General features: G+C 40.9%; 40 protein-coding genes and 8 long non-coding RNA genes across 111 annotated transcripts; 29 read left to right on the top strand and 19 right to left on the bottom strand.

Annotated features, from left to right (window-relative positions):
* Nucleotides 1-10,621: 10,621 nt before the first annotated feature.
* LOC100644931 lies at nucleotides 10,622-67,093 on the bottom strand. 4 transcript variants are annotated; one of them, XM_020864419.2, is made up of 14 exons: nucleotides 66,926-67,093; nucleotides 64,287-65,128; nucleotides 62,143-62,385; nucleotides 26,049-26,198; nucleotides 24,074-24,268; nucleotides 23,307-23,392; nucleotides 22,515-22,711; nucleotides 22,281-22,398; nucleotides 21,819-22,058; nucleotides 20,429-20,586; nucleotides 16,726-16,841; nucleotides 16,442-16,646; nucleotides 15,083-15,550; nucleotides 10,622-14,683 (listed from the first exon to the last, which is right to left on the bottom strand). In XM_020864419.2, the coding sequence occupies exons 2-14, from the start codon at nucleotides 64,513-64,515 to the stop codon at nucleotides 12,592-12,594; spliced, it is 4,497 nt and encodes a 1,498-aa protein (XP_020720078.1). In that variant the 5' UTR covers nucleotides 64,516-65,128; nucleotides 66,926-67,093; the 3' UTR covers nucleotides 10,622-12,591. The 4 variants fall into 4 exon arrangements, with proteins under 4 accessions (XP_020720078.1, XP_020720079.1, XP_012167385.1 ...); XM_020864420.2 differs by having other exon boundaries at nucleotides 64,287-65,108; XM_012311995.3 differs by having other exon boundaries at nucleotides 64,287-64,928.
* Nucleotides 67,094-77,800: 10,707 nt separating this feature from the next.
* LOC100649027 (neuroligin-4, X-linked) lies at nucleotides 77,801-302,568 on the top strand. The gene is made up of 12 exons (XM_012311993.3): nucleotides 77,801-79,821; nucleotides 264,052-264,210; nucleotides 272,778-272,975; nucleotides 283,330-283,445; nucleotides 286,321-286,553; nucleotides 289,329-289,541; nucleotides 289,749-289,887; nucleotides 298,091-298,242; nucleotides 298,337-298,449; nucleotides 299,969-300,099; nucleotides 300,239-300,790; nucleotides 302,292-302,568. Exons 1-12 carry the CDS (start codon nucleotides 79,434-79,436, stop codon nucleotides 302,361-302,363), a joined length of 2,466 nt encoding a protein of 821 aa, XP_012167383.1. The 5' UTR covers nucleotides 77,801-79,433; the 3' UTR covers nucleotides 302,364-302,568.
* A 3,121-nt stretch (nucleotides 302,569-305,689) lies between these two features.
* Nucleotides 305,690-314,437, bottom strand: LOC100648829 (ras-related protein Rab6). 2 transcript variants are annotated; one of them, XM_048408913.1, is made up of 6 exons: nucleotides 314,195-314,437; nucleotides 313,482-313,540; nucleotides 312,741-312,900; nucleotides 312,457-312,662; nucleotides 312,303-312,369; nucleotides 305,690-309,483 (listed from the first exon to the last, which is right to left on the bottom strand). In XM_048408913.1, exons 1-6 carry the CDS (start codon nucleotides 314,262-314,264, stop codon nucleotides 309,410-309,412), a joined length of 636 nt encoding a protein of 211 aa, XP_048264870.1. In that variant the 5' UTR covers nucleotides 314,265-314,437; the 3' UTR covers nucleotides 305,690-309,409. The 2 variants fall into 2 exon arrangements, with proteins under 2 accessions (XP_048264870.1, XP_003397812.1); XM_003397764.4 differs by lacking the exon at nucleotides 305,690-309,483 and adding an exon at nucleotides 310,602-311,853.
* Nucleotides 314,438-314,642: 205 nt separating this feature from the next.
* LOC100648714 (protein FAM8A1) lies at nucleotides 314,643-349,353 on the bottom strand. Of its 5 annotated transcripts, none has more exons than XM_048408456.1 (6): nucleotides 349,322-349,353; nucleotides 316,120-316,325; nucleotides 315,872-316,018; nucleotides 315,508-315,628; nucleotides 315,311-315,434; nucleotides 314,643-315,247 (listed from the first exon to the last, which is right to left on the bottom strand). In XM_048408456.1, exons 1-6 carry the CDS (start codon nucleotides 349,336-349,338, stop codon nucleotides 314,909-314,911), a joined length of 954 nt encoding a protein of 317 aa, XP_048264413.1. In that variant the 5' UTR covers nucleotides 349,339-349,353; the 3' UTR covers nucleotides 314,643-314,908. The 5 variants fall into 5 exon arrangements, with proteins under 5 accessions (XP_048264413.1, XP_020720065.1, XP_012167379.1 ...); XM_020864406.2 differs by lacking the exon at nucleotides 349,322-349,353 and adding an exon at nucleotides 318,962-318,987; XM_012311989.3 differs by lacking the exon at nucleotides 349,322-349,353 and adding an exon at nucleotides 317,105-317,240.
* LOC100648521 (beta-arrestin-1) lies at nucleotides 317,307-345,363 on the top strand. 8 transcript variants are annotated; one of them, XM_048408450.1, is made up of 10 exons: nucleotides 330,416-331,295; nucleotides 332,040-332,219; nucleotides 332,536-332,749; nucleotides 333,128-333,500; nucleotides 334,020-334,313; nucleotides 335,342-335,479; nucleotides 337,256-337,399; nucleotides 340,421-340,507; nucleotides 340,722-340,868; nucleotides 341,083-345,363. In XM_048408450.1, the coding sequence occupies exons 3-10, from the start codon at nucleotides 332,617-332,619 to the stop codon at nucleotides 341,156-341,158; spliced, it is 1,392 nt and encodes a 463-aa protein (XP_048264407.1). In that variant the 5' UTR covers nucleotides 330,416-331,295; nucleotides 332,040-332,219; nucleotides 332,536-332,616; the 3' UTR covers nucleotides 341,159-345,363. The 8 variants fall into 8 exon arrangements, with proteins under 8 accessions (XP_048264406.1, XP_048264405.1, XP_048264404.1 ...); XM_048408449.1 differs by lacking the exons at nucleotides 330,416-331,295; nucleotides 332,040-332,219 and adding an exon at nucleotides 317,307-317,505; XM_048408448.1 differs by lacking the exon at nucleotides 332,040-332,219 and having other exon boundaries at nucleotides 330,296-331,295; nucleotides 341,052-345,363.
* An 83-nt stretch (nucleotides 349,354-349,436) lies between the features above and the next one.
* Nucleotides 349,437-388,019, top strand: LOC100648327 (5-hydroxytryptamine receptor 2A). Of its 11 annotated transcripts, none has more exons than XM_048408437.1 (9): nucleotides 349,437-349,579; nucleotides 350,403-350,942; nucleotides 360,456-361,389; nucleotides 361,520-361,811; nucleotides 379,388-379,612; nucleotides 380,927-381,245; nucleotides 382,229-382,444; nucleotides 383,228-383,524; nucleotides 384,156-388,019. In XM_048408437.1, the coding sequence occupies exons 3-9, from the start codon at nucleotides 361,030-361,032 to the stop codon at nucleotides 384,394-384,396; spliced, it is 1,950 nt and encodes a 649-aa protein (XP_048264394.1). In that variant the 5' UTR covers nucleotides 349,437-349,579; nucleotides 350,403-350,942; nucleotides 360,456-361,029; the 3' UTR covers nucleotides 384,397-388,019. The 11 variants fall into 11 exon arrangements, with proteins under 11 accessions (XP_048264394.1, XP_003397807.1, XP_048264396.1 ...); XM_048408443.1 differs by having other exon boundaries at nucleotides 349,438-349,579; nucleotides 350,631-350,942; XM_048408440.1 differs by having other exon boundaries at nucleotides 349,438-349,579; nucleotides 350,525-350,942.
* On the bottom strand, nucleotides 385,535-478,968 carry LOC100644810 (heterogeneous nuclear ribonucleoprotein K). 7 transcript variants are annotated; one of them, XM_012311982.3, is made up of 13 exons: nucleotides 478,842-478,968; nucleotides 453,913-453,968; nucleotides 444,692-444,741; nucleotides 430,071-430,186; nucleotides 427,139-427,195; nucleotides 423,480-423,523; nucleotides 417,591-417,714; nucleotides 416,797-416,907; nucleotides 391,873-392,001; nucleotides 391,243-391,660; nucleotides 390,596-390,750; nucleotides 390,335-390,504; nucleotides 385,535-388,673 (listed from the first exon to the last, which is right to left on the bottom strand). In XM_012311982.3, the coding sequence occupies exons 4-13, from the start codon at nucleotides 430,179-430,181 to the stop codon at nucleotides 388,646-388,648; spliced, it is 1,347 nt and encodes a 448-aa protein (XP_012167372.2). In that variant the 5' UTR covers nucleotides 430,182-430,186; nucleotides 444,692-444,741; nucleotides 453,913-453,968; nucleotides 478,842-478,968; the 3' UTR covers nucleotides 385,535-388,645. The 7 variants fall into 7 exon arrangements, with proteins under 7 accessions (XP_012167372.2, XP_020720058.2, XP_048264412.1 ...); XM_020864399.2 differs by having other exon boundaries at nucleotides 453,913-453,965; nucleotides 478,842-478,965; XM_048408455.1 differs by having other exon boundaries at nucleotides 417,642-417,714; nucleotides 453,913-453,965; nucleotides 478,842-478,965.
* Nucleotides 394,129-396,340, top strand: LOC100648100 (cytochrome b5). 2 transcript variants are annotated; one of them, XM_003397757.4, is made up of 3 exons: nucleotides 394,129-394,272; nucleotides 395,184-395,501; nucleotides 396,023-396,340. In XM_003397757.4, the coding sequence occupies exons 2-3, from the start codon at nucleotides 395,222-395,224 to the stop codon at nucleotides 396,157-396,159; spliced, it is 417 nt and encodes a 138-aa protein (XP_003397805.1). In that variant the 5' UTR covers nucleotides 394,129-394,272; nucleotides 395,184-395,221; the 3' UTR covers nucleotides 396,160-396,340. The 2 variants fall into 2 exon arrangements, with proteins under 2 accessions (XP_003397805.1, XP_020720060.1); XM_020864401.2 differs by lacking the exon at nucleotides 394,129-394,272 and adding an exon at nucleotides 394,396-394,842.
* On the top strand, nucleotides 399,321-402,954 carry LOC100648214 (cytochrome b5). The gene is made up of 2 exons (XM_003397758.3): nucleotides 399,321-399,608; nucleotides 402,103-402,954. The coding sequence occupies exon 2, from the start codon at nucleotides 402,138-402,140 to the stop codon at nucleotides 402,522-402,524; it is 387 nt and encodes a 128-aa protein (XP_003397806.1). The 5' UTR covers nucleotides 399,321-399,608; nucleotides 402,103-402,137; the 3' UTR covers nucleotides 402,525-402,954.
* A 10-nt stretch (nucleotides 478,969-478,978) lies between the features above and the next one.
* On the top strand, nucleotides 478,979-479,869 carry LOC105666075. The gene is made up of 3 exons (XM_012312030.3): nucleotides 478,979-479,179; nucleotides 479,320-479,681; nucleotides 479,750-479,869. Exons 1-3 carry the CDS (start codon nucleotides 479,137-479,139, stop codon nucleotides 479,867-479,869), a joined length of 525 nt encoding a protein of 174 aa, XP_012167420.1. The 5' UTR covers nucleotides 478,979-479,136.
* Nucleotides 479,715-486,471, bottom strand: LOC100647978. Of its 2 annotated transcripts, XM_048408457.1 has the most exons (4): nucleotides 483,869-486,471; nucleotides 482,798-483,018; nucleotides 480,310-480,522; nucleotides 479,890-480,234 (listed from the first exon to the last, which is right to left on the bottom strand). In XM_048408457.1, the coding sequence occupies exons 2-4, from the start codon at nucleotides 482,890-482,892 to the stop codon at nucleotides 479,970-479,972; spliced, it is 573 nt and encodes a 190-aa protein (XP_048264414.1). In that variant the 5' UTR covers nucleotides 482,893-483,018; nucleotides 483,869-486,471; the 3' UTR covers nucleotides 479,890-479,969. The 2 variants fall into 2 exon arrangements, with proteins under 2 accessions (XP_048264415.1, XP_048264414.1); XM_048408458.1 differs by lacking the exons at nucleotides 482,798-483,018; nucleotides 483,869-486,471 and adding an exon at nucleotides 481,414-481,649 and having other exon boundaries at nucleotides 479,715-480,234.
* A 1,674-nt stretch (nucleotides 486,472-488,145) lies between these two features.
* On the top strand, nucleotides 488,146-492,202 carry LOC100644565 (pupal cuticle protein 20). The gene is made up of 5 exons (XM_048408459.1): nucleotides 488,146-488,247; nucleotides 488,650-488,974; nucleotides 490,842-490,997; nucleotides 491,522-491,776; nucleotides 491,959-492,202. Exons 1-5 carry the CDS (start codon nucleotides 488,239-488,241, stop codon nucleotides 492,063-492,065), a joined length of 852 nt encoding a protein of 283 aa, XP_048264416.1. The 5' UTR covers nucleotides 488,146-488,238; the 3' UTR covers nucleotides 492,066-492,202.
* Nucleotides 492,203-492,497: 295 nt separating this feature from the next.
* Nucleotides 492,498-499,606, bottom strand: LOC100647302 (phospholipid-transporting ATPase ABCA1). Its single transcript, XM_012311975.3, has 17 exons — nucleotides 499,385-499,606; nucleotides 498,131-499,074; nucleotides 497,660-498,059; nucleotides 497,416-497,583; nucleotides 497,155-497,342; nucleotides 496,909-497,073; nucleotides 496,712-496,820; nucleotides 496,488-496,642; nucleotides 494,900-496,406; nucleotides 494,700-494,825; nucleotides 494,397-494,615; nucleotides 494,052-494,324; nucleotides 493,674-493,975; nucleotides 493,450-493,597; nucleotides 493,165-493,375; nucleotides 492,872-493,085; nucleotides 492,498-492,791 (listed from the first exon to the last, which is right to left on the bottom strand). The coding sequence occupies exons 2-17, from the start codon at nucleotides 498,737-498,739 to the stop codon at nucleotides 492,582-492,584; spliced, it is 5,004 nt and encodes a 1,667-aa protein (XP_012167365.1). The 5' UTR covers nucleotides 498,740-499,074; nucleotides 499,385-499,606; the 3' UTR covers nucleotides 492,498-492,581.
* Nucleotides 499,607-499,662: 56 nt separating this feature from the next.
* On the top strand, nucleotides 499,663-502,983 carry LOC100645759. 4 transcript variants are annotated; one of them, XM_012311968.3, is made up of 5 exons: nucleotides 499,663-499,923; nucleotides 500,419-501,196; nucleotides 501,280-501,555; nucleotides 501,636-502,158; nucleotides 502,238-502,983. In XM_012311968.3, exons 2-5 carry the CDS (start codon nucleotides 500,427-500,429, stop codon nucleotides 502,460-502,462), a joined length of 1,794 nt encoding a protein of 597 aa, XP_012167358.2. In that variant the 5' UTR covers nucleotides 499,663-499,923; nucleotides 500,419-500,426; the 3' UTR covers nucleotides 502,463-502,983. The 4 variants fall into 4 exon arrangements, with proteins under 4 accessions (XP_012167358.2, XP_012167360.2, XP_012167361.2 ...); XM_012311970.3 differs by having other exon boundaries at nucleotides 499,663-499,927; XM_012311971.3 differs by having other exon boundaries at nucleotides 499,664-499,923; nucleotides 500,450-501,196.
* Nucleotides 502,573-513,788, bottom strand: LOC100644685 (centrosomal protein of 290 kDa). 3 transcript variants are annotated; one of them, XM_012311973.3, is made up of 6 exons: nucleotides 513,333-513,788; nucleotides 505,104-506,886; nucleotides 504,724-505,034; nucleotides 504,412-504,641; nucleotides 503,261-503,572; nucleotides 502,573-503,190 (listed from the first exon to the last, which is right to left on the bottom strand). In XM_012311973.3, exons 1-6 carry the CDS (start codon nucleotides 513,444-513,446, stop codon nucleotides 502,995-502,997), a joined length of 2,946 nt encoding a protein of 981 aa, XP_012167363.2. In that variant the 5' UTR covers nucleotides 513,447-513,788; the 3' UTR covers nucleotides 502,573-502,994. The 3 variants fall into 3 exon arrangements, with proteins under 3 accessions (XP_012167363.2, XP_020720330.2, XP_012167364.2); XM_020864671.2 differs by lacking the exon at nucleotides 513,333-513,788 and adding an exon at nucleotides 508,201-508,338; XM_012311974.3 differs by lacking the exon at nucleotides 513,333-513,788 and adding an exon at nucleotides 507,299-507,546.
* On the top strand, nucleotides 507,823-512,257 carry LOC105666066. 2 transcript variants are annotated; one of them, XR_001098981.3, is made up of 3 exons: nucleotides 507,823-507,964; nucleotides 508,177-509,239; nucleotides 509,328-509,715. It is a non-coding gene; the product is annotated as an uncharacterized LOC105666066 (long non-coding RNA). The 2 variants fall into 2 exon arrangements; XR_007225089.1 differs by lacking the exon at nucleotides 507,823-507,964 and adding an exon at nucleotides 511,549-512,257 and having other exon boundaries at nucleotides 508,568-509,239; nucleotides 509,328-511,486.
* Nucleotides 513,789-514,052: 264 nt separating the features above from the next.
* On the bottom strand, nucleotides 514,053-517,883 carry LOC100643771 (G1/S-specific cyclin-E1). The gene is made up of 3 exons (XM_003397723.4): nucleotides 516,874-517,883; nucleotides 515,811-516,423; nucleotides 514,053-515,728 (listed from the first exon to the last, which is right to left on the bottom strand). The coding sequence occupies exons 1-3, from the start codon at nucleotides 516,885-516,887 to the stop codon at nucleotides 514,982-514,984; spliced, it is 1,374 nt and encodes a 457-aa protein (XP_003397771.1). The 5' UTR covers nucleotides 516,888-517,883; the 3' UTR covers nucleotides 514,053-514,981.
* Nucleotides 517,884-519,390: 1,507 nt separating this feature from the next.
* LOC100643288 (protein limb expression 1 homolog) lies at nucleotides 519,391-521,029 on the top strand. 2 transcript variants are annotated; one of them, XM_048408332.1, is made up of 4 exons: nucleotides 519,391-519,547; nucleotides 519,925-520,112; nucleotides 520,180-520,526; nucleotides 520,603-521,029. In XM_048408332.1, exons 2-4 carry the CDS (start codon nucleotides 519,956-519,958, stop codon nucleotides 521,005-521,007), a joined length of 909 nt encoding a protein of 302 aa, XP_048264289.1. In that variant the 5' UTR covers nucleotides 519,391-519,547; nucleotides 519,925-519,955; the 3' UTR covers nucleotides 521,008-521,029. The 2 variants fall into 2 exon arrangements, with proteins under 2 accessions (XP_048264289.1, XP_012167356.2); XM_012311966.3 differs by having other exon boundaries at nucleotides 519,405-519,586.
* A 570-nt stretch (nucleotides 521,030-521,599) lies between these two features.
* Nucleotides 521,600-523,265, bottom strand: LOC100650409 (ATP-dependent Clp protease proteolytic subunit). 3 transcript variants are annotated; one of them, XM_012311967.3, is made up of 5 exons: nucleotides 523,128-523,265; nucleotides 522,673-522,759; nucleotides 522,425-522,559; nucleotides 521,926-522,316; nucleotides 521,600-521,866 (listed from the first exon to the last, which is right to left on the bottom strand). In XM_012311967.3, the coding sequence occupies exons 2-5, from the start codon at nucleotides 522,709-522,711 to the stop codon at nucleotides 521,703-521,705; spliced, it is 729 nt and encodes a 242-aa protein (XP_012167357.1). In that variant the 5' UTR covers nucleotides 522,712-522,759; nucleotides 523,128-523,265; the 3' UTR covers nucleotides 521,600-521,702. The 3 variants fall into 3 exon arrangements, with proteins under 3 accessions (XP_012167357.1, XP_020720072.1, XP_048264290.1); XM_020864413.2 differs by lacking the exon at nucleotides 523,128-523,265 and having other exon boundaries at nucleotides 521,926-522,108; nucleotides 522,196-522,316; nucleotides 522,673-522,813; XM_048408333.1 differs by lacking the exon at nucleotides 523,128-523,265 and having other exon boundaries at nucleotides 522,673-522,813.
* Nucleotides 523,266-523,360: 95 nt separating this feature from the next.
* On the top strand, nucleotides 523,361-524,087 carry LOC100651209. Its single transcript, XR_002308016.2, has 2 exons — nucleotides 523,361-523,503; nucleotides 523,621-524,087. It is a non-coding gene; the product is annotated as an uncharacterized LOC100651209 (long non-coding RNA).
* A 964-nt stretch (nucleotides 524,088-525,051) lies between these two features.
* On the bottom strand, nucleotides 525,052-532,464 carry LOC100644448 (adenylate cyclase type 10). Its single transcript, XM_048408481.1, has 30 exons — nucleotides 532,395-532,464; nucleotides 532,133-532,315; nucleotides 531,743-532,018; nucleotides 531,521-531,644; nucleotides 531,308-531,465; nucleotides 531,079-531,216; nucleotides 530,795-531,014; nucleotides 530,418-530,721; nucleotides 530,226-530,353; nucleotides 529,956-530,143; nucleotides 529,797-529,843; nucleotides 529,235-529,651; nucleotides 529,072-529,163; nucleotides 528,823-529,005; nucleotides 528,696-528,783; nucleotides 528,532-528,644; nucleotides 528,285-528,490; nucleotides 528,066-528,215; nucleotides 527,872-527,953; nucleotides 527,577-527,794; nucleotides 527,340-527,498; nucleotides 527,145-527,260; nucleotides 526,758-527,081; nucleotides 526,563-526,699; nucleotides 526,208-526,497; nucleotides 525,940-526,138; nucleotides 525,706-525,845; nucleotides 525,515-525,626; nucleotides 525,294-525,432; nucleotides 525,052-525,198 (listed from the first exon to the last, which is right to left on the bottom strand). The coding sequence occupies exons 1-30, from the start codon at nucleotides 532,462-532,464 to the stop codon at nucleotides 525,052-525,054; spliced, it is 5,148 nt and encodes a 1,715-aa protein (XP_048264438.1).
* A 339-nt stretch (nucleotides 532,465-532,803) lies between these two features.
* Nucleotides 532,804-601,373, bottom strand: LOC100647858 (trichohyalin). Of its 7 annotated transcripts, none has more exons than XM_048408327.1 (23): nucleotides 598,400-601,373; nucleotides 581,588-581,737; nucleotides 577,283-577,379; nucleotides 575,539-575,666; nucleotides 565,772-566,668; nucleotides 556,626-556,793; nucleotides 555,363-555,530; nucleotides 553,401-553,664; nucleotides 552,688-553,077; nucleotides 550,892-551,194; nucleotides 550,458-550,610; nucleotides 550,171-550,359; nucleotides 549,874-550,013; nucleotides 547,557-549,801; nucleotides 545,851-546,108; nucleotides 545,537-545,724; nucleotides 545,411-545,468; nucleotides 542,974-543,946; nucleotides 542,302-542,855; nucleotides 542,062-542,222; nucleotides 541,850-541,997; nucleotides 541,592-541,773; nucleotides 532,804-541,402 (listed from the first exon to the last, which is right to left on the bottom strand). In XM_048408327.1, exons 1-23 carry the CDS (start codon nucleotides 599,183-599,185, stop codon nucleotides 541,324-541,326), a joined length of 8,679 nt encoding a protein of 2,892 aa, XP_048264284.1. In that variant the 5' UTR covers nucleotides 599,186-601,373; the 3' UTR covers nucleotides 532,804-541,323. The 7 variants fall into 7 exon arrangements, with proteins under 7 accessions (XP_048264284.1, XP_048264285.1, XP_048264286.1 ...); XM_048408328.1 differs by having other exon boundaries at nucleotides 575,539-575,594; XM_048408329.1 differs by lacking the exon at nucleotides 565,772-566,668 and adding an exon at nucleotides 559,212-559,223 and having other exon boundaries at nucleotides 598,400-601,369.
* Nucleotides 567,658-575,532, bottom strand: LOC125385595. The gene is made up of 2 exons (XR_007225052.1): nucleotides 569,810-575,532; nucleotides 567,658-569,705 (listed from the first exon to the last, which is right to left on the bottom strand). It is a non-coding gene; the product is annotated as an uncharacterized LOC125385595 (long non-coding RNA).
* On the top strand, nucleotides 599,060-603,228 carry LOC125385596. The gene is made up of 3 exons (XR_007225053.1): nucleotides 599,060-599,167; nucleotides 602,324-602,626; nucleotides 602,705-603,228. It is a non-coding gene; the product is annotated as an uncharacterized LOC125385596 (long non-coding RNA).
* Nucleotides 603,229-604,475: 1,247 nt separating this feature from the next.
* LOC100649144 (beta-hexosaminidase subunit beta) lies at nucleotides 604,476-608,621 on the top strand. The gene is made up of 7 exons (XM_003397767.4): nucleotides 604,476-604,822; nucleotides 605,428-605,653; nucleotides 606,357-606,478; nucleotides 606,545-606,917; nucleotides 607,206-607,495; nucleotides 607,896-608,158; nucleotides 608,311-608,621. The coding sequence occupies exons 1-7, from the start codon at nucleotides 604,622-604,624 to the stop codon at nucleotides 608,486-608,488; spliced, it is 1,653 nt and encodes a 550-aa protein (XP_003397815.1). The 5' UTR covers nucleotides 604,476-604,621; the 3' UTR covers nucleotides 608,489-608,621.
* A 6,251-nt stretch (nucleotides 608,622-614,872) lies between these two features.
* Nucleotides 614,873-617,325, top strand: LOC110119567. The gene is made up of 5 exons (XR_002308040.2): nucleotides 614,873-615,396; nucleotides 615,626-615,756; nucleotides 615,936-616,140; nucleotides 616,232-616,357; nucleotides 616,440-617,325. It is a non-coding gene; the product is annotated as an uncharacterized LOC110119567 (long non-coding RNA).
* A 492-nt stretch (nucleotides 617,326-617,817) lies between these two features.
* LOC105666057 (putative uncharacterized protein DDB_G0271606) lies at nucleotides 617,818-622,327 on the top strand. The gene is made up of 3 exons (XM_020864563.2): nucleotides 617,818-617,828; nucleotides 618,164-618,623; nucleotides 619,213-622,327. Exons 1-3 carry the CDS (start codon nucleotides 617,818-617,820, stop codon nucleotides 622,096-622,098), a joined length of 3,357 nt encoding a protein of 1,118 aa, XP_020720222.2. The 3' UTR covers nucleotides 622,099-622,327.
* Nucleotides 622,328-622,775: 448 nt separating this feature from the next.
* Nucleotides 622,776-623,422, top strand: LOC105666058 (small proline-rich protein 2B-like). Its single transcript, XM_012311949.3, has 2 exons — nucleotides 622,776-622,921; nucleotides 623,029-623,422. The coding sequence occupies exons 1-2, from the start codon at nucleotides 622,854-622,856 to the stop codon at nucleotides 623,396-623,398; spliced, it is 438 nt and encodes a 145-aa protein (XP_012167339.2). The 5' UTR covers nucleotides 622,776-622,853; the 3' UTR covers nucleotides 623,399-623,422.
* A 716-nt stretch (nucleotides 623,423-624,138) lies between these two features.
* Nucleotides 624,139-628,350, top strand: LOC125385620 (hydrocephalus-inducing protein homolog). The gene is made up of 14 exons (XM_048408480.1): nucleotides 624,139-624,255; nucleotides 624,354-624,569; nucleotides 624,712-624,910; nucleotides 625,030-625,168; nucleotides 625,514-625,641; nucleotides 625,726-625,927; nucleotides 625,988-626,174; nucleotides 626,256-626,380; nucleotides 626,679-626,772; nucleotides 626,869-627,092; nucleotides 627,177-627,271; nucleotides 627,763-627,977; nucleotides 628,076-628,178; nucleotides 628,316-628,350. The coding sequence occupies exons 1-14, from the start codon at nucleotides 624,139-624,141 to the stop codon at nucleotides 628,348-628,350; spliced, it is 2,079 nt and encodes a 692-aa protein (XP_048264437.1).
* A 67-nt stretch (nucleotides 628,351-628,417) lies between these two features.
* On the top strand, nucleotides 628,418-656,377 carry LOC100647505 (hydrocephalus-inducing protein). Its single transcript, XM_048408479.1, is given in 61 exon segments — nucleotides 628,418-628,542; nucleotides 628,647-628,836; nucleotides 628,993-629,231; nucleotides 630,078-630,197; nucleotides 630,259-630,342; nucleotides 630,434-630,615; nucleotides 630,684-630,922; nucleotides 630,989-631,186; nucleotides 631,453-631,615; nucleotides 631,682-631,878; nucleotides 632,117-632,326; nucleotides 633,028-633,183; nucleotides 633,246-633,312; nucleotides 633,901-634,157; nucleotides 634,233-634,372; nucleotides 635,486-635,615; nucleotides 635,700-635,917; nucleotides 636,132-636,631; nucleotides 636,814-636,984; nucleotides 637,167-637,338; nucleotides 637,558-638,010; nucleotides 638,122-638,315; nucleotides 638,437-638,666; nucleotides 639,196-639,349; nucleotides 639,420-639,538; nucleotides 639,607-639,687; nucleotides 639,769-639,886; nucleotides 639,949-640,044; nucleotides 640,126-640,580; nucleotides 641,115-641,215; nucleotides 641,608-641,734; nucleotides 641,819-641,950; nucleotides 642,746-642,988; nucleotides 643,127-643,350; nucleotides 643,424-643,544; nucleotides 643,746-643,882; nucleotides 643,955-644,212; nucleotides 644,287-644,950; nucleotides 645,057-645,381; nucleotides 645,469-645,882; nucleotides 646,001-646,245; nucleotides 646,455-646,754; nucleotides 646,932-647,217; nucleotides 647,666-647,888; nucleotides 648,139-648,366; nucleotides 648,536-648,840; nucleotides 648,999-649,158; nucleotides 649,454-649,649; nucleotides 650,434-650,667; nucleotides 650,769-650,938; nucleotides 651,864-652,068; nucleotides 652,425-653,026; nucleotides 653,516-653,651; nucleotides 653,988-654,296; nucleotides 654,299-654,577; nucleotides 654,667-654,777; nucleotides 654,859-655,092; nucleotides 655,174-655,401; nucleotides 655,485-655,630; nucleotides 655,760-655,943; nucleotides 656,082-656,377. Coding segments are annotated over 61 exon segments (13,329 nt in total). The 5' UTR covers nucleotides 628,418-628,432; the 3' UTR covers nucleotides 656,241-656,377.
* Nucleotides 656,378-661,078: 4,701 nt separating this feature from the next.
* LOC100646348 (fibroin heavy chain) lies at nucleotides 661,079-667,408 on the top strand. 4 transcript variants are annotated; one of them, XM_048408325.1, is made up of 6 exons: nucleotides 661,095-661,371; nucleotides 661,671-661,937; nucleotides 662,203-663,261; nucleotides 663,894-665,248; nucleotides 665,360-665,882; nucleotides 666,251-667,408. In XM_048408325.1, exons 1-6 carry the CDS (start codon nucleotides 661,302-661,304, stop codon nucleotides 666,472-666,474), a joined length of 3,498 nt encoding a protein of 1,165 aa, XP_048264282.1. In that variant the 5' UTR covers nucleotides 661,095-661,301; the 3' UTR covers nucleotides 666,475-667,408. The 4 variants fall into 4 exon arrangements, with proteins under 4 accessions (XP_048264283.1, XP_048264282.1, XP_048264281.1 ...); XM_048408326.1 differs by having other exon boundaries at nucleotides 661,079-661,371; nucleotides 663,894-665,882; nucleotides 666,155-666,295; XM_048408324.1 differs by having other exon boundaries at nucleotides 661,138-661,371; nucleotides 663,897-665,882.
* A 2,895-nt stretch (nucleotides 667,409-670,303) lies between these two features.
* Nucleotides 670,304-671,612, bottom strand: LOC125385593. The gene is made up of 2 exons (XR_007225050.1): nucleotides 671,473-671,612; nucleotides 670,304-671,370 (listed from the first exon to the last, which is right to left on the bottom strand). It is a non-coding gene; the product is annotated as an uncharacterized LOC125385593 (long non-coding RNA).
* Nucleotides 670,916-675,584, top strand: LOC100646471. 3 transcript variants are annotated; one of them, XR_002308002.2, is made up of 4 exons: nucleotides 670,916-671,111; nucleotides 671,212-671,374; nucleotides 671,465-672,415; nucleotides 675,008-675,584. XR_002308002.2 is itself a non-coding variant. In XM_003397663.3 (4 exons), exons 1-3 carry the CDS (start codon nucleotides 670,916-670,918, stop codon nucleotides 671,667-671,669), a joined length of 564 nt encoding a protein of 187 aa, XP_003397711.2. In that variant the 3' UTR covers nucleotides 671,670-671,681; nucleotides 675,008-675,584. The 3 variants fall into 3 exon arrangements, 2 of the variants coding, with proteins under 2 accessions (XP_003397711.2, XP_020719971.1); XM_003397663.3 differs by having other exon boundaries at nucleotides 671,465-671,681; XM_020864312.2 differs by having other exon boundaries at nucleotides 671,465-671,681; nucleotides 674,964-675,584.
* LOC110119533 lies at nucleotides 674,348-700,205 on the bottom strand. 3 transcript variants are annotated; one of them, XR_007225047.1, is made up of 6 exons: nucleotides 700,092-700,205; nucleotides 679,714-679,782; nucleotides 674,961-675,572; nucleotides 674,752-674,886; nucleotides 674,615-674,690; nucleotides 674,348-674,488 (listed from the first exon to the last, which is right to left on the bottom strand). It is a non-coding gene; the product is annotated as an uncharacterized LOC110119533 (long non-coding RNA). The 3 variants fall into 3 exon arrangements; XR_007225049.1 differs by having other exon boundaries at nucleotides 674,399-674,488; nucleotides 674,611-674,690; XR_007225048.1 differs by lacking the exon at nucleotides 679,714-679,782 and having other exon boundaries at nucleotides 700,092-700,198.
* Nucleotides 676,858-678,474, top strand: LOC100649695. Its single transcript, XM_003397530.3, has 4 exons — nucleotides 676,858-677,016; nucleotides 677,557-677,693; nucleotides 677,975-678,203; nucleotides 678,297-678,474. The coding sequence occupies exons 2-4, from the start codon at nucleotides 677,615-677,617 to the stop codon at nucleotides 678,346-678,348; spliced, it is 360 nt and encodes a 119-aa protein (XP_003397578.1). The 5' UTR covers nucleotides 676,858-677,016; nucleotides 677,557-677,614; the 3' UTR covers nucleotides 678,349-678,474.
* Nucleotides 687,901-691,268, top strand: LOC105666038 (RNA polymerase II degradation factor 1). Its single transcript, XM_012311661.3, has 4 exons — nucleotides 687,901-688,176; nucleotides 688,619-689,085; nucleotides 689,847-690,262; nucleotides 690,517-691,268. The coding sequence occupies exons 1-4, from the start codon at nucleotides 688,092-688,094 to the stop codon at nucleotides 690,548-690,550; spliced, it is 1,002 nt and encodes a 333-aa protein (XP_012167051.1). The 5' UTR covers nucleotides 687,901-688,091; the 3' UTR covers nucleotides 690,551-691,268.
* LOC105666039 (keratin-associated protein 19-2) lies at nucleotides 694,130-695,548 on the top strand. Its single transcript, XM_012311662.3, has 3 exons — nucleotides 694,130-694,329; nucleotides 695,006-695,276; nucleotides 695,407-695,548. Exons 1-3 carry the CDS (start codon nucleotides 694,221-694,223, stop codon nucleotides 695,426-695,428), a joined length of 402 nt encoding a protein of 133 aa, XP_012167052.2. The 5' UTR covers nucleotides 694,130-694,220; the 3' UTR covers nucleotides 695,429-695,548.
* LOC105666040 lies at nucleotides 696,494-698,189 on the top strand. The gene is made up of 6 exons (XM_012311663.3): nucleotides 696,494-696,636; nucleotides 696,698-696,734; nucleotides 696,851-697,053; nucleotides 697,219-697,453; nucleotides 697,537-697,672; nucleotides 697,970-698,189. The coding sequence occupies exons 1-6, from the start codon at nucleotides 696,595-696,597 to the stop codon at nucleotides 698,061-698,063; spliced, it is 747 nt and encodes a 248-aa protein (XP_012167053.2). The 5' UTR covers nucleotides 696,494-696,594; the 3' UTR covers nucleotides 698,064-698,189.
* LOC100652002 (EF-hand calcium-binding domain-containing protein 1) lies at nucleotides 700,195-702,054 on the top strand. Its single transcript, XM_012311952.3, has 4 exons — nucleotides 700,195-700,556; nucleotides 700,884-700,998; nucleotides 701,239-701,492; nucleotides 701,567-702,054. The coding sequence occupies exons 1-4, from the start codon at nucleotides 700,195-700,197 to the stop codon at nucleotides 701,787-701,789; spliced, it is 954 nt and encodes a 317-aa protein (XP_012167342.2). The 3' UTR covers nucleotides 701,790-702,054.
* Nucleotides 702,055-703,681: 1,627 nt separating this feature from the next.
* LOC100642848 (solute carrier organic anion transporter family member 74D) lies at nucleotides 703,682-789,093 on the bottom strand. 5 transcript variants are annotated; one of them, XM_048408318.1, is made up of 14 exons: nucleotides 787,752-789,093; nucleotides 785,949-785,985; nucleotides 756,780-759,295; nucleotides 720,001-720,473; nucleotides 719,210-719,580; nucleotides 718,518-718,738; nucleotides 718,110-718,250; nucleotides 717,772-717,894; nucleotides 713,505-713,669; nucleotides 713,006-713,201; nucleotides 712,582-712,732; nucleotides 711,317-711,557; nucleotides 711,002-711,130; nucleotides 703,682-710,762 (listed from the first exon to the last, which is right to left on the bottom strand). In XM_048408318.1, the coding sequence occupies exons 4-14, from the start codon at nucleotides 720,316-720,318 to the stop codon at nucleotides 710,593-710,595; spliced, it is 2,226 nt and encodes a 741-aa protein (XP_048264275.1). In that variant the 5' UTR covers nucleotides 720,319-720,473; nucleotides 756,780-759,295; nucleotides 785,949-785,985; nucleotides 787,752-789,093; the 3' UTR covers nucleotides 703,682-710,592. The 5 variants fall into 5 exon arrangements, with proteins under 5 accessions (XP_048264275.1, XP_012167065.1, XP_012167067.1 ...); XM_012311675.3 differs by lacking the exon at nucleotides 756,780-759,295; XM_012311677.3 differs by lacking the exons at nucleotides 756,780-759,295; nucleotides 785,949-785,985; nucleotides 787,752-789,093 and adding an exon at nucleotides 738,284-738,553.
* Nucleotides 750,519-753,756, top strand: LOC125385594. The gene is made up of 3 exons (XR_007225051.1): nucleotides 750,519-750,744; nucleotides 752,351-752,528; nucleotides 753,176-753,756. It is a non-coding gene; the product is annotated as an uncharacterized LOC125385594 (long non-coding RNA).
* On the top strand, nucleotides 786,894-802,821 carry LOC100648520. 2 transcript variants are annotated; one of them, XM_048408322.1, is made up of 4 exons: nucleotides 786,894-787,211; nucleotides 802,124-802,268; nucleotides 802,341-802,412; nucleotides 802,499-802,821. In XM_048408322.1, exons 1-4 carry the CDS (start codon nucleotides 787,183-787,185, stop codon nucleotides 802,628-802,630), a joined length of 378 nt encoding a protein of 125 aa, XP_048264279.1. In that variant the 5' UTR covers nucleotides 786,894-787,182; the 3' UTR covers nucleotides 802,631-802,821. The 2 variants fall into 2 exon arrangements, with proteins under 2 accessions (XP_048264279.1, XP_020720113.2); XM_020864454.2 differs by lacking the exon at nucleotides 786,894-787,211 and adding an exon at nucleotides 801,595-801,916.
* Nucleotides 789,434-790,302, bottom strand: LOC100644298 (splicing factor 3B subunit 6). Its single transcript, XM_003397565.4, has 3 exons — nucleotides 790,137-790,302; nucleotides 789,916-790,034; nucleotides 789,434-789,819 (listed from the first exon to the last, which is right to left on the bottom strand). The coding sequence occupies exons 1-3, from the start codon at nucleotides 790,167-790,169 to the stop codon at nucleotides 789,594-789,596; spliced, it is 378 nt and encodes a 125-aa protein (XP_003397613.1). The 5' UTR covers nucleotides 790,170-790,302; the 3' UTR covers nucleotides 789,434-789,593.
* LOC100645331 (probable elongation factor 1-delta) lies at nucleotides 790,366-796,563 on the bottom strand. Of its 4 annotated transcripts, none has more exons than XM_012311670.3 (9): nucleotides 796,377-796,534; nucleotides 794,196-794,330; nucleotides 793,037-793,510; nucleotides 792,163-792,261; nucleotides 791,919-791,991; nucleotides 791,654-791,841; nucleotides 791,267-791,336; nucleotides 791,073-791,198; nucleotides 790,366-790,992 (listed from the first exon to the last, which is right to left on the bottom strand). In XM_012311670.3, exons 2-9 carry the CDS (start codon nucleotides 794,286-794,288, stop codon nucleotides 790,838-790,840), a joined length of 1,278 nt encoding a protein of 425 aa, XP_012167060.2. In that variant the 5' UTR covers nucleotides 794,289-794,330; nucleotides 796,377-796,534; the 3' UTR covers nucleotides 790,366-790,837. The 4 variants fall into 4 exon arrangements, with proteins under 4 accessions (XP_012167060.2, XP_012167061.2, XP_012167063.1 ...); XM_012311671.3 differs by lacking the exon at nucleotides 796,377-796,534 and adding an exon at nucleotides 796,170-796,325; XM_012311673.3 differs by lacking the exon at nucleotides 793,037-793,510.
* On the top strand, nucleotides 796,888-797,933 carry LOC110119152 (chromatin accessibility complex 16kD protein). The gene is made up of 2 exons (XM_020864453.2): nucleotides 796,888-797,046; nucleotides 797,303-797,933. The coding sequence occupies exons 1-2, from the start codon at nucleotides 796,912-796,914 to the stop codon at nucleotides 797,696-797,698; spliced, it is 531 nt and encodes a 176-aa protein (XP_020720112.1). The 5' UTR covers nucleotides 796,888-796,911; the 3' UTR covers nucleotides 797,699-797,933.
* On the bottom strand, nucleotides 797,922-798,996 carry LOC125384603 (transmembrane protein 199). The gene is made up of 2 exons (XM_048408321.1): nucleotides 798,579-798,996; nucleotides 797,922-798,513 (listed from the first exon to the last, which is right to left on the bottom strand). Exons 1-2 carry the CDS (start codon nucleotides 798,994-798,996, stop codon nucleotides 798,260-798,262), a joined length of 672 nt encoding a protein of 223 aa, XP_048264278.1. The 3' UTR covers nucleotides 797,922-798,259.
* On the bottom strand, nucleotides 798,885-800,128 carry LOC100646627 (biogenesis of lysosome-related organelles complex 1 subunit 5). Its single transcript, XM_012311667.2, has 5 exons — nucleotides 800,081-800,128; nucleotides 799,946-800,000; nucleotides 799,760-799,842; nucleotides 799,402-799,590; nucleotides 798,885-799,314 (listed from the first exon to the last, which is right to left on the bottom strand). Exons 2-5 carry the CDS (start codon nucleotides 799,962-799,964, stop codon nucleotides 799,147-799,149), a joined length of 459 nt encoding a protein of 152 aa, XP_012167057.1. The 5' UTR covers nucleotides 799,965-800,000; nucleotides 800,081-800,128; the 3' UTR covers nucleotides 798,885-799,146.
* A 12,237-nt stretch (nucleotides 802,822-815,058) lies between the features above and the next one.
* On the top strand, nucleotides 815,059-871,937 carry LOC100650084. Its single transcript, XM_003397613.4, has 3 exons — nucleotides 815,059-816,215; nucleotides 862,574-862,820; nucleotides 868,832-871,937. The coding sequence occupies exons 1-3, from the start codon at nucleotides 816,090-816,092 to the stop codon at nucleotides 869,155-869,157; spliced, it is 699 nt and encodes a 232-aa protein (XP_003397661.2). The 5' UTR covers nucleotides 815,059-816,089; the 3' UTR covers nucleotides 869,158-871,937.
* Nucleotides 871,938-878,242: the final 6,305 nt, after the last annotated feature.

Genomic DNA, 878,242 nt, shown 5'->3' with positions numbered 1-878,242 from the left:
TTGTTCTATTGAGATCAATAGTTCAATGTACTTTGAAAGTACCCAAGAATCGTGGTTAATATGCCAGAAATGTATTATTTTGAGCTAGGCCGATTCTTTCAGATCGAAAGTAATTCCAAGAATCTATCTTGTGTCTAGAATCTAAAAAATAAGCTACTTTTCAACAAATTTTTACAGGAAATTTGAAACGTCAAACGCATATCTTTCGATACAAAGAATTATCAGCCGCCCAGTGGAAAATTAAAGCGAAAAGTTTTATTAGCCGGAAAGTTCAATGAATGAAAGTTTGCTGCAACTTCCCATAGAAGTTCCTTTAAATGCTGTTCCTTATCACGAATTCTTGTGTCAGCTGGAGTTACGATGGGTTTCAACGACGAAGGGGAACCGAGACAGTTTAAACGTTTTCTCATTCAACATGGCGCCGTTTTGCGCGATCACGGCGCGTGAATTTACTAAATTTCAAGGAAATATACACGACAAAGGCATCCAGATGTTGGTAAAGAAACCGCAACTTCGTCGCCTTTACCCTCTGGTAGTTTTGTTGAACTCGCACCGGATTAAAATTTTATAGATTCAAGGCAGATTTCAATTTTTGATTGCTCCTCTTACAGCTCGGTTTTTCGTCCACACGAAGCATGACACAAAGGCGTAGTCTGCTAACTTTCCAAGGCTCACGGTTGTCTCTTAAGTTATCAAACTAAACTTCCTCCTTGTTAAAGCTCGAGACCAAAGAACACTTAACCACGGAGATTTTAACCAAGAATTTAAAACAATTACAACTTTCAAGTAATTTTAAATTTCCTTTATAAACCTCTTTTTAATATAATAAAATGCCCCAAGTGAATTTATCCATCATGCTTCAACTATACCCTGAATATTGCTCTATCCGGTGATTCAAATTTCTTAAAAGGTCGTAGCTCCTCGCTACCCGTACAGTACGTTTGAAAAAAACTTTGATACGACCCATTTTCCCACCTTTTGGTTCCCATCTGGGGTTTCTAGGAAGAAGCCGCATGTCTGGCAGAAGTTGAAGAATCCCGTCTAATATAGAAAGACTGCTGAATGGCATTCGTGCGCCTTTCGAACGAAAGAAATAACGAAGTATTGTGGTGGCATTTGGGCTGCGCTTCCTACTCACTTTCAGCGAGTTTCTGTCTGCTGTTGTCTACGAAAAAAACCGTGGATCTTGTGGTATTTCTTTATCAAAATCGCGGTTCTTGCGGAAAGGAAGATTCAAGCGGCAACGGTCCTTAGTCGTCTTCTCTGCACTTTTCTTTTGCTCTTTTTGTATGACATTGACGTCATCGTCAATTTATACGAATTGAAGAAATTTTTAAGGAGATACAAAATATATCCATGTTACAAAAGCTAAGAATTAATGGCCGAGGAAAAAATTCCGTGATTAATACTTGGATATTAAAATGTGTACATATCATGAAGTGTAAACGAGCACGCGATCATATTCATAATGACGCTACCAATTTCCGGACGAATCCAGTTAGCTGACGGGGACCTGCATGGCAGTCGACACGAAATCATTGCGTGAAACTAGCAAACAACTCACGTGTTGGTGTCAGTTTCTTAAACTCATCCCAACGGTTGATCCCGTGGCCGAATTGTTGGGACGTAGAAACGCGCCGGCTGGTTCAACTTCCGATCGACATCTCGGCGCACGGTCTTCTCGAGAGAATTTGAACTTACTACTTAGTTTTTGGTCATCTGCGAACACCTGTACCCGTAGTATTTTAATTAAACGCGTCGTCTATATCTATGTCTGATCGATAAACGACAATTGTTCGTCGGTGAGAAAAGGTAACACGCTTCTCTCATCGTTGTCGTATTCCGTTCAGCTTCCATCGTTGTTCGTCCAACGGAAACAACATGGAGGTGTAACTTAAATGCGTTAAGCAACAACTGTACGAAATCCAAATCTTTATGGAGCTCACACATGGAACTCATTTTTATTCGTTGGAGAAGAGCATATATATACATGGCTTTTACGTAGAAAAATTGTAAATGACGTCTTCCTTTATAATATCTAGCCCATTTTCATTTTGTTATTAATTAACGAGTATGGTCTCTGATATAAATAGTTATAAAATTTCTACCAGGATATTTTATCTTATTAACCGCTTTATTGAAGTATTCTGCAAGGTTAATTTAACTTATATTAGAAATAACTTCCTACAGCATATACGTTGTTTTGCGCGTTTAATATACTACTAAATTCGTACACATTGCACAGAAATTCGATTATATTATTTTCGATTATTAAAGTTTACGTTTTCCTGAAATCAAATACCCTCTCTGTTTATTTTAGCTAGCCATTTGATAATTTCAAAAGGCAGCATTCTCTTTATACACTAAAACGAAGTAGCGATCGCGAGGATTAGAATTATCCGAAGAGTAAGGGTTTCACAGGGAATCACGGGAAACGAAGTCGACGTTCCGAACGTCGAACGGCCGCGGTTTAACGAGAGAAATCCTTGGGGATGTGTTCCGGAAAGGTGAGTCGTGGTCATCGAGCTCCTGGTACGGGATCAGTACAACGAAGGACGTGGCGGAAAGAAAAAGAAGACTAGCAGCACTACGACCACGAAGAAGAAGAAGAAGAAGAAGCGCGTAAAGCTGACACGAGAAGACGGGCAACAGGAAGCTTTCGGCTACAGCCAGCCCACAATAATCCCCTCCCGGAAGATGAATCACCCTGTCGACCGTCTCTCAAGATACGCTGATGGCGAGATAGAAGCAACTGAAAGAAGGTGTCTGGCTTCAGAAACAGCTGCTGCCACTACCTAACGTAAACTCTTTGTGTTGGACGCGAAATTCAGCAACAGTAGCAACAGCAATCTCCAAAGTCCGAAGAAAATAAATGAAAACGCAGCGTGAGATTCAATTTAGAGGGGCGAAGGTGAAACAAGACGTAAGGCAGAGGGTGTAGGTAGAACGAAAGGTACCTCTGCGAAAGAATAGTATCTGACCGACTGTCAACTACTAGCCAAGTAATTCCGCTTCTACTACCGACCCGTTGAAAGCTCACTCGCCAACGTTCATGTAATATAATTAAATGAAATTGCGCACCACTACCTCCTTTGAGTTCACTTGGTCAGCTACATGGAGCTTCTTCATCCGCTGTAAATAATTCTAGAACGAGTACGCTAAAGTTGCATTTTGAGAGAAATTTTGAGGGCTGAAAAGCGTGGTCGATATAGAAATTTGAGAGAATAATGTCCAGGAACCGATTAAATCGATAAACGGAAATAATAGATTGTTCTTAATTTTTGGTTTCTTATTGTTTGTTAGTATACGGGCTTCATTTATTTTGTAGGTTCTCCATTCGTTTCATTATAATACGTTTTTAATCATAAATAATTCTTTTACATAATGAAGCAGGAATTCTGTAAAACATGCGTTTAAACAGTGCTCTTTTTATATAATACAATTTATACTCTGTCGAAGCCAAAGGGATAATAACAAAGAGAATGAGAGCGTAAAAAATGAAACAGACGGGAAATAGTTAATAGAATGTTAATTTGTAATATTCTCTCGAATGGACTGTTCGTAATCCAATTTCTTGCAAAATAAGCCATAACCTATATAAATTAATGTAATAATCAATTAATTGTAAAACAAATTACTACGACTCTTTCATCATTCTCGTTCTGCACATTACGTGAAATTATACTTAATTTCACATTCGACGATGTAACAATTCATCTGTAAAAAAAAAAATTTTGACTAGCTTACCGAAGATACGGGAAAGCTAATGTCCTACGGAGAAATGTACGAAACCCCAGAGAAAAGGGATTTGCGTGTAGTAACGGACTGGGGGAGTGACAGCAACGTAGCACCCGGCTCTTGTATCCGCTGCCAAAGTGGAAATAGAATGAAACACGAGGGCTCCGATTCGACACAAACAACTAAATAGAAATTTGTAACGAACGGCCAGCAAGGGAGGTGGAATGAAACAGAAACGAAGGCAAGTTTGCCGATGATTCAGATACGTAAGCTAGTTTTGGTAACGAGCAAAGGAAAAACATGGATCTCTAACAAGCATCCCTTTTTCTCTGTCAACCTACAACAGGGTATCAGTCTGATCGTTAGTACTGCTTGCACTAAATGTATAAAGATGCTTCTACTCGTAAACTTATAGTAGCTTGACGTATTTATTATTTCAAAATTCTTTCATCATATTGGCATAAATTCGACAGATCTGTATTGAAATGTCTAACGTTGTTTCTTCGTTGCAATCGTATTTAATAGAAAATTTAAGTACTCTATGAAAATTAAATTTCCCGGGATATAACGTTTTAACGAATTTATCCTCTTTTTTTTCTACCTGGAAGCTTTCAAGTTGTTAGCATTGAAGAAATCCCCGAGAAATCGTGCGAATTTTCAATTTCTTCCGCTCTGAAAAAACAGGATTTTCATCGCACGGAAGAAGCCGTGGATAAAGGGGGGAGGTTGGCAAAAGGCGTCCCGATGAAATTCAAAGTTTACCAAGCGACGGGATTACAGCAGGAGGAACATTAGCTTGGCTCCCAGCATCGCCACATTGCTGGTCGAGTCACCGCGATGAAAATATTGCTGGAGATTTCATTATAGATAGACGACGACCGTGTCTCCAGAATTGCCGCGTCGCGTTCTTTCGTCTATTTCTTTTTGTCTGCCACTTTTTTGCCGTCTACCCGTTCCAGTCTCTTCTTCCGTAGGCCGCTCCATCATTCGCCATATGAGTGATTTTCAGCGTTCTGTATTAATTACCTATCGAAAGAACCACTGGAATGCCGACGATGGAAAAGAAACACCCACGCGGTTACAATCCGCGGAATTCTAACCGATAAACGGAATCTTGTTGTCCCGTTTCGTGTAATTTACGCCTCACGAGATCCTGGAATTTCACCGCTAGCTGGAAGGGAAGATTTTTGCGGCAAATCGAAACGTTTTAGGTTCAGCGGTAATCGTTGGGATGATCGATGAGTTTTCGCCGATTGCCCACCGGTTTCGTCGCATTTCAGTTATCCAGGGTATCTTTATATGTTGTAATTTGATGTAATTTATTGCTGCTTCTTTTGAAATTTGATACATTTATAATAATTTGACAGCCGTTTAAGTTCCTTTTCATTAGGCCAATCCTCCCTTCTTCCACTGCCAATGAATTCATTCCGTCCGGTTCCTTCTTTTACAGGGCTTCAATTTATTCGAGTTTTATCGAGCGATCACGCAAAATTCTTAAATTCCGAACAAAGAAATTGGCGCGATTGGTCGTACGACAAGCAAGCTCTCGCCATTTCGTAAATTAGCGGTCGTGAAAATTTTATTTGGGTTTTGACCTTACGGTAGCATTTTCAGATACGATCTCGTATAACTCGGCACTCAAATGGTACTTACCCTTGGCAAGATAAGACATACTTTTACGAGGCAGCCAGATCGGCAGCGAAACGTAAAAGCACGAAGTGAAGAAACTGTCCATTCCCTGAGCCTGAAGGAAATTTAATTTACGAACAAGATCCATTCCGTCATGTTTAAACATGAGACAGACGCGCGAGAAAGATCATCCGCCCATGAAGGGCAAAAATAAATTCCAGAGAAAGTTAACGACGGCAAGTTAAAGAAGAAGACTGCCGGTCGCTCGAAAAGGACAGCTATGATTCTTTGTAAGCTCTAAATCTTAGGGTCTTCAATTTCTACGGTCGCTGTAATCAAATCGGGAAACCACGAAGCAAGTTGGTACATCTGCCAACCTCAACTTTTAATATAAAAACGCCCAAAAATCATGGTTGTCAACATGGTGTATGAAAAACGAAGAATAATTATTGCTTGCAGATCATCCTTCTGTCCCACATTTCCAAGCAATTAAAAATAAATTCATCAAAGCAAAAGCTATTTCGTGGTTAATGACTCAAGGGACTGAATTGATACGTGCACGATTCGCAACGTATACTTGCCTTGATCTTCCTATGCTATACAGCGAATACCGAGATGCGATAACGCATTCGATCGATATATGTAGATCTTACCGTCTGGCTTTTGAATATACGGAATCGATATTATCTAATTAGCGAAGGTAATATCAGCGAGCGATCGAACGACAAAGGTGATATAGGTGAATGCAAGAGGGTGAGAAAAGAAACGAAACGTTCTAAAACGTAGCGTTTTCATGATTTACAAACAGATCGGGTCGTTTAGTGGCGAGCACCGAACTGCTCGCAGATGCGTTTAATCACTCGAATATCCGATAATCGATATTTCCTGTGGATACGTCGTTGGAAACACTGGTCGGAATGCTATTGCGAGGTCGCGAGATTCTCTGGCGATCGAGCCGCGAACAGTGTCGCCGGAACGCGCGTTTCTTTCGTTCTGTTTCTTACCACCACCCGCTTTTCAACACGTGAAAATAATCGACTGCGAAAATAGAAAGTTCCAAGGAGAAATTGAACGCCCGAAAATGTCTGGTTACTTGCTTTTCTGATATACCCCTGTGGCGGATGTTTACTGAAACTTTTGCTTGAATTTCTATTCTTTAAGCTCGAAAATTGCGTCAAGTGAGATTGAATTCAAATTACATTCTAACTCTTTAGCCTGTAAGGAAAATCACTTTATTTTTGGAACGTTTAATTTTAAATGCAAAGTCATCGATGAATGTGCAAAGGACAACTAGAAGCACAGCTGTTCGAATCTCAACAGCGGCAAAGCTCCTGGTTGAACTTTCTGAAAATGAGCCCCTTGAAACTACCTTCCTTGAATCCATTCCGCTTTCCTCCTCCGTGTCTGCGAAATTACATCCCGAAGCAATCGAGACACAAATGATTAACGACGTATCACCACCAACAGGAAACCGCGTACATCCTGGTGATCTCACGTATTCACGGAGAAATTGATCACGAAGCACGAACCACCGATGTCGTTCGCCGTGAAAGAAATCACGAAATTCTGTCGATAGAAGCCAGCGTTAGCGTTCGCTCGTCGTGGTTTTCGAGTATTTTTCCATGAACGCAAACCTATGACTGCCATCGTCAACGGTATTTCTCGACTGGCACTCGAACTATGGCTGATTAAACAGAGTTCAGCCCCTTTCGATGCGTTCCCTTTGAAATCTAATTAATCTGACATCGCGCACGATCGTTACCGCGGACAGTTAGGTAGTCTAACTAGCAAGTAGCCGGCATTGTCTCGACAACAATGGATATCTCTTGAAGCAGAAGCGGAGACAGAGGCCTGTTCTATGGCCAGCCGACCGGTACAAATTTATTAATTGGCTCAGCCTCGAAGGCTGGGAATTAGACTACCACTACTCTCACCGAACCCGCTACGGGACACGATAACGAGAGGTCGATCTACTACAGGACTATTTAGAGGCTGATTTGCACTTCGAGGGCGCTGATTATACTGCAGAATGATTTTAATAGATCCCCTTCACGCGGTCAGGCAGCCTTGAAATGGATTTCCTGAAGCACGCTTGTCTCCTCTCTTGTGATTTGCCCTATTTACATAGTAGTACGAAATTATTTCACTATGAAATTGAAGTTATTCGAAGAACGAATTATATTTTAACATGGAATTTTCGTATAGAACTGAAGCATAAGAAAATGGTGTTTGCGTAATTTATTTATTTACTTGTTTATTTATTTACATATGGGTATAAATATACATATAAAGGAAAAGCTCTTTGGAATAACCAGTAATACTTAAGATTGAATTCAGCTTACAAACATCGGATTTTACAAACGGAAGCTAATAGATTATGGATTCGAATTTCGAATTTCTAAAACTTGGTGAGGTTGTAGCCGAATTAAGGCATCATCGATATATACGAGGCAGAACCATACGTAGATTTATAGATTCTTTCGTAACGTGACGCTACTCAAAGTCTCGATTCCGAATAGAACCAACTACTTCGACCGACATTTGTTTTCTTATGAATAATTCGAGCAACCAGAACACCGGGAATAATTCATGATACGTGTCTTCCATGTCAGCCTAAGAACGTTATGGATTTATAGGGGAATCCGGAAACTTGCTCGTCTCGTGGTAAAGATTCCTCAGCTTCCGCGCTTTTTTCCACGCTCTCGTTCTTTTTGTAAACGCGCTCCGACATCGTAACTCCAGCTAAGGATCTAAAGTATAATTCTACGAGGTAGAATTTCTAGAATCCCATCGCGAGAGTCAAGCCTCGACTCTAAACACCACGATCGCTCTGATACTTCTTCTTTCCCCGCGTCATTCTACCGTTGAACGTTTATCAGCCACGAAACTGCATCGTACATCACGTGGACGATGGGTCGCGTGTTCGTCCAGCTGACTGGACGACAGTTCCGCGATGTCACACCCACGATATAAGCACTCGTTGCCACTAATCCGCCCCCGTCAGGCGAAAGGCCAAGAGTTGTCTTGCAATTACGGCTTTCCAAACTGCTGCGCCCAGAGGCTACGTTACGCTGCACCGTAACTAATGCTTGGTAATCGTTCGGTTCAGTTCTCGCCGTCTCCTGTTTCTCTGTTTCCAAACTCTCCGCCCATTCCGAGTGGTGGCTTCACTGTCAACCCGTACCCTCGAATTGTTCAGCTATTTGCTAGCAAGCAAGGCGAACGAACGGATGTATCCCTCATTATCGGATCGTTTGTCGCGGCTGCACCTGGCTCTCTCGGTTTCCCGCTACTCGACGCACGGTTTTTATATCTCATTGACTCGCAAAAGTGTGGAGTAGAGTTATTAGAATTCTGGCACGAATGACGAGTAGAGCGACGATTTCAGTTATTCCAGACACTTCTCCTCGGAGTGAACAATTTCTTCGTGAAAAGAGACAGTGTGATCATGCTAGTAATAACTACGTTTAGCGTTGAATATCATTTATCTTCGTGATTTTTAGCGCGCGTTGTATTCTATATCGTTCTTTATGTAAAATGAAGTTTGTTTCGAAATTTATTTACAGGGCAGACAAAAGCCTGCTACATTACGGATGATATGTATGTAACGAAACAATGATACTTCAACAAACCTTTGTGCAATCTGTATGTTATTTTCGGAAATAGACATTCTACTTTATCTGTTTACGACTAGAATCATCTTTATTTTTATATAATCTTTTCAGAATAAAATGTGTCGGAACAAAATATTAAACTGCTGAAAACATTTTCGTGGTATTTTGAAAAGTGTCTAGAAAATTTGTTTATCTAGTCAACCATTCCGAATCACCGGTTCCTTCTTTTAGCCGACAGCGTTATCGTTTGTAAATGATTTAACAACAGTAACGGTGACAAGCGTTTTTTCACCGTTTCGCTTGAAATTTGCCAATTTCAAGCCAGCAGCCCGGAGCACATGCATATCCGCGTGTGCAAACATCGAAGCCGAAGAAGCCGGGAGCGAATCGAATGTGAAACGACGTTTAGCAATGCAAATTGGCCCGATGCAGCCACTAGATATATTTTCCCGATGTACGTTCGCGCGTACGTGTGCGACTTACATGCGCGTGAACCTTCGAGACTAGCAGAAGCGCCATTTCGGCAATCGATATCGCGTTTCCTTTGATGTATCGCAAGCCGCGAATACAATTCCGCTTAATTTGCAAAGGCCTACGAAACTCAGTAATCCAATTCGACAGCGTTTAACTTTCCTTGCATGGTCAGAAACTGGTTACTCGTCGATACTCGTTATTACGATCGATAGGATTACCTCTTTTAACGTACTCGAAGTAACTTTTTGGAAGGAAAGATGAATCCTCTGTTCTTTGTCGAACTAAAGGTACTTTAACTATGCGCTATCAGTAAGCAGAAACTTGTCTCGTGAAAGCCACGTGGCCCCTTCCATTAAACGTCCGGCGAATTTATCAAATCCGCGCCATTACACCGGCCGGCAAATCGAAAGTTCATCCCCGACGGTCCCGAGACCCCGAACTTGCTATTCTATCGACGCACCAAACTTTCGTCGGTTACTCTTCGATGCTTTACAACTGCAGCTGTATGTCTCATAGTAAACAATCGATGACTATGACGTCGATAACTTTAAAATATTACATATTCCAGAGAGGAAATACAGAGACAGAGACGAAAGGGTCTTTGTTTTTGAAAGAAAAATTAAGTGAACTATGCAGGTGACTGACTCGGAAATGGAGGAAGGATAAAAACATGCGTCTATTACCAACATATTGTGCATAAAAAGAGCGGACGAGACAGAATGAAATTTTACGTGATAAACAACTGGGAATTCTCAGATCCCCTGGGATCCTGCATAAAAAGCGTAAGTCACGGGATATAAATCAAGACCAACGTATTTCCTCCCTTATTAAAGTCTATCTTTTTTTTCGTATATCAATTATCAATAAAAAAAAAAAGAAAAAAAAACAAAACTGGACAAATCTTACGGGCAAAAGTAAGAATGGAATCGCATCTATTAACGTTCTCCATTTTTCGCTGCGAAACGATCAATTCGTTCAACGTTCAATTTTTTTTTACGCATTACGGGACACCATTCACGATTGTATAACTCCCACGTCGTTCCTTCGAAAGGTACAGGTTGGATCTTTGGAAAAATATCCGCGAATTTTACCACCACCTCGTCGTATATATCTTCTGGACAAATATGACAAAGAGATATTTGCACCGTTCATGCGGTAAAGGACCCTTAAAACATCACCAATTCACTTGTATTTCATTGTTTCAACAGCAATACACATTTTATGACACAATATTCTCGTGCGCGCAGCCAGGGCGATATTTCAATCGAGCATCGCTGGTAGCGTACACCGCTTTATCGATCGATTCCTTTTTTAACATAGAAAAAATCTACATACAAAATAAAAAGTGAAATACGAATTATATTAGCCTCGAATATATATATAATAAAATGACGTGAACAAAATTAATACGAGAGATCAATATTTAATGGTAATTGTTCAATGTTCAATGTTCAATCGTCCACACGTGTATTTAACTATTTGTCACGCAGATATTATATTATTACGATTCTTTGCGATGTTCCAGCCTATAGAAAGCGATCAAGTTGCAGACATGTGACTGGAATAAGAACTGAAAATGCAAAATCTTGCTGGCGATACTTCACGTTGGATTCGTTCGCGAAACATTTGTTTTTAGCTATTGTCAAGGATGTTGTGGCAATTGGTCAGACAGAAATGGCACCGCGTGTAATCAGGGGGAAAGCCGGAATGAGATGAACTTTTCTTTATCGGTCGGCAGGGAAATCGCATTACTCTGGTAGAACTTCGAGAATCAATTCGATTCACAAACGTACACGGTGTTACAACGGTTTGGGGTATGAGTGGTGAAGTCGGTAGCCGTTTTCACGTCGTTTCCAACCTCCGTTCCCCTTTCCACCAAGCCCTTACTTCAGACAGCTTCCACCCCCCGGCAACGCTCTGTGACTTATAGACTTTGTTTTACTTAATAATAAAGTTCCGGTGGATAAAGGTAAAGTTGCAAGATAAATGGTACGCCAGCCGCGTACTGAAAAATGATAACCAGAGACTCGCCGCGACACTCCTCTCAGGGAAACACTTTCAGCCCACGTTGCTCCGCTAGAAAAGTATGAAAATCGTTTATTTCAGCTTCGTGTACATGTTAGACCGAGCGAACAAGACGTTCGATAACGTGGTAAAAAAGAAGGAATTATTTAAACGAGAATCAGGTAAGAACGGGAATCTAGATAAAAAGAGAAAAATGATCTTTCAACATTAAAAAGAAAACGGTAGGATTAAAAAGTAATCGAAAGTAAGCAGCATTTAGCATACAGATACGTAATTAAGGTACATATAATCTTAAATTGTAATTGCTAAATTTTAATTAAAGATTAAGTAGCGATGTTTGAGAGAAAATTTTAATAATGTTTAAATTCCGAAAAAAAACCTACGAAAGAAATAGGAATGTCGGTTATACAATGAACGATTCTATGTAAAAATAAGCTCGTTAAACAGCTGCGGTTAGAAAAGCGTATCACATCCGAAGAATTTCTTTAAAATTCGCTGGTTTGTCTTTCATCCAATAGCAAAAGATTCAGGCGAACTAAAGTCTGCTCTGATAATTGGTAATATTACTGAGAATAGTACAAAAAGATTGTATCTAATGCAGAAATCATATTATTTAAACATTAAAATACTAGAAATCGTATATCTAAAGTATGAAAAAAATTTGCAGATCATTTCGTTGTACTAAAATCCATTATTATACTGGGCATTCGTTGTGCCACTACGGAAACTAATTAAGAACCTCGATCACAATTTCATTAACTCCCCTTTATCTTTCCACTCGACACTCGGCATTTCATATCGGCTGGCCTGCTCGTAACTCAAGGGATTCGAACCTTAAACGACATCTTATCGCACTCACTTTCAATTTTATAGTCCCCAAGCTTTACCAAAGTCATTCTTCTTTCTCCACCACGTTCAAAATTCTTTTCCAAAATTGTATGTCCAGTTAAATAAAAAATAATTGCCGTTCCTCCTCTGTTTCAACTATCATCACAGAATTACAGCTTCAAGCGGACCATCAGATTACCGATTCCAAACGCATAGAGCTACTCAGTTGAAAATACGTAGCTGAAGTTTAACAATGTTACATGAAGCACGCGATAGACGCTTCCTACTTCCTGTTCACCGGCTTCTTTTTGATCGTGCCCGTATTCAAGGCTCCGTTGCTCGACTCTGTGCTCGAACACTTCTCGCTCTCTTTCCGTTGTAACATCGGAATGCTCGACTTCCCATCGCAAGCTACGGACACGTTCACCACTTTTCCGCTGGCCACTGCCTCCACCCTGTGCACGATTTCCGTTTTCTCAGGATACGAGGAGATGGGTGGCCTCTCGATTTCGCCCGAAGGCTCTTCCTTGCGCCTCGAAAACGATGGAATCCTCGTGATCTTCGGTTTCTCTTTCAGAGGTGGCTTTTCCCTCTGCTCCGCTAGCTTGTCCCTATCGATGCTCTGACAACTTTGTTCCGGAGGTGGAATGGCAGACACTTTAGGAATATTTCTGTGATCCCTGGTCCTCTGCAAACTGGACGTAGGTTTGATGATAATTTTAGGTTGCTTCATGCTTGAGGACGAAACCTTGGTATCCCTCGCCGTAATTATTATTCGCGGTTCTTTTCGTTCTTGGCTCGCGATATTTGATAATTTGGAATCGGGAGACGAACACGAAGTTAACGAATCCGATTGCAATTGTTCCATCGAGCTCATATTAGATCTGCTGGACGTGTTCGAGTCTAACGGATTACCGAATTTAATTTCTCGGTCCAATTTTTCATCGGATGTGGCATCTGCTAGATTCACCACGATTTGACTCAAGTTTTGATTCGCCTGTCCCAGAAGATTCCCAACTCTAGGCGTGATAACGATTCTTGGTTCTATTCCGGGGATCCTGGTGTCCCAGTTCGAGCCTCCAAATTGAACCTGTTTGTTCATTTCTCTGCCTGTGATTCTTGGTTCCGACAACGCCGTCACTATACAAGTATCGTTTCCAGACGGAGACGATTTGTACCAGTTGGGATTGCCTATCCCGGCCTCCAGCAGAGCAATCGGATTCCCTATGTCCTTGTCCACGCTGTGGGAGGTCGGTTGAAACGTTTCGTTAACGGAACACACGGGATTCGAATAAATAGTGTCGACGCTTCCACCGGCTTGCGTTCTAGTCCTATCTATCCTATCATCCAAAGAGTCGATGATACTCGGATCGGAATTGTTCTTCGTTGTATAGTCTTGCCTTCTGAGCAACGGGCCAACGTGGAGATTAGTAATGACAGATTCCGGCTCCTGCTGACTCTCGTTCTCCTCTGCAAACTCGAGGCTCTTAGAAGGACCAAATATCCTTGGGGGAGGCTGAGGTGGCTGATGAGAGGACGAATGCGATCCACTTCTATAATCCTTCAACGAACCGACGTGCTGCTTGGATGCAAACAAGCTACTGGGCGCTGGAAGGGACCGTCTTTTCTCGATGTCTGGCAAAACTTTGGGATAGTTTCTGCGCTTGATCGTCCTCAGGGCTTCCTCCGGACTGACGCATTCCCTCTCCACCGTAGGCTCCCTACAGGTTACGTTTATATCACAGCTTGGTGGACTGTTGGCGCCGAATGTAGTTAACTTTGGTCCCATCTTCATGTAAATTTCCTCGCTCTGATCCACGGTCGATCCGTCAGGATTCACTGCCAGCTCGGGACGAGGTAAGCGGGATTTCAATTTTGGGTTAATCTTCGCGTAAAGACTGCTAGCGCTGCCAGAATCGGACTCGTATATCCTGGGTGTGGAGAAATTCGGTTTCACGCTCTTCAACACGTTTTCCATTGGTAACGGATCGCTCTTCGAGTGATGATGCTCTATGACAACCACTTGAGGAGCTGTCTGTAACTGGCTGAGATCGACTATAGGATAGTCGATGTTCTTGTTGAACGAATCGTCCGGTTCGACGCCCTTTGCTAGCTCGATAGGCACCTGGTTCAGGATCGATTCGGTTCTTGTCGCGGGTGTGGCATCAACGGCTACGGAGACCTTTGGGACCTTTGATTTCTTGCCAGGACGTACGACCAGCGCTGGATCTTTGTCGTAGATCGGCTCCTCTTTCCTTTCTTTCGATAGTTCTTCTTCTAACCTTTTCTTCTCCACTTCTTGTTGTTTAGTTAGCTTGTCCTGATGCTCCTTTTGCAAGGTTTCTCGCGTTTTCCTTAGAAACCTGGGGGAACACCTTTTCGAACACAAATATACAAACATTCGATAAATAGAAAAATCGATGCTTCCGTAAGGAAGATTTTATGAATCACGGGCCGTGGACGAAGGAAAGAAATTTTTCAATGAAACAATTTTTCAAAACTTTCGCGTCCGATCGATTTCTGCGAGACGAGTAAAACAGTTGGCTAAGCAAATTTCGACGATGTGGAATCGAAGATCGAAAACAATCGTGACCGTAGCAGTGATTTCGATGAATCAGCTCGCGTCTCAAAGGGGCGAAGTCTTTAAGTGAAATCGTTGATTGGATCATCAACTGTTCGACGAATTTCTAAGAACACTCTTACTCGAATCGACACCATTGTCAAACTATCCAAAGAAGCTGTTTCTAATTGATTCGCTGGTCGAAATTACCTACCTGTGCACGATCTCTTGTTGTATCCACTCCCTAACCTTGACGTGAGTATCAATAGTGGATCCAGAGTTCTGTCTAGACAATTTCGATCGTCTACCAAAGTTCGAGTTGTTGTCGTACGCCTTGTCGTTCTTTATCACGTCGTTCAGATCCGGCTTACTGTCGCTCTTGTAACCAAGCTCTCCATAGTGGTTCTCGAACTTGTCCGATTTCGCTCGTTTCGAATCCTCTCTCTGACTAACGCGTCTCTTCACTCCAGTGCCTTTAGCTTTCGCATCGTGTTTCTTGCAATACAAGTAGACGAACGCCGTGAAATTGATTAACAAGAACACCAGTCCAAGACCGATCAGCATAGTGATTATGGAGGAACTTTTTGGCGTGCTTGGCTGTGGAATCGCTTCTTCGTCCGATTGCGAGGAAGTTGTAGTATCTGCAGTTGTTGATGGTTCGTAGCGATCGTCTGCCTTAAATCTGACGGATAAAAGGCTTATTTGCTTTGTTGCGTAGATAAATCACGAAAAAAGAAAACGTTAATTTTTTTTATCGCTGTGTCAGGGACATGTGCAAGTGCGAAAGTTTCGGGAACTGCAGGTGTCTGTCTGCACGGAAGCTTTCATCACGGGAGAGGGTAAAGTTGTATCGTTCCATGAGTATACGCGAGTTTAGATCGGAGTTAGTTAGGTAGTTTCTCAGATTTGTACGGCCTTGTACAGATATTCATAGACAGGATTGCGAGTAATTCGATAAGGTGTTAGAGTTTAAGCGGTTACTTGTTCGGGGGAATTCAATCATAGCGTTCGTTTGTTTGTCGAAAGTGCGGGTCTTCTGATAGGTTGCTTGCTTTCAGGATGTTAATGAATTATGCCTTCTAGTTCGAAGTGAAATTAAAACTTTGAATAAACGAATGTTTCGCCTCATTGTACGCAAGTTTGAATGAATTCTATTCAACCGGTATAATACAGACAATTTAAGCGGCCCGAAACAAGCAAGAAAGCAGGCGCGATGGCGTGCAAGTGACGTTTCATTAATGTTTAGCACACGGTTGAAAAACAGTCCCGAGATACCGCTTTGTATAATGCGGCACGAAAATGAATATGTCTAATTTTTCAATTGACATTCGCGTTGAATTTTTAACGAGAAAAACGCCGGATATAAACACGCGTGTCATCGGTAGAAATTTTTACGATTAAAGAATTGTCAGTCGTTAACACGCTTGATAATTGAACGATGTGTTGCGTACACGAAAATCTTCACGGTTGTGGATTTATTATTCCTAAAAGAGTATCCATCAGATATCTACCTCTTATGGATCAAACTTGAAATTCAAATTATTCCTTCTTAATCCAAATCCTCGTTACAAACCTGGAACCATAGCTGTCATATTCCGTACTTGCATTTGCATACTTTCCGATCCCATCCGCGATGTCGAGAATCTGCGGTCTTGGTCCTTTAGGTCGAATAGGCAAAGGTGTGCCTTTGCCAGGAGGACGAAGCAGGTAGGGTACGTCCTCGTTCCAGAATTGCATCTCTGCAGACCGGTAGTGCCTACTCGTGCTCGGTGGAATCGCTATGTTAATTTACACTTCGTGTATTCGTCGTAACAACCATCAGCGTGATTCATCAACAAGACAGCCTTGTGGACTTACTAAGATTAAGGTAGGTCTGATTTTGAGGTTCGTACTCGGGCCAATCGATATCGTATTGGCGCCATTCCTTCGGTCCATCCGTCAAGTAGGGATATCGCTTTGCAATGTTTGGGTTCCTAATTTGCGAACAGTAATCAATTGGAAAAGTCTTGAAGCAAAAGAAAAACAAGATTCTTTAATTTGTACGAAAACAAGATTCTCTGATTTGCAACGGTAAATCGTTTGTTTGCTTTTCGTATGTTTTTTAGCCGTTTATTTACATTTCTTAGATCGTTCGTTTATATACTCTGAGTGATTTGTTTACATTTCTCAATTGTTTGTTTACATCGGCTCTATCAGTTTTGAACGTAAAAACACACCGTTCCACACGGTTTTCCTGCTTCACCTAAACAACAAGCCTCCAAGCTTGCTACGTTTTCAAGAAACAGAGCGTAGAACAAAATATGGAAGCGTACAAAGGTGCCCCCTGTTGTAAAGCACTTTTATCAACGAGATTACAAGCTCGTCGGTCGTTCTCGCGGCTCAATCGGAATCGAATTTCAGAATGAAAACCAAAATTGCGATTTCGCGATGTTTTCAATAAAGTTCCGGCAAGAACCGTTCCAGGTAGCATTTCCAGGCCCTCCTGCTCCGACGCGCGCGAAATAATATCGTATATCCACGCTCGGATATCGGAAAAGCAGTCCAATATCGAAATTTTGATACACGGTAACTCTACTCCGTTTCTGTTACGCGATACTCGCGCGTTCGAAGGAACTTCTGCCTGGAACGAGTATCTCAAAGGGGGAGAGAGAGAGAGAGAGAGAGAGAAAGAGAGAGAGGGAGAGAGAGAGGAAGCCATTCTCCGGCCAACGAACACCATGATCCCTGTCCCGAAACGACTATGGGCGCAATTTTACCGTTCACAGTCGAACGTTCCTTTCTTCTACGATTTCTACGCGAGCATAAAATTCAACCAGATCGAAACTGACGATCTAAACGAAACGTCATTGACAGCTGGAGAAATATTTTCTCAAATGTGAACTAACTCACTGATCAGCAACGAAATTCAAACTGCATCGATCATCCCCGTCTCGGAACGAAATTGTCAGACTTTTTCAAGGATCGTTTCTCTAGAATTCTTTTCTCTTTATTGACCATAACCATAAGGTAAAGACGCACCACGCCCTTCGTTTATATATTGTACGCATGGGTGCAACCATTGCAGGTATATTCTTCCAAGGAGGCGTGACACCGTGTCACGCGCAATATCGATCAGCCGCTGTCACAAGCCGTGTGGAACACACGTGGCGTCTACTTCGGCCGCCGCCGCCGCCGCCGCCACTGCCACCGCCATCGCCACCGCGTGCATTAAACAACTTTGTTTCGCTTAATTGGATCGACCCAGTTCCTCCTGATTCAACGCCGTGTCGCGATGCATATGCATTTCTGTCCCGGCAAAAAAGTCTTCGGTTGGCAGCAGGAAATCGGGGATAAAGGAATGCGGGTAGTTTTGACAGAAACGAATCTCGCTGATCGAAATGAACTATCTCTTCCCTATGTATATAAAACGATGGTCCTGAAACCGAATAGCTCAACCAGTTGCAGAGAGCGTATTATCGATTCGGTCGATTGTTTGTTGTTTCCAAGGAAGTCGAACAATCGTACAATATGATATCTACATATAGGATCGTCGATACGAGAACACCGATAGGATCGACGAGACGAGCAAAAAGGATGACTCGCAGACGATATTGCCGGTAGAGTTCGTTTCCGAAAATTATCTCCTGACGCGTGCGATGAAATACGAGAGAAATTTCGTGCTTTCGAAGATAAAACAGTCGAGTCGATTGGTCCAGCCCGTGGTAAAACGCCCCGCACCCCCTCTGCTCGAAATGAAATGTGCCAGTAATTTGTATATATAGGTAATTTACTTGTATGGAGAAAATTAAAATGGCCGACGTATCGGATCGTTAATTGAGCAATAACCGGTATCAGAATAACGGGGGTCAAATTACAGGCAGCCAATTTTATCGAAAGGAACAGGATCGTTGTTGCATTATTTCAGTCCGACCTTCCATTTCCACTGTATAACAATTTTTACTTATTCTCGAGCGGTCGTTCCGTCTGAATTCGTGCTGTTCGACCATGTCCGACAAAAAGAACGCCCCAAGTATACAATTTCCAACAAATTGCACAATTGGAAACAGATTCTCCGAATTTGGAACTTTCATGGGATCGATCGCACCTCGGTATACCTATCTTCCAAACGCGGTAATCTACGTTCTCTTCGAAGTTTTCTGAAGTTAGAAACAGCTCGCTCAAAATTATACTGCGAACGATCAATAAAACGGAAAGATCGATTTCCACGATACTTTGCCCATCATTGAATATGCACGTTCTCCAATCCTAATATTCCGGTCCTAGCTAAACGCACTAAACGTGGAAAAGTATGCCGCTCCTTTCTCACACGCAGGCTTCGCGATGAGTTACAGAACAACACGTACGCATAGTAAATAACAGAAACGATCGAACGAGGCTCGCAACTACTCCATTTAACCTACGTTTTAATTATCGCGCCCCATTTAACCGGTGCACGTTTTAGTCATCGTGATTTACGATCTACGGATTGAACCCTCTATCCCGGAGCAACTCTACCGAAAAGATGAGCGGAACATTTTATGATTCTTCGTTCCACGACTCCAGCGATCATTCTCAAAAGGATGGAAATTTTGGAAATTTACTTTTGACGTTGTCCCGGATTTAATTTCTATTACGAAAATTATATTATTTTTTGATTACCACGTTTCGAAAAATCCAGCCTCGAATAGGTATCATACCTCTCGGATTTTTAGTAAACCGTTGAAAACATTGAAAACGGAAATTCGTGGACGGTCATTGCTCGACGCAAGCTGTTTATGCTGTCATTGGTTGAAATTAGCGAAGCCCCCGTCGTGCTCGATTCCATTATTAAATAATAAATTCGAAAGCGGACATGGAAGCATCGCATTTTATTTATCTATGGCATTCCTCCACTCCCTCGCCCCTCGACTTCACTTTGACTGGCTTTATGGTAAATCTCACGGAATTTTATACAAATAATCGGAATATCACGGCGCGATGCACGACCATGGGATAGAACTGCAAGGGCTTCATCCAGCTCTGGAAATTCATTATCAACCGACCAATGGAAAATAGACTGACGCGCTTTCAAACATGATTTTCAATTATACGCGTTACTGAATATTTATGTTTAACCATTTCCCGATATTACTCTCGCTCGTGAGACTTGTAATTATTTTTCCAAATAGATTTAACCACGACCATGTTAAATCTTCCTGATGCTCGTTTCTCGTGCCGTGAATCGCAACGGTCGTTTCGGTGATTGCTGAGAAGCATAATTCCCAGTGGGAATCTTATACCGTTTAATTTTACTCGACAGTAGGGAAAATGTCTATGAAAACTGTGCCAAGTGAAAATGGCGAGGCGCTGGACCATCTTTCACAGAAAAGAGTAGAACGATCGAAAGATTTCTTTTGAATACATCCGGCAGTAATGTACGTTCGCTGTAAAGAAGACAACGCATAGAGATCAGGGAATAAGAGAGAAAATGGAAAATAGCGGATCTACTTAAACCCTTTCGACGATACCGAGCCTAAAGGCAATAATTCGCATTTTGTTATACAACGTACACGTAACAGCGCGCAGCCTAGAAGCAACTTACCCCACGTAGGCGAAGCTGCACCACCAGTTCATCATTGCTTCGGAGAAGAGAGTTTCGCCGATATTGTATCGGCGACGCTGGTCGTATTTGCTCCCATCGAGAGGCACGCCCAGAACATAGGGCAGCTCCTCGCCGTGCACGGTACACTGACGTTGTTGCTGCGAACATACAAGAGCGCTTGGTTCGATATACTTTGCCGGCCGGCAACAAAGTTTCGCCAAAATTTCGCGGTCCAGAAGAACGGTCAAGAGGGGGCCTCTCTACGAAACCGCAGCCATTGTTATTAACTTCCGCTTCTCTGCGTTGTGCTTTAACTCCATCGACCCCATTGTTATTCTATATTCCGGTTGATCGATACTCTTCGATAAGCCCGTTCTTTCTGGACGATCGCGGTCAATGATCGTTGAGTATATATATTGCAGATTCCAGATATCGAGGGCAGTGAGTCTTCCTTTTCGTAGAACGTAAGAACGTCGATTTCCGAACAAATTGCACGTGCCCGCTTATTCGATGGATAAGGGTCAAAGTATTTTTCTGGAAGGAATTATAATTTTTTACAGTTTTTACGATTAATCGAGATACGTTTGGCGAATCGGTTGATTTGTCGCCAGTTTCGCTAGCGCGATGGCAAGAACGACGACGCGATGAATTTCCTGTGGAGAACGTCTCGCAGTCTGGGGTCTATCGTTCGTAAATCCCGCGTTCAACGGAAGGGAGCCAAGCCTGTAAGCTGTAGCTGAAAAGCAGAAACGTTGTTACATTCGGTTTAACGACACTGGTCGGTCACTGTACTCTCGGACAGAGCGTAACAGGCCGACACGCAGCGCCGATAAAAATAGTTGGACGGCGTCCAAATGGGTCTCGTAGCCGGGATTTTTCTCCCCGTTTGCGCACGACCGACCAACGAACAGTCAGTAGGTCACGCTGCCTGTTTCCGCCAAGGAATCCGCTGCGCCACGCGCTTGCTGCGAGAAAATGAATAAAATGCAAAGTACATCGTCTAATCGTACGTGCTGCAGTTTTCACGAGGAGAACAGCCTCGACGGATTTATGCGCCTCCTTAATATTTCTGCCAGCTTCTTGATTCTTGACCTGGCTGAATTTGTCAAGCTAGACACACGGATGCGCCATTATCGCGCGCTTTTCCGGCCCGAGGCGTGAATCTTTTATCAAATTGCGATTGCACGAAGTTTCATTCGACTATATGAAAACGGCCTGATCGTTAGTCACGGAGGATTCACTCAGGCCACGTGTATCCGAGGCAAAGGAACGTAGAACTCGAACGAAGCGAATTCAACGAAGAGATTTAGAGGCGTTCGTCATTTTTAAGCGACATGAGCGTATATTCGCGGTATGCTAACTCTGAAAGTGTTCCCAAGGACGTACTTACGCCGGAGTACTCCTGCATCGCTTTCGGATGCGAGAAGATGTACATGTAGCTCTTTGGATTTGCCCTCGAATGTAAATTCGCGGTCATTATTAATGGCGCGACGGTACCACTGTCGGATAGAGCATCCAGAACGAGATCCCGATTCTTCAGCGTGTAGTCGTTCGTAAAGCCAGCCGAGAAATCGCCGTATTGTTCCAGAATCTTCGACAGAATTAGTTCCGCTTCCAGTTCGTGCGTCGCCTGCCGACCAAGAAATATCGCGTCACTTTGTTATTCGCGCGTCGGCTGAATCTCGCCGGATTCAATATCGGCCTGTATACAAATATTCCTAGCCGAAATTCCGCTCCTCGACGTTCGCGCGTGCCAATTTCATTGCCAATAAATCGCGATCGATTTCAACGAATTCTACTTGACAAACGAGGAAATTGAAAAAAAAAAACAGATTGACGATTCGACAATTACCTTGGCATATTCTCGTAAAACTTCATCTCTCTGCACATCCACCATTCCGTGCAACAACGCTATCGGTGACAGAATGTGAAACTTCTCTGATTCCGTCACGCCATACATCAGGTCAAACCTGTTCGACAGATTTGATCTTCAAACGGTTCTTCTTCGTGGAAATTGTATTAAAAAAACGTGTATTTTCTACGAACTAGTAGCAGATTGATTTCTGCATTCTTTGGAATATCCTACCTGCCAAATAGTTCAGAATTTTTCATCAAATTCAAAGGCTTGTCCGGGATAACCACGTTGTCAATCAGCGGCGCGAATGCTGGAACGTAATTCGGCTTGTGGATTTTCACGTTCAGCAATGTGCTTACGTCTTGGCTGCGTAAACACAACGCCAGGTCATTGTCGGTGGTGGTGGGACAATTGAGGGCGTGCGCCACCTGAAAAATCATTCGAGCCATCTCTCAACGACTCGCAATGAACATTCCCTCTGTCTGCTAGAATCGTAGCTGCACGTCGCGATGATGAAAAACGATATTTCCTTCTTTGTTGGTTCCAATCGCAACCGCCACCTTGCATCCTTCTATTTTCGAGTAGAAACGGGGCGATCGTACATGTATGGAACACGACTCGTTTGCCCCTAGCAGGGAACACGATATCGATCTTCTGTCGACAAGATGTCAGGTACGAATTCGAACGTTCCTTTCGCCACGAGTCAAATGTAGGTCCGTGCACAGAGTACTGTCATACTTTCACTTTTCGCACTTAACTTTCGACAGTTAAAATTTTACGCCGAATAGCCTTTCGGCTAAACTAAGATACAAATTTTTCCTGATAAGATACCAGAAACCTTTGAATAGCGATCATGCATATACAAGTTATACGAATTAGGTTCAAGAGATATAACGTGTTGTTGGTAACAGTTAAATAAATATCCAAATAAATACATCGTATCTTAATAGAAAGAAATTACGAGCAGAAAATTGTTGATACATCGGCTTTCATTTTGTGTATCATCAAGATTAATGAATCTACCTGTTTGGTGATTTGTAGGGGTGCTTTTCCGATAGCATCAGCGCTTAATGCTGATCCGGACATCAATATAGCCCGTTTGAAGAGACCTGCGAAAGATGGAAAGACGATTAATGATCCAACTCTCTTGAGATCAAGCCAGTAGCTACTTGTACGCGTGAAATGTTAAGTTTTTCATTCTATAGTATAATTATCGATCGAACATCACGGTACTATTCCCCCCGGCTTATATTGCCGTTGAAAAATGATCGTAGTCTCCATTTTCTCCTGCCATTTCTTGTTTACAAGGGTTGTTCTTTCCATCGGCGACTTTAAAAAGAAAGGCACGAGCCTTCGAGCAAAATACAAACTTCCAGAATCACCATTCCATCGAAATTTTTAATGATATCCAAAAGAAGAGATCGAAACGTTTGACCATAAACGTTTGTTTCACTTGTGAGATTCGCGCGCGTCGAAACGTCGATTTTTAGTCGAACGAGCGTTTCATTTCCTTGAACTAGTCGTATCCTTGTAAGAAATTATGTTTTCAAAATAATCTGGCCAATTTCATAAGAAATTACATCTTTTCCTTAGGTTCGTCACGAACTTGGTTGGTTCGATCGACTCCTAAAAGCGATACTTAAAGTTTGCATTTCTAAAATCGAAGCCTGTGCACGACGGTCTTATCGATTTCACGAAAATGGAGGTTACGTGTTCTTTCCGCGAAAGTATTCCCTTAATATTCAGGCATCGCAAAAGTCGCAAACACGCGACACCGCAGTAACCGTTACCTTTCTTATTAGCCACCGGGCTGATAAGGAGTAGGTTAGCAAAAATGGCGCCAGTACCGTGGCCGACGAGCGTAATGCTGTTCGGATCGCCACCAAAATCAGCGATGTTCTCTCGCAGCCAAAGCAGCGCCGCTATTTGATCCAGCAACCCGAAATTGCTCGTCGTATCGTCCCTGATCCCGGGTCTCAAGAAACCTGCAACCAAGTGTTCACAGTCGAACGAATAACATACAATCATTTTCCCTAATATCGGACTTACTGAACTTTATGATTCTTCCGTATATTCTTTGAGACAGAAAATGTTTCGCGTGTAATCGTAGCCCATCGATCTTTAATGTCGAACGATTCACCGTAATCGATCTTGTAATTTCAACAACAAAAAAGATCTTATATACGTTTCTTTTACACAACGAATAATTTTTATCCAGGCGAGAAAAGAGAAAAGCCAGCTTTTACTCTACAAGGCCTACAGCCTGCACCAAGACATCAACCCGGGACGTAAAACTGGTTGGCACAACGTGCTCTTTCTTTTTGTTCACGCGAGCCTGCTCGTTATCCATATTTTTCCCCCGTTGTTTTGCAAAAGGCTGAAGTTATCCGTACCTCTCGCGAGCCAACTGTAGCCGACTACGGACCAACGGGAAGAGGCTGAAGTTAACTAAGCGCCTTCCCAGCACTTTAACCTAATTTATGATTATGGTTTCGCGGCTGCTTCTTCGTTTTTTCCTCCCTTCTACTTTTTTCCCCCTTTCCTTTGCCCCTTCCACGCTTTAACTCTCATCCCACTTGTCGGATGTGGCGGCGCAGCTCGCGCCACCGACGTCCATCCATTTGCAATGCGCACGCGGAGGTTGCGTTATCATTTTAGGGCAAAGGATAGGCGGAAGCTCCTCGTTGCGAATACCCAGCTGCAGCCGGTAAGGCCGGAAGGGGTTGGAAAAAAATAGAGCAGACCACGGGAAAAACGGCGACGATCGATGGAAGTTTCGGGGGCAAAAGGGCCGCTTTTGTCTCGCTCTTTTCTAAGAGAAAAATTGTTTTTTCTCCCTTGAAAATGATCTCGAAACTTTTATACCCGCCATTCGTTTCACCTTCGCGACTTCTTGCTTCCGTACAACGAATTCCTTATTTTTATCGAAAACAGATAGATCTTCGTCGAGCAACAAATTTGAACCATTTGTACAATAACAGATATTTAACTATTAGAAGTTACAGATTAAACGATTGAATCGTTAGTAGCGATTTTCGTATATCGTAATTTTTCGAACATAAAAAGCGATATAAAAATTCGCAGGGAGTATAAAAAGTTCGAGTACCTCGGGTTCGAACAGCGAGTCAACTTTACGTTGTTTATACGAGCGGACGGATTGCAAAAGATATCAGGAGACGATGGCGGTTGTCCCGGTATGCGATGACGGATCGATAGACAGTCGCACGGGAAGAAGGTAGAAATAAAAAGGAATTGGTCGAAGATCAAAAAGCCGCTGGCGTAGCGAAGCACAAACGTTAATGAAGCAGAATTCCTGATTTCATGCAACGTTGCCGTTGGCGGCGCTCGGCAAGATTTCATAAATTCGTATCAAGACGATGCGATGGCGCGGGACTTTCTCGCATAGTTCTCTCAGACGTTCCATATCCAGAACGATCGAATTCGATTTGATATGACCCACGCCTCCTATTTCCGCCCAGTATCTTCTGATCTCATCTGCCTTTCAGATGAATCCATCGTGAAAACACAGCAACGCGGGAATACTTGACTCGTACTACTTGCAACGAGTAAGTAGTATAATCGTACTATAGAAAGACCGTACCGCAGAAATATGATTCATCTAAGGTAACTTACAAGGAAGGTTACAGCTTCGACATTTTCTTACATACGTGTTATATTTTCGAAGAACTGAATTCGTAAAAAGATAGTGAATTACATAGGTAAATAGGTTAGTCCAACTCTAAGCATTAAGTCTGCATAACTTACCTAGAATGCCTAGGCGAAAGTTGATAGTGACAAAGACGATGTTACCATAAGATGCCAATATAGTACCGTCGTAGAGGTTGCCGCTATTCCATTCAAAGCTCTCTCCGTGAATGAACACCATCACGGGATACTTCCGCAGAGTCTTCTGACCTGAAAACAAAAGGATGTAGGGTATTAATGTCGGAGGAGGAAGATGAACGTTTGCTGTGCTCTTTTAGTTACCGTACTTATTTTACAATGTTTCATAAAGGCGTCAAATAAATCAAGCGACATTATAATGCAAAATACATTTGGAAATACTTTCTGGCCAAGCATAGTAATGCATTTAGCTGGTAATTACGATGGAAAAACGATATCGTCCGTAAGCGGAATATACAAAAGCGCAACGTTAATTGATCCATCGATATTGTATAAAGCGAATGCTGTACGCGAATGACGGATTAATGTAGAAATAAATTTTTATGCGTTGGTCAAAGATGCAGGTACGATTGAATAACCAGGCGGATCGTATCATAAATTCATATCATAAATTAGTTCACTCGGGAACAGAATAAAGCGTAGATTGATAATTTTTTATCCACGCTCCGCGTATTCGAAGAAATCGATCGAATAATTCAGGAAATTTTCCTCAACGTCGCAATAATTTTTCTCGGGTATCGAGGAAAAAAAACAACGAAATTTAGCGAAAGGAAGAAAGAACTACGATCGCGTGGAATAAACATCGAATAAGATGATCCGTGTCGCTTATTGATAACGCTGTCCCGCGTAAATTACGATTGTTACAAGGGCGTGTCCCTACCGATTGTATGTTTTTTCATACGAGAGTTTTCTTGATTTACATCGCTCGAAAAATTATCAACGGAGTTTGCCTGACGATGGTACACGCATGAGTTGGGTCAGTTCCAAAATTTATCACATCTCACCCCTTGGTCGAGCCTGTTCGTGAACTATTCACTCTGAGTTTTCGGTATTAGGGTATCTATAAATTCTTCTCCCCCATCCTGTAGACGACGTAGTTTCCTTTTAGCGAACGATCCACAAATTAGACCAGAACGAACACTGGCTCGACCGCCCTCCCCAACCCACCTTTACGAGCGGTCGAGATTTATCGGGGAATCTGTTTTACACGATTTCAGTTTCCGTCGCGAGACCAACTTCGCGCTGACATTTGAACACCGCTCCAATCCAGCCGGAATTAAATCATACGCGTCTCCTTGAAACCCGAAGATTAATTGTCTTTGAAAGTAAATATACTTTACTTTCGTCTCCTGTTCGCTTTACCAACACATCCCTCGGCGAACAATTATAGTACGACTGGCGAGCGAAGGTAAGTTTCCTCTGTAAACCCGCATCAACAGCAACTCTTACCGTATCCGCTCTAACCTCATCCGCTTTCCACAGATAAACGTTCTTTCGAAAGCGGGCAGAAATCGCTGCTTCCGTAATTTCCGTCGGAAGACACGGAACTTCCGTGTCACTTCTTTTTTTCCTTACGAGGAGAAGAAACGATGGCGGTGGTTGTGCACGTGTCCAATCTTTTTTTAAGTTCGTTTACAAAGCAGGCAGGAGAAAATTGTGCTTTATTAGGTACTATCCCCGGAAGCAAATATTGGTAATCCCTCGTACAATATATCGCGATGGTGACCGAATTTGTTACGCTAATGCGTATACCGTTGTATATCTTCCCTGGCAGCTAACCGAAACTCCCGACAGTAGCGGGAAAAATATGGCGAGCAAACGGGCAAGAAACGGATGGAGCAAGAAAGCGGATGGGGATGATCAGCAACGAGCTGACGAGCTGTTAACGCGTTTATGGACTGTCAACAACGTATCGTGCTCTTCGAGGCCGCAAATTGAATCCGCTCAACCTGCCCCGAGGGCTGAAACGACACGTTTATACGAGATTTTTCCCCCACGACTAACTTTACGGGTCACGTCATAATTATTTGTATTGTTATACGAGTTCCAGCAGCTCGGTATTCAAGGAAACGAACTTGGAAAATTGCTGCCTTCGGTGATATATCTTTCCGACGAAATAATAATGGACGGAAGAGTAGAATAATTATTCCCGTATTACAGGGATTTAATTTATTACTTTCATATCTCGTTTGTTCACCCTCGTTAGAAATAATTAATACGCAAGACCTAGTCTTACGTGAGTGGTATTAAAAAAATATACAAGCCCATTGTTATCTCAGAGTCAGCCCGTGTAATACAAAAACCATCGCGTTTTTGTTGCATTCTGGTTCGCGGCGTGTTCGGTGTACCGTAGACCAATTGAATAAAATTTCAGAGGCCATCGTTTTTGCCTGGTTGTAAGCACCGACCCTGTTGGTTATTGTGTCGCAAAAGAATCCTCGTGAACGAGCACGTTATGAGTCGAAAAAATTCGGGCATTCTATCCTCCGCGAGATTCTTTCGGCCAACTTCGTTTTCGGTGAACACGCATATACCAGCCTCGTTTACGGCGCAGAATCGTCGAGCAAACGAGCAGAAGAGCGGAGAGGGAGCACGAACAATAGGAATATCGAAATTATCGCGGCGCTAGTGCGCGTTACTTCCGCAAAGAATCCATTGATTCAGCGGACCGTGCGGGGCGCATTTTCACCGAGGCCATCTCGCCAAGGAGTAAAAAGGTGACGGAAAATAGGTCGATGCCATCATATGAAAACCACTCGTGCAATAATAAATGCCTCGTATGGCTACTTCCATAAGATCGTATCGACCTATTTTTTGTCGTCTTTGCCTTCAGATATACACGTACAATGGCGTTAAAAGAAGGCCCGTGTACGATATCGGAGCGTCCCATTTACAATCGATACTGCATCGTTCATCGAGCAAAATTATAGGCGTGAAAATGTGCAAACGAATCTTTGTGAACTAAATGACCACTATCGAAACAGGTTTGTCTTAGACGACGCATTCTTAAAGCTTCAATGCACGTGCAAAGAATCGTAGAAAATGAACGAGCCCTCGGCCAAGCAGGCTGAATTCCACTCACGAATGAAACTGTGGTTAGGAAATTTCCATAAAAATTAAAAGGTGAATCGTTGGGCTGTACATGAAATTGACGTATAACGGATCACGCCTGGGGATATGTTCATCTTCGGTCGGTGGATGTGCGCGCTTGGAAATCGAAGCGGTCGCTATAAATCAATTGACGCGAATCTATGTCCTAATAAAAGGAGCAACGGGGTCGATGGTGCGGCAAGTAAAAAGATATCATGTGGTGCACTTTACGCTGCGACGATATAATGCAACCTGTACTGTGTGCACCGAACATATTATTATTAAACTTGGCCAGTCAACGATAATGTTACAATATTTGCGACGACAATGTCGACTGGTCCAATTTTTCTGATATCGAACGACGTAATGAAAATACCACGTACCGGAGAACTAGGCGTTGCTCGATCAGCTTTACTGACTTTCTCTGAAACACGAATATTTTCTAGATCCTCTTACGATACTGGCGGTTCTTTGTTTCGGGCCAAAGTAAGCAACTTTTGTAACGTTCGATACAATATCAGCAAAGGACTTTGAAACAACCGTGGCAGAGCTCATGAAATTACAATCTGTGAATGTACTTCTTATCGAATGGCAGTGTACCGTCACTGACCATCGTTGAGTTCCTCCGTAATCGACGATTGTTGCGCATCATCGGGATAATTTACAGGTATAATACCACTAACTGGAACAAGTCTACGGCGTTTATACATAAAACAAATCAACGTTCGATTTACGAGCGAACCCCTTTACGATATCAGCGAACTGGTTCGGGGGTGGTTTTTACCGCGACGTAATCATTTTTATCGGTCCCGCGGCCCCGTCGTTCCTGACCGGCGTCGGATAAATATTTATGGCCGTCCCGTATAGCGTTCGGGCGTCGATGCCCTCGTAACTCAACCCCCGTACGGCCGATTTCTTTTTATGGCCGCCGCCAGGCGACGAGTTACAGCTCCGTTGAATTTACGGGTGCCGCCCCGCTTTAATCCAGCCCTGTAATTGCCGACGGCCTCGAAACGCAACGAATCTCGTGTCTGGTTCGAGGTCGACGACATCTACCAACATCGCCGTTTCGTGCAGACAGAAACGATTCGAGGGTGGCTTTTGACAGACTGAAACAATATCTGGAGGGGGTGGCAAACGAGCACGCTTCGCCACCTCGTGGTCAGATCGCGAAACTTTCCTCGACGGGGGTTGCTACGCCCTCGACTAGATGTCGGTACGCATCGTATTTTCGTAGGATTCGACAGACATCCCTCTATCAATATCATCAAATTGATTTCTAGGATGAATAATGCGAGCTCGCGCTCTTCATCTGACAACGGTATTGGAAAGCGTGAATGATATTGCTACCCCCGATTACACCTGCAAGTAGCAAGAATTTCTTCGAGGGTAGATATCGATTCTTTGAATTGGAGGAATGACTGTAGAGTGAACTTTACAGGGCACCGATAGTTATAGCAAGTCTGGTAAATAATTGGAAACCATTTGGTTCTGAAACGACTGATGTAACTTTCAACTGGTACAGCTTATTGAAGCCTAACAAAGAAAATGCTTCTGTATAGGGGAACGCCTTAAAAAAGTATTTCGCGAATTTCTAGTTGAAAACGATCGCGGAAATTAATCTACTTATTCGTAAGGACGACGTCAAGGATACAATACAGAGTTTCCACAATAGGAGAATGGGATTTACAGAAAACCCTTGAGAGTTGTTTTCTGCATACCACACTACGAAATAAATTCCATTTGAATCGCGATAAAACGACATAGCATTCGCGATAGATATGTTTCTCCGAGTATGAAACCCTTTTCTTTTCTCTCGAGTAGCTTCGACAATGATGTACAAAAAGGAGGTTGTGAATTAAACGATAATGTTGAAGCATTGTTGTAACCATTTATACTGGTGTTTCGTAAATTTCTTACAAGAGGAGATCGCAAAGGGTAGCGAGAAAAAAATAACGAAAAAATTTAATATGCAAGTGTACGCAAATACCTTTCACCGTTACAAATTTATACTTAAAGGTATCCTAGGCAGGCGCGGTGCTCATTTGCATGGAAAACGGGCGATTTTGACAGGTCAAAAGACCTCGTTATAGAGGCTTGTTCAGTTAATGGATTAACTTTACGCCCAAGGGAAGACAGGGTACATGATGAGGCTGGGTTATTTTCACGCGCCCGTTTTATTGGTCGCCTCGCTATGCGTGTATCCGTTCGACGTGTATTGAAAAATATAAACGAGCTAATTAACTAATTAGATCGGCGGTACCCAGATGCGCCAGCGATGCGCTGAACGGTAATTGTAAAACACGGATTAACGTTAGCTCGTGGGAACGACTCGAAAAACAACATTGTCGTTTTTCCGAGATCTCGTCCTTTTTTGCATCCTTGCCGTTTCGATGTAAAACGATTCCGAGGTTTTGCGGTGGCTGGAAACTGCCGTACAAAATCGTTTAAAGCTGTGTGCGGTGTACATTATTGACTCGTACTACTGGCATGGTGTTTAAGTAGTACAAGTAAATTGCGAACGTATCTAGTACGTCACTGCATAGACCGATACAGTTTTTTTTTTTTTTACAATTATCTCTGCGATACTTTAAGCTTTTTAATTACTACTCTTCAGTTGTTGTTGTTGTCGATCCTTTAAAATTTCTTCGTTCGTCCCTCTTATCTTTTTCACGAAGAGATCGATTCAGAGAAGGAGAGTTGGTTAAGTATACGCGTTTCGAACATTCTGTTTCGATATGAATTTATAGTTGTCACGTTTTGCCAAGCAACAGCTACTTTCGCGAGCTTTCTCCGATCATTGGGTCGTTCGAAGTAGACAAAGTGCAAACTCATGTCGTCCGCTTTTTACGGCCAACCGTGCCGTGAAAATCCAGAAGAACGAAGAATATGGTCGAACAATTGCTGCAAAATGGGGTAACACAACGGGACCTGCGTTCCCAACCCCCCTATCAGTCACCCCTGTGTGGAGAAACTCTCGCGGTTCGTTGCTTGTTACCTAAGCAAGTTCACGGACGTAACAGGGGAACGTTAATCGAGCATGAAACGGCTCAACGCTATAACTGTATCATAGTAGTGTGTGCTTGAGTAATATTATGGTTATGGGACTACAAAGTTCCACCGTGCCGCGGTACTTCTGAGTTTTAAGGGTGGTAATGTCGAGTAAAGTTAGATGCCAGTATACACACTCTGCTGTAGTCCCATTTCTACATCGGAGTATGGCGTTGTTCCATCAAATGATCATACTACTTGAAGCATAGTGGGTGTTAACTACATTATTGCGTTATTGAATTTTTTATCCTCCCCTTTAGAGGAGGAAAAGAATTTGTCCCCTGCGATTCTACTATACCGTACTAAAAATATTTTCTCTACTTCTCCCACTCATTCTCTCATCTAATTCGTACACTATGGCGCGCGAATTTGTACCGAGGTAAATTTACATTCTCATACGAAAAACAGATTCAAAAGCCCCAACAGGGGATTCGATCCGGGGACATTCTCGGCCGCAAACGAGTATGCTACCCATTGTGTCAACCTCTGGTCGGGGAAACAAATGTCTTCAGACGCTACTTGAGCATCGTGGACGCATTGTGAAACACAAGCGAGCTGTGTTTCAATTGCAAAAGACGGTCCGGACGCGTAATAAGGTTACGTTCTCCACGGTCCAGAAGGCGAGCAACGTCAGAGGTAAAAAGAATTCTCTCCAAGATGCGTTCCTTTTTTTTCTTCTTCTTCTTCTTCTTCCACTGTACCCTTCTACTGCACCGTAGAGAGGGATGCTACAGACGGCTCTGTACGAGCGCAACCGTCGTATTACATTCGTCGTCCGCATTTTCATCTCAAAGAATTATGACTCCTTTGAAGGTTTCTCGACCATTCACTTTGGAGCCTCTGGAAATCCGTCGTTATTCGACTTCGCATACGAGTCGACCGGATGCTGTGCATCTTTTATACAGATCCGTATGCACCTTCGAGTAACTACCGATTCCATGGGAGCCTGTGCCTTGCCACGCCAGAAACAGACGTTGCCCCGTTTCTAGTAGATATGCCCTGGTTGACCCACGTATTCGCTTCATCGTGAAAATATATTGAGCGAGACGGGATGCGACTAGAGTATTTCAGCGCTTTTCCTCGCTTTGGCGCGAAAGGGGATGAAATCGGCCGTGATTTCGTATACGTCCGAAGAAATTCGATTGACAGAAGCTCGTATTAAAAATTGTGGAAATTCGATATCACGAGGATTAAATACAAACAAGAGGCAAAGTACAAATAACTGGCTATCTATCTCCGTTAGTGTTTAGCAAATTCTAGGGCTTCTAGGTTAGACGTAAAGACCACTGTTGTAAATCGATTCGCATTGAAGATCCCAGTAAAGTCAAAAAAGGAGGAAGCGGAGAATTGACGCAGCCGTCTAGTACTTTCCTCTCCTTTCTTTCTTATCTTCGAGCCGAACGGCAAGAAAACAGAACCGTGAGAGATCCGAATGTTCGATACGAACGTTGCGGTGTAGATACATGGTCCGGCAAAGCCTTCCATTATCCTGGTCGACGCTATTCAATCCATGGTACACGTATCCCGATGTATTTCGCGAAGCGTCTCGGCCAGATAAAGCGACGCGTCGCTCCTCCAGCGTCGCTCGGCTGTCCATAAACAGATCCGTTTATCAGTTTCCTGGTGATAAACTCACCAGGCAGACGAGAGGATCCGTCACCATCTAAACATTTACTTTGGAGTCCCTCTTTTAAGACGGAAAACCAAGAAAGGAGAAAACAACATACCGGAATCTCGGAAGAGTGGAGCTTAAGCAGAGGATCCGAAAGTTCGAAGTTCAAAGGTTTCTTAGGGGTGGTTTTCGGATTATCCTGGAAAGTTTAAAGTCCAGGCGTTAGGATTTATCCTCGAAATATCGCGCGCTTCTTTCTGGTACGGTTGCTACAGCTATTATAGAAAACTAAAGGTGCGAAGATGACAGGATGCTAGGCAATAATGCTCGAAATGTCAGTTCCAACTCTCCCTTCACCCCTGTCACACCTGGCGACGTCTCCACTTTGAAAAACTGCGACAAAGTGGAGGTGATCCGTGCGCGGTGCTTCATCCCTTTCGTCTCCTCGTTTCGGTGCAATCCTCCATTTCCAGGTTGCAGAGTTATTGTTTTCAAGCGTCTCGACGTCAACGTCACAGGTGAAAAGTAACAAGCAAACAAGGCCGCCCCTTTCTTTTTTCGCGAATCTGAGAGAGAGAGAGAGAGAGAGAGAGAGAAACGAATCTAGACGCGCGAGCGCCACAGATGCAAAAAGACACTGACGTTTCCCTAACGATGCGGACGATTAACGTTTATTCGACGAATAATGAGAATTGCATGCATAATGAAGCGACGCACGAAAGAAGTTGACGGTCCATTGCTCGTTTTTCTATCGATATTCCGGAACAATGCGAAGGAATGGAGGCTAGGAATAGTCTGCCGCCCGACGATGAAGACCTTTTTATGCCATTTATTTGACGATTTCAAATGTTCCTTATCCTTTGGCCTAAACGTCGAACTACTCTGAGAGAATTCGAAAATTTATTTTCGCCCTATCGTCGAATGGCGTTTCCGATGAAATATTTTCAATATCCATCGACCAGTCTTCAAGGATTCTCACCATCGTCCTTGGGCACGAATGATTCACTTTGATATTTGGCGAGCTTTTCCTTCCATTCGCTAGATATATCGGCTCCAGAACAGGCATTAATTTTATATACAATGTGGCTCCGACTACATCGGTAAACAATAAATTTAATACTACAAACTGCATATCACTTACAAACTAAATATTGCTTTCCTTACTGGATTTCAACGAATTTCACGTACATGGAAGTAAACGATTTCACGGAAAGGAGTTTCGCTCACTGTCCGTTTTTTGCATCGCGCGTTTCCCAGCCTGAGAGAAATAAAAGGCTATTGTAACATAGTTGTGAAAAATTTGTGCGAATGTAGGCACACTTTAACCGTTGGATTTATATACCTTTAGAACTTTAAATATTTAGAGGAGCATGGTACATGTTCGACGAAATTTTTCCGAATATCGTGGTTTCTCGGTCGAGGAAGTAGTCCGAGCTGTTGAACAACATTTTTGTTCTAACGGAAATTTTGTTATACCGAGTTCTCTTTGTGTACTGAGAAAATACGCGGTAGAATTCCAGTTTTTACTTCGATTTCTCCATAACCAATTAAATGCCGAATGCGTACAAATTCAGAACGTATTGTAAAGAAAAAGTCCTGATGAAATATCTTTCCGATAAGTGTTACGAAATGTAAACTGATAATACCACTAATTGTAAAAAGACCTACCACGTGTTAATTGATTTAAATTTCGATATAACACTTTTGTTTTCTACCCAATTCATCCTAATCTCGCCACGGCCAATTTACCGTCACGTTGAGGAACATAGATGCAATTTCTAATTCAATTTAATTACATCTTCTGGATTACAAAAGATTATCTAAAGCTACTTGTTGATCCAAGAACTTCTCCGTACCGACTACCTGAGAAGGGAACGGGCTATAGACAAGCTACGAGACAAAAGCTTTTAGTCTAATCCTTTATCAATTTTCATAGTTGACGACTTGAATTTTGTAAGCCTACCACACCTGATTACTTAAAAAGGGTATCAAATTTACATCGGCTAGAGAAGTATGTTACTAGATAACGTCATTTCCTAGCAATTTTCTCAGCGACGGTCGTTAGCTTTCCTTTTAATTAAGTTTGTAGCACAATCGGAACCATGGCGAGGACCGAACAGACGCGGTAATCGTTGATCGAGGCTGAACTCCGGCACGTTCTAACCCCTTACACCCGCTGGAATGTCAGTGAAATGGCAACGATGCGGGCAAACCTAATAATGAGCGGTATTATTAAGCGCAATAACGTTTTTAGATTGCCCGTTTAAATGCATGAAGCGAGCAACTCGCACGCGCATCCAAGTTATCCGATATTACGGCAGCGGAAGGTATTGCCCTGTGTCGGGATAGATATATTTACGCGTACGCTAGCGACCAAGCAGCGGTACGATAACCGGACTGTCCTTTCTAAAGCGGAGCTTAAAAGCTTTTCCACCGCGTGCGCCGGAAAAAGCTGCCACAGTCGTAAACGCTACGAGGTGACCACGACTTTCGGCGAATACTGATGCTACCGCTTTCCTGCAGAAATTCTTGCCAGCTTCGTGCCAGCCCGAATCCTATGTCCGACGCCATGCGTCGCGACTCTCCTCGACGTTGGAATTTCTTCGCAGCTGGACCACGAATTCCCCTTACTTGAAATCGATGTCACATGGGACTTGGTTTTCAGGGTGTGGTTTTCTAAATAGAGAGGGATGTTGTTCGATGTTGAAGCGCTGAGAGATTTACATCGACACGAGAATTTCTTCATTAACATACGTTTCTTTATTAACCACGAATAGTTGTTTGGAAAATGTGAAAAATTAAAAATATAGTTTAAAATTAATGCACTATGAATCGAAGGAAGTATGCTTGCACCAAAAATTTTTCCACTGTATTGGTAACACTCGTTTATCCTGTAATATATATCATATTTATTAATTACTCATGTTAAATATAAATCCATTGTGTAATATTATACTGTTTTTTATACTTATTTTGTAAACTTATTTTCTGTCCGTCACTGTGTGTAGAGCAGTACTTTGTTCGAATTCATCATTTGAATAAAATTTTGTCTTTGTCGAAATTTGGTTATGCAATTTCAAATGAGAAGTTATCATGTTTCATATTATTTTACAGCTGGGCTGCAGTAAAACTCGGTAATTTGGACTGGAAATAATACATCTTCACGTGTGTAATATTGTCATAATTGAACGTTCCAAGCAGTTGACAAATTAAGGCGGCTTCGCACTGTACAAGCAACGCGTTTCGCTTAATAAATGAAGCTAATTAAACGAAAAACAAAACGGTCGACCCACGTTGTTCACCGTGACTATTAATTACCTCGAATCTGGGGTCATTATAAAATTTTGCTGCGACATACAAAAATTCATCGCGCGAATCGTCTCTCTTGGCTATTCTCGTTGTGTAAAAAATTGCTCTTAATACTTAATACTTAGAATCTTAATTCGCAAATTAATAATTCGAATACGGGCAATGTGCAAACTGGCAAAGATATAGCTTTAATCATTTATAATAGTTTGTAATAAATTTTAACCGCGTAAACGCAAATCCTATGGTTCAGTTTAAGAATAGCTTTTTCCCTCTTACAAGCAGGTACAAGGTACAAGCAGGTTCAATGGTACGAATTTCGTATATATGATGATCACGAGGGCGATCTCTATCGTATCCTCGACTTGATCCGGATCTAAATTAGCCGATCTTCGTGAATGCGTTAATTATGCAAGTCGAACAGCAAGTGGTTGCCGTTGACTCGGGGCAGACCGGTCGATTAACTGAGCGATACTCGATCAACAGGGATGACAAGTGGGGAAAGCTCGAAAGCTTGTTAAAATCCGGCTTATCGAAAATCGCGACGAATTCATTGGCGTTATTTCCAGTACGTAGCCGGCGCCTAGACGCGTGATCTATTTCGTCGGAAGTGGCGGCGATCGATTAGCAGAAAATATATAGCGATTGACGTGACGCGGTAGGTGCATCGCTCAACCGATTGTAACGGTATCGGCTCGTAATTTCGGAAAACGACGCTCTAGGCAACGCCACCGCTACTAATACAAACAACCGGGACACCGGTACACGCTCGCCCGTTCGAAATTGTCGGCCCGTCCTCTCCAACGCCCGATTGCTCACCCGAATGCGCTCTAACCATTTCCCCCTTTGATTCCCTCCGTCGTTCTCTTGCTGCTTCATACAGTATGGTTAAAGGCTTTGGTTCTTGAAATTGACGTTCAAGGTTCCTAAGCGTATTTGATAAATATTTCATAGAATTTCGTCTTCATCTAAAAATCGATACAACGAATGCTATTTTCTAATTTTCTATTCTACGTGCCACATGAATTTGCCAGCTCCTCTGTACGAGATTACGGAGCTGTCCTTCCCCGTAAACTACAAGCTACCAACGTAGACACACTTTGGCGTTCCGTGTAATTTCATCAGCGCGGCTGTAATTTGCCGGACTACTTGTCACGCTCGAACATTGCATCCTATTTCTAACCAACCGCGTATGTCCGCCCTCGAAAAACCGCCAACGGAACGATCAACACGAGTGGAAATCGCCATGGGACCAGAGTCATGGAATTCTCGTATTCGTTACAACGTACTCTGCAATTTACAGAGGTTGGCGTTTCAACTATAGGAACTTTATTTCTCCGATGATCGCTGTCATACCAATTCGCCTTCTCGACAAAGCTTAGATTAATGTGTTATTTTGTTCGATTTTTCCAAACGTTGCGACATCTATCTTGCGCGTTAACGTATAAGCGAAATTCTTAATATATCGAGCACGAAAAACAGATCGAACAGGTCCACAATTCCACTTCTAAATATTCGACTATACGATTGGTACCTGGATAATGATCGCGTCCGGCCTCTCGTTTTACCCTTCGTCCGTTATGGCGCATCGCAGTGAATGAATTAACGGTGCAATTAATCAAACGCACAGAATAATGAGCGTGCAATGTTACAACGTTCCAGCGAACTCGAACGAGTGGACAAGCCTCTGACGGTGCTCGCGATCGCGTGTTAATACCGGCCACGAGAGAGCAAACCGAAACGGTTCGCGACGCATATAATGACATTTCGATAGATCCACGTTATTAATGAGCTTCGACGTTATTTACTTTGCCAAGTAATACCGGCCCGTAGTGCGCCATATTCTTGCCCTTGTTCGCGCGCGATGATTCCTCGCGTTTCGTTGATCAATGAAATTGCGTTATCGACTTCATCTGATCCATTACGCGATGATAACCATATCGTCGAATTAATACTCGTCGTGGGACATTGGCGATTCCCTGTTAATTGTAAGCCATTTCGATCCTTGATCTTTCTAGATGATTGATTAATCGGATTCGAAAAATGTCACTAATTTTATAAAACGTGGAAATCATGATTGCGGAATGGATAGTTTTATGTTTCCGATCGTTACAGAAAATGGAATGGTCTGTGGTAAATGAATGAATAAAAAAAAAAAAAAAAATGAAAAAAACATAAACTAAAAAAAAAATAAAGGAATATCTATCATTGAACACGCTTTGTCCGAAACCCGTTTTATTGGAATAAAAAAAAAAACGAGCACGTTCATGGAAGCTGCTTAAAAAAACCCATTGATCCTGTTCACTGTCGATTGACAAATTGAAGAATTTTCTGTATGATTTCTCCGCAAAGTAGACACGATCGTTAGCGTTGTCCGCGCTAAATTTACTAAAGAGAGAAAAAAATATACGGGGGAAAATCTCAGCCGCTCATTACGCCGGAAAAAGAATAATAATAGGAGAAAATTCACGTATCGCCACATAATGACTGAACCAGAATTCGAAATCATGGCCGTCATGGCCTTCACCATCGTCGATAAATCGCAATACCTTTCGTCCATTGATCTCGTTCCCAGCGATATTTCACCGTGTTTCGATTATTCACCGATCATAATCGTTTGAATTCACGGAAACTCGAATAAAAGTTCCTAATGCAAGCATTTCACGGTAGCATCCAATAATTTTGCAGATTCACCAGCTGTATTTCGCGAAAATCCCCTCGAAACATGTCCGATGGGAATGTACTACTATCGTTGGACTTGACGCGCCGTGATAATTACGAGCCACTGGAACTTGTTTGTCCGCGAAGATTTAATATTTTTTCGATAGGTTTACTAGTAGGAAAAATATAATTTTAATGAATTATGTGTCTGCTTCGATAACATTTCAGAGGAGAATAAAGGAGCGGAAATACAATGGCATTACAAATGGTAAAATTAGCATCATAAGCGGTTGAGTAGTCAACTATGCGGCGCCGACTTTCTGAACGCATATTTGATATTTATGGAGGGCGATGTCTCGTCGAAGTAAAAGCGTGCTACTTTGTAAAATTTCAAAGTCCCATCATCCCTCCTGGGTGGTCTAGTACAAAAGTTCCAGATAGCGAGTTTTCCATTTCTAGTAACGTCGCCTTTCGTTTTTCGTTACACGATATGAAAACCGAATTTGTTCTTTCGTTGTTAAACGAAAACAGAGAAAAAGAGAGAAGACATAGATTTTAGGGATGGCACGACATGAATCTCGGCGATCGATAATTTGAAAATAATTATTGCCATCCACGATATATTTTCAATTCTCTCAATATCACACGTGCATAATTGTACCGAGAGTGAACTTGTTGGCGTGGAAATGTCGGTAACACGCTACCTGGTATCAGCGTCGAATATACAAGAAACGATGACGTCAGCCAAACACAGGAAGGCGAGGCGGTGGATAAAGGGGTGGCGACCCATTTTTTCATTTTGCGACAGGGTCTTAAAGAATACGGGAGGATTGTAAAATCTGCGGCCTCCGAACTTCTTTCTCCAGTTTCTTCGTTTTTTCTCTTCTATTTTCTGCAGTCAGAATTTCGATACGTTGCAGCGGCTTTGGGCGAATTCGGATTCAGAGCAACGCTTCCCAAATGTACGAATCTTGGCGTGTGAGGTTTTCTACGCGTTTTATTCTCTATCGCGATTTGCATTTCTGTTGCTCTGGTTTTTACGCTACCGCGGTGGAACAGGGAATTGGATCCGTAACGAAGGAAACGAGGAGAAATATTTAATGGCACGGTCTTGTATTTTATTTTACAATCGCGTTGTGAGTATTTCGCGTGATACAACATCCCTTGAGAAACACGAATTTCAACGATATTACGGAATACTTTTCAAATAAAATAATAATACTTAATGGGTCGCAAAGTTGACCTAAAGATAAAATGTAACATGCGTTTCATAATATACATACACGCGATGATAACAAGCTTGAGTAACGCTATTTGAGCAGAACGTGAAAACGTAAATAGCCAAGCGTTCATCTCCTAAAATTAACCAAAGAGTCAATGTACACAATTCACAATTTTATACATATGTCTTATATGTTAGTCGCATAGATAAACGTTTATGCGGAACATATACATAGGCGAGACTTCGCATCCGAAATAACACGTTACTTTGTAAACGGCTCGCGGATATTACCCGAAGTCTGTCTGAGTGAAGAAAAGCCAGCGAAGCTACGCGCGTATTTTACCCAGCTAGGCCATGTGGAAAACGATTGACGTCACGAAGAGTTGACGCTATCATTCGAGCCGTTATTCGACCCGTTACACCGCGAAGAAAAGAAAACTGTTTCTCCACCAAAGGGAACAGATTGAATGCCTTGAAAATTATCATCGATCCAATAAGCAGCCGACCTCGATGCTCGCGAGCCCAAAGCTTTCCATTCAAACGACGAACACGCGAATTCATTTATTTGCCGCCTTTCGAATCGATCTGGTCTGAAGCGAGGTAGGCACATTCCACTGCGCCGTGGAAATTCGATGTTTCGCAATGTCTGAAGTAAGAAGTAACATTGGATGGGTGCGGAGAGAAACGCTGGGTGGTTTTCATGAAACCATTTCCTGTGTTAAGGCATCAAGTAGTTGAATTTCCGTTTCAGTATGTGAGTTCGCTAAGATAGGCTGAAATATCAGCAACCTTCGTATCGTTCTATATGATTTTTATGGGGTTCCTGGAAAATGTACAACTATCCATTCGGAAGGAAGTACTTCGTAGTATCGTGGGAACAGGATAAGTCAAATAAATTTTAGAGATTTCAAGTCGCTATTTATTCGCGGGAAATTACGAACCGATAATCGGTCGATAACGAGATTTTAGTCGACGAAGGATCGATCGGCCAATGATGTTTGTCTTGTAAGTTCTAAACAGGAACGTACGATCCAATATTTCCGGTAATTTCGCTCGACAACGTTTCAATAGATGTGGCCGATTTATTCCCGTAATATTTTCCCGGAATGCCATAGCTCGAAAATATTCACGATGAAATAAGAAACGGCGTGGTTCGCTCACGAGGCTAACCGACTCGCTTTTGTACCGTGCGAACCAGCTTCGGCCAGGTCGTGAGTTATGGTACGAAATAGCCCGTGAAACGACAAGTCGTAAACTTTTAATAACACGCTCCTGAACGAACGGCTCGTGTTTCCGTTTGTCTTGAGATCGTACATAGTCCCAGCGACGTCGGGCTGCTAATTCCGGTTGTTACTTTCGCCGGAACATCGTCATTTTTTCGGACAAAGACTGATGATTTATATCAGAGCACTGGTTTTCTGTGGAAGGACGAAGAACTTCGAGATCTTTTAGGAACTTTGAAAATTTCCCAGAAAATTTCTTGCGATCTTAATTACAGAATCGTAGAATTAAATTACTAAATATTCCGTATTATCTTCCTTTTCCTCCTATTTCCGATCCTCATCCAGCTTATTTCAATTCTTCTTTTTCCTCTAATCACCAATTACGTTAAATGTTCCTTTTTCTTCAACGGACGAACGTAATCCTGCTTTAAGCATCGATATCGTCTGAATCGAATTACGTCGACTAATGCATGCGTTCCGCGACGATACGTCGTTAATAAAAACAAAAAATATTTCAAACACAGGGATTTCTTTTGTTTCGACGCGAATTAAGCGTATCGTTTGAATAACTTCCGCTGTTCCGTCCTCCTCTTTCATTTCTTTTCGTTCTTAAAGCTCCTTTCTAGGGCGTAACGGGTAACTTAATTTACAGACGGATTCAACGAACGACGAGATATCGGGCTAAGAGGGAATAATTAAATGGAAAGCAGCTACTCGACGAATGGAAATACCTTTCAAGGAATGGGTATCACCGTTGGGGAGACGCGTACGCCCACTTGTCCCGCTACTCTTGATTACTCTTCGTTATCTTTGTACAAAGATCTGGAATCGAGGACTGACCCGTACTCAGACTCACTCTTCAACTCAGAAGGAAGTCGACGAACGGACCGCGAATATTTGTCGAGCGTTTCGCCTAACGTGTCGCTCCTCTAATGATCCCCGTTCTTCGTTTGTTCCGTGACAGAGCAGACGGCTGTTAATGATTCTTTTCACAGAAGAGGATATCTTCGAGGATTATTCCGTCTGAGGTAGAACTTTGAGAAAGAACAAGATGGATATATCGAAGATATTTTGAGTTCGTTAACGACATTTGTTTGACAATCGACTTCTACGTCGAAATGCCACTTCTTATCAGTAATTTAGAATAAATAATTACCAACGAAATAATTCAAGAGCGCATATTAATAATTTAACGAGTGGTATTCACGAAACCGTAATTCAGCATGCGAGGGAGGAGCATTCGCATTGCAGCGACTGTATAGCCGAAGTTACGAGATAAGTACAGGTCTTTGTATACTAAATTACGTCTCGCTGTAACAGTCTCAAACCTACGGTTATTCACCACCGCAATTTTCTATAAGGTACATTCGTTGCAGCGCGGCATTTGTTCTAGGCTGTCGCTTATGAATATGGTAACATAGGAAAGATGACGAATGCGACAAATTTACTCGTACTTTATCACTCGACGCTTTCAAATTTACATAGCTATACAGACACCTAATCTCTATCTAACTTAAACGTCTCTGTAAGCCGACTCTTTGGTAGGAATAGTCTTATCCACGCAATGTCTCCGTAAAGCAAATTTAGCAAGCACAATATTAAACTATCGAGCCGTAGCAGAGTCGATAAACATCTTCAGACGAGTTTCCACGTCGATGGAATAATTAAGGATTCATTAAGCTGGCCATTGTTCGAAGCACGTAGAGAGGAAGACGGCTCGAATTTTCAACGACACCCGTCAGCATCATCGACGCCATTGAAGAACGACACCACTTGAAACTGCGGGGACTTTAGCTGTTTGCTGCAAGCTGCTGAGTACGTAGTGCCCCTGAATGCGCGCGCGAGTGTGAACACGGCGCTCATTTCACCGACAGCATAGCCTCACGGAAATACCATGCTTGTGCCATGGAGTGTCGCGTGGAGAGAAGTTACGGGGCCGCATTACGCGACGTAAAGCCTACCGCAAGTGCGGCAATTAGTCGTAGCTGCGAGCGTTTGAATTTCTCCGCCGATTTCTTTACCAACCTCGCTACGACTTCAACGCTCTTTGCGCAGTTTCTGCGGTCTACGTTTGCGGGAACGCGCCGAGGATCCGTTTCAAGATTAACGCATTTTCCCGCTCTTTCTTAATATTTATAATATTCGGAATATTTGGTATTCTGTGTATACGAATTCCGCGTGATGTTTAAGGAAATTGTAATAAAAAAAAAATAGAAATAAATTATGTTAAAGCGAAGAAGAAATAGATAGTCGACGATAGAAGTTGTGTCTCTGTTTTATGCATTAGAATCCCAGTCACATAAGTAGGGTATAAATTGAATTTGTAACTTCGTTTATGTTTTCAAATATAGTAAGGTCTTTGTACAAGCTTCGTATCATGGACGTTTCGTGAATCTTCGCTCGGTGGAAATTCTCAAAGCAATCGGAAGTTTACTGGGCGAGACGTGCAGTGTGCTCCGTTATAAATTAGCGTTTCCAGGTGGAAGCGAGCCGCAAGTTTCGCTGCGCAATAATTAAGCTCGACCAGTGTGCAACGAGAATTCGACGCGCGTTGCACGATCCGCTGAATCCATCGTATGTCCTTCCGCACAAGGCATTTCTGCCAGCTGGCCAAGTAACGGGATGTGACCAGCTGCGCCGTTTAGAAATTCGGTATCAACCGTGAAAACGTTTCAGCAATATCGGTGATTGAATATCAGCGACCGCTATTAATCCTCTACGATCCTATGCAGACAAAGCCGGTTTTCATACTCGAAAATACGCGTAAAAAAAGTAATCCAATGGACGTGCGTGTGTACAATAGGATACGATGATCCTAAATTACGTCTGCCACTTTTATTTACATTTCCTTGATTCGTTTATATTTTCAGGTTGTTTGCTTATATTTGCAATTTATTTATTTCTACGAAATTCGAGAATATTTAAAAAGGCATGGTACATTTCTAAAAATGTAAAAGCTAACCGAATGTAAATACCATGGAAGGTAGTATCATTCAGGTGTCTTTTACTTGACACGGAAGCATCGTTCTGAAGTTTCATTTTCTTAATCCCTAACGTTTCAAATAAAAAAATAAACGGAGCCTCGAAGGAGATGAAACTCAGAGTGTTTATTCCTTGGATAAAATTAGGGAACGGGAGAAGCGTTCGAGGGAGTCTTGCAAGGCAATGTTGTTCTCTGTTTCACGACAGGAATGACTGTAACCACGGTATACAAGAAGAAATAAAAAATTTGATTAAGCCTGTAAAAGTTTCCACGAGAAACACAAAAATTACTAAAAACTGTAGGGGATCCATATAACGCGAATAAAATAGGAAGCAAGGATACGAGCGCCATCCTGTAACCGTCTCCCGTGTTTATGGAAGCCGACGTAACTCCGATATTGGTGCAACAATTGCTTTGTTTCTTGGTGTCGAAGAACACGGCATCGGGCTGTGAACAATACGATCGCAGAGATAATAGTAAAAACTCTTCGGTGATAAACCAACGAAACTCGTACAATCCATCGATCGGGTTTTAAACCAGTCATAAACTATTTGCGCTCACCTCGTTTCTTGCAGTTTTGGGGAATTGCAATTTTTCCCATGTACGCTTAAGACATCCTTGCTACATAAAACTGAAGGTTTTTCCTTCCTTTCGTTGCCAGCCTTCTTGCTAGTCTTTGCTATGGAAATTTTTCATTGGTACATGTCTGCCATCATGCATCTTCGTGCGCGTCCTTTTTCCTTCTCTTTCTATATTTTACTCGGAAATCCTTCCGTCAGCGCACCTGGTCCCCCTTTCTTGCTGCTTGGCAATCGATTTCTAACGTAATCCTTCTTATTTCGTTGTTTTTTACAATTTACTCTTTCGCAACTCGTCTTATCGCTTACTTTTTTTCTGTCCCTTCATGTCCCTTTCATAGGGAAATTACATCGTTCTCCAGAGGGTACCAATTATCTACGAACCAGCGTGTACAGTAGGTTTATGAAAGGGAAGCCTGAAAAAGTCACGTGATACCCCCATGGGATAATTAATTATCTATTACAAACGATCGATTAATTGTAGCCAGGATCCCAGGCGCAATAAATATTCGGCTAGATAGATCCGGGAGATCGAAGGGAGTCGTTAATCACGATAAATCGAATTGTTGGATAGAAAGAGGCTCGGAGCGGCTGACCAGTAGCGGCTGGTTCCACTGTCTGCCGCAATAGTTTCGTTCGTCATTAAACATGATACACACTGCGAGAGATGGAAAATGTCATTGACAAATATCGTACGCGTTTGTTGCGTACATAACAATAACAGTTGCGTACATTACGCACTGTGAATTATATACAATTTACAGAAACAAAAATACATTTAACGTCGAAGAGTTCCAGGAAAAAATATTTCTTGTATCACTGAATTACATTGTCCCCTGTTATTATCTTTGATATAAGATGAAATGTAAAATAACAAATAATCATTAAATCGTAGAATCCTGAAAATCATATTGCACAGAATTCTTGAGAATTGCAGCCATTTTTTTCATCATATTCGAATCTCTTCGTGTTACCAGATACGCGCTCTATTTGTGAAAGGTATATTCCCTTGAGTCGCATAGAATGATAAGAAAGAAATTTCACGTGAAATGCGTGGAACGCGCGCGATCAGTTCGAACGTTGTATTTTTCAGCGTGCTGCACGGTAAATCATCGCGGGGCACCACCTGGCTTCTTAATAGGTCGCCATATATTTCCCGGCAATAAGTGGTCAGCCCTTATCTGTGCTTGATGTACGGCCAAAAAAGCTGTGTGCTTCGAATTGTTCGCGTTTTCCGAATAAGGAACAATATAAAGCAGCCTTGCACGCGAATAATTCATTTTCGTGGCCGTCTTCGTCTCGAGTTCTCGTTCAATATTGCAAATGCGATAGCAAAAATGTTGCTTGCAAAGTGAATTCAATTACAAAGGTCGAGATAAATGCTGGACTAGAAATCAAATTTTGTGTTCGGAGAAATGTTTAAATAAAGCGATAACCTCAAAATATATTACACCGTAGTTTTAAGCATTTCTACTGTCACTTTGCAAAATTTTTGTTCAAGGAATACGTCGAAGTAACAGAGGAATGAGAAACGCAAGGAAAGAAATTTCGTTGCAATTGACTCGACGACCGCGATACAATGATTCTGTCCAAAACAGAAATCGTGATGTTGCAACAATACGAAATGAATTTTATCGATTAAAACAGATTCTATGGCTAACGTGGAAAATTACCGTTTACACTATCTGCCTGATAACTATTGGGCAGACATTGCACAAATGCTACTGTACCAATCGATGTATTGTTCAACGGGAAGTCGCAACGTAGATTCGATAGCAACGTTGCGAATTGTTCGAAAGGAGAATCGGCGAGATATGTTACGGTAATTTTCCCTGGGATAGAACCCTTCCCTTGATCTTCGTGACTCGCTATTAATCCGCGTCGTAAATTTCACTGATATCGATGATAATCGATGAATTCCTTCTTGGTAATGTTGCGCTTGTTATGAAAGCGCAAAATTTGAAGTCGTTAGCCGGATTGGAGTAACGAATGGTTTTAATAAAATTGGACGCTGTTTCGGATAATGTGTGCGACTCTCTTTCGGGATATAACGTTCGCTCGTAATTCTTTTAATATTGGACCGTCGGCGATCAATATCGGCCGGCAAAAATACTCCGTTTTCATAATAAACAAAAATGACAATATGAATTAAACGGGGGAATTTTTAACTCAAATAAATTGAACATTAATAAATTTCAAGAAATTAGTAATGAACACCTCCGACTTCCGAGATCTACGTCGTTACATTTACCAGTATCGCGAATATACGAATAGCTCGTAATTCCTCCGAATAAATTCAAAGAGAAAAGGAGCGCGATTGCGCGTACCGTTCAAAGCGGTATTGCCGCGATTACAAGCTGCAATCCGTAGATTCTTGCATTGTTCGAACCCGTAGCGAACAACGCCAGGCTTCGGTTAGATGGTCATTAAGCGAGCAACCTTTCGATCTCCTTTGTTATCTGGCGTACAAATATCATCGAGCAGGAATATGTCCCGCGAAAGGGGTTAAACAAATGCCCCTGAAACTTCTGTAAGATTTTATCGAGCGAACGACTGAACGAACGGCTGAGGGAGACGTGTACCCAGAAACTGGTTCAGGCTATGGAAGGCGAGACGGAGCAGCCAAGAGTTGGCGTACGACGAAGAGAAGAAACGAGAAACGGAGTGAACCAGAGCACGTGGAGAGAGCAGACTTCCGAAAGAGGGACAAAGAGAGGGCGCGCTGTTAGTAAAATAATAGGAACTTTATCTGGAAGTCTGCGAGTTCGCTCGGAAACAATTATATGGGGGGGCCAGGCCAGAAGTAAGGTTACCGGGAAAGCAAGCGGAAGTGAAATAGGAGGGAAATAGTGGGCCAGAAGGTGGTACGAATGGAGAGAAACGCGGTCAAAGAAAAAGAGAGGGAAAGAAGGACGAGGAAAGAAAGGGGATAGATATTTATATTCATTAGAAAGTAAGAAGTCGGACTGGGGCGCAGTTACAGCCTGGAAATGCTTAATGGGGGTTTACACCCGCGGCGTTTTGCTACTGGCCGGCCATCTGCGCGAACTGACGAGTGTCCGTCCTCGTTTTGGATCAATTTCTAGTGTTTCCATAATTTTCCATCGTAACGCTTACTCGTTAGAACTACTTCAAGCGATGCTACGGTCCTTCGTAAACGACATTCTTACGTTACGCTTTCCGTTTAATACGACGTATGATGTCACGCTCTAAAAGAATTTATTTATTGATTTAAACAAATAACTTTACCTTCACGGTCGAGTTAAGCGTTAATGCGGTTTATTTAAATCGGAGATCAAATCAGTGTTTTACTTTGAAATTGTAAACGGAGGTATCGGAGCTCTTTCGTTCATGAATCATCCCCCAGATCCTTCGATCCTCCGAAACGACCGGCAAGAAGTTGCGAAGTCCCTTGATCCGAAGTAGAAGTTTCGAGACATCTATTAGCGAGATTGAAAACTTCCGTTTCGTCGTCGTACATTACGATTTTCCTACCAGCGAAACTGAAGGTAAAAGAGAAACGCGGAGACCAGAGGTGGATGACGGCCAGCGAAAACGCGTGGCTAATGGCTTCCCGTAACCGTCAACTGGGCATCGATTAACATTCCCTGTTTTTTCTCCTCTGCTCTCACCACTTTTCCCAACTCCCTTCCAACCGGATTTCTCTTCACTTACATTTCGATGCTACCGCGCGGAATTTCCGCCAACAAAGGCTTACTCGTTCGAATTTGTTGTGTTCGCGTGCAAACGTTTTATTGGACAGGGGTTACGTCGGTTTCCGACTAGACTACATACGTGTATCGCTTGCCACGTGCACGCGCTACGGGGGATACACTAGTTAAATTGCCACTCTTCGTGAAAATTCGACAATGTCGTTTCAGAATTGATGTGCTCGATGAATATGTCGATAAGTCTGGCGGAAACTTAACGAAGACGTTAATTTCGTTTTTGTTCTAGCTATACCCTCGTCGTTTTGAATTGTACTACGCAAATTTTACGAAACGAACGTTCTCTCAACAAAATTACCGTGGAGAAGCATACTCTCGTTCTCCGAATTAGAATTTAATCAGGCAGCAAGCAATGAATCAAAGTTAAGTCGCCACTTTGTTGCGCAAGTCTGAGCAAGAATAAATGACGATTTAGCTCCAGGGTTTCAAATAACTTTCTTGTTACGCAAATCTGCATTAGGCAAGTAATTTCAGATGCTGGTGAACTTGCAGTGATATCACGAATCAAAGAGAGGAGGAGCATAAAATCAAAGAACGCTAATCTATCTAAATGTAAATGAAAATATCGTCGAAATAATGTTCTTTCTGCTTTCGAAAGGGTTAACTTTCTCGTGAAATTCACAGCTTCTTTTTTTTCGCCAGGAAATTGAATCTCCCATCTGAGGGATTGTTTCAGCAAACTACGGTGGAAATTTTTTCCAAGTTTCAAGACCTAATGAGAAACCAGACACGGACTTTTTAATGGTTTGCTGCTCGATGTGTTGTATTATTATTGTTTTCTCCAGATCATCCTTCCCTGTAGTCGAGATTCCTGAGTATTTGTATCTGCAGTAATTCATAAAACGAGTCATCCAAAAATGACAAACGATCCAAACAATTTGCTGCGAAATTTAATTTGTGTATAATAAAAAAGTAGCAAAACGGATACGTAATACGAAGAGAGTTGAGAACTTGAGCTCCTATTTCTGTAAATATAATGGACAGTCACTATGATCAACGAAACGAACTATGACGGTGAAAAAAAGAAACGATTCAAAGATTTTCAGAAGCGAACGAGGTTACTCCTCGTGTCATTTACCTCGACAAACGATTTACGTTTCGAAGCCACGCCGATTTATCGATCCTCCGTCGACAATGATGCGATCCATACCGCCGTTTCCGGTAGCGTTCGCATGGAAAGCTACGTCGTTCGTCCCGAATAGATACCTCATGAATTTACAGCGGACTCCGAAACGACTCGATCGCTTCGCGAAACACCGCCTTACAACCAATCTTCGTTGAATTGCTGCGATTTGTAAACGATAAGGGATCCTTCCGAGGACGATACCTTCTGCCACCGACGAATTGTCTTATGGATGTTGCGGGCAAGAGTGATTCTTATCGAGGAAACGAATTTCGCGGTAGATGTTGTCTGCTTCCGATTCTAACATTGAGAATGAGACGACGAGATCATTTGAGATACGTGCTCTCATGTATATTCGTGGCTCTGAAATGGCATTGTTTAATTTAGAAAAGGCGAAGAAGATTTCACGTCTATTTAAAAAGGCAAATACCATGACTCGTTCGAGATGGTTCGATGGTCTGAATTTCTCAAATATTTATGGAAATCGAAGAGTGGTAGAAATTAAATAGTTTAAACGCTTCGTGCGGGTGATTGGTGGTAATCGAACTGACGATAATTTACAGAATTAATTTACTCAATATTTGTAAAATTAATGTTTTTAATTTACTCAATATTTTTGATACCAATGCTTTTAATTTACGCGATATATTTAATATTGATATTTTAATATTCGGTATGAATTATTTTATATGTACAATAATTGCTATTATCATTTAATATAATTTAATTAATATTTTTTCAATATTCGACGAAATTTTCTAGAAAGTTCGTTATCGGTATCTCACATCGTATAGTCAAACGATTCTCAAGCAGTTAAAGGATGTACCGCTGAAACAAATAAATTAATTACCTAATTAGAATTGTATAGAGATTGATATTTGCACGAAAATGTGGACGGCAGGCTCGATCGAACGTACAGAATTTATCTAACGGGAACCGCGACTGATTCCATTATGAACGTGTCCATCATGTGCAATTGCTTGTCCGATTTCCGATCAAGATAGAACGGTAAGCAAACGTTGAAACGGCCGAATCAGTTCGAGTCTTGAAGGAATCAATAGACAGCCAACGGTCCCCGAGGCAATCGGCGAGACACTAAACGTTCCTCGAATCCTCTTAAAAACTATTCCCATTGACTTGCGATTGTTTCAGCGTGAATAACTGTCATCGCGAATCCATTGATTTCTACAGACGATCGTTTCACATACAACTCATCTAATTTCTTATCGGACAGATATCATCGTCGTCTGAAATCTGCCGTTTCCGAAAAAGATAAAAATTCAAAGGAATTTCTCGAATCCGAGCTTTCGAGGAAGCAACGCAGGAGAAAGATCAATCAAAAGAGAAAAAGGATAATATGACGTTTAATGCGAAAATTAATCCTTGGCTGGACACGTAGAGCAAAATTATCAGGATGCTCACGTCCCAATTCCTTACGCGATCCTCGACGGTAGTATAACCACGGGTAAACACGGCCAACCGAATGAACGGATATTCATAGTGGGCAGCGTTATCGGAGAGAGGTTTCTTCGACGTGGCCGCGCTTCGAGACTTCCATAATGATGAACCGAAATCCGTGGCATGCACGACCGATATGTTACTGTTCGCCACCACGGCGTCTGTTAGCCCTTAGATAGGCTGTGAGCAGCAGTTGCACGCTCCGGCGCTGTTCCTCCATATTAAGTGGAGAACCCGGAACGAACAAAATTTCTGTTGCTCCTTCGTCGCGTCGCGTCCTGGTGATTTGTTTCGATAAAATCGTGGCACTGAAAGATACTTAAGATTATCAGATCTACGATTGAAATGGAGAACGATGTGAGAAATTGATAAGTCGAATACGAGAATTCTATTTGCGTAAGCTCTTGTTTCGACTGTTTGGATTTATCACACGAACCTCATTTTTCAGATTAATTTTATATCTATCGTTGATTAACCTTTACTCTTTCCAAGCTGTAAATTACCCTATGACTTGCTTTCTCGCATCCAGCAACTCTGGGCTCGAGGGTTACAAAGTGTTAAAACCATTAATTAGTCAGTTAGATAAAAGTGAAATGTCTACATTTCGCATTTTAATATAAAAAAGAGAAGACGTTAAAAAATTCAAGCCTTTTCATAGAACCTCTTCCCATAGAATTTTCATAGTTCGTAAACACCGTCTACACAGGTCTATACCGCATAGTCTGCGTAGTTTAGTTTAAGATAAAGTCGTTTTTGTACATTACTATGAAGTTGTTTCTTCGGGCAGGGATTTTTACAATCGGTACATCGTTTATCATGCAAAATTCACCAATTACTCGGACGTGATTTTCACAAGTACGAGCGTTAATAATGCGTCCTGTCCTTAGGCGGCACAGTTTGTTAAGTCGAACTTGAATAAATCACCGTTAATGGTCGTTCGACGGCCTACGCTGCCGAGGTTAACACGACTTTTAATTTTCCAGCTTGTCTGCGATTCTTTAACGTAATTACGCGTTCCATTGGGAAAACCATTTGACGTAATTACGTGGCTCACGTTCACGAACGCGACTGGATACCGTGATACATTACCAGCCCGATGCTTTTAATCGACTGTTTAATAATTCTACGTCTCGTGATTTCGCGATGACGGTACATGTTTTTAATATGAACGCAAATGAATCGCGTACACACCTAAGGCCACGGCGCTACAATTCAATCTACGGAAACCACCGGGATTTTAATCAACGTGAAACACTTTTGATTAATGCGCCTCACGCTGCACCGTGGTGCACGATCCGTCGCGACCTTGAAAAACTAGGTTGCTGACTCCATCTCGATTCGAATGAAAATGGAAAGAACAACAATAAGAAAACATACTAGCCAAACGAGAACGGGTTCAGTTTCGAATGGTTTAATTAAATGTTTCACGTCGCAGCACCGACAGTCAAGAATCCCAACTGTGTATATTTATCGCTTTTGTGAATCCACTGCAACTATGACTCCGATCGCCTCAAAACGACGAATTACCTGTTTATTCACGAGCGAAATACACGGTGTTTCGTTGATGATTCGCGAATCCATTACCAAGGATCAAAGACAATGAAACGAAGTTGATATCGTGATATCCCTTGGCAAGAGGCACCATGATAGTATGGAAAACAATTTGGATACATGGACCACGCATAATGATGTAACTGATTACACGACGAGGCAGGATAGGTGAAAACCGGCCACTGTATATAGTGCGCGTTAATCTCGATGGACTGCACCAGCCAGAGCATGGACACGCTTGTTTACCGAGTAACGATTAACTACAGAGATAGGGAATGCAAATAGCCGCGAATCCCGGCGGGCGTTTGGTTTCACCGGCTGGCCCGTGGATGTCGTCGGGTTCGTCGTGTGTTCCATCCTCCAAGACGCCTGCGACGGGAACTCTCGACGGTACTCTGGGAAATTACTATTACCGGTTAATGAGCTGCACCGGCTAACGTGCAATTTAGTTAACGAGCGTTTTAAAGAAACCTGATTCTTCCAGCCAAAGTTACGTTGTTCCGTCTATTCGGCATAAAAATTATCTACGTGCTTGACTTTTACAACAATTTTTAATCAAGCCCTACGGAAGTATCTGGATGCGCGTATAGCAGCGAAAGTAACTCAGCTTTATATTTCAACGCTTGAGAGAAAGTTATTCGAAGCAATAGAAAAATTCTGTAGTCTATCCGCAGGGTGGACGACATCGAAATTACAGAAACGCGTGGTCGAGGACAAAAGTTTCGGCTCGCAAGAAGCAACAATGACAAGAGATGGAGAAGGGCGGGTAGAGTATTGTCAGCCAGCGAGAGAAACGCGGCTGGAGCGCGTCGTTTATTTTAAGTTCTTTCAAACTCTCCGGCGCACTCGCCGGGAAAGGAAGAAGGCGTCAGTGGCGAAGAAACGGAGGGGCGTAGAGGTTCGTTGCACGAGAGGCGGAGTGCGGAGGTGGTGGTATAAAGGAAGAGAAAAAGGGGGAAAGGAAAGAAAGGTCAGCCACCGGGCGAGAGAGCAGAGGTATCGTGCTGGAAATAGAGCAAAGAAAGAGCGGAAGAAGGAAGGGAGATCGGCCCTGCTCTTCGAACCATTAGACAAATTTTATATATAGCGGCTGAAAGCTCATTCGTTTTTTCTGCGCATCGTTACCGACTATTGGTCTAGCTATCCCATCGTAATAATCGATCGTTTTAAGCTTCTCCACAGCTTCTTATCGAGCCCGACGAAATGTACAGTCCTTGAATTCGAGAATTTCTGAAAATTTCGATCCATCCCTTCGTGCAAACTTCCGCGTCAGGGAATTTTTAAAATATTTTCACTTTCCTGGCTCTATCCGTCCCACGATGTTCGACCCCCATAGTTTCGTACAGACAACACGAAGCCTGAAGATAACAGCTTTTTCCTCGAAGCGTCGAAATTCACGACACGTATGCGCGCCAAAAATGGCCGCCTGTAAATACGCGCGCGTTACTCGCGTCGTGGGTGAAAGAGCATGTTGTAACAAGGAAGGACGTCGTAACGAAAACAACTTTCACGGCACGAACCATTAGACTTTTAAGGGACGCGTGCAGGCATCTTGCGACGCTCGACGACGCGACGAGACGCACGGCTTGCTCGCTTAACAAAGCCAATTTCCGGCCCGATCCCATAACGCCACTAACGGGACCAACTTCATGGCGATCTGAAATTCTTCGTGAACATTGCTCCCCGTGTAATTCTTCCTTTATTCTCTGACATCGTGTTGCTGTGAACGCAACATACCGGCAAGTGGAACGAGGCCGTTCTTGATCAACTAGGCAAACAATGACGATATAATCGAGTTTCGTTTGTTCCTGAAATCGATAGCATTTTTTCCTTTAACGTTCTAACTTCTATTTTATCGTGGAAGATTTATAATCGTATGCCTATACAAACAATTTATAAATAATACGTTCACAGGTAGCGAATTATTTATTTATTATTCACAGGTATCTTTTAGTACAGCGTGTGGCTTCTCTATCCCCAATAAAGTAAAATACTACGTGAATTTATTTATGCTCAAAGATGATGAACGAGTGCATTATAGAAGTATGAGAATATTATTGGTCCAGCGCTTTATCTACCGCGGTAAGTTTCATTTTGTCTGGATCGGCATGATGTATGAACGTCTGTCCTACTGTGGATTTTCAATTCCCGCTTGAAGAGCCTCAGGTTTTTGATCTATTTGAACAGGATCTCCTCTATCTCTTCTTGAGACGAATCGTTGAAAGACATTGCGAAAATTTTCAAGCACATTGGATAGGTATGTTACAACGTATCGCCACAGCATGAAATAAAACTGTTCGACAAACATACTTTTCCATCGGTTTTATTCCGTTGTCTCGCGTATCTAAATACGTTCAAGGCGATTCCTAAAAGAGTTTACGCTGATAAAACGTTTGATTTACTTAGTTTCTAATAAAAAGATAGGCGCGTTAACGTACCACAAAGGAAGAATAACGAAAGCGTGGTATCGAAAAGAACATCTGAAATCAGAGAATTCGAATTAATTCAATCGAACGGAAAATACAGTCAGACCGTGGCTAGTTGGCATGTAGAAACTTATCTTGCCATTTGAACGAGGGCAAACGGAAGCTTTGAATTTCCACGAGATTTCCTCTTTCAGGCTCGCGATTTTGTCAAACAGAACGAACGACTCGTTCGAAACGTTTTCAGCGTGATGGACATGCAACACCATGAAAGATCTCTCTGGTCCCTTGTAAATTTAATATTGACGTTCCGTTGCACGCTGAAAATCACGTTGGAAATCCCCGTGCATGGGGAATAAACGGAGGTGGCTGGAAAATAGGGGTTGGTAGATGCTTGAACGGCCACTATTCTCCTCTTCTGTCGTTCGACCCTCTTCCAAACCCCCAACCCCGCGTCGACGTCGCGACTGCAGATATGACAAACGCACGTGGGCCCTGAAACCCATATGCACTGATAACGACGTTATCGGCCCGACATGGAGCACACCATGTTATTCGCGATACGAGAACGCGCACCGACGCAACCTGGTAAAACGCCATCCATTATCCACACAGACTGATTTACTATTAATTAGTTAGTATCGACGGTGGCAAGACAGACGTGAAATTTCATTCGTAACGACGCGTCGCGAGGTGGCATCCCTTTTTCGAAGCAAGCTACATTAATCAGTAAATGTTACTGATTTCATATGGATGGTCAATTAGTCGCGAAGTATGGGGCGAAACTGACATTTTATCATAGGTTGACTCGTATGAAAGAGGGATGGAAGTATCCGATAATTCATCGACACTTTGAAATACCTTCAAATTTCTTTAGCTATTGACTGGACACGGTTTCACCGTTAAACAAGAAGATAGACATTTCTTAAATAACAAGGATTAGCATTTATGGATGATGAAAATCCTAGCAAACAGTTGGTCAAAGAAATGCTAGTTTTAGTACACCGTTAGTAATAACCGAAAATACAAGAAAAAAAGAAAAGAGAAGTCTCGGAGAAGAAGAAGATAGAAAGAGTGCGCGTTTCAGCAAGTTCTTTTGGTGTCGGATTAAGCGCCGTACAAAAGAAATTGAACTTTTTTTTGTGTGCTAGAAGCTCGCGGGAACGAAGCTGCACAAAAGCTTCGAGACAGCCGAGTGCTACTCGAGCACACGTTTCCCTCTCGGATCATCCTCGACCTCAAAACTCCGATACATCCGCGGACAAATGATCGTCCTAGGTGCTCTGATTAATACTTATGGTGGACTTAAACATTTGCTTTAGACTACTGTATAATTGACAACCTAAGAAAGGTACCAATAAAGAGTCGAACTTTTCAGCATTCAGATTCGCGTGTTAATATAGTAAAAGGGAAATGAGATTTTTAGGAAACGGTTCATCTATCGAAAAGGCAATAGGCACGATTTTCAAGCGTATAAAAGGATCAAAGTACATGTGGAGTAGCAAGGAAACGAAATTTGTCAGAGCATTGGCGACGCCTTAAAGTCCCCGACTCCGATTACGAGATTACGGGACTCCGATACTCCGACACCGGACAAAGGGGATCAGCGAGCGGCAAGGATTAAGGCCAACGAAGAAATTGAATTTGTCGGAAATCCGTAAACGTGAAGGGAATCGACCGGATCGACGTGTTTCCGGCCGCGCACCTGACACTATTCTCCGAAACTCCTACGGTCAGCCTCGGCCTCTTTTTCGTGAGGTGTTAAGGAACGAAATCGTATCAGCAAGGAATGGAGAACTGTGCTTCTTTATCCGAGGATATTTCCGCTCCGACGTCCATTCTAAAAGCTTCGTGACGTAGTATGTTGAAAATCGAACGGTTATGATCGAAACCATAGTGCATCGAGTGCACAATACGTGCTCTCAACTACGAAGTACAGTTTTATCTTCTTTAAAGGTTACTAAAACGTGATGAGTTTCTATAAACGGCAATGGAGTTCAGATGTAATCGTAAGAACGCACAAAAGAGGAAATAATGCTGCGTTATTTTTCAGGCCTATGAGTTTCAGAGGAAGGGTACTTGACAAAACGCACGAATTCCATCGTTTGACAAACAAACGTAGAAAGAAAGACAGCCACGGCCACTAATTCCCGTTGACGTGATATCGGATCGAACGAGATTTTTGCTATTCCAACAGCGTGATCTCTACGTGGCAGCGTTTGGCGGTGGATAATGCGTTTCCATATTCAAAGGAAACTCCGAACACTGTTTCCGGCGAGGGTGGAGGGCGAATACGTGGCTTGCGGATGAAGTCCGCGTTATTCGCCGGTCGGAACGAAGTTACTCGTAAAAATTAGTGTCTTTCGTTGCTGGTTAAAGCGAAAACGTGAGCAGTGGAAAAGAGTGACGAGAATCGTGTACGAAATTCACGTGGAAAAACCCGCTGCAGCGTCATACGAACTGTTGCCTGGAAATGGTCGCGAGTCATTATATCGATGAAGTGAAATAGAGGATGGAGAAAAAAAGGGAGACGTATCGGCTATACAAGCTGTGTGGCCAAACGTGATTCGCGTGGTTCGTTTAGTTTCTGAAATGCTACCAGGTCCTGATGTAGTAGGAAAATTTGGTTAGACATTTATTTTGTGATCCTACGGTTTTTATTGGTCACGGCCCCGGTTTCTTTTTTCAAGCTTTCTGTACGAAATTTCATTGCGACGAGAATTTCCAGAAATTCTACTAAAAATTTCTATCGTACCATCCACATCTAACGATCCTTTCTTTCAATCTTTTGAAAGGTCGGACATTCGAAGGAAAACCTATGACATATTATCGTTTCTTTTTCCTATGGGTAGCATCATGGACCTTAACAACAAGGTTAATCACCCTAGGAAGGAAGTAGGATATATATAAGCGTCAAGTGATACGAGTAGAGACTTTTTTGAAAGAGACGTTTGATTGAAAAAGCGCTACCCTTGTACACTCTGCACGATTCTAGATGAATCATCTGGTGTATGAAAGCCAGAATAGAGACTGTAACATGTTGGTAACACGAGGAAATCGTGGAATAACAGTAGCAGCAGGCTACCAACACTGGTGTCGGTTTTCATTTTAAAGGTGCCGCGTGTCGCTGTAAATTTCATCCACCAGGCTAAAATTTATTTGACCGAACCCCGCGGATCGGGCATTAATGAATTTCCCGATATTTTCAAGGGCCGTGGGGTGCCTATCGTTGAGACGCGAGTCCGCTCTTTCAGAGCGGCTTTCTCTACCATCCTTCCCACTCCAGCGTCGGTTCCAGTATTTAAGAGGGCGTATATATCTTCCCGAGAACAGCCCCTCTAACCCATGGCCGGACGGTTCCAATTTATTTGCAACGGCGGCGCATCTTTCATCGGCCTTTTCGTATTTTCTCGAACGGATCCGCAAGTTCTTCGTTGTTTTACTTCTTTCGCGAAACCATCGAGATACGGCAAGAGAGAAATTGAAATTGGAAATGATTTTCAACGGAATATTTCTCAAGTATTATCGAATACTAGAAAATCTAATTGTACTCGTGAAATTACCGAACTGCTGAAGGATTTCTTTCGCAAACTATGATCGTGTTTCACGATCCAGGTGGAAACAAATATGGAGAAGGATGATTTCCAAGTCAAATTCGGGGCTCTTTAAAATCACGAGAAGTCCGATCCCCCGTTCATTAGCCCCTGGCTGCGACAGATAACGGGTATAATTTATGATCCCTTATTACGAAACTCCAGCATCCCAACGAACGAACCTTTCTTCCGGAACGGTTGATAAACATGTTTGGCTCTGGTTGAAAATTACTTAGCCGCAGACTTCAAACAACTTCTCTTTCAATTCGTTCATTATTCCACAGGTTAATTTATTTCCAGCCAATCAGGAAGATGTATCTTCCCCATCTATTTGCATAGATCCTCCGCAATCTTCCATGTAATCTTCCTTGGTATTCTCAACGTGGAGAAGATTGGAGAATTTTTAAAAAGAGGGAAGATACTTAAATTCACCAATATAATCCCACGATAACCACATTATCTTTATTCGACTCTCATCAGGGGGAGAAGTTTAGTGCAAACGGACAATAATATTTGCACGTCGACGCAAAACACACCTTGCCTTAGTTCATTTTTAAGCTTATCTATGAAACGAACAGGCTGAATTTAGAGAGAAAGGGTCTGAAACACCGCAGTGACGCTGAGGAGGAACAAGAGGGAAAGTATCTCTAGTAATCCCCGAGGGAATAATCGATGCCGTACTCCGCGTTTTTCTCCCCTTAATTAACGGCTCGTCGCAAACGCGAGAGATTACTTTTAATTAGCTTTTCGAACAGGCTAAGTACGGGGAACGGATGAATTCGCCGAACGCGCATCAACGTGTTCTACGCAATTATACGTCAGTCGTTTGTTATGATTACTTTTCGTTTTGCATTCATTCATCGATCGCGATTAAACGTATTCATCGTTATACGTTCTCTGTATCAAGGACTTCATTTTCGTTTGACCACTAATTCCACGCTAAACCCGTGCTTTATGGTCTTTATTTTTAGCAACAGAAAATTAGGAATAGATTCGTAAAAATTCACGTCATGGAAGAAAATGGAAAAACGAAATATTATCATTGTACTTCTCTAAGGAAATTTTCCTCTTGCTCTTTTTTTTGATTTTGCAAACATATTCTACTTTTATCTTCGCTAACAATCAAATCGGGATTCTTCTCGTGCAAAGCTTTTCGGTATGTTGCACCAACAATGCGTCCTCTGGCGCGTATCCATGATACTACGGCAAAGGACATTCAACTTTAAGAAAACAGGAAATCCAATATGAAGTTCAAAGCGGAACGACTGGCAGCTACTTCCTTTATCGTAAATTTTAATATCGCACTTGTAACGGAATTCGAGCTCGTAGAAAATTGAATGTTACTTCTTATTTTATCGAAAGAAGACAGTTTACGATCGATTCTAAAAGAACGGTTGTTACATTCGATAGTAGGTACGTATATAATGTATAATAGAGATAGGGCAATTTTGCAAAATATTCCGATGTTCCGCGTGCGTTCGATTCGTTCCGGCGAAAACAACGCATCCATTTGATGCATCTGCTGCGCCTCTGAATGCGACAAAATTGTCGACAAAAGGTATCGTCTGAATGCGCGTGTTTCGTGTAACCAGTCCACTGGACAATACCGGAAACTATGGTCAGTCCAGTGGAAACGTTGTATGGTAGCGGCTTTTTTTTTAATAAACCGAAAAACATGTATCCATCGCAATTAAGATCCATAACCATTTTTATAAAAAAAAAAAAGACGTAGAAATTGGAAGAATTCGAGCTTTGATGAACTTTGAATATCTAGAAATTTCGGAAATATTCGATAACGAAGGTTGATATGGTATTTTAAATATGCCAAAGCATATTTATGGCCGTGCTGGAATACTTTTACAACGCAGTAAAAGCTGCTTCGAGATCCAATTTTGAGGAATCAGTGAAAAGATATTTGATTTTATTACTTCTCTCTCAAAAGTTGCTGGAAGATGATAAAATCGTAACGGTTCCTTTATCTCGGTACGAGATATCGGGCGTTTTTCGCAAATTTACTGTTCGGCGAGGTTAATTGCCAAAGGTAAATTAGACGTGATTAAAGAAAACAGGATGTGAGTAGATTCGGAATCTCGCCGCGGAGAGAGTTAAACATGGACTCGAAATTAGGGTAGCCCGAAAGTAGATGAAACGCGGCTAAAAGTACCCTGTTCTCTAATTGTCTTTTAGGTAAAGACTTTCTCTATACAGAACACTCCGCCCCTCTTATTTTCTTGGCAAAGCGTCAAGAATAAAGCGGCTCGGATCACTGTTTACCGTCACGAAATTCCTCCCTTTTTACACCGTAGATATCCATGCAGTTCACAGTATTATCGGTCACGAATCTTCCTTTAGCGTCGTCTAACAGCTATAACCGAGGATCATAAACCGCGGTAAAGCGAAAAATATACTATTCGACGTCGTAAATCCTAAGCTGATCCGCAAAACTCACGTCGTAATACTTGATTAATCGTAGAGAGTGAAGAAATTTTGTTGACTTCTTTATTATCGTTGCTTTTCAATCGTGGATGAAATAATTTTTTAAATAATAAAATAATTCATTTCAATTCACTTACCTTCGGGTTGATGGGGTGTGTAGATGTTAAGGTAGAGGCAGTCCTCGCTTTGGTTCGTTAGGTGCGGCAGTAGCTTCTTTAGGTACTCGTATCTAACCGGTTTTACCTCGTCTCGCAGGTTTGGCAGCGTTTGAGGGCACACAGGTGCAAAGTCTTGAAATTGTCTTGAACCACGCCATGGTTCCGGTGATCTTGGAGGAGAAAACCTCAAGGATTCGACTGGTGGTTCTGCGTATGGCACTCCTGAAACATTAAGTTGCTTATGATTAGTTTGAGAAGCGTAACTTGTTTCCAGCGACTAGTATCGAGTTTTACATATTTGAGAAGTTGAAGTTCTTTCGTTTCGGATCGAGTTAGATATAAATTATTCGTCGAAGATCAATTTGAATAAAAAAATTCGAAAACTTAAATGAAAAAGATCAAATCCCAAAACCCAAACTGAGAAGTTTAAATTAAAAAGTTTTACTTAGGGAGTACGAAATAGTACGTCGAAACATGGGAATTCTTATTATTAGACGAAGGAGTAATGTAATAGCTGATCTCTAGGATGAATCATCGCGGCGCGATAATCAACGTAAAGTTTTATTACGCTGTGAGTAGATCGATTAAATTGATCCCGTTCGTCCGGCGGTCGATGTTAACACGCTCCAGCCTGGCAGTAAGGATCACGGCTGATCCATTTTACCCTATTTCCGTGTAAATTGGATTGCCAGGCCACTGGCTTTACCGCATAAAATATTAAATCGCTCAGCTGAGCAAGTACAAATCGAAAAGTCTGATTGCAAACATCTCGGATTTAAAACCTGTGATCACAACGATTGAAGATTTTTTGCGTTTAACCTAACAACCGGAATAAAATTTGTTTGAAACTGAAAGTAATTAAAATACTTTTCGCAGGTATTTTTATTCATACCGAATTAGTCCGCATTTGCATTTACCTAGTCCATATGCATTCGCACATTCCTTTGTGCTAACACGATACTGTTTACTTAAAGATAACGTCGTTCGACAATTTCGTTTCGAACGTTTCGGACACATTTCACTATGTCTAAATTTATCGTAGTCTCAGAAGGCATACAAACCTCGTTTTGTTAATAGGTTCTAAAGAACTGAAATGCGCTTCCTCTGCTACTTATTTGACATTCCCCATCCCAATTTGAAGACTCTGGAGACTGTAACCTGTCCTTAATTTATCCTACACTCCCTCAGTGCCATTCCATGCTCAAACGGAACCGTTTGCACACGCGGGAACGCTCAAGAATCGAGTAGCCGATGCCAAGGAATGTCAGAGGATCTCGGGGAACTCAAGAAGGTACAAACCCCGCTCGATTCCGCTTTGCCAGCTAATGTGCACGCGTGCACGAGACCAAGAACCATAGACGAGGAGCGCTTATTCCCGGAATAGCCTGTGCGCTTCTCGTTTTGAAACCTTTGAGGTATCGGGATCCTCGCAGCGCGAATACATCGCAACTAATATTGCAGAGAGCTAAAGAGAAAGAGAGAGAGGGAGAGAGAGGGGGAGAATGAGGGAGAGAGAGAGAAATGAGGAGCTGATGCAGCTGTGAACAAACTTTCACCCTCTGGCTAAAGTTCGCCGTATCAGCAGCCGGAAACTGAAATCGCGCCGGTCTCTGTGTTATCGTTACCCGTCGTCTGGCAGGCTTCGATCCGTCACATGATTGGCCTCGAAACTTTGAGATTTCCTATATGCTACGTTAAACGATGATTGTATACGGATTCCAACAATCGAGATTGACCCTTTGCCGCATGCAAGCTACCTCTCTTAGTTCGCTTCGCCGAATTTTTAAGTTCCCGTGATTTATGGAGAAATTTCGGTATTAATTAGAAACAGGTGCATGAAAATTATGTGTTATTTTAGATTTTGTGATGATCAATACTGTTACAGCGTTACGCGATACGTGTTATTAGCATGCCGTGTAATACACCAGCATTTTTCATCCTTGTTTCCAACATGCATAAAGGAAATATAGTTAATTATTGCTGTTGTTTGGCAATAAATATCGTTAACGGGAACATGACATATGTTTAATTTATGTCTTTAAATGAAATTAATTTACTGAGTATATTGTATAACCAACGATGTATTTATATACACGAAAATTATTTTCAGCTATAAATCTCACCCCGAAAAACATCGACGGGCTGCAAATCGTAGGTGGTCCTCGGTTGCACCACGATTCCACGTAAGCGGCCCTGCTTAACGCGCACCTCTCTCGTCCGTTCCGGAAGATCAGGAAATCTAGAGTAGCCGTATTGCGGTATAGTGTCGTAAAAACTGCGATGCTCCGTGAGGATCTGAGTACAGGCCAGCAACACGAGTCCCAACAGCTCCAGTCGCAACATTCTCGACATTTGTTCGATCGGTGGACAGCCGGAAACCGTAGCAATGAATTTTCGCCGGTCCACCTTCGGGCTCGGCTGCCTTTCGACCGAGTCACGCAGCTCGGAACTGGTTCTCGGAGTAAAAATAATTTTTCAACGTTTCAGCTACTTCCGCTCTTGCACCGGATGCGAGGGGAGACTCCCGGTTGGTTGTCGACTTCTCTAGGACTCGAATATTCACGTTGCTTTCGAAAGGATGCGAAATCAGCTGCGTTTTGATATGTACGTTGTACATGTACGTTGACCGCTCTTGATCGTTATTTCATATTTTCACTAATATTTAAACTCTGCGCTTCCAATGAAATTGTTTTTAATAACACAGAATTAATTACGGTTCACTTAATCAAGAAAAATATTTTAGTGTTGGAGTTAAACTACAACACCTGCAATACAGTGAAAGGCACGTATCATGTACAGAACTTTTACTCGATATGAAGATTTCTTGGCTTAAGACTCTACACCATTGTACTCGTACGATGAATATCCCGAAGAGACGAGGTAAAATAGAACTAAAACTCTTCGGTTTTATAGCTGGTGACGACTTTCCCTTTGGGCCGCTACAACTTCAAATATATTTGACAGGCTATGAAACAGACGCGGTGTCGGTTTCGTCGGCTACGTCGCACTGTCTGACGGCGATTATAAGGCAAGAAAAGGTTCGCTCCACACTGTCCTCCAGTGGGATATTCTTGGGTCGAACGAGGGTGAACGCACGTACGTGATAAGAGAGAAAGAGAGAGTTGGAGAGCGCTCTATTTTCGCTTCAAATAGAACGATTCTGCTGTTGGTAAACTTTGCACACGTTCGCGCCAGAACTCGCAATTCCCTGCAGTTTCTTTCAAAAATCTTCTTCTATGGATAACTTACGGAGCTGTCGTTTTAAACTAAAAGTCCTTTTGAAACGATACTTCCTTGAACAGAGATTGTAGCATTTGTGGATTCAAATAATAAGCGGAATGGTAAAGTGCAGAAATAAAGCTGTATTCGCGATTATATTAATGTTACCCTGCTACAATCCGTACAAGATTCCTTTTTGAACACGCTATGAATTTCTCAGTTATATTGTTCTGTGAAATGTTTACAGGCACAAATCTTTACGCGGCACGTATTCAGTTGCGTTCCACGAATCGGTAGTATAAATATTTATTCGATCTCTAATCAGTAAACGCGTATCATTCATAATCGTATCGCTTAGCAGATTCATCGCAACACCAGCGTGCATTCAGTAACACGCAAAAGGTTCACAGTTCCACGGGTATATGAAAAGTTATTTAAAACTATGAAAGAGACGTCTTAAATGCAATTGGAGGTTGTTACTAATTGTACAGACTGAGCTGTACATTTTTATCCTCGAAACAGAACGTTGCTTCTATTAGCAACAATTAATGCAAAAAATTAATTACAGGAAAGTGAGGAAGAACAGTGACGCAGGGGAAGGAGTGGAAGCGCAGCTTGGGAAAGGTTTCAATTTACCCCATTCATCGGACTCACAAAGCTGTCGAAACAGCGCGAATGATTTCCACGGTGCGAAAATCATTTGGTGAAATTTACGAGAAAAAACGCGGCACGTGCACGCAGCAAACCGGATTACGCGGCATGAAATAAAACCGAGGGCAGCTTTAACGCCCACTTAAAAGCGGCGGATAGCGCGCGCGCGCGCGCGCGCGCGTTAAATTATGAATACCCGTAATTTGCATCGTGGTTGATTGTCGACTGAGTAACGCGACCCTTCTTTCTTCTTTTCATCCTCTTTCTTTGTCATTTTAGTTTCCTTTATTTTATTTCTTAATTGAACCACTAGCTTTCAGACCTTCGTGACGTGTTTTCCTAATATTTGAACTTGAATCCGCATGAAAGTTTTCTTCTGACGAAATAGCGTGATACCGTTAAAGAAATATAGTCAGCAGACGAATCTGAACTATTCTTCGATTTTTAAATTGATTTTTAAGAGTTTAGAATTTAGGATGAATTTATGATAAGAAAATATACTAGGGATTTGACGTTTGATGTTTGTAGAATGATTAAAGGTGCTTAAGAGAAAGCAAACGTTGCTTTCGTCGAGGATGTTGAACTTTTGGCTGCCCTTGCGTGCCTCGAGCAATGTGGATATTCTTGGACCACGCTGTACCCAACCACAGCCTTTCGGCGTTGCTTGAGTAATGGAACGAGGCGGAGAATCGTGTTGATCCACGTAAATTGCGTCGTTAAACGTTTATAATAATTTTTTACGTAAAGTTATACCGCTAGACGATAAATTCTTGATGAAGGAAGTAAAAAAAACTTAATAACCGCCATTGCGTTCACCCATGTTTCGACCTTAAAATTACAAAATGTATATCCTACAAAGCACTTAATTTAAATAACTACGATCACTATTTACCTAAGCTATAAAAAAATATCGAACAAGCACTTGAGATAACGATACACTTTCAGAGCAAAATAGATTTCTTTTTGTTGCAATCTATTCTCCTCTAATTGTCACCCGGAAACATCAAGCCATACGTCGCGACGTAGATTTTGCGTGTACGCGTGGTCGATTTTGCCTCGATGGAACTCGCGAGTGGACTGAGTCGTAAGTGCTAAAATTAAATCGAGAACGCGTTGAGAAGGAAGCGCCGCCGGGCGGCCGCCTTACAAGCTGGAACTTTTATTTTTGGGAGAACGTTTCGTGATCGTTTGCAAACTTTCCTTCTCGAAATCCCGTTTGAAAGAAAACTTTCCGTGCGAAAAACTTCCGCAGCCAGAGTTCTCCACGATTTCCACACATCGAATGTCTTTATCTTGCTATGATCTGCAAGACAGACCCTGCCTGTCTGTCCGATCGAGAGTAATTTAATTTAACTTAACAGACGGCAAAGATTCCTCCTTTTGAATTACAACTAGCAAGGACAGAGTTAATCATCCAGTGTTTAACAGAATTAGCATATAGGAAAGTGTACACGTTAAATGAAACAGCTGCTATCTGAAATTCGCTGTTTATCGAGATTAAGATTATCGCATTAATCTCAGAGTTGGATTAGTTGTCACAAAATTTAGTCTATTCTAAATGAAAGTCATATCTAAATCAGCGACTACTTATCGAAGAAAATTGTACACAAAACAAACACGTAGAACGATTTGCAAACGTTTTAAACTCGATAAACATTGTTTGAAGTGTGATGCTCCTGTGCGCAAGCAGATTAAAAAACTTCATCGGTGAATTACTTTGCACATACACAAGCCGAACCACTGTTCCTCGCATGTAACGACGTGTTAAAGCAACGATAAGAAGGCTTTGAGAGGCGTCCTCGAGGCATGAGGCGTTCTCCGATGAGTGGCTCCTCTTCAGGAACACCTCATTCACGTTAATGAACTTACTTCGTGAGCTAGGGACGAGCAAGACCAACGAAAGTGCATGACTTCTCCACGAGAACAAAGGTTTCGGATGAATTTTACAAAGTGCCTCGTCAAATTGCCTGTGTGTCTGAAAGCGATCGATCATTCTTTCTCTTGTCTTAATGAAACGATTAAATTTGGTATTTTCAAACAAATGAAAACGAAAAGTAGCGAATGTCCTACATCTTAAGCGACATTATTTTAATCTAGAGTTATCAGCTCTTATTGATAAATGCAGACTTTATGGTTAGGTTATTTCTCAAGGTATTGTTAACATTGTATTCATGAGGGGTATTAAGTCGAAGCAATCTCTGCGACTTTCAATATTTTCCAGCTAATTCGTCCAATCCTACGTATAGGAGAACAGGATGCATTGTTTCCCAGCTTGTCGATAAAGGAAAACGAACCAGTAAAATGCGAAGATATATACAGGTTTGTAGCGTATAAACAGTCCACTAGCGATACATTCTAATCCCAGGAGGATCAAGCCATCTCGGAATATGTCTCCCTCATTCTTTGAGCTCATATATGACTTTATAGGGCAAACGTTTTCTCTGCTTATGGCCACGAGAATCGATTTATATAGAAAATTAATCAATTTCATTTGAAATTTACGTTGAGTTTTATCTGGTCGAAGATTATAGAAGAAGTGCTCGTTCAATGAACTAGTATTATATCGGGATCAAACTTTAATTAACCATTCATTGCACAAGTTTTCCTTGATCGAGTTGAAAAGTTTATCGGTTAAAGCCGAAGTTCTTTTAAACAGTCAACGATTTAAATTGCTGTTTCCTGAACAAAAGATCGGGTTTCGATTTCTAGAGGATTGGGTAGGATAGAATCTACAGTCCACTAGCAAACAGATTCATCTGGCAGAATAAATAAATATTTCGCGCCTCCTCTCAAAGCAAAATCTCGTTGCGGATATTCCGTCTCTTTACCCGACAGCAATCTCTGAACCTGTTTATCACCAACTACGGGTCTAGTAAAAAAGTAGAAGAGGATGGAGTTAAATGAGTGTTATTTAAATCAAAACTCACAAGTTTGCGACTCGAAGAGGTGAAATACGAATAAATGGTGGATAGAAAGTTATCGTCATTTCCATAGGGATAATAAAAATAACGGAAAATTAAACAAAGAAGATGCGCGGTTTAAACTAGATTATTTTTTGATATTGGACTTTTAAAGTATATACGATTCAAGATATGTGCTTCAAAGAATATTTTAACATCTGTTTTTCAGTTTAGGAAATCGAAAAGCGTGTACCCATTTTTCAACGTAGATTTTCCGCGAAGACAACGTCATCGTGGAGACGTGACGCTGATTTAAATTTTGTTTGCGCGAAAAATTACCAGAGAAATAGCGAAAGCTGACCCAATAATACTGCGATTTCGCATCCGAAGTACAAGAACCGGATCAACGACTAATCCCAAGTTCCTCAGAGGAAACTGTCGAACAAAATACTTGACAATATTAATCCGTTCTCAAAGAGAAATTACAAAACAACTATACAGCATCGTTTACGGTATCAATAAACCAACCTTGAAATCAGTTCACTACCCTCATCTCCTCTTCGAATATCCTAAAATATCCGATTATCCGATATCTTCGAGTGTCCGACAGAGACGGAAAAAACTCGAGAGGCGAGGTCTGGGTTGGAAGTCGTTAGTTTGCCCTCCAAGTTCGTCGAACGAGACGAAATCCGTTCCTGTATCATTCCTTCAAGTATCGATTTTCTTTTTTCTCGTTGATATCTAGGGACGAATTAATCACGAGTGAGAAGTCCAACACGGAAGATCCTCAGTGGCCTCTCGATATATCGTAAATACCATCGAGATTCGTCGCAAGGGGAAAGCAAAGGAGGCGTTTTCGTGGATGGGTGGACCATCAAGAAGATCGAAGATGGATGAAGAATATTCGTGGAGAGAAAACCGTAGGAATGTGACGCGATAATACGTGATCAAGCTATAGAGCATTCGAATCCACCGAATCGATGGTCGATATTGACAAGGCACGCAAGTTTTTTTAGGCTATGGTAAAATTGGACCAACAAAAAAAGGGGACCTCGTACTGTCTTATCGTATCCAAACCTCTAGCGTGTTATACTTTACCCACTTTGCAAGATTCCGTGCATCGATAACCACCGTCCTGACGTTCCTCTGCCTCGTCTAACGCTCGAGCTATTTTTCTTCAGAATCTACTGAATTCTCTTTCCATTCTGTTATTCTGAATGTTGTTTAAATAATAAAAATAAAAAGGAAATTAACCAAGAATTAATAACTATTCCACGAGTACGATATTCTTCTTTTCCTTTACATTCTTTAAAATGTATTGTTATTCTATGTTAACGTTCGTAATTTGGTTTAAATTTCCACCAAAAAGATTTCCTCCGTTTTAATATACCCTGAAGCAACGAGTGTAGTAGAAACCTCACTCTTAATACTTAAGCGACTTTGACACGGCGGAGCAGATGATATGAAGTTTCATCAGCAGGATTGGCGTACGTGGCGGCAGAATTTCATTTAAATTTCATTTAAATTCAACGTATCGCGTTCGAGATAAAGAATGTAATCTGTCTATAATACCGAAAGTTACATGGATCGTCCGACCTCTAATATCCTCCTTTTGAGAGAAAGTGAATTATGCAGCAGCCACTGTACTAAGGTTGTCTCCACGACGCTCATGAAATTTGGTACCGTATTGTAGAAGTCATAGAATAGCATGTCATAGATTATCGGCCAACGAATTCTTCTCCTTTTAGTAAAAAAAAAGTATAATACCAGGTTTCTACTGACTTGGATCTTTTTTTTTATAATAGTTCTGGTTATGGTTATAGTGAATAGGTATTCGGACGAAGTGCCGTTCTGACGGATGTAGCATCTGAAAACTGCAATACATAGACTCATAAAAATCTATATAGATATTTGATTACATTGACGTATCGAATACGTCAGAATGTCAATTTATTCGAATAAGCATCCGCTGTAACTGTAGACTTATGTACTTTGATACATCCGTACATTAAACTTTCATACGAAAATATACTACTTTATTTAGCTATGTTCTTGATTGTCTGTTATATGAAACATACTAAGGAAGTTTATTTAATTTCATCAATTTGCAATAAATTACATTCAAACAATGGCATGTACAAACAATAGCCAAGCGTTAAAACAGTTTCGATTCGGTCGGCAAATTAACCAAAAACCCACAACTGATAGGATTTCAAGGTCCATGCGATTGGAGGCGCAGCAAGCGTGCATCAAGTAATCGTATTTCATTTAGTCAATCGATGGTGAACCAACAGGACAATAGGATCGTAGTTGAATTTTAAAGCTGATTGAAGCTCGTCCAATGAAGAACATTACATTTCCGGAACATTTGTTTATTCTCAAGTGCCATGTGCAATCCTCTCTCAGCACTGCACTCGTCTCTCTAATTACTCGTATGAGACGATAATATTTGAACATCAAGGGATGAAAATTTTTTAAAATGACGTATGACATATGATTAATATCGTACGACGTATTGTTGCTTTGAATTACTTTGTCAACAAAGAACCGACGGTTTCTCTGTGAAGCACTTTTCCCCTTCTATTCCTGAAAAGAAAACGGAAAGAAGCAAGGGAGGGATTTGTCATTTGAGGGATTTCATGGATTAGCCGTATCCCGTAGTTTTCTGCCACGACCCCTTTTTCCCGTAACAGCTATCGCTTTAGTATGCTGGATATACATATACACTGTTCCAAGTACACCGAAACCCGGTTATCCTTATTCTATATTTGTGTCGCCACGTCGTAGATAATCCTCAGGGCATTTTACAGGTGTTACATTATTTTCTGTCGCTCGGTGAGAAAGGTTTTCGTTGCAACTGATGATTGTTCATTCCTTAAGTAACTTTTTCCTTTGCTTCCGATGCTTATTTTTTATTTTATTTACTCAAAAGTTTTCGAGAAAACGTAATTGAAATAAATCAAGAAGGAATACTTTTAAAAGAATTATAATTATCTGAAAATATATATCAGACAGTAGTGCAAGAAAAAGTGTGATAAATGTATACTTTTTAACGCGATATGAAAGGGAGGAAGACGTTTGTTTCGCGTTGAAAAGTTCACCGATATCAATGGAATATCGCGAATCCAGAAAAAGGTTCAGTAATCGATTTGTATCGGGCTAACCTTCCATCACGAGCACCGTGTACGAACAAGTCCAGATGCGATAACTGGGCAGAAATAGTGAAAGCCAGTAGGTATACGTAACAGGTAGTATTGAACGGCGAATGAAAGGAAGAAGAAAGGCTTTCATGGGCGGCGGATTTTTCCGGGATTAGCTAGATCTCCTCGTATTATTCGTCGTACAACTACCCAGTAGACTGCTCCTCGCGATAATAGTTCCAACGTTAACCGTTTCTTCGTTTTTCTCTTTTTGCCATTCTACGAATTCAAGTTTGAGTTCCATTTACACGTATTCTCTCTTACAGCAAACAGTGCTCGATACAAAAATACTAGAAAACCAGCGAAGATGAATTGGAAGTAATTTCTGTTACCAAAGAAACTCGTTCAAAACTACAGTTTTCTGATTTAAACTTGATCAATATGTGGAAACATGGGTAGAAATACGGAGGATGGAAGGAAAGAACAACTAAAGGGAAGAAATTTCATTTACGATTGTACGCTCCCGTCGTTAAAGGAAGGTACCGAATGTGTTTTCATAACTTAAGAACAGCCCGGGGGGTAATCGTTTTAAGGAAAACACTGTCATAAAGAACAAGAATATCGCTTCTCTCGATACAAGTGAACGATGTTACGTGGGTCGGCAAACAATTTTCGAAAAATATGTCTTTGGGTTTTTCATTATCTTTTTATTACAATTATTTACCTTGCTTTCTTCGAGAAAGACATCAAGAACTATAGAATCTAAGCTGTCATTGCTTCACATCGAATGTGATCTATCTTATGAGCAGAGCGAAGACAAATTTTAACGCTAGACGAAACGACCGCCAAAACATGAACTGTCTCGCAACATTTTGATGGATTACGTGGATATTATCTAGAGATGCGCGAAAGTTTGTTCCTTCGATCGTTACGAAGCTTCTGTCGAAGCTAATCATGGATCATGTTCTCTAACTTGTCAAAATCTTCTTTCCCCTGCTACACCCTTCTACCCTTTATTTCTTTAGAATACTTAGTCCCCGTGATTCGAACATTCAAGCCAAAAAATTCGTGATGGAACACGACTACAAAAAAATTTCGCATATTCCAAAAAAATCGAACTCTTGAATCTACTATTTATATTGCAATTAGTTTTCTGGCCAAAGAGATTTCGGATCAAACCTGCGGAACTAAATCGGAGAAATTGCGAATGAACGGTAAATCATGAATACGTTCTGAGCAATTTCGCAATTGAATCCAACGAAAGGAAGTTTCTTTCGTTGGCCAAACCATTCGACCTCCTTCCCATTTACTCGAACTTCGAGTACTTCGATGGTCTATTATCCTGGTTATGTATTGTAAACGTTGGAGAGTTGTACTACAGGTGGTAAGATTTCTACGTTTGAATTTGCGACGTGGATAAAGAATGATTCTGGAAGGAATAAAGAATTGCCGTTTCGCTCGATATTTTCGTTGCAACCGATGAGGTCACGTTGAGTACTGAATCCGACGACGATAAACTGGCTTCGGAAGGAGGGACCAGTTTCGTGTACGTGTTTCCTCCACGTCGCTTGCTGAATTTTGACAAATTTATGAGGCAGCCCAGAGACGCGGTCCGATTGAACGCACGCGACGAAATTAATTCATGCACGCCGCATAAAGGACAGCCGTTCGTCGACAGAAAAATTTGTGATGGACGGGCGTGGTAAGTTTGGATGACAGATTAGTCGTACAAAGGGACGAACAATGATGGCAAGCATGACGCGATATATCGTTTCTCGAAAGTCGATTAATTATCCCGAAACTTTGATGTTTTTGAGATCGAAAACAAGTTACCAGCGTTTAGAGCACTACATATCCAACCAACGAATCATTCCGCGAAGTGGTTCATTCGTCAGAAAAAGAACAGAGTAACCGGAGAAGCATCACATGGATCGAAGCAAGCATTTTCTTTTCCATTCTTCTTTTACAACTTTCTACATCGTTGAAGCAGCAATCGAAGATCCATCGAATTTTATTAATCATCAAACAAGCTGCAAGATGACGATGGGCAGATTTGAAGAAGCGTTAAACTGGAATCGATCGGAGGACGTACAAAATGTCTGAACCAAGAAAGTGTCGTAAAGTACTATGTATCCGTTCCTAGGACAGATCCTTTATGCTTATGGAAGGGCATCGCTATCCTAGAGTGAATCTAGTTCAGATGAATTCTTTTCCGCGTAATATTCATCTTCCAGGATACTATAAATAGATAATAGAAATGAATAAGTTATATCGTTTTGAATTCATCGGAAGATCTGATGACGCGTGCATCGTGGATTATGACTATATCATTGACAACGGCATTTCATTCACTTCTTGTCCCTTCTTCTTCATTAAGCTCGACTTTCTCTTCGTTGAAGGGAATTTTTTACATTCTTCCGTATCTTCCACGTCTTTTTTTTATTTTCTTCGTCGCTCAGTTTAATATCTCTTAGGTATCGATTCTTAATAAAAATTTTACGAGCTCCTTTAGTTGCTTCACTTCCCCAACGAGCTCGATTGATCATCAGGTAGCATCGATCGGATTCTCGTCATAATCAGCTAATAAATCGGGTGTAGAACGTGAAACGAGACTCCGCAGAGTATCGTTCGTAGCAAGTTTCGTTGATCCGGGTCGACTGGTGTGTCGTTATGGATTGCAATCACGGAAATGGCGCGCGTTCCTGTCGGCTGCACGCCTTTTATGCGACATTCGTTCGCACGACGTTCGTAAAAACCATGTTTCCGGCTTTGAGCAGCCTCCATGACAGGGTTGCTCGCTAATCGACGTAAAAGGACACTGTCAGACACGCCAACTTTTCGATTTGTTAGCGCATTAAGAAGCAGAGTTAATTTAGAGAGATATGTACCAAAACCATCTAAATTTATTAGCAACGTTTTATAAATGAAACCTGTATAACATTCGATACTTTTTTCCTAGACTGTACATGGTAAACTGCGGTCAGGAGTTTACTTTTACGGGGGCTATAATTTTTAGTGGTGTGAAAACTGTACGCCCCGTATTCACCAGGTCGAATGTACAATATAAAATTTATTACGGAAACGTGAGAGTGAAGGGATAAAATATATCTTAGTAGAGACACTCGAAAAACATTTCACCCCTACTTTGATCTAACATCGAGCAAATACTAATCATTTATGGTCAAAATAAAATAAAATGATTTTTAACGTTGCTAAATTAAGAACAGTAACCCATTCAATTGTAAAGAACGCGATAAAATCGTCGATTTTTTCCGGTAATAAATGCATTTTTTATCTCATCTATATCATCTGCAAAGAGATACCGTCAGACGATACTCTGTAAACACTATATTCTATTTCGTAGCTAAATCGCTATCGGTGTTGTTTGAGGCGATTTTGAGAAAGTTGATCCTCCGAGACAACGTCTTACGAGTGGAAGCTTAATTGAATTACGCACTGCTTTCGACAAGCAACGACACGCAGACTTGCAACACCCCTATGATTAGGCGGAGCAAGTGGGAAAGGCTGACGTTAGCCTTAGGATACGAGTTAATAGCATCGGCAAAGTTGACGCACCAGAACGCCGCCGTGTCAGGGAGCGATGTTAAATGCATTTCGCGCCTTCATGCCCGGAAGAATTAAGTCGGTAATTCATGAAGGGTCGTCCAACAGCTACTCACGGCCTCGTTATCTCTACGTTAAGTAAACTACATCGTACGGGATGCCTACGCTCTTGTGATAACACCCTTGAACAACAATAGACCGACAAAATTATGTATACTAACCGCTCCAACTTTCATCGATGGACGGGCATTCTACTTTTTTTTATAGGAAATCGAATCAGTATTTTCTTCGATTTAGTAATTATTTAATTGAAAGTTTAAAGTAGAATTTCGAGTTTTAATCGTTATTCCGTGAACATGACTGAGTGTCATTAAAATTTCTGTACTTTTACGGGACTGCTTTTGAAACGATAAATTAATTTTCCACCAGTCTCATAGGGTCACGATCTTGTACAAAAATCACTATATCGTGTCGCAGAATTTAGATCAAAATTACGAAATATTATATTAGGATGTAATTACTCCTCCTTGCGCGAATGAATTCTAGCATCATATTTTTTGCACAGTTACACCGTTCCATAATTCGAGGCTTATCTAAAACGTGTCAGCGAAGTTCTGCGTGTCGTCGGTGGTTCATTCGACACGCATCCGGGTCAAAAAGCTTGGGATGTTCTGCTTTTAAAGGGGAGCTTAGAATGCATCGAAGTTTGTTAACGAGTATAGCTACGCAGACTGAACTATAAAGACGAGGCGGTGTTGTACATCGCAAAACTTTACGAAGAAACCGACCGCGCTTTTAGTCATTCTTCTCTGAAATTCTCGTTAAAAAGTTTCCCCCGTGCCGAGGTGGTTAGCTGATATTCCAATTTCGTTCCGTGCATACAGCTTCCTTTTTTCTCCCCTCGTTCGAGATGATCCGCGTAAGAGCGTGATTTACAGGAATCCATGTACATACACGTGTTCGATCAACTTTTTGATATGGACCCTCTTCGAGAATGGACTCCAGAACCTTACTTGCAAATGTTTGATACGATAAAGTAACTGAAGATGAAACGATAAAAATAAACATAAACTTTCAAGTTATACGATCAAAATTGCTCCAAACATTTTCTCCCCTTCCGATACTTCGCTGTCGATAAAGTTTTCGGCTTTAAGCTTAGAAACAGCTACACAGTTCGACTACAAAAGCTACAAAATTTTGATCGAAATTCGTGCTGTCTCGCAGCACCGATATCGAATACTGCATTTTGGGAATATATGTGCGTGGATCTATTATTAGGCATAGACAGAGAGATTGAAAGCACTAAAGCGGCCTGTTGTCGATACACGTTCGACGTTACCTCGTTAACGGGAGATAGCCATTGTTCCGTTGCATTAAACGTCTACCTAACTGCATGGCAATCGATCTTTCTTTCGTTTCGGACTGCACGATATTCGACAATTTGACACGAAAGTGAGAAACCGAACGAAGGACACGACTAGCCTAGCGTAAACATAAAAAGAAAGCGTAAAGAAAATTGTGGCAGTAAAATATCAGGCAAGGAATTGCTTTCATCAGGAAAGGAATAGAGTGGTGAATTGGGCTCATAGAGCACTACACAATCCTGTTTGCAATATGATCAACGATAGCACACAGATTATACGAGTAACGTACAAGCTTTTAGATGGATTCAGTTATTCTGATTCGGCTTATCAAAAGCATACTTCAACGCGAAAATGATTGTAACGTCTGTTTGTTTAATCTTACTAGATGGCGTAAGCAAAATCGACGTTATAACCTCCATTGTTATGGATTTTTATCAAATCCATTACCATTTTTTCGATGATATTAATGCAAAAATAAGTTTACTTACATTAGTGTTGTGTTATTTCGTTTCTGCAACCACTTCATCACGATATTGGAACAGAAACCATCTGGGTAATCGTAATTGTGTCACGTTTTGTACACACGGCGATTTGATCATAACTTGAACGGTCGCGATAGGTTAAGTCGATTTGTTGTGAAAGTACCAAAATTCATACTCGCGAAATTGAGACACGAACCAAATTCCTCAAGTCGATATCAATGTCATCTGCTATATCGACGTGTCCGCGGACTTCCGCCCATGTCGCGAGCGGTGTGGGCAGCGTATGCGCGGGGCATGCGCAGCTCCGTGCGAGCAACATCGCCTGACGCCAGTCTGTCCGAGGATCAAGTAACGGAAAGATCGGCTCCTCTGGTCCAGCGGGGTTCGCATCCGCGTCTCGCGTCCTTTTCCTTCTAATGCATGATCCTCGCGATCTATCTGTGGATTGGATCGCGTTACGCGGCCACCACGTGACGAAGGAATCACCACATGACTCCAGGAAGTGTGAAGTGCGTGAGAGTGTTCTCGGTCCAGTGTCGTCGCGTGTGTCATTCCGAGGCAAATTCCAACCGAATCGAAGGGACTGCGTGCATTCGTACGATTTACATTATCCATCGTTGCTCGTTAAAAACAAAGGACGCGATCTGTTACCACTAAATACTTACGAATTGCCTCTGAACTGGCCCAGTACGGCGTAAGACGTGAACCAGGTGATCGCAGGGGTGAACAGTGCACGTAGACGCAAGTTGTCTAACCGAGGCAGTCTGTTGGTTAGAACGTAATGGAACGACACGTCGTTTGACAGTGATTCGGTGTGAAATTTTCGTCAACCGTTAGTGATCGATCGAAGTTCGTGTCTTTGGATGATGGTTCATTGAAGCTGCTTGGATTATGAAATGTCCATATTAGATAGTGATCTTCTAGAACAATAACGTTTTATTCTATACCAAGTTATTGCCAAATGCTTTTTGCACAATTCCGTGAAAGACAAATATATACGAGAAACAGAGAGGGGATGTCCGCGTAAAAGCGGAAGAAGGAAATTTGAGAAGCTGCAGTCCGTCCAAAGGAAAGGAAAGAGAAAGGGAATAGAGAAGAGCAGTAAAACGGTGGACGTAATTCGACGGCATCCGGTGCCTTGCTTCCTCTATTCGCTCTGGCGAGCTAGGTCATAAGAATGAAGCGAACCGGTAAACATCGGAGCCGTAGCTTTCTCTTGGGCATCATTAGGGCGAGCGCTTTTTATTTGTACCGCCATATCAAGCATGCTATCAAGAACGAGATCGTCTTTTTGTAACTCTCATGATATTTTTAAAATGATCTGGGCCATTGCTCTGAAACGACGAACTACCCTTCTCGAAGTTTAATCCAGTTGTGTTGTCGTGTCGACGCAATTAGGACACCATTTTCGAGATACCATCGAAAAATCGTGTCAGGCATAACAGACGAAAAAAAGTGTGCTGCGCGAACTAGCCGTATTTACCTTTCATAACGCTGACTCGGGGATGTCTTTGGTCGTGTGTTGACTGCTCGTAAAAGGTCGTCAGCAGGTTTTCCCAGAAGGATAGACAAACAACGTTGAACGTGAAAAGAGACTCGGTTGAATTGACAAACTCGTTCATCTTTCAGCGATAATAACATCTAACGGATCTCTGAAAGCCCAAGAATGAGATGAATGTACTTCGAGGAGAAATTAAACGCCGTAAAGAATAAACGAACCCTTTGGGTTGTACGTTTCGAACATTGTGGAATTCGTTTCGACGCCGATCGCCTACTGATGCATCCTGGACGCGCACCTGGTCCTCGTGGCGACGAGGTGGGCACGATCGCGCGCGTTCCAGCCTCCGGGGGCGGGTAGAAGTTCTAGGGGGAAATGAAATCGTTGGTCGAGCTTGAGTGATCGCGAAAGGGAGCAGGCGTGGAGACGGGGTTTCAAGGGCGCGAACGAAGATGACGTCGTCGATCCTGGCGCTGCTCGGCCTAATCCTGGCGACCGCCAGCGCCGAGCTCAGCTCGAGGATCGTCAGGACAAAGTATGGGGAACTATCGGGCGTTATCGTGACCCTCGATCGGCACCTCGAGGGCGTCGAGGTGTACCGTGGCGTTCCGTACGCGTCGCCGCCGATCGGCTCGTTGCGTTTTATGCCCCCTGTCAGCAGTGCGCTTTGGCACGGCGTTAAGGTGGCCGATAAATTCGGGCCTGTTTGCCCGCAAAGGTTGCCCGAGCTTACCGACAAAATGCCGAAAGGTAGAGTCGAGTACTTGAGAAGACTGCTGCCCTACCTAAAGAACCAGAGCGAGGATTGCCTGTACCTAAACATTTACGCACCGGTTCAAGGTAAGATGCACAATTCTTTCAAATCACTTTGAATATCGGTACGAGATCTGTTATTAATACTTTCATGTACTTTATATTTATAATTTTCTTATAATTCAGGAAAAGTTAATTGAATTTGTTTGTTATTACATTTATTTCCCGCAGTACTATTTTACATTGAGTCGTATAATACGAAAGAACGCGTACTTTAGCTTGTATATTAGTTAAGGTAATTGTAGCACAGATTAATTTTCTTACGTTTTCTTTGAGATATTGAAGATACGTCATTTAGTATATTATCTATATGTGATTCGATTTTTAGAGAGTCTATCATTATCGACCTAGATATATTCATCTTCAAAATTGGGATTTTTAACATGTAATTCCTATAGTAAGCAGCCGCGAAAATGACTTTTTGATTAATTACAGAATAAATTACAACCATGTTGAAAAACTAGTATGTTGTGTAAAACGTAACCCTCTTTTAGCTGTTTTCAAATAAAAGTAACGTGAAATATGTAATTTCGGCGTGCGAAATGCTGTCTATATAAATATTATAATATGAAGTTACCGTTATGTCCATTTCTGAATTGTTCATTATAAAGTATGTTATAAAGTATATATAATCAACAAATTTTTTCCAAAGAGAATATGACTTTTGAGTCTCGGCATGCTCTACTTTAAAGGTATATCGTCGCGCTACAAATATCTTAAGCACAGCCAAATATGTAACGCGATGAAAGAGTTAGCTCGTATCAAAGATATTTCTTTGAAGAAAATATTTTGCTTGGTTTATCATCCTTCGGATATTTTACTATCCAAAATTTTGGATTTTGCAATAAGTCACCGACACTATCTATACAGAGCTACGTAGCTTCGTGATTTTATCGTCAATCTAATCGAGACATCTTTTATTGGTTCACGATGGATCAAAGTATCCTTCCTTAGAGTATCCATGTCCGCTTCCGGTTAGGGTTTACAGATTTCTTTGTGCCGCGCAGATGTATGCTTTTACTACTTCATCGAGACATGCACGGAACTCCGAATAAAATGAATGGAAATAGAATGAATGTATGGTTCATATATTTACCTTCCGCAGAAATTCATTTGAGAACAGTTCTCTGGCTCCTTTTTTACGAGTGATTTCGGACGGTCGCTCGAGTATCCAACGGTATAATTTACTACCAGAATAATTCGCTTTGAACATTTTGTTCGGAATATTTGAAATTCTGGCTGTGCCTGTAGATGGTTATTATGGAAAAATCGGGGACTAGTCTAGGCATGTTCAGATTTGCGCATCCCTTTTCTCCCATTTTTCGCGTTTTCATTTCTAACGGCACGGCTCTTTGTGCTCGACGACTGCGACGGGACCTTTTCGAACGGCAGAAATATGCGCCGATTCTTCAACGGCCTTTCATCGATGCCCTGTCGTTGTCAAAGGATTTTCATGCGTCTAGGTGAGTGACATGGATTAATTTCGATACAGAAAAGACAAGACAGGATAAAAAGAGAAACACGAAAAGCGGGAAAAATTTCTTTGCCTTCGCGAGGATATTAGTGTTCGATTAGGAAATGAATATGCGTTTGTTTGATGCACGTAAACGAATATCATTGCGATGTATTAGTATCCTATCGATCAGTCATTGCTACCTTTAACTTTTTCATTTGGTTCTACGATGCTTATTCGAGGAAAAATGTAACCGGAAATAAATTTCGAAGCGACAGAGATAAAGAATAAATTAATACTGGAATAGAGTTGAGTTTCCGACATTTCTGATAAACTTTTTAAGCTTCTAGGAGTTTGAACTTTTACTAGTTAATCGATAAATGAAACGGTAAAAGTAACAGGTTACGCGTCAATCAAATGTCTGAAACTTCATTTATAACCTTTGGAATATTGAAATGCCGTGCCAACTTTTCGATTATTCGCATTTAAAAGTATTTCATTAAAATAACGCAACGATACGTTATTAGAAAAGGATCAGTCGAATAATCCGCGAGCAAATCTTCTGTTTCTAATTCAGCTCCCGTGGTGTTCATGGGGAAAAAGTTGTCAACGAGAGCTGGCCACGTACGTTCCAGGGGTTCTGCTTCAACTCGGTTGAATATAATGGTAGTATTTCAGAATAATAACCCTGCAGCGAACCATTGTCCGGCCAGTGCAAACAAAGAATCCATGAAAACGACCATTAATTTGCCGATTTGAATGGGAAGTGTTATTTTACAGCCGGGTGTTCGCTTCTCATAAATCGTTTTGCAACCGTGGAATTCACCTGATCACCCTACCTCTCCCCCCTCCATCATTGCAATTCATCCCCTTATCTTTCTCGTGTTCGAAACCCTCATGCCACTGATTTTTTGTATTTCGCCAATAACTCGATTGTTGATACACAGAATTGTTACAGAATTATTACGCGTACAGTATCAGTTTTCATCTCAATACGTAACTAACACAATTTTCTATAGCTTCAAAATTCAATAACGCAAGATTCTTTTCAATTTCCGACACAGCTTGTGTCCTCTGTCAATTTCAGTTTATTTCATAGCTTTCATACGAAGTTCTTAATTAAAAGAAACCTAGAACAAACTACGTAGATCGACTATTATAAAATCCAGTAGGTACGGTCAGTTTTATTCCCAGCATCCATCTATTCTTCGCCTCGGTACCTTCTGTAAATCGCTGGCTAAGCGTCTCCGAACTCGTTGAAAAACAAATGTAGGAGTGCATTTGCATCTCCGTTGAAATGGTGGACCGACAATCTCGCCGGTTAGTCGATTCACGAGGGCGCGCGCGCGCCAATGCGCAAACGCTGGCCCGTCGAGGTTGCGCCATGCCGAAACTATTCTGTTCAATTCCGCTCCTACCCGCTTATTTTTACCGTTCACGATACTTACACGTAATCCTCGGTACGATACGTGTTTGCAGATCGCTTCAACTGGCCGAAAACGCGCTGGTCCGGTGTGTATCTATGTATATATACACACGTGGAAGCCAACACGTTCCGGGCATTTGTTTCGTTGGATTCGCCAGGCGGTTTCTATCTTCCACGGCGTTTCTCCCAGCTTCGCTTATCGCTTACCGGCTACTGGAGTGAAAAACGACGCGAACCTTTCACAGCGAAGTGCCTTTGCCATCCTGACGTTGGATCCCTTACCAGGGAAACAGCGCCGTTTACTTTTCACTATGAACAAGACTGGCCACCGGAAATTTCAGGAATCCGTTGGCTCTTTTTCTTTGATTCCGAGAAGCCTCAGAGATTCGGTAATCGATATAGTCGGCGAGGCAGAATGGAATTTTCCAACGAGAGATACGTAATTGCGTGTGAAATTGTCGGAAGAGCTTTTAACTAGGACGTCTGAATATACACGGTCCTATACTACTTAAAAATGTACGGCCACATTTGTACGTTATCAGAGCTATTATTTTTATTTGTATAATTTCGTTCACTAGCTCAGAGTTTGTGTACTACGATTCCTTATCTCTTATAATGTGTTTTATAAAATTTAATGCAATTTCTAAGTATTATTCAATCGAAACACTTAAAATTTTCCGTCGGTATGACACCAACCTTGCGACAACAGATAATCGCGACAAGGTTAATTCCGTTGTTAATTAAAATCTCTTCTTGTGACGAAAGGCTGCTCGATCAATTTTTAATCTTATGTAAATTGGTTCTGTTATGAAAACAGAAAGGGATATTGACTAACCTAATGTCCGTCATGTTCGCGGCAGAGGGAGGGGAAAGGCAACAGGATGTTGCGCGATAGTCCAGATAGTACGATTAATATACAAGCAGAATTAATTAGCATGGCACGCGATATACGAGACAAGGGTGAAAGAGAGAGGGCACGTAAAGCGGAGGGAACGATGGAGAATCGTCGAGTTTTTCTTTGGAAGGCGGCTTTAATGCAAGCCCCTTTAATCCGCCTCGACGTTGCGGCGCGCAACACATCCAAAGGGGAAGGTTGCGCTCGCGTATTCACGTAATTTCTTGATCGAGGAAGAGAAATTGTATTTAAATGGACCATGCAAATCTGTGGCAAGTCCGTGGCGTTGCCGCATTACGTACACCGTAGAATCTTGTTATGCTAATTCACAGCAACGTTTCGCGTTTCCTTTTGGCGCTCGCCCGGGAAACGATTGCTCGATTCTTGCTAAGGATTCTACGGCTGTTCAATCGATTCTTTGGTCATGTAGAGAATTGTATAAATTCTTCGAAATACAGAATACTTCGATGTATTGGAATTTAAATATAGAAAAGATTCTTTAAGTTAGTAAGAAAGATTTAATTGAATACTGTGTAATTGAGTATATATATATAATTTTTGGCATCGTCAAGTAGACTGGTCGATCATAATTCATACGATATCCTTTGGTTAGAAAGAACTGCGAGTCTCGGTAATCGAATGATAAAATTGGTCGGTATGCGGATTTTATAGATGCAATCATCGAGGTGCATGACGGCTGATAAGTGTAAAGATGAAGGCGTGGTCAACCTCGTAAACGGTCTTACACGCCACAACTAATTATGAAATTTAATTAAAGCGCTAACTCTTGTACGCGTGCGGCTTTTGAAGGTACACGAACCAACGCTACTATTTAGCAGAGCACTAATTCAGCCTTCATTTATCTGCCAGTGTAGGAAATTAGAGGGACAAAGAGAGAAACGACACTAACAGAGGCAGACGACGTCTTACCACTTTGCGCTCTAACCGCGTAGCATCGTTGAGCTTTGCATTTTTTGGCACGTTACACGCCGGTTGCACGCCACGCGTTGTGCTGACCTAAGAAAAATAGGTCCACTTCAGCCTGCATCGCGTAAATGCATGGCAGGCTGGTAAGGTTAGGATCTAGGGAGCGCGTGGTTGCCTTTATGAAAAAATATTCCTAGAATGTAATTTCAACGTAAACTGCATTATCCAAAAAGCAGTAATTGAGGTCTTACTCTTTGATTCCTCAGGAATTGTAAGCGCGAAGCTTGTCTTTCTATATATTTTGATATGCCGTATGTAGTATATTGTGGTATTTATGGTAGCCAATGGAACGATTTATGGCATCTGTTTTACGACTAAAAAGCTTTGTGAAAATATTATCTGTCATATCCTTTTCTTCTTGTTCATCCTGAAGATGTGATAGCATGTTTCCGGTGTTCGTCTCGCGGTCAGAAATAGAGAGGAAACGTAACGGTATTTTAGGGATCACGATCGGATGGAATTCAGGGAATAACATCGAAGCAAGAGAGGCAAAGAAAACATGTGCCTCCGCGAGTCGAAGCTGTGGTAGGACTTTTCAATTTCGACGGGGGGGAACTCGTTCCAAAGGAATAACGTTGCTCCTTTTGACGTTGCTGGGCAAAGTGTTGGGGCTAGGCGGGAATCCTGTTGCGCGTCGCTATATATCGGATCATCCGGATAATAGATTTGCCGAGGGTAAACTCCGCAGAATTTTTGTCTCCTGTTTTCGCCGATGTGGCTGGAAAATTTAAAGAAAGCAACCAACCGTAGTGCTTCTTATCAGGGTGCCGGAATTTTGGCAATAAAAATTAATATTTCAGTTGAAGTTTGTACGTTACTACGATTGAAAGGGAGAAATATTGTATAAGTTGAGGCTAACGTTTTAAAAAGATCAGGATGACTTATGAGTATTTTCATCATGAATGAATTTATCTTACAAAACTTGCTCGATAACGACTAAATAAATAAAACAGAGATTAATGCGACGAAGCGATACAATATTAAAATGCCGAGCGCTGTAAATAGAATTGGATCGATGCTGGTCAGACACAGTTAACGAATGTGCATGGTACGCGGAGAAAACTTCACTTGCAAAATATGAAACGTCCTAAAGTTTCGTTATATTCGCGGAATAATTTCTCATATTTCCCCTGTCGAGTACAAATACGAAAGAAAAATAGTAGGAAAATGTAGAAGATAAACTTTTCTTATGTTAGTAGATCCTAACGTGAGATTAACATTTATTTTCGCATTTTAATCATCAATATCAAACGCTTTTAACTCGGTTTCAAATGACAAACACAAGAGAACTCTTGATGGATGATCGATGACCAGTCTTCTAGATTATGAAATACTGGAGAACATTCACCGTTCATCGCAGTATCATAAATTTCATTCGACCTGTGCAGCATTTTTTGGAAGCTCACGTGCTTCCTCGTACGCAGATCAAAAGGATACAGGAAAAGCATCAAACCCGATAACGATGTCCGCAATTCGAACAATACAGTGGCAACCGTAAATCGATCGCGTCGAAGGAATAGCCGCGCGAATACGTGACCTCTGAAACAATTGAAAAACATGCATTAAACATGCCAGCATGATGATTTATGGATGCCAATGCAGCGAACGTTTCGCCCTCCAGCCACATTTCGTTTCTTGTCAGCGTTATATCTCACCTGAACGTGAAATAGCGAAAGATTCCCGTTTATACGTTCCTTGGAAGCATCATCCTTTATTTAATCCTCCAATCCTGGCGATCAATATATCCTATTATACCGTCAATAATTTCGCCAATTATCAAAAAAAAAAGAATTAAAACGTCCGGTGATAGAATTGCTTATTTGTAATTTCTCGTTCTGATATCAAAAGCAGTTCTCGTTTATATTATGTAACGAAACTTGAGATTGCAAGAGACGCTGTTAAAGAGGTTGGGTCGCGTTTACTGCAAAAGCCGGAATAGTTATCGAACAAGTTGCAACATTTCCCGACAATGGGCGGAAAATTCAGGAAGTTATTATCGTCTGCAGCCGAGAGTCTTCCTAGGTACGTTGCCTAATTCCTCGACCACCCATTATGATATTAACCGGTGACGTTTCGCGATAAACTCTCGCCTTGATTTCTTGTATTACTGGCATCGTGATTTAGAGATATATTTTGTTAAGCCGAGCTATGAGAATGCAAAACTACGGTGAAAAACATGATGGATAAGAAAAGACGTTATGTCGGTACAATAAATGATTTTTTAGAAACAACGAAGTATACAAGAAAATGTCAATTATAGAGTTACAGACATGTGAATCTAAGGAATAATTGAAAGGCATTGTAAATCGTGTGAATTCCAGTCGAGATGCTTCTCTTACCGAGCAAGACTCTCCATGGGCCAATCATCCAACGAGGCTTGATGGAGCTGTCAGCTGCAGAATTGGAGGTGAATAGTCTGTAATGGATTTCACTAGGAGAACCGGTCGTAGCTGAAAGCGTGAAAAGAGTATCGGACAGATAAATATTTAAATTGGTCGAACACCTAACTGCGCGAACCGGCAAATGGCAGGAACAGCTAGCCTACTTTTCAAATGCTCACAATTCGTTTATTTAAGGAAATTGTTTAAAGGGTGTGTGACGCAAAACCGAAAATCGATAGTTTCCAGAGTGCTTTTTCTATTATAATTTATTAAGGTGCAGAAATAATCTGATTATATGTATAAGATGCAGACGAGAAGCATTCTCTTTCCAAAAGAATTCGATCGACCATTAATCACAATCAACGCAAAAAACCCGAGGAATAATGCGCCCGAAGGTTTCAACCTCGTAAATCCGCGAGAGAAAAGAGTGGACGTGTCGCTGCTAGACAAACTTCTTTAGCTAGCGATATTCGGTTTGACACGGAATTATCGACAGATTAAGGTATTCCGAGACGTCGACGTTGTTGTCTTTCCACCACCAAAGTGCTTTAGAAGTCAGCTTACACGTCAAACCTCTGAACTTATCTTTCTAAAGAATATACGGTTTCGTGGCACGAACTATTAAGCTCGATTAGCCTTCCCTCTCGCGTTCTACATTTTTTATATATTTCAGAGAGAATCGTGTTTTACGAGGTATTGGTCTTGCTGAACTTGCGAATCCTCGGCAAAATTTTACGGATTTAATTAACCGGTTACCTTTTCCTTCGTTTTTATACTTTCTGGGTTACTATAATAAATCAGTGATATTAATATACCTTGGAAAACTTTTTCGCGATAAATGAAACGTGTATACACGTATTAAAAGAGCCAAACTACGAGAGTATACTTATCGCGTCGACAACATGAAACGGTGCGCATACTAAAGGGATTACGCGACCTACAAGAGTCTGATATTGCAGAAGGACCGGCTTACGTGAAAGTGGCGGCTTGATCATGACGAAGAAGTTGTTGTCGTTTCTGGGGCACGTTACACGAGCTAACTGGAAAATAATAAGCGCAACTTGAGCGTCGCCAGAAATTGATCGTAAGCAGCGTGGAGGTGCACGATGATTTATCACTACCGAAAGATTAACGGGTTGACGCAAGGATTGCTCACGTTACTCCACTCGAAAACTGATTTATCGATGATTTGAGGGCGAATCACGTATTTCTATGCGTTTGCTGCGTAGCTAAAATTGGTACGAGTGTTCGATCAACATTTTTACTTGAGCCACGTTTCTTTCTCTTTGTTCGTAATTCTTGTAAGGAAGAGAATGAAATGTGTTATCTGTTCAACTATATGTGTCACCACCATTTCTATTTGCTTTCTTCAACCACATTTACTATATTCTACATAGAGGTTTCCTCAAATAAACGACGTTCCAAAAGTCTCCATCCTGAGAATTAATATCAGATCGAAATTTATAGCTGGCTGGCATTCTTGGCCCAAGAACTATACATTCTAAAGTTCTTGCGGAATCGTTCAGTTTCCCGTCCTCCGTTACTAATAGCAGTTAATTTCCGCGACTTAACCGCCACTAATCCAGCTTGCGAAGTTTTGGTGCTTCTTCGAGAGAGCAGCAAAATTCGTGATTTTCCACACGTAACAATAGATAAATATATTCTTGAACAACATAATTGATTCGACAAGCCACAGCAATTATTCAAGTTGAAGAACTTAAATGTCAAGCTTTCCGTATCTGTTATAATATAACCGATCGTATAATAGCCTTGAAAGTTCAGGCTTCGTCGAGCTGTCACATGTAACAACATTTTTAAATAGGATAATTTCTAAACACGCGACCAACGATGCCAGCTTATTGATTTTATAACGGTCGCAACAGTCGATGAATGGTTATTGCTTGCGTGTAAGAGACGCGATACATCGTCACGAGTCGTTCCGTTATCGAAATAGAAATCTTCGAATAATTGCTTTCTAAATATCTCAAATTATATAAATTTGAGAAAGAAAAAGTTTAAAAAATATAACCACGATATAGAACGACCCTCTGTTATTGCATTATGTTGTGGTTGACTGATAGAGGAACGAGTGGATGTATTTGTAATAGAAAAATATATTGAAATAAGTACAAGTACAGGTGTACTGTATGCTGATCCAGATCCTCGCTCTTTCAGTGTTACAATACAATAGGAAGAATGATAGGGAGCACGTTCATATATTCATAGCAAAGGACATTACCAAAGAGTTAATCTTGGTATGTAGCTCTAGCTGATGGCTACAAGAAACAGCAATAGAAATCTACTTATAGCTCTTTTGTTTCTAGACCTTGTAACCTAAAACAAAAATTATATTCAAGGGCACGATAATATAGACCTCTCCTTATTTTGGATTCTTTTCACTAAATTCTATTCTCTTCGTAACAGCGGTCTCCAGGTCACGGATATACAAAAGGAAAGATGTCGAGTTTTTATTGAAGTGATTACTTCAACATATTATAATATACACAGATTAAGCTAATTTGCTTTTTCAAAGCGTGTATCATTTTCCTTCGTTGACTTTAATCTTTTCGTCGTTCTTCGTTAACGAAGCGTCCTTTACAACGTATCGCAGCACGTAACAGCGCGCGCGTCGCCTTCGACGAGTTTTATGATTACACGAAGCTCATCGCGATATCTGCACGCCTCGGGCGCGCAATCTCCTTACTAGGAGCTCTTCTTCAGAGCAACCACTCGACGATTTATTACGTCATTCCGGCCGTTCTCTTCCTTTCCCAGCCAGTTATGCGTACCCGAAAAGGAATTCTTATCCCACTGGAAAGTTGAATTCTGGTGAATCGTTGACGCGCGCGTTTCTCTAGTTAAACTTGTTTCTATCACTTGTTTTTCAGCCAAGAGTAATAAAATGTTTGACCCGCGACATAGTTTATTTCAAGCGTTAAAGGAACACTGCGCTCCACAGAATTTTTCTACCGTTCTTTACATTATACTTTCCTTTTTTATCTTTGAAACTTAGGGTTGCATTACTTTTGTGTCACTCTGTATGAAAAGCACTGGGGAAGGAAGAGACAAAGACCTGGAGTGCCGCTCGAGTTTGGTCACATTTTTAATCCGACCAAACTTTTTGAATTACGGCTAGGTCGCGTGGAAAGGGAAGAAGGAGGGCATAAGGCGTCGACCAGGGTAGCGTAGCGCGCGAACGGAGAAAATTTGCAGGAAAAAAAGAAGATTATATTCCTGACCGTAATGGTTCCTACTCGCATCGAGTCTTAGGAGTTCTCTCGAGCCGGGAACAGTCATTAAAAAAGACTTTCCAGCGGGCCAGGTGGACCGGCGAATGGTCGAATGAAATCGCCGCGGGACAAGCCGGAAATGGTGGACGCTGTGAAAAAAGGTCGAGAAGGAATTCTTTGCACGGGCCTTCTTTCTCTTTCCGTCGCCTCGGCCGCTTCCCGTTCCTGTCTTTGTCCATTCTCGCCGTTTTCTATCCAGTTTTCCCCTCGGTTTCGGCCTTGATCCCCAGCGAACGCCGCAGCTGTTGGTTTATACGCAGGCTTACCGCGACCACGACGAAAATAATTGCGGCGGCGTTAAATCGCGCACCGAAACGTTTCCTCCGGGAAAGTCTTGATCTCGACTGTTGCGATTAACGCGTTTCCCGACCGCGTCGCGCTTTCTACTCAAGCACGTTCGTCGGTTTTACGAGTCTTGTGGCTGTAGAGTACTCGTTGCGTGAACGAAACATTACGAACGATACCAGGATTGTCCCTCGTTCGGAATGGGTCGTAAATAACGTACAATCGTGTGGAAATATTTTATATTTTCTGATGTTCAAGATTTGAGAATCTTTCTACGATATTTAATCAATATCCGGAACGTGAGCAGAGACCGATAGTCATCTTAATTTTTTACCGCAATACGCATTGGCTTTGACATTGTCCATCGTGGTCGTCACAACTCGCTACGCTACTTTACGGAAGTGAATAAATTGCAAGCGATTTAAATTCTACATTACTGTTAAGATTACCTCAAAATCCAGAATGATTTTGCGTCACTAATTGTATAATAATGGATCGAAAACTGTACAAAATTCCGATGGAACAAACGATCGAAGGACAAGAGAGGTTCGAATCGTTAACAAAGGGTTTAACGACGCAATAATTGGCGGTACGCGTGAGGGCATAGCGATGCTCTAAGCTGTAAGGGCTGCGGCGTGATTCAACAATAGCTCGGTTACTGCCGGCGACGATGCTCTTTCTCGTTAATCTCGTAAAACGTGCCGTGGCTTAAAAGGAAGACAATAAAATCCGCCTGCCGTACTCGTTACTCTCTCCTCTAATGAAATAACAATGACTATTATCGTCTCTTATTACTACACCACTGTTCGTCGCCTTAGAAGGACGCTCGGTGAAGATCGATACTTCCTGTGATCGGCGTGATTCACTCTATTCTCGAATCGAACTCACGCCAAATTTCATTACGATTCTTGCAACTGAAATGCCTATTTTTGCCGGTAAATGTCGCTGTTAGCGATAAATTCTAAATTCCGTTAGGTGTGATCCAAGGCAAGTTGAAATAAGCAAAAAAAAAAAAAAACTGCCGGCTGGTCAGCTACGAATTAGCTTAAACGACCACCGATTAATCTTGCATGGGCCCGTTGGGAGATGGGGAAACAAGGTGACAAGGCCGTAGTTCGTTCGCCTGCTAGCCGTAGCTACTTAATGCCCGATCTCTCGGGACTAGTGTAACCCGTTACACCGCATTCGGACTCGTCCTTTACCCACGGACTCACCGAAGGGACGTGACCACCGTCCCGGGATGCGGAATTCTTGGGAAAACTACTTTATTACCACTTACCCTGTTTATCAGCTTGTAATTTCTCTTAATTGCTAACTGAAAGTCCACCGGAAGATGATTTCTCTTTGTTACGCTTCACTGATATTCGGTCAAAGAACAATAAAAAAGTCTTGTGGAAATTGTTCATCGAATTTTCGATTTGACCGAGGAAATTGCAGAGGTTTTCCTCTCGGGGGCAATCGTGAAATAGAAAAGAAATTGCGAGATTCTTTTTCCAATTTCTTTCTTTGTTTTTATCGCTATATAGATAAAAGAAGTACTAAGAGATAAAAGAAACTAACCATGTCCCTTTGCAACAGTTTTTCTTTCTATTTCTCATTGCGTCGTTATTTATTAACATAACATCAAGGACCCATGTACGTGCCGAGCTCAGTAATCAAGTTTACCAATTTTGTTACATTATTTAACCCAAATTGCCGAAGGAACTCCACAGGATTGCATCGTGTGTTTAATGTTCAACGAAGCGCGCAGCGATGATCGTAGCAAGCTGGACGTATCCCAACCACGCCACTATGAGTCTCGTAAGGAAACTTGGCAAAAAGCTATTTTGCTTGCAGCGTAACGCTAAGCTGAGAGTAGCTGTAACGTTAAGTAGCTGGCGGGGCTTTCGTAACTAGCCCATGGTGACGCCATCTCATTTTCAATTGTTTTTGGTTTACCTAGCCATTTGCCTTTGGCTATTTTTCACTCTGCTTTTATTATTCAATCACAAAAGATTATTTCTCGTCGGCGTAAAGATCGTTACGCGTACAAGTAATCAAAAGTTACAAGATATCTTTCCAATGTTTCAACAAGGTCCTTAAACTTGGGAAAAGTTTAAAATGAAACCTACATCGCTTGAAACTCGAGGAAAAAGAGCCATTCGATATTCTGCAGGCTTTCGTCGCAAGATGTTTTCGAAAATACGATTCGCTAAGTGTGCCAAGTACAGTCAGGTTTCATATCGGGGGAATTTTTATTCTGAATAGAAGCCACTGCCTCGTGAATGACAATAGGGAATATAATTCGTCGAGTATTTCGCATTTCATTCACGTTAAAAAATGCTTCCTCTTCTTTCCCGATTTTTCTTTGCCGCTGAACGCCTGAGGCGTCGATTCCACTTAATCCATCGATCGAGATTTCATCTCTGTACTTTGAAAGGCGATTAGAGAGTCTGAGCTTCCACTTTCGCGACGCCTCAGGCAGATCCGAAGGCTTGTCTTTGTTGTTGCTGCCGCTGTCTTAGCCATCGAGCAACATCGATTTAAATAATCGCTTTTTTTTCTCGTGACCTAGCCGCGAGCAAAATCTTTGTGCAATCGAAAGGAAATTCATATTGGAATCGAGTTTTAAAACCAAGCTATCGATCATCTGAACTAATTAAACTTCTGAAAAACAAACAATTTTTCCAACCGCATTACATCGCTGTTCCATTATTCAGTACTCTAATTCCCGAAGAAGCTTTTACTTCACACATTTGTTAATATCATATCCATCTGTTACACTCAATCAATTATTCTCTTTCATTGTAGTCAATTAGTCTCATATATTATTTTACATTTATTTCAAAAATTCACAGTAGGTTGCGAAAGTTGTTCGAAAACTCTGCAAGTAATCGCACCCTGTAGCGTTCTTTGTTAGTTCACCCCCCTCCCAAAATCAAAATTCGAGCTCCGAAATCGAGCATCGCACAATTTCCAAAGGGCAGCGCGGCCCATAAACTCCCTTCCATAACGGTACAAATCCTACTTTAACCACCGGCGCTGTTTTTTCCTTTGGAATCTCGCTTTATCGAAATAACAATTATTCGGCGGGCTTGCGGAATTGAATAAATTTCTACAACGTATCTCTATGGATAGCACGCGCGACCCCACGCACAATGAACAGCCGTTAATTTGCCGTAAATCGAATCCTCTATTCAGGGTGGAGTTCAGAGAAAAACAAACGCAGGAATTACAAAGTACCGGCATCGCGAATCGAGCGTGATACATTAGCGGGCAGCTGTTTTGTTTGCGGTACGTGGTCATTGTTCCGCGAATTAACGCTGTACTCGAGGGCCCTCCGCAGGGACAAGAGCCAAGCTAGTGCGTGAGCAAATGCGAAATTATTCGCGCAAAAGCGACTCGCGGCGCTGATTTTTCAATCAAGCCCGCCGGATAATTCTGGTGTGCATAAAGGATCGTTGGACGTTACGCGGACGTGCGCTCGCTCCAGGCCATTTCCACCATTGATATCCGTTAACTCCAACAACGCTCTTTATTCTTTCAATTATGCGCCCGTTCCATGCGAATTATACTAGACCACCAATATGATTCGCTTGGTTGTCTACCTCGAAAGCATGGCGAGAACCACCAAATATGTAAATCGATACGAATGATAATTTCTTTAATTCTTCGTGAAAATGATATAAATTCGATGAAATAAAGCGTTGTATTTCTTGCTATTTTTTCTCTTGTTGGTGGAAATAAAAGTAAAAAATTCGTTTTGCGGAGGTTCTCGTTTCCATTTGGAAGATGAAGGATGTATGGAATAATTTAACCAAGAGGCAGAAATAATTCTTACCCGGTCCAGCTTCGTTTCGCTGTGGGGCCACAGTGTCTGTTTTACAGGCGTCCCGCGAACGTTTTAAACCCCGCTTGTGGATTTATCGCTGTCCCTTCTTGCCCTTTCATTCTTCTCGTCTCTGTGCCAGTAAGGAGAAGGATGGGCTCTGCCGTTGGCAAAAAGTTCCGACGTTAAGTGTGTCTGACGTTGCTCTCTTGTTTCCCCTTTATTGCGTATAATACTCCGCTTTCCTATATCACTCTGTTTCTTCTATTCTTCTCTGTCCACCACCTTCTGCTCGGTATACCGCCTTTCTTCGAATTATCTTGGAAACTCAAATGGATATTAATATAGGAAATCGATCGATCGCTTTAACGATAATATTATATTTTCAAAGAATAAATTGCAGTAGTTTCATGGTAACGAAGGAATTTCGAGCCACAGAGGTAGAGACAACGGTCGAAAATCTGTCCGATTGTTGCGAGCATGTTTTCAGCCCGGAAAACGATTTAGTTGCAAAGTAATTAAGATTCAACTTCAACCAATTTCGCTGTTGCGCTGACGCGCCTTGCTCCCAGCAGGTTGGTTGCCGCGGTAAATTACAACCTGCGGGTTGCATCCAAAAATTACCATTGATCCTACAATCATTTGGACATTTCCTCGATACTTTATCTCTTGTTTTTTTTTTCTTTATTATTACCAGCCAATCTATATGCTGTCGTATTTTTCATAGCTTCGAGGAAAACCGTTATTGATACCAATTCCGCAGAAACTTTCCAATTAAGAGCTGCATCCAGCGCTGCGAACACTTTTCAAAAGAAGTCTCGTAAGAAAAAGGGAAAAAATTATCGCTCAGGAACAGAACGTACGTACAATTATTGTATGTACACAATGGCCCAGTTTCCCGTGTCTCGCGGCGCAGAATGCTTCCAATACGGACTAGCCTCTAATAGCGCAACGGTGCAATACTTAGATGGGTCGAACTGGTCTGCACATTTCCGGCCGACGACTAAGCCAAAAGCGTTACAGCAGCCAACGTTGCAGCAAGAAACGAGGTCGGAATGGAAGCAGGGGAATAGAGCATGTACGGAGACGAATGGAGGGAGAGAGAAAGACCGGTGTATGCGACTCGTTACCTCGATTTTCAACGAGCTGCACAACCGTAGCTTGTCGTACCGACAGAATCATTTGTTCGTTCGTTCCTGTGATCTAGCGGCACTCTACCTTACGCGATATCCGCGCAATAACGCGCTAATGTAAACTCCCGGAAGACGAAAAAAGCGAAAAGGTACCCTATAGTTCACTAGGTCGATAGGGAGTTTATATATAACTGGGAAACCATCTATGCATGGATTCTGATGGAAGAATCTTTTCTTAAATAAGTTCCAAGTTTAAAACTTTGAAAACCAAGCTTAATAATTCGCTACATAAATGTTTTATCGAAAATTGTAGTAGGAATGAAACGCAATCGAAAGCTAAGCAAAAACTTCGAATAAAGTGTTCAGTGTTTCAAGTAGCTAAATCCCTTCGACGATCGCCACTCCCCGTTTACGACATTCCCCTTGGATCAACCGCTGAGGAATCTTAATTGAGCATTCACAGCTTGTTGGATATTGGATCTTATCGTTCGTCTCGGGTACGTATTATCCGTGGTCCGCGCCTTGCCACGATGGGCACCACGAATAAGCATTTTAACGGGCAAAGTTTCAGCTATTCATCGGCAAGTGGCTTTTGTTCGTCACCCTGGCCGAATCGATAATCTATAAACGGTCAACCAACCGGTTCGCGCCCTCGACGTTGGCCGCTTTTCGCGACATCGGCTCGCCCGCTGTCGTTTGTTGTGGTGCAGACGAGATGATCGATTATCTTCGTGCATAACTGTTCCAGTTGGCATTCAAACGGTTAGATGTTAAAGTCCATCCGTCTAACCTTGTGTCCTGGATCCAACGTGTTATAACATCTTCACGACGCGTCTTCCTATTTTTCTCGTTTGTCTTTGTTTCTTTGCGGAATCTTAAACTGTTTCTTAGACAAACTTAAATTGTTCTTCGAATACGATTTCTGCTGGCCTAGCTTCTAAAAAGGTGAAAGGTTACTGCTATTTGTCCTATACCGTGATATTGCATACTGCTGAAAATTTTAAGAGTTTGACGAGAAAAATATTTGTATCAAGGTGTATGAACAAATAATGAACAGGTAATTACAAAGATACAGAGAACGCGTAAGTAGATATAGTCTGCTTATAATAAAGCGCTGGCGTACTCGTTGCAATAACTTCCAGAGCTTCGTTTAGCTTTGGATACGCATGAGATGTTGCAGCGTATATCGATTCCATAGTGCAATATATATCAAGTAACACATATATAACAGCGACGCAGACAAAAAGAAAAATTTAAGCTTATAACATACGAAGCTTCGTTGCGAACTTGGTCGAAGCTCTTCTATAAAATATCTGTTATTCCGAGCATCGCGTACTGTGAAAGTCTTATCACGTGCTGTAAATGCAGTCCTTAAACCGGCTTAAGAGCTCGTACAGACAGTCCGTTAATGTTTAATAATGGCCAGAGGTGTGACTATAATTCCAAGTAATAAAGTCGATACCACGGGCGGAAGAACGATAACGTCCGGCAATTAACTTTGCCTAACTCGATAACGTTTTCCCTAAGACAAAATTTTAACTCATTCCCAGACTTTGAAATTGCATTTTATACTGTTCTTATTTTGTAATTGGTAATTTAGTAAACTCGATGACAAACATTTGTAATTTTTCCCAGTTCCATTAACCATAAACAGGAAGCCACGGAAAGCGAGTAAATTGCTTTTTAATAGAGTTGGACAGCGCCTTAAGTAATTATAATCGAAATTGTATAAATTGGGTTTTAAACCTCGCGTTCAATGTATGTCAAAGCACGTGCTCGTTTATTAATACAGATACGTTCGAAATTCGCTGGATCGATCAGGAATGGAAACTCGAGTGTTTAATGAGTACCGATTGTTTATAACGTTGTTTATCAGCCGGCCTTGTCGACCGTATTCCAGTTTTATTCATCCCATAAATTGTATCTACTAGTTCGCGTCCGTGCTATCTGACAAGCAATTAATGTAAACGCGTGGCGTGGCTTGCCCCGGCGTCGTTAACGAGCAGGCATTCGTTTGAAATAACGCGACGACGAGCGAGCTTGCCTGATGATACGATTTTCCGTAAAAAGCAGGCTTCATCCTTGAACGAAAGTATATAAAGAAACTGGACGAAGAATAAGCAATTCAAAGCGTATTGAACGTTTCAATCACCGAAAGGGTCTTTCTGGTTATCCTAGCAATTTCGGCGATTCATAGTTCACGCAAATAAATATAGGATGGAATAGCTGGTGTGTATGTAAACTAGAAAATATTGGTCTACAAGAGCAACCAAAAAATGGACATGTCACTCAGGACTACGTCACTCGTAGCAATATTTAAATTAAACTCTCACTGTTGGCCGGCAGAGAATAGCTTTCATAAAATAACATCGAAGGTGTGAAAAACAACGAACTACAGCTGAAATCGGCTGCTTCATCCGCCGCTGTTTACTACACCAACGACCCATCTTTCGAAACGAACAAACAACCGTGCTCGTTGTACACGCCCGTGAATGTCGATCCTCCGGTTAATGTCCGGATCGATAGGGCGGAATCGAGGACTACGCTGGCCATCGTTAAATTTTGCACGCCAATAACGCGACCGCCCTAGAGACATGGTATTCCGATAAAAAGGCGATACATGACGCTACATAACGGTACCGGACCTGGCGCGTTTTATCGCCAGCGTGAGAGGCGTCTGCATGTTCAAATCGAGCACAGGAAAATGAATTATCAATTTTTCTGTCGCTGTTGTCCATTACGATTGTTGCTTTCGTGTTTCCTTATTTCTTCACTTTTTTAGTTCGTTTAAAAAAAGAACAACGCCGAGAACCCATCTGTGAAATAGAAATGACGATGACCATTGGTGGCACGATCTAGGATATTCAGAGCTTATTAAGGGACAATTAACACACACAATTGGGAGGGAAAAATAACAATAAAAGAGATAGAGTTGGTTTAGCTTTAACTAGAGGCTAATTATCTCCATTTTCGAATGCAAACAGACTCTCTTTTGTATTTAGAATCGCCAGTAGATTATCGAGATGCTAGCCACGGAATTTATTTCAAGATTTTTAATTCGCGAAAGTAATGGCTGGTCCGATTAGAGCTGAAATATGTTGTCGCGGCCGTTGTTTCCGTAATGAGGGAGCGCTGTGTGCATCGTGAACGCGCATGGATCCCGTAAATGTCGCAGTTGCCGCGATCACGCGTAGGTATTGCCTTATAAATTTCTACCTTACAGCAAAAAAGCTTGGCGTACTTAAAATTTTACTCGATCTCTTCTTTTTAATGTGTTTCACGAGTTAAGAGTTACTAAGAATACCGAAGTCAATAATGTTTTCAATTTCTTACGAATTGCTACATATACGGAAACTTGTTACAACTTTGTTCCAATTCCCAGCTTAGAGGCATTAAATTTTAGTTTCACAAGTGAAGTTTGTTAGAAGTTCGACTTCAGAGAATATCACGACGAAACTGCGACGATCATGGATTTGAATAAAATCCCCGTGTCACGTTCGTCGCAAAATGTATTCAAAATGTTGCAACAGGCGTTGGAACAATTCTGAAATTTACTTTGGTCCGCATGTGGCCGGAAGGATAACGCGAATAACCCGTAGCGCTCGCGATTCACGAAATTCAGGCCTGTTCTTTTTTTTTCCGCCCCTCGTCACTACCGCCACGACCCTGTGTCTCTGTTTTTCGAAAGCGAGAATTAATTTGGTCCCGCGTACATTTCCGCGATGAAAAGAGAGCGAAGAACTGCGAGGCTTTGTTTAAAATGATGTGTGCGTTACGTGACAAAGGGTAAAAAATATTTTCCGAAGTGAAATGGGTAAAAAGAAGTAGTAAAAGGAAAACAAAAGGGGCAGGAGTATAGTTATTGCGGACGCATAGCCGCGTTGTCAAGTAAGATTGACGGGGTCATGAATTTCTCTCTTTTATCGCAAAGGAGTGTATTTTAATTAACTGCGCGTAATAAACTTTTATTCGCTTCGATTGAATACTGCACCGATCGAGGAGAAACACTTTCTAGTAATTAAACATTCTTTTTCTAATGATCGTTCAAGACTGCAACGCCCATTCGAAGAGGCCAAGAATAAGTTTGTTATGTCGTAGCTTAAAAAAGAAGAGCGTGGCCACAGGAAACACGTCGAGAATGTCGTTGCACCCTGTCAGGAGGGAAGTTCGTCGTTGAGGCATGACATTCCCGATCGATTCCTCCCTTCGATTAAATCCAGCCGTTGCTGGATAGTTTTGCTGTGCGCTAACGGTCCCTGTCAAACTTCCGAATCGCCGCAGCGGCGAAATTTAGGGCGCAAACATTGGCTCCGTGGCGAGCAGCAGCGCACTACCCACGATAAACGTCGGTCCGGGTTTAAGTTTTGAATTTATAGAGTTAGTCGGCAGTTGCCCACTGGTTTGGGATTCTCTTCTTAGCGCGCTATTGACTTTGAAGACTCCAACGTTGCTTGGAGAACGTCACGTTCCTTCGTCGTGGATTTCTCCATTCGCTCGTGTGTTTGACTTGTCGACGACGCGCGGATGGCTCATAATATAGTAGTTCTTGGAGTAGTTAGCGATAGTCCGCGCTGAAACAAAGAAATACACTGAATTAAGTTCGATTCGTTGTGTGTGATCAATAAATGTCCAATCTGGTGTATCATTTGCATACATATGTTCGTTCGGTAATTCAGACTCTCTTAGTACGTCTTTTGTTCTAATTCTCAACGCTGCGTCAATTTTTAAAATAGTATAACCTCAGCCAATCTTCTTTATAATTATATGGACAGAAAATTAAGGTATATCAGATAAATAACGAGAGAGTCTCTACCAGAAATAGAATAAAATTCTTGCAAATTCAAAGCATGAAAGTTCTGGTACCTTTCGAAATTTCTCTCGTAATCCATCCGGTGCTAAATTCAAACGCATCTACGTTTTTACCATATGCATGTTATCCGAATTTTTCTATGCTCAAAGTATGAAATACCATTTCTAGTGGCGGTCATAATTTCAATGTAATGAGAAACTAAAATGGCAGGTCATAACAGAGATTAAAATAGTATTCCGTTACTCGTTTGAAACATGTATCGCATTTCGGACTAGGGTTTTAGCGGAAGCCACGCCGCCGTAGCTTATGAAATATTCGATTCAGCTTGTACCCGCTGTTTCGCGATACGATTTCATTTCAGTCTGTCTTGCGCTGCGCACGACACGATACGAGTGTTACATTTCGTTTGACAAACATTATATCCATGTCACCGAGTCACTATCTCAACGAATCTTTCTGCTTTTCGATCGAAAATGTATAATTAGCTCTTTCGCATTTTACATTCGCGACGTGCTAAAAATTCGAATAAGTGCGGCTACCGTTTAAGGGTTTCCTTGAGAGTAGAAACACGACGAAAGAGATAAGGAACAGGCAAGCGCAGATATTAAGGAAACTCATGGATTATGGGACCGATTAGCCGCAATTAGATAGGCGGTCACGACTAAAAAGGTTCGCCTACGACTATCTCGTTGCAGCGACGATCGACGTGTTTTATCTCGTTCCCGCGAAGGCGGTGCCCTCGGATAAGAAAGTTTCTTGAAAAACTGCGAAACTTGCCTTTTCTCTAGGACGAAGGAGGCTGTAACAAGTGGAATAAGGCAGGACGTTCGAGCGAAACTTCTTCCTTACAAATGGGTAACGCTCTTTGCCCGACCGTCGAATCGTTTCGCCGTGAGGCGAGAAGTTTTTTTTATATTTAAATGGGGAACAGGGCGGGAAATGCAAACGAAACGGTGGAACGCGCCGAGTCTGAAATCCGCTCGTTGGACGAAAGCGAAAATTCGAGGATAGCAACGTTCGCTATTGCGTGTTTACGGCAACATGAAATAAACCGCGAAGTTAAGAATGCAAACGGCCGAAGAAAAATTGTTGTCGTGGAATTCTTTTAAGCTCGTCGAGGAAGCCGTTTGACTTTTTAATGAATTTACCGGTACATTGTTTTAAACATTTTTTTTTTATTTACCCGGGCAACTTTCCTGTGGAATAATTCTCTGAGCAACTTTGTACACGACGATCGTGGAGGAATGATGTAGCGGCGTTGCTGTTTTGAAAAAGAAGCGGTAAAGTCGTTTACAAGAGAATAGAGAGTGAGTAGTCTATAGTCAGACGCTACAGACTCGATTCTCCTCTAACTCTTACGGTATTTACATCTTCTAGTGCGCACTTCTTCTACGCCTGTGTTAATACTTTCGTTTTTCGAAAACATTTTATTATCGTTTAAACCTCTAAATAAACGACTAGTGGTTTTTAAGGTAATAGTAAGTTAAAGCAAGTAGAGCATGCAAGAATCTAAAAACTATCGACTGGGTAAATAAATCTATGCGAAGGAAAGGGAAGAAAACGTGGGAAATCAGTATCGGCGTTCCGCGTTTCCGGTGACAGCTGCGACGGGAATTTATTTCGCTTCAAAAAGTTCCTTTCACCGATGCGATGGTCCAGAAACTAATGGCGGGACCCAAGTTTGCCATTTCCTGACTGCCAACGAAGGGGGTGGAGGGATTGAAGGTAGCAGAAATTGCTCGCATCTATTCCCTCTTTAAATCACTTTCGGTGGATTGCTTATAATTCTATCGACGATAAATTCCGATCCGCTGACGGTTTAGTTAACGAGAAAACGAACTCGCGAGCATGTGTTGCGCATCGCAGAATTAATAACGTATTGCTGCTTCTCACCTAACCCCTTTCTCATATTTATTTCCACGCTTCTTTACACTCTTCTTCGTTTGCCGATCTGAAACGAATGGCAATGCTAGTATTTATCGCGCGTTATCGATTCGCGAACCTCGACAAAGTTGTTACTCGAATTTTCGACATTTGTTTACTTCGAATCTCCGACATTTGGCTCGATACAAATATCCGTTGGCAACAACTGGTTCAATTTTATTTCGTCCCAGTTCATTTTATTCGACGTATTATTTCCAACTGTTCGTTTGACGAATAATTAAATTTAAAATACACAAACGAGACACGAGCTACACTCGGTCGAAAACGATTAATTATTTTATTAATCATCCGTGTCGTGCTTCATCCTTTGCAAATAATTCAACATTTTTCGCCATCAGTCACCGTAAGGAAGAACCATCGGGAAGATTTCGAATACCCCGGAGACTCTGACTGAAAGCGGACAAAGACAAATCCTGCGAGAGCCAGATTGCAGACGCGTCCGTCAGAGCTTTCTTCGTGTTCACGGGTTAATACATATATCTTAGCGCAGTAGGAAGAAAGTTTTTCTTTCGCGTAGCAACCCAACCAAGACAGACTGCAAAGCTGTCGGAATCCTGACGGGTTACGGAGCCCAGAAACACTTTATGATGGCCTTAAACGGCGCAAGGAACACACTTTTCGCGATCACGAAACGTGCAACCGCAATTTCCACCGCATCGATATCGATAAACCGGCGCATCCGGTGAACTTCCTCTGTTATTTTATCGGTCTTCGTTTCACTCGCTACATTTTAGCTCGCGTACGACGTTGGAGTATTTCTAAGTTCATTAATGCTAAATTTCCCAAGATATGTTTTTCCAATTTTTTCGACCGATTAATTGATCTTTTTCAAGCGCATATGAATTTCGCGAAGAATATTTTGTATTTAAAGACATGATCCTAAATTGCTCTTGAAAGAGGATCCAACAAAACCGTAATGTATTTAAAAAATGGCACTCGTTCTTTACACATCAGAGCGGTGCTCAAACCGCAATTTATTCCCGACAATTTTTCCATTTAAGCCCACCGAGCTCAGGCAAGCTTGGACCAAGTCGAGCGAGGGAATTCCATTCTTTTTTCTTCTCACGAAGCAACTAATGTTCCCCTCGATTTTAGGGGCGTCACGGCAGAGAAGGGTGTCGTTAGCGCGTCCCATCGTGAAATTTCGTCGCATTATTCCGTCGTGGTTCACCGCGATAAATCATTCCTAGTTGGGCTCGTCAACTACGCGCCGCCACGCCTTCGGGATTTTTCCATCGCGAAACGACGACGCTCTGACGCCTCGCCCTTTGTTCACGAATCTCGCGCGATTACGACAAGGTCCTGGCGAAACACGGTTATCGAGAATCGTGAAATACAAACGACAGTACCAGAGAGACCGGCTGATCGTAAAACACGTGGTATTTTTGGTCGCGTTTCAGATACACAAACGCTTTGATAAAGGGACATACGGATCTGAGTCGCGCGGGAAATTAACTGCTTTCCGGACAGCAGGAAAAAATATTTTCTAGCTTCCTTCCCTCCGTTAATGTATTCGGATTCACAGCGAAACAACGACGTTGTGTTCGCCGGCAGTTATTTATGTTTGCGTATGTTTGTGTATCGCGTACATGTGCGTGGAGAGGAGGGTGGGTACATAGAAATTATGCCGCAGCCATTTTAAATGCGACGCCTTTAATTTGCTGCATCCTTAATCGACGAACAGAGGGCGTTCCTCGCTTGGACGGGAAATAATTATACGAATATCCCGGGAGCAATTTGCGCATCGATCAACAACTTCGAGGCAATGCACGTGACGTTCATGTCAGTGTCCATAATTAATTTCTCCAGTAATCGATGACCAACTAATTAAAATATATGTCTCATTCTCTTCCGCGACTTTATGTTATAGATACGTTTGATTATTTCTACGGATCGATCGAACCTCCCCACTGTTACTATCCAACGTTTAAAATAATAATAACCAAGGTGCCGTACTCTTTCGGTTTACGCAACTGATAATAAAAATGTATTCACCAGCTTCATCCTTCGATGCGCTAAACATCAATTAGTTCGTTCTTTACTTCTCCAATCAAAGCAGCAATCTCGAACGAAGGAGATTTACTACAGTTTGCTCTCTCTCCAATAATTTGCTTACCAGCACACCTTTTGGAGAAGCAATTTTGCTTTCGCTTAATTATCAAATAATCCCCGAGAGTGCTTGGATAACAGGAAACTTCTATTTACTAACTTCCAACTGCCAGATGTTGCCGAGCTGTGAACGAGCAAGCTTCCCGACTAAACGGAACGGAAGCTCGAAATCCTTCCCTTTTCGAATTTTCTTTCACAGTCTGTTCGTGGGCCGTGCAGGTAAGCTCCGAAGGGAGCCGCGTTCGAAGCGAACGTCGGAAATTGTCAACTTTGTCGTTTCTACTCGAACATATGACCAAGAATTCGTGCGCTGCGATACCGTATGCCGGTCCCACGACGGAAGTCGACGCCTGAATAAATCGTAAAACCTTCAGCAACATCTTGGTATTCCGGTACCCTGCGCGTCCGCCAACGTTCCAGCACTTCGTTTCGAGATTCCTCCCCGGAAAACGTCGCGATGTAAATTATGCTATCGGTATCCTGCTGAAACTCCAGTCAACGTGCGTGAGATCGTTGCGCGTAATTACGGCGAGAATTTGGCAGATTGGCGACATTGCCGATGTCTAGGATTTCCAGCGTAGCTGCATAATCTAGAGCGAACGAATTTTTTGTATTCCGAAGGAAATTGTTAACGAAGTAGGTGTGTAGGTCGTGAATAAACTTCGACGTTCTTGTATATATTTTGACAACTTGATTTTCACTTGACAATTTATCGCTTATTTATTTATTTATACAATGAAAGTATGCAAATGTTTGCTAATTTCGCTGATCAGTAGTATAGGTCAATAATTGTCGGTGCATCGAATTTTCCTGCCAAAATTGCCGAAATTTCTTTCACGATGTTAAAATAATAACAATGTACAGTCTGAATTCCGTCAGTGCGTGTCATTTCGATCCGTATGGCATTAATTTTTTTAAAAACAGGAAACTCGATAGAGCCCAGGAAACATCCCGATTATATTTCTTTTGAATCTATGGACTGCAGACATAAATCATTAAACGACATCGATACGAACAGTATTTGTTACAAAAGTCTACGAAATTTCGGACAACTGCAATGCAATTGGCAATTTTATTATATCCGTGCGCATCGTACGCAACGTTGTTACCCGAAACCAATTATCAAGGGTAGGATCGATGTTTCAAACCACAAATATTGAGGATTATAGCTACTTTCGTCTCCTCTTTGTTCGGAGTTATCCTGCTTGTCGGCGCGTTGCAACAAACAAACAACGTTCGTTGCTAAGGCCCTTGGATAATACCCGGATCTATTGTGTTCGATACTCTACCGTTCCAGATATTCATTAGCTTCCGCAGACTTTTCATCAAAGATTTAACTAGGCTTTGGAAACATTTGCGTTATGGTAACAGCAAATTCTCCTCTTTGGAATGAAAGAGAGAAAGATTAAAGTTATTTTTAAGCCATTGTGAACAATAAACCCATAGATGAGCCATTTGCATATGAAAAGATGGAACAGGATAAATTATGTTCCTTTTATAAGAATTGTAAAATTATAAAAATCACATTCCATTCTTGTATAAGAGCGCAGTTTTAAAATTCAATTTGTTATCAATTAATCCCGCACCAGAACTATGTTGGTACGCAGACTGATATTAATTAAGTTAAATCAACGTAATAACCGAATTAACATTATTCGTTGCTTAACATTGTCGTCGAACAGAAAATTCGGAGATACGAATTTTCTCTTCTGTAGAATTTTCTCTATAAACAGTTAACACAAATGTGGCTGACTGGTATCGTACAAGATGAAAATTTCAGGTAACAGGCGACCCGCCTTATTTCCCTCGCGTCCTGCCAGCTCGGAACCAGCAGCTTTTCATTCATAATATCCCGTATTCTTTTATGCCGCTCGTAAATGTGTAACATGGCCTTGTCTCTTGCCCAGCGAGAAATTTATGCGGTCAATCCCTCTTCGTGCGAACCGTACGTTTCTACTCGACGATCGAGATGTTCCACCGCTCGTGTCGATGCATAAGTTCGCCAGAACAAACGTCTTCAGCCGCTGAAATGGCTTGTACCTTGCATTATTATTCAAAAATCTAATTGCGTTTGAAGTTCCCTCCCTTCTTTGGCGCTTGAACATTTCCTTGCTGCATAGCTTGCTTTCGAGAAAATGTATTCAGTACCGGGAGTGCAATTTTGAGGGGATGTATGCAAACGATAAGAAGAATTAGTTAAGAATATTCCAAGTAATTTATTGAAGGATATTTAGCAAGACGATACTCATTTCGACATTCATTTTGATATTGTCCCCCAACATAGCAGGCAAGAGAAAATTAAATATGGTATAGAGCTACGTGGTACGACGACCATGTTTCAATCTGACGCGTTAAAGTTCTCTCATTTGTTGAAAATTATCGAGGACATTCTTCGTGATGAACTTTATCTGTCGTGCAAGATAAAGAAGTTTCATTATGTCGGGAAGTCGTTCAACCTGCTATCAACTTGCTCTCACGTTTCAATGATCCTCGGATATCAAACATATTCCAAGAGATTGCCGAGTAATTGAAAATTTTCGATGGCAAATCTGTCCCAAAATCAAGATTCATACAGAAATCCTTCGAAAAGACGTTTCGGACTACTCGGTTGGCGATGGGACGAGGGTGAAGTAATTTTCACCAGCTCAAAGGGCGAAGGTTCTTAGTTCCTAGTCTATCGTTTCTTTCAACTGGTAGATCCTTTCATTCGTAATAGAATCGGAGTAGGAAGCATCGATGATGGAGTTACGAAAAGAATCGTGTCGCTTAGAGTAGACGATAATAAAATGTCGATTAACGCCAAGTTCCTATTCCTTTCGTTTCGTTCCATAGAGATTCGCGAAGAATCGGAGGTGATTTCGAGAATATTCGATTGGTTAGAGACTCAGATTGTGCTTACGGGAGAAACTCGAAAACGATCGCATGAAACGCATAGGCTGAGGCTACGAATGCGACAAATATGGGTCTATTGTTCGATCCAATCGTCGCTGGAACCAATTCCACGACGAACATTCGCGACGGTTTCGTGCTGAGATATCTTAGGACTCAATGCTGCGGGAGTAAACAGGAAACTGTGCTTGAAACGTGATTGTTGTAAGAATCGTGAGTATTGTTTTCTTGTAAATTCAGCAAATCTCTGTACTTTTCTCGTAATCATCGAGCGTGCATATGTAAATCGTAGATTCACTCGAGAGAAAACAATTCCAGGTATAACTTTATTCTCCCGAAGAGTATCTAGTTCTGATGAGTTTCCATCCCTAAAAGTTTTCTTCGTCGCCTAAAACCCCTAGCCACACGAAACATCAACAGGGTAAAGTGGAAATTATGGTCCCATACCTGCAATTACGCCACTTCCAAATAGATCCTCTCCACTTAGAACGTAAGTCTTCGGTCACGTTGCCTCGCACGCCCTTTTTTTTACGAGGGTTCAAGGGACAGCGGCATTTTTCGTCCTGTTCAAGGACCAACCCATCGCGAAAACTCGTAAAGACATTGCTGAAAAGCTTCCCCATCGCTGTTCGCGGTCATGTTCGTTGCCCTGAAGTTCATCTCTCGTTGAAACGGCCGTAATTCGAGTTAATGGCCGTCGACGAAGAAAACCTGCCGCCACGACTGATCTCCGTCTGAAACATTGCATCCCTTTGCCCCCCACAACCCGCGGCTCGCCCGAAGAACGGAATAGGGGGCTGATTAATCGTCTTCTCGGCGAAACTTGAGCGAAATCAATGGGCCACGCGCAAATCCCGAGAAGCTGACGATCGTTTACCCTCGAATAAAGGAACGAATGGCTATTTGGGAATGAAGGGTATGCATGGGGAAAGAGTGGTAAAGATAGGGATAATAACGTGACTTATTTGCCATCTAGAGAATAGCGAAATCGCTGTTTGGTATTTGAAATGCGAGTTCATTTCTACATGATTTTTCAACGCTGGCGGAACAATAAATAAAGGAATAATAAATACATGGTTTGTGCATTGAACGATAACTTAATAATAAAATGTTTTGTAATTTGAGGTTTATAACGATTACAGTGCATACGAAACAAACTTTAACTGCGCTTTTTGCGAGCTGTCAAATTTTAGGCCAATATAATCAATATTATTCATTCGGACGAAGCGGCTTATTTAACGTGCAAACAATTGAATGGGATCAATCGTTCCTCGTTTAATCTGCCTCACGATCAGCCGAATATGATCACGTCCGCTGATAACTTTACCGTTTTATCAGTCGTCTATCGCGAAGGTCGGGTAAGCCGCGTAAATTACGTAAGAACGAAAATAGAAGAGTTCATGTGAGCGCGACGGTGGTTCGTTCAAGCGGTCTTCTTAATTGCGCCACCATTTGAATTTAAATTACCCGAGAGAATGTACGTGTCTGTGTGTGCGTATATGTGTGTGTGTGTGTGTAAGAGAGAGAGAGAGAGAGAAGCTGAGCGGCAGGGAAACCATCGTTTCCTAGGCGTACCCTAACGTATCATCGTTACACGTATTTCTCGATAATTTGCGCCAGACGTGGAAGTATCGATTCGCCGCTGGAATTATCTCGATAACGTACCACCTCGCCGTTCTTGACGTTTCGTTTAAAATTCCGCTCGGATATCTTGCAGCAAAGATGAAAAATTATTAGCTTTTTCTTCTTTTGTGAGCTAGGGAAAACGGAAGTGAGGAATTGTACCGGAGTTCTGAGGTCTATATCGTGTTCGTGTTGAATAGAAGGAGAATTCGTGTGGGGAAAATTGATCACGCAGACGAAACTCAAATCTTCTTTAGAGTCTTCCGGTAATAGGTAAGAAATTTCAAAGTTAGAGATTAGGATTTTAGTATTGAAATCAAGTAGATTTGAAGCTTCTGTAAAAGGATATCCGTTCCAAAATTTGTCTCAAATGGTATCATACTTTTTACGAAATCAGAATTCACATCGTTTTACGTTAACTTGTTATAAAAGTGCAAACTTAGGCACATTTTATACTGACTTGTAGATTTAACAATAAGACGCGCAATTGCTGTTCTCTTTCTCGATCAATTAACTTTCTCCTGACTTGGTCGTACGACTAACGTTGCAGCTGCATGGGGATTTAACCGAAAAGCCCTCGACATAGGACGTAAAATTGCGTGCTCGAGGAACAAAGGCGGGAAGAATCGCACCAGCGTGAAAAATCTTGGTTGTCGCCAGTAATCGTGGTTAGAGGAGTCGCAAAAGTGACGTCGCCACGCTAATTAGTTCCGGCAACGACAGAAAAATGTCGCAATTACGTCGGACGCCGGTGTGCCATGCAAAGGGAACCTGCCCGGTCATGACAGCCTGGCCAGCGATAAATTTCGAGGCCGTAATCGCGACACTGGAACTGCCTTTGCGACGATTTCCTCACAAACTAACCGTAATAAAAGCGACCCACTGGGACAACTGTACTTCCGAGGTGCGAATGTCTATCGTCTCGAGGAAGAGTTGACTCTGCAAATAGTCGCTGCTTAAAGATTACCGTTACTCGATCAAAGATAGTTTAACGCGATTTTAAATCGATCTTTCACCGAACGAAAATCTCTAGGAATCCACGCGTCGTTATCCTGACGTGTCTTGATCGTGAACTACTAATTTTATTTTTCTTGAAAACGATAGGTATCTTTGATAATACTCCTATGCGTTCTTATCAATTTAAAAAAAAAAATAAACAAATTGTTTCATCAACAGGCAAAAATTGGAGACGGAAGGTAATTATTGAGAATTAGATTATGACGTTGCAATTCGAAAAGACAAAGAAATCTTTCCAGGAAAGATGTTTCAGGATAGAAATTTCGTTTCCTTCAAAGTTTCACGGTAGATCGCTCTAGACTTAGACAGCAGGTAAGCGCAGAACTTCATTGTTTTCGCAGTAAAAGAAGAACGTTCTAAACTTACACGGAGCTTCTAACTTTCTCGCTAAATGGATTTTCAGCCTGGAAACCATTAACCCGTATTATTTTTCTTTCGGACCGTTCGTGTCGCGGAAAAACGTTGCAGTCCGAGGTGCATCTATAAATGAATCGATTTATCGAGAAACCGTCCTTCGCGTTGCGCGCACCTAGAGCCATTCGTTGCTTCCTGTCTCCATTCAAACGTTAAATTGCGGTGATTGCGTTCGAAAAATTTACCAGCGTCGTGCAGACGGGAAATTCCGGACGCGGCATGGGCTACCTTCCATTTACCAATTTGCCCGGAGAAACAACGGATGAACTTCTAAATCAGAGAAAATTTCGTTTAAATCCTTGAAGCTCGAACGAATAGTACGAGAGCGATGCGAGTAGAAGTTCGATCGATTTAAATTTTCAAAAATGTTATATCCGCATCTCGCAAATAATACAAAATATACAATTTTGTATGCATATGTCACAGTATCATGCTATAAAATTCCGAATTGCACGGTCAAAGTTCCTCGACCTAAGCCAAGCCTATCCCTGTCGACGAGGACAAGATTACAAGCTCAACACGGTTGAAACTCGAATCGATTCGAGACCGAAAATCTGTGTCGGTTCTCGAGGGAGTCGCGAAGAATTGATAGGAGGCAGAAGCCACAAAGCTTTCGTGTCGTTGTCGCGAGAAGCACGAGAGGCGATCTCAAAGGATATCTCCGCCCGTATCGTCGCCATTAACGAAATTCATTTTTATCGAATTGGACGTGGACCAAAAGCGACGCTGGTGAATCGATCGTTTGGCGCATAAACAGGTTCGGTAAACAGGAAAGATGCTGATAGTAAGGATATCATGCATCGTTTACCGATGCAACGTGTAATTTTCCCGTGGAAACATAGTCGGTCGCGATAATCATCTAGCTTGATAACGTTTTATCGCTAATTACCGACTGCCGGCCGAGAAACTCGCGATAATTACGCAGTCAAACAATCCAAAGTATGCGAGCGCGCAAATTAGATGACACAGAACGTCAATTTATTCCCCGTTACAATGGCCCTGTTATACAATTACACGAAATTGATGATAATATACAGCGTAGAAGCGTGCGGGCACAGCCAAGAGCCCGATGTAACTTCGATCGTTAATTACGCTTGTTCTGGCGACTAGAAAAGTTTCTATCGCCGTTCCTCCAATCACGATTATAGTCAACGAGGTACGAAGACTGCGTGGAAAGGGAAAACAGAGAGAAAGAAGGCGGAGGAGAGAGCGAAGAAAGTTGGTTAACTCGATGGACAGGAAGTTATTGGATTGCTTGTTCATTGCGTCTTTTGATGCCATCCACTGTGTATACTTCGATCTGGAATTCTAAATAAAGCGATGCTCTTGAATAATTTCTTCCTTTCCGTGGCACCGCTATAGGAGAACTTTCTTACCCTTCTGAATTCTATCCAGGTTGTCGATCTTTTCTCGTTTACCTCTGTATAATTTCAGTTTGTTGCATCATCGCTTCCTTTATCGATAGGGAAATGGAAAATTCTAGGATAATTCGTATTATGTATTTGACCGAACTGTTACATAGTTGATCAAGACGGATTAAAACTCTCAATCATAGCAATTTGAAAACCGATCAAAATTTCTATTGATCCAAAACCGGTCTACCGTCTATTGTCTACTGTCCTGCTCGCCGCGATATTCATTTTATTCGATTTCGGCTTTTTCTCTGAAAAAAAGGGCTCGATCGAAATAGACAGCTGGATACGACGAATGAGGCGAATCTATCCATCAATCAAACTCTCGGAAGTCGAATAACAATATCTAAGTCGGAAAATATACGAAACGCGGTCGCGTACACGAGCTTATACGTACAACAATAAAGTCCTATTATTCGACTGGCTATTCGCCGTGCGCGTGGTCCGTGGTTTGTGTTCAACCTCTATTGGCCAACGGCCAAAAGATTTTTGATATTTTTTGGCAACAACTCGTACTGCATATAACCGGCTAAAATGTTTCTCTGTCTGCTCCCTCTTCCTTGCTCTCTCTCTTCTACGCTGCTTCGTTCTTCCGGTTCGTTCGTTATATTCCCTTTCGCGGTCTGTACTCCGTGTCTTTCTCTCTGTTTCTTTCCCCGTTGCTCCGTTGCTCCATTAACATTTCACGGTGCTTCTTTTTTCGGTGGTCGGTTTCGCCGGTGTAGCTTCCTGCCGTGTGCGTACCCGTCTCTTTCGACAATCAGCCAGGCCAAAGAGCGTATCCCGTGTACTTGGTTTACGTATACATATATCTCACGAAACACACGTGTCCAGCTGAAAAATTAATTGCCCGCGACGGAATTTTCCCGTTAATGCCTCGTGTCGTCGTCTGACTTTTCTTTTTTTTTTTTTCTTTTTTGGAAACAGTGATTTCTCGGTGAAGAAGCTGCGATGAAATGAAATTAAAGGACAGTTTTATTGAATTCTCCCGATTCGGCGACCTGCTCTTGGAAATTAAAAGAGGTTCACTGAAATTTCCTCGAACGAAGACGTTCGTTCGTGTAATATCTCACAATATCGATGAATTTTTTACGGTAAGAACGAAAGACTGTCGAGGAAGAAGCTCCGTATCGATCACTCTCTTTACCGGGAGATATGACACGATGTCAGATTCACGGAATTCTAAAGAGAAATTGTATTCACGGGACGGATCGTATTACGTGATAGGACAGGAAAGGTGGAGTTATTCGAAGCATTTTGCCGTTATTTTGCGTGATACAGGGGAAATATCAGCAGGCGAATTCCGCGAGAATAGGTGCACGAACAAAAATGTCGATTTCTCGGCGCGAATCGACCCGATTGCTAGATGTTACCGAATAAAGGCGAATGTATGTCGCGTTCGTGACACCGAAAGAAGAACCTCGGACGGAATATATTCATTTTCTGGAATAATTCGACTATTCCGGAACAAACGGCGGCCAATATGCCGGGAATTCGCTGGAATTCGAGGACGTTCCGGGAATTGTTTCTTTTCTCGACGAACGTGTTGGTTCCCCGTTTAAATTTACACCGCGAGAATCCGTCGATTCATCGATTCGAAAGTTTCTTGTCGGTCTACGCTCGGAAATTAATGGTGAAAGTGCTTGGGATACAAATAAACAAGTGGCACAACGATGAATCAAACGAATGAAACTTTCGACAAGTTAATAGACGCGTTAACACGATCGAATGTCGGCGCTCGAATTAACCCAAATACGTCCGAATTTCTCTTCAAATAATATTATTTTTCCTCTGTTTAGTGTCTGAACCGGATGTGCTCGTTCTTTGAGTTACTGTCTGTTATTTATTTGTGATTCTGATCGAGGAAACAGGAGAACAATGTTAAAAACGTCGTCATAAATCGCAAAATAAAATTATCTTACAGTTATCCGTCGGGATGGATGATGGACATTCTGGACCGAGATATATGATAACGGTAAAAAGTGTAAATTAATTAAGATTAATGGTTCGAACACCAAACGACGCCAGCAATACGATTTCACCTTTAATTTGCATTTTTTCAATGTCTTTTCCTGGTTCTCGAAGATGCTTGACGCATCACCGAGAAATGTTCCTGGAGCACGTACACCTGACGTCTCCGTAGGCGGATTACATCGGAATTCCTCTGTTTCGCGGCGTATTCTATAGTCCTGGTAGCCACTCGCGCTATGAAAAGGGGAAAGATTGGAAATCCTTCGGCGCCGAGGGTATTGCGAATCTGAAAACCGGAGAGAGGACGCGTGACACGTGTCAAGAATACGCGAGAACTACTACGCGACAGACAGAGAGAAACGGACGACCCCTCTTTCCATTTCTTCTGTTCCTCTTCATTCCGCCGTTTTTCTTTGTCTTTTATACATCGGTTGAAGGATAACTTGATCTGCAAACATCTTGCTTGCGTGGATAACGAGATAATTGCGAATTGAAAATATCTCGTAAATTTATTTTCACGAAAATTCGAAAAGAATTTTCCTCGTGGAGAATAAAAGTTCACTATCCCTCTAACACCCCAGCGGCTAAACAAGTAACGAGGTAAACTGTTCCTCGAGACAATTACCACCTATTTTGTCGGTAGAGGAAGGGACGATTCCCTTTAGATTGCTTGTGGAAAGGTGGTGCGATTAAGAAGAAAAAATTGGCCGGCTGGGAGGTTAACGCGTTCTCTTCTTGGTCTACCTAATCCCTCTTCGACCGAGCTCGCGTTAAATACACCGTCGTTCGTCGTTCCCCGGCAAACGATCCATTCTGCTCGAGGGCTCGCGAAAATCGAAGCGGAAACGACGCTGGGCCCCGCTGTTTCGACCGAGACGAATCTCACACTCGGTTGATAATCGATTTTCGCGTTAGCAGCCAACTGGTGGGGTAGAAAAGGGTGGCTCGCGTGTGCTAAACGGCTCAGAAGTTTCCCTTAATAAATTCTCACGTGAATCTCTACACCCTGGTGGACGATACCTTTTCGAGAGAAGAGGAAAGTTTGATTCTGCGAAATCTCTTAGTTGAGAAAATCGTAACGTTGAGAAAAAGTCGTAGTCGAGCAGATTGAGAAAGTACTAGCTACCTTGCTTAAGCTTTTGCGGTTTCTCCGTTCACGCTGTCTTCTCGGATACTTTTAAGTACGCGGCAACTGCCGGCTTCGCCACGGAATTATAAACAGTTAATGTTCTCTGTCACGGAGCTAATGAGATATTAGCTCTGTCGGCTAACGAGATATAGAACTGCGAGGTTGATAATTGGGAAAATTTCTTTGAATGCTGTGACTCGTTGAAAAATATAAACAAGTTGCTGCATGTTTAAAGTAATAACGCGGATGTCGTGGATAAATTACGGAAACTAATTTTGCAAACTGTTGCATTACACGGAAATGACGTAGAAAGTTGAATCCGTAATAGTTACCAACGATACAATTAGCGGGCTATTCAAAGTTTCAACTATTCTTGCGCTTAACCTAAATTATTATATATCTGTTGGTTACATTCAATCAATGCCTATCGCCGACTGCAAATCCTAATTCAATTTAATACATAAACATAAATACGATCGGAAATTCGAGAAATATTAATTCAATGTTACAGTTGCAAATGTATTGAAGCTGGTATAGTTCAATGGAATTAGGGCGAAGAGGGACGATACGCTAATAAACGAATACAAGAGGAATATCCTTTGATATGTTCTTGTAAATTTGTAATCACAGTTACTCGACATTATTCCTAATTTTTTACACGCATCTCAAAGAATCGCAATATGAGGAACATGGAGAAGTTCCTCTCGGATTACGTTTCAAAAGGACGTTAATCAAAATTCCAAGCGTTAATTTCGCAGAGAAGCTCTTTGCACTTGCAATTTATTAACCATTTTCAGCAATACCTAATTACTCTTCTTCCAGTGAAAAGCGATCCCTTCTCGCTCTTGAAACGCAGATCTCGTTGCAAATCGAATCGATTTTCCCTCGAACCGCAGCTTCGTTCGCAAATACATCAAATTCACCGCAAATAAACTATCGTGTTTCAGGATAAAGGACTTCAAACGCTCGCAATTAGACCCGTCCAGATGAAATATGTATGGATCGGCCTTCGAAACGCAACACGCCTCGATTCTGTAAAGTTTTTTCTAAATAGCTCGTTGTCCGTAAATCACGTACCAACAAATTTTTCGGATTTTCCATGTTAAAATTCCTCCGCAAATAGCTGCTATTAACTTCGTTTCATTGTTAGAGATAATTAACTTTATTAGACGTTCTTTCGTCGTTCAAAGAAATCCTAATGTTCACAAGGCTTCAGACACGATCTCGACAATCATAGCGATATGGGGACTTTAAGGTCGTTTTATTTTGGTTATCAAATTTCGATCGACTCTTTTGCAAACAAAGACAGCGAGAAAGGGAGCTGAACTTGTAGCAAGTAAAGGAACTCGGTTGCACACATGCACCAAACGACTACGACTAACAATAAGAGCGTGCATCTGCCTGGAAAAGGTGACGAGATTGTGCGGCGGCAGGTACATTCAGGCTTTCTTCGCAGCGTCTTTTATATTGACATTCTCCGGATTTTTCTCCGCAAATTTTCGTGCCACGAATTCCGGCCGTCACACTGGTAAAATTACAGCAAAACATTTCCGCGAAACAAATTCGTAGACAGATTCGTTGCTCCGAGTGACGCGATATCGAAACGGATAAATCGTATCATTCGTGAGAATTTGCAATGATCAAATAACAGCAACGATTGGAGAAAGTCGAGGAAAGTTATAATTCCGAAGGCAAGCTGATTAATTGAAATGTCCTTTCTTCCTGATAATGTTGTATTATCTTGCAAAAGTGGAAAATTCATGATTTGTTTTACGAATACGTAATTAAAGCAGGATATAGAAGAAGTAATCTAAACCGCAAGCAACATAAATTGCCTGATAATAAAAAAATGAAATTTTAAACGGCAATAATCATTACTCACAGTCTCTCGAAACGGTGGTATGCTGCATTTTAATATACGTATAGATTCAGTATGAATGTAGATTGGTTGCGTGAATTCGCAGTGATTAATAAACGGCGCGGGCGGTCTCTCTTTCCCGTGCTTCGCCAATAAATAAACTAATAAAATCGCAGGTGCAACGCGATATCGTTTACGTAAGCGGTGACGCGTTTCGGGTGCGCGATCGCAATTTCGCGGAGCTGAAGATCATTTTAATAAATTTGAGCCTCATGCAATATTCAACGAGCCTAATTGCACTCGCGAGCCACTTCAGCTTTCGGTGGACGGAAATAACCACATTCTTGAAAAGGGAAAAAGAAGGAACGGTCAACTTAAACGTGAAAGATATAAAATGTAAATATTATAACAAAGCTTAACAATTTTCTTAACGATTTTCAAGAAAACGAGCCCATTCCTCGAACGAGGCTCATTCCCCGTGTTTACTAATATTCTCATAATCATAATCTATCTTAACAAACAATCAACGATAAGCTTTGATCGTCGTCTTCGGTAACTTTACGTGAACACTTGTAACAAAAGAATTTTATGCCAGAGCAGTTCGTAAAATGAGACTTCGCTTCGTTTATCGCGTTTATTGAAACACTTGAGAAAACATATAGCTATCAGTAATGAAATAGAAAGATACTGCTGGTCAATGTTATCGAAAGCCATTCTCATTTCTTGGAATTTTCTTCGTTGCTCCACTCTGCGCCAATTAATTCAGAACTCACCTGCCAATAAACTGAAAAAGTGTCGTGATCTTACGGCCATTTCTAAACGAAAGTCGAAATGATAAAGATTTGATAAGCGAGAGTAGCAGATAGCGGAATAACGTATCGCGCAACAAGATTCATAACTCGACAACCTATGTCCTATCGTTCAGACTTGAACTTTATTTAAATCGCAAATGATGCGTTGTTCCGCCTAGGGGCAGGTATTCGCAGCATGTGTTTCTCCGAACGAAATTAACTTTTTCTCACGCGGCATTCGTATTCGACGTGAATTGCATAGCATGCTCGTCGACGGCCTAGTTATTTATTCCCGGTCTCGTCGCCACGAATTATTCGTCATCCCGGGCTGCACGAGTATTTTTAAATTTGCACCCTGGCGAGGTACGTGCTCGTTATTAGAGGAATAAGGGTGGAATTGTGCCGACCCGGGGCTACTGCGGTGAGTAAGTCTTACCACGATATTGATTTTCTCGTATGCTTTTTTAAAATCATTCATAATACATATCACGTAAAATGTTTGCTCAACAAACTTACGTTATTTTCGTTCCATTCGCTGTTTAAACATTTCTAAAGCATCGCGTTTCTTAACCCTTTTATCTGTAAAAACAGCGAGTACCTTCGCAAGATATACCGCAAAATAAGGGATCAACAATTATCTTTTCCCTGGAAAGAAACCTGTTCAAACCTCGACGAAACGACGTCCAAGGAATGCTAGCCGCGCAAGCGGGACGCATTACGAAACTTAAACAGCCATAATCCCTACTAACGAGCCCTTATTACCACAAAAAGAGCAACTACAGTTTTGTTGCCACTAGGGTGCAGTTTGTACACCGACGGATATTTCAATAGGGGCTCACCTTTGGGGTCGCGATGGCTTCCGGGGCGCATTTGTCGACCAGGACACACAATCCGGGTGGCCGTTTGTGAAAAGTGGTCGTTGATGTCTGTGTGTATCTCTTCATGGCTGTCGGCATTGATAAGTCTCTCTGGTCCGGGGACGGGATTGCACCCTATTCACTACGGCTTACCAACCTCTGCATCTCTCATAAGTATTCTGTTCCATGTTCGAGAGAGCGGCACAATTTTACGACGAAATTGTCGTACTTTTCACCCTGTTAAATCTTTGTGAATGTTCACGACGACTGCAGTAATGGTTAATGAAGCAAATGATCGATCGAAGCGGGTAGAATCTGCGGGTAGAGGTTAAGTGTCCGTTAATGGAAATTTCTGGACTAGATTCTAATAGACACAATTTTGCTGAAGATGCCGATTCTCGTGCTAGTTTGACGTCATCGCGATTTCCCCTAAGACTATTATCGATGTTTCAACGTGGCTGACTAGAGAAAGGATTGTTCGCCCGTGACTGTAATTTGTCTGGTTCGTCGTTGTTATAATAGTTTCCTCCCCTCGGTCCTTTTGCTTGTTCTTGAACTATTGTCGTCGTCGCGACTCAATCTCCAGCCAAGAACATTTGTTTCTGCCGTTATTTACGAAAACAATAATTCATTTGTCACATCGACGTTATTTACTTGCGATTTCGTTAGCTCGATTCACTTGATTGCGTAAAGTGTAACAACTCGATCCAGAAGCGAAACACTTCGTCAATCTTTCCTCTGTTTCCTTCCGATCGATACGAGAAAGCACGAATCGTCTTAACGCTGATAGAGCGCCTATCCGAAAGAAAATGAGAGGAGCTGATAGACCGACCGATAGCCAGCGGATTCGACGAATACGAGCTGGGAAAATAACGAGAAATTCAGGGAGACGGGTGGAACGTGACGAGACAGCCACGGCTTACAGTTTTCCACGGTGGGTGTCGCGTCTAAATTCGCCGACGGATTTGACGGAGAGCCCGGAACTTCTTCCTCGACCGAGTGTTCCCGTATCCCGCGGGATTAAGGCGACATAGCGTCGCGTAGATCCGGGAGTTTTCTCTGGAACAAAATTTCCCGTCCTCTACGGTAAAACGATGAAACCGTTGTTTGGCCTTTGCCATGTAACTCGATCTTTCGATACGCGATTGCCATTATCAAACGATATGCTATCCGATACTATTCGAGATGATAATTAACATAATGCCTTCTGCAGCGTGTAATCACCGGGCAATGTTCATATAGAGTTAATAATTATCGCCAACCGGAATAATCGATTACGTTCGAGAACGAATGGATGAACAGGATGTTTATAGCGTGATCCTTACTTTGTTTCGTGTTTTACGTTTATGGTTTTGGTTTGTCCCGTAATTTGTAGCACTGCACGACGATATATACCTATATTTTGTATTATTGGAAATCGTAATTTCATTAAGATGCCATAAAATACATTACACGTTAATATTTCGTAAAAGAGCTTATCAGTGAGTGTAATGCGGATCATCGTAAATCCATCAATTTGTTTGGTTCGTTAATTGTACGTTGAATTTAATCCATATTTTGTGCTTTTCCTGCCCTTTCGTGTGATACATAATGAACTGAAAATAAGATAATTATAGCCTAAAATGTTCTCAACGAAGAATTTCGTTGCCTAAGATACTAAAAATAAAGAACAGCTACCATAAAAGTACCTCACAAAAGGGTAGAAACAATGGAAATGAATTCTACGAAACAGAAAAGCGAATTTCATTAATGAACAAAATTTAGGAGAAAAGTTAATAGCAAAGACGACCAGGAAGAGAAATGGTTACCAACAGAGTAGCAGGCTATCGAAATAAAATATGTTAAGATATGCTGGAAATATACCGATCAGATATCGAATTATAATGGGAAGGTCGCAATTGAATACAAAGTTCAGCCGGATCAGACACGATACGTGGATCCATTCGCGAAGGTTAATGGACCACAGACCGATCCGATTTCCTTGTCCGCTTTTCCTCGAGTGTTTCTTCTCCTGTGGCGGCGGATTAATTCTTTCCAGTCTCCCTTTCAGAAAAGGTTCTTAATTTTCCGTGTGATTTCCACTAGAGAAGTACGCAAAAGAGAAAGAGACAACGACTTTCCATTCGAACATTCCCATTTTAATTATCGTTGGGCTCGTTTCATAAGGGTTTCAATTAATTTCCTTGATCGCCTTTACAAGGCACTGGTAATTATTTAATTCTCATTTATCGATTCGACTTTTTGTTCCGCGGCTAAGGAAACTGTAATACCACACCGGAGGAATGTCGGATCCGCCGGTGCAATTAGTCTCCAGCTCGGCAATTAAAACAATTTCTGCTCGCCTTTTCTTGTATCGCTTTTCGATCCGGTGACTCTTTCTCGATTAACGCCCACGGACGAAAGTCTCTCGTTAAATCGATCGACTCTGTACTCGTCGTCCTGTGAAATGACTTCTGTTTTCTTACCAGACTTACCGTTTCCTTACCTGCACTCTGGTGTTTTGTGAGAAAACCGAAGAGTAGATGTCGAGGTGACAAAATCTAACGCAAAACATTTGCCGATATTATCACGTTTCACGTTTCTGAATACTTCTAAAGTTTCTTTTTTAAAGGTACTAAGCGGATACGAAAATATTATCGCGTTTGTTACGACACGAGAATTCACTGACAATCGGAAGCTTAGAAAAATCCCGCGAAAATCAAGAGAAATCAAGCGATGAAATAAGAAATTCTTATAAAATACACCGAGGTAAAATTGGCAACGAGATGCTCGACGGAAAGCAACCCCTCAAAAGGAGGAAATAAACGCGAGACAAATGATAGAACAACAGGCGTTACTTGTCTACGTATATCTACCACTCCTTTCCACGAAATTTAACGTATTAAGTCTCGTACCGAATACATTCTCTTCCGAGTACCGAGATTTCGTGACCCGGCATCCTTTCCGGGACGATTCAACTTTCTTTCGCGGCAAATGAAATTAGGACGTTGCACAAGAGTGTCGTTAGATTTCATCCAATTCTGTGGAATTGTTCTCTCGATTCGAAGTTTCGTACGACGAAAGCGAACGTCTTCTTACTCACAGCACGAATAATGACTGCGACAACTATACGTTAAACGGAGCAGTGAAAGATTGAATGAAAACTAATTACCAACTGATTACCAGCTGATAGCCACTTGACTGCATCGCTGGCTGACTGCCAGTTGACTGCCAACTGTTTAGCAGCTTGCACAGTCGGCTGTTTGGATATCGATTTCTCACCCCGTCACGCAGCTGCAGACAGTGTTAATGTCGCAGCATTCTACGTTGTCAGGGCGTCGACTTGCTTTTCAACGAGCAGACAAGTCGACAAACATTTCTAGATGTACACACGCGAGTTCGAAGTGCGACTCATCGCTCTACTCATCGTTTCACGAGAATTGAGCAGAGAAGTATTTCATTTACCAGACGTGTTCGCAGATCTGGCTGTGAATGATTTATTTGCCGGTTCAAAGGAACCAGTCTACGATGGGAGTACGATCGGCAGCGCGGAAGAGTCTAATGAAGAAACATCCAGAAACTTGTATCCGGTGCAAACTTGCGACGTGTTGTAATAGGCGCCTCGTACTGGCTACGCGAGAGTCGAACAAAGTTGCGGTGTAAGCTCCTTGCTGTTGAAAGTTTGAACTTAGTCGGTCGTGGAAGCGATGGGTGGGAAGCCAGTGTCGAGAGTTTCCAACGATAATCGACATTTGTTTAAATAATTTCTACTTCATTATCCAGCTGATCTAAGGAGTCTGGATTAGTTGAAGCGGAAGAAAATTCTCACTATTCAGATATTCAATTGGCTTCTTATTCCTTGATGAAGATAAACCATGAAAAGCAACCAAACGAACGTTCCGAAGAGACGTTTCTTACAAATAAAAGAGGAAAGGAAAAAAGATGACTTTCTTTTTGCTTCGTCTCGCCGCGCTCGACAATCTTATCAAAACGACTATCATCAATTATTATTACCTCGAAAGCGTCGCGGTTTATGCTCGACGACGTTTCGTGTCATCAGCAACACAGCGACAGCTTCCGCCGCGTTCTAAGTGACTTTTACGAGGGTGGTCGCGGAAATTTTACGGTAGCGTACAGGCTAGACCTGTTATAGCAGCCACATTCGAGTCAACGCAGCGATAAATCGTCGGGTCTGACGCGATTTTACAGGACACGGTTGTGCCTGGCCATTGCCCTTGCTTGCTACCAGGGGAATATCTCCTAGCTTTCGCATATGATATAATAACAGAGTTAAAGAGCGATGTGATGTCAGCCAACAAAGAATAATTTTTTCAGTCAAGTATATAAACGTTTTCATTAGATAATTGCAGCTGTTCTAGTCTTTTAATCAGGCTAATAGACGTTACGAAGATGATGTTCACGAATCGGCAAAATCCACTGTCTCGACCGTATATCTCGGTCAAACCAAGCGCAGTGTTAATCGTTCACGCGCTCATAGGCATAACGTTACTCGCTACAGGCGATTTGTCACCGGAGCTCGCGACACTTCGTCGAGCAGCCTTCGACGTAAACCGTCGAACAATCGCGAATCGAGCTCGATAACGCCGATCCAGAGGGGGTGACCAACCCCGTTTCTCGAGCGTAAAACTCGGTCAGACCGATCCTTATTGCTGAAGTGAAGATCGACGCGTCGCTGTGGATATTATTGGAAACAGGTCGATTCCCTGCAGGGTTTGTCGCTTTGTTTTTTCTTTTAATTTCATCGCTCATCGGCCGTCCTATTCCTCAAAAACTATGGCTTGAGCGACTACGGGGGTGGAACGGACAAATTTTGGCAGCTGACAAAATGAGTTAAGTATGTTGTCGCTGAGGCGTGGCACGAGATTGGCAACAATAAGGCAAATTTAGAAAAAGGAAGCAAGAGATTCTTTGAACAAGGAGCGCGATCCCCTCGGAGTACGAGCGTATCGTCGAAGATTGAATTTCAGTGACTACGCGCGTTTACGGCCGCGTTCCTCGGAATGCTATCAAAGGATAATTACATCCGTCGCATGAAGCAAGGGATTTCCGAAATGACATATTATTCGCTGTACGGATCGTCGAAACAGTAACATCGCTGAGGATATACGGCTCAAGTGATCAGCTAATTTCAGCAAGTGAACGCGAGGATGTAAGTTGTAACGCGGTATGAAATGGTTTTGTAAAGCAGAGATCGTTAACGCCACGGAGTAACGCGTTAATAAACGAGCGTCGACACGTTGCCGTTATTTGCGAACTGGAGTATTCGTTAACGCGCGTTATAATTACGCGGAAAATTTGCGTCGTTGCAAACGCGGCCGCGATTTCCAGCCGCTCGTCCGATGAATATTTAATATCGTGTCATTGGCGCTCGTCGTCGCGGTGTCGCTAATTAAGATGGATTTATCTCGACCATCGATTTAATGACACCGATATCGATCATGGCGGTGAGCGTTTTGTTCTGTCACGGGAAACTGATCAGGAGATAACGATTGGAGCGCTATTGTGCGAAGGATTTTTGTTTTACATCCGCGGTAAATAAGTAGGAACGTGAATAGTAATCTTCGTTAGACAGAACGCAGTTCTTGCAACATAATTGCACGGAGCATAATTGAGTACTTTATGCGGAGAATACGGTAGAACTATACCCGAAAATCAGCCATGTTGTATGCTCAACAATGTAGTTAGAACAGTTATAACGATACAGTTGTACGATATTCTGCCAGATAGAAATGTCTTTGCTGAAGTAAGTAAATCTTCTTAAGCAAAACCAGATCTCTCCAACCAGACAACCAGTGAAATGATGATTTCGTGCCTGTTACGAGAACATATATTCAAGACGCTATATTTAAAAAGATTCTACATAATATCCCATAAACCATGCACTGTTGTATAATGCAGGTCGTCATGCCACGTACTTATCGTTTCCAAGGAAGTAACTTTAAGGAAAGCTTTCGTATCCGGAGCCGGTCGTTAGCCCCATCTTCGAGTCGCGTCTGTTTACAATAGGTCAATCGTTAGCCCTGCAGCCGTTCGTCGGAGAGAAATCTTCGAAGGCGCGAAGAAAGTTTCCCGGTTAAGGTAAAGATTCTTCCGGCTATGAGAGAATATACTTAGGAACAAACTCGGTGATCCCGTTGGAATCCCGCCGTTCAGAAATCGTAATCGCGCTTCATTAACCGGCATAATTTGTCGATCGAATCCAGGGAACGTTATATTTTCCTAAAGCTTTCCTATCGTATAATTTCTGTAATAAAAAGTATCCCAATTCGAAGGAAGTAAGTTTTGTTATTCAGGCGAGAAACATTATCGATTCGAGAAACACGTAATCGAAATAGGAAAATGAAAAGAGCAGGTTGCTGCTGCGATTAATTATTCAATGCGCCAATGAAATGACAGAATCAAGGGAAGTTCGTTCATCGTTCATTTATAGAAACTTCTTCCGTATTTACCGAGCAGCGACGGCGTTGCCTGGTCTTCGCAAGTTCTTGCCAGGCCGAAGAAAGTTACCGGGAACAACACGCGCCCGTGCAAATTGTGGATTCGTGTTTTCGACGATTTCGTTCCACTGCAAAGTATTTTTCCTTGTTCCAAACTTCTCGCCGCCCCTGGCTTCGAACATTTAATATCGGCGCTGTTGCGTACAATCCGCGGCTGCGATACTCTGTCAGCTTCGGTTCCCAACGACACACGACGAACTGCTAAAAATTCCGAGAGAAATCAGATCGTAAAACCGCAGAAACGGTGCCTTATAGCGTATAAACAGTTACTAACGGTAATGTCTAATTAGCTGGTGGAACTTAACAGAAAAGTTGTCAGTTAATCCAGGAACAGGAGGCGAGAGGATAATTCCAAAGGATTAATCCACGTAGCGCACAAAAGCGCCTTTTTCGCTACTGGCCAATCTCGCTTACGCATGAACAGAGCTTTCAGCTCGGTCGAAGGGCAAAAAGTCCGGATTAGCCGAAGGGGTAGCGCAACAGAGAGTTGCAGGTGCATTTGGCAAATCAAATTACGGAAGCTTTCGCCTTGGCGGTCGTATAAGCTGGATAAAGTACGCCGAGGTGGTGTACACGGATAATGCAGTTGGCTCGGTGTTATGGGGATTCGTTAAATTTAATTCTCCTGATACATCGTGTCGACGCGGTACCGCGTGGCCGCCGTGTGTAATTCCGCTCATGAGATGCAGGACTACGTAAACATTTGCCCAAAGCGTCGATCTTTGTGCATTGCGTTGGCGCAGTTCTCCTTAGGACGCGCACATCGTAAAATCGTCCGTCGCTGAGCGAGACGCGAGGTGCGACATCCGACCAACTACCATGAACTTTCCACCTCCGGTTTCTTTCTCTTTTGAAAAACCGGCTGAAACGAGAAACGTTCGTACTGCGATGACGAGCGTGACACGCTCGAGGCGAGCGATAATGACGAGCCGCGTTTCGGCGCAGATTGCTTCGACTTTGCGCCACGGTGTTTCGCGATCGACTTCTGTGCTGTCGGTTCAGAGAGAAAGCGAAAGATTGAAACTCCAGCTGGATTGTCGCAATATCGTAGTCGTACTTTCTCGAAGTACAGCAGAGTTTGTAACGAGGATTCACAGGATATCTCGTCTGTTAAATGAGGTTGATGAATGCTCACAGTTAACCGGATTGGGCAATTCATTTGAATCCAAGCGGACTTCGGTGGACGAAAGTAAAACAATAGTGGAAGACTGACAACAATTGGATCGATCTGAGTATCCGGACCTTTCACGATGATGTACCGATAGAAATCGAATACGGAACATCGAAATCGTGAAAGAAAGATCTCGTTTGCAGAAATTTTGAATTGCCATCGACGTGGCTGAATCAACTCGAATTTCACGAAGACAGTTTTCATTTTTATCATATCTTTTTCAAAAATTTTTGCTAAACCACTAATCAGCAGTAAGTACGAAACTACAAATTTAAATTTTACAACCTACCATTACAATAATGTTAAATTAACGTGCTACTATTAAGCAAAGTAATCAATAATCAAAGTAAGCAATAATTTAAACGTGAATATAATAGTATTTTGTTCAGTATTCCTGCAATTATCAATTTCCAATTATTCGTGGATTTCACAGAATAAAACTATTAAGCTGGTAATCGACAATTACCGGTCTCCATCAACGAGAATCTCGAAGACGAAGGTTCACCGCAGATCACATACGTGGCTGCAATCCAAACTCAACGATCCTAATTACATCGTTGCCGGCTCGGTGACGATGATTGTGTGAAACCCGCGTCGTAGACGCGACGTGGGATTACGATACGCGTTTCTCTCACCATTGATCCACCGGAACAATGCCAGTGTAAAAGCGAACGGTGGTGAACGAAGGGGGTGAAACGGGCGAGGTGAACGGGGTAGAAACACAAAAGGAGGGGTTGTGTGTAAATCGAGAGAAAAGAGGAGACCATACGCAAGGGCAGAGAGAAGAGAAAGCCGGTAATGCAGTCAGACTTCGAAATGCGGTAAGCGACAGGATACAAAGGACGTTTTCCTCGTATTCTTGTCTCAATTTTACTCCTCCAGCAGGTAGATTATACTCTCTCGACCATCGAAGCAATTTCGATAGCAAACCACAAGAATTCCAGGCAGAGTTCTTAATGTATTCTCCTTATAGTGGAATCTAGAAAGAAAATCCCTTAATCGCGACGATGTCGATGAAATAATCGTTGTTAGGGAGCTGTGATCCTGCGGAGATGTTACAAATTAACGAGTACAGGAACTCGTGTTTCGATTGTTGTCAGTTCTTCACTCGACGTTGCATTATGGAAGAAGAAATAATAAGACACTCGATCCACGATGCGATAGGAAGTCGCACAATCGATTCAATTTATTACCAGTATGGGGACGTATCAAGTAACGCGGAGTCCAACGAGACTGCACCTAATAAAAGAAGTCCTGTTTGTTATAACGAAGATATAAAGTATCTAATATGGGTATAATGAACCGTCAAAATGTCATGGAACTGAAACAAATCCGTTGCACTGCATTCTTTTAACATATTGTAGCGGATGCTTTCGTTCACATTTGGAACATTTTTTGGTCATAATGTTTTTCTGTAAAGTGGACAAATGAAGATGTTGGTTGGGCAAATATAGACAAATCGTGGTCGATCATATCCTATTTAAAAATCAATAAAAACCTCGATGGAGGCGCTGAAGTCAAACTTTTTAATTTGATCGTACCTTCTGTTTGGAAAGTGGACCGACGGAAATTTTGATTGGACAAATGTGGACAAATCGTGGACGTTCATATTTCGCTTACAAACCAATGAAAAGTGTTGAGGGGAGGGTTAGCGACAAATTTTTTAATTCGATCGTAACTTGTTTTTGAAAAATGAATAAACGAAAATTTTGGTTGAACAAATGTGGAGAAATCGTGGGCAAACGAACACTGTATTTTATAAAGGTTTACACTTTGAGATACCAATTTTGCAGACTTTATTTCCAGCTGCCTCCTCTATGCGTATTTCCGAGAAAGCTCAATTATTTTGCATTACAAATAAAATAAATTCGATATAAACGCAGGCGCAGATTTAATTAATTCTTTGACGATCAAAGGAATCGAACGAATGCAATAATAATGTAATCAAGCACTCCATGCAGATTTTTACATCTTATTTAATATTTAATCAGCTCATAAAACACGCATTTAATGTAAAGTGAAACGAATCCCTTTACGGGTCTAATAAACTTACGAATCCTGCTAAAAGAAATGTATAATTATTTTTGTTCCAAAATACTCCCATTGTTTTTTCTTTGTTCGATCGTTTGTCTTGATGAGTTCTTATTGAAAGAACGACATAAGACATATGTAAGTTTCAAGACGTAAGCGTAGATGAAGAAGAAATAACGAGTATTTCTTCAACTTCGCGAAAATAACTCGATGGCGTTTGTAATTGGAACTGTTCTTCCAAGATCAATCGCTTGACAACGATCCACGTAACTGAGATAACAATCAAGCAGCTACTTGGCGCGCTAGATCTCCCGGGATTAATCCGCTGGATGATATTACGAAGAAAAATCCTTTGATAGAGTTAGAAACTAGTCGAACGTGCACCCGGTGGACCCGGATTATTGATATAACGAACGTTCCATTGTACGAAAGTAAACCTCGAAATAAGATAATGTTAGATATAATTCTAAATTACTTTGTTGTTATCCGAAGTAATCGAGAACGTACGTATTGGACGATAAAACTTCGATGGAGAAAGCATTGAAATTATTTCCACAAATTGCAGCGTCCTAGTTTACGTGATTTGTTATGTTTCGTTTGACCTCTCAAACAATAAAAAAGTATGAGATGACGAGAGAAAACAATGGCTGGCAAACGGTCATTAGTACGTTTTAAAGTGTCGCTGGACCTCGTCAACGGCATCGTTCCCATCATCGCGCCTGAAGTTTTTCCGCTACGAAACGTGGAAATAAATTCGCGAGAAGGGCGAACGCCGGATGTCCGTTCTTCGTAATAAACTACAGCATGCCGCTCCGGAAATATTTCCGTCTACATTCAACGGCGACGCCGGAAAACAGCCGCGTCCGCGCGCGAAAAACAAACAGCGGTTGGAAAGAGTTAGTCGACGGTCGAAAATTTCCCCTGTCGCCGTTAAATTATGCCGGCCACACTTCAAACGTCCTTGTCGTCATGACATTCATTGTTAACGCCTTCTTTTTTTCATGTCTTTCTTCGTTTTTTCTCGCCGCTTTAGACTTTGTTTTTTCACCAACGCGCTTTTATTCCCCACCGGAGAACCTACGCGAATTTCCTTTTTCTATGGCGCCTTTTTCCGCCGTTTGCCATTCTTTCCCTGTTGTGCACACAAGCCGGCCGGAAAACGGGCAACGAAAAAAGAAAGAAATAGAAGAAAGAATTCTCGAGTCGTTATATTCGCTCGGTTATCGGAATGATTAATCGCGGCTTGCCCCAGAGTTTTTCTCTTTTATCTGTTCTGTCGAGTTTCGTCGTTTGGTTTTGAAATTGTCAAAAACGCGCGCGATGTTTGCTCGCAATAGCTGGTCCCGTTATTTATACAATCTATATTTGACGACACGTCTGGTTGACAGCCGAATTTCGCCAATGGAGATAGCGTTGGTTTATTCGTTTGCTTAGAAAATTTCTCTCGGGATACAAGCCAACCGTGGAAATTACAGAGTAATTTCATTCGTTTCCCGTTGCCTGAGGGATGTATTTATTACATATACACTGTTTCTCGACAGTGGAATGGTATACGAGAAAATAAAAATGGAACTCGCGTGAACCGACCGCCCGAGGATCGAAAGAAACACCCGTGGAAGCGGACCATTCATTCCTTTAGCAACTTACCAGACAGTCGTTGGTTTTTCCAGTGCGAAGAAATAAAATTCCTGTAAAAAGCAAAGTGCGAGCTCTTTCCCGTACGAAGAACATTCCTCGCGTCTTGGCGTTCCTTGCATCGCGGAAGCAGAAGTAGAAAAGGGAATGCAACTATTCCAAGAGAAGGAGCAGACTAATCTCGGTGGTGAGATAGTTGGAGAAAAGCATTAAAAATGAGAGCTACGAGTCTGTTGACGTCATTTTAAATTTCTAAGTTTCCCCTTTCAACCTGCTCAGTCTTCGTCCTGCTCTATCAAAAGCGAAATATTACATCATGAAGAATTCCAATAATTTTCGTCTTACTACAAATTTCAGTGAAGGATGTTTTAATTAAATTTCAAAGCTGGCCAGCTAACATGAAACTAAATTTCTTCCAGACAGTAAGCATAGAAGTTGTGTAAATTAGCAAGTTCGTGGTAAAACAAAAGAATGAATATTTATTAAACGGTAACTTTGCTTTTTACGAAGCGATTACGATAGTAAATTCGAAATCCGAGATATCGCTCGATTCTACCTGCGTATACGATTTTCCTCCTAAGAAAAACGAGTTATTTTGCGAGCAACAGTAACCACTGCTGTCTCGTTCTTTGTACCATTATTGGTGTTCCCGTATCCAACGTAATAACAGGATATTCCCGCTAATATTGCTATTTCTCTTTTGTTTCAGGTAAGAGTAACAAAATTGAACCGAGATCGTCGCTGGCAAACGATATATGTTTTCTACTGGTTATTGTACAGGTATTCGAGAACACTTCAAAATTCTGTCGATATATGTATTTTATTTACTGTCATGTATTTACCAAACGTCCGCAAAACGATGATTTTTCGTTACACCAGCGAAATATAGGAACGCACGCAGATCGTTGTTCGATTAGAAAGCTAACGAACTTTTTCCATTCGTATTATACATATGCAGTTTATGTTAAAATACGTGTACAATATTAGTTTTGATTTTTGAACGTGGAGGATCGGTGTGTTCGACGATACTCGAGCGGCAAATCATGCCGAACCACGGTTCAATAGCTGGTCAGGAAACAGCGATCATGAATATTTTAGTGTATTGCATAATGCATCGGTGGTGCGTTATTCGTCATCCCGCGTTATTACTGCGGCTCGCGAGGGTATACACGCTGCGATTCGCACGCGTCGATGCGCATCCCGCGTGCACCGATGCATCGAACATTGAAACCGGTCTTCGGAAACAGAACACATTCCATTTCTCTCTAAATTCTATATCGCGCTTCTTCGAAGATTCTTCGTGAATGAAAACAATCGACCGTGGTGATTTTTAACCACTTTCGTGCTAACTACTTTCATCCTTATTCATACTACCGCTGTTACGCTAGATTACAGTATCGCGTTTCGCGAAACCTTCCAAGGATTACTTGTTACCTCGTGTTACAACGAGAATATATGATACTCGTCACGGGCTATGTTTTAACGTGTAATATGTTTATGTATAGAATTCTCTTAATATGGGAAACTTGCATTATTTGCCGCATTCGCGTACATTGTGCGGTTGACCCGTGGCTGGCCACGGTATATTACTTTGAAACCGAATCCCGGAAAAGGACGAGAAATATTATACGAATCTCGTGCCGTTTATCTCGTTCCTCGATCTTTATTATTTTGTTACTTGTTTCGCTTAGAATTTTGATACACTCTTGCACCACCGACGATGCACACATTCACCATCCACGCACGCACAACAGGAGAGAGCTCTCCCAGGAGTTCTTTAAATTTTTTTAGCTTTACTTCATCTCTACGGATTTGCGATGATGCCTGATGCGCGCGTGGTATCGATTAACCGGATTTTTTACGCTTGTTCCGTAGTATGTGGGAATTTTTATTTTTAATTTCGTCTTTCTTTCTTTTTTTTTTTTTTTTGTCCAATATTTTTGTAAAAAACGCTATTTTTCTTTTTCATTGCGCTCGCTGGAACCTACGCGCTACATCAAATACCTACTATTGCAAAATTTTTCACTACAATGTTTAAAATCTCATTCGCTGTCAAGTAACTCTTTAGAGAAAGAGAGAGAGAGAATTTTCTACGCTGTTTATTACTTTTTTTGCTAATTAAATTTTGCTTTTTCTGATTCATCATTGCTATATGTAGTCGCTATATTCTATTCAAAGGATAAAAAGCCTGGAAAAATTAGACGTTATCCACAGAGAATAGAACTTGTTATTACTGGCACAATCAAAATCTCTCTACGACAATGCGATTCGTTTTATTCGTTTAAATTCAATTTACTTCAAAGAGATTAAAATCAGGTCACGAAGTCTCAACGTCCTATGTCCACATTACGAAATACGCCAGTTTTCGCCCAGCTTGGACACAACAAAATTCTCATACAATACAAATGCTGTCGCGTCGAAAATGTTTTTACTCTTCGAATCATCGACGAGTAACGAGTGAGTTACGCTCAGACGGAATGGCATAGCCCTTAAATTCTCACGGTCGGGCAACATCGTCGCGGGACGTTTCGCGTCGAGGAAAAATCGACTCGACCGAGCGAACTAAGGTCGACGACGAGGAAAGATGTAGAACACGCGTCTCGATCTATACTCGTGAACTGTTGCTTTCCCAGTAGATAGGAAGGTGAAAAAAGGAAGCTGCGACGAAACAAATGCAAGTCGACCGGGCGAACGTTTTCCTCGATTTCTTGCCGCGGAAGTGAGTCGCCGATGAAATATCTTCGCGGTGGCCAACGAAATGGATACGCTCGCCGTGGGAACTCTGCTCGCAGCGTGGATGGAGCTGCGCGATCGCGCGTCTTCCGGTATGCTCTTGGGAAATAATAAAAAGAAGCTTTTCCCCTATCCTGTGATCAGGCAGCTGCGCTCTCAAACATGATTGTTTTAGTTAGTTGGAGCCTGGAATCCACTCGACCTCGCTGGAACACGATGAATTACTGCGTTTCAACGGCGACGTGTCTGTCAGTTGCGTGCGTAGAACGAATTTATTTTTATAACGATAGTAGTTTATGGAGAGTAGGTAGAAGCAGGTATAACTAAGTAGAAGCGGTATAACGCGGTCGTAGATTGATGCTTGAGAAGGAGATATTCTTTGGTAGCATCACTCGGGATCGTACGCGCGCCATAAAAGTAATTCTATTCATAGACAGCAAAAATTATTTACAAAAGTCTATTTGAATACTTCTTGCCCCAATCTCTGATCGTTTTTTAATGGAATACCCGTTAAAAACACTAAACCATCTACGTATATTTATTTAGAAAAGTCGTTTAATTTTTATAGTACTTGACATGACCCTTCCGCAATCCAACACACCACTCGTATAAAATATTCCGCTCCAGACACGCAACCCTAACCCTTGTGTCTGCTCTTTGAATCTGGAATCACGTCAACTCTTTCACGAGGGAAGGCGAAAATTATGAATGCTCGTAGGAGGGCGTGACAACGGAACAGGGTTTGAACCCTCTCGCTGCACGAGATCCGACGATTCCAATTGTTTCCAAGCATTTTCAATCTACGGATGTAAAAACATGTTCGTGGCGAGCAAATCTATCATACAGGCACGACGATCACGGATAGTTCCATTAGAACGCTGGCATTTTGAATCCCTTAATTGCACGGTCTGACTAATCCCCAGAGTTCGTAAAAATATTTCCTTAGCAAGCTATCGGTTCAGCGTGCCAAACTCGTGAGCCTGATAAACGAAGAGACATTCCCTTTGGAGCTGCTATCGATCACTTGCTCGGTACCCAACAGGTTCTTCGCTTAGAACTATCTTTTCGCAAGAACTTTCCCAATGATGTTTTCGTACGTTGTACGCGAACGCTGTGTTCTTCGAAGACGTTCATCACTGTCCATTAAGGTGATATTATATAAGGTGGATAGAATCTCGCGGTCATACTTTCAATGTTCTTTTGGTAACTCGATAGATACGCAGCTGGATATTACAGAACACAATGTTTTTGAAATGCGCAAATCAAGAACGTGGATTTCCTATAACAAAATTAGAGATTCAAGTAAAACTTCACAAGTTTCGAAAAATTCGACTACGTTGGCCTCATTCCTCTTGCTTCCTTTCGCAGTGTCCTGCTCAAAATCACATTTTACTGACTCGAGCTGGAGGTATAATTCGAGGTAGCTTTCGTGGAATTCAGGAATTCGCGAGTTTGAACGCTCTGTATGGAAGTACAACGCGTGTATTTCTCCGCACAGTTGCAAACGTTTCGTGAGAGGGAGAATAAGCTACGACAACAATATCGGTAGATTTTACTCGAGGTGCACGTTGGTTGTTCCCTCGTTTGCGACTCATGTTAATGCTTATATCACCAAGTTACTCCTTACCTATCTCTAAAACTGGTGTTTCATGATACAACCTTCAATTTTCGGCCGAAATTCCCAACATTTACCATTTGCGTTCTCTAATAGGTTCTGCTAAATTCTTGACGCTATTTCGTCTTTTTCGGAGAATTATAGGCCATACACCTCAAAAGATCGATATTTCTTTCACTGGTAGTTACATCTTAAATATCAATGAAGACATAGAAAATCAATACCTAGAGAAACATTTCACAGCTATGTTTTGAATGTTTGTGTAAAAGATGAAATTATTGTCGAAAATCGTAATTTATAACATTGTAGCTTATTTTTCGTGAAACAAATATTAACACAAACGTCGCTTAGTATCGGCCCGATCAGCGGAGAATATTAATGAAAATGAGTAATAGATATTAATATACGACGTATAACGTTCACGAGCAATCAATATTTCCACTGATTTTGTAATTGACAATAAAAGAAATCAAAGGCAATATGGCCTCGTATATTTTTACGATGGAAATATAAGATAAAATATGATAGGAGGATAACGAAAGCTTAGTGCATGAGCATATACATATTTTAATTGGGAACTCTGGCCTGATAAGGAAACAGCAGTAACGTAAAATTACTTCTAAATTAAAATGAATCGCTTTCAAATGTAATTCTTTTCCACTCATTTTTTTTTCTTCTTTTTATATAAAAGGTTCTGAATTTCTATCTCAATTTCTAAGCAGTAATTCTAATTTATTTCTCGGCGTAACATACACAAAAGTTTCTCTTTAATCATTTCATTATTTCTCTTGCGAATTTTCCCGGTGTGCAACGTGATATCGAGTATGAAATAATTATTATAGAGCTTTTCTCTCACCAACGAACTGTTCGCAGCTGGTTCCTTCATTAAAAAAACGGAGAACCGAGAAAATAAAATGCCGAAAATAAAAGCGCAATATGCTGTATAATTTTTAGCTCCGATTGAATCAGACGCCCATAGTTAACTATCGCTTTGAGCAACAATTTACACCGGTGATAAGCTGCATTTGCCAATACTTCAAATTTTTCATTGTCCCTAGATAATTAAAGGAATATAGGGTAGTTCTGAACGAGATGCTGCACATTTTGTAAAACTGACGCTACGTCTAAACTTTGCAGCGGAAAATTACCTTATAATAAAAAATATATGAAACTATATCGTATATAACGTTCCCTTATTAAATTTTATTAAGCGATCAGATTGATTCAACATTTTATAAAGGTTTTTATCTAAACTGCTCGCAGTTAACTCCTAATCTCTGTAAGATCGCGACGCGTGCCAGTAATTGATGGCAAAAACGCTGAACACCCTCTTCCATGAAAACGCTTAATGAATTTTTCGCTGAAATAGCTGAAACTTCACCTATTTGCGGACACCATATCGCGGCAGTTAGCCAACTGGTGGCCTTCGCCGGATCATCCTCGGCCGCTGCAGTATAGTTGCGCGTAGCAGGAAAGGGAAAAGAAAGTTTCGCAAGTAATATCACGCCGGCGTGTTCAAACGTCCAGCCAGGCCGATTTATCTGGGAACTTGGTGTATCGGGGATGGTATTCCTGCTGCGGGTTGACGAAACGTAACACGTTAGGTGGAGTTGGTAGCCGGTTCGATGTCGGACTCTACAACTATTTCGAGGACGTTGGTGAAATTTCTGGAGAGAACGAAGGGATGGACGGAAACGTGGCAAGATCAGAATGAATCGTGTTCGTGGAATTTGTGGCGTGGTTAGGGGATACAGCACGTGAACGGTTCTCTTCTTCTTCGATCTCGACCATCCTAGGATACTTAGACGTGCTTCGCCACCGTTCATCGATCTGAATCGAACTCTGACCAAAATTGTTCGATCATAACGAACGTTCGAGTTTAATCGAGGTATCAAGATTCTATACTGGATGGCTCCTTGGGTTTATCTTCTCGTAAAGAAAATAGTCGGCTTTTTGGCCCCTCTAAAGACAAAATGCGATTTCCTAAATCGATCGAAGAGGCTCATTTCCTCGAAGCATCCTCTAGAAGACTAATTATCTCCCGATGTCGGTACAATGGAACTTTATTTCCATTCTCTTCGTAATCGGCATCGTTCGCCGGATTTAATTCTCGTCTCATTTCCGTTTCGCGGAGTCACGCGCGATCCCTCGTCGAAAAGCGGAAACGCGCGATCTACGAAGTTGTTCGTTTTTATGAGAAGCTTCGTAGCGGTAGGTTATTATTGGGGGGAAAAGCCGAAGTTCGGCCCGATCAACAAATAAAACGAGAGCCACGTTGCAGTACACATTTCTGTTCGTTCGATTAAGACCGAGACAAACGTAGTCGGATGTCGGCGGGAAATTAAAATCTCGAGGACGAGGCGCTCGTTAAGCTTCTGCTTCGATTCGTCGTGCAACACTAGCACGAGACACGTGCGCCTATTAGAAACTCTTTTAAGCCGTTTTTTAATCCCAGAATGAAGATTTTAGTGAACTAACTGTCGCGTATTGATCAAATGCAAATTTTCTTGCCACCTAATTATTTTCTGGATTTAATTTGTACGCTATTCGGCAAAACGCATTCTTCATATACCGACTTATTCTCCAAGAGAAACGAACAATAATGACGGAGAAAACGACGCGATATTTCGCGTGGTTTCAATCCATTTCTCCTTGCCCTTAACGAGCGTGTAATTGCTTTTTTAAATTGATTAAAAAGCGATCGGTCGTTGCTTCGTCTCGATGGGTGGTTGGGTGATGGCAAACAAGCCCCCAAACCCCTCGGTCCTTCGTGAAAATTCCCCGTGTGCATCGGCTAACCGTATTAGCTGAGTTCGCAATTACATCTCCGATTTCTGTTCTCGTTTAGCATAAATGTCGCCTCGTGTTTTTATATCCGTGAACATGTAAATTCCATACGGGACGCATAATATTTATTTGAATCCTAATTACCGAGATACTTGAAATTACCTGAACGTTCTAATAGTTGCGTAAAGACCATATGGAGATGCCATAACAGAGGATTTTTTCGTCCGAAAGCTTTAATCGATATGCGCCACTCGAAATGAAACATCGACAAGCACGCAGAAATGGAATTAAGTTGGAGCAAATTTTTAGTTGCGTCAAGGACCAAGAATGGTAATCGATTGTTCGTTGTTTCGCATGTTTAACGGTGAAGTCGACTGTCAGTGTTTAAACATGCGCAACCTTAATTACTGCATTCGTTGACACTTTGTAGATATTTTCGTCGTGTTTACATTCAATTTTCCTCTTCCGATCGGCAATCGCGTTTTCTTTCGGCTCCCTAACTAAATGTCAACAGCGATGTTTATCCAGTTTCGCACCGATGCAACGTTTAGTCCTTCCGTTCCATCCAAAACACTCGTTACATGTAAATGCATGAATTCTACGCGTCATTGTATGCATCGATGCTACCATAACTGGGACTAAGAACGCTGAAAAATATTATTTGGTAAAACATCCTTACATCTTTAAGTATCCTTAAATATTTTTATAAAATACTCTAAAGCTGTTAGATTAAATCTTCTGTACCGATAAAAAGCGATTTGAAAAGCGCATGAGAGTAAAAAAAGACGAGAAATAGACACAATTCGTAACTAAATGATATTTCACACAAGCTGGAGGATGACCAAAGACATGTTAAAGTGACGTCTAAGCTCCGTCCTCGGCTTCCTCTTTTCGACCTCTCTCCACTCACTTAATTCCCGTCTCATCTCTCTTCCGACCTCTCCGCTCGTTTCATGTCCGCTCGATCTTTTCTCCGACCCCTTCGACTTCCATGCCGTCATCAGTCTTCGTCTGGCCACAATCTCGACAGTCGGAGGAGCGGTTTTTACGTTTGATCGACCATCGTGAACAACGTTCGCTTAGGAAACAGATTTTCTGCGCGACAGAACCTCCACGTTGCTGTTGCAAATGCTTCTTCGCGATTCTCTCTTACTCTCGACTATTTCGTTTTTACTTTCATTAAGAATTAGTATTCGACAATTGCAAGAAAAATCTAACAGTAAAAACAAAATTGTAATTCCTCAAATCACGTTACAAGTTCTTGTTCGATAAAGATCAACGACCACTATGAAGACATCGTAACGTAAGGTCCCGAACTTCATCTCCTTTGAAGTAAACTGTGCATCTTCTGCCGGAACATTATTACGTTTTGGAGCGAGGCAAACTACCGGTAACTTTATCTAGCGCTATCGGCGCGAAAAATATTCGTTCGGTCATATTTCTAAGAGAAATTCCTCGAGTGGCGTATTCAAGGGCCACGAAGTCGCCTTCCGCTCCTCGTTCACGCACATTCTCGCCGTCAACCCTCTGTTAAACGCGCATCCTTTATATATGATCGTCGTCTTCGACCAAACGGTCCATCCATTTCCGTGCTAGAATACCAAAAAGCGAATATGTGTCAGCTTGAGGACTGAATACAGTTGTCCGTTTTCTGTCCGCCGCGTCACCACGATTATATTCACCTAGCGCCTCTTTAAATGGCTCAGGAAAACCACTAGAAAGCCTCTGGAAGTCGTCATCCCCTTTTTAACTACGTCTTTGGTGGCCTATATGGCGGTGCTTTTACGCTTTTTGAAACGAATATTAATTACCTTAGAGACTCGATTTGGAAATTGATTTACAGTTAGCCGTGCGGTGAAATTTAAGGCGGAAAGAGAAAAAAGGAGAAATTGAAAGTGTCTATCTGTAATGGTAATGTATGGATTCTGCTTCGATTAGATTACTACCATTGGAAATTTCTATACGCGTGCTTCGAATACGAAACGCTCGTGTATTACTTTAACGTTGTTCCTGATTCCATTATGAAAGTGGAATAACTTGTGGAAATGGGAGTGGTTGTAACGCGTGGTAACAATTTCGCGAACGGCATATATAATTATTTTGTAACTAACAAATGCAAATTTTATTTGCCGATTATTCCGCCAGGTTGTTTCACTTGAATTCTTGTAAAATGAAAAGCGATCATTACCGAATGTGATTAACGCATGATCAATACTTGAATTATAATGAATTTGCGAGACAAAGGCATTAAAAAAAAAAAAAAAGAAAGAAATAAAAATGGAGCGCAGTAGAATTCGATCGTCCATTGTGAGTTTGACAATGTTTTAACGCTTGCGTAAACAAATTTCAAATGTATTGTGGCTCGACGCGAATCGAAGAGACTGATTTCTAAGGATTTCGATATTGTGCAGATTCTTTCGTTCCTGTTGGTAAATTGAACGAATTGTATGCGTGTTTATAGAGTGGAATGGAATTTAATTGCAATGTTCTCGTTCTCATTTATTGAAAATAACCGAGTTTAACGTCGAGATTAAATAAATGCAAAACCGAAAAATGCTTTCGTTGCTACATGGAAATTTCAGTTTTCCAACTTTTTTATCAATATGATTTACTCGACTGTATTCCAAAAAACAGAATGTATAGAAAAAGGTAAATGTCAAAGAGCAAAGGAGCTGGCGTAAGGCGTAGAAAGAAAAGAGAAACAAATCATGGGAAAATAGGAAAGGAGAATAGAAAGAAAAAGGTGAAAGGAAGGCAAAGAAGAGACAAATAAAAGGGAACAGAAATGAGAAAGAAGCGGAACAAAGGTATTGCTTTCTATCAAAATTCCATTGTCGGATTTTTGTATATTCATTTAATATCGAACTGCCTCGTCTATCCAAGCGGTACAATTGTACAGGAAACATCCAGTTGTAAACTTTTATTATTTACACGGAAGTGGGAGTGTGGTTTTTAAAATTTTTCATACATAGTCGGGTGCACTTGATAAGCGAAACAACATGTTGTTAGGTAACCATTCCAAATCAATATAGAGAATTGCGATGGTTGTCTTCCGAAGCGTGATCCATTGCTAAACTGGTATTTTATTTCAAACTGTTATTTACACAGAATAGAGTGACATAGATTGTTTAGCACCCTGATCTTTACGTATTTATTTACATATATACGAAAAATTATTCTCCATACCTTAATGAGAATCAATAATTTACATATCAGTATATTTATATTCTGAATATCTAATTTCCTATCGCTGTCTCGCAAAAACAGGTTATAGTCGATTGTTTTGAGCGTAACAGTTTCGAATGGAAACGTGAAATCAGCGCGACGACGACGCCCGTAATAGAACAGTCACGCAAAAAGGTTGGGAACGGAAGGGATAGAGAGAATGTAAAAAGCGTTGTATGAGGAAGAAAAGAAAGAAAGAGAGGGACGAGCGAATGAGGACTCTCTAGGTGGCCGACCGGCGTCACGCTTCCGTAATTGAACTACTTCCGGCCAATTATAAAAACCGCTGACTAGTGCGGACTTGTTAGTCCTTAAACGAAGAGGGAAATACTCGGTGGTCATGGCATTGTCCTTCTCGTACCCTCTGCAATTTCTCTGTAGTCCCGGCGAGCTCCTCGAGCTTTTCCTTCTCTCTCCTTTTATCCCTGTCCGTTCCTTCCGGTTCGTCAGCGTCCGACCACCCACTCTTTCATCAAATTTCCGTTCGCACGAGGCTATCTCGTCCCCATTCAACCATAGCTGGGCCTTTCGAGTCGTCGTAGTCCTGCGATCGTTCAACACCGATGGAGCCATTCCCTCGGATATTATCGTCCTTGTGAATGGTTAATCTTCGAGTGAAAATTGACCGAGCGAAGAGATTCATTGTGTCAACTTGATCGAATACGTGGGAAAAATGCTAGCTCGTGTTTTCGATTCTTGTGAGGCAGTCGAGTGTGCGTTATTCAAGTAATATGAAGAAAAATACTGGTCTTTTTATGAAAAGTAAATAATTTTATTAACTAAAAGCTTAATTCAAGTATCGTAGCTTATTATTTTCAAAATACGATAGCCGTAGCAAACTTATTCGCACGTTGCGAATAGGGTAGCGACGATCAAATCTCGTAACGACTGACTTTTGTTCTGATTCGGAGATGTGTTTATGATATTGGCAGAGATACGCCTAGCTTTGTTTCTGCGAGCAGTGACATCATTTTTCGTTTCAAATGAACAAGAGGTCGCAGTGATCGCGTGTGAAGATCTAAAAGTTGCACGCGAAGCGCACACGCGCAGGAATGTGTGTGATACATTTCTACAAATTACTCTAATTACACTAACAATTTCCGAGTCACTAGTTCCACGTTATAAAACGAAACATGTTGGTAACCTTTCTAGTTTGTACAACGGAGAATGCAGATGGAAATCGTAAAATAATAGTTCCAACTGAATGAAATTTCTGTCACTAATTTCTCCAAATATTACAGCGGGCCGTTACGCGAAGCAAATATATGGTAGAGCTGTGGAAAAATATAGTCGGTGGGCCGATGTATCGGTGCCGCGTACGGCTTCTTCCTTTTATCGTGGGAAAATAATCTGGCGGCCTTGTTCCCCGACGAAGCATTCTATTTGCTCGGCAAGCTCGTTGCCTGGTTTTATTCTATCTCAACAGAACGAGCAACGCTCATAAAAATTTCTTTGCAGTACTCTTTAGGGAACACAGACATCCTGCGCTCGGATAAGTGTTTTCCCCAACAGTAATCGGCGTTACCTTAAATTTCACTTTCGCCCTGTCTCCAAAGAAAAGTTCTTCCGAACCTTCTTCTTCCCTGAATCTCTATGTTCTTCTGAATCATGTGAGAACGAGGCACCACGACTCCATTGGTTTGCGACATTCCCAATAGCGTAGACGATTTTTCTCGTCTCTAGTTGTTGCCATCTCTCCGCTAGTTGGCGAAATTGTAACTTATCGGTGGGGTCGCGAACCTTGCACGCTGTTAACGCTCAAGCTGGAGAGTTGATTAAAGAGTTCTAGTACGATTGTGATTTTAAAGTCTCTTCGTATGATTGTGATTTCGAAGTCTCTTAGTATGATTGTGATTTTGGAGCGTGTTTCGAAGTATGTTTGGAAGTGTGTCTTATTCTGCGAGTGCCTGGTGCTTATATTCTAGGTATCAATTTAGATGGTGTGTTTTCGTCAACGTTTTCCGTGAGGTGGGAATCTACGTCTGTCCATTCACGTGACAGTCGGAACGCTTCGGGCTTCCCGCAAGTTATGCGTCGTGCGCGTACCTAATCGAGGGTGCGTAGCGTAACGTCCCATTAGTGATATCGTCCTGCAGTCTATCATCGAGTTCTCAATCGCTGTCAAAGTTTATGACACGTTTGCTATTGAACGCACGCGTCTTACGCGCTTAAAATGTTAATTGAGTCGTGGGCCTGAGCCGAGATGTAAACTTTATAACGTGCGATGTAGAAAAATTCCAATTTCTCAAAAATAGCAGATACGCTGTCGGTAAACTTGGATAATCTGGTATCCTAAACGGTAATAGAAATAGGAACATTAAGCTAAATGTTTTCCCTCGAATTCGTTCGAATAATCGTGCGAAGACAGTTGCTTGACAGCTCCCTGCCGCCTGACATTCGCAACTTCTAAAATTACACCCTCGAATTCTTCCACGCCTCTATAATCGTTTGCACACCCTCGATCAAATTTCCGGCCGTACCCGTGGAATCCTCGTCGAGGACTGGCCATCGCGTTTGAATCGTCGAAACCACTCGATGTTCGCTCGTGCTCCGGCAAAAATCGCGGTTGCAGCGGCGAAGTCGTAAATATTGAAAGTGGGATGAACGCGCGAAGGGTGGAAAAACCGGCGAAAGATTCATTCTCTCAGGTGGCCGCGTGAAAATAAGCGTGAAAAGGGAAATAGGGGTAGGAGAGGAAAGAACCGGTGAACCAGGGGTACCTAGGCCGGTACCGCATCCTTTCAACGGTCGTCGCGTGTGCACCCACCTCCCCTGCAGCCCCTGAGGATGAGTTATGTGCAGCGTGCATACCATAAATTTAATATGCCGAGTGGAAAGGCTATCTGAATTGAACCAGGGGCGATGGCTCGATGGAGGAACGGGAACTGAATTCTATTCGTTCCCGGCATACGTAGACCGACGCCACCGTCTGTATGCCCGGCCACGTTCCTTCATGGTTTTGACACCGCGAATCGTCAGGTACGTTATGCGTTTCCGTTTCGTTCCGTGTCGTCTTTCGACTAATGCACCGATCTAATATGGCCTGGCGTAACGGAGTCGTCATCGACAAGCTGTCGCCCGAGTAGCCTTAAATATGGAGGATCGATGAAGGAGATGAAATCTGAGTTATTGGTTAGCGGAATTATACGTATTAGGAGGTCGCTTTCGAGAAAAAAAATTAGCGAGATTCCTAGGTAATTCCAGTATATCGCGTAGCTCTGATCTACCGTAATTGCAGCGATTTGTATAAGGTTAATGTTGAGGTTATCAGATGTATAAAGAGAGAAAATGGCGTGGATAAATTGTAAGGTAGAAAATATATTTTAATAGAGAAGTGAAATTACAAGTAGGAATACAGTTTGAGCTGGTCCAGATCCGCACGCTAGCAGTGTTACTCTTATAACTGAAAAGCCCGAAGCCAATGTCACAGAGACCAGGCCACGCACCGAGGGCAAGATGACATCCAGGTGTCCACGCATCCTTACTGCGTACACTCAATAGTCTTCCAAGGATCATTCACAAACCAATAACACTTACAGGACCAATAAACCAAAAGTTTATGTTTATGGTGGGTCCTTGTTCCAGTGTTTTGTCTATACGCTGTCGATGGCTTCAATGCTTAAGAAAACTAAAAAGACCAGACGTAGAGTTTTCTTAGAAGTGATGACCACTTCGACAGTTATCGATAACGACGACTAATCTATTATGTTGCATCTATATTTATCAACACTTATTTAGCAATATTTTTTTAAATACTCTGTGCAAGTTTGAAAGTTTTTCGTGCTCTAATAGACATATGCTAAAATCTCATTGTTTCGACGTAATCTTCGCAACAAGGCGACGTGTAGAGGAAGACGAGCGTTTCTAGCGAAACAACGCCTCCCCTTTCAGGCCTGCCGCCTTTGCACAAAGCAGCGAGCACGAGCAAAGGGCGTGGATTGCACGCAGACAAGAGCAAGCATAAGGTTTCGCGCTTGAATTTCGTATGTCGCTAGCTTTTCACCCTCGTTTCTGTCCGATCTCCGCTTTGAATTGCCGCGTCCAGTTTCCGCGCTCGAGGAATGGGGATTCGACGATTGTTCGACAGACGAACGGAGAATTCGAGAGAATTCCCAGTCGTAGGTAGTTTGAAGACATTCTATCAAAAGTCAATTCGAAATTCGCTCGCGTTTAAGCATAACGCATCGATGCACAAAGCACTCTGTACGTACTCGGGTAAGGTCTTCTTCGATTCGCATCGTCTTGCTTTCCAAAAAACAGTAAAGTATTACGTATCCATATGTATTCTATTACATAAATAATCAACAAAATATTCGATAAGACAAGAAGTTGTATAAATTTTATCTGCTTTAACGTTCTATCTCAATTTTTCTCGATGTAACACCCCTAGCGATTTATGCTTGTATTCATCGTTCTCATTTCAGTCATGTGCTTTTACGAGGGTTTGATATATCTAACATAAGACCTCGAAGAACGAAATTTAAAGTACCTTCACAAAGGGGGACGTTCGATATCTGTTTTGTCCCCGAATGCCTTATCTGGTGAATCCTGGTCGAAAAGCCCGGGTCGTTGGAGCGCTTAAAGTGCGGATCCTTGTTGCTCGTCAAACGCTAATGCCTACACACTGTCGTGACGATTTAATGCCACAACGATGTGTGTTTTCGCTGCACAAGAACCGCTGCACTTGCACCGGATGCACGCGTTTTCCAACGGTTCTCTGTTTCCGGTATCCAGTTGGATATAGAATTCTATGTATAGATATATTCCCAGCGTTGGCTTTGCCATGTTGAAATTGTTTACCTCCTTCTGTAGTTGACTCGTTGTTAAACGTTGCGAAATTGAACAAAAGTTACAACGATAGAAACTGTCTTTAAATTTATCCAAAAGTTCAATCAAAAAGATAGGACGGTGGTTTAATTGCTACTCGGGGTCGATTTGAAGTTTCGAGTTTCAGCCGACCAAAGCTGACATTCTCAGGTTAATATTATCCCAGGCTACTCGTCCCTGATTCCGGAATTCGTTCGAGCGTCAAGACTTCCGCGATTAAATACGCCTCGGTCAAAGTCCCTTTTGCGGCAGATTTACTCGAACCTTGGAATTTCTTGCTCGTCGGCTCAAAGGAGAAAAGTCCCCGATCTTTTTAAGGACATCGTTAGCCCCGGGACACATTGGTCGCTTGATCATTCGTGCTTTTAATTATCAAACCTTTTGATCTTCGACCCGAGAGATCAGATCACCTTAACCGGCGCAGCTTATCGTGCACTTTGTTTAGACAGCTTGAATCTGAGATGTTCCGCGAACGCTTCTAGTTAAAGACGATTCAAGTTTGACCGAACCCAATTTACAAAGAGGGGATTTTACTGCAATTCGTATCATACGGTTCGGGCGATTTCTCGAACAGTTCAGAGATAGTTTAAACAAATTAGTCCTATCGCAATCTATTTTGGCGGCAACGTAAATTTATAATCACAGTTATCTAGAGTTTTATTCTCGATAAAATGAACTTCTATAGTTAGCCATTAAAGCAAGTTAAACGTGACGAATAATAGCGAAATTGTGATTTAAAAACTGATTGCAAGGTATTGTTCGTTATAGGCTCCCTACATTATCACAACAGTGTGCCATCATTATTTGTCGATTATGTACCCTTGTAGCTTATTGCCCGATTGGGTCAAGTAACCCTATTGGGACTCGAATTGCTGGGTAATACGGATATTAATCGATTGCGTTTAGTTCGCGTTCATGATCACGTTAACAGTCACTAATAACACCGTTGCTTCGTGTGACATTCGTACGTATTTCTTGCCCGCAATTCATCCTGCAAATACGTGAAAAAGTCGATAGATAGAGCATTAATCGTAAATCTTTGTACTAAAATATACATACGCGTTGTTCTAAAATATCACTTTTCCGTTAAACGCGTCTCATTGTATCGTACTATCAGATTATCCAAATGGTCGGCGACAGCTGGCCGATTCATCGCAAATTTCGAAACACAGATTCCACGAGCAGCGTTCCATTGTTCTGTCGAGCAAAATTTAAACGTTATCTCGCGTTACTCTCGCATTACCTCGGCGTGTTTCACGAGCTTCTTACAACTATTTGACGTGCAGCCAAACCATTTCGCACAAAGCGTTCATTCTCTGACGTAAATAAGGTCGCCGGTTCCTGTTGTACGCTTCAATTTGCTTCCTCTTTCCTTTTGAACACTGTCGCTAGTTAAATCATGAATCTTCATGAGGTTCAGGTTTTCAATGAACCGCTTCGGACTGCCGTCAAACGATCTCGCAGTTAAGCTGTCCGTTACAGTTGGAATAAAACCGTGGCTTCATTACCTTCGTTGCCTTCTCGTATTTCTCATCCGTCGATCCATAGGATTCTATTTCTGATTTTCGACAGCAAAGTTCGATTTGGTGATTCGATATTAACAATTATGGCAAGCTTCGTGCAGAGAATGTAGAAACGAGGGAGAATTGTTTGTACTTTTTACTCGAAATAGAAGCATAAATGAACGATGAATTGAAATTTAGGTATCAATAGTTAATTAAATTCTCCGACATTGTTTTCATAAATGTAGCACGAAATAGCGTTCAATGAAACCCGTTTTTAACAAAACTAGGAGAATTCGAGTATCGTTTGCAAAGCGGTGAATAAAGATAAAAGGATCCAAATTTCGCAAAGAAGGGCTTGATCGAACAGTGAACGCTTTTCAATTACAGGTTGATGAATCGCGTTAGTTTTACGCGACCAGCAGAATGCACGTTAATTACTTCCGTTGATTAATCCATGCCGCTTCTGTAATTACGATAGAAAGAACGTTTCAAAAACGATGTGTCGGCGAAGGGAGTGGAGGGGGAGGGCATTGATTACGAAATTTAATGCGTAACTCGATGAATGGTAATTTGCAGTTTACGCCGACCTCGCGGCTTTATCCGAAACGAATCAGTTTTCCATCGCGAAAAGCCTCGTGGAGTGCGAGCTCGATCCGATTCGAGAGCCGGAGGAAGCGTCGTCGTCGACAGAATTTATTTCGTTTTATTTTCAGGCAAATAAAACCCTGTTATACGAACACGGGCAAAACTTCACACCGATTGATTGTAAATTAACGCTCGAGCTGGCGAATTTGGAAATCGTTGCGTGACTTCCACGAAGCTTCCTATTATTTTGGTCACGTCTTGGAAACAATCGAATACGCAAATTGCGCGGTGATGTTCACAAATGATTTTCAAAAAAATAATCAATCTACAGTGGCTACAAAAAGTATTTCCACGCTATATTTATTACATTATATACTATTACATATACTAATTAACTAGATCCGAAAATAATTTCCTACCATCTAATAGTACCTTCAAGCGACTATAGGAATTTCATTCTACGAAAATGAAACGTATAATTCGAACATGTAGAATGGAGAATAGGCCTTCCTGAAGAAAGCGTACAAATCGTGCGTACACGTAATCGTTTCATTTTAATGCGGCTCGCGAACCGGTAATGTCGGTCTCGCTCCTTTTGCGGCTGGATCGTTACGTATTCATCGCCGCAAATCTCCAGGTTCGCCCGTAACCGTGATAATAACAATAATAGTTGACTCGACCATTAGAAGCGGCGTATTAACTGGGTCTGGCGCGTGTAATCCAAATCGCGACCGTTTGCGTACATGCATGTCAGAAGGGTTAACGCGAAATTACGCTGCCCCCGGGGGTTGAAAATCGAACTGCAGAGTGTCCGATAAAGCGAGTAATTTTGTATGGCCGACTAATTAACCGAAGACGATTCGCTTAGAAATTCACTGGTCTTTCTCCAAAGATAGGAAACATGCTCTCGTATTTTGACATTATGACAGAGGAAACGAGTAAAGGCGTAGAAAAGCTCTCGATCTTTTGATAATCTTGGAATCGTGAAAGTCACTGATTAATATCGTAGGATACAAGTAAGTTTACACCATGGGATGGAATTAGTGTTATCGTGATCGATCAATATCGAAAAAGCAATCAAAGTAATAAGATCGTTTAAAAGGAATAGCGCAGAGAATATTACGTGAAATTCAAAAGTACCGTTTTTTACTAGCCTTGATACAAAGAAAGAAAAAATAAGTAACGTCCAATCAGGATTTCTAGATGACTTGGATGGATTAAAGTGCAGAATACACGAGTTTCTATCAAACGTCCGTTATTAAATTCTAGCGGAGGAGCATAGTGTATTGTAACAGTAGAAATGAAGCACGATGGAAAGATTTCATCAGTTATATCGAGTTTGCAGTTGAACACCATTTCATGAGCAGATTCCGACACGCCTGGGCAAATTGCTCCCGAAATGTAAGTAATTACCGGACGCAGTGAATGTCGTCTCTGGTCCCGGCGCGATCATCGAAATCACGCGAATTAGCGGCGCAATCAAATTAATATCGAAGGCCGGTCGGTCGCGCGGAATTGAATTATCGCATAATGTCGAGCACTTGACTAAATTGTTCGTTTTCTGCGACTGCGGCGTGTGTCGCGTGAATTATTAATTCGTTCGCTGTCCGATCGAGATTCGCCAGATTTCGATCCCCGGCTAAATGATGCAGACCAGTTTAGCAATCGGCATAGCGGAATTCGCGTTTATCGCCGATATATCACGATAGCTTATTTAGGAGCTCATTTATAAAATTACCCGTAAGATTAAATGCACGATTAATCGCGAGATAGATCAGCTGTAAATTATGCGTGTAATTATTTATAAAATTAAATTAGAAAATTCTAATTCGTAACAATAATTAAATTACAATTTACAATTGTTATTCGAGCATATATCGAGTCACTCGATTATTCAATGCAGAGAGGAGGCGAATTGGAATCATAGGGCTTGAACACGCTCTCAAGACCAAGTCAACTATTTCCTCTTTACATTTATCGAAATCCGGCGATTCAGACTCCCGCATAATTCCCCTGGTGAAATTTCATCGTCCCCCATAAAAGCCCCAGTCGATCGTGTCATTTTCGAGCAAGTTCCGTTCCTCAACGTATCCACGTTGGTTCCATTATGCAAAAATATGATAATTTCCTGACACCGAGTAGCCGGTCAGATAAATGTCCTGCCAGATCCTGATCCGAAGCCTGGAAGCCCTCTCAAACTAGAGGACTATAATATATTTCTTAGGCTATGGGAGTAAGCACATCTTTGAGTCGGTGCTCCATCTCCTTTGTAACTGTCCTTCTACCATGCAATCCCTTTTGTCCCCTCGCTGTAACCTATTGTTCTGAATTTATCGCGCGAGAAGAGGCTGCCGTAATCCATGATGCTATCGTTTCAAAGGAATTCCATCTCGTTCTCTTCTCATTTTTATAAAAATACAACTTTACTTTTTGAAAATCGTGACACAGAGAAAAAGGAAACCAAGATCAAATACCCATGGTATATAGGTTCCCATAATTAATTGATATACTATATTAATGGAGATGTTAGTATGAAGCAACGACCAGCTGCCCGATCTTCTGTCAGAGAGCAACAATTTCTGGAGCCCAAGTCGAAACTCAAACGCTGCTCGTTTGAACAAAGTCTCGGGAGAACACGAGTACTTACGTCTCGAGTTGGACGCAACAGGATACCTCGAAGCTACAACTCTTAGCCGAAACAGCGCTACTAGTCAACGATACTCGATTTCCAAGCAAAAATCGATAGATCCGGATTCGAAGAAAACGAACAGTGAACCTCTCGATCTTTGCGATTCGGCCTAATTACATACACCTGTTTCTATATTTTTCTCACTTTCTCGTTATCATTCCATAAAGTTCCTTAAAATATGCAATTCTCGTTGATGAAAGTTTGGAAAACGGACTGTTTTGATGGTCGGAGTGCAACAATCGCGACAGCCGTGTCAAGTTAACCCGTGTTCCACTAAACTAAGCACGGCCTGCACTTTTTGGCAACTAGTTTAATCAGTGCCTTGCGCGTAGGAAGCAATTACTGACTGTCGCCGAGATCTATTTTGCTGACTGTTCCTACGAAATACTGGAAATTCCGCCGGATAATAACGTAGAGTCTTCACAAGGCAAGGACAACTGTGTCTCACTCATACTACGGATCCTTAACTCCAGCATCAGCCTATCTCGAGTAATGAGAAGAAGGTGCAACGAACGATCCCGTTATATTTGAATGGATTTAATTATAAACCCCCTCGATCTCTATTAGAACGTTATTGTCAACGTTTGTCCGCGCTTATTGTTTGCCTTCATTCACTGATATAGAATCCTCTCTTCGACGGCCAGATTCTTTGTTTGCCTCGAGATAATTTTACCGGATGGACATTTGGGTCAATTTAGAGATTTATCGAAGCAATCTAAATAGATGGAATTTGATATTGTTTAAGCCTTTTGTACGCTTTACGATGAACATTATTTGAACGATATCTTCTCGCTTGCTTCTTCTTCAGTCTGTTCTATAGCAATTACCGTCTCCCTAAGCAAACTCATATTTGCTGATGATTCCAGCATCTCCTTTAATCCACCCCTTTTACCTTCGCCGTTTCTTTCAAAGCATCTCTGGAACCCTGTAAGCCCGAAGGGGCGCGAAAACAAACCGTTTGCTCGTCATCTAAAAGACGAGCAAATGTTGTCACAGCAAAAGCTTCTGCACGGTCGGTCGAATTTATACGTACGGTCGCAAAACTAACCCTTGGAATTCGTCCCTCGCCCCATCTAATAACACCGAGTCTCCGCCGTGATTGATCCAACCAGGTAACCAAGTTGACCGACAAATTCTGCACGGGTCACCCTTCGTCAATGGTAATTTCTAAAATTGTATTCCACGAGTCAGCGAATTCCCTATGGAAACTTGTTCGTCATCTTTAAGAATGAGGGTGCTCGCTAGCGGGACCTTGTCTATCCTCATATCGCCTTGGGGACCATAAACAAACGAGATTCCTCGGGAAAGCCAAGCAAATTCGACTCCCTGAAAATCCATCCCTGCTTTGTTCAGCGCCAGGTTTATCCTGCCCTTTCCGACGAAAAATTTGAATCCTCCTGTCGACGGTGATTCCACCCACCTCCCTTTTCTCGTCACTGAAATATACCAAGAAACAGACGAATCGATATCGAATCTCGAGGACGGACGAGAGAATTGATATTAGATTTTCTAGAATTACGCGCCAACCGGTGGCGGCCGATATGAAATTCTTTGAACGGAAAAATCGACGCACGGGCGATCTTGATATTTCTGTCGGCTGCCTCTGAGGGCTTGTTTTCTTTCACAGGGGGAGGACGAAGGTTCGTGAAACGCTCGTCAAACGTTCGTTTGACAAAGGAGGACAAAGAAAAGGGAACGGTCGCTGGGCGTGTATGTAAATTGGAGGATGCCAATTTCCAACGATTTTATTGTTTTTTCCTTGGGTAATTGGGGATTTTGTTTCGAACGATAGACGTCTGTCGCTTGTGGCGATGGGTATCGGATGTATTTGCGTTTGAAAAATTGCAAGGGGAATATCTAAGAACAAAATTTATGGACGTTTTATTACGATTTACTTCATATTGATCAATTTTCAATTCTGTATACGACGTATACGTTTATAACCATTTCTCGAAATAAAATATTTGATTTGATGGATTATCTAAGGCTTTTACACGGTATTTGATATGTGCACATGTGAAACGACGTTATAATGGGAATTATGTGAACAATACGAAAGTTGCTTCTAGGTTTAAGGAAATGTAAGATAAATTATATTAACCGGTTCGACATAGTGGTACAACTAGTGATATAACTCGATGATAGAACTCAGTGATATAACCCGGTGATGTTTAATTATTTCCAGTGGCTCTCGGCAATTCCTCGCATCGGGGACTAACTTTCACAACCGCCAGTCCATCTCGAGGATTCAGATTCCAGACTCGAAACTAAAGTTCGCGTTTAAAGCTAGTTAGTGAAGTAATAAAGTCGAGGTGCAGGAAGAGCGGCTAAGTGGTGGAGTCGGTGCGCAATCGCTGGAATAAATGAGCGGTGAGACGTGGAGCACCGGGATGATGGGCAGGAATGGGAACCGGTAGGAAACAGTAGAAATGGGGTTATAATTATGAAGTGAAAGTATAGGCGCGAGAGTTTTTAGAATTACGCGATAACACTTTTTTGTTTATTTCTTCGACTGGATTTTTCCTCCTGTCACGACGTTCTTTCTTTTTTCGTGGGATAAGCTTTATCGTTATCCTTGAACACGTATCGATAAACGTATAAATATGGAAAAACATGCAAATTTTCATTTTTCGGCCTTTCTTTGGTCATATAGAAATGATAATGTATGTCGTCTATCTTCGTTGCTTTAAAATTTAGTACATTTTTAAAAAATGGAGATTAAAGAATATATCTAACGTAACGTGGCTAGAAAAGTCCGTGGAAACTCATCCTTGATCAAAGTTGTATTATCTTTTCTCCCTTCGACGTTCGCAGCCGCTCTTTAAGGCCGTTATCCAACGTCGATTTTTCTCAATTATTCGATATAGAGATATAAAACCTCCCTTCTTTCATTGGCGGTAATTTGAGAAACGAATATATATCGAGGCACGGACTTCGTCTTGCCCATTAGATCAGAGTTAATTGAGACTCTATGGGAATCGAGAGCTGCGAATTAACGTATCGCCGAACTACTTCGGCCGTCATTCCCACATACAACGATATCTCACGCGAACGATCCTTCCCTTCAAAATACCTGTATTACCTTTTTCAACTTGTCTTTCCTCGAATTCTTTTTCGAGAAAAAGATATTCAACCCCCATCAGATTTCTCGCAGAACAATCGCTCAAAGTCCGTATCGACTCTCCGTCTTCTGTTCGTGAAACACTACTCCGCGATAATCGTTTCCTTGACGGTTTATTTACGGTCTTATCGCTGACATGACGGCATAAATTCGCGGCGTTCTTGAACAGGCGTATCGAGAGGCGCTCAAGATCCGGCTGCATAATAGCTGCTCGTCAGCGGAAGCATAACTCGTCGAATAGCTGTCGATCGACGGCGGAACGCCGAACACAGACTTACCTGATAGAGGAAGCGCCGCGAGCCCGACGTCGTGCTCACAATGTTATCTCGGAGGGTTGGTTTTACGCTCGGCCGACGAATAAAACCAGGCGTCGCGACGTAGAATAAAGAACGACCGTTGGCGTACGCGATAAGGGGTCCGCCATCCCCTTTGCTAGCTGGTCATTAGATAAACAGATTTATTCGCGGTACACGCGAGCCAGCTATCGAGCACGAGATTCGGATGTACACTTGCCCGGCCTGTCGTGACCGTTGCGTCAAGCGCCGAGCGGCAGCGTAGTAATCGTGGCTTAACCTCGTCGACGACTGCTCGCCACGCGGATGAGGCGTTACTTCGTGGGGTGATTAGAGTACAGTTTGGGTTAATCGCTAGGAATCTAGGTCGAAACGTCTGAATAATTACGTGGTAAAGGGACGCGACGTTAGTGAAGATGTCTTTTTTTAGGACGTGGATAATGTTGAAGTAGACGGATGATAAAGTTGAGGGTTATTAATAAGGATATCAGAGAATGTGGAATATTTATGATGCAACGAGAGTAAAATTTGATGGCATGGAAATATTTTGATGATATCTCGTATTTCTGGAGGAACGAATTCGTTTCAAATTCGATCCGAAACGGCGTTTTCTTGCTCACTGCGCGTTCCCATCAGCCTCGCAAAAACCACCGTCCAGTTCAAGTATCGATTCCGCTGTAATTTCACGCTTGGAACGATTATGGCGCGACAGCTGTGGGATGTCACACAGCGCGCCGATACGCCGACCCCGATATGCGATCTGACGTGATACAAAATTTTTTATCGCTGCCCTTATTCCATCTTTCAGCGATGGAAAAAAATGCCCGTTACGGTCTTTTTTCCGAAAAAGTTGCGCATTCAAATTGCCAAAAATTTCATCCTAGCATCGAAACCGCGTCAGAACTGTGTTATTAAAAAGCTATATCAACTTATAAAAGAAATATACATAGAGGCGATGTATTGTACGTAGCATAGTTAGAGCTTGTACATTTTTTTCCGATAAAAGACTTTTCTGTTACATCGTTCGAGCAAAAAAATCTAGGCCAATAGTTATTAAAACGTCGTGCATAAAACTGTATATGTAAATCGTAGTTCGGCATTTATAACATTTGCACGGTGTTCTTGCCTCGTTCAGCCACGAACACCTCGTGAGGGAATTTTATTACACACTTTCGGCAAAGCGCGCACTCCGCCGCATGAATATCAATGCGCGTAGACAAGCGACTTCATGCTCCCGCATGATATTTATGATTCCGCTTCTTACGGTTATACTCCGTCACAAACTATGATCACTCGTTTTCAGCTGTACCGTGCAATGAGTTTGCATATAAAATAAAAACGGCCACGTCTCGATGCTAAAATAAACTTTAGAGAAAAAGAGAGAGAGAGAGAGAGAGAGATGATATATACGATCATTTACTAACTTTGACGGGATGTGGATTTTATTTTTATATAAAAACATTTCTAAAATATATTGGGTTATAGTAAAAGTTAAAAGAATTGAGACAAACTATGGCTCGATATTTCGCTCTCGGCGTTTGTACTGACCAACAAAACGAGTGCACGGCACATTTTCGAAAAATCACCCGGAGCAAATGTCACGAGACCGCAGGTAGTGCTGCGGTGAAACTTCCTCAAACGTGTCGACGCTTCCCGCGAATTTTCCGCGATTTTCCGTCCGCGCTCCTGGCGTTTCGCGAGTACGCGCATGGAAGTTTGGCCAACGTGTTGGCAAAACGTAGCATGAACCGGTAGGCAGCGGGGAAAAGGGACAGACTGTAGTAAATATCGTAAACTTCAATATTTGCCGAAGCTTGACCAATGAAATATGCCAGGTTAATGAGTATGATATGTACGTATTCTTTGCAATGTAATCCGTGTTTCTGGTAAAGAACGTATTAATAAAACCAATGAATGTATTTTAGTTACTCGTATTTAACATTAATTACCAAGGTAGATTATAGTAATTATAACAATATTATACTTTCGATGGATTTAGCGAAATTTTCTAATCTTGAGTAGGAAAGGATGCGTACAGGTTTCTAAGATTTCCAAGAAGAAAAGAAAGTATACGCCGTAATAAATACCCGCGAAATTCTTCGAAAGAATTCACAACCGAGAATTTCTAAGAGACTTTCGTCATCAAACGTGTACCACAGGAATCGCGTAACGGTGGAACAATGCACCGGCATATTTCCTCGTATCAGAAGTATACATATATATCCAAAACAGATTTCTTCAAACTTGATCAAGGAAGAAAATTTCGAACGAGAACTTTCAAGATTACATCATTCAGATTTTCATCGTTGATCGAGCACCGCCGAGCATAATAAATTCTCGTACTGTGGCTACAGTTCTTAGTACTCACGGTTCTTCTTCCTCTTCCGACGACATGGGGTTGCTGGTTGTCAAAGAGCTTGTTCTACAAGTATAAAGTCAGAGTCGGCAGCAGACGAGTATAAAGGCGAAGTAGGTGACAAGGGGGTGGCTGTGGGTGCAAGCAAAGAGTAGTTGGATCGAGAGGAAAGGGGGATTGCATCGTGGGAAAGGAGGGAGTGGGAGCATTTCTTGGAGTAAACTTAATTAGTGGGAGGTACTTCCGCGCCCTGACATTTGGCAACGAGCCTCTAAATCTCGAAGAGGAACGGCAAACGGAGAAATGTGCACTGTTCCAGATTGCATTCTCGCCGAGATGCAATCATCCGTCGACTGCAACGTGTCGGTGTGTCTATATACGTGTATGTATTCGCGGCGAAATCTCTCTCGATCGTCATTCTAACAATGAAACCCTCTCGCGAGGCACGAACTGCATTGTTATCCTTGTGATTTTACGCAACGAGTAACAATACGAGAGAGTTCGGGCTACGAGCGCGAAGAAGCGCCAAGGAAGTTGGAAAATTGGATTCTTGGATAATTGCGATATCGAAGGGATACTTTTTTTAAATTCAAGTCGGTCAATGATCGGTCATTGACTTCCAGGATCTCGTGAAGTATTTCTTAGAAGCAAATCATCTTTCGTTCGGCTCGCACTAACAAGGAAGGTTTCAAAAAATGTTCATAAGCGATTTTGATGAAATTTTCAAAGTATATGTTCCAAAAATATATTTTGTATATCCGTGACCTGGGGACCGCTGTTACGAAAAGAATAGAATTTAATGAAACAAAAAAGAATATTCTAAATAAGGAGAGGTCCATATTATTATACCCTTGAATATGAATTGTTTTACAAGGTTTAGAATCGAAGGAGCTATAAGTAGATTTCTATTGCTGTTTCTTGTAGCCTTTAGCTAAAGCTACAAGGTTAACTTTTTTGGTAATGTCCTCTGCTATAAATATATGAACGTGTTCCCTATCGCTTCTATTGTATTGTAACACTATAAGAATGAGGATCTGGATCAGCTTACTTATACTTATACTCATATCTTTATTTATTTCAATATATTTTTCTATTACAAATTCATCCACTCGTTTTTCTATCAGTCAACTTCAACATTTTTTTATTGGTAATCATCCATATTTAGAGAATGAAAACAGCCACAACAAGAACATTTTTTCGTCCTACGAAGAGTTTTCAAGATATTGAGAAAGATATATTTTTCAGCCCCAATTTCGAAAATTATTTCACCCCCTAAGTATGAATAATTATATATAATACTTTTTCGAAATCCTCTATAATTTATCTTTTATAAACTTCATCAAAACCGGTTGCTAACACTTTTGCAAATCTTCCCTGTAAACTAGTTAATACGCCGAAATTCTGGCGGACACTCGAAAAGGCTAGGCACTTCGCGACTATCGTCGCATAGTTGTTACAACATTAATGCAACTTGAAATCAGTTTACAAGTATCAGCGCCTTGTCTTCTTGCTTTTCGCAAAGCTATATAGAGAAATTCCTGGAATACCACTTAAACAACTTTTAATTGAATTTCGTAGTTGTAGGTCGATCTTTTATTAAGCTACTCTACTTGTTTTTCTCTGCCCCGTTATGCTTGTTAAACACCAAAAACTCTCCAGTTACACTTCGATTATTTGTACGAAAATATAATCTTTTTGTAACTAAATCAATTAAGTTACGCTAATGATCGCACGTTATACTTTCAATCCTCGTCTCATCATTTTGCAATCATCGCGAAATTTTTCCCTTGAGATGCTAGTTGTCCGTCGAATTCAGCCTCTCGAGCCATCACCTTAATCCGAGCTCAATTCATCAACTGAAAGTTGGTCTTGGCCCGTTATCCCCGAGTCAGCCGGAACCCCATAACACAGGGGTTGCGTTAATCCACGGTAGGTCAACCGAAATCTCTTCTAAGCCTAAAAGAGCGGTGGAAACGTGCCCGATCGAAATTTCCTCCGCCACTGCCAATACTTTTTGTCACGTCACTATGACCGGTCATCGAACTCTCCTTGCGAATTTTCCGCTCGATCGAGGAACCTGTTAAATTTCCCATACAAGCATATCCCAATTTTCACTGCAGCAGCAGGTTGTCACGTTTCAAAATTTGTTAAATAACGAAATTATGAACTATTAAGTAAGGTGGAAAAACACGACTGAAATTCCTCCATTAAACCGACCATCGATTTCGTTCGTGCATTTCCAACTTTCACGTGACTACATTTTTTCTTCGATTCGGGATTAAGCTCTGTTAAACCGACCGTCTTGTCTTAACTGACATCTTTTGTAGTTGTACTACGCGTGTTTTATCGCGAGTGTTCCTCGCTGATAAGAAAATCGTTTCACCTGACAATCTTTCCTTACCTGTTTCTTTCTTTTTTTTTTTATACCTACCTGCAGAACGAGCCGTGTTTTCCAGATCAGACGATGTTTGCCGGCGGTCGGTGTAGGTTCAACAGTGCGAAGTTTTACGGTAGTTGACGTTTGATGAGAATATTCTACCAAGTGTCAGCGAGCAAGTTTGACGCGTTTCCGATACGCAGTGTGGTAAACCGTAAAATTGCTCACCGGACAGCCGATCATTGTACCGAGTTTCTGTTACTCGGTATACAACGACGCGAGAGATCGTGGTTAAGTCCTCTGCGTTTTCTCCATTTATTCTCGCTGGTACATAGTTGCTGCTTTGGTAGGTATAGAACGTATTGCATGACAGCGTGACATATAGGCATACCAAGTGCTATAGATGGAATAATAGAAGACCAAGGTCAGTTATTTTCGCAAGTAGTCTCGTAACAGTTGTTTTTCATGGACCAATGCATTCAGCGGATGAGTTTGAAAAAAGACGTCATAAATGGCGAGCAAATGAAGGAGAAGGAAGGTTTACGAGAAGACCTAAGTATCTTTTGAATCTTGTTTAAATGGACAATGAACGAACAATGACGTGAATGCAAACCGAGGGCGTGCGAGGCGATATTTCACGTTTTAAAGCTACGAGTCGCGGGATCGAGGTGCTTTTACAATGGTTCGTGTCGCGATGTCATTAAAGTGATACTCCCCGTGGACTATTAATGTTAGCCATTACAGAAATAACGACGCCCCTTCGGTGGAAACATTAATGCCCTTCTCGTAACAGAAATATCTTCCTGTGCAGAGATTTCGCTGTCCGCGTACGGTAATCACCGGTTAATTTGCTCGGCTATAGAACTTCTCCCCTTCCCTCTACTCTGTTTCAAACGTCACAGGTATATTATAATACGTGAAATATGAACCATCGTTGAGTAACATTCCTTCGTTGGTACTTCGAATTGAATCAGTTTTATGAAGATAATGTCGAATTACCATCGGATGGTCTGACTCACGACTGACTCGTTCTACTTGCTACTGGCGAAGAGCATAGAAATCGCTTTCAGAATGACACTAGGTGTACCTTGCATTACATCGAGCATTGCAAAACACTAATAAGGTTTTCCAGTGTTTCTTAGATATTTGGATCGAAAGTTTTAAGTGTTTAGTTACGCGAATAATCTTAACAAGAAGAATTAATGCTACTTTACTACTTTAAAACGAGTCTTTTAAAACTAGAATTTTAATAATAAAAACGTCCACACATATTTTATCTTACGTTTATTAAATATCTAAAGGCGAGTTTGCGTTATCTTCACCAATCAGCTTACAAGCAAATTTCTAACGAACACAACCCACGGTGACCCCCAATATCCTCGCGGCTGATTTTATTAACAAGTTCAATAAACGAGGGCTGTTGCCGAACTATACCGTAGCACAACTTTCCCGATTAAAAGTAAATAAAGTTAAAAGAGGAGGTGCAAAGTAACCCTCCGATTATTAATCCTCCACCGACCCTCAAACATTAGCAGCCACCCACGAAACGCAATAAAGACGATCCCCAAATCATCTCCGCACGTATTCTCGTTGGAATATCGATTATCTTCCGTGCGTTTGTCGGGTGGCGCGAACCGAATCGCGAATCATCTCGTCCAGTTAACTGACGTTCATCAGATTCCCGATTCAAGGCACGTACGAAACGCTGTTGGTCGCCGCGTGTCGTGCAAAAAGCGCGCAACAAAGCGTAACGAAATTGCGGGACACTATCCGGGAATCGCTGGCCAAAATCGCAATCGCATGATCACGTGCGAGCAAAGAGCCTCGCGAACGCGAGCCGGTCGTTTGGAATTGCGCGGCAAACATTCCGTTCCCCAGCCAAAGGAGAAAATTGAACCTTCCGCGCGGTGAATTCTAGCGGATAAAATGTTGTTCCTCCGTCGTACCGCGGCAAGTATCTGATACTGATGCCAATATGCGGTTCTGAGGAATTCTTTTTCCTACGAGTTTCGAGAAAAAAGAAACGATTTCACATTTAACTTATCCTGGATTTTTCACAATAGCCTGCACAGTCGATTCTCGGCGATTGGCAAACCCGAAATGTCCATCCTCGATAAAAAAATGTCATCCTCAGAATAAAATTTTAGTCGCGTTTCCGTGAATTTAATACGATCCTGGAAGTGTGTTCCAAGTATGGTCGACGAGCAAAGTTGACGAGCGAGGTTGACTTTACAACTTAAATCCAGTTAGCCCACGCGGCAAAAGAGCCACAGGCTGCCAGCGAATTTTATACCAATTAGACAAGGGATACCAGTTGAGCCATCCTTGCTCTCTTTCCAGCCTCTCCGGCAGAGCCGTTGCCGCGGTGAGATTTACCCAGGATACTTTGCAAATGAAGTCTTTATTAAGATGTACACTGGCTACGACCGCATGGAGAGGTCTTCAGAAAGCTCGAGAAGTTACAGAGTTTCTTCTTTCTTCGCCTTCTTCTCCACTTTTGCGCCTTCTTTTACCATCCTCGATGGCCTCGTAGTTGTTAATTAACAAAGTGTTCTAACAAAGACACCATAGCGTATGACGTTGACGTAACGAAACAGATATAAAATGATTATATACGAGTGGAAGAAATACACATAAAATTATTACGTACAAATGGAGAAATAATAACTATACCGTAATATCAGCAGAAAATAGTAAAAGATTGGTCGATATTGAAACTCGAAATGATCGGAATTAATCGAGCTAAAAGATTAATAAGCATAGAATTTTTTAGAAAATGATTATGCGATATTGGCATAGTTGGGGGCTAAAATTCCAGAACGAACGAAGCATCCTATCGTAGCAATCGGGATTCGGTGGTCGGTAGGGGGACAGAAGATAATGAAACCGCGGGTTACGTGCACGGATCGTTTCCAAGTTCATCGCCGTTTAAGGTATTTACCGCAACCAGGGTATAAACGTTTCTAGAAGCGCAGCGAGCCGGAAGATCTTAAAGCTCGTCTTGAGGAGGCAGCCAGCCACGTCTGAAATTAGGTCGGATCCCTTAATTGAGACGCAATTATCGAACGTCTGCTTGGATAAGCCATTACAATATCGATTTGCGCTAATTCTTGGCCATGCCCAAATACTTCTCAGATATCGTCCTGCTTCCTGAAATTATAACGGGATTACGTCATCGATTCTCATCCCATTCCATACCATCCCACCTCATTTTTGGACAAGATATTTAACGAGTGCTCTCAATATTCTCCTCGCTCCTCTTTCGTTTCGAAAATTCAATATGTATAACATTTATAAAATAGATAGTCCGCTATTGCTGGTTTAATCAAGTGCAGGAGTTTGCCTCGGCAATCAAATGAATTTTCCGAAGTTTGGTTTAATAAATAACGAACATATTTCGAGCGTTCACCTGACGCAGTTTATCTTCCCCCTGTTTTATTTACCTTCGTCTTATTTTCTCCTCATTTTCTAGTATCTTTCGTCACGAAATAACACCTTTCTTCTCGCGAGGATCGACGCAATTTCGTGTTATCGTTTGCAGTTAGAGTGACGGATCGATATGCCGCAGGTGAGTCCCTAACAAGTCCCATCTCTCTCTCTCTCTCTCTCTCTCTCTTTGACAATTTATTATTCCACGAACTGTTTCCGTGGACCACGTGCAGCACAATATTTGCTCGTATTATTGTTGCTTCGGCCATTCGTTGTTTAACCACGACCAATGTTCGCCTTGCAAATATTTGACCGTGTGTTAGTAACAAAGACTCAAGATTACCTCGAATGAATCAAAATATGCCCTTTTTCCAGTTTCAATGAAACAGCTTTCTCGCCGAATGTAACGAGTGCTCTGATAATGGCTAGGGAAGTTTATTACAGCGATAAACGGAGTTGTAATGAATGTCTCTGTCATACAAAACGTCCGCCACATTCTATACTATCTCTTTGTTCCGGTATAGAACCGTCTCTGGGCCGGAGACCAAGTGAATTTTAATTAAAGCCTTAAGGACACTCTGGATTGGGACCAAGTTATCCAAGAAGAGATATTTACTAAGTGGTTGCTGTCTCGCTGCTCCCTTCTCTGCAATTCTTCCCGTCTCACATTCGACGATTTCGTCTCCAAAAACGTTCCACACAGTGAATAATATCTATTGAACCATCGAATATCTCTCTTTTCCTTGGACCATCGAGCTTTCGGGTTAAGCGCCCACTTGTTCTTGCGAAATGATTTATTTTTAATTTAAATCTCGAAATTTCTGCATGCGCATATACATAACCATGTATTCATAGAAAAAACGGCAAATGGATTTTACCACTTTTAAATAGCAAACCTCGAAGTAAGCGTTAAAAACATATACAGTCGCTGGAACAAAAATCAACGAAGCAACGATATGGGTACGACAGGAACGTTCTAGCACGTAATTACGTGTTTTCGAATAAGTCAAGAAGAACGAAAGGGAAGCGCGGTAAGGGTTCGGGGTAGCTGTAAAGGATGCTTGCCTGAAAGTTTGAACGACGTATTGGGACTCGTTTTTCTTGCTCGACGAGACACGGTATGGGGCATTACACATTTTAAGGGCAGCAAAGTTCGTGCTTGTTTTTTAAGAAGTTACGGACCTTGGCTGAAATTCGATACCGAAGATTCTGGAGAATGGTAGGCGATTTTTTTTGATAAAACTTTGTTCAAGTTTAATCTACTATCAAGAATCCAAGTTTGTAAAATATAATAGTTGCTCTTCGGAAGAAAGAACTTCGGAATATATGTATCTTGAACGCGTGTATCTCGTTTGGACATTAAATATGTATGATGAATCTTCGTAGCAACGGCGTTTCAGTCGAATAATTTGATAATTCAAAGGATCAAGAAGAAATATATTTCTATGTCAGGGGAGGAACTACAAATCGCTCTCGCGATAGCGTTACGAAAGTCCAGGAATATTTTATGGATATTGCTGAGTCTTGTTAATACGCGATGAAATTGAAAATAGCAAATTTTTACGTAGAACGTACAAAACATTTGCTTGGTGCTCGGTATACTAAAAATAGATTACAAACTGATTACAATTTTTAGCTGGGATTCTCGCTGAAAATCGATACTATTTTGGGAAAATATCAATTGATTCGGCACGAGGCGGTTTCCGATATAATTCGCCCCTAATTATTTATAATATACGATCCTGGATAATGACCAATCGCGAGCTAATTAGCACTGATGGTTTGTTAGTACGCTTTATCTTTGCAAATCTGCTGTTAGTTGTTATTTCGTCGTGTTTCAGTCATTTTCTACCCTAATTGGCCGAATATTAAAATGAAAGTTTAATAATCATTACAGACGTATATACATACGTTGTGTTCTCATTAAATATGCAGAGAAAAGGCCACTCGTAGGAAATGGTATTCCGATAAGTAACGTGATTTACAAACTTGGATTAAAATAAATCCCCGCGCGTTAAGTCCCCCCGCCCTCCCCTCTAACTGATTCAGAAAAATCTTCAACTACAAGACTTTCTCATTTTCTTCTGACACAGTTCCAATTCGTCACAGTCCAACTTTGAAACCTGTCTTACTTCCATTAATCTTACTGCAATTTCGGCACAGTATGGATGTAATGGCAAACAGTTTTTACTTTGACTTTTGAGTTGTATTTTCGCAGCAAATTATAAGAAAATCTCAAAGATGCCTTATTGTTAATGCATATAATTTCTACATCGAATTATGAATCATTTGTTTCGACTACGTTCCTAATTCTCGTATTAAGAACATGAAACAACTTTAAAAGTATTCGCTTTTCGCGATAATCGGAATTCATCGAAATTCGAACGGAAGGAGTGTAACCCCATAGCAGAGGAGCGATAGTTCTCGAGGCGTGGAGCGGAAACGACGCGTTACAGCATCACAATGGACCATTTGACGATCCATTTGTTAAAGTCTTGCGTGGTCTGCGTCGCGAGGAACCTCGTAATGCACGATGTCGGCCGTAGTTGAAAGCATTCGAGTGCCGGTGTCCGCATCGTTTCTGTCTTTCGTCGGCTAAGAAATTGAAAACTTGCTCGTGGACGATCCATTACCGAGGCCCTGGACCGAGTTCCAACGTATCGTTGTCGTTCGTACGAATGAAATATAGGTCACAGACCTCTCAGTGCATGCTTCGACTGAAGAACACTCGATGCATCGATATCGTATGCCGCTGTTAACTGGCTTGAACCTCGTCTGTAAATTATACGAGCCTTGTACAAATTTTATTCGCCGGTTAGTCGGTATGCGGATACTTCGTACATCTATTTAATTTAGAATGTTATTACACGAGAAACCGTCCTTTTTTCTTTTTTCCTTAAGGGAATGAAAAATTAAGAGAGCAAACTGTTTCTGGAGATTAACTGTCCTCGGAGATAGCTAATAGCAATTCCGAGTTTCTGACTGCAACTTCCGCGTTTCTGAGTTAGAACAAGTAGAGGTTGAGGATTCTGGCTTGATCTAACCGTAGCATACATAAGTTAAAGACTGTACGCGCTGAATCCCTCGAGCTGTAGGTCCATGTTACGAAATGGTGGATCGTGGAGCGGCAGAGACACTGACAGGGAAGTTTCCATGGAAGTTGGTACTTCGTGTTTCTATAAACGAAGTATTCTGTGTCCTATATTGTTAGGTCTTACAACATTAAGAAGAACTTGCATATGTTTGGACGTATATATCGCGGGGGTAAGTTGTTTCAAGGAGGAAATTGTTCCTTTCCCTTTTTGTCATTAAATTAGTAGGAGATTAGGTTTCCAGGAGCCGTGTTAAATATGGGATTACGGTAGTTCTCGGGTCAGGAGAAGATTAACAGGAATCTAGGTCATCCGAAGTTTCTTAAGTAAAAATATTTCAAGCATTGAAATAAACATATCGAAGGAATCTTGAACTTTTGATCTGCGAATGAAAAGAAAATTGATTTTCGCGTCTCGAGATAATAAATCAAGGTTTTATAAATTATACTACGTCACGGCTTACGGTACTCGGTTACAAGTACTTTGACGTCCGATTATTTTATTACGATCAACTTTATTGAAATAAGATTTAACGTATCTTTTCCTCTGTTACAGGTAAGAACGAAATGATCGAGTGAAAGTTCGTAACACGAAAATCGAGCGCCGTTTCTCGGTTTACAAGGTCCTTCGATCGTTGTGGTTTATAGGTAAGGAACTAAATACTTTAGCGGTGGTATATCGAAACCTCGGATTCGATAAACGCTTGATATGGTTAGATCCATTAGCGCGAAACCAGCAAAGTCTGATACATCTAGTTACCGTCCATGACCGACCACGGATTCAAAACGTGTAACCGACACTAATCGATGAAACTTTAACTCAACCCCGTTCTATCATATATCCGACATATAATACAGTTCAGAGTTCTATCGTTCCACGTATTAACACAAAGATGACTAATTTTACGTACCACTAACATTATCAAACCTCTGCTTTCAAATTTCTAATTGAGATCCAGGACGTTGAAACGTTGTTAATTTCCAAACGGTATACATATTTGCAGCGCTACGCTATTCAATTCAGCATCTAAATTCCTGATTCGCATTTACAGTAGTAATGCTAACGATAAATCGTACACGAACGATTCTACGATTCGATACCTTTCACTGTACTTTGTGCCTACATGCGGGATGCACGACAAATCACTCGTAAATACTATTACAAAAGAAAGATCGTAACTCGATACGCAGCCGGTCTTTATCGAGCGGACAAACAGTCGAATCATTTGTCGTTATGCCGCGAATCGATCGATTACTACTGGCGCAATACAGAGGCTCGCGACCAACTGCAAACGAATCGAATAAATTTCCGTAAGGATTATATACGGTCGGGTAGGAAACGACGCTATCCATTTCCGGCAGCTGTGACGTTTAATCCGATGGCGCCGGGGGAAATCTAGCGTTCGCCCCTCTTCTTCATTAACTATCGCCGCAAAGCGGTTTTACCGGAAAGTAAGAGCGTTCGCGAATCGGCCGAGCAATTAAACTTATCGTAAAATTAAGCCTATTGGCTGTCTTGTCCGTCCGAATAGAACTTTTTCTTTTATCAGAAGTTCCTGTGCGAACTACTCTGCCCCACGGTGATTTTAAATGGGAATTTCAGTTGGCTATCCAAAGGAATATTATTCCTCCGAGCAAGAGAAATTAGAGGAATGGAAATAGAGATTTGATGAAGGTAATGGAAGGTGACGGAAGAAGTAGAACGAAGCGAAGTTGTTCCCTTATGGAACAAACCATGGCAGTTTGCCCTATCAAGAAACGCTTCGTCACCGATCGGTCGCCCTAATGTTCTCTGGCGAAAATATGTCGTACGCCCGACCTCTGCTGGCAAAAACCATCCCTCTGTCCGGACGATCGATGCGTATGCTAATCAGACGGCGATAGAGGATCGCGGAGACAAACCCTCGAGTCCCATAAAGTTGCTGGAAGGGGTTCGAAAGGGGATAGATGGAGAGTTTGGAACGGCTTTCGTGATGAATGAAAGGAAGGGAAAAACGCGGTGTAAAAGGTGGAAGTGCTTGAACAACGTTTTCGGTTGTACGGACCACCTGTCTAGAATTTCGCGAGCATCGAATTTCGCTTATTAAATGGAATCGATAATTCCAGAAACGGAAAAGAATCGACGATTATTCTTATTGAAGGTACATTGTATTATTACAAAGTAGATTTAATAACTAGAATGGATCACGGTACGCCAAGTAGTCATAGACTTCGAAATCTCTCATTAGCCTCTCGTCAGGAATCTATCGAAACGTAATTTCCTTTGGCGTGCAATTTCCACGGCAAAAATTTCCGCTCGGACAAAGCAAGCAGTCGATACTTTATTCGTAGATCTGGTTCGATGTTTATCTTTAGAAATACACGTTACATGCTCTTGCTTGTTACCGCTGATGTTTGCAAACGAAAAGAAACGAGTAAATTAACACGAGTGTAAACCAACTAAAAAGTAATAAGAAACGAGGAGAAAGAGTGGTTGATGGAGGAGACACCGAAGAACGATGATACGACGAAATTTATTCATAAGCAAACTTCGGCAGCGTTTATGCGAAAAGGGAATGCTCGCCTGGGGAACTGAGAAAGTTTCAAACCGGAAGATCGAAGTTTTATTCGAACGTTCTCGGTTCTGCGTTTCACGGTATTACCAAGGACCGTCGTTACCCAACACCCTTCACTCTTAGTTAGACACGCGAGATTGATGTGTTTGTATCGATGTAACCGAACAAATGTTAGATCGCAGGCAATTTTAGTAATTCGCAAAATTCCAGGCTATTACTTTCGATGAGTGAACATTTTCGTACGCGTATACTTCATTTTTTATTTTCTCAAGTTTTGCCTTACTGTCAGAATTCTTCAGCGTTGTAATAATCTGATTGAATGCTTCGAAATCGTCGCGCTTTGTAAACTTATAGACCATCAAAAAATCAGTAGCTTCGTACGTTTCGCGATTGAACATCCACTGGCGTGTATCGTTTCGCTGAGATCAGATTCGCTCGTCGATTTACGCAAAAAGAAATTTAATTAAACTTATCGGCAATACGTCCAACAAAAACTACCCAATCCTCTGTTAGCGGAAGAAGAAACTCTTCCGGTTTATCGAATAATGATTTCAAACAAGAATCGTTTATAGCTTGCAACCTTTCCACACACATACACAGTTCTTTCGTAATTACGACAACGCTTCAACACTCTTCCACTCGAAATACACCGACAAAAACGAAATTAACGCTTCAAGTCTTGAACCATGCCCAATGCATATCAGAATTTTCGCTGAACTTTATAATGTCGAAGTTACCGACAAACTAATAATACAAAGTACCTAGAGTTTGCTATGAAATGCAAACATTCCGAGAACCGTCCGTTATGTCCACATAACTTTTCAACAGTGCAGTGTCACAATTACAGGTCAGTTTTCAGCACAGAGGTTAGCATATACCGTACCTCTGAAGTGGTATCAGGTGATAGGAATAACTTGCGCACTCGGTTGGTCGTCGAATAACGCCATAGCCACGGATGTTTGAAGTGGCACTCTACAGAGCTTAGAAACACTTTGACTGACGCCGACCGCCTAATGTCATTTAATATCTTGTTACGGTGTGATAAAGTGCGATATGTCACATGTATAGGCAAAGCCAGGCAGCTTCTAACTTCAATCGGGCTTTATTGCTCGCACGATAATTAAGACCTTCGAAATTCATTAGAGCCCGGAATTTCGGCTTTAATATCGCGCTACCTCGTCAAGTTTGTGCGATGCCAAAAGAACAGGCAAATGATATTAGTCACCTTCCTACCTTTGTCTTCTTTTTTTTTTATTATATCTTCCGAACGAATTTTCGCCAAACTTTTTTCTTGTACATAAATTTAATTTTGGGAAGAACGCGAAGAACAAGTTTTTCATAATACGAAGAATCAGCCGAATGTCTGTTACAGAGAGCGTTGCTACCTGAGCGCATGATTATGCGAAATCTTGCGCGAAATACCAACTCATTTAGTTCGACACGCACAGGTAAAAGCTCGACTTGCTCGATTTGTATGACGACAAATAACATGCTGGGGATATAGAGATATAGGTCGCGTGCGTGGCTTACCAATGTCCGGCGAATATAACAATCCATGAAACAAGGCACCGTCGATAAAAGCTCGCGTTCGAGCCGTGAAGTCGTAAAATAAAACCAAAAAAAAAAAAAAAGGAGAGAGAGAGAAAATAGCCGAGGGTGGAAAAAACAGAAAAAATAGTTGCGCAATTCCCCGCAAGATCGTCATGCAACAATGCGCACCCATGTCGCGGTGTAATTTTTAAAGTAGTCCGTGCAAATAAACAAATAAAAGAGACGTTCAAACAACGACCCCTGTAAAAACTATCTAGCGTCCGGTGATTTTTGTTGCTAGCATCGAGTAGATGTGTGTTTGCAAAAAAAAAAATCACAAAAAAGGAAAACAGAAAAAAGAGAAAAGAAAAATAGAAAAAACGAGGGTAGATGAAAAATAGGCGGCCTCGCGTATAAAACATACGTGGGGTGAAACTTCGTTTTCGCGTGACGAGCTCGTCGAATATTTTGTACTTATATAAATATTTCCTGAAATATGGAAAATTCGGCGATCGTCGGTGCAAAAGTTGCCCGCTGGTGAACAACAGGGACGTCCGAGCGGCGTAGTATTTTCATTCCCACACAGGCTGGCCAACATCCGTTATACTTGGCGATGTCCCGGCAGGTTTTGAGTCAGGCGTCGTGCACAATAGCGATGAAAATCACGGAGGTCGATTTTTTTCACCCCTCTTCCTCCGTGTCTTCTCGTTGGTAGCGACCGCAGCACGTTGGAAAAACGGTCTCGCGACGAAAACTTCAATACGAATGCCCAGCCTGAATTTCACCACTGCCGGACAGTCGGATTTTCGCGAAACCGCCGCGTGGCTAATTCGATATCCAATCGAGAACGTTATTCACAATTAAACGCAAACTGACCAACAAATTACGATCTCTGGGATCCGATAAATCCGAGTTTTCTCTACGCTTTGTGGTTTTACCGGTGAAAGGCAGTGAGGTTTTCAAAGACACAAAAGCGTATCAACTAGCAGCTCGTATATTTCCAAGGAATTCTTCCGATACGAATTGCGCAATACTCCACTTCTGCTGGTTTATGTAAATTCCTTTGCAAACAGATCCAACTCGAATTTCTTTTTACGTAATGGTATTGGATTAGACGAGTTTAAGAGGATTGATCGCGTAATAGTATTGTGCAAGATTGTAAATTTCATACGTGGTTGGCGCATCTGGAATCTGTTCAATTTTCATTGCGATATTATAATTCATGATTATCGAAACTGTGTGAAATTCAGAATTTACAACGAAATACTAATAACGTTGTAGAAATCCCGATAACTGCGAAATCGACGCAATTGAATATTTATATTTCAATTGCGTCTTCGTTTTATTTAGAAGAAAGAGAAAGATTTTGTATATATGTACTTCTACCATGACATTTTATATCGAGAGTAGACTAGGAATCGTTTTGCTCGGAAATTCGAAGAAAATGGATTCCTTGCGAGATCCTGTATGCGGATACAGTGTATATGTGGAACTTCGAATAGAAAACTTGGGCTATTTTCTAGATTATCTTTCTAGGTTATTCTCGTAACTTGTGTTATCTTCAGCTTTGTCCAATTCGTTCCGATAATCCACTACCAGAGAAGATTGAAAGATGTCTAATGATTTTAACCGGAGTACTATGCAATCTATCAAAGTATCGTATATTATATCGATATTCGCGATAAATTTGCTGCCATGTAATAGAATCGAGAACATTTGAAAATACTGTTTTATATTACACGGTTCGTGCTGATCGATGAGCGCATGTTCGAGATACCGCTCCAGGTCGGTAAGCTTCTCCGCTCAAAAATTTTCCAGTCCCTAGGAAGCTCGTGTCACCGATAAAATTCTCGTTCTACCGACAGGGCAGGCACGTTTCGCGACTATAAAATCCTTCGTCGGTCGACTTATCGATAATCTCGTTGTTTGGACGGTACTTCTCACGTACTACGCATCCCGTGACCGAGAAAACTGCACATCGACTGGCTCTAAATCATGATCAAGGCAAGGAGTAGTCTGTCCTTTAAATTTTTCAAGACCTGTCGGTCAAATCGAGACGAGGGAACCTTTCCCTCGTCAGTTATTCTTTAGGGTATACTAAAAGAATACTATCTTTCATTCTTTTCTAGATGGAGGATTAGATGGAGATCTAACGATCTCCTAGACGGTAAATTGAGAAATCGAAGCCGGGAGAACTGAACTATCTCTCGAACCATCTTTCGAAGTAAAACCAGTCACACGAGAAAAATCCTCTCCCAGAAAAATAACGTTTGTACTACGCATTTCTATATTAACGGTCCTCGAAGATCGCTCGCTTCTCCTAAATGCGCGGGAATCGATTAAATTTTAATTTCCGCGTTGTTCGAGATTTATTCTCTGTCGCGATACAGGCGGCGTGTCGTAAAAATTGCAAAGAAACGAATCGCGTTATATTCAAAACCGAGCAATGTCAGCCGCGGTTCGTAGATCAATTATAGTTTGGTTGGTTCTCAGTTATTTACTGGCACGCAAAAGGATGAAGAGCGCGCAAGGATTTCTGAACAGATTAAAGGCTGATTGTGCCATACTATTACTACTGGTTAGCTGTGGGGTCCGCGTGACTGTTACCTGCTGCCGCTTTTAATCCCATTAAAATCCCATCATTCTAAACCTCGATGCCGGAGCTGCTTTCTCTCTCCGCGTTCAACCCTGTGCGCCGTCCGCGCTCCAGGAGATTATCCGCTTCGGCGTCGTTCCGTGTTTTATTTTCGCCACGTTTTTTGCGCCGCTTTTACGGCCTCCGTTGCCTGCATTGCGGTAACGAAGAATGTAATTCCTGTCCTCGCTAATGACACTCGTTTCACCCGTGAAAACAAACGAGCTCCGCGCCCTCGAGATCCCTCCAACCCCTTGGGGTGAGATCGATAACCTTCGTTTTGGGGGAATTGAATATTTTTTCTATCCACTATTGGAATTGAATTCTTTTTTTTTTCACAGTTACTATTGGGCGACGGATTATTTTTTTTTACAAAGTTTTATCTTTCTGCCTGATCCGAGATTCTCTTTCTGATATCGTCTCGCAGATTTTTAGCGTTTCGACACCTCGTTCGACGGCGAGTTGTGGGAGCTGTGATTTAAATAGCAATTTTCCAGCGTCTCTGTGTCATTTATTTCTCGCAGAACATTATAGCATGCATTTCGAAATTCTTCGTGCAGCAGCATTCAAATTCCCCGTAACGAGAACCGCGTGTTTGTATGCATTTGCATAGTAACTGTCCACACTTAAGATGGAAAACCGCTTTGGTCGCCAGCTTCGCTTCTTCCCAAAGCTCTTAACACGATTCGTATTTAACGACCATCCTCTGCAAAACTTCCACGAAAGATTACGCGAGTTTATTATCAACCACCGACTGCCAGAATTATTATAACAACTCTACATTTTCTACCGTGAATAATTATTTTTTTTTTGCCTTCCTGAATCGACCGTGTACGAGACATTTATCTACTAAAGTGGACAACTTTTCCCACCTAAGCTCTCTGTCGCAAAAAAAGCGATAAAATTAATTTTTCGAAGTTACGAAACTTCTCTACTTTTTGAATCTCAACTTCCGCGAATGAAATTTTTATGAAAAACTACAAGATTCAGGTTAAGCGAATGATCGATGATGCATCACGATCCATCAAGCATAGATTCTGGATTACGTAGCCAAAGTACAATCGAACGTTCGAGATTCTAATATTGGTGACACAAGCTCTTGGCTTTTTCTAAGGCACTCGTCCAAAAAGCACGATACGATCACAGAGTTTGTCCTATCCATCGAGCAACCCGGTTGCAATCGCATTTCCCCGTTCCCGTTGAGGGTTACGCTGGGGAACAACGATGTTGCAGGTGGCGAGGGGCTCGTTAAAGAACGGATCGATGAACTAATAAGTCTGGAGTTGCCGCCACTTGATACGAGAAATAATTGCCACTGTGCTAACAATTCAACTGGTGCTTCCATTGTTACGTGATTTGATTGTTAGTCGACCAACACGCTCTATAAAAAGAACCGCGCTCGAGCTTGTCGTTGGTTCCTTCGAAAGGGGACTGGGTCAAAAGGCGCATGTAAACTAGCGGGATAAATAATTCGAGAGTGCTTGATCAACTTTTTTACTTCTTTTGTTTTATTGAGAATCGAATTCTGTGGTATCGCAACGGTGACACTTGCGATGAAACGAATCTGATTTACGATAGAAGCGGTGTGTTTTCAGGCTGCGGCCTTATTTTATCGACTTGATAGGTTGCTTCGACGCTTGAACTTGCTCTGCCATTAAATAAGATTATACGAACAATGTACGTGTCGTCGCGCGTTTCAAAGTATCGAGAATTTATTTTCAATGCGTCAAGCCATCCACGATGACATTGTTTTGTTCGTCTTCGAGTCTGCCAGTCGCTAGCCTTTCCCCTTTGAAGACTACATGCTTGAAAATTTCGTCGAATATCGTCTTTCGATCGTAGTTCGTCGCGTTTTTATCGGTTAGCTGCACGGCAATCTTTTTACCGTAGTTAACCACACCGATCAAAATTTCAGCCGCGTCACCGAGAAACGTAATCGATTGCTGGATGACGAGTTTTTCCACGCGGCATCGATCATAATTTTTTTACGCGCGACAGCGCACCTCGATATAGTCCCCGATACGGGTTATTTCGTGGAATAGTTTTTCGTGCCCCGCAATATCGCTAATATGCAAAAATGATACATATTTCGTTACGGTACCTGTTCCAATGCATTTGGAATAAATTCTTGAATATTCTCCGTCCTCGAATTCCATCGGCGTTTGTTTTCATCGAATTCCTCCCAACTCTCGGAAAGAAAATTATGTTCGACTCGAGCCAAGATTTTTCCATGTTGCGTATTCCACGTAACCAAAAGGAACGTGGAACATGGAATTCCCACCTGTCTGTATTATGCATTATCTATCTACTGGGAGTGGAACACCTTGCGCCGACCTGCGAGCCATGATATCGATATTACTAAAAACGAGAAATCCCTTTCTCTATCCTCTGACCAACAACTAGTGCTCGATATTTCATCGTCCAGTTCTAAATACAAAAATCCGATTTACTTACAGACGTTCTTGCCACTATTTTCTTGCCCGATTCTAAATTCCACTTTCTGTTAGTATAACGTATCAATACGACGATTTCGACGAGATCTGTAACTTGGATTTTTATTCCGTCCACAAGGAACATGTATAAAATTCATCGTTTATCAATTTTCAATGAAGCGCCGGAATCCTTAGGTGTCGTCGAACACCAGTAATCCATAATAGTTAAAGTTACCATTGGATCTATAAATTCTTTGTCTTTTAGCCCTATTATCTCACGATATTTGCCAGTAACAAAAGAGTCCGTGACTATAACAGCTAAGAGAACGTGGGTGATCAATCACTTTCGGACTGGTTGAAAAACTTTGAAGCTTTTTTCTTCGGGGCTACGTTATCTACCCTCGGCGCACTTAGCGATCCTACTGGTAACTGAAAAATCAAACAGGGAAGTCAAATAATACGATCGAACTTCATGGAAAGAAGGCGCGGAATCGAATCCCAGCAATTAATTACGGGGTCGATCGAACATAACTGCAGGTAACGAGATTCTCACGCAACCCGACGCAAAATCTGTCATCAGAATGGATTCGGTTAGACAGTTTACAAATTCCATCGAAACGGTGTAATTCCATCTGCATTGATGGAGTAGACTCGAACAGTCGTCAAGTTGCGTTGTAACCGGTCTTGTTGTATCACTGGACGATAAAACAAAGGCAACCCGACCGATCTGGTCGGTGGCCATCGCGTGTAATCAGCCATCGGCGTCGAGTCGAGTCGAATCGTGGCAGAGGCAGCCGGTAAAACGTCGACCGTGAGAAGGTTTACGTGTGTACATGTACGTCCACGTACGTGTGAGTACCTCCAAGTACTATCGTTCGAATTCCAGATCTCTTGAATTTTCGCCACGATGAACAACACCGAGGTGGTATCTATAGAAAATGAATAGTTTGGTTCGTTCTAGAATTCAACTAAATTTTAAAAAGGGCCCTCTTTTCTCTCAGACTTCAACGACCAAATTCTATCATTGTCCGCGTTCTTGTAAAAGTTTCTAAAAACATTTTTCGGAATCACGGAGCAGCATTATACGGCGAACATCCTCGAATCCTAAAATTGTTTAACGGATTTCGCTCGAGCTTCATCTCGGTCCTAGTGTATTTAACTGCAGCTGTAAGGAGCAGCGAGCTTGGAGCACGAAAATTGCAATTCAACATCAACAGAGGAAGAAAAGCACGGGATGAACAATTCAGTGTGACAAGCATCGGCTGGAAAATATCATTAAGCATGATGAAAGCGGAAAGGAAGCTGGTCGTCCGCCTGAGAAACGCTTCACCAACGATGACGACGAGCTTAACCGTGACGGGGGTCTCGGTTATGGTCGGGTCTAGGGTATGCGGAGAGTAGGTAACGCAGATGACTGGAAACACAGCAGGTATATCTCGGCTACGGCTGGTCTGTAATTGGGTCAGCTGCAATGTTACTTAAGCGAGCATGTACCACCATTCGGTTACGATTGTCGTTACTGTGTAGTCCCTGCGGATTGAACAACGATTCCGCCGCGCGTTACCATACGAATCCCTCGAATACGAGCCGTATTATAAAGTAGACAGCATGTCCTTTGAAAATACTCCGTATTGTGTGTGACGGCAATTTGTGAAACTACATATGCTCGTTATTATCTCCTAACTTTTGCCTTTGCACGCGTTTACTTTGAAACTTGATTCCGTACCTAGAAATTCGACGATTACGAGTAATGTCGCTGGAAAACCAACGTTTTAGATAATTGCCTAACAATTGGAATTCAAGTAGACGAAGAAGGTATATTAATTGCTCGGCAGATGTCGATCGCCGAATCAGGAATGATTTCCAGGAAGGATGGTAAACGCGTTTCACGCGTCACGGAACAAGTAATAAAGAAATGATCGAATAAAGAGATCGCCCTTCTTCTTGCTGGTTCGAGTAGCGCATCGAGTTACTTCATCGATTAGAAATGTGGCTGAAATCGATCGCGGGAGAAAAAGGGGGATTCGGTGCTCTAATTGCCAAGTGACCCGCGAATCGTCTTCGACGACGCGCGACGCTGCCGGATATCGAAAGCATTTCCTTGTTGCTTTATCGAGCAGAACTAATTGCGGGCGAAATACAATTCTTCTGTTTATCGCCACGTACAATCCTACCAAGTTCCAAGTGTATTTACAAATGGATAGTTTACAAAACGCTGTTAGTTAGCGTCTTTTTTTCTTCTTTAATGTCTCTGATTCTTCCAGGTAAACCATTCCGTCGGCTTCGTACGCGAATAAAAAATATGTAACACGATACAAATGTACAAAATTAATGAGCGAAACGAATATTACGAGGGAAAAGTAAATTATTGAACCGTTCGTTCGATTTGAATGATAGAAAGCAGCGTAAAAAAGAGCGAGAGGCAACGAAAAAGAAGAAATCGAGTGTAGTGGAATGCTCTCTATATGCCAAAAAGCTTTCACGTTGGCAAAACTGATCTATTGTTTAGCGATTCCTGCATACGAGCGCTTTGTTCGCGATAGAATTTCCGATTTCGCGCGTTACCTTCCCCAAGCGTCGCATTATTATTCAGATCGCGTCGTATAATAAATGTTAGCCCACCTTTTGCCAGAACGGACTGTTGAACAAAATGCAGCAGCCCGTTGTTCGATCGTTCGTTCCTGTTGATTCGCGAAAGTCTCGCGCAACTTGCCCGCTACTGTCTTTATCTTATTTCGTTTTATAGTTTACTGTGCTTTGATGCATCGCAATCGTAGCTTATTTTTAATTATTTTAGTGGAATCGAGCGATTCAGAGAATATTCATAAATCGAACGAATGTTTGTCTTCAAAAACACTGGCAATTCGTAGCGAACCGTTCGGCTGAATTTAATTACGCCAGTCATAAATATCAGGCAGCGAGCAACGTCGAAAGGAGCGAGCAAAGTGTGTTGAAGTTGGCGTAAAGCAGTATCCATTTTCCAGGTAGAATTTCCAGCAACTAATTCGCGAGAGTTGGTGTAATTTACGAGTGGAATGGAGGCGAGAGGCGAGAGACGAGAGGTGAAAGGCTCGTTGCGTCGAACGGGACATCGATTACGCGTCGATTACGCCACTTTCGCCCCTTGTCCCGCAATTTTTTCCCCCAATTTTATTTTATTCTCTCTGCTACGCGTATTTCACGCTGCAAGTCGTTAAACAACGGCTATAAAATATTTGAGGATCGACGCGGTCGACCTGTAATTTCCGTTGAGCGGACCGGGCGTTATGCCGCTGATTAATTGTCTGATTTTTCAGCCGGTGATGAATTGTATTTTCGGACAGAGAGACCACGCGCCATTCGGCGAATTAACCCCGGAAGACCCAGTAACCTTGTTCGATGACCGAGCAAAAAACTTTCTAGCCTCGATGTAAAAATCCCCCCCCTCCCCCCATGAATCGTAATGACTGTGTTCTTCGTTAGCGGTAAATGGTAATGGAACTGAATCGTTGGAACCGTTCGAACCGTTCGAGTGAAAGTTCCAATCCCCTAGAGATCTTTTTTACGACTCTGCAGTTTTTTATGCGCTTCTGGATGGAAAAATCTAACTAAACTGAATTTTCTGATTTCTATGTTAGCAATCCCTGATGGCGATCGAATTCGCAAGATTGGCAAACGCAATAGTTATCTCTCGATACTCCCATTAATTCTGATATCAAGCTTAGTTCGTTTTAATATAACGGCGTTTATCGTAGCAGGAGGAGGTTCCTCCACCCTATACAGAATTATATCGCTAATTAGTGCGGGATGATTACAGAATTTGATAGCTTGCACGCTTTAGCCGAAGGACGCTGTTCCACTTTAATTACACGCTACCGGTAATTGTCGCCGAAGCAGGAAAACGTGTCATCAGCTCTGGTGATCATCCAGAGATCCAGATCCCGATAAAACGTTGGGGTTTCCTCGAAACTCGATGCTCGAACGATCGGGACAGTGTCCCGAATTGGATGGAGCGAGGAACGATTTCGATGAGTTATTTTAGTAATATCATTACGAGCAACTGCGAAATGGAAAAACGAAATGGAAAACTGTAACGTTCGCGAACGATCGATAAGGGAATAAAGTCGGCGCGATATCTGCCATAACGATTCGATTTTCAATAGCCGCATTGCTGTCATCTGTTCCGGGCGAATAACGGAGCTCCGGAGTCGGTTCACTCGATTCTCTAACGACTCGAATCGCTTCCACTCTATGATTTTTATTCCGTGACTGTAGCAATAAAATCGTACGTGTACATTGTTAGATTGTACGGAATACGCGTGCAAGTACATCTGCGCCCGTGAAAAATGGTCAACTTTTCTAAATCGCAGCTGTGCATTGTCTGTAAATGTCGATCCGTTACTCTTCTAGATACGCATAATAATTTCTTATGGTATTGTCCATTGGAATATTTTCGAGAACTTCGACGCTGTTTTTCATTGTTTTCTTGTAAAGAGGTAATTTCCGTAGATGACGCTAACTCGAGAGCTTTAAGAATTCCAAATCATCGTTCAAATGCTCGATGAATCGACTTAGATCGATAGAAGGAACCCATAGCAGAGAATTTCTCGTATAAAATCTCTAGGTATCCCCAATTAGACTGTAGCAAAGTATCTCCGATTAGATTATAACCAGCGCAGTGACAAATTCGTTGAGAAAGGTGGTATTACGAAGGATTGAGTTGATTTCGTGGTAGAATTAAACGAGTAAGAGGAGCAGCTGGTTCGTTTCATTTATCACCGGCCATTCGTCACCATATTTAACGTCTTCGTGCTTGACAGCCGGAAGTGAGAAAGAGAAGCAGACCGGTATACCTGGTTGTCGCGTCGTCTACCGGTTACGCGAACGATGAACTCGAACGGGCCCGGTCTGTTCTCTCCGGGGATAGTCGTCGCGTGATAACCGAATAATTAATCAGACGGCGAGATTAATTCGCGCCGGGGACCGGGTTCGTTTGGATACGACGTAATACGAACGGAACAGTCGGTTTCGCGGCGGCGTGTGACGTTTAATAAGATTTATCGCTGACTTGATGACTTTATTACGAACGATTTACGACCTTTAACGACGGGTAAACGTCTTCCAGAACCCATCATCAGCTCGAATTAGCGTTTGTTATCAGTTGGCTGATTCTCCTTTTTTCACAACCGAGTATCACAACCGATGAAATGATTTTTGACAAGATTGACAAATGGAATTTGTTCCGTAGCTTTATACCGAGATGCAGGTTGTCGAAGAACGACTTATTTGTCGTTCTCGTATTATTTTCCTTTATACTATTTCATATATTATTTTCTTTCGTGAGAAATCGAGAACTAGTATTTTTAGAGATAAAGATCTTCTTATATTTTTTTAACGTCGGAGGGTGTTAGAAAACATTTAGAAAATATACGAAGGGAACGACAGAAGTTTGAAAATGTGGTTTTCTGAAAGTAGCCAGTATCACGTTCAGCAGCCACGAAGTTGTCTCGGGTTCGACGCCCATTGTCTCCCACATCGATCTTTTATGGATATCGCGAGCTGAAATATTTGCATGTGGTTTTCTCTCTAACTTGAAACGTAGAAATCGACTTTGAATCTTTCATCTTATTCTGATATTTCTAATGTTACCATAAAAGTTATTCAAAACTATCGATACCTTCCAATTTCAGTCAGGTGCTTATACCTAACGACTGGATTATTTTCTTCCTTTTGTGTGTGTGTGTAAGAGATATAGAATACTTGAGAACATAGAACGAGAGTGCATTTCTCACAAAATTATTCGGTGTTTAACTACTCTCTAACATTGAAAAACTTATTCGCAAGTAATATCCGTAAAATCAAATATGAATATGTAAATAATCGTCGAAACACGCGAAAGAGCATGTACAACTAAACGTCGAAACGCACCCGTTTCCTCTTGTAACTTTGCGAGATGTACGCGAGGCTAAATATCAACGAGAAACTTCTTGTAACTTTCGAAGTGCAGGGAACTAAGTAACAGACCAGTTCTTTGAGAGAGGACTACTGCTGCAGCTTAGAGAGGAAAAGAGAGAAAGAGAGAGAGAGAGAGAGAGAACTGAACGCTGACGGTTCTTCTAACGACGGCTCCACGGATTGAAACGAGAATCCTTCAGCAACCACGTCCTCTTCTCGCCCCGAAGTTGCAGAACTCTAAGTACCGACAGATTTCAATTTCGCGAAGAGCGTCAACGATAAAATCAATCGTAACCTTCTAGTTCGAATGCGAGACACAGCCGTCGATCCACCCTCTCGTTTCAAAGTTAGGCTTGCGTGATGTAATAATTCGAAAGTTTCGAGACCTCTTGGCGGTGTTCAACCGGAGTAACAGAAACGTCGGCGATTGGCTTCCACATCACCGAAACCCTCGGTTACCCGTAACCGCCCTTCTTTACGCCACTTGGCCACCGTTTCTTCGCCTTCCCGAACTTCTTCCGATGCCTGTAATTCAATGGCTTATTTCACCCTGAATCGATGCAATTAACGGCACCGCGCTGGCAATTAGGAATCTAAGAAGCCGTGGCACGTGGCTTAATGACCGCGTTACTCGTGACACGTGGCTTCGTGTCGTTCTTCTACTACGAAAGATGCAAAACGAACGAGGCTTTTCATCAAGTTTTGTGCCGACCAAATAACAAGATGGAAATGACGAATTATCGATCAAGACTAGGACTGATCTGGCAAAAGACAGAGAACAAAACGTTGTCATTGCGCTCATCTCCGCGGAGAGAAGTCGACCTTACGGACGAACCAACCCCGATTCCATGAGAAATCGGCACGTACACAGAGCAGAGAAGAGACAGTGTACGCGGCTAGATAGAACGTACATTTCCATTTTATCTTGAGCACGGAGCTGCCGTAGGGCTTTTGTTTCTTGTCACTGACACTGGCTAAAATAGGGCCGTGTCTCTTGGCCGGAGCACCTTAGTCGCCGTCTCTCTTTCTACTACAACCCTCCTCGACCATACTGTTTACGCTTGTTTCACTGGGTAACGACGGCCGTGGCATCACAGTTACTTTTGACCGACATTTAAGTCGCAAGAAAGCCAGCTTCGCATATCCAACGACGTAACCGAGTGCAGACTCGTACATAGAAACGTCTGGCCAGCTTCTCCTCGTTTTATCTCTCCGTCCTACGACAAAATGGGATCCACGTTTTGGCAGTTATGCCGGTTAAGGCCGGCCCAGTCCCGTCGGGATATTGCTTCCAACTTTTTCTCGCTTGTTCTTGTCGTGCCAGCACGCGATCGAGGACGAAGCGATGTTAAGGAACAGTGAACAAGGACACGGTATCTGTCCCTTCGTAATTTTGATACGCTCATCGTTTTCCTTCGAGCTCTTTTTCGCTCGCAATAAGGACACGGCCTGTTGCAAGGAAATGAGCACATTTCTAAGATCTTTTCGTTTCTTTATAACAATGAGTGAAGAGCTTTTTTCAGCTCTGAAATTGAAGGCATTCTGATATCTGTACCCTTCAAGTTCGATCGTAAAGATATTAGAGGATCCGTTTTTGCGTGAAACGTACCACGATATTTCGTGATACCATATGCATGTATGCCGAGTAAACTAAATATTTAAGTCTTCAGAAATGACAAATATTCTCACTCACGTCATAATCTTTAAAACGTTCTATTTTAGACGGATTATTTAAATATTTCAACGCTTAACTTATTTTAAGTGTCTTAGTGGACTTATTTAAATATAGAGATAGTTTTGGATTAATTTAACTTTCAGCTACTGCATATGAAAACACCGATATCTATCTGACGCTGTTCGTACGATACTGTGCTGTTAATTGAGCGACAGTCTTAATTTTGCACAATGGACTGCGCGCAAACCAAGACCGGTCGTTAGATTTGAATCTCGCGTTTCCATGGTTTCCGCAGCCTCTGTTTTCCCGGTCATTTCACTCCTAACCGAGCGAAATTCGCGTTTTGGCAGGTGCAATGGCTAAAACCGTTCCGTTGTTCCTGCCTTTATCGACATCCTTTTCTTGTTCGCCTCCCCGTTCCAAGGATAAACGGGAATCCTGGCAGAGTGTCGTGCAAGAAGATGGTTTTTGCGATATTAACGAACAGCTTTGGAACTTTTTGTTCTCGTGCTGCTCGCGGCGCTTGATCAATTTCCGATGGGCGCATCTATATACTAGATACAAGAAAGAAATGGGATTTTGAATGGTTTCCCTCCGGCCTTTTTTAAATTACGCGACGGTGAGTAGGAAGTCGCGTTGTTTCTACTTCCATAATTCGCGATGCATCTATTCGTTCGATTTCACTTAAATATAAAAGTAGAAGATTCGTCGCGATCTTACCGGTTTATTCGCCAGTTGCAGTTCGAATTCTCGGTAGAGCTCGAACGGCCATCGATCTCGTTATCTCGTCGTTGATTGTATACCAGGACAAAAGTCCTTTCATAAATGTTTCATTATTCGCCTCTCGAGCGAAGAGAAAGAGAACGAGACTCCGATAATCTCTACACGATCCATCATCGCATACCTCCGCCACCCTACAATGCCTCGGTTCTTTTTCATTAATTATTTTGCCCTCGTCTACCGTCTCCGTTTCTCCCCAGAACCGCGACGCGTTTTATCCACGTTCTTGTTGTTCGACGTTTTAATTGGTTTCCCTGGAACGAATGTTAATTGCAAGCGGAATAACAGCGATTCATCGTGCAAAAGTTCCACGTCGGAACGTGATATACAATTACGATTCGTAGGGCGTTAGCGTCTGATCGATCTACTCTCACTTGGCTGTTCTGTCGTCAGCTTAAAGAATCCCCAGCTCGGAATCTCTCGAAACTTTCAAGCTTTCGGTCGAAGTGAATACAAATTGAAAGATTTGGTATTAGAAGACTATTGCAATTAGTTCTCGCAGATGCTGTTGCTTTTAAACGCAGAAACAACTGTGTGCCATTCGACCGGCTACGGGAAAACAGGAAACATGTTTAAAGATCGACATTTGTCCGGGTAACTCCGACTTCTGTACAGCAATGATAATTAACTGAATCACTTTTATCAGTGGTGGCAAATGTCGCTTAATTTCGCTCCGAGAACATTTCCATTCCCTTTTCTTTCGTGCCGCTACTTTAATATTCACGATTGCAACCTCTGCTGTGAAAATTTTATTCCATTTAAAGTCACGTGTTTCTCGATCGACAAAATCCTCGTCGAAGATTTCTCGACGACAAAACGGCCGATTAATCCGAAACAGACCAACACTCCCACGATTCGCTCGTTCCACTCTGGAAACTTTTCACGGCTCGTGCCTTTCGGCCCGATATCGAAACGCTATGTTTAAGTTCCGACAGCGTCGGCGAACGAATGCGACTGACAATAAACGTCGATTCGTTGATTGAGGGAAGCACGTCGATGGAAGCATCGTGTCTCCACTTCGACAGCGATGAATTTCAAACTTCTGTCCCGTTTGAAAAGCATCTGATAATGGACGTTTCTTCCTCGAACGATACGATTTAACTCTGACAATAATACATATGTACGGAACGTTAACGACGATCAATAGGCTTGGTAATTTTCATTAATATCAGAGCGTCGACGAGTGCCAATTACGCTCGTGTTATTCCTAGTCATGGAAAGTATTAATTACAAATTATTACCAACGTGAACTCCCGGCGGATCAATTAATTAATTTACCTTTTTGTTGCACAACCAATAAAATTACACGGCATCCAAGCGGCACGGTTTCAATGGTAAAAGGCGTGTACATTCGATTTATCGAGCCGCAGCAAATATTCGGCTACATTAGTTCGCATATTCAGCTCGTAAACAAAAGTGCCGATTAGATTATCAGTCATAAATGTTGGCAGCATTGAGTGCCCTATTTCAACACGTTATACGTGTTGCGTTCGATTTGGATTCGGATCAAGAGTCCTTAGGGTCACCGAGCAAATTTTTACATTAAATGCTACAGGGTAAGGTATAACAGAGGCGCGAATCGATCTTTCGACGCGTGTGAGAAAACACTACGACGCTAGAAATTAAACAAGATTCTTAATGAACGAGCCGCGACAACTTTTCATTGCTTTATCGACACGCCGCGTCATTGGAGTTCAGCCGCGAGAAAAGGCATGGAAACTTCTCAATTCCTATCAATGGCGAAAATCAAGACATGTAACAATTTCAGTGGGACTATTCAAAAGCGGCAGACAAACACCAATCTTGATTCGAAGACGATTGCATTCAGATTTATTGCTGCAAGTAAGAGAGTCTTGAGATCAAGAAGCAATGGAATTCCGACTTTGGAATTTACATACCAGCGGTGAACGGTGGTTCCTTTGGCGCTTTTGAACCCAGGAAAGATCGTAAGATAGAGAGGGTCTGCGAACCCTTGTCGGAGAGAAACGCGGGGCAAATATTTGCAGCGGCGCGGCGGGACGCACGCTGCGGTACGTGATCGTTCCGAGCTGCTTGGCTCCGCGGCCTAATTCGATTAATTGGAATGTGCTTGCGCTACATATTTATTTATTCAAACTTATTCGACATCCGATCACCAGTTTGGATCGAGCTAGAGACGTTTACTCGGGTAGAGTCGCTAATTGATCGAGGTTAGAGCTGTTCTACAAGGTTTAACACAAATATAATTGACGCCATCAGATTAAACGTGATTCTAACTCGATATGCAATTATACTTCTTCCAAGGAGCGTTATAAAATCTCTACGTAAGTACTTGACGAGTAATCCAGAAAGCATTCAAACTTTCTACTCCAGCATTTTGTCTTTAACCTGTGACTATGGTTCCACTTATCTGTTTATCTGCGACTATATCGTAGGATAAAAGTCAACATTCTGATTTGGGGTGATTAATTATCGCGCAAATACATCTTGAGAAATCTACTCGTCAGGAGCCATCGACCTTTACGATGGCATAAAGAAAGGTGAATTCATCGATGAATTTTCATTCGCACAAGGGCTATGGACTATTTTCTGCTCCTAGACACCGTCAAGTGAAGAGGCGGTAAATTCACGTATTACATCGATTCTAATAAATATTTTCTGACGTCTGAGTCTTTTATATAACGTTCTAGTTTCCTCGAAATACTGCTTCCCTATTCTCTGTAATCTCCTCCTAAGACATTCAACCTAGGATTCGAGAAACACGACGACCTCGAAACGTTCCAGATCCATTCACCACGGAGCAAATCGGGTTCGATCGCGCGAAACTATTATCGACAAGATTACTCGCCTTGCTCGTAACAAGCGTGGAGATACAGAGCGCATTGACGTCGCGACACAGTCGTCTCACGCGTAACGGTTGCGTAAACGTTGAATGACTTAATAGAAGGGATTCCAAGGAGGTATTGTGCGTGACGCACGGATAACGCGGTTTATCTTGGACGTTGCCCACGCAGGTAATCAATGTAATCGTCGACGAGGGGCGCGTTTGCGCGAGCCAATTCACCGAAAGGGGATGATAAAAAGCGTCAGGTCAAGGATGGGACTGGTGGAGAGGCGAAAACGTGATGCTTGGAACAAAGACAACGCGAACTGTCAAGTGGAGAGCACTCAGACCTCCATTATTTGTAATCCATAAAGTGGCTGCGCGTTCCGGGAAACTCTGGCTGTTCCTCTTTGCTCGCAAGTTTGCTTCCCTTCCCCTTCCGGGAACGTGGTTTCGTGCAATAGCTCTGTGTATATTCTCGTGGGGAAGGTTCTATGTTTCGCGAGGAATAATAGAGTTTGAATTGCGTTAATGGAGGGTTGAGTCGAGGGGCGAGGGTTTGTTGTAAATGAAAATGAAATACCGTACGAATGTTCGACGATCTTCGAGTTCCGATCGTTATGTTTTCTACCGTGCCAGCTTTTATCTAGTTCTCGCGAGGAATTCAACGATAATTGTTGGAAAACAAGCAGCAAGAAGAGAGGAAACATGGCGAGCTAAAGCCGAAAAGGCTTATGATCGGACGAATAAACCATCAGCTCGGGTGGAAGTTGGAGACGGGCCGGGCGAGGAGAAAATCAATAGAACGGAAGGAATAAAAGGAAATGGAAGGTTATAAAATCAGAACGGTGAAAAGGAACGGTGGTCTGGCTGGGCCGATGCAACGTGCTTCAGGTCCGATAGAGAGGGTGCACTTAACCCCCGTTATCTGTAAACCATAAACTTCACACTTGGTGGACCGAGATTATTCCACCGTTTCCCCGCGTGTACATGTTTCTCTTCCGGCCGCTGCACACGCGAGAAGTAGAATCCGATTTGTCGATGGCACAGACCTGAAATCCTGTTTGTCAGGGACTATAACCAGTCCTGGACTTTTCGCCAGCAAGAGAACAAATATCGAGTTTTTGCGATACGAAAAGCAACCTGCTGGAAGTTTTATCGAACGATTTTTAAGTTCGGCAAAATATGTAATACGCCAGAACTGGCTTCCGTACGCGTTGTTCAGCTTTAAACGTGCCAGTTTTAGTCCGGGATCCACCCCAAAGCGATTTTCACGGTAAAATTGTCACTCTCGCGTACGACCGGGCCCCTACCCCCGATTTTCTTAACGCTTTAGTCGACGACACGGAGGAATACTTTGAAAAGTATGAAGGAATATCACCGATAAAAATCTGATATTGTTTCCTCAATTTTCTTAATCCCTTGGTTAGAAGAATACTTCGGAAAGTAGAGGGAAATAAAATCGACGAAAAAGCTCATACTTATATTAAGCGTGTTACAGAACGTACACATGATCAAGACTCTGTTTTATAACGAGGACACGTTTCTCTTGATAAACGGTTTAAAGTTTCTTTTGAACATCGACAACTATGCAGGCAACACGCGATCTCACAGAACTCTTTTCGCCGTGGCGATAATAAAAACGTCACAATGCGGCCCCTATTTCCGTTAGCAAAGCACCATGGGTATGAAAAAGAAGAAAGTAAGGTCCGAAGAAGAAAATCCTCCGCCTTTCCTCGCCACTTTAACAACACCCAGATCGACCACTCGAAACGGAAAACGCGTTTCTTCGCCGGCCTCTCGACGTTCCAAAGCAAATGAAAGGAAACCAATAAATCGGCAGGATCGACCGCGTTGGATTAAATAAGCCACTTGTTCTCCCTCTTCCAACCCTTAGCCAACTAACTTTTAACCTCCACATTCTTGGAAACCCTCTTACCAGGACTAACGTATTTAACGCGACTGGTGCGACGCGACGTTCGGTTAGCCTTGACGTTGTTCCTAGATTAAGCTCGTCACAGGGATCTTCTTTCTTATTATATTTCGGATAAGGGTTTGTTTAAAAGATGGCGTTTAGAAAGATTGGAGGTGTTCGACATAATCCTGGTGAAGGTAAAAGTACGAGATCCTCGACTCATCTTGCAAAAGATCGAAGAAACTTCAAAAAATCGGAATCAACGGCGAGAGATATATAACCGTAAGATAGACTTCGTAGAGAAATTTATCAGAGCCAAAGTCATAGAACCATATAGAAGTCACAGTTTTTTGGCCGAAAGAAACACATTGGAAGAAAACTGCTATGCAATAGAGCGAAATACAGCTGGTCAATATAAACGTGGTACATCGTTGTCCCGTAATCCAGCAATCTTTCTCAAGCCCAATAACCGTTCCCCTTTGTCCCGTTTCGCCGATCGAGCGAATCCCTTCAATCTGCCGATAAGTCGATGAAACGGTAGAATAAACAGTTCCTCCTTACCCTCTGAAGAATTATCTTTGGCTCCGTTACTAAGGAGATGATACGTCTTCCTGTTTGTTCGAGTTGTATATCGATTTTTCGGAATCTATCGAGCCAAATGCTCCAGGGAAGGATCACTGTAAAATCTAAAGAGAAAAGAGAATTCTACGTTGGCAAATTGAATAAAGCTTCGTTTAAGGAAAAAACTGAAAAAGAAAGAAAAGAATAAAAAACGGATTTGCTTTACGAGCCGACTTCGTTAGTCGAACATTACGAACGATGCTAGTTAAGGAAAGTGGCTACCGCAAAACTGTCCTAGTTCCGTTAAAAACATCCAAGATGTAATAAATTTCAAGAAGTCACGGAGGCCGGTAATTTATTCGTGACAGACGGCGAAAGTAACGTCCGGAACGGACGTTGTTTTCCATAAAGTGCACCAAGAACTTATCGCTCCTTAATCATTCTTAAATAACGCAACTTATTCCGGATTATGGTCGAGTAGGGGATTACTTTATGAAAGAATTAAAGAAGGTCGAGAACAACGTTTACGAATATATATCTTCTATGTTTCTCGCAGTAAAAAAATACTCCGCCATCCAATGTTTAAACTTTATTAAACACGTAATGGAGTTTCGTCGCGAATAATGCTTTGAGTAAATGAAATTGGCAATTAAGAAAAGCTCTCGGTATCAATTTTCTCGGCAATTTCAACGCAACTTCCCAGCAAATTACTTTCTTCCCCTATTAAAAGGACTTTTATTCTTTTATCCTACTTTCATCTCGCTTTCAAAGATTCCTCGCGGTACTCTGAATCCAATAGAACGACGACACCATATAAGCATCGGACGTGGAATGTTTAATAACGAAAACTAAAGACGATAATGCGAGTTCGATGTGAAACCAAGCAAGACCCTTAATTTTCAATTTTATATTCCATCGCATTCGACTTTCCGATAGATTATTGCAATCACGGTCCTCTCTCCCAAAGAAGAAAAACGTAAAACCAGATGACGATGGTAGAAAAACTGCAAAATTGTATCGACAAACGAAACTAATCTGAACCAACGAGAAGAAACTGATTCGTTTTCTTGGAGCGTTGAAAAATTTGTGGCTCTCCCGAATAACTTGTTCAATTAATTGTTCCGTCGATCGAACATCACCCATTTCGGATCCTCCCACCCCCGACTAACACCCTTCTATCGCTTGTAAACGCCAGTAGTCGGTCGAATCCGAACGAAATCCCTGGCAAGCCCGGGGTGTTGGTCGATAAATCAAGACCCGGATAAATCAAATCGGCGGAAGGGTGGAGAAAATAGCGCGGGTCTCGTTCCGCGTTCGCGGCCGCATTTTTATACGTCACCGACCGGCCGAATAAAATTCAATCAGGCTTGGTTTCGGCGGTGGTGCAGATTTTATAATGCCCTGTCGCGAACCCAGCCACGGTTCGCGCGTTTCGCCGATATCCGCTCCGTTTCGAGCGATTTACCATCGCGGATAACGGTTCGCTCGAGCTTTCCAACACGATTTGTCCTAATGCCTGCTTCTGTGCGCGATAATTCTAATATTAATTGAGAACAATTTAATATCGAGCGTCTTTGGAAACGTTTTTCGATTTTAAAGGCTATTGATACGAAGGGGTAACGGAATAGGATGATTAAATTCGCAGTTTTGGTTGCGTGTAGGAGAAAGTTTCACTTGCAGTTATGTCAGAGAAGTATATACCGGTTACATATGCGTCAGTTTACGACCTTCGGTCCGATAATATCGTTTCAAGCAGTGGCAGCCTGAATCTCGCGACGAAACGGCAGGGGCCACGCGCAGGAAATATTCGCGTTATCGTGACGCCTGTAATTGCGCTGCCGAGTTCGTTTTATGACCTTTAGTTTACGTGTATAGGAAGAATAATTATTTTAATAAATATTATCTCACGAAGGTTGAGATAGACGGAAAAATATCGGAATCGGAACTCCGAATTAATTAGTTGCCCGCTCAAAAGATTTTATTTGAAAAGCAGAAATAACCAATTTTGCAGAAGATTAGTAGTAACAAGCCGAAAGAGTAACACAAATTGCCCGCGAAGCTGCATCGCGAAGGCGACGACCGCATCGATTGGTCGCCTCGATACTTTTGTATAGACGAGGAAAAGCCGATCAGCTCTAAATCGGGCCAGCACCAGGTCGCGTCAAAAGGTCGAATCGAATTTCCCGTTAATTGGCAGAAGCAGCGCGCAAACTTCTATTTCCAGCCACTCTCGATCTGTTCATCGAGGAAAGCTGCTAAAGATAAGCGTTCACGTGCGAGCGAATCGACGAACGTTCACAGACAAATAGAGAAACAAGAACGGAACGAGCGGAATCGATGGGTTTTCGCTTGTATTTGCTATGATAAGCGCTCTTGTACCAGTGCTTTTTTTCTCTTTGCCCCAGCCTCGAAATATTTGTCCGTTCCTAATTCGAAATAATCGCTTCAACAGAATCAATTACGCGATTCAACGACGAACATCGAAGATCACGTCATGTCGTTTCACTCGACGAAATATCAAACGAACGTTTACTGGCCGAATAATTTTTTGTTCAATATTTGTACGATCGTTTGGCCATCATGGCGGATATAAATGATCGATTGAAAAAGATAAAAGTTCGTTGTTAGCTACAAAATTTTCATCATGCAGTATTTTTGACACGTTTCTTAACGTCAAGTTATCGGATAGAGATAACGTTCCCGATACGAATCAATATTTAAATGTTTAAATGTTTAAATATCGACCTGACGAATTTTATGGGATTATGTATTTCATGATAGAATCCATGTTAGATTTTCTCATGAAACATGCAATGGTAATATAGCATTATCAGCTTCGAATTACTGTTTATCGTAAATCCAATAAATCCTATTCGAAAATCCAATAAATATTACACGAAAATTCCGCCGAATTAACGAAAGACAGGGTTTCAACCAAACGTCAACTTGTCATCGCTAATGATATCCGTTAATGATCAGGATTTACCCGTTGTCCATCTTTCAATAAAACTCGCCGATTTACTCGCTCGAGATACAATGGAATTCCATTATTCGACTCTTGGGAAAATTGTAAAATATAATTATCCGGTTGATAATCGTCTGGGTGAACGAGCGACGGTTTAACGAAGCGACCAACTAATTACGAACGATCCCCGGCGATTAATGGTTCGGCGTAGGCATAGCATCCAATATTGTTGCCACCGGCTCCATTTTAAATGTTGCGATCCGTTCCTGTTTTGCATCGACCTAGTGATACCAGGTGCAATGGTTATTATCGCTTATCTCGCGCAGCTGAAACCAGACTCAGCCACCGCGTTGATTTTTTCCACTGATACAAGAACTAAAGTTTCACGCAAATCAATCGTTCATTCTCCTTCTCACTCTCTCTTCTGACGCGATATGATCGAAACTTTCGTTTCCAGCAAGATATCGGTGACCTGAGATTAATTTCATTTTCCGAACTATAAATCAAATGACGAAGATCCCTCATCGACTGATTTCGATAATATAAAAAACTTCCTGCTTTAATTCGTTAAAAATTTATTTGTAGATTGATTGTTAGATTGATTGATTTGTAGATGTTAATTTGTTTTAACAAATCCAGATCATTAATTTGACATTAACTCGAAACTTCGATAAAATACATATACTGCTGCTACAGATCTACCTGAGTGTCCTAATATATTATATAAATATATCAATTTTTTCTCTCTATTATTTTATTTATGATTGCACAGTGTCCGCTAATGTAATGAAAACCAGCCTCTGAGCTACGAATAAATGACCATTCATCCCTAGAGGACCAGTGAAACACGATATACGCGTGAATTCCGAACAGGACGAAAAATCGTCGGCGATTATCGGCTGAATCGATTAATTAACCGTCCGGGGGGAGCAACAGCCGGAATCAATTAATACGAGCACGCCAGGTAAATGACTATTTTCTCGAGCAGGGACCACGACTGTCCGCCTTCCTCGTATGTAAACCGGAATTCTGGATCGGCTAATGGCGCCTGGTGAAATACGGCCGGCCGTAATTGTTACGTAATTGAAGATGCTAAGGGGTGGCGCGTTCACGATGAGAAAAGCCGATTTAATCGAGTTTGGATTAATTAACCGTCTACGATCGCGTGATTACGAATTCCAGAACGAATGCGTTGTTTCCGAAACGCGGCAATCACTACTTCGCAATAGAATTATGACCGCTATTACGCAACTTACGAGATTTCTTCTCCATCAGAAAGAGCAGCACTCGAGTATGCGAGCAAGTTGTCACCGAAGGCAGACAATGGAACGTCTCTTCGATAGAAGATGAGAAGCAATTACAGTTGCACTTCACGAAGAATGTGATCAACAAGCGGTCGGCTGTGAATTGGATTCAGAAGATGAGAAAGAAATACGCGATACAAACTATGGTATAGTCATTTTCTAGTGTTTTTGGATGAGAGGGAGAAGCTGACAAAGTGTCGCTTTAAAAGATTTATCGCGCATCTCCGATGCACATTTTCAACCAAGGAAAGAAGCTGAAAGAAGAAGAAAATGTTTTCTTAAACCCCAGATGATATCCGCCTGAAAAATAAAACAACCAGTCCGGGAAAGTGAAGGACACAGTTTTACATTCCTCGCAGTGTCTACAAAGGAAAATGTATTTCCACGTTAAAATTATTCTGTTAAACAATGTGAAATTAACGAAAGACCAAATGCAAGCGATTAAAATTAGAATCTCTAGAGTAGAATTATCAAATTTAAATATTCAAATTTACAAATTTTCAAATTTTTAAATTTTCAAATTTGAATTTTCAAATTTGAATTTCAAAATATGAATTTTCAAATTTCCAAATTTGAATTATTAAATTTGAATTTTCAAATTTCCAAATTTTCAAATTTGAATTTTCAAATTTTCAAATTTAAATTTTCAAATTAGAATTTTTAAATTTGAATTTTCAAATTTGAATTATCAAATTTTCCAATTTAAATTTTCAAATGTGAATTTATAAATTTGAATTTTCAAATTTTCAAATTTAAATTTCCAAATTTGAATTCTTAAAGTTGAATTTTCAAATTTTAAAATTCAAATTTAAAAATTCAAATTTGAAAATTTGAAAATTCAAATTTAAAAATTCAAATTTGAAAATTTGAAAATTCAAATTTAAAAATTCAAATTTGAAAATTCAAATTTGAAAATTTGAAAATTCAAATTTAAAAATACAAATTTGAAAATTCAAATTTAAAAATTCAAATTTGAAAATTTGAAAATTCAAATTTGAAAATTCAAATTTGAAAATTTGAAAATTCAAATTTGAAAATTGAAATTTAAAAATTCAAATTTGAAAATTTGAAAATTCAAATTTGAAAATTTGAAAATTCAAATTTGAAAATATGAAAATTCAGATTTGAAAATTCAAATTTAAAAATTCAAATTTGAAAATTTGAATATTTAAATTTAAAAATTCAAATTTGAAAATTCAAATTTGAAAATTTGAAAATTTGAAAATTCAAATTTGAAAATTTAAATTTAAAAATTCAAATTTGAAAATTTGAAAATTTAAATTTAAAAATTCAAATTTGAAAGTTTGAAAATTTAAATTTAAAAATTCAAATTTGAAAATTTGAAAATTCAAATTTGAGAATTCAGATTTGAATATTTGAAAATTCAAATTTGAAAATTCAAATTTAAAAATTCAAATTTAGAAATTCAAATTCGAAAATTCAAATTTGAAAATTTAAAAATTCAAATTTGAAAATTCAAATTTAAAAATTTGAAAATTCAAATTTGAAAATTCAAATTTGAAAATTCAAATTTAAAAATTCAAATTTGAAAATTTGAAAATTCAAATTTGAAAATTTGAAAATTCAAATTTGAAAATTCAAATTTGAAAATTCAAATTTGAAAATTTGAAAATTCAAATTTGAAAATTTGAAAATTCAAATTTGAAAATTTGAAAATTCAAATTTGAAAATTCAAATTTGAAAATTTAAATTTAAAAATTCAAATTTGAAAATTTGAAAATTTAAATTTAAAAATTCAAATTTGAAAGTTTGAAAATTTAAATTTAAAAATTCAAATTTGAAAATTTGAAAATTCAAATTTGAGAATTCAAATTTGAATATTTGAAAATTCAAATTTGAAAATTCAAATTTAAAAATTCAAATTCGAAAATTCAAATTTGAAAATTTGAAAATTCAAATTTGAAAATTTGAAAATTCAAATTTGAAAATTTGAAAATACAAATTTGAAAATTCAAGTTTGAAAATTCAAATTTGAAAATCCAAATTTAAAAATTCAAATTTGAAAATTCAAATTTGAAAATTCAAATTTGAAAATTCAAATTTGAAAATTCAAATTTAAAAAGTCAAATTTGAAAATTTGAAAATTCAAATTTAAAAATTCAAATTTGAATATTTGAAAATTCAAATTTGAAAATTCAAATTTGAAAATTCAAATTTAAAAATTCAAATTTGAAAATTCAAATTTGAAAATTCAAATTTAAAAATTCAAATTTGAAAATTCAAATTTAAAAATTTGAAAATTCAAATTTGAAAATTCAAATTTGAATATTTGAAAATTCAAATTTGAAAATTCAAATTTGAAAATTCAAATTTGAAAATTCAAATTTAAAAATTCAAATTTGAAAATTCAAATTTGAAAATTCAAATTTAAAAATTCAAATTTGAAAATTCAAATTTAAAAATTTGAAAATTCAAATTTGAAAATTCAAATTTGAAAATTCAAATTTGAAAATTCAAATTTGAAAATTTGAAAATTCAAATTTAAAAATTCAAATTTGAAAATTTAAGAATTTAAATTTGAAAATTCAAATTTGACAATTTAAAAATTCAAATTTGAAAATTCAAATTTGAAAATTTGAAAATTCAAATTTGTAAATTCAAATTTAAAAATTCAAATTTAAAAATTTGAAAATTCAAATATGAATTTTCAAATTTGAATTTTCAAATTTGAATTTTCAAATTTTCAAATTTGAATTTTCAAATTTGAATTTTCAAATTTTCAAATTTGAATTTTCAAATTTTCAAATTTGAATTTTTAAATTTGAATTTTCAAATTTGAATTTTCAAATTTGAATTTTCAAATTTGAATTTTCAAATTTGAATTGTCAAATTTGAATTTTCAAATTTTTAAATTTGAATTTTTAAATTTGAATTTTCAAATTTTCAAATTTAAATTTTTAAATTTGAATTTTCAAATTTTCAAATTTTTAAATTTTCATTTTTAAATTTGAATTTTCATATTTGAATTTTCAAATTTGAATTTTTAAATTTGAATTTTCAAATTTGAATTTTCAAATTTTCAAATTTGAATTTTCAAATTTGAATTTTCAAATTTTCAAATATGAATTTTCAAATTTGAATTTTCAAATTTTCAAATTTTCAGATTTGAATTTTTAAATTTGAATTTTCATATTTGAATTTTTAAATTGTCAAATTTGAATTTTCAAATTTAAATTCTTAAATTGTCAAATTTGAATTTTTAAATTTGATTTTTCAAATTTGAATTTACAAATTTTCAAATTTTCGAATTTTCAAAAATTCAAATTTTCAAAAATTCAAGAGTGAGCAGTAACATTCGAGCGTAGACGGTATAATCCCGGAGCACCTTGAGTAATCGAACTAATTCCCTAAAATACGCGGCTAGAGTGATTGCTCTAGGATTCGGTGCAATTAAGGACAATGGACATCTAGAGAACCATGCCCGGCGTTCTACGACGCAGTGGTCAAACTGGCACGGTCAAGTGGGTCGCGAGCTGATCCGAAGATAAATACCTTATGATTCTGTGGAAGGGGTGGATGAAAATCTGAATTAGAGTATGGTGCTGCACGGTGTCGGAAACATGAGAGCGGATAAGTTGTGCGGAGTACGAGAGAAAGTTCGAGTCGAATACATCGAAGGAGCAGGAAACCAAACCAAAGTCAACTTAGAATGCTATCTCAGAACTAAAAGCTAGAAGATCTTCTCTAAGATTTGAGGCAACGTTGTCTCGGAATTCCCAGCGTTTGTCGAATATCTTGTGGTCAAGAGCAACATAGGATCGGCTTTCAGGGAACGATCTGTGGTTCGTACAAACACCAGTAACTGGATCGTGGCTATATGGACCTGGTCACCAAAGTCTTTTGTATCGCGATGGTTCCGTGTCTGAAGCGAGGAGGAATTATTTAAGATTGGAAGGAATTTTTGAAACATTTGACAAGCGTGAAATTGGGGTAATGGAATGAGCACCAAGTGTTCCTCGCTTAAGTATCCAAGGGGCTGAGCACGATCGTTGGCAACGATAAAAGACGGCGAAGACGAAAACGAGGCGCAACGAGTTGCGCCCTTGACTCTGACGCCATCAACCCAGATTCGACCCAGATTCCCGAGTGTCCTCCTTTTTTCGTGGTTTCTATCGTCTAAATATGATCGTTAAATCGTTCTTGGCGACGTATTATTCAGCCTCCAATATTCACCGGTCATTTTTTCGATATTTTGAAGACTTTAGGTTAAACAAAACCGCAAGAATCGGAAAACGAGTTATCGCGATAAAAATTCGTTTGATTTTATAACAGAGGACAACCATAAACCTGTGAACGCTGGCGTATTTTACTTCCATCGCACTCATTCTAAATCGTTCGAAATGGCCTCGTTAAAAAGGAACAATCGAGAATGCATTGCACGATGCCTAGTGCTGGCACTGCGGCAAACGAGGAAAAGAAAGGATAAAGAGAATGCAAGAGAGAGGAGAGTTCGATCGTGGACAAGCATCTTCTTCGAACGAGACTCGCTTAGCTTGAACGAATAACTTGGAACGGTTGCGACACAGTTTGCATCGAGACATCAAGAGGAAGGAAGAAGGTGCACAGAGAGAAGTGCCAGGTCGACGCGTTAACTTGGCGAATAAATTATCTAAGGAGGTCGTGCTGGTATTTATCGCACCACGTTCCGCCGCGTGTCGCGAAATCACGGCCAACCCGTGCACGCAGCGACCTCGAAGCAATTAATTTCACGCGGGGGATGATCTTTGAACGTTTGCTGTCCTCGAGCAGGATTAACATCGTCAAAATCTATAATTCTCTTGTTCGCCGCCATTTTGCTTCGAAATCGAAATTTCAAAGTTCAACTGACATTTCATCCCACCTCCGAGAGGATAATTTTATTTGTCGAAACATCGAGTCTAATCCTTTGTAAATTTCTATTATATAATTTCTAGTACAAATGGATATTTCATGGAGAATTAATTGTACTCCCAGTAACGTTTTGGACAAATGTTGGATAAACGTCCCGCACGCTATCGATTGCACCGCAGCTCAAACATTTGATCGTAACATCTTCCCTATCGGCAGCCCTTTGATATCTGTTAGATAATTCTCTCATCTTTAATTAGTCCATTGTGTACCTTCGAGTTGGTTGGATACGCCTAGAAATTCAAATAGTTCCCTTTGTCGCCGCACCTCAAGTACGGATTCTCGATCGCAACAAAGCTGGAATCTGGCTTTCCCCTATTCAATACGATCAACGATCGTAACCGCATCTTCGAGGACCAGGGTCATAGTTGATCCAGATTTGCTCTACGGCCAGACATGCGGATAGATTTTCACAATGAAACTTAAAATTAGTCGGCCCTTTATTCGCGAAAAGTCTGGTTCAACATGAATTTGACATGAAATATAATATACGGCGGAAACTTTGATTTTAATCAACGCTCTGCCAACGCTTTCACGATTATCAGTACAATCTAGATGCAGCGAGAGTATACAACGTTTAACTGTGCACCGGTAGAAATCGATCGCCATCAGTTTTCCATTGCTAAACGCATGCATTCCACGTACACGGTAGCTAGCTACGTAACCACTCACGTTCCGGAAAAAGTTCAGTTTATGCGTTCGCTTAGCAGGATTCAATAAGGCGAACATCTATTGATTCGGTACAGGCGATACGTTCGATGGAGAACGTGGCAGTGCACGCCGGAATACCGAAGAACCGAATTAATCAGAGGTAATATAAGACCGGCTAAATACGGGATCGCCCCTGTGCTCTCTAGGGTTTCCTTTAGAACTAGCCGATTATCGATTGAGTTACGATCGAACGTTCCTATGAATACAAGAATATCCGTGAATTTTTGTCATTTTGTCAAACGAATTCGGTAGAAACTATATTTGGAGAATACATTTGAAGAATCGATAAAAGAAATTTCTAGCAGTTTAACGAAGTTTTTAACGAAGTTTTTAGCAGTTTTTAACGAAATTTCATCCGAAATTATATCAACTTTGTTCATGTATCATAGATACTATCATATCATATTCGTGACGTGGATTAAGGACCGAATATAATAAAACCGGTCTATATTTGTATCAAAATTCAATTTTAATATATATGTGAGCGTACTATCCAAGAAACGCCTGTTACATCACGGGTATTCAAATCACAGAAATTGTTCGATTCGTTTGCACATGTTCCATTGGTTGTCCGTCCGGAGCTTTACTCCTTTACGAGTTGTACTTCGAATTGTATCGAAATCGCAAATCGAAAAGCGGCTGGCGCTTGCGCGAAGATAAGCCAGCGTAAAAGCGGCCTATCGTGGTCAATCATCGACAGATTACCGTTTAATTAATCCGTCGAATTCGTTTTTGCGGGATCATTGCCGGTACAATGGCGGTACGCTGGTCCCGTTTATCCGCGGGGAATTAGCGGCCTCGAAACGAAACCGCGTATGCACTTGTAATTGCGTTACGCCGATCCATCGATGACACAGTTTTATGGGTTATTATGGGCTCGGACGGACCTGATTCCCCTGTAAGCGATCCATTGTTATCCGTATTCACGTGGGAAACATTCTCTTGAAAATTCTATAACAGCCCATGCTCTGATATCAAACTATCCGATTAATTTCTTCGCCATTTCTACTTTATCGTATGAAACGTAACAAAATATTTTTCTTCTTTCAAATTCTAGGTTTAGATATACATACGTGAACATTTTTTTCCGCCACGAAAATATCTCGCAGCCGTGAGACACAATAAATACATGGAAAATTATTATTCAGATTTTTAGACCACGAGGAAAAGAGACGTCCGCGGACAGAATTAAATGGACAAACTATAAAAAAAATGCGCCGATTTACGAGGCGACCGCAGCTAAAAACTCCCCAACGTCGACCCTTCCTCCGTTTCGTTCGTGTAAATTCAACGTGCGTCGCGCCGACGACGCTTTTATTTTCTACCTTGCCCTCATACAGGCAGGACAACCGTGAAACACTCGACGATTTCGACGTCGGCTCTACACAAACTGGCGACGTCTTCTCCTTATTTGCTGCGTCGTTGCGTACAGGACTCACGGTGGCGTTCTTTTCGTCGCCAATTTTTACCATCCATATTGCCTACCCCATTCCCTCCAAGAATCGTTTATTTTTATCCCAGATTTTTCAGGTAGAAACTCTTCCATTGTCCGTTTTGTCGACCATGCTACTCACCTGTTTCTATTTTTATTCTCCGTGTATACGTTCGTACGGGGGATGCAAAATGGTTTCTTTTTATGAGTAGAGTTTTAAAGATTTTTTGTTAGATAAAACAACGTGCATGCAAGTCATTCGATACAGGATTGTCTTCTCAGAATGAAACACTTGTCGTGCTTCAAACCGCAGTCCCACGAAACCGAAGCCCCAGAAAACGAACGAAAGGACGTTACACCATGAAATCTCGAGTATCCACCGTACGTGTCCCTTCGATCGGAAAAACCAGCATTCCCTGTAAATCCCACCAGGTGTATCGCTGCAGGCCAATTCTATCGCATACACGAGACAAAACGTAGCGCGAGGACTAATTCGCGACGTCGTACCCGATAAAGTCAGTCGATCGCAATGCTTGGCTGCAGCTTAAAACAGCTTTTAAAATCCCGAAAGCCGACCCGATATCGGCGAATGTAAATACCCCACCGTGGCTGTAGAGGATCGGAGCTACGGGGAAGGGTGACGTTCGCGGTGAACAGAAGCAGGACGGGGTGAGTTCGGTCGGTTCTGCCCTTCTCTTCGGATTCGCCTTTATTTGCTCGAATCGTGTATCCAAACTCGCAAGTGGATAGCCGGCCGCTGGAACGCGAAACAAAAGAGAATGAACCGGAGAATATCCGAAAACAATACATCGTACCCGCGATCGACTGACTACCACCCCTTTCCAACCATCCCGAAACGAGCTACATAAATATCTCGCTGCCGAGGCTATTCGATATGATACAGTGCGAGCCCCTAACCGAGGCAAAGATACCGGCTGCTTCTTGCCAAATATTGCTTTCCAAAAGTCTACCCAGTTTTCGATCTATCATCCCCTTGTGATTTATTGGAATCCCAGGTGTTTTCAGGTAAAGGGACATTTGCTAGCGGCCATTCGATAGAGTTCGAATGTTAGGTAGATCAGAGTACTTTTACACAATTTATTAACTAATAATATCAGCGATTTCGCAATCTTACATTGTCGTTGTTTAAATTTCGCTAATAATATTAGTTCACCGACCAAACTTTTGCATTAATTTATAACGAAAACAGACACGGCAAACACGCGTTTGACTCGTGTTTTATCTGACAACCAAAACTAGCAAGTGGTAGGGAGTGTATGTATAGAAGCTGTTTACAGATACAGAACGATAATACTGTGAAAAGCGACAGGAAACATTAACATGTACAATTAACAATGTGTACTTTAGGAAGGAAAACTGGGAATAAGGAAAAGGTATCAATTGTTAAAGAAACTTTCGACGATCGTTCTAATGATATGGGTCGTGTTTTTTAGGACCTCCGGTCGTGTTAATTAGCGACGATTAAGATACTTTGAGCGTAGATCGGAGCGAAAATTCGAACATTTATAGAACAGTAGTGTATAATGCTGTTTGCTGCATGCCTCGAGCAACGTTTCTCTATTCTTGTAGCCCTGCGGGACGCAAAACCCGCAGTTCGAGGTCGAACTTAGATGGTGTAAACGACAGTCGCGCCACTTCACACCTACTTACCTTCTCTTAAGCCGACAGACTCGCCCGTAGCTAGAATCGACCGAGATCTTAAAATCCCTTAGACGTAGCTAACAAGTGGCTAAGTCGGTCCAATCTCCGCCACGAAATTAAAATGAAGAGAAAGTTGAAGAAAAACCATAATTGCGAAACTTGATGTCAAACGTACAATCTTATTTGATCGTTAAAAATCTTTCTGAGGATCGTTCGATCATGTCACATTCTTAAATATTATAATCTCAGTAATATTTTTACGCTAATTAAATTAGATTAGAAGATCTCGCATGACCAATTCAAAATTGTCTACAGACTCTTCTCGTGGTATCGAGTTTTCCCGAAGATCATCAGAACGAGTGAAACTACCCTTAATCGCAGTTCCTCTATAGCACAGGGTCGCTACCGAGAAGTTTGTCAAGCACTGCGACAAGCAACTTCCAGCCACTTAGCAATGTTTAAGACGAACTGTAAGACGTACCGACTGCAAATTACTTGACCCCTTGTGGCCATAAATGGTCTTCACATCGAAACAAGATTCAGTCTTGCGTTCCATGATTCAATTCGAACGATCCGAACAACGAATTAAGAAGTTCCTCGTTGCGGTGCATCCGAACAGCTGAAAAGGAAGGAGCGAAGACAAGATAGCTTCGTCAGCTGGAAACTATTCACCGATCTGTCCGGGACAGACGACGTCTTTAAGAAGACGACTATAGATTAGAAAAACGAACCTTCGTTCATGGCAATTACACGACTATCTATTGGGAATCGACGCAGCATCGATGGATCTGCCATATCAGGAGATGAAATCGAAAATATAATAGACAGATACTTTGTGCAGAATTTTACAAGTGCTTGATCTTTTCATCTAAATACAAAATAAAGTTCGAATTCGCAGCTAGATGAAACATTTTAGCACAGCTCCGATGGAATAGAATCTATGTGCTATATTTTCGCTTATATTTATTCGATCTGAAAAGGCTATTATAGGAATTTACGCCATCGCAAGTCAGTATAACGATGACATTTTTAACGTTCGAGATAACATCGTTGACCGGTGACAATGATAACCGCGAGTTCACAGAATTGTCCAATTCTGCAGCTTAAATGCTTTGCGGTTGACACGTTTGCTTTGTCCTTTTTGCAGCTAGCCCGTCGGCTCTGTGTTCTTCGAATTAGACGAACATACTGCACGCTAACGAAGTTGAAGTTCTCGTTTGCTGATACACCGCGAGGGAAAAGCCATGTTTGCAGTGCAAACGGTCTTTTGTTACGTCGTAAGTGAGGGGATATTAGTATTATGTTAGAGTCGCGGTTCTTAACTTGCTTTATGTTTGCATTGTCGTTGCAATGCATAGGAAGTTATGGAAGACCTACATATATGACTTCGATCATGAGTGTAAAGTGCAAAGAATTTACTCGCGCATTGTAATTTATTGCGTTTCTGACAATTAGAATCGAGACGCCTGAATTATGAAGCTTCGAGTTGAAGCTGTTAAAAATAAAAGAAAAACAAACGATATGACATGCGAGCTTTTATATGGGAACAAACGTCAAGCAACGTGGAGAACATACAAGTCTAGAATGTGAATAATACATGAAAGAAACTGAACAACGAGTTGTTTAACAAAGTTGAACAACTGTACCGCGTGTTAATTCATGCCGCGAGGTATGTAGAATTCTCGAAATAAATATATGCAAACGAAGTAAAATTCGATTGGAGCCAACGAATTGTACGACTCACTTTTCACTAGCTAACATTTCCTTGAAAACAGGTCCCGCGAGAACAAAACGTGTGGAATAAAAGCAACTAACGTGTACTCTAAGTTAATTAAATTTCCTTGAAACCAAGAAAAATAAGCGCATTGTTTGGCCTTAGCGACGTAGTGAATTTAATTAAGTAACTGGAGGAAGTAGAATCAGGCCATATATGGTCAAACCGTAAATTCTTGGTGAATCTTTCTAATTTCATGATATTTGACACAATCGTTCAAACTCAGTGGCGTTGTAAGGCTGTAATAAAATTTCAACGACTATTTACACAAGACTCGCACTTATAATTTTCGAAACAAGGAATTTTAAGAAGGAACGATACCACGAGCGAGGATAATTACACGTATAATTCGTCCTATAGTTCAGATATGTCCACGACGAGACGTGAATTTCGAAACACGCGCGGATAATAGATCTTGAATTATTAATTAGGGAACAGTGAGGCAGAAATCGAGACGTCGTATTAGCAAATTATACAGGATGCGCGTGCGCGTGAGTTGGAGCATGAAAGGCAACCTGGTTACGCCGTATGACCGCATCGCGTCGTCTGCGTCGAATAAATTAGTCGTGTTGTTCCTACGCCAATGTAGCATCTACAACAAATTGCCTGCACAATTTGTGTGCTTCTGCTGGACAAACATATACGTATATCTGTATATGGGAAAAAGATTTCTGTAATTTATAGCAATGTGTTTTTGGGGTCCGTTTTGAACGTGTAACGCGGTCTATTTTTTACCATTCCCAACGAATTTCATTGGCGTGATATTTTAACGAATTCCTGGATTTATCAAGTTTTATATATTTGCGTCAAAGCTGAAAAACCATCCTCCAGATAAAATATGTTCCTTGCTTCGATGATGCGGAAACTTTGCACCGTTGGAGTCATCGATATAAGGTTGGATATAGGTTCGAAGACGACAGCTTCGTATTTTATGCGTGACTCTGCTCTTTCGTGACTGCTTGCTCGACGGAAACGTTCATTTGCAACTCGTCGGGGCGCACGTTGTCATCAAATATTGAATGGTCCCCGCAGGATCGTGCCTGGCAAAAGTGGCAGAGACCTTGCCAACGATACTACAAACTTGTCGAATCTTCTTCGGGTTGCCAATTAAACCGGTGAGCCTGATAATATTGTACGTCGAAGGGATCCGCTAGAGCCTATTCCGTGGAGCTGCTCACCCCTGTAAGATATAAGGTATATCACTTTTGGGGAAGAAGGGCGAGATGAAGAAAGCTTTTTGATTACCGAGATGAGCAAAAGGTACTGAAGTACCTATCTCTTCAATTAAAAAAAAAAAAAAATGGTCCATTAATTTTTTTAAGGCGTATAGAAACAATTAATATGAGCTTAACCATGTTCGTGTTTACATACTGTCTCATGAACAATTAAAATCAAATGTGATATATGGATACGTATGATGGGCGATTTTTCAGCAATTAATCCCCGTCGATGGTTTTCAAGTATGTTATCACGCTATCCACCGATAAAACAATTTTGAAATTTTATTAATATTCATATTGAACATAAAATAATCAAACGGATTATTTTGAAGAATTTCATTGAATCACTATAGCGCACATTCACATTGTTCGCAAAACACAAAAGATCATTGATGAAGAAGGCTGCGCGCAAACGCAACGCGCAAAATTGGGAAATCATTGATCAACATACAAAGGGGTAGGGTAGAGGTTGGGTGGATAGGATGAGAAGGGTGGTGTTACGCAACGCGTCACATCATTTGTCGTTGAAACAATAATACCAGTAACCGATACCGATAAACTCAATTTCGGCCGGTGTCGCAGAGAGAAAGAGACAGAGAGAGAGAGAGAGAGTGGGAGAGAGAGAGAGAGAGAGAGAGAGTTGGGTGGTTGCAGATGGACCAAGCGGTGGAATAATGAATTGCAGCGCACCAAGCGGATTCCATCTAAAATCTCAACCGCATACGTTAACATAATTAAAAACGACGAGCGTCCAGATCTCGACGGGATAATTAATACGATTTCACGGCTGCTAAGCGGTCAAATGAAATCCCTGGCCGCGGTGAAATGGCTCTGGTATGGAGGAATGAGCGGACGACGTCTGTAGAGAGAAACAAAGAGGCGAGCAGCGAATTGGAGGAGAAACAGAAGGGACAAGAGAGAAATTTCAAATTTAACAGTAATGAACGAAGCGGTTTTCGTAAATACTGGCGATTTCGAGAACAATCGAGAGACAGACCAGCTTCGATTTCAACGACCGAACTGGAATACTCGACGCAGTCGCCTCTGTGCTAATCCAACGCCACGAGGATCTGTCGCGGTCGTACCGAACCAGCATTAATGTCACTGGCGGCGCGCTAATTGATGACATCATAATTATTATGCACGATTATGTAGCAGGAGCCGACCATGCGCGGCAGAGACATCAAGTTGCGGACTTTGGCAATATACTGCCCCCTTCGTCGGCCTCTACGGGTGTACCGACGTCTCTCCGAATTCCAGAATCATTTCATCGTCCTTCTAACTTGTACCTGATCGAATCAAAATCGAACGTTAATTAGATGCAAAGAATATTAAATGGGTTTCACGCACCTTGTACTTTTTTCTACGTATATACGTACACGCTATATGAATACTGCTTCGCTTAGAAGAAATAATTTGGCAAAAATGTGAGATAGCGTTCACTGATTATAACTCAATGGGCTCAGCCTAATTTAATACGCTTTTAAAAACAAAACACGTAAGTTACTTCTTTATTGGTCAAAGGAATCACATCTTAGCTGGAAACAGAATTCAATTAAGTAACAGGAACAGTGGTTGGATCGTCGTATTTCAAGCTAATACACGGGAAGGCTAGAAACATCGAAATTCGCGCGTCGTTCGTACGCAATGATTGCGACGTGTATAACCACAGAATGGTGCGCGTGGAACGTGACTGTGACACATTGGACCAACGTACGTGCGAGACGCATTACGCCACTGGTGCGATCTGAAATCGATCGACTGTGACCTAGAAGGATGATTAATCCCGAATCACGTATACGTATTGGGAGAACTCTGGAATGCAGTATTAGAGGCCTTTCGGCCACCGCTTCCTAACAAATTATTCAGAAACGCACCTATTATCGAACAATTACCTTACGCTAACAAACTATTACGAAGTGAAGCTTACGCCAACAAACTATCGGTAAGTCAAGCTTACGCCTGCCATAATGGTTCCACAAAGAAAGAGAAGAAAGACGACCTCTATACCCATAAAGTACTAGTGAGCCGTGGGTATTGACTTCCCACTGGAATGTACTTCCAGTGAGGGAACAAGGGCCCGTAATTACTGTTACCTTGGTCGAGTGGTGGCCGCGTGAAGAACAAACCCTGCCGCAGGCCGCTATGGGTAACTGAAACTAAATGAATTTTGAAGCGTCGTTCAAAGGTAGCGGTGTACGTCGAGCGAATGAGTGCGAGCAGGCGCGCGTGCATATACAAGAAGAGAACCGGCAGAAAGTTTGCTGACCGTAAACGGACGTCGTGACTCGGCTGGACGACCTAATTCGCGGGCGACACGGAAAATAACGAAACGCTGAGAATTCAATTAACGACGGGCTGCCGCTTCCAGAATTCAACCGCGAACTTTTCCGCTGGTTGTAAATTAACAATAAGCCGAAAATCACGAGGTCGGCCGCTCAGTCTTCCGTCATTCGGTTTAATTAGCATTAGTACGGTCCATGCTTTTCGGGACGAGAACATTCCTTTGAACGACATTTGTCTGAATTTCGAAATGCACTATGCTATCTTTCATTTATCATCGTCGAGAGAGGACAAGCCGCGGATCTAAACTGACTCGTTTGACATTAATATCTTACGTTCAAAAGTTCGTTTCATCTAGCTTCTCGTAATTCATTCCAGCTGGACCAGCCGCAAGATAATCAAAGGTTAGAATGTCGCGTAACCTTCGCCTCGCTCGTTTCAGAAGTTCATTCAAAGTTGCAATAGGAAATAATACGGCGAGAAGAGAGGAAAAACGAAAACGAAACACTCAAGTCAATACTACTTCGCGTGACGTCGAATAAAAGGCAAGCACGTTGTTTACATGCAAATTGCAATCATAAACTGCAGAGGCCAGCCGTGGCCTACAGAAAATGCCGGAAAATTTGAACGGAACACTCACGCACAGTGAGTGCCGTTTCATTTTCTCTTTAAATTCGGAATCCTAGCTCCTTCTCTTCCGGTTATTCCTACTAAAGAAATATGTGGAATAAACTGTCTCAAGCAATAGAAAAATGCGCACGATCGATAGAATTTTGCCACAAAGAGTTTCAACAAAAATCGCTCCTTCGATAAGAGATGCCTTGTCTTGGAATTAAAGATATCACTTTCGTCTCGAGCCAGACTGTGTAAATTAGTACGTTCAATCGGTTGCTTGGTGCGAAACAATATTCACCACACGTCAGAGGGTGGTAGGGGGTTGTTACGCGTCTCGACGCTTTGTCGTCGGCAGAGAAAGCAGGGCAGAGGGGTGAAACGTAACAAAAAGGAAAGAAGAGGGGGCGGAGGAAAAAAAGAGGAGAAAGAGGCAAAGGTAGCAAAGGAGGCTGCATAAAAAGGGAAAGAATAGCAAAGTGAAAAGGGATTAAAAAGGATAGGGGGGACGAAGCGAGACCGTGCGCTTCGAGAGAAGAGGAAAAGAGCGAGAGCGAGCGAAGAGGTGAAAAAAGGTATTGTTCCGAATTATTATCGCGAAACAGCGTGAAGCCGTCTCTACACGCGTCTCCAGACGAGTGTTTGAAACAGTCGACAGAATATTACCTTCATTATTCATACGCTAGGCCTCGTTATTGTTCCCAGTATTCTTTTCCATGGCGCTCGAGGACGGTTGTACGCGTTTTGAATTGTGAATTACCGATTTTTAGTCAGAAACCGGATGACATGTCGCTAAACGCTACGAAACGAGAGAAGCGGCCTTTGATACATGATACATTAGCATCGATACGATAACACGATCGAGACGCGTATAAATGCCATGCGGTTGCCCCTTCGGCGATCCAATAGTCTCTCGTTTTTCTCATTTTTACGCGTCAATCTTTGATGCGTGAATTTATGAACGAAAACTTAGGATTTATGGAGCAACTCAAGGGATCTTGATACGGTTCCCTGCAAATCGTCTCTCTGCTTTTTTTTTTTTTTTTAATGTATCCAGCATCCAACGTTGATACGTAGAGCTCAGGACTTCAGTTTTACAATGTTAGAGCTTCGCAAAGGATGATGTTAAATATTGAGAAAAGTCTGTACAACTATCGAATCTTATCGATTATCAATGACCTCTCGCATTATGAAGGCTATTCCGTTTATGTACGCGTCGCGGAAGTTCGCGAGTTTCCTGAAACTCTCGCTGCACAACGCATATCACGCATACACTGACACATATTCATGACCATTACGCGCACCGAATTCATTCATGTTCTCGTTTCGCGAAGATTCTGGAGCATACCGAAACATGCTGCATTCATTCTCGTATACAAGCTTTACACATATGTATATTGTAGCTAGTCACTATGGAACATATAGTTTTTCAACTTCCATATTAAACATTCGTCGGAATCGCGTATTGTGCGTCTCGCGAAAAGATATTTTGATACAGGAGTATCGGTCTAATTGGTTATTTGTACTATTTATTTATCTATTTACAGGATAAAGCTTTTTATATAACAACTTAACATAAAGGACAGAAGAACGAAGAAGGAAAAAGCGAAACTAGTCAGTGTATAAAAAGATAAAAGAAAGAACAGAAAATAGATATGTACAAAGAGAAAAAAAAGAATTAACACAGACACATAGGAAACGATGAGACAGGGGCACAACATAAAATTATTTATAAAGAAAAAATTGTATCATAACGCTGTCATAGAAAGCGTACAAGAGAATGTCTTAAAAATACTATAAATTGAACGAGGATATCTACGCTCGTGTGACAAATTGACTATACGTAATCGACATACGATTTATGCAATTATAGTAACCATACAACATGCGATGTAGTTGTGTATAAAACCACAGGTGACTTCTTAGCTTCTCCATGATACATCAATGAAGAGCGACTGCAATATATCCAGACAATCAGCAATACTTATAGTTATTTTACTAATGAAGACTATATCAGATATTATCCTTCTCTTGCTCCGTGCAGGAAGATTTAAACCATCAAGAATATTGTAATAATGAGAATCATCATGGCAACCAGACGACACCGGATGCCTACTATGTTTGACAGTCAGCCTTAAAAATTTCTGTTGAACGCTCTGTGTGTTCAAACTGCAATATATGTGAACGATATGGAAACCATATTACGCTGGCATACCTTTTAATTAGTCTGACAAGATGACAGTATAGCATTCCAAGGGCGTCTGTACTTTTCAAGAAATTAGAGAACCTGTGAATAAATCCTAAAGAATTAAGACTTAATCTCATAATGTATGTAACAAATACAACCATAAAATCAAATACGCGTGCTGGCCGAATGTTTCGCATCTACGAATCATCAACGTTATAGCTACGTTTTGTAAGAACGCGTAACTCCTCTTGCCTGTATATCATCTCTTCGATCATCTTCTCATCTCTATATGCTACAAAACTCCAAAAATGCCTTTTAATTGCTGCCCCTCTCGAATAATCTTCGTTCCACTCCTTTCCGATATGCAACGTGCAAGCTTCGATAGTTGGAAAAAGGGATGTCCGTTGAACGGCGTGTAAAGCGAGAGCGATCGGGCAGCCTTACACGGCCGGTAGCAGTCAAAGCATGCATCAGAGCACGTCATCGGGTGCTCGCATTTCGTCGAAATGAATATTAATCTCTCCGTCGGGATGGCCAGTTATTCGCGGGTGGAGTGTACGCATCCACGACAGTCGACACTCCCTGTCTGTCCTTTATTGCCACTGATACCAAGCGCACAGCCACCGGCCGCCATCCAGCCAACGGCACGGCCATTCATTCGCTCGGACAAAGTACTGACGCCGCTCTAAATATACGGTCGCATAGTGCCCCGAGGCTTCGACGCGAGTCTGTAATGGGCACACGGACGAACAGTGTCTGGCCGCAAGTACAGCTTCAGTTGCAGCTACCCATACGTACACGTAGAAAGGAGATAGACGGATAGACCCGAACGTGTGTATCTGTGACTGCATGCGAGCGTGTGTAGGTGACTGCAACAACGAAGGGTGATAATTCCTTGGAGCTGGCGAAGGACGAGGTACAGGAAGGCTGTTACCGGGGTTGTTGTCAGTGGGAAAGCCAGAAGGGAGAGCATAAGGAATGCTCTATCCCGTGCTCGCCATTAATTCTGGCCCGACTTTCCGTGGTCCAGGTCGCTTCCACGTCTTTCCGCTGCCTTTGCATAATCGTCAAGCTTCACGGTTCATTAACTGTTGTTTTCGAACGTCGTTCATCCTGCCTCGCCTCTTAGCGAACCGCTCTGTGTTTGGGATAATCACGTGTATACGCTTGCACTCGCATTCTATTATTGACGGGGCTAATGGTTAAATTTGAAGGTGCACAATGAACACAATGTTGTTTCAACGTCTATATGACCTGTTCCCTAAACAGAGAAATGCTAACATTTCTCATTACTCTGGCGCTCCTCTTCCGGATTTGCAATGTTTTTGAGCTTTCAACTGCATTTTCAGAGACGACGTTTTCATCCTTTCATCCTCCTGTTTTACAATTTACCTGGAAAATCATTAAAGAAATTGCGAGAATGTTTCGTTATTACGCAATAATTTATACCGCTTTCTTTTCTAAACTACCCGTTTAAAAATTAGCCCTCTCACCTCTCTCGATCGCCCGTGCCAGCTAAAATTTTCGACTTTCTCGGTCCAAAGGGAAACTTTGCCACTTGAAGCGGCCCGTTTCGGCGAATTTTCGAGAAAGAAAGAAGGGACACGGTGAAACGCCCGAGCCGAATAGTCGGGAGAAATTGTAATTCTCTCGCGCGATAGCGGCCAGGGCCAACTTTTCGGAGCAACGAACGCGTTGACGATGTTAGCCGCGAAGACATTTCTCGCATGAAAAATCCGGCCGACGAAAGAGTCAGAGAGAAAGGGAACTGGCAAGTAAGTTTCTGGAGGAAAAAAGGAACGAAACGAAAGACGGCCAGAAGTCGGGAAACAATGGAACCGAGCGGCTCCGGCGTCACTCGACCCGAAATAAAAATTAGACTTCATCAAACGACTCGACGGTGGCTGAAGCGTCGGATTAAACATTGTTCCTTTGAGCTCGGCCAGTTCCTTTCGGCCCCTTTCTCCGGAAAGTGGCAGGTACGTATAAAATACCGGGGTGAACGCCATTGTTTCGTGGTTCGTACCAACGCCGGAAAGTAGAATTACTCGTTTGCGTGTGGTCCAAGCGAACAGTGCCGTAAATTCGAAGAAGTTCTCGGTTTTTTACCGTCACATATTCTACATTTATTAATTTCACAGTGGGAAAAATGGTCGAAGAGCATGGTACGAAGTAAGGTATAATTGAAAAGTTGAACAGAATTTATTTCTGTTCTTGAGAGATTGAAACATTTTCCCAGAGTGTTTGCCGCGAAACAAATTTCTCGTGCCGTTGCTCGTTTCTATTAACACGAACAAATATTTCATGGGCAAATAATGAATTCTGGAACTCGAACTTTCGTCGAGACCTTTTCTCGTCTACTGCCAGAGATATCATTTACATCAAACTCTATTTCAATTTACAAGGTACTCTCGATATATGTTCGCGCTGCAACGAAAGCTTCTTCATCTCGTTTACATTAAAACGAATCAGCGACGAGATCACGCAGCCTTTTAACGTTCCACGATCTATCGTTGCTAGAAGTTGACGTTGAATTTTCAAAGATCGTTGTCTCGCCAGTGGGAGTTTGCGGTTTCCATCGAGTTTCCTATAATTGAAATACACGCCAGTAGCGACTGACAAATCGGCCTGCCTTTCTGTTACTCTGTCGCTTATTTCTCCAGCTTTAACGCCGCGAGAGACGGCACGAACTTGCGAAACGAACGACTAGAATCGTTTGGAATATGGCATAAACGAAGCTTCAATGACAGGTTCGCTGAAAAGAATAAACACTCGTTAACAAATATCGATCGAAACCGAGCATGTCTTTTGATTTCTACTTGTTTCGTTAACAGAATATCGCAATAAGTATGACTTACTTTTGCCTTTCTTAATCTTCTTACTGGGAGCATCTTGATCAAAATTTTAACGAAATCAATTCTCGTCGTTGTGTTGAAAGTTACAGGTAACGCAAACTCGACGTAACATATGCAACTTGCATTTCAAATTCAAATATATTCTAAATATACAGGATACTTGAAGGTTCCATTACATCAATTAGCGAAATATTCATAGTGTTCCATAGAGAAGAGCGTCGAATGTCAAAATTAAAACTTCTCATTCTCCTTGAATATGCATATGATACACCTTCGATATAGTAGCGCGAAAATCTCTATTTCTCCATACATTTACATATAGCATAAAATGGAAAACATGGCAACGTTGAAAGAAAATTCTCGAGACTGACTTCTAAAAACGCTTTTCATTGATCGGTCAGTTTGGTCCATACGTAGATGTATCCGTCGGCCGCGCGATCTGGATGCAGCTAATCCATTAAGTTCCACGTATACGGGCAGAAAAGGTAAGCGAGGTTGCGCAACGAACACGATTTCCTTTCTTCTAGGCTGATTCATGTCAGTGTTAGTTTACTGCGTCAATAACGACTTGGCCGATATCGATCGGACATGGAAAAACGAGAAGAACTTCATAGACCATTTCTTCTGTTCCTCTAACCGCACGTTCTATATGTATTTCCTTTTTGCGTACTTTGTTCTTTGTGGAAATATATATTTTATTAATTAGAAGTCTCTTATTTTGTATTTCAATTCGAGAAAAGATGCGAAAATGAAAAACAGCTTCGAGCTTTCCAGTAACGTAGGTATCTATATAATTACGAATCATTTTTTAAGTACGAATATAATCCTAAGAATGAGATCACGATATTGAAAGAAAAACGAGAGGGCAATTCAAAGAAATTGTAAATTTTCATATCGCTGAGAACAATTGAGATTATACGATTTACGATACAGTAATCATCAATTTACTGTTCTCGAGTTTAACTTTTAATTGTACGATTATTGGAGTTCTTGGTTAAGGAAAAATCTGTCAAACGAATTTTCACCTGTGTCCGTAAAAATTGACGCATGATCACCGTCTAAGTCCGGCGCGTCGAAGAATTACCGAAACCGCGATTCAATTCCTGGGAATCGCGAAAGTCCATTTCAATCAGTGGGAACGCGATAGCAGAAATCCAGTAACGCGGTAGCGTGAAAACTCCGGGCCGGTGTCAATTTCGATATCGAAAAATCTCCGTGGACGTGGTGCCCGTAGCGGTCCACGGTACGGTCCGGCAAATCTGTGGACACATTCTAGCGGGAAACAGTAGGTCGAGAGTACCTTTAGTTTCGATCGTGCAGCTGCCGGTTTCCGGCGCGTCTGTTCCACCGTGAAATATAAAACTTCTATTCCCTGGGAAACTTCGTTCCGACCGAACAGATTGAGCTTGTTTATTAACAGGGCGAAGGCGAGCCTGGCCTAGACGGCATTTCGCCTAGAATTCCAGCGAACCCATTCAGGAACCCCTTTAATGGATTTCCCGTATGCTTTCTTCGTGGAAATCCTCCGACGAGAAAGAAAATTTTTCTTTCTTTACGAATGTTTGCCTGGCTTCAATCTGTTAGAAGAAATTACACGAAAACATTAAACGGTATACGTACGTCCAGAAAGTAAGAAGTTAAATAATCGTGACGAAAAATATACTTGTAATTGGTCTAATTAAGGTAGAACCATCGAAACGAAACGATCGAACAGATCGGAAGCGATAGAGGAATACCAATTTAGTTTCACTTTTCTAAATATCAGTCTTTATTATCCGAACTAATAAAAAGAATCGAACGGAATAACTAATGGATCTCTGCTATCGGAACTGTTCGATTATCTAAACTGTTTTATTCTCCGATTGTTCAGATAAATGAGGTTTGTTGCGATCAATTAACAAGCTATTAGGATAAACGAAAACAAAAATGAAAGGTTAATTGTTAAAACTAGTTACACCAGACGCTTAAATAATTATCAGATATTTCGAACGAGTGGTTTTCATCCAAACCGCCTTCGTTCAATCTTAATATTTCATTAAAAAGGCACCTTTAGCCCTTATACACGTCGATCGTAGAACAATCGATATAAGTTCCGTGAACGAGGAACGACCTCGATGATCCGCGTTAAAGAAGAATTCGAAAGAAGCCTCCGGCATAGCGTGCAATATTAAATAACTAATCCAGCCCGGCATCCTCACCGAGGTGGGAACGCTAGCATCTCGTGATTCATAAATTTTGCTCGTGTCCGTAAATCCCTTTTTAGCCCCCCGTCGAGAAAATTAGATCGCTCCAAAATACACCGGTCAGTACGAGGAGGAACAGTGAATTTTTTAAAGCCGCAAATGAGCTCCCTTGCTTATCCAACGCCGTTTCATACCCATAGGGAGAAAGCTTCTCGCTCTCATAATCAAGTATTTAACCGTAGTCAATTCGCAACGTGTGCATAACATTACGTAACGCGCCTTTCAACGAACGCTGGTCGCTTGTCTTCGGGAAAATGTCGCCTTATATTGATTATGAAATGAATCTTTTACTAACGTCAAAGTTCTGACATTACCAGTACCGGAAATTTGAAAATTCGACTAATATTTTTCGCCTAGGTATGTACGTACGTTCTTTCCTAATACTCGATCCCTCGAAAGTTAATTTACACCAACGTAACGGAAGAGATTAAAATGAAAATATCGAACGCGTAATCGGCCAACGAATGTTTCTATTTATTCGTCGCTAATGAACGGATCTCATTGGTGAATTAACAAAGTCGGATGGACGGATATTTCCAAGTAATCCAATTACATTTTTCGCTGGAAATTGAAGTTAAATGGGGCAAATCTGCGTGCGCCAACTTTTTCCATTATTTTCGTGCGGCGAATTCATCCCGGCGAGTGGCATGGATTAACGCTAAAGCTCAACGAACGAACGATCGATCGATTATCGTTGAACGAGCTGCGAAAGTGGACGATTTCCTAAAGGACGATTTCCAAAAATGTAATTCGCTTTCTTTCTCGCTGTCTCTTTTCGATTCCTTTCACGTCTCACTGATCCCTTCTTCAATAAATATTCAGCAGCTGTGATGGCAACGTTTTTAAAAGAATCGGCTGCGCGACGAGCAGCTAAAACACCCTCGAATTCGTATAATCTTTTTATAGTACGACCATGCCACTCTCTCGCGACGCGTTTCAACGAAAAATCAAGCTGAAATAAAGCCTCGGGGTGCGTTCGAGTCTTTTGTCTTCTGGCGCGTCGATCGATCGGTCGAATCACGACCTTTTTGCGTTCCTCCTTTTCTTCTTGTTGCCATCTAGCTTTGTTACCAATCTTCTTCTCGCCTGCAATTCTTCGCTAATGCTACGAGTTCCAAGAGTTGACGCTTCTCGATCGTTAAAACCGTTTCGATTGTTTGAAATTATCATCTGAAGTATTCTTCAAGACGAATAATAGTTAAGTAGCCCGCGTGTGATGCGCTCGATAAAACGTTGTCGCTAGTCTGGTGAAACCGTCCACCCGTTAAATCAATCACGGAGCACGTATCGACGCGAATTGGAATTCAAACCTTCTGTGATGGCGTTATTAAAAAACCATTTACGAGCGGAGGAAGATCGATCGCGTTGCGAGGTAATAGTAATTGATTGGTAGAAATACATTAATTGCCATTTCATGCTTCTTTTCCTTCTAATTCCTTGTTTCTTTTTATTTTTCTTCGCCACGCATGAATGATTTCTATAGATTTCTACAGAGAAACTTCGACTAATGGATACGATTTTTATTACTCGATTCTCGCGAACAGAGGAGTCTCTTAGTCTTATTCAATATTAAATTGATATTAAATAGTAAAACTCACTGATATTAATTAAAATTTATATTAATATCATTATTTTCGATAGCCACCTCACGATGTCCACTGCTCGAATTTCTCTCCGTGTATCGTGAATACGTTCACCGAAGTTCTCGTACGAGAAGCTTGCAAGCAACTCGTCTAATTATGTACACGTCTACCAACAATTTCGCAACACACAACGTCGACGAGAGTTCGCATTGTCTTCAATCTCGAACAAGAAACTCTGCCTGGGAAGGTTTTTCCCCTGACCTGCTCCCCCTGACGCGCTGATTGAGACTGCTTTTCATCCTAGATAAGGGGCCCGCTTTGAATATCGAGGCAGTCTTGTTTCTGTTTCCGTCCGGATAACTTCGCTGTGAGAAGCGTTTATTATCGTGCATCGTGCGAGTGTCTCACGTTGAATTCGCTGAAACGAAGCGTAATAATAACTTAATTATGATATTCTCGACGTTTCTTTTTTCATCCTGTCTATAGTTTCAAATACTGTAGGTAATTTATCAAAAGGACAGATCGTAATCGGAATCTCGATTTCGATAAAATTGTTCATGGAATTATCCGCTTATCTGTATGCACCGTTTCCACTCGCCTTTTCCTTCAAAAAGTAAAAATTCGTCGACTCAAGGGGAGATAAAAACGGTGAACGCGTGTTAAGCGTTTGTTGAAAGGCAAGAGAAACGTGTATGTATTCGATTGAAATTCCATTTTTAATTCACGCACCGGTAATTCCCTTTGAAAGAGGAAGATCAGAGCTGTTACCGGGTGACTCGTGTTCGATGAATCGTTGACGAGACGTAACGAAGGGACAGGTGAGACGGAATCGATGAAGCCACCCCCCGTTCCACCCTTCCGATCGGCGAGCGCTACTAAAAAATAAACGCCGCAAGTCGCGAGTGCACGACAGTTTCCCATAGAAAAATGGATTTCACTTGATTGAATATTTTTATCCTCCTGTTTCTTTTTCTTCCTCATTTTCCCGCGTTCCTGTGGCCTACCCTGTGTTTTCAATGTCTTTTTCTATTTTTTTTTTTTCAATCGTTTGACATCGAAGAGTAGGGCGGGGCCATTGATCTGAAAGGGGAAGTTCGCGACTAATTGAATTGGTCTAAATCGTTTTTAACGACCGTAGGGAATACGCTCGGATTTTCAGCATTTCCAAGCTTTGCTGATCGTTATCCAAACTTTACAAGTGTAACTACCCTTTTGCGATATAAAGATCGATGAATATCCTTATGAAACTATTTGCGTCTTGAATTTTATCTAAAAGTGTTATCTGTAATTTTAATTGAATCAGACTTACACGGCAGGAAAGTAATGCTCGCCTTATATAATTACGGTTACTTAGAAGCATCCTGTTCTGTTATGCGAAATTATAAATTAATCATTTCCTGCGGTAGTATTTTCGTGCCGTAAACACAAATTGCACTTCGTATAACGAAGACACAAGCTTAATGGAAACGAAGAATATCTATAAGGACAGACGTCAGACGCAATTCGTTTCTTCGTAGCGAGCGGTAACGATACCGAGGCAAATATTTTCCTTCTCCTCTTTTGGAAAATACAGAAATTCCTCGTGATTTGTATAGTACACGTAAACATTCGATGTTGAAAGATAACTCGTCACAAATAACCATGGTTTTCGTTATGTTTCAACTCTTAAAGAATCCTGTATGTAACAGAGGGGAATTAAATGGATGAATTTTCTTTTAATCGGTTGAACGGGATCTCAATGCGTCGACCGCCTCGCGATGATTATTTAAACGTAAAATCCAATTGGGAGGAAATAGTAATTGAATCTTTAATGCGGAACGCAGGCAATTTGGTTTCGCGTGCAAGCATTCGGAAACCGCTCCGGAGGCGTGTCGGGAAGTTTGAATTTGCTTTCGCGGGCATGAACGCGGAAACGTTCCGATTTAAACACGCTGAAACGCGCCAACCTAACGTTTTAACGTTTTTTCCCCTGCTGCCTATTTCTGTCTCTCTCACTCCAGTTTTTGTTCGAGGGAAAAATGACGAACAGTCTTCATCGTTGAGCACGTAAAACGAGAAACGCGTGTACGAGCTGTTAGATCTTTTGCTACCCTAATTTTCCTACCCTTTATTTCCAACAGAACTTGGTTAAATAGAGGTTATTTCATTTAAAAGAAGAGCGCAGAATGTTTGAAATTCAAAGGCCACTTTCATTCCCTGCCCCGTTACAGAATCATCGAATTCGAATCTACGTGTTTCACAATGTCCACGCAAAATGATTTGATTAAAACAGAATTTCTTCCTCGTTCCTCTCTCACTCTCCCTAAGCCCGAGATTTATCTCTCTGTACCTTTTCGTTTAATTATATCCGCAAATATTTGTAATTGCTCGTCGAGTGGTGCTTACCTATCGTGCTGTTAGAGAACAATCTAGTGTTAGATCAACGTTCTTCCAAAAGATCATCGTGGAATCTTTCTTCATTAAAATCCTCGATCAAGAAAGCTCCCTTCGTTTCCTCTTTCTAAGAGCTACTCACCTTCTCGAGTCGATCGAACGCCGGTTTCGCTTCGAAAGCTTTTCATCGCCAACTAGAAGCGCTTGCCGAAAAAATGGACGAATTACAGAAGTTATCACTTACCCTTTCTATCTACTCCTCCTCCACTCGTTATTTTACTACCCTCCTTTCCCTTCGCGCACACGTTCGTCCATTGACCACGCAGGCTATTCGTTTCGCTCGTTGACTTGCGCGATTTTCTAACTTTTACGACCCACGTGAAATAAACTCTCGAGAATCATCGAGATCTTTGCAGTATACATCGTATATGTATCTAGAAAATGTAAAGCAGTACTCGATGAAACGGAGCTCGTCGCGAGATCTTTTCTCGGCAGCCTAGCGTATCTCGTGATGAGAATTCGTCGTTTCGAAAGTATTCGAAGTAGCAACGGGTATCGCGCGAGCAACGGCGTAAAGGAAGCTGGACTATCGATTTTACAGCCCTGTCTGGCGTCAGACAAGAGGGGGGGGAAAGCCAAGATGCGACACGAAGTCTCTTGAGATCCGATTACAGATCTACTTCGCGCTACTCTTGACGTTGCTGAAAGAAAATTAATCGGACCATTTACAAACCCCGGATTAATTTACCACGATGACCTATGGAGAGTTTGTTCCCAAACGTTGATCATCTTAATTCCCTTTACTTCGTAGAACGAATTCTGCCGATCAGATTCAGAGAAAAATTGGCTGATTAAAGCGTAGCGTATATGCCAGTAACAATGTGATCTTAATTTGTAAGGATAATCGAAAGCAATTAATTTGAACGATTTATAGGAAGCGTTGAAACTGCGCTGTGATTCGTCTCTCCGCGAATTCACGCTACGACAATGTATTTCTCAGGAAGCGATAATATTGTATAGGATGCAAACCATTCTAGAATTTCCATTTCTAAACCACATTACAGAAATGATTCTATACTATTAACTTGCCAAACCACACCACGCGAGATCGAAGTCTATCCTCGGTTTGTAAATTGTTTCGAATTTCAGCGACAAAAGCATGCAAGTGTGTCCGAAATCCGCGGAGAAGTCAATTTCCATCTGGGCGAAACTCGTCGAGCGGAGAACGAGCCGCGACATTAGCGTTCCTTGACCCGAGCTTCTCCCTTCGTGGATCTAGCGCATTATCGATACATACGAGCGTTCTGTGAGCGTGTTTCCTCGATTTCCGGACAATATCTGCGCCAACCATTCGCCTCTCCTTTTCTCTTTCCTTCTTTCTCTCTTACTATTCTATAGTCTCGGCTTAGCAGCCATTTCCTGTTCCGGTCACTGAAACACTTTTGTTTCGCCTTCGTTTCCAGCTCGCTTTCCTATTCAATAATGTATTCCAACCAACCTGGCCGTTTTCCAATTACAATGAACGAACGTAAGACGAGCCGTGTGTGAACTGACCAGGATCGCGCGTTCGTGGAAGAATAAAAGCTGGTGACTGATGGAAGATCCGCACGGGGATAAGTTGTTTTCAACGAGAGAAACGAGAGACTATTACGGATATATTTTGCTGCGCTTTTACCTAGCGGATCGGTGTTCTTGTCTAAGTATATCATATTTGAGTATATCTTTTTTTTGAAAAATTATCGGCAGGTCCTAAGTCTTAGGTTGTCGAAAGGATTGTTTCTATTATATTTGTAAAATGATGTTCATTCGAATCTAACCGATCTCCAACTCGCGATTCCATTACGCTTTTGATATTTAATTAAATGGCGTTTCAAAGTCGAGAAATTACCAAAATTATGGGAACACGAATACGACCCGACGTTCCTTCCCTGGCCAAATTCGAGTCCTTGCTGCGTCGTTCAACGGAAATGTCTAGCGCGTTCAGAACATCCGCCGAAAGCCGCAGAACGTGCGAATTTTATTCCATTACCTCTTGGACTCTCCCACTACCGCCGCCGTACCCACGAGAAATATCGCGTTTTCTCGAAAGGAGAGCAACGGGATTTTATTAAAAGAGCTAGACCACGGCGGCTTTCGCGGTCCAGTGAAATTATCGCTTCGTTCCGAATGAATAAATGCTTCGCCATGTACCGTTTCCGGCTAAAGCCGACGCGTGTAAAAAAGTTCTTTCGTCGAGTCTGCTTTCTCGTTACTCCGCGACATTAACACGCAAAACCTCTGGATTGAAATTGAAAAGGAAACGCAGAACGCCTTACAGTGAGAGCTAATTTCGTGGAAGACGTTCATCATCGGATTAACAACAATGGTCGATCGTCGGTCGGGGGGATACGGTCACTTCCGAAACGTCGAGCCACGGTACCGTCGGAAAGCTGGCCAACGGGCGCGAGACCCGGTGTTCTAGGCGATTAAAAAATTTTTAATTAAATCCAATGCCTGGCCGACGTTTACCCTTTGCGAGCTTCCTTCTCTTTTTCTTGGCGAAACTTGGCCGCCAGAAGCGCGGCTTTTATTGCCGAACGCGTTTCACGAATGTTTGCGGCCTTAATTAATCCGCCGCCTGCAGAATTCCCAGGCTCGTTTTCAGAGAATTCGACAGTGGAATACCATTCCGACTAGCTCTTTCACCGTGGATCGTTCTTCAAAACGGCACCATGCCATTTCGTAATTTATTTATTGCAATATCATAAGAAAAATTAACTTGCGAGGAATCCACATATCTCAACGAGAGGAACATTAACATTAATATGTTGTTATCGCATTCTGCATTGTATTGTTTTATCGCGTCTTGTGTATTGTTAAAGGAACTTGATCAAGCTTCGGCAATGTTACCTTTTGAACTGTATTTTCTAGTACAATAACTCGAACGAAAACACCGAGATTCTAAATCTCGGTTCTCAAAGATCTGGTCTCATCTGGTTTCCTTGAAACTGCCGACCATTTTGACGAAGTCCTTTATAAATCAAGTTGAATCCGTGCAGCTCGCGGTTGGTATCCGACGCAAAACAGACCCTGCTGTCCTCCTATCTGGTTCTCTGAAAGGACGAACGCGGAATCGCGGCGAGAAAATAAACGGGAACTTTCTTACAGATAATAATCTCCGTTTCTTGGCTGCAGCTTTAATTAAAATTAACGACAAACCTTAGCCCAGAAAGGAGTTACGCAAACGCGTTATCTCGATTCAAGGAAATAGAACGATCGTTGTCTATGAAGATTTCTGTATCGAGTTTATTACTTCAGAAGACGCTACGAACTTTAGGATCAAAAGCTTTTCAAATGAAGAGCACGCGAGGAAAGTATGATAAGTCCATTTGGCCATTGTCCATTTCTCTGACTTCTGGATGACTACTGGATAAAAATTTAATTAAGCTATCAATATTTTTTAAATATCGAAAGTGACCACATATTTAATCCCAAAATTAATATTTAATAAATATGTACGATGTATATCTCTCGCGTAGAAGATCGATTACTCCAAGGCCAATTAATTCATGGGATCGGTAAGCTTAATGCAACATCGAATAGCACTTATGATCTACACGTCATCGCTCACTTCGTGTTACAGTCTATGATATACGTCTGTCGACGTATAATCTACAGGGCAAGAGCAACGTGACAAAATGAAAGTATCGATAACATATTTTATCGAAAGGCTGTGTCGAGTTTCACGTGGAATCCTTTTTATCATCAACCTTGGATTAATTTGTATTAAAAGAGTTGCAACTATCGAATCTCCGTAAATAATCGAAAGCTTCCATTTTTATAGACTTCTCCGATCGTTCCTTGTCACTCGATTCTGCTTGAATTCGTCGCACAGATCCGCGAATTTTCCACAACCCTCGGTCTACGAGGACATCTCACAGTGCCGATTTTATTCACGCTCACGCCTCGTGACGATTCTGGGGCATGGTTCTAGAACATGTCCTCGCGAAGAGCGCTGTATTCATTCTCGCATGCAGGCGTCACTTTCATACATGTAGCTAGACGCTACAGCATATGTATGCATCTGAGGGTAGGAGATAATACCTGATAATGACACATACGTTACCAAGTGTAAACGTGTGAAGACAATAATTAGGCATACTATTATCACAGCATGAAATCTCTTATTATCGTTTAAAATAGCTTTGTAAAACACAAAGAATAGCTTTTGTATCGTTTATCGGTAGACTCGAGCGTGGATATAGTATTGTTTCATCGATGTCCATCGCAGGCCCTCACTTTCTCTCTTCGATCGGCGTCGAGATAAATTGCGATTCACGAGACGATTATTTGCAACGGTCCCCATCATGGCTGTTACTATCGCGCGTATTGACGCGATGCTTTTGCCTGGCCGAACAAAAAATGCAGGGAAAAGACAATGGGGGAGTGGACTGGGAGGGCACAAACAGGGCGAAAGAAAGAGTCCACCCGTTAGGTGGATGGTAATTGCGAAAGTAAGAGAACGGATCTTTTCTTCCTTACAGGAAGACGTAAAACGCAGACTTCTTCCCTTTGTCTCCCTCTTGTTTCTCTCGAAAAACTTTTCCTTTTTGTTCATTTAGAATGTTAGAACGTTGATTTATATCTTCTCCCCATTCTTCCTTCGTTTTTGTTATGATATATTCACGAATCTCTGGAACCAGCAGTTACACTGCGCTCCTCGAATTTTGTGGCCGAATAACTCCGAAGAGGCGATTGATCGACCGCCTACGGTCCCGATTTCCAGCCAGTGGATATCGATTTTAAGAATACTCCGACAGATGGTACGGACACTTCCTCCCCCGCGGCAATCGAAAGTTAGCCCTTCGGCGAACTTTTGGATTTATTTCCCGCCGCCCGAGGTGAGTCGACTGGAAACGGAGCCAAACTGAACGCTAGCACATCCATAACCAATCTGTTCAACGAGACATTCGGACATTCGTTAAATACATGGACGATGATTGACATAGAAAGAAAAATACTACAGGGATCGATGGAACCAAAAAATTCTTCGTTATGTTTCATCGTATGGTATCTATAGTACGAAATAAAAAAACATGCTTCCGAGTTACTGAAGTTTTCTGAAACAAATCGAACGATACTCCCATTACACAGGTGTACAAACATTCGAATCATCCAGGATCCTCAGCCAAAAAGTTAGGACATCAAATTCGGCTGCATCCATGAAAGAGAATCGGATGATTCCGTATTTTCCCGTGAGATATCATCGGGATCAACTATTAATGCTAAGATCGCAGTCTGGTCGGTTCGGAAAGCCACGGATATCGGGTTTGCCCGGATCTTTTCTAATGGTTAAAACTGAAACGATGCCCGGTGCACGTGAAACGATGCATCCAACATCCGAAAGCGGTATATCCGAAAACGAGCGCTCGTAAAGCTGAACCGGGCTCTACCGGCTCGCGATATACGTACATACGTATCCAATCGATCTGCCTCGTAGACCTCGAACGGCTCTTTCCGAGTCGAACTCGATCCGCTAGCCAACCCCGTTAGATAAGTGAATACTTCATCGAGCAATTTCGTCGAACGAAGCTCGCTCGCAGAATGTTCCTCCGATAGGGTTTAATTTGAAAATGGCTGCTCGCATTCTGTCGAAAAACGCTCCTTCTTTCCGTTTCCGCTTTATCGCGACGAACCTTCTTAACCCCGAGGAAATCGAGCTTCTCCTTGTTCGCGCAACTTTGTCGTCCGTCGCAGCGAAATCGATTAGGTGTAATACATGTTTGAGCATCGAGAGAGTTTGCAATAGAGTTTCCTGTTCAACGAATTCGATAAAACGCGCGATTGCTTGGAATTTTACAATGATCTTGTAAGAATTCTCACGGACGGTTTGCAAAAGTTTGTATCGTCAACGCTGCAAATACGTTTGACTCAGGAGACAAACTGTGTATAATAGCCTGCCTGGAGACGAGAATCATTTCAAACTTTCGAAATCGAAAGGATCATTTTGTAATGAAGGAGATTTCGGTACACGCTATGCAATGTCGTGCGCTTAATCGGAGCGTAATAACATACATAGTTTATGCACAAATTTACAACCTACAAATTTGAACGAGAGTATATCCCTTGTAGAAATTTATAGACAATGTTGAAATTATTTTGGATTTCCATGTCTCGATTAGAACTCCGTAGCAATCCCTTAAGCTGCCTGACAGTTCACGCAATATAACATAAATTAATGCCGATCCACAGAAGCTGTCTCGCCATCGTGTTGCCGTTGATGCGTGATTTATTCGTTTCATTAAAGGAGCGTAGCTCGCTTAATGAGATCGTCACAATTACCCATGACAATGTGGACGACGTAAACAGCGGACAAAGTGAGTCCGATTTATAACGCGTAGCGACGTTTTTAATCCCAGCGGAGCTAAGAGACGATGAGACAGAAATCTCGGTTATAATCATAATAATAGATGCCCCTAATGAATTTCCCAAAGTGACTATCAGTGGTTCTCGTTAACGGCACTCTATATCCCTTAAGGGTTTCTCCGTCACTCGTTAGCATTTCTAAATACTGTTGTTTCGCTATATTAAATACCGACGTTTCCAATTAAAAGTATCACCGTGTATCGTTCAACCACCCGCGCACTCCCGGTCGCTGTTAATTAAAATAAACTGGACGATGGAAAAATACAACCGAAAAAGTAGGTCGTGCTCCCGTGATAAACAAAATAGAGTTTGAATTACGCGGTTGGTAATTCAATGTTTCAAGAGCAGAATAATGCTGTACTTACGCGCGTAAAGAAAAAAATAAAAAGTGACTACATACACGCAACGAATAATTCATTTTTCTTTCCTACAAAATTGTTAACGATGAAAGGTTATTACAAATTTGCGGCTGCTAAAATCCAATTCGCGTCAGCATCTGGAGAAATGGATTCATAGCCGAAGAAACGGTGCAGCTTCTTGCGAAACGCTTTCTCGAAGAAGGCCACCGGTTTCTCCTCCAATAATAAAATTTAATAGTTCCTAGCTACGGGGTAAACGCTCATAAAATTCGTCGGCGTTAATGCCTGGCTCGACGTGGGCCTCTATTATTAAATAGAAAGTCATCATTCATACAGACTCTGTTCGATCGTTTTCGTTCGCGATCGTGGATAAAACGAATTGCTTATGACAATTGCTCTAAATCTTTGCCGCGTCAGGATGCACGAACTGCTGGCTAAAGGGTGAAGTCGTGAGAAGAGGGCGAGGATGACTCGACAAGATTCACGTCGCCCTTAATTGTTTTCCGACTGATGGATAGCTTCCTGTATAAAACATTGATCGACGCTATCAAGACGTCACCAAATGCTTTTGCAATGTTCGATTCGACAAAGAATTCACGACACATAGCCGTTACAACCCTAAAATGCGAACAGGTATTCTTCCGATACTTTGATCAAAGAATTATTTGAAAGAAGATCGAAGCTGCGATTATTATTTCAAAATAATTCATAACGATAACTGGGTAGCGTTCTTTTAATCTTTCCGGGGCTATACATCGAAGAGGCAGGGTGTACTTTAGTTTCAAAATCGATCTCGTTCGTAAATAAGTCAGAGGAAAAAGCGATTTGAGTGTAATCTCACTGCCTCGCGAACATCAAAGGGAAAAGGTAATTAGAAAAAAAAGCGCTGGTAAAGTTAATTAGCTGAAGCTAAGGCAAAGTTTACGCGTATTCCTTCCGTGATGATTCAAAAGGCATTATGTAAAGAGAGTTAGGGTGGTGGATTTAAAAAAAAATCTACAAAAAGATATTTATGCGTTCGTGTGTTTTCCTTGCTTACAGCGTTGGTGGTTTCGTTGCAAAATTGAAAGAATTTAAATTATTTTAAAGCTAACAAAGTTCTGCAATTAACATTGCAAAATTTACATCCCCTTACTGTGGCAAAGAGAAGAACGATTTACATATATTATCATATATATTAGATCACATATACGTATTTTAATTTTTTCCTCTTTTCCTCCTCACCTAGCCGATTTTAAATCTCGAATTGCTTTGAGTGTCTTTTTTATTTGCACCACGTGCGGTTTTCATTAATCCTTACTTAGGCACTGTTACGTGCCTTCATTTTTATTCGATGTTCCGTTCAATCAGGATGCAATCTGTCGCTTAAAATAATTGATAGATCTTAATCATCGATCGTTAACTTCAAATATAAAATAGGAATTATTTTAGAAAAGGGAAAGCGAGTGATATCGTGAGAAATTCGCGGCATTTATTGTAGCATATAGCCAATAAACGTTGACGAATATATTCAACCAGCGTGTTCTCTCGGTTCAATGCATAATCGATGAAAAGAAACCGCAAATAATTGCGATTAAAATTTACGCTTTTCACTTCTAATTGAAATTCCTTCGCGACATCGTGTATTTATGTTAGCGTGAAGTGATACAGCCCGCAATTTCGCACGTGTGTACGCGCGAATTTCATTACCGCACTGCAAATTCAGTCATTCAAGAACCGAATTCGATATTTCGAAAGAGGAAACAACCAAATTTTTCAATGAAAATGAATTTTCCAAGCTTAATAAAAAACGAAGTTTCAGAATCTAAAAAGCTATCTGATCACGCATACATATGGCGGAACACACGACGCCTTGATAATTGAACAAGAATTTTCGGCAAAGAATGGCGCTCGATTCATCCGATGACACACGGAATAGCCTTCATCCCCCTGGAACTGGCAAGTTTTTGCCAAACGGCTACTCGGAGAAAAAACTAGGGCCGCGAAGAAGAAAAAACGCTTGTGATGAATAACCATACGATGACGAACAAGCTTTCGCAGCAGAGAAGAGGCATTACCATTTGCTAGAGGATCAACCATTTTTTTTTTAAAGCTCGACGATTCTCGACGATTAATTCGAAACGCTTGTAACCTGGTCAAGTTTTTTCCTCCCGTTGCTCAAAAGTCCTTCTTATCGGCTTGTGCACGCGGAACGCGATGCGATAGGGCGATTAATCAAATTCGATATTAACGACCGCGTTAATTACGCTCACGGAATGGAAAGCATCGACCCCGTGATTAATATGCCCACTTCGTCGAACGTATTGATCGAATCCTTTCGGCTTTACCATTACGTGTCACGTTCATTTGTCTTTTTTCCCTTTTTCTTTTTCATTTTTTCTTTTATTACATCCTCGACGGAAACTTTAATCGCTGTCGGTATCATTTTCGAAGTTCGCGCGAGGCTTGTTCAATTGCAATTAAAAAAGTTTACAATTGCACACAGGAAAGTCTAAGATAGCTTTATGTTGTATTTCTTAAATTTCGATATCATAAAAGACGAGAGTTTGAGAAAATTGCATTATTCGTTCATTGAAATTTAATATTTAAATATAATAAATTAAATATAATAAATTTAAATATAATATTATAAAAGACGAGAGTTTGAGAAAATTGCATTATTCGTTCATTATATCACTGCAAATGTTCCATGTCGACCGTCAAAATGGAAAGAGAATCTCCGTGGAATGATGATTTACTGTAGAATGTCATGCTCACGACTTCTTGGACCGGCAGCTTATGTTTCTGACACGAGTTACATCTGACAGTTACAGCTGACTGTTACGTTTGCACATACATATGTCTGACCGTCCTGTGCTACAGCTTGAGACGGTGATTCGCTTAATGCGCCGTTCTTCATCGTCTCCGTGGTCACTGCTGTATCAATGGACTTCCGGTTGCAGTCACTGAATACCGAGACACGCCCCGGAAAACGCAATATCCTTCGTAGTCGCTAGCGAAATTGAGCAGCTGATGGTTAATTAGAGATTAGACTGGCAATTCCCTTAAGCTTTGAATGCAGCACAGTGATTTGTCTAAAATTATCCTCGGCTCGATGTTCTATGTACAAATCTATTTGATTTATTTGATGGTAAAGCAAATAACGTTTTACGGATGGCATTTATCTATGGCGCTCTGTTAAAAATTGCTCGATACCACTCGAAAAAAAAAACATTCCATCGGGATATTCATTAATTAAGAGATATTTCTGCCACATTATGTAAATATAATAAAGATTGGCAATCTATGTAACAAATTAAACAATATCGCTATTCGATATTCGTTGCTGATTCGCCAGCAGTGTTGCACACAATGCACGAAAGCTCGTCGAAATAACGAAAACGTAATAAACGATACGCCTTTCGTATTTCAAGCCTGTATGGATGCCCCAGACAAGAGTTCGTTAACCGTATCAAGAATCAGGTGAGAATGTTCTACTTCAATATCAAGTAGTGGAGCAAGTGGTAGTACAAATATAGCCTTTCAAGAGAGGGAAAAGTCCGATGAAAGATTAAATTCGAATGAATTATCGTGGAAATCTCTCACGGGGATTATGAAAATCGCGAAAGCAACGAAATTTATATGAAGCATAAAAGCAGAAGTTAAATTTGAAATTGCATTATACTCTTCTCTTTCGGATAATTTATTTCCCCTCAATTTCCCCTAACAATTACCTCGCTTATAATTCTGAAATAAAATTACTATGTAAATAAGTGAATTGTAAAATATATAAACAAGTGTAGGCTGAAACAGCGCGACTACGATGTGGCATAAAGTAATTCTCCGAAACAGCTGATTTTCGAAAGACCTGACGGAAATTTAAACAGGCTCTGTACAGTGACGAGTATCGGTCGATTGAGATACATGTTTAAATTAATAATTCAAGCGGTGGCAGCGTTAATGCACATTTCGGTCGCGTCGCAAACAGTGTCGATATCAACCCCACGCATGGAATAATTTACCGTTCGATAATTTAGCCGAACATGCAGTAAGGATCATTCACCCAAGAGGAACACTTTATTTGCGACCATATTAGCAACGCGAAACGCAATCCAACATTACCTTTACAATTGCAACTCGACGAGTAGTTTACACGACCGCATTGCCAAGCATACTGATGTTATTAATTACGCGCGCCTTGTGCGCCGTGTTATCAGCTACTTTGCATCGCGGAGCTAGAGGTACGGCTTGTATCCTCAAAGTGATACAACGATTGGTTTGTACAATTTATCGATCTCAAATTCTACCAGCGTCGTGAAAAGTAGGACAGTATGGTTGATCGGTTAGCGCAGCTAATTCGCGTTCCGTTTGCTCGTAGATAATTCCTCGGGACGTAGGTTTTAAGGGAAGAAGATTAATTCCCGGAGGATCGTCTGAAAAAGCTAAAAGCTCCGGTTAGTAGTAGACGATAGCATCCAGATTAGCGGAATAGAACGAGAAAACGAGAAAAAAAAGGAATCGAATCGAATTCCGTAGTGGTAAACGAAAGTCTCAGTTATTGGAAGCGAAAGGAAGAAAGCTCGAAAGGGCACTATGCGCAAGTTACATTACCAGAACGTAGATGGTCCAACTTTGCAGACGATTCCAAAGGTCTTACGATTTTCGCCCGATTTCCGCTATTAACCAAGAGGAGCCGTAGCCAAGTTCCTGTTAGAGTCGGGTAGCGAACTTTCTCTTGGGATTTGCATGAGTATCGCCGCGGTGCGGTTTGACGCCAACAGACACCGATAGAAACGCCAATGATAATTTGCGAGTCAAGGCGTTGAATCGATTCGAATCTCCGTATTCCGAGGAATTGGCAGACAACCTACGGAATGAAAGGGAGAAGGCCAGTAAGGCGACCAATTACCATTTATCGAGGATCAATCTTACGTACATTCTTGTTACTCGAGTAACTATTCAAATGCGATAAGACGCAACGTAAAGTCTTCGTGTAACGAACGAACATCGAATGTAGACATCGGAATTATCAGAAATGACAGGGACTTTTGACTCGGTTTCGATGTTCGCACCGGAATGTCTGGGGATACACGTTGTTACGCGCTTCCTGTACACTGCCGGTCAGGATGTGCGTATACCGTCCGAGTCCACAAAATATCGATTGACCACCAACGTTAACAAGCGAATATTAATATATTCCGTTACGACACGCAGAGTAACTGGTTCAACGGCTTGCGTTCGTGTCGTAATTAACGTTTATTCGCCCTGGTTTCCTATGCATACAGCTTTGTATATTTCATTTTAGTATCTCGAACTTGTAATTAGCGAAACGATATAATCACGACCAGCAGATGGAAATAATCGACTTTACTATAAATGACCTGGAGTAACAACTTTTCTTCGTTTGGTATTAGCCGTGAATGAGATCAAATTCTACGCGTCAATCCTCGGACAACGGGTTCTCTGAAATGGCTAGGAAAAAGCGTAGAAGATGGCCGGCGTAAAAAGAAGAGAAATGAAAGGAGAGATAGCGACGGCTAAGAGAAGAGAGAGTTAGATTAAACGGTAAGCCGAGAGAGAGGCAGGCGAGAGGGGCTGAATGGGCGGTTACAAAGGGAACAAAGGGGGACAGGCTGAAGGTAAAAGCGAGAAGAAAGTGTGCAAGAAACGAAGAAAGAAAATCGTGTGTCACGGGAAGAAACCGAAAGACACCGGAGGAAATAGCGAGCGAAAAACTTTTCGACGGAGAACGAACAGCGAAGAAACTTCTTTCAAAGGAACGGGCAATCGGGGCTCGAATCTCGTACAAGGAACGCATAATTAGATAACGAAATATAGGAACAGGTATAATAACGCGTTAAAAGGAGGAGATGGAGAATGGGAGAAAGAGAGTGGAGACGCGGGTTAACGCGTGACAACACGAGCACGTACCTACATAATTTGTCTAACTACGCTCGCACGGTCTGATGGTCAGCGGGATTGGCGTCGGTGTAATTCGGTAACAGCTTGTAGTGGTTCCGACTCCTATTGCCCGGTCGTGTACTACTGTCTGCTTCCCTCTCCCTCCCATTCCCATACTCATTCCATCCAATGCTTGCTCGTACTACACCGCGGTATAGCTAATAATCGTTAGCGACAGAGACATCGTGGACCGTGTGTCACGAAGATCGACTAATTAATGACTCTGGTAGACGAGAGAATCGGAAAAATTAAGGTGGAAGTTCTACCTTAATTCTGACCACCCTGAAAGAAAGAACGGCTGTTGAGTTTTATTTTTAGATCATTAACGTTAATTGACCGCGGGATAGCAGCTGGGACAGAGGGGCACATCGATTAAATCGAATTAAAGTCTGTTACGTAATCGTTTCGTTGGATGCGGAAACAGCTGCCACGTAACGAGTTTAACGATGTCTAATTCCCGTTAAGCGGCTAAGTCGGGTAAATTAATTAGGTGTGAGACGTGAAAGATTCAGCGTTCGTCGTACTTTTATCAAACCAGGGTAATAGAAGTCGAAGCGTAGGTCAGACTCACGCGACAGTAGTATTTGCACGTGCTTAGTCGGACAATGTACGGGTTCCATCGCTGCGTTTCACGTTATTCGTTAATTAATAACTGCGTAACAAGCGCTCGAAGCTACTTGATCGAATGCATTACCAACGGGTTCAATCATCCGGTCATTTGAAATAGTCATCTTAAATGCGGCTTAAACGCGTAATACACACTGATATTGATTTTACTCTTGATTTTACTCCACTGATATTGATAGTTGATCTCTCTTCTCCATCGAATGCAAATGAAACACGATTGCAACGCTTCCATCGTATTTATTAAGACGAGTCTTGCGATCGTTGACAGTAAAAAGCTACTGCTTCGAAGTGGTAGAGTTTCTATATGAAAATAATCTGTCTAATTTCTAACAGTGAAATCTAAACTCGCAACAGCTAGGGTGAAATTTTCACGCGGTAAGAATTGCCACGAGACGAACCTGTGTACTAAAGTAGCCGCGCTAACCACGATCGATCAACAGAAACGTACTCGCGACGAAAGAATCTATCTGGGAACGTGGTAACGGAGATTGGACCTTGTGAAATCGTCTAGGAAGCAATGAACCGACCTCACTAACACCGAAATTCTGATCGGCTAAAGTTCGTGTTCTTCGATCACATTGCCGAGGAACCACGACCGAGCTTCGAGAACGAAATTAAAGGGACTCGGTCTGTCGCGTGGCGGCAACTAAATCGCCGACAAATTAAATCCCTCGGTGAAAATTAGCAGGAACTTCACGGACGGTTGAGCCCGCGTGGCTCAGTTGACGTTTAATGACGAAGCTTGAAACTGGATACTCGTGGCGAGCTTCGCGGTTCGTTTGTCGCTGTTCGTTGCTGTTTGTTGCACGATGTCCATATAAACTGGAACACGCCCTCCGGAAAAACGTTCGAGCCAACAAGCTTTGTACGTCACTGTTCGTTAACATGTTCAAATATTATTCTAAAAATATATAAAAAGTCCACAACGGTGTTTTATTTGTAGCATGGTTGCCCGGCATTCAACGTGCGTACTTATGTTTGTGATGCTCACGGATTCTCGCGCGAGGAAAGTGTCGCGGCGTCCGATACGCGATACGCTTTCTTCGTAAAGTTTTTTCACGAGGGGCGGAGGCGTTCATATTTCTCTAGCGGTGACGCGCAATGTGCCGTGAAACGACGCGGCTACACTTGGGACGACTTGGTTTTGCCGATGTTGCGAAACTGTCCCGCTACCGATACAGCGGCGACCCATTGTCATGCAGGATGTCACGCTGAAAAATGAGGCTCCCATTGGGTTGGACCGTTACGAGCAGCCCCGGCCACCGGAAAAACCGAAACCGCCGTTCACTCGACCCTTTCTGTTCTGAACCACCTCTCTCGCGCATCGCCGTCGCTGGTTCCCATCGTACTTCTGATAAAACATCGTTCCAGCAATTTCTCGGATCCGTGCTAGAGCAGTTAAAGGGAGATCGAACTGCATGGAGAACGAAAACATTCCGATATTTTGTGCATTCGATTGCCTCAGATATATTTGTAAATCGGTATAGCAAAGGAAAATCGGATTTGGCCGGGTTGTCGGATGCGATGATTTAGGGCAGAATTTCTTCGGATATATTGTACTTTAGAACATATTTTGGAAATAAACGGCGAGTAATTTACGAGAACAGAATTCATAGGCTTTAAGAAAATAGCTAGAAGATAGTGGGATGGAAACTTACTTTGCTAATATTTGAGTTTCACGTGAGGACATTTGAACGATATTTCGGTTTAGTCGGGCAAGGATAACGACACAGGGTGCTTAAATGGGAAGAAGACAACGGGGATATGGACACGTTCCAAGTTTCTCGCAAATAAACGTTACTTAGTAACGCTTGGGAAACGGAAAATTCACCCCGTGGGAGTTTCTATTCTCCGTGTTATGCCCGCAGAAGGCAGTGCTTTTATTTCTAGAACGTAAAAAGCCGAGGTTGAGTCCGTGGGATTTTTAAGCCGCAGGATTATAAATGTATATGAAGAAATTCTGCCGTCCTTTTCTACGTGCTTAAATGCAATTGCGTTCTCCTTCGAAGAAGCGGACCGCGAGAAATTCCTATTCGGCACGGCAGCGTACATCCTTGCCATTTTATTTCCCGATTTTCCTTAGTATCACGTCCTCGCTCGAAGCCATCTTCCGTGCAATTTGCTAATAAAATTTCGAACTCCGGACAGACGGTACAGAGAAAGTAACGAAGGACGGGTGGAGGATGTTAGCGTCGATGCCTGAAAAAAACATTAAGGCGGAATAGGAAGTTTGAAAGTGCTGTTTGGAAAAGTTTAAATTAGCGAACTTACGAAATGGCGAACGTACAGTAATTATTTAGAGTGCCTTATCGCAACACTTTCGTACGGACTAATTAAAAAATGATCGTAGTCACGAGTATCGATCACGTATAAACTTTTCGCTTTAAACCGACGCGATGGGTAATCACTCGGCTATCGTTTTCCTGTCCGGGGCCGAGGAAATGAAAGAACCCGCGATTTTCAGTGATCGCGAGATCGCCAAATGAAAGCGCGAAAGTTGACCGAAATAATATTTACGGATCCTCCATCATCGATTTTCCAGCGCCTCGCGCCAAACAATTTCGTCGAGAGTGACACGTTCAAACATAATACACCCGCAGACGGTTAATTTCAGCAAAGTAAATATCAACAGATGTCTGCCGCGTTATTTAACCATTGGCCGGCATCGCGCGAATCGTTAAACCTGCAGAAAGTATCCGGGAACAATCTCACGCTGACATAATTTCGCAAGACAACACCTTTCAGCAACTTTCCCCTGTCCTGCCATCTTTAGAAATATTTCCGGCTGTCTGTCTACTTTTCGACCTGGCCAAGCACGTAACGCGTCGGATCGTGTCATAAATTCCACGAGAAAGTTATATAAAAGTTAATTTCCAGCCGAATGAATAATGTATATTTCCGGATGGTGGCAAAGATTCGTACGAAAGCAACGATCGACAGGGCTATAGTCGTGGATCGCGTCAAAGTGAAAAATGAGCTTGTCATCGCGTTCAAAATCTGGTTAGCGGCTGACCCTATCCGTTACCGAAAATCCACCCTCGTTTGGCTACTCTATTCGTCCCTGTCTTGAGAGATTTAATCGGCAGATAATCTACTCTTAGCCGATGTCCGATGAATGTCCGAGAAAATCTTCTCCAAAGAGAGAGAGAGATTCTTTCCATTCTTCGCAGAACGAGGCTTGTGCCGAGGTTACCTAATATTGTCACACGGTGATCAAACCACTTTGATAAAGTGTATCAAGCAAATATAATATAATCCAACGACGAAATGAAACGAAATGTATGAAATATATCATAAAATTGGATGAATATTTCATTTACGCGCAATAGACGAAATTATCCTGCCACCAGCAATAATATTGTGTAGGGGTTGAAGATGTGGGGATGCGCTACCTCTGTATTATTTGGTATGAACCAAAGTCAAAACTCGCAATCTCGAGGATAATTACGAGACCGCATTTAGCTTTGCCGACGACGCAGCTCCGCAGTGCGGAATTACGATGGGCTAGCTTAACCCAGCTGGCTTGCACGGGCCATTGCTGGCCAAGATAAACAAGATAATTAAAAGATAATTAACGAACAGGAGAGACGTACGTGACCGGGCTGCTTCCATCGAGATAATCTCGATTCTCTTTCGCGACTTCGGCGAAGGGGATAGGTTCCGGATAGAACCGAGTGAACAGGACACGAAGATAAAGGTTGCTAGGTGGACAGGTAACTCTTGGGGTAGCCTGGAGAGAGAATCGAGGGCGGAGCAGGCGAGAAACAGATGGAGATTAAAGGAAGAGATCGGGCGAGGGGATGGGAAGTGAACGCGATCGGATTAGGTGTAGGAGAAACGAGGATGAGAGGGGCGGAGGAACGTGGAGGAACGCGATGAGAACAGATAAAAGATAATTGAGGAGGGGTTTGGATGAAATTTGAACAGGGTAAAGAGAAGAGTACTTAGAGAAAGGCAGGGAAAGAGAGAGGATTAGCGAGAAGAGAAGTTATATAGAAAAAGGAAATGCGAATGGGGAAAAAGCGTAGCTGGTAGGAAGAGGAAAAAATCGATGAAACAAAACGCGAACACGGATAAGAGAAAAGGAATAAGAGAATACGGAAAGAAGGATGGAAGAATGGAGAACAAATATTCAATGATGGAAAGGTATGAGAGGCAAAGGAAAAAAACAAAAGCTTGACAAACGAGGCATGAACGAAGGAAGAAAAAGCAAGCAGAAAGGAAGAGAGAAAAGAGAGTAAGAGTGCAAAAGAGGTTGAGCCCCCGGCTGTGTATTTCATCCATTTGCGATAAAACCGACGCGAGAGGTGGCCTCCGTTAAACATCACCGTCTACGATCAAAATAATCTAATATATACGCGAGGTTGCGCTTCTCGGCGAACAAGTTAATGAGACCGAGTGAAATTGCGTTTCTGTGGAAATAGCCGATTGATACTAGTCGGAAGTTAGCGTTATTATCAATTACGTTGCTGGAATCAAACGAAATGTATAATATATTCTTCATAGAAAAGAAGTCTTTGAAAATTATTGTGATCTTTCAATTCTCGTAAAAGCTCCCCTTTTCAGGCAATCTCCCCCTGATTTCCTTCCTTTTCAAGCACATCGAGCGTTTCGAAACAGTTCAATTGGCTCACGAGCACGGGAGCAAGGGAATTGTTCGCGATTTTCTAGACCGTCACGTTTCATTGGCTCGTAAATCAGAGTTTACAAGTTCACCGGCGAGTCTACGGCTCGATAAATCGTCCTGCCCCTCCGTCAGATTCAATGTCAGCAAGATGACGCACCGGGGTGGAGCAAACATCACGAAAAATGATGAATTTTGGCAATCAACCCCTCGAGCGACAGGATAGAGGATGATGCAGAGGATCGGAGAAACAGATAGGAGAAGAACCAGGCGTGTATTAGCCGTGGCTGTTTCGGAGAACGCACGTTTCGGATGCCGAAATATGCATCGAACGTGAAAGCCTGTTAACTTGATAACGGGCAATCAGTTGCCGAGACGATCGAAAGCTGAGATTTTCAGGCGCGCTAATTGATTTTGAGAGCCTTTGGAACGGTTGAGCCAGAATGTTCTAATAGACCGAAACTTTAAAGTAGAATTACGTGTGTAGAATATGATGAAATCTATGATAACTCTGAAGTTTTCGCAAAAGTTGAAAACTTTGTATCGAGAACGATTTTTTCGTTTTATCTTTCTTTTTTTTCTTTTTCCGTGGTTTCCTCTACCTCTCGAAACAAATATTTACTACGAAAGTATTACTATAAGCGTCATCCGTAATAAAATAATCGAAATATTGGAAACGTTGAAATTCATATTTTACAAATGTTTAGACACGAAACGTTTCACTCGAAAAATACAATGAATAAATAGTATTTTGAATGATATATATTTTTCAGAAATTGCAAATTTTTTCCACTTTTCTTTCAAATAAAAAGAATAGCGACGAAAAGCCGATCAGAATTAGTTTATAAATGATGGATATGAATTTCCACTTACTGGGCTTTATATAATTGCAGTTTGTCAACGTTTAATACTCGGTGGAAAATACGTGTATCCATTTTCGTCCATTATCACGCGCACAATGTTAATCATATTGCTAAAACGGGAATGAAACTTTTTCCATTTCCACTAAATGATCCCAACGAGAAGAACTTTTCCCAAATTCCTATTCGCAATAGTACGCATGTTTAAACGCCATCTATGAAACGTAAATAAAATAGTGAACGATGATACTTCGAAAAACTGTGCCAGGGATACCAATTAAAACTGTCCATTGCACCATTGACTCCCCTAATTCCCGATAAGGATGGTCAAAACGCGTTCGTCACGCGGCCCAATGACAGAACCGCAACCCTCTGTTTAAATTTAAACAGTTTATTAACCTGTTTCGCGGGTGCGGTGCTCTCGACAATGAAAAGCCCGCCACTTGTACCTCAGTTTCGCGGCAAATTGATTCGTAGTTGATCGCCGACAATCGGCAAACCGTGTATTTTCCAGTTACGATCACGTACAAATTTGGCTTGCTTCAAAGACAGAACACGACTGATAAATCGGAATCAAACTGTCTTTCGACTTTTGCTAAAATTGCGCGAGATGTACGACGAGATAAAAATGTAACTGACTGTAGGGAAACGAGTTCTTAAATAAGATATTTCTGTAAAACTCGTCTCGTTTCAACATTCCCAGCTACGATTCCTTTCTTTCCAGGCGAAAATTGCCACTCAATGTCCAACAGCGACGCTTCGTCTCGCCAATGGCTCCGCTTACACGGAAAAAAGCATCGAACCCTCGACCCTCGAGATCGCGGCGTTCCCAAGCGACTCGCCGCGTGGGGACAGGTTCATTTTTCCTGCGCGTTTCTTCCGATTTCCCGAGTCGGACAGTTTCTCGAGCGAATTCACATCGCCATCGGTTCTCGGCAGATGCGAAGGGGAAGTCGTGTGGGACGAGATCGTCGGTCGACGTGGCGAACCAAGTTGCTAGGGTTCGATCCACTTTTTGTGGACGTCGATCGAGATTGACCTGGCCCAGCGTGTCATACGTGAAACGAACACAAATGACGGCTTTGCATGGTTGATTTCGTGTGCTGTTAGTGATTTATGGGCTCGATCGCGATTCGTGTCGAACTGACCTGAATACCCAAACGAAAAGTTAGTTGCGGTTAGGGCAGGGTTATGGAGATCTTGCGTTGTAGAAGATAATTTCCTGCTAGACGACTGAAAGATAGTGTCATGGTTAACAGAAGACTAATCTAATTGGGAACTGGTAGATACGACGCAGAAAATTTAGTTGGGCAAGTAAACTTTTGTCGTGAAACGGACGTCAAAACACGAATACACTGATGCCGTTCTTGAGTGGAAAATACTCCCTGACAGACGATTCGATAAATAGCGGCGAAACTAACAGAAGCTGAATTCTAATCGGAGGCCAGTAGATAGGAGATAGAAAATATAGTTAGACGAATAAACCTTTGCCAATAAAAAAGTTTCGTTGAAACGGAAATACGCTGTTCATTTTTGACAATATCTACTTTTTATCAGTGTATTTTCCCGGGATAGAGCTTCGCACACGGATCGCGATCGCATTCCTCTCTCGCTTAGGCGATCGATCGAGGAAGAATGAGGCGAAAAGACGGCAGATAGGATCGTGACAAATTCGGGTAGTATATTCTGGTCGACTACAAATCGAACATACGAACACAGCGAGCGTGATCGCGTAATACCTTTTAACGTTGACGTACAGGTACAACATAGAGTCCGAGTTCTGCCCAGATTTTCGCAAGTAAATATCGTTGTTAAAATCCGAACAAGTCCTATTTTCTAGTTAAATAATGCGAGCAATTCGCAAAACTCTAATAGAATACAAAAGAATGAGCACATGTGCAGTAGAAGCAGAACGTTTCTAGTCAGACAGTTTCCATAAGAAATACGTGTATATCAAGCATCATTTGTTCTCGACGGATTACAATAGAACTAAATCACTCACAAACAACACGTTGATTTGTGAAATACCAAGTACGTATTACAAAATATAAAATATTAAAAAATATATAACAGATTCAAAGGCATAGATGTAAGTAATAATTTAAAGTGTAGATGAACGATGAAAATAAAAAGAAATCTAGACACTCGTAAGCGAGGTGCGTATTACTCGAGCTTATGAATAATTTACAGTTCGAGCAGTGAGCAGTTTATCACCAGCGACGAAAATTAAAAGAGCAGGAACGCGTAGCGGAGAAATAAACGCCATCAGACGATGATGGCGGCAACGGTGCCTGGTACAGGATGGTTGAGATATATTTCACTTACACGACTCGCGTCTCTGAACGTTGTGTACCTCGCGTAAATTCCACGTAACTGTCTGACGCAGCGATAACATTGTTATATGTCGTCGATTCGAATCGCCGTCCAGCTACATTTCCCCCTGCTTCTCTCTGTTCCTCCGCGGGCGTTATCAGGATGTCGACCGCGAGCGTAGTGGTAGAGAAAGACAAACGTCATGGAAAGTTGAAGATGTTGCGTCAGAACTGTACCATTGTGCAAGTTTGCAGGCGTTTCGGTACGGTTTCGTATCTCCAGAGAATTATAAACTCGCGTCCTTGCCGAGCTCGATATTTAGCGGAGAGGCTACTAATTTTTTAATGAACGCTCAACTTGCATCTTCCTCTAATTACAAGATCAATAAAGCCTTAAGAAGATAAGGATCCCTCTAAGGGGTTAATCCGCGCCTTTCTCGAGTTATACCGAACTCGAGACGCACGTGTACATCCTCCATCCATTAAGACCGAGTAAATAAAACTTTCCAGGCGTTTCCGACAAGCCGAACTTTTCTCTATTAACTCTCCGATTTATCTGCTTCGTTCTACCCTCTTTTCCACGAATCCCATTATCGCGTAATTTTAGTAATCGACCGCTCCCTCTTTTACGTCGCTGTCTGATTATTTGCAAAGATTTCTTGGAATCGTGCGACGACGAATAAGAAACGAGCTTTGGTAGACGAATCTCGAGCGGATAGACAAGGTATAGGTGGTAGAAGTGGTTAAACAGAGCGAAGGAAAGACTGTGCAAAGGTCGACTACCTACCTTCTCTCGGAGATAAAGGTTACACAGTCTCTCGGACCAATTTCACTCTGGTTGCTCCTTTTTGCTCGCTTCCCAACGAAGGGCGAAAGAGTGGCGAGCTGGCTACCAGAAGGGGATGAAATTCCATCCAATGTCCTGCACCGACCACTGGCTGCGGAACTTCAATATTATTCAATCGAATAATCCCTCGCGCTTACCAGGTCGAACTATACCCTTCGAACGGCTCGTCTCGTTCGTTCTCAGCCATCCCTGTGGCAAAAGAAGAAAACGGACAGCGATTTTATCGTCGGCGCGTAACACGGCTTCGATATTGCCTTGTCGGGCCGGTTTCGATGCTGCGTCGCTGTTCGATGCGCCACGACGTCGTCAGAAGTAATTAACGAGGCAGCCTTCCCAGAACCAACCCTATTCGTTCGCGTAAAAAGAAATTACGTTCGGTTAGTTAAATATTAACGGCGAAGGCGGATTGGAGGTTTAAATCGATGGCTCGTGAAAGTGATACTCTCTCTCGTTGAAATCAATACCACGGTGAATCTTGATCCTCGTTTCATCCTTGATTATTCGGGATACTTTAAAATAGGGTTCCTCGTCGAAGGGCTGATTGAATATCACTATTGGAAGGAAAATTAAATTTGACTTCGATTGTTGTTAGACGATCCAAGGGAGATCCTCGTCGAAAAATCACAACCAGCTTCATTAATGAAATTTACATGAAAATCGAGCTAAGTATACCTTCGAAGATAGCCATTATCGAACGAATTCGAGCGTGAAAAGAATCAACGGTTTCTGGAACTCGATGCAGATGAATCTCTCGAGATTGTTTCTCTACAGACTGACGAATAATAAGTTGTTTATTAGTGTAGAGTAGTAAAGTAGAAATTTATAACGAGAAATCTAATCCTTCGCTGGGCATAAATGGAGAAACTTTTGATGAAGTTTCTTAGAATAACTAACACTAAGCCGCTCCTGCCGACTTAGTCTACGTAACTTTCCTCGGATAATGCGCCGGATATCAGAGTCGATGACATCATACACACGGAAGGATATCTACATATGCGATAACGAGTAGCGTGCGTCGTATAAACGCGCGTCGATGCATGTACGAAGCGAATTTTCGAGCATCAAGACTTCACTTCGGCATTTCAGGAACTGAGTAATCGCACCGCGAGAACGTCTGATTTGAATCGACTATCCCGTCTTTGTGGAACGTATGAAGGTAAAACGGAAACGTGGTTTAAGGGAAAATGCCAAAAAAATGGATGTATCTAGAGAGTTTAAGATTTAAATAACTTTTTAGATGTAAAAAAGAAAATTAGAAACCTCGTATAAGAAAAATTGGAAGCCTTTATAATTGACTTCGCTTCGAACGCTTCGAGCGCATTTTTTTACGAAATTATGTTTTTCAATAGTGGATCGAACTAGTTGAATATATTATGCAATGGCACAATGCAAGTTTTAATAGCTTGCACTTGCCACGGAATGGCTCGAAGCTAATGGAATATTGAAATGTGAAGTTGGATCGGTTCGATTAGTTGCTGCTAGTAGAATGAGTCGGTCACGCGTCAGACACAGTGCCCGTTATTTCCCCGAGTTCTTTGTACTAAAACCCATTAAATCAGCGCTGGCGCGTTGCACTGACTAAATGCGATATCGACAAGGGTCTTGGCTTTTTGATAAGTTAATGAGTTTCGCATAAATACTTCCGTTACACGTTATGAATATTAACGAATACGAACAGCAACGAACATTAGATTTCACACTGTGAATCGCGGACGTTCATAATACTCCTACTAATTATGTTTCCACGTTAAAGTTATATCTTGCTGACATTCATGAGAGCTAATAAAGTTTAATTTTATTATCAGAAATAGAGTCCGCATGTTTATACGTTTGTGGGAAATTTAAATGTGTAAAAATACACAAAGCACGCATGGTACACAAAAATATGCAAAATATCTGATGTAAAATACCTACTCATTATAACATTCAGATAGTCAGACAAATCTCTATTTTGGTTCTACATCTTTAATTATCTTTATTCGTCAGAAACAATTCTATTTGTAAATTACTCCCAAAGGAAACGGAGTTCAATTTTATTCTAAATAACATCTGCTTCCTGCAGAAACCGCATCGATGCTCTTTGCTGCTTTAAGAATTTATATGGACTTTGTCCAATATCTTACCCAATTCGCATAACGTTTCTGCCTCCAAGATATAAACAAAACACCTACGAATAGCCTCATTGTGTCAATGATACGGAACTGGGACCACGAATCATTCCCAATTCGGTTGGAAACGAAGCTTAGGCTTCCAGTTACAAATCTCGAGCACGTGCCCCTCAGCAACTAACTGTCGCGAGATAGAAGGGTTGATGTAGTCGTTGGGTGAGATGAAGATAGCTCAGGATGATCCGCAAAGTGGCCCGGTGGTTGGAAACCGTCCGGCTAGATAACATACGACCTAATATAATATTCTTAGACGGAATTTGCTTCACTTCGAAACCGACCGTAATGGATGGAAACGTTTCGAAGTGGAGGCGACGGATGAATAACAATCGCGACACTCAAATTACGGATTCCATGACCAGTTTTCGGACTGCAGATAGAGCTGGCTCGTGACTAGGACACGAAAAACGGATCGTACTTGCGAACAGGTTCGAATTTCGGACCGCAAATTCGTTTCGAACTGATTTTGCCAGCTGGAACGTGCGATAGGTACACACGTGACACTGAAACCACTTGGAAATTCAATAAGAAGTATAATATATCGTAATAGTTACACAGCTGGCTGAAATTATAATAGAATTTTGAATTTCCTGTTAGACAAGGAATCGATCGGCACACAGTAGCGTAGTAGATATTTCAGAACAATCTCTGCCTGAATAAGGTACAAATTGAAGCGGAATATTTCGTATAATTTGAGAAGAAATAAGTTACTTTGCATCGATTGTCTTACACTTACTCGTAATCTGATGTATAATCTGATGTCTTTATTTAAAATTGACAAATATCTGGTAAATTATGATCCGGACACGTATATTGAGATTTTCGTTCCCCTCGCCATCGTCTAAACGCTACTCAGGCGATCCTTCCCGAACACATCGTCCAGAATCATTTCGATTCATAAAACATTCGATAAACAGGCCGCTCTCATACATCGTAAAGACCACGAGGGTGCAGAAGAGGAGCTCGTTGAGAATGCAAACGACCAGCTCCCTTCGAGCCGATTGTAAATCCTTCAACTCTAACCAGCCAAGGCTTTTCGCCGCGTCGTTCGCACGCGGACTCTAAATTGCGCGATTCCGCCGCCGTAGAATTTTCCGCTGGATTTATCCGCGCATTATGTTAAAGCCACGGCGCGGCGGAAGTTTCGTGAAACTAACGAGTGCCCATTCTTCGACAGGGCTGACGATTATGTAGCTCCCTCCTCGCCCCTTCGATGCTGTCTCGCGATTGTCCGCTCGATAGAACGCCTTTCTTCTCGCGCGTTATTCACAGATGATTTGGCCGGCACACGCGCTGCTCAGAAATTGCGAGAAGGAAGCGATTTGCAAGTAGAACCGACCGATTTATCGCGCTCGAGCAGTCTGGTCATTATCCTTCACCGCCTCGCATGAATTCTTCCATCCTCATTTATGCAGCCCGAGGTTTCGCCTTGCAATCATTGCGGAACGGAACAACGCACTACCCTTCATAAATATTTTTTACCGTCGCGTGTATTATACGTCTGAGATACAATGTACTATGCGCTAATTATCACGTTACATAATAGTCATCTGTTTCGGAATATTCACGGTGATTCCAAATTCTTGGTACAAACGAAGTCGCGAACGTTCTGTAGCTCGATATGAAATGAAAATCAAGCTCAAAAATTTGCTCCCTTTGACTCGACCAATATCACGTATTTAGGTCAATTTACATATATTATATTTTTCAATTAGCCTTGGCAATTAGAACACTGTTTCGTATAGTTGTGGTGTTTTGCCTACGTATTGCCTACTTCGTAGACTTTCTTTCGGCCTCTGTATAATTTATTTCGGACTAGTCTCATGTGTACATCGTGTGTTTGATCGAATGCATACCGAAATCAGATACAAGCACCGCAGCCATTCCCGGCTGACAACATTCCAAAGGTTTCCCGATATGTTTGTCCGTGTTCAACGTTTCCTTGCGAGTCTCATTCGTTGTGGGACGACGTACGAGAAGCATAGGAACCCGCGCGACTTTACGTAGAAACTCGCACGACCGGGACACGCCGGCAGAATATTAAAGGCAAGCTAGGGATGGAGCGTGGAAATCCGAGAAACGTACGAGCGGCTCGCCTGAAAAATTAAATCCCGCCCGTAAATTTCACTGGCAGAAAGAACACGTGGATTTTCACTCTCTGAGCTAGTGGATGAAGCCTGGAATTTACGAGAACGTCGAAAAGGACACTCATTAGTCGTTACTGGCCTCGTTTTTCCAATCCTTGAATATCCGCAGACGCTCGTTTGTTTTTCGAAGAAACCTGGATCCCGATGATCGGTTAATCCGCTTCTATCACCGCCCTTCCCCCGTACGGGAACACGATCGTCAGCCAGAACTTTGTCTTTCGTCCGGAGCGGTCGTTACACGACCGAAAACAGCCACCATGTGTACAACGATTTCAGGGTGAGAAGGGTGGAGGCGGTGATGGGTGGCGAGTTGGCGGGGGTGGTGCTCGGAAACGCGACGTTTTATCGCGTGCGGTTAGCCCCGGCGACCCTAGGCCAGCGATAAACCAAAATTCCGAGGTAATCCTGGTACCAGCGTTAGCACAGATACGCATCTGCGCTGTTGCGAACGCGGGACGTTTCGGATTCCATTGCCGCAGAGCTTTAAGGAGAGGGTGGACAGGTAGAAGTTGAATTGCGATAGATTTTAAATCGTTGCCGATGCAAACGAGATGAAACGCGACAATTTTGAAACAGCCGTGAGCGGTTCGTGATTAATTACCGAAGGACCGATCGACCATGGAAAAATTTATTTTCTTACGGACTCGAGCGGGAAATAAATTCCGACCAGGCGCAAGGGATAACGTTAATTGAAAATCCTCGTGACGGTCGTTGTTTATAAATACCTGTAGAGGGACGAAATTGCACGGTGATATTTTGTAGCGGAAAGAAACGATCTCCAAGAAAAAGAACATCTTATTTGCGTTACGATACGTAAATAGAATTCCCGTGTTTCACAAATTGACTGGCGGCCAGCTACGGCGAGGGACGCAGCACGAGGAAAACAAGGAAAGATGAAATACAAGCGGAAGTAGAAATAAAGGAAGGAAAATTCAAAGAGAGTAATGTCAGCCATGATGGAAAATACTGTGCACGTATGTAACTCCGTAGAAAAGAGATGGGGCTGAGGGATTGGGTTAGAAGAGGCGGGTACGAATAGTCGGTGAACACGTAGATTATGGCGAGACAAAGGAACAGAGGAAACGAAAATACGCGCGTCACCTATAGAAAATAACGGTGCAAACAAGAAAAGGGGAGCAGGGGTGCACGCATTTGTTGGAAAAACGTGGCAGTGGGGAAAAGGTCGATGCGGGACGTGAACGAGACCAAAAAAGGAAGAAAAAATAGACGGGGGGAAAAGTGAGAGAGAGAGACAGATAGAGAGAGGAAGTACAAGCGCGCTTATAAATGGAGGATATAAAAGAAAAATAAGGTGAACGAAAAATGAAGAAAGGGAAACGGAGAAAAATCTATGCGGTGTATGCATGAATTATGGTCAGGGACAAATACGGCGAAGGGAAAGATTATATTCGTAGCTGGATAAAGATGCGAGACGTCAAAGAGAGGGAAAAAGAAAATGAAAGGAATCAAGATGGGTGTGTATATGTTCGTGTCAGTGACAATCTTTGTGTAACAGGATCCTGAATAAGCTTCTTGAAGCACCACTTGAAAAATAGTCGGGGCAAACCAATTTCGCTTCATTGAGTCGTGAATCTACTAGTTTGAGATATCAAGCCATAATAATATACTCACACATTTACCGATATAGTTTAGGTTCTCGGAAAAGTTAAACTACGATATTCCGATAAAGAATATAAAAGACCTTGACGATATACGTACACATATTCGAATTACAGAAGAGACGCGCTTCGAGGAAAAACTTCGATGTTCGCTCGCAATGAACAGAGACGATGTATCAGGTTGGACGAAGAGGAACGAGAAAAGACAAGCGCATGGTTGCGGTTTGCAGCGAATCGGAGGAGAGGTGGGATCCGAGCATACGTGTCAGGAGTTACAAACGCGCACAGAGGATAAATGGCTTGACATATTAGCTAGTAGTTGGAGCACAGGCTGAGACTGTCCATATCAAACCGGTGCGGTGTTCTGAACGGCTCTCGCCGCTGACTAATTCGGCGTTAACTTCATACCGGCTGTTTTGTTCGTACTCGATACTTGCAGATGGCTTGGGCAAAGGTATAAAAACGTCAGGGCGATTATGAACATCAGGAATCGACAATGTGCGAGTATCTTCACGCTTCGACGGGATATTTCAAGCGCAACTTAATTATTTTCTTTTTACACGAATTCATCGGCCTGAATATATGGAGTGATGAATACGTAGATTAAAGACATCGGAAGTTGATTTACAGACGGAGAAGATATGCTTTATTCTATCGATCAGTTTTCTCGATTAATGTTGTTTGAACGTCGAGAAACAGAACTCGGAGCCGGGGAAATAACACTTAGAGCGCCGTCGGGGATAAGGATCGTATTTCATCGGAACAACTATGAAATAAAACATTCGTACGGCCGTGCTGCACCAGTTTACAGCTATCAATTTACCGGGGGTTTCGCAGCAGGACTGGGTCAAAGTAGCATTTCATTGCAACGTGTGCGATTGAACGATACACGTTCCTTGAACGATCGTTACTACGAGCATCGAATTCGCATGTTATCCTCTCCTTACTCCTCGTCCCCTAAATTTGTCATGTATACTAAACCATATTTTTCACGCTCACTTTTTTCCAATAAAACATTCTCACGCAAAATATAAAACAAAAAAAAGAGACATTTCGGAAACAGAACAACGCAGACGGCCAATCAATGCTTTTTTTTATCAATTATTTCATTCCCTTAAACATTTGTTAAACCACGTATCGCGCCGTATCCGATATATGTATGTATTTTACTAACCGGTTTTTCCTTTAAATAAATAGATAAATAAATAAATAAAAGGGAATAATGTTAATATTATGGTAAATATATAAATTTTGCGAAAACCTTTGGTTAAAAACACAGAAGATATCTCGGTATTAAAAACGATCGATATCCTCGTATCGATGAAGCATTACGCACGGTGTAATTGAAAAACGGGAATTTAAAGAATCTCTAACGCGCCAGGCAAGCTCATTATCGCCGCTTTTAATGAAGTCTCGGGCGTTTCATCGACGAGCCACCGTAACAGCATCGTGCAACTTTAAGCACCTGCGATGACCCACATGAAGTAATGCTCTCGTCTACGAACTTAGGAACGCGGCTGGAAATGCAAGTTTCGTTTGGGGACTAACCGGAGACGCGGAGCACGTTGCAACTTCTACTGCTTCCGTTTAAACGATCGCGAAATCAAAGAAAAATTCCATCGTTTTTCAAACTTTCACCGCGTCTCGAAATTAACAAAGTTTACAAGCAATAGGAAATTCAACCATCGAAATTACAATAGTTAGCTCCATGTTTGGAAATTATTACTTATTTTACCGAAGACACTAACGACAATTTTCGCGACACGTTGAAGGGCTATGATCGGACGATCTTACGAAAGAAACGTATCTCGAGGTTAGGACGTGAAGCCAAGGACTCGCGACTGCGTCCCATCTTATCCTACCTGCGTCTAAATATTTTAAAACATTACTTTGGCAAACCCCTTATCGATTCCATTTCCCACGTCTGTATCGTCATGTGAGAATTTGAAAGGTACCCTCGTAAAAGCATAATGAATTACAACGGAGTGGATCGAGGAAACATGACGATCCAAGAACATTACCCTTAATTACTCCTTACTCGTTACAACGGTAAGTGGAAGAAAAATTCTATAACTAGGAAACTAGAAGAAAATTATCGTCGAGTAAAAAAATTCTGTAAGCCATTCTTTAATACGAACAATAAAACCCTTTGATCTTGTTTTGCTTGTTGTTTTACGTATCTTTAAGTTCACAAAGTGAACTTCCATGCTACTAGCAAAAAGGGGATCAAAGATTTCTTTGGCTTTTGACGTCCATCGGAACGCGTAAACTTCCTTAATTTTCCAGTCAATCGGTCAAAACTTACTTCTCGATCGATAGCATCCCGCGATTAACCTTCTTCTCTCATCGAACGTTTCTTAAAAAACACTAATCGACCTAATTTCTCTATTTGTTATAGTTACGAGTTTTAATACCGGATCGAGAAACTTCCGGGAATCACAGTGAATCGTTGAAGAAAGCGTTACCAAGCAGCTTTAAAGTCGAGAAGCCAAGAGAAACGAGTCGAATCGCGATTACAATCGATGTCCTCGGTCGGATGCTTCTTGAAGTCGCCCGGAACGATTATCGCCGAGTTTACGGCAACGTTAGCCTCCTCTGGAAACAGGTTTTCCTTGTAGAAGCGAGGGGAGCGGCACGGGCAAGGGTAGACCGTAAAAACTTAATGGAGATTCCGGTTGAAAGTTTGCGGGCCGCAGTCGTTCGAGAGATCCACTCGACGATATTGCGTTATTTTCGCGAAATTATGAACCGAATGGAAGTTGCGCGTGCATTAGGGAATGAAAGCCCGGGGGCTACGTGTGTGCTAGCCACGGGTCACTTTAAAAAGTGAGATGCAGCTCGGATTACGCGCGCGGAAGTGTCGGTAGTGGTAAGGGTCGATAAAAGGGGACCAAATTATCTGGCGGAGTCGGACAACATTAAGGCCAACGCAATCAGCGCCTAGTTTCTTCGGTCCCTTTCATTTTTCAAACTCTTTTTTCTTTGGTCCCATGGCTCCTTTTATTCTTCCACCACCGCTATTCACGGTGTAATGTCATCGCGAAGAAAGAGGAGAGGCTTGATTGACCGAATGTTTCCATTCTTTCTGCCATTGCCTCCCTTGCCGGTTCACGGTTCGCTTGCCACTCTGGGAGCCACCCTGCTATTTTCCGGAATCGCCGAAGCCTGATATATTTCAGGAATCTCTGGCTGGAAATCTTTTCAGAATATTTCCAAGTGTAATCAATTCCCCCTCCTTTATAAACGTTTCGATGATATTTTATCGTGGATGAAAGACAGCTCGTTCGCGTTGGCAGTACACAAAAAGAGAACGATTGGAAAGATCACGAAGTCTGTGCCTCATGAAATCGAGATGGTGGTCGAGCGTGAGTTTCATAAGGCAGTAAGTCTCTGAACGATCCTCCTGCGGTCAAGCCATCTTCGTGTCGGCCGTCTCGGCACCCATCCTCCTCGCCGGAAAACGGGGGTGGCAGGGAGCGTAATCTTCTTAAGAGCGCGTCGATCGACCGAACCGAGTCCACATTTTTCCGGCTGCTTGCTTTCTTGAATTTCCACTTGTCTGCAATCCTGTCGGTTCGCAGTCGACGCGATTCCACGTCGTGACGTCTTCGACGTCGCCTGTTTTATACATTCTTTATCCTCTTTCCACTTACGGAATCATCTTCTTCTCCGTGACGTTGTAATTTCGAGTCATCGAATTCGAATTTAAAAGTTTCTAAGTAAACGGAGATCACTGCGAGCTGGTTTTACAGCTTAATTAATCTACGCTTCAGAGAATTTCGAAATATAAAGTACAGCGAAAGTTCTTCAGAAAGTACGGTGAAATAATTCCACGTGATCACTCGTATTTAATATTCAGTGGTCGTCAGCTTCATCTGAAAAATCCACAATGACTGACGACGAGGCACTTGCCGGCAATTAAAGAATTCGATTAAAATTGTCTACGTTAGTCAAACAATACTCGACTATTTGAAACGGCAACTAGAGTTGAGACGAAAGTTCACTCTCGAATTTCCAGCTCCGAGACACTCGAACGCGTTCCTAGAAGAGTTTCAATCCTTTTCGTTCTCGTCATACTTCTGTCCTTAAGTTCGATATTCGAGAAAACGACGAGTACGCAGGAAATATTTCCGTGCCACTTTTCAACCCCTTTAGTCCGACTTTTTCAACTCTGGGAAATTAACGCGATAATTGAAAGAGCTGAAGGGAAAGTCTAAAGAGCCGGGACCAGCACAGAGGTGTTTCGATATATTAACAAAAAAATTCGTTTCCCTTTCGCCCGTGCTTTTTCTCTTGTATTAATGAAACTCTATCGACGTTGTAACTCAATTTAAATCACTACAGGCTGCACTGCGAGCTGAACTCGATTCGATGGCCGCGGCTGTTCGGATAAGCCTCCCGAACGGCTATCTCTAACGAACTCGTTATTTTTAACGGCCTCCCGCCCTCTTGCTCTCCCTCTTCTGTTCTTCTTTATTAGTTCCCTGTTTGTACCTCTGTGAGGCTCGCATTTCTCTCTCGTTATAGAAACATGGTGCGCGAACGATGTTCCCAGAGCCACAAAACACCCATAATATCAAACAAATTCCCTTGCGTTGGCCGAACAAAACTTTCCATTTCCTGTGCCTACGTACATTATCGATGACGAGCATAATGATAAACGCTATCGGCAACGAGCATCGAGAAAATCGTAGGAGAACGGAATAATTGAAATTCACGAACCGATGGCAAGGTATTAGAACTTTTCAGATAATTCACCGTGGAAACAGATAGAACAATTAGAAAGAAATTCGATGCTCAGGAAAATATCTCATGGTTTATCGATTATCTAAAATTACGGAAACCTTAACGCTGTACGGATAAGTAGTAAGCAACAACGGTAGGCGTGTAGCACAGGATACCAAGGCAGCGGCAATTATATCGAAGTGTTATCCGATTACAAATTTCCCTTCTGCCTGCTGCAGGCGTTGCGGTAGTCTCCTGTTTATACGTACGCCAAGAGAGGTAGATAGAGACAGAGAAAACACGAGGAAGAGAGAGAGAGTGTGTGTGTGAGAGAGAAAGAGTAAGAGTGCCGATGTAGCCAGGCCGTGCTCCTTTGAGCCTCTCCAGAGACGCGGCCCCGGAATTTAATAGGCTTCACTTTGAAACTACAGTGAAATTGATCTCTCCGCGCGTCCCCCGAATTTTCCCTTAACCAGGAGCGCCACTCCACTGGGAGCTGGCCGACTAATTTTGTTTAAAGCTTCTAAGCTGGTAATATCCGGCCGCCGTTTACGCTTTATTGCACGATGTCGTTCGATCTTGGCCATTACCACCCCCAAAACCGACGAAAACCCAGTCGTTCCACCACGATGAAACGTTTGTTCGATCTTATCTTGCTCGTCGTTAGGCTTACGGTAATTCGGCTACGGAACGACGTAATCCGAGAAAGATAGATCTAGTATTTGTGCAGTTTGTCACATTGCAAAGGGTAAAATCTTCCCTTTAGTATCGTCGTGACTCTTAGGGCCTTAAAATTATATTACAATGGCGAACAAAAGTTTCCGACGCGACAGATTTTTCATTTGATCTTCCAAGAACGATGTTTTAATGAATTTTAACTAATGTCGTATAGTAACGTATAATAGCGTTTATTTATTGCACCGTTGCCAGGTCTTTATACCCGATATTAGTTACAATTTGTCAGTTTTCCAATAAATATAACGAGACAATACCCGGCTACTTGTAGGCAATATATATAGGCTAAGGCAATGTCGAAAGCTGTGTTTAAAAAATAATGAGCAATCCTTGTCCCGGAAATTGCAAGAAAGTAGAGTGCAGCAAAGTAAACTGCAAACGTGATTCTAGAAACATTTTCGCGGTAACAATGAAAATGGCCAGCTTAAAGGCAGTTAGCGACGTCGCTCTTTGCCAAGTATTCTCTCCTGGTTCCGGTTCTTTTTCTCAAGGAAAAATCCTGTCCACGACGACGGGCTTAATTCGATTTCTCACGATGCCCTAGAGACGGCGCCGGCAGAGAAAAAGAGTGGCGCACCGTCGAAAATTTAATGGCCGGTGAAAGAACGTTAAAACTCGTCACTGTCATCGGGGATTCGCGAAAAATGCGTTACTTAAGAAACCAAAGGCTTTACCGAGAAATCTGCAGTTAAAATTCGTCTTCCCTTTGAACCTTAAAACTTAAAACTCATAAATTCTTTTCAAGAAGAAGGGAAAGAAGAAGAAGGAGGAGGAGAAGAGAAAAAGAGACTCATTGCGTCCAAGATAGAACGACGACCTACGATTCGCTTTAGAAATCTTAGGACACGACGTTTAACGAAACGACGACTTACCTCAGAATCTCGTAGTTTCTAGCCGGAAATTTCACCTCAGAATCTCGGGATACTGTGCAGCTCGACCGTGAATTCCTGTGGTTAACCAGTCCACGCGTTTAACTGCGCGTTAAATCGTCAAAAAAGGAACCAACGCTTCCGTGATTGCGTTTCACATCTGCTACCAAGAAGAGGTGAGAAACGTTGGGTGAGAACTAAATCAATTTTTCAGGGACGTTTCTCTTCTCGTGAAATCCAAAGGGAAGGATTACGTATAAAAATGAAACAGAGATTCTGATTCAAGATTCCGAGTTCACAGACCAGGAATCAATAAAATTTCCTATTTTTTCGCGGGAAGGAGAAGCAGGAGCGAGCACGCGCGAATCCAATTACAGAGCTTACAAAGCCCACGCGCGCGTAACTAAATTTCAATGCATGGGGTTACGCGTGAAGGGTTCAGTGGCCTCCGGTTTCCCTGGGAACCTCTTTTCTTGCCTCCGGATGCCGAGTATTTCGTCGACGGTTTAAACTGCAGAAACGAGTAGCGAGCGTTAACGGTAATCCTCGAGATCGAGCGAAAGATTATCTCGCCGAGGAAGACGGCAACGACTCGGAAAATCGTAAGGAATCGTCGCGTCCTTGTTCGCAGCCCCGAATAATCTCCATTTGTCGCCGTAGTCATGCGCCCACGCTATTCCCAACCATGCGCCAGTTTCCCAAAGGCACAGCAGGATGCAAACGATGCGCCTGTAGAAATGTAAACAATAAAGAGAAACAGCGAAAACGGGATCAGAGGCGGTGCCACGCGATACCAAACGAAGAAACGCGTGAAACTTGCAGCTTCGCCAGTCTGTCGTTCTTGTACGAAGTACTTAAGCGATTAGAAGAGAAACAATTAAATTTCTGGATGAGATATGCTAGTTAAACCTTAATGAGTAACGAGAGGGTGATGCTTTAGGAAGAAATTGTAAAGTAATGAACTCGAAAGGAGTGGCTGGGTTTGAAACTTTCTATAGTAGAACCAACAAGAATATGTTCTAGATAGATCTTTGTGACGAAAGACCGGTGAAAAAAGAATCAGTACATGTCAATCTTGTTGACTACAGGTTCCGTTTTCCTTTTTTCAAAAGTTTTAAAACTGTTTCAAAGCCGTAAAAAATTGCAAGTTAATTTAATAAAAGGCATGACTAACCGGGAAGCTGTTAAATTATGTCATCAAAGGGAAACGTGGAATAATTAAATTAAGGAAATATACAAGCGTGGGCAAGGCAAATGGAATTGTTCGAACAACAAGGAAATAAATTCCGTTTCTAAGAATCTAGTTCCGTAAAAGGCCGACCTGAAAAAGGCTAATACAAAACATAGTACAAATAGAATTATTTAGAACTCTGGTTCTAGAAAATAAAAGCAAAGAAATTCTGGTAAAACATTCATGAGACTTTCGACCTTCGCTCGAGAAAGAAAAAGGGAAAAAGAACAAATATTTCAAAAGTTCAGGCTTAATCATCGGTAGCCTGTGCCAAAACCATCAGTACCCCATGAAACTTGCCCTCCATTTCCTCCATCCGTCTTTTTCGATTACTTATCCCCTGTCAGTCGAGCTTCATTACCTGACGAAATAAATTCAAGTCAAAGGGTCTCTCCATCGCTGCGATTCGACATAAATCATGGTGACCGGTTGGTGGCCAGCCAGGTCGGTTCCTGCTAGGTCGCGCAATAAATTATTTAATTTAACATTAGGAAGGAATAAGGCACTCTCGGAGAGAGGCAAGAGAAGAGGGACTCGAGGTTGAAGTACGCGGGTTCGAGGGAGACAGCCTTAACAGGGTCGGACGTATGGCACCTCCCTTGGCGTGTACCGTATTAAATTTATGCCACTCGTATAGCTTTCCTGCCTGCATAGAGGCGAGAAAGAGAAGGTCAGAGACGCTAAAAGAGGCTGCACACGCGCTCGTGTAAATGAGAGATACGAATAAAGGGCGGGGGAGGTGGCTCCTTCAACCCCTGCCAGAGACGTGTTCCTTAATTCGTTCAATTTCGTGGCTGCTGCAAGAGTAATCGCGGCAGATTGGATGGCATTACCGGATCATAAAGGCTCTAAGGCGGGACAATTATGATAAGAAAGTAGGCCACCATTGCTGATGGCAGCGACGCACGAAGATACGTTCGAGGCACGAATTCACCGGTCATTCGACCTCGCCGATTCGATTCACAGAGGTCGACCGTTATGCCAGCTTTAGATACACGCTTTAATTACGGGTACATTGTATCTTCGAAAGGTTAGGTAAGGTAGGAAGGAAACGGAAGAAAAGCTTTGCTCTGAAATTCTGGCTCTTGATTCTCCGCTCTTTACTCGACTCTTTGCTTCGTTTCGAGGATTCGCTGCTTTTTAAATATCGCGATTTTGCACGATAGAAACCTGATGAGTTACGACACGGACATCCTCGTTATTCCGTTTGCTTCTAATTTCCGCGAATAGAAGTCGAACCAACGGCATCGCAACTTCTCTCGGTGAAAATAACGGACAGCTCGAAGAAGGAAGTATGCGATTCAAATATGTTCGCTAACTTACGTTTTGCGTGAAACGGAAAACGAATCGAATACCTTGAGAAGCTCGAAACGTTCAGGATATGGAAAGTGTTCCGTATTTCCATGTTTCTTCTCTTAATACGGTTCTGCCTTCAAATTTTCTTCCTCGTGCACATTTGAATAATAAATTACATATTTCTTCCCTGTCATATTTTTTGCTCCAAGCGACTATTTCTAGTAGCTTGCCAAAAGTATTTCCCTACGGAAGCGTGTTCAATCTTATACAACGCACAGCTTCAAAGGTGCGAAATTATTTAAGCAACAGCTCGTAGTTGAAAACTTGATTTCCCGTCAAGCGATGAAACGCTAGTTGATCTTAATTCCTTTAAACGGTAACGTACGATACTGCGATGGGCTAGTCGATGGACCAACGGATATTTCGCGAAACAAAGTACGTACTATCGAATAATAGGCATCGTGATCAAAAGCGGAAACGCGTGGTACCTTTAGGTTGGAGACAAGTGCCCGATGTAATTTCAACCACGACTCGTTGCCACGGCTTCCTATTTAATTCTCCGACTCCTTTCACCACGGCGGAATTAAAATATTCGTGGAAACGTGGGTGAAAATGGAAACGCCAACTCGTGCAATTGGTAGTGCGTTCGCACAAGCGTGCACAATACAACGAGGGAATTTAATTTCATTACGAGTCTGTCTGGAATTTTTCTAGCTGACTAAAGTATCGATCGTGGACGTACCCTTGATCTCTCTGACATTTTATATCAATTGGGAATTAACCGCGTCCCCGAACCGCTATACTTTCGTACCTCGTTAATTGCGTTCGTCAGACGTAATCATCTCCTCGTAGTCTTTTCCTTTTTTTAATTCATTTCGCTGTGATAGCAAGACAAATGCCATTCATAAATATGCGAGGAAAAATCATAACCATAACACAACCAGGATTTACATGTTTAATTACGCAGACAAAGCTGAAAATTAGCATACGTTTTTTTAAAACTTAAATGGCTTAAAATCGAAAGGACTTTTTTACGAAGGGCATTAAGGAAGGACGGAAACGCGAGACTCTTCATGACGTTGCTTTTGGCCTCGTTCATGAACAAAACAGGCAGATGTATTTCATTTTTAACCGTATATCCCTTTCAACGCGGTCGCTCGATTTAATTAGCATAAGTCTGGCAGGCTGTGGGCGACGGCGAGCTCGAAAGGCACTGCTCTACCCTCGGGGAAAATTACCACGATTGCCGTGAAAATGCGCACCCCAGAAAACTCCACGTCCCTTCTCTCCCTTCTACGTATCTGGCACCATTCTGTGACCATCTAAAGACGTGGCCATGACGTACGCCGTGCTACGGGGATGGGGGAAATATACGAATCGCATTCACGCGGGATTTTTCATTTCGAAATGCAAAACATAATATTTTCACTTAAGCGTCTATTAGATCTTAAAATATCGTCACTTTTTCTGGACACTGGTTTATTTAATTTTTATTCGATATCACCGGTGATTTGTCGACGTCAACGGCTCTATGCAATTGTAAATCTTCCCGTTCCATATTTCACGCAGTCGTAAATTGGCTCCCATCCAAATTTCAAACTCCATCGATTCCTTTATTCGTGCCGACCTTTTGAATTTCACCCACGACCGGGTGAATTTCAACGTGATATATCACGATATATGTAATTTCCAGGTTCACCCATACGTCTTCTATGGTGTTCCTTAACATTTCTCCCATCTATAATTTCTTTCATCGCGCGAATGCATTTTCGCAACCGTAAGACAAATCCACTATCCACCAACTGTACCTCTTACGTCATTCTGCGATCGTCTTCGGAGGATTTCCTTTTACTATACCGGAAACCATCACTATCGCTAACCTTATCAACCTCTTACCGTTCTTTTGCAACTGTAACAACAACGAGAGTGGTATTATCTCGACGAGCACGCCGCTCCGCTCCCACGCACGCACGGTGATCACAGTGGTGATAAGCGCGCCATCATCGTCCTTATCTGAACGCCATAATCCTGGTCGTGTCACTGCCCAGGCTGCGGCATAGAGTGTTACATTACATCCGCAGCCGAGCTTGTTGCTTTCGCAGTTCATTGTCCGGTTAAATCTACCGTTAACCGTGTGGCCTTCTCAATGGCTTTCAGACCGCGCGAACCCGCGCCGAATACTCGCGCGAGCCACTCTCCCTGAAAGGGAATCGCCTACTAGCCGGAACGAAGAGAAGGGATTTTATAATGCGCCGGTTAATTAATGACTCGAGTATGCTCGAGGATGAACGAGCTACTCCAGACCCTTTTCTCGAGAAACTCTTCGCGGTCTTACCTCGTGCAAACGTGGTTGGAACTCGAAGATTTTTGGTTTCGCGCGATTTGATTAGTCGAACAGAATATTATACGTGGAAATATTACCCGCAAGAAGACGGTGCACGCTCAAAGGACGCGGGAATTTGGAACGACGACTAGCCGGATAGGTAGAAATCCGCATATATTTTTCCACTCGATATTTTTCTTCTTCGATGATTTACAGTGTTTCGTTTCGGATGACGATTGACGTAAAATAAGATATACGAGCGACTAAGGTCGATCGCGAAAATAACTTTTAAACAACTCGTGAGCCTTTTCCCCTAACGTGTGCGCACGTTATTGCAAAGTTTTTTTGTTAAATCTGGTTATGACGCACGTATACGGTATATACGTATATGTACGTATACGTATACAGTTCCATACTGAATAAAAAATAGTCGAGAGTTTCAATACATGGGTAAACCTCGTGCGTCATCAAAGCTTTTCCCAATGAGTTCGGTTTCTGTTTCTGTAAGCTATTACTTCCACGTTTATAAACCACCTTCTATCGTGCCTCTCATTACTACGTATAAAAAGAAACGCACACGCTCTTAGGATTACATATATTACGTATCTGTGTAGATGAATATATTTTTAATAGCGACTGAATAAGAATCTGAATTAGCGATTCGAAGTAACTATAACTTGTGCTTTTGCAATCTACCTGGATAAGTTTAATTAAATGTTATGTAAATAATTTACACGCTTTGCTAGATTTCCGAAGCACCGGGATTTATTTAACTTCATAATGAAATTTATGTGTAAATAACGAAGACTTGTATACGTGGTATTTAGCTGGGTTGATATACGGTCGTTTTTAACGCGAACAGTAAACGTTTAATGTTAACATTGTTACTCCATCCTCCATCCTCGAAATAATTAATAACGCTAGTGGGTTAACGAAAATTTGTAAATTGATTATAATATCTCATTCGACGTGCTAATATTACCTTTACCTTCCTATTTCTTCGTTAACGCATTCGCTTCAGTATTAAATCCTAAAACCGACAGATTCATTCTAAACGAAAAGTAACCAAAATCTTTCACAAACACGCGAGAACAGAAAGCTCAAAGGTACACATACAGTATCTCACACGACGTGCTAATATTACCTTTGCCCTGCTATTCCTTCGTTAACAATGCCTTCTTTTTCCAAACCGTTGGATCGACAGTTTCATTCTGAATGAAAAATAGTCGAGAATTTCTACAGACGTACGAGAACGGAAAGCTGGAAGATACGGTTGAAATAAGGTATCGTTAAATCGAAGGCCAAGAGTCGCGACGTTGAAACACGGCCGCCTGACAAGGGAACGAAGGGTGGGAATGCGAAACTCGATTGACGACGACGACGAGGAGGAGCGTATCCAATTCGTTTCGCTTCGCGCCAGCCAGTTTTCTTGGGCGCCGGTGCGCGAGATATTTAATAAAAAAGTTGACATTTCCTGCGGGGCCTTTTGCTGCCGTTTTCTTCTTGTCTTATTTCGCCGAGGACGCAAAGCGACGGAAGGGAATCCGTCCCATCGACGTTGTACAGCGTGTCGCTCGGTTTCGTCGACGTTTCCCCTTCCAAAGCATTCCCACTAAGCAACCCTCTCGTGCATCATTTTCGTATAAGCAACGTTTCATCCCCGTCGTTTCCATTCCATTCTCTCTGTGCGGCGTGCTCATTTAACCCTGATGGCCAACCATCTGTTACTCCATTTCATCTTCTCCCGTCGAGCACGTGAAAGATCATGAAAACATGAGCTTTGATCGATCGTGTTTTGCACCAAGAAGAAAGTTGTCTGCCGGTTCGTGGTTATGGGCCAGAATGTTTCCCCAAATTCATGCCACCTCGGCATTTTAGAGGGCTGTTTTTCCAAGTTCATTCGACAAATGGATGCCTGTTATCTGGTTCTCGACGAGCATCCACGTATTACTTCTACAAACTTCTGGGAATTACTTCGGAACCGATCGCACACGGCTAGCGTTTCTCTCGCATCAAGAGACTCATTCCCAACTCGTCGAACTCCGAGTGAAAAGTCTATTTGACAAGCATCGAACTGCGCGGTAACATATAACTCTCTGCTTTTTTCCTCCCCATAGGCGGTGGCTCCTACAAAAGCGTTCGAATTCTCTTCAAACGATCGTGCACGAACTCGTTTCGCGGCACCAAACGTTTTTCCCTCTTTTCCATACATTCATCTGCATTTCATTTCTGTTCCCAAAAATTCCAACCCCAGGGCTATCAACGAAGCAAAAATCAATCCCTAAAAGAGACGTCGATACTCTCGCGGTTCCTCGACGAGGAGAAACTTCAGACGAAACGACATCATCCATCGTTCACACCTTTGAAACTCTCTGTCAGTCTGTTTTTCCACCTAGAGCAGTCGAACGAGGTAAAAGCGTAAGTTCATGCTCTGAAATTTGTTTCAAGCCTGTTTAAAGAAAAAAAAGAAGAAGGAAACGCACGTTTCATCCTGTGTGCCAGGATGTTTGTTGGAGGGACACCGAAGTTGGAAAACGTCTCTATATCTCGACGTGTCAGCGAACTAGCGAAATGTAGGTCGTCCCGCGGAAGCCACTCTCCGGAGGATTCCGGAAAAACAATCGGCCGGATCTTCCCCCAAGTTTGTGTCGGGCCGGTGATTCCATCGGCGCCACTTCGCAACCACCGATTTTTCTCTTCCGATTGAGAAAATTGAAATGGCTCGCTTTCAGCGGTGAATCGGTCGCGCGTGATCCATGGGATGTGTTCATGAATATTCTCTCTGTTGGCGATCAACGTGTAGATTGCAGCGAAGGATGAGGTAGATGTTTCGATTTTCCAAAAGGGGTAAAAGAAATATGATAATAAATCATTGTATTCGATGTGTTTCGTAAAGGACCGATAAAAATAAATGAAATAAATAATTATCAAAAATACTCTCGTAAATATCGCAAGATCGTAAGATCGTAAAGAAAAAAATATCATAAGAGGAAGAAGTTTCGCGATATAGATAAACAACGGTCCATTATTTTTCATATCTACGAGAAACGCGCGACGCGAAGGGTGGCACCCTTCGAAAATGCTGAATAGGAAAAAAGTTGAGCAGACGAGGATCAGGGATAAGGAAAAGGTCAAAGTAATGGAACAATGCGGAAGTCGGAGAATCAGCGCCATTCCTTTTCGAGCTTCGCCGCTAAGAATTCACAAACATTCTACCAAAATCCACTTATCTTATCGCAATTTCTTCTCCGTGAATATAACGAAGATACAGTGTTGACAAAGGCTTGGAGGGGAACATGAGAAAACAGCTGAAAACGGAACGATATAGTACGTAGTGGAGAACAGTTTCAGATTGTTCCCGGGATAAAGGTGGCCACCCTACGCTTGGACTTACAGTCGAACACGCAGTTAGCATGCTAAGCAGAATTACATCGTGTTAGTCTAGTTTATATCTCGTAATATTCCCACGAGTGCATTGTCAGGGCCGCGGACCATTCGGCGGAAAGGGCGCGTCGATGAAAACGCGGTTCTGCCGGCTGCATACAAAATCCGATTGTTCCGAGGGTATGACGCAGTGGCCGAATAGTTTGGTGCTCAGCGCCGAACCGGAGTATTCCGCGCAGAATTACTAGCGCTATTTAGAATCAGAGGAACAGCAGAATTCGTAGCAAAGATCGTTAACCTAACAGAGGGTTTCAACGTTGATGCAACCGACGTTATCGGTAACCGTGTCTGTAGACTTAGATAACACTAACATCTCTGTCGAGCCGCAATTATCTAAATATTAGAATCGCGGTGTGTTCATGCGATCGGCAACTTCGATTTACTCAGTCAATCGATCGCACGAACTGGGTTTTTAGGTCGAGTTCCTAGTCAACTATCGTGCTGGGAAAAAATCGAGGCGTATACCAACAAGTTATACGCGAGAATATTTCACGACTAATTTAGCTTTAGGTATGGTAGAACTTAGATTGCAACGATGTTACTCCAGCCAAAGGGCTTCAGGCTACATCAACTTCCACGAGTTGCCTAGACTGGCAACCGATTCTTGAACACGGGTAATTCTCTTGACATCGGCTGTGCTTAGAATATCTCGTGTTTATGGCAGAACCTGTTACGTAAGCTCTGCTGACAAGTTTCTAAAACTGCAGAACCTTTTTACTTTATGGCCCACAGACAAGAACGAAATATGAAGAAATAACAGGAAATCTGAAGGAATGAGAATCTCGAAGCTATTTGGAAATTTCCTATAGCACGGCAAAGGAAGCTGGTTTCATTGTTTGAAAAGGGGATACGTCGGAGATACACGTCAAGTACGGCGGATGTAGATTGCTGAGCGATTACCGTGGCGACGAAGCCACTTCTACGAAATGCCAATTGGGAGATGTATAGAATTCAATTCGGAAGTAATAAAAAGTTTCCTGCTCCTCTTGTCCCCTCCCTCCCCTATCCGGCCCAACTTTCCGTAAATAGGAGACAAAATAATGCTAAGAATTCTAAAGCTATCGTTGCTTTCGGTGAGATCATTCATCGTGAAGGATAAGCTAAAGGGAAAGTCTATTACTGGAAAAATTTCACGCCTGCATTTACATTCAATTAATTCGGAAAAAGATTTTCACGATGTAAACACGGTGAAACATTATCACGATGACTTATCGAACAAACGTAATCTGTTTCTCAACGCGTTTTCCAAGAAAGAAGGACCGCGCAATCCTAAAGCGACGACATTGCATTTAGAAATTGAGTTCGCCTCGGAAACCTGCAGCTCGATCGTATCTCTTCCATTTTCTGCTTTCTTACGTCCAAGCCCCATGAAATACTTTTTAGAGATACGTTGCCATTTGTATCAAGGAACACGATCTCTGCGGAAGCTCGCGAGACTATGAAGCGCAACGGATAGAAAATCCTCCTCTACTTTGAGAAATCGTCGTTCCAATAGGACAAATCTTTTGTATTTGAACACCTATCAATGCCATGACAAACTACTTTTCATTTTCCATTAGCTAACACAAATAGATGCTTTTTAATTTTTATTTATCGAATAAGAGACATTATTTATCTTTATAATTAAGGGAAGCTATCAAGACAAAGATATTCGTCGAAGAAGCATCTAAAAAATAAAGCGATTAAGGAGGAAAGTCGTCGTCGTTACGATTGATAACATTCCCGTTCAGCAACTCCCGTTGAAACAGTCGAACACGCGGCTTTATGAATATGTAAAGTACGTTAGAGGCGTTGCCGGCACACGAAACTGTTTGCACATCGTATCAAATATTGACAGTGCTCTGGCAAATTTATTCACCGGCTGAAATAATGTATCGCGCCCGCCCGATAAAATCGAATGTCCCGCGCGCGCCTTAACGCCGCCTGACACGCGGTGGAACACCGAATGCGTCATCCGAGGATCGGCCAAACTACCGGATGAAAAATTTCGATCGAGCAAATTTGCACATCGATTAAATCCATCCTTGTAACGTTGGTCCTTACGCGCTCTGGACAATATTTCTCGACGTCAGTTCTCATCCTTCGTGGAGAAAACAGGCGACTGGCGTTGATCGAGGATCTAAGATCGACTCGCGACAGTTTCTTATATATGTAACATTGAAAAAAGTGGCATAGGGTATAAATTGAAAATAAATTTCTTGTTTGCCGTTTGACTCGGGTTAAATCGCTACGCCAAGAAAACTTGTTTTGGAGAAGGGAAAATATCTGCTCCGTAAAGTTGCACAACGTGAAGTAACGGGTACAAAAAACGGCTTAATAAAGCGCCAGATAAAATTGAGCCGAGAACGTATCGCCGGATAAGCAACGCGGTTCGCTGTGCGAAATATTTCAGAAGCACAGGTCCGAGACGGTGTTACGCGACGGAACACGGAGGAATAAAGGAAAACGACAGACGATTTTAAGAAGATAAGATAAGAGAAAGGAGATCAAAGAAAAGAGCTTGAGTAACGGGCGAAACAATCAGAAGAGAACCATTGTAAAGAAGAGGGAAGAGAAAGAGAGAAATGGAAAGGATAGAAGCTAAGTGGAACTTTAGAAGAAACCAAGTATTGAGAAACGGGCAATTACAAATATAAAAGTCGAGTTATTACGAGGGATTGTATTTCATTGAGAATTTTCATTTAGATGAAATTAACCTTCCACGTTTTCCTATCGTCGTCTCTGCCACCCTTCTCGACTTTTTGCCATTGTGCGATTTCTTACTGTTACGCATTTAGTGATCGTTTGATCGTATCCGACAATAGGATTTTATTACGATTTGATCGCATTTTCGCATGATTCATCGCTTGACATTGTTCCACCTCTTCATTAAAGAGTCTTTGTTTAATGAGCAGAAGCATTATCGAACCTGTTTGAACCAATTCTCGGCTATTCTATCGTAATCGTTTACCCATTGTTAGTGAAAGACAAAACGTTTCACGAGAGTGACAGGAAGAAAGGAATTTATGCGAATCGACTTTCCTCCCTCTGAAACTTTGTTTGACCGAGTGAGGAGGAGAAAGGAGGGAAAGGCGGAAGTGAATATCGCGTGCTGGCGCCGTTTAGTGGGAGATTTTCTCTTTTTCATTAAAAGTTACAAGAGGACTAATCGAATTGCCAGTGTTACGGTTTTCCTCTTTACGAGGTCACAATTCGATTAATAAAAAGGGAAAACCCTAAGGAAGAGAGTCGAATTAAGTATTTAATAAGCTCTATCTCGCGTAATTTCATTGGCGCGAAGTCTTCAACAGAAGAGACATCATCCTCTTTCCAAATTCTTCTTCGTGTCGGATTCATTTTGTAGATTCCAGCTCCTATTGGATTCCATTTCCCTTCGCGGCAGCCAATTTCTCGATGAAAAACGGCACGAAGGGAAATCGAATCGCGCCGTTTGAACACTATAGCTCACACAGGGACGTGTGTGGTAATGCGTGATTTGTTGAATTATGACCGAGGTTGTTGTTCGCCACAGCGATCATGCTCACGTGTGTTCCAGTCCTGTATTAGCATACTAAATCCGATTGACGTACTCAGCTCGCGTTCGTGAACCCTCGTTTTAATTACCTCGAATGCGATACGTCGTGCGTCGCCATACAGACAATGTTTCTAGCCACTTGTATACCAAGAATTCTATCCTTAACTATTTAAACGTTACATATTGCGAGTTAATGCCTTCTCTCGCACACGCAGAAACTTATCTGCCTGAAATTTTGTTATCGTTCGGTTCATTTTGTACTCGTTAGTGGAGAAACGGGCAGACGTCGATGATTATGAGGTCGTTTCCATTTCAACGTAGCAACACAGTCAATAATGTTACACAGAATTTAGCTACTTACGTTACCATCGTTCGCTTTAACGAGAGTTCACCGTACACGCCGGTGGTACCTTAATATTTTCTACGGGTCGGTCATTACACGGAAACGACCGGGATAATGCTGTCGTTTTTGCCCGCGTGCAAAGATACCCGTAACAAGGCGTTCGATTTTGCTCGGGGAACATTTTCATTTACCCTCCGATGAGTTGCAATCTCCGGTACTCGTGGAATTTTCTACTTCATATCGTTGATATGCTCGTAATTAACCACCTGTACGTGAACTTTCGATAACCTGTTATCGAGATAGACGACCTATTCGACGGTAGAGAGACGTTCGGTTAGATTCTGTAGACAAACTTGCCGATAATCCTTTATGGTGGCGTCAAAAGTTTATAGAACGGCACCTTTGAAAAATGGATCTTTAAGGATGCGCGACGTGAACTATCAAGTGTCAGCAGTGCCGATCGATCAGAGAATAATTTTATTGATTACAGCTGGCGCGAGGGACGGAGGAGGCAGGAGATACCCGGTGATCGTGTTCGTGCACGGCGAGAGCTATGAATGGAGCAGCGGCAACCCCTACGATGGCAGCGTGCTGGCGAGCTACGGGGGTGTCGTCGTCGTCACCATAAATTATAGACTCGGTATTTTAGGTGAGTAATTACGCTCCTCTTTCTTCTCTATTATTGGAAAGAGAAATTTTAATTTACCATTCGCTATCATTATCACACTTCCCTCTTTATCATAAGTGTATAATTTGTTGACGTTCGTCTTGCTAACTTACCGGAAAACCTAATTAATTCTTCTATTAAGCAACCAAAATTAAGCAATCACACACACACACACACACCAATTTTCAATAATCCTCAAATCAATCAAAGCCTCATCAACATTTTCACCGTGAAATTTTATCAGATATTGACCAGTAACCACCCTCGTCATAGTGAGAACGAGCGTAGGCGAAGAAAATTCCGATAGTCAACGTCTCCACCATGGAAGGGTCGGTCGAATTAATTTCGATCCCTTGACGAACGTCAGCGAGTTAAACTTTGTCACCCAATTTCTGGAGATTCAGCAGCTCTGGCCGGCATACCTATCACAGAGGCGAGCCAATCGTTACCGCTTCGAACGCTCCCTTAATTACGTGCGTGCAGAAGTTGGCAACGGTAAGGTCGTACGAACGTGGATTACAAGACCCGTCTCGCCGATGAGACGGCCGGTAGCCATTAGCATGCGGACTGTGCATCTCAGTCGAATGAGGCAATGAAACTAGCTACTCCTTTCTCGGACTTTGTCTATTGTTTCAATTTGTTTCAGTGCTTGAGCGAGTCGCGTTAAAATTTGTTAATCTTGTTAAATAATCAGGCATAAGCATATTCGATAATAAACATATTCGAAAAACTACGTGTACGAGATCATTTAATTTCGACATTAAAATTTCTTCTTGGGCAAATTCGGAGCTGACAAAAGATTCGATCGCTTGTTTGAGAAATCAAAAAGGAACGTAAACCCAAATTCACATTCCTCGATCATTGAATTCGCAATGATTCGATGTATCTCCCGTAGAGAAACCTTTTAGAAAGAGAGACTAAGGAAAGTGAAAAAAGGGAAGAAAATAAAATCAAAGAGCGCGGTATTTGCTGGCGCGGCCAGGTAGAGAGGATCGAAAGTCAGAGCGGGTTGCCAGGCAACAGTAGCGACCAAATCTAATAGGAAACTCATTATGGCCGTGTCTTCCGTTTCACCAAACTAAATTCTTGACTCTGCCTCCGTTTCCGTGACAGTGGCGGCCACCATCCTCGTCCCTGCGCCGCCAATATAATACTCGCTTCCTCGCGTTATGATAATATATTCCAGTTACGTCAGCACGATTCTTCGACGTCTCTGACAAAGAGCTAGAGAGAGAGAGAGAGAGAGAGAGAGAGAGTCGGACGACGTTGCCGGCCGGAGGCACGTATTCCTACGAGCGAACCAGCAGACGTGGCTCGCGGAGATTAATCGAGATTTCAGTGCGCAGCCAATTGTCGAAGCGAGTTAACTTCCTGTAATTAAGAGTCGAGCTGTAGCCAACGGGATATGACACGAATGGAACGTCTGTGAACTTTTTTCGAGAATTCGAACCGCTTCTTTCCTTAAGAAGAGAGTCTCTTTGTGGGATTTACGAGGACTATCCTCTCTGGAGATTCTCTAATTCGCTTCTGATATGTTTCTTGTGGACCTCTGGGACAAGTAGAGTAAAAATACTTACCCTTGATTTTTGTGAGGTTCTTGGATAAGTATTTACGGTAATCTTTAAATATTTTCCGATTTTCTTCGTTTCTTAAATAACACCTCGCATGTGTTTTCAGATTTATTTAAAGATTAATTGTAAATTAATCGTACACTGTTTATACCTATTATTTTGCAAACTATGTTTTTTAAGACTCTTTAATGGGATTTTTCAGTAACATTTGAGTTTGTCCAAAGAATACAAATTAATGGCGAATTACAAAAAAAAAAAAAAAATATTTTAACCGTGAAAGAAAACAGTTAGAGGACATTTGACCGCTTGAGGCGATGGATTTTCATTCTTGGATCGTAATTTTTTCCGAGGAAACAACGCGCCACAGCTAAATCCGAATTTTTAAGCTCGCCCGCCGTTAATTTCCCACGTAGCTGTAGCAGAGAAGCTTCGCCGTGTCACGAATATTCTTCCACCCTTTTTCTCCCTGCGTTTCCCTGTTGTCCCTTTGTCCTGGTAAAGTGACGAGGAGCGGTACACGTTCTGTGAAACGTGGACGATGTAACGAGGTTCCGTTTCTTGAATTACATCCACCAGCATTTTGCCCATCAGCAGAATTTTATACGTTTAACGTTCACTTCAATTTCTCCTATCAATTTCTCAAATTTCTCATACGCTTTAAATTATTTATGTGATTTTAATTATCGCTGTTTTAAAAATATTATTCGCTTGACGTATTATAAAACGCAGTTCCTCGATCAAGAAACTGTATCGTTTATCTTGCTCGAATGAGTAAAACGATATACGCTAGTTTGTCTAGAAATAATTCTTCTTTTTTATTACCACAAGTCAGGCTTCTGTCGAAAGAATGGAAATGAAAAACGGTGGTCGATTTGATATAGAGGTAGAGTGACGTTAAAAACATGCAGCGTTCCGTTCTACGGGACATTTGTAAAATAAGAAACTTCGCTGGGAAAATATAGCGCCGAAATGAAAGTTTGCATAGTCATGAAGGAAAAATTTATTCGATCGAATGGAATGAAAATAACAAGTGAATAGTTGAATTTCGCTTTGAAAGCTGCACTGCAGCTACGGCAAAATTACGAGCGTAAGATATTACTTAACTTTCGAAGGTTCTTGCATGCGAAATAGTTTCGCACCTTATCGAATCTTAATAAATTCGTTACCAAGGAAATCGAATCAACGTTGCTCGTTGTTAGAAAAATTTCCATTGCTCGCAAGTATATAAATTTTTAGTCGAAGCGAATTTTCACGTACGTATCCGAGAAAAAAGAAGGATCCATCTTCTCACCGCCGAAAGAAATAAAGTCCACTGGAGTCCAATCAAAGGCCAATTAGCGATTGTTGTGGCAAAAGTGCAAAAGTGGAGAAAGATAAAAGGTGGCAAACCAGAGAACGGTGAACCAGTGTAAAAGTGGCGGAGGCGTGAAAAATATCGAAATTTGATTCCATCGTTAGTTCAGCGAAACGGAAGGGTGTCGGTTTCAGGAAGCACTTTCTTCTCGTGGTCACTCTTCCTATTTTCTTTTACTTTTTTTCGCCGTTTTCCTTCGACTGACAAAAATGATGGGGAGGCATTGTGTCGAACGAAAAGTGGCGATGGTTCGGGGGGTTGGTGGGCGAAAGGATGTAGTAGAGGGTGGTGGGTGATATCCAGCCGCGGCTGTGCACGCCCATGTACCGGAAAATTTAAATCAACGAGTAACGTTCAGCAGTTCCATTGTAACGAGAAGAATAGGAGACACGGAAGCTCAGTACGACAGATACGCCGGAGGTTGAATATCAAATGGGATATGACCGGTGGTTTATTTCTATTCCAGTTTCGCACGTTTTCCACCCTCCTCTGTTCTATGCACCCTCGTTTTCGTTGGCTCCCGTCGATCTTTCTCGTTTTTCTAACCACCGTACTCTCTACTTCGTTTTCCCTCGTCAGAAGTCATCGAAAAATCGAACGGAATTCCGTATTCTGGAGACAAGTTTCGAAATCGTCCTTTTATTTCGTCCCATTTTCTCTTTTCTGCGATCTATTTCTTTTCTTTCCTCTTGCACGATTTTACGTGATATGGCTTGCTTGTTTTCAACTATCCATCGTGCTAACAAGCGCAAGCGTTGCAAACACGATTATATCATTAGTGTTTTATGCGTACGAATTGGTCGTGCGAGAGCCCCGTGTCGGAAGCGCAATTTCGAACACTTCGCATCGGCTCGATTACAAACGACCGATCGAATTGCTGCCGGGAATAAAGGAGCTTCCAGTTTTACTCGTTTTTGTATTTTTCACCCCTTCTTTTTTCGAAAGATCCGTTTTATCGTTCGACCCGTGGACAACCAGTGTTTCGCCCAACATTTATCGCGTGGATTGAGTTCGGATGAAACAAACCTTTAAAACGAAATCGTGCGAATGCGCTTCATAATACAGTTGGAAACATCATCGATCAAACGTTATACCAACAGATAGAGGGGGGGAAATGGTGGCGAGAACCCTAGAAAATTGCAGCGCGTTATACCATCCGGTGAAAATTGTGAATCGCGCATGCATATTCAGCGCGCATTGTTTAGAACGTAAGCGTTGCTTTAAATCTCGTTTTCATCGATTTCGAAGCGTGCCGAAATGGAGGGTGATGAGTTCAACGAACCGATGCATACTAATGAACGCGTTCGTCAGAACTTATTAACATCTTCCACCTATAAATGTATTTTCTTTCGTTCCTTAATAGTTTATTAAAAACCTGTGAGTAGCGTAACGTTGCGTATACGTGCTTTCAAACCTGAATAGAAAAGAGGAAAAACGAGGAGACATCGTTTAATTATCGTTACGAACAGCTTTGATAAATTTAGCATGAGAAACACTGGTCGGAATTCTTTGCTCGTAACTCGCAAAACGAGTATCGAGAAGGCATTTCTTTTAGTTTTTATTGGCAATTATGCTTGAGATAAAATTTGCCATAAGAATTGATAAACGAGTCGTTATATAGCGTGTTTGACAACGCTCTCGCATCTTTAGCAGTTACGTTTCTATTAATTGCAACGCGAGCTCTTTATATCCTTGGTATTCATTCTTCACGCTCTTTAAGAGTCACTCGCTTTACATCTACTCGAAAGCTATGAAAAGAGAAACCTCGTTATTTTAATACGAAAGTAGGAGTATTCTTTGAATTCGCCAAGCAACTTCACGTACTGTTCGCGAATTTTCACGGTAACGAATTAAACGCTAAAAAATCTTCCTCGAGATATTCCCAGTTCTCTAATGAATAATTATTAAAACAACGATATGTTAAATACCTCGATTACGTAATTTCTAAGTCCTCGGGTCGCCAAGCTTTCCTCTTTTCATAGCGAATACGTAATCCTATTCCCCTATAAACGGGGCTACTATTTTGCAGGAGTTCGAACGTGGGACAAAAGAATTCACTTGAAGAGGCCGTGCTAGCCCGGTTAATTGTCATGTTCTCGGGTAAATTAATTTATCGGCGATCGTGCAACGAGAAAATTGTCTGTGAATTCAGGTTTGGTCGAAAGAAATTCGTTGCACGTACCTCGCGTACTGTTCTCTCTTTTCCTCGCGATCCCTTCTTCACCTCGGCCACTCCTCATCCTCCAATTCCATTTCTCGAAATTAAATGTAAATTCCTATATTATTCCCGGCAATTTTGCTTAATATCGCGCCAGCAGTCGTGCTTTCGAATTATTCGCCAACTTCATACACGCGGTGGGACGCGACTAAAACCTCTCTTATTATCGGGTCTGCACGGAATTCCTTTCGACTTTTTCCATCAACGGTTAAGTCTACTGTACTTTCAAACAGTTGGAAGCTTAAGTCGGCGAACGCTGGCGGTGCTGATTCCAAACGCAGTGATATTTCTCACGGAAGTGAAACCAATAACTCACACCCTACTTCGAAGAACTGGGTTACTTGGCAAATTACACCGACGGGCCGAGCAAGCCTTATTATTCCTAGGTCAGTCGCAAGTACACGCGCCGGAATGTTGTATCAATGGAATTAGCTGCGAAAGCATTTTCAACAATGTTGCAATGTCAGACAAAGCATAAAGCGATTGCGCGACATCGTTAGAAACTGGAAATACACTCGATATTAATGTGTAGCGCTGCTTCAGCGCTTTCAGAAGGCTGAAATTAATTTTCAACTTTGCTACAAAGCTGGCAAAGTTCGGTGCACGTTTTCCAATATCGTTACAAGGTCGATGGGCAACTCAGAAATAATTTGCACTATTGTTGCCAAGGCCAATTATATGCGTTACCGCATATGTGCGACATCGGACATATCACAATTACATAGATCAGATTTGTTCAGCACAACGTTACATAACAAAGTACCAAAATCGTATCCATTAATTATCAACATTGTTGGATTATTAAAACAGCGTGGTTAACGTACTGATCCTGTTACGTCTGGCGACACTCTACCTAGACCAGGCCACACACCGCGGGAGATGTCCGCACATCCTCACTGCGTACCCTCGATAGTCTTATGGACCTATCATAAATCTAAGGAATTTTCCAGCTAAGGTCCTTCAGACCCAACAAACATCTCTTTACTAAATCGTTTTTTAAAAATTTATTGTTTACTACGGGAAAGTTATTTGTCTCACGTATGATGCTTCCCACCAGCAACTGTCTCTCGGGGGCGGTTAACACCCTTCCTCACCCACCAACCTAGAAAATTAGCCAATTGACGACAAAGTCGTTTCCTCAGTCTCCCAACGAAAACTTATCCTTAACAAATCAACTCTTTTCGTGTCATTAGACCCACCCACTGCAAGCTTTCCTCCGCAGCATCATCTTCACAGAAAGAAGTGTTTATGCATTTTTTGAACCGTCATCATCTAAGCTTACGTCGCATACTACACACTGTAACTTTGGCTATCAATCGAAACTCAATTATACCTTATCAATTTATATCTTTTTTACAAAGCTGTTGGAATAAACATTAATTTATACCTGTTAATTCAGTGTAAACTCAATTGAACCACCCCCTATTATCCTAACAGAAATAAGGGGATCGATCATTTCGTGGTGTCGATTATCTAATCGTAACGGGAATTTACGACTCTCGTTGACGTGCTTTCTCGCGAATGGTCGAATTAAACAGAACCTGATGAACTTTGTGTTCTAATCTTGCTGTCATTTTAACGCCCTATGGGCACGCGTATGTTCGCATATTTCTTCGATAAACCAAGTTCGTCTATGTTCGTGTCTAATCTTTTTATAGTTCTAAGCTGTGTGGAAAAGTTCGAGGAAAGTTGAGAATCGTTTGTCACTTTGTCACCTTATCAGAAACACCTTTTCCTCAAATTCTGCACGATGGATGGGATTTTCCATGGTAGCGTACATTCGCTGGTGTATTAGTTCCTATAGAGGAATCTTCGTGCATGTCCGTGGAATATGGGTCAACGTCATGCTACCGCCTGCTCCTCGGAACCGGTGCCAAACCGATAATTCGGCTAGCTCGTCGACAGTGGAAAAATGTGGATGCCGGGAACAACGGGAGCCGGTCGGGAGGAATTTCCAAGAGAGAAGTCATTTCGTTTATCGTCGCGCAAACGAGCAATTGCCAGAGGGTTGAATAGTTAAGGGTGCGAATCCAGCCGTGTCGTATCGGGTACATTGTTCGACTTTTTGAAAAGGCTAACAGCGTTACGCTCGGTCGCTGTCTTTTTATTTGTTTATTCGCTTACACGTTCGATCAGACAAAAACAAATTTATCCTTCCGTTTGTTCGTTATATTACTTTTTCCCTTCCTCTACTCCTTTCCTTTGTTTTTCTTCTTTTTTCTTTTACTATTATTATTATTTCGCGCATCTTTTCGTTGTCGATCCAATCATTGTAGTCAAATAAGTCCGAGCTTTCCAAGTTAAAGCTTCTTAACTCGGTGGCCGTTGGAAAGTTTAGCTTGAACAGCGAAACTCATTAAACTCTTTATTGCTTCGCTAAGTATTGCAACAGATGTTCAAAGTTATCATTCGGAAGTTTGACTTACTATACGCAGTTGAATTATCGTTACCTGTTCCTCCTTTCCTTTCCGAGACTTGATTCTTTATTCTAAGAATCCTGTTTCCAGTTCCATCGTAATGAACAAAACTCAAGGAGAATTACAAAATATTTGCGAAAACAGTACGACGGTTCCTAGAAGATTAAAGTTTCAATGGACCTCGAGAACGGGTATAAAAAAATTCCAGCCACGTTACTCACACGTCCGTTAATAGTAGCGAGGTGATTTCCAGGCGCAGAACCGAGAATCATGGGATCCAATTAAACGACAATGAGTCCGAAGGGGCGCGTACGCCGATCAAATAATCGAACAATTTATTTCCTGGCCCCAGAATTTGCATATCGGTATCAATCGATGCGAACCATCGAAATAGTATTTACGGATGGCGGGTGCCGACCGGAAAAGCCGCGATTGCTCGGTCAAAAGTGTCTTTCGCGCGCGCCAAGTGGCTTCGTTTCCTTTGAAGAGCGGAGCCATGCTCGTTTCTTACTCTTGTTCCATCCGCTTTTCAACCGGAAACGAGCTCCCATATTCGTTTACACCCGTTTACGTGCAGAGACACGGGCTGTCCTAAATTCGGGTCGTAGTCTGGGTCAAGAACAGTCGCTTCGAACCGATTTCGCGTTTTATCTCTCGTTCTTACGATTCTCCATCTTGGAAGCTGTTGAAAGTCCATTTTCTCGTCTATCACGATTGTCAAGAACGCGCAGCTTTAAGATCTAAAGCAAAGAAATTCGAAGAATTTCTTCCCAGTATTAATGGACTTCAATTATTGTATTTAGCGGAGCAAAGAAAATTTACTGTATATCTGCGATGGAAAAACGAACTCGCGCGCTATCGTTAAATTTATCGATTCGAATTATCCCTGATTAGGAAGGAGTCTCGATAATTTAACCGTAGTTTAGCAGCAGTCCGCGTAACATCGAAACGCGGGCAAACGAGCATAACCAGGCTTGTTTTCATTACAGGCTTTCTAAACGCCAACACGGATTCGCACTTACGCTCGCCAGCGAATTACGGCTTGATGGATCAGATCGCTGCGTTGCACTGGGTGCAAGAGAACATCGGCTACTTTGGTGGTGATCCTAGGAACGTGACATTGGTCGGCCACGGTACCGGGGCTGCTTGCGTCAATTTCCTAATGACCAGTCATGCAGTGCCAGACGGTGAGTAGTTTTCTATTTTTCTTCTCTAAAGTATTTCGTTATGTCTGTCGTGATTGCGTTGGTTTATGAAAATCCAATTGTTTTACGCTTTTAACGTAATTTCACGGAATATATCGTTCAATTTTTTTTTTTTTTTTTCATTTTCTTATAAATCAGAATATTCGAAGCCTGCGTCTGGGAGAAAACATCCAAGCACCCTTCGATCTTCGACCGTAAAAAGACGAGAACGTGTTTGGCGAACATTTCAGTGGCTACGATCGAAAGCAAGGGAGGTTTATTTGAATATTAAAAGCACGTACGCTGATACATGGTGGTACATGGTGGTAGGGCGGGAGGGAGGAAGATCAAACGAGTTTTTTTCGACCAGTCAGAGGAATCGCGTCACTTTAATCGAATCACAGGTAATTCACCCCTCTTGGAGCGTGTAAGGGGTAGCACGGCGTATATTTTATTTCTGTCGTGCGCCGGCCCTTGGAATAATTAACGTTGGATCACGCTAACCCTTTTAACAGGCACGTTTAGAAATAACTGATGGAATATTCAAGATTAAAGCGTTAGATGTAAACGAGGGGTGAACGGGCCTCGAACCTGGCTGAACCCATAAAAAAACAGCCGCTGGCTTCCGGCGCACTTCGTTTCGGACGACAACCCTCCTTGCTGTTGTTAGTCTTGCTTGAATACGTCGATAAAGAGCTTCCCTTTCGACTTGTCCGATACTTTGTCGCGGGAACATCGCTTTAGAGATCGTTCTCACCTTTTTTATCGTCTCGTCTGTGGAAAGAAACCCTTCTTGACGGAGCAAAGGATATTCGCTGTAAAATGTTTGCGACCGTGTCACCCCCAAATTATCCACCGTGGCGCTTAACACGTTTGACTGCCACGCGTGTTTTCAAAGAAATCTCAGTCGGGCCACGCGTACAGCAGTACCAAGCGTTCTCTGCTAGGTGCTCCCATCGATAGTTTAGTAATACGAGTCGCTCGTGTGGTGGTCTCAAGAATGATCTTTCGTTTCGTTTGTTCGCAACATTAAAATCATTAGCTGTTATTGAATATAATGAGGAAAGTGTGGTATAAATTATTAGTATGTTATAAATTAATGTGTTATAAATTAATTATTAAAAATGGTTTTTTATGCCACCACAATTCGAAAAGGAATCAAATGGTACAGAAAACTTGGCATTCGACTCCTTCTGCGAATTTCTGTTGTAAACGCTTTGACGGTTTACAAAATTGCAACAAGGAAGAATATAAATATTAGAATATTTAGACAATTATTAGTTGCAAAATTATTAGGGTTGTTTAAAAATATAAAAAATCCTTGTCTTCGACGGAGTCAGCATAATATCGCCGTTTGGAAAAATGATTCCGGAAGAAGCATGCAAACTATGTTATGCAAATAAAAGACGTCGAATGGACCGAACAAAGGCACAAAAGAATTTCAAGAAAACAACAACTTATTGTCCAAATTGTCCCGACCAACCTCAGTTATGTATAGAACGCTTTAAAGTTTTACATTCTAAATAATCTTTTAATAAACCATTTTCGTATTAATTTTATATAAGCGACAATATAATAAGCGACACCCGAATATGGGTTACGTGGTCTGATCAGAAACTTTGCTGACACCCGAATACGGGTGTCGTGGCAATCAACGTGTTAAAACAGTCAGACTTTCCACGTACGCCTATCTACGAGCGAATAAATTTCTTTGAAACTCGACGCGACCGTATCGACCAAAGAAATTAATAACTAAAACCTGACGAAAATCATTTCTCAGGTCTTTCGTTGATTAGGGTCGCGTGAGCGGAAACTGGTCGGGGTTGTTTCAACGTATGGAAGACAAATCGATCCTTCAAGGACGGAGGAAAACAACGAAGTAATCTAACCGGATCCACCTTATCGTTAACTCAACCGGACGATAATTCACTACAGCTGGGAACTGTCAATGGAGATTAGGCCAGCTGATTCTACCCCTAATTGATCACGTCTGGTAAACCACCAGCCCTCCCCTGCTTTCCGGCGACTTCCCCTGTATATGCTCCGGATTAACTTTAATATGCGCATATGGACATGATTGGACCGGCTGCTAGGGAAAATTGGATGGCAAGTTACAATCAATAAGGCGTGATATTCTGGAACTTGGAGTTCTGGTCGTACCCTGTTACGGAAATTCTCCGACCAATATTCCACTTTTTCTTTAACGCCGACTTAACGTTAACGTTTTCTAATTTTGACAAAAATTACTTCGAATTATTTCGAATCACGAAAAAAGTAATAATTCGAGAAGAGAACCATCGAACCGAAAATTACTCGGATTATCTTAGCATCGTCCTTGGCGTCAGCTAAAAAACCCGACGAATATTCTGTAAAATATCTCGAACTTTTACTCTTTTGCCACCTGATCTCGATGCAGGATCCCTTCAAATCTTGCTCGAGGCCGATCAACGGGATTTACTTAGCAACCCCTCGATTTCATTCCGTCACGGTAATCCTACTGGGACTCGCGTGGCGAAAAAGAGGACGGTAACACTAACAGCAACCAGGTTTATTGCGGCCGGCGTGACGTGCCGCGGGGAAAAGTCGCACGTTCGTCGTCGAGCAGAGCAACGCGCGTCGAGAGGCATTACGAGCGAAAGGCTCGTTTAATGAGTCTACGACCAGCAAATGCCACGCAACGCCGCCATTTGTGACGTAAAATGCGCCGTGCAATTTGCGCTGATGGCATCAGCACCGCCGGCCCGAACGATGAATGACGGCAATTCTGTACAGGAGGATCGCTTTAATGGAAAAAGCGGGCCTCGATTCGCACCACGCTATATTTCCCCTCTTTCTTCCCTTCTTTTCGCTGGGCAAATTTTTCTACGCTCTGATTACAAAATCCCATGGACATCGCTTCGCTCTAATAAAAATTTGTTTGCATTACCATCCACTGGAAAATTGTTTGCCAAGTGCGGCTTTTAAAAAGCAGATATTTGTCGATAGATTAGAGAATCGATAATGGGAATTTTACATGGGACGTAGAAAGAACTCGTTTTACTACGGTTGAAAAAAAATTGTGTGCAAAGTACAGTTGGATTATGAGTTACTGATAAACAAAGCCGGTAAAATTGATTGGTTTAATTAATTGAAAGAGCAGGCTAGCCTACGTATCGTGGAAAGTTATGCATTTCTTTTTTAATTATCCAGACTCAAAGTAGACTGCGTGCTCGACGAATCTCGCCGCTTATCAGAGCGTGGTTTTTATACCGTTCTCTGTGATTTATACGCGGCCACAACGAGAACTCGCGTAATCTTAACGTGCCGCCTGTCACAGGAGTACAACGCTCCGAGTACTAGTTCAAAAGAATTCTCGCGCGATTTCATTACTACAATCGATTTACATTAATTTTGCATCGTTCAAACGTAATTTATAAATATATATGAGAAGCGATCTACCCGAACGTCATATCTAAATTCTCGCATTGCATTTTTCAAGACATAAAAAAAATGTAGAAAATGCATAATTCTGAACTTATGTTTTCATGAAAATATAGTAATCAGCCAGTTTGATCGCTTTGATAGCGTCGGGTAATTAATTATCTCGAGCATCAACACGGTGAAACTCATTGCGAAGTGTGCCAGCATCTGAATTCAGTTAAGTTCGCTCTCGCTCGACGAAGCTTAGAATTTCTAAAAAAAAGAAAAATCTCGCTTGCGATGCTGACAAAAGTATGCAAGGAACTTGGTCGCAATTACTAAAACGCCAGGAGAGAAACATTAGTATTATCCCGGTCGATCGATTCGAAATCGAACCGCTAGCTCCTCTAACCGGTCCTTCTCTGATGGTGTCTAATCCGTAGAGTTTAATCTACGCAAGCAACCGGCTCCGAATGGATAATGTCCGTGGTTAGGAACTCTCTATCAGGTGGCAGGCCAAACAGAATCGCTATCAGCTACGATCCACCAAAGAGGAGATCACACCCTAGTCGACCTCGTTCGTCCACTCTACATAAATACTCGTCCTTGTCTGGGAATCTGCCAGTGTATTTGGTCACCGGTTTCGAACCGTGCAATCGTCGATTGAAAGATCGCTGGAGGATTCGTTGTTCAAGACTTGTTAATCGTTTGAGATTTTCCTGTCCGAGTAGAACGTTATTTCGATTGCCGGCGCTCGATGAAAGTAATCGAGAGCTAGAAATTTTACCGATGATGCAGGAACTGTAAATCAAGAGCCATTTTTCAAGAGAGACCAATAACCTTCGTGGTGGTTCCGAGTCTGTGGAATGTATGGTATCAGCGAAGTTGCACGGATGTTGGTCCAATTAATTTTGGTGGTAATCGCGGAGGTAGAAATATCGCTCGGTATTGTTGGATATTGTAGTTCGGTTGTGTATTACGTGTTCGAAGCAAACGAGTCGTAGCTACTGAAAATAGAGATGAAAAATGGTCGATCTCGATGGAATTCTTCTAACTATTTTCTGCCTTGCCGTTTTTATCGTTGCGTCTTTTGTTTCTTCTGCGAACAGAGAAATCCTTCAACTCGGTGATTCGTTATTCGCCACGCATGCAACCAGGCAATTGGCAAATTAGAATATACGTTGATGCTGGGCAAAATTCGACACCACAAATCATCCATTAAGTCACAGCTCGCTGATTAATCCTTTGGGCTCCATTCGTCTTACTAATAAACTGCCGGCTATGCTGTCTCAGTTTGAATCCACAGGTACAGCACAAGGCGTTCCACGTAGCCGTGGAACGTTGTCTGCGTATTCCTTCAAGCTTGATAAATTGCCATCCGCAATCTTCTGACCAATTGAAATTCGTAAGCGCGTCTTTTCAAAACCAACCGAACGACCTATTAATTCAAATTTTTGATCTCTGCGCGTTCGTTATGCTTTGGCGCATCTACGCTTATTCGCCCGATGGGTGTCGACCGTCCGTTCTTTGATAACACGAAGTTACCATCATTGGGTGATTTTCGAGTTCTCGTCAAGAACGAAAATACAGTCGCTGTCGAAGCGTTGGAAGAAAAGAATCGCGAGTAAAGGCGTGGATCAAATCGCTTCCCTAACGAGGTCGTTTCGCGTTGTGCCCGTTTCTGACCGTAAGAGGAATCCCTCGCGTCGCCGACGACGAAACGATTTCTTCCTTGGTCGAGTGCCGGCTCGAGAGCAGAGCACTGGCATGGCCAATGAGCGTATTCAATAAAACATGAGAGCTACGAAATCGATGTTATCGGCCCAGTTTCGCTTCTCTCGATTAACCCTTAGCCTGGGGGATCGCTTGAGATGTTGCGCGCGCTAATCACGACTCTTCCGCCGGCTGATATCGATATTTTTCCAATCTGCGATTGCGTTTTCATCTGGACTGTATAATTGGAAAAAATCTGAACGCTTCGATGCGGATGTGAAAAATCTATAGATTGAAAGATTTTAATTAGAACACGCAGCGATAGATGATTTTTCTTTTTATCAGTAATCCGCGCATAAGGAAACTGAGAAAACGTTGAGCAGCCTCACATTGATTAATTGCGATATCCGAGTTTCTCCGCTCTTTTCGTTTGATACCGTCAACGCAACAAAACTCGATCATATTTTTACTCGGCTGAGAAAATCAATACACGCCTACGAAGTCGTCTCTGTGCTGTTCATCCGCCTGTTAGCTTTAACTTAGCGAAAGGCTTCGAATACGAAAACAGAGAACGTTCCAAAAGCTTCAGCTATCTGTATTTAGTAAAAGTAAAATAGAAACGTATGAGAAGAAGAAGGAATATGAAACGCGAGATAACACCAAGTTAACGTGACGGATAGACAACGATCGTTGGGAAAAGTTCGTGTCGCGAGGCCTGCCGCCACTTTCGAACCGGAAAAGACGAGAGAACGGAAGATGCGGCGGAAAAGACAGATCGATATTGCTGTTCGGCTACCCATTACTGTGCTGCGAAATGACGTACAGCTGGTAGCGCAGCAACGGACGCACGTGTATCTATGCACGCGTGCAACGCAGCCTGTGCATTTATTACCAGCAATCTGGTAACTCGAGGTCTTGGAAGGTACCGCTAATGAATCTGTGTCGGGCAACCGGTATCGAAGCCATCGATTCTTGAATTTCGAATTTCTCAAAATTGCTCAAGATTGCTCAATTGCAAAAGGACTGAAAGCGTAGTTTGATCTCTCTAGGGACGAATTTATAACAACTGGAATAAGATAATTTCTTATTTCCCGATCGTGATACATCGGTAAATGTTATACGCGATAAGCGACGTAACGGGAAACGTGATGAAAAGTCTAAGGTTGTTCTCAGACGATCAATGATACTGTCAATATTCCAAAGCTCTCAACGAAAATGTAGTTTGTCAATAGATATCGATAATATTGTATGGACGATACGTATCGATCCTTTTAGTTGAGAATCTTGAAATATCGACGATACATATCGATGGTCTGAGACTATCTTAGAAAAAGTAACGTTGACATACAGTTATGGTTATTAAATTGCATCTTTCGAAGTCATGCTTGAATTAAATAAAAAAGCTGCACATCCACGTACGCGTAATACGTTAGTATTTCTGAAGTGGTAAACTTTTCTCAACGAAAGAACGTTTCGTTATTCTTGATACCAAAATAAAGATAAGCAGCTTAAGGATGCTTCGTATTCGGATACTTTTTATTCATGCAGACCGATTTGCCATTTTTTTACAAGTATAATAACTTACCGTCGTTAGCTGACACGGGTCCCACGGCGCTGTTTACGCTTTGCATATTTTGCTCCGTGACCAATAGATCCCCGGTGTCGTTACCAGAAACGGTATCCTATCAATTAATTCAACAACGCCTCGCAATTACTTCATCCATGGAAACGTATTTAGAAACGTCTCTCGTTCCCCTGGAGAATTTGAAAAAATTCTGAATTCTCAAAAAAAAAAAAAAAAAAAAGAAGAAAAGTGTCGCCCGATCTTGACTCCGTGTTACATCGTCGTTCCGCTCACAGAAAATAAAGTGGCTATCGAGGATCCCTGCGGTGGCCGTGAATCACGGTTCGATTAATAGATACGCAAAGGCAGGAAATGCAACTGGAAAATGCATTTTTCCGGTGCGATGGACGAAAATGAAATCGGGCAAAACGAAGGCTCCCGCGATACTTACTCGTTCCCTGTCGGCTTCATAGCGAAGGAAACGAAATCGATGAAAACTGCGATCGCCGGGCAGAAACGACTTCCCTAGGAGGTTTCAATACTTTTACAGCGAAGAAGAAGAAGAAAAGAAGAAAGGTAAGGTGAAATACGAACGGGGAACGGTTAATGCGGCGAGAGACCGCGAATATTCACGCTGAAGATTGTATTTATAATCGCGAGAAAAGAGGAAAAACTTGTTCAAGTGGTCGGTTAATTTAAATATCGACCGCATAAACATTCGTACGAGAGAAGAGGACGGTAAGCCGCTTGCAAGTTATGAATATTACCAGCGAACGTAAGCTTCTACTGTCCGACCCCGCGCTGCCCTCTTCTCTGTGCCTCCTCTACCTCCTTGATCCTCTTCTTGATTCCCTCGTAAACTCGACTGGAAAGACATAGTCATCTTCTGCGAAGCACGACGATGCTGACAACTGCCGTGGATGATAAGTTAATAAGCTTTGCCGGAAGCGAACACCAAGCGTGACGTTCAGAAGGAAAAATCGCTGAGGAAAAAACAGCGCGGTGATATTTGGTAATATCTCAAATATATTTGCCATGCGATGCATTCGAGCGAGAATCATTCGAAATTTATAGCTTTCGGAACAGCCATAAGTAGAATGAGTAGAATGAGATCGTAGTCATACGTCGGTTCGTAGCATTTATATTTCACTCGCAGAAACTCCGGACTTCGCGTTGTTTCGTTCTTTGACCGAAATAACGTTACGATAAAAATAGATTGACGAGTGTTCATAGAGAAACGTTGAGAGTAACTGGAAAAATTGAACGCGAAATTTGCAATCACGGTATTATTTCTACGAGTTCAACGCTTTTCACTCGTATCCAGGGACAACGTTCCGAAGAAAAGAGTGTAATTTGAAGTATGCGTGGTAATAGTACGCATTACGGCAAGTCTCGCATTTTTCTGACTTGTGTAGGTTATCAAGATAATGTACGTCAGAGAAATTGCTTATGAAATATCGCAGCAGCCTTTTCTCTATATCCGTGCCCTATGCATCCTACGAATACGAGTAAAACGATGCATCAATTTATATGCGGAACTTAACGTTAATGGTATTGCGATAGAAATGGCACGAAATATTCGGAAAGAACGCGGTAAGAGCATTTCCACGACTTTCGCCAAACTGAAATGATTCGGACATCGTGACTCCTTTCCATACTCCTTAGCGTAAATTCTAAACAAAGATTCATCGAAATGGCATCTAACTCTCTCCGAGTAAATATTAAAATTATGAAATGCAAATAGCTTTAAGATCGTAAGCTTCGATCTTCTAGTCTCAATAACGTTTCGGCTCAGTCTACGGTGCAAGTATAATAGTATAAGTGAGCCGTTGGCTGAGACATGCTTCGTTTATTATCCGAGCTGAGAGCAAGTTTTAAAGTGACAAACTCATGGTTGAACAATTCGAGAGACGTACCTCTCAGTGTGTAATATACTTTAAACCGACGGATGTTGAGCTACTCCATCTTACTTGCTGTCCAACGCGGAATGTGCATGTTAATGGGCGAGTTGACAGATTAATTTTCCCGTGAGTGGATACCGTGCAATCATGCTGCGTAATAACACTCTAACGAGTGTTTTTGCAACGGGGCCTATGATCATGCGTTTACATAAAAACTGTTAAAGTTATTTTCTTTTTTTTTGCAAAATTAAACGTACGGATTGCGAAAGAGATCGCTGTCAAATTTGCGGATGATCATTTCTTCTCCATCGGTGATTCTATGTAAACATGGAAATTTGAGGCTACAAATTAACAGCGATAACGAGTCATTTATGTAGATGCATCTATGTATGTCGTACTTATAACTGGCTGACTTGGACAGCACTGTATACAGAAACGCACTTAGTTGGAGAAACCGTCAGTCAGCGATTGTCTCGTCTGAGTGACACATACGGAGACAGTCAAGGGATAGACCGTTTGAATCGGCTGAAACACGAACATCGGTGCTAGTTGTAGCTAATGGATCAACGCACTTGAGGAGATGATAAGTGTCGTATTCGTGCAAGATTCTCGAACGCGTATCGACAGCCTTCATCGTTATAGAGTCATTCACGTGGACGTACGTCACCGACGATGACATCCCGATCATTGCTCGGTTCATCGATACGATTGACGAAACCAATTTGTTACGTATCTCCGACTACCTACGCTTTTCCCTTTTCTTCGCTCGCTGGTCGTTGTAAAATCTATTTCTCAGCCGTGGACGAAACACAGAGATCGAAAGGACGACAGAAAACCGCAGGCGTCGCGAATTCATCAGAGTATCCAGCGACAAAATCTCCGAGGTCGAATCCTTTGCTCCCCGATACGAAGATTAACGACTCCCAAGTTTCCGATTAAACTCAGCCAGCTGATTACGAGGGAGAAGCAGCTTTTGTCTACCGAGTAGCGAAACAACGTTATCTCGATTCTCTAACGAAGCCAGCCGAAACCGCGATAACCGGTTGCTTGAAAACATGTATCGAGTCCACGCGAAACCCTGCTGCTTCTCTCGAAACGTAGCATCGTTGGATCTATCCCGAGATAATGATGTACCTTGGCGAACTGTCGCGATAATGTTACTCGGCGAACACCGCCTTACCGATACGAAGATTAACGACGGTTAAGATTTAAGTAACTTCCATGAGAAATCCTGTTTTATGGATATCAAGGTCGATAAAATCATATCGCGTTCGCGAAACGCGATATTACAGTACACATCGTATTTCCCTTAGATCCACGTTCGCAGAGAGTCGAAATGAGATTTCGAAATTTCTCCAATTCAATTTTATTTCGTCGATGATTTATGATAGCGGAAAGGCAGGAAACCGACGAAGCTGTTTGGCAAGCAAAGATCCGCGAGGCTAAGGGTTTTCTCGCCCAGCCATTTAGGATCATATTTTTAAACTGCTACACGTGCTGCTTTCATGCCAAGCGACCAGATCAATTCACGGCAATGCAAGGATGAAGTCTACGTTGGCTAAATCGCTCCATCTTTTTCGCGATAATAGCTTAATGAAAAAAAATCGCTACTTTTAAAGACTTATCCGTACGTTAATTTTTGTTACATTAATTTTAATCGCGTTCAAAGCGTTTCTTGTTTCGATGGTCCGACGGAAAGGATCGAAATTACGGACTGGCAATAGTAGTTGTACGTACGCAAGATGGATAACCATCGGTCATTACTTTTTAATTGTTGCAGGCTTGCTGTTTCATCGCAGCGTTCTAATGTCTGGTAGCGCGCTTTCACCATGGGCGCTGGTGAGAGGAGCTGCAAATTACGCTCTGCAAGTTGCCAAACATCTAAATTGCTCGTGGGTGAGTATTGCTCGGAGTGCATTACATTAAGGTCTCCGGTTCGGCGACAACTCCGAAGCAAATAAACCGCCGTCAGACATTCCCCGCGAGGGAACAATTCTCGCTCTCCTTCCCTCCTACTCTTCCTCAATACTTTCGTACATACGATACCGACAACCGTATTAGTTTTCATGTTGCAAGAAATTCTTCGCTATCTAAAACGTAGTCCACCCGATTAAAAATTATGTTTGAAACAGGAAGGAAGAGAACTTTTAACTTAAAAATCAGCCAGGGAAGCCTATACTGAAGCGTGTACGAGGGTAGAACCGCATATCATGCTTATACTTCAGAGCATTTGGCATAAGGAAGAAAATGTCGTAAAAAAAAGGAGGATCGGAAAATATCGCATGTACTAATGGCGATTAGAACGACGCGTAAAAGGGAGCGAGGGAACAATGTAAAAAATGAGAATCGAAAAGAAAAGCGAGATGCGATGACGATACAGATACACGAAGAATAACACACACGTTGCCGGAAAATACTGAACCGGACGTCGGACATTATTTTCGATCGCGTATCGCCGGTGGTTTAATTGTATTGGACGGTAGGGGATATTTTCGTATCGCGATGCGTTGGCTACGTTAAAACGCGAAACGCGCTGCAACTCCCGATGGGGTTGTTGCACGATGTCCGCCGCACATATTAGCTTAATTGAAACGCATCGTTAATATAATTGCTAGTGCGTAACTAACGGATGTAAAAACATCGCGTTCTTGCCGGTTTCGTTTGATACTTTAATTTATGTACGACCGTGTTACGTTTCCGCGTTATGCTTCCGTGTCGCGATAATATCCACTCGAGCCGCATTTCCGAAATGGAACTAAAGTTGCTAAACTAAAGTAAAGGCTTCACGAAAACTTGTTAAACGAAGAATAGTTCGCAAAACGTTTACCGAAACTGGGCATCGATTTTTTAGCTTGTCAAATGATCCATGAAACTCCGTTTATTTGAAATTCATCCATTGAAATTGAACGAGGCTGAAATTTTAGTGACTGAACTGAACTATTGCTTTATTTCGCTAAATCTCCATTGTATACGAACTGTTTATCCCTGGGGATTCTGTCAAACGGAATGCCGTAATGGTTTAATCGGAGCGTTTAGAAAGTTCCCTATGAATATAAATACATATGGCAAATACCGTCATATCCAATGCACAAAGTGTCTGGCTATGCACCATCCCTTTTCACTTAGACCGTATTCTATCCACTGCCACGATTCCAAGTTTGCGAATGGAATAATCAAACGCTGATCTTTGCTACCCTCTGCAACAATTGCAACGAATAGAAATGCAGCTGTAGAGGAATATACATGGTAGGAGAAAGAATCTCGATTTCATCGTGGAACGTCGAGAGGCAATACCAAATGCGCCACGGCTACTCGTAGCCACTTCTCTATTCCCCGGCGAAACACGTTCTAGATAGGCTAAACAGATCCTCGATTTGCAGCCGATTGAAAATAACGATTAAACGCGAAATCGGGGTAAGAGCGTCCCAATTGTTTCCCGAACCAACTCCTCTTCCTCTACAGCCGCTATTTCCCGTTGTTCCCGTCGAGTGGTGAAAATAAAAACAAAAAAAGAAAAAAAAATAGGGACAGACCGAACGAAATGGAAAACGATACGGGATTATGTTATGCGAGCCGATAGCCGCGGTCCAGTCAGAATTGATTGAATTTGTTGCGGGCGAAAAATGACGAAATTAATTTCGTATCGGATTTGGAGAGCCTGCGGGCTGCAGTTCGATTAGAAATATAGCGAGCGGCGATCATCGGCGTTTCGTTGTGCACTCGAATTCGGATCGATTCTCGCGATTTTTAATGCGAGAGACGCTTCGCGGATGAAGCCACGAATATCTCGAATGAGATTGAACGTTATCGTCGAATCGAAGATAAGTGGCTTCGCCACTTTACGTAGAAACGTATCAATTCCGAAGATCGAAATGTCGATCAAAAATTTATCCTTGGCGAAAATTTACTTGGAAAATTATAACGCTAAATCTGATGAAATCCTGTTCGATCTTTTACGTCGGTTGGCCGAGATCGAACGTACACGAGAAAGAGGTAGAACCTATCGGTCTAATTTTACGGTTTAGCTGCGCGAGAATCTGTGCTAGGGCTGCAGGCGAGAGGAAACCAATCACGGAGCGAGAAACCAGGCCGCGATGTGCTTCAACCCCCAAAAATTCCCCGGCGAAATTGTCAAACCTTCCGTCTCCTCCTGCCGTCCACCCTCGTGCTCCGTTCGTTCGAAAATTGGAAACTCCTCCGCGAAGTCGACGCTTCCGACCAGCACTCCAACATATTAAGGCGTCGATTAAATTCGTTAAACCAACGAATCGATGCTCTCGCGCAAGATCGACGAACCTGCAGGGGGTGCAATTTGTTCATCCCCCCAAATTTCCTCGACACAGCAGCTCGGTCGACGTTCGATTGTGGCTAGCCTACGTCTGTCGAGAGCAGGATTTCCAAAGGCGATTACAGGGCCGGTCACTAAAGCAATTCATTTGCGTGCGACCAAATTAAAGCGAATCGGTGCATCGTCATTGCGTTCCGCTCAGTGGAACTCGCGTTTACCAATCGCCGATTCACCTCTTCTCGAGGTACCGCAACATCGATCTGATCTTTGTGACAATGTTACCTATTGTTTAACGTAATTATCGCTTCCTTTTTCTTGTTTTGTTTTTGCTTTTTTTCGTTGGTTACATATTTTCTCGCGAGCCTACCTATTCTTTACGACTTGTCTTCGTCACCGCACGTGTAGCACCTATAAACGAGATTCCTCGTAGTCATCGCACGAGTATAAGTATTTTCCCTATTAAAAATTTGCTTGTTTGTTCAGGCCGCAGGTGATCCGCAGGCATTGCTGAAATGCCTGAGAGAGGTGCCGCTGAACGCGCTGGTTTCGGTCCCCGTAAAAGGGTTGGAATTCGCGCCTGCTTTCGGACCCAGCATAGACGGCGTGGTGATCGATCCAGGCGATCCTGACGATCAGGATTTCACTCTACAAGTGGACACGATCAATACGTTGAACAACATCTTGATGCGGAAGGACGTCGTATCGAAACTCTCAAGGTACTTCCGGCTTCGGTCCTTCTTCATTTCCTCCTATTTTCCCTCGCGTTTTCCTCCATTTCGTCCTGTATATTCGAATATCCTAGAATTTTATCCAATTTTCCGTTGCAAACGGCTGAATATTAATCGCGAAGAACAAGAAAATTGTCGAAGAAATAAAAACTCGGCGATGGTAAATATTCTAGAAATGATAAGGTGTTTCATAGCTTTACGGTGAATTTCGTTTGCAATTGTCCGGTAAACACGCGAAAATCTTCTTCAGGCATTTCACTACGATTTCTCGATCTACCCCGAAATTCATGGAGCGTACGCCTGTTTGGTTTCATCGTGAATTTCAACTTATCCCGCATAATCGTGGATACGTCCATGGTATATAACATGTTGCAGGTAGGATTGGAACAAAACAGCGGTCTCGTTACGTGGCTAAACGGAGCATGCTAACTAACCGGGAAGATCCACAGGAAAAAGCGGCGACTCTCTCTTATTCGGCACGTGAAATGTGGCCAACAAGTACGACTCGTCTTTCCAGACTCTCCTATTTTCCCTCCCCTGTATTCCCCGTTCTTGCTCGCACGTGCTTCACTTTCCTCCTTCCCTTTTTCCGTCCCACTCGTTTTATCTTGCGACGTTTCACTGTCTTGTCAAATCTTTTGCCGCTTTTTATCTTCCCTCTTTCCCTTGATCACTCTCTCGCCGACACCGTGCTCTTCCTTTTTCCTTTTACCTCGAACCTTCTACCTTCCCTGTTTTGCCGTCACTAGCCTGTTCTTTATTCGATTCTTCCCCGAGATATTACAACTCCAACGACACTGCGTTTTTGATTTCGTTAATTGCATCGTCATTCGTCCTAGCAGACACTTGTTATTAGTTTGAATCAAAAGACGACAATTCGAGCCTCCTTTTCACTTTCCTTCCTCTTTCCTTCCCTCTTTTATCGCTTTATCATTCCTCTACCCTTTTGTGCTTGACCGCCGTCCATTTTTTTTAAACTCGGTTTCTTAATTTCCGCTCAAATCGTTCGTATTCATTTTCCGCTGCGATTGTTCCCACTCATGAACCACTGTTTTGCTTTTAATCGTTTTACACTTGCGGCGAACACGTATACGCGCAGCACTTTTAATTACTCGAGTTTCCTTTTAGAAGTTTTCGTTGTTGCGGCCGGACGACAAGGTACGTCCCCTTTGTCCCATCGTTCCCTGACGAGGTCGCCTATCCGAAACGCAATTCCGTTTGTTGGAGTAATTTAACAATTGCGACGTTTAGCCAGCTAACGCGGCGAGCAACGATTCGAGTGTTTATAGAGCGGTGTATCGTCGTGGAAAAATGTTTTTGCCCGTCGCGCTCAACGAGAAGAGAACGGAGTCGCGCAAAGACTTCCGACGACGAATAACGAAACGGCTAAACGTCGAGCGGGACATAATTTTATGAGCATTGGCTGGTAGAAACGAAAAGGTAGTTGTTTTTAATTTCCAAGGAAAAAATTATTAACATGAAACAACTAGAGGGACAGCAAAAAAGCTCGACGAGCGTATTCAAGCACGGTATATTAACGTTTTGTGGTCGTATTGAGCTAAAATGTGTACTGTAGCGATGAGAATTAATTTTCATTTAGACTTGAAAAGGAGAATCTTTTGGCGTTCTAAAATAATATGCGAGCAGAGAACTGTTAGACACGGAACAATTCCGAAATCGTTGAATTACCCTCATCAACTAGCTCTCTACGTTTCGTTCTTTGTCGCGATCGGTCTTTGTTCCCCTTTGTCGTCGCGATTCTTTCGAACGTTCGTGCGTTTCGTGCTTTCACTCGTGTTCCATTCTCGATCCATTCTCGATCGGAGCAGTAGCCTTTCGCTGCAACGCCTTTAGCCCAGCGATAAATAAATGGTCCTGCGGAGGTTCTGCGCTATCAGACGCGTAACGATAACGTTAAAGGGAATGGAAATCGTTGAAACGAGCCGCGTTTCTTCCCGCCGACGTTCCTGTGAGTATCGCTGAATGTCCCGGTTCGCTGAGAGCGCCGAGTTAATTTGTCTCGAATAGAGAGACTCTTTCGCTTTCCATCTGTCTATCTATTTCTATTACCTTCTTTCATCGGGTGAACATTGGACGAAGAATCAGGAGGAATGGAACAGCTGAACCGTGTGTGTAATTATGTTACGGTTAATGAAGAAGACGATGGAGCGTCAACAAAGGCGCGTTCCATTTCTACGTCATGTACATATACACACGTGCACTCTGTTCTTACGAACGTATTAAATTTCTAAGAATTTTTCTTTTACCGTAGTACGAGGAATATACTTGCCTTGTCAATTACAGTTAATGAGATCGACGCTTTTGATTAATTTAACGAACAGGACGTCATCCGTCTTTCTTATTTTGTAAATGTAATATGTGAAATGTGAAAAAAATAAATAACAGATAAATAAATATAGAAACGGCTATAATAAGTCTGATCAATATTATGGCATTCAGACGTTTTCCATGACATTTTCGCAGTATTTTACTCGATAATTAGCCAGAATAGAATCACGATGTAGATATTCACGTATTTGATATATCCACCGTGTAATATTTGTTTCATCGTTCGTGTTCGAAATGATACGTAAATATGAATAATCCCGGTATAATGAGGCAAAACTATTTACATCATTATGATCTGTCAATGAAATGCCATTAAACTCTGTAATTAATACAGCAAACAATGTCACTTGCCCAAGCTTCGCCAGTAAAAAACGGCTCAAACAGTTTCACATTGATTTACCATTTACATTCCAGATACGATCTGATGATCGGCGTTGTCCGATCGGAGGCGTATTTCGCTTTAACGGCGGATGACGCGCAGTACGGGATCGAGGCTGACAGAAGAACAAAAATTCTACGCGAGTTTGTACGTAACACGTACACGTATCATCAAGCAGAGATCTTGGCGACGATAATCAACGAGTATACCGACTGGGAACGACCTGTTCAACATCCAGTGAACATAAAGTGAGCGCAAAGATTAAACTATGTGTTTGCTCGCGAGCAATTTCTAGGAAAATTCAAATACTCCTGTAAAACGCAACTTGCATCATTCTCAATGCATTTTAGCCGTGATTTTAGCCGATCCGTTCGAATTTTTATTTTCCTTGTTTCCCAAACTCCTATTTTCGAGTCACGGCTGAATGAGAGTATTTTTTCCTTTTTGCGTTCCAGAGACGAAACCTTGGAAGCTTTAGGAGATGCCAACACCGTGGCACCGGCTACGAGAACAGCAGACCTTCACAGTCAATCCCATCGAAACTCTTACCTGTACGTGTTCGATTATCAGACAAAGTTCGGCGATTATCCTCAGGTACGTTTGCAACGATTCAGCTTTGCTAACAAAACGTGTAAGCGAGTTAAAAAGTTCTTGGAAGTAACGATAACCGCGAAATGATCCATAATGCAATCAGGGAGGCAGTCATTAACCCACATCTCGTATATTTTATTACTAACGATGATACATTACGCCATTTCTTCGCATATTCACCGTGCCTCCTCGTTCATTCAAATTTAAATCCCATTCTTCAGGCCGCGCATCCGTTTCCACCATGACGTTTCGTAGTTTAGCGGTGCAAAATGAAAGGCGCTTTCCATTGCCGGAGTACGAAGCATGAAACTAGAAAAATTGCGTTTCGCGTGGCAAACGGAATCGTTGATCGATAAATCCTGTTTATGGAGGATCGATCAAACTGGTTCCTTCGATGAAAATTCTTTTTCGTTAAGTCGAACGTTCTTCGGCGCTGCTCATCTCGCGCATTTGCGCGTAAAATATTCTACGGTGAATTAATGACAGAGCAACAAACAAGAGATTATACCTGATAAACGCGTTAATTTATAATTCGAGAAGCACCGGAGACACGTTTCAAGGAATTTTACACGGCTTTGCATCGTATTTTGAAACGGCGAACGTCACGAATTTTCCCTTTGTAATGGTGGTTTTGCGTTTCTCTGGGAGAGTTCGTTCATTATCGTAAACATAAGCTCGACGGACGTATTGTAAACGAGGTAAAATGTATTCTTCTGTTTAAATTGGGCAATACTTTCCTGATATATTTCTTCGCGTTGACGGACGTCGTAAAATCACAGCAAGACAAACGAAATCCCAGTCTTTTTATTTCACGCGAGAACAAACCAACACGCTCTACTGCAAACATCTGAAATAAAAGAAAAACTGGAAACTAAAAATGAAAATAAATGAATGACGTCGCCGCCAAATTGATTCAATGAAAATGTAAATATAATATCCAAGAAATTCGTATGAAATATTTTAACATCGTTAAAACCTTTGTCGTGTAAAATTATTCAGTTGCAAAATTCACCGTGAAAATTAACAATATCTTTTTGGGGCCTTTTACAAAACCCGATAATACACTCCTTCTCAATAGAGTGAAATAGGTCGTTAAAATTAACTTGGCCCAGCATTTCTACATTTCGCAGCGTGCCAAAGCTTTTACATTTTTTACGCCATGTAGATAGTTATTTTTCAAACTTGTCTAATTACGAAAATAATTTCTCCTTGCATTAATCGGACCAGAATTCATTAACAAAGCCGGTTGTAATTGGTTGTTTCTTGTCCATGGAAAAATAATCGTTAGTCGGCAGCTCGATGTTCCACTTCGAAAACGAAAAAGAGAAAAAAGAATTTCGAGAGAGCGAATCAACGAGAATTCGTGGTAACTTCCTGTAGAGTTGGCTGTATTTACGCGTCTACGATACCACGAGATGTACGTTTTCAACAAAACTGGGGACACAGAGGAAATTTTTCGCGCAGTCGTTCGCCAGTTTTCTGGTTATTTTCCGCCTAATTACTTTTCATTTCGTTGATAAAACGTCGCACCGAAGGATGGCACAGAGAATTTTCGACACCGCGCAACTAAATTTTTTGTTCCACTTCTATTCTACAAACTTAAAGAATACGCGATATAAATACAGCAAGCGAGCAACCCCAACGGGCAAAGTTTTTCCACCGTATACGCTTCCACGTTGCTTGATATAACGTTCGAAGAAAAATGTAGCAAGTGATGATAACAGGTGGAGAAAAAACGATAACAACGGTGGAAGAAGTTCTACCGCTGCGCGTTGGAACTACGGGAAACTTTGGATTTCGAAAAATGTTTCATTTCGACGTACAAAAATTGAAATAACTACGGTGTATACGAAGTGAAAATTTCAGGTTTTATAACAATTACCTTTTCCCAGCTATTGAAATTAGAATTATTAGAAAGAGTATAATTTCACGAGTTTTCATAAAAACATGACCGCTATTCCATTCGAGATGAAAGGTTACCGTGGCTGAGTGAGCAAAGTGCTTGCCAGAAAATTGACCCGAGTTCGAAACCTCGTGGTACTATCCTGATATTTTCTCGAAAATGTTCACGTCCTATAGTTTGTAGTACCTGAAACATCATTGAAATCGATACTTTAGAGAATTTTCCTGTGCAGAAAAAATATTCTCACGTTATTCTCTCTGTTCTGGAAAATCATAGAACATTAATAAGCTTATATAGAGAGGTATTCGATCGTTCTGCAAATCCTGACGCATTAGCTGTATCTGATTTCTGAAACTTGTATCCTTTCCACCGCCTGCGGCTGTAGGAAAGTGAGCGAAGAACAGTTTGAAACTGCGGCAGATGAATTTCCCGAGTGCGATTATATTATTACCGCATGCACGTGTACATTACGCGGTATATCTTGGACGCGTCGCTTCGCGCAGGAAGCGGATACGTGCGAAGGGAAATTGTAAAATTACGGGAGTGCAGCGACGCGCGAGATCGGTTGTGTGTCACGTTAGAACTCGGTGTTTCCGGTCGTAGTTTCGGTTCGCCGCGGATATACTCGGTTATCATCAACGCCGCCCGATAACGTTACCGATAATTTCCTGAACAATTACGGAGACGACAAGGGGAGGGGGCGGTGGTGGTCGTTATTTAAATGGAATTGAAAAAGGAAACGGGCGCGGTTCGATATGGGCGACGTTAATTGCGGAGAAACCGTACAACGCCCGGTAATGAAATTAATTTCGAAGCGATGTCGCAGAATTTCGAAGAATACTGGAGTGGAACGATGGAGGGAATGACTTCCGGAAAAGCGGAGGAAAAGCTGGGTAACGGTGGGAAAATTACTTCGTCTAATATTATGATATAACGCGCATACGCTACGGTTGGAAAAAGCTTGATAAATATATGTAAATGCGTGAGACCCGTAAATAAAGGCAGCGCGCAAGTAGAAAAAGTACGTATTGGTCGGACGAGCCACTTCCGCACGAACTGACGAAAGGAAAAATTTGTAATATACAATACGAATAAGTAGATGCCGTTAAACGAAATTTCGAGACACGTGGTCCGTATATATAAATGTAATATAGAGATGCTTCACGTAGAATCGGCGGCAGAAAATCGAAATCCAATGGAAGGGTGTAGCCGTTATTTATAACGATAATCGAAATGACAGATCCCATGGCATCGCGGGATTTGTTCCGGTAAATGCGAAAGAGAACGAGGGAATTACAACCGAGAAAAGATTAATATTCAACGAACCCGCTTCAAAACCCGGATAGAATTCCAAGAATTGGTAAAACGAAGCGCTCATCGATCGGCTTGCGTGATATTATACATCCTCGTGGAACGTTCCATTAGCGAAGGTTTGATTAATCAAAATCAAGAAGCTCGTAAGATCTTACGAAATTGAAGTTGCAAATAAAATAGCTTTCCGAAACATTCAATTTATCTTTTCTATTCAAGCTAAACCTTTTCCAAAGCTACGACGATCCAAGGTTTTTTAAAAGTCTTGGGAACGGTTTCCCTTCAGCCGTTGCGAAAAATTTCTGTTACTCGTGTGTCGAGTTTGCAAAGTGTGGCTGTGTACGCGTCACCGTCAAAGTGGAACTGTGTAAAGACAGAGTGGCAACGGAATTTAGATTAAACTTCCGTTTGCCAATTACGCGTGTATACAGACAGCTTAAAGGGGCCCGGTAATTGAGGGGAAACATGCTGAAAAATTCTAAGGTCCGCGTTCGAAATACATACAAAGACTACGCGGTCTTATTAACGACAGCATTGCGGCGAGGAGGACGAGGATGTCGAAGAGAAGGATCGACTATCGGTACCTATTACTAGAAATATCGTTACCAGGATAAAGTTAAATTTATATTTTATAATATTTTCCCTTTGGAACATCACATCAAACGGTCGAAGAAATGGAAAAAACTACTAAGTTTCGTAAAGGCTCCGAGCTATTTTAGATGGAGTACGTTGGGCCATCAAGGAGAACTTTGACGTTTTGCCTCTATGGAAAAATTATTCTATAAGACTAAAGAGGTTAAAAAAGGGAAGCAGAAAATTACGAATCGAGGTAGAGCAAAGGAATGAAAATCGAAGACGGTTGAGTGGACGTATTTAAAGTTCTTAAGAATTTGTCGATCATTTTCGCTCGAAATATTTTGCCGGCTCGTTGATGCTGGATTTCCTCAAAGGAGTTGCTTGAAGGATTGTTTTTAAAGATCGATCGATCGATCGTGAAAAGTTGGAAACTAGAGAAAAGAAGAAAAAGAGACAATTGATTATTAATGTTGAAATTGAACTCGTTAATAGATTTCCATAACGAATAATTAATAAATTCGACGCTGATACGTCGAACAATTTGCATTTATAATTCGCGATTCACCGAGTTATCGTCCGAGTAATCGGCGAAAATTGCGAAAACGGCAGGCAATGCTGCGCTTCGTCCGGTCATTGATTTTAGATTCGCCGACCAAACATCATTAAATATTTCACTCGCGAATATTAATAGAAATTAGAAGGATTTCGTTAACCTACGCTCAAACTGAAATTAACTTCCGCCAAGGAAACAAATTTTTACTTCGCAGAAACACTGCTGAAAGTTTCTGAATTTAAAGGAGACGGCGTTTCCACTGCCGAGAATTCGGTTACCTTGCAAAGTGAAACTTTCATCGGTGAAAATGTTTCAAAAATGAGGATGGAAACAGGTAGTGTAACAAGAACGATAAAGTTAATTATCGTAAGGAACAGCGGTGTAACGCGAGATGTACGTTAATCAGAAAAAAGTGAACAAACCCTTCGAGATTAGTCGGAATTTTAATTGAATTATAGTACATGTCGATGCAAACGTAATCCTTTTACTCGCATAAACACGATCTAACACTTTGACAAAATTCGAATTTCCATCGTTAATTTCATCGTTGTTTTAGAACGTTGATGAATATCAGATTAGGTATACCACTGTTCTAAATAAATTCAGGCGATATCAACTTTTAATTCGAATCTTTCTTATAAAAGAAATATACCAAAAGCGTTAAAATTGAGATTATAAAGATTTCTAAAGCTCGGCCGAATAAAGCTCCCAATAAAATCCCTTTATACGCGGACAAAAAGAGCCACCGAAACATTACAGAAAGCAAAAGCTTTATCAGGGGGACGATGATTCTTCGGAAATTGCTTTTACTCGAACGATCGCCGACCGTTAAGTGGAACAAACTTTTTACTATGAGATAAAAGAGCCGAAGAAGGAGAAAAAAGCACGCGAAACGTGCAAAACTGTCGCGTTATAAGGAGGAGGACATCAAAGGCAACTAGCAGCGTGGGTTTAAATTTAAATTTAGATCATCGATTGTGCACCGTTCAATCGTTTATGCAGTAACCATACAGAAGAGCATTAACGCCTTCTGATATAATCGTATAAATTGTAGTAGCGAAAGAAACGTTTGCCTCTCTTCGTTTCACTCTGCGCTTCGTACCATAAATCAAATTTCCAGTATTTAAAGTGAAGTTTATACGGAAATACGTGTGGGAAAACTGTGACCGGTAATCGCAAATAAAAACATGAAAAACTGTAGTTATCGTCTTTTTGTTCTTCGAAATAATGTCATGATATTCTGCACGTTCTGCTTTTGTCGTCACGTCGGAAGATTCGCCAGAAAATTGCAAATTCGGTAACGATGTCGATTGCAACCAGGGAAGAAGGGTAGCGGTATTCTCATGCAAAACGAGAAGATAGAGAACAGCGAATGAAAGGGTTAGCAAGAAATGCAGGCTGCGTATTAGGGGCTAGAGCATGGAAAATTTACAGAAGAACTAATACCATCGACGTAGCATGTAGAAAGAAAGTCTGGCATTCTGGAACCAGCGGAGAAGAAAGGAAAGGAATAAGCCGCATGGAAAAATGTCCATTATAAAAATTCCAGTCTTTCCTCATAGAAGACGCGAGAAACTATTCCCGGAAGCTACGGCCGAGTTCTCGAACAGACAATACAAACGCTTTCTGCCGTTCGCTTTCGTGGCAGCGCGCTCGTCGAGCGCAGCAGTGTCCAGCGTGGCAGAGAGTCGGACGTATCGATTACACCTGGACGAGGGAAGCAAAGAAAGGAACTGGACGAACGAAGGAGATTCCCTGACTGTGCGAAAGGATAGGAGATTCGTGGAAACGGAAGCGAAGAGCGTGGATGAAGAGAAAGGGCAGCGGGTCAGAAAAGCTAAAGAATAAAATTCAATCCGGTAAAACTCGTTGAGGGAGGTAAACAATGGCGATTCGTAATTAAAACGGACGAAAAAATACAGAGTAGCGGCCGGTGATGAAAGCGACAGAGCAAATAGAGGCAGTCGGTGTTTCGGGGCATAATTAACGGGGCAGCCGACCCGTAAAAACACGGAAAGAAAAGGAATGTAAAATTGTATAATGACATAGGACGAGGTTACGAGGAAGAAGGATTTCCGGAAGGAGAAAAACAACATCATCGCGTAACTAACCTGATAATGACTCGTACTTAAAGATCGTGGAAAGGATAGAAAACTAGCGAGAAGGATAGAGGACGTCGAAGAAGAGGCACACGATCCGATCTGTCTTTGCGAATTGTCAGATCGACGAAATCGTGTGCGTACTTGTTTGCCAAACTATTCGCTGAAAGATCTCAAGATCTTTTCGCTGTAAGGGCAAAAGTTCATCCAACAGTTTCACGGGAGTGACGACGAAGTTACAGAGTTAGTCGAGCAGCTACTACGACGAGAAATTCCTTGATTGATATCCGTAATACGGTGGCAAAGTTTCGATCTTTGGAACCATTGGTACGCTCAGGAAGAATCTTTGATTGAATGTAGATTATAAAGATAGTATCTACCATAGTTTGAAGGTGTTTGCCAACTCTTTTGTGCAAGAACGTAACGCGTAGAGCCGTTTCGTCAGAAAATTGAAAATAAGCTGAGGCAACGGATTCAGTGAAGTGCAACGAACTACATGATTTTCAAAAGGCAACAAAGTCTTACGCCGCGAATCGATAAGGAAAATATTAGGAAGGAAACGGAGGCGCTACAAAAGATGCAGAAGGTCTCCATTACTCCGGCAAGCTCAAAGGGAATTTTCTAACCTGGAAGTTTCGATCTCGACCAAACGAATCGTCTTTATTTCTTCTCTTTCGAACTTCTCGACCCAAAAATCCATTCGATCGAGAGAAAATCATCGCCGGGGATACAGGAAACACTCGCTGTTTCGTTCGTAAATTGAATATTCGACGTTGCTCGTAAGAGTAGACCGTTTAATACCTTTGACCGCATTAAAAACGCTTTATCGGCCAGACTTTGCAGAAATGATCGCGAATTTTTTTAAACAAACGCCGTATTTCACGTTTCTCCATATACTCGCGCGCTGCTGCTCCTATTTTCAACATGTTAGTAAATTTTCCGTCGCAGCCTCAAAGGAGAAAAGGATATTTATGCGGCAAACGACCTATGCAGAATTAAGTCTGGAAGCAGTGAAGGATTTATCGCGTGCACCATGTTTCTACTTTATGACGATAGTCTTGTTTCCGTGTGTTTTTCAACATGCCACCTCATATTCTCCGTTAGAGTAAAATTAAATGCATATTACATCTCGTATCTCTTTGTAACGTCTTGCAAAATACTCGTCTACTGATACTTTCTGTGTCAAAAAGTAACAAAATTTATCCAGTAAAAAGGCTATTTCTAATTATAAAATTGCGCGAATCTTATAAAATAGCAGCGAACAAAGTCGAAAACAATTTTCCAACGAACCATAGTCGATGGGTAAATAGAAGATTGCGAATTATCGATTTTTGTGGAAAACAAAGAGATGGAAAATAGAAGACGTCTCTTTTCCTCCGGAACGAATGATCGTTCAAAGAGGGAACGAAAGGTTTCCAAAGGGCAGCAATTGCTTTCTCCATGGTCAAGTCGAACAACTAAGAGGTCAGAGTAATCTCGAAACCGGGATAGTCGAGCACATATAATGGCGTGCTCATTCCGTTCTTTCCTCCTCTCAATAGCTAGAAAATCCTTTCTCCATTTAAAATACGGCCGACATCCCACGTCGTTAAAATGCCATCAATACTTTGGGACAGACTTGCATTGCGAGCGTGACTTGTTTATTCTATAAACCAAAAAAAGGAATCTTTAATTTTCCTTGGTCGATTCATACCGAATTGTGGCAGGAGAACGATCTTTTTTTAAACAGAAAAAAAGGGGTTTTCACGAATATTTTATTCGCAGAGACCAGGCTGCATCCACGGCGAGGACCTACCATATTTTTTCGGAGCACCCTTGGTGGGTGGTTTATCCCATTGGCCCAAGAACTACACAAGGCCAGAGATCACCCTGTCCGAGAGCGTGATACTCTATCTGACGAACTTCGCACGCACCGGGTAAGTCGTGAAATAATAATTTCGCAGCACTAGCCCCGGCTATACCGATTGTCTAAACGAGAAATTAACGATCGTCCTGTGTATACGCTGACAGAAATCCGAACGAGGGAACACCGGACGTTGGACCGTTGAGACCAGAGAGAACAAAGTTGAAGAACATCGATTGGATCGCTTACGAAACGGTGCACAAGAAGTACCTGAGCATAGGTGAGGCTGAAATTGAGTTTGCCTAAACTTTTCAGTCGATCGTCAGTCGTAAAGTATTTCTAACAAAAGTAGAAGGGTTTTTATTTTAATTAGAAAAAGTTCCATTTAAGTTCCAGTACCATTTATACATGAGTGTAACCACGATTTCCAATACCACGAATCTGGTAGTTTGAATTTTCCATCGCGTTTAACCATCAAGGAGCCGAGTTATCGCGACAAGATGGTTCGAAATTGCGAGAAAATCCGCGTTGCACGAACCGGTGTTTCGGAAAGTGTTCGATTCCCACGGATTCTAATTCCCCTCGTAATCTCAGCACGCTAGAGTTTCCAATTAGCCTCAGTTTTCACAATTCTACGTCAGCACGAACCTCGAAACTTACGAGGCATTAATCGCTTAGAGACGGAGCAAAGGTTATTCGTTAAGGAGATTCTCAGAAAACTGAAACAAATGGAAAAAAACGTTTTGGAGTATGTTGTTCCCTGTATTCGAGGAAATCCCTGCGTCTCGTTTCGAGATGGAACCGAGAAACTATTATTTAATCCGATTATTCTGTGAAGCGTGTATAATGAACGTAATCTCGCAGGGCTGCCACGCATCTCGTACGTGTAACTAAGAGGATCAGAGAAAATTTATTTGCATAATTCTCGTCTTCATCGTGAAACGAGAAGAAGAGTTTGTCAGGAACGGACAGGACTCACTTTACTGTTTAACGTTCCTATCTTCGGATCGCGTTACGACTTTGAAATAGAACGCCATTGTGAGAATGAACTCACCCCTCAACTGGCTCCGATTTGTACCGTTTCTTTGCTTCTGTCCATCGTTTTCGAAAAAAAATAAATAAATAAAAAACGGAGGGAGATGAAAGGAACGTGAAATAAAAATGCAACTTCAAATACACCTAGCTGCTCTTTATTGGATGTATGGAAAATTCGTTGCTTTGTTGGACTCTATTTTTGATCAAAATCAACTTGTAACATTTCATCGTGACTTTACGAAAGTCGACGAGAAGCTTCCGCGTGTCGCATTAGTCTTTGACTCTGATCTCTCTTGAACGCGTTCCACTAAAACGAGAGAGGCAAAAAGGGATAGAAAATCGTCAGGCCGAGCAGAACACATCGTTGGCGCAGGAAAATTCGCTCGGTAGGGCGCAGTCTGGCTCGAATAGTGCCATAGCGCAGACGCAAGTAGAAAAGCCGGCGCATAGTCAACCTAAGGGATTGATGTCTAACTCTCTCGTCCTATTGCCGTCGCCGAGTGCTGGAGCTTTGAGGCGTACTGACTAACGAAGCAGCCTTCTCTATGAGATTACCACGCGACAATAATTAATTACCCTGCTGTTAATATGGAAAGGTTCCGCTGAAAAGGCGGCTTTTTGAGGTTACCGCGCGAGTAGGTTGTACGCAGTTGCTCGCTCGTTTTCTCTAAAAAGTGACGTTCTCCTTCTCTGTCTGCGCTTACCAATAGCACCCTTTTCCTTCGCTTTCGTTGACCCCGCTGAGACTTTATCCATGCTTCCAGAGATCAAGTCGAAACTGAAGAACCACTACAGGGCGCACAGACTGTCGTTTTGGTTGAACCTTGTGCCTGACCTCCATAAGCCTGGCTCCGACGATATTCCTAGATCGCACCATCTGCTTGACACTGAACAGGTACGTTCAACTCTATTTCTAGTTGGACGTTGACCCTGAATAAATTTCTGCAAGTTTTTAAAAACAGACGAGCCTTCCTCTACTTTGAAGCAACCTCCAACTGTACACAGCATTTTCTATACATATTTATTTATTATAGGTGCCACCCAGGTTCATCCAGAGAATACCAACGACGACGCGGATAACTACGGTGGAGGTGACACTCGCGGAGAGGATGCAAAACGTCACGACAATGATACCAAGCGAGTTAGCCTTCGAAGATTCAACCATCCAACCGGAAGATGGGTTCGCGGCTTACTCCACCGCCCTCAGCGTAACCATAGCGATTGGCTGTAGCCTATTGATCCTTAATGTTCTAATTTTCGCGGGTGTATATTATCAGCGCGATAAGAGCAACCAACATAATTGCTCAAAAAAACGTCAGGAAAATGGACAAATGCCTAATAACATTTGCGGAGATCTGGACACAAAGAGTGTCGAAAGACACCATATTCAACATATTCCGCCACCAGAGTTTGCAGATTTGCAGAACAATAGTTGTCACGTACCGATGCCACCTCCACCGCCGAAAAACACAAAACCGGGAAAGCCAGGACAAAATCTTATCATCAGTCCTAATCAACTTCAACAGGAAAGTATGGCGATGACTGGCACCGGGACGCTGAAGAAGGGTCACAATCATCAGCAACAGGTAATGGATGAGCTGAGAGTCTGACTCCACGAGCACCTTGTGAATGTAGCCGAACAACTACGAACGATTGATAGTCACGTAAAGTTTAATTTGCACCGTACGCTCGTGCATTTGAAAGCACAGAATGGAAAAGGACTGTTAGCGTTTTAAGGAAATGTTCTGAAACCTTGTCGTGAATCTGTTGACAGTTATGGAGAAACTGAGGAAGATAGGTGCATCGAATTTATTGCAACACTAGGTTTCTCCATGTACGAGATCTGTCAAATGATGTTAAAACGTCGATCATTTCTTTATAATTGACAGAAGTAATGTTAATTCACGACAATGCAAAGAACGAAGGTTCGACGGTGCTTGTTGCTAACAAACTTATCCAAATCCCTTCGATGAAGTCGCTCACGAACGTAAAATCTCGTGAGTCTGGCTCCTTGTCCTTTTCTACTTACTCCGGTAAAACAAAGAGAAAGAAGAAAACCTTGCGACCAACTGCCGAAAAATCGTATAGTCTTCGATATATAATTAACGATGTCTAAGTAGAATCTTTGATCCTCGAGGAAACATTGCAACCGTTTCTCGACGATGGCTCAATCGTTCTCCCAGAAAGATTATTTCTCGAACGAACATCTTTTGTAACTCTTCACGGTCCAAAGAATTTTTTCTTCTTTCTGATCGAGGAATTGAACATTATCGAAGAATTCTGTCGAACAAAAACTAAAAGTATCTAATGAAAATCGCGAGGAGGTAAGCATTCTGTTTCTAAACAACGTTCACTTCGATATCAGGCAGAAAGAATGCACGTACGAGTCAAACTGGCTTATTTATACATCTATTCTTTCGACAAATGGTAGATTCTCGGCCAGATTTGCGATTCAGTGACTCGTGCGTTCGATTCTTTCTTCGTAGAATTAGAATTTCGAATAAGATCCATTTGCATCATCGACGACATTTCCAGCAGACTATGAAACTTCCATTCTTTTCTTAAATTAAATTAGTTGAAGTACTTTCCACTGTGCCACGAGAGAAAGAAACAGAGCCTCGGAATCGATCGTTCGATTATCCACGCTCTGTCACTGCCACGGTGAACGAGCTCATCTGGTGAAATTCAAAAAGCTGGAAGTAGTGTCGATCGGCCTAGATGCTCAATAAAAAGTTACAAAACAAAAGGAACAAACAAACATAAAAAGAAACGGCCACCGATAACACGATGCAATTGAGATCTCGAATAGAACGGCGTCATAAGAGGGTTCTTTTTTTACAAATGTAAAAAACAGGAAGAAACGAGATCGTCTTATGATAGATGATTTATCGTCAAAACTATACAACAGCATACTGCCAAACGGTTGAAAGCGATACTTTTAACTTGGGATGCGAGTCAATACAAAGTGTCGATAATGCTACAATAGTGATCGCCTCAAAACGAAAAATCGTCGATCGTATGTACAGTCGCGATTCGAAAAAGAAAAATCGGGAAACGAGTAATTTTTGGTCCAATTTTTTTTTTTAGATCGTGGCTACGTCAAACATTCTAACGAAGCGTGGACGTACTGTAAGAAAACAGAAAAGGTTTAGACTGTAAATAATAATTAATTTAACGTAGTGGTTTGTCAAGTCGTTTGTGGCAAGAATTTTGTGGTGTATGAAACGACGAAGAAACGAGGAAACCGATTGTAATTGCACTTGTGTCGAGTAACAAGATGGTGTGTCAGCGTAGAAGCACTGGACGTAATTTTAAATTTGTATATAATTGACATTACAATAAACTGTGTAAACAATTACAATTAGCCACGGTACACTTCATGTTTTCCTTTAACGAAATTATTTGCCTGCTATTAATTGCTACGGTAAATACGAGAAACCTTTTACTACGAACCCCAAAAAATCATTTATCTTCGCAAAAAATGCATATCTGACGATTGATTAAAAACAGACACATAGAGAATAACAAATCGGAGCAATATTTATTGAAAAGCTATCCATAAGAGTGATCAGAAAAAAAATAAATATTTAAAAAAAAAAAATATTTCGATAGGGATGCACAGTCCATCAGTACTTCTATTTATGAAACGAAAATTCGAATAATGAAAGCGTGCATCGAAGGGACGATGAGGAATATTTGGACGAAAAGCTCTTTAAAAAATCCCTGTCGCGTAAACGAATAAATAAATGAAAAAGCATTTGCGCTGCACGCTAATGATCAATCTCGAATATCCATACAAAATTCTCAATCAATTAAACAAACACGAATCGACGAATTTTTCCCCCAATGAAAAATCACAGATACGACAGAGTGGGGCCATTATCGAGTAACCTCAAAAACATTTTAATCTCGAACATTTTCATGAAATGAATCGGGCATGAACGACTCATAAATACAAATTTTTATTCGTTTGTTCGTTTCAAGCTCCACTAATTGAATTGTGTAGATTGGGATACATTTATAACAAGCTTGCGAAAATCTCGCAAGTTCGTTTCGAACCGTGACAAGGGCGTGCCTTTCGAAGGAACACGGTACAAAGAAAGATTGCCTTCGGTTTTCATTATCGCAACAGCAAACGAGCGCTGCACTGATCTTAGATATGCGATCTTGATCGTTCGTACTTCATTAAATATAAATTGCATAAACTGAATGTACTGATTAAGCGGAAACGAATTGATAAGTCTGCAAAGAGGATTAGTGTGAATTTTTCTCTTGTAAATAATCTTCCTATGCTTCGATGAAACACATTCATTTGGATTTCCATAGAATTTAAGTGCCTCTTTGCCAAGATTATTTTGGTATCAATTCATACTTTCAACTAAATTTATTAAACTGCATAATACAATAAATCTTCGTTGATTTCAATATTCCCATTAATTTAAATTAATATTTTTTTTATCTCTTTATCCTCATGAACTGTTCTCGAAATGATAAAGCTTTATCAACATAGATCCTACTAATTCGGGTGGCCGTTTCTATCAAAAACCAGCTTTTTATCCCAATCAACGTGGATTACGTAAATTTTATTATAGCCTTTTTTTTCGACAAATGATTTTTATACAGTGATTCGCCGTTAAACTCGAAGCTCTCGCAATCCGAATTTTCATTCGGTTTGTACAATTCAATCTCTAACCGACTCTTGCCAACTTCCCATTTGAAATGCTCAAATTAATCAAGTTGCACTCCAGCAAATTAAAACGCATTTTTTTTTCTCGACGTTTCTTATAACTTCGTTTTTAATTAGCGGCAATATTTGCCAGACTTACCCAATTATTCGCTCTCCACTCGACTCACCAACGCGTTCACGTTGGCGGAAAAAGTTCCTCGGCGAAACGAAAGGTTGTTCGCAGGCTTTGGCTAATTATACTCTTATTCTGATTGAAATTAAATTTGATGGGAAAAAACGAGAAACAAGTGTGTAAAAAAAAAACGAAAGAGAGAGAGAGAGAGAGGAATTAAACAATAGGCGTTCGCTCCTCACATTTTTACAAAACTTTCCCGTTAGTTGCCCCTATTGAGTCGAAACCTCATCAACTGGCTTCACTTTTATTCTCAAAGTTCCGATTGTTGGAGAACTCTTTCACAAATCGAACCTCGAAACTTCTCAAGGAACTCAAACTCATCTTCGATATCGCCATTCCAATCCCTCCGACCGGATGTACATCGTCACCGTATCCATGTTTATACCCTGCGAACAACCGAATGCGGGCTAACAAACATTCTCTTCGAAGTATACCGTGGCCTAACTACAAGTATCGCTGTAGTATTCGTTTACACTAGCGGTTCAATCAACCTACGGCATCATCGTAATTGCATTAAACAGGCTACCCAGTCTCCGGAAAGGTCTATCGTGATCCAGTGTGACGGATTACAGTCGAATGCGTTATGGATACGGAACGTCTGTTTTCGAGGAACTCCTAATCGGGCTGAGAAGATAACGCGAATATACTCTGATAGGATTGCTTGATTGCAGTGCTGTTACCTGTGATTAAATCACCTTGCTACGCTAATCGAATTATAGTGTCTCAGTCAACGTGAGTATGTCATTGATTTATTGCGTTCAATCCCGGAAACCGGATCGCTAGTGTGAACTTGGAAATCTTTCCACCTAATACGATAAAATGAAAAATAATCGGAGGAATCATCTCCTTAATTCGGATCGTTGCTTTCTAACCAGCGTTACGCATTCGTTGCCTAAAGTCACATTCGGTCTTCGATTGTTAGGGTAAAATGATTGTGGCTTCGAAGGAACTATGAGTCGAGGAGGTTGAAATTAGTCAATAGAGAGTAGAACACATATTTTACTCATATCCAATCGAACACAAACGGGTGTATCGAATTCTTAAGCGAAGCGTGCTACAGTGTTTTATTCACAGAAGAAACATAATCTTCGGTACGACCGATTAAACTGTATAAAACAAACGCATCCTTCTTTATCGCAGTTCTCCTCTGATCTCGGTTCGTTGTAGCACGGACAAACGCGTAAATCGAAGAAACGACGACACGTGTCCCCTAATATTAAATACGATACAATCGGTGTGTTTGTACGTGTGTGTGTGTATATGCAATTGCTACAGCTACGCGTAGCTTCGAAGCTAAATAAGAAATATCATGATTTACTACTCGTTATTTACGTACTTCGATATTGCGCTATAGCAAATGAGGGAAACGATAAAAGATCCCGAACTTGTCCTCGGTATCCATTTCTTTCGCCTCCTCAACGAATCCAATCGCGATAGTTATAATAATGTAATATGTGTACATTGCTTATAGATGACGTGAGCCATAAATGCATTTTTAGTCTTCCGGTCTGATCGGGATGTTCAGGCGCGTATGTAGAACGATGCAGGTACAAACGCGAAGGAGCTTGTTGTCGGTCGTCGATCAATTTCCCTTACATCGATCTCGAATGAATCAAGAATCTCTGGTGTTTATTTTCAATTATATTTCTGCAAGATCTCGTTTTATCACGTTAAACAAAAGCGTACATTAGTTTCTATTTTATATTAAATATGTCGGAGAAACTTAAAGCCTTGAAACATTTAACCCTTCGAGTCTCGGATTTTCATTTCCTTTCGAACGAAGAATAATAGGAATCAAGGAAACATTCTACTATAAGTACCAAATTATATCATATAGAGACAGAAAATCTAATATACAGAAAGGACATTCCCACAAATTTCATTTCGCTTCCTACGTCGAAGACTATATTACGAATTCATAATGTTGGATTCATAATGTTTTACAAAAAGATCCATCACAAGAATTCTACAGCCTCGATGACTGGAAGGGTTAACTTTACAATTAATGAATATCGCACCCTACTGCTACGTTAAGATTGACAATTTAATTGCAAAAAGACGATACAGCGAATACCTCTATTTAACTAAGAAACATCGGCTACAATAACATTACCACATAACGCGGCTGCCTTGCAAATTACATTCACAAGAATCCTCCGAAACGCTACAAATCATTATTACTACTAGATTATCAAATCTCCGTTAACCCTTTCGCTACGAAGAGCAACCACGTTACAAAACCGAATGTTTCCTTTCTCATACTAATATTATTTAAAATAATACAACGTAATTCCGTGTGTCTAAAGGAACGAATATATTTACTCAAGACCCTACAAACGAATATTTAGGACTATCTCTTAAATAAAATGCAAGCTTGATAAAAGAAAATATAAGATCTTATGAAATCTGGATACCTTTTTCGTCTTACTAAATAATTCTAATAAACGTATTCCATCCCTTACACAAACATTTGTCAATACTTTCATAGATGTGTTTCACGCAATCACCAATTATCGTAATTGTCAAATCACGCTTGAGTGACTCGATACAATAACGTAACGCTTCGACGAAATTCGTGACAATATTTTTTATTTAATCGGCAATACTCTCGTGGCGAAAGGATGGAACCGTAACCGAAAAGACCTCACTGTGCCCCAACGAAACAAGCACCGTGGATTTTTGAACGATCCATCGATCGCGTTCTTTCCAATGATAGATCGTTCCGACTAGATCGACGTATCTCTACATTCGTTCGCTTCGCCAGCGTGGAGGAGACAATCGCTGCAGCCGCGTGGAGATCGAGAGGACTTCCTTTAGTTACATCGGAAGTGCGCCCCTGACGAGCGTTGACGCGTCCTCTTTCTCCTTAGGCATGAACATCGCGAACTAGGCGATAAAGATTAAAACGAGTATAGCAAAGTTATTCCCCTCGTACGGAAATATCTAAGGGAATCTACCCTACGTCGAGCTACGGCCGTATTTTCGGTCGAGGAGTCTGCAGCCGAGTGTCTTCTCCGCGGAACACGAGGCCGAATGAAAGAAAAATATACGCTCGGCATGCACCAACAAGAAGTCAAATGGTACGAGTCCTTTCCCCAACCGACATTTTTAGGCGCTTTTTAGATTATTCCATATCCATAGCTTACAGTACATTCTTCAACGAGAATATGTTTTTCCCGAATAGAAAGTATCGAACGTAATAAAGTATCTTCGATCTCTCCAAAACGTAAACTTTCTTTGGGATTCGTACCACAGAACTTCTGGATGTTCGTACGCTGCAATACAAGACGGTGCGAATCAACGCTACACGACACGTTATTACACAAGGGGCTGCGCTAGAGAGACAGTTTAACGTTGAGAAGAAACGGTGCTAGTGCACGTAGAGCTCGCGATAAGCACGGCGGATTAATGAATTACATATCACTTAATTTCTGTTCCATGTTTCGTTCCTTTTTCCATCGTTTTCTTCAAATAGAAGCCTTATCACATCAATGTTCAACGACGACGCCAGAGGAAACTACGCTCGTTCGCGACTTCAGTCACGTGACAAGCGGAATTTTCTCATCCTTGCATTTTCTCCACAGATGCGTCTACCGTTTCGTTTTTTCTAAATTCTAATTAGCAGATGTAAAATTGGCCCACTTCCTTCATGGCACACTCGATTATCGCTGACAGAACACTGAATGTCGCGCTCGAACCAATTTACCCGCGAATTTTCCGAGTTCAGCCGCTTCATTAACGAGGCTGTCGCAACATCTTTTCCTCCAAAGCGCTTCATGTTATGCCTGGCACAATACAGTATTAGTATTATAGCTCGAGTATATTTTGTTTCGTTTTATTCGATTCTGATTAAACAACGGCGTGCTCAAAAGCGTTCAGTCTCCTCGATAAAACACGAGCAATTTCGTCGCTCGACGCTCGTCACACGTCGTGACACACGAGACAGGTTCATGAATTGATGCACAGTGCACACACTTTTTTTCATACTGATTTCTACGTTTTAGTCATTTATGCACTTATTTGTGCACGTGTGTTTGTGTGTATCTCGTTAGAAAGAAGACGCAACTCTAATTTTCCTTTCAAACTGAAATACCGATTCTCTTTCATCTATGATCTTTCATGTAACCTGCTGAAACAGTCAACAAATTTCATTGGTTCAAAAGATAACATACTGAAAGACAAAAATTGAATAGTTACACAAGTTAATAATTATATAAAATGGCGAGTGAACGATTGAACACATTTCATTCTTTTCGCAAATTATTCTCTTCAACGTGCGTCTTCTTTCTCAATTTATGAACGGATCGCATATCGAGTCGCTCGCTTATTTATCAAGAAATATTGAAAAATGTCTATAAAGATGGTTAATTATGATTACAATATTATAAACCTTGAACAATCCACCATCGAACAAACTTGCCAATAACATGTTCTACGTGTGAGTAATAATTTTCGCAAATGATCCAGAAACAGACCGTTCGATCATTTGATTTCCTCGACTATCTTGTAAACTAATAAAACGTTTTACTTTCAGTCGTTTTCGTTAAGGTCTAGAATACCTCTGTCTAAAAGACTCTCGTCTAAGCTTCTCGGTGTCTTGTGCGTGTTGAGTAGATTTTACCTCGAAAATCGCGATCCAAGGAAACGATGATAGGATGAGCAAAGAACGTTGTTCGGAAGAAATTGGTGGCATCTCGACTTCTCGAGTCGGCTAAGCTCGACGAAATTTTATGGAAAAGTAAAAATAGTAATATCGATGTACTTTTTATTTATTAAACGATTCGCAACATCAAGAATCGTGATATGTACAATCTCACAGAAAAGCTGTTTGCATATTGCTTCGATCGCTTAACTACGCATTGAATGATATTCCAACGAGCATGGAAGAGCCATCCTATCATCGTGATGTAGCTATTACATCGGTCATTCGTTTGATGGAATTTTTTATTTCTTTTCTGAACGACGTCTATTTGCGGTTCACACCGTAATGTGTAAAGAAGATCGCTAGTTCTCGTCGAAGAGTGTCTGGCGGGTATAACAACATAACAACGTGCACTATAACCGTACGAAGCTGTTCTCGGAGTAATATGAATCATAGCAAAACGCTCAGTTAATCACGCTATAGTTAAACGACTTAAATGAGACTGATTGGGGCAGAAGTAGTCGGTAGTAAGAACGGTGTCAATGAAACGTTTTGTGCCTTCGTCGCGCGTTAACTTATGGGCCACGATGTAGACATCAGAAGAAGCCAGCATCTTGTTAATAGTACGTGATGATTTTTGGTTCGTATCAGAATGTCTCAAGGAGTTAGCATTATTAGCTGCACATTGATAAACCACCTCCCTAGCAAATGCAGCCGCTCTCTCCCTCCGATTCGGAGCCGTTCTGCATCGGTGATTGATTCTGCAAATCGACAGCTGCTTTCGTGTGTTAAGGCGTTATCACAGTAACCATTCGATTGCCATTAATATTCAGCTATTAATTCATTTAAAAAAAAAAGGATCAGCATGTCGATCAATTTTCGTATCAATCTTACAAATTCGTGTAAATTCTAAGAAACTGCTAAACCCTAAAAAAGATCGTATTAATAGATTTGAACGATTCCTTGTGTTTAGGCAGTATGCTGAGTTATTATATTATATCAGATTTTAGAAGTTTTACGAAGAATTTCTCAAGTGTCTATACGATTTTTGACTCTGGATATCGATCGAAAATTTAGTCCCATTGAAGTTGAGTCAGTAAATGTGTATTTTTTTTTTTTCGAAAGCTAGGATAGATGGTATTCAAAAAGCATATAAAATTTAAGTAGTTTAAAAACGGGACGGAGCATTCCCTAACATTAATAACCGTGAAATTTTACAGCCACAAAGCACCTTAATTAGAAATTATACAATGAGTGCTATCTCTCACATCCTCACGATATGATACAAAGCATTGTATATATAGGAAAAATAGAGGCAAAGTGAAATATTCTGTATATGCCAATAACTAATTGTTCAAGTACGTCATAAATTATGATCAGCTATTATCACTTGTCAGCCCGACTGTTCATTGAGTACATTAATCATAGTCGTTATCGGAGTTTTTAACGTTTTATAAACAAAATAACCATTTTTCTAGCCAGATAAGCAAGTAATTATCAGTATTTTAGGTTATTGTTCAAATTATGTGAAAGTATATTTAGCTAGCTTCATTTTCTTTCTACGAAGCTGATAGCGAAGCAGAGTAAAAACTATAGAAAATACTACAAAGGCGACAGACCTTTTATATTAGAGATCTTATAAGAAAAAAGATTTATAATGCAATATAAAATAAAATAGAACTGCTTCTGTTATTTGTGTGGTTTTTGTATCATTAAACTTTAAGTGTTTCACTTTGTCCCTATTTTTCCTATATGTATATAAACCCTAATTAAAATATTATACAGCTAAAAATGAGACTTATACAATGATTACGAAATAAGGAAATATGTATAACGAGGAAAAATGGCAAGAACAAATTATGGTTCATAAAAAAATCAATATAAAAAAAATAATAATGCTATTAGATGTTTTTATATAAATAAAATATTACAATAATTATTAACAAAAATATCATAGTATTAGGTATAATAGCATTCTGTCTATCCATATCCCAAATTTTAAGTTAATATATACAAATTCAATTTTGTCAAAGCTTCTGAAAATGATTCGATCTATCTAAATTTCTTTCTTTCCTTTTTTTTTTTTTTTGTTTTTGTATGAGTATATATAAATGAAATATTCAGTTCCAAGTATATATAAATAATACTTCAATAGGAAATGCAACATATTAATTTATGCAGTGATCGTTCTAAATCAAGGAAAACCATTATACATGAGCAATGTTTTCTTAAAATATTTATAAAAAATGAGATATCGTTAACTACTAATTTTGCATCGTTGAAATTATTTTTCTCCTTATGTTCATTCACAGTACGCTCGCAGGTACATATTATACGAGTTGCCTTTTATACTAAATCGGTCCACGTTTCAATCCAGTGCATCCATAAATATATAAGATTTTTATTGCTCGCGTTTGCAACCAGTTCAAATCGATAACGAATTGTAGTTGACTATTACTTTGACTGCATTTACGCAATACGTAATTACATGATTTCAACATTAGTTTATCGCGTATTGCAACTTATATATACATGATGATAAATACATATGTAGTATATATATAAGTGCACCATATATCATGCAATTGCAGCACTGATCATGCATACGACTAGTATTTCATTCAAATTCTTTTTTATCAGAATGCAAAATATAAAAAAAATTTAATTACTTAAAATTACAAATATTCGTAACAAACAAAATATTTGTCATAAAAATTATTTGTCGATTAAGAAAATGTTCGAAGCACTATCTAGGATGACGATTATTAACTACCGACACGTCAAAAAAGCAAGCGGCTCTGATGAAGTACAAGAGTTTAAATGAATTAAATTATGTTGATAATGTACTAGTACACACAAACACGTTATTGTGTAAAAGCAGTCTGCTTAAGCTACCGTGAGATATTTATCTTTTTTCACGAAAAAAACCATTATAGCTCCTCAGTACAGTGCTACTCCTTTTCACATTATAAACTGTGGAAAGGGTACAGACTGAATATCACTGTCCTAGCATTGAAAGTTTAATTTATAAATTAACTTATATCAGTGTGTTGTCTACCATTAGGCTGATCGGTGGTTTAACATGCACAACTGCTCTCCGATGCTTTCAGTTCAATTGGTGTGTCCTTCAGAACTACTTCTTGCACTACAGGTTTAGCAACACATTAAGGAAAACACAAAAAGATAACGGAAAAAACTGAAACTGTTAATAATGTTAAAAAATAATGTTAAAAGTAATGGATTCAAAACGATTCTTAGAAAATTAATAATGGTTATGAAAAATTTAAAAGTATATAACATACATATTTAATTATTCTAGAAAATTGATAAAATATTACTGTAAAATATATCTGAAATTTAAATAATCAATGAAGTTTCTATAAAATATATTGAAAGATTACTTTGATAGACTGAAGTCAAGTAATCTTGAAAATAAATGATATTCAAACTATGTAACAAATAAAAACCGAATAAAGATTGAGGATGTAGGACATATTTCTTAGTGCTATATTTGAAGAAAGAAAAATCCCTGAAATATGATTATGTATATGTACCATGCAGATGTGCACATTACGTATCTTACATAAAGGATACTGTCTTCGGGTGGCTTATTTTCAGTGGAATCCATGCCTGGTAAAGCTGCTGCTACTCTTCTAAAGAGCTGGTCAATGAATAGAATAGAATTAATATATTACAATTTTAATTAATATAGCAAAGAATAAATGTTTATTAAGCAATAGAAACTTACCTGTTTCACATTATATCCAGCTTTAGCACTAGTTTCAATAAACATTACATTTAACTCTTTAGCTTTTCGTTCACCTTCTTCCATTGAAACTTGTCTTTTATCACCCAAATCTGTTTTATTACCCACTAACATAATAATTACATCACTTCCTCTTTCAGTCCGTACATCATCAATCCATTTTGATGTTTGATGAAATGAGTTTGCATCTGTATATATAGTTCACTTGAGCTCATGATATAACATGACATAGCCTATACTTTATCTCTATTTCAAATTAAACTTACTAGTAATATCATACACCACCACTGCAACAGTAGAATCTCTGATATAACTAGGTATCAAAGATCTAAACCGTTCTTGGCCTGCAGTATCCCATAGCTGTAATCTTACAGTTCTATCCTCCAGATACATAGTTTTGCTTAAAAAATCTATACCTATTGTAGCCTGTAATAAATAGTATAGTATTTTATTGTAACTTTCCATATAAAATCATTTCATTATACCTAAAATATTTTAATTAAAACTAACATATTGAAATTTCATATTTTAATAAATTCACAAAATAGAAGTAATAATAGTTGATGATAATCTTATGATATTCCTGCATTTTATTTCTTTAATGACATCTATTACAAAAAATCAATGTCTTGGCTCCCCCTTGGTTTCTCCTTACTGATGATTGATAATGTCCATTTTATACAACAAAAGTGTAAGACATATAAAAATCATAACTACAATAAAATGAAAGATAAAGATATAGATGAAAGTACAAATTTATAACATTCTCATAAGATCATTGGAAAATATGCCAATGAGATATGGATAATCTCAGAAATTTTGATTGTAGGTTGTGTGGTAAAAGAGAAAATTAAAGAACTGTTATATTTAAATATTTATAAGATAACATATTAATCTATGTCACTAAAGCAATCAATTTGTTATTTGGTATTTATTTAAGACTATATGTAAATTTTATGACATATGCATATATATATATGTATATCACAAAACCAATAGTTTCATACCTGATACGTGTTGTCAAAGCTGTCATACATAAACCGTGTGATAAGAGAAGTTTTTCCAACTGCAACATCAAATCACACGATTAATGGACAAAATGTACTATTATACGTTTAAAAAATCAAAATACAAAATATAATATAGTTGTACAGAATGTAGTTCAGAAACATACATGATAATGAATTATTATTATAAATTTAAATCATATTGTAGCCATTTCTAAAAATATATAATTCATAATAAAATTACTATCTTCCCTTGGATAAAATATAAATTATTGAAATTTATTCACTGTGACTAGATTTTACAATATTGCGGTATATCGATATAGTCTGCAATCGTTTAAAATGAAACAAATATATGAAACAGCGATACGAGATTAAGTGCATAAATAATGAATTTTAATGGTTAATAGACATTTTTTATGAAAATGATGGGATTGTACAACTACGTAGATATAAAATTATAGGTATTGTTAAGACTAAATGCAATTTTAGGATGGTGATAACAAGAACGACGCCAAATTCGATCGCAACGATAAAGTTGCACAGTGACCAGAAATATTGATCTATAACCTAGAACGGTCATCATTGGAACTGATACATACGACAGAAAATATGGTATTTGATACACGAGAAATCATCAGCAAGATAAAACGGACATGTACATCAACAATATTGATCCAAAATCAACGGAAGTAGATTTAGAAAATACATACCGCTCTGTTCACCGAGAAAGACAAGTTTAAATTTACGCAACGGGTTTCCAAAATCACCCGAAGACGACATTTTCTTCGTATATTAGAACTACTACGCGGTGGATTATAAGTACTAAGCACACGTGAATAACTTAATTGATGCAACGAGTCATTAATTTTCACGAGAAATCATCTAGCTTGACAGGTCGCAAAGCCACTCCTTCCTTCACTTGTAGGGTAGCCACGTTTAACTGGGAAGTGACGTCATTGGTTAGTTGTTAGTCTTATTAGTTTCTAATCTTATTCCTCTAGATGGCGCTAAAAAATTTAAAATACATCGAAAAAATTGTTTTTTTGTTACTGAAGATTTCCACAAAAATGTTTCTATAATAATTTCGCAAATGTTATAAAAACAATATGTTAAAAAATTATTAATGCCATATGTGTGGGGATTCAAAAAGCTTGAAAATAAATTACAAAATGTTTTATTAGTAACTGTGTTAGATAAAATCTGTACAATCTCAATGGTATAAGTCTCAAGATAATTAAGTTTTGTTTTTCAAATAATTGGTAAATTTATATTATCCAAAAATTGTAAGATTTCCCGTAATACATCTAGAAAAATATTTCGTAGTATTGCGATAATCGATTTGTTTAGTTGAACGATTATATACATATTAGATACGCTTGTGCACACACGATATATACAATGTAGGTATAATTTTTTTGATCTTTTTATTGTTGATGAAGTCTATTATTATTTAAGTTCCTATGAGGATCTTCAACCACAATGGAATTACAAAGTAGGTCATAAACAGTTCTGTTAAACCTGAAGAAAAATAAGGCAAAGCATATAGGGAATAAAAATGCTAAGATCATATTCTTCACAACTGATCTTCCAAGTGCTAGTGGTAAACCTAAATCTATTCCTGGTGAAACAAGTACAACGTCAGGATCATCAGGTCTATCAACAGGTGTAACACTACGGCATTGAACTACCTTTAATCCCATCATGAATTTTCCAGGTGTTGCACCACCAATACGACCATTTACACCATGTTGAAGCCAAAATGCCTAAAAAAATGTTTTCATTAAGCATTCATTACTTGTATTATTTTCTATCAATAATATACATACCTCAAAAATGCACACTATTACACGATGAATTATTTCTAGTATTAATATGCCATATGTCATTTCCAAAGCCATTTTATAATCAATTCTCAAGTTTGCTCGTACCAAGTCTAGATCATCTATATCTCTAAAATAAGATAAGATGATGGCAAGTCAAAGAAAGATGAAACTATAAAGAGAAAAAGATTAATCATACATACATGAAATCAAAAACATCAATAGCAATGAAAGTAATGGAAAACTTCAAAAGAAACAACATTATTGTATCTATAAATTCTGCTGCAAATCTCTTCCATATTGGAGGTATACGGTATTCAAATCCTGAAAAAACCGTTTTCTTAAATCTTAATGGAGAAGATAATCATGACATTAGATGATACAGATGAAAATGTATGTTTCAAAAATACTGCATTATGCGTAGCTATTTAAAAACACATAAAGCAGCCAAACATTTTGAAAACAATTATACAAAATGCAGTACTTTTGTAATAAAAGCACATATAGTACTAGCTGAACCTCTGTTGGAATGTGATGGACACAGGAGATATCGTTATGACCTTCTACCTTCAGCTCCAGGAGGCTGGAACGGAGGTCCTACATAATCTTGCGGCCTTCTTTGTCTGAGTGGATTGTTTTCCTGGCCATTCGTGTCAACAATTAACCTATGTGTATTTGCTACATTTGATACTTGTGATGAGAATGACGGTACACCTATAATTATTCTATTTTATAGAATAATTTTGTTACATTGAGAATTCATAGTAACTTGTAATTACATGCTTCATGAGATGACAGCAATGTGACAATCTTACCAGATGAAGGATTTATTATTTGTCCAGACATTAAATAATATGGAAACATTGCAGCCATGCTTTGCCAAGCATAGGCTTCATGTAACCATTTTTCTAATTTTTTAAAATATTCCGAACGTTCTTCAGCAGCTATCATTCGTAGTTGGTCTTTATTTCCGCTGGATTTATCTTCTTTTGTATCTTCATTTTTGTCATCTGCCATATTGCTGTTTCGTAAAAACGTATCAAATAGAAATATTATCAACCTGCTCGAAGGAATAGTTTTGTTTTAAGATTATATAGTATGGCCCAAGTCGATTTGTTTAAAATAACAAATAATAATGCTCGGTAATTATCAGTAAGAATAATTTGTATTCACACGAAATATTAATTTTCGCACGCAAAATAGCAGACTAAAAAAAGTGAAAAGTCAGTCCACAACATTAACAATAAATAGGTGAAACAATCATACGCCTACTTTACACGTAATTCTTGCTCTTTACATTGGAGAATGATAGTCTCGAATAAAATTTTGCGTATTTGCTTAAAGCTGACGTGTATAATAACAAATAGATGATCATTGATTTTTTAAAAATTCACTAGTAATGTCATAAAAATATTATCGTAACAATATTACATGATCCTTAACGTATTTTCTTCTTAAATTTAATGCTCAAAGAATCGTTAAAAAATTTTTATTGACAAACATTTATCTCGTCCAATTGAATTCATCAACATGTTACAACTAAATAAAAATGCAAGTCGTATAAATGCTACTATAAGATGCTTTGTATATGAATCAAAATGAAAGATTATTATAAATACGTAAAATGCATACAATTGTGACCTATTAAAACATTTCATTTATAAAAATGCATCTTTAAAGAAACAACTGAACTGAAGAAGTTACAAATCGAGCATAACCTATGTAAGAGAATCCTAATACTTTCATTCGATGAATATAAATTATACAGAAAATTCGTATAGAAAAAGATAATATGAACACCTTGATCACGGGAAGCTGGAGAGACGAAACGTAGGAAATGAAAAATACCGAATAGAAATAAAAAGTTACTACTCGCTAGCAGAACTGAAAATTGCGGGAACTAAAAACTCTAGTATGCTTCTCAAACCAGGTGGCAGTGTGCGGTAGTTCGCATTGCGGCGCTAGCTTCTCAGGGCATGACGTACTCGAAGCATTCGTGCAGTAATCACGGTCAGAGAACGTTTCTGACGATTCGCCTCTTTCAGTATTTCGCGTTTACGAAATAAATAAGAGCGTAACGCATAGGTGTCGTGAAGCAGTGTGTCGTGCTGATTAGCTGTGTTCAATTATAGGCGTTAAGAGTGACAGTTTGATCTTGTCTTGAACAGGGTGTGGGCCACGACGCCAGAAGAAACATTTAGGTAAGATCATCTTAACTTTGATCGTATAATAACATTTTCCTTGGTTATATTAGCGAGCACTTAACCGGAAGGTAATATATACGTAAGATAACTAACAATTTTTCGAAAAACACGGTATTTTTCGTGGAAAAATCGAGTTACGGTGATTCCTCAGTCACGCGTCAATTCGATGGAATGTCGCGCTAGAATTCTGAGAATATAAGCGGTGAGTTACAATGAAAAATCGAATCTCCCTCTTCCACCGACGCTGTAAACAATTACTTAAACGCGGCACACATTTCCCATTGTCTTAAAAACCCGTATTTGACCGTTGTTAGCATATTATTCACCAATGAAGAGTATCGATGAGTTAGACTAGCGCGTGAAGATCGAAAATTCGATTTAGTTCCAATTCCAAAGCAGAGGTTAAGTTATAGTTGAAAATAACCTCTCAAATATACACCTTTATCAAATATACTAACATGAAACATACGCGATGCTCCAAATCGGAACACGCAGCGTAGAATAACCGCAGAGAATATTAAAAAGTATAAGTTCGATTGAAATTCTATGATTACGAAAAGCAATTCGTGATCCACGTGCTGTGCGAGTTGCGTGCGTGTGCTCTAGCGAGGAATAAAAAAACCGTTGGTAAACGAGGCCGACAAACATCTAGATACACGCGTGACGTTGCGTCAATATTTCAGAACAAATCAGCCGAATAAGATTTAACCGGCAATGTTGCGGATCACTTAAATCCCCTCTCGCGGGTTAGAATAAATGCAGTTTTCCATCGATCCGTTTTTAGTAGATACTCTATGGCTATATCTCGTGGGAATCTTCTTGATACCTATTATGGAAACGCGTTGCTCTTGATGGAGTGTCCAACGTTACAAAAAAGGAATACAGAAAAAAAGGGAAAAGAAACGATTGAGGAAAGGAAAGATACGAAACGATATATGAAAAAAACGTTGGTTGATTTGGTAGGATGCGTACGAATAAAAGATAAAGCTTTCCCCCAAATCACGCATGAGGTGAACGGCCGCAGGCATACTGAATCTCATTCACTCGTCGTAAGCACCTTTACGTTTTCGGAACCGGTTGCACCGAATTTATGGGAAAATGGCCGAGCACCGTGGGAGCCTGTACGTCTTGTGCGGCTTTTCTCAGTCTGCTATCGCTCGTTCTTTTAATTTGAGCCGGTCGAACGCGGACAACGTCGCGGCATACCGCATTGCATACTAATTTCGCGGCGTCCCGGTCAAATTAAATGCGCTTCTACACGCGACACGTTTCCGGTTCCGCCGACATTTCGACAGCTCTGCCAGTGTCATTAAAAACTATCGTCGGTAAAACTAAAGTTTCTGTTTTATTCTTTTAACAAATGTATCTCTTTATATTTTGAAAGTAAGCACACGAACTTCGATCACATTAACTTAAATTCCGTTAAAACGCTAAGTATAGTTGTTTCTTATACCTTCCTGTCATTTTCGAATTATCGATCGATGAAAATCGGCGATTTTTCGCCGTTTGATCAATGTGTTTCTCGATAACCACTGTTTCCGTTGATTGAGTTCTCTGGCGTAGGGGAAGCTCACGATAACGCAAATTGCCCTACTCGATCGACGCCAGCGGCTTGCAGCAACATTTCAAATCTCCTAATCCACTGTATACGGAAACATAAATAAATGTGGTGACTCGATTAAAAATTGTAAACGGAAAAGGAGATATAACGTAAAATTTTGTTATCATAGATGTGTGCAAAGTAATAGCACTGCATAAATTTCTACATTACTACGTATAAAGATAGATACTTTATCATTGATCATGCAATCTGTGTCATAAAGCTGATACAACCGGAGGTTTGAGATAAAATATTTCCTTTCCTTTTGCTGCCGTATTGGATTCGTATTTTAATATCTTTTCTATAAATGAATTTCGAGTTTAATCACGCGGATTTAATTTTTCGAACGTTATCGGTCGCGACAATATATATTCCACCATATTGCCGGTGAAACTGCAGTTATTTATGATCATCGATTATTAATAATCGTCACGGAGAAACAATGACGGTTTCCATTCTACCGGTGCAATCGAATCGTAAATTAATATTTCCATAGTTTCGTACAATTTACAGACAGACGTTACTTTTCACCCACCTAATATAAGTAATCTGTCCGCGTGTAATTTATTCGCGTTGATTATAAATCGGTAAATTGCAAACGTATCCCCGAGGTAAGCTTAAACCCCTGAGGAGTCGGATAAACGCGAGTTGTTGCGCGCCAATTTTAATGGAACTTTGTAAGGCAGATACAGAATCGAAAGATATCTGACGAACGTTCAATTGTTTCCATAATACTCGATGAATTTTGCTTCTCTGTTGAATTCCTGGTTGCAACCGTGTCTCGGCAGAAGGTTTCCAGCCACATAGTTTCTCGTTCCTTATAACAAAGGGAAGCAACGCCACAGACGGTCTTTTCTCTCGTCGAAATTCCAAGGATTCCGTTCTCGATTTTCAGCCGTCGCATTCCCGCCAATTTCGCCACTGTACAGAGACTCGCCTCCGCAATTCGATTCACGCAAAAGTATCGCGGATCGTCCGTTGTGATCGATGCACGATTGCTATCGGGAACAATGGGTTTGCATTCGTGGACTTCCGCCAGAGTGAAACGCATACGCCCAACGATTTACAATGGCCAGGCAATGGGGTTTCGAATCGAACGCTCTCATGTAGAACTGGTGAAGCGACGAATCTAAAAATCCTTTTTATCGCGTACATGAAATTTCGACGACCAGTTTAGGATACCCGCATGAAACTAAGCGATCGATGGTCTAATTAATTAGCGAAAATGTGATTCTGGTTAGTTCTGCAAGAGTGGTTTCGTGTCGTGGATGGGTTAATTAGATCCTATCTACGGGAAACTCTAAAGAACGAACAGACCGAAGGTTATAAGAGGCCTGACTGTTCCTCTCTTTATTCTCCATTTCGAAAGCTCCATGCCGCGACCGCATCGTTGATATTCTAAGTGCATGTCAACTGCAAGATTCACAGGCAAATAAACAATATGTGTTTACGAATGAAAAATACACTATCGATCAGATTTAATACCTACGTTGCATTTGAAATTGACAGAAAGTTCTATTTTTTTTTTTTTTTTTTTTTTTTTTTATAGCATTAAAGCATCAAAACGTAAGGAAAACTGTGTGATGTTTAATGCGTCGAAAGTGAAGCTTCTCTGTCGATGACTAGAGTAATTTCGCTAACGGCGTCGTCGTTCTATAAACTGATTTCCACTGAAATTCCGTGCGTGTGAATAGCGGCACAGATGAGCTCTTCGTCCTTTCCACGAATAGAGCCGGATGAAATCTGGTTTCAAGGCGTGGAAACTCCAATTTTTGCCTAGTTGCGCAGAAAATGCCATCGGTAGGTTCAATGGAAACGAGATCATCTATTTTAGTATAGCAATATCCCAATTTATTTCTGTAGGATTGTTTTATTACGAAGATTGAACGACAGCGTGGATTTTTCGAGAGCTTAAAACGCGCAATTAACTCGCTGACATATTACAGAATGTTAAAGAAACATATAAAACGACGATATCGACAAGATAAGAGTATCAATTAAAAAAAAGAAAAAAAAAACAGATAAAGCATCGATATTTCATCTATACGCAGATGTTTTTTCGTTTTACGAAACAGCAGAGAGGTATTTTCTTCTGATTTACGATCGAAACATTCTAAACATCGCGCGGAAAATTTGCATTTTAACGCATGTAACGGTAATTCCTGAATTGTAGTTTCTCAATATCCTCTAATGTTTGTCCAGTATTCGTAGAAAACCTTGCAAAATATTCCTAAGTTTTACGCAGTATGCGTGATATAATATCGTCTTATGGTCAGTCGATCCTCTGTTTGTTTTAGAAACAAATATATCGCGATACGTAATGTATCGATTAAGTAAATGGAACAGATAACAAACTCAGCTTTGTACCGTGATATAACGCAAGAACATCGTGAACAGATCTGTAATTACAGCGGTAATGAAGCATGTCTTAAAATGCACTGTGACTGATCAAAATAATAATTCGAGTCTCCTTCGATTAGCGTGATCAATGAAGCGCATTAAGCATTACGTAAACTATGATAAATTAGATTTATAGTGTCGTAACTATGCTTAAAATTCTGTAGAAAATTTCAAGGTTCAAAGTTCGCTAACGTCACGTTTTGATAAGAAAATTCCGATTCCGCGAATAAGATAAAGAAAGACGGAGCTGGTAATCCGGACTTTCCGACGAATCAACATCCTATTTCTGAATCAATCGTCGCAATCTTCGCGTCGGAATGAATTTACGATATCCGCAAACGAGATAAAGTTTTCATTTTAAAGACGATCAAGCCTGATTAACAGACAGCTGCTTTTTATTCCGAGTGGCCGACATTTCTGAAATACCAATCAATCAACATGAATCATACGCTTCACGATGCAGATCGACATTCTCGTGCCAGTGAAACAGTATCTGGAAATCGGCGTGCATCTCGAAGGATGCACGGGTCGACGATTACGCATACAATGGACTTTTGATCCTATTGTACGATCGCGATTTCCTCAGTTCATCATCGATCACTCATACAGATGGTAGAGACGTGGCAAGAAATGTATTTAGTAAAGAGCAACAGAGATATTATTTCGTTGATGTATTTCAATTCCGAAACGTTGGTTCGACGGAAAAAGTTTGGAACACTTGACGATCTATGACGAAAATTAATGGTAAAAGGAAGTGAGAGACTGGGAGCGACATTTGAAGTTGCTGATACCAATGGCGAAATTACAGTCTGTGAAATAAAACTTCTTATAAAGCGTGGTTAGTTACACCAAGGGGTAGATGCTTTCTAGAAGAGTTCCGCTTTACAGACAGCTTCATCAGTTAGCCCATACCGATCAATATCTGAAACAATCTCGAGTGCTTAATCACGTACTCGATATATTACGATATTCGGCGATAAAAACAGAAAAAGATAACATAAATGAGATGAACAATATCCTAATTACAAGACACTTTTCTTCAAGATTAGTTCGTTCAACATTCAAATTAATTAATTCGTCTTATCGAATAGTGTGATCATCAACGTATGGTCGGATTAAATTCGCACATAACTATTCTAGCTAATGTTTGTTCTGCCTGGAAGATGATGATGATCGTGTAGAAACACGCGTGCGCGCGAAATACCACGGAACGTCGTAATCTACGGCAAATAAAACTAGGCGTTCTGTTATCGTGCTACGATTCGAAGATGTTTGACTCGAAATAAAATTTATTCATTGGTTATGCAGAGTTCCACGATATCTATGGTTATCTATTTCGCTGAGACTGATCACGATCGCGAACTACGGACTGCTTATTCAGCGCGAATCTCGCATTGAGAAATTGATCGACTTTCCTAGGGTTGTTCCGTCGTCCTGAGATCCACTCGACATTTATTCACGCTAAAAGATTTCTTATAATTCGGTCCATAGATCGAGAATGACAAATTGTTTATTGATTTTCTATTTTCTAACTACTTTATATGATTTTTATGGCAAATATACGAATAAAAATCACGCGAAATACGACGAAAATCTGATTAGGTATTTTGTGGAATTTATCGGCGTTGTTAAATCATCATTTAATAACGAGTATCGTAACATGGTATTTATAGAAATAACTATCTTTTCCTTTAGAATTGTAATGCTAGTTCTGATGCAAAGATAATCTATGCAATAGCACCCCATTGAACGTATTGCCATTCTATTTTCCTAATTGAAAGGGCTATCGAGCTGCAGTGTAATATCTTTTCGATTCCTTCGCGTTCCGCTTCATTATTTGCATTGCCACGCGTCTATCCGCAGAAATTCATTAAAAAGATTCACGTACCTACATAAACGCAAAACGTGTGAAGTCACAGCTGGAAAGAGAGTTCGCCATTTATCGTTATTAATTGAATCTATTTGCATATCCGTTTCACGGAACCAGCCCCGCCATTAATTTCCGGAACGTTTGCATAGTCCTTTCAGAGATTTTACTTCTTCGATATCATTGTACAAGCCATGTACTATAGACTTATAATAAACGCGGATAAAGTAAAAGTGATTTGTGACAAATTTTAATTTATCTCGTTGATGTAATTTGTAAAATACCTGAAGGATGGAACGAAAAGTCCAAAGTTACGAGCAATATTCCTCAAATATTACGTTGTTCTTCGCTTGACGTCGTAAAGTTTTAATGAAAAATCCAAGGGAAACGGGCCACGTGATTCGAGGCAAACGGCTAAGGGTGACTCCCCATACGGCTGTGAATTCCGAAGGAAAGAAGTGATCCTACTATCATTTCGTTTTACGACAACTCTTTTTCATTACCCTGGTTCGAATTCGTGGAACGAGGATTTAAGGGCTAGTTTCGGGACTTCTATGAGAAAAGGTGAGCAAGCAAACGTTCCGTTTCATCCCTTCGTAATTAAACTTCTATAGAGATAATACACTGCTAAGAGATAAAAACATTAAAGGAGGGATAAACGGGCGAACTTTCTCTTTGAAGGAAATAAGTTGAGGACAAGCGAACTTCTTTCAGTAAAGAAGGGAAGCTTATTGAATCTTTCTGAATCTTGAGACTTTCTGTCTCACTTATAACCTCGTTTCTATACGTCTCTTTAAACCACGCCAAAAGTTGAATTGAAAGTTTCTTACGTTTTACATGTGGTTATTGAGCATTTCATGAAAAGATATATAATTTTTTGATACGAGAAAGAAAGAAAAATGAAAGTTTTGTGAACCGACAAAATAAGAGATGAAACGATCGTAGGTTTTGAGCGCTCCCTCGTGTTTTTCTATTCCTTCAGGCGTGAACGAGCTGGCAGCATAATTCCATCTTAATTAATTGCACTGCCTTTCACGAGCCCCATCCGGTACTGACGAACCTTCCGGTCAGATTGACGATCGCCTTTCGGTCTACTGACTCCTTGAATAAAGCACGCCGGGCGCGGAAACAGGTGGTAGGCTGACAGAGGATGATGAACGGTACGCAACCGAGTGTAGCTGAGGCAACCGCGCGAAAACTTCATCTGAAATCTGGCAAAAATGTGAAACACCATACCTGTCGGCTGTTGCTCTTCTGATGTGACATGTAGCGATAAAAAGCAATCTGTTACGCTCCTTAAATGTACGGAAATTTTATGACGAAGGAAAATGCAGCAAAAATCGTTACTGATCTACCCAAGAAAAACATATTGGCGATAACAAAAATTAAAATGAAAATGTACAAAAATTACAGACGAGGTGACTCTTCTTTCGTTTTCAATTGAAAACAACGAACAAGCTCAATGAAATTTAATGAAGCGTTAAGATGAAGAAGGATGTGTCAGTAAGATAACACCTGCAACGTGACGTGTTGCATTTTTATTCGCTCGAGTTTTTCCAGCGGTGTAAGATGGGAAAAACCATTCGTGACTTGTGTGCTGATTTGCAATGTAAAATTCATCGGTGTGTCGGTCGCAGCAAGCGCAGGGAAATTATTTGTTAAATGTTGTGATTTTTCATACGTTCCGGTGAAACGTGATTCCTCCACGAATCGTTGGCGTAAAGCCTGTTGCAGGAAGGACCAGGTCGCGACTTTCGATCGCGGAATTTGCTGTTTCTCTCTTCCAGACAGCCACGAGCTCGCATCAATTAACCCAGTTTCTTTTTCACGCCAGCAACGATGCTGCTTCTGCGCGAAATACCGCTACCAGATCGAAATTGCCGATGTTGAAATTTTAAAGAGAGACTGGTCGACGAATTCGATGATAGAAAAAGTTTGTCTCTGTTCCGCGTAAATATTCGATGTTAGACAGACTTACTTACGACGGCTTAAGTTCGACGTGAGGTAACACGTTCAGACAAACTGTCTAGCATAGTTACCAGAAAACGTCACCTTTCCCATATCGTGACAAGAATCTTAACATAGAGATCTGTTACAAACTTTAGGATGCATGGTATTGTATCGATATACGCACTAACAAGAAGTTCAACTATATATCAGAACCGTAGTAAATCCTTGGAATAAGTCTCGAATTTCAATGAAGTTAAAGCTTACCTGATAGAACGAATTCCTAAATCAAAGCAGAAAGTAACGACAACGATTGATACATCCGCTGCACATAAAAGTTCCTCGTTCAATAATATTTGAATCAAGATTGAAGAGTACTTCGTATGACTATAATTAAAATATCGAATTCTCAGATTCTCAGGATTCTATGAAATCGCTCGTAAAGGCTTAACAATGAGCGTACCTTATTAAAAAGAATAATCGACTATAATAGTCGATTATATTTTGGTAAATGTAAATAAAAAAAACAGTACAATTAGTTTTGCGAAGATTAAGCAACGACGTCGTCCGAGAAAATTAATTGAACCTAGTCACGTGAGTCTGGTGCCTTTACCGAGTGAATACTACCATTACGTTGGAAATTATAAAAGTTTCTCAAGGAAAAACAAGCTAACTGCACGGTGTTCTCCACGCGAACATGATGGCGGGTGGAAATTTTAATAGACGACCGAAAATAACCATGCATAACGAACCGGTATTCCAGTCGCGGCGTGTTTAACGTTCAAAACTGCTGTTAAGATTCCTGGAAGCATTCCCGATGTCGGTATAACGAGCATACTTCTTTCTGCGTCACGGTGAAAAGCGACGCGTGAAAAGTATAAATCGCGAATGCTGCTCAAGAAACGTTTCTTTCTTTATCTTTCTGAATCGAACGGAGAAAGGTATTGGTCACTTTCGATATCCGTGAGAACGACATTCGCACGAACGGCTATGCGATTCCGCGATCGTTCGAAGGCGAATTTCTGTGTCACGATCACGAGTAATCCGGATACGCGTGCACAGGTCTGATACATTCTTCAGTCATCGAATACCTACTAATTCAAGGCCGGTCGGTTCGCACAGCCAGAGGTCCTTGATCGGTTTTGCAATGATCGCACGTATCCGTGAAAGCGAATTTGCGCACTGGATGCTTTTTCACGGGTACCATTATATCTAAATATTCATTCATGATGATTTTCTTGCGATACTTAGCCCTATATTATTCTACGAATTGAATTGCAGAAACTTCGAAACACGAGCATGCCATTTAATAAAAGATGCATGGTATCAGAAAAAAATTCACAAGCATCTTCTTCTCAATCTAGCCTAACGTTACACACCCTAAACGTCCAATAAAAGTTGCTGACCTTAGTCGTCCAATCGATCCAGTGATAGCTTGCAACCTTGCACACCGTCAAGTAACTTATGCTGGTTATCAGGCGTGTGCAAACAAATTTCCAATAAAGAAAGTTTCTATCTGGTTTTCTGCGAGTCTCGAGCTGACATAAAGCAATAGAAAAAGGGATGACGAAGAATTAAAACCACTGTATGAAAATTATATTGCTGTGAACAGTGACCTGTTGACCTGACCACCAAAGTGCAACGATGCACTGCGTTTCTCTCGTGTAAATTGTGCATTTCTAACCTTTAGAACACGGAAAAGTTCTGTGGAATTCGTCGCAGCAATTGGGGCGTATTGTTGAGATTTGACAACGAGAGTTGTTGCATTGGTGGAAGCAGCGATAAGTTGATATCACGCGAGGATATTCAAAACGATTAAAAAGAGAATTCAGATTAGAATTCAGTTACTTTTATATTTCCTTTAATAAAATCCCTAGAAATGTGTACTCGTTTCATTCGTGAGAATGTGAAAATCTAATGGATGAAAAATATACATAGGTATCATCTGGATCGTATAAAACCAGTTCCAAAAGTTAGTTTTCGTTAGTATCATTGCGTTATCTCACGTTATCGGTTTCTAACGATTAATTTAAGCACGGCAGATGACAAATTACCGAGCAGATAAATAGTATAAATAACAGTAACCAGCGTAGGATGGCGTGTATGATTAAACGAGGTGAGAATAACAAGATGTTAAGAAACAAAGTATTATGCAACAATTTATAATTTTTTCGCAACACCAATCGTAATAAATAAGGAATTTAAATGTGTGTCTTAAGAAACGAGTAGCTGAATCTTATGAATGAATAAGCATTGACGTTGAAACGATGCGATGCATTAACCTTCCTTAATTATTTTCAAGATTGTTTCGTAGTACATTGCTGAATATTTTTAGAAACATAATCGTTTCTAATGATCGATCGAATTGATACGTATTATTGAATGAAACAGATAATATAATACTTGCGTTATTGCCTCACGTTACAACGTAATAAATCGTTTGTATGCTGGAAGAAGCCAAACAGTGTCATTCTCGAGTATAGGTAGATACGTATAGGTAGTTAGCTGAAGTTCAAGTAACCTATAAAAAGTTGCGTTTATAATTAATAACATACTCGTTTACCTTGACCCGCGAAGATTGGAAACGCGGCTGAATAAATCGTTTATGATTTTGAGGATCCATAAAAACACTCATTCTTCTTTTTCTTTTTTTTTCTCTCTCTCTTTTTATGCTCGATTCATCATCGACACAAATAACAGTTGTGTTTACACGGTACGTTGCACGGAAATTGCGCGTTCAAATATTGATAGTATGAAAATTGATTAAAATACGCGGAAATAATAAAGTTTGGTATAGGCTAAAGCTGTTTGGTTAGATGCGTTTACATGGCCTTTAGATATTTAATTACTGCAGATCAGTCGGCGCAGTATCGATCCAATGCTCAGACGCCCTCCCTGACAATTTCAAATTTCTCGCTCAACGAGATAAACGAACGTGAAAATAAAACGGTATATATGACCACAAATAATAAATATCTAAGAGCTACGAATACCAAATATCGTGGACGTTTTGGTCGAAATGTATTTATTCTTCATGGAAATGTATAAATATCATAGTTCTTAGTGAATCTTTTTCACTGTTAGAAATACAATTAGGTAATTTTCGATTTAACTAGCCATGGAATTTGTAAACTTGTTCGTCGAAGCTTTAATAAAGTTATCTAGTCTGCTTCGTAACGCTTAGCAAGTTGCTGCGCTTGCCACGCAATTTAAACGACCACGTCCCGCCCTTTGTGTATCGTCGCATAGGTACATGCAAATACGCATGCATGTTCCTCATAATAACTAATAAATTCTGCAATTTAGTATGCCGGGACGTCTATTACCTCTTTGCGCCCTCGTTCGGTGCACGTGCACACAGTATCATCGTGATCGTGATGCAAATTTGCGGCGTCAAAGCGAAGGAAAAGCTTTTAGACGAAAAATTGCGATGTTAACGCGTAATTTTCCTGTTCTTTTTTCCAAAGCGCGCGCGATACGCTCGTATCTTTTCAATTCGTCCACGTTACGCTTCGATAAATAACTCGCAGCTAATTGTGACGCATCTGCCAACAGAATTTGTTATATCAAACAGAACAAAGGAGACAGCGATTTAATGTAACTCGGCGCGGTATAATTAAATTCTAGAGGTTCGGACAACTTTTGTCCTGAAAAAATCTCGCCTCTGATAATTCTGCAAACCTTTTAAAATCACAGCGAAGAATGGAGATAAGGAAGAGATTACAGAAATTATTCGAACGATAGTCGCGAATTCGATCACACTTTCGCGAATGATTTCGTTTCAAGGATCGTAGAATAAGATGCTGATAGAAATATGTTTCGAGCGTTCCCACGTGAAGCGTGCTCAAGTTGATTGCTTCGGTGGTTCGGTCACGTTTACAAGTTCGCTTCAGGTATGATGAATTTATGCTCGTGACGTAATTAGTATGAACTCGTAGCAGCGTGTCATTCGAAAATGACACTTGGCCCGCTGGATTTCCATCATTTATGCGGATTGAGCCAACGCAATTACGTGATTACAACATGCGAAATTGGTTACAGTTAAGTGACGTACTAAAATTGTAGACGGACGTGTATCGCAAATCGGAAAAAGGTTCCATTACGGTTCTAATGCGTTCCGAAAAATATAAATATGTACGCGTACAGCGTCTGTACGTTCTACCGTTAAATTTACAACTTGCTTTTCAGTTTGATTTATGTTTGAAAGCAACGAACTATTTTTAAGTTCTAGTCCAAGTACATCTCGCGTAGAAATCGCGATTAAGAATAGAAAATTCATTTTGTCGCTCGCGTGAAGACCAGTTCACGAATTCTCTTTTGTTTCTGTTCGACAGTAACCTTTATCGATTTTATATCGATTAAAAAGACACCGTTCTCCCTTTTCGGGAAATACTTCAAAAATCTGTCCGTTCGTGGAGGGTCCAAACGTTTCAAAGGCTTTCAAAGCAAAATATTTTTTTCAGAATGGAAATGGAACGTTGAACCACGGTGAAATTGATTTTGCCTCGATTGGTAATCGAGTGAAACTGATGGCTTATCGGTTTTGTTGGTTTTCCAGCGCCAGCGACGTTCACGTTTTTCCGCTCGGCACTAATCTCGTTTCTGTCGCGAGCTCCAGTTGCTCGTCTATTGAATTGTGCAGCGACCTTAAAGAAGAAGAGATTCTCCTCCCTGTCACCTTTATCGAGATTTCACGAAATCATAACGTTTCACTTGAATTTTCCTATAATTTACAAGCTTTTGATGCATGATCCTCCCATAGGTAACGATTTTTCTAAAACTAAAACAATTGAATTGTCTCGTATCAGTAAGGCGAGTATACGATGAATAACGCAAATGAAATTATTCTATCGTTCGAAACGCGATTGGGTCTAGGCGTCAGGACGTCGTCAGATGAAAAGCACAATTCTGAAGGTTTGGTTATCGATGTTAAACAGCTACGTTCCATTTTCTGACGTCTGTTGCGTCAGAAACACGTAACGTGTATACGGTCAGTCCTTTACATCGGTCACGTGCTATAGAATGTGTTTGAATCAACGGTCGTTTAATCCTACCTAGTCTTAAATTTATCATGCGATTGTACCGTAATAATCTTCCGTCGAGTGGCTGGAAAGCTGAAACGCATGTACCACGTTCGTCGCAAATTCTTGATTCCCGTATTAATTCATTTTCATTCCCGATCTACGTAATATTTCTACTCTGTTTGTATTTTATACGTCTAACGGTTCGCCAAAGAACTGAGATCACGAATACCATCATATTACTATATATCCTTCGAATATTATTCCGTTATTAAACTTCCCACGTTACGACATACGAAAGAGCTGGAATGGTAATGAAATACCAAACAGCGTCGAAATAACGATTTCTGTTTCCTGGAAAAGCGAATATTCATCGTTGCGACTTACGACAGCATCCTTACGTGGATCGTAACAGTCACGGACTCTATTCTCTATATGCACCAACGAGCACAGATCGTTCTTTAGATCGCGTTAAGAATTACACGAGCGTCGATTGAAATTGACATCCATTTGTCAAGGCCCGTCTAGTCTGTGCTCGACGCTCACCAGGATTGCAGGGCTCGTTACTGAAAAGCTACTATTCTAGCGATCTTGGTGCTTGATCCATTTCTCCGTTTACTATCAAACCCGCGAACAGTGAACAGTGGTGCTTTAGAAAATAAAGCGGCCGATCGCTATTGCGCGAACGCAAGTCATGTTAGTGAGTTATACGAGAATCAAAATATTCGATAGCAGATTCGTGGAACGTGAAATCAGCTAATGTGAGTAGCTGACAATCGAATTATTCGATGATTTCAACGGAGTGTTCATTCTGAAAAACGACTAGTCAGTCGCGTTCTCGCGATTAGATTATTGTTTATCGCGCTGGCGTAGCGAGTTCTTGCCGGATAAAAGAAGAACCGTAAAAGCACCTGCGTAGAAAATAACCACCGTACCACCAAATATGGCAAAGGTGAAGACACCTACTTTTACGTTCGCACGTTCTGCGAGCTAATGTACGCACGAATCATTAATTACGATAAGCGCCATTGTTTAATATTATCATCGCGTTATCATGCCAATTCATCGGATCTTTCTTCGAATCGACTCGCGATACTTTCAAAGTTCATTGTTATTTGAGCTTGAAACTTCAAAATATCTCGTCATTGACAGTCACGATCATGTCTTTCGAATTATCGATCGGTTGTTTAGCGCGTCTTTTAACGCTACCGACAATGCTGTTACTCAAGACTTAAAATCCTCCTTAGACTATTCTAGACGAGTTCGTTAAGCTTCTTAAATCTACAGCAAGAGCTCCGGGAAACTTCGAAAGTTGCCAATTGTCTATATCGATAATGTCTCAACAAATTCGAAACGTCATGTCGAATCGCTTAGCGATTTGCCAAGAAAGAAGAATCAAAATTTTAATGAAAGTCGTGCCAAAAGTTCGTCAATTCGTCGAAGATTCGCTGGTCGGGGAGGTATCGTGATTTTGACCTGTTCTTCGTCAAGAAGAACAAACAAAACACATCATCTATATTCTCTTTTGATAGCAACTGCTTTTTTAACTTTCTTCTTCTCTCTTCGTCTTTCTCTTTCTCCTCTATCTCTGGCCGTTTTCTTTGACGATAGCTCGATCAAAGAGCTGTTTTACGCGCGCATACGTGCGCCGTTCTCAAAGAACGATGACGAACGTCCTTTTTGGCGTGCATTACAGTATGCACTGGCTTTGTCGATTCACAATGCGTGCGAGTTGCGTGTTGAAGCACAGGGGAATGTCAGTGCCGTACAAGAGCACCGAGACTTGAAAACGACGGCTATACTTCTGAAAATTTGCCAGCACTGAGTTCTCGTTCCTAGAGAACGATAAGAGATATTGGGATGCAAGTTTACGAAGGTTAGAACGACTTTCGAAATTATAAAATAGATCGTGACTGGTGGATAAATAATAGTACTCGTAAATCGATCGAGGATGTTGAATTGTAAATGTTAGGCAAGCATGAAAAGTGTTAGTTTTAGCATTTTAAAGGATAGTACTTTGGCCCTACTCCATATTTGAAAAATTCGCGTCAAACTTTTTACGAGTCGAAGAAACACAAAATTTATAATTTCGACTTGGAGCAATTTCTTCCCAATAGATATCCTACAGGATATCCTATGATCTAATGCTTTTGAGATTTTTTATCCTTAACGTTCGATTTTTTCATTTGCAGTGGGATAGTTCGGAATCCGAGTATTCGGAGTCTGAGGAGTCAAATGAGTTAGGGGCCATCGTAAGCCCCGATACCTGCGCGATGGACACTGTGGACAGTGCCAGCAAGCGGCAAGCTACTCGTGTCTTCAAGAAGTCCAGCGTCAACGGAAAGATCGCGGTATACCTTGGGAAAAGAGATTTCGTCGATCACATAACTCACGTCGATCCTATCGGTAAGACACAGAGACCCTTGTTGAGCTGTAAGGTTTCAAAGCACTTAGATTGTTTCTTCTTCGTACCTGATTACCATCATTAGCCATCTACCTGTTGAGTCACTAAAGCGATCGATCTTCTTTCTCCCTCGAACATGGAACATTGTCTCGAGTAGAGAAATATCGGTATGTTTAGCGTATTGTTCTATCTCTTTAACGTTGATCCAATTATTCGAGTATAGCTATTTGCAGCTATTTGACAGTGAAACATCGTTAAAATAGCTTGAAAGGCTGCTAACGGCGAAGATTGGAAAATTCGATTTACTTAAACGACCAGTTAATCTTGAACGTCAAGGCCACTTAAGCATGTGCTCATCGATCGCTGTTCGATCGTTACAGACGGGGTCGTGCTGATTGACCCAGACTACGTGAAGGATCGCAAGGTCTTTGGCCATGTTCTAGCCGCGTTCAAGTACGGCAGGGAGGATCTAGACGTTCTAGGATTGACGTTTCGCAAAGACCTCTATTTAGACGCCGAACAAATCTATCCGGTGGTACCTGGTGCCAAGCAGAGAAAGCTGACACGGTTGCAGGAGAAGCTGATTAAGAAATTAGGAAGCAACGCATATCCGTTTTACTTCGAACTTCCGCCCCATTGTCCCGCATCAGTGACGCTACAACCAGCACCCTGCGAAACTGGAAAACCATGCGGCGTCGACTACGAATTAAAAGCATTCGTAGGTGAGACGCTGGACGACAAACCGCAGAAACGGTACGAGCCTCGATTATCGCGATCGTCAGGAGAACGTTTACGGCCACGCGATTTCTCTACCCTCGCTTCTAAATCGATTTTTAGCCGACATGGGACTGACCGTCGACGTGCTCGTTTCTTTTATCACTTTTGCGGTGGAACGTTTCAACAGACACGAATATCATGTAAATACGTTTCGCAATGTATTATCTGTGGCTGCTTTCTTACGATGAAAATAGATATACGTACCTTTTCAAAGAAATTGATTCATTGTTAAAGAGATGTATCGTAGTTAGTTTTATACAACAAAGAAGCGAGATCCTTTCTCAGTTTGATATCAATTTGATCGAAATATCGTTTAATCTTTCAACTGATTCAAAGGAAAATAGTAAACTAGTAAATAACCATAGAAATCTTGTCACCTCGTATAACAGAATTTTCGAAATCTCGTTATTTATTGTACGACTCGAGCCGCAGAGTATCGCAGCGTGGGTTAACGGTTTGCAAGCCGGTTGACAGCAATGAATCATCATGTTGTAGAAGCTCGGTGCGACTGGCCATACGGAAGATTATGTACGCGCCGTCGAAACAAGGCGAACAACCTTCCGTCGAGGTGAGCAAAGAGTTCGTTATGTCGCCGAACAAGCTTCACTTGGAGGCGTCACTGGACAAGGAGTTATACCATCACGGTGAGAATATTGCCGTGAACGTGCATATAGCAAACAGCAGCAACCGGACGGTGAAAAGGATCAAAGTGTCCGTGAGGCAATTCGCGGACATTTGTCTGTTTTCCACCGCGCAGTACAAGTGCACGGTCGCCGAGGCAGAGAGCGAGTGAGTATCATTCATTGCACGCCATTCTTCTCCATGAACATGCGTCAGAACGCGAAACATACTCGCTGTGAAAGTATGGCAACAAATAGATCCATATGCAATGTTACGAACGAAAGTTGAGACGCAAGTTGTAAATGCGTTTGTACTGATAGTCGTATTGTTTACCAACTGATGAAACATTCTCGTTATTATGTGGTGACACGGTCATTCATAGGAGAAATTTTGGTCATAACTTCAAGATTTATTTTGCTGCGAGAATTAGAGTTTACGTTCCCACGTTTACGGTGATTATAGTTTGAATTCTCGAATAAAACTATTTATTGCCTAGCTTTCACAACAATTCGCCGAAGCGCCTGTTACCGCGAAGACCACGTAATCGCAATAGTTGAACAAATTTCTGTTGACGTTAGACGAAACTAAGTTTCGTGTTTGGTCACGATTGACGTCGATAGACTGCTCGAAGACGTTTTATGTTTCGAGCTGTTCGATGTCCTTAAATAGCAACCAGCTGGTCTATATACCACCGCGTCGTAGTCACTGCGAAATTTACGAGTAACACATTCTGCGGCGTGACCAGGCACGAGCTACTCAAGATCTATCGACGCAGATGCAGGAAGATATAAATTACATTGCGTTCGGATAAATTTCAATGGGAATTTATATCGCATGTGATAGTTCGTATCAACGATGCCTTGTACTGGTTTCTGCGTGTCCCTTATCGGAGAAATACGAATTTCCAGTCTAATTGTATCCATCGTAAAATAAATCTTAAAATACAAGATTTCTCACTTACTAATTACGATAGAGCTACAAAAATTGACTCGGACGTTTGTCTTTCTTCGAAAATGATCGATAGCAGAATTGGAGGTACAACTTTCGGTAAAAGTAAAAGAAAGGAGAGATGCACTGCACAAGACTGTTTCGATTAATATTAACGATAGGTGTGTACTTATACATAGCGAAACGCGATAAATGTCGAAAGGAATTGTAACATGACGAAACGGAAAATAAAATGATTGCACTGGCAGTATAGGGGTATCGCCAGGATTCACTCTGAGCAAGGTCTTTTCTCTAAAACCAACGCTCGCTGACAACAAAGACAAGCGAGGTCTTGCTCTAGACGGCCAACTTAAGCACGAGGACACCAATCTCGCATCTAGTACAATGTGAGTGTTCAAACATCGGCCGGCTACAATTTTCCTCCGAAGCGAACGTTCGCGGCTGAAGACTGGAAACGGGCCAAATAATTCTGGAAAACTTTCGCGAATTCCTGCCTGAGATTTGCTTCAAAGTTTGGGATCGATTGCGGGGATCGCGTGTTATCGGTTAAAAGAGTAATAAATAGTCTGGAATATTAAATATTTTTCGTGGTTGCTTTCTAACTTTAAAGGGGGTGTATTTCTGTATTATGTTACATCTTTCTCGGTAATCGATACTCGAGATAATTTGTCAGTAAATGAACCAGCTGTTTCAGGCCTTAACTTTTAATTATTTAAACAGCAGATACGCGATAATAAAGTAATTATATATGCATCGGAATGTATTTAATTTGTGTCAAAGCCTGTTTGCAGTCTTCGCGGACGATCATATCGTTAAAAATCGAAGTACGATATTGTACGGGAATACTATTTCAAAGTGGAATGCCAGTATTTTCCTTCGTGGCCTTTTTGCTGGAGACTTTATGAATATGGAATTCCATCGGTGGTGGTCTATTTTGCTGTACAGGGGACACGTTCCTCTTTCTCCGTTTCTCTATCTCTCTAACCCTTTCCTAACCTTTCGTTTTTATTTTATTTTCTGTTATCTCCACGTCTGTGTCTTTCCACAAATAATACGTTGATCGATCGAAATACCCATTCTTTCTTTCTTTCTTGCTCTTCTTTTCTCCCCTGTATATCCATGTAGTCTGTATTGCAGTGTGACGCACAAGCTCAAGTTTCGCGTTTCATACACACAGAAAAATATATTCATTCGCAAGTATAGTCAAAATCGTTACAGTCCGCGTGTCACGTAGCTTATTATCGTTGCCCTGTCTCTGTCGAGATTGAAGTATCGCTTGCCTCTCGTGACCGAGCTTTCAAATTATAGAATCTTTCGCTATATCGAAGCTCGAGGGTAGCAGTTCTATATCGTTCTGATGATGCTACACGTCACTGGAGAGTCACCGAGAGTCGCTTTTGCGATATTGAAGTACATCTCCGTGTCGCGCACATAGTCGCTGTTTCGTTCGAACTTCTCCTATTTCCGATCTTTTCGAACTACTGCTTGTCCTCATATTATTTACGAGTTTCGTTGCCTTTTGTCGAATAAGAAGAATAGAATCTGTGTTGTAAGTTTTGTAAGGGTTCGTCTGTATTTTTCAAAGCTCAGTTTCAAAGCCATGTCTGCGACCAAAAGAGAGAGGATTGGTAGGCAGCTTGTTCGTGTGTCTCGAGCAAACGTCAGGCTCGATGTAATCAAATTTAAATATCAAATGCAATTATTTGATTGCACGTCACGATTCCAATCAACCAAATAGGAAAGAACGTAATTCATACATTATTCCCATCGAATGTTTAGAAATTTGCCATCTATTATATTTGGACGGATCAAATAATGATAATTCTTTCCGTACTCTTGAAGCTACACACCTAAATCAACACGTCGAATTTTATCTGACTACCAATCGTGTATCGATCTAGATATGTACGATCGAATCGACGATTTCAACGAGAATGTCAACGCCTAATGCTGCTCGCAAGCAGTTTGAGAAACAAGTCAGTATCGCATTCTTTGACAAAGCGTCGCAAGACAAACGAGAAACGCGTAGACTCAAAGTACCTCGCAGAAACCAATTTCGCGCACGGTTATCAGCGAATTTTTTACTCCGGAATTTCGATTGATCCGGATATATTAGGCTTCGTGGCACGTTTACCTTCACTCTTCTGCTACATGTTTATCAGGGAGGGGTGCCTAGTGGGGCCAGGTTTCACGCTGAGCAAAGTGTTCTCTCTGAAACCGCTTCTCGCCAACAACAAAGATAAATGGGGGCTTGCCCTCGATGGCCAGATCAAAGACGAGGACACCAATCTGGCGTCCAGCACCCTGTAAGAAAACCGCTGCTTGTCCATGGACAACACATGCCTGAATATATACGTATATATATACAGGACTGCTCAAAAGTTTGGGTGACAAGCTACTTAAATTTTCTGCACTCTTATTTCGCAATTCTAAGATTATGTTTTAAACGTCGTTTCATCATTTTAAGCAGCATTGCGTAGTTCTATGTATTTCTGCTTAAGATATTTAGTTCGTTTCATCGGATATTCTCCTTCATTTAAGTCTATCCTTTGACAATGCCAATCTACCCAAGCTTTTGATCGGTACTGATTGTACGTGCCTCTGTTTCTCTCTTTTTCTCTCTCTCTTTCTCTTTCTCTTTCTCTCTCTTTTTCTATCTTTATGAGCATCATGAAGGACTGATCACGCGTGCAATCACGACTTCTCTATTCACAAAGCTGCCTATGCCCAAAATCATGAATACGCGCCGACGTGTTTCGGTATTTTTATATTTTATTGAAGGAATAAAGAATTTTCGTTTAATTTAAGACACACAGAATGGGAAACTTACGTTTTATCCTCGGACTATCATTCGCATCATTCAGCTTTCAACGGCAAGCATTAAAAGGCTTGGATCCTTTCCCTTTTGTCTTTTTATGTTTGAAACGCGATGAGAACCTTAAATTGAACAGCTGGGCTGCGTTTTATCTGTCTCATTTTACCTTTCCCTTTGAAGCTCGCTTCACAAGACTCGTGTAGCATTCGTGGCTCGAGCTTGCCGGTTCCTAATGTAAACCGTGTTTATTATTTGTAAACCAGCGTTCCGTAAGCATTGCAGTTAGTTAGTTAGCCCCATCAGTGTCTTACAGCTGTCATCATTGATTGGCGATTAATCCCTGACAAAGTTGGTGAATGATTCAACTTTTCAAATCGATAGAACCATTTACATATATAGTTTACAATTCTTCGTTGTTCAGATATTTTGATTTTCTACAAGCGACCAAACTTCCAGCACCTACGCGCTTTCACGGGATGAATCATACGCGATAAAATACGAGACTTCGAATTATCGTTCCGGAAAAGAAAAGGTGAAATAGTATCCTTTTCTTTCCGACTTTCTGCTATCTCCTATTATGTTTCTTTCGATATCGGTGCATTGAAAATAATTGGAAGCTCAACAACTTTCAAATTAGGACAAAATATTGCCATGTTATATTTACGAGATTTTACGATCCTCCTATCGAGCTTGCATCGTGTTGGTTCGCCAATACTTTCAATCATTCTGTACGTTATGTTTTGCTCGATCGAAAATAGCAATGCGTTGCCTACTCGCTTTCATCATATACGCGCGCGTCTTCCGCTCCCGGGTTATATATTCAGAAACGAAACGTACGCTTTTCTTTCGTATTCCGGATTGATCCGATCGCGTTACACCCTCTTTCGCTTCACATAAAATCTACTATCGTTTTGCAGAGCCCCTAACTTTCTTTTCGTAAAAACGTTGTAATTATACCTCGCGTTCCTCGCTTTGAACGAAACGGAATAAAATTCTCGCTCCGTTGCAAAATACACGCGCGAGGCTCCCATTAGTTTCGAAACTAGACAGCAGAAATTTTTGCGTAATTTTAATTGCAGAAGCGTAGGAAAAAAAATTTCATCTCGAAAATATTTTGCTTCATTGAAAAATTAAAAACTATCTAACGTACTTCGCGCTCGACTTTTGATATTGCGACTTAACGAAACCTTAAAAGTATCAAGTGATGTAGCAAGAAATCGCTGAACGAAGAGCACTTGTTCCATAATGTCAAGTACTTGAGAAGGTACTTTCCAACCTTTAAATAATGTAATACCTTTCGTTGAACGCGAGCCTTCAGTGCAACGATCAACGACACTCGATGTCTCCTTTGTTTCTTGCTTCCGTATAAATCTAATCTTTTATTCGAAAAAAAGATTACCTTCGTTCGATGCACTTTACAATTTTGATTTAAAAGATAGATCGTAAATTCGATGATTTACAACCTGAAATTACAGTGTGCATCGTGCAGAAAGAGCAAACTGCGCTTTCCTGTCAAATAATTGCATCTGCATTGTTATTTTCGATAAGCTAATGAAGACGCAACGTGACGATAATTACACGTAATTATGCAAATAATCGTGGGCAATTCGCGATAATGGCCAACCATCACTTTACAGAACGACAGGCGAGAAGTCGTGAACAGCATCGTGCCTGTTCTATCGTGCTCTATCGTGTTTTCGATGATTTCCCTCTGTGAGAAATGAGTTGGCTGATTGGCGATGTAGCGGATTGCTACCTTTTAGTACAGATCGCGGGATGAGATTTAGGCGTTGCGTTTAGTTGCTTCATTAGAGCATTAGTACGTATTTTTCAACACGATCTCGTGTACGTTGCAACCGGAAGTGAATATACTTGGTTGGTTGAATCGATCATGAATCGTAGATTCGACGAAATGTCCAACTTAAGACGCTAGAAACGCATTAGAGAATCGATTTTGCTTCGTCGACACTGCTGCAAATCCTGAACACTGTCATTAGCGAAAATACTTAACGAAAACTAACGAATGAGTGCGGTGGAAGCTAAACGCTTTCGAATGTTTGCTTGGGATTTTTGCAATCTTGAAACAACTTTCGATACTTCGATCGTTCTATGCAATTCTTTGTTATAGTCTTACTTCAACCGCACTATTCGCATTAAACCGTACGAACTCCAGACGTGTAAGCAGTCATGCTTGAAAACGAAATCGATACCCTGTCCCCCAGCTTCTTTTTGTCTGAATGATCGCTTTGCACTTACTACGTTCGAACTGCATGATACTTTGCTCGTTCTGAAATCTTCCTTTACGACTTCAAGATACTAAGACTACTCCTATCCCGTCTATTACCTGTACAATATTCTCGCGCTATTGTTCGTTAGAATATTCCTTCGAGCTAAATGTTTACCGCTTTTTGGTGAATTCAAGCTGCTCCGTTAACTACGCATGTGTTCGACTTGATAAAAATCTGCAGCCAAAAGATTACTAGAGATTGACGAACTTCGTACCGTTTCGCAGTGTGGCGGATCCCTCGCAACGTGAAAACCTTGGAATTATCGTGCAGTACAAAGTGAAAGTAAAGCTCTGCCTTGGACCTCTTGGAGGGTAAGTTCAAATGAAAGAAATTCGTTTTGACGACAAACTTGTTTGGAGAATCGTAACAGGCAACCAGAAGATCCAGAATAGTTTCCGTTATCTTTAATATTTCTCCAATCCAACGATGTCGCAATTAATATCAATTTATATCAATGTACGTATTCATAACGCGAGCCCGAGTCGTCAGGAAATGAACGGAGAATTTAATTTATGTTGTTAACAGCGAATTAGTGGCGGAACTGCCGTTCATTTTGATGCATCCGAAACCGGAAGAAGAGGAACCAGCGCCACCCACTGCACGGCCTAGTCCGACGAATAAGGCAGATGGTGGCGAGATACCGCTTGACACGAATCTGATTCAATTGGACACGTACGTGATCAATATTTCAATAACGATTTGGAGCTATTCTCGTCAGTCGGAGACCATTTCGGCGAAATCATTGACGCACATGCGACTGTCAACTCGTTACTTATTCCATGCCGCAAAATTAGTAGATGTTTTGCATATAGAAAGCTTTTTATCTAGAGATTATAGGGTTTTCTTCGATTTTAGAGTTTCTGAAATTCTCCCCGTTTCGCTTCAGGGAGGCGGACTGCGACGATGACATAATCTTCGAGGACTTTGCCCGTCTTAGGCTCAAAGGTGAGCCGGATGCCTGACTACGTGGTTCCAAGTCAATCTACCTGTTCGGGACAACTAAATGTCTCATGGCTGGCAGTAATCGCCGAAAAATCGAAAACGTCCGCGAACTTCATCGTGAAGATCGACCATCCTTGCTCTAAATCCTTGCTAGGATCGATCACGGATGAAGTTTTTCGCATCGTTGGACAGACCGATCACTGGAATAACATTACCTTTTCTTTCGATGCTCGACGAAGGAATTCGTTCGCGAACCGTGTGGTCAGTTCATCGTAAATTTCTATTCGACACGGGATAACACATCCGGAATGGTACTAATCATCGCACAGTGAACTATATGCACTTCGAGAAGCTCACCAGAGGAACAAGAGAAGCTTGAAATATTTCCAATCGATTACGTTGACAAGATAAGAGAGAAGTATATCTTTACGTTTTGACACGTTTCGTTTGTGACGAAAAATGATAAGGCATCAAAGACTGAATGCATCGTCGAAAAGGTTATCCCATAAAACAATCATATTTATTAGTAGCAAGAGGCGAGTACATCTTTTTCTTTAAAAATGGCTCCTTGGGACACAGTCTTCGACGAAACTACAAACACGATGTTTCTGTAATTTTAATCGTATGGCCAGTATGTAGAATTCATTCTATCAATCGCAGATACCTTTTACACGTACGTTTCTATGCCAGTCAACAGAAACGTTTGTTTCCGGATCTCTCGGTAAAGAGAGTTTGGTCATCTCCGTCGCAGTAAACATGTAAATTATTATAAACTTCGTTTCCGTATTATTATATTAATTTGCTTTAGCGGATACCTTCGAATCCTTGAAAGTAAGATGCAAGGTATATTTTATTCTGAAATCAAATTCTGTTATATTCTATATCTAAAAATAAGAGAAATAGATTCCTTGCGCTATCTTTTCGATTCGTACTTTGACACGTGACACGTACTTTTCGATTTGACACTTTTAATCTTGAATTTGTGTTTAATAACATTTATCAAAAATAATGGCAATGTTCGGTTTCTTTTTCCTATAATATGTTCATCTATACAATAAGGCATTATTTAAAAAAAAAATACAGCTTCTTGTCGTAGAAACAAATATATTGCAGTAACTTTCAAGAATTATTATTCCTCGATAAACGGTAAAAATTAACCTTTTTCACTTTAAAGCACGTAATAGTTTTAACTATAAAGACCTGAGCCATCGTGGCCTCGAATATGTCAAGTGAATTCTCGTCTCGGGACATTTCTGAATCGTTACAATATTGTACGAGCGTGGAGTATCTATGAGACTATTGCACGTCAACTGAAAATGCGAATTAAATAACAATAATCTATGTGGGATAATGTATTACGTTGATCGTTAAATATATCTTCGTATTCGACGTTATATACATAGTTATCGAAGTTCTTCAATAGAGAATGGTTTTTTCGAATAGTTAAGTCGCTTGGATTTTTAATGGAATCGCATTGGATTTCCTTGGAAGACATGGCAACAAATTCAACGAATCCTATTTAAACGTTACATATAAAAAAAGAAGAATATATATAAAGATAGATAAATATACTCACGAACACACGTATTATACATACGTATACAAACTTTGCATTACACGCTTAACGGTAAATTAATCAAGGGTTAAAAAAAAAAAGGAGAATTAAATAAATTTCAGCAGTTTAGCTTTTACACGTTTATACCGACATCGAGAAAGTATCGGATTTTTTGCGACACACTATTAATCGTACGATTTTTCTATTCCTTTTTTATGTATCAAGTTTTTTACCGAAACGAAACATTCTAGTGCCATCTTGACTATTTGGATTATACCGTCGAAAAATTCATTTCTTTGCGAACAGATTCAAATCGATCCAGTTCGTTACTTGCATCGTTTACAAAGACTGTTATGCGAAGTTGAATCGCCCGTTTCCCTAATAGGGAGAGTATCGGTACGATATGAGTTTTCTACGTCCCTCTGCGACTTACGTTCACGATGAAACGGCAAAACGAATTATGGAACAGAGTATATCGAAGAATTCCAAGCGCAATTGAGAGAAAGGGATCATTCCAGATGTATGTGATTAATCTGTATGCCTTTAGGAACAAAAAAGCAAAGTATTAAGTATTCTCTAAGTGGCAGATCAAAATGGACGAAATTACGATTGATTATCTTCGGATCTAATCCTGGTCGGTCGGTTTACTGGTTTCATTTCGCACTTTACTCTGATCTGCGATTTAGAAAACGCCTTATACACATATGTTGTATTAGCACGATTCAAACATTAAAGCGTCCGCTGTCAATTAATTCTTATTTTAACCAACGTCGGTAACAATTTTACGAAGGTACAGCGAGCGCGTTAATTAAAAACAACTTCTGCGTATCGATGAGTGTAATTTGCAGTTAGTATAAAAATCTGTGTCTCGGATGGAAGAAATTGTTGGCTTAAAATTGAAAAGATCGAGGTAGCATTCTTGAACGAACGTCCAATGTTGCATAAGGTAAGGAAGGAGGAGAAAACAAAACGAAAATTTTCTACCGTCACTTTCTGTTTGCGATAACGAAATAAAATGTCAATTGTACCAATCGAATGAAATAGCCGGAACTCGTAATTCTCTTCGATTTTTAGCCACAAGAATCTGGCCAGGGCAACGTTGACCGTGCTATTGGCCTTTTTAATCGTGCACATGTACATATACGCAGGAGGTAAGGAGAAGAATAGTATTTTTTATCGATTTAGCATTTACAGATTGTATTTAGGAGAGATTATCGATTATACCAAAGCCAGTATCTCTCACTTCAATGTTTTCTTAAGCAAAGAAGCTTTCGGGAGAGTGAAGGAACAAAACGAACATAATTATTCTCTAGTAATTAACCGAGCAAAACAGCCACGTAAGTAATTGTATATGTGGAATTAATGTTTAAAACTAACGTAAGTGAAAGAAACAGCCATAAGTTTGAGGTCATGTATTATCGTGGTTTTATTTCCTTAAAAGTGATAAAGCCATTGCACGTTGCAAACTTTTTCTCCGTAAACTTTACTTCTATTCGGCCTCTTAACTTTGTGCCACTAAATTGTATCTGACTGTAATTCGTAAGCAGGCGAATCTATCACGAGAATGTAGCCGTTTTGACCTCAAACTTATGCACACACATAGAGAGAAAGAGAGAAAAGATGAAGAAACGCGGGCTTGTACAATACGCGCCAGAGTATATTTTATATTCGCACGCGCTGGTGCGCGCCAATATTTTTTGTATCATATTAAAAAAAAAAAAAATCGAAAGATCGATCGGTGGATGATTCGTATCTTTGGAACAGCACAAAACGAACGAGAGATTATTACCATACTGCACAAAAACAATTGCAACCCACGTTGCTCCAGAGTCAATAATGGGTGCTGTTTAAGAGCGTGACTTGTCGCTATTTTAATGAGTGTGTAGTGTGTCGAGTATTAAGACGTTTCGATGTCTTAAAAGAGAACGAAAGCCCATTAAGCCTTATATTTCGCAAAAACGCGATTTGTAACAAGCAATTTGTTACCCGTCGCTCTTTTCTTTCTCCTTTTTCGTGTTGGACAAGTCAAGAAGTCGTAAATCATCGGACCCTGTCGATGTCAATGGATGTTACAGATTTCAAACGCTTCCGGTTCGTACATGAAAACACGAAGACACGAAATGAATTGTATATTAAGGGTATCGGACAGTACATATGTATGTACGTGTAACGATTAGAACTACGCAGGGCATAATAGTTAGCTAAGTTAGAAATGGTTTAAAATAAGAGGAAAAAAAAAAAGAAAAAGAAATAAAAAAGAATATCGTCCACGTCCAGGAATTATTACGTGTATGTGTAATCGCAGTATTCTACTTTGCGCGTATAATGTCGAAACGAATCGGGTTGTATAACTTTATGAGATAGGACACAAATTATAGTGTTGCTGATACGTGTAAATTGCGTTTAACTTATTCAGCAAAGACGAGTTATTCCCCCTAATGCACCCGATAATTATTCGTTTTGTATGCAGAATGAAGTATCGCGAGAGAAAGAGACACGAAAGAAGAATCGTATTAAGCGGAAAGTATGTATAAAAAGAAAATAAGAGGAACAAAAATGGAAGAAGAGAATAAATAGCGAGATACGTAATATATTATATTGTACATGTAAAAATTGTGTATTCTCATATAATAGTAGTTGTAATAATTTAATAAATCTTGTATATCGCAAGTGGCCACAGTGTTCATTATATTTTTTATATTAATTAACTAAATTACCACAGCTTTAATGAAAATGTAAAAAGCCCTCGAAGCCGAAACTTTGATTTCGACGAGAAAGGAACAGTAGTAAGGAATACTTTTAACTTGCCTTGCTAATTAAATTCACTCTGTATATAAGGTACTTTTAAATACCAAGTTTGGTAAAACTTCGCAAGACAGACAGTTCTAAAATGAAACTTCACAGATTTGGGAAAGGTCTAAATTGGATCCGCTAAAATCGATGCATCTGTTTAAACATTCATCTCCCGCGGGGGTTTCGAATAATAAATGAAAACATACCAAAAGGGAAAGAAGGAAAAGCAGTGGAAAAAGTTATGACACATAAACGAGATAAACATGCAAAAATTATGCAATTCATGTAGGAGAAAAGTTCACGTATTTTAGTTCTTTCCAGCCTTTTTTCGTTACAGAAAAGTTCAAGGCTTTCAGAATTAAAGTTGCAATAATTTATATTTATTACGGGAAAAAAAGATTTCTATAATTTTCAAATGCGACTACTTCATCGTAGGCACTCGATGAAGTTACAGAATCCCATTACGCTCGATGACGCGATTTACTGACGAGTTGGTGGAGAAGAACTTTTTGCAAGAAAAATAAAAACACTCTCGAGATAATATCTTGTTTGGAAAGAAATTTAGAGGAACAGCAATGATCGTAATAAGAAAAATGTAACTGAATGAACAATGCGATAGATTGAGAAATTTTTGCGGCATTTAACGCGTTACAATTATTGCTACGATTATAATGTACGCAGAAAAATAGACTTTTCTTTCACTCCTAATATAATCTACCATTTCCCTTCAAAAGTGAATCCAATTATAAGGCATTAACAGCTTTAATTAAAATATATTACGGTTTTTTACTTCTAAAACTTGGATAAGATGAGAATCATTATCGATGGTAATTCCATCCCTTTCTTTTTTATTCGAGGCGTGTTGCAATCTCGAAAAACAGAAAAGAAAAAGTCTTCGAAACTTGATAGAACTTTGGACAGTTTCGATTACACCAAGATACAGGATGGACGTGTTCGTGTTTCGTTTTAAATTAAATACGGAAGTTTTTAGAGTTTGCGGAAATGAGCACAGTAATTCCACGGTGGCTGGATTAGAATGATCCTTTTCATTCGGCTATATCGAGGCTCGATTTCGTTTATTTAGCGTCCACGTGGAATTCGAGTTTAAAACGAGCTGTTCGACGCAACAACGCATACAGTTTCACGTTAATTTACATGTATTTTCAAGCTGGCGCGTTTCACTGAAAGTGCATTTGTCTTGTACAATATAATTTTCCAATTTATAAATCAAACGCCTTCGCTTATTCATTTAGTTCTGGAACATCAAAAAGCAATTGGAGAATTACGTTTAGATGGAACTATATTGTCCTTTGTGATTAAAATGAAAATTTATATTTTTATATACTCGGAAAAATGTACCATTCTTCTATTACCCGTTTCACATTTAACTCTCGTTTTTTCGAACTGAATGCACCACAATTTTACTTTTTATTTCGTTACATCGGCTAAAACTTTTTAATCGAATAAAATTTTGTATTGAAACGGCGTAAAAAGCTTCTTGGCCATCGGTTGGTCTCTTAGAAAAAGAAACTAGAAGTTTGAGCTTCACCGGCTGCAACTTGTAACATGTACCTAATATGGTACGACACCATCATTTATCAGCGTGAAAGAGCAGAAATTCTTGACGCGAATAATGAGTTGTGCAACAGTCCAAACGTGTTCGAATTCTGACGGGAATTTATTTTCACGTTTAACCGAGCTAAAATGCGGAATTCTGTGTTCCCCTCGTTACTCACGAACGACCGAACCAAGAAGCATTAAGTGTCCGATACATGATCAATTCTGGACATTTGATGTAAACGATATGCTCGTTTCGACGTCGGAAACAATATATGCACATGAAATGTAAATGATACCTGATGAGCAACCAAATGGAAAATAAGTTTCGCGTTCAATTTCGAGTTACAGATACTACAGTGGTCTTTTCGATTGAAGTGAAACTAAGTGATCATTTCAAGAGGAAGATTATTTAAGAAAGATCCTTAGATATAGGTATTTAATTATTAATGTCTTTCACGCAAGAGAAATTTGCAATTCGTCAAAGCCGTGTCGTGTATATAGGTTTAAAGAAAGAATAAGGAAAATGAGAAAGAAAAACGATTGTAATTAATTAAACAGACACTGTTCCAGTCTTACGGAAGAAATTCGTTATTTCAAACGACAGTAGTTGAGAGTATTAACTTGAGGCAAAAGATAAATGTAATTTTTTAATGCGATATGGCAAGTTACATTAAATAATGATTCTATAGTAAATTGCAAATTTTACAATTATACGTTTTGAAGTAAAAAATGCTTCGAACGATCAACAGGACGTAGTTCTGTGAATATACTGTACATAATTCACTTAGAGTTTTCCATTGTAAAAATGAATTTTCTCGTATTTCTTTTCCTCTTTTATTCAAAGCGAAGATAAAGTCTCGCGTAATGTCCGGGTTCGATTCGGTCCACGACGTTTTTTCCGACGTAATTCGTTTTTATCAGAAGATAGGGAACGTTGCGTTTCATCTTGTTCGTTATTTCTGGTATCTTCACCGACGTATTACAAACTGTATTAATTTCCAAGTTAGTTGAGAAAGGTTGAAATGTATTATTTGATGCTGGAAGGAATTTTCGATAGTCTAGTTATATTGGTTGTGCTGCTCGAATATCCAGAGACGAATATCGTTTTCCAACTTAATATCAAACGTAATCCTGCCAAGAATGTCAATTCGTGAATTCGACGCGAGATTATCGACGATCGCGCGGTTACATTTTTCGATGTCATTTTTTTTTTCTTTTTTTTTTTCTTACTAAAACTAATATAACAGATCGATAAAAACGAGGACGAAAATAAATTTGCTCCAAGCATATTCGATTTAAAAAATCTCCAAATGATTACGCGTACGATATTTTTCTTGCGATTTGTCCTTGTTGCAATCCAAATTTTTTATGAAATTAGTCAGGCAAAAGATTATTCTTTTACAAGGAAAATGTCATCTTACAGATGCTGGGAATTTTTATCAAAAGTACATAATTTTGAAAAAAAGAAAGAGAAACAGGAAACTTGGCGATTCTGCTCCGTATTAGCAAGAAAAAGAAAAAAGGACATTGTTGCCGGATGAAAGTACGAAGACTAAATCTAATTAAAATTAACATGCTTGAGAAGAAGACAACGAAGAAGATAAAGGGAAGCGTTAAAAATATTATAGGAGCAGAATAAACGAAAATTTTTTTAAAAAAGTATTATAAAAAGTTGGGAACGAGCGAGAAAATAGAAAAATGCGACGATTAAAATCCGGTTAATCAAATATGTCTTTTACTTCCTTGTCCAGGAAAATTCGTGAAAAAAGCAACCTGCAGAGAGAAATTTTTTCCCCTTATCAACGTAAAAATGCAAAACTGCTTTCAACGGGGTGAAAAATCGGGTATTCTCGTAGTTTGTTCATTAATTAACAATGAATCTCCATCTTCTGATTCATGAAGTAACAGCATTATTATCCGTCCACAGCATATTAAATGCGATTGCAATATCGATTGCAAACAGTATCTCATCGCAATTATTGTAATATAAATATTATGATAATCAGTTAATATATTGTGTTATTAATGTTAAATACGTACTCCTACTGTATTATTTGTGCGTTAATTCTCGCATATTATAAATAAAAATCATTCGTATTAAAAATGACTTTATGCATAAAACAAATATTGCACGTATACCTACGTATATTATGATACTAGTTTCCGAGTTCGATACCATTCATTCGCCATATTTATAATAAATATTTTAGAAAGCAAACAAGCCTGCGATATAAATTCTGATACACAGACATTTATCCATGATGATATTGCGAACCTTAGAGTGAAATCCATTGAAGCTGAGCGAACGAGTTTTGGCGCGCATCCCGGTCCCTCTCTCTGTCTTTCTCCCACCCCAGGACATAAGGCAACGCTACCTCTACCGAGTCGTCGCGCCTTCAGTATGATCCACGCGGCCAAACCTCGAGGATGCGTGTCTGAAAGAATATACATATTTTGACAGTAACCCTATCAAAAATATTACAATCGATATAAATTAATTCTCATCGACTCTGTGACTGTAGGAATGCGCCAAGTAACTATTGTTCCGCGTTCGTTTAATTTATACGTAATTACGTTTTTCAAAGTGAACTGATTTATGCCGATCGTCGATTCAAAATCACAAAAAATTCTTCCAAGATTTTTGAAACGTGTATCATTTAAGGAAATTTGTACGACTGTGTGAAAAATTTGAATCAATTTGTAATTTCGGGGTTTAAGTCGCGAAAGTTTAATGACGAATCTCCGCGTTCCCATCTCCCATTTCCTTTCGAAAATATTCGTGTTTCGAGAAACGATCCTTATTTCTCAGAAATGGGAACTCTAGGAAACTGATCTCGGCTTTTGAAATAGTTTTAGAAGCTACGAGATCGCGATTTGTTTGATCCTTTATGCCGTTCTAAATCTTAATCTACGAGTAGTTTCTCTTATAAGGTTATACACGAGAGCACGAGTAACCAGCGAGTAGTAATCGAGAAATATCGTTATCGGAGACGAAGAGGAATCGTTTTCGAAATTATCTGCATACCGGCGAGAACCAGTTCCAAGCAAAACGGGATAGGATTTCAGATTCTCACTGATCGTTCTAGATTCTAGATTACTTGTAAACACAGCGTGGCCACAGAATCCGCGTGACTCGCACGAGAGGAAAAGAAACGCGTAATTTGAATCCATTAAAAAGATCTAAAGATGGAAGGTACTGCGACGACATCTCGCGGGACAACTTCACGCGCGAATAGGCAATAACGAACTACACGCGTTAAAACCGATACTTTAGTCAAGTAATTCGAACTGTTAATGAATAAATAGTTTCTATGAATAGGTATATGTTACATCCGCGATTTCGATTGTTTTTGTAGAAAACTTCGAAGTTCTAGAAGTCGACATGTTGGAGTTAAACTTGCAACGATCGGTCGCCACTTGAACACTCACGATAACCCACTTGATTCTTAATGAAACCATTCAACGATTCCACTCACAGATTCATATCCTGGTCGAGGATTCGACCACGCTTTTCTCTATGATAAAACGAGAACGGTTCGACTGTCGATTTTATTAGTTGGACCTTTACCAATTTGAAATTTAAGACGACATCTTACCACCTCCAATTCCGAACGCTAACTGCCTGATGTTGGACACGAGGCGTAATTGTCGCACAAATCGTTTCAATATATCGATTATCGGGTATCGTTCGATTCGGTTAAAGAATCTCGCGGTGATTTCCCAGTGCTGTGAATACCATGAGTAACATTGACGTTCGAATCTTCGTTGGTACAGTGAAAACATCGAAGAAAATCACGATATCGTGAACGAAGAATTGTGCCATGACGAAAGAGAACACGTGCAAGAAGAAAACTGAAGAACTGGAGACGAGAATTGTAAAGAACTTGCCAAAAAATGTAGGTAAATTGTCTATCAAATGTTTCAGGTTAGAATAATTTGAAATTATGCATCGTGGAGCCGTGTGTTCGTTCTTTCCGTATTTCACATTGACTTTTCCTGTTCCTTTCTGTATATAAGGTAATTCCGGAATTATGGAATAAACGATGAATCGAAAATAGAGAATAAAATTCTTCATAAAATGTTCCATTTTCAGGGAAAAATGTAGCCTGAAAATTTGCTTAGTATGTATATGCGAATTTGGCTAATACTCGACTGGACACGAACAAGCAATCAACAGGAGATTATTCTACGTGCAAAAATGGATAAAAAGCGAAGAATAAAATTTGTTCGTTTAAGGTTTCATTTTCCAGAAAATAGGATTTGTTCGCGTTTGGTCAAGAATTAACCTGGTACTTTCGTGTTCAGAAATATCTTCAAATTAGATGTATTTTTAAACCAGGATGGCTAAATTGAACGAATGCGGTAATGTTCGAATAAAATGAATAATATATTTTATTTTATTATTTTTATTTGTAATTCACATAATATAGTATAGAGAAGAGTATGCTGATACATTATCGTTAAATGTAGGACTCTATTGATGTACGAAGAAATTCAATTAATTCTAAATCACGATTGAAATTCGGCCTTATCTATCCCTGGACTAAAATATCTTTCTATTCATCGTCCTATAATGGGATGCAGATTCTATCATAACGAAGTGCAGCACCGCGAAAATGAATCTGTTGCCCCTTTATAACTTAATCTGGCTCGGAAGTACAAGCAATTTATACCATCCCGTCGTTTATTTCTTTTTTGTTCTCTTGTTATCGATGGAAAAGCATAGCACTAAATCTGGTATGTTACTCTAGTAATTTTACGAAAACGTAGTTGTAGGCCCCATTACCAGAGGCGTTTCATTATAAATTTCTTTATGGGGGATCTCCTTTAATAAAAGTTTCATTAAAATCTCCCTCGGATAAAAGATAGATTTCCCCGGTGTAAAAGTCGAATTCAACTTTAACTACCGTTTCTTAAACAATAAAATAAAAATCTACGAAAAGATTGGCTTCTTGTCAGAATGAAATATAGAAATATAGGTGTGTTTTTTAAATAGAAATGATAATTCAGTCTCTATGATTTGTAGTTCCTCCAACCTACCTGTATTCGATTTGTCTATTATTTGTATATGTATTTAAAAATATGAAATCGCGTAAACATATACAATTTAACGATCGTTAGTTGATACATTTTCTATCGATAAATTATCGCCGTTTTGTGCATATTTATGCGCCACATGGTTTATCATCTTTGAAAAGAGTGAGGTTTTAAAAACGAAATATGTAGTTTTTTATTCGTTTCCAATAACGTTATTGCTGCACGGGCCGCGAAAGCGTATCGAAGGTCTGAACGGGGTTCACCGTGCCATCTCTGCTCGTAAAATATCACTATGTGATCGGTGATTGACGTTTTGATAGAATCTGTTTTTAGCGAAATGTGTTTCACATCAGCTCCTTGATTCCTGTTTTTCTCGTACATTCTTTGCTTTCTCAGTTACTGAAATCAGGATTGTGTGAAAAAGGAAATAAATTTCTACAAAAATGGTAGCCATATAGTTTAATTCCTTTTTTGTTGCAGCGTAAGAAATTCAACTGAATTCTATTAAGCGCGCTTCATAAAATTGCATCATATCTCTTGGATGTTAGTGTCCCAGCAAAGATAATTTTCATTTCCCGTCGAGTTTTACATACCAGAAAATCTTTTATTATAATAAGATAAAAACTATCAGTTCTTCTCTCTAACATACAGTGAGTTTTATTCTTCAAAACTAAAACGTATAGATATTTTCTAAATAGCATTTTTCAAATATAAATAATGGCAGGAGATAATGGAAATACCTTTTTCTCGTCGATGTTTCTTACCAGTTTAGAAATATATTTAACGGACTGTAATTTTGTCAAGCAGCATACATTAATTTTATCCAGAACTTTATATTCACGATCCGAATATAGCGTAACTCTCTGCGCTGGGAAATTTTTGCTAACACGAGAGAGATCTTTCCACAGCGCTTCACGTACACCTCGTAAAATTGTGGATAAAATTGTCCGTAAAGTCACAGATTTCGACGTCCAACAACTTTGAATTCATAAAACAGACAATTAATCGTCTACAGTTTCCATTCACGTTAATTGTCATGGCTAATTACCTATATAATTAAATGAAACGTCGTGACTAATGACATTTTGATAAACTAGAACTGCTGGAATAAAACAGTGACATTGATAACAAATGTAAAAATTTGTTTGTTCGTGAGTTTATTCCGTTTTGAAGCTTGTTAACTATTAGCGATAAAATCCGATATTTCCATAGACATTCTTTTCTCGTTTTTATCCAATTTTCGTATTTCATCCCCGGCTAATATTTCATTTATTGTTCTTTTAGCATTGTATAGATGAATAAATTTCAAAATGAATTTTCTTCTCCAGTGAAGCGAAGAAAGGACGATTCTCTGTATAGCGATAGCGAGATCTACAAATGTTTTGCTTCGTACTGATTACTTAAGGTATCTCATTCTCGATTCGCTCGATTTGGGTTTCTAAAAAGGTTCCGTGCAGATTGGCATGGTATGTCAGTTAAAATCGAATAATAACGATAAGAAAAAGCAGAGGAAAAAGAATTCCCTTATGTTTAGTACGAGTCGAGTGACCTTTATCTTGTTAAAACATAGAACTTAATTAACGAGCATTTAATCTTCCAAAGAGAGTACGCGAAGAAACTTAACAAATAGATTCACGTATTAGGAATCGAGTGGCTTTCTATAAATAGCTGGTAAATTTGCAAATTTAAACTGAAATTTATTCTTCGAATTACATATAAAATGTAGGCTCCAGCACCGTTACAATATTTCCCATCGTTTCGCTATATTCTGTTTGTTTCAGTTTTCCAACAATTCTAACAAATGCGTGTACCGTGTTTAGTTGTCAGATTGGTGCTAGTTAAAAAGGATAAATACCCGATAAATGAATAGGAAGAGATAGGAGGCAGGAACAGAATAATCCATCGTGACACGAAACGCTGTCATTGGCCTTAGTAACCTGCTCTGATGTGTATCATATCTCGTTATCGAGTCGTATTATTTTCCATGTAGTCCCGTTAACAAATTACATCCGTATCTCGTTCCCATCGGTCGATGTCCAATCAGCTAAATTCAAGCTTTGCCCCCTACATACAGCACTGACACAGAACGGCCGATGCACTTTGCTCGTGATAGCGCGTCTATTCGCAAGCCTGCATTTTTCTAGATCTACCACGATTCATCTCGTTTTCAATCACTTTGCGATCCTTTTCTTCTCTCGTGTAGAGTTATGAAAATCTTCGCTAAATATTTCCCTTTTAACAGCCAGTATTTTCGAGAAACGAATAAAGCACAGCTGAGAATTTTCCTACGGTATAATACAATTTAATCTACAATCGCGATCGATCTTTAAGAAATATTGCATGATTTTTATAAATCTTCGAGCTATTATAAAGACATGTTGGGATCCTTGTTGCCATTAATCATGATTTTATCTTCAATTTTAAACAGTGTTCATTCTGTTCGAACGAACGTCTGTTACTTATTTCACCATTGTTTCCAAATGTTACATTTCCTAACGTTATTTCTCCTCTCGTCACGATCTTATAGAATTAATCAAAATTTTAACCGGTGGAGATGATCGTACGAGCAAGTTTCAGGCACTCGTCTGCGCGACGTCTGACACTAAAGTAATAACATCGGGAATTCTCACAATTGGATACAGGGAATCGTAACGTGTACTATCTCGAGTTTATCGCGCCGAACGAATTGACCAATGTTTTTGCAAAATTGGGAATCTTGTTTACGTCTATATTCATCGCCGCGATAATTACAAAGGTAATTAAACATGATGCACGAGATGCTGCGCGAGAAACGTTTACGAGGCGGGCAACTTGAAACGCGTTTCATAATTAGAAATTTCCAAGATGAGACGTTTAAGAACGCTTCATGGATCCTAGTCGGGAAAGCTCAAAGCGTATCGCCGGGAAATTGCAATCGTTGAACTAGTCCGTTAAAGTTGGCGAATCCTTTTTCTAGGGGTATTAGCGTTTAACTCTGCTTACTGATCGTACGAGAAACTTATTAAGAAATTTTTAAACATACGATAACATAGAAAATAAGAAATATTCCTTAGAGAGACGACGTCTCTAGTTGACTATCCGTGAGGCTTTGAGCGTATAAATTTTTTAGGATTTTCTACCTTTGGACATGCTTTTCCTACATGCTGGAACAATTTGTCGTCGTAGCAGACCGTAATTCTCGCGACGTTTGTCTCGAACTATATATGCAAGTGAAAAATGGTGTGAATGTAGAGAGAATAACTAAAGGAAAGGGAACACAATGCATCCTTTTGCTATCAGTAAGGCGAACGACGATGCTCGTTCAATTGAAATCGTTCCTCCGCTGTGATTCTTCTGGCTTTGAACGGAATCAGCGACAAAATGCTGTTTCATTTGGCAAACTATTTTAGGATTTTCAACATGTTTCTTCGTATCTCTATCGAGAAAGCTGAATCTTCTCGTTTCTATAATTCTTATACGTATTTGCCGTATTTGCTTTCCTTTTCGTATTATATTTTGTATTATATATCTAGTATATTTGTGAGTGTATTATTACATTCTCAGGTAATTGCATTATATCTTCAAATGTCTATTTAGAATTATCTTTCTGCTTTTGATTGCTCTAAAACGTTACAGCACTTGCCTCGCTATTATTTTTCTTTCTTCACATTTGATTTTATTGTATACCAATGGCAACAATATTTCACCAAATTTTCCAACTCAACGCTGTACACCGTTTAATTGATTTCACTGGCTGGGCACGGCGTCGAACGAGGTTCCCGCTGACCATTCCGTTAACGTACAAATTAATGACAACGCGTCGATATGCCTCAGCGATTTATCGGTGCTCGATATTAACACGTGGCAGATAGACTCTAATGCAGAGATTTTGCCAACAGCGAATTCGTCGATTTCATTAGCGCGACGCGGTGTTTTTACGCCCCATATGCCTGACGATTTCACGCGTCTGTATATTTTAACGAGAATTGATAACCCAGCTAATGTTCTAACCGCACGGAAATTTCAGAAACTCGCGTGTTTGCGCCATTGCGGAACAACTATAGTTCGTCGATGCATTGTTCGTGCCTGTTCCTCGTTCCTCGAGAGTAATCCTAGATTCAAATGCATTCGTCGGTTTAGAATGGAATATGTGTTTAAATGTTCTTTAGAGAGGATGAAATTGTGTGGCAGGATTATTGGAAAAAATGACAAATTTTCGTAGCTGAATATATCGATGAACGGAATTTTCATCGATACGGTTACTTTGATATTTCTACTTTAGTCTGGTTATGGTTTTCAACATCGACCGTGCTGTTCACAATTAGAAACGCAACTTAAGCGTGAAACAGATAGGTTCGGATTCCCAGCTGATTTCCACAGAATCTGATCGCATTAATTGCTGGAGGACGCAACAGATACTAATTTGCGGAACGAAATGAACAGGTAATACAGTGAATGGAGGCTGAATAGAGGATTTTGCGGAAGGAGAGGGAAAAATTGCTGCCTTTAATAATTCTGGGAACTCATTTAATTGAATTAATACTATGTTAATAGATGCTTTTCATTCGGCGATTCTTATCGTATTAAATATACGAAAATTAAAGAGTATCATAACGAAATAAATATAACGAATATTATTATATTGAAAATGAAAAAAAATAACGACCCTTTGACCGATAAATGTCGAAATATATGTTTTTCCTCAGGCTGAAGGATAAAAGATTTCAATCTCGATATAATCAATCTCCAATTTGCCTACTATTCAGAAAACTTTACATTCGAAACAAAGCACTTCTAATTAGACGCCTTGATTAACAGTAACTGAAAATGCCAACTCGAACAAGATCAAAGAAATAAAAAGGCGGTTGCCTCCCACTCCTGTTGTTTGCACCGCTAAGGGGAAGATCAAAGAATGTTTTATTTGCCTAGAAAAGAAAGCCAAAGAGTCCATAATCAGTCAAATATTTTTCGTAAGTTCTCGAAGAGATAATTAGAAGTGACGATAAGAATACATCTTGTTGCCTGATATTATTTTCATGTCTTTTTAATTAGCATTTATATATATATATATATTCCATTTTATCATCTTGTATTCTCAAATTTCTTAATTATTGCCACTGAAATTAGCAGTGTTCATTAAAAGAGACCTTCTGATCACGAACAGACAACTTTTGTTGTTCCGAATGATGTGTACGAGACAATGGCTCGTGTTAAATTCGGGGATAAAGCTTTGTCAATCACTCGGATGAAGGAACAAAGGAGCGTTTCATAAAGGTTCCCATGGCGAAGCATCAATAAGGGTAGGATTACGCCGATGTGTAATTTATGCTTGTGTCTTTCCTTGGAGACAGCTAAAAGGAACTATCGCCCTCGATAAAAAGACGCTTTTATATGAAATAAGAACGAAGAAATAGAAAGCTGAGACGAAATCTTCGTCGAGATTACACGATATTGCACGATCAATCTTTAACGAGGAGATTTCGACGAATAGATTTTCGGAGAATTTGGGGATCTAATCAAGGCATTCGTTGCTATCGTGCCGTGTCATTAATAGGAAAACGGTGATTTTAAGTTTCAGGAATACCGAGGAAAGCGGAAGAGGAACGAAACAGCTTCTTCGATACAGAATTTCAAGAGATCCTTGGCTTAAAGCTTACGTTTCGTACTTTGATTAGTTTTTCCAATTTTTTATATCTTCGTTTTGTATCCGTAAAATTAATCGATTGCTCGGACAATAGAAAAATTGTAGCGGCCAATAGCATACAAAAATGAGGAAAAAACTTTCCGCGAAACGAGAAAACTTTGTAGGAAATCGTTGATTCAATCAAGACGACCACTATCTTGCTAAGATACTGTGCGAAATGAACCGCGAGCTCGCGAAGCCAGTCTTCTCCACAAACAAAGCAACTTTCCGTCGTTACCAAGACATTTTCTCAAGTACCAAGTTGAAATATCGCGACTGATATTTGAGAAATGAGCCGTCGTCAAAGAGGCATGACTCTTGATATTTAGAGCATCCGTTCTCAATGGAGCACGAGTGAAACGCGAAAAGAAATGATCCGTACAGAATATGATCTACGAGCTTCTATGATTCACACTTTGATTAACGAGATGTATTTCTGGAAAAAATATTTCATGAGAGGTGTAATGTCTGGCCGGAGACGTTGATGGTTACGTGTTAGATGTAAAAACGATTCGAATTTATATAATTAGAGTTACGCAAACGAAACCGAATGTCATATCTTCGTATCACCAGTGAATTCGTAGATGGAAGAGGCTGAAGTAAAAGATAAATCGTTTGGTAATTTATGATGTTAAAACACGTGACGTTAAATATGTCTTTTCAAGATTAATGCGAGTTGAGAATTTTTCAAAATCCTCGCCCTCCAAGCTCGATCTTAAACATTATTTCTTCGCAATAAACGCATTAAAATCGGGTAAAATTTGCTCCAACACACTCGCACTGAATTTCGCACAAGCTTAAAACCTTGCACGATACTCCTGCTTTATAATCTCAAATCATATTTGGATACATATTTTCGTAAATTCTTTTCTCAGAATTCAACTGCGGTTCTAATAAAAATTCCTCGCATCATTTTCAATTATCTGTTCCTCCGTAAAGCGTTACGGTTTTCAGGAAGGGGCTATTTATGGCAGAGGCAGGGGTTGCACTTCATCATGTTCCACATCTATCGTTATTAAACTTCATACATGGGATGTTTTAAAACTATGACAAGATATTTCAAAGAACAAGAGAAGGTCGTATTAGTCGACTTTCCACGGTAGTTATGCTATCGTACTAAATGCTTTCAGCATAAAACGCAAATTAGAAGAAGGTTTAAACATATTCTGTTTTTTACTGATACATAGTCGTTGATTGGAATTCTGTATTTCTGCCTCTCGTAGGATTGTACCTTGACTTATTGACATTAACTTGTTTCAGGAAACGAGCAAGAAATGCATTGTGTGAGAAGTTCGAGTCGTTTCTCGAGCGTGGATTGCTCGCGAGCGATTATTACAACCCTTAAGCGAATATTACAACTTATGTTAATTAGAAACTGTTTACACGTCATAACTAAGAGGCTAAATTCGTCGCTAATAATTCCGAAGTTCGCGAAGAAGACACGGCTTTAGTTGAAATGTAGAAAATTAAACTCCGTGTTTACCCGTATAGATTGTGCATATATCATTTTCCAGTATCAAATATTGAAGCTCAGTACGCAATATTGTGTAATTCAACTTCGAAACTTTTCTCATTTAAAAAAGAAATTATTTATGCATTGTCATACTTTCGTTCGTTTTAAAATCGAAGAAAGAACGGCCGGATCCGTTTCTTTCGAAGAAAGTTGACTCGCTGAATTACACAGATACGAGGATCGATGCAGTGTCGATGAAGATAAACGCACAAAGAAAAAAAAAACAATATCTTCTTGGTACATCCAGCAAGGGTTTAACGAAATCCATAAATGGGGCGGCGTATTGTCGCGTATCACCAACCCTCCGCGAGCATGATTTATAGAGCGGATTTAGCCAAGATACATATCGACACCCATGTCACCTTAAGCTCGCCTTATTTCTGATCGATGCAATATTATTATATCCGCTTCGATCTTCGCCACGTTGCTCCCTGAATAAAAATTTGTCGTCTACATAACACACACACACACACACAAAAAAAAAGTACTTCGTGACCGTGCATTTTTCTAGTATCCTTTCGCGTTTGTTTCTATTCTACGTTTCCATCGGTTTCCGAAGCTATCGGTTTGTATGTCGTAATCTCCGATAAATATTCTACTTGTACCATCGAGAATGACTTGGACATCTCGACGAAATCCGTGAAAAAATGATCGATCGATTACACGTCACCTTTTGTCGTCTGCTATTCCTGCTTGAGACAATATTCTCTTCTTGCCACGATCACTAATTTAGCGATCGTTCCTTATGGCTCAACTAACGCATTCCTGCAATATTTTTATTCGAATCTGGTAGATAGAAACTTTGAAAAGAGTCGATAGAATTGCCAGGAACGCTTGAAATGCCACGTGCCCTCGAACGAGGTGGGAAAACAATCGAAGGGCCTTGGAAATAAAAAACCGAGGACTATTCAATTTAAAAACATTCCCACTATCCGAAGCGACAAAGGTTGGCTTCTCGGTCCCAACGGATCAATGTCGGAAACAACCATTTCGATTTTGCCGTTGAAGCAACCCCGATCCAATTTTTCTTCTTCGCTGAATATATCTTTTTTCTTCTCTTCTTCATTTTTACAGATTCGGCTGGGGTTCACGGGGAAAGCGAGTTGTTGGACACGCGATCGAGCATCAGCTAATAATGCCGTGAACAATAAATCGATTCCTCCTGGGAGAGCTTGAAACTGTCATCATTTGTTCTAGGTAGAGAAGACGAAGGAGCAGGTCAAATAAAACCTAAAGCACGATCCCTGAACTCCAAAGTAGCGCAACGGGTCGTAAAGCGAGATCTGAAGAATCCATAAACTGACTGAGCTACGAAAATCGCCCTCCCGATAGCGCCGCTCTGCCGACGCCGCTGCCCCCGAATAAACGTCCACCACCGTCGTGATCGCGTCTCCCCTTCGTGTTTCCTAGTCCTAATTCGATTCGCAAGCAACGCCAAGGACGGCCGCCTTTTCCGAAACGTGTCACGCTAACCTTCGCCAATTTTCATGTACACGTAACACGCGTATAGTATAGGCGCAGTAAAATTCTGGCTCAGTTTTATCTCGTCTCGCAACCGTTCGAAGTGCTGGTGAACGGCGAACCGTGATTTGAAAGAGTAATTATGCGGAATAGAAGACAAAACGGAGAATCGCGAGTGAAGAGAATCGCGAGGCGTTGCTCGTTCGTGGACAAAGTGCCCTAGTTCAATGATGATTCGGTGTCTGTGAGACGTGATCTGTCGTTTGTCAAAGAACAGGTCGATGACGTTAGTACATGACGTACATGACGAATGTACACTGATCAACGAGATAACCCTCTGTTGATAAAATTTGCCGACGACATGGAGGGAAACCTGACAAGCTCCTGGGCGAGCAACTTAACTGCGATGCTGTACCAGCTGCCTTGTAACGATAGCTTCCTTGGATGCTTCGAGGAGTGTATGGTTGGCTCATCAGAATTCGATCATATGTGCACTGTGGAAAAGGAAACCTTCGCGTCATCGATGACACTGTTCTGTAAGCCCTGCGATTACTCCAACTGCGATGTGAACGTGTCGTTGGTTCTCAACGGCTTGGAAAACATCGAGGGTGTCTTTTTGTCCAGGTTACCGAAATTCAGAGACTGCAATGAGACGAATTTCGATGATCAGGTGAAAATTCAAGACGAGATTTAAATTTAGCTTGACTATAAAACTGCCGGCGAAAGAGTCCCGTTACTCGAAAAATTTCTCGCCGCTGAATTTTCCAATAACTCTTCTCTTTCTTTTGTTACGTTCACAGATTTTGGAATGCACGCCGGTGGAGAATGTAACGACAGACAACCTGACGATCTCTTGTTCGTACAGAACAAAATTAAGTTCGACGACGAGGGGCCGCCGTTTCGACTGGGGCTTTCTCTTCGTTGCAGTATTCATCGTGGCAGGTGGCTTGGGGAACATATTGGTCTGCCTGGCTGTGGGACTCGACAGAAGACTGCACAATGTCACCAATTACTTCCTTTTGTCTCTCGCCGTGGCCGATTTACTCGTTAGCCTGTTCGTAATGCCCTTAGGCGCGATCCCGGGATTCTTGGGTAAGTTTTTACACGAAATATCATAGCGCTGGGAATTTCTATTGTCTCGGTAGAATCTCGTTCAGAAATATTCGCGGAAATTCGAAATAACAGTGCTTATTTTCATAGCAACGAATGTCCGAACAACTATTTCTAAGTAGCGTGACTTTAGCAACGGGATTACAGTATTTCCTTGCATTACATAAATACTGGACAATAAAAATTTTGCTTTGGAAACGAAGAAGTGTATCTTGCAGTTCGAGATATAGTCAAACGAATATCCCTCGTGGTTTTATTTTAAACGCTCTGAGTCTCGAGATCGTACACGATTGTACCATTTCCCATTTTCCCTCGCTAATCGAATTCGAACAGTGGAAAGCATTATCGGTGGTTTGGAACAGTGCCAACTTGCTGAAAACAAAGGAAATGCGATCAGTCGATTAAATCCAACTAATTAGAGCTCTGGCGAAGTTCTACGGCGGCCAGACTAGTTGATCCATTAGCAGGAAAATTTCTTATCATTTTTCCCTTATCCGAGTAGAATCTATTTTGCAATTTCGTATTGCAATGGGTAAAACTATTCGTTCGTAGAAAGGTACTTCTTCCGTATCCTAAAACGCTAACTTAACGAACAGTGAGAAGTCTGAAACAGAGAGTATTCAAGGAATTCCTAGCGCGTGTCCATCGATCGAAGCTCCCTTAGAGATTTAACGAATTGTCTTCCGATCGAATCGTTTCGAACCTTTCCTTAATCGTTTCGAGGATTCGTGAGAAAATCGGACAAATTACGAGTAGGGGAAGCACGGTTGAAACAAAGCATCGGGAAGTATACTTTCACTGCAATTTCGTCAACGAGCTTGAACAACTCTGATCGCCTTTCTTACGATCCTTTTCTTTTCGTTTACCCTTCGAATCGCGATACACTTTCGGAGCTTTTGATCCCTTTTACCGCTATTCGCAGAACGTTTCGTGTCGTTCACAGCCACAGTGAAAGTGATCGGTGATTGTGAAACAACGAGATAAAAACAACGGAAACGTCGAAAAAGCTGGAGAACACAGCGAAAGTTGAATAGTCGCGTTGCATAGACGTGAGAACGCAAACAAGTGGAACAAACTCGCTGAATATCGTTCTTAACGAAGCACGCAGGATCTATGGTACGTTTTAACGGGTTTTCCAGGCTATTCAAAAGTTCTTCGGGTTACGAGAAAGCGTGAAAGTTGCAGCGAGAATAAAAGATTACGAAGCGATGAAAACCGATAACTCGAGTCGCCGACGGGGAAATTGAGGGCGAAGCTCAACGAAGAAATTCAACGCGTCTGTGAACTTTCGGCATTTTCGTCGAAAGAAATCGCTCAACCGTGTGCGTGTCAAGTACATATCTGCTCTAGAAATTTAGAAATTTATTTTCGATAATCACGTAGTCGTCGAGAAACTATGCGCTCGATTTTCCCGGGATTTTTTCGTACGAGGGAGAACGCCTGTATTCGACAGCGTTCTAATTCGAATCTTCAAACTGCTGACGAATGATTCTCGCTGAAGTTAACACCGTGAACGAAGAAGATGAAGGGAAAAATTTGATTTTCTAAATCTCCAAGTCCTTTTGCGATCCGACAAATGCAAACGATTCCACTCTCTGATTCGTACAATTCTACCTTGCATTGAAGCTTCGTCGGCAGTGAAAATCATCCCTTTTAACGAACGAAATCTGATAAAATCGAACAAAGCGCACAGGTTTAAGGAAGATTAGCGTATCATAGTCAGAGAATCTTCCGTTTCTACGTCTTGAGATTTAAAGAAAAGCTTTTCCAGTCGAACGGTGACACAGCGCCGAAATTTATTCTCGCGGCAACTTATTCTCCGTAGCTTGAGGAAACAGCGAATATAGTCGACTGTGAAAATTCACTCACCGTTACGGAAGCGGAAAACGGACTGGTACAACTCGCGTTACAGTACGTCGCTTGCTCGCTCGGGATTCTGCCTCTCTCAGATTACATTTGCAACACGATCCACGGCCTGAATCGCGTGCTCTACGATGATAGAGACTCACAGAAACGAGAGACGATACGCGGAAGAAAGGATATGTAGAGACGAATATGCGGCACGGTTCGCACGCCACGGATCGCACCAGGTGATCAAGGTTGACGGAAAATGCCAGCTTTTCAGACTAAAACAACCATCCACGCCAACCTATTCCATTTCTCTTTCCGAACCAAACAGTTTCTATAAAGTTTCACGGTGCTAGCAATTGTAAAACGGTTCTCAGAAGATACGTATCTTCGAAACATTTCAAGCAGTCCACGAGAAAATCTATCGAGGGAACGCAATTCGAGAAATTTACTTGGAGGAGTAGCGGGATATCGCGTCAGATATACGTTTCCCGGAGGTATTTGTACTCATGAGAAACGATGAAAACTTCGGTAACCGTTGCACGATAAACGTCAAAATGAATACATAGATGTGCGAGACTCGCTGTGTCGCGAAATATATCGTTTCGTTGTTTCGGTAGGCTTATTGGGAAAAAGAACGAGTCTAATTTTTTACCCATATGTTGAGGAAATTCCGAGTAAAAAATATTCGGTACATGCGGCAGCTTAATATTTCTTTCTTTGTTAACAAGTCGGATATGCCAACAAGATAGTTATAACCATGGTCTTGAGCATCTATTACCATCCATTATCGTTTACCATCTGGTGAACGTGTTGATGACCCATAAAGTTTTCCAGTTCGCCGGTATAAAACGGTATTGTGGAATTGCTCTGTAAACAGCGTAATGGCCAAACCGAGAATAAATGTTGCTTGAAAATTTGGATCACGTGCTTCGGTTCACTACAGTGCCGTATAAATCGCAATTAAGCACACACCTCGATCACACGATCGCCGAAATGCCACACATATATACACGATGGACGTTTTTCTTTGCTGGTAGTTGGAAAAACAAGATTAAATGTAGCGTACACGAAACGTACGCGATTTTTGATCATTTTCATCCGAAGCAAAATACGAAACATTTTCTGAGCGAAATTCAACGTTCCTGTACCTTGAAAATTAAAGCACGAGCTACTCTCTCGTTTATTCTATTAAATATAACACAGATGTCATAGGGTCCGAGCAAACAGCGAGACACTCGATGCTCGCAAGTTCAAACACAGGTATCGTGCCAGTGAAATCCCGGAAAATTTGTTTTCTCCAATTTTCTTTGTACTTGTTCTCTATTTGACCAAGACGATTTCGATCTCGGTCTTGATCCTTATCGAGGCACACGCGAATGCTCGGCCCGTGGCGGAAAACAGCGCGCTATCGGCAACACGGACGTATTCCCGCGCGGTATTTATCGTTTCCGCAGCATTTCGAGGAAGTTCGTGGGAACTTGATAAATGGACTTGTCAAAAAAAGGGGTAACCATGGTGAAAATGACCACCGTGGCGGCCACAATTGAGATATATTTCGTTTTTACAGGTAGACAGCTGGCCGATTCTTCGCCGTATCATTTTTTGCGCTTGTTATAAATGGAAATAAAATTCGCAACGATTAGCCAGCGAAGGTAAAATTGCCTCGAACCGTTCGATCATTCAGATTCATCTATTTGGATCTGATCCAACAAAATAGGCAATTCTCATTAAAAATATTTCTATCGTATTCCCATATTTTATTTGAACAGTTATTTTATTACAACAATTTTCTGCAATTCCAAGAGTAAAGTATATTTTCGCGCGTCAAACATTTCTGAAATCTTTTCACGCCAAGTTATTTTCATCGATTTGAATTTCGAAAGTTCCCATGCTCTACGAGTTAGTTCGTAAACAGTGGCTGGCACAAGTTTCAATCATTTTAAGTCCTTTCAGAAAAGTCCCAGTTTTTGCTATTTATAGTACTATATCCACGAGCTTACGTCCAACTAACAAACACATCCAACGCGAAAAATCACGCATTCACGGGACGAAGTTGCCAAGTCCGTGGATTTGAAGCAATATGCGGTAGCGTGGCCATCGAGAACAGATTTACAGAACGTCCATAGTTAGAGCCCGACTGGTGATTCGTAGGAATTCTGAAACAGAGAAACGTCCAGGCTGACGCTGATTAAACCTGTCCACGGGTTGTGATTCAATGAAATCCTCGAAACGAGCCGTCAGTCGATGTTGGATCGCCCCGTTAAACGTGAGCGTAACTCCCCTTAGCGACTAAATGAAACGGGAAGAAAAGATCCGGACATTTTCAGAGATCCCAAAAGTCTTGCTACCTTTACGATTACCCGTTGTCCTTTAACCTTGATCCAACGCTAAACTTATTTCTATATAAGATAAATATAATTTATCGATCTACAAAAAGAACTTACTCGATCCCGAAATTTCTTCTGCTGGATCTGTCGATACGAAATTAATTTTAATTTTAAAATAAACACACGCTTGCGAATTCATAAATTGTGATATCTTCCACGAATATACATTTCACGCGCCGATAAATCTTGTTTCGCAAACTGAATGTTCTACGAATGGGCAGTAGGTACGCGCGCCTATATTTCCACGACTACGGCAGCTTCTCTTCTTTCACATTATTTCGGCTGAGAAAATGATGTTCGACCGCAGTGCTTTCTATTGCCGGTAATTCGCAGCTACAACCCTGCTACATTATTTGCCGCGCATATTACGCGGCACGCTGCAAAAAGCTATTTCAATTTTTCCCGGCCGCCGAATAGGCGAGCCTTAAATGCGCGCTTTATCACATATACACGTATCCACTACGTTTATCCACATGTCGCTGGGTAATATGATTTTTCTCGAATAAAACCGGGTTAGGAAATTTCGCCTCTGGGTTCTAATTACAGGGGAAAAAAGCAGGGCAAAAAGTTAAGAGGTTGTATACGCTGGGTAACGCAGCGTGATTTCTGAGTTTGTTGATTAATTAATCCCGATGTGGCTGCACGAATATTAGTCCCTTTTAAGCACCCTATACTCATTCTAGTAACGTCAGATTATGCGGCCTCGAATACTCGGGCTATACTCGGACTGCGGCGGCATTCCATTAAATATAATATTTAATTCTTTCTAGTATCGCCTCTGATCTTTGTCGTTTTTGCCTTTAACGTCACTTTGCCGTCGACTACGACTCTCTTGAATTTTGTTAAATACAACAGATACCAATTATTTCTAGGGTGCATTATCGCTAAAGCGACATTGTATTATACGATGAATTCTTCTGGTTAGCAACGTTTTGACTTTTCGAACGATTTTTGGAACGATGACTGAAAGAGAGTCGAATCGTCTCTATCTTGCAGAAATTGTGCTCAAACGCGGTGATCGTACGAGCAACGTTCCTATGCGATGCAATTTGAGTCACAGCGTATTAGCATGAAATTTCACGATGGACGAACGTCACTTGGTCTCGCTGAACATATTCGATGCTAGGTTGTCATCATCTAGATTTGATGTTCGATGCTTGACCGTAATTAGAACTCTCTGATCAATTTAACTGGATACCAGCATCAACATGGTAAAGAATTCTCGCGTTGTTGAAAACTCTCATTGAACATCGAGAGAAATATATTTTATCGCAATTTAAACGATATTATCTCGATGATCTATTTCCAGTAATGGTACAATGTAATACATCGAAATGACAAAATGGCATTACCAACTGTTCCTCTGCAGCGCGACAAACTCATCCGCTAGTTGCAACCGCGTTAAAATTCACGAAACTGTGTGAGGTTTGGGAATGTGTTTGGTCGAATGTGTACATGTAGACTTTGTTCCGAACGTTTAGATAGGTTCGTCGTATGATTAAATGACCCAGTTTGAAAAAAGTTCGGTCGGTGCATTTCCTATGTATTGTTTCTGACCTGAAACTGTCTCTGCCGACGATATTATTTAGTTCGCTAGTTCTTCGCGAAGTGAATTCCATTTCAAAACCTTACATGTTCCTTTTCGTTTTTTTGCGTCAATGTTAATAGATACAAAGCTCGTTTCTCTGAGATCACACGCATACCAACATCGATAAAGAAGCCTACTCTATTTTAAACTTACAACAACGACAGCCACTGTAATCGTTTTGTAAATTAATTCGACTATCGATTCTACTTTATAAATTCTCCAGAATTATCTCATTCGAGAACGAAGCACTGCAAACAGAGCTGTTAGCACAGGGTGCGGCTTTTAAGAAATTAAATAAACACTTCGTGTAACCACGGAAAACATCTTTGTTGAACTTTCAAATAAAGACGCGCAGCATCTGGCATCCATCCGGTTGAACGTTGTATCGTGACCATGAAACACTGCGGAACAGGTGTACAGGATGATTCGATTGATTCGATGCTCGCGCATCCATGCATACACACATGTCACATATAATTATATGTCTGAGCACATTACAGATACGTAAGTACAAGGCGAGCAGCAATGTGCTGATTGAGTTTAACCACTCGAAATTTCGCACGAAAATTAAATAGAGATAGTTGAATACTTTAACGATTAAAATTGTTTCAATAATTTTAATCATTTGGAATGTTTTTCAAGGGATTCAATCCTATTGGTTTTAGACGTTATATCTTTTTGAAGTAAATTCTAATTAAAATTCTAATATAGAGTTATTTGACTAATTTATTCGGAAACTTTTTCTCAATTAATATATCTAACAGCCCCTCCCCCTTTTAGTCGCGGTTGGATTTAGCCACACGAGCTCTCCATTTAGGAGATAATACGAGGACTGTGTAATGCGACAGTAATTACTGTATCACGCACAGTAGACTATTGTTGTGTCCGCTATAATGAGATCGTCGAGTTTACCACGGTTAAACCATGAAACAATGATTTAACATGCGAGTCGTTCGTCAAAGTTGCTGGCTAGGCTTTTTAATAAATAAACAATTATCAGTTGTATACGAAACGTTTCATGAAAATTTGAGAAATAATACAAAAGAACAGGGAATGGAATAATGTTCGCGTTTGAAGAGGATACATGCACGATGAAACCCCCTGAGTTTCACTATAGTTGGATCTATTAAGAACGGGGACAATTTGCCATCATCTGGGGAGGCTGAAAAGGGTCTATGAAGATAAAAAGGGGAGCTGAAAGCTGCTGGGATATTTGGAGATTCGATACGAAATAGGCCTCGTCGAAGTCTCTGTTCCCCCTCTTTTTCAACTCGCTTCGATTATATCGACTATTTTGTACCAAGGACTTAGGTCCTGATCGTGTTTCACTGTTTGTCATTTTGCTTAGTGGATCACAGACTTCTAAATTCGAACGATTTGGAGAATACACTAATCGCTAACACTATAATCGTGTTAACTACTAGACCGAATTCTTCGTCATTTTATTACGTTATCAGAGGGTTGATATTCTTATAATTCGTAATACCATGAAAAAGAGAAACACTGATTTCATTTACTGAACGAGATCGCATGCCATTCCGAACAAACTTCTTTTCGAATTTCGAAAAATGGTGCTTATCAGAATGATTGTTACCTTTTTCCTTGAATATATTAACGTTGCTTTCTTGGGAAACTTCCAAGAATTTTAAATTAATTTCTTTCTTCGCGCAACTCTTTATCATAGCATTAATCATGGAGATGGTGACAGAAAGATATAGCATCGGAAGAAAATCACTGGTATGAAATCAAATAGACGAATCTCGAATCTAGTGATCAACTTTTCAGGGGGATCGTGGAACAGACACGCGCTGATTTTACCCATTTACGATCCGTCCTTCTATAACCCAGCCAAAGAAAAGACGAGCTTCAATCCCGCGAAAAGAAACGCAGGAAAGCTGCGGGGCAAATCGATTTTGTTTGCTCGATAGGAGAAGGAACTAGTTCCGGTGGGATTCTCGATATGTCGAAATGGGAAATGGTGATTCTGTCGAAATCTAACGCCGCAAAATATCTGTGAAACATCGAGCCGAGCAAAGATACTGATTAACTTTTTTATACCTCGACGTTATAAATCGAAAAAATGACAAAAATACGAAATATTCTTATTGTTAGTTTCATGTCAATTCCAGTCGCCAACAGGACTTCTTACGCCACGTGATACTTTTTACTACATTTACCACATCTCGCTCTTTATCGTAGTAATGGAGCTGCAGTAAGGAAAACAATACTATTGCAAAGCGATCGATGATTTTTGTCTGTGTCTGTTGTAGCACTCTGATTTCATTCGCAAGAATTGTCCGTTGCATCATTCATTCGTTTTAGAAGCGTCTCTCGTAGCATGCCTTGTGCTCTGTACGCTCTTAAGTGGAACGAGTCAGCGCATAGTCAGACGCGACAAAGAAGAATCTAACCGAACCGTGACAACGACTCTCTGAATTCACACAAGAAAAAAAGGAAAAGAAATACATATATTCTTATCGATAGACAATAAATTATATACGATAGGTGATAAATTCTAAGGTACGAAATGTATCATTTGCAAGAACAATAGATGTCTACAACACTGGACTCCAATTTCCAACGATTTTTGAAGATCGTAGGAAATCTCTTTCGCGCGATTTATATCTTTACGTTCAAAATGCTATCACATCCTCTCGTGGTATCTCCACTTTCTAGAAAATTTGATCGATGTTGAAAATATCAATTTTATAACAATTTTGATTTCGTATGAACAGCAATTGTCAGACGTAGCAGGAATTGGGCGAGACACATAGATACACGAGTGGAATTGAACGAAAGAAATTTCCAATAAAACCGCAAGTTGTTGAAAGCTTCGGCTACCGTTTCGCACGGATGCTGAAACGATTTCACGGGTTCAGTGTCCACAATGACCAAATTTTAGTCAAAGATTTACGGAATCACTAAAAGCACCAGAAATCTAATTCAATCCGCTTTCAATTTTCCCAATAATGGTGTCCTCCCAATCCGCTTTTTACTTACTACGAATTATTTGTCCAGCCTTGCGGCGATCGAATTTTCGTTTCTATAGAGGCGAAATCTATAAATGAAAACTTCGACAGCCTCGAACACTCCTTTACGAACTTTCAATGAAACCAATTAGACGGCAATCAGAGTTTCCCGATTGCTCTTCTGCTGCTTTATTTCCTTGTTCGTTTTGTTTGTTTTATTATTCAGAGTCCACTCGTTAATGACTCGTTTGCATAAACGAAAATTACCAGGCGAAAATTCGTCGAAATATCCTTCTCCTCGATTACACCTTTTAAATTTATTTGTTTTCCAGGGATTCTATTCTGTCCGCTTGCCTGACAGCTTTTTTGGATACCCAATCGTATTTTGCAAGGTAAACCAAGCTATTTACGAGCGATACCATTAGCTTATTCTCATTTATCTTAACATATCGACGATAAAGTAGATAAGTACTGGCACGGCGATGAAATGCAAAAACAACGCTTTATCATCAAATATCTCTCGTGAAACGGGTTCACAAATATCCTTTATTCCCTATATACGGAGGTTAATAATAACGATAACTACATATCTCATCTCTGTTTTTATACTTTTTTTCTATACCCGTGATTTTTCTCCCAGAATCACAGAAAGCGCCACTAAAATGGTGGTACGATATTAAGCAACTCAAACTTCTTAGTAAATGATCTTTTAATTTAATCAGTTGCTGATAAAAAGGGAAGTTCCACTCAAAACCGAAATTCCGCAATTTAGGAAAATAAATAAATAGCCACGAGCGTAGGATCGCTGGCTCGTTAGAAAATTCGAGTTCAACGATCGTGCACGAACTTTCCCTATTTTGCTTCGAAAAATTCCTTCACGAGGAATGCCCGCAGATGAACTAATTGCTCGCTAGTTCTCGAGTTATTCCACTCCAAACTTCCGATATACCGACGAAATCTCACGAATCGATCGGTTCTCAACTTTGCGTTTGCTTTTTCGAAGCGATTTTCGGTTGGAAGATGAATGCAAATGATCGAGAATGCTAGTATGCCTCGTATCGTACGGATCCACTTTTAAAACGTCCCTTTGAACGTCTTCCTGCCACTTTGCCTCTCGACTTTCGTCGAGTCTAGCGACAATATCGAGGGGCGAAGTAATGGGCGGCACGGTTAATGGAGTCCCGAAGGGAAAAATGCCGAGGTCGATTGAAACCGCGTCGCAGTGAATTATTACTCCAGCCTCTTGCAACGAGATCGTCGAGAAAACCATTGGAAAAATATGATTTCAAGTAGAACGTTGCATCCCGGTGAAATCGTAAGTTTTGCTTCTAGTGGCACTCGATTTTTTAACTATTAATGAGCAACACCTTTACGACGAAAGGTTCCGTTTCGACGCGATTTTGATTTTCACGGCAGCGGACATCGAGGTTAAGTGTATTTTTCCGTTTATCGATAAGAAGTCGCCGATGGAACGATATTCGACGAGTTTCGTGGACTCTGCTCGCCGCCGTGAATATTATCGATGGAACGTAAAAATCCTGGAATTAGTTTCGTTTCTTTACGTAGAAGGTAGATCGGAGTTAAAAACAAGGGTTCGTTTCCTGGAATGAAATTTCGTAAAAATTATTAGAGTTACGAAAGAGACGAGTATGTATAATTATCCAACATTGTTGAAATCCTAATGCTTTATTTACTTTGTTGCAAGTAATATTAAAATCATCGACGACTAACAGGGACAAAAGAAAATAATATTACATCGCCTATTATGCCGAATCGTATGTTATACAGCACGCAGTCGAATTAGTAGCAGTACTAGTAATTACTAATCGTAATTGCAAGAAAAGTAATCTTAAAAGGGGATATTCCAAAGTGGGATGCAATTTCAAAAGTGGCACCGACTGATTTGCCTGCTTTGTTTCTACCACTTTTCCAACTCTTTTCAACGACGTTCCGAAAAGTAGAAGATGGCTACGAAAAATTCCGTTCTAAGGCCAGCCCGTTCCTGGCACGATTTAACTTCGTCCACGAAGTTTCTTTCGCGCGCGTTTGAAATTGTAATGCCACGTCCGTGATTCCGACGAAACAGCTTGGTCTATTTTGCCGTCGAACGACATCAAGATCACGTCCTGACCAATGCTGGAAACTTTGTCGGAAAATAGCGGAATTTTCATTTGTCCATTCCTTCGCTGGTTACGGTTCTGTCGACAGAATGAAATATTTCTCGCTGTGAAAACTAACAGCTTCCTTGTCATACGTTTTCGGCGTTAATGCAACCGGAAACGAGGTCGCGAATTAGTCGATGTATTTTCGACTTGGCGTGTTTCGTTCCCGGAAATTGCGTTTGTCATTCATCAAGAAGAACGAATTTTTCGTTCACAGAACAGCAAACATCCTGATGAAATTATTCGCTTTCACGCGAGCAATGAGAAGGGATGAATAAAAATGAAAGATTCGTACTAGGCAGAAATTATGTAGCGCGACCGTAAAATCAACGGAAGTTAAAGTATACGTGTTATCATTAACGTAACTATAATGTAACGTGTAATTAATTAGATCGTTGGAAATCCACTTTTCATAATCTTTCTTTCAAAGGTATTTTCCAGGTACGTTCCAATTGTTAACAACTAGAGATTAATTTTTATTAACGTGACAACTGCTGTCGTGCAAAATTGCCACGGCTTAATACTGTATAGCAAAATATTTTATGATATAATTTATCAATATTAGTATTTTGAATAATGGATTATAAGGATAGATGTAGGTAGTTGTATAGCTGACAGAAATTAGGTTAAGCTATGATTATTTTGTTTTTGTTCGTAAGTAGGTTTACATGCACTGTTCTGGTTTCTTATGTAGATATCTTTGTTCGTGTGTAAGTCTTATAGTTATTGTTCTGATTTACTTTATATGTGTAAATGAAAGACTTCGCAAGAGCCGAAAGGAAGGCAGAAATAAATAAATAAAAGTATATATATAACAATAGTATTTTAAATGCCTAGAAGAATACCATAAGAAAAGCGTATCTTCGGCCCTAAACCTATCTTTGTCAAAATTTGAATTCCATAGTCAGAGATAATGAATATAAGTTAAAGATATTCTCTCGATCGATAGAAAAAATCCTTTGATACGGTTCCGTCTATACTCGAGAGTGTTCTTGGGGGACCTCGAAGACTATCGAAACGGAAGATTGGCGCAGTTTTAGAACCGGTGATCGCTGACTCAGACGGAAGAGCAGAAACTGGCGATAAGATAATTCTGAGGTCAGGATTGCATTGAAAATTCCACTCGCGTGTCGAAGAACAAAGTAGATAAATGTTGTTCGGTCGTACGAATGATAGGCCTGGCCATGAATTAGGTTCACGGGTGAACAATTTTTTTCGGATTACGATTAGGATTCCGACTAGTCTGAACGTTTATGAGGGAAGGTTGCTGTAGCTTTCTTTGCGAAAAAACTTTTACGTCCTCTTGCACGAAAAGATTCTATGTTATCTCATTGGACGCGCAAGCTCCCTCATATTTTTATCTCGTTCATTTCGTCGCTTCCTAACCGTATGAATCAGGTTATCTTGTATTTTCGTATTAAATATTATCGTTTAATTCACATACACCCGTTCTGTGATGTATCATTAAAATGCACTTTGTCAAACGAAGCAGGTGTCCAGATATTTTTAAACAGCAGTATATTTATGTAATATACGCTTGCTATTTTGTACCACTAACGTAATAATAAAGATAACTGTTAATCGAAGGATTTACAAACGAATCTAGATAACAACACATTGCCAGTTGAACAGGAATTCACACGAGAGTTTGTGTTCCTGTCTGACTACGTTTCGACCAATTCCACTTACCGAGGTATACCACCCATATACTATCGTCGTTTCTCTTTCTACTTTCAAACTGCCATTAACCATAATCATAAAAAGACCATACCGAGTTATGATGTAATTTTCCTTCGTAAATTCTTTCAAGTAATCGCTTCCAAATAGATTTACCATCCCCTTCTTTTTCTCGCAATAGGCTTTTCGTACAACGAATTCCCGAAAAACAAGCTTTTACGATCGTAACATCTGGATCTTCGTAGAACCATATCAGGAGATTCAGAAATCTATTCCCCTGTAAAGCAGCGATCATCGTTGTCGTCTTATAAATAATGCATGCGATCCTTGGTACATACAAAGGATCGTTCTGACAAATAAACGAAATTCTCGATGCTTTCTAGGTGTGAGAAATGACAAGCCGAGCGAGACAAGAAAGGCAAATATGACAGCCAGAGCTCCGTCTTTGATTCTTTATCCGCCTCGATGTTTCGGGTTAAGTTACACGTACATCGAACGAGAAAATATGGAACTACACACTTTCGTTTCCGGACGTACAAACGCTTTGTATCGAAGAGCTTGCCTCGATGCAACAAAATTTTATTTTCCCTTTGACTGTGAATTCGATAATCGGTATCATGTTAGTGGAGCACGCCTCTCGCCTGCTCTCTGTTTCGAAACCCAACGAATGCTAAATTTTATCGCGTGTTTCATTTCACCGTTACAATGGTATTAATAAATCAATAAAGGATGTATCGTCCGTTACTTTGATCGAATAAATTTCATTCGGATTATTATAAATAACGGCTCGTTGTTCGACATTCGTCGTTGTGCATTTTTTATCAAATATTAGCATGTGAAAAATTTCCCAACATTTTCCGTATAGAATGAAATATCCGAGAAGCTCCGTCGGCTAAATCCATTCTATGTATAATCCTATGTATAAAAACATAGACACCGAGCGCGTTTCGAATTCACCGATAACCGCTCAATATCTTCGATATTTTTCGATATACAAGCTCGTGGAGGAAAATAGGGTTTCCATCGAAAACATCTCCAAGATGTCTCGTTATCCATGCAAATGTATGGTCGTTTCTGGGCGATATTTTACAAGACTTTCATACGCTGTTTCCTGTGATTCGTTTCATATTCGAACACAGCGAAACGAGCTCCACTAATTTGAAGCTTCTACGACTAATCAGCACGTTCTTTTAAAGCCATCTAAGAGTGGCTCGATAGAAGTTACCGGTTTGCCGTATTAATTAGAATCGATCAATTAACTCGTTAACCTACTTTTTCGCTAGTCTAACGCGCCCGGCTTGAAATATTAATTTGAACTCGAGAGGCTCGAGAATGCGCATCTTATTTCAATGTTTGGACCCTTCTCTCAGCTAATGATCTTTAGAAAAGAATATATTACTCATTCGTGAATAATTTATTTCGTTCAAGATTCGTTGGTGATTATGCTAACGTTTCAAATCGATGAAAAATAATCGCAACGACGCAATGGGTACATCAAGATCCCGTCTGACTATAAACACACTGTACTACTACGTATCGCTCGCAAAGTTCCAACTTTGTGCAATATTCTGCGAAATGTTAGACCGTCAACGATTGATCCTATACTGTTCGACTATGGAGCTTGGTAGAAACTACAGAAAGATGTATAAAGAGAATTTTTGTATCTGCGAATAGTTGCGAACATCGTTCGTCTTGATTTAACAGAAAATTGCGTTAAGGTAGAATATTGTTCGTTCTGATTTAATTAGTGCATTAAAATTACAGTATTACAGTAAAACGTCATATTTATGCAGGACAGCACAGAGAAAATTCTATTGAAATTTTATATCTGGCTTGCACGTTCTCCGAGTCTCGATGCCATTAAGAATTTCTGCGGAATTTTAGCGCGTTCAATTTCCTTTCACGGTAGTATCAATTTAAGTTCTCTCGCATTAAAATGCTTAAGTACCCTATTGATTCGTACAAGTAAAACATTTTCATTTGATAGATGGCGAAAGACTGTGACACGGTACCGTACGCGTTTCGATTTCTCGGCTATAAACGTATCGTAATACAGCGATATTGCCGGGATAAAAAGGCAAGGAATTGTCACGAGAAATAAATTTGAAAGCGTACCTAATGGAAAAACCGTTCTCGGAACTGTCGATACGTTTATCACACAAAACGTGTCATCGTTTCGGGGACACGATTACAATCGGGGTCAGAAAGGAAATAACAAAGGACGCGCAATTTCTACGTGAACGTCGTACCGAGCGAAGTGACGAAATTGCATTTCCGGCGTGGATATCGCGTCGACGCGAATATGCATACTGTCCTCGCCGCTGGAATTGTTTCTCCGCGACTCCGTCAACAAATATCTTCGAGGGTACGAGGATCTTTGCCCCTCGCTATCGTTTTTCCTCGTATATATAACACATCCTATTTCCTTCGAGAACCAGCCTCGCGAGTATTCGCCAATCGAATGATTTAGAGCTTGGAAATTGCTCGATTTAAATCAAAGTTTTCCAAGTCGACAATATTTTGCTACGCGTTTCGTAGACAGATAATGTATCCTCCTTCGTTGTTTTATAGTTAAATAGTCGAATAACAAATAAATAATTCATTCTAAACTAATAAATATGTCTATTCTTCGGGCTTCCTGTTACAAACGAATTTATGCAAACCTCTGAGGAAACTGGCGATTCGATCGAACACAAGTTTACGTATTTGATACTTGAGAAACATCGTTACTCGAATAGTCGGAAGTTCATCTCGCAGCGAGCCGCGACTCGCACATAGCGAAAGATGAAACGTAAATAATAAAATCGCGTATGATGCACACCACGCGAAACTTCAAAGAGACCAGAGTTTTTCAAAGAGCACAGAAAATCGTATAATGTGAAGCGACATAAACGCGTAGAATATTCTGCTTTTTTTTTTCTTTTTTCGATCGAGGTAACGATTGCTTGCGGAGGCTCAAGGCTAACCATTTGTCTGGAAGTTGCAATTAATCCTGCGGAAAAATTTCCACGATCTTTGTTACTAATCCGTAGGCGTCGCGACGTCGATCGGTCTATTCCTAAAGAATTTCATTACGTGCAAGTTTATGCGACCAAGTTTTCGTCTCCACGCGTCACTCGTAACTTCGAATTAGGAAGTATCGTAATATAACGCGGGCAAACGTAATCGTAGCACCCGCTAAGTTTCTGCATTTTAAATGAAAGATTAGGGTAAAAGGTATCTTCCTCGCAAGCGAGTAATTAATCGAATTAAACATTCATCCAAAAGATTTCAGATATTCTGAATCTTGAGCTTGCAAGAAGGTAGGTCCTTTTTGCAGCATCTTTTTATCGAGGCCGAATTTCTTGACTTGTTCTAAGAAAAGTTCGAGCTTGAGCCTCGTCTTTTTTAAACACGATAAAAAGGTCATATTTCATATAGTTTTAGCCGCGATGGTTTTAGGCCAAATATAGAAACAATCTGTGTATCGTAAATACGACTTTTAGAACCTAAAGTCTCCGTCAGATTAATTCAAATGGCTCTTTTATCTACCGTATTATTATACTTACTTGGCTCTAAATATTCTTTTAAATTTCTACTCTCGTTCTTATTAATACTAAAACCACCAAACCTGTTACAACGTGGTTATAACGACTGATATCGAATCCCTTGTTTTTGCAATTTCTTTTTGACTCGGGCTTCTTAAGAAAAAAAGCTGAAACGAACTCCGCAGAAGGCTAGCCACGGAACTTTTGACCTTCATTTTCTAAACTAGTTATTAAAAAATTTGGCCTCGGAAGCTTCAAGTTAAATAGTTCCGTCCTCGCGAAGAATTTACGATAACTCTTAAACTTAGAAGGTATTTGCTTAGAATCCACGTCAAAGCAGAATCGTCGGCTTGATCGTGAACTTCCAAGGGGAAATACTTTCTTCTTATTCCCTCGAATATAAAGCTGTTCGACAGAGTCTCTCGGTGTCGTAAAGTTAATTGTCTGTCATCGGAATCTGCTGGATTTTGACGTGGACGCGCAATTCTGTTAATTTTAACTCGCAAGATGCACGTGAAAACGGACAACATCAAAGGACTTCAACGTTAACAGCCGGTTTACATTGGTGGCATTTTGTGTGCTTTTGAGTGTAACCTCCGAGTTTGCTCGTGTTTCAGAGAGGTCGGATGAACATGTGTACATCTTTAAAATGGCAAAAGGCGTCACGTACGAATACATATTTAGTTTAAGGTAAACCGATAATTAAACGCGTCGGGCTCGTGCCCGGAATGCGGACGGAAAGTTGTGCGAAAATCTCGAAAATTCGCTAAGTTAGCCATCAAAAGGAAACTTTGACAGCGCAGCGTTTCGCCGAAGCTAAAAGAACCAGTGGCGTCGCGCGTTCATGTTGGACAAATTAAAGACAAACGAAATTGAATTTCTCTGTATCTGCCAACTTCGACCACTGTCGCGTTTGTAGATCGCGGAACGATCGTATTTGATAATAGGTGGAAAACCATTTCAAACGTTGCACTCGCCTTTTTTCACGCTCGCGTACGGTTTCGAGGAATTAAAATCACGAGATACGATCGCTGGGAAACTCAAGGAGCTCGCTGTTCACGGTAAAAGGGTAAAGGGCAGATGGCGAATATACGGAAGAATAGATTAACTTGTACAGTTGGACGAGTTGAATTCGAAGGAACGTGCTCGCCCGAAGATAAACTAAGTCGAGATAACGCTAAATTATTCCAAGTATCCAGTTAATAATGGGATTGCGTCCGGATAAGGACGCTTAGAAACGAATGTGTCAGACAGACAGACAATTGCTGGAGGAACCGAAAGGCTGGCAGTTCGTGGAATTAAACGCATTCCGATATTCTCGACGCTAGTACGTCTCTTATCGGAACCGTAAAAATTTGTCGAAATTCTGCTAGAGTTATTTTTGTCGAATGTTACAGGATACTGGCCATTCGGAATACTCTGGTGTAACGTTTATGTGACGTGCGACGTGCTAGCCTGTTCCGCGAGCATAATGCACATGTGCTTCATCTCGCTGGGCCGATATCTGGGCATCCGAAACCCGTTGAGGACACGGCACACGTCCACCAAGCGGATGGTCAGCTTCAAGATCGCGGCCGTGTGGTTGCTCGCCATGTTGGTCTCTAGTTCCATCACAGTTTTGGGTAAAATAAATTCTATTAAACGTTGGAAATTAGCTATTCCTATATTTTTACTTCTAAACGAAAATACAGCAACTGCCACGGCCACTTGCAGCTTTGAAATCCTACAACGTGGTATTGAATTTTTGTTTGAAAAATCTTATTAATTCTCTTTTCAGTTAACTCTTACAACGAGAGCCGATAGCTGATGTAATTTTCTATTTTCCTAGTATAACATTAACGAGTATAGGTTATAGGTGTAGCGTTGCAGCGTCCGACTCGCAATTATATGGTGGAAAAACAACGCACGATTGCGTTTCTTACGTGAGTCGATAGCGTAGAATCGTCGGAGTAATTTGGAACAAACACTTGTTCGAAACAATAATCGAAAAATTCGGCATTCGAAAAAACCTCGTTCCGGAAGACGTAAACCGGATGAACCACTTGGAGAAATCGGTTTCCTTTAAACGTTTCGTCGAGTACCAGAGTAAATGGAAAAGTTTTACGCCAACTCTTCTTCTTACCTTCTATCCAGCGAAGGCTGCTCGATATTCGAAACTATTCCAAATACTATGCAACCAGGACACGGATAGGTCGATAAACGACTACGGTTTTACCCAAACGATGCTGTTGTTCGATTTTTTTAAGAATCCTAAAATCGGGGAAAAGAAGATGAATCGCATCGCATCGCATCTATAAGCTTTCACCTTTCTCGTTAATTCCAAATCTTCTGCTATAATCTGCATCCTGTATTCGTTTATAGTCCATTCGAATGGCAATTCTGAATTTCACATTCCGCACGATGTATTTTTATGTTACGCAAGTCTGTAAATTACAAATACTCCGTGGGTGTAAGTTTGCGGTTCAAGCGAAGGCGAGAAGATTCTCTGTGGCCTGAACTAAGACGAAACCGAGGAATAACAAAATTCCGTCGGAGACTACATTTTCGAGGGAATCGAGTTTAAAAACTTGCCAAGTGTATGTAGGCGAATTTGCCTAATCTTCAACTAGAGAGGAAACTAAACGAGTAAACAACGGAGAGGGTAATGGTTACTCTACACCTCGAAAATTAACCGTCAATGTAAAATAAAGATTTTTCGTTTAAAAAAAACCTGTTTAAAAAGAAATAGGAAATGAAAATATTTAAGCAAAAATTAACCTACTCTACAAACCCTCGAAGTTGATCTCCTCGAAAACAAGACTTCGGACAGCAAAATTTTATTTCACCTTCTCAACTTATTATTCGGATCTATAAGTTGTAAATTATAATAATATGTACAAAAAAAAGCAATCGGGTAATCGCGAATAATCGTCCAAAAGTTGTTGGTAATTTTACAGGTATAATAAATCCCTTGAATATCATGCCTCGACCAGGGACGTGCGTGATTAACAACAGAGCGTTCTTCGTGTTCGGTTCTCTGATCGCCTTTTACATTCCCATGATCGTTATGGTAGCCACGTATATACTGACGGTGCAGCTGCTCAGACAGAAGGCTCGTTTCGTTGCGGAACATCCTGAACGGGATCAATTTCGAAGGCTGGGAGGCAGATATTTTTCGACGAAGGCTTCCTCGACTACTTCAACTACGGAAACCAGCACATCGTCGTCGTCGGCGCGATACATGTGGAGAACTTCCGGCGGTGTCGGAAGCGAAAGGTAAATAACGATATATCGAGCGATTAAAAAAAAAAGAATTATTTTTCAGTCGCGGAAGCGATCGCATGTTATCTCTGAACACACGCCGTCGCCTTAATTACATTTATCTTCATCCTTGAACTATGCGACAAACATCATCAGCGCATGAACAACCAAACGTTTGATGCCATGCCGTTAAGTGGGCGACAACTTTTAATCGTGCCAATTAACCTAATGCAACGTAGCCTTCGCTGCTGATGCCAACGGACGTAACTTAACTGTCCCGCGACTCCACTGGCGCATTAATGGAATTAAAAATCTTTTTCGTTAGTCGCCGCTTATTTCACTCGCGACTAGACGCTCCGCTAAATTGGAAGGGTTGGAAGAAAATTAGTGGATGCAGTTAGGGAAGCTAAAACGCGAACGAGGAAACTGCGGAATCTTAGTGAGAGAGATAAAAAGTATCGCAATTAACTAACGTAGAAATTGGATTTTTTGTGTTAGTGGGTTCTTTATCGTTTCCATTTATTTGTCCAATTATGGTTTCCCAAATATATTTCCATCCAACGTTAAATAGGATAAGAGGCTCATCCGAGATACGAATCTTCCTTTCCAAACGTTTCAGGCACGACGTTACCTCGCGATAAAACTTCTGATTAGTAAATTATATTAGAATAAATTAATATAATCGTCACCGGGCTGCCGTATTTAACACCATAAAATCCAACCACCGTATCTTGCGCTAACGATATTACGAATATTCTTTTTGGATGTTCCAATAGAAAAATTCGAGATGAAAAATTCGGCGTGCATCCTTTATTGGCGTAACGTACAATATCGTTGCCGTGATCCGTTCATTTTTCACAATGCTCGGCCTTCGTTGCAATTCGGTTGCGGTTCGTTGCAATTCACCATGGCCGATAACTTGATTTCGCGAAACAGCGATGGTTCTGCAGCTTAACTAAATTAAACGCGGGGTTTCTGTCTCGTTGTAAATATAACAGGGGCAAGGGCGCGAGGTCGAGCAAATCCCAACCGCAGCTGAATTTCACCGTGAACGGCGCCAACAACCAGACCGGAAGTACGGCCGGCACGGAACTGAGGTCGAAAGTGGATCAGGCTACACAAACGCCGGAGAACATAGCCCGCGAAACAAGGAACTTCACTCTGAGGGCCCTCAAGTTGCAGTTGAACGTCACTCCCAACGCCCTAAATCTCAGGTGAATTTCTTTCTCCACTCGATCGTTGCGTCAAAAAATATCCGAGATATCGCGAAACGAGATATGGACGGGCAAAAATCTCGAGATTTTGCTTCTGCGTTTGAAGGGGCACGATCACTTTGCCACTCGTTCGAAGGAAATACTTGAAACACGATATTTCAAAGACCTGCTGTTCCTCTATATATCTTTTCATTTATCTCGCGGCCAATATTACTTTTTAATTTTGTAAAATGTTCTTTGCGATACTTCTAAGCAAACGTTTCCGCCCTTACGACCGTCGTTGGTGTATCCAATAACGATTGATAACGATAACGCGAATTCCTTTCCACAACGACGTGTAGGACGCGTCGTAAATGGGATTAGACAGCCGCTGTACAACGCACACGGTGCGTCATCGATTTCGGATGAATTTAGTTTGCCACCGAAAGTTTCCCAATTTGTCGCCGCTTCGTTTGCGTTCCTTTACGTCTGAAATAAAATCGACAAGATCGAAAGTAGAGTAGAACGAGGTGTAACCAGTTATCCAGAATGTTTATCGCGATCCATTGACAAAGTTTAATCGCGAAATTGACGCCGCACGGCGGATCGCAGAGATTGTTCGTCCCTCAAAATCCTTGACACAGGATTGCGCGTGAAACGAATCGCACCCATGAGGGACGCGAGGCAGGATTAACCCTCGAGAGTGGAAACCATTTGCATGTAGAAATGGTGATCAATTCGAACTTCGACCGCTTCGTGGATTTCGAGTTCAACGAACATACATCGGAATCCTTGGGTTTCTAGGTTCCTCGCGGGACGAACGAAGAGAAGATCGTTAGCTGCGAACGCCGTGGCAACGGAACAAAAAGCCAGCAAAGTGTTGGGTCTGGTTTTCTTCACGTTCGTGCTGTGCTGGGCGCCATTCTTCATTTTGAATATTTTCTTCGCGGCCTGCCCCGAATGCTCGGTGCCGGTACACGTGGTCGACACGTGTCTGTGGCTCGGTTACGTGTCCTCCACCATCAATCCGGTGATCTACACGATATTCAATAGAACGTTCAGGGCTGCGTTCATCAGATTGCTGAAGTGCAAGTGTTCCAGGTGAGCGTAGAAGTATTTTACGATTATTTTACCTGATTGAAGTTGAGCAAATATTTTACCTGATTGAAGTCGAGTTAATACTCGAACGCTTGAGGAAAAGAAGACTCTACGAAGGACCATTATTATTAGGAACGTTATTTTTTCAAATTACATATTCGTAATATCGTATCGTATTGCTCTCGCGATCTTAACGAATCGAGGTAGACAGTCTACTTTCTCTGTGAAAATCGTGCTTTCTCTGGCATTTCCGGATAAATTTTCTATACTCAACACCCGAAAACTTTACTTCGTCTCTTGAAACTTGATTTCTTCGTGTCGGTCTTCTCGAAGCTACTTCTACGTCAGGTGCAAAAAGAAAAGAGAAAAGAAGAAATAAAAAAAAAAAAGAGTCGTCGTTGTTTCTTCTACGAAAAACATTTCTTCTACGAGAAGCAAACAAATGTACGCGAAAATAACGACAAAGAACGCAGAAACGAGGAATATGAGAACGGGACATCGATCCATTAAATCCCATAGCACGTTCTACCGTTCCGATTGTAGGGAGAGAAGGCTCGAGGGACACTTCACTAGCGTTCCACGACCTTATTACTCTCGTTTAATGCATGTACCTGCAGGGAGAAACGTTTTCTAGGTCAGCAAGGTCGGCGAGATATCGTTCAGTGACGGAAGGTGGACGCAACGCGATGAGCCTGTGCACCCCGACCGCGCTTCCATTGGTCATTAGTCTTCAGGGTACGCCGTTGTTGACGCCGACACCGAATCCGACGGCCACACCGGCCTCAGGAAGCTCCTACGTGACGATGATGCATCGCACGCCAACGTCCCTTTACCGTGACAGTTTCCATCAGCATGAACACGATCAGAATTGTTGAGGAGAGCCAAGTGTTGTAAGAAATGCGATCGATGCCACGTGGAACACTCGAACGCCTATGATTCTTTTATCGAGGGATTTCTTCTTGATCCGTGCTTTATAGAAGAATTTCGTCGGGATTTGATGGAAAATTTTTGACGCGATCCTGTTTGTCGGATAAATTTCTCCGGTAAAACAGTCGTCAACTTGAAACAATTTTCTAATTCGATACCTTCAGAAGGTACGACAGAGTATCGTAGAAAGAATAGCAAAATGTTTTGCCTTTAAACGAGCAAACTCGGAGCAGGCAATAACGAGATGAAATTAAAGGATAATACAAGAAAGAAATGCGAAAGATTCCCGTCAACTTAAATAGCGGTATTCGTTTTGTTTGTTTGATCGTGATACAAGCGTTTGAGTGTTTTATTGTAGTCTCGAATAAAAGCGTAGTCTCGAAGTGAAGGAAACGTTTAAATTGACGTCGACATGGAATGCTCGACGTTGACGTTGATAGCTGCACAATTTTCCCTCGTGTCTTTTCATGCTCAATCGTGGTAAAACAGGCTAGCAGAGAATCGGGTAATCTTCAAGTACGAAGAATACATATACGTAAATGTTATAAAACATTTTATTATTATTTTCTCCGAACGATGCGAACAGATTGGGCCGGGTGTTTCGTCAAGCCAAAAATTATAGTTAAGTCGATACGTGTGTTGTAGCGAAGTATGGTTCTTTTAACGAATTACGAGTAAAACTGCATGGAATAAAGAAGAATAGCGGCGTATCGATTCCATTGTAATGGTAATGATCGTATGAATACTTTATTCACTGATCCTGCGCTATTTTCTCTTCAATACACGCCGGCTAAAATACAGTATCGTCTGTGATACCGATGGAAGGCTTCTTTACTCTGCTGTGCACGTAGAGACTTGTTCGTAGAAATGTTATTTAATTAACGAAATAATAGCCACAGATGTAACACGATTAAAAATAGCGTCCTCTTCGTCTGAAAATCTCGTCGATTTAAAATTCACCGTCTGCGAAATCTACCACTTAGTGAAACTTAAAACAACTTTCACGGAAGGGTCAATGAAATTTCCGTAGTTCTCAGCCAGGAAAGAAGTAACAGTATGAAACAGAGATGCAAAAAGTCATTCCTATTTTACTTTCATTTGTACTAACTTTTATTTGACAAATAAAAAGTATCCATTACAAATAATTGTAAACTGTATATCTTATATAATACACACATCGTGATACGAGCGAATCTTTCTCACTTTTTCATATTTTCATCTTAATTGTGTACACGCATCACTCTCTCCCTCTCTGTCTCAACTTTGTTCAAGCCTTCAATGATCACAATTACAAACTTTCTTCCACCGTGTCTTCCCTTGGCATTCGCACACACAGGCACGCACGCTAAAACACACCAATTTCTCTCCCTCTCATGCATTTCGTGTGTGTATATGTATTTTTATGTATGTCTCTGTTTTGTTGCCTGTTTCTCGTGTAATCCTTATTACGTAAGTCGGTCTCGGGGCAATGAGAAAATATCCTGCCTCCCTTCCAAAACTGCCGTCGACTCATTCGTCGAAGTTCGAAACACGTTAACGATAAGAATGGAAACTGCCGCGTCACGTGGCAGAAACTGCGAATGTTTCAAAGCAAAATGCACGAAATACTTCCTTGAGATTCCAAGAAAACCGCAATTCAACCCCTAAAGCGGTAAATATCGATAGCTCGGTTATACGAGAGAAAAATGGATTGAATATAAATCGGAATCAACGGCAACAAATTCGCTGTTGGCAAACGGAAGAGAAGCCTGTAACTAGAACATTTCTCATTTTCCCCGACAACCATGAAAAAGACGGTACAATCGTGAGTCGAACGAAAATGCACGCGCTTCTCTGTTCGAGATCACGCGGACGTGAAAGATTTCCTTTTCGTGTTTTCTTTCTTATTTTCTTTTTCATCTTTCGGATAAACACGACGTTGTGGGAGTGAACCGTCAGAAAGGGGGCGTGGGGGTATCGGTATTTCTTCTTAGACGTAAGAGAAAAGGGCGGCTCCGTGGCGACCGGGGTCGGTCGTTTGATCGAGATGCGTTAAAAAAAATGCCCTTCGTAGCATCATCAAAACCCTTTCTCGGGGGCGGTGATTCCGCTTATTTCTTCTATTTCACTTTCGTCACGTGGCTAAGTATACTATCAGGGAATGAAGGAGAGAGAGGGTAAAGGTGCTGAGAGTGTCTCTTCGAGGAAGGGAAAGAGGACGAGTTAGTTCCAGCTTGAGGGCGGCTTTTCGACTTCCTGTTCTTCTCTTTTTTTTTTTTTTATCTCTTCCTTTTCATTTGCAATAAATCTGTCTTTAAAATTCACATGCTTGTTCAAGTTGCAACCCCTAAAAGAGAACATCCGTGTGTCCCGTCGCTGATACAACGTATAAAAGTCTCAGAGGAAACAAGATGAAATCGTAGGGCTCGAAGAAGTGTAAAAAGGGACGACGACATTGGGATTCGTGGTAATTTACAAGGAAATTTCGTTCCTTTGTTTTCTATAAGACTGTGCATCGGACGCGCTATACGGAGAGATCATCATGGTGTTCCCTTTTGGAAGTACGAACCTGACATTCGATGTCTATCAAACCTTTTCATTTAAACACTGGATCCACATACACATAATAAAGCTTCTGCCTCGCTCCGTTTGCTCTTCGTCTTTTCACCGACGATCGTAAGATACAAAGCGATCTTATACGTCGCCAAGAGTGACGTATATGTGATATAATATACATATTATAATGTATTCGCCATTCTTATAGTTTAACGTTCTCCAAGTTGCCTCTTGTTTCCGTTTAAACGCGTTATCTATTACTTTCTAAGACGCAGCATCGTCGGACTTCGTTGCAAGTTTTCTTTTGATTCAACATCTCGTATTATATAGCGATATTTCCCAATGGAGTTGCATCTCTAATAGTTTAGCTTATCACTCTCTATTATTAGAATTCTTACACGCTTAACAGTTATTATACCGCAGGGAAAAGATCACGAACATTCGTTACGCGCTCGATCTGTGAAATTGATGCAAAATTACTCTGCTTAATCTTACGATTTTACGATCTTACGATAGTTAATAATAATTAAGTATAATCGTAATGCAGCAGTAGACAGATGGCTGTGTGACGATTGAGGAAAGGGACATGTTATCGTTAACGACTTCTTTTCTCTTATTTTTAATTTTCCTTTTTTTCTTTTTATGATGTATTATATACAAAAAGTATCCGCGTATTATAATGTTTCTATCGAGTTCGGTTCTCTCGTCGTTATCGCTTTTCTTTTTTTTTTTTTTCGTTAATACGCTCGGCAATCTCTCCCTTCCTTCGATTTTACCGATACATTTTCTGAATGTACGATTTGAATTTTAACTTGTAAGATCTTTGATCTTTCGCTGTCAGAAACCACGATTCGTCTGGCAAAATTCGTGATACTTTTTTAAAAGAAAAATGAGAAAAAGACAAGACAAGTTTCTCTTGTTTATACGAGGTTTCTGTAGTAAAACAGCGAAGAACAAAGGGTTCGGAGAACATGTGCGCTTCGATAGTGACTTCTGCGGGTATTAAAATAAAAAAAAAAAATAAAATAAAATAAAACGAGTGGGAAATAAAAGAAGAAAAATGATCGTATCAAAGCTTGCCCAGAGTCGTGGAAAAAACACACGATATAAAATGATTGGAAAAAAATAACTAAAAAAAAAAAAGAGAGAGAAAAAATGCGTAAGATCGAGAATGATCTCAGGCGTAGAAACAGTGCTGTTCTTTGGCCTTTTTGCACGAGGAGGCTGTTCCTCGAACGCCAATTCCAAGATTCTAAACTCGTGAAAGTAGGCAGACGAGCGTTTCTTACTCGTAAATCCGTATAATCAAATGGAAAAGTCCACAAAATAGACTGTCTCTCCTTGCGTTTTGCTTTGATCGATTAGTATTTATTGAGAACATTTTTTTCTGACTTTATTTTCTCTTTTTCTTTTTTTTTCTGACTTTATTTTCTCTTTTCTCTTCTTTCTGGGATTTCCCTCTTTCTTTTCTCACAAATGCACAAGGAGAAACGCCAGTAATATGTGATATTATTTTGTTTCATTTTTTTTTTCTTTCGATGAAAAAAGGCTTCAAGAGTTTCCGTTTTTTAATTAATCTTCACTTTTAACGCGAAGAAGTATCCCTAAAAAAATTATAAACGCATCTTTGGCTCCCCCGAATGTTTCCTTTAACACCATGTTCTAATAATGGTCTGCATTCTCGTGCACGCTGAAACAAAAGATCACCAGAAATATCTCGTTAGAAATAGGTAGCTAATATTCGTACGATCGATTGAATTAATGTTTCTCATACATACGACGTAACTAATTTAAAATGGTTAGTCGATGATATGCATCATATATATGTATTATTTTCCTTATTTTAGTTACTGAATGACCATAAAGTTTTCGGATTATCTCTCCTTATTACCTATACCACAATGTCTTTCATTTCTCGTGCCGAAAGAAATACAAGCTTATAACAAAGGACGATCAAACACATTTATTTTTATTTACCATTCAAGCGATACATTCAACCTCGCTCATCTTATTTTCATCACAGTTAGATTCGATATCTCGTCGTTAAGATTATTTAAAGATGAAACACACTTTCTGTAATATCTACACGTGACAAGCTTAGGAAAAAAATGTTACGATTAGATTACGATAACGCGAGAATTCGTCGGCGCATACGACGAAGGCCGCAGCGAGATATGATGTTAGTTCCAGAAAAGCAGGAGATTCTCGGGAAGAGAAGCCGACGATCGCGAACGCCTTTGTAGGATGATTAGTGATTCTTTGTTATATCGAAAGTAGAACAACAAAATCACTAGTCTTCCATGCAACAGCGCTCTATTTCCCCTTTGTTTAACTCGTTGAGCTTTAAGTGGTAGTAGCAGTAGGCAGACGTGTTCTCCAATTCTCCGTGTCACTGTCCACCTTCGATTTCCTTCACCTTCGCGACGATTACTTTTTCCCAGTTTTGCTCAGTTTTCTCACGTTTTCTCCTCGTTTTGGTTAGTCAGGACGTTTGGTTAGTTCCTCGTGCGGGATGCGATTAGAAGCAAATTTAGTTTCTTCCGTTTCGATGGCGTTTGCTTGTCGGAAGGTGGCTCCTGGACGCACGATCGCTTCGCGGTGATAAGCCAAGTATGTTAATGCGTAGTCGCAACGTGAGCATGTGAAGAGGCTTGTTATCGTTCCGAGACCACTTTGCGTGTAGTTGCGCAATATCTGGCAGGAGTTTCGATCGCGATTTATGAACATGACCGAGTAAATTTTCTTCGTACCCCTTAACGAGCTTTTCCAATTTTTTTGATATTGATTGATAAAGAAATATAAACGTTATTTATACATATATTTTCTTTTTCACTTCAACGCAAGATTTACAATCTTTGACAGTACTTTCTATTTGGAGCGAAGTGACGCGTTAAGGGGTTAGCAGAAGAGAATCGCGTTTCACCGTGGAAAAGTGGCGAAATCGATACTCATGATAGATATGGAACGCGTGTTTGCGCATTATAAGCTATCCATTGCGGCGAGATAGAGGCGTGTTTATACAGAAGCTCCCTACCCATTTTGCGAAGGCTCGGAACGCGCGCGTTTATGCGCCGCAGATTCGTTCGAAAATTACTTTACAAGCGGATTATTACATACTTCGCCAAGAAACAAAGACGTAGAATTAATGGAAACTCGTTACAAACAATGGTTCGATTATGCTGAGTCATAGACGCACTATAATGCACCACGCAACGTACAGGAAATGTTAATTACTTGTTAATCGACGTCAAGATACATGTTAAGATGCTTGAAGAGTTACATAATAGATGTACGCAAATAGAGCAAAGGTATAGGTTTAAAATAAAAAAAGAAGACAATAAAAGTAATTACCTCTGCTGAAGCAGGTACTGAGCCATTTGTATCTGACTGGGTAATCCGGTTATAGTGATAATGCGATCGTTACTGCCAGATAACGGTTCGTCTATAGTAATTCCAGCGCCGCTATCCGATCTGACTTTTCGAATTCTGGCTCCTCCCTTACCGATAATGGCCCCAGCGAGCTATTAACAGAAAGAATATTGAAAATTACCCGTCGTTCGTCAATTTAACGGGCTATCAATGTGCAATTCTATTCTTTTTAATTCCACTTACGTCCTTAGGAATGGTGACTTGAGTGGTGGTCTTGTTTCCACCCATGTTGCCCTGATTTCCTTGATTGTTGCCACCCATGGGTGGGCCGCTCATTCCCGAGTTAGCGCCGCCACCCAAACCGTTTGGCGCGCCTCCTTGCATACCCCATCCATCACCTGTGTGAAACACAACGATCGTACGATGATAGATATTCTCTAAGCCGGAGCAAACAGTGCCGCTTGACACTTCGCCATTCACCCCATTTGTTCCAAACTTCTTGCCGAAGATTCACGAGCGGATTAAATTTAACCGCGGTCAAAATTACGAACGGTTCTTTACCAGTGGCCATTCGTAACGCAATTTCAAGCCGTTCCGTACAACAATGTCGGCAAAATGCAATTTAACCGTCATCTGACCGTCACGCGAGTTTTATGTTTCGTCCTTGAGGCGCAAAAATAGACTAAAAGCTATCGATATTACGCGTTACGATACTTCGCTTATCGTGATAATGTCGATTAGCGATAACCATCAGGAATGTCGGCCACCGGTGACCACCAGCAACGTGTGGTGCAGTCGAACCGCAAAGTACAAACTTCTCTTTTTATCAAACTCTCCAGAAAGACAATTCCCAACATTTGGGGTTCATCCTACGATGCAACTTCTCTTACCATTGTAATTTCCACTAGCGTATGGCGGCGGGCCACCCCTGTTGCCACCGTAGCCACCTCGTCCACCTTCGTATCCGCCACCTCCACCGCCTCCTCCGCGAGAATTACCTCCGTAGCCACGATCCGGTGGCCCGCCAGACATTCCACCGCCTCCGCTGCCTCCACCACGTGGTCCACCTCTTGGTGGTGGCGGAAAGCCGCGATTCATGTCACCTGGTCCACCAGCACGGTTATCGCGTCGCGGTGGCATCCCACCGCCACCGCCACCGCCGCCGCCGCCGCCGCGGCCTCCAGGACCGCCAAAGCCGCCTCCTTTCCCTTGGCCACCATCACCCGTTCCATAACCGCCGTAGTCGTCCGCATAGTAGTCGTCGAAGTTGTGCGGATCGTAAGGATTGTTCACGCCTTTCAGCGGAGACTGAAATAATCGAATAAAATGTTAAAAGGATCGCTTCTATCATCGATGGACGTTGTAGTAATTGTTCTATTCGACGTGTAAAGGGTGTTTTTGAGTTTCCAAGTTCTTGGATTTGCAGAAGTATTGGAGAAGGATCTCGAGAAGAATTGTTTCGTGTTTCTAATTTTGGTTGTTGCCAACCAATCGGCAACGAAATAAGCGACGATACTTACGGTTTTAATGGTGGCGATTAGCTCGCGAATACACTCGATGCAGGTATTCGGTTTGCCACAAATGCTGATCAGTCGGTCGGTACTGTGAGGACAGCAGTGCGAATAGATCTTGATCCTCGCTCCGGTTTTCTGTAATACAGAAAATGCATACGGTTAGAAAAAGGTAGATATATAATGTACATATGCGTTTTAATGATGCGAGTTAATTTGTAAAAATACTCGTTTGAATGCATAGAGTGATATTAGGAAGAAAAGAGTTTGGAATGTAAGTAAAGTAAATGTGATGTAAGCTGAAAGGTAAAGATTATAACGAATAATAACGATAATAAAATTACTTCTTTGAAACAAAGAAGAAAATTGTAGAGTTTTGCGGGGGAGAAACGGGCAAAGAAAGTGAAACTTTAATCGCGACCGATCACGGTTGTCGCGTTTATTCGCTCGATAACTCGACGTCACGTCGTGCGATTCTGAGGCGCCAATGGTCGGATCGCGTGCTTCGAGTTGGTTAACAGTCACAGCCCCTTGTTTCTCGAGATTGTACTTTCAGAGACAGGGTCGGGTTAAAAGCGGTAAACGTAGCCATTTGGTCACCTTTAATCCGTCTCTCTGCTTTTTCTCCAACAGAGGCGTTTGCATTCTCTTTCTCTCTCTACTGGAAACGCTTTAACGTAATTATCGTGCCAAGATCTCTGATTTCTCTTAGGAAAATGAGGGAAGGGTTGCAAGAAAGAAATAAAGAAATATCGTGCAACACACTGGTAATTAAAATTAGCGATCGACTTCTGATCACACGAATCGTGACAAACTTCAGTTTGTCAGAGTACAACATTCGCAGCAGGTTTCGTCTCTTTGCATTTTCTTTGCTTGATCCGCTCGGGAATACAACGTGGATATCGTTTGCAATGGGTTTGAAACAAAGTCGAATCGCGTGAGACAGTTTCGATGAAATTAACGCGATTATTCGCCGTGATAATCAGGGAGGATCGTAATGAAAGGAGAACCGGTGATTAGGAACGAACTGGCAGATGTAAAGATAATTGCACCCCTGTCGTTCGTGCTCATCTACCTTGATGGTCTTCAACGTCTGCCCTCTCCACTCGAATCTAACGAAGTGGAAAACTTGACACTTTCCAGTCGTTCGATCTCGAATGTATCTACTAATTACAATTGCCAAAATTTGGTGTTCCTCCTTGAAAATTGCTCGGCATTCCCGCGAGGACGAAAAGATCGACGCGAGGCAATCCAATCAACAGACACGTTCCCGGCAATGGATATTCGACATTGTGTGGAAATTGCACCGTTTAATTACACAGATCAAAGCGAATGGCGTCGTCCGCTTCCCTTGCATCCATCCATCCGTTTCCGAACGCAGACATCCGGTCACGTAGAACCGGATCGCTTTTACCAGAGACAGAATCTGCCTGATCACTCTCGACCCTTTGCCTCTCGATTCCACCTTGTTTCTTTCGAGATATTAAATACTTCCGGTTTGCCAACTAACGCTTACGCTTTACACGTTAATTCTCACCGTGTGACGGCATACCAACGATGCTTCCTCGATCCGACAGATTCAAATAATTTGACGAGCTTTATTGAAAGAATAAACGCAGATAATTTCACGATCGAACGATCGATCAACGAACAGAAATTGTACGAATCGTACGAGCCCGACGTTCTGCTGTCAGAAATATCAACGATGGACAAAATCGAGCGTTAATAGAATCTAGATTCTGGGAATTCGAACCAAAGTAACTTGTAGACTGAAACGTGCAAAATTTGCATGTGTAAATGAGCCGTATAACAAAAATAACGAAAAAATTGATAATGGTCTACGGACACTGATTTGGATATACAGACACGATTTATGCTCCTTTGTTTAACGGCAGAGACAAATTAACAAAGGATTATACTAATTAAATGGTCGGGTACTGCAATGCAAGAAACATATAGCGCTGTATGAGCAAAAACATTCCATTACTCGGAAAATCGTAATATAGAAACCGACCGACAGGATCTATTGTATTCTTGGAGCGATTTGCTTTTGTTGCACGGTTCTCTCTATGGTGCAAATTTATATTTACTATTTCACGATTCCCCAGAGAAATAAACCGACGCCCGTGGGCATTGGTATTAAAACGAAACGGACATGATTTCGATAGCCACATGAAGAATTTATCGATCGATAACGCAGTTCTATTCTGTGTAAATGACTGCGCAAATGACGCATGAATTTTCATCGGATCATTATGCGTTTATAGAGTCTCGAACTTCGACACCGTAAGGAAAAAAAATATGCCAATTCAGTTGGTTTCTAGCTACGACGACGATTGTTTCGAAAATATTATCACCGGCGAAGCTCCAAGAACTCGTTAATAACGTCGGTTGACAAATTTTATGCAGGTAAGTCTCGATTATTTTGCTTTTTCTCTTTTTTTTTTTTTTTTTTTTTCGTCAAAGGTTTTCGCAGTTATCATTCAGATAGCATATAACTTTTCTACTTTGTAAAGCTTTGAAAACACTTGAGACCTAGATCGACTAGATAGTCACGATGACACAGCGTTACCGGATCCTTTCACACAACCAACGTAAAAAACGAAATATTCACATTTAAAAGCTCATGAATGTTTAAACGAGCGTAATCGGACGATCTTCGAATGTCGCGCGAAATATTCGTCTTTCTCCGAAAAATGTATCCGCTATAGGGGACCGTGAATATCATGAAACACGAGAAAAGGAAGTCGCGTAAAATACGAACATGCACGTGAAAGATGACCGAGAAACCGCCTTTCTCGAAGAAAAAAGAGGAATGTTCGCGTGGCCATTGACTTCAGTTGTAGACGATTGATGTCTCGCGCAGCGCCATTTCTTTTGCTCCCAACGGAAGGATTACTTTGTGCAAGACATCTTTTTAACGGAAAATAAGAAAAGAAAACAATCTGAAATCTCCAATGACCCGGGAATCAATACGAGGTACGAACTTTAGCCGTTACCGAAGACACATAGCTTGATACTGGAACTGCAGACTTTCGGTTGAGACACCAACGATGCCGCAATACGATTTTACAAAGATCGAGAAGACAATAGATTTCGTAAGGCTGACACTCGTGAAATCTCGACTTGGCTACCCGATCGAAAGTTTACAAATTCCGTCGGGGATATCGGGAAAATAAGTCCCACGTATCGTACAACAGATAGGCAAAAGATCGATCTCAACATTATTTTTACTTTCGTCTGATGTATAATTTATCTTTATGTAGATATGACCTTTTAAAAAATAAAATAATACCCCCGATTTCTTTTTTATTCTTCAGATATCAAGAATTACCGGCGAATACAATTAAACAGAAAAATGTCAAAGGTCTACTCGGCGGCAGAGGTAGCGAAACACAACACGGCTAAGGATCTATGGATCGTGTATCAAGACGGCGTGTACGATATCACAAAATTTTTAAGCGAGCATCCAGGCGGGGAGGAAGTCTTGTTAAATTTAGGTGGACAAGACGCGACGATATGTTTCGACGACATTGGACACACCACCGAAGCTATACAGCTTCGTGAGAACTACAAAATTGGAACGGTGGTCGGTAGCCTTTCCGGAGACGCATCTTCCCCAGGCACATCTTCCGGGGGTACGTTATCTATTTGTCATGATATTTTCAATTTTTATGTCATACAAAGAACACCAAAAAAAGGTCGTGGAAGGTAAAAAAAAAATGTTCTTTTTACTCATTCGTGCGGTATTTCTTACGTATGAAACTATTGCTGGAAAAATGACAGCACAGTTACGCGTTGATGTGTTGTTTTGTTTATATACGTGACACATTCGGTCAATACGTGTGTTTATCTTTATGGTTGTGTTGAGTGGAATAACCAATCGGATTTCCTATATCGGTCATCCTTCCAGCAATACATTATCCACTATCTACAAGAAATAAATAGTATCGGAAAACTGATAAGCAATAGAATTGTGACTAATTTACGAACCCCGGTCGTATTTTCGTATCTTAATTTCAATCGCAAATTATGTATCTATCTCGTTATTCTGCTCGGTTGAGTTAAAACGTTAAAAAACATTTGAAAAAAGAAATTTAAAAAACCTGAAACGCATGTGATTTTATATAGCCATAAACAACTAATCTCTGTTCGTTAGGCGTGCAAGACACGATAGACGACGACACCTGGGAATACGAGCCACCGAAACACGAACGGTCACCGTGGCTACCGGTGATGATCGCAGTTGCTGTTGTCGTCTATGCATCTATATTTTATTACTTCTGGTACTCGTAAAGGAAATAAAGTCAGGATAAATGCGCGATCTTGACGAATAAAACGATTATTCGTTCTTACGCATTCTAGTGGGGGTTTCTGTTCATTCTTTCTCTTCTCTTCTGTTTGCCAATGACACAGAAACCTGGCACGATAATGTATAATTAATATAGAATAAATGTATTTATTCATATCAATGAAACGATCGGAGAAAGTGAATTTTGCTTGTAAATATCTTATCTAGCCGTTAAGAAACTTACCGAATCTGGTCCGATTCAATTTCTTCGTTCGAGTTTCGAAACACAACACGAGCTGAACGTCGTATCTTGGTCGTTTCGTTTTTCAAACGCTGTCGGTCGAGACGTTTTCATTTAATTCCGATCGCAATCTATTTTTCAATATTTAAAAATACATGCCCAATGAAATTATGTTCTTCAACGTCTGGCCAAGCTAGATTCAATCTTTTCCTCGATATTCTGGCACGTCGGCCGCGCGTTTAAATTAAAATTCGTGACACGGAAATTCAGTCGAACAAGATGTACTCCCGTATCCAGACACGCGATCAATAAAACAAGCTATTTTTTTATATCACATCGGCAGACTAGTATCGCAATAACCATTCACGCGAACCATCCCAGTAAACAGCGTCGTTTGTATATCTCGCTATTATATCGACCGGTTAAACGGGCGGAGCATAGTTGCAAAACGCGTAGAAAATTGACACAACGTTGAAGTCAATATTCACCGTAGAAATTATCTCGAGATAGCTACATAATCCCTGCATGGCATAGAAATTTCGTTGATGCAGCGTGATTCGCCAAACAATCGAGCAACCGCGTCGGGCACGAGAGCCTCCTAGTCATCGTGACTGGCAGTTTTCAACTGACTGCACCCGGCATTTTAGCCCGAGAATCCGTTTCGTTCGCGCGTTTCTCCAACATTCCTGTTTCGATGTTATAAAACTTTATGAAACATACGATACACACATGTAAAAAAAAAAGAAGCAATCTATTTTTTTAAAACTTCGTTGCATACTCGTAACAAGCACATAATTGTAAAAGAGATTGAGCGGAAACTATCGCTCAAACAAGCGAGTTTTAAAGTGAAAACAAACGGATGGAATATTTGGAAAATTACTAGTTACCACGCGGTTCTTGTTACCATCCGCTCTTATTTCGTTTGCAAACGTAATTATATAGAGAATTTACAGAATTTACTACGTTGAATGCGTTCGTTTAATTAATTGGAGCAACGTGATTTCAATCCTTCCCAACCTGCATTTATCTTTTACACAGATATATGGCTCTGTACAGTTCGTTGGAATAAATAATAAATTTTTCTCCTAAACATAAATTGCAATTTTTCGATAAAAATTCAACAGGTCGAACGTCGCGTCGGAAAACAATCGGAATCGGAGGCGTTTCGTGCGATATTCGTGCAACGATTCTCGCAACGCAGTGAGGATAAGCCTAGAGTCGAAACGCTTTCAGAATAATTTAAGTATATGCGTGATGTTTTATTAATATAAACGCATGATAATCACAATAGATGCAGTTGCATTACATGGTCAGCGCGTACAGATCGCGCTGAGTGCAGTTCCAGCTGAGTGCAGTTGCATGCGACTAAAGTCGGTCTGCATGTTATAATGCGATCAATACACAAGGTGAGTTCGAATTTAGGCTGGTCCCATGTCTCCACGGAACTCGGCGATTATCGATTTATGTTATTATTATTGCTGCTTTATTTTTATGACGTGGAAGCGTATAACGTATGCGTTATTATATAATCTGTTAGCACGGCCATATATATACACGGAAAGACATTCGATCAACAACATTCAGTAGCTGGTATTTTGAAAGATAAAAGGAAAAATGTTACTCGACCAATGAATGAAAATATATGGAAAGTAAACCAAGAACCTGTCCTACCCTTTTCTTACCCCATTTTCAAGAGTTTATTAGCCTCGTGGAGACTTACCACGAATATCATAAAAGGTCGTTCTGCTTTCGTTGCAAAGTAGCCTTCTCATAAAAACACCGCATAACGTCACATCATTATCTTTTTTTCACACGGAAAATGTATGTAACGACTCACATTTCCATTGAGTATGAAGCGGAAAGAGTACATGTCCGCAGCTTACACAATACTGAAACGTCAATATCGTCACGTGTTTTAAAGACGACTTAACATTGGTTGAGACGATTATTAAAACGGCTATCGTTACGAATACTAATTTCATCAGTTGCTTCGTTTGTCAACTCTCGTCACTTACGATCTCGCAATGGCCCGTGATTCTCGGATCCTCCTTTTTTTTCGAAACGCCGTATTTACTAGCGAAATTTTCATAGGGGAATTTATGATGCGTTCGGTACACTCGTTAAGTTATTTTATGAATATTATCAAATATTACGTCACGATGCTGTGGATCCTTCCCATGCGTAAAATTTGTAGAACTGCTATAACTATCGACAAACAATACAAATAGGAAGATAACGTTTCCACCTTTTAACATATCATTTTTAATGTACGCATATGTATTTGCAACACCTTTTCATTAATACGTAACGACACATCTTATAATTATAAAACGAACTTTTTGTTTCGTCCAGTGACGTGCACGATGGATCGATCCTGACACGTCTATCGATCGATCGTAGCAAAGTACATAATACCCGAGCAAAGCAAAATTTGCAGAACAGGATACGACCAATCAACGAGACCTCCATTAGCGTTTCTAACGAAGTCGTATAAATACAGTGTGATGCAAAAAAAAACATGCTATTCAGGAGTTAAAAGTGGAACAAAAATCTCCACGAACAACTGCAAGTTATTTGCAAGAACGTCGTTCTTATACGCTTCCAAGTCCTGCTATTGTCATTGAACCTTCCCAAGAAAAAAGCATTTACGATTGCGTTCCTTTCGTGTCAATTTGTACAACGGACACGAACATCTTTAATATTAGGGCAATTTTAGGTTCGTCTAACAAACCATCGACCTATACACATAACAATGCCAAGAAGAAATATGGACCCACGCGGGCAATAATTTCTCCAACGTTGGGTTTCCACTTCTCTCCGTACAGCATGACAAAGCGAGAGAAGAGAGGAGATGGCGAACGAGTGGGAGTCGAAGATGATAAGGGGCCCATGGTGGGGCAGCATCTAGAGGGGGCAAGGATAAAGCTACTACGAGCTGACCTGGTTGGCGGCAGTGTTTGTGCCGGTGCAGCGTCGTAAGCAAACTCGCCAGAGCGGATCGTTCGACCATCGTTCCTCCCTTTTCGTTCAACCGCGTTCTTTCCTCGGCACGTTTCTCCCACAGAGAGGTAGAGAGAATACATAGAAGCACGTCACGCCGCGCTACGGGTCGCAGAGAATCGACCAAGGAATCCGACAATTTGAGAGCAGTCGAGGCACGAGAAGCGGTAGGGACAAGCCGTGTTTTAAAGGCGAAGAAACGTAAACGAGAAGGTACGTGGTCAGGTGTTCTGCTTCTAATAAACAACGGACGCAGTTTCGACTTCGGGCATCAGCATAGGAAGTGAACGAATAACGTGTGATGTTCGTGCGTCGCATGGAACCTTCGATTCCGGCCAGAACAGACATGGCCGACGCGGAAAAGAGGCGCTTCGATCGAGCGTCCCTCCTCGGTGACTGATCCGCCTGGACGACCGACCGATTTAAATTATTCCTTTCGAATATTTGTACCTTCGACAACCGATAAGCCTCTTTCGTGCAGTGCGCTGCGTATTTTTCGTCGTTTTACCGTTCAAGTCTTCACGATTACGTGTAATTTTAAATAAATAAAAAATAATCGATGACGCGAATCCTGAACGATCCGAATGCCTTTAGAATTAGATCGACAGCCTGATTTTATCAATGCTGTAAATAACTATTCCAGTATGCTTACAACGAAATAGTTTCTTGTGAATACAAAGAATGACGTAATTCGCTATGTTCTCAAGGTAACAGTTATTAGGATCTCCCATTGAGTGCAACTGACTATGAAGTCATCTTACTGGCACGTTCAACGAAATATAAGGAAGTTTGACATTTAATTGCATCAAGGCTGATTTAATTATTCGATCGATCACGCCACCGCTCGAATATTCGAATCTCGTTGCCTCCGTTTGATTGATATTCGCTCCGTAAAAATATCGTCGTGATTAGTGATATCTCTTCATCAGCGGGCTCGTGGAAAGTTTTATACGATACTGTGTCGCTAGAAAAAGCAGAGAATCGTCGCTCGTGCCGATTGGGTAATCTGGATGACCTTGGCGTAATCATGGATGATGACGCCGAAAATCATATGCCTTCGTGCGAGTTAGAATCTGTTTCGCAACAGCATCGAAAATATTTATATACTCTTTTATCTTTTTATATTCGCGAGAACATCGGCAAATTCTTGCCGCCGCAATTTATAGCTTTTTTGCAAATTTTTGTTTCGTATTTATGTAATCTTTAAAATAGTCCTCCTGAAACGACAATAACTGCAAACAGCCCTTATCATATTGTCGAAGAAGTTGAAATGCAAAACAACTTTTGTGAATTAGGTCAAGACTATAACACCTCGAAAACATCAATTTGCAAATAATTGTTTCAACGATGAATATTTAACCATAGATTTATCGACAATATCTTCGTTTTTTCTTCCTCCGTCCGAACGAGATTTGTCTCAAAATGACTAAATGAAATTTTACCACTTGACATCAGATGCATAAATCTCACTTTTTAATTATCTTGAGATTATTACCTTGAACTAGAATCGAGTTGTAACCAAAGGCATACTACAAGTTTTGTAAACACGAAAAACGCGACATATATAATATATTCGCATCTAACTCAGTTATTGGTATTGCAATTGTCATTATCTCTCTAGCATCGATCGATCATTACATAATGAAACGTTTCGCGAGACGTTTATCGTGTCGCGAGTACAAGAACAATCAACTCGACAAATAACGGACATCAAGCGAATGAGGGGACAAAGGACCTCGATAAAATCGTTATTGATTATCTGTCGAAAAAGAACGTTCTGCTGACTAACGAAACAAATGAGATATCGTAGCTCTATCGATCGAACATTTTATCAACGCGAAATTAACATTATCCGCTGGTGCCCTCGTTATGAGACGCGTATCTGGCCAAATACGACGATCTCGTAAGTTGAAAAGTTCAAATTGTTACTCAACATGCGAAGCGTTATTTATTCCATCGTCCCCCAAAATTATTACTTTGAATAATAACCGACGAATAAACACGACACAGATCAACATATAATTTTGTTATAATCTTTCCATATGAAAATTAAAACGAATGTTGCTTAAAATTCATTGTGTAACTGTACTTTCCTATTATTACGAAAGCAATTGCAATTTTTCTAAATTTTGTGACACGTCGAAACAATGTGTAAATTGTAATTGACGAAGAAGATTATTCGTTATTCGATTGGCATGACAATAGGAATTCGTTTACGTTTCATCTATGTATCGTCTTTTGTTCGCTGTTCCCCGAAATACATAAATATTTATCGCTTATACTATATAGGAGTATATATAGGTCATGCCCCGAATCTGCAGCGCAAACATCTTTAGAAACAACAAAACAATTATTGAAACTCCGAATCGCTAAATCTGCTCTCGTAAATATTATTCATATTTATTCTTCGCATATTATCTATCAGCTATATCGATTGAAAGAGACCGAACCTTTTGCATTACTGTGCTACGTAATACCGTTTCTTCCGATAATTCTTTCACTGACAAGATAAGTCGCATGAACTATTAATTCCTACTTGAAACATGAGAAGAATTTCATAGTTAGTCGACTGCTGTCTTTCTCTGTCCCTCTTTTTTTTCAAACAAAAGAAAAGAACATTAATCTTTCTATCGCGTTATTCGATCCCATCCAATATGTATCTGCTATAACTTTAAAACAATTAAACTAATCTATTCTGTAATTTCAGGATTTTTGCTGTAATTGAAGATTTCCATCGAAAGCATGAGTAAACAGTATACGAGGAGCGAAGTTGCTAGCCTCAACTGCAAGGATAAGACGTTGATAATCATACACGACCATGTGTACGATCTGACGAAATTTTTAAACGAACATCCAGGTGGCGAGGAGGTTCTATTGGATCACGGTGGCAAGGACGCTTCCGAGGACTTCGACGACGTGGGTCACTCTAAAGATGCATTGGATTTAATGAAGAATTTTAAGGTCGGCGAATTGGTCGAGGCAGAAAAAAACGGCAGCATGCCTAAGCAGACGTGGCCGGCGGGTTACTCGAAAGATAGCCAAAACAAACAGGATCAAGGAATATCGCCTATGTTGTGGGTTGGTGGCCTAGTCGTCATAATGGCCATCGCGTACTTCGTGTACTTATAATTTCGATAGATAAGATACGTGTTCTATCGCGAAGAAAAGAACGAGAGTGCTAGAGAAAATCGCCGTTCCGCGTTAACGTGTATATGAGACTACTGTGACTATCTTCTTTCTTTTTTTTCTTTCTTTTTTCTTTTTTTTTTTTTAACGTTACACGTCGCTGCATTACAACGTTCGAATGCTGAGTGAGGTTGAATAGAATTCTGCAATGTATTTAAAGAAACTTGTCCCGTCCAACTCTTGTAACCGATGGACATAACGATGAATCGCAAGAATGTTACCTACCTAAGGATTTTGGATTTCTACTTGTAAAATAGAATAGAAATAAGCCCTCGTAATTTTCCCACGAATCGTTTTCAAAGTTCCTCTTTAAATCGTTTTCCTGTTATCTTTTATGCGCATGTTTTAAAAAAATAAATCCCATTTTTCTATACACGCTTCTAATCGACGAATTTCCTACTTTTCAATCAGCTTTTCTCGTTTAATTCCATCAAACTCGTTTTCTACATCGGATCACCCCATCGACGCCACGGTCCTTTTCATATTTTATCGTAGCAAACGAAGGAAAAATTACAAATCAATGGTATTTGTAATCTGCACCGGGCAATGAGATGGCGTTCGAACCTGTGTTGAAACCGCAGATTCCTCTCGACCAAGATAATCGTTAAATCGACGTCGTTTCTCAGCGAACTGTAGCGAAGAAGCCCGTCGGGCATTTGCATTCGAATGCCTCGCATTACAAAAGCCTCGTTACAAGTTTTCAATGAGAGGAAGAGCAGGCATAGCAGCGCGATCAGATCGATCGGACTTCCTTTCATTTCGCTGGATCTCGAAAAGACATTCGTCCGTCTCTCTACCTCTCGCTATATTGCCCACCGAAAATTCACCGATTCCTGTAACTCCATCGAGGCGAAAACAAATCGAAGCATGCGGATCACGTAGCGCTAGTGTAAATTAAGCTCTCGTCGATTCCACCACCGATCACGCTCCATTTGACTGCCTAAATCGTTTAACTCTTCGCGCCGATTTTAATTCGCAGCGGAAACTCAATATATCGAGGCTGGAAATTCATAGCTTCTCTGCTCTTTCGTTTTTTAATTGAACAGTGAGACGCGATTATATGGTTCCATCAATTTTCATAAGGTGATTAATGAAAATCGTTCGCCGACTTCAATTAAGCAAGAATGTAAATTTTCATCGATATATAATTTCCTGTATGGATCATCTCGACCTTATTATTCTGCCGAGGAGCTGGCAAACAAAGGCGATGAATAATTCGCTATACTAATTGGGAGAAAATCAAAGGTATTAACGAAGCGAACCGACTGTCGGTGTCGACTGAAGCGAGAGAATTTAACAATGCGAAAAAGGTCGAAAAGGGGATGGAATATCGGAGGGCAGACAAGAATGACCTAAGGATGGCTAGTCTTTTGCGCGTGTTTTAACCAAATGGGCAATTTTTACTTGGATAAATGTATTCGAAAAATCGTAAATGTTTTATTAGATATAAAGATACCATATCGCGTCAGATCAAACGGGTATCGGTCGATAAGGTCAGATAAATCGTCATCGTATAATTCTATTGTTATTTTCTATCGATCATGCGCAACGCTATGAAATTATTTAAAGAACCGTTGTCTCTGATCGTCTCTTACTCCTATTTTATATTTTAATAACGGAAATACCCTGCTTATATTTATAGTATTTGTTCGCAGCCGATCTTCAATATGCAATTGCAACTATCAATCGGATTATATCATCGACGTCTTTAACCTGTGACAGGAAAATTCGAAGAATTCAATAATCTCTTGTCCGAACGAGCCAATAAATCTGTCTCAAGGATCGGCCTCGGAAAAAAATCAAGCCAATATTCTCGAGCATTATTGTTTCCAATGGCTTCTTCTTACTTGCAAACGAAATTCAAGGAGATTAAGAAGCCACTTTATTTTCCGAATCGATGTCAAGCTGTCCGGAATCGACAACATAGCCGAGATACCTTCCTGCGTCAGTGAAGAATTCTTCGCGAGTGACAAATGATCGAAAGATATTATTAAATATTCCGTCGTTATCCGAGGAAAACCACTTAATCGATATGAGACGAGAACCGATGCGGTTTCCGATCGATTTGCCTCGTTTCAAACCCCTGAACTTATTCCTCGAGTATCCTTATTTTTCTTCCTGATTTCTTCCCCTTCGTGTTTACCATCATCGTTATCTTCGCCATTCGCCAGTCGCCTCTAATATATTCAGGGTAATTCAATTACTTATTATAACCTATACCATCTTCCGGTGTCTCGCAGAGACACTGCACGCAATTGTTGCATTTTGCCCTGCTCGTCGTCGTTACGGCTACCTTTGTTCCGCTCGTCATCGTTACAGTTATACTCTTCCCTCGTACATAATAGGCGCCTAAAGAATGCTCCGATAGCAACACGCAAGTATTCTTTAAGCAAATTCAAGAAATGATTTTAACAAGACTGATCTATACGAGAAAATATTAGATTGTGCGATAAATTCGTTGGTATTTCCTCGAAGGAACGTCAAAGGCCTTTTTGCGTTACGCTTCTTACAAATGATTTTGTTAACCAACGGCCTATGTATTATTTTCTTCTATTATTCCGTGTAAATGGATTAATGCAACGCCTTTGCCTCATCGCCTCGCAAATTTTCTTCATTTATCAAAAAAGTCCTGATATTACCTTTTTTAAACAACTTAACGAAAAGGATACGTTTAACACTCGAAGAAGCAAAGGGCGAGGAATTCACGAGCAAAACCAGGATCGACCACGAGCCAGCAGAATAGACTCCTTACGTAACAACGATCCCTTGTTCCTCGACCTCAATCTCAAAAAGAAAGAAACGACAGAGAGGGTGGGCGGAAGAGTGCGGTCGAGAAGCGGCCGCCGGCCAGCACAGGAGGCAGATGGTGGCCGCCGCACGGGAAGGATGTACGGTTTTCCACATATGTCAACCGGTCATCCAAGCCCGTACACCGCAAACCGCGTCCTATCGGAAGAAAGCGAGCTCTTCGGGATGAAACGGAGCGGAAGTCACGCTCGTGACGACCGGCAGTACTTTCTGTAGAAAGAAGTGCAGGACGCTGGCCGCGAATCGGTTAACGATCGCGCGAGAATTCGACAATTAGCGTCAACGGCGAACACGCATCGATGCGCGCCACAGGTGAGAAGTTTCTATGAGCGTGTGCGGTTATTCACGCATCAAAGACCGCGGTAATTGGGCGAAAGCGAGCTCCTAATGCTTCAGCTTGCCACTCTGATGACTTTGCGGAGTTTATTGGACACTAGTTGGGACTTTAGCGATGTTCGATCGCTAATCACCGAGAGTTAATCGATTTAAGATGAACTAAGCGCTCTCTCGTTCTCTGGGTTCGAAGATCTCAATTATCCCACTTTACTCTTGGAAAATCTGCGCGAGTTTTAAACGATAAGTTTGCCATCGAGGAGAAAGGAACAAGATCGAGGCAGGAATTCTTTCGTACGTTTGAATTAATCTGAAGTCGAAATGGCTTGATACGAGTGCCGACGACGATCGGTCAACAAGGACGAGCGGGGAAAATAGTCGCGTAATTCTGTCATTTCTCGTAACGCGAAGAGAACGTGGAAAATACGAAAGGAGACAAACCGGGACTATGTAATAACAAGTTTTCAAAGGTTTCCTCTATCGTCTCTTTCCTTCGCCTCTGGTATACGTTCTGATACTTCATTCGCTATGTCGAGAAATATTTTTCCAACTTTTTTTCATTTCTTTCTTTTTTCTCGTAGTCGTAACGAAGCATCGTTCCTAGGAGAAATAAATTCGATCGGTAGCGGGTTGTAAAATAGTTTACGGTTATTGTCCGGTCCGACCAGGCGAAAAAACGTGCAATTTTCCTCCTTTCATTCCGTCACGAATTCGCGAATTTTTTTCAAACGTAAAAGAAAAACGAATTTCGTATTTCATTCCTTGTATGCCAGAATAGAAGCAATTTTAATCCTATAAACCAGTTCCTCGTAGAAGCGTTCCTTGGCAAAATATTCTCTTTTCTTTCGGATAAATTACTCTATTGCTAATAGATAAATCTGCCACGAAAGATTTCATCGACGCCAACTTTCTCGCCCAATTTCCCATCTATATCTCGATAACGAATGGAAGGGGCGAGCGAGTCCGGTAAAATTTCACGGCACGCTTCGTCGCTCGAAGGAAATTTTCTCGTGGACAGTCTAATATCGCTAAAAGCTTTTTAATAAACAGTCGTACATCGGTGCGGTTGGTTGGTTGCGTAAGAATACGGGCTCGTGCAGGGACTGCTTTCTCATGAGAATCTCTCCCTCTTTCTCTTCCGTTCCTCCTTTTGGGGCAGTGAAACGAAGACGATGTGGAGCATTCAATGGAAAACTTCTGTCGGAGGAACGCGGAAACGAGCGAAGTAAGAGAAGGAATTTAGGGGAAATACGCGAAAGAATCGAGGGATGATAGAAATGGAATTAAAAGGGAAGAAGTGAGCCAAAAATAAGCGGAACGAAGAAAAGAATGTGAACAGGATTAAAGCGGGAGTATTGTCAGAGAGACTGGAGGATCTTGATGGAAGAAATGTTGAGCTAGTAATAAAATGAAAAAGAGAATAAGGCGGCTGAGGAATTGTCGTGGAGGAGATGTAGCGAAAACAAGAGAAATAAATAATGGAGCAGTTGCGGAAAGAAAAGGAAGTGCAGCGTGGAGGAAGAAATTGAAAACGACGGCAAGAAAAATAGAGTGGCAAAGTGGAGCTGGATGAACTAATGCGAAACACAGCGTGGGACATACCTACGGAACTCAGCAATAAACCCAAGAAAAGAAGACAAACGTGTGTGTAGTGAAGATTGCGAAAAGAAAAAAAAGCAAAAAGGAAAAAAAAAGGAAAGATGGAGCTGAAAAGAAAAAACAGACTACGAGTCATAGTTTCTGAAATAATTTTCGATAAAACAGAAATTAAAGGCGACGCCATGGAACAGAGTGGAATTAAAGAAACATTTACCAAGGAACAAACAAACAAACAAGGAAGAACAACGTGGAAAAAGAAACTCAACAGCCAGAGGAAATAAGCAACGGTCAAATAAAATCAAAAAAGATCGGAATGAAAGTACGCATCCAAAGTTTACCTTTCGCTAACAATCGCTGACAGGGGGCTTGTTTGAGGCGGGGGAGTTGAAACAACGTATGAAAATGCGAAAAACCGGAGGAAGACAGCCGCTGTTTATTTTACGGAGTAGCTCAAACATACGATATTGTCCCCGGCAAAGTGGTTCTGTTTTCGCGTTTCCGCTATTTCTTCCATCTCCTGACGACCTTTTCCCAAACCATCCGCGTCTGTTTTTAGTTTTCTATTCCTACCATTCCCCCCGGTTCCACCAACTTTTCTGCGAAAAGCATAAATTACCGTCAAGAATTATGACGAAATGACACGCGAGATCTCGTTCGCTTATCTCTCGACTCTGCGTCACCCTTCGTCGAGAGAAGGAGAAAGAAGAAATAGAGGGTGGCGACTGTGATCCGACTCTCACGTGAGCATTTTTACGTTCGTCACCGCGCGACCTCGCGTCTCGCGCGGGGCATATTACGTAATTACCGAAGGGAAACGTCGACCAACAACGGCGATCTCGAGATTACGCCACCCTCGCTGTTATTTCGCGCGTGAAAACGTGACCCGAGCCGCGATGAAAAGGAGAACGAGTCGGACAAGTAATTGAAACGTACCCCCATGAATCGGTCTCATTTTCAGCATAATTTTAATTTCGTCCTCTTGTGACTGGAGGAAAGGCGCAGATTTAAAAGAAAGTTTAGTTTATATAAATTTAATACTCTAATTTAATTTAATTTAACTTTGATTTTCGATTAATAGTTCATGGAACGAATTCGATAAATACGGCGTCATCAATTCGGAGTACAGATGCCGATATTGAGGCGTTGAGTGGGTTAAACTACGACTTCCGAAATATATCGGTGAAGGTACAAATAACATAGGAACGAAGATAATCGAGTAAGTTACAAAAGCAAATAATTGAAGTAGAACTTACTTACTGGAAGAGTTTCAAGAGTTCTAGGAATTTGCAAATGCACGGGAATAAGATTGAAAGGCGGCGAGTTTCAGAAATTGCGCACGGCAATGTGAATTCTGGAAAAGTTAGTGGAAAAACACGCGGCTTGGAAACTAGAGCGTTTCCGTCCGAGCAGGAAACCGATAATAGCATCGAAGGAAGGACCTCCCCTGCAAAGGTTGGTCGTTAAAGGAATGATTTCGCTCGTTTTCTCGACGCTTTGGCTGGAAATAGCAGGAATTCGTGGTTAGTCACTTGTCCAACTTGTATTCTCCGTTTTGTACACGGAGTCGGACACTTACGTCTAATTCGCTGCGATGGTAGCAATAAGGCGTATTACGTGGTTAAATCCGATCATCATAGCGCAAATTTAGAAGATGAACTAAACGATACATTGGGAAGCGTTGATTTAAAACTACAGGCTTTCCTTTAAAATTCTTAAAAATTGAAATTAATCTCGAATCGTATAATTCATATTTAAAAACGAACGAATTCAAACTAATCGAAAGTGACGCGATGATACGAACACGTTGAAGCAAAGAGAGTTCGCAATTATATGAACGTATCGGACTAATTATCCACGACATAGAAAGAATGATTTACTCGATTAAAACGTGTTTATCTCTCGCAACTTTCCCGATTGATGCACCGGTAAGCAGCGAATCTGTGAAACAATATCTCAAAGTGTCTGTTTTTCCCTTTAATTTTTCACTGGTGAACTGAAACGATGCAAAACACATAGAAATAAAAAATGAAAAATATACAACAACGCTATGTAACAAGGACAAAGCAAAAGGATTATTACGCTCGCAATCTATCGACTATCAAAAATCGACAAAGAGCGAAATTGTAAAAACTCAAGAAAGCGCGTACCTATGATCTCCGAAAAATCCCATAAAATTGGAAAATCCAGTATGCATCGTCGTAGAGGGAACGTCATGTTTTTTAGAAAACACCAAGGCGAATGATCGCGGCGACGCAAGCGAGAGATCCATTCGATCGACAAGAGGAACGAGACTCGAGGGAAGAAAGAGGGCCCCCGGAGGACGAACTCGAGGATCCTCACGCGTGGACGATCGACCGGGAACTGAAAAGGCAGAGGGTTCGAAGGACTGTCATGCGCCCCTGATTCCGTTTCGGCCGCTGTTCAGACTCCACCCACCTTCATTCATTCACGAACGGAATTACCAGCCGCTGCTTTTCATTATTCCGGGTCTTACCGTGCAGCTTTGCATCGTGACCCGAACCGTACCCCCGGGAAAAGGGAAAGTTGCGCGGCCTGTTCGAATGTGCCGGTCGCCGATCGGGAAAGGGGAGGAAAGGGAACGTTTCCGAACAGTTCCAAGTTTCCAACAGAGTCGTAATTTTCAAAAATTCTTCACCTGGAAAATTCAACCCTTGATCGTAACTTTTTTTCAACGATTCTCATTGGAAATTTTTCTAGAGACGTTTTCCCTTGAGTCGGTCGTGGCGTACATTTATCTATTTGTGAATTTGTTATCGCTAAATTAAAGTACATATTACACGCTTTGATTATGGACGTACGTAAAAGTAAAACAAGTACATGGCAGAAAATTGTCAGAAAGTGTAAATAACAAGAAGTTATCGTCTCTTGGAAGTAGGTAAAACAAATATGACTGAAGAATGCAGTATAGCACTATTATAGCGAGCCAAGGTTGAGGAGCTTGGAGAAGCTATTATAACTCGACTGCGTTATTCGATAATAGTCGGACTGCGATTATGCTATATATCCTCAGGTTTGAGATTACCACTTTGAATTTAAGCAATCTCAAATAAATTTCTCATCCAACGTCGAGCTATCTAATTAAACCATCGCCTCGGAGAAAATTCTTCAGAAAACCCTGCACGATTCTAGAAGATAGTCTAGATAAATCATCGACTCGATAAAGAAAGAGATACGGACGAAAGAAGATAAAACAGATAGGAAAATGGAGAAAAGGGAATATTTGTAGAGTGATACGCTTTCCAGGATAAAAAGGCAACCGGAGGAAATCGGAAAGAGAAGGAGACCGTACGTGAAAAGCTCCTGTTGCCTCGTGTCACGACGTCCGGGCAAGGCAGCTGCACCTGGCGTGGCAGCTGTTAGAAACCGTCCGTTACCTGGTTCGCTAGCACCTGTTTGGATTGCGTGCTGCGTGGACCTTCGAGAACTGCCCATAGCAACACATGGCGCCGAGCACCAAAGAGCACCAGGAAGACCCTAAAGTCTGACTATTGGAGAAACGATTGAGAAGATAGATAAATTCTCATTTTGTACTCTTTATCTCACGTATACGAGTCTTTAATACGAATTTCTTTAAGCTTCGAAAGAATGTGAAAGAATCATTGTTACAAGCGATCTGTCGTTCCAACGCCAAGTACACTAAAAATTTTTTTAAAGCGATATCGAGATATAAAAAAGACTCAGAACCCTGGCAGAGATAGTTTTTCAGAAACCAAACGATCTCGATGGATTTGACGATCGGTTTGGTTCGTAAATGGCTCGTACAAAGTAAATCAGATTTCTATGGCTGTTTTCGCTCGATAACGCGATACTCTTTCGTATCTCTTTTACAAGAGAGTCCCAAATTTGCAAACGCTGTTAGAATTATCTTAAAATGTTATCCATGCGCGCGGAATTAATCCAATTTTCATCTATGGAATCGCATTGAAGTTTTCGATGAAGCAATATATCAAATACGACAAATTCCAGCTAAAATGGCTCCAGCTATAACAACATCGAAGCAACGAAACTCAATCTCGATGAATTATTTTCTTCTGAAAATAGAATTTCGGCTCATCTGTAAACTTTTTAAAATCAGCTCTTCTGCAGAGTGTGTATTCTTTCGGAAGAATTCGAGAAAATTCGACGTGACTATGTCCGTGTAGACAGTCATGGGTAACGGATAATAATAAAGGCATCGCGTGTGCATAATTATCTAGGGTATTTTCTTGGAATTAATTTCGAGCTTCGCGAGGGAAGAGCTTTTTTACCCTTCTGGCTGCTACCCCCTGCCGTGCCGCGCAGTTATTTAGGAAGCACGAGAACTTCGTCGCCGCTGACGAAAGAAGGGTTAAAAAGAAACGCGTCGCGTCGCGTTGTGACCCGGAATTCCACGGTTTTTGCGTCGCAGACTTCGTGGGATTTAAAGCTACAAGCTTTTTCGACGTTAAGCGTTCATGCAACTTGCATGTACGATATTATAAAGTCTCGTGCATCGCATTCGACAATGTATAATCGGCTATATGCTAATATGCGACAGGAAAATCGGAGACACACGAGTTACCATTGCGAAAACCAAAAGAAGGAAAGCCATCGATTTTTATCGATGATTCAGACAATAGCTTTATATCGAAAGAAATGATGTTTTTAAATAATATTTTATGTACGACTGAATTCACTCGTTAAATCTTTTAATGACATCGTAGTTTCTTTCTAATTTGCTCGTTTTTTTTTTTTTAAAGTTACATCATGATTAAAAAAAGCGGATAAGAATGAGTTACGTGCTACGACACGATGAGCTTTCAAGCGACTACGTTAGATGGCACGATTGTTATCGATCTAGCTTCTCGCTACTCTCCACGAACTCGTCTCTTTACCTTCCGCAGTGGAAAAGCTGCTACTTTTACAATAATAATGTTATCAATTAATAAAATGTCAAGTAATTTAGACGTGTCGAAAAAGAATTTACAGAGTTTTTTTACAGACACTACATACTAATTCGCTCGATTATTGCTATATCGTGACGTCTATTTCACTGATTTCATTCTCGATCACGAGTAACATGTTCCTCATTGATAATCAAGCAAGCTAATCGATACGTCACGCGAATAACTGGTGAGTCAATTACGCGATCGTTGTTATCCATGAAATTCGCTTACGTAAGGCTTCGGGCAGCTCCGAACGACAAAAGTTAGTGGTCACGTTCCCTGAGACCTATCATTATCAACAACAAACTATGGTCACGTAAAAATGGTCGAAGTTAGTACATATCCGCGTTTAAAGATTTCCTCTGTATTCCCTAACGATCATCAGTTACACATTACCATTCTGTCGGAGGAAAACGAAGAGTTTCATCATAACGTTTTTCATTGTATCGTTCGCCGTTCATGCCAATTATCGCGTCAATCTACCTTCGCGTCATGGAATTTTTTCCTCCAGTCTTGTGGAGTATCTATTACCGCGTCAACTTTATATTTCGAGCATTCGTTTCCAAACAGGCTCTTTCAATCAAGAAATACGTCATGTATCGCAATTTGAGGAAACAGGGCGTGTAAACGTCTGGTAGAGATAGGAGAGAGCGAAAAGTTTTAATACGACCGCGGAATCGGCGAGAGTCAATTCGTCCTTGCCGGTTAACGAACCCTAAACCAGAAGGGAAATACACTTTTTCAGAACGCGTCGCCGTAATTGAGCGAAGAGAAGAGGGCAAAACAGGGGTGAATGAGTGTAATTACGAGCGGGCGAGCCGATTCGAACGGCTTTCGAATGAGAAAACCGGACGGTGACCGTGGCGACGACCAACCACCGTAACTTTGTAAACCTGTTTAACGTTCGAAGGAACATCCTGGAAATACCAAACTGCTATTAACCAAAATGTTAACCACGGCGCAATTAACAGAACACATTTCCTTGCACGTTTAATTAGAACTTTTCAAGCTAAAAGGATACGTTCAAAAATATGCAACGTCACACGTAGTATCTCCAATCGTAGGTACGAAAGGCGAAGCTTAACACAAGCTTGACTTGGTAGTCACTCAGAACCGATACACTTGCAATTGAGGTCATGTCTGTCGTGGATGATCAATGATATCGAAAGATAATCGAAGCGGTTAATAAATTAAAATAATAATTGTATTTGTAGAATGTTCGGTACTTTTAATGATCCAACAAATTTATATATAAATAAGGTGTATGTTACGTAAACTGTCGGCTATAAGTATTAGAACTTTATATTTATTGGAAAGCTGAAATTTTACTTTGCTTAATACTTTACATTACGAAGCAGAAGCGATGCGAATGAAACAACAGATTGATAAAATAAGTAGAATATAAAGCAGTGAAAAGCATTGGATTTGTACTAAATATCTACAGATGTTCCAATACTTATGATTGACAGTGTACATAGATAAATACAATAGAACTTCGTTTATATGAATCTGTCAGGGGACAGATTGATTCGTATGACCAAATTTTTCTCATGTAATAAGAGTTCATCTGTTTCTTCCTATCACCTATAATTTTCTACTTAGTTAATAGAAGTTCGGTTCTTATTTAGTTCAGTATTCATATAAGAGGATTCCACGAAACATTTGCTCTTAAATACATAATAATGTTGCGAAGTTGTATCGACTGCGAAGCATAAGAGTGTGTCGCACAACGACGTGTCCCACACCTTACGTCTTATTGTTGGATGTTCCTATAAGTGGATTAACGCTCGGCGGTGGTTCAGATAAGGAGATGAGCTAAAGTTCAGATAACCAAACGCCATTAAAATTTCATCCGTAGAAATGAATTTCGTATAAACGGAGTTCCTCTGTATTACAATGTATGTGGCGAGGGAATACGCAACGGAATTCTACAGAAGAAGTATAAAATTTGCATATCGATGTTAACACGTTGAGTTAACAAGATCGATCGGCAAGTACCATGTAAGTTATATTCGAAGAGATAACAAAAAGCATATAGAAGATGCCTATCAAAGCAAAAGGCACAAACGAGGTCCTCCAATCAGCTCACCTGTACTCCAAGTAAGAAGTAACAAGGGATTCTAAGCGCGTCCCGTATCAAGAAATTAGGGGTAGCATAGAGGAGGGATAACGTAGCGTGAACAAGTCGGTTTTATTGCTTTCAACGGGAAACATCCGACGCCAGGATCACGGAAGTATTACAATAAACGAGACACGTCTCTCGAGTCGAAATACGCGAAATATTGCACGCGCTAAGGACGCTCGAGAGTATCGAAATAACGTTGCTGTTGACAGAAGGAGAGAGAGAAAGAAGGAAGGAGAGAGAAGCACGACGATAATGTGGCGGTAGAAAAGAGAATGCCGAAACAGAACAGAAAACAAGAAAAACGGATCAGAAAACTGCGAGGTCATTAAACCTAGGATTAAGTTCACGTTCAAAAGGCTGACACTTGAGGTTTCCTTTGCTCATTTCGAGATTCGAAGAAATTTGTTTCCTCGTCTGCTACAAGCGTTCCTACGTGCTCATAGAAATCTTGAATAACGTATGAAAAATTGGATAGAAAAAATCGATGAAATCGCCGCGCTCTTCCGAAATCCGATCAAACAAAACGATTTGACTTTATATTCACGCTTTTATCCTTTATCCTTCACGCTATCCTCGATAGCTATTCGCAACAGCTCTTTCTATCGTTTTCCACGTGTGCGATTTTTTCTGGCAAATTAATTTTTTACTGTGATTTTAATTCTGCACGAAAGATGTTGAATAAACGTTACTTTCCTCGACGGAAAATTCAAACATTCATCGTTAGAGAATGTATCAAGATTGACGTAGTACCGGAGGAAGGAAAAGCGAGAGAAGCCGACAAAGCTCGAACGAAGAAAAGTTGCAGCCGTCGAGTGGGCCAGAACAAAAGGTCTGCATCGGTTGCTTTTACCTCTTGTGAACGTGAAAACGTAACGAGCCACTTGGCCACGTTGCATATTCCATCGCCTGGATATCCGGACCCGTTGTTACGTAAAATCTGGTCGCAGTTCCCTTAATTAAAAGCGGCTCAATTGTCGTTTCCGACCGGCTTATTTATCAACTTTAACCTGTGTTGGCTCTAAAGGATCCAATCTGTCCTAAGATCCTTTACAGATACTCTATTTCAAAATCGTTGTTCATTTGGTTATACGAAGATGACGTTTTCCAAGGGAATAGAGAGGAAAGGATGGTTTCAGTGGAGAACGGTGGTTTCTTCATTTTCCTCGGTCAGAAGAGACGACCTCGCGACTCAAGAAGAAGGAAAACGACAGGAAACGCTGACTAATTTCCTCATTATCTCGGTGAACGGCAAATTTCAGATTTATTAACTGCGCTTGTGCAATAGACTGTGCGAATCGAGGCGGACCAGCACGGAATCGGTCACAGAAATAATGATTTAATGTGGCTAATCTCAATCCTAATCCATTCGCAAGTCCCAATTTTCTTTAGTGGAACAGCCTTCCCCAATCTTATGTTTCTTGCGTAAGTTAACCAGTTAACTGCGTTCAACGTGTATACGCGTCAATCCCAAAATCCCAATTTATTTCGGCGCGGTTATATATACTCGTCGTGTGCAATAAAAAATTACCATTTACTAGGAAAACTCAAAATTTTAGTAAAAAGTAATATAAATGACGTTTAGTGATATGTTTCCTTTATACTTTCAGTAAACCTATTATGTATTTTATAAAATAAAAATTCGATTATTTGATTATTCTCTTTGGTACGTATATCGGCTAATTCCCGAATTATTTTGTGTTTTATACCAACTGCAATAATAAAAGCAAATCAACCTTGAGGATGGCACGACCTGTGAACTGCCACTTTATGCGGTACCTTGTTTTGAAAAATACCACACTGAAATCAACTGAATTTCTTAGATCTATTTTCTTCAATTTTTCTTGTTTATAAATTTTATTACCTTTTGGCAATTTTTAAGTTTTCAGTAACCACACTTTTTTCAACAACGAACTGTGAATTTCTTATCGAATAAGAATGTAATGCTTCCCCGTTTTGCTTTACTTTTTTCATAAAATTTATAATAGGAACATTTGCCCTGCGCTCGACGTGTATACTCGTCATTGCTTCATTTCACTTGCGTATCCCGTAACGAATTTTTGAAACTAAATTCCGCAGTTAACAGGTTAATCCTTCGCAGTATCTTTGAAACTCGTCTGAATGTTGATTGAAAACCAGAATATCATACGAAAACGAATATCGATGTGAAAGCAAACGAAATACCGATCGAAGACGCGTGTCCAAAAATAACGAAAACGGAAGTGGTTTTAGAGCGTTCCAATGCTCACACGTAAACGGCTCACTGTCCGAACATTAATAAGGAGATCGCGTAAAGACCTCGAGGACGGTTAAATTCGTCGGACGAGCACGGTACAGAGGCCTTGGCACGAAGTTGTACGTGACAATCGTAAAACCGATGTAGTCCCGCTTGTATAGCGTTAATAGCGTATGAACATTTCTGACTCACCTCACGAAGCTCCTTGATCTTTAGCCCTCCCTTGCCGATTATGCATCCAGCTTGGCTCTGATGGACCAACATGCGCACGTCGATCTCGTCGCTGCCGTGTCGAGATCCATTCTGAAACCATTTCCAAGATTAACTCTCCCATCCTGTTAAGTTACGAACGTGAAATTCTCTTTGAAAGCATTCTAACTGATACTATGTGCTTACTATGCAAGCATGAATTATGTCTTCTTTTTTTTATCGCTTTCTTTTATTTTTTGTTTTCGTTTACTCGCTTCTTTACTTGGAACGATATACTTTATATATTTATAATGACAGTGTCTTTTAACTTGTATTATAAAAATTACATTGTGCACACATTCGAGTACAATATAAGGACTTATGATAATAGCTGTTTTTAAAATAGCTGGTAAATACTTATTGCACTGTACGTTTTCTACGCAATACCGAACCATTGTTTTTATCACCGATTGCTAATTAGATATACCGATCGTTTTTCTACGACGTGTACAGGGTGTTCCATGCAAGTGACAAAAAGTTGAAAAACGTACTATGAGGTAAGACATTATCTACATTTTCTACAATCCTGTAAGCTGGAACAGTATACTAATTAGCACCCTCTATATCACCGTGACAATTAGAGGACAGTTTGTTAAAAGAAAGTTAAGGTAGATACTGTCGATGGTTCGAATATCGATCGATCAAGGTGCTAATAGTTACTGAACCAGCCTTCGTATGATCTAACTATACTGGATTAACAATCTACTAAAGTAAGAAAAACATGTGAAAAGTCTCACGATTGAGTCATTTCTTTTCCCGTGTGATCCTCTTCTGGTAGCAACACTCACCTCCTCGAGATTAGGTACGACCTCGTTCAATACTTGAAGAACGGTTGGCAGATCCGAGCTGATAGTAAGCACCCTAGAATCAAAAACACTCTAACAATTATTCCGATCCTCCGTACCGACCATTACGATATTACGTGCTACACACGTTTGTTCTTCCTCGTCGAATCGTGTCGGCGAAATTTCACCCCCTTCCGTAGAAAATTAGCCGCGGAAATGTGCGAGCTGTGCTCGAGGGAACTCGAACACGAACCGAAATCCCGGGCCAATCAATTTTAGAAACCCTTCTCGTAGTCCAAAATGTATATATTTTCTCTCCTCCATTTCCATCTACTTTTCGAAATAATTTCGTTCTTCGTCGCTTTATTTCAATCCTAAATTTTCCTAATTTTGATTCTTCCGACCATAGAATTTCTTTAGTTCCATCCACGAGCGAAATTCGCGTGACGCGTCTGCCGCCGACTCATTCACAAACGATCGACTGCCTCTCGTCTCTTTCAAACGGAATGATTGACTAAACGAAATGTGGAGAGAGCCAGGACGGAAAATATCGCTTCGATAGCTACAAGAGAAGTTGCCGGCGTTCCTTTCAAAACAAATACGGAACTTCTGAAACGTCGTCCAACACAAATCAATCTGGTCCTCCCCGTCTGTTCCCGCTTTCTTTCCGTTCCCTCTTTTTAATGATCTGCTATTGACTCCGCGAGAAATTGCCAGGAATCGCATCTCGTTTCCCTTTTCGGTCTACGTCGCGAATGGAACGCGTTATTTTAACGACGAAACGCGCCAAGTTGCGCAGCAAAATGAACGATTCTCCCCGAAGCGGAAAACTTTATGAAACTCGTGATAATTTTCGAAAAGTTCTGATGTTTCTCATCCGACTGATATCGCTATCGATATGGAGAAAACGAGACGGATTTTATTCATTCCCCATGCAATTTCCAGCTATTTCATCGCGTTCCAGAGCAGAATGGCATCGTATTTTCCGATCATAGGCCAGCAGCTTTTCACGCTATGCCATTCGATCGATCGTCGAGGCTTGAATAACTTTGCGGAAGAACAAGAGGCTTGCCGAAAGTCGGAATTCCACGCCAGCACCGTTTCACGCGACTTAATTCCTTCGCTTCGTGGAAGAAAATGTGTTTCGTTCGACACGATTCGATTAATCCCGACACAATAATATATTCCAATTTCGAGATAGTGCTTGAGTGAAACTGGAATCTGCATACGTATCGACTGAATCAATCGCTCGCGGATTTGTTTTCTTAGAAAAATCGAAATCGACCGGATGGTGAGTAAATTCTCTGTCAGAACGGAGATTCGATTAACGTTCGACGTGAAGTTACTGAGATTAGCGATTTTAATGTTCGTTTAGAAGAAGCTCGAGGAAAGTCAAGGTTTTCTGTTATTCGACGAAAATACAATATAAGCTCACTGTAAGTACGAGCGATGTTATAGTATCCGTTAGTGATCGACCACACTACGTCACTAGTAACAGTCCTTTCGAGTCAAGAATTTACTGACCATCCTAATATATAATGAAAAATAAACAGTAAAAAAAAAGGAAAAGAAAAAGAAAAAAGGTCTCTTTGAACTCTATTTTAAAATTCTGTATGCTAAATATTATATCGTCCATTTGACATATTTTTCTACTGCTATTATTCTTTGTCAGTGCACTCTTTTCGATCCTTCTTCAACAAAACCGAAGCTTTCGAGATCGCTGTTCTATGCGTTAGGCATGTCGCAAGACCAAAAGCTACCAGCTTTCTCTTACGAATGGCGTTCTTTCGATGCTCTATCGCGTGATTATTTGTTAATGTTAACCATCGATTGGTAGGGTGGAGTTAGAACGAGCACAACTATATATACTTCTCGGAAGCTGAAATTTCTCCTATTTTTCTTATTGTAGCTGAAATGTGAATGCACGTTAATCTTCTTCAGACGAGCAAAATGAATTGAATCAAAACTACGTTTGTCTTCTTTTTTTTTTTTTTTTTTTTTTAAAAAAAATTCTTAGCGACGTACAATTTAATAAGAAATTAATCCAATGTTAGTACTAGTAGTCACACGTCCGATGAGAAAGGAAGTGAAACGATGCAGAATGAATCATGCGTGCAGGGCAAGTCGTACCTGAACGTAATCTAAACTTCGCAACCTAACAAAAAGAAAAAAAGAGAAAAAAAGAAATACATTTCAGAAAGATCGAGAATACCTAAGAACACGAATTTATCTATCGATCAATCACTTGATATATCGGAAGGTAGACAAAGAGTGGAGAACTGTAGCATTAAGATTCATCGAAACTTTTCTTTTGTCAGTAGTTTCCATCGACAATCGAAGCACAGGTATACGCACGACTTGTCTCCATCGCGTGACTCGACTTGTATCGCACAGCTGGTATTTTTTTCTCTCTTTCCGTCGAATTGATCCCACCCTACCAATTATAGGAACAGAACTAACGTTCACCCTACTAGTCGAGGGTTAATCATGCGCTTTTCTCCTATATATAACAGGCGCCGTCTCGCGATCATCAGACACGAGATCGTTCGATACTATATAACACGGTCGCGAGGGTACGGTTTTGTTAGCCAGCGCCGTCTGAGACCATGAAAACGGCCATCATCAGCTATTTCTCACCCTAAACGCGCTTTTCGCCCGTTTCTTTAACAATCACACACAATCGTCGATAGTTACGAACCGGAGAACCGTGTGCGTTCGTTTTGTTCGTTTCGACGAACATATCGGTCGAAAGTCATCGCCTCGAAAACGAAAGCTGATCGATGGATATCTCAGCTTCTCTATGAAACTAAAAGCTTCTCTAAGAACAAAAAAAAAAAGAAAAAAAAAGAAAAAATAGATAAACAAAAAGAGGAACTACATTTTGTCTGGCGAAAAAAAGCTTTGATCGCTAGATTTTGATCGTGAATAAGATCTATGTGCATCGATCGATGGATAGAGTGAAAAATTGTGTTAGCCGGTCTTTCCATTAAAACCTGTTACACCTACCGGAGCAAAGGAAAAAAGAGAGTTGTCCCTTTCTTTTGGAACCGTTTGGGATCGAAATATATTCCTGTTTGATCAATCTGCAATGAACGCGTACAGGTGCGGACAATCTCTAACTCTAGCTAATTGGGTCCAATTGAATTTCGGGTCCAATTGAACTGGTATCTTTCATCTCGCGATCTTCCGAATCGTTTATGTTTATGAGACGGGACTCGAGAGTGGTAGAAATCGAATGCCATTCGACTAGTTTAAATACCGTTCGATTATCATTTGTATATTTTGCATAATCTTACGATAAATTTCTATGATAACGTTAACGACATCGTTGTTGAATTTTATGTTGATTATTTACCGGCCGTAGAGATACAATAAAATCAATTATGCAAGCACCGTATGCATTCTAAAACGAGGAAGGTTTAGGTTCGGTTAATAATTCCGCTGGTCTACGTGCCACGAGGCTGTCAATGTGCATTTTAAAGCGGCGTTAATATTCCTCGATCATAAATAATTAATGATTACTTGTCACTGTGAAAATTATGGATGCGATATTCGACTAGTAATCGTAGTTCACGATAGTCGAACGATGTTTAATTATAAACGAAAATATACCTACTTTACATAAATCAGATACCAAAGTTGGTAAGGAATTACTACAAATTTCCGAAAGAATAAAGAAAAGAAAAAATAAGTAAGGGAGGAAAACGTATTCCGATATTTTGGTTAGATTGGTTGGCCTTTAAGTTAATATATTTAAAAAAAATATTCGAATTGCGAATAGAAGAGTATTTAAAGCAGCTTGAAGGATATTTACGAAGACGACCGAACGATAAAAATAATCTACAGCCGTAGCACGTGACGTCCTGGAACGAGAAAGAGACCAATAAGCATGATTTTCACGAAACTGGCAGTATAAATCATAATTATTTGCAATTTCCAACGAAAAATAAATGACATAACTACTTCATAACTACTTTAATCGATTCCTAAAACGCATTGATTTTAAACCTTGACCGAAGTCTAAAGTCTGTTAAAAAACACATTCGATGTGTCTACCAATCTCGTAAATTGCCTTGTATTTCACACTCAATCGTATTAATAACGCTTGTTAAGTGCGTTGGCTGCGAATGGAAAATAATCAGGTATAAGCCGCGTTCGTTAAATCCCATAAGCATAAATCTCGCAGTATCTTGACCCATTCGTTGCTGACTCACGAAGAAAGATAAGGATAAGAAAAATTCATTGATTTCTAATAAAATCTAGACGGTAGTCCCGCCGAACGATTTACACCTAAAGGAGCGCCTAAAGTGCTTTCGACGAGCACCCAAGTGTGTACCAAAGCGAGTACAGCAACAAAAGGGTTGCGATCAAGGTCGAGACTAGACACGGGTCACAGCAGATCGGTAATGACTTTCGACTCGCGGACAATTCGTTAATCATGCCGGCAAATCTCTGCCAGGATGATGATGGTCAGTGGTGCGTTGATCAGTGGGACGTACCTAAAAAGTAAGCGTGACATATCGACGTTAAGCGTGGAATCGGCAGATTTACCGCCTCGTTCCACGGATTAGCATCCGTGTTAGCCACAAAAATTAGAGATAAAGAAAGGAGAGAAAGGAAAAGAGAGACGTTGTCCGCGCACGCGAGACGATCAAAAACGAACAAAACAGAGACAGACCAGAAAAAAAACAGAACAAAAAAACAGAGAGAGAGACTGCACCAGAGACACAGAGATGACATTAGATCGGAGGAATAGGTGAAAGGTGAGAATAAGAAAGGTTTCGTACGCGTGTCGGGATGATTGCAAATCGACTGTGTTTCGTTGCTTCCTGGATAAAAGCAGAAAAACGATGCTGCGTGTCCTCGCGTCTCCTTCATTGGAGAACTTGTTCGTCGTCGTGACGAATCTTGCCTTGAATTCGCAAAAGCAGGACAAACTTTTGGCTAGAGAATCTGTTATTCCTCTAATACTGATTATATACGCTAAGAACGCATTTGCTCTGGATGTTCTATCGTTTGTAACGTCGCAACTCTCGGTAGCTAGGCGTCGCTCGTAGGTATCAATACAGAATTCCTAACGAGAACGAAGGAGAAGGAAGACGGACAGAAGCGGCAAGGCTAACAAAGAAGCAAGAAGCGCGAGGAGTACTGCTCCCTCCCCTCTCGATGGACCTTCAATTTACTCTGCTTGATCGCAACAACGAAAGCTTCGAAGGCTACCGTGGATGCAAAGACAGAAAGAGACAGACGTAGTAGAATTCAGGATACGAAGACAGAAGAGGAATATGTAGATGGGATGGAAAAGGACGGAGGACATGCAACCACAGGTGATGGCAGGTGCAGTCACGAGAAACGTGTGCTCGGTTTATCGCGCGTGTTCCTCGTTCGAAAGCTCGCGCAGACTCGGCTCTTCGCTCTCGGGCGATGAATCATCGCGCAACGATGTCGGAGACGCTGGTCGAGGACACGTACAAGGTTGAGAGAGGAGCAGACAAGGAGAGGAACGAAGAAGGAACGAACGGATACAGGCGATTCGGACAAAAAGGCAGAGGCGAGAAAGAAGGGTAAAAGAGAAACTGGTACACTAAAGACTGTGTAGTAGAGAAACGTGGACAAAGAGTATTACAGAGAAAGAAGAAAGGAAAGAAAGAAGTAGAAAGTGATGGTGAAAAAAGACAGACAGACAGACAAGCAGAAAAGAAAAGAATCATCAACAGAGAGAACGTCGTTGTCGTTCGACTTTAAAAACAGCACAGCGATCCACGTGTCGCTGTCATTTAGGTATTTTTGTAATTAGAGACAAAGAAAAATAAGACATTAAGTAGTGGTGTTGGTCATTACCGTTCGGGTCCGGGGCAATCGGGTACAATGATTGAGGCTTTGTACTGTCGGGCCGTGGTGGTTGGTGGTTGGTTCATTGGTGGTTGGTTGGTGGTTGTTGTCGATTGTTGGTAGGGTGGTCCATTTGCCGATCGAGTCAGGGTCCGTCGTTCCGGGCAGGGCAACGGCAGGGCAACGGCAGGGCAACACCAGGGGGGCAACGCCGGGGTTGGGGCGGGGCCAGGGCACAAATCATCAACCAAGTTAGACATCACGTCTTTCACGGCTGGATTAATTTTCGCGGCTTAATCTTCTAACCCCTTGTCTCTTTCCATTCTACTTTACGGGTTGCGTGAATTGTTCGTGCAACCCATCCCACCCAGAAATTCTGTTTTTCCCCGTGACTATTGCGTTTGTTTCCTTTTTCGAGTCGCGCGATCGATCGGAGAAATATTTGCAAGGTGCAATGTGTGGTATTATGTGTTCTATTAACGTACGTTTCTCGTAAACTCTCCGAGTGAAACCGCGTTGGAAATGGCGACAGTCCGATGAAAATTCTAGCCACGCTAATGGAGAATGAAATCGGTAAGAGAAATGATTTACAAGTGACTGTGAGGACGATCTTGCCGTCTTCGACGGAAAATACAAGAAAATACAACCCCATTGTCCGCAGCGGATCAACGCCCATTATTTCCACGTTGCTGTAAATATTCTGAAAACGGCATTCATTGCCATACCTCACCCCCTTCCCCTTCCCATCGTTCTTTCCCTCTTTCAGCAGTTAATTGACGCCGGCTGAACCTCGAGGCCGATTCTCGCGGCATTTCAATTGCTAACGAAGTCGCTTAAGCGTGGCTAATTAGAGGAAGTTTTAATAATTAACATGCAATTTCGCGAAGAACTCCGGTCTTCCTCCTTTGAGCTCTATAAGCCACCACGTACTCGAATTATGAATCGGCTGGTCGGCGTGTTTTATCACGATCGTGACAAGTGTTAATCCCTTGACTGGAGATTAGTAGTTTTCTCTGACGAATTTAATCCAGCCCTAGGCGACAGGACATTCTCTGATTATTCATCAACCCTTTGCATAACTTCGTTTGTACGCTAAACTTTAATGAAAAGCAAGCTTCGTCTTCTTATCGTGCCTACTAAACTAAGCGTGTCACGCTTCCGACTTTCGTCCAACCTTCTTCGTTTAATGGACTTTAAAAAAGAAGATTCCTAACCCACTAGTGGGGCGAAAGTACCACCCAATGAAACGATCGCTTGCAAATATTTCTCCATCCACGCCAACTTGGCGAAATTTTTCTCCTCGAGGTCCTCGTCGGCCAGCTTCAATCGGCCGACGTAGTTCGAGCATAAGATTCCCTCGTTCGTTTTAAACGAGGGATACACGCTGCAGGGAACTCGTCGCGAAAGGGGACGCAACCAGCGGCGCAACATCGAGCGGACGGTAAAAATGTTTCCCGGCGAAACACGATTATCCCCAGAGATTTTTCTTTCTCTCGCTCCTCGGATTATATACCTCCTGGCCTTCCACCTTTCGGGTCACGCAGAAAGCCGCGTCATCTATGAAACTCGACGAACACGCGAGCTCAGAAGCGAACGAACCGCCTCTGGCACGATTGTACGTACGACCAGGGACAAGATCGAGTGGGGATGGCTGGTTTGCGGTTGGTTAATTTCGCGTTTACTTCGTTGCCGCTCAGAATTATTTGCTAAGATGACGTTTTTTTATGGGCTGCTCGTTCGATTCTTTCGAGAAAAACGAATACGACGACTGAGAAGCTTCGTGTGCGTTCCTACGAGATACTGGATAAAACTGCAACTAACGAGAGATAAGCAGTTAAGCAATAATTAAGAGTTTCTTACAGATTCCTCCGTGTTCGTTCGCTACATTCTGTGTCCGTTCTTGAAGAGATAAACCAACATGCATAATTCTCAAGTCCCGACTTTTAAATCGATCGAACGCATTCGCTGTGTCGAATCCACTCTATTTTGTCCCTGAGTCTGCGAGTTCTCAACGTTTTCACGTTTTATCGTGTGAAACTGATTCGCTGGTATTGGTTGCACTTCGTATTTAAAAAGGCACGCACAAAGACACACTAACGAACCGTGTATACGACGATGGTTTGCTCGATTTTTACAGATCGTTCGTTCGGACCTATTCGCTCGATAAGAATGATCGAAACGCGAGCTTCAAGTACGACGATATTCGAGCTCTCGTTTAGAAGCTGTTTCGCGCGAATGCCAGCAATCTACCGTACGAACGATCGCTGGAAACGCTTGTAATCGTTGTAATTTCGTTATCCGCGATTCGTGAAACTGTTCGGGGGCTGGCTTCTTCGATTTATCGCGCGCTATGCAACACGAAGTTGCGAACCTTTGCTTCGTCGTGTCCCTCCGATGTTCTGGTTCGTGCGGGGTGAGTCTCGTCGGCGTCTCAAGGTCGGTGGAAAAAACACCGAGGCGAACAATCGGTGTTGCGCAAGAAATCGATCGAGAAACTCGTGAGTGTAATGCCTGTTACGTGCTCGACCGAACTGAACGATCGTGGGTCGTAATTAACAGATTGAAATTCAATTTTAGATAAGAAAAAAATCCTGCTCAAATAAATTATTATACGAACAATTAGACTACTAATCGTATTTTCCTTTTGCTTGGGAATTCTAACGGATCGTCAACGGAGTTGAGTTTAGCTTTGAAATAAGCCTGCGAATGAGATTTACACCGTATTGCAAATGTATTCGTTCCGATTCATTAGCACCGTTAATTAATCCTTTCGAGATGAGATCGAAAGGGTTGGATCAGGAGGCGTGTGCAACAGGCTTTACTCGAGTCGCATCTTTAATCGATCGTTCAGGGTCGGCTGCGGTTTCACGCCCACGCGCTTTTCTCGGACCACGAGTCGCGCAAAGTCGTTTTCCAAAAACGGTCGAGAACAGGGAAACAAATCATCGTGTCGGTCAAGCGAACGCAAATTTTGCGGGAAACGAAGGGAACTTTCCAGTTGAAGAAATAAAATGCGTGATGAAGATATTTCGTACGTGTGTGTGTATGTATGTATATACTGCATATCTTTTCTGTCGTATGTGTTAAAAAGGAACGGTTTCAAAGCCTTCTAAACAAAATAATAATAATGATAATGATAATAATAACAGTCTGCTAGATTGGCTAATAAAAAAACGGGCTGCTACGCTCGAGAAAAAGAGACAGAGAGAGAAAGAGAGAGAGAGAGAAAACGCTGTACCTCGGAGCTAACACGATTCTCGTTTGCACACACGTTGCAGAAATACACTCATCGGAGCCTCCCTAAACATTCCAGCTAATCGGAGAACTCGATCGATCGACGATAGTCACATGGTCGCCTCTAGAACTTCGCACGATAGATTAGTTAACGAGAACGGAGCAAGAAGCTCGTGAAAATACGATGATTCTCCGCCGAAAATCAAACATTTGATTAACTAAGACTATCCGAAATTATATATCCGCCACGGTTATTTCGTCGTTGAAAATTCGTTCTCACGATCTTCTTGTCTAACATTTTATCTCTTTTCTTTCCAATCGTTTACTCGGCTTCTTCTGTCTCTCGTACTTGTCCCCCGAAACACGGACGAACGATAGAGAGAACAAGATCGAGGGGAACGGAATCGACGGAAACGGAAGAAGCAACGGCTTACCTGACTTCTCAGTTTGGTGATATTCTGGCCACCTTTGCCGATTATCGAACCGGCTACCTGTAACATACAATCGTTTTTTCCATAAGAACTGTCCTTTTAATTCGATATCAAAGCGAAGAATCTCTCGAAAAAATATACTTCGAGCTACCTTCTCTCATATTTGATACCGATCGATCCTGCGATATCGTAATATTGCAATATCGAGCACGTACGATCAGCGACATAGCCAATAGCCACAAGTATCGACTACATTATCGATCGTGTACGGGCACGTTTTTACGCGACCAATTCTTTCATGGAATCTGGCGTCAAATAAAATCGAGTATGCTGACTCAAGTTCTCGGCCTCGACATACAGCCACGGGGGATGGAGCAGACGCATGCTCCAATTTCGTTCGTCTTGCACGATTTTTGTGGGAACGGCCGCGAATCCAACCACGGAGAAGGTCGATCGTTTCTCGATCGGTTGAATGCGCGCCGCTGGCCACGTTCCAGCGATTAGCGACGATAAGTTACAGCCGCGAGCCGATTGCAACACAGCACGGGCGGAAAACGCAGCGCGCGATAATTACGTTCTCTCCGCGATGGTGAATGAGATCACTCTCGAAAGGAGCGATCCATCGATCGACCCTGACACCGACAGCCGTTTTCGCGGAGTCTTCGATCGCGTGTCTCGGTCGGGCCGCAATCGACATTGTACTCGGTCGTTGGTGCGCGACCGATCTCGAGCCGCGATCGAACACAACGAGAACGAAATCGACCTGACTGCCGGTGAAATTGACAGGAGATAAATGCAGTCACCAAATGAGCTGCTCCTTTGTACCTCGATCCCCTGCTGGGATGCACGTTTCCCCTTTCTTCGAGATGCAATCTCGGTTTATTAAGACGCCAGATATTGCACGGTGAATTTCGATATGGAACGTGATATTCAACATAGTTTCCTTTTATGTCTCTCTGCTGTGCGTGAAGACTTTTTCTTCCGACCAGTCACAAAGCTTAATATCTTTTAAAAGGACGATGTTTCGAAAATGAATTACCGAGATACGTAGAATCGAAGCAATCGTGAATGTTCGTGTTAAAGAAACGTACAAGTAGAAACAGCGTAGAAGTTTTAAAGTGTCTAACGATTAACTTAATATTAGATATATTTGCAAGCAAAGTAGTGAAAAATATCTGGTCATTTTCACTTACACCAAACGTACCTTTTGAGCTTTTTATAAAGAATTCTAAGATTGCAAACGTTTTAGATATTCCGGAAAGAATTTCAAAATTTCCGTCTAGCTGCGAGGTATCCCGTCAGGATTTCGAGAATTTTCCCGGAGGAAAGAAAGCGGAAGGAAATCCGATAGCGGTTCGTCGAGCGCAGCGACAATGACCGGAAGAACTCAGCGTTCCGCGATTGCGAACGTGCCGACACCAAGTTACAACACGGTATGGCAAGCCGCTTTTACTTCGCCAACGATGTGTACGCGATCGCCAACAGACCGCTGGAAAATTGTACACGTGGGAAAATAAAACTTGGCAGCATCTAGATGCACAGCCAAGCCTTATCTGGTCGTAAGAAATACGGTTGCAAGAAGGACGTATCTTACGCGAACTTATTTGGAAATTCAACTGTGAAGAATATTTGGCGGAAAAGCGTATTGTTCTCCACCGCATTGCATACTTTTCATTTGTCGCAGTGAAAGGTAAAAGTGAAAGTTTCTTCTAAAATAATTTCTTTCCAATCCTCGTTACAAACGTTGTCGCCACTTTCCAGATTCTCGTTCCTTCTTTCCTTCCTCCTATTTTCATGACAGTGTATTTCTTTTTATCCAAGATGTATTCTGAAGTTTAATTACGACCGTCCACATCTTTCCCACTGTTACGAATGCATAGTCTCTTAGATTATTTGGTAATTCAATTTACATTACATCAGTGTAATAAAAATTCATTTAGACTACGAAAATGAATTCAATCTGCAATTACTGCTTAACGAAGACTCGAATATTTTTCTACTTCGCAATAGCAACGGATTTAAAATAAACCGACGGGAAAATCAACACTAGAACTACAACGCCTGTCAAAATGACTGGCTTTATATTTTTATTTTAAAATTTCTACTTCATGTTACATTTTCTTCCTGCAGTGATGTAATGACCTATGTAGCTATAACTAAGGGAACGATATAATAAATTTTATTTTCTTTCTATTCATTCAAAATCAAAATAATTTTTTATCATGGCTATATATCGTGTCCAAATGACTGGTACATGTTAAAACGTAAAAGAGTCTTACAATCTGTTTACCGAAACCGAATTAATCAGTTTCCTCGTTTTGTACAACTTTCCATATGTCTTTCGAATTTTTACTACGTGTCATTCGATATGAAGGTATCAATTATCAGAAAAATTCCGGATCGATCATGATGCTGACGCTAGAACTACCACACCAGCCAAAATGACTGCTTTTACAATTTTGTAAATGTTCCAACCCTCATTCAGGAATCATGGTCCCAAGTGGGTTAATAATATAAAAAATGTACTACATAACATGCAATCCCTTTCATGAAAAAGTAATAAATCAATAAATATAAAAATATGCTATTATTGCGTATTATTTAAAAACCAGTCATTTCGACCGATTTCGGCAGAAATAGCTTCGCTTTAACTGTCGATGATTCTACCGTTAATTATACGTCGATATCGCTTAAAGTCGATGGCCTTCGAAATTTTGTCGAAATCAGAAATTTGAAAGTACTCAAAGCAAAGTCTTTTTAAAAAAGTAGAAAGTACATTACGTGGTTTCTCCCGACTATTTATGTAATCGTTCGCTTCGATTCACGGATACTCAAATATCGACTTTCATAGAAGATCGGATGATCGATTCATCGACTGAGGTTCGACTTGAAAACTGGTTTCGCAAGATGGGATTTGAAACCGATAAAATCTTACCTTGCTGGGGATCAGAAGACGAAGCTCATCGTCACCCTGTCTGTAACGCTTGTGAGGACTTGTCGGTCCTCCTGAACCTGTCATAGTGCCTGCATCAGCTTCTCTCTTCATTATTTCTGCAACAAAAATATCGATCGACTGTTTAGTATATATCACCATTGCGTTATAAATTGTCGTATATACGCGAAAAAATTGATTGTACCGCGAATAAGTTTGCAAAAAACTAATTTTTCTGATATGCATTTATCATATGCTTACGAAACATAAACAGGCTGAAAAAGCAGGAAATGATAACGTCGGATGTTAATTGTACACTGAATATTCGAATATCTCGATTTAAAACGTAGAAATCCTTCTTATCGCGATTGAAAGAAATAAATGCTGTCGCAAGAAATTAAATATTAATCGGGGACAGAGTTTCACACACTTTTAAAACCAGCGTTGCAACGTTCGAAGCTAACGAGTTAATTCTTGCCTACTTATTGTGTGATTGCATTACCTTGGATAATATAACAAAAACTAGCGAAGCGATTCGAGACCGGACGTACGTCACGTGCCTGAATTCACCCCCCGAACCGAGAGAAATCATGTTCCCCCTCGATTTTCAGCCACGCACGCGTTCCGGAAACAACAGCGGCGACGCGGACCGCAATTCGTAATAAACCTATAAACATGTTTCGTATTCGCGTAACCGTTTGTTTGCGGGGGGCTGAACGCTATGTAATTCACTGTCCGTTAAATCGGCTCGGTCGGTTTAATGACGTGGATAGCACGGGAAATCGATGTAACTCGGACACATTCGCGATTAAACGACCAAACTATCCCTGAATTTGTTCCACGTTCGTCAACCTTGAACAGTTGGACGTAACAGGTTCGCTGTATAGGTAGTTTCCGCGTGTGAAACGTGCCTGGTATTCCTCGTTAAGTAGACCAAAGGCCACGATTGCGTTAATGTTTTATTTATGTACACGCATTTTTTTTTTTCTTCTTTTAATTCATGTTATTCGCTGTTGCTTAGCAATGCGATTATAAAAAGCTATTCCACGGATTTATAACATACTTCTTTGCGACAATATTTCTCCTTCTGTCGATATCTCATAACTTTTTAATGTTTAAAAAAGTTGAAGTATTTATATCATTATGATTGACTTGTTGCCTTTCTCAGATCATCGCTATCTTTATTGTCTTTCTGATTTATTTAACAGGTCTCTATAACGTATCTATTATCGTAATACGTATATTTTTTCTACGTTATTTTCTGGCACAGTTTTGCGTCATATAGTATAGTGAATAATTAATCATTCTACATAATTCACGATGCGACAGATAATAAATGTATTTCAGAAATAAGACGAGGAAACAAGTGGCAAGACAGAAACTTCTCACACCGATCAAAGTATGCGAAATTCTCGCAAAAAACACAGATCAGTTACAACGGATTTATATCGCGACCAGCGCTATTAATTCGGCCAAAGCAAACGATATTTCCTTTCCGCGTGCCGTGGGATGCTTGAAGCGCGCGAGTCCCTGAGTCACCGAGATTCATGAGGCGATTAGGGCTTCGAAATTGCTTCCTTCCGATCGCCGCGAGCGTCGTATTACCGGCGATAAACCAGAAAAATCTGGCAATTCTGGCAATTGAGAGTACGTCAGATTTCTGTCGCTGGCAAACGAAATTTCTTCTGCCTTCGTGGAATTAGCTTCTTTGGCTATGAAATAATAAAACTCGCGAGAATCGAGCGGAACAGTGATATCGAATGTAAGTAGGTCTTCTTCTTTGTCTTGCGTTTTAAAGAAATGCCAAAGCACGAAGAGAAGTTCAAGAACGGGGACGAGGACAATAAAAACAGAATACGTAGAACGAAAGGCGAGGCTAGTTCCAAAGTTGAAGAATAATAAAGCTTTGCATAGTCTCTCTTCGGCGTATCGATGCCAAGCATACGCCGTATGAAATCATACAGAGATGTTTAACTGTGCTCGAGCTCTTTGCTGGCAAATTCCAAAAAATATGACGAATTTCAGATATGTTATCGAGTTCCGCGCATCGATTTCCACGAAATATATTTCTGCATAGACAGCGAATATATCTCCGCAAAATATCATAGCCTCGCGACGATACTATCATATAAAATATACGAAATTCTATATCGATAATGCGTTGTATTGCACAGTTTTAAATAATACCATAAATAAATAATACTATACACTTTTTATGGAAAAGCAAGCTCGAGCTTTCTACTATTTACAGAAAATAATTGAAACGAACAAACCGAATCGTCATAAGTCGCCATTTGTACGACGAATACGGTGTGGAAATTGAAAAAAAAAGCGAAGAAACGTCGGCAGAAGGAACGAATGGACAGGACGAATCGATAGTCGACCGGTCGACACGCGACGTTAATAATTTACCGGGGCGATTCGTAGGCGAAGGGTGACCAGCGACCCGTGCGCGCGATTCGTCGTTTCGATTTCATTGCGGTGATGGGAAGAGACGACGGGAAAAGCGCAAAAGGAACAGGAGGCGGTGGCGTTCGTTCGCGGCTCGTTAAAGAATCACGAGGCACGAAACCTGCGTCACGGAAACCGGCTTGAGCAACAGAATACGCAATCGTCAACGATCGCATCGTTAAAGAACACTAACGGACGTTTCAATTTTCTATATCGTGGAACGTTAACGACAGTGACGTTGCACACTATTGACAATTTCCAAATATAAAGCTCATGTTTCGGTTTTAATCCGATTGACGATTTTCCACGCGGCAAACGTGCATTGAAGTGACTATTGACTATACGCGACTGCGGATAAATATCGTGATCGATGCGACTACAAATAGAGAAACGTTCGTCGAAAATAACAATTTCAAAACCGACGACGTGACTAAAAGCTACAAACGACTTTGAAAAGCTACGGATTTTCAGCGGATGTAACGATTTCGAAAACAAAGAGACGTAGAAGATTGAAAAATTACCTGGCTGAAAAAGAATCCGCAACGATAGGCTCGCGAGATTGATGTTTCGTAATTAATAAATTATTTAATAAACCGATTTCTCGATAGAAATTCATATAGGCCGATTGTAAATTTCTCACTTTGCCGTAAATGAAGTTGCAAATATGTATCTAGATCGAAGAAATCGTAGGTCAGATCAGAGTTAAAAATTGAGATGGTATTGAACAATTTCAACCATGTCATTTGATGAGGTTGAGATACTCCAGGGAACGCTGACACTTTGTTTCCTTTCTTTATATTTTCCAGCGTGTTCGAGGAATGATGAATATTAATGTCTCCGATTCTTCGCGGCGAATTCGTTCGCTTTGACAATGTTGTTTGCCAGCCACGGTCCCGTTGCCGTGTGAATTTTTCGTTAAAAACACGGAGGCAATTTCCTGCGCTGTCGAACAGCCGGAAACATTTTCGTCCACGCGATAACTCGATCAATTCCCGCCGTCTCGCGTGATGCATTCGATCTCGACGAGGCATTCGATCAAACGATTTCAATCCTCTTCGTGGAAACGATCGGAAAAGAACGCGAGTATGAAATATCGCTGTTGGTTCTCTTTAAGGAACGCTCGTGTATCTGCTACTGTGAATTTTTCCTAAATGGAACGACTTTTAAGCTGCCCGTTAACATGAAAGTCGCGAAGAAATACACGGCACTGAAGTTACGTGGTGTGACCGATCATGGACCGCTCGTTTCTCCTAACTACAAGATTTATTTTTACTAGCGCCATCGTGTTTTCAACAAACAAGCAGCGTGCGTGACCAGACCGTGTCGTGACACGAACTCGAAAAGACCTCCTACGTTTCTGGTCGTCCGACCATTACCGTAAGGGTGGAACAGGGGGTGGATCAGTCGATCGTTGTGCACGAGGGGCCAAGCGAATGATAAAATAATGGGTCGTGGGTAATTTCCACGTAACGCGTCGATTCCGAAGCACGTTTGAATTTGCGAACATATTTTTCAAATAAAAAATATACGAATTAATTCGAGAAAAAAGGAAATAAATTAAGTTTAATAAATCCCTGTATCTATCTCGATCTACGATCACAGTGTGTATTCGATAGAAGAGAAAGTCGATTACGCGCAGTCCCAAACGATACAATATTTATCAATTATTCAGCAAAAACTCGATTTATCGGTCTCATTTTAGCGACACGTGCCGTCCGCTCGACCATAGAAAGCCAAAAAGAAAGAATAAAGGGGAAAAGACAGAGAGGGAAAGAACGTGAAGAGAAAGGGATGAAAAGGGGCGCCATAGAGTCTGCAACGAGGGTAGCGTGAGGCGCCGAAGAGTCCACTGTCGGCAGCACTGCATCGACTAACTAGTCCATAACCAGTCCGCACGCCACTCCAAAGGGTTGCTGGTCTGATATATAGGGGCACAGGATGGAGGGCATCAAAGCCAGGTCGAAGGGGAGACCGCAATTAGGAACTGGGAGCAGCTTAAACTCGCTAAACCTGACGCGGGAATTTGAACTTGATGAACTTTCGACGGGTCTATGAAACGCAACCGCATGTATACCATAATATCTGCGATTTATACAGGGTGAAGTGAAAGTGATGTGTAACCCTGAGTTTAGATTCTTGTGAGAGGGAATTATCAGAGTTTTACCCGTCAACTTGAAGTTTCAAACTGTTTGATACGTTTTCAGCACGGATGTACCGTAAATTGTAGTAGCACAGGCCGAAAAGGATGCGGTTTCGCGAAACCACACGTGTTACGCAAAAGTAAATTGAACAATGTAAAATGACAAATTCTCGATATTTTATTTTTGTCTGATTTTTATTTCTGTAGTTAAATTGCAAATTATTGAAAATTCTCGTTCCCTTTCGTTTAAAATAAATTGTTACTTGTATTAAAGAAACATGGACCGATGATAACGCGTGCCGAGCTTTCACTTTTTCAAACGAATATGATATTTTGCCTTAAGTGGATTATACTTTCGTTGTTTGAACGAAGCAACTATTTCACGCAAGCCTGCAAATATCAGCCAACGAATCCTCGTTGCAAGTCAAACGCACCTGTATTTAATCTCTTCAGCACGAGCGTTGACCGCAGTCGACATACATCGAATAAGTATGTAAATCATTTGGACAGAACGTACGAAAGATAAAAAATTATTATATAATCACAGACGTAATTCAAATTTTGTGAAAACACAGCATAATTTTTATCATTATTTTTGTTATTACTTAAAATATTATTCCCCGTTTTCCGTAATGTGTTATTCCGAACGACTGCCACGATTCGCGTTATTCTATTCATCGGAAGGAGCGCTCTGCAATCGTTCTATAAATTCAATAGAATAAACGAACGACGATTATATAGGTCAAACGCAAAGAATCGATTTCTCAAACGAACTTCGTTCGTGCGCCGGGATGCTTCGAGAAACGAAGTCAAGTGGATCGATAGTCAAAGGAATAGGTGGAAAGGGAAGGGGCAATATTATTAAATCAGAACAGAACCGAAATATTCCAATTTTCGCGAAAGTTGCACGATAGTGGCGTTCAAGAGGAAGGAGAATCCGTGGTACGCGCGGATCGAGAGCCGTCTCTTGTCACGGTAATTGCACTCCTAGTAGTTACGCGGTCCAAGTAATTATTTCGACGTGGCGTAGACGACGGATATCCGAGATAATTGCAGCCAGCGCGACAATGATATCGCGCCCCAAAATTGCTCGGTGCCAGTAAAATATGATGTTTGCATGTCGTGCTTCTCTCCCTTTTCTCCCGCTTTCTCCGTTTTCCTGGTGAACCTTGTGTGCCACGGAACCACCCTCCGGCAGATGCTAACAGCCTGATAACCGGCTGTCCTTTTTTCAACTTTTTCGAACGTTACAACACAACTACGAGACACGATTCGTTTGAATATTCGTGGAAACGGAATAGACTGGGAAAAGTAGGCTTGGAAACATTTTCAAACACACCTAGTTTCCAAGCATTTTGTCGGAAGAAACGTTAAGGACTTCTGCACACCAGATGTTGACTCTGCAGGTTCGCATCGGCTATGTAGCTAGTCTATGGCATAGATCTCTTCTCGGTGATGTTTATTACGTATGAGATTTCTTGGAACGAATTTCGAAAATGTGGATAGTATTACTATATCGAATGGGAAATAGAGAACAAGAGTAGGAAATAAGGGAAACAAGGTTGATCGTGGCTGGATTTATCGAATCGAAGTCGAAATGGGACGGCTCTTCTCACGATTCCATGCCGGCTTAACCGGGTCAACGAACAACAAGCGAGCGACATCGCACTAATGCCAATTAAACGAATAAACTTAATTGGTTACGTCGACCTGTTATTTATGTAACGAGAGAAAAACTGAGTTTTGCTTTTAATCAACGAGATGAAAATACGCCGTCGCTAAACTTAATTCTCGACTAAACGCTAGTTCCACCGTTACCCGTAATTTGTTTAAAGAAAAAGCTACATCGTTGACTCTTGGTAAAGAGCTACGATTGCACGTTAACGTTGAAATAACCACGATTCCTCTCTTCCATGCGTTTACCTTGCTCGACTAAACCAACTGTTAAACTTATTACCTTCTTCCCGATTTCCGTGACAATTTGCATCTTAGAAGAGAATAATTGTATGCTAATTTTCCTCGCAACCACCGGCATAAATTATCTATCCTCTTAAGGACCGCCAAAAATTCTCCCTCGAGCAGAATCCTCTGGCGCAATAAACCATGGAAATGCTTAAAACGACCGAATACCGGATACAAACGACGTCAACGACGTGCAAACCGACACTGTCCAAGAAAATCAAGGAAATGGGGGAAAAAAGAGGAGTCGTGGAAAATGTGGCAATTACCAGCAGACTGTGGCCATACATTGAACACGGGAGAGACTATAAATTCAAGATGTCCCGACGAAAGAAACTTGTTTACCGTTTTTACCACAGTTCCTCGTCTGTCTCATCCACGTTTATCCACCTCCAAACCCTGGCAACGAATCCCACGGGATTTTCCTTGTAATTTGGTAAACCACTCTCCAACCGTTATATTTACTCTCAGTTGAGCCAACCTTGCCTCGCATGTCGAGAATATGTAATCTTGTTCATGTTATAAACTTCGTCCGACGTTAGTATCGTTTGTCGACGTCGTAAAAATTAAACACGTTTATGTGCACTTTATAGATCGATAAGCAAAGTCTAAATTCTTTTCACGCTATTAACGCTAGAATTACGGGAGTAATGAAACTGACTATTTCCTAATTCTTCGTGGAAATTTTGTAAATACATTCTTGACAATTTTCCGCGATTCTTTTTACAGCTACACTGCCGGCTATAAATTATCAGGATAATTATTAAGGATATATTTAAAACACAGCGAATGCTTTTCGCTGCTTTTGTATCATGATCGTTCCATTATAAATCTATTCCTTATCTGTATAATATGAATACATATTAATTTAATCGGGTCGTACGTATTTTCTGATACAAAATAAAATAACATTCGTTAGAATATTAGAGAAACGTTTGTTCGCGAATGGGTTTTAAATACCGTTAGTATATTCTCGTTGAATGATCTATATCCCAGAAATACAAGAATGCGAAGTGTTTCTGATTTGAAATGCGCGTAATTTCATTGCAAATGATTCGATTTGTATCAAAATTATATGAGAACCATTCCATCGACGTAAACCACTTTCTGATTGAACGTGCGAGGTTCTCGCAAAGCGGATTGCGAGAAGAGAAGGAGAATAACAGGGAGACGCGTGTAATATTCGAAGTGGCGGACGAGGATCGAAGGGATGCTGGCAGGTGAGATTACCGGCTTCGGCTGAGACTAAACGGAGTTGGCTTAGAAATTCGACGCTTGACGTCACGCTTTCCATCGGCTTCTTTAAATAGAGTGATCAATGATATCGCTGATTGGACGGCTGAGTCTTTGCTCCAAATACCGGACGAACAGCTTGAGCTTTGCTCAGTGTGTATGAAAATGCAGCACGCAATTACGGGCGTGTATAAATTGGAAATTTGTCCACTCTTATGTGCCGAATATTTCGTATTACGTTGCATAAGAACGCGCGTCGAACAAAAGGAAAAATAAAAGAACGATGTGGGACGAGACAAAAAAGTGTTTGCTTGTCTAGCACGAACTCAATGAGAAAACATTTACATACTCGACGATAACAGAGTAACGTTGGATTTCATTCGTTTCGCGGAACTTAAAAATCCATTCAACGTCTGTTGCTTGGAGAGTTATGTCAGTTGTGATAAGGAATTACAGACTGCGCATTACCGCGTGTCTACGTATCTCGCATAGACGCCAACAGTGTCGTTTCTCTCTTTGCAGCTTATCGAATAACTTGTCAGAAACAAATAAAGTTCTGTCGATATCCGTTCGGTTGGATTCCCCGCCAAACGGAGAACAATCGAAGAGGAATTCATCGCCCTCGCAATTGTGTTTCTGCTTGCAAAAGTAAACGGACAAGATAGAGCGAAGAAATTTGTCGAGGTCAGAAATTTTACAGAAACGCTCGCTTAGAGCGATAAATGATAAAAGGACGGTCGAAAAAAATGCACGAACAAAGAAAAAAAAGAACGCTACGCGGAAGAATCGAGCAAATAGAAAAAGAGAGATCGAGGGACGATGGAAAACGTGCTAACAGCTGAAATCGGTCGAATCAACGGAATTTCTTGTTGGTTGGGAACATTTCGAGGAAAGAGAATGGTTTAAAGCAGATCGGGAGAGGCATCGGGGACTCGCACTTTCCGAGCAAATACCGACAGTTATGTCAACAGACAGGCGCGTTAACGCTTGTTAAATGTTTGAGAACGTTTATGCAGCCAGGCAATAAAAGGCGAACCGGTTGTCGGTGCATCGGTGATAATGCAACGGAAGGCTACTGCGGCAAAAACAGACCTGGCACACGCGAACCAATCAAAAGACTCTGCGGGAGTTTTGCGCTGGAATCTGATCGATTTGCCCTCTTCCGATAAATGGAAATGAAAGAAAGAAGGTCGATGGACTGGCTGAGAAAAACCAGTTTGTGACAAGAGCCCAAAGATTCCTTTCAGTCGACGAAGAATGAATCGAAAAGCCGGAAAAAAAGACTTTGGACATTGCTATGTAGCTTGCCCTGGAATTCTCGCTATTGTGGAAATGTGATTTCGTTGAACGAGTGAAGAATATCAGGAAAGAAAACGATAGAGGTGCGAATGATAATATTTGGCGCGGAGAGGTGCGAAAGAAGAATGTTTGGACGGAGCGTTTGAGATTATCGTGTGAACGAAAAATTCACGGCTACCATCAATTTGGAGTAGACGTGCAAATAGTTGTAAAAAGACAAAAATTAGGAATCAAGAGTCGGCAAACGAATCAAAATCTTTCGTCTTCGATGCAATACTCCTACGTTACGTGAAAGAGAGGAATTTGGATGAACGAATTCCACAATTAGACTACTACATCACCGGCATAAACGTTCGTTAATATCAATGCAGAAGAGACTATTCAACGTGTTAACGAGTCTTGGTTCAGCGAATCAGTACAAGACAAGATTCGAGCAACTATGCTTTGTGCGGCCACCGTTAATTTCTACGACCAAGGGAAGACATCTCGCCGAGCTTTCATCCATTTATCGTAGTCGCGTATAAAGACGTTCGTTGAATAGTTCCCACACTTCCTCGCGCTCCGAAATTAGCCGACGCATTCGCGAAATATCGCCCGTTTGCTCAAACGTGTCGCCGCGTCGTTCAATAATTTCCTAATTAAACGTGGAATATATCAATTCCTGTATCGCATAAAATCTGTACAGAACTTCTATAAGAAGCTATCGAATGAATTTTATTCACGCACTTAAACATCTCTGAGTGAGATTTCTATTCATTTATTCGCGGAATAAACGCATCGATGATTACTGCGCGAAAAATGTAAAGCGAAAGAGAGAATTAGTTGCGTTAAAAGAGCGCCATATGGGTTACAAATCTTTAAACAAATATAACGTAGAGAACAGAAAACAAAGTGGTAATTTATTTTGTTCGTAAGACAATCTATTTCGAAGACAATATCCGATATATTCGATACCTATAAGGACAATAATATAGACAGTATCTATAAGGAAGCTAAAAAAAGAGAATAAAAATATTCCTTAAAAATTTGACTAAACATCTTAATTTCTTCGCAGGCGCGAAGTTCCACTGGAGCCACTTTGTCGAGCGCATATCTTTCTCGTACGTATCACACGTAACCATAGACTCAGTCATCGCCGCACGAATATTCAATATAGCCACTCCACGTCCTCGCGCAGATTATTCGTGTAAATGGGATTGTTCAGCGAGCCAGCAATTTACAACCGAGCGAACAAGTAATCGCCGATTCCTTCCCGTTCCTTCCGATATCCTGGCTCACGTTCATCCTTTTCCCGGTTTGTACTAGCTGAGAAGGCCGGTCAGGATTATTTCGTACTTTTCTCCATCCTACCGCTACAGCCAGGATCGATTATTTCTGAATGAAATATCGTGATTCGAGTAGCGGCATTCAACGAACCTAGTCTCTGTTTCACTCGACCAAGCGAATACAAGCTTCTAAGTGGGATTCACGAACTTTGAGAACACGTTTACCAACAGATTTCGCATTTAGCTGCTATTTCGTATAAGTTTGCGAATACCAAACGATGGTTCGTGTTAGTTAAAAATTCTCTTATTTAACGACATGTACAAACAACAATCTTCCAAAGTTAAAACGTATATTTTCTTTTCTTTCCTCTCCTCTTTTTTTAGGGGGTGTGTGGCGACTGTTGGGAAAAAATTTTATCGATAAAATGACGGATTCGAGCACAGGGCAGATATGTCGATGAGATCTCAGGTGACTTTGGTTAGAACTTTGATTATATATCGTTATCGAGGTTGAAATGTCATCTACGAAGCTAACGCAAACGGTATTATCGCGTCTCTAATCGCATGAGCACAAGGACGATGTAAGCAAACAGGTATATCTCTGTGTCGATGACGAAACATGGAAAAAAGCGGCGATCGATGATATAGACACGAGTGATTCAACGTCCACTGCACGGTAGAAGCAGCATTCTCTGAATAAATGAAAAATTCTTAGGTAATACACGACTAGATAAAGCATATTACACCTGCAGAATGAATTATAGCACAAGAACGAAGAGAAGCTGAACGTTCACTATCTTCAACCTTCAGCAATGCCGTGTAACTTAGGAACTATATATTATCTTATTATTGTACTATTCTCTTAACGCCAGTCCATTTATTTGCAGCAATGGTTAATTTCTAGACTTTGCATTAAGATAAAAAGGCAACGATTAATTGTAATTTTTCTACACGTAAGAAGAATGAACACAGCAATTGTAGAGGATAAAAGTAAAAAGCTTCCAAGATCTCAATGACGTCGGATGAGCATCCGCTTACTGTAACAAATGGGGTACAAATCCTGACCGAATGTATGGGCCAAACTCTGTCATCAACAATGATGTCCAAGACAATCGAGGATGTGCACAATCTTGAAAAATCCTAAGAAAAATTCCCCTGATGGAAGAATAGAATAGCATAAGAGAGGACAACGACACAAAAGCATCAAAACCTCTTTAAGAATTAACGAGTGGGTAGCCAGTGACTGCTACTCTAATTTTGCCCAGCTTCGCAATGAACTTCGAACAAAACAGAAATCGATATAGCCTGTAGAGTGAGCGTTTGACGGCTTAATTATTTCCATAAGACAAGCGCCTCTAACGACGATTTTTCATCTGTCAGCATCCATCCACATTTCCTAGTTCGCGACGGTCCAGCTCCGAAATTAGACTCTATGAAACCGGACCAACCGGAAATTCGTTCCCTGGCATGATCGAAAGTCACGACTAACTGGGTGGAAATATTTGCAATAGGCTAATAGCTGTTGGCATTAAAAGAGCCCGATTTTGTCATAAATTGTACAAGAAAGCAAAAAAGTAATTAGTGAAAAATAAAATACATATATCGATGCGAAGTAAAGGTAGTTTTATTTATTTTGTAACGATCGTTGGAAGTCTGTCTTGAGTTACACAGAATTTGTTTGTAAAAAGAAAAGGAGATAAATAGACGATAAATAAATAACTAATTTCTTTGATGCTTTTTTTTACTCTTTAAGCAATGTTTGAAACTGCTTATTGTAAGAACTGCGTCAAAACACGATGCACTGCGGTAGATATGACGCATTGACACGTCATGGATGCGGTAATTTGTGGACTCTGATGCATACTCCTTGCATGATTTCACGGTTTCGTTTTAAAAAAAACCTCGCCATTTTAATTGACGTTTCCTTTGAAAAAATCTGTTTCAATGTCACGAAGGAAATCTAAAGAAATTAACGCGGCACAAAACGTAGAAATTTACGTAATCCTTGTCGCCTGTATGCATCATGAAAAGGTGTGATACGGAATACATCAAGTTTACAGTGGATAAAAATGTAAGACGTATCGTTACATCAAAGAAAAGACGCAATGCTTCAAAGACTCCAAGTTTCCACGTACTACGTAACAGCGTCTTGGTTTTATATCGTACAAAGATGTAGACATAAAAAGACACAGTGTTACGATTTAAAAAACGTATAAATTAACGTACGTAACTCTAAAGTACGATATTCCAAAAATACCTTTACTCGAACGTGGTGTCTATATATTTTCATAAAATTGTAATTTGTAATTGTAATTTTCGATTTCGTTGCTTTCACACCAGCCGATACTTTTACTTTCAACCTTAGTTACTTGTCTCAGAGGTAAGTCCGACGCGGAAAAGGAGGCAAAAACGCGACTAACGACGAAGCACGATCACCGGAAACCTTTCAACGACGAAGCCGCCCTCGAAAAAGGTACGCTTTCGAGGGCAGGCGCATTCCTCAGTTCCGTTGCCGGGAAAACCGCGCAGACTGTGTCGATGTCTCGAGTCGATGCACCTGAGATTACGTTAACGGTACGATCGATTTGTATAAACAACACCGCGAAACCATCGAGTACGCTACCGCTCGCGTTCTTTGACCCTGCGGCGAGAACCCTCGAACGCGTAGCACGTCGAGAAGGGTCTTTTATCCGTACGCTAACCCTTCCCCTACCCGCGGCATTCCACGCTTAGCCTTAGACTCGAGAAAGAGAATCGGAAGAGAAGACGAAGCAAAGCTGCTACGAGCATGCTCTCGCTACCAAGGTGTAACGTCCTGGTACACCAGTCTGACCACTCTTCTGCTCCCTTTGCCCTCCATACCCTGCCTCCTTCCTTCTTCCTTGAGCCTTCGTTTCGCATCCTTCCAACTCGATCGACTGTCTTCGCGAAACTTCAAAACTAGCGTTGTCGCGAAACGTTTAACGGATATGTTTCGCATCGAAGTACATAACGTTTAATTTATCGGACGAACTCTTATCCTCGATAAGTAGTAGATGAGAAAATAAAATGAAAAAGATGTCGTTAACGCAATTTCTTGTCAATTGTACGAACATCTATGTAAATAACTAAATGGAATTTTCCAACTTGGCGATGTGTAACGAACCGGCACGCTCGTTAGCACAAAACAGTTGTCATCTCGAAGCACGCGTGTCTTCTGGATAGGTGTGTCAAAACGAAAACTACCGCGTTACAAAAATACCACGAGTGGGTTGAGCTCGCGGCCGATTTGAATTTCATTCAGCTCGACCTCGGTCACGTTTGTTTGCGTTCGCGTAGCACGAGAAATGGCCACGACGTAACAGGCCGTTCACGACTATTCACGAGGAACGAGTTTCCACGTCGAATCGGCCTGCCAGTCACTGACGAACCCTTTTGTGGTAGAACGTCTGATTCGTGCATGGAATTTCACGATTATTGCTTCGAGGCGTACTGCGTTCAGCTGTATCGCGAATACATAACAAATACGAATATCAAACTAGCAGATAACGCGCAGGATGCAGCGTGCAATCGGTTCTCTAAACTTAGACCAGTGATAAAACGACTGCAACAAACCGCAAGTCTTTTATCGTTTTCTTAAACGGAATGTAAAATTCTAAATTCGCGTTCACTGCGCACATATTTTATTTGACCATTATCGTTCCGTAATAATTCCTTAATAATGTTATTTGTAGCCGCTACAGACAATAACGTCTCCATCTTTCATTTAAAGCATTCAATCGCGTTCGACCGTACCGATCTTCAAAATAAAAAGGAACGAACTAGAATAAACTAGAATAAAAATACACCCGATAAGATAATTTGCTCTCATGATAAATCTTAGAGATTAGACTCTGATGATTTGATATCGAATAACTTGCCCAATTCGAACGGTGCTTATTTCAAGATAGTTATTCGGAATTAACAATAGTTCGTACAATGGAACGCAGTATTCAGTCATAAAGAGTTCGTTTAATCGGACGTTCGTCCAAGCAATCGACACAAACCTGCGCTGCAAAAGGGAGTGGAGAAAGAAGGACATGAAATACAACCGATCCTCGTTTTCTTTTTCAGGCTAACCGTATACGGTCCCTGCTTATGACCGCATATAAATCGTCGACGACGATCTCTCGCGAGTCGAAACAGAACGAGGCCGGTCGTCGCCGATTGTCGTCACTGAATTCCTTCAGCCGCGTGTTTCGCATGCGAAATGAAGCGCGGTTGCATTCTTGCCGTGTCGATGCAAAACTGTTACTCACCAATAACGATGTTCGCCGCAGTTGCCTCCGGAATGGATCGGCAGTAAACCCTGCACAGACAAAAAAAGACAAGCGTCGTTTTAATCCACAACTCTGTTGCTAGAACCCACTATACGCGAATCAATTCCTTCAGCCTTCTCCTCTCCTTTTTTTCGCCGACTGCACCACACTACGTACGCGCGTTTAAGGCGTACAGTGATACAAGGTACTGGAGTTTGCGTTAAAATCGTACAGCTGTCGACAGAAATAAGATAGAGCGATGAACAAGGTTAAAGTTAGAACGTTACGGAATAAGAGAAAAATAAGGGAGAGTATCACGAACGAGTTTTGAAATCTATATCGAATTTGACGATTTTTAAGAAGATTACCGTTTGTCCGTCACGATGTACGGGTTTTGACAATGGCAACTCCGTTAAAAGATGTCGAAATTAACATAGATTTTCAAAATCTGTTCGTGACACGTTTCTCTATATTTCTCCCTTATTCTGCTGCTACGTAATTTAGCCTTAACCTCGAGCAAAATTCATCGCTCTATGTTATTTCTATCGAAAATTCTACACGATTTTGACAGAATCTTGAACACATTATCCCACTGTGCGGCGCATGGAACGCTTGCTTTGTTGCCTACTGACGTAATACTACGTTCTTTCATCGGTGAAAGTCGCGGTTTCTTCACGTAGTAGTACGTCCCTTTCGCGATGATTGAAAATTCGAATTCTCCTCACTGACGATTCACTCGCGACCTAATTCCAAGCGTACTGATTTTCCCCTGTGCAAAACGCTTTACTGACCATTGACGTAGTTCCACGATCTCTCATGAAATGCAATTGAAATTGATCGATGATCGACTAACTAACGACACACCGGGTTTCACATAGTTTTCACGGTGCTTCGCGCATCTATGTAAATTCTGCGCAATCTATTTCGGACACGATCGCGAACGTCACTGGCCACTGTTTCTAAGCGTCGAACGCGGGCTTCTTCGGCAGGAATATCACACGCCGGTAGGTCAGCAAAACGTTCGAGCATCCGCGCGTCTCTCCCGTTACGCAATTATTCGTAACTCGATCGACGAGTCGATCGGGCCCAAGGTGCTTCCTCGATGCCTTGAGACTTCTCAACGATATCGAGATCTAGAGCTCGGTCGCACGCTGATGACCGATGTCACACTGATCACAGTTCTCCACCAACAAAACACACCAACACGTGCACGACTGCTAATTAATCCGCCAATCCGACAAGATGTTGTGAACGAGCAAGGTCGTCGCGGCGCGTGTTCTTCTCTGCTCGTTCTCTCGTCAACACCGGCAAATTAATACTCTGCCCGAACAAACTGCGTCCGTCCCAATTTCCAGGTCCGAGCGGAGAACACCGTCAAGGTCGAAATATCTCGGACCAAAACGAGAGGAAGAGAGAAAGAGATAGAGAGAGAAAGCGGTAAGAGAGAAATCGAGCTAGGTCATGGCCAGAGTTGGCCGTACCTTGAATATCCTTCGATCTTCTGCGACCTCGTGACACGACCAAGGATCCAAGAGAAACGAGGATGCGTGGAGAGTTGGTACGGGTAAGGACCTATGCTAGATGGAAGACAGAACACGAGTAACTTTGCAAAGTGGTGAGCCCGCTTCTTCCAACGAGTAGTTGTCTACTTCTCCTCTGAGTCCCTCCTTCCTCCTACTCTTCAACCATCTCTTTCTCTTCCATTGCCTCCTTCTGCCTCTTCCTTCATCGTGCAGAGGCACGAGTCAGTTTGGTGGGGGGCTCGGATCACGAGGGGGGAGCCTCGTAAGAGAGAGAAAGAGAGAGAAAGGGGGATAGAGAGAGAGAGAGAGAGAGAGAGAGAGAGAGAGAAAGAGAGAGGGAGAGATATCGAAGAAAGACGAAGCAAATAGCAGAATGTGTGTAAGAGGGCGGGAGGAGGTTTGGAGAACGAACGAAAACGCACATGTGTGTACGTAAGTGCACTCGGCTGCGAGGCTACGACGTGAACGAATAATCCGGATGCATCCGAGGGACGGTCGGAGGGCTAGGAGGGGAACGAAGTCAATGAACGACTTCACCGCAATCGCCACGCGGCGAGAGAATTTCACGGTTGCGAGCTTCTCTCACCCTCTCGCTGTTTTCATCCGACTACCATGTCCCTCTTGCTTTTCCTACGCTCGTTTTTTCGTTTTACGACATTATTTTTCCCCCCTCTAATATTGTTCCTTTTTTTTTTGCCAGTGGATCACGTAAACAAGCTGGTGCTTCTTTCTTTGCGTTTATTTGCCAGAAAAAAATATATTTAAAAAAAGACAAGCTATTCTCAAACCATCGAGACTTCCTTGAAGTGTCACTGTGACACTTTTCGAAATAGTCGATGACAGACGTAGTCGTCTGCAGACGTTCAAAATGTCGAGTACTATCGCAGACACAGACTGGTAGAAGATAATCCAACTTCAAGTTTCGAAACCTTACTTTTATGTCATCGATTCGCGCTAGGCGCTTTCATTTACAGTCAGGAAATTCTTTGCATATTGCGCGACGAGCATATTTCACGAAATTCATGTGCCTCTGCTACACCTGCATCGATGGAACATCGGCAAAATTGAACTAGAAAGATTTTCTTTTGATACTAGACTCGAGTGAACATGCGGAAACAACGTTAACACTGATACTGTTTCCCAACTGGAGAGATGCAAGTTGGCGAGAAACGGGAGGAGCTCGTTACCAAATGAACTCGCTCGAAATTTCGAAATTAAATTTAAATCTCATTCAACTTTATCGTTCACAGCGAGTCGCGGATGTTGCAACAGCAGGTACCGAAAATACGCTCTCTCGCCCACTCAGCCACGAAAACGTTAATGCCGGCTGTTCGCGGGCACACGAGTTCAGAAATTATCCGAAACCGTCTTTAGGACCACTGAATAATTTATCCGGCCCGCTATCGACCCGCCATGTCCGGGGCCAACTTTTAATTGCGTCTACCGAAACGATGCGCTTTCCAAAATTTAATCTATCAACTGCTAATGAACCCAGCCAAATAACCAAATACTTGAAAAATGTAATTGATCCAATTAATTATGGGAATTCGTCAAGTTTTTACCTGGATAACCTGGTGCACGCGTATAAGTGAAACGTACGCCTCGACACATACCTTTGTTAAACACGCAATACAGACACGCTGTCCAGACCTAAGTATCCGAGCCATTTGAAAATTAACCAGCAACAGAATTCCCTGAATATTTCCGTCGGTACGTTAAACGAAATTAATCATTCACTGTGAAAGCTCGTTTCTGCCATTAACGTTGTTGGCTAATTACTTTCCACGAGTTGCAACCACCTAGTCTACCTTGTAGGTACCAGCGTAACTAAAGGACCACCTGGAATATGAGAACCACGTCCTTTCAACAAGCATACACGTGCATCGTGCCTGAGACAATGGCTCTTCGTGCAAGTCGAGGAAATTCTCTGGCAGCTGACTAGGCGATCTTTTCCCCGAGCATTCTGGTGGTAGCGGTGAATCGACCAAGAACACGCAAGAATATCCGATAGCAACGCGGAAAACTGGCTCGTTGCGGCACTTTGGCTACCACCGCACAACGACGCCGAAAAAATATAGGCCGCGCAAACGATATCATAGCTGGCTGGCTGTCGGCTGGATCGTCGCGATATTCGCGACCAACCGATAATCGATCAGCCCGGATAGATATGAAACACGAAACGTGACTCATAGCTTCTTATCGAACCAACACTGTCCCTAGTGGGGACGACTTTTTTTTATCCGTATCGACTGCTTGTCCGTAATTTCTTAGCGATGCGAGAAACGCGTATAAAGTAATCAGCGCTACGATACAAAAATTTGTCCAATTTCGAACAAGAGTACAGGAAGTTAAGAGAAATAGCAAATGAAATTTATATCTTGGATAGCTATCGCGATAAGGGAAATAGTCCCAGCACCGTAATCGCCTAACATCCGCTTTCCTTCGATCGATCAAACAATTTTGTCTGATGAACGGAGAGCCGAGTAAACCGATCGATAAACGGAAAACAAATTCTTTCCTACCGAGATCGTCCTAACGAAGAGGACGTTCCAACGAGCCCCCTAAAACCACTACGCATCGCTCACCACACACCAGGAAACGCTAACGAAACGAATCCATCCAACCGTTTAATTTCTCGACCACGTCGATGCAAAAGAAACGACAAATCCGATTTCACGGTTTCACGATACATGTCTACCTCTTGGCTCGTGGTAAAAAAAAATGTCCACCGGATTAGATCATCGGAAATCGTCCACGTATTGTCTCTAACGAATAAAAGGTTTCTCAGTCCTACTTTCCACGGAAAAGCAATTGGAAGCGAAAATGATAACAAGAAGACCGCAGATTTCGAGACGTACCTTTTGCGTACGCTGCTTCACCGCGCGTTCCCGTGTTCCTGATGGAGTTTCGCCGTTGCTGGATACGTTCCGGGCCCGATGGCCGCGTGCACAGCCGTTTGTGCACGTTCACACGTTCACAGAGTGTTACACGCGTAACGGTTCGCACGATGCGTGACATGCGTGTGTCGCGCGTATGACGTGGCGTGTGTGCGGAAGTATATTGATCAGCTGATGGTCGGGTGGATACTGGGCTACCTCGCAGAATTCACCATATTGTTGCGTCAGCGCGCACGCGCCGAGCCCTCGCTTTCGTCCCTTCGTTCACCCTTTTCGTGCCTCCTCAACCCCTCCGCTTGTTACCCCTGCAAGACCCGTGGTGGCACGCCGCGTTTCTTCGACTTTCGTTCAATGAAAAATCTCGAGAAAAAGGAGCAAGATGCCGAGAGGGTCAACGAGCAACTCTGACGGAAGTACGAAGAAATAAATTCGCGATATAAAGATCGCGCACCGTCAGCGTTCGACGACGAAACGAAACATCGAGCTTGAAACACGAAACGAGAGAGTTGCTAGTTGCGTAATTGAATGTTGATTCTTGCGTATAGGGTTAAATTACATATCGAGTGCTTTCGAGTATTTTCATCGGGAAATGTTCACCAGGTGTGTCAATATTTATCTAAAACAACCAATGACATACCACAGCTCTTTTATGTACAATTTACGAAGTAATAATATTGATAATGTGATTAAGTCGTAGGTCGTAAACTCCTCTTTCGCTGTTTTAAGGCTCAATTTTTAAACCTTACTCAACGTAAGTTTTCTGTAAAAAATTTCCAGAGGTTGCGTAGATGTGAAATTCGAAGATGCGGAAATTTATCGGAGAAAGGCGCCAGTATAGTATGTACTATGTCATATCTATGACGCTTTCTAAATCTGCGAAAGCTTGAGCACTGGCTGCGTTTTACACCGCTTGGAATCGCTTAGGAAATCACGTTCCCCTTATGGCGTAGTTAAACTCTCCTTAAATACACACCTGTACCAACTCGTAATAGCTAATAAGTCGTCCAAGGCAAACAAAGGCATCTTTTTATTTCCCGGAAGAAAACAGATAAGACGATGCAGATTCTACGTGAAACTTACTATTCGATGTTTTATTTGATAAATTTCTGTCGGACGAAAGCATCCGATTTCTATTTTTCTTAGGTGGAAAAGTCGAAATGTCCACAGACTCGATCGAGTCTAAGTTCGTCGGTATCTAACAAACTTTTCATTTCATTAGAGACGTTCCTCGATATACATATACATACTGCTACAAAACTAGTTTCACCTCGAAGTGAATCGCATTATAAACTTAACGCGACTGTTCCCTCTCACTTGCAATGGAAAGATTTTCATTTCCTACAGTTTTTCGTCCCAACCGAAGCAAATTTTTCAATAATTCCGAATAAATCATAACTCGACAGTTAATTCGTCGATGACATGAAAGCAAAGTTTATGCAACTCGAGTATTAAATTCCTATTTGTTCAGCTCTCGCTAGGTCCCAGGGGAATTACTTTCTCTTGGAAAATTCATTTCACTCGACGCGAAGGTCAGGAAATTTAAAACCATACAACTATTAGGCTTCTCTTCGACCAGATATTATACGTAACGTTTGCTTTTCTTCCATCTTTGCGTACTTGAGTTTCGTTTGCTCGCGAAGAATTTCCACAGACAAGATTCGATAAGGGAATTACTTACTCGGTGGCAGCCGAAAGGTTAACGAGATAATTCTATCTTCTCTGAAGCCGGTGGAACTTCCAAGCGACACGAGTTCATAACCTACTTTCATCTTAACTTCGCGTTTCTGTTTAACCGGACAATATTGCTCGAGGTTTAAACGATAATCATTTATAGAACGAATCGAAACTGCTGATTGTAATACAGAGGAGAGTAATTCGAGGAATCGGATAAACTCTGACGGTCGTTATTTTTAAATACTTTAATCGGCAGGCTTTAAAAGTGCAGATTAATTGAAACTTCAAACACCAGTAGATTTCGTAATTTCGTTTACAACGGATACTCGACACTTCTCAAGATATTTACGATTAAAATCAATCACGCTTTAACGCAAATGATCTTTTAAAATTCCGAAAAACAATATGTCTCTGACACAATTCAATGGTGTACACACTTTTAACAGAACGATGAAATGTAGCAGCGTTCAAAGTCTAACTAGGTCAGTGACCAAAATATCTTACAGTTGTCTTATTAGACAAACGATAAATCATTTAGAAAAATTGCCCATTAATCTACGCGTATCCCTCGAGTACGTATATTTCGCCGATTAGATACGTCTCCCATGTATTGTTTATTAAGCACGAAACCGTCACTGATTAGTGAAATCTTCAAATACGAGCATATGAAAGCCAAATGTCTGACATCACGGGGAAGAAAGCGTGTCTACGTTCAATGATCCTCGAAAGAAGAAAAAGAACTGGCCTTTTCCACCGACGGTGACTCATCCGCCAGGAAAATATTCGTCGAACGAACTTGTGACACAAATCCACGATCAAAGAGTCTCGTTAACAACAAACGTACATACGTGCGCCGACGTCGGCTACGTTGAATATTCGGAGCCCGAGGATCGGAATTGTGTTAACCATCCGCTGTTTTCCTTTCACATTCAAATTACTCTGGCCAAGCTTCGTTACGAGAATCGTTTCATCGTTTACGTCTACGTACGTACCACGTGAATAATGGTCATGAATTGTTCCGAAAAACAGACAATTTTATACGATTGAAGAGTCAACGTTTGTTTCGTTGCTAAAGCTTCGTTGTATCGACAAAACGAAAGAAAAGGAAAGAATTGTAGCCTTTACAAAGCGATAGTTTCCTGCTACGAGGAAATAAAGATTTCTAAGTCCAAAAATTGCTCACCTCTGTAACCGTTAGAGAAAGAGCTTTATGATACGAAGAACGTGACAAATATACCGCCATTTTCTCCCAGATGTGTACAGGAATAGCGAATCGTTAGAAGATTCGAGGAAAACTATGGCGGAATGGAGGCGCAACGAAACAAACTCGTAAAACCAGCAGCGAGAAGGGAACCGGCCTCGGTTGTTATTTCATGGTTGGAACTCGTGCTAGGATTCACAGTCACGCACCGTGATTCGCCTCTTGATTCACGGGGAAAGAAACGGAAAGCATTGTTTCACTCTCGCGCCGAAACTGGTTCGCCCCGTTTCGTGTTACGACGAATTGGATCGCAGTGCGACACGCACCTCGCTCGAATTCGCTGAACGCGCGTTCCTCTGTTAATTACCTTCTGTTACAGATCTGCCACAGCATTTAACTTTTCCTCTGACAAGAGAAATTATCGAGCAACCGGTTCCTCGAAAAATAAACAGGATTTCAGAAACGGCGTTACGAAGCTTTGTAAACGAGGATTTTTGAAAGCCTCCATTTATCCATAGAGGTATCTTGGAATTGGACGAAACGATAAAATTATCGCGTTCGTCAACCCTTCAATATTAAACCTAACCACTAACTGTAAGTCTCGAGATTTGGTATCTGATGCTCAATATTCTAAAGAAATTATATTGCGAATGAAATATTTATTGAACCGAAGAAGTCATTGACTCTTTTGAAATTCTAGCGTGCTCCAAACTTTTGAGCGGAAGTGTATTTATATTCTGACTGGTTCTAAACCATCTCCATCATGGTTCGACTTCCGAAGGTTGACGTGCGAACGAAGATACCGTGGTCTGGAGAAACGAAAAATTGGAAAATTTGATAATGGAGATGGCGGCGAAACCATTGGTTGCCAATCGCGTTTCGACTTTCCATCGACGAATATTTGCAATTGGGTCCCGGGGCACATTTCTGCGCTTTTCCTTTCTCGGGTTTCCACGCGAGAGTCGCTGGTTTCGAAATGCTCGTTTGCCGATCACGTAAAGATAACGTGTCCGTTAGTCGAGCCTCGCAACCTGCATTCGAATGAACAGAAAAATGAGAGCCACGTCGGGAGATAACGGCCGCCGCCTCTTCTGCGTTGTTCCTCTTTCACGTGCAATAACGTATTCTCACGGAGGCCAGACGAATGAATGGAATGGTTAGAAAGTTCATTTGCAACTTTTGCATTTTTTAAAGCAGCCGTGATTCTTCTCCGTGGAAGAACCTCCTTCGTAACTCTTTGTTCTCGCGATCGTCAATGATTTTCCCGTCAAATTCGACGCTAGAGTGACCAGTTGGAACGACACGCTTCTCAGAAAAATACAAAATAATTATCTTCCAGCCTTAATAATTTCGTCTATGCTGTTGCTAATGTCAATGGACAAATGTATCGAACATTTTATTCCTTAAGGTAATTTTTAATTAGGGTCAGGATTATATTTTGAAAATTTTATCTTGTATGGCCTGCGTATACAAATAATAGCGGAGAACTTGTGAACGTGAAAAAGTTGAAAACCTCTGGCCGAAACAATAGAGACGTTAATCGTTCTTATCGAGGGATCAGCATGAATGAGGAAGAGTGCGAAACCGGCGCGTAATTAACAATTAAAGAGATACGTGTCTCTGGCGTGGTTGCAACTGGCACTCGTTTGCAATCTTCGAAGAGCCAGAGAAGACAGCCTTTCGCGTATCGTTTGAGACACGAATTTAATTAACCATCGCACAGGCAAATTACCGTGGTCGTCGTTTTTCGATTACACGCGATTCCTCGTAATTCGATCTATCTTTCGACGAGTGATACAAGCAGAAAAGGAACGCGTCTTCTTTTTGGTAAATATTTTGTCAATTAAGATTGCGCGTTATCTACAGAATTATTATCACGCATTCGTTGAAGCTGTATAATTATAAGAACTGATTCTAGGAACTCACCTGTTTGAGCAACTGCCTACGCTTCGCTCTCACGTCCTTCTTGCAACTCACACCTTCTGGAACAAACGTAACAGTATGTTAAAACTTTATAACTACTCTTCAAGCTATGTATCAAGTATTAACTACTTATTCAATAAATTAGTAATTAGCCGAACGATAAATACACTTACGGATACAACTGAACTTAAGCTTAGTGCATTACAGTATCCTCTTCCCAAAAGCATCGCGAAACATATTCCATTATCAACAACTATCCATAAAAAAATTTTCCTAATCTCAAAAAGATGTTGCCAAATACTCGTGAGAATTACTAATTTGCTAAACCAATAAATTGTTAAACTAATAAATAAGATTTTAAACGTCTTCCCCTAAATTTCTAATTTGATGATGCAAACCTTTTAACTCGTACGGGATAATAAATTGTAAAACGACCCAACTATTTCCACCGTTTCGATATATGTAGTCACTGGAAGAGAACGCTGCCAATCCTAACTGTGAAGGGTTACTCGAGTGCTACGGAAGAACGACAAGGAGCAAAAACACCGTGCGTCGTTTTTCGTTCGGGCCGCGAAACTTCTTGGCGCCAAAACACCGATCTGTCTACGCGGACGGAAGATTGCGACGGCGCACGATAATGAGATAACTTAATTTTCCTCGGGCAAACACATAGATCAGCGCGTGTCTCGAGAGGAGTTGTCCGGTGTGTAAAATACGCGCTCGACCGATGAAAAGCGTGTTAAAGCGGCGGGGCGGGGAGAGCACGCTTGTAATTCACTTTGCCGAGAGTCTGATCTGGCAGCGAGGGCACGTTCTTTTCCACTAGGCTAGGACAGTTCGCGTGCCTGACCGAAACGTCGATGAATAGTTAATCAAACTCGACGATTTTCGGCAGATTCTTCGCTTACATAACATTCTTTGATACTACTATATTTTCTTTTTTTTTCTGTTCGTATTCCGTGGAAAAACCCGAGATAGTAGACAGACGAGGTTCGATTCGATCCATCCGATTCTATTCGCGGATCGAAGCTCGCGTGATTCTCGCAAATTCAAAGAAATTCGAAGGCTCTTTCTGCGGTTGAGAAGCGGAATCGCCTATCGTTTGAGTCTTTTCTTTTTTTAATTTTATTTTCGCTGAAAAATTAGAACGAACGATTCGTTTCACGATTCATCGTTTTGAATCGTAATATAACGTTATCTACCTGGTTTTCACTTGAGAATTAACATCCGATAAGTTGCTAATTGCGTGCATGATCAATAGGAAAGTCATTTATAGTTGCTTTTGCACTATGTAATTAGCTGTTATACACAAGTAGGTAAGACTAAACGTACTGCACGATAAGTATAATTTACCGTTAATTCTGTCATATTCCAAAGCGTAAATAATTTTAATCGGAAGAAGAATTCGTGACTGTAAGATAAAAAGCAGGGTGACGTTACTGACAGAATAATCCGTTAAAAAATCAAACAGAAGATTACAGAATTGACAAATTAAAATCTAATTCCAAAGACAAAGAGAAACGATTAAAAAGAAAGGGACCCGTCATAAAAGTAAATCCAGCACGAGAGCCATGTCGATCCACCCAACTACTAAGGAGACGCGATGTTGTATGCACGGAACGAGCATCTCCGATGCACAAGCGGATCTCGAGGAACAGCGGACAGGAAAAGAAGCCCGCTTCACCCCTCCGGTTACCCAGCCAACGAGTCACAAAATTGGACGACTCGTTGAAATTCGTCGGTGGAGAACAATCCGTAAGCCATGGAGCTATGTGCCAGCGTACCGTGGAAATACAGGGACCGGTGGAACAATGGGTGCAGGATAACAAAGGGGCCTAGACAAAGCTGTGTGAGTCTCAAAGAGACCTGGCAAGGAGTGCTACGCGGAAAAAATTGACTTCCAGTCGAAAACGGTACCGCCCGGCTAGGTATAGTCGAGCAACCAACTAAGACGGACCACTGCGACAACGAGGAAAAGCTAGTAGCAGAGTACTTGGTGAGTGACTTGGAGTGTGCAAGAATCTACGCGAACACGCCGTGTAACCAGGCGAGCTGGTGTTTTGCTCAAGTGCGCAAGATGAAAGCGTGAAAGAGAGAGCCTTACACAAGAGACAGAGGCAGAGACCTGACAGAAAGAATCCAAATCCAAAGTTGAGCGACGACGTCGATGACGAGAAGAAGTCATCGACGACACGACCGACGAAGCAGCCCCCTGCCTTCTATGGAACTGTGGACGATGCTGTCTGCTCGATGTCTCGACGTCGGTTTGTGGGTCCGAGCGGCCTCGAACTGGTCTCTTATCCCTGGTATCGCCCAATCAAAAAACCGGCAGCACACCGTACGCCGATTGGTCGACTACGGCCACCGTGAACACTGTAATTGGTCAATCGGTCCGAGTCACCCATGGTTACCGTTTGCCTCAACAATATCTACGGTCGATATCACCACCTTGACTACCCTGCCGCGCGCGTTACCTTCTCTCCCTTACGCTTACCGCTACCGCCTCACCTACCCCTTGCCCCTTTCACGCACACACGCCGCGATTAGCGCCTATAACCTCGGGCCAGAATTCTCGAGGGCAACCGCTTCTTCTTCTTTTACACTACCACCCTCGAGAGACGTCGAACTTCCAACTGTCGCGACCCCCTGCGAACAGGGCGCTTTTTAGACATTTTTGCCAGTGAAACATCCAGTTTTGGACAATTTCAGAGGTATACAGGGCTATTTGGAACGATGTTACGCAGTCTTTGCGAGAAAATTTGATTCACGCGACCTTCTGAGTTAATCGAAATAAATCTTTGACCGTTTCCGAGAAATCTCATTCTCTGTGACGTAAGATCACCATGGACACGAAATGCAAAGATACGAAATTCACTGCTTGATCGCTGACTATGGACGGTGGGTAAGTGCATTGAAATTCGACCGTGTTCGCGTGATAAATTATCCCTTGATAGCAGTCAGCCGAATCCATGACCATGAACCGTCGTTCTATATCCGAGCGCCAACTATTTTCGACCGTCTGGGTGATCTTACTGAGCACGGTTCTTACGATTCGTGAGTCGAAAATCCCTATGGAGCCATTTGTCACGAAGGATGGAAAAACGTTCGCTTTGGGCTTCATCAAAATCCACTCAGACCTCGAGGCAGGGACAGTTACCCGTGGCTATTTCGTTATCGTTCGCGTCATAATGGATCTTCCGATTCATCGATTAGAAACGAAAGTGGCGGAATCGTTTCTCGAGAAGAGTTAGTTGAATTTGCAAATATGGAACCCGATACGCTTCGAATTCTATGATATTCGAGACGAGTTCGCCGTGTTGAGAAATTAAAGAAAGAAGAAAAGCAGGTGTCTTTAATTAAAAATGTCACTCGCTTAGATCACTTCCGCCGATCCTCGGTATATATTAATACGAATTCTTATTTCAAACGGAAAAATTGGAATCTCCGCTACGGACTGCAGAGTACAAACACAATCCAGCGATTGAATTCCCAATTACGACAGAATGAGATTCCAATTACCAATAATCGCGGTGTAGAGAAATTCGATACCGGTGCGGAGGCGGATCTTCCTTAATCAAACAGCATCATTCCTCGTAGTAACCGAAGAAAAAGAACATTCGATTAACTTACATTCGTTTAAAGAAAAAGTAGAATCTTCGAATTAAAAACAAGATGCACCGATTATCTAAATTTAACCGAACGAAGAATAATAATTTAATAAATAATAATTTTTAATAAATAAAATAAAGCGTTAAAGATTCTGTATGAATAGATTAATTTCGCAGTTCATGAAAATACGGCGAAACGTAGACGCGTGTAAGTTCGACGAATACACAGAACAGTAAATCCCTATTTCTAAATCGGATCGCATCTCGACAACAAGTTTTTCACGCGACGCTTGCACGAAATCGCGTTACCGTCTTCGAGAAGGTCCGTGAAAAATTACGAGATTAATTGCACCGCGGCTGGAGTTGACCATAAAAGCGACGTCTCGACTTTCAACGGCGCATTTTTCAGCCAGGAAGAAACGATCCTGAGAAGAAATCGCGGAAGTAAACCACGAAGGGATAACAATGCGATGGAAGAGCAACCAGACCAGAGGCTGATGACCGGAAAAGGGTGAACGAACGGAAATCACGAGTAACTTCTGAGAGAAAGGGATGAGTTGCAGAACAGAGATAAAGAAAGAGAAAGGCGTAGAAATAGAAGGAAGAAAAAAAAGATGCAAGCAAGAATGCGGAGAAGAATCTATCGTTAGTTCGGTCGGTTTACCTTACCGTGGGCGTAAAACGTCAGAAAAAATGTCAATGATGCGTTTTATCGTCGCGGAAGTGGCAAATTGCGATTTCACGCATCTACGACTCTGCTACAAAAAAAGAGGAACAATCTATTTGAATCAATCAAAGAACAAGTTGTAAAAATCATAATGTACAGTTGACAACAGGTTTTAAATGCTTTAATTTGCCATTAAAATGCAAAGAACTTCTCAGCATAGATGTATATCTACTCCATGTCCGTATCATTTAAGGCTACGTTATAGTAAAAACCAACAAGTGCTGTATTTCATCGGGAATGTTATCTCGATCTGCCGTCTCGTACAACGCGAGAGAAGAAACCTCGCGAAAGAAAATTGCTGTCAGAACCGATGATACAACGATGACACATAACGGCAACACATATGGGAAACAGAGATCGCGAGTGGATAGTAGTTTTCGCATGGAGCGTGAAGTTATACATAGCAGCAGGAAGACGAACAGGTCTATTGTCCTGCGTGGAGTCCATCCTCGTCCTCTAAAGCCACGAGAGCCGGTTCTCCGGAGTCGAAAAAAATGCTGGTTACACGCGAGGGTGGGGACGAATTGACAGAGAAGAAATAGTGGCCGCGGTTACCTCTCTGCTCTCGTGGCTAGTCCAAGGAAAACCGTTCACAGAGAATCTCTCTCACGGCCCGAGGGTATCCATCGACCGCAGAATCGTACGATTGCGAACTGGAGTGAGAGAGAAGTAAAGGATAGCTCCACTATTCTATTCTCGCGGTTTTGTTCCTTTATTACCGATTATTGTATTTACTTTGCGTGTCTTTCGATACACCTAGGAATGTCATGCTTATGAAATCATCCGAGTTGATGTCCGAGTGGATGTCCAAAGAGAACAAGGTAATGATTGGAAGAAATCTTAGCGGGTATCTTTGATAAAGCGAAAAACTTCTAGAGAGATTGCCAAGGATAACGCAAAACACCGAGAATATTTTAAAACGACGAGATATTCTCAATTTGTTATCCAGTTTGAAAAGTGCGAGACGAACAGTTCGTTGCTCGATTCGACTATTCCTCGACCCGTTAATTTATGGTATTTGTTATATTCCAAAATATTTTATCGTTTCTCGCGAATATAAAAATGGAAATTATAAATATATCGAAGAGCAAGGAAAAATTTGTATGATTTTATTTTTATCAATGGCCACGATACAGCGTATCAAGATCTAATTGCTGTACAGGAGTATTCGATATATAGTCAATTCCCTTCCCCTGTTTTTCCCGATCATTTCACGAAAGAGCCCTCATTCGCTAATCGCATTTTCATCATGCCCGAAAAGTTAACCAACCAGCACCGAACACTGTACAGAGTTTAAGTCAATTTCCTAGGTACATTCTGGCGATCCTTGGCACCGCGGAATCTTACGTCGCTCCACCCCTGACACTCTCGACCTCCATTTTCTTCGGCGCCCCTTAATTCTCTTTCTCGAGAGAGCATTAATCGTCGGAGGTTTCGAAGCAAAAGCTACACACAGATTCCAAAGTAATTTCCTCGAAGCTTTCGTGGCTCTTATCCCAACCAATTTTTCCCTCCGAGCCACCCTGCCGTCTCTGGATCTACTTCTTCCTCACCTCTCCCAATCGTCTCACGAAACACTGGCGATCATTAACCGAATTTCCATCGATCGAGACCCTGCGTTTCCCTCCTTTTTCGTCCTATCTAACTAACTATCGATGTTTCGTATAGCCAAGCATAGAACAATCGAGAGTTCCACACACACACCCCCCTCCTCTCTCTCTTTCTTTCTCTTAGCCTCGATGAAATAACACAGCCGTAGTTGTAGGATCGAGGGTGGAAAGTAGAGAACGGTTATGGTAGTCGAGTCTATTCGTGGTATCAATATTTTACGGGAGCACGTTCCTCCATCGATCGCAGCTTCTCTGCATAATTAATCGCGCTTCATCCGTCCGCTCTCGCCACCCCACTCTCTCCCTCTATGACTTCGTTCTTTTCTTTTTCCTCGGTGTACGCCGCGGCGAATCTTACGAATCGAATTCGCGACAGCGAGTTAAATGGTTTCGATCGAATCTAGAGACTCCCCGAAAGGCCCGCAACCGTCGCACCCCTGCGCGACCGCGGGGACATCGACGTGGTGACTTCTAACGGAACGGGGAATAATAGGAGATAACCACTTTTATAGAACTTAAATTCGCTTTGCGTCGTTGCAAATGCATAAGCTATCGTAGAGGCCGTGGGAAGTTCCTTCGCGTTTCATTTTCAAGTATTACAAACTAAAGCGGTTACGACAGTTTGTCTCCTCGATGATTGATGCAATTAGAACAAGAACGTTCTTCGAGTTTTCGATAACTTTGGTATTACTATCGTTGTACTATTTTTTCTGTTCGAAATTATACGAAGGATATAAATTGAAAGATAGAAGGGTGGATGAGGGTGTTTAAAAGAAATCGATAGGCAGAAGCAGGAAGGAAGTCGTAAGTCGATTGGGAAACGTGACACAGGAAGAAAGTGCTGATCGAAAGGATGTAGGAAGGCGTTTCGCAAGCCCAAGTTCAATATTTAAACGCGGATAACCCAAAGGGGGATGCACAGACTCTAAAGGTCTTCCTGGAGGAGTGATGCTACCGAACGAAAAGCAATGAATAAATTGGATTCTCGGATTCGATCGTTCCAGGATTCGAGTGCGGCCCGATCGATCCAACTACAGCAATTCTATTTTGTACCAACCACGTTGATTTCTCTTGCAAATAGCCTCGCATGCCTTTCCATTGTTCTTATCCGCCGTTTTATAAAAAGATACGCGACCTTCGTTATCAACGTACAATATCAAAAATTCGGACAAATTTACCTATGAGAAAATTACCTAAGTACTATAATATCGAGATCTGTAATTTCGCGATACGCTCGTGGTTTACCCCATTTACGAACCAGCCATTAACTAACACGATCATGAAAGCCTTTCCTTTCCCATCGTTGACGAAAATGGCACGTGTAGCGTTTCGCGAAAAGGGGGAAAGTTCTTCAATGGTAATCGAGTCGCTTGGTCGAAGAAAGGGTAGAGAAATGAAAAAAAAAAAAAGAAAAAAAAGAAAAAATGAAACCCTTCAATATTAAATTAGAAGAAATAAAGAGGGATCTCTGGCGGGTTATCCCTCTGACGTTAGATTACCACCTTTCGGTCTGGCCGGCACTCGAGAGTACGTGAACTCTTGCGGAGCATGCAACACGCTGCAAACTAATTGCACGGCGGGAAAAAAAGGAGAGAGAGCCAGCAGGTCCGAATATGGCGACACGAGGGTTTGAATACAGAGGGAACTTGAATACCGGTCGGAATAAAGACGGAGAAATGATAAAACAAGGTGAAGGAGAAAGGAGAAGAGAGACAAGTAAGAATGGCAAACTACTGTGGGACGATGCATCTGTCCAAGCATATTTGATATCCGCCCTTTCCTTCCACTGCTACCTCCTCCTCCTTCGCCTACTCTTCCTTTTCCACCCCCGTCTATGCAACCCCTCCTCACCTGGCATTCTCTCTGTTTCGAGCACCTCCCTTCTCTCCCGTATCCACGACATACAGCCAACCGGTCTTAAGTCCGCGTCACTCTGTCGCAAAATTTTCCCCAAGGCGGAGGGCAGTTGTAGAAATGCATCGGGGGTAATTTTAAAGGAGGGTTTAGCGCGGGGAGGAACGACCCTGCGCACAGGGGACTTGCGTATCAACGACGGAGAACGCGAGGGAAAACTTCGACTAATTTTCTTTCCGTTGGAAATCGAACGGAATCGAGCAGAAAATTGCGTCTCAGACGATTCAAACGCGCAATTCTTTTCCTACGATCCTTTTATCCGTTTCCTTTGTTCCGAATACGATATTCGTTTCATTTGAAAAATATTTCCTGTATTTAGATTCCACCGACGCTTGCAATGTTACAATTTGATTCGATGACGGATAAGCGATCCATTGTAGACAACCAACCAATAATTAGGGAAACACAAAGGAAGAAGATGATGTAGGCTCAAAATGCCTACTAAATGTTCGCGTGGCTCGATCGATACCACGGACAATACGTAGATGCCGCGTAATGACGCCGGGTGTACGCGTTTGTGTAACATAACATCGCGAACAGTTGTGTGTTATCGAAATTACGCTAAGTGCCAGAGGAACATTTCGAGCGAATCTATTAATGATGAATTAGATGAAACGCGGGCTTCCATTCCCCGTTATCGGCGCGGCGACGCGCAATCACGAGAAACGAGTCGCGATAAGCCCTCTGGTTGATTCGAGGAACGAAACGACAACAAAGCAGCGAATCAATGGTCGAACAACAATGAAACATGTTATCCGTGATTGTGTGAACATCGGATTGAGCCAATCTATCGTTAACCACTTCGTTGTAATAAACTGTGACTTTTGCATCTTTCAAACTGTTTACCTTTACGATACCGCATATAAAATGATGTTTGTATTTAGAAAACGTACTTTTCTTGTCGATCTTACTTTTGATATTAAAAAAGGATATTAGCGTAAAACTGAAACGAAAAACCACGCTCGTCGTAATTTTCTCAAACTTGAACAATTTTTTTAACGATCGATATTTTGAAATCATTCTTAGAATGTAATAATCGCAGAAAGTGTGACATGCAAACATTTTTTTCAGGCCTTCGTTAATGAAAATACCTCATTAAGGAAAGTACATAGAAACGATCAGTGAAAAAACGATGAAACGATACGTGAGAACCAGTTGAATATGATTTTCTACCCCACCTGTCTGTTTGAGAACGTATCGGCTCATTAATAAACAGCAACCTATAAACATCCCGTAAATCAAACGCGCGTCGACATCGGCTATTACTCAAGAGATCGCCCCGTTCTCCGGTGAAACGATTCATTCGCTGCCACAGTTCGCTCGTTACCATTACGAAATGGCTAACAGCAAAACATTCTTTCCCCGGCATACGTATCACCATTTTCATCCTGTGTCCGCGGGATTGTAGCCGGGGATTACCTAACGCGATAGATTCGAACGCAACGCGTCCCTGACCATTTTTCTGCGCAATATTTTGCTGCCACCCAGGCGTACACCTATGCGTCCGAGTTATCCATCCTCCCACGCGGCCATTTTTTGCACTCCCGCGGGAGTAAAGGATTCCCCAAAGCGCAGCAAGTTAAATTTCATCTCGAAAATATGCCAGCACGTGCGAATTTTCTTGTAGTCAGCGAAGTTTCAAAATTTGCTTCTCAATTTAAAGATGGTACACTTCCCTAAGGCGTGTAAAAACAGATGAAGCTTGCGATTTTTTCTTTTTTTCATACGTAAGTATAAAATGGAAGTTCAGATTTTTTTCGGATAATATTAATATAATTTCTAGTTGTACTTTCAAATTTTGTAAAAGCTAAACGTTATACATTTTTTCTGTTGGAGCATGAATAGTTAATAACCTTCTTCTTTCTCCTCAAAATTTAAAGGAAATTGGATGCGAAATTTTATGTAATCTCAGTAATTTTTAGTTTTCTGATAATTCGGGAATATTACTACATACGTATCAATACCTGTCAAACAGTGTGACTTAAATTTTATATAAAGTAACAAATATCACGTCCATATTATTCCTTTTATATTCTTTTTTTTACCTATAAATTTCTGAACATTTCCTGTGCATCTCATATTGTTCGCGTAGCAAAATAATACAGTTAAGGATTAAATTTGAATGCGATTCGTTTCTCGTTGGAGAATTTAGCACGGGTAACCTATAGGGGTTGAATTCGCTAATTTAACCGGGACATAATCGCGAAGAACTCATCTCGCGCAACATAGACAAACAGATTCATAGTTGTACAAATCTCCGCGAGCTTCTAACGCTTAACCCCGTGATTAAGGGTGGAATTAAGAGTATTTGCAAGTAGGTCTGACAGAATGTGCAGGAATCCCTAAGTGAGGAGTATGAAAATGGGATTAGCCAGGCAAGTTGAGTAGAAATTTGGAGATACGATTTCAGGGCTACGAAATTTTAACGAGAACGATTAAAGGGGAACAAAGATGGAGAAAAATGAACCGGTATCGCGTGGATCGTGGATAGGCGTGGCAAACATTTTAACAAGGACGTTCCCGTTAACGAGCGGCTCAATTAATATCGATATGAGTGCAGGATGACCTGAAACCGTGTGATTCGCTTGGTTGACGAGCAACGCCACCCACGTCCTTCGTGTCCACTTGCACAGCCTACGATCCATTGCACCATGGCCAAACGTTAGGTGGAGAACCTAATTAAAATCGAAGACGAACAGACAAATGTGTGAATTTATCACTTTACTGCTTGGTAATTTCTAGCGATGGAAATCGATTCACGCTTTCCTTCTACACAAAAATTTATTAACTCTTTGCCTTACATTACAATATTAATACTAATAAAAATTGATACTAATTCGATAAAGACAGATTGTAATGGCATTCTATATAAACTTGAATTTTAGTTTCGACTCTTCGCATTGAGAATTAATTAGAAAATTATGTGTAATTTTATGTGTGTGTGTATATATACCGAATATTAACGCTAACGAAAAGAAGATTATAAGACAAAGGGTTATCAGATCCGATTTGTCTAACGCAATCGTAAAAACAGGGCATACAAATTTTCGTCATTAGCCAAAAGTGTCGTATCTAATCGTGTGGAAGATTACGCGAAGAGATTGAACAGGACATATTGGGACCAAATGTTCGCTATTCGCATACGATAAACTCTGGCTATTCCAGTCGCAGTATTCGCTTGAACAAAGTCTATCAGAACGGACAAACACGAGCAAAATACAAATATAAATTGAACGCATTGTAAAAGCGTCAGGTGTTGAAAAGCGTGGAACATAAGGGACGCAGCAGCCGCGGGAACGAAAAGGCGAAAAAACGCAGAGGAGGAGCCTCTGCCATTGTACAGCTGAGTCGTGGCGAGTCGATTCGATTCGTTTCGCAGGGAACTGATCGTTTAATGTAACATTAAGACCCGCTGGAAACAAGCAGACAGACGGAAGGGCGTTTCTGTTGCGAGGACAGCGACGAACCGCACGCCATTCTCAATAATTCAACGAACCTTCCATCTTCCACGACGAGTCTCATTGCTATCGTGTCCTCTTTACGAGCGAGAGATGTGCTCGAAAAGGGCCAATATTCTGGGAGAGGTAAAACTACGGATAAGACATCGAGAATATGGTGCACAATGCCAACCGGAAACACCGGAAACTTCGAATTACGTGAACAAACGAACGAAGGGTCTATCGAGAGGAAGAAATTTTGATGAAACGGGAAACGATGTGACATTTGAACGGAGATATATTGACTGTTGTATATACAAGTTATCGATTCACCGGATATTTATATTGACCGGATTGGATTGGTTTAATAAGTGCTCGAAAGAATATTAAATTTATTTCGAACCTGGACAGCTTGTACGATGGACTAAACCTTCGAATCGGTCGATAACTATATGAAAAGAGAAAAATTTCCCGAGGTTGTCGGATACCCCAGGGTCAGGGTGATCGACGATATATAACAAGACGATAAATGAATGTTCGCCACGGGCCAAAAGGATTACTCGAACCGGACGAACGAGTCACGATCTCGATGATAGAAAGAGGAGCCTTGAATCAGGCTTACCGACCGATTTACGAGCCATCTTTACGTCCAGCTCGAATGTTCGCACCTTTGGTTTAATCGATAGTTGATACGAGGAACGCTACTCGCCTGAAAATATCAGAAAACAACGAAAGTATCGATGAGAATGAAGTCGATCGACGAAAGGGAAAGAACATTTTCCCCAAAAGCAGACCAATGTGACGGAAAGAATTAAAGTTTATGCACGAGAGTAAGCGAGGAGACGTTCTTCGTGGTCAGATCGATAACACGAAGAGCCCGAGGATGGTGGAATTATTGCAAAGTCAGGATACTTCTGGTCGGATGCGCCGCTGGGCGTTCAAGTGAGATCGACGATCCAAAAGTGGCACGGAAAGGCTTAAAAGACACTCGCTGCACAACCGACCTAAATTCTGAGAACACGTAGGGGTAACTATTAGTCTTTCTTTTTCTATACATACGAAAAGAGTAGCGTAAAATCAATCTGTAGAATTTTATGCACTCGTTCGTTCTACGCTACTGTTTATCGTTTGTAAATATTTGAACACCCGCTGCATGTCGATTAAAAGTTACGATTTATGAGGGTTGAAAAACGTTTCTCCACTGTTAATTCTTTATCCCTTGCTGTAAAGCTGCGATCAGATATTCCGCTAAATTTAAAACGAGACAAGGAATATACCGTAAGGAACAACCGTTGCTTCATAAAATTTGCATAAACTTTCAGAATTTGGACAGAAATGCATAAATATTTCAATCCTTCTACTATTCCGATATTTAACACACACATATAAAATCATTTATGTGAGATGTCTTCGCAGAATCAACTTTCGCTTACCTTCGATTATTATTGTTCTTTTATTTATACTAACTAATATCAACGATTATTTCGTTGAAATAAGATCAGAGGGAAAAATTACAGCAAATATATTTTATACATTTGTAAGAACTTGAACGTGTAAAAATATCTAGGGACGATTGTCTGCTCGAAAAGACAGTAAAAATTCTCTGTTCGCAAAAGACGTTAAACAAATACGGGGATCGTATCTGACAATTTAGAAACATTGCATTTACAATTCAAGAGATCCTTAACAGAATGTTTCTGAATATCCTTCTGAGTTAATCAACCTCTATACTTTATTATTCGACACATAGGATGATGTGTTTCATTGCGAAACAAAAGAGAAAAAGCGGGTGTAATTGTGCAGGAGCTGGGATAGGCAAAAGGGCAGAAGGAATTAAAATCAGCCGGCTAGAACACGCATGTGAATCCGTGGCCTCATTCCCGTCGATTGACTCTGGCATTTAAATGGAAATCCCAGGGTGTATACGATAACTATGTATCGAGGATCTTTTCGCGAGTTCGAGAATTCTGCATCTACGCAATACGTCGAATTGTACATAGGAAAACGTAGCTTCTTCTCCGATCGAATATATAATCAGGTAGAAGGAAAAATCTAGCTCTGCAATGCTACACACCTGTACACTCTATCAAAGGTAGAATAACAAAAAACAATTTTATTACACTACCGTTTAAGATTATTTGCTTATTTCTAACAAAATGTAATTTAATTCCATAATCGCAAATATTCGTCCTGTTTTCTCCGCTCGATGATATAATAAAAACACAAGTTTATGCTACAACCTAATAGAAATACCGAGGATCGTTTTATCCATTTGCTACAGTCAGCTCTAAAATTTAGTTTTAGAAGTTAATACTTAGCTAAAAAAAAGTATCTGTAAAGGTACTATGAAGCATTTTTGTTGTTTAAATTCATTATTCTTAACTCGTTTGATTGTCAGGCTATACCTAAATAAGAAACATCCGATTCAGAAGGAAATCAGATATTTGAGTTTTAAACTGAGAATCGCATGTCGTCGAGGCGATCGCGTGTAACGTAGAGAGAAATTTAAACAAGCACCGGGCAGTTTTCATTTGAAAACTCACGGCAGAGGGGCTCTTGAGCCAGTCAGTTACTTACCCGCGCGAGACAACTAAAAACCCAGGGATAAACTAGTCCCCAGTGGAGCTTGTATACTTAGCTGGTAAATTAACTATGAAGATGACCCAATTAGGATGCTCGCATTATCGCTCTGTAACTTCAAAACTCGACCAATATCTTTACCAAAAATCGACAGATCGATGCAACAGATACCTGCAGGATGCTATCCTCTTTCGTAGCTTAAATATACGTAGTATCAATATTTCAAAATATCGAAATCTTCCGAATTAAAATATAGCTATTCCAAAATAAAAATACTTCGGCAAAAATCTTTCCTAGTTGCGCTTCAAGAGCTCGAAAAAGAGAAAAGAAAAACAGTTACCGGTATGTCGAGTATGAAAATGAGACTCATCGTCGTATTCACGACGAATCTAAAATGGTCAGTGTGCCAAGATCATGCATAATGATCCCGAATTAACATTTGAAAGAGAATCTGCCACCAGTTGGGAACCAACGGGAAAGGTCGATGCCAGTTACATTCTAAATCAAAATACTTTCATTCAAGCCACGAAGATTCCCTGGCATCTCAATGACCGGCTTGTCGAAATTATTGCCGGAGAACAGAGTATATTGTTAATAAAAGGCATTGTACGCTCTCTTTTAACCGCGCGTTACATATTGTGTATACACATAACTATGACGTGAGATCCATGACTATTGCACATTGTTGGAATGCAGGAGAAGCGAATGGATCGAGTCGCATTGTAACAACGCACAATATCCTTATTAGGGGAGTGTACGGCGTTTGAGCTGGCAATTCTGCTCATATTCTGCTTGGAATTTACGTCATGCGTAATAATGTACACATTCCGTCGTTCTAAGAGCAGTGCCGTCAGCTTTGTGGATATAAAAGTGAACGAACTTGCTACAGTATTTCTATGACTGTACCAGCGATTTGAAAAAGTTTCTTCGTACCATCTTCGTGAAGGAGGTGTTACATTTCTTCAAGGTTCGGTTTGTTACATTTCTTACATTCCGTGAAACGTTCAAGAAAAAAATTCTTCAAAAAAGAGGGAAAAAAGAGGAAAACGAGCATAATTAGCCAAAAATAGACTTTTTAATCTTAAAATATGCTTTCATGTTCAACCGTCGAAATTGCTCGCTCTGACTTTTAAGTTTAAACGAGGGCCAAGTGTTTTATAAATACAAAGTATCATTCTCATAAATTGATCTTATCTGTGACGTACGAGCCATGTGAAACTGGTTTTCTTAGTAGATCAAGAGCCGACACACTTACTTTTCTGCCAAGCCAATAATTATAAGAAATATAAATGTAATGCTACAAATATAACAAGTACATATATCTATCAATTATGGTAGTAATAAGAATTTTGCTGTAATATCTTTTTAACTCCTTTTTTTCTATAAAAACTTCTGACCTTTTTGTACGAATTGTTACTCCATCATGTAAAAGTGTTGTATCTGGTATTTCGAAATCTCAATCGCCAGGAATATACCGCGGCGAACGTCAAAACGCTTGCAATTGCGACGTACCGCGCGCGAGAGGGCAGCTGCAACTGTCCTCATTTCGCGATTGTTTCTCCATCCCCGATGACCTTGAACCTGCCATTGCACGACCTTGTCAACGGAGGAGCGATCCTCTCGCTTTCGTGGCAACAAAACTTTCGCTTTCGCTTTCAACCGCGTGCTCCTGCCCACGTGTCCTTCTTAATACACGCACGAAAGAAAACGAGAACGAAAACGAGACTGCGTACCATCGTCAGAGACTTATTAATCGTTTCCATGTGAAAGTCACGTGTCGTCGATAATATCGCTTCAGACATCGTCTATATAAAAACAAATGTACGTAGTCCGAGAGTGGAATCTTAAATTTCCTGAGGACGAATTTTGTTTCCTTTTTGGTCGATTTATGTTCTCAACGAGACAAGGATCAGGATATAGATGGTGAAACGCACGCTTGCCATTCAAAGCTGTTCCTTTTCATCTCATTCATCGATTCGATAAACATACCCAGACAGTCATTACTGTCGGAAACTTGGAGCTTGTCGAGAAGGAAAAACCTCGCGCGTTTCAGCCGATTCGCTGTTTCTTACATTTTTTTCTCGAAAAAGTTTCGTACCTGTTCGCTAATTAGTTTTAATTGCTCGCGTCAGACAACAAAGGTCGACCAGTTGAATCGAGTAAATCGTCATAACATTTTAATCGTATCAGTTTCTTAGAAGAAATAAAGCAAATTACGCGAAACCTGTTTCCATGTATGTACGTAGTTTATAATGATTCATGAAAATTAATAATCTGAGTACCGAGAGTGTCTTGTAAAACGGTAGACACTTGATGAAACATTTGTGCCGGCACTCGACAAGCCAAATACTACCACTCGACACTAACTAGTGTCGGACGATGGCAACGCAGTGATTAGCGCCTTAGGTTGCGAACGTTCGGGACCCGGGTTCGAATCCCGGACACCGGAGTTCGATTTTTCTTCTACGCAGCTAAATTAGGAGGAAAATTAACAGTACCCCAGCAGCGACATCTACTACAGCCCCTAGCGACAATTACTCCGGACGAGGCCCAGCAACTACAACTATTACGGACAACATATACCACCTCATATTGGACTTCTCATGAAGGGTAAAACACGTACAAACATTGGATTCGAAATCTGTAGTATCGAACAAACCACTATTCACGACACCTGCTATACGATTCGACGTTATTTCTACCTTAGAGAAATTCTTGTATATCGACTGTTGCCAAAATTATCAGTTACCGTCGAAATCGCGAAGAATATCTTGCTTCAAATAACATGTTTATTTTTACGAAAGAATCGTAACAATTTGTCTACTATGTCGATGATTAGGAAAGTTTATCGAAGCAATGACGTTCAATCGAACGGTACGACAATCAATGTTTCAGACGGGAAAATAATCATAGTTCAGTCATATACTAATACCGACGCGTTCAATGACGGAACTTTATTACACTGTTGGGAGGGAAATTAATTAACGACGTACAATCTACCGGCAATAGGGAACGGAATCTTGTAAACAGGAAACCTAGCAAAAAGCCAATTTCGCCAGAGAATCTCAAACAATTAATTCGATATCGAATTATCTTGGAATATATTTATATATATATATAAACTGTAAAAGTGTAAAACTGTAACACTAATTTAAAGAATTGACAGGACAGGATAATTGTTGTTTCAGCTTTCGAATCTCAGTGTTTGAGAATAACAAAATTCCATTGCTCAAATACAAAGTCTGACATTGGGTTTGAACCGTCATAAAAAAGGGGGGAGGAGGAAGGATACTTAACTCGTTACACTAAACGTTTCTATTTATACTATCTCTCCAATATCTTTTTTACAATTTAAATAAGTTCCCAGAATCTAAGCTAACAACCTGAAATCTTCGTATCACGTTGTAGCTAACAATGAGTCTGAAACTGTCGTGCAATGCTAACCGATTATTACGAATAATGACACACAGGAGAACAAAAGTGTGCATTGTAAAATATATTCTGAAATGTGATCTCCTCTGTCCTTCCACGCGTCACGATTCCCATGGGTGAGAAATGCACGGAACTCGCCGAATGCACAGTACGAGCTGCGCGTAATTTGCAAGAGAGAACGTATCAACGAGATTCAGTCCGCGTGATCGCGACGAACTGTACACGCTGGATGCGATTCGACGGCATTCGCGAGCGGCAGGCCTAGATCAGCGACACCGCTGGCAATCGCTGCATTCCATCGTTGTAAAAGTACGTACACAACGGCTGCCTCCAAGGACTACTAGTAGCGAAGGAAGAGGTGGCCAGCAGTCGAAAAGGAAAACTGCGCGTGGCAGAGGGACGCACGAAGAATGCGCTTTCGCAATTTTCTTGGGCAATCACGCAGCCACGGTGATCTTACGATTAAATATTCACGGGCGCGAGAGGAATTAAGTAAACAAGAGGAAGTTCCTTCTGTGCGAGGTTCGCGTCTCAAGAGGAAGACAGAGATTATTGCATCGTGAACAGAAGCCAAAAGTTTTGCTGTGTTAGCAAACGAGGAGATTTTAAGATCTGAATCGTTTAGGTAGAAATGCAACATGCAATAATGATATATACGTATTTTTGAACGTACTGAGAAATATTTTTCTACGCTAACATGTATCGTAATTAGTTCAGTTAATGACGTTTGACCAGTACTTGGATACTTGGTTGAATTACGTTTGAAATTCTAATATAGCGTCGAGCGATTTTTATACAAACTTTTTACTCGGTAATCACGGTAGCGTTACTAATGTGCGTGTTCGGAATAAAATTCCTTTAGAAAAAGCAGAAGTCGATCGGGTCTCCGCCATCCTCCAGTGAACAATCGTGTCGTCTTTATCACGGTCGGCTTACGAAACTAAATTGCAATTGACATTCTAAGCGGCAATACATCTCGGTAAAATTGCTAGGATGCAATAACATTTTACACAACCCGTACCACTGAATAGTTTAAATCCTATCGAGGACGCGCATCGTTAATGGAACGAAAAGCACCTGTAGCACTTGATAATACATTTTTGCTGGACAGCTTATAAAAATCAATGTGTTGATAAGCTTTAACCGCATATTCGTGAATTTCTCCTACCGTTTAATCTCATCCAGTTTCTTTAATAAATCTACATTTTTCCTCTTTCTCTCTTCAAGGCGATCTCTGGATATAAAAATAGAACCTATGATTTGTTGCCTTTGGCGCGACTCCAAAACAACTTTTTCCCCGTGAGAAGTTTCCAGTTCTGTCAGTGACACATGGAGTTTCTTTTTTCGTACGTATTGATTGAAAGATGAAGAGGAAAGGCGAGAAAATTTCGCGCAAATAGTGCAATGAACTTCGTTCTCGCTTACTAGGAAGAACCAAGTTAACCCCGTGTTATCATTTGAATAATTTTCAATCTAATCACTAACCATAGTATGTACTTTTCTATTTCGAAAGATTATTTATATGTGGCGGCACTCGACAAGCCAAATACCACCACTCGATACTAGTTAGCGTCGGACGATGGCAGCGCAGTGATTAGCGCCTTAGGTTACGAACGTTTCGGAACCCCGGTTCGAATCCCGGCGACCGGAGTTCCGATTTTTCTTCTACACAACTAAATTAGGGGGAAATCAGCAATACCCCAACAGCGATATCTACAATCCCTAGCAACGATTACTCCGGACGAGGCCCAGCAACACACACACACCTATCGCGGACAACCATATACCCACCTCATATACTTGAAAAAAATATAAAAGATTCGTTATTAACATACGTAGTGTCATACCTATTTGTTTAAAGCCTCTTCGTTTATTGAAATGACAACAACGTTGAAACAGAAATTCTAGGGCTGCAGGAGGAATTAAAAAGAGATATACACATTTCCTAATTATACCAGGTTCTCCGAAAATTCCATAATCGATGCAAATTAGTTAAGAACGTTACAAAATTCCGATCGTCTGAATCGTATTCAGATTTCGTTTCACTAAGTCGATAGACAAAGCTTTGAATAACGTAATTCCGTAGGAACATCCGGTTACATAACGCGCTTGCCATTTCTACCATCATACTATATTGAAAAAAATACACATACACGTATGTACTCGCACAATCGTAATGTTCAGAGCTTTTATCCTCTCTCAATTGCTTTTAGCCGGTTACAAAACAACGATCGGCATGAATTCTCACCAAACAAATTGGCTGTCCGCGGATCGATGAGATACAATTCGATTCAGCTCAACGCAATTCGACTAAGCAGCTGACCGTAAAACTCTTGCACGCTTTTGTGACACGCCAAAAACGCCATGAAAATTGAAATATTTATTGAAACATCAGCGATACAGTGACGAAAAATTGGCAAGTACTAAAAATTACAGCGCGAAACAACAATGACTGAATCGAATGATTAATCGAATTTAACAAAATGTCTTTAACTGATAAATATTTCCAATTAAATAAAAAAGATTTCTGGACCAATAATTTTTATAACGCAAATGATTTATGAGGATCGATCATTTCCATAATGTAAAACATCTGTAAGAATCATTTAATATGAGATCATTTAATATATCTCTATAATTCAAAAATTTTAATTTGCGCCAATTATTTTACGGAGACGAGCTGAAATTTTTAAAGAGAAGGAACGAAACAGACAGACGACTAATCGTTTCGATGCCTTATCAGTATAAAACATCCAGCTGGATATTTCCCATTAGAGCGCGGATGTGTGTCATTTACGCGGTTTAACGCGCGCGCGAGTTTCACTTCACCTGGTCAAGTGTTTTCCTCGAACCACGTGGCTAACTGGAACGCCACGAAAGTCAGCGAATCGATGACATATTTTTGCGAACGAGTCGTTCGCGTATCCTCGCACGAGCTTCGACTGTACAGAAAAATTCTTTTCCAGCAGACGACTACGTTGTCGAATAATGGAATTTCAATCTTCTTCTCTCGTTGGTCTTATTATTTCGCGAAGATCATCGCCATAGACTGATCGAACGTGAAAGATGGAAAACATCAAAGAATTCATAAAAAAAAAATTGTTGAATATTTTACAACAGATACAAAGCCTGGAAATTTTTACGAACGACAAGTACGAGGCAGAAAGTTAATTTAGATCGAAAGTCGTTTGAGGGAAGTTTCGAAAGGATATAAAAATGGTTAAAAATTGGCGTTTCGAAAAATAGATTCGAATCTGAACCAACAGAAAATATACGAGCGTACTTTAGACTCCTTTGTAACGTTGTAACGTTGAAAATGTATAGTGATATCGAAGTGACATTAATCGACACAGGCAACCGCATACACTGTATGCACAGCCACGGGCGAATTGAAATATTTCATTTAAACGTGGCCACGAAAAAAAGCAAACAAAGAAATAAATTGCTCGATGGTGCCTTTGTAACGAACAACAAAAAAATAGAAAGAGAATGCGAGAATAATTTATTTTATCTCACCCTGGAGCACCGTTACCGAACGTCGCGATAAATCTTAAATCCAAAAAATTTACTACGTATATCGGTCAGAAAAAAGAAAGAGCTTTACGCGTTTGTATCGTTCAATTTTGTCAATCGATCAATGGTTTGATTCGGCGGCGAATCTTTTATAATTTCCATCGAACCATTCTGTCATCCATAGCCGATATCCAGAACAAGTTTCGCGGTTAAAAAGGAACGAATCGCGTTGGAAAATACATAACCAGTATCGCGATAACAGATCGGGTAAAAATCGTATCGAGGTCAAAGTAGCTCGAGTTTTATGCAATTATGCTCTTTTATGCGATTAATCGAAACAATTAATTCGCGAGACCACGCTATCGACCCGTGTTCACGCGATTACTTCGATTCGTGTCTCCAACGTCGGATCAAATTAATCGGAAGCGCAGGGCCTATCTTTCGCGGATAAATTCTCATCGATTTACACCGAACCCGAATACGAATTTCATCGACGATAAAATTAATTGCCCCGAATTGGCGCGTGTGTACGACTATTCAAATTGATGGTCTTTGAATCTATGGCGGTACGATAATGAAGATGCAAAAGTACTCGAACGATTAATCACAATGGACAAAAGGCTCGGCCAGTTCGTCTGTAATTACATCAGTGTGCCGGATGACGTAGTGACTGCGTTTTCGACGAGATCAATAACGAGAACAGTTTGGCGAAAAACAGAGTAAGATAGCAGATGTAAAGACATTGCGAGAATATTTAAAAATAGAAATCTTCAAATTAAACAATTCGGCTATCCCGATTCGAATTCGACAGAAAGATACAAAGGATTGCTACAACATCTCAATCCTCCGAAACAACGAAACGGAACCCCCGAGAAGAACAGACCCTACACGATTCGCCGCGCATAAGGTAATTTACACCACGATTACACCATAGGGTTCCCAAATAGGTGCGCATTAAAAAGTAAGAGGGCGGGAACCACCGAAAATAATGAAACAGGGTGGTGCACGGGGGTTGACCCCGGGCATCCTCTTCTCCCTTTCTCATTGTTTTCCGCGCTGGGACACACCGCGGTGCGTGTCGCGAGCACGCGTGCTCGCGTGACGATGGGCGTGCGTGTGAACTCACGCGGCCACCTCCGCGCCTCGTCGGTTTTCTCTCTCGATAACGCGTGTGCCAGCATTAATGTTTGCAGTCACAAGTTGGAAAGTTTTGTGATGGCAACCTCGAACGACCAGTTACCAGGGCAACGGTTTGTTGTGCCATTGTGTCGAACCCCACCGGTAGAAATTCACCCCCAACCGTCCACCACCCGTTCGCAAAGGATGTCCCTACCTGAACGCGACCTAACTCTGCTTGACCTAGCCCAAACTAGCTTGCTTCTGCACTCCCACCACGCACCGGCCAATCAGGAGGTCGCGTTTCCCTTGGAACCTTCCTGGCAATTTCCCATGGAACGTTCGATATCGCGCTCGATTCTCGAATTATGAACGATGCCTCGCTATATATATATAGTGGAATACAGGAAGGGTACAAACACCGTTACCATTCGTGACTCGGAGAAAGTGTTCGAGTGGAATGAGAAAACGAGAAGAGAACAGAAGAAGAGGAGAAAGTGAAGACGACGGAGTAGGAGGATGGAAGGGTTGAAGGAAAAAGTAGATCAGCGGAGCGTTATGAGGGTCGTTTATAGATAGAGGGATTGTCCGAGATTTTGGGAATAGATCATCGACATCGAACGGTGACAGGATAACCCTGGTATATACTTAGATTCTCCATTCCTTGAATATAACAATTTCTTTATTTATATATCTTATATCTTTGACGGTATCGTTTTATTTTTGTTACGAATAAATTACATCATATTTAGATTCAAAAGGATAAAATCGATCTAACTAGGACTAATTCGGCTTCTACTAGTATCGGGATCGTTAAAGTTTCTAGCTAAGGGGTCACCTGTTTAACTAATTAATGAAGCACAGCAGAGTTGTTCTCTAAACCTTAGAGTTTCTTTGAATTTGTGTATTATCAATACCTTAAAGACTTATACAATTAGTGAAAGATCGAATTTGTCTCATTCAAAGAAATTTTCTATCCAAAAGCGTCACAATTGATGGATCTGAATTAACTAGCAAACTACAAAGGCACGCGTGCGCATGAATCGAATATAATAGTACGATCGAATACTCGACAATGTAATCGGCAAATTAATTGCGGAACCTGGCAAACAACTGTCAGAAGCGGTTAGCGTCGTAAGAAAATAATAGGCATTAAAGCCGAAGTTCACGGTGGAACGATCAGAAGATACGCCAGTGAAGGGCAAGGAAATCGTGAATGCACGTGGGATTGTTCGATAACGAGCTGGTAGTATTAAGGAAATTGGCTGCATCGAATCCCTGATAATTGTTTTATGAACCTTATTAATAGATGAAATTCAATTCAGATCATTCAAATATAGAAGTTAATGTTGAGCTCGTTCTTAACTTAAATTATCAAATATTTTTATTGTATAACTCGATATAATTCTTTGATGATTAAAAAATGATTAAGGTAATATAATTGATAAATGAAGTGATACTGCACTGATTAATCGATGACGCGACTAGTAGAAATGAAAATAATTTTTCATTTGATGAAACAAAGCTTGTATTAATCACGCATCGTGTATCAGAGTATCATAATCGATAAGGAAGAGCTTTGCCTTTGCAATTAATATCTAGAAATTTTCAAACCTTATCGGCAATAAAATTCTAATACAAACTGTTTACGTAGTGGAAGCGCGAATAATATGAAATACTCGCAAAAATGAATAAAGTATGTATATTAAGCAGCCCTTACTTGCTGTTAATTTTGATTTAGCATGGCGCCATCTACTTTTAGAGTCCAGCAGTACATATATCGTCGCATAAATATTTCTCGAATATAGCTCCCTATAAGCGCGATTCAACATCGATCCAATAAATTTTCATCTAACAGATTCTCGATTAAATCGAAACGCTAATCGTGTCATTACAACTTAAGAGAGCCACATTTGTCATACACAAAAACGTTAATCCCCGCTCTCGCCGGATAACATCGTTCCTGGTTCACAGAGGGAGTATGTTTCGTCGCAAAAACAACGTAAAAGCGATTTTAATTCCGCATGCCAAAGTTTTACACAATAAATCGATCGTTCACTTGTACTTCGAACCATTATTGCCTTCGTAAAATCACGATTCGCATATTACCTAACGATAACGCAAAATATTTCCGCAAAGTATTATGCAAGTAAACACGTGATACGCAAAAAGCAATTGTGTCATTCGTTATGGAATATTTTTTCCGTATATTACTACGCCCTGCGTTGAGTAACGAGTTAGATAACAAAGAATCGTTGATACGAATACTATAAAATTATGCTTCCAGTTTCAAATTACACGATAAATAATCGCAAATCACTTGAAAATAATATTATTAAAAAATACGTGTATCCGTTTAGGCGTTGTAATATAGCGCTACATGTATTGCGCAAAGTAGCAAGTACGATACGCAAAGTTTGTATTCTTATCAAGCGAGATAACGTTCGTAGAAATATTGATGCTCAGTTGCTTCGTTTCATCCAGTTGAGTTGTCATTATATGACGCTGAAATATAGAAAAACTAATCGACTAAAAACCGGTATACAAACACCGCATAATATCCGCGCGTTTACGTTTCTGTAAGATACAAAATTCTAACGACATGTTACACGCCTGGTCGTATGGCCGAAATTATTGACTTAGCTGTCGATTCAAAGCGTCTAAAAATTCTACGGCATAGGATTATCATTGAAACACATCGAATTCGTTATCATATTCTATATATAACCTCAATGGTTTAATTAATACTCTAAATGGTTTTCTTCGTGAAATTGTTATAAATTGCGAATTCGAATAAGGTTTGAACGATTATCTTACGACTTGACCACGCGTACGGAAGAGGGCTGACGCGCGAGGGTCAGAAACTAACCCCCAAAAAAATGTATACGTCGGCCCTCGAAGACGAATCACGCTTTGCTCGCATAATCGTGAAAAGCATATGAAAATTACAGCACGAATGAAATAGCATTACACCATCATAAGATTTCCGACTTACCCAATGCGTAGAAGAACTCCAGAATTCGATAAACCGGATGAATTCTCACTCACAAACACGAAACTTAACAGGAATCACGATACAATGGCGAACAGCGGGTGCGTAGCGAAGACTGAGCTAATGCTCTCGCCATCTGTCGAGCGTTTCGCTAAGTTACCAGCAACAAGGATGTTTTCTATTGGACTGTTTCAACCAATCAAGATATAGCATTGGTTTACGCGGGAATGCTTTGGCGGCATGCCGCCATATTGCAAACCCGTTCAAACTATAAGTTGCTAGACACACTACTGAAAAGATGGACTGTAACAATCATAATATTGATCAATTATTATCATTCGGTAATACAAATTCATGTTTCTGTCTCTATTTTGTTCAATTTGTAATATCTTTTAATGTGACAAATTACGAAACTGATAAATAATGTAATATTTGTAAGTGGTATTGCAACATTGTGGAATTCAAGAAAGCTGGATTTCAGATCAATTATACCGAATGTACAAGGAGATAGGCGATGTTGAATCAGAATTACTAGAATGCCAAAAAGAATGTGCAACTACCGAGATAGAAATATATAATGTGAATCAATTGAAAGATAAGGGGACATATGTATTGGAAAATGTGAAGAGAAGATACAATGACTTAGAGGAAGAATTAAAGGAAGTTCATTGTAATTATTTAAAATGCATTGAGAAGACAAACAATGAAACTATTCAACAGAAAATTGATTCATTAACATTGCAGAGAGATAATTTGAGAAGAGAATTAGAAGAATTAAACAAAGCAGCAGACGAAAATACTAAAAAAATAATGGCAGTGAAAAAAATGATTAAAATTCAAGAGGTATCCTTTATATACATATATTATATCAATATGTTCGATCGAATTTTCATATATATTTTTATTTACAGAAGAAAAATATGGCGCTAATACGAAAATTGAAAAAATTTCAGATAACGCCAGATTTAAATGATAGAGTAAATATGATCCTAACTGATCCCAGACTTACCAAACAAAAAAATTCTAATTAAAATAAATTCTGTACAAGTTATAAAATATACATATACATTCTTCGTTGTTCATATCTCACAATATCCTCTGTGTAATATTTGTAATACTATTTAATTATCATTAATGCTCCAGTAGTACGAAACATTTTTCTAACCATTCCCTTCTTTTTCTTAATGAATCTATCACATTTACTGACTTATTTAAAGATTGTATCATGCCATCATTCATGGCCACTATATTTGATCTCTTTTCTGCAATTCTTTTCATTAGAATTGCGTTTTCTTCTTCCATCTCGTTTACTTGTTTTTCCAACAATGCGCTTTCTTCATTAATTTTCTGCGCATCTAGTGAACGTAAATGTAAGGATACATTACCCGGTGGTCTCCTAAAACAAAACATATTAATGATTAATCATTAATAATGAATTACTGGTCAGATATTGCTAAGAATCCTAGCTTACCAAGTACCTTCGGTCACGGAAGAATTTGCGTCCGATAATTTCGCAACTTTTTCCAATCCTTCCTGCAAGGATCCTTCGTTTAATATATCTTCTAAATCGCCATTCATTTTATCGAGAAGCTCCGAGCACATTGCTTTATGCAATTTTTGCCCCATACTCGGCTTTGTCTTGAGAATTGTAAGAATCGTAAGAGCATCCACGAAAGCATCCTCGCTGAAAGATTTTTAAACGATTTAAATATTTTCATGAAAATCCAGTTGAAAGAGAATGCAAATTTTATTTTGTTTAACTTTATTACATTTTCTTATGAATGTTAATGACTCTTTGTTAGACTCAGTTAACATAATTGTAATTACACACACATAGAAACTATGTAATACTAACTATATGTAACGTAACCGACAATACATTTTGTTCATATTTTCGCATTTTATTTCGTGATTGATTTAATTAACGTGAGATCGGAATATAGCAAATAAAATATGAACACGCGTTGCATGTACAACAACTCGGGCGAGTAATATTCCTTTTATGCCAACACCTGGCTAAATAAACGTGAATGAGTACGTTCAATGATCGTTGCATGTATGTAGAGGTTCTACTATCGCTGGGATCAAATTTTTCTTTGTTTACCGTCCACAAAGGCTCGAGCGATTGAATGGGGGAGAACCAGTATTCGGACGAGCCAATCCAGTTTTATAGTATTATAGTCGAAGCATACAATACTGACCCGTAATCGTTGCACAATTTCCGGAATTTTTTCATGTATTAATGTGATGATTAATGAGAAATCTTTTTCACACAATTATGAAAATGCAAAAACTGCATGGTTTATCTTTATTAACATTTAATACAATGTAATTTTAAGAAAAATTCAATACATCTATAAACTAATCTTCAGAGAAATTTACAATTAAGATATGATTTTTAGAATGACGTAACATATATTTTAAATATATTGTAAATTACATTTTCTATGAAAAGCACAGGAAATTACTAACATAAAAACTACACCTTCGATTCTTCCGCTGATTTACGCGCACTCAATCAGGCCGGGACGGGTGCAATTTGATGTCAATACTACATATTTGCATTAGTCCTGACCTAATTGAATACGCTTCGTGGCATGTTCCTCCATCGTTGAATCTCGATTTCATCACGATTGATCTTCTCTTCGCTTCTATGAGGTCATCGAGAAAAAATGTTATCGTAACTTTTTATATCGTAAAGAGAGAATTACGCAATCGTTAAAAAAAATTATATAAACGATAGAAATAAACTAAAACGACGAAGAATGTAATTGTACAGAGAGCACGTTCGTCACTGATTCATTCCAACGTGAAAATAACGGACAGGCAGAGGTACCCGTACGATCCCCACGACACGTACTGTACGAATGATAGAGCCGAACGATGGTGACCACATCAGGGAGGGACCAGGGACCCTTTGTTTCCTCGAACACTTCGTGGAATTCTTCGAAGGTCAACTGGTGTGTTGGGTTTCAAAGAGCGGTAGATTCTAGGAAGCGAGAACCGAAGGAAACCAATTTCGAAAATCGACCCGTCTTGTTCATAGAAGCGTCAAACAGCAATGGACAATTGTTGGGCCACGTGAACACCGACAAATTAACATGCGACGTCCAGAGGGGCCAATGACATCGAGTAACACCATCGCTCGTTTGGGTCATTGACGATCCCCCCTTTCCCTCCACCACCTCTTCACTCCTTCTACCGCTGATAAACGAAACATCAAGCTCTCTAAAACGTATTATATACAACAACGTCCTGATCTGCTCTCGCTGATTATGTGTTCCCTTTGGCTTTCTTAATTAAAGAAGCATTCTTGACCGCAGTTCGTACTTGACACACTTACGTTGGCAGTACTGTTATCGTACAAACATATATGAGAAAAACATAACCTGAAATTCAATGACAATCTGGCCTAGCCCGGTTTTATACCATAAATATTCCGTGCTTCATTTATTTTAGCTTAATACATAAATATTATTTATCAGAACATGTCATTTATTTCTTATGATATTTATTTCTTATGACATTTATTTCTTAGCTTCATTTTTAAGAATATATTTACAAGCTTAAATATCCTTTCACGCTAACATTGTTTGAATATCTGTATTATCACAGTTGAGTTATTTATGCAATAACCAATGTACATGTTATGCAATGTTATTGAAAAAATATTGCGAACATGTATAACTTATAATTATAAAAAAATCTAGAAAGAGATATTGATAAATACAGTAGAGATTTGTTTGAATATTAATTGGAGACGCATGCGTCTACATATGTATATGTATAAAAGAACCGCGAACCCCAAGCTATGAAAGACTGCATAACCTCTAAACATTAGATCCTTTCATAAATATATTGTAAATAATATATTCTATATAAATCGTAACAAATATTACCTGTCTATGTGTCTAAATTGACTAAAGTTATATCTTTGTTATCTAAAATAATTTACTTACCTCACTGATTCTGCGATGCGTTTAAAACTGTTTAAAATAGCTAGTCGAAATAAGAAAACATTGTTCGGATGTCCCTGTTCCTGATTCTCCGCCATTCTCGATCGAATTGTGTATAATTACAGAATCTTCGAATTTCATCAACTGAACACTTCACCGAAAGCCGAATATAACGGTTCTTTCATTCTATAGAGTACGGACCAGTACTTTCGCGTCTCTTGGAACTGTTGGAAATAATTCAAATCGTTTAAAAGTGTGTCGAGAACTTTGAAGTAGTTTGAAACGCTACGTATAGATGGCAGTTTTGTGCTTGAAATCATCTTCACTTGAATGTTACCAACATCTCGCTACCAATCAATATGTTTGTGTATGTGATTACTGATATTTAAATTTAGAAGAAAAAGTATTTCTTTCAAGAGAAAAAGGTATAAAATAATTAAACAATTACTGGATAGAGTATTACAGCTAATATTAAACTACGTGTAATATTTTTCTTTTTAAATATTACTATTAAAGATATAGCATGTTATAATGTTCCAGGAATCAATTTTAGTAACCAATAATAAATCTAAAAGTTACTCAACTAAAGTGAAAACTATTTCATGCGAACAAAACGAGCTGTAGGAATGGCAAAAGTTTATGACTAATAAGGACAGAATTGAAGATATACATACATGTATGTATAAGCAGATATAAGTAACTAACAATTAAAACAGATGCTGCGACGAGTCTCGCAATAACTTACTTAGATCTAATTAACATTCCTCTCAAATTAAACACGTATGTTACTCGAGTATTCTAATCACCTATATCAGTATTAATTAGATCTAACGTCAACTTTAATTAGCATGTCTTCCTCACTAGTGAAATCTACCAAATGGTATGTCACGACAGAATTGTTATTTTCGATTTACAAAGATGCACACTGATATACTCGGCTAACTAAAATAACAACATTCATTCTTTTTCATTTGTTAAAAACATAAAAACAATTATATCTGATATTTCAGACTCAATATAACCGCAAGTCAGACTCAGATCCTAAACTTGCCATGTAAGAAGCATGATACTAACCGATAGAACCGAAATTCACAATAGGTTCAGATGCTTCGACGACACAGTCGCGCATCGTTCTGAGCTAGTGGTTCGAAGGGCTTGCTCTTATATTCCTTAGCTTCCAAGGCGAACAGGTCGTGAGTCCGGGTGTCGATATACAAACTACCAGACTAGAAATTGGATCATCTAGCTCTATGGCTTGGGGCTAATGGTTTTCAGCTTCGTTACATGACTGCACCCCTACCTTCAGAGAATATCGGTGTTACAACCGTTCCGCTATATCTTCAACTTCAAAGGTCAACGTTGACGCTGGAAGAAGAGACGTTCGCTGTTACCGCAGATTCTCAAAGTAGCTCGCATTGAGTCGAACCAATGTGATGCGCCTCCGCTCCATTATGCAACCGGCCTGAACTATATTTTCTTTCCCCGTAGCCGTGAGCCAGCTCACGGAGAGAAGGCTCAGAGCGCTACCGTGGGCACCCATTCACTCGCTCACTCCGGAGACGACCGACCCTCTTAAATCGAGAAAACGGCATCTTCTCGACCAGTCTCGATCACATCGATCGCGATCGAGAAAGATCCCGGATCGAATGATCGCGATACGTTTTCAAATTCCATGGAACAGGATTTCATCCGTGGCGTTCTATAACAAAAGATGGCTTTACCAACGTCCCTTTGTTCTCTCGTTCCTTTTACTATCCTCATTCTGGTCAATTACATCGTTCGTCTTGGTCGTAGCCTGGAGGCAGTTAGGCAGATGGAGAAATGTTTAAATTTTATATGTTGCAGCGAACGCGAAACGATTATCATCACGATGATGCACTCGGTATCCCGGATGAAAGTACTAGCACGTATTTTAAGAATTCCAATACGCAAGAATCATCCGTCAATTGCGTCAGGCTGCTGCATAGAATTGCGAGAAAATAGTTCGGACGCGGCGAACGTGTGTTCATCTACTTTGTCATCTTCCCTGTTATCATCGCTATACCACCCACGTGGTTGCGTCAGAAGGTACCAGAACTATCTAAACCGCAAATATTTCCTTCCTCCGTCGACCTCTGTGGCGTGGCTCTTTCGAAATGGTATCATCATCTATATAGCGAGATTGTAACAAAGCAAGGCTCAGGAGTCGATAGGAGGGAGGCATTATGCGTGCAATCCCTCCTATTCGAGATCATTATTCAATAACGACGTGTGAGCCGCTTCCGCAATTCGCGTTCGTGTCTTATTCTCTTAGAATTCGTACCGAGGAGAAAGTTGATTGGAATTGTCGTCTGATTATTCTGATTACGGGAATAGCATCGTGCCACTGGGGCACGAAATTGTTTCTCTTTACACATGCATATACCACGCTGTGTGCATAACTGCAATTAGCCAATCTATCAAACCTGTACGTTTCTTAATCCATTAAACTGCAACCTCTCCAGATGAACAAACAGTGATATTTCTGTTGCGCAGTGTACATTGAAATCTCAAATAGATAGATGTTGATGGATGTTTCAACGAGACAAAGGTTCCGATATTCTCACTAGACAAAACAGAATGACAATAATAAGGTCAACCCTTTCCCTAAAAAAAAGGTACAAGCGCAACAATAAGGGAAAGGTTAAAAATCTTTTGTTCCTCCTACAAAGTATCACGCAGTAGCACCATATTCGGGTTTTACCGGGAAGATCAGGTGTCTTGGAGAACGATGCAACATTAGATCGCTTATTACTTGACTAGGATCTCGTCTTCTCATGCACAATCCTTTTTTGGCGACAGCGCCCACTGTTGGAGTGCAGTTCTCGATGAAGCGTTTCGCCGATGAACCTCACCTCTGGCATAACACGAGCAGCAAGATAGATGAATGCGCGGATAGCGCGCCAAAGGGCTGGGTCTTCTCAAAGCGTATCGGTGTGTTCGGTGACTCGATCCGTTTAGAAAGCATTCTAGTCTTTCCGTGCCCAGGTATACATTGTCTCGAACGTTCGTGGTATCCTATTATCGAGACCCTGGCTCACGATTGCCCCGTTTTTTGCGCGAGCCGCACCCCTGCTTCAGCTAATTCCAATGACTAGCAATCTACCAATCCTATCGATCATCGAATCACGCTGATTTCTGTATTCTGTCCAACGTTCCTGCTCGATTCCCGGTATCTTTCTTCATCCGATCAGATCTGAAAGATCCGATGTCCCACGGATCGAATTTGTTACCAGCGATCGGTAGATAAGCGCATTAACCCTGATCCAAGTGTCGGCCGTGCCAGTTACTTGCCTGAAGCGAATTTGAAGAATTTAGTAGTCAACTAAACGCAACACGGATAGGGTCACTGGGTCTCCTTTGTGTAAAATTTCCTGAGAAACTTAATTCGAGATCGTAAAGCTGGCGTAGCAAAAGCTGAACAAATAGATGAGAAATGCATGGGAAAGAGCGGCGTGATTTATAGTTTTTCGAAGAACTGAGTTTACTTATGCCGCAGTGCCAGTCGCGTTGTCGAACCATCAAAGCAAGTCCGTGAAAGCCACGGGACTATAAATCGATTTTAGAAATTAAAGAGTTTACATAACTACGAAGAGCATTCTGAGATAACTCGTTGGGGGAGTGAGATGGATTACCTCATCGATTCAGGAACTTTCTTTCACAAACGTTTATTATAAGCATCATAGGAAGAAAGTACGACCGATTACGCAAGACATTTCACTCACCCTTAGGCGATACACGTGTAGTAGAGTACATATTCGACACGATGTCAAAGCGATTGTATCGGAAGCATGCAATCTACAGTGTCGACTACTCCTAATCGATTCTCCCATTCGCTCTCTAGATTGGAATTACTTTGCAAATTCGCGCGTGTCTCAGTTTCAGTTCCATGTACAAACGCATTTTTTCTTTCGCGCGATTTTCTTCCCTCTTACGCTGCACTGCGCGGTGTACGCAGAGAGATGAACACATTCTCACGAGTAGCAATCATATCCACTAATACACGTTTCTCACCAATAACGCAACATCAATTAGCGTTTCTATACTGCGGTAATGAAGACTGTCTAGGGAAAGCTTTGTAATTATAAGCTCTGAAAGTAACTTCGTATAAAAGCGATAAAATACATCGTTGATCTATCGTTCGTGAGAAAGATCAAAGGGACCATTCGATAATGAAGTATACAGACAGCACAGCAGGTCACTGAGGGGTTAATCGCAGCTGCTGTTCGTGAAGAAACCAAAAATCTCTCCCTGGCAAAGACTAAACCGATCTCCGCGCACATACGTCACTGCAAATCGACCCGGTAAAAGTGAATAGTCTGAAGTCTGAATAAGGAACTAAACTGTTCACGCTGGCCCGCTCCGAGGCAAAATCGAAGCGTCGCGCCGTAGACGAGAGAGGTAAAAGATGGTTATTGGGAAGCGATCACGTCGAGGCGTCTGCCTCAGAACGTGAGTACGGTGACCCGAGGGGAATCGTTAAGCGGAAAGTTACGTGCCGATCGGTAACACTAGAAACGATTTGGAGCGGCCTTTCGTGTATGTACACGCTCTCACATCTATATAAAATTACGTACCATCGGTACGGTTGATGCGCAACGCACCAAGTTGCGCAATGATCGCGCGCCGTTGCAGACCATGCGTTGCTCTCTATAAGCCATCCCGTCTATCGTGGATGATGATGATGACGTCGCGCGACCCCGTGTACACCGAGCAACGTCGAATACGAAATGACCGATATAATTACAAAGAGGGAACTCACGCATCTTAAATTGTAGTTGAACTTCGCAATCTGCGGCACAAGAAACATCGCCGCGGTCATCTTCATCAAACACCACCACTTTTCGTCTTTCTTTCGTTTAAACGATTGTCTTTTACTAACCATAGTGTACCACCTCGTGGTATATAATCTCTCTTTTTTTACTAGCCACGTCGTCCGTCCCTTCGCTTACCTATACATCTTATACATACCAATCTCGGTTCACTTTCATGTCGACCCGATTAGCCGACCTTCAGGTCCGACGAGAGATGCCCGCCGATCTGTATCACCTGGCTTGCGCAATCACCCCTCATCCCACATCTCTCACCGAGGCTCATCATGATCCGCCTTCTCCCTCGGTTTCCTTCTACTCTTCGTGCCTCCTAGAACTCTTTCTCCGTCGCTCATTCGTTAACCGAGTTCGCGAACTTCGCCGAGGGACGCGGCATCGGGTGTTCACCAGAGTCGATGCTGTTTCTGAGAGTCTTCCTCTTGGGTGGGAGGAAGACGATCCTCCAGCCTCGGATCGGTATATAAGCGCGGTTGCTTCGACCTGAATCTGCACAGACCAATTATTGCCATCGTTTGGCGATAGAACGTTCCATTGTGCGACCAGTATCATCGGGGAGGTTCGCTTTTCATACAAATCGAACGGTACATCAGCGAGATGAGATCGGTACGAGTCGCATTCGTCTATTTTCTCCCGCGCTAGGTGACACCTTCGAACGCTCCGCTTCCGGTTCTCGATTCTCCAAGTCGTGAGTCAGTGATGTCGAGCGTGTATTAGCCATCTATTCGATAAATTTTACCTATATACATCTCTTCACGTAATTCTTTTCAATATTTAAAAGGAAAAGGCTAATGTATAATTTCGTTTGTACGATTCCCTTTTAATATCGATTAGAGTCGGTGAAATAAAACATAGTGTGCTTAGGAAATCTTTTCACAGTGACATTACCTACGAGAAAATAATATTTTATTTCGATTTTAAAATAATTTTGCAAACGTTTCAAGATTCTAAAGAATTGACTTGCATAGTACCTACAACGGTTGAAGTTATTGACGACTATTTTAACAGCTCGCTGTCGCGTTGTTGGCCATCGTCGGTACGTGTCACGCGGCCCGACTAGACAATACTTACCTTCCTCCGGGCAATGCAGGCACCGCAGGAGGCGCAGGATTAATACAAGCTCCGAATCGTGGCCACGGTGGTCCAGGTGGTCCAGGTGGTCCTGGGGGACCTGGTAGACCAGGTGGACCAGGCGGACCAGGCGGACCAGGTGGACCGGGTGGACCTGGTGCACCAGGAGCATATGGCGGTGGTGGCGGAGGAGGTGGCGCTTTTGGTGGCGGCGGAGGTAGTGGTGCGTTTGGTGGTGGAGGCGGAGGTGCCTACGGAGGACGTAAGTATTATTTCTTCATTTTATTTTCCAACTTATAACGTAGAAAAGATAGAAATATTATGCAGAAGTAATAACATAAAACTTTAGTAGAACATTCAACAATAGATCGAATATTTGATAATATTTGATAATAATACGGGATAATTAAATCCAGTGAAATCGAGCGTATCGTACAATCGATTCTTGGATATGATCGAAATAATCAATTGCAGCAATCTTTTAATTTGTTTGCATGTAGTTTTCGAATACGTCCTTCCTGATGTTTGCCAATTATCGTAGTTTTCTCCGTTCGATACTTCAAAGATGGTTTTCGATAAAGCGGACAGAATTATTGATCTTCTCATAATGAATTACCGTACTTTGCGCGAATACTGCGACTAAATTGCAGCTTATAATACTATAATAATATAGTTAGTATCCCATGTTAGGCTTTAATGTCCCCTTACATGATGATATTAAGTTTTATTGAAAACATCATCGCCTCCTTATAGATGACTTTTCGAATTAAATCATCGCCGTAACTTTTTATTATCTAATCCTAATATCAGGTTACCGAGTGAAAGGCAATAATAATGATTCCATGCCTTTTGCGAAAAGATATTGCAATTACAGTCATTGAGTCAGTACCATGTTCGATCATATGAAATCATCGAAATAATAATACAAAGCATATAAGCAGTAAGTACCCTACTGTTATTTGTTAGTAAAATTTTTACTTTGCATAAGTAAAAAGCTCGAAGCTTTCGAGTTCTCTTATTTTCTTCTTTCTCGTGTCTCATCATTGATCTATGTAGGAGTACAACTTTTTGTTCTGGCGCATTATGCAACCAAGAGAAAACATGTACTTAACCAGAGTACTCGTTCAACACGTACCCTGGTGCTATATATTGTTTTTTCTTTTTTCTCGTTAGTCCCGACTAAGACTATTACGTCTCGTCAGCGCAAACATTTCACACATCATTAAAATCATTATGGCCATAAAACTCGCGGAGAAAAACTTGTTGTACTCGGAGAAAAAGTTAGACATAACAAATTACTCAATCGCAGAAGGAATCACCGAAACGTTTATCATAGTTCGTTTCGGTAACACGCGCGTAGAGAAAATCACTTGGATTATCGTGGAACAGTTGTGTCACGTTACATCAGACATACATTAGAAAAGGTAGAGAACCAAGAAGAGAGAGAAATCGCGCGCTATGAGAGACAGTTGGCTGGTAGGAGTTGCATCAAAATATGTAAAGTATGTCGTGAAACCGGGGCTCGTGTCACGGGGACGAAAGAAAAGTGAAAATCACGGTACAACGCGAAACGTCTAATCACTTTATCCCCCGAGGCGCTCCTTTAATGAAGACACACCAGCACGGTCTCAGTAACGGCGCTCTCGAATCTACGTATGATTTGACGGTGAGAATTCTTGCTGGATTGCGAAAATAAGAACACCAAAGCGTCTCGTGTGTGTCTCCTTTAGTACAACGCGTTGTCGCGACCGACCAAGTAATTAGGCTCCATTCAGTTATGAATTAATCTCGAGTGCGTTCGCGGATTTCACCTGATATGGCGCAACCCGGTGGATTGCACGGATACAGTGATCGATAAAAAGTCGATTATACGCGGCAGAACAGGAGATGTGTTCTGTTCGAGCCGCTTAAAATTCTGGCTAGCTTCTTGCTAGCTTTTTTTTATATTCGATGTACGACCGGTCGATTATCAACTTTCTCAGGGCTGTTTAAAAGTCAGTTGCATGGAAAGGGTACTCGAGTCGATCAAAGTCTGTGGCAATTCAGGTACTTTTATAACGATAAAGACTTTATACAAGTTAAATTACTTATGCGATATTTTCGAACATTTGTTTGAATTTATGCTCTAGCCGGTGGAGGCGGTGGTGGGCCAAGAGGAGGACCCGGAGGAGGCCAAGAGATACCTATCGTCTCGTTCAACAATCAGAATGCCGGTGATGGCAACTACCAATTCAGCTACGAAACAGGAAATGGTATCAGTGCGCAAGAAACGGGTCACCAGCAAGGTGAGATCAGGGCCATTCTTATTTCTCAACAGCGATATCCCTCGTGTTCCTTTTCTTCGCGGTTCGTCGCTATCATTTCTCACTGTTATGAATATTCCTATCCATCATCGTGCTCGGCCTCGAATCGTTCCGTTTACAATGGAACCGAATCGATGAACGCAATAGCACTGCAACTCCTAAAATGTGACTTCCATCTAACTTGTTCTCGGGTCTTTATCTACTGCCAGTATTTTACTTGCAAAATAGAGATTTTCAAAATTAATAATATCTCGACATCTTTATGGAAGTTGTAAGTTCTTCGATGTTGTAAAACGTTAAGAAGATTCTCAAGAGATCGTACGGAAAAACCACAAGTATCTAAGTAATCACATGTCCTAATTTCGGCCAATTCAATTCGCGATGAGTGATTACCGAACAATGATCATTCCTAACAAGCTAGAAAGCCGCAAAAATACTCGATACGTGGTGCAATCCTGCCGAGCACCTGTTGCGTCAAGTATTCATGCGTTGTCTCGCTTTTCTAGGTAACGCGGAAGCGGTGAGCGGATCATACTCGTACACCGGACCTGATGGTGTACAGTATAGCATCAGCTACACCGCGGATGAAGAAGGTTTCCATCCCCAAGGCGCACATTTGCCAACACCACCTCCAATTCCACCAGAAATTCAACGAGGCGTCGAGTTAGCACTCGCGGCTGAGGCCAGAGGCGAAAATCAAGATACTTCCGGTGGTGGTGGTGGTGGCGGTAATGGTGGCGGAGGCGGATATCCTTCAGGGGGTGGATACAGTGAGTTTCATCGATGATATCTCGTTTCGTGAATCTCTGAGTAGACGTTAGAACTATCTGAAGTAAGAAATTTAGAAAGAAAGTACTTTTTGACGATCATGATAATTTAATTATTAAAATAATTTTGTGTATTTGTTTTGATTAAATTGATTTTTTTTTATTAATAGACGGAGGCGGTGGAGGTGGTGGTGGTGGCGGCGGCCGAGGAGGTGGCGGAGGTGGTGGACCTTATCAGGGTCCAAACTCGTACCAAACAAGCTCGGGCGGATACCATTATTAGACGACACCGCACAAGTCATTACGTATTACACGATCAATCTTGTTCCATTACAGTAATATCATTTAAAGGCGGACGTATGTACATAAGAATATATCGTTTATGTAACTTTCTTATTTATATAAAATGTGAGAACCTTATTTACGATGTTCTTTCTTTTTTTCCTATATTAATATTCGAACTTTTCACTTTCCTTTTGACAACGTTGTCATCGGCTCCTATTCACGTGAAATATAATATTTATTCGACTTTTTAAGTATTATTTATTGATATAAATAAATATTATATCTCAAATTATAATAATTGCAATGAATAAATTACAATAAATTCAGCACAAGTTTTTAAAAATAAAATATTCTTTTGTGATTCAAACGTACATCTTGAAATAAATAACTTAATTAACATTTGCTATGTGTTTAAGATTCACAAACTACATGTATTAGAAACTATGTATTAGAAAAAAATTGGATACATTTACATTTAATTAACTGAGAGATTTGTTAAAATATCTAACGATATTTAAACATTAGTGGTTTGAGTAGTGGAATCCACAGTAGGCGCTTTTGTCAATTCAGTTCCTCTAGCGAACTGAATGAAAAGTTGTTCTAATGTAGCTGATAAAACAGCGTAATCATCGATACAACTATATTGCGCTTTTAAATCATTCATTGTATTATACATCTTCTCCCATGTCGTTCTAATATCACTCACATGATACGCGATAAACCCCTGCGAATTGGAACATGAAATCAGTGAGGACTGTACAGAGATACATTTACAAATTTTCCACATTAGTTCAGAATTATTACCAAATTCTCATCCCTCAGTTCACACGTTAGAGAAGACTCTATAATACTTTTTATACTGCTGACATCATCGTCCGTTCGGCTGGGACTTAATTTAACGTGAATATCGTAACCAGCGCCGAATCGTTGCTTCAATTCCTGACTTGCACCGATGCAAACCAATTGACCTTTCACCATAATGACTAGTCTGTTGCACAAAGCTTCACATTCTTCCATGCTATTACGAATATTTTTTTATGCAAATATCGTTATATAATAATTTTAAGTAACATGCATTATCGAGTTGGATAAAGTACCTGTGAGAAGTGAGTATAATAGCTTGTCCCATTGTTTGACAGGTCTGGAGTATATTCCAGAGCGATCTTCTAGCTGCTGGATCGACTCCCGTAGTTGGTTCATCCAAAAGAACAAGAGTTGGATTTCCAATAAGTGCCATAGCAATGTTCAATCGTCGCTTATTCCCTCCGCTATAAGTACCGCTCGGTTGATGCATACAAGAATTTAAATCTAATATGACAAACACAATTGTAAATCTGCACGATGACTACTCGAAGTAAATTCAAAAAGCAGATAAGACTTACTAAGTCTATTAATCCATTTGTTAACTTCTAAATCCACTTTCGCTCTGGGAATACCGCGAAGCAATGCAAAAAGTCGCAAATGATCGAATGAATTCAAGGAATTGAGTAATGCATCAGTTTGTGGACAATATCCCATTTGAGCAAGATACTATGTGAAAAATTCATATATAATATACAGTAAAAATAACAAAACTGGGAGAAATGCAAAAGAAATGATATATTACGTTTTTTCTATCAGTATGAATTTCTGATTTTCCTAAGTACATAGTTCCACTGTTTGGTATTTCTTCACCGGTCAACATTCTAAATGTGGTGCTCTTCCCAGCACCATTAACGCCAAGCAACCCAAAGCATTCTCGTTGCTTCACACGGAAACTAATTTCCTGTACTGCCATCAACTTTCCATAATATTTACTTAATTCATAAACTAAGAACAGGCTATCGTTATTATTTAGGCTTTCTATGCAATTATTTTCGATAGTAGGAACTGTTTTAGTTGGTTCCTCGTTCATTTTCATCGATGCACCTATCGATATAATGTAAATTTTCATTCAATTTCTCATTTCCATTTCTCTAAAAAAAATATTCGTAAAATACTATACCACGGTTTTGTAATTTTCTGATTTCTGTTGCCACTGCATGCTTTTCCTTTTTCACTTGATCATCTTGTATATTGCATGGATCTCTTAAATTTTGACTGAATATTTTAGCATAGAGTTTATAAGGTAATCGTTCCTCTAAAATAATAAGTATAGCAAAATACATTAATGGAGTGAGAGATAGGTATATAATGCAATTTTTTAAACTCATTTTAAAATCATAATCAGAAAAGTAAGAAAGCTGGTTCTTGCATACTCCATCCGCACAGTCCAAACCTAAAAAAGACTTCAATTATATTACATATCATTAACTTAAAAAATTTATTAAAATAATTAATGCATTCGTACCACAACATATATCAGGAATACCCATGCAAACTACCTCTTGCAGTCGATTTGGTAATCGACGACATCTTGCATTTTGCAGAGCTATGATAAAGAAAGATAATTGACCATTAAATAAGCCTATGTGAGGCATCAGATAAAATATTCCTTTTTGGAAAGAATAAAGAATTTTCAACCACGGAAAAGTACCAAGCACTTCCTGAAGAAGATAATGTAATAAAACTAGAATATTAAAAAAAAAAAATATTAGCTTGCCCATTTTGTATTTTTCATTTCTTTACCATTTCATAGTGCAGTATAACTTACTCAATCCAATTGGTACAATAGATAAAATAGTTACTATAGTATTTCTCGATTTATTTATAAAACTGAAGATATACGATATAAATAAAGAATTTATGCCAAAAAGCAATAGCAATAATATCATTATCACTAAAAAAAAACAACAATATTATGAGATTCAATTCTTAGCATATGTAATAATTCTTAATATTGTATTATCTTACATATTTCTATCTTGTAGTATAATCGTATATCCAAAATAACATCCATAATATAAGATCCTATTGTGATAATAAATATGGATACTATAAGAATTAATAAATCGAAAGTAAACATAGTAAGCCAATATGAAAAGGAGCTAATTCCCGTCATTCTCTGGAGTTGCTTTATTTTGCTTTCCATTTCCTGGAAAGGATGAACGATGAAAAGCGCAACAGTTGGAAAGAAGAAAGAACAAAAGACCAATACTCTTGTTAGAGAATCGATTTCTATCATGTATAGTGGTGTTGCAGATAAAGCATTTGGTAATTTCTGACTTGAAACACGAATAGAATATTCATCGCCAGCCACAGCTTTGATTAGCGCATTTGATAATAAATTTATAGTTAAGGGCATGCCATGAATTGCAATTCCAGAATAAAAACCATTAGCAAACAAGACATCATCAGAAATATTAAATTCTGCAGAGACAATATAATTATTACGATACTCTGCAATATTTTCGACCGCCCTATCCAATAGGGCTTTTGTAACGCTTGTATTTTGTTCTACCTCTTCGGCAAATCCACCAAAATATTTTATTAAATTTGCGTACATCGTGCCAGTAGTTTCGTTTTCGGAAGAATACAGAACTTTTGGATGTCTATATATATTAAGTTCTAACGGAAATATATTTGTTGAATCAGTAGGTGTATCATAACTTAAACCCATTAAAACCACAGACAAAAGTGGCAAAAACAATATTAATAATGTGTTACTCAAATTTTTTTTAGTGTACGTCAATTTCTTGTGATATAGTGCTAAAATTGATTGCATACATAAACTCCATCCTTCTACCTTTTGCGATGGAGGACAGAACAATTCGTTCAAATGTTTTCCATTGTCCTCATTTTTAATTACTTTTAAGAATACTTCTTCCAATGTGATGAGTGATACGCTAATCCCTGTAACTCCCAGATTTCTTTTCTGGCCTTCAACTTTATCCAAAGATTGCGGTAAAGTTTCAGTGTTCGGTACGCTTAAAACGATCTTTTCACTATCAACGCTTATTTGTTGCGTCCTTGGATCAAATTGATTTATAACTTTATCTGGACTGCACCATGATTTTGTTGATAAAGTAACTTCCATATGACCGTAGCCATATTGTTTCTTCAAAAACATCGATGTGCCATAACATTTTAATCGTCCTCCATGTACAATGGCAATTCGATCTCCAAGTATGTCAGCCTCTTCCATATTATGTGTACTGATTAAAATCGTTTTCTTCCCTCTTATTTTTAATATAATATCCCATATATCTCTTCTAGTTTCAGGATCCATTCCGGACGTTGGTTCATCTAAAATTATAGTACTGGCATCACCAATAAGAGCCATCCCAAGACACAATTTCCTTTTTTGTCCTCCAGATAACGTGCTTGGGAGAACATCTCTTTTTTCACTCAGTTTTAACTTCTCAAGTAAGACATTAATATTTTGTTTGATTTCTTTCCTCTTTTTATTTGCACCTTTCAGCTAAAACGCACATACACACTTTTCAGTTTTTAAAAATTGTTTCTTACACTTACAATGTTACTTAATTTCAACTATACTTACTAGACCAAAAAATTCTAATTGCTCAAATACACTCAAATCGGGAAAAACCATATTTTCTTGAGGGCATAAACCCAAATCATTTCTAATAGATTGCAAGTTTTTTACTATGTTTTGACCATTTATAAGAACTTTTCCTTCGGTTGCACTTATTACACCTATTATAAAATAATTGATTCAAAGAAATTAAATAAACACATTCAATACAAAAGTAAGTGAATTTTTACCTGTCAGAATAGACATGAGTGTAGTTTTCCCTGCCCCATTGTGTCCCAGCAAAGCAGTTATTTGTCCTTTATATAAATCCATAGAAATTCCCTTTAAAGCTTGGACTTTCTGTTATAGAATAATTATTATTAATCCAATTTAGTTAAAGACAATAATAATAATTTATCAATTAAATTTAATAAGTTAGAAAACTTACTGATTTTCGTAAACAAATACTTTTATATGTTTTTTTAAGATTACGAATTTGAATTCCAGGAGTAAGTACACCATTTACAACTGGTTCAAAATTTTCATTGTCTATACTTCCATAATCAAAATCTTCTATATCGTCATCAAAAGTTACTTTATTCTTCTTTAAATACTAAAAAATGTATTGTTATCATACATATATTCAATGCATCTCAAGAACAATTCTAATTATTCTAACAAAATAAAAATTTACCTTCAAAAAGTAAAGTGGGTCTTTACGAACTCCATATTTTCCTGGGTGTATGGCATTAATATATATAGTAAGCATAAAATGTAAGAAAGCACCTATAATTGAGAAGATAAGTATAAATCCAATGCACCCAGTAATATTATATTGCGTGTTTCCAACAACAAACATGTTTGACCATTGAATACCAGTTACTAAAAATTGCACATAATTAATATTTAGAAAATTGCAAGGCATTAACAAAAATATTAAAAGTATTTTACACACATTGAGTCTCATATCCATTTACTTCTTCAAGGAATCTATACAGCAATATATTTGGGAACAATATTCCCAAATATGGTATTATTGAAAAGATTTCTTGCCTTATCAAATTTCCATGTAGTGAAAAAGAAGCAGTATAAATAATTGTTAATGTTGTTATCACAAAACGTGCTAAAAAAGATCCATTATATATTATAGTTATTTTTTATTTTTTTTTTTATTTAATATTTCTTCCAAAACAACTTACGTTTTGAAAAATATGCAGCAATATGCATACCAAATGATATTAAATGACCTACATGCATTGTAAGTATTAGCCAAAATATGAAAGTATTACTATAATATAGGTATGGATCAACTTTCTCAGAAAATGTATTCTTAAATAATATTATTATTGGTACTATATAGAAAATACTGAATACAATGCCAGTGACCAACCAACTTAATAAATTCTGATATTCTTTCACCCCATTCATTGCCATCAGAACATTTATGCCAATGTATTTTTCCTTCGTTGCATAGTTTATTTCTACACAAAGTGGAATTAAGAAAGCAATGACTGCAAACATACATATCACCAGTCTTAATATTGTATCAGATTCATCTATTTTAATATAAGGTGGATAAGGCATTCTTTGTATTGACACCTAAAATGAATAGAACAAATAATATAAGATATTGATAGTGCTGATTACTTGATATTATACACATGTAATACCTTCCAATCCATTGAAGAATGTGATACTGTGCGATCTATCAAAGCTTCATCAACACACATTTGTAATGGTACAAATGGTATGGCATTTACATATACACGTGCATCATATGCAGGTTGATCAAACATATTTTGAAATAATACATTTGGAATTTTGAAAGGATGTCTGATTTTGTACTTTATATCCGTCGTATTATATTGCTCAAACACAAGTCCTAATACTTCTACACTAGGAGACTTGGCTTGTAATATTGTGTAAGCATTAATCATATCATCTTCAGTTAAAAAACCAACTACATTTTCATATGAGAGTGTCATACATATTCTTATATCTTGCAAAATACTTTCTGTGTATGTATTGTGTGGTACATAATATAAAAATGTGTAATCTCTGTTTATTACTGTTAACTGTTCCTTATTTTCTATAGGATAATATGTATTTTCATTGATTACACGAGGTGGTTGTACACTAAAATCTCTGGCAGCTTGTATCAATACAAATAAAGCAATAGGTACCGAACATTGTAAAAATATTGTTGTTTTCCAATGTCTCTTCCTAACTATTAAATTTTTATATAAAAGCAAGCCAAAATTTCTGATGTCATTTCCCATTTTTAAATGTTAAATATCTACATTTTTTTAAAGATCTTTTATTTTAAATCAATCAATAACATAGTGCATATGCTTCGCATACATAATCGGATGAGTTATAGAATGTCATTGAAAGTTCATAAAAGTATCATAAATAAATTATTAGAATTGATGTATGAATCAGCATGTATACTAACAGAATACAACACACTTTGCTATGTAACCTTGACTATGATGTTATTAAATAATGTTTTTTAAATACATATTTGGATAGATTTTTCTTTAATTTTTTACCAGAATTTTTTAAAGCTCAACTTCTTTATTTTTCTTTGGTAAAGTTGTCATAGTAATTGTATCTGAAAAAAATTATTATTATTACAAAATGGCAATAATATCACTAATGATAAAGTAACATTAAGATGAAAGAGTAGTAATATTAAGAAAAAATAATATCAAGAACAATAAAAACAATCAAAAAAATATAATGTATGTTACGATATTATTTGAAGAATCATGAAATCAATACAACAATGAAATGCATTTTATGGTAATTATTTATAGAATCATTGTAAACATTATAAAATTTTAATTTTAAATTAAATCATCTTTTGATAAGATAGAAATATATGTATTTATTCAATGGAAAGAATTGTATATAATAAATACCTTCCATGTCTCCAAAATGCTTTCCATTAAATCTAGAGTAAATACTTTAGTATAGTATTAAAAGATAGTACTAAAGTACTAAAGATACTTTTTAAAGATACTCTTTTAGTACTAAGAAAGTAGTATTATATATATTTTTTTTTTAAGAACATGTTAACATAAGGAAACACAGTAATATCACACACGAAATGCAGTTACATGTCATTCATACATATGTTATGTTATGGCGCTACTTACATTTAGAGTAGTCCATAGTTCCGCCACCAGATAATGCTTACATATAGCATATTATCTTGTAAGATACAAAATAACGAATAAGTAACTGGCGTTGTTCTACACTTATGGTAGGATTCATGAAGATATGTAAGAGAAAAAACAGCCCTAAGGAATAGATATGCTGTCGTCAGATTATGACGTACGTAATGCTGTTATGCGTAGTGAACTGTGTTTCTGGTATCGCAAAATCAAAACAGATGCATCTGGCTGTTAGCCAATAAATTATTGAGCGAGAGACATTTGAACGCTGATTCACAAAAGACGTAAGTACGTTCGAATTTCTGTGCACAGTATGTATGAGTAGAATTTTTTCGTTTATTTTAATTTAAAATTTAAAATGTGATATATCACGATAAGATTAAATAAGCAATAGGCTATTCGTTTTTGACGTTAACTCCTATTTAAGTAGTAAATAATTCGTGTATAAAATAAGATAAATAATTTAGGGAATTACGAAATACTTTTATTGAAATTTTACTTGTTTAACGTACAACTTTCCGCAAGGTTAGGCAACATGTACATATGTGCTTGTAACGAATATTTTATCCCGCGCATAAATATATGAGACGCAGTTTATTTCGGTATTAAAATACATTATTTTAACAAATTTATGTATTTAAATAATAAAAATGTGACGAGATATTCTTACTAAAAATATTAAATTCTTTTTAACTTCTGTTTGGTACTAAAAAATTGTTAATTATTTATTACGTAGTTTGCATGTTGTTTTTCTTTTCCTTTCTTTTTTTTTTTAATAGACAATGCCATGGATTGCTGTTATTCCAGCAGAGATGGAAGTTCTACGACTGAGAAAGAGCTTTCGAACATCTGTAGTCCAGAGATGTTCGATAGTGATGATGAAGATGATAAAAAAGATAATGAATCACTATCAAATGAAGTACCAATAGTAGCTAGTCCTAAAAAACCTTCCCAAGCTGATTTAGTTGCAAACTCTGATAACAATTTATTAGCCAAAATTAATAAACTCTTAAGTGGTGTACCGCCACCACCTAAACTTACAATTTGCAGAACAGATTGTTCAGAATTATTATTACGTATTTATGAAAATCAACACTTATTTTGGACACCGTGTGTGCTACCAGAAAAATGTATAAAACAAAATTTAAATAAGGAATCCCCAGAACAGCAAAAAGAAAATATTAGTACAAATAATTATCAGCGTACCAAAAGCACATCTAGAAATTTAAGTACTGCTTTTGATGCTTGTGATCCACAATATCAAAGTAATATTAGTAATAATGTAGATACAGTAGATTTAAAGAATACTTGCAGTGATAATTTTAGAATAAAGAAAGTAGTTCCTAATAATGAAAAAAGCATTATCAATGCTAGCGCAAGTGGAACGAAATTGTTAAATCCTGAGCAGCTACAAGTAACTGTAACTGAGAACAAAATAAAAGATGAGTCTTTCATTGCTGCACCAAAACTATCATTACTCTACTACACTGTCAATGAGAAAGAAGCTGTCACTTTGTCATGGCCTGAAGCATATCATCATAAATTTCATGGAATACAGTGAGTGCATTAATATGCTTTTTACTTAAGTTTATGGCATATAGTATTTATAGGAAAGTATTTAATACTAGTTTTGATTTTAGTTATAACAGAAATAAAGCAGTTGAAGAATTTGAAGGCCTTACATCAAAATTATGTAATAGATATATAGGTGCCGAAACTCAGTCTACATGTACTGTATGGTTTTCTAAACCAGCACCAGGAAGTGCCAAAAAACGAAATCATTTAGCTAAACACAATAATGGGCAAAGTCCAACAAAAAGATTAAGTCATTTGACGAGAAGACGAAAAATATTTTCTAGTGCGAATTTGCAAGGCCTGGCGCTTAACAATAAAAGACTTGTAGTATTAAATATTAAGTATGTATCAAACATGAAACATATTTCGGGAAAATTTTATTAATTTAAAATATAAAATTATTATTCTTTTTTTAATATAGAAAACCAACAATTAAAAAAGGCAAAAGTCCACGGGGTAAGAGTCCACGGGGTAAGAGTCCACGAGGTAAAAGTCCGAGGGGAACTCCCAGGAGTTCGACAAAGAAAAAAGTGGCTCGACGGCTCGTTTTAGATGGACCTAGTCCGTTAAAGTCCAAAATTGAAATGTCTAAACGCGCGCTATTTCAAAGTCCTCCTCCTGATCGAGCTGGTCCAAGCAAGTTGCTTACAACTGGGTCAAATCCTCAAAGCATTAAACGTGCACTATTTACACAAAACACAAAGGAGAATGATTCAGAGAGAAGTCAGAAGGCAGCTATTGAACCAGAATCAAGGAAGAGGAAAAGCGAAGAAGAATTGGAAGGACCACAATGCAAATGGATAAAAAGTTTATCTTTCGACGGCTCACACGAATTGCATAATACTACTATGCCTTCGTGGGAGAGACACTCATCTAGTGATATAATTGAAAAAAGCAAATCCTTGAATGAAGGAAAATGCGAGCTTAGTGACACTCATAGAAAGGTATCTTTTTCTAAGCATTTGAAACATGTTCAAACAATTGTTTTTTATTATATAATATAATGTAAATACGTATGTTTAGAAATTACTATGGGCGGTAGCGGAGGCTTTACGAGATAAGGGAATAGGTATGACTCATCCACAATTTAAACAGTATGCTACAAACTTAGCGCGAACCATTAAAAAACTTATGCCTGATCTCGAGAACAAGAATATCCCTCGCAAACCAGGGAGTACAAGTGATCGTATGTTAAAATTAGCAAAATATCACGTTTTGTTTGTAATTGATGCAAGAACAGCTGATTGACAATACTCATTGGTCTATAAAAAAAATTGACCTAACATTGCATAAAGTATATTATTTATCACAGAAATATCAATGATCAAACACTGGTGTTTGTATGTCGAGGTAGCATATGTATGAACAATGAATTTTATTTATCTGAATATAGTGAGATATTATATTGAAATGTATTATAACAAATCGCATAAAATATTAATGCGTGAACGTGTGACTGTTAGAACTATTTGTGGAATATTAAGATATTTTTTACTGCATAAACACAAACTGAGAGGTTGTTTTTAATATACCTATTTTTTTTATTAGCGATAAAATAGTATGTATATATATATATATTTCACAACTTATAAATAATTAATAAAAGGTGCTTCTCTGAAACAAAACATAATTTGCAATTAATAATTTTAGAAACAACGCATGTGTACATACATATCAATCATATCTAGCATATGGTTGTATCTAAAACGTTTAAGGGGGCGAGTAAAAAAATAAAGACTAATTGCATTGCATTCGCGATGCTTGTTCAATTTCCCGTTTTTTATTCCGCGTTTTGATGACCCACCCTTGCAATCACTTCATCCAGTATTTGCGTTAATTCCTTATTTTCTTTAGTTTTCTGTTCAACCAATTCGGCCAATGAATTGCTCTTTAGCTCCGCTTTCCGCACCAACGCATGAAGTTTTACTGTTTCATCTTCATGCTGTTTTCGTATAGCATCCAGTTGGAAATTAGCTCTAAAATATTTTAAAAATATATAACTTATTCCTTTCGTATCGAAATATTTCAACTTTTCTAAGTACTTACTTTTCAAGCTCGGTCTTAGCATGATTCTTCAATTGATCATATCGTGTTTCCAAACCTTTTATTGTTTCCATGTTTTCTTGAATACCCTCCTTCAATACTGCCTCATTACTTTTATACACGGATACGAATCCTTTGAGCTTCTCGTACTTTTGATGAACATCATTGAAAGCAGCTTCTGTGTTGCTTAAATGAACATTTGTAGCTTGTAATTCTTCTTGGAGTTTTGCTTTCTCTTGTTCGAAATTCGTACGATCTCTTTCTCTCTCTGTAAGCAGTCGACTAATCGATTTTTCATACTCTTCGACTACGACCCTGAAATTAATATTTCGCGATTATTTACATATCAATACAATATTATATAGGTATTTACATTAACAACACAGTATTATATAGGATAGGGTAGATAAAGTGTTACAAGCTGTTTTCTACAAACCATTGCAAATATCAACTTGAAATTTTCAGGCTTTAAATGATGCATAGGGGATAACATCTCAGGGTATAAGATGATATTGTGGGGGAGAGTGGAAAATACCTTACACTCTAGTAGAAAGATATCAAAGGAAATGTATTTTGCTTTGAAAATTATTTTTCAAATATGTCACCTGATTTAGCACCAGTTGACTTTTTTTATGGGGCTATGTAAAGGAGAAAATGATTGCAGCAGTGGCAACTATGAAAGAGGATATGAAAAAAAGAATTAACACTATAAATTCGTAACTTCAGAAATGTCAAACATTTAACAAAGCTATATTATCGCAAGAATAAACATGTGTTTGGGAGTGAATATACAACTGCTTGAATATCTAATAAAATAATTTTCAAAGCAGAATACATTCCTTGTATAAAATATTTTCTGCTATAATTCCTTAAGTATGTGAAATAAAAAAGCTTTAGATAAAAGTTATTAGGTTTGATAACATTCGTCAGAATATCGAAAAATTAATATGCCATTCCATTTAAAAAATATGGGGGTAGTAATCTTTTTGCCCTTGAGAAACTCTCCTCCTTAATTTATTACACGTAAAAATATCAACCCCTCTGCATCATTTAACACCTGAAAATCTCAAGTTGACATCTGCAATGACTTTGGAGAAGACAACTTGTAACACTTTATCTGCCCTACCTTGTGGAGATAACTTAGAATAACTTACGTCATTTGAGATTTACTTTTTATCTCCTGTGCCATTTGTGCTTGTAATTTGTTCATTTTTTCTTGAAAAGCATTCTTTTGCTTCTCTAATTCAGCTTCGTACTCTTTCTTTTGTTTCTCTAGTTCTTCTTCTAGCTGTAATACAGTTGTCCTTACTAATTCTAATTCCTTACTCATATTAATATCGGTAATAAGTGGAGTATCTGATTTTGATTCTTCTGTAGGCTGTTCCTATATAACATAGTTATAAATATATATATTCACCTAATAACAATATTAGTAAAGACACGAATTATGATAAATTACAACGTACTATGCTTGCCATTTTCTCTTGAAGTTCATCTGTTTTCTGCGTCATATTTGTACAAATAGGACTATAAAAAAGTAGCCTATCTATAGCTGCTATGGCAGGATTACGTTTAGGAGTATCAATATTCACTGGTATGCTTTCACTTCTGCCGTTTTGTTCTTCGTCTATGGATTGTACATTTCCATGAGGTAACATACTAGTATTTGCTACCAATGGATCAAATTTTACATACAAGGACTCGGTTCTCAAACGATTGACAGTTTTCGAATTGCCGTGATTTATCAAAAAATCGAAGCTCGTAGGATCTTGGAAGACTGTGATATAAAATGACTATTAATAACTGTTCATTGACATAAAAAAAATTTCCTGTAGAAAACACTCACTTTCTGATGTCGCGCTAATGAAACAATCGGTTTCTCTTGAGAATTCCAATGAAGATCTACAAATATCATTGGCAACCTGTTCAGCAGCAGATTGCAGTTCTTCGAAATTCGGCTGTTCGATGTTCAACGTAGTTAACGTGGTGCTCTGTCGTTGCGGTTTGAACTCCGTATACAGTTCCTCTTCCGGTACAGTCTCCGAAATCAAAGAAATATCCTCTAATGTAATAGTGGTATCTAATTTCTTGTCAGAACACTGTTCCTCTACATTCTCGTTTTCATTTTCTTTTATCGAATTTATTAGATTTGTCTTTATCAAATCATCTGTCTTTAACAAATCATCTGTCCTCAGCAAATCATCTGTGTTCTGCAAATCGTCTACTTTCTTGTCAAAAGATTTATCTGATTGACTGGTTTCTACCTCTTCTTTTCTAGGAGTAATGGTATTTGTGTTCAAAGTATCTTCTTTTAACGAAGGAAGTTCGAGGTTATTAACAACACTTTCTGTTATTACTGTGTTCTTAATCTCTTGACAAATATTCGTAGCAGAATTTTCTTGAACCTCAGGCGTTTTTAATCTCACCAAAGAAGTATCGTCTAGACAAGTCTGTTGTTTGTCATTTATAACATTTACATAATCCTTTACATCATTGTTAGAAAAATTCAATGAATTTGTCAAACTACTATTTATATCTCGTCTTTTATCTTGAATAGGACTTTTCACTGCGATTTGCGAAGATGAAATTACTGCTATGTTAGAATTATTCACAGGAGATAAAGACCTTGCCAGTTGATTTTCTACATTGTTCTCATCTTTTCGAGCATCGCTTTCGCCTAACTTCGCCGAATCTGTGCTGTTCAATAAAGAAGAAAACGTTGGTACACTAGGCAACGATGGCTCTTCTGCATATTCCGTGAACACAGACGTCGAATTACATACGGAATTTACAGTATATGGTATAAAATTGAGAGACAAAGAACCAACTTCGTCCGAGCTATTCTCTATCAAACTAGATTCCTTTTCACTAGGAACATCTGTGACTTCTTTATTAGGTGACAAACACACAGTCGAATTTAAGTTAGATTCTTCTATGCAACGTGGCAGTGAAATCTCATCAACGCTATTCACGGAGCTATTACTCGTCTGATGATCATCGTTACTTTCATTACCCTTATTAACAGAAGAGGATCTGCTTGTTATTCCCTCTAATCGTATAAAACTATTCCTCCTGTTTGAATCTGTAGTCGCTACGGGCAAAGGTTCCTTGATGCAAATGGTGCCTACGGTAGGTATTTCTTTAATTTCCTCTGTAGAATTAATCGGCGTTGAATTGTCATCGACAACTTGAACTATTTTCCGAGACTCAGTCAACGGAAACTCAGAGAGATCTTTGGTAATATCGACTGGTAGCTCGTCAGTGGCAGATGCGAATGTTTGATCCTGACTGAAGTCTTGAGAGTTTTGGAGAGTACTGTATGAATGATCGTCTTCCTCGCTATTTAAGTTTATCTCTGCACAACCGGCGATCAGGTCTCCTAAACCAGGTATATTCGAGTCCACGTATGAATCGTCCAAAACGTGGTTGGGGCTCTGAGGCACGGAATCTGCACAGATTCCACTACTGCTCTTTGTGCTTAAAGTACTGCTGAGACTCTGGAAACTGCTTGCCGAAGACAGACTTTCCGGAGCCGAGTAGGTGATCGATCCAACGTCGGCGAACTCACGAGCGAATCGAACCTTCACCTCATGCTCTGCACTTTTCGATGTAGAGTTGTCGCTACCACTCTATGAAACAGAAAGAAGATATTATTAAGCAACAGAACAGAAATGTTACATCAACTAGAATTTATTTTTTCAATTGCCATTTGTTTTGGCAAAAATGCAAGTACAATTTCAAATGAAAGACGAATCGATAATCGAGTATAGATTCTAAAAACAATCTCTTTTGCTATTAAAGATCAGCGAAAGCTGTTGACGGATTCAAGGACACCAATGAATTTCGATAACGACGCTGGGATTTTCCGAACCAACCCTGAATACATTCAATTCCAAGCTTACATTCGCGTTAATTAATGAGAAATTTTCCGCTGCAGCGTACGCTCGAACGAGTCTAAAAAAGCTATATCTGCCTCTACCAATTCACAGGCGCGAGAAGTTCCCGTTTAATTTGGCTTTCGACTAGTTAGACGCAAAATACCGGCGGCGTGGGCGATGGAGATGGCGATGGCGATGGCGATGGCGGCTGCAACGTCCTTGCCGGGATCGCAGCAGCTCGATGAAGCAATTTATTGATATATTCCATTTTCTCGCGTAACAAATGTAGAATAAAGATGCGTGTTCAACGAGCAATCGTAGTCCACTGGCAAAATTCGCATCAGCTGATCCCTCGAGGCGAGGCTCGCGGATTTCTTTCAGAAATTGCGCAACTTCTTCGTCGCTGAGACTAATTATAAAATATACCAACACGAAGAGAGGGAGATGGAGATTTTGTTTTGACCGATCTCGCGCCAGTCTTGTCCGTGAATCCATGCCAAGAACAGTTATGAGTGGACGGTGCTCGCGGCGAAAAAATACCTCGGTCCGTATCGCCTCGATCCTGCGATCGCGATTCGCGGTGAAAGATGGTGGCTGCCGAGACGTGGATACAACGGTGATCATATAAATTCAGGTCTAAATTTGAATCCAAGAGCGAGGATCTTCTGCGTGAAGTTTCTTACGATTCGATCATTTAAGAAGATGCATCGTTGGATTAAAAATTTCGGTGTTCCTCGCGATAGTGTTAGAACAAGTTATCCGAAGATACCGAATTGCCTAATGTCTGTCCGACGTCTAATTGCCTCTAATCTATTGACTGTCTAACAGCGTATGTATCTATTTCTTACACCTCGTTCAAGTTATTCGATTTACTTGAATTGCATAGCTTAGACGAGTTTTTAAGTGGTTCACTGAAACGTCTTACGTGTGGTAGGAAATTTCTCAAAAAATTGAAAATCCAACAAAACGAGTGATTTGGTTATTCGAGAGTTCGTGCTACTTGAACGCAATATTATTCGCGGATTTTTTCCTTTTTGTTAGAAAGTGGCGTTTTGAGAAGATTACCTTGAAGATGAAATTCCCCATGACTTCCCGAAGGGCCTCCACTTTCGGCTGTCACTGCTGGCCGATATGAGGCCATATTTACACGCGGGTTCACAGAACCCCACGTAGCGAACTTTCTTTCTTTCTCCCCGCCTATATATCCTCACCCCTGACACGTTTATTTCCGACGACACGGCGCATCTTTCGTTTATCATTTATCCTATTCGCGGTCTTGTGTATTTTTTCTTCGATTTCTTGTTTATAAGCGTCTTCCTTTCGTTCCACCCCTCTTGCCCCGAGAGAAGAAAGAAAGCTCACAGTGGAAAGGCTTATTTTCACCTTTTTACAGCGTCGAGCTAGTTTGATCGAAGATCGCAAAATCATTCGATTAAAAAGTTCGTATCAGATATACGCGTGTATTCGCCTGTATTCACCGACTTGGAAGAATTCGCTAATTTAACGATATCTTTCAGAGATATGGCCAACACTCGTCTTAATTATTAATGTGAAACTTCTCTCGATTCACTCTCTCGAGTTTACCCACTTTTTGCTCTAATAAAGTCGCCCAGGTTTTATCTGGAAATTTTCACCGTAAGCTCTAACCCGACCAACGAGAGAAAATCGAACGAACACGAATGATAAATTCGTCCTACTCGATTAAATCCACAAATCCAATTAGTAAGACTGATCCGATTTCTGCGTTTAATTAAGACATCAGTCTGTTGCGTCTTGCTTCTGATTTGATTAAGTACGTGAAAACATATCGCGTTAGAACGATGGACAAACATTTTACGGAGAACAGATGCATTTAGAAAGTAGAATATGTAAATCGGGCACTAATCTAACACGCTAACCATTATGGATTAGGTGTAGCTACTCTATAGCTCGTGTTATGCGCTTCTTCTTTCACAGAATACGTCATTAATTCCATGAATATTGATGATGCTTTTTTAGTGCGTCTTGGTTTCTGTGGAAATTACATAATTGTTTACATTGCATATGGATTACATTTCTTAATGCATCGTTATCTAATTGTAATAGCAACGGCTATGATAATAAGGTAAATAGTAATAAGATAATATAATATGTGTGGTAACGTTAATTAGTATAAATATGGATGTAATGATAGACCACGTAATTAATTCTAGATAACTGAAATATGGCAATAAACGATTAAAGGGCGCAGAAAAAAACCAATTGAAGGAACAAAGAATCATCGCCACGTCAATTAAGGAGAAATTGTGTTAAGAATAAATCAATCTCATTCATAGTTCGATTTAGAAAAAAAAAAAAAAAGAAAAGAATATGAAAATAATCTTGCTCGAAATTGAGAAATGATAAGTCATAACATGATAACCTGATAACCATGAATAACAACGTATAATATAATATTTGACGAAGACTGATATACGCAACGTGGTGATTATCGTTTAACGATTGATTACATCTTTGGATGTCGATCAAAATTCTTTGAAAATAAATTGACAAGATCAACGACTTGGCACAGAAAAATAAAATGCGACGCTAACAATTGAATTTGGGTCAGTTCACACCTCACACGCGAAACCTGTAAACCTTCGGAAGTATGTACGTACTTAATTTATCTTTAATCTTGAGAGGTTTGTAGCATTCTAGATATTTACTACATTGTTAACCAGCACAAACATGCTTCTGTTTATACGTACATCAGTTTACACAATTATTAATACCAAAACCAAAGAGTAATAAAAATAAGCAATTTGCAATTTTTTAATAATTCGAATAATTTCTTGCAAATTGCTTGTTTATAACGTAAACTTGTTTTCTCCCTCGCATTAGCTTTATATTTTTTCACGTATTTTTCATCTTCATTTCATGTTGGTAAAAATCGTGTACATTGCCATTATGTTATTGTTCAGTGTTATAAATTTTTGTTATCCAATTATGCCAATACCGGCACACGATGATTTCTACATAGGATAGCTGATGAACAATGTGCTAAAATCTGCCGTCTGTTCGGAACATGCCTTTCGTGTTCTTGCCAATGCGCCACAAGGAAGTTCGATTACGGATTCGCGGGAAATCGATTTAAAACGTATAGAAACATTCAAAGACGATGGTCGCGTGATATTTGCAGAAATACTGAAACGTAGAAACGTCATTCTGATAAGCGTGGAAGCATTCTGAGACGTACTTTCTTAACGATGTACACGATGTTATTTATACACGGTGATCCAACAATAACCAATAACCACGCTTATTATTATAGACATGAAAAAAGATCGATATTCGTCTCTTTTTTTTTCTCGCTTTAATAAAAGAGATGAGAGCAGGTGACAAACAATTTCGTTTCTTGTGAATCATTCTGTACGTGAAACAACGTAATTTACAATCTTCACACTCGAATGCATCAAGATTGCCGGCAGCAATTACTCGATTTCCTAACCGTATGAAATGATGAGGACATTTTCATGAACCGTGGCAAACTGTCAATTATTATTGTACTGTAAGCGCTTTTACTCGTTAAACCTACGGTATAAAGTGAACGTGTTTGCTCGAGCTCACCGTACACGAAGCGTTCAAGCGAGTGAACCGATGCAATCACAATATCACAGGCAATTCCATTCGAAACTCGAGAGGCTCGTGCTCTCCTTATTCGGCGTATTCTTGACATCATCGAGACAACACATAGATACTATCGCTATGACTCATTCCCATCTGGACGCGATGACAGAGAAAACCAGAGACATTTCTCTTCTGAGGGGTGTGTCTCTTTTTCTCTCTCTCATCCCTCTATCATCGTTCCATTCTTTCGAGTGCCGTCTTCGACATTGATTTCGATTTACAAGAAAACAGAACACAGTCTTTTGCTCGATAAACTCTGTCCAATAACATTCGATAGAAAACGGCGTGAAAAGTAAGAAACGTGAAACTAGGTCTAAGACAACGTATTGCCTTCTTGCGGTCTGCTCGTCTACATCGGAAGGATTCGCCGGAAGACACTCACCGGACCTGACGATCAACGGAGGATACCTCTGGTCGAAATTCTAATATTAGCGCAGCGCATTCTCCAGTCGATACTCTAGACTCTAGACATCCACCACTACCACTGATCTCCTCGCGATGGCACGCGACACCATATCTGTAAGCGTGTGTACGTGTGAACGCACTACCACGAGCACGCGACGACAGAACACGATGATGCAAAATCTAAGCGGCTCACCTTTCGAAAGATACGCGATTCTGACAATCTGTTGGAAACGTTTACGGCTAGAGCACGTTCGGTATGGAATGAACCGTTTCTAGGTCGTAAAGGATGATCAACGATGTGAGAGTCATCGCCACTGTCTTGCCACGATGATACGCGTAACTAACACTTGCTACTTGTAGGCCGCTGTCGTAACGTCGAACCGCGCACACGCCGCACGGGCATTATGCTACAAAGATCACCAACTATGGAAGTGGTGGGACACGATTCCATGGCACTGAATGGTGCGACGGCGTGGCGCTATCTGGAGTGACGTATGAATACTCGTTAATCGAATTGCTCAATTGCTGAGTAGGTAAAAAGAGAGTAAGTTATCGATAGATTGAATTAATAAACGATTTCGCGTAGTGACGCACCCTTTGAATTACTTTGAACATTATGCTCAAGATTTTTTTTCGACTCGTTCAAAATGTATTAAGACTCGAGGTTTACAACTGGTCGAGACTTTCAATAATTTGAAGTCTCGAATCATGTTCGAAATGATTGAAATTTTCAAAGAATTTAAAAAATTTCGAGTCACTCCAAAATGAAGAATCAAACCGTTATCAGACACGTGACTGTCAAACGAAACGGAGAAAGAAAAATGATACAGAGACTGAATAATATAAAATATCTTTGTTTTTGTGGCATATTACTAAAAGCTGGAAGTACTTCCTTAGAGTTGCAATTTCTGTTTGAACGTGTGTACCTTATGATGTATGAATGGTAACCATATTTTTAATCTTAACTGTATTTTAATCGGCACTTTCTCCTGGGTAGAAATAACTACGTATTAAGTCTGATTTGAATGCGAACGAAATCTTTGTGTATACTGAATAAAATTGGGAAATAGGGAAATATCAAAAGTTCCATATTGGCAGAATTGAAACATGGGGAAGCTACATAAATAAAATCCTAATATACATTACAATAAGTATAGCGAAATCCATGTTTCCTTAGGTAAAAATATAACCAGAGGTACAATACATTTTTATAATAATCTAAAGAACCGGTTTCATCTTTGTAGTACTGATCGTGTGAATAAACCAGTTTGTTTCATGTACAAGAAAGAACATACTATAAGAATGTCAAGGTGCGTCTCAACTGGTATTCGTAAACAATTCGCAAATAGTATACGATTTGTTCTGTTGTCTAGAAGTTGTCTATCTCGTACTATTACTGTTCCTGATCTATTCGCAGAAGTACACATTTCCGATGATTCATAATGTATAAACATAAGTTAATAATCTTTACATATTTATAATTTTCTATAAATTTTAGTTAATCTTATTGTTTAAAATTTTTTATCTTTAATGACTAGCGATTGCGCAACCAAAGAATTGGTATAAATTAATTGTAATAAAGTATTTAAATAAATTTTCAGGAACTATTCGTGAATGTGTTGCGAAAAGTGTTCACTAACGGTTTATGAACATTTTGCGAACATTGTTTGCTAACATTCACATACAATTTATCAATGAATAAGCATCTCTATATTAGTAACGTAATATGAAAACATTAACTGTACTTTCCTTAATTAATCATTCAGCGCACATGACAGATATTATGATATCTTTAAGCCAAGTAATATACAGTTATATATAAGCCAGATATGTTCAAAATATTTGATATATGTATATACAAAATAATTGTACAAATTATGTGCGAGTATCTTTTTTACGCACTGAAGAAAGATATTCCTACGCGGGAAGCAAAACTTATTTTCGTTTCAAGGTGCTCCTGGAGATTCAGGGTTTATTTATAGGGGACCTCTGGCACAACTGTTTGCAATAAAAACAGAGAGGAAAGATGACCGGGTTAAAAAAGGACATGATAAAACGATAAGAACGCGGGATATGCCAACTTAAAGTTCATTGTCATGCGCGTTGCAGGCGCGTTATCATTCGCAAAAAGAGTATATAAATACCTTGCGGCGAGAAGGTTGCACAGGCGGCGAATTATGAAGAGATGCAGTGATTTCTCGAAGCACAACTCGAGTTCCTTCGCGAACAGAACCACTCATATTCCTTGGACTTGACATCCTAATGATATTTTCACAATTTTGATTACAAATTCGATGATAATTTCATTAAATACATTCGTCGTTGCACCTTTAACGACTGCAAACACGACACGAAATTAAATTCAATTGTGAAACGTTTTGTACACAAATCAAAGGACACTAATAATTGAATGTTAGCATTCCCACTGCATGTTACTCGACGTTATCAGTAAAAGACGCGGCTTCTTTCAAGCATATATTTGTTTTAAATGTAAAATTTATAGCACCTGAGTTTAGTATAATATTAAAATAAATAAACGACTTTGTTTCGTAGAAATTTCTCGTACACGTTCCTCGATATCGCCTTCGGTACAACGTTTAGCACGCAACCGCTTTCTTAACGGCCGTCTAGCATTTGACAACTTGAATATGAACGTAACAACCAATCACGATGCATTATTGCGTTTCTAGAAAGAACACTGTGGCGCTACGTTACTATTTTTTACTGTCGATAATATCGATTCCGACATTCATCCTCGTAAGTTGAATTCTTTATAAAATTATATATGTATATCATAATGAATTATTTTTTATTCTGATTGGATTTTATCTTCTTTGGAGAAAAGATTGATAAAAGATTAATGATCAGATTTACAAGTATTTATTGTCAAATTTTTCATACAAATGTATATAAACGGCCGCACTTTATTACAAGGCAGTGTAAATTCATCACGAAATTTTTTAAATCTTATTTTGATAATTAATAGTCTTGTATCGTCATCCGTGCATTCATGCTTACGCACTCTCTCTCTCTCTCTCTCTCTCTCTCTCTCTCTCTCTCTCTCTCTCTCTCTCTCACTCTCTCTCCCTTTTTTTTTTATTATTAGTACTTCACAGTGTACATATACATAAAAATACATTCACCCGGCTTGATAACGCATTGTTATAATACGTTGCGTTAAAATAAAGCATGATATATAAAAGAATACTATTCACAATATTTAGCTCAGTACTAATAAAAACAATTGTTTTTAAGGACACTTTTCGCAGGCACTAATGTTGTCTAAAGATTTATGGAAATGATTGTTATTTTTAATTCTGCCTGTATTAATATAATGTATTATCAAGATTCACTGCATGGATATAATCACAGAAGATAGCCATAGGCTTATATGTAAGTTTACATTCCTCTACGTAAGGCACTTCTTCTAAACGTTTACAATAAAACAAATATATAATATTAAATAAATTCAGTATCACTATGGACACTACTACACAAAATGGTTAACACCTTGTACTGTAAGACTTACTATTACATGATAAATATCATTGTTCCAAGACAACGTACTTCAATGGGGAGCACCGTATTATTTACGATAATAGTACAGTATATACTGTAATTATCGTGCTCTTGTACAATCCCATATTTACTAGCACATTGTGCAACTTTACAAAAGGCAAAACTGTTCAAAGCAGTTAATATTTTCTGACAGATACATACATTAAAATCATTCACCAGCAGTTAGTAAATGAAATGCTGAATCAAAGACTATCAAGTATTTATAAATATTTAATTACGTATACGGATGTAACTGTGGTGGAGGACGCGACGGTGTAGTAGAATTTTTTTGACTACTAGATGGTGGAGTTAAAAGACCACTTTCATTTGGACTTTGTCTACCAGGTTCAGCATTAGAGTCAGATTCATTTGTATCAGTAGAAGGTATTTCATGTACTAATCGTTGCTGCGCCCTTTCTAGCATGTTCAAATCTACGACATGAGTTTGTATGCGATGTGATTCGTCCATTACAATATTAGGCACTGTTGCCTTAAGTCCAGATCCAGAATGAGACTCCACAGGTGTTATTGTAGACCTTAAAAGACACTGAGAGTGTTCTTCAGCAGCTGTCATTGCAAAGGGCGTAAGCCATTTGACACAGGGTGCAAGCTGTTCCCATGGAATGCGTGATACTCTTAAAGCACATTCCCTTCCTTGTGTATGATAAATAGCTGCTGCAGCTATGTGACTATAAGGAAACTTCAAACTTCCTTCATCCAATGTAGCTAAATCTAATAGTTGAGCCGCCTGAGAATATTGTAAACCTCCATATTGTGGGTAAATAAATGCATTTGGTCTTGACCAATCGCCTGATTCAATTTGCATATAGATATTAAGCCAGCCAGGAGCAGTGACTGGGGATAAGTTCCACCCAAGGCCTTTTAAAATCACTAATTCTTTTCCTAAAATTTCTTCCTCTGTGCAGGCTCCATCAGTAACATATGCAAACTCTGCTATTTTGGGTGGATATATTTCTTCAACCTATAAAAAGATTATCAATTATTCATTTAAAACTAATAAATCGATAAGTAAAAAAGAAAGAAAAACAAATACATATACAAACCTTGGCAGCTATGAAAAGGCATGTAATGCCTATTAATTGCAATTGATTTTTGGGTACATTTTGATGAATGGACAAATATCTGTCTATATAATCCATTGCAAGATAATAAGTCTCTCTATGTAGCTTGTATACTTCACAAACTTCAATCAACCAATCTAACAAAATTGCTCGCATTCTTGGTTGTAATGTTGGATGCCTTTGGAACATTTGTGGATTTCTTTGAGTAATAGTCTTTTGATCTCCCAAACACATAAGAGACCAAACTTGAGAACCATCAGCCCATGGAAATGATGGTAATGGGCTAGGTCTATTTGATGTATTATTAGAAGATGATGGTGTTAAAAAGCATGTTGCAGTTCTTAATTCAGACCATGTGGCTGGCTCTTGTTGCTCTTTCAATGGAGATACTTGATGTGGTGTGCATGAATTTTCTAAAGAATGTACTGTATGACATGATTCTGTGTATGACACATGTGATAGAGTTGGTATTTTACTAGGCGGATATACATTTTCTGAATCTTCAGAAATTTCTGTTGCCCGTCTTTTACGTTTTGAAGTTTGTGTTATTACTTTTCCTCCTTGTAAATAAGTCTGTGATTTTTTCCCATGTAAACTGAATAAGGAAAGAGAATGATTTGCTATTGAGATTATTGCAGCAATATCAAATTATATTAAATAAGCTTAATGTCTTTGTAAAGTAGATAAAAATATTTTTAGAAGGTAACAGAGAATTACGTCCTAATTAACGTCTAACATTTTTTTGAAGTTAAATATATTCCATAGAAATATTACAATTTAATAAGGTCATTTAGGAAGTATTCATGAATCTATAGAATAAAAATCCAAGCATATATTATTCATATAATATTGTTACAGCTTTTAAAAAGTAGATACTGATTAAAGAAGGTTATACATGCATATTTCTCAAATTTTTTTAAATCAGAAAGCGCAGGAAATTGTATAGATCAGTCTAATTTATATCAAACAAATTCTAAATGCTTCTAACTAAATACAGAAAGAATTGTATGAAATTTTAAGACCAAATGGAAACTCGTTCGCTCACCTCGTCTGTGGCATTTTGCTTCGGAATTGTCGACGTGTTCAAAAAATATTTCGGACGGGAACGGACCTTTTTAATGTGGATATAAATTAGCCGGTATTTTAATTTAACGTCCGCTCAATTATTACAGTATACGCTCCGTAATTTAGCCAGAAAAATGCCAAAAAGTAAAAGAGCGCGCAAAGCTTACACGCACCCGATCGCCATAATGCACGTATACTTGGCTGCGTTTGATTCAATATTTTGTGTCATAAATTTTCATTTATAAAATGTTTCTTAGCACGAAAATTTATTAAAGTCTCTTCTGATACAGTTTCAAGCTTCGAGATATCACAGAATAGTAATTCTTCAAAAAAATACGGGACGTGGAACTCGAAGCGCGGGAGACCAGCGCGCGAAACGATGACCAACCCCTGCTTGCAATATGCCACTGTCACGCCCTCTATATGTATAACATAACCTCAAAGGGGGGAAAAAAATCCCAAATTTTCAGTAAACACTTTCTTTGAAGTCCTATCGTTTAATTTCAGTTCATAAACACTATTAATTTCATGTACGTGCGTTGTATTTAAGGACTATACGAACGCAGTGCAACGTTGGCGTCCTCTGACAGACGCCCTGTTCTTGTCACGCTTTTACAAGGTAAAATGTTGTATAAGTTTGTAAAAAAACACTGTTCGTTAACCAGGAGAACTATGTTTTACTCAAACAACGCGATACAGTCGTTTGAAAACATTAAATATTGTATACAAGCGATGCATAAATCCAAGGAGTCACAGCACCCACGCGATCTGCGAATCTGTTTCCCGCTCGATTTCACCACAACTTTTTCGAAGAATATGAGAAAATATTATCATACTTGAACACACTGTATGCAATTCAACTAAAACAGGTACATAATCGTGCAAAACCGAGTATATACATATAAAATAACACTTTTAATTCACGAACTGAAGTTTACGTGTTGCTTTCGCGGGAACGCCAAACCTGTGGTCACCGGTCGTGTATTTGAGGCGCTGCTGTGCAATAGTATACGCGATTCCTATTGGTCGCAACGAAGAGCACAGCTGGCGCTCAGCTGATCTGTGTACACACACAAATGTGTACTAATGCACGCATATACTTACGCCTTGACCACGCGGGAAATATACGCGCGTAAATTGCTTTCCCTCTAAGGAGAAGTCATGAATCATAGAAATATGAATAAAAGATATTTTGCCACGTATCACTTTTCTGTAGACATTATAAATCAATAATTTCGATATATATCTTTACATATTCCACTTAATTGAATTTAAAATGTTTAATTTACATTTTGATGCGAAACAAATTTTTTATTATAATAACATATCTATGAATTGACGCACACTATTAATATCAATGTGTGTGTCTAATTGTCTATTTGAATGTAATAATATGATCGCAGATATAACACAGAAGATAGAGCATAGATCTAACATTGTATAAAATTTTGTATAACTGAAATACCGATCTCGCAAAAAATTAGCTGTTTTGCGCCATCTACGATTTAGAATAGTTATATCTGAGATTATATTCAGCCACAAACGAAATACAGAATAGATCTATCATCCAATGGATTTTTTGTCTTACATGTCTGGGACTTCAAGGCCTCTTTACCATGTTGGTCATTTCCAACATTACTAATTCAACACAGAGTAAGATTGCAACTTTACTAGCGGTTGATAACCTTTTTCCAGTTGCTCATCTATCCTATTTCTCTCTAAAATTGAAAATAAAATTTCTGTCTAAAAGGAAGAAAATATTCTAATGATATGATATTAATTGTAGAACATTGATTAAATTATTAGTCTATTTCTAATTAGTCTAAGTATGTAGTATTCAGTTTCCCGTATCTCTTCTGTATTTATGATCATACTTAATTTTAATTCTAGTCATTATTAGTCCCGTTATTTTGTTTCTGTTGAATTGAAAATGATCCAGAAATAATAAGTGTGATAGAATGATAAATATGATTATTACTTTTTGACTGGTTCTTTTTTATCAACTGAGTATTATAATTTCTAGTAACAACAGCAACTAATGTATGGCGCTCTATTTGCATGTGTAATCTTACGGATCAGTGAGTTATCTACTTTATTTAAACATTTTCATTGTCGTATTTATATTTTTATATATTTTTCATTAATTTTATGATATATGAAGGAATAATTAAAATATATTTTATACTACAATTAAACGTAACAAATCTATATTTTTAATTTTTTAATCATTCAATAATAAGTATTTTTAAATATTTCAATTTATTACAATTCTAAATAGCTATAGTTTTGTAGTGTTCTCGAAATAAGGTAGAATTAATATCAAATTTATGTATATTTAAAATAATATTTTATTATTGGCCATATGTTTTCTCTCTCCCTCTTTTTTCCGCTATCTCTCTCTTTTCTATTGATATATTAATATATAACATTGAAAGTGTACATTTGGGCATGGGTTCCTTGTTCATAGAATCCGACACTGCGCTTGGTAGAGAATGTTGATAATCAGTTGGCAATCCTCCGTGATAGTGTCATCGTACCATGGGGTACTTGACCGAGGTAGACAGCCCTGGTTTTCTGGAAATCGTCAGTGGTCCGGTGCCATTAAACACGTTATATGTGTATTGCAATTTGATCCCGTAGCGCTGGGTCAGAAAGTAAGTTATACGAATTCCTGGGCATTCGGGTCTCTGCAGGTGGGTCACCAGGGTTTCTTTTTATATTCGGTCTCTCCGGTGTCGTAGCAATTCCTTCTCCATTTCGTCGTTTGTATAACATCCAAGACCTGTCATACTGAACGTTTCAGAAAGATAATCTTTGCTAATCTTGTTTCGCTAACTTTAGTTACGTATGTAACTAAAATTTCTTTACTTCATCTGTTCGTTTCTTTCGTTTTATGATCGACTAGTCTTCAATCTCAATATCGAGACAAAAATTTCATTTATATTTCGCCAACAACTACTTTTTTTTAATCTGAAGTTTTTTTTATTATGTAGTTTATTCAATCAAAGAATTATAATTATTACTTTTATAGGACGTAAATGTACGTGAGCTTTTAAAAGGTGATGCAGGGCATAATGCCAGTTAAAACAAAATCTCGTGTTCCTGAAAATATGGGTATCACAGGTGGTTTGGTAGATGCCAGAGATAAGCAAGTGTTAAAGGAAGCAGTAGAAGCAGTTGTTAACAGCTTTGCTAAGCATACTCAAGGCTACGGAAGAGGTATTACTATTTTTTTCTTTTTATTCAATATTAAATTTGTTATATATTATTTCATTTTTTCTTATAGTAAATGTGGTAGAAGCTTTGCAAGAGTTTTGGCAGATGAAACAAAGTAGAGGAACAGAGCTAAGAAACGGAGCATTAGTTATTTATGAATCTGTACCTGGTACCAGTCCACCTTATGTATGTTATGTTACTCTCCCTGGCGGATCTTGCTTTGGTAGTTTTCAAAATTGCCCCACTAAAGCTGAAGCTCGTAGATCAGCAGCAAAAATTGCTTTAATGAATTCTGTTTTCAATGAACATCCAGCACGTAAGATAACAGATGATTTCATAGAGAAAGCTGTTGCAGAAGCAAGAGCTAGCTTTGCTAAGCCCTCTGCATCTTCCAACAGTGTTGGCAATCAAACACAGGTATGCTCTTAATTTTATTCTTTGAGTATATTTATTATTCATGGGAACTATATTAAATGAACTGTTTAATTTTTAGGGGAATGGAGATGAGAAAGAAGATCCAAATACAGGTATAGGTGCATTTCGTTTTATGTTGGAATGCAACCGTGGGAGAACAATGTTAGAATTTCAAGAATTAATGACGGTCTTCCAATTACTTCATTGGAATGGGTCTTTGAAAGCAATGAGAGAAAGGCAATGTAGCAGACAAGAAGTAGTTGCTCATTACAGTCACCGAGCTTTAGATGATGATATGCGTAGTCAAATGGCGCTAGATTGGGTAGCAAGAGAACATGAAAGCGGCGGCGGCGTTGTTGCTATGGAGTTGGCATTAGCTGAAAGAGAACTTGAAGCAGCACGTTTAGCTGGAAGAGAACTTAGATTTCCTAAAGAAAAAAAGGATATATTAATGCTTGCACATGCTCAAGTATGCCCTCAGTGATTTTTACAAAGTGATCGTGCAATTTACATGCAAAAAAAAGATACGACACTGGTTTTGCAAAAGCTGGTATTAGGGGAATATTTTTAATGACATACAATGTCACTATATTGTGAAGTGCTTTATTGTTGTCTAGCATTGAGACACGTAATCAATTCCGTCCTTTTTATGAAGTATTTTTGGTGATAATAGAACATTAATGGAATTATAAACTTAATGTATTTTTAAGAATACTTTAAATGCGTGACTGCTATTTTAAACTGCGATAAAAAAATACTTGCTGGACAAACCATTCAAATCAAAATTAATTATTAATTGTATATAGATATATTTCGATACAAAATCTCGTCTTCCGTTACAACCTTATGCTCCTTCCGCCTCATAATCATAGTACTACATATGTTCGACATATAGCGAGAATGCTTGGTGATGTATTGCTTGCCTGAGGAATATAAAAGAAATATGAATGGTTTTTTATCAAAACATCAATTCATATGTTTATCATTTATGAAATCATCATTCTATGTTATACATTTACATGATATTTACAAAACATGGACAGATTTGCTGTACTTAAATAGTTATATACATGATATAAATTGTTTTAAAAATATTTTATTACTATTTTTAGATATCGATAAATACATGTTTTAATAAAATCTCATAATTTTAAGCACATGTATTGTTTAACCCTAATATCAAGGTTGATTAGTAACTTCAATGGTAGCTTCTTTCAAAGATAATTTTGTGCTTTCAGCTTCTGCTTCTTCTTCTTGCATTGGATGAGATAATACCTTGTCTATAATTCCAAATTCCTTTGCCTCAGTAGGACTCATGAAATTATCTCTTTCCATACAGCGTTCTGTAAAATTGTAATGTACTGTAAACATTTAATTAACATGATTTTACAAATTCACATACCTATTTTTTCCAGGTCTAAGCCTGTATGCTTGACATATAAATGGTTGATTTGCTTTTTAAGCTTCAATATTTCTAGAGCTTGTATTTGTATATCAGTAGCTTGGCCAGACACACCTCCTGATGGTTGATGTGTCATAATTCTTGCATTAGGCAATGAATGACGCATACCCTTTGTTCCTGCAGCTAATAATAAACTTGCCATTGAACATGCTTGTCCTACACACCATGTTGCAACAGGAGGTAAAACATATTGCATAGTATCATAAATACCAAGCCCAGCTGTTACACTTCCACCAGGTGAATTAATATACATATGAATTGGATTTTTACTATTTTCTGATTGAAGAAATAAGAGTTGAGCTATCACTACAGAGGACACATTATCTGTGATCTATAAAATGATATAATTTTTTTTATTTTTTAATTAAAAAATTAATGATAAATCATAAATTCTAGAAGAGTTTAAATGTAAATGGATTAAAAGGAACAGGGTACACACCGGGCCCATTAAACAAATAATCCTTTCTTTTAAGAGACGTGAGTAAATATCATATGCACGTTCTCCTCTTCCACTCTGTTCTACGACTACAGGTATAAAATTTAGGTACCTACTGCATACTTTCTGACCAGACCCCTGCAAATTTAGAAATATTCAGCCTTAATTATGAAAATGTAATAATACTGCTAGACCAAATTTTTGAAAATTTAAAAACAAAAAAATAAATATTATCATACTAAAATACTTACAAAAATTTGTAGTAAATTATTTACTTTTTTTAACAACATTTTGATAATTTCACGTTTATTATTTTCATTAAATTCGGATATATATTACTGCAAACAATATTTTACATAACAAACTAATAAGCAGTCTGAGAGATCTTTGTTAAGAAACTAAAGAATAAAACATAACCTAAATAAAAAATTTGTTATTACGATTGATTAAACGACATGAAAAAAAGTCTCTTCATTAATACAGTTGCATCATTTGTATCACGGTTAAAATAAGATAATCCAAATACTTCATTTTTCATACTATTGGTTTTGGCGGTTGTAGGTTATATTTTATTTCTTTTGATTTAACTTTCTTTATATAAGGAAATATTTAATATATTTCATTTTTTATCTTCAAGTCTCTATTCGAACAAACCAGTTTATCCAGTTACAAAGAATTTTTTTATAAAATGGCTGTCGAAACTAACTTGTCCTAAGTGCGACGTAAATAGGGCATTTCTTTATACAGTGTGTTTTATTCATTTGCATTATGACAAGTATCGTAGAATTGATTAACTGATTGCGCATAGAATATTACGTTTATAATATACGATTAAAATAACTTTATATATATTATATAATTAATTAAAAACATGTGAACGGTCTTTAATGTTTTTGTTATACGCACGATCGTATATAATTGTGGTTATGTAACGTTAAGTTTGTTGTGTGCATAAGTGAAGCCAGTATAACTAAGGAGAGTACAGCAGAAAAGCGAAGTTTAACATTTAAATAATTTATGAATTATTGCAAATTTCTATTTGTAATATTATCATCTTATGACAGTTTCATCGAAGTCCATTGGTTAGTAAAATCAATTTTACTTCATTTCCTAGTTAAGGTTAACTTTATGTTTGAACGTAGAAATCTTATCATTTTAAATTACGAAATTTGTATATATATGCAAAAATATTTTTACAGAGCAGCAATGAATATATATTCATTATTCAGAACTACCTGTCAAACGATAAAATGTATGGCTCCAAAATTATCATCAATGGAACCATTCACAAAAATTATACATCGTAATATGCACCATATATGTGATAAACAATATTCAAATAATTTGTCAAATATGTATATGAATAAAATTAGTTCAATATTATTGCAACCATCACTACCAATGTATAATATCATATGTGGTTTGAAAATGAAGACTGTATTAAGACGAAGGTGTAGACATTGCTTATTAATGTGGAGAAATGATAGGGCATACATAAAATGTAAGGTAAAACCAAGGCACAATCAAGTGGAAAGGAAGAAAAAGGAATATAAAACATGGAAATTGACATATGCTTGCCAAGGTAAAGTAAGGGAATGGTAGAGTGTTATATACAAAAGGTAACATTTGAATTGTACTTTAAAATAAAATCATTTTACGATAAAAATTCATATGTATTTAATTTATATTTCTCATGACAATAAATTTTTCATCGATATATAGATTTTTATGTATTTTATATATGATACTGTATATTAATAATATGCAAGTATAATTTTATTTAATTGCCTATATAGTATTTATATTATATTATTTTGAAAATTGTACTTAGCATCTATACACACTAGATGCTGAAAAAAACAATATTGTTATTTTTTATTCGTTTTTGTATTATATTATGTTCATTGGTTAAAAAATATATCTTACTATAAGGAGGACAGGTAAAAGTGCAGATATTACGTAGTGTTGTATATGGATGATATTTATTATAATAGCTTGCAAAACCTCTAGGCATTGTGGGTACAAAGGGAAGAATAGTAGAATAACAAACCTGTTAACATATTATTTTACTATTGGAAAATATTCTATAATTATTAGTATATATTTTTAAAAAAAACATACCGTATTAGAATTAGTAGGAAAGGTTGGTAAAATTAGTTGACAACCTGTTAATGGTTTACTTGAAGGTGAAGGTGCAGTTTGCATTTTTATTTGTATAAAATTTGTATTTACATTACTTGCTAGTATAATATTAATAATATTATTATGGTATTAATAATATATATAAGTATTAATTTTATTAAATACCCTGTTTATAACAGGCTATTTTAATATCAGAGTTTTTTTGATTAATTTTACGTATGATTTTAACAAGTATCCCAAAGCACACAAAATCAGAAAATTGATCGTCGAGTTTTACCATTGTCATTTGTTTTGAGTTTCATTTTTTATTTAAAATTTGAACTATACAGTCTGTGCTAAATATCATTGTATGATAGATTGCACATAAACAGATTACAATAAAAAAAGAAGTAGACACAAATTTTCGTTTTCGACAATATTTTATTATAATATTTATTTTATTTTGTATAATTACATTCATTTTAATTGAAATTAAAAATAAAAAGTTGTCAAAGAAGATATTTTGGTAAGGGAAAAGTAAAGATTATCATATTTGAATTATTAACATTGATTTCATCCCATTTATCTAGTATTTTACTGTTCGCGATTTCTCTCCATTTGTCTGTATGTACAGAAGAGATTCCACCTGACCAAACCTGGAAATGTTTTAACATTTTGTACAATTTTATCTTTTCATAATTAAAAAAAGGTGTAGAAAGAATATATCATTAGATAAGATTCTGATAGAAACCTTTTCACAATGTAGTGCCCATGCGTAAATCATTTTGTTTTCCATTTTTTTGCATACTTTCTGTAATTTTTTCAAAATCTTTATTGCGTTACTTTTCTGCGATTTTATCATCCAATAATACGCTTTCAGCAACATATATCTATAGTAATACCAAATATTTCACTTCAATATTATAATTTACTCATTTAGAATTGAAGCTGTTAATAAATATTAAAGTATACCTGGGAATTATGATTTCAACAATTTTGCTCATTTTCTTTGTATCTTTAAATATGTTTTTAATCTCCATCATAGTAATAGCTGCATCAGCATTTCGACTATTTAGTTTATGCACTATGCAGATAACGCTTTAATAAATTCCCAAGAATTTTGCAATAAATGCTTTTAAACTTTGAAGTAAAAAAATATATACCATAAAGAATTAGCAGGCCTTCGAGCTTCTTTAAAGCAGTAATTGTTGCTGCAACTATATGTTCATCCATTATGTTAATGCTCTCCACGTTTCTACCGCTCCATACTTTCGCAGCTTCCCATTCTTCAGTTCTAATACACCTTACAGACAAATGTTACCAATTTTTGTTTTGATGTTAATGATATATTTTTCAGTTTTCTATAAAAATTAAGACGAAAATTTATGAGTAGATACCATAGCCACATCGACGTGAAATATCGTCTTTCCGCTTCCGGATCATGTAAACTGATCATTTGTTCGCCTTCCTGAAGAAAGTACTGTTCACAAGCTTGGAAAGGAAGAATTGTTAATCCAGTATCTAAATGGATGTCAGCGCAAAGTGCATAATACCAAGTACGTCCAGATTTGTCAAAATTATGATGAGATATAAACTCTATAATTATATAGAATATTTACGAATTTTATCAAAGGTATCAACAATTATAATTAGGTAGTTTATTACCTAATTCCCTTAATTGAGTAACTACTTCCGGATGTCGGCAAGAGATCATCAGCAAATGAATTAATCGTGGTAGTACCAGCAGCTTCAAGAATGTGGATCCCATCGCACTGGCCATCCTATTACAAATGAAACCGATTTGTATAGCTTTTGAGATCTGTCCCCTTATCCAGCGAGAAAAGAATATTCCTGCGTAAAGTTGAACGATCACATTCAGTTCTTGAGCTTCAAGTGTTTCTCTGCTTTCGTTGCAAATATTGATAGCTCTTCGTTCCAAATATGGAATTATATATCTGTAGAATAGTATAAAAGTTTCGTCATAATATCAAATGTTCGATCATAATCTGAAAATTCTCACCTGTCTTGATACATATGTGCTGTGATTAGCATGTTGGTGAACGATGTACAGAGAATGTACAAATCTTTGTTAGATTCCAAAGCTGCGTTCAAACCCCACATTGCTGCTAAGCGAGCGTGTTTCTTCATCCCTTTAAACTATATAAAACAGTATAAATATGTTTTACGTTCACATAATTTCAATTCAGTCAATTACCCTGAAGAGTTCGAACATTTGCGCCAAGCATTCTGATAATTGTTTAGTATAATCCACATTGTCTCCTTCGGGACTGTTTAGCAGCTCTGTCTTCTTGGAACATATCAATTTTATTTTTAAGTTCATCAATTGCGCGAGCGAGTTCAGATCGATCATCATTTCTAGCTTTGGAAATCTGTATCCTAAATTTTTCAATGCCATTTCGAGAGATCCTTCGGCCTCGAAAATGGAACCGCTTTCAAGAAAACATTGTCCTTGAAGAGTCTGTATCTTCGCAGTGAGATAGGGTAAAAGAACTATTTCGTCTTCGTTCGATTCGAATAGCTTCAAGTATTAGATGTGTTGGATTACATAAATATTAAATTTTTAGAACAGAAATTTGTATACCTTCACTAGGACAGTTTCGCTTTCTGATAGAAGCTTTCGAGCTTGAGGTATATTACAATTCATCAAGCAAATTTCTGCAAATTCTAGAAGAGCAGTGAGTGTCTTTTCAATATTCCCTGAAATGTTATGTTTTAATCACGTTATGTTAAATTGTAATTACTAATTGGACGAGTTATAATTAAGAACAATACTTACCAATGCCACGACAATGGTCGAGTATTTGAGTATAGACTGTCATCAATATCAGTTCGCACAGGCAGTTAGAAAAATCTACATCCGAAAACGTTATCGTCGGTTTCCTTTCCACACGTCGAAATAGGTTCAGGCAAGAAAGTAATTCCTTTTTCTCTATTACTTAATGTTATAAAATCAATGTTACTCGAGAAGAAATTATCGAAAGTTGATAGGGTTTTTCAAAACTTTTCAATTTACTTTTTTCGTCTTCCTTGTTAACAGCCTCATTGTTATAATCCAGTTCAAACATTTCATCGATGTCTGTCATTTTTTTCTTTCTATCTTCTTTGTTTGATGTTTCCCCCAATAATCTTGCGAATTGACCTTCTCCGCAAGAAACACAACGTCTTGTATAGTGTTGCAAATATTTCAATGCCTGGTTGTGCAATTCTATCTTCTGATTTTCCGTAAGCAACCTTCATGAATATTTTATTAATATTATGTGATTATTTTTTAATATCAATAATTATCTTGTAATTAATTAAATTAGTACTGATAAGTGGTGTCACGAAACATTGACATCTTAAATCTCATCAAGCCGCAGGAAGCATATCTTGGCAAATCTACCAGTTCATCTAAGAAAATACATCTCTGCAGTAGTTAAGTCAAGTCATCGAGTCAATTTACATATATGTGTAACTTTATACATTTCCCTTAACTGCTTTCGTTCTTGATCGCAATTAATACCTGGAATAGTGAGACCGATACACTTGCAGAATACGTCCATCTCTGAATTAGGATTTCGCATATTTTTTATAAATACTATAGGGCCCACATTTTTGGAGAAGTCCCCAATTGCACAGCCGAAGACTCGTATTTCAAAGAGTTTCGTAATAGCTAATAAGTCGTACAGTTCTAGATGGTCAAGTAAACATTATCATATCGTAAATAATAAACGTGTTTTACCAAGACCGATTTCTCTTTTAGGAGTGATGGACATTAAACTTTCTAGCATATGTCTATTCACCGTTTCCCCGATCACTGAGGCACATTTCAAGAGAAGTTGATCAAGAGGTGTCAACGAATCGAAAAGCTTCAATATCATAGCTAACGTAACAAGATATTTCCTCTTATTTATCAATATGATATTATTCTGGTGGATTAGCATTTCTTTTTACCATCCATCGTAATTTCAGGATCCACTTCTTCATACATGAAGTTCTCGGCAATGTTACAAATCGCGATTATGGTTTCCTCATTGTCGATACTCAAATGTGGTTTCTTTAGAGTCATCATGTCTTCCTCCAACAACGATATCATGCTGTCCTGAAATAAAATATTGTTATCATCTCATGTAAAAGATTGGTAAGAACGTACCTTGAAGCTCGCTCTGTACATCTGCCATCTGTCTTTTCGATAATCGATAGGACTAGATCTGTCTCTTTCCATTACAGGTGAAATATATCTGATTTTAAATTCCGCGAGATTAGTACTTATTCATAACATTTGCATAAGTATATGTTTTCGAGTAAACCTTTCCAACATAGATACAGGAGGTAACACATAGCCCTTTATATTTGCTTCCCTTTTCGTTATATTTACTATCTCTAAACCACCGACTTGGAGAAGACTCACTAAATAACTCTCGATCCAGCCAGGATTCCCGAAGCTTCTTTCTTGTATCAGTCTTTAGAAAAATTGAGATAAGATCAGTGACAGAATTTTGTCAAATCTGCAAGTTTATTCAATTTACTTTTCCAGCTCGGCAGGTAAACCATTTACGTTAAGTATCTGACATGCTAAGCCAGCATGGAACCACTTGTCTATCCCCATCAATTCAATTACCTTTTAACGAACAATTCAAGTCTTCATTGCTATTCGATTCATATTCGAAAAAAAAGCAAATGAATAAGTACCTTCGCTCTGTGCAAAAAATTTAAATATAAGGAAAAGTCTGTGTTCAATTTCCGACCAATAGTCAGTGTAAAGAATATTTTGTCTCTTTTTGTAAGGACATCGAAGATTTCCAAAGACTCTCGATCGACATATTCCGCATCATCGATGATCACCACCCACAATTCTTCGAAACAGCCTTTCATTAATTTCAATAGGAACTTTCTCAAAAGCTTTTGTTTGTCCATATCAGTGAGAGCGTTGTAACGATGAGTGATAGAGAAATGCACATTGAAGGGTTGATTAAAAACACACAGATAGTACGTGTGCTTCATTTTGCCCAGTCGTAAAAGCAGTTTGTCTTCGCGCTCTTTTCGCGTAGAAGTGCGGGTGAAACCAAGAGGCATTGAAAATAATAAATGTACCAAGTTGTACGGGGCCTACTCTAAGAGATAAATCACATTTCTTTGGCGCTTACATTTAAATTTCATTCTATTTTATATTAAAAATATCTTATCGATGAAATGTTAATACTGATGATTATTGATTAAATTCTAAAATTTTATAGCAATTGAAAAGGTCAACCTTGTTATCCCCTGCTTGTAAAGAAATGTAATTATAGCGCGTTTCCACTGGAATGTTTTGCGTGAATTCATCTAATAACCTTGTCTTTCCTATTCGTGGGTCGCCTCTTTGTGGTTACGATGGTTGAAAAATGTATATTATTCGATAGAATGTTTTAACTGTAATGGCGAAATAATAAGGATAAGTACTTTATGATAAGCGTATTATATTTTGGTCGAGCGTCACGGTTTGCTTCACTCCTCTTGGAATATTCTAAGAGTCTCATTAGCATCCTTCTAAAAATTTTAAGTTCCACGGTTCGACCAAGTAAAGGATACTTACTGAAAACTAAGTCTGATACAATGTACCTAATGAATTAGACATGAATTCAGTAGTCTTGTCCCCAAAATGTTAATATAAAATAAATGTTAATACCAGGAATAGAATTACTTTGGTTGTTCCTGAAATTCATATATCGGTCCGATATTGGTGATTCCTTTTAAGTATCTTGGTTCTTGTAAAATGAAGTGCCTCGCCTCTAAGTGAGAATTGAGGAAACTTTCTCGATCGCAGACCACCTAGCAATTCTTTGTTTTTCTTTTCCTTCGGTGAATTAATATTTGGTTATACACTAACTCTCACCTTGTCTCTATACGCCACCATAAGCCTCGCAGCCTTGTTCACTGATATTCCAATCACGGTGTATTCTCTCCGTAAAATGTGCCCTACGACTCCACAGTATGTCATTCCCGTTGTCACGCCTACCGTTACAGATTTCACATTTTCTATCGCTATGAGATTCGATCGTAACTCCGACGCGCATCTTAAACCGATTTGCGATTCTAGTTCGTGTTTGTCGCCTCGTAAACCGAACACACAAAGGAACATTAAGTCCTTGTCGAAGAGTGACGTTTTGTTCACGCATCCGTGCACCCCATCGACGATCCTTCAGTCGAAAAGTCGTAGGAAGATTGATCGATAAAATAGATCACAGCCCGATGAGAAGGAAATAGGCTTACTTGCACACTAGTTTATAAGCAAAGTTCACTAAGGCAATTAATTGATTTTTGCCTACGTTGGAAGTGATTACATTGATAAAGAGAATCACCACCTGTCTCATTTCGGTCAGATATTCCAATGGTTCGTCCATTTCGGTAGACCGAATGACTGGTCTCAGCATGTAGCTTCGTAAAGCTTCTTTCAAACAAGCTTGTGCTGCCTTTATAACTTTAGGCCGTACTAAAAACATTATATTTTTAAGCATCGAATTTTTTCTAAGAATATGACAGTCTGTTCTGCTTACAGCTGTAATCGACTTGCTTAAATTTTCCACTCTCGTAAGTTGTACCAGTTATATTCATCATCACCATCTTAGACTCAGGATCTATTTTGGGAATTATCATCGAATCATACAAATCCGGTTCATATTCGTTGTCTTCGTCTATGTGAAGTATGAAAGATATATTTTTTGATTTCATAAAACTTTTACGAAAGACTTGGACGACAAAGGTATATTTGAATTCTAATACTACCATCTGTACTGGTGATTAATTCGTCGTCTTTAGCTTGATACCACATGCTCGTGCAAGATATAATAAGCGTGTGTATACCATCTGGAAGCGTTTCATGGACATATTCGTTTGGATTAACCCACTGCCAGCTACTAGGAGCCACTAGGATATCGCCTCCTCTAATAAAATTAATATAAAAATTATAAATCACTAACGTGAGTCTTCTCTGATTACCGGCAAAGGCCTTCGGCGAATTTCACATCCCACACTGGTGTACCGGTGATAATATAGTGTGACATGGATTCGGGATCTCCGATAGATGTGAAGTATGTCTTTCCAGAAGCAATAGCTAATTTCACTATAAAAAAATATTAGAAACCTGTTGTAAATTGCGAATGCTCGAATGTTCAATAATAATAATAATAACGAGAGATATCTTTTTCTCGTTGAACAAACCCTTAAGAGTCACTCCAACTTCAGTATTATAGGACCCAAAATGTTTCTGAATGATGCAAGCAGTTTGCATCGCTGCTATGGCCAAGTCTCGCATCATCATTCCTTCATGGAGCTTCCACATCACGATAAACGCATCCCCAGAAAATTTCAACACGTCACCATTGTGGGAAAGTATTTCTTGTACCATAGCGCCGATGTAACTGTTCAAGGTTTCTGTCAGTTTCGAAGGTCCGCCTTTTCCGGCTTTAGTGTATTTCTCAGCGAGGTCTGTAAACCCTTTATCAGGAACATCTTTACGTTATTTATTGTTTGATTATTAATCTAAATTTTATATTTACATGTTTCCGCAAATTTGTTTTTATTTAGAATGGAATCGTCATCGTGTTATACCTGATATGTCACCAAGCATTAAAGTGGTGTAGTACATTCTGGTATTATAATCGTTATAGTGATCCAGAATCTCATCCGGACACATCGAAGCGAATATTTTCGTGTGATGCTCGAGTCTTAATTGCTCTGATTTAAACTCATTCTCCTCGGAATGGTCCACGAATTTCCTTTTTAGCGTGAACACTTGGATATATGTTAATTACTTTTAGGCTTTATTAAAATAATTATTTAATGATATCAAATTCTAATTACATTAACTTACCACCTATGTTCAGCTTTTTACGAATTTCTCTTCGCGCAATTCTAGCAGGATTGTACACTTGGTTATTCATATTTTATCCCTAACAAAATGTATTCTGATTTAATTTATTATTTATAGGTTTGATTTATTAGAAGAAATAACGTTACCCTAAGCGATCCTCTTTTATCGGGCAACTTCAGTACAGTCATAGATTTATATTGTATTCTCCATCGCTACTTTGATTCTTTAAATTTATGTCCTCATTTATCAAAGTGGTTGCTATATCGTAATAGACTCGCCTATTACAAGGTTTAAGAAATATAATACTGCTTTGTGTTCTTTCATAAGTGTATTTATTCAATTCAATGCCAGGTCTATAATCAAAGTCTCGGAGTAGGGGGTCAGCGTTTAACAATGAATACACTTCCCGTGACAATAGACAATATGTGTTTATTTAATAGTCTCGCTATATAGATACTTAATATGACTTGTCGTTCTAACAGATCGCTGCCTACAACGTGACGGCCGAATTTTATTGTGCCTGGCCCTACTAGTTCCTTATTGTGCTTGAATCTATGGTGGGTCGACGTCATCTTTGGTTTACTTAATTACATCTTTCTCTCTTTCTTTCTCTCTATTTTTCTTTCTTTCCCTTTCTCTCTTTCTCTCTCTCTCTCTTTCTCTCTCTCTTTCTCTCTTTCTCTCCCTCTCTCTCTCTCTCTTTCGTTCATTCCTCACACCGTCGGCTGCCAACTGACAAATTGGATTATACTCGCTATCTCTTTAAGACGTCGCGACACACGAAATCGAGTTTCACGAATGTAGGAATTCCTTTTTGCGTGGATCTCTAAGAAATTAATTACTTCTCCCCTATTGATCTGTTTCTTTTCTTTTTCATGCTGTTCTCACGCAACACATATTAATGTCTGTAACATGATCGATGAACACATTAGTCTTACGTTGTGTGTATGACGTAGTTATCTCATTGAAAATGTAGATTTATCATTTTTACAAGTGATACGTACACGTAAAACGAAATAGCAGTATCATTACATGTATATAGTTTTGTAAACGATTACCATTAATCAGCAACTACACTGCTTACTCGTGAAAGATAAAGAAAGGAAATTATATGTACAGATTTCTTCGCAATCGATATGTCGACTTCGATGCCGTTCATCTATTGAGATACCAAAAGGACAATGTTACAAAATTTCACCAACTGCAAATGTGTGTTAAGTGTGTAGTTACCGGTTAATCGGTATTTCCCCTAAATAATACAAGAATTATTGGGAAATGAACGCTGCAACAACCGCAAAAAGTTTTCTTAGTCGATTTTTCCCACGATGTATTATGTTTGCGTTTCGTTTTTATACGTGACACTGCTTGAAACGTTAGTCAAGGGACCTCGATCTAAATCGAGTGTCGCGATATTATCTCATCTTGAATGCGTTACATCGATTAAACGCGCATGCGATTAATTGTACATCGACGGCGGATACATTAAAAAAAATGTCTTTTTTTTTTGTTCTTTACGTTTCCCTAGTACAGCGACGAATCCATGTAAATTCATGCGCTGTTTGCCCGTTACTTCATTCTCTTCTAATATTCTTTTCTTTTTTTTTTTTATTGGAAAAATCTTCTTCGCCTGCGATGGAGACTCGAGATTCAACGAAAACAACGTATACGTGCCCACCCGCGGTAACATATATGTTTGTATATATTAATAGTCATATTTATATATGGTGCTTCGATCTTTGATATAATGTATACGCCGGTTCGCATAGGCAAGTATACGCGAGTCTTTTGAAACCAGCTTACGAAAAGCTATACCGACAAATGTCTTCAGTTTTCATATCCTTCAGGAAAACCTTCGAATTCTCATTCTTAATAGATATACTAATTGTAAATTGTTTGAACTTTGGTTAGATGATTCGTGTTTTCAGGCATGAACGTATAGAATTTCCTTGCCTATGCTTTATCATTTTTTGGTCGCTTTACGTTATTCAGTGCCCTTATAGCGTTTTAGAATGTGCAAAAAAAACGATGTCTCGCACGCAGAACGAAGGCTAACGGGCCATGACACCTTTTTGAAGCGGTGTAACGAAGAAATTCAGACAGACGGGAACGCGCGCAAGAGATTTTTCATTCCACATTTTACACTGTTTTTTTTTCTTTTTTTTTTTTGCTTTTTACGACAAACGTGACTCGTTATATAATGGCACACAGCATGGCAGTTGCAACAATGTACTTCAATAAACGGTTTACTTTTTTTCTTCTTTTTTTTCAAATAACTTATATTAGCTTACTCGATAAACTTATTCTAGCCTCGTCGTTTTTCTTTTATCCCAGGGCGATCCGTGTCGATCGAGGACTCCTATCACGTGCTCGAGAGAAACAAACGCAGAAAGAAATGGCACTAGGAAAGGATCCCTCGATCCCTGTCGATCATCGGTTCGCTCGGTTAATTAAGCGTCGTATAGACTAGGCTTAACACGACTCGTCTCGTTCTCACCTGTGTTTCTCGCTCGTTTCACTCGTCTCTCACGTGTTTATTTCACACTCACGCATTATTATCGTTCTCTTAGGTATGTACACACGGTCGAAAATCGTATTGCGTGTTTTAATTAATGATCGAACTCGAACGTTAATCGGCGTTCGATACTCGATTCCCTTCACCGTTTCGCTGCATCAGCGTAGTTTTCTTTTTACTTCATTTTCGTTTCCCCTTTCCCTCTCATTTTACTTCTCGCATCCTCTCTGTCGCTTATATCAGCTGTTTTTCGCTTAACGATTAAACACGTAGAAATTGGAGAATAAAAAAAGGGGGCGGGAGGAGCGACGCCGTCGCAGCGTTGTTTCCCGTGAGATTCGCGGCCTGCATTTATTTTTCTGATAATTATTTTACCAATCGCGCAGCCCACTGGCAAGGAAATCGATCGAAATTTTTTTATCGGTTAAATTTTTAATAGATATATGGCCGCGATTCCAACGCGAGTCGATTACGCCGCAACGACTTTCCTTACGCAATATTCACATAAAAATGTTTTTTCATCGTAGATATTAAACAGTCGAGTCGAAAAATAATATCGAGACGGCCTCGTTCACGTGCTCACACGATACTCGCTCTCCTCGCGTCGCATTTTCGCTCGTGTTCCACGGAACAGTCTCAGCTTAGGATCACTCGAGTGCGGCACGAACGATTCAAGCTGCAGGGCTGGTAGGTAGCCCTACTCGCTCAGATTCTTGTCCTATAGCAATTCCTCGCTGGGCAATCTGTCGATCCGTTACTTGGTTTCAAGAAACCCTTAAATTTCTATTTCCTACTTTTAGAAACATAGATTTTAATGTAGTTAATTATGAGTTCTAAAGATTCGTATCGCCTAACGAGCTATCAAGTTGTATGATTTCGAAGTTTGGCCATCTTTCATTCAAGTAGAGTATACGTTTCTAAGAATAATCTAAAAGGAATTATTAAATTTGTCCTAGCGTTTCCAAATAAAGGGTTAGTTTCATCTTGTTACTGATTCCTCTTTCAAGTTCGAAGATGGGAGAAAGTAACGAAACTCCGCTCTTCCTAGTATTCGTATTTGAAGCCGCATTTCGTTATACGTCGTTTTTAAAGAGATTTTAATAGCATTAATTGTATTATTAGCGAGAATCCCGACGCACTGGTCGAGAAATTCTGCTCGTCACATTCGTCAGTCGTTCTTTTTATATCTTTCGTTAAATACTCAATGTATCTCAAAGGACAGACTATTTTTAATTAGAACGTTGTAATATCGAAGCTTTTCGACGCATTCGCCTGTTCATTTATTCGTTAAACAGTCTTAAAATTCAAGATAATTAATCAATTATTAAAGCGGGATTACATCCTACGGTTACAACCTTTTTTAAAATCTCTAATAAAGACGATACGATGATAAATGTCAAAGTGATTGTTTTATTACTGATTGAAGTGATTAGTTTAATATTTCGGACAATAAAGAGTGCCAGTAAGAAGATCTTTAAGATTTGAAAACTTGCTCTCAGGCCTTCTCAATTCTCGAGCGATCGAAAGAAAGACTTCTTTTATTTGTTTGCTCACCAATACACACACACACAGACACGCATACACACACACACATGCATACGAAACGCAGTCATTCCACGTTAACAATTGTGTCAATTAACGATAATATTAATTTTTTTTCTGCTTAGCTATATATATATATATATTATTATTATATATATATATAATATGTATAATGTAACACGATGATATAGGCTTGATATGACGGTGGCACACGTTTACTAACCTTTATTCCTTTTCTTCTCTCTTTTCCTGTCCCTCTCTCGACTCGATAATTCGGAGAACATAGATCAGAACCGAAGAACGAAAACCCTCTGAAATAATCTCGAGCTATCTTTATGTAAGAGCTTCGAATAAGAATATTTCGCGCTTAGAAAATTAGAATTCGCAGAAACGAAGTAGATCAGGTAAGAAGTGTCTTTGATTATCATTATTGGTTGGTTTGGTCAGTTTCGTCGTCGTTCGATTGTCTGGATTAAATTTTCCTTAGAATGTCTTAACAAATTTTACCAGAGAGTCTTCGCCCTCGCTTATTTTTTAAAGAAATTTTAGCGTTTACCATTCATCATGTTCGTTGAATTGTTCCATTTTGGTCGAATATACTTTAAAGAATTAAAAAACTATGATTCTGCCAGCGTTTAATGGGTAGGAGCGTCGGTGATTTTAATGGACGCATAGGAAACGAATTAAGAGACTGCGTGCTCTATACGCTAGTCTTACGATATTTAATAACGCTCGAGCCGAGAGGGAAAGTAGGATGTTCCTCCGACTGGATGCAAGTCGGTGACCAAAATTCCAACGCCGTTTTTTCGATTGCACAGGGCAGAGAAGCCGTTCGATGAGGTATTGCTGCGCGTTTAATTCTCGCTTATAATGTCGTTCTCGACGATTGTCTGCCCTGTTTACGATCCGATGCCCATCGATTCCAACATGTGATCTAGCTTCTAGGTCAGTAGAATTCGCGCGAGTGTTAAGTCTTTCGAAAGGATGGTTCGTTTTGTTTGAAAGGTTCGCGTCAGAGATCGAACGGGAAAAAGGTGTGTCGTGTATTAGCAACGAGAAAGAGCGTTTTATCGACGAATCAAAGAGAGCATCTTTTTAAAGTATTAACGATAAAATTTTACACTTTCAACATGTCACTTAACTCTTCGTACGGCAGACACGACGATATATGTATACTTCATTTATATATAATATGTATACGCGGCGAGCGGACACTGGACGAAAAATGCGCCGTTCGTATTTTTAATCCTTCATGAAATTTCCTTTCTCTTCGAAGCTCGAAACGACGAACTTCATCCATGTGATAGCTCGCAGATTTTTCGTTCAATTCGCAACACGATGGCCTGGGATGTTCGACTCGAAGAAAGAATCGCACGTTCGCAGCGAAACGTTTCACTTATCGTCCGTCTCTATCGGCTTGGTTAACGCGTGAACGCTTTTTCTGGCGAAGATTTTACACGGTTTCGTTGGACGTGCTCTTGCTTCCTTTGCTGGTCGCGTGTCCCTTCGTTCCCGCGCGAAATCGCGGCCCGGTATACAATAATCATGCATCTGGCGTTAGCATTCGTAGGTTAGACTGTGTTAAATGCTCGACAAATTCGTTTAGCGAGATATAACTATGTGTACACATAATACAGGTAACTCTAGACTAGCTGTATGCTTGGGAATGGGTACAGAACCAGCGGGGACCACAAGTGGGCGCGCTATTTTTTTTTTTGTCATCATGAGCAGGGCTATCGGAGAAACATCGACACACGACTATGTACAAACGACTCGTTTCTAGTTTCTCTGTCCTTTTTAGTGCCTCGGGTTTTATCCTTCTCTCTTAGCTCTCCTGTTCAGTGCTGTACCAAATAAGTCGCTGAAAATTCTTACTCGCTGCACGCCGAGAAAAAATACTCTCTCGAGAACGGATCCTGCGAAATTGTGACGATCGCGACGATTATCATAACGCGTTACGAACACACGGACAACGTACGCTCGCGTCCAACAACTTCGGTCCATCGTTTTCTCGTCGAACGTAGTTTATGATAATCATCGGGGATCATCGAGTTGACTACCTGAATTCACGAAGGGCTTAGTGCCTCGACTTCGTTCCGGAAACAGTGACTTTAACCGGTGTCTCTTCGACACGCGTCCCTTCTTCAAAAAAAGGGCGCGCCTCTGATCTCCTTCCTTCGTTTAGACAATCGTTGTAGCCCTACATGTGTCCTGGATGCGTTTTTCGACGACGCACGAAGAAAACGCTCGATGATTTCGTACCAATTGTATATTTGCTTTGGTTTCGTGGATGCGATCGAGCATTATTTTTGGAACTAGTAGTACAGAATAATAAATGGTAATAGTGGTTCATTTTAACAATTTTTCGATAGAAAGTCGAGTCTGAAGTAAAATCGACGCGTTTCATTCGATCAACACACCGTTAGGCTTTCTATTTGAAGCTCGATTAGATATCGGTGCAACTTGCTTTTATATAGATTATTTTCACAGAAAAACTTATTTTTAAAGAAGCGATATTCGTTTTAATTCGATGCTCCTTCTAACTGATTTGAGAAGAAAAGAAAAGAAAATTAAATAATTAAGCCATAATGTTAGCTTAAACTGATGAATTTTCAAGAGTTGCAACAATATCTAAAAGACGTAGAAGACGAAACAGTGTAAAGAAGAATAAGTATAAACTGGAGGGATCCAGATTTTTGTAAAACAAATCGTAAACATACTTCACACGAAATTGCTATAAATGCTCTAAATCTCATCTATAGATATACGTATCTACTCGTGACTATTTACACGTGTAAAGATCTCATAACAATATTCAATAAATATCGTTCTATCGGTCGATGAACGAAGGCTTTCCAACAATTTCCATAAATATTTGCACGACTGTCAACATAAAATAGACGAGTAAATGGGGCTGAGAAACTATATGGAAGTCGTTCATGCGTTAACAGTTCTCTAAACGCATTACCATAATCGTAGCTCGGTTAACATACCAATGACGCATTTATAATAGTATTCTACAACTGTATACATACGTTCGTAGAGTAATTCACGATTAATATGTACATTACACCCTCTGTAACGATGCCATAAATTATCTATCACACGATACACACGTAGTTCAGTCGATGAAAGTTTTGATTCTACGAACCTAGAAGAAAATCTCTCGTTTAACTCGTGCTTCATTTTTCACGATCAATATTTTCTATAGGTTGTCTACAGCGTTGAAGATTCGGAACGATAGATCTACGAATCCTCCGATGGGAGAGAAAAGTGCGTTTTTTTCGTGCGTCCGAATTTTCTTTTACTTCGTTCTTCCTCTGTATCTTTTTTTGTTTTTTAATCTTTGCATCGCAAGATCATCGAGCATGCACGAAACGTTCGTTTATTGTCATCTTGAAAGCTACTCAGCGTCACGACTCGAATTTCTCTTTCAGTCGCCCTCGTGCATTCCATTAAACCTCGAAACAATATCGGCCCATTCGCATACGTCATTGCTTCAATGGAAGTTCGCAGGTTATCGCTCGTACTGCGCATTTTATTTTCGTTCTTAACTATATCTTCGATCTAACTATACCTCCTGTTCTGTTCTTTTTTATTTTCTTTGTTTTTTACTCGTTCGTTACTATCTTTTTATTTTTGCTTTCCTTCAACTAGAGTTCTAGCGCCCGTTATACAACGACGATCTTTGGACACCGTGACATAAAATCCAAAAAAATAGAAAGGAGTGAAACTGTTCGTATGCTCGTTTTCTCTTTCGATCGATTGCTCTTTTTTGCGGCAATGGGAAAAGATTAATGACAGAAGGGGGTACGATGCTCGCAGAGTTGATCGACAAGCAACTTCCTATGGTTTTAAATTCGTTCCTCCTAATTTTAAATCAATATCGAACGTATAAGAATATTTGCGAAAGGGTGATTCTATTTTCCTTTACTCTCTGTCTTTTCTCTTTGATATTCAAATTATAGTCACCTGTCCAAAGGATGAAATACGATCTGCTACCCTTACGTCGTGTTCACCTTCTCTAATATCATTTTATGTCTACATAGAGCAAAAATGATAAAAATCTAAGCTCGAACGAAACTCGACGTCGTAATTATAAAAAATTAATGTTAACCAATAAACAAACGTATATTATTCGTATCAGAAACAGAGCATCCACGGATGATTCTGGGACATGCAATCAACTCATCTACTGGAAAACTACCTAAATACTATCGTAACAAGTGTAGCCGATCTTCCATTGACGCCCTGTTTCGTTTTATCGTTTAATGAGCAAACTCCCCTGAAAAACCCGTTGAGCTTCGTAAAACAACAACTTCTATACTTTGACGCATCGCTCGCTTCATCGAAACGATACAAATTACGAACACACGCGTTCTTTTTAGTGACGCTTCCGATCGATCGAACATTTTATTCCGTCGATCGATTTTGCCTTATATTCTGGAAAATCCAGGCAAAAGTGTAGCCACGTATAATTTAATTCGATAAAACTGATCGTGAGCTACCAGTACCCCACTGAACGATCCTCCTTGGCCGATTCCTTGGAATTGTAGCAAGGGCAACGTGGACGATGGTACTGTGGATGAAAGTGATGGATGACGATAATGATGATTATGATGATCGTGATGATAATAAATGATGAATGATGAACGACACGGGAATGCTGTCTGTTGTATTGTCGCTGTCGATGTCGATGAGGTATCTTGGTTGCCTGTTTGCCGATTTTTTGTTTTTTCTCTAAGGCTCTAGAAATGCTCTAGATGGCTTCTACGGTTGCGTGTGTGTGTGCACGTGACAACATCGAAGAAACGAAGAAGATCGATAGCGTTTCCGCTTTCTACATTCGTTACGATTGTACGTGGCCTGGTCTACTTATCTGCTATCCTGTTGGTGGCTCTTGCCCGCCAGCTCTCGTTTGCTTCTCGATTCCAATTCCTTCGATGTCTTCTTTCTGCGGGGAAATAACGCGACAACTTCGTGGAGAATCCTTCTACAGTGTTCTTGTATTAACGTTTCGGTAATACTAACTACGGTAATTTAGGCACTCTTGTTTTCACTTCTATCGGCTACTATGACGATGAACTTGTGCTATCGTGTTTATCAAACTATGTGAAGTAACTAATAACAAAAAGAAACTCACGAATCAGCACAACTGTCGCCGTTCGTCGTAGCCGGTCGTGGGGAATTTGAATCACTGCGACGATCGTTCGATGTTTCTTCTTCGTCGTCGTCGGATGTTTCCAAAACCTTCGTGAGTAGTTGTAGCGTTCCCTCTGAACAAAATGGACTGGATTCCACCGATAATTCGATGCTTTCTTCATCCTGTAACATAAATTTTTATTCCTCGTTGAAAATATACCTTTTTCATTCCAATCAGTCATCAAGAACTAGAAAGTACCTCTTTCTTCAACTTCTCTAATAATCTCTTCTTATCTGCTTTCAGTTGATCCGCTTGCTCGGATTGAGCAACTGTTTTTAGCCCTGAAAGTTCTAGCAGAGCCAAGTGTGCGTCTTTCTCGGAGACTGCGGCTTTCAGAGCTTCTCGTCTGTCGACAAAATAATTTTATAAAGATCGTTAATAAGAACACGTCGCTTTTCGAAATTGCTTACTTCATTTGACGAAGGTCTTCGAGTTGCATGGTTCTCTCTTCGGTAAAGCTTCTAAGTTTCTTCTCGTATTTGTGCAGTTTCGAAAGAAGGGGTTGACAAGTAATGCACTTTAACGCTGAAGCGGATTGCATCGAGGCAATTCTTTGTTCCAGCTTAGCTATCTGGAAGAGAAAAACAACAAATTACGATCATGATTTATTTTTACAAAGCGCTTTACTCAAATGCCTTGGTCTTCTTTACCCTTTGAAGAGCTTCCTTCTTCATTCTCTCCTCGTTTTGCAATTTTCTTTCGCTGTCGCTTGTAATCACAACGCTTTCGCGAAGAGCTTCGCTGAGCTCCTCGATCCTGTTCCTTTTCTCCATCAATTCTTTCGAAAATTGTCGTTCCTTGTCTTCCTTCTCCTTGATCACATTTACCAGTTCCTCAATTTGCTCCAAATCGATCCTTTCGCTGAAGGCTCTTTCGAGGGAGTCTACTTCATCCTCCAATTGTTGAATCCTCTCATCCCTCACTCTGATTTCTTCCTTCAGAACCCCGATATCGTCGTACTCACTTAGTTCTTTTTTCAGAGTAGCTACCTGCTTTTCGAGTTTCGTTATTTCTTCCTTATTTTCAACGATCTGCTGTTCGCATTCCTGAACCTTGTTATCTTTCTCAAATATGGCAAGCTCCATCTTCCTCATCTTTTGTTCCGTTTCAAGCACCTCTGCGCATTGGATCACTTGAGCGCAAGGAGGATCGTCTGGTTTCATGGTCGCCCCTTCCTCTTCATGGTCCTTTTGTGTTTCTTTTCCTGCAAATTGGAACTCGGTTAATAATTGATTGCGATTATTAAACCAAAATTGAGGACGTTCAGAAAAGACAAAGAACGGAGGATCAGGATTAATATTAGGATTTTGAAACAATCTTACCTCGATGTTTTTCTTCGACTTTCAACAGTTCCTTTTCCAAATACCCAACTCGACTTTGCAATTGATCGATTCTGCACTCACGATCTTGTAACTTTCTTTTCAATACATCAACGTTGTGCTTCCTCACGTACTCTTCTAATTGCGTGACCATCTCTTCCAATTCGACAACCCTTTCCTGATTGATTCTAGATTCTCTATTCTCGCCGTTCTTCTGAATCCACCTCTCCAATTCCTGAATTCGTCTATTCCCGGCGGTTACTTGACAACGAAGATCATGCAGCTCTTTTACATCGGGATTCTGCTTCAGAAAGTCCTCGAACTCGGCTACAGTGTCCTCCAGTTCCTCTATTCTTCTCGATTTCCTCTCGATTACGACTTCTAGATCTCGTACGCTTTCGGTATCTGCGTGTTCCCTGAGGAAATTCTCCAGGGACTCCATTTCTTGCTCCAACTCAACGATTCGTCGGTTCTTCGTTTCAATTTCTAATTTCCAGGTCTCGTCGTTATCTTGTACTTTAGGTTCGTTGTCTTTGCATTTTTTTGATTCCACTCTCGTCGAACACTTGAGGGTTTTTATTTCGTCTTCCAACTGCGATATGCGTTCGTTCTTCACCTCCATCTCCTTCCTCCAGGACTCCTTCTCTTGCGTTAGTTCATCCACCAATTTCAAGTTTTGGGTGCATTCGTTGTCACTGTTCTTCACGCTTTTACAGACTGCCAGTTGATCCTTCAGTTCGGCAATTTTTTGGTTCTTCAGTTCCAACTCCTTCTTCCAGCTCTCGTTATCCTCCAAACTGAAGTTCTTAGCGTCCTTCATCTTCTTCGAACAAGCAAACTGCTCCTTTAGCAATTTCTCCAGGGAGGATGCCTTCACTTCTAGTTCCGATATTCGCCGGTCTTTCGTCTCCAGCTCAATTTTCTTAGATTCCTCGCGTTCTCTGGCGTTTTGGAGAGCGGTTCCAGAGGTTTCTGGCTGTTGTGTGCGTGCATCGGTGCGCGTGGACGTTGCGACAGGCGTTGTGGTGCGTGTGCGAAGGCAACGGGTGTGAACGTAAAGAAAAATTGAACGAAAAGGGTAGGTGAACGGTCGTAGGGGAGTTGGGGAAAAACACGGTGATTTTTGACCCGTGTATATCGAAATGTTTCGTACTGCACGACGTAAGGGTGCGTCTCCGAATGGCTGCGAACGTGCCATTTGACTTCCTCTTTCTCTCATTCTCTCTAGTGATCTCTCTCGTTCTTTTTCTCTCCTCTCGGTTTTTTCTTATTTTTTTCCTTTTTTTTCTATCTCGTCGCTTTCGTCGAAGCCATCGTCTCTCATGGCATGACAATGTAGAAAGTCAGCCTCTGAAAGATCTCTCCTCTGTTTCTTTTAATTCCTCTGCTCGCCGTTCTCTGCCTCGGCCTTACACCATTCACATGCTTTCTTTTTATGTATATATTTATATTTATATATCTACATACGTATATCTCTGTCGTGTACGTGTATATACACATGTACAGTACATGCGTTTGTCCATTCTCCAGCGTGATATGTATATACATATATTCATATTACATATATATGTACATACACGATCGCATCGTTAATAATTAATTAACATTAATCGCTCGCTCTCTCATCACCTTTACATTAATATTTATATTTATATATATATATCTATATTTATTGTTATTATCGTCAATATCTTCCCGCTATCAATTATTAAATATGTTAACAATGGTCGCAGCGTTACGTAAAATAATTATATATCTTGACAAGTGTGTTGTCAATGGCGAATCAGTACGATCTCCTTTCGTTCGATTAGTTTCGTATAATAAGTTCGTGTACTTGTAAAGGTTCGCTTAATATGCAAATTGTACTAAAAAGAACGGAGAAGGCGTCCCCAACGAAAATCGACCTTAGAACAAGCTTTTTAGGAATCCGGTGGGACCCGCCTGTATTTTTTATATGTTTTTGTCAGTTTTATTTTGTGCCGTGATTTCCGTGTTCGGTTTCGAGAGATTTTTTTGTTTTTTTTCAATTCATCATTCGGAAACGCAAGTTCGTTTCGCACGAAAACAGATCGAAATGTATGGACACGGGCCACAATATGTAAACAATAATGGACGATCAAATACATAGAAAAAACAACCAGGACGATCAAGCAAGCAAACACACAGATCGTAACGTGTACGTGCCGTGTCCAGGGTCAGCGTGAAAATTTAAAAAGGACAACTGATTAGTCACAATCCCATCGATATTAATTTTTAAATGCGGTTGGAGCAGCGCAAAGAAACTGCGTTAGTAGAAAATACTATAGAGATCATTCTTTGCGCGGTTAAAAGTAATTTCCAGTAATACAAAACTAATTAAGTAAGATTAATATCGTTCTATAGTTAAAATATACGATTTTTTAAATATAAGAAATGGAAAAATATGAATTTGCTTACTGACCTCTTGTTGCTGTGCAGTTGCGGCTTGTTTCAACTTGGCTTGTGCGGCTTTGAGTGCACTGCGAACAAAATTGTATCGTTAGTGACATACTGTACGAGCATTTGGATTTTTATGCCTGATACTGACTCTTGAAGTTCTCTGATTTGTCTCTCCTTGGCATTCTGCTCTTCCTGAGTCATCTGCATCAGGTGCAGTAACCTTTCCGTCTCGGCTGAGCTTCTGGTCGACTCTTCTTTCGCTTTTTCCAGCTCCTTTTCGGAATTTTCGAGAGCCTTCTGCATTTCCGCCAACCTCTTGTCCGGCGACCCACCGCTCTATACAAAGAAGAAAGTGACTTGAAAAAATTATCAAGCGATATCGATCTTCTTTTTTGGAATCTATTTATCGCGCGAGAATAAGAACGAATGTAATTTCAATAAATAATTGATCTATCAAGTTACTCTTTGTAACTGCTGCTCCAACTGATCCATCTTCGCTTTCCGTTTCTTTAGGTCCTGGTCGAGACCTTGGAGCGTCCTCTCCTTCTCCTCTATCGTTCTAGCTTTCTGATCTACGGACTTCGCTCGTTCTTCCATCTGCTTTCTCTGTTCTTCCACTTGGCGTCTCTGCTCCTCCAATTGTCTTCTCTCTTGAGTAGTGTCGATACCAGCCTTCGCGGCGCCAGCTTGGAGTTTCTTGTTCGCCTCGTGCAAGTCCACCTGCGTCGAAGCAAACGTTGTAAAATTTCGTTCTTCCGCGTTTACGAGACGCTACAGCTAGGCAAATGAAAGCCGTTTCGCTTAGAGCCGCGACCATTACCTCTAAACGTGCACTCTGATTTTTCTTTATACTTCTCAGATGCGTTTTTCTTTCGGTATCAACGTGTAAATTGATTTAATTTCGAATACGGTCATCATGGTCGCGGCTTTCGTAAATGAGAGATGCATGGAAACGCAATTAAAAAACAAGTCAGACGCGCAGATGAGAAGAAATTCGCAATTCCTCGTATATCTAGTGACGTTCATAGCGAAGTATAATATGTACAGAATACTTATAAAAAACATATGCGTCGAGATAAAAAATGTCTCGAGGTGAACGTACGTACAAAACGTGCGGAACGCATTCTGTGTGCATTGCTCGTGATTCATTCTCCAGCCTGTACAAAATAATCGTGAATCGCAGACACAAGGCTTGATTCTCGTGGTCATTCGTCGCATCTTACAAAAACGAAGTAACCATTTTCTATCTCTGGCATCTCGAATACAGTGGCATGCTCCCAAAACGAAACAAAAATTAAGGAAACGAAAAAGTGATACTCGTAATAAGGTTGCTCATCGTTGCGATGTCGAACGCGCAACAAAATTACAGCAGTAACAATAACCAGCCAAATGTATCGGCGAATGAGAGGATCGTTGTGATATTAACTGCACGTTCCTGATCATTTAGAAAGAAGGAACAATATCTTTTTTTCGTATCGCTTCGATCGTCTCGTCGCTGACGCTGGTGATAACAATAATAAACATAACGATAAAAATCGGCATAACGGAAAAGAAAGAGCAATGGGCGCGTATGGCTGTGCTTGAGAGTAATCGCAAATGGTTTTGGGGGAAACGATTTCGTGGAGAAACGAGGGGTTCATAGAGGTAGGTTAAAAAAATTCGAGGAGAATGATAATGATGAAGGCGATGTTGCGCTTCGCTGTGAAGTGTGACGGACGCCCCGAGATATACATGTACGCAACATAAGATGAGAAAGATTGTGCGGGTGCATCGTGGTTTGGTTTTTTTCCGATTTCGTTTGTATACGTATATATATATCTTATATATATGTATATATATATATACACGATATCGTTCGATCGTTATCGTTCTGTTACATATGCATAATATTTGATATATGATTTGATTTTTTTTTTGTTTGTTATTTGCGGCGTGTATATGAGCTGTGGGCGAGTTTCTGCTTCGTCGACGACGAAGGCAGAGGCTGCGGTTGAAATGAGAAGACATAGAGAGACGAGGAGGCGCGATGACGTGTCGGCAGCCGGTCGACAACGATCAGCCAACGGTATACATAGGCAGAGACATAGTGCAGGCATTATATGGTGCGGATGTAGGCTGTAGTAGTGTAGGTTAGCGCGCGAGCGAGTGCAGGTCGTGCTGCTGCTAACCTGATATTTCTGCAGTTCCTGGCACAGCTTTTCGAGCTGTTCCTGGAACCGCTCGCGCTCGACGCCTGCCTGCTTAACGTTCTCTTGCGCGCGCTCGAGCTCCTTTCTCAACCTGGCGACCTCCTGGCCGTTTTGTTGCGGATGCTGTTGCTGCTGCTGTAGCTGTTGTTGTTGCTGCTGCATCGTCACCTGCATCTGCTGGATCTGCTGTTGTTGAGCGTGTAGCTGCCTCTCGGTGTTCTGGATACGTTTTTGTAGTTCAGTAGCCTGCCTCTCGGCCGCGTCCGCCCGTTGTTTCTCCGTCTCGCATAGCTTCCTCCATTGTTCGAGCTGTGCCTCGTTCACGCCACCGGCAGCCGCGCTCGTATCCCTCGAGACGATCTGCTTCTGAAGTTCTTGCACGCGTTTCTCGGCCTGATCGGCCCTCTGTCGTTCCTTCGTCTGGGCCTGAGTCAGGTTTTGCACCTGCTGGCTCAGCCGATGAACCTCTCGCATCTGCGCCTCGAGGGCCTCCTTCGCGGCTCTATCCGGCGTCTGCGCGTGTACCCTCTGTTGTTGCATCTGCTGCAACCGGCGAACCTCCTCGCGTTGACGCTCGAGCTCCGCTTCGTTCGTGTTCAATTCCTGCTGGAAGTTGACCAGCATCTCCTGCGATTTCTCTAGTTGTATCACCAATTGATCGCGTTCCACTTGCAGCTGTTTCGCCTCCGCCTCGAGCTTTTCCTTCACCTTCTCGATCTTCTCCGAGTGTTTCTCTCGATTCTCGAGGATCGCGGCCATCTTGTCGCGTTCCCGTTGTGCGAGCTGCAGCTCGTGCTGTAAATGAGCTATCTCCTCGCTGCCAGCGATCTGTTGTTGCTGCTGTTGTTGTTGCTGCTGCTGTTGCACCCGTCTCAGTTCCTGCCTGAGTGCCTCCCGTTCGTCCCTGAGCAGCTGCATCTCCGCGGCTAGCCGTTCGAGCTCCTTCTTGTTCGCCTCTGCGGCCTCCTGATACTTGGCCGTCTGCATGTGCGTCTTCTCGAGTTCCTTGGCCAGTCTGCCCGCTTCGAGCTCCACCTGATCGCGCGCGACGATCGCCTTGTCGAGGCTGGCGCGCAGCCGTTCGACCTCGATGCTCGCGCTCTCCGATCTGGTCTTACCCTCGGTTTGCATCAGTCTCTCGAGCCGTACAATCTCGACGCGGAGCTTCTCGTTGTCCGCCTCCAGGGCGTCCGCTCTCGCCTTCACCTTGTCGTGACGATCGCGTATCTTCTCGGTTTCGATTCTAGCGCGCTCGATCTCGCCGCGATTCCGCTCCTGCGCCGCAGTCGCCTTGTTGGTCTCCTCGCGCGCCCGCTCGAGCTGAAGCTGCGTCTCGTGCAGCTTCGCCTCGAGCTCGGCGTTGCCCGACTGCGTCCTCTTCAGCTCCGACTCACGGCCCTCCAGGCGTTCACGCAGCTTCTCCACCTCTTGTTGTAGCCTACTACCCTCGCTTTGCCACTTCTCTTGCTCGTACTGGTATTTACCTCGCACCCCTTCCGCACGTTCCAGATCGGCGCGCAGCCTCGAGGCGTCCTGCTCGGCCTTCCTCGCGCGTTCAAGTTCCGCCAACGCCTTCTCCAGCCGATCGCGGAGCCGCTCCACCTCCAGCTTCGCCCACTCGTGTTCTTCCTTCTGCCGTTCTTGGCTTTCTTGATACTTGCCGAACCTGGTCGCGTACCTCTCGCACTCTTCGCGCGCGCTCTCAGCCTCCACTCGCAGCCGCTCCGTCTCCGCTTGCGCCTTCCTCACTTCGGCTTGCTGCCTGTCGTGTTTCTCGTACATCTTTTCTATCTCCAGCTGCATTCGTGCTAACTCCTCCTGCGTCTTATCGGTCGCTGCCTGAGCTTTGGTCAACTGGGAGTGAGCGCGCTCTAATTCGAAACTGATTCTCTCGTTGTCAGCTACAAGTTTCTCTCTCTCGTTCTGTAACCTGCGTAGCTCGATCTGCGATTTCTCGTAACGTTCCCGTACCATTTCCAGATCCACCGCTAACCTATCTAGATCTTCCTTCGATTTCTCTTCGTGTTCCTTCGTGCGACCTAATTGGAGAGCTGCTCGATCGTACATCTCTTGCACGCGGGCCAATTCCTCTTGGGCTTTCCTTGCTTCGTCGCGACTCTTCGATGCCAACATCTGTTGCTTTTCCGCCTCGAGCTCTAGTCTGTCTTTGTCAGCTTCCATCACTTCGATGCGATTTTGCAGCCGATACACCTCGCTCTGGGCTCTGTCGAAATCATGACAAGGTTTTTCGTGATCGATTGTCACTCTTATCGAACGGAAAATCACGATCGCTCACCTGTCGTACTTCTCCAGCATCTTCTCGAACTCCTTGTTCGCGTTCTCCCGTTCCTCGTGAGCCTTGTTCATCGAGTATTGCGCTTTCTCCAGTTTCTCCTTCAGGATTTCGATTTCAGTCATAGCGTCGTCTCGTTCAAGCTACGTTACAATGACCAATTTTATACAATTTTATGAGATACAACTTTGTAATTAAATACAATTTTATGCAATTTCGCTGCTCTCTCTCTCTCTCTCTCTCTTTCTCTCCCGACATTAACTGTCCTTGATGACCTACAACAAAAATCAGGTTACTTACGGTTAACTTCTGGTGAGAATTGTGAGCCTTCTCCCATCTCTCTTTAACTAATTCGAGTTCTGATAGTACGTTCTCTTTGTCCCGTTGCATTTTCGCTATTTGATTCTGTAGGAACTCTATCCTCTCGTGCAGTTTCTCTGTTTCTTCCTGAAAGTTGTCCCTCTCCTTCTGTAGTCGTTGCATTATCATCTGTAAAAGGATACTTTTACTAATGCTACCTGTCTTCGTGGTGGATACTTCAGTCAAATATGATCCGCGACCATATTTCTGTTATCACCTTCTCTTACCTGAGCTTTCTCGTACTTATCCTGCAACCGGTCGACTTCCAATTGAATCGTTTCCCGTTCTTTCTGCATCCTTGTCGATTGGCCGAGCGCTTTGTCCAGTTGGCTTTGCAAGTTTTCGAAATCGTAGTTCTGCTTTTCCTTTTCCATTTGCATCTATATGGAATCGAATCGTTCCACCGTAACTTTTCTAGTCTCTACCTTAAGTCTGTGTTTACGTTTTACGAGCTACTCAGGAGCCAAATTAATTAACTCCGATTGATTTTCCTTTTTTAATATTTCAAAGCGGTTTACCCTCTCAATTTCGATAAAGTTGCCCAGTTTAGCTTCTATGTGATTTACGTAAAATATTCAAGTATTTAACTTAAGAAAAGTTGTTTCACGTAACAGAGGTAAATTTACACGTGAAAACTGTAGGTAAATTCTCTTTCACTTACCCTGCGAATTTCCGTTTGCGTTTTATCCAATTTCTCTTGAAGCTTGTCTACTTCACTTTGCGTTTTGTCCAGTAGATTTTGCAATTTGTCCTGTTGAAGTTGTGCCTTGCCCAGAGTAGCCTGTGTCCGTTCCAATTCCTCTTGTGTTTTCTCAAGTTCCGCGATTGCCTTGTCCCGTTCCGAGTGCAGACGAGCCACCGAAGCCTGTGCTCGATCGTATTCATCTCGAAGACTCTCTTGTTCACCCTGAGCATTTTCCAATCTGGCCTTCAGTCTGTACACCTCACCTTGACTCTTTTCCACCTTTAAAAACCATCGAAAAGTTTGAACACTTTTTACATTTCATTCGATTCGGTTCGTCGAAGTATTTAAGACACGTTTAATCGTTTGTGTTGAATTTTCATCGGATAAACTCATCAGATACTCAAATGATCGTCAGCTCAAGAATCTCATAATTCTACTTGTTTCGAGGTTTACGTCCACGAAATTAATCTCTAGAATTTCCAATCTTGTAATAGCTGCGTCGTTGGAGAAAATACATGCACGTCGTTATTAATACAGATTTAACGCGTTGCCTGTTCATCACGTTGCGTTAATTAAAATCAATTTCTCCTCTGCTTGCTGTAACCTACGTTCGTATCATTCGTGCTTATTAATGTTTCCACGTGAAGCGATGATTTATTATTATACAGGGATTAAATAAATACATCGACTCGAGTAATCAGTCCGAGGGAAAAAGCTCGACGACCTAAAGAATAGCTCTAAAGAGAAATCTTTTCTGGAAGAGTCAATCATTCGAAATGGATCGAAACGAGGGGTAACGAGCAACCCCTACGGAAATTCTAGTCAGGTGTCTTCGATTGCACTCGAGTGTGAAGTTGCGTGCAATTTTCCGGCCACTTAGCCGGCAGTTTCATTACCGGTTCGTTTCGCGCCATCGACGAACATCGGGAACACCGGCGATGCCTGGGAAGAACGAAGGCGTGATTGGAAATTAGATTCGACTACCACAGCGTGTACGGATCGGGACCAGACTGTGGTAGCCTCGTGAATCGATCGCGATTAAAGGCGATTGTTCTTGCTTCTTGGAAGCGGAACAGGGCTGCCAAGTAGACTCGATCGTTCATTAATAGAGGCAAAACGACCAGCTACAGATTATGGGGATGGGAATCGTAGCTGGGGATACTTCGGTGGTTAATTGGTCGCAAGGCAGGTTTCTTGACGCGCGATCTTTTTATCGACTCGGCTAGTTCATCGATTACTTGATTCAACGAAAAGTTCCGTCAGCGGTGGAAGTGATTTCTGTTCGAGATTTGCGGATTCGTTTCGCTTCGAATCGATCATGTGGTTAGAAGGTTTGTTAAAGCATTCGTGACCGGTGACCGAGACGTTGAGTCATGCTATTGAGTCACGATACGTTTCCATAATCGCCGGGGACTCAGCGGTTCGCTGATCTGCAGAAATTTACATTTCAATCAATTTTTGAACTGTTGCCAAGAAAGTCAATTCTGTTCAAGAAATGAATTCTAGGATGAGACAACAAAAGAGCGAAATGATTATTGGTTTCAAAATCAAGCGAATAAAATGTTTAAAAGAGTTAATTTATAAATAGAAAATAGAATATATTACTCTATATATCATTTTATAACTGTCAACTACTGGCGACAAGAACGTCTCGAATGTGTGGAAACAGAGATGGTTAGCATTGGCTAATATATCTGAGACGCTTTGGCGAGATTGTAAAAATATTTTGGTAGCTGTAAAACCGTCTGAGTGGAGTAGACGCGATATTTTACCTTTTCTTGCAGAGCAGCAGCTTCAGCCCTAGCTCTTTCGTTGTCAGCCTGCGTGACCCTGAGCTCAGCCTGAGCCCTCCTGAGTTCCGCGGCTGTCTTCTCGGCTCTTTCGGAGATCCTGTCCATTTCCTGAGAGGAATTGAGCGTGCTTCTGCCGTAAGTGCTCTGAGACCTTTCGAGGTCGTGCCTGAGTCTTTCGTTCTCCAGTTCGAGCCTGGTCAGTCTCTGTTTGGCAGCCTCCCAGTCGGCTCCGCTACGACCAACCTCGGACGCAGCCTTGTCCAGTTCGGCTTTGCTCTTGCCGAGCTCCGACTGTGAACTTTCCAGCTTCGCTTCCAGTCGGTCTTTTTCTGCTTGTGCTCTTTCCAAACGGGCGCCCAATTTCTCAACCTGCCGTGAGCAGAAACGGTCAGAAACTAACACTTGGACGATCTTTGGCCAAGGAACAACGCGAGAAAAGCGCACGAAGTGTTTTCTGTTTTTGTTAGCAGAGGGAATGGTGGGAAGTTAAAGTTTCATAGAAGTTCGAGCTGCATTATTGATCGTATCGACCGAAACGATGCTAAACAAGGTGTACTTCGGACGCACTTGGAATTGGACACGTTCCTTATAAATTTCTAATCAATATACGATTTAGTTTAGTCCGGGCATTGATAGGGAAGAGGAATCGATTGGGAGACAAAAAGATGTATTGCGCTACCACGAGGACTTACTTCGGACTCGAGAGCGTGAATTTTCATTTTGTACTCGGCGATTTCCCTCTCGTGTAATTCCCTTTCTTCCTGTTTCTCCTGCTCCGCCCGGTCCCTCTGTTCCCGTAATTGTGCCATTTGCTTCTCTTTATCTCCTATCGCCTCCTCGAGGCTACTGAGGGCACCTTCGCTGCTGCAGTGGTGCGCCTGCATTGCTGTTAAACGCGCCCTGGCCATGTCGACCTGGTTGTCCTTCTCCTTCAGCAGATCCTCTAGATTCTCGATCTGTAGTAACAACAACTTGGCTGTTAGAGATTCTACGTTCCCTTCAGTCCTTTCAGAGAGGTCGATCGAAATCGCGCAGTCTTAGACAGCGAGAAAATAAGTCGCGATGGAACAAGATTTTTTAAGGACGATACAATTTTATTGATCAGAGAGAATGTTAATTCGTGTGCGATTAATTTTAGTCAACGTGATTAGTGGTGTATTCTCTTAACCGTGTTAGGGATCCGCAGTTTACCATGCACGAGCCATTAATATAATCGTAAATTCTTACTTACCTGCCATCTCGTATCATCGATCTTCACAGCCATTGTTCACGGCTCGACAAGACATTTACTCAACCAGACACTCGCGATACACAGCAACAAATAATCAACGGTCTCTATCGCGGTAGAAAAAAAGAACGGAATCGTAAAAACAAGCGTTCCGCGATGCGGAAACGAAAAAATGACAAAAAAATGGTAAAAATAACAAAATGGAAAGTAATTGTCAAGCGATGTTGTCTCTAGTCGACACATTGGTAATCAACGACAGCCTGATCGATCGTACCTTTAACAAAAATAACGTACCTCTTTCAACTCTTCTCTTTATACATATTGGCTATCGTCGATCACCAACGACACGAACAAAACATAAATACATACAGGGGTGCGATTCGTGACAAAAGTGTTGGATAAAAGAAATAAAACAAGGCGATGCAACGTAAATTGTAAGTAGCTTTATTCGAACGGAACAAGATACAAAGTGAAAAATAAACGGGTGAAAAAGGAGCTTGTGCGAACTTAAAGATAACGGGGATGTCGGGGTTTTACGTACTACAGCCTTTACACAGCACGACTAAAGAAAATATTATTACAAAAAGTGTGTCGCGCGGGCGCGCGCACGCCTCACACTCATTCCAATCGACAGCAAGATTCACACTCATGCGCACTCCGCGGTCGCATCCTACGAATATTATACGCTAAGCGCGCGCTTCCTCTTTGTCATCTGGCTGGCTGATTAATCACCAGGCCAAAACTTCTTTTTAGTTCCGGCGGAATTAATCAGTAGCGCCGAGGAATGATAAGATCGGTCAGTGATCCGCGTTTCTCTCAAGACAACAAATCGATTTATAACGACACGATTGCATTACGTCTGACACCGTTAAACATCTATCAATTTTTGATTATACGAATTACACGATCTGCGACATTTCTAAAATTATGTTTCTGTAATTATGTTCCCTATGATCGTTTCGAGTTCAGTGGAATAGGATGACGAATATCTTTGAATGAGATAAATTACACAAGTCTGTGCAAAACGAGAGTAATTGCGAGGATCGGTAATGGAGAAGATGAATACGCGTCGACGCGCGTTTTACTCGTAATTGAAACGGATCCGTGTAATCAATTAAGCTTTAATTTACACCGGGCGATCATTATCACCGTGTGTTTAGCCATTCTGTTCGGACAGAATGGACCGCCTCCCCTTTGAAACTATAATTCACGTCGCTTTGCAGACCATTTCTACTCGTTCTGCACAGACTTTCAATCTTAAAAAGAAAACGAACGAACGAAACTCGTAAGCTTAAGAATTCGACGCGTTAAACCTTTGTAGTTGCTCCAAGATCTTTGCTTATCAACTTACAAAGGCAACGCCAGGCGGAGACATAGATAGAATGAAAAAGAAAGAAGAGAAAGAAATAGTTTCAGGGTCACTCACCTTACGCTGAAGCACGTTAATCTTCCTGTCTTTGATGTCCATGTGATCCTTGAGCTCAGTCAGCTCGGTGTTCATACGATTGCGTTCCTGTTGCGCCTGCATCGCGGCCTGCGTCTTTTTCTCGATCATCCGGTTCTTCTCCTCGAGCCGCTGCCGCATTTCCTCCACCTGCACGCACGTAACCACGCACACGAGGTCATCGTACGAACGTGTGCAGGGGTGGGAACCACTTGGAACAGGAACGATTCAATCCGCATTGCACGGGCAACGTTCTGCACGCGACGTGAAAACGCTACCAATAGTCCAGCGGGCCGATTGGAGAGGGAACAGGAGGAGGGAAGCTTTGCACGACCCAGTTTCCTGCAGCCCTGTCCTTCCTTTCCCCTATAACGACCTCCCCGTAACGTCGATTTCCCCAGTTCCGACCTCCCCGTACATCGGGACCCCTTCAACGATCCCACCCTATATACGTCACTGCTGCATTTACTAGTCCATTTACTATTGCGTTTATTGTCACGTTTTCTAACGCGTTTATCAGTGCTTCGTAGATATTCCGTATGTACCAACTTCCACGGGCGACGATTTTATAGAAGTCAAGGGGGAACCTGTTTAGAAGTTATATGGGTTTTATGCGCTTTAACTTTAAAACTCGTGATTTACGAAGCTGTAGAAAGTTTAAACTCGCCGCATTATTTTTCATTAGGCGATAAACTTCTCGTAACTGCCCAATAAATTACATTGCATAGGGCAAGATCATCGTGCAAAATTGTCGATAGGAAAACTCTTCCTAAGAACTGATCGTTCGCTAGTCGTCTATGAACGTTCGATAAAACTTCGTTCTGAAATGGAATCTTCGTAGAGAATTTATTGGGTCGTGCTAAGTTGGCTGGTAACTGCAGGATATCGCGATTGTTTGAATCGTTAACTCCATATAACTGGAATAGTTTGTTTGTGCGAGACAAAGATCGTCATCCGTTAGAATTTGTCGCTTTAGTTTGGAAGTGAGGATGCTAAACAGGAAGTTAGGATTGTCGTAAAGTAAGACTACACCCGTCTTTATAAGTGTTAGTATACGTTCGTTCAAACCATTGGGGTAGAATTTATGCGTTCTATTACGATAAAGTCGAAAAATTTGGTAAGAGTCGTTTTTCTTACGAGCCCTATAATTATCGTGTTTTTCTAGTTTGCACGTGTCCTAATACTTATGAAGGAGGGTGTACGTGGAGTTAAAAGGAGTAAATGGCGTTGAAAATGGGCACTTACGTCAGCCTGCAGCATGTTGTAGTGCTCTTCCTTGGCGCAGAGCGATTCTTTGAGCACGGTGATGTGCCGTTGGTAATCCTGATGCTGCTCTTCCAGGGTTTTCATCTTGGCGGACATTGCGAGTAGTTCCTGATCCCTACGCTGCACTTCGGTCCGGAGCTCGTCCAGCTGCGAAAAAGAGTCGTCGTCCACGAGAGGATCAGTCCGTGCGACCCGGTTACGTCTCGAAACGACGACGAAACAACGAGCGACGGAGGCGTCTGGTCTGTCGTCTCTCCGTCGTGGCCGAGTACGACGACGATCAGCGGCCAACTTCCCTTCGATCGCTCGGTCGAAACGTAAATCGGCCGTGAAACGGGTCAGCCGTTTCGCCTTCCGTTCCGATCCGCCAACTTTTCGACTTGCTCAAATCGTTCTGACCAAACGGAGCCAGCCAGATCGTCACTGGCGGTCGTTGGTCTGGCTGGCTTGAAGTTTTATTCGAAAAATCGGCGCACACGGATTCCATCGAGTTTTCGTTCTATCCGATTGTTCATATCGTCTTGAATTTCATTCGAGACGAACAGTGTGCGAGAGACGGATAAAATACTAAATGAAAATTAGAGAATATGTTCGAGGAGATGAGAAGTTCGCTGCTTCGTTCTCGGTTCATGAGCAAACAATTAAAGTAATGAATGAACCTTTCGAGTCATTCGTAAGACTGCGAATAGCTGGTTCTGAAACAAAGCTCGGAACATCGTTTTCACCGGACAAGGTTTTCCCTTGTGTAGCGACTAAAAAGCTTCGAGACGTCTCTCGTTTTTAACTCTCTCGGAGCCTGATTCGTTGGGTTCTTATTCTTGTCGCGTCAGCGATACGTCGTCGTACTCGGACAGGAATTCTTCATACTTAGCATGCAGCGATATCGAAACCAACGATACAAAGTTACAAACAAAGTGTATCCTGCGTGTACGAGAGATATACTTATTACGTGTTCGAACGAATGTCTTAGGGGGAACGTGATAGAATTCATGGGAATAATCGAGGCTGGAATAGTTGGAAGAAGAACTGGAACGTATTATGTATTGTGTCTCTCTCTTTATTATTCGTGTACGTACCTACTACGCTCGTCTGATCTACTCTGGTGTCGGCAGGCCGCGTGAGGATCCCTCGGCGAGATCTCCTCGTTACGAGATCCCGTCGCGGGATCGCAAGCAGAATCAACACAACTAAATGTTTTCTAACTAATCAACTAGCAGAGTACGCAGCGTGGAGGAGATATCGCGGTCCTCTCTGGCAGTATGGTCCTGTGATCGAAGTATATAAGAGACACTTAGGAAACTGAGAATAAGCAATTTCAAGAAAAAGACATCGAAGATCGATGCGTCCTCCGCATCTACGTATATAATTTCCTCGAACACGTCCCTGGTGATCTATCAACTTATAGGTCATCTTACACCTCTAATCCCACGGGACGAATCCATTCGGGACGTTTGCCATATCCGTGACTTTTATGTGGGATTACTTCGATCAGAGGGTATCTCTCTAACCAGATGACGTGTACGCACGTATCTCAGCCCAAAGATAAAGCACCAGGGATCGAGGAATCGATGAAATCTATCGGTACGTTGACTGATAGCGATTCTATCGATGGATCCTGATCGAACCTCGATCCCCCCTCTCTCCAGCGTTCTATATATCGTGCTAAGATGGTGAAAAACAACAGGTCTACGTAGAGGCGAGCGATCGTGGCGATCGCTTTCGATTCGCGAAGCGGCGTCACGCATCGTCTCGGGTTCCTCGGTGTTTCTCAACGACGGCCACGAGCCGCAGAGGCAGACGTAAGGTTCTCTACGTTCACTATGTTCTACGATCGTCGTTTACGGCTGCACACATACGCACGTACGCGGGAAACTCGCGGGAAATTTTTCCTGCCTCGTCTCGTCGTCAACGAGGGAACGACGACGCGCATCGTTTCCGCGCGCGTTACGTGAACCATTGCGAACAGTCAGATCAACGACTCACACCAGAGAAAGGGACAGAAAGAGAGAAAGAAAGAGACAGTTCTCGGGGTGGCTGGCCAGTTTTCGAAAGAGGCTCGACCTTGTATAACTGTTCTATTATCGACGATGGGACGAGAAATATTCCCTTCCAATAGTTTACTCTCGAACGAAAGCTCGGATGGAAGAAAGTTGCAAGACCCGCGGAGGAAGAGGAGAAGTCGCAAAGCGAGAGAGAAAAATTTCCTTAGGGAATTCGATGTCAATTAAGAAACTAATTTCCAAGTTAGAGTAAGAGGATCGCTTGAAAACGTAGTTATACGTTATTATCCATGATCGCGGTTTCAAATTTCACGGAAATTTGACGAGCACTTTTGCCGGTTATAAAAGTTTCGAGTTCCCTGGAAACTTACTGGCCACCCCAAACAGTAAGAGAACAGAAAGAGAGAGAGAGAGAGAGAGAGAGAGAGAGTGTATGTGTGTGAGAGAAAGTGTTACTACGGAACATCGAAACACTCCGTTACATAATACGGTAATCACGTAGATGGAAACGAAGGATAGGTGGTGGCTTGGAAGTGCTTCTTTGTCGGGTGAAGAATATCCTTACCTCCTCAGAAAGCTAGAATATCGGGGCACCACATTTAATAATGCTTCGCTCACCACGTAGGCCGCCCAACTCCGCCTTCCTCTTCTACTCATCGTTCACAACCCTTTCGCTACGTAATCGATTACGTAAGAAAACCAAGAAATCTCTTCTTCATCTTTAATTACAATTTTCATTTGGTTTAAGGGAAATGTGAAAAGATTCTCAGTTATGTTCGATCGTATCGGAAGAGTTGCTGAAATATCACTGTTGTACGTTCCATTCAATTTTTGATCGTTTAATCAACGGACAAGAAAGTTTCCGCTCATCACGATCGAACGTGATCAGCTTTCGGTATCCGTTGATTTACTAGACCATTCTTATTCCGAGCACGTAGAAATTTATACGCCGTCCATCGTTAAACGCTGCAACGTTATTAACGATCGCGGCACGATTTATCGATGATCGTTACTTCGCCGAGAGAAGGAGTCGAACGAGTTCAGCGGAATTGAGGACCACCATCCATTGCTGACTTATGGCTAACTTAGTTCTAGCTTATCTGCTAATGTTATACCCTTATGATTATGCGGATGGTGAAAAGTGATATTCGGTTTATCCGCGAATTTACGCTAAATAGTTACAATTATTAATTATTAAAATCGTCATTCTCGGAATTCTCTCGATATTTGACAAATACTCGGTCCATTTCTCTTCATCATAGGCTAGCTAGAAGTAGAACCAATATCGAATCTAGGGATAATTCAGCTTGTGAAATTTCTAAAGCGATCGAATCTTTAATTCTCTCGCAAGAAGATGAAGAGTAGGATTGAAATAAATCGAGTATCTAATCGCAGGTAAACCGAATTGATCCTTCGTGCTTATCTCCGCGTGTTATGAAGCTCGCGAACCAAGAAGGCTCGCGTTTAGGACGATCGTGATCTATGGTCGATGATACGGTTACCTGATCGTAAATCGATCAACGAGACGACTGGCTAGATGATGAGAGATGCATCGAAGAGTAACGATACGTTGTCTGCGTGCATGCAGCATGCATCAAGGTACAAAGGACCGCTTCGAGTACTCGCATGCGCTTTCTAATAAACTGTCAGGATTCGTTGGCGAAAGAATCGTGACGCGAGAGCTAGAAAGAGTGAAGCGGTGATCGGACACGAACAAACACGAACAAATTCGACCAAACGATCTACACGATCCGTACGCTGCCTACGCGATTTTATTCGAAATAGATTCGATTCCGTAAGATTGGATCGTCGATGATGAAACGAACGGTCCAATCGCTGGTGAATCTTTTCCAGCGATTTACGATCTACACAGGGGTTCTCTGTTATCGTTCTGTATGATTTCTGACATTTCATTATTACTTGATCTTCTTACAAATTTTGATTGTTTCGTATATGATGATAAAGATTGAAATACCGGGTACGCAGAATTTTCTATTAATAATATAGATAATACAAGAATATAGTGATCTTGAAAGATAATATTGGTTTTCACTTAAATATAGCGATATCAAGGAATCCCAGCGCAGATTAAAGTGCCTGAATAATTTGAATGATTGCTACCTCGCTTAAGCTGATACTAGCCGTGAGATTTTCTACTTAACTATGAATTACGATAGTGCAAGCTTTACTTTGCCTTTCAGAGATTACTCGATCGTAAGAAAATCTTGAAAATTTTGAATCGTATAAGAAATAAAGTTGTTGATTCTGGCAGTAAAGATCTCTGTTCAAGCAACATTAAAAAAGCTTGCACCATTACAAGAGACGTACCTAAACGCGGTAGTGCTAAGAGTGGCAAGCAGTTGTCTACTTTGCCCTACACTCCCACGCATGCATCATGCCCGAACGATAGCTGTATTCGAACTCTACGCGACGAGAGAATGGCGAACGACGATGAACGTGTGATGAGAAATGCGATGATCGTGTCTGACGAGTCTTCTCTGTCACATGATTCCCACGATAAAGTAAACTGCCCGGTGACAATTTCCAAAATCGATTGATCTACCAATGAAATGATTCACCTTGATTGACAATGAGCCCATACGGATGTTGACTACCAATTCGAACGAAATGTGCTAGTGAAACGAATCGGCGATCGAGATGAAATGAACATGACACACGAATGTGCGAGTCTACTGAGTCTACTGGTGAGAAGTCGATGAATCGATGAGTAAAGATTGATGAAGGCGTGAGAATGACGAGATGATCGTCACCAACCGATCCTTTTCGCGATCTTAATGTCTGTTGAGTGTGGTGACTGCGAGGAAACAAGTGAAACGAGTCAATGGCAAGGGTCAGCGGTGGCAGGCGGACAAATCGGTGATAATTCTACTGGTGGGGCTACTGTCAAACAAGGGGATAAAAGTGCAACAATCGTCAACAGGGCAGGTATCCAAGGTGTTTAGATGATTCCAAGGTCGCTTGCGGAGTGCAGATAGACTGAACCTGCAAATTCTTCGGTGACAGTTAAACGGTGATCCTTTGGGATGGGGTGAACACGATTCTACCATGAGTGAATCGATCGTTTTCGTGTGGGATGAGTGCGTGAAGGACTTGATGGTTGATGACGAGCTCTCGTGGTTGGATTTCTCAACTACGGTGATAAAATAATTTTCCATGGAACGTGACGAGAGAGGTCGTACGAGAACGGGTGATATCTCTCGTGAATAAACATAATAGAATCGGACAGGGACAGGATTGAAGTTGTTGATCGGAGAACGATTGAACAGAATCATTCTTTCTTTCTCTCTGTTGTATTATTATTATTCTCTTTTATAATCCATGTAATCGGCATCAATTTGATGCTCGATCATAACTGACCTGCACCCTTGACCTACTCTGTCTAAATCGCGAAGGAGACTGCGAATTACAGATTGCCTCGAAGGTGCAAGGATACTGGCTTTCCTTTTGCATTATGTCCTTTTATCTGGAACACGATATAGGAATTAAAGGGAGGGAGAAAGGGAGGGATTCTTGGAAAAAATCAGGAGCAGAAACAAGACTAATGGCGTATAGTCTTAGGGTTCAAAGAACGGTATACGTTCGAACTTATTTAAGATTTGTTCGATCTTTTTCTTTTTTTTCTGTAACGTATCTGTTCGCTTTTTCTCCTGTGCAGTTTTTTGGCGATCCTTGCGTAGCACCGCTAGCCTCGAGGCTCTCGACGTCTCAAAGAGGATTGCTTCGCACAGGTACGAATATATAAAGAGAAGCGACAAGATGTCATAGAACGTGGAAACGAAATCGTTTGCTTTCATCCGTTTTCGTATTTACTCGTATTTACTTTTTTTTTCTATCGTTCTCTTTTTATGTCTATCTCGGCTAGCAGAGTTCCACAGACTGAACACGCGTGAACACGCTCTGGTTTTAGGCTCGATGTGGACCTTGCGAACGTAGAGTCGTCCGGCTTGGATACGTGAGATCGTGAAAACGTCGTCGAGGTGGAAGGATGTCCGGAGATCGGGGATGTCCTTGCGAGCAAACGTACGTCGATTTCCGGTTGCCACGGTTCCATCTTCGAGGGAAGGAAACATCGGGGGGGAAAAGGAAATTATCCCTGCGGGGCTAACCCGATTTTGAGGTTGTAGTAGAGCCAGCCCGACCACTGCGATTCTGAGGAGTTCAAAACGCCTGGTGCAGCCTATTCGATGCTCTAATTGCTGTGTAATCGAGCGTAGGATCGTTCATTGGGAACAGTGCTGTTCTCGTTTAAATTCGCACAGACAAGTTTCTTAATTTCTTAATAAGCGGCGAACCCTCGAACAGGGATACACTTACACCTAGATTAGAGTAGAAAAATAAAAGATTGTCGGAACTTGCGAACGCGCAGGAGAAATCGTGTTTCAGAGCGAGCGAATGCTGTGCAATCGATCAGGAAGAGAAGACGACGTGCACGAACGGGATCAGCTTCGAGAATCCACGTCTCCTCTGGCTTCTTTTGCTGGTTAATTTAGATTTTCGCGTGATCTATCGTGACTTGGTCACGATTTGGCTATACGCGTGACCTCTAAACGCGAAATTACACCAACAGCTCGGGGACCATAGTAGTCATGGGGGGCGGTCTTAAAACGCTCTCAGCTACGAAAATATATCGTTGGAAGCTTCTTCTCGTGTTACTCTTCCTCGTCTACGCACGCATTTTACACACACGTTTACAGCTTCTGCTTAAGCGCATGTGTGTCGTCATCGTACACACGTGGCTACACGTGCCACGAATCTACTTTATATTTCAGTGTCTCCCAGTGAAACCTGTTCGCGGAAACCGTACGTTTCTCCAATTAGTTCGGCGAAAAAGATTTCCATGATATTGGATTCTCAGGTGGGCGATCCTTTTACAAAATTGACTAGTATCGAAGAGATTGAAGAATGTATCCATTATCTTACGATTCTATACTATCAGGAAATCGAGATTACATGTACTTTCAAACATTTCTTTCAAATGGAGAAAATTTGTTTCCAAATATATATGTATATGTATAATATATTTTTGACGACTTTAACGGTGTACTACAGGAACAGTTAGGTACATTTTTGTACTCTGACTACGTTTAAGAATTTTTTAGGCGTTTTAATTTGCGTACCTAAAAATATGTCTTCTCTGAAAAATAGCATTTTAACGATTCACCTTGTACGATTAGCATATCGAGGATCGTCCATCCGACGAACCATGTAAAACCTTTTTCTCAGAATAACTAATACCTGTACGGTGTACCACGAACGTAACACAGAAAATACATCCTCTTACGAATGTACAGAGACTCTAAACGTAATCGAAACAACACGTGTATCTTCTACGAAGACACTTCTCTAATTAATCAGGGACTGTACAACGTCAACGGTCTATAGATATTCTAGAATTCAACGACATATATTCATCCTCTAAGGCCTAGACATTAGGTACGCACAGTTGCTCTCGGGCTCTACACGTAGAAGCTACCGAATTGTGACTTTCTCATTGACTTTCTCTCACAGAATTGCCCGAGACCCATCTCGAAGTTCCCCTTGTCTCGCGCTTCCTCGACTTTCCTTGTTCCGCTTTTCCTTCGTACGATTCGCGGAAACAGGACTGCGTAAGACGATCCCAAGTGTAAGGGGAACGATCGCAGAGAGAAACGATGGAAGATCGATATATCGAGGATCGATGTTGATTGCAGAGACACGAGAGGAACGAGGTATGTATCGGGTTTTCCGTCGGTTCTTCTCGTAAATCTACGACTTCTTAAACAGGTACAATCGAGTCAAAAAATAGAAACTCTGCTGTTCTCGATAAGAAAGGGATCTCGGGAGGTAAAGAAAACAGGTACGCTAATGTGCCACGAGTGCACACGTACGATATATACGAGTCGATGAGAAGTAAAATGCTTCTTTTTCTATTCATTGTATCATTTTCGACAAAAAATGATCGACGAAAAGTATGGTCGCTGGGTGAGAGGATGCTCAGGAACGTCCTCCTCCCTTCGTGGGGAAACAAGTTTCACTCGTTGAAAAAACATTCCGCCTGTCGAAAAAAAGCATGGCCACGAATAAAAGTAGAAAAAGTAAGCGTATCGTATCTTAGACCAAACGTAGGGAATGCTCTCGCTCGAGATTTTAACGCGTTCTCGAGCCTTCCCTCGGGAATGTGTGCGGTTTCTATAAAACCTTAGTCAAAGTAAGTATCGCTCGACGAAACGGTGTATGTACACATCTCAGCGACTGTAGTCAGCGTGTCATCTTAACTCTCAGGGACTCATATACACGTGGCACGCGTACGACGCGGCGTTCGAGAAGACAAGACGAAAGGAATCGAAAGATCCGCGGGACGTTACGACCTGACCGATTCGACTGACGATCATCACGTCACGCAGCTTCCTGGCTATGCGCGCTTTTCTTCGCCTTCCTTTCCTCTCTACGGACAGCTAGATACGGACACGTACACACGATTACATGCGCCTTCGCTTCATCGATCATACTTCCTCTTTCTCGCTACCATTCACTCGTTCTCTTTTTCTCTTTCCCTCTCACACAGACACTCGCGCAAGCATCGATGACGATTTTTTCGACGTCTCGATTCCGAGTCTAATAACACAGCCGAATCTAAATTTCTCTTGGTTAATGTCGACTTCTTCGCACGATCGTTACGCACCTCCATCCTTGATTCGAGGAGGGTGGAGAAACAGACGCTCGATCTCCGTTTTCTCTCGGTGATTTTTTTGATTCACAACGAGACGCAAAGTAGTAGCAGTAGTAGTAGTAGTAGCAGTAACAGTAGTAGTAGCAGTAGTAGTAGTAATAGTAGTAGTAGTAGCAGTAGTAGTAGCAGTAGTAGTAATAGTAGTAATAGTAGTAGTAGTAGTAGTAGTAGTAGTAGTAGTAATGGTAGTAGTAATGGTAGTATATTGTGTAGTATCGTGAGCCTTTTCTCTCAATATACCTGTCGTAGATCGGATAGATCGGGTACTCACGCAGAGGAACCTGCGGCTTGCAAGGTCCGGCGTGACTCAACAGAGAGCAGAGAATCCAGAGTTCGATAGATCCCTAGACGGCGTCGTTCTTTTCGATCCGCACGTTGTTGATGAAGAAACTTACTTGCCGTTTGAAGTTCATGTCGTGCTTGTTGAAGGTGTGCGCGTGTAGAGCCAGTGCGCCCTGCGCCGCAGGCTCAATATGTTTCAAGTGTTGCTGCATTTGCTGCTGATGCTGCAACTGCAGCTGCTGTTGATGCTGCTGGTGTTGATGGAGATGATGCTGATAATGATGGGGATGATGATGAAGCTGATGGAGATGATGATCGGCGTAACGATCGGTATAGGGATTGACCACGCCGGTGGCAGCGCCCGACGAGATGCCGCCAAGGCACGAGGAACCGCCCCCACCGCCTCCGCCGCTCGTGGTCCCACCTGTCGAACCGGCAAGCAATGAACTGGTTAATGCCGAGGACGACGAGTGACCATACGGTACCAGCGAGGTCATCACGGACGGTCCCCTGGCCAAGGCCAACGTGCCGGGCTGCTGCGGACCACCCATGGCCGTTACCAATCCCTGCCGCATATGCGACTCGATACCTCCCGCGGTAACCTTATTTTGTTGTTGCTGTTGCGTCTGTTCCGTTATCGTTTGTTGCTGTACACTACCGCCCCCGCTACTACTAGGTACGGCGGTCGCTTTCAGCAACTGCTCCCTTAGTCTACCGCCGCATTCCTTAATACGCTGTAACTCGGCCTCGAGTAACGCCACCTCCTTCTCCAGGGTTTGTATGCGCGCGTCTTTTGTCTCCAAGATGGCCGTCAGGGTGGTGCTACCGGGCACGCCGCCTGGAACCGCCACGCTACCTCCGAGGACAGTACCGCCTGCACCTGATACGCTACCTAGCCCGACACCAGCACTTCCGCCCGCCACGGCTGCTCCGGATGACGCGGTCGACGCGTACGCCAGCTCCAGCTGCGTCTGTAGACTCTTCAGGCTCTCGTTCGTGGCTTTGAGCTCCTTTACAACACAAGCAATAGAGACACGGTTACACTCGTCGATGTTCCCTCATCTCGTGTCTCTCTAGCGAGCGTGCGAGGGACTTTTTTTGTATTTTATTTTTACTGCTACAGTTTTATTTTCTTGGTGTGATGTATGCGGTGGTTCGGTAGAAGAGATGTACTACGGTGGTTGAGTGCGGCTTCGCTAACACACGAAATCTGTCCCGTGAATCGTCGCCTTAGATCAATTAATTTTCGAGGGTGCAACTGCAACCACTGCGTGCGAGTTGTACGAATATTCCATCGAGGTCAATGTACTTGGAAGTATCTCTAATTTTTCATTGTAAACTATCGAATTTTCCTGTTATTTCCTTCCGGCGATTAATACCAACCATTATTCGCTCTGTAAAGTATCGAAATTATGGAAATTGACATAGCCTAATTCTGACTAAGTACAGTCAGAATCTCTGACGACTTGATACTTTATTTTTACTTCTACGCTTAAAAAAAAAGTATAATCTTCGTTTTGAATAGTAAATTTCGTTTCCTAGTAGACGAGTAATTCCAATTTCTTATATTATTGTCGCATGCAGTGGAGAAACCTGATATCGAATTCTTTCAAGGTCCTTTCATTTCCACACGGGACAGTCTCGAGGAAGCGGAAGTGGCACCGGCAGCGTCCCGGTTGACGAAAGAAAAGCGACGTTCCGCCGAGCTTCCTTCTTCTTTCGACACATCCAGCCGATCGTATCGCGCTCCTCCGAATGACCATGGGTCCTCTTATCGTTTCCCAACGTATAGTATTTTCTCTGATTCATCGACGTACAGTTGCTGTATTTATCCGGCAGGGCTACAAGGAGCACCACCGATCACCAATGACATCCATGATCGCCCACAAGGACCACAAAGTTTTTTATTAATCGATCTCTCAAATATTTTCATTTTCATCTGATTTTCATCTGATCCACGATCGCAAGGTCACTTTATCAACCGAAGGCTTCTATCATCTTTTCCAATTCTTTATTTTTTTTTTTTTTTTGTTACTTTTTTCGATTGTCTTTTCTCATCTCCGAGCCTTCGATCTTTCGATTGGATGCGAATTTTTGAATTCTCTTGTTCTTTCCACGATAGAAAGATCCTCTTGCGAACGCCGGGCGCCGCCGCAGTTCTTTCGCCCACCGCGACGTACGGCCGACATCGTTGTCCATATTTCTGCGCGCGGCGTTTCGACGACTCTCTTTCCCTTTCGTTCTTTGCCTCCTATCCTCTCAGTTATTGTTCGCCGATCGTTTAATCCCGAGGCATCCTAATCGCGTACATTAAACTAACCAATGCAACGATCGCGGCGCGAGCTTTGTCGATCAGAGGATACTTTCGAAACGCGGCCACGTCGCATGGACAAGATGAGTACGAGCAATGCGTATCCACGACTCGTATTGATGGATGCTAACGACACGTTCAGGTGCGATCAGACAACGGTGAATTCGATCTCTGCGCAAGAGCACTGTGAAGCTAAGTAGTGCCGAAAGAAAAGTGCTGGAAGGTTTCGCGTCTTTTTGGATCGATGATGGTGTGAGCGTGTTGGAGATGATCGCGATTCGTGGATACGCATTTCGGCGAGTATGTGGCCTGTATGTACGATGAATCCCTCGAGTGATTGCAAACAGATTCGTATTTACCTCGTTGAACAATCGGTGAGATTTATTTTTAAACAGCGTACTCGTTCTTCTACCAATCGCGTAATTCTTTCGCGTATTATTTTTATTAAATAATTAATTAATCGTCGTACATCGATGTTAAACGTTCGAATAATCTCGTCGAAACGTGGCTATTAGAAAATGATGGTAGAGTAAGAAATTCGGCTTGCAACCACTCACAATGGACAAAACACAAGAGATATAAACGGTAGAGGATAAGACAGTAGATTACGCGAGGAGAATGAAGTCGTATTATCGCATGTCGCATCAGGTCGGTGCCAAACAGTCGCAAAGTCCTCCCTTGGGCCTGGGATCGGCTCGCCTTGACGCGACTTGACGACTTTCGGACCGTCCCGCTGCTCGTGCATCGATTACGACGAATGGCCATGATAGCGGTTAGTCGTGATGAGCAAGAACGTGTCTGAGATGTACAAGAACGAGAAGAGAGTATATAATATATAACTGGGTGGTAAAAACATACAGTGAGTCACAGCGGAGATGACCAGATCAAGAAATTAAGAGGAAAAATATATAATAGTGGTATATGTATCTTGTAGATGTACAGAGAAAGAAAAACGTGGTGAGTTTTTTATTCCTTTTAGAGAGAAAGTACGTGAATGTCGTGTAAGGAGGAAAAACATTCCGTAATCGTATTAAAATGTAATATATATATATAGTGTAGCCATTCATTCGCGTGTGTATAATGTGAGTGTACATACACGAGATGAGTTACTCGATGGTAGAACGTGAAATATTTTGTAAAATATTGCCCCTCTGACAATATCGTGTCATGCTGTCGAAACCAAACTCGTTATCGCGAAAAATGTACAATGCGATTTTATGGTACTTGAAAACTATGTTGGAACGATGTTATAGCAAAATTAAAAATTTCAAATTTCAAATATCGAAGAATTTGACAGATATTTCGTTGGATATTTCGTTAGCCACGAAGCAAATAAATCACAAAACTTTCTAGGTTCTACCGATGATCATTTTAACCGGTGCACACGTGACGTGAGAATGAACAGTAGCACATATCAAAGAAAATGATCGTATGAAAATGTTTCTCTTACGGGACGAATCAAAAGTCTCGCACGGCTCGATGCTATCCCTTGTCTTCCAGAGCTTCAGATCGTCAAAATCGAGTCGAGTGCCGTTTGGAATAAACGTTCGCTCCGTTCGAGGCTATCAATGCGACGATTCACCTCTCTCTCGTATGCATAACTTTATTCAATTTTTCAGTCTCTAGACTTTAATCGAAAGACGAGAAAAATATTGCAGCCATGGCTCTTGCACGGAGCATTTTTATTCTCTTTCCTATCCATTTTCTAATTTTCGTTTTTTTTTTTTTTAATATCCCTATATATAACATACTCCTTGAAAATTACAGACTTTTTAATTGCAGATATTTAAAAATTGGCATGCTCTTTGCAAAACCACTCACATTCTCATTAATGACTTACGTGATTCTGTTTGTGCCTTACACCGAGAATCTCTTTGTCTTGTCCGAATAGTGCACACGTTGAAAGCAGTGAATGTGCATTAATTTCCAGGTGCATCGTCAACCGTATTCGATCCAACTTAAGCAGTTTCATGTATGGTGTTTGTTGATGGTGTCAAATATGGATTCGTTTGGTCTCGTTGCAAGGTGTTGCGATATTGTGATTGACACAGAGCCGACTATGTACACGGTCTTCCATACTGCATATTTTCCTGATATTCTTTCCACGAATACTTTTTTTTTCTTTTTTTTTTTGTAATTGATATCAATCGAACCATGTCACAGATAGAATCGAGATGTCCATCGACGATTTTAATACAATATCTTCTATCTCACTGGAAACTCGCGACCATACGAAAATAGCGATTTGATTAAAAATGTTTCCAACTGTGAAACTACTGGTGAAAAATATCGCAGACTTAGCGGTTTAATCATAAATTTCATTTGTCGCGAAAAATCTATAAAATAATTTGGGACAAAACTGAAAAAGATTGGTCACGTATGAAACAAATATTTTCCGATCATCGATCGATTTTTATTCCGAACTGTTTCACGATATGAAAACCGCACGAGGCAAATATCGAACAGGAAAATAAGCAAACGAGACTAGCAGGGATTGGCGTGACTTTTGACTCGAATTTCGCGGATTGTGTGGCATACGTACCGTGGCTTTTCCGAAGGCACGATCTCCAGCAGGTGTATACACACAAAAGTTGAGACGCGCATGTAATATATACGTGTAAGTCGCTATTTTTTTGTCGAAGGCGTTTTGACGTGGAAGTTACAGATTTCACGCAAAGAAACTCGTCGAGAGTTTTCATTCGATTCCCTAGAGTTTAGTTCGAGAAATGTAAAACAATATTTTACACAGATTTTATACCTTTCTGATAAAAGCGAGACAATTTCGTTCAACTTTTCTTTTATAATTAATCTACAGGAACTATCCTATCCAGCCGTTATTTTAAAATATAGCGAAATTATTTAATTTAATCAATTTTTCCATTTAATACTACTTCGTACACCGTGAAAATAAAAAATTACCATCCCTTTCTAATTACAACCTCCGGTTCCACGTTGATTCCCAGTTATTTTCGCATTGTGCTTCGTCGAACGCGATCTATTTCCAGGCACCCGACTTATCCTCGTTCTCGACCAGTTCCAATTGCGCGAAATTCCTGTTCACTGGGCCGACGTAAAGAAACACAGTTAGCAAGTTAGCAAAGAAACATCAACGGTCCGCTCTCGTTTCGTGAAAAACGAATCGACCCGATTTACGTGCTACTCAATGGAGGTTGCTCGAGAGGGTTCATCGGGTGGGTAGTGATTTCAGAGTGTACGCTTCGTTCCCTGTCGATTCGAGATTAATTCTTATCGAGACTTAATCGTGTCATCAGTGTACCTGTTCGGTCTTCTCTGGCAGGGCCTGGATCTGGGAAAGAGGTCACGTGCATGTCTTTGGCCACTAATTTCAGAGGAGACTTTAATGACCGGTTGATGGTAATGATCGAAGGTGTTGATGGTGTTGTCGATGATGAAGATAATGATGATGATTCAGTATTTTTCTCACGGCGGTAGTTATGACAGTTGATTGGTCGATAATGTGGTAGTTGTTGTAATAGTAGTTGTTATTGTTAGAACGGGGTAAGTGACGAAGGGGCGGATGCGGGCGTGAATTTCCCCCCGTTAGGGGTTGCTAAACGTTTTATCACCTACACATCCAAAGCAGCTCATTCCACGCATTTTAATCGCAGCACATTTTGTTCTTTCATTTATATGTGTATATATATATACACACACATATATATATAAACATATTTTTAAATTTTTGTATGATTTATCATTGCATTCGTTCAGTTCTTTGTTTCTTTTTCTTCCTATTTCTCTGTACTTTCCCCGATCAACCGTCTATATTTTTTTTGCCAAAGTCTTTGTCGTCGACGTCTCGTACAGTCGTCGTTCGATCCGCAGGGTGCAAAGAGAAAGGCAGAACAAGAGAAAAAGACAGACAGAGAATAAAGAAACAGAGTACCAGAGGGCAGGGAGTAAGAGAACGACGATGGAGAAGGGAGAGAGTCTATACTCTTGAATATCTCGTTTCTGGGAGACTGATTCCTGTCGCATGCTTTGTCAAGGATGTTAGCCACGGCTTGACATACTTCATTGGCTTTCTGACACGTTTCGCTTCCTCGATAAATAGCTTAACGCTATGCCCTCGACTTCTTGCGTTTCGTCTTTGATTAAGCTCGAGAGGTTCCGTGAAAGGAACTAACTAAATCGAAAACCAACAAAACCCTATCGACCGTAAACGAGAAAGAAGCACGCGCTACTAAAAAAATACGTTTGTCTCTAACACGATTTTAATCCTGGAAACAATTATCATCGTAGCTCTGTTAATCGTCGTTTGCCAGTGTGCAAAGTAAATAATGTTCCAATTAAGTGCGCAGCGTTCTCTTCGTTTGAACGAAAATAAACCATCCGGACGAATCGATCGATTTCTTCGCCCAACAAAATCCACGAGCGAAAGAAAGCTGAAAATAAAATCCCCTCTTCCATAAAACCAAAATCTGCCAGAATCTATTCGATTCTCGTTTGCAATCTTAGCAATAACCGTTGTTATAACAAAATTGCGCCACGTACAGCATCACCATGATGCAACGTCACGTATTGAGTCCAATGTGCATCCGAAGATGCATAAGCATCCTTTCTTCCATTCGTTTCTTCTGGGATGAAGTATGTCAGTCATGAACGGGATCGATGGGATCTTAGATCGTGGGTGAACAAATCGGACTCGTAAGAAGGTGCTACTAAATCGTACGGCACAAGAAAAATGTCGGTGACGAGATAGGTCTTGGTGCTGGTGCATTGTTCGTTTCGACATCTCACTCTCGGTGCCCGACCTAGATGATCGAACACGATGATGGAAGGCTGCACTACGGAGGGTGCATCCTTCCGGTGCAAGAAAAAAGAGAGAAAGAAAGAATAAGAGAAAGATGTGATGATAACACGTCGGGTTAAAATGTATTTCTTTTGATTTATCGATGCTCTGTCCGACCGGTATCATAAATGATTCTTTGAGAATGCTTAAATGAGTTCTCTGCTTATTTTCGCGTGAATTCCCCTCTCGCTAAATATCTGTAAATTACCACTCAAGCCACGTAGACTTCACCTAAATCCTAGATCTAAAACGCAGGCACATACACGGAGATGCAGGATTATCGGAGAATGTTCGAACGGATGCGACGTCGCCGTGAATTTCCAATTATTATTTCCTCTCGTTCTGCAAGAGAAACGTATTTTGAATATTCTCTCCGTTATGGAAATCGCGTTGCGTTTTCCAAGCTCCGTTTCCAGCTTCTCGTTATTGTGTGCAGGTACGCGTGCTTGAACTACTTTCTGTGCTTGAATTTGTTACGCTTAACGCGTCCTCTTGTGTTGCGAGTTAAGCATGTCTGACTCTCGAGGAACTATTCTACTGTTCCGCTAAGGATGAATACTAATGGGATATTTTACTGCATCCCTTGCTTGACCGTTATTCACCTGTTCTACTCACTTTTGCTTCAAATATAACACGCTTTATTAACTTGCACTCTTTTTTTATGTTCGACAAATACCTTCAGTGGAACTCTTTTCTCTCTAACGTATTGAAAAATCCTAGGAAACCAAGTCATTCGCGATAAAAAGATTTTCTTATTACGTTCTCCTGCCTGACAGAAGGAGTTATTCGGTGAAGCTTGTTCAGATCTCCGCGGCGACTTCGCATCCGAGATTAGGCTACAGACTGGGTATGTAGTGCTAACTACACGCGAACGACGTTTTGGGAACGACTACGACGAAATAACGTGAGATATGCGAAAGAACATGATGGCGGCGGTGCTCGTGGAATAGTAACGACAGTAACGATACAAACATTTGCTACGGTGGTAACGAAATAGCGACAGTATATAGAATGCTGCTAGAATAAGCGTTGCTCTGACCACTGCTAGGAAACCGTCCAAAAGCTCGTTTCCAAGACGCTGAGAATCGACGATCCGTACCTGTATCTTTCTCCCCTTAAAAGGAAATTTGAAACAACAAATAAGGTTTCACTCTATTTTTAACGCAACGTTTTACCCCTTTCATCCCTTCGTATATTGTTAAAAACGAGGGCTTCGTTGGAAGAATGGAGCTTTTTTTTTAAATGTGAGAAATATAGGACGCGATACATAAAGTTGCTTTAGCTAGAGAGAAATATAATATAAGTAAATTTACTTTACGACTATAGCAACAAGTAATATAATAAAGAGTATAGTAATGTTATTTTAATGTTATTTTAATATCTGGAGCATACAGGCTGTTCGTTATTGTTTAATCGAAATTAATGTTTTCGCGATTTTTCTATTCGATTAATCGGAGCTTTTGGACGTTTTGTACTACAGATCGGAACAAGGACGCGTACACGGGACACGAGCGTCCGCGAGCACGTTGGTGCTGTGCAAGCGTGAAAGTGAAGGTACACGTGTGCTCTTTTTTGCGTGCTGGTGAACACGACGATACGCGTGCCTAATACATTGGGCCATGTTCGTGTGTATGTATACCTCTGGAACGTGTGCTGTTCGTGTTTGAACGTGATTGTATTCGAAACCGTAAGCGTCATGGGCCGTAAAAAATCTCGATCGATTGTCCTTCTTTTCTTTTGTTGAGGCGACGAGAAGCAGCGGGAAGCGCCGAAGTTCAAGACGATAAATAAAATTGTATAATTCCTAGGTGGAATGAAGAAACGCGAGGTATCTCACGGCGATCCGATGATACGTGTGCACTCTGATCGCAGCCCGTGTCAGCTTGCTTCAATTCGATATACCGTACCTGATACACGTTTCGTCCGGCTTTCTCTTGCGAATACATGAGGGTAAAAAGATCATTTTCGTGCGAGGTTGGTGCGTAATCGAGCCGGTGATACGCGAGGCTCGACCACTCGTCGCATTTTCGCGACCGTGTCGTTGTAACATGTTATAACCATTGTAACTAACGATTACACAGATTACTCGTCCATGAAAAGGAATTCTGTCACGTCGGTCGCAAAAATGCTCGTGTCTAGACGGGACATCCGTGTGCTCAGCCTCCTACTGTATACAGCAAGGGGAAACGTTTGCTTTTGACGACAACTCGTTTTTCCCTGGGAAATCGTTCGTTTTCCCTTTCTGGCGGGGTGGCGCGTGATGGCATAACGGCGCGGCGTGAAGTATCATACGCAAATGGGTGGAACAAGGGTGGCGGCGGCGGCGAGGGGGACTGAAGCATGAAATGACACGGGGCAAGAGAACTGTGAAGCCACTGGCAGCGCAATAATAACTCTCTACCTTGCAAGCAAACTACGTCACAACAGTGGGCAGCGATTTTAAGAAAGAGAAAATCAAACAAAAAGAAAAAGAAAAGTAGAAGAATAAGATATGTGAAAGAGAGAATATAGAACAATGTCGATCCCGTTTCGTAATATGCGTGTGCACCCGCATCTCTGCACCGCGAGATGCGTGTGTACAATGGTCTCACGATAGACGAACGATACATGATATGTACATATACGTTGGATGAGCGTGATAGTAACATATCGTCGATCAGAGTGGTAGTGATACATATATATGTAGAGAGAGAATAATAATTATATATATATATGTATAATGAATATGCCGACATGGGTAGAAATAGCTTAAGGACCTGCTTCTGGGCCATTGACTGCATCTGCTGGAACATGATCCTTTCCTCCTCTTTTCCTGGAACAGCAGAAAGCAACGAGAAGCTCTTGGTATGTCTGCTCGGTGTCCAGATTTTCGTACGGTCTCTGTCTGCGTTTTACACGATTTAACATCAATTTTTAAAGGTCTCTTGGTACGGTTCTCTTCGTGATTTTTCATGTAGGGGAGGGGAGGAATGTGATCTTTGAAAGCTTCGTTTCTCGTGAATTTTACAAGGTGAAATTGGCTTTTTTTTTTTAAACACTTCTTCGGTGATCGCAGCTTTTCTTTCTACAATACCATTCGAACAATACCCGTGTTTCGTTGTTACATACCACCACGAAGAATCGATGCTATTTTTTTCCATGTCTCATTAGTTGAAGTTTTCGGTCAATGATCGAATGATATCTAAGACGTAAACATCGTCAGAATGAAACCGAACGTTCTGAAACGTTTCTCACGATACCAGTCGACGATATAACGGGCTGTTATCGTCAACCAGCCTTGGATCTCGGTCACAGCGAAACTGCGATGACGATATTTTCGTGCATTCAGCACGACGTTTCGCAAATAAGCACGCTTACGTTCTCGCACAAAATAGTTTCACGATCCAGTTGCAAATATTTACGCTACAATTACCACGGTTACGGCCAACTTTCGTTCGTTTCGCGATTATTAGCTGCCACGAGCGAGTGAATATTACAGGACCACATAACCGCGCGGAATTGGACACGAAGAAAATTCGTCCGGAAATTTCGGCTGAAGTTGAACCCCTTTACCGCTTTGTCCTGTTCTATGTGCACCCTCTTTATGATTATTATACGGGGAAGTTGTTACACGGCGCGTAATTTCGCGGATTATTTTTTCCCCAGGAATCGGGCAGCGCAGCGAGCGCAAGCGCGCTTTAATTTCGCGCAAAACTCACCGACGCGAGGGTTGCACGCGGCTCAAGGCTTCGTGAAATTTTATTAATCGTCAACTCTTTCGACAGTGTTTTCGTTGAAGCGTTAGTAACGATAAATATTGTTTTTCATCTTCTTAAGAATCTTTTCGTAATTCGCTAAAGAGTCACGTGATGCTGCTAATTCAAACGAAGGTCTTCGTCGCTAGAATGTTATTATACGATGCACGAGGATAAATATCTGCAGAATGGTCACACACACATACTTTTACTAAAAGATGAAATACTTTAGTGAAGGATAGCGAATGCTCACAGAATTGAAGTGAATTGATCGAACAACTTTTACATATTTATGGTAATACTCGTCAAAATACTCTTTACGGTTCTACGATATCGATTCTACAAAAATTCGTTAACCTCTTGCCTTACCGTTTCTTCAGTAGCCATTTAAGCTAGCGCTGACTATTCATTGTTATAACACAGCGTCGAACGAAGAATATTAAGATATTATATGCAGTTTAGATGTACCTAACGATCTTCCGTCTAAAAAGTTGAAATTAGAATCACAGTTTAATGTAAATCTCCTTATCAAACTAAACTTATCTTTATTAAGCGAGGACCTAAACTCTTAGAGCCAGAATTCGTGCCTTAATACTACAAGACAAGAGGTTAAAGAGTTACAAGCGTTACATTAATATTTCTTATCTCACTTCATTTCTGTCTTTGCAGAAACCGCCTGGAATGCCACTGTTGCACGAACGAGACGTTAATTAGTAAAAATGATGGCGTTTGTGTAGGAAAGTCGAATTTGAATGGAATGCCTCACCCATCCCCTTGTTTTGGAGCATCTCGAGCAGCTTCTTGATGCTTTCATCACGAGCTTGCAGGGTTTGCTTCTGTGTCTCTATTCTCAATTCCAGTTCCTGTAATCGAAAAAAGAAAACGGTGAAATCGCATTTTGCGCGACCTCTGAGAACGCAAGTTCCGCTAGCTTTAACTGACATTTCGCCGGGGTAATTGAAAAAATCCAAGCTCGTTCGCAAGAATTCGTTTTACAGCTTCTGCTGACCTTCCTCGTCCTGGCGCTTATGCAATAATACCAGATCCATGAGAAATTTATCACAGGTAATCTTCATTCCACAGTTTAACGAGGTCGCTAACAAGACGGTCGAGTTTCTACTTTTATTTTATGAGGAACGCACGAACACGGCGTCGCGTCGATGACTTCAATTTCTTAAATTGAAACTTGCAAACAAAAGCATGCGGATCTTTAAATAACAACGCCGTTGAGACAATAAAGTGACAGAAAGACGCAAAGACAATTGTTCTCTGTTGAGCGTCGAGGTGAAGCATAGAGAGACGAAGGGAACTGGGTGTTTTACCGTAAAATGCTCGATTTGTGTTACGTCGTTGGTAGATAGTGGCGCTTGACGCCCGTATAACGAATTTAGACCGCCCCTTTGACGGCAGAAACGTAATTAGCCTGGAATTAGACACCCGCTGGCCGTCTCTCTTCCTTTTCTTGCCGACGTCGTCGCCGGAGAACGTTGTCGGCCGAACCTTATCGTCGATATCGTTTGATGCTTCTATACGAATTTCCTGCACTCTGATTTTTCTTCTATTTTTCTAATTTATTCAGATTTCTGCGAATATGCTTTAAGCGAATTGTACGGTAGAACGGCGTGGGAGCGAAACTTCCGCCAGTGTCTGATTAATTAAACTCCTACCAACTGGATTTACCTTTCCAAATATAAACTTCTATTATTTGAGGGATAAAAATGGCAGATATAAATGGAGAAAATCAGCAAAATTCAATTATACGAAATCCAGTTGTAATTTTTTGACCAGGAAGTTCGATTTACGTTTCAAGGTATTTTTTCCTTTCCACAAATACCTCTCACGAGGGTAAATAACAAAACGTCCTGAAAGAAACGGCTAAACAATATCTCCGACGATTTTATCGAGGTTAATAACCCAGTTCCTACGACAAACAATCAAAGTTTTAGACCGCGTGATTATTTCTTTATTCGTATTCCTCAAAAGCAGAAACCGGTTACCGCAGAAATGGTCTTTCAGCTGTGCAAGCTTTCTCGAAGCTTAGCTGAAAATAAATGCACCCGGTTCAATGTTAAACGGTCTAAGTTCAATAAACGAAGACATTCGGCCTCTGGCTTATGCTCGAAATACACCAGAGAATCTGCGGAGGATTTTCGAACAAGCGTAGACTTTTCTTCAATTCTGTGCACATTCGAGAATACATTTAATTCGTATCAAGATCCGATTCGGATTTATCTCAAAACGCTTAATTTCCTCTCTCCTGTTTCTTTCGACTCTAGGAGAGGATCTATCTTTTCTCCTCAAAAGAGTATCATAGTACTAAAGCTGGTATCGACATAACCCTCCTTTTTCGTCAATTTTGCCGAGAAAAAAGGAAAACCGAGGAGTCGGGAAGGGGAGGGGGCGGAGAGGAAAGCTAAGAGACGGAGGAAGACGATATCTTCCCCAGATCGATCGTGAGGGTCGACGTGATGGCGGCTTGTCATGCGAAAAATGATACCGGAAGTCAGAGGGTAGTGTCGATGGACCTTACCACGATCGGCGTATTCGATAATAAAGACTGAGAGAACGTAGCCAGAAAGCGGCTGCATAATTTGGCAAGTGGCCAAAGGCGACCAGTTGCTTCCAGTGCGTTGCACGTTTGACCTGTCTACGCGATCGTTTGGCCGGGCATACGGCGTTTAACTCGTTCGGCAGAATTTTCGATCGGCTTCGATCGATTCACTGGCGGTTCTTCAACTTCCTTTCGCTAGTGCGACTGTGTATAACTTTTGGAACCATCGGTAGAATCGATGAGCAAGCTCCAAAGCGAGCTCTAGATTTTAGTATTCCAGATGGATCTCACTGGGTGTTCTTCGCGTGAGAAGGAATGATTTGATATCCGGCTCGATACCGACAACTTCCTCTGCAATGCAACCTATTCGAACTGAATGAACGAGCTGGTTTCAATGCGACGAATTGATATTACGTATGCTGCTAGAACGAAAGCGAACGATCGTGTACGAGATAATCGTGGGACTCGATTTACTCGCCGTTTTGACAGGATACAAGCGATTTAGATGCCGATTCGTTCGCATAATCTGTAACGGGTGCGGTTTGACTGGCGCCCAGGCGTCACGCGGACAACCGAAATAGACAAGAGGTTTAGATGTTGTTCGAGGTAAACGACCGATTGTCCGCCAACGGTTCGCGATGCTTCCGGAAATCTTGGCAACGGCAGCTATCAGCTTCCCGCAATAACTGCGTTAATTCTGCCACCCAGTGGCGCCGAAAGCGATCCAACGGTTTCTCCGAACCGCTGTGCTGGATCAATAAACTCCGGTGGAACACGAATGTCGTGTTGCGCCCCGGCGAAATTAGATTGTGTCGAGATTAACGATAACTCTATAGATTCCGGGGGAATTTACAAAAGAAATTTCACAGATCTCGAAGGAGACTAAACAAAAAAGTAATGTAAATTCGATTCGATCGGAATTTTAGATCGACATCAGGTACAACCATTGGCTTTATCGTGTAGTATCGTCCAATTCTATTACTTCTAGAAAATTTACACCGCAATTTCATCAATTTAGAGAACGCTGGAGAGAGAAATAGCGAGACAATGAATTCAAGATAGCGAATTTAAATAATGAATTCACCTTTTGGCTATCTTAACGATATATTCCAATTGTTCCGATAGAACAAAATGGAACATAAGTAATTCGATAAAATAGTATAAAACGAAAAATGTTGTGCATCTATTATTTCCTTATAAAACGAAAGAAACCTGTGAGATAACCTAATATTATTCATACATCGAATTATGCTTAATATTTCGATATTAGCAGTAACGTTATATTAATAGATATCTTTATCAGAAACGAGGAAGAGATTGCCTAACGTAGCAAAATATTTCAAAGCACAAGATATAGATAATACTCGGTTTTGCAAGGTGTGTACCATTCATTGAGGACCGGAAATGAGAGAACGAGGTCGTACGACGAAAAAGATGGCTGGAGGTTTTGAAATTCGCGACCCGGCTTCTACCTTTGCACCCGTTTCGCGCCTTCTATTCCTATTATTCCTCATTATAATGATCGTCCGCCAGTGAACACCATTCTTCCGGCGAATTCCAATCCGAACGAAATCCAACGATCCTCCATTCTTTCCTCAAAATTCATTATTTTCTGCGGACAAGACGATGGGCGAACAGGTCGCGTCCAATCTTCCGCATTATGAAGGAAGAGTTCAGGGTTAGGGTTAGGGTTTCGTTTCCTATTGTGTGAACATTTAAAAATATTGGTTGTAACGATGAAATGTCTGTGTCAACGCTTCAAATTCTTTACGTATATAGTACTAAAAATGGTATGTAGTTTGAGTGTTTCGAGGATCTTGAAATACTGCTTTCCTTAGCTGAAATGTCTTTTCTGGCATGTTTTCGAAATATGTTGAAATATTTCAAATCCTCCATGTTTTTATAGCTTCTAGGTGAAGTTATATCATAGAGACTGTAAGGAAATAACGACAGAATATTTTTAATCGAGCGAAGGAAAGCAAAGATGGCAGAAAAAAGATGCAAAATCTTAACTAAGGAACGCGGCGTAGTTTGAAAAGTTCGTCGATACTCTTTAAAGTGGTAGAGCGATTCGTCGTTAGTTACTTAAATTTTCTTTTAGCGATAACGACGTTGAAAACGAATAACGGAGTAATGCTGCAACATTTTTACTTTCTAAAATCTAAAATAAAAATATTGTCGGAAAATAGTATTAGAGACTTTGCAGCTTAACGAGGAAAATGTATCGATTGCTATGAAACTATGCTTTCATTAATAAATTTACTTCAATGAGAAGTAAAATCATATTCCTTTGAGTGCAAGCAGACGGACATTTTGTATGTTACGACCTAATAAAATCGACCTGATATTTCGTTTTTTTTATTATGTCACTCGTGTCGCGATAAGCGTAAGAACTGGAGCGAGAAGGATTGATAACATTCCCCTTTGGTGCGTCGGAAAATGTAAAGTTCGAGGTTGAAAAATCCTCGTTCTTGTTTTTTTTTTTTTTTTTTTTTTTTTTAAAGTGGATAAACCACTTACCTTGATCGTGTCACGAAGTATGGCGATCTCTCGCGTCAGATGCTCGTTCTCGTTGTACAAAACTTCCATTTGCTGCTGCATCTCGACGCTTGGCCCTCGCATCCGCATTCTCAGCTCCTCTTCCAGTTGTCGAACCATCATACTTTGTTTCTGTAACAGAAAATAAATGAATTTTTTAAAACGAGATCGTACGCTGAGCTCGGCTAATTGCGTTAATAAAAAGTCACATTACATACAGGTACTTGTGTGTACTACAGGGCAATTTCCAGTTGGGAGAGTTGAAATTAAAAAGCAGAGTTTCTTTGTTTCGCCTGTTATTTTCTTACGTTTTATATGGAATGATATAAAAGTCAATAGTTTCAAGCCACTTGGCGTTTGAACGTGTATACTTGGATAATTGCATATTCGAGCTACGCGAAACTACTTCGAGCATGAAACTGATAAGCGGATCGATAGAAGCTCGACACAAGGGAGCACTTTGTCACTCTTTCCAGGAAAGTGTTTTCAATATTCCTCTTTATATAAATACTTGAGTTCTCTGCAAATATTAAAATATGATGAAATTGAAATACAACAAAATCTGGAAACAGGGAACAACGTATATAAATATTTTTCATTTTCCTGGCAATTTTTAATTACCTAAAAATCACGTTCTACTCAACGAAGCAGACACGTAAAATACTTTATCCGCGAAACATTTCGTCTAGCGAATCTCGAGTGCTGTCTGATTCTCTTTTGGAGTACTTATCACGATGCTCGATGATATCGAAGAGGGATTCGGTCTGTTTGCTCGAAAGGAAGGCTACGAGACTAGGTTGTCGTCAACAGAGAGTCGGACGAAACGGCAAGACCGATTACACGTTGAAAAAGAGAAATCGGTGTCTGGAAAGAGTTTCCTCCGAGAACGTGCGAAACGCTCGACCAAAGTCAATATTTCCAGCGAAAGTTCGATCGTCCTGCACGTTCTCTTTAGACTCGCATCGCTTTTCCGGCATCTTTCCTTCTCCATTTCCCGTCCCGTCTTTCTGAATCTTCGACCGAATTACTTTGACCCTTCTTCACGTTCTCCTTTATTCATCTTCTTTGAGCTGTGTATTCCTTTGCCAGTTTTTGAATTTTATCATTTTTTTTGTTATCCTTCCAGTAGAAAGAGCACTCTTCTTAAAGCTTTGTATCGCTTCTTAGAAGGTTGTTATGGACTTTCCATCTATTTACAGACGTTGCATTAAAATTTTCCCTATTTCCTTTAATTAACATATACACGGTCTGTACTATAAGCCAGCCGGTTGCTTCTCTTTGCCAAATTTCAGTATTTCTATTATACTCCCATCCCCTGTTCCTCTTTCACTTTACATCTTATCTCTTGTCTTTCGAATTTCTTCGACGTCGCTTTCTGCTGCTTGAATTTCCCACTCGACTCTGTTTTCCTGAATATTCTTCCAAGGCCTTCGTCAAGCTCGTTAGGCATCGTTAATGACGACAACGCGACGCTAGTGCGACAAAGGAAACAAACTGACGAAAAAAAAAAAACGTTGCCGCAGACCGGATGATTAGAAGCAGCATGTTTCGGCGTATATTTCATACAAGAACAACGAACTGCCGTTTGGCGGAGTAAAATATTCTCGCTCTCTTCATCGAGCCCCTAACTGAGCAACTTTCGTAATTAAGTCTAGACGTATGTAATTTATGACAGCGATAATTCTTAGAACTCAGTGAAAGCTAATGAGATAATTAGCAATTTGATAAAATTTATAATTTCGCGTAGGAAGAATATAAATCAAATTATAGGGAATAATATGGTTTCGAAGGCGACGATCAAAAGCATACGCAAATGGTAATTTTATTTTTTAGCATTGTGTGTCGTTTATTTCTATGCGTTGGATGACAACGCGTTAACAAACCTCGCGCCTCGTCGTCGTTACGACAGAGACGATGCTCGACCGGAAGCGGTGCCCGCTCAATAGCGACGATCGACCTGATTTCGCGTACGAACAAGCAACGACAACGTGCCATAGAGGCTGTAGAGGTCGAGAGAGCTCCCCTCCATCCTGTGACGTCAGCTGCCCCCATAACGAAATTAATCCACCAAGCCATGGCCGAATTCCCCTTTTCAATCCTACCCTACTTGCCACAAATTGTCCCGATCTCTCTATTCTATAAGTGTTTGCCTTTACTTCTTTATTCCACCTCTAATTTCCTTCTAATTAGAATTTCATCTTAGACATGCTAACTAAGATTGATATTCTTATTAATACATTCACAGCGAGTAATTTAAAGAGAGTACCAGCCGAAGCCTGAAATTAACGTTTAACTCTGCCGCGAAATCCTTACGTTTTGTTTCAACGTTTCGTTTCAAGAACACGTTTAACATAAAATCGAAACGAGAGATCGTGCGTGCCAATCGGAATTTATGCATATTTCGTTCGAACTTAAGATCTTTCGTAGCATCACCGTTGATCAAAACTCACCCGAAGATGAATCCAAAAGAACGCAGCAAGATTAACAACAACGTTCTCATCCTCCTTAATAATTTCAGTTCCATTCAACGAAGCCATGTTCCCTAGACACGTGTAGGTTCGGTATTTTTATTAGAACTCGATCCTGTGAATTCCCACATCTTGCAGCCTCGTTGAGATCGGGTAGCAACGAATGAGACACATGGAAATCGAATTTCAACGGGCTGTTCTGTAATCGAAATGCGTTTCCAAGGGAATGCAAGGAACATACAACCCGCCACAACTCTCCAGGTTGTTACGATCGCTAGGGGTGTCGGTGTGTACATGGTGTCGCGTGTTCTGGTTTCGAAACGATTAGCCCTCGATTAACCCTCGACGCGCAGGGAACCCGATCTCTCTCTTTCTCTCGGGGGTGCGATCGGTATCGTCCATCGACACAGTTTACGCTGGCTATCGAACGCGCAACGACCGACGGAGGAACAAAGATGAAGCGGGGTTTTAAAGTTTAAACGAAGCCCCTCTTAAGACGAGATCCTATTAACGATCGCGTAAATCCTATCTCACGATGGCGTTTCTTCTTACGCCGCGTGTAACCCTCGTCGTGAAAACAACCGGTCGTCCACGGTCTTGGCGACTTAATGGACACCGACCACCTGGCAAAACGATCCTCTTCTTCGAATAATAGCGTCCTACAGCGTCTGAGAAGTTATGACAGCGGCAAGAAAGGTCCCTTTTGTTTTTAATTTCGCAGAAGACTCTTGTAATATTTCTTGAATGCACTTGGTAGGAGTGGAAGATAACTTTCTGCAATTTCATACTCGTAACTACGAATATATTTTTACTTTCTCGTTTGCTAGGAGGAGGCAATCGTAAACAATATTTGATTAGAGATCGTCAAAATCGAAACAACGTTAGGTATAACATGCATGAAGAGAACTTCGTTCGTCGCTAAATAGTTGAGTCAATTAATCATTTCCTGCTTCAAACCTTCCATTCCAAATCGATTTCATCGATAGGCCTGTAGCTATATCGGGTTCGGTATGTAATAGACTGATATTAGAGTAGTTGGTAGTTATAATTAAAGTTTGCGAAGTTGTTCAATCGACTTTGTTCTTTGCTTCTCACGAAGAAAATATCGTTATATAAGATATGATAAATGCTTTGATTGCTATCGTTTCACGAATAGCTTTGATCATTTATTAAACCGATTAGATTGAACCTAAATGGGAAATTGCTTCGCTTGTTAAATATTACAACCAGTTTACTTTCTCATATTTTATGTATTCTTGCATGTTGCGTGCATTCTGTACGTTCATGTGTCTTTAAACCCATAAATATCTAAACACGTGCAATCTGCTAATGAGTCTTTTATCGATTTTTCATAGAAACGATTGGTTCATAATTCAGCAACTAAATGTCGTATTAAAAAAAGGAACGGGAGAGAAGTGTTAAGAAAATCTTCAAAATGTTTATGACTTTAATTAAAACGTTCTTATCGGTGTTGTTTTGTCATAAATTTTTATCGTAATAATAAAATAAACGGGCAAGAAAGAAGCTTCTGGGAGAATCTTCCATGAACATGCGATAATGAGCTTTCCGAGAAGGGAACACGAAATAGGTCGCAAAATGTGGCGTGCTTTTACCAAGAAACAAAGTTACACAGGCAACTCTTTGATTTTTCCGAGGGGGTCGTTGCACGATAGATCGATCTCTTCCGGGCTCCCGTTACCTCGTGCATGTCGCTTAAATATTTTTCATCTTTCTTTTTTAATGCCTCTGTCATCGTAAATAGCATGGGATTAGATATGCAAGCCGTATATGCGCGGACCAGCTAACGGCGTAATATGTTTAGGTTATCATAATTGTTAAATAACAAAGTTACCAAGACTAAGCCAGTAACCTGTAACCTTTTTTTCGTGTTCATAAAACACGATAAGACACGATCGATATGTCTCTCCGGGAACTTTCGCGCGGAACGCGAACTTTTTGCGAAATAAATCAAGCTAAAGTGGAGTTTATTCGTACTTTACTGTCGCATAACAATTTTTTCTTTTTTTTTTTTTTAGAAACTTTGAAGAAGGTTGGAACGATCGAAAGAGGAACAAAGTATCATAGAACGATAAGTGACATCGAATAAAAGTAGAAAGGTCTCGTATCGATCGATCGTTCGATGGTAAATAAATGATAAATCAAATCGAGCCTCTGTCTAAGTTCAGCTCCTATTCTTCCGCTACTATCGTAGATTATTCAAACATCCTGTCGTGATTCGTCTCGAACAAAGCGTTCAATGAAGCTCCACCTTATTTTTCGCATTGTGGACTCGTTCTTTTCCTTTTCTCGTTTTTCCCTCGTAACAATAAAATTCCCACGATGCAACGGGTGACGCGTGTAGAAATCGATGACGTCAAACACGAAGGACAACGTAAAACTGCACGGGTCCCGACGATGTAAATTCCCCTGACCTAAATCCCACGATTTTCTCTGACCCCATTCCGAATTCGTATGTGGGTCACCGTGCTCCATTTAAACCGGCCATTATGATACTGATACCGGCATTAGCGACATCCTAGGACCGATTCGGATCTTTCACCCAAAGATAAGACGACGAACTTATCTTCTACTTCGACGATAAATTTACGAATACGATCGTTGAATTAGAATTTCGATACACGTTGCGACGTTAATCGATTTTGAGGGGAAGGTTATCGATGCTACTGAGACGAAAGTAGACTTTGATATAACAGCATGTAAAATTTAATGACACGTAAATAAAAAGTAACATTTATCGGAAGAAGGTTTTATGAGAAAGGAAAGTATGTGATTTACGAAATAAGAAATTAAAATTGCTTGTGACTTACTGTGTGATTTGGAGAGCTGGAGAGTGATGGCTTCAACGGTTGCATGGTTCCGTTACAAATGGCCAATAAAGATGCTTCGAGGGAAAAGTTTTTATGGGGTCAGCGGGGAAAAATCAATGCATAGATATAGAGAGAAGGGATGAAACCTGACATAAGTTATGTATACGTTCACGTGAATAAAACCATAATTCTCGCCATTGTGCCAAGCTTATGATAAAAATAATCTCCCTGTCTCTTCAGTCTTTCCCTTCCTAGAGTCCCAGTTAAAAGGTAACATGAATCTGAAAACTCGATGCTTAAAGAAGCGTAAAGTGGTCACTGAAAGACGCGCGCGAGACATCTCGAGTAGAATTTTCGGATTTTCAGTCGTTCGTGGTTTCTGCCTGTGAAAGCTCAGCTGTATTCGATCTCTTAAGGCGTCGAGAGATCGTGAACCGGTCACAACAGCAAGATAACCACGTTACGAAAGAAACGATCAACGTTTCGTGCCAGACGAAACTGCCTTTACTCCAACCTCGCTTGGCAAACCTCGTTTCTCGCCGGAAGATCGATCTATGGTACGACGACCCCAAGAAACCAGAGAGTGGTTTCTACGTTTGCGTTGTAATATCGGGTTCTACACGGCTCGACGAGTCTATGAATCACTCCCAGCAAAAGATTAAAGAAAAATCAAGAAGAGAGAGCTTCTTTGTTCAGATTTCGCCAATTTTACAGTGCTAACCAAGTTTTATCAAACTGAAAAGATTCCGGTTCGTGTCGAATGTCGCTTAATTTCCATGGAAGCTGGCTAGTGAGTACCTCTCGCGTGAAAAACTAAAACAGAGCGCACATTATCATTACCTAATTAACGATACCCGATACTGTTAACATTATACTTGAAAATTATCTGTCAACGTAATACGATCGATATCAAACAATATCAAACCTGTGACAGAATAATCTAGTGCTTTCTTAATTAATTAAATTGATTAAAAAGATATCCGGAAGTATAAATGACAAAGAGCTATCTCTTAGAAGTAGCTGAAGTAAAAATAAACGAAGAACCCAGCAATCAACTGTAGTATTTTAAATTTCAAAAACATGCGGTTTCAGATAAGTCTACTGAACCGAAGAAAATATCACGGAGCGTAGCGATGGACAAGGGAAACTGATATCCATTCATAAAAAAAGAAAAAAAAATCGAATATAGATAGTAGGGAGTTTCAAGTTACAAAAGTTTGAGAAACTTCTCCTAACGGGGCTTTTAACGATCCACTGGGGCAAGCCTTGCCTTAGACGACCGCGACCCGTTCTGCCGTGAAAAAGTCTTCCATCAAAGTGTCTCTGCTTCCCTCTGTAACTCGCCAATACCCCTCGACCTCCCTCCCTTTGTCCAAGTCAACGGGGTTGTTATCGATCGACCGTGAGTGCCTTTGTCGTTCGCGTATCCTGAAATCCGTTTCGGTTTAAACGACCCTACCTGGTTTTCCAGCAAGCAAAGACGGATGGAACAACGAAACACTTCCGTGGTTCGGGTCGTTTCTCAACAGGCGTTCCTCGACCAACTTCGAGCAATTAAGACGTCTGTAAATCGTGACTTCGTCAGACATGGCGAGACATGGTGCAATGAAAGGTAGTTTCGGACTAGTTTGCCTGATCTTGTTTGGCGCGTTTTGTCCCAGGGTCCATGAAGTTTCGACTTCATTCACGTTCGGATCTACGTGTTCTTTTGATGGAAAATTGGAACCCTGGATGGAAATCGAATAGTCCAGAACTGAGGCTTTCGGGCAGTTAGAAACGTTAGAGTAACGCAAGATTACAACGAAATAATCAGTTGGGATGTGTTAAGCGACGAATTAAGTCACTCGTTTCGTTTGAAAATGAAGGCAAAGAAGACAAAACGCGTGTCAAGTACGTGGGACGTGTTCACGACGCACGGATGGCTTCGGTAATCGCGAAAGACAATTATTTCGAGCGGCTCGTTACTTGTGTCTAACGTAGCTTCGTCTCGTTTAATTCCATTTAGTTTAGTTAGATTAGATCGGCGCGCAGATTAACTCCGCCCTCGAAACGACCCACCTATTCGATGACTTAAGTACTACTCCGTTCCTCCGACTCTAAGTAGTTAATCTTCCTTGAACTTATTTTTACACGGTTAACATCTTGATCACGCAGCGATTCAACAAGTCCATCGTTTTTTAAAATATTTCATTGCTCGAATGTTTCTTACGTAGAAGTAGACACTGTTGGTTTTACGATGAACGATTGATCAGCGCTCCATTTCGGTTCCATCTAACGTGGACCAAACACCTGGTTGCTCGCAAGCAGGAAATTACACGATACCTCGGGGCGTCAAACTATTTCGATTCGGTAAAGCTTAACGAGGATGTAAGGTTTGGTCGATCTAACGAATGAATTCCTCGGTAGAGAAAACGGGACAGTGGTATGCCACGACCTCGAAAAAAGGTAACTACGTTCGATTTTTCCGCCAGCTAGAGAGAAAATTCCATACGGCGTCCAAGTGATTCAAGAAACGAATGCAACCCCTGGAAGTCGTAGTACACGTATTTGATGAGACAGACGCGATGGGGATCAGTAGGACGGAGGTAAAAACCGATGAGACGAGGAGATGGGGAGGTTCGTGAAGCCAATGACAAAGGAAAAGAGGTTGTTGGCAAGAAGGGGATAGAAATAGGGTCACGTAGAAATGCGGAAAGAGAACGAGAAAGACCGGAAACGTCTGGGTAAGAAAGAAAAATGAAAAGGGGGAATACATAAGGCGAGCGAGTGAGAGAGGAACGAAGGAGCGAGAAAGCAAGAAGAACAGAGGGTTAGAGAGAATAGAGATATAGTAACCAGAAAAGACAGGAAAAAACACAGATAAGGTGTTGGGGGCGATACTACGGTTCGGGGGAAAAAAGATGAACGGAGAAGAAAGGACAAAGAATGAAACAGAAAGGTTGGAAACACGGTGGATTAGTAGTGAGTTTGGAAGAAGGAAAATGAAAGAGAACAAACGTGAGAAAAGCAGGAAGAGAGTCGAAAGTGAGCACGAGAGAAACGACGACGGAAAACGGGGGAATGAAAACTAGAGAGAGAGAGCGGTAGAGAGAGGAAGAAAGAGAGAGAGAGAGAGAGAGTGGAAGTTGGTAGGGGTGAGTTCCTGTCGCTCGATAACGCCTCTGCTTCTGCTCCGTCATCAGCATCTCTTCCTCTCTCTCTCTCTCTCTCTCTCTCTTTTTCTTTCGTCTTCTTATTTTGCACCCAAGTCTCGATACACGCGACTGGCTAAAGTTAAAAAGTACTTATTTCAAGTAATCACTTTTTACTATATTCGTTAAATAAATTCAAATTATAATGGACTATGGAAAAGTAACGTGATTAAACATTTCGTTTTAAGCTTGAAGTATAATTACATTTAGTACAATGCATTAAATTAATTGTGGACGATTAACGCAATTTATATGTTGCAACGCTATGTATGCCATGTTGACAATCTTCCGGATGAAATAAAACTAAAATAAAATCAATCCTTTCGCAACTGGTGCAGGAAATAAACGAGGAACAAGCACGCACCGATGGTTCGTTTTATCTTTCGATCCTGCGAGTCGACCGGCGAGACTGAATCGTCGTTTCGCGGCTACACCCGAGAAATGGTAGTCATGCATCACGCGTGGCAACGGTAATTATGTTAGCCGTTGGAAAATGGTCTTGCTGGAACCGTATCTGACCGGCGGATCGTGGCTGTACGAGCAAAAATCGGTCGACGTTCGTGCAGATCGACGATACTCGTCGATCCTTCTTATCGCGAGAAGTCCGATATCCCGTGTACGTTTCGGTATCGTGTTTTCGACCGAACGAGTGCATTCGCTGGTCGAAGAATGCTCGGTGATTTATACTGGAAACAGAACGTCGCAGAAGCGCCATGACTCTAGTTTTCGATATCTGAATAAAAATTATCAGGAGAAGCAAAAGGATCCGATTCGATCTTGTGATCACGTGGTTCACTGGTTCGATCGAAGATGTTCAACGTTAACATTTAACACGAGAGTTTCCTAATATTTTTTCACTGATCAGTTTGGTTTACAACATTTTCTCCTCTTTGGATATATGTTTTTTTGTGTCTGTATGTTTTTAATATTTGCCATCGTATACTTTGTATCACCGTGTATATCAATGGCAATATAATATTTATTTTGCAGAACGTTATCGTAGGATATTTTCTACGATTTTACCGAAAGCGTGTAAACGGATGTCTCTCTTCGTGGATCGATCGAGTGGCGTTTAAAAGTCGAAATCATTCGACGCGGCTATAATAACCAAAAAAGCTTCGCGCCGAAGCAGAAATAACCTCGTTCCCCTGTCGATGGAATTGCACACGGTTCGCGTTATTGGAAAAAACCTAACTCATGAATCTCGCAAAAGCTGTCGCAGCCTGGCGAACGATGAAAAAGTTTCAGCTGCGTCTATCTTATCGCGCCACATGTTGGTCCTTCGTTTTGTCTAGCGTTTGCCAAAAGAAAAAACGAAGAGAGGAAAGAAAAGGAAGGGAAATAATCGAAACGGGACACGTAGGATAATTTTCAGAATAAACGAGCGTGAAATTTGCAACAGTTTTTAAGGCTTAAAACACTCCAAGACGACATATAGAATTTTTAATGGATCGAAAAACGATGGCAACGTTTGTTATCAGACTGCTGGCATGTTGTCAAGCATTAAGCCCGATGCATTTACATCGTTTCTAAATCGACTTCGATGTTTGAAAAAAGAAGAGAGAGGAAAAAATACACCAGTCCTTGCGTGTATAGATCGCAACAGCACATCGATTTTTTAAACATGTGTGCTTATGTCTGATGAACTTCGATAGCTGACATACACGGAAATAGCCGCGGGGGTCATCCCATTAAGTAATCTGACATAGATTACGGAATCGATATCGAGGATTAATTCGCCTTATCGTCGTAGCGCCGTTTTAGTCGTACCTATCCTTTCGTCGTACTGTCTGTGAAAATAGTTGGTAATCGAGAATAGATTGAAGCTTCTAAATATACCCATCTATTATGCCATCGTACATTCTTATATTTTTTTTTAATTTTAGATTTCGATCTTGAAACAATTCTTCTCTTGCAAATTTAAACACGAACTTGAAGAACTAAGAAGAACATACAAATTCTATGATACAATATATTCTGTCCCTTATTTTAAATGGTAGATATATGTTGTTATGTATAGTTAGAATCATATATATGTTCATGATTCGAACAGAAACGCGAAGCATTCAGTTGGTTGTAGCGCAATAATTTTGGTGCACGCTGGAGAAACAGAAGAGAGAGGCGGAGGAGCGGGCAAACGTCTAAGTAAGCCATCGTGACGCCTGGTCGTGTACAAATAACGGAGAGTGACACGTTGGAAGTCACTTCCTCATTAAAGCCGCAGCTAGTGCGCACATGCCTTCAAAGCATGATTTATAGAGGGTTACCGAGATAACACACAACCAGCACGGAAAGATTATATACGTACGTCAGCTCGTGCAGCAATGAATTCAACATAGCTGCAAATGAAAACGACCGTTCGAAGAGTAGAACGCAGGCGCGTCCTACAATCGGTAAATTGCAATCAGTGATATTTTTTTGCGTAACGAGTGAGAATTTTCAAGCGGACGATTCTCAACGTCGCTAAGGAAGATCGAAATGATGAGAACTCGTAGCAAGATCGACACTCGCGATCAAACATGGTAAAGTTAGATTCAGCGGGGAAAGTTTCCCGAAACAACAGTTGAAATACCGAGGCCAGCATCGCAAATATTAAAGTTTCTTTGTTCAAAGGATATTACGTTGTACCAATACTCTGTGTTGGAAACTGTTGGCGTCAGGTGGTGAAACATAGTTGGGAGAATGTCTGTAGTTTTCCATAAAAAGCCCGAGCATGTTACATCCCGATGTTTCGAACAGGTTATCGATAACGTATCGACGATGCAAATAAAAAATTGACGAGTTAGGCCACTTTTAAACTTGCGGGCGCCTCGAACTCTTGACGTATTCGGAACTTTCCTATTATAGGATAGAAATTATATTCTTGCAAGTATACCCTGTAATGGTTGGTAAATGCGATTAAACGTCGGGTAAACAACGTTATCGGTAGAAACAACTATAGATGAGAGCGCGAGGGTCTTGGGCCGGATCGATCGATTCATTTTAGAAGACCACGAGAGACACGTTTACTCTGTAACCCCGTGGAACAATGCGGTCGTGCCATAGTTAGACCGCGTGGCATAGGTTCTCGCTAATAATCCGCCTCGATATATTTAGGCCGATCGATATAGACGGACGTGTGCGCCGCACTTTACGCGGACCTGTACGCCACATTCACCAACGACACCCGTCTGAACGCCAGAGTACAATTGTTTTGTCGCGTAGAAACTCGAGATACTGTCTCTTGGAATATTAACTTTGCATACGATACTTCCGTCTTTTAGAACTCTACGATCAAAGAAAAATATTCTGTAAGGTTCTAAGATCTAAGAGGATCGACTGAGAGTAGAATGGCCTGTAGATTCTAAAGCGATCGTTTAAGCCGTTAAAAGGGGAGTCAGAAAAAGCGAAAAAATAGCACGGCAGTTTCCACGAGTCGAGCCACCTAATTCAGGCTTAGACACAAAAATAATTCGGGTTTCTGGGTTATCGATTCCGGGAAAAGAGAAGTTTACTGGAATATTTCCTTTTCTCAAATACTTCTCGCTAAACTGTTTATATTCAACAATGCTTGATAATCAGCTCGATCCGGTTTTCGTTATATTCAATCATAGAATCTATACATCGAATCGTTTCATCGTAGAAAATCGATAAAAGATTTGAACGGCTGTTTAACGTGGTGCAGCAGCAAAGCAAAAGGAAAATATAACCGAGAGCATTACATAGACGGAATTGCCATAGCAAAAACGGGAAAGAGCGATTCAGTGGGCATGATAATGTTCCCAGAGCGAATCTCCATTTCCAGATGATATTGTCCCGTGTTTACGCGGCAAACGTTTCAAAATCCCCCTGGTATTCAATACGAAAGCATCGACGACAGAGGAGCCGCTAGTAAAAGGAAAGCTAACGAGGACATTGGAAATACGTTTTTTTTTTTAAAGTAGAACTTACTTACGACGATTCCGTTTTATCTGTTAATGTATGTAGCGACTTAATGCCAACTATAAGACCAGATGCTAGAACCGGATGGCGATCAGAGAGGAACAGAAAGAGACAGAGAGGGTGAGAGAAAGAGAGAGTTTCGTCCGTGAGGTTGAAAAGAAGTTAGGGAACGTTATTGACACCGGAAACGCAACAATAAGTCGTTAGCTGTGGCAACACGTTCCCTCTTCGTAATTCCTTCGATTTTCATAGAACTAGCACAATCGGTCGGAATATTTCGAGCCGAGTTGCCATTTAACTATCAACGAAGTTAGAAACGTGTGATTCGGTTAAGCGACGGTGGTTCTCTTTCGACAGACACGGCACTGAACGACAGCTGCGTTCGAGATGAATTGAAAGCAGTGGTATGCACGAAGAACAGCGACCATTAGAGAGACCACTTCAACGACATTAAAATTATGAACAGAAGCCCTTGGTCAACGATGGTACGTGGTTTATCTCGCTCTTCCGGCGTCGGAATCAATTTGTTTCGTCGAGCCTCTTTAACGGAGCAATTAATCCTCTCAGTAGAATTTCTTGTTGTTAGAAACAAAGGGCTGTTCAAGAACTACATTCAGAGATATTAACAATTTTTTACGATCTACGAATACTCTACATCGTAGAATAAAAGTCGTTAAAAGAAACCAAGTTGTCACGAAAGCGATACACGAGCCGAAGTTTCCTGGTGGTCGAGTTCTCAGACGAAGCAATCAAATTCTTGAATGCAAATGGCGTAAGACCCAGTTTTCGTTGGACGTCAAGTCAATTCGGAGCTGGTTGTTCCATTGAAAGATGAACAGACAACGCGATACGAGGTCGGTGTAACCGCAAATTGAATTTTAGGGCGCTTGTACAGATCTCTGACGATGGATCAATGATGACTTCGAGATACTAAACGTGATTTTAGGAACAGCTTCGTTAAAAGTGTAACAACGGATGTGCACAAAATGCATTCATCCTATACATAGTCCTTTCGAATCGTCGCGAAATTAGACAGCCAGCCGATTTGCCGTTTCTTCCAGACCTCGACAAGCACGCCACGATCTTCGTAGCGAGGAGACCATCAGCAACTAATTTTTCATTCACCGAGAACCATGTCAAGTGAGCAATTAGATCCGAGAGGCTGCTGTTCCGGGCAATTCCTCGCAACAAACGCAGAAAACTCCGTTCCACACGAAATTTTTAATACCACGGAATCCCGCTAACGTCATGGATCAGCCTTCGCCGATATATTCTGGAAATATGGCCGTCCACGAAGTTTAATATTTCAAAGGTCAAATCCACGGTTAACCGAAGGAATTGATCGCGTGCTGTACATACAGCTTCCAGGACGAAGAAGGACGTGAATTACGATTTTTCGAAGTTTAAAATTAAATTAATATCGTCAATCGAACAAGTACAATGCTCCCTTCTTCCTCCTCAGTCGTGAAATACGGTGGAGAAAAAAGGAGGAAGAAAAAGAATTGTTCGTTAGCAGTAAACGCAACGCAAGCCACGGAGTTTAATTTCCACGGTTGGCGGCTCTTTGGTTTTTCGGCGGGCCGCGAGAGCTACAGGGAAAAAGAGAAGGATCGGTTGGCGGAACGATAGCATTGCAAAAGTTCCACTGCATTTTTTTACGACCCACTTCCGACGTGCGCCAATTTCGAGGTTGCAGCTACGGCGCGAATCGTGTACGCCACCCGACAGAGAAAAGGAAAATTAATTCCACCCCCGTCGAACACCCTCCTCAACCGTTTTCCAACCGTTTAATGCATTTTTTCCACCTTCCATTCCCAAGTTCTCGATGTTAATGACGCCAGGAGAATAAAATAGCTATAGATGCACTCTGTGTTTACTCCCATTACTTTACAATGCATAAGAACGATGTTATATCTCCGATATATGTAAGCTATACTTGTTGCGATAAGAATGTTTCACTGTTAAACTAAAAGTTCTAATACAAAGCAGATATATTTTCTTTAATTGGACGATTAATCACAGAACGTCTAGTTTCCAGCATATAGCATACCGGGTCGAAGTTGAACGACGCTTAACCCAAAATATTCTCCACATGCCTTCCCATGATCCACCGTAATCTCCCGCAAACCGCCTAATCTCATTCACCTGATTCGTCGATTCCTCGTTCCCATCGAATTCAACGGTGTTTTGTTCGTCGATACCCTAATCCTTCATCGTAACCGTAGGAAACATGTCGTTGGTGGTCCCGGGGTGTGTCGGAATTACGCAACTTCATGGTCGATTGTCATTCGCAGTGCACAAAACAATGCCGAGGGAAGGATGGTCGATGTTGGAACGCGTGTCATTGCCGCGTAAGAACCATATATACTCCCTATCGTTGTACCACGATGCCAGACGCTGGATAAAAAGGAACAAACGTGGGCAGAAGGCCAGAGAATCCGCCTCTCCCCGAGATTCCTCTACTCTCGCTGCCGATGACTCATGTGCACCGCCATCGCGGCCAAAAATATGCCTGGTGCCACGCTGACGAACCGTGACGGAAAGATTGACGAACAGCGCGATACCGCTACGACCGCAACGCTCGATTGATTCGAATGAAAGATTGATTCGACAGGGGATGAGCTATTACAAGAAGTCATAATCGATTGAGAGATTTGCATCAATCTTCAATTTATGTAGGTTAATCGACGTAGGTTAATCGATAATTTAAGCGTTTAGTAGATGTTACTCGGAGAATATTAACCCTTATTCCGTAAATATACTTTCCGTAGCCTTAAATTATGCAAATTGTTCATGTTTGACAGGTTTCTTGGTGCTGTTCCGGACAAAAATAATACACGTTTATGCGGTAAAGGCCAAGAAGTTTTATATGTACGTATATTTTCCACCAATATCAGAAATATACAAAGTTTAATTCTGCGTGATTTACGGAGGTGAGAGTGCGTTAATGCCACTGCCATGACGATAATCAGAGGCATACTGTAAACATTTCAAAAATAAAGCTCCGGAGAATGTATATTTTTCCGTTCAACGATGGAGGGTATAATATATATATATATAAGATAAAAAGGAAACGTGTAATAAAAAAACTTGTGAACGATTTATAAACTTTTGTTCGAGAAAAACCCGCAAAATATCGACTTACGTCATCGAAAATCTCATTCGGAAAGATTCGTGTGATTCATATTTCAATCTCTATCCTCCCTTGGAAACTTTGAAATAGGAAATTCCTGTAATTCATTTCTGTACGCTCTCTTGCCCAAGGGCTCTCACCTAAGATCAAAACGAGAATTTTTCGCTTCGTAATTTGCCTGGTATTTTTTGCCAGAAAAAACTACCGCAACTCGCGCGGCTCTTCTTTAGCCACGAGCACAATGACGAAGAATTAAACGCCTCGATTAAGAGCCATATAGCGCCACTCACGTGACGTTCTGCCGTAATCGAACGAAACTTGACGTCTTTACAGACGTAACGATGTTCACGATCGTTCGATAAACCTTTTCAACGAAGACGAACACGATATTTTGAGTAAATACCGGGTTTTACGAAAGACGGGCAATCTATTCGTGAAGCTACACTTCGGCTACGATATTATATAAATATGCGACGGGCTTCGCGAACGGCTAACATATTGATCCATCCGTCGTCCTCGAAGGCAATGCGTACACGTCTCGTTGAAGGAAACGCAGAAGAATTAGGGAGTAGAATAAGTAGACTTGTTGCGAACGTCATTGAGAATGATCAATGGAGTATTGTCAACGTGACAGTTTGTTTTAAGACATGTTCATACGATTGAGTTGACAGTTAATGAGGTTTGAACGATCGAAGGTTATGGCGAGCGATTGATCATCGAGAGATTTCGAGTAGAAAATATCGGATGAATCGGTACATCGGTGGCTCCCCCTTTACGCCGCATTTTTGGCCAATCAATAAACGTGTCTATACGAAGCGGCGAAAAAAGAAACGGGCCATTAGAAGTAGATCGATAAGTTTCTAGCGGCAATCACGACACGTTGAGTCGATTCCCTCGATTTAGAAATGTCAGAAACAGTCGACGAATATTTGGACAGGGACGTTACGCAAGGAACGATAGGATCGACGCAGATTCGTCGACGAAATGGATATCGGATCGGTGGATATCGTTAAGTTTTAGCTTAATCACTTTGACCTAAATTCCACGCGCGTCATCGAAAACGGGTCACGAAGAACGCATCGAAGAGGCGATGACGAAAACTTCACGCACCCTTTGCATAGAACCCTCTGCGGTACTATCCGTCATCGAGGCAAGAAGGCAACGAAATAGAAAGACTAAAAGGGAGAAGCACTAAAGAAGGGTAAAAAAGCGGCTATAAAAAGCAAGAAAGAAAAATCTGCAGCTCGACTGACCTGATTCTCGGAGCTGAGCAACTTCAGCTGTTCGTTGATCAGGCTGTACTTGGAACTCTCTTCTTTTCTCAGTGCTCTCTCCTTCTTGAGCTCGGGACTCCAGAAGGTCTTGATGCTATGCATCGAGCTGCCGAGCTTTTGGTTCGTCAGCTCGAGCTCCTTCTTGAGGTTCCCGAGCTCTCGTTGGAGATCGTTGTTCTGATGTTGGAGTTCGCCGATATAGCCACCGCTGTCACGCAGCATGTGCGTATTCGGGCTCTGTCTTGCCGATCTCGAACCGTACAGCTCATCTTCCAGGTAGAGTCCACGATCGCGGCTACGTTCACGAGGATCGCGTATCGGCACGAACTCGCGATCGTGATCGAGAATACCCGCGGATGCACGATCAAGGCTGGTATACCTCGCTGACATGCCCGCCGAGCTGGACATGGCGGGTCTCGAGGCGCTTCTGGATCTGTGATGTCCGCCCCCACCGCCCCCGGTTGACATACTCCTGCCCCTCTCCTCGAGCATCACGGGACTGGCGAGGTCCTCGTCGCGGGAGTAGTACGGACTGCCCAGCTGATGGTGATGGTAGCTGCCGAATCCGAGGTGCTCCGGCGAGTTGTTCCCGCTACGAGTGCCTCTCTTGCGACCCAAAGGACTGCCACGACCGCTCGCGTAGCTTCTCGACGGGCTACGATCGACAGTGGGCAACTCGCCTACGCGACGACCGCTTCGGGGCGAACGAGTACCGCCTCCTGGCCCGACCACTCCGCTTCCGCTCGAGTACGGATCTCGCGACATTGTTTCTCGATTCTGTTCTATACTTTCTATCAATCGTTTTTCTCCGATTAATGGTTCGCAGTTCGCGCGAATACTCTTTCCGCTTTCTCGTGGAGGATTTCGTGAGATTGCTCACTATGTCTCTACGTTCGCTGCTCTTCGGATAATTAAGACGATAATTAAGACTCGTGATAATAAATTGGTCGATCTTTCTCGATACTTTCTTCGCGCGAGTAATTTATTCGAGTGCGCCGAGAATAATTTCGTCGTGTATTTCTAATCTCGTTTTTCTCTAGCGTTCTATGATTTTTCTACGCGATTCGCGTTGATCTATCGTTACTTTTCGCGGATCAGCTACAAGCATATCCTTTGCGTCACGCGACGTGTTTCGCGTTTCAGGCACGTGTGCCGATCCTCGATGATCCGCTTCGATCGTCCTGTTATGCCACGGTGTCCATCCAATCGAGTGCCGATCCGCCGCTCGAGATTCTCGTTTCCGTTGCAATTTTTCACGCAACGTGGTCCCGAATCGGTTTGGCAGCTCTTCTACTCTACGCGAAAATGTTTGTCCGCGAGCGGCGAGCATTGACGACAACGCCTAACGCGTCGATCGAAGAGAGGTCCGGCGATCGATCGGCTTCATCGTTAAACAGATCCACCTTAACCAACTCGAATCACCGGCAAGCCAGTTCTCTTTCTCTCTCCTTTCTTTCTCTTGCTATTCCTTGCCAAGGATCCACCTTCTTGCTGGAAAGCCGTGCCGCACGCGTGGCTCGTCCCGTGTATGCGTGAGGTCACGACCCTCGTACTCGACGATCGATCTTTGACCTTCTTTCACCGGCAAAGCCCATCGAGTGGAGATGGATAGAGATCGAGGGGGAGAGAGAAAGAGAGGAGAACGATCCCGTTTCCGCGACGAATCCGTACTCCAGCGGCGCACCGTACCGATATTCTCCTTAATCTTCCCTCTTCCTCCGTATCTCTTCCGATCGCTCCTCTCTCCCTCGCCCTCCGTCTCGCGAATCCTTCGGACGGGACTGAGTTCCTGATCTCCGTTCGTGTCGCGGTGTCCAGTCGCGAGAACCGACTCTCTTCCGCGAACCCTCTGCCGACACGGGGCGAGCAGAGTGGTCGGGGCGCGTGCGTGCGTATTTTACGCGCGTCTGTTTACCAGCCGTGTGTCTACACGCGCCGCGGCGTTCCCGTTTCGCGAAACCCGTACCACCTCGGCTCCCTCCTTATCGATCTCATCCTCGCGTCTCTTCTCTCCGGTCCCGTGATCGTCTCGCCTCCACGTTCTCGATGTTCGCGTACCTCTATATTCTTCCTCCCTCGCGCCTCCACTCTCCTTCCCCTATCTATCTCACCCTCTCCTCTCCCTCTTCTGTCTTCGTACTCTCCTCGTCACCGACCACGACGACGATCACGACGCCGATGACGACGACGACGACGACGAAGACGACGATCAACCGACCGATCCGACCTACCGCCCGAACCGCCACTATCCACCATCCACCACGACTCGACACCGCCACACGTCCGTGCACCACTCTCTCTCTACCCGCTACCGCCACCAACCTCGCCGCCGCCGCCACCGCCGCCACCGCGCACACACCTACGTGCCCTCTCTCTCTTTCGCCCTCGGGCTCGCCCTCGCTTTTCCCTCCGCGCACATACACACAAGCTCGCGCGATCGCACACCCTTCTAAGAAACAAGAGAGCGTGGCGGCGCGCCAGAGTACACGCACGATCCTGCCGAGATTGATAGATGCTTCCGTGAGACCGGAAGCGTGCCGGCGGATCTTGTTTCGTTCGAGGCAACGCGCTCGCAACCGTTTCGGTGACCACACGCCGCAACACCACGCACTCACGGGACTAAACTGTAACCGCTAGCGAACCACCCTTTCGTTTCACCGTCGCCGGCTGCTTCGTTCCTTCCTTCTCTCTTTACGTTCTCCTACTCTCTTCTCTTCTCCTCTCCTCTCTCCAGGCAAAAGCGGCGCGCACGCTGTCGAGCCTCTCCCCTACCCCCGTGATCACACGAGCACGTCGCGGCGTCGCCTCGTGTACGCACGCCACTACGATTCCCACCACCACCACCGACTACTACTACTAGTAGCGATTAAGTGGACCGCGTCGGCAGCGCCCTCCGTCGACGTCATCGACGTCGTTACGACGGACTACTACTATCGCGAGCACGAGCATCACGCGTCGCGTCGTTCGCTCGATTCCTCGCGCTCACCCCCACCGTACACACCTCCGACTATATTCCCCGACCGTCGTCACCCCACCAGCCGACTTCTTCGTTCCTCCCTCCTGCGCAGATGGTTACCGACGCGCGCGCGCAGATCCATGCCGGGTCGACGGATGATTTTTGGACCAGCTCGGGACGATTCGACGGCTTACGTTTCCTCTTCCTACGGGTTTTGTTTGCCTATCCGCTCTTCTGCCGGATAGAAGGGGAGCGGTCTCTAATGGGAAAACTTTGTCCGGAGGAATTTCACGGAGATCCACGTTGTTCTTTGCCTTTTTCCGACTCGGCCAACTTTTGTTTCACCTCACTTCAGGGTGAAAGGCCGTTTCAGGGTTTATTTTAGTTCCAAGGGTTGAAATTTGTTGTTGCAAATATCGTTCCGTGTCGGAAGTTCGGTTTTGATGCAGGTTTTGATGCAAGTAATCTAACGTAATTTGACTTGGGGTGGACGTTATTGGTTCTCGAGCACCGAGAATGAAAAATTTGCAAGATTTATCGCTGTGGGCGTAATTGCACGACGATAAACGGGGACGGTCACAGAGTTGAGCGACGTGTTCTGTACCATCGGTGAAAAACGATGAGAACCGTCACCAATTCGTTTCGTTACGATTGTCAATGGCTGGTGAATGAAGAGTTAAAAGGCTGACAAACGCACCACCGGATCGTGAATGGTGGCCAATCGTCTAGGGCACCCCTGTCCAAAAATATCGATATCGTCCTTTCGTCTTTTATAACTATTTGTTAAAGTTATTTTTTAAGAATATCTTTTAACAAACAATGCATTGAATATCACGATAAATGTAAAATGCGGCAAACATACATAGTCTTCGTCTAAAGCGACCTTTATAAAATTCTAAACTTTGAGGAGTCTTCCTCCGTAAATAGAAGTATTGCAATTTCTTAAGGTTTCTGCAACACAAATTTTGAATGGAAATACGTCAACGTGGTGCCTAGTTTGCGTGACACGTTCCTGAATGCACGTTCCACTTCGCAACCCCTCGTCTCACCCCTCTGGCGTCCGTCGACCCGGCGTACGACATCGCAATCAATGAAGCTACGATTCACCGAGCAGTGCCGTGCCACCAACTGGCTCCTAAAGTTCCAATTTCACGAAACCAGACGTGTCATCAATTTTCCCCGTAACAGTTGGCAATATCGTACGAAATACAGAAAAGAACGAGTCACAAATTTACATTGGAATTTTAAGGGTACTTTTGTTATTTTGGACCGAACAGATGACGGTCGTCGTTTGAAAGTTCGTATTTCTACCTTTGTCTCTTCCACAGGTATAAGTTGCAAGCATTGTTGCGAATTTGTATCGATTCAAGCGGAATTGGGAAATTGTGTTATACTCGACCGAAGAATTTAGAGCAGGTAGACGTGTCTTCGTTGGGAAAAGTTGGGAATCGTTGCCGTTGCTCGTGGAAGGTGAAGGAAATGCGCAAGCCCGTGTTTTACGATCGGCCAGCGGCTTCTTTGACAACACAGACGCCGGGGGAAAGTCTTGCCCGTTTTTCATTCCTCCGAGTTTCATCCTAATCTCCAAGGGGTGAAACTCGTCACCTTTGAATTCGCATTTTCCTCTGACTAACTCGTGTTTACCCGATGACTCAACTTTTCAAAAGACCCGTCGTGTAACAGAAATCCGGAGAATCCCTCGTGAAATATTGTTGCCCGTTGTTTGATATCAGGGATCAGTTGGCGTCACTGGAAAAATCACTTTCATAAAAAACTACCAATTCGTTATTTCTGAGAATCCGAATTGTATCCGTGAAGTATGCCGAAGAATAAAATGCTTGTTTTCCCTGTGCATTATTTATTTCTTCATAAACCTTTCATTTTGTTTCGTTTCGTACAAGTTTTATGTTTCTATTGTTGGCAATTCTAGCGTTAATATCAATAGGAAGAAAGTGAAATAAATCTATCAAGGAATGATTTTATCCTTATCTAGGTTTACGCGAAAAAGAATAAAAAATGGGAAATAACATGTGTCACGTCATTCGACAATAATCACGATGATCTATCGGCATCCGTTATCGCAAAGTCCGAGCGATCGTCGACCTTTGCACTTCGATGCCTCGCCGTTTCGATATTGACCGACGATATCGTGAGCGGATCACGCTTGGCTGAACTTCATTCTCCAATTAATTTAGACACGATAGGCGACGTCTCCCATTCAGAGAGGCCGTATTCATAATATGGTACCAACATTTGCATGCTTCCGACGCTACTTCATTCGACAGCGTAACGTTTCCTTTTAATTTTGATTCAACCGTGACAAAATAATGTTGCAGTCGTGGATCAATCAAACTGTCAGATAAACGCTTGATTTTAACAAGGTATCGTATGTTTTTGTTGTCGGCACGTTATCGATGAAATTGAAAATTATTGATATCAAAAGATATTATATAAATATGAAGAGACTTATTTAAAAAAAAAAAAAAAAAACGATGCGAAGAGATTGATATGATAACGATACTCAAAGATATAATCTTTCCATTGTCTATTGTTGATTAAGATACGATATCTTCTATAAAAATTGCGCAATTCGATTGCAAATTTTTGCACAGATATATGCGCTCACTATCATATTGTATATACATCCAGGCTATACTAATTACTAGAATTTGTTGCACTCATTTTAAAAGAGGAACGTTGCAAGTGTGAGGTTTCCTTTCATTTCATTAGCAAGATTATCCATAACCATCTCGAAGAATAGCTACCTTAGTCTAGGAACTCTAGTCAGGGTTTTGAACTCTACACCACTTCCACATCTTTAAAAAGGCTGTCGCTCTTGACCAAAAGAAAAGAGTTTCCCCCGATGACTTTCCGGAATGTTTGCAGAGATGTTTCTCTAACCGGTCTCATATGCTGCACGTAGCGTTGAACGCGGTCACGTGTAAGAATTCCACGTGGTGTCAACGATCTACCAATGCGATCAACGATTAACAGCGTGCGTCTTTGTCCGCAACAGCGATGCTCGTCTACTGCAAGACGTTCGTTTAAGGACACAGCCGACTCGTGGACTGGTTGTTCCCACTTGACCGTGAGCACGCCGCCAGGCAAAGTGATGAAAGTTAAGTGGCGCAGCCTAAGGTCGTTACCACTCTCGTTACCGTACGCGTCGTTCTCTGCGTTCAGTAGACGATGACCACTCGCTGGCGTCGCATCGTTCCTCCCGTTGAAAACCTGCTCGTAAACCGATGGACATGAGGACCAGGTTGCCAACATTGTTCCTGTTGCTAGGATGGCTATCGTGTCTGTTGGTACACAGAGTTCACTCGTTGAACCCGGACGCTGGCTCTTGGGTGCGTCCCACTCAGGGCGAACCATGGCCCAGTCCAACAAATCGCATAGTGCGCAATGCGTTCTATCTTCTACGACCCTCGACTTTCCAGTTTAACGTGAGTAATTGAAGAAGGTAATTTCATGGGGAGACGTTTCGTTTTCTGCGTGGGTATTTCTAATTGGTACTTTACGTAGAGCAAGTTTAAATGTTTCACGGGGACATTGGCAGCTGAAGTTTCTGGCTCCAAAAGCCTTGTTCGTTGATCGTAGAGTCTACGATAGTTGGACGAAAGTTGTAGGTTTGTTGCGCTTTATGGCTTTATGATAGCGGAGCTTCCTTCAGTAGGAAGCGAATAGCAAAGCGTAGAGGTATCTCCTTCCAGGAACAGGTTTCCTTTGACTGGGGGACTCACCCGTGGAAATTCGGCCCAAGCGCGTGCAAATTTTTATAAAAAGTTAATTTCATAGACGGAACGTGCTTGTCAATATTCGCTATCTTGTTCCGTTGTCTTGTTTTTTAGTCCAACTTGTATCGTTTTCGATGTATCCGCATTTGCGGATAACAGATAACTCTCTGTGTCGTTATCTTAATTATACTACGCGCATGATTTATCTGTGTGACGTACGGCGAGAATGCAAAGTCAGGTTTCCTGTAATAATTATGGCTTCAAATTGACAATTAATGTTATTTTGTCTAAATTGAAGTGAGTCGGTTTCGTAGGTGATTGGCGGCGCATGCGATATTATGACGGATGCGGTGGAGAGGTACAAGGCAATTATTCTAACGGAAGCACGAATAGCGAAGATTTCGTCGCAAGACCATCCTAAATTCCCAGTAAGAGACGATGCAACCATCAAAGGTACTCTTAGCGCTTTGGATATTCGCGTGACAATGCCTTGCGAGATGGATGGCAATCACTGGCCTCATTTAGAGATGTCGGAATCATGTAAGTGCTTATGCTATAACGGGAAGTAGCAAAATGATTGTGCATTCTTAATAAGAAACTTGATGTAACATAAGCAACATGTTCCGAACAGTTGTGTTAAGTCATTAAGACAGCTGGTAAGTGGATTAGTGCGAATGGATCTTATTAAATAACATCGTCATTTCTTATTTCATCTCTCGACCGAGACATAGAATTTCTATGCGTCTTATTCGTCAACGATACAATTACGAGATCACGAAAGCTTCGAGAAGCAAGATGCTTACAAGTATCTAGAAACTGCAAACATTAGAAAGACGTTTAATGATACGAGCCAATAGGACGATTGAAACAAAGCCACGTTACGAAGCCTGATTTTTCTTCATCGTTCTTTATTTAGCTCCGCTTGGAAGTCGAACCAAGCGATTAACTGTAGAAGTAGCGTGAAGATTATACGCACGCACATTCTACCATTATTGTGCAAGATTTAAATCTTTTACACGCGATAGTTCTTTCCTCTTCGTTCTCCTTTTTGAATGAAACGAACGAGTCACGATAAGGATCGATAAATATTCCACGGAGTTCCAAGGTTCTCGTAACAGGAACTTGATAGAAATTTTAAGTACTACGATAGACCTGAAAGATCGGTCGACTCTCACAAACACCGGTAGGAGGAGATGCGTCTTCTCCGAACAGATTTAAACTCGAATCGATTGAACTTTTGCAGACGCTCTCGTGATCAACGAAAACTCTACAGTCGCGAATCTGGTAGGTGTGTCGATATGGGGAGTTCTTCGAGGTCTCGAGACTTTTTCTCAGCTCTTAATCCCAGCTGGCAATGGTTCTCACGTAAGTATGTGCATAGAAAATGAATAAATATGAAAAAGGTATTATAAGCACGCGTTTCTTTTGTAGCTGAAAATCAAATGTCAGACCATTCAGGATGCTCCAAAGTTTCCTCATCGTGGACTACTGTTAGACACGTCTCGTCACTATTTGCCCATCTCTGATATAATGCTAACTCTGGACGCCATGTCTTACAATAAAATGAACGTTCTTCACTGGCACATCGTCGATGACAATAGCTTCCCTTACCAGAGCTCCAGTTATCCGGAACTGTCCGCCAAGGGAGCGTACCATCCCTCAATGGTATACACATTAAACGATATCCAGACGATCGTTGACTACGCCAGGCTAAGGGGCATCCGAGTGATGCCGGAATTCGATACTCCTGGACATACTAGGTCATGGGGTTTAGCTCATCCTGAACTATTGACCACTTGCTACGGTAAATACATTATACTGCGATCAATTTCTAACTAAACAATTTTTCTACAATTATCAAATTTTAAATTAATTATTTAATTATTTATTATTTAAATTCTTCGATACTACTAAAAATTTAACGATTCCAAACTGTTGAAGGATAAAATATATACATACACGTGTAGGTCTATTAAATTCTCTTTTTAATCCGTCTCTTTACTTTTCTATTATTACTTAATCTCTCTATCACTAATCGTTTAACCATTCGAAAAACGGAATTTCTAAACTGTCATATGAAAAATATTATTAGATAACGGAGGAAAGCCAAACGGGAAATTAGGCCCAATGAATCCGACGAATCCGCAGCTTTACGAGTTCCTCAGTCGTTTATTCGCCGAGATCGTGCAAGTATTTCCGGATCAATACGTTCATCTTGGCGGCGATGAAGTGCCATTCGATTGTTGGATGAGCAATCCAGTGATCAATTCGTATATGAAATCGCACAACATGTCCAGCTATACGCAACTCGAGAGCGAGTACATCGGCAAGCTTCTTCATATCACCAATTCTCTTCAGGCGAACACGATCGTGTGGCAGGAGGTAAAGTATCACCCTATGGTGTTTGTTCGTCTCATAAAACGAAGCTGAAGACGACCGGGTAATAAAAACCGATAGTGAACCTATTAATCGCTCGCCTTGTGATTGCTTCGTGCGTGAGATTGCAAATGAAACGATCGCGTTTTATCACCAACGGACGTTTCACGCGAGGAAAACACGTTAAATAAATGGTATATTTTAGACGATGATATCGTTTACTGCTTGGGTCGATCGTACACAAGAATATTCATTTTTCATAACATCAAACGACAGCAAATATTCCATCGTGATAAGTGTCCCAAAGCAAATTTATTGGTCGTTTACATTGGCGTTAAAGGATGAATGAAATATGAAGCACAAGCTAGGTCAGTGAATTGAGATCTAAATCGTTGTTGGTTTTCAGGTATTCGAAAATGGAGTCGTCATGCCGAATAGTACTGTGGTGCACGTGTGGACCGGCCAATGGGCGAAGAAGTTGGAGAACGCGACCAAAGCTGGACATCCGGTATTGTTATCAGCCTGTTGGTATTTGGATCATATCGCTGGTGGCGGTGACTGGAAGAAGTTCTACAAATGTGACCCATTGTCGTTCGCCGGGGTGTCATCAAACTTGACTAAATTGATGCTGGGTGGCGAAGCTTGCATGTGGGGAGAATTTGTCGACAGGTAGTTGTTTGTTCTTTCGTCGCGTTTAATTGAACTCGAATCCAAGTGGATAAGAGTTTAAAATATATTCAACTGATTCGAGTAGCTGCAACATACGATTGGAGATTTATCCGTCGAATGGATAATCGAAAAATTGACGTTCTTGTTTCTAGGAACAATGTGCATTCAAGAATATGGCCTCGTGCTAGCGCAGCTGCAGAGCGTCTTTGGAGCAGTACGAAACCAGACGAATACAAAGCTGCTCAACGCCTCGAGGAGCATGCCTGTCGCATGAACAGGCGTGGTATTCCGGCGCAACCACCGAATGGGCCTGGATTCTGCGTGATGTAATGGAAGGACAATTAGCTTAACAATTCTATTTAGGCGTGCCAGAAACACACGTCACGCTTTAACAAGTGATTAATGATTATTTACAAAAAAAAGAAGCCGCAATGTAATAAAGAATAAAGAGTTTCCAAAAGTTTGTCCGATAATTAAAAAAGATTTTCGATGTAACTTACAGATCAATCGCGCGTACTGTAAGGTTAATTGATATTCCTATAAGGTTAATTGATTAAAATTTAAAATGTTTTTATAGTTAGAAATTTGTAAAAAGATTATACGAAGTAGGTATAAAATGTTTACGGTCGAAAGTTTTCACTGAATTATACATTTATAATCAAATTTAAATTTTCAAATTTGAATTTATAAATTTGAATTTTCAAATTTGAATTTTCAAATTTTCACATTTAAATTTTCAAATTTGACTTTTTAAAGTGGAATTTTCAAATTAGAATTTTTAAATTTTCAAATTTGATTTTTTAAATTTGAATTTTCAAATTTTCAAATTTGAATTTTTAAATATGAATTTTCAAATTTGAATTTTCAAATTTGAATTTTTAAACTTGAATTTTCAAATTTGAATTTTTAAATTTGAATTTTCAAATTTCAATTTTCAAATTTTCAAATTTGATTTTTTAAATTTGAATTTCCAAATTTGAATTTTCAAATTTGAATTTTTAAATTTGAATTTTCAAATTTTCAAACTTGAATTTTTAAATTTGAATTTTCAAATTTGAATTTTCAAATTTGAATTTTCAAATTTTCAAATTTGAATTTTTAAATTTGAATTTTCAAATTTGAATTTTCAAATTTTCAAATTTTCAAATTTGAATTTTTAAATTTGAATCTTCAAATTTGAATTTTCAAATTTGAATTTTCAAATTTGAATTTTCAAATTTTCAAATTTAAATTTTCAAATTTTCAAATTTGAATTTTCAAATTTGAATTTTTAAATTTCAATTTTCAAATTTGAATTTTCAAATTTGAATTTTCAAATTTTCAAATTTAGATTTTCAAATTTTCAAATTTGAATTTTCAAATTTGAATTTTCAAATTTGAATTTTCAAATATTCAAATTTGAATTTTCAAATTTTCAAATTTGAATTTTCAAATTTGAATTTTCAAATTTGAATTTTTAAATTTGAATTTTCGAATTTGAATTTTCAAATTGGAATTTTCAAATTTTCAAATTTGAATTTTCAAATTTTCAAATTTGAATTTTCAAATTTTCAAATTTAAATTTTCAATTTTTCAAATTTGAATTTTCAAATTTTCAAATTTAAATTTTCAAATTTTCAAATTTGAATTTTCTAATTTGAATTTTCAAATTTGAATTTTCAAATATTCAAATTTGAATTTTCAAATTTTCAAATTTGAATTTTCAAATTTGAATTTTCAAATTTTTAAATTTGAATTTTTAAATTTGAATTTTTAAATTTGAATTTTCAAATTTGAATTTTCAAATTTGAATTTTCAAATTTTCAAATTTGAATTTTCAAATTTGAATTTTCAAATTTTCAAATTTGAATTTTCAAATTTTCAAATTTGAATTTTCAAATTTGAATTTTCAAATTTGAATTTCCAAATTTTCAAATTTGAATTTTCAAATTTTCAAATTGTCAAATTTTAATTTTCAAATTTGAATTTTCAAATTTTCAAATTTGAATTCTCAAATTTGAATTTTCAAATTTGAATTTTCGAATTTTCAAATTTGAATTTTCGAATTTTCAAATTTGAATTTTCAAATTTTCAAATTTGAATTTTCAAATTTGAATTTTCAAATTTGAATTTTCAAATTTTCAAATTTGAATTTTCAAATTTTCAAATTTGAATTTTCAAATTTTCAAATTTGAATTTTCAAATTTTCAAATTTGAATTTTCAAATTTTCAAATTTGAATTTTTAAATTTGAATCTTCGAATTTGAATTTTCAAATTTGAATATTCAAATTTGAATTTTCAAATTTTCAAATTTAAATTTTCAAATTGGAATTTTCAAATTTGAATTTTCAAATTTTCAAATTTGAATTTTCAAATTTGAATTTTCAAATATTCAAATTTGAATTTTCAAATTTTCAAAGTTGAATTTTCAAATTTGAATTTTCAAATTTGAATTTTCAAATTTTCAAATTTGAATTTTCAAATTTTCAAATTTGAATTTTCAAATTTGAATTTTCAAATTTGAATTTTCAAATTTGAATTTTCAAATTTGAATTTTCAAAATTGAATTTTCAAATTTGAATATTCAAATTTGAATTTTCAAATTTTCAAATTTAAATTCTCAAATTTGAATTTTTAAATTTGAATTTTCAAATTTTCAAATTTGAATTATCAAATTTTGAAATTTGAATTTTCAAATTTGATTTTTCAAATTTGAATTTTCAAATTTTCAAATTTGAATTTTCATATTTTCAAATTTGAATTTTCAAATTTTCAAATTTGAATTTTCAAATTTTCAAATTTTCAAATTTGAATTTTTAAATTTGAATCTTCAAATTTGAATTTTCAAATTTGAAGTTTCAAATTTGAATTTTCAAATTTTCAAATTTAAATTTTCAAATTTTCAAATTTGAATTCTCAAATTTGAATTTTCAAATTTGAATTTTCAAATTTTCTAATTTGAATTTTAAAATTTTCAAATTTGAATTTTCAAATTTGAATTTTCAAATTTGAATTTTCAAATTTTCAAATTTGAATTTTCAAATTTTCAAATTTGAATTTTTTTTTGAATTTAAATTTGAATCTTCAAATTTGAATTTTCAAATTTGAATTTTCAAATTTGAATTTTCAAATTTTCAAATTTGAATGTTCAAATTTGAATTTTCAAATTTGAATTTCCAAATTTTCAAATTTGAATTTTCAAGTTTGAATTTTCATATTTGAATATTCAAATTTGAATTTTCAAATTTTCAAATTTTAATTCTCAAATTTGAATTTTTAAATTTGAATTTTCAAATTTTCAAATTTGAATTTTCAAATTTTCAAATTTGAATTTTCAAATTTTCAAATTTGAATTTTCTAATTTTCAAATTCAAATTTTCAAATTTTTAAATTTTAATTTTCAAATTTGAATTTTCAAATTTGAATTTTCAAATTTTCAAATTTAGATTTTCAAATTTTCAAATTTGAATTTTCAAATTTGAATTTTCAAATTTGAATTTTTAAATTTGAATTTTCGAATTTGAATTTTCAAATTGGAATTTTCAAATTTGAATTTTCAAATTTTCAAATTTGAATTTTCAATTTTGAATTTTCAAATATTCAAATTTGAATTTTCAAATTTTCAAATTTGAATTTTCAAATTTGAATTTTCAAATTTGAATTTTCAAATTTTCAAATTTGAATTTTCAAATTTGAATTTTCAAATTTGAATTTTCAAATTTGAATTTTCAAATTTGAATTTTCAAAATTGAATTTTCAAATTTGAATATTCAAATTTGAATTTTCAAATTTTCAAATTTAAATTCTCAAATTTGAATTTTTAAATTTGAATTTTCAAATTTTCAAATTTGAATTTTCAAATTTGAATTTTCAAATTTGAATTTTCAAATTTTCAAATTTGAATGTTCAAATTTGAATTTTCAAATTTGAATTTCCAAATTTTCAAATTTGAATTTTCAAGTTTGAATTTTCATATTTGAATATTCAAATTTGAATTTTCAAATTTTCAAATTTTAATTCTCAAATTTGAATTTTTAAATTTGAATTTTCAAATTTTCAAATTTGAATTTTCAAATTTTCAAATTTGAATTTTCAAATTTTCAAATTTGAATTTTCTAATTTTCAAATTCAAATTTTCAAATTTTTAAATTTTAATTTTCAAATTTGAATTTTCAAATTTGAATTTTCAAATTTTCAAATTTAGATTTTCAAATTTTCAAATTTGAATTTTCAAATTTGAATTTTCAAATTTGAATTTTTAAATTTGAATTTTCGAATTTGAATTTTCAAATTGGAATTTTCAAATTTGAATTTTCAAATTTTCAAATTTGAATTTTCAATTTTGAATTTTCAAATATTCAAATTTGAATTTTCAAATTTTCAAATTTGAATTTTCAAATTTGAATTTTCAAATTTGAATTTTCAAATTTTCAAATTTGAATTTTCAAATTTGAATTTTCAAATTTGAATTTTCAAATTTGAATTTTCAAATTTGAATTTTCAAAATTGAATTTTCAAATTTGAATATTCAAATTTGAATTTTCAAATTTTCAAATTTAAATTCTCAAATTTGAATTTTTAAATTTGAATTTTCAAATTTTCAAATTTGAATTTTCAAATTTGAATTTTCAAATTTGAAGTTTCAAATTTGAATTTTCAAATTTGAATTTTCAAATTTTCAAATTTGAATTTTCAAATTTTCAAATTTGAATTTTCAAATTTTCAAATTTAAAAATTCAAATTTGAAAATTCAAATTTAAAAATTCAAATTTGAAAATTCAACTTTAAAAATTCAAATTTGAAAATTTAAGTTTGAAAATTCGAATTTGAAAATTCAAATTTATAAATTCAAGTTTGAAAATTTAAATTTGAAAATTTGAAAATTCAAATTTGAAAATTCAAATTTGAAAATTCAAATTTGAAAATTTGAAAATTTGAAAATTCAAATTTGAAAATTCAAATTTGAAAATTTAAAAATTCAAATTGAAAATTCAAATTTAAAAATTCAAATTTGAAAATTTAAATTTGAAAATTTGAAAATTCAAATTTGAAAATTCAAATTTAAAAATTCAAATTGAAAATTCAAATTTAAAAAGTCAAATTTGAAAATTCAAATTTGAAAATTCAAATTTAAAAATTCAAATTTGAAAATTTAAAAATTTGAAAATTTGAAAATTTGAATATTTAAATTTGAAAATTCTACTCTAGAGATTCTAATTTTAATCGCTTGCATTTGGTCTTTCGTTAATTTCACATTGTTTAACTGAATAATTTTAACGTGGAAATACATTTTCCTTTCTAGACACTGCGAGGAATTTAAAACTGTGGCCTTCACTTTCCCGAACTGGTTGTTTTATTTTTCAGGCGGATATCATCTGGGGTTTAAGAAAACATTTTCTTCTTCTTTCAGCTTCTTTCCTTGGTTGAAAATGTGCATCGGAGATGCGTGATAAATCTTTTAAAGCGACACTTTGTCAGCTTCTCCCTCTCATCCAAAAACACTAGAAAGTGACTATACCATAGTTTGTATCGCGTATTTCTTTCTCATCTTCTGAATCTAATTCACAGCCGACCGCTTGTTGATCACATTCTTCGTGAAGTGCAACTGTAATTGCTTCTCATCTTCTATCGAAGATGCTATGCATAGTTAATTACATCACGTTACTTAATATACATTAGCTAATTACTGCATTAACTCTAATGGAGCAGAAGCAAAGATAGATACTTAGCAATAAGGAAATTCCTCCTTTGACAGCTTTTCTATCTGTTGTAGCGCATCAGCAAGATGATAAAGTTATCGAATCTTTAAAAATAATTTCACCGTTTAACTGCGTTTGACGAGAATACACGTCAAACGTACCGAAATAAAGCTTTTGTTCGACGTGTATATTCGTCGTCGCTTGTATTCATTTACGCATTCCACGGCCTAACCCTGTCAGAGATTTCTAAAATCAAATTGCCCAGTTAACTGGTTAAGTAATTAGCGACCGTTTATAACCAAGGAAACCTCAACGACTTGGATTTTTTGGAATTAGGCCAGGGCTACGCGAGTGTTGAACCGACGACGCTGTGTTGCGTGGCCTGCGTTGTAGAAATGCATTCACACAGCGTGTCACACAACTAAATTTGCCGCAGTGCTCGCGTGTGCGTACATTTCTACAACACAGGCCACGCAACGCAGCGTCGATCTAACGCTAGCCCCGGCCTTACTGTACCTTCCCTTTCTTTCCTTAAACTCAGGATGTTTTATTATCTTTTTACCTGTGGACTATTTCGTAGAAGTTGAACCTTTTCCCTCTTTGGCATATACCCTCACCAATTATTTATTCTCTCTACTCTTTCCATCTCGAGAAAAGCGAGGTAATTCGATTACCCATCGCCAGCAATATGTCTAACTTCAATTATTTTTCCAATAGTCAGTCTGTAATAGAATTTCGTGAAGAAAACACTCATTTCTCCTCCCAGTCTACGCACCTATCCTGGTTTTTTCCGAACGGTCCTTATACTTCAGAGAGACTGCATTAAGTTGCAGCTCGAGGTAAACGAATAACAGTTCACGTGAACGATCTCGTACTTGCGATGCTATCCTTTCTCTTTTCCCTTCTCGTCTTTCCTTTTTTCACCCCTTTCTTGTCATCCTCCTCTGTCTCTCTTTTTCTGCCTTTTAACTTTCCCTATGTTTTTTTCCTTCTTTTTACTTCCTTTTCGTTTTCTCTTTCTTTTGTTTCCTTTCCTTAAATTAATATCAATATATCATCTTGAATTATTTCGAATCTGATTTTATAATTAGTTGCGATAGTAGCCATTAGGAATCGTTTAATTTAATTGATATTAATAATGTTAATATACGCATGCAGATTACGGAAGTATCAATTAAGCGTAAGCATGAAATTTTTTCACAGAATTATCGTTACGAGAAATAAGGTCGAATAGCCGTGATTTTACATGCTATTTTCCCGCTGAAAAAGAATAGAACGACTGGCTGACAAAAGAAAGACCAGATCGCCTGGGCAACCGGCAAACTAAACAAGCAAATAATACGTCACACCGTTTAGGCTTCTCGTTCGTCCATCGACAAAATTTCAAGTGGTCCGAAATAGACGTCGAACCACGCCAATGCCGCCGTTTCTCGTTAGATTGGGCCTGGTCCATCGTCAGGGGATCGACGATAATATGCAGACTCACGGACATCGCATGGAAATATCGACTTAACTCCTCGTAATCAGCTCGTATCCCGTTAATGCCGTAGCGTAATCAAGTAAAGTCTCTCTTATTAACATTTAATCGACTTTGTAACGCGGTCTAAAATAGAATTTAGATAATTCGAATTCGACAAGAGATCACAGAGGACTCAAATTCGTAAAATATAGAACTTTAATCAACCATTACTTTTCTTACTTCACAGTTTTATTTCAAACATGATAAGTATAAATAAGATTGTGTTAAATTTATTTATCTAAACTATAGTATCATTTTTTCGTACGAAGGTTGTTTCGGAAATATGTCCTGCCGATCTTGCTGTAGTCCATGCTGCTCCCCCCCACCTTGCCCTCCACCCACTATTTTATGCAGACCACCTTGCCCACCCCGTTGCCCACCTCAGCCAACTAAAACAACAGTGAGTTCCAACAAATTATAAAAATAAAAATACGAGACAAATCAAATTTTTATTCTTTCTCTGTTTTATCGTCGTTACAAGAATTTCAAAGAACAACGTGTAACAGCAACGCAAATCTATTAAGTCCTTTACGTAGCTTGTTTTCACGGAGCTAACTTAATAACTCACGTCGAAATTAGGTTTACCTACGGCCTTGTACCCCTTGTCCACCTTGTTGCGCCATTCCTTGCCCACCAAAGGTTATCGTTGCGTGTACACCACCACCGCCACCCTGTCCACCGCCCTGTCCAACTGTGGCGTTCGTTTGCACCAAGAAAATGGTCCCCTGTATGCCCTGTCCACCGCCTACTCCGCCGCCTTGCTCCCCTTGTCGTGCAGTTTGCCGTCAGTTCGCCATAATACCATTCACTTTTGAACGATGCTCAGGAAAGCGAATGTATAATTGACGTTCAACGCTATGGTTTTCTTTGTGCAGTGTCTCATCCCCCCTGTTAACTGCAGGCAAGAGTTGGAAGGTTTCTTCGGATCTGACAGTTAGGCGTGTGAGATCTAACGAGAACGACGAATATATACGTGGATTTGACTTTTCATACGAAAATAGGTGATTTTTGAAATATTTTGTTGACTCAGTTAAATCTAACTACAGCAGTATCGGAAGATAACGTTTTTGTCCTTTTTTAAAGGAAAATATCAGGTACAGAGAGATATAATTTTCAAAGAAAATTTGCGAGTTAAGATAAAAATATAAGATACATGGAACTGTTTCAACGTTGAAGAAATCCTGATCAGGTAAAACGAATTAAGACACAAGTTCCTAATTATGATCGATTTACTGTCTCGGAAGTGGCACAAAACTTACGACGAAGAGATCCCGATTGCTTGTAATCTCGGATTGAACTGTACTCGAATGCGTCTTCCAACAAACTTTTATTTCTCAATTGAGGAATTCGATGATCATCGCAACCGAATTAAGAATTACCAAGAATTTAAGTGACTTACCGATTTAGACGCCACCTTGTTAGGTTGTTCATTAGAATGACGAATTATTAAAATAACGAGGATTATTCTTGTGATAGAGTTCGAGATTTCATCGAGAGAAATGTTTATCCGTTATTCCCAATTTTCAGTTTTACATGATCTTAAATCAACTGCAATTCGTCCCACGCAAGCTACATTTACATTGCACAGGCATGTATTTTTCTCCCCCTTAAAAATAAGTGCGTTTGCAAAGTGAAAGGTCACGGGGTGAATTTGCTTGCATATTTTTCAATACGGTTTAGCAATATATTCATTCTTCGATATCATCGTTAAACAAACGAACGTGATTACGATGTACTTCAGCATTTGATAATGTTGATCGCAATAGAAAACAGGTACCATTCATTTTTTACTGTGATTTTTTTTTATGAATCAAGTCACGTTGTCAAGGTTTTGGTACGGTTGCGACAACGGGATGACTGATTTTATCGTATCACGTTCGAGATAAAAATTTCGAAGTTATATCACGATCTATTGTCATTATCAGTAGCCGCAAAGAAAAATACGGAAATCTAAGAAATACACAATAATGTAAACAACATATAATAAAAAATTGTAAAAGTATTTAAGTGGCATTCATTTACAAGAAATATTTATTTCTTTTTTCTCGTTTATTAAAAAAAATCAGCAGGAAGTTATTTATGTGTTTTATATTTGAAGCGCTCGGAAGTCAAACTGAACAAGTTCATTTCTGCCCAATCTGTAATAACATCTTTCTTCATTACGAGGACACACGATAAGTGCTTAATTAAAAAGAAATCAAATGATTAACCTCAATACTGTTGATCGGTTTTACTGGTGTGTGGCTCGCTTCAGTTAGATATAAATTTGAAATCAAGAACGAACCATTAAGCTGTATCCATGACAACACAGCTTACTTTCAAACCTGGACTGACATCTCGCTGTCAGAGTTTCCCATTTTCCTCGGCGGTGATGCAAAATCCGAGCTAGAAAATTACCTGGCTTATCACAGATGATGTTCCACTAGATATTCCCATTACTCTCGCAAAATTTCGAACGAAAATGAACAAAAGGTACCACTTTTAAAGTCCCTTATTTTTCTTCAATTCGAGAACAGATCACGCTAAATTAGGGGTTAATATTTTCTTCTTTTCCATTAATCAATCTTATAAACTCTGTCTTTTTATACCAGAAGTTTTTTTTTAATATTTAAGAGTGGTTACTTTACTATTTAAATCTGTCATAAAATTACGGAAGAACATTACGAGCTTCGTTTTCCAACAGTCCCTTCTATCTAAAAAGTAAAATGTGCGACGATGAAATGACGATTGATTTCTGCTTTTGATTGCCATTCTTTCGCCACTTTGTCGTATTATTTGTATCAAGAGATACAAGTCGCTTCTTACAGGAAAGCTTCAGTAGATAGAAACATCAGGCAGAAAGCATCGTCCAGACGGCCAAGCACAATGAGTTTGCACGCGAAACCGAATACCGTGCAACAAAAATTTTTTAAAACCGAGAAATTACCATCTACGCACGATCTCATCGATTCGAACGATCCTTCAAAACTGATCAACGAAGCCGTGGACGTTTCTATGCCGAAGACAAGGTTTAGCTCTCAAGACAGATGCAAAGAGTCTAGGTCTTGTTCCTCGCCGAGACTCAAGTATTTCCCCGCGGAGAAAATTAAAAAGTTGGAAAGTCCTCCGCCTTTTTCTCCCAAACCAATAGGTGCTTTAATCGCACAGCAAGATCCTCGAGAATGTGGAATCGTGTACGTGGCTGGACATCCTGAGCAATGTCGCGACACTGGCCAAGGTGACGCTACAGCGGTCACGCATCATGTTCATCAACATCGACAGCCACAGGTAAGTCGATATTTTATTAATTTTTATTTTTTTCTTTCTAGTTTTATCAATTTTTTCATACAGGGACCGATAGATGAAAGTGAAGTCATTCTATTATATTTGAAGCTTTTGATTGTCCGAATATCCTACCATGAGAATGTTTTATTAACTTTGCCTTCTTCCTTTTAATTTTATCAATCTCGCTACGGAGACTTTGATCGAGGAATATGACGTTACTGTACCATTTAAAGTTCTTTTATCCCCTTAAATTTCTTTAAAGGTCTTTTTATCCTTATTCGGATACCTTTTATTTTAACTTTCGCTTTTTTCATTTTAATCGGGTCAATCGTGTCTCATAAAGGATTTTATATTACAAACGCAACAAATGCTTTTCGTTTACCAAAACGAGCGTAAAAGTGAAATACGAACAATTGAGAATCTGATTCCGCCAGGGAATGATCGTTTGTTTAATCTTATTATGTTATAACCGACGAGACTCGTATTGCTTCTGCTATCCAACTTCCTGGCCACGAACAGTATTTCCAGTTCAAATCCAATCTTCAAATAGTCCAACTTGGACCCATTAAAGTACAAATTAATCGTTTCGTAGGGCGTGCAAAGTGTGAGTCAGCAACAGGTTGTGCCTCAGCAGGCGATCCATCAGATCGGTCAGATGAATCCGCACTCGGAGAGTACGCTGCCTCAACAAGTTTCAAACGCTCAATCCCATCGTCCTTTTGTGCCCTACGGTTCGCGAGAGTATTCTCCACGGAAGAATAACCAGGCGATTTCCTCCAATCTGCCTGAAGTTACAGCGACGTCGCAACCAGGCATACAGCAGGTTTCAAACGTTTTGGTTATGAATCAAGGAAAAATAAAAAATGAGGATCAGACGAATGTTGATGAAGTCGATTACGAGAAACAACCGGTAGGAGGCCGAAATGCAATGGTTTACAGACGAGCAATGCTGGGCAAAGTACAGCCTAACTTGCTGAATCCTATGGATCCTGTTACATTAAACTCACCTAACGTTGATCATCTGAATCAGTGTCCTTCGCGTAGTCCCGTTTTACCGCACACGAATTTTCAGAATCCTCAGCAGATTTATCAGCATCTGCAGCAGAACATGGTACAGCAGCAACAGATGCAGCAGAGGGCTAACAATTATCAAACGCAGATGATGGGGAATCAACAGCAAGTAGGAGGCCAAATAGCTCCTGCGAATTATAATCCTCAGCAGCTTGGAAGCTATTTTCCTGGTCAAGGAATGACTTCCCCTCAAGATGTAGCGACCAGTCAATTAAAAAATTCAAGAATGATTGGATCAAGTCAACCGAATCATAGGAATTTGGATTGCGCGATGAATGTACAAAATGGATGGAACAGCAATAATCAGATGGCTGAACATTCCAGCATTAAGGCCCAATTGAAATCTTACAACATTGACGTGGTAAACGGTAACCAGGCACTCTGTAGACTACAGAATCAACAACAGCAATTGATGCCTCAATATCAGCAACAGCCTGTGCAACTGCAACACTCTGTACATCAGCAACAGCCTGTGCAACTGCAACACTCTGTACATCAGCAACATCCTATGCATCAGTATCAGCAGTTGTGTAGAAATCCTGTACAGGGAAACGCGATTGTACAAAGACAACAAGGTCTGATGGCCTATAATCAGCCAGGAACTAATCAACAGACGAATCCCAATCAACAAATGGTTCCTACTCAGCAGTTCAATCCCCAGCAATCCCAAGACAGTCATTCAAAAGAACAAACTGGAAGAAAGAAGCCTTTGAAGTTTACTGTCGCTATGATTCGCGATCAGGAAAAATTGTTGGCCACTATGAAGCAGCAAGGAGTACCTTTGGAGATCATGCAAAGACAGTTCGAGATGTTACTGAACGAGCAACGAAAGCTATTAGAGTACGTGGAGGTTTTACAACAACAAGGAGAATTTCCGGAAGGAACAAAGCTGGTAGTGAAGAATCGCAAAAAAAAACAGGAAGATGAAAAGCCTGAATGGATGATTCATTTGACGCCTACGAGATTATCCTATCTGCAAATTGAGAAAATACAGGAACAACGAAGAAGGGAACAGGAAGCTCGGGAAATGGAGATGATGCAACAGCAACAACAACATCAGCAGCAACAACAGCTGCAACAACAACAGCAACAACAACAGCAACAACAACAGCAGATGATGGGCCAAATGTCTAGTCAGCAAGTTCTTGTCCAGGTTCCTGTTCAGAGTGCGAATCAGCAGTACCATCAGCACTGGCAACAGCAACAGGCTAATTGGCAGCAGCAACAGAGGGCTTTACAGAATTACACGAATAACATGCATTCCCAACTTTACACTGTTCCAGTATCTGGCAATGTGAACGATCCGATGAAATCTATGAATTATCAACAAAATATGCCACAGAGTCAGTATGTTCACCAACAATCTCATCAGCAGTACTATAATCAACCTCAATTGCAACAATATCAGCAGTTTTATCAGCCTATTCTTCAAGAAAATCAAGAACAAGTCCAATCTTCCAGTCAGTCTACGGAGCCGTGTAGTTTGTTAAAAATGCGTCAATATAAAAACGACATTCGGCCACAGAGGCGAAATAACGGATTGCAGGATCCAGCAGCGGCGAAGGAGCTGCTGGAGAATGAAAGATTGCCGATGGAAACTAGAAGAGGACTAGAATATCTGGCTAATTTGGCTCCTAAGAAGATGAATGTAATAAAGCTGAACGGATTGCAAGATCGCACCGAGGCAGAAACAGAGTTTCAGCGTCGTTTGATCACGTCTATTTTACCGCCACCTGCTAACAAAGTGTCTGCAAATGGCTTGGCGAACTCGAGGAATACGAACAATCCTCCGTCTCAACGATTACTAAACCAGAGGAAGATTGAACAGGAATATTTGAAAGAATATCCCAGACAGAAATCAAATATTCCAAATAATTACTACAGCGTGCAAGCCGAAAGAGAAAATGGCACCGTAGCCATGGATCAGCCACAATTGATCGTCCAACAACAGTTACCAGATCAGAATTCGATGAGTCTCGTTCCTTACGCCGAGAGAAATCTAATGGTAAATCGTGGAAACGTGATGCCGTTTAAGTTCGATGGAAATTATCCTCAGCACTATCAACAGATGCAACAGTATTATCAAAACACGAAGAATTTAGGGAGGAACAATGGCGAAGGCGATGTCGGATCGAGCCAGAGGATAGAACAAAATAAGGGAAGCTTCCATCATGCTGGTGGCGACGCTAGTGGAAATATGAATGGTTCGATGAATGGACAAATGGCAATGGAGGATAAGATGCTACCTGAAAAGGTGTATTACAGCCAACCGGATATTCACGAATCCAGGACCATCGGGGGTGTGAGATATTTGGCGAGAAAGCAGGACTACTTGCCTAATCAGCAGATCGTGGCACCAGAAACTCTGATTGCAAACAGACACGTGCAACCCCCGATGATGTACTAGTAATACGAACTTTTTGAGATTCTTTTATTTTTGTTTTATAATCCCGTTTTGTTTGATATGTGCTTTGTGAATTTTTAGATGAGCGTTTATTATATTTGTGATTTTGTACATGCGACCTTTTTAATTGTTTTATGACGAACCAGGTGCTTTGAACGAAACAGATCGTTGATCTGATCAATTTCAAGGGACGTGGTTTAGATTTTTATGATTTCTCAGAATAAAATGTCTTATTACTTTTACGATCGATTGTGTTTCTATAATGAGAGGAGAAGAAAAGTTTGGGAAAGTAATAGGCAGCGTTGCACAGTAGCTGTCGAATCGAATAGCAACGAAGATATCCAGGAGCGTTTCGACATTCATCCTGGATAGTTGTTCCCTTTCAACGTCAAGCACATCCTCGTTGCTAGAACCGCTGCCTTTCTTCTCTTCTTCCTATTGTTTGTGCCATTCCTACGCCGTTTCGTCCTCATCAGCAAATTGCCGTCTGCCAATAGAATGCCTTTCACCGACAAAGTGGTTTTCTTCTCGTGTCAAATAATTTCTAATTGTAAAACGTAACCCTTGAAAACGTCATTATTGTCCTATTACCCGTGGCTGAAGTTGATCGCATAATATCGTATCGATACTGTTCGATTCTGCTTTTGTTTCTTTCCATTTCACAGTAAAACGCACTAAATTTAACGTTCACATAAAAATTCATCGCTTTATTAACAAAAAATATATGAAATTCTCGGTGAATTAATCCTGCAACAAATATGGATCCCTGCAAGTACCGCAATTACATGGACGAGATGCTCGAAATAATTGACGAGATCGGATGCCGGTTGGTCTTTTCTAAAAAATTCCTCTTAAAAAATAAAAAATACAGAAATAATGAAATAAAAAAGTAATTTCAATCATTCGATAATCTCGAATGAATGATTTTTGTAGAAAACCCGAACCGGAAGTATGCAACGTCAGATGCCCGCCTCTAGGCTGTCCACGAGGACCTTGTCCAGGAATGTGCTGTTATCAGGAAGATTGCGATCCTTGTTGCATATCAAAAATGCCTTGTTCTCCACCACCTCCTCAACCTCCTGGTTGTCGAGCACCTGCGTTGTGCTGCTTAAAAGCCTACGCCAAGGCAGTCGGCTACCCTCCAGAATCTCCTCTTTCTCCACCTTGTACACGAATACGTCGTAAACTTTGCGTCGAAATGCTCGACAAAATTTGTCGTCCTCCATCAGTTTGCACCACCGTACCTTATTGCCCATCGCCTTGTTGCACAGTCCCACCCTGCAACCCCTATCCATGCTGTTAATTAACATCGTTAACAATTTATTATTCAAGCCAATAATAGTGTTAATAGTGTTAATAATAGTGAATCGAGAATTGATACTTTACGAGAGAAAAATTGTCGCGTATACCTGAAATTTTTGTGCAATATTAGAGAGGGATTTCGATAAGTCCAATTGTCGGAGTTGTACACTATACTTATGGACGTTTCATGGAAATAAATGTGATCGTAAATGTCTCTCGACGATATTTATTATTTTATGAAGTAAATGGAGGATCTTGTGCAAAAGGAACAATGTCAACGTCATTACCTTCCGTTATATTAGAAGGAGTGCAAAGTGAATTTCTAATGTGATTAAAAGCAGGAGACGATTAGGTAAAGTAGGCAAAGTTTGAGAACTGCTGTTCCGCAGACGGTTAAACTTTGACTAATTTTGGATTAACTCTCCAAAGAGCTGCTTGACGTATCAGCCAACGCAATCTATATATCATCCACGATATTAGGGCTGGAGCGTCAAGTGGTGACATGATTCGCCGCTTCCTGATCTAGTTAAATCTTAATTAAAAAATTTGTGAAGTTTGTCTTCAACGAGGAGTATATAAAATGATCAAGATAAGGACGGATGTAATATTTGAATTTCGATTATCGATAGTAGCGTGAACTGGAACAATTGATTATTGACATTCATATGTACGAGCGATTACTGAATTTTCAAATCGAGTATCATTCGCGAGAGGAAGATTATTTTAAATATCGAGGAAAAAATGAACGAGGACGATCAAACAAATATATGGAGAGGTCCTCAGAAATTTAATACGACGCAGATCGTAAACTGCTTGATTCGTAAGTCGCAATATAAAGAAGACGAAGACGCGGAAGAGGTTGGCAAATTTTACAAAATTTACATTGCGATGACTATCAAGGAATACTATCCTATTAATTATTTTGATCAAGATTTGATTCAATTGAATATTTTCAGTATACCGCCCGCCCATCAGAATACATGAAACAAATGTTAATGACAACGGACGAGATGACGCAATATATTTTGAAATGGAAGAATAGATTCAATTTACCATTGTGTATGGAACTTGAGGCTTCCAATTTCGAAGTCAGCCCTAGTATTATCGTATTTCAACAGTTCACTCCTGGAATCTCCTTGAGTGTGACAGTGACCGTTCGAAACGTGTCAGCGGTAATTTTAAGCTCTTATAACGAAAAACTCGATTAGATCGCCATAAAACTATTTTCAAGGATTCGATCGATGTTACGTTTCTTTTGCTAATAAAATTAAAATTAAGAATCATAAGATTCGTTCGATTATTCCTGAATCGTAGGTACCAAGATATTTGAGAAGCTCTTACGAGCCTGATCCTTTCTTTTCCGTGGATTTCTGTGGAAGCAGTTACTTGACGATGCTTGCGCCAGGTATTTCCAATTCCTATCGAGTGAAGTTCATGCCTGACAGGAACCAAGACTACCATTATCAATTGAAATTCGCGACTGATAGCGGAGATCTGATAGTACCAGTCGTAGGTGAGATTTTGGGAACCATTAATATCTTCCGAGCAATTCCTTTTCGACTTCTCGTGTCGAGGTCGATTCTAGATGAAAGTAGAACATTGAACAATTTAAACATACAATGACATCGATAGCGATCAATGCGAGAGGAATTTTGGACTTCCCTGATCGAATCGAAGTACCACTGACAGGCGTGAAGATCCCCTCGTCGAAAACGATATTTGTACGCAACATCGGAGGTGCCTCAACTGTTTTCACCCTTTACACTGACAAGTAATTAATTTACGTTTCATTCATTTCATATACGAGATAAAATTCATCCATCATTAGTTCTATAGGAAGAATAAAATATATTAGTTTAACAGCCGGAGACATAAATACATGTGTCATCGAATACAAAAAAATGTCACATTTGCAGTGAAAGTTTAGTATTATTTTAATCGAGACAAGGAATTTTGAGTTACAAGAACGTGGGAGGAGGAGGTTGTAAGAGCTTAGGCGATCTTATGGATCAAAGTTAATTAACTCAAAGAGTCATGGGCGACGGAAAGCCTCATTAATTTACATACGTATATAATATTATGATGTAATGGTAAAAGTAATTGCAACAAATTGCAGTCCTTGCTTCTGGATCGAGCCATCGAAGGGTAGAATGGAAGAAGAAGAATCGCTTCAGTTCACTATACACTTTCTGTCTAAGAAGGCTGGCGATTTCGAAGGAAATCTTTTTCTCGAATATGAAACTGGTATTTAAAGAACTAGGGCAAAACGAAAGATTAGATAAGTACCGATATTGCCCTATTTCTTTTTTCTTTTTTTTTTCTTTTTAGAAGAGAAACTGCGAATAGAACTTCGATGCTCCACAGAGAATTGTCCCGTTCGAATCGATAGAGGCAGCATCAGAATGGAAGATACTTTCTTGGGTCTATCAAGAAGTAAGATTCTCACGATCCACAACAGGAGCAATTATATCGTCAAGTACAAGTGGATGCAGCTTGAGAGCATCGAGGCGGATAACGAGCGAAGAGAACAGTAAGTAAAACGATCATCACGAAGATAATGGCAGAGTGAAAAATAACAACTTTGCCGCAGTTATAAGAAATTGTTCCATCTGGTTTATGAGAGCGAGCTTAATCGTTGCGTGGACCTCGTTCATTATAACGTGTGCACCCCTGATATCCATCAGTTGGTTTATCAACGTATCTACACGGACGAGCTAGAGTCTCTGACGAAAGAAACCTTTCAGTATAATCATATTTGTTTTATGTTTGCACCAGAGGCGAGTTCTTTCGATTCTAAACAACAATTTACGTGCCATTTACGTTTATTCGATAAATGACTACTGGCGAATATCTGTTAGGAAGCTGAAATTTGGCCACAATCGTCTACCGATGTAACAGTTTTCTTTCGTGCGCTGGAAGTCGGCGAGGTGACCAGTACTGCCTATCTAGAAGTGACTGGTCGCGAAGATAGAATACCACTGACGTAAGACAAGTATAATTTTCTAAAATATTGTAATACCAATAACATTTTAATAATAACATATAATAATAATAATAATACCGATTCGTTGATATCCGCGAGATAAATACTCTTTGTTACATCGGTTGTAAATAAACTAATAACAGCATAACATAAACGTAACAAGGAATATAATAAAATAAAGTATCACGACATAAGGACAGAAATAGAAATAAAAAAGGAAAATAAAAAAGGCCAGTTGACAGGAGATTGTTCAAATGATTGTAAAAGTTATACACTAAATTCTGCTCTTCTATTATAGTCTTTATGGAACAGGCAAAGGACCGGTTTTCCGCTTGAACGTTCTCACGATCAGTTTGGAGAACATCTACATGTGTTCGGTGCACAATTACGAGGTATAATCTACCCTACCTCTCGGCTCGTATTAATTGCACCTGAAAAAGCTGGAATTAAATCAGAAATTGTTGAAACAAACGATGCCATCGTTTCAGATAATAGCGGCGAACAAAGGGCACATACCCGGCACGTTGATTTACAGGGCAAAACCAACCGATTTCGGCGGAACGATCGACGTGACACCTGTCAGTCTTAAGTTACAACCAGACGAGCATAAATCTTTCAATTTATCGTTCTCGTCGAATCGTAAGGGCGATTTCGTGGAGAGGGTCGATTTCGTGGTGAAAGAGAGCCTCGAGGTGCTCAGCTTGCATATCAAGTACGTTGTACGATCGAAGAATAGGGAGAAATCGTTCGGAAGACGATGTTCCTTTTGACGATACGTCACTTTCTTGTCTTACAGGGGATGTATTATATGCCCTACTTTGCACTTTGACAAGGAGAGCCTCGATTTCGGCACAACAGCCCTCGGTATGCTTAGCGAAATGATTCTATTAGGTAGAGAAAAAGAGCGAACGGAGAAACATATCGTCGATTTGACGGAAGAATGACATAATTAAGGAAAGTACATTTTTAGGAAATGAAAAGTTTGAAATAAAAGTTCGAAGTAGAAAATTATTAATTAGTCAACTATTTGACGAACGAGCAATCTTTTTCTTTCACAATTTAGTTAATAGATTTCGGGGGATTCGATATCGTTCTTGCAAAATGGTATAATTTTATTAGGTAATTATGACATCATTCCCTTAATAAATAGCTCAGAGTTAGCGTTTCCAAAAATGTCAACGATGTGTCACTCTTCTAGCAAACCGTCGATATAGAATATAGAATCTTAGAGATTCGTTAAATATTTTCCTCTCTGTATTTTTATGATTCTTCGAATAAGATGTTAGAAAATTCTTCAATAGATATACTAGAAATATTCGATGAAAAATTGACAAGAACGGCTGATAAGGACAAAAACAGTTAAACGATTATGTTGTTCATAGGATTCAGCACTAGACAAGACGTGTACTTGAACAACCTAGCCCTGATACCTGTAGCTTTCACCATAACCGTGCTGAACGACGGAGATCAGGTTCCATTGCTGCACGAGGACTACGCGAAAGCTCAAACGAAGCCAAGTTTTCCGAGCAAACCGCGAGAATTCCAAGTTGCCCCACAGGAAGGAGTGGTGGCTGCTCATGGTTCGATGAAAATCAAAGTAAACAATCCCTTTCTTCGATCGTTTATAATTAACAATTGACAAGTCAGATTGACTGATTTAACGGGGATTATGAAACAGATTCTAACGATTTACAGGTCATTTACACCGCCAATATCGCGCGTGTCGGTCAGACGACTATTCAGGTCGACATGTGGGACTCTGATTCGGATCCTGTCACCTTGCCAGTGAAATTCTGCGGTAAAGTGGCTTCGTTATCGATCGTGCCGCGAGAAATCACCATTCAATTTTGCTTCACCAATTTTCCTTATTCGCGATCCTTCGCCGTGGAGAATACTTCCGATTTGGATGGCTATTTTTATTTCATACCACAACAGGTATCGTTGGGATGGACAATCATCAACAGCACTGAGCGTAGTTATGTTTATTAGATGCTTTTCCTCTTCGTTCGTTTCTTTCAATTTCGGTTTCTTTAGGTTTCGGATAATTCGGCGATGATTTGTTCCCTTTGCAATAATCAGGGTTACGTCAAGGCTCATCAGTCGAAGACGATGGAAGCTGTTATCATCACGAAGACTCTAGGACCTCACAAAGTCATGCTAAAGTAAAGTACTTGACATTTTATAATTATCGTTGATGCACCTAAATATAGCTTGGAATCGAAACTGTTTTACGAGCTTGGAGACAGTATAAAAAAAATGTCTATAGTATGCTAGTTATGGGAGAACCATCGTCAGTATCATCCCACATGGTCATAGCGTGCAACGGACAAGGGCCCGTGGTTTCTGCAGAGCCAACTTCCTTGGACTTCGGCGAGGTGAAAGTTCTCGAAGAAAAAACGATGGAATTCCAGCTTATCAACGATTCACCTGTTCCTACTCAGTTTATCGCGACACTGGTACTATTCTTATTATTTTCTTCGATAGTGATTTTGCAGTTAAATTACATCTTGTCAAAAATTACAAAGAAATCAATTGTTCACATTCTCTCGAGCGACGATTCTTTAATTCTTTTCCATTTTTTTTTTTTTTTTTTTTGTTTTTAATCATTGAAGAAAAGCGAAGATTCACTGTGCAGCGTCAGTCCAGAGTCTGGTGATCTCGAACCGCATGAATCGATGATCATTACTGTCAAACTATGCCTTGTGGAGCCTGGGAAATACAAAGATAAAATTATGCTGCGTGTAATTAACAGCAGAATCATCCCTGTAGAGGTCAAAGGAACTGGATATGGTTGCAGTGTCGTTTTCGAGCCACAGATATTCCCAACTTTCGACTGGGGCCTGCTTTTCAGGTTTCAATCATTCATTATCACACCATCAAATTACTCGATCGACCGGAACGTTCTGCCGCTAGATATTTGCTTCTCTGCCTCTATATTTGCAAGTTTATTTGTAGATTTTTGCAAACCGCAGATAATCGGAAAGTATATACAGAGTGTCTCCAATTTAAATGTCAAAACTTCCGGAAAGTATAGGGGATCGATATATTAAGAAAAAAAGGTCAGAGATTCGTTCGTCTTTGCTCCATTTTGGAGGAAATCGCGAGGAAAGAAACAAACACGCTTTCCTTCTTTCACTTACTTATTCGTGTTATCATCTATTTAATGAAAATGAGGTCGAATCGTAGTTGCAGTGCATCAAATATTATCAAAACAATGTTCATCTGTAATTAGAGAGGAGGTTATCGTTAGATGTAATGTTTGTATTGCAGCAAGAGGCCAAAACTTTGAACGATATAACATACATAAATAAGCGTAAATAAATAAACGTAGAAACGAAAATCTTTTTGTTTTTTTCCCGCGATTTTTTCCAAAGTGGACCGAGAACAAGCAACTCTTCAAAGGACTTACTTTCTTAGTTTGTCGGTCTTCTATACGGTGCAGAAGTTTTGGCGTTTAAAATTGCAATACGCTGTATATTTAAACTATCGACAGACAATTTATAAAAAGAAGAAGGTAATATTATCGGAGAAGTTAATTACTATCGATAAATTCTTGTATGACGAAGTACAATTTTAGTGTTTGCATTTTGTGGAAGCGTCTTTGTCGGAGATATATATTTCTTTTTTTCCAGCAGCGAAATAGAACTTCCCTATCAGCTTAATGTAATATAAATAATGTATGCTTGTACTTGTTTAGCCATCAGCAAATAGATCGAACAATAACTCTGACGAACAAGGGGACTCATGACTATCAAATGATCTGGATAACCGAACCAGAAGTACGATTTCGACGAGGTCAAATGCTAATGTCCCACACGTAAGGAGAAAATTTGACCGTTCCCATTGTATAAATGTTGTATAAATTTCTCTAAACGCAGCACGAAGTTTCAACTACATCCTTCGATCGTCAATATTCCACCGGGGGAAACGAGACATGTCTATTGCAAGTTGTTCTGGAAAGCGTGAGTAGAATGGCAGAACGGTCACGCAATGATTAAACGGAAATAGAATTTCTCACGATCAAACTGAAATATAACATAACTGTTAACGTAGAAACGAGTGCGTGGTAGAAAAATGGAACGTTTTCGGTCAATTTCATGGTATAGGGAAACGTGAATTGATCGGCACGTCGTCTTTCACGGTTACTTTGACAGAACCGCAGATTCTATTTAGTAAAAGGAGGTTAACGTTTCGGGTGGACGTGTGCCCCGAGGAAGACAAATTACAGCAAATAGGTAAACACGTAAACGCGAAGCGATCTATTGACGTCTGAATTTTCTGATCGTCGTGATTATTCGTTTAGACGAATTATTGGTAACAAATCAATCGAAGCTGGACCTTAACGTTCAGCTCTCGGTGAGAGAACCATTTCATCTGATAACCTCTGCCGAAGAACACGTGCAAAGTATGCAGATTGTCCTGATCGATGGAGGTACCACGAAAATTCGCGTTTTCTTTTCCTTCAATGGCGATACCGAGGATTGTTACTCGAAAAATTATTCCGGCATACTTCGATTAGAATATCAGGAGCATCCCAATCAGGTAAATTTTTTGCTGTTCTCGAGAGTTATTTGATATTGTTTCATGGTTTGAAAGGATCGCTTTTAGGATAAAATCACGTGTAAGGGTTACGTGAATTTTCCAAACCTCGACATACAGCCTAGTGATTTTGTAATTAACTGCGAGTTGGGTACAAGCGCCGAGGAAATATTAACGTTAACCAATAACGGACCAATATCGGTTGTATATAAATTCCTGTGGCTCGCAGATTCCATCGATATACAACGCGATTCGGACGTCGTGCCGGTGAGTTTGAAAATGAAACTACATTTTGATTTGTAGGAAACAACTACTCGAAGAAATTTCAATTATCGAATATTTATTTGATAAAATCGCCGAAAGAATCAAAGATGGTCATACACGATATTGATTCTTTAGAATTACTGATAATCCTTAAATCGAGTATGCAATTTAAAAGAAATTGGAATAATATCAAGTATATTTCTGTATTAATTCATAAAAACGAGACATTTTCATTTAGTTGAATCTTCATAATTATTATGCACTTAAAGGAGTGTTCTGGATGTTCGTCGCGCAAGGCAAAATTAGAGGCGGATACAGCCGAGATGCAAGAGGTCGAGGTAGCGGACGAGGTACACGAAGACATTTACACGAGTGACAAGCAAGACGGAGTCGGAGACGGGCCATTAGACACGATACCGCCACCTACGAATTGTATTTCTTGTTTCAATTAATGTTCTCTCAGATCTTCCTGTAAAAACTAGCGGAATTTTGTTGCAGCGCCCATTTCAGAGAACCAGAGCTCGGAAATTCCTCTTACGGAGAAAATTTCTGAAATACACGATTGTTTGGTATCTGCAAAGGAAATAAGAAACTTTCTAATGCCGATTGTTGGATCATATTTTAAGGCAGACGAAGATCTGGTTGTGTTAGAGAGCATGCAGACCGATCCTCCAAGGAATGACTATATCAACGAAGTTAATAGAAATAAAATTCTAACGATACTAAATAAAATTATAACGATTAAAAGTAAAATAATATTGGTAGACAGAGGGAAGAATTTTTGAACGAACAGATACATTAGATATGGTAGATACACTTTTCAGATCCAGTAAAGATTTTCTTTCAAAGCAGTTTAAGCCCGATATTTGCTTTCCACGAGGAAATATAACGTCCTGTTTTATGACAACATCCACGTATGAAATATCTTTCCAGGTTCTGAAGATCGTTCCAAACGAGGGCACGGTGCTTCCGTATTCTGTGCAACGAGTACACGTAGGATTTCACGGTTTCGAACGGCTTCGAATAAAAGCCATCATCGTCTGTGAAATTTTCCGTGGACCCACCGAGCGGATTCATCTACTTGCTCGCGCAGACGCTATTCGATATGCGATTGACACGAATGTTATCGATTTTGGTCAACAGGTATTCATATATCTTACTGTCTAACGAAAATATCCACTTAATCGTACAACGTTATTCGATATTCCTTTTGTACAATTATTTTTGAGATTTATGACATTCGCCGGATCTTTACTTCTATGCTACAATATTATAAATTACAGGACGATAATATTAGTACGGAATTTATTGTAGGACGAAATATCAACCATGACAATCGCTAAGGGTTGGTACTAAAATATTACTCGCGACAAATGAAAGCTTTGTCAGTTATATAAATTACGGACGTTCATAATTCACGATCAGTATAGATCGTCATATAATTTCACGAAATTATAAAACATGTTACAGTTGTTTCTGGAATATTCTCGTAGCAGCGTTGTCTTGAGGAATCTCTGTACGATAGCGTTCGATTACGAAATAAAAGTCACGGAGGTGGCTTCCAACGAGGCGATCGATCGATTCGATATATATCCATTGATAATCCAACCGGATGGTGGCTTTGTGGACGCTGAATCGGTCGTGGAGTTTCACGTGGATCATCTGCCAACCATGCTCGGTCCTATCTGTCATCGATTTCAGTTAGAAGTACGACTAAACCCTTTTTAAATCGATAATACGTTCGGCGATTCCATTCAATCCTTTGTTATTCGAAGATTTGTTAATAAGGGCTCGTAAACTCCACAAGGAGGCATACATTTGCATTTTTATTAAAAAATCCTTAGATCGGTCACTTGATGCCCGTCACGATCGAAGTGATCGCTTATGGTGCTTTTCCGCAAGTTTACCTGTGCATTCCTCGAGGGAAAATGCATCAATATCATTCCATCGAGTTAGAATACTCTGCTATCCAATCGTTGACCGAGGATTTCATAGTTAACGTAAGACAAATCGACGATGTTTCCAACGTTTTACATAAACATTGATGGATTGTATGTGACAGAAAATAGGGAACATCGTTGCCAAGAAGATTAACGATTTACTCGAAACGGACATGGAGATGTTAGCCGGTAAGTTTCAATATTGTCACGATATTTAAGGAACGATAAATTTATTATAAAGTTGAGTAGCCGCGCAGAGTCCTATTGTATTTAGAGTGAATAAATATTTCACCGACTCGTGAACAAGAATGACAGTAGGCAAACATTAAGTATTCTATATGGTTCGTTTCGTATTAACACATTGTACTTTCCTTCGAGCCGAGGAATGGTGTATTATTCCGTACGACGAGACGTTTCCACGAACGATGGACATCGACATGGCGATAGAAAGGTGGTTGGCAAGGAAGTTCGTCGATGCAAATTCATACATTTTAATGCAGCATGCTACGACTCGCAGGAACGAGCCAATTCCTCAACTTTTTTCATCCGAGCACGTTATTGGTATGTCTTGCTCCTCGTAACCTTTCCTTTTATTGCCTCGAACGTAATTGTGCGTTTATATTATTCGCTCTGCATTATGCAGCCTGCGAACGATTGCAAATTCTGCCGTTTTTTCCTCGCAAATTTATTCAAATTCACAGGCAATTATCAAATATCATTGTCTTGACTAACAACAGATTATTATCATTAAACTGAACAACTTTATCCTCTTTCAAGATATGAAACACGTGATCGTCGAACGTACTGCTCACTACTCGGCCAATGTAATTAATTACGGCCCATGGAACGTGGAAATGAGAATGAAAATGGAGAACAAGAAAGACCACCCGGGAAGATCTGGCATCATAGTACACTTCAGAAAGCATTCCAAGCTGTTGGTCGGCGATTCTGCTATTCTTCAAGTGACCTGGCACCCTACACGAGAAAGATTTTCAGAGAAAAGCACAGAAGTGAAACATATGATTTACATAGAGGTAATCTTCGTCCAGACGAAAACGCAGAGAATTCACGAGCTTGGCAAATGAAATTCTATTTACGATTCCATGCAGGTATTATATGGATGCACGATTCCTGTCACTATAAAGGGAATAGTAACTTATCCGTACGTCACCGTCAATACCAAGTTTCTGGACTTCCAGGACGTTGTTGTTGGAGAATGTTTGGTTCTCCACATTTTGATCAAGAACGAGTAATAAATTATTCTTTTATCGGAACTTAGACAATAATAATATCAATGTGTAGAACGGGACGAGCTATTTAATTCTGTCTTTGTCCGGCTCAGATCGGATTATTCTGCTTGGATCGGCTAGTAGTACGATTCGCGCACGAAAATATCGAAAATGAATGGAGTTCGGCCGACTGACCCATATAAATTCCTGCGCGAGTACTAGAAGCAACAAAAAACTGCTGACTCAGTAGTGTGTAGCACATGAGAACGTGGGCAGCTTTTTCCCGGCCGCGTCGTCGGCAAAAAGCCCTTGTTCCTTCGTGTTCGCGAGAACCATTGGCGTAAAGACTGACTGCAATCGGTTTTCTTCTGTTTCGCATCGGCGTAACCATCAACTTTTTCTTACTCTGCTTTTATCTTTCTTGCTTCTTTACTTTTCGTCGACAGTTGTTTCCGACGATTATTTCTCTCTTACACGCTTGTTATCGTAAAAATTTCACTTGTTTCTTGTCGTACAAATTCTATCGGACAAATATGAGAAAATTATTTAACAAAAAGGGTCGAAACGCGAGGATCATCCTACTATATTTAAACAGGGAATAATACTTTATGAGTTTCATTTTGTCAGAATGCTAACCGCAAAATTTCTTGCCGCTGTATATTCCACTAGAAATGATCGTGCTGCTTTGCAAACTGAACTTCTTGCCTATCCGCTTTTAACCGCAAACACGCGGTCCTCTTATACGAAATTTTTCACCCTCCCATTCTCTGAAAAAGCTCGTTCTCACAAGGAAAGTTGTTGCAACGCGTAACGAGTCAGGCGTTTGCGGTTTCTTTGAGAATGGCGAACCACCATTGCGTGCGAGTCATTTTCCTCCAAATTCGTTCAAATAGAATCTTAATTAAAGTCGACCTATTTACGATCTTCCACTTTCATCTGGCGCACACGGAAACGAAGTAATATAAATTGGACGGAAGAAAATGCAAACATACTCGTACGCAATGGTCGTCTTGAATATTCTGTTTGGTCCGATATTTTTAACGTCAATTTGATCTTCCTGTCCGTGTTCGATATCCTTGTATATTCGACTTTCGTCAAACTCATTTTATCTTTCACCTAAAATTATTTCGCAGCGGATTAGTCGATTGCGAGTGGGAGGCGAGGCTATCGGACGTTCATCGTAAGAAGCAACACGAGGATTATCCATTTTACGTGGAATACGATACAAATTACTGTCCACCTGGCCATTTCGAAATTGTCCGGGTATATTTCAAACCTCGGAAAACGGTAAAAGCTCTCTGTTAAGCCCTCTGTTAAGAAATTCTTTCGAAGGGTTAATTGTTCCAGTGCTATATAGAGACGAGGTTAAAGATTATCGTGAAAATGAGCCCTGAAACGCAGATAGTCGCTATAACTGGCCGTGGAATCGAAAAAAGATTGAACATAATCGAACCGACTATTCAATTTCTGCCCACTATTCCGTATACGAATATTCAAGAAGTAGTTTTCACGATCGAGAATACTTGCAATTATCCTGTGGAGTTCTTCTGGCATCATTTGGACGAGTAAAGATACGCTTATGAGTTGCTCAGAAGTTACACCGGTTAATTCTATATACTAGAAATGATCCAAGCGATGAAATCAAGAACGTATAAAAATTGAGTTGGGACAGACAATTGAGATGAGAGTTGATCAGTTTGATATCTGAGTGGCTCATACCTGCCTCTTAATAAACGACGTTGCTAGATATCGTTTTCTCGATAAACGACGTTGGTCCAGTGTTTTCCAGATGGAGGATCATATAACGAAGGCTCTGTTGTATTACTACAAAGTGAAGGAAATACTGCTGCCACCCAGAAAGCCTGGTGAATCGATACCCTGGCAATTAACGAAATTTTACAGAGATATAATCAACGAGATGGCCCAGGCGTTAATTATGGAGAAGTTAAACGAAGAAGAAATATTCGAGGAAGAAGTTCAGCTTGAGAGAAGGAGTCACGAAGGAGACACGGGCAAGAAGAGAGAGAGGATGACCAGGTCGAGCGTATTGAAGAGGAAAACGAGGAAACGCGGAAGATCTATTCAGCAATCTACGACGAGGAAAAGCAGCGTTCGTGAATCTAGTCGTCGCGGGAAAAGAAACGAAGTTGTCAGTGACTTGTCTAGCACGGATTCGGGCAGAAAAGACTGTCCGGACTTTCCAATTTTGAACGAAACTCTACTGGAATCCATTCCTCTACCCACGAGCGATCCCGAGGAAATCCAACACATGCTTTTCTGTAAGTCCTTGTGTCATTTCTTTTCGTAACGATATGTCGGAATTGATATAAACTGACCATTATTCGAAACTTTGTGATCAAAATATATCCTGTCAGAAATGCGAAAATATTTGAATACCTTCGAATGGCAGTGTACAGTGTTTGCCACTTAAACTAACAACAATAAGTTTTCATATTGCCAGGTTACATAGACAGCCTTTATAAGAGTTCAGATTTCCAAAGTAGAATGAAAGACCCGGTGAAGGAACTTTTCGAGAATATCCAGCGAAAATCTGACGTGTCGAACAATATTCCGGATCCCTCGAAGCCTGAGAAAAGAGTCTGCGTTATTTTCCATGGAGCTCCTTTCACCGGTACTCCATTGTAACACGTACATCTTCGCCATTCACGAATCCCACACCAACTTCAGTTTCCATGATCTACTTTGTTGCAAAGCTTAATCCATGCCACTAACGATGATATAATCTCTTCGGACACGTAATTAGTCATTGTTCGATATCTTCTTAATCGATGGCACGTAATTTATATTGTTCAGAGTATCAAGAGGTTGCGTGCCGGAGCGCCAGAGTCTTAGAAATTCCAGTTCTTAGCATCGATAAGGCGATCACGGAAGTTACTGCGCTTTCCGGAAGTCCATGCTCGATTCAACTTCGACAGATCATCGACGATGCTTATGAGATTTACTCGGAGGCTTTTGTTAAACAAAAGTAAGATCCACGATACTTGAAAGTAGTTATTAATAAATAATAAATCATAAGTAACAAATATCCAAAATAAAATACTATTACTTATTCGGATGTGACAAAAATCTTTATTCGCGTTTGCTTTCTTTCGTTAATTATAAACATAGGAGTTTGCATAATCGCCCTTTCCTTTGTTCAAGTTTTTCATCTTCGTTAATGAGTTAATATTTCATTCTTTATCAGACAGCGTTTGATCAGTCAAGATGCTCGTGAAGGCAACGAGGTCGGATCAGAATCAACTAGAAAAACAGGAACTTCGAGTAAAAGGAGAAGTTCGTTGAAGGAGAAATCGTCCAGGACAGGAGGATCGCCTAAAACCTCGAAGAAATTGAAAACGTCGAAAGCTGCTAAAATACAAAGTTCAGACGCGCAGAGAGAAGCAATCCTTCGACTTCATGCAGATCCTGATCCGCTGGTAGAGCTGGATAAAATTCCAACCAATGAGAAACTGGAAATGTTGGATGCTTTGAGTAGATACGAATATAAGATACAAGCTATTTTGTTACTGCAGAAAATAGTTGATCACTGTGATATCCATGACTCGCCCAGAGACAGAGGTGACAGAAGTCTAAGGAAAAAGAAGGATTCGTTCCTTGGGATTACTTCCGAATTAATAGCTGAAGCTCTTGAAGAAAGGTTTCTTTGTTACTTGAATCTTCTTTTTTTTCTATGGATCTTTCTATGGATTAAAAATCGATCGACCTGTAACCAGTTGCCTCAATTTATAACGAAACGAATGGTTTATAGATTATCCATGGAGGATTTCAAGCGAGGTTTCGTTGTACAGAGCTTGGAGTGCAATTTCCTGCGAAATAACACGCTCGAAGCTTTGCTTTCCTTGTTACGAATCGTCGGCAATATCGAGTATCTTCTATTCGTTACTTTTCTTAATTCGATGGCTTGCTACGACACAAGGATAGAGCAACTTCAAAAGGAAATAGGTAAAATTAAAAGGCAAAGTAGGCAATTTATAAGAAGATAAAAAAATGAAAGAAAACGTGAGATAGCTTCGAAATAAAAAGTTGTTCGATCCCTCACTATAAGAAATTGCACGTGAAATAGAATTGCCAACGGCACAGAAAACCGAGCTTTTCATCTTTGCAGCGATGAAAGCCACCGATCCCAATCAGAAGATCCAGGACATCGACGAGATGTCGTCGTCCGAATACGATCAACTTCCCGACGAGGATAAGAAGATGTATCTGGACGCGATTCTACCACTTAAAAGGGCGGAAGCATCGCGTAGGCGAGCTCGATTCATCGAAAGAATGATGGAACGTACAAAGAAAAAGGTTTGATCTTTGATCTGTAGAATCCGATCTGTGTTGGCAGCCCATTAAGGATTGACATTGCATTAATGCAATATTTCATTCGTAACCTTTTCTCAAACGATTTACATCATTGAATCCTTTTCTTCAACATCGTGGTTATTAAAAAGAAATTCCAAGGATTTCCTTAACATCCTTTTCGTTATTATTCTTCCATCGTACAATTTTAAAGACATTTACGTACGCGTATTAAATTTCCTTTGTACCTTTGGTTTGTATTTCTTACAAAATACATTTTCATCTGTCTATTGGCGGCAGGTGTATTTAAAGGGTGAATGTATTAATTTATGAGAATCTATCGAATGAAAAATTTTCGTACGAAAGCGACCTTTCAAACAGTTTCAAACTGAATGGAAGTTTAGCATCAGCTGCGGTTAAATCTGAAAGCCGCGGAAGCTCTTTCCATTAATTAGAAAGTTTCGAAGGTTCTCTCTGAGATTGCAAGGTTTGAATTCGATTGTAAATTTACATGGAAATTATGACTGTTTCGCAGGAGAATCGTAGCTACGTTTCAAGCTTGAATACAACCAAGAAGAAGCGGAACGCAAAGTCGACGAGACACGTGACGGCAGCCAGTAACTCGAGACCAGCTTCCAGTAAACGAGGGACAAGCAAAGCAACGAGAAGTAGAGACAGCTCGAAACGAAGTGGGTCTACTAAAGTAAAGAACTAAGAACAACAGTCGGGATTTATAATCACGTGTTCCTTATTCTGTAGGGAAAGAATCTGTATCGAGCGAGGTGAAAGAAATTACGGCGACTATGGATCGATATTACACAGATCTCTCGTCGATTGAGGCTGTGATTCGTAATTGGGATCCCATAAGAAAGACGATAGTAATTTTATTTTCGTCCTCGCTAATTCCTCTTGAGTATCGATGACGATATTATTATTTCGTCTGTAGGAAACAGCTTCTACAACGAAGTCTAAAGCATCAAGAAGCGCTAGATCCAAAGATGTATCTCCTTTAGATACAGTTCCAGAGGTGACGTATAAAAGAAACGATACTACACTTGATACAAACGATATAATTCGTAGAAAATTATGCAAGAAATGTACAAATTAGGTGCCAGCAAATAATTTTCACATATGGTACGTAAGATCCAGCGATCCCTGGCAAGACACAATGTACGATTTAGTTGTCGCTCAAATGAACGAGAACCTATTGGCAAAATCTGCTCTTCGTAAGTTGAGTAATAACAACCTGTCTTCTCAGATAGACAACACGCACATGTATCTTTTGTAGCCGTCGAGATTATACCAGTACCAGATCTTCGACCCAAACTTTATTCCGTCCTCAGGTGGAAAGACGTCGAAAAACGAGCTAAAAGAATTCTCGGCGGTACGCTCTTGAATTTCACTGTAATTCCTGTACCGATATTTCCAATAATAAAGAATGGCGAATAAATTAATTGTTATTCAGACGTATATCAATTGGTTTCTTTGACATCGATGCCGGAAATCTTTTCCGTCGACGAGTCAAACGCAGTCAGCGAAGTGAGCGTGCAAGAGAATTACACTATCGCTAAAAGAAATCGTAGAAGACGTGGTCGTAAAACGAGCAAAACGGAGGAACAAAAATCATTGAACAGAGCGGAAAATCGTTCTGTGAACGCATCGACGATTGGAAGCAAGGACACGAACAGCGCGTCATTTCTGGAAACGATTCGGGAAGAGTCCTTGAAGCCACGATGGATTTTACTGCCGAGCGAAAGCCAGAGATTCAAGATCCGCTTCCAACCGGAAGAGTCAGGTCACTATGAGGAGGTGTATGCGTTGACTCTGTTGGATGGAAATTACATCACCTACGAAGTGAATGTTACCGGTGTAGCCGATATACCGAGGCTGGACATGAATCCTAAAACGATTTTTGCCAAGGTACTAATTACTAATTCTCTAACTCTATATGCTCGAACTAGCTGTAGGAATTCACGAAGATAATTTTATCTTCCGATTTTTAGAAACACATTTGACAACCTTCCGGAAGGATGATTACTTTTTCGTTTTACTATTTGTTTTACTTTATTGTTTTGTTATACTAAGTAATATTTGAATAGCTTCCTGGAACAGGAACCTATGGATAAATAGTAGGTAGCAAGAGTTCATTGGGTCGAAAGTTTTAGCTTTTTAATATTGATTATGATCGAATTACGTAGTAGAAATGTCTTCCAAAGAAATTTGTTCTTTTCGTACGTAGAGAAGAAATAAAAGTTTCACAATAATTCTACTATTTGACTAAAAATTACGTACTGGGCACTTATATATCTATCTTATAGATCTAGAGGCTCCTTCTCTAAAAGCTTCTCAATTAATATTTCATTAAAAGGCCAACTAAGGGAAAGATAATATCATTTTGAATCGCTAGAAACAATTCAGGTATATCTGGTTAATCCCTTCGTAAATGTATTGTAGACTGCAAATGCTAAATTGAACGAGGCAGAGAGTTCTACGTACTTTTACGACAAAGAGTTGTACGATTTTGGATCTCAGCTGGTTCTCCGTAAAGACAGAAGGTATTTCTTCGCTTTAAATATCTTAATGCATTAATTAAACAATTATACAAAGTGTCGGAGCTGCTCCGACAATTGCTACGACTTTTAGAAGAATCTATAATTATCTTCGCAATTATGTTCTCAGTGTAATTAGAAAGAAATATCAGAGGAAAGAGAAGAATATTTCTAAGAGTACTACGTCTGTAGGATCATAGTTCTTTCGTTAGTGCAATGATGCGCGTGCACTCGACGATTGTACTGTTTTCGTAAAATGGTAGAATGAGAAATACAACGAAACCGATTGCCTCTGTTAAAGAAACGAAACGATTTCCTCTATTATCAGGGGAATCGAACGCGTTCCTTCCATTTTCAGTTGGCGGATTCGCAAGTTACATCGACTTATCTGTTTGCAGGCCGCATCGTCGAGAGGCTCGGCTGAAGTTTTGCAACATTTCCGAGGTGGAGGTGGAGGTTCGCGTCTCACTGACGGAAAACGATTCCCAGTGCTTCTTCGTTCAGCCTCAGCAGCTCCTTATCGCTGTACGTTATCGGCTAACGACACGCTGTTTAATTATTCCGTAGTAGTAGTCCGCGTCTCGCAAAATCGAACGATTCTCTCGCTAACGAGAAACGAAATCTACGCAGCGAGGCAGCTGCGCGACTCTGATCTTGTCGGCCATCGCTACTAGACTCGGAATTATCACGGGAAAGTTGTTCTTGTGCGTGACGAACAATCCGAAAGTCGAAGTGATCGAGGTAACTGTAGAAATAGACTTTTGAGGGATACTGGGATTCTTAATGGACGAATTGAAGAGCTTTTGTGAAAAAAGAACTTGTAAATAAATACTAGGTGTACAAATGAATAGTCCAAATTTTTAAGGAAAGTTAACGTTTATCTAAAAGACGATACAGCAAGTTGTTCAATCGAAGTATTCGTCGTTGATTTCTTTATTTTTAAAGCAATCTATGAGGCAAGTGGTGAGTTCCATCATGGCAAAATGCTGCGTCTTTAGACAAGCTCCAATCGTCAAGCCATTTTTGTATCTAATCCACTAATTGGAACAGAGGATAATTGGAAGGAGTAATGTCTAGTAAATGAGCTGGCTGCTGCAAGATGTACTAACCAAGACACATTGATGTCTTTTGTCGTAGAAGCTGTTTGTGGCCTAGCGTTGTCACACAGCAATTTCCCTCTCAAATGCCCTCCTTTGTCAGCGGCCTGACGATTGGATCTTGTTTAACAGATTTTGAAGTTATAGAAAGCAATTTTCAGCTTCACTGAATAATCTGGATTATTCGTTCGTATACTTAATATACATATCGATCAGAAATATTTTGACATTTATTTTTTAGAAGATGCATTTTAATTAGAAAACTACAATAAATTGAACTGCAATGATATCTTTTCTTTAAAATCATATTATCCATGTGTGATGGACGCTATTCAATTTATTTTCTAAAATCATTGTCGGTAGTAAAATTGGCTCTTCCATTATTTTACATCTCGTGATCTGAAATCTTTTAATCGTTATAATTTCGCAACAAATTCAGTTGCAAAGCAAAGGTACCATGTTGGACATCGAACTGGATGAGAAAGAGTTGTCCTTCGGTCGCATACTGCTCTATCGAATAGAATATCGAACGCTGACTATTAGAAATAAAACTCCGGTTCCGTTCTTTTGGTATTTGGAAGCCGAAGAACCTGCTGATCCACAGATAACGTTCACGCCTTTTCATGGAGTGATAGAGACTCGCAGCGAGCAAAAGATCGAGTTTTGTTATCACGCTACCACGGTAACATGTGTTTCTTTGATTTCGACAAATTGAAAGTTAGTTAAGGAGTAACTTGGAGCAAACTTTTTAAACGTAGAATAAATTTTATAAATATCATCTAACAAGAAAGAAAGAATTTCTTAGAGAATTTTTGTACAGGTCGGTGTGGTCCGCAAGAAGGCGATAACCTTCAAGGCATTTCTAGACGAGGACGACAACGATCCCATTTTTTACGATGTCGTATTAATATCCGGAGAAACTTACGACGTCGCAGTGGACATCAACTACGCGAATCCTATCGATTTGAAATACATAAAGGTGAACTTCGCCGCGAAGACGACTTTTTCCATGAGAAATCGCGGTGACTACGAGGTGAAATACGTGTAAGGATAGCTCCACGTTCTTCTCTTTCCCATATTATTACGAACGAAACGAGGAAGATGACGACTTTTATAGAATTACCATGGAAGACAAAGAGAAATTGGCGAAATTAAACTTACCTGCTAATTTCAAGAAGAAGCTGGAAATCGAACCAGCCACTGGAACTGTTTCACCAAATCAAGAGAAAACTGTAGAAGTTTGTATTTTAAAATATAATTTAACGAGTCACTCGCCACGTGAGTCCTGTAAATTTTCTGCACCTTTAAGTTTTTCATAAAAGTATAATATAAACAATCGCAGTTTAATGATCGGTATTTAATTTGTTGAGAGATCAAATTATTTCTCTCAATGGACTCGATCGGTTTGGCTTCTGTATGTCTCATTTGTACTGTCATAGATGATATTCAAAGCGAAGACCGAGCTGACGCTTAAGGAAGCCCCGATATTAAAATGTCATTTGGTTGACACGCATAAAGAAACTACTGTAATCGCCGAGATTCCTCTCAACGTTTCTCTTGTTGCATATTACACTAGGTATGTTCTTCGATATCTTGAAAACTCTTGGATATTGAAGATTCTATGCAATTCCCCTTTGAATTACGACAGATTTCGTATCAATCCATATCCTGTGGTAAACTTTGGAGCGTTGGCCATGTGCACCGAGAAAACCATGTACCTCAATATCGAGAACATCGGAAAATTTCCGTTACACTATTCTATTCGGTTATTGCACAAACATCCTTCTGTCATGTACATGACCAAAGCGTTGCCAAAAGAATTTCCCAAGAAGACGAGCCTGGCGGAAAGAAGAACCACGTCGAAGAAAGGGAAGAAATCTGCCAGAAGTGTCAAAACCGAGACCAAGTACTATATTTTGACAAATTAAATCCGGCGAAATAATGATATACAGGAGGATTTAATTAACTTTGAACGTATAGAATCCATTCGGAGCCAGAGAGGTTGATAATAGGGCCAATTACGATAATGAAAACAGAGGGCACTGTGGACGTTGATCAAGCGGACAGCATCGCCATCAGCTGTTACCCAGAATTCGTGGGTTCTCAAGAGGAACAGATTATTATCGTGGTGGACAATAGCATTCCCGAAGACAGAGAAGGGAAAACAGTCACGTTATCCATGAACTCGTTCATGCCCACTATCGATTTCCAGGACCTCGACTCGACGTTTCAAGAAAATCGCGTGGTTGATAGAATTCAAGACTTCGACTGTCCCAAAGATGTTCTTATCGTCTCTTGGTCCTTTAAAACGATGCACGCTTTGCAAATGCGGATGTGCAATCTTGTATTTTGTCTCTTTATATTTATTGTTTCTTTTTTCCAGATTGGGGCGCACACTGTGTTTGCTCGTCAAGAGAAATCCCTCTACTTCCGGTATATCAACGTGCTGAGCACTCACGTAACTTGTTTCAAATTGCATAACCGTGGCGTAGTTGCTGCTAACGTAGAAATTCGCTTGATGGAAGAATCTTTGACGCCAAATACAGCAAAATATAACACGTTTATTATAGAACCGACGAACGACCAGATTCCTCCAATGAGTCACAAAGTGTTCACAGTGTCTTTTACCCCGCACATCATAGAGGTGAATTCGTGGTGATTGAAATTATTACATTAGAGAGAGAAAGAGAGAGAGAGAGAGAGAGAGAGATTAAATGAAACTCTTCGAAATTCTCTGGGGATGTTTGCAGACGTTTCAAGAAACGTTTCGAGCAGCCGTGGTTTTGCCTTCGCATCTCGAAGCAGACCAGCTATTCATCAAACTGATAGGAGAATCTTGCGTGCCGGAAGTGGCGATTACAGAGCCAGTGCATGGAGCACGGGAAAGACCTACTTTGAACTTTCCTCGTACATTGATCGACGAGAGCAGTTACAGATATCTCGCTTTGGAAAACATCGGATTCATTAAGGCGAAAGTCATCGTGAAGATCGACGAGGATTTGAATAACGTGTTCCTCTTTTCCGCTTGCTCGGATACGCAGCATTTACTGCAAATTTGGCAGGATTACTGCGATGGTTAGCCATTTAACCCGCGTCGTAAATTTACTTGAAAAATGAAATTATTCATATAAATTGTTAGAACAATGACGCGCGGGTATAATTGAGAAAGAAATAAAGGTAAAATATTTGCACGAGGTGGAATTGACGCGACCATCTTCATCCTAGCCTTAAACCCATCTCAACGTTATAAAGAAAGAGAGAATATGTTACCAAACACTTGTAATTTTGTCGTTTCAGAGCCACGCGATCGATGTATCGTAGTTCGTTTGGCACCCGGAAACGTAGCTCGCTTCAAAGTAATCTTCGCTCCGACTGAAATCGGGAAACAGTATGGAAAAATTCGTTTGCACGTGATCGATAATCCGTACGAGAATCTGTCGACTAATTTGGAAGGCGAGTGTTACGTGGAGCCGATCGTCCTGGACGGCTTACAATTCGAGGAGAATAAACGTAAAGTCGTGACCGAAAATCACAAGGTCCGGAGAGCTTCGTCCAAGCAGAATTCATTGGTTTCAGGTGAAAGGCAATTTAAACGACTGTACAAAATTGAAATTCGAACGATTCATCTGTCATCAGTTTTATTCAAACTTCGCTGTTTCATTAACCATGACGTAAGCGGAAGTGTGTTTTGCAGCTTCGAGCAACTCGATGCACTCTGCGTCTCTGACCTACATTCTCGACTATGGACTTTGTTTCGTTAGCAAAATGTACAAAAAGACATTCAAGATTGCCAATAAATCTACGGATCGATGGTTTCGTTTCCAATGGAGTGCACATCCGCACGTTGTGTTCGAGCCATCTATTGGACATATCAAGTATCTCACGTGCAAAGAAATCGTTGCTACTTTCCTGGCACCTGAACCTGCGAATTACGAGAACGTACGTTTCCGAAATGTAACCTGTTGTCACTGAATCGTGGATGAAATAATTTCCAATATTCCACCGTCTTATGGTATCATTTCCTTGAAAATGCAATACTACATCTGATCTATAATTTTTCTACGACTTCAACTCGTGTATTTCACGTTCACAAACGTTAGTAAATTGTTTTAAATAACGTGCTCTTTACCTTTCATTCTTCCTTTTAGATTCGTATCGAGTGTTTGATATGCGAAATTCTGGTAGAATATTCGCAACACGAGTTAGTAGGTTGGGACGATAGACAGACGGAGGTGCGTTGGGAGCGAGTACATCATGATCTGATGGATCGAATAAGCAACATAGACTTGTTCCTGAAGAAAATCGTGGAACCAACGATCGAGGCAAAGCACGAAATTTTGGCTGGAACGAACAGATCCATTGATCTTCTATTAAACGCCATTGTTGCATTTTCCGAATGTTTGTGCACTGTTGAAGAAATTTGCTTCAATGATACGCTGATGTTTCAGGTCAATTTTCTACCTTGCAATCGGATAATTAAAAACTAACAAGAAAAGATTTTTTTAACTAGAAACTCTAACAACATAAATAGTTCGCGTATTCGTTGCACATCCTGGAGCAAAATTACGTCTGATACCAATAAAAATTTCAATCGCGTTGGAAACAATTGCGAAATTTCATTGCAGACCAGGGAGTACAAATTCTTCCTATCGAATCCAGGGATCGTAGATACGGTGTTCGCCTGGAAGATAAACATGGACGAACAGTATCCGAAGAGGTACATAGGAGACAGTTCGAACGTGACTTCCAGACCGAGAACGGCGGAGGAAACCCGCTCCCAGAATTCGAGATCATCTAGGGGAATCTTCTCCGCAACAAGTGAACTCGGTCGCAGAAATTTCGGCCAGGATGAATCGAGCGCTGGGGTCAACACGAATATTTTGTCACGACGATGCATGTCGTTCGTTTCCGGTAACTGTATATCATTGCTCGTAAGAAGACTGTGGACTTTTATGCATTTTGAACATTGAAATATGCTAAAATACGCAGAATTCACGTAAAACGTAAAAATACAAAAAATATACAAAAAAATCCAAACTTAAATCCAGCTTTCGTTTCATTATTTCTGTACCTTCATAAATATGAATTTGCATAAAAATCCACAGTCCACCAATAATTTATATATATTGTACATAGCAAGATTCATAGTAATAGTATGTGACTTTGACTAAATTCTACAAATTAATGGAAAATTAGCGATTAAAAGGAAAAGATGAATTATCTGTCTTTCGGTGTATGTGATTAATTTTTAAAAAACAATTCCATGGTATCATAATGTTCTTCTATTTCATTCGTGCTTTTTTCATCCGTTCTGTCATTAGATTATCTTTCATGCAAAATAATATTTATAATTTTGCAGATAGCGTCGATATGAAAGATGCTTCAAGCACGAAACAATCGGATCTGTTCAGCAGTACCGCAGGATTATCGGGAAGAACCACCGACAGTTGGTTGGAAGGCGACGATCTGCCTTTCGTAATTTATCCCGAGACAGGAACGATATCACCCGGACAATCTGTGGAATGTACATTAAAATTTTCACCCAAGGATGTATTTTATTACAAGGCATACCTTACGTGCAAGTATGAATCTAATGAAACCATGTCTTCTTTTTCTTTTTTTAAGAAAGCAGCGGTATTAAAATTCAGTATGTTGTTAATTAATCTTATATTACCAAAATTCCCCTTTTATTTCATCGTCGAACTAAATATGTATCTTTTCAGCTTGCATATCAATTATTTCCCTTTAACCGAGCCCGCTCTATCATATTTTGCTATATATTAAAAAAGCCTTGGAAATGGAATGAATTTTTCAAAACTTGTTGAAATATAGCATAGAAAATCACGAATCGAAGCAACCGAATCTGACAATTCCCGTCGTAGCAAGAAGTTTGCTGCCTTACTGTCACTTCGACGTACAGGATAGCGACTACGTAACCAGTGGAAGACGAGATCCATCGCTACCTGGTCCCTTGGGATATGAAATAGACGATCCCACTTTGTGGCAGAACATCAGGGTAATCGAATTTAAAGTGGTTGGCGTGGCCGGAACTCATGTGAAGTAAGTGTACTACATTGTACCATTTGTAAAAGACGTTTTGCTTTAACGAAGTTCAGTAGAAAAGTAAATAAAAAGAAATCTTCTTCGAACAACGATTGAAGCGTCCATTACAGCTGCGCGAACCTTGAAATAATGCTTAAACTATAAAAATGAAAATGTACGATTTCAGAAAATTCCACCTGATCAACCCCACTGTAGACGATTATTATTTCTCGTGGACGAATCGATCGGCTCTTGGACCAGGCGAGATATCGAATTTTCATTGCGCGGTGACCGAGGGTATTGCCGAACGTGGAAAACGTACCGACCTGGCTTTCACATTTTTGGCAGAGAATGTCGGCGTCTTCGAATCATTCTGGCTCTTTTCCATCGATAGATACAATCTGGAGTGCCTTTTCCTGCTTGTCGGCATCGTAATCGAACCGTCGGTGTACTGCCTCACGATTCACGTGAAACTCAAGCCAACGATCTTAGGTTGGACTCGAAGTATTCTTACCGTGAACCACCCAACGTGTTTCTCTTTCTCATTTCTGTTCTCTCATTCGGAGCACAGTTGCATACAGGGTGTCGCGTTTTATTCGTTTCTATCGCTTGTACGGACGACCTCACGGAGGATTTTATTCTGTTCTCAGGATTCAACGTGAGAGATTCGTTGAAAATATTGAACAACGAGGATTTTCATATACCGTTTAGCGTGTTAGAGGAATCTCTTTATTCCGAGGGTAAATTTCAAAAGCTCAGCGTAACGCCGATGACTGGAACTCTGATCTCGAAGAGCGAGCAACATTTCTGGTCATTGTTATTCTTAACAATAATTAAAAATCTATATTTTTAAATACTCATGTACCTGCTTCAGTACTATTCATTTTCTTCTTTACTTTGAAACCAATTTTCTAGCTTCACACAAAGTCCTTTGCGATATCCCATCTATACGATTTTCCCTCTTTTTCCGCTGTTTTTCCAATATCGATTTATATCGGTAACACGAAATCCTTCGCGTTTGTCAGATGATTTTCGAATTTTACGCTTTCTACGCGAGATACCGAGCAGTATGGTAGGATGAATGTCTTTTTTAATTCGTCCACAGGGTCGAGTATCATCCAACCCAGGTCGGTGAATTCCACTTTTCCATTCAATGCGCCGTGAAGCTGATGAAAAATCCCCTTACCATGTTCGTGACCGCCTCCGTTTACGATATCGTGTCTTCGGTTTCGTATTGCAAGCTCAACGGCGAAATCGTGCGAGCTTCCGAGAGTAAGGAGAACGTCATCGACCTGGGCAAGGTGAATAAACCGGTTCCGAACATCACGAAGGAAGAAAGGAAAATGTCATCGCTGATTGGGGATGCTTATACAAATTTATATTTCCATGAATACAACTATAGGAATAGAAACTAATCAGAGATTTGTTTCGTCTGTTAAATTTTGTAACGAGTACCTTTTTCTTGCATATTTTATACCTTTTATACGACTTTGCAATTTCAAATTTAACATAAGTGTATAAGTATTCGCAGTCTAATTGCCACGCACGTTTAACACTTCGACTGCCACGTTGGTCTGAGCCACGATGGTCATTGGTGACCGGAGCGTTTGAACTTCTTACAATTGTAAAAATTATATGAAAATTGACAGTTAGTTTAAGTTTGTTTTTGCCGTAACGGAAAATTAGGAATACATAATGAAATAATATGAAGTAATCATAAAGTTTATTATTACAAAAATTGCTGAAAATGTTGCTCATTCTGCCGAATACGTGCTTCTGCTCTTCCACTTAAATTTCTATGAATATTTTCTAAGTCGATTTTCTCGAAAACAAAGCCTCAAACGAAAAATTTTTATTCTATATTTTCGACTTCTTTTTTCGCGTAGAATCATCCCCTCTCCGCTTGTACCACCAGTTACCAACCACCCTGTATATAGAATGAGCAAATACCTATGCTTTGAATAATAAAAATACTCCTGTGGCGTCCTGAGCGAATCATGTGATTTCGGCGTGGCAGTCAAAGTGTTAAGGATGCAACAACGCGAATTGAAAAGAAATGAAAACGTGTCTTGTTTTCGCCCGAAGATAATGCCCGAAGTATCGATTAATCTCAAGTTCGACATAACGAATGCGTGTAAAGTAGCGTTCTACTACGCTTGGGAGCTCGGTATGACGCCAGAAATTTCCTGCAGAAACGCGTATAGCGTGACCACGTCTCAGAAGCAGGGCCATGTGACCAGCGAGAATCGATCCGCCTGTTATCTGACCCTAACAACGTATCAAAAAGTTACAATAAAGGATCATTGCGTTCTTCTTAAGGTACGCTAATCGCAAGCGACAGCAAAACTTCTAAAAAATCTTCCGATCTGCGTGAAATATTTCACTTGACAAGTGTAACGATCTTTGCTACTTCTCCTCAGATATCCAATGGTCCCACTTACAAATTCACGTTGAAAGCTACGTCCAAAAGACCTGCCATCGAATTCAGCTTCAATCGCTACGATTTCGGACCTTGCTACATTCAGCAACACAATGCAATCTCCTATTGCGCGGAGCTTCGTGTAACGAACTCCGATGATGTGGCTTTTATGTGAGTTTCTTTGTAAAAATTCACTCGTGATCAAAATTTCATCAAAATCGCATATCACGCTTGGCTGATGTTCCTCGTTAATCATTCCCTCGGATACGATAAATTAAGCTGCTTAAGTTTACGACGTGAACCCTCGATGCTACAATTTTTTCAAATTTTTTAAAACTTTCCCAGGTTCCTCTTACCGCTCGTCGAAGTAAAAAATGGAGGACTAGAAGTCATTTACCACTTTATGGCCGTTGTATCTCTCGTCTGCGGTTTATAAGAGTTTCTAAGCGCTCGTTTCTGTACGCTTAATAGTAATCGCGTGTCATAAGACTACAGCTCAGCTTCGGTACAGCGGAAATCAGTGGACAGGGGTAGAACTGATTTACCAATTAAACTAACGTAATTGTAAAACTGACCGTTAATTGTAAAGACGAGAACTATTATGTAACCTGCTATTTTAACATTTTAATGCTCAGGGACATTTTAGGACGTCTTTTGTAAACTGTACGTTATTCACCGGGAAAGTATCTAGGCGTTTTTATTCAGAATGTGATGTAATTAAAATTGCTCCGCGATATTTTTAGACGGTAGAATCGATAAAATATTCGCTATAAATTATTTTATTGCCCTTATCCTTCTTATTTTATCTCGTTACGTCATTTTTGCCTCTTATATCTTATAATTTTGTGGGCTGGATTTTCTGACACACGAGCATATTTGGTTAAGAGATTCATCAACTTGTTAATTAATTTCGCGATACGTACTGTAATTGAACGATATAATTTAAACTAAACTGTAAGTAAAGTGAACTAAAATAATTATGCTACATATACGACCATTAAAGCGTTAAAGATTCAAGCGTTTTGCAATTCTAGTGTCAATGTATTAACGAGCCTGTGATCCTTTCTATGTATCTTACGCAATTATCGTAACACAGAATCGAATGTAAATTCGAAGAACAACCACACCTCTCCGTCGACCTAAATTCGATATCAGAAGCGCTGGCTGCACGCTCTACGATCACCATACCGATCGTTTTTCGACCATTGAAGGAGATTAAGTACCACGAATGTTTGGTGTTCACGATCAACTCGGCAAACGAGAAGAGGATAACGATTATTGGCGAGGGCATTGGCTATAAGGTAAATTATCCGCGATGTTGCGCCGAGCAACGGCTTGTTAAAACTTTCGTATAGAGATAAGGAGGTTGCTCGTCAGGTTTTTCGCGACCGGGATCCGGTTCTCCACGGAGTGAAGTCGACGCGACGGAAAGCGTAACAAAGCAAGTTTCTCGGTGCTACGCGCTCAAAGAGCAACTCTCACGAGACATTAACTAACGTTTCGCCGAGATACGTACTCGAATTCGCTCGAGGATCAAACGTTAATCTCTCGGAACTTTCCAAATTCCGAGTATCTCGAAATCTTCGTATCTCGAATGAAAAATCCAACCTTTTCTTTCCTATCGCTATCTTAAAAGGCGCGTATTTCGAATTTCTAGCGTCGGTACCCAGCGTTACACTTTGTAAGTGTTTTTCAGGTTCGTTTGGTGAACCCGCGCGATCAATCGATAGATCTTGGTAACGTTCCCGCTCGCAAGAGCGTCGTAAGGAAGATTCCGGTGATAAACGAAGGTCTGGCACCGCTTGATCTGAGATTCGGGATCATGAAATATCTAAATGACTACGACGAGTACCGTGAAAATCAGAGATATTGTGACCCGTCGGATGACGAGAGCGAAATGGCTCAGGCATCCATTGTGGAGATCAAGCGTTCCTGGACTACGGATCAAAGGTTTACAACCGGCGAACCGAAACTTTTGGACGTTCTGAAGATCGAACCATCGTCGAGCGTAGTTTTGAAGCGGAATAAGAGGGTCAACGTGTTGGTCACTTTTAAATCTCCATCGAGGATGAGATCGTTCGAGACAAAAGTGGCCTTTCAATCGTCTTCCATGATCCTGCCATTGTTTTCGGTGCGTGGAAGTTGCGTAGGAGCGGAATTTCGATTAAATAGGAACCATATCTTTTTTGGTACTGTAGTTCAGGGTTGTACAGAAGAGTCTAAGGTGATATTAATGAACACCGGAGATTTGGGCTCCAGGTTTGTCGATAATTAATTTCGTTTAACTATTTAATTACCTCTGAAGTAGTTGAATTTACTTTTACAAGGATATATATTATCATTGAGCACGTAGAATAATTAATTTTTCTCGGAAATTTGCTTTGAAAAAACTACTTAACAATTCCACTTTCTTTCTTTGCCATAAAATTTATTAGAACAAGCAGAAGAATGTTAGTAAAAATGAAACAAAATATCATTTGATTGTTTTACTTACTTATCTGTGCTGTGTGTTTTACCAAAATCTCTAGCCAAAAATTCAAACCAGAGATCGTATATATCGATAACGATTATTTCAATTTTTCTTTGGAACTTGAATTTGTTAAAGCTAGATAAATACAATTAAAGAGTGACACGAAGAATAGTAAAGTTAAACAAACACCACGTGTCCCTAAATTTGTATTAATCTTTCTGAAACACCCAGTATAAAGCGAGGTTAAAGTTACGTTGTTAATAGGAAAACTAATTTAGATTCAAGTGGAACACATCGAAATTGCCGAAAGATTTCCAAATTGCTCCTATGTCCGGTTACTGCTCGGCCGGTATGGATGTCAGTTTCACGGTGAAGTTCCAACCCCCTGAGCAGCGTAACTTAATTGAGGGTGAGGTGAGTTCACGACCTCATTTCCCGTCACGGCGTACAAATATGTCAAACAATCTCTTAATGAGATTCTCTGCACGCGTGTCCCACCACTCCACCACGTCCTCGACGTCGCGTCGGTTTAACTTTCGAGATTACACGAGCTAAAAATTGTCCGCTGACGTCGAAGTAATTGGGGCTTCGACCACTGATTATTTTTAACAGCCTACTTGCAATCTTTAATCTATCTCCGTAACGAGATTAATGCCGAATTATGATTTTCCACGAGTTCTCGATACAGATATATTTCCTAATTTCTTTTTTACTATTTTTTTCTTACTACTTTTGGTATCTCTTTTGCAGGCAGTAATGGAGATTGAGAAGTACCAATGTTTGAGGGTTAAAATTAGCGGAGCGTGCTGCAAACTACCTGATCCGATCGAAACGATCGCGTTCGAGTGTTTGGTACGAGGAAAGCAAACTCGATCCGTGGTTATAACGAACGATTCGACCCACACCTGGAAATTGAAGGTTGAAGTAACCGGAGATTACTTCTCCGTCGACGAAACGTTGCAAGTTCCTTCGCTACAATTTGCTCCTTGTATTGTCACATATTCACCGTTGGTCATGAACTCTGAAAACACTTTGCATATGGTAGAAAGTCAACCGACATAAATCAAAGTTTAAAATGGAAATTTATATTCGAAGCTGTTTTTCTCTTCTTTTTATTCGTGCAGGGAACGCTGATGCTGAAATCCCAGGACGAAAACTTATATTTGTTATATTTTCTTCGTGGCAGAAGCTTGCCACCTCAAGTTACGGAGAAGATAAGCCGTCAGTTCCCCGCGAAAACAAAGTATACCGAACTGTTGCCTGTTCACAACTGGTTAAATACGCAACAGCGATTCCAATGTAAGATCGAATTGTTAAGAAACGATAACACGCTATCACAGGTTCGATTTTTATAGTGTTGATACCGTGTGCTCTGTTTTAAAGCTTTTCGAACATAAATCTCTTACCGTTTTTCGTTCTTCGTGGACAGATTCCTCTATACAGCTTCGTAGGTAACGAAAGAATCGACGTTCCACCGAACAGTCAGCGAGATTATCGAGCAGTGTTTTATTGCTACGAGAAATGGGACTTTTATTTCAAAGTACGTAACATTTCTAATAGAACGTAAAAATAGAGATGTATCCTTCTCTCGACATTCGATGTTCATTTTTACTCGATGCAGGTAACGTTCACCAACGTGGAGAAAGAATATCAATTCTACGAGATAGAGTACGAAGTAACAGAACCGGAAGTGATCGAATCGATCAAGTTGGCAACCCCTGCCCGATCCCAGATTTGTTACGCTTTGAAACTGGAGAATCCCCTCGAACGTGAAACGATCAAATTTACAGCAGAGTGTCTTCATCCATTTGTCACTGTTACCAAAGTGTCAAAGATCGTGCAACCACTATCGCACGTGTGTAATCCTCGTTAATCTACCGTCGTTTTATTCTTCTTCCTTTGAATACTTGGAACGTTGAAATGTGGGAAATTGCAGGAATATATTACTATAATATATCATCCAACGATGCCATTCATCACCGACGTTGTCATGTTAAATGTTGATTCCGAAAAGCTGGGCCGATTTCCATACGAATTGCGATTGAAGGCCAGTCCTGCTCCTCCAGAGAAAACCACGCGTGTTAATGCAGCTTTGGGAAGCAATTACGCGTTCTCGCTTCCTGTGAAAAATTTCACTCGCGAGAATGCCATATTTTTGATACACGTGCGTGATATTATAGCAATCTAATACGTTGGAAAATACAATCCACCTAGCCTCACGTGCTTCTTTCTTTATTACTTTTTTAGGTAGATAGTGAGTGTTTCGCGTGTCCGAAAAATATTCAAGTGAGTGAACTAAGCGAGGGTATAATCGACGTAATTTACGAGCCGTACGATGTTGAAAATGCCACTGCCACGTTGATAGCATCTTCAGACACTGCCGGAGAATTTATGTAAAACCATAATTCATATCGATATTCTTTTTCACACAGATACATGATTCTTCGCTTTAAATGTTAATAGAAGTGAAACTGGTAATTCGATGTTTTAATCTAACGATTAACGGCTCCTTTGTCTTTAAGCTTCCCTTTGATCGGTTCTTGCTCCTTGCCAAAGCCTATGGGTCCTTACGTGATTACTCGAAGCTCTCCAGCTTTTATATCTTTCAAAAATGTCTTCAGAGAAGCAAAGACCTTTGATTTTATCGTCGATGTTGCCGAAATCTTCATAATGAGCACTGCGTCAACCACATTAAATTCTAAACAGGTGATTTTTAATTAAAATCGCCTTGAACCTCTAATCCGAAAGCTAACAAATTAGAATCCTATCTTATCCTTTCTATTTTTATACCTATTTCAGTATTTAAATTTTATCTTTCTTATTTAAAATAATACAATTTACCAGAGTATCGACGTTAAAGTGAGTATCCGGGAAAATGAGTTAGAAGAAGAGGACTTCAAAGAAGAAAAATATCCCGTTACCGGAAAGCTAATGGCGTATTGCACTGATCATGCTTTTTCTCATATAAATTGGGTGTATTATTTAAGAGCAGTTTTTGAATAAAATACAAACAAATGTTTCACTTTTGAACTACCGTTTATGTAAATTGTATTTTTAAACTGGCGCGAAACAAATAGTCGTGAGGTATTTAATGACGCCTTACGGTATGACGCAAGGATTAAGCCATTGTAAACCGGGTCACAGTCCTAAAGGAGCTATAAGTTCGAGAATTATTTACAATTAAATAGATTCAAACATTCTAATGTTTCTAACTTCCAGAAAAATTAGATATTTTACGCTTTACGTGTTTTCGTCCTTATCTCATACTTTAATACAAAGATATTATTTTCATGGATGGAATATTTAAAAAATATTAATAAAAAGTATATGCACGTCAAAGTCGAGTACACGTCACAATATTTGATAAATGAAACAAACTGCTGTTTAGGCTCCATATGTTTTAGTCGTGCTTATGGAAATATGTGTTTGTACTATAAATATTCACATCCCAAATTTTTCGTGACTCACTAAAATAGACATCTTTATAAATATTCTGTAAACAAATTCAACAACAATTTCATTATAAAATTTCCAAATTATCGTACATTTCTTTCACTTGTCTTCCGAAAATTTCCCACTGCCCTCCTCTGTCCGCTAACAACGAATACTCATAAAAAGAAAAGAATGCTTATGCAAATCGGCTATCTCGTTCGATCTCCATGTGGGAACAGCCTAACGCGTGCGTGGTCGTCACGTAAGCATGGCATTGGCGCATTGGGTTTTTCTTGGCAGCCATCGAATTTCGTCGCGCGTGTAACACGATTCGCTCAGCGAGTGAGTCATCAAGGCGAAGCGAGTGAATGAAATGTTTCGCGGTCTGGTTTCGTAAGAATGCGAGTTCCGTATCAGCAACGCGTGCTCGTTTCGCTTGATTCTTGGGGCACTTGACCCAAAGAACTTGAATTCTACGCAGCAAATCGCTTCTCTCTCGTCGTCGAGAATTGCCTACTCGAATTTTGATATCGTATGAAACTCATCGAACGTTCACACGGCTTCATGCATATATTCAGATAAATATCCTTGCGCGTTTGCCTTTGGCGTTCCTTGTAGTCCCGCTATCGAGTTCTGGAACAGATCTATACGAAGTTCTGGCCAAAGGACGCAGACTAAAGGGAAGATTGATAGGTTGGTCCATAAATTCGTGCAGCTTTTGCAAAATAAATGTAAAATCTTCAACTTTCTTCACAATTACTCAACAGTTTCAGCGATTATTAATTTTTGTTATGACATTTTATCGAATGGTAATATTCAACCATCGACGTAAAATTATATATTTTGATATCAACGAGGAAAATAAATATTATTTAAATAGAAATTAATGTACAACAAGTGGTTTTAATTGGATTTAAATCCGAAATAGAAATCGCACGAAATTATAGAGCAATCCTACAAAATATATAGTATTTGAAGAAGATGAAAGATACAGCTAGTTATAGTGTAAAATATAGCGAAGTGTCCACAAATCGTAGGTGTGATAAATAAATCGTAAACATGGAAATCGAAATATTTTTTATATATTTGTCCAGTGTGATTCAGAGAATGGGATTTCCAGCTTGAATCTAATTAGAAGTCCCCTCACGAGATTCTGGAATTTCTAACTAGTGGTTCAAGGTGTATGATCGGAACAATGTTTATAGCAAACTGTTTATTAAATCATGCTGCTTCCGGTACGTGTCCGTCTCGAGTCGTCATTACCATGACGTAGGTGGAAACCTCGGAATGTTCAATGAAAAATCACACGGCTGTATTAGAATCCGTGAAAATATTTCGAGAAATCTATTTGTCATCATATATTTTCGTAAGCAATGTAACTTACTAATCACAATTTTTCTTATTATAGTTGCCGCAGTTGTGTAGTAAATGCGCAATATAAACGCAAGGCTATTCGGCTTATCGCCCGCTTAATTTTTAATTCTACATGAACGTTAAATAACAGGATCGCTTTCTTCATGTATAGATAGATAAAGATCTCATTGCGGACAAGTCGTTGAATTTATAATGAAAGATTCTCCAGCAACCAAACTAAAGGCACGATTGTTCTTTCAGAGAGATAAATCACTGGAAAAAGTATTTCGTATCTCTATATTTTCTCGTTAGACGTCGATAGATTTAACTGCAGATAATAATACGATAGGCGTTGATGTTCATTGTTAAAAAAGAATAATTTATCGCGCAAAGATAATCTGCCTTTTGTTTTTTCAGGCTCCAGCATGAAAATTATTGTTTTCACAGTTCCTTTGACAAAAGGAATCTGGCTGTGGTGTTAATCTTTCTCCTGAAAATCGAGCTACACAGAGATAGTGTATATCAACGGTGTATCTTCGAGGGACATCTCGTGCAGTTTAAATTATAGAACGGACGGGTTATCCCGAAGGTTTATCTTACGCCCTTCATTTATAATATCAACCGGTTTTTATTCCTAATTTACATAATCGCAGAGACACGTTTATGTCTTCTTACTTCTTTTACAATCGCTATTTCTGTTCCTTCCAAGTATCGAGACGAATTCAAAGATTTAAAATAATCATCTGTTAGCTTTAAAATTCTCTATACCTATGCTTGGAATTCAAAGCAAACGACGACATTGATAATTTATTTTTTTTTTATTTTTTATTTTTATTTTTATTTTTTTTTTGAAGACGAATCGGTCGTTAAGTGGATATAATCAATGTTTTTTTTATTCTCCATAAATATTCGTATAATATACCTAATGGGTTAGCAGTCGTTGAACCTGACCTTGAAGATACCAGTTTCTAAAGCCTCGAATAGAAATTGTAAAACTACTCGAGAAGCTACAATCGAGAACAATATATAAAACGATCATAGATGTGTCGATCTACCGACGATTAAATCGAAGAATTATGTATTAGAGGCTCGCACAAGATGAAGATAAATTCTTATTCAGGCGAGAACAAAAACCTTTGCGAAAGAGTTCGAATGTCGCAAGCGTAAATTTGACTTTCTTTCGCAAAAGGATCTCTACGTAGGATAGTCGACATGTATCCTTGTCTTTAAAACAAGTGCTTACGTCAATGGCATTTCGAGTTTCAGAAAGAAAGAGAGGGATAAAAACTAGTTGTCAGAAAAAAAGAAAAAACGACCAACAACACAGGAGATACCGGACACTAAACATTTTTAATTCATTTCAGAGAAATACGTATCAATAATTTTTCTTTGCTAACTTCACGCGACAAATCCCTTGACCTAATATTAGAATTCATTGGGTCAAGATTGGGAGAGACCTCGCGATTACTGTCGCGTCCGACAAATAACAGAAAGTGGAAATATTACTAACCGATGGAAATTCGTTTGTATCACTGGATTTTCCCTTCTGATTTTATGGCGTTTCTTATTTTAACATCGACTTTATCCGTATTTTAACATCGACCTTATCTATTTTTTAACTTCGATCGTCATAAATCTTTTTATCTGATATTTGCATAAGGAAATATTTACACATGACGAGAAGAAGATTTCATATACACATATATTATTTTCAAATATTTTCTCAGCGTCTCTCGCGAAGAGATACCGCTATCAGAATTTTCCTGTATGCTAATGTCATTACGTCAACCATCATTTACGCGCGCGTCGTTTACCGATCATAAAATTCCAATTATCTAATAGCGATAAATATAAAGAGAAATAAATAAGTCCCGCGAAGCATCTAACAACATTCCACTGACATTTCCAACTAACTTTCCAGGTCTTCAGGTTCCATTCTCAGAAACATCAATCCATTTCTTGATGATAATTCTGAAAATCTGACTTCTACGGTAGCTCGTATCAGATGAATGTTGCTAATGAGATTTCTTTATAAGACGCCTTCGATACCGGATCTTTATAAGATTGCGTATCCTTCTTTCTCCAATCCTTCCACGATTTTACTATCTTCTCCTACGCACAGTGCCTTACTCATAGTTATTAATTGCTTCGTTAATACATCGATGGAATTGTCGAGGTTCCTAACTGCAGATTATTAAGTAATGTTTTTCCATCGGCGTCCATCATTTTTTTGTCATATCTGTCACCAGTTATATAACAATATTATAATGTCAGACAATCTTCAAATTTGTGCCCATCGTCCACAGACAAACAATACAAATACTCGTAGTACATTGAAATGTGATTCTCTGCTGTATATCGGCTTGGAATAACATGACATTTATAATCAACTTTGGAAACGATCAATCGACTAATTTATTTTTCGGGAGATGTTTCCTTGCAAGGTTTATTTTTAATTATAACTAGCCACGGAATATTTTACAGAATACAAAACTTATTCGCATATATTTATTACATATTCACTGTCTGAAATTATTATCCAAGGTACCGTGCTAAAATTTCCAACAATATTTTCAATATTTACGAATTAATTTCTAATATCTGTCCCAGAAATAACGCTTCGTTTTTTTACCTACTGACCCCGGCCCTCTCCTCTATCAAAATATGCTCTTTTTCAAATAATTTTGTGATCAATGATGATACGTTTCAATATCTTTGAAACCATCAAGATTTCCTATTGTGCTTTCTTTGGTTCAGATAATACCAGGTAATTCGATAAATTTCCAACTATCGTTCATTTGGAAAACCGAATTGTGACTTATAAAGTAAACAAAAAAAATACCCAAGCATGGAAAAACGAGAAACAGTTCGAAGAAGCGGTTTAACCTTGACAGTGTCAGCCACTGCTAACCAGTGAAAGTTTTGTCATTTGGCTACAAAATTATTATCGGTCGGTGATTCCCTGCTATCGATTCCCAGAAGATTAGGATCGTTTTTGGAAAGTCTGTCGACATTATCGAAGAAGTTTCCAGTTGAAAGTATCAGTCCGTATGGGGGAAAGGAATAGAATACAGGAGACCAATAAGCAACAGTGACTGACGGTCAATTATTGACCAACGTAAAATCCACCGATGCTTCGTATATAAGTTGTTGTCTCGTTCAACAGCTTCAGTCGTTCTTGACTCTTCGACCACGGCGATTATCGATTCGAAGCAGCGGTAGCGGTGAGCAAGATTAAGTTGGTGGATTCGTGTATCTTCATCACAGAGTGCGAGAAAAATGCGATCTCTTAAGTGTTTTGTGCCGGTGCTGGTACTCTTATACCTAGGCAGCTCGTCCGCGAGACCTGGTGAGTTTTTATCTTATTTAGAACTCGAGTATTTCCGGATAAACGTCGAGGGTGGTAAAGAGGCGATGAAAAAATTAACTGCGTGAAAAAGCATTTTAGGAAATAAATAGAAGGATACTAATTATTTTCGATGCAATTATTTTTACCCTTCGAGTCTTCTAATTTTATTTGGAGTTTCTTTTTTCTCGGAATTTCGAAAAAAGCTTTGTCAATATTTAATTTAATTACTATGTCTAATTATTAAAATATCTTCCATAGATCATTTTTTTTAAGACACAAACATCAATATTTCTTTATAGGTATGCTCCTGGATACGCTAAAGAGCCATAAAGGCTCGCTGTTAGATCCACTGGGTCTGTTTCACAAGGAATCTAAATCTTCGAGCCATTCGTTCGGCAACAATCACCACTTGGACTTAGGACCACTTTCAATCTCGCACAGTGTAGCCATCTCTTCGGCAACGGCCCAGAGCAATGGTGTTGCGAACTCCGCTGCCAACGCGAATTCTCAGGCCCTCGGGGGAGCCTCTGCGAAAGCCGACGCCAGTGCAACTGCTAACGCTCAAGGTATTTAATACAAAAGAATATTCAAACGGAATAGCTGACTGATCGAGAATGTTCAATATGAAAGTAATCTGCGAAAGTGTGCAGATAGATCTAAATACGAAACACGTTCTTTAACGTGCTTATCGAACATCATCTCGTGAACGTTTCGTAATCGGAGAATTTTCTTATGTCAGAGTAAACAAGAAGCAAATCACTGTTTTCTGTTACGTCGCGTCAAGCATTTTCCTCGATCGCGTAAAAAGTGCTGAATTTTCTTTGAACATAGGTTACATCGGTTCTCCAGATTATAATTCTAACACCGCTGGCAATGTCTACGTTCCAACAGAATATCAAGAATACGGTAGTTCCGGTTTTCAACCGATTACGAACGCGAATCACGGCAGTAATTCTGGCGCGAACGCCGTTGCGAGCGCCGGTGCAAATGCTAATGCGAACTTTAATACAAACGGAGGTGTAAACTCGAACGCGAACGCCAACGCGAATTCGAATGCCAATGCCGTCTCTAATAGCGATGCATCAGCGACCAGCTATTATTCCCCTCAATACGCCCCAATCGATACGGCTGCCAACACGAATGCGAATGCTAAAAGTACTTGGAATAACGGCCGGGGAGCACTCAGTGGATATTACACCCCTGGAAGTTTTCAAACTAATGCAGGCGCGATTGCGAGTGCAGATGCAAAGGCAAATTCTATTAGCGGAACAAGACCTCCTGGCGGTTACTATTCTCCTGGAGGTCTTCGGAGCAATGCTGGTGCAATTGCAGATGCAAATGCGAAATCAAATTATATCGGCGGTACAGGATCATCGAGGGGTTACTATTCTCCAGAAACCACCCAGAACAATGCAGGTGTAAATGGCAATTCGAAATCGAACCGAGGCAGGGAATCACCGGTTGGTTACAATTCTCCAGGAAATGTTCAAAGCAACGCAGCCTCTGGCAGTGAAGCTCTCGTCATTCCTCAAAGACAACCTCCTGAAACATTAATCGGTTCTCCATATCGTTTCGAGGGATACAATCGAGGGGTTCACGTACTTCCTCCGGTCTATGCGCCTCCTGCATATCCTCCTCCGATGCATCATCATCATCATCATCATCATAATCACGGGCGGCCCCAAGTGATCGTCCATCCGATGTCTCCAGTTCGACAGCCTCCACAGATTCCTCATCTTCCTCCCAACAATGGGGAAACATTGATTCCAGTTGTAATAATGAAGCAACCGGTATACGGTGGACCGATGTATCCGCGACCTGGTCCCGAACTTGGTCCAGAACCCGAAACCGTCGTGATCGTACTCGAGGAGACGCCACAGCGTGGCCAAGGTGAGCTCGTTCGGACGGAGGTTGGATGGTGTACAGTACAGCTGATGTGGCATGCATGCGGTTAAAGAACACACAGTTTCGCGTTGAAGAGGAGTGTCGATTGTAATCACTTTGTGTCGCACTGTTGATTTAACTGACTGTGGTTCCGCTGAGAGTGATCGATGAGCGGTGTGTAAATTGACACGATAATGCACTGCACTGATGCACTGCACTGATGCACTGCGCTGACACACCTGTACTTTATTCTGGAGTTGAAGAGAGTTTCTTCTTTGCACATACTTCAGATCGATAAGTACTAACGTAAAGTTTGTGCGAATTGTTATTAATCAACAGGAAGCTGATGTTTCGTTTCTTTTGTGTCTTACTCTGATTAACATTTAACACGAGGATTTGTTGCAGCCTGGGATAACTGTGAATTTAAAATTTCTATTAATTTCATTAATTCTCAATATTTCCTGTTTTATACTGATCTACAACTGATATCTTGTAAAGATATATGCGTTTACAAACACGATTGTAATATACATCTACGTATCACTTCTATTATGTAGCACGTATTGTAAATTGTCATCGTGATGAAAGATCAACTAACTTTTTAGCCTTTCTTTTTACTTATTGTTATCTTTTTCCAGCAGGTGGATTTGAAAAGGGTAACTACAACCAACCAACCGGCTTCCAACCCGACTATCTGACCGGCTATGGAGGATCCAACGCCAACGCCAAGGCAAACGCTAATGCTGTTGCAAACGCTAATGCCGTTGCAAACGCTAATGCCGTTGCAAGCGCAAATGCTAATGGTTTTGCAAACGCAAACGCTAATGCAAAAGCGATAGCCAGTGCTGGTGCTGGCCTCAACGGTGGTTACCTTGGATCATCAGGCCCTGCTCAAGGATCGGGATACTATCCAGGAAGTGCTCCAACCGCTTCTATCGGGGCGAACAATCCTTTCTTAAGTGGATCTTCTCAAGGAAATGCTAACGCAGCGGCTAATGCTAATGCAGGCGCCGCCGCCAATGGAAACGCATATCCAGTAGCAACAGCGCCAGCTCAGGGTGGAAACTATTATCCAAACAATGCACAAAAACCCATTGGAGCGTACAATCCATTCCTGACAAATGGTCAAGGTCAAGGACTTGCAAATGCAGGCGCCAATGCTAACGCAAACGCTGGTGCAAGCGCTGGTGCAAACGCTGCAGCAAATGCTGGCGCAGTTGGAGGGTCTCAAGGACAATTCGGTGCACAAAATCCCTTCCTTAAATCTGAAGTTAATGAATTGAACAAGGATGAACTTGGACATTACGTATCTGTAGCAGGCCCAGCAGGTGATAATAGTGGAGCAATAACTGGAAATATACAGGGAATTAAATCACCATATCCTAGTCAGGGCAGTACACCAGGAGGCTACGTACCGGCTACAGGACCAGGAGCGAATGCTGGAGCGCTTGCTAATGCCAATGCTGGCGCAAACGCAGCTGGAATTGGTGGAGCATACGGTCAGCCGATTAAAGAGGCTCCTGTAGTCATTCCTGCTAGTCCACAAATAAATTACGAAACTGTACCAAGTGGATCGGGCAGTGCATTTGGAAATTCTGGAGCAGGCAATGGTAACTACGGTATTCCTGCGAAGGATGCTCCTATCTATGGACCCTCTGCACCAACTTACGGCCCTGGATCCAGCGGAATAAGCAAAGCTGATGCTGGAGCTAATGCTGGTGCTGGTGCTGGTGCTGGTGCATTAGGCAGTGGAAATGGTTATGGTACTCCAAACCAAGGTGCCCCTATTTATGGTACACCTGGATCCGCCTTTGGCAATGGCGCTGTTGGAAGCGCCGGTGCAAATGCTGGAGCAAATGCAGGAGCACTTGGATCTGGAAGTGGAATCGGTGGATATGATGCTCCAACCAAAGGTGCCCCTATTTATGGAGCGCCTGGATCTGCCTTTGGTAATGGCGCTGCTGGAACCGCTGGTGCAAATGCTGGAGCAAATGCAGGAGCACTTGGATCTGGAAGTGGAATCGGTGGATATGGTGCTCCAACCAAAGGTGCCCCTATTTATGGAGCGCCTGGATCTGCCTTTGGTAATGGCGCTGCTGGAACCGCTGGTGCAAATGCTGGAGCAAATGCAGGAGCACTTGGATCTGGAAGTGGAATCGGTGGATATGGTGCTCCAACCAAAGGTGCCCCTATTTATGGAGCGCCTGGATCTTCCCTTGGTAATGGCGCTGCTGGAACCGCTGGTGCAAATGCTGGAGCAAATGCTGGAGCAAATGCTGGAGCAAATGCTGGAGCAAATGCAGGAGCACTTGGATCAGGAAGTGGAATCGGTGGTTCTGGTGCTCCAATTAAAGGTGCTCCCATCTATGGAACGCCTGGATCCGCCTTTGGTAATGGCGCTGCTGGAACCGCTAGCGCAAATGCTGGAGCGAATGCTAAAGCTGACGCTGTAGCAAATGCTGGAAGTACTGGATCAGGTGGAATCGGTGGCTTTGGAAGCCCAATCAAAGGCGCTGGAAGTGGATTTGGTGGATCTGGAGCCGATGGATTTGGAGGAGCTTCCGCTAGTGCCAGTGCAAAGGCTGAGGCTTCCGCCACTGCAGGAGGCGATTCAGGGGCTCACGGGGGTATGTACATTTAGTAAAATTTATCTCATTGTCTTTCCTGCCTCATAAAATTTGAACTGTAATCGATATTTGTCTTAACATTTATCCTTATTTTTTTATTTAATTGAAGAGCTTTTCAATTATAACGTTGACAGGAAATCAATTCCAATTCATACCTAAAAACATGCTTACCTTTATTTTCCACGAAACAAGAAATTTCCACAACTCCTTCCTCTCACTTTCCCTACTTACATGCTTCTTAATTCATTCATTATTTGCTGTTGCTTTCATAGACATGTCCGCCAGTGCCGAAGCGATCGCATCATCTATGGCCAAGGCAATCGAATCAGGCTTGGTCCTAATTAAATGATTACATCTCCCTTCTTCAGGCTCAAACGCAGTTTCTAGTGCGAACTCGAGCTCGTTCGCCAATGGAGGTTCCGCCAACAGCAGTTCGTCCGCCAAGTCGACCGCTTTTGGAAGCGGAAATGGAGGAGCCAGCGCAAATGCACAGGCGTCGAGCAAAGCTTTGTCGGGATCCGGCGGCAGTTCCGCCTCTAGCTCCGCTTCCGCCAACGTAGACACAAGCAGCATGCTCATCTTCAGCAACTAATCGTCCAAACGTCCGAATCGACTCGTTAATTAAATGGTACTGCTTGCTCAAGCTATTTAGCCATGGAGAAATTGGATGCCATAACCCGTGTCACCACTCTGAAGGTTTTAGGATACTCCTCTGATTCGTGAACATGCGATTAATAATAGCTTGTAGGACCTGAAACACGCCAATAAGTCGAGAGTTAAAGATACAACGATCAACGACTATATTCGACGCATCGAACGTTGATACACCGCGATTAAAATCGCAAGATCGTACTATTGTAAGCGAGATTGAATAGAAATTGTAATTATTTTGCATTTTGTTCGTGGTGTGTTATGCAACGAGTTTTATTGCGCTTCGATCTTACTAGTGAATCGAGATGAATAGAGTTTCATCGGTGTTCGTCGAGTTGAACGTTTAGAACCAAATTTATTGTCATTTGTGATACCGTTCTTGCCAATACACCAAGCATAGAGAGCGTACTCTGTTTTATCGAACTCTCGATATCCTTTCCGTTAACGTTAATATCGGATATTACGCTTGTGTTCATTGATTTGATCATCCTATCGAACTGTAATATCAGCTGGTTTAGAAACTTTTCAGAGTGTCTTCCTCCTATCCTTTTTTAATCTTCTCGTATATGTGGATAATACTCTAATTGTACTCTATTTATCAGCATACGATTAGCTTCCTTTTAACGTTATAATAGATATTTAAAACAGATAGAACGTTATCTCTGCGAAAATATGTCATTATATACACTATACGTTGGTGTTATTTTTGTATCGTAAGAAACTATTTTAATTGTAAGTGTGGTTGCCTGTAAGCACAGATAGCGTTTTGTCTGTCTGTATCTGTACGTATGCGATATTGACACGAATATCGAATTTACGTTGTAGCATTCTAAACATGACTATTGATAATAAAAGAAAATTTTTATATTAATTTATATGCAAGACGAATGACAGTATGATTTCCTACGAATTCTAGCGAACAAAAGAATTTATCGAATATTCAAATATATAACATGAGATATGAAATATATTGAACATTCGATAAAATTCACATAGGTCGTGAGCATCGACTAATATCTTTTGTTTGTTTCTTTATCCTATGATCGACGAGTTACAACTACAAATTTTTTCAATTTTCAAATCTGCGTCCCATAGAATAAAAAATAATAAACAGAATTTTCTGTACATTTCTAAAAATGGGTTTCTGTAACTCGAATTCGAATTCGAATTCTCTAACTCGTATTCCAACTTTTTACCTTTAAATCGAATTCGAAATATTACATTTAAATTTGTATTCGAATGCCCTAACACAAATCTTTTACTTTAAATGTAAATTTTATTCAAAGTTTCTTGATGCCATATTTTTTATATTTAAATGTATATTTTATACTGCATAAGAGATTTGGAAGAAGCGGACGAATGGAACTGTATAAAAACGTCGAAACAACAAAACAAGGAATATAATGATACATCGAAATATACACCTGTCTCTTCTTGTTGGTATCCGTACATGCAAATCTTGTAATTTATACGTAATTACTGACAATCGCTTTTGTATCGGGTATCATTTATTTTTGCGTCTTCGCAAAATTCCCATTTATTATCATGTGTTATCACACAGTTGCAAACGTCAATTCTACGTCTTTGCTTTATTCTGTTATGCAATATGCAATATGCTATTGCTTTATAAGTCATGAGAATTTAATAAATAATATGACTCTTCTTTTTTTATCGATCGACATCTTTTCGATAAACTTAATTTATTACGAAGCTATTGATGCATGAACTTTCTAGCAACGATGAAATTATGAAATCTACCGTTATTTTAATTTCCTTTTAATTATACACCACTGACGGTCAAATTTGTTAAATACTTTTATCTAGAACGAACCTCATTAAATACAATCATATTCGCGTACACGATAATTGTTAGTAAACGCACAAAGGACGAGGAAATTTCTCTTTTAAAAAGAAACATCGATGGCCCTGTAAATACGATTATTTGTACGGGCAGGTAAATACGATTATTTGTACGGTCAGTTCGAAACAGACAGTGGCATTGAACGGTATTCGTAAAGGACTATTATTAGAGGTTCAGTCATTTCTTTATTTTCTATAATATGCCGCACGTCCATCGTGTTGCTTAGCCACAATTTGTGTCCCTCGTAATCTCTACATGGAATCTACAACCGTAACAATGACACAAACCAAGCGATCTTCAAGATTAAAGACCACTTTAGTTCGATTATAAAATACTGGGAATTTCATTGTCCGTGTCATCTTTACTTTTACTTTTAACATTTTTTTAATTCCAGGAAGACAAGAAAGGATTATCACCGATATACGCGATTTTTTCTTTCGATCCTGCGTCAAAAATTTTATAAGAATATTAAAACTTTTGTTTTTACCTGAAAGGAGAACGAGACTGGAAGGGTCACAATAGAGTTTCCAAACCGAATATCCCTAATTTAATTATATTCCTTTCAAATGTTAGTAAGCAAGAATTTCTTATGGGATCGCTCCCATTGTTCTATTATTGCTAATCTTTTATTTCCCCTAACCATTTTCCTAAAATTTCAGAGTAGGTACGGGGGTTGTGATGAAGTCAAAGGATTCCCCTTAGACGGCCAGCAACTGCAGCCCTTAAAAGAGCAGCCCCGAAATATCGATGCTCACGACAGATTTTCAAGAATGAAGTTCTTCGGTTTGCTACTAATTTTAATCTTTGTCGCGGCGATGACTATCTATCGTCCGCCAAAAAGTAAGATACCTTCGACGGAAAGTGAACGTCCTAAATTTGTGCACAGTCTTGAGGAGTTGCGGTCCAAGCGTTCCGTGGTGAAAATATTTGTTGAAATTAATATATATATGTACATATATATATACCTTTAAAAAAAACGAATAAATAACTGGAATAATAGACGATGGAAAGAAATCTAAAATGTAGAGGAAGCACGCCATGTTAGAATATCAAGAAAAAGTTTGACTGGTAAGTTTTGCTCTTTCCTATTTACTCGTATCTCTTTCTGAGCAATATTTTATCGACATTATCGATGTCCTAATCGCTCATTGTAAATTTCTTCCAGCTTAAACATGAAAACACTATCGGTTAAAGTCGAGAGCATTTCTGGCTATCTATCTATATCCATCATCTACATTGGCATCTACATAGATCTGCAGAATCGAACATGGACTCTAATATATAGATCGCGTAGGCCTTTAATTTAAATAATATCTTTTATATGTAAAAATTCGTTGCATTATCCTGACAAATTAATTGTAATCAGATTGGAAAAATGAAACGTTTCGGTAGAATAAGAACTGAGGAGCTCTCTGAAGAAGTTATTGATAAATCTTGTACAAAGGTTATTCAGAGACTGCTATTAATAACATGGAGATGCAAAAAACTGAAACTACGATTAATTATTCTTCTGAATTTTTTTTCGACGTAAATCAATTGGAATATATGCTTAGAATATTTTATAATTAATATGGTTATGTAATTTCTAATATAGTATTATTATATAATTTACTTATATTATTAATAATATTTTTAATTAATTGTATTTATAATTAATCCTATTAATAATGAAATAATTATATATTATAATTAAGGAATAAATCATATATTTACCAACATATGATGTTCTCGTTCTTCTCTTCAATTCTCCCCACCTTTAAGTTAATTCCTTACATTATCTCTTCCTACATTTTCAAATTATTGCAAATATATAAAATCTATCTGAAATAAAACTCTTCCACCGAATTTTGGCCTCGGATTTTATATCTGACGCAATTATCTAAACAAGGTTAGTAAATATCCATAGAAATAATCATTAATATTAATTATTATTATAAATAAAAGAACATATTTATGTAAACACTTGAGTTAAGTATCCGGATATTTATGAACGATAATGTATATCCACACGGAACAAAATAATCGCAGCAAAAATAATTTCCGTTTTCTGAGTAAAACGTCTAAAGCTGAAGCCTTGAAAGTGACGAACGACTAATTATCTAAGCGACAGATTTAACACCGAAAGTTCCCAAACGGCACTGAATAAAATATGATCTTGTGAAAGTATTGACTTATGTCGTCTACTCTTTCGATATTACTTACCACAATCGCAAATTCCTCTTTCTCTATCTATCTATCTATCTACCTATCTCGTTTATTTCTTTCTCTCGCCTTTCGTGCCACGTAATGCCCCGAAGCTGCCGACTTAGGCTGCTGATTAGCGTCCTTAGTCGTGGCTGGCACTTTCTTATAGTTCACTTTGGCTGTCCTTGTACCATAAGGCCGTCCACTCATTAGGAGCCAATGACAAATGCGCCGCGCCGTCGGTAATCTCCGGAAATTACGGAACTATGGGTATCTTCCTTGAATTTCGACAGTGAAGGGTCTCACGTATAAAAGCGCCGTGCACCAACAACTTCCTATGATTATCATTCGGTTCTTTCCACGTCAAACGTCTGAACGGTTGAACCTCATCGAAATGGCCACACGCATCGTCCCGCTGTTCGTGCTGTGCGCGGTAATGTGCCAGACGTGTCTCGCAAAACCAGCGAAAGTGCTCCAGAATCCACAATCTTTGAGCCCTGTGCAACACGAAGAAGCGATATCCACGGTTTCTGGTCAGTTACTTACCTTCGAAAGAAGAAACTTGTTTTCTTAGATGCGTTTTGGTACAGTTTTGGTGTTCTAGTTAGATTATATGGGTTTACTTTACCGCAGATAACAAGAGGGAACAACGATCGCCGCAGTTCGGATTTTTGAACGGAGATTACCCAGACTCTGACTCGGATTTCGAAGAAGGAGAACGTAGCTTTAAACATCACTACAAGCATCATCGCAAATCAGGAGGCTGTAGAGATTATTCTTGTGGACAATATCCTGGGTACGATTTATATCAACGATTATTCGTTTCTTCTTTTGTCTTAGATATACTTAGATTATATGTGAAATATTAATTTCCTCGTTATTTTAGATACGCACCATCTGTTTATCCATCGTATCCAACACAGGGTGGCGCATCAGGATCTTTCGCCACAGCTTCCGCAGGATCCATCAACGCAAATGGACCCACCGGGGGACAAAGTCACGCGAACGCACAAAGCGCCAGCTTCAACTTCGGACCGTATTCCGCATCTTTCAGCGTCGCTGAATCTTCATCGGGTGGCCAAAAGTTTTAAAAGACGTCCAAGGTAATTGTTTGTCTTCGGCATGGAGCTTCGCTTAACTCTTGCAACAGTCAACAATTCACACGTTCTCGCAGAATTTTTTAAAATTTTACTCTCTATCGTTCTCGTCTTCTCCGTATGCAACTCGTAGGAGAAATTTAAAAAATCCAAAATTCTAATCGGCCAAGCGTTCTACGAACGACAGTTTACCTTCTCCTATTCCACTTCCATAGTGACATTTCTTTAAAAATTATTCGACTTTTATTTTAACCGAGTATATATAAGACGCAACAAGTGCGTCATCGATGTTGAACGCGTAGATGATACTTTCTTTAAAACGCTGTACATCGGATCCCGTACACAGAGAAAATCTTTTTCCGAGTTCCTCCTACACATAACACGTGTAACGACCACGCCAGTCGACACGCTTCGTCCCGTGTCCCATAACCGAGAATATTAATTGACTTCGCGCGCGCGCGCGCGCGTGCAACCGCAGCACGCGCGACGCAACTCAACGAGCATCATCATCGCCAACCGGCACACCAGTCGAGACGAATCAGTTTGACGTGAATCGGTTCTTCCTGTAATTCCTTCAGGCGCAGATGCCTGAGCGTACGCTTCTGTTTACGAGCGTGGAATCCTCGCCGTCGACTAATCGCCAGTCCTGTCTTCTCTCTCCTTCGATCGCGTGCTAAATACACCTAATCACGAGCCAAAGCCTATTGTATGGATCCTGAGGAACGTGATTTCGCGGGAACGTGAGTTAATTGGTAGCTCCAGAGAGATAAATCGCGATACCATTTCCGTTATGCGAGAGAAATTACATCGACGTGGTGAATATTGAGCGCGGTTAGCGAGAAATGGGTGCTGTGTGTAACGGTGGGGAGTTCTTAGATGATTGTCAGTGAATGTCTTGAATAATAGATTTGAAACATACAGTATGTAAAAGAAAAGTCTGAGGTTTGTATTGGAAAAATGGACCAAATGGTAACTTTTAGATCAACGTTGTTTTGTAAATTGATAGCTAATTTTGTGAGATTCAACGGTATAATGGTCTGTTTTGGTAAAATAATCTAAAGTCAGCGTCAGTTTCTCTCAAGTCGTCGTTGCTTTCGAGATCGATCGTTATTTCTGGGAAAATTATTTCTACGTCATAAGAAGCGTAAAAGGATATTTTCGTGGTCTGTATTGGGAAAATGATTAAAAATGTGGAATTTTTAGGTCGACGTCGCTTTCGAGATTAACGGTTAACGTTGTGAATGATTTAACGTGAATCAACGTAACGCCTTAAATTGCAAGGGACATAGAGAAACAAAGTAGTATAGTAATAAATCAAGAATGTCCCGTTGCGAGGGAATTCCCAGGTTCGTGGTTATGAGCTGCGTGCAACGATAGGAAGTTATAAAACGTCTAAATACGTGCGACACACGTTTCGTTGGTCAGAAGGATCTCAAGGCTCTTCTGTTCCCTCGAGAACTGGCCATAAATTCACGCGTGTCGGGTTAACGAACTTCGTCCATTAGATTTACATGGTTTTACGAGACACTTCCCTCCGTCTACGTAAACGCACGAACATCTGCGGCGAGAAACATCGATTCCCTCTCTCAAGTTACTCTTTCTGGTATTCTGTTGAAGGCTTCGCGGGAAGGATCACACAGGATCCTGGTAATATTTGTCCGAGCATTTCGTCGAGTCTGCTCAAAAGAAACAAAAGTGAAAGAAACGATTCTTTATACGATGTAAAAGAGTTGCTTTCTTTCGAAGAACGTTCACCCTTGGCAAAAAACCAAGGGCCAGGTTCGCGATGCAACGTTTGAAAGGGACGTACGGGCAAAGAGAAGGCCACGAAGATTCCCTCGAGAAGCGGCTAAGAGGAAGAGTTCACGAGTCGAAGGTTAACGAACTCGCGCGAATTAAAAGGAGGAAAGGAAGTCTGACGTAATCGCGACGCGTAGTCTTTTCACCTCTGGCTCTAGTAGCGCGACAGAACAAATGATCTCGAGACGAACTAAACAAGAACGCAAGGGAAACATCTGTCCGTGTTTCGGGGTCCAGTTCGAGAATATGCAACACAATCATTTCGTATCGTGCGTGTCACTTTTGTCGTGACTGCCTTCGAGACGTTTCTCTTTCCTCTCCTTGATTCTCTCTCTCTCTTTCCCTTTCGAGTTCCCGGTTCGACAAAAGCGGTCTTGTGCCTACGCGTTGATTATTCAAATGTGTGTGGGACCTGTGCGAAAAGGAACGTCGTAAAACGCGCGGCGCTGGCTGCATTGTCCCATTGAGCCGCAGCTTCTTTTGGTACGTGTGAAAAAGAATGGACAAAGGGAAAATGAATCTTCTTGGTTCTCAGGCGATCGGCAGACGGCCAGGCAGACGGATTAACTCGTTTTAAAGGGATCCAAGGGACGCCATGTTGGCCGGTCGCTTGGTCCACAAGCTGGAGTTGCGCCTCTCTTTGCCCTGGCGAACCGGTCTGTTTTCGTTCCGAAACGCGCCTACACTCGCGAACTTCGTTTTAAATCCGCTCTCCTGAACGCTCCGTGCGTCCAAGCAGATGCGAAAGGAGAGGGAAGCGGTTTGCGAGTTGCCCCGATGTACGCATAGATCGTGGCCCTTCTTCGTGGTTCTTCTTCGACCTGAGATCCGCCGATCTTTTGAAACCACCTGTAGCGAACCGCGCTTCGTAGCTGCGCTTTTTCCTTTGATAGATAGGAGAATTCCCTTTTGCAAGTTGTTTTTCTTCGTCTCGTAAGGGTCCATCCTACGTTATGTTACAAAACGGAGAAAGCTGGCACAACGCTGAGGTTCGGCAAATTCGAACGGATCACCTACGAGATGCGAATAAACGACCGTCAAACGAAACGAATCGTGGTAACGAGGATTGATTACACGGCCGACAACTGCGTCATGAATTGTTAAAATCGTATCAATCACGCGAACACGTACTTACTTACATTATCATCGGCGCTCCGACGTAGCCAATAAATCCTGGTATGCAAATCGCCTCGAGTCTCCCTTTCAAGGGTCATTCTGCAAGGGTTAAAGGTCACAAGTGGCTCGGCACTGTACGCACACGCCTATAGTACATTACCTTAAGAGTGGAGAATGCAGATCCTAGATTGCCCATCGTGAAAGTCCTGTTATTCCGTATAGCAAATGTTAAGCCTGCAAGCCGATTCTCCAAGTATCTCTCTATCTTTCCGTCGCGTCGTTAACATTCCACCACCTATAAACGTTTTCTTTTAACACACGTAATTCAGAGTAATACGATTTTAATCAATTTTATTCTTAATCTTTCACCAGAAACGTCGCACGATGATTCAAAAACGTCTTCGTACTTTCCCCAGAAACGTATCAAGTCGACCATTGGACCCTCCAGATATCCATCCCCAATGGACAGGATCAGCAGCCTAATCCACGATGGGGTCGATCGACGATCCACGGCTGCGTCCAAGCCATTGTTTACAAACATTCTACGTCACTAGGTATAAGTAAATAGAGCCGACCAGGCTAACGAAAACGGACGAACCACCCTCCGTTCCTGAAGATTTCCTGAGGGCCAGTTCCCTTTGTCCGAGCGCCAGATGTTCCCGCGAATAAAACCAATAAAATATCGCGATGCAGTTTCGTTGGCGGCGAAGCGGCGGAGGGACGAGGACAGCCGGTGCAAGGAAGCGAAGGAGCAGCGGGTCGGGGGGCTGAGGATTAAACAGCACAAAGGGAGACGAAAAGAAGAGGAAGAGGGCCTTCGTAAAAAAAAGGACGAAAACCGAAAAATCGGGATCCGTAGGGAGGCGTGCAATGACCGGGACTGAATCGTGCACACGCGCGCGCGTGATGTTCGACGGACACGCTATCTATCCGCCTCGAACTTTCTCCATCGAAAGCCTGTTTCGTTGAAAATAAAAAGCCCTGAAAAAGAAACGAACGTGACTTTTCGTTTTCCGTTTATTCTTCTTTTTCTTTCTTATTTCTCCGATGTTGCTGATTTTATTCGTTCACGGATGACTCGAGCGAAAAAGCTTATAGGAACCTTGCGAAATGTTATTTCTTGTATCTCTTTAGTTTTTGGTTTTTGGATATGATTTGGATACTCTATCCTCGAATTACTGTTAGGGTGGTATCACGATATAGATTTGTTTTATTGTTTGTCTCTATAGATAGAGATAACCAACGTAGAGAAATTCGAAGAGAGGGAATTATATATTCTGGTCGGTTTGCTCTATAAAAAGCCACAGGTAATAAAACATTGGTACTCGTTCATTTGGAATTCGCGTAGCAAATCTCGCTGCTTTTATTCTCGGAACCCGTAACCGCTTGCGATTGGCTCGTAATACTCGGTGCAATGCAGCAACCTCCTTTGCTTTGTGATTCCTCGATCTTTCTCTCGAACCTTCCTTCGATCTTTTCATCGAAATATGCGACTTCTTCGAGGTATATTTTAAGCTCATAATAACTACAATAAAAATAGTCTATTATTTTTCGACGAAGCAGGAGACCCTGAAACTCTTGAAATACTCTTGTCTAATAATGCGATAATACGATAATCTCAGGAAATCCCATTTACTTTTATCCAAGAAATATCTCGATCATTTTAATCCGCCTATAGTATACGGTATTACGATCGTTACAATAAACATACAAATATCCTTTAACTATCGTTTTCCACATGGCAAAGAATTCTAAAGTGAAATAGCCTTGTAAAGCAAACTCACTGTTTTGTAAAAGGAACGCGATAATGCGAAGAAAGCCAAACGACCCTCGTTCCAAAAATACGATATTGCTACCTGATCCGTTCTAATGAAACGCACGCGATATCCAAGGTTTCTCAAAAATTCCTAATTTACATCGTCCAGGAAAGGAAAATCGCTCCAAATTATCCCGATTCGCAGGCAAGCGGGCCGAACGACTCGAGAGATTAGAAGCGCGTTTGTTTGCACGGTAGCCGAAAGCAGCGAGGTTCGTGACACCCTGGACGCATTAAAGGGGCTCGTTAAAGGTCCGTCTCTCTGGTCGTTAAGTATTGTTTAGCCCGCTGCTGGACACGCAGGGGCCCGTTCCCGAGACCAGTCCACCCGGTCGATCGGGTAAGAAGGCCGGATCCTTAGGAGAGCGAGACGAACGCATGAAAAAGGGGGGAAAAAATGAAATAGAAAGTGGTCTGTCCGGTGCATACGATCTACAGTGTGCGAACGATCCGCGAGGCGCCTCCTTCTGGACCCTTACCCCCGGCTTGTTCCTATTCACCACGCACTATAGCAAATTCGCGATGCTCTCTTCAAGCCTTCCGCGGCATTGTGCTCGCATTTCTCGTGCGGTTGTCGGCTCGGAAAGTATCTTCTGGCTTGAGCTGTCGGTAAGTCGACTGAGAAGTTCGCGTGCAATATTTCTGTTCCCTTCCTCGCTGATTCACGTTGCCTCGAACTAAGAAATAGTAGTGGTATAATACACGCAAGTTTCTTCCGTGGAGTTGTTTCATTCTTTGCCGTTCCTTTTTGGGTCGGTTTTTTATAGGTTTGATGCTTGGTTGATGTATCGTTGGTGAGATCTGTGATTTTGATTAGTTACGTAGGACTTTGATCTGTTGCGAAAGAGAATGTGTGTCGATCGCAGAGAGAATGCCAGGTGACGTTGCCTACGTCACCAGTGACGCGCGATAGATACCCGTAGTTTGTAATTTGGCAGACATCGAACAATTTTGTTCTCCGGAAGATTCTTGCGCTCGTTGTTTCATAGAGATTTTTCTTTCTGTGATCGAGTGAGGACTTGTAAGCATTCGGAAATATATTGACAAATTAGGGTAGAACTGGCGAAAGATTGATCTTTGATTAGATGCTCCTTTCGATTGAAACTTTTCTGATAACTGTTAGTAGCATCTTCTCTTTTATTTTTCTAGCGTTAGACAAGATTTCGGACCTTCCAAAAAATTGAAGCAAAATATCCATCTTGGCAAAATGATAAATTTTCTGTCCCTTCTGGTGCTTACTCTGACTTGCGTAATTGTCCACGCCCAACAAACATCCGATCAAAAACGTAAGTAAACCTTTCAATGAATACGTTTCCAAGAAACGGATAACTAATCGTTAATGTATTTGTACACCGGGATTGCATCGTGTAACCTTAACTGTTTGTCATCGGCGATTAAGTTTCTACTCGTTTTCAAGAACGTAAGTCGATACTGTGCACTGTCATAGTGTCACGTGCAGCTACATAGTCTCCTTGATTCGATTCGCGATATTTTATTGCTCAATCGTGTACTTTTATTTTTCTTTCAACTAATTCTAATTCTTTCTTTTTTTTTCTTGTACATTTAGCTGTTTTTGGACAGACGTTTGACGAAATTGTGGTCTCGTCGGATCTGAATGTCAGAAGGAAGTCCAAAGAAAGCCGTCAAGGTAAAAGGTTGACCAACATACCTTCAGGAACCACGGGTCCACCAGAAAAATCCACCGTGCTCGCGTCCAGGTTCATTTCGAATGACGGCAGTCAAATTACTTGGGAAAAAACCCAAACGAAACGTGAAATTTCAAATTTGCAGAAGAGGTGAGGAGTTCACAGCACCGTGATCTTTCTTTTCTCTTTAATAACTGTAGGATAAATTAATTGTTTAAATAAAAAAAAACGTGTCTATTTTAGGTATCTGGACATGGGCGTCACAGGATTCTTGCTGAACTCTCGGAAACGATGAAATTTCTATTCCGAGGACAACCGCACGATCCTCACACACCCATTCCGACCATACTTTTCGGACAACTTTCGGACCATGGCTCATGTAACAAAAAGAATAATAAAAATTTTCTGTGTCACAGCAATACCTACGACTCTCGATATTCTTATCTCCCACCTATTCCGTTCGATCTCATTTCTAATTAATCGTTACTTTCGCAAAGCGTGTATTTCAATATCGAGATCAACTTCTCGGTTTAAAACGAGGTCAAACGAGGCACATAGTCGGAGGAATTTCTTGTGTCACAATTTTTGCCGAGCGTAAATCTAGTACGGAAAATTTCAAGATCGGTGAATGCGATCAATTACGAGCGCCCTCGATTGGAAAGATCGAGGTGCAAAGCGAAAGTCGCACGGACAGAAACGGTTTCTTTGACGTGCGAGCTGAAAGGTGGCGGTGCGGTGTCGTTTAAACTTTCGAATCGTTGGACGCGTCGCGTCGTTTCGAATGCACCCTACCGCGCGATGCCACGTTCGCAATACGTCCGCCGATACGCTGCGGCGAATTGTCAAGCATTCTGTGTACGTCCCGCGAGCTGGAAAAATCGGCTGGGACTGAAATATGGCAGGCCGTGCTCAAAAGGCAGCCGCCATCGCGATCTTCATGCAATGATGCACCGCGCGGATCTACCGCGCCGCGAGTCACGTGACGCGGCCCGTGGCACGTGACACGCACGTCCAAAATCTTAAGCGACTCTCCGTCGGATATCTTCTTTATTCTTCTTTCTTCCTCTTTTCTCTTTTTTTTTCGTCTTTCCCCTTACTTTTTCGCGTGAAATCATGGAATATTCGAGCCGATCATCGCTTTCACGATTCTTTCTTCTAACCCTTAACCCTTTTATCGTGTCGTTGAATTCGCGATGGAGATACTCGATCTTTCTGTTGCGAGAGACACGAGGCAGGCGCCATTTGCTATTGAATTTCTAGGGAAACAAGAAGAGAATCTACCATTATTCGTATGCTTCGAGCTTCTTTGAACAGTGTAGAGAAGATCAAAGTTTCTTATCATGAAGAAAGAAGAATGTCTTTACGCGTTAGTATCCAAATAATAAAAAATCTCTGAAATCTTGACCGATGCCAAAAAACGACGGAGGTCCGCTTGGTAATTCGCGAAGAACAACGAGACCGACGGCGTCGTCGAATAAGAAATTTTACTCATGCAAGGGAAGAATCTCGTATTCCACGCGTTATGCACGCCTAGCACTATATATCTTATGGCGAATCCGTGGCTGGACTTGTAGCTACGCTGACGTAACTAAGTGTTCGTCATACTTTTGATTTGACATCGCTGCTGTTATCAATGTCCCAGTGGACATTGATTTAATACCTCATATTCAAATGATCGGCCTGGCTGGCGCCTCCAGGAAGCTCGTAAACAAGCACCTCGTCCTAGAAACTGAATACATAACATTATTAACCACGTTGGTATCGTACATATCGTAAAATCGCTGTACATTCGATCTTTAAATGGATCATTCTCAGCGCCAAAAAGCGTACAATTGTAACTTGAAAATCGACTTGAACGCTAGAACTACCGATTACTAAAGTACGAGTAAGACCTGCGTCAAAGAAAATAATATGAAAATATATCATTCAAATTCCAAAAAATGCGCCATTGTAAGTAAAACAAAATAAAATAAAAATTACAAATGCTAGTTCTGATACCAAACGAGCCTCTAATCTCCAAAACACAGATAACATTACATTCTCCTAACAAAAAGTCTTCAACCAAACTCGATAGTATCAAACCATCGGACGTAAATTTCATCTATTGATTATTGTAGATATTATAGTATATATTTTATAGAAAATATAGTATCGTATTTTTGATTAGCTTCGTACTGTTGCGTTTGATCGAAAACTTATCGTCAAGGGTGCTAGTTTCACAAGCAATTTTAACATTTTGTGTGCGACCAGAGCACGGAAGTATCGTTTGCGTCCCATGAACCGATTCCCCTGATCGATCCGCGTTGAACAATATCAACGTGTGACAGAGAACGAACAGGTGCAACCGGGACAGATCTCGTTTCGCATCGGGATGCAGAATCCGTAGCCGTCGTTGCGAATACTCGTGGGCGTTTATGTCGGCTGACTATACACCTGCGACTATTTTATGTCTTCCCTGGAAAGACTGGACGGTAAATTCCAACCGGCCTACCCGGCCCGTCGATCCTCTGACTGCTGATCAGAAAGATCAGTGGCGTACAAAGGGAGGGGTAATGTGGGGGAAGTTTGATTATTCATCTTTCCATACCAGCTTGTACGAAAAGTTGCGAAGTACGATCATTTCGTAAAGTTTCTTCTTGAAGCGAACGTTCTTGATTCTTTGAGTAGATCGCGATAAGAAAGATTTACGGTAAATATTAGTTGATAACGTTATACGTTGTTAACAACCATGTCTATTTATTCGAAAGACAAATTGTTCGTATAACTTCGCATGATAGTCGATGAAACAAATTTGGTTTTTGAAAAATAAAACTGGATAGCAAGTTTATAATCGATGCTGGTATTTTATGTATTGATTTATCGTTGACGTATAAAACAATTTCTCACGAGATGCACAATTTCATGATCGAATTTGATGTACTTTTCCTACGATGTCTTTATGTGAAATTGATAAAATTGATAAATCGTGAGAAAAAGCAGTTAATCTACTTCACTGTTGAGGGACACGATTCTTCCTACTGTTTATCATTCTTCGTTAGCATTCGTTTAAATAAGTGGAATCAGCAGCAGATCGGTTAAACAGGTGGTAACATTTAATTTCAAGAGGCGTAGTTCTACTATAATTAGAAGCGAAGATGGGGAATGGACAACCACAAATAGCTCGTCCCTTACGAGAATTAGAACTCGAAGACGATCGTCCTTTGGATGGAAGAGCCAAGTAAGCCTGTTGGCTTACTCGCTCTTCGCTCACCGCTCGTTGTTCATTCAGCGGAGGATCGCATCCGCGCCAGCGAACAGGATCCGCGTCTAGTTCACGATACGCATTGCGCTAGTGATACGATAGCAAAACACCTGTCGCGGCTGTTTTATTCTGGAAATTTGTAAAATGAACGCAATCCACTTGGCGAGATGTAACGCGGTCCTTCAACCCGTCGTTCCGAGCTTACTTGTTCGCTCTTCGTGATTCGTGTTCAAATAGGAATTGCTACACGCGCACGCGGATCTATCGAGAGTCATCGTCCTTTCGTGTAAACGGTTCGACAAAGGGAAAACAGGAACACGCGTGGAAAAGTGTAAAGGGGACGGGGGTTGAAAAGGAAAAAGGCTCGCAGCGGAAGTTGCGAGCGCGAAGTGTACATGTCAAATCGATGGACAACGAGCAACCGACTGGCAAAATATTTCCGTCGCGTTGCGTTTTTTGCGCGAGTTGGCCATTTTTATGGCAATAGCTGCATCCGTCGAGCGCAGCCGTGAGGTGTAAAATTATTTGCGCGACCGGAATCATTCCGAGAAACGATCTTGAATTAAACATTGCTATCCACGTGCCTCACTGTCTCGTTCGGGGGGATTTCTATTGAATCGTAGATCATCCACCGGATCCAGGCGTGAATTAGAAAATCAAAAAAAGAGCTAGGACGCTTGTACGTGCCTCCCGTGGCAAGCGACCCTCTAATTTCTTCCCGGAAACTGATCGCGCGCTCGAGGCGTGCCGTTTCTGCGAACAGAAATCGGATTTGTCGATGATTCGATACTTTTTTTCTTTTCTTCCCTTTCCTATCCTTGGAACTCGAATCTTTTGGATCACTTCGAGCTTAGGAACTTGTCTCCACCTTTGTCTCGAGTTTCGATATTTGAAAAGCATAATGAAAAATGTTAAAACGTTAGATACTGCTTCTATTCTATTCTCTTTATTTTCTATTCTATTCTCTGCTTTATGCGTCTTTCATTTTTTTATACTCTTTATATTTGCTTTGATTCTTTTGCACGAGAAATAAATAAACAAATAAACGATAAATAAGAATAATAAATTTCCAAAATAATGGATGTTCGCCGACTGAAACGAGAACAAATTCTAGCATCCTACCTCACTCTTCTCGGTCTCTGGTCTTCGTCTCATGAACGATACCAAACTTGGAACCTTCGGTCGATTCCTTTTTCCACGCCGCTGCTCATTCCATGCGATCGGTTTGCAGGTTTCGATCGCGTGTTCATCGCGTCGTATGCAACGAGAACAACGATTCACAATTTTTACTGCCGCCGTACGTCTTTGCGCGTCGTTCTTCACCGCGATAATCGAACGGAGCGAAGCGAACCCACCGCAGAAACGATACGATTGTCTCACGTTTCGACAGTTGTCGCACGTGAGCAGACAGACGTGTTCGATTCAGTATGCCACTGCGCAGCACGTGTAACGTCTGTACGTCGGTTCATCTTGATTCCGTGCGTGCTGGCTGTTCACGAAAACAGGAGCCACGAACAGGCTGCGCGTCCTGAGAACCGAGAGAGCCATCGTCTGACTCGATCATTTTGCGACAAATAAGTGAACGACGGTTGGCATACTCGATTAAGAATCGTTCTTCAGATTGACGAATTGGATAAATTGGAGAGATACCGACGTCGATGCATACGTTTCTTCTCGTTCTCCTTTCCCCCTTTTTTCCCTTCTGTTTCCATCTTTTCTTTCTCCTTTCTTTTTTCCGTTTGATGCAGGGTGGAAGTTTTATATTCAGTTTTCATCATCTTCTTGAGAGCTTCATACGAATGCCGTCTGGGTTCCCTTTATGCATTATTCGTCTCCGAGGACGAGTTAGCATGATATTTTGTGAAAAAGGATTAGGTATGTTGGAAGAGTTTCGGGTGGAGATAGGATTCATGGGGTTAGGACATGACGTGTTTTAATGTTCTATTCGTCATCTTTGTTTTAAGACGGACGATTTGTCATAAAATCCTCCGTTGAAATATTACTGAGAATGAACGAGTAAATATGGTACAATGAATGGAAGATTCACAAGTAACTTTTCCCTTACTGAAATAGATTTTACGATTATCTCCATTATAGAATTAGAACATAATGTATTTAGCTGTACATTTTCAAATAAACGGTGTTATGTAACTTTCGAGGGGATTAACAGCTAGATAGGTTCGGGAAACTACATACGGATGGTTATTAAACCATAACCATTAACTATCGTATATATCATTTATTAGATAAACGGCGATTCATGAAATATGAATATTTATCTGTTCACTTACTTTATTTTTTTTTTTAATTATTTCTTAAAATTCACAATTTGCCCAATTTGGACATTAGGTCGAATTTTTTAGCAGTTATATTAACATGTAGGTGGCTACCCCCAGCGGGGTACCTAGGTTATATCCTTTGTGCATTTATTCTATGGTGTAAATTGATACAAAATATTAATCCAGAGAATAGGAAATAGTATTCCTTCTTTATTCTTTTATACGTATATATATATTTAAAAGAAAAAAAAGGAATACATTTATTATGCAAAAAGGACAAACGACCGAAGACATCGATGGATGGCAAGAGTTTGCGTGATTGACCGTTCGATTTATGCAACTATATTATCCATACAATGTTCTAATAATAAGTCGTCCTTCCTATCGATTTTAATGCCTGCAAACTTCCTGCCATTGCCAATTTTTCTGCTTCGTCATCTTTGATACCAATAACCGAATATTCATATTGCGGACTTACGTCGGAACCTTCCGCCACGTTCATTACCATTCTGACCCAAATTGAGGCCAATTGTTAATTAGCCGAACGCAAAACGGTATCGTCCGGTTCCGCTCGAGAATCATTCGGAATTATTATAAGATCACTATCGCAAATGACTTTTAAACAGTACCGTACTACATCGTTATCATAAAAATGGAAATGAATCTATTTACATTATAATTATCCGCTAGCATTGAAATTTAGGTTTAATTTATGGCATTCGTATGTTTTTCTCTAAGAGCAATCGTTCTTCGATAAGAGAAACGGACATGCGTTCGTGACCCTAGACTCGGCCATCGGCGAGATACGGCGCAGTTAAACAGTTAGCCGTTGCGACCTCTTTAAAAAGTGTGTAGCTAAAATGTGTCGCAAAAGTAAGCGATGACGAGTATACTCGTCAAACACAGAGTACGTGTGGCTGTTGTAATATAGAATGAAGTTGTAACGAAATGACTGTTTTATTTTTTTATTTTATTACCGACAAGAGCTTGTCGTAACACGAGATATTGCCACTTCTTCGCGACGAGTATACTCGTCAAACATAGAGTACGTGTGGCTGTTATAATATAAAATGAAGTTGTAACGAAATGACTGTTTTATTTTTTTATTTTATTACCAACAGTAACACGAGATATTGCCACTTCTTCGCGACGAGTATACTCGTCAAAAACAGCTAACTGGTTAAGGTACACGCGGAAAACGATGGAAAACAATGGGAAACAGCGAAACAAAGAGATTCCTGAAGACGAATGGCTCTAAAGACTGACGCAGTAAACGGACGGATGGACGGACGGACGTTGAATTTCATTATTATGGGACTTGCATCATCGGTTTACATGCGATTTACTCGCGAGCAGATCCTCGCAACCGGATGACGTACAACGATTCGACGATTGTTTACAAGTTTTGCTCGATACTCTCGCTGATAGGAATCCTCGTTGATACGACGAACATCGATAGTCCTATTTGCCGATGTAAGACCAACCTCGAATCGCCAGCCATACTTTACTATGTTTTCCGACTGTCTCATAAAATTGTGGTCGTAAGCGAACTCCCAAAGGTTGATCGAATGTTCGATATTTAACTGGAGGGAAGATCGATAAAATTTTCATACGTTCTGAACGATTTTTCCATGAGAAGGTACAGTTCCGATTTTAGCCAAAATAGCAAACGTTGTAAATGTTACGCGTAAATATCTTCTGCTTGCTGGATTTAGAGAGAAACTAAATGATAAATAAAGCATCGGATTTCATTTAATCCTGCATTGAAATTTCGATGTGCGATTTCAAGCTCGTTCCGATACAACAGATTACCGAAGCTCGATAATTAGTTGGCAGATTACAGGAAAAGGTTTTATTGTTGCTAGCCAGAAATGGATCGACGGACACACGTGACCATTCTGCTCAATCACGTTTGTATCTAGGTAACAATAGGTCTGGCGAACGAACGTGCGCCGTGAATTTTAACGCGGAACAGTGTTCTGATTTCTGCGACCAAGTCGAGGAACACGATTCGTGAAATAGGATCGTTTTACGAGGTCGACGAACTAAGATCCTTATCCTAGAAATAGTCGAACAAGACCGTTCCACTATGAGAGCTGTCCAATGTGGCCGATTACCGTAGCAAACGTTATTAAACGTTCACTTGGCCTATGATAACTCGACGTTATACTTTCCCATCAAAGAAAAAACCATCGAAGAGTTTATGGATCACAAAACCATCTGAAGCAAGCGAAAAGAAAAAGATTCGTTTCCCTCGAGGAAGAAACTCATGTTGATGCGAGTCCGTGAGAAACGGCCAGGCTCGGCCAACAAAAAACAGCAAAAAAAAAAAAAAAAAAGGAAAGAAAGAAAGAAAGAAAGAAAAAAATGGCGAGTTTAAGAGCAACCGACGAAATGTAAATTTTTGTCAAGCATCGCGAATCCAGCTGCATCCGTGCGGAACGGTCGTTCTTTCTATCAGAAGTGGACGTGCCGCTTTGCGTCGCCTGGTCACGCTCGAAAATACGATATGCGTGACTTGGAAAACGGTGCGTTTGGAGCTTGATTCATGAAATGGTAAAACATCGTGAAGTATTGACCGCCTAATAGCGGTACACCGACGGGACGATCGATCGATCTGCCAAAACGGAAATTAGCCTCGTTGATGGCCCTCTGCTACGACGATTCATAGGCGCGCCGATCGTTCAGGCTGCGTAGAATCCAACGGAAAGATCATCCAGTAAAGAAACAATAGCTTGGACCGGCAAACCGGGGCGAGTATCGTGTCTCGCAGGAGAGGAAAAACAGGAACGAAGAGGCGCGGGATGAATAATGTACCCCGAACGGAGGAGAAATACTGTTAAAAGGGGTCTCGAACGAGGCTGGAGGGCTTCTGCAGAAGACTAGCGGAGTCGATCGTAATTCCGTTGCTCTTCGCGGCGGTTCGATGCCGAACGGAGAACGGGTAAAAAGAGAAAGAGAGAAGGGAGCCACGGTGGAGGAAGGGACAGTGACACGTGAAGGCGGATCTGTCTGAATTCGCTTGAAATTCAGAGCACGAGCGTCGCGGCCACCGCCATTGGACTCTTACGGACTTTTGATCATCCCCGAGAATTATCGTCGCCTCTGACCAAGTCATACCCCTACCCGCCACTATTCCACCGAGTATGACTGACATAATATTAATATTAAAAGGTTACGTCAAAACAGACGTCATTAACCGTACCGGGTGACGCCGGATCCGTTGCAATCAGCTTCCGTAACCTTCGATCGACCAAAATAGCCGAACGATCGCTCGAAAATAATCTGTCCTCGTGCGTGGTTAACGCGTGACTGAGATGTATCCGAGATACGACGTATATTAATTTGATGCACGAAAAAGTAATGGGTGAACGTGGTCTGCTCGTTTATCTTCTCTGCTACAGGCGCGACGCAATAATATCGATCTCGAATCTTCGTCGAACGTCCGAAAGGATTAACGAGTCCAGGATGAAATGTCTCGAGGGCGTCGTTCGTGGAAGAAGGGGGTCGCGGAATAAAAAAAAAGAAAAAAGGCGAAGACGATCGAGGGAAGGGAATGGAAATTCTGGAAACGCGAATTCCCGTGAAGGTACGACCACGGTTAAAGAATCAGCGGAAAGCATCGTCCTGGCTCGTTCCTTGGATCGCGCGTATTTATAGAACGATTGAAAATGTATGAACCTCGCGTTATTCCGTCGTTAGATCCTTTTATCGGGTTCTGATCTGCTTGAGTCACGAGAACCGAGTCCTGGAAAAAGTAGTCATCGTGAAAGAAACACCGCCAAGTCTCCTATATCGTCCATCGATCGGTGATCTCATTGATAATCTCATGCTACTTTCTTCAAAGAGGGATCTTTGTAAATTTACGTCCTATCTTTCAACCTTGGCGTTCAAATTCAAAATCATATCGCATCCTTTCGGAGTTCCGTGCTCCTTCTACCGATATTTCCATCGTTCGTGACAGATGCATTCTCTGTCTTTTCACTTTGCAACCAAAGAATCGCAAAGCTTCCCAACGTATCTCTTATCGACAGCAGTAACAGTTGTGTAACTTGATCAGACGAATTCAACCAGAGATCTACAGAGATCGCAATTAATGCGTTCGATTCAAGTTCGAAACCGATCTCGGATGACGATCACGTATCGTTGAACGATGCGCACGTTTGCGTTACGACGATCCTGTTGGGTACGAGGCAACCACCTGACGATCGATGGTGGGGGCTGCAGAGGGTCCCGTATCCCCGTTCTCGTGCATGGATCCGACCGATCCATCCCATGGCCCGCGTCGTCGTTTGCCCATCCCATCCCCCGCGTGATCATAGCTCTTGGTATAAAAGCAATTGCGGATTCGAGAATAGCCAGCATCGTGCAAAAAGTTCGCGAACCAGCTAGACCCCCGTCCACCAGACAGGTGCACAGTGCTTGTCAGCTTGTGGTGTTCCAACGAAATCCTGATCATCGTTGCTGGAGATCTCGCGTCTGTTCTAAGTTCGTGTCGATACGATTTGGTTCCCGAGGATGGCGCAGTGGATCAGCTTCGTCCTCCTCGTCGTGGCGACGACGATCGCGGTAACGGAGTCCAGGGCTATTCCTGCTGAACCTGGTAAGTAAAACGCCCATAGTCTTCTTTCGAGAGTTAAATCAGTCTTTCATCGTGTCACAAACCGTCTTCTGCAAAAGTTCTCCGAACGATACGTTGAGACTGTGAATTAAAACAGTCCTCCTATATTTCCTACCAGAAGGATACGCGACGTCCATCAATTCCTGGGCGAAATACAGAATTCGCTCTTTAATTACAGTAGCAAAAAATTTCCTCCGTTTCTTTTTCCAAAGCTAAATCTCCCCATTCTCACTATCTGATTTCAAACGTCCTCTACAGTCATTCTGGGATTCACGATGACTATGAATCTTCGAACGAAACATCAAATTGGCCCTTTCCTTCCACCTTTTCGTTACGATAGAAAGAAGCTTCCTCCACTCTGTTTTCCAAAGCAAAATTCTTTCTATTTCTACCGTCCAATCTTTATCTGTGTCTTTTCCTAAAGTTTCAGTGATGTTAGATCCTTACGGGAACCCTATAGTTTTCCTGCGAGAGAAGAGGACAGCCGCGCATCCATATCCCCATAGAGCGATGATGTTCACCGGATACTACAGACCCGTGCGACGTTCGAGTCACGGTGGCCAGGCGACTGGTGTGTTCGCCCAAGGAAACGCCGTGAGTGGCGAAGCATTTTTCACTGGCATGCAGCCGCCGCATTTGAAGAACGGCCCGGAACCGATCGAGGAAACGGAAGTGTCGAGCGCTGAGGCTCAAGCAGCACCTGAGGCTGCTGATTCTTATAGCGACGACGAACAAACTCAAGTACAACAGGAAGAAGAGTATCCGCCTGAGGAGCATCGTCCACAGGAAGGAAACGTTCCGCAGGATGAGGTAAATCATCCTCAAGAGGACCAACATCAGCAGGAGGACGAACAGCAACATCACAAACAGCATGCTGCTCTGCCTGCCCAGGTACTATGACTGTTTCATAGATCCGGAATTTGCTATAATTGGAACAATTAAACCAACTTCGCACGGATATCGCGATACTCGTTTCGCGTATCCTGGCAAGGATATTTTTCTTACGTACGAAGACGACAGACGAAACATTAATACAAATGGCGACATTCGCATGGTACGCAGCTGGCAATACACGTATCGCGATACGTGTATTACGATACGCGTATCTCTGTGTGAAACCGGCCTTAAAGTTAATATGCGGATGGTGAGAAGTTAGGGTATTTCACTTCAGTAACTACTTGCGTTAAATATTAAACATGGAATCGTTAAATATACACGGGAAGTAAATTCTTGATAAAATCTTTTTTTCTCTTGATAAGTTCACCATCTTACTAAATTCTGTTAAACAACGTATCCTGTTTCGATAAAACAAAATCTTTCGTTTAATTGCGGAGATACTTCCGTCAACGAGTGCGTTCCCGTGTGGTTCTATTTTCTACGCATAGAAAAAGAAGGGATAAACCGATTTCCACTGTTACATACTTATTAATTATGACTAGAGTTAATAAGATGCGGTAAATTATCGCTTTTGGTTATACCGACATTGACCTTCAGAAAAATATCTTCGATGATCCGAAAGTAACAGTACCCCCTAATAAAAGAAAGAGAGAGAATTTTTATATTTCTTGACAGAGAGAATATCCAACAGAGGTGTCTAAGGAAGAGTAAGAAATGAGAAAATTCTGAATTTCGATAAACATTCCTTGCTACAGGAGCAACCGGAATCGATTCCCGCGTTCACCACCGAGGCGGCCCCGGTAACTCCAGCCGCAGAGCCGGTCTACACGAGCACAGAAGTAGTGCCGAATCGTCCGAAGGCTCAGCATGGAAAAAAGAACAAGAAGACCCCTGTCGTCGTTGTGGACGATGACGAGGAAGAAGACGACGATGACGACGATGAACTGTCCGTTCCTTTCGTTCCCTTCAAGGGCAATCGTCGCCGACAAAACTACCCGAACCTGAACAACTTCTTCCCCATGGTGTTCAGCTTCCCTGGTGGGTCTTCTCGAGCTGGATCCTCCGAAGGATCTCCCCCTGGCGCCGTGACCGCCATTGCTAACAGTTACTCTACTGGAAAAGGTGGTGTCGCGAGTTCGGTAGCAACTGCTTACGGTGGATCCCCTAATGGGTAAGTTTTTCAATGAAATTTTATTAATAAAAAAACGTAAGACGTCAATAATTAAAAAAATTTGATATCTCTAAGAGAAAAGAATAATCTCGATTATTGTTTAATATTTTTCGATTATTTCATAATTGCTTAATCTTATTAATTGTATATTGTGTAAAATGTTATTATTCGTTATTGTTCGAATATTATTACATTCAATATCGTGATATATCGGGTTTCACTTCATGATGCGTTTCACCGAACGATTTCTACAGGAAAAAGCGGCGTCCTCCGCCATCCGAGGAGTAAATCCCCGACTAATCTATCGGGCGCTATAGATCGATGATCGAGCCGTTCGCTTCTCGATACCGTTAAGATCAATATTCCATTGGACATTAATATGCAGACAGGACAGAGTTTCGACTGTGCTCCACTTTTCTATTCTCCAGCATGGCCCTGAAGAAGCAATCGAGGATCGTGTTTCTTCGAGTGGGCACTCTCTTCAGATTTAACCGCCGAACGAATCGAATTATTCCTGCCAATGCCACTGTTACTCCTAATGCGAGAATTTCATCGAATGGTACGTCGACGAACAAGCTATGCCAACCCTTCACCGATGGCCTACAAAATTATATCTTTTCCTTCTAAAATTAGTATCGTACTTTAGCTTGTATCTTTAAATTAGAAATGAATAGTATGTAAGAAAATAACGTAGAACGTAGCGTCGATCTCGCAGTGATCGAACGGACTAGTGCAATATTACGTCGTATCATTCGGAGAGACAAGGGTTTGCATGATCGTTCGACTACCTTGAAGCCGTAATCGATCGAAGGTAATCATACATGTAGTATAGTTCGTAAAGTGTATAAGAAATTACTAGTTAACGATAGCTTGAGAATTTAGCGTGAAGAAATTCATTATTCCAGTACCGTACATTGTTACTCATTGAACTGCTTCGACCTGAGAAAATTGTCTTTCGTAAACGATGCCTGAGATGCCATCGAAATAAAGCTATTTTCAAAACGAACACGAGTCTGGAATTTTCAATAAAACCACAAGTCGTTCCCAACTTTCAATCTCTGGTTCCTCGTTAAGGAAATATATATCTCGTATGATCGAATAATAGTTGCTGCAATCTCATTAAACATTGACCTGTCCATCGACAGAAACACGACAACAACTATTACATGTACATGAATCACGAATACGCCCTTTAATCACTTCTATGAACTACCTTAATGACTCTCTAGCTCGTCGTTATATAGATTTACTTTTCCCAGCAGACATTAATCCGTATCTGTATTGCAAGTTTACGAGCAATTTTCAATTTTCAAGCATGCAATTAACGACTTGCGCAAGTCGCTTTCAAGAAATCGTTGAATATCGAAGAAGTTCCGTATTGTAATGCAAACTTGAGCCAAATGGAATATAACTCGATCTATTTACAATTTTTCTAAGAACTCGACGAGCTAAGAGCATTAGAGAGCGGAGCGAGCTAAGCCAAATAGACTTTGGAAGCAAAACGCTGGAATATTTAAATAGCGGGCGAACTATTCGGTTTTGCCATTGGAGTAATTCCGTTAGATTTTACGTGACTGGAAAAGGAAAGGCCAGAATGACGATGCAGACAATACAAACGCGAGGAAACACGACACGATGATCGCGGTCGAATTGGTTCGCTAAATAGACGAGTTAGATGGTCACACGGAAATCGTCGTACTCTGCTCGAAACCTTGGGATTATACACGTGTACTATGTGTGTATACGTGTAATAGGCAATTAGTCACCATAGGATTCCTACACAAAAACATTCGTCTGATTCATCGAACGGTGGAGCTGGTCCTGATCGTGAAACCTTTTTGCTTCGCGATTTCAAAATTCCCTGTTGTTCTTCGTTAAAACGTGAACGACGTGAGAAACCATTCTGTCGCCTACGTTGACGAATAAACTTGAAATTTAAGGTTTGTCCGTGACTGTCCATATATAATTGTGAAGAAATCCTTCCGCGTTACGATGATTCTGCTCGATTCCTTGATTGTATATGTAAAATAAAGTCGTTATTTTCTGCTTCAATTACTTTTTTGTATACATTCCAGACGAGCAAACCGAAAACTGGGAATATAAAGATTAAACGATTGTTTAAATAAAAAAGTTCCACTTGCTCTTTGTGGTTGACATTTAAGCATACTACGAACACTATGATGTTTTCTAGTTTTTCATGTTAAATATTTTCAATAGTCTATAGACAACAATCGAAACAACAGTGAATGCTAATAGCCCTTTTTCATCCTGACTGCAAGCATGTTCTAAATTTCTTACAAATTAAAGAACAACGAACATTACAAGTGTCGACCTTCCAAAGCATTTTAGCGTACGAAGGTCCACCGACCAAACGAGTTTGTGCAATTTCCACGAACGTTCACATTGTAATTGACGTATGATTATCACCTTGTATTTCATCCTTCGTCTATCTTTTATTTTTCCACTGACGTTTCAATCACGCATAGGTCAATGTTCTGTAAAATTTATATCGCGCGTATGTTGGATCTTTGAATATTCTTCCGATATAATGGTTTTAGGAAAACTTGAACGAGTCGATGGTCATTTTTACGGGCAATGGAAAATTATTTTGCCCGATAAGATAGAAGAAGGACGGCGATGACACGAAGAAACGTCCCTCACGGGGAATCCCAGGTAGTTGCAGGCCTTAATTAACAAACAACCCGCGTGAAATTTTTCTACGCGTAATGAAATTACGATCATTAAGATAATTTCCAGAGGAAATTTTCCAACACGTACGAAAAATATTATTAAACTCGAAGTTTCGAACAACGTCGCATCTAAAGCGAAAAGAAGATTTCATCCAGAAAATTATACATGATACATGTGTTGACGTTTCAAATCAGGAATTCGATCGCAAATGAAATGCCGACTTACACAGTTAACATAACAGGCTACGGATAACGAATAGAACATAGCAAATTTAAATAAAACAGGATACAAAAGATATTCCACGTCCTCTCCGACACATATCGAAAATAAAAGTATTAGGTTGCCCGAAAAGTGTCTTTCTTTCGCAAACCTGTTTTTTACAACAGCACAACTTCATACAAAAGCGAAACCAAGTCTGTGAAATGTCGCGGTATTTATCTCAACAGAATAAAATGGATCGAATGTGATTCTATAAAATAATATAAAACGTTGTACGTCTATTATTTCCTCATAAAACAAAAGAAACTTTCCGGACAACCTAACAGATAGCGAGAATACAACGAAACAAGCCGTATTCGTTTAAATAAAGATCCAGTCCAAATCTATCGTTTTTTCTCTGCTGCGAATGAAAATAGAAAATAGAAAACGAACGATACATATTGGGTTTGGCCAACCAGAATCGAGCCGAAATCCTCTATCTTCTTCTCGATACGGATAGAGAAATAACATTCTCCTGAAATTGAGTCTAAGTCCTTCGCTTCCTTTTAGATACGGAACAAGAAACACCAAATGACAGCAAGGCCCACGCGCGTGTCCTAGCGGAAACGATCGAAGGATCGGACAAGCGTCGAAAGAGAAGCAAACAAAAACAGAAAAAAAGAGCATCTGACCGTAAAAAACGATGCCGCTAAGTCTGCTATATAATAGAGTTCGAATTGATAGCAAAAAGTAGGGGTGCAAATATCGTCTGATCATCGTTCGTGGTCGTTTGTCTGGTTAAATCGAGATAGTCATCTTCTTGGTAACACGTTATATCGTGTCCAAAGCGTTCACACAATGAAGGCCTGTCCGTGCTAATGAGATTCGCTCGTTCCTCGTGAAGAGTACCTGTTTGGTACCTCTACGTCAACTCGGGGCATCCCAAGACTCGCGGTTACTATATAAAGACCGCCCTGTGGATTTTCTCATCGTCACTTCGCTCTCAAATGTCGAGGAAGCTGCTAGACGAGTATCGAGTCGTTAATTCGTGCTGAACAAATCCGGAAACATGAAGACTACACTAATCGTATTGGTCGTCGTGTTGGCTACCACTTTCGCTTATCCTGCATACCCTGGCTACTCTGACTATCCTGGCTACCCTGACGTTGGAGAGCAAGGTGTAGTACTTGAGAATCTACGTTAACATAACAGAGAGAAGCTTACTTCGTAATTCGTTCGAAATCTCACAGTTTGTTCAATATTGTAAAGTTACTGATTGGAAAGTTGCGATTAGAGGAGTAGCGTTTATGGGAGATAAAATTGGGATGAAAGTTAAAGCAGATCGATCGTTAGGAATGTCCGAATGAGAAATCAAAGCTGAAAATCGAACGAGATCGAAGAGTACTTTCGATAGTTTCAGATCTCTCGTATAAGGGACACGTTGTTCGAGTCAAGCTGCACAATGATTACATTTTCTTCGCGGTTGTTTAATAGTCGTACGATAGCTTCTGTTTTGCATCTCGGCAGACGTTTAGTCTTGAACGTAAAATGATTAACATGCTTCGCGTCACATCGGCGGGATTGAAATATACTTGCCGCTGTGACTCATCGTTTAGTGAATGCCTAACAGATCTTCGAACAGAAAAAATTATTACTTTTCGATTTTAGTTCTTTCGAAGGTTGCCGTAATCTTCAGCTTCCTGAAAGTTTCACTAATTTATCGCCTGTCGACCGGTCCTCTTCTTTTTCTTTTTTCTTTTTTTATTCTCTGATACAATTCTCTAATTTAACAATTCTTGAACAACAAACTATAGACTTTCGAAACTTATTTCTTTATTTTTGTGAAATTTCTAGTTCCAGATGTTGCAGACGTCCCACTATCGAGGAATGTTAGAGAGGCGAATCCAGATCCCAGCCATTTCGGTTACGGTGGATTCGGTGGATTCGGTGGATTCGGTGGATACGGTAGATTCGGTGGACACGGTGGATACGGTGGATACGGTGGACACGGTGGATACGGTGGATACGGAGGTTTCCCCTATGGAGGAGGTAGTTCTTCGTCTGCTCACGCCGGTTCCATCAGCTCCCCATTCGGAAGCGCATCTTTCGCGAGCGCAAAGGCCGGGTAAATATTCATTATTCGTCAATTGCAGATATCCAATTAAAATTTATTTACTCGAGATTAGATCGAATTATTTCTCGAATATTACGACGATTTATATTAGAATTTTATACATTGTCTTTTCTCATTGCAGAGGCTACGGATACGGGCGGTAAGGAATTCGTCCGCTCAAAAATAAATACTGGATGATGACCTAGCCTGATGCTCAATTTTGTACAATATCTGAACGTTCGACTTAGTATTTTGTAAAATAAACTTTTGTACATTAGACTGGATTAGGTTGTCCTTTTTTTCTAGAAATATAAACCCGTATTCAATTGACACCTACTTTATATGTCAGAGATTTTTGCGACGCGTTTCAAAATAATATCATCTTTCATCATCTAAGCTGGTGGATATAAAGGATCTCGTAAAGATTGTAAAATGACGATACGATCAGACGCAAAGCGATTCTACGGGAAAGAGTAAGGGGAAAATGTAGAATAAAATGTTTTCCCGCGACGCTTCGTTTCCGAGAAAATCGAGTTTGCCGATGTGACAAATATATTTAAACTCGGATAATTCCAGGTGGAGCAAGAGTAAATAAACAAGCTGAACTACGTGTGAAAATAAGTCAAAAGCGTAGAATAACATTTTTTTTACAAAATGCTTTGTTTTCTAGAAAAATGTCGTATTGAAACCAGTTTTTAATCAAACATGTTCAAACTTTACTTGCTTAAGAACGAGACCTGAAATTTTATTTTTCATTTTTTTACTTATCTTCGCGTGTATTATAGCCTTCTGCCGATTGTTTACTTACCAATTTAGTGGCTATTTAATCAAGTTTAAATATACTTGATAAATCTTTAAACTCGATTTTCTCAGAGACGAAGAGTCGTACGAAGATATTTTTTTCCATATTTTCGACTTATTCTTCCACGTTGAATCATCCTGCGTCCGATTGTACCATCATTCAAGGATCAGCCTGTAAAATAAAATTATCTAAATTTATCTAAGGGATATCCTTCTGGAAAGATGATATCAGAGTTAAGATTATTTTACTATATCTGAATTAAAACTCATTGAATGTCAGAGAATATTCTAATGGTGCGAACATTTAACATTCGCAATAACTCAGAGTGACTCGTCGTGAAATAGCTGCGTCTGATTCTATCGGGATGTTAGGAAGGGATGTTTGGGAAACACGGCATAGCATAGTGCGTTTGACCACGCATTTCGCCACTATAAAATCGATCGCTCAACCGGCCAGCAGCAATCATCGACGTAGCTCGATTGATGATCGATTTTTCTCCAAGGATCCGAATAGAAGGTTACAAAAAAAATGAAGCTCCTAACAGTTTTGTTACTGTTATTCTTCTTGAAAGTGAGTAGAAGTCGTATCTTTCTCGTTAGTATCAATTCAACGTTGATAAATCTGTTTCTAGGTGCAGTACGGATCCTTCGCTAAGTTAGGATCGACAGGTAAGAGAAAATTATCTTCATGGCAAAACGAAGATTAAAGTTATCATTTATCCACGTCTTCGAGAAGTTATAGGTGCTAATGTCGTTCGTTCTTTTTTTTTTTTTTCATTGCAAAGAAAATCAAACGCAAGAAGGTCAACAGCGAAGCGTCCGAGTTCAGCGGATCTCTGACCGCGAGTTCCCCGGAAATGACTTCCCTCGGACAGAAAGCTCCATAGAAGAAATCATGAATCTACGTACGGCTCTATTCGGAAGTGGCGATTATTTCGAGAAACTTCGCACAGACTTTCCTAATTTAGACAATCTAATACAACAGGAAGCGAGTATCAGCCATAAACCACACAATCTTATTTTAACGTACAAAGTGCTTCTAATTTTTTCCATAAAAATTACAAGGACACGATCTACGAGTGAAAATAACGAAAAGATGTATTAATAATAATGATACATTGATAATAATGCAGCGATTAATTTAATATTTCAGGCTCGATTAATGGAGGAATTCATAGTGGTCGTGAGAGACCTGGTCGAGGAGGGCATCGTCACACTGAAAAATCTTGACCTCGCGATCAGCGAAATGATGGATACCAACGCGATACCAACGTCCATAAAACGGATGTCGAAGACCGATAATGGTTTGGCGAATATTCTAAATTCGCTGGAACAGCTGGACTTTTACCAGCGTGACGGTCAGGGAAACGAGAATCGAGAGAACTCGAGTAATTTTTAGAAAGAAAGTCTATGATAGTCGTAAGAAATAATCCTACGTTACAATTTCCTAATTTTGATACTTTTCTTCGAGGAATTGCAAATCGCATCGAATCGATGAACAAGTTGGAATTAAAAAAGGCGAAGACCGTCGGACAATTGGAAAACGTAATGGTGAAATTACATAAACACTTGACTTTTGTTCAAAGTGTGTTTGACAGAATTTGCAGGTAAAGAAAGGAGAATCTAATGGTAACTTTTTCAAACTGCTATTTCACAGCACATCAAAAATGATTAGCGACGTTATGGAAGAATGATTTGCGAATGATTGCATTCGACTAATTTATGGAGTAATTTGATGCTTTTGATAAATGATATTGCGTATCTTGCCTTTGAAATTATCTTTCAAGTGACATTTTAATTTCTATTTTCCGACAAGTGTATTGTATTTCGGGCAATTTAAAATCGAAAAACTCATTGTTATCGGTAATTATTCATGGAATTTTACATATAAAACGGTTTTACAGGAAACATCACTCTACGCTGTTGACTCAGTCGAGCTCAAGCGATCCTGGAAAGTTCGCGTCGATGAATCAGCCCAAGAAAGTGTCGATACTTTAGAGTTTAGACGATTACAAAGCAAAGTTTATGAAACAAATACGAGTGGCGAATTAATATCTTCTTCTGTACAATTTTTCCTCAATAAATGATTGTACGCTTTCTGAATAAAAATTTTTCTCATAAAAATATCGTAAATTATATATCTTCTTATCGACAAACGTGTTTTAATATCGTTGACGAATGACGGAAACGTTACGTGAGACCGCTTTCGTCCAGGAAGTTTGATCGATTTCCGTAACTGGTAGCAACAAGAAAGAAACCATCGCGAGCCGAACATTTTCTTCTCATCGTAGGGTAAGTTTATTGCTATTGCAATTGTCATAGAGTTGCAAAACCGAAGCTGTCCGAATTAAATTACACGCGAGAGAACGCTTAGCTTTATCTTCAATCCCGAATGCTCAAAGCTTCGAGCGAAAGATGTAGCGCAAATAAATATGTCGCGACTACGTTTCAAACGCAAAGTAAGTCCTTGAATCGTATTAATGCTTTTCAGTAAAAGAACGAATAATTAAATTGTATCGATACATTGTTATTTCAATGCGAAAAGATATTTTGAAGATATCTGCGAAGGGTAAACAGCTTAAAACAATATTTAAAGAGTTATAAGTTATTCCTTTCGTATTTCTTTCTTCTTCTTTCTTTCTTACCAATGCAATAGCTGAAACTACTTGCATGACTCATGAGTCGCGTGTATGCAAACTTGCAGAAGCTAAACCGAGGATTGGAGGTCGATGGTGTTTCTAGCCGTGACGCGATTTAATCTGGTGTGAAATTGCACCTCTGATATCTGAATTCAAATTAGTTAATTCGATTCATTCCGATGTAACCATTGAATTACACTGCTAGCTAGATAAACCGCGAACAATGCGCTTTCCTTAAGTGATAAATCGTTGGAAACTAAAGCAACGAATTCACCAACACCTACAGCAGCGAAACTACAATTGTACAATAGAAAGAGAGAGAGAGAGAGACAGAGAGAGAGAGACAGAGACAGAGAGTTGCATTCGTTCAGGCGCAGAGTATCGATATTTAAAACGATGTAAATTTCAAGATTAGATCGTTAAAGAAATTTTAGATCTAATTTCAGTTAGCTAGCGAAAGTTAATTGGAGCAATATCCGGAATGTTATTACGTATTCTTTGTGAAATTGGTTCTCGCTTGTAGTGCCAGGCACGACATAACAAAGCACGCTAGAAATACCTCTGAATAGAAATCGTATTTTTATTTGCCCAACGATCTCATAAGTGCTACGATACCTTTATATTTTTTAACGAGCTTTTGATACGAGCCAATCTGATGTTGCACGAAATACTTGAAAAGTACTTTGCTTATGCAAATAAATGTATACGTACATACATACGTGTATAACTTGGTTTCTGCTTTTGCAGAGTCTTTACTTTCCGTAAGGCGAAACGTTATCAAATCATTTTTGCAAATTTTCATGCAAATGGAATCATGAATACGTGTAATAGGTCTAATACGACGATCAAACGACAAGAGAATTGCAAAGGAATCGTGTCAAAGGAAATATCAATTTTCCAAATTGTTCGACGTACACGCTTGACAAGCAGATTTTCTCCTTAAACTCGTCCAATTCCAGAGACGTGTGTTACGATCGAATTGCGCGAAGGCACGACAGCTACGTTACGAAAGAAACAGGGGGAAGATTCGGTTTCTAATCGAAAACGATGAATCATTGCGTGTTATTGATCAATCGATCCGTAACCATAGCTTCAATTGTCTTGGCGCGATCAATTTGCATTCACGTTATATCTGTTATAATTAGAACCAAGGAAATACGTTTCCTAACGACGTTTCCTAAACGATTAATTAATCAACTATCAAATTTATCGAAATTCAGACGTTGAAATGTGAAACTACCTCGGAACCTAACCCGAAGAAACAAAATTTTCTCTATCGAAAAATCCGGTCTATGGATTGAAACAAGGCGAACTCATCGGCAAAAATTTCACATTTCAACTCATAAACGCTACTGAACGATATTAATTTGATTGATAAATGACTTACCAGTGGGAATCTTCTGAAAAAACTTCACCAAGGATGAATCTCTCGATGATGTCCGATAAGATTCTAAAACTTCATTAAAAATGACCGAAACACTGACCAATCGATGTACTGGCTGTTGCTCGCGAATTTCAGACGGATGTCCAGGGAACGCAGCCTCACGTCGAGCGCGAAAGCTCGAATGGATCACGGGAGCGGCGTCGGCGTCGGCGTCAGCGTCAGCGTCGGCGCCGATAATCGAGGCGCCGTCAACCTTTGTGCAGGCGCAACGTTGATGAAAAGTGTCTCGATCTTCTTGATGAGCGGCCGTAAAGCCTCCGTCAACAGCAACAGGCAGACTTCCGGCAGCCCGAAGCACGAGCCTCGAAGAAAACATCGCAGAAGGATGCCAGTCGCGGGAATTACCAGAAGCTCGGCGTACACGGCCAAATTGATCGAATCGTTAAAGAGGAAAACCAGGTTCTACTGGCAAGTAAAAATACGCCTAACCGTCGATTGTTTTATCGTTAACACCGGGAACAGCAATTTAAAAAAGAAACGGAAAATCCGGTGCTTTTAGCGTTAAGAAGATTATTTTCGAAAGGAATCGACATCTAATCGACGAATTTGCAATAAATTATTCTATGATTTTTCTTGTAAATCTCGAACAAGTTATCTAAAAGTTAAGTTAAGTTATTTAAAAAAAAAAAAAAAAAAAAAATGAAAAGATCATAGGTTCTGAAAATTGTTTAGGTATGACAGGTATATTAATTTTATAATAACTACCTATTTGTAATAACGTAATTCCTACTACAGGTCGGAATTGGATAATTTGTGCAAGCTGTACAAAAAATTGACTACTTCTGGACAGCAACAGGTTGGACAATCTGTTATTATCGGGAGGAGGACTCAGTCAAATCAAACTATAGAGGTAGTGACACTCGTAGTGTTTTAAATTATAGGAATTTTCACTCGCGTGCATGAATAGTGGCATGAATGAACATGCGATGCCCACGACTCGCATTGTGTGATATTTCGATCACCAAATTCTTAAGAAACATTCGAATATAAGCAACGAGTTCTAATTTAAGAAAAGATAAAAAGAAATTTTTCTGCGTCGCTTACTTTGCTCCTTCCGTTTGTTTTTAAGAGACGCGGGAATATTTTTCAGGGTATCGACAGGGTGATTTTCCGCGAGTTGTTGCATAACACGTTCAAGGTAATCACCGAGGACGTGTTGGTGGAACGTATGTTCTGTTGCTGGGATCGAGAAAACGAAGGAATCATCAGGCTGGAACCATGGATCATGGGACTGGATCTGTATCTTCGTGGTAGTCTACGGGAGAAAATTGAATTTTGTTTCAAAGTCTATGATTTGAACAACGATGGCTTCATTACGAAAGACGAGATATTCCAATTATTCAAGTATCGATCTTTTTGTGTAACAGACAGTGATACTCACTCACGTATTAACCACAAACGTTTATCCAATGCTTTAGGAATTGTTTGATCAAGCAGCCAGGAGAAGAGGATCCAGATGAGGCGGTGAAAGATCTATCTGAACTAGCGTTAAAGAAGCTGGACGTGGATCGAGACGGGAAAATCTCTTTTCAGGATTACAAGGTAGCTGTGACGGAGGAACCTTTGCTGTTGGAAGCTTTTGGGCAATGTTTGCCCACGGATGAGAACTGCGCTGCTATTCTAGCTTCGTTACGATCATAGGATAATGCGTTGGTCAGGAAGAACGTTCTGGTTTTGGATAGGCGTTACTCGTAGCTTTACTGGAAGAATAATAGAACCACGTTAATTATAGCGAAGAGTAAAATACACCGAAAGAATTCGTAATCATGGCACCTGCCGTTTATTAAAAACAAATTCGATAGTAATCGTAATTATAAACAATAATAATATTAATAATAATATAATATAATAATATAATATAATAATATAATATAATAATATAATATAATATAATATAATAATAATAGCATAATTACAAAATACGCTCGATCTGGTTTTCTTATAGCGTGTTTGCTGAATCAGTCTTAACCCTCGGATTACCAAGCATCGAAATCACTCTTCGATTTTTTCCCATTTTTTCATATCTTGATTTTCTTTTCTTCTTCTTCATCTCTTTTATGATTCTTACCGATCTCACCGTTTGGAAAATATCGACTGAACGTGCTCGATCATCGATCGATAACCCGAAGGCTAATTTAAACTATGAAACGTTCTAGAGGTATGTTACAGTGATGTAAGGGGTTTCTTCTTTATTTTGTAATCGAAAAAATTGACTTCTCTGCACGCGCAACAAAATATCGGCTCTCGTCGTCGCGGTACTTCCGGTTTCAGGGACCCGTGCCGCGACCTCAAGGTTCCATCTTTCTTTATTTCCACGGATATACTCGTGTACACGGATATACTTTGTGTATATATACTTTTTTCTTCATTTATTTTATATATATACTCTGTTATATATATATTCTGTAATAATTAATATACACGCACGCGCTCGCGCGTTCACAGGTTGCATCGTGAATCGATTGCGGCTTCTTTGTACGATATAATCACTGGAACAGGGGTTGAACGATTCAATTGTACCGAAGGCAATCGGATTTTTAACGAATAATTATATAATTATACTTTATAGACAGAGAAAGAGAGAGAGAGAGAGAGAGGGAGGGAGAGAGAGAAAGAAGGATAAGGGAGGGTAATTTTTATTCGCAATCTCGAAAACAGAAAGTAGAGAAATTCCTTGAATTTAGCTTTACAGGCATTTGTACATTGATCCTTTGTGCTCTAGAGTTTGTATATTTCCATCATAGAATTTCTATTCCACGAGGGAATGGAAAGTTTATATAAATTTATTCGAAAAATCCGATTTCTGCCTAAAATGTAATATATTTTGAACATATGAATCTTACGTATTATAGTCGTGAATCCCGATTTCCGATGTACCCTGTGAACACCGGTGTTCATAAACGCGCTCCACGGAAACGAGCGGGACTTTTATGCGCGAATAAAAAATAAACGATCCACGTTCGTTTCGTTAGAGTGCTGAGATCTGCTGAGGGTGAGTCGAACGACATTCGTCCACTGTGACGTGAAACTAGCAGTCAGATAAAATACTATTTCGTCTTTTACGTACATATATATAACATATATATTCATATATATATATATATATGAATATGTATATATATATATATATATATATATATATATAGTCCATATATTTATATATTATACGTATATTAATTCATCAAAGTGGGAATGACGATTATTTTTCTACTTGTTCTTTCTTCATCATCACTATGGTTCTGCATTATAATCCTTGTTTAAACGTTTCTTATTGTGTAACTCTTTTTTTTTCAACACTGATGTTTCGCAAATATGCTCATTTTTATACGTTTTTTCCCATTTTTTTTTTCCTTTTTATTTTGCCTGTTTTTCTACATTCTTCTTCACTACTGGTAGCGTTTACTATTATTTATTAAAGCGTTTGAAAACTCCGAGATTCTACGACGAAGAGAAAGTGTATGTATGTGTATGTGTGCATGTGTGTGTGTGTGTGTGTGTGTGTGTGTGTGTGTGTGTGTGTGTGTGTGTGTGTGTGTGTGTGTGTGTGTGTGTGTGTGTGTGTGTGTGTGTGTGTATGTTGCAGCACTCTTGAAACGGTATGTATGTTAGCCCTTTGAAAGTTATATGTCTCGTGGTGGCATCCAGCCGTCAAAATAGTATCTTACCCACTTCTAGAAACTAGACAACGAAGGTTCGAGGAGGATAGACGCGTTTTATTCCGGTTTCTTTCTTTCCTTTCCATTTTTTTTTTCTTTCTTTTTAGGCACTTAAACGTCGGGAGTAGTGTGGGAACCTTAAGGTGGAGGTCCATCGAACGCCTGCTATTTGCTATTTACAGTCTTGATTGAGACGCGTGTTACATCTTCCAGGAGGAATTGTGTTGCCGACGAACGGCACGTCGCGTATCGTACGTATGAAAAATTTTGCCATTCATTGAAGATCGACTGAAGAAGAACATGTAAATTTTTACAGTGAAATAGTACGTACTCGTGTCAATCGTTATAATTTGTAAATATAAAAAATTATGCAATGAGGAATTTTTTAATATCTGTCATAGTTAGGTTCAATGGGGTTCAATGGTACAATTAAATTTCTATTTATATAATTCCGTGACATATTGTTAGCGAATTTTTTGCGGACGATACCAGGAGTGCCATTCGTCTCGATGGAAACGTAACTGCCTGTACGATATCTAGCTAAAAAGATAAGCACGGAAGAAAACAAAAAAATAAAACAGACGTACCGATAACTCAACGACATTTACAAATAATGTAAAATTTGTTCTGCGTATGCCCGACGATTGAGGCCGGACACATGTAGAATTATTCGTGTCACATTTGCACGCAGACACATCACATTTACACAGACACACACGTACGCACGCACGCACCTACGCATACGATATCGTGCACTATATCAAAATACACTTACGTCACCTACAGAGTAATCGATTCTTTATATATATATATTATATACATATAATAATATATGATATATATATATATTATATATATATTATGTATAAAAATCAAAGCGCATATTACAACGGTGATCCGCGACCGCGCGATAATTATCAATTAATAGCAATTATTTTATAAACAAGAATCAGTATCCGACGATAATAAACCATAATAATAGTAAGAATAATATTAATAAAACAAAAAATTTATAGTAATCATTAGTACAATATATGTATACATAAAAATGGCATTATATTTTTTTTTTTATTCTTCTTCTTCTTCGTTTATCATATTCCCTGCTCTTCGTTATCTTTATTCATCGATTTAGTCGATCCTTATGCTTGATACACACGCATATATGTTAGGTAAATAGTTAGATCGTTGGACGCAACTTTAGCATTTTGCAACGTGCCTATCTTTCGCTCTTAATTGTTCGTAAAAGATTAGTAAAATGCATAAGAATAATACATTCGTCATAAACGACCGAGGAGATCTTCGTCTGCTCTAAAATTTTGCTAAAAATATAGAAATCAGCCTTCGTAGTGAGATTCGAAAATTCGTCACAAGGACAATACTTTGGAAAAGTAATTTAAAACGATTGAATCACGATTTTCATTCAGAGCATGTAATCTTAAAATTTCGTTTAATAGCTCGTTTATTAAATGATTCAAATCTCCACAAATATTTTATTTATATATATGTATAAAATTGAAGTATTTTAGATAAAATAAAAAGAAGTTCCCTTGCAGACTGATAAAGTTGCTCCAACCGAAGGATTCATTAAACATCCAGTATATATTCCGTCGAGACGTGCGAGTACACGCGAGCACGTCGCAAATTAAAGACTAGCAATTATGGTTCTCTTACAGAACTACGCCGTAATTAGATAAAATCGTGATGTCCGCTTACGCAGCTGATTATCCTACAAGTATATTAATGATAAATTCTTTTTTTTACTAAAATATAATTATTATAGTATTCTGTGTTCCGCCAGTGATCGTTTCTTTTTTCCTGTCTATTTTTTTAAATAATATCTAATCGACGAAACTGTGGGAATTCACACGACGATGACGCTACATCAAAAGATGTGGCTAGTGAATATTAAATGCTGAGAGAATGTAAGTGATTGATATATATATAAAAAAAAAACGAACCTTATCATTTAGATTGTCGATACTGTATACAGTTGAGAATATGCATAAAAAAAGTACTCCATTGAATTACGCGAAAGCTACGTATCAAATGCAAAGAGAAAAGTGTTGTTCTTTTCCTTTGAGGAACAAAATGTATACCCTGGACTGTTTCCATGGTCCGAAATATTTCGAGCGTGAGTTTCGTAAATGGGACAGTTGGTCGTATGGTAAAAAATAATGCTAGTAAGTCGTCTGGCAGTAAAATCTGGCAGTAATTTAATTGGCTGATGAGCTTTCGCGTGAAACAAGTCTTTTTCATTGATTGGCAGTATCAGTAGGAGGGCAGTGTATCAAAGTTAACGCGTCGTCATTGCATTGATTCTCACAGTGACGTAACTAGCAACGTATTGTAACGATGGACAAGTGATTCGAAACACGGGGCATGCGACTAAATTAAATCTTACTACGTTTAAAATCCTCGTCAAAGTTAAAGATTTTCGGATAAAATTTACACTCGCACGAATCCGATATCCAAGTACTCGCTTCGTGGGTAAAATTCGTAATGGATTCGCAAAGAATCGTTTGCCCATCTTGCAGATGTACCGACTGGCGCAACACACGGAATAAAGACTGAGACTCTGTCGCTCCACGCCATGATTATTTTGGCAATTATTGTACTTTCCTATATGTACAGCTCTATCGTACATGTAATATACAGTGATGTATATCGAGCACTGAAAGGCAAACGCACAAGTACACACCATTCATCGAGTTCTACCTCTTCATCTTATTTTGCCCTTCGAGAAGGAAATTAAACTAAAATAACTAAATAACACTTCACCCTAATCTGTTCGTGGTCAAAAAATTTCGTTCATTCATACTATTTTGTTATCGAGCCGAAGAACGCGTATTAAAACAGAATGCAAGAACCTAGAGAGCGCCTCGTCGAGATACAGCTCTGGTTCGCGACTTTCTTGGAAAATAGAGACATGTGTCGTCGTTATGCTTTCCTTTCCAAATTCATCCGCAAGAAAAATATCTCTGTGACGGACACATGGGACGACGGACTGTCTCTTGGAAACCTCTAACCGTTCCGCCGATGGAAAAAGGATTGTAAAAGCGGTTAAAAATAAGTCGAACCGTAGAGAAGAGCGCGTAGAATTTGTACACACGGCTTCGAATCGTTCAAAATAGTTCTGTTCGTCGTTTTTCGATAACGGAGTCCGTGTTGCACCGTTTAAAATCTTGTTCAATTAATACACCATCCGACAATGAGTCGACTCTGCATCGATAGAGGAAAAGCTTATAGAAATTTCTTTGATAGTCGCGACGATGGAGCTGTCGGTTTTAACTCCTTGTTTGGCAATGTTGCTCCGGGCAACGTGCATGAATTTTGCGCATAAAACTGCATGCAAACACTCTAACATCTACTTAACGTCTACGTGTAATCGTGTTTCGTGGGATAAATCTTGGAACTCCTAAAATGCTTTCGTAATTCTAAGAGAATCGAAAATTCTTCTGCCAATACAAGGGTTAAAACGCGTTCTTCATCCCCCCGGACTAACTCCCAAGTGAAACAATTATTTTGTGATTATAGTTTTGCTTTTGTCTTGTTTTCCCCTTAAAATTATTAACTCTTTCTTGACGTTATCGTTCACGCGATAAACTTTCCACCACAGTAAACATTAGCATTCCTAACTTTCGCTGGCGAAAATATTGTCATCTCTATTCTTGCATTTGGTTGTATCCGATGTTAGTGTTTCGATTAGCCTTAGAACCAAACGATCGATCAGTACATACCATGGATCATTGTGTTACCGATGTTGAATAGGATTGCATCAACGCGATACAATTCATCGCATGACGCATTTAACGCCAAGAAAGAAGAGAGCGAAGTAACACCTTCGAACCGTTTTCCTCTTTCTCTTCGTTCCTCCACTTGAGTGAACGAACGTAAAATAGAGAGGACGTTGCGGTGAATAGAACCGAATGGTAATATTCGAAACCCGAGAAATGAATCGCTTCAAAGGGTGGAATTGGCTCTAAGTTATTACGTGCTGTTCTATATACGATTCGTGATCGATTAAAATATAGATTATGTGTCGCTTCGAATACAAAAATACAATTCTCGATGGAGATCAACGGGCGCACGGAAGGCCGTATCCGCCCCTGTGCAATCCTTTCTCAATTGCATCGTCAACGATTTACTGGTACAACTGTACACGCACGCACATGCACACACGATACGTACAATGTATAGGTATATGTAACACGTTCAACCCTCCCGGTGAGTGGGTGGTTTGTTCTATGCAGAATACGAGCAATTATTTTCAACACCGAAAGGGTTAAGGTATACGTTCTGCTGTAGCCCAGAAGAAATCCCAGGGTGCTTCTGTCTCCAGGAAAAAATCAAGTTAATTTTACAGTACACTCTTTCTATGTAACTGTTGTCTTTTTTATAAGAGGTACGATAATACAAAAAAAAGAAAAAAAAAATAATTTGTTCAGTAGTCGTCCTCTCTTCTTCTTAAAATATTTCTTCTGGACTGAAAGCAGAACGTTTGCTACTCTGAAGATTTGTTCAGAGTTGTTGTAACGTTATATGTGTATATAGATATATATATATAATATACCTATATCTTTTTTATTTGGAGTTTCGAAGAAACAATTGGCTGTCGTTGCCATAATTCGCCTACAATTAGTGGTTTTGCAAAGAAATTTTTTACTCAAGTATGAAAAATAGTACTCGATATATAGAGAATATAGATGTTCCAAACATAGAGTACAAAATCCAAGGAAAAACCAGAAATAGATTTAATTGGATAAATTATGAACGTATCGCTGCTTCGCGTTTTTTCTTCAAAAATAGTTCTCCGATTGCGTAGGTCAACGAAATAACATAGAACAGTCCAAAATTAAAATTCTTCAAAAATATAATTCCTCGCTCTCGTCATCTTTAACGAGATTAGTCGAAATTATCTGACTTTTTTAGGATAACTAGTTCTTTTTCCCTTTCGTATCATCCAACTCTGACGGATTTTAGCTGTCAGCCAAACGTTCCTTGAAGCAAACGTAAAATGATGTAATATATTAGCAATGCCCCTGAATCGAATAATTCGCAAACTTCATAGCGGTTAATGCGTACCTTAAGCGCGCGTTTTTAATTTTACCCTTTCTTGCTTTTACCCTCCGAAACAATTCTTGTTTTTCTTTCTTGTTTCGTTGCCTTATACGGCAGCTATCTAATACACTGATCGTCCATCTAACCCTTTGATTATGAAATCCCACCAGCAATTACTGCAATAATAATTTACCAATTTAAAAAATATGTTTTAGTTGGATTCGATTAGAAATTAATTCGAATTTATTGTTGGAACATTGGAACCGAGAGACATTATGGTCGATCTTTCGAAATCTACAGAGAGACTACTACGGGAAATATTACACACACAAAAGGTTGATATACGATCAGGTTGACCATTCAAAAGGACTCAGAAACAATGAACGCTCAAAGCACTAGAAGCACAGGCGGCAGATGCGCATACATTGACGAGTGTCTCACGAGTGTGTAAAATGTATCATATTAAAATACAGCTCTCGATTATCCGCCTTTTTCCCCTCTTAACTTCATTTTTCTTCCATATTTCTTTTCTCTTGCATTCTATTTTATTTTTGTTTTTTCTTCTTTTCTTTTGTTTGTGTCGTCGCTCTTCTCCCTGTGTGTCGTATCTGCTAATGCTTTAATATTAATAATTAACGTTACTTTTTGTTCTCTTTATCGCCCAGATTTTCATCGTCAAATCATCTAAAAAATATGTCCTATGTATTCTTCTTATTTTCCCCATTCGCTCCCAGATTCTCTCCCCTTTTTTTCCATTCTTAATGTATCCTTATGATCTTTCAAAAACAACGAGATATACCGTGTATTTCGTTCCAGACAAATATTACCGACACACATACACACATCGTAAATCGCTTGTACGTACAGTTTGCCTACGCCTAGTTGTATCTGCAGAGTGAAACACGGACGGTAGTGCCTAAGAGAAGCTCGCCCAAGATCCGAGAACCTCGCGTGCCGTACTGATTCCGTTATCCGTATTGGTCATCGTTTCGCATTTTCCTTCATCCCACTTTCCCTTCTCCAAACACGAAAATTCTCGTATACTACCAGACGTTTCTACTCCATATCTCCCTTTCTCTCTCACTCCTCCGGATGTATCTCGTACCGCTTTATCTCTAATTCAAATCGTTGCTCTTTGATACCAACCAGGAAGATCTTTTCTTCATGGCGCATCTTCGCGTCTCCAAGAATCGCATTCTCAAGAAAAATCAAGTCGTTGATCATCGATCCCCATTTTCTCGTCCCCTTTTCTTCTTACACGTTTCTTTCTTCGTCCCTCGATGCACTTGTTCGAAACCTCGGCATAGCCCTTCGGAAACTACGGGCATTTCCGTGGCCGAGCACCGCCTCCTTCAACAGTTCATTCGTCGTCCTATCTCATCTTGATTCTGGACTCTCTTCGAGTTTCGAAAGGCGATCGACGCGAACACCACTGTCGTCGTTCCCTCTTGAATCCTTGCTCCTTCACGTCGTTAAAGAGGCAACCGGGTTCTAGCCGTAGGTTTCCAAAAACGAAACCCATCGAAAAAAAAAAAAAAAAAAAAGGAAAAACGGCCGGCGAATGTGACACGCGAAGATCGATACAGATCGCCCCGGTCTTAAACCTCCGGCGTGCTACTGGCACCGAGTTCTCGTCAGTTAGGAACGGCTCGTCACGCTTTGTCCCGGTTTACGACGCTAGATTCAGGCCTATGCTTGATGAGATACCATCGAAGTCGGCCGGGACTCTTTCACAAATAGTCGTTGTCCACCGCTTGCGCGTCCTGCGACTTCAGGGTGGCCATTTCTTCAACAGTGCCCTCCTCCACGTCCTGCTCCTCCACGAAGCTAATGCTCCCTGCCTTGTACCACACCACTATGTCCACCACGAACGCAAGGATCAGGATTCCGCCTGTGGTACCTGGAAAGGATTCGCGCAGAGATTTATTAATTAAAGAATAGATCGCCTATTACGAAACGTATCGCGAAGAGGTCAAATTTCTAAGTTCAGAGGCGGTTCAATTCTTTGGGTTAAGTGAAGTTAAGAGAAATTTAACCTCGATATATAATAGCAACACAGCGAGCAGTAGCCAGGAAGGTCGAGGTGAAGATATTTCCGACTCCTCCTCGCCGCAGATTTCTGCCTAACCGCGTACGTACCATGATAGAACATTCTAAAGACATTCGAGTCGTAAAGCCAGCAGGCACCTCGCTCGCCGCAAGCGTATTCCCATACGAGACAAGCGGAGTCCACCACAGCACCATAAACGATTGGACACGGGACGTTACCTGGAACCAACCGACCAACGGATCATACGTTTGATAAATTCATTTCTGAAATCAAGCGAACTCAAGACTTCCTTTGGATTTCCAAGTCGACCCAAGGAGATAATAATTAAGATTAAGATCTCGTTTAATTCATCGTTGAGAAAAACAAGCGTTGGAATTGAAGGAACGATCGAGGTTTATAATTACCAAAGAGGCCGATGGCGAATTGTATAAGCCCCAAAGCCATCGCCTTGTCCCGTGGATCCACGCACCGTAAGATCAACAGCATGGAGCCCACCTCGCTGGTCGAGTGGATGAAAACGAACACCGAGAACAGGATCATATAAACCCAAAAGTTACTGCACTCGAGCTCGCAGTAACCGATCGTCGCGGTGTTGGTCGTTTCCGGTGTCGTTAGATTCGTCCCGATGCACTGGCAGTTGTAAAACTGAAAAGCCAAGGAACCGGCCTCGTTAAGATATGCCGAGTACGCTGATGCAGATGTTTTCATACCGGTTGCAACTTTGTTCCGTTTTCTATATGTTCAAAGTCAATGTATGCTAATGCCAATAAACTAGTTCGATCAACTTTTACTTAACAGTTAACTAGTTCTACTACCGAACTATGTTCTATATCGTGTTATTCCAAAACTTCTACTTCAAACTGGCGAATAATTTTTTACGAAACAAAAGGGAAACGATAAAACGATGATTTCAACGACCATGTTTATATTTGATTTTTAATCGTCTCTCGTGTTTTTCCTTCTACAACGTCGCGATGATTATCCGATCGATATTTTAAATGCAACTCCATCCGATTGCAACCTCAAGATTATCTTACGTTTCTCTGCGGCAATTAATTACAGAAGGAAGCGAGCAAACGATTTCAGACTTTTTAATTTTGCGTCAAATCGCGTGAAATCCGAATAACTGGAAATGAAATGCTCGCGACTAGGCACGCTTCAATTGCGAAAGTAATGACTTGCGCAGTTGCGCAATCAATGAAGCATTGTTTCGTCCGGGCGAATAACGCGATTTCGTCCGTAAATGGTAGAACAACGAAACGTTTCTAGCCTAGTTGCATGCTACTGTCACCGATAATTACGGCCGCGCGGCTGTTTCCCGATGCAACGAGCTATATATCAATATTCTGCCGCGATGACGTCACTGACTCTATACAATCAGGGGAATGCAATGAAATTGCGGAATAGCGAAGGTGTTATTCGATTCGAATCGCGAGGACGTATCGGCGTAATGAGACGACGAGATCGGCTTTGCATCGTGTTTTACGTATTCGCCGATTAATTGGCATCAATCGTATAATCGTACGTGTCAGCTACTTTTTACTTAACTACCTATTCGACGTAATTATTTAACGTTATCCACTTGACGCGTGGATGATTTTTCTCGTAATTCCTTCGTAATGAATCTTTATCATTGTTTATCGTGATGGTAAATTGTCGTGGTACTCACCGAAGCTACCTTGCCATCGACGACCGTGTAATTGGAACAACCCGCGTGACACGCGGAAAAATAAGTTTTCCCATCAGCACTGCAAATCGGACTGAATTTGTTTCGAACGCAGTCGCAGGTAGCCTCGCAGACCGGCTCGAAGCTGGACAATCTAAAAGGATTTTGTCGCTTGCTTAACGTCAATTCGTTTTTCAATAAAACCTACGTAAACGGCCATCATCAACATATGTAAAATCATCTGCACCAGAGCTTATCTCTTTATTTCACTTTAAACTTCCCGCGGTCGGAACTATAAACATTTCATACAGAGTAATTTATGCAAACGACCGAATGAGAAGTAAGTGCAATTAGCCTAAGTGCAAGATGAAAACGTTGAAATGGAGTGGACGGTTACTCGACTGCAGAGAGGGAAACCAAATCTTACCCGTTGGAATGCGAAACGAGACCAGCGAAATCGTCCATCGGGCAACCGATGAACATCAGCACGCCCATGCCGATCGCGTAAACTATCGCTGTGAAGGCGATCCAGGCTGCGACGAACCTGGCGTTAGGCTTTGCCCTCAGGATAAACACTCCGCTAATTATAATACCCAGACCCATTACTAAAATACCACCGACACCTGCGAAAAAATAAGACAGCTTAAGATGAAGACCAGGCCTCTGTTACGATGAGTAAACGATTTTCGTTTACTCCAGTCGACTGTTCCGTTCGATTCGAATAAAACGTTCCGTTTGTTTTATTTTATTCCTCTTTTCGATCGAATCCCCTTTGAAAAAAGAGAAACAACTTTGTCTGTGTTTGTTGGAGAATGAAAGCGTAGCTTCGAAGCATTCAACAAAAGTACTTCCATGGAAGAAAGTTAACGAGAACAACAGGATTCGGGGCCAGAAACTCCCCTCGCGTGTCTATTCGCGAAAATTACCTGAGATCATGTTCGCATGATGAGCTGGCAAGCGAAATTGGCTCTCGAGGTACTTTGGCAGGAAGGTGTAGAGGCCGGCGATCGGTAGGATGTGCAGCACGCTGCTGGCCGTCCGGAACATAAGAATGTCGTTCTTCAACAGCCTCTTCACCGCTTTAGGGAAGTCTGCAACAGGTAGAGAGAAAAGGCGAGGTGTAGCGAGTCTACCGAGTCGTGCAGGCGACGCGAGCCGAGCACCGCGACCTGCAGCCAAACCATTTACATGAAATTTGTTCATCGTCTTTCTCGCTTCTCGGCTCTTTGTCCCAAGCCTTCCATTCGCGACTCTTGATGTTTCTTAACAAATTACGAAAATAAATCTTACGACGACATGCAAGAAAAATGCATTCTTCGTACAGTTAACGAAGGAAAAAAGAAACGTTAAGTGAATTTACTATTATTATTTTTTTTCTACACAATTTTCCATTTCGATCTGCCTTCATTCCGTGCTCGACCGAAGCACGAGAGAATCGAACACGGCCACCGATATTTTCCGATATTTATAAACTCAATTACGAACCACCAGCTAATTAGACGTCGATCGAGTTTTCCTTCGTTCTATTTTCGAGGGAACCCGACGAAGCAACACGAGCGCAAGTGGGAGCACGCACGCAGGGGAAGAGAGCGGCCTGCAACCGCCCGAAGCTCGAAAAACGAGAAACAGATGAGAAAAAGAAAGCGCAACGCCGATGCTTTCATCGACACGGGAAAAACGAGAAACGATCTGCAGCTACAGGGAGCGATAAAGATTTCGCGAGACACGCAGGATCTTTTGAAAGATCCCGATAAGCACGGCGGACTATTTTACTCCTATCTTTTTTCCTCCACACACTCGTCTTCCCTTGACGTATCAGCCTCAAACAGACGAGTTTCTTATTTTGTAATTGATAATAGGACATATACCGTCAATCGGACAAGACCAGTCTTCGTAAACGAGCTTGCACCTTCGTTAGAATAACTCGCATTATCGGGTTTAACCTCGTTCATCTCGTAAATGTTATCGATGCAAATGTTACGAAGTAAACGAGAACGTTTGCTTACTCGCACGGAGACCTAAAACCTTCGAATTAAAGTTCTTTCGACGGTTTCAACGACTGCTTTTTTTAGTCGTCGATCTGAAACATCGATGGAAGAATGGCACGATCAACGATTGACGCGATTACGAGAAGTAAAAAGTGGGTAAAAAAGGTCCGAAGGAGAACGCTAAACAAGAAGCAACGTGGCACGATCGGATGAAACATCGATTTTCGAGCAATCGTAAAAAACGCGAATTCCTGCATGGAACGGATGGGGGAAAGGATGGGAGTGGAAAAAGAAGCGGAGAGAACGATGCACGATGAGGCGTCCGCCTTCGTGCGAGGTTTCCGTTCGAGAAACCCTAGGTGGAAACTGACATTAAGGATGCCTAGGACTGCTCTAGGCTTCCAGGAAGGCCAGGCTAGAGTCGTGGCAACCCCGCATAGAGAAGTCCTGCAGACCATGAGTAGACAAACGTGACTAACATTGCGCTCCGTGTATTATCGCGACAACCCTGCAACAGGCACATACAGGGTGGCCTATCGCGAAAAGTCACTGAAACCACTGTACGGCTCCTCAAACGCAGGAGACAGAAAGGCGAAAAGACTGATAACTTGGAAACAAAGGGATCTCTATCGTTTATAATAACGATACGTAACTAGGAATCGACCAAGCAAATCTTTAAAGACGTCGGTTAATCATCGTTTGAAGCAAAGTTCGGAGAGATGGTATTCCCGAGGAAAATTTCGAATAAAGTCTTCAAACGGACGCTAACGAATCGAGTAATACGCGAATCGCGTGCATGTTGTTGATTCAACGGCGACCTGTCTTCCGAGGCGATCTTCTGGCATTGCACGATCTACTTCACGACAGTGCCACGTACGGAAGTTCCTGCTGGAACCGTAGCTCGTCATCGTAACTCTACACTCCACGACATTCCAGCTTTTTTCCAACCTGCTTCTTGTATACTCCGTTTGCAACTTCCTCTTGGAAACTTTCCTGCTCGCATCGAACCACCGAAAATCGCTTTAGAATTCAAAATAGCCACTTCTATCTACGGTATCCGTGTAACCTGTTCGAAATCAAAGTTACGCATACAGTTCGGATAAAAAGCATTCGATGGGAGGTCGGTCGATACGCAAGCAGATCGTTTCTGGAAATTCCCGGCAAAAAGGAGTCGAAAGGCCCGAAACGTCTTCGGATTTCTCGTCTCTCCGGTGTGCCATGTGTACGTAGGAGTAAAGGATCGGCGGTCGTGCGTGTGTGTGAACGCGGCGGACCCGTGTGTGCGTTAATAATGATGACTGACCGACTGGTGCACTAGGTGGGGCAAGTTCACGGTCATGCGTCGTGCATAGCGCTCGGTAGGCACGCGCGCGCGTGCATTTCTGCGTGCATATACGGCCCTGTTCTCCTCAGGCCGCGTGGATCCGTTCCTCGCCGGGAAGAGAACTTATCTCAGCTGTCTCGTGCACCTTGGCCGACATAACACGCGCGACGTAACGCACCAGAAATGCGCCAAGCGACACACACACCAAGTCTTTTCACTCTCCTCTTCTCTTTTAAATCTCTCCATCTCGCGTGAACCACGACCCCGCAAGCAAATTATTTTCTTGCTGACCGGATGCGCGGCTCAGTTTTTGGTCGAACGGCGTTCCTTCGAAAACACGAGCAATTTGCTTCGCTATCGCCGTCCAAGCGACCGAACCAACTGGTCTCCGATTCTTTCGGAACTGAGTTTTCATCGAGATAACGTTTCGCCACTGCGTTTCTCTTCGTGATTAATCGTTGTACGTATGTATGTAAGATCGAAGCGTCGAGTTTGAATATTTCTTGTTGATCGAACGAGTCCACTTGCAACGTCCGATATGCTAACGATGAAATTAAGCGCAAATAGGCTCAAAGTCGGTGGTCAGAGTTATTTTTAAATAACGTGTACGATGAAATGCAGCAGAGAAATGCACGTGCTGCACTGGAACGTACATGTCTCATTATCGATGCGATTCGTGCTGCATTTTGAGCAGCTGCCTCTTTCAGGAACAACATTCCGAAACACTGTCGGTCAAGGATAAAAAAAAAAAGGTACGGAGAAGTTGATGGTCGCGTTGCTGGAATTTATAATTCTTCTCTGCGTTTAAACATATTTTTCATTAAAGAAATTAAACTCTTTCATTCCGGCTGATCGAACGCCTTTCTATCATTCTCGTGGCTTTCGTCGAACAGATGTTACGCGGCCTTCGATCGAAAGTTCCAACGAAGCGGACCAAGAATAAACGCACGAAGGGTCGGCCCCGCTCTGTCCCAGCGCAAAGGGTTCCTAGAAAAGGGCTCGCCCGTGTTTCAGAAAGCGTTAGCCTGCGTGCTCACGATCGAACGAGCAGACACGCCGGTTCTGAACCTAAATTCGCCACTGACCTTGACTGCCAGGTTCACGCTTCAAAGATCATCTTATTGGCCCGTCCTTTCGTTCCGATAAACGTTCACCGAATACATAATGCCCTCATTGTTTTGTCGTCTTGCCAAAACATCCGGACGTAGAAATGTTCGTATTGGACCAAAGATCATCGCTTATTAACCCGTTTCGTGATTCGTGTATCACGTGTTGGTAAAATAACAATCGGCTATTTGTTTCCCGAGTACGAACCTAAATACACAATCCGAAAACGTATACAAACAATTCACGAAACCTAAATAAGCAAATCAACATCGTAAACAATAACGAAATCAACGCGTATGTAAAATAGGTCTGCGTGACATTTAATTATTTCAATGGGAAATTTTCTGTTGGTTCGTAGATAACCATAAATGTCTTATTTTGTAATTTCTTATCGTTGCTCGCCAGTGAACGCATATTATGGCAGTAAAGTATCGAGTAATTTAAAATTATAGCGACAGCCATGTCTGCGAGACACAAGGGGGCCATTCGTTGCATAGTCGCGAACGGAATCAACCCAGCACGACCGGATATACACATACGCGGCTGGACTACGATTAATACGAGGTTTCGGGACGACCGACGATACTTTTATCTTTCTCGTCGAATCTTCCCCATTTCGTGGGGCGGCTACCAAACACGGGGAGAGAACGGTCGCGGAATGGCTTACGGGAAGTCATAAAATCAAATTAAACCGTTCTGATCCGATGGTCGCGGCTTAAACATCGGCCTCTCGCTGACGAACAGTTCGCATCGCCACGATAAATCAGGGCTTACCTCGGAGACTAGGCTTTTTCGCATCCGCCCGTTTCGGCGGTGTTCTGCTCGCGGGCAGTCGCGTCGGGAATGCGAACATTCCTATACTGACCAGCATCAGCATGGCGGATATTAGCACCAAACCTGAAACAGACAATTGCGCGCGTTTTCTTCGACTTTGTTTTTCTTATGACGTTTCGTAAATTTTGCAAAGCTTAGGCAACGATACCGGGATGGAGGAGAAGGATTCGACGATATGAAAATCAACGGAAACGATTAATCATAAAACAAAAGCTTGGAAGATTGGTGTTTCCGAGGAGACGAGATTGTAAGGAAGTACATAAGAAATTTCAATTTACCAAGCCACCATGCTCCCACCCATCTTGGATCCGTCGGCGTGATTTGCGGATTCGCCGACAAATCCGCGTAAATCATCGTGCACAATGAGCCTAGAATGAAGCCTAGGGCTGGTCCGAGGATCCTCACTCCGATCGTAATCGCTGTAACAAAATGCATCGACGCCGCGTTCCATGAGTATGCAAATTCTCGACAACGTTGAAACTCCGATGATAACACGACAATGGACCGAGATGATCAAAACCAAAGTTGTACGTATTCGATGATTCTGGAGTCTCGCCAAGACGAAGCTTCGTAACGAGAACAGTTTGCTTTCCGACAGAACTCGAAGCACGTACTGTTTCCACTCTTTTCTTCGAAATATAATAGGATCGCGATACGACTGTATTCATACGCGATTGTATTCTTACCGAAATAGAGTGGGCTTTCTCTGCTGGCCACATTGTCGTCGATATAAGGAATACCAAGGGTGTAGACTGCCGTCTGACCCATTCCAACGCCCAACAAGGAGACAAAAAATATAGCCAGGACCACTGTAGTTATTTTACTTTGTATCCTCTGCTCCGTCAACGAGTCACCCTTGCAGTAATTCATCGCATTCATTTGAGCCGGCGTCGTGGACGAGATCCAACTATGAGAGAGAAAGAAAAGAAAAAAAGAATTGTCAATAATACCGTACGGTTTGCAGAGCATCTAATCTATTCGATTGTTCGAACGTTTACGGCGTGGTAGCGTGGCCTGTTGATTGTTCCTTTTATTTATAAACGCGAAGAGCAAGGGGATAGGCACGGGACCTAACCCATTTAAAAAAAGGTACGATCGATTACGGTTGGAATGAAGGCAGGTAAGGAGAAATGGGTCGGACAGAAATTGCATAATTTCAAGAACGTGCTTGTCGTTCCAATAATATCGATGGTTTTAAAAATATGTACTAAACATGTAAAAAAAAAAAAAATATGTAAAAAAATACGTAGTAAAGGAATAAATTTGCGCGAATAAAATCTAGAGCAACTATTTATTAAGCGTTAAGAAATAAAGTATTAAGTGCTAAGAAACGCGACAACAGCCGTGTGAGAGATTAAAGAGAAGGGATTCTATTCACCTATCCAGCGTAGCATTCTCTGATCGTTCTTGCAGTTTGCAAAGATTCGCGGGAATAGGATGGGTGTTGTTTGGGTCGCCACCCTCGAAACCGCTGAAAAACATCTCGTTCTGATGGATCAGCTGTTCACCGAAGATGAAATGGGGCATCGAGCAGGTGAACGAGCTCACTGCGAACAGGATCATGCCCCAAGCGATCCACTTAGGCCGGTGACCTTGGCCCCCGTAGTACGTAAGCAGGAGAGAGGAACCGATCTGGCCGATCTCCGTCGCTGACATTATAATACCGGTGGTCTTTGACTGAATCTGGAACAGCTTCTCGATCGTCGTGATCACCGAGACGAAGTACGTGTAGTACATTCCCTGGAGGACCTGTAAATCCACGCGCAATTTGACTTTAAAGCGATAAGAATCTTTAACTCTGCCGCGTTCTTCGAATTTTTATATTGCTCAAGTTTGTTCTCGTTTCGACGAACGAAAACATCTTTAACGATTTGACAAAGGCTAGCGTGAAACTAAAACGAAGGATCGTGTATCTTGTCAAAGATCGTTTTCTATATTCGCCCGAGTTAAAAAATAAAAAATATTTAAACGACGGAAAACTATGATTAAAGTCGAAATGTCGCTAATCGTTTAATTCGCAAGATTTAATCTTCGCAATTTTCAAGGAAAATTCAAATCAGAAAAAACAATTTAGAACGAAGGAGTGAAAAAAAAATCATTAAGAATACTTGAATTCCATTGAATCGAAAATCCAACCCAGAAGCTAACCCAAACCTAACCCAAACCAACCCAGGTGATGCAGAAGGTGACCAGGAAGGCCTGCTTCGTGGCGAAATACTGAAGCCAGTGTGGCCTGCACGGGCCCCAGCCGCAAGACACGTCCGCATCGTCGAACTCCGTGTGAAGACTGCTCGATTTCTCGTCAGACATTATCAACTTTCCGTTTTCAGCTGCACCGATTTCGTGTAACTTCCCGTTTGGTATCGAGCCGTTGTTGTTGTGCTGCTTCCCGCAAATCAGTCCATTGCCATTCGCCATTTTCGGTGGAATTATCGTCAGCGCTTCGACGTTCCCATTCGCCAGGATCTGAGTATCCTCGCCTGCCATTATATCATACGGCGATCAATCGACGTTTCGTTCCTGTCCTCTTCTCTTCCGTCTTTCTACCCTGTCCTAGCACCCGTTCGCACCCTCTAGCCGGGATTCTTCCTCGTGGGAGGACTCTCACGACCGTTCAAACGACTTTCATTCGAACGGTCAACCTGCAATCACAGAAAAGCATTCTTCATCAGCTTAGGTCCGAATATTCGAGCGTTTTCGACGATGACAACGAACAGACCGCGATACCGACAACGATAGAACGTCATAACGATGTGATAACGATAGAATGAAATAAATAAATAAAGTTTAGTATAAGCTGACGACACGATCGTTCAGCATTCGTGGAATAAGACTTTTATCTGTAGAGCGTCTCGGTGACTGTGTCTATGCTGGCAGTTTTTAAATTTCCAGTTACGCGGTTGCATAAACGTCATGGATATTTGTTCGCGATACTCGGTACGCTAGCATGACGATTTCTACCGATGATCGTCGCCCAGGGAAAAACATCAGCTGAGAAGTGTCCAGGAATAAATCGTCAAACTCACGGTTGTGATTTATCATCCGTTCGAAACGCTTTCAAGATACACTTCGTATTTTTGTATGTCTAACTTATGTGCGTCATGACATTATTTATAACGGCGGTCTCTCCAGTTATCCACCGCGTTTCTGCGAAATCGCGATTGGCTTTGTTCCACGATGAATGAAATTTCGTGCCATCTCCGGCACGGATTTTTGCTCCTCTTAAAGGTCTTAAAGGGTCTATGAAGAAAATTATCCCAGATGAAAAAAGGTGCTGATAATTCTCACGAAAATTCTCCCGTAGACTTTCTACGAAACAGTGCAACAGTTTTCTCGCGATTCTTTAGAAAGTAATCGTCAGACACGCGATCCCGTATGCATAGGATTTGGTTGCAAATAAAAGGGACAAGAGTACGCGATAGAAATCCTTTCTCCGTGTGACTGACGGGTAGGAAACAGGCTAACTGGAACAGCCTGTAGCCGGTATCCTCTCACTTTCATCGGTGCCCGACTTTTCTCATTTCCCTCGCGTTCCATTGCACCGACTATCCCACCGATGCGGTTTTCGCTGACAGCGAGTAGGAGTCTGCGGGCTATAACAGACATCCACCTACACAACGGGTGGTCAAAAACCACTGTTTCCCCATTTGTCCACCCTGCTCTTTCGATTTACGCAATTTCTTAAAGCTATCGACGACGCCGCTAAATACGAAACAGTATAAAGGTAACAAAATGAAAGAGATTCGAGTAAAATATTTCTTGAAAAACTAACATTACGAAACATCGCGAACTACACACCGTAAAATACTTTCATCGTTTCTAAGAATTTCTTTTTCACCTATCGTCGACTAACTCGTTAAGAATTAAACAGTGGTTTGGCACGATATTTCAAATACTTCAATTTCTTTTCATAAATCTCATAAAACTGTAGAAAACTAACTGAGAAAAATAGCGTCGAAATATCGCCGCGGTGTTAAGAACAGAGTGTAATAATTATAAATTAATTAAAAACAAGTAGCGAGTGGAATGTTACTTTCACGCAACGTTTGCCTCTAATTGGTTAAGCTTGCGTTACTTTTGCGCCTCTTTGTGCCAGAATAACGTTTGTACCGAGAACGCGTATCAATATACGTGGACGAAGAAAGGAAGAAGATTTCACCAGGGGATCGGGCAACGATTTCGTTAGCGGGCGAAATGATTCAAGAGCCGTCCAGCCAAGAAACTTCCTGTCGAATGGGCTCGCGCATGATAATAAAACGCGAGGAATGGCGCACGAGCGGATTTTATTTCAACGTTAATTGGCCGCGCACGGTAACCGACCTCCGAAACACTGTCCAAGAATACGAATGTGTTTACGGCACAACGTCGTTTCGCCGCGCCATTGACCCGTTAATGTTCAAACGTCGCACGCTGCCAATGTAGCCCCCTGTGTATTCCACACGTGTCGATGGTACAACCTTCGGCAAATCTATCTATTCGATCAACGCTCCTTTCGAAAGGAATTTCAACGTTTCCGCCAACAGGAGAACAATTTCTATAGCACGCGTGACTTTGATTGAATTCAACGCTTGTCTTTAACACGTGGTTCTTCTGTTGCCGAAGAGTAACCTTGACGTCTAATCTCATCCAGGAAGTTGTCCAACGATAAATCACGTTTCTTTTGCGAACCAAGCGTGTTCCAAAGAATAAAAAAATGTTTAATTATTGTCGTTAACGTTTGTTTTCAGATGGATTTGTTTCTGGTCACGATAACGTGTTCCGGGAACCGAGACCGTCGTACAGCTGCTCGCTAGTATTGGATAGGCTATCTAATCTCCTTCTAAAATCCTGCGTCGTTAATTCTCTTGCCTTAAACTTTGAACTGTGCTATACGTTACGAGCGAAATAGAAGAAACCTAGACATTCGAAAGATGTTACTTCGTTATTAACGCGTTCTTCGTTCCAACTTTCAATCCTATCTTCTCTCGAAAGAAAGAAAATCTCGATCGAGAAACAGCGTTTTTAACGTCACTATTATTCGACCGGCCGGAATAACCGATTTATAAGCGCTAATCACGTCTGGCAGCGTCGAGTTGGTCAACCGAAATTCCGCGCGAGCAGCGCGATCCGAACACGACGGTAGACGAGGAGCGGGAACCGGTCGAAGATTAAGAAGTTCAATTAGCCGGTGGAACTTTCGCCGGTTAAGGAGGGCAATGTCGACACACATCCTCGGCTGCAATCGGAACGAAATCGAAAGGGCCCCGGGAGAAGAGTGTCTCGACTCTCTCGTGCCGCGTTCTCGATGGCGAAACTGCCGCGGCAGTTGCCTTTTTGCCGATCGTAAATCCTTTTCGGACAACACTGGCTACCCAAGTGAAAATCTTCGCGGCAATGGCCGATTGTATCCTCCTGGTGCGCAGAACGTCGATGAATCACCTACCTCGAAATCTATCGTTTTAATCATTTTCCAAACGACGCTGTTTCCCGATGGATCGGCTTATGAATATTTATCACGTGCTCTGCCAGTTTTCTCATAGTCTGGCTGATTCTACATCTCGCGTAGAACGGTTAGAAGTTTCCTCGTCTGCACGGGAACCTTCCTTCCTTTCGCGACGTTATTTTGAACGAAACGGTTCGTTTATCGTCGATAAAACGAGGATAATTTTTTAGCACGGCTATTCGGTCGCTTGTTTTGACTTTACCCGCGGAAGATTTATCACGAGGTAGGTATAACTCGTTGCCACTGGCACAGAGAGAAGACACTTGAAATTTATAACCGTTGTTTCTACGATCCATGGCTAATTGGTTTTCGATGGTTCGTGAAAAGTTGACCGTTTGGGAAAAGTAAGCGGATTAGAACGAGTTGCGAGGTACGTTGCAAAATTCCAGAGGATCTGAATCCGAGAAAATTCGGTACGGTTTCTACTAGCGCGGTTAATTAGAAATTCCGCTTGTATTGTGATTTCATTGGGGGTTTCATAGGTTTTCTAGGTGGCACCGAGCATGATGCAACGAGAAAAGAAATTTCCGGTAATAAATTGCTGTGGTATGCTGTCGTAGGCTTGCACGGGGACTCAAATATCTCGTAAAAGTTCTTGGTAAGAGCCCACGTGCGTGCTTCACTGAGATAAAACCTGACAGCTGCTATTCTTATTATCGGATTATGGATCTATCGGTACCGATCGATACGCAAGTATTTTTCCGTTTTAATTAATCACGAGTAACGAATTACGCGTAACGATACTCTACTCGTTCGTGAAAATTATTCCCGATATTTAATCGTTTTCGAAAGATTAATATTTTCCATGAGAAATTCAATCTTGACTATTCGATACGCTCTCAGATATATCCTCGATCGAGAAAATGTTTAATCCGCGAGACCACTTCATTTTCTACGAAAGATTACGGAGAGTCCTACTTATAGGGCTGGCAATAGTCGCGACTTATTTCGATTTCGTCGGATGGAAAGATTAGCTCGCCTGCGAAGATGCGATACGCGAACACCTGGACACCGTGACGGTACGTACGTGTACGAAAACAGCGGCGTTCCTCGTCAAGTTCCAGCAGCGTTGCGCCGGAGAGACTTGGTCTAGGTCGCCTTTCACTGTCCTACTGACGTCTCGTGGTTAGTTGGTTAGTTGCTCTATTCTACTACGACTACAACTCAATGCCAGCGTGCACGTTGTCGTACAGAGCGACCCAAAAGAAACTGCCGACTCGGAAGGCCAAGCACGTGATTGGACGAGAGAAAAAGAAAAAAAAAGAAAAAAGAAAAAAAAGAAACGAAATCTGCCATTCGAGCGTCCAGACATCAGAGAGCCAATGTTTCACGGTCGTCGAAAATATCGTCTCTTCCTGTTCCATGTGTTTCTCGCATAATTCTTTGTATCTACAACCTTTCACCCGTGAAAGGAAATTAATAATAATATCGAACGACTCGTTCGTCTTTGTATGCTACGCGCGAAACGAAGAAAGCAATTTCTCTCGGGTGGCCCTCGAACGTCCATCAAAGTGCTTTAGAGTGTGCAAAACAGTCTTCATCGTAACACGTTTGCGCATCGTAGTCAGAAGCGATCGACTTGCAGCGTAAAACAGCTTGCGAAGAACCATACGAAGGTCTGACAGGACGAAATCGAAGGAAGGAACGTCGATCGTGTAAGGGATCCTTCCGCGTCGAATCGTCGAGTCGGCCTTTGTCCAGACAACGCGTGTCCTGTATCCATGGCACGCTTTTTACCAACATTTCACGGTCAATTGCCCGTCAATTTTCGAAACAGCTTTTTACCATGCTCGACGCGTGTGTACAAAGCTATCCTAATCGATCGTAGGTTCTTAATCGCTTCGAGAATGTCTAGAAACGTTTCGTCATAGAAAAATGCTTAATCGCCTGGTTTTTGTGAGGAAATACTTTCGAGGCAACACCGATAACGATCCGCGTTGATGCAATAACATTTCTAATTCCCGGCTAGAATCGGGACGTTATATGGAGCAGAAGTTTGCAATTGGAGAAACTACTTTTTAATTATGCCGTTTAACCCACCGTAAGCAAAGAAAATTATACGAAAAACGTCGACGAAGCCATCGAATAGATTCCGATTTCTCACGCGATTCACTTTCGATCGACAGCTCGATCGCGGTGAACGCATGTCGCAAATCTTTGCAAATGCCCCCAAGAAAGTAAGTGGAAAGCAGCGAGATTTATATTCTACTTTGATGTTCCCAGCAAACTTGCTGAACCTGATCTTGAATCTGGTTTACGGTGATACGTTCACATGCACGTGGAGCGGCGTGCTAGAACGCTCAAGAATAATTCCAGCCACTTCTGCGGAACAATAAATAATAAACGCCGCTAAAAACTGGACAGGACGAGTGAGAGACGATTTTCATGTTTTGCCAGTTTCGTATACTCGCGATCGATCCCTAATTCGTGCATCGATATTCTTGTCTTTCCTTCTGCTATCTGGACTATGTACATATTTCCATTAGCAGATAATTAAATACGTCCAAGAATAATTTCATTTCTTCTTCCAAGCCATCCATCGTCCTTTACCATTCCTATAACCGTAACTTTCTTAATTCATTCCTTTTTCCTTTTTTTTCTTTTTTCTTTTTTTTTTAAGATACAATGTTTAAGATACAACCTTCGGTTTTCCATGTCTCTTTATCTTTACTCAAAAAACAACGTAGAACGAAGGAAAAGCCCGATGCGAAAGCTAATTGCACATGCAAGAAACGAGTGAGAACAATTAAATCAGCGGACTCACAAGCGAAAGGTAGAATTACACGGACGTCGATTCCCCTTTCTCAAACAATCATCCAGGATGGCTATAATTCTAATTGAAGTTGAAATAATCGTGCAACGCGTGGAAGACGGGACCGTAATCAAGCGAGGATGAAAGTCGTGTTCTGGTGAAGTTGTCTCCGTTAAATCACAGCCGTCGTCGTGAAAATCGAAAGCAGCGAAAGTAATTTCCATGGCTGGGAACAATAGGGGGGAATGCCGATCTCGACCCCGTTCTGGAAAGCAATAAACGACACGGCAAAAATAGAGATCGGGCGTGTGTATTTATCGAGCGACGAACCAGAGCCAATTTTCCAAGTGAAAATCTCCTATTCTCCGATGTTTTTTTCCCCTGTGAAATTATAAGTCGTAAATCAATGGCAAAACATATATCGTAAGCGAATCGAGGACGATCATTCGCGGTGTACACGCGAGTCGCGAAATTGAATCTGTATTGAATTCCTGTATTGAATTATTCGAGCCGATTATAGAATCATAATGGAATGGTGGCGACGAGAACAGAGGAGAACAGCTAACCCCTGTCATTAATTAAAATTGAAACGGAACCGGGAACAGGTAGGTACGCGAGGGGAAAAACGAAGCTTAAGCCGAAAGTTCAATTTCCACCGTTTGCCACAGGGCAGCACGGACAACAAAAATTTAATGAAAGAAGCCGCAGGCCAGTAGAGTGAATCGAACGAAAATAAAAGTGAAAGATGAGCTCGTTCGATATCTCGACCGCGACGCGACGTCCCAAAAGAAAGCAAGAGTTTAATGGAAACTAGAACATGAAAATCATGTCATTAGAGCACCGAACGAGACTCGGTGCACGGCCAACGAAAGTCAAACTCGTCCTTGCCTTCTCTTTCTCTATCTTACCAATTTCTTTTTTCCCCGCTGCCGCTCGTTCTCGTAATTCGACGCATGATAAATGCCGCTTCCGAGCTGTAGCAGCCTGTATTTTTTCGTTCGAACCATCGATCAACGGTGGTGCGCACACCTCGAGAAATCGTCCGACACCGGTTGCAACACACGGAGTGTATTTCGATCGTCGATTCTCGAAAATTTATACTATCTTTCGCGGCCATTAATAGTCCAGTCCGATACGGCTCGTAATGATAGATAAACGTCGCTGTATTAATAACAGTCGGTATTCGGACCGGCAATAAACTTCCACGGAAATTACGGGTAATAAAGGCTCAAAAGGTTCGCTTTTTACGCGGCCTTTTACATTAGCTACTCTCTGGGATCTCGTTAACATTGTAGCGGCGATGCTCGTGAGACGAGCCGCAGGATACGCGAGTCGTGTATAGAAACGGGAAAGTCCATCGAAATTGCGAGAAACCTACGAAAACGACTACGTTCGATTCGATATCGCGACGATCGAGGAAGTCCTCCATGACTCATATTCCATCTTCGTATTTTTTCTCTCTCTCTCTCTCTCGTTGTATAGTTGATCATCTTGTTTCTTTTTGTTTCTCGCGAAACGAGTTCAGCCAAACGATCGTGGATGAAAGGTATCGAACCGGGATCTGTCTTGTTGATTGTCGAGGAATCGTATACGAGTTGGGTAATTTCCGCGGAGAGGTATAACGTGCGAACTAAGATACGTTGGGTACAAGAGACGGTTAAGTAATTTACACCGCGTATATAGGTTTCTGGAACGATTTTGTGCCAAGTTTACGGAACTGTTCTCGTGTATGCGAGAAGAATTTACGAACTCTTGCAATTTCAAATGCGTATAAACATACATTATTCGAAGATATTGTAAAACTTTATTACGCGAAATTACTCGAACCAAGTTGTATTTAATTATCTAACAAAAATCCAGCCCACTGAAATCAACCCCAATTACGAACCACAATAAACATCGTTCCTGAAATGACATCAGACTCGATTAACCACTTAATCGCTGCAACGAGACGTAATCCAATCTTTACGAACTACCTCCATAAAACCACGCCTACCGTAACACTCGGCCCAAAAGGACCTGAACGACGATTCGATCGTGTAGTAAAATGCAGAATTCCCTTCTACAAAATAACAGGATAAAACGCGTAAGGACGAGCTCTACCTGTTTCCAATCCGTTCGAACGTTATTCCAAGTGAAAAAACCAAGTGGAGGAACTTTTACGATGGCGAAGGCCACGTAGATATACCTGTCGAGTGCTACATCCACGCAAAGTGCACGTAGGATCAAGTTCGAACTAGGTCTGGGCTACCGTGTATCGATCACGTTTAATTTAAGTTCAAGCCGGATTAGACCTAGTTAGATCAAAGTTACCGCTAGCTTAAGTCTTAAATAGATTTAACTTGTCTAGGTTATACCTAAATCCAATGTCCCGTTATATTTCACGTTCGTAGAAACTCCAAGTAACTCGAGAGTTCTTCAAGGCCGACGGATTGAAAATTCCTAATGAAGGAAACCGAGCGATCGGTGGTAGAAGAGGTAGAAGAGCTTGGTATCCGGTACAAATGACATACTAGCATGACCAAAGTGCAGCGTATTATAGCGGACATACATAGACAGTAACATGGAGCTGCAGCGCATTATGGTGGACACAGCGCGATGTAATAATAGACGTGTATTCACGACCGCGGTGGCCCTTCGCCGCAAATTACCGACAATCATACCCAACGCTATCGGTAGCATCTTTTTTGGCAAATAACACGCTAACTCGTGCTTGTATCCTGACTACGTCAAGGCCGAATGACCGGTGCACGTATCATCCACTACACCTCTACACCAACGAATGAAAAATTAACGAAGGAAAGAATTTTAATGAGAAAAGTCTTCTATCTTCTTGCGTACGATATAAATTGAAAATTAAATTATCGAGATACCACACGTAGCTGGTTATTATTCGGAAATTCCCGTTTCCCACTGGAAACCATTGGGAAGGCTATACGAATACGTTAACGCGATCTAAGAGATCAAAATTCCCTCGCGTACAGGTACAACCACTTACAGCTTGACCACACGCGATCCACCCTCGGTGGGGCAATTGATCGCCAAGCGGTGGCGAGCTTACGTGCATCCTGCCGAATAGAATTATGGCAGGCCGACTCGAAACCGCCTAACCTGCCATCCGCGATACGACTTGTTCAACGTGATTTCCACGAATAAGCGATAGATCGAAACTAACACAGATCGCATCGACTGCAAGTGGAACGAAAGGTCTCGGGAATTCAATAATTCCAAAAATACTCGACCGCGTGTTTCTACTCGTACGTATCAGGTATCGATATTAACTACATCGATCAATCTCGAGGATTACGACACACGAATTGCTATTCCATTAGACGGTAGACAGCGTACGCGGTCAACGAGAGAAGCGAAAAGATCAGCAGACGATCGGTACCCGATTCCCACTTCTGGTGTCCGCGTTTCCCGAGTGTCTGCAACTCGCGTGGCAAGCCACGTGTGTCCGACTTCGCGGTTCTCCAACGTCGAACGACACGACAAACGCAAGCAGGATTGGATTATTGCACGTGGGGTACCGGTGCCAGGCGATACGAATCGATTCGAGGCTTTCACGCTTTGGCTATAGGCTAAATACGATACGCGATCTCATCACGAGGATATACGATTTATAATTAGTTGGCGTTCGACTTCGTACGTTTCTATAGTTGTCCGTCCAGGCGTTAGAAATTCTCTTAAGATCATTTTCTACGTTTCAAGCATGTCGAAGGAATTTCAAGCTTTGCTCGGTATAAAGCTACACACTTAAAGGCCATGTCCGTACGAGATAAGAGACTATCTTCCATAATACGCGCGTACGTACTTCTTCCATAATTAATTTTGCCCGTATCCCGATGCGTAATCGAGTTACGGCGAGTCGTTGATAACGCGCCAAGGTACCGAGAATTTTTTCTACGCGGACGGAAAGTCTTCGATCTCTCGATGCAGCGTGCGAGTGGAGTTGTGCCGTTTCGTTATTCTGCCCTTCATACCCTTCCCACGATTAGTCGGACACACCGAGCCGCTTGCTAGATGCGAACACGTTCTAGCCGGCGGATTATGCGAGTCAAGTGAACACGGTGCACAGGTGTGCCGACGCTAGAGATGGGATCAAGCGAGTGAACAATGCACAGCCGATAACGTTTCATCGCTGTATAGCGTGATAACGAATTATTCGGCAGCCGATGACACGATTTCTCCGGCATTTGGATAGCCTAATCGTCACCAGAAACGAAATAACAATGGAGCTATCGAATAGATAAACAGCGATAGCGAATTTATCAGAAACGCTTGTGCAAGGTCAATTCGCTTAAACATTATTCAATATACATAACGAATATTAAATGCTTATCGATAAAAGTAACACGATCGTAGCTAAATCACTGTAGTCTAATATCGGTCTGGCAACGAATCTTGAAAACTAATCCAGCTACCTTTCCTTAACTCTTTGTCGAAGAAACTTTACTTTTATTAAAAATACTGCTATGAACTAAGTATGTACGAACAATTTCTAAGTACGTATTATAGAGATCAGGATTATAGTGATCTCTATTTATTATATAAATTTATTTCGAGTGATTTAAACAGTGAACTATACCTATCAATAATTAGAACTTACAATTAACAACTCACAAGTAACCTGCAACTACTCGCACCTTCTTCGCAACTGCAACTAATCGCAACTCAGTCGTAAATCCAACTACAACTATTGACTATTGACCACTCTCTCCACCAAGACGTTCTTCTTATACCACAGTTTCCGGTACTCTTACAACGTACAAGTGTTTTACAGTTGTTGACTCAAAATGGTCAAATATACCTTTTTTAATACTCAATGTCCTAAAGAGTCACAGGCATATAGTTCATCGGCATTTCCTATCCTTGCACCTATCAGCGCTTCCATTGTTTTCTATCTGTATTTCATTCAGATTTCCCTAACAATTTTTCCTCGATACTACGGTATTTTAAGCTGGAAGAATAAAAACCACACGATACAAAGATATTGTATACTGACATAAAAATCAGCGACGAATGGCAAAATTCAGAATGTAAAGGGTTAGAGATGGGAATATTAGGCGAACTTATCCGGAGGAGATTAGACGCGAATGAACGTGAGCGCGGTTTGATCCCATCTCTAGTCGACCCACAACACACCGATGCACGCGCGCAGCTGTTTGCCTGCTTGCAAAGTTTTATGCACGCATTTATTTCAAGCGTTCAGCATCTATGTAACCAGCCAGTGCGAGGCCTACCGGCGGTACGTACCCTTAATGAATTCGCGGAAATCTCATTCCCCGCGAATTCTTCGCTACACGCATAAGGCTGTACGCGAAATGAATCGTTCGCTGGCTCGTTACTACCGTCCGGAAATATTCTCGGAATCCGTGGAAAATGGATGTCTCAGAGGTAAGCGATTTCAACCCTTTCGAAGGATTTGTCAAGAATTCGCTTCTTTTCGCCAGCGATCCAGCAACGATCTATGGGCTATCCGAGTGCGCGATCAGCGCGAGTCGAACGCTATGAAGAATGTTTCTCGATCCCAATGGACTTCATTGATCGCGTTCACGCTAGATCAGAGGCCTTGAATCTCGATAGAACGGTCGATCGACGCTTCGGAAGCGATCATGCGAGGCGGCGATCGATCGATTTCTGAATACACTCTGTGTTTCCGTTATTTAATGTTGGATCACGAGCTTGAAAATTTGTATTTTCCACGTACTGCGAGATGGCGCGATACGTTGCGTCGATTTTAGAAAGATTTAAAAATACCGAATTTAGATCTCTTCCCACGGAAGATTTCTGTGAAAAACAACGTCGAGTGCGTCGAGTAGAACTGTCTCCAATAAATCAGCCGTCGATCGGCTTATCGCGGAGAGAAGAGATGAAACCTGCCAAGCAAACTTCCTTATCTTGTTCTTCGCTGAAACTTCGTGACATCGAATCACAGAAAATAGAAGTTTTATAAATAATTTCAAATCTGTCTGCTCCGATATAACCGTAGAATTGAACGGTATCTTTTTCTACCTCCGAGACTCGATTTGTCTATTTGGATAGTAATAAAAATACGCAGCCGTGTCGCTCGATTAACACGTGCAACGAGAGTGCGTGAAATTCCGAATCGTTGTGGCGATGGTGCGGCCGTAACAACGGCGGCGAGAGTGAAAGAAAGTGAAAAAACCGGGACAGGAGCTATGCACCGGAGAGAAAGAGAAAAAGAGAGGCGAAACTGGCCGGATGACCTCGGTCGTGGAGTTGCAGTTGCAGTGCGACAGGTTCGCAGCTGCGGCTTGTCTCAGATGTCGAGGCTGACGTTGGCGTAGGTGTGAGAGATCTGTGTACACGCGGCGTTTCGTTCGAACGGGCCGGTCGATCTGTGTCATGGCGCCTTTCAGCCGGTTTAAAAGTAAAAGTAATTGATAGATCGCGTCTCAGGCCAGCAAGGATCGTCCTTTGTCGCGTCCTGCCGCGTCTCTTCCAGAATCCCAGAGTTTTAACACGACTCAAGGATTAAATACCTCGCGAACCGTGTGATCTGTCGTGATCAATTAATCTTACCGTCTTAGCTCTTTATGCTGGCGTTAACTGAGTGCCAATTATAATTTATGCATCTTATCGATTCGATCGGAGTGGTTACTCGTGCGTACGACGAGTGCAAGCGAGAAGATCCGTTCGGGTAGCCGAACTTGGTGATCGGATACCAAGTGCCAGCGCGAAGTATCATCGTTACACGTGTTGTTTACAACGATCGAGATGGAAATTAGAGCCCAGATGCGACCAACTTTTAGATCCAGCAGGTGCGCATCTGTGACCTACTCTCTAAATCGATGGTAAGCACCGATGACGTAGGCGTAAAACTGCATCGGATCGTTAACACGTGGCGCGACTGTGATGCATAAAACGCGACGTTTTCGATCCGACTATTTTCGAATATGATTCGATCCTCTTGAATGAAACAGACACGGGAGAACGAGAGATGCGAACTTCGATTCGGTTGGAACTTTGAGAAATCTTTTCGAAATGAAAAGAGACGATGAAACGCTTGGCATGGTCGTAATTATAATAGCACGTACTTCTATTCGATGATCAGATGGTTAAGTTTATTAGCGTGGAAAGATTATGAAGATTGGCACGACCGGATTTGAAACTCGAAGCGCTCAATTGAGCGTCACGTGAGCGACGTCTTCCACTCCTAATTTTAGTATCGAAACGACTGTCACCTAGATTATTAATTGGAAAATAGCTTCAAGTGTCCTTCTACGAGCTATTCGGCCAATTTCGTCGGTCCCTCAATGTAGTTTGTAAGCTCAAAGCGAGCTACGGCAATGGAACACTGTGTATTGAAACTTCACAAGGCGACGTTACTTCGCGTTTCAAAGCTCCGCTCAACTAGGACGTCGAAAGCTCGGGCAGCCGAGTACCACATGAGAATAAAAACAACCAATAGGAAACCGCTGGAGACTTCGTGGGTGGGCAAAATTCGAGCCAAACCTCGTGCAAATACCGTAGCTTTCGATCTTCTTCCTTCGGCGATCTATCTCCGGCCAGACGATTATTTCCACGGCAATTTATGTCGAAGCTCGATAACGGTGACACGTATAAATAAACGCGGGGGATAGAAATAATTAACAGAAAAAAGAGAGGTCGCCAACGAGGTGTCGGAAGGAAGAGATTGGGGAGAGGGGAGGGAAAAAGAGGGAAGAGGAGGCGAACGAGAGACGCAGAATCTCTCCCGGATGACCTGAGAGCCTCGAAGCTAGAGAGCGCAGCAGGTACGCAGCTGCGGAATGTCCCATATTCCCATGGTGAACTCGGACGCTCGATAATCGAGATATCGAGCACGTAGGTGCAAACCTGAAGCGCGAACGACACGGTCCCGGCCGGCTTCCACGCGCTTGCATCATACGCATTACACACACTTTGCTTGATGAAACAAATTGGTATGACCTGGTCTAGCCGCTGCTGCTTCTCATCGACACCCTCCGGCTAGCGCGTTCCTCCCATCCTCCCGATCCCTACCCGTGGCCCCTTCTTTCTTCTTCGTTTCATTGAAGGAAGTCGTTTAAAAGAGAGTCGAGCGATTCTTCGGCTAGAGGCCAATTTCCGTGTAGCAACCGTCAGGCCAGTTTCCTCTATGCTTCTTCTATTTTGCTTCTCTCGGTCAATTTCAATTGATTCCGATTACCATGTGTCGCGTCATAGAACGTCGTACAACGTTTCGTCGGCACTTGGATCGCGATTCGAATCTAGCACGAGTTTAACTCTCGCTTCTGAGGCTGGCGAAGTTTACCGATTGCTCGTACTTCTACAAGCATCGTGCCTACCTGTTTCCTTCTTCGAAATTCTTCTACCGAGAGCTCTACTCACGGATTGCCTACTGTCGGGCTGATCCTCGTCCCACCCACCCCTTCCGTGCCAGAAAACACATTCAAATATCCCGTGACCTGGTCGAGCTAGCTAAAAAGAAGAAACTGGAGCAAGCATCTCCGGAAACGTTCGTTTTCATAGGGAGGTAGGAGGCTCTGGATTCGTCCAGCAGCGATCGGGTGAAAATCACCGAAAGTAGAGGGAGGAGGAGGAGGAGGAGGAGGAGGAGGAAGAGTAGGGGGAGGAGGAGGAGGTCGGGCCTGGTCCGGAAAAGGGAAGGAAGAACGAACGTCAGAGCTCGACTGTAGCGGTAGAGAAGAGGGTGGAGGAAGTGGTGGAAGAAGCGAAGCGCGGCGGAGCAGGAAAAAGGGTTCGGCGCGCATAGTTCAAAGATAGAAGAGCGCAGCAGCACGTTGCACCGACGGGCTGCATGTGCATTGGCTGATAGTGTGCGCATGCACGTAGACACAGGCCGCTCTGCGGCACCGCCATTGAGACCTGACCTACTTTGGGACACACGGTTCGCCGACATCGCGCTTCGCCCGAGTAAAAGCACCGAGCAAAGCACACTCCTTGCTCTCTATGCTCGAGCGTGGGCGGCCAATCTTCCCTTCTCGCTCCCGTTCGCTCTTTTTTCCACTCCCTTGTCCCATCTGTCTCGTTTTTTGCTCCACTCGCATTTTTTTGTCGACCGCCGTTCTATCTTCTCTTTCTCCCTTTCTCTTATTCCTTCCTCCCTCCTCTCCTCTTTCTTTTTTTCCCATTCTACCCTTTTTGTCTCCGTATCTGTATCTTCTTTGTCCCCGTATCCACTTCTTCGCTCGTCTATCTATTCGTCACTCCCCCGAAGCTCGTTTTCTCTTCGTTCTGCCCTCTTCCGCTGTCTCTCCGAATCCCTTTTTGCTCCACTCTCTTTCCGACCGTGTCTCCTTTTTCCCTTCCCATCCTATTCCACCCTCTCGCCCCTTGTTCCCGCCAACCTCGCCGATGATCCCTCCTCGTTTCTCCCTTGATCTCTACGTCTCATTTTTGCTCTATTCACGACCCTCTATTCGCTCGTTCGCCTCTTTTTCGTCGTCTCTCTTTCGCACCCTCGTCCCGTTGCCTTTTTATCTCCGTTTCACACTCCCTCTCTATCGCCTTTTCCACCCTCTCCTCCGCTGCCCGGGTCCTCTGTTCCCGCTCAGCAGGTATAATACAGCCGTTTTCGGTGCAGCCTGGCCGCATGTATCGAGAGATTTCGAGTGCATTGGCCTAGATACTCCGCAACTAGGCGCACCGTTTCGTACGAATTTTCTGGTAAACGCAGATTTTTCCCTCGGGTATATACCCGCACGATGAGACTGGAAATTCTTCGCGGAGAAGCAGACAGAGAAGCGCGATGAAGTCTCCTCGTGGATCGAGTCGAACAATTCTGTTCCTGGATCGAACCTATTTCTCGCCTTCTCGCCCAGGCGAAAGATTTCACCCGCGGGAAGCTCGCGAATGAAACGCTTCCTCTTCAAATCGTTGGAAATGGAACAAAAACGAACCACGAGAATTCGCGTACGAATCGCACAGATTCTCGGTGCACGCGTTTGCAATCTCCAAAATTCGTTATCGAAACTTCTGGACCACTCGATCTCCCCATTTTACCTGTAAATCCGCGACTAAGTATTCGCAATTTGGAAGCAAGAAGGCGAAGTACGGCGACAACATCGGCGATTGCAGAAAGGAAAACGAAAGTTAGACGACGCAAAGAAAAGTCTATGACTCGTTCAAGGTAACCACTCGTTAGCTCAGGATGAACGATTCAATTAACACGTTTAGGCAGCGAAAGACAGAGACACGGGGCGAGAGAAGGTACGAACGGCTCGTAATTGCTGAATTATCGATGATCATTAAAGCGCGCGACTGCGTTTACGATCGTGTGCCTTTAGCTTTATGATCGCACGAACAGATCTCATAAAGATTTTCAACGCATAAACTCTTATCAGTGCGCGTGCAGACTGCCGCTGCACGCGAAACAGCCAGGCAGAGGCATAGGAACGAGACGAGACGTTTCGTTCGGGCCGATCGATTCGATTCCTTCCAGAGACGAGAGTCAGATTCGAGTTTTCTGCTGGAATTACGTCGCGTCGTATACAGAAACGTCAAGTTTACGCTTGGCTTTCGGCTATACGAGCGCGAAAATATATTTCGACGAGCGTAATCGAGCTCGTCCCACGAGCATCGTTGCGCAAATCGTGGACGAAAGCGAGGCTGGTATAGTCGGTGCGAAACGGAAACGAGAAGAGCCGAACGAACGACCTCGGGGCAAAAGGCTGATTATCTTAACGACACGGAATACCTATGTGGATCCTTTCACCAATAACGTATTTAAACATTGTCGCTTTATGGTTTAAAAGTAAAAAGAGAAATCGAGAGGGAAAGCAGCCGCGTTTGAACGCGAGCAATCAATTTGCATCAACGAAAAATTTGTCTCCTGAAATTTGGCGCTGTCCACTTTCTCGTTGTTCCGGGTCTTCGTTCTCCGTCTCTTTAACGTGCAACAACACGCTTTATGATTCTTGTCGCGTCATCCTAAACGCGGCTTTGAAACCTGTTTAGAGTCGGTTCTATGTTTAGTTTACTAAAATACACTCGGTTCCGCGATACGGGTGTTCCTCATCTTCGAATCTAGTTCAAATCCTACAAGATTTGCGCGCCGACGCGTTGACAAAGAGACAATGAGCATGATGGCGTGAAACATTGGTTCGGAGCTTTTGCTTGTCAACCTAAACAAACTCGCGGATGCCTCGCGCGTTCCTCCAGAAACGGATCCACAAATAATCCGGCCAGTCTTCTGTAAATTCACCTTGAAACGGTTATCCACCCGTTCTCTCGCGATTCGGATGCACGCGCGCCATGCATCGCGCGTAATAATAAAATCATTGCAGTGATTTATACTTAGCTTTGTAATTAAATCGTATCTTTAAAAAATCGGACCATTATCCGGATAAATTTGAACAAGTGATGTATACATGGATGTGTAGATAATGCACAGATAGAGATACAGCTTCCGCGATGAATCCACCAATTGGGAATTTCTCTGGATTAAAAGATTCTTGTACGGTCGCCTATTTTACAGCGAAATTTCGTGAATGACACGACGTTCGATTCATCCAACGTTTCTTTTCATTTGTGTTTCTGCGCTGTCACAATCGAGTTTCCACGCTACCATCTATCCAATTTCGGATTATCCCAGTCACATAGGTGACGATTTTCTCCTGGATCTCGTTGAATTCGTTTCGAACGATTAAACGAAGAATGGCAGCGCGAGTACGTTTGATCGTGCAAGATCGACATGCACGGTGGCTGAAAGACGAGCGTATTGGCGAATTGACAGGTCTACGGGCAAATACACGTGCCATCGATTCTCGCAAGTTGAGAAATCGCTGCACGGGAGAGGCAGGAGAGCTTGCAGCCCCCGTCAACTGGGTCAACGTGACATCGCGACGCTCTTGACGCACGTGCAAACATCTCGAAACGACGCACGCATGTGCAGCGAGCAGTTCGCCTGGATTTCGCCGTCGTCGATCAATGACGTCTGGAAAATGTTTCTTTGCCACTTTCCTACGGTCTTCGTGGAACTTTTGCGCGTGGGACGTAAAACGATCTGGTTCGACCTCCATCTTCGTGAGATGCTACACGTTTAAATCACGTTATCCATGGATTTCGTAACGGATCGTTAAATTTGCCGATACTTGGGCGAGACTCGATTTCAACTAATAATCGGATGCATGTTTTCTTAGATACAGAAAGAATCGATAGAACGGAAGCTGCGTATCGCGATTACTCTCGAGAGAAAATGAAACGCGTCCCGAAATAGAATGTGTTGTTACCTCTTCCGAAAATCCGTTCGTGTAACAGCAACACGTCCAAGTCCAAGTATCCCACAGACTGACTGTACGCCGTAAAGCACCAGAAGCACTCGATATTCCGCGTCGCGCTCGCGCATTCCCAAATCGAACGTGTGTCGTCGAGCCGCGCGCGTGGTCCTCGAAACAAAAAAAGAGGAACGACGAACAAAAGAGGCAAAAACGAGGAACGAACCGAGTGAAAGTGCGAGCCGTCTCGAATTCGCGATTAGAGGGGCCGTGGAGGAGCGGCCGAGGGCCAGGAGACACGACGCGCGCGCCACGCCAGGCCCCGAAAAAGGCGAATCACCTCTCGTCGAAAGTTGCTCTTCTGAACCGAGAGTGTTGCGACTTGACGAGAGAGTCGAGGGTGGAGGAGGATCGCGTACGAAATAACAGGCGGTCCGAACTGCGCAAATGTTTGCGAAATGACGTCAAAAAACTCGCCAGGTTCGCCGATTACTCGCACGCGGTCGCTGAACGCACGCGGAATCCACGAGGGGGCCTCGGCAGCGATCGTCCTCAACGAAAAGAGGTTCCTAGAATTCTCGTATGCCTGATAGAAGCTACGAAAAATGTTTCGACGAATTATACCAATGGTAAAAGTAAAAATGGAATCGGCGAGATCCGCCGATGGAATAGACGATATTCCAAGTTAATTTACGGCGATTACGAGCGTTCGTGACACGTAAACGACGGCTTCCAAGAAAAATTTCTCCGCAATTATTCTTAAATGCTGGCAGATTCAACCGGGAGTGGCTACTCAGTGGTCAACGCTAATTACTCTTCGGTGATGAAAGAAAGATATCCGAGCAACCGTGCGCCGACAGTAAGGGTAACCACACGAAGGAAGAATTCTGAGATTTCAGCAACGATTCGCACGGCTCTTCCGTGAACTTGTTCCAGCTTAAAAGGCTTCGACTACCAATATTGAAAAAAGGTGACCAACTGACCGGAATTTCAATTGCTCCGAGCATCGATTTGGACCAATACCAAAGGATTTTGTAAAAAAAGAACAAGCAAGAAAAAACTGTTAGACAGAAATGATCCAGCGAGAAAAAAGGTCTGGCTAGCATCCACGCCCAAACGCCAAATTTCCAATAGCAATCAACCTGCCGAAAGGAAATGTTGAAAGACGACTGCGTAAAAAATGCTGGCTGGGAAAATTGGTGTTCGAAAATGCTTGGAAAAAAGAGGGAAACTGTTGGTGGAAAACTGAGCAAGGAAACGTCGTTGAACAGGCTGAAAGATAATACATGGCCAAGGAGCAAGAGAGAGAGGAAATACTCGGCGAGATATGCTCGTTTTACCTGGCTGCGATGCACACGAATGCATTTCCACCCCCTATTCATTCGCGCGACGGTGGTAGCTGCTGTGACCCACTTCCATCTCCGGGAATAAACGGCACACCACCCACGCACACGGGATTCTCTTCGAGTTTCATTCGAACACGGAGACCATTGACTTGCCGCATCGTTGTTTCAACGAGGATACCGCCGAGAATGTTTTCCGTGGTCCTCTACAAGGTAAAGCTGGAGAATATGATTGCAGATATGGTACAGTATGTAACATTTTGAGCGGCGATATCGCGCGCAGCATCTCATAAATACGGATGGTCATACAAAAGGAAAAACAGAAACAATTTAAATTAAAAATCCAAGAGCGAAGATATCACGTGTGGAATGGCGATCGAATAGCTACGGCCGATTCCGAAAGTACTATCGATAACATTCCAAGGAGCTTAAAGCAAATATCGTGGATGCCAGACATCGGCCGAGTACGAGAAGAAAGCAAGCGTCGAAAAGCATGGCAAAAGCAGAAAGTGGAACAGCGGTCGGATTGAAAGCCTCGTTCGGAAACTAACAGACGTTTATGAGACACTGGAATCCGAAGAACGGCCGGTATCTCGTCGTGGAGGCTCGGTATCGAGCAACCGTGAACCGCCTACGCGGTCACGATGCAATTGCAGGCAAATTGGAGAAACTGATAGGGGAAACTGTTGCGATCGCGCTCCTTCATCATCGTCATCAGAAATAAATTGGAAAAGAAACGGACAATTTTTCGTTCCAACCGTCTCCACTCGCCTTTTAGTCGTTCCATCACTTCTAGTTCTGGAATTATCGATCTATCGTATACTATACGAATAATACTATTCGTAATAGTTATCCTTCGATCGATCTCTAGATCGTTATCCTTAAATTCCGATATCGAACATTAAAAAGATAACATCGGTTACCTTCGTTTGGGATCGAGTTCCATGGCAAGGATTAAAAATCATTTTGAGGGAAGAATTTAGATTATACGGCGGCGGCGTCAACGACAAAGTGGTACCAACGCTCTCCAAGCGAGTCTGGAACGTCGATTCGCGACCGAATCGACTGAGTTTGCCGGATGCCCGAACCTGTCTCCTCAACCGGCACGCACGGCGCTTCATCGAGACTCCGTCACGCGTGGAAGTCGTTTACCCCTCGGAGTTATTTGGCCCCTTCGTAGCGAGCAACGCTCCGACCGACGCGCTCCAACCGGACGACGAAGAGTGACACAACACGGGGACCGGGGACGGGAAGCCGGCAGCATCGGAGCGAAAGAGAAATCGACTGTTTATTGCCAGGCAGACGAGCCGTCCGGGAGAGGAAGTCGCGAGGGGAGGATAGAAATTTGTCGGTAAACGATAAGAATATCGTTCCCTTCGTCAGGGTGTACGATTCTTCGTTCTAGTCTGCTATTCGAATTTCACTATGATTAAGTGGTTAGGAGAAAATATAGAATAGAAAATGTCCAGATATCGTTGATATATTTCTAATTTTTTAAACGTTCGCTTTGTTCCCAGCCAAACATCTGGCATGTTCTGTTCGAGAAGAAAAAAATAATCTGAAATAGGGAAGAACTACGTTCCGGGGATACAGGCTCAGCTGATATCAAACGCATGCGTATCCACGGCGTAGCAGTGGGACGGAGGAGGAAAGGGGGATGCGAGGTGGATAAATCGGTCGAAGGAAGGAAACAGCAGCGGGAAGAAGGAAGAAAAGAGAGGATGAAAGAGAAACGAGGCGAAGGAACAGCCACAAAAAACCGGGCGACAGGGGAACGGAGACGGAGGATCGGGGGAACGACGTGGAGATGCGACACACGTGCCAGGGACACGCGTGCGTGTGTAGAAAGAAACAGAGAAAACGAGGCGCGAAGAGCGAGACAGAAACAGGAACAAGTAGAGGGGAAACGAACGTCGAGCAGGGCTCGTGGAAGAGGAACAGAGAAACAGAGTCGAAGATAAGGAAAAAAAAAGCGAAGGTAAAGAAGAGGAACATGTGGATGACCGAGAGAAAAAGTAGATGGAAGAAGAGGCGAAGCAAAGAGAGAGAGCGGGGGGAGGGAGGGAGAGAGAGAGAGAAAATAAATAGAAGAACACTGTACGCGAAGAAAAAGCAACGAGAAACCGAGGTAGAAAAAATGTAGCAAAAAAGAGGAAGGTTGGCAAATGTACAAGGTGGAAAATGAAATCGAGGAAGAAAGACAGAAGAGAGTAAAGGAGGAGAGGGAAAAGAGATAACCAGTTTCTCTTTCTTCGACGCACAGCGTAGCGCGAGCACATTGTATAAGAGCACACAACCACGCGATTTTAGACGTTCTACTCTCCCTCCTACGGCCGCTTCATGAGGGTCCCCCTTTCGGCTGCCGAAAACGACATCGAGGAGACCTTCGTATGGCAACTCGCCCGCCGACGGCGACGCCGAGACGTATTCCGCATACGTAAAGCCATGTCTCTACTCTCGGAGAACGACGAATCCGCTGGCGTCTCACGAAATTTCGAAGAATCCTCGATCCTTAGCCGAAACGAACGACCGAGAGGTGTGTTCAAGTTCGACACACGCCTCTTGAAAGTAATTTGCGATTCGATGGCCGTACGTTTTTCAAATTATCCGGCGCTAGTTTCCACGAGTCGAGAGGGAAATGTATTATCCGGGAAACGTTTTATCAAGGCGAAAACAGGATCGTGTATTTCGAGCACGAAAGTTGCGGTGAAACTGCAACTTGAAGCAGCGATTTTCTTGCAGGGAAAAGCAATGGAATAGCGGAGCGGTTTCCATCCTAAAGGGTGGACGGTGTATTTTCAGCACGAAGGTTCTGTTAGAGAACGACAACTTTGTTCGTTGAACTTTTGCGCGGCACTCCGCTTCTCGATGGAACTTTTTTTAACTGCGTGGGATGGAATCACGTGGGAACTCTTTCACGACGCGCGTGTTTGCACGGGTGAAATTTGTGTGGGCTTTTTTTGTGGTAGCCGCATCGGAGAATTCCCGACACTCTGTTGCGCTCTTTTTCCATTTTACTTTCCTCGGGATCTTTAAACGGGCAACTTTCTATCGAAGTAACGGCCGAAATTGCGGCGTCGACGCTTCTTTTGTAGCTGCAAAAGTAGGCCAATTTTCTCGTCGAAGTTTATTTTCGTTTCTTATTGTACGCCCGATTCTTCCAGACGCTTTTGATGGACATGACGAATGTGCAACGTTGTACGTAAATAAATGACCTACCGGTTCGAAGGAGAAAAACTTTCGGCTCGTAAAAATATCACGGAAACGCGGGCGTTAAATCGCTTTTCCCAGAAAAGTGCGCGGCGAAACCTTGTCGACAGAATTTTCCGCCGACCTTTCATAAACGCTTGAAATAGCTACGATATCGAGGAGAGAAACATTAAAAATGCCAAAAACATCGAGTCAAACTTATTCCTCCATCCTTCGCGGTTTCGCTAACAGTAAAAAGTAAGTAATAAATAACTTGGATCGTCACGTCTACGAAATACCAATAGTATTTCTCGACTCTATTTTAAAATCGTTACGTTTTCTCCAACGTTTCTTTCAAGCAGGTCTTTTCAATTTTACAAACATTCACATCGACGAATGGAACTCGGCTATTGCTTAATTGCTCTCCTTCGAGAATGGTCGAAGGGTTTTCCAAGTCACTTCGATAAGTGGCTAGATGAAAAGTATTTAACTCGTCCGCGTTTACGAGCGCGTTGTCAGACTGTTTCGACCGTGGCCTTAATCGCAATGTGTACCGATATGCACACACCATACATCACCTTTTTCTGTCTGCATTACGAGTACCGTGAACCGACCGCCTTATCGTTCGCCACGACGCACATTTTCTTTAACAAACGGTCTCTCTGCTTAACAATAAAAATATATTTCCCTCGGGAATGGTAAACCAACAAGTGTTTAAATCTCCATATATTGTTTTGGCAACGCAACCATAAATTTCTCTTATCGTTTCTTATCACTTGTGTCACGGTTCTCGTGTTAGCCTCGACGCTTTTTTCACCAGTTCCGTGAGATCGCTACGGTCGCAAATTAGGCCACGTTTAACTAGTAATCGACGACGACGGCGAAGAAGCGAGCAAGCGATTTGCCCTAGTCCTAGCAGCCGTTTAATAGCCGGGAGTTAAAGGTCTGTGCATAAGGAAAATCGCGAGTAGAAAATACGCGCTTGACCTTAGCCAGTCATCGGTTCGCGAGGTCGCCGGATCAATCGGCGAAGAGGAAAACAAGAATCGGCGGCCAACTCCTCCATTTTGCATCACCGACAACAGCCTTATCATCGAGCGAAGAAATAAGAAAATTTCCATTCGGGTTCATATTCCACGGAAGATTACGCGTCCAATGCCGAAAATTGTTGACATTTATTTTTAGTCGAAAATAACGATACTTCGAAATATTCGAATCGCAACAACGCCACAATGAAATCACTTGGCTAGACCGACCAATCCTATTTCCTAGCTTCGATTATCGTTTCTATGGGTCTTGTTGTTCCCTCGTGACTCAAAATTAGCGAAATCAAAACGGATTAGCCTGCTATTACGACACGAACATCTAATTATTTATCGATCGGCGACGACATCGGTGCAATAAAAATAACCGCGGATTCGATAAAAGCGACCAAGTTTAGTCCGATCGGTAGTCGGGTCAACAAGTTTTTAAAGAAGATCGACACAGATATCGTCCAAACGAATATCCATATTTCCATTAATCTGGAATCGTTCGAACACGAAACTGACATTGACTATTTACTTGTCGTCTAATTTTATAACGCGACTGATGAAAATCGAACGCATTCGATCGAACGGATTCAGGCTCTCTCGCGCACGCTTCGTGGCGAGCAACGGCGAACGAGTAATAACGATGTCAAAGCGAAGGCAATTGAACGATGTGCTAAAAAATATTGACCTAAATCGCGCGAGCATCGATTCGCGAGACACTGCCCTATCGTACAATGCACTTCCATCGCGTCGCGTCGTCGTTCCCGGGGTCGAAATAATCATCGAGATAACGAGTATTTCAAACACGTACCATTTTTACGCCTCCGAGCCTGATTGCTCCGATAAGATAAAACGATTCTGCAACATCGATCGCGTCGATGGAACGATGTCGCGACACCGCGCTCGGACGTTGTTAGTCATGAAACCTTCAGGTTTTCCCTTTTCCATTCGCTATCTTCTATTTAGTCGGCATACCAGGCTCGTTAACTTCGTGGAGGAAACAAAAGGTTTCACGAATCGTTTCGAAATCAGATTCTACGAAATAATTGCCGTATCCGAGCACGGAGGGTGACTCGTCGCAAAGATTCTACGGCAAATCGTATACTTTTATTATTATCGCTGTTAATTTCGACCGATTAAGATTTCAACGATCGATGCACCGTGGGAATTAAACGCAAGAGACATCGCGATGTACATGTCCTGAATCGTTATATCGACTTGGTCGAGGACGAGAAGGATGCGCGCCCCCTCAAGCCGCAGAACAACTTGACCGCAAAAAAGCACTGGGAAAACGCGAAAGTGAAACCGATACTATTCTCCGTTGCTTCTGAAGAAATTCTCTGACTCTTAGCTATCGAAAAATTAGAACGATTGGAACGATTCGGTCGATCGAATCGATCGAAAAACGTGGAAGGGACGCCGAGGAAGCCGAGGATCGATGCTCCATGGGACTCGGTATCCAGAGCACCATGCAGCATCGACGCGTTATGCGGTCGTTTAAATAGGAGCACGCTAAGATTGCGAGCGAGCATGCTGGCAGCTAGAACGACGACTATCAAGGTAGTTAGCGTGGACAGAGACGTGACGTTGCCCGTTGCCTGTCGGAGTACTTTCATTGCTGTTATACAACCGCGGATCGAGCGACCGACCGCTGAAAGGAGAAATGGGAACACGCAGTGGTTCTCATGCAAGCCACTCCGGAACGCGATCGATCGCCTCACCACGCGGAGAATCGTTCCCGATTCATCCCTCTGGACCATCGAATTTTAAACAACGTTTTAATCGACCGGCCCTGGAATCAGTTTCCGAACAGTCGCATCCAGAATCCCGTGCCACGTTCCACGATGGAAAACGTTGACCCGATTCTCCGTGGAAAATTATGTAGATTGAAACGTGCAAGTTTTCAAGGTAAAGTGAAATTAAGCGCGAGAACCAAGTTTGCGGATTCTTGGCTAGCTTCGTAATAGCGGGAAAGTTTGTTGAAAATTGCAATGAAAGCTATACCGCGCGAGTGGTAGTTAGCAACGAAGCTTTGAAAACCTGGCTTCCTTCTAAGAAACTAGTTCAATTTTTGTACACGGTAAAGAGCTGGAGATACCAGGTCAATAGCGAAACCGATGGGTCTTTCGCGAGTTTCTTATCGCGAAATTAAATCTCGACAAACAGATAAAGCAACGTGGTAGAAGTTCGTACGACACAATGTTGCATTACGAAAGAACGAATCGGTAGTTAATGCGGTCGAGGCGGCCCGTCGAGTATGACGAGTTTCGTGCAAACGTTTCACACGTGGAGCCGTCAGGTCGACGACTTTATTCCGCTCTGGTACGAACACGTGTATCTACGTGCCACGTGGATCGATCGTTGATAATTCAACTAAGAAAATCGTGTCGTGGTTTGCCATTTCGCAACATTTTCATCCTTCGAGCGTGCTTTTCTACATGATAAAACATTGAACAAACGATCGAGAAAGAAGAACGAATATCGACAAATAAATCGATTCGTTGACAAGTAGAAAGCCTCTGACGATTGAGTACCATGCACAAGAGCAGAACGAAGGTGAGTTTTATCTCGCGGTGTTCTACCCAAGGCTTCGTGTAATCTCGGTCGCGGAGAAAGTGGAAAAGTGTATCACTGACTTCATTCCCTATATACACGGTGTCTCGACGCGTTCGCAGCCTCGACATTTCCAACGATTGCTTCTAATTTTTCACTCTGAGAAATCTTCAACTCGTTTATCCGCGCGTTTGATTCGAACACCACCTGTCTTCCATCCTCTACGAGGATAAAATGTGGCTGCTCTTACATCTCCTCTAACACCCGGGCGATCGTTTCTAACCGTGCGTTTATGTTTAAACGAAACGAAAGAGCAGCTTTTCTCGCCAGAGAAACCGGTATTTTTTAAAGACAGATTCAGACGAGTTCCGCTCTCGTCGACAACGAATGCAGCAACGGTATTGCAGTATGCTCGTTCACCTATTTCCAGAACGCGGTCTAATATTAATCTCGGCGATACCGGCCACTAAAATCGATATCTCAACTGGGTCAAACAGTTGCGCGTATTCTGTCGTTATTTTTAATATCGCAAAATCCACCCCCTGCGTCGTGGATTGTTCGTTTTCAAGGCGACTCGTGAAACCAGATTCCATACAGCATATTGCTCGTACTCGTCCTGCTTCGTTCCGCGCGATCATCCAACGGACATTTATAGATATCGATACAGCGTATATCGCATGACCCATCTTCGGTTTGTTACCGATTTCGCTAGAAAACCGGCAATTCGTACGTCGATTCTACAATTTCTGTCGACCGTTTCGCATTCCGATCAACTTTCTTACGTATTATCGCTGGTTGCAGCATTTATCAGGATATACATTGATATCGTGCAGCCTTAATTACCGTGTCTGAGAGAAATTAACGCACCAACACAGATGAGAGTGCGGTTTTGTAGTAACATGGTTGCAGAGAGGAGAAAACGGTGGGGGCAAAAAGCAACGGTGCATCGTTAAAATGAAGAAGAGCTCTCGTTGGTTCGTTTACGAGCGACGCGGAGAAACAAGAGGTAAGAACCGAGCTGCGTTCGTGGCTAGTATTTGTTATTCCCGATGCACCGTCTTTCGCAGCGTGAGGCCTTTAATTCTCATTCATAAGCACGGGCAAAGTTACACCGTGGGCCGGTGATCTGTCACGGGACGCAGCCACCGGCTGATTTATGTTCCCTTCGTCGCGATCATGATCCCCGTATCCATCGAGGATTTTCCGTTCTCCAAACGGCTCGAGGAATTTAGAGAAAGTGGGACGGTCGTGGGGACCACCACACGAGATTGATTTCAACGGAACCGAATGATTCCAACTTGTACTTAAACTCTTCTATAGACTTCGCTTCAAACACGAATATGTATATTGTGTTACGTCGTACGAAGCAAGTTTCTACCAGTGTAATTGTTGGTGTCGACATAACGCATCAGCTTAGTGGGCTCCCTTTAATGTTAGCAGCATACTTTATGAAGAAGAGTCCACCGTAACTCTGTTCTATAACGCTGCGCACCATGCAATGCCATTTGAATCAATTGCACCGTACCAATTGCCGTTCAAGAGCATATGGGGAGTCAACTGTAACACTTTCTGCATTTCGACGTGCAGCAGACTATAGCTCGTCTATTTCCAACGTTTTATTCTGTCTTTTGTTTCTAAAACTTCTACAAAGTTTCTAACATTGACGAGCCTCTACCGTGCTCTAGACGATTTTATTACAAATAGTTTTCTCTCAGTGTTGTTGTTTCACTTGTGTTTTTCCGCTCGCCAATCTCTTTCAATCCCAGGCAATATTGCGAGAGAAAAGATGGATTTTCCTACGTCGCTCAAACCTATTTATACCACAACGTTATATTGTATTCTATTCAAACGTTAAAGTTGTTTCCACGATGGAACAGCGCGAAACGAGATTTTATTAAACGCCTGTCCGAGCCATATTAAATTCGGTAAACGCTTAAGCTACCGTGATCCTCTTATTGCTGGAGCTAGCGTGATTTTAATTTATACTGCGATATCGACTTTTCCTTAAGAATTATGCCGAACAAGCCATAATCGCGAAGAAATGACGATTCTCGACGATCTTAACAATAGAACCAACTGCAACGAACAGTTTGTAGCTGGTCCTAGCGGAAATACTTTTAGCCGCTTTTCAGCATCGCGACTATCTACGGGATTTATCCTCGACCATCTAATTCCCAAAAAAGTCTCACATCCTATCGAGTAATTTGCCGAATGTTAGAAAAAGCTAACATAGTTTCCACGAAGAAATAATTGGAAAACAGTCCTTAACGTTTCAGATATTAATTTATTGTCGCTAATAGATCGTTGTCGAAGGTGATTCGTTTAAAACTGTCAAGTTACTCTCTGTGAACAGGACGCACAGTTGGAGGGGGAGCAAAATATATCGAGCAAGGAGCTGGGAAGCGCGTCGACGCATATCCTGCAGCTTCATCCTCGCGAACCGTCGGTTACATATCTTTTTTTTTTTCTTTTTTTTCGAAAGCCGAGGCAAGCGAACGCATCGCGTTCCCGAGGCCACGGGTCGAGTCAGATAAGATATAATTATTCGTGTCGCAAAAATGGCTGAATCCAGTCCGCCCCCCTCTCGCCTCCACACTTTCTTTTTTGCACATTTTCTTCCCTCCCGACGATTCTATTCCGCTGCTTCTCCTCGAACCACCGTTTCTTCCTTACATTGTGTTCACTGGACCCACCACGTCTATTCCGAGTTTTAATTACGAGTTACTGTGTTAACTCAGAAGGAATCTTCGCATCAGGGCGAGAATTCTTCTAGAATCGGAAATTTGTATAAACTTGGCGAAGTTTTCGCGAAGAAAATGCCCAACTTCGAGGATGAGCTAAATTCTTGCGAGATAAGCTTTCCCGACTACAATTATTTAGCGATAATTAAACGATAAAAGAAAGCGGCACGGTAAAGAATCCACGAGCAACGTTTTCCAACGGCTTCGACTGCCGCCGGCAAAGTTTGCCTCGGCGACCCGACTTATCGCACCGCAAATAAAAAACCTGATATCGCGATATCGTTTCGCGACAAGATTAAAAGCGGAAGATCCGGCAAACTTTACCCCTACCAGGACACGAAACAGGCAAATAATACAGGGACACGGACAAAGACGTTCAAAGATCTGGCAAGGATGTTTAAACAACGAAAGTTCGCATGACTCACGTTGGGCCAAAAAATATTTAGCTTCTCCGAGAATACGCAAAAATAATTCGGCTTTAACCCTTAGAACTGTGTTAACGTTTTCACGAACGACATTTTGTCAAAGCAAAAAAATAAAGCGATACGTAGAAAAACAATCGATCATCGATTAAAGAAATTACTATAGGGTTTAAGGAATTGACAACTCGAACGACGAGTTAATTCGTCTTTCCCTAATTAAGAGGCGTTAATATTAATATAAAAACGTTCGAGATACGCTTGGTCCCTGCTGCTTGCTCTCCTGTCTACTGACAGAGAAAAGCTAGGCACAATGATTTCGTGGAAATTCGTGTAATAATAGATGATGCGTCAACAGTAGCCATCGAAAGTGGTACTGGTTGACTATTTATTCATTACAGAGCTAGGGTTGCCGCTCTACCGACACTATTGCCGCGTGCTCGGCCACGTTCCGTCTCAAAGGCGTTATAAATAACCACTCAGCCCTGCGTGCATCCGTGATTACGATCACGGAAGATAGCAGAATGTATGGCAGTCACGTTGCCTTTGGTCCACGCACGCACCGCGAGATTTTTCCAACACTGGCACACCCGATCGTGCCGGTTTTCTTCTTTTTCAATGTTGTTGCGCATCTCTGTAAGTCATTGCCTCCCACACGCCACAAACACGGGGCAATTCGGGACAATGAACGGTGCTAATTGACTCTTGACTACTATTTTAAATTTCCAAAGTAATCTAGACCTTATAAATGTTGTTATAATTTTCATCTCGACCAACGCACGCTGATAAATAGCTCGGTAATTGGTACGTAAGATAGCGATAAGTAAAATATGATGCAAGCCAGGAGAGGTTTACAACGAATAAATGAAAATAAATAATAAATAACTCGACAATCAAAACACACGCATAAATGTGTTACGTTATTAGGAAAAAATCAGTGCACGAGATAGGTGTCCGTCGGAATCATCAGCTGATCGAGAGCGATCGCGAATTCGAGAAGTCGTCACCGCGGTCTCTTGTCCATTCGCTGATAGAGAGGACCGGTTTCGAAAACGACCTTCCCAGAGAGCAAGCATAAAGCACGACGGTTCGCCCTTTCCACCGAGAGAAAAACAATGTATAATTTCGAGATTTTGCCAACGACGATGCTTGACGGACACGAGCAAGGTAAAAGAGAAGAGAGAAGAACCCGTGGCAACGGTGAGTAAATCCTTTGCAATTTATAATCCGAACATTACGGCTGATTACATCGAACCCCGTAGCGATTGAATCTTAATAATTACATTTCGAACTTACCATGGCCTCTTGCAACAATATGCACCAACCCATAAAAACCTGTCGGCCTCCTTCCTGGGAGGAAGCACTAATTTTCTCGCGATCTTTTTTCCCTCCTCTTCCTATCTTTCCTCCCCTTCTCTTCTCCTCCTTTCTTCTTTTTCTACTGCCAACCCAACCCCTGCTACGAATCTGTCTCCTTTCCACTGCTTATTTCACTCTCTCACTCTCTCTCTCTCTCTTTTTGTTCTCCTCTCTTCTTCTTCTCTACCAGTGTTTCCCTGGCGAGTCACAGGTTACGCCGCGATTTCACACCGCATACAAATCCACCGGGGGAGTAATAATAAAAGCAAACGCATGCAAGCCGACGTAGTTATTTAGCTAATGACGTCGAGAGCAGACCAGGGACCGGGCGACGACTCTTAAGAATCTGCCACAACGTGGCGGTCGAAAATTTCGTTGATCTGCGACCACCGGCACGCGAATTCCTGAGGACAGGAAGCGGGCTTTGCACGCAAAGCCTCGGTTTATTGTCGATTTCCGAAGGAATCTCAGTTCCGACCACGCCGTTTTTAAGCCAGCCACCCGATAATCGCTTCTCAGAGCCGCTCTGTTGTTGTCGCCGATGTTTCGCGCCTATGTTCCGACCAAATTAACTCCTGCCTTTTAGCGGGCCTTATTTCTGACTCGATTGTTTGCCTTGCTTCTGTCCAGCTCTTTCAGACCACGGTATTCTGTATATCCGTTCGTAGAGCGCGTAGGTAGATAGTCAGCGTCCATTTGAGGGTAAAATTATCACGAGTTACTCAAGTGACTATCAAAATCCGATATGAACAACTTTGGTGTTTAGATTTCGTAATTTCCGTTACCTTTTTTTCCTTTTCTTTCTTTTTATCAAGATCATGATATGAAATTAGAGAAAAACATCGAGTTCGATAATCAACCTGTTCTTGCTTGCTTACAGTCTAACATACGAAATCGTGGCACGACCGTGCAGGTGTATAATTTCGTTGTCATTAAGAGATGCGATGAACAACGGGCATCGTGTGAAAGCCGCTTAATGGAGAAGCAGGAAGGGGTACCACGAAAAGAAGCGGGTCGATTTTATAGGGGCTCATTATCAGCTTTACTCGTTCCCCACCTCAATTTCGTCTTATTGTTGACCGTTCAAAACGGAGTCGGGCTTTCGTCGGCATTTCTCCCAACGATAAATTCGTCGTTCAGATCAACGCGATCGTCTCACTCCGTAATATTCACGAATTCCCTATCTCATCAAAGTTCCGCCCGCGAACGGAAAGTCGGGATCTCTTTGCATTTTAGATATTTAAATTGACTGGTTACCTTCGCGAGTAGCGAAGATAATAAAAGTAGAAAGCGAGGACGAGGATAGGTAAAGGAGGAGGCAAATTATTTTCGAAAACCGGCAGAATTTAATGAAATGTATCGAAAAGAAACGATCGTTTAATTGGCGCGTACGATATGCGTTGTTCGTGGGTTAGCCACGTGTTACTTAAAAGTCTCTAATTAACAGGCAGTTGCTTGGATCGGAAAGAGAGGACGAGTCAGCTGGATTGCGTGGAAAACGGAAAAATTCTAGCCAGCGGAGAAGAAAAGCAGAAGCACGCACGATGACGATGGTAGTCAAGAGGTCACGAATGGCACGCACGTTTCTCCATGATCATTGCTGACATATCCCGCTGACATATCTCGTAATTATTTTTATTTCGATTTCGAAAAAGGAGAAAACGAAACTTTTCATTTCATTTACGTTTTTTCTTCTTTATTCAACGTATCTTTGAACATATTTCATTAAACATATCTTATTACCGATTGCCAACTTTTCTAAAACTTGCGCAAAACGCTTGGAAACGTACGTGCACTCGTTACAGCAGTGTGAAAAATTTATAATCAAGGATCGATTTACTGCGAGTAAAAGTTAAAAGCGATCGAATTCGCGGAGTTCGATAATCGAAATTCCCAGTGTTCCAGAGTTCGCGTGACTATGCAAATCATTCGCAAGCGACCAACAGTGACAGTGTGATAATGATTGTTACCAGTTGCTACACGATGCTGTTTACGCGGCATGCTCGTGATCATCGATCACACGCGGTCTTGAAATTGAATAAAACACCTCTATGTCCATTGCCGACCGGATTGATGATTCGTCGCGGGGAGAAAAAAAAAAGTCAGCAGAGTCTATGACGATCTACGATTACCTGTACCGCGTGATTAATGCGGTATTTTGCGTTTATTATTACATATGCCACTTTTCCCATATCGCGGCTCGTGTACAAGTCCGTTCAAAACAGGTGTACTAATGTTAAACATATCTTATATATTTTTCTACTGGTTGCAGGATTCCTTTCTATTTTCTACCGATACACAGAAAGACGCACAGAACAGGAGACAAGATCGTGTGTAGAAGATAAACTTTCAAAGGTATAGTAGTAAAGGAAAGTGCGTTACATTCGATCTACTCAAAAGTTATATTATGTAAGCTGTTACGAAATTGTGACCAAATATTTTTAATTGATTGAAAAAGAAAAGAAAAGAAAAAGCAACACAAAAACGATGCATAGGACATTTTCACTAAATAGTGTGACATTTGTCTTACACGTTGAAACGTAACTTTTTGTACTTGCTCGATTAACCTATATACGAGGATGGGGAAACAGATTTGTTCTACAGGTCTTTGCAGAAGCAACGAGGAACTGGCAAGCACGATGCTGCCCTTGCATTCAAGGTAAGGCAATACAAATACGTAACGTTGCGATATCACGGTGAAGCGACGAAAACATACGGTTGCAACTGCAACTTCGACACGCATTGCTTCGAACGGAAAGTAGAGGAATTTGTAAATAAAAAAAAAGTGATGGAAAGAGAAACAAAGAAAAAGATAGAGATACACGGAAGGTTGCAGAGACGCTGAAGTGGGACAGGGAGGATCGGTTTTTCAAGTTTTTTTGCGGTCGAAAGTGAACGCGCGCGAGGCAAATCCGCCGCGCAGTTTTTGCACGGTTTATTGCGATTTAAAGTCGATTTACGTGCGGCCACCGCGTCGTTCAGCTTTGATCATCGACAGCCAAAAAAAGTTAACGATCAATGATCGCGTGGAATCGGCCAGACTCATCTCCGGTTTCCCAGCTGCGAAACTTATGAAACACACTCTGCGCAACCGCTTTTGGATTTTTGTAACTTCGTAATCGCTTTTTCTATGGTACGCGCCTCTGACAAAACGAGCCGCCCAGGTCAACCAGCAAAAAATCAAAGAAAAAAAAGGACACGTTTCTACTTACAACGAGAACGGTTGACACATCGAGTGGACCTTTCGGTCTACCAAGAAAAAATGGTATCCGATCCTTTTAGTCCTTCCAGAGGTTTTCAGGGAAAAAAGGAAACATAATCCCGAGAAAAAAAAGGGTCAGGTACGGTCGTAGAACTGTCCAACGAGACAGTGACGAGGGAAACTTGATTGAAGAAACAATAACACCCTGGTGACAGAAGAAAAATAAAATACCACAAAGTTAAATTTCCCTTTCTTCCGTTATACCTGTAGGCAAAGTTAGTCCCACCCTTTTTAAACACACGTGTACGCGCATACGAATAAGCTTGCAAAGAGAAGAGAAGAAAAGTCAGAGGTGCGTATTTTCTTCGATTGTTGATCGATGATCGATAAACGTACAATAATGGTCGAACGAAGCGAAATAAACGAATATTCAGCGATCCATTTCGAATTTCAGGTTCACGCCACGGATATATAGACAGGTAACGGTACCCTATCTTCCGCTGGCTGATAGCAAACGTAGTGGCAAGAAACCACGAAGCTCGTCGATGCTGCAACTTATGTAGCACGAACGTGATTCAGATACGCTAGTGCGCGAAAGTGGAAAGATTGGCGATAGATTGTGACAAATTTCACACGTGCACTTTCTCACCTGTTGCACGAGATGCATCATTGATAGGGAGGGTGATGTCTTTCGGACAACATTGATACAAGGAACGCGGATAGGACATACTTTCTTGCAAGTACTCTTTCCTTAGCACCTTGTCTCAAACGATGTTTCTATTGGATTAGCCATTTGTCATTATATTTGTCATTAGGTGGTATTGAGAAAATCCGCAATCACTTGGTTGCCAACCCAGCAACTAGGTACTAGCTACCTAACGTTTAAACGAATGATTTTTCTTAAATAAAATGAAACTTTTTGAAATTGCTAATTTCTATACCGTAGAAAAATAATTTAAAAAATCCAACAGCTAATAACAAATATCGAAGCATTATATATAATTTCCATTAAAAAATTTTTGGTCTAAAAAATACTAGAAAGCTAAAGTTAGAGTTGAAACTACGCTTTCTCGTAGACTTACATCTAATGGAGGATTTAATTTCCATCGAGAATAGAACTCTTAAACCTTATTTCGGATAGACTATTCTTATCGTTCTTAATTGATCGTGATTTACTTGTAATTTGAAGTTACTCGCTTGTTGGCAATTCACGTTAGAAACAATGCATGCACGTTATCTAGACAATGACAACAGTACGAAACTTTGCTTTGTATCTTATCTTTGACAAGCGCGCAAACAGTGTATTCATTTGCATGTCGCATATTACATAAATATCCGTGCCGCATATTATGACGAGCTCGACCTACGAGTGGAGAAATAAACTAATCTCCGCCACTATCGCGACGAGCGAGTCCAGCTTTTTTCTTCGTAAAGAACGTCATTTTTGCGCTCAGTTCCCTCTCGACCATTTGGCCACGTTCTCAAAGCTTTTTACCTCGTGTAATCTCGCGTTTCATCCCCCTCTTGCCTTCCCGGCACGATGTTTGCGAACTTCTTTATAACGTTTTATCGAAAAAGCGGGAAGAGGAGCGGCGGGGACAGACAAATCGAGGAAAATGGCTCGATCGACGAATTAACGAGTTCGATGAATTCGGAGCGTTCGTTTCGCGTGTATCGCGTGCACTTTCCACGCCAATTATTCGAGCTGAACGCTGTCGTTGCAGATCAGATCGTAGCTCGTACTTATGAACACACATCCAAGAAAGTTGCGAGCGAATGAAAATTTCGTTCAAACGTCATATCGGTCGCTACGTCGTGACGTCGATGAAACATCGATGACCGAGTTGTAAAACAAATTTCGACGCGTTTCTCATCGGTGAAAATCATCGTGTCAAGGATTCTCGCCAAACGTTATAATCACATCGGACCGAAAGAAATCGGACGTGTACGCGGCAGAGTCGCCTTTGACATAATACACGTAGAATCGAGAGGTGTCGTAACGTGATTTCCCTCGAATGGAACGAGAAAAGATACGAAGAAACGTTCGTGTTTTCCTACGTCGAGCATAACGAAACAAGAAGGACGAATGTCGTATCGTATTAAGCGAATAACACGGAGGAACCGAGTGCGAAATACAGCGATGTTTGTTAGAGAACGAGAGCGTAGTACACGTGTTTTGGAAACAACACGGACGCTGTGCAAACTATCCACAGACGCTAATAATATTCGTCTCTAAATCTGGCGTGCATACGCGGTATTTCGACTTTTAAATTTCGGTGATTCGTGTCCCCCCTTTGGACATTCCTATTAAAACGAAAAAAGGAAAACGAGAAACGCTTGATTAAACGTCAGTAGTGTAACAAACACGGATCAATTGCAAATAGACATAATTGTTGCGAGTAGATGCGAGTCTGCTACTAACTTTAAAGTCTCTTAGATACGACGATTATCCGTACAGCTGACGAATCGTGTTCTTCCTTAAAACCAGCCATCCCTAATGGCAGAACGAGTTGAACCAACGCGCATTATCGCCAAGAGATGATCGAGACATGTCGGTGGAAAGGCGTAAATGTCCACGTAAAGATGTGTCAACGCTCACGGTCACGGCACAGATACGTCGTAGGTCAAGAGATCGCGGCGCGCTTTTGCAAAAAGGCAAAAAGTCGAAACGTACCTGTCATACACGCCGTTCTCTCGCTCCTTCTCCCGCTCTGCGTGTGGCTTCTCTTTCACGCTCTTTCCCTCTCTTTCTCTCTTTCTGTCCCCCTGTTTGGTCAGGGCCATGCGTCATCGGCGCAGAATCGCTGCGCTTTGGAGGAACGTGGACGGGGCCGAAGAAAGAGCGTAGCAGGGCCAGCGCAGACAGCACCGAGCAGCACCGTGCGTCGAGATATTTGGCGGGCTCGAAAATAGCAACAGCGTTGTCCTCTATGGTGTGTGCACCTCTCCCACCCTTCCTCTTCCTCTTCCTCTCCGTCTTCCTCTGTTTCAACCTCTTCTTCTTCTTCTTCTTCCTCTTCTTCTTCTTGGTCCGCGGGCCACTGGCAGCCTCGAACCGCCCGGTAACTCGCTCGGTCGCGCTCGCGCGCGCGCTCCACCAGTTCGCACTTTTATATACCACGCGCTCGCTGCCGCTTGTCACTTTGTGCGACCGCTTTCCGCTCTTCTCTTCTCTCACTCGATCACCAGCTGCCTGTATCTCCGGATGCAGCGAGCACCACTCGCGGCGCGATTACCACGTCGATACCGCGACAATCCCACCATGAGATAACCCCGAAAACCAAGTCGTTTCTCCTCCTCGACGGCAGACTCCCCCGGGATCCAGTCCCTGTCCAGACAGTCTTTATCCGTCCCTTTTCACCCTCGCCACAAGCTTCTTCGATTCGATGTAGCACCGATCTTCCCTCGAGAATCTCGCGCAAGTCAGTCAATGTCCTACGTGGTTGAACATTCGCAAACGGACCGTTTCATCTTCCTTCCCTTCGCTGTATCGTCTGCCCTTGCTATCGTTTTAATTACCTTCTAGCTGCGATTCCCCGTAAGCACCGACATGTCTCTCTGAACGACGTACAATCGTGCGAAACGTGCGGACAATGCTGGTCGAGCCTCCCAGATTTTCGTTCACCTGTCGCTCTTTAGATCAGGAATCCGCGAGCAGCGTGGTTCGTTCGAGCGGTGACCGGACTCGAGTAAGCCCCCTGTGTACACGTTCGACTCGATCCCTCGCTCCGTTACGCTCTCGCGTCCCCCGGGTTCGCACGTGCACGCGGCTCGAAACGTAGATATCCTGCCGAGAGCAGAGCGAGAGAGAAACGGAGAGATGCTCGCGGCTCCGCGGTTCGCGCGCGACTGACCGAGGGCGAGAGTCGTTATTGGGAGCAGAGCGCCGGCGAAGTCTGTTCGCCTCGACTGCCGCCTCACTCTCTCTCTCTCTCTCTCTCTCTCTCTCCAACCCCTGGCTGCCGCGTTCTGTCTTTCACTCACGCGTTGCACTCGTCCTCTCTTCGCCCTCCCGCCGCCTCCACCGCCACCAATCGCTTTTCCTTCTCTCTTCTTCCTATCCCATTTTCCTATCTCTTCGATTCTCTCCTTCTGCCAGCCTGCTGTGTCTCGTTCGCTCGGACGACGCCTCTTTCTCGCTCTCTCTGTTACTCCGATGATGCAGCTCCTCTCGCTCTCTCGTACGCCGGTTCTCTCTCTCCGCCGCGCTCACTCTCGGCTCCCGTTCGACGCGGAGCAGGCGCGAAACGAACGAAACCGAAACTTAAGCTCGGCTGTCGCCTCCTCCGTCTCTTCTTGCGCTGCTGGCTGCTCGCTGCTGCTGCTGCTGCCGCTGCTGCTGCTGCTGCTCTCCCTGCTTCTCTCACTCTTCTTCGCTCTGAGTCTCCTCTTCGTCCACGTTTTCTTTCCTTCTTCCTTTCTTACCTTTTCCCCTTCGTTTCTATCGGTCTTCGTCCGACGAGCAGCGGCCAAAGAAGCCTGGCGTCTCTCCACCAAACTACACAGGCCTCGTTCGACCCGAAGACACTGTCCGAAACTGGTTGGAGAGATGGCCCGCCACTCGTTTCGGCATCGTAATCAACTGGCCAGACTGCTGTTCCACACGGCCACCCATCCCCTCTGCGATCATCGTTCTCACCCTACTTACCCACCCCTCTTTCTGCGTTCCAGACGAATCTCGGACGAGGGAATGAGTCCCTGATGCGCGTTTACGCGGCCCTTCGGAGGATCGGGATCCGAATCCTGGCAGCTGCTCGATCGCTCCGCTCGATCCTGCCCCCTTTTTCAATGGCTGCCAACGCTGCTGCGTTTTTGCGCGGCCTCCTTTAACTGTTTTGCCCACGGAAATCTATCGTACCGAGTGTTTTAACGGAACGATACACTAGTCTCTCTCTCTCTCTCTCTCTATCCTGTTTCGTATACAGAAAGCCGGCGCGAAAAAAACCCGAGAATTCGAGTGAAAGTACTGTGTAGTCGTAATGCTGATCATAGCATCGCGTTGAAGCTGACCGAGGCTCGCGCAACTTCCATGTTTATGCTCATCGCTGTGGACACCGTAGCTTTTCAGAATTTACCCGCGAATTCTGGCTATGCAACCATGGCCACGACCGTCTAAGGGATAGAAAATTCCCTGATTTAGTCGTAGAGTGGAATTCCTTTCGATCGTGACTTGACATTCGTCTTTTCATTCTGAAATCGAAGGAACAGCAAAGTATTACATTGTTGCAGAGGCACAAAGGTAATGGCAGGATGAAAGTTCTCGTAGAAAGTGGAAAGGAAAAGGCAAGGCGACTTCCTAGATACGATCAAATTACTTCCGATAGTACGGTAATGGAATTCAATTTCGATTTGTGTGCCGAATCGGTCTCCTGTTCCACTCGTAATCGCCGATATTGTCCTTTGCGGTATTTTTCAAACCGCAAGAACCGCGTTGGCTGCCTCCGTTGCCCGGGACTTTCCGTGTAAATTCGAGTTTGGATTCCACTGCCTTACGTAACATCTGCCGTAACGAGACTCTGCCCCGCCTCGGTGAAATAAGTTGAAATTAATTAAGGTTGTACTCGAGCCGTCGAGCGTATCAATAAACGCTGGGAAATGCCGAAAAAAACTTGCTCGTTTTCGTGAGCAACTGGATCTCCTCGAGTTGCGTGTATCCAATTTTAATTTTCGTATTTGTCACATCAATACTAGAGCTGTCAATCCACAATATATACTTGAATATATCATAGCTAAACGATCATAATTACATAAAACGTGTACCTCTGCAAACGACAACATTAATGTTATCAAAAGCTGTATAATTTTAGCAATTACAGATATGAAAATTTGAAACCTGTCGTTTTCACAAATTTGATAATTCTAATGTCACGAACATTCGACGACTGGAACAATTAACAGCGTTATTGAACAACGTTACACTTTCAACGTTTCCAAAGTGAAAAACCTAAATGCCAAAGCGTTGGCCGTTTCTCGGATCTTTGATCGATCGTACGCCACGATTATACAATTTTAATCGTCGTACAATTAAGAGCGGCGACTTTTTTCGATCGCTATCTAAACGGATATTGTACCGGTACTTGTATCGTGCTCGAATGAAACTGCAACTTCCACCGTACACACCCTCGATGAATAGAAACGTTCGACGCCTTACGACCGACGTATACCAGCCAGCGTGATTTTAATCGTGGCGAATACGATCTCAGCTTTAAATGTATTATCTTTCCGATACTTGTACTACACGCTGTTCGATCAAGACGCTCGATCGTCGTTCGCACCTGCGAATTGTTTCAATCGGCTCGCGGATAACACGCGAACAAAGTATAGCCCGGCGTTCCAACGGTTTGAAATTGCCTTTGATTTTTCTCTTCCGCGAGAAACTGGAAAATCAAGCTGCAAAAAGCGCTCCGAACCGAGCATGTTCTCTCGGCCGAGAAACTTTTGCTCCTTTCTACACCGTGACGCCATCAATGGTCCATTGCTATAGCATCCGCGACGAGTTCCTCTTGCAAACGAATATCGTGCGCACCTGAGACACGAATTCGACTCGTCATAAACCATACGAATCATAGCTTTCGGTGCACTGAGAATTCGTTCAGCGTGCGCGCCGATTAAACCACGGGACCACGTGTTAACGATGACGAAGAAGCGAGCGTTGCGCGACCGATACGAGCAACACGGAAATTACTTGGACCTTACCGATAACGCGACCGATCCTATTCGATCGTTTCACTCGAAGACACTTTACTTCCCATATAGATAATGGAAGGACAAATTTACCGTTAAAACAATTTATGGGGAAAAAATTCACGCTCGTTCGTTGTTCGTTCTAACGTACTCATCGATGAAGACGACAACAGCAACAAATGATAACACATGCCCAAGTCGTGGTCCCCGAGCGAGTCAAAATATTCGTAATAAAACGAACATAAGTTTACGAGCCTCTTTTTATCTCTCTTCCTCTCCTGCTTTCTCTCTGTTCCTCTCTTTCGTTCTTTCGCGCATCGAGCACGATGGTTCGCGTGCCGATTGGCATTCAGCTCGTCTCGCCGCGGCAAAATGCGTTCGTACATGTATACGTGCATCCCGGCGCACGTAACGCTAGCAACATGCGTCGACGTAACACACAACACGTACATGCATATATACATAGGTCTCTGCTCGATACAGCCGAGGCCTCGGCTCGATTCAACGGCGGCGGCAGGTATGCGTCGCGACGCGACGCGACACGACGTGCGAGAACCCGACGGTACCGTTATACGAATACCGTCGACAGAATCTTCTATAGACCGAGGAACGGAACACGGTGGATCCTAGTGGAACGACTGGACGGCCAAATATCGAGTTGCACGAGTCAACTTTCGCTCCTACGGGAACCAGTCTTCTTCTTCCAACCTTTCCCCGATTTTTATCGTGGAATCCGTGTAATTAGTATGTACGCCGCTGGCCATACGTATTAAAATACCTATTGATATTTGGTACAAGTTGATGGTAACTTGCGTAAACGTTATAAACACGATCGTCATAATTTTTCTTTCAAGTAACATTTTATGTCAAGCAACGACTCGATAACCTAATTAAATTCTAATTTTATTTTTCTTCATTAGGATAGCTGAGAACATCGCTGGAGAACAGATAATACGCGCTACCGATCCTAAGAACTTTGCCACTGTTACTGTTCAATGATCTCGTTGTTCGTATATCGACGCGTGTTCTCCAATGGTTTCACGTATCACGTGCAAGCGTCATTGGTTGTAATGCACTGTTAAAAAAAAAATTCCAAATATCTAGGTCTCGGAGGAAGGCGGACCACGTTTTTAACGATAGCTTGCACGTGAATCCTATTAACATAAATGAAAGGGCTACGCTCTGCGTTCCGTAGCGAATGGAGATTGACCTTCGTCAGGATAACGCGACCTTGATACCTTCTATAAGAATCGATGTATGTACGTATATCTGTAGTAAGGGTAGTCACGTTCTCCGACAAGTGAAAGGGCTGCGAGACTGTCTACACCGCAATCCTTACAGCCGTTTCGAGAGTTCGATCGATCGACATTGAAAGAATCGGATTAACTGGATCGACCCGAGTTCGTTCGGGGAAAAGCACGGCGAATGAGGGGAATTTTTGTAAATGAAAATTTATGCAACAGACAGGCAGACCGAGAGGAACGTCTGCTAAAGATAGTAAGCAGCAACAGCGGGAGAATTAATGGCGGCTCCTCTGTATCAATTACACGCAGTATAATATACCAGGAAACGTCGAACAATTATTGTTGTCTGGCCCACATATTGTACCGAGCGGCCTGCAACATCGTCTCGTCGTCCACTTGTCTTCATTGCACTCGTCGAAGGTTCGTAATTTTTCTCGCTCCTCGTTGTACAGGAAGATATCTTTCTTTTTCCTTTTTTATTTCTTTTTTTTTTTGTTGTTGTTTTCGCTATCGCGAATATTTCTGTACTTTTTCATATTTGAAGAACAACGTAATATCGGATACTTGAAGAATGGCAAAGTGCAACGACGTACGGTCTTGACGAGTAGATAGATAGTAAGTGTTGTACATACATCGAATACGATGACGAACGAGTATTGTTTCTAATGTAAGATGCATTAGTCGGAGCTTATCTGACGACGATGTAGGTACTACCACGAGGAAACTGAACGATGCAAGGGCGAAAATGTGCTACTGTCTTCTATTTAGATTAGTTGAGTACACGTCTCGTACAATTAATTTGTTTATCGATAGGAACGATATCGTAGACCTAGACGAACGTTCATTGGGCCAGCATGAAAACGATTAAGCACACGCGACACAGGCAATTATGTCTGCCGATCGAACGACCCGTCATGCCGGCCATCAACGCATGCACACCAACTATTTTTACGCTGGCGAAAATACTTTGGACTCGATAATGTTTACGTATCATCGCGCACGCTATCTCTCCTACACCGTAGCGACTGTCTCCTTCTCCTCGTATTTTGCAACACGTCGCGCTGTGTTTCACAAGCGTAACACGCTTATCGCCGTTGCAATACTCCAATTTAAACGATTGCCGATAATTTAGTCGGTCATCGAAGATCCGTACGCCTCTTCACCCTCTGCTTCCTTACGTCGCAGCTAAAAAAAGAATACGATACCGCATAACTGCTTGATTTTTCGCGATTCTACGTGTATTTGACCTTCGCTGCGAAAAATTCCTCCGATAAAAAACGATAATCGTCTGTCAGACTTGATTCTACGAAACGTTAGCTTCTCCGCAAAAAACTTTCTCCGTCTGCTCCTTTTCTCTTTAATTCTGTATCTATCTGTAGATAAACACCGATGAACTGTACTCGCATTCAGTTGCGCAAATAACAATTATCTGTGTTTAATTTTTTTAATTTGAAAAAAAAATCGAGTATTTTAAGATTTGGTTTTTTTAAACAGCAAAAATATACCGACGAAACGAAGGAACAAAAGATAAACAGCGATTATAGGTAGCGGGAAAGTATCGTGGTCAAAGGTAAATATTCCGGACGTGCATGTGGTATTTTTGTATCGAACTGCAGCTCGAAATATGTGTGCATAAGTAGCGATAAGAGAGCTCAGATTCTTATCTGCGATAGTCACAGCAGCAGCAGCGCGTCGTTTGCCATACTTGCGTCACCTTATCAACAATTCAAACGAATTCATTTGCCGTTTCGCTGCGCATAATTCACATTGCGGTCAGCCAAATGATTTTCAAATGAACACGGGTAAGATGCTCTCCGAGATATTTACAAAAAGCCCTGTGTGTCGAAATCGCTCGTGAATTCGTGAACTTGTTTGCCTGTTATCTTCATTGCCTGATTACGAAAGCAAGCCGAAACTGTAAGCCGAACGTAAAACTTTCTGACCCGCTAATACCGTGACGCAACAAAACCGATGTTAATTACCGTACAGCATGCTGAATCATTTTCCATTCGGCATATTTCCGCCGATAATTTCCTTGCGTAACCGTAGGCGACGATTTTCAACGCGCCGTTTGCCCGAAATTTAACGCGTCACGAGGTGTTTATCCGCGTTAATAAGATACCAGTCCCTATCCGGCGTGTCGATTGCTCCCGCTCGCGTTATTTGTCCGCCAAGTGCGTTGAACCAACGAGCGATCACGATGAATCGTCATCAGCCAGATCGGTCGGACCCAACGACTTCATTGGGAAACGAGACATTGTGGCCCAGATATCGATGCGAGTGCGTTTCACGCCTCTAACTCTGTCTCGTCCCATCGATATTCTCCGTCCTTACATCGCACAGCGATATGTTATCGTTCCCAGCTCGAACCGAAGGGTCCGTACAGCATTCTGAGCCTATCGCCGCTAATCGTCCAGAATTTAACGACGCCGTAACCGCGATCGATCGATTCAGAGAATACCGTAACGTGTCACGGAACACACTCGATTCTCCAGGTGTCCGACGTATAGCGCCGTCTGGAAACACGGCCAGCCGCAAGAGCGATCTGTGGGTTTGCTTAGGCTTTAAGCGCAAGAAGGTTAATCAAACGTGGACATTAGCGGACGTAAATCAACAAGCCACCGATAGAATCTGTCGAGAGAGTCAGCTGAACGTGAATTCCGTGCAAGCGACGGACCCGGGCCTGACACGGTTCGTAATATCAACGCTTACGACGCTGCTTACGGTCTATTGGAAAATTAGATCCAATCTAACGCGGCTAGTCTCACGCTCGCGCGCAGACAGAAATTACGAAACATATTCCATCTGTGTAATCTGTAAACGGCACAATAGCGTTAGCGCGTGGAACGCTAGCCGGGGAACGAGGAAGATCAGTGACCCCACTACGCGGAAGTGATTAAGCGTCCGTAACGTTTAATGGCACATATGGATTAACCCGATTAACTTATTCATCAGAGTGCAAACGAAGCTGATCAGAGGAGCAGAGCCGCCTCAGCTGAGATCGTGATCCGATCGTTTACTCGAAGGCTATCGCACGCGAATCGACTCTCCCGACACTCTTTGATCAACTTCCATTCCCGTTGCCTCTTCTAATAAATTCCCCCGTTTAAAGCGTGCCCCGACTAATCGACAAACAGACGAAAAGATTGGATTGCTGTTAGGCGAGTTTCAATGGCAACGCGTATGATTCAAAGTCGTGTCGTAAATTCGTGCAAACAACCGTACGAAATGATCCATGAATTACCAGTCCCCTTGAACGATACTGGACGCAAGATTTGCATCGCAGACATTGCAGAATCGCCCTTAATTACCGCGACCTTTACGTACAACGCAGGGTGTACCACTGACCCTGGCTCGATGTATACGTTTCTCCCTTCCGAGAAGGCAATTATGCCTGAATTAGTAAATTAGCCGTCGCTTGCCATTCTGCATCGTTGAAACTGGATTGGAATCTCTACCTTCCACTCGCTCCGTTCTCCAACGTCAGTGTCGTGCCATCCGATTAACAGTAAACGCACGCAAACCACACATTTATGATTTTATCGTGTTTAAATTTTCCATTTAGGAAATTGCTACGGAAAGTGTTAGGATCCATCCGTGGAATTGTGTCGTTCTCTCCGTGAACGTATCCTCTGTTCAGGAACTCCTCCCGCGTCGTTCCTCCACGCTGCTTACAATTAGAATTTAACCTTAATTCGACATTGAAATGTACATCCTGTCGGCTACATTTAAATGTATGAAAGTTTGCCGTTGTACGTATCGGACGTCGCTGGACGTTTCGTCGCAGACACCGAAACAGATTGAATAGACAAAATTCGATCGACCTCGTTTCGAAAGGCAGCCCCGCTGTTTTTACCGTGTGCCGCGCTATAATATCCGTTGTTGAAATCATTGTTGTCGATCGAGCGAGAAAAATCGAAATTCAATCGTATGCCGATAGGCTGCGGTTAGGTAACGCGTCTGGTGTGATTTGTAAAGGCACGACGAGACCCAGATAGCTCTCCTCGCCTATAGGCTGCGCCAAGAATCGGCCGGATATCGGTAAGAAGCGAGAAAACCTTCTCGACGTCTCGACGACAAAGTGTCGTACCTCCATCGATAAAGTTGTTCGACTAAAACTTCATAGACGCGAATTAAAGGAGACGCTTGGCAAATTGAATTTCGCATTCTAACGAGTATTCCGATGGCGGAGAGCCGACTTTCGAGAGATTCGAGTACCCTCGGCCAAGAGGCAGCCGGAAAGAACAAACAACTGGACGAAAGAGCGAAAGAGGCAGAAGAATCGTGCAAGGATTAAAGCTGTTTTACGCGGTTGTCGACAAATCGTTAGGTAGCGAACTTGTGACAGAGCCTGTAGCGTGACGCGGTTGGCCGGCTGTTTTCGCCTTGTTTTCGAATTTCTCGGTCGGTCGAACTCGCTGAATTATTGATGAGGCCGATTGGCTATGCCTCGACGTAAGGAATTCAGATATTATTCGGTCGGAGCCGTGGCCGCAGAGAGAGAAAGAGTGAGAAGGAGAGAGAGGGCAGGGGATAGAGGGAGAGAGAAGAGAGAGCCACGAGATCTTAACGTCAATGTCGTCCATCTTGACCAAAGTCCAAACCAGGGCTACTGATTTCCGGACGAGATAGAGCGGCCTTGGCTGGTGACAGAAAACGCGGGAAACGAATGCGTCTCAGGGGAATTTCGGATGGAATCTTAATCGGCGCAGGGTATTTTAAGCTGAATTCCAGCGAATACGCTATAAAGCTGCGAGAATACTGTTTTAACCTCCGACACGACACGAAAAGGGCGGTCGGAGATTTCGCAGCGGTTGATAACGTCACCAAGAAACTTACGATATACATACTCGGACGATTAAAATCCAACGACGAAATAAAAGTGCAACAATTTGAAATATTATTTCTATAATCGCCAACTCTATCTCTATGTAAAAGCGTACTTTTAGACGAAGAACGAGCTCGCTCGCGTCGTTCTCTAAGACGGAATAAAAGCTCTCGTAAACGGGGAACATCCCCAACGAGGGCACATCGATCACAAGATCAGACCGATTCCTAGTCCAACTGGTCCTCCAGCTAGCGTTCTGTGGAAAGATGTAAAAGCCTGCTACGCCACCCTTCTGGCAGGAAGAGCAAGGGAGAAACAAGACGAAAAGGAAGAACGAAAAGAACTGGCTAGGGGGCGAGGGAGACCGGGACAGCGAAACGCGAAGAGGAGGAAGGATATAGGCGTGTATATAGAAAAGCGGTGCTGCGCCGTGGATAGAGCGACAGTCGACCTTGTCTCATGACGTCACCGACCGTCTAGACGAGATCCACCGCTTTCAATGTCCCCCATTCTCCCCCATTCTTGGATTAAATTCGAGAACTAAAAAACTCAAAACGAGCCACGATGGGCAACCCGATCCACCCGTTCACCGGATTCCCCGCATTAATTTCGACGACCTCGCCGCTGCTGCTGTGTTGCTCTCGCTCTCGCTCTTGCCTTCACCCTCGCCCTCGCCCTAGACCCTCTCGCCCCTCTGTGTCGTGCGTGTGCACGCTTTGCGTACACCTCCTTCGACCTTATCCTACTACGTCGTAGCGTCACGTTGTTCCACTGCCACGCTGAACGCTACTACGCCCTTGTCCTACCGGCTTCTGCGGACGCAGACAGCTTCTGCGTCTCTCGCTTAGCCGCTCGACCCTTTTCAGCCTCGCCCTTTGCACTCGTGCCAAGTCTACTCTCCAGTTCTTGTTCGTTCGTTTCCACCGTTTTACGTTCGACGATATCGACGAACGCGAATCGTTGCCTTTCCCTTTTCATTCCCGGTGATTCTTATTTATACGTTTCATTTAACGATAAGAATGACAGATTACCGGACACGCCGTACAAACTTCTTCGATTTGTATCGAGACACGGATAGAGCACAGAGAAAAGAGGAACGCGATTCGAAACGTATGAACGACGATGCGCGTAATGAGAGCAGGTGTGTGTCGCGTGGTAAGAGAAGAGTAGTAGTCGAAGAGCCTCGTGAGAGAGGGAAGAGCTTTGAAGATGCTGTTGCCAACGGTTGTAGAAGGACAAGCGAATCCCTCCTTCGCCTCGTAGGAACGTGTGCTTTCGTGGAGGTTAAAGTGGCGATCGATGTACGCACTCCTCGACCACACCCGTCGATGTTCCTCTCCTTTGGCTGGCTTGCCGAACTTGGAGGAATCGATACTTGTATCGCGTCATTGAATATCGAATAGGCGCGCGGATATGCTCGGATAATATCACGACAGACTTCGGACGAAACTTATCTAAACGCGATTAACGATCGATTTGCACTTACCTTCGACTGTATTTTTCGGATTATTTTATTTCCTATTGGATCTCGTAGCGAGAAGATAATAAATTAGGCCTTTTTATCGGGAACGATAATTTCATGATAAATTGTTTTTAAATGAGGTTGAATTGTAAATGCGACGATTGTCACGTCGTTGGACGTCAGAACAATGATTGCCTAGTAACTCGACTTTCTCGTTAATAAATTAGCGTGAATTTAAACGAGCATCGCGTTACACACGCGTGGCCGATAGGCGTGGTACATACTTGTTCTGAATACAACATTTTTCGATATTAATACTCACTTTCCTTCGACCGATCAATGGCTTATGCAACACCCGATACGATTGCGGGACTGATTATTAACATAAAAGTGCATTGAACTGGGAAACAGTAAGAAAAACGACGTTCTCGTTCGTATCTTAATCAAGCATCTACGCGCAACCGCTAGCAAAGAAAGAATTTACCACGATGTTAAATCGAACGGTCCCGTTTAGAGGGAGACAGAACCTAAAACCGTATATATCACGTACGAAATAGCTGTTTGCACGACTGATGCGTCTCGTCAATTGGTTTTAAATCTCACGACGAGGTTTGCCCTTCGGGCTCCTCCAGCAGAGGTCACGGTTAAGGTCTGGCCTGCAGTGTCATATCATTTCGGACGGCCGTGTAGGTCACTACTTTTTAAGCGAGACGATCACGTGCTTCAACGCTTTCAATTTTATGCACCGAAGCATCGTCGAGGTGACATCCTTGAAGCGTTGTTAATCTTTGCTCGCCCAAAGATATTCCATTTCGATTCCTCTAGGAACATCAACTTTCGATTAGTTCGCCTGTACCAAGCCGATACTTTTCCTTTAGCTAAAACGTTCCACAGGAAATTAGAAAATTTCCAATTATCGTTACGTACAAATTCTCGAAACGTTACGTACAATAGCATTTCTAGCACTGTTCGATGGTAACGTCGTTTGTTCAGCCCTGCCTGTCAAACTTCCGAAACGTGCCAACGTACCCGATACACGATCGGTGCATCAGTACCGGTTCTTTCGAGTAGATAGTTGGTGAAAAAGTACGGTCGACTGAAAGCCTTGATTTTAACAGGAGGCCAGACGGAAAGAGACTCGTTCGCGCAATTGCAGCCGCATCGGGCTCCACACACAAGGTTTATTCTTCGATCTGCTCCAGTAGGGGTCGCGGTTAAGGTCTTGCCGGCAGTGTCAGATTATTTTGGACGGGCATGTAGGTCAGCGCGAGCAGCCAGAGCGAACTATACGCTGGCGAGAGCACGTCTGGCCCGGACTCTCGCATATTAGCGGACCAGATTGAAACACAATCAATTTAATGAAGCGAATCATCCCGCCACGACGAGGGCCAAGGGCGAATCTCTTTAAAAGTCTGATTCACCTGTTTGCTCTGACCTCTCTTACTCTCGACTGTGACGTCCAACACCGAGAGAGGAGTCCTGACCCGGGAATGGGAAAGAAAGTTGCGAGACGAAAGAAAGCCAATCATCGATCGATTGATATCAACTGATTTAATGGTTTGTCCCTGTTAGGGACGGGACGCGGTGCAGCTTGCAGCCTGCCACTGACTACGTTCCACGACCGAATTCTCCGTTTCGACGAGAGTACGAAAAACGGAGCAACGGTAAATAGAACAATATTGGAGAAAATATTCCATGGATGCGGCGGACAATCGTCGACTAAATTGATGTCAATGTATCGGCCATGATAAATACGATAGCGTCGATATTTTCCATCCTTCCAATTGACACTGTTTCACGCGTTTAAAAGAAAGGGTGACCGCCCACGCGTACGACCCAAAATTGGTTACCGGTATCGGGAACATTATTTGCATTCCAACGCGACTACTTCAGTGCGACACCCGGCTTGCCTCGTATCATCAATTGCGATCATGAGGCAACAAAAACCGAATGTATCATATAAAATGCCTTGTTTAAATGCGGCGCGTCCCGATTCCATTCCCCACAGCGATCTCGGCATTACGAAATCGTCTGGGACAGGAGCTGTCGAGTCTTTGTTGATAATTCACGAATCGATGAAACATCGGACGTCGTCGTTTCGAAGAACGTGATCGTAGTCGATATTTTAAAAAGTTCGACCTCTGATCGTGCCACGATAAAGAATAAGTTCTGCTAAATCGTAAAAGAGAATAATGGAAACGTAGCGATTTACGTCGAAGTTGCTGAATAACTATGTGTCTACCTAACTTCGGATCATCCAACTATCAAAATCCCTCGATTCATTGCAAACAAGCGATCGTCGTAAAGTTGTCTTAACGCGGGACGACTCCGGCTTAACCGATATATCCCATGGACAGCGCGCGGCGAAATTGACAAATACTACAATGAACATTGATTTAATAATACCAGCGAACGATTCCCCACTGGCAATTTCTAAATACGTTCTCCACGAGTTTCTCAAAAATAGCCGTCCCTCTCTGGAACTGCAAAAATACGCGAGCTACCACGGCACACGTGCATATTATCGCCGCTGCTACGTTGTTATGCTAAACGATTTATACGCCGATGATTTATACGTTGCGATATATAACGTACTGATGCGCCATTACTTGTCAGATTAACGGGATACTTCGCACGGATTTACTCGTAACCCGCGCGTTACTTTTTACAGAGCACGACGGATAGAAACACGCTGCTAACTATGTAGTAAAATAGCCGGGGACGCGCGAAGTACGAATCGTACACGGTCGCCACCCAGAACAGTTCGCAATGGTGACAGTCCATAAAAATTGAGTTTCGAGAAACGCACAGAGAGAAGATTTTAACCGTCGTTTTGCTTCGGGATCGGCGCAGTGAGAAATCAAATTTTCGGCCAAATTTATCGCTGGTCGCTCGACGAAAAAGTATGACGTCAACGTGCGATCGACAGATACGAATTAAAGAAAAACAAGAAACAGCATTTAATCGTCAGGTTTCACGAGTAATCGACGTAACACCTGATCTTTCGTAATTTATAGAAAATGCCAAACAGAAATTGATTCCTCGATCTGTGGATTGTCAAAGTGCAGGACGAATATACCGAAAACTAACTCGACCAGTTAATTCTTGACCCAGTCCCAGACCCGTTTGCATATTTCATTCCCAGAAGCGAGTCGCAAATCAACAGCCGCAGGAAAAGAGAAGATCACGAGGCGAGACAGCGACGATCCCCTTTTCGTTCGTGGTAACGCGGACAAATGGCGCCGATACAAAGTCACCCGGCACACAAATACGATCCCAAGAAGCTCCACCTCGCGAGAAGCTATGAGGCTGGAATACGCGAAGTAACCAACTATTAGTAACCCAGACTTTAGTATTCCCGCGGTGTCGTCTCGTACGAGACTTCCTCATTCCAGAGTTGAGCTATTGCGAAGCTATCCTCCGCCCCCGCCACGCATCGCTTCTCTCTTCATTTTCTTCCTTCTTTCTCTTCTGCTTCGTTTCTTCCATCTTATTCTTATCCTTCGCCTTCTTTTTCTACTTTTTCTTCTTCCACTTCTGATGTTGTTGCCACTTCATCCACAGTCCAATCGCGTTACTCTAGCGATTACGTACACTCATCTCGAACGTTCTTCGCCATATTCACAGACTCGCTTTCCTCTTCGTAATTTTTCCATCTTTCGTCTCTGCCCACTTCTCCACCGTTTCGACCATCTCGTTCGTACTCGCGTGACTTCCCTCCAACCCTGTTACACATCCTACGATCAATTCGACACGGAGAATACGCAATTTTGTTGTCGGCAAGCCTGTTCCCAGCAAAGCAAAGCTCGTGTAGGAGTCGGAAACACGTGTTACAGCATACAGGATACGTCGAGGAGTCGCTATCCCGTAAATATCGAGCTGACAAAGTTCTTTCGAACGGAACAATTTCGCTAATCCACGATCGATAGATGATATCGTAATCGAACGAATCTCCACCGTGCCTATGGTGTCTGTAATTCTTCTTACGGCGGCGAAACGATTTTTCATCTTTCCTGTTGACGAACAGCGTTCTCTCTAACGTCTTAGCTAAGCAAATACCGGTTAACGAGATTGTCTTACCAAGGAACGGTCCCGTTAATCTTAAAAACACAATTCATTTCTCGCTAAAGCGCCAAGAGAGAAGAGACAGCGCGCAAGAAGTTCCAGGAAAATGAATCTAGGAATCGAAACCGATTCCTGACCGGTCTTTTCGTCTTTCCTAGACGAAACTGCTAACGACAGTGGGGAAAACCTGTCGCGTTCGCGGCAACGCAAAACGACACGTGCGATCGAAAAATGGAAGGCCGATGCGCGTATCTATTATGCCCGATCGGTCGTGCCTTTTTTTCTTTTATAAACCTGATCACGCCAGATCATAGTCGAGTAAAAGTAGGAATTTTTCAACGAAAGTAGGATACAACTGTTCCTTTTCACCTTAACGTTTAATTAGCTAATGCCCGCAACAAAAATGATGAACGAACTGCTACAAGTTGCTAGGAGAAACAACTTTCTCTTATTTTTAATATATTCTAAAAGCTTGATTGCGTAATGTTCGTGGAAATTAAACGAGAGGACGCGTCAGAGAACGAAAATAGTTGACGCGAGTAGCGTGCACGAGCGTGCTAAAGGAAAGGGTTGTCTCCCTCGTTTACGATTCGCGTTATGCAACTGCATTAAGAAAATTGACGAGCCACGAATTAAACACGCGGTACGACATTTTAAAATCTCGTTACATCGCCCAGATGATTTATAACGTTTGCCTCCTTCTTTTTTTTTTCTTTTTTGAAATTTAAATCTCGAATTTCGACGAAGAAGAAACGAAATTTGTCAGTGACTTCGCCACGTTTTTGCCCACCCCCCTCCCGACTCTTTTTATCGTCGATGACGAAAGTCGACCCACTTAACTAAGTGAAAAAAGTCGACAGGACACGCTCGCAGTGCGTGCGACGAAGTCACCAGCCGAAGGAAAAGTCAGAACCTTTCATTGTGATAATGATTCCCGATCGACGCGATACGATCTCGGAATCGAACGTTATTACGATGCTAATTTTATAGCAAATAAATGGTAGCCTTAACGTGGGATATTGAAATCAGTTGCAATGTAAAAAATTATTTAATCGTACCGAGCAGAAAATCGAAAGTAATACTCGTTAAACGTTAGTAAGGTAAAACTGGAGTGGCGATCGAGAAAACAAATACGATTCTTTTTGCACGATACAATCGGAGCAACTTTGTTCGGCTTTTTGCTTGCTTCTTGAGAAGATCTCATCCCGATGAACAGAATATTCTTGCAACTTAACGATCGATATTACTAGCGAGGTTCGCTTTATCGCGGTGTGACGTGACGGGAGAAAGGAAGCGTGATCGGAGTAGAAATTACTTTAGATGGAAAGCAGCGGCCGAGGAGAGTGCTTTGAAAAGTTTTGCGAGGAACACCGACAGGGAAAGTGGATGAAAGTATTACGTGTTCGAAACCCCCCGTCCTGGGAAATAAATGGCCAGAGATTTACGGTTTCGCGCGTTCCTACCAGTTCCAACCGCGTCATAAACAACGCCCACTCTACGAATTTCATTTCCCCTGTAGACATTCCGCGAATCACATTGTAGCTCAACGTTAGAAGTTTCCTACATCGAACCTTTTCCCGAGTCGCGTGATATTTTCAGCATAAGAAGCAGATGCATCGTCGCAATATATTTCTTTATATCGCAATTATGCGATATATAATAAAAATCGTGTGTAAAATGATTGTCGTTAATAAAAACGTAGATAGATCTGGAATACAAAAAGCGAATAAGAAAGTACAATTTGTAATATGCATAGTACCCATACGTCTTTCATTAGGAATGATAAATAACCTAGGGAGAGTTGATAAACCACCCCTATCGAACCAAACATCCTCGTCACCAAGCATCAGAAAATATAAATCAATCGATGGTTCACGTTGTTAGCCATTCGAGTACCCTCAGCCATCGAAAGAGGATCTTTTCAAATCGCGAATAAATCATTCTCGGCAACGAGCATCGAGTAGCGTCCGACATTTACGAGTGCCACTGTAAATGCTATCGGCAAGAAGGAAAAGGGAATCGGTGCCACGAAATTCCGCACGATCTGTCCCGTGGCGCGCGTGTGACCGTGAATTCGCGAACCGAACCAGGTTATCGACAGCACCGAGCGAGTTTTTCCTCGTGCAAACGGACAGATCGTAGCAGGAAAGACTCTCCTCCTCCTCCTCCTCTGCCGCCGCCGCCGCCGCCGCCGCCGCAGCTCGTATCTCTCTTGTACTTCTCGATGTGCATCGCGTGTGGGAAGATGACAATGCACCGGTGGCCTCGCGCCCGATACGCCTTACGTGGTTACGCTCTCGCAGCCCCGGGGAATTCTCTCTGCACGAGCGTGTAACTCGCGCACGATCGTCTCTTTTCCTCTCCATCTCGCATCCTCGTTATTTTTCTCTCCTCTCTCTCTCTCTCTCTCACTCTCTCGTCTAACGATTCGCTAGCGGTGCATTGATATTCTAGCGCGGCCATCGCGTACGCCCCTGGCAAATGCCCAGTTATGCTCCTCTTTCTTCCTTTTCCTTTGCCCACGATCGCGAAGGACGAGATGATAGATCGATCAGTGTCTATTTTCACGCAGCCATCGATGCATCGATATCCGTGGAAAATCGGCTTCCAGAGAAACGGGGTGGTGCACCCCGGCCGTTTCTCTACCTGCCACTTGACCACCGCTGACCGTAGGTGGAAAAGTTAATGATATCGTGGGCGGACGGTGTTCGTTGTGCTGGTCAAGACACCAGGCTCGTCCGCAAGGTCCGTTCATTGATCTTACTTTTAGCAATTTCGTCCGGAGTGCGAGCTGTTACGGAGGGGATATACGAGACTCTTTAACGGTGGTGTTTTTAGCACTTCTCTCAACTTCTTGCTCGGTTACTGCAAAAAGAATGCGACCGGTCATGTGGAACGTAGAGCCTAGGAAGAAACAATTTGCCAAGGGTTACGGATTGCTCAATTGGTTAGACAGTCTGAACCGGTTAATGAAAGGCCAGTATTTGAGTTCTGGCCCATCTGATATTCGCTAATCGATAATTTAATTTATCCTTCGGTGTCACTTCGGTTCTTTGAAATTGTTAAGCTAATCGAAAATCTATCTTTAACGCGTTCACAGCAAATTTCTTCAACGTGTGTCGTTCTAGAGGTTATCGATTAAAGAAAAGTAAAGAACGAACAAACAGGCACACGCCTATCGTTCGACATGCGGCGCGTACACGTTCGTCGTATTGTTATTCGCGTGACGACCACTACGGCCCTGGCAGATGCTCAGTTTTTCTATTAGACTCAACGTCAAACCTTAGGAATGTCTTCTGGCAGGAGATAGGCCTGCAAGCCACATTTCCATTCGCACATCTCATAATATTCCAACGAGCCATTGTGGCGCAAACGCGTACCACTAAAAATCTGTCTCTTCTCGCAGAGAAATGACTGGCACGTGAACGTTAACCCACGGTGCCGTTACCACGGGTCCAAAATACGACTGAGAAACGCGAAAGAGTTCGTTAGCGCCTCGGTATTTCGCAAAAAGATACACGCGAATCACACTGGTAATTAGACGAGCGCTGAGAACAATTTCGAGCAGTTTCTTTCACAGTTAGTGTGTCTAGTTTGCCAACAGCAGTTTGGAAACAACTTTAACGAAGAGTATGGAAGAATGTACTGTACGGGAACGGTTTAATTTCCGGTTGAAACAGAAGAATAGGAAAAAGAGGCGAAGCCTTTGTTTAAGGGAAGATATCGTCACGCCAATGGCCGCTATCTAGAACACGAAAATCGTGGGATATAACTGGGTCGCACCACGTTTCATTCTCGTTTCGATGACGACGGCGACACAAGACGTTCTAAGTGGAAAATGAGCGAGTGCTCGCTACCGTTCATAAGGTTAAACGAGTGTGCTGCAAACAGTTCGCCGTGTGTAACATTGTTAACTATCCCGAGTAGGGAAGAATATAACCGTCGTCGAGTGAAAACGCGTTCATCATCCAGCGAACGGTGTCTATCGTACGATAATTGCAGGTAATTGGATAATTTGTCAGAAATACAGCCGCGTGCGTCGCACGATTGACGGGAACATCGTGCAGCTAGGAAAAGCGAACGCGTAATTACGACAAAGAGGCATTATAGGGAAGAAGAATATCCACGAGACTCTAAGAATACCTATTACTCGATCCTATGCTCCGTGCACTTGCGTGTTAACGCGTTTCATGCCATGTGCGTCCATGTTTTTGGCGCGCGATAAACTTTCCATTCAACCCACTGACGTTTCGAGTGTGTGCAAAAGCAAGAGATGACGTACACGTGACTGGAAGGGAAAATCGCGCGCGAAGACCGCGTTCACGGAACGTATTAATGAATTTCATCGTTCGAGATCAGACAATCGCTCATTTTTGCTGCTGCTATCTCGCGTCTTCCGAAACGGCACTAACCACGATACTTTTGAACCGCTGCCGCGAGAATTTCGCTATTAACGTTACGTAAAGCCATTCGTTTCGCGGCAGATATCCGCGAATGAATATTTATCATCCAGGTATCCATGTTACTATCTAAGGAGCGATTCATTCCCTTCGACAACTCTATAATTCATAAATGACACGACAATAAACCACGAAGTTTGTTGCAATACGCGGTGTATCTCGTGGCAGAGAATGAGACGCTCGTTAAAGAGTCACACTCGACTCATTCATTAATCGCAGCTTATTTATCCTGCCTACTGATCGCCGCCAATCCACTTGCCATAATTTACCTATAACAATTACCTACATAATAATACGGATAAGGAAAAAGGAGGATTGGGTTGTCGTATAGTCTAATGGAAAGACTGAAAACACGACTTCTTGGAAATGCTAATTATCTAATTTATAGACTTTGTACGCTCGCAGCACGTTCCAAGGATGACGGACCGAGGAAAACGTGGTCGTCGTGAAAGTCGACGAACGCCTACGAGATGCTGATTTAAATCGCGCCATCATTGCGCCTCTGCCAATCGTATACTGCGCGATAAACGTCTCGGGCAAGGTGTGTTTCGTTAATCGTGATAAACGAAGATGCGGGTAGATCACGATGCCTTTTACAGGTGGATGTGACAACAGGTGAACCTTGTATTGGAATAATTTATTCGAAAGAAATGAACTGTCGGTAGAGACTACGGTTCGGTAGCGCTTTCCTAACTGACCGTACATCTCACACGTAATATCGAAAGCTCATTTCACGAACACGGGTTCCAAGAACTGATAGAAACGATCAGTTAACGAAATAATATTTTGGCCAGCTAACGCAATACTACATTTTAAATACGAGTTAAATTGCAGTACATGCGATTCGTTAGCGTATACGCGTGTACTGTACGCAATTCCGGAACAAACGAAAGTAAAATTAGGTTGATGAAAATTTCACTCCCTATTCGATCCTGGCTAATTTTATATTCATTGGATCGTAAACTTCGTATCTTATGCATTTTATATATCTCTCTGTAGTTTCTTGCATCGATATTAACAATAAAGCATGGAAACACTGAAACTTCTCGAGCACGTTGTATCGATTTTCGACGCTGTTCGCCAACGCAGCGCAATGGATGGATATTGAAAGATTTAGGTACAGTAGTTCGGCCCTGACCGTCCGATCGCCGATAGAAATGTCTCCGGTGGCCGACAATGACCTTTCCTTCGTTTCTGCCGTTCTTTCTAACCGCCACGCTAATTGCTTCACTGGATCGACGAGAAAAGCTACGAGGAAAAGAAAAAGAGACGAAACAGACGACGAACCGATAACCGACATGCTGTGCAAATTCTCTTTCCTTTATCCAATTTTAAAGTGGGTTACACGAACGGAACAGGCTCGACAGAGGAAATATCTGGAGTTAGAAAAACGTCGAATCTAGGTTAATCGATTGCCAGGTGAAATTTGGCAATTCGCCTGATTAAAATTTGTTTCCGCCTCGAGATTTCTCCACGTTCTTTAAATATTTCTTGATATTCAAACGAAACCAACTTTCTCGATCTTATGGTAATCCAGCTCCTTAAAATTCTAACGGGTCCACAGGAAATATTTACGAAAGGCTCTTTCGAAGCGTTTACGATTTTCGTACTAAATTACACCGCAACAAGCACAAACCAACCTCGTAGCTCGGTCCAGTTACTCGTCATTCACAGTTCGTTAAAAAACAACGATCGATCGTGCGCCGAGATTGTTCAGCAGAATTCACCGTCATCGACCTGGTATTAAACGATCGCGATCGCACAAAACGAGCGATGAACTTAATTAGAATGGAGTAACATCTAGCTGACGGAGTATCGAATCTCGCAACGGAACTGGAGCGTGTTTTCGCCAATTAACGATATTAATGAAGGCATATTTGCCGTTTGCCGCGAAACGCGAGTTCGCGCACCGACGCGAGATACAAGACTGATCGATAGGCGACATTCGCGCTACGCGATTTGCATATGTGTATATGCAAATTCCTAGGTAATACAGTCAATAGCACGTAATGTACGAGTTTCTGGCGTGGCGCGTTATAAATCTCGTCGCTGGCCGATATTCTTGAATGGCACGATCCGGATAAATGCACATGCATATTCGTCGATGCGATATTAGTTTCGGTTGCCGCGGCAAATAGCGAGCTACGAAACTCTGCGACGATATGTATAACCGCACCTGACAGAGATTAACTTTGTTCTTTCTTTTCTGGGCCATTCTCAGTCCGCTCGATTTTTTCCATTCTTTTTTTTTGGCTGTAATATAAGACAGTGGTGAAAATCAATACTCGTCGGTTTTTTATACAAATAACAAACTTTAATTATTCGCTTAAAAATTAAACGATCGTACAGTCGCATTCGGCTAAATCGATACTGGGAAACGTTAAAAATTCGTCGATCCTCCGAACGAATTTATCGAGATACGAACGATTGAACCACGGTTGCTGCTTCCTTCCATAAACGTCGTTGGGGGGAGTTCATCCCTGGTCAATCTCGAACGATTATCTCATTTTCCAAGACACGGTCGTCAGGGTAACCGGCACCGTTGTCACAATCGACGAAGATGGAGTGGCGCCAAATGTCGTGGATGCAATTCTCAGGGAGTACCGGGTGAATGACAAGTAAATCAAGCGTATAATTGGAATTCAATTCGCACAGTGGCACAGATACACGGCATTAGAATTCCGCTTGCGGGCCTCGCCGTTGTACGCTAGCTGCTTGAGGCGAACACGCACGCGCGTGCACGCGCACAAACGCGTCGACTGCAAAGGCAAGGTGTAAACCGGCGATCCGTCTTGCAAGGTATCGCGAGGACGGTGATACGATACGCGAATCGCCGCCCCATTTCGAGAAGGAAAGTGCAGGAATGCGCTAATGAACAAGCAGAATCGGCCTGCGAGTAGGCGTAAGAATGCGATTCTACGATCGTAAATTACAGCTAGGGTACACGCGTTACTTGGCTACGGGATAGCGAGAATGAAACCAAGTACCAGTGTTCTCTTGTTTCGATCGGACTCGATTCTACGAAGATTATTATCCTATTACGTTGTGATTAATCGATAAAACCCTTCGTCGTGGAAGAATTATTCTCAAGACGAAGAAATAAAACGGCCTGGTGTGACTGAAACGAGCTGTATGGTTCTTGCTAGAGTGAATCTGATACCAAACCTCTCGTAGGGAAAACCCGCACGCGACAAAATATTCGAACGCGAGACGAGCACGGTTTCTCGATTCAATTCTATCGCGAAACCTTCCGCGACGGCATTTTACATTTACGTGACTCGTATTGTTTCGCTTCCAAACACCCAGTAGACTCTCGATTGCACTCGACACTGAAACTCGCCGGGACAGAGGGCATAAATAGATAACTGCATCGGCCGCTCGAGAGGCTATCGCAATCCGAACGCAACGTGCCCTCGCTTTGTACGAGAATATCAAGCGTGAGCATGCTCCAATATCGCCTTCTTACGCGTATTTCACCCATGTACCTAGCGCAAGAGCTTCCAAAAAAATAGAAATACGCGAAACGAGACCTCGCAATGTCGAATATTTCTTCGGCATCAAAATACACGTTAGAAATATTCGCTTCCTTGAGACGTCAAGTAAAACGCCAGTTAGAAAATGGAAAAGGGAACGAGCTGCTGGAAGGCAGAGGGCAAAATACAAACGACAAAAGGTAGAACAGCATGATGGCAAGATATCACTGGTAGGAAGGGTGCCGGTTGCAACAGTAGGGGGTGCACGGGACTAGAACCTAGAAGGTTAACAAAATCAATACCGGTGGGTGGTAGAGCTGGTGGTCGGCTTGCTGGGGGGCTAGGTCGGCCACTGACCTTTATCCAGGCCAACTGCATCATCCCCATTTCTACGCGCGCACGCACACAGCAGAGGTCGTCTATTTTCACGGTGAACCATTTTCGTCGGATGAAAACAATCCGACCATACGTACGATCTCGTACAGTCGCCTACTATTACTCTGAATGTCTGAGTAGAAAGAGAGAAGGAGGAAGCCGGGTCTCGACCTTTCACGCTTGATGGAATCGCGACCATCGATCCTGCCAATAAACGCTTCCTCGACCGTGCTCTCATCCGAGTAACCCCTCTCTGGGACTCGCACCCCGGCAAACGACTGGTTTACCGACTGTCTTCCGAAGAATTAAAAGCGACCAAGATGGTAATTCGTTTCGAACGAACAGAATATAAAGAGTGGACGGTGCAACTCCAAAAGCAATCAAGGGAAGGATATCGAAGAAAAAAAGAGTACAAGTATAGAAGGCAGAAACGTTGTTTCAGTGAAATTCATTGCGCCTTCTCACGACGCGGACGAATGAAATGCTGCTCTTTAACACGAATCAGTGACACCGATAAGCGGTGCATTTAATCAGCGTTTTAGTCGCCGACCTTAAAATACCAGAGAAATATTCGTTTTATCGGATTTATCGCTTTCGTCCGTGTGTCCCTTCGATGAAGCAACCTAGCAACTGACTCGATCTAACGTTCTTTTAACACCTAAATCGCATCGAATAGCTGATGCACGTTTCTCTGCGTTATCGAACGACCAGATCGCTCGCTTACAAATTCCAGCGATTAGCCTAGTTAGGCGGGAGGAAAATAGCAAGTGGAATAACGCGTATCTGCGTCGTCAATCTGAAAATAACGAGAGCACGAAGGGCTGTTTTAGATCTTACGAGTTGCTCTGAAACGGCCCAATGGGATATCTTTCGTCACGCGAAGTGCCACGAAAATACACGATTCTGCATGTTCCACGTTTAAAATTCGATCCGTCCACTTTCATTACCAAGCGAATACGTTCGCTCCGAGCAGTTAAAAGTTTGCGATAAAACAAGATTCACGATGGAACATAGATCTCGAAAATCGTATGCTTTAGCGTCTGAGATATTCTACGTAACACGCGCAGAAGCGTTTTTCAGAAAATGTTAAAGGACGTCCACGATGCGTGCAGCTGCCGCGTATATATTCACGTTTAAAACGAATCATTAGACCACGTTGTTCCATGGAACAAAGTTGGCGCGTATCTTGTACGAGTTCCGCTAAACATCGCCTTTAACTATCAGCAAATGCTAGGCGGAACTGAACTTCTATGAACCGAATTGCAGCGCCGAAGTAAAAGATCATCTCGCCTATATATAGATTATTTAAAATTTCTAATGCTAACCGAGAAACTTGATAATCGAGATTATTATTAATTCTATCACAATGCCATCTTCTCGACCCGTGATGTATGTAACACGGAATACAATACGTAAAAAATTCGATCGATTATCCGAGTCGATCGAACACCAAATTGTTTGAACGGTCAAATTGTTCGCGCACTATCGTATCACGCGATCTTGTAACTTCGAGGACTCGACTCTATAAATCTCGTATATAAAATCGTTGCAAGAAGATAGAAACTATCATTACACATCATTAGACCGATCGAGTAATGCCGAGTCATAAAACATCAGTGTTCGTATCAGCGTTTCGATGAACGATCCAACGCTTTAAAGACAAAACGAAACTAACAAAATTTTATATGCGAGTGGGACTATAAAATATAAAAGTCGGCTACCTGAACGCGACTTAATCGGACAAAGAGAGAGAGAGAGAGAGAGAAAGAAAAGAAACGGCCGGTTGAAACAAGAGACGACACATTAGCATTTTTACTAGCGAGAATTAGCATGCTACGCGTTAGTGACTAGCGATGCCACGATTTAGGCCAATGAACATCGACGCCGGCGTCGATGATGGCGGTCGTCCTTGCCAAGCAATGTTATCCTGTCGGCAACTGAACCATCCGTCCACATGACCCGCTTTTTTCTAGGATGTGGGACGAACTACTAACGCACGCTCTCCTCTCCGCTGCTCTCTCTTTCATTTAGAAATCCACGCGTGCAAGAACGCCGCTTCATTGACAGATTTCACGGCAAGCCGATCGCGATACTTCATCGTTGCTCGATCCGCTCCGTAGATCATGGGCTTTGGCGCAAACTATGCGCGATGTATGAATGCTAGTAATGATGTAATCGAATACGATTCGCGCATACGAAATTACCTCGCAACCGACCGATGCGGTAATATGAATTTAGAAGAGAAGATACGAGGTGAGGCAGGGAATTTGTAACTTTCCATTTGCTCGATAATTTTGCTACTGTTAACGTAACAAATAACGCAAAGGGGAGTATAAAATAAGCGATGAACGATAATGATACAGAAACGATACCTAGTTGATGGCGATTCACAACTGTCTAAATTCAATAATTCAATACGTTGAACTGCGGATGATCGTGTAGTATTATATTGTCCAAAGTCCAAACAAAGTCTGAAAAAGAATGGAAACTATAGAATCTGTATTTCAAAATGCGGTATCATCTAAAGCCAATGACTAATTACGACGAACAAATTTACAGAATCGAACGAAGAACGTCTGGTCTTAAACAGTTTTAATTTGCCTCGCAACCGAAGATTACAGTGTCATTCAATGTCTGTGACGAAGCATTTTTCACGGTCTAACAACGTCTGATCGGGTACTCTCCATTGCTAGGCCTGACCTCGAACGAAACGATACGCAGAATCGAGAGAATCGAACGATACACGATTAAACTACGCGGCCAGATCTACGCTACGTATAAGCAGAAAGGTTCAGTGAACGGGACATCGTTCTACAATAACGATAAGGGCTTTGCATATGCAGTACCATCGCGTGGCTGTTAATAGAATAGGGTGACGGAGGGTCTTGTTCTACGTCGATGGAACAAATGAAAAGAAATGACGGCCAAGATGAAGATAAATGGTTCGCGGTACTAGACTCGATCTCCTAAAAGTAACAGAGGCAAATCAGCAGAACGAATCAAACGTCTCGACGCGTCACTTCACAACATGTAAAGTTCATAACGCACGAACGACGACCTCGTTCTGCTTCGCGTAGCGTGTTTCGTTCGTAATTTCACTCGTTCTTTTCCCTATCGCGCCAATGATTGCTCGATAATTAATATTAATTCCAAACTTCGTCGTGTCGACTATCATTTGCTTGACAAACATCGACTCTGCAATTCTCTTTTAAGCGAGGTCGTTGATGTTAAACAATGTTAGAGTAATTTAAGCATGCATATGTGTTTGTGAGACTCGTCTGGAATTTTGATACATATAATTAATTGACAACGTGGAAGATTAGAAAATGGACGTTCGTCGTGATAGGAAAGCGTGGTCGTGTTCACACGGAAGATCGACTGGCATTCCCGACGGCCGTTTAGTTAACCTACGCGGAATTGCCGATTAGCCAATTCCCGCCGATGCAAATGACGCGGGATCGTACGACCGCCACTTCCGACGTATTATGTAGATATTCACGAGGCGAACGGAAATTTTGGTGTAGAAAGCTTCGCGTCCGTTCCAACCCGTCTCGCCTTTGAATATTTTGCGTTTCAAATCGCAACCGTGATTCATTCTACGCGAGTAGAACGCCCCTCTAAGCCTCTACCAGAAACTTCGTGGAATTCTTGAATTTTTATAACGCGCGCCGGCCAATGCGGACTTCCGTGAACCGATAGATCGGAACGTGAACAGCATTCTACACGAGCTAATCGGACATCGAGCAATGCATTGGCACTGTTCTCTGCTTTAGCGTAGTTTTCTAGAAATTACACAAATAATGTACAACTCGCGATGTATACGAAGAGAAACGTACGACAAGAGGTCATCTTTTCCTTCGCCTTCCACGAAGTTAGCCATATTTTCATCTTCAAAGTGAATTCTCTCGTGAAACTAACAGTACGTCGGCGATAGACACGGATTCATCTTGAGTCCTGCACGCATTATAAGGATAAGTGATACGCCGACTGTTGAACGTGTATGTGTAAATACATGAGTCTCCACACGCATACTGCAATGAGATCGCATTGATTCCGCCGAGATAGGACACACGGTGGTAAATGAAACCGCGAGTCCAGGACTGGACGAGTTCAACTGGCAATTAGATCGGACAATAACCTTCTATCAACGAAGCTAAGGGTTTCAACTAAATTGCAACACGTTTACGCTCGACGCGGTGGACGGAGTAATCGTCTAACGGCGATCGATGGAATAATTTCGAATTTCGTGTTCCAGAAACAATGTACATCGATAGTAGGACAGATTGAAACGGTGTTGAAAGAGAAACGCGACGACGCGTTTAACGCGCGTTCATCAGTTAATTACGCGAAAAAATAGTTAAGTTACTTTCCGCATGCAACCGACCAAGCCACTAATTAGGCATAACAGCATGCGATGGAAACACGACACGTGACTTGTGTGTGCGTGTACCAGCACATTTGTTTTCTACGTACCGTTCTTTTACTCACGATTTCGGAGCAAAAGGTTAAGGCTATTCGTAAGCCTCCGAGAATTGTTAACAAAATAGCAGTGATAAAGAAACATAAAGCGAATAATACAAGTTTAAAATACAATAAAACGTAAAACATTATTATATAAAATATATAATAGATAACGTGAGAAATTGAAATTTAAAAAGAAAAAGTTTTGTTTTAAATTCTAGTACGTTTTATATATTTATCATAAGGTGCGAGTGTCCAAATGCTAATGAACGGTAGTACATATCTCTGTTTCGTTGCTCTGAATTTCAATTATGAGATATTCTCACTCTCATATTGCTCGTTCGTTTCCCGATGTTGCCAGATTCTTACAGAATTGTAAATACATAGGCCGAATTTTTCTCTAATATATATTGCTATTTTATATTTAAGCAATATAACCTCGTGCATTTCGTACATTGTCTATACGAGGTACAAAATTTTTAATTTACTGTCTAACAACCTGTTGAACAACCTATTTAAGAAAGATTAAGAGTCAGTACATTTGAATTAATTTTCTCATTGATGGCACAATTATATGATTAATGATTAGTTTTCTTGAATCTTTAAAAATATTGTCGGCGTTTTACTAGCGTTTGCTTCACGACCTACCCTATAGAATTACGGTTTAACCCGACATCACTTCGCATATTAAGGTATAACCTATGTTCGAAACGTATAACGCAAGGCCATAGTATAACCCTAACGAATAATCTAAAGTTACAAAGTAGTATGGAAGGAAAGTCGAGACTCACCACATTGCTTTTCTCCAACGACGGACGGATGCTCCGGCTGTAATTAAAAAAAGAAATGGTTTTGTTAAAGTACGATGCAATACGAGTAACACCGCAAGTAATATTTTTAAATTGCAATACGATGCAATACGAGTAACTACATATACGATACATATACGATGCAATACGAGTAACTACAAATAATATTTTCAAATTACCGCCATCTATCTATTGACGCCATCTACACTACTATTTCAAGAGAACGTTATTCTTCAAATAAAGTAATATGATTCTATACGATTCTTAGATATACATACAGAATTCTTAGATATCTACCATTCTTGTCGTATAAAACAAGTCATAAACAAGTTATTCAGTTAGATTGTTAGATCACAATTCCCTACCTGAGAAACTCTCATATATTTTGTTACTACGTACAAAATTAATATTCAATTAGAATTACAAAACAGTGAATAGTCTTTTTAATTAAAAAATTTACATCTTAATCTTAATCGTAAATCCTTTGATGAAAGGTATATACCTATAATTCAAGTATGTTTCTCACTACCTTTTAACGTCATGCAATAAAACGCGTTACAACCTTGTGCTGTTGTATAGATTATACATTGTCGATGAAAAATCGCTTTCACGTATTTCAAAGCATGTAACAAATCGTATTGTTACGAACACTCATGTACAAAACACTCCGATTGGTTATATTTAACAATCTACAAAAGCTCAATAATTTCGCCTTCCACTTTTCAATTTAACCACGGATATATTACAGACATTAAAAATTTCTAATGTATAGTTAAGGTTGCACAACCCACTTCTAGGATTTACGCAAGACGCGACATCTATGATCTACAGAATTGCATACAAAGCTTAAGCCTCTTAAGGCACCATTTTTTTGATCATCTTACTTTAAACAGTTTAATGCTTGACGGTTTCAAAAAGCGATGGCCAATGAAACGCGATTTGAATAAATAACGAAATTTTAAAAAATCGATCAAGGTTTAATTTACTTGTGCCGTTGCAAGATCTTCAAATTTCTTCTAAAACCGAGTGTATGAAAGAGGCTTGCCCCATTATTTCGAGAACAAAGTTCCTCGGCATTAACGTGAAGAAGAGCAACTCAAAAGCCGGTAGCACGACGACGTATTTATCCAGACAGCAGACAAACATACTCACTTAAGTACCTGGCACCTGCTCACTTTCGTATACTTCTAAAGGACTACAAGGGGATCGTCACCAAATGAAACTGCATATAAAGCCAGACGAATGGTAAGTTTTTAATAAGATTGTAATCTATCTTTTTACATGATATTTTTTACAATTTCTTATAAATATATAAACATCCATAATTTAATTATGAGTTTTACCAAAAATGACATTTACCAAAAGATAGGGTAGAAAGTAATTTGTTACCTTCAAAACAATCACTATCATAAAACTCGAGAATATTACTAAGCGACATATCGAACAAAGAGTTGTATCGATATATAACCAGGTAATGGTCCACCATTCGAAACGTCAATCATACGAGCTTGTCATCGCTTCAATTTGATAATTAGAATTCCATTGTCGCAATGATGCATTACGATATTTGAGAGCAAGCTAACACTGATAGAGGCTCACGTGAGTAGAACGAATTACGTTCATACGAATTGCGTGAACGCGACTACGCATAAATAACATCGCTGTGTGTACGCAAAGTGTACGGCGACTGTGACGACAGTGGACACAGTTGATCGCGTGAATAAACACACATGACACATACATACAGACAAGTATACTTATATGCATGTATACACGTACTCTCACCTCGATACAAATCGGCAAGCAGGCAGCAGGCCGTCACAACACGACGGTCGTCGCATCCCCTCCCGCCACACCTCGATCGTCCTCTTCACGTTCATTCATTCCTCCCCCACGCGACGCCGTTGTTTCTCTCGAGCGACGTTCGTGTCAGCAACATTAGCAGACGACACACCATAGTCACCCACTGTTCGGCACTACACACTCACGTACAATATTAACCAAGTAAAGTACGATGTTGGAAGAATCGAGCGCGACAAACCGAATCGCATCAACCACATACGATAATACTCAGAGGGACCGTGACACGAGAAATCCATCAGAACGACGCCATTCCTCCTTCCATACTGTTTACATCGTGTCGAGGATTGAGATACGGCGAAAGGAAATCGCAGGAATGTACCCCGCACTCACGAGTCACGGCGTTATATTCGATCTGACTGAAACCGCATTTATGTATTTACACCGGTGATTAAACAACAAAACAAAAATAGTCTCTTGCGTGCTCCGTAAGATCGCGCTACTCTTCAAGTCTGACGTCTCTAGGCGGCGTGACGTGAACACGGCCTAACATACGTAAGGCCATTAATAGAGGAACAGCAACGACGAGGAACAACCAACAGTACCCATACGTGAAATGGCCAATATCGTGAAGAAAACTATCGTAAATTGCTCGTGGAATACGTGACACATTCTCAAGGCCATCCGCGAACGTCTTGCCGGCGGCTTCGCCGTTACCACAGCAGTCGAACGACATTTGAGCAAGTCTCATAGTATCTCAAACACTCAGACTGGCCGAAGTATGATGAGCCGAAGTCAACGAATAAATGGAGAACACCCATAAGAATGCCGCACTATAAAACGGTACGCCGCGACAACACGACTAAACGGGCTAAGCGGGTTTTCGCTTTCGACTGAAATCGAATGTCCTACCGGCTAGCCGGTGACGAGAACCGTATATGAGTTGCGTACGTGTGCGCACGCGTGCATCGTTGTGTATGTGTTGTGATACACCGTACCCCGCGTTTCTACCAGCATCCAGTATCCAGTATCCTGACAAGTAAACGTAGCCCTGTCGAGCTCATATTACAAAACGCTAGTGTCGACAAGATGAGTCGACCGATTAAATTACAGGTGACACGCGCGTACTGCACTCGATAATGACAGGTGCATCTTTTTACTTTACCTTTATGGAGGTCACACCTCCGCGTCGTCATAGATGTTTCGGTCGTAGCGTCTGATTCCTTCTGACCTCTCCAATGAAAATTCATAATTTTGTTTTAAAATATCCTTAGGATTACAGGAATACTAGAATTCTATATTTTTAGATTTTATATTCAATTTTTATTGTTACGTATATCTAGAAAAATCGAAATGTTTCGATCATTATCATAAATCTCGACGTAACTTAACATAAATCACTTAACTTCAATATATTCCAGTGAAGAGTTTTAATTAAGGCTATAGCTATCATCTGCGAGGTATATGGAAATAGAGGAATGCTACTCTACCACTGACTGTGAAAGTTGTATTAATTACAGCCTTTTAATGCGTCGACATTTTTTCGCCCCGGTTTTTATATCTTCTCGGGAGGGGAGCAAGAAATGATTGCGTTCCACACGAAAATACTTACTGTGGGTCATTGAACTTCTACAACTGTACTAAATGATGCATAAAATCAAAATGAATATGGTAGATAAAATCGTTTATTGAATTATTTGTCACATATATATTTAAAACAATATTTATTTTACAATGATAATATACAAAGAAAAGTTTCTGCAAGTTAAATAGTTTATATCACAAAATGGATTATTTCCATATTTCACTCTATTTACAAGAGTTGCATTATTTTTTTTCCTCGTTCAAATTGTATTTTGTTTTTAATTTATCTATTTCTTCCATCTTCTTGTCCACATCAACCCGTTTAAATGCTTTATTACTTTGATAGTATAAAACTACTAGATATCTATTACAAACATTAAATCCACTTAAATGATCGCAAGCATTTTTTGCATCAAATATATCCTCGTAAACAACAAAAGCTGTTCCTCTAGTTTCGGCAGTATTACCCCTATAGCAAAGAAATTCATTAGTCTCAGAAACTTTTTATGATACAGTGTTAAAAAAATATATAATGGTATAAAATGCGATTAATATAAACACATACACTCTGATTTGTCTGATAGCTCCATATTTGCCAAAAATATCGTACATTTCTTCAGCGGTAATTTTATATGGCAGATTCCTTATATATAACACCCTGTTCACTTCTGGAGGCAGCCTTACCTAAGAAATAAGAATATGTTTTTGTACAATAACAAACAAAATATAGGTTAGGTCAACGACACTTATGTAGCAGAAATTTTATATAGTCGTATATGTATTTACATTAGCTCTTCGTTGAAGCATAGCCATAGTCATCTTGAAAATATAATTATTTCTTTATTCACGACGGGAAATAAAAGCACAGAACCGACAAACTGGTTTTTTAGCGTCAAAACAATTTCAAGTTGTTAGAATTGATTTATGTGTAGCATATGCTACTAGAGAGCAGCACTGTATCTTCCCATTCTACGAATAAAAGGAAAGGATTTAAAGAGTACAATAAAATAAGAAATTAAGTTGACAATTTTTATTTATAGTAACAATACTCCAAAACAAACAATTAAAAATGGTACTAGTACTTGGTATTACATATATACCTACAATATTGTTAATGATCGGTATCATTGATAGCAAATGAAGTATTCCTACTTGATATTACAATTTTATATGTCGAATTATATTTAAAACATTTAATGTTTATATTTTTCTTTATAAAGAATATATCGATCATACAACCACAGTTTAAAAATTTACCCGAGTATTTTTAGAAACGATTTGATAAATTGACACATCGAATATTAAAGTTGGAGTACAATAACTAGGTTTTTCATTTTTGGACAGCCGTGTTTAATATAGAACACGTATGTAATGTATTTACCAAAGTAGATATTGCTAGTGGAATGAAAAGATGGCACAACAGACCAATGCCTGATTGCAATTAGAACCGTCAGATATTTTTCTACGAAGGAAACTTCGTTAATATTTTATACTTTATTAAAAGCTGCAATATCTACGCTTTGTACATAATCCTCGATTTCTTGAATCTTTTCTGTAAGCCAATCTACAGAAACTTTGTCGTCTTCTACGACACACGAAATCTGAAGTTTGTGAATTCCAAAGGCAAGTGGAACAAGTTTTGCTATAAAAGAATAAATATTTTTAGTTTTGACTCAAATTAAAGAATCAAATTTATTATTTTATATACGCTTAATAACTTACACGCTCCCCACAAAAGACCATCGGTTTCGATCTTTCGAACTTCCTCTTCCATTGCTTTCATATCTGTTTCATCATCCCACGGTTTTACGTCTAATATGATATTTGACTTTGCAATCAGGGCTGGCTCTGTAAATTGTTATTATATAACACATGATGTAATTAAATTTGAAGTACAAATTCAATCTGCGACTTACTCTTAGCTTTCTTTGCAGTATATGCAGCCAGTCTTTCTTCCCTAATTTTTGCAGCTTCTGCATCTTCTCCCTAATAAGTCAAGTATTTAAACAATTTACAGTAAAGATCATAAATAGCAACATTTACATTTCAATACTTGTACGATAGTGTTTGTATTGAATTCGTGTGATAAATAGAGAATTATAGCTGAATGTATTAGTATTCTGGGAATATCTGGTGTACTATATTTCGTAAATGTCGTATCATTTTATCACTTTTGCACCCTACTTGAAGACACGTGTAAAGTGTACTAAATGTATAAGTATCGTGCAGAAATGATTTTTAATATTTATGTAAATAGAAGGAGATTAACTTCTTAGTGTGTTCCACTATTTCTGCCCACTTGCCTCTGAATCTGAACCGAAAAGATCAACATCTTCGTCGTCATCAGCTTTTTCTTGTGCTGGTTTTGAAGCTGGTTGAGGTTTAGCAGGACAAACTGCTAATGTTGGAACAGCAGATATGAAAATCTTGTCCTCAAGAGCTTTTACACGTTCCTCCAATTTTTCAACAGCATTTTGTAGTTCTTGGAAGACTGTTGATGAAGATTTGAAATATGGCAATTCCTATACTACTGATAAAATAATTTAATGTAAACGGTGTAACACTCACCACTACATTCTAGAATATCCTTTTTATTATCATTTGGAGTAGTGAAACCAGCAACAGCTGCAATATCATCCATCTGTAAAATAAAATTGGACTGCATTTAAAGTTAAAGTTATAAAAGGAAATACTCATTCTTATTGAATACTTAGATTTTATGCCCATCAATTTATATTAATATTGCATATTGTATTAGTAAGCAGGTTTGAAAACTCGTTATATAAGGGTGTGCAAAGAGTGCAGTACTCACACACTGTAAAGACTGTTTAATATGTTGACGAGCCTTGGCAACCTCATTGGCTAAACTTCCACCAGCAGATAGAATGGGACTAGCAGTTTGTTGATTCCCCTGTATCCAGCAATATTAAAGATCAACTCAGACTAAACTGATTGTTACAAAAAATTCCATATCACACCTCCACTAAGTTCTATAACTAATGTTATCCAAATTGAAATAAAATAAAGGTTTATATTTAGATTTCTTCTTGTAAATAAATTTGTATATAATATTTGAAAAGCTTTATTTTATAAGTATACATCTTCAATAGAGTTAAGTGGAGATAGATATTTTAAATGTTTAAAAAGTGAATAAATAATAAGCATCACAAATAATTCTTTTCTACAAGATAAAAAGTTAAAATAAAAATATTTATTATCACCATATAAACATATTGTTAATAAGCTTAAGATCATGACAAATGCAAACATTCCTAATCAGAAGCACAGACGCATTGTATTCCCCATTTTTACACACAAAAAAAAAACAAGCAGTGTTCAAGTAAAATAGGATTAAAGTAAGATAAATATGTACAGTACTTTTTTGGTGTTCATACAAGAACTATTAAATCTAAGAATCAGACAACAATATATATAACATATAATATATATAACAAACAATATATATCTGAAATTTTCATAAAATAAATGTCATAAAATAAAGTAAATGTTTGTATAAGAGAATAAAATGATGCTATCTTTAGTCAATTTTCTAAGTGTATTTTAATAAGCAGTATTTCTATGATGATTTAGGCAATGAAATATATTACAATGAACAAAATTAAATTCTATAAGTATTGCATTGATGCACACAAAACATTAAAGAACAGATGCATGACAGTATATACCTGAATAGGTAACTGCTGCTTATTCCTTATTAATGGAGTAACATTTTCTTTTACTTCCTTAGTATCATTTTTTTGTTTTCTATTTTTATGTCTTGTATCTGCTTTATTCTTTTTCTCTTTTACTTCTTTTGTATTATACTTTTTAGATGCATCATTTGAAGAACTAGTCTCCTTCTCTTTCTCTTTTAAGTCATTTTTGATATTGTCAGACTTTTGCTTTTCTTCTATATTTTCTTTCTTTTGTATATTCAATTTTTCTTCATCTTTATTAATCTTTGATGCATTTATTTGACACTTAGAATTCTTTATATCATTTGAAATATTCTCAGAAATCAATAACTTATTATCTTTAGATTTTTCAGACCTTGTTTTAGTCAAAGAGTTACTATTCAAAAAGGAATTATCTTGACAGTTATTAATTACAGAAACTTCAGATTTAAGCGAGCAGCTTTCCATAATTTTATGAGACACCACCTTGAAACATTAAGCTATGCAAGAAAGAACTCGTATTTTGTTATTAATAATGTAAAATACAAACTAATCGAAGCATGTCTTTTACATGCTTGATTTATGTTGTTACTACAGAACACAACTGCACAAAACTAAATACCTTGAGTAAAGAATCCATGCATTCAGAAATTCATTGAATGTATGAACATATAAAACAATACATCATACAATTATAGTTATAATTAAATAAATAGAAAATCACATTGCTTATCTTATGTTCTTATTTTTAATATTATTAATGATACTTATCACAAGAGTTTTGTGTTAGAAATGAAATACAAGATTAGGTAATCCATTTGAACACACAACTAGAAATGGGAATTAAGTTCTCAAGAAAAAAATAAAATTCCCAACACCTCATAGAATTACAAGAAGATAGAATCTTCCCTATCACCAGATATTCCCTGAAGTGTGTGTTAAAGATGTTAGTTTTTTTGTTAGTACAAAGAAAAAGTACAAGGTATAACAAAAAAGCAAATATTAACTGTGGATGTTGGGGCTGACAATAACGGTGAAAATGAATGAAACTTAAGATTTATTCTGTTTAAGAGTTTGTATGTTTAAAACATTTACCCTACCCCTGTTGGCAATCAGTTTTATATCCAATAACATTAATTCAAGATTCACTGACGATGAGAAAGATACTCACCTTGGCCATTCTTTCAAAGTACAATCGTTCTGCCTTGTCATAGGATGGTTTGTCAAACCATACCTTCTCTCGTGCTAATGCTGCTTTCTCCATGGTTTAGATGATATATTCAATAATAAAGATGCAAATAAATTTCTGCAACATGAAATTTTATTCATTTCACAATGTTTTGAAATAATTTGACACTCCAATATGTTAGACAGTATGAATGTAGTTTTCAAGAACTTAAAAACATTTGAAAACATATATGGAAAATAAAAGAGTACTAGAAAATTTTAGTCGGTTATGTTTATTAAAAGTACAAGTTTTTTGTTATGTATATAGTATGTAATAAAAGGATATACAATATTGTACATAGTAATAAAAGCCATTGTGTAACAGTATAAATGTATCAACAATTAACAACTTAATAGGTAACAATACAAATGAATATCATAAATTATCATCATCACTACTAAAATATTCAGATTTAAATTTAACTTTACTTAATATTTTACGACTAGGAAGCTCTAATTTATATTTTTGATTAATTATTGGTTTTTCGTCTGATTTATTTTTTATAGTATCTAATAAGCGAAAAATTTCCCTTTCTTCTTCTGTTTTAATCACACATGGGTATATCTCCGATGCTTCAAAATATCGAACAAATGCTTTAAGTTCATTAAGAGAGGAATGAGTAGAATAACATACATTGAAAGTTCTTTCTTTATTTTTGTCCCATTCTCCTATTATGCTAGTATCTTTCTTTCTCCATTTCATTACAGACGGGATAACAGTTAAGATATTTGCATTGCTTACATCACTTCTACAACGCAAACCTGGCGAAGATATTTTTTTCTTGCAAGCATGAATTGGAGTACTATCTGGGTCATTTGTGACATAACAAGATAATTGTGCAATATGATAATAATTTTCAAACACATCATTTCTTACATGTATTTTCATATCTAACATTTTTGACAGTTCTACAAAAAGAAATTCAGAACCGTATGTAGCAGAACATTCCAGAATAACAACATTCCTTGGGTCTTTGCTTATCCAATTTTTAGTAATTTCATATATTCTACGCATACTTTCTTGTCTACTAGGGAAAACAGGATAGTCAGTACTTAAAAATGTTGTATCTAAATAAATTTTAGTAAATGTTCTAGGTATCGATTTAGAATCATTACAATAGTGCAAACCTTTTAATTTTGGAAAGTCTATTGGATTGATGCGAAAATCACCAGTATATAACACTGATATATTATCTTTTTCGAAAAGAAACATCACAGAACCAGGACAATGTCCTGCTGGGATAGAAGTTACACAAATGAGGATGTTTTCCTTATTCTCTGTTACGTATTCTATAACACTGGGTATATTAATGCCTATTTCTTTCACACAAGAACTTTTAAATTTAAATCTACTTTCTAACAATGCTTTTGAAATAGGACTGCAATAGAAGCATTTTTTATATTCATCTATATATTCAAAAAATGTATCTGATAAACCATGCATATGATCAGAGTGACAATGACTAAGAAAAAATATGGAGGATGTTAAGTTTTCTCCATCAAAACGATCCACTGAGATGCCCGGTATCTCCTTAATAAGCCCAAGAAAAGTTGACATTCTGATAGGTATTTTGTTCCTGTAATTTATAAATTCAACATCAATTATGTCAATATTTGTTTTAGAGAATATTATATTTTAATAACAATGAGTGCAAGCATGTATGTAAGCATACAAATATAATAAAAAAAGAAAGATACGATAAAATAATGTTACACATATATCTTTAATTCACAAGATGTATGAAATTACAATTAGAGAAAGCGATACAATAAAACTATTACAATAAATAGTTATCACAAATAGAAAACAGATGTTCGTAAAATGCAAGGGTGAAGATCTATATAATAGGTTATAGATATGAACTGAACATACATTCTATGAATGAATAAAACAAACTAAAAGAGGTCGCTTACGAACCAATGGCCCAACAATCTGAACAACTATATATGAACAATTAGTTAATTTTTCACTGAAACATTATTAGCCCGAATCCGCCATGTGCCGTATTGATCGATTAATTCGATGGTTATATAGCAAAGTACAATTACTTCGACCTCCGTTAATACTGCAAACCAGTTCAGTGTGCATGTGGATTATATACCGCTAAAATATTATTAAATATACCTTGACTCGTTACAGATTGTCAAATTGATGCAACAACTGTCTGCTCGCCAAAATTTCGGTACGCCGCATATAACGTGCCAATTGAAAAGAAATAGAAACAGCAATGTTCGATCAGTGAAAGAAGATGTCACTAGAGTACCTTATTACTACACTGTTACTACCAACGAATTCAATACACGATTGCTTTTTTAAAGCATTTCAAAAATAATTCTTTAATTTTGTTAATAAATTGCTAAATAAAAATGACCTAATCATTTTATTTGCAATATTTATTGTCAAAGAAAAACGAATAATATCATATGGAAAATTTAGATTGTATTAATTGTTTGATATTATAATTATTTATATTCTTAAAATTTAATAAAATATAAAAAATTAAAAATAGGATTTAATCAAATACAATATGTTCCCGAATTTCGTGTCAAATAGTTATATAAAATGCGAAATTCGAAAATTGGCGGCAATTGATTAACATACGTTACTGCCGTATTGTTAGTTTACGTTCGGTTCTAGGAGAAATTGATTTTCCGTAAAAATGACTGCGCAAGGATCACATGCTAAAATGAAGGAATTACGTTTACCTATGTCAAGGGTAAAAACGATTATGAAAAGTTCTCCTTATGTTGATACAATCGGTCAAGATGGATTATATTTAGTCACAAAAGCTACGGTAAGATTAATGTTTAAATATTGAGGTTAGGTGACGCTTAAACGTGATTATTCTATACATTTGTATAGCTTCCATATTTGTTGTTTCGCGCGACAATTAAAAATTCTCACTTCCTGTGTGTTTTACATTTATAATATTTATTAATTAATTGTTTAATATGCGTTACATTCAGACTATGTCACCTATATTTTAGTTTATACTATGCTTCACCTCTCATAATAAGTACGAACAAACAAAGATAAAAACAATTTTATAGGAACTATTTATACACTATCTAACGGAAGAAGCACATTTGCAAAACAACAAAGGGAATTCTTTAGACTACAAACATCTGGCAGAGGTGGTACAAACCAATGATACATTGGAATTTCTCAGGGAAATAATGCCAAGGAAGATCACAGTCAGGCAATTCAAAGAAATGATGGCTGCCAAAAATTCACATAGTAGTTCATCAGAGAGTAGCTCAGACTCAGATAGTGATAGTGAGTCAGATACTGATTCTTGTTCTGATAGTGATAGGAAAGCAGAAGATGACAACTCATCAAATAGTGAACAAGAGAGTGAGGCAAAAGAAAATGGTAAATGTGATTCTGCCAGTGACAAAAGTGAAGCCAGTGATAAAAGTGACAGTGAAGATGAAACCAAAAGATAGGATAGCTAATATCCACTTTCATCTATATTTTCATAAGACAGGCTCTCTGATTATTTAGGAAATACCTCAAACTTAGTTGAAAACAATATACCATTGTGAACTTTACAAACATTTGGTTTATATCGAATGTTTAGGCTATTTGCTTATTTAATGTTTTAAATTAAATATAAATAATAATTTTAGATGTTTAACACTATTTTTATATGTATTCATTAAAGACAAATTGAACATTAAATAGGATCTCTTTATTAATAATAAAGTACATATAGACTTTGTAGGTAAATTAGGAAAAGAATTTTAAGAATATGTACGAAGTAAAGTATATATTTATACCTTGAAATGCATTAGTCCAAAAAGCATCTTGCTGCCTTATTATATAATACAAAATAAATGCATTAATTTTTCTATGCTGGGTTTCTAGCTGTATCACAATAGAATTTTATATACCATTTTATATTTTGCACATAATTATAATTTTCTTCTTTATTTTGTATTTATAAATATTGCAAAAAGACATTAATATTAGGAGAATTTGTCTTGATAACAATAATTTATGAAATTTTATTCTTGATGAAATTTTTTATGTGGTGGAGCTGTTGAAGCAGCATCATATGCATCTTCATTTAATTTAATTGCTAAGAAATAAATTTCAGCCAAGGCAATAACTAATGCACAAATTATACCTAATAACAATCTAAATCCAAAGTCTAAAGTTCCTACTATTAATTCCAGACCTACAAATCCAAAGGCAAAACCTGCTAGTACAGAAAATATAAACTGTGCAACAGCTATGAGTTGTTTATTTATTTGTTTCACTGAAAAGATAAAGATATATGTAACATATATGGGAAAGAATATTTTTTTAAGTTAAGGATCTTACTTTGATAGGAGATAGTATCCTCTGGTAAATTCTTTGTAGTAGTATCTACATTTTTGGTCATAGCTCTATATTTCATAGCATTTTCTTGTGCTTTCAGTTTCTGTGTTCTAGCTTCCAACTCAGGATTTCTTGGTGTAACTTTTGGAGTTGGTAATCTGATGTCATCTTCCTCTAACAACTCGTGTAAATAAATACTTTCCATATGAATGGTTCTGTATTCTTCTAAGTATTTGTTCAACCATCTTAGATCATCCAATTTTAATAAGATATCTTTCTGCTTATCTTTAGTTGACTTTTTTAAAGCAATAATAGTAACTGGAGTACTATTAGTCTTCTTCACATTTTTGCAGATGAATTCTATTAATTTCTTATTTGGTTTGATTTTAATGGAAGGATCTTCTATTGATTCAACTGGCATTCTTATGTTTTTTAGATACAAGTGTTCTATTATTAACAAAATATATTGTTGTTAGTGTTTATACATTAAATCCAAAATTGGTACTATTTTATGTTATACGTAATCACAAAATACAAAATGTATTTGTAAAATATTGGTACGTAACAATGTTTATGGTGTAATGTGTAACTTTCTTTCTAAGTCAATATAAAATTCTTTTATTTCATTCTCTTTTTCTTGAAAAGTTTGATTTACTTTCTCACAATTTTCACTCATATCATTAACAAACTTCTCCCATTCTAATTTCCTTATTTCTCTATTTTCTAGCAATGCTATATCCTAAAAAAATTATTGAATGTTCACATTAATGACAAATATGAAAATATTTAAACTAGAAAAGATTCAGTTACTGAAAATGATCCATACACTGTCAAAATTTTGTTCTCTTTGAAGAACTCTTTCACACATACTCAGGGCAACATCAACATTTGCTTTTAAACTTGGTAAATGACAATCTCCGAGTTGTTCTGTTCGATCGAGTTGACTTTCTTTTAAATCCGTCGAATATTCAAGTATTTTGAAAAGTCGTTCTACTTCTCGATCATCTCTCTTTTCCTATAAATTTTAGGTTATGCACGATAACAAATTATTATCAAGACATATACGAAATGATTAGTCGATCCTCTGAGAAAGATAATACTTTTGTATGGTCTTCTACGTAATTACTATCTTTTTCTCTCATGGAAATGCAGCTATCGATAATAAGAACACGGGAACTTTTTACCTGAAATTCGCGAAGAAAGAATGTGATTTCGCCCTGAATAAATGGTCGATGATCGAATAGTCGGCTCCAAATCTCACCCGTGTCTATGAAAACAAGGTATCATCAATTAGATTATGATAAATAGTTATAAGAATAAAGCGTATACTTAGAATTTACGTGTTTATAATTAATCAGAGGATGTCGCACCTCTAATAATGGACGCCATGTTCTTCTCGTGAGATCAGTACATCATTAAACTGTCCTATAAATACAATTTTCATGCTTATCGCGCATAATATAAAATTTCTTTTCTTATTATTTCATATTGTACGATTTATTTACTGTTTCTTTCACCGTATGATTAGTCATGTTATATTTTAATTACAAAAATATGATTTCCTCTTCCTTATCAATTGAATACATTCGCAAACTATTTATTATTATTCAACGAATAAAAAAAGGGGAATTATAATACTGCCGAGGTACAAGATTAGAAAGGTTAAAAGTTTCTGGAACAATCTGGAACTGCTCTGGAACACGGATTAAATTATCAGGCGACGAGCAGGTGGTGCATTACAATAAATTTCCAATGAAATATACAAGTGGAATGAAATTACAAGAAATTTATTAATAAGCACAAGGTTTCCCATCAGCCATCTGGAGTGCATTTCAATCAGTTGGGTGATCCTTCATTTTAAAATGTATTTTCAATACATTTGGGCGCGATATTGCCCGAAGGACTTTCATTTTGTTTTCAGTTTTAAATTTAAGTACCTAACTCACATATTCCATTAGAAATATACTTCCTGTTTATTAATTATCAAGTACTGTAATATCATCTGCAACGATTTCATTAAGGATATTTTGTAGGTTATCTTTGAAAATGTCTTAATCAAAATTTTGTAATATTCTTTGAAATAAAAATTACGAATTTTAGATTCTACATTTATCGTATTTGAATACAATTTTGGAAATGTTGTAGCGTTTACAAGTGAATAATTATCACTTTTTGTATTCGAAAAGTTACTTCTTAATCGCGACGATTACTAAACTTTCCTTCAGTTTCTCTGTTAAGACAAATAACTCGCGCTGCTGCAACTGTTGTAGGGATTCTTTCTTCCTTTCTTTTTCTCGCCATTTTCTCTTGATAAGTTCGAAGACCTTCCGTCTTAGTCGCGCGCAAGAGAAAGGAAAGTAATTACAGATAGGAAATTGCTCGAAGAAAATGAGCTTTCCATTGGATCCTGTGATGGATTGACGTTTAAATGAGAAATAATTATTTGTCGCTTAAATGATGAATAAATTTGCTCGATTTCGACTAAACTTACGAGATTGTTGTTATATTTAGAATGCCTAGACTTTTTTGCCAATTAACTTGAATTTTAACTTCGCTATGAAGCTCTTGGTTCGTCAATTCTGATTTTTAATACTTTCAAAAGATTCTTTGCGGCAGTTTAGTAATCAGTTAAGTTTGAACTAGCTTTTCTTCGTTAGATTCTATAATCACCTTTGCTTGCAGCAATATATTCTTATCGTATTGCCTTTTAAGGATGTTTCGAACAACAGCTCGTCATAGTTTATTAATAATCATTATGGAGAAAATAATCGTACGAATAAATCGCGGCACTTATAAAATAGTTGAAATTTGAAATATTTCCCAACGTCAAACCACATAGATTATTTGCGAACGTTGCAATAAATATTTGATCATAATGCGTTTGCTTGTGCTTAAAAGCTTAAAGCTTATCAGCCTGAAATTTTCAACGTACCCCATTGTTAATATAGATTATGTTAAATGAAATATTTCAAAAATAAAATCGAATGTTGTTTTATGCTCACCGAGAACGATGCATCAGTCGACGAAACGAGACGCGCATTCGATACCGCTTCCTTTTCTTTCTCGCGTTACAACGCTACGCATAACTCGTCGATGAAAAACTTGAGACATTCACAAGCTATCGCGAGCACGACAATTGTATCGTGTGACCAAACATGCATTGGATGCACCGATGGTAGGGATATCTGTCCGGTATAAATGAAGTATTCCCATTCGATTGTTCGTCTGTTTCGCACGATTCAACTAAGCTTGTATCGATTTCGACCAACGAAACATCGTGAAACCGCAATGGATCGTTTCCTGCCCTTCGTCCTGTTGTTCATCGTTTTACGGTTTACAATGTAACAATTCGCTTGTATAGTCGTTTGGTATTTCGTTCTACTAAAGATAAATGTTAGAAAGAAAGTAAAGATGAAGTCGTCTTGAAATTACTGGCAGATAATTAGCGTTATTTTGACAATAGTATTCGAAAGTTTTGATTAATGTTAATGTTTTTAAATGAACGCTGATACGATTAATAATGGTTCCTTAATTTCGAACTTTTACAGGCAAGAAGTCGTTGAAGAGGGAGGTTGCAAATGCGCCGTGTTTTCCAGGCAAATATCAAAACCAATCATTGAACGCGCTCTTCTGTATAATGTCACGTGCGATAGCGAAGGGCAGGAGAAGTGTCAACAGTTGTGCGTTGCTCTGGTCAGTAAATAATCATGTATGTTCGATAGCATGTCTGGCGAACGTCAAAAAGATATGCGTAATTCTGTGCAGGCCGAGAGCGCGAGAGACCAAGCACCGCAAATGATTTGCGAAAAATTAAATACGCACGTGGAGAACCTGCACGTAAGTTTGTTTAAAAGATCAAGTTCAAGAAGAGTATCTCAAGTTGATATTTAACGATGCCGACGTAAACGTGAAATATATTTCAGGTGGCAGTATACGCGAAAGTGTGTGACGCGACCAGCTGGAAATTCACTGGTTTGAAAGCTGCGGATCCAATTTGTTGCCACGAGGGGAAAAGTACAGCTTGCGAAGAACCACTCCCGGTGATCGAAAGTTAAATGAATCCATTGGAGATTATTTCGTAATGCGTTGGTTAGTCCGTTGTGAAATTTTATTTAATCATTTGCGAAACATTTATTATTTTATCGCTAATTAATAATCCAGTTCGTTGTTGTAGGAGCATACATAAATGTTTAATTGTTATTAATCGAATTATGGAAATAAAGTCGAAAGCTAGATATAAATTAAATTGATTGGCTTTGGCGTACGTAGAAATCAAATAGAAATTACATCGCGCCATGCTTGAAACCATTTTTCACACGTTTCAATCTACTATTTCACTTCTTTGAGATCTTTGATTTCAATGGACGTCAAATATCAAAGAGTCTTCTAAGAACAAAATCGTCTTAAAAGCATTAAACGCTTCCTCCAACCCACACCTTTCTCGCCTGAATCTTGAAGATCTTTGGAACGATTATACTCGTACGCAAACCATCTTTCGAGGTAGTGCCAGAATACAAAGTACGTCTCACCAATTCCAGATATCTTCTATTTCGTCAATGGTGTTCCAGGATCTTCGTCCCAGGCCATTGAATAGATGGTTTGTTATCGCTCCCTTGACTTCCTGCCGATGAATCCTTCGTCGTGACTCTCTATATCGACCTTGCCATCCCAGAAAGCCATTGTGTACCCGTGGTTTTGTCGTCCTTTCTTCTCCCGATTTAATGACTCCACCATTTTCACACAGTCTCTTCTGTTTGTCGTTTGCGAATTCACTCAATTTCACAATCGTTTAACGCAATTTTTCCAAATCTCTTTTCGCGAACACGTTTGTTTCGTCGTTTTACGCCATGTTTATTAATCGTCAAGTCCAAACTCTAGCTATTTATTGTTAACCAATTCTAGCTTACTTTGTTTGAGGTTGCGTGGTTTACACGGAGCCTGAGACGCAATGGGAACTGTTCCGGGTGTTATATGTTTTGTGTCCCATCACACACTGACTTGGACTACTCCCTGAGTCCTAAGGGAGAGAGGATACGTCGAGAACGAGAACAGACTACTTTGTGTTGCTAGTTTGCATGGTATCAACATTGTAGAACATAACACACGCGCTTTGACTATTTGCATTGAGAGAGAAAGGGAGAGAGAGAGAGAGAGAGAGCAAGAGCAATTTACCAAAAGTTGTCCAACGTAATGACGTGTTGTGTATTGAACTACTGACGCTTAGATACGTACATTATAATGCAGGCAATTAATATTAGCAGCAACTTGCAGTAATTTCGTATTTTATTTGAAAAAGGAAAAACTTATAATTCCCGATGAAGTTTGATTAATATTGTGTACACTTGGTGAATTGTAAAGCGGTTGCCATTCCCTCTATTACATGTTGGTCATTCTCGAAATGCTGCTCGATATTCTATTAATCAGTTGTCAGGTAATTTCCACTCATCAAACATCCTTAATCAGACGATTGGGAATGGTACACACCGGTAAATCTATTCACGATAATTTGCGTTTCATATCGTGTATATTCCTTCGCATGAGCACTACCGATCGTGCAGCGCGCGTCATTCTACCACAATTAAACAAAACGGAAATTGAGGTAACTAACTGTGAATTTCCGCTCCTATCTTCTCCACGAGCCTTCCTGAATATGCACGTGTGTGTACATTATGTGCTCTTTCCACCCTTATCAGATTCGAAATCATTTCCTTTCCGTACTAACATTATTTTTTCACGGCGAACGTTTCTTTTCTCTCTGTTTCTTACTTTTTTTTTTTTTTTTTTTTGAATTAGCAACACTTGAAGTTTCTAGCGTAACTTTCGCAAAATTAAACGCATCCAAATTCGTAGCTTTCAAAGTCAAACTCAAATTCGACGTTTTCGATAATCTAAACTTTCCCACGATATGCTCTACGTGATCAGACTGCGACGAGTAATTAAGGTTGCATCTGAAATTGAACTACCGTGTTTTACGAGCGTGTTACACATCATCGAGATACACGTCCGCTGAATCGCTAGATTTCCTTCATAGTTTCATAAGAACAAATAAAGACGCGTCTATGTAAGCTATTAGAAAGAAGACAAACTTGGCTTTTCCATTTGCCGTAAGATAAATATCAATCAAACGTGAAATTCACGGTGGCTTATCCAATAAAGTGTGACGTATTCGAATCGTCGGAGTAACACCGACACGCTCCCGATGGGTGAGCTACATTTGCGTAAATAATTCTGCAGCGATAGGATAATCAATGCAAGAGGATTACGATCTACATACATCGTTAGTTTGTTACCGGGGATATTAGTTTCCAGGTGTTGCCGCGCGTGCGAATGAACACAAAGGCCATGAAACGATAGAAAGACAACGACTTGCGAGAATACGTGCCACGCGATGCAACTATCTCAATTTATCAACGAAACGAGACTCGTGTATTGGAACTTCACTTTGTTTCAGCCAGTAGCTGATTTTGATTTAGATGCTAGTTCGATTCAGAATTACATTGTCCAATTTCTCTAATCGAATGGTAGTGAAATTTCAACAATTTTTAAACGTCTTCGTTACTCAATTAACAGCGAGCTTATCGCGTATCGGATGAATTTCACGAATGTAGCTCCGATCCAGCGCTCGTTTACCTCACCGCAAATCGTATTGTCATTCCCATTAGTTGAACAAGTAATTTATCTCTATTAGCGGCGTGTCAGCCTGTGTTTAAGATATCGATGATCTTACACATCGTATTAATCCGATTCGTAGGCTTTTGCCCTAAATATCAGCGTTAATATGCGTAATATAAATATGAGCGAAATATAAATAAAAATAAAAGGCGATACAGAGGACCTTTTTACATTTATTATTTAGAAACGTGAGAACATTTTTATCACATTCTCGTCTATGCGAATAATTTTATGATTTATTCTACGTAAACTTCGTTCTTCCTGTTACATAGTAATTTATACAATCCAACTATCGATTCATTCTTCCATCAGTGAATCGAACTTAATATTGGGCAACGATTCCCGTTCTCTATTCCTGATTGCACACTGTTTCTATCTTCCTTGCATTTCCCATAGTTTTCTCGATGTATTTCGATCCCTTTTTCCGCTCGAAGGCATTCATTATGTCTGGCTCTGCTGGTGACTCCGAATTAATGGACCGACGCTACGTGTTTCAAACGATGACGTCGGACGCTGTTTTAGATTCTGGACAAATTGCCTTTTAGCGAAACTTTTTGATGCTTTCACAGATTCGTGAATACGTGAAAAATAGGTCAACAGATCTTTTTTTTTTTTTATAAATATTATCCTGTGTACTGCTATTCGCTCATTAACAAATTACTCATATGTCGTCAGGTAATTCCTAATCGCGATACCGCTAATGTACGTGCTTCACCTTCCTGTTACAGACCACCAACTACACGACACGATGTGCAAACACCATCTTAGAGCCCTTAAACCAGCTTAATCCACTGCATGCCTTTCACGCCTCCTTAATGTCGCTTCAGTTCGTACGCTACGGTTGTTGGCCTATATGCGGACCTCTCCACGCTTTCGATGCTCAATTATGCCACGTTACTGGTAATCACTGCGGTATTTGACGAGCAAACATCTTTTTAGGAATATTTTTGCCAAGATCTTCGGTGGCCAGAACTTCGACGAAGGTAAACGATGAATAAGTAGAGCGACCAAGCGGAAGTAAAGTCATTGCTAAGTTCCTAAGTTCTCCCTCCTGGTTAATATAACCAAAACTGATATTATGCTTGTGCAACGTGGAAGCTCTTAAAGCGATCGTTCCATAAAAGAGAGTACAACCGCGTGCTGAATATTACGCGTTCATCTCGACAAAATTTCCTACGTAATCGAAGTAGCGGAAAAGAAAAATATTTCTATGTTGGAATACGATAGCGGACGGTTGTCGTTTAAAGTAAACACGAACGTTGCAGTAAATGTGTGATTGCGTTAATAGAGCAAGAATAATTTACCTGAGCACGACGAACTTTTGTTCGCGAGACTTCTAATACGATGGTAACGTCGATGCTGTGAAAACTTTCTAAACAAGTAGACTAGTATCGCGTCAACGGCTTCTAAATTGCACCCTAATGCTCCTTAGCAATCGTTAAAACGATCGCGTTATTAGTTGAGTCGCATGAAAATTGTCACGATACTTTTCTCTTTGGTCGATGTGAGATTTGTTAGAAGATGTCGCGTCAGGTGTATTCGGTCGTAATTATCCTTGCTTAAACCAGCCCTCGATCGTTAAGCCACACGCTCGCTGTCGCGTCACGATACGTAACATTCGTGTAACGTGACGTGCAAACACTAGGTTAGCCGCCTTAAGCTTGCACCAGACTGTACAAGCTTTCCGTGTCTCCTCGATGCCACTACAGATCATACGTTACATGTTACTTGGGGCGAAAACCAGCGATGCAACTATATCTACGACCTCTGGAGCCCTCTCGTATCTGACAATCACGAGCAAAGGTGTATTTATGCACGTATGTTTACCTATTAGCGACGTGTCGGCGTAACAGCTTTGCCAGTCGAGATTACGATTATTAGCTGCACTCGGTGATTACTCGTTGCCGCGTCGTTTGACTTATCGATGTGAAATCCCACGTCGAATGACGGCGTACACTTCGTTGCGCGATGGCAAAAGTTGGTCGAATGAAAAGCGAAAGAGAGGAAACGAGAAATAGAAAAGGATAGAGAATGAAAAGTAAGGGAAGAATGAGAAATTATCGCGATTTGCAGTTACAGGAATACTTGATAATATTTCACGACGTAATGATCGTTTGATGAAACGAGCGAATAATTTCCTAGAAACGAAGAGGAACGTCGCTCGGTGAATCGTGTATCGCGATAATAATTGGTTAAAGAGGTCGGTGGATCGGGCCGCAGGAACCGGAAGACCGTGGTTTAGCACGCGAAACTTGGTGGCTCTGCTTATTAACTTATTGCGTCTTCTAAGTTCTCGCTAAACTGATATTAATTACTGTACTCTCCGGAGCTCTAACTTCGCCTGGCTTGTTGTCGCGTTAGTCCCCTTTTCCTCGACCTACTTTCAAATTTCTCTTCCTTTTATCCCTCGCTTTCAACTTCTTGCACCCTTCTTAAACGACCCTTTCACGCTTTCGAGGGTCATTCGAGATACTCTGCAACAATCGGAGCAACGTTGCAGAAGAAATTTGCAACGGAACGACGGTGAATGCATCGTCGATCGAAGACACGGAAAATAAGGATGAAAACAGGAAACGACATCGATATTAATTCCAGCTTTTCTCGATAAATTGCATCGTAGTAAAGTGGAAGCGTTGACTTTGCTTTTCGAAGTAGCAGGTATCTGGGTCGAATTACACGTATAAACGAGTCGCGTGGAGGGATAAAGAAAGCCAGGAGGGCGCTGCGAAACCACAAAACCAATAGTGGCGTGCAAGCATCTTTCACCGAGAAAATATTTCCCACTAGACGCTTCTCCGAGAGTCTTATATACGATCGGAGACCCGACACGAGTAAACGTGATTCTTGTTCTCCGGCCAACACGTCCCTCGAGATGAACGAAAATACGCTGGATATTTAATACGGCAGACAGGCTGTAGACGACTGATTTGTGCCACGGACACCATCATCAATTCGGGAATTATAGATGTGCGCCGAGTTTTTGATCGCTTTCAAGTAAAACATAGAGTAGAGAGTTAACAGATCGTGTCAATCTCTGTGAATTAGGTCAGCTACAGAGACTGGGAGTTTTTTAGCGAACTGTATCTTGTTAATCTATTTGAGAAGATCTCAGTTGGGAAAGCAACAACGTTACGTAAAAGAAGCGAGACAGGAGTTTGAAAAAAGTTACTGAACTCGTACGCTTTGATACCGTTTCTATCTCGGAGATGTTCGCTCCGTTGTGTACGAACATACGAATCAGTTGACGCGCACAGTGACAAATGTTCCGGCGAATTTCAATCAGGAAGAAGATTTCGACATTAATTCCAGTGCGTCGGTCATGTCGAGGTGTGTAATAAATTCGTTTTCCGGGCCCGGTATCGATGCAATTTTCATCCTTCGTCTGAAATGCACAGCTCGTGTCGGTGAACGCATGGTAAAATAAACGTTCCGTGCGATTTTCACTGCACGATTGATCCGTGATCCCATTGATTCGACTGAATGCGGCACATTGAAATAACATCCACTACCATCGTCAATTCAGCTGGATACAGGGAACGGTATTATAAACCTTCCGTCTGACGATCGTTAACTATTTCTTGTTGAACAAAAGGATTAAAAGAAAATAGAAAAAAAAAATAAAAAATGGAAAAATCAGAGGGCAAACGGGAAATATTTGGAAATCTTTACAAGCGCGAGAGAGTGAAAAAGCGAAAAAACGGAAACGTATTTCAAAGGATTGACATTTCGAACAGTCGTCACGTTATAACTTATTAATAGAATTTCACATTATCGGATTTATCCTTTGCAGGCGTGTTTAAAACGAGAGAAAAGAAAAAATAAATATCCTTTTACCATCGATTCATAAAAGCGATCACGGTTAATTGTTAACCAACGTATAGATACTTTTATCAAGCGTTTTCACAGATTATTTCATGGGTATTCATTCAGAATAAGTAAACAGTTTAAATCATCGTCGAGCGTGAACCCGTTACCTCTGAATTTTACATCGCGTCGAGAGCGTTTTATTGCACGCCTGTGTAAATTCGTCGTTTCGCTCGGTTTTAATGGTCCTTTAGAAAATATAAATTACGCCCCTCGGTCGTAGCATAAATTCCAGCCTCTCTCTCTCTCTCTCTCTCTCTCTCTCACTCTCTCTCTAACATGGATCATTTGTTACGCTCTACCATGATAATACGTCGATATTATTAAATTCTATTAATTGAATAATTAATTTGCTAATTATTTGATGTTAGACATTAACACACAGTAATTTAGAACGCGCAATTCGGTTTCTGTTAATGACGTACAACGAAACCTATTGCTCCAGGGGAATATCGTGTATAAATTCGTCGATATGCTTGCTGGGGAATAAATCTGGTTAAATTACGGATTCGCGTTCTAGGATACTTTAGAGTAGGAAATTTAATAAAAGTTGGGCACAAAATGCGAAGGATGTTTAGGAAGATTGATACGGGGCGTGATATTTTGCTGCTTGAATTTAATTTCAACGGACGAACTGTCCGATTCTTGGTCTTTTTCCGAATTCTGCAGAGACGGTTGACTAGTTACTGACTTGTACCACTTGCCAGTGTAGAGACGCTCCGCGTCTCTGCAGCTACCTACGGATGTTCTCTTGCTCTGTATTTCCAAGGAGAATAATTGTTATTCCGCCGCATGTACTACTCCCTCCATCGAATATTCTCTAACGAAATTCATGCCAAAACGTCCAGAATGTCGGTCTAATAACCACCTTTTTTCCCCGCCAGCTGCATTTCTATTTCGCTAATTACGGGAAAATTGTTTTCCTCTTTCGAATTTGCAATTTGAGGTACGCGAGCACCAGGGGCATTGTGAAACCTGTAGTTTTCTATACAAAGAACGAACTATGTCGATGTGCGTCGTGTTCACAGGCAGAGAATGTAAATATGCAAGTTGTGTAAACGCGATCGAAACAGAGTTGAACGTGAAAGGAACACTTTATCACAAAGCGACGTTAACGAAAGTAGGATTAAATAATTGCTGGGAAAATGTTATGCTTACAAAGCAAAATTATACATTGGTTTCTTTGTAAGGGAACTCGCCTTATACCGTTTTCGGTAATACATTTTAATTGAAGCGCAGATTATACATTTTAATTTTCACAATACAGAAACTTTCCGAAGTTTCGTTTTGACAGAGGGGCAGCGCAATTATTAAATTGTTAAATTCGTAGTGTAGGTGCCCGAAGCAAACGAAATATCGTTTAGTTTCTACCCAAATCTAACCCCGTTAAAACGTTTCGATCTCGTTTTCCTTTTTGTATTCTCGCATAGTGAATATTCATTGTACGCTGTTTCCTCAAGATCTCGTCTCTCTACCACCGTTCCTTTTTATTTCTATTATTTAGATTAGGCTCCGTACCTTAGATACTCTGTACTTAAACGTTGCTGTGTCGCGCTAGCTGTACTCTGTGTTGTGCACGATGTGTACACAGCATCGAATAAAGATGTCTACAAAATGGTGGTTATAAAATTTTGTTAGACAAAGGTGAAGGTACATAGATGTGAAACAAAAAAAAAAAAGAAACAAGAAGAAAAAAAAGAAGAAGAAGATAAAGTGGAAGAAGTTGAAGTTGGCAAGGAAAAAGACGGTGGTCTCGCGGTGTAACAGCTATCGTTATGCAAATTCATGTTATCGTTCCAAATAGGCAAGATTAAGATGGCCATTCGTTATGAGAATCGCAGGAGCGGGTCGCAGCTTTGCTTATCGAATAATTTTTTACGTTCCGAGGCTTGATAAACGGGATGTAGAGTATTCGAAGCATGTACACGGCAACGAATACAGAGAGAAGTAAGAAGATAAAGTCTGGATGTTACGAGTGGCGCATCAAGTGGAAATGAAACAAGATAAGATCGCGCGGAGAGCAAAAGAGAATATTAGAAATATCGCGAGCGATGTTGGAGTACAGCGGTAGCAACAAAATAGCGGCGAATTTTGATAAGAATCAACAGTTTTTTAACGTCGCAGCGAGCAGTGCCTCTTTTTCGCTGTATCCGACGTATAGTCGGACGATTGACGTGTCGAAACGTCACGGAAACGCGTCGTCTGTTAGAGGAAAAGGCATATTTCCGGCGCGTTGTAACGATTCGTCCAGCAGCCAGACAGAATTAATCAGTTTTCCCTAGCACGATTGCTAGTCACGTTTTATGAAATTCCAGTGAATCGAGTGTAACGGGCCTCGCTAATAAATAACCATCAAACTGTTCGTAATAAATTAAGGGAAATAAATTCATAGCAGGGAAGCAACGTTTTCGTCGCTAAATAATCCAGATCGTAATCGGTTGAGTCGCGGCCATGCATTTAAATTCCCAATTAGAATGTCGCGATCGACCACGCGTTTGGGATACGTTCAGATATTTTTCAACATGGATCGGCTTTGAGAGCGGAATCGCAGCGGTCTTACCGTCATGTAAATCTTTTAAAAATGCTCTTCACGTTGGCTGCGCTTTTTCCCCTCTAGTTTTGCCGCACTTTTTTTCTCCTTCTCTGTCTCTCCTCCTCTCTTTTCTTCCTTTTTGCATTTTTTTTCTTTTTTCTTTTTTTAGCTTTAAACTGCCACGTAATGGCGCTCAGTACAGTTGGTTATATCGTCGTCGCGTCGTAATTAATCCCCTCGCTAGAAGCGTGCGGAAGCGGAAATCTCGAACGGCTAAAATGTTGCGAATCGTAGCCGATCCTTTTCCTGCCTCGTATGGTTGATTATTCTGTTTTCGTCGTTTGCTGCGATCGCTGCTGATTTTTACGGACTACATTGGTACTCGTTTTGAACTATATCCACGCCATATATTAATTTCTTTAGAATTCGTTTTCGAGATGCTTGAAATCGTGTTTTGGAGGAGATTCTATAACGACAGGATGACAATTAACTATAAGTTAATCCTCGGGTTTAAACGTTGTAATTTTAGTAGCATTGTTTTTCCGCGATGTCGTTCTCGGAGTCTAATAATTTCTCGGAATCGAGTCGATAGAGAAAGTTCACCGTTATTGCGATACACTCGGACAACCGTGTCGCTTCTTTGGCTCGGTTCGATAACGCGCAAGAAACTTGGAAACACCGGCTGTGTACACTCTACAATTTGTGGCTGCACAAATTCCACCAAATTTATCGAATTTCGCTCCACCACGATAATCATGCGGCTTTGTTCGTTTAAAGGGAAAAAGTGCGCCCGCTGGAGAAATTAAATTTCAGCCTATCCATCGATTCCAAACTCGGCGCAAACAAACTATTCGTAAGTTTTCGCTGATTCCCGCTTAATCTTTTTAGAGGAGTTGTCGCTCTACTCACCGTTATCCCGCTGTAATTTGATTTGCACCTAAGGCTTATTTAATTTCCAACGGTAAATTAATTAGAGCGAGAATTGCGCGCATAAAGCTATAATCCAGACACAGAGCGTTTTTCTTATTAGAGCACTGGTCTTGTGATACAGATTTCGCAGAAAGAGGTATTATATTCGCGACAGTTTTATGATTAGAATGTGACACAACTAAATACACATTTACTTTATCCTTTAAACATTAGTATAATTACTTTCTATCATCGTTGCATGGTTAAGCTTCCATAGATAAATGCACGAACGTTCGCAGTCTATTTACAACTGTTGAACTTTCGCGGGGAGACGCGATCTCGAAGAAGCGCGCCAACGGGAGTCGTAAATTCCTGTTACGATTCTACTAATCGGCACCACGAATCGTTCGATCCCTTATTTCTTGTGGAATAATAAGGGTGGTTGATTGAATATAAATCTTTGCTATTAACAGGTTATTATACATTTGAATGATCCAACAACTTCAGTGTGATACAAGATTGAGTATTTGAAATGACAACTCCGACGACGGTTATGATACATCTTCTGTCGATTGACTGTCGATTGATTGAAGGTAACGATCCGCGACGTCGATTGGTTATGATCAACGTTAGGAATGAAGATAGGAGGAAGAAGCCTCCTACCAACGTGGCTCGTGGGCGACGTTGTTTATGGGAAAAATCAGCTTTTCTGTTAGACAACTATTCGTTTTTCCCATTTGGTAACTACCTTCTTCCTTCTTAATTTGTAAGAACGTGCAATAGACCCAAGAACTGTTTTAAGCACCAGCTACAAACCAAAAATACTTGCAGGATTAAAGGTTCCTGCAAGCTAATAGGATTCGGTTTATGGTAGGGCCTTAGGTTTATCGAGGGTCCATCTAACGATGCTTGGACATTGACGGTCAGACAATGAAGGACGCCGTAGGGACCATTTCACGCGACGTAACAACTGTTAAGTCACGTGGTATAAGCTAAGATGCGGTTGTCAGAAGGGAAAAGGTGCAAGCAATTTTCCAAAGTTCGGTAAAAGTTTTCTCCGAATTCTATCCAAAGTCGATTAATCATCTTGTCAACGCCTTTATCCCATCTGGATGTATCTGGCCGCGTGATTCGTTCCGCCGATAAAATGTCTGTGAAGTGCGTCAGCCGAGGTTTATCAGCCCGCAGGCCGAATCATCAGGCAGATTGAACGAACGAATTAACTTTTCATTGAGCGATGCGTTGCACGAGTTACGTTTTCTTCGTCTCCCTCTTTATTCAACTTGTCGAATTTCTGTCTCTCGTTCTCCATCGTCTCCTTCGCCTCTGCATTCTTCCAAGTCTCAATTATCCTCCACCCACGATTCAACGATGACACGAAGCTTCCACGCGGATGATTCATAAAAATGTTGACGACCAATTTTAAGCCATCGTTAGATTCAAAGGTTTCGGAATAGTTTAATCGGCGTGATGAGATTACGCAGTTCTGAAAAGTTTCGAGTTATCTTAATCACGATGGGACTCGGTCGATTAAGACCGATCGAAGAAGAATTAAAGGAAAATTGAAACACGAACGAGCCGAACGATTTTATGTAATTATATGTATATCGATCGAATTGGAAAAATTATACGAGCTACGTTTATGAGTTTCTAATGGAACATTAATTTGCGGCTTCGATAGGGCGTTGAATCAATGAGGCAGTAAAATTAGCGTTCGTTTAACGATTATCGAGAACGTCGAGGTACTCGTCGACCACCGCTATCATTTAGTTCTGCCAATTCGGTGTACGTTGCTGGACCTACATATATCCAACGAAATTGAAAACCGATTCGACGCGACGATCACTCGCCCATATTCCTTTCGTCGATGTCTTTCTCGTAATTCTCGATTCCGTGGCGGAACCACCACCGCTTTTGTTTCTTCTTCATCTTCTTCTTCCTTCGCGAAAACCTATGTTCCACGTCAGAGGAGACGATCCAACGAGGGCAATTTAAAACGTCTCTCGTCAAAAAATCGGACAGCAAGCGTTTGTCACGTTAAGGGACAACTGTAACTTTTATATTTTTCCGCATCATGACTCGTGTCGTTTCATCTTGAAAAATACGCGATATACCAAGCCTGGCGAACGTTCTACTTGTCTACACGCAAAGTATATCGTTTCAAGTAACCTTGGAGAGAATCGGAAACTTGCGGATCGCGAAAGTAGCGCTTTTATCGTAGCCGTACCACGCTTCCCTTGACTCTTACATAAAACAGGCTTAACGATCGATTCCATATTCTGGGATACGACGAGAACTGAAACGGATCCTTCGTTTCTCGCGCATACTTCGCCGAAAATTGATTCGCAGCTGAAAAGAAGACTGCCTTCTTCGTCTCCTCGATCCCGCCAATAATCCACGATTCCCATCGCGCGCGTACGGTCCATTCTTATTTCCCCGCTCCCCTCCCAGCACTGTTGGAGGCGTCGCGACGATCGGACGGACGGACGTAGCGAGGACCAGCAAGCAGACTGGGAACGTCAGAGTGCCCTACGACTGCGCCGCGTGCACATCCCTGCCTGCTCGATCGTCATTCACGCGACCGTAGATCATCGTTCACGCTCTGCGAGTGCATCGATCGCGTGATCCATCACGATTCTTATTAATTCGTGAAGAGGACAGTTTGCCAGTGATTCAAGTGTTCTCGTGCGTCACCATCGCTGTCCGTCTTCGTGGATCTCCGCATTTCTCGATCCACACTTGTTCGGGTCTAAAAGCAGAGAATCCAAGGTTACAATTTCACGAGTTTCGTCGTCTGTGCGTCAACGTTTCGTCCGACAGTTACCTACTTCGGCTACTGTACGAAAAATTCGCAAGTAACCGCGTAAAATGCGCGCGCCCTGACGAGTCACGATAAGCGACGTCGTTCATCGAGACACCGTATCGATTGTTCTCCTTCATCGAGCACCGTTTACGATGCTCCCGCGGCGAAAGGCTTGAGAGAGCCTGGCGAAAAAAGCGGATCGTCCAAGTACACGTAGCCTTTCGCAAACGCGATCCACCGAGAGTTAGAAAACACCGGACGATCGAGAGCGATGCGTTGAACCATCGATCACGACGAGCGGCGCGGGGATGAGCGAGGCGTTCAATTAAAGCGTTCCAGAAGTGAGCGACAGAGAGCGAAGGAACAGGGGGAGTCGCGTGACTCGCTTGGAAAATATTAGTCGCGGAGACGTGGTTTATGATGTCGTCTCTCGTTCTCGTCGTTATACCGACCGAATATCGGTCGCGTTGAAGTTTGGAAAAATATTCCTCCTACCAACTGCACCAGTGATTACGTACAGAGCGTTCCATCGGCCGAGCGTTTTTTGTCTCGAAAGATCACATCTCATAGCGTGAGCGAGCAACGTGAAATATATTTTCGTTGAACGGCTGACGATCGCGATCGACAACGTCCATGCTAGCGAGCATTTCGACCGGTTGATTTGGCGCGCGCGTGACACGAAAGAGGAACATTGGACTTTGGAAGTATTCCAGCTGCAGATCCAGCGTGGACAATGAAGTGGTGCTTAGTGGTGCTGATTCTGGTCGGTGTCACACGGGCCGACAATTCCGTCGAGACGGGCTATTCGATCTTCACGTGTCCGGACCTGAATTCTCAAGAGGAGATCGATTTGAACGCGGTAAGTCTTCTCTATTGTCCTTCCCCCCCCCCATTTTTCTTTCTTTTTTCGTTCGTTCTCTGCGATCATCCGCCGATTACGTAACCGTGGATTTTTGCGGTTTGCCTGTTGGATTGACGCGTCCAATCGTGAAAATAATTGGGTACCATCCTCAGCCTTGACATCAGATTTTCGCTGTAGACTAAAGCCAAGGATTTCCGCGTTCCAACGTGGCGAATTTTTCTTCCTTTTATTTCCTTCGCTAGGATGTTGGAGTGTTACCGAATGACGTTCTGTTATTGAAAAAGCGATGAAAAATTTACCAGTCGGACGATCTCGCCTTTCTTTTATTTCCTTTCGGCGAGCAAGAGCCGTTCTTCCGAGGATGTTTTAATCGCGTCATTAAATTCGTGCCACGTAAACTGGAACGAGCAGGATTTTTCTGTGATTGCTTTAAAACAATTACCCATGCGATGATTCTACGTAACGGCCGTTTCTTTTACAAAGAGGCGAAAAAACCATGTTTGCCGCATCGTCTTGAGCATTCCAGGGCGCACTCGACCGACGCGACGCGAATCGCACGTAGAAATTCTGTACAGGCAAGAATTCACATACTCGTAAAATAATGCGCAAGCTGCTCGTACCGGAGATTCTCGGGAACGTTTAATCGAAGCGCCATTAAAAGCTCGGAATGAAATATCGACGCGCGATGGTGTCTTTCATTCGTCTTTTCCTGGCAAACCTCAACGTGTATCGAATGATTTTTATCGTTACGAACGTGGAAAGGAAAAAAGAAAGAGACACGGACATCGATCTGTCCCAATGAAAATTCAGAGATCCACGGATGATTTGTACCGCTGTCTTTTTTTCTGCCAACGGTGGAATATATCGTGGAAAGATACGGATCTCGGTCGGACCTCGCCTCTTTCAGATTAATGCGATTCCAATAACTGCGCTGGTTTGTTGCCGAGTTTGAGAGCCGTGACAACCTACCGTTACATCGCGTGTCTCCCCCGCCGCTTTTATTTTCCATTAAAAAAAGAAAAATATCGTAGCAGGGAAAATGCGAGTCCGGCGGACGCGCATTAAAAAAAAATACGAGGAAGAAGAGGAAAAAGGTAGAAAGGCAGGCAGCATTCGATGCGACCTCGCTGATAAATGTAATATCGATAACACCGTGGACGTGTCGCGGCGTTTTCGAAAGCGCGTCGGTTGTTTTCTCCCGGTTTCCGCCATCCTCCATTTACCTTTTTATTTTATTCTCCGTTCCGTTCGTCGGAATTAATAAAAAAATCATTTCACGCCAGACGAGATATAGTCTTTTTTTTTCCCCTCTCCGCCCACACTGTAGATATTTTTTCCTTCCTCTTTTTCTGCCTTTTGGCCAATAGCACCAGCCATCCTGTTTAACTTTGATAGATAAAAATTCGTTACGTTGTATCGCGAGTTCATCGGAGGGTAAACTGTTTTCAATAGGGATGCACGGGGGCGGCGCTTTAGAGAATCGGGTCAGATTTGAGCTTTTTTAATGGACGTCCGGCGTCGGTTCGCGCGCATACGCTCGCCTGCCAGAATTCTAGCATCTTGCGTGGGATAATCGATAGTCTAGTTTGATGTTTGTGCTCGGTTTTCTCTTCCTTTTTTTATAACATGCATACTCGTCGTAGCGTGCTTGTATTTTCGTTTCATCCGCGCGTATTTTTTCTGCCGATGTTGCGGGAAATGGCACACGGCGGCTACCCGAATTAGGAAACGTTAAAATCGAATGTTTGTAAATCGCTATGGAGGAGCGTACGGAGAGCGAGTAAGCGCGCAGAGACGAGTCGCGTCCGTAGTGGCACGGAGTTGAGCCGTAGCTTAAAGTATCGTTAATTCAAAACAATTACGAGTTCCTGGCACGCGGCCTCTACGAAGTTGTCGAGTCGTTCGGGGCTTGTGGTTATGTAGCGAGCGCATTAAGTGGCGGCTATAATTTAAATGGCCACGTCCAAGAGCTCGTAATTCGTATCTGGCTGCGTTATCGACGCGATTTGCGCTCTCTCTTTTTGTCTCGTCTTCCTCCTTTTTCCGCCAAGTCGATGAATAAGCGGTGAGGATAGAACGCGGCGGAAACGCGGCAGATTGCGCGGAAAAATATTTATCGAAAACCTTCCTCTTTTCTCCTGTTCGTATATATTGGAATATCTCGGATTCGCAGACGATCGAAGACACCGCACGAGATTATTGGGTTCGAAGATTCGTATGGAATTCTTGGAAAATGCAAATTGATGGCTTGAAAATGTAGCTGACTCGATAGTCGTGATATTAGACGGGGCGCGAACGGATCACGAGGTTAGAATTTTTTCCTCGGCTCCACCGATTGTTCGCGTTTTTGCATCGGCGTTCTATCGATCCCTTGAAAAATTTATGCATTGAATATAAAATGACGAATTACGAGCGATCGGACGTCCCGAAATATAGAACGCGACAACGCCACACCGATATATCGCGACAATACCGCGTTTGCGACACGACATCACCGCCACGCGACGTTTCCGCACGATTCATCTTCCTGAACGATTTTGTACCACGCGTTGTCTAACCTCGTCGAGAAATTGAAAGAAGAATTTGAGAAAAAAATCTCCCGTCTACAGTGGATAATCCGACGCCCTAAGGAAAGAGCAGAGTTCGTCTTTGAAACAGTCGTCGTGAAACGCGAGGTAACGAACCATTCGACTTAACAAGAGTAGCAGCGAGATACATCAACGATTAGCAAAGTCTCGCCCAAAGAGCTTGTCTTTTTCTCAAAGAAATCCACGTAGCCGGGCATAAAGAAACGAAATAGGACAGTTACTTAAATCGTAGACGAGCCATCGTGATGCGAGATTGGCTGGGACCCTCCGGTGATACAGTGACGCGTTTGCGAATGCAGTAGATCCAGCGCATTTACAGTTCCAAGTAGGTTAGCGCTCGAGCGTGTACTTCTTTCCTTTTTTCCACTCTTCCCTCGTCGTTTCTCTTCTCTTCTGGACAGGATAAGCTAACGATAGTCCCCGGAAAGAAGCGTAGACGCTGTGATTGTTGAGGGAACGCTCGGTCGTCTCTTACCGAGAATTTGTTTTTAAAACTGGCGAGAACGTACGAGCCGATTATAGCGTTGCATCAGGACGATTAACGATTTATCAGGCCAAGTCCAAATAAATTCCTGCCGTTGAATGGAAATGCATTGGCCCGATTCAAGTTGCGGTTGCAAAATTGCTTCGAAGTAAGTCCTACTGGATCTTTGTTGCGCGAAACTTTATCGGAAGCGTACGCTTCCGATATGCTTTGCCGCATGGAGGATGGTTTGCATTTCTTATCGTTACCGCGAGAGAAAGCGAAGAAGAGGAAGTTTATCGCGAATTGACGCAGCTGTGCAATTTGGCACGCTGCCTTAGGGATTATTGCGAAACAAATTCACAGAGAACAGTGGAAACTATTATTCGGACGCGTGACATTAATCCGCGTGGGATGCGTACGCTGCGATCCGACACTTTTTCCTCTGCGCCGTTTGCTTGTTTTATCAATGCGCTTGGTGTCGGATTGGCAAAGTTTACAAAAGGTTGGCAAACATATTTTTACGTTAGCATCGTAAATCTGGCAGCCGAATTGAGATTTGCGTCGGATGGAATTGTAAAACCGTAGCGATTGTTCATAGCCGCGAATACATATTACGCGTCACGAGTTCAATATAGAATTTACTAGTTTGGAACTTCCGTAAATGTTGGCAATTTCGCGTTGGCATTGTCAGACACGGTAAACTTTCCAATCCGCTGGCCTTATACCAACATCGATCACACAGCACCGCAATTGGGGTCCATATTGTGTATGTAAAGCGTCCAGCCGTCACTTAACCAATGTTATGTGTACATTGCGTGTGTTACATTGGCTTCAATCATAACGATGAACTTGGGAGCGTAATAGAAGTATACCACTGAGAACCTCCCGGCCCTCACGAAACAACAATTTGGACAATCTCCTCTCAGGTTCGAGGTTTCGCTCTGTCCCGTGATTGACGACTGTACGACCACGTTACGAATCGTTACGTTTGCAATCCCTGTAAAACGTCTGTATGCAAATGTGAATAGCTGTAAGCGTATAGCAGAGGGAAATTTCAAACGGATAATTTGCCAATGCGTTGATTCATTTTAACACGAGCGCGTCACGTTTCCGTAGAATTTCCCGGGTAAGAGCGAAACGTTTACCCTTCGAGGAAGACATTTGGTTTACCGAGTTACATAATCAGGGGAAATAATATTTCGCCAAGGAGCCTGCTTCGTTACCAAATCGCTAATGAATTAAAGCCAGAGGTAGTAGGGTCGTTAAATTACTCGCTGAACCTTCTACAGGCTGGGATTGTTCTCCGACCGATAAACTTTCTTCCTTTGGCCGGTGGAAATCGCGAACGGACCAAACTAAACGACGGACCGAATCGGTCGATTCGAGAGCTCGAATCACGCGGCCAATGCCTCGTTAAAGTACCACCGCACGCGTCAAAGCTTTTTCCTCGACTATTCGCCGGTTTGACGTTCTCTTTTGTTTAGAGTTTTGCGAGCTACAGCGCGTCGATTAGCATAAATTCCATTTAAGGCTCATGTACTGAATATATTGCGCGAGAAGCCACCGCGAACCGAGTTATGGGCAAGCTGTTGCGGAATTGGTTTCAAAGCTGGCTGCGTTCTGACGCGCACATCTAGAAAGCAATCAGCCTGTCGTGGCAGATTCACCGACAGCTTTTCTTAATCGTCCTCTCTTCCCTTTTTGCGTTTTTATGTTTCGTTGCTTGAAAATTGTTAACACGCTGTTTCGTTATACCGTTAACGTTATTCGCGGAAAATAGCTTTTAATTAACGAAACTTGACAGCTTTTAGCGTTGAATGAAACTTGTCCTATTTTTTGTCGAAAGAGTATGAACATTAGGTGGGTTTTGTAGGGAAATGGGGCAAAGAGTGGCGTAAAAAGTTCCGTAGAAAATACATGTATAAAATATATGAAATGCAAATTACAACGTGCAAACTTACGATATTTAGCAATTCTAGCAAGCAAATTTTATTTTACCGCCGTATAGAACACACGATTAAATAGGTTGTAGTAAAAGCACGAAGAAAAGTGTAGGAGTATAATAGACGTTTGTAGATGTTATTGAACACAACGTTGTTAAAATACCACAAAAGTTTCTTCCGTTTTATTGCAAGAAAATGGATCATACGTAATTCAATAGAATAATATAAAATAAAAAATGTTGTGCATCTATTATCTTGTTACAAAACGAAAGAAACTTTTGGGGCAACCTAATAGTTAACTTGCAAGTACATCATCGGATCATGTCGAAGTAGTTAAGTTTTGGATCAGAAATATCTGGTACAAGGTGCTCTAAATATCGGACGTAGATATCGTGGTTAGCATGTTCGCTTTCATCCTGATGGATCGTGTTCGAAACTAGGGTATCAGGAGAATATTTTTTCATGCAGTTTTCTTCGGTTATTCCCGAAATTCGTTCAAGATGTTCGAAATATTATTGTCCGGATGTCCGAAGTAATTAGTTATCGTATAATTAAATAAAATTAATGCTACTCAATTTCGTCCAATACTTTAAACTTTGTATCAACCAAAACGATCTAATAACTTTAGAATTTTCTTTCGTCACTTGTATATAAATTAATCGAAGCTAATTCGTATCAGATAGAGAGAGAGAGAGAGAAAGAGCAGTCGTCTAGAAACAAAAAGTTGTAAAAGTCCTCTATAAAGCAGTAAGTCGATTTTGCAATAAAGTCCCATCAAAGGAACGTGGAATATCTGGCGAGAGAAAAAAGATAGGTTGGGTGTAAAAGAGAAAATAGTTTAAAAATAAGAAAAAAGTACATCCTTTTTCCTCTTTTTAAGTATGTGAACGCTACAACCGCGAACAAGATCATCCAAGAGAATTAATTAAATGTGACTAAAAACCACGAAAACGATGTAAATCTTACGTGAAATATCTATCTGGATAATGCAGGTGTAACTGTATCGGGAAAGCTACCTAAAAGATGACTTTACGTGCGACTAAAAAATTGAGCGCGACGGAGAATGAAAGAAGAAAAAGCGCAAGACCTATAGCGCACTTGGACAAAGATTACAGAGTGTACAAGCGCCTGGCGGAAGTGTGTGTAAAAGTTGCAAATTGACGCGCGTAGAATTGATTGCGAAAGTTCTTGCAAGAGCCCGCTGGTAAAAGCCCTTTGGCGGAACAGAAATTTCAGCGGGAAATTCTTCGGCCATGTAAAGCCTCGAGGAAAGTCCGCGTAGCCCCCGTATTATGGGCAAGCTGTTGCAGTCTGCCTGTAACGTCACGGTGTGCTTCCTCCCTTGCACATGCGAACGTGTCGTCGTCACTGTGGCCGCTTTTCACTGACGGGGAAAGAGTACAATGTTTCCGCGCCACTGCATGAAAACGCGAGCTTTCTTTGCGAGCACGATCGATCGGGATTACTGGGAGATTTATCGGAGTCTCTGGACGACATTGGTCGTCTTTCGATGTGTGTTCGAGGCAGTTGAATAAAAAGTCTTATCTCGATGAATTTTCCATTGTAAAAAGGAAAGAGAAGAGTAAGAGAAAAAAAAATGGTAAGAGCGGTATCACGCGGCAGAAGTATCTTTTTCAATCAAACGTTTTAAACCCGACAAGAAACTCCTTCGATCGATACCACCGACCCAAGAGGAAAGAACTTTGTCGCGTTTTTACTATCAGGCTTCTTACGCGGTTTATTCGAAGGAAGAACGTACAGAGGCGTTTTTCCTTCGACTTACACTTCACGGTTCAACGTAGTAAGTATATGTCTCTTTTACGCGCTCAGATTCTACAGTTTTGACGCATCAAATTTTAAGAACGGTTGTATCCACCTCTCGTCGACTAACTTTTATTTTGGGTAGGTTTTTTATCGCGACTAATGACTGCTATCAACGTCAAACAAGGCAAAATATCTGATAATTACTGCGGATCTATTTTATATTCCATTTTGAAGCACGAGAAATCCATCGAGGATGGTGCTTTTCCTCGAGGTATATGGTTGCCAGAGATTGTGCGAGATTTACGGTGTTAGAAGCAGCTTCATCGACGAGAGGCTTTCGTTTTAAAGGGTTTCTATTATTCCGCACACGAACGGCTGATCGAACTCGAACGACGCACACTTCGCTGTTTAGGCAGCTATATAAATTACGTAAACGTATATCAGCATTGTTTCGTTTCATTTTATCTTATTCTATTGCATTTCATCCTGTCGTTAATTTCAATACTCCGTCATCGTATATTTATATCCGTCTCCGAATAGGTTTCTCGTTAAAAACAGCAATTGTGCGTAGATGCGCATAGAAACGTTGCTTCGGTAATTGACATCGATTCATCGCATCGCCCACTATTCATAGAAATTCTGGGTGTGTTCAAGTCATTGATCTCTACACGAGTATTTATGTAACGCGTATGGAACGAACCGAGCGCGACTCGATTCAATTTTCAAAGAATTCGACCGTGCGAGAAGATCTTTCGCCACGCGGCACAGTTTCGAAAGTTTTCAAGGGGAATTCTACTATCACCTTAAAGTTTATAGTAGAAAGATCGGAACGTGAAGCGGCAGCCCGACAGGATGACTCCGAGATCGATGCAATGCACTAGGATATCCCTTTTCGATAGCCGAATTTCACGCGGAAAAATTTCATCTCTGTGTGTTTTCCACGCCGTTAGAGTCGACGAGACGAGTTCTATTCAGCCGCGAGGAAAACGAAGTCAAGTCGATGGCGGGGTTTCGCGTCAGCTCGAAGCCCCGGATGGACCGTGGTGAAACTTTTCTCGTATTTCACAGATAGCTGCTAACTTACTACGCTGGAGTACAGCAAGAAACGTTAATTTTTTCTCTCGTGCTCAAGCTGTCTTTCTCGCGGTACCAAGGCGAGGCTCGTTTTTCTTCCAATCGATCACCATCGTATCTGCACGTTACCGCTTTCCTCGATCATCTCGAAGGAAGCTAATTATCGAGAAACCGACTTTAGAAGAATTAGAGCACTCTCCCCTTTTTCCCTGTCCTCTGTTCTCGTAAGTAAGTGGTGATTTTAATCAAAATGTAGGATATTCGCAAGAGTGGCCGGGTGAATCGTAAAAACGCGGCTGAAGGAGGAAATTTAAATATGGAAATTTTATATTGTCCTACGGTTATGGCTCGCCTCCTTTCATTTCTTTCCATTTTCACGCAATAAGTTCCTCGGGGCGGATAGACCTCCACGGACTATAAGTTTAAATACAAACGTTACGTAGCACGTACGAGATAAGGGTTCAGCTTTATTTCTTCCTTCTCCATGCGAATTTCACTCTAACTCAATAATAAATGCAAACGCTCGGAAATTTTAAAAGCCATCTCCCGAGTGCTTTTCGCTTCAGGTCTGCGTAGATGTAATAAACTGATAACAAAGAGTAAATTAGAGAATTAACGAAATGTATTTCCTGTATTTCTCTACGTTTCAGTTTATACCCGTATTTCTCTTAGTGTGTCTCGAAGAGGATGTATTATAGTTGCAGCGATGGTTCGGCGAATCGCAGTACTTTGACAAACATATTTTTCTTTTTCTTTTTTGTTCTTTTGTTTGTTTGTTTGTTTTTTTTATTTAAAGCACATGTGCGTTGCAAGAGTCGTAAACGAACGACTCTCTTTATCAGATCGAATACCTTTTTTTCATCGGGTTTACGGGACGGGCAAATTGCGAAACAGAGTGACAGACAGTGAACGAATACGAAGCAGTGGAAATAAAATTCCGAAGTTTCGTAGAGAACTTTTGGATCTCTTTCTTCGCCGAGCGGGAAACGGAGGCGTTTATTCCGAAATCTCATTTCCCGAAAAGTTCGTTCACGTGATGGTCCGCATGGCGTTTCGTTTAAAAAAAAATCCCCGGGATAACTTGGAAACTTGTTAAATCGAAAGAGGATTCACGGTTAATCTGTTCTACTGTCCGTTTTATTCGGCCAACAATTTTTCGACAAATGGAGTTCCATCGGGAAAATATACTTTGAATCATGACCGAGTGAAAGAAGGAGAAGGAAGTTTAGGCGATAAGATCCGCGTTCCAGGGTGCACGGAAACCAGAAACGAGTACGAACAAAACGAGATCGGATATCTTCGACTTCCCTGACGAATAACTTTCCGATTGGATTCTTCGAATAATTCCCTCACCGACTTATCTACCGTACGACTTTCGCGCGTGGAAAATGTGGCTCGAACAAATAGCCACGAATCCGCGAACGACACGTTGTTTGCAGTTTGCTTAACCCTGTGAGCCGAGCGAAACGAGTAAACTTTTATCTTGTTGCTGGTATTTGGTGAAGGGAAGTTTACGCTTCTGTTACAACGATATTTCGTCCTAACTCGTTCATCGTCAACCTTTCGAACGTGGCTAGTATAAAACGTTCGTCGTCGATGAAGTCAACCGAAGGCCAAGCAACTTTCCCGTGATAATCTCGGTTGTTTGGTCGGACAGAAACACGGAAGAATCACCGAGTGGGACGTACAAGGGAAAGAAGGCGGCGCGTAATGCCTGGTAATTCGAAACTTGCAAGCTACTTTGCTTGGGACAGAAATGCATGCAAATTCTTGGCCTGAAAAACTTTGTGCAGGCAAAGTGCCGTTGCAGAAGTTCGCGCTGCACTTCCATTTACCGCGAAACCAACGTTCCGTGGATTCTATCGCGCAACCAACGAAGATTTCGGCCGCGGAGGACAAAGCCGTAAAGCAGCACGGTACGCTTGTGTTTCGAAGGTTTCGCGATACTGTATGATCGCGAATACGCGCGTCAGTGAACGCGGAAGTTGGCGTGACTCGTCCGCGTTTCGGTGTCATGTACCGGAGGAAAAGCAAAAAAGAAAAAAGACAAAAATGGAAGCAAAAGCGATAAAAGCCGCGGTTTTCGTTTCACCAAGCTCTTTCGCAGAATCGAGATTAAAAGGCGGACATACGTGACGAAGAATCAAAGCGTTTGCGTGGGATTATTATTTAGAGATATTTTGGTAAAATGCCGCTGTTGTAAATATCTCCTTATCACACAACCATCGAAAGCTTATTAGAATTTGCGCACGATTGTCGAAACTTAGACGTTAACCAACCCTTTCCCTAATTTATACCGAATAAATTACATTCAAAGGCTCGTCAAGATACTAAAAGAGTACACGTCAAGAGTGGAAAAAAATACAAATGCCGTGCTAAACGCAACGATAAACGCCGCGAGTGCTAAATCGCGAGCTCTGTAATTGAAAAATATAAAATCTCCGGAAGCGGTCTGTTTTTACCGTCCTATTTTCCCTTTGAGTCCATCGAAGCTGAATTTTATCTTTTTCGTTTTTATTTGTATCGCATGAACACAATCGACCCTTGCAAACGTGCAGATTGTACGAAATGGAGGAACACCGAGGAGAGAAAAGATTTTCCTGACGCGAGTAACTCTATAGGAGTAGAAAGTTACCGTTGAAAGCCTCTCGTTGAGCTATGAAACATTTTCCAGACGAGCCAGGGAAACAGCCAGCTTTTAGCTTCGGGTTTCCCGTGGTTTCGAAGCTCAACTTTTCACCGGAGAGTGTCGACCGCGTGCAAACGCTGGCCATGGCTTTTCAGTCTACCTATTGCCCACTGATACCTAAATATTGTTCTATATGCGGATGCGTTATCCCACAGGGGAAAGTTTGTTTGTCGGTGACCCAGACGCGTCAACTGGAAGTCCTATGACCGTTACGTTTCATTTGCCCTTTGTTCGAATTACTCGAAACTTTGACTGCATGCGCTTTCGCCTATTGTTGCACACCGTAATTGAAAATTAACTCCTTGCGTTCGGGAAATGTGTTAGCGTCCTTCTCCGTCGATTCTGTCGAAGCGATTACTTCAAGAAAAACTCTACACCTTTTCTGTTGTGTATCCGTGACCTGGAGACCTGTTTGTTACGAAGAGAGTAGAATTTAGCGAAACAAAACAATTCGGAATAAGGACAGGTCCATATTATTATGCCCTTGAATATAAATCTTGTTTTGGATTACAAGGTCTAGAAATAAAAGAGCTATAAATAGATTTCTATTGCTGTTTCTTGTAGCCTTCAGCTAGGGCAACAGGGCTAACCTTTTGATGATGTCCTTTGCTATAAATACATGTATGTGCACCTATCATAGCTTCTTCTATTGTATTGTAACACTGTAAGAGTGAGGATATGGATCAGTATACACTAATACTCATATTATGTTGTCCGAAAGGTGTCTTTCTTTTACGGACATATCTTTTATAACAACGCGTCTTTGTACAAACAGGAAACCTAATTTGTCAAACGTTGTAATCTTTATTTCGATAGAACAAAATGGATCATACGTAATTCGACAAAATAATGTAAAACGAAAAATGCGCATCCATTATTTCCTTATAAAACGAAAGAAACTTTTCGGACGACCTAATACTTATATCTATATTTATTTCAATATAGTTTTCTATTACAAATTCATCAGTCAACGTCAAGAAATTCGATCAGTATTATATTTATATGTTAAAAATTTACGATTATTTATTTACTACGATCGAAGGATATTAGCTTTCGTCATCTGTACATCGTTATTTTCTTACGTGTATTATGTATTGCTTATTAATTCGCGTGTTGTAACTTTACGATATAGAACATGATTACACGATTCGTGTATTTCGACTCGACGGAATACTCTCGTCTCCGAGTTAGGTATTCGTCAACTCGATCGAGTTTCCTTATTTTGTAACGAAACGAACCTACCGCGAAGCAACAAGGTATATTTGCAAAATCCTTCTACGTTATCGTCGACTGTTGGTCTTCTGATGTTATTACAGCGTACGATGGTCTGACAATATTGTACGCCCTGGTAACGTCAAACGAAAAATACGCAATCGCTGCTGTCACGGCAGTTTCCTCGATTCGATGAAACGTTACATATGGAAATGGATTTTTCTCCTGGTGAATATGTATAAGTGGATAGGTTTGTTGTAACGCGAGATTTTCACGGAGGATTACGTATGCAAACGAGCCACATTTCCCGGTGGCGTTGCCTCGCTAGTGATAATCGAGCGCAATTAAAATGCAATATTATGAAAGATCCATTGCATAATGCTGGCAAGTTTGAAACAAAAATCACACACATATTTTTGCTTAACTTTGATTAAAGAGCGATGATTCTCTACTCGGTTTGCAACGAAAAATAATTTTCCCTACTCGTCACGATTATATCAAATATTTGCGCAGCTTTCGGTCTCCACGGGATTCGTGGCAAATGATAATTCATTTATATTCTGACTTCCGACGTTGTGGTCGTGACGTGAATGTTAATATTGTACTACGCGAAAGTCTTAGACTGTGCCATTGGTCGATAGTTAAACAGATTTTTGTAGCAAACGTTTCTACACATATGAAAACTACAGGGAAAGAAGGCGATAATTTACGTTTTCTATTTTTTAATAGGCAAAGAAATTTTAACTTCGGTTAACTTGGCCGATTATAGATCTTATGTTACAAAAATTGTCCTCTTTGTTTTGAAGCTAAACAAATATCTTTTAGTATCTTTCCTCTTCGTAATCTAAAAAATATTGCTTGTTATGATATTAAAAAAAGTTTCCGCGTGTTTCGTTCGAGCTGCCTCGTCCTGGCAAACTTTCTCTTTATCAATAACCGTTTCGCGATCAATCAGCTCGCTCGAGGGTCGTCGTGTTTCTGCTGCGCTATATCAAGAAAGTAGCTAAAGGTAATTGAACGTTGGTGCAAAAGTAGCAAGTAAATTTTATACTTTAACGGAGTTTCCTAATGCATAGGACACGATACTTGGATTTCGAATCGACGCCAGTCAAATCGATATGATCGTCAGAAATGCATAAACCAGAGACAAGACTACATTCTCCGATGTATCCTATGGGACCGGCTTTGACTTGCAATAAGCTTTGAGCCATCCTCTTGGCACCCCAGGATGTGAAACAGATTTCAACTTGGTAGGATTCCCTTAATTGATGGTGATTGCTTCCCCCCATAGAGATGGGCGAATCTCGTCGAACCATAACTCGGCGTGCTCCTTCCCTGGTGAACATATCCGGGCTTTTGAGCTTCGAATTCGCAAAATATCATACGATCTCTCCAAAGAACTGTAATAAACTTCGTCAGCCAAAATCAGGGTGGCAGAAAGATAGAAACGGGAAACAGAATAATAATGGTCGGAGAATAATGGTTCGGGAGAAATTAAAAAGCTGACTTAAAAGGTCTGGTCGCTGGAAGCGAACGATGGAGAATGCGAGGAACGCGGGTATCGAACGCGGGTAATGCGAACATATTGTGGGAGCGGAAAACGGCAAAAGTGGGTCAGTGTGCACGACAGATGGAAATGCATTTTCAGTCTGATGTCACTTTTTCCAGACCTTCTCGTCGTTGTCATGATTCGACGTTTAACGATCGCCAGACGGAAACCGGCGTCGTCTTATAGAACACCGGCTTGCTGGTTTACTTCCTGGACGATTTAACGCGAGACATGTAATATCTTTCACAGAAGGTTGTTCCTTTAATTAACAGAGAACGGTACGCCGTTCTTTCCAGCAGAGCAAAGTATAAGCAGAGAGATTGAAATAATTAAATCGCGTAGAAAAAGTGTCTTTGATTGTCTTTTAATCGGAACGTTCGATTAATTGGGAGAAGAGAGGCTCGTATAAGAATCGAGGAATCCGTAGAATCCAACGGGAAATTATAATTAAGAAAAAAAGCAGTTAAGTAGAAAAGATAACGCGCTATTAATTGCAGCCTGCCGGGAAGGGGAGAAGGGGCCGAGGGCGGGTGGTTTCTTTTTATGAAACGTGGTCCGAATGCATAATTACAGAACGATTAATCAGTTTGAATAATTAACCCTGCGGAGCAGAGACTCCTGCGAGGCTTGTTCTGGCGCGCACGTGAAATTAATTGTTAGATATTCCGATTTCGCGGGGAGTAATTGGATAATAAGTAAGAGATGCTTACGTAACCATTTGAACTATCTTGAAGCGCAGCTCCGCTTTTATAAAGAGATTTTTCGAGTGGATGCTTCCAATTCAACAGTTTTATATTAGATCCATCACAATCGTTCTATTCGTATTTTATTAAATTTAACCAAGAAGAAAATCCTCTTTTTACAATCCTTTCCCGCCGTGTCTCCTTCCTTCTTCTCCTTTTTTTCCTTTTCTTCGTTTCAAATATATAAATTCTAGATATAACTTTCACGTATTTTCTCGTTAACGTAAGATCGCATTATTAACGCAGGATTCTTATTTTCCCTTTGGTAACACGAACCATCGATATTCATTGCTAGATAATTAAATCCTTGTCGATAATTAGAATTACGAATATTCCTTCGACTTATCACACGATCATACAGTCACATTTCCGGTAATATACGTAATTCTACAAGTACTCCCATCTGCGTTGAATAGTTTTCATAACAGCGGCAATTAGTTCGATTTCGCCTATTCACAAAGGAAGCTTGTTCTAACGTATCACGCGCAAGCATTTTCGTCGCTTCGAGTCCGCGAATTATCGTTATCGAGGGAGGAATGGTGCATTAAGAGGAGCTCGATAATTAACCGTACACAAGTTATTTAAATTATTCGGTCATAGTTATGGCGGTTACGAAACTGTTTGCACAACGATACGGTTGTTTGTATTCGTCGGGCCGAGAAGTCGAAGCGGAGATTCGTATTAAGAGATTAAGAGTCAGCTCAAGATGATCAAAAGATCCGCGGTTCGACCGTCACGGCGATCCAATTTAATTATCTAATTAGACACCGGCCTGAATTACGAATTAAGTGGTTTAAGAGGCTGGAAGCAGGGGGAGCGTTAATCCATGGTTAATCCTAGACGATTACATCGGACGTTGTGAAGCGTATCCGTTCACCTTCATGGTAAAGAAAGAATACGTTTAATCTCTTGCAGGGTATTATTTATTCAAAGACCGGATTAAGAAGTTTCTTTCGGCCAGCTTTATCCCGTCGAGTCGAAATACGAATACAATAAATTATGGCACCGCTCTTGTAGAGTATGTATATTAAGCAAGTAATGGTATAGAGGCAAGCCGTACAGGGTAATTTTATTAAAGCGCTCAAAGGCCCGATTTTGCGATAAACTACGTCGGTATAGTGTTTACCCGACCAATATTTGGCAGCGGCACCGTATTAGAAAGATATATGGGTCCCGCAGGACGTTAAAACTGAAAGTAGCTACATGCCGGTTATTACGTAACACCATAAACATAGTTGCCTCGTAAAGTAATGCATAAGCAATCTCTCAACCACCGTGAAGTACTCGAACGTAGAATACTCTCGTACACTGCCTGGTTGTTTCTCAGGGACTCGATTTCTGGGACAGGGAATTCGTTCATCCCGGAAGGGGACATTTTTCAGTTTGCCAATTAAGTTTTCCCGATATGAAGTCACGCGGAAGTCGAGCGAGTTGCGGATAACTCATTAAACATCGGTTGATGTCAAACGAGACACGTTCATCGTCAAGTGACTCCGATAATTATAATCGCTACACGAACAATCGCGCGCGTGGGAGTTATCGCGCGCTTTTAGTTCAGTCTCGGAATGAAACGAAGAAAATTTCTACGGTCATATCTTGCACTAGCTACGAGCACGTGCAACTGGTTGCCCGCAAGGCATATCTAGCTGCGAGTAATTCCGGACACGTCGATATCGCGCCATTCGAGTTCCCATCGGTAGAACCACCTCCTATTTCCCTTGACCTCGAATTTTCGTCAAATCTAAATGTTAAAGAGATAATTGAAACGCTAATATTCGACGATAAATCTATAAACGAATGTTCAACGCATTGTACAGTATTCTTATTCGTTCTTCAGTATTGTACATTGGAGTTCATAGAAAAAAGGAAACGAGACAAACGACAGCTACGTAACTCTATGAAAAAGGTACGTACCATTATTTCTATGCACGCAACGAAAACACGCAGATAACGATGGAAGATACAGCAGCCGGCTGAAAATACGTTTCCAATAGAATGCCTACAATAAATCGTCATAACGCCGGCTTTAATAATCGGAAGCTACTTAATTCGCAGAATCAGGTCATGGGTGTCGAGGCAACTACATCGACGCATGTTAGTCTGTGACCTTATTAATGTATTACGAGCGTGTACCGTTGCAAGGGGCTGAACGAAGCTTATCGAGTCGCTGTGTCACAGGAATTTTTGCTAATGGCCTTCCTGTTTTATTTCTCTGCTTAATAAGCGAGCAATATTTCACGTTGCAACTGCTTGTTAAATATTTTTTAACGATCCGTTCCATATTGAATTTCGAGTTTTAATCTATCGAGCTACACGTTGAACGGTGAATAGCAGACCAAATGAAATTTTACGCGCGAAGAAATATCCGTATAAATCGGCGCAACTCGTTCACGTTTTATCGATTCTACGATCATTTGAAAATAAGAAGCAAAACAGAAATAAAATTTCAAGGACAACCAGTCACTCTGTTCTTCGTTATTTTCGATATTTAAAGGGAAGAATGAAAATTGCTTGTCGCTGTATCGTCGAGAAACGGAGTCGTGACTCGTCGTATCGTAGACACGACGCGATAAATCTGTAGGGCGTCGTCTTGCTAGCAGGCAAATCTGGAATTCCGTCGTCGACGCGAGGCTGACGTTTAATGGCGCTAGTCGACGGAAGTTGAGCCGTAAATTCGACCGGAAGGGATGCGTGGAAAAGCGAGCATCCATGGCGATGTGGTGGAAGGTGAACTTGGGCCACCCTAATGTAGGTCTAGCGCGCATGCTGCTCGACAGACACAAGGACCCGCGTCCCATGGCCTACATACGACCCGTTTCCCTTCGCAAATGCAATCGGCCGCATTCGCAGCAACGGGCATAGTTATCGTATTGTGCGTGTCAGCTGGTTCGTAGGCTGCTAGCGATCGAAACGCGAGCTCACGATTTAGAACGTCGCCGATCGAGCAGTTCTGTCTTTGAAAAGTTTGTTTCACGACGGGACCAAGGAGACGTAGGAATTCTTGGAAAGTGCCGAATTTCCAAGACGAGAGGATATTTTTATTCGATATTTTGAACGATTAATTGACTCGATTTTGTGATATTTAAAAGATAAAGAAATCACGTTAATCTTCTCGCGAGTGAAATTTTATTCCGGTGCGTTTTTTCTTTTTTTTTTTTTTTTTTTAATCTAAAAAGCTCGATAAAATCGAACAAATGCGATTAAACGTTTTCCGAATAAATATGGAAAAAGTCAAAAAGCACCGGTAGCTGCGCTTTTTAATAGCACGGAAAGCAAATTCTCGCGAATAGTCGTTGAGAGTCGAATCTCTCACGAACGGAAGAGAAACGTTTGATTCGATAATATCGAGAGTTCGTTAGCGAATATGTGGTTAGCGCATATCTAATATTCTCGCGAGGTTGCGAAACGATAGGAGGATCCTTGACAGAAAATGTTTCACACGACGCTGAAGATTAAAAGCACGTCCCCGAGGGAGGTTTTGCCGGAGCTTACAAATTTTCATTTAACTTCCCGACGGCCATTGGGAACTTTAAGTACGATGCTTTAATAAGATCGTACGACGGATTTCATGCGAAGGCGGCGCGGTTTCCCGAAGTTTTTAAAGCTGAACATACTGCGATCGCGAAACTTCTGAAAGGATCTTCGCTTTACGACCTGGCCGCGTTCGCGACTGCGTTTTTTCGGCGGTCACAATGTTCCAACAACTTTTACCCCCTTTTTCCAGTGTTCAACTTTCACACAGAAACTAGCAAAACTGTCATAGAATATTATGAAAATATCTTATTGAAAATTCCAACAGCTTCTAGCGCTACAACTGACCACGACTAAGGTAGGAAACTCGTACCAACGAAATAAACGCAGCAAGTGTGTGAAAAGATATAGGACGAAAGAAGAGGAACGCGCATTATATTCAACAAAGTTTTAACATTTCTATAAAAAAATTACTAATCAGCTGCTTTGAAAATCTCGGTAGCTGTAACGTCAAAAAGAAGAACCACGTTTAACCGATACATCGCGCGTCTTATCGTGAAAATTTTTCCCTGAAACGTTTGTATCATTCTAAGCGCGTATAATTATTTATTTATTTTATTTATTATTGCTTAGTCCGTGCCTTTCGGCTTTGGACGAACTTTCGGTTTTACATCTTTTATACTTATTTCGCTTCTTATATATCTACCTCCCCTCTTATCCACTCTATTATACTGCACTCCCTTAATTATTCTATCTCTAAAAATTAAAACTAAAAACTGACTTTGGGCTTTTGCCTCCTTGCTGTGCTTTCTTCCTGTCGTTCCTCCCCGTCTTGTATCGCCCTCCTCTTCCCTATTATTGCTTTTAGTTCTGTTAAACCTTCTCCAGTCTCATTTAGTGTTTTTTCTATGTCTTTTGATCCTCCCGTTATTTCACATTCTTCTATTACATGCCTCAGGTCTTCTTCTTTGCTTTTACATAGTCTGCATTTTTCCCCCTCTTCTTTCCAGTATTCCCTTGCTTTGGTCTCGTTCCCACATCTGAATCTTGCTAATGTTCTTCTGTCCTTCCACTTCATCCTCCCTTCTAAGTACCTTGGTAATTCTTCTTTGGCGATATTTTTGTAATGTATGTTATATTTGGATTCCCTTATCCTTTTTCCCCCCTCACTTCTGCTTCTCTCTTTCTTCTTTCTTTTATAATTTGGTCTGCTGTCATCCTTTCTTGCTCTTCTCCTGCTTCTATCTGCTAAGCGCGCATAATATACTTTGATTAGAACATTGTTGGCCATTGCAGAAATCCGATATTTCCATTCGTATTCACGTTTATACTCGATAAAACGGAAAAGTGTATTCAGCGAACGTCGATGACGTTGTTCTTAGCGAGATACCGCGAACACAGGATGCTGTATGAATGATTTAACAGTGGTGGACAGTGAAAGAGCGAAACGTTTACGTGCTTCCCAAGAGCGAAGAATTAACGCGTTTTCCAGGCTTACCAGCTAGAAAAGTCGACGCTGACGTGCGTTAATTTATAATCTTAATAAGCACGTCGTCGAGAGACGGTGTTGTTCGTAGCGTGGCAAGCCCGCTTCAGCATCAAAAACTATCCCCTCGACCGTGTTTCCATTCTTTCCTTTTTCCTCCGTGTCAACCCGACACCTTTGTTCGCGCGGTACCAACCAGAGCTGGAGAAGTTTCGAATAATTTTTAGCCAGCTTTACAAAGGTGTGCCGTAACGAAACCCGAAACGGGGAAACCGAGAGGAAAAGTATGGGAGGTTTTCGCCGTTTTCACGGAAAATAGCCTCTGATTCGATCGCGTGGTAAAATTGGACCGGCAAACCTAGCTGGGCATTGTTTTGCCTTCGCTTCGTTCCTCGTGAACTTCTATCTTTTCGCGGTTGGCAAAATTGAATAGATCGATTGGATATTGCGGCATCGCGAGAGGAGGATGCGAGGAAGTTTGAATGCTTACTTTAAAGGCTAAAGGGGGATCGTTTTACGCGACCTCGTTGATTCGGTTCGTTGTGGAAACGGAGATGGATAAGAAAAGCCTTCCCTTCTTCCGCTTGAAACTTCTTCCGGGATCGTTATGGTAACTCGAGCAGAGCAGCAACTATCGAAGTTTACTTAAATACAAAATATAATAATGGCCAGGCTCAGAGTAATGGGATCGTGTAGCGTGTTGCCGCCACCTCAACCTGAGGAAAACTTACTTCTTTCCCCTCCACGCAGCCTTGAGTTTCAATGCAAATCTCGTTTCGTCCCGGGAGCTGCCTGAATTACCTTCGAACCCCTCCTTCCACCGCGCTATCTCTTCGTCGCTTCTTTTTCTCTCGTGGCTGCCACTACTAGCACCGGTAACTTGAAAATTTGTTAAATATCAAAACAGAAGGGTTATTAATTGTCGAATATCGTTCGAGAATTCCATCAACGTACACGCACGAAGGACACTCGCAAGTTTCTTTTTTCTTTTCTCTTTTTCTAGCGGCCGCGCCGAGGGAAATTTTGTTATTGCTCGCGTGTAGCACGTACGTGACTCTAAATAAATTGCAGACCCGTTCCCAAGATGTCTGTAACGTTGTTTCTCGTTCACGAACCGCGTCAAACATTCATTTTTCTCCGGTACTCGCGACCGGTCTGTTTGCGTTGGTCTCGACGCTGACTTTTTTGCTTCGGAATAAAAGGGTTGGCGCGCGCGTGTGTCGCACACGGGAACGAAATGTCGCCGCGTTTACGTGGGAGGCGATGCAACGGAGCAACGTTTGTTGTCAAAGCGCCCGGTGTAACGCAATTGTCCTCGATCCGAGCGTATGCTGAAAAGTTTTTCGAGCGAGTGTGTTCATCGTCGGGGACACGCTCGCCGCGGAAATTACTACCGCGTAATTGCTCCCTGAGAGACCAATAAGCGACTTGCTTCGCGTTGCTGATGAGCACACGGAAAATGGTTAGAATTCGTCGTTGGTACCACATCGTCAGTTTGCACCATGTAAAACATTAAAAGGCAGCTGGATTTTTTTCCAACTCGACCCGACGCTTTTTTTTACCTATGAAATTGAAGTTTCAAAGGGATTACGGGGGGGAAATTGCTGGAAAAGGAGCAAATTGCCCAACTAATTTCAGATCCACATATATACCGTTCAACAGACGGAATTTTCGACTACGAGAGAAATTACCAAAATTCAATAACTTTCTTTCAGAATATCGTACGAGTTTCCGACGATGAATTTTCTGTCTAAACTATAAGCATGGAAATTCGCTCGACTGGCATTACCTATTTTTCGAGGAACCTGTTATTTTGATTGCTTCGATATAGATTGGTACACTCGAATCGCGTCGATGGTTTCACCGTTAAACGAACGAACCCGAGGATTTCGATAACCAACCGCGAGTAAAGAAACGGCATGGATCGTCGACGAGATGCCATCCATTGTCGATTTCCCTGATGCTGGATTTTAGAATCCAATCTAAACGTGACTGACAGCCACCGACCTATCTTCTTTCGAATTTTTTCGTCGAGAGGATACGCACCGAATCAGAATCAGACAAAAAGAATAGAGATCGGAAGGAAGCAAATAAACAACAAAGGAAGCACCCACATGCTGCATGCTGTTCTCTCTCTCTCTCTTTCTTCTTCTATCTATTTATCTGTCTATCTATCTATCCACCTATCTTTCTCTGTCTGTCTCTTATTTTCGGGAGATTTCACGGTATCGGTGCAGCAAAGCTGGATTTTCAGATTAACGAAATATGCTTGTGCTGATAATTCGATAGTCAAAGCGACTGATATACATACATCTCTCTCTCTCTATATATATATATATATATATGTATATGTATCACATGGTACATATGAGACCCAAATCCACAAAACGATTCTCTGTATATACGTATATATGTCATCCGCTTTGCCGTTTAGGATCTCTGATAAACGAATGGCAAAGCAAAGGGACGATAGCAGAGATAATTAAGAACTTGAAATTCGGTACGACAATGCTAAGTAGGTATAGTTGAAAATAATAAGAAGATATTATCTTTCCTCCTGCCCCTTCATTGTGTATTGGCGGGATATTTAATTGCGAGATAAATTTCACGTGCAGTACACGCTCGCTGTCGAACAACGTGTCAAAGGTAGCGGTGGATTAAATCTCTTTGGTGATTCAATAACGAACGGGACAAAAGGATTCGGATATTACCAGCTGTATTGTTTCATTAAAACCTGTTCGCTTTGAAAATGATCGGGAACGCTGGCCAGCTAATATGAAACACTGGCGAAGGTTTTTCACGGTTTTAAGTAGAAAATCCGCATATATGGTGAGACGCGACAAATCATGTCATTCAACAAATCTCTTTGAACACGATGTATTTCCCTTTTGATATTTGGTTCCACGGTTGCAAATATTATTTACGAAAGAAACGATATCAATATTCGACCGGATCGTTATTAACGTTAATCAGATGAACGTTTATTTTCAGCGGAAAAAAGTCTGCGATAATGTTTTGCCAGAGAATTTGGAATATTGGCGATTAATTTTATCGATAAATTATAAACCCGCCCCCTCTCTCTTTTGTATAGGAGACAGATAACCGACAGCAATTTAATCGAGAATCAATATCTCGCTCGGGCGTATTCAGAAAGTTCCATTTTATTTTGCCATCTTCGAAAAGCTTCCCTTTAGAGAATATAAACTTCAGTTCTATTCAGTTACAGCTGGAAGCTGCTGCATCGGGTAAAAGCGGGAAACGTCTACTTCAACTTGCCACTCTACGAAACGTCTGACCGTAAAGCTGGAAATTTTTATTTTACCGTTCGGACCAGCTACATCGGGTGTATTAAACTTTACGTCGCGTCTTGGCCACGATCGTCGTTTGTCTTGGATGTGCCGTTCCCGTATTTCTGTTCCATTAATCGTGACTTAGCTTCCTACCGGCAATTCAATCAACCAGGCTTCCCGGTCAGGACCTTCGCCGTTTTCGTCTTTCTTTTAGCACTTTTCTCACGACAGCGCGCGGTTAACGTTGCCAGGCGAAATGCCGGAAATACGAGCGTGCCAGGCTCTAGAATTCCCTGGAATCGGTCAAGTGCCGTTCTAACTTCGTTTCATTTTGCCAACGATCGACCACAAAAGCGTGTAACAGGTCTTCCTTTTCTTCCGTTCTAACTTTGATGAACGCAGACAACAGCGATCCAAGTGAGTTTCTATTCGCTGAATGATTCAATTCTATGTTGGTTCAATTTTTTTCTAAGATTTCTAAGTTACTCTGCATGTACACAGGGTATGCATCATAGCGTGTCCATTTTGTAAAGGAACTCCGTATCTTCTTGCTTATCAGCGCATGGATCGATTCCTTTGAATATTCGTTATAACGACATATCAGAGAGGACAGAAACATTTAAAGAATCAATTCGTATCGAGATATTTCAAATCTCTTACAAGTCAAAAATATCCTTCCATCTTTACAGTTGAAGCTTCGTGTAGGGTTCCTTTATATTTTTCTTTCGATCATTGTAGTCGCTGTTTACGTTTATAAAATACGATCTAAACGTGTGTACATTTTGTCGTCGAAGCAGTTCCAATAACACAAGTCCAGAGGAACAAAATCCGGATATCGTGGCGACTACGGTCTTGCATTGTTGTCCACTGAACTTTTTCGTTATTATTACAGACATACGTAGGGGAGATACCGAAATTGAAAAGGTTCCGTTATCGGACAAACTGGATGATTTAAATGATGGAATTTCGATACCCCAAGCGTAATAGGTTCGAGAAACGCGTCACTAATTGCGTAAGTTGCCGCGATGCCTGAAAGTACTTAGTCCCATCGGTTCCCTGCTCGAGTTCTCTTTCATCTAGCAACATTTCGGAACGCCATCACGGAAGTTTCGCAATATCTGGTGTCGCTTAATTCTAGCCGTCGATTCAACGAGTATCTTGCTCTCGGTTCCCGGCCCTGAACTAAGAAGATTAGGCGTTTCCAGCTGGGCTCTCTTTCCCTTTTGCCTGAGAAAACAATCGAAGGAACGCGTCCCATCAAATGGAAATTCCCCTATCCCGATAGATGCCTATCTCTCCTAACAAGATTCACTTGCGAAAACTTAAACATTGCATAACCTTTCCATAGGAATTTTATGAAACGACTACAACGCTCTGTATGATTAGACACGTCAAAATGATATAAAGGCACAATACGCCGCAAGACAGCTCAACGACTGTCACTCAAAAACTAACACAGACGCGTATGTATCCTCCACTTTCACGCAACGTATCCTAACATCCGCTCATTTTCCTCCCCAATTTCGACACCAGATAAGACCGTGACGTTCAGTGACGACATCGACACGTGTATCGATATTACTATTATTATCACTGCTTAGTATTTTTCAATACTCTGACCTGCTCTAGATATTTCTTGACGAAAAACCGAGCGAAAAAGGTTGTTCTCAATACGGTGGAAATTCTCCCTCGTTGAACGCGTTAAAACGATTGTAAAGTGCGACAGTGCAACGCGATACAGAGTACGACAACTCGGCGATTATCATTCGAGAAGTAGCAAGTATCTTTCGTGCAATTGATACGAAGCTCGAATATATCGAGAAAAGAGCAACTAAAAATACTCTGGATTTTCGATTCGATCGCCAGTGAAAGGTAAATCGATACAGGCGAACAAAGAAAGCTGCATGCACGAAGGAAGGGTAAGCGCTTTTACAAAGAGTTCGTTTGTTCAGAGACGTAGAGACGTCGAAGTTTGACGTATTTATGGCTTCGGCGTTCGGAGCATGGAGTTCGAACAGCTCGGACAGACGACCATGATAGACACCAGGTTTTCCCATGTTCGTGTTCAGCTGTAAGATTTCGCGAAGTTGTACGATCGCAATCCGTAGGCCGTGCTTCTTCTGCCACTTCAAACGAGAACTCTGTGCACTAGGCTAGGCACGCTGATTGGATCGTCCGATTAAGCCGACCGTCCCTCCAGTTCTCTGCGAAAAGATCGACGATACATCTCTTCTGGATGCGATCGGCAACTTCCAGCCGGACATGGGGTGGATAGGGATTAACCAGCAATTGAAACGATACTCCCATTGTTCGACGATAAGTGCTATTAACTTGTTGGTTAGAAATAGAGATCAATTCCGATATTTGATCCCTTCGTAGGTAGAATTTCATTTCTTGCGAAGAATTTCGATACGGAGCATGTGAAGAAGGAAAGATCGTGGCAACCATTTTCCTCTGCTCGTAGGAAGTAGCTTAAAAATTCAATACGTTTATTAGTTAATAATATATTACTGGAACTGCGTGTAAATAATTGTGAAAGGAAGGTACCACCGATCGATATTTTATCTTCTTGAACGTTTCAAAGATATAAATCGATTGTCGTAACATTAGTTACACTATTCGACGTTTGAGAGATACGTCGTTAGGAAATACGGTAGCCACCAAGTGGCATAAAGACCGGAAGATCAACGAAAGTACTTATCCTGGCTTCGCTCTTTGTATCAAATAAAAGTCAGTTTATCTTGCGTCTGTATCCATTCGTTACGAGTGGTAGATATATATAACACGCTCCCCACCGTCCGTATTAATCAAATATGTTTCAATGAAATAATATTTAACAAAATTTTAATCTTCTATTTGCCGGCGTTATTTGTGCAGTACGCTTTAGAAACGAAGATATATATATTTCCACGTTAGCCGGACGCGTGATTTTAATTGAATAATGATTTCAGTCGCGTGCAAAGGGATTAAAAGGATTAAAAGGATTAAAAAGCGGATGCTTGAAAGTTTGGGGGGATAAACTCGATTTATCAATCTGCCGGGTTCTCGTGCTTTTTTAAAGAGCCTGATTGATTCCCTGAACAGAGGCAAAGAGACCAGCAGCAAAATTATACGAAAGTTTACGAGCACCAGCTACGAAAACACCTTTAAGTAGGCTAGATGTAAAGTATGAAGAAGCAGCGTCAGAGGAGATCTTAATAACCTCTTAACGAAGAACTTCGGACACTCGGCGAGCCAGTGTTGTGAAAGACGAAAGAAAAGTTGAGTCTCGCTAAACAATCAAGATTCCATCCCGCTTATCTAATATTCTCGAATAATAGCGTATGTTTAATACTATTAAGTGGTGCAGCTAACGAAGCCACCGGGTCAAAGGTCGGTCGTAGCTCGGACAATCGTCGGATTGCCCGATAATAATTCCATAGAGAAAATTCAATTAGAAGGAGAGAAAATATAAAAGTTCCAGCGGCTGTAGCAAATCCTTGAATTTTACGTAGGGCGCGATTCAATTACAGACGAGCGAAACGAAACTTTCGGAAAAGTTTCACTGTTTTCTAGCTATGGTCGGCTGAACTTTCAATATTACAGCGTTTCGCAATCAGGATTCTTTAATATTAACGATGCTATTTTATTTCGAGAGCATCGGTCCGAACACGGCGACGTTTCCTAGTCGCTGGCAGAACAGGACCAGCATTGCCTGATAATACTGGCGAGAAAAGCGAGGTAACGTCTTCTGCTCACGTCGTGTGAAATTCCACCGATATTGCCTCAATATGTTGCTGGCGGAGTGCATTTTATGAACGTGTGGGGTCAGCACTTAAAAACAGCTAGCACTGAAGAGGCCGCGCGTTTTAACACCCGTTGATTCCTTTCCAGACCTGTTCTTCGCTCTTTCACAGCCTCTACCCTTTTCCGAAAACCTGCACGAACACGGAATACGGAAAACAACGACGACGCTAAACGCAACAGCGTTATCGTGGATTATTCGAGACGTGGCTGGGCGATTTTTTTTTTTTTTTTCTTTTTGGAAACGACCGAATGAAAATTTCTGCGATGGCACGAACAGCTTGTAGAGGATTCTTGAGCGCGAAAAGGAGAATAAAGGAAGATGCTTTCTACGCTTTGTGCCACTCTCAGAGTAAATATTAACACGCTGTCGACCGATTGCAGAAATCTTTCCGTTTCGCTTAGCGACACACACTTCGGGCATAATATATATGTATGAGTTTATGTAAATACATTTTTATTATTTATAGCAAGAATACGTAGCTCGGTCGTTATTTTCTGAACATTCGGAAAGAAACGTATATGCATGTTCGCGTGAGATGCATCCTCTGTGATTTATCTTTCGTCACTTATTCATCCCATGGCGTATGAAAGAGCAGGTGTATAAAGAAGGCGTAGACAGTATCGTGCGATCGAAATAATAATTTTTACAAAAATCGTACAGACTGAAAAACGAAGTTAGAATCCCCGATTTGTCAAACAACTAGAATTATAAATGTGACAATGAGAACGATAGCTTTAACGTCTAGTTGTAATACAGGAAAACGTTAAAAAAAAAAAAAAAAAAAAAATGCAACGCAAGTGAAAAGCAAAAACCTGTCCTGTTGTTCGAACTGTCGGTGTTTGCAAAAACTCCAGCTCGGACAGAAACGAATATTAACGGAATGACGTATGAAAAAAAAATTGTCGTGTCGTCTCTCTTTACTTATTTTTCGCGTAAAATTGTCTATCGCCTCTGTTTCGCTTATATTTCCAAGCGTCAAAAAACCATCGAGCTGCGTAAGTATCTCGACTTTGTAAACAGAATGCTTGCCGCTTCTCGGTTTAAAAACCGAGCTTGGGAACGAACGTGTTAAGAGAATCCAAAGATCCTCGTACGTGTAAGATCGTTTCTACCTCTCTGTCTTCACTTCGTTCGTCCGATCAATACGCCAGAAAAGATACACTCGAGCACACGCACACGTGTTCTTCTCTCTTGCGCGTCTCTGTTCCCGGAATTTTCGAACGAGCGTATACCGAAGGGAGCAGCAAATAAGAATTGAACGCCGCGAGCATCGAATGCTGGTCTTCTAACAGTCAGGGAGGAAATAACGCGGTTAGATACTGGGATTTCAAGTTGCCACGGGTTGGGTTGTCTCCTTTTCATTCGAGATTTTCCATCGAGCTGTCGTGCAAATATAATTTATTCGCAGCCTACATTAACAACAACGAAACAAGGCGAAGCTCCACCTCGCTGGCGATGCGTATCACGCTCAGTAGAGATTGTAATATCAGATCCCGGAGGCAAGGCGGGAATTTGAGGCGTTTCCACTTTCCTTTCTCCCTTTTTCTCTCTCTTTCTCTCTCTCTCTCTCTCTCTCTCTCTCTCTCTCTCTCTATTTCCCTGCTATATCTCGATCGCTGGGAAACCGTACGAGAGAGCCTCCGCGTATGCAAATCGCTTGGCATTAGTTAGCATAAATAAAGGGCGGTTCTTGTGCACGCGGATCCAGCCAGACAACCGATCTCTAGCACTGAATAGCTGCAGCGAACTTTCTAGTCCGGCAGCTGAACAGATATCAGACAAGAATTCTCGCCAGTCAAGTCGTGATCGCGTTGCATTAAAACGACCATCATCTTGGTTTCCAAGCAGTTTCCAAATAATTAGACAGTTATGAGCGTCGCGAAATGCGAATCGCAGCTTTCGAAGGCGCCACAACGGATGCTGCATTTGATCGTTTCGTGATTTTCCTTCGGAAGCACACGCGAAACGTTTCCCTCGAGTCGAGTATAAAACGGAAGTATAAAACTCGAAAGGCTCTCAAACGATTTTATTTATTTCTTTATCCGTTCCATACGACTTGGAAAAGTGAGCATTAAGTATCGATGATGTGTCATTGATTATTTAGAAGTACGTAATATATATATATATATTAAGTAACGTTAGACAAGTCCTAAGAAAGATTTGTTTATTATGCCGCAAGCTTTTTATTTCAAAACGATTTCTTTATCGGGGAGAGGAGATTTTAATTAGAATGAAAATTTTGTACAATTCATTTTTATCGCGTTAATTTCTCGTACGAAAAAATCTATTACGACGCTATATTGGTTTGCAGCGCGAACAATATTTTCCAATTTTCGTGCAATAAATCTGTGTAACTTGCAAAAAGTAACCGAGGAATCGAAATTTTCGTTTACATTCAAATCCTGAACAAACAGCGACCGCTGCGACCACAGGAAAAATAAAGGATTTTTACTAGAAATGCACTCGCTGCGGAAAAGCGAAAACCCAGTAAAACTCTTTTTTGTTTCGTTTCGATATCTCAATTCGTTTGCAAAATACGGGATTTGAAGGCAGAGCATTCGAACACACGCGAGTCTCGTGAATGGATTCTAAGAATCGGCATGACCCACATTTTTTCCTCCGATTGCATACTAGCGTCTGGTACAAAAAACGCTGATTCGTCGTCTGGCATTGACCAGTGCACAGGTGTCGCGCTTTCAGGTAGGTCAGTGACGAGAGCGAGCGAGAGGTGCCAGCAAACTATTTCTCTTCGAACGACGATATCTCCCAAACGAAAATTCGTATCAGGATGAAACGAACGACGTTTTGAAGCTAACGTTTGCCGGTGTTCTCACGCTGTCGTTCATAATTTTCAGTCGCAAACAAGAAATAAAAATACAAGTGATCGTTTCTCAAGAAATGCAGACGGAGAAAATCTCTTCGCTTCGTTGTAGTCGTCGGAATAATCTTCGCCAATTTTCCACGTCTTGTAAGTAGCTAATTGTAAGTAGCTACAGCAGCGCGGAAGCTTACGGAGTCGCGTAATCGAATGACGGACAACTTTGTTAAGCGGTAGATTTGGTTTCGCAGAAACAATGTCTAACAACGAATGAAGTTGACCGAGATAGCTGACTCGAGGAAACAGCATATTATTTAAGCGAATAGAAACTTGTTTCGCCGATATGTTTGCTCTATCCGCTTTTCAAACTGTCGCTTCGTGAAAACAGTGAAAATTTGGTTTTGGCATAACGCGTAATTAGGCTATGATCGCCAAGAGCACAAGGAATGGTATCTATTGCCGGTTGTCAATCATCGGAATCAGCGATGAATCGGGAAATTCGCGAACAATTAAAATTACCGGAGGCACGTAACGCGGGAGAAAGAGCCAATTGATACCGTCTAATCGGTCGGAAAATATTGAAACGTGGCTGCGGGGCCGATTTGATTAATCCGCCGCACCGGTTCAAACGCATCGTTTCAACCGGCACGTACAATTACACGTGTCCCGTGAACGATGCCGGTGGTCAGACCAAACAAAACGATCCGCGTTCCCGCTGTTCTGCCAGGATCATATTAAATTGATACGAAGTCGAATTAGCCTGATTAATTTTCACGTCAGGTGCTTTCGAGCGAACCGTGGCCGCGTGCATTGGCATTCGCACAAATTAAATCGCGTATCAATTGCCAATAAAATCTACAAACGTTTCTATTTCCTTCTATTCTTCCTTTCCTTTGTTTCTCTTATTTTCCAGCTATCCTTGGCATCTTTTTAATTAATTAAACTCGAAATACACGTTTAGAGAGCGAGGTCATTGGAAAAAGAAAACACGCGCTGCCGAACGCGTTACCGCAGTACGTGTCAACTTGGAAAGATTTATGCGGTGTGAATTTATCGCGACGAACTTCAAGCCGACCCTGGAGAAACGTAGGTAATCTTGATTAAACGCGTAGCCTACTCGCAAGTCGGCCAGGTTTCCCCGCCGGAAACACGGTCTAGTTTCGTGACGTTAGCGAGGAAAACTTCCAACGCTGGCAAATGGGCTTTGGAGCGAGCGCACCCGCCTGTTTTGGACACGGTGCTTTCGTGCGAGGGTCCGTAATTTCGTTGTCAGGGTCTCTCTGGGCGAAGAAAAATTCGGAGTTACAGCGACAGAGTACGACACTAAAGTTTCATGCAGTTTCCCGTTCGATACGAGACGACACGACGAGTTAATTCGTCGCCGTGGTGAGAACTAAAAAAGTCCATCCTTCCGGCTTCTTTTGTACGTTCTCATAAAAAATGCATGAGATTGACGCGAGATCCCAGCCGGCTGGTTAATGCGATTCTTTCGCCGGTTCGGGGACACGTAATTTCGCAAAACTTTCGAGACTTTTAACACATCTTTCCGTCGTTCGCGAGATCTTCGGAACTCGGGGAAATCCGGCAGAGATTCCCCATATCTGGAATGCGGGATCGGACAATGTTTGAAGTCGGTTCAAAGTTTTAATGATTAGTTTCACGGAGATCCCGTTCGGCGGATCTAAAACTACTTGCGCTACTTAAACCTGGATCCTCGTCTCGGCTTGCTCGCATCATCAACGATCTGGCAAATAATTTTCTTCAATCCCTGTGGATCTAAAGGACGAAGATTGACCTTTCGATTCCCATAGATCGCGGATCCTGACGCAATATCGCGAACTTTCTTCCTTTCTATCTTTATTGCTGCAATATAGATTTCGCAAGTTTATTTTCAAATACCTGCATAGTTGGACCGTTGGAAAGAGCGTTGAACCATCGAAAGACGTTGGAAAAGGAAATACGCGGCAAAGAAGCACGTTAATCGAATATCCTTCGAAGACTGAAAATCACATTTGCGTGTAATCGTGCAGCTACGTTCAGCTTGCCGCATCTATCTATCGTTGACAATAGAGGGATGATAATTGATTTAAAATACGCGTATGTACAGGCTACACAGTATATCGGATCGGGCGAATCAACGGTATCGATATCGAGCTGCATTACCTACGGGTAAATATAATTTCAAAGTTACTCGAGCGTTTAATGTAAGGTGCAACGGAGGTTGCACGCAGCAAGGGTGAAATTTACAGCGTATCGTACACATAGATCCTGCGGCGGGAGGAACATGCAATTTTCTGAAGCGTGTCGAAACGATATTCAGGCCGAGCGCGGGCGCGCGTTTACGGCTCGTATTAAATTAATCACATCGATTAGGGGAACGCATATTTTCGAGCGCCTTTTACTCGACCGTAGCTTGGATCGCGCCTTCGCCCCTAGAAAATTTATGAAACGTTATTAATCGGTCGGTCGGAGTGTTAATAAACGCGTCCTGTCTCGCGTGTGAAGACCCTTCTGCAAAAACGTAATTTATTCAAAGCTGCGCGGCTCAAAAATAGACGCTTAAAATAGAACGTTCTTTTTTCTTCCTCTCTCTCTCTTTTTTTTTTCATGCCAGATCTTTTTATCCGTAAATTCCTTGCGATTCAATAATTCACGATAACTCTGAAAATTAATTTCTCGCTGGGCGCGCAATTTTTTAACGAATCCGAATATAAATCGCGAAACCGTGTAGTGATTTATCGCGGACCGAAAAGAAAGTTCCGGCCGATGAACATTTTTTTTTTTTTTTCTTTTAATGTAACGAACGAAGTTTCGCCGTGTTCGTTTTACAGATGAGGTTGCGCCAACTTTCCGCATAGGAGTAGGAAAATTGGTACTGAAATTTCTTGATCAATCGTTTATTTATTAATTAAAGTCGAACGCCATCCGAACCGTGTCGGCCACACGTCGAAATTACAATCGGTAAGCACGTCCTACCGAAATATTATATGGACAGGGTCGTTTCTTGTTCGATTATGTCACGGCCACCGACAGCGGTTAAGTGACGCCGGTTTACACAACGTGTAATTAGGTGGCTCGTGAAACAATGGGTTTCAGTTTGACCGTAGAACGCGACCGAACAAATATAACCGGTGGCCATGGCTGATGCCATTTGTCTTGGTTGCTAACGTGCCGCATTTACGCCCCGCGAAATTGTACATCAAATCACCAGGTTATCGTATCCGCATTAACCAACTAGTCGACCAGTATCGAGAACAATCGCTTTTATTTCCATTCTGCCTTACAATTTTGCTCTATTTTTCTTCCTTGTTATTCAATTGTTTGCAAAGCTCTGTCGCTTTTGTTCCTTCCAAGAGAAGAAACGAATCGTTTTAATTGAAATTTCTATTAATTAGTTTCCCATATAATATTCATCATTGGCTATGATTGTCTCTTACTACGCTAACAATTCATTTATTCCGCAGCTGTTGAATATTTCATTTTTGTTGCCATGGTATCCTTCTGCTGCCTCCACAGTCTGGGAATTTTTCATACTGAAAATTTGTATAACAATCTATACAAACCATCGATCTACTAAAAAAAAAAAAAAAAAAAAAAAACTCGTGGGATGTTTAGTAAATGTTTTATATGATAAACGTCGGAACAATCTTTTTTATCAAATTTTCAACATCGATTAATTTCTAACATTATTTGGAACCACGTCTTTGCGTGGTTAAAGTATCATAAAATGGTTAAATTAACTTCGACCAAACTACTCCACTGTCATCTCGGCTCGACGCTTTAAAGTGAAGAAGATGTCACGCCGAAAATAGTTTTAAGAGATGATAAAACCGTTTTTCTAACAAATAAACATATCGAGTACGCTCTACCGAGCTGTTCCTATTCGATTCCAACACCGTAGACCGTCGGAAATCTACGAAATTCAAGATATGGATTTGGGAAATGGAATACGTCAACGGGCAGAAGCACGGGAGTGAGAAAGTGACTGGAAGCTATTGCGATTCGGATTCGCAGAGAATGGAAGTATGACAAGACTGAATCGTCCGTGTTGAAATTCGTTCGCCATCGAATCTACCGATTCAAGCGGAAAATTACGAAGGTAATTTATACGAAGACCAAAAATTCCATGATAATTCGATCGCGAAAATATCCTTCTCGATCCTTGCGACTTCGTACCGGCTAGTCGGTCGCATTAAAACAAGAATGAATTTTATGAAAATTCGTTATCCAATTTCATGGAAATTCGATAGTTATGGATGCAGCAGAACCAAAAGGTATTGCAGCGGAGGATATCTTATTCCGGAAGAAAACAGACTTGATTGTACGAGCGTAGGCCATCGGTAACCCTCAGGGATTTTCCTCTTCATCTAGCGAACTGCAAATGAAACCGATTTCCCTGAAACCGTAATTGGTACTGACCACGGGCATCGCCGCTATCCTCCTATGATCCTCCGGCGAACACTAATTCCCGTGGTCTTGGAAAATCCACGGTTCAACCGTCGACCAGCATACGAACCATCGAGAATTTTAATCCAATGTAAATTCTAAAGAGTATACATATATATATTGGCGGATCTTACCTCAGGTACAATATTAAATTGATACATAGGAAATATCTTTTCAAATGAAATTTTTCTCTTTTCAACATATTATACGTTTAAAAAAATATCCACGCGATTCGATACATATACTTTTGAAATTTATAAGAATTATCATAGTCGCGATAAGTAGTGGCGTTATAACGCCAATGAAATTTCTGAAACTTTCGTATAAGAAACGCTAATATATTCACAACGAGCTCTCTACTAGTCGAAGATTTCTTCTTCTTTAAAGCGATTGATAAGAGTTATAAACAGCAGAACAAAAGTGGTGAATTTTGTAACTTCGGGAAAACCTTTCATATAGGCGAGCTTTAGCACGAGACATTGTAAGAAAGCGGAAGACAAGTTGTAGATCGACGTTAGTTTTTATCCGTTTTCAATTGGGTTTTCTATTTATTCGGGATTCTAGCTTCTTGTTTACCCACACATACCCGTTCTTCGACATTTCTACGTTCCACCTTTTTATCGTACGTCTTAACAAAGAATCCGATAGAGTTTCGCCGGATTCGATGCACTCCGTCGCTACCGCTGTTTATAAACAGCCTTAAACCCGGGCCCGTCTTCTGTCGAAGATTCGCCCTGGCAATCGGCATTTCCCGCGAAGTGTTTACCTTGGCGCGCTGTCCGTAAAATGGAGGGACGGGATTCGAGTTCGCAGCCATTTTCCCGGAGATCTCGAGGCTTGTCGATAAGTTGGTAAAAAGAGAGGAGTGTAAGAACCGTAAATTTTCTTCCTACCCGTAGGTAAAGGGCGATGTCACCTCTCCAAGTATCGATTTGAACATAAAGAAGGAAACACTGACAAAAAGCCAGGTCCAAAGACTCGAATCGAAGACTTTTCCTCAGCTGTCGTGATCGTTGTGACGGCGCTTGTCTTTGACGAGCAAATAAATATAGAAATTATAGGGAAGCGAAGTGTTCTCGTTCGTTTTCCAGCTTTTGTCGCGTACGAAAAAGGAAGGAAATTGTAATTGGTTATAGTTCGTTTAACATCGTGAAATTTTTTCGCGAAATGTAAAATGCAACGTTTCTCAATCACTTTCGAACGATCTCCTTTTACAACAACGAAATAACTTGGTACCATCTTTCCATGGTAAAAAACATTTTTACTGAAATATGATTATTTCTTTTTATTTCGATATTTGCCTAACTTTCAAGTTGCAAACAATTACAGAGAATTAAACACCGTGTATTGGATACTTGGAACGAATTTGCTGCTTTTCTCGCGCAACGTGTTTTCGTACAGCAAACGGCAGAAAGTTAAAAAGTCGGGAGAGCGGAACGCGAAAAAGAGAAATCATACGAAGGAATCAATTTCCCCGTGGAAAGACCAGGACCGTCTCTGCGACGTGGAAGAATAAGCGATCTGTTGCTTTGGTGACTGGTTTTAACGCACCCGATCGATTTCCGTTCTAATGGAAAGCGTCGTGGCGGACACAGAGTCGAGAGGGGAAATAAACTCGAATGATTTGCGATAAGTGTACAGGCAACGAGTGTCGTTCCACCGTTCTCCGGATCGGAGATGTTTCCACAGAAAAAGCAGAGGGAGAGAGAGAGAGAGAGAGTGAATATCTGTAAATCGTCTATTTATTCGAACGTCGGGCACGACGCGAGATTCAATTTTCCTGGAGGAAATCCAACCGTCGAAGGAGGAATTCGAAGAGTTTCAGCCGGCAGTTTGCCGTTTTAATCGAGGCGGATGCCGCTTTAATGAAACGATCGAATCGCGTTTTCGGCTGAAAAATGGGCCACTCGAGATGAAAAGCTCGCTCGAGTAGATTCGCCTTCTCCGATGCCACGTCGTAACTCGATGGATCGTCTTTTACCACGAGTTATGTACGCCGGAGGCTCGTTGTCTCGAGGATCGGGAATTCCATCGATTATGCTCGTTTCTTTAATCTCTTCCGTCCCTTTACAGCGTCACGATTCCACTTATTTTCTCGTTCTTCCGTGTAACATCGCATTTCGACTCCTCCTTTTTTTCGAAATACCTCTTTGTTACCTTTGCAGTCGATTTCGACTCGAGAACCGAATCGTCCGTATAGGGCAACCAGGTGAACAACGAATCGCATAATCGATCGGGCCGCGTTATCTCTATCGGTACAGCGGGCAAAAGACAGCACAGTACAGGAATCAATCGACACCCTGGCAGGGCTGAATGAAAAATGAGTCGAGCGAGTGGTTTTCAAAATAAATCGCCGGCCAAAGGAATTTAATTAAATTTTGCAGAGAGACGAAGAGATTCTCTTCCTCCTTGGTAGGTGTCGATCCGATGACTCGTCAGGGATCCCTTCCGGGTATTGTCTCTTTCTTCAGCCTTTCGCGTGTCCACGCGCACACCTTAATTTGCATTTGTCAACGTGTCGCGCTCAAGCAGGCACGTTGGAAGCTTGCAACAAAGCGTTCCATGCATGCCGATAATCCGCATAAAGAATGTATCGCACATTTTTCAGCCACTGCCAATAACTATTTTCCTTTGAGGATTATCGTATAAGATGTACAGGAATATTCCGTACAGAGAAATTAATCCTTTGTGATATCGCAAACGCGTAAAGTTACATATACGTATATATATACACAGTGGCAAGCATTTAAATAAGAATATCTTGTTGAAACTTCCGTAAAATATGTATCGTTTATCTGCAAATAAATATCGTTACGTTGTGAAACGAGATATTTGCAAAATTATAATGAATATACGAAGAGTAGATTGCGTTTTAGATAGAAATATTTCTTAGCAATTATTAAATTTTTTTCCGATTAAAGCTAACGAATTACGGTCTTTGCCACTCGGAAGCAAATAAAATTTTAGTCATGAAAGGTTAATAATAGCATGGAAAACATCCAGGGCATTTTGCCGGCTTTTTTATTCCCGATTTAATGACCGTCACCATCAGGTTTCGGAAATGGGAACACGATAAAGTCAACCTCCATAGGGATAATATACGGCCGCATATCATCCCTCCCAGTGGCCGTGCCATCGAACAAGAACAGGAAAGCTCAGCATACGCCGAGATTCATCGACTTGGAGCCGTTTCGGGGCTGACAGCCGGCAATTTTTCCGACGAGACCTGCATTTGCATCTTTACGACTTTTGACGTGTCCCACTCCGCTCGTTTTTGTCTCCTCTCGTCATTCGATTCGTATCATGAATCCGATGACAAATCACCCACTAACCGCTCTGCTCGTTGCTCTATCATATTTCGTGGCACAGCCACCGATACTTCCAAGCTTTTTTCGCAAAGTCCCTGCGAAGAAGGTCAAGGTGAAAAAATTACAATTTTTATAGCCTAAAATCTTCGAAACTTCGACTTGAATAAGATACAGGAGAATATAAAAGGAAGCTGTACTTTCGAAAGTCTAGAAGATCGATACCAAGAGCATCGACCTCGAAGGCCCAAGATCGACGAGCTTCTGACCTTAAAACATCTCGAAACAAGTTGGAAAACTCTAAATTAACATCCTATAGAATGCCGTAAGAAAATGTTCCCTCAGGCCACTCGTTCTACTTCATCTTCAACTGCGCGTAAACTATATCGGCCTCAACATCGTCGAGATACATAGCGACGTTTCCACCGAGTCCTACGATATTATCCTCACGAAAAATGACGCTCCTGCCGCGTGAACAGCGGTATAAATTATTAACAAACGGCACAGAGAAAGATACAGAGAGAGAGAGAAAGAGCGTGGACAATAAACGGAAATTTATCTGCGAATAGGCATACCCGCGTTCGGTGCCGTTTATTCTCCGAAACTTGGACAAAAGGAATATTTATCGCTTCCTCTTATAACAGTCATTACGTGGCTTTGTTCCAGCCTCTGTCCGACCATGTTCGAACCGACGTTTCGCAACGTCGAAAAAGAAACGAAGGGGGAAAAAAAGAGGGAGATTTTTTAGTTTCGATTCCGAACGCATTCGAATCTGTCGCGTTGCCACGACATTCCCAAGCATATTTGCATTTTCACAACGTTTAACGACCTTAAGCTGGTTGTGTTTCAGCCTGCGCGAAATTGGCGATGCGATCGCCGTTCGATGCCACGATTTTTTGTACAAAGAGTCAGGAGAAACGGTATTTCACGAAAGGATGAAAGGATCGCGTAACGTTCTGTTGTTGCTTGTTCCGACCCGGTTTGTTCCTTCTATTAACTCACATTCATCCACCGTGACTGTTCCGACAATGCTGAAAAGAAAATCAACGCGATCGAAATTCCACGCGTTTTCGAATAATTGGCTTTCGAATTCCTTTTTTTTTCCTCTGACAACCTTTGTGCATTCGTTGGTTGGTATTCAGATATTTTAGCGAATTTTCGTAAACCATGCGAGAAATTTTGTAGACAAAGCTACGCGGTTGAAAATTTTATACGATTGTACGTTGCGAGCGATCGACTTTCGAATACTAATGTGAGTGGAATACCATTTCTTTATCTTCTTCTTAATTACTCGATTCATTAATCTCTTAAAATAGAGTTTGCATATTGCTTATAAATTTCGTAAGAACGTTTATGACGTCGAATGCGACACGACGTAAGCTACGTGGCGAGCTACCAGACGTGTACCGTTAGACTCGTGGATCGCTATGAAACCCTTCGCCGAAGCTTTGTATTCTACATTTGTCCGCGTGAGAAGGATTTCCCGGTCCTTGGTGGTGTTCCAGTTGATTTTTAACCCTTTTCGTATTTCTGTTGCAAGCCAAAAAGGCAATTTTACCGTTTCAATCGTGTGTCTACCCTTAGCCACTAAAGCGAAGAATCATTTTGCGAATAAATATGCTTCAGAGATACGTAGAATTGTTAATAAAATTTGGCAAGTCAGCGTAGTAATTAGATATTTTCGCTTTTAAAAATATTTCATAATAGATACTGTGAAATGGCAAAAAGAGAATTAACGAAAGACGTACAGTGCTGTGAATGATTATAGACTGATTATAGAATAATTATAGATTTCTAATAGATAGTGTAACTATTCACACAACTGATCAAAACTGAAGGGAAATATCGAATGAAAAAGTAAGAAAATTAACACTGACTTTATATTTTTTAACACTCAAGAACAGGATGTCAAAATTGAATTTCTTCCAGACTTTGAAAGGACAAATTTTGTATTCCCTGTATCTTCTTTTCCGTTTCATATTCAAATATGGAATTATATAAACGAGTTTGTCAATCTTTCTTTTAATATTATGAAAACAGAAAAAGTGAGCTTGAGTTTAGAATTATTCGCCGCACAGTATATCGTGAAATTGAAAGTAGCGACGACTCTTAGCACGTTTCCTTTGATTACATTATTAATTAGTTACATCGTTAGCTCGTTCAGTGAAAATTGATTATGCCAGTACCTACATCCGCATATCATCCGAATGTCGTTTCGACTATTTGACAGCCATATTTGTGAAGTGTCAAAGTCAACGTATATATCGTAGTAGAAAATTAAGTAGACGATCGATAATTAGCTGTATCTGGGATATTGGTTAAATGTAGAAAGCTGTCAGTCGTTATCGAAACGTTATATTGTACAGGTGTTTTCCAAAGCGAATATCTCATTGTGTATATTATAATAGAAAATCATCGTACTGGATTTCATGCTGCACGATGATCGCTAAATCTTGATTCTCTCAAACGTTTTTCTAATCTTAGCGTTCGCATTCGTGATTCGTCTCGTCTCTTGCGTTGTTCTGTCTAAGGAAATTGAACGTCGCGTGGAAAATCAGGGAACCTCGAGAAGCTCGAATTAGATTTCCTTGGAAATCGTGACAAATCTACTACTACTCTATCGTTTGCAAGACGATCGAGTTACTCGCAGAGCTGCCTAATTAAAGCTCATCGTTCCCTTTTCTTCGTTCCTTCTTCGTTCCTTGATATTCAGGATCAACTTGCACGAGAAAAAACAGCCGGTTCGTTTACGGATAATCAATTAGTAACAGTCACTTCCACGGTGGTTTCCCATCCGGTTCTCACAGAGTTCATGCAGCGCAGATGGCAAGCTGGAACTTTCTAATTGCTTTCGTTCCAATCGTTCGATTCGATATCATTTTATTTAACCCTTCCACGTTTAACCCTTCTACGGTGTTCGAGTCTCCTCCACCCATCATTTCGGGATTGAAGAAACTCGAAGTTGGATCATTTTCTTACTACCGTTCTTGTTTGTCTTCATTCACTGCGAAATATCTAATTGATATTTCGTGATAATCTGTATAATATAGCTTCACTCGAAGGGCAAAAGACACGGGGTGTCTTAAATATGCCGATATATTCCGAAAGGTGAATTTCATTAGGGAAAACAGGATAACTGGTGAAGCTTCTCCTGTGTAAAAATGACCAAAAAGAATACGATATTAGTTTGTCAGATCCGTCTCTTCAAAGATTGCACGTGTAATAATAGATTTCTTGTGTAATAGTGCTTGTACATTAATGAAACTTTACGCCGTTCGTTAAATAAATAAATAAATGACGATAATGAAAATATCGATCGATTAGATAAATTCGATAAACGAAAGAATTGTAACGATTCGCAGTATATAATAAGAAAACAGCGAGCGTTCGCACGTGCATCCAGCACGGTGACATTATTAAATTTCTCCGGTGCTTTCCGCAATGTGCAACGCAACGCAACGTGTCGAAATGCTGCGGCACCGCGTGCTCACACGTGCCGTCGTCGCGGAAGTAAAAGTCAAAAGTTACTAAATCAACATTCGCGATACGATTGCTTTGCACTTTGCTGCAATATTCTCGTATCGAACTCCGCGACTGTTAGACGCTGTTTATCAATCGAGTGATTTATTAAGCGAATTAATCTCGCGAGGATCGCACAGCCTAAAGCGCCCTTTCTCTTCTCAACGAGAAAAATTGTCGTAACGATGATTTATTTGGTGGAATATCTGGCGAAAGAGTAAGAGAGCCTGGCGTAATATCATTTTCATGTTTATTACCGAGGATGTACCTTCAAAAAGTTTAAGGATACACGGATCTTCTGGAAAAATAATTATTCCACGAGCAGAAATTAAAGTCGGCTGGCCTGGCGCGTCTCTCCTTTTGCCAAGTGCTGAGAAAGATAAAGAGGGGAGGGGAAACCGCCGGAAACAGGCAAAATATTATTGCCAGCACGCTGCTCCATGAACTATAAATTTCCACTTGCGCTGAATTCTGTTGCGTCGCAAGAAGTTACATATCCTCCGGCGGTGCCACTGCACGGTCTCTGTTTTTTCCATCGAGTATTCAAGAAGAAAAGACGCAGAGGGAAAACAGCAGGAAAACTATGAAATAGATATAATTCTGCCTAATGTATGTACGAGATAAAACGGAAAGCGCAGTCTTCGTTATTTACGTTAGAGTATTCCAATTACTGGCAGTCTCGTAAAAAGTCAAACGCGTCTTATATATTCGCTATACCTTAAAAGTAATACCCTGAGATTAAAACAATTTACAATAACGCCAGGTGCTGGTTGATGTCGTAATTCTGGTATTTCCAGATTTATTCCTTATACACGATCGAATCTCGTTCGAGTTTCGTCTCGTTGGCTGGGAATCGTCGACTCATTTATCAACGATATTGCTTCATTTACCGCGTAGTCGCTCGGCTCGAACAACGTTCTTTTACGAGCTAGACTCGCGAAAACGCTTGCAAAATTCACCATGGATGTCAAGGGTCGCGCTGGGTTGCCTTTATTGCGCGGTGGAAAATTAGCGTAAATCAACGTCAGCCGAGTGGACGGTGGATAGTCGGAGTATACCATTAAACGAGGATTAACGAAATAATAGATACGACGTTTATGGTGCAGAAGGACAGAGATATAGAAAAACCTAAGTCGTGAAATGTTTGCTACAATTCACTAGCCGATATCCGATAATATTGACATAAATTCGCGTGCCAATCGATATACCGTTATGGCAATCGATAGGGTATAGCTGGATGGCTATGTATCGAGCACAATGTAAAGTCGATAAGAAATACACTGCTATATTTCCTGATATGCTCAATTAAGCAATACTAGAACCGGGTGCGAAGCCGGAACACTTGCTACCAACCACGTGCCATGTTGTACGCGTCATTCGTGGGCGTTTGCGGAAAATTGAATGACCACGAACGTTTTATGGATGGCTCGAATACCAGTCTTTGTGACTTTTTCGAAAATTCTTTCTCACGACTGCAGAATATTTTTTACGAGTTTCTGCGGGGTTATCTCACGGTTCCAACTACAGTTTGCAACAGGGATCGCTGATTAGAAAGATAATTTATTGCGTGTTCTCTTCAGCAGTACCCTTCTGGAGTACTTTTCGCTGCAATGAAAGTGGCAACAATGAAAACTTTGTACATTCGGAGGTGTGATTCTGCTACTGGAAGAATTCTGTGAGGAATTCCAAGGACACTCAAGAACGACAGTACCACGACATCAAGGAGAGACTCGAGTAGTAAAAGAAGTCGTACGAGAGTGCTGAGCATGAACCTCGTCGATGGAAGCGGAGCAAAGGGAAGATTCCCGCGTTGAAAAAAGACGACTTGATGGCTCTGTAGTTCTGTTAAAGCGAACGAAATTAAATAACTTGGACAATTATAAAAGGAATTCAGAAAATGAATTTTAATATTAGAAAAAGACTTCTATACACGCTGTATCGGGAAAGAATTCCAATAACAAAAATCCAGTCGAAGGGTATTAAATCAAGAACTTTTGAACGATAAAAATGTAATACGATTGCAAGTACATTAAACAGAAGGAACTCCAATAATAAAGGAAGAACGCGATAGCGTTGACAAAGTTTGTAATGAAAGACCAATACCTGCAACATCAGCCATTTTCGACAAGACAAAAGTGTAAGAGTAACACCTGCAAAGAAACAAGTCTTTTCAACAAGAACGGAACAGGATTTTCAACAATTAAAAAGGCAATTTATCTGATAACGAACGTAACAAAAAGATCCAATAGAATCTCTGTCGAAAAAGAACCAAAGAAAGGATATTAAGTGATATAGCACCATCAATAATCAGACATCAGGCAATCAGGCAATCAGCGTTATTCATGCGAATATTTAGCAAACTATCCATTTATCCTTTTATCATTCTTAGACATTCTGCCAAATAAATGTAACGATGCATGCACGACGAGTCAATTACTAGTCATTTCGTGTACATCGGAGGCAATGTTTAATCAGGTCGCGCGTACACCGCACGACAATCGCTCTCGCGTATATTAGAGGCTGCGTAATTTCAGAGTGGACCGTGAACCAATTAAAGTAATGAACAGGCGAATTTGCCCACGGGTATGTGGAAATATTTCGCCGTTGCTTCGACGTTGCATTCTACTCTCTCCCACCATCGTCGTTCCATTATAAACACGCGTCGTAGCAATTGCAACGAACCTTTCGACGCTGCTATCCAATTTCCCAACAAGAACAAACAAAAGGGACGCCCAAAGGTACGCGCATCCCGGTTAAAAATGATCCCTATGATTGTTAAAATTATTAAGTTGCGTAAAATATAGACAAATATCAACACATGGTGTTACGTTCGAATCAGTCCGCAGCCCAAAGGGCCGCGTATGTCACGATGAATCTTTTTCCAATTTCGAGAGGTTTCGGATAGTTGGTACATCTGCAAATTACCTTACAATTCCTCGACCAACAAGAACGACTTTTCGATCGTGTCGTCGACAATGGGAAATCGCGCGCGCGCGCGCGCGCGTATGGCTGGCAATTATATTCTAATATCCCGTGATAAACGAGCGAGAGAAGTAGCGGAGCGTGTAATTACCCTTGAAAAATGAATCCGCCGTTGGCCATCTCTGGCGCGGCTTGTTGCGAAATATCCGCGGGAGAAACGAAGGGCCCATGGTGGAAAGTGCGCGTCTGCCCCCTTTCATAAAAGCCGGGCGTCGCAATTACGCGCCACTATGAAGTCCAGTTTAAAGTCCGTTTTCCGTAGCAATACCGCGTGCGGGCCGGAACGAATGGCCGGTCGGTGTATCAGGCCGCGGCGTAACTTTAATAAATCGCCCCTATGCGTCTCTGGTTCCGCCGTGTATTCCGTGTTCGCCGATGAGCATTTTCACGCTCGGCCCATCCAGTACCAGGCATTTGTTATTTTAATTATTTTGCGTACAGATCGCGGCCCCGTTATTGTCAACGTTTTTAGCGCAATAGCAACGAGTATTTCCGCGAGTATGGTCCAGCCTGGTAAGTTGGTGAACAACAGCCACGGCGAATGAAATTACGTTACTTTTCGGGCGAAATTGCGTTTGCCGAGAGAAACGAGGCAAATCGAGCGCACGCTATTGGAGCGTATTGGTCAAAGAGAAGTTTTCGACAACGATGCGGTTGTTTGCAGCTAGCACGGTTAACTGTCGACTAATTACCACTCGGAATCTTATTACTTCCGTGGCTCCATTGGTCGGCACGATTTCGATACTCGAAAATAGCGAAATATTTCTTGCAAATGGAATAAAGCCTGGATTACAGCAACATAGCGTTAACTGGATTCGAGCTGGCTTCGTTAATTGGCCATCGTTATACCCGTTGTTTTCGAATATAGATATCACGATTAATTCGACGTAAAATTCATTTAGAAATCACGCGATCTGATGGAAATGGTCGCGGTTTCATCTCGCATACCCATCGTGATTACGGTATTAATTATTAATCGAAGTGGCACGCGTTTACTTTCAATTATCCGTACATCAAATCAACGGGAAGATTTCAGATGATTGCTTTATCGACGGATCGACTTGCTCGTTGCAAAACCCAGTTAACATCGAAATCAGATCTTTTCTTCTTCGTTCGTCCTAAATAAACGAAATGTTGTTTCGAGCAACGAGATCTCCAGCCGATCGATATTATTTCTCTTCGTTTATTCATAGCCGATTGCACGGCCAATAAATCGTCGCGAATTTAGTTTAAGCACGAGCTTGAATTATCCGTTCCTCGGCTAAAGTCAGCGGATTATCTCGTCGAGCGAACGATTTCCTGCGGCACGAACGACAACCCGTTCCCTGTTGGCCAGTGAATTATCATTTATTTTAGCATTTAATCGCGTCATTCGATCTTCCTTCCTACTTAAAGATTCAGTCGTCAAAATGACGACGGGTATCGCTACTCTTGTCTCTCCTCGAACTTCACAGTCTAGCTGCGAGAAGTTAAAGCCAAGTTAAAGTGGATTAAGCCCGTGTCAAGTTGCTTTTAAATTTTAAAAGTTTCTCGTGACTGATTTGTACGTTTATTGGAACGGAACCGAAGAGCGATGGTTTATTAAACGACGAGAATTTTTCACGATCGCGAAAATCTATCGCGGTAAATGGATCGCGACACTTTCATAAACTTTTACTTTTCGTACTTAAGAGGTTACACCGTATCGAGCCATGAAAAGTAGTTGAAGTTTGGACATTTTCTCTCGCGGGTAATTACAAAATGATGCTTTAAGAAACATAAAGAATCGATAAATTCGATCCTACGAAACTCTGTATTCCCTTGATGCGTTTTTAAATTGGCTAACACGCATCCCATTGTTTCACAGTGAAAATACACGATAAGCCGACTGTTCTAACTTCAATCGACGACCACCGTTGTTTTACGTCGTTGCGTCCTCCGCTCATCTGATAGAATTATTTTTTATCATCCTGCCGTTATACGTATAAACGGACAAATCATTTCGATACACGAATTACCAATTTACCGTGGACGAAAACGTGCTAATAATTCGAAAAATTGGATCGTTTGGGACGGTGCTCGGTCGTAATTATGCAGATAACTTTTACGAAACCGGGATTTAAATTGACATTCGATTTAAAAACTCGTTGAATTTCCCTCGTTCCAGATTTTCTAGTCAGAAACTGCGAACTATGCAGTCGATATTCAACATCGAATCGGCGGAAGATCATGATAACGAAGTATAGAGCGAAAATTCAATGTTTGATTAAAAATCACATCGAGATTTTCCACAAAAATATTGCCTCGCATTTTTCCACATATATGTTCTACCATTTTACGCGGAAAGAATCCATCCGCACTCTCAAAAATTACTAAAATGTTCGAAAAATATACGGTTTAGTTCTGAGACATCTCGAAAGAAACATATTTATTTATTATTTATTTATTTAAACCTTGTTGGCCCTTACTTTATACGTAGGTGAAATACCATAATACATAATTGATATTTATAATAGTTGCCTAATTGTCTAATCCATTTATGTTCATAATTGGATTCGAAAGATGCCGGAGAACCGCCAAAGTAATCTAAGCTAGTAAATTTGTTTGCAAAATTTGATAACCTGGTAATGACATTCGAATGCTCGAATCGAGAGGCAGATTGCGAAGATGAGAACGTAAGAGGATGCCTGATCGTTCTTATAAGTGCATTGGTAATCGATATTGATTCTTTCGAGGATCTTTGAACATTGTACGTGTCCGTTGTGTATTTCATATCCGTACTATAAAATAAATAATTCCTACTATCGATTATATAAAATAAATAAATATATTTCACGTAAATGTTTCTAATATCCGCGTTAAAAAACGAGAAAAGTTTCTACCCTCGGCAAATCTGTATTATTGACGATAGTTTCGATGAAATGAAGCTGCAACGCTTTTACGTAACTCTGCTCGTATAACGTTACCAAAAAGATAAGCAACTACGACGGTTCATTGTCAACGAGTAACAAACAATTCGTAAACAAATTGAAACAATTGTAATCTTGGGAAATCGTATCGATCGAAACTGTGGGTAGCACCAACAGGCAACATTCCAAGCCCCCGTTCGCGTTTCCTAAATCTGCCGGCTTTACAGCAGAGTCCGGCTTTGCAGCAGTCCGGCTTTGCCGATCGGAACGCGTCAGAGCGCGTTTGCGTTAGCACGCGAACGTAATAAATCCATTTGTGCCGGTATTGATTTCAGATAATGGGCAAGTGGTACGTGGTGGAGGTGCTGGAGCACAAAGTCGACTCGTCGAAACCTGTCGTTGGATCGTACGTGGTCGATTCTTGTCCGATCGTGAACCTGATGGAGGCCGAGAAATCGGCCAAGTTCTTGTCCTCGTTGAAGCTATTGTGGGTGGAGGAGGCCGGCAGTGTGGAATACACCTTCCGGATACCGGACATCACCAGGAAGCCGGGCTTCTGGATCTCCTCCAGTTTTCAAAATGGTAACTCGTCCCCAACCAGATTACAATTTCGGAACACGAAGAAGGAATTTTAACTGCTGTGAAATTCGCAAAAGAAGATGGTCAAAAGATATCAAAATTCCACTTCGGGAACCTACGATTCCGATACGACACGCCATCATCGACATTGGCATACTTCGTCGTTGACGATGATTTTGTTGAAAAATTGCAATCCGAAGATAAGAAAAATGAAATATAGCGATAATTCTTCGTATTCGATGCTTTCCATTTTGCTTTAGAAGCTGGTTATAATTTAATAACAAACATACTTTGCAGAATATTTGCGTATTTAATGTGATATTTTACTTATTTCATTTGTCGAGTTTTATCGTTATTAATTATTACAATTTCCTTTGGAAAGTAGCTGTTGAATCTTCTCCTTCGTTTCGTGCATTGAAGTTACGATCGTTTGAGGTGGACAAACTTACAATTCGCTTCTCGGGTTACTTCATGTGCATTTTGTTTTACAACTATCCCATCGCGTTTGCCATAATTGATTGTGAGGCTTTAGGATCTATAGAACGACGCTTTATCAGAATTTTAGGTGCGGTACTTCGACCATCCTTCTTTTGCGAACCGATGCAAATTTTCACGAGCTTTTCCCAAGCGAAAAAAATAAATTCGAATAATCTTTTGACTTTCTCGTCTGCTTTGTTCTCTTTTCTTTTCTGTTTTTGAGGGTTCTTGACAAAAAGCTGCGGAGATTTAATATTTTTTTCTGTTAAATCTGTGAAAAAGAGTGGGAATCGAGTAGATAAGCGTAATTCCCGACAATGATTCTGGCGTCCACGATTTTGCTGAACGGTTTTTCTCGGTCCGCGAGGATAGTCAGCGTGCCATTCGTGGCGCATAAAACGGAAGAATAATTCCCCCGTGAAACGTCGCAGTTGGTGGCGCGAGGGGGAGAAAAATAAAAAATAAAAAAGCTACCCGGTTAGTTCCTGCTCCAATGAAGTTTCCTCACCGATAGATAATAACGAACAGCTCGATAACTTGGAGCTACTCGGTTCGAACTTCTTTCAAAGACGATTATCGTAAGCCGACGAGGTAACCGATTTCCCAGAAATATACTTTCCTCGATAACCGACCAGATTAAACGTGGCCAAATTGGCTAGTCGCTAATGCGAATGCTCGTGTGTCCTGTTTCTCAATCTCACGATATTGTGTTATTCGTTTTGGTTCATAAATGTCAAAGTAAGAAACGATGACACATTACGAAATGTAAGCGAGTTAACTTGATTCTTTGTTACCAGAGTATTTCTAACGTGAAATGGAGAATTATTTATAGCTTGAGAAATAAGTCTTGGACGACATTTTTATGCACCTTTCTTTCTTCATTTCGATGTCTAGAAACGACTTTACAAATATCCTCCGCGTATCTCGTGACACACGTACTGTGTACTACGTATATATGTGACTGTATGTGTACAATATACTGGGAAATATATTTGTTTTTAGCGAAAAATCGGGTCGATACTCTGATCGGTAATAGTCCTGTATCGAACTATAGTCGTGCCCAATACAAACCAAGGCATTCTTTTAGTCAGTGGTTTCCTTTTTTAATAAAATAATTCTCGTGACAAATTCCCGTTGCCGACGTAAAATTGTCTCGAAACTTCTGCTCTTGCCCGTGATAAGACCAGAATTTTGTTAGGATATATAGAAAGGAGATTGGCGTTTAGATAGATTCCTCTATCGAGGAAATTAAGATCCATCATCTGGTTCGAAATCGCGTCTCGGTATGGTCCGATGGATTCTAAACAGAACTGTTCCTACAAGAGTAGTGGCTTACCAGTTGTCAGCTCCTAACTTCAAAGCAGTTTCAATTCATTGACCCGATGCAGCTTTCGTAGTTGGTGATCAATGAGCCGTATAAACGCGATAGAACAAAGGGGGCGGAACGAAATAGCCAATCGAACTGGTTGTTTCCTAAGAACGAGATCGACAAGCAGGTAAATGGTCACTTCCATGGTAAAAGCGTGTTTTATCATAGTTTTCAATCTCGCAAGAACTTGGAACCTTTGTTGGCTTTCGAATCAAATTCACCAACGATATCTGTGATATGTTTCTGTTGGAAATCTCTCGGTCCAATCGTCTGAAATACAACGAGGGTGTGAATTCCTGTCGACTACGAGCAATGGAAATCCGAATGAACGTCTTTCTTCGATTATTGGTAGCGATCGGATTGGGACGAACGACAGAATGTTGAACGACTGAGAAACGCTGAGAACGATAGAGGAAGAAATGGTTTGAGGCGTGAAATATGTGAAGTAGTCGGTCAAAAGGCGATCACAGGGGAGGACAATTTTCGCCGAACGATCGCCTTCTAAGCGGCTAATTATCGAGCTCTAGAGACTTAGGAACAAAGTAGGAAACCAGTGGCGGTAATTAAAGTCGTAAGGTGCATCCGATAACGATCTTAATGAATTCCCAGGTAGCCGGCGTGATTATCGGTTAACTGTCAGCGAGAATAGAGCCGAACGTGGTCTCGTCGGTCATGCCGGAGAGAAGTCAGCCCATCCAATTATGGGCTGGCTCGGGATAGAGGAACGAAGCCGCGGAGGAGCGGTGGAAATCCGCGAGAAACCGTCGACGCGGAAAATAATTTTTCAAAAGCCCCTTGCCGGGCTCCTTTTTTTCATCTCGCCGCTCCATTCTTCTGTCTCGTATCCACGGACAGCTGAGAGTTCGCGAAAGCGAGCACAATGCGTTCGCGGATCGAGATTTCTCGAAGCCTCCTCTGCCTCTTCTCCTTCGCCAGAAACTTATCCCTTGGACTTGGTCGCGAGGCGACGTTTAACTCGAATCTCGTCTTTCCAAATTTCCGTTTAGTTTCAAACTCCTCTTCCGCTCCTTTGTTCTGGTTTCTTTTTTCTTATCAGAGTAGCACCGCGTTATTAAATGGTTGGATTTTGCTTCATTGACAAATTGGCTACCAGGCGAACCTTGCGTCTTGTCCACGCAAAAGTTTGTTTTCCTGATAGATTATTCCTGTATGTTATAAAAGCGATATTTTTATAGAATTTCAACTGATATTACATTACAGCGTAAAATATTAGCACTTTGCTATGTTATCGCGATATCGAAGCGCTACAAATTTTGCGATATTATTGTTCGTTCAATTTACGGTGTTTCCCAAAAATATTCTTGCGCCAATTTTATACCATTACGTGCTACAAAATATATATGCAAAAATCCGTATCGTAGATATTTTGACAGATTCCTTATGTGATCAATCGCCGATATAATCGACTCAGCGCCGTGTCTGAACTCTTTGGACGAACGAGCATGAGATGAAAGTGATTCGACCAAACAAGATCGCGATCTGGCGGGTTAGCGAAAAATTCAGTTTCGAAACAGCGGAACAAAGCATACGCTGATTTTCAACGGGAAATATCTCTATGGCGTTTCTGCTGACACGCTACTAAAAATTTCACGAATTCAACGAACTTTATCGAAACAACGCGACCGTGTCACTTTTTAAACAGAGTTCCCGCGTCTCTTTGTTTGTCGCGTGCTTGCCTCCTGTTTTCAGTGCCAATTCCCCGATCCTCCTGTTTCTACCATAAAACGGATACAGTCCGGATAAAAGCACTCGACTTGGAAAATGAAAAATAAATCAAAGGCGCGTGTTGCGCGCGAGAATGACAAGATCTCTCGTAGCAGTCTTGAATTCATTCCCGGGGCGTTTCAGCTGTTCCCTGTAAGCTGCTGCTATTGCGAATCATCGTCGAAACGTGCGCGTGTCGTGGATCGACGCGGAAATAAACAAGGCAAAATAATTGATAAAATGATTCGTTCGATGAAAACGTAAAGTCCTTCGGCAGAATTTCGGGCGACCGAACGGCCGCTCCAATTAGTTTCATACGATTAAACGTCAATATCCCGAAGGCTAGTAACCGTTTACATGATGAAACAGCTTAATGGACGACGCAATAATAATACGATAGTACTGGCTGTTGACGTTATTGCGATTGGCACGTAACAGACGCGTGACAATCATTTCCCGAAGTAATAATACCCGCCGTTTTATCGGCCAAACATTCAACAGGAACGTAACGTTCGTTTAACGATTTAAAAAAACGCCAAATTTAACTATCCTCCGTATTGTACAGAGTACTGATCAGAACGGTCGCCACGATTTTTCAAGTCGTTCCGCTCATCTTACGAAACGACGTTTCGAACAAAAGTTCTCAACAACGATCATCCCGTATATCCGATTATCTGGCAATACTTCGAACATACAAACCGACGTTCGTCGTTGGAAAGGCAAATAACAATGGTGAGATCGTTGGGAAAAGTAGAACGTATGCATCGAAGGTAAGAAAAATTAATGGCGATACGTAGATGCGATATGTGGAATGGCATACGTAAACTGAGCGCGACATCCGATAATCCTATCTGCGCGTATTCCTAATCAGCGGCGTAAGTACACCATCAACGACATAATGGCGCGTAATGTGACAGATTTCCAGCGGGAGCACACCGGCATTCCCAGTCGTCGTAGACAATAATCAGACCGATTCACTGATTTCCTCTGCTGATTCCCCTTGAATCGCGGCTGCGTATTCCCCGATTTCAAATCATTTCGATGCTTCAGTTCCATTCGTTTGAAACGACGCGACGTCACGTCTATGGAATGCATAGAATACACGAGAGAAATATCGCTGCAAACAGAGACCAAGTTGCTCCAATAGTTTCATATGCATTATCGATGCATTTCCGTGAAATTAAAAGGAACAAGGGAAAATGGTGATCGAGAAGATTTTCGAAGAAAATTCGGGATCGGATTCAGGACTTTTTCTCCGCAGGATCGGATCTCGTTCTCTTTATCGCGATTTTATTTACGATGCTTCCTTTCTCAGTTTTCTAGCTGCGTTTAAAGCTTGATGTTTCATCGTTTAGTAGCCTTTAATTCGGTGTTCTAGTTAGGCGGATTTAAACAGTATGGATTTTTACTCTTTCTCTGTGTGAACGGCGAACATCCTGTGATAAATCTCGTAGTTTCCAAGGTCGTGCTACGAGATACAATCGCCTGGCAATTCCTGCGGTTAACCGACACAGAGTTAATCAAACTGCCGTTCATCCCCCGTCGTGCAACATTCAAAATCCACCAACGATTCGAACAATTTGTTCATCTTTCGTTCTGGTACGCACGAATGATGCAACGCGTTATGACGGGTCCATATAAAAAACAAACTTCGACAGTTTTATATTTTCAATATCAGAATTTCAAGCTGCATGTATATTGCAGCATTGACCCTGCTACGTTCGCCCGGCCATTTTCGATACAGCTATATTTTTTCAATTTTTCGATCGAAAAATATCTCCATAAATAGTATCCTATCTCTATGCATGATTCCCGGTTTCGATTTTACGTTAAACATCCTGTTAAAACGTTGCGAGCTCTTTTTGCTTGTTAAAATGACAGCAAGATTGAAATATAAAAGGATTTAAGAATATTATACAAAACTGTGGAATATCGCATAGCGTCACCGGTTCAAAATCGCAATGACACAGCATCACTCGTCATTCTTTATCCGAAGTATTATTTTACTATTTGTTTAATTATTTTCGACCTCGTGAGCCTAGAAAATGAATCGCTGCCTTACCATCGCTCCTTAATTAACTAGTCGCTTATTTACTCGATCTATTCTACTTTCATTTCACTTTATTACTATCTAATCTTATCTTTGGTCTCGGTTGTCTTTCTTTTTCTTTTCTAAATCCCTCAGCCAATTTACTTCGCAATATCTTCCGCCTCCACTTTTTCCAGGCTACCCCTCGCACTATCTACTTCCTTACATTCTATACTGTACAGTAACGTACCGCAGTTCTCACCCCCTCTACGCACATTCTACGCTTTTTTTCGTCTTCCTCTGGCCAGAATCTACACGCTTCTTCTACATTAGGCCTTCCTTCTCCTTCCTTCCTTCCTCGCTACATTATTGTTACAAGCATAGAGCTCTAATCGATCGCGACGATTTCGACAGGTACGCTGACAATGTCGGAGAGACCGTACCATCAGTTCACGGGGAACGTGCACGTAATGAAAGCCGTGGCCTCGGACATGGTGTTGACCTTCTGCTCCCGGAGCCCGGACAATCAACTGTATTCGTTGCTGCTCTCGCGAGAGCACATCTTACAGAAGAGCGATAAACGAGGCGTTCACAATCTGCTGAGCCGTCGGGGCCTGAAGAACATCAGCATCCGGGAGACCTGCATGAACAGCGCTGTCTACAGAAGAGGATCCTTCAATCTGGTTGGCTGGCTGACTTTAATAGGAATACTATCCACCTTCTTCTTCGGTTCCTGGTAGTGGTAATCATCGAAAGGAAGAAACGATCAAATTTTCGGGGTAAATCGTTAGTTGCTTGGCGAGTCGATTAACGATGATCTTTAACAATCTTTCTATCCGAGTTCTCGCGATCTCTACTGTATACTGCGAGTCCTCCGAATCGACAACTCCGACCGTCCCGAGAAAGATCGCCTGTGAAACGAAATAAATAAAGCTCGTTGCTCGCCCTCGAGAAGAGCAACGAGATGACAATTTCCGCAGGTATCGAGAAAAGGACGATCGATTTTAACGACATCAGCCGATAACAGAAGACTCCTCTTTTGATCGCGAAAGAAAAGCTCCCCTTAATTGCCAACGCAGCTAACGATCACGCGACTTGTGTCTGTTGCACGAAACCTCGACTGCGGCGTAATCGTAACGAGAATCTGGTCGTCTCGCGTCTGTCCGACGATGAACGAACGAGAAACGCGAATCTATCGTTGGCCTCGTGATTCAGCCATGTGAATCCTGTACGAGAAAGGACGCACAGTCGTCAGGGCGGGTCGACCGGCTGTTGTCCTTTTCGGCACGATGCCAACGGTACCAAGGGGACGATTCCGCTGGATAGCGTGTCGTGCTGCGTTTTCTCGTCCAGGTTCTTCCTGTGCTTATTACCGCGGGACCTCTGTTCCTCGAAGGAGCTGCCGATCCCTCGAGTCCTCTCGACTGAAACAACGCGGACTCGAAATTTGTGCAACCGCGCGTTTACGATAAGTGAGACGATCGCATAAATCGAGGAGGAACCGGAATGTTCAAATTCTCCATGCTATTGACTCTCTCAGTCCTCGACAACAGCGGCATTGGCAAGAAATTGGAGAAAGCAAAGTTCTGTTCCTTTTACGCAACATATCCGATTTTCCACGTCGCTGTATATGCTACGAAATATATGGTACGCCTTTGCGGTTTTACTTTTCATCATAGGTTTGCTTATAAAATGTTCTCAGGTTTATCGTTCTTCGACAAACATATCAAAATACGTTACTTACTGAGGGTTATCCAGGAGGGAAATAAAATGTTTGACACGCGAGGATGAAATTTGCCGGCGTTAACGCTGACCAGGGCTGAAAGAGTTAAACGTACGGAGAACTCGTTGTTCCAGCTAAGATAATGCTCGTTTGAGAAAGCGAAACGAGCGTTCCCGTGAACATTAGTCACGTTAGATAGAAATGCATGTTGTATGTATCTCGGTTCGTGGATTTAAGAAGACAATAGTAATATATCGTGAGCGATCGCTTCGTTTCGACGAAGATCGATCGAGTAGCCGATTATAAGATTCATCTATTCGCTCGTTGAATGAGTGAGAAGAGAAAGCGAACGGTGCACAGAGAAAGAAACGGATGACTCGAGTGCGTCGTTCCTTTCATTCCGTAATGTGGAAGTTTAACGAAATTGCAGGTTTTGTTGTGACACGATCGGTACGATTCTTTGCTCGCCGAAAGTGATCTAATCGAGAGGAAAATTCAAGTGAACCGTGAAATTGAAATTGGAAAATCATCAGCTGAGACAAATACGAAATTCGACGATCGTGTCGCGATTTTTCCCTGCGCATCTCTCTCCTATTTTCAGCTCCGTTTTAGAATAAAGAAATTTCCATTCTAAATAAATCGCAATTAACGAATGGATTCGATTATCGAGGACGATTTTATTCCACGACGAAGAAGCAGCAGCAAGAGCAGTGTACGTTGCACGATCGTATAAATAGTTGAACCCTATCGTTAGAGATATTACTCGTGTCATGGAAGGTCAAAGGTTGTTCGAAGGTTGGGCCAAGGGTTCGACCGAATCGAGTAGCCGCGTCCTTTTTGCCTCGATCACATTCGCTTTTCATTCGATATTAGTACGCTAAACACACACGTACATACACACAAATACACGCAGACCGTTATCACTGGCGCATAGAAACACGCGACATATCGTTTTATACTTAGCCGAGATTCGTTCGAGATGATCTTTTTTATAAAGACCTTTGAATTCTACCAGTCTTGCGTCTTCGTATGCCTTTTTATACGAACATCCGGGCGTGCAAAATCTTATACTTGATTTTTACTCTTTTCTATGCGCCACCGTTTCAATGCCAACATATCACACGCTCTATCCGTGGACAATATCGTCTGCGACTCGCGTCTTCTCTGTTGATGCGAATTTCAAATGTTTCGTACAAGCTATAACGATGGCTAACGATTTTCGAACAGACCAGGAACACAGCAAGACTATCGATTCACACATTTACATAGACAGCGTGACAATGTTTTTCGTACATCGCATGTTTTCTCTGAATATATTCGTGAAAGTGTAAACGAACGCGTTCGGCCGAGTTGTTCAATGCGTTGAAGAAGAGCAAGAATTATCAGAGCTTCCCGCGAGAACGTGATCATCGACCGTGTCGAACGGGGAGGGGAAATGTTACGATTTGTTTGACAAGTTCAAAGTAAAACCCTGTGCGGTGTATATACATCCTCGGATCGAATGAAGCTAGGCGTCGCGTCGTCGTCGTGGCGCCTCTGACGAACGGTGTCTGAAAGGACGATACAATATACGCATGGGGAAACTCGTTAAATTATTGTACACTTTTCGATGGCAATCGCAAGGGAGTACACCGTGTTATGTTTTAAATGCTCTAGAGTCTTTATTTATTGTACAGAATGCTCGATATATAAATAAATGAATGAATATATATACAATACGATCTAGTACCTAATACGATATAATCGTATTCGCTTATTATGTGTATAAATATGGAACAATAAATCACTTCGACGGTTTCCAACGATTTTTCTTTTCCCGCAACCTCCTACGCTCCCACCGAAATAATAAATATGTAACGCTGGAAAGTCAGAAGTTGCTACCAACGTCGGAAGGTCTCGCAAAGTTTTACCTAAGGCTGTTATCGTACGTTGCGACTCGAGTTAACGATGAGATAGATAACGACATTGGCCTGTGTATCGCGAGTCTTTGAACAAAGTTATACCGCAAATGAAGCAGGTATCGAAGAGGCGTATTGAGCACAGAAATTAATTTCTTGATGAAGCTTTTACAAGTATTCAAAATTATTACTCCGAAATCTGATACTATTTCTAGAGATCGCGATAGCATTTGATTCTGTATGAATAATTTTGAACGTATGATCAATGTTGGAATTGAATGCTCGCTAAATATATCGAGAAACGTATTGGCTTTAGTTAAGGTTGATGAAGCTGCAGGAAAAGAAGAGACAAGCAAACGTATAAGATCGTGCGTGTATGTGAGAAATCAAGCTGCAGGATCGAAGGAAGCTTTTTAACGTTACGTAACAGCGTCTCTAGCAAAAAAGATAAAATCTTTCGACGAACTGGCACCGGTAACTAACTTGCAACGTTACTGTCGGCTAGAACTAAGCGGGAGTAGAATGGAAATGTCCAGGGGGGCCAATAATTAAGGTTAATTTTGCAATTAACCCCAGGCCGTTGCGCGAGCTTGTACGGTCATCAAAACCTCTATTCCACCCCTTCTCGCATCCAGCCCATTTCCATACATTTTCTTGTTTTAATTTTCTTCCCCATCCTCTGTCTTCTGCCTGTCTTCTTTTCTACTCGCACCCCCTGCCCTAGTCCTGACTGCTTAACAAACTTCCACAACCTCGAGGAAGAACTTCTAACGCCGTTCAACGAGCTACAATTACTTCGCCCTGATTCTTGCCAACTTCTAATATCGAGACTAATTTTCCGCCTTGAGGGAAATTAATGTTCCACCGTTGCTCTCTCGCGAGATTCTAAAACGGAGCTAATTCGCCCGAGCCATGAATCTTAGAAACCTTTAGCAAAGCTCGCGCGATAAGATTCGTCGGTATCGTTCTCTCAAAGCAGCGGATAAATTAGAAAATGCATCACCAGGATAGGTTGCCTTCGTCGACAGAAAAATCGGAAAAGATCCGAACCGATGGCAGTGCGGCGGAACTGGTTTCACTCGCGTTCCTTCTTCCGCCTCTCTGATCATCCTTTTTCGTTTCCATCTCGGTTCTATCTACCCTTTTCCTTCCGTCTTATCCACGAAACGTCGTCTTCGAGCGTTTTTCCGATGGCCGACGACTCGATCTGCCGTTACGATCGCACCGAGGATGCTCCTATCCGGCAGATATGAGACTAGGGTCAAAGGAATCCCCGACACAAAGGCCCACATTGCGGAAGTGCAGAAGCTTTCAGCGAATTCGAACGTAGACGGCAAACACGTCGACGTGGAATGGTATAATCTGTTCAACAAGAAGCTGGCGAAGTTGCTGCAACGCTCGCCTATGTGTGCAACCCGACCCACTTGTTGTCTCGTCATGGAAAACACGTTTAATGGACCGCTAATACACGTGGTGCGTTCTACCGCATCGGTTCACGGTCCTGTTCGACGACGATGACAGCGACCCGTGGAGCTTTTGAAGGTTGTAGATCGTGAAAGTACGAGATACTCGATAATGCTACAAAAGCCAAAACGTCTAGCCGAAATTAATTTCTCGTCGTAGGTAAACTAAAATATATAGAAATTTGTTGAAAGTCAAGAAACACCATGAGGAATCCTAATTTCTCAGATTTATCTGCTAATTTATCACATCGTTTTAATTCTTTGCGTATTAATACCTCGCTCCATACGAAATCTCGATTGTACACAATTCAACGAGCAAACACTGAATTGCTTTACACCTCGTTCGTATAAAGTAATACACGCGAGACTCGTAAAACAAGCATTGCGGAGAAATATCGCCGCGTCGAGGATGGTGTTACCAGAAGGGCGCGCGATTCCCTGGAATGGGGAACGGTCAAACACGGACTCCATCGTGGAACGTCACATGACAATGATGAACGATCCCGGACGAACGCGCCCGGAACAATCGCCTTTCCGAAACAACACGCCGATTAACCTATCAATGAGAATTAGCATTTTAATTGCCCACGTGGGTGTCCTGCAGCTCTTTCGCTGTAACTTAGCAAGCGCAGGGATCGCGACCTCACTACCGGCCGGAACAAAGAAACGGGTTAATAAATTGGGTAATGGCCGTGCTCTGATGAATCGGTCGATTTCAAACAGGCAGTGGGACGACGATGTTGGCGAAGAAAATTTTAGACGCGAATGCGTGGGATAGAATGGGACTGTTCTAATCAAGTAGCGGATAATAGAATTGCCAATGAATTCGTAGCAGCCCTAAATTTCTGCCACGTCAGCCGTATATTAGAGACAATTTCTCTTCTTACGAAGGAAAACAATCCCAATTAATTTCTGCCATAAACCTGTGTTCTGGAAGTTTCAGTAAGCTACTAACGATCTGGCTATCATTTCACCTAACGCATTTACGGATACGAACACAAAGGTGCAGAGAAAGTAAAAGAGGAGGAGAGAAGCACAAGCTGAGAAAAGTACGTGGGAAGACAAACGTAACGAGGGATAAGAAAGCAACAGGAACGGCTAATGGAGGCAAGGAATAAAGGGTGGGAAGTAGGAGTAGGTGTACTTGAGTTTAAACTTGTACAAGGGCCACGGCTTTACGGAACACGTTCGAGGAATAAGAATTAGATTCAATTACCGGCGGGATTCAGCACGCGTCCAGTTGCATAAAGTTTGCCACCTAAATTGCTGTTCCGTGCACGCCGTTGCGTTATTTTCCTACCAATTTGATGGCCTTCGAGCGACTCGAGACGCGTCAGTAGTATAACTCGTGCTTTCGTCAGACCGCGCGCACGGCCACTACTACTTACGGTTTACTGCATCGTCGGGTCTTTAAAGTGGTCGGATAATTGATGCGCATTTTCGAATTTTCAAATGGAAATCTTTCGATACCAGCGTACGCTATTTCGAGGTAATATTACGCGAAACGACGTAACAAGGAGAGCACTGGAAGATTCTTAACGAGAAAGTTAAAGTTACCGATCAAATTTAAACTTGTCTACTCTCGGAAGTCAAGTCCTTACGCGCACAAGTCTGCATACATCGTTTCGCATTTCACTTTACGCGTATGCCACGATATTACGAATTTTGTAGACAAATTGTATTCTTTCCACGTTGCCCTATCCTCCGGGTGTTTCTCTACCATTGCACGACATCCGAGCTTCGATCGTGGAAAAAGTTTCCACTCACCTGTAAAGTATTGAAAATATACAACGCTGTATAGGAATTTTATGGAAAAATCAAAGGCGCGAAAATGCACAGAATATTCAAAGTATCGGATATTCAAAGAAGGCTATCATACTGGTTACGATATTTAACGAGTGAAAGCTCCTTAAAACCCGTCTTTTTAGTTCTCTTCGTAGATATATAAATTTGCAGAAAAAATTCGCACTCCCATAATAATTACCGTTTTTAGCCACCATTTTCTTATTTACTCTTCGCTAACAGCAAAACGACTATAGCGTCCACTTATGAACCGTAATGTGCATAAATTTTAAACATTCTTGAAGCTTCACAAGCGTTTACCCCTTCCCGTATGCCAACAAAGATCAAGTATCACCGCTGACGTTGAATCCCCTTTAATTAGGGTCCAAGCTGGTTTTCTTCGAGGAACGAGACCGTTTACCGAGAGATTAGGTTTCGTCGTTAGAACAGAGACAATTAGCGCGAGGCCAGGCACGTTTCAAAGAAATTTAACGCGAGTCGGCAACCCTGTGACATGTAGGTACTTACGCGTGCGGGAAACGCGCTCGTTACAGGCAACACGGCGTGTGCCACGAAAAGCTGCAAGTTGACACGAGTATCGCAACACGAGTGTACGTGGCATCGTTTGTAGGAAACGAGCGTTCGTGCACACCTTGATAAAGCCGGTAGAAAACCTTGGTCGACGTTGCAAATGGATTTCCAGAGGTATCGTATCCGCTGACCCTCGAATTCTAACTGGAAAGCGATGAATAACATCAGATAGAATATCATGGATATGTTTTCTCGATATATGTAACGTAAGGCATTGAACCCTGCACATCGAGCGACTACGTTGATCGTGAGTCTTGCAACATCGTTGAATATTTGCGAGAGTTTTCAAGCTTTCCGCTTTCGTTACACAACGTGTCTGGGTCACACGAGGCAAATTTTACACACGTAACGTCGTTATCCGAATTATTGAGTTCCCTGCAGCAATTTTGAGCTTTAGAACCTTGTTACAAACTGTTTCATAATGGTCCAGAACATATTCCAACGGTATAAGCTCCGTAACAATATTACCAGCGTTGAAACTAAACATTGCCATTTTTAGTCTTCGAACGTTGTTGGAACACTGAACTTTGTAACAACGTCGAAAATCCGGTCATAAAAGATAGGGTAGTAGTACGGAATATCTATTTTATTTTCTTACTTGAAGAGTCTCGGTGTATATCAAGAAAAGACGAAGAGCGAACGACTTTAGGAGGATTTCCTAAATTTTACACAAGTTGCCTTTTTCTTTCGTTTTTCCTATGGAAAATCCACAGGTTGAACAATAACGTATAATATCGGCCAGTGTTATTTTAAAGCAAAACAAGTTACGAAACTTGCTATTAGACCAGTTCGTTGCGCTACTCGTGCGTATATAACTTAACGTTGTAACATTAAACCGGATTACAGCCAGTTTTTCTAGCTCGGGAGATTTTGCAGCAGCGTTTTGTCGCCATAAAAGCAACTAGCAGAATTAAACACCTGTGTCCGATAATTTCGTATCTTGCAACATTTCCGAGTATCTTGCATCAAGCACGAGCATCGCAGCGAGCTTTGCTTTTCATCAGTTCCGTGGCATTGATCCGTACTGTGAATGGAGGGCGTTAGATATCGGTTATTGCCGTTGCGTTTGGGCCTCTGTCGACCATGATCGATCGACAGGGTAGCAGAGCGTAAAGATAAACGTCTACAGGGGTCTATGAAGTGGTTAAAAAACCGGCTAAGAGCTTCCCGCCGTCCATCACCGTCCGGCATTCCACCGAATTTTCCAAATACATATTTTCGCTGTGTATAAAATGCAAGGCGATACTAATTAAAAAAGGCAAGCGATTGGAAAAGAAACAGAAGCCGAGCTGGCACGATGCTATCGCGGCATTGGCTAGACGGGATTCAACGTAGCGTACAATAAGCTTTATCGCGAAATACAACCACGACGGTACGAAAGAGGGTGGAAGAGGATCATGGCGAACAGTCTGTTATTATTTACAATTCATATGCGCGCATAATGCAACGCGAACAAAGGGTGAGATTCAGAGCAGCGCGGCGTATGTCACATTTATCGCCAACGAAGAGCCCATGCATGTATCGTCGTTGGAAGCGAGCTACGTATTTAAATATTAAAGTAATTCACCTTGTATACCTCCGTATATAACGAAACAAAATAGGGAAGATGGACGAGGAATGAGTTTCTGTAGGCTGTGTGCCCGCGATTATCGAAAAGGATCGGTGGCGTAATGATTTGATGTTTGTCTCGGATAGATACACGGCTAACCGACTAATGTTTCTGTGCGGTAAAGTGGATGGAATTACTCGTAATTTGGTAATGAGCGCTGCGAAATGGCAGTAAGAATCGGCATAACCCACATCACGTAGCCGTGGTCATATGCGTAATGCAATGCGCGTAATGCACGCATTATAACAATAGAATCTACCGATGCTTAGCTCGTTTGCCGGTGAGCGTATACGTGGCGTCGGCGCGTGTAATACGGATATATTAGCCGGTACCTTGGTAAGCTAAATCCTTATAACAACGACTTCCATCTTGTAACAAAAATAATATACGTTACAGTATTTGCATAATGGAAATGATCAAATTTACATGGAGCGAATTGCAAGCGTTTGAAATAAACGTTGAAAGATGAAAATACAAGGTCTTTCGCGTAACTGGGCCGAGCTACCAGCCGAGCGAGTATATCTGGAAAACGGTTACAGGTGACAAGAAGAAAAAATATCACGGGACGAAATTAAATAGCGGGGCTAGTTAAGAGTTGCAGTTGAATTAAGAGAATTAAAATCCAGAGTCCAGATTAAACGTCCGTGCAACTCAGGGTGAAAGAGTAAACGTATCAACGAAATGTTTTATTTTACAAAACGAGCGTAACGCGTTACGTGTCAAACCCTTACATGTCGTAATTTTGCAATTTCATGGATG

Source organism: Bombus terrestris, chromosome 9, assembly GCF_910591885.1.
Source record: "Bombus terrestris chromosome 9, iyBomTerr1.2, whole genome shotgun sequence".
NCBI lineage: Eukaryota > Metazoa > Arthropoda > Insecta > Hymenoptera > Apidae > Bombus > Bombus terrestris.
The sequence above is the reverse complement of the archived record's forward strand: the minus strand, read 5'-3'. Positions and strand labels throughout refer to the sequence as shown.

Coding starts and splice junctions, on each gene's coding strand:
- LOC100644931 (XM_020864419.2), bottom strand. CDS start 64,515: ATGTCGAGAATGTTGCGACTGGAGCTGTTGGGACTCGTGTTGCTGGCC. Junction 26,199..62,142: donor CACACCCCATCAACCCGAAG/GTAAGTGAATTG, acceptor TTTTGTTTTCAG/GTCAGAAGACTCTGCGGAAG. Junction 16,647..16,725: donor TCAGACCTACCTTAATCTTA/GTAAGTCCACAA, acceptor AAATTAACATAG/CGATTCCACCGAGCACGAGT.
- LOC100649027 (XM_012311993.3), top strand. CDS start 79,434: ATGACGTCGTCGATCCTGGCGCTGCTCGGCCTAATCCTGGCGACCGCC. Junction 286,554..289,328: donor GTCGTATCGAAACTCTCAAG/GTACTTCCGGCT, acceptor TTTACATTCCAG/ATACGATCTGATGATCGGCG. Junction 289,542..289,748: donor CAACATCCAGTGAACATAAA/GTGAGCGCAAAG, acceptor TTTGCGTTCCAG/AGACGAAACCTTGGAAGCTT.
- LOC100648829 (XM_048408913.1), bottom strand. CDS start 314,264: ATGTCGTCTTCGGGTGATTTTGGAAACCCGTTGCGTAAATTTAAACTT. Junction 313,541..314,194: donor CTTTCTCGGTGAACAGAGCG/GTATGTATTTTC, acceptor TTGATGTTGCAG/TTGGAAAAACTTCTCTTATC. Junction 312,663..312,740: donor GGTGGTGTATGATATTACTA/GTAAGTTTAATT, acceptor CTATATATACAG/ATGCAAACTCATTTCATCAA.
- LOC100648714 (XM_012311988.3), bottom strand. CDS start 316,962: ATGAAATGTTTTAATAGGTCACAATT. Junction 316,019..316,119: donor AATAATAAATCCTTCATCTG/GTAAGATTGTCA, acceptor GAATAATTATAG/GTGTACCGTCATTCTCATCA. Junction 315,248..315,310: donor TAATAGTGTGCATTTTTGAG/GTATGTATATTA, acceptor ACATTTTTTTAG/GCATTTTGGCTTCAACATGG.
- LOC100648521 (XM_048408447.1), top strand. Junction 335,480..337,255: donor AATCTCGCATCTAGTACAAT/GTGAGTGTTCAA, acceptor CATGTTTATCAG/GGAGGGGTGCCTAGTGGGGC. Junction 340,869..341,082: donor AATCTGATTCAATTGGACAC/GTACGTGATCAA, acceptor GTTTCGCTTCAG/GGAGGCGGACTGCGACGATG.
- LOC100648327 (XM_048408437.1), top strand. CDS start 361,030: ATGTACACTGATCAACGAGATAACCCTCTGTTGATAAAATTTGCCGAC. Junction 361,812..379,387: donor CGCGATCCCGGGATTCTTGG/GTAAGTTTTTAC, acceptor CGAATGTTACAG/GATACTGGCCATTCGGAATA. Junction 381,246..382,228: donor GGCGGTGTCGGAAGCGAAAG/GTAAATAACGAT, acceptor TAAATATAACAG/GGGCAAGGGCGCGAGGTCGA.
- LOC100648100 (XM_020864401.2), top strand. CDS start 394,821: ATGACCCGGGAATCAATACGAG. Junction 394,843..395,183: donor GACCCGGGAATCAATACGAG/GTACGAACTTTA, acceptor TTTATTCTTCAG/ATATCAAGAATTACCGGCGA. Junction 395,502..396,022: donor CCCAGGCACATCTTCCGGGG/GTACGTTATCTA, acceptor TCTGTTCGTTAG/GCGTGCAAGACACGATAGAC.
- LOC100648214 (XM_003397758.3), top strand. CDS start 402,138: ATGAGTAAACAGTATACGAGGAGCGAAGTTGCTAGCCTCAACTGCAAG.
- LOC100644810 (XM_012311982.3), bottom strand. CDS start 430,181: ATGAAGAGAGAAGCTGATGCAGGCACTATGACAGGTTCAGGAGGACCG. Junction 417,715..423,479: donor GATTGCCCCGGACCCGAACG/GTAATGACCAAC, acceptor TTTTGATTCTAG/GGTGCTTACTATCAGCTCGG. Junction 392,002..416,796: donor AGATCAAGGAGCTTCGTGAG/GTGAGTCAGAAA, acceptor TCTGTATTACAG/AAAACCGGAGCGAGGATCAA.
- LOC105666075 (XM_012312030.3), top strand. CDS start 479,137: ATGGACTGTAACAATCATAATATTGATCAATTATTATCATTCG. Junction 479,180..479,319: donor TGATCAATTATTATCATTCG/GTAATACAAATT, acceptor GCTGGATTTCAG/ATCAATTATACCGAATGTAC. Junction 479,682..479,749: donor AAATGATTAAAATTCAAGAG/GTATCCTTTATA, acceptor TTTTATTTACAG/AAGAAAAATATGGCGCTAAT.
- LOC100647978 (XM_048408457.1), bottom strand. CDS start 482,892: ATGGCGGAGAATCAGGAACAGGGACATCCGAACAATGTTTTCTTATTT. Junction 480,523..482,797: donor CGCATCGCAGAATCAGTGAG/GTAAGTAAATTA, acceptor AAAATCTTTCAG/CGAGGATGCTTTCGTGGATG. Junction 480,235..480,309: donor TCCGTGACCGAAGGTACTTG/GTAAGCTAGGAT, acceptor GTTTTGTTTTAG/GAGACCACCGGGTAATGTAT.
- LOC100644565 (XM_048408459.1), top strand. Junction 488,975..490,841: donor CGGAGGTGCCTACGGAGGAC/GTAAGTATTATT, acceptor TTTATGCTCTAG/CCGGTGGAGGCGGTGGTGGG. Junction 490,998..491,521: donor AGAAACGGGTCACCAGCAAG/GTGAGATCAGGG, acceptor TCGCTTTTCTAG/GTAACGCGGAAGCGGTGAGC.
- LOC100647302 (XM_012311975.3), bottom strand. CDS start 498,739: ATGGGAAATGACATCAGAAATTTTGGCTTGCTTTTATATAAAAATTTA. Junction 493,598..493,673: donor TTCATACTGATAGAAAAAAC/GTAATATATCAT, acceptor TTTTTCACATAG/TATCTTGCTCAAATGGGATA. Junction 492,792..492,871: donor AACTGAGGGATGAGAATTTG/GTAATAATTCTG, acceptor TCCAATTCGCAG/GGGTTTATCGCGTATCATGT.
- LOC100645759 (XM_012311968.3), top strand. CDS start 500,427: ATGGATTGCTGTTATTCCAGCAGAGATGGAAGTTCTACGACTGAGAAA. Junction 501,556..501,635: donor CTTGTAGTATTAAATATTAA/GTATGTATCAAA, acceptor TTTTTAATATAG/AAAACCAACAATTAAAAAAG. Junction 502,159..502,237: donor TTAGTGACACTCATAGAAAG/GTATCTTTTTCT, acceptor ACGTATGTTTAG/AAATTACTATGGGCGGTAGC.
- LOC100644685 (XM_012311973.3), bottom strand. CDS start 513,446: ATGTCAAGTCCAAGGAATATGAGTGGTTCTGTTCGCGAAGGAACTCGA. Junction 505,035..505,103: donor CATTAGCGCGACATCAGAAA/GTGAGTGTTTTC, acceptor TTTATATCACAG/TCTTCCAAGATCCTACGAGC. Junction 504,642..504,723: donor AAGAGAAAATGGCAAGCATA/GTACGTTGTAAT, acceptor TATGTTATATAG/GAACAGCCTACAGAAGAATC.
- LOC100643771 (XM_003397723.4), bottom strand. Junction 515,729..515,810: donor GCCTTTTCATAGCTGCCAAG/GTTTGTATATGT, acceptor ATCTTTTTATAG/GTTGAAGAAATATATCCACC.
- LOC100643288 (XM_048408332.1), top strand. CDS start 519,956: ATGCAGGGCATAATGCCAGTTAAAACAAAATCTCGTGTTCCTGAAAAT. Junction 520,113..520,179: donor TACTCAAGGCTACGGAAGAG/GTATTACTATTT, acceptor TTTTTCTTATAG/TAAATGTGGTAGAAGCTTTG. Junction 520,527..520,602: donor GTGTTGGCAATCAAACACAG/GTATGCTCTTAA, acceptor TTTAATTTTTAG/GGGAATGGAGATGAGAAAGA.
- LOC100650409 (XM_012311967.3), bottom strand. CDS start 522,711: ATGTTGTTAAAAAAAGTAAATAATTTACTACAAATTTTT. Junction 522,560..522,672: donor ATAATTTACTACAAATTTTT/GTAAGTATTTTA, acceptor CTAAATTTGCAG/GGGTCTGGTCAGAAAGTATG. Junction 522,317..522,424: donor TTATTTGTTTAATGGGCCCG/GTGTGTACCCTG, acceptor ATCATTTTATAG/ATCACAGATAATGTGTCCTC.
- LOC100644448 (XM_048408481.1), bottom strand. CDS start 532,464: ATGAATAACCAAGTGTACAATCCTGCTAGAATTGCGCGAAGAGAAATT. Junction 528,216..528,284: donor TAAAAGAGAAATCGGTCTTG/GTAAAACACGTT, acceptor ACGACTTATTAG/CTATTACGAAACTCTTTGAA. Junction 527,261..527,339: donor CGACCATTGTCGTGGCATTG/GTAAGTATTGTT, acceptor ATAACATTTCAG/GGAATATTGAAAAGACACTC.
- LOC100647858 (XM_048408327.1), bottom strand. CDS start 599,185: ATGTCGCGAGATCCGTACTCGAGCGGAAGCGGAGTGGTCGGGCCAGGA. Junction 550,360..550,457: donor ATAAGTACGAGAAAGCTCAG/GTAAGAGAAGGT, acceptor ATCCTTTTACAG/ATGATAATGCAACGACTACA. Junction 545,725..545,850: donor TGGAGCAGCAGTTACAAAGA/GTAACTTGATAG, acceptor TTCTTTGTATAG/AGCGGTGGGTCGCCGGACAA.
- LOC100649144 (XM_003397767.4), top strand. CDS start 604,622: ATGGACATGAGGACCAGGTTGCCAACATTGTTCCTGTTGCTAGGATGG. Junction 607,496..607,895: donor ACACGATCGTGTGGCAGGAG/GTAAAGTATCAC, acceptor GTTGGTTTTCAG/GTATTCGAAAATGGAGTCGT. Junction 608,159..608,310: donor TGGGGAGAATTTGTCGACAG/GTAGTTGTTTGT, acceptor TCTTGTTTCTAG/GAACAATGTGCATTCAAGAA.
- LOC105666057 (XM_020864563.2), top strand. Junction 618,624..619,212: donor ATCAACATCGACAGCCACAG/GTAAGTCGATAT, acceptor ATCGTTTCGTAG/GGCGTGCAAAGTGTGAGTCA.
- LOC105666058 (XM_012311949.3), top strand. CDS start 622,854: ATGGATCCCTGCAAGTACCGCAATTACATGGACGAGATGCTCGAAATA. Junction 622,922..623,028: donor ATTGACGAGATCGGATGCCG/GTTGGTCTTTTC, acceptor TGATTTTTGTAG/AAAACCCGAACCGGAAGTAT.
- LOC125385620 (XM_048408480.1), top strand. CDS start 624,139: ATGAACGAGGACGATCAAACAAATATATGGAGAGGTCCTCAGAAATTT. Junction 625,642..625,725: donor TTTTCTCGAATATGAAACTG/GTATTTAAAGAA, acceptor TTTTCTTTTTAG/AAGAGAAACTGCGAATAGAA. Junction 625,928..625,987: donor GATAACGAGCGAAGAGAACA/GTAAGTAAAACG, acceptor ACTTTGCCGCAG/TTATAAGAAATTGTTCCATC.
- LOC100646348 (XM_048408323.1), top strand. CDS start 661,302: ATGCGATCTCTTAAGTGTTTTGTGCCGGTGCTGGTACTCTTATACCTA. Junction 663,262..663,893: donor GACGCCACAGCGTGGCCAAG/GTGAGCTCGTTC, acceptor ATCTTTTTCCAG/CAGGTGGATTTGAAAAGGGT. Junction 665,883..666,250: donor CGATTCAGGGGCTCACGGGG/GTATGTACATTT, acceptor TCCCTTCTTCAG/GCTCAAACGCAGTTTCTAGT.
- LOC100646471 (XM_003397663.3), top strand. CDS start 670,916: ATGATTATCATTCGGTTCTTTCCACGTCAAACGTCTGAACGGTTGAAC. Junction 671,112..671,211: donor AGCGATATCCACGGTTTCTG/GTCAGTTACTTA, acceptor ACTTTACCGCAG/ATAACAAGAGGGAACAACGA. Junction 671,375..671,464: donor TCTTGTGGACAATATCCTGG/GTACGATTTATA, acceptor TCGTTATTTTAG/ATACGCACCATCTGTTTATC.
- LOC100649695 (XM_003397530.3), top strand. CDS start 677,615: ATGATAAATTTTCTGTCCCTTCTGGTGCTTACTCTGACTTGCGTAATT. Junction 677,694..677,974: donor ACAAACATCCGATCAAAAAC/GTAAGTAAACCT, acceptor TTGTACATTTAG/CTGTTTTTGGACAGACGTTT. Junction 678,204..678,296: donor ATTTCAAATTTGCAGAAGAG/GTGAGGAGTTCA, acceptor TGTCTATTTTAG/GTATCTGGACATGGGCGTCA.
- LOC105666038 (XM_012311661.3), top strand. CDS start 688,092: ATGGCGCAGTGGATCAGCTTCGTCCTCCTCGTCGTGGCGACGACGATC. Junction 689,086..689,846: donor ATGCTGCTCTGCCTGCCCAG/GTACTATGACTG, acceptor TCCTTGCTACAG/GAGCAACCGGAATCGATTCC. Junction 690,263..690,516: donor TACGGTGGATCCCCTAATGG/GTAAGTTTTTCA, acceptor CGATTTCTACAG/GAAAAAGCGGCGTCCTCCGC.
- LOC105666039 (XM_012311662.3), top strand. CDS start 694,221: ATGAAGACTACACTAATCGTATTGGTCGTCGTGTTGGCTACCACTTTC. Junction 694,330..695,005: donor CCCTGACGTTGGAGAGCAAG/GTGTAGTACTTG, acceptor TGAAATTTCTAG/TTCCAGATGTTGCAGACGTC. Junction 695,277..695,406: donor TTCGCGAGCGCAAAGGCCGG/GTAAATATTCAT, acceptor TTCTCATTGCAG/AGGCTACGGATACGGGCGGT.
- LOC105666040 (XM_012311663.3), top strand. CDS start 696,595: ATGAAGCTCCTAACAGTTTTGTTACTGTTATTCTTCTTGAAA. Junction 696,637..696,697: donor TACTGTTATTCTTCTTGAAA/GTGAGTAGAAGT, acceptor ATCTGTTTCTAG/GTGCAGTACGGATCCTTCGC. Junction 697,454..697,536: donor CGAGAATCGAGAGAACTCGA/GTAATTTTTAGA, acceptor CTTTTCTTCGAG/GAATTGCAAATCGCATCGAA.
- LOC100652002 (XM_012311952.3), top strand. CDS start 700,195: ATGTACTGGCTGTTGCTCGCGAATTTCAGACGGATGTCCAGGGAACGC. Junction 700,557..700,883: donor AGGAAAACCAGGTTCTACTG/GCAAGTAAAAAT, acceptor TTCCTACTACAG/GTCGGAATTGGATAATTTGT. Junction 700,999..701,238: donor AGTCAAATCAAACTATAGAG/GTAGTGACACTC, acceptor AATATTTTTCAG/GGTATCGACAGGGTGATTTT.
- LOC100642848 (XM_048408318.1), bottom strand. CDS start 720,318: ATGGCAGGCGAGGATACTCAGATCCTGGCGAATGGGAACGTCGAAGCG. Junction 713,202..713,504: donor TCATGCGAACATGATCTCAG/GTAATTTTCGCG, acceptor ATTTTTTCGCAG/GTGTCGGTGGTATTTTAGTA. Junction 712,733..713,005: donor CTCGTTTCGCATTCCAACGG/GTAAGATTTGGT, acceptor AAATCCTTTTAG/ATTGTCCAGCTTCGAGCCGG.
- LOC100644298 (XM_003397565.4), bottom strand. CDS start 790,169: ATGACTATGGCTATGCTTCAACGAAGAGCTAAT. Junction 790,035..790,136: donor TGCTTCAACGAAGAGCTAAT/GTAAATACATAT, acceptor CTTATTTCTTAG/GTAAGGCTGCCTCCAGAAGT. Junction 789,820..789,915: donor GCTATCAGACAAATCAGAGT/GTATGTGTTTAT, acceptor TCTTTGCTATAG/GGGTAATACTGCCGAAACTA.
- LOC100645331 (XM_012311670.3), bottom strand. CDS start 794,288: ATGGAGAAAGCAGCATTAGCACGAGAGAAGGTATGGTTTGACAAACCA. Junction 791,337..791,653: donor TTTTCGGTTCAGATTCAGAG/GCAAGTGGGCAG, acceptor TTGACTTATTAG/GGAGAAGATGCAGAAGCTGC. Junction 790,993..791,072: donor TGGTCTTTTGTGGGGAGCGT/GTAAGTTATTAA, acceptor ATTCTTTTATAG/CAAAACTTGTTCCACTTGCC.
- LOC110119152 (XM_020864453.2), top strand. CDS start 796,912: ATGACTGCGCAAGGATCACATGCTAAAATGAAGGAATTACGTTTACCT. Junction 797,047..797,302: donor ATTTAGTCACAAAAGCTACG/GTAAGATTAATG, acceptor ACAATTTTATAG/GAACTATTTATACACTATCT.
- LOC125384603 (XM_048408321.1), bottom strand. CDS start 798,996: ATGCCAGTTGAATCAATAGAAGATCCTTCCATTAAAATCAAACCAAAT. Junction 798,514..798,578: donor GGATACTATCTCCTATCAAA/GTAAGATCCTTA, acceptor TTATCTTTTCAG/TGAAACAAATAAATAAACAA.
- LOC100646627 (XM_012311667.2), bottom strand. Junction 799,591..799,759: donor TCTTTCTTCGCGAATTTCAG/GTAAAAAGTTCC, acceptor TAAAATTTATAG/GAAAAGAGAGATGATCGAGA. Junction 799,315..799,401: donor GAGAACAAAATTTTGACAGT/GTATGGATCATT, acceptor TAATTTTTTTAG/GATATAGCATTGCTAGAAAA.
- LOC100648520 (XM_020864454.2), top strand. CDS start 801,774: ATGAAGTATTCCCATTCGATTGTTCGTCTGTTTCGCACGATTCAACTA. Junction 801,917..802,123: donor ATCGTTTTACGGTTTACAAT/GTAACAATTCGC, acceptor GAACTTTTACAG/GCAAGAAGTCGTTGAAGAGG. Junction 802,413..802,498: donor CGCACGTGGAGAACCTGCAC/GTAAGTTTGTTT, acceptor AATATATTTCAG/GTGGCAGTATACGCGAAAGT.
- LOC100650084 (XM_003397613.4), top strand. CDS start 816,090: ATGAAGTGGTGCTTAGTGGTGCTGATTCTGGTCGGTGTCACACGGGCC. Junction 816,216..862,573: donor AGGAGATCGATTTGAACGCG/GTAAGTCTTCTC, acceptor TATTGATTTCAG/ATAATGGGCAAGTGGTACGT. Junction 862,821..868,831: donor CTCCTCCAGTTTTCAAAATG/GTAACTCGTCCC, acceptor CGATTTCGACAG/GTACGCTGACAATGTCGGAG.